A 1,126,657-nucleotide genomic window follows, 5' to 3' on the forward strand; every position below is an offset into this window, starting at 1 on the left:
TGTTTCTCTGAAGAGCCCTGACTAACACACCAGTCTTTCCCCTGGATTTATTCATCGTCAAATTCCTATGTCTCAGGTTGGATTTCCTGGAAAGCCACTGGGTGTTTGAGCACATGGGTGAGGGTGTCTGGGGAGTGCTCACAGCAGCAGTACCCAAAGGAACAAGGCAGAGGGAGAAGGGAGACTGCGGGGAGTCCCGAAGTGGAGATGGCCCATCAGAACAGCCCCAAATTCCCACTTACAGCGGGTCTTGGAGAAGGCGTGCCTGTGTCAGGCAGCTTCAGCAGCTGAGGGCAGTTCTCCAGGAGGGCCTCAGCTGAGCTCCCATCAGCCAACACTCCTGTCAGCCTGGAGCAGCAGTGCCCAGCCTCAAATAGAGACCTGGGCCCCACGCTGTAGCATCCACTACACCTCCAGTGTTTACCCAAATCAACGGGAAATTGGGGGAATTTTTAACTAAATCAATCAAGAGACAAAAATCATCCTTTCTGGTGTGTGGGAGGTCTTCCTTAACTGTTTAAAAGCTTTAGCAGGAAAAGCTGAAAAAGAAACAAAAAAAAAATCGCCCTCACTAAGTGATGAAAGAATTCTACAGCAGTTGGCAAGAACACTGAGAAGTGAGTGTTTAGATATGAAAACAAAACCTCTAAGGCCCTTCCACAAAACACTGGCATTCACAGTGGAGACCCTCACACACGTGGGCAGGCAGGCTGACAGACGGCCAGGAAGACCAGCGGCTTTCAGGACACACAGCTTCGGTTACAGCAGCCAGGGCTTATTTAACTTCTCCATTAGGTGCTGCATTCAAAGGACCTGCATGTGGTTCAATGAAGATCAAAGCACATTTTTTCAAAGTAGAAAAAAAAAAAAAATAGAAAGAATGAACTATTCCAAATATACATATGTTCTGAGTTGTGACTATTTTCCATCCTTTGTTGTAGGAAAATAAGGGAAGACAGGAAAGAACTAGGTGACAGAATCCATTGTGTACGTATCATTGTCAAGACAGAGACACCCCGTTCAACACAATGTTAGCCCATCCGTGGGTCCAAGCTTTTAGAATTTAAAATCATCAGTAACCGCCTTGCTTAGGATATGTTTTGCTGTGATTGCATTTGAGAAGTTTGTAAAAGATGATTTCCTTTAAAGAGTTTTCCAGCATATTGAATTGACTTATAGATACCAAAGCATTTTCATAGCGGGTCTCACATCTCACATCTCACATCTCACTTTTTTCCTGCAGATAATAGCCTCTCTCCACAGAAAGCCATATGTAAAGGAAAATAAAAATTATGCACTATGTTCTTGAAATGTCCCCAACAGAAAAGTATTTCCAAATAGTACACATTCAGCACACAGCCTAACACGTATTAATAGTTGCCTTCTTTGTGCCAGGTATTGGCACTAAGGATCACACAACTAAATCACAGTTCCTACATTCTTTTTTTTTTTTTTTTTTTTTGAGAGAGAGAGAGGGTATGGCTCTGTTTCCCAGGCTAGAGTACAGTGGCTCGATCACAGCCCACTGCAGCCTTGACCTCCCAGGAGATCCTCCTACCTCAGCCTCCGAAGTAGCTGGGACTACAGGCACGTGCCACCATGACAAGCTTTTTTTTTTTTTTTTTGTGAAGTTAGGTTCTCACTGTGTTGCCAGGGCTGGTCTCAAACTCCTGGGTTCAAGCAACCCTCCCGACTTGGCCTCCCAGAATGCTGGGATTATAGGCGTGAGCCACTGCACCCAGCCTAGTTCCTCCTTTCAGAGTGTAAGGAAGACTGGCAATTCCAATGTTAAGGAGGATACTCAAATGTAGCGTGTAAAAAGGACGATGCTTTGGAAACCACCTGCTTACTCCTGCAGAAGGAGGTGGAGGATGAAGAAAGGTTTCGTGGAAGAAATCTTTTTTAACTAAATCAATCGGACTTAGTTAAGTCTGATTATCTTAACTAAGTTAAGTTATAGGATAAGCAGGAGTTGGATGGGGGAAGAGTGCCAGGAAGGACCGTCCAGGCTTGGGGAATGGTAACTACATACACATACTTGCTGTGTATGAAAGAAAGTGCAGCAAGGAGGAGAAGAACTGGACAGGTAGTCAGAAAACAATTACGGGAGCTCTGAATGGCATGCTAAGGAGCTTGGGATCATTAAAGAGTCATATGGCTAGACACGCATTTTAGAAGGGCTGTTGAGCAACTCCATAGAGGAGGGATTTAAAGGAGACAGTATAGACCTGGGCTTCAATGCATAAGGTGGTTCTTAGAGCAGACCAGGTGGGAAACAGTGAGGGCCAACCTCATTAGGCAGGGCATGTGGGACCTAGACGACAGGACAAACGTGAGAACTATTTCAGAAGCAATAAGAGACTGGGTACTGCTGGGATTTAGGAGTGAGGGAGAGGGAGAAATTACGTATCATTCCAGGGTCTCTGGATTGGGCAATTGGCGGGATACATGACTGGGCAGACAGAGAATCCAGTGGAGCAGGTCTAGAACAAAAGGATAGGGAGTTTGATTTTAGATATCTGGAGTTGGAGGAAGCTGAGGAATAGGTGAATGTGGGCGTGTGTGTCTGAATCTCTGAAGAGAGGCCTGAGCCGAACATGGACTCTGGAGTCATTCCCTTGCTCAGGCATTATAAAGGCATGGATTTGTGTTTGTTTGTATGTGGGTTTTTGGATTTTTGTTTGTTTGTTTGTTTTGAGACGGAGTCTCATTCTGTTGCCCAGGCTGGAGTACAATGGCGTGATCTCGGCTCACTGCAAGCTCCGCCTCCTGGGTTCAAGCGATTCTCCTGTCTCAGCCCCCTGAGTAGCTGGAACTACAGGCACGTGCCACCACATCCGGCTAATTTTTTGTATTTTTAGTAGAGATGGAGTTTCACCGTTTGGCCAGGCTAGTCTCGATCTCCTGACCTCGTGATCCGCCCACCTCTGCCTCCCAGAGTGCTGGGATTACAGGCGTGAGCCACCGCGCCCAGCCTTGTTTGTACCTGTTTTATGCACTACTCCATCTCTAGCACTTAGAACAGTGCACACCATAAATATCTGTTGAACTCACAGGAGTGAAAGAAACTGTCCAGGTAGCTGTGTAGGATGAGAAAGAGGACACACAGTCACACAGAAATAATAACATGGATATCTACCACCACCAGCACCAAACACCAGCTCTCTATAGTTCAAATTTAATAGAAGTTACAAAATAATTCCCAGCTGATTACACATCATAAGTTCAGTACATTTATGCAGTTGTCTCCAGGGTAATAAGAGAATTTTCTTAATTTCCTATAGTGGAAAGGTCTATTTTATGTATTTTCAACTGATTTTTTTTTTTTTTTGAGACGGAGTTTCACTGTTGTTGCCAAGGCTGGAGTGCAGTGGTGCGATCTCGGCTCACTGCAAGCTCCGCCTCCCGGGTTCAAGAGATTCTCCTGCCTCAGCCAGCCTCCCAAGTAGCTGGGATTACAGGCGCCCACCACCACACCCAGCTAATTTTTGTATTTTTGGGAGAGACAGAGTTTCACCATGTTGGCCAGGCTGGTCTCGAACTCTTGACCTCAGATGATCTGCCCACTTTGGTCTTCCAAAGTCCTGGGATTACAGGTGTAAGCCACTGTGCCCAGCCTATTTTCAACTGATTTCTATGCACTAAAGTGAACATCATAAATAAATGAGAAATCCACCCAACCACATGCAAACAGAAACCCTGCCTATTTCATCTAATTTTTAAGAACTTGAAAAGAATAAGTTATATAATAATAAAAGGACGCATCTTGGTTTCCATATTCCAGATCCATATTCTTGTGCCTACTCAACATCTCCATTTGGATAACTCAAAGGCACTTCAAAATAATTATGTTGAAGATCAAACATGATCTTTCCCCAACTCTTGGTGAATGACACCATCCTCCCTGCAGAGTCAGGAGTCAGAAAACTAGGATTCATCCAGGCATCTTCCTCTCCCTCACTTTTCACAGCCATAACACCCCCAAGTCCTGTCAACTTTACATCCTGTGAGCCTCCTGAATGCAGTCACTATCTCTCCCCATCACCCCACACTGGTCCAAGGAACTGCCACCTCTCCCCTGGACATCTGCAATAGCCAACTCATTATTCCATCCCACCCCTTACCCTCTCTGCTCCTCTAGATGCCAGATGGCGATCTGAGTTATTTGTTTTTTTCAAAACACAAATGTGATCACATTTCCCACCCACGGAGAGCCTTTGTTGGCTCCCTGAGACTCATAGGAGAAAGACCTATCTGTGTACATGGCTGTACAGCGTTCATAGGCGTGGCCTCTGCCTCTCTCTCCAGCCTCGTCCGGCTGGCTCTCTCTGCGCCCAGCAGCCCTTTGGATCCTCAGGCACGTTGTGTGCACCTGCTATTCCCTCCACCTGGAACCGTTTTCTCGTCAGCCTCCCAAATCCAGCCCAACCCATTTGTCTTAAATAACTCCACTCATCCTCACATCTCAGGTCAAACACCCCTTCCTCAGCCTCGGTTCCATTCCACCAGTAGGTGATTCCATGAAATTCCACTGCTATCTCTCAGAGCACATGATCTCACTTTATAATTACACCCATTCTTCACTGTATAATCATACATTCTTTTATGTAATCAAACAACATCTGTTTGCTTTCCACTGAACCCTAGCCCCCTGTTTTTTGATCACTGATATCCACACCACCCAGCTCTGTGCCAGGCACATGTATAATAGCTATTCAGTAACTAATTGTTGGAGTGATGGGTGAATATGTGTCTGCATGTCTCTCTATCATGTCCATTTCCAAAGGCTTTGGAATTATTAATCAAAAAATATCTCCCCAAACGGAAGTACTGCGTGGTTTTTTTGCTCCTATCTCTCAGTTATTACACAAACTTAAACAGCATGTGCCTGTACATGCTCCTTGACAAAGTGTTTGGCTATTGCAGATTCATCTGATTTAACTTTCCAAGTTGAACTAAAAAAACTAGAGCAGCTGGCGCGGTGGCTCACGCCTGTAATCCCAGCACTTTGGGAGGCCAAAGTGGGCAGATCGCTTGAGGTCAAGAGGTCGAGACCAGCCTGGGCAACATGGTGAAACCCTATCTCTACTAAACTACAAAAATTAGCCCGAGGTGGTGGCAGGCACCTATAATCCCAGCTACTTGGGAGGCTGAGGCAGGATAATCACTTGAACCCAGGAGGTGGAGGTTGTAGTGAGCTGAGACTGCACCACTGCACTGTAGCCTTGGTGACAGAGTGAGACTCCCTCTCAAAAAATAAAAATAAAAAATAAAAAAAACTTGAGCAATACCCATGTAAAAATTTCAGTGAGTCTCTTTCCTTAGATGTGCCTCCATTACAAAGAAGAAATCAACTATAAATGGCAAATGAAATGCTGTTTTATTCTACCCTTTACCATAACGTAATATGAATTCTTTTTATTTTTTGTTGTATTTACTTTATTTTTTCTGAGATGGAGTCTTGCTCTGTCACCGAGGCTGGAGTGCAGTGGCGCAAGCTTGGCTCACTGCAACCTCTGCCTCCCGGGTTCAAGCAATTCTCCTGCCTCAGCCTCCCAAGTAGCTGGGATTACAGGTGTGCACCACCATGCCCAGCTAACTTTTATATTTTTAGTAGAGATGGGGTTTCACAGTGTTGGCCAGGCTGTTCTGGAGCGCCTAACCTCAAATGATCCGCCCACCTCAGCCTCCCAAAGTGTTGAGAGTACTGGTGTGAGCCACCATGCCCGGCCTGAACTCTTTTTAAATAAAAAGAAAATAGAAATGTTTTAAAACATTACAGTAAGCAATCCATATATTAGGGAAATTTAATCAGGATATTGCAGAGTAAATACTATGGAATTTCAAAAAGGCAAGACAAGCTTTGTAAATATATTTTAAATAATTCACAACTGTATTTAGTGTTTCACACAGCTGTTTCCTCAATCATATAGAGAGGGGAGGTCTTATTGATCTTTTTATTGCCAAGGGATAGGCCCACATGCTTTCTACCCACTAGCAACAAGTGTTCCTCGAATAAATAATTGCCAACCTCAAAACTTTCACCAAATCTTTCCTTTTTTCAAAAATAAATAGGAGACCAGATGTGATAGCTCATGCCTGTAATCCCAGCACTTTGGGAGGCTGAGGCAGGAGGATCAGTTGAGGCCAGGAGTGTGAGACCAGCTTAAGCAACATAGTGAGTCCCTGTCTATAAAAAAAATTTTTTTAATTAGCTGGGATGGTGGTGGGCACCTGTAGTCCCAGCTACTCAGGAGGCTGAGGCAGGAGGATCACTTGAACCCAGGAGTTCAAGGCTGCAGTGAGCTATGATTGCGCCACTGCATTCTAGCCTAGGCAACAGAATGAGGCCCTGTCTCAAAAACAAACAAACAAACAAAAAAGTAAGTAGGAGGCATTCAGTTTAAAACAATATCCACAGGCAGGTGGGGTGGCCCACGACTATAATCCCAGCACTTGGGAGGCCAAGGTGGGCAGATCGCTTGAGCCCAGGAGTTTGAGACCAGGCTGGGAAACATGGTGAAACCCTGTCTCTACAAAAAATACAAAAATTAGCCAGGTGTGGTGGTGCATCTGTGGTCCAGCCACTTGGGAGGCTGAGAGGTGGGAGGATCACCTGAGCCTGGGGAGGTCAAGGCTACAGTGAGCCATGATCATGGCACTGCACTCCAGCCTGGGCAACAGAGTAAGACCATATCTTAAAAAACCCAAAAACCCAGAGATTGAATCTCCAACGTTTGTAGATAGTTTTGTTCCTTTTTTTTGCCTCAAAACAAGATTTATGTTTAAAGAGAGAGTTTTGCTGTTTTTGCACAACATTCTAAGACAGGACAACAGAATCCTCTGTTGAAAGGTGAAAAAATATGGCAAATAGGACATCAGAAATCACTGCTGAAAAAGAAACCAACCTATGGGAAAGACGTTTAATGTGTTTATTGCCGCAGCACCCAGAGAGTTGGTGTTGGATCCACTGTACTCATTGAGTAAAAACCCTTTATGACTCAGTTGATGATAAGGCCTCATATCTTGCTTGCAAGAAACTTCCTTGTAGAAGTTTTGGGAATAGGATTCATGTAAATGGCCATGACTGAGTCCAACACTCATAATGGAAATTCTCCCTTATGTTCCAGGTGATTGTCTTAATGTGGGTTTCCCCAGAAGTGGCCCTGAGGAAGGACTTGAGTGCAAGTAGCTTCTTCAGAAGTGGCGAGTAGAAAAATGCAGCAGGGAAGTGGAGAAGAGAGAATCAGAAGGGAAGACAGTTGCTAAAGCTGCATTATCACAAAAGACACCCCTGTGGAAAACTGGAGCTCGGTTCCACTGGGGAACTCATGGAGCCAGGGTAAAGCCCCAGAGTCAGTTATTCCAGTCAAGTGGCAGGGGAGCTGGGGTATTTATACATCAGTGGATTCTTGTTTGAAGGTGGCCTCCGGAGTTGTTAATTCCCTAGCTCTTCCAACCTGTTGTGTGAGAGCCACAGAAAGCCCTCGGGCAAAGAAGGGCAGATGCCAGAAGCTGGAAGTCAGGCCTGTGATTTCTGAAGTGGTAGGAAGGGGTAACATATGGGCACCCATAGCATCTGCCATAGTGACAAATCGTTCAAAATTAATTCCCACTTATTTAGTGCTTGCTCTGTGCATAGGCCCTTATGTGTCTTATTTCATTTTCCAACTCATAACAACCCTCTGAGGTAGGTATAGTTGTTAGGAATTTACAACTAAAAAGCAAAGGTAGCTAGCTTTTCCAAGGCTGCACTCCAGTGCACAGCAGAATATATTTGGCTGCAGTCTCACTTCCGAACCACTACCCTGTACTGGCAGGACTATCCCTGCCCTTCCACAAATACATACAGACCCCCGTTCCATACACAGTGGCGTTGACACAAGATCAACATGTCCCTCCTATCGGGCACTGTACTCTGCCTTTCCTGATTCTTTCACGTTGGCATGAGAGTAGTGCCAATTATTCAACAGTCAGTTGACCAAATACAGGACAACTTTGTGCGGGGTAGCAGAGCTCTATGGGCCTTTGACTGAAACTTCCAAATGAACATTCCATGTGGCCAAGGGCTCAGTGAGAAAGTAGGTTTAATGAATCTCCATGGTACAAGAGTAAAGGCAGTGCCTGAACCACCCGAGCTTGAATACAATTATAAGGGGGTCATCCCAGTGCTTTGGGGCACAAAGTAACTGTTATCTGAAGTCGGGAAGGAATTTCCTGAAATAGCTGGCAACTGTATAATGAAGCACATCATAAAAGCTTGCTGCCCCGCAGACCCTGGTCACGAAGACAAAATTGGACCAGTTAGGGCATGGATTTAGGCCATGAAATTATTTTCAGAGACTTTTCCTCCAATGGAGAAAAAAAATCCACCTCCCTAAAATAGTCTCCCTTTAATAGACCGTTGCAGTTAATAAAAGGCTTTATTTTATGGAACCTGCTGTGTATTCAGAATGAATTTGGACCAACCAAATTCCTATCCTTCTGAGAAAGTACAGTAATGACCTGTTATATATTCATGCATATAAGTCACAGCATTTTAAATTTTGTCTTGAGAAAACCTGAACCCTTTAAAAGTTAAGTGCTAACTTTTCAGGGCCCTCATTTTTTCTTCTAAATTATGCAAAGAATCTCTGTAGGCTCTTTGTTTCCATGGAAAGCCCACTGCTAAGAAAAAACAAAAAATCATTTGCCCTGTACTCCTTTTTGAAAACTAGACAACTATAAAATGATATTCAAGAGGTAATCACACCAAATGCAGGATCAATTTTTTTTTTTTTTTTTGAGATGGAGTCTTGCTCTGTCGCCCAGGCTGGAGTGCAATGGCACAATTTCGGCTCACTGCAAACTCTGCCTCCGGATTCAAGCTATTCTCCTGCCTCAGCCTCCTGAGTAGCTAGGATTACAGCTACAGCCACCATGCCCAGATAAATTTTGTATTTTTAGTAGAGAGGGGTTTCACCACATTGGTCAGGCTGGTCTCGAACTCCTGACCTTGTGACCCACCCACCTTGGCCTCCCAAAGTGCTGGGATTATAGGCTTGAGCCACCGCACCCAGCCAGGATCAAATATTTAGGAGAAGAAGCCAGGAGCTCAGCCGACACTAATCCTCCAGTTTTGGCCTGACACTGGTCAATTACCTCTATCATACAAGTTGTCCATCATGGTTCACATTCTCTTGAGGCAAAAAAAAAAAAAAGTGTGAACATACTCCACTCTCTGAAACAGTTAATTCAAAGGAATATTGCTGCAGACAGGCATCTAGAACAATTTGGAACTCAAATTAGAGTGTGAAATGTTAGGGTCTTCTATATTCCAGCAGATACGGTCTCCTGACATCTGCTTTTCTGCAGGGAATTTGGTTTCTTGTGCCTTTGGCATACACATTGTAAAAGCGTCAGTTGATTGTAGGATGAAAGCACATTTAAAGTACCACTGAGAGGAAACCACCAAAAAGAGGGGCCCTGGGAATGACAGGTTTGTAAACCCAGCAATGGGGACTTCTGAGGTTCTGCATTGCCCCTGCCCATTTAAACAACCGACCGCCTCCTTTTCTCCAGCTGAAAGTGGAGAAATGCTTGGAGACGGGCTTTCCTGAAGACGAACTCAAATATCTGTGGTTGGTGCTCATTTTTAAAGGATGCTCTTTCTCTACTAAAATATTTGCATTGATAAAGCAAGGAGCAGCTCTGACTGTGAGACGTCTAGCTGGAGTTCCTATGACATAATAACTCCTGACCTGTGAAGACTTGGGCAGAGTAAACAAATGTGTGTGAAGGGTTTGTGCTCTGAGGAAAAACTGAAGTACTGCCACTACCATCATCAGGACAATCTTGCATAACATTGTGCCTACCAAATGACATCACTTGGTCCAACCAGCACATATTGGGTGACCATAGCGTTGGGCTGTGCTAAACAATACTCAGAAATTAAAAAGTTAATTTTTTTTAAAAAAAAAGCGGGGGATGGAGGATTAGAGTGGTTTATCTTAGTCCTCAAAAAAAAAGGTATTTCCGACTGGGCATGGTGGCTCACGCCTGTAATCCCAGCACTTTGGGAGGCCAAGATGGGCAGATCACTTGAGGTCAGGAGTTCGAGACCAGCCTGGCCAACATGGCAAAACCCCATCTCTACTAAAAATACAAAAATTAGCTGGGCCTGGTGGTGCGCGCCCATAATCCCAGCTACTCGGGAGGCTGAGACAGAGGAATCACTTGAATCAAGGAGGCAGCTTGTGGTGAGCCAGGATTGTGCCACTGCACTCCAGCCTGGGTGACAGAGTTAGACTCCAACTCAAAAAAAATAAAAATAGCTAGCTTCCTTTCCTTCCTTCCTTCCTTCCTTCCTTCCTTCCTTCCTTCGTTCCTTCCTTCCTTCCTTCCTTCCTTCCTTCCTTCCTTCCTTCTCTTCCCCTCTCTGGCCCAGGCTACAATCTACTCCGCTTGCTGCTGCCCGCGCCGCGGACTGCCTGCGACTGCCGGCGCGCGCGACCGCTGCCGACCACTGCCTGCCTTTTCTCTTTTCGCTGCAGGCACGCGTTCGCCATCTTGGCCACGCTGGTCGCCAGCTCCTGACGCCGAGTGCTCTGCCCGCCTCAGCCTCCCGAGGTACTGGGACTACAGACGGAGTCTCGCTCACCCAGTGCTCGGTGTTGCCCGGGCTGGAGTGCGGTGGCGTGGTCTGGCCTCGCGGCAGCCTCTGCCCCCCAGCCGCCTGCCTTGGCCTACCAGGGTGCTGGGATTGCAGCCCCTGCCCGGCCGCCGCCCCATCTGGGAGGTGGGGAGCGCCTCTGCCCGGCCGCCCACCGTCTGGGAAGTGAGGAGCGCCTCTGCCCGGCCGCCCCGTCTGGGAAGTGAGGAGCGCCTCTGCCCGGCCACCCACCGTCTGGGAAGTGAGGAGCGCCTCTGCCCGGCCACCCACCGTCTGGGAAGTGAGGAGCGCCTCTGCCCGGCCACCCACCGTCTGGGAAGTGAGGAGCGCCTCTGCCCGGCCGCCCCGTCTGGGAAGTGAGGAGCGCCTCTGCCCGGCCGCCCCGTCTGGGAAGTGAGGAGCGCCTCTGCCCGGCCACCCACCGTCTGGGAAGTGAGGAGCGCCTCTGCCCGGCCACCCACCGTCTGGGAAGTGAGGAGCGCCTCTGCCCGGCCACCCACCGTCTGGGAAGTGAGGAGCGCCTCTGCCCGGCCACCCACCGTCTGGGAAGTGAGGAGCGCCTCTGCCCGGCCACCCACCGTCTGGGAAGTGAGGAGCGCCTCTGCCCGGCTGCCCCGTCTGGGAAGTGAGAAGCACCTCTGCCCGGCCACCCATTGTCTGGGAAGTGAGGAGCGCCTCTGCCCGGCCACCCATCATCTGGGAAGTGAGGAGCGCCTCTGCCCGGCCACCCCGTCTGGGAAGTGAGGAGCGCCTCTGCCCGGCCACCCATCGTCTGGGAAGTGAGGAGCGCCTCTGCCCGGCCTCCCATCGTCTGGGAGGTGAGGAGCGCCTCTGCCCGGCCGCCCCGTCCGGGAAGAAGTGAGGAGCGCCTCTGCCCAGCCGCCCCGTCCGGGAAGAAGTGAGGAGCGCCTCTGCCCGGCCGCCCCGTCCGGGAAGAAATGAGGAGCGCCTCTGCCCGGCCGCCTCGTCCGGGAAGAAGTGAGGAGCGCCGCTGCCCGGCCGCCCCGTCCGGGAAGAAGTGAGGAGCGCCTCTGCCCGGCCGCCCCGTCTGGGAAGTGAGGAGCGCCTCTGCCCGGCCGCCCCATCCGGGAAGAAATGAGGAGCGCCTCTCCCCGGGCTCCCCATCCGGGAAGAAGTGAGGAGCGCCTCTACCCGGCCGCCCCATCCGGGAAGAAGTGAGTAGCGCCTCTGCCCGGCCACCCATCGTCTGGGAAGTGAGGAGCGCCTCTGCCCGGCCACCCACCATCTGGGAAGTGAGGAGCGCCTCTGCCCGGCCGCCCCGTCCGGGAAGAAGTGAGGAGCGCCCCTGCCCGGCCGCCCCGTCCGGGAAGAAGTGAGGAGTGCCTCTGCCCGGCCGCCCCGTCCGGGAAGAAGTGAGGAGCGCCTCTGTCCGGCCGCCCCATCTGGGAGGTGAGGAGCTCCTCTGCCCGGCCACCCACCGTCTGGGAAGTGAGGAGCGCCTCTGCCCGGCCGCCCCATCTGGGAAGTGAGGAGCGCCTCTGCCCGGCCACCTCGTCCGGGAAGAAATGAGGAGCGCCTCTGCCCGGCCGCCCCATCTGGGAGGTGAGGAGCGCCTCTGCCCGGCCACCCATCGTCTGGGAAGTGAGGAGCGCCTCTGCCCGGCCACCCACCGTCTGGGAAGTGAGGAGCGCCTCTGCCCGGCCGCCCCGTCCGGGAAGAAGTGAGGAGCGCCCCTGCCCGGCCGCCCCGTCCGGGAAGAAGTGAGGAGTGCCTCTGCCCGGCCGCCCCGTCCGGGAAGAAGTGAGGAGCGCCTCTGTCCGGCCGCCCCATCTGGGAGGTGAGGAGCGCCTCTGCCCGGCCACCCATCGTCTGGGAAGTGAGGAGCGCCTCTGCCCGGCCACCCATCGTCTGGGAAGTGAGGAGCGCCTCTGCCCGGCCGCCCCGTCTGGGAAGTGAGGAGTGCCTCTGCCCGGCCACCCACCGTCTGGGAAGTGAGGAGCGCCTCTGCCCGGCCTCCCCGTCTGGGAAGTGAGGAGCGCCTCTGCCCGGCCTCCCCGTCTGGGAAGTGAGGAGTGCCTCTGCCCGGCCACCCATCGTCTGGGAAGTGAGGAGCGCCTCTGCCCGGCCACCCACCGTCTGGGAAGTGAGGAGCGCCTCTGCCCGGCCACCCCGTCTGGGAAGTGAGGAGCGCCTCTGCCCGGCCGCCCCGTCTGGGAAGTGAGGAGTGCCTCTGCCCGGCCACCCATCGTCTGGGAAGTGAGGAGCGCCTCTGCCCGGCCACCCATCGTCTGGGAAGTGAGGAGCGCCTCTGCCCGGCCACCCACCGTCTGGGAAGTGAGGAGCGCCTCTGCCCAGCCGCCCCGTCCGGGAAGAAGTGAGGAGCGCCTCTGCCCGGCCGCCCCGTCCGGGAAGAAGTGAGGAGCGCCTCTGCCCGGGCGCCCCGTCCGGGAAGAAGTGAGGAGCGCCTCTGCCCGGCCGCCCCGTCCGGGAAGAAGTGAGGAGCGCCTCTGCCCGGGCGCCCCGTCCGGGAAGAAGTGAGGAGCGCCTCTGCCCGGCCGCCCCGTCCGGGAAGAAGTGAGGAGCGCCTCTGCCCGGCCGCCCCGTCCGGGAAGAAGTGAGGAGCGACTGTGCCCGGCCGCCCCGTCCGGGAAGAAGTGAGGAGCGCCTCTGCCCGGCTGCCCCGTCGGGAAGAAGTGAGGAGCGCCTCTGCCCGGCCGCCCCGTCTGGGAGGTGAGGAGCGCCTCTGCCCGGCCACCCATCATCTGGGAGGTGAGGAGCGCCTCTGCCCGGCCACCCATCGTCTGGGAGGTGAGGAGCGCCTCTGCCCGGCCACCCATCGTCTGGGAAGTGAGGAGCGCCTCTGCCCGGCCGCCCCTTCTGGGAAGTGAGGAGTGCCTCTGCCCGGCCGCCCCGTCCGGGAAGAAGTGAGGAGCGACTGTGCCCGGCCGCCCCGTCCGGGAAGAAGTGAGGAGCGCCTCTGCCCGGCTGCCCCGTCGGGAAGAAGTGAGGAGCGCCTCTGCCCGGCCGCCCCGTCTGGGAGGTGAGGAGCGCCTCTGCCCGGCCACCCATCATCTGGGAGGTGAGGAGCGCCTCTGCCCGGCCACCCATCGTCTGGGAGGTGAGGAGCGCCTCTGCCCGGCCACCCATCGTCTGGGAAGTGAGGAGCGCCTCTGCCCGGCCGCCCCTTCTGGGAAGTGAGGAGTGCCTCTGCCCGGCCGCCCCGTCCGGGAAGAAGTGAGGAGCGCCTCTGCCCGGCCACCCATCGTCTGGGAAGTGAGGAGCGCCTCTGTCTGGCCACCTATCGTCTGGGAAGAAGTGAGGAGCATCTCTGCCTGGCCGCCCCGTCTGGGAAGTGAGGAGCTCCTCTGCCCAGCCGCCCCGTGTCTGGGTAGAAGTGAGGAGCTCCTCTGCCTGGCCGCTCCGTCTGGGAGGTCTACCACGGAGGCCAGAAGCAATGTGGGGGCTGGACGTGGTGGCTCACGCCTGTGGTCCCGGCACTCTGGGGGGCGAGGCGGGTTGATCACTTCGGGCTAGGAGTTCCAGACCAGTCTGGCCAACTTGGCGAAACATGAAGAATACAACAGACAAACCAACCAACCAACTCAGTGACAACAAAACAGGTCTACCCTGGAGTCATACTCTAATTTTTTCTATTTTCCTCCCTTTCTGATCCTTTATCCCACTTTCTTTTTCTTCCTCTTCCTTCTCCCTCTTCTTTGTCAAATAGAGGATTGAGTTATTATCACTGATCCATATAAAGTCCCTCTCTCATTTATTTTAACTCCCATCCCCCATTTCTATTCCCCGACTTCCCATGTGCAACCTTCCTAATATGTTTGATACGCATCTTTTTGTTTGTATGTATTTTTAGAAAATGTTTATTGTTTTTGTATGCAAAAAAAATTAATAATAAAAAAGAAACATTTAAAAAAAAAATACAAAATTAAAAAAATAATAATAATAAAATAAAAAAAATAAATAAATAAAATAAAATAAAATAAAAGTATTTCCTATCTTCAATCTCAGCAGTTAAGGATCATGCAAAAAATTAGAAATAACATATAGTGATATGGAAAGGCATATTTAAAAATAGTTTCAAACAGAAGATAGATTATTAGTTTTCTATGCCACCTTTTTATAAAGAAAGGGACATATACACATACACATCTAATTATATACAAAATAATCTTAAGAGATAAATAAAATCCCAAAGTGATGGCTGCCTCTGGAGAAGGTCATGAAGGATTTCTTTTTTGTTTTTAACTTTTATTTTAGGTTCAGGGGTACATGTGCAGGTTTGTTATACAGGTAAACTTGTGTCATGGGTGTTTGTTGTACAGATTATTTTTTTACCCTGGTACTAAGTCTAGGACCCAATAGTTTTGTTTGTTTGTTTGTTTTTGTTTTGTTTTGTTTTGAGATGGAGTCTCGATCTGTTGCCCAGGCTGGAGTACAGTGGTGCAATCTTGGCTCACCCCAACCTCCACCTCCCAGGTTCAAGCGATTCTCATGCCTCAGCCTCCCGAGTAGCTGGGATTACAGGCGTGCGCCACTATGCCTGGCTAATTTTTTTGTATTTTTAGTAGAGACAGGGTTTCACCATGTTGGGCAGGCTGATCTCGAACTCCTGACCTCAGGTGATCTGCCTGCCTCAGCCTCCCAAAGTGCTGGGATTACAACCGTGAGCCACTGTGCCCGGCCCCAATAGTTATTTTTTCTAATCTTCTCCCTCCTCCTACCCTCCACCCTCAAGTAGGCCCCAGTGATTGTTGTTCCCCTCTTTGTGTCCATGTGTTCTCATCATTTAGCTCCCAGTTATAAGTGAGAATATGCAGCATTTAGTTTTCCTGCATAGCTCCATCCATGTTCCTGCAAAGGACATGATCTCATTCTATTTTATGATTTCATAGTAATCCATGGTGTATATGTACCATATCTTCCTTACCCAGTCTACCATTGATGGGCATTTAGGTTGATTCTATGTCTTTGCTATTTGAATAGTGCTGCATAAGCATATGCCTGCATGTGACTTTATAGTAGAACTATTTCTATTCCTTTGGGTATATAGCCAGTAATGGGATTGCTGGGTCGAATGGTAGTTCTGTTTTTAGCTCTTTGAGGAGTCTCCAAACTGATTTCCACAATGGTTGAATTAATTTACACTCCCACCAGCACTGTATGTGTTCCCTTTTCTCCATAACTTCACCAGCATCTGTTATTTTTTGACTTTTTAATAATAGCCATTCTGACTGGTGTGAGATAATATCTCACCATAGTTTTTATTTACATTTCTCTAATAATCAGTGATATTGAGCTTCTTTTCATATGCTTCTTGGCTCCATGTATGTCTTCTTTTGAAAGGCGTTCATGTCCTTTGCCCACTTTTTAATGGGGTGGTTTGTTTTTTTCTTACACATTTGTTTAATTTCCTTATAGATTCTGGATATTAGGCCTTTGTCAGATGCATAGTTCGAAAATATTTTCTCCCATTCTTTAGGTTGTCTGTTTACTCTGTTGATAGTTGTTTTGCTATACAAAAACTCTTTAATTTATTTAGATCCCATTTGTCAATTTTTGCTTCTGTTGCAATTGCTTTTGGCATCTTCTTCATGTTATCTTTGCCAGTTCCTGTGTCCAGGATGGCATTGCCTAGGTTGTGTTCCAGGGTTTTTATAGTTTTGGGTTTTACATTTAAGTCTTTAGTCCATCTTGAGTTTATTTTTGTAAATGGTATAAGAAAGGGGTAAGTTTCCATCTTCTGCATATGGCTAGCCAGCTATACTGGCACCGTTTATTGAATAGAGAATCCTTTCCCATTGTTTGCTTTTGTCAGCTTTGTCGAAGATTAGAGGTTATAGGTGTGTGGTCTTATTTCTGGGCTCTGTATTCTGTTCCACTAGTCTATGTGTCTATTTTTGTACCAGCATCATGCCGTTTTGGTTACTATAGCCCTGCAGTATAGTTTGAAATCAGGTAACATGATGCCTCCAGATTTGTTCTTTTTGCTTAGCATTGCCTTGGCTATTTGGGGTCTTTTTTAGTTCCATGTGAATTTTAAAATAGTTGTTTCTAGTTCTGTGAAGAATGTCATTGGTAATTTGACAGGAATAACATTGAATCTGTAAATTGCTTTGGGCACTATGGCCATTTTAATTATACTAATTCTTCCTATCCAGGAGCATAGATTGTTCTTCCATTTGTTTATGTCATCTCTGATTCCTTTGAATGATGTTTTTTTAATTCTCTTTGCAGAGATCTTTCACCTAGTGGAGGATTTGAAGTCAACGATAGAAGAAAGACACTTACTCTTCTTTCTGTACCTTTTGCACTCTTTGACTTTTTGCCATGGATGTATATTTCTTCCTTTTAAGTACTAAATATTCGGAAATGTACAGCCTCTAGAAAGCAGGAGGAGAGGAACATAGAATTCGGAATATGTCGTGCATGAGTAATACCTCTGGACATTGATGGGAGGCTGAGGCTTAATCCTGTGGGGAGACTCTGGGCAACTGCACAGGACATAAGCCTTGGAATTATGCCAACCCAGGCTGGGGGGTCTAGTCAGGGTATTTATGCGCCAACTTCTGAAGGTCCACCACCTGCCACAATTAGACTCCACTGAGAGCTGTTGGGTAGGAAGGGGTTATTGATTCCTCGGCACTGCAAGGTAGTGTGACTTTGGCTGCTGGGAAGGCAAAGAGTCCTCAGGCCCAGAGAGAAAGATCTGGGCAGCTGAAAACTTGCACAGCACCCACGGCACCCCTTCAGGCCTCATCCTTTGAGTGCCATGACAGAGTGGCCCACTAACAGGCACTGAGTGCTCCAGCAGATACCCTTGGGACAGCGCCTCACATTCACAGGCCTTGAGTCAGACCAGGTAGAGTTTGCTTGTGCTTTTAGGAGATGTTACAAGGACTTTGTAGAAAATAACAAAGCAATGGAAAGGACTGGGAATGATCATGAACAGTGAGCCTTGAACAGAAGCAGCAGCTCCATGTGCCGTCACCGCACCCGGGGTAGACACCCCTGCTCAGTCACATCGCTCTCCCCTTTGACCTAACCTGGCTCAGAATCCTCTTCAATAGCAGCCGCTCTCAGGTTATCAAAATCAGCCATTGAAATGTCAACTACTTATCATGTCTTTCCTAGAGGATGCAAACAGTTCTGCTAGACTAGGGAGTATTAATAACTTTTTTCTTTTTTAATTGATAAATAAGAAGTGTACATATTTATGGAGTAGTACGTGTGGTATTTTGATACACATATACCATGTGTAATGATCAAGTCAGGGTAATTACAATATCTATCACCTCAGACAATGATTATTTCTTTTTATTGGGAACACTTCTTCTCTTCTAGCTATTTGGAAATATACAATACTGTGTCGGTAACTGTAGTCACCCTGCGACGCTATTGAACACTGCGTCTTAGTCCTTCTATCTAATTGTATGTTTGTATCCATTAACCAATATCCCCTGCTGCTCCCGATTCCCAGCTTCTGGTAGCTATCACTCTACCTCCATGAAAACCACTTTTTTAGCTCCCACATATGAGTGAGAACGTGCAATATTTGTCTTTCTGTTCCTGGCTTATTTCACTCATGATGACCTCCAGTTCCATCCATGTTGCTGCAAATGGTGGGATCTCATTCTCTTTTATGACTGAATAATACTCCATTGTGTATATGAACCACATTTTCTTTATACATTCATCTCTGGATGGACACTTAGGTTGATTCCGTATCTTGACTATCGTGAATAGTGCTGCAATAAACACGGGGGTGCAGGTATCCTTTTAATAAACTGATTTCCTTTCCTTTGGATAAATACCCAGGAATAGGGTTGCTGGATCATATGGAAGTTCTGTTTTTAGTTTTTTGAGAAACTTTCATACTGTTTTCCATAAGGGCTATACTAATTTAAAGTTCCACTAACAGTGTGTGAGAGTTCCCATTTCTCCACATCCCCACCAGCATTTGCTATTTTTTGTCTTTTTGATAACAGTCATTCTGACTGAGGTAAGATGATATCTCGTTGGGCCTTGGGTTTGCATTTCCCTGATGATGGGTGATACTGAGCATTTTTCATATACTTGTGGGTTATTTGTATGTATTCTTTTGAGAAATTTCTATTCAGATTTATTGCTCACTTTTTAATGGGATTATTTGTCTTTCGCTATTGAGTCATTTGAGCTCCTTGTAAATTCTGGATACTAGTCCTTTGTCAGATGAGCAGTTTGCAAATATTTTCTTCCATTCTAGATTGTCTCCTTACTCTGTTGATTGTTTCCTTTGCTGCGCAGAAGCTTTGTACTTTAACATAGTCCCATTTGTCTGTTTTTGCTTTTGTTGACTGTGCTTTTGAGGTTTTAGCCATAAATTTTTTGTCTAATGTCCTGAAGTATTTCCCCTATGTTTTCTTCTAGTAGTTTTACAGTGGCAGGTCTTATGTTTAAACATGTTTAAAATAAGTTTTCTTTCTAAGCTTTGCTGTCTGGCCTCAGGCAACAGAGGGCAGGTGGGTAAGGAAGGGAGAGAGAGTGTCTGCCTGAATATCCTATACTGCTGTCACAGTGACCATAGACTTGTGGCTTACAGCAGCATGAATGTATTCTCTTAGAGTTCTGGAGTTCCGAGTCCAACACACAGCTCATTGAACTAAAATCAAGGTGTCAGCAGGCTGCATTCCTCCCTGTAGACTCCAAGGAGAATCCATTTCCTTGCCTCCTTCAGTTGAAGTCTAGAGGCTGCCTGCACTCCTTGGCTGGTGGTCTCCCCCTTCATCTTCAAACCCAGCAACAACAGGTTAAGTCCCTTTCACATCCCATCACTCTGAGCTCCTTTTCTGCCTCCCTCCACTGTTAAGGACCTTTCTGAGTCCAGTGGGCCCACCGGGATAAATCCAGGATGATCTCTCCATCTCAGGGTTCCTAGCTATTCACTACCTTGGCAAAGTCCCTTCCCAGCTGAGGATGTGGATATCTTTGGGGGACGCTTATTTCTACCTACCACAGGTCTTTATCAATAGTATTTTATCAGTGTCTTAATTTTTCATAAAATGTGCCTAATTCTATGCCATTTCCCTTATTCTTTTTAATCTGTGTAACTTTTGGAACTCTATCAAAGCTATCTATGACTCTTGGCTCATTTGTTCACCTAGAGTTTTACCAGATGTATTCCTCTGACTCCAACTTTGATAATTTTTTAAAAGCATGATTGTGACACTCTACAGAGATTGATACAGCCAAAATCCTACCCCAAGTTGTTGGTAATTGAGATAAAGTTTTAGAGCTAATCCAATACTTCCATTTAATAAATGAGGAAATAAAAGCCGAGAGATGCTACTCCTGGTCACACAGCTGGTCAGTAGCAGGCCAAAGATTGGATTTGGAGTTTTCAGAGCTCTTTCTATGGCATTGTCTCTGGACAGCTATTCATCCCAGAAAGCAACAGTGCTTTAGTGCTTGCCATTACTATTACTACTACTATTACTGTTATTTTACCTGACTCAGACAAACATCCTATAACCCATATCTTGACTGTACCTCTTCCTTCATGCTTCAGAGCCAAGAATTTATTAGAAATAGTGATGTATCCAACTAAATACTCAATGTCCCAGGCTCCCTTGAGGTAAGTGTGGCTTTGTGAACAATTCTAGCCAATGAGGTGTAATCTGAAAGCCAGCCACTGTGAGTGGCTTCTTATAAAAAGGATCAAACTGAAAGTGAGCAAGCTCAGTTTGCAATTCTTCCTGCCCAGAGCATGCCCATGATGCCTGGGTGCTGTCATCTTTGAAGCATGAGAAAGCACATGCTAAGGGTGGCAGAGTGGAAAGCTACAGAGGGGACTGTGCCTGTGACATCAGAGCCCCTGCACCTTCCCAGGGCCACCTATCTCCAGGCTTCTTGGTACATGAGAAAAAGAAACCCTTACTTGTTTTAGGTACTCTGGTCAGAGTTCTGTCAATGCTGCCAAAAGCAATCCTAACTGATGCAGATGACGTCAACAAATGCTGAGGTTCCGAGAAGAGTCTAATTATATGTTTTCAATCTAATAGGAAAGGGTAGAATTATAGCTTGAATTCTCTCTGCCATTCTCATTCATTATCTTCACTGAGTAGGAACTCAGCTTTCTAATTTCCAGATTGCATGTAAATTTTCTTTAAGATTTTGAGTTTGTATACTCTTTGTTTTAAATTTCCCAACTTGATTTTCTCTTTTGTTCCAAATTATGAAGCTCTTAACTCATTTTTTTAAAATTGTTGTTTAGACAGGGTTTTGCTCTCTGTCCCAGGCTGGAGTGCAGTGGTGTGATCTCAGCTTACAGCAGCCTCAAATTCCTGGGCTCAGATGATTCTCCCAACTCAGCCTGCCAAGGAGCTGTGACTACAGGCATGCACCACCATGTCCAGCTACTGTTTTTTTTTTTTTTTTTTGGATAGAGATGGGGTCTCCCTATCCAAAAGACCAGGTGGTCTCAAACTCCTGGGCTCAAGTGATCCACCTGACTTGGCCTCCCCAAATTCTGAGATTACAGGCATGAGCCACCACACTCAGCCTAACTGCTTTTGCAGTACATACATCATTGTAGGTTTTAGACCAAAGAGCAATATTTTCCCAGCAAGAGTTCAATTTAATCATGTTTGATAAAAACTGAGTTAGTGTATTCACATTTCTTTAGCTCTAAATTCACCTATTTCCAAGTTCCATATTCACAGAAATATTGTAGAAATACTAGAATTTTAATGATACATTATTTTATATTTCATTTTTTAATTTTTGTTTTGTTAAAAGATAAAATTTTAAAGGTATTTATGACTCTCATAAAGATATAAAATAAACACCTGTCAAAGATTTTATTGAGCTGTAATTAATGAGGGAACTAGTAAGATGTTACAACAGAGTCAGAGGTGAGTTGAAGTATCATACTGATGGTCTGATAAGGAAGTGTTGAAATTAATTTACAAATGGATGCAAAAACTGGCAAAACTGGTCACTGTACACCAAAATAATCAGTTTTGTTTCACTAGAATATTTTTGCATTTTTATAGACAAGAATCATTTGTGTTACTATCCATTTTCTATGATTTGCAGTTATAAAGTAGCTCAAGGAAATGAAAGTCTGAAAGAATTTAATTCTCATTGAATTAAATTATCTCCTTTGTCAGATATTACATTCCTGTATTTACTAGGATCTATTTCTGTGTTCTCTATTCCATTGACTCAACTATTTGACTTTCCTTATGGCTAGGAATAGCCAGGCAAAGCTCTAAAAGTAAGCTGGAGGATAAGCATGAATTCAGGCTGTCTAGAGAATCTGTCTCTAGGTCCTTAGAGGAAGACAAAGAGAATGAAGGAGGATTGAATACATGTAAATAGTTTGGGGTGAGGAAGTATAGCCAGCTTTGGTGACATGGAATTTTGAATTTTGGGGAGGTAGCTACACAATTGGCTGTTGAATGAGGAGCCAGGCAAGGCAGTGGATCAAAAGATCACTCATTTAAAAGGAGAAAAGACCTAGCAGTGAGACGAGAAAAATAAATGCAAGGTCTGGGCCATCAGGGCCAACTTCCTGATACTAAGACCAATTTATATTCCATTCAGAGGGCATCTGATGGTCTTCCTGATGGGAAAGGAACCTGTCTCAGGCTATGTGTGAGTCAGGTGAGTGACTGCAGCTGGGAGAGACAAGGGCTTGGCCAAGGGAAGCCCCATCCGCTAGCTACAGTGGCTGCATTCACAATGCAATTCCATCTCCCCTTTCTCCTTATGCCAGATGGAGACTAGTGGTTCTCAAATTGGAGCAGGCACCAGAAACACCTGGAGAACTCACACAGATTGCTGGGCCCCACTCCCAGAGATTCTGACTCAATAGATCTTGGCAGAGGTGGGTGCTGAGAATTTGCATTTCTAACAAGTTCCCAAGTGAGGCTGGCTGCTGCTGCTCCAGGGACCACATTCTGAGAACCACTTCTCTAGACTTTTTTTTTTTTTTTTTTTGAGATGGAGTCTCCTCCTGTTGCCCAGGCTGGAGTGCAGTGGCGCGATCTTGGCTCACTGCAACCTCCACCTCCCAGGTTCAAGTGATGCTCCTGCTTCAGCTTCCCAAGTAGCTGGGATTACAAGCGCCTGCCACCATGCCCAGCTAATTTTTGTATTTTTAGTAGAGACGGGGTTTCACCATGCTGGCCAGGCTGGTCTCAAACTCCAGACCTTAGGCGATCTGCCTGCCTCGGCCTCCCAAAGTGCTAGGATTACAGGCATGCCACTGCGCCCGGCCACTTCTCTAGACTTTAACACCAAAATGACTACTAATACATGAGAGATTTAAATGTGATAAGAGAAAGCCTCATTTGTGAAGTTCCCTCTGACCCTCTCATGTAGAGTTGATGTCATCCCCCAGCCCCCATGTGCACTGATGAAGTGGAATTTGAGCCATGTGCATCTTAAAGGATATGTGTAAAGTAGAAGATGCAGGAAGTAGGTGAAGGGAAGGACAATGAACAGGTGTGGGAGAGTGAGAAAGTCAGAAAACTGCACGACATTCTGTTTCTTCACTAAGGAAGAGTGGCAGGGTGTGGAGATATGCTGGAGAGGAATCAACAAACAAACTTACCAGGGGCCTTGCAAGCCACCCCTGAGAATGTAGACATGGTGCCTGACAAACTCCTTTGGGTAACAGAGCAGGAGCTGTCAACGGTGCTGCAGAATTGCTGGCTGTGTATCTCGTGATGAGTCAGAAGAGCAGGTGTGGGGCATGAAGATGTGATCCTGAATTCAGCTGGAGGAGGCGGGGCAGGGACGTGTCAAATCCCCCATAGATCTGAAGCTCAGGGTAGACAGCCGGGAGGAGACGTGGGTAACGGTGGGCTTACCGTCCAGCCTCAAGAGTAAACAATAAGTCAGCAGAAGGAAATGAGGCAGTGCTGGGACCCCAGGAACACCCAATTTGAAGGAGTAGGTGGAAGAACAGGAAGGAGTGGAGAGATTGGAAGGAATAGTCAGAGAAGTAGGGCAACAGAGGCCAAGAGAAGCTTGCCACCAGGAGCTGCAGCATGCGAGCACTCCATCAAAGAATGTCAGGGCAGTCCTGCCGGTGAGGTGATTGGAGCCCCCGTGGCAGCATCTCCAGCCACAGGGCAGCTTTCCCCAGAACTCCGTGAGTGCAGGTCAGACTAAATTAGAACCTCACTGTTATTTTGAAATGCTTGCTTTGAAAAAGTACTGTGGTGTTATGTGTTGACTTGTGTCCACCAAAAAAGAAATGTTGAAGTCCTAACCCTCTGCACTTCAGGATATGACTTTACTTGAAAATAGGGTTGTGGCAGATGTAATCAGTTAAGGTGAGGTCACACTGGAGTAGGGGGGTTCCTAATCCAGGAAGATTGATGCCCTAATATGAAGAGGTTGGGACACACAGGGGGAGCTCCATGTGAAGATGGAGATGGAGACTGGAGAACCTCTACAAGCCGAGGAACACCAACCATCATCAGCGGTCACCAGAAGTTAGGAGAGTGGCCTGGAATAGATCCCCCCTCGGAGCCCTCAGAAGAAACCAGCTCTGGCAGCACCTTGATTTCAGATTTCTTGCCTGCAGAACTGTGAGAGAATATATTTGTTTTAAGCCACTAGTGACTGGTTCTTTATTATGGAAGTCCTGAGAAACAAATGTACATGGAAAACTAGAAATCCATTCATTATTGAAGTCATACTCAGAGACTGCATGCTGCCATTTTAGGCATTAAAAAAATGATATTCATGGAAGGAAGTTTAGGGTTCTCAATCAAGACTTGAAAAGCTTTTATTTGGAAGTTTTATATGAATTTCATATTTAATATTTTTTCTAATGCTTTGCATCTTTCAAAACTTTATAATATAAAAAGATATAAATTGTCTACTAAATCCCCCCATAGATAAGTGCTTCAAACCTCTTCCAGTTTATTCCAGTGTGCATAGCATTATTATTATTCTTTCTATGTGTACCATGACATAAAAAGTTGGAGAGCACTAGAAACTCTAGAAGAGAGGTTGTTAAGAAGTGATTAGGGGAGCCAAATAGAATTGTATGTCTGCATAAGTGGGGCTGGGAAGGCGTGCATGTCTGCATGGTCAGAAGGGGTCATAGAAATGAATGGGACGATCCATGAGGGTGGGTGGGTGGCTGTTTCAAATCACAAAGCTTAAACAGAAGTGTTCACCTGTATAAGCAAATAATGAGCTGCAATGTGTGAGCCACCTTCTCCTTTGCTTCCTCCTGGCCAATGCTGTCTGTAACTGAATATTTCTGAAGGAGTCTGTCACTTTACGTGATTTCATCATAAAACTTCCTATCGATGTGCAAATTGACAAGAGAGTTAAGGTCACTATTTTATGGATTTTCACTACCATATACATTTATAACTCCTTCTAGTATTTGTAGTAAATAAGTAACATTGCCTTATACACAAGGCACCACTGCAATGTCATTATAAAATGAACCCATTAAAGGGTTGACTTATATATGCAGATTTTTTTTTTTTTTTTTTTTTGAGATAGAGTCTCACTCTGTTGCCCAGGCTGGAGTGCAATGTCACCATCTCGGCTCACTGCAACCTCTACCTCCTGGGTTCAAGCGATTCTCCTGCCTCAGTCTCCTGGGTAGTTGGGATTACAGGCGCCCACCACCACGCCCAGCTAATATTTGTATTTTTGGTAGAGACAGGGTTTTGCCATGTTGGCCGGTCTGGTCTCGAACTCCTAACCTCAGCTGATCCACCCGCCTCGGTCTAAATATGCAGATTTTTAAAAACCCACCTTGGGGCTTATAAAGTAACATTGCATTTGCACATTTTCTAACATTAAGCTTTGTATGGCTTGAATCTCTACAGGAATGGGCTTTCCTCATGCCCTTGGAGGAGACTACGTGGGTTTCTAGACTATACTAAGGGTGGTGAGTTGATACGGAGTAAGCACGAAGTCAGTTACTCCCGACGCCAGGGCCTGGGGCCAAGGAAAGGGCTGTGTTCTGGATACTCCCCACTCTCACACCCTGTCCCGGAGGAATTCTCGTTTTTTATTTTGTTTTGTTTTGTTTGTTTTGAGACACAGTCTCACCTTGTCGCGCAGGCTGGAGTGCAGTGGTGCGATCTCGGCTCACTGCAAGCTCCGCCTCCCTGGTTCAAGCGATTCTCCTGCCTCAGCCTCTCGAGTAGCTGGGACTACAGGCGCCCGCCACCACGCCCGGCTAATTTTTTGTATTTTTAGTAGAGACGGTGTTTCACCGTGTTAGCCAGGATGGTCTCCATCTCCTGACCTCATGATCCGGCCGCCTTGGCCTCCCACCACGCCCGGCCTTGTCTCTCCCTTTGACCTGGTGTGTAGCCCCTCCTCCTCTTCCCCAGCAAGCCCCTCCCCACTTCATGCAGTCTCAGGAGTCAGGACCCAGGCACACTCCCCCCTGAACTCCCATGGTATTTTCTGTGTGCGGCGGCCTCTGCCTTTCTCAAAGTATAGTTTCATGTTCTTCACTCCTTCACTCCCTACCAGACTCTGCATTGATCCGGGACTAGGATGGCATATTTAAAATAAAAATGTATGAAACAGAACATACGATAAAAAGTGTTATCACCTGTATGCACATTTTAAGCAACAATAATAAAATAAATACTTAATGGAGCTTCTCCTCCCTTCACCTCCTGCATCCCAAGACGTAACTGCTTCCCTGAATGGGTTTTTCACTCCCTTTTTAACATAAGTATTACTCTATACAAATGGAATTTATGAATGCATTCTGGGTTTTTTTTTTTTTTGTTTTTTGTTTTTTTTTTGAGACAGAGTCTCGCTCTGTTGCCCAGGCTGGAGTGCAGTGGCCAGATCTCTGCTCACTGCAAGCTCTGCCTCCCAGGTTCAAGTAATTCCCCTGCCTCAGCCTCCTGAGTAGCTGGGACTACAGGTAGGCGCCACCACACCCAGCTAATTTTTGTATTAGTAGAGACAGGGTTTTACCATGTTGGCCAGGATGGTCTCGATCTCTTGACCTCGTGATCCACCCACCTCGGCCTCCCAAAGTGCTGGGATTACAGGCATGAGGCAGAGCGCCCGGCCATGAATGCATTCTTAGGAGACTTGCTTCTGACCTAGGTATTTCACCCAAGATTATGTTTGTGTGGTTCATCTGTGTTGCTGTAAGGTGGCTGTGGCTTGTTGCTTTTCACTTCTTCGTAGAATTGCATTGCAGAAATTCTCTACTGTTTATCTTTTCTACGTTGATGCACATTGTGGTCATATCCAGTTTTATGCTTCTACAAGCAGTGGTGCTGTGGACATTCTGGTGTGCATCTCCTGAGCCCCAGTGAGAACAGCTTCTCTTGGAGAGACCCCTAGAAGGGGAATTCAACCTTTCTAGAGAATCCCAAGTTGTTTTCCAGAAGTGATTAAACCAATCTATGCTCAAGCAAGTCATGCGCAAACGTTTCCATTGTTTCACAATCCTGCTCATGTTTGCTGCAGTCAGACTTCTCAATTTTGACAAACTGATGGGGATAAAATGGTATTTCACAGTATTTTAAAAGAAAATAGCTTTTTTGTTCCCAAATTCCCATCACCTAGCAGAGGATGATGCATTTAGAAGCTCACAAACCTTGTATTTGGTGAATGAACATCAATAATGTAATGTGACAAATGCTGTAACAGAGAACAGCATCAAGAAGATATTCACCAAATAACCAAGTGTCCCTTAGGTCCTCAAATCCAGTTGCACAGCAGAATAATTCAGGTATCCTTTTATTTTCTTTTTGACATTTTATTATGAAAAATTTCAGCTGGGCACGGTGGCTCACGCTTGTAATCCCAGCACTTTGGGAGGCTGAGGCGGGCGGATCACGAGGTCAGTAGATCGAGACCATGGTGAAACCCCGTCTCTACTAAAAAATACAAAAAATTAGCCGGGCATGGTGGTGGGCGCCTGTAGTCCCAGCTACTCGGAGAGGCTGAGGCAGGAGAATGGTGTGAACACGGGAGGCGGAGCTTGCAGCGAGCCTAGATTGCGCCACTGCACTCCAGCCTGGGCGACAGAGCGAGACTCCGTCTCAAAAAAAAGAAAAATTTCAGGCCGGGTGCTGTGACTCACACCTGTAATTCCAGCACTTTGGGGGGGCAAGGCGGGTGGATCACAAGGTCAGGAGTTCGAGACCAGCCTGACCAACATGTTGAAACCCCGTCTCTACTAAAAATACAAAAATTAGCCAGGCTTGGTGGCATGCACCTGTAATCCCAGCTACTCAGGATGCTGAGGCAGGAGAATCACTTGAACCCAGGAGGCGGAGGTTGCAGTGAGCTGAGATCATGCCACTGCACTCCAGCCTGGTGACACAGCAAGACTACATCTCAAAAAAAAAAGAAAAAAAGAGAGAGAAAAGAAAAAAGAAAAATTTCAAACCTACAGCAAAGTTGGAAGAATTTTTCAGTGAACACCATATACCCACTCCTAGATCGTACCATTAGCATTTTACTGTACTTGCTGTAGTAGTCTGTTCTCACTCTGCTAATAAAGACATACCTGAGAATTGGTAATTTATAAAGGAAATAGGTTTAATTGACTCACAGTTCCACATGGCTGGGGAGGACTCACAATCATGGCAGAAGGTGAATGAGAAGCAAAGTCACGTCTTACATGGTGGCAGGCAAGAGCATGTGCAGGGAAACTTGCTTTTATAAAACCCATCAGATCTGGTGAGATTTATTCACTACCATGAGAACAGCATGGGAAAGACTCGCCCCCATGATTCAATTATCTCCCACCGGGTCGTGGGAATCATGGGAGCTACAATTCAAGATGAGATTTGGGTGGAGACACAGCCAAACCATATCACTTGCTTTAGGGGGATTGTTTTTAAAAATACTGATTCCCCAGGGCTGAGAAGTTGATTCTACAGTTCTAGGATGGGGTCAAAGAATCTATTTTTGTTTCTTTGTTTTTAAACTCCCCAGGTGATTCTGATGAACAGCAGCCTTGGAAACTACTGCCTTAGGGAACTTGCTGCAATAAATAAAGAAGATAGATTTGTAATTAGCCTAGCAGTGCTCATTCTTTGTGGTGGTGGTGGAGGGGGGGAGTTCTGCTGGGTGCCTAAAGTCATTTTCTTAGACCACCCACATTCTTAGAAAATGTGTCAGCCAGTGTCTGTTTTGTGGAGGTGTAGACAGGTCTCTGAGAGGGGGTGGGTCAGGTCCTCTCAGCACTGGATGCCAGGAACGACCCAGCTCCAGTCTGCCCGGAGCCCCCCTCCAAACACAGAGCTGAGAAATGAACTTGCCTTTCAGATGCAAGCCAGATCTTTTCAACCTTTGGTTACTGTTGTGGGCTGAACTGTGTCCCCTCAAAATCCTTCTGTTGAAGTCTTAACCGCTAGTGCCTCAGAATGTGACTGTATTTGGAGATTGGGTCTTTAAAGAGGTAATTAAGCTAACATGAGGTCATTAGGTTGGGCCCTAATCCAATATGACCAGTGTCCTTGTAAGAAAAGGACATTTGAGGGCTGGGTGTGGGTTCTAATGCCGGTAATCCCAGAACTTTGGGAGGCCAAGGTAAGAGGATCGCTTAAGGCTAGATGTTTGAGATCAGCCTAGGCACCATGGCCGGACCTCATCTATATGAAAAATTTAAAACATTAGCCAGGTGTGGTGTCACACGCCTATAGTCCCAGCTACTCACAAGGCTGAGGCAGGAGGTTCACTTGAGCCCAGGAGTTCAAGACTTCAGTGAGCTATGATCATGCCATTGCACTCCAGCCTTGGTGACCGAGTGAGACCCTGACTCAAAAAAGAAAAAAAAAAAAAAAAAGAAATTTCAACACAGACACCCATAGAAGATCAAGCGAGGGCACAGGGAGAGAGGCCTCAGGAGAACCCAACCCTGCCGACACCTTGTTCTTAGACTTCCAGCCTCCAGAACTGTGAGGAAAATTCAGTATCTGCGTGTAAGCCTCCTAGTCTGTGGGACTTTGCTATGGCAGCCCCAGCAAACTCACACAGGTAGAGAAGAAGGCACTGAGCCTGGGATGTGGATGGCAGGGCAGGGCCAGCCCAGACCCAAGCTCCCACCTCCCACACTACAAGAAACTGGCCTCAGTCAACAGCTGGTAATACATCCTTTCCACCTCACAAACACAAGGAATGCCACTGTCTGGATATATGTGAGAAGGGTCTTCAGAGCCACCAACCGATCCCACAGATGGCTGGCTGGGTGTCCCCCAGGGCACAGCCTAATGAAAGGGCTGTTGGAGGCTCAGCCTCTCCCACATGGCTCAAATTTGCTCCCTTTTTAGGAGTCTGCTTTACACAACTTCTTTCACAAATAGAGTGGATATAAACTTTGACTCACCCCTCCAAATTTTCAATCACGTAACATAAGTAAATGAGCTTCAGTTCTGCACCTTCTCCCACCAAACTTAATGGAAACAAATGATGAATGCCTAGTTGCAACAATGCAGAATGTGTAAGCAGCAACTTTCATCAGATGGAGGCTGTCATTCATAGTCACGACATTTAATCTCTTTATTCAGGGCCTCTTAGGTCCAGGTAGAACCTCATGATGAATTTTGGGGACCTACTTGATCGCAGTGGGCTATGTCTCCCAGCACTGACCCATCACCCTCACCACCAGCCACCCTGGCCACACCTGCCTCCCACAGTTGAACAGGCCCCTTGGCGTTTCGTTTTCTCAGCACATTCTTCGTTTACAAGGCTGCCCCTGCAGGTCTTCTACATATGGGAAGGTCATCACTGGATGGATAGGAGTCAGTTTGTTTGTGTACCTCTGTTGGAGAAACAGCAACTTGAGTAAGTGTTGTTTTTTGAGGTGAGAGTTCCACAGGTATCTCTCTGTTTCTTCTTGTCCTGAAATTATCATCTGATTTTTCGAACACCTCCAACTGCCTTCCTACTCCTTGGTAATGGTGTCCGACAAAGCCTGTATTCCATAATATTCCAGGTTTCACTCCACCCCCTCTGTTTCCAAGCTGTATGTTCTGGTGTTTCTATTCATACAACATCAACGCCTTTTCTGTTTTGCAATCCTGTTTTCTTTCCTTTTGCTGTTAGTATTTAAACAGTTCCTTTGTTTCAACTCAAGTTATCTTCAGTTGTTCATTGGGTTTAATTCTATGTTGTAACAAACACCTTTAAATATTTCTTACCTCTCCAGTCCCCAAAGCCCTAATTCTGAGAGTTGATTTGGCTTGTGAATATCCTCCCACAGGGAAGAGGCCAGAGTAGGGAGTGAGTGGGGGGCAGTCATTTTAGAATTGAAATCCCTACACTGAGCAACAGTACTTTTATGAAAGCTTGTGAGGATCTGTCTGATCCAGAATCAAAGACTGACCACGCCTAAGGTGTGGCCAGTGTGGTATGGCCACTGACCATGTGCAAGAGTGGCATTCATCTTGAGGTGGAGAGCTCCTTAAATGTGGGCAAGTGTTTCTTCTGAACCCTCAATTACTCATTTGAAAGCCTTCCAATTGCTGGAGGTTACCATGAGGGAGGAGATGAATGGAAATGCTTAGGCACCCATTTTTACTGGGAGCCAGAGAAGAGGGGAGCTTAAAATGAAGAATGTGTGAACACATGTACGCATGTGCAAGTGTGTGTATGAGTGTGTATGTTGATGGTACAAGAGTAACACTGGGCTGGGCGCGGTGGCTCAGACCTGTAATCCCAACACTTTGGGAGGCCGAGGTGGGCGGATCACAAGGTCAGGAGATCAAGACCATCCTGGCCAACATGGTGAAACCTCATCTCTACTAAAAATACAAAAATTAGCTGGTGTGGTGGTGTGTGCCTGTAATCCCAGTTACTCGAGAGGCTGAGAATTGCTTGAACCCGGGAGGTGGAGGTTGCAGTGAGCCAAGATTGTGCCACTGCACTCCAGCCTGGTGACAGAGCGAGACTCCATCTCAAAAAACAAAAACAAAAACAAAGAGTAACACTCTATCTCCAGTAGCAACAATACTCAGAAAGACAACCTCACCTATGCATACTCATTGTGGTCTGTTTCTGGTTGGTTTCAGGCCTGTTTCAAAAGTCCTATTTCCCATCTTCCAATGCCCCCTAAATCTCCATCTGGCCCTGCCCTGAAATCTTCAACTTTGGAATTATTCTTCTGTGTATGGCTCTAAAAGTCCAAGTTAAACAGCAAAAGTATTGTCTAGTAGCCTCATCAGCCATTAACACCTTGATGCCAATTGGCTTATCAGACTGGGAAGACTTGGAGCTAAGCGGTGTCGTCTGGTAGCCTTGTGGGCCATTAACACCTCCAGGCCAATTGGCTTAGATTGGGCAGCACTGGAGCTGGTTTTTGGGAATTGGGGAGACATAAGCAACTTTAGAAGTGTGGAGGCAGCTGTTTGATGAGAGAGGGCCCACTCTGGTGGGAGTCTCAGAGAACTACTAGAAGGTAACACATAAGGGTGTTGAGTCCCTGACCCCCAACCAGAACCTATGTCATTGACTTAATTTAATGCTTCTAGCATCTGAGAGTGGAGAGAAGAGAGGCACAGCACTGACATAATCTGTGAAGACTGATTTCAAAGGAAGGAAAAGAAAGACAGGTTGCTTTTGGGAGATGTTATGTGGAAAATGTTTATTTAGAAACAGAATGCTTGTTCCCTGATGCTGCAAAGAAACAGCACTCGAACATAAATTTAATTATCTCAGCAAGGCCATTATTACTTTCTGCAGAAAGGGTGCTCATCGCAGATGAAACAATGCGAGAGCACACCTGAACAAAGGAAGGAAGCAATTTTTATCCCTTACATAGTTTGTCCCTGAGACTGTGTCCTGTCTCCATTGCCTGGAGCCAGACCTCACAATCTAAACTAAAACCCGATTGGCTAACAGTTTAAAACTTTTCTAAATAGGTAAAAGTAATGGAAAGACAAAGGAAAACAGGAAGTTGCTTGTGCCACATAGGGAAGGGCCATAGGCTGCCAGCTGGAACTTGCCTGTGAGCATGTCCAGCATAAATATCTTGGTTAAGGTACAAGGACATAGAATGTACTACATGCCTGTGAGCATGTTTAACAGCTACATACGATAGGGTTTAACAAAGAGTTATTAGCACAAAGCAAGGAGGCTTGAAGGAAGTTAGTTTTTAAAAGAAACTATTATTTTTAACATTTATGATTTATTCTTTAACAAGAAGGGAAGGGGAAACTTTGAAAAGGAACTTTTTACATTCTACAGGAGAGAACATTTCCAGGGGCTTCCCTCCTTCCTGTACTTGTACGTTTTAACACCAGATTTTCTACTCCCTGCCTCATTATGCCACTCCTGCCCAACTCTAACTACTTACACTCTTGTACAAAACAAACCTGTCTTTGCTCCCAATTGTAAAGCCTTGGACTAAGATATGACTCATATGAACACATTCAGTCCTAACTGAGGGACAGCGTAGACCACCAGGACCACAAAGACTGGGTAAGTTCTGTCGTCCTCCTGTCTGCACACTCAAGAAAGGCGATTTCCTAGAAGCCCAGGTAGCTTTAGGGCTCCTCCCGGCCCAGGCCACTTCCAAGGCTCTGTACTTAATTTTGTGTTTGCAGTTTTGAGTTGCTAAAGAAGCTCCCCCCTCCCCCTTCACTCTGAAAGCTGCCTAAGTCCCAAGCCACACAAAACTAGTGTCCACTCTTGAGTATCAGCCTTGGCCACAACTCAGCAGGAGCATGTAGCCAAGTGTGCTTCCATGAGGGTCTTCATTTTAACGAGGAAAAGCAAACTCCTCAAGTTCTGCCGGAATTTTCCTAGCAACTGTATATTGTGGGCCATTTAAATGCCCTTTGTCAGCTGTTTCTCTTTTTTCTTATCCCCCTTTCTCCCTCATATTCTAGAACCCTCTATTTGGAGATTATGTATACCTTCCTGTTCGTAATCCCACCCACATTTATAGATAAACAGGGCCCTTTGATATGACACCAAAAGACAGGGGGAAGTGTTTCGAAGGGAAATGGTGGGTTTTGTTTTGTTGTTGTTGTTGCAACTATTGTGACTCTTAGAATCCATGGTCAGCCAATATGTATTTGAATCCATTTTTGACAGAAGTCACTGGTATGAAATGACCTTCTGGATCAGCCAAATTCACAGGGCTGTCCCCCTTCTAATGCTTAATTACTTAACATGTCTCAAACACATACATTCTGGAAACTCAAATGACTCTGCTCAAGAATGGCTATGTCATCTTTGTGGGAGGGAGATCCCAAAACTCCTAGGATGATTATTATTATTTAATAACACATGGGGCACCTCTCCTACCCCCGCCCCGCCCCCCCCAACACACACACACCTAATCACACTGTCAGCCCAGAATGAAGTGAGAAGAGTCTGGCTTTATTTCAAGACCAGCTAGTTAGCTCTTCAGAGCTGCAGTAAATGTTCTCACTCCCTCTACCCTGCCCTTCTATCTGTAATTCATCTTTATTCATAATGTGGCCCATTTAAAGACGCAGCGTGTGAAACACCGTCTACCAGCGGCGGGGTTGAGCAGATAAAATGTCAGACATTGTAGCGGGGGCGCTCCCGAATAGGACGCTTCAGTCTTGGGCGAGAGCAGGGTTATCCGCGCGATCCACCAGCTCCTAGGTTTAGGCCAGTCACCTAAGGCCGCCTGGCACAGGACGGCATAGTGGGTGGGAGCATTTGGGTGGCATACTCCAGAAACCACAGGAATCGGAAGAGAAAGAGAGCAAATGTCAATCCGTGATTCTTTGGACCAGCTACCAATCTTGGTTTCCAAGGGACGCCACCTTGGTCTCTTTCAGAAGAAACGGCTTCCCAGGGACCGACACGAATCCGCACACATCTGGTGCTGAAATTTCCCCGGGAAGGCGCTGTGATCTGCCCGGTTCTCCTGCTCTCCGCCTCCCTGGCGGCCCGTAGGCCTGTCATCTAGAAAGCTCCCAGCTTTTCCGCGCTTCCGTGGGAATGCGAGCAGGAAAGGCTTTGAGAATGCAAGCATGAAAGGTGGTGTTCTGCAGTCCTCTGGGAACCCCCCCACTTCCCGGAGCGCTGGGGATGCTAAAAGGATCTTCCTTGCTTCCCCACACCTCCCCCCACCGGCGTTGGGACAAAATGGCCAAATGTTAGCAAATAATGTGTGCGGGGGCGGGGGCGCCGAGCACAAGGTGGAGAAGCCGCGGGAGCGCGCGGAGACCCCCCGCCTGGCGGCCCCCAGCAGACAGGGCCGCGGGGGGCGAGGAGGGGGGCGGCTAGGCTCGCGGGAGCTCGCCGGGCAGGGCGCCTCCCAGGAAGGCGGGGAGGGGAGCGCCTGTTTACCCAGGAGGGCTGTGCTGATAGCACGTTCCTGGAGTTTACTTTGCTTTCCTTGAGTTTATTGTAAAGGGGTAAAGTTTTCGGATCCGTCACGTGACCCTGACAGGTCCTGCCTATGGCGCGGCAGACCACCCACGCCGAGGGCCATGGAACTGCTTAATAGAAACAGGCTTGTAATTGTGAGTCCGCGCTGCACTCCGCCGAAAGCCTCCGGCGGCCCAGCGCGCCGGGGTTTTTACACTTTCCGTTCCTTTTGTAAAGACGGAGGAGGAGGAGGAGAAGAAGAAAACGGAGGAGAAGAAAAAGACGACGACAGGGGAGACAAAGAGACCCGCAGCGACAAGGCAAGGGGGAGACGAGGGAAGACTGGGAGAAGACGGAGGAGCTGAGCACGAGGAAAGGGGGGCCAGGGAAAAAAAAGGAATTGATGTGAAATCCAAGCCCAGCGTCCGCGCCATCGGCACCCGCGCTCCGAGCAGGGGTTGACGGCCGGCTATGGTGAGTGCAGCCAGCGCGGCGGCCGCCGACGCCACCTCGCCCTCGCGCGCCGTGCGCCTCGGGCGGCGCGGGGACACGGGGACGCGGGACGCCCCGCGCGGCGGACGGAGGAGCGAGCCCCGAGCGCCAGGCGGGAGGGGCGGGCCGCGCGCCGGGCCGTGGGGCCGGGTGGGCTGCACCGCCTGGGCGCGGGAGCGCGGGTCCCGCGCCTCCACGCTCGCTCGCACGCCCGGGCCCCCGCCCCCGAGGCCAACCCTGCTGGGCGGGGAGGGGGGCTGGCCGCGGCGGACCCCGGCCGAAGAACGGCTCCGGGGGGAATTCTCACGGAGGGGGTCGCCAGGGCTCCCATTTTCACGCCTGAAAGGGTCGCCACCTTGGTTTCCGCTCATCAGCCTGGTGGTGGCTACTGACTCGCCAGCGGAGGCAGAGCTGGTGATGGAGGGCTGGTGCGGAGAGTGACAGCGCCGAGGGGAGGGGGCTCCGAGCGCGCGCGCGGAAGCCGCTGCCGCCCGCTCGCGAGAGCAGCCGCAGCCGCAGGGAAGGGCACGCTCGCGCCCCGCAGACTCGCTCTTGAGCCCGCACGCACGCCTAGGGGAGCGGGACACCCAGGCTAGAAGAGACGCACCTTACCCATCTCCCCTCCCATGCTGCGGGAAAAGGGCCAGAGGGGCTTTTGGAGTTCAGGAAGGGGCGATGGGTAAGAGGTGGTATGCGTGACTCTTGTGCCCACCAATTCAGGCGTTCGGGTGCCTGCCACCCTTACAGAGATGGGCGACCAGCCCAGTGCTGAGAGTGCAGAGTGCGGCCTCAGGGGAGCCCGGGGGAGGGCCGGACCGATTCGCACCTTACAGGCCAGGGCCCAGCACTGAACCCCAAGACCCCCAGAAACTGTGCCTCTGGGTGACATGCGCTGTGTTTCCACGTATTTAGTACGTTCATGTTTAAAATGATGCTAGCGTGTGGATGAGCACACTCTCATGGAAACTGATCTGTTTCCATCACCATATGGGTGGGTGGCTGTGGAAGACACCCACAGACCTGTTTTCCTGCACCTGGGAGGGAAGACCGTCTTCCTCCCTTTTTATCCTTTCTTCTTCCCTGGGGAGGAGAAATACAAAAGAACTAGACATAAATAATAAAGAGCCACAATGGGTGGCTCTAAATATTTGATAATTGGATCACTGAGGTCTTGAACTACCACAATAGTCCTTTTTCAGCATTCTGTGTGTTCATTTCTTTTAGGTTTTTATTTATTTCTGTGTTTATTGGCGACAGTAGTTCAGCATGCAATCAATCGCCTCCACAAAGAAAGACAATGCTTTATGGTGTCATCCTTTGTTACTGCAACTTAAAATTTCTGGGTGGTACTCCGGATAAATTGTTGCCTCAGGTGCATGGAGTGCCCAAGTTGTAAAACAAGGGGCTTTCAATTGTGAGTTTGTGTGTGTTCCAGTTGTCACCCAGCTTCCTTCCACAAGGCTATAAAATGCCTTTGAGTCCATGATCTGTTTCAATTAAAATATTGAATCAAGGTAGACATCAATAGGCCCCACCATTCTCAATTTGGGGTATTAGCTTCATTTCAAGCTCACTGTGAGTGGTGTATCTAATTTCTGGTTATAAAGTAGTCATAATCTGACAAGCTATTTGAACAAAATTTAGAACCATTTGGAATTATTTTCTAAAAAGAAAAAGGCTGTTTTACAAATTATCTTCAACTTTCTATAGATAAACTGATGAGGTTAATCAATGTGGATTAAAATATGTCTCCCCTGTTTTTATCCTCATTCCTCTCTCTCTCTCTCTGTCACACACACACACACACACACACACACCTTTTATTTTCTCCAGCCTCTGCCACAGTGTATAATGCCCTATTGAGACGTGTAGGCGTGATGTGTAAACCGGATTAGCAGTATGAAAGAAAGACACACAATAAGCTGGAATTGTTTTACTTCCCTTTCATTTCTCATGCCTATATTTCTAATAAATTTGTTGCTCCAGCAGTGGGTCAAAGGGATCGTGTTGCTCAGCTTCATGCAGGACCCAATAGCAGAGATGACTGAAATGAATGGTGTGCCTCCTAGCAAACGCAAAGCTTGATAGAGATATATTAGACAGGGAGATAGAGGCGAGGAGAGGGAAGGATGCAAAACATGTTCAAAGTCTGGGTGTTTCAGGAATACATCTCTATCCATGAGAGGAAAGCAATGTGGGTAAGAATATATTTGGAGAGAGGGGGATCAATGCAGGGGTCAATGCTCTGTTTTCTTTCAAGTTCATAGTAGGCTCTGAACGTTCAGCAGTTGGTGACATGCTTAGCAAGAGAATACCAATAGCTTTTGGCAATACATAAAGTCTAATTCCCCATTCAAGCTAGTATTTAAACCTGGAGTAATCAATGTGGAGATTTCTGGGACCTTCTCAGGACACTCCCCTCTGCCGCTTTCCCCACCCCCAGCTCACTGTAAGCTCAAAAAATGCCTGTGCTCCCGGGTTTGTGCTGTAGACCCCTCATTTACTCCTTTGTGGAGTTAGGAGCAGCTTCCCATTAAAGGAGATCAGGGGTAATTAGCAGCATTATTTTGACAAGTTGGCTAGAGCTGTTCCCTTTCCTTCAGCCTGGGGAGGGGGTAAATAAGAGGAGGAAACAGAAGGTGGAAGGGAGTAGGGGAGGGGAGTCAAGCCCAGTAGTTTTACATTTTATAGCTGCTGAATCTCCCCCCCACCCCGCCCCTGACTTCCCTGAAACCTTTTAGACTCATTTTCTACCATCACCTTTTAAGAATATACAAAAGCTGCCAATGAGAAAATAGGCATTCTTAGGGAGCCAAGAAAATGTGGTGGATGGTGGCACATTGGCTTGAGTTGAGTCGACTCAACTCATATTCAAAGTACCTGCTTGGAACTGCTGAAGTCCTGCCTTGACCATCACTCACATCCTGTATCCTGGGCTCCCCATGCAGTAAAACAATATTGCATCAAATCCCCAATTCCTCTCTCCATCCGACCCTCTCAACAAAAATACCGTAGGACTTAAAATCATGTTTGCAATTCCTTGTATTTCTGGAAGAGAGTATTAAACTCAGTAGACAAAATTATAAATGGCCCCAGGGTCAAATTACTGGAATACATTAACCGCTTTATTCATTTATACTCTGCAAAATTTAGCCAAATTACACTAGATTTTAAAGACTCATTTGGTTCGATCTGAGAAATCAGTGAAAAGTTAAATCTCACTGTGGTTTTTCATAACTCCACCAAGTCTGGCTTCCACAATTGCTTACCATTGCAACATCCCAACACAAAGGGCAGATGTTTCATTTCATTTTCATCATTTGGATAATCTGATGTCATTTTTGAAATGTGTGTGGCGTGGCCATGGATATTTGTAGTATTGGAACAGCGAAGGGAGGAGATGTGAGGGAATCCGGAGAGCTTAAGGCATCTGCTTTGAAAACTACACACTCCAATGAGAAGTCTTGGATCATGACTGGGAGACCAAAATGACAATTTATGCATTGAGATGAACTTTACTTGGAAAGGGGAAATGGAACACTCAGCTCTTGCTTCATAGAGGCTGGCAACTCCTGCTGGCTGATAAGGCCCCAAGTTCTCACTTATTTTTATTTGGTAACTGTCACAAGGGTGCCAGAGGCAGAAGGGCTATTTAAAGAGACTGTCTTCCCGGAGGACACCTTAGCAGGTCTGGCTGCCCCAGTCAGCCTCATCTCAGGTCTGTGGAATCCCTGTGGTTAGTTGAAGTTAACAGACCCGGTGTGGCACAGCAGTCCCCTGCACAGGGCATGCATATTAAAGCCGACAATGCTTACAAATGTAAATAAGGGCAGATTGATTAGGAACAACATTATCGCTGGGAATGTCGCACTCGCATGCATCAGCAATGAGGCAAATTGGGGGCAGCCTCAGCCCTGACCACCCAAGTCGAGGAGGCTTTTACACTGGCTCCTCTTCCCTTTCTTAAAACGTTACAGAAACAAGGCCAATTAGATCCTCAAAGTAATTCATCTCTGAGTATGAAAAAAGCAGACCACAGGGGAAGCGGCGGGTGGGGGGTGGGGAGATTAAGATAGCGCTCGTTAGAGCCGAGGCTCCGGAGTGCGTCCTGGAACCCACGGGTAGAATTTACAGGCCGGGACCATTGTCTGAGATGCTGAAAAGTTAACCCATCAAACAGCGGGCTAGGGGGTTCAGGGCACTGAAAGCCCCGGGGATCAATGTTCAAAACGTTTAGGAATTAAGTCAAACTAAGGCATATGGGCCTGAGTGGAAGAGGCTTTGCCACTGAAATGACGTGCATGTGGCAGCCGCCGGAACCAGAGGACATGCAGCCGCGTGCGGAGAGTGAAGCGGATCCATTACGGGCACACAGCTTACCATTTCCTTCCAGAATTCCTTCATCCAAGCAGCTATACTGAAATCCCTCTAGTAAAGATTGAGACGAAACACTAATAGTTTTGGGCCAAAACGTGGTGGAGAAGTTTGAAAAGACAAACATAGCAACGTGTCTTTGGCTACATGGTTCCTTGCCCTCCAGCAAGCTTGAAATATAAAAAGGCTGACATGCAAAACTAGGGGTACTACCCCCCTCCCCCAGTTTTTAAAAAGCAATTTCCAGAAGCAAACACACAATGGTTCGACTTGAAGTGTCTGCATAACCATTCAGTAAGAAAAGCTAGAATAGTAAACTTCTTTTCCTGTTTTGTGCTATTTATCAAACCTAATAAACATCAGGATCATACTCAAAGATGAAACTGGCAATGTGTAGAGCCGTCTGCGCTCTTTATCAACTCAGTGTCATTTTCCTTGCACGCTGCCCGCCTGCCTTCCGAGTTTCCGCAGCCCTTCCCTGAGCCACTCACAAAATCACGTGCTCCTTAGCGGTCTGAGTTTTGAATTTCCGCGCTGGCCCGGTGCTCAGGTCCCCCTCCGGATCCCGCGAACGCCCCCAAACACCTCCACCCCGTCTCCCTCTCTTCCTCAGGACATCCCGCCCTGACCCCGGCACCGCATACGGTTTGCGGGTTAGGGGGTCGGGAGAAGGGCCTCCCCCTGAAGCCGGGGAGGAGGAGAGGCTGGAGGGAAGGTGGCCAGGCTGGTGGGGGAAGGGGGGTTGAGGGAGGGAGCGGGGCAAGGGAGGAAGGAGAAGGCGCAGGCCGAGGGAAGGAAGCGGGGAGGGGAAACCGCCGGGGAGGAAGGAAGGGGGCGGGGAGAGCCGGCGGACTGGCCCCCTGCGGGAGCCGCGTGGACCGCCCCGGTGGCCGGCGCGCCTCGCCGAAGCCCCTACCGCGCCCGGGCAGCCAGCACGGGGCCGCTGAATGGGCAGGGACTCGTGAGCGCGACCATTGGCCGGTCGCGGGGAGGCGGCGCGGGCATTGGGCAGCGTAAGGGGGCCGGTCCGCCTTCAGGAATGTACTACGGCGCGTCCGGCACGTCCGTCCGCGCCGGCTGGGCGCACGCCTCGCCTGGGCTCCCGGAAGGCCGCGCTGGAGGCCCGGAGCCCGCCCGGCGCCCGCCCAGCGCACCCGCCTCCCTACCTGCTCTGCCCCGGCCGCGCGGGCGCGGGGAGTCCCGGAGCCGGGCACGCGCGCGCGCACCCGGGCACACATGCGCGCGCGCACAAGGCCTCCTGGCGCGGGGTCACGTGGCCACCGGAGCTCCGCCTTCTCCCTGCTCCTCCCCCTTTCCCTCCATCTGGGTTTCTTTCTTTCCTTTCCTTTCTTTCTTCTTTTTTTTTCAATGAACATACACCGTGTGCATCTTAAAGCCACACCGCCCCATTTCACGACTTCACTAGGCTTCTCGCTACTGCGAGTCCCTCTGCAGTTCAACCCCGTTTAAAAAAAGAAAGTGAAGCAAATCAAGGGTTTGCGGGTCGGGCTCCTACCGCAGGGACGAACGTAATAACTTGGAAAAGTAAGAAAAACACATTCCACTTTCCGAAAACAAAAATTTTTTAAAATAAAAAGCCTAGTTGTGTAGACGTGTCTGGCTCCAGGATCCACCTCAAAGGGTCGCGTGTTTTGCTCCGCGGGAAGCGAATCCCCGGGATGTCTTGGTGACACTGGACGCGGTGTCGGGACGAATCCTCGCGATCCGCGCACAGTTTATTTTGAATGAATCCAGCATCGGGGCATTTATAATCTCTTACGTCATACTATTATTAAATATAACATGCATACCGAGTTTTGTAAAAAAAAAAAAAACTATATAAACATCTGGTTAATAAAAAGGGGGGTACAAATGAACCCAAAATAATCAGGAAAACTTTACTCTCTCAAGGAAACAATTCCGTTTCTCTGAGTTGTAAAAAAAGATTGTTGTTTCTCTTTTACTTATGTCACATTCGAGATTCAAATAAAAATGCCTCTGCCTCTACAAGACTGCTTCGGTGTCTGGATTCCACGTTTATAGAACACTGACTCCTTCAAACCAAGACTGTGGTTTTTTTTTTTTTTTTTAAGTTGGGGGGAGAAAGCGGCGGGGGGGCAGACGGATTTTAAGAAAGGGTGGTTTTTCCCAACGTCCTTGCTTTCCTCTAACTTTCCATTCTGTTTATCTTAATGCGAGGCGTTGTTCCCTGCAAGAGCCTAAGTCTTCCCTTTAGTTATAAAAGAAAAGAGAGGAGGAAAAAAAAATCTGGCACACACTGGCGCACTATCCAGCACGCTGTCATTATTGGTGCAGGCCTGGGAATGCGAGCCGGACCTCCCAGTATTTGCTGCAGCTTGAGGCCAAGGTGCCTCTGAAAGGCTTTTCTTTGAGGAATTTCAGAAATTGTTTAAGCGCTTAAAAAAATATTACATTTCCCCCCGTGTCTACCGCGAGGCAAATGTTAGTGTGTGTGCGTGCGCGCGCGTGTGTGCGCGCAAAGGGCATCCCACAAAAAGAAGACACTTGAAAAGAAAAGGAATAAGAGAGAAAGGAGGGGGAGCATTCCTTAATGGAAGTATTGCATGCGAGAAGGTTGGCGCTCTCAGAGGCTGCCCCAAAGCCGGGGATGCACACACTGGGTTGCCTACCTGGGTGGTCTCTCTACTTTGGTGAGCTGTTGCTAAGCAGCTAATAATAGTCATGTTTGCTGAGTAATTTCTGCCCTCCGCGAGCCAATCGCGTCGCAGAAACCCAAGCCATCTGACAGCCCCGGGGGCGGGAGCTCCAGCCTTTTTCTCTTTCGCTCGCTCTCTCCCCCTCCACCCCCTCCCCTCCTCCTCTTCTTTCTCCAAATGGAGAGAGTTCTTTTTTTTCTTCTTCCATCTCATCTATTGAATCAAGGAGCTGCTGCGGCCGCTGCCCGCTGCACACACACAGAGCGGAGTCCCCAGGTCCCGGGAGCGAGAGAGGCGCGCTGCACGGGGACAGAATGGTCCAGCGGGTTGCCGAGGAGCACAAGAAAGCAGAGTCCGGGACCGAGCAGCCACCGCGAACCCAGCAGCCAGAGCCTGAGCAGCCCGAGCAGCAGCTCCTGGAGCCGCCACCGCCAGCAGCAGCCACCGCGGGAGCAGCGGCAGCTGCGGCTGCCCGGGCCCGGCAGCGCTGAGACCCGCCGGGCACCCTCGGACCCCGCGGCGGCGGCGGCTCTGCGCTTGCCCTCCGCGGCCGCTCGGGCGACCCGGGAGGCGCCGAGAGAGCCAGCGCGGCCGGCGGGAGCGGCAGGGATTCGCTGGCTCTTTCTGCAGTGAAGGGGTCGCGGCGCGGGGCGGGGGGCGGGTAGGGGGAGTTGGGGACCGCAAGGAGTGCCGCGGAAGCGCCCGAAGGACAGGCTCGCTCGGCGCGCCGGCTCTCGCCCTCCCGCGAACTGGATGTGGGCAGCGGCGGCCGCAGAGACCTCGGGACCCCCGCGCAATGTGGCAATGGAAGACGCAGGGTCTGACTCCCCGGCAGCGGCCGCGGCCGGAGCGGCAGCAGCGCCCGCCGTGTGAGCAGCAGCAGCGGCTGGTCTGTCAACCGGAGCCCGAGCCCGAGCAGCCTGCGGCCAGCAGCGTCCTCGCGAGCCGAGCGCCCAGGCGCGCCAGGAGCCCGCAGCAGCCGCAGCAGCGCGCCGGGCCGCCCGGGAAGCCTCCGTCCCCGCGGCGGCGGCGGCGGCAACATGGCCTCGGCTGGTAACGCCGCCGAGCCCCAGGACCGCGGCGGCGGCGGCAGCGGCTGTATCGGTGCCCCGGGCCGGCCGGCTGGAGGCGGGCGGCGCAGACGGACGGGGGGGCTGCGCCGTGCTGCCGCGCCGGACCGGGACTATCTGCACCGGCCCAGCTACTGCGACGCCGCCTTCGCTCTGGAGCAGATTTCCAAGGTGCATTTCAGACTCTCTCCTCCCACTTTCTCTTCCCTCCTCTAACTCTTTGGGATCGCCCCCGCCACACACAAACACACACACTCACTCTTCCTCTCTCTCACACACACACACACACTCTCACACCTTTCCAGGAAAAGCAGCAGACAAGTGGGGATTGAAAAATTCAAACCCTCCCTCTGGTCCTGGGAGGAAAGGGTTGTCTGAGGTCCGCAGGGGGTGGAGGTGTGTGCGTGCGTGTGTGTGTGTGTGTGTCTACACACGCCCTCCCCGGCGTGCCTTTTCCGGAGTACTGGAAAGCCGTCCACGGCGGACCACCTCAAGGGCGGCCGCGGCACTGCCCTGCCCCGTGCCCCCTGCCCTGGAACTTCTTCCTCCTGCGCCCCTGCCCCTATTTGCAGCCTAAACCCCTGTAATGCTGCCACATTTCTTAACATCTTGGAGGGGGAGGTGGAGTGGAGAGAGGCGGAGAGAGGAAGGGGGGAGGGAGCCGAAATAAAGGTGGTTTCCTTTTTTGGCAGCCGGTTTTGCTTTTGTTGAGCATGAAATCTCTGCTCCCTTAAAAAATTATTCTCGGAAAAAGATATCCCCCCCGTTTTCCAGGTTTTGAGCCGCCTCTCCTTAGGGCCTGGTCGGGGGAGGGAAAGTTGTAAACAAATTGCCACCTTAAATTCGCGGTGCGACTCTGCGGAGCGGCCGGGTTCATTGTGTTTACGAGGCTCGCTGAAATGTGTGGAATCCAGGGAAGGCGAGCACCCAGACGGGGGCCCGCCGGGGCCCCGGCCAGCGCCGGGGAAACGCCGCGCCGGGGAGCAGCCTGCGCCGGCCTGAGCCCTTCCCTGTGCACTCGGCTGTTTCTTACGTTTAACCAGAAAGGAAGGGAGAGGAGGGAAAGATCCATGTGGCTGCCCTCTTCCGATCACACATATTGTCGTAAGTTGCAGATGGCTGCCCCACTTCCTAATTCAGCTCACACAGCCTCTCCCAACGCTATGGAAATGCGTCGGGAGTGAACTCCGGCGGCCGCGCTCACCACGTGGATCCCCACTTACTACCATTCTCGGCGGGGGTCAAGTTGGGGGAACCCGCAATATGTTGTTCCAAAGGGCGCTCGCCCCTAGCGCCTGTCCCCGAGGGTGATGGACAGAGCAGAACTGGTTTGCTGGCTCCTGAACCTTGGGCTCCATCGCTGGATTACGCAGCCCCTCCCTTCTCAGGTCTGGGGTGAATATTGCCTGTGTCGAGTGGTTTCTCTCCTCTTTACCTCGGCTTCCTCTTCTGTTTTGCAGCCCCAGTGCCCCAAGTCGCTCAGGGATCCCGCGGGTGGGGGCGCCCTGATGTCCCCGAGGTGCAGCTCCCACGCTGCAGCCCGGCTTTGATTTATGACCGAGCCCCCCCCATGACGCTCAGGTCCGCCGGGGCTGCAACCTCGAGGGCGAGTCCGTGTGCCGCGGCCACCCGCGCCCCCACAGCTATTGGGGGCTCACCGGGCGGGTGCGCGCAAGCGGGCGTGGGCGCGCGGGCCGCGACTCCCCGGCGCTCACTCCTCCCTTCTGCTTCGTCCCCAGGGGAAGGCTACTGGCCGGAAAGCGCCGCTGTGGCTGAGAGCGAAGTTTCAGAGACTCTTATTTAAACTGGGTTGTTACATTCAAAAAAACTGCGGCAAGTTCTTGGTTGTGGGCCTCCTCATATTTGGGGCCTTCGCGGTGGGATTAAAGGCAGCGAACCTCGAGACCAACGTGGAGGAGCTGTGGGTGGAAGGTAAGAGCGCCCGCCGCGGCGCCCGCGCCCCCGGCCCGGTCCCTCCTCGCGGTTGATAGAGATATTCGCCAGCGCACACCTAGAGCCTGGCTGCGGCCGGCGAAACCCCCTGCCCGCACCCGGGGGATTGTTTATTGTTTGGGCGCCTGGCCAGGAGCCAGGCCCGCCCGACAAAGGCCGCGCTGTAATCTACTCGGGGCGCTGCGCCGGCCGAGGTGTGGTGGGAGAGAGCGGCGGGGGCGGGCCGGGGGCGCGGGGCCCCTCCGGGACGGACCACTCCGCGCGCTGGGGGCCCCGGGCCCGCCGCCGCTGCCGCTGTCCGCCTGAACCTCGCCCCGAGACGCGCCCCGGGGCTGGCCTCTCCCGGCCCGGCTTCGCGGCCCGGCTTCCTTCTCTCCCCCACCCCCACCCACCGCGTCCAAAGAGAAAGGAGTTGGGGGGAGCCAGAGGCCACCCCTCCGGCTGGCTGGAGTGTGCGCGCCCCCGGCGGCCGCGGCCGGCGCGCTGGGGAGGGCTGGGGGCGGGCGCAGCGCGGGCCTGCGGAGGCGGCGGCGTGTGTGGTCCTGTTTTTGGACAGCTTTCAACTCTGAGGGAAAAAAACATTTGTCTCAAGGTACAGAAAAAGCGGGGTGGGGGTGGAAGGAGTGGAAAAAAAATAGTAAGGCACAGACTGGAACGCATGTTTGCAAAGTAGATTAATGTTTCCTCACGGGTGGGGGCTTTTTACATGGAATTATTCTGGGGGAAGGCTGCATTTTGCAGGCAAAGAAAAATGTTTTAAGAACGCGGGGTTGAAGGGACTTCTCAGAGGGGTTCTGCCAGTCTTTTATCCACGTTCCTCAGTTTTGGGGTTCTTGAGACCTTAGCAAAGCAGTTGCAGATTTAAAATAGATATATATTTTTTCGAAGACAAACATTTTTACATTATTTTGGTGACACAGGTTTCAATTTTTTTCCCCTGCTGGTTTCTTGTTTATCTTTTTGGCAAGTTTCAAATCCTGCTATTTGGAAACAATTTTAACCCTAAACACCACTTTGGGCATCCCTTACAAGTGGGTAGTAGGGGAGGGTAGAGGTGACTATGTAGATAATTCAAACCAACAAAATACCTGGAGCATTCCTCCGGACAGCATGTGGAAGCTGAAGAGTTATGCGCATAATCGCTTCAGTGATCCCTTTCAGGATGCTGTTGGAGACGAACCTTGAAGAATATTTTCTTAATCTCTTCTTGTTTGTGAAGATTCGGCTTGCAGAGTTTTGCAAGCCTGTGGTGGAGGTGGAGTATTTAGTTGAGAAGTGACAATTAAAATAATAGTCTACGTAATTAAGACAAAATATTCCTGCCTTAAGTAGTTTGGTAATTAATACAAAAGCGTTCTTTGGATTGAATCCATGGAGTAATTTACCTCAGTTCAGCGATTCAGTATCACTGGTGGATAAAAGAAGGGTTTTATCGAGCAGCTATTATGCTCCTAGTAACAAGTTTCCTGAGCACCTATGATGTCCCTAGCACTGTGTTAAGCACCATAAGAGACTCAAGTGTGTGCGACACTGCACAATTTAAAACTATTAGAATTCGATGCATTTGGACTACCTTTGGGTTCACAGTTGAAATGGGCTGTGAAAGTTACAAGAGGGTGGTAGGAGGTGGGGGGAGAGAACTGGAGACGGTGGGGGAAGGAGGGCATTTTAGGCATGGGCATGACACCAGCAGGGGCCCCAGCTGAGGAGTTTGGAAGTGATGTGATTGGCTAGACTGTAGGGGCGCTGCCGTAGATTCTAGGACAGAATAGGGCATGAGCACAGGGAGGGCTGGGTCATCCACCACTTTCCACCACTTGATCCAACCTGTATTTGTTGCCATCCGATGAGGATGACAAAATGTGATTTTGTGGTGTTCTTAGCAAGAGTTTTCAGTGGACCTTTAACATGTTGAAGGAGAGAGAATGTGATTTATTTTCTTAACATTGCATATTTCTGGGAATAACTTGCTTTCTGCATAACACAACCCATTTCAAGTCCTGGAAGGAGATGCAGTGTGCTTCTTAGCAGTTTTATTGGAGCTGCCAGTTGTGTAGTGAGAGGGAGTAAAGCTTTTCTTTTTCAGTGGACTGGATGAGGACACTTGTGAGGGGCACACTCACTTTGCTTACTTTTGGCAGTTTCAGCATGGCTCACTGGGCTTGGGCCAAATGTTATTTCCTCAGTACTAATACTATCACTTGTTGAGCAACTGCCATGTACCAGGCATTTGTTATATATTATCACATGCCTTACGACTCAATAAAATAGCTATCTATTATTATCTTTATTTTGTTTTTATAACATGATAGTGGATGTAATGTCTTTATGATGAGGATTGTCCCATTTTACAGATGGGAAACTACGGGTTGTCTGTGTGTCTCCAGGTCTACTTTGCCTACTAATGACATAAGTCACTTGTTCTCCTGTTGCCCTGTCCTTGATCTCTCATTCATTCATTCATTCTGTGCTAGATTCTCCCCCAGAGAAGAAGCGACAGTTTCATAAATGCAGACAAACCCAACTAGAGAGGTGACTATACAACAGTAGCCATATAGATTTAATTTCATTTCAAAGCAAAAGTGATTGTGTAGAGATCTTGTTTGTGACACAGTGAGCTGAGTGTTCACACGTCAGTAGTAAGTAGTGTGAGCATTTGCATTCAGGAGTAAGAATTCCCTGCTGTCCTCGACCTCCGTAGACTGAACTCCGTGAACTGAAGTGAGTAATAGCTCCACATTTAAGTTCATTTTGTGCATCAGTCTCATAGATAAATTCCTCATCGCTATCAGCAAAGAAATCTGTTAGATGCTGCTTTCTTGGTAGGTCGTTCTTAAGGTTCTAGGCATGAATTTTTATATGAACTGGGCATCAACAGAGTGCTTGCTACACAAATAAATGAAATGGATAGAGGTAGCCTATTGCCCTAGTTAGAAAACAACAGAAGAGAGGAAAGTATGAGATTTTAAGGGGAGAGGGATGCTGAGGGATAGTTTGGAAGAAGCTCTTTCTCCTGCGATTTAAAATCACAGGAGCGTGTGTGTATGCACATTGTCTTATTCTGCATATCCTCCTATCTGCCAAAGGCATGTTAATGTTATCTTTTTAATACAGCCAGCAAATTAAAGGGATCCACTCGAAAGGCTGTATCTTCAAATTGACTTTCATGCTTCGTTTAACATGCTGGGGAAATGTGGCTTTGTAAAGAGTTGGCTTTATAAAGAGGGCAGAATACATCAGCCACAATGTGCAGACTAATATATGCTAGATGAGGAAGAGTCCATGTGCGTGTGCGCGTGTGTGCATGTGTAGGAATTGGTGATAAGAATTATTGTATTCTGTTGTTAAAATGTCCATATAATGATTGCCTTTTAATAAACTGTCAATTACATGTTAAGATACCAGTTTGAGTTTTAGGGTTATAGTGTTTGCTAATCAAAATTGTCAAATCAGTTTCACATATGTGCGGAGTAATGAGGTTTGATAGAGAATATGTTGATTGATGTAGTGGACATCTGCTGTTGCAGAAACACATGGCCATGGCAGCAAGGTGGGGGAGAAACTAATTGTCATTGTATAAAAATAGAAGCGTTCATTCTGCACATGTTCTCGGTACCTACTCTGCACCACCATTGCAGAAAGCTCTCCAGAGAGATGTTGGTGAAAAGCCACAGTCTCTGCCCTCAGGGGAACTCCATCCAAACATTCAGCAGGTACACAGACTGGTGTGTGGGTAGTTAACATGAAGGACAGCAGTGCCAAGATGGCAGGAATATCGGGGACATCTTCCAGGATGGCCTCAAGGGTGGAGGCCTGAGCCAGGCACAGGGGGTGGAGGCCTGAGCCAGGCACAGGGGCTGGAGGGGAGAGGGTAGGGGGCATTCCAGGCAGAAGGAACAGCATGGGCAAAGGCTCAGAGAACAGGAATGTGGCCTCCTGGAGGGCAGCCTCCCTTTGTGGGGTCGTTGAGATTGGGTGGGAGCCTGGAAGCTGGGCTGGTCCCTCAGGGCCATTTCACAAAAGTCTCCCTGCTTGGCTGGGGGCTGTCAGCTCTTCCTGCTAGCCTTCCCTGTCTCATGAGTGTGCTCACGTGTTGGCCTCTAGTGTTTTCCCTGGAGCCATGAATGCTTCACCTGGATCTCGCCCTTCTGGGCACAGACTGGTTTTATTTTTAATCTTGCCTGTTTCTTTGTTGGTGTTTCCTTTTTGTTAAGTAGTTTTAACCCATCTCCCTCAGTATCTATTTCTTTTCATATCAGCTCCCTCACTCCAGCCCTCCCTCAGAACAAGTTTCTTGTCAGGCTTCTCCAGCGATAGAACATTCGTTTATCTCTTTGAGCTTTTTGTTTTTTCTAAAAGCTTGCCCAGCCCCTGGCCCCCTTTTCTGCAGAGGGCAGCAGCCTTGAAACGAATCCATATTGCCTTGTTGTTTGGATGTTAACATTGCTGCAGGCCAGCGTCAAGGGAGGAGGAGGCAAGTTGTGACTTTGACTTTTTTTTTTTTTTTTAAGAAAAATAGAAGAAATTGTTTTTTAAAATGCATGCTTGGTATGTGTAAGTGCTTTCAAGTTTGTACCTTGCTAGTGTTAATGCTTTCAGTGTTCTTGAACTCAGGCAATCAATTGTAGGAGATAACTGAGTTTCACCACTCCTTCAATTTGGAGCAAGGTCCCTCAACCTCAGGACTATTGACATTGGAGCTGGATCATCCTCTGTTGTCAGGGGCTGTTCTGTGCACTATAAGATGTTTAGCAGCATCCTGGTCTCTACCTACTAGATGCCAGTAGCACCCTCCCAGTTGTGACAACCAAAATGTTTCCAGTCATTGCCAGATGTCACTGGGGGAGAGGGTGTCCCAGATCATCACAGTTGAGACCCACTGGTTTAGATGATAAAAAGATTTTGATTGGAAGACTCATGCTGTGCAGATGGAAGACGTTTATTATGATGGAGTTGTGGCTACAATGCATTGCAGAGATGCAAGAGTATTAATCTTCTTTAAGATAACTCCCCCATCCCATTCCTGTATTTACAGACCCAGATAACTATTTTTCTTAGAATGACATTAAATGTCAAAGAAAAACACCGTGACGCGTCGAAAGAGGAAAGAGGCCATGGAAGAAAGAAATAATTTATATTTGGGTACCTTTTGGTGGGGGATATCTAAATTTGCAGAAAGACTGGTTGTACCTCAACCCCAGTAGCCTGAAGGTTTTTAGCATGGTTGACTTTCTGAAAAGCTTTAATAGAAGACACCACTGCCTTTGTGCATGTTGAAATAACAGCTCCTTCAGAAGCCTGGCTAGTGTGTGAACTCCTTGGTGGTCTCATTCTCCTCCAGATGTTTCTGTCACAAACCACTCCCCCTTGTCCCCCAGGAGCCCTTGTGGAGCAGAACCAAGGGACAGCAAGGGACCAGTCCCAGCCAGAAGGGCAGAATGGACTCTGCTGTCACTGCCCTTCCACAGTGAGCACCTGGTTTCTTTTCTCTGGGACTGCCATTCTGGGGGCATTTCGCAAGGGACAGGAAGAAAAATGCAGCTCCTTTCTGCTCCCTGGACCCCCCATACATGGTTTAGAAGGAAGAATATGTTTGTAGGTATTTATTAGTTTCTACTACTGGGTATGCACATTTAGGTAGAAGCAGTTGTGATATTTCTTTCATATTTGGAGAAAAACGATTGGAAATGAGAAGCCACCAATGATTGTTTAAAAAAGAACAAATAGCCCTCAGGTGTCTTCTACACAGGGCAGCTAACCCTGCGAATCCTCCCTATCTCTTTGCTGTCTGCCATTCTTGACCCTTCAACAAGTTGAGAGGACAGGTTGGGTAATGGGGTGTTTAAGATACATAGGATGCCGCTCGGAGGTTCCAGAAGATGACAGCTTCCAGATGTATGAACAGCTTGATCTGTGTGTTTAGATTATGCACCACAGCTGATGCCGAGATTAATGCTGGCTGGACAAGCCATGGGAGATTTGTCTGGTTTCCACAATGCCATGTTTATGTTTCATTTGAGTTTCTCCTTCAAAGCTGACCTGCCTGTGACCCCGGGCTCTGTCCACTCGGGGCAAGCTGAAACTCGTCTGCCCTGCTCTCTTGCTTGTATTGGGGTAGGGGAGAGTCACAATTGGGCAGAGAAAGGGGGCGATCTGGTGGCCACCTCCCGCCTCACCATGCCAGCTATCTGCCCAGATTCAGCCCCTGATGAGTGTTCAGTTCTCCTCGGGGATGTGTTTCATTGTAAAAGGTTTTTTGGCTTTTAAAACAAATATGGAAATATTATAAAATAACTGTAAAGGAGACCAGATTTAATAGAAGCCACTTTGCATAAATGTAGTATTTTAACTTCTGGCACTCTTTTGACACTGTTTAGGGGGAGAAAAAGTTGAGGGAATTTCAGCTATGTCAGGCACCCCCACATAATAACCATAGCTGTGTCATCCTATTGTAATGCTATTAATGTTTCCTGTGCCGCTCGCTGGCTCCCAGAACCTCTGCTGCCTCCTCCCCCTCCCCCCTTCCCCTTCTCCGGCCCACCCACTCTAACCTGCCCACGTCATTTCCTTCCAAGTGGATCTCTGCAGTTACTAGTGTGAACTCTGAAATGGTAGTAAGTCTGGCTAATCACAAACTAAGAGGAGGGAATGAGAACATTTATTATTTCAAGCCAGCTGCGGGAGATAGTAGATACAGAGCTGCCATTAGCTTGGCATTCTTATTTTGGTTAGGGTTGGTTCCAAGACCACACTCTTTGATGGGCTCTTGGCAGAAGATGTGATTCCCCTGTTGAAGAATCATGACTTTTTTTAATGGACTGCTGAGGCAACTTTAAAATCCATTGACAAGTTTCTTCAACCCATACCACACTGCCAGAGAGAATGGGAGATAAGTCTTGGTCCCCTGTGCTTACCGTGGCGCATGGACAGTGGAAGAACTGGGTTCCGTAGCATTTCTGAGACATTGAGTGGAGCACAAACCATGGCTTTCCCTCCCAGGTGCCCCACTTCAGGCTTTCCTTGCTTAGAACTCCCACCAAAGCCAGTGGGCACATGAAGCTTGGCTAGATTGAAGACAATGGAATTCCTTATCCAGATTTTGGCCGACTCTGAAGCTTTATATGGTCCATCCTCACAAGAGGTCTTGGTTGACATCCAGAGAGCAGAGGGCCTTGCTGGTGAGGGCACTTTTGCCTGCAGGAGGAGGAAGCTCTGCGGGATTCTCTCAGTGGGAACATTCCTTGAATACACAGATATAATCAGGGTCATCAAAATATAAACACTTCTGTTACTTTCTCTTCTAATCTTTGAATTTGGGTGCTTATGATAATACTCACTGGATTTTTTTTTTCTCTTAAATTGGATTTAGGGCACTTTTTTTCCTTTACACTGCAATGTCTAATGCCTTCCTTATAGCAGAATACTGCCATTGAGAAACTGCTGGGCTGTGGTGGAGGATTTTAGGAGCCGGTGTACAGGAAGATGCGCCCCATCCTTAGTCCCTCCAGGAAAGAATATAACTGTTCCATTTGGGGTTTAGAGCATGGCTGGAGAAACAGCTGTCATGTGTTAAGGAAACTGTATTGTTGGTGGGCAGTCAGATACCTGCTAATGAATGGCAAGTTTGTTGTTGAAGAGATTTATAATGTGGGGGCAGGACCTTATTTCTGATCCAGAAACCCAGGTGTGAGTTGGCCCAAATAGTCCGCTCTGCATGTGGGTCACATAATGCCACTGCTATGAAAGCAAGACCAGTGAGAAGCAAGTCCCCATACCACAGTGCAAGCTTTATTTATTATTGTTAGGATAAATGAAAAGAAGCAGTAGATTTACCCAATTTAGCAACCAAGATAGTTTTCAGTTATTAATGAGACATGTACAAAAGTAAGCAAAAGGAACTGGAAATGGGCTTTGTTAAGTCAATGTGCATGATTTTTTTCCCCCTTAAATCATTGCTTAAGGGCTTCTGGCCCCTAGCTCAGGAATCCTGCCCAAAAATGCCAGATGTATTACACAGTCAAGTATTGCAATGTAAACACCACTCCGTGCCACGAGGCAGGGTGGTCCATCTCCTATTTAAGAAGAGTGTGAGATTGAGAGGATGAGGGGTGGGGAGTAAACCCTCTGCTCTGTAGTGAGCCCAGTGGTGGTTGTGTCATTTGTGTTTTTGGCTGCACAGTCAAGATTTGAAACTACAAAACCCAGATAAACACATTGGAATGGCAAAGAATAGCAACTTGAATTGGGATGCCAAACAAATCAAGATGTGGCTTGGATAGTGTTGCTTCATTGGGTCAGATAAGTTTATAAAATGTGGGACAGAATGGAGGGTGGGGAGAGACAGGAAGAGCACTCTTGTCACAGCAGCATCTTTAAGTTGCGTGAGCATCCTGTTTTTCATTTGCTGGTGGTTAAATGGAAAGGTGAGTGGAAGCGAGGCCTAGAGAACCCGAGCCTCCAGGGTGACCTCCTCCGTGGGAGGAAGCCGGCCGGGTGGGTGCACCTTCCAAGCCTGAAAAGCTGATGGGTTGCAAAGCCAGTCTGGTGTTTTGCGGTACTGAGGGATGTAGCCCACGATATGTTCTGAAGTAAATTGCTTTCCAGTTTTCTCCTGCTTTCTGCATTTCTGAAGTAAGAAGTCTGCTAATGATGATTGTTTGGAGGTGAGAAAGTCACTGGCACTTTGGGCCACCCTCCGGTATAACGTGTCATACGATGCTGCCAGCAATGACAGGAAATTGGAGTGCCCAAATATTACCTATCCATCCAGGTAGCCTAACATGAAGCAGCCCTGAGAGTGACTACATTCAGGGTTTTAAAAAATTAATATGAACATGTTTGTGAGTTAGGAAGAAATAGGATTTCAGTTTGAATTTGGGGAATTGTTGAAATACCTGCACCAATATTCTCCTGATTAAGAAATTTATTCTACAGAGTGATCTGAGAAAACAGCTTTAAGAAATGGTGATGATAAAAACAGGAATTTTGAGATGAAGGAAAATGTAGGCTTCTTGACTCCCTCTTTCTCCTCCCACCGCTGTTTTTTTTCCTTTTGTGAATTCTTCCACATTCCCACCCCCACTCCCTGATTTCCCCTGCTCCTTTAGTGGGAAACCAGCAACCTTCACAAAATAGACTCAAACATCACACAGCCTCTTTTTAAATGGAGGCTTTCTAAGAGAAAATAACAAAAGAATTTTTCCTAGCTGCCTAAGAAATTATTTCTTTCTTCTTACTTTATTTTAGTCATGAGATTTACACATTGTTGTAATAAGTAAAAAATGATAAATATGATACCATCATTTTGGTCTACACATGATCCAGAAAAAAAAATTGCACATATTTAATACCTTGCTTAATTGCAAACAAAGCTTGCAATTTGAGAGAATTGGGATTAGGGCTAAATATCTATTAACTGCTCTTTCTAGAGATTTGGGGAATAGGATGACCCTTTTTTTTCCTTTTTTTTTTTTTTAATAGGCTACAGTTTCACATGGCTCCCAAAAGAAATCTCTCTCCCTTTTTGTTTCCCACACCAATTGATTTATCATTTTGCTTGCAAGCAGATCCAGAATGTTAGGGCAAGAACACACTCACTTTTTTCTCGTAACTTTTTTGTTGCGGACCGAAACCAGTTGACTTGAATAAATTTTTCTGAGGCCTGAATGTAGTCAGCAACGTGGAAAAATCTTGCCATTCAGGGCCGTCTGAATGTACATTTCAGCCACACAGTAAGCTGCATTGGGAGGCGCTGGACTGCTAAATGCAACCATTTTTCGCAGCAGCGAGTTAGACAGGTGATTAGCATAATTAGCACTGAGCAGCTATACATATGGTAATGCTGAGTGTGTAAATGCCAGCTGCGGTGTAAAATTTATGTCAGGGGTCGGCAGGGCTGTGCGAAAGTATTGTGTTCCAGCTGCAGGTCAGGGCCGCCAAAGCTTACCTCCTTTTCTCTTGTTGGTGAATACGCCAAACAGAAGAGAAAGACAGAAATATAACAGATACGGCTTTGATGGGACAGCCCAGTTCTGTGCAAGAGGGACTGCTCTATAAAACGCACACACTCGCACACACTTGCAGAAATCCCATTACTTTCTGTAGAAATCGTGTGTGTACTTCATGCAGGGTCCAGATGAGTGGGGCCGGGATGGAGGTAGGTAAATGATTCCCTGGGAGGAAAAAATTCAGTCATTGAAGTTTTAAAAGGAGTTAAAAGTTCTGTTTTGTTTTTCTTCCCACCCATCCTTTTACCCCCCACACCATTCCCTTCACCACTCTCCTGCCCACATTGTCTTATTTCACATTAGATGGGGGGATATCCTTGCTGGATGGGATAGCATTGGTCTTTTAGAAGAGGAGGAACTACCATCCTGGAGGTGTTAGCCTTGAACAAAATATAAGGTTTCAACAATGCAACTCTTCCCAAACTGCTTGACTAGCTTTAGAAAAGGGCTAAAAAAAGCTTTTGTGGGCTTTTTGTTCTTCCTCTGGGTAGCTATACTTACTCACCTACCTATACTTACTCCCCCTACCTCCACTGTCAGACCCACCAAATTCTTTATAGATTAAAAAAAAAGAATCACATGGGTTTCTTGTTTGAAAGGATAGTCTTGAATGGCTCACATACCTTGAAATGCATGATGTGGGAATTTATTGCTATAATGAGTTTATACATTTTGTGCTTGAGGTATTTTCTCTACCACGCCCCCACCTCCACCCTCCCCTTTTTTGGTTGGTGGCTATAAGAAGTGGTGGTGTTGACAGAATATAGTTCACACCACGCTGACCCGGTGATGAAACTTCCTCACGGCACCAGGGGGTCCTTATGTACCGGCTCCTAATCCAGCTAATCCTGATGGCAACAAAATCATGAAAGTGGCCCCCAGTGACGTGAGTCTCCCTGCACAGATGCAGAGGGAAGGAACAGTGCAGGAGATAAATGAGGCCAGCGTGGTATTCCCCGGAGGCCAGGGAGCCTGCGTGCGAAGGTGGAGACTCGCATTGTCTTCTCCCCCATGCGGGCTCAAGTGGGAGGCCAATGAAGAGAGGCCCAGGCTGGATAATGGCAAGAAGACTGTTCAGAGCTGAGAGGTGATGTCAGCCCCACAGAAGCTGAGAGAAGGAAACTGGGGTTAATGTTATGCAATGCCTGAGTGCTGTGATGGAGAGCCTGCCGTGGAAGCACTTGGGTTTTGTTGTTGTTGGGTTTCTTTCTGTTTCTATTTTTTTAATGAAGACTTTAGGAGGTTTCAACTAAGCTTGATGAAAACATGCTGTGTTGGTTCCTGGGTTCTGCTGCCTGCTGGAGTGTGGCCTCTGAGCCAGCGCGCGCTCTGCATCACACCTCTGGGCCCGCCCACTTCCTGCAGAGCGACGGGACCTGGGTGTGCATCTGCCTGCCTGTTGCGCTTGAGCGGCCTGGTTGCACCTGAGGTTGTGGTAGAACCTGGGACAGTTCCCAGCTTGGAAAGTACGCCTTTCCGGATGGAAGACATTTCCGCCTGTGCTCTGCAGGAAGTCAGCAACGTTCTTGGGCCTGTCTCAGGTGGCACGGTGCATAGCCCTCATTTGCTAGTGTGGCAAGTAACCAATGAAGAAGGGGCCTCCTGGCAGATGCAGTGTCATCTCGGAAACTCGTGGCTCCTTGGGAGCTGGTGCGAGCTGCGACAGGCAGCAGGTCCAGCGTGGGCAGAGTGCCGGGCTGACCTGATTGCATCTGACAGGGCGAGCAGGTCTGCGTCAGGGAAAGCCATTCAGAGGGAGCAGCCTGGGCAAGGCTGATAACAGATGGCACTGCCAGCAGCTGGTGGGGGCGGGGAAGCTTGCTGCCGGCGCCTGCGCCGTGCGGAACCCTGCGCCGGCGCCTGCGCACTACCTGCGCCCAGCCTGCCACGTGCCTCGTGCGGTCCCGTGCAGTCCCGTGCGGTCCCGTGGGCAGGTGGGGGTGTCCTTTTCTCGTTATGCTTTGGTGGTTGTCCTCTCACTGGGCTCACTTCATGAAGGCACATTCTCTTTGGGCTTATTGTAGCGTTTTTCCCATGGCAACACGCAGGGGCACAATCTCATAAGGAGAAAAACGGCCCAGAAACTTGGACAGCGGTTGGCTCCTCCTGAATAAAAGAGATGGGTGGGAGAGGACTAAAATTCACAGCCCGTGAGTTTGCAGCCAATTGCCCACATTACTGAATCTTCTTTTTTTGTTGTTTTTCGATTATAAAAAAGAGGCAGTGCTAATAATTTTGCAGTTACACCCGCTTAGAGATTTGTACTTTTTCGGCCTCACAGTAAGTAAATGCAACATTGAAAGGAGGACCTGAGCAACTAAAAGAAAAAGAAAATCTCTGTAGAGGCTGTTAGATAATTCATGGGATTAATCAAATGCAAATGCAACGCTTGCATATACACAGACCCTATTTTCCTAATTGGACTCTGAGTGGGTACTTTTCAGGCTGAAAGGGTCATTTGTTTTGACTGATTGACTTTTTGAGGCTTTCGGGGGAATTAATAACTTATACAGATGACTGCCTGTTCCCAAGGCTCTGTATTGAGACCGCGCATTCATTTATTCATTCAGCACACTTGGTGTGCCATGGCCCTGGTGCCCCTCTGCGTCCCTCACATACGGAGGTGCATGGGCAGGACTTGAATTTTGTGGAAAATAACTTCGGTTGCTCCCTCAGATCATCTTTATGTGGATCACAATAAGCTTTTGCTAAAAGGTTTTTGTGTGAATGCCACAAACGTTTTTTAAGCTCTGTGCAGAAGGCTGTGCTGAGGAGGGGCACAGCAGGGAAGCGTGATGAGGGAAACATCTCTTGTCTACAGTGGATTGGAATCATATTGGCCTAGAAGTATGGGCCTGTGGGTCAGCTGGCATCCCACCTGAGCTAGCTAGCCTTTCTTCACTTTGAAAGGTTAAGCGTGGCTTGATTTGGGGATGAGAGGATCAGCAGAGCTTGATCAAAAACTTATTTGCAGAAGTGATGCTTCTTTTGCCTTTCAAAGAATTGGCTTAAGCCTTGGATTTCTGGAGAATAAGATGGCAGAATTTGCAGGTAAAGAGGCTTAGGGCTGCATGTTCTCTGTGTGCCTTCATCTGCCCCCTCTAAGGCAGGCCTCTCTGGGGACCAGATGGAAAATGAGGCCTGTCCACTGTGACCCAGGGAGCCCTATTGAAAAAAACTGCATCTCCTCACTGGCTGAGAAAAATCTTTGATGCAACATGGTTGTACTTTAAATAAAAATACGGATTATTGTCGTATTTCATGTATTCTAAAATTCTAGCTGTGAGCGTAATACAGGTTGGGTATCCCTTATACAAAATGTTTGGGATCAGAAGTGTTTGGGATTTTGGATTTTTTGGGGGGGAGGGTGATATTCACACATATGCATAATGAGGTAGCTTGAGGATGGGACCCAAGTCTAAACATGAAATTTGTTTACGTTTCAACTACTTTATGCATCTAGCCTGAAGGGAATTTTATACGATATTTTAAAATAATTGTGTGCCTGAAACAATGTTGGTGTACATTGAACTGTCTGAAAGCAAAGATGTCACTATCTCAGCCACCCATGTGGACAATCTGGTTGTGTGGCATTCCCATCCTTCCTGGCTTAAAATTTATATGCTACCGATAAGCAATCATTTTCTTCAACTAATTCACACATAAGTACTTACCAGTAAAAAAAAACACGACATTCCATTAATGCAGTGAAAAAATAATGTATTCAGGGTACCCAAGCAGCACAATAGCATCACCAGATACCTGCATCAGTGGCTAAACGACAGCAGCTTCCGGTCTCCACCTGCAGTGCTGTGTTTTCACTGAGAGGTTACTGTACACCATGTTTTATTTTTTTAGGTGAGAAGAAACATCAGAAGCAGTTGAAGGATCAGGGAGTGGGTCCTGTAGGGGCGAGGAGACATCTGCTGGATGGCTTTTCAGAATGTTTCCTCCAGCATCACCAGCCTCATTAACAATAGTTTCTGTCTTAGACGTCTCTCTTTGATTTTGTGAACTGACGTAATTTCCTGTTTGGCTGTGAATGCACAATGCGTTAGTTTTCAATAAGCCCATCACACATTTTCACCAGGTCTGCTATAGCTAACTTTTTGTGCAGTTGTAACAGTGTCATCTTCATGTTTGTGAGTCTGTTTTGACTGTGACTGATTACATGAGGTCAGATGTGGAATTTTCCACTTGGAGCATCATATTGGCGCTCAGGAAGGTTTTGGAGCATTTGAGACTTTCAGATTAGGGATGCTCAACCTGTCTAGTGTGCTCTGTGGAATTTGGCGCTCCTAGGCTACCTCCTCCTGCTGTACTCATGTTCTCAGCTGGTGCTCAGAAGCCATGAGGCTCGCAGGGCAGTTGGACTCTGGGTTAAAGGGTCAGTTCTGCCTCTTACTAATAAGGTGGGTAACCTTGGGCCCCCAAACTCTGCAGCTATGCCCCCTCCCCTGTAACATCAGGACAGTGAAACAATGCTCTGTGACAAAGGCATGGTTGAACAGACACTTGCCCAGCTCTTGGGTAAGGGTCTGGGAAATTTCACACACATTGTCAGCTAAGGCTCTCACAGTCCTGTGAGGTTCATCACAGCATTTGTTATCCCTGTTATCCTCAGCAACCAGGAAAGGTGGCTGAGGCTCAGCTGTGTCAGGGACTTGTCCTAGATCTCTCTGCCACTAGTGGCAATGCTGGGGTCTTCCGATCTCCATTCTCACTGCCTGTCTGGTACAGCTGGCCCCAGCTTGATGGAGGAGCAGCAATGATCAAAATATTTCCAAAGAAGTAAAGAATACGGTTTCAAAGGGCTTTGCAAATGGAAAGCACCACCCAAGTATAAAACGTTATTTTGTGTCTCAGGATCCTGAGATAATGATTTTTCTTGAGTCTTGTTCAGAGGGGTTATTATTTTTTTGTTAATATAAAAGGACTTCAGAGTATGATGAAGGTGCATATGATTATTATTATAATTTATTAGTATTATTGATACAGAATACTGTATATATTTGTGGTGTACATGTGATGTTTTGATATAAGCATATGATGTGTAATGATCAGATGAGGGTAATTGGAACGTCCATCACCTCAAACACATTCATCATTTTTTTGTGTTGAGAACATTCTAAATCTTCTCTTCTAGCTATTTTGAAATATACAATGTATTGTTGTTAACTGTAGTCTCCCTACTATGCTATGGAACACTAGAATGTATTCTTTCTACTTAACTGTATGTTGGTACCCATTAACCCACCTCTCTTTATTTCCCCTCTCATTCTTCCCAGCCTCTGATAACCCTCATTCTACTCTCCACCTCCATCAGATTAACCTTTTTACCTCTCACATATGAGTGAGAACAGAGATGCATATAATTTTTTTTGCATTGAGTTTGTTTTTAATTCATATCTCTACCAAGTAGCTCTCATAGCTATTTTTCTCTTTGTGTGTGTGTGTGTGTGTGTGTGTGTGTGTGTGTCACATAGAAGGTTTTGTTTTTCTGGTTTTTGTTTTGTTTTGAAGTGGGGTCTCATTCTGTTGCCTAGGCTGGAGTGCAGTGACACAGTCACAGTGCACTGCACCCCCCAACTCCTGGGCTCAAGCGATCCTCACACTTCAGCCTCTGAAGTAGCTAGAACTAAAGGCATTCTCCGCTACTCCACAGCTATTTCTTTAACTTTATATTTGTAGAGATAAATATGTTTATCTGTGTTGCCCAGGCTGGTCGTGAATCCTGGCCTTAAGTGATCCTTCCACCTTGGCCTGAGCCACCATGTCCAACCAGAGAAGTTTTTAATTATACTCTTTCATTGTAGAAAAATTAATAGAAATAAACTCAAAAAAGCAAAGCGCGTAAATATTATCCATAGTCTGGCCAGGTGCGGTGGCTCACGCCTGTAATCTCAGCACTTTGGGAGGCCGAGGTGGGCGGATCACAAGGTCAGGAGATCGAGACCATCCTGGCTACACAGTGAAACCCCGTCTCTACTAAAAATGCAAAAAAAATTAACCGGGCCTGGTGGCGGGTGCCTGTAGTCCCAGCTACTTGGGAGGCTTAGGCAAGAGAATGGCGTGAACCCTGGAGGCAGAGCTTGCAGTGAGCCGAGATTGGGCCACTGCACTCCAGCCTGGGTGACAGCGAGACTCCATCTCAAAAAAAAAAAAAAAAAAATTATCCATAGCCCACCACACAGCAAAAATGGCTATTAGCTTGGTTCCCTATACCTACATCTACATAACAGATACTAGATTTAATAGTTATTTTCTTCTGCACTATTTCATGAACATTAGATTATTTAAAAAATATATTAGGACTTTGATCCTGACAGTGGAAAAGAGTCATGCCTGAAATCCCAGCACTTTGGGAGGCCAAGGCAGGAGGATTACTTGAGCTGAGGAGTTTGAGACCAGCTTGGGCAACATAGTGAGGCCCCCGTATCTACCCAAAAAAATGAAAAATTAGCTGGGCATGGTGGTGTGTGCCTGTAGTTGCAGTTATCTGGGGTATTAGGGGAGGAGGATCACAAGCCCAGGAGGTTGAGGCTGCAGTGAGCTGTGATTGCGCCACTGCACTCCAGCCTGGGCAACAGAGCAAGACCTTGTCTTTAAATAAAAGAAAAAGAAGGGAGAAACCTATTTCTCCAAGACCACGACCTTCATCTCAATCATCTAAAATGGGTTCTGTGGGACTTCCTGAGCTCAAAGCTTCACACTTAGGGATGATAAGGAAGACAGCAAGATAATGAACAGCTTTCAGCTGTCATTCAGCAGTGATTTAGGATAGGCGTTTGCTAGGGTAGCAAATGTCAGACGAGTCCGTAAAATTGCTCTATCCTGAAGGGTTTCTGTTTCTGGCAGCTTGTTCCAGAGTGCATTGGGTCAATACTGATGTCAGAATATATGAGTGTCGTGCACTTTATGACACAGTTATACCCGAGAAGGAGCTGAGTCTACCAGTGCACATGGTGAATGACACAAGACTTAATTATGGTCTCACCAAGCTCTGCCACACTTGCCTCCCTTCTCTCGCTGCAACAAGCCAAACCTGAGGGCTTTGCAGTTGCTGATTCCTCTACCCAGAACGCTGTTTCTCCAGCTCTTCAAAGTCACCTAAATGTTGTTTCCCTTTAGGTCTTCCATGCTATCCCATTTGAAGTATCTTTTCCCCTTCCCCACTACCCAAGATGGCATCACCATCTTCGTTTTCTCCATCACACTTGTGCTATGAAGGTATCTTATTGCTTTGCTTAGCTATTGCCTGTTCCCTTCACTGACCAGCATGCCTCTTGGAGAGAGACCAAGCTGACTGGTTTCGTTCACCACATCCCCACTGCCTGGACAAAGTACCCACCCACCCACAAATGCTTGCTGGATGAATGAATCATGTTACAGCTATTGGTCAGATAAAATGGATGGCAACTAAACTTCATTAACGTTTTTGAATCATTTTGCAAAACATTCATGTTTGGTTAAATATAAGATGAAATGTTAGATAAAATATAACCATATAATATGTAAAAGTGAATTGCATTTACTAGTATATATGGCATAGGTGGTTGAGAAAACTGTAGACTTCAGAGTCTCAACTCTAGTTGCTTGGCCACCCTATCATGATAGTCTTAGTTGAAACATCACATTGGCAAAATATTTGTGTTCATCATTAGAGCAAAGAGATGGAGGAGCGAAAGGTTTTCCAATTCCAGAGAAAGGACAAATCCTTTCCATTAAAATGTTTATGTAAATATACATCTTAAAACATCTAAAAAGGGGACATGATGGAGACCCTGAGGTACATTTTATATCTTGTAGAAAATAAATGCCATTTCTGAAACACCCTGTGATAAAATAACTGCTCCATTATGAGGTTGGTCTGGAAGAGTCTGGTAAAAAGTTCTTAGCAGCACAAACTTTGTGTTTGGTTTTGCCATTTTTGTGCACATTGCACTCTCAGGTCACTTCGAGGGTTATATAGTTAACAGGCAGCTGCTCTGCCAAGGCTCGAGGGGCAGAATCCTGCTGAAGCCAGGCTGTCTGTCATGGACTGCTCCTCACTATAACGGCACCTAGGTCACCATAATAAGGGTAGGGGGTGTGCTTTGTTGCTATTGTTTTTTAATTTCATGGGTTTAAGTCACCTGATATGTTAAGCTTCAGTAAAGGTGCAGGAGGTGCAACTTTGTAATCAGAATGAAAAACCACATGCATGCTGATGTTTGAGGAGGCAGGTAAAAATGGGAATGATTTCTAGGTTTGTGGCATTAGATGTGATAACACCAGGAAAAAAGAAGGGGTGAGCAAAGGCTGCATTGAGCTCCTTGGTGGGCAGCTCTGCAGCTGTGACTTCTGGAGTCATAACTGGCTTTTTAGCCTCATACAGCTTCTGCACTTCTAGGGGATGTGGGCTGGCTCAAATTCAGTTAATTGGTTGGAAGTCTGCGTGATGTTAGCGTGATGTTAAGTACTGTGCTTTCTGCTAGAGTGGGCAAGCCCCTGCCCTCAGGCAGCTTTCCCAAGGCTTGCAGAAAATGCCAGCCAAGTAGGTAGATGCTTCTCTGTGCAAGTTGTTTCCCAGTGTTTTCCTGTGATTTTTCCTTAACTTCACATTGATTGCAAGGCCCTCGGCAATACCCCCTGGCATTTTTCAAAGTTTTCTGCGCACAAAAGTCTTATTCCTTTTTATTAACCAACTGATACATTCCTCCCTCCTTCCCGACCCCACACGCAGTATGTTAAACCTCACCTCATGGAGCTCCTGGCCTTGGCATCCGCGTGGACCTGCACAGAGGGTCCTGCCAGGCGGTGAATTTGTACTGGTTTTCCTAATGAGGGCATTATTTGCTTTTTAGCCTGCCCCCTTGTTTATAAAATATGCCAAGAGAACTAAACAACCCGCTGTTCCCAGTCCTTATTTACTTGTCCAAACCAAATGTTTATGTCCTTGAATACTAAACTTGAAGAAAAAGGATTCCTCCTCGTGGGAAAGCTATGATCACTGAGTTTTTTTCTAAACTGTCGCTGCAGGCCTGCTTTTCAGACAACATGCAACTTATCAATGACTTTAGGAACAATTCAGACCCGCTTCCTTTGCCCTAGAGTGTGGGGTGGGGGACCTCTAGGTTCCTGGGTCTATGACTATTAGTATCTCCCTGAGACACCTCCCGGCCCAGGTGCAGCATTCAGAGCTTGGCTTGGCCCAGAACCGTTCATTGAACATAACCTTGGGCCTAAGGATGTAAAAAGGAGAGGAAGAGAAAAGGCATTTGGCAGTCACAGTGTTGATGGTTTTCTTTGGTCACCTGTGCCTGCGCTGGCTTTGGGCATACCCCGTGCTGGCCAGCTTGCTGGAAAGCCAGGTTGGTGTGAGGCAGGACTTCTCAGCCTGGGCAGCAGGTTCAGGATCACCTGGGGTGCTTCCGGAACACAGGCTGCTCGTCCCCAGCTGACTCAGAACCTGGCACCTGTGTTTTCTGGATGCTGACCAGGTGAGTCTGATGGAACCAGGTTACAGGGACTGCCCATGATGGCTGTGGCTGATACATTTTGTTTCTCTCAAGTGGGATTTCCCCATGGGCATCTGACTTGAATCACTTTATTTATCTTCTCCTGGCAAGTTTTGTGCTGAACACACACTTGCCACCTTTCCTTGTTTCTTTTTCCACAGAGGAGAAACATTTCCTTGTTACCTTTGCCAGATTACTTAGGAGAAGAGTGTAAATTGAAGCCATTTATCTTGAAATGTGCTGCAGGGGCACATTGTTTATACAAGTGAAAGAAATTGTAACAGGGTTATTTGGTCTGGTCTGCAAGGAAAAGGTGTCTCAAGTTTTCCTTTCTGCCCTCCATTTTCGGCACAGTGTATTAGTTAGAATTAGGTTTGCGTCTGTGACAGGCGGGACAGCCATTAAGGGGCTTAGTGAGTATTTTTTATGTTTACTATTGGTAAAGTTAACATTGCCATTAATAAAGTGAATGTTACTGCTCACACATCAGCCAGTCTCATGACCAGAGTTCATCTATTGTGTATCCTATGGCAGGTAGTCAGATAACAGATAAAACATGAGTTTGCAGTGATTTTGCTATTCTAATTAAACCTGTACATGTTTGTCAGTTGGAGGACGAGTAAGTCGAGAATTAAATTATACTCGCCAGAAGATTGGAGAAGAGGCTATGTTTAATCCTCAACTCATGATACAGACCCCTAAAGAGGAAGGTGCTAACGTCCTGACCACAGAAGCGCTCCTACAACACCTGGACTCGGCGCTCCAGGCCAGCCGTGTCCACGTATACATGTACAACAGGTAAGGCCTGCCGCGTCCACCTACTAATGAGCAGCAGGTAAGGCGGTGGGAGAAGGCTGCTGATTTAGGCCCCATTATTTTAGTAAATGAAGTTGCCCTGGAAATGCACCTGGAGTATTAGTTCAACTAGCTTTGCAATGAAAGGATTTTTTTTCATCTTGATTTATCGTTTCTCGAGTTTGGTAACAAAGTAAGTGCGTTACTTGATAATGTATTGCCAGTAAGTATCTTGGCACTGTCCCGAAAAGAGGATGACGCTGAGCCACTTGGGGACTATACACCCAGGCTGTAAGATCTTTCATTGCTTAAGAGATTTTTGGAGAGTGATATTTTGAATTGCCCTTACTGAACTTAAAAACAATGCGGAAAATGAAGAGCTGCTTCTTGTGACTTTGTACTCATAGTTGTTTTGTGTCACACAGCACGTTGGGGGCTGAGCCACCATGGGAATTGTTGCTGACACCTTTTGATTTATTTTTTTGAGACAGAGCCTCACTCTGTTGCCCAGGCTGGAGTGCAGTGATGTAATCTCGGCTCACTGCAACCTCTGCCTCCCAGGTTTAAGCAATTCTCATGCCTCAGCTTCCCAAGGAGCTGGGACTAGAGGTGCCCACCACCACACCTGGCTAATTTTTGTATTTTCAATAGAGATGGGGTTTCACCATTTTGGCTAGGCTAGTCTCAAACTCCTGACCTCAAGTGATCCGCCCACCTCAGCCTCCCAAAGTGCTGGGATTACAAGTGTGAGCCACCATGCCTGGCCCGCTGACACCTTTTTAAAAAGTTATATTTTAGCATCATATTGCTAATTTCACAGTGCTGTGAGTAGAGTAAAGCATTAGGAAGAGTTCAAAACTCAGTCCTTTTTCTTACGTATCTAGACTGTTGGTTACTACAGGGCAGGGGCCACCTCTGATCTGTTTTCACCCCAGCATTGAGAACAGAGTGAGCTTTCAGTTTGTTGATTGCTTTTGAGGTTGGCATCACTAAACCCCATTTCCAGGGGACCTGTGAGTTGGCATCACCCAACCCCATCGCCTCCCCTAGGCTTTCAGCACCTCTTCACTGAGGCCTCTGCTAGTACCGTTTATTTTTCCTGCAAGAGGTGAGGAAGTAGCAGTATAGGCATATTCAGCAGCCAGGGAGAACCAAAGAAGAAAATAAAATTAAGATTTTTCTTGTCCCTTCTCTAACCTCTGCTTACATTCCAGCTTGACAGGATCCTAGGGACAGGCACAGCCAGGGTCGAGTCACATGTCTGGCACATTCTTGTTTGCTTATCTGTAACCTGGGCTTATGGTCATGTGTGCTCATATCCTCCATGGTTCCCAGAACAAGACCAGATATATTAATGCAAGGGCCTTAGAAAATGTAAAATCATGTTTCTGCCAGGCAAACTTGCCCTGTTGGTCTGTAACAAGCATTGTAGGGAAGCAACTACCCGGTGCAGTTTTGCAGAATGTGAAGTGGCATCCCTGTGGGGAGCCAGTTGTCCTGGGGCCACTGCAAGCATGGCCAATGCATTCTTAGTGTTTGTCACCTACACGCTTCAGGAGAAGATGTGAGGGTCTGTGTAATTAAATTACACTCTTAAGCTGAGATGGGTCCAGAGGAATTTTATGCATTGGAATGAACTTTAAGAACATGTAGTTCAACCCATCCCATGTTTTAGGTGAGAAAACTGGGAATTAGACTAATTAGAGCATTTGTCCAAGTTCATGCAGTTATGAAATGAGAGAGCCAGGTTTCAAAGCCTTTTTCTGGCTTCAAGCCCATTCGTTTTTCTAATGCGCAATGATGTCCTTCTCAAGAAGTGTAAATGAGAGTTGATCAAGTAATATAAAGTGAGAACCTACTCATGCCAGATAGTCTATGTTGATGCTGTATAGAATTAAAATATAAATATGTCCATGGATGTGTGGCTGGGTGGAGGTTGGAGGAGATATGGGTAACTTAGGCACAGCTCTCAAAGAGAGGAAAGACATCAGTATAGATAGACATGGACAAAGCAAATGTGGGCGGTCCCCATGACAGCTGCGCCAGGTTTCAGCAGGAGATCTGGCCAGCCAGGGCTCTAGAGTTCAGGAGAAAGGGGTCATTTTCAACAAGCTTAACACGGGGGTGACATTTCAACAGGGCGCTGAGAGACAGGAAGGCACAGGGAAGAGGACACAGTAAGCTCCCTGGGTGAAGACAGGCCTCCCTTAGGAGGCCAAGAATAGAGCAGTTGGGAGGGAAGTTTTTACTTTGCTTCTTTCTTTCTTTTTTTTTTTTCCTTCCCTTGGACTTTTCCATCCCCACTCTTGCAGATTTTCTTTTTTTTCAGTTAGACTGATCTCCCTAACACACCTGGAAAGATATGGGCATAACACTTTTCTAGAGACAATAAAACTCCAGATTAATTCTTTTTTTTTGAGAGATAGGGTCTTGCTCATCTAGGCTGGAGTGCAGTGGAGCAATCACAGCTTACTGCAGCCTCGAACTCCTGGGCTCAAGTGATCCTCCCACCTCTGCCTCCCGAGTAGCTGGGACTATATATGTGTGGCACCACTCCTGGCAATTTTTTTCATTTTTTTGTAGAGACAGGGTCACTCTCTGTCGCCCAGACTGGAGCACAGTGGCATAATCACAGCTCACTGCCTCAGCCTTCCAGGATCAAGTAATTTTCCTGTCTGTATAGCTGAGACAACAGGCATGCACCACTGCGCCCAGCTAATTTTTAAAGTTTATTTATTTATTTATTCATTCATTCATTCATTCATTCATTTATTATAGAGATAGGATCTCACTTTGCTGCCCAGGCTGATTTCAAACTCCTGGCTTCATGCTGTCCTCCTGCCTGCACCTCTCAAAGTGCTGGGATTACAGGCATGAGCTGCGGCACCCAGCCCTAAATTAATTCTTGATCTGTATATTTATTCACATTTATGTAAGATAGGAATAGAAGAGACTGTGAAGTTAGAATTTGACCCACCTGGTACATGTTATTTATAATATTAATGGTTAAGAGCAGGAGAGTTCATTTTGAACACTACCTATTAAGGACATGATCTGCCAATAAAACATCTCCGCACCTGAATATGTGTCAATACTTTGCAAACCTAATTTAATCCCCACCTATTTTGAATTTGTGATAATTCAGCTGGGCTGCCCTGAAGTTGTTTAATGTATGTAGAAAAGCAGATTAATGGTGTAAACAAGATTATTGGGAGAACACTTAAGAAAACAAGACTTTTCAAGTACTTTGGTAGCATTCATTTACATAAACACCCTACATGTTAATTACGATTGAGTATTATCTATTCATTAAAGCAAGCTTGCTGGGTCTCTACTTGGCAAAAGCTCTGCTCGTTTTGACAGATGCTTAAAAGTGATCGAAATTGCAGTTCTTTTTATATGTTCTATCATTTCGAATTTGCACTAATTTTCTTACCTTATTACAGTGAGAAATTTTTGTCTCTGCTTTTCATTTTATTAGGCAGTGGAAATTGGAACATTTGTGTTACAAATCAGGAGAGCTTATCACAGAAACAGGTTACATGGATCAGGTATAGTTTCTTCTTGTTGGCAAAAATTTCTCAAGAACACCCCAATAGTATTCCTTAACCTAACGCATGGCCTCTTCTTTTTAACTTTGACAGATAATAGAATATCTTTACCCTTGTTTGATTATTACACCTTTGGACTGCTTCTGGGAAGGGGCGAAATTACAGTCTGGGACAGCATACCTCCTGTAAGTGTGTGATCACGCTTTCTAATGTCTGTGACTTCTCTAGGACTCAGTGTTTCTGATGTTGCTTATCATTGTTTGTTCCATTTCAGTTTTGAACAAGAAATAAAAACATTGAAATTCCATGTGCATTTTTTGAGTGAATAGTCGGGGGAGAGGGGATTTCAGCAGAATGTTTTTTCTCTTTTCAAAAAACAATTCTGTAGGCGTCATTAAATTTCATTCACTTTTACCAACCTATTTATATGCAAATAAAATGCAAATTATTGCAGAGTACGTGTGATTTTTTAACTCTTTAAAAAATGTTCGTAGTTTCAAAGACTAGGCATTTAGACACTTATTTTTTAAGGAGAGACTTTATTAGTGAGTAGGTTCACATCAAAATGAAACATTTTGAGTTTGAGATCTTCCTGTGAAGTAAAAAGCTAACCTTTCTTTAGATCACACTAATGGCATTTAAGGGGGAAATCCACTATCTGTGAAGGCCACAGTAGGGAATGCTTCACCGTTTAGCAGTTGGATATTATATATACTGCGTCATTTAAAGAATAATTGTTAATCAGCATAGACATTTTCAGTTAATTATGCAAGAGTGAGAGCTTGGGTTATTGTTTCTGTCTTGGCTTGCACGTATCTGCAAAAGCAATTTGCAGTGGCCATCCCCTGACCTTCAGTGTACAGTTTTAGATGGGAAATAAGGGGTTTTGTGTTTTCTGGTTGGGAGATTCCGAATAATGACTTCAGCCTGGTTAAGCAGCTACAGTGTGGTTTGAACCACATAACAGGCAGCCAAAAGCCTTTCTGGTCTGTCAACAGCACAAATTCAAAAGTGAGTGTGGGGGGAAGTGGCTGTGATGGTGGTGATGGCAGAGGCCGCAGGGGGCTTGCCCATTCCATTGCCAGGCTGAGAGTGCTCATAAGTATGGGATTGTTAAAGGTAGCAGAGATCAAATATTTTGATTGATGACATTTACAAAGTATTTATTAGGCTGCCAAGTGCTAATTTGATGTTGTGACGCCCTCTTTTTTTAAAAAAAAATTTTTAATTTTGGATCTGTCTTTTGGCTAATTTTGTATGTAGATATTAAATATACAATATCAGCAATTAAAGATTATTCCGTGCCCTCATTAATTTATGAGTACTCTTTCTGCTTAGCGTCTTCAGTCATGAATTATTTTCCTGACCTAAGTTTACATGCAGATATGCTGGAAAGGAGCATTTGTTTTGATGCCAGAGTCCCAGAATTGCAGCATTGCCAGGAACCTCCTACAAGGCGGATGCAGTGGGTGCAGCCATGTTACTTTACGATGGGTTTAGAAGGCTCTTTTCATGGTCTCATCTCCTAATTTCTTTCGCAGAGGTAAACCTCCTTTGCGGTGGACAAACTTCGACCCTTTGGAATTCCTAGAAGAGTTAAAGAAAATAAACTATCAAGTGGACAGCTGGGAGGAAATGCTGAATAAGGCTGAGGTTGGTCGTGGTTACATGGACCGCCCCTGCCTTAATCCAGCTGATCCAGACTGCCCCGCCACAGCCCCCAACAAAAATTCAACCAAAGTGAGTACCAGCAGTGAGCGCTCTCAGAAGGGGTGGAGAGCAAAACACTTCTTTGTGTCCATTCATCATTCACTTTATTATTTTCATTTTTAACATTTCATTCTCCACGATCGTCTTTGTCTATGGAACTAAGTTTGTTTATAGAGCTAAATTTTACTGTAAGATTTGCCATATGCCTCCCATTGGCCTTGCTATTAATGTTCTCTCTGAAACACACAAACCCTTAATGCACTGGATTTTAACAAGGCATGTGACCTGCCTACTAATTCCCGTAATTATGTGGCTGTCTTTTTATTTTAGCCTCTTGATATGGCCCTTGTTTTGAATGGTGGATGTCATGGCTTATCCAGAAAGTATATGCACTGGCAGGAGGAGTTGATTGTGGGTGGCACAGTCAAGAACAGCACTGGAAAACTCGTCAGGTAAGCCAGCTCCCGAGGACAGTCTATGCCCTGTAGTCTTCTTCCTTTCCTCAAAAGCCACTTCCCTCCTGACATCGGCAAGTGTATTTTTATTAGTACTTAAACCGTTATCCTCGCTAGCCAGGTGGCGTCATAGAATATTAAGAAATACTAGCAGACTGCAACAGCTTGAAAAAGCACCTTGTGGGGAATTTTTCAAGAATAGATTTGTAGTTTTCATCAGGACCGTAGTTCCTGACTGTAGGGTTTTAGGAGATCTGCCCATTATGTAGAGAATGGGGGCAGGTGTAAAGTAGGCCGGGACACACTGGTCAGAGAGAGTTCGTGGTATGAGCTGCACAGTGTCATAGACTGTTAGGAAAAGACGGAGAGCCAGCAGCTCAATAAGAATTATCCTTTGTGCACTTGTGGACTCTGGTCAGTCAGGTGTCTCTGTTTCGTGTAAGATTTCTCCCCTGGGAACGCCACCGTCTGGGATTTCTGCACAGCGAGTATGCATCGCTGAGCCCGGTGTATCTGCTCAAGCTATCTGTTCCTCTCCCCTTCCTGTTTCATGGAATGGAAACTGAAAGGAAATTGCCTATTAATTTAATTTTGGGGTATATCTGTAAAAGGTTTGTAAGGTTACACCTTTAATATGGTACATCAATCTATTAAATAAAATAACCATCCTGGTCCCATTTTAATGGAAACATGTGCTCACAGAGAAGGAAAAGAAGTGCAGCCAGTGAGTTGGGGGAGCTGGCTGGGGATTTGAGGCAGTGGAAACTGCTTCCTGGGAATACTGATGATGTGCCTTCCCTTGGCCTGTGCCACAGCGCCCACGCCCTGCAGACCATGTTCCAATTAATGACTCCCAAGCAAATGTACGAGCACTTCAAGGGGTACGAGTATGTCTCACACATCAACTGGAACGAGGACAAGGCGGCAGCCATCCTGGAGGCCTGGCAGAGGACGTATGTGGAGGTAAACCCACCTTCGAATCAGCGTGCAGACTCGCTGGTTACGCAATTCTTCGTTTTCACCATTATTTAAAACATTTCTTTCCATTCAGGAAAGAATGTTTATTTTCAAAACATTGCAATTCTGGAACTTGATGGGATGCAAACTTTTTTCTTCTTCTTTGATATTGAAAATCCTAGGATAATATCTAAGAGACTAGTTCTAATTGGGTTGCCCTGAGACATGTTTAGTAACCAGTTGTGAATTCCAGAACTAAAGCACATAAGAGTTTAAAAAAACACTTGGTTAGCAAAGGTGTCTGGAAAACATTAGCAAGGCATAGAATCTGTTCACAGCTGCAGGCCCCTTGGTCAGGTCATGTGACAGGAGCTGGCCTTTGTTTCCCAAGCAGTGACCTCTACTGAGCTGCATGTGACCTTTTAAAAGTGGCCAGCAAATGAACAGGGGGAGGAGGGCCGTAAGAATAGGTTGTTTTGGATTAGGCGGGAGCTGATGGGACCACAAGTCAATTGTGAAGTTACGGAGAAGAGACGAGCAGTCTCAGCCCTGAGTAAATACAGCACTCAGAGTGAACTCCAGCGACACCAGCCCTCAGCAGCACCCACTGCCACTGATTAGCCACGGCCCTTGTCCTAAAACAGGGTTCTTTAATGTTAGCCCAACTTCAGCTTCCCTCCCTGCCCTGGAATCACGTAGAACTTTTTTTAAAAATGCATCAGAAAAAAAAAAAAAGGGCTGGGCTGTGTCACCTGAGATCTGTGGAGGCTTGTGGAACTGTTCATTGCATTTGGGCATTTCGCATTCTGCTGTGACCACAGGTGGTTCATCAGAGTGTTGCACAGAACTCCACTCAAAAGGTGCTTTCCTTCACCACCACGACCCTGGACGACATCCTGAAATCCTTCTCTGACGTCAGTGTCATCCGCGTGGCCAGCGGCTACTTACTCATGGTAACGCTCGATGCCATGCTCCTGGGGGCTGGAGTTTGGTTTGGTTGTTTTAGTCTTTACTTTTCCATGACCGCTACTGCTGCTTAACTGCTCTTAACATCCACGTGCATCCAGGACAGAGAGAGCGTGGCTTCACAGTGGTTTAAAAGTGGTTGTGTAAAGCGTTTTTCCCATTTGCTGTTTGCCTACCTTTGACTCCTGTCATTTTATGTGACATCCTTGATGTAAAGTTTTGTTGTTGTTGGATAAGTTCTGCCTTTTGATTTGGGGTGATGGGTGGAGGGAAACATTAGAATCACGACACATTCTAATGTTCGGCGTTTGTTCTGTGCCCCCATTGTTCTGCTTGCAGCTCGCCTATGCCTGTCTAACCATGCTGCGCTGGGACTGCTCCAAGTCCCAGGGTGCCGTGGGGCTGGCTGGCGTCCTGCTGGTTGCACTGTCAGTGGCTGCAGGACTGGGCCTGTGCTCATTGATCGGAATTTCCTTTAACGCTGCAACAACTCAGGTACTAAAGGAGACATTCATCTGTCCGTTGACAAACGCCCCCCAGCCCCCAGGCTCGGCCCAGCCAGCCTACTGTGTGCTGTGTGTCCTTCTCACCGGAAGGGTCTTGCAGCCTTTTCCACTAGGATGCTACTGGTTTCAGGGGGATGCTCTCTCTTGATGCTGTCCGCCCTCAGGGCGGTGGGTAGGAAGTCTGTTGGGCTTATTGATTAGTAGAGACACTTGGCTGATAGGAATGTATGTCATTGACCAGGGTTGTGGCTCTCCAGCTCTGGTGGGTATTCGCATGGCTTGCAGGGCTTGTGAAAGCTCAGATTGCCAGGCCCCACCACCAGAGTTTCTCAGTAAGTCTGGGGCCAGGGCTGAGAATGTGCACTTCAGGGCAGTTCCCAGTGATGCTGGTCCATGGGCCACACTGCGAATCATTGCTTAAACGAGTTGGATTCCTTCTCATTTACTAGCTTAAAAAATGATAGTACACTGACTTTCGAAGTAGAAACGTGCAGGATCTCCTGTGAGCTGAAACAGCTAGGCTTTGGGATGTCAAGTGAATTCTTCACCATGAGGTTACAGAAGCCCTGCTTTAGGAGCTGTTAGGTGCTGGTGGCAGAGTCCTAACTAGCTTTAGAATCATCTGAATTGGATCTCACGTGTCTAATGCCACCATCCTCTGTTTTTGCTGTAGGTTTTGCCATTTCTCGCTCTTGGTGTTGGTGTGGATGATGTTTTTCTTCTGGCCCACGCCTTCAGTGAAACCGGACAGAATAAAAGAATCCCTTTTGAGGTAATGCAAAAACAAAAGAAGAGAGTTTTGGGGACATCGCAGCTTCCTCTCTTCCTGAGTATTTGTCCTTTAATTTTCCTCAGTCTGACCCAGTAAAGATTTCAGTCCCATGTCAGATGATGTGTCACTGGCTGCCAGTCAATGAAATAAGCTGGAAGACTCTCAGGACATGTATTTGCTATGAGAAGTCCCAAGAGCTGCATTTGGGGTGCCTTTAGGAATACGGGTGTTTGTTTTAATGTGACACTTTACCCCTAACTGCCATACCTTTCCAGAGCCTGCATTTGCTTCTCTGGAGATGTCTGTCACTTAGCCATCACCTCTCTCCACTCCCTTTTAAAATTATACTTAAGCATTAAGTCATTATCTTGCAGCTTTCTGCTCTGGATGCTAATAACCATGAAGAATTGATGACTCTGTAGATAGTACTGAATAATGCTGGTGTTAGGGGGTAAGGCAGGTGTGGCTCTTTCTCTTTCCCTAATGCCAGCATGATAAGCTGTAATAACAGTTCTGTTATTCTGCCACGTATCTGCTCACACAGTCTGTGGTCCAAGGGGAGCCTGTCCAGTGCAGCTCTCAGCGCTGTGGTTTCTTATTCCCAGGACAGGACCGGGGAGTGCCTGAAGCGCACAGGAGCCAGCGTGGCCCTCACGTCCATCAGCAATGTCACAGCCTTCTTCATGGCCGCGTTAATCCCAATTCCCGCTCTGCGGGCGTTCTCCCTCCAGGTGAGCTTCCGGTGATGAAGGCTGCGGTGATCCTGAGCGGGGCACTGACTTCCAGCATCCCATGTCTGCGGTCTCTGCTAAGGCACTTCAGTTACTCATGAAGTGAAATAGAAATGCCTGTGTTTGAGGCTTTGTTTAACTGGGTGGAGGATGCTTCTTTAAGCTTATAACCCTGACACTCCCTCTAAAAAACTAAGCCCTTCTGGAGTTTTTCCTTCCTTTCTAGCCCTATGAAGCCCAGATGCCTGTTGCCTTATAGAGTGGCCATGTCCTTTATGCATGGCTTTCGGGGCTACTCCGTGTTGCCCTCTGGGGTCACCAGCGCTGCAGCCAGCTTCTAGGCCATTCCCTGCTTCCAAACACCACTCCCAGTACCTGCACTTACCCCATCTCCCGCTGCCCACCTCATCCCAAACAGGCCACCTTTTCTTTCGCTTTTGCCAAAGCAGCCCCAACCCAAGACAGTATTAAGCTTGAGGTCGCGTGTCAGACGGCACTGCAGGACTGGCACTGGTCGCGTGTCAGACGGCACTGCGAACTGGCCAGGCTGCCGTGGAGAATTTCCTGCAGGGTGCTCCTCAGTGGGCCCTTGCTTTCCACCTCCCTTTCCTAAGTTGGCCGCCACAATCTTTCCTGTCCCCTCCTCTCTTTCCTTTTGGTCCCCTGCTCCCCTCTCAGGCTGCCCAAGCAGACTCACGATCCCTCTCACCTTCCCATGCAGAGCATGTGGGCCCCTCGTGACTTGTCCTCTCCTTCCAGACCAGGCCCTGTCACCCCCAGAGGCCGTCAGGGTATTTTCTAATCGAGACTCAGCTTCTGTGAATTGTAAGCACAGACAGTTCCCTGGGATGGGTATAGAGCTGTAGTATGTTCTGCGCCTGGAGTAAATTACTGACATCGCCCTTGAGTTACCTGAAATTCGTAGGAATCCTAAAATTAGTTACTGCAGCCAGTAAAGCAGAGACTTCACCAGTTTGTGCCATGGTCTTCCTCAGCGCAAAGTGGCCTGGAGTTTTGATATCTCAAGATGTTGTGGGGGTTTTGTGAATTAATTTCAAATTTTAAAACCTCAGTTGTTTCCCCTTTCTTTCTCTGTGATGGTATGATGTCTAATTCTCAAGCTGGCCAGGTTGTTAAAGGAAATGACTTCTGTGTCACTTTTTCACTTGTTGTTAGGATGCCCGGCACACTCAGACAGCTTTACTCTACTCACCAAGAGCTCCTGCAGATGCGAGCAGGAAGAGAAATTGACCAGTCTGGCATCTGGTTTCTGTTTATATTTTGTCAATATGTTTAGCTCTTTCCTAGTCTTTACATTTGTCATATAAGAGGAACCAATCAATCACGTATTTGAATGTCATTTTGCTAGTAACCAAGAGGCCTGGGCAACTACTGATCCTACTGGGTTTGGGAATGGAGGCATCTTTAGTATTTAGTGTGAGGCACAGCTGGAGAAAAGATTCTATGCCAATTGCCGTAACCGCCAGCCCCAAAAGAAACATAAAAAGAAAAGAAAACAGGGTTTATTTGTATTATAAATTTATATAGAAGTAAAAATAGTGAATCAATGAATAACATTCAGATCTGATGCTCAAACCAAAGCACAGGACAAGGAAACTCTCTCTGATTGCTCAGTGGCATGAAAAGTGAACCAGACTCGCAGTGCAGCTGAAGTTGTAGAATGCCTTTGTGCGCAGGTGTGCGTCTGCTCAGCACTCTGTGGTACCCCAGTCTCATTTCACGTGCAGCAGGTGCTGGTATTGAGAAACTGTTCTAGAGTCTTATAGTCTTGGGACCCTGTCTGCCCGTTCTCTCTCCTCTCCCCTTCTTTTCTGCTTGCCTTTTTGCTCACTGTCTTTCTATATCTGCTCACACTCCTTCTTTTCTTCTTTTCTCTCTCATTCTCTCCTCTCCTCTCTTAGTACATACTGATGGCTCATCGAGGCCGACTCTCCTTTAATGATACCCTATGGTGTGGTGGTCTGAAAAGCTACATGAGGTTTCCTTACGAGGAGTAGCCTTATAGAAAATCCAGTGCGCTAAGTTCTCCCAAGGTAAGCACCTTACAGAGACAAAAATGAGTACTGTTGGTTTTTGTGTTTCTGTTTCAAAGCACCGCAGTATCATTGTAGAAAATTGCAACTATAGCTTCCAAGAGTCCTCATCTTATTGAAGAATACCTCCTCATGACACTAGTTAATTCTCTGTCAAAAGAAAAAAGGAGTGCTATGCACAGTGGCTCACACCTGTAATCCCAGCACTTTGGGAGGCCGAGATGGGAGGATCACGAGGTTAGGAGATCAAGACCATCCTGGCCAACATGGTGAAACCCCATCTCTACTAAAAATACAAAATTAGCCGGGCGCAGTGGCTCACGCCTGTAATCCCAGCTACTCGGGAGGCTGAGGCAGGAGAATCGCTTGAACCCAGGAGGCGGAGGTTGCGGTGAGCTGAGATCGTGCCATTGCACCCCAGCCTGGGAGACAGAGCAAGACTCTGTCTCAAAAAAAAAAAAAAAAATAGGATAGAAAATGCAAGGAAAAGAGAGAGCGTGCAATGATTTTTGCAGTGGCCATCAGAAAATTTTCCCTGGTTCTGTTTTAAATGTATTGACCCTCAAAATTGGCCATTATGTAGCTTCTCTTTCCGTTGATGAACAGTATCGCGTTTGATTCTGGGTGTTCAGTTGTGTTTATATTTGCAAGATGCTACAGATTAAACATCAAAAGGGAGTGACCCAAGGTGGTTCTGTCCAATAGTAAACCTGCGTTACCTTCAGAATTTTCCATATAAAACTCCTCCAATTTTGTAGCCTGACCAAATAATTAGATATTTTTTTCCACAAGGAACCTGTCTTAAACCTCATCAGCCTTTACGCATCTGCCTAAATGCCATCTCTACACCAGAAATCACTGGCATCAGCTGTAATTCTTTGTAATTAACTAGGGCTTGCTGGTAGCCCAGTAGTGTTTATTCTTCAATGAAAACTCACAGAATAGAACCCCTTGTTGTTCTGTCTGGTCTAGGAGGGTTCAGCTGGAACCTCCTCTGCACGTGTCCCAGCCTTAGCTGCTTTGAGGGGATGGGGCATTTCCTATGAGCACAATAACTAGAATTGATTCACAGTTGCGGTATCATCCCCATCGTCTTCTCTGGTTTACTTACACTCTCTTGCCTTTGCGACAACCCTTTTCGCTTTCTGAGCAGCCCTTGCTGGTTGTTTTACTATTGGTGTATACCTAGGGACCTGGTGTTGAGAAAATACTCCCCTATACGTGTAGGTTATGAGAAAGGCAGTAAGACGGGATGCTACTTGAGGTTCTTCCCTCATCCCTTCATTTCCGTCACAGACACGGAGCAAGGTGCCCAGCAGACTTCTCTGACTGATGAGGCCGGCAGGTGCCCATGCCTGTGCCCATGGGGCTCCCTGTGTCACGAACCTCTGCTCTCCTCATCCTCATGAACACCTGTCCAAATCGGGATGCCCAGGGTCTCTTCTCTACATTCCACTCCTCAATTCTAAACATGACTGATTTTAAAAGCTAAAAGGATTCGGCCCCCAGGATTACATGCTCCTGGAAAATCTCCGTTAGAATCCTACCTGTTCTTCCTGCCATCCCCTGCTGTCTCATGGTCAGGTGTCCTAACCCCATCCACAGACATCCTCTCAGTAAGGGACCAGATCTCACAAAACTCCCGGTTCTCAGCTGAGCTGGGGGCTTGGCATCAAGTCTTTGATCTGATTTACTGGATAATCTCAGGCAGGTGACTTGACTGCACTTCGGGGACTTTATCAGGTAATACTGTCAAGAGCAGTGAGAACCTCCTGTTTGCTATGAATCAGGTATGAACCATCTGATCTTCATAGCTTCTCCTTTCTCTTCCCCAAAGTGAATTTCAAACCCCTGCAGTACAGAGGTGCTTGAGCCAGGTGTCTCCTCTTGCACACACTGTGTTTTTTTCACAGGGAGCACTTGCCATTCCCCTGCTCCTAACTGATCTCTTTTTTCTTTTTTTTCTTTTTCTTTTTTTTTTTTTTTTGAGACGGAGTCTCACTCTTTTTGCCCAGGCTGGAGTGCAATGGTGCGATCTCAGCTCACCACAACCTCCGCCTCCTGGGTTCAAGCAGTTCTCCTGCCTCAGCCTCCCGAGTAGCTGGGATTACAGGCATGCACCACCACGCCTGGCTAACTTCTTATTTTTGGTAGAGATGGGTTTCTCCATGTTGGTCAGGCTGGTCTCGAACTCCAACCTCAGGTGATCCGCCCGCCTCGGCCTCCCACAGTGCTGGGATTACAGGCGTGAGCCACTGTGCCCGGCCCTCTTTTTCATCTTCTAAACCCTGCTGAAGCCTCTCCCGGGAAGCCTGCCTTGACTGACCACCCCTCTACCCCACTGAGCTGCTCTGCAGCCTGGCACCTACCTTCATGACGCCATCCATCATTCAAGATTGTCATTTGTGTATAGATCTGGCTCTGTGAGAATTGAGAGTAGGATTTTGTCTTATTTATCTTTGTGTCTCCAGCACCCAGCACAGTACTAGACTTTTCTTTTTAAAAGATCTCTCTCTTTCTCAGGTAAATTCTCTTGTCACAGTGGTGATGAGCTTATTTGTGTAGGTCTATCAGACAGGTCTTAAATACCTTAGAGTGGTAAGCTAACATGCTTCATATTTTTCAATTGATGAAGGATTTTCAAGATAGACCAAGAAGAAAGAGGTTAGGTAGTTTTTAGAAGAAGATCCTTGACAGGGAATTAATTATTGGAAGACATCTCTCCAGAACTCAGGCTTGCTGGTTCACCTTCAGCATAAACTCACAATTCCCATCCAAAGCCCTTTGTGGAAGTTCTCCCTGGATTGTGTTAGGTGCCAGTTATAGCCACGTTTTCTTTCCTCACCCTAGGATATTTATCAGTTTGAGGTTTGTGAACTAAGCAGTTCTTTGAGAAGCTTCGTTTTTTTATTTTCTTTCTTCCTTTTTTTTTTTTTTTTTTTCGAGACAGACTCTCACTCTCACCCAGGCTGGAGTGCAGTGGTGCAATCTTGGGTCACTGCAACCTCCATCACCCAGGTTCAAGCGATTCTCCTGCCTCAGCCTCCCGAGTAGCTGGAACTACAGGCGTGCGCCACCACACTCAGCTAATTTTTTGTGTGTTTTTAGTAGAGACGGGGTTTCACCGTGTTAGCCAGGATAGTCTTGATCTCCTGACCTCGTGATCCACCCACCTCGGCCTCCCAAAGTGCTGGGACTATAGGCGTGAGCCACCGTGCCTGGCCTCGTTTTTTATTTTCAAGCCATGTCTGGCAATTTCCTGGCTCCTCAGCATTGCCAGTGCGTTTCTCTGTGGTGCCCCTTCTGCCATGCCCTTCCGAGCTGGGTCGACTTTCCACCGGCCTCTGTTGGCTTCCCCTATTAACAGCCCAATTTTGTAATTTTTACTAGGTCAGCAGGAGATTTGCCAACGCACTGCAGAATCTAGCCCTGTGTTTATTCTAGGTTATGGAGTGACTTTTGAATCTGTACTTATTTATTCTGCGTACTATAATCACACACAGGAATTTCTTTCTGCTTAACTCTCCTTGACCTTTTGTGTTTCTTGCTCTCATACCCCACAGTCTACTCCAGAGGCAATTTGGAATGTGCCTATTAAAACCTCAGAGGACACGTGTGAAATTGTATTTCACGTTTTAAAGGGGGACATTTTTATATACTCGATCCGCTTTATATAAAAATGTTTAACTGTAAAATCAGGGTCGTGTGACCTTTTGGAAGCATTCTGGAAGGGAACTGCTTCTGTTTGTTTTAAATTCTATCTCGAGTGTGCTGTCTGTTCTGCCTTTGTGGATTTGGTTTGGTTAGGTTACTAGCAACATGTTAGTTTAGTTCCCAGGTTTGTGCCTTATCAGTTTATGGAATTATTAGAGATAGAAAGGCCCAGAAATAGTCAAGACTATTCCTGTCAAATAGGCTCTTGATGATGTAGCAAAAGAAACTCTTAACATCTGTCACAGTTTCAAACACTTCAAGAGGAAAGGGAAAGAAAAATATTGTTTAAAAGCATCTCTATTTTCAAAGCAGTCTCTGATTGGGCGGAGGCATGTTGGTGACCTCTGAATTTTTTTTCTGCTCCCAGGCAGCGGTAGTAGTGGTGTTCAATTTTGCCATGGTTCTGCTCATTTTTCCTGCAATTCTCAGCATGGATTTATATCGACGCGAGGACAGGAGACTGGATATTTTCTGCTGTTTTACAAGGTACATTTTCAGACTGCTGTGGCCTTTTGATTAGTGCTGTGAGAGAACTCTTTCAGCCTGTGGACTTATAAAGGAATGTGGGTAACGGGGTTTGTGCTGCTGTGGAGAACGTAGGAGAGAGATTGGACAGAGGCTGCTTCCCTAGGGGGACATCAGAGTCCCTGGGCTTCCTTCTCCCCTGCCCCAGCTGAACAGTCTCACAGCCCTCAAGATGCTGGTACCAATGACCCCTTTTTCCATCATGAACTGATGTTGCCGATTGTAGGAATGTTTCATATCTCTGCGTTAGAGCAGAACAAGATTGAAAAACACCCATCTAGAAAATATATAGTCCTTTGATGGTAGTTTGGTTTTGTTTGGAATCGTGCTTTGAAGGATTCGTCATCATGGAACTTGCTTTTGAAAGCCAAATTTAGGATCAGTCCTCCATGTGGCCTCCTCAGACTGACTTTTATCAAGTTCACTGGGCGATGAACTAGGTGATGTTATCAACCAGGCGATGTTTCTGGAGTTCAGCAATGTGATGTTTCTCTCCTAAGTCAGAGCTGTGTAAAATGGGTATGCTCTGTACACAGTGAAAAATGGCAGAATGAAAGCACCATTCCCCTGTTTCAGCATAACATTGCAACATGTTTCCCCTCCTTTCAGCCCCTGTGTCAGCAGAGTGATTCAGGTTGAACCTCAGGCCTACACCGACACACACGACAATACCCGCTACAGCCCCCCACCCCCCTACAGCAGCCACAGCTTTGCCCACGAAACACAGATTACCATGCAGTCCACTGTCCAGCTCCGCACGGAGTACGACCCCCACACGCACGTGTACTACACTACCGCCGAGCCGCGCTCTGAGATCTCCGTGCAGCCCGTCACCGTGACACAGGACACCCTCAGCTGCCAGAGCCCAGAGAGCACCAGCTCCACAAGGGACCTGCTCTCCCAGTTCTCCGACTCCAGCCTCCACTGCCTCGAGCCCCCCTGTACCAAGTGGACACTCTCATCTTTTGCTGAGAAGCACTATGCTCCTTTCCTCTTGAAACCAAAAGCCAAGGTAATCTGCCATAACTTAAGACTCTTCCTGTCTTCAAAAAATAACAGAACCTTTGGAGTTCATCAAATTGCTTCTACTTTTCTTTTTCCTTAAAAAAAAAAAAATTCATATAAGTATGATATATTTCAGTCCTCCAAAAGTCAATGCTTTTAGAGCATAGGGCCGTTTTAATGAGGTCATATTCCATGGGAGTGAACCTCTATGCAGCAAGTCTTTTTATGAATGAGGTTATTTAAAAATGTGATTATTGCCACTTGCGGTGGCTCATGCCTGTTATCCCAGCGCTTTGGGAGGCTGAGGTAGGAGGATTGTTTGAGCCAGGAGTTCAAGAACAGCCTAGGCAACAAAGGACGACCCTGTCTCTACAAAATATTTTAAAAATTAGCCAGGGACAGGTGTGGTGGCTCACGCCTGTAATCCCAGCACTCTGGGAGGCCAAGGCCAGCAGATTGCTTGAACCCAGGAGTTTGAGACCAGCCCAGGCAACATGGTGAAACTCCATCTCTACAAAAAATTGCCTGGGCATGGAGATGTGCCTATAGTCCCAGCTGCTTAGGAGGCTGAGGTGGGAGGATCACTGAGCCCAGGGAGTCAAGGCTACAGTGAGCCGTGATGCTGCCACTTCATTCAAGCCTGGGTGACAGAGTGAGACCCTGTCTCAAAAGAGAGGAAAAAAAAAAGGCATGGTGCTGTGTACCTGTAGTCCTAGCTACTTGGGCAGCTGAGACAGGAGGATCATCTGAGCCCAGGAGTTGGAGGCAATAGTGAGCCCTGATCATGCCACTACACTCCATCCTGGGAGACAGAGTGAGATCTCAACTCAGATATATAACAAAGCAAGGCTGGGCACAGTGGCTCCCGCTTGTAATCCTAGCACTTTGGGAGGCCAAGGCGGGTGGATCACCCGAGGTCAGGAGTTCAAGACCAGCCTGGCCAACATGGTGAAACCCTGTCTCTACTAAAAATACAAAAAAAATAGCCAGGCGTGGTGGTGCACACCTGTAATCCCAGCTACTTGGGAGGCTGAGGCACGAGAATTGCTTGAACCTGGGAGGTGGAGGTTACGGTGAGCCGAGATGGCACCACTGCACTCCAGCCTGGGCAACACAAGACTGTCTCAAAAACTTTTATATATATATATATAAAACAAAACAAAAATGTGATTACTATGATTTTATCCTTTTTCCTATGGGAGAACAACCCCTACAAGCTAAATCAGGTCAAGTGTGGTGGTGAAAACAAGGTATTAACTAGACAGCTTCTCTTTGTCCAGGAAGAGTCAGTGGGGTCTGACCTTGTGCCTCTTCTGTTCCAGGTAGTGGTGATCTTCCTTTTTCTGGGCTTGCTGGGGGTCAGCCTTTATGGGACCACCCGAGTGAGAGACGGGCTGGACCTTACGGACATTGTACCTCGGGAAACCAGAGAATATGACTTTATTGCTGCACAATTCAAATACTTTTCTTTCTACAACATGTATATAGTCACCCAGAAAGCAGACTACCCGAATATCCAGCACTTACTTTACGACCTTCACAGGAGTTTCAGTAACGTGAAGTATGTCATGTTGGAAGAAAACAAACAGCTTCCCAAAATGTGGCTGCACTACTTCAGAGACTGGCTTCAGGGTAAGACGCCATGGGAGGGCTTTCGTCCTTTCGGTCTTTTGCGTGTTCAGCTTCAACAGGTTCCTTTGTCATGATTATGAAGGCATTAGATTAGAATGTAACACTGACGTGTTTCATGGACTTTTAAGAGTTGCTCAAGATTCTTACATGAACTGTTTCTGCAGCAGCCTCCCAGATCTGGCTTTTACCTATAAAATGATGCAGATAATTCAGATGAGCTTCTGTGAGAATGTACAAGTGCACGTCAGGAAAAGGGGAGCATGTTGTAACAGGTGGAGCCGAGGCTTCTGGTGCTGTTTCCTCTTGGATAGATGGTGGCTAGTTTGGTGACCACATGAAATCAAAGTGCGGCTGGGATTTCCAGACTGATTGTCAAATTATAGCTTATTGCACCAGGAGATGCTAGATAAGCAGTGGACATAGTCTTAAACTCCATATTTTGACCATCTCTTAAAAAATTGTTTATTTCTAATTGACTTTGTTTTTAGAGCAGTTTTAGGTTCCCAGGAAAATTGAGCAGAAGGTGCTGAGATGGGCCATATCCCCCTTCCTCACCCACGCACAGCCCCCCCAACTGTAAACATCCCGCACCAGAGGGATGCATTTGTTACAGCTGATGAACCTGCACATTATTACCCAGGCTCCATAGTTTATGGTTGGGTTCATTTTGACCATTTTTTGATTTGGTACATGAAGTAAAGTTATAAATGCTTAATCACATTTCACATTATTTTATAAATAATCAAATTCTGTTTTAAAATGCCTTTCTTGGTGGGGCACAGTGGCTCACGCCTGTAATCCCAGCACTTTGGGATGCCAAGGTGGGCAGATCACCTGAAGTCAGGAGTTCGAGACCAGCCTGGCCTACATGGTGAAACCCCATCTCTAATAAAAATACAAAAATTAGCTGGACGTGCTGGTGGGTGCCTGTAATTCCAGCTACTCAGGAGACTGAGGCAGGAGAATCGCTTGAACCTGGGAGATGGAGGTTGCGGTGAGCCTAGATTGTGACATTGCATTCCAGCCTGGGCGACAAGAGCGAGACTCCATCTCCAAAAATAACAAAGTGCCTTTATTGGCTTCTTCGCTCTTAGAAATGTTTCTAGGAAATATTCGTCAGCTGGAGGGAAAAAAAAAGGCTAAATTTTCTCCTGACTGACTGCACATAAATGTATGCAGTGATTCCAAGAACATCTGTTCATTTATTCTGCGTTGACACATGCAAAGCCAAGTAGAGAATCAGGATAATTATCCACCCAATTCAAGCAAAAACACTTTTACTGGAGTACCAAATCATTGTGGCCCCCAACATTTTTTGGCTTGGATTATCCAAATGATTGTCTTAATTTCCCACTTAATTAGGCTTGTTTAAACACAGATGTAAGTGCCTTTTTTGGTCTGAAGTCAATACACTTGTATGTGAAGACTCAGCAGCCAGTTTCCCTGAGAGTTTGCAGGAAATGGTCAACAACTTGAGGTTGGTGGAGGATGGTTCCATACAGCTTCTGGCCTTGACTTGTGTTTACCAGAACTTTGTGCCTACATGTACACCCAATTTGACTTTCCTTTTGGAGGAAGGTAAAGAGAACATGCCATGATTATTATTTATTAACACCCTCCTGAGATGAACATGAATTTGTTCCAAGTTTTATTTTTCACATTTAGTTTAGAAGCAATGGTTTTTGGGATAATGAGTTAAAAGAGAGACAGCGAAGAGAGTCCCTGCTTTTCATTTTCCCCCCATTGACCAAAGACATGCAAATAACTTGCCACAAATGACAAAGAGATCTGCTGTGCCCTGCCAGTCTCTGAGCACAGGAGGGTTATTGTAGAGTGTATTTCAGTGTCTTTGGCCATTGCTCTGGAGGCCCAGTGTGGCATGTTAGGCAGGGATTGGGAAGTGGGTAAAGGGGGATTGTCTCGAGGCAGTGCAAAGGGTTAACCTTTTTATAGAGCATTATAGATCATCTCTATACATTTCTTCATTTATAGATGTAAAGCAGCTGGACTTGAGATTTTTTTTTAAGGTGTATTTGAATCATGTTTTGATTGCTATGTGAACAGCATACACCTAGACCAAGTGAGATCCATTGGTGCTAAGCAATCAGGGTCCCAGGTAGCCCTGGGACTCCATGACTGACTCTTAACAGGGTCCGCTAGAGCACTCAATACAGAATGACCAGACACTGGAGCCCTTTGCTGCCTATACGTTTTTCAGGCCTGTTGAGTGGTTGATGTGGTCTTTGAACATTTTCTACAAGGAAACAATTATCCTTGAGTCAGCTTTCCTTGCTAACATTTTTGTGTGGCTTTTAAATGGTGGGAGCCTCATTGGTTTTTAATGGAATTCCCACTAAAACTATGTCATCTCATTGGTCTTTGTCAACATTCCAATAGTTTGTCTTTGATTTTTTTTACTCCTAAAACTATATAATGGTTAATTTCAAAACTATCCCACATGTCACATCTTAAAACATACATGCAAATAAAGCAGAGTCAGATAAAAACCATGCCTTGAATCATGTGAAAATTTGTTCATTTTTATTTCACACTGGATTATGCAAACAAAATTTGATTAACATTTTACTTCTAGGGTCCCATAGCTGAAGGAAAATGGGCAATTGGGTTATTCCTTTGGCCCAGAACTTTACACTAGAAAATAATTATTGGCACAAAATATTCATAAGGGGAGAACTTCCAGCTAAGATACTAAATTAAGGTTTGCTGTAAAATAAGTAAAATGTCACAATTTTCTAGAGTGTGCATGCATTGGAATATGAAGCACTGGCTAAAGGGCAGTGGAAACCCAACCTTATCCCTTGTTTTGTGTCCAGGGTCATACCTTGTACATGTGCTTAGGCCAGCCCCTTGTTACTTGAGCTTTTTGGTGATTAGTCAGAAAATACTGTAGTAATGGGGAAAGAACTTAACTGTTCCAGAAAGTGGATGACTGTTTCATATTCATCTTTGAATCCCCAGTAGAGTGAATGGCACCTAAGGGACCAGCAGTGTGGATTCTGAGTTGAATTGATTTTCCAGCAAGGCTGACCTCCCCAAATAGGATCTTTCTTCCTTGTTTCACCCTCAGTGTCCCAAAAGTCTTTGTGTGTGAATATCGTAAAACCGCCCTCAGATTTTGGGGATCCTGTTTGCCACCAGATGTTGCTGATGCTGGAGTTGAACCTGCTTGTCTTACTCATGCCTTTGACACATCCTTGGGTACCACGGTGTGTCCTGGCATCATAGGCCAGTGAGTGGCTCCAGCTGCCTCTGGTGACTTGCTGCCTGGGTTTGAGCTCCATCCAACACTCACCTGCTGGGTGGCCTCCTCCAGTCTCCCCTTTCCAAGCCTCAGTTCCTCCATCTGTGAAGCCGGAGTGATTAACTCTAACGGGGCTGTCCCTTGGTTGCCGTGGGATGCCCAGCACCACCCCACACTCACCAAGTGTGAGCCTGTCTTCAGGATTAGCTGGTTAAGGGAGAGGGGCTTAAAGCCCAGGACACGTCATGACATCATGAAAATTGTTACGGCTAGGAAAACAGACGAGGCCTCCCTTTTTGAGGGGAAAGGAGGAGCAGTAATTTTTCTTCTCCTGTTTTATTTTTTTTCAAAAACAGGAAGAAAGGGCTTTCAGTAATAAAATAACATCTGCTCAGTACCCTGTGTGTGCATGCCTCCCTATGAAAACCCGTCTGTCTGAGAGGTGCACGGCCCACCCGGTGGTCTCCTGTCCCATCTCCCCTCCACGCTCACCCCGACAGGGCCTCCTTTCACCACCGAGCCCACTGTCATCCCCAAATTGTTCCTCTAGCCAGTAGTGTCAGAAGGAGGGTTTCGCTTCTTAGAGAGACAGAAGGGGGCCTGTGCTCCCCCTCCCTCCCCCCACTTCAGACCCCAAGAGCTTAACCATTCTGGGCACTAACGCAACCAGATTTTTTTTTTGAAGCCTTTGAAGTCATCTTAAGGCATGTCCTGAAATGAAATAAACCCTTCTCCCTTCTTACTAGCCGTGTCCAACCCATACATGTACAGCTTGTTCAAAAGCTGTGGTTTCCTGAGTTGCTGGGGCTTGGGAGCTCTACTTGGGAGGTGGCTGGGAGGGGCAGGGGTGGGTGAGGGGGTGGGGGTGTCCCGGAGAGCGTGCACACCAGCCAGCGCTCAGACCCTAAGGCCGGGTCACCGGGGCCCTGTTTTCTCTTCCAGCACGCTTATCTCTTTACAGCTGCAGCCAAACCGTCAGGTCTGTAATGATGGTTTTGATTACTGAGGCCAAGCGCAGCTGTGTGTGGTGGGCTGGCGGGCTCGCCCATCCCCCAGGCCCAAAAAGCTCTTTCCTCCCCCTCCCCGGCTTGTGGTTTGTCATCTGTTCTCACAGAGCCTCCTTGTATTGGCCTGTGGCTTCCTGTTTTCAATCGGATCCAAATTTACCCTGTGAGGTATTTCCCTGCGTGCACACGAGCGCCTTCCCTTCCTTCTCCTCCACCCCCTTTCCTGAGGAAGGGTGGCAGAGAGGAAGAGAGCAGTCGAGAGTGAATAGGTGCTGGCTGTGATCTTTACACAACCTGGCAGCGGATCCCACAGCTTGTGTTAGCTCCACAAGTCGAACAGATGGAACAAATTGACAGAATCGTGTTCGCTCACCCTGGGCTCCAGAAGCAGCTGAGCTGCTGTTTGAAGTTGGGAGTTTGAATGTGCTTTTTCCCCTCTGCGTGGAATTTCTGGTTGTATTGAAGAACCCATGACTTAGCACCCCGAGTGGCACGAAACGGTTAATGACCCTAGTGCGTGTCTTTCCGTCGCACTCTTGCCTTCTTTTGTAATTGTCATGGGGCAAAAGGAGGAGGGAGAGTGGTTTTTCTTAAGATAATATATGAGTATTTGTTTCATAGAAACAGGTAATCTCCTTCCCCCTTTTGAGCAGTGGCTGGCAGCAGCTGCAGTTCATTCATGAAAGATCCAGTGCTTTCAGTCAAAGTGGATGTGGAACACAGAGGATGTGTTTCTGATGGACGTCTAAGAGCCCCCTGCCCTGCTCACTCTCCTTAGCCCACCCCGCTAGGACCAGGGTCCTTCTGGCTGCGAGTTATAATGTGTTACAATCATTTGCCATTTCTAGGACTTCAGGATGCATTTGACAGTGACTGGGAAACCGGGAAAATCATGCCAAACAATTACAAGAATGGATCAGATGATGGAGTCCTTGCCTACAAACTCCTGGTGCAAACCGGCAGCCGCGATAAGCCCATCGACATCAGCCAGGTACTCCAGCTGCTGGGCACCGAGGGCGCTTCCAGGGCTGCTTGACAGCATGTGACCCCACCCTGTGCTCTCTGGAAACCTGAGGCACTGGGAGCTGGTAGAAAGAATATTGGGTCACTCTAATTCACCTCCTCCCACCAGCTAATTGTGTGACCTCAGGCCAGCCAGTGCACCTCACTTTCCTCATCTGTCAAATGGGACAGGCGTGTTCCTACCGCCAGAGCAACTGTCAGAATAAAGTGCAGCTAAGAGAGTGCAGGCTCTTTCCAATGTTAGAAATGCGGCAGCGTGTGATTCTTTCAGTTCTAGGACTCGGTACTATGTTGGTCTTGATGGTATTCAAGCTTGGAAAGATGGATTTCTTGGGTAGCAGTCATCTGGATGAGCAGAATTTGGGGTAGGTGGGTGGGTTAGGAGATTGGAGAGGTGACAGAAGGATGGGAAGATTTGTTACATTTGAGATCTTTGGGTGGCCCTGGCCCCAGGAGTAGACAGATCGCTCTGTGATGAGTGAAGCAAACGGAAATATGCACCCTTGGAATCAGAGTGGCCGTGCCATTCTGCTCACTCCTGCAGTAATAACTGTTTCTGTTTGGGAATCATATTCTCCACCTGTGTTTGCATCTTCTTGCTGCCATTTGGATTCCAGCATACCCCTTTTGGTTCCGCAGGTGTGTTCAGGAGTGTGTTTGGACTCCTCCGATTGCACGGGGCCCGGGCTACCTCAGCTTCCTCGGAGCCTCTTCCCTTGGCTCTTTGTAGCTTGCTTGCTTCACCTTCAGGCAGCAAACTGTCATGCTAATGATCTTCTCAGCAGCTATGTTTATTGTCTCCCCTTTTTTGCTGGCATTCAAGGTGACAGATTTACAAAGTACATTGTTCAGATTTGTTATGGAGTGTGAAACTGAGCTCACAGCAGCAGGCAGCAGACCGTCACGTTTCCCAAGGATGCAGGCAGAGGAGTCTGCCTCAGAGACACCAGGGAGGTGCCCAGGCAGCAGGGCTGGGCGAGGGACCAGGGACACTGTGGGACAAATGGGATTGGGCCAGATCCCCAGATACCATTTCCTCCTCCCGGGAGGGAGAAAGGCGTGCCACATGCATGGAGGCCACGGGCTGAGCTGTTTGACTCCAGGGATGTGTTGAGGACATACAGTTGTTACATATCCTGTGGATTAATTGAATCCAGATCCCCAAAATCCAGTTCTCTCACTCTCTCCCTGCTCCTTCTTCCTTCACTCCTTCTCTAGGAGCCGCTGTCACTGGTGTTTTTCATTTTGTTTAAAAAAGACCCAAAGCGAGGAATGAGGCCTGAATCTAAAATAAACAGGAAACAGAATTTTTCTATGTGTATAAAATGTACATACACATACTGAGTCCCACAGAGCTCCCCACCTCAGCAAAGCCCACAAGCCCTCCTGCCGAGGGGGCACATTTGGCCACACAGAGGACGTGGCGTGCCGAGTACTACGACCTCCGAGAATAAGATCACCTGGTGAGGCTTGAGGGTGTGCACTCGTCCCTTGCACTTTCTGGCGCTGGGCATTTTTTGAATCCACAGGTCATAGGAGGCTAGTGTTAGCAAAATTTATACAGATGTTGTTTTATTTTTATAGCTCTCCTCCATTTACTGGGTGGCATTTCCTTCAGTGTTAACAACAGAGGTTAACTGCACACAGACGTGCATGGGGATTCTTGCCAGGTTTCTCCCCCTTCCCCTCCTATAAATATGTTTCTCCAGATTGTTCATTCTCTGCCTTGGCTGCAGACGGTCTTTTAGCATTCAGATTTAATTGGTTCAGCCAATTCCTGGGCCATCTGCAGAACTGTGTTTGTTATAAACACGCCAGTGATTGCATCCTCCGATAAGTGCACATTGAAAGAAATCAAAGGTGTTCTGATGGGATTTTCGACACTTTCAACAGTGGGCATTCTATTCTTTGTTGTAATGCTGTGTGAGGCTCAGCTTCTGTGCTCTCAAGGCAGAACTGTGTTTACCCCCAACCCCATTCTCAAAGGCCTCTGTTCTTCCCGTTTTTGTAGTTGACTAAACAGCGTCTGGTGGATGCAGATGGCATCATTAATCCCAGCGCTTTTTACATCTACCTGACGGCTTGGGTCAGCAATGACCCCGTCGCGTATGCTGCTTCCCAGGCCAACATCCGGCCACACCGACCGGAATGGGTCCACGACAAAGCCGACTACATGCCTGAAACAAGGCTGAGAAGTAAGTAGCATTTTATCGGGGGTCTGGGAACTTACAGAGGTGCTTCCCTGGTTCTCCAAACTCAGCAACAGCCTTCGTCCGTTGACACTACCCAGGGTTCAAAAGTGTAAACAGAACAATCTATTTCTTCTCGTTTAAAACTCCGGGAGACAGACGAGGATGTGTAATGGGATACAACCCCGCACTCTATCATGTTGGGAAATAAGTGTCTCATCTCCGTTTGTAGCTTCAATGCTAAGACGTTCATTAGGCGTTGCTCTCGCATGCCAGCTGTTCCCTGTGAACACCGGGGACGCCTCCAGGTTGAGTGTTATTTTACTATTACAGAGTTTTATCGCTGGGGATTATATGTTTATCTTAACTTTGTCAACTCTGGTGTTGAAGGGATTTTTGGCACATTGGGTCATTCCTATAAGCCACCAAGCACCTGCACTCTGTCAAAGCTGTTTAAACCGGAGCAGAAAAGTCTGTGTACAACAGTGTCCTCTTCCTTTCACCTCTCAGCCCAGAGTTTGAAAGGTGGTTCTGTATGGATTTCATTTGCATTTCTGGTGGAGATATTAGTAGCGTATGCTTTGGATACTGGGCCAAGGGAGGATGTGAGAAAGAAGACGGGTCCCCTTGCAAACATGGCTGGAGACTCAGCGAGTAGTGCTTCCCCAGATCCAAACCCCAGAGCCCTGTGGCAGGCAGCCAAGGCTTGTCTTAATGAAAATTTATAGTTGAGATTATAATAGGGCAAATCATGTTTAGCAAGTCAACTGAATGACCCCAGAGGGTCTGGAACACACAACGGCAGTAACTAAATGCTTGTTGTGTAAGGATTTCTTCCCCTGTTGCTGAAGACTTAGCATTGCATTAGAAAAGAAGCATACAAGGTTGAAGTTTGTTCAGGCACTAAAAGGATAAGTGAAGCATTTTTCTCAGGAAAGCATGACTCTAGAGTTCTTTTGCTCTTGCAAGTGATTGAATAAAACTGTGTGAACTTGGTATTTTCATATGTGTCAAGGGAACAAAAAATGTTCCCAAAATGTAAGCCTGGAGTTTTTAGACCCCTCGCAAAGAATGACTGCTGGAAGATTAAAATCAAATGTTAAAAAATATACACATCACAGAGTTAAGCATTTTTAAACCAAATGGGAAGATCGTAAAGGCCTGGAGGCTATGATCAGCATTGTTTGTCCTTTGTATCATGTAGAAGAGCAGTCAGTAAGCTTTCATGCAAAGTTCTTCTCTCTTTCCATTGAAACTGTGACGCTCCTCTCCCCTGGGCTGGGCCGCTCCTAACCTGTGCCCTTCTCTGTCCAGTCCCGGCAGCAGAGCCCATCGAGTATGCCCAGTTCCCTTTCTACCTCAACGGCTTGCGGGACACCTCAGACTTTGTGGAGGCAATTGAAAAAGTAAGGACCATCTGCAGCAACTATACGAGCCTGGGGCTGTCCAGTTACCCCAACGGCTACCCCTTCCTCTTCTGGGAGCAGTACATCGGCCTCCGCCACTGGCTGCTGCTGTTCATCAGCGTGGTGTTGGCCTGCACATTCCTCGTGTGCGCCGTCTTCCTTCTGAACCCCTGGACGGCTGGGATCATTGTGAGTGTATTATAAGGGGCTTTGTGGAAGTCAGATTCCTTTCAGCATAGCTCTTTCTGCAGCCGGGAAGTTTTGTTTATGTCTGGGCCTCTGGAGGAGGGTATAGCTTGCATCATCCGTAATATATTTATTCTACTCGAGGTGGTGAGGTCCATGGTTAAGGTAGAACCTCTAATGGCCTTATTCTTAGGTTCTCTCTCCCGTAGCTTGAAGATTTTTGTGGAAAGATAGGGGACTTTTTAAAGCGCACTTTCCATCACAGCTCTGAGCATTTATTAAATCAAAACACTCAAAGCCTAGCTCATTTTTTCTTTAATTGAAAAGTGTCATTTTGTGACCTCATCCAGGCCTAATAATAACATAGCAGGTTCTTCTACATTTAACATGAAAGGACAGTCAGAGAAGTTAGTGATATATGGAGAAAATGATTTTGTGTGTTTTAAGTCCTGGGGGGAAATGATAAACTAATATTACGAACCTGTTTTTTGGCATCCCTTCTCCAAAATACTCTCAGATTTGACATAAGTTTCATGTAGAGTCTAATAAACCCTGGCAGTGTTTAAATTCTGTGAACTATGGTATAGCCTTTAAAATGCCAAAATTATAAAAACAGAGGCCAGATTTTGTGTCTGCACCATGAGTCTGTGCAGCAGGTACGTTAAAAGGTAAATGTTTAGTCTGTGAGAGTTTTCATGGCACTTAGCAATTGATGTTGTCCATCTTTCATCATTCCTTCCCCTCCCTCCACCTCTGCCCACCACCCACCCCCAGAGAAGAAAGATCATTTTTCTCCTTCTCTTCCATCTGGGTAACTTGTTGTTTATTTGTATCTTCTCCCCTTTGGACCAAGAAACTCCAAATCTAACTCACAGATTTTATTTCCATTTCCCCACAAATTTTTACGAGGAAGATGAAAGGCAAGAAGCTTTTCCTTGGATTTTAACAGTTGGCTCAGTCCACCCCAGCTGTCCCCAGCTCTTCAAAGTGCAGGGGTCCTGTAACCTGACAGCGTCAGCTGATGACAACCTCCCTGCTTACCTGGCCCCCGCATCATCTTCGCTTAGCCTACAGGTTCACCCACAAAAGCAAAACTACTTTCACCTGCAAGAACTTCTGTTCACCCCGTCCTATCAGCTTTCTTTAGAATGGAGAGTTAGGCAACCAAAAACTTAATGATGGGTTCACGGATGGTCTCTGGTGGCTGAGACCCAAGCAGGAGGAGAGATGGATCTTGTTGTAAACTGTGTGAAATTCGCAGCTAAGTGATGCGGCCATCCTTGTGCAATTCCTCGTGGATTGCTCTGGTGGAGTTGTTCTGTATGTTTTTTGCTTTCTGGAGAAGGTATATTGGAAAATAATTTGCATTAGAACACTCTACTTTGCCTTCTACAGCTTTACACATCAGCTGTCCCACAGTCTCCCTTCCCAGCGGGAAGATGAATTAGGCAGTAAAGGTGGTGTCCAGAGTTAAAGCAAGTCAGTCCATTCATTGTTTTGATCTGAACTGAGGACACCTTAGCCCTCTGGCGACCTCCCTTGTGGGCAGCCTCGGAGGGTGACCTGCCCACCCACTGACCACTGTGTGCCCTGCTGTAGGTGATGGTCCTGGCGCTGATGACGGTCGAGCTCTTCGGCATGATGGGCCTCATTGGAATTAAGCTCAGCGCCGTGCCCGTGGTCATCCTGATCGCTTCTGTTGGCATAGGAGTGGAGTTCACCGTTCACGTTGCTTTGGTATGGGAGACATTTGAAGCAAAACCTTTGTGAAAAAACAACCCATTTCCTCTGGCTCTGTTTGTCTCCAAGTGGGAACCTTGGCATTCTCCCTGTGCGTGGCAGTGAAAAGGCCTCAGGGCACAGGGGCCCCCTAGGAGAGCCTGCAAGATTTCTGGATTCCTTTCTCTCGAGGGAGGCTAAGGAGAGGGGTGTGGAAGGTACATGGCAGTGGGCCCTGTCAGCCGTAGGCAGTGCAGGGTTGGTGTGTTGGAGTGGGCCTGGAAGGGCCGTGCTCACCTGACGTTGACTGTCATTATACCCCCACGATTCCTGACGTTGTGATGTTTGTTCATAAGGTGGATTATGTGGTGTGTGGGTGGGCATACACAGAGTTTTAAAAACAACAGGAACAGTGGGGATAAAATGAAACCACACTCACAGGCTTGGGGATGGCATCACTGAGGGTGAGGTGAGCTGGCAGCCAAGGAAGTACCCTCAGGCTTAGGAGTGAAGGCTCCATTGTTCAGCCCCGGGGAACTGGCTCTTCTACCTAAGCCCACCCAGCTCCTCAGACCTCCCAGCCTCTACATTCATGGTAGCAGAAAGTAAGAGAACCAGTGTTGCTTTCAACAGACATTTTTTCCCCTCTCTTTTTCTCTACCTTGCCCTGTGAATGCTTTGTTGGAGGTAATTAAACTTCAGAAGGAATCTTTAGTCCAAGAGATAAATCTGTTATATACATTTATCAAAGAATTATCCAAAACCTCACAACTGTGTAAATTATGTTCCATCTGCAGATTAGAGCCTAAGAACTTGGGGTTATCAGTAGGCATTCAATAAGTAAATGCGTTCACCTATTAAATACCGACGTGCGAAATACCCTAGCTAGGAAGCCAGCACTGGGCTTGGACCAAATCACTTCCGCCGTGCTTTTGCAATCTCCAGCACAGGTTTCCTTTGGGCTCAGCACATGGCACATGCATGTCTCCACGTAGGCTGCAGCCTTGTGCCTTCTGCAGTCTTTCCAGGGCTACTGTGATACAATCGAGAGATTGTAAACTTTGTGTTTGGGAAGGAATGCTGTGTTGAAGTTATCCCATTTTTTTACAGTGTATCATAAAAAGCCAATAATATAGAAATAGTATTCTCTAAATTTTGAGCCTGCTCAAATTATTTTCTTCCTTTGAGCTAGGAGGAGGGACTATTTTTTAAAAGAGTGCCAGCCTAGAGTTTAGAAAACCCATAATTCCAATACAGTTCTTCAAAAGGGAGATAAATTTGCATGTGAGTTAAGAATCCACAAGTTATTTTATTCTGATGCAAATGGAAACCACCTTTTTTGGAAGCTAGCATGGCAAATGGGTATCCCAGAGCAGATTTTTACCATGGAAATACTAACTACAGTCTCTAAACTCTAGGACTTCTAGTCCAAGTCATTTTCAGTATTCTGATCCTCTATGTGAAATTGCATTTAGAGTTGGCAGTTACTGCTCTTTCAAGGTTTGTAAAATGGTAGAATAAGGCTGTGAAGAAGACTCTTCTTTCATGAATGTCTTTAGGAAATCAGTGGGTTCCCGTTCATTTGCTGTCTCAGTAACATAGAAACAGCGTATGACAGGGTAGTCACAACTTGGCCCTTATGGCCTCATGGCCCAAATATGACGCAAGCCAGCATGGCTGAAAACTTCCTTGGTGCCTTGCCCCAAGAGCAGAAGGCAGCCATATTGACCCTAATGTCTTTACCAACTCTGAAAGAGTAGAACCTGTTTGAGAGAAAAGTATGAAAACTCTTAGCACACCTTTGTATATTTGTATTTTTTCATCTGTTAAGGAGAACGACCGTCTCAGTCCTTCTGCAAGGAGGTAAGGGATAGAAACGCATCCTGCCAAAGACACCCAGCCCTCTCCTCTCGGCATAACCTAGAGCAGCCTGAACTTCAGAGAGAACTTGTGCCAGGCTCAACACTCCCTGCAGGGGTCACACGTTCAGGCCAACAGTCTGATCTTCCAGAATTTACTCTGCAAAGTTCCCATTTAGTATCAACAGCATTTCTGGCCTAGGAGAGCTTTAGGATTGCAGGAAGAGACAGGGATGTGTCCACACAGGGTTCAAAAGGGCTTGATTCAAATGTATGGTCCTGTGTATTTCTTGCAATACACTCATAGTGCTTAGATGTACTACAAACATAGCCTGAAACAGTGACAGAAGGTCTCACCTCTGCATAATCGTGAGGAAGTGTGTGTAGCACCCAATTGCTTGGGACTGTGAGCTAAGCTCTTGGCCATTCAATGCATTAGCTAGAATCCTGTTGCTGTGGGAACTGGAGGTCTCATGTGTGAGTGGTGTGAGATCATTTAAGCGGGGGAAGACTTCGGGCTGAGTAGCAGTGAAAAGAAGGGGATGTTTCTGTCCATTTTTATATAGTTTTGGTTTTACTGTGTTCAAGATTTATGTCAACACCAAATATGACCCAGTGTCATGAGGTCATCTTAGTTTAAGTAGGTGCAGCTAGTTGAGCTACTCCGATTACACGTTCTAGCAACTAAAACAGTAAGATGTGAGCAGTTCTGAGAGCTTGTAACATTTAGGACACAGCTGAGCATTTACCAGGTGAAGTCCAGCAACCTGATCTTGTGAACATCCTCATTGCACAGGCCTTTCTGACGGCCATCGGCGACAAGAACCGCAGGGCTGTGCTTGCCCTGGAGCACATGTTTGCACCCGTCCTGGATGGCGCCGTGTCCACTCTGCTGGGAGTGCTGATGCTTGCGGGATCTGAGTTCGACTTCATTGTCAGGTAAGCAGGCATGTGCAAGGAGACATGTTTTAGAAATCATTGTGATTGGACTGGGTGCAGTGGCTCACGCCTGTAATCCCAGCACTTTGGGAGGCCGAGGCGGGTGGATCACAAGGTCAAGGAGTTCAAGACCAGCCTGGCCAAGATGGTGAAACCCCATCTCTACTCAAAATACAAAAATTAGCCGGGCGTGGGCGCCTGTAATCCCAGCTACTTGGGAGGCTGAGGCAGAGAATTGCTCGAACTCGGGAGGCGGAGGTTGCAGTGAGCTGAGATTGCGCCACTACACTCCAGCCTGGGTGACAGAGCAAGACTCTGTCTCAAAAAAAAAAAACATTGTTATTAGCTCAGGTGATCTTCGTTGCTTATTTCCTTCTGTATCTGGTAGATTGCAGCACCTCATCATTGTGACTCTGCTTTCTTTTGAACTTGTTAATGTAGAGATACTCGGAGGTATAAAGACAAGCTCTCTTCTAGAGCTGTCTTGGGGAATATCTTGAAAACAGAAGATAAAGGATTTGGGGCTGGCAGCAAAGACAACTCTGCAGCTTGAAGCCAAAGGATCACCCAATAGGTGGCCCGTTATTGTTGTCTCGGGTTAGAAACACGGCAGAAAGAGATGCCAGATTTGACGTATGCTCCCTCTCCTTCAAACTGTAGAAAGGAAAACTTAAAAATACCTAAAATTGTCATCTGACTTTATTCTTTTAAGAAGTGAAAATGACGTGCTCAGATTTCATATTCGAGTCCCCACAATTAGGAAGCATTTAGCATTGGACTTTGGTGTCAACTCTTGGGAATCTAAGCCTAGTTTGGATCTCAAGGCAAGTCGTTTCCAGTTGATTTAATTAAGAATATGACTTTGTGAAATATAAAAGAACAGCGAGTTTTCCTTTTGAAAAGGATTTGAGAACTGCAGAGGAGGAAACCACTTGCTTCTTTGAGCAGCCTCCATGGCTTTGTGAGGGACCAGCTTTTGGATGGAACTCTGCTACTTTATGGAGCGCTAAGGCCAGAGTCACCAATAAATAAAAGATAGTCCAGGATTAGAGCCATGACAGGGCAGAACCAGATGTGAGAAATGATTGGTTTGTTTGGCAAACTTCAGTACTGAGAGGTGGTGTGTGTGTGTGTGTGTCCGAGAGAGAGATAGGCTTCTCATCTTCAAGTAAAAGAAGAGGGTTTCAACTAGAAGTTTTAGCCAAAGTTTTATTACGGGAAAGAGATGACTCCATTGGTTGGCCTGCGGCATAGCCCACTGGGCAATTTGGCATTGTGGAGGCCGCCTTCTTAGAATGAGTGCCAAGCTTGCTTGTTGTAGTTTTTGCATAGAGTGAATGGTGAAGTGGAATCGCTGTAGACCAGCGCTTCTCACACCGATGTGCTGAGGAATCATCTGAGGCTCTAAGTGCAGGGCCGATTTCGGGGGGCAGAGAGCGGGAGGTGGGATGAGGGCTGGGTCTGCATCTCCAGCTACCTCCCTGCAGTGTCCATGGAGCTAGACTTCTCAGCACAAACTACTGCTAAGCCAGCAAGCCAGTTCCTAAATTCCTGTTTGCCAATACCAAATAGAGAGTTGCCCAACTGAGTTAAATGTTTTGGTCTGTGTTTTATTTTAGTTCTTAGTTTGATTTTAGCTTTTCCGTTGTTCTTAGTATACACTTTTTCAGGCACTAACATGTTATCGCTATGATATAAAAGCTCAATGTCAAGTAGAGTTTCTTTTGCATATTTACTTTCTCGTTTAACACAAATATAACAAGCACCCCGTAAGTGCCATTTGCACAACAGCAAATAATGGAGACCCCCATATCCCTCTGTGTAGCCTAAGGTCTTTTGGGGGAGAGACAAGTTCACAGGCAAAACCAGGGGAAATGCAAGGTGTGCTGGGGTCTCATGAGTTACAGGAGGGTCTCACTCAGCCTTGTGGGGGATGCTGAATGAGGAAACTTAGCCTGAATTAGAGCCCCCAGCTGGAAACCTGGCAGCTGGAATCCCAGCGCTCTCCTCTCACCCGGGGTTGTTCCCACCCAGAAATATCAGGGTTCCTCTTTCAAGCACTTAAAAGGGCTTCCCATTTTCTAGAACGGGATGGATTAACCTGATAAAGGCCTCACCAAGGTCAAATAAATGAGCAGACACTGTATATGCTAAGCCGTCAGAAATCTAATTGGCCCGTTTATGCTTCAGCTAGATGGATGGGATGCAAATGTCTTAATGTGGCTGCTGATACATGCCCCAGCCGAAAGTTTCAGCAGTTTACATTAGAGCAAGACATTGGCTGCTTGGTTTTTACTAATGCAGTTCAGAAGTTTCTAGTGTTTACAATAGCTGTAAGGTATTTGTATTTTTATAGGGATTCTCTCTCCTTTCATCTGATGTCAAAACATATATAGACATGGCAGCACTGGTTGCCTGTTCCATTTTATGAACCAGAGGGCCCATTAACAGATAGATATCTTGCCCTCCCTCTTCCCAGAACATCCTGAGCCTCTCCCCTACCCCAGCCCACTTCTATCAGAGTTGCCCTAGAAATCATTAGTTCCAGAAACACATCCCTGCGTGGAGTCCGTGCCCTCCAGCCATGCAGAGTGTCCGCCAGAGGCTGTCCCTGGGTGACAGGTTTACCTTGGTATTCATGAAGGATTCCAGACCTTAGCCCTCAATGGTGGGAAAGCAGAACTACTTCTGCACTCTCCTCCTCTGCCATGGTGCTGCGGCCTTTATGTTTGAATTGGCTGACGCAAAACAAGAGTATTCAGAGATGCTAAATTGTTCAACAAAAGATTGGCCTGCAGAGCAGCCCCGCCATTGTGGAGTGCCCTCACCCAGCACAATGCCCCAGCTCCCACAGAATGGGCAGCATTTTCTTTGCAGAAAGCTGGTTCCTGTGTTCTAAAAAGGTTGCAATTGGAGCTATTTGGTAAAACTGGAACTCACAGAATTCTAGGCAGAAAGTTGTGATTAATGAAAGGCCAGGGAAAGCCTTACCTGATATGCTAGAGACTTAATTAGAGATTCTGCCGTAAGATGCAGAAGCATTTCACAGTGGATTAGCAGCCTGCAGAAGTGGGCTGCTTTTCCTCCTGGGCTAAATTGTTTAAATTCTACACCCTTCACTTCATTTGTTTGCTTCTGCTGGGTTTTCACGAGCGGGGCCCCTCGGCATTGTGTTTGTGCTTTCAGTCTGCCCAGCCATTCAGGTCGCATTCCATATTTTTGTGTTTGTGTAACACATTCATAAATAACATTACATGCCATCAGAGTTCAGCAAATTAACAAACTAATTTTTTTTTCTTCCCTTCATGAACTAACACTTTGGGTTGTGGAATGTAGTCCTCAAAGTCATAAGGTAAAGAAACAAAAACAAAAACTCACCTTGTGTTGAATGTGAACTGTGGTTGGATAACAGCCTTTTCAGTGGGGTGGGTTTTGTTCATTTCTGGCGTTGCCATGCTGCTATGTCGGGCACACGGAGGGTGGCGTGATCCAACCTGTCACAGCACGTGTTCCCGTTTCCTCTTGATCTCCCAGGTATTTCTTTGCTGTGCTGGCGATCCTCACCATCCTCGGCGTTCTCAATGGGCTGGTTTTGCTTCCCGTGCTTTTGTCTTTCTTTGGACCATATCCTGAGGTCAGTAGTGACACGGGGATGTCCCATGTGTAGGCCAGCTGAATGCTGTGTTTCCTGTGCCGCTCTTCATTTCGATACTTAGGTGCCTCCCCACTTGCTGGTGGTTCTTCAGTAAACATCTCAGAGTCATGTCTGTTTTCCTCTTCGGTGTACCGGCCTTGAGGGCTAGAGGGCGGGTTTGGTTTGGTTCCTTTAAATCAACTGATTGGCAGCCTGGGTCTTACAGATCTTTGTACAGTGAATGAAGACTTTCCCCTTGAGGTGCATAATTGGACTTCACAAGAGTAAAAAGTACACACCCTGCCTTTCCAGTGTGGAGCAGAGGACAGTTCTTCTGCTCCAGCTGCGGGACCTGAAGGTCCTCCAGGTGGTAGAGAAGGGGAGGTTAATACGGCACAGTGCACAGGGCCCCAGGGCAGGGGACAGAGGCCCCTGAAAAATATCGTGCTTTGAGCTTTGAGTGTGGCCAGCAGGTAAATGGACAAGAACACTTTTAACATGGAATCCCCTTAAATAGGTGTCTCCAGCCAATGGCTTGAACCGCCTGCCCACACCCTCCCCTGAGCCACCCCCCAGCGTGGTCCGGTTCGCCATGCCTCCTGGCCACATGCACAGCGGGTCTGATTCCTCCGACTCGGAGTATAGTTCCCAGACGACAGTGTCAGGCCTCAGCGAGGAGCTTCGGCACTACGAGGCCCAGCAGGGCGCGGGAGGCCCTGCCCACCAAGTGATCGTGGAAGCCACAGAAAACCCCGTCTTCGCCCACTCCACTGTAAGTGACCCTGTGGGACAGGGGGAGGGGGCTTCCCACCATAGTAATGGGCCCGGTGGTCCAGCAGGGCTCCTGTCTGCTCTGAGTAGCACATCACACAGGCAGATGGGATGCAGAGATAAAGTTCAGGCTAGGTCAAATCACAGGAAATGACCAATATTTAACTCTTTCTCTACTATAAAAATGCCATCTTCCTGTGGTTTGATCTCATGAAGGATAAAAAAAGGGGCAGGGGCCAGTAATGTCACTGCACAAAGCAGTAGCATCTATCTTGTTCAGGGTGAGGACAGTTTGGGCTTCAAAGGCCAGAGATAAAGCATTCCTGCCTTTTTTTTTTTTTTTTTTTTTTTTTTCCCTCTTAAGGTGCATGTCATTTGAGAGTGATATTTTCTAAAACTAGTAGTATTTTTATTGCCAACAGAGGTAAGGTTTTTTCCTTCTCTCATTTCTGTTAGGTTTCATTGCCCTTGATACAACATTCATTATTATTGTCTAAATACTTTACTATAGCTTTTGTGGCTCCAAGCTCATGTTCCAGGTGGCAGGAAAGAGCAGAGAGGCCAAGAACCACCCCTGAGTTCTTAGCCTCCAGTGATTCAGGAGGTCACCAGGAGCCTGGGAGCCCCTCCTCGGAGGCTCCAAGGACCTGGGTCCTTTGCTCCACGCTGTGCTCCCTGGGATGGGCTCAGCCCTGAAAACGCAAGGAAGGTTCTGAGGCTGATGTTGCTCCACTGAGGGCCCCCTGCTGTCCCTCCAGGAAATGGGTATTCCAGTCCCAGGCCAGAGCAGCCCTTCCGTGAAAGAGAGAAAGGCCAACCAAATAACCTGAATTGTCCTCCTCCTACCCCCCGCGACGACGCCCGCTGAGCTGCAGTGTGAATCTGGTTTTGTTCAGCGGGAGCCTAAAAATAGGTACAAGCTGAACGACTTTGAAGTTGGTCACGGTCCTTTTGATTGATGTGGCCACTGTGTTGCTCTGTGCTTTGTATAGAGACGCAGAGACCAGATTCTTAACAATCAGTTGGAGCAGGCTGCCTGCTGCAGCCCTCCGCGGTGACGAAAATGCCCTCTCTGCTTTCCAGGATGGGAGCCACCGGCCACACGTGGCTGTCGAACACTTGAAATGTGGCCGGGGCTACCGAGGAACTGGATTTTGGATTTTAGTTCATTAAAACTTAAGCAGCCATATGTCTGGAGCAGCTACCGTGTTTGACAGAGTAGGCAGAGACAGTCCTGCCAGCGTCCTGCGCTCAGGCCAGCCAGGGCCGCACACTTAGCAACCTTGGGAGAAGAGCAGCTCAGAGCCTGCAGAACCTAACAGGGTGGGGGGCAGGTTGGGGGGGGCAGCAGCTTGGATGCTCTGACCACAGCCCACATTTATGGACAGCAGCAGTACGTGTCCAGCCAGCTGTGTCAGAGAAAGCCTGGAAACAGGATTTTCAAACAACACGCTCCTCCGCCAGGTCCTGGAGGTTATTAGAAGGACGGGCTTTTGTTTTGTGGGTGGAAGGCCCCCATTGGCCCCCCAGGGTTGACGGAGTCTTTGGTGAAACCCAAGGAGGGAGGTGTGGGAGCTGCGGGGACCACGCCCAGCCTGGGGTAGCACACTTCCTGCCCTTCTAACCCACCCTCACCCTCTGCAGGTGGTCCATCCCGAATCCAGGCATCACCCACCCTCAAACCCGCGACAGCAGCCCCACCTGGACTCAGGGTCCCTGCCTCCCGGACGGCAAGGCCAGCAGCCCCGCAGGGACCCCCCCAGAGAAGGCTTGTGGCCACCCCCCTACAGACTGCGCAGAGACGCTTTTGAAATTTCTACTGAAGGGCATTCTGGCCCTAGCAATAGGGACCGCTGGGGCCCCCGCGGGGCCCGTTCTCACAACCCTCGGAACCCAGCGTCCACTGCCATGGGCAGCTCCGTGCCCGGCTACTGCCAGCCTATCACCACTGTGACAGCTTCTGCCTCCGTGACTGTCGCCGTGCACCCGCCGCCTGTCCCCGGGCCTGGGCGGAACCCCCGAGGGGGGCTCTGCCCGGGCTACCCTGAGACTGACCACGGCCTGTTCGAGGACCCCCACGTGCCTTTCCACGTCCGGTGTGAGAGGAGGGATTCGAAGGTGGAAGTCATTGAGCTGCAGGACGTGGAGTGCGAGGAGAGGCCCCGGGGAAGCAGCTCCAACTGAGGTGTGTGCCACTGACAAGGGCAGCCGAGGGACCTAGAGCCAGGCGGAGGGGAGGACAAGGTTCTCCTGGGGTTCTCGGCATCCCCGAGGGGCTGTAGCGCTCGGGCACATCCCACGCTGGACCCCAGTGACCTTTTATCCCCAGAGCAAGGCTGATGTGTCCAAGCTTTGTCATCCTTGGGGAACCAGTCCAGCTCCGCACTGCTGTCTTCCCCCACTGCTAACCTGGGGAGGGTCGGTGCAGCGCCACAAGGACACAAACAGCACCACCTTTTACCAATATTTGCCAATCTTTATGGAGGTGCATGCCACAGCAAATTGGTTACATGGGAGCGCATCCGTGTAACCAGCCCCCAGATGAAGGGAGAGGTCACAAGCAGCCCCCAGGGACCCCTCAGGCCCACACCCCACTCTCGTGATTTCTAATACCAGGGTCACTGCTGCCTGCTTTTGTACTTTATAAATATGGACTTGCACACCTCTTACTCTGTTCAACTTCCTTTTTTGTTTCCTTTTAAAGGGTGATTAAAATCTGAAGCAAAGAGGCCAAAGATTGGAAACCCCCCACCCCCACCTCTTTCCAGAACTGCTTGAAGAGAACTGCTTGGAGTTACGGAAAAGATGCCCGGCGCCAGGACAGCAGTTCATTGTTACTGTAACCGATTGTATTATTTTGTTAAATATTTCTATAAATATTTAAGAGGTGTACACATGTGTAATATAGGAAGGAAGGATGTAAAGTAGTATGATCTGGGGCCTCTCCACTCCTGCCCCAGAGTGTGGAGGGCACAGTGGGGCCTCTCTGTATTCGTGCATTGGGCTCCGTGCCACAACCAAGCTTCATTAGTCTTAAATTTCAGCATATGTTGCTGCTGCTTAAATATTGTATAATTTACTTGTATAATTCTATGCAAATATTGCTTATGTAATAGGATTATTTTGTGAAGGTTTCTGTTTAAAATATTTTAAATTTGCATATCACAACCCTGTGGTAGTATGAAATGTTACTGTTAACTTTCAAACACGCTATGCGTGATAATTTGTTTGTTTAATGAGCAGATATGAAGAAAGCACGTTAATCCTGGTGGCTTCTCTAGGTGTCGTTGTGTGCGGTCCTCTTGTTTGGCTGTGCGTGTGAACACGTGTGTGAGTTCACCATGTACTGTACTGTGATTTTGTTTTGTCTTGTTTTGTTTCTCTGCACTGTCTGTAACCTTTAGTACGCTCTGACCTAGTCAGGCTGGAAGCGTCAGGATATCTTTTCTTGCTTTGTGCTGGTGAGGGCTGGCCCTAAACATCCACCTAATCCCTTCGAATCAGCCCGGCAAAAGCTAGACTCTCCTCATGTCCACGGCGTCTCTTATGATCATTGGCTGCCATCCAGGACCCCAATTTGTGCTTCAGGGGAATAATCTCCTTCTCCCGGATCATTGTGATGGATGCTGGAACCTCAGGGTATGGAGCTCACATCAGTTCATCATCGTGGGTGTTAGAGAATTGGGTGACATGCCTAGTGCTGAGCCTTGGCTGGGCCATGAGAGTCTGTATACTCTAAAAAGCATGCAGCATGGTGTCCCTCTTGTGACCAACACACACACGACCCCTCCCCCAACACCCCCAAATTCAAGAGTGGATGTGGCCCTGTCACAGGTAGAAAAACCTATTTGGTTAATTTTTGGCCCACAATCTCCCAGAAATGATATTTTGAGTCTCTATAGTTTAAACTCCCTCTCTTAAATGGAGCAGCTGGTTGAGGCTTTCTGGATCTGTTTGCATCTTCTTTAAAACTAAGTGGTGAGCATGCTTTGTGGTGGTGTAGAGGCAGGCATTATGTAGAATAAGAGCTCCGGAGGGATTCTTCATGCACCAGTGTTTAGGGTACACGCTTCCTAAGTAAATCCAAACATTGTCTCCATCCTCCCCGTCATTAGTGCTCTTTCAATGTGATGTGGGAAAGCAGGAGGATGGACACACCCCACTGAAGGATGTAGGCAGGGGCAGTTCTCTCAACCAGGCGTATTTTTAAAAGTTGCTTCTGTACTGGTTCTCTTATTTTGCTCTGAAGTGTGGGCTCCCTCACCTCTTAACCAGAGACCAGCACATGTCAGGGAAGCACCCAGTGTCGGCTCCCTGTCCAAATCCACACCAGCGCCTTGTTACAGACAAGAAGTCAGAGGAAAGGGCGGGGCCCCTGCAGGGCCGAAGCCTAAGCTACTGTGAGGCGCTCATGAGTGGCAGCTCCTGTTACTCCCTTTTAAATTACGTGGGAAATCTTAACAGAAAGGTAATGGGCCCCCAGAATTACCCGCAGCATAGTGACCTCAGACCCTGATACCACAAAACTTTTAAGATGCTGATTGGGAGCCGCTTGTGGCTGCTGGGTGTGTGTGTGTGTGCGTGTGTGTGTGTGTGTGTGTGTGTGTGTGTGTGTGTGTGTGACTCTGCTGGGGACCCTGGCCACCCCCTGCTGCTGTCTTGGTGCCTGTCACCCACACGGTCTACCATCCTAACACCCAGCTCTGCTCAGAAAACGTCCTGCGTGGAGGAGGGATGATGCAAAATTCTGAAGTCGACTTCCCTCTGGCTCCTAGCCTGCCCTCGCTCCCTTCCTGAGCCCAGCTCCTCGTGCGCCGGAGGCTGTGCGGCCCCTGATTTCTGCATGATGTAGAACTTTCTCCAATAGTCACACTGGCAAAGGGAGAACTGGCGGGGGGGCTGGCAGGGAATTAGAATTTCTCTCTCTCTCTTTTAATAGTTTTATTTTGTCTGTCCTGTTTGTTCATTTGGATGTTTTAATTTTAAAAAAAAAAAAGAACTTTGCTGATATTTATAATTTTGTATCATAAGAATGTTTTCCTCTACAGTATTTGTCATGCCAGTTTATAACAAAAAAAAAAATGCAGGGATTTTATTTCTATTGGAAACATTACAGCTATGTTTTACTTTTGGACAGAATTTTTATTTCTATAGAGTGCTTACTAATGTTAAATAGTTCAGAGACGTAACCTTTACATTAAGGACTTATGGTAGGATTTAGGGTAAGGAGTTTAAAGGAAATAAATATTCAAACTGGGTCTCATTGCCAATTTTGGTGGAAATGAGTTTGTGTCATTTCAATTACAAAGATAAAAGTATGCCATATAATTTATTTATATGAAGATTTATTTTTGTAGTGTACATAGTAGTCATCAAGTCTTTTGACAGAAGTATATTTTTAAAGAATTTATATGTGATGAATCCATAATGTCTGGAACTTTGCTGAGACATGAGTGGGGCACAGTTTTCATTGTAAATTACAGCAAGGAAAGAAAATGTTTAACAGTGTTAAGAGAGTCAGAGCAGAGTGGATATTCATGCGATTACGAAGTGTTTATTAGTTACCACTGATGACCTAGCATGCTTCTCATTTCAAACCTTGGAAGGTGAAAATGTACAAACTCTCTAAATATTAATGTTCAAACACTGATAGAAATTCTAACATGAATAAAAAATAATATAACTTGTTGGTTATATCTTTGTTTGTAGAATGCTTTTTTTGTTTAAAATATTTGGGAGAGGCGGTTAGTGTTGGAGCCATCAGAAACTGTTGTTCATCTTGCTGACCTTGTGATACTCTTCTTTTTTGCTCTATCTGATGGAGACAGTTTTAGGTTTTTCTCCTTTTTGTTTTGTATAAGTAGTGGGTACAAGCATAGCTCTGTTACATGGATGTATTACAAAGTGGGGGCTGAGCTTTTAGTGTGATCATCACCCAAAATAGTGTACATTATACCCATTAATTAATTTCTTATCACCCGACCCTATTTTTGTTTTCTCATACCAAGAAACTTCCTAAGTTAACCATCAAAATTAGTCCTTCTGTCATCTCTCTTAGCATACTTATTTCCCGTATGTGATGCCTAATAATGAGGGAACATAAAGCCAAATTCAAAGATGATTATCATCAGTGAAGGTGTCATAGTTCTAAACAGTGTCAAAGATAATATGGAATTGATTGGACCTGATACAGAACAGTTTTTGAGTGTTTTCCTGGTAAGCAATGATTTCATCATAGGCATGGAGAAAAATATGGCCAGGAATATCATGTCCATGTTATAGCTGTGTAAGCAAGGAATGGTGGGGCTGAACTCAAGGCCCACACTGCCGTGCACATGGGCAAGTTGCAGAGGGGTCAGTGAGCCACAGCTGGCTGGCCGTGTCCTGTTGCACAGGTTCGTGAGGAGACAGTCATGCCTGTTGCCGCACATATTGTTGATGGCTGCTTTTCTGCTGCAACAGCAGAGTTCGGTAGCTGCAACACAGACTATGGTCTGCAGAGGCTATGATACTTACTATCTGGCCGTAAGACACCTGCCAGTCCGTCTCTAGACAAGGTAACATAGGCTAGTGCTAGTCAAGTGTGGTCCATGAATCAGCCTGCCTTGGAAGCTTGCTAGAAAAACTGAATCCAACACCACCTAAATCAGAATCTTGGAGTGAGGTCCAGGAATCTGTGCTTTAACGATCTTTTCCTGGTGGTTGTGATGCACCAGCGGAGGCGATCCCGAAATTCCAGCCGAGTGTGGCCAGGTTCTATCATTTGGCTTCGGCTCCTGGGCCAGTGCAGGCCAGATCTGGAAACAGCACAGAGATACCGACTCCTCTGCGTGGTCCTTTCACAAAACACATGCTCCTCTGTGGGTGAGCCCAGGCCAGGAGCTTGACTCTTATGTCTGGGAGTCCAGAGTGAGGAATTCCCTTCTTAGTGCTCGCTCCACAGTGAGGGAGGACCTGGAAGGAGAGTGTGGGCCCCTTTCCTAGAGGGGAGGGGGAGCCATGCCGGGCTCTTCCACGGAGAGGGCTCCCTGTCACCCACTTGACTGACTTGGGCAAGTCTCTTAAAACCCCAGAGCCTGTGTGTCCTCATCTGTAAATTAAAGACATAAATATCCCTTGAAAACTTCTGAAAGGTGGTAGCAGTGATGCTGGTGACAAGGTCTGGACCTCAGGGGCTGGCCGGAGTCATCTGATTGAGAATTGGACAGCCCCGTCCTGAGGACCCCACTCCAAACCCCAGTTCAATCACCAACTCTGCCTCAGGGTTCCCATCTTGAAGATGGCAAGGGCTCCCCACAGAAACGATGGGCGCTGCTATAGGAATAGTTCATGTTTACTGAGCCCCGCTTGGGAGGCATGTGAGGTAGCACAGTAAATTCTGACCAAGGAATAAGATGTTCAGGTAATACAGAGTCCTCCTTAATACTACACATAACAGCTAATTTGGCTCATTTAAGCCACAGGGAATATGTTCTCCCTGAATCTGAGTATGGGAAATAGTAATTGCACTAATTGGAATTCAAATTGGGACATGCTTTCCCCAAGACATGTTTAATACCACCAAAATGACCATTTGCTACCATCCAATTTTATATTCCTTATAAATGACACATAGCTAACTAGCTAACTTAGTTTTTAACCATGTTGGCCTAGGGAGAAGTTTTTAATCAGATTTGTGTCCCCAAATCCACCATATTTATTCAGGACTTAGGTCAACATAGAGCTCCATTTTTTTTTTGCACAACCGATGTATTTAACAGCTTTGTGAAAGCTGCGTCCTGCTACGTTTCAGCAGCAGCACGTTGATGTAAAGGCAGGTGTTTCATTTTTGGTAACTGGTAACTGACCTCCCAAAAGGAGAAGTGGAGATGGTCTGTTAATCATCTGAGAAGAGTATTTGCCAAGTTTTAATTACTTTTAATGAAGGCTGCGCATAATGAGAACATGCCTTGAACATGAATCTGTTTCATCCTTTGCACTGTCGTGACGGAGGGCATGTCAGGTACCATTTTCTGCAAGGGTTCCCTGCCAGGAAATTCCAGTGACTGCCACCATAAGGATCTGGAAGGGATATTCTGGCCTGTTAGGAACACCATGGGCCTCAGGAAGGGTGAACTATAGAGATGACCCAAATCAAACCTGGTGCACATGGGAAGCACATACAGAAAGTGTGCACTTTCTACACCGTCAGGTGGCATGTGTATCATGGATTCCTGCCCGTTCTCGGGGAGGTCCCTTTTCAGGGGGGCAAAAGGAACAGGGCCCTTCAGGTGAGAGGCTGTAGAGAGAACCAATTTTGTCAAGACAGTGTTTGCCCTGAGAATAAGTCGGCCCCCTGCAAGCAGTGCCACACTGCAGAGACAGCCACAGCCACATCCACAGCGCTAGCACCATCATGCAAGCACGTCTCACAGGTGACCCTGGAACAGCATGGGTTTGCAGTACATGGGTCTACTTATACATGCATTTTCTTCCCCCTCTGCCAACCCTGAGACAGCAAAACCAACTCCTCCGCCTTCCCTCCTCCCCCTCCCTGTTTTTCTTCCCTCTCTCACTTTCCTCCCTCCTCCTCTTCTCCCTCCTCCCCACTTCTCCCTCCTCCCCCCTTCTCCCCCTTCTCCCTCCTCCCCCTTCTCCCTCCTCCCTTCTCCCTCCACCCCCTTCTCTCCTCCCCCCTCCCCCCTTCTCTCCTCCCCCTTCTTCCTCCTCCCCATCCCCCTCCTCCACCTACTCAATGTGGAGACAACGAGGATGAAGACCTTTGTGATGCTCCACTTCCACCTAATGAATAGTAAATATGTTTTATCTCTTCCTTATGAGTTTCTTTGTAACATTTTCTTCTATCTAGCTTACTCTACTTTAAGAATAAGTATGTAATACATGTAATATACAAAGTGTGTGTTAGTCACCATGTTATGGGTAAAGTTTCTGGTCGGCAGTAGGCTACCGTCTTTGAGTAGTGTCGGTCTTTGAGTCAGAAGTTATACATGAAGATTCAACTGCTAGGGGATCAGCACCTCTAATTCCCATGTTATTCAAGGGTCCACAGTGCATCCCACTTTCCTGGAGAGTGTTGTCTTAATTTTTCTGCTTCCCATCCACAGGGCTTGAGGCTGAAGATATAGGAATGTGATGTAAGCTACCAACAAGGCAAATAATAAAGTCAAAGAAGAAAGCAAGCACACGAAATACCTAAGTCAACAGCACCATCTCTTAGGACAAACACTCTCATGACAAAATTGTTTCTCTCTACAACCTCTCGCCAGAAGGGCCCTGTTCCTTCTGCCCCCGCAAAAGGGAATTCCCACAGAGTAGGCAGGAACCAGTGATAATAACACCACCTCGAGATGTAGAAAGGACAACAGCTTGTATTGTTATGGAGAGGGGGATGGTAGATAATAACCTGTTTTATTTTTATAAGGAAAAAGTCCTGTAGTGGGAGAGGGATTGATGAGCAAGTTCTAACTGGTGAGTTATTATGTAATAATGAGGAGTACAGCATGAAGCCCAAGTCAAGATGCCAAAGAACCCTCTTGGTAATTACAGACCTCTGTCAGCAGCAGTGGTCGGTGGACTTGTGTTGAGAGCCTATTTTGCAGCAAGAGGAGAGGAGAAGCAAGACAAGGCAGGAATGGAGACCACCATCAGGCTCTCTGCTGTGGTTTAAGAGTGAGAGCAGAACTATCCGTCGGTGAGGACTGACTGGGTCAGACATCCAGAAAGTGAGGCCAATACTGGGGAAAAGACCAACCTACCACCAAAACCAGGAAAAGGCCATTGAAATTAGGGAAGAGGTATGAAAAATGATAAAATGGAAGGGTGCCAAGAGACAAAGACCTTCTCCTTCAAAAACATTCCATGGACTGCAAGAGCAGTGGCCAGCCCCAATCCTTGTATTGTGACCGTGCTGTGTCGACAGGCATACTCGGCCCTTTTGTCAATAGATGCTTTTGCTTTTCCCACACAGCTTCCACTTACATGGCGGCATGGTAGGTTACCATGAATCATGGAAGCTCGTCATGAATCATGGAAGCTCGTCATGAATAAGCTGTAAGAGACCTTTGCCATCTTATATCCAGGAAGCCTGGAGAAGTGACATGACATGTCCAGTGTTAGCCAACAGCCTCAGCCGTTGGGTCAGCTTGAGAACCTGGATCTCTGGAGTCCAGTCCTATGTTTTTCTCTCTTAGTGTCCTTGTTTTTTTCCCTGTTTGTTTCATGTTACTAATTCCAATATTATGGTGACTGCTGTCTACACAACGACTCTAGCAAGAGTTTCCGAGCCTCTCAGCCATCCCTGTGTGTGTGCAGCATCATGCAGATGGTATAAGTTTGCTCTAAAGGCAAACAGCTGCAGTGGAGGAAGCAATTAGCAAATTTCTGAATTATCCTTCTGATTCCACTTAAATTCCAAAAGCTAATTGGCCAAAATGTTCCTCCTTAATTAGAAGCAATTAATATGTGAAACCAGGTTTGCATTTCACAAGAGAGTGTGCATTTCACAATTGAAATTGCATAGTTCATTTACTAATGGCCTCTAATGGCCTGTAATCATAAGGCACACACAATTAAGGTGGGATTTTCAAAGTGTAAGTACGGAAGGAAGCCTGAATATATGAATTATTCTTCTGCTGCTGAGAATCCACTTTGGGCTGTAAAGTATCCACTTTGGGCTGTAAAACATACTTCATGCATGCACACGGTTGCCCAAACACATCCACATGCATAGGCAGTCCTGACCTGTCACCTTTGACCCCTTCTGAATTCCCTCCTCTCTACTCTCACTCCCTCTCCCTGGGAAGGCTTGTCCTCTCTCCCTGACTCCACCAAGACACCCCCGCTCAGCAGCAATGCCAATAGAAATCTGTCCATGATAAAAACACTGATGGTTGGACCCCATCTTGGGTAGCAGTAATACCAATAACCAAAGCCACCATTTCCTGCTCAATATGTGCCATGCTATAGCTTCTCTCACTAGATGAACCCAATAAATAAGATGTTGGCAGAGACTAGAAATGAGCAGGAAAGAGCGCGAAGATGCAGGAGGAAATACAAAAGATGAGAAAGACATGGGGCAGGGCGGTGAGGATGAGAAATAAGGAATTATGGAGGTGAACTCAGAAGGACAGAGGAAAGGGCCGCACTTGAGTTGGAAGAAGTCAGCAGAGTTGAGGCAAGGACAGGCATTTCTCACTACACCACCCAAGTGATTTTAATGAGAAACACGGTGTTCTAAAGTGAAAGTAGAAAGATGAATCATTAAAAAGCAGCGTCTTTGTTTTATGTACTGATGTTTTCCACTATTTCCTTTTCATTGCCCAAAATCAGAGCATGATAGATGTGTTTAGAGTAGGGTCCGCAAACTATAGCCCACAGGCCAAATCTGGACCCAACTTGTTTTGGTAAATAAAGTTTGCGCAACATGGCTCTGCCTATTTATTTATGTCTCGTCTGGGCCTGCTTTTGAGCTATAATGGCAGAGTTAAGTGATTGCAACAGAAACCACATGGCCTATAAAGCCTAAAACATTTGCTATCAAGTCCTTTAAAGCAAGAGTTTGCCATCCCTGATCTGGAGTGAAGTATCTCCACACCAAACCAAGTAGGCACTTTTAGCCACTGTACAGACAGGCGGTGCTATTTCTTGCTATTCCTCAAACACACCAGGTGCTGTTCGGCCTCAGGGCATGCACTTATTCTTTCCTGCACCTGTAATATCAGTCTCCCAGACAGACACGTGGTTCATTCCCTTATAAAATTCAGGTCTTTGTAGAAATATCATCTTTTCATTGGGACCCTGCCTGACCACCCAGTTTAAAGTTGCAAATCCAGGCAGGGTGCACCTGTAATCCCAGCACTTTGGGAGGCCGAGGCAGGCAGATCACAAGGTCAGGAGATCGAGACCATCCTGGCTAACACGGTGAAACCCCATCTCTGCTAAAAATACAAAAAATTAGCCAGGCGTGGTGGCGGGCACCTGTAGTCCCAGCTACTTGGGAGGCTGAGGCAGGAGAATGGCGTGAACCTGGGAGGCGGAGCTTGCAGTGAGCCAAGATTGCGCCACTGCACTCCAGCCTGGGCAACAGAGCGAGACTCTGTCTCAAAAAAAAAAAAAAGTTGCAAATCCAATCCCCACCCCCACTCAACACATCCCCTCTTCCTTTACTACTAAATTTTCTCCACAGCATTTACCATTATCTAACATCCTTTATATTTTGCCAATGTATTTGTTTCTCTTTCTTAGGCTGCTAGAATAATGTCAGCTCTTGGAAGATAGGGATTTTTTACTATTGTATCCACTACTTATTCCCAAAGTCTAGAACAGAGCCTGGAACATGGTACTCTCAGTTTAGTACAGTATTTGTTATTTTTAAAAATGAGCCCTGCAATGCATCTGCAGTATTATTCCTATTTCACAGATGAGAAAGCTAAATTCTACGAGGTTAAATGACATCCCAGAGATTGCAGTGCTAGTAAGGGGGAAAGGCAGCCATGGACTCCTGAGTTTGCAGGCTAAAGGATCTCAATGGGAACAGTTTCCAGAGCTACTGGTTGCTTCCACTGCTTGCTCATGCTGAAGCTAGCTCTAAGCATAGCATCCTGCCTAGCCCCAGGCACCATGCTAAGTTCTGTGCAGGCTAAAAAGATGAATATGACAGTTCCTGACAAAAAGAACCTTAAACTTCTTTAAGTTGCAGTGTCGAACTCCTGAGCTCAAGTGATCCTCCTGCCTCAGCCTCCCAAATTGTTGGGATTACAGGAGTGAGCCACCATGCCCAGCCTACGATGCATTATTTTTAAGAAGGAGTATATTAGGTACAATGAGGCTCAAAGGGATGGATAGATCAGAAAAGATGTCCTGGAAGACATGGCATTTGAATTTGGCCTTGAAAGCTAGGATTTCAGCAGATAGAAATTGTGGGAAGGGCATTATCAAAAGGAAGGAAGAGCTTGAGCTGAGTCCCAGAGGATAAGAAAGTAGAGGTGGCACGGCGCAGTGGCTTGCTCCTGTAATCCGAACACTTTGGGACCGAGGCAGGTGGATCACCTAAGGTCAGGAGTTTGAGGCCAGCCTGATCAACACGGTGAAACCCTGTCTCTACTAAAATACAAAAATTAGCCAGGTGTGGTGGCACGCAACTGTAATCCCTGCTACTTGGGAGGCTGAGACAGGAGAATTGCTTGAACCTCGGAGGTGGAGGTTGCAGTGAGCCGAGATCGTACCACTGCACTCCAGCTTGAGTGACAGAGAGAGACTTTGTCTCAAATAAAATAATAAAATAAAGTAGAGGTGTGTCTGAAAAACAAACAGCCCATTTTGCAGGAGCAGATGCCACCCATGAGCTGTGGTTCTGAGTGTGGTTCTAGGACTGACAGTTTCAGTGCCAAGTGAGAAATTGCTAGACATGCAAACACATAGGCCCCGTCCCAGCCCCACTAAGTCGGAATTTCTGGGTTGGAGGCCCAGAAATCTGGGTTTCAATTAGCCTTTCAGGAGATTCTTAATCTTCTGAAAGTTATGAAGTGCCCACGTAAGGTGCACTGGAAGAAGGTGACATTCAATGATAACTGAAGACAATGGCTGTTATCTGTTTGCAAAGCAGTGACACCCTCTCGAAGACTGTTGAACAGATACGTGATTGTACCTGTGATTTAGAGCTCCACCAGATGGATGAGAAGTGCAGAAAGAGAACGTTGAAGTGGGAAGATCATAGAAACTTTTTATATTGGTTGCAAAATGGAAACAAAGAAGCAACCTACTGTTCTTCATAAACATGTTTCCCAACATCCATTCACTATTGGGGTCCCCATAACCTAATTTCCTTCTTGAAGAACCATCCCATTTCCCACTGTCAGTCTATTTGGTTCAGACAGTGCTACCTTCATCGCAGGGTCCAGGGTTGTTCATGTGACTCAGACAGTCCAATAATAGTATCACATTCTCTTGGCCAACGTTATTGGTTTGAGGATAAGAGCATGGACCAATCAGAATGTGTTACATGTTGTGAAGCTTTGTCTGAAACATAGAATGTGCTTTTCCATGGGTCTTTAATCTAAAAATCTGCAGCCTTCTTAAGGGAATTCAGGGTGGAGGCCTTTTCTGAGAAAGGAACGAATACAGCAGAAAACAGATTAAATGAAGGAAAAGGGAGAAGTCAACTCTGATTACATCATTTGAACCCTGGGTCAAGCTGTACCCAAAGCTAAATCTATTTCTGCTAAACTTTCCTTTCTAACAGGCCTTTGTGCTCAGGGCAATTGGAATGAGATTTTTTGTCTTGATTGACCCAAACTCAGTCATGGCTCTGGACTTCAAATAAGGGAGTCACAGACTCATAAGATGTTTGCAGGCTTTGGACTATGATTCAGAGAAGAGAGGGAAACGGGCAATTGACAGTGTTGCAGGATGGATTCCATGGGAAGCAGACTGTGAGAGGGAGCGTTGTGTGCGTGAAGAGCACTCGGGGGTGGTCCCAGGTCAGCGCCTGTGGGGGAGTGAAGAAGCAGCACCGCAGTGGGGGAAGTCAAATTGCCATGCGGCTGAGCCTATGCAGAGCTGAGATGTCCTTTGGAGTTGGCTCAGGTTAGGGCAAGGAGGCCAGCGCCTCATGCCCTCACATTGACCCGTCATTGGATGCAGGTGGCCACCAGGATCTTGGGCCACACGTTTCTCTTCCACACAGTGCAACTCTCAAAGAAGGATTCAACTGAGCCATCGGCCAGCACACTCCCACAGCCGGGGGATAGAGTGCTGAGTCAGGGTGTGGGTGGAGGGGCAGGGCGCTCAGGACCACGAGGTTCCCAGCGGGGTGAGCAGCTGTGAGGACACTGAGCCCTGCAGCTGGAATGAGGAAGTGGGAGGAGCAGATGGCACCAGAGAGAGAACAGATTTCGTTTTGAGCTGGTGGCATTTAAACGCTGGAGAAGGTGTCAACCTGGGATCCGTGAGAATAGAAACCACGGTTGATGAACCCTCGCTCAGAGAGAGCGCAGACAGAGACAGTGGGGAGCTCAGAGCTCAGGGAGTGGAGGGAAGAAAATCTGGAGCCCATAGGCTGGGCGCGGTGGCTCACACCTGTAATCCCAGCACTTTGGGAGGCCGAGGCGGGCGGATCACGAGGTCAGGAGATCCAGACCATCCTGGCTAACACGGTGAAACTCCGTCTCTACTAAAAATACATAAAGACATTAGCCAGGCGTGATGGCAGGTGCCTGTAGTCCCAGCTACTGGGGAGGCTGAGGCAGGAGAATGACGTGAACCTGGGAGGCAGAGCTTGCAGTGAGCAGTGCTGGAGCCACTGCACTCCAGCCTGGACGACAGAGCGAAAGAAAGAAAAGAGGAAAGAAGGGAAGGGGAAGGGGAAGGGGAAGGGGAAGGGGAAGGGGAAGGGGAAGGGGAAGGGGAAGGGGAAGGGGAAGGGGAAGGGGATGGGGAGGAGGGAGAGAGGGAGGGGAGAAAATTTGGAGCCCATGAAGGGGAGGGAAGGAGTAGCTAAAGAGGCAGCAGAAACCAGGCCCTGTCGCCAGATGATAACAATATAAATAGCAAATGCTTATAGACTCTTGACCGTGTGCCGAACGGTATTTACTGTAGAACGTTGTTCTACATTCTTAGCTTGTATTATTTCTTCACAGGAAACAAAAGAGGTGACGGCCAGTGAGTGGGGTGGGGTAATCTGCTGATGAGCAGTTAAATCAGGGAAGTTAAATTAGCAGTGAAATTAGGGAAGCATCTGGACTCTGCGTGTAAGGTAGATATTTTAAAAGTCATCAAAAAGGAGTTTGTGTGTTTGCTGAAGAATTGTATCCCCACTCTCTTCATTACTGTTCTTTTAACAGCTTTATTGGGATATCATTCACATACCATACAATTCACCCATGTAAAGTATATTATAATTCAGTAGTTTTTATATTCACAGAGTTGTGGAACCATCACCATAGGCAATCTTAGGACAATTTTGTCACCTTCAAAAGCAGCTCCATACCCTTTAGCACTCACTCCCCCACTGTCTGCCACAACCGGTGCCTGTTCACCTGTGCCACCCTAGGCAATCATGAATCTACTTTCTGCCCTGCTCTGGATGTTTCCTATGAATGCAGTCTTATAGTATGCAATCTCTTGTGTCTGGTTTCTTTCACTTAGCATAATGTTTTTTCCAGTTTCATCCATGTGATAGCATAAGTCAACACTTCATTCCTTTTTATGACCAAATAATATTCCATTGTATGGCTATCCACATTTTGTTTGTCTTTTATCAGTTGATGAATGTATGGATGATGTCTGCCTTTTGACTACTATGAATAATGCTGCTGTGAACATTTTTTTTTTTTTTTTTTTTTTGAGATGGAGTCTCACTCTGTCGCCCAGGCTGGAGTGCAGTGGCGCAGTCTCGGCTCACTGCAAGCTCCGCCTCCCGGGTTCACGCCATTCTCCCGTCTCAGCCTCTCCGAGTAGCTGGGACTACAGGCGCCCGCCACCACACCCGGCTAATTTTTTGTAGTTTTAGTAGAGACGGGGTTTCACCGTGGTCTCGATCTCCTGACCTCGTGATCCGCCCGCCTCGGCCTCCCAAAGTGCTGGGATTACAAGCGTGAGCCACCGCGCCCAGCCCTGCTGTGAACATTTGTGCACAGGTTTTTTCAAACACTTGTTTTCCATTTTCTTAGGTGTACACCTAGGAGTGGAGTTGCTGGGTCTCTGTTTGGCTTTTTGAGGAGCCACCAAACTCTTTTCTGTAGTGGCTGCACCATTTTATCTTCCCGCCAGCAGTGTAAAAGTGTTCTGATTTCCCCATGTCCTCACCAATATGTGTGATTATCTGAATGTTTATTCTAGCCATCCTAATAGGGATGAAGTAGCATCCCAATGTGATTTTTTGGGTTCCGTGTAGATTAGACTGAACTTCTTGCCCATGTTGACATTAAACTCACATGCAAGGAGACGGACACACACACCTCCCATATGGGGAAGCGAGCTCGGCGGGGGGGGAGGTGAACCAGGGTAGTCCCTTGGGAACGCCCAGCTCTGAAAGAGGAGAGAGGCACACAGGAAGAATAGCAGTGTTTGGCGTCTGAAAACACAGGGCAAGAATAAAACCAAGCACTGACCATCCTAAAGAATGACCCAACCCTTGACCTTCCACTTCAGCAGTGCGAAGATATTCTCCATTTTGTTCTTGAAGTGGCCACGGATTTAGTCCACCCCATGTTCCACCCCCACCCATCGCCACCTGTTCTGGGGGCTGGGGTGAGGAAGGAAGGAGCAGGACGGGTCCTTTGAGCCCAATTAACACACACATTTTGCTTCCAAAGCTTATTGTGCACCTTATGCCAAGATTTGAGTAGGACTCAACTTAAGCAGTATATGCCAAAGTCTTCTTGGGATTTGGAGAAAACAGATGATGCATAATGCTGTGTCACAGATTATTAAATAATACTAACAGGTAGATCAGGGGCAGGCTTCAGGAGGGGGTAAGCAGAGCCTAGAAACTCAGAGGCAGGAAGGAACACTGTAGGCTGGCAGGGCCATTTTGATATTTCTGTGGCAGGAGGGGCTGGTTTCTGAGGTGACCTTTCTGGCAGGGCTGTAGTCACCTGCCACCCTAAGAATGAAAGTTTAAGAGAGGATGAGAGCAGAGATCGTGTCCAAAATACATTTGACGTCTTTGCCAAGGACTGTGCTTTACATTTATTCTCTGTGTAACCTTTAGAGCAGGCCTGTGTGCCAGACTTGAAGTGCCAATTTGCAGTCAAAGAAGCTGAGGCTCAGAGAGGGTATCAGGTAGGGTTCAACCAGAGAAGCCGAGCCAATAGAAGAGATGAGAAATAGATAGACAGACATATAGAAGATAGATAGATAGATAGATAGATAGATAGATAGATAGATAGATAGATAACAGATGACAGAAGATTGATAGATGATAGATAATAGATGATTGATAGATGATAGATGATTGATAGACAATAGATAGATGATAGATGATTGATAGATGATACATAATAGATCATTGATAGATGATAGATAATAGATCATTGATAGATGATAGACTGATAGATGATAGATGATTGATAGACGATAGATAGATAGATAGATAGATAGATAGATAGATAGATAGATGAAAGAGAGATGAGGCCGGGCGCGGTGGCTCACGCTTGTAATCCCAGCACTTTGGGAGGCCGAGGCGGGCGGATCACGAGGTCAGGAGATCGAGACCATGGTGAAACCCCGTCTCTACTAAAAATACAAAAAATTAGCCGGGCGTGGTGGCGGGCGCCTGTAGTCCCAGCTACTCGGAGAGGCTGAGGCAGGAGAATGGCGTGAACCCGGGAGGCGGAGCTTGCAGTGAGCCGAGATAGCGCCACTGCACTCCAGCCTGGGCGACAGCGAGACTCCGTCTCGAAAAAAAAAAAAGAGAGATGATAGATGATAGAGGGATAGATAGATAGATAGATAGATAGATAGATAGATAGATAGATAGATAGATTCATTACCAAAAACATTGGCTTATGCAAGTCTGGGGTTGTCCTCAGGACAGACAGTCAGGAAGGGGAGATCATGAGCAGGCTGGAGCCCCATAGGCATGAGCTGAAGCCTCTTATTCATATACAATCTCTAAACGTAGGAAAGCCTATACCTTCTTTTAAAGGTCTTCAAACTGATTAGGTCAGGCTCACCTATAATAACCTCGTTTTTGATCAGCTTAAAGGGGATTGATCTGGGACTTTAATCACATCTGTAAAATACCTTCACAGCAGCACCCACATTTGTGCTTGAGGGAATACCTGGGAGAAGGTGCATGCATGCTACAAAATGGCCACTGCTTCCCTTCTATCCTCCAATTCTCCAAAAAGAAAATATCTTGCAGCCCACCCTAACCAGAAACATACTCAAAAGAGAATGCTGGGGTCTGTAGCTGAGCCTAGCCCAGGCAACACATCAGAAGCTGTCACCATCACAGATCACAGAGAGGTTAAGGAACTCTGTTGGTCAGGATTCCATTACAGGGAACAGATTTTACTCTCCCTAATTTAAGCAAAAATATTTATTACAAGGTAATGAATGGTTTACAGAATTATTGAGAAGGCTGGAGGGAAAACTGTGGGATGAGCTTTCAGAAGCAATGCCAATACCACAGAGGCAGACCAGCAAGAGGGTTTCTGCCTCTTTTAAGATCAAGAAGCCACCAGTCAAACTGGAAAGTCCTTGACAGCTCCTGAACCAAGCCACCAAAACCATGCTTCCCAGGAGAAATGCCAGTAACAACACAAAAATGGCCTCGCACTCATTTCTGCGTTCTGCTTTCTCTGACCACACCAAATGTGTAGGACCTAAACACTAGATCCTAACCCCTAGCTGCAAAGGAGTCTGGGAAATGTTTTCAGTTTCTCATCTCTGAGATACAAGATGAATGGACGTAGAGTACCAATCCACTGCTGTAATATACTCAAGATCCTTCTGCCATGAAGGAGCAAAGTCAGGATTCAAACCCAGGTCATGCTCTTGACCCCCAGAGTGCACTTCATCCCATGATCTGGAATGGCCTTTCTTCCCTTGCCACACTGGGGGCTTGTCTCAGTCTGTTTGCACTACTATAACAAAATACCACAAACTGGGTAGCTTCTAAACAAAGACATTCATTTCTCATGGTTCTGGAGGTTCAGAAGTCCAAGATCAAGGTGCCGGCAGGTTCAGTGTCTGGTGAGGGCCTGCTTCCTGACTCATAGATGGCCTCCTCTCGATGCACCTTTGTAAGGTGGATGGGGCAAGGCAGCTCTTCAGGGCCTCTTTTATGAGGGCACTAATTTCATTCATGAGGCCCTCCCAAAAGTCTCACCTCCCAATACCATCACACTGGTGATTAGGCTTAACATGTGATCTGGGGGGACACTACTCACATTATAGCAGGCCTCTTTCTTGCAAGTATTTCTGGTCTCTTCTAAGTATACATTTACTGGCTATATCCACAGTTTCCATTCTTGTCATCAGCTGCAGAATATTCTGAAATAGTCCATACGGGAGGAAATGAAAATGATCAGTTTTGTCTCCAGCCCATCTGCATCGCCTCAGGATTGGGAAGGCTGCAGTGTGTACAATCCACTTTTCTTCCTGAGTCAGCCATGTTAAAATGCTTCTGTTTATGGATGTCTACAAAGCAGCAACTGGGCAATTCAGTCCAGTGGTCTCAGGGACCCCTGGAAATGTAGGAGGCACTTGGAAAAAAACAAAACAAAATCTATGGCCATGATAATAGAAAGTACCTGTAGTGAAAACCCTGCCTTCCTCGGGTCTTTTCTTTGTGTCCTAGTCTATCAGCCCCATACCCCAAAATTCCTAAATAAGCCCCAGTGAACAAACCTGGGCAACTTCTGGGCAGGCACACGAGTGCCGCAGCACGGCATTCTCAAAGGAGCCGCAACAGCCATGGAGGGCCAGTTCCTGAATGACGAAAGACCTGCACGAGTCAGTGATGCTCCTTCACACCGGGAGGAACCTGGAAATAAACAATTTAAAGGCTTTCAAGGGAACCAAATTCACATTCTGGGCAAATGTCCCTGTATTAGTCAGTTCTCGCACTGCTATAAAGAATTAAGTGAGACCGGGTAATTTACGAAGAAAGAAGTTTACTTGACTCACTGTTCCACAGACTGAACAGGAGGCATGGCTGGGGAGGCCTCAGGAAACTTACGATCATGGTGGAAGGGGAGGCACATCTTCACATGACTGGAGAAGAAGAAAGAAAGCAAAGGGGAACGTGCCACATACTTTTAACAACTAGATCTTGTGAGAACCCACTACCATGAAAACGGCAAGGGAGAAATCTGTCCCCATGATCCAATCACCTCCTACCAGGCCCTTCCTCCAACATGCGAGATTACAGTTCAACATGAGATTTGGGCAGGGACACAGATCCAAACCATATCCGTCCCTAATAGCAAAGTTTCAGGTACATGGTGCAGAACTCCAAAATTTATAAATCCAAACAAATGGATTTTTCTGACACAATTGTACAACTTCTTTGCAGGGAAGCATTTGCACAGTAAACTTTTGTTTAAGGGAAACAACCTTTCCTCAGGTGGTTCATTAGGTAAACACTGCACATTTGTATTCAACTGTATACACCTAAGGGTGGCATAGCAAAACCTGTGTACATATTTATTTGTGACAATTTATCTGGAAGATTAGAAAAATCCTTGTGGGTCTGCAGAGACCATATATTTACTGACACTGAAAAATGTTCATGACCTACTATCAATGAAAAAGTGGATTACCCAAAACTGTAGGCATATTATAATCCTGTTTCTGAAAAAAAAAAAAAAAAAAATGTATCTTTATATAAGAGTAGAGGCAGGCCCGGCACGGAGGCTCATGCCTGTAATCTCAGCATTTTGGGAGGCCTAGACAGGTGGATCACTTGAGGTCAGGACTTTGAGACCAGCCTGGACAACATGGTGAAACCCCGTCTCTACTAAAAATACAAAAATTAGCTGGGTGTGGTGGCACGCACCTGCAGTCCCAGCTACTTAGGAGGCTGAGGCAGGAGAATTGCCTGAAACTGGGAGGCGGAGCTTGCAGTAAGCCGAGATGGTGAGACTGTACTCCAGCCTAGGTGACACAGCAAGACTCTGATCAAAAAAAAAAAAAACAGAAAATGTACATTTTTATTATATTATTATAGTATTCATACAGATGAAATTTAATATTGATTATTGATATCAACTTTATATTATTGAATAATTATAATTATTATTTAATATGTCATATATTATTCATTACATTATTTCCTTATATGATTTTTAAAAATTGTTTTAAATTACTTTTAAAATTTGTTGTCAGTACATAGTAGGTGTATATATTTATGGGGTATATTTGGTGTTTTGATACCGGCATGTAATGTGAAATAAGTACACCATGAAGAATGGGCTATCCATCCCCTCAACATGTATACTTTGAGTTGCAAACAATCCAATTAACACTCTTTAAGTAATTTTTAAATGTATAATTAAGTTATTATTAACTATAGTCACCCTATTGTGCTGTCAAATAGTAGGTCTTATTCATTCTTTCTTACGTTTTGTACTAACCATCCGCACCTCCCCCAGCCCCGCACTCCCCTTCCCAGCCTCTGGTAACCATCCTTCTACTCTCTATGTCCATAAGTTCAACTGATTTGATTTCTAGATCCCACTAATAAATGAGAACATGCGATGTTTGTCTTTCTGTGCCTGGCTTTTTTCACTTAACATAATGACCTCCAGTTCTGATATGACTGTTCTGTGGGATTTATACTTTGCGTGTATCAGTATTTTTGTTTGTTTGTTTTTTGAGAGGGAATTTCACTGTCATCCAGGCTGGAGTGCAATGGTGCAATCTGGGCTCACTGTAACCTCCGCCTCCCAGGTTCAAGCCATTCTCCTGCCTCAGCCTCTCTGGTAGCTGGGATTACAGGCGTGCGCCACCACGCCTGGCTAATTTTTGTATTTTTAGTAGAGACAGGGTTTCACCATGTTGGCCAGGCTGGTCTCGAACTCCTGACCTCAAGTGATCCGCCTGCCTCGGCCTCCGAAAGTGCTGGGATTACAGGCTGAGCCACCGCGCATGTGTATCACAGAGCCATGTATCAGTATTTTTAAGTTAGTCTGTCAAAAACAACCTTGATTTGCACGAGACACATGTTAAAGAGATTTTGTGATTGTCCTTTCGCCCTTGCCTTCCTCGTGTGGCTCCTGGCTGCCCGTTGGCCGCGCGCCCCTCGCTCGCTCTATTCCTTCTCCCCGCGGCTGCCTCGTGCAGGCCGCACCTTCTCGCCGCGGGCCGGGGCCCGGGCAGGAGCCGGGGCAGGAACCAGGACAGGAACCAGGGCAGGAGCCGGGCAAAAGCCCCGCAGGAGCCAGGTGTCTGCGCCCCGCCCCGCCGCGGGGGAGAGGCCGCCGGGAGCCGGGGCCGCCCAGAGCCGCAGCCGCCGCGCAGGCAGGGCCGGGCCGGGCCGGGTGCGCGGGCACAAAGGAGCCGCTGCACATGGCAGGCAGGCGAGCAGATGCCAGCAGACAGCTTTTGTGAGTCCCTTCATGTTAATTAACTTTTGTGAGAACCTTCATGTTAATTAACTTTGCTTGAGCTTTCCCTAGACTTGAAAGCTCTGGAGTGGTTTGTTTTTGTAAAATGCTTTGACTCCAGGGAGAGCCGCTTCAAGGGGGAAAAAAGGAGAAACAAAAAGAAAGAAAGGGAAAATTTTTAAGTGGGGCTTTGCTTACCAGCAAATTTCTTCCCCTTGGCTCCGTCTCCCCCTCCCCCACAAGCAGGGACTAAACCATCAGAGAGAATTTTAATGGCCTTTTTCTTACCCTAAAACATAAACTCGAAGCAGACCTCCCCGTGGCAGTGGGGGCTCGGCTGGCCGCATCCGGGGACAGGGTTCAGGTGTGTGCAGGCAGGACCGCCTGTGTTTCCAAGGAAGCAAATCAAAGTGTGAAGGGCCCTGGACTAATGTATGTACTCCCAGTTTAGAGAAATGGGAGACATGGAGCTAGATTTGTGGGGGCCAGTTCTGATAGGTAACAAATGTGCTCACCCACAGAGTCTCAGGGCCCCAGGGTGAGATGCAGGGGGTGGGTCTGACGCTTCCAAGACTTCTTCCTGGGACAGGACCGGTTGTTAAATTTTAACCGAGGCCAAGTAAAAAGAGACAGTGCTGGACAGTGGAAGATCTAGCCAGCCACCCAGCTGTTTATCAATATAAAGGCGGCACAGCATCAAACCACTGACTCAAACCACTGACTTACCTCTTCTTCCCCCAATATCTTATGAAAATTTTTGAACAAACGGAAAAAGTTGAAAGAATTACGCAATTAATACCCATATACCCACCACCTACTTTCTGTAATTAATATTTAGCTATATTTGCTTTTATCACGCAATATGACTACCTGTCTGTCCCCCTCTTACCTGTCCAGCAAGTCGTCTTATTTTTAAGAATTTCAAGTTGCTAACATCAGTATTCTTCAATCTTAAACACTTTAGCATGTAGTTATCTAACTAGAGTTCAATCTTCGTTTATTGCTCATGGATTTTTTTCTATTTCTGGGTGTTTTGTCAGGAGGGTTCCTAGTTGAGTGTCCTCTTAAGATAGTTTAATTGAAGTGAAATTTATTTAATGGAAGATATTGTTGGCAGTTGTGGTGGTGATGGTGGTAAAGAAAGGGGACTGACTGATGCAGTGGTCAGCTGGTAAATGTTTAACAGCCAGATCTCCAAGAAAAAGTGGCTTGATTGGTAGCATTTGCCGTGACACGTGTACTCCCACTACAGCTGATTTTAACCTACCAATGGGGTGTCACTGAACACAGAGTTGGGAAGAGATGATAATAACCAGTCCTCGTGAGCCGTTATGTTTACCGCACATTTTATTTCTCTTTTAATGTGCCCGTCTCACTTCCTTCTTCTCCGTCATGGCATCTTCAAGGGCAAGTCCCTTCTCTGTTCGTTCCCAGCAGCACTGCTTCTTCATGGCTGTGGTTTCCAGTGCCATTCACTGCAAGCCCCCATCCTGTAACTATGGCTTTCCACTACTATGTCCCAGACATGTGTTCAATACTTAGGCACTTACTGTTGAGCTTTTCCGGGGTGAATTTGCCTGTGCTTCATCTGTATCTTCTACTTCCCTGTCTCATTTTTTACGGGCCTCTGAAAGCCCCTTCTCCATACTCTCAGCATCCACAGGCTTGTAGTGGTGGTAGGACTCTCCTGGGATTTGGTATTTATTTCTCTATCTACAAGTAATTTGAAGATCATGGTATTCTCTGCCTACTAATAATGCTAAAGGCATGATTCATGTGTAGTTTTGGGGGTGTTTTTGTTTTTTTAAGAGACGGGGTCTCACTCTGTCACCCAGGCTGGAGTGCAGTGGTGCAATCATAGCTCACTACAGCCTCGAACTCCTGGGCTCAAGCCATTCTGCCTCAGCCTCCCAAGTAGCTGGGACTAAAGGTGCATGCCACCACACCCAGCTAATTTTCTTTCTTTCTTTTTTTAGAAACAGGGTCTCACTATGTTGCCCAGGCTAATCTCGAACTCCTGGCCTCAAGCAGTCTCCCAGCTCAGCCCATGTGTGGTTTTATTGACACTCATTGGTGATTTTATATTTTGAGGGTGGATGCAGAAGAGAGATTTGGATTTAGGCAGTCACCAGTATCTCCCAGCCATCAAAACCCTTCTGGTTTTACTTTTTACTATCAAATTCATTGATTTTTTTCAGTTTCATGTTGACCCAGGATGTGAGCTTTTCACTTTACTCCACTTCAAGTGAGATCTAGCCCCTTAGTCAAAGTCTGTGTGCCCCAGTAAGTAAAGCATGGTTTTAATATCCAGTCAGATTGATTAATATGGTGAGTGGTAAATGCCATACCTACAATTCTGGGTCAGTGGGGTTGGTGAATTGATCCAACCAAAACTTCAGGTCAAGTCTCACCCAGCTGTTCCTGTCAGCCTGACCTCAACATATGCCAATTAGGCAGAGATGCTTGGCCTTTGATGGCTGTGACAGAAGGAGAGGGAGGGGAATGTGTCAAAATAAAAGCATTTTGAAGCTGTTTTTAATTTTGGTGTACAATAGAATAAGACAAGTCCTCAATTAAAAGCTATTCAGTGTTCCTGTGGCCTCAGTATTCACAAATGCACTTAATCTTCAATTGTTACTTCATCCCATCCCAATGTGTCCCACTTATTAAAGATTTATTCATCTTTCTGTTTACCACAGTGCCTAGCAGAGATCCATGAGTAAAGTTGATGATTTATTAATTAATTTTATTTTACTTTGATTTTATATTGTAAAGCCTTTTTTTTTGAGAACCAACATAGTAAAATCATTGACTCAGCAAAGCGCACAGGCTACAACTCCACACACTCATACACTAGGTCATTCAATCAGTCAACAAACATTTTGAACACAAGCTCCAGGGACTGTTCTGAGGAATATGGTAATAAGAAAACGAATCTGGCCGGGTGCAGTGGCTCACACCTGTAATTCCAGCATTTTGGGAGGCCAAGGCAGGCGGATCACCTGAGGTCGGGAGTTCGAAACCAGCCTGATCAACATGGAGAAACCCCATCTCTACTAAAAATACAAAATTAGCTGGGCGTGGTGGTGCATGCCTGTAATCCCAGCTACTCGGGCGGCTGAGGCAGGAGAATCGCTTGAACCTGGAAGGCAGAGGTTGTGGTGAGCCGAGATCGTGCCATTGCACTCTAGCCTGGGCAACAAGAGCAAAAACTCCATCAAAAAAAAAAAAGAGAGAAAATGAATCTGACACAGATCCTGCTCTGACGTAGCTGGAATATCGGTTCCTTTCTACCTCCAATTTCTGTTTTAATTCTGTGCCTATACAACACTCAAGCAATTGAATGAAAATTTGAAAATTCAATTTATTGTTTGCATCTATATATTTTGTCTGTAACTTTAGATTTTTGCTAACATTGAAGCAACTTGTGATTTTTATGTATCACTGCCATTGCTATGGTAAAGCACCCACATCTGATTTCATTTCCATTTTCATTTCTCTGTTTTGACACATCATAAGCACCACCACAGTTTCATAGACCTGGAAAAAAAATTCTGCTTTCTAATTGACTTAAAATGGCACACTCTCCATAGAGTACATAAACACTGATAGGGTTTTGAAGTTCATCTATTCATTTCTTCTTAAGAATTTGTTGTAAACTTTAGTATGTTGTTTTGATGGAAAGAGATACATACATCTGCAGAAAGACTACAATATTTTTAAAGACTTTATTCCAAGATTGCCTTCTAGTAATGGAAAAAAAAATCAGACTTCAAACTAACTAGACCTAAGGTAGTTTGGTTTGGTGAGGTAACATTCCAGATGCAAATTCTGAAACTCAAAGAGAGTAACACAAATCAGATGTTCATCCAAGGGATTGAAGATGTGTGTGTGCATGTAAACACAGCCTCTGGATTATCAACCTGTGATTTTCTCACAGAGATTGTCATGCACAGCATGTGATACAGGCCGCTCTTGGTAAGCAGCCTGCTTTGAAGCAATCCATCATGCTTGGCTCTGTAGATCTTGCAATTTTTCTTTACCCGTGATGCATTTACCAACATCCCCTTGAATTATACATACTACTGCAGACTCGTGCTATGCGCCTCCTGCTTCCTTGGCTGCGTGAGGGAGACCCTGTGTGATTCCCTAGCTTCATTGAAGGGGAGAAATACTTCAGTACCCCTTACCTTCAATGTACAGCTACAAAGCTGCCTTGCTTGGGTTATATAAAAGTTTATAAAGAAACATGATGATTAAAGCTGGGGAGGCAGCCGGGTGTGGTGGCTCACGCCTGTAATCCCAGCAGTTTGGGAGGCCGAGGCGGGCGGATCACGAGGTCAGGAGATGGAGACCATCTTGGCTAACACGGTGAAACCCCGTCTCTACTAAAAATACAAAAAATTGGCCGGACGTGGTGGCGGGCACCTGTAGTCCCAGCTACTCGGGAGGCTGAGGCAGGAGAATGGCAAGAACCCAGGAGGCAGAGCTTGCAGTGAGCCGAGATCGTGCCACTGCGCTCCAGCCTGGGTGACAGAGTGAGACTCCGTCTCAAAAAAAAAAAAAAAAAAAAAAAAAAAAGCTGAGAAGGCTCCACTGGTCATTGAGATTATAGATGATTTTTATTTTTAAAATATTTCTCTATATTTTTCAATATGTTTTCAGTGCATGTGTGTTACTGTTTCCAAAATTATCTTAAGCACACAATTTTAAACACATGCACACACATATAAAAGGAAATATACCAAAATGATACGGTTATGGGAGTTGGAGTGGCCTTTATATTCTTTATATGTTTATGCATTTTCCAAATACTGTTTTTCTCAAAGAAACAAATTACAAGCACAAAATAACCCGTGAACTACCAAAAAGAAAGGATTTTCTTTATGGAAGTTAATGACCATTGTTAGGTAACAGGGGTACCTTAATGGCGCCGGTTCCGGGTTCTTCTCCCCTCCTTGACCGGGCACTGTCTGAACCCGCCAAAGGAGGGCCAATCAGAAAGAAGCATCTCCCGCCTTCCCTTGGGCCCGCCCCACGTAGGCCCAAGGGATATAAAATCCAGCACACCAGCAGCTCTCTCTCTTCTCTTCTCTCTCTCCCCTGCGCGACCTGACTTCTACCTTTCCAATAAAGATCTCTTGGCTGCCACCGGTGTCGTCTCTGACTAGCCTGTCGCCCTTCAACCTTTATGTAGCAGTCTTTAAAATTCTGATCTCGGCGAGGCGTGGTAGCTCACGCCTGTAATCCCAGCACTTTGGGAGGCCGAGGCAGGCAGATCACAAGGTCAGGAGATCGAGACCATCCTGGCTAACGCGGTGAAACCCCGTCTCTACTAAAAATACAAAAAATTAGCCGGGTGTGGTGGTGGGCGCCTGTAGTCCCAGCTACACGGGAGGCTGAGCCAGGAGAATGGCGTGAGCCCGCGAGGCTGAGCTTGCAGTGAGCCGAGATTGCGCCACTGCACTCCAGCCTGGGTGACAGAGCGAGACTCTGTCTCAAAAAAAAAAAAAAAAAAGAATGATCTCTTAGCATCTGGATTCCCATTGTTTTCACATTCTACTCCAGGTAACGCTTCTTGATACATGTTAAGATTTAATTTAAAATCTTGTAGCCTTCTTGACTGTTTAAGTATTTTCAACATTTCTGACTATTCACTCTGCATCTTTGAGGCTTCTGAAAAGCAAACCTATTTTTCTTTGTCTCCAAAACACACACACACACACACACACCACACCCATACACATATACACACAAATACTCACACCTCACAGTGGCGATCTCTGGCTAGCAGAAATATGATTTGTTTTGTTGGTTTGTTTTGCTTTGCTTGTCTATATTTTGAAATTTTCTTCGCTGTAGCAATATTGTTTCTGTAATAATGAACAGTTTGCCTGTTTGTTTGTTTTAACAATAAACTAAACATCAACATTTATGTTTGCCTCTCAGACAAATAAATAAAACACCGTTCTGTATTCTTATCAACACTTGGCATTATCAGAAGTTTCCAATTCTGGAAATCCAGTAGGCATATAGGGTTATTCAGAGTGGTGTTAAGTTGCATTTCCTGATTATTAATGAGACAGCCATTGGTGTTTTTGTCTTGCTCTGCATAAAACCTACCTTGTTTTAATTATTACATTAAAATTTTTAAAAAATAATAAATCTTGATATCTGGTAAGGCAGCTTCTCCAACCTTGGTCTAAATCTATACTATCCAACATGGTGGATACTCTCTACATGTGTTTATTGAGCCCTGGAAGTGCAGAGTGCAGCTAGTTCAAATTGAGACATGTTGTGAATGTAAAATACACATCAGATTTTGAAAGTTTAGTAACAAATAAGAATATTTGCTGATAATTTTTATATTGATTACATGTTGAAATGATATTTTGAATATTCTGGGTTAAGTAAAATATATTATTAAAATTAATTACAATAATTTCCTTTTACTTTTTAAAATGTGGCTACTAGAAAATTTAAAAATGCATAATGGCTTACATCTTTGGCTCATGTTATATTTCTCTTGGACAGTTCTATTCTATAACAATCTGATTTTTTTATTTCTTTTTCAGTCAAAATTGGTACGTTACTGTTCTGCCTACAAAATTTTCCATTTTGTCTAATCTTTCAAATGTATTACCATAAATTTGTTCATAATAATATATTATGATCTTTTAAAGTATCTATAGCATTTGTAGTGATGTCTCCCTTTTTATAAGATTCCCAATTTGGGTTATTTGTGGTTTCTCTCTTTTTTCTTGATTAGTCATACCAGAAGTTTGTCAATTATTAATCTCTTTAAAGTCATACCAGAAGTTTGTCAATTATTAATCTCTTTAACTTTTGACCTTGTTGGTCCTCATTTTATATGTTTACTTTGTATTTCACTAGCTTGTGCTCCTATATTTATTATTTTCTTTCCATCCTCTTTGTGTTTATTTTGCTGTTTCTTTTTCCAGTTATTGAGATGGAAATTTGAATTGTTGATTTCAGACTTTTTCCTATTACATTTTTTTTGACAGGGTCTCACTCTGTTGCCCAGGCTGGAGTATAGTGGTACAATCATGGCTCACTGCAGCCTTGACCTCCTGGTCTCAGCCTTCCAAGTAGCTGAGACCACAGGTGCACACCACCAGGCCCAGCTAATTTTTTAAAATGTTTCTGAAAGATGAGGTCTTGCCTTGTTGCCCAGGCTGGTCTTGGGGGCTTAAGCAGTCCTCCTGCCTCAGCCTCCCAAAGTGCTGGGATTACAGCTATTCTATGTTTTATATTTCATGTGTCTTAATATGTATTATTTCATTTTAGTTAAGTATTTTCCAAATTTCACTGTGATTTCTTATTTGACCCATAATATGTTTAGGGTTGTCTTACATAATTTTCAACCAAATGGAAATGTTTCCTTTTAATTACTGACTTTACTTTTAATAATTGATTTCTGACATAATTTAATTGTGATCAGAGAACATTCCTCTGTAAAATTTATTGAGACTTGCTTTTTACCTCCAATATATTGTGAATTTTTGTATATTACTTGTTTGCTTGAAAATAGTGTGTATTGTGCAACTGTTGGGGACAGGATCTACACATCATTTAGTTTAGGCTTGTTAATCATACTCAAATCTTCTACATCAACAATTTTTCTTTCAACTACTGAGCAAAGCATTTTAAAATTTCCCCTGTGATTATGGGTTTGTCTATTTCTTATTTTAGGTGTCATTTTTTGTTTAATATATTGAGGTTATACTATTAGGTACATACAAATGTAAATTTATTTTTATTGTGAATCTAGCCTTGTATCATTATGAACTGGCTCTTAAAGAATATATAAGTAATTATGAACAGAATGTTGATAGAAATATGGAGTTAAAAGCCTTTCTGATGTGGTCTCAGACGTAAATGAGGAGTGTTATTGGATGACGGTGGAAAGGCCATCCTTATTATACAGTGGCAAATAACTTGGCTGAATTGTGTTTGTGTCCCAGCGTTTTGTGGAAGGTAGTACTTGCAAGGGATGAAACTGGATATTTTAGTGAGGAGATTTCTAAGCAAAATGTTGAAGAAGTGACTTGGTTCCTCCCAGTTGCTTGTAGTAAAATGCAAGAAGAGAGAAATGAATTGAAAAAGGAATTGTTAAGCAAAAAGGAACCAGAGTTTAAAGATTTGGAAAATTCTCTGTCTGTTCATATGACAAAAAATGAGAAAGTGTGTTCTGAAGAGAACACTAAGGGTATGGTGGACCAACCATTTCATAAAGAGATTAGTGTGGCTGTGTACCATGAACTTAATCAGCCATTTCAACAGAGGCCGGGAATACAGATGGGATTACACCTGCAGAGACACTGTTAGCTGGGACTAAAAAAAAACAGAACATGGGATGGAATGAAGGAAGGCCATGACTTTGTGCTATCCTCTAGTAAAAGGGATGAAGGGCCTGAAGCAATTTGGAGGTCCTCTGCCTCCAATTTGAAGGACCATTGCCTTGGTTTCAATAGTCCAGACAGCTTCCAACCAAAGATGTGGAGGCACAATCTTTGCCTGGCAGAGAAGCTAGGGGTGCAACTTCTGGCCAGGAGAGCTGCTGGGGTGGGACGTTTACCCTAGTGGCTCCGGAAGGCGGGGCATCAAGCCAAGGATTATTCCCAAGCCTTAAGATTTCATGGAGTTTGCTTTGTAGTTTAGACTTGCTTGGGACTGGGTCACGCCTTCCTTCTGTGTTTCTTGCTTTTGGAATGGGAATGCCTATCCTATGCCTGTCCCACCAATGTATTTTGGAAGCATGCAACTTGTTTGGTTTCACAGATTCACAGCTGGAGAGGGATTTTGCCCCAGGATGAATCATACCTCAAGTCTCACTGTACCTAATTTAGATGATATTTAGAAAAGACTTTGGACTTTAGACATTAGAGTTGTTGCTGGAATGAGTTAAGACTTTGGGGGATGGAATGAATGTACAGATGCTTCTTGACTTAGAATGGGGTTATGTCCCAATAAACCCATTGTAAGTAAAAAATATATAAGTAAAAATGCATTCAGTACCCTGATAAACCAAAATCAGAAGATGCTTTTCAACTTACAATGGTGTTATTTATTTCCTGATAGACCCATCGCAAAATTTAAAAATTGTAAGTTGAACCATCATATGTTGAGGACCATGTGTATTTGGCACGAGAAGGACATGAATTTTGGGGCGCCAGGGGTAGAATGCTATGGATTGAACTTACGTGTCTCCCTAAAATTCATATTTTATGACCCTAGTTCCTAATATGATGAGGAAATAAATGTGCATTGTTTAGGCCACCCAGTCTATGGTATTCTTTTTGTATCATCTTGCACTGACTAAGACAGGCATTTATAAAATACAGTTGCTCTGGCGCTAAAAGGAACAAATGATATGCAGCAGTAAGGATGGGTGTTAAAAAATATTGTGCTGAGTGAAAAATGCCAGATGCTCCTGCAACATATCCTCTACGTAATTCCATTTATATGAAGTTCTATAATTGGCAGGACAAATCTAATGTATGTGATTGAGATCAGATCAGTGGTTGCTTTGGGAGTATGAGGTAGGATTAACTGGGAAAGGGGTACAGGGAAATTTTCTAGGGGATAGAAATGCTCTGTATCTTCCTCAAGATATTAATTGGTCAAACTCCATGGAACTCTACAATTAAGACCTGTGCATTTTATTGTATGTAAATGATACCTCAGTAAATGGAATATGTGATCTATGTGTGTGTGTATATACACATGTGTGCGTGTGTGTGTGTATCTGTTCTTTGCCCTGCCCCCTTTCCCTTCCTGTCCTGAGAAGATAGAAGACCTAGGAAGTAGAAAAATGCAGTCCCAGAGAAAGGAAGGCAGTCCCAAGAATGGCCATAAAAGAAGTCCTAGAAGGACCGAGAAGGAGAGTGGAGGGTTCCAGCAGGGACGTCTACAAGAAAATAGTGGCCCAGATGGATGACTTCATGAGGAAGCCGGAGGACGTTCCTTGTGGGAAGTTGTACCAGGAAGTTATTAAAAGGTGTGAGAAAGAAAACTAAGGAAAAAGAAAAGAAAAGCAATCATTAACACGGAGGTCGGGGGGGGTGGTGCAGTAAGGACAGGGGCATGGTCACAGTACCCTACAGTGCTCGGCTGGGAGTAATATGTACATAGGCAGGATAATGTAAACACTATGTGTTATTTAATCCTACAATTTGCAATATAATTATATTGAAGGACTGCCAAAGGAGGGCTGAGGGATGGCTCCTTGACCATCATATGAAGTTAGTAGTTAAAACGGATGAATCAGAAGAGGTCAGGGTGCACACATTACTTAGAATCATGAACATGTGAATGCCAGGAAAAAACATTGCTTAAAAATGATGTGGACTTTAAATTCTATCTACTAGGCCACATTAGTCTTTTCCAGTAACAAAGCTGAACCCTCTAAGGAGATTTCTAGGGCAGTTTGAAAAAGACCCAAAGCTGTTTATTAATGTGGTTTATTAATTAAAGTGGCCCTGGAGTCACACACCACAGGTACCACAATTTGTCATGACATTTGGCCCTCCATGTCCAAGGGTTCCACATACACGGATTCAACAAAGCTCAGATCAAAAATATTCAAAAAATAAAAATAAAAAATAATAATGAACCATATGACACCTTCCATCTGCCTGACTGCCTCTTCACCTCTCCTGTGGGAACTCCAGTGTCTCCTTGGCTCAAAATGGACCCCAATGGCTCCTGCACCACTGGCGGCTCCTGCGCCTGTGCTGGCTCCTGCAAATGCAAAAAGTGCAAATGCACCTCCTGCAAGAAGAGCTGCTCCTGCTGCCCCGTGGGCTGTGCCAAGTGTGCCCAGGGCTGCATCTGCAAAGGGGCAACGGAGAAGTGCAGCTGCTGTGCCTGATGTGGGGACAGCCCTGCTCCCAGATGTAAATGAAGCAACTTGGGTACAAACCTGGATTTTTTTTTTCATACAACCCTGAGCCATTTGCTACATTCCTTTTTCTATTAAATCTGTAAATGACAGTAAAACACTTTTGACTTGAAAAAAAATAACGCAACAGTATAAAGTAATACAAATAAAAATACAGTGTTAACAACTATATACAGAGCATTTACATTGTTTTAGGTATTATAAGTCATCTAGAGATGATTTAAAGCATATGGGACAGTGTGTGTGGGCTATGTGTACATACTGTGCCATTTTATGGAAGAGACCTGAGCATCTGCTGCTTTTTAGCATCCATGGGGGTCCTGAGACCAATCCCCTGAAGATACTTAAGGTTGGCAGTACTCATTTATTTGTTTACTTGTTTTCAGAAGTTCAGACTAAAACCAGGTAAGCAAAAATTATTGAAGGTAGCTCTGAAGCAAGTAAGAGGGAGGAGCCCTTACCTCCCTGCTGTGGTGGGGCAGGAGTCCCTCTCCTGAAGCCGTTGGCAAGACTAGACCTCTCTCATACATCCCCCACCGCAGCCTCATTATCAGCCAGTCAGTTCAATACGGTGTTTCCTCAACTCTCAGATCTTCTGTTCCAAAACCCACCATCAATTTAATAACAGCTTTGCAGCTGACAAGCCTACTTTGACCTGAATTGCAAAATGCATCCCAATTTCAGAAATATTAATATGTGGAAAACCATGTAGCTCTTCACCAAAGATTCCGTTAAAGGACCCTGGTTTGAGTCTTGTTCCACACCTCCCATCTTGGCCTATTGGTGTAGGTATTTTTGTACAGCTGAACAGTGTCCCAGAGCCCCCCGACAGCTCAGGCCTTCATGCTCTTGGCTATACCGAGTGTTGGCTGCCCACAGCTCTCAACTGAATTCCTCTCTATGATTTGCCTTCAGCTCAAAACAGCCACTTTCCTGAGTTCATGCCCCTTCCCCAGGACAGCTGCGTCCAGTGGGCAATGGGGCAGTGGTACAAAAGCCCCGCCCTCTGAGGGCTCTTTCCACTTCAGACTTGCCCTGGGGTTGGCGGAGGCCTCGTGGAGACTGCCTTGCAGCTCAGCATCTCTCTGCCTCATCCTGCCTCTTTCTCTTCCTTCACGGATGTTGATCCTGGGAATACCTCAATAAACTTCAGGAGGCAAATCTCAGAGTCAGCTTCCTGAGGTCCCAACTGGGACAAAGTCTCATTTCAGCCTATTGTCGTTCCCTTCATGCCACAGGGGTTCATGACTGACGACCCCGTCCAGTCTCTGTGCAGACATGAACCCATTACACCTGGAGCCATCCCTGACTTCCTAAGGCCCTGAGCTGGTGCTTTTCTGGGCCAAGCCCATCATGAGGCTCCTGACAGATGAGGTGACCATCCCGCTCTGCTACCGACGTGACATGTGGCTTCTGCAGATTGCTCACGGTCCCTCTGCCTCCAGGTCCTCATCTGTCAAACAGGAGGATTCAGCAGGAGGACTGTGGTGAAGCATTAAGCACAAGCCTGGCACATGGCAGGGGCTCATTCCTTTCTCCTGTATCCCATTCCAGGTCGTCCAGTATCCCAGTCATCCACCTGACCTGTTCCTGTCTGAACATCCTACCACGAGTCAAGGCAAATGGGCTCAGCCACTTCCACTCCACCCAGGCTCGGGGTGGACTCCCCCTGAGCCTGCAGAGGGGCAGGATGCTGAGTAGTAGGCCATGCGGGTGCGCCCAGGGTCTCACCCCAGCCCCAGGGAAGAGGCTGTTTCATTCAGTGAACCAAGAGGTGATGAAGGGGAGAGCTCAAGCGGCCTCCTGTTCCCTTGGGAACTTGAGGGGGTGTCGGGATGTGTTCCCTTTCTGCACTCAGCTGGGAAAGAGCTGGTGGAGAATTTTCCCCTCTGAGCAGAGAGAGAATTCTCTTCCCCTCCCCCGCACCTCCCCGTCCACTCCCACAGCCACCAGTTCTCTGGGCAACCCTAGTTAGCAGTTTGGGCCTTTCTTTCTGCACACAATTGACCTGGAGGGCCTGAGTCTGGTCCATTCAGACGCCACATGGAACACTCTGTTTTTGTCACTGCACTCTCATCTTCTAGAAGCATAACTTTATCCAACAGAAAGAGGCAAAAGCAATCGGGCCCGACCTCTCCCAGTGACAGTGTTTGCACTTCATTCCATGGCACAGCGTCTTCTGTAACTTTAAGATTTAACATTTCGGATTATTTTCCACTGGGGCTCCCATCGATGCTGAGTTCTGGCTACTTTTTTCTCCTAATGCTGAAAGGTTCGATTCTTCCATCTATCCATCAACAAATCGCATTGAATGACGGTGCTCAGTGACCCAGGATGCCACTGGAGACAAAACACACTATACATATTTTCTGGTCTCCCTGGAAAATTAGTGCAAGCACTTTCATCACTGCGGAGAAGGGAAATATGCGTGGAGCTGTGAAGATCTGCTTTGTTTTTTGTTTTTCTAAGAGGAGATTTCCCCCTTCTTCAAACAGTGAAATTTATATTGTTCTTTGTCTGCAAATTAACCAGTTAAGTAGAATTCCTGTATGTCTCTTTTACTTTCTGCAAGCCAAGGCCCCTCTTTCTCTCCACCCTGTATTCATACATAGTCCAGGATCACCCCGTCCCCCTCCAATGCTGCTTGAAATTTCATTCCATTTTCGTCCTGACTTGTTCAAAGTAACATTTAAAATATTTTAATTCAAATTCTTATCTCATCCGTCCTGTTTAAGTTCCATTTTAAAGAATCTTCTTTTCTTATGAATGGTCTGTTTTTGATTCAGTGGAAAACTTGGGCTTCTCAGCCCTTTCTCTCTCACCTGTTAAATTTTCACTTTTATGAAGAGATCGGATCTCGCCCTCTGGAAATGGAGCGGGAGGAGACCCAGGAGCTCTGGCCCTCCCTGCAGCTCCGCGTGGTGCTCCCTGTGCAGCCGCTCCCCCTGTTCAGTGGAGAGGACAATTAATCTCCCACTACACAGAAGTGGTGCCTGAATGCACTAAGATGAAAATGTTTGTGTACAGGGTGGTCTATTTAAAACAGTTCCCATATGATGCAATGCAGCTTGACAAGGAAACTCTTTCAGATGACTCACCATTTCACAATAACAATTAGCATTTGAGAATCTTGCATAGAACACCCAGCAGAAGAATATTTTATTGATTTCTTAAGAGTTTCCACACGCTGACTGGGGCTTCAATCAAGACAACCTATTAAAGACTGATGTCCAGTTTCATTTGTATGAGTTCGCAGTAAGGGAGATCAAGTTTAACAGAGCAAGAGAGAAGGACTTAGGAAATGCAGACTTCAAATTCAGATAAGCCATCAGTGGGACCTAGTTTTTCAAAAAACCAATAAAATGTCTGGATGCATTAATGAAGGCATAATATCTCAAACGAAGGAGGTGATAATCCCATTGTATTCTTTGATGGTCAGGCTATATTTGGAGTATTTTTTAAGTTACAGGCAATGAATTTTAAAATAACCAGAAAGCATCCAAGGAAGACAATCTAAATAATGAAGACTCTGAAAACTAGACTCTCTAGAAGAACAGGGTTCTGCGTTAGAATTGGGTTGCAGTCCTAGCAGTCCCTTACCAGCTGTGAGCTTAGGCAAGTTACTTAATCTTGCCCCAATATCCTCATCCACAAAAAAGATGATAATAATTTTTAAAAACCCATACCATGGGTCTATTCTGAGGATTAAATAATTCATACATAGTTAGTGGCAGAGTGCCTGGCACATAGCATGTGCTCAATAAATATTAGATATTGTTATTAATGTTTACAACAAAAACAGTGATTATGATACCACCTTATGGTGGTGTAGCGTTTTCAGTTTATAAAGTGACTTTATATCATTATGTTTTCTAATGTTCATGTTTAATATGATTTGGTCATTACTATCCTCATTTTTGGAGGAAGAGAACTTTGGGGTCATCTGCCCTGAGAGGGCCTTTCCTTCCTGTTCAGCTGGCTGGGCACCAGCCTCCTATGCCACCTCCAGGCAGTCCTCACAGCCTGGGGCGCCTCTGGCCCCCAGCAGCTGACCCTCCTCCTGAGGAGGGGCCAGCCCTGGAGGGAGGACCCCTGACGATGAATTTGGCCATCTTTGTGATTACAAAGTTTCCAGTCAGCCTTGCCATTCAAATCTCATCGGTCCATCTATGCAAAAACAAAACAAAACAAAACAAAAAGTTGTGTGTATGTGTATGTGTATGCACACACACATCCATGTTCGAAAGAAAATACACCGCAAGGTTAACACTGGTACTCTCTACGTAATGGATTATAGGTATTTTTAAATCTTTCTTTCTCAGGTGTATTTTCTAATTTAAATTTTTTTTTCACTGTGGATTTGTATTGCCTGGGAATAAAGAACTAAGAAGTGCTTCACAACAGCCCCATGCCGGTTCATTGTAACTAACGTTAGAAAGGCCCACAGTTTATAAAAGATGATGAATGGGCAGAACCTGCTAGCATCCATCCAATATCCATTCTGTCCTTCTCCCTAACCACGGTGATTTTGACAGAGCAGCACTGGGCTGAAAAATTACACACCTTCATTTGCAGCCAGGGGTGGTCACACAGCCCAGTCTTAATGGATAAGATGAGAGCAGAAGTTGCTGAGTGAGAATTTAACTTTATTCTTTTGTTTTTGTTATGATTTTCTTCCATCATATACTTGCAGCAATAGGAAGACTTTATTGTTGTTATTGTTTTGTGTTGTTGTTTTTGAGATGGAGTCTCGCTCTGTCACCCAGGTTGGAGTGCAGTGGTACAATCTCTGCTCACTGCAACCTCCACCACCCGTGTTCAAGCAATTGTCCTGCCTCTGCCTCCCGAGTAGCTAGGATTACAGGCGCCCACCACCACGCCCAGCTAACTTTTTGTATTTTTAGTAGAGACGGGGTTTCGCCTTGTTGGCCAGGCTGGTCTCAAACTCCTGACCTCAAGTGATCTGCCCATCTTGGCCTCCCAAAGTGCTGAGATTACAGGCGTGAGCCACCACACCTGGCCCAGCAGTAGGAAGACTTTGTATGAAGCATGAATTGCAGCATTTTTTTCTACCTAAGAAAACGTTACAGCCCAGGCACGGTGGCTCACGCCTGTAATCCCAACACTTTGGGAGGCCGAGGCGGGCGAATCGCCTGAGGTCAGGAGTTTGAGACAAGCCTGGCCAACATGGTGAAACCCCGTCTCTATTAAAAACACAAAATTAGCCTGGCATAGTGGTGCATGCCTGTAATCCCAGCTACTCAGGAGGCTGAGGCAGGAGAATCAGTTGAACCGGACAGGCAGAGGTTGCACTGAGCCGAGATTGTGCCATTGCACTCCAGCCTGGGCAACGAGTGAAACTCTGTCTCAAAAGAAAAAAAAAAAGAAAAGAGAGAGAGAGAAAAGAAAGAGGAAAAAGAGGAGAGAAAAAGAAGAAAGAGAAAGAAAGAGAAAAGAGAAGAGAAGAAAAGAGAAAAGAAAAGATTACTGCAGAACTGAAGATCGTGCAAACCAGGTGGGAAACACCTGGGACAGCATGTGCGCAGGATCCTTAAGAAGGTGCAACTCCCCTTTGCACTCCTCACAAAAATGTGGGGTTGTGGTTAGATTCCAAATTTGGAGGTCTTTTCAATTGATCTAGACCAAGCAATAGAAGTAGACCAAGGAAAGGGAGGCAAGCGAGGTGTGAGTTTTTTCCTCTCCTAAGTTTGGTAATTCTGAATGTCACAAAGGTCTTTTGTTTAAGAATCCTGCATGTTCCAAGCAATTCCTGGAATTTCTTAAATGGCTTCCATTTTCCTGGAGGAGAAGCTCATAATGGTCTGCTTGGCTCTCTGCCTTTATAGCCTCTACTGGAGCCACTTAACCCGCAATTTGTAGGTTCAGCTGTACCCCCAGGCCTAAGGCCACCCCTGTCTCCAGGCGAGGGAAGATAAGTTCAACCCAGCCTACCCTGCCTCTGTCCTCCCTGGTCACCTGGCTCATCTATAAAAAGCAAAGATTCCCCCTTAATGTCTGGCAGAGATGCACATTTACTCCTGGGTAGAAGTTAAAAAAAAAAAAGATGTATTTGTTTTTAAATCTGCTTGGAAATATAAACAACGGTGAAATCTTATAAAATAAAGTGTTCCCAAAACACTTGCCCAAGTATCAGCACTCCTAGGTGGTCAAGCCATTTAATGCGTGGGGACCTTCTGCTTCCAAGTGGTCACAGGAGGCTTAGGGGATCCTTTAGGGTTTATTCTAATTTTCCAGGAAACATCCCATTTAAAGGGAGAAAAAAAAACACTTACAAAATTTCCCATGAAGCCTCCACTATACGACCCTTAACAGAGAGGCTCTTCCTTTAAAAAGCTTGCACATTTTCATACTATCCCATTTTTATTCACACTGGTCAAAACTGTGCTATTTTTTAACTTAAGGAAAGTAATTTGATGAAATTTAACAGCCCTAATGAACTAAGCGGAAGAAAATGCAGAAGGCTTTAACAACAGCAAACCTATTGAAACAAAAGACCCTATACATTGTTCTACTGACAGACTTACTAGCAGAGCAAACCAGATGTAGGTTGCCAAGGGAAGTTCAGCTTGTAAATTCTAAGAAAAGAGTATACTGCCAGGCTCTGCTGGGCTCTGTTATTTCTTCATTAAAATGCACTGTCAATCAGGTTGAAAAGAAATGTCTAATTAACACCATAGGGCACCAAAAATTTAGCGTCAGAAACTCAGCTGCTATCCCTTTTTACAACTGTATCTCTCTGAGCAACTCCAGTCCTCTTTCCACCCTTTCCCCACGCCATTGCCCCTCCCCCATATCCTACTTGCTTATGATTAAAAGCATCAGAGAAATTGCAAAATGCATTGCATTACACAATTCCTTCTTTATAGCTGTGAACCCACTAGAACTAAAGTTTCCAGCAACTTCATTTCTTTTTATGCCCTGTATCCATGCAAGGACCCAAAGACAATGGAACATAATGAAAACCAACAGGTTCCATCCTGAGGTCTCCCCTTTCAAGATGCGGAAGAAGGAGGAGAGGTCTAACCTGGAGTAGCCTAGTCCAGGCTCCCCGACTCCCCAACCTGTTTGACTTTGGGGATGTCCCTTCATGCTGATGAGCCTCAGGTTTACCACTCAGGAAACAGGTAAGGATGAAGGGCTCAGCCGCCTACTTCAAGGATCCATTGAGGCAGGGTGTGTGAAAGGGCTTTGTAATATTTAATGCACCATTATTATGACTCCAGTCTCAGAAGGGCTGGGTGGAGTCCATATATTTTTTTGTTAATAGGAGGCTGACTGCGTTCTGGTGTTTCTTGAAGGGTCATGGTCCCCAAGATCTCCCCAGGTCATAGTGCCTGAGTGGAAGCTGAGGATGAACCCAGGGATTTGGGTTTGGGAACATTCTAGAAGGGAACACAAGGTATTAGAGACTCTAAGGCTTAGAGCAGAATCCTCCCCCACTCCCTTGCCGTCCGGGCACCAAATACTGTTGATTTCTCCATTTTGATGCCTTCTCCACCTCCATACACTCTTTCCACTCTCATCACTTCTAGAGAAACACACTGGCACTCCTGAGATGGGATTTGTGATTGATCTTTACGCTACCCTCTCCCTTTTAGTCCCTTCTGCACATGGCTACCAGATTAGTCCTGGTTAAACCCCATTTAGCATATGTCAGGCTCACTGTTTGGAGATTTCAGCGGTTCCATCATGTTCATATACAAAGTCCCTCTTTCTTCACTGGGCATTTTAGGTCCCACAGTGATGCACTGTCTGCTTTGCTGACTCACTCTCTTCTCTTCCATTTTAAGTCTACCTGGTCATTTGAAAGTCTCTTTTTCCCTAAGTGTATGTCTCATAGCCTCTTTTATTTCTTGAAATATATTTCTTCAAATATATTCCAACTGGTCATTGTGCATTCTGTGCATGGGCATTCTTTTTTTAATTATTATTTCAATAGGTTTTTGGGGAACAGGTGGTGTTTGGTTACATGAATAAGTTACTAAGTGGAGATTTCTGAGATTTTGGTGCACGCATCACCCACGCAGTGTATACTGTACCCAATGTGTAGTATTTTATCCCTCACCCCTCTCCTTTCCCCCGAGTCCCCGAAGTCCACTGTATCATTCTTATGCCTTTGCATCCTCTTAGCTTAGCTCCCAGTTATGAGTAAGAACATAATGATGTTTGGTTTTCCATTCCTGAGTTACTTCACTTAAAATAATGATCTCCAGTTCCATTCAGGTTGCTGCAAATGCCAATATTTCGTTCCTTTTTATGGCTCAGTAGTCTTCCACGGTGTATATATACACCACATTTTCTTCATCTACTCGTTGATTGATGGGCATTTGGGCTGGTTCTATATTTTTGCAATTGCTAATTGTGCCGCTATAAACATGAGTATGCAAGTATCTTTTTTGTAAAATGACTTCTTTTCCTCTGGGTAGATACCCGGTAGTGGGATTGCTGGATCAAATGGTAGATCTACTTTTAGTTCTTTAAGGAATCTTCACAGTGTTTACCACAGTGGTTGAATTCGTTTACCTTCCCATCAGCTGTGTAGAAGTGTTCCCTTTTCACCGCATCCATGCCAACATCTATTATTTTTCAATTTTTTGATTATGGCCATTCTTGCAAGAGTAAGGTGATATCGCATTGTGGTTTTGATTTGTATTTCCCTGATCATTAGCTATGTTGAGCATTTTGTCATATGTTTGGTGACCATTTGTATATCTTCTTTTAAGAATTGTCTATTATGTCCTTAGCCCACTTTTTGATGAGATTGTTTTCTCTTGCTGATTTGAGTTCCTTATAGATTCTGGATATTAGTTCTTTGTCGGATGTATAGATTGGAAAGATTTTCTCCCACTCTGTGGGTTGTTTACTCTGGTGATTATTTCTTTTGCTGTGCAGAAACTTTTTAGTTTAATTAAGTCCTATCTATTTATCTTTGCTTTAGTTGCATTTGCTTTTGGGTTCTTGGTCATGAAGTCTTTGCCTAAGCCAATGTCTAGAAGGGGTTTTTCAATCTTATCTCTTAGAATTTTTATGGTTTTGGGCCTTAGATTTAAGTCTTCAATCCATCTTGAGTTGGTTTTTGTATAAGGTGAGAGATGAGGATCCAGTTTAATTCTTCTGTGTGTGATTGGCCAATTATCCCAACACCATTTGTTGAATAGGGTATCCTTTCCCCACTTTATGTTTTTGTTTGCTTTTTTGAAGACCAGTTGACTGTAAGTATTTGGCATTATTTCTGCATTATCCATTCTGTTCCATTGGTCTATATGCCTGTTTCTATACCAGTACCATACTGTTTGGGCAACAATGTCCTTGTAGTATAGTTTGAAATCAGGTAATGTGATTTCTCCAGATTTGCTCTTTTTTCTTAGTCTTTGCTTTGGCTATGCAGGCTTTTTTCTGGTTCCATATGAATTTTAGGATTGTTTTTTCTAGTTCTGTGAAGAATGATGGTGTTATTTTGATGGGAATTGCATTGAATTTGTAGATTGCTTTTGGCAGTATGGTCATTTTTACAATATTGAGTCTACACATCCATGAGCATGGGATGTGTTTCCATTTATTTGTGTCATCTATTATTTCTCTCAGTAGTGTTTTGTAGTTTTCCTTGTAGAGGTCTTTCACTTCCTTGGTTAATTATATTCCTAAGTATTTTTTTTATTTATTTATTTATTTATTTATTTATTTATTTGCAGCTGTTGTAAAAGAAGTTGAGTTCTTGATTTGATTCTCAGCTTGGGGGCTGTTGGTGTAAGCAGGGCTACTGATCTGTGTACAGTAATTTTGTATCCTGAAACTTTGCTTAGTTCTTTTGCCAGTTCTAGGAGCTTTTTGGATGAGTCTTTATGATTTTCTAGGTATACGATCATGTCATCAGCAAACAATGACAGTTTGACTCCTCTTTACCTATCTGGATGCCCTTTATTTATTTCTGTTTTCTGAATGCTGTGGCTAGGACTTCCAGTACTATGTTGAATAGAAGTGGTGAAAGTCGGCATCCTTGTCATGTTCCAGTTCTCAGCGGGAATGCTTTCAACTTTTCCCCATTCAGTATAATGTTGGCTATGGGTTTGTAATAGATGGCTTTTATTACCTTAAGGTGTGTCCTTTCTATGCCTATTTTGCTGAGAGTTTTAATCATAAAGGGATGCTGGATTTTTAAAATGCTTTTTTCTGTGTCTGTTAAGATGATCAAGTGATTTTTGTTTTTAATTTTATTTATGTGTTGTATCAGATTTATTGACTTGTGGATGTTAAACCATCCCTGCATCTCTGGTATGAAATCCACTTGATCATGGTGGATACTTTTTTGATATACTGTTGGATTTGGTTAGCTAGTATTTTGTTGAGGATTTTTGCATCTATGTTCATCAGGGATATTGGTCTGTAGTTTCTTTTTTGCGTGTGTTATGTCCTTTCCTGGTTTTGGTATTAAGGTGATACTGGCTTCATAGGATGATTTAGGGAGGCTTCCCTCTTTCTCTATCTTATGGAATAGTGTCAATAGGATTGGTACCAATTTCTCTTTGAATGTCTGATACAATTCAGCTGTGAATCCATCTGGTCCTGGACTTTTTTTTGTTGGTAACTTTTTAATTACCATTTTAATCTTGCTGCTTGTTATTGGTCTGTTCAGAGTTTCTATTTATTCCTGGTTTAATCTAGGAGGGTTGTTTATTTCCAGGAATTTATCCATCTCCTCTAGATTTTCTAGTTTATGTGCAAAAAGGAGTTCATAGTAGCCTTGGTCTTTCGTATTTCTGTGGTATTGGTTGTAGTATCTCCCGTTTTGTTTCTAATTCAACTTACTTGGATCATCCCTCTTCTTTTCTTGGTTAATCTTGCTAATGGTATATCAATTTTATTTATCTTTTCAAAGAACCAGCTTTCTGTTTTATTTATCTTTTTTGTTTTTCTTTGTTTTCAATTCCATTTAGTTGTGCTGTGATCTTGGTTATTTCTTTTCTGCTGGGTTTGATTTGGTTTGTTCTTGTTTCTCTAGCTCCTTGAGGTGTGACCTTAGACTGTCTGTTTGTGCTCTTTCAGACTTTTTGATGTAGGCATTTAATGCTATGAACTTTCCTCTTAGCACCACCTCTGCTGTATCCCAGAGGTTTTGATAGGTTGTGTCACTATTATCATTCAGTTCAAATAATTTTTTAATTTCTGTCTAAATTTCATTCTTGACCCAGTGATCATTTAGGAGGAGCAGGTTATTTAATTTCCATGTATTTGCATGGTTTTGAGGGTTCCTTTTGGAGTTGATTTCCAATTCTATTCCACTGTGGTCTGACAGAGTACTTGCTATAATTTCGATTTTCTTAAGCTTACTGAGACTTGTTTTGTGGTCTATCATATGGTCTAAAATTTTGGAGAATATTCCATGTGCCAATGAATAGAATGCATATTCTGCAGTTGTTGGGTAGAATGTTCTGTAAATATCTCTTAAGTCCATTTGTTCCAGTTCAAGTCCATTATTTCCTTGTTGACTGTCTTTCTGTCGTGATGACCTGTCTAGTGCTGTCAGTGGGGTATTACATTCAATGTTAATATTGAGATGTGAGTTACTATTCTATTCATTGTGCTATTTATTGCCTGAATACCTTGTGGGGTTTTTTTTCATAGTATTGTTGTTTTATAGGTCCTGTGATATTTATGCTTTAAGGAGATTCTATTTTGGTGTATTTTGAGGATTTGTTTCAAGATTTACAGCTCCTTTTAGCAGTTCTTGTAGTGCTGGCTTAATAGTGGTGAATTCTCTCAGCATTTGTTTGTCTGAAAAAGACTATCTTTTCTTCATTTCTGAAGCTTAATTTCACTGAATACAAAATTCTTGACTGATAATTGTTTTGTTTAAGGAGGCTAAAGATAGGACCCCAATACTGTCTAGCTTGTAGGGTTTCTGCTGAGAAATCTGCTGTTAACCTGGTAGGTTTTCCTTTATAGGTTACCCGATTTTGTTTGCCTCCTAGCTCTTAAGATTCTTTCCTTTGTCTTGACTTTAGATAACCTGATGACTATGTGCCTAGGCAATGATCGTTTTGCAATGAATTTCCCAGGTGTTCTTTGAGCTTCTTGTATTTGGATGTCTAGATCTCTAGCAAAGCCAGGGAAGCTTTCCTCGATTATTCCCTCAAATATGTTTTCCAAACTTTTAGATTTCTCTTCTTCCTTGGGAATATCAATTATTCTTAGGATTGGTCACTAAACATAATCCCTAATTTCTTGCAGGCTTTGTTGATTTTTTAAAAAATTTATTTTTCTTTGTCTTTGTCAGCTTGGGTTAACTCAAAAGCCTTGTTCTTTAGCTCTGAAGTTCTTTCTTCTACTTCTTTGATTCTATTGCTGAGACTTTCCAGTGCATTTTACAATTCTCTGTGTACTCCATTTCTAGGAGTTGTGATTGTGTTTTATTTATGCTATCTATTTCACTGAAGATTTTTTCATTCATATCCTGTATCATTTTTTAAATTATTATTTCTTTAAGTTGGACTTCTCCTTTCTCTGGTGCCTCCTTGATTGGCTTAACAGTCAACCTTCTGAATTCCTTTTCTGGCAATTCTGAAATTTTGTCTTGGTTTGGATTCATTGCTGGTGAGCTAGTGTGATCTTTTGGGGATGTTAAGGAATCTTGTTTTGTCATATTACCAGAATTGTTTCTCTGGTTCCTTCTCATTTGAATAGACTGTTTCAGAGGGAAGATCTGGGGCTCAAGGGCTGCTTTTCAGATTCTTTAGTCCCATAGGGTGCTCCTTTGGTGTGGTACTCTCCGCCTTCCCCTAGGGATGGCACTTCCTGAGAGCCAAACTGCAGTGATTGTTATTTCTCTTCTGGATCTAGCAACCCAATGGCACTACCAGGCTCCCGGCTGGTACAGGAGAATGGACAGACCTGATCCATCTTCAGGCCTGTCAGCCATGGATACCAGCACCTGCTCTGGTGGAGGTAGCAGGGGAGCCAAGTGGACTCTGTCAGAGTCCTTGGTTGTGTTTTTGTTAAGTGCCCTGGTTTTGTGTTGGTTGGCCCCCAGCCAGGAGGTGGCGCTTTCAAGAGTGCATCAGCTGTGGTTGTATAGGCAGGATACAAGCTTGCCTTAGGGTCAGGCAGTGGGCAGGGCCATAGAGCTCCCAAGGGATTATGTCCTTTGCCTTCCGCTGCCAGGGCAGGTAGAGAAAGACCATCAGGTGGGGGCAGGGTTAGGTCCGTGTGAGCTGAGACTCTCTGGGCAGAGCTTGCTGCAGCTGCTGTGGGGGATGGGGGCGTGATTCCCAGGCCAATGGAGTTATGTTTCCAGAGGGATTATGGCTGCCTCTGCTGCCTCATACAGGTCGCCGGGGAAGTGGGGGAAAGCCGGCAGCCGCAGGCCTCACCCCGCTCCCCTGTGCATGGGCATTCTGTTTGGTGTCTTTGTTCTCCTGGTTCTGCTGTTTGTTGCTTTGCTGGTGCTCACTCACAATACCTTGTTTTCTCACGTGCTCCGTGACTGCTTTCATCGTGATTCATGCTCGCGGTAATATGATCTGAAGGAATTACTTGAGGCCTGGGTTTAAGGTCATTCCCCCAGAGAAGATTTTAGTTTGCACCACCATGGATCTCAGACACTATCAACTCTGGTTCCCTTGGAAGTAAGTTCTTGGCTTGAGGTTTATCAAGCTACATGGACAGTGTAAACTGGGGCCTCATTTCTTCATAAGTGAAGAACTGCAACCTCTGCTTCCCGAGTTCAAGCGATTCATATGGGCCTGCCCTGTGGTTACGAATTTCAGGGACTTTTTATTTTTTCCTGTGTAAAAGCCAAAAGAGGACAAATTTTCTTCCAATGTCCCTTTGAGGGTCGTATCTTTGTCTAGGTCACACATTGAAGGTGTGTTTATACAGGACTTAGGTTTATGGTGGGAGAGATCCCCAATCTGACTTCTCTTCTCCCCTGTCACCCTGTGCAACCCTTTAAAACCAACGGCCAGGCGCAGTGGCTCATGCCTGTAATCCCAGCACTTTGCGGGGGCTGAGGCAGGCAGATAGCTCGAGCCCAGGAGTTCGAGACCAGCCTGGGCAAAAGAGTGAAACCTCGTCTCTACAAAAAATACAAAAATTAGACAGGTGTGGTGGTGCACATCTATAGTCCAAGCTACTTGGGAGGCTGAGGCAGGAGAATCTCTTGAGCCCAGGAAGTCGAGGCTGCAATGAGCTGTGATTGTGCCAATGTACTCCAGTCTAGGCAACAGAGCAGGACAAAAAACCAGCTCCACAGGCAATCAGGGAGGGACAAAGGCCCACAGAGCAGCAGCTGGCTTCAGTGCTCATCACTGAATTCATGATTTAAAAAAAATTTTTTAGTACCCAATAGATGTACATATTTTGAGGATACATGTGACAATTTAAAACACTCATACAATTTGTAAAGAGCAAATCCATGTAATTAGGATATCCATCACCTTAAATATTTGTCTTTTCTGGGAGCTAGAAACATTTGAGTTATTCTCTTCTAGCTACTTTGAAATATACACTAGATTATGGCAAACTATAGTCACCATCCTGATCTAGCAAACACTAGGTCTTATTTCTCCTATCAAACTGTATGTTTGTACCCATTAATTAACCTTCATTCACCACCACTGCCTCTTCCTGGCCTCTGGTAACCACCAGTCTACTCTATGAGAGTATACTGAATAGGCACTCCATGAGATCCACTTTCTTTTCTTTTCTTTTTTTTTTTTTTTTTTTTTTTTTTTGAGACGGAGTCTTACTCTGTGGCCCAGGCTGGAGTGCAGTGGTGTGATCTTGGCTCACTGCAACCTCTGCCTCCTGGCTCAAGCGAGTCTCCTGCCTCAGCCTCCCAAGTAGCTGGGATTATAGCCGTGAGCCACCATGCCCAGCTAATTTTTGTATTTTTAGTAGAGACGGGGTTTCACCATGTTGGCCAGGCTGGTCTCGAACTCCTGACCTCAGGTGATTCACCTGCCTCGGCCTCCCAAAGTGCTGGGATTATGGGCGCAAGCCGCCATGCCTGGCCAAGACCCACTTTCTTAGCACCCACATATGAGTGAGAACATGTGGCATTTGCCATTCTGTGCCTGACTTATTTCATTTAACATAATGACCTCCAGTTCCATCCATATTGCTGCAAATGACAGTATTTTATTCTCTTCTATGGCAGAATAATATTCCATATTGTATATATACCACATTTTCTTTATCCATGTATCTGTTGGTGGACACTTAGGTTGATTCCACATCTTGGGTTTTGTGAATAGTGCTGCAGTAAACATTGGGGTGCAGGTATCCCTTTGATGCATGATTCCCTTTCCTTTGGGTAGATACTCAGCAGTGGGATTGCTGGATCATATGGTAGTTCTAGTTTTAGTTTTTTGAGAAACCTCCATACTGTTTTTCATAATGGCTGTACTATCTTATATTCCCACCAACAGGGTACAAAGGTTCTCCTTTCTCTATATCCTCACCAGCATCTGTTATTCCCTGCCTTTTTGATAAAAGCCATTTTAATGGAGGTAAGGTGATCTCTCATTGTGGGTTTGACTTGCATTTTCTGATGATTAGTAATATTGAGCATTTTTCATATACTTGCTGTCTATTTGTATGTCTTATTTTAAGAAATGCCTATCCAGATCTTTTGCCCATTTAATAAATCAGGTTTTTTTTTTTTTTTTTTTTTTTTTTGCTATTGAGTTGTTTGAACTGCTTATATACTCTGGTGATTAATCCCTTGTCAGATGGATTGTTTGCAAATATTTTCTGCCATTCTATGGGTTGTCTCTTCACTTTCTTGATTGTTTCATTTCCTGTGCAGGAGACTTTTAGCTTGCTATACTCCCATTTTTCTATTTTTGCTTTGGTTGCCTATGCTTCTGAGGTCTTACACAAAAAAATCTTTGCCCAGACCAAAGTCCTGTAACATTTCCCTAAGGTTTTCTTGTAGTAGTTTCATAGTTTCAAGTCTGAGATTTAAATCTTTAATTCATTTTGATTTGATTTTTGTATATGGTGAGAAATAAGGATCTAGTTTCATTCTTCTACATATGAATATCCAATTTCCCGAGCACCATTTAAGAGACTGTCCTTTCCCATTGTATGTTCTCAGTAACTTGGTTGAAAATGAGTTTGCTGTAAGTGCATGGATTTATCTCTGGGTTCTCTATTCAGTTCCACTGGTCTATGTGTCTGTTTCTTATGCCAATACCATGCTGTTTTGGTTATTATAGCTTTGTAGTACGTTTTGAAGTCAGGTAGTGTGATGCTTCCTTTGTTCTTTTTGCCCAGGATTGCTTTGGCTATTCAGGATCTTTTGTGATTTTTTATAAATTTTAGGACTGTTTCTTCTATTTCTGTGAAGAATGTCATTGGCATTTCGATAGGAATTACATTGAATCTGTACATTGCTTTGGGTAGAATTGTCAATATTAATTCTTCTGATCCATGAGCATGGACGTCTTTCCATTTGTTTGTGTCCTCTCCAATTTCTTTCATCAGTTTTTGTCATTTTCCTTATAGAGAAATTTCACCTCCTTGGTTAAAGTTATTCCTAGTGTGTGTGTGTGTCTATTATAAATGGGATTATCTTCTTGATCTCTCTGTCATAGTTTGCTATTGGTGTATATAAATGCTACTGACTTTTTTTTTTTTTTTTTTTTTTTAGACAGAGTCTGTCTCTGTTGCCAGGCAGATCGTGCAGTGGCACGATCTAGGCTCACTGCAACCTACGCTTCCCCAGTTCAAGTGATTCTCCTGCCTCAGCCTCCTGAGTAGCTGGGACTACAGGCCCACTGCCACCACGCCCAGCTAATTTTTGTGTTTTTTAAGTAGAGATGGGGTTTCACCATGTTGGCAAGGATGGTCTTGATCTCCTGACCTCATGATCCATCTGCCTCAGCCTCCCAAAGTGCTGGGGTTACAGGCGTGAGCCATCACACCCGGCCTCAATGATCTTTTTAATGTGTTGTTGAATTCAGTTTACTAGTATTTTGTTGAGGATTTCCCAACCATGTTCATCAGTGATATTGGCTTGTAGTTTTCTTTTTTGGTCTGGTTTTGGTATCAGGGTAATGTTGGCCTCACAGTGTGAGTTTGCAGTTATTCCCTCCTCCCAATTTTTTTTTTTTTTTAAGAGTTTGGTTAGAGTTGGTATTAGTTCTTTAAATGCTTGGTAGAATTCAGCACTAAAGTCATCAGGTCCTGGGCTTTTCTTTGATGAGAGACATTTTATTATGGCTTTGATCTCCTGACTCATTATTAGTTTGTGGAGGTTTTCTATTTCTTCATTGTTCAATTGTGGTAAGTTGTATGTGTCCAGGAATTTATCCATTTTTCTAAGTTCTCTAGAATTTTTAAAAATTTGTTGGCATGTAGTTGTTCATAACAGTCCCTAATGACTATTTCTGTGGTCTCAGTTGTGTCTCCTTCTTTGTTTCTAATTTTATTTGGGTCTTCTCTCTTTTTTTCTTAATCTAGCTAAAGGTTTGTTGATTTTGTTTATTTTTTCAAAAAACCAACTTTTCATTTTATTGATCTTTTCTATTTTTAAGTCTCAGTTTCATATATTTCTGCTCTGATCTTTATTATTTATTTCCTTCTACTAATTTAGGGTTTGGTTTTTTCTTTTTTTCTAGTTCCTTATGGCACATTTAAGGTTGTTTATTTAAAGTCTACTTTTTTGATATAGATGTTTATTGCTATAAACTGCCCTCTTAGTGCTGCTTTTGCTATATTCAATAGATTTGGTATGTTGTGTTTCCTTTGTGATGTAGTTCAATAAATTTTTTAATTTTCTTCTTTATTTCTTTACTCATCCATGTGTTGTTCAAGAGCATGTTGTTTAGTTTCCATGTGTTTTGTGGTTTTCAAGGTTCCTCTTGCTACTGATTTCTAGTTTTATTCCATTTTTGTTAGAAAAGACACTTCATATGATTTGTATTTTTAAAAAATCTGTTGAGACTTGTCATGTGGCCTAAGATACTGTCTGTTCTGGAGAATGTTCCATGTCCTGATGAAAATAATGTGTATTCTGCAGCATTTGGGTGAAATGGTCTGTAAATGTCGCTTAGGCCTATTTGGTCTGCTGTGTAGCTTAACTCTGATGCTCGAATTCATGCTTTTAAGTACTTTTGTGGAATTTGAGGATTTCCCTTACTTTTTGAAAATTTAACTACACTTTAAAGTCTTTTAAAAATAAGCATTTTTAGGGATTTTGTAGAGGAATGATTTTCAGGACATCTAGTCTACCTTATTGCTATTACTTCTGTACAAGATTTCTTGGATCATCCAAGTAATCTTTTTGTTTTGCAAGCCTGCCATACACATTGCAGCTTCCTCACCATAGCTCATTATGTCTTGTCTCTTTGGAATGCCATAACCATGTTCATTCATTCTCACCTTGAAGCTTGTCTAAGCATTGTTGTTTTGTTTTTGTTTTTTTGTTTTTTTTTTTTGAGATGGAGTTTCACTCTTGTTGCCCAGGTTGGAGTGCAATGGCACGATCTCGACTCACCACAACCTCCACCTCCTGGTTTCAAGCGATTCTCCTGCCTCAGCCTCCCGAGTAGCTGGGATTACAGGCATGTGCCACCACACCCAGCTAATTTTGTATTTTTTAGTAGAGACAGGGTTTCTCCATGTTGGTCAGGCTGGTCTCGAACTCCCAACCTCAGGTGATCCGCCCACCTCGGCCTCCCAGAGTGCTGCGATTACAGGCATGAGCTACCGTGCCCAGCTAGCATTGTTCTTTTTTAAGGGCTAGATCAAGTCCTGCTTCCTCCATAAAGTCTTTCCCTACAACTTTAGGTTTCTATAGGAATTCCTGTTATACTTTGTGTAACCCAGTTATCACTTACCTGTGCTGTAATGCTGCTTATAATTTTCTTTAGTCACTACCAGTTTTGAGGGCTTCCTACATGTCAAGCACAGAGTCAAGTACTTTTCATGTATTATACCATTTAACCTTATAAAAACCCTGACAGGTGACTCCAGCCAGCACCCAATTTTTTAAATGAGAAAATCCTAGTGTCAGAGAAGTTAAGGAACTTTCCCAAGATCATATAGCTAGTAAATTAATGGAGGCCAGATTCATATCCAGGACCACTGGATTTCAAATTTCATTCTAATACCCACTAAACAAAACCACATTACACAAAACTAAACGTGTAAGTTTCACATTAAGTTTTCACAGTTATATAGTTTGTTCTCTAAGGGTAGAAAAAATATCTCACACATATTCTCTGCATCCAACACAAAGTTATTTTCTCAACAAATATCAATTACTTGTTTATTAATCCGACATGTATGAAACCATCTACTGTGTGACAGACAGCATGCTAGACTTCATGTTGCAGAAAATAAGCAGACAAAATCTCTGACCTTGAAGAGTTCAAAAGCCAATAGAGTAGTCCTCCTTACCTGCGGGAGATACATTCCAAGACCCCCAGAGGATGCCTGAAACCACAGATAGTACCAAATGCTATATATACTGGTTTTTTGGTCTGATAACCAAGAGGACTACCAAGTAACTAGCAGTCAGGTAGCATATGCTGAGTAGATATGCTGGATAAAGAAATGATTCGCGTCCTGGGTGGGATGGAGCAGAAAGGGGCAAGATTTCATCATGCTACTCAGAACAGTGCAAAATTTAAAACTTATGAATTCTTTATTTATGGAATTTTCCATTTAATATTTTCAGACCACTGTTGACCACAAGTAACTGAAACTATGGAAAGCAAAAGCATGGATAAGAGGAGACAACTGTAATAGGACTTCCAATTCCACCAAGATGAAGTAGCTCCTTTTCCCCCAGGTCCTCCCCTTTACAATTAAAACCCATGGACATAACACAACAAAATAAAAAAATGCTAACAAAAGAAATCAACCTATATACCTATAATCAACCTATAATAAATGAACTATATAAATGGACAGACATACTGATTCATGAATTGGAAGATTCAGTATAGTAAGCATGTCATTTCTTCCCAAATTGATCTACAGATGTAATGAACTTCCTATCAAAATCCCAACAAGGTTTTTTTATAGACAAAGTAAGTTTATTGTAAAACTTATATGAAAAAAGCACAGGCCCAAGAATAGCTAAAACAATTTGGATGAAGAAGAAGAAAGTGGGAGAAATCACTCTATTTGATTCATTAATTCAATTTCATTAAAACTATTATCAAGTTGGGGAGAAATGACATCTTTACTATACTGAATCTTCCAATTCATAAGTACAGTATGTCTCTCCATTTATTTAGTTCTTCTTTGATTTCTTTCATCAGCATTTTGTAATTTTCAACATACAAATTCTATTCATGTTTTATTAAGTGTATATTCTAGGCATTTCATTTTATTTGGAGCAGTTAATTATAAGTAACATTGTGTTTTAAATTTTGCTTTCCGTATGTTCATCATTAATATGCAAAATGTGATTGACATTTGTGTATTACTCTTGAATCCAGCAACCTTGCTGAACTCACTTACCAGTTCTAGGAGCTCTTTTTTGGAGATACCTTGGGGTTTTCTGTGTAAACAATCTTGCCATCTGAAAATAGGGACTGTTTTATTTTTTCCTTAAGGCTTACAATAATAGCTGTAGTCATTAGACCATGTTATATTGGCAGAGGCATGGATGCAAAGATGACTGGAGCAGAATAGAGAACCCAGAAATAGAGTGACAAAAAAATGCTTATCTGATTCTTTACACAATTTCAACAAATGGTGCTGGAGCAACTGGACATTGACCTAAACCACATAAATTACACCAAAAACATAGCTCAAAATGGATGAGGGACTTTAAAACTATAAAACAGTCACTCTAGAAAACAGGTTGGGCTGGATGCAGTGGCTCATACCTGTAATCCCAGCACTTGGAGGCCTAGGCAGGAGGATCACTTGACCCCAGGAGTTCAAGACTAGCCTGGGAAGCATGGCGAAATCCATGGTCTCTACTAAAAATACAATAAATTAGATGGGAGTGGTGGTGCATGCCTATAATCTTAGCTACTCGGGAGGCTGAGGTAAGAGGATCACCTGATCCCAGCAAGGTCAAAGCTGCGGTGAGCCATGATCACACCACTGCACTTCAGCCTAGGTGACAGAGTGAGACCCTGTCTCAAAAAAAAAAAAAAAAAAAAAAAAAAGAAAAGAAAAGAAAAGAAAACAGATTGGTAGTGCCTTAGAGAACTGAACATGCAACTATGATATGACCCAACAATAGTTCTCTTGGTGTTTACTAAAGGGAACTTCAGAAGCTTTTCCAAAATTCACATGGAGAAGCAAGCTGCCAAGAACAGCACATGCTAAGGGAAAGAAGAAAATTATAGAAATAAACAGGCAGCATGATTCTGTTTATATAAAGTTCAAAAGCAGGCACTAAAGGAGATATGGTTCACGGATACACACACGAGTGGTAGACGTGCAAATCCCTCCAATCACCTCTGGCTGAACGTCCTAAAGGTACCAAGTACAGTAAAGCGAATCAGATACTTCCCACTATCGTATTCTGTACCTGTTAGTCTGAAGCCACCTATAATACTGAGATGTCTCAGGAAGAAAATATTCTTGTAACATGGTTTCACAGATAACTCTTTTAAAATCTGAAATCCTTAATATCTGAAATGATAAAGAATTTCTTTCCATATTATGACATACAGTGCATACCCATTGGCTGGTGATAAAACTATTACAGAAATAAGATATAAATTGCTTGTAAAGGTATTTGGAATTTTGTAAGATAAAAAGTATTTCAGTCTCCTATTTCTTTGTGACTTTCAAATTAAGAATTAAAAGATATTCCAACATGCAAATAACACTCTTCATACTAGAATAATCTACAATCGAAATGCAAAACTCAGTCCTAAATTAAAGGTGTGGTTTTACTTTTAATACTTTCTTTCTGAAAATCAGGCATGTTTAGGTTAATTTAAAATTATTTTGAGAAAAAAGGAGTCATTATCTTCATTACAAATATTTGTGATCATGTATCCTTTAGCAAAGTAATAATGAATGGTTGGACTTCTTTAGGCACGAAGACAGTCTAAGCTTAGGGCCTAGACCTTATTTCCTTCCAATACAAAAATGGCAGTCTGAGTAAATTAACCTAAGCAGTGACACAGGAAACAAATCATGCCCAGTTCCCAACCCTGAACCCAACAACTTGCTTCCAACAGTGAACGGTCTTCCTTATCACTCTTATTAGGGCACGACAGATTCCATCTCACAGATCTGCAATTACCATAGTTCCTTTTCTTTTAATCCAGTATTTAAACCGTTCAATGATTTCCAGTTTCACAGAATTCATATCTACCTAAGCCTAAGTGGACAAAGTGTAATTCAGCGAACAATTCCCCACTGCAGGAAAACTAACCATATAAAACATGTTTTCGGAAACACTTGTCCCCATTACATGGTTAGGAAGCAAAATTCAACAAGTAGTCATTGACAATTTTGCCTCTTACATAAACCACACTTTGAGATGTATAAAAGTATTGCTAATTTCAAATCAGAGAAGAAGCCAAGTCTAATTAATTTTTCCTCAGAAAATCTGAAATCTTACCATATGTTTAAAATGCACTTACTATTTAGCACTCTTTTAATGTTTTTATTTCTTAGGAGATGGGCTCTCAGTATGTTGCCCAGGCTGCTCTGGAGCTTCTGAGCTCAAGGGCAATGTTCCCACCTCTGCTCCCAAGTATGTACTCTTTTATGTAAAGGTTGGTGGTGATAAAACACATATTGACCAAGCTCCTTAATAAAACTGTTGAAACACAATTAAGGTAAGTAGGTTTAAACCAATCACATTTTCTCAGTGCTGCCACCATTGACATTTTGGGCCTGACAATTCCTTGTTGCAGGGGCCTGACCTGTACATTCCTGCCTTCTACCCCCTCAATGCCAGAAGCCCCCTCACAAATTGTGACAACCACACATGTCCCCAGACATTGCTCAGATCCCCTCGGCAGCAAAACCGCCTCAGCTGAGCAGCTCTTGTTTAAACACACACCCATTTTTAGAACTGAGTTTGGATTACAGTTTTTGAACATTCATCTTGTCTCTAGGATAAAGATGAATATTACCAATATAAAGGAGATTTGTGTGGCTAATACAGAAACACTCTGGAGTAACTATCATGTGAAGAAAGCAAGTCATATAATACAGTCAGCATAATTCCACTTACGGAAAAGTTATTTCCATATATAAAGGCAAAGAAGACTACAAGAATTTGCACAGCCCACTGATATCAGGTTACTTCTGAGGAGGCTTTTGAGGTTAGGGGGAGACTGCTGTGCTTGGACTGCTGGATATTTTTTTTTTTAGAAACTGTATTGATGTATTAATTGTGTAATTAAAATAATAAAGGAAAGAAAGTTCATGGAGCTTTAAAGTTAAACAGACCCTGAGTCCTAGCTAGTGACCTTAGGGTAATTTTATTTATTTTTATATTATTATTATTATTATTTTTCTGAGCAGAGTCTCACGCTGTGGCCCAGGCTGGAGTGCAGTGGCACAGTATCGGCTCACTGCAACCTCCGCCTCCCAGGTTTGAGCGATTCTCCTGCCTTAGCCTCTCGAGTAGCTGGAATTGCAGGCGTGTGCCACCACGCCTGGCTAATTTTTGTATTTTTAGTAGAGACAGGGTTTCACCATATTGGCCAGGCTGGTCTCAAACTCCTTACCTCAAGTGCCTTGACCTCACAAAGTGCTGCGATTACAGGCGCGAGCCACCGTGCCCGGCCTTAGGATAATTTTCAAAAACAGTGTTGGGTCTCCTCAGCTTCCAATTCCATAAAATGTAGATGATAAAACTGACTTTGAGGAAGTTCACAGAAGTGAGTGAGGCACGTGCATGGGAAGCAGCGAGCATTACGCGCTCCCAGCACGTCTCCCATTTGATGCTGCTGTATCTGAAGTCGCAGTTCGGATGAGCATGGAATATAATCTGAGAGCTGCGTAACCCCAGTTCCTGGGTTCTGGATACCTCTAACCTTCTCCCTTCTCCCTCTTCGCGGTCACGGCCAAGGCCCACCTCCTGCCCTCTGGCTCGTCTCCAATGCCTGCTCCTGTATACACTCACGTGACCATATCATCTCTGGGTCTGCCACGAATGTATGCAGAGGCCCAGGAGGAGCCAAGACTGAAAACCGGAGGGCCTAAGTCAGCGTTTCTCAGGATGTGATGTGCAGAGACCTCAATCTGAATTATCCTGCAGACCACCTTGGTCCCACTCAGCCCACTGAATCCAAACCTCGGGGGGTGGGGCCCTAGAATCTGCTTCTCCAACAGGACAAACACCCCTCTCCACTGCACTGTAAAGTCTGGGGCTCACCAGCCACAGACCTGACTCAAGCTCAAATGCCGTGTGTCTTTATCTCCTGTGCACTAGGGAAAGAACCAGGAGAGGACAGCATAGAGGGAAGCCCAGGTCATCCTGTGACCTCTCCACCTCTGCTGGAGTGACCCCTTCCTCTGGTTCAAAATCTCCAACAACAGGGTGCAGACACGCCCTAGACCACCGTGTGTGGTGAGATTACTTGAGGACCTGGCGTAGAATGCTTTCAGGATGGAAACGTCTCAAGACTTGGAGTCAGACCCATTTAGGTTCAACGAGTGGTTCTGCCACTCAGTAGCACTGAGCACACGTAGAGTCCATATCTTGGTTTCCAATCAAAGGAATCAGGGCTCCTTGGAAAGATGGCTGATTCTAAGGCTGGGGCAGGAAACATACAAGATGAGCCTGGAGCTTCTTGTAGTGACAGGAAGTAAGGAAGCACTCAAGTACCCCCGCACCCCCACACACTCCCGCAATTGATGGAGCTATGTCAGAGGGGCGCAGAGACAACTGCAAGGCTTCTAATGGCCAATGCTGGAACAATGACAGCAAGGAATAAATAAAGTGATATTTAATCATAACCCAAAGCATACTACAGCTGTTCATGATCCCATACTGACATAAATAAATTGTTGAATAAATTAATAAATGGAGAAGAAACAAACCTTCCAGGCAGAAGAATTCCAAATAATGTATGTAGATGTTGCACACTGAAAGAGATAAAGCAAAGCTCCCCCCTCCTAAGTGTGGGCTACACATAGTCACTTTCTGCTCAAGAGTACAGGATGGTAAAAAGGAAAAAAAGAGTAACATTCCAATCACCTGCGTCATTCCGGTGATCAATTTCCTCATCAACAGTCATAAATGGGCCAGGCACAGTGGCTCATGCCTGTCATCCCAGCACTTTGGGAGGCCGAAGCAGGCAGCCCACTTGAGGCCAGGCTAGTCTCGAACTCCTGGAGTTCGAGACTAGCCTGGCCAACGTCGTGAAACCCCGTCTCTACTAAAAATTTAAAAATTAGCCCCGGGTGGTGGCACACACCTATAATTAAAGCTACTTGAGAGATTGAGGCAGGTTCAAGACTCACTTGAACCTGGGAGGCAGAGATTGCAATGAGCCAAGTTCGTGCCACTGCACTCCAACCTGGGCGACAGAGTGAGACTCCGTCTCAAAAAAAGAAAAAAAAACCATAATTCATGCTGCTAGAGTGTCCCCTTGATATGGCACTTTCATTCTGTGACCTTCCTCCCCAAAATCCGTAACCCGTGTCCAGTCATGTGGAAATCATCAAACAAATTCCAGGAGAGGAGCATCCTACAATACACCTCCCTAGCACTCCTCGAAACTGTCAAGGTCATCAGAAAAAAGGAAAGTCTGTCACGGGGTGTCCAATCTTTTGGCTTCCCCAGGCCACACTGGAAGAAGAAGAATTGTCTTGGGCCACACATAAAATACGCTAACATTCAGGATAGCTGGTGAGCTAAAAATAAAAAAGGTCCGTGCATCAATCTCATGTTTTAAGAGAGTTTACGAATTTGTGTTGGGCCACATTCCAAGCTGTCTTGGGCCACATGTGGCCCACGGGCCGAGGATTGCACAGGCTTGGTCCATCACAATCAATAGGAACCCAAGGAGACAGAACAACTAAATGTCCTGTGGTATCCTGGATGGGGTCCTGGAACAGAAGAGAGATACTAGGTTTAAAAAAAACTAAGAGAATTGGAATAAACTATGGACTTTGGTTGCTAATAATATATCAATATTGGCTTATTAATTGTAACGAATGTACCATACAATGTAAGGTGTTTATAACAGGGGAGCAGGATGGTGGGGCTGGGCTGGGAACTCTATCTGCTCGATTCTTCTGAAATAAAGAACTTCTCTGAAAAATATCGTAAGTGCAAATCTTATAAATCTGGGGAGAAATGTTTAAAAGGTATTAATAATAGATGCAGCCCCTAATGCTCCATAAAATTCACAACAGCCTGGAAAATTGCCTTTGATGCAAAATAAAACAAATAATATGTTTTTGTTTTTAGAGGCAGAGCAGGAAAGTAGAGAGCAGAGCTGCCTGCTGATGAGGAGGCAGCAGGAACATCTCATTAGCGCCTGAACCTCTGGTTCCTCAGGGTGTCCATGGGACCTGGTTGGTGAAGCTGTTTGTTATTTTCCCCAGTTTTCCATGTTTTCCTGGTACTGAAAATACCTCTCCAGTAACTCTCCTGGAAACATGTAACCCCATGGAGAAAGCTAGACACACCCTGGGGCTAAATAGGAATGTCAGGTGCTTTAGTTACACCTACAATAAACTCCTGTGTGTCAGCAACCTGAACGGGTCTCTGCTCCTCGCAACAAGAAAGAAGCACAGAAAGGAAGGAACTTACTCCAGTGTACAGTGGCACATTGGTGATTTCTTCTCAATGCAGTGGCATTATCAGAACCATGTATTAGGGAAATAATGGCTTAAAAAAGAAAACTGGAGTTTGGAAAGCCCATCACAGCAGGGCTTCTCAGCTGCAGGGTGGGTGAGAATCCCTTAGAGAGCTGCTTCACACGGATTCCCAGGCTCCCGCCCCAGAGATTCGAATCTAGTAGGTGTGGGCTGGGGCCTGAAAATGTGCTTTTCTGGCAAACTCCCAAGTCCTGCGGCGGTGGCGGCTGGTCTTGTCCCATTCTGAGGAATTCTAAGGCAGGAGGGCTTTGCAAGTCTGTCAGGAACAAGAATGAGAACAAGAGGACGGGGTTAGTAAATGACTGTCCTCTTCTGTGGTGCAGGATACCGTGTGCATTTTAGTACCTGGTGTGTGGACACTAGACTATGATATCCTGGGACCTAGGACCACGGGGAACTCACTGTTACTTCCCTGGTGTTAGCATGCTGCCCGGTACAGAGAGTGAGCTTCATAAATAGTTGTTAGCTGAATGAGTGAATGTGATATGACTTAGCGTTTGCCTGGGTATTGGGAGTGATGAAGGTTTGAGTGTTTATGTACCCCCCAAAACTCACGTGGTGTTGAAACTTAATCACCACTGTGATAGTATTAAAAGAAGGGGCTTTTCGGAGGTGACTAAGTCATGAAGGCAGAGCTCTAGTGACTAGGGTGAAGGCCTTTATAAAAGAAACATCACACAGCATTTGCCCCTTTTTTGTCCGTCCACTTTCTGCCGCGTGAGGACACAGCACTCAAGGCACCATCTTGGGAGCAGAGAGCACCCCTCACAGACACTGGACCTGTAGGTGCCTTGATCTTGGACTTCCCAGCCTCCAGATCTGAGAGAATATACATTTCTGTTCTGTTTTTTTTTTTTTTTTTTTGAGACGGAGTCTCGCTCTGTCCCCCAGGCTGGAGTGCAGTGGTGCCATCTCGGCTCACTGCAAGCTCCGCCTCCCAGGTTCATGCCATTCTCCTGCCTCAGCCTCCCCAGCAGCTGGGACTACAGGCCCATGCCGCCACGCCCAGCTAATTTTTTGTATTTTTAGTAGAGACGGGGTTTCACTGTGTTAGCCAGGATGGTCTCGATCTCCTGACCTTGTGATCTGCCTGCCTTGGCCTCCCAAAGTGCTGGGATTACAGGCGTGAGCCACCGCGCCCAGCTTTACATTTCTGTTCTTTATAAATGGCGCAGTCTGTGGTATTTTGTTACAGCAGCACCAGTGCACAAAGACTGGAGTGGAAGTTAAACATTTTGTTCTGGTGGAGGAGGGCATGGAACAGTGATGTCAAGAAAAGGACTGGAGATAAAAGAGAAGACTAGAACATGAAATAAAGGAATCAGCAGGGGCTCTTAATGTCAGCAGCTGAAACTTACTCCTGCTGCTTTAAGCGAGGAGAAAATTCACTGACAGGTTATAGGGTGGCTCATGGAGGCTAGAGAGCCCCGCAGGGCACCCACATGGGCGGGGCCACCGTTGGGACTGCCCCACAGAGCTGCTGCAGGAGGACCCGGGTGCTATGGGTGCTGTACACAGGCTACCTTTCTTGCCCCATGCCCACCTTTCCCACAGGTGTCAGACACCCCCCCACACTGCCCCTGGAGTTCCCTGCCACTAAAGGTTCTCTGCTGTCACCGCTGGGCAGAACCTGGTAAGCCAAGCCTTTGTCTGGTGTCAAGCGAGGCTGGGGAGGCAAAGATATGGAGGCTTCAGCCTCCAAGATGGGAGCCAGGCTCAGGCAGGGCACCTCCCAAGTGTAGAAAAGGGGCTAAAACTCACAAGCATGCAGGACATCAGCTTCACAGATTGGTCAAGAGGACTCAGTTCAGCAATCAGAAGTGGCCAGGACGGGGGAAAACGTTCAGTTTGTGTTGCCTCCTTCACTGGCATTGCCAGGGGCACCTCAGTCCCCCAGAGGAATCATCCAAGAATACAAGTAACCAGAAAGTCAACCTAGCTTAAATGAAACCATGTCTATTGCAAACCATTTTAGTAAAATAAACTTGCTAATACCAAATTAGGAAATCTGGAAGTAACTTCTGAATTACAATCTATGTAATTATTTTGTTGATGAAACAATTTTTTTCTCATATACAATTGGGAAAAATAAATGGGTCAATGCTGTCATGTGAGACTACGGTGACATGGAGATTTCTATAATATCTTATTTATTATAGAAGGATTTTATTGGTTTTTAGCAAAGTAGCAATGACATTAAAGGAATCTAACCAAGCTGCTTTGCCTGAACACTTCCAAAGGGAGGTCTGAGATTCCAGAACACGTTATCATTTTGAAATGCTAGTCAATCCAAAGATGGGATTAAGATAAGCAAATTACCTTACTATCCACATTGGAATGCAAGTCTTCCAAACAGTGAAATATCTCAGAGCATACTCTTATCTCATCATCTCGTTTTTTGGAATGAATTATTCTGCCTACAGAAAAGCCTCGCTGAACCACCAGGGTAACTGGCAACCTATGGAGAAACCACAAGCTACCCCGAAACTAATTCACGAGAGTCCCCTCAGCAGATCCTATTTCATGTAAATAAAATAAATTTTTCATTGTTAGGTGTAAAATCTGCAAGTCATTTCACCAACTTTGACTGCATTTCTCAGCCACGCAAGTCTGCAGCTGGCAAGGATGCAAACAGCAGGCCAGCAGCTCGTAAACAGGGTTGGGCAAAGCTGTCAACGTTATTTAGGTATTTTTTGGTTTTAGCCTTTAGCTCATCTAAGATCCTTTGCTTATTTTCTGACTGCAGGCTAAAACCAATTTGTTGAGCTTTTATCAGGGCTGGCTGGCCCTATAGAAATTTAGAATGTTGTTGGCTGGGTGTGGTGGCTCATGCCAGTAATCAAAGCACTTTAGGGAGGCTGAGGCGGGTGGATCACGAGGTCAGGAGTTTGAGACCAGCCTGGCCAACATGGTGAAACCCTGTCTCTACCAAAACTACAAAAATTAGCTGGGTGTGGTTGCGCATGTCTGTAATCACAGCTACTTGGGAGGCTGAGGCAGAAGAACTGCTTGAACCCAGGAGGCAGTGGTTGCAGTGAGCTGAGATCACACCACTGCACTCCAGCCTGAGCAACACAGCAAGACTCCGTCCTAGAGGGAAAAAAAATTTAAAGATGGCCTTCCTTGTATTTGACCTCGAACTCGTCTTCCAGCAGTTTATTTTCCTCCTTCACTTCTCTCTAAGCACCCAATATTCCTGAGCCGCTGCTTCCCACCTACCCACTGGCTCCTATGACGCCAGCTGTGGGTTTGGCATGTTGCCAACCTGACCAGGCCAGAGGGGCTGAAATGTAATTAAGCTGTAGATAAGCTTTTGTTTTATCTTTTCTCCAAGTTGATTTAAAACAAGTTGTAGATGAGCTTTTGTTTTAAATCAACTTGGAGAAAAGATAAAAACCAAAATGTGAAGGCCCAGGGAGATAATTACTTTCCTGTGGCTGTTTGATGATCCAACACAGGTTGGCTCCCAATTTGTCAAATAGCATGTACTGAACTTCAAACACACAACAAATCTTTATTAAGCACCTTCCGTGCGCTAGAGGCTGTGCTAGGTTCTGGGAATAACCAGAAGAGGTAATCCATGCTTTCAGGTAGCTCAAGGTCTGTGAAGAACATGGGGACCAAGGGAAATAATTACAACATGCAATTAGTTTCTCTACCTTGGAGTTTCCATTGCATTAGGTACAAATGTCTATTGGCACTTACCTCACACCATGCTTTCCCAGCTCCTAACATGGTGTCAGGCATATAGCAGGCTCTCAAAAATGCCCATGAAATAATGAATGAATACACAAATGAACAAACAAAACATTATGGGAGTGCCAACACAGAGTGTGGTGGGAGCAGTTAACTCTGGCTGGAGGAAGAAGGAAGTCTTATAAGAAATTGTGATTTGAGTTGAGGTTTAAAGCATGTCTAGCGCAGTGTCTGACCCTGAATGAGCCCATAATAAAAGTCAGATGAATTCACTTGGGTGGAAGCTCAGGTGGAGAAAGAGGGCATTCGGAGGCGAGGGTGTTCCAGGCAGAAGTATTCCAGCACCTAGCCTAGTGCCTAGCACGTGGCAGGAACATAAGAAGTACTTGTTAAATGAATGAATGGACGAATGAGTGTAACACACGGCATAGACAAAGTCACCAGAATTGTGAAAAAGTAGACACATTTAGGGAGTCACATATTTGGAAAATTCTATGATTATAAGAGAAAGAGAGCGAGAGAGGTAGTTAGAGAAAAAAGAATGGAAAATACAATAAATGTGCAATGCAAGGAGTGGAGCTACTTGGGGAAAGTGGAACTTTGCAGGGAGGAAAAGACTCCAATGACAGCACGGAAATAAGCCAAGGACTACAGAATCAGGGGTGGTGTCTGTGAGGAGGAAACCTCAGGATCACATCTTAATATGACCGTGGCCAAGGGGGCTTTCCGGCAGCAGCGCTCAGGCAAGGAACAGAGTGTGGTCGATCACTGAGGACAGGCAATCTCTCAAGGGACTCTGGCCCAGAAGGAGCTGAGTCATCGGGGAAATAAAAAGCAAGGAGAGTTAAGAAAAAATGGATTGTCTTAAGCTGGGGCAAATCGGAGTGAGCAATATTAGACCACGTATTCATTATCTATTGCATGTAACAAGTCACCTCAAAACTTCGTGGCTTTAAGCAACAATCAACCTTTATTACCTCAGTTTCTGCAAGTCAGGAATTCAGGAGCAGATGAGCTTGGTGCTAAGGTCTCTCATGAGGTTGCAAGAAACATGTTGGCTGAGAGGCAGCCATGGGAAGCTTTGGCCAGGCCAGAGAGCAGCTCAAACACATGTTGGTGGGTGCCCCAGTTCCACCTCACACAGGGAGCAACTCACATAAAGCGCATTGGTGTCCTTGTGATGTGCAGCTGGCTTCCCCTGGAGCATGTGTTCCAAGAGAGGGCAGAGTAGAAGCTGCAATATCTTTCATGACCTACCTTTGGGAATCGAATGCCATCGTTTCTGCAATATCCTGTTGCCTACATTGATCAGTCCTATTCAAAGTGGGAAGTGGGGCTGGGCGTGGTGGCTCACACCTGTAATCCCAGCACTTTGGGGGGCCGAGGCAGGCAGAGCACCTGAGGTCAGGAGTTCAAGACCAGCCTGGCAAACATGGTGAAACCCCATCTCTACTAAAAATACAAAAATTAGCCGGGTTTGGTGGTGCACACCTGTAGACCCAGCTACTTGGGAGGCTGAAGCATGAGAATCACTTGCACCTGGGAGGCAGAGGTTACGGAGGTTGCAGTGAGCTGAGATTGCACTATTGCACTGCAGCCTGGGTGACAGAGCAAGACTCTGCTCAAAAAAAAAAAAAAAAAAAAAAAAAAGGGAGCCGGCCACAGTCTCACACCTGTAATCCCAGCACTTCAGGAGGCTGAGGCGGGCAGATCACAAGAGATGGAGACCATTCTGGCCAACATGGTGAAACTCTGTCTCTACTAAAAATACAAAAATTAGCTGGGCATGGTGACGGGCACCTGTAGTCCCAGCTACTTGGGAGGCTGAGACACGAGAATTGCTTGAACCCAGGAGGCAGAGGTTGCAGTGAGCCGAGATCGCACCACTGCACTCCAGCCTGGCGACAAAGCAAGGCTCCGTCTAAAACAAAAAAACAAAAAACAAAAAACCACACACACAAACGGGGTTCCACAAAGTTGACTAGCAGGTGGCAAGAATCACCGGGGGTAACTGACTATCTTCGAGCACTATCCAAGAGACAACTCCAAGGTGATGTTGGAGGCTGGTTACCACAAACTGCATTCCATAATTACCTAATCTGATGGAGTTCTCTAGATTTCACAGGCAGGTTCAATAAAAGATAACAAAGGTAGCCTTCCACAGCTCTGGGCTTAAGATATCCTCCCCATAGTAGCCAATCCCTTCAATAGGAAAACACTGCATCCTCATGGTAATAAGGCTCATTGGCCTGGCTTGGGTCCAGTAAACAACCGTGAACCCATTTATTGTGACAGGATGGGTCCATTCCATCTGAAGTACATAGATGGAGTGTGAGGGACCCACTGGCAGTGACTCAGGGGCAATTCACTCTTTCTGGTTCCAATACTGGCTCTGTTCCTCCAAAAAGAAGAGACGCAGAGCAAATGAGAGAAAAGGTGGTAGGTGCCCTCTACTCCCCCAATGGAAAAAACTGCTCACTCTGCCCATATCTGAGCTTTATCTTAGCTGGCGTAATATCACATCCTGTATCTACTTGTCTTTTTTTCAATCAACATTTTGTTATCATCTGAATATATTGCAAATATAGATATATCACTACACCAAATATTTATAAGACCTGGAGGCTGAAGACTATGAAACATTGTTAAGAGAAGCCACAGGGCTGGGCGCGGTGGCTCATGCCTGTAATCCCAGCACTTTGGGAGGCTAAGGCTGGTGGATCACTTGAGGTCAAGAGTTCAAGACCAGCCTGATCAACATGATGAAACCCCGTGTCTACTAAAAATGCAAAAATCAGCCAGGTGTGGTGGCGTGCGCCTGTAATCCCAGTTACTCAGAAGCCTGAGGCATGAGAATTGCTTGAACCTGGCAAGCAGAGGTTGCAGTGAGCCAAGATTATGCCACTGCATTTCAGCCTAGGCTAGGTGACAGGGTGAGGCCTATCACAAAAAAATCAATCAATAAATAAAAAGCCGCAGGAATAATGGCTCACACCTGTAATCCCAGTTACTCAGAAGTTGAAGCAGGAGGATCGCTTCACACCAGGAGTTCAAGACCAGCCTAGTCAACGTAGGCTCTCGCTCTAAAAAAGTAAAATAAATAAATTAGCTGGGTGTGGTAACATGCACTTGTAATCCCAGCTACTTGTGAGGCTGAGGTGGGAAGATCACTTGAGCCCTGGAGTTCATGACCACAGAAATCAAGCTATGATTATACCACTGTACTCAAGCCTGAGGAACAGAAAGAGACCCCATCTCTAAAAAAGTAAAAAAAGCCCAAGTATCGTAGCTCACACCTGTAATCCAAGCTCTTTGGGAAGCCAAGGTGGGAAGATCACTTGACCCCAGGAGTTCAAGACCAGCCTGAGCAAAATAGCAAGACCTCTTCTCTACAAAAAATTACCTGGTGTGGTGGTGCATTCCTATAGCCCTAGCTACTTGGGAGGCGGAGGCGGGAGGATTGCTTGAGCTCAGGAGTTCAAGCTTACATTGCACCATGGCACTCCAGCCTGGTAACAGAGCAATATCTTGTCTCTAATAAAATAAAAAGAAAATTATAAAGAAAATTAAATAAACCTAAATCGATACAGAGATATCCTGTTTATAGATTGGAAAACAGAATATTGTTAAGATGTCAATCATCCCCAAATTGATCTGTAAATTCAATGCAATCCATCAAATCCAGGAAGACTAGATTTTTATGTCCAAACTGATAAGGGGATTATAGAATTCCTATGGAAATGCAAAATACCTGGAATAGCCAAAACAACATTGAAAAACAAGGACAAAGTAAATAACTCATATTCATGAAGCTATAGTAATGAAGACAGTGTCTTATTAGCATAAAGATAGAAAAATAGATTAATGAGAGAAAACAAAAAGCAGAAGAAGATTCAGATATATATGGCCAGTGGGCTTTCAAAAAAAGAGCAAAAGTGATTCCATAAGCAAGGATTGCCTTTTCCACAAATGGTACTAGAACAACTGGATATGCATATGTAAAAATAAATTAATCCATATCTCACACAATATATAAATATTAACTCAAAATGGATCATAGCCATAAATATAAATCCTAAAACTATAAATCTTCTAGGAGAATACATAGAAGAAAATCTTTGAAACTGAGTTAAAGCTTTTTTAGAATAACAAAAGCATAATTTATTTTTAAAAATTCTTAAGTTAGACTCCATCAAATTAAAAACTTCTGCTCTTCAAACAACACGTTAAGAGAATGAAAAGACAAGCCACAGCTGGAAGAAAATATTTGCAAATTCCGTATCTGATAAAGGACTTATCTAGAATATAAAAAGAACTCCCTCAAAACCCAGTAATAAGAATATAAACAATTCATTTTTTAAAAGTCACAAAAAGGCTGAAGAGACCGATGAAAATATTTAGATGGCAAAAAAGCTGTGGAAAGATGTTCAACATCATTAGTCATTAGGAAAATGCAAATTAAAACCACAGTAAGATACCAGTACCTATCATTAAAATGACTACAATTAAGAGGACTGACTATACCCAGTGTTGGTGAGGATGTGGAACAACTGCAATTCTCCAGCCCTGCTGATGGCAATGTAAACGGGTACAACCACTTTAGAAAACAGTTTGGCAGTTTCTTAATGAGGTACACAAATACCTAACGTGGGACCCAGCCATTTGACTTCTAGGGATCATAGACCTAAATTTCTTGAGATTTACTGAAAAGAAATGAAAGCATTGTACATAGAAAGAGTTGCACATGAATTTGTAATGGCTCAAAAGTAGAAACAACCTGTATTAGTCAAGATTCTCTAAGAGAAACAGAGCCAGTAAGATATGCATATGCGTATCTGTGTGTGTGTGTGTGTGTGTGTATTTCTTGTATGTCTCGTACATGTCTGATAGGTAAGTAGATAGATAGACAGATAGATAGACATTGTATTGGTTCTACCACTCCAGGGAGCCTTGGCAAATATGTATTTGTGTAATTTATTAGGGAATTTGCTCCTGAGATTATGGAGGTCAAGACAACCCACAGTCTGCTGTCTAAAAATGCAGAAAAGCCAGTAGTATAATTCTGAGAACGAGGAGAACTACTATCTGAGCACAGAAAAAGATGGACGTCCCAGAGTGAATAGAGAGGGCAAACTGCCCTTCTTTCACCTTTTTGTTCTATTCCAGCCCTCAATGGATTGGATGGTGCCTGCCCACATTGGTGAGGGCGACCTTCTTTACTCAGTCTACTGATTCAAATGCTCATCTCTTCTGGAAACAACCTCAGAGCTACACCCAGAAACACTGTTTTACCAGCTATCGGGACATCTTTCAGTCCAGTCAAGTTGACACATAGAATTAACCATCACACAACCCCGTTGTCAGTTAATAGATGAATAGGTAAGGAAATTGCGGTAGATACACACCATAGAATACCACTCGGCCATAGAAAGGCATAACTACTGATATAATGCAACATGGATGCAGCTCAAATAGTTATGTCACGTGTATACTCTATGATTTCATTGCATAAAATTCTAGAAAATACAATTGATAGCGTCGGAAAGACAGTAGTGGTTACTTGGGGGTAGAGAGAGGCACAGGGAGGGAAAAGAGTGGGGTTACCAAGAGAAAGGAGGGCTTTTAGGGGATGATGGATATGTTTATTATCTCGATTGTGGTAATGGCTTCATAAGTGTATATCTGTGCAATTTATTTTAAGTCAATCATACCTCAATTAAGCTGTAAAAAAAAAAAAAAAAAAAAGAGGCCAGGTATGATGGCTCATGCCTATAATCCCAGCACTTTGGGAGGCTGAGGCAGGCAGATCACTTGAGCTCAAAAGTTCATGATGAGCCTGAGCAACGTGGTGAGATCCCGTCTCTACAAAAATACGAAAAATTAGCTGGGCATGGTGGTACACACTTGTGGTCCCAGCTACTTGAAAGGCTGAGGTGAGAGGATCGCTTGAGCCCGGGAGGTGAAGGTTGCAGTGAGCCAAGATCACACCACTGCACTCCAGCCTGGGCTCCAGAGTGAGACCCTGTCTCGAAAAAAAAAAAAAAAAGAATTCAAGGTTTCAGTTTATCTCCTATAAATCTGTATCCCCACAACCAGTACCCTTTCTCAAGAAGCTGCCTGCAGCCAGGCAGCACAGTGGCTCACGCCTGTAATCCCAGCACTTTGGGAGGCTGAGGCAGGCGGATCACGAGGTCAGGAGTTCGAGACCAGCCTGGCCAACATGGCGAAACCCCATCTCCACTAAAGATACAAAAAATTAGCTGGGTGTGGTGACGTGTGCCTGTAATCCCAGCTACTTGGGAGGCTGAGGCAGGAAAATTGCTTGAACTCAGGAGGCAGAGGTTGCAGTGAACCAAGATCTCGCCATTGCACTCCAGCCTGGGCAAAAGGGCGAGACTCCATCTCAAAGGAACAAAAAAACAAAAGAAGCTGCCTGGAGGATGGGGGTAGCATCTTCACTGTCATATGCGTAGTTCTCTACAGCTGACCATCCCAGGCATGAAGGTCTGGTCTGTTTCAGATGCCCCCACCGACCACTCCAACTTGGAGTGAGCGCTCATTCTGCCCCACTGGTTTTATGCTTATGACAATCCAGAATGTTCTTTGGTTCTTCCACTGCACTGGCTCCTTTGTTAGTTGTTTTTTTAACTTACATTTTGTCGAACACCCACCATGTTGCACTGTTACTAGGCAACTGTGTAGAAGGTGCCTGTAGAAATCATTACAGTTCAGAGTGAAAGTAGTACAAAGTCCAGAAAAAGCAGTGATTGACTCTTCCAGGGAAGGACACTGGAGGAGAGCCACGTAGGAGTCTTGAGCTGATTCTTGAAGGATGAATATGGGTTTTGTTTTGTTTTGTTTTGTTTTGTTTTTGTGAGACGGAGTCTGGCTCTGTCGCCCAGGCTGGAGTGCAGTGGCACGATCTCGGCTCACTGCAAACCCCACCTCCCGGGGTCACGCCATTCTCCTGCCTCAGCCTCCTGAGTAGCTGGGACTACAGGCACCTGCCACCACGCCCGGCTATTTTTTTGTATTTTTTTAGTAGAGACAGGGTTTCACCGTGTTATCCAGGATGGTCTCGATCTCCTGACCTTGTGATCCTCCCACCTCGGCCTCTCAAAGTGCTGGGATTACAGGCGTGAGCCACCGCACCCGGCCAAGGATGAATATGGGGTTTTTTACGATGTAATTTTTGTCTTCAGTTAAATTGAAAGCAATTCAAAACAGGCACTGTGTCTGATACTTTTTGGTTCCCTCATATTTGTTACCGTTGCATGGAATAAATGCTGAGTATTTATTTGTTAACTGATTAATAAATTCATGTAGATGAACAGAGACGTGGACTTCTCAGCTCAGAAATTCCGTTTTCACAGAGCAGTTCCCACAGATGTTATTAGGCATTACAAACTTGTGTTCTGTGACCCGCACTGAGATAGTCCAATGTGATTACTGACCTTTTTTTAAGGCCATGGTCACTACGTTGCAGAAATTAAAATCATAACATCTTAGGCAAAGTGGAGATAAGAGCTGCCCTTCTGTTATGTAAAAGTATGAATCTTGCCTCCTTTAAACATTTTCAATTTGGGACAGAAAACATTCATTGAATTAGACAGGCCTCATGGCACACACCTGTAGTCCCAGCTACTTGGGAGGCTGAAGCAGGGGAATCGCTTAAACCCAGGAGGCGGAGATTGCAGTGAGCAGAGATTGCCCCACTGCACTCCAGCCTGAGTGACAGAGCGAGACTCTGTCTTGAAAAAAAAAAAAGAAAGAAAACATTTATTGAAATGTGGCATAGTCATATGTCACAAAGATGTGAAATATTTCAAGCTCACCCTTTAAAGTCCGCAATGACCCTTGGAGGTCATTATTGTTAAAAATAACTTGTGGGTGTCCGTCTGCTGTATCCCCACAACCATGCCTCACCTGGGAACACTGTGAGTTGAAAATTACACACTTATGAGAGTTTCAAGCACCAAGTCAATGAAAGAAAGAAGTGTTAGCAAACCCATTAACAAATCTGTAAGACACAAATCATAAATTCTGTTTATGTTGGTGTCTGCCTCCCACACCCCCTGTTATTTTTTTACCTCTGGGTGTTTCATGAGTCAAGGGGAAGAGAAAGAAATACAGGGATTGAGGGTGTTTCATGTTCAAAAGGTAACATTCGCCCCTAAGTTACCCCAGACGATGGGAAGGAAATAGGTTTCTGGCCTCTGGTGTTAAAAACCAGGTTGATACTGGCTAGTTCACTCTTTTACCATGGGGTTGGTGGTGATAAATCATACATAAATCATTAGCAGTAGTTTTTCCCAGATGAGATGGGCTCTGGAAAAATACACAACACTAAGTCACATCTGAAATATGAGACTGGCACGGCCCACTTTGATGTCATTTAATGTTTTTAGAATCAATATCAGTTTTATTTTGCAATTCAAGCAGACATATTTCCTCCTTTGGTGTCTAAGAACTCACTGAATTCAATGTTGAACTATTAAAATATATCTTGGTCCTATGTACTTGAATTAGTTCAAAATAGGGGCTTTTTTTTTCTTGCTATTGCCAATGTATGCAAATGTATCAAGCACAAAATCATTCTCCTGGTGCCTTCTTCCCACAGATGTTTTGAGTTCTCATTCTTTGAACAAGAGACATACAGGGAGTGTGATAAAATTGGCATGATTGTCAAAAGGGCAGGACAGGCGCACTTCCCAGGTGGAGATATTGTGAATGAATGTCAGTCAGGAGAGACAACTCCAAAGTGCTTCCCAGCAATCAACCTGCGCCTGGTTGCTGAGAAGGGATTCATTCTCAGGCCCTCTGAATCTGCCAGCAGAATCTCTTTCCCACATGAGTTCCCAGCCTGGTCCAGAGGTGAGTTGGCTCAGAACGAGGTCCATACACTTCAAAAAATATCTCACGTTTGCAGCTGTGTTTCTGTAATCATTCTTAAAATTCAAAGTTGCCAGAGACTAGGTGCATCTTGTTTACGTAGGATGTGGGTGTGTTTGTGCAGTGCTCTGTAAAACCCGCCACTTGCCAGCCTGGCTAACTGCCCAGGCATAGCCTCCTGGAAAGCTTCCACAGGAAGTGGGCAGGGGCTGAAGCAGGAGACTAGGGATACTGAGATATTCATGTGGCTCCAGGTGAGATGACACAGATGTCAGAAAAGTTAATCAAGCCTTGGAATTTGGGAGATGCTGGGATCTGCAGAAGGTGAGGAAAGTAGGTTTTTATTTCATTACTTGTAAAAATAACAAGAGTATAGTGCAAAAAAGTGTTTTCCTAAAACGAACTCAGGCAACATTTATTGAGTTCCAACTGAGCTAGAAACTCAGCAAGGCTCTGGGATCACAAAGATGTTTATCTATGGGCAGAAGTTAGGCAGACACAAAATTACTCTGGAAGCATTGATGGAGACACCAATGAGTAACATAGGTATCTGTATCAGCTAGGATGCTTCTGGCCGGAAATAATAGAAAATCTAATTCAAACACGCTTATGTGATCAAAGGGATCTACTGGCTCCCAGACTTGAAAAGTCTAGAAGCAAGAGTATCTTAAGGCCTGTTCCAGAAACGTAGCCACATGACCACGGCCAGAATTTCTCCCCAGTTCTCAGAGCTGCTTTCCCAGTGCTGGCTCTGTCCCGAGGTGGCTCCTCTCACCAGCCAAAGACAGCTGCCACCAGATTCCAGGTGACAGGCTTTGTCCACATCAGTAGGAAAGAAAGAGTACTTGTGTCCCACCATTGCAATAAACGTCCTGATAAGAGTGCTGATGGAAACAGGGTGGCTCATAGGACCCCCCCCCCCCCGCCCCCAGGAAGCAATCACTGTGACTGGGACTTGGAATGTATTATTTAAATTAACCTCCAGGTCACACGCTAACCAGAAGAGTAGGAAAATAATTCAGTTTATCAACAAACATATGTTTGGGATGCTGGGTGCAAGGATGCAGAGATATCTGACTCTGCCCGAGGAGGGTGTGGTGTAGACTTGGAAAGAGGAGGTTGGGGAAGACTTCACAGAAGAGGAGATGTCAGGCCAGACACGGTAGCTCATGCCTGTAATCCTAGCACTTTGGGAGGCCGAGGCAGGCAGATCACCTGAGGTCAGAAGTTCAAGACCAGCCTGACCAATATGGTGAAACCCATTTCTACTAAACATAAAAATACAAAAATTAGCCACACTCTGGTGGTGTGTGCCTGTAATCCCAGCTACTCAGGAAGCTGAGGCAGAAGAATTGCTTGAACCCAGGAGGCAAGGTTGCAGTGAGCCAAGATTGCACCACTGCACTCCAGCCTGAACAACAGGAGACCCTGTCTCAAAAAAAAAAGATGTCACCTGGGACCAGAATGTGAAGAATCCTCAGTGTCATGCTAAGAAACTTGAACTTTTAGCTCATCTAAAAAGAAATAAGTTGTTAAAGCAAATCCATAGCATAAACCAGATGGGCTAACTTATGCTACCAATAAAGCATCATTTTCAACAAGTTAAAGCATGACTCTCATATGACTATAGGATGAGTACATATCAAATTTTATTCAACTAATTAATGAGGCATCCGGTAAGAGTTCAAAGCTGGTTTTAAGAACATCTGAGGAGCCCAGGAATTTGAGACCAACCTAGGCAACATGGCAAGATCCTGTCCCTATAAAAAAATTTAAAAATTAGCCAAGCATGGTGGCATGCACCTGTAGTTCCAGCTACTTGGGAGGCTGAGGTGGGAGGATTATTTGAGTCCAGGAGTCAGAGGTTGCAGTGAGCTGAGATTGTGCCACTGCATTCCAGCCTGGGTGACACAGTGAGACTCTGTCTCAAAAAAAAAAAAAAAAAAAGGCTGGGCACGGCTGCTGATGCCTGTAATCCAAACACTTTGGGAGGCTGAATAGGAGGATTACTTGAGGCCAGGAGGCTTGATTACTTGAGGCTGCAGTGAGCTATGATCACACCACTGCATTCCAGCCTGGGTGACAGTGAAGCCTTGTCAAGAAAGAAAGAAAAAGAGAAAGAGAGAGAGAGAGAAAGAGAAAGAAAAGAAACAATAAAGAAAACTTAAAAAAAAAGAATTCAGAATAACATTATTTGATCAGAGATACAAGTAGCTAGTTGTGTTTCAAAAAGGGATGGAAGCCTAACTTTTGGGATTTTCTACCTGAGAAAAATAATTGGTATTTCCACTGGACACAAATCTACAAGTTAATACTTACCTGCATAGGGTCTGAGTCTTTAATTAATATTACCAAGCAAAGTAAAATAATAGTACAACCTTCTATTCCTGGAGAATGAAATAATCTTTAGATAGGCTTGTTAGACAATGCTTTAGTATGGCCTTAAAAAGACAGTCATTCTCTTGGCTTTATTTCTAAGTTTTGGATAATTTTTCCTAACACCAGAGCAATCTATTTAAGACAGTTTTGTTTTTTAAAGTGGACTTAAGCATGACAGTACTTGCATATCAGTGAATACTGCTAATTGTAGTCAGTTTTAATATTGTCATTAAGAGAGGGCTGGGCACGGTGCCTCACGCCTGTAATCCCAGCACTTTGGGAGGCCGAGGCGGGCGGATCATGAGGTCAAGAGATCGAAACCACCCTAGCCAACATGGTGAAACCCCGTCTCTACTAAAAATACAAAAATTAGCTGGGCATGATAGCATGTGCCTGTAGTCCCAGCTACTCAGGAGGCTGAGGCAGGAGAATCACTTGAACCCGGGAGGCGGAGGTTGCAGTGAGCCGATATCACGCCACTGCACTCCAGCCTGGGGACAGAGCGAGACCTCGTCAAAAAATAAAAAAAAAAAACAAAGAGGCTTGAAGAGGTTTACAGAAGTAAAGAGCCCAGCAAGAGTAGGCCCCAGCACCACAGAGATGTCTCCAGGGCGTTATTCAGAAAGCAGCTAGCGAGGGAGATATCAGCTCTGAACCCAGCCCAGGCTGTGGGAGTCCCACTCCCTGGCGTCTCTTTAGCCCCTGAAGTGTTTTGGTTAAGAGAGAGACATTCTAGACACTCAGTAATCAAGTGCAACCATGCTAAGCCACGCTTAGAGCCACATTTTTGGATAACAGATTTATTAATGGGCTGGTTGAGAGACCTGGACCATGTGGTATGTGGAGAAATTCAAAATATTTCAAATAAATACTTGGTGTCCTTTCTGTCTGACTGCTGTGATGTGTTCAGTTACTCTTATATTCCCTGTTGAAGATTAATTAAATAGAAATTGCTCACTAAAAATATAGTTCAGAATATTAAAAAGCCAATTAATATCAATTTTTCTAAAAAGGAAGGCATTTATTTCAATAGGCGCTCACTTGTCCAAATCCAATTTTCCTGTTTACTGATAAAGTTGTAGGTGGAATAATTGCCATAGCAGAAGAGAATACACCCTATCTACACTTCCAAAAATGAGGATTGCCAGATTTAGCAAATAAAAATATGGTATCCCCAGTTAAATGTGAATGTCAGAAAAACAATGAATAATTTTTTTAATGTAAGTATGTCCCATGCAATATTGTGGCAGGTAGAAAAGGGGCCAACAAAGATGTCCATGGACAGATATTCCTGACACTTGGAACATATTCCCTTACATGGCAAAAAGGATTTTGCGGATGTGATTAAGTTAAGGCTTTTCAGAGGGCAGGTCGTCCTGGGTGATGTGAGTGGTGGAAATGTGACCGCAGCATCCTTAGAGGAGGGAGGCAGGAGAGCCAGAGTTAGAAATTGAAGGTGGAGGAAGGACCAACCAGCTGAAGGATGCAGTGTGCTTCTAGAAGTGTGGGAATAGGCAAGGAAACAGACTGTCCTTGGAGTCTTTGGAAGGGGCATGGCCCTCTTAGACACTGATTTGAGCCCCAGGAGACCCCGGAGCTAGCTACCTGCAGCAGTGTTAGATTAATTTGTGTTGCTTTACACCACTGTAATTTGTTATGGAAGCAATAAGAAACTCAGATAATGCTTATACTAAAAAAGTTATTCGTTGTTTTTCTGAAAATCACATTTACTTGGGGCATCCTGCATTTGGCCTGGCAACACGACCTAGAACGCCGGAGCAGGAAGCAGCCTGCCGTGGTGGGAAGCACTGAAACAGCTCCAGGAGGTCCCACTGTCTCGCCTGGGGAGTCTCTCCAGGTTCAGGCCTCCGGTCCCTCCAGGGAAATCTGAGGAGCCCTCTGGCCTGGGTAATCACTGAGGCTCCCTCGCAGTCCGTGAGCCTATCTGAGAAAGAGCCTTTTGCCAATAGGAAATACAACAACCAGCCCGATTAGCGAATGTTCACAGTTCAGACAATTGCCGCCTCTGGACTGTGTGCCCCTCTCCTGCCGTCCACTACCCCCTCCGGGAGGTGGCCCACCTGCTGGTGCGTCTGCGTTGGGCCCTGCCCAGGGCTGGTGTCCTGGTACTCCTCCCTGTCTCCTCACACCTCCTCCTAACTCTGGGACAGACAACGCCAGGCGGCACTGCATGAGTTTCCTATTGCAAATTACCACACAGCGGCTTAGGAACACAAACTTACTTTAAAGCTCTGAAAGAATCAGAATTCCAAAGAGGGTTTTGTGGACCTAAAATAAAAAGTGTCCAGAGAGCTGTGTTCCCTCTGGAGGCTCTGAAGAAGTGTCCCTGTCCTGTCCGTTCCCCACCTCTAGATGCCGCCTGCTCTCCTGGGCTCGCAGCTCCACACCACTCTGTCTGCTTCCAAGAGCGCATCCCCTCAGGCGCTCACCCGCCCACCTCCCTCTAGTGAGGGGCCTTGTGATTACAGTGGGCCCTCCAGGTAACCCAGGAGAATCCTCCCGTCTAATCACATCTGCAAAGTTGCCTTTGCTGTGGAAGGTAACATAATCACAGGTTCCAGTGATTTAGTCATGAACATCATTGGGGGGCCATTATTCCACCTGTGACACCTACCTAGTGTCTATTCTCTCCTTCCTTCTAACAGAACCATTATTTTGTTCAGGGTGACAATATGCTTGGCTAAATAATTTTTTTTTTTTTTCGAGGCAGAGTCTCCCTCTGTCGCCCAGGCTGGAGTGCAGTGGTGCTATCTGGGCTCACTGCAAGCTCCGCCTCCCGGGTTCGCGCCATTCTCCTGCCTCAGTCTCCCGAGTAGCTGGGACTACAGGCGCCGGCCACCACGCCCGGCTAATTTTTTGTATTTTCAGTAGAGACGGGGTTTCATTGTGTTACCCAGGACAGTCTTCATCTCGGGACCTCGTGATCCACCCACCTCGGCCTCCCAAAGTGCTGGGATTACAGGCGTGAGCCACCGCGCCTAGCCAAGAATTTTTATTTACAAAGCTGCTTTGAAGCTTCCTGCAGTCATGTGGCTGATGAGATGTTAGTAGACGTCTGCTGGCCAATGAGAAGTAGAAGTCTGGCTTCCCAGAAGGCTGCTGTTTTCCCAATTAAAAGATGGAGACTCACTTGGCATATACCTTTTGTTCTCTCTCATGACCTCTTCATCCTCATGGAAAATGAACATGATACCTGGAAGGGCAGCCACTATATTGTGACCTTGACAATGAAAATCACTCAAAAAAGATGACGAAGCAAAGAAAAGTGGATGAATCTGCAAGGAAAAGTGGATAACTCCGCAATCCCTGAGACACTGTGGAAATGACTCCCTCTTCCCTGTCTGCCAAGCTCCAGATTTCTAGATTCATGAAAAGGGAGGAACTTTATTTATTTATTTATTTAAGGCAGAGCCTCACTCTTTCACCCAGGCTGGAGTGCGATGGTGTGATCTCGGCTCACTGCAACCTCTGCTTCCTGGGTCCAAGCCATTCTCCTGCCTCAGTCTCTGAGTAGCTGGGATTACAGGCGCCCACCATCATGCCCAGCTAATTTTTGTATTTTTAGTAGAGACAGGGTTTCACCATTTGGCCAGGCTAGTCTCAAACTCCTGACCTCCAGTGATCCACCTGCCTCAGCCTCCTAAAATACTGGGATTACAGGCGCATGCCACCACACCTGGCTAATTCTTGTATTTTTGTAGACAGGGCTTAGCCATGTTTGTCAGGCTAGTCTCAAACTCTTGAGTTCATGTGATGCTCCTGCCTTGGCCTCCCAAAGTGCTGGGATTACAGGCATAAGCCACTGCACCTGGCCTGGGAAGAACTTTTAATTGTTGGAGGCGGGTAGTCAATTAAATGCAGCGGAAACCAGTCATAACAGATGCAAGCTCTGTCTAAATCCTCCCTACTTAAAGCGTGCTCCTGGAGGAGCAGCAGGGACAGCCCCTGGGAATGCGTTGGAAATGCAGAATCCAGGGCCCCCCACAGACCAACTGAACCAGAATCTGCATTTTAACAAGATTCCCAGGGAATTGCTCTGTATGCCCTTCAGAGTCACCACAGCTCTGGAGCCCACAGAAGCTGAGAGGGAAAGTGCCCTGGATTCCTCCACCCTGTGCTTGAAGACACGGCCTGTCTAGCAACAATAGTAAGTACCCTTGGAATTTACTGGAACAAACGTCAAACCGTGGGCGGTGGGTGCAAAATTGTATATACAGTTGTCAAGTCCGCTTCTCACCCCACCACCACCAATTACCCTGATTTAGTTCTTTTCTTTTCTCCTTAAAATTGTATATTTCATGATTAGTCAGCCTAAGACTCCTACATCCATTTCATTCTATCAAGACCAAAATTGATAAGAAGTTAAAGACTGGGTGAAACCAGGAAAAAGTGGAAAATTATCTCCTTTTAAAAGTTACTTGGCCGGGCGCGGTGGCTCACGCTTGTAATCCCAGCACTTTCGGAAGCCGAGGCGGGCGGATCACGAGGTCAGGAGATTGAGACCACGGTGAAACCCCGTCTCTACTAAAAATACAAAAAAATTAGCCGGGCGTGGTGGCGGGCGCCTGTAGTCCCAGCTACTCGGAGAGGCTGAGGCAGGAGAATGGCGTGAACCCGGGAGGCGGAGCTTGCAGTGAGCCGAGATTGCGCCACTGCACTCCAGCCTGGGCGACAGAGCGAGACTCCGTCTCAAAAAAAAAAAAAAAAAAAAAGTTACTTAAAACTTTTAAAAACTTTTGGTGGTTTGTAAATAGACCTGCAATTTCTCTGATGCTATCGGCCGCCCAGATGAATGAAGTGCAGTATATAAAGCCCCTGACTTATGATTCGACTTGGGATTTCTTTTGACTTTAAAATTTTTTGACTTTATGACTTTAACCCCATCGTAAGTTAAGGAACATCTGTAAATATATAAATCCACAGAGAGGAAGAAAGATCCAGAGAGCCTTTCAACACACTGCATTTCGCATTTCCATTAAGTCTCTCAAGTTATGCATTTAATATGGACTGTAAATTGTGTACTCATTTTTCTTCAATGATTTCTATTCAGAATATTACAAAGATTAAAGGCCAGCTACTGTTTCCCGGGGACTGAAGGGAATGTCAAGGGAGCGAGTAGATCGTCCAGCTGACTTTGCCCTCTCGAAGACTGTTCTGGGAGGGTTTTTAGGTTTATTTTTTAAATAGGTAAATCCAAAAGGCACATAAGCATATATATATATATAGACAGTGAAAAGTCTCCTTTTCCTTCAGTCCCTCCCTCCAACTGCCAAATTTCCCTCTCTCAAAGCAACCTCTGTTACCGGTTTCTTAAGAATCCTACCACGTGAGCATGCTGCATGCTGGAAGAGGCTAAAACATGTGGCTGAAAAACAAGAGGGGAGTGTGTCGATGGCTCGGAATTGTTCTTGAGGGCATGCATTAAAATTAATCTTTGTCATCATCCAATTGCTTTCTGTTAAGATCTTCTGCTGGTATTTAATTTTTCCAATCATAGATAAAATATCTATCAAGTAAAGAGCCAGAGTTGCCACCTACTTGTTCCAGAGGATTAAGGAGATAACGTTTATAAAATACTTGGAGCATCTCAGAGGAAGGCTCTGAATAAACATAAACACTTGTTAAAGCTGCAGCCCTCTTCTACATAATTTACCTTTTATCACTCTGTCCTCACCCCCAGCCCACTACATACTTGCCCCCACCTCCTTGCAGCACGGTTTAAGGGTGAGAGGTTAATAAGAAAGGATGATTGATGTAAGGCAAGACTAAGTAGACTGCTTTGAGGATTTTTGCTTTGTTTCCTAAAGCTTCCCAACTCATCTGCTCTTTAAAGAACCTGGCGTTTTTTTCAAAAAGAGAGAAACCTAATTGCATAAGTCAACTTTGTAGTTGTGTGGCTTTATTTAATAATTCAAATAATTTAAGAATATTTTCTTTTTTCAAAAAATGGATCATAACTTACATCCTTTCTTGTTTCACTTATTAATATGCTATGAGCATTACTGTTGTGATTACAGCTGTGTTGATATAGCATGATTATTTGAAAAATAAGAAGTGTTTCTGTAATTAAAGATACCCATAAGGAGACTTAGTTCACATTTATGCAGTAAATTGATATATGCACGTTCAGGGCCTACTATGTGCTAAAAGAAAAATAGACACCACAGAGATACCTAAGATGTTTTCCCTGCCCAATACAAAGCCTTCAGTGACAAGTGTGAAATTGGAGGATTCAGAGGGCATTTTCTTACACCTGAGAAATGAGGTTGTTTGCTTAAACTGCTGCACTTTAGGAAGACTTTGTTTTGTCCTAGATCCCTTTGAGTACCCCAGTGGTCTTATAGACAAATGAATAGACTTTTCTAAGAGATAAAAGCCCCCACGTAAAAATTCTAGGAAAAAATATGAAACCATCTCTGGGAAGGGATATAAAAATCATAAGTAACTAAAGTAGATAGAAATAATAGACTGTATTTCCCTTTTAAATATATGATCTTTAATTGTAGAACTGTTGGGCAAAGAGCTGAATGATGGTTTAAGCCATATGAATGGCAAGTCTGCAGATTGGCTAATTATTGGCCAAAACGATAATTGCCCTGTACATTCCAAATTAAAGGACACAGCCCATAAAGATAGTAGTAAGAGTTTATGTTTCCTTCTCCTTAATCTTGTACAAGAGTTAACCTCCTAGACCCAAGACATTTCCAGCAATTAGTGATGGGTTGAAGTTAACAGTGCTGAGAAAGCCTTGGTCACTGATCCCTTCAGCTTGTCATTAACCTCTAAAACTGCTAAATAGGATGCAAAAAAAGTATTTTACCAATATTATTTAAAAGGCTGTATCATATATCATACACAAATTTCCAATGTAGAAAAATCTCTTACAATGTATATATGTGTGCAAGGTAGTTTAAAGGATTTTTTAGTTTTTTATTTCCAAAATTTTCTTCCAGTACAAAAGAGTAATTTGAGGTAAATATTCTATGTATATAGGGAAGGAAAACTATTCCAAATGTTTTTCAAAGAAAAGGGCATTCCAAAATGTTTTTCAAAGAAAAGGGGCATAAAATTCACTTTAAAAAATGGGAATCTTTGTTTTTGCCTATTAGCACTTTGAATGAATTTATTGAAAGTTTTAAGCAGAGTGAAAAATTGGATCATAGGTTAGTGTCCTCTTGAAAATGGTGGCGTATGTTTCTCATACTCTTAAAAGAACAAAACTTAAAATATCATTGAAAGAACACAAACATAGCCCCATTTATTATTATAACAACAAATCATATTTTCACAGTAACTTGTTCTGATTTAAGAATTTTCATAAGAAAAGATATGAAGTCTCAATGGATTGTAATGTTACTGACTCTATTCAACATGTAATAAGCTTTCCTCTGATTTTACATCCTGAGTCCATAAAGCTTATTAAATGACACTTCAAAATTTCTTTCAATGGTGGAAGCTTTGGTTAAGTGAAAAAGCCTGTTGGGGTTTTCCCCCTGTAGTTTTCTAATTAGGGCTTCCTTATTACATCACAAACATTAATCACCACATTATCCAGTAACAGATCAGACTTACCCTATCTTTCAGATCCTCATTAATCTACTAGTAAAGTTATGAGCTCCATTAACATGGTTACATTTAGAAAGTCTCCCTGAAGCACAGTACATCCATTACTGGGGCTGAATAACCCAAAGCCATGTGTCTTATCCAGTCCAGATATGTTTTTGAAATGTCAACTTTGACAGAGAAACTTTCTGTGCACCCCCCACATAGGAATCCTACAGAATATTTGCTTTATTTACTGCTTGAGGTACTATTTTAGCAGAAGATAAATTCTCCGAGCAGGATCAAGTTTGCATTTTGCAGAGAGGGAGCCATCTGTTGTTGTCCAGAGCTTGGCTGTGTTCCATTTGGAATGCAGGGCCAGCCCCGGTTAAAAAAGAATGTGAACTCTTCCTAGTGTGATCACCCCCACAAACAGAGAGAACGCTGCAAGTTCCTTGCAATCCTAAACCAGCCAGCACTTCCTGAACACCTGCCCTGAACACAAATGTTCCTTTGGGGAGTGACAGTGAAAATGACAGGGCGTCAAGTTCACCTGGCCATGTCCACATCGATGAACCAACCTGGCCAGCAGACGCAGAGCCCACTGTGGTTCTGCAAGAGCACACATCGGGGAAAGGTGCTCTGGTGCGTTCACAGTCTTCGGATTGCTCAGAAAGGCGTATCATTTTCTAGATTTAGGGAGTGTGGGCTTTTATTTCAGAACTTTACAAAAAGAAGTGTCTAAGTTTCTCAGCTTACCTTGGAGTTGAATTTATTGCATTCATGGCTGGATTTGGCAATTACTGTTTGCATTCCGTCCTTCCATAGGGGGGTATATAGACGTAAGCAAGCCATTTCCTTCTAGAGGATGTAAAAATGAATAAACAGTTACAATGTATGCTACATACGTATGGCATTTATCATCAGATTCATTTAAGAGAACCTAGATAAATAGAAAGATACTCTTTTTTTTATGAAGAGGGAGTCTCACTCCGTCGCCCGAACTGGAGTGCAGTGGCGTGATCTCAGCTCACTGCAACCTCCGACTCCTGGGTTCAAGTGATTGTTCTGCCTCAGCCTCCCAAGTAGCTGGGATTACAGGCACCCACCACTACGCCCAGCTAATTTTTTGTATTTTTAGTAGAGACAGGGGTTTCGCCATGTTGGCCAGGCTGGTCTCAAACTCCTGACCTCGTGATTCACCCACCTCAGCCCCCCAAAGTACTGAGATTACAGGCATGAGCCGCCGCACTCAGCCTAGAAAAAGGAATTTTAAAATATTAGAAAATATTTTCCTGAAGAGAAACATGTTGAAGCCAATGAATATTTTGTTCAAAATGTCAAATGGATAAGACAAAATTCAAAGATAGACAAGGTGAAGGAAGGGAAATACCAATAAAAAAAGAAACTCTGTTAAAACAAAACTTAGGAGACTTAAAAAAACTACATTTCAAAGATTAGAAATTATGTATTTGTGAGCAGCGTAATGTGGTTATCAAATTTTTCTGCAAAACAATCTAGTTTTGGAATTTGAGGACTGTGTTTCATTCTTTTTTTTTTTTTTTCTTTTTTTTTTTAAGTCGGAGTCTCGCTCTGTCGCCCAGGCTGTAGTGCAGTGGCCCGATGTTGGCTCACTGCAAGCTCCGCCTCCCAGGTTCACGCCATTCTCCTGCCTCAGCCTCCCGAGTAGCTGGGACTACAGGCACCTGCCACGAAGCCTGGCCAATTTTTTGTATTTTTAGTAGAGACAGAGTTTCACCATGTTAGCCAGGATGGTCTTGATCTCCTGACCTCATGGTCTGCCCACCTCGGCCTCCCAAAGTGCTGGGATTACAGGTGTGAGCCACCACACCTTGCCTGTGTTTCATTCTTGAGGTCAAGGACATTCTATATCATTTAGTGAGCTTCATGCAAGAAATGGTAAGGGAAAATGAAATAAGCCTGGAAATAAATGAACAGTGTCCTGGTTTCAGATAGGTGCTTTTTCAGTCATTTATGATATTCTTGTAGAGCTCAAGGAAAACTGAGGCCTGGGTAATAGTACAGTTCTGTGGATTTATAGTTGATTAAACCAAGAGGTCACAAAGGCAATAGATCAATGTTACATGTCCAGGAGAGCTCTAGGGCTTTCTATGTGACTTTGCAACAGAGAAACATGCTTCTCAGATTTGTAAGGTGTGTAGAACTCAGGATTCAAAAAGATCTCTAGGCTGGGTGAGGTGGTTCATTCTGGTAATCCCAGCACTTTGGGAGGCTGAGATGAGAGGATTTATTGACACCAGGAGTTTGAGACCAGCCTGGACAATAATATGAGACCCCCATCTGTAGAACATTTTTAAAAAAATCTCTAAGGACTGTGCAGATGAATGGAAATCAACAAAATGAAATTCAATGTAAATAAAAATAGAAACCTGAATTTAGGTTCAAAAAGTCCACTATAAAGTATACAACCTGGCATCAGAAGTTTATATGGGAAGACAGACACATACCTTAGGTGCTTTAGTTGATTTCAAGGCAGAGTGAGTCAGGAGTCTGTGAGCCAGAGAATGAACTAGCTAATGAGATCTTAGTTTGTATTAACAAAAGGATGGCGTCCAGATCAAGAGAAATCATCATCCCCACAGACGCTTCCCTGGCCAGGCCACATCTGGAGTTGCAATTCCATGTGCCACCCTGGGGAGCCCAGGCTGAGCCGAAGGGTAATGGAGAACAGGCAGAGGTCAGCGACGAGGGAGGTCGAGGGGACGACTTGCAGGGATGCTGAGAGAAGCTGGCTAATGAGAATCTAAGTCTTTGAAAGCTGGGAGTTTCCCTTAACAGGGGCCCAGGCTCATTTCTTCCAGGCTAAAGGTGGAATGTTAAAGGGGCTAAGAAAATTTAAAATAAAAGAAATTCACCGTTATGCCTCCTACCACTCCAACACAAGTAAAAAATAACCTGCTATAGTAATTAAGGGGTTTCTTCAACAAATAAGTGGCATGAAAAAGAAAAGGGGAACCTGGGATAGATTTTCAAAGAGGCTTTAGAGACTTAACCTAACCAAATTTATTCTGTGGGCTTTGTTAAATTTTTTTTTTTTTTTAGACAGAGTCTTACTCTGTTATGTATGCTGGGAGTGCAGTGGCGTGATCTCAGCTCACTGCAACCTCTGCCTCCCACATTCAAGCGATTCTCCTGCCTCAGCCTCCCAAGTAGCTGGGATTACAGGTGCCTGCCACCACCCCAGGATAATTTTTTATTTTTTTGGTAGAGACAGGGTTTCACCACGTTGGCCAGGCTGGTCTCGAACTCCTGACCTCAAGTGATCTGCCCGCCTCAGCCTTCCAAAGTGCTGGGATTACAGGCGTGAGCCACCATGCCCAGCCTGGCTTTGTTAGATCTTGATTTCAACAAGATCTACCTGGTAAAAGAAACATTTTTTAAGATAATCAGGGAAAAGATTTTGTAATAATAGCTTTATTGAGATACAACTCACATGCCATAAAATTCATCCTTTTCACAGTGTTCGGCACCATTCACCACTGTTTAATTCCAGAACATTTTTATCATCCCAAAAGGACACCCCATAGTCATTAAGAGCCACTGCCCACACCCCTCACTCCAGCGCCTAGTAAGCATTCATCTTTTCTCTCTACGGGTTTGCCTCTTCTGGGCATTTAATAGAAATGGCATCATGCAATCTGTGGCCTTTTATGAGCGGCCTCTTTCACGTTGTCTAATACTTGCAAGGTTCATCCATGCTGTACCATGTATCAGTACTTCATTCCTTTCCATGGCAGGATACTATACCATTGTGTGGTGTGACCACACTTGTTTATTCATTCATAAGTTGATGGACATTTGGGTTGTTTCTACTTTTTGACTATTATGAATAATGCTGCAATGAAAATTCACCTACAAGTTTTTGTGTGGACATATGTTTTCAGTTATCTTTAGTATATGCCTAGGAGTGGGATTGCTGGGTCATATCCTAATGCTACATTTGACATTTTGAGGAACTGTGAAGCTGTTTTTCCGAAGAGGCTATGCATTTTGCATTCCCACCAGTAACGTGTGAAGGTTCCTTTCTCCACATACTCATCAACACTTTATGTTATGCCTTTTTTATTACAGCCAGTGTAGTATGAAGTAGTATCTCATCGTGTTTTTTGTCTGTTTGTTTGTTTGTTTTGAGACAGAGTTTTGCTCTTGTTGCCCAGGCTGGAGTGTAATAGCGCAATCTTGGCTCACTGCAACCTCCACCTTCCAGGTTCAAGCAATTCTCCTGCCTCAGCCTCCTAAGTAGCTGGGATTACAGGCATCCACCATGATGCCTGGCTAATTTTCTGTATTTAGTAGAGACAGGGTTTCCCCATGTTGGTAAGGCTGTTCTGAAACTGCTGACCTCAGGTGATACACCTACTTCGGCCTCCCAAAGTTCTGGCATTACAGGCATGAGCCACCGCGCCCGGCCTCATTGTGGTTTTTATTTGCATTTATCTAATGACTAATACTGTTGAGAATCTTTTCATATGCTTATTGACCATTTGTCTGTCTTCTTTAGAGAAATGCCTGTTCAAATAATTTGCTTGTTATATTGGGTTATTTGTTTCCTTATTATAGAGTTATAAGAATTATTTATCTGTTCTAGGCCAGGTGCAGTGGCTCACACCTTAATCCCAGCACTTTGGGAGGCCAAGGCAGGTGGATCACTTGAGGTCAAGAGTTCAAGACCAGCCTGGCCAACATGGTGAAACTCTGTCTTTACTAAAAACACAAAAATTAGCCGGGTGTGGTAGCCTGCACCTGTAATCCCAGCTACTTTGGAGGCTGAGGCATGAGAATCGCTTGAACCCGGGAGGCAGAGGTTGCAGTGAGCCGAGATTGTGCCTCTGCATTCCAGCCTGGGCAACAGAGAGAATCTGTCTCAAAAAAAAAAAAAAAAAAAAGTATCTATTCTATTCTGAATCCAAGTCCTTTATTAGATATATGATTTGCAAATATTTTCTCCCATTCTATAGGTTGTCCTTTTTAATGGTACCATTTGAAGCATAAAATTTTTTAATTTTGATGGAGTCAAATTTATCTAAATTTTCTTTCTTCATTTGTGCTTTAATTTAGATTTCTATAATTAGATTTTTAAAATAACTTTTCATCTATTAATTTGATGTAGTTAAATATGTGTTACTACAACTATGAAATAACCCTTGTGTTGGGGTTGCAGAAGAGATGTTAAAATGCAGTACACTTAATTTTATTAAGGTAAATTAGGACTGCCTCCCATGGTAAAGATGCATAACCAGTCTGTTACAATTTTTAAATCCACATTATACCATCAGTTCAACTATCACAATAATGTAGTCAAGTTTGGAAGGTAATGGAACACCCTGAAAGTCACTGTGTTAGTAATATGCATCATTTGAAAATTCCTGGGCCGGGTGCGGTGGCTCATGCCTGTAATCCCAGCACTTTGGGAGGCCGAGACAGGTGGATCACCTGATGTCAGGAGCTCGAGACCAGTCTGACCAACATGGAGAAACCCTGTCTCTACTAAAAATATAAAATTAGCCAGACGTAATAGCGCATGCCTGTAATTCCAGCTACTTGGGAGGCTGAGGCAGGAGAATCGCTTGAACCCGGGAGGCAAAGGTTGCGGTGAGCCAAGATCGCGCCATTGGGAGTCTGAGAGAGAGGGAGAGAGAGAGAGAAAGAAAGGAAAGAAACTTCAAACTATACTACAAGGCTACAGTAACCAAAACAGCATGGTACTGGTACCACAACAGAGACATAGATCAATGGAACAGAACAGAGCCCTCAGAAATAATGCCGCATATCTACAACTATCTGATCTTTGACAAACCTGACAAAAACAAGCAATGGGGAAAGGATTCCTTATTTAATAAATGGTGCTGGGAAAACTGGCTAGCCATATGTAGAAAGATGAAACTGGATCCCTTCCTTACACCTTATACAAAAATTAATTCAAGATGGATTAAAGACTTACATGTTAGACCTAAAACCATAAAAACCCTAGAAGAAAGCCTAGGCAATACCATTCAGGCCATAGGCGTGGGCAAGGACTTCATGTCTAAAACACCAAAAGCAATGGCAACAAAAGCCAAACTTGACAAGTGGGATCTAATTAAACTAAAGAGCTTCTGCACAGCAAAAGAAACTACCATCAGAGTGAACAGGCAACCTACAGAATGGGAGAAAATTTTTGCAACCTACTCATCTGACAAAGGGCTAATATCCAGAATCTACAATGAACTCAAACAAATTTACAAGAAAAAAACAAACAACCCCATCAAAAAGTGGGCAAAGGACATGAACAGACACTTCTCAACAGAAGACATTTATGCAGCCAAAAAACACATGAAAAAATGCTCATCATCACTGGCCATCAGAGAAATGCAAATCAAAACCACAATGAGATACCATCTCACACCAGTTAGAATGGCCATCATTAAAAAGTCAGGAAACAACAGGTGCTGGAGAGGATGTGGAGAAATAGGAACACTTTTACACTGTTGGTGGGACTGTAAACTAGTTCAACCATTGTGGAAGCCAGTGTGGCGATTCCTCAGAGATCTAGAACTAGAAATACCATTTGACCCAGCCATCCCATTACTGGGTATATACCCAAAGGACTATAAATCATGCTGCTATAAAGACACATGCACACGTATGTTTATTGCGGCACTATTCACAATAGCAAAGGCTTGGAACCAACCCAAATGTCCAACAACGATAGACTGGATTAAGAAAATGTGGCACATATACACCATGGAATACTATGCAGCCGTAAAAAATGATGAGTTCATGTCCTTTGTAGGGACATGGATGAAACTGGAAAACATCATTCTCAGTAAACTATCGCAAGGACAAAAAACCAAACACTGCATGTTCTCACTCATAGGTGGTAATTGAAAAATGAGAACTCATGGACACAGGAAGGGGAACATCACACTCCGGGGACTGTTGTGGGTTGGGGGGAGTGGGGGAGGGACAGCATTAGGAGATATACCTAATGCTAAATGACGAGTTAATGGGTGCAGCAAACCAACACGGCACATGGGTACATATGTAACAAACCTGCACATTGTGCACATGTACCCTAAAACCTAAAGTATAATAATAAAAAAAAAAAACTCCCTTGCCTCAAATTTTACAGAACACAGTTATGCTCATGAGTAAGGAAAAAAATGTTGTTTCTAAAATCATCCTCAACATAGTCTTAACAATCTGGTAAGGTCATGTGCCCTTCCTCCAGCCCCTAGTAGGGGGTACTAATTAGAATCTGGAGAAGTAAGAACATGTAACTTGGAAAAAAAAAATCAGCACTATTTATTTGAAAACGAAAACAAGGGCTGGGTGTATTGGCTCACACCTGTAGATCCTAGCACTTTGGGAGGCCAAGGTGGGAGGCCAGGAGTTTGAAGCCCACCTGGGCAACATAGGAAGACCCTGTCTCTGCAAAAATTGAAATATTTAGCCTGGCATGGTGGCGTGCACCTATAGTCCTAGCTACTTGGGAAGCTGAGGAAGGAGGATCGCTTGAGTCTAGGAATTGAAGGCTGCAGTGAGGTATGATTGCTCTACTGCACTCTAGCCTGGGAGACAGAACAAGATCTTATCTCTAAAAAACAAAACAAAACAAAACCTCAAATATATAAGGTAAAGTTCAATAAATGTCTTTTAGGATCTTAAGAAAAATGTATTAGAAATGGCAAGGTTTGGGCAGGGAACGGTGTGGCTCACACCTGTAATCTCAACACTCTGGGAGGCAGAGGTGGGCGAATCACCTGAGGTCAGGAGTTCGAAACCAGCCTGGCCAACGTGGTGAAAACCTGTCTTTACTAAAAATACAAAAATTAGCTGGGCGTGGTCCCAGCTACTCGGGAGGCTGAGGCAGGAGAATTGCTTGAACCTAGGAGGTGGAAGTTGCAGGGAGGTGGAGGTTGCAGTGAGCCAAAATCGTGCCACTGCACTCCAGCCTGGGTGACAGAACAAGACTCCGGCTCGAAAAAAAAAAAAAAAAAATTAGCTGGGCATAGTCATGCACGCCTGTGATCCCAGCTACTCGGGAAGCTGAGGCAGGAGAATCGCTTGAACCCGGGAGGCGGAGATTGCAGTGAGCCAAGATCGTGCCATTGCACTCCAGCCTGGGCAACAGAGCAAGACTCTGTCAAAAAAAAAAAAAAAAAAAAAGAGAGAGAGAGAGTGAGAAAGAAAGAGAGACAGAGAAAGAAAGAGGAGAGAGAAAGAAAGAGAGAGAGAGAAAGAAAGAGAAAGAAAGAAAAGAAAGAAAGAAAAGAAAGAAAGAAGGAAAGAAAGAAAGAAAAAGAAAAGAAATGGCAAGGTTTGGGGAATGTGGTGAGTTTTCTATTTGTCCAAAAAAGATATGAGTTTAAAAATACTGAGAAACAGTGTAACAGTGGATTAGATGATTAACAGTACAGACAGTCAAATCTCAATGCTCCTACCCACCATTTAAAAATGTTTAAATGTCTTTAAATAATAGATACTTTCAGATAGTATTGCACAAATAAGTACATATGGAGTAAAACTTGGTTTCATTTGACAATCAGTGTCCTCATATAAACTCAATTCCATAATCCCTGGGTCATTATACATAGCTATACACTAAAAATTACATAATACTTAAATACCTGTATTAATCTTAATTAAATCAGTAATTCATCGTCACATAACAAGTAGTTTTTAAAAAGTAATTACTATAACTAGTTGCTCTCCCTTAACTTTGTTCTAGGAATGATTTTTACTTTCACCAAACTGAAATTCACATGGATCAAAATCATGACTATTTATATTTGTCCAAAGTTTCCAAAGTTGTATCTATTTTCTAGAAGTAGCTTAAGCTCTATATTTTCATTAGTTTTAAAAGAGTATGGAAAAATCCAAGAAATGACCCTCAAAGAAACATGAAGTAAAAAGTAAAAATCTTTTATTTTTACGTAAATAATTATATGAGGCATGACACAAATCACTTCCAATTAAATATGGTGATTAATATATTTTAATTTTTGTTCTTTCCTGAAACCTCAGTAGAGTAAAATAAATTAAACATGCAGAAACCCAGAAGAAAAAAAGAAAGCAGAGAAAGCAACAGCAGAGGGGAGATCTCAACAAACTTTGGAAGTTGACAGGAAAATCAGTGGATGGCCAGAAGCCAAAACCTTACACTGCCGGGAAGATCAGAAGAAAGGAAGAGATTTAAACTACTCAACTCTGGGACAGCTCAGAAATGAGTAGCATTTCTGCTACTCATCCTCCCAAGTAGCTGGGATCCCAAGCACACACCACCATGCCCGGCTAATTTTTTTATTTTTTGTAGAGACAGGGTTTTTCCATGCTGCCCAGGCTTTTTGATAAAAGCCATTTTAACTGGGATAAGGTGATATCTCATTGTGGTTTTGATTTGCACTTTCTGATGATTAGAGATATGGAGCATTTTTTCATATACCTGCTATCTGCATCTCTTATTTTAAGAAATAAAAAATATTGGCTAGGCGTGGTGGTTCATGCCTGGGTAAGCACTTCAGAAGCATAGGTGCAGGGTGGAAGTAAAAGCAAGAGGAAAGTAGATGATGCTTGTAAAAAACAGTCAAACCACCATGCTGCACTCCTCCCCTGGCCCCCCAAACAACCAGGAATTACCCTGCCCCTCCACAAGTGAAGCCAGGGTTGAACTATTATGGACTCTGATCTTTGAGCTACTCGGTCTGATTTAGGGCAAGATAACATTCTGTACTAAAAACTCAAGTGGAAATCTACACACTGAACTTGAGGTTTCCAGCCACAATTCTCTCCCACTCCCACCATGCCCTGTATCTGCTCAGATCCCGTTACACTGACTGGCAGCCAGGCATATGCTCCCAGGCAGGAGCTAAGACAATGCATCATTACTGGCAAAGTAACCAGTCCCCTCCTCCCCAATTCTGTAGATACTGGTGTTTGGAGTTCTCCTGCAAAAAGGCCAGGGACATTTAGCACCACCCAGCGAGACCTACTCATTGACAGGTTCCACCCAGGTAGGCAGAGTTTCCAATGAGCTTTTAGTGCTTGGAACTTAAATATGAATAAACAAAATCATCAGAAATTTGAGGGAAGCTTTTTAGCATGGAAAACAAAAAGGGAAACAGAAAAAAGAAACTCAGAGGAAACAGATAATTCAAGCAAGAAGAAAAATTCAAAATTAAGATATATCCATGAAGAAAAACCAGATTGTAAACATGAACATTTAGAAAGCCAAAAAAGAGCTTTTGGAAATAAAATACAATTGCAGAAATTAAAATTTTAACACAAGGGCCAGGCGAGGTGGTTCATGCCTATAATCCCTGCACTTTGGGAGGCCAAGGTGGGAGGATTGAGCCCAGGAGTGAATCCAAGACCAGCCTGGGCAACATAATGTGACCCTGTCTCTGCAAAAAATAATTTTTAAAAATTTAGCCAGGCATGGTGGTGCATGCATGTCTGTAGTCCCAGCTACTTGGGAGGCTGAGGTGGGAGGATGTTTGAGTCTGGGAAGATGAGGCTTCAGGGAGTTGTGATCACCAACTGCATTCCAGCCTGGGCAACAAAGTGAGTCCCTGTCTCAAACAAGCAAACAAAATTCAACACAAAGTTCAGAAAATAAAGATGATGAAATATCTCAGCAATTAAAAGGAAAATGTCAATGAGGCAGAAAATTGGACAATAAATTATAAGAAAAGTAGAGCTTCATTCATTCATTCATTCATTCATTGAATGCCTACTATGTGCTAGATACTATGTGCTAGATATTATTCACAATATATGAGTGAGCAAACCAACAGAAGATCCCTGCCCTCAAGGACTTTACATATTAACTGCAGAAGTCAGAAAATAAACAATAAACATAATAAATAAGTAAATTACATAATATGTTAAGAGATAGTGCTTTGTTCAAGAAGAAAAAAAAAGCAGGGAAAGGGGATTGGGAGTGCTGAGAGGGTTTTGTGGTTTTTTGTTTTTTTCCATTTTCTGTCTTTCTGTTTTGTTTTGGTTTTGGGTGTTTGTTTGTTGTTTGTTTGTTTGAGACAAGGTCTCACTCTGTTGCCTAGGCTGAAGTGCAATGGCAAGATCATGGTTCACTTGACCTCCCAGGCTCAAGTGATCTTCCTGCCTCATCCTCCCAAGTAGCTGGGATCCCAAGCACACACCACCATGCCCGGCTACTTTTTTTATTTTTTGTAGAGACAGGGTTTTTCCATGTTGCCCAGGCTTTTTGATAAAAGCCATTTTAACTGGGATAAGGTGATATCTCATTGTGGTTTTGATTTGCATTTTCTGATGATTAGTGATATGGAGCATTTTTTCATATACCTGCTGTCTATCTGCATATCTTATTTTAAGAAATAAAAAATATTGGCTAGGCGTGGTGGCTCATGCCTGTAATCCCAACACTTTGGGAGGCCAAAGTGGGCGGATCACGAGGTCAGGAGATCGAGACCATCCTGGCCAACATGGTGAAAACCCTGTCTCTACTGAAAATACAAAAATTAGCTGGGCTTGGTGGCGCGTGCCTGTAATCCCAGCTACTCGGGAGGCTGAGGCAGGAGAATCGCTTGAACCAGGGAGCCACAGCACTCCAGCCTGGCGACAGAGCGAGACTCCATCTCAGAAAAAAAAAAAAAAAAATGGACAGGCATGGTGGCTCACACCTGTAATCCCAGCATTTTAGGAGGCCGAGATGGGCAGATAGCTTGAGCCCAGGAGTTTGAGACCAGGCTGGGCAACATGGGGAGACTTTGTCCTACAAAAATATCCAGGCATGGTGGCATGCACCTGTAGTCCCAGATACTTGGGAGGCTGAAGTGGGAGGATCACTTGAGCCTAGGAGGTCAAGGCTGCAGTGAGCTGTGATCACACCACTGCATTCCAGCCTGGAAGGCAGAGCAAGATACTGAGAAAGAAAGAAAGAGAGAAAGAGGAAGGAAGAAGGAAGGAAGGAAGGAAGGAAGGAAGGAAGGAAGGAAGGAAGGAAGGAAGGAAGGAAAGAAGGAAGGAGAAATGTAAACTCAGGTTAATTTAAAATAGTTATACAATTATATTGGGAAGAAATGTGTAGTTTTGTGTGGAAGAAGCGAGTATGCGGGTCTGTGTGTGTAAGACAGACAGCAACAGAGAAAATGAGCTTATATATTTGTATATCGATATGTTTAAGTCAATAGATAATATCTTTAATGGACAAATTGATAAACAACAGTATAAATATAGCATTTACAGATATGATAGTAAATACCAGGACAGATAAGAGTTGAATAATGTTGTCTCTGTAGAGCAGAAAACTGCTATTTTTATAGTAATTCTTATATTATTTGTTGTTTTAAACAATGTGCATGCGACTACTTTGAAATCTTTAACACTTAAAAAGTAATATGGCTTATTTTAGAAATATAAAATAGAAATTAAAGTGAAATCAGTACATTGAGATTTTCTATTACATATCCTTGAAACCATTACCATTTTCTTTTCCTGCTTTCCATTGGACACTTTGAGATTTCCTTGGCTGGTTGAAATTAGATGGTATTTTTGTTCATGCAGTGGTTGTCCTCATACTCATTTCACCCCTCCTGATTTCTCAGGTGTGTAACACCTACTTCTTCCCCTAAAGAGACCAGTCTTCTAAGCTGAACTTACTTCCCACATTCCCAGTCCTCATTATGTCAGTATCATTCAGATATTTAGTTGTGTTTTCTTTAGTCCTATATTTTTCTTGAAGCAACAAAAACCTGTATCAAAGTATTTGATCATTGGCAGGGCACGGTGGCTCATGCCTGTAATAACACTTTGGGAGGCTGAGGTGGGTGGACCATCTGAGGTCAGGAGTTCCAGGCCAGCCTGGCCAACATGGCAAAACCCTGTCTCTACTAAAAATTCAAAATAAATTAGTCGGGCATGGTGGCGCACACCTGTAATGCCAGCTACTTGGGAGGCTGAGTCAGGAGAATCGCCTGAACCCTGGAGGCAGAGGTTTCAGTGACGAGAGATCGCACTATTGCTCTCTAGCCTGGGCGACAGAGTAAGAATCCATCTCAAAACAAACAAACAAAACAAAAACAAAGTATTTGATCATTGTTACTTCCTGTCTCATTTGCAGTATCTTTTTCAATATGTTTACTGTCTTCTTTAAGTAATTTTTTTTTTTTTTTTTACCGTGGGTAGTGCTTGTTTTATTAGTATTAAAAATAGTTCTTATGTACATAACAAGCTGATGTAAAGGCACTCTTTTTTTTTTGAGACAGAATCTCGCTCTGTCGCCCAGGCTGGAGTGCAGTGGCACGATCTCCGCTCACTGCAAGCTCCACCTCCCGGGGTCACGCCATTCTCCTGCCTCAGCCTCCCGAGTAGCTGGGACTACAGGCGCCTGCCACCACGCTCGGCTAATTTTTTGTATTTTTAGTAGAGATGGGGTTTCACGGTGTTAGCCAGGATGGTCTTGAGCTCCTGACCTCGTGATCCGCCCACCTCGGCCACCCAAAGTGCTGGGATTACAGGCGTGAGCCAGCCACCGCGCCTGGCCTTTTTTTTTTTAGTAGAAAAGGAGTTTCACCGTATTAGCCAAGATGGTCTCGATCTCTTGACCTTGTGATCCGCCCATCTCGGCCTCCCAAAGTGCTAGGATTACAGGCGTGAGCAACCGCACCCGGCCTGTAAAGGCACTCTTTATGCCGGGCGTGGTGGCTTACGCCTGTAATCCCAGTACTTTGGAAGGCCGAAGCTGGCGGATCACTTGAGGTCAGGAGTTCAAGACCAGCCTGGCCAACATGGTGAAACCCTGTCTCTACTAAAATACAAAAATTAGCAGGGCGTGGTGGCAGGCACCTGTAATCCCAGCCACTTGGGAGGTTGAGGCACGAGAATCATTTTTGGCATGAGAATCATTTGAACGTGGGAGGTAGAGGTTGCAGTGAGCCAAGATCGCACCACTGCACTCCAGCTTGGGTGACAGAGGGAGGCTCTGTCTCAAAAAAAAAAAAAAAAAAATTAAATAGAAGTTAAAGTATGGATTACATGGAATTGTTTTTCCTGGAAGCACTTAAGTCACAGATATGCCACAATGAAGATATCAAACACAAAAGAGAGGCATGGGCAGGAACAGGGATCCTCATCACAGCTTCTGATCCAGCAGATGTTGACTGTGGATGGAAGGTGGCACATGCCCACAACTGGGTACAGAAGTAAATTCCCGCTAAAACCCAGGGGTGCACAATGTGTAGACGACTCACTTGCATGTTAGAATACCAACAAGATTCAGCTGCAAAGTAAACCCTGCATCGCAGCTAAGCCATGAAGTTGAGTTGTGAATCTTGCGGGACTGATGAAAGTTTGCTGGACAATTACAGTGTAAACGTCATGACCCGTCAGTACCTAACACTGCTTCCATCTCTACAGTAGCCACGGGCACTGCAGCGGCCTCAGAGCAGAAGGCACAGGGTACCACCAGGGAGGCATCACAGGGCGTCAACACCGAGGACCTGAGGCCACCGCCTTGAGCCACGCCGCGTGCAGGAGCGGGCCTTGCACGTTCGGCCCCGGGAGGCGGCCCGCAGAAACCGTCCAAAGGGCTGGCCTTGTTGTTCGGGCACACCTCTGACTGGGCCCCAGTTTCTGGAGGGCAGGTGTGGGGAAGGCTTGTCCCCAGCACCGGGCTTTGCACATCATCTGTGCCTAAGGTGTTTGGGGACCAGAGCTCTAAGCAGTGCCTCTTGGTGTGCGTGAATCAAGAAACGGAATTTTAAAGTGCACACGTTGTATTATCCTTTAGAACCGTGATTTAAAATGAAGAACAGTAACTCCATATAAAAAGAAGTGTATTGCCAGGCACGGTGGCTCACGCCTGTAATCTCAACACTTTGGGAGGCCGAGGCGGGCGAATTACCTGAGGTCAGGAGTTCAGGACCAGCCTGGCCAACATGGTGAAAACCCATCTCTACAAAAATGCAAAAATTAGCTGGGCGTGGTGGTGCATGCCTGTAGTCCCAGCTACTCCAGAGGCTGAGGCAGGAGGATCGCTTGGACCTGGGAGGCGGAGCTTGCAGTGAGCCGAGATCTCGCCATTGCACTCCAGCCTGGGCAACAGAGCAAGACTCTGTCAAAAAAAAAAAAAAAAAAAGAAGTTTATTTAGATGTTAGAGTCATCTAGTGATTGAACAAGATTGGACATGAATCCACCCAGGCCTGGGACTCCGCTGCAGAGCAGCCACCGCGGACATCTGCGGATTTCACCTCCAACAGGGAGCGGTCAGTGTGCTGGCTGGCCTTTGTGCTTCCAGACGTTTTTCCAACAGACGGCTGTGGCTGCAGTTTTCAGATGTGCTCTGGCCCCCAAGGACCAGCGTGGTGGGGAGGGACCCTATGTATAGAAAGTGCTGTCCTGGGAGCTTCCTGACAGACACTTTCGGGCATCTAAGCGATCCGCGGAGCGGGCAGCTGCGGCTTTCGGTCCTCGAGCTCCCACGGCGGCCACAACCAGACTTCTTCACCAGCAATGAACCAAAAAGCATCCTCTCAGAGTCTCTTTGAACCTGGCTGTGATGATAAGAACCAAATGTTTGCTGATCTAAGACGTGTATGCAGAACACAGAAGACTGCAGTTTAGGAACACCCTACAAAATCGTATTTTCCAAAAACAGGGCGCTGGGAGCCAGGGCGCGCCCCTGCCTTTCGCGTCCGGAGAACCGCCTCCGCCTCCGGAGGGAGTCCGTCCCAGTGAGGGCCGCTCCCAGCCCCGGCTCCCCGTCCGAAGACAGCAGTTCCGGGAACCGCGATGACAGCATCGAACTGGAGATCAGGAAGTTTTGGCGGAAAAGGCCAAGCAGTAGTGTGCGCGCGGAGCCCGGGACCGGGGCGCCGACAGAGCGGGAGCGCGGGCGCAGCCCGTAAGCGCCGGCGGCAGTCTCAGCCAGAGGCTGCGAGGGGCCCAGCTGGCCGCCAAAGGTGCTTCTGGCCAGAGGTGCCACAGCGCGCACCTAGGCAGGAGGCACGGGGGACCTTTCACAGGAGCTGCGGGAGCCGGCGCTTCCCCGCCCCAGGCCGGGAGCTGAAAGGGGCTCTAGCGCCCAGGCCGACTGCGCCCTGACCGGGAGCCACTGCGCCCAGCGCAGCCCGAGGGCGCTGAGCTCGGAGGATGCGGTGCGGGGTGGGGGTCTCGGGAGCAACAGAGACTGGGATCCGAGGGCCCGGCCCGCGCTGCTGCCCACGCAGCGCTTCCACTTTGGACAGAGTGTCTCCCGCGCGGCGGGCCGGCCTCTCCAGCGCGCACCTGGGGCTGCCTTTGCAGGGCCACCCCCCGCCTCCAGGGAGGCCCATGCTCGCCGGAGAGGAACGATGGTGGGCCCTGGTCCAGCGGGAAGGCTGGAGGAACTCAGGTTCGGAGGAAAAAGTCTTTTAGACCTGGGCCATCGACGAAGGCTCTCTATGGGGACTACCAGGACCGGGACGCCGTGGGCAGACGCGCCATGCCTTCTGTGCCACCTCCCTGGGGACCGCGCGTTAGCTCGTGGTGCAGGGCCGAGCCCTGGGACTGTGAGCGCGCGTCCCGTCTTCGTGCGCCCATGGAAAGCGGCGTGTCCGTGCGTGCGTCCGCGCGCGTGTGTCGGCTGTGACCGCAGGGAGAGCAAACAGGCCGTTATGCATGTGTCCTGGTAAATAGGATTTTTGTAGCTTTTTGTAAATTATCTAAAATGATGTAAAAATATTTTTTGAAAATTAAGTAATTTTTTAAGAGAGCTTTCAGTATTAGCCTTTGTGTGAAAAACCTTCTGTGGCTGTGTAAGCCTGGGGATATTTTTTCACACCCTCGAGTTTTGAGAGTTTGGCTGGTGTGAAATGCTAGGTTCAAAGCTCTTTTTCCTTTAATACTTTAAAATATAAATCTATTAACTTCTTGCATCCTGTAGTGCTTTTTTTTTTTCCTTTGAAACGGAGTTTCACTCTTTTCGCCCAGGCTGGAGTGCAATGGCACGATCCCAGCTCACTGCAACCTCCATCTCCTGGGTTCAAGCGATTCTCCTGCCTCAGCCTCCCGAGTAGCTGGGATTGCAGGTGTCTGCTACCACGCCAGGCTAATTTTTTGTATTTTTAGTAGAGATGGGGGTTTCACCATGTTGGCCAGGCTGGTCTCGAACTCCTGACCTCAGTTGATCCACTCGCCTCGGCCTCCCAAAGTGCTGGGAGTATAGGCGTGAGCGACCGCGCTCGGCCTGCTTTTTTGATTTTTGAAGGTTATCTCTAAAAGATATTATCCTCAGATACTTTTAGAATTTTCTTTTTGTTTCTTAATTTGTTTCTTTCGTTGTTGCTGTTTTGTTTTGTTTTGTTTTTTTCCTTACGACAGGGTCTTGTTCCATTACCCAGGCTGCAGTGCAGTGGCACAATCTCAACAATCTCAGCTCACTGCACCTCTGCCTTCTGGGCTCAAGCAGTCCTCCAGAGTAGCTGGGACTACAGGCTAGCACCCACGATGGCCGGCTAATTTTTGTTTGTATTTTTAGTAGAGACGGGGTATCTCCATGTTGCCCAGGCTGGTTTAGAACTCCTGGGCTCAAGTGATCTGCCTGCCTCTGCCTTTAAAAGTGCTGAGATTACAGACATGAGCCTAGGTTTTTTTTTAATGTTTTGAAACCCTATTCTAATATTAATTCTTTCTCTTTCCACCTCAGCATCAAAAGAGCCTTTGAATCTGGGAAATTTATCTTCACTATTTCTTTCAATAATTCCTCTCTTATGTCACTCAATGCTGGCACTTATATTTTATCTTCCATATCCATGAGCTTTTCTGTTATATTTTCCCTTTGTCTTTCTTTTTTTCTTTTCTTTTCTCATTTTTTTGTTTTAGTGTTTGTTTTCTGAGACAAGATCTCACGGTCGCCCAGGCTGGAGTGCAGTGGTGCAGTCAGGGCTCACTGCAACATCCACCTCCCAGGCTCAAGTGATCCTCCCACCTCACCCTCCCAAATAGCTGGGACTACAGGCATGCACCACCACACCAGGGCTAATCTTTGTCTTTTCTGCTGTCTTCTAAAACAGTTCCTCAATCTTTCCTCAGCTGCATCCATTCTGTAATTTATTCCCTATTTTGTATTCTTTTTCCAACTATTGTATTTTCTATCCAATATTTCTCGTTTGTTGTTTTTTATGCTTTTTTGATCTTGCTTCACATTTCTAAGAAATTCTAGTATCTATTAAATACATTTATCATGCTTATTTTAAACCCTTGGTCCCCAGCCAGGCATGATGGCTCATGCCTGTAATCCCAGTACTTTGGGAGGCTGAGGCAGGCGGATCACAAGGTCAGGAGTTCAAGACCAGCCTGGTCAACATGGTGAAACCCCATCTCTACTAAAAATACAAACATTAGCTGGGCATGGTGGCGTGTGCCTGTAATCACAGATACTTGGGAGGCTGAGGCAGGAGAATCACTTGAACCCAGGAGGCGGAGGTTGCAGTGAGCGAAGACCACGCCACTGCACTCCAGCCTGGCAACAGAGTGAGACTCTGTCTCAAAAAATAAAAAATAAACACTTGGTTCCTGTGTTCCAATAATTCAGTTTCAGAAAATGTTTTTAGATCGTTGCTTGTAGTAGACTGAAAAATGGTCTCCAAAAATATCAGGTCCTAATTCCTAGTATCTGTGAATATTACCTTAGTTGCAAATATAGTCTTTGCAGATGTGATTAAGTGGATGATCTTGAATTTAGGATATTGTCCTAGATTATTCAGGAAGACCCTAAATAGCATCACAGTGTCCTGATTTGATAGAGGCAGAGCGATATTTTACATGCATATGCACACACATTAGAAGGTGACATTAAGATGAAACAAAAAGAGATTTGAAGAAGCTAGCCTTGCAGATTGGAGTGATGTGGCCACAAGTGAAGGAATGTCAGCCGCCTGAAAGAGACAAGGAACAAGGCCGGGCGTGGTGGCTCACGCTTGTAATCCCAGCACTTTGGGAGGCCGAGGCGGGTGGATCACGAGGTCAGGAGATCGAGACCACGCTGAAACCCCATCTCTACTAAAAATACAAAAAATTAGCTGGGTGTGGTGGCGGGCGCCTGTAGTCTCAGCTACCAGAGAGGCTGAGGCAGGAGAATGGTGTGACCCCCGGGAGGCGGAGCTTGCAGTGAGCCGAGATTGCACCACTGCACTCCAGCCTGGGCGACAGAGCGAGACTCCGTCTCAAAAAAAAAAAAAAGAGAGACAAGGAACAGATTCTCTCCTAGAATCTCTAGAGGGAGTGTGGCCCTTTGATTTCAGCCTAGTGATACTGAATTTGGATTTCTGACCTCCAGAACGATGAAAGAATAAATTTATACTGTTTCAGGCCACCAAATTTGTGGTAATTTATTAAGCAGCCACAGGAAACTAATCCATTGCCTTGCCCCTGTTTCATAGTGTGGTTGTGTGCCTCCCTGTCCAGTTACTTTGGCTTGTGCCTTCATTTTCCCCAAGGGAATTGTCTACCTTCTCTGACAGTGTGTATTAGAGAAAGGTCAAAGACCCTGTGATGTTTCTTACAACATTGTTTGTGATGGCAGGAAGTTAGAAGCAATCTGAGTGTCCATCAGTGGCAGACAGGATAGAAAAAATATGGTGAATATACACTCCCTGGAGTACTATGTAGCATGTAGGTTAGAAACGTGGATAGATTTTAAAGACATGATACCAAATGAAAATTTAGCAGCCTGGGCAACATGGTGAAGCCTCATCTCTACTAAAAATAAAAAAATTATCCAGGCTTGTTGGCACATGCCTGTAGTCCCAGCTACTCTGGTGGCTGAGGTGGGAGAATCACTTGAGCCCTGCTTCAGTGAGCTGGGATGGTGCCACTGCACTCCAGCTTTGGTGACAGAGCAAGACCTTGTCTCAAAAAAAAAAAAAAAAAAAAGAAGAAGAAGAAAAAGAAAATAAAATTAAGAATCAGATGATTTCTGTGACTTACATTATTTGTGTGAAAAAAAAAACACACACAACAGCAATGTGTATTTTACAAGAACACATATAAAGAAAGGATGCGGCCGGGCGCGGCGGCTCACGCCTGTAATCCCAGCACTTTGGGAGGCTGAGGCGGGCGGATCACAAGGTTAGGAGTTTGAGACCAGTCTGACCAACATGGTGAAACCCCGTCTCTACTGAAAATACAAAATTTAGCCTGGCATCGTGGTGTATGCCTGTAATCCCAGCCACTCAGGAGGCTGAGGCAGGAGAATCACTTGAACCCGAGAGGCGGAGGTTGCAGTGAGCTGAGATGGTGCCACTGCACTCCAGCCTGGGCGACAGAGCAAGACTCTGTCTCAAAAAAAAAAAAGGATACATACTAAATATATTAGAATAGCATAGCTTCTTATGGGAGATCAGGGGAATGGAAGAGGAGAATAGAGGATAAAAGGGAATTGATGAATCAATAAAAACAAGATGGAGCCCTGAAAGGACCAACAATGGTCTGCACTAGGAGCAGGAAACGGAACTCTCTGGACTCGAGGTCCAGCCTAAATCATCATCAGCTCATCCTTATCACTGTCATCAGTTTAAGATGAAGAAATACTGGACTGAGAAACTGTGATATTGTGAAATATATGTTTGGTCTTCAACCCTATTTCCTGGCACACAGCTCCTAAAATTCTTAGAATCTCCAAAGTGCCCTTTTTGAATGCTAATGATTGACTGGAGTCTGGTAGCCCCTGGATAGCTACAAGATGGGTCTGGTCACCAGAAAGACCAAGGCAGGGGTAGGATTGGGACTTTCAGCATCACCCCCTGGCTTCTGGGGAGGGGAGAGGGACACGTCCCACAAGGTTGAGTCAATCACCAGTAGCCAATGATGTAATCAATCATAGTTACATAGCGAAGCTTCCATAAAAACCCAATATGACAGGGTTTGGAGAGCCTCCTGATAGCTGAACACATGGAGGTTCTTGGAGGGTGGTGCACTTGGGGAGGGCATGGAAGCTCTTTGTCTCTTTCCGCATACCTTGCCCTATGCATCCTTCATCTGCATCGTTTGTAATATCCTTTGCTAAAAAAAAAAAAAAAAAAAAAAAAAAAAAAAACTGGTGACGGCCGGGCATAGTGGCTCACACATGTGATCCCAGCACTTTGGGAGGCCAAAGCAGGTGGATCACTTGAGGTCAGGAGTTCAAGACCAACATGGTCAAAATGGTGAAGCCCCACCTATACTAAAAATACAAAAAGAAAAAAAAAAAAAAAGGCTGGATGTGGTGGCACATGCCTGTAATCCCAGCTACTCAGGAGGCTGAGGTGGGAGGATCGCTTGAACCTGGGAGACGGATGCTGCAGTGAGCGGAGATCACGCCACTGCCCTCCAACCTGGGTGACAGAGTGAGACCCCATCTCAAAAACACAAACAAATAAAAAACTGGTAACATGTTCCCTTGAGTTTTGTGAGCTGCTCTCGCAAATTAATCAAGCCCAGAAAGGGAGCCATGGGAACCCCAATTTGGAACTGGTCAGAAGTTCCAGAGTAGAAGGGAGGTTTTAACGGGACGGAGTTCTCAACCTGTGGGATCTGAGGCTATCTATCTCCAGGGAGATAATGTCAGAATTGAGTTAGAGGACACCCAGCTGGTGTCTTCTGCAGAACTGATGACTAACTTGATGTGGAGGGGCAACCCCACACGACTGATCACAGAAGTGTCCTGTGTTGATTGTTGTCATAGGAGAGCAGAGGAAACACAGTTTGTGGCCTTTTTGGTTTTGTTTTATTTGGAATTAACAGAGACTCCTACTTTTGAACTGTGCAACACTGAGCAGATCATTTCTACTCTGTAAGCATCTGTTTCATAGTCTGTCAATGGGAATGAGTATTGCCCTCGCCACAGAGATTAAAACATGAGATAAAGTGAGACAACGTATGTGAGAGTTATTTCTAAACCACAGGGATTATCTGCAGAGATTACCTTGTTATTAAGCTCCTGGGCCAGACTGAAGTCCAACACATAGTAGTGGAATTGGGGTTTGGGGATGGGGAGTCTAAAATGAGGAGGACAGAAGTAGGGGCCCACCTCTGTGATCCTGCCCATTAACGGGTCCTTCTGACCTTGCTCAAAATGTCCCTCCCCAAGGTGCTCCCACCACAGAGCTGGCTCAGTGCTTCCCACAAACAGGGCAGAATGCCTAGGATAGGGGCCACACACAAATAACTTTCAGGGCTCCGTCATGTAGCAGATATGGCAAGGTTGAAAGGTTTATGTCATAGTATAGCTTGTGAATGCAGAGAAATTGGGTATCTTAGCTGGGTTACCCACAAATGGACCTTGAGATGAGCTTTTGTGTGCAAAGGATTTATTGAGGAGGAGCACCCTAAGGAAACCAGTCAGGAGATAGAGGGAAAAGGATGGGAAGGGGATGAAACAAAGCAACAGAACAATTTCAGAGTCTGCAGCCTGCAGGCTCCAGGAGCCCAGTTTTCCAAAGCAAGTCACAGCAGGGCCTGAGCCTCAGAACAAAAGCACACAGAAGCTAAAAGAGGGGGATTCTGACACAATTCATGTAAAATATTTAACAGGAGTGGGGACACACCACCAAATTAATGCATTTTCTTTATTTTGACTCAGTTTAATCTGATCTTCGTCATGAGCCTCCACCCATTGGTTCAATGGCTCAGGGGTGGAAGGGGAGTTAAAAAATTAACTATTAGTTCTATCTGGTTTAAAGATTGTAGCATGTTCCCTTAATCTCATCGGTGTCTTTAGTTATTGCTCAGTCTTCTCATAGATACAAATATTCCCTTTCTCAGTTATCCTTCGTCCCCCTTGCTCTCTGTCCGAGGCAGTATCTTGAGAGAAGGGGAGTGTGCCTCACACAGGTCCTGTGGTGAGGCAAAAGGGCTGAGTCTCTGCGGAGGCACCTTCCACTCCTTGGCCTCTGGGGAGGGGCCCTGCCCTGCCTGTTTGCAGGCTGCCTGGATGTCCGCAACCCGTGCTTGGTCTGTCAGTTTTGTCCCAGTCTGGGGTCACCGTCTCTGACTTGTCATCACGTTGGCCTCAACTGGCTGTAGACACAGGGCCTCTTCTATGCATCCGTTCCATCTTCCCGCCCAGCAGTTACAGGTCCATTTTCTGTCCACTCACTCCAACCATCAACTTTCGATTCACCAGTTTGCTGTGGGGAACCCCAGATTGTAGCAAAATACCTGTAACATAAAATTAGCCATTTTAACCATTTTAAGTGTGCAATTTGGTAGCATTATTAGATTCACAGTGTTGTACAACCATCACCACTACCTATTTCTAAAAATTTTCAACTCCCCAAATAGAAATTTCCCTAGTTACCTCCTTCCCCCCAGCACCCGGTCACTGCTAATCTGCTTTCTGTCTCTACGAGCTTGCCTATTCTAGATGTTTCATATAAAAGGTGTCAAAAATTTGTCATTTTTGTATCTGGCTCATTTCACTTATAATATTTTCACAATTCATCCATGTTGTAGCATGTATCAGAATTTCGTTCTTCTTGATATGTCAACTTAAAATCTCTTCTTCTTCTTCTTCTTCTTCTTCTTCTTACTATTATTTGAGACACAGTCTCACTCTGTCACCCAGACTGGAGTGCAGTGGCGTGATCTCAGCTCACTGCAACCCCCACCTCCCAGGTTCAAGCCATTCTCTTGCCTCAGCCTCCCAAGTAGCTGGGATTACAGGCATGCTCCACCATGCCCAGCGAATTTTTATATTTTTAGTAGAGATGGGGTTTCACCATGTTGGTCAGGCTGGTCTCAAACTCCTGACCTCAAGTGATCCTCCCACCCCGGCCTCCCAAAGTGCTGGGATTACAGGCGTGAGCCACTGCACCTGGCCTAAAATCACATATCCTAAAATTTGGGAAGGAGACTTTCTCATAAAGGCTTACGGTGTGCAAATTGGTCATTCTGACAGGCTGGGAAGGGTGGCCTCTGGCTGAAGCTGTTAGCAGGCACTTTGAAGAAGGAGGGGCTGGGGCAGGAGCATTATGCTGAACTGGTTGGTTAAACATACATATTCAACAGGCCACAAGAGGAGCTATGAATATTCATGAGGGGAGTCACACATGTATGTGATAAGCAAACATGCATGTTACTTGCGACCCGTGTTCATTTTGGGGTGGAGACTTAATGTTCAAATGCATTGCAATTAGTCCATAGATATCAGAAAGTGAAGCAGGGACAGGATGGCACTCACGTGTGCAGCCTCTGTAAATCGGCCAGAACCAAGCCGTGGCTGGTGGTCTTCTTATCAGGAGAGAGTTACTGAAATTGGTCTCTTGTCCAGTCACAGCTGTGGTTCTGGCTGGTGAAATGGGAGAGTGGGTGTGGGATGGGGACTTTGGCGGTCATTGCCTGGCTGTCAGCTGTGGATGAGCTGCAAATTGTTTTAATATTGCTTATTTCAAGGCCAGTGCTTGTTTAACTGCTAGAGAAAAAGAAAATAATTCATGGCAGTTAGAATATAGTTTATTTTTTAAGTGTAGGGGTGAGTGATTTAACCCTTGCCTGGCATGGCCTTAGATCCTGCTTATAATTTGGTTTCTTATACCACAGAGAGTCCATTCTGTCAGTCTTATGAGCTCCATTTTCACGTGAATGCTGGTCAGTTGCGTCTAAATTGCACAAGGCAGGGGTGTATAACGAGGCATGGCCAACCTCCCATCCCTTCATGGCAGGGAACTCGGTTTTTAAGGTTTCTCTGGGGTGCCTTTGGCCAAGAGGGGGTCAGTTCAGTTGGTTGGGGAGCTTAGGATTTTATTTTTCCTTTACATATGGTTGAATTATATTCCATTGTATGTATATACCATATTTAATTTATCTATTCACCTGTGAGTAGACACAAAGGTTGTTGCTATCTTTTGGGTAATGTGAATAATGATGCAATAAACCTTAATGTTTGAGTCCCTGTGTCTAATTATTTTGAGTATATACCTAGGAGTGAAACTGCTGGGTCATATGGTAACTCTATGTTTAGCTTTTAGAGGAATTGCCAGACTGTTTTTCACAGCATCTGAACAATTTTATATTCCTACCAGCAATGTATGACGTTCTGATTTCTCCACATTTTTACCAGTACTGCTATTTTGGTTATAGCCATTCTAATAGGTGTGAAGTGGTATCTTACTGTAGGCTTTTCTTTTTCTTTTCTTCTTCTGCTTTTTTTTTTTTTTTTGAGACAGGGTGTCACTCTGTCACCCAGGCTGGAGTGTAATGGCACAAATACTGCTCGCTGCAGCCTCAACCTCCGGGGCTTCAGCAATCCTTCCACTTCGGCCTCCCCAAGTACTGGGATTATAGGTGTGAGCCTCCTCACCTGACCTCATTACAGTTTTGATATGCATTTCCATAATGATTAGTGATGTTGAGAATCTTTTCATGTGGTCATTGTCCATTTGTATATCTTTGTAGAAATGTCTATTTATGACCTTTGCACATTTTAAAATTGAGTTGTTTATCTTTTTTGTCAGAGACAGATTTTTAAGAAGGGTGTGAAGACAAGAGACCCTTGTGCTTGAAGTGTCAGCCTTACTGATTTTGTACTGCTTTCTGGAGAAGGGTAGATGGGAACATGTTCATCTCCTGGGCTTAATTTCTCTGATGCTTCTAGATTCTTCCTTCATTCTCAGTACTTAAAGGAATGGTACATTTCTTTTACTTTCCTGTAATATATCCTCCCTGTACCATAAGGAATGATAGGTAATTCAAGTTATTACCTAGTCATCATGTTGTACAATAGAACTCTTAAAATTACTCCTCCTAACTGAAATTTTGTATCCTTTGAACAATATCTCCCTATAGTTAATAACAATATTTTGTATTCTTGAAAATTGCAAAAAACAGATTTTTTTTTTTTTTTTTTTTTTTTTTTTTTTTTTTTGGGATGGAGTCTCACTCTGTCGCCCTGGCTGGAGAGCAGTGGCGCAATTTCGGCTCACTGCAAGCTCCGCCTCCCGGGTTCACGCCATTCTCCTGCCTCAGCCTCTCCGAGTAGCTGGGACTACAGGCCCCCGCCACTACGCCCAGCTAATTTTTTTTGTATTTTTAGTAGAGACGGGGTTTTCACCATGGTCTCGATCTCCTGACCTCGTGATCCGCCCGCCTCGGCCTCCCAAAGTGCTGGGATTACAAGCGTGAGCCACCGCGCCCGGCCAAAAAATAGATTTTAAGTGCTCTCACCATAAAATAAATGATATCTATGGGAGGTAATGCACGTTAATTAGCTTGATTTAGCCATTCTACATGTATACATATTTCTTTTTTTTTGGGACGGAATCTCACTCTGTCACCCAGGCTGGAGTGCAGTGGCATGATCTCAGCTCACTGCAAGCTCTGCCTCCCGGGTTCACGCCATTCTCCTGCCTCAGCCTCTCGTGTAGCTGGGACTACAGGCACCCACCACCACGCCCAGCTAATTTTTTGTATTTTTAGTATAGACGGGGTTTCACCGTGTTAGCCAGGATGTTCTCGATCTCCTGATCTTGTGATCCACCTGCCTCGGCCTCCCAGAGTGCTGGGATTACAGGCGTGAGCCACTGTGCCTGGCCATGTATACATATTTCAAAGCAATATGTTATACACAATAAATATGCACTTCTATTTGTCAATTAAAGAATACATTTAAAATTTTTAAAAAGAGGCTGGGCGCAGTGCCTCACACCTGTAATCCCTACACTTCGAGAGGCCAAAGTGGGAGGATTGCTTGAGCCCAGGAGGTCGAGGCTGCAGTGAAGTATGACTTCACCACTGTGCTCCGACCTGGGCAACCAGAGTGAGACCTTGTCTCTTTTATTTTTTATTTTTTTAATTAATTTATTTTTTTTTTGAGAGAGAGTCTCACTCTGTCGCCCAGGCTGGAGTGCAATGGCGCAATCTTGGCTCACTGCAAGCTCCGCCTCCCGGGTTCACGCCGTTCTCCTGCCTCAGCCTCCCGAGTAGCTGGGACTACAGGTGCCCACCACCACGCCTGGCTAATTTTTTGTATTTTTAGTAGAGACGAAGTCTCACTGTGTTAGCCAGGATGGTCTTGATAACCTGACCTCATGATCCACCTTCCTCGGCCTCCCAAAGTGCTGGGATTTAAGAGACCTTGTCTCTTAAAAAAATGTAAAAAAAAAAAAAAAAAAAAATCCAAGAAATTAAATTTATTTGTTTGCCACGGTTTGGAGCATTAAAACGACCAGTAGCCTTAGAGTTACAAGATGGTTCAAGATCTCGTTTTGCAACCCACGAGTTGCTATGGTCTGAATGTTTAAGTCCCCACAAACTTCATGTGTTAAAATCTTTACCTGCAAGGTGATGGTATTGGGGGTGGAGCCCTTCGGAGGCAATTAGGTCATGAGAGCAGAGCCCTCATGAATGGGATTAGTGACCTTAATGAAACAGGTCTAAAAGAGAGCCCTTGCCCCTTCCACCATGTGAGGTTAGAGTAAGAAGACAACCATCTATGAGGATGCAGGGCCCTTGACAGATGCAATGAACCTGCTGTTGCCTTGGTCTTGGACTTCCTAACATACAGAACTGTGAGAAATAGATTTCTATTGTTTATAACTACCTCTCCCTCACCAAAAAAGAAGATGATAAATACATTCAGCTGGGTTTTCCTGTCCTGAACCTGGAGAAGTTACCTCATTTTTTTCGTTGAGTATTCTTTTGTAATCGAAATCTCCCTCCACTCATTTTAAAGAATGCCTCTGAGATTTGGAAAGGCAAAAGAGAAAGGCACGTTAATAATTTTCAAAATGCTATTTCCATGATATGTGAAATTGTTATGGGCTCTTTGGGGTGTTGTTTTTCTGGCCAGAAGCCTCTGAGGCCTGTGGCACCTTTGCCTGAGTTTTGCTTGGGCCTGCTGGGCTCGTTTTGCCCACTCAGCCTGGCAGGCTGTGCTCAGCTCACGCTACTGGCCTGGATCCCATGCCTGCCAAGGGTGAGTCAGGCGCGGAAGGGTGAGGGGTGTGTAAGTGAGCGTGGGATCTTGCCACTGCACACAGACATGCTAGCTGCTACAGCTGCTTGGGCAGTTCCGGGTGCCAGCATGGGTGCTGGCTTTCTGCAAGGCTGCAGCCAGACTGGCACTGGGGAACATGTTGGCACCTGGAAGCTTGGAGACAACAGGGACCACAGGGCCCCAAAGAGGGAGTCACAGCCTTGGCTTGGGAAGCTCCTAAGTCTGGGATCCTGGAAGGGCCACAGCGGCCCTTTGTTCCTTATCTTCCCCCACAATGTGGTGAAGAAGGGGCATGTCTCAGTCCTGTTTGTGTTACAGCTCTTTTAGTCTTGCCATTTGGTGGGTCCCAAGTTCTTGTCCTGTGACCAGGAAGAATGAGGTATACAGACAAGTGGAGGGTGACCAAGACGAAGAGGAGCTTTATTGAGTGCTAGAACAGCTCAGAGAAAACCTGCAGGGGCAGCTCCTTTCACAGCCAAGGTGTCCTAATGAGTGTTCAGCTCCTAGTACAGAGAGTAGCTCCTCTCTGCTAGGCAAGTCATCCCAACAAGTGTTCAGTTATCAGCAGAGAGGGTAGCACCTCTCTGCAGCTGGTCATCCTGTTCTCTGCATGGCTTTCAGCAGAGAGGAGGCCCTAGAGTGGGTGGCACCTCTTTGCAGCTGGTTGTCCCAATGTCTGCTGCTCTCAGCAGAGAGAGAAGGCCCTGGAGTGGGTAGCTCTCCTCTACCACTGGTTGTCCTGACGTCTGCTCAGCTCTGGCTGAGCCTGGGGCTTTTATGGGCCTCAGAGGGGAGGAAGTACACCCTTGTTGGTCCATGGGTGTCCATGGGTGGCCCAGAAAAGGCACCACAAATTCCCACTCTGGTCCATGGGACTGGCAGCACGGCCCCCAGCCTTCAGGCCCTTCCTGAAGGGACCCACCCCCTTTTGCAGGGAAGCCTGTCTACTTCCTGCTGCTGTTCATGGTGCCTAGGCTGTAGGTGCCAAGGGGCACCTGCAGGCCAGCACCAAGCTGCCCTCAGCCCTACCTCAACTTCCTTCCTATGCTTGTTGGCACCAAAAGCCTGGCAGGGGCTGAGGTGGCAGGGGGCTGGCATGTTAGTACTGTCCCAAGTGTGTGCACACCTGGCTGGGGTGCAACAGTGCCTGGGCTTGGCCTCGACTTTGCTGCCAGATTGGAGTGGGCACTGACAGCAGGGAGAAGCTGTGCAGCGGGAGCAGGCACTTCCAAGCCTGCAAGGACGGGGCCTTCCCAGACCCCCAAGAGTGCAGGGATGCCTTGTTCCTTGCTCCCTGGAGTCGAGGCCGGGTCTGCAGCTGGGGTTTGGGCAGCTGCAGCTGTGCCCTGGAGGGTGGGCCTCCTGCCTGCTCCAGTCCCTGAGAGCACAGGAATGCCTAGGTCTGCAGCTGTGACCTGGGTGGCTGCAGTGGCACCTGGGGAGCTCCTGCCCCAACTCAGAAGGGTGGGGCTCCTGCTTGTCCCTGGCTCTCACCAGCTCCATGGAGCATGCACCCCCGGTCACATCTCCCTGTTCCAGCCAGTGTGATGGCAGTGGTGGCTCCAGATGGCCTGCTGCTGCCATCAATATAAATGAAGTAGGCTTGGTCTTAGTGGTATGTGGAGGGGCAGGTGAAAGGTGGTTAGCCATGAGCTTCATCTGTAGCAGTACTTCTCAAATTTTCATGTATATCCAAATCACCTGAGGATGTTGCTAAAATGCAGATTCTGGCTCAGGAGAGCTTTTAACAAACTCCCGGTTAATGCCATTGCTGCCGGTCTGTAGACTATACTTTGATGTGCAACGTCTTAGAGGATAATTTATACATTAAAAATATGTAGTAAAAATGCCCTCAGACAGTTCCTGGGCCAAATTTGGGTTTAGCAAGCAGTTTCCACACTTGAAAAATGAGGTGATAATGTTAGGATATCGCTAAGGAGAATTTCTACAGTGTGTCTAGCATAGGGGTCTCAAACTCAAATACTTACAGGGGCCAGACTAGGGCTGGGTGAAGACCGTGAAGCTGCAGAGCCTCTGCCTGCCTGCAGGGGGCGCTGCCACAGAACTCTAGCTCATGGTTGCCAGGCAGAAATGCTGGCACAGGGTGCCCATATTAGCCAATTTTTTAAGATAAGTGAAATCAAAGGATTTTGTGTGAAATTCTCTGATTTCCAAATGTTTTCAATTAACTTTTTTCTCAAACACTCTTCAAGCTAAACAAAACAAGTCCATTGGCCAGATGCAAACTGCAGGATGTCTGCTTACTCTCTCTGGTCCAGTATTTTGCTAGGCCCTTGATAGATATAAAAGAAGAGGACGTGGGTTCAGCTCTTGAGATGGGCATAACTTTGTTGGGAGCTAAGATTTTTGGATAGGAAATAGCCAGGGAGCAATTCAAAGGCATGTGTCTGTAAATGAGAAAAAAGAAATCCAGGCCATCTAAAGGAGCTGTGAAGTAAAGCCGGGATGACTTCGGATACTATCCCATAGCTGAGTCTTGTGATTTGTAGAAGTACCCTATGTTTGGGAAATATCCTGTTTATTTAATCTTAGTGGGTTAATTAGTGCTGATAAACAGTGTAGTTATTTCTGCTCAGTGCCAACTTTGATAGTTAAGCAGGTAATAGTTATTTGATACAAATCTGTTCAAAGAAATAAATTGATCTGCAAATATTAGTGGAACTTGTCATTAAACACTATAAGAAACAGAGAGCCTTTGAAGAAAGTAGATTTCCTAAAAGTCATATGAGATAAATTACCTTCAATACTATGGAAACAATATACAGAGCATTATGCATTATTATCTGAAAATAGAGTCATGAAAATGTATTTAATTAAATAAATGGGATGTGGTAAGCTGAATAATAGTCCCCCAAAGTTATCCATGTCATAGTCCCTGGAGTTGGTGAATTTGTTACCTTACATGGTAAAAGAGACACTGTAGATGTGATGGAGTTAAGGATCTTGAGATGGAGAGACTATCCTGGAATTTCTGGGAGGGCCCAATACATTCACAAGGGGGAAGCAGTGTGGTCAGAGAGGGAGACACCGGAGGATGGGGCCAGGGCCAAGGAATGTAGGCAGCCACCAGAACTAAGAAAGGTGAGGAAACAGATTCTTGCCTAGGACCTCCACGAAGAACAAACCCCAGCTGACACCTTGATTTCAGTCCACTGAAACTGACCTGAGACTTCTAACCTCTAGAAGTATAAAATAATAAATTTATGTTGTTTTAAGGACTAAATTACAACATAACGGGGTTGGTTTGTTACCAACCCCATAATGAGATGGGTGATTTGTTACAGTAGCAATAGGGAACTAACACAGATGGCAAAGATACAGAGGCAGGAATCATGAAAATACTTCTAAAGTTTTGAGTTTCCAATATAAACAAAAGGAAGTTTTTTTGGTTTGTTTGTGTTTTTTAGACGGAGTCTCACTCTGTCGCCCAGGCTGGAGTGCAGTGGTGCGATCTCAGCTCACTGCAACCTCTGCCTCCCGGGTTCAAGCAATTCTCCTGCCTCAGCCTCCTGAGTAGCTAGGATTAAAGGCATGCACCAACATGCCCAGCTAATTTTTGTGTTTTTAGTAAAAGTAAAAAATATTTTGTATTTTTAGTAAAGACGGGTTTCACCACATTGGCCAGGCTGATCTGGAACTCCTGACTTGGCCAACTCCTGCCTTGGCCTCCCAAAGTGCTGGGATTACAGGTGTGAGCCACCACACCCAGCCCAAGGAAGTTGTTTTCTATTAAAGCTATTCTGTCACTTGCTCTCCTGAAATTTTTAGTAAACAGATTTCTTCTTCTTCTTCTTCTTCTTTTTTTTTTTTTTTGAGACGGAGTCTCACTCTTGTCCCCCAGGCTGGAGTGCAGTGGTGTGATCTTGGCTCACTGCAACCTCCACCTCCTGGGTTCAAGCAATTCTCCTGCCTCAGCCCCCCGAGTAGCTGGGATTACAGGCCCCTGCCACCTTGCCCAGCTAATTTTTGTATTTTTAGTAGAGATGGGGTTTCACCATGTTGGCCAGGCTGGTCTCAAACTCCTGACCTCAGGTGATCCGCCCTCCTCAGCCTCCCAAAGTGTTGGGATTACAGGTGAGAGCCACCATGCCTGGCCTAGTAAACAGATTTCTTCTAATACATTGATTGACTTTATTGACATGTGCAAAATGACAGTGACACTTTAATTACACTTACATGTGGTGAAATTATGTCAGAGAAACAAAATCAAATGAGATAATAAGCATAAATGCCTGACACAATGCCTGACACATAGTAGGTGCTTATTAAATGTTAATTTCTTCCACTTGTCCTTATAGATCATGGATTTTAAGGTATGCAAGTAAATATATATGCATGTTGATATTATGTTTGAAGTTTGTTCCTTTATCGTGTAACACTTACTTTATTGTATGACTTGGGTGTACTAAAACCTTAATTTAGTACATTAATATTATACATAAAATAATGAAACTAGGCTTGGAAAACATTAGATAATTAAAGAGTCAATCTGAAACAGATGCAAGAATGGGATGAAATTTACTTATTTTTGACTAAACGTTGCCAGAATTAATGAAATCACAAATGTGCATAATTTCCTTTTCAATTTGAATTTTTAAGTGCTTATTGTTAGCAGTTCTTTAATATTAATTTCATGCTAAATGAATCATTATGAAATACTTATGAGGGAAACTATTTTTAAGACGTGCTCATTTAAAAATGTAACTTACTACTTTCTGCAGGCAATAAAATGTGTTACATTAGTTATAACACATCATAGTTGGTGGGATGCATGCGCTGAATAAGAATGCATTTTTTACTGAACTAAAGAAAATTGGACTAAAACTGGCTTAAGGTTCTTTTGAAACAGTGTATCATTGCTCAGTGGAAAAATGACAGATTTTTATTTTCTGGAAATTCTGTCAGATTGCACAAGGATAGTTTTTTCTCCATTCCACAACATTCACGGAATTTTATTTAGTAAGTAGATAAGAGAGTTTACTCTTCTTGCCTCTTGGTCTGGTTTAGGTCCTCCCATAGCCTCTTTTTTAGAATGAAACTTGCTACTTTCTTGAGCTTACCTCATTTTGACAACTATGTATCTATTGATTTATGCTTCAGGAAGAGCAGACTTCAATAAATTAAAGGAAAATTCCCTTCACTCTGCTAAGCTTCACAAGGGCATAGAACATGTTTTTTTTCTTCTTCTTTTTTTTCATCCCATTAACCCCAGACCCTACTACAGTGCTTTGGCTGAGTTCTGTTGCCAGCCACAGAGACCTGAAATAACAGTAATTTAAGCAAAATAGAAATTTATTTGTCTTTATTATGTGAAAGAAAAATCTTGGTGAGAGGTGAAGTCAGCTGGATTTCCTGGGTGGAGTGGGGACATGGAGAACTTTTCTGTCTTACAAGAAGACTGTAAAACGCACCAATCAGCACTCTGTAGCTAGGCTTGTAAAATGCACCAGTCAGCACTCTGTAGCTAGCGAGAGGATTGTGAAATGCACCAATCAGTGCTCTGTAAAACACACCAATCAGCGCTCTGTAAAATGCACCAATCAGCAGGATCCTAGAAGTGTCCAGTTGCAGGGAGGATTGAAAAAAAGGCACTCTCATAGGACATAAACGGAACATGGGAGAGGACAAATAAGGGAATAAAAGCTGGCCACCACCCCCACAACCCCCAGCCAGCAGCGGCAACCTGCTGGGGTCGTCTTCCATGCTGTGGAAGCTTTGTCCTTTTGCTCTTTCCAATAAACCTTGCTACTGCTCACTCTTTGGGTCCACGCCATCTTTAAGAGCTGTAACATTCACTGCCAAGGGCTGTGGCTCCATTCTTGAGGTCAGTGAGATCACGAATTCAACAGCAGGAGGAGACCCAACTCCGGAAACATCGGGGTCCCAAAATCACTAAGCTAAAGGGAAAAGTCAAGCTGGGAACTGCTTAGGACAAGCTTGCTGCTCATTCTATTTTGCCCCTCTGCTCACTGAGATAAATGCATATCTGCTTGCCTCCTTTGGAGAGGACAATCAGAAACTCAAAAGAATGCACCTGGCCAGACACAGTGGCTCACGCCAGTCATCTCAGCACTTTGGGAGGCTGAGTGGGCGATCACTTGTGGTTGCGAGTTCAAGACCAGCCCAGCCACAGCCAACATGGTGAAACCCCACTCCACCAAAAACACAAAAATTAGCTGGGCGTAGTGGTGGGCACCTGTAATCCCAGCTACTTGGGAAGCTGAGGCAGGAGAGTCACTTGAATTTGGGGGGTGGAGGTTGCAGTGAGCCGAGATTGTGCCACTGCACTCCAGCCTGGGTGGTGAAGTGAGACGCCATCTCAGAAAAAAAAAAAAAAAAGCACCCATTTGTCTCTTATCTACCCATTACCTGGAAGACCCCCTGCCTGCTTTGAGTTGTCCCACCTTTTTCCGGACCAAACCAATATTCATTTCACATATGTTGATTGATGTCTCCATGTCTCCCTGAAATGTATAAAACCAAACCGTGCTCTGACCACCTTGGGTACATGTCGTCAGGACCTCCTGAGGCTGTGTCATGGGTGCCTGTCCTCAACCCTGGCAAAATAAACTTTCTAAATTAACTGAGACCTGTCTCAGATATTTGGGGTTCACATTTTGGTAACCACAGAGGGATTCTGAGTGGAGATGCCCTGCCTGTGACCTTTGACAAATCTCCTGTTGGTGTTTGGTACCAGCATGAGCCAACTTTATGGTTTAAACCAACAGGACAATTTGCTGAGGTCTGGGAGCACTCCCCTCCAGAGAATCCCTGGTCTCCCGAAATTTGGTTGTGATCTAAAGTTTATTTTTATTTTGCTATACAATTCTCTCTCTCTTTTTAAGAGTTTTACTTGCTTCCAACAAGGAAGGCAAGATTTCCTGCTTCCATGATGATAGAAGGCAGGTAACTCCTTTATGAAGTCTGAGTTCACTCTCAGCAAGGAAGAAGAATTTGGGTTTCCTTTCCCTGCTTCTAGGACGGTTGAAGGCAGTCTTCAGCCTGAGACCTGTCTCTAGGTAGGTATCTAAATTGGGGTTTTGGCTTGGCTAAAGTTCAGCAACCAGCTGGCCTTAATTCCTCCTTACCATTAGAGTGCTCAGTGATCATATTGTTGGGTTTTTTGTTGTTGTTGTTTGTTCTGGTTTTTCTCCCATCAGATTTGACCAACTCTACCTGACTGGTCAAATCCTAGTGAGAATTCCAAATTATGGATAACAAACCCTCTCTAATTTGGCTAAAATTCTTTGCAGCTGCAAAAGGGGGGAAAGCAAAAATCCATGCTTTCGTTTGCTTCCTGTCTTAAATACAAAAACAAATTTCTTTTGTTTACTTTTCTTCCAGCCTGTACTTCCTTCCCCCTTTGCCGTCTGCAGTACCAAAAAAAATCTAGAAAAGGCTTCGAATGACTTGAACCCCTTTAAAGAATTTAGAACAAAGGTGTCAGCCCTTTTGGGCTGTTCTATTTTCTATGTGGAGTTTCAAGAGTCATGGGCAGATTCTTCTTAGGTCTAGAGCTCTGCTTTCCTCTATTGCATGGCCTGGCCTCTTTAGCTTTGGGGGTACCAGAGATGACCTTGTACTGTGAGAGGATTTGACCTTGGTGTGTGTAACGGCGGACAAGAGCTACAAAGTAGGGGTGGCTGAACACAGTTTACAGGAAGTGGTCTTAGCTGTTGTTTTTTATTTCTCTCCTAGAAAGGTGTTTAAGGATCCCAATTCTAATTAGGAGATATATTCTAAAGGGTCTTCTCTATTGCTTTTTCTCTCAAAATTAATCTTGATTCAGCTTGTCTGTACGCATTTGCGTGAGGAACTGAACTGTTGTTTTCATAGGTAAATGAGAGATTGAGTTTTCTTCAGTTCCAAACAGAAAGGGCATCTGCTCCTCCCAGCTGAAAGGTGCCCCAGGTGATGGGGGGGGGGGGCCTCGTGGAAGTGTCTGGGGGATTGATCCCCTGTGATGTGCAGTGGCCCTACAGGGAAATCCCCAACAAAAATTAATTTTTAAAAAAAGGCCTGTCTTGGCCAGGCGCGGTGGCTCACGCTTGTAATCCCAGCACTTTGGGAGGCCGAGGCGGTCGGATCACGAGGTCAGGAGATCGAGACCACGGTGAAACCCCGTCTCTATTAAAAAATACAAAAAATTAGCTGGGCGCGGTGGCGGGCGCCTGTAGTCCCAGCTACTCGGAGGCTGAGGCAGGAGAATGGCGTGAACCCGGGAGGCGGAGCTTGCAGTGAGCCGAGATTGCGCCACTGCACTCCAGCCCGGGCGACAGAGCGAGACTCTGTCTCAAAAAAAAAAAAAAAAAAAAAAAAAAAGGCCTGTCCAGGAAACACATATAAGGGCTGATCCTCCAGCATTTTGATCCCTCTCAGAGGTCAGGGATGTCTAGAGAGAGAAACTGAGACACGTGAAAGGGTGGAAACAACTCTGTGGTGACACACTGTGGAGTCCTGCCCACAAGCAGCGCTTATAAATCCACCAGGCAAAAACCTAGCCTGCAGCTCACAGCTCAGTTCCTCCTTTTAAGAAAAGAAGTGGGAAACAATAAGAATGAGGAGAAAACAAGGAGAATGACCCCCTTTCGAGCACTTTGTAGATTTTATGGCACCTCTACTTGCCACAGTTTATGTAAAATGGAACTAATATGGTCTCTATGCACAATTACATTAAGGAAAAAAAAGCCCCTAAGGTCGATCTGCAAACTATAGTGTTCCTAAATTCTTTTTTCCTCTATTTTATTTTCTGCCTGCTTTAAATCTGCTGTTATTTTTCTATTAAGATAAAAACCACTGGCTGGGTGCGGTGGCTCATGCCTGTAATCCCAGCACTTTGGGAGGCCGAGGCGGGTGGATCACAAAGTCAGGAGATCGAGACCATCCTGGCTAACATGGTGAAACCCCGTTTCTACTAAAAATACAAAAAATTAGCCGGGCATGGCGGCGGGCGCCTGTAGTCCCAGCTACTCGGGAGGCTGAGGCAGGAGAATGGCGTGAACCCGGGAGGCAGAGTTTGCAGTGAGCCAAGATTGTGCCACTGCACTCCAGCCTTGGGGACAGGGCGAGACTCCATCTAAAAAAAAAATAAATAAATAAAACCACTGTTTGAATCCAACAGGTTTTTTGTTTGCAAGCCAGTGAATTTGTATTTAACTCATGGCTAAAAGTTCTGAAGTAAAAGCTATAGGGTGTGTGTGTGTGTGTGTGTGTGTGTGTGTGTGTGTATTTAAAAGACCTTTATAATTTCTATAAGTTTATGTTTAATTGGCAATTAAATCCATTTTAATTTCCCTCTAGCACACCAGACTTTTTCTCCTTGTACCATATGATGTAAATCTTGCTGTTTGATTTTCACCTGAGTTTGTTCCTTTAATATGCAAATTTAAGGCTATTTAGCTGACAACTGGCTAGGGTAGTGAAAACAGGCTATCAAGAATTTGAAGGCTGGGCTCAGTGGCTCACGCCTGTAATCCCAGCACTTTGGGAGGCTGAGGTGGGCGGATCACCTGAGGTCAGTAGTCTGAGACCAGCCTGGCCAACATGGCAAAACCCCACCTCTACTAAAAATGCAAAAATTAGCCAGTCATCATGGTGTGCGCCTGTAATCCCAGCTACTCAAGAGGCTGAGGCAGGAGAATCGCCTGAACCTGGGAGGCAGAGGTTGCAGTGGGCTGAGATTGTGCCACTGCACTCCAGCCTGAGTGACACAGCGAGACTCTGTCTCAAAATCAAAAAAAAAAAAAAAAAAAAAAGGAAAGAAAAAAGAGTTTGAAAGTCTAAGATAGGAAAAAAAAGCTCTTATGAATCTATGAGATGTACTTCTATCAGCATGCCTAACACATCTATGTATTTATGTGTTGTCTACACAATGTTTCACTACTGAAAATATATAAAGGAACTCCAATTAATTGGCTTAAGAAAGTAAGGTGGTTGAACCAAATACTTTATCAGGAAAAAAGAAGAGTAGTCAAATGCTTTTTCAAGTTGACATAACTTAAGTAAAATCTTTTAATAAATAAACTAGCTTTGAAATTATTGGTGAAGTAATGTTAGAAATGGGAATTGCCAGCATACATTTTTGTTTGCATTTGTTAATCAAGCAATTTCATGCTTATCCCTGCCAAATACTATAGGGTGTCAAAATTTGGCATAGGGGCTACAAAATTACAGATCCAGCCCAAGACAGAATGATCTTTGCCTATGTAATTTTTGTTTTTTTTTTGAGACAGAGTCTTTCTTTGTCACCCAGTTTGGAATGCAGTGGCTTGATCTCGGCTCACTGCAACCTCCACTTCCCAGGCTCAAGTGATTCTCCTGCCTCAGCCTCCCAAGTAGCTGGGATTACAGGCACCTGCCACCACACCCAGCTAATTTTTGTATTTTTAGTAGAGATGGAGTTTCACCACGTTGGCCAAACTGGTCTTGAACTCCTGACTTCCACTGATCTGCCTGCCTTGTCCTCCAAAAGGGCTGGGATTACAGGCGTGAGCCACTGCACCTGGCTGTAATTTTAATAAATAAGACATAAATATAGGTCTAATGAAAATAGCTACATCTTGAATTTAGTAAGATTACCATAACTTTGAATCTTGTGACTTTAGGCAGTCTAGTCCACAAGCAGTAAGGTTTGTTTTGGGAAAGGACTATTATCATCTTTGTTTCAAAGCTAAACTGTAAACTAAGTTCCTCCCAAAGTTACTTCAGCCTATACCCAGGAATAAGCAAGAACAGCTTGGAGGTTAGAAGCAAGATGGAGTCAGTTAGGTCAGATCTTTTTCACTGTCTTAGTTATAATTTTGCAATGGCAGTTCCATAACTTTAAACGAAGACTATTGTAGTTTTCATAAATATCTAGGTAAATGATCAAAATACAATAATTAACCAAATGTAATGGGATAAATACTTGCAGACAAACTCATCATAATTTAGAATCTAAAGTTATATTAAATTAAATAATAGATATTTCATTATTTGGGTATTTTCCAATAAAACTATACTATAGGAAAACATTATTTCAAAAAAGTGTGTCCTTTTTAAAAAGGCGAACAATTTTTTTCTAATTCAAACCTTATATAAATGTTATATATAAAACAAGGTAAAAGGAGCCAGGAAATAAGAGAGATGTAATGAAAGTTATAAAAATAAAGAGTTTTTTTTTTGTAAGAAAGCTTAAAGAGAAATAATTTTACATGAGAAAGAATCTTGTATGGTAAATTTAGTCCTAAAATAAAATGACTGGTTGTTTAACAAACAGGGATGTTCAGGACAAACCAGAAAGTCCAAGCATGTCATGAATAGTCTGTGTAAGTCACAATAAGAGGATTTATTTTAAAAAAACCCAAAACTTTTATATGATCAAATTGTCTATTAATTAAAGGGAAATTGTAGTGGTCTTTCTAGAGATGGGGCTTGATGTAAAAAAACCCACTTATACACTAAACAATTGGTTAGAACAATGAATTTTTTTTTTTTTCAGACAGAGTCTCCCTCTGTTGCTAGGCTGGAGTGCAGTGGCACAATCTCAGCTCACTGCAACCTCCACCTCCCGGGTTCAAGCAATTCTCCTGCCTCAGCCTCCCTAGTAGCTGGGACTACAGGCATGCACCACCATGCCTGGCAAATTTTTTGTATTTTTAGTAGAGAGGGGTTTCACCATGCTGGCCAGGCTGGTCTCAAACTCCTGACCTCATGATCTGCCTGTGTTGGCCTCCCAAAGCACTGGGATTACAGGTGTGAACCACTGCACCCAGCCTAGAGATGTTAATTTTTTTTTAACCTGAAGTTCAACTTTTATTGCACCTTGCCATTTTCGGTTTTCTCTCCTCTTTTAAAGGTTGAGATATAGTAACACTCTCCAACTCATCTTTCAGGTAATATAAGTTTTTTTTTTCCTCAAGTTCTTTGTTGTGGCCTGATGCTAACAATGTTTTCTTAAAGGTGTAAGGGAAATGTTTTCTTCCAACATAATATTCTGTGCAGTGCAGAAGCTCTTCTCTTTTGCCTTTTAGGAACTGGGCTAACAGATTTCATGGTTTATTGAAACAATTCCTATGCCATTATTATTAAGTTTTTGGTTTCCTTAGAAAAAAAACTGAGATTAAAATATATTTTTTAATTAAGGTTATTACATCCTTGTATCTTTCTGTATGGGCTTTTAAAGTCCTTTTGACACTGAGTTACAGGGCTTTCAGTCCTGGGTCTAAGAAGACACTAAATCCTGCTAAATCTAAAATACAGCAATTAAAGCCTCATCTTCAAGCCTCGTAGAAAATGTCAATCAAAATAAACTGCATTCCTGAGACACAGGGCCAGAAATTAAAGCTATTCAACAACTCAACGTTCAGGGACTATTGCAGAAGATGTGGGTGTGTGGGATTGTAAGGGCCAATTTTGAGAGATAAAATAAGTTCAGTTTTTCTATAAATTAACCATTAATGTTAAAGGCACACTGATGCAAGACCATCAATATGGACCCCTCTGTTAGATTAACAAGGTTTTCTTGAAGCATTAACCGCCTCCTTAATAAAGGTTATGAAGGTTATTAAAGGCTATGTAAGTTATATCTTATGGTCAAGATAAGATAAAAATCGTATAGATTGTTCATAAAATTTTGAAAAAAATTTAATTGACTTCATGCTGTTTTATTAGGATAGGACTTATTGTTTGAAAAATTAAGTCCCCTCTCTCAAAGAATGAAGGTTTTCACCTTTTTTGGAAATTCTTGAGTTATCACTTTAGTCAAATGAATGACTTATTTTACAGTGACATGCGATATCAAGTGTTTTAAAACTTTGATATTTGACAAACTTTCCAAAATCAAATGATAAATTATGTCTTTTTCTGACCTGATTAATCCTTTAAGATATTAGGTTCCCTAAAGTCCAAAAATGACATAATTTGGCTTATTGGTATAAAAATTATACAGAAAACATTGTCAAATGTGAAATAGTGTTTGGTTTTCTTTGGGCTGTATTTGTATAATTATGTTATTGGTATGTGTTCCAAAATTATGGGAAATGCCTATGATTCTGATGTGACTTAGTGTACATTATCAGTAATAATTATAATTAAGTTAAATTATTATGTGCCACAGAGGTAACAAATTTCCTTGTCAACTGTGTCTTTGACTATGGCTGCCCTAAAACGTTTTGTCATCCACAGACAATTGTCTTGTTTTGGTCCTCTTTAGAAGGTGGCTTTATAATCAGCTATAAAACTCTAACAGGTGCTCTTGAATATAAGTTTCTGATAACTTTGGAAATTGTGACATCAGAATAGGAGAAAAACTTTTGGGATTCATGGAGAACTGAAATGTTTATGAATATCAAGCAGAACAGAAATTAACCACATGGACTGAACTAATAAAAGACTAAAGTAATCTTTTTGACTTTTTGCTTAAAACGTTTCTTATCCTTTGTTTTGTTTCTTTAGAGTCAAAGAAACTTTTTTTGAGCTATTAACAGTTTTTTTTTTTTTTTTGAGACGGAGTCTTGCTCTGTCACCCAGGCTGGAGTGCAGTGGCGCAATCTCGGCTCACTGCAAGCTCCACCTCCCAGGTTCACGCCATTCTCCTGCCTCAGCCTCTCCGAGTAGTTGGGACTACAGGCGCCCACCACCACGCCCGGCTAATTTTTTTTGTATTTTTAGTAGAGACGGGGTTTCACCGTGGTCTCGATCTCCTGACCTCGTGATCCGCCTGCCTCGGCCTCCCAAAGTGCTGGGATTACAAGCGTGAGCCACCGCGCCCGGCCGAGCTATTAACAGTTTTTAACAATTTAATACACTTCTGTGAACAAAATTTGAACATATTTGTTTCTCTCTACCTGATTTCTCCGGAATTTGGAAACCATTTGTGAATATTCTTAACTTATGGCAATCCAGTTATTTGCATAAGTGCAATAAGAATATGTCTTCATTTATAACACACAATTTGAGAAACTGGTTATTTTACCAAGACTTTGACTGGAATGATGTGCTTTCCTTTAAGGAATCAGACTTGACTTATGGAGCCAATAAAAGCCCCTTGGTAAAACAGACCTCATACCTTGTCTACACAGTCCCTGTACAGGGTTCCTGACCTGTGGTAAGTAAAGAATGTAACTTTCTGACAGGCCCAGGAGCCCCAAGTTTATCTTGGAACCTCAGGAATAGACAAATTCACCCAACTCATAGGTATTTGATGGTACAAATCCATGGCTGGGCTGGGCTTTAAAAAAGTCTTATCTCAGATTCCTTCTATGGAACAAATTTCCATCAAAGGCAATTTAAAAGCCTATGTAAACAAACAATTATTCTCGCTGCACTGTATACAAATTTTCAGTTCAAGTGTAATAAAGCAAATCAGTCTTACCATGATTTGGCTGTAGTAAAAATGGGAAACTGGAGAGAGAAAAATTCTGTTTCAAAAACTATAGTACACCTGTTGTTACATTCGAGTCTTGCCTAATGTTTTCCAGTTTTTATTATTTTCTACAGTTTGGGCTGAATTCTAATTTTTTAATTTTTCTTGGCTATAAGTCTTCAAAATAATGTTTTCATTTTTTTCCTTCTTTTCCCCCCCATTTTTCCTAATTTGGAGTCACTGTTGTAAAGCCCTGCAAACTGAAGCTAGACAACTTAAGCTTCAGAAGAAAATAACAGCAACCTATTTACCTACATAATCCACTTTCATACCTACCTACTGATGTATGGACTTCAGAATCATATGGCCTATACCAATTTTCCAAGATTGTGCTTTCATTTGTTGTTGTTTTGCTCCCTTCCTCTCCCTATTTTCTCTTCATAAAATGTAAGATTTCACAACCTGTTAAAAATGAACTTTCCTAATAACTTGGGACCTACCCATCTAGGAATAAACCATGCTAGCCATGAGAGATCAGACAAAAATGAGACCAGAACCTCATTTTCTTCTAAAATTCTTTCTCCAAAATATTTTTTAAAAAGAAAAGGGGGGAAATATGAAAGGAAAATAAATCTGGGGGCCCCAAAATCACTAAGGTAAAGGGAAAAGTCTAGCTGGGAACTGCTTAAGGTAAACTTGCCTCCCATTCTATTCAAAGTCACCCCTCTGCTCACTGAAGTAAATGCATATCTGATTGCCTCCTTTGGAGAGGGTCATCAGAAACTCAAAAGAATGCACCCATTTGTCTCTTATCTACCTATGACCTGGAAGCCCCCTCCCCACTTCGAGTTTCCCACCTTTGCTTTGAGTTGTCCTGCCTTTTCTGGACTGAAACAATATTTATCTTACATATGTTGATTGATGCCTCATATCTCCCTAAAATGTATAAAACCAAACTGTGCTCTGATCACCTTGGGCATATGTCATCAGGACCTCCTGAGCCTGTTATGGGTGTGTGTCCTCAACCTTGGCAAAATAAACTTTCCAAATTAACTGAGACCTGTCTCAGATATTTGGGGTTTGCCATTATAAAGTCCAGAGTTAGGCAAGCCAGGTAACTCTCATGATTATTGGGAACCCAGGGTCTTCCTTCTCCTTTTTTCTTTTTTCTTTCTTTCTTTTTTTTTCCTTTTTTTAGACAGAGTTTCACTCTTGTTGCCCACGCTGGAGCACAATGGAGTGATCTCCACTCACAGCAACCTCCGTCCCCCAGGTTCACGTGATTCTTCTGCCTCAGCCTCCCAAGTACCTGGGATTACAGGCATGAGCCACCATGCCCAGCTAATTTTATATTTTTTTTAGTAGAGACAGGGTTACTCCATGGTAGTCAGGCTGGTCTCACACTTCTGACCTCAGATGATCCACCCGCTTCAGCCTCCCAAAGTGCTGGAATTACAGGCGTGAGCCACCGTACCCAGCCCTCCTTTTTTTTTTTTTTTTTTTTTTTTGCTCTGCCATCCTCATTCCATGACTATCATCCTTGAGAGTTGTTTATAGTCCAAGATGACGGGAACTTAAGCCCTTCTGCCCTTATACTAAGTAGGAAGCAGGAGAGAGGGGAAAAGGACTAAATTATCTCCTGGCCTCCTGTCTTTCCACCTTTTCTCTCTCACTGGCTACAGCTGAGTTGCTGGCCGCCCCTAGTCGGAATGGAGTCTGGGGAAGGTGGTCCTTTTTATTGGGCATATTGCCATGCTAAGTAAAAGCAGTGTTCTGATATTAACAAGGGGAGGAAGTGGTAAAATGAGATGAATAAAAACAACGTAATGAGTTTTTCATGAGATAAAACTTATTCAATTTAAAAGACTGTTGAGACTTTTTCCCTTCATCTTGTCTTAAAGTTAAAAATACATTTCTTAAAAAATGAAATTATAATTATGGCAGACTTTTTTCTTCTAAGGTCTTTATCTGACCAAATAAAAAGTTGTTAACTCTGTTAACCTCTAATATTATTGACATTTTACTGGCCCCCTCCCCCGCCAAATCCAAAACCTAGAGAACTCCTGCTTTCTCTCAACTCTAAAATACTTAGATCTGTGTCTTTCACACAGCGTGTAGACTTTGTGCTTTATGCTTTGTAGTGATTGGGTTGAGAACATGCTTCTCCTAAATACAGCACATTGACATTTGAAAACATGGCAGAAGCTGGAAAGTCACTCTCACCTTCCCTCCTCTCCTTTCTCCTGATGCAGGTCATAAAACCTTGGAATGATTTTCTGAACTTCCCCTGAAGCAGGTCCTAAGATCCTCATGTAAGAAGTGCTGCCTATATCCACAGTACCTATCTCCACAGGAAAGGTACTTTCTTATCTCTGAAGACTGACGGGTTACAGAGAAAAATCTGAACAAATAAGCCTTGCTAAATTCTCCGCAGTTTATTCCCATCTTTCTTCAACTGTATCTCCCCACAACTGTCCACTCTTCGTGAAACCTGGCATAGAAACACACAAGTTTAACAGCTGCTCTGGGTTTTCCTTTCCTTAGGAAGGTTCCTATGTCATGGGAAAGTTACATGCAACATCTATGCTTTGTTCTTGTTAATCTTTTATTATGGAGGCCTCAGCCATGAACCTAGGATGGGTATGGAAAAGCTATTTTTCATTCCCTATAGTAATCTAACATTAGGTATCTATTGATTAATTTATCAAATAGGCTCAGCCAAAGTGCGAATGCCCAGTGACACAATGAAGAGCTGCCACCTCCAGGTTCTTAGTCAGGGCTTGATTTGCAGTGAGGGAGAAACTCACTGAAGTCAGCATAGGTAAAGTGGTGACTGTTGCAAGGATATGGGGGAATCTTGTGGACAACTAAGAACAGAAAAAATACATAGTCAGTTTACCTTAAAATTAGGCTTAAAAATAAAATATAAGGAATGGAAGCTCCCCTCTCTTTCATAGAATAACTAACAGCCTTTCAACGTCATTTTGCTTTTCTCTGCCAGCCAACTTTCTTTGCTACTTATATATTTTTCTTCCCCCAGTAACTCCAGTTGGTATGAGGGCTTTAGCTCATGTTATATAGAGGTGTTACAGTCTCTCAGTGTTGTAATTCCAAATTCCCCAGCAATAGTTTGATTGGTGCAGCTAGGGTCAGTCTATCATCTCTGGTTCAATTAGCTGTGACTAGTAATGGAGGCTCTAGTACAAACATGTCCTCCTAGGTGCATTCTTTCAGCAGAGCCTAGGGAATGAGCATATTGGGGGCGGGGTAGAAGTGGCAGCTTCCATGCAGCATTTATAATACATTTCCCTTTTTCCATGAATTTCCATCTCCTGCAGCCATCCCTTCCTTGATCTTTTCCCCTTCAGGGTGGCAGATCAAAGCCCTTCACTATTATCTGCTCCGTTTCTTAAAGTGTTTCTGGCACAAAAAATATTCTCCTTGTTCTCTTCTCTAATTCAACTTACATTTCCTCGGTTGGAATGTTTTAATGGGAAAGTAATGTGGTGATTAGAGTGCAGAAGCCTCTGGGATCACCTCACCCTATTTTCAAGTCACCAGCCTGGGCCAGGGGCAAGAACATTATAAGTAAGAGGCCACTGTAAATGGAGTTGAAGCCAGGTTCCACCCTCCACTAGAAGAGATGGCTCTGTGCATGAGTTTCTGTATCTGTGAAAGTGGAATATTACCACCGTGGATTACATAAGATCACTGTGAGAATCAAAGGGAATAACCCAGGCCAAGGAGTTAGCCCAGTGCCTGAAACTTCAACACGCATTATTCACAACTGAGGTACAAGAGGCAAATATCAAAGCCATGGACAAGACAGTGTTAAGGGCGTGATGGCACGTGCCTGTAATCCCAGCTACTCGCGAGGCTGAAGCATGAGAATCGCTTGAACCAGTGAGGCAAAGGTTGCAGTGAGCTGAGCTGAGACCATGCTCCTGCACTCCAGCCTGGGCGACTGAGTGAGACTCTGTCTCAAAAAAAAAAAAAAAAAAAAAGAAAGATAAAGAAAAGATAATGTTAAATGTTGGGGTGCCAAATAAGGGCTGGAAACCAGGTGGGTGGTGTCTGAACTAATTCTGGAAGTAGGAGTCTTGGTACAATGGCTTCCACAACGTGGATTCTAAGACAGTTGATTCTATTTGCTGAACTTTGAAGGAAGGTTTGATAATGTCAGGAACTTTGCAGCACTCAGCCAATTGAGTTGTTTTCCTCTAGAATGTAAAGATTTAATGTAAACAATGTAATAATTTTCACCTGAATAGGCCATTTTTTCATTTTGCCACATTATTTGTGATTGGGTTCTATACTACAACCAAAACTGTGTTCCAGAGTAACATATACCTGGGCCTGGTGGCCCACGCCTGTAATTCCAGCATTTTGGTGCCACTGAGGTGGTTGGATTGCTTGAGTGCAGAAGGTCGAGGCTGCAGTGAGCTGTGTTTGCAACACTTCACTTCAACCTGGGTGAGAGTGAGATGCAGTCTCAAAACAAACAAATCAAAACCACACACACACACACACACACACTCCCACACACAAACAAAAACTGGATCACCCATAATCAATTTTATGTTTTAATTAAAAAGAGGGTTTGTATTGAAATATCTGTTTCTCTGGAAACTTTCTGGGCATTTTACAAAGTGAACATCTCATTATTGCTTCAAATATTATTAAGATAGTTCCATGTATATGAATGCCAGGCAAAATGAATCCCTATAAATATAAGTTTGGATCTTTATGCTATATATGCTTCCCATTTAGGTCTAATTTAGGCCTAAACATGGTGTCATTTCATTTACTGCAAAGTTGGATGAGCCTAGCAATTCTTTATTAACCACTGAACTAAAAAGACAGAAAACTGGGATATGGCAAGACATCAATCATTAACAAACACTAAAAATGATTTTTCAGCAAATATGTAAAAGGATGTGGGTACCAAAATAGATAGTTTCTTTAAAGAAATACATACTTTAATTGCTTTCTTTGCTGGTAAATGCAGAACTTAAACATTAACTCACTCTCGATTTGTTACCACAGGGGTGACTTTCTCATGGTCAAGGTGCCACGATGAGTGCCCCTCAGGCATGTATTTCCCTACCCAGGACTTGCTTTTGATTTATCCACATCACACTATGCACACATCAAAAACACACTGACCTCTCCGCCGTAAAACAGAACGAAATCATGTCCTTTGCAGCAACATGGATGGAGCTGGAGGCCATTATCCTAAGTGAACAAACTCAGAAACAGAAAATCAAATACTGCATGTTCTCATAAGTGGGAGCTAAACAATAGGTATACATGTACATAAGAATGGGAATAACAAGACACTGGGGACTCCAAAAAGGGAGAGGGTGGGAAGGGGGTGAGGGCTGAAAAATTACCTATTGGGTACATTGTTCAACGTTTGGGGGACAGGTACACCAGAAGCCCAATCCCCACCATTACACAATATACCTATGTAATAAACAAGCACATGTACCCCCTGAATCTAAAATTAAAAAACAATCAAAAAGCACCGACTTCCTTAACTGGCAGGGAATAGTTTCAAGAATGGATTTAAACACCGAATTCCTTAATGTAGTTGCAGATTCTGCCAGTTTTGTCTCAACCTCTAGATCGGTTCCTTTTTTTAACTACCTTTAATTCTTAAACAGATTGTTGCTATTGCTATGCTATATACTTACTGTATCACTTATAAATGTATAACCTCTGCAAATTAGTCTCTGAAAGTATTCATTGGTAAAACAGGTATTTCTTCACTATAGGAATAGTTAGACATGTTTAAATACTTGAGAGCTATTTTTATTACAAGCACACACAGCTTTGTGGTGTTTTTTTTGTTGAGACAGAGTCTTGCTCTGTTGCCCAGGCTGGAGGGCAGTAGTGCGATCTTGGCTTACTGCAACCTTCGCCTCCTGGGGTCAAGCAATTCTCCTGCCTCAGCCTCCTAAGTAGCTGGGAGTACACACTAATTTTTGTATTTTTAGTAGGTTTTTGCCATGTTGGCCAGGCTGGTCTCAAACTCTTGACCTCAGGTGATCCACCCGCCTCGGCCTCCCAAAGTGCTGGGATTAGAGGTGTGAGCCACCGCACCCTGCCTGCAGTGTGTTTTTGAACGTATATGTGAAGTTGTAGCTTTTTTTTTTTTTTTTTGAGACGGAGTCTCCCTCTGTCGCCAGGCTGGAGTGCAGTGGCGCGATCTCGGGCTCACTGCAACCTCTGACTCCCTGGTTCAAGCTATTCTCCTGCTTCAGCCTCCAGAGTAGCTGAGATTACAGGCGCCCACCACCGCGCCCGGCTAAATGTTTTGTATTTTTAGTAGAGACGGCGTTTCACCATGTTGGCCAGGATGGTTTCTGCGATCCACCCGCCTTGGCCTTCCAAAGTGCTGGGATTACAGGCGTGAGCCACAGCGCCCGACCTAAGCTGTCGTTTTATGATTACGATTTATGGTTATGAGGCATTGATTTAAGACATTTTAAAGCTTAATTCGTCAGATTCCAGAAGATAAAAAATTCACCAAGACAAGCTAATGCCATTGTCATAAATGGGAGTTTGGAGAAAATTCTATTACTATTTGTTTGGGTGGTTTATGTACAGCGCTGAACTGATTTGAACCCCGACCAAATACTGTATGGAACTGATGTACGGTCGGGGAAATCATTAACTGAAGATGCCTTTTTTGTTGCTATTGTTAACGCAGTTAGAAAATCTTATTTTAGAGGTTTTACTCTGTTGACAAAGCCTCAACTTCTCTTCAAAAGAACTACTTTCCATTTTACCTCCCCTACATTTTGAACAGAATATGGAAGAAGCCAGCGCCCCTGCTCCCGCCGGGGCTTCCGCGCGAGACCAGGAACACTGGAGCAGTATCGACTCCGCTCGCCTAGAGCCCGCCCCAGCCGGGCCCATTTCCGTCAGAGCCCTGGCCGCGCCCTCCCCGCCCCACGGACCCGAGATTCGTCGGAATTTTCCCGCGACGCCCCGGGAGCGCGCGGGGCCGCTAGCCAGGCCCCAGAATGCACTGCTGACACGTGCGCGTGCGCGCGCGCACGCGGCTCCACTGCCGAGCGACCGCGGGAAAATTCCAAAAAAACTCAAAACAAAAAGCCAATACGAGGCAAAGCCAAATTTTCAAGCCACAGATCCCGGGCGGTGGCTTCCTTTCCGCCACTGCCCAAACTGCTGAAGCAGCTCCCGCGAGGACCACCCGGTAAGCGGCAAGCCGCAGAACGCAGCGAGGGCGGAGGCTTCCCTCTGGGGTCTGGCGGACACGTCAGCAGTGAGAGCGGGAGGAGGAGGCGAGGGGCAAGAGGGAAGGCTCGCGAGAGTGGGTGGGCGCGGCGCGCCTCGCGGTGGGCGAGAGGGGTTCCCGCCGGCGCAGGGCTAAGGCTAAGGCTGAGGCGGGAGGCGGGAGGTGAGGGGTGGGAGGTGGCGGGCTGTGCCAGCCCGCGGGGCTGGGCCGGGGCGGGGCAAGCCGGGGCGGGAGCCGGCGCTGGGGTCGCGCGGAAGGGAGCCCCCGGAGAGGCGGGAGCCGGGAGTTGGCGTTTTGGTTCTTTTTGTTCATTGAGCGCAGGCAGCTATGTCTTCTTCAAAGGAGAGGGGCAAAGGTGAATTTCTCTGCCTCGGACCCGTGGGAGCCGTGAAAATCTCGCCCCTTTGAGCCGGTCGCCCTCTACAGCTGGCCTCGTCCTCCCCGCCCCTCACACCCCTGCCCCCAAGCCCGAGTCGCCGGGGCGCCAGGAGGGGCGAGGTCCAATTAGAGGAGCCCGGGGCGCGGCTGTTACCCCTTCTGCCCTCCGCCTTTCATTCCCGGAGGGAGGCGGGTTCGCAGAGGCCAGTGTCTTCCCTCCACTCTTTTTGTGGACGCCAGGCCACGTCGTCTTCAAAGCCCGTGAGAGATTTTTCAGGTGCTGTTTGTTGGTTTGCTCTTTTAAATTTTTTAGGTGGGTGCGTTTACAACTACGAACCCTCTATGATCTTATGTGTCCATCGCACCGAATGGGGGAAAAGACTTGGAGTTTTATAACATGGGAAATTGGGTACCAGAATCTTAAGGGAAGAGACCAAGGAGTTTTCTAGCAAAGTCCTGTATGTGCCTGGACTTTTATTCTAATCTGAAACTTGGAAAACTCCTGGGCATCTGATTTTATTCTAACCTGTGCCCTATTTAATGCATCTAAACTGTGATGTGATTTGACTTAGCATTTATCAAATGAGCAGAGCACTTTTGGGCCACCCAACTTCAGCTCTTTGTGGCTGTCACTCACTGTCAGTGATATGCCCTCAGACAGATCGTTTTCTCCTTACTGCCCTCAAGGGTTATTACAAACGATGGAATTCCTACCATGTGTTGAGATCATTCATTACATAAGCTTAGATAGAAAACATGTTCATTGCGGCTTTATACATTAAACTTAAATTGATGTTTCAATGTAATGTGCTATACCAGAGTCACCTGGAAATAAGCACTCATATACATTATTCATATGCAAGAAAGGCTGCATCAAAAAAGAACTTGTTTTCCTAGCTATATCAGAGGTCTTTTTCACCAACCCACTACCCCCAGTAAAAGATCCTGCTTCTTGAGAATTGGACTAATTATACTTTGTATATTATACATTCGAATTTATTTTTGCTTTATTCGGTCATATTTTCTCTTGATTTCTCGAAAAACATTTACCAAGGCATCAGAAAAGAAAAGCAGGCTCTATATTGGTATTTTTTGTTCTGTCCTCTAATTAAAAGCATTAACTTGATTGATTGGCTGGATGTGGAAGATGTGTTGCTGCATGTATGTGCAACTGTGCAAGTACATTTTAAAATAAATGATACTTTTAACCAGTTCCATATTTCAGCAAGTAATTCCAATAACAATTATACAAATTTCGTGTTTACGAAAACCAGCTACAGGGAGGCCAGCCTGGCCAGTAGAAAGTTGGATTGATTATCTGGGCCATGGAGAGAGCCAGAGGAAACTCACATGAGTGGTAGTTCCAAGTTGGTAGTGGTAGGGCCTCAAATCAGGCTGGAAATGAGCACCAAATGATTTTTAAAAGTTTTATTTTAGGCCGGGATATGTGCATTCTCTGTCTTGTGTATGGATCTTGAGTGATTGGCTTAATGTGAAAGAATACATACAGGAGAAGCACATTGGAAGTTCTGCAATGTTTTAATAAAAATGCAGAAGTGGAGAAGGAAAGACAATTCAGATAACAGGCAGAGCGTGGTGGCTCATGCCTGTAATCCTAGCACTTTGGGAGGCAGAGGTGGAAGGATCACTTGATCCCAGGAGTTCGAGTCCAGCGTGGGCAACAGAGAGAGCCATGTCTCTACAAAAAATTAAGAAATTAGCCGGCCATAGTGATGCGGGGCTGTGGTCCCAGTTACTCGGGAGGCTGAGGTGCAGGATCACCTGAGTTCAGGAGGTCGAGGCCACAGTGAACTGTGATTGCACCACTGCACTCCACCCTGGGCAACAGACTGAGACCATGTCTGGAAAAAAAAAATTGATAACAATTCAGATTGGCCACCAGAGTTGGACTGGGGGCTAGCAGGCAATGGTTTTACCTTCATTTTAAGATTGGCATCTTCTAACTCAAGTTTAATACAGGACTCGGGAAGAGGCTTGTATGCCTTTTGTGTCAGCATCACACTATCTTGATTATGGCAGCTTTATAGTAAGTTTTGAAATCAAGTAGTATAAGTTATCCAATGTTTTTCTTCATTTTCAAAATTGTTTTGGCGGTTCAGGGTTCCTTACATTTTCATATAAATTTTAGTATCAGTTATTTTTTTTTTCAAAAAACCGTGCTGTGATAGACTTTGTAGGAATTGCATTTAATTTTGCATATCTGTTTGGGGGAGAATTGCCATCTCACCATGAACATGGAATCTCTTCCCATTTGTTGAGCTCTTTAATTTCTCTTAGCAATATTTAGTAATTTTCAATGTACAAATTTTGCCCTTTTGTAAATTAATTTTGAAGTGTTTTATTTTTGATGGTATTGTGAATTGAATTATTTTTAAAATTTCATTAAAATTTTTTTATTGATAAAGTGAAAGCAAGTTGTTTTTGTTTGTTTGTTTTTTTGTTTTTTTTTTTTTTTTTGAGACAGAGTCTTGCTCTGTTTGCCCAGGCTGGAGTGCAGTGGCATGATCTTGGCTCACTGGAATCTCCGCCTACCAGGTTCAAGCGATTCTTCTGCCTCAGCCTCCTGAGTAGCTGGGACTACAGGCGCCCGTCACCACGCCTGGCTAATTTTTGTATTTTTAGTAGAGACAGGGTTTCACCATATTGGCCAGATTAGTCTCAAACTCCTGACCTCGTGACCCGCCTGCCTCGGCCTCCCAAAGTGCTGGGATTACAGGCATGAGTCGCTGCGCCTGGCTGAAAGCAAGTTTATTAAGAAAGCAAAGGAATAAAGAATGGCTACTCCATAGGTAGAGCAGCCGAATTATTTTTAAAATTTCATTATGGATTGTTGTCAGTATATAAACATACACTTGATTTCACTTATTAATCTTGTATCTTGCAACCTTCCTTGTTGAACTTGATGATTACTTCCAGTTTTTTGTGAATTACACAGGATTTTCTACATACAGCATCATGCCAATAAAGACAGTTTTACTTTTCTTTCCATGTGGATGCCTTTAATTTCTTTTTTGCCTGATTAATTTTTTTCTTACCTGGTTCGACCCTCCAGCACTTTGCTGAATAGACTTGGAGTGTATATTATTGACTTATTTCTCATCTTAGGGGGAAAACATTTAATCCTTTACCATTAGATAGGACGTTAGCTGTAAGTTTTTCATAAACACACTTTATCAGGTTGAGAGATTTTCCTTCTGTTACTAGATTGTTGAGAATTCTTATGAACAAATGTTAGAAATGTTGCTTTTCTGCATCTATTGAGATGACTGGTTTTGTTCCTTTATCAATATGATTTACTAACTGATTGTGTATTTATACTAACCTTGCATTCTAAATCCCATTTGGTCATGTTATATAATCCTTTTTACATAGTGCTGGATTTGGTTTAGTAATATTTTGTTTAGGATTTTTGTATTATGTTCATGAGTAATATTAGTAATATTTTGTCTTGTGATGTCTTTGTCTGGCTTTGGTATTACCGTAATAGTGGCATTTTAGAATGAGTTGGGAAGTGTTCCCTCCTATTTTTTCAGTTTGTGAAGGATTGGTATTTTTTTCTTTAAATATTTGATAGAATTCACTCACAAAGTCATCAGTTCGTGGGTATTTCTTTATAGGGAAATTTAAAATTACAAATTCAGGTTCTCCAGTGCACGCATGCGTGTGACTTCTCCGGTGAAGTTTGTCATGCGCGCGCCTGGCCGTGACTCCTCCAGAGCGAGCTTGTGCACGTATGCGCGCGCCTTCTCCATTGCCAGCTCCCACGCACTTTCTCCAGCACTGGTTCCCATGCACACACTTGACGCTTCTCCAGTGCGGAGCTCCCATAGTGTGTGCGGCTTTCTAGCACTCATTCTTGGTGGGTGTGCTTTGCCCGCGCTAGCTCCTTGGGGTGTGCCGCTTCTCCAGCGCTGGCTCCCGTGCTTGGGTGCCGCCCCAGCACCTGTTCCCAGCCGTGTGCACATCTCCAGCGCTGGGTCCTTGGCATATGTGCTTCTGCAGCGCCAGCTTCTGTGGTGTGCATCTTCCCCAGAGCAGGCTCTTGTAGTGCGCTGTGATCAGCTGCAGCCAGTGGTCAACTGTGTACCTCAGCATCCCCTTCAGGTGATTTTGTAACTGAGCCTCTGGTGGGACACCTCCCTGTGAACACCTTTTCCTGCCTCCCTAGAGGATGGGTTTCTGGCAAGTTACCAAAGGTGGTTTTCCAGCAAGTTGTGCTGGTGCAGCACCCACAGAGACATCTCTCCTATTCAGTGAGCCATGGCCATGCTCCCTCCAAAAAGTTCTTGATCCCATTTCTGGGAAGAAGTGGGTATTTTTCATTAGGGCATCCACCTCAGCCCTAGGGGCAGCGGCTCCTCCTTATATCTGCTATTCCTGTGTTTTGTAGAATTCTCTGTACTTCTGACTAGCCAGCACCTTGTTACTCCAGTCCTGTTATAGTGAATAGTTCTTGACTGGGAATGGTGACTTATGCCTGTAATCCCAGCACTTTGGGAGGCCGTAGGGCTTGGGAGGATTACTTGAGACTAGGAGTTTGAGACAAGCCTGGACAACGTAGCAAAACCCCTGTTCTACAGAAAACACGAAATTATCTGGGAGTGACGTGTGTGCTTGCCTGTAGTCCCACCTACTACGGAGGCTGATGTGGGAGAATCGTTGAGCCCAGGAGGTCGAGGCTGCTTGGAGCCATGATTATACCATTGCATTCCAGCCTGGGCAACAGAGTGAGACCCTCTCTCTAAAAAAGAAAAAATGACAACAACAACAATAATTCTTTATAGTTGACTTTCCTTATTCAAATTATTATGTGGTTTCTTTTTACTGACTGGACCCAGACTGATTTATCACCTTTGCTCTGAACTTCCTCAAGAAATCATGAGTGGTGAGAGTACTTTGTTCATTTTCTTGAATTGTGAAAGTGAATCCTAAGGTTTCTCCCACTTCCACATGACAAAAAGACACGTTTGTGTGAGAGTATGTAGGCTTTTACGAAGTGATGAAACTGCCTTTCCATGCCTTTGCAAATTAGAAACAGTATAGATTATCATGGAAAGTGGGGTCAGGGATTAGGAGGGGAGGAGAAGAGGACGGGATTAGAACTGTGGTCGACCTTATGGCATCCAGTGGGCAGGGTTCCCAGATGACCTGACTTTAGATGTGACTGTACTTCTCATTATCTTTCACCCCTGTTTTTCACTTTTCAGATTTCTGGGACTTGTGTTTTCATTTTCCTTTAGAGACCCAATGATGCTTTTGTAATTCAGAAACATTTTATGTGTGATATAAACATGTTATGTACATTTAGCTATTGTAGTGGAATCTGAGATCGGATCTGTTACTCTGGTGACTACCCATAAGACAGTTTGAGGCTGCGGTTTTTCACACACACACACTGATTCAGAGGAGACTATTTAAACAATATGAATTTGGCTGGGTGCGGTGCTGTGCACCTGTAGTGGCAACTATTTGAGAGGCTGCGGCTGGAAGATTGTGAGTTCAAGTCTCCTGGGCAAAATTGTGAGACCGTATCTCCAGGGGAAAAAAAAAAAAAAGGCTATGACTTTATGTCTGTGATTCCTTCTTTACCTGGTTCAGTTCAAAGGTATGGAATTGCCAGGCACTTTTTTTTTCTTTCATAAGATTTTGGAGGTGCGATTTACCTTAGTGACTTCCACCACCCTTCTATGGCTGGTTCCTTTTTGTTGTCATTTTGTTTTTGTTGGTTATTTCTGTTTATTTAAAGCTATAACATTATAAGACGTCGTACTTAGCCTAATCCTATTTTTGTAATTATGCTTGTACATTCAAGTGCTGTACTCAATAGATTTCCTTATTAACTCCTTATTTTTTTTTTGAGACAGCGTCTTGCTCTGTCTCCCAGGCTGGAGTGCAGTGGCACGATCTCGGCTCACTGCAAGCTCTGCCTCCCGGGTTCACGTCATTCTCCTGCCTCAGCCTCCCGAGTAGCTGGGACTACAGACGCCCGCCACCACGCCTGGCTAATTTTTTGTATTTTTGGTAGAGATGGAGTTTCACCGTGTTAGCCAGGATGGTCTTGATCTCCTGACCTCGTGATCCGCCTGCCTCGGCCTCCCAAAGTGCTGGGATTACAGGTGTGAGCCACCGCGCCTGGCCAACTGCTGATTTATTGATGACCATTTGTGGTTATGCGTAATGATTTTTCCTCTGTCCTTGTGCACTGCAGTTCATATTATTGCCTTATGTATATATGCCTGTTTCCACAACTCTTAGCCAACTTCCTCAGGGTATATTCTTTTTTATTATATAACTGCATTGATGTTTGTTTTGTGCCAGCATCCTTTCCTCCCTTCTCTGTCATAACAGACCCTAGATTTTCTTTTAGTAGTCACTATTCTATGGGCTCTGGAGAACGCTGATACTACCTCTAGCTCCTGGGGGTGGACTTTGATTGGTTTAAGGAGTGTGTTTTATTGATTCATCACAGTCATTGGTTAGGGATGGGCATAAGCTCAAGCAAGTCCAGTCTTCTGAATACATCTGAGGTCTGTCTCTTGCTTGGGATGCTGGAACAGAAGTATGTACTCTATTTTTGGGTGGTATGGATGTGATGTGACTTCTGTAATGGCTAAAGCTGTTTTGCTATCATGAGGGAAGCAGGATGGAGAGATAGATCAACTGTGAAGTCTGCCCTGTTTTTGGACTTGCCAGTTTCTTGAACCAACAAATTCCCCCCTCTTTTTTTTTCTATTTTGAAACAGGGTCTTGCCCTGTCAACCAGGAGTGCAGTGGCATGATCATAGCTCACTGCAGCCTCAAACTCCTGGGCTCCGGCAATCATCCCACTTCAGCCACCTGAGTAACTAGGACTACAGGTGTGCACCACAATGTCTGGCTAATTTATTATCATTATTTTTGTAGAGACAGGGTCATGCTATGTTACCTAGGCTGGTCTTGAACCCCTGGCCTCAAGCTGTCCTCCTGCCTGGGCCTCCCAAAGTACTGTCATGAGAGGTGTGAGCCACCATGCCTGGCCTCCCGTTATTGTTTTAGCTGGTTTTGCTTGATGCAGCAGGGGCATTTAATGCTTACTAAATATTTAGATCTTCCCTCACATTTCCCAGTTCACTTGCAGCTAGGTAGGACATTGTGATCGTTCTAGCCAATAGATTTTAAGCAGGTTATTTCCAGGTAGAAGCATTTAGTAGCAGATTCCTGACCTATCTATCTCTCCTTTTTGCAATGGTGATTATGGAGGCTAGGTGTTGAGATGTCTGAGCATCTGTCATGTTGGATCCATGAGTGACTGTGGAGCAGAATACCACCCCCACCCCACAAACATGTGTGTCCCACATAATATGTTGGACATATAGTATCAGAAAAAAGTTACTACATCATAACTTAGCCTATCTTGATGAATAGAGTTGGGTGTTCAATTACTAGAAACCAAAGGCATCCTAGGTGATATAGTATAATTTTGTAATTCTTAGTGTGTATTTGGTGATTTACAATGTATGCAGATTATACATTGTAATTGATTGGTAAGACACTTGTCTGAAGGAATCAGTTATATTTAGCCCTAGCTTTCTGAATTTGGTGTACCCAAACATGACCTTGTCCAACATGGATTGTAATGATTACTTAGCCTATCTACCCCTACATATCAAAGGTTATAATAAAACACTATATAAAATATACAGTTGTAGAAATAATATCGAATTGCTGCTTTTGCTTGAAGCTGTTAGCTAGGAATTTCTAATCATAGGCCATACGAGTGAGTAACCAGGTATTAGTGGTATAACAGCATGCGTTTTATTTATAAAGTAGTATTTTCTGCAGTATTTGGCACCCAGAAGAATATCTTGTGTTTCTGATACTGACTAGTACCATTAGAATTTTTAGTCATTACTCTAAAAAGTTGGCAAAGCTAGTGAAACTTTTGCTTGATGATAAGTATTTTGATAAGTGGTGACTTTTTGAAACTGTGCAGCCAGTTTTAGGAGTAACAGAAATATTTTTATATGAAATGGTATAATATGATTGATTTTATCTTAAAATTGAGTAGTTGTAAGGAAGAAAAGTGCAATACAAATATCTTTTTCTTTTTTAGAGATGCATCTCACTCGGTCCCCCAGGCTGGAGTGCAGTAGTGCAATCATAACTCGTTGCAGTCTTGCCCTCCTGAACTCAAGTGATCCTCCCACCTGAGCCTCCGGAGTAGCTAGGACTACAGGCATGAGGCAGGCACTGTGCCTGCCATTAAAAATATCTCGAATTTTGGTAGTGACATTCCTTTGAAGATATTAAAAGCTAGAAATTTGTTTCATTCTATCAAAGTTTCAGGTATCTTCATTTAGTTCTACATGTGTGTGCTGTACCCATCTAATGTTTGCCTAAAATTGTACTAAGTCTTTTTGGTTTTAAAATAATTTAAGTCTAGGCCGGGCATGGTGGCTCATGCCTGTAATTGCAGCACTTTCGGAGGCCGAGGCGGGTGGATCACTTGAGTCCAGGTGGTCAAGGATGCAGGTCAGCTGGGCAAGGTGGCTCTTGCCTGTAATCCCAGCACTTTGGGAGGCCAAGGCGGGTGGATCACTTGAGGTCAGGAGTTCGACTCCAGCTTGGCCAACATGGTGAAACCTGTCTCTAATAAAAATACAAACAAAAACTAGTGGGGTATGGTGGCACGTGCCTGTAATCCCAGCTACTTAGGAGGTGGAGGTACAAGAATCGCTTGAACTCGGGAGGCACAGGTTGCAGTGAGCTGAGACTGGGCCATTGCACAAGGAAAAAAAAAAATATATGCGGTGATCTGTGATTCCACCACTGCACTCCAGCCTGGGTGACAGAGCAAGACCCTATCTCAAAAAAAAAAAGAAAAAAAAATTAAGCCTAAGATGTTTAATTTAAAAATAATTTGAGTTTTTAAAAAAGAATGTTTTTGAGGCAAAATGGTGAGAATAGGACAAGTATTTGAAAATATTCTGGTACTTGATCAGAACCACCTTTGGTTACATTGTTTTGTGGCCAAAGTGGCTATGACTAAGTGACTACATGTTAGTTATTTTAAAAACATTGTTTCTAAGGTATTACTGATGTACATGAATGGATTGATATTGTTATCATGGGAGTGGTTTGTTATAAAAGCGAGTTTGGCCCTCTTGTGCTCTGTCACTGTGTGATGCCTTCCATCGCAATGTGACCCCTCAATCTTAGACTTCCCAGCCTCCAGAACTGGGAGCTGATAAATTTCTGTTATTTGTAAACTACTGAGTCTCACGTATTCTGGTATAGCAGCACAAAACGGACTAAGACAGGCAGTTGGGCAACAGCAAGTCTGAGTTCCCTTCCAGCAGCAACTGGCAGGAGTGAAATCCTGGCTGTCTTCTTTGCAGTCAAATGCTCTACCACTGAGCTATACCTACTGGCTATCTTCTTTGGACAGTTGCTGTTTTTGACCACAAGCCTGTCTAATTGCTTTACTCATTTAACTTATCTGTTGTGGACATTTGAATTTACGACCTTTGTCTAAAGTAATTTAAGTTTTGAATAATTCTGAAATGCATTCAGTTGTTAAACTAACACTTAGAAAAAAATGGACAGATCAGAACAAATTTATCATATTTACTGGAGAAATTACTGCAATAATCAGGGTTCTCTGGTGACTTCTAAGTTTCATATCTGTAGAAAAGATTATTATTATTCCTGAGCAGTAAGATACTATATACCCTTTATAAATCAGAGCTTTTTGTTCTGTTGATTTTATACAAATACGTTGGTTTTATAAGCATGGTTTTTTTTTTTTAAACTACTTCTTTTGATTTCTTAATTTATTTCTAACATTACTTTGGGCAATAGCCCTATTAAAAGTGCTTTGTACTTTCCAAATTATTTCCATATAGATTATATGGGATTCTCACAATAACCATATGTGCTAAGGTAAGATAGGCATTTTAAAAAAAGAAAAATAGGGCTGAGCACCTGTAATCCCAGCACTTTGGGGGGCAGAGGTGGGCGGATCACTTGGGCCCATAAGTTCAAGACAAGCCTGGGCAACATGGTGAAACCTTGTCTCTCCAAAAAATACAAAAATTATCCAGGCGTGGTGACATGCAACTGTAGACCCATACAGTGTGGCATGCAACTGTAGGCTGAAGTGGGAGGATCGCTTGAGCCTGGGAGGTTGAGGGTGCAGTGAGCTGTGATCATACCATTGCACTCCAGCCTGGGTGACAGAGCAAAACCCTATGTCTAAAAACTAAATAAATAAAAATTAGAAAAGAAAAATAGAATGGAGACTTTTCAGAAAAAAATTACTTTGGCTCATAATTAAGGAATTCCCAAGAGATTGCCCAAAGGAGGATAGCTACTGATGAACTTCTTGGGTTAATTGTGTATGTACAGCTTTTAAATGTGTCTTAATTGTTATGAGATGATAACCTTTTCAGTAATCAAAAGAGCCGGGTATTTCTGGTTACCCAAACCCAACTGATTTTAGCAGAAAACATTTGCCTTAAATAATAACTTCTCTTTGAAATGTTTACAGAGAAGGAAACTGAGTTTAATGGCAAGGTTGTTGACTGTTACCCAGGGAAACTAACTCCTGTCTGGTGCTCTTTTTGTTGCACCAGTAGTTCGATGTCCAAGGGTGGCTGAAGCTTCCTTTGGAAGCATTGTTAAGCAAGTCTTTCTCAGGCTTTCGGTTGCATCTTTCTACTGTGTGAATAGGGGCATTAGGAGAAATGTAATCTTTGAATACTGCCCAACCAGTTTCTGCTTGGTAACGTGCCCTGAAATCCTCAATGAATGCCAGCAAACAAATTAGATCCACAGTGTATTTGATACGCATGTCTTTTCCCCAAACAAAATTCAAATTTCACAAACACAAACTGAGTCATTTTCCAAATGTTTGTATATGAATGCAAGTTTTTGTCCTGTTCTTCTGTAACCAATACCATAAAACTTCTGAAGGTCCTTGATGCATTTATTGTACAATGTTAATCCAAAACAAAACTTTATTCTGACTAAACTTGTAGCTATGGAGAGATACCAAACTCATTTTTGTTGATCAGTACAACATGTTTGTACCAGCCAGATCTAAAAAATGTGTAAAGGAGTACCATGCTGTAAAGACCTTATTACAGTTGTAAACACCAGTGCAGCTGTTACGAATCTAGCAAAACCTCAGGTTAAACAATTTCAAATTTACTGAAGATGACATTCCAGACCCAGTTTTCATAACATAAACACTCTAGGACATGCCTTTGAGATGAGTGGGATTGTCATTAATATTAATGCCACCAAATTCAAGGCTGAGAAGTCATTTCTTTCCAAGCTTTATTTTCACTCCTAATTTTGGAATAAAATATACTTTTAGCCTGAAGTATGGCATGTCTTTTCACAGCCTGAAAACATTTGATCCTGTTGCCTTTGAATTGTAGGAATGCAAAAATACAGTATAATTCTTTTATTCTTTATGGTCATTTAACTTAAATGAGTTTGTTAGAATTAAAGTTGGGAAGAATTAACTGTTAATGGAATTCAATTGCATTGTTCAATTAAAAAATAAAAGGATGCTAAAAATAGTTGCTGTTTAAGGATTAGTGTGACATTTTAGAATGCTGCATTTAAGGAAGGAATTTTATTCTAAAGTGATTTGAAGCACATTTTTTGTGGTCCTTTCACCTAGACAAGGTAGGACAAGCATTCAAAACCTGAACCAGTCTTAGTCTGTTTTTTTCTTAGTTTCCACTTAGTGGGACATCTGGTGAGGTATCGTTTTGGCCATATAGTCATTTCTAAAGTTTCTGTGCTCTGATTTCCAGTTAAGTCTTCTATGATGTTTGCCAAATTTAAGAGCATGCAGGGGTCCACTGGAAGTGCTGAATAACTGGGCTTTGGCCTAATTCTTGTGCATGGCTGTGTGTGTGGGGTGGTTTTGTTTTGTTTGCTTGTTTATTGGTAATTGCATTAAATTCCATTTGCCTTTACTGAATTTTTTTTTGTTGGACTTTTGGGGAAACCTCTAAATTGGATAATAGAGCAATTAAGTGACTGTTTGTAAGCGATCCTCAGTGCTCTATTAGAGAGGCAGCATTTATCAAAAGAAGACAGTTGAATTTCTCCTGTTTAAACTTGCTTTTGAAATTCCGTTAATTTTCTAATAAGGAGAATTGAAGCCAACCATTGTCAAGTACCATACTGTAATCTAAAGTTGGTAACTGTGGAAGCACATAGTTGATATGGTGATACCTTTTTCAGAGGAACTTTGGCTATTTCCATTAGCATAAAGGACACAACAGACTGCATCTTGTTGCCTTCACCTCTGTCTTATTTCTTCTGTTTTCCTTTTTTTTTTTTGTGATGGAGTCTTGCTCTGCTGCCCAGGCTGCAGTACAGTGGCATGATCTTGGCTCACTGCAACCTCCGCCTCCCAGGTTCAAGTGATTCTTGTGTCTCAGCCTCTCAAGTAGCTGGGATTACAGGCACACGCCACCACACCCACCTATTTTTTTTTTTTTTTTTAATTTTTGGTAGAGACAGGGTTTCCCCATGTTGCCCAAGCTGGTCTTGAACTCCTGGGTTCAAATGATTTCCTCTCTCAGCCTCCCAAAGTGCTGGGATTACAGGTGTGAGCCACCACTCCTGGCCCCCCTTTTTAAAAAAAAAATTAAAGAGGTTGTGGAGGTTTCTTTGAATTCTTTTGGTGTTTTTAAAAATGTTATATTTTGAGAAGAAAATCTGGGCAGGTACAAAGAACCCCTCCCTTTCCTGTCTAAAAACTTTTTTGCAGTCGCCCTGGAATTTTCCTTCATTGTCATTCATCCTTCTCTCCTTTCTTGATATTGGGTCTTCTGTTTACTATATTTTATTTCTTGGTTTTCTCCCTCCTCTTGGTGTGGAGCAGGTGTTCTAGTATCTTCCTAAAGCAGAATGTGTGGGAGGTGAATTATTTCTAGTCACTGCCTGTTGAATGTGAAGTTATTCTAGTCACATTTGATTGATAGTTTGTCTAGATAAGAATTCCAGGTTGGAAATTATTTTCCTTTAGAATTGTGAGGCATTGTTTAATTTCCTTCTACCTTCCTGTGTTTTTACAATTTCATGATGATGTGCCTGGTGTGGATCTCTTCTCATCCATTTTCTTGGGCACTTGGTCAGCCCTTTCAATCTGGAAACTCCTGTCTTTTAGTTCTGAGAAAATTTTTGTTGATTATCTCTTCCCTTCCATATTGGAACTCATTACAAGAAAGCTAATTAAGGAAGAGTAGAGGGTTGTGTTATGGGCTGAATTGTGTCCACCCCTCCCCCATTCATAAGTTGAAGCTGAAGCTAAAACCCCCAATGGGACTGTATTTGGAGACAGAGCCTTTAGGAAGTCATATGGGTGGGGTCCTAATCTGATAGGATTGGTGGCCTTAGAAGAAGAGGTAGAGAGAGAGATCTCTCCCCACATAAGCACAAAGAAGAGGTCATGTGAGGACACAGGTAGCTGCCTACATACAAGCCAGGAAGAGGGCTCTCACACAGGCCTTGATTGTAGACTTTTCAGCCTCCAGAATTGTGAGAAAATACATTTCTGTTATTTAAGCCACCACGTATGTGATATTTTGTTATGGCAGCCTAAACTGACTAAGACAGGTTGAGGTCAATCTAGGACCTCAGCTTCATCAAGGTGAACTGCATGCATTGCAAGAGAATATTAACATGGTGCTGGTGCGTGTGTGTTCTCCTTTTTGACTGGTCGCTTTTTAAACTTAGTTCACTCATCTGCGTATCACCCTTTGTGAGTTAGCACAAGTCATTAACCCAAGGTTCTAGATCTGTGCTGACCAGTGCCATAGTCAATAGGTACATTTAATTATTTAAATTTACATTAATTAAAATTAAATAAAATTCAAAATTCACTTCCTCAGATTCATTAGCCATATTGCATGTGTTGAGAAGCCACATGCAGCTGGTGCCTGCAGTATTGGATGGACAGATAGAGCCAGAACCTTTCCATCCTTGCAGAAAGTCTGGCTGTACAACTGTATTCTGGATACTTGCCTTACACCTCTCCCTCTCTTTTTTTTTGTCCAGTGGGTCTGAACTTTTTTAGGTTCAAGGCATACTTAGGAATACTAGAATTTGTAGTGGACATCTTCAAGGTTTTAAAACAACACTAAGAAGTAAACAACCATTATAGTGCAAACTCTGCCAAAGTGTCATATGCATACTGAGTCTATAACTGCATCTGCAGTGATTATGCTATTGGCATTTGGCCATGCTTCTGCAGTATGGCCCTTAGAAGAGCTGTTTTCTACCCCTACTGGGCTTTCTGATATGTTTGTAGGACAGAGAATTGCAGGAAGCAGGCCTTCATGTCTGAGCCGTGCTGCTCTGGTTTGCTGTGCTGAATGTTGCTGTGCTCTCCCAGAAGAGGTAGGCACAGGTGCTTTAGAAGGAACTGTCAGAACCCCACTGCTCTACTGAGCACTGGTGAGTCTGAGGATTCACAGGCTGAAGGCAGGTCACTGAAAGCGACCTACATTCTGGAATTTCTCGGAACAGATTATTTCCTGAGATGACAAAAAGTATAATTTTGGTCAGAAGGATCACTGAATTTCCTGGAATCTACCCCACCAGGCTGTGTCTTCATAGGTGGGAGCTGTTCTCAAGAATCCTCAAAACAGCCCTTTGAGGTAGGTTCTGTTTCACTCCCAAAGAGAAGCGAGGTTGGCACTCAGAAATTTCACATCATTTGCCTTGGCTCACTGAATGAACTAGTGAATAGTGACGCTGGCTTCAGACCTTTCTGTTTTTCTTTAAAACTTGTGTTTTTTTCTACCAGAATGCAACTAGGGTTGGCCAGTGGCCCCTTCTGTCCATCACGTGGGAGCAGCTCTCCTAAAGCTGGGCTCTGCATTAAAGGGATTGTTTGCAAATTTATTAAATTAAACATGTTTAATTCAGGGTAAAAACTGAATGATTTGGAAGATCTTCTTTCTTTTTTTTTTTTTTTTTTTTTTTTTTGAGATGGAGTCTCGCTGTGTTTCCCAGGCTGGAGTGCAGTGGCGCAATCTCTGCTCACTGCAAACTCCACCTCCCAGGTTCCTGCCGTTCTCCTGCCTCAGCCTCCCGAGTAGCTGGGAGTACAGGCGCCCCCCCACCACCGCGCCTGGCTAATTTTTGTGTGTGTGTGTTTTTTTTTTTTTTTAGTAGAGACGGGGTTTCACCGTGTTAGCCAGGATGGTCTTGGTGACCTCGTGATCCACCCGCCTCGGCCTCCCAAAATGCTGGGATTACAGGCGCGAGCCACCACGCCCGGCCTTTTTTCTTTTATTTTAAAGAACTGTTGTTATTTTTATTTCAATTAAATTGAAAAAACACAGGGAAAAAGTACAACAACAACAAATCCCAGGCAGGGCATGGCGACTCACGCCTGTAATCCCTGCACTTTGGATCGCCTGAGTCCAGGAGTTTGAGACCAGCCTGGGCAACATAGTGAGACCTCAGCTGTAGAAAAAAATTAAAGAATTAGCTGGGCATGGTGGTGCATGCCTGTGGTCCCAGCTACTAGGGAGGCTGAGGTGGGAGGATCGCTTGGAGGAGGTTGAAGCTACAGTGAGCCTAAATCAGTCGTGCCACTGCACTCTAGCCTGGACGACAGAACAAGACCTTGTCTAAAAAAACCCAGAACCCGGCCGGGCGTGGTGGCTCACGCTTGTAATCCCAGCACTTTGGGAGGCCGAGGTGGGCGGATCACGAGGTCAGGAGATCAAGACCACGGTGAAACCCCGTCTCTACTAAAAATACAAAAAAAATTAGCCGGGCGTGTTGGCGGGCGCCTGTAGTCCCAGCTACTCGGAGAGGCTGAGGCAGGAGAATGGCATGAACCCGGGAGGCGGAGCTTGCAGTGAGCCGAGATCGCGCCACTGCACTCCAGCCTGGGCGACAGAGCGAGACTCCATCTCAAAAAAAAAAAAAAAAGAAAACCCAGAACCCAAAAAACAAAAAACCCCAACAAATCCCTCATAGCACCAGCACTTATTTTTGAAGACTTCCTGTACTTACACATATAAATATTTTGTACAAAAATGTTATGATATTATAAATATTTTTCTGCAGCTTCCTTATTTGACTTAAGAATTTATGATGAACATCTTTCTGAGTCAGTCAGGAATATTGTTCATGCACTGTTAACTCCTCTGTTACTTTAACAATTTTGTGTGTGTGTGTGTGTATGTGTGTGTGTGTGTGTTTTGATGATTATTGTTATACTGACTTTAGCCACTTTTCATCATTTTAGCCTTTAGGTCTCTTTTTTTCTTTGTGTGGTCTTAACCGAGAAATAATTGCAAGTGAGGAACAAAGTCTTAAATTTGGTGGCACTTACCACCAAATAATTCCAGATGTTTGCCTTCCCTCTACATAGAAAGAGCCCACTCTCATGCTGTATTTGTTCTTCTCATCCTCCCCTGTCTTATTTCTCTTTCATTTCATTTAATTTTAACCTCAATACCAGACTTATTTTGTGCAGCCCTTGGCCTGCTGCGGAGATATCCTTGCCACTGACTCTCTTTCCAGCCCCCAGTCGCTGATGTGTCTCTTGGCAGCGAGTGTAAATGATGGTGGTCCTCTCATTCTGACGTGGGAGCACCCCAAGTCAACAGTAATATTTGGTGTAACAAGTACCAGGGTGGGATAACCACATATCCCTGGACTGGGATTTTAAAATTGTCAGTTGTCCTGTCATTTGTGGTTTAGGGATCAACTTGAGCAAGAGAAACCCCGTCTCTACTAAAAATACAAAAATAAATTAGCCGGGCATGGTGGCAGTCGCCTGTAATCCCAGCTACTCAGGAGGCTGAGGCAAGAGAATTCCTTGAACCCAGGAGTCAGAGGTTGCATTGAGCCGAGATCGTGCCATTGCACTCTAGCCTGGGTGACAGAGCGAGACTGTCTTAAAAAAAAAAAAAAGAAAAGAAATTGTATTTATTTCCTACAGACTTCTTTTTCTTGGTTATCACCTGACATTGCCTTATCAGGTATTTTATTATGTATTTTATTCCTTTTTATTATTTTTGGCTTAAATTTTCCTTTTAGTCTTTTACTTTGATCATTCTTTCTTATTTTCTCCTCCATATTTTGGATTCTTCAGACTTCTTCCCTTTTCTTAATCTTATCTTACCAGATTTCCCTTCTGCTTAAATTTCATGATCCAGTTTTTCAGTAGATGGAGATAGAAGGCTGAGGTGAGGAAGGTGGGGGTAAATACGCTGCTTGCTGAATTTTAAATATAAAACAAGATATTAAGGAACTTATTTCCTTTTTGATTGCCTATATTTGGGAGACCATAGAATTGGCTGGCCACTAATATCAAGTGGCTTTTGTGTGCAGACCCTTACAAAGAAATGACTGATAAAGTCCCTACTTCTGGGAGTTCTGATAGTAAAAAGTGTGACATCTGTGACACATACATTGCCAGTCAATGATGGATAGAAATGGACAGACTTTGAGGAGATGAGTTTTGAGTATACAGAGATACCATTTTGTGTGTTTGTGCACATGCATTTGAGACAGGGTCTCACTCTGTCTCCCTGGCTGGAGTGCAGTGACGCGGACGTGGCTCACTATGGCCTCGACCTCCCAGCCTCAAACAGTTCTCCCACCTCAGCCTCCCGTGTAGCTGGAACCACAGGCATGCGCCACCATGCCTGGCTAATTTTTTGATGTTTTGTAGAGCTGAGGTCTCACTATATTGCCCAGGCTGGTCTCGAACTCCTGGACTCAAGCGATCCTCCTTCCTCAGCCTCCCAAAGTGCTGGAATTACAGGTGTGAGCCACTGCAGGGCCACAGAAATACAGTATATTTGTGATACCATTAGTAACTTTTATTTGACAGAGGGTGAAGTATTGACTAAGGGATAAAACCTATTCTGGGGCCCAGAAAACAAGGTTTTGCTCCAAGAAGGCAATTAGATGTGGATAACAGTTTCAGTACTGAATTGGGAACCTTTTTACTAAAATGTAGTCTACATGTGGGTATCTAGTAATAGAGTCACTGTTATTAAAGAACTGTATATATCTGTGACATACAGAGGAACCACATACAGTTTCTTTAATATGTTCTTCATCTTTGAGGAAATCCTAGACAAAACTGGAAAAATTTTAAGTTTTCTTATTGCTCATTACAAATTATAGGGATTTTGATATTGTGCAGTTAAAAGTTCAGTAGATTTTCGAAACTAGTTATTAATTGACCTCGGTTCTGCACATTTTTGTTGCTTTGCAAGGGTACCCTTAAGGCTCAAATAAAGTTAAAAGTAAGGTAAATGGCATGTTAGACTAAAACTGTTTTTTTTGTCTGTCAGCACTTAAATAGAAAAACAAACTAGCTTAAGAACATGACTGCAATTTAGGATCTTAAAACCATATATACCATAGTATTTTTAAAGCCTGCAACCAAAAAGTAGAATCATTGTGTTTTATAGCACTTTGAAATTCTGTCTGATGTTACTGTATGTCTGTGCTGGCCTGATATGGCTTTTGGATTGTGTTTGTGGTAGAAGAATTTCTTGTATTTGTATATTACTTGGCTGCACAGATGGTATCCGCTTGAAATCTACTAAATAAAACTAGAACAATGATTTTGCCAGTTGGTTTTGACTGCTTTTATTTATTTTGGATGGCTATAGTCTTTGTGAAGATGGCAGACTAAACCTGGAAGTGACAGCTAAGAACAGAATGGGTAGGTCTGCTAATTTATCTCAGTAGAACTCATGCCACTTCTCCCTGGGTACAAGACGTTTTCTTCAATTGAATGTCCACAGGCCAGCTGAGCCATCCTTCGCTCCCATATCCCTATTGTCCTTGGCCCAGACCTTTTCTTTTTTTTTTTTTTTTTTTTTTTTTGAGAAGGAGTCTTGCTCTTTCACCCAGGCTGGAGTGCAGTGGCGCGATCTCGGCTCACTGCAGGCTCCGCCCCCCCGGGGTTCACGCCATTCTCGTGCCTCAGCCTCCCGCGTAGCTGGGACTACAGGCGCCCGCCACCTCGCCCGGCTAATTTTTTGTATTTTTAATAGAGAAGGGGTTTCACCGTGTTAGCCAGGATGGTCTCGATCTCCTGACCTCGTGATCCGCCCGCCTCGGCCTCCCAAAGTGCTGGGATTACAGGCGTGAGCCACCGCGCCCAGCCAGCCCAGACCTTTTCTCATCCTCCATGGGTTATCTCATCCATTTCCATAGCTTTAGTTATTGTCTCTCTGTTGATGTTTCTACATCTGTGTCTTCAGCTTAGGCCTGTTTCCTAACCTCTTCCTCACATACCCACTGCCCACTGGACCTCTTCATTTAGATGCCCCAGGTCTCTTGTACTCACCATGCCCTAAGCTGAGCCTATCTTTTTATCCAAGTATGTTCCTACTCCTTTGTTGCCCCTTTCAGCGTGTGGTGGCATAACACATCTAGTTCTCTAATCAGAAACCTGAGCAACATCTTTACCTCCTCTCTGTTCCTTTTTTTACTATGTTTGATCTAAACACTAAATACTATGTGTTCTCCCTGATAAGCATCTCTTATCTGGGTGCTTTTCTCTATTCCTTCATGCAACTAGACTAGGCCTCAGTTACTGTAAGATGGTCTTCCATCTTACAGTGTGATCTTCTCTCCCCTGGTGGTCCATTTTCTATATTGCTTCTGTGATTTTTCTGAAACACAAATCTGATTATATCACTTTCATGCTAAAAATCCTCCAGTGACTTCCCTTTGCTCTTAGAATAAAGTCAGAGTCCTTACTCTGTTTTGTAAAGTCTTTTTAAATCCATCTCCTGCTTGCTTGAGCAGGGTGACAGTCTTGGTAAAATGTACTTTTATAGCCAGAAGTCCCCCTCACACTTAACATATCATGATGCTTTCTTTTCTTGTGAGAAGTGAGAAATTTTATTGTGACATGTTGTCCATTAGTAAACCACACTCAGATCTGTGTGCTCCTCTTCCAAAAAATACATTATATATATTTCTACAAAGAGAGAAAACACGTAATAGTTGTCAGGTTCTTTTGAGAAATCCTTTTGTAGAAGTTATGCTTGGTGTTGTTTTAATGTTTTTATTACAAAGTAGAGAGCCTGTCTGATGAATCTTACACAAATAAAGTAATGGAGGTAATTAGATATCACCACAGCCTTTCCTTTCTCTCCAGAACAGGTAATAAGAGTCAGCATTCATTTGGAAGCAGTTGCCCAGACGTGCCAACAGAAGTTGTGGGCATCTGTATCTCCTAAGAAAGTGGGTTTCCTGAAAACCTTGGGAAAGGAAGGAAGAGAGGGAGGGAGAGAGGAAGGGAAGATGCTATGTAGGTGGGCCAGTCACCAGCAGAGGGATAAAACATGGTGAGATCGGCCGGGCGCGGTGGCTCACGCTTGTAATCCCAGCACTTTGGGAGGCTGAGGCGGGCGGATCACGAGGTCAGGAGATCGAGACCATGGTGAAACCCCGTCTGTACTAAAAGTACAAAAAAATTAGCCGGGCGTGGTGGTGGGCGCCTGTAGTCCCAGCTACTTGGAGAGGCTGAGGCAGGAGAATGGCGTGAACCCGAGAGGCGGAGCTTGCAGTGAGCCGAGCTTGCGCCACAGCACTCCAGCCTGGGCAACAGAGCGAGACTCCGTCTCAAAAAAAAAAAAAAAAAAAAAGATGGTGAGGTCAAAATATAAAAGCACCAGTAGAGTATTCCTTTGGCTGGCCTCTATGTCTGGATGCCCTAAAATGTTTATCTCCATTATTATAAAAGAAGTCCGTGTAGATGCCTAGAGAAAGGAGGCATCCCTGATTTGGGCAGGATTCTAAACAATTGCCTTTTTGTATTGTTAGTCTACACTTTGCTGAAAGTCCCTGTTGCCTCAGTCTGCTGTTCCCCTGGTGAGCCCCCACGTATGGTTCAGTTCTCAGTGCCAGGTCTCTTTTTCTGGAAACTTTCCTTAGCATCCCAAGTCTGGGTTAAGTGCTCCACTTAGTCTGCTGTACTATGTAACACTTCTCACTCTGCAGTTTTAGTTTGTATTTTAAGTTCAGTGACTATGACTAATGTTATTGTTTGAAATGAAAGAGATTTTAAGAGTTTCTTCAAGAGGATTGACCAGAGTCCTGAGACATTTCTCCATTCCTAAATATATAAAAGCCATGAGTTGCCTTTGAACTTCATTACAATTTTGAAAATTTTTAGATATATCAAAGGTATTCTGTGGATGAGAGCTAGCCTGCTTCAATCCAGTTGTGACTATCTTGACTGTGAATGTCAGTGTTCGTGTTTGATGTTCTTTATTTTGGTGTATGCTCTAGGTGTAAAGCCAGCCCAATATTGTCCCAACACATGACTGTGTTTGTTTGGCTAACTGAATACACCCTACCTGCCTTTTCTCCATTTTCTGTCTTCATATCGAAATCCATACACTTGAAATATTCTAATCCACTAGATACATGTAATTTCCTCATTTATGCTTTACTGAAACCCTGTTGGAAAATTCAAATTAATTACCCTTAGATTAAAAAAAAAAAAACCTAACAAAGCTCTGTGGATTTGGTATGGGAACATATCAATAAATTTTTTTTAAATAAAAACCACATAATTATTTTTAAAAACAACATTTATTTTCAGATCTGTTGAGTTTTTCCACCTACTTCTTTAAAAGTTTTCCTTGTCATCCAAAGACATGACATTTGAGGATCTGTCTCTTTACTAGTTTTCTGTTTTTCAGGCAATGAAGCCTCTTGTTACATTAAATTAGTGTGTCTAGGTCATGATCCTTAGTCATTTTAAATTGGAGTGTGATAGGTTTTAATATATTGTGCAGTAGATCCTTGATATTTTCAGATTTAACAGGTTTGTTTTGATTTTTAAAATCACTTTATTGAGATGTGATTGATATATAAAAAGTTGTACATATTTAATATATAGAACTCAATGAGTTTGTGGATAAGTATATACCTATGAAGTTATCACCACCATCAAAACTGTAAACATACCCATAACCTCCCAAAGTTCCCTCTGCCGCCTTTGTTATTATTTTTTTGTGTATGGTAAGAACACTTAATATAAGCTCTACTCTTTTAGCACATTTTTACTATACAGCATAATATTGTTAGCCATAGGCACTATGCAACATAGTAGATCTCCAAAATTTACTTCTCCTTTAGGACTGAAACTTTGTACCTTTAACTGTCACCTCTCAATTTCCCCTCCTGCCAGCCCCTGGCAATAGCCATTGTACTGTTTTTTTTTTTTAATTGATACAGGGTCTCACTGTGTTGCCCAGGCTGGAATGAGTGGTGTGATCATAGCTCACTGTAGCCTCAACCTCCGGGGCTCAAGAGATCCTCCTGCTGTAGCCTCCTAAGTAGCCAGGACTACAGGCATGCGCCATCCTGCCTGGCTAATTTTTTATTTTGTACAGATGGGGTTTTGCTCTGTTGCCTAGGCTGGTCTCAAACTCTGGCCTCAAGTGATCCTCTCTTATTGTGGTTTTGATGTGTATTCCCCTGATGATTACTGATGTTGAGCATTGTTTCAAATAACTGCTAGCCATTTGTTTGTCTTCTTTGAAGAAAAGTTGGTTCAGGTCCCTTTGACCATTTAAAAAATCAGTTTTTTTTGTTTTGTTTTGTTTTTTGTTTTTGGTATTGAGCTGTTTGAGTTCCTTATATAATATATTCTGGATATTAACCCCTTCTCAGATGCATAGTTTGCAAATATTTTCTCCCATTCTGTAGGTTGTCTCTTCACGCTGTTATTTTCTTTGCTGTGAAGAAACTTTTTAGTTTGATGGATTTTTAGTTTGATGTAATTCCATTTGTCTGTTTTTGCTTTTGTTGCTTTTGTGGTCTTATCCAAAAAATCTTTGCCCAGAAGACCAGTATTATGAAGCACTTCCTCTGTGTTTTCTTCTAGTAGTTTCATAATTTCAGGTATTACATTTAGCCCATTTTGTGTTGATTTTTCTTTTTTTTTTAGATCAACATCTCAAACTTTATAATACACTCACATTTATACACAAATTTCTGTTTACAAGTACAAAAGGCAAAGAACTGCAAAGAAGCTAAGCAACTGCATCATCAGCCACATTCAATCGAATTAATACTGTTGTCCCCCGTCCATAGTTTTCATCCAGAGGAAATGGTAGATGCCGTCTCACACATGGACTCCACTGTTAGTTTTAGAAGTTGGAGACTGTGTGTGGTTCCGCAGAAGTCAGGGTTTCTACAGAGCTGAACTGAGACTCCATCATGTTCCAGGCCATATCAGCCAGAAGAAAGTCGTCTATTGCTGTTTGAGTTTCGTTGCTGGTGAAGAACAAGCTCCCCAGGGTTTCAAACCCAGAACTCATGGTCTGTGTTGCTATACTGTTCAACTGAACTTTGCTTTCTAGAGCAGGTATATTTTTAGCAGTGGAGATTCTTTCAGTTTGGGTCTCTGTGTCAGATGAATCAGTACTCATGGAAAAGCTGGAGTGTTTCAGAATACTTCCCAGAGGCAGATGAGGACTACTGTCTAAGAAAAAGTTTAAGTCTGTCTGTGTCTGTGTGTCAAACATCTCAAGGCCTAAGAAGTTAGAATTTCCCCTACACCCGTAGGACTGAGCAGAGGTATCTGCGAGTAAGAAGTCCATTTGAGTCTCTATGTCCAGTGACTCCAAGACTGGCTCGGTGTTCATGGTGCTAAGTTCATTCTCTTCAGTTTGAGTCTGGATATGTGAGGCCAAAAAGAACTCTTCGATATTAAAATTGATTCCAGGGTTCTGGGCTGGGCCAGATGGGAGCTGGGTGTCAGGTCCAGGATTTCTGTCAGACAAAAGACTACGATGATCCAGTGTCTGAGCAGGCAGATTACTTGACAAGATGTTTTCCAAATCATTTAATAAATCTGTGGTTTGGGTCTGATTATCTGTCATGTTCTGTGAAGGAAGCATACTATTCTGTGCACTGAAGTTTATAATTGGTGCACATTTCTCAATATCTTGATTTAAAGTCTTAGGCTCATTCTGAGGTAACAAACTATGAGTTACTGTCTCTGCTGCTAAACTGTTGCTTATAATGTTACTTGTATTAACATTATATGATGAATGAACACTCTCAAAAATGTCTCCGCACATTCCAGCTTGGTCCTTCGGTACATGGTCATCCGTTGGACTTCGTATACCACTGGTTTGAGTTTCTCTGGAGACCCCACCCGACTGGAAACAGGTGTCCATAAATGCATCAGTCTGAGCAGCTATAGATGAAGTTACCTTAGAGCTGGGCAAAAATGTCTGAGTGTGAACACTAATGGGAAGAGACACTTGAGAATCAAACAGCAAATCAGTTTGAGAACAAGACGACACAGAGGAATCAGCGGTGGCCCACTGTGCAGAAGGTATAAAGTTTTGTGAGGCATAAGACAGATCTGTCTGCACATTGATTGAAGAAATGCTGTTCTTTTGACATGTGTTCCTTAGTTCTTGTAAAGGATTAGATGGACTTTTACCCAAGTTCACTTGAACACCAGTACTTATTGGCTCAACAGCAACAGGATCAGCAATTTAGAAAAGAGGTAGGCTCTCCTTAAGAGAGCAAGCCTCTGAATCTAGGCCGAGGATCAGGGTTCCTACTGACAAGGGCGGTAGCTGCACAGCCCCTGTGGCAGAGCCCTGATCGACACCTAACAGCACAGGCTGGGCTGAGGAGTCGGCTGTAGGCACAAAGACAGGCATGAGGGAAAACTGCATCACGGGTAGTTTAAGCAAAGCCACTTTGGGCTTTGGTAAAAGCAACTTCTGAGGATATCTCGGTGGTGTTGTAAGAGTCTGCCTGTCGGTGTTAGAGCCACAAGAGTCTTCCAAAGATGGTTCTAGCGTTATTTCTGAAGCTTCTAGTTCTTGAGTGTCTGGTCTAGGGATTGATTGGTTGGTTGTTAAATGATTCAATGGTCTTGTTGGATAGCTTCTGGTTTTGCACAGTTTTCCATTTTCCTTTTCTTACTAGGTGGGTCCCTGTGTTCTGCAGGGATCTCGTGGCCAGTTTGGTAGATGTGAGACTGCAATGCTGTTCTACTGGCGTAGGGACAGCCGCATGTGCACCGGAAGGTCTTGCCACAGTCCTCTGCGTGTCTTTTCAGGTCCCATTCTGTACCGTACGAATTGCTGCACTTACTACATTTGTGCTTCTTCTCAGCATGCGTTTTCGGAAGTGCTGTTTTACGAGAGAAAACTGAGAAAATGGTCTGTCAGGGCCTCTGGGTCAGCCTTCGATTGGACAACAGTAGAATTTCGGTATAGTTTTCAAATCTTTTCTTATTGTTGGATTGACTATGCTGTCCTGCAGGCGGTGGCTCTTGACCAGGTGCATGTTGAGCGCGGGGCTGTTGGGCAGGATCTTGTGGCAGCTGCGCACGGTGCACAGGATGTTGGTCCACACGGCCTGGGACAGCTCGCTCACCTACTGCTGGATCAGCATCCCCGCCAGCACGGGGGCCGCGGGCTGCTACGTCGCCCCTGTGGGCCGCGGCCGGCTGCCCCTCAGTCGGGGTCCCGGGGGCACCCACGGGCCTGAGGCCACGAGAGCCGGGGACATTGTCGCCGCCGCCTCCGAGGCCGCCCTGCCCATGGCGGCCAGGCCCAGCTCGCAGTTGTGTTGATTTTTTCTAAGTGGTGAGAGATACGGTCTACTTCCGTTTTTCTGCATGTGATATCCAGTTTTCCTGAACACCCTTCATTGAAGAGACTGTCGTTTCCCCAGTGTGTGTTCTTGGCGCCTTTGTCAAAAATCAGTTGACTAAGTGGGTTCTCTATTCTGTTCCATTTGTCTGTGTGTTTTTATGTCAGTACTCTACTTTTTTGCTTACTATGGCTTTGTAGTATATTTTGAAGTCAGGTAAGATTGATGCCTCTAGCTTTGTTTTTTTGACGCAAGACTGCTTTGGCTCTTTGGGGTCTTCTGTGGTTCCGTACACACACATTATATATATATATATTTTGTTTGTTTGAGACAGAGTCTTACTCTCTCACCCAGGCTGGAGTGGAGTGGCACGATCTCAGCTCACTGCATCCTCCACCTCCCGGGTTTAAGGGATCCTCCTGCCTCAGCCTCCTGAGTAACTGGGACTACAGGTGCCTGCCACTATGCTCAGCTAATTTTTGCATTTTTAGTAGAGACTGGGTTTCGCCATGTTGGCCAGGCTGGTCTTGAACTTCTGACCTCAGGTGATCCACCTGCCTCGGCCTCCCAAAGTGCTGGGATTACAGGCATAAGTCACGGTGCCCAGCCTCCATACAAATTTTAACGGACTTTTAAAAGATACGAATTCTTCCAATCTGTGAACATGGGGTATCTTCCCATTTTTTGTGTGTCTTCAATTTTTTTCAATATTTTATAGTTTTCATTGTAGAGATCTTTCACCTCCTTGGTTAAATTTATACCTAAGTATTTTATTTCTTTTTTTTGGTAGGTATTGTAAATGGGATTGCTTTCTTGATTTATTTTTTAGATAGTTTGCTATTAATATTTGGTGTATAGAAACACTAATGATTTTCGTTTGTTGATTTTATATCCTGCAACTTGACTGAATTCATTTATTAGTTCTAATAGTTTTTTTTAGTAGAATTTGTAGGGTTTTCTATGTACTGTGTCATCTGTAAACATAGACAGTTTAACTTCCTCCTTTCTATTTTGGATGCCCTTTCTTTCTTTCTCTTACCTAATTGCTCTGGGTAGGATTTCCAGTGCTGTGTTGGATAGAAGTGGTAAGAGTGGACCTCTTTGTATTGTTCCTGATTTTAGAGAAAATGCTTTTAACTTTTCCCCATTCGGTATGGTTAGTTGTGGGTCTGTCACAGATGGCCTTTTGTTGATGTACATTCCTTCTATACATAATTTGTTGACAGTTTTTTTTTTTTTTTTTTTTTTGAGACGGAGTCTCGCTCTGTCGCCCAGGCTGGAGTGCAGTGGCGCAATCTCGGCTCACTGCAAGCTCCGCCTCCCGGGTTCACGCCATTCTCCTGCCTCAGCCTCTCCGAGTAGCTGGGACTACAGGCGCCTGCCACGACGCCCGGCTAATTTTTTGTATTTTTTAGTAGAGACGGGGTTTCACCGTGGTCTCGATCTCCTGACCTCGTGATCCGCCCGCCTCGGCCTCCCAAAGTGCTGGGATTACAAGCGTGAGCCACCGCGCCCGGCGACAGTTTTTTTTTAATCATGAAAAGATGTTTAATTTTATCAAATGCTCTTTCTGCATCTATTGAGATGATCATATGATTTTTGTTCTTGGTTCCGTTAATGTGGTATATCATCTTCATAGACTGGCGTATGTTGAATCATCCTTTACAACCCAGGGGTAAATTTCATTTGATCATGATATATGATCATGATTATATATCATGTGTTGTTGAATTCTGTTTGCTAGTGTTGTGTTGAGGACTTCTGCACCTAAGTTTATCAGGGATATTGGCCTATGATTTTCTTTTCATGTCTTTGCTTCCTATTCTTAGCAGTGTTCCCTTGAAAGTAATTTGTCTTTTTATAATCTCTGTCTGCTTTTAGGATTTCTTCTTTGCCTTTAGTTTCTGCAGTTTTACTGTGTGTTTTGCTTCAGAGGAGTGTGTTTTGTCCCATTTTCCAGAGGTCTTGTTGGACTGAGCTCTGGTTACCTACCCTCTCTGGTAGTTGGCTTAATAACCCTCCCTTCATTGGCTGTGATTCCCTGTGTCACTTCTCTACTTTCTTAATGGTATTCCCTTTGCTGTCCAAATAAACTACTTCTACTCAAATCACTTTTTCAAGATCTCCTTTTTGGGAGTAATTGGGCTTCTTAGATCTGAGGATTAATGTTCGTGTTGATCACAATGGAATAGTGATATTGCTGACAGAAAGGTATCATTGGTTATACTTGGAAGATCCTCAGTTTCCCTAATGGCAAAAGACTTGGGAATCTGTGGATCAAGATGGAGCATATATGATCCCAGACAGAAGTATTATTTCTCAGGTGCCCCAGAGTTCCCCAAAGGATGGATCTGCATGACAAGAGAAGCTCCCTTATCACTTCTAATGGGGTTTTATATGGTTTTGGTCAATCACCCTTCCACTGCTTGAACATTACTCTTCTGGAACCCAGTGACATGTGTGCCTACTCAGGAGGTAGAATTAACTGATGCACAACAATTGCCAAACATTCTTTAGAGTTTACTGCAAGGTTGGATGACATGAAGACCAATTTTCTGGTATCAGTCTTTCAGAAGACGTAAGCCTCAGGCATGTCTGATTGCTATTCTAAAACGTGTGTCTGGGCACAATGGATCATGTCTATAATCCCAGCACTTTGGGAGGCCGAGGCGGGAGGATCACTTGAGCCCAGGAGTTCGAGACCAGCCTGGGCAACATAGCAAGACCCTGTCTCCACAAAAAATAAAAATAATATCAGATTAGCCAGACGTGGTGGCATGTGCCTGTAGTCTCAGCCATTTGGGAGGCTGAGGTAGGAGGATCCTTTGAGCCTTGGAGGTCAAGGCTATAGTGAGCCATGATAGCACCACTGTACTCCAGCCTGGGTGACAGAGCAAGACCCTGTCTCAGTCAGTCAATAAAATATCATACAGTTATGGTTAAAAACTAAAACAAATTTTTAAAAATTTGAATGAACAATAGAGAATTTATTAATATGATTTGAATTTATATTAATTTTGTGGAGAAGAATCATTTAGAATTTTAGCCCAATCATAAGCCTGTAGATGATGACACATGAAATTATTATTCCCCTGTGAAATACAAGTGTGAAAGATGACTACCTTTTTGTGCTATGGTTTTTATATACTATACTCACGTGCACTTCTTCAAGGTTCAGTTGTGTGGTTTTTCAGTTCTTACTCCAGCCACTGGATGTGCAAATACTCCGTGACTGTGTAAAAATCGTACCTGTTAATTTATATATATTGTTACTGGCAGGAGACAGATAGATAGTGCTATTTATTAGAATTATATGTGCTTCTGAGCATTATTTACCTAACCAGGTATTTTAAAAGTGCAGAAAAAAATTTTAAGTCTGAACCTTATGTAGTAACTCTGAAAAACTGTAGAAAACAGAGTAACAAAATATAAAAGTAGTAGATTGAAATGATACTCTTCTTATTATTATCATTATTTCTAGAGACAGGGTCTTGCTCTTTTATCTAGGCTGGAGTGCAGTGGCATGATCCATAGCTCATTACAGCCTCAAACTTGTGGGCTCAAACAGCCCTCCCTCCTCAGTCTCCCAAGCAGCTAAGACTACTGGTGTGTGTCACCACACCTGGCTAATTTTTGTTCGTCTGTCTTTTTGTGAAGATGGGAACTCACTGTGTTAACTGGGCTGGTCTCAGAACTCCTGGGCTAAAGTGATCCTCCCATCTCAGCCTCCCTAAGTACTGGGGTTACACGCTTGCACTACCAAGCCTGGTCTGAAATGAGACTCTTAAAGGAAACAGGAAACAGTGAACAAAGAGAAGAGTCATTGGAAATTAAAAAAAAAAAAAAAAAGTGAAATGCCCTATGTCTGATCAAATAGAAGCACTGGATTCAGATATCAACAAACTAATCAAGATGGAAGAGCATAGGAAATTTCCCCTGGCAAGAGCTTGGTAACAAAGACATCAGGGGCCAGAGTGAAACATGCTGAATTCATGAGCCAAGTGCTGGGACTCAGTTGACCTATAAGAACAAATAAAAAGAAATCCATGTGAATCCATGTAAAACACAAAACCATGGACACTTGTATTAAAGTACGGCTTGTCAATAGAATTTGCATCAGTGCATGCTAAGGTTAAGTCACAGTCAAAGCCTATTCAAAGAATAGCCTAGTGGTTTTCAAGTAGCTGGGCAGGTAAAGAAAATACTTTGACATATATAACTCTTAAGATCTGCTGTAACAAATAGTTATTATACTAGCCATACCAAGCTTAATTTTCTCCTATGTATGGTCTTGGTAAAGGGATCATGTTATATGGAACAAACATGATCGACTTGGATAATGAAATTGTAAATAAAATCCTGCTTTACAAATTATTATTGCTGAAACAGCCTGTGTTTTAGAGAAAGCAAGAATGTTTTTAGATAAAAGAAATAATTATTCCATTTATTAATATTAATATTAAATTATAACATTTTAATTTAATGTCAGAAGTACTTGTTCTGTACAGAGATTATTAAGAACTGGGATCATGAATCTGTTGCTGATAAATAAAATTTCAGAGCTCTTGAGATAAATTATGAATTCAGTTTGGGGGAACAGGGGTTCCTTATCAGCTAGAAAAACTGATTTTACTACCATATGGCAGTGGTAAAAAAAAGTCCATACCAAATTCCTTATCTTGGATATGTATCTTGAATTTTTATGCGACAGAACAGAAATACAGTTTTGTTCAGGAAAAAAAATTGCAGAAATACTACTCTGTGCAGCTCCTGTCTAGAACATGCCTGCCTTTTTGTGGTATACAAAAAAGAGAATTATCTAGTTTAATTCCTTGAAGAGCAATTTGAATGGTTTCCACTTGGGAAATTATGTAATTTCATATTAAATAGCGGGTGGTAAGGTAGTCAGATGGAAATGTTCAGTTCATCTAGCATCATCAGATTGATTTGACAAACAGAATTCTTTTAATTCTGTGGAAAGCATTTTTCTCTCTTTATCCTTTGGCAGAGGCAGACGTTGTCTGTGGTTTCCCCACAGAAGTTTGAGTGGGTAAACTTTGGATGTGTAAATATAAACAGCAGACAGAGACATTGCCTCTGACAGCTGGAAGGATCCACTGAGGATCTTAGAAGGAGACTGCTGATACGGATGATGTTGGATAGAGAGACTTGAGGGAGGAATTAACCAATGTGAACATAAATGAGGAATGCACATGCTCAGAAAAAATGATAGTTCCTCCTTAAGTTTAGGTTGAGGTTGTTGAAAATTTTTGCTTTTGATATGGATAAAAACAACAAAAAACTGACTTTTCATATTCGTACTTCGTTTCCTATTGTGATATGTCATCAGTGCTTTGTGATGTGGATGAGCACATGGTATGTTTCTTGGTGAGTGGCTCCATTTCGTACATGATACGTAACCTTGGGCAAGATATTTACTTCTCTTTTCCTTAGTTTCCACACCTGTATAGTGGGATTGTGGGGACTGAGATAAGTTTATGGTGCTTATAATTGTCCTTGGCATAGAATAAGCACCGTGTAAATGATAGCTGCTATAAAATAATAATAATTATTATTTTGGTGGATTGAGAAATTCCCTTAAGGAGGAAGCTAGTCGCTTCCTCTAATAACCTTAGTATAGTTGATGTATTTATATATAAATGAGATACAGAATTCAGGAGCAAATTATTTAGTGTTTAAGATGATTTATAAAGATATGTTCATATTACCTTTTAAAAATTAAATTGTGAAGAATACTGCAGGTGCCCGCCACCATGCCTGGCTAAACTCTGAGCCTTTGCACATGCCAGGAAGGTGCTGTGGCTGGACACTGGGTCTGATGATGCTGCCCCTTTCTTTCCTTGAACAGTAATCAGCCCTCAAGACTCTTCTGGTTTGTGAAATCTTTGTGACCGCACGTTATGTGTGTGTGCTGCCATTAGATCAATTTCACATTATTATTGGAATTTTTATTTGCATTTCTGCTACCCCACGCAGTTGCGTGTTTTCCAGTCTACTATAAAATTTTTCAAAGATTAAAAATTACATCTTTTAATTAGCCACAGTGCCTGCTGCGTAGTAGGTGTGTTTAGGTAAATGATTGAATGATTAAATAAATCATACCCGTCGTGACAGTATTCAAAAGAAAACAATTCTTCTCTTGTTTTCCCTGTAAGGAGCAAGGAAATCTTTCCTGGAAGCCCCTACACCAGACATCTCCATGTATTGGCCTAGGATACAGTCACTGACAAGGGAATGGAATTTCCCTAGTTGGCTTTGAAAAGGCATTTTGTGTTTAACCACAAAGATGACTGCACTGGTTACAAAAATAATACCTGATTATTATAGGAAATCTATAAATTAATGAAAAGTACAATAAAATAATCTGGCATTACACAAAGAAAACTGTTGTTAACATTGTGGTGTTTGCTTTCCAGTTTTTGGTTGTATATGTTTGTGTGTATAGAAGAAAATTGCAATCATATTATATATAGTGTTTTATAGTCTTACATTTAAGTCTAACATAAGCAGTTTTCTGTACCATTAAGTCATATTTTTCTGAAATTAGACTAATGGCTTAAGTTCCTTCATATGGCTGTATTACAAATTATATAATTCATTGCTTATTGTTGGAGATATAGATTTTTAGCAGTTTTTTACTATTGAAAATATGCAGTGAACATCCTTTTATATGAATCATGTACATCTCTGGTTATTTCCTTACACTAAATTCCTAGAAGTGGATTAATGAGTGAAAGGGTATAAACACATTCAAAGTTTTTTGATATACTTCTCTGATTATCTTTCAGAAAACTTGGACCAATTACATTACCAGAAACCTGCATATGAGTGGCTGTTTAACTGTATTCTTACCAGTACTGGGAATTTTTTTTTTTTCAAGGCAGGGTCTTGCCCTGTTGTCCAGGCTAGAGTACAGTGGTATAATCATAGCTCACTGCAGCCTCAAGTTCCTGGGCTCAAGCAATCTGTGAAGTATTTTTTAATCACTGATTTTATAGTCAAAAGCGGTTTCACTCTGCTTTTTTGACTTGTAGTGTTATTTTTCATTTAGTCAGCATTTAGTAGATATTTGTTGAATGAAAGAAGAAATCCATGTTTCTTGATATGTATATTGTTTATTCACACCTATTATTAGCATTGTTATTTTTGCTTCTTTATTATGATGTACAAAAAGTACATAAGCTGTACTAATGTTAAGTGTAAAACTCCATATAATTTATGGCATTCTATTTTCAGTTTGTTGTTTTGGATATTAACTTTAGTTTATAGTATTATAATAATTTATAATATTATCTCAGCCAAGTCTGTTGGGCGAGATTTATTCCATCATAGTTATATTCTCCCTAGGGCTCCTAATTACATAGAGACTTCATTTTGGTTCTGACTGAGAAATAAATTATTTCTTTCTCAATTCCTTTATTATTTATTACATGTCTATGATTTTTTTGCACAGTACTTCTCTTTGGCAACATACCATTTTATTTATCTTCATGTTCTTCTAGATATCAAAAATTTTTTTTTCACTATTTAGAAGAACCATTAGATTATTTTCTTTTTATGTTTTCTCCCTTATTCCTTGGCTCAGATTTATTTTTTCTCTGTGTGTGTGTGTGTTTCTGTGCGTGTGTGCGTGTGTGCATGCGTGTGTGTGTGTGTGAGAGAGAGGCGTCTCAGAGTTCAAGTAAATGATACGTTCCTGTGTTATTTATTAACAGCTACAACTGCTGTTTGTTGTTGATATTTATCTCATTTAATCTTTTTTTTGTCTGGTAAGACTGGTACATATCATTGTGCTTTTCATTTAGAGGGAAATGAAATATTTTGGGCCATACTGTTAATAGTGCTGTGTGGATCAGAGCTGAGATTAGAACCCAGTATGCTAGTGGTATGTTTGGATTTCAAATTATAAACTGTACTGGGTTTAGTCTTGCACATAAAAAGAGGCTGAACTGAAGTTTCCAAGATGTTGAGAAATTTACAGTTTATTTAAATTTGAGTCTTGCTGTGAAGTACACTCTTTTCCCAGTTATTTACAGCTAGAAAAGCAAAAGTCTTCAAGTATAATTTAATATGACCAATAGGAACCACACGACTTTTACAGTCATTTTGTTGTGTACTAGTGTTTATACAACTCATGACTTGACAGCTGACCAAACTGTCTTATCCATCTCATATTAACATATTGTGAATGTAGTAGGAACTGGCTTAGCAAAATCTTGAAACCTCTGACTCTAATATTTGTGGGATAGTAAAATAAACAACTTTGGGGCTTTCAGGCTGTGTGATGTACAGCCTGTTCGGGACATTAATGCTTATTCTCACTGTTGACTCCGTTACTTTTGTGAACAGTTTTGCCGACAGGTGTTTAGGCTTGCCAAGAGAGATTATTTCTAGCTAGTAGAGGACTCTTGGAGAAAGACATTGGTTTCTACTTAGAAATACAATAACGAATGATAATAACTGACATTGAATGGGTGTTAAAATGTGCCAGGCACAATTCTAAGTGCTTTCTGTGTAATTAATATATTTTATTATTCACAGCAACCCTACTAGGTTTTTCCCATTTTACAGATACAGAAACGGAGGCATAGACTGGCAAAATAACTTCCCAAGGTCACAAAGCTAGTATGTTACAGAGTAGGGATTCAAACTTCGGCAGTCTGCCTCCAAGTCAGCCTTCTTAATCACTCTGTTATGCTGACATTTATTAGATGAAAAGAAAGAGGCACAGGTGAGTCATAAGTGGCTGTTTGTGTTTTTGGAAAATATTTTACTCTATGCCTACTGGCAGCTTGAAATAATTAAGCTGCTACCATTCATTTAATTTTTATTTTTTGTAAAGTGAGTTATTTGCTTGCATATAATATTATAATTGGAACATAGTGAGTAAAGTATACCCTTTTATGTTTGTACAAATTTAGGGTAAGCCTGTATTTTCATAAAGAAAGTGGTCTTTGAGAAAGAAAGTGTTTGAAACAAAACTTTGAAGAGTGGGTTCACAATCAGGGTGACAGCTACAGAGTAGTAAGTAATTTGGTCAGTGCTCTGTAACAAATAGCAGAGACTGCCTTATTGGTCCTGTGTGCCATCTTGAAAAGCTGAATGTTGCAGAAATGGCAGGCTAAATGTTTTGGAGTAACCCAAGCTGACTCTAGGCAGAATTTGTCTTTGGCATCTTCTCATTTTGCCTCTCACTGGCACCTGTCTCATTCACCTTTTGTCATTGCCAGATATGGTGTGGTGCCTAACAACCTTTACTCACTATCAACAAGTCCAGCTGGGTGTGGTGACATGCACCTGTAGTCCCAGCCCCTGGGGAGGCTGAGGCAGGAGGATCCCTTGAGCCCACGAGTTTGAGGCTGTAGTGAGCTATGATTGTGCCACTGCACACCAGTCTGGGCAACAGAGGAAGACCCATCTGTTTAAAACAAAACAACAACAAAACAAGTTTCTCATAACATATTAATTAGTGTTTAATAAAAGGGATATCCTTTCTCAGGGTATTTGCATTTAATAGATCATTCTCAAAGTTTGGGCTTTGGGGTTATTTTTGAGAGTTGGCATTTATTGCTATAAACTTCCCTCTTAGAATTGTTTTTGCTCTCTCCCATAGGATTTGGTATGTTATGTTTCCATTTTCATTTGTCTCAGGAAATTTTTAAATTTCTCTTTAAATTTATTCATTAACTCATTGTTTAGGAGCATGTTGTTTAATTTCTATGTATTTGTAAAGTTTTCAAGGTTTCCCCTTTTATTGATTTCTAGTTTTATACCATTGTGGTCAGAAAAGATACTTGACAAGATTTTGATATTCTTAAATTTAAAAGACTTATTTTGTGGCCTAACATATGATTTATCCTGGAAAATGATTGATGTGCAGTTGAGAAGAATGTGTATTCTGTACCTGTTGGGTAGAATGTTCTGTAAATGTTTGTTAGGTCCATTTGGTCTAGGGTACAGTTCATATCTGATGTTTCTTTGTTGACCTTCTGTCTAAATGATCTGTCCGTTGCTGAAAATGGGGTGTTAAACTCTTCTACTAGTATTGTGTTACAATCTGTCTTTTTCTTGAGATCTATTAATATTGGCTTTATGTATTTAGGTGCTCTGACATTGGGTGCATATACATTTGCCCAACATCAGAGCACCTAAATATATAACATATCCTTTTGCTGAGTTGACCAACCCCATTATCATATATTAATGTAATGACCTTCTTTGTCTCTACAGATTTTGACTTAAAGTCTATTTTATCTGATGTAAGTATAGCCACTCCTGTTTTGGTTTCCATTTGTGTGAAGTATCTTTTTCCGTTTATTTACTTTCAGTCTATGTGTATCCTTATAGGTGAGGCAAGTCTTTTGTAGGCAGTATATAGTTGGGTCTTGTTTTCTTTTGTTTTTTTAATCCATTTAGGTACTCTGTGTCTTTTAATTGGATAATTTAATCCATTTACATTCAAAGTAATTATTGATAGGTAAGGATTTACTACTGTCATTTTATTAATTTTTTTCTAGTTTTGTAGATTTTTTTCTTTCTTTCTTCCTTTGAGGTTAAGTGATTTTCGCTAGTAGTATATTTTGATTCTTTGCTTTTTAGTGTATCTATTATAGGCTTTTGCTTTGTGGTTACCATGGGGCTTATAAAAGTATGCCTTATAGTTTTTTACAGTGATAGCAACTTAACTTTGATTGAAAAGAAGATACTCTTTAACTCCACTCCCCCATTTTGAGTTTTTGGTGTCAAAATTTTTATCTTTTTATATTGCATGTCCCCTAACAAATTATTGTAGCTATTATTATTAATTGTGTTGTCTTAACCTTCATAAAAAAATATGTGATTTACATGCCACGATTACATTATTAGAGTCTTCAGAATTTGACTGTGTACTTGCTTTTACCAGTGAGTTATGTACTTTCAGATGTTTTTGTGTTACTCATTACTATCCTTTTCTTTCATCTTGAAGAAGTCCCTTTAGCATTGCTTATAAGACAGGTCTGGTGCTGATGAATTCCATCAGCTTTTGTTTGTCCAGAAGTCTTTATTCTTTTCTTCATTTCTGAAGTACAGCTTTGGTAGGTATAATATTCCTGGTTGATAGTTTTAATTTTTTTTTCTTTAGGACTTTGAATTTCTTCAGGACGATGTTTCTGCTTAAAGGTCTCTTGTTAGGCATATTAGTACTCCCTTATAAATTATTTGCTTCTTTTCTCTTGCTCCTTTCAGGATCCTCTCTTTGTGCTTGATCTTTGACATTTTGATGGGGTAGTGTTATTTGGATTAAATCTGATTGGATACCCTTGATCTTCCTGTACGTGGATAGCTATAGCTTTCTCCAGGTTTGAAATACTTTGTTATTATTTCTTTAATAAGCTTTCTACTACTTTCTCTTTTTCAAGGTTCCCCCTTGAACACCAGTGACCCACGTATTTGCTCTTTAGATGTTACCCATAAATCCTGTAACTTCATTCCTTTTTCCTTTTTCACCTTTAGTTACGTATTTTCAATTAACCTGTCTTTGAATTCACTGATACTCCTCTAATTGAACAATTCTGCTATTGATGCTTTCTGTTGGATTTTTTATTTTGTTCGTTGTAGTTTTTAGCTCCTGGATTTCTGTTTGATTTTTAAAAATTATTTCAATCTCTCTGTTAAATTTCTCTGATGAATTTCTGAATTGCTTTTCTCTACTTTATTGAAGTTAGCCAAATTTCCTTAAAACAGGTATTTTGAATTCCTGTCAGGCAGCTTTTCTATGATCCTCTCTTTAGGATCAGTTACTGGAAGCTTATCTTTGTCCCAAAGCATGTTTTTCCTCCTTTGGGCCCACTGGTTATTTAGTAGTGCCTTGTTCAGTTTCCACATTTGTGAATTTCCTTTGAAACTTCCTGCATTTATTTTTAATTTATTTTTTTGTGATCAGAGCACATTTGTTCTTTTAAATATATGAAGACTCATTTTATGGCCTAGCATATGATCTGTTTAGGAGAATATTCCATGTGATCTTAAGAAAAATGTATATACTATTGGGTGGAGAGTTCTATAGATGTAAGTTAGATCTAGTTGGTTTATAGTGTTATTCAAGTGTTCTGTTTTCTTATTGATCTTCTTTCTAGTTGTTTTATCTACCACTGAAAATGACAGTTTGAAGTCTCCAGCTATTAATATTCAATTGTCTGTTTCTCCCTTTGTTTCTGTCAATTTTTGCTTCATGAATTTTGGTCCTTAGTTGTGTATGTTTATAATGGTATATCTTCCTGATGGATTGACCCTTTTATCATTAACAAAATGTCCCTCTCCATCTCTAATAACTTTTTGTTTTAAAATTCGTTTTTTTAATATCAGTATAGCCACAATTAAGTTTCTTGTTTTTGTATGTTTGCGTGACATATCTTTTCTATCCTTTTACTTCCAATCTGTTTGTATTTTTCACTCTAAAGTGTGTCTTCTATAGACAGCATATAGTTAGATCATGTTTTCTTAAAGTCTGACAATCTTTTGTCTTTTGAAGGGATTTTTTTTTTTTTTTTTTGAGACAGAGTCTTGATCTGCCACTCAGGCTGGAGTGCAGTGGCGCGATCTCTGCTCACTGCAACCTCCACCTCTCAGGTTCAAGCGATTCTCCTGCCTCACCCACCCGAGTAGCTGGGATTACAGGCACCCACCACCACAGCCAGCTAATTTTTGTATTTTTAGTAAAGACAGCGTTTCACTGTGTTAGCCAGGCTGGTCTTGAACTCTTGACCTCAAGTGATCCACCCACCTTGGCCTCCCAAAGTGCTGGGATTACAGGTATGAGCCACCGTGTCCGGCCTGATGGGATTGTTTATTCCACTCACATCCATGATATTATTGACATAGTTGGCTTTATGTCTGAACTTTTACTTTATGTTTTCTGTATATCTCTTGTCTTTTTTTTGTAACTCTGTTTCTCTGTTTCTCCTTTTATTATGCTCTTTTAAGTAAGTATTGTCTATTTTTTTTTTTTTTTTTAGACGGGGTCTCACTCTCTTGCCCAGACTGGAATGCAGTGGCACGGACATGGCTCACTGCCACCCTTGACCTCTGGGCTCAAGTGATTCTCCTTCCTTTGCTGCCCATGAAACTGGGATCACAGGCATGCTCCACCACATCTGGCTAATTTTTCCATTTATGATTTTTTTTTTTTTCTTGAGACAGAGTATTGGTCTGTCACCCAGGCTGGAGTGCGGTGGTGTGATCTCGGCTCACTGCAACCTCTGTCTTCTGGGCTCAAGCTGTTCTCATGCTTCAGCCTCCTGAGTGGTTAGGACTACAAGCATGCACCACCATGCCCAGCTAGTTTTTGTAGAGACGAGGGGTTTCACCATGTTGGCCAGGCTAGTCTCTAAGTCCTGGCCTCAAGTGATCTGCTTGCCTTCACCTCCCAGAGTTCTGGGATTACAGGTGTAAGCCAGCATACCCAGCCAATTTTTTGAGTTTTTGTAGAGATTTTTTGTTGCCCAGGCTGGTCTCAAACTCCTGGGCTCAAGTGATCCTTCTGTCTTGGCCTCTCAAAGTGCTGGGATTACAGGCATGAGTAGTGACTCATGCCCGTAAGTGAATATTTCATAATGTTGCATTTTAATTTCTTTAATGATGTTTTCACTATTATTTTTGAATTTTTTTTTTAGTGGTTACTCTAGAGTTTGCCATAGAATAAGCTTCAGACTTATGCTCGCTTAATTACCGTGATGATTAATGTTACTCCTATACATATGATTTTTGACTTATGTCCTATACATATGATTCTCAACTTATGATGGAGTTATAGCATCATAAGTTGAAAATATTGAAAGTCAGAAATTCACTTAATACACCTAATGTACTGCACATCATTGCTTAGCGACACCGTGCACTGTAGAGTGTTGCTTGTTTACCCGTGATTGCTGGGCTGACTGGGAGCTGTGGCTTGCTGTCACTGCCCAGCATTGTGAGAAAAGCATACTTGAGAAGAATGTATGTTCTGTTGTTGGGTGGAGAGTTCTATAGATGTCTGTTAGGTCTACTTGGTTATAGTGTTATTCAAGTGTTCTATTTTCTCAATCTTTTTTCTAGTTGTTTTATCAGTAGTTATGGTATCACATATCAGTAGCCTGGGAAAAGAGCAAAATTCAAAATTTGAAGTATGGCTTCTACTGACTGTGTATCACTTTCACATCATTGTAAAGTGAAAAAAATTGTAAGTCTAACCATCATAAGTTATGGATCATCTGCATAGCTTTATTCCCTTCTCTTCCTTTTTTTGTGGCATTATTGTTATACATATTACCTCTCAATGTTATGAATTCAACAGTGTTTTAATTATTACTTTAACATGTGTAGTTATTTCCTTAGCCCAATACAACTTGGCTGTTTAACTCATTTGCACTGTGTTTGGCAAATATATTTACATATCTTATTCCTGTCTATATGTTATAGGCCCAGCAGTACAGTATGTACTTATCATTTTATGCAATTCATTTTTATGTCAGTTATGAGAATAAGAGAGAAAAAATGTGCATTTATAATTACATAATTAACTTATCAGTGTTCTTTTATTGTGTGGATTCAAATTACCTTCTGGTATTCACTTTTTTTTGCAAAGTGGGTTTTCTAGCAACAAATTCATTTTTTGTTTATCTGGGAAAGTCTTTATTTCACCTTCATTTTTGAAAGGTAGTTTTGGGGGATATGGGATTCTTGGTTGACAACTTTTTCTTTTGAGCACTTTGAATATGTTTTCCTGTGTTTTTCTGGGATCTTTTGTTTCTGCTGAGAAGTCACCTGTTAATCTTATTGGGGTTCCCTTGTAAGTAATGGGCTATTTTTCTGTTTCTGCTTTTAAGACTTTCTCCTTGTCCTTGACTTTCAGCATTTTCACTACAGTGTTTTTGTTTGTGGCTCTCATTGCATTTATCTTATTTGGAGTTTGTTGATGTTCCCAAGTGTCAATAAATTTGGGGAGTTTATATGTTTATTTTTAAAAATTATTTTATTTTTAATTGGCATGTAATGTGCATATTTATAGGGTGCAATGTGATGTTTCAACACATATATATATTATGTACTGATCAAATTAGGATAATTAGCATAGCCGTCATCTGAAACATTGTTTCTTTGTGGTGAGAACTTTCAAAATCCTCACTTCTAGTTATTTTGAAATATGCATACATTATGTTTAACCCTTTTCCCATTTAGGAAAAAAGGTACAGCTCACTACCCAGTGCTCATTTAATTTTACATAAACGTGCTCTTTGAGGCTGAAGCAAATCTGACTGATTTTCAATGTGAAAATAAAATATAAAAACTGTTTTTGGAGTTATTTCTAAACAGGACTAACATCAGAATTGTCTGAATCATCAGAATCGTCTATTTCAGAAAAATTGAATTGAAATGGATCTTTGGCCAATAACTGTTGAAGAACAATGTTACCATCATGCATAGGAATGCTGCATTTTCTAGGATTTGATATTTTCAGCGATTGAGAATTACTGTATTTTGTAAATGGAAATACCAATGCTAAAAACAGAATGTTATACATAGAATGATGTTTTTTTGTTTCCAAGTTCAATGTATTAGAGCTTGCGAAAATAGTAGTAAAAGCGAGCAAAGTTATCTCAGAGTAGATGCTGCAGCCGCATGTACTGTGGACGAGTATTCTCTGGGCAAATGGGAAAAGGGTTGACTATAGCCAACCTACTGTACAATAGAATACAAGAACTTTTTCCTCCTGTCTAACTGTAACTTTGTACTGGTTGATGAACCGATAATTATGCTTTTTAAGCTCATGGAAAATGTCTCAGATCTTTAACAACAATTAGTAGGCAAAAGTACTCATACTCTTTCTTTGATTTTTGTTGTTGTCGTTCTTGAGATCCTACTCAAATCAATGTGGTAAAACCTTCTGAGGATTGCCAGACCAAATATAGTTCTTGGGGTATGACAAGGAATGAGTAGTAGCACTTTATGAAGGCTTAGGTTAGGTATACATAGAAATAATCATGCTGTTACTTGAGATTGCCCTGCCCCTAAATAAGTGGTCTTGAAGATGTGGTAGGCAAGGGACAGAGAAAGACCAAGCTCCCTGTGACCAGAAAAGGATTATCTGTTATTTAGAGGAAGGGGTTGGAGAAAAGTTGGCCCATTGAATTAACGCAAGAAACCAGAGGTACTGTTAGGATATTCTGCAGTCTAAGTCAGGATGAAAATATATTTAAGAACAAACTCAGCAACTAAGAAGCTTCATGTCTTGAATGTGAGAGGCAGTCTCCCATATGAAACTGTTAGTTGACGTTGAAAATTCATTCATCCTGGTGGTTGAGTTAGGAGGATACCCAAGAAGAGCTTTTGTATTTAGTTTCCTGGTGGTTGGAGAGTTCAAACACTAGACTTGGAAGCAGATAATACCTCATAGTACAAGGAATAGGAACTTTTCTCACTGTCTGGAGAAACCAAGCATCTGGCTGTCTGATTTTAGTGAAATTGTAATTTAGGGAACTGATTAATTTTATTAGACAGGGTGTGAGTGCCGTGGCTCCTGCCAGGTGTGACTGAGATCCACTCTTGCCTTCTCTCTCTGCTCCTGCTATTTATGATCCTTATGCTCAGAGTGTATAGAGTAGGTTTGCGTTCTTTTTTTTTTTTTTTTCTTTTTAGAACTGAGGTCTTGCGAAGTTGCCCAGGCTGGATTTGAACTCCTGAGCTCAAGCCATCCTCCTGCCTTAGCCTCCTGAGCAGCTGGGATTACAGGCATGCACCACCTAGCTAGGTTTGGGTTTTGTTTGGCTATACTTCCTCCTATTCCTGCCACCAAGGCTTGTAGTTGTTGTTGATTTTAATAGACTATTTTTTAGAGCAGTTTTAGGTTCACAGCAAAATTGAGCAGAAAGTACAGAGATTTCTTCTATACCCTATTCCCCCACATGCACAACATCCCTCTACTGTCAACATCCCCCACCAGAGTGGTACATTTGTTAAAATTGATGAACATGCATTGATACATCATTATCACCTAAAGTCCATAGTTAACATTAGAGTTTACTCTTGGTGTTGTACATTGTATGGGTTTGGACAGATATACATGTGTCCACCATTATAGTATCATACAGAATAGTTTTATGGCCCTACAAATCCTCCGTGTTCTGCCTATTCACTCTTCCCTCTCCCCTCTCCCCTACCCCAGTGGCATTTCTGTTTTTATTTTATTTTATTTTTTGTTTATTTATTTTTTTGAGATAGGGTCTTGCTCTGTTATCCAGGCAGGAGTGCGGTGGCACAATCATAGCTCACTGCAACGTCTACCTTCTAGGCTGAGGTGATCCTCCTGCCACGGGCTCCTGAGTATCTAGGAGTACAGGTACACACAACCATGCCTGCCTAATTTATTTTTCTTTCTTTCTTTTTTTTTTTTTGTAGAGACAGAGTCTTGGTATGTTGCCTAAGCTGGTCTCAAACTCCTGGGTTCAAGCAATCCTCCTACCTCAGCCTTTGCAATCCCAAAGTGCTGGGATTACAAGCATGAGCCACCACGCCTGGCCTGTTTTTATTTTTAAAAATTACTTGAGGAACTAGTTCTAATTCCAGTCCTGTGCTGAACTTGTATCATACATAGTTCAGAGAATTCCTACTTATGTAGGGACTGCAGGTATCCTCCCCTTATCCCTTTCCTCCTTTCCCTTCCCCAAATAATGGCAAGTCAGTGCCCATACTGTGTATCAGTCCATTTCATTTTTTGAGATTTCCTTGATGGTCTGTTAATTTGGAGACACTTCTGGACAAATGATAAATTTCTGGCAGTACAAGCCCAAAGTAGTAAGGTTTTGCTCTAGACACTGGAGCTAGAATGAAATTTAAAAATGGTTCCTTGCTTTTACACTGTTGGTGGGAGTGTAAATTACTTCAATCATTGTGGAAGACAGTGTGGAGATTCCTGAAGGATCTAGAACCAGAAATACCATTTGACCCAGCAATTCCATTACTGGGTATATACCCAAAGGATTATAAATCATTCTACTATAAAGACACATGCAAATGTATGTTTATTGCGGCACTGTTCACAATAGCAAAGACTTGGAACCAACCCAAATGCCCATTCAATGATAGACTGGATAAAGAAAATGTGGCACGTATACACCATGGAATACTATGCAGCCATAAAAAAGGGTGAGTTCATGTCCTTTGCAGGGACATGGATAAAGCTGGAAATGATCATTCTCAGCAAACTAATACAGGAACAGAAAACCAAACACCACATGTTCTCACTCATAAATGGGAGTTGAACAATGAGAACACATGGACACAGGGAGGGGAACATCACACACCGGGGTCTGTCAGGGGGTGAGGGATTGGGGGAGGGATACCATTAGAAGAAATACCTAATGTAGATGACAGGTTGATCGGTGCAGCAAACCACCATGGCGTGTGTATACCTATGTAACAAATCTGCATGTTCTGCACATGTATCCCAGAACTTAAAGTATAATAAAAAAATAAAAAATTAAAATGGTTCCTACTCTCTATTTACAAATTACGACCACTTCATCCAAAGATCACAAATTCTAAAGTGATACAATCTTTCTGGGTAGCCTTAACCAAAAGAGCTGTATCACTCTTGAGTTCCTCTATGCATATGCCAATCATTTCCTCTTTGCTACACCCTGTTTTGAAGTGTCTGCCCAGACAGTAGTACTCATCGACCACCAATCTTTGTGGGATGAGCAACTGACCCCATAGAAAACTATCTAAAGGCTCTGTTGGCTGGATTGAGCCAATCACATCCTCTTCCCTGAGAATGGGGACCTTGAGATACTGAGCTGATCAGATAATGGTTAGTTCTTGGGCTGAAATTTCGTATAGAATTGTGACCACGTTCTGAACTACAGCATAAAAGACGTGCAAGCTGGGGGGGAACAAAAAAAGCCACAGACGGCAGAGACAGCAGAGGCAGCTAGTGTAAAGAGAGATGCCCTTGAACGGAGCAGACATGTGGACACCCTGAGTTGTGGTGGCAGGAGCTTCTAGTTCCACTTCCTATTTGGACCAGCTAAACCTTTTCTTTCCTTGGGTGTTGTTCATGAGATCTTTGATCATAGCCTTTTCATAACACCTCTTCCCCCATTTGACTTGTGCTAGTTGAGTGGATTTCTGTTCTAGGGCTGAAATGCAGTGCCAGCAGAATCTAGTGCAATAGAGTCTTATGTAATTAAAGTCCTAAAGACTCTTTGGGTTGTGAGACACACAAAACCAAGGTTGATAATCAGTGCAAAATAACTACATGTTGGGGTACCCTTCAGTCAGTCAATGTCTTCCTCACGGGTAGACATTTAGTGACTCATTCACCACCCTTCCCTCGTCTAGGCTAAAGAATGCCTACGTCATTTCATCTTTTCTCAAAAAGAAAAACATTCTGCTGTTTTCTACTTCTTTATTGATCACATTTGTCCTTAATTCCTTCATATAACCTCAGGTAGAGTATTAATCTAGGTGCCAGGGGATGTGGGTTCTGTTCTTGTTGGGGTTCTAACTGAATGGATGGTCTCTGTAAGGTTCTTCATCTCTCTGTACCCCTACCCCCACACCTTTGCTGGGCAGTGAAGGGTTATGCTGATCACCGATTTCTAGCTGGTAACTCCCGCAAAGCAAGGTGTGGATAAAGAGGGTGGAGAAACCAAGCTACTTCCCAGGCATTTGCTATAGATGAAATAAATATGCCTATCCCTCACTTAATGATGTTAATTCTAAGAATCCTGCCAGTAAGTGAAAAGCTAGAAAATGAAAAATTACTTCTGTTAATTTTGTTGTTGTTGTTTTGTTTTTGTTTTTTGAGACAGAGTCTTACTCTGTTACCCAGGCTGGAGGGCAGTGGCGTGATCTCCCAGCTCACTGCAACCTCCACGTCTTGGGTTCAAGCAATTCTCGCCGCAGCCTCCCGAGTAGCTGGGATTACAGACATATGACACCACGCCCAACTAATTTTTTCTATTTTTAGTAGTGACAGGGTTTCACTGTGTTGGCCAGGCTGGTCTCGAGTTCCTGGCCTCAAGTGATCCACCCGCTTGGCCTCCCAAAGTGCTGGGATTATAGGTGTGAGCCACTGCAGTCGGCTAACTTATGTTAATTTTGGTGGTAAAAGTTATGATGTGTTCCATCCCAACCTAAGATGTCCAAATACTTTCTACAAATAGAAAAATACATCATTGAGCAATGAAAACTTTTTATTAGTAAATAATCCAAAATTAAATAAATGTAGTTGGTACATAAAATGTGTTAAAATGATGCTTTGTTGCCTCAATAAAAAAGAGGAGGCAGGGTCAGGCGCGGTGGCTTGTGCCTATAATCCCAGCACTTTGGGAGGCCAAGGCAGTTGAATCACGAGGTCAGGAGATCGAGACCATCCTGGCTAACATGGTGAAACCCCGTCTCTACTAAAAATACAAAAAAATTTAGCCAGGCGTGGTGGCGGGCACCTGTAGTCCCAGCTACTTGGGAAGCTGAGGCAGGAGAATGGCATGAACCTGGGAGGTTGAGCTTGCAGTGAGCCAGGATCGTGCCACTGCACTCCAGCCTGGGCGACAGAGCGAGACTCCATCTCAAAAAAAAAAAAAAAAAAAAAACGAAGAGGCTTGATGGGATCGATGGAAGAGGGAAAGAGCCGTTCTTTGGAAGGTGGTTAGTGAGTCAGGTGATGAACTTTTAAGGTGTGCATTCAGCAGCAAAAGTGCTTAATAATATTTTTCCTTGGGGATTTTGACAGTAGAAGAAACTCCTAATGTGGAAACCTTTGGTATATCAGTAGAAGGGGATCTTTAGATAAAAAAAAAAAAAAAAAAGCAAGATGTAACTTTGCTTCCCTTTTTGTAATTTGCAATTCATACACCTCCTTGCAGGATGCGATATTAGTTTCCCGAAGCTGTTATAGCAAATTGCTACAAACTTGTTGGATCAAGAGAACAGAATCATATCTTGTTGCAGTTCTGGAGGCCAAAAGTGTGAAAACTGACATGGCCACGTTCCCTCTGGGGACACCTTCCTGTCACTTCTGGCGGCCAGCATGGCATTCCTGGGCTTGTGGCCGCATTCCTCCAGTGTTTGCTTCTGTCTTCATGTTGCTGCCTCATCTGTGTCTGTCTCCAACTCCCCTGCCTCTGTCATAAGGATGCATGTGGCCTACCCTACCTTGATATTCCAGGACAAGCTCCTTCTCTCAGGATCCTGAACGTTACCACTTTGTAGTAGTTGTTGTTGTAGAAGGTAATAGTCATTCCTTTGCCATGTAAAGTAATATTCACAGGTCCCATGTGCTAGTGTGGGAATGAGGTGGTGACATTTGGGCTGCTAATTCTTTGTTGTGGGAGACTGTCCTGTGCATGGTAGATGTTCAGCGGTGTTCCTGGCTTCTGCCCACTGGGTGCCAGTGACATCCTTCTCCCAGCCGTGACAACCAAAAATGTCTTCAAATATTGTCAAGGGTCCCCTCTGGGGCAAGACTGTCCTTGGTTGATGAGCACTGCTTTAACCTAATTAGAGCCCATTCTTATCCCACTCAAATATGCTGCCTGGGAAGTTTCCAGTCTCTTTAAGAAGGGGGAGGGTGGAGAATGGATGCTGGAGAGGTTACTGCTCCTCTCCACTACACCTAACATTCTAGTGAAGTCCACAATTGGGCCAAATCAAGCAGGATTATGAAATTTTTGCTAGACCCCTGTTAGTGTATTCTAACATTATGGCATTTCATATTAGTCAACTAAATCTCAATATTATGTTTAAAAAAAATCCTATGGACCTCTGAATCCCCAGGTTGGATTTTTTCTACTTTACCTATGTTAAATATGTTAAATACCTAGGTTGCCTTTTATCTTAGAATTTGTCCATGTATCACCTCATTCTTTTTCAGCAGATCCCTTTCTGGAGGTTTTCGTACTTAGTTGGATTTATCCTCCCTGTGACTGCCGCCTGCTCCTTGCCTTGCCATGCGGCATTAGTAGAGTATGAACTGCACATTTAGCACAGCAGTTTATGCACTAGAGAATCAGGATTGGAATTTTTCTGAAGTATCTTATTTTTATGTGAAATAATTGAAACAGAGTATAGACACATTTGCTGTTTTGAAGTTTTTGTGATTTCCAAAGTAATAAATGTGCACTCTCACAGTTCTCAGGTGACTGATCTCTGGAGTGCTTGCCATTTCTCCGGGTGGGTGCTTTGTCCAGGCTCCCCTCTCATGTTGGCCTGCAAGTGCTCTCGCTGAGATGGGTCCCTGACCGGTACTGGATGAGAGGACTAGTACTGGTGCAGATGTTAGCATAAACAAAAGCTGCAGCTTTTTAATCATGACTAAGGCATGGGAGAGGTTGACATATAATGGTTCCCAGAGTGTCCCTCTCAGGCCAATAAAACATAGCAAAGCTACATGATAACCAGGCTGGAATGTATGTGAATTGTTCGAGTGAGTCTGTGTCACTTGAACTGTACTTGGCAGTACCTAGGGGCTTCATGTAAGGCATGAAGGGCTCCAGAAAGAACCCGCTCTTTGCCTTCAGTTGTATTCTATATGTTTAATACACAGCACAGCAGAAGCAATCAGCTTTCCCTAATGTTACTTATCCCATAAATCATCTTTTCTTACACCTACGTATTTTCTTCTGTATTCAATTTTATTAATAGATCATCTGATCTCCAGCTTTGCTGGTTTAGAACCTCTATGCTCATCTTAAGCTCCTCAAGGAGAAGGGGACTATTGTAATCATCTTTCAATGAGTTTGTAAAAACAATTCCCCCATCTCAGCACTGTGCCTCATAGGGTTTAAAATTTGACCGAATGACTGACTTTACATACATCCTTCCCAGACGCTGTAGGACTACTACTCCCCTAGAGGTTTTCTCTGCCCTTTGGAAAACAGGTAGGGGAAGAGGGATCTAGAAATGGCAGTATTCATTAAGATAGCCAAAGCTTGATAGGAAGAGAGAGATTCATTTTACTGTGGTAATTAAAGTGAAAATGGGAGAATAAGAAGGCATGCTGCTTCTTTTTCAGGAGTCTTGGCAAGGGTTCTAGTTTTAAAAGAGAAAGAGACACAGCCAACTAGATTGAAATGATATAGTAGAGTTCATCCCTCCACAGTCATATTTTACTGAGCCATTTTTCAATAAATGGACTAAATTGTCCCTTGGAACTCAGTAGGTGGTGCTCTTGTGCCATAGCATAGCATCGGCTTTGGAGAGGTTCTGAGACCACAGCGGCTGGTTCCAGGGCCTGTGTCCTGTCGGTCCCCTTTCATAGCTGCCAGGCACACACCTGGAGGGCATCACATGGCTGGTCTGGTGAGAGGCTGTCTTTGGAAATGAGGGGGTGAATTAGGGTCTTTACCTTCTCTAGACTGTCTGAGCTCTGCTTTCCAGGGGAACCTAAGTGAGAGGTTTTCTAACCTTTTAAAGAAAAAAAAATGTGACTCTTTATCCAAACAGTTATGATGTGTATTGTTACCAGTTTTCCAAGTTTTTTTATTGTTATTCATCCGTGATTCCTCAAATCAAAGTTCCTTTCCACATAACTCAGGGTATCATTCTTGTTTATGTTTTCCTTTATGTTAATGTTTGTTTCCTGTTTAAGCTTCAGAGAAGATGCAGTAGAATGAAATAAATATGTAGTAGAGAAATTTGGAAGTGATGAAGGAATACAGGTGAGAGCCATCGAGTTCATGCAGCAGCTAGTAGTAACTTAGCTGACAACAGACACTTTTGGCAGGAGCCCATTGCTTTATTCCTTTTGCTATATAATGAGTTCCTTGGTCCGAAGTTGGTTGTGATACCATGATGGTGAATAAGGAATCCAGTCAAGTCCACATTTGGTGATGCTGGAGAAGTGTGGTGGGCAAAGAAGATAAATTTAAATCCAGAGTGAGTTATCTATTACAAGGAGGACAAATCTGTTGCCTGAAGCATTTCAGGGTCTGCTTTTTCATCAAGTTTTTGTAGGGGTTGTATAAAACAAAAGTTGCTTCACCTATATCCACCAACTGGTAGGGGAGAGGCAAAATGCTAGTGGGAGTCACAGCCTGGATGTGCTGATCTGACCCATTCAGTCACCTGTGATGTCGAAAGGCTACCAGCCAGGTCCGAGTGAGGCCAGGCTGTGGGGCCAGCAGCTGGGCTCCTGAGCTGTGCTGCTGCAGATCCAGTGATGTGCAGTGTGTTTTGTCAAGACAGAGTGCTTCCTCTCCAGTCTACTGTCTAGTATCTTGTGCCCTGAGATTTTTTAGGTTTTAATGACCATAGTCCTGATTTACATACTTTGCAGTTGAGTTTTTTTAGCCATCTTTTAATTCTGCCTTTTCAATTTATACTTCCTTATTTTTTAATTAGCTTTTTAAAAAAGCACCCTAAATATACTGATTTTTGTTGGTTTTTTTAAAATCACCTTAAATATATTTTGTTGGAATTATTTTAGTATCTTAAGTATACTTTGTTAGGATTTTTTAGCATCTTAATATACCTATTTGTTGGACTGATTAACTTCATCTGAAGTGAATTTGTGATCTAATGTCTAATATTGTTAGTTGCATTTATTTCTTCATGTACTTTAGAACTTTGGTTAAGTGACATGTTTTGAATGAGGTTTTAAAAACTTTTCACTCATTCAGTCATTTTTCGCCTCTCTTTCTCCCTCTCTGCACACTCTCCCCTGTGTAGCCTCATTCTGCTTGTCTCTATCTGGCTTCCATGGAGCCTGGGTGCAGAACCAGCTTTCACAGTGGGGGCCTAGTTACCTGGGCATTCACAGGCTGCTTCACGCAGTGCCTGGTCCTGCCTGATGGGTGTCCTCCATCCTCCCTAGACCGCCACTCCATAGGAGGCAAGGATGCTGCGAGCCTTCCTTCAGGCATGGAGGGGTAGGGCTCCAGTCAGCACCTTCCATCCCACCTTCCAGCAAGGGTGCTAGTTTCTCACTCTGTTGTTTGTGCCTCTATTTAGCCCTCAACCCTTCTAAGACCCAAACCTACAGTTTCATTGCCTGTTTTTGTACCCTAGCATAGGAGGGGCTGGCTGCTCACGGTTTTGTCCTCAGGGCCTTGCCTCTTTGTTGCTTCTGTCCCGTATCGATTTCATAGAAATGTTTGTTTATTTTGTGTGTGCTTGCCTGCATCCTCTTTCTTTTTTCTTTTTATGTTTCTCCTCTCATTGCTGTATGTTTGGAGTAAAGAGAATCCATCAAAGAGTGAATTTACTGTGCCAGCTTAACTGGAAGTCACGTGGGCAGAGAGTTTAAAGGAAAGAAAGATATTTGGTTTTATGTAGTACTGAAAGCTAACCACAAGAACGCTTCCTATGTGAGCTCAGTGACCCATAGCGTATAGTTATTTAAACTCCATCTGAGGCTTGCAGGCCCCAAAAGATGAGGGGGATTAGGCAGGTGGGATTTATTAGGATGCTATGGTTCTCTACAAAGGTTTCACCTTCTATTTTTCGTTTTGGTGGTAATTTTTAAAAAATTCATGATTCCACACACCTAAATGCCTGCAATTCTAACTAAATAATGTCTTAAAATTTCAGTGCCTGGAGTTGTGTTTGTACGGGTGCCAAGGAGCACTACTTTAAATATAGGGAGATACTATAAAAGAACAGAGGTGAAAATGTAAATAATGTGTTTGAGCTAAGAGATTGCTGTTGCACAGTGGTTCTGAGGAGGAAAGTGATGCGTGAATTAAGCTGTCTCCCTGCATGTGTTAGTACTGGCCAGTCAACAGAACCTGCCTGTCAGTACCAAGCCCTACATGGTTAGTCCAAAGTGAGTTTCAGTGACTGCATCATTGATCACGCTGAATTAATTTTGTCAATTAAAATTTTACTCATTTTGTAGATTTGTTGGTATTTAATTTGTATGTGTTTTATTTTGTGGTTGTATAAGAGTTACAAGCATAAAGGTTTTACTGGTTTATGTTTGTTAATATTTAACTAACAAGAAAAATGACTTTAGATAATACTGGGAGCCCTCAACAGTTTTTAAGTTTGAGAACCATGGGTCAAATGGTAACTTAACTGTTGCTGTTGGTTGCAGCAAGCACCCTGCATTTGATTTTGATATCTTTAGCTCACTCCTGCTCATGCTTCCTGACCTGCTTAGCTCAGGGTGGTTTCTCTCTGGGGCCTCTGACACCTCCATGCCGGGCTGGTGCCCCTTCCTCATGCTCCCTGCAGCCCCCTGTGTTTCCTTCTCTCCCAGCCCTTCCTACAGTGTAATCTGTGTATGGGTCCCAATTTCCTCATTAGCCGTAAGTTGCTTGAGAGTGGGGAACACTGTCATCTTTTTATTTGCAGTGATTTTCAGAGCTCTTGTCATAAAATAGGCTCCTAATAAATGTATGGGTTTCCTTGTTTTTGTTTAGGTAGTAATAAATTACCTGTGGAATCAAGGAAAGAAAGAGGCAGAAATAACTTGGAGCCAAGTCACAAGGCAAGAAGAAGATTCCTAATATTTTAATAACTAATGTGTTCCTCAGCTCACTTTCTAACTGGTCTAACCAAAACCCAACAGTCTTATTGTCAAGTAAGTGAAGTGAGGACAAGAAATGCAAGGAAAGGAAGTAATCATTGTAATAGAATGCATGAGGGAAGGCTGGTATTTTTCGAGTCTGAATGATGGCTCCTTGGTGCTCTGATGGAGAACAAGGTCAGAGATTTCTGTCTCAGCAACCTCGAAGGCAAGCGCTGTGGTGAAGGGATGCTTTTACTTTGAAGCCAAGTCCAGAGAATAGCTCCTGTCCCCCCATTGCTGGGGACTTGGGTGGGATAATTGAGCCTAGTAAATCCCCAGAGTTATCTGCTAGATTCAATTTCCTTAATTCTTTGTGAAGTCATCTGAAGAGTATATATACATACTCTGCACCTGGATTGAAGTTGCCTCCTCCAATTCCTTAGACCCAGGTTTTGTTTACAATTGAGGTTTGTTTGAAATTATCTGCAAATTTCAGGTCTGTGTTTTTGATTAGACTATCTCAGAGGTGGAATGCCACTGACTCCACAGAGAAATAGCCAGCTCCTCCTAGTGGAACTTTTCTTAAAACCTCATTGGTTTCAGGAGGAAAAATACCATTTGTTTCTTTCATAAGCACTTCATGGGAACAAGAATCTTTTATTGTGACTTTCAAAAAAAAAAAAAGCCACAAACACAGGGTAAGTTGACCAGTCTTACCCTGTGAAGTGAAGCAAAGAAACATTACATTTCAGCAAATTAAAAATAGTTATCAGGCTTTCATCAAGGAAGAGGAGGAATCTTGTCAACTTAAGTGGAATTGAACATAAATTTCTTAATTTATATTTGATTATATTTTAGGGGGTTTTAAATATTTTATGACAAGGTCATGGTGCCCCTAGTTGATGACGTTGATTGGAAGCTAAGTATTTGATTTGTCTTTTTTTTCTTTTTCCATAAATAGTGTGTTTTGTAGCATTCTCTCCATACATCTCCTGTTTGGTGCTTATTTCATGAGAGAAAGGACCTCATGCTGAGGGAAAATGGGAAAAAAGTGCTCTTTATCAGGGCGCCTCCACTTTGAGAAGGTTATATGGTCCATATTTGGCATGAGTAGACTTAGCTCTCTGGGCTTAGAGATGTTTTAGACCAAAGGAAAGCATTCTCAGACTTTCTTGTACCCCCGACAGGTACCATGTACAGCTACTTTTGTGTGGTTTAAAATGAGCTTTGTTTTAAATGTTAACAATCTTGGAGATACAAGGGTTTCTATCAACCTAAAATCAGTCTGAATTTTATCTGTTTTATTTTATTTTTCTTCTACAACAGCCTTGTTGGGTTTTTAAATGTATTTATTTTCCATACATTTGTTCAGTACATATTTATCATGCTCCTACAGCATGCCAAGTACTGTGTGAGTTTGTGGGTTTCAAAATATGCTCAGCAAACTAGGTCCTGAGATGTGTCAGCTAGGACGTGTTTGATTGCAAGTAACAGGAAAGCCAAAGAATGGTGGATTAAGCAAAAAGAGCAGTTCCACATTCGGCTCCTTCATTGCCTCAACTATGCTGTGAGGACACAGGGCTGTGATTCTTCTTTGCTGTTTGCAGTATGTTGGCCAGTCCTCTCAGGTTTCCCTATCCCTGGGTCTCAAGGTGACTGTTACCGTTCTGAGTGTCACACAAAGACTACTGTGTCGGATATGGAAAAAAGTGAACTCATTTAAAACTGAGGAAAACTGAGAAACCTTTTGTTGAAGTTCAGTTCTCATGCCCTATATTTCCATAACATACCTTTTCCTACAGTTTGATAGGAGAGCAAAAGTAAATACCATGACTGGTCCGTACTAGCCATTCCCAAAATGTGGCTGAGGGCCCAGGGTCCCCGAGACCCTTTTAGGAGGTTCACAAGGGTAAAACTATTTTTATAATAATGCTAATAAGCTGCTATTTGCCTTTTCGACTCACGTTCGCTCACTAGTGTGCAGTGGCGTTGTCAAGAGGTTACATGATAGATGATGATGACCTCCCTCTGATAGCTAATGGAATGTGTGTTTGTGTATTTTGTCTTTTTAATTGTTCTCAGTTTTAGTTTCTGGTGGTAAATATTGAGATATATATATATATATATATATATAATTCTTTGGGGTCTTCAGTAACATTGAAGGGTGTAAATGGGCCCTGAGAACAAAACATTTGAAATTACCTGCTCTGTGTGAATCAAGATTCACCCCTGGCACTGGGGGATATGCCAGTCTTCCTAAGACATATGGCCCTGAGATTCCTGGACAAAACTCTTAACAAAGAGGAAATGGAGAGCTTAGGGCTGCTGGGTGGGCAACTAGCAGTGTGTGCAGCACTGTTCTGAGGGGGCCCTGAGGAGACAGCAGGGTAGGGATGCAGCATGTTCTCCAGGCCCCACCTCTGCTGGGCCAGCCATGACTGGAGCCACTCTAGGTTTGTCATTTGTGTGTTGTTGGTTTTTTAATTGTGGTAAATATAAATAAGACTGTAATCATCTTAACCACTTTTACATGTAATTCAGTGGCATTGATTACATTAACATTGTTTAACCATTGCCGCCATCCACCTCCAGAACTTTCCCGTTATCCCAAACAGAAACTCTACCCATTAAGCAGTAACATTCCATTACTGTCTCCCCTCATGAATTAATTTGACTCTGTGAATTTGACTACTTTAGGTACCTCATCTGTGTGGAATCAAAGAATATCTGTCCTTCCGCATCTTTTCTGATTTCACTTAGCATAGTGTTTTCAAGATTTATTCCTGTATGTATCAGAATTACATTTCTTTTTAAGGCTGAATGATATTCCAGTGTGTGCATATACCACACTTCGTGTATCCTTTTCTTCACTGATGGATATTTGAGTTGTTCTCACTTTTGGCTGTTGCACTACTATGAAATTGGGTGTACAAGCATCTCTTTGAAACCCTGTTTTTAATTCTTTTGGGTGTATACCTAGAAGTGGGATTGCTGGATCAATGGTAATTCTATGTTTAGTTTTTTCAGGAACCACCATACTGTTTTTTGTAGCAGCTGCGCCATTTTACATTCCCACCAGCAGTGCACGAGAGTTCTGGTTTCTCTGTGTCCTCATCAACGCTTGTCGTTGTTTTCTTGATAGTAGCCGTTCTAAGTGAAGACAGATGGTTTTTAATGAATTAGGATGCATTGCCCCAGCCTGTCACCCAGCATTTCCTCCCTCTTTGTTATCTTTCTTCAGACACTGCTCAAGTGTTTTGATGCTTTTACTTCCTTCTGCTCTCATGAATTGTGCGCTTGGTGAGCTCCATATTCTTGTAAGGTACATTTTCCATGAAGTTTTTGAATATATTCTTTTCCTAAAGGATAGAATTCACCAAAATGAGGAACCTTTAGTCCTGAGGTAATACTCTTTGTTGCCTGCCGTACTTTGAATCTGAGCCATGTTATCTCGGTGACTCAGACCATGAGCCCCTGTGGACAGTGGTGTATCTTTGTACCATGGCTATTTGAGTTCGTAAAATAGTACTTAGCAAGCAACCAAACTCTTGAGCAATTTATATGTGTGAGAAGAAGGGCAATGGCAGTGGTCCTAAACTGATGCCATTGTGAACCGGTTCCTTTTCAGTATCTTGGATGTTTGCATGACCCCATGGCTGGTTTCCCTTGGCACTTTATCCCAGCCCCTCACCTCTTCCTGCTTCTGAAGGATCCGCTCCCACCTGGCAGGAAACAGGGACAGGATCAAGCATGTGTGGATCCTTCAGTGGACACTGCCTTCTGTTCCAGCATCTGCATCTCTCTGCTCATACGACTTTGCTTTAGTCCCCTCTGCATAGGAATTTCTGAAGGTCTTTATTTAATTTCTTTATTTTCTCCTGGAAATACTTACTGAGGGATCTAACAACTTCTGTTGTTTTTAGTCTGCATACGTGGAGAAGGTGAAATCATGGTTTGTTTTGATTCCTTAGGGACTGGGTAAATGCACTAAAAGATACATTATGGAAGAAATGGAAAATATGGATTTCCTTCTCATTTTTCATGCCAATTGCTTTTGCTACATTAGTAAATGCTGTGCGTGTATGCACAAAATACTTAACATCATGAGTTTTCAGGAAATAGGTTATAAAACATTTACCTTTTTTATTTCTTAAAAATGCTAAACAGTATTTCTCTAAGAGCTAGTAATGAAATGAATTTAGGTACATACACTAGGTAGAATCAGAAGAAAGTCAAGGACTTAGACATTTGGAGCAAGATAAAGGATTTTGGTATTGAGCAAAAAATATAGTCAGCTGTCAATTGTCTAACAGGTTTGTAGATTACCTGCGATAAAAAAGTAGTACATTTGTGAAAAAAGTTGAAATTACCATAAATCTGAAGAATTAGCCCCATTTTTCAAGGCATGCATTTTTTGGAGCTGCACGGAAGCCACCTTATATGTCTGCTTAGTGTGACACTGTCTTATTCCTCCCTGAATAGTGAATTGAATGTCTCTCCTCTTTGTGACAAAGCCCTCTGGGGCAAAGCAGTAGCCGTACAGGTAAGATAGGGGGTCCAGAAAGCAGGTTTTGGATTTTCCCCTCCTTAGAGTCAGGACTGGAAAAATAGAGTCATTATTTGAGGACTGGAAGGAAAAGGAGGGAGCAAGTGCTAGGACTGTTATCTCTGCCCATCCTGGTGGGTGGTTTTAATATTTCCAGACAGAGAACTCAGGTAAAAAAAAAAAAACAGAAAATACATACTGTTTCAACAATTTGAAAACTTTTATTGTATTCATCAAGTACTGTCCATCTTTATTCGCATTTATAAACTATAATACTTTTTCCTTTTTTCTTTGCCTGTGGGGTGATGTCTTTATGGTAAATATCTGGAAGTTTTTAATTTATTTTTAAGTTCTGGGATACATGTGCAGAATGTGCAGGTTTGTTACACAGGTATACATGTGCCATGGTGGTTTCCTGCACCCATCAATCTGTCATCTACATTAGGTATTTCTTCTAATGGTATCCCTTCCTTAGCCCCCCAACCCCCTGACAGGCCCCGGTGTGTGATGTTCCTCTCCCTGGGTCCATGTGTTCTCATTATTCAGCTCCCACTTATGAGTGAGAACATGTGGTTTGGTTTTCTGTTCCTGTGTTGGTTGCTGAGAATGATGGCTTCCAGCTTCATCCATGTCCCTGCAAAGGACATGAACTTATCTTTTTTTATGGCTGCATAGCATTCCATGGTGTATATGTGCCACATTTTCTTTATCCAGTCTATCATTGATGGGCATTTGGGTTGGCTCCAAGTCTTTGCTATTGTGAATAATGCTGCAATAAACATACATGTGTGCATGTGTCTTTATAGCAGAATGATTTATAATTCTTATATACCCAGTAATGGGATTGCTGGGTCAAATGGTATTTCTGGTTCTAGATCCTTGAGGAATCTCCACACTGTCTTCCACAATGATTGAAGTAATTTACACTCCCACCAACAGGGTAAAAGCATTCCTGTTTCTCCACATCCTCTTCAGCATCTGTTGTTTCCTGACTTTTTAATGATTGCCAATTCTAACTGGCGTGAGATGGTATCTCATTGTGGTTTTGATTTGCATTTCTCTAGTGACCAGTGATGATGAGCTTTTTTTCATATGTTTGTTGGCTGTATAAATGTCTTCTTTTGAGAAGTGTCTGTTCTTATCCTTTGCCCACTTTTTGATGGGGTTGTTTTTTTCTCGTAAATTTGTTTAAGTTCCTTGTAGATTCTGGATATTAGCCCTTTGTCAGATGGATAGATTGCAAAAATTTTCTCCCATTCTGTAGGTTGTCCGTTCACTCTGATGATAGTTTCTTTTGCTGTGCAGAAGTTCTTTAGTTCAATTAGATCCCATTTGTCAATTTTAGCTTTTGTTGCCATTGCTTTTGGTATTTTAGTCATGAAGTCGTTGTCCGTGACTATGTCCTAAATGGTATTGCCTAGGTTTTCTTCCAGGGTTTTTATGGTTTTAGGTCTTACATTTAAGTCTTTAATGCATCTTGAGTTAATTTTTGTGTAAGGTGTAAGGAAGGGGTCCTAATTCAGTTTTCTGCATATGGCTAGCCAGTTTTCCCAACACAGTTTATTAAACAGGGGATCCTTTTCCCATTGCTTGTTTTTGTCAGGTTTGTCAAAGATCAGATGGTTGTAGATGGGTGGCATTATTTCTGAGGCCTCTGTTCTGTTCCATTGGCCTATATCTCTGTTTTGGTACCAGTACCATGCTGTTTTGGTTCCTGTGGCCTTGTAGTATATAGTTTGAAGTCAGGTAGTGCGATGTCTCCAGCTTTGTTCTTTTTGCTTAGGATTGTCTTGGCTATACGGACTTTTTTTCGTTCCATATGAAATTCAAAGTAGTTTTTTCTAATTCTGTGAAGAAAGTCAATGGTAGCCTAATGGGGATAGCACTGAATCTGTAAATTACTTTGGGCAGTATGGCCATTTTCACGATATCTATTCTTCCTATCCGTGAGCATGGAATGTTTTTCCATTTGTTTATGTCCTCTCTTATTTCCTTGAGCAATGGTTTGTAGTTCTCCTTGAAGAGGTCCTTCACATCCTTTGTAAGTTGTATTCCTAGGTATTTTATTCTCTTTGTAGCAATTGTGAATGCGAGTTCACTCATGATTTGGCTCTCTGTTTGTCTGTTATTGGTGTATGGGAATGCTTGTGATTTTTGTACATTGATTTTGTATCCTTAGACTTTGCTGAAGCTGCTTATCAGCTTAAGGAGATTTTGAGCTGAGACGATGGGGTTCCCTAAATATACAATCATGTCATCTGCAAACAGAGACAATTTGACTTCCTGTCTTCCTATTTGAATACCCTTTATTTCTTTATCTTGCCTGATTGCCCTGGCTAGAACTTCTAATACCATATTGAATAGGAGTGGTGAGAGAGGGCATCTTTGACTTATGCCAGTTTTCAAAGGGAATGCTTCCAGTTTTTGTCCATTTAGTATGATATTTGCTGTGGGTTTGTCATAAATAGCTCTTATTATTTTGAGATACGTTCCATCGATACCTAGTTTATTGAGAGTTTTTAACATGAAGGGGTGTTGCATTTTATCGAAGGCCTTTTCTGCATCTATTGAGATAATCATGTGGTTTTTGTCATTGGTTCTGTTTATGTGACGGATTGCATTTATTGACTGGCATATGTTGAACCAGCCTTGCATCCCAGGGATGAAGCCAACTTGATTGTGGTGGATAAGCTTTTTGATGTGTTGCTGGATTTGGCTTGCCAGTACTTTATTGAGGATTTTCGCATTGATGTTCATCAGGGAATTGGCCTGAAATTTTCTTTTTTTGTTGTGTCTCTGCCAGGTTTTGGTATCAAGATGATGCTGACTTCATAAAATGAGTTAGGGAAGAGTACCTCTTTTTCTATTGTTTGGAATAGTTTCAGAAGGAATGGTATCAGCTTCTCTTTGTACCTCTGTAGAATTCGGCTGTGAATGTTTGGTCCTGGGCTTTTTTTGGTTGGTAGACTATTAATTACTGCCTCAATTTCAGAATTGTTATTGGTCTATTCAGGGATTCAACTTCTTCCTGGTTTAGTCTTGAGAGGGTATAAGAGGGTGTATGTGTCCAGGAATTTATCCATTTCTTCTAGATTTTCTAGTTTATTTGTGTAGACGTGTTTATAGTATTCTCTGATGGTAGCTTGTATTTCTGTGGGATCAGTGGTGATATTCTTTAACATTTTTTATTGTGACTATTTGATTCTTCTCTCTTTTCTTCTTTATTATTAGTCTGGCTAGCGGTCTATTTTGTTAATCTTTTCCAAAATCCAGCTCCTGGATTCATTGATTTTTTTGAAGGGTTTTTTGTGTCTCTATCTCCTTCAGTTCTGCCCTGATCTTAGTTATTTCTTGTCTTCTGCTAGCTTTTGAATGTGTTTGCTCTTGCTTCTCTAGTTCTTTTAATTGTGATGTTAGGATGTCAATTTAGATCTTTCCTGCTTTCTCCTGTGGGCATTTAGTGCTATAAATTTCCCTCTAAATACTGCTTTCACTGTGTCCCAGAGATTCTGGTACATTGTGTCTTTGTTCTCATTGGTTTCAAATAACTTTTTTATTTCTGCCTTCATTTCATTATTTACCCGGTAGTCATTCGGGAGCAGGTTGTTCAGTTTCCATGTAGTTGTGTAGTTTTGAGTGAGTTTCTTAATCCTGAGTTCTAATTTGATTGCACTGTGGTCTGAGAGACTGTTATGATTTCTGTTCTTTTGCATTTGCTGAGGAGTGTTTTACTTCCAATTATGTGGTCAGTTTTAAAAGAATTGTGATGTGGTTCTGAGAAGAATGTATATTCTGTTGATTTGGGGTGGAGAGTTCTGTAGATGTCTATTAGGTCCACTTGGTCCAGAGCTGAGTTCAAGTCCTGAATATCCTTGTTAATTTTCTGTCTCATTGATCTGTCTTATATGAAAGTGGAGTGTTAAAGTGTCCCACTATTATTGTGCGGGAGTCTAAGTCTCTTTGTAGGCCTCTAAGAACTTGCTTTATGGATCTGGGTGCTCCTGTATTGGGTGCATATATATTTAGGATAGTAAGCTCTTCTTGTTGCATTGATCCCTTTACCATTATGTAATGCCCTTCTTTGTCTTTTTTTATCTTTGTTGGTTTAAAGTCTGTTTTATCAGAGACTAGCATTGCAACCCTTGCTTTTTTTTTTCTGTCCATTTGCTTGGTAAGTATTCCTCCATCCATTTATTTTGAGCCTATGTCTGTCTTTGCACGTGAGATGGGTCTCCTTACGCACACTGATGGGTCTTGACTATTGAATTTGCAAGTTTGTGTCCTTTAATTGGGGCATTTAGCCCGTTTACATTTACGGTTAATATTTTTATGTGTGAATTTGATCCTATCATTATGATGCTAGCAGGTTATTTTGCCCATTAGTTGATGGAGTTTCTTCACAGTGTCAATGGTCTTTACAATTTGGTATTTTTTTTGCAGTGGCTGGTACCGGGTTTTCCTTTCCATATTTAATACTTCCTTCAAGAGCTCTTGTAAGGCAGGCCTGGTGGTGACAGAATCTCTCAACATTTGCCTGTCTGCAAAGGATTTTATTTCTCCTTCGCTTATGAAACTTAGTTTGGCTGGATATGAAATTCTGGGTTGAAAATTCTTTAAGAATATTGAATATTGGCCTCCACTTTCTTCTGGCTTATAGAGTTTCTGCAGAGAGATCCGCTGTTAGTCTGAAGGACTTCCCTTTGTGGGTAACCCAACCATTCTCTCTGACTGCCCTTAACATTTTTTCCTTCATTTCAACTTTGGTGAATCTGACAATTATGTGTCTTGGGATTGCTCTTCTCGAGGAGTATCTTTGTGGCATCCTCTGTATTTCCTGAATTTGAATGTTGGCCTGTCTTGGTAGGTTAGGGAAGTTCTCCTGGATAATATCCTGAAGAGTGTTTTCCAACTTGGTTCCATTCTCCCTGTCACTTTCAGGTACACCATACACCAATTAAACGTAGGTTTGGTCTTTTCACAGTCTCGAATTTCTTGGAGGCTTTGTTTGTTCTTTTTCATTTTTTTTTCTCTAACCTTGTCTTCATGCTTTATGTCATTAAGTTGATCTTTAGTCTCTGATATCCTTTCTTCTGCTTGATCGATTCAACTATTGATACTTGTGTATGCTTCACGAAGTTCTCATGATGTGTTTTTCAGCTCCATCAGGTCATTTATGTTATTCTAGTTAGCAGTTCCTCTAACCTTTTTTCAAGGTTCTTAGCTTCCTTTCATTGGGTTAAAAAATGCTCCTTTAGCTTGGAGGAGTTTGTTATTATCCACCTTCTGAAGCCTACTTCTGTCAATTTGTCAAGCTAATTCTCCGTCCAGTTTTGTTCCCTTGCTGGAGAGGAGTTGTGATCCTTTGCAGGAGAACAGGCGTTCTGATTTTTGGAATTTTCAGCCTTTTTGTGCTGGTTTTTACTCATCTTCATGGATTTATCCACATTTGGTCTTTGACACTAGTGACCTTTGGATGGGGTTTTTGTGTGGACGTCCTTTTTGTTGATGTTGATGCTATTCCTTTCTGTTTGTTAGTTTTCCTTCTAACAGTCAGGCCCCTCTGCTGGAGTTTGCTGGAGGTCCACTCCAGACTCTGTTTGCCTGGGTATCACCAGTGGAGGTTTCAGAACAGCAGATACTGCTGCCTGATCCTTCCTCTGGAAGCTTCCTCCCAGAGGGGCACCTGCCAGATGCCAGCTGGAGCTCTCCTGTGAGGTGTCTGTCGACCCCTGCTTGGAGGTGTCTCCTTGTCAGGAGGCACGGGGGTCAGGGACCCACTTGAGGAGGCAGTCTTTCCCTTAGCAGAGTTCAAATGCTATGCTGGGAGATCTGCTGCTCTCTTCAGAGCCAGCAGGCAGGAACGTTTAATTCTGCTGTAGCTGCGCCCACAGCTGCCCCTTCCCCCAGGTGCTCTCTCTCAGGGAGATGGGAGTTTGATCTATAAGCTACTGACTGGGGCTGCTGCCTTTCTTTCAGAGATGCCCTGCCCAGAGAGGAGGAATCTAGAGAGGCAGTCTAGCTACAGCGGCTTTGCCGAGCGAACATCCCTGCGGCTTTGTTTACACTGTGAGGGGAGAACCGCCTACTCAAGCCTCAGTAATGGGGGACACCCCTCCCCCCACCAAGCTCAAGCATCCCAGGTTGACTTCAGACTGCTGTGCCGGCAGCCATAATTTCAAGCCAATGGATCTTAGCTTGCTGGGCTCCTTGGGGGTGAGATCCACTGAGCTAGACCACTTGGCTCCCTGGCTTCAGCCCCCTTTTGAGGGGAGTGAACGGTTCTGTCTCGCTGGCGTTCCAAGCGCCACTGGTGTATGAAAAAACTCCTGCAGCTAGCTCGGTGTCTGCCCAAATGGCCGCTCAGTTTTGTGCTTAAAACCCAGGGCCCTGGTGGTGTAGGCACCCAAGGGAATCTTCTGGTCTGCAAGTTGCGAAGACCATGGGAAAAGCGTAGTGTCTGCTGGAACGCACCATTCCTCACCTCACAGTCCCTCACGGCTTCCCTTGGTTAGGGGAGGGAGTTCCCCAACCCCCTATGCTTCTTGGATGAGGCGACACCCCACCTGGCTTCTGCTTGCCCTCCGTGGGCTGCACCCACTGTCTAACCAGTCCCAGTGAGGTGAGCCAGGTACCTCAGTTGGAAATGCAGAAATCACCTGCCTTCTACATTGATCCTGTTGGGAGCTGCAGACTGGAGCTGTTCCTATTCGGCCATCTTGCCAGCCTGTGGAGGTTTTAAAAACTATTTTTTAATTGTGGAAAGTAACATATTGAAAAACATAAACACGATTTATACTTTGGTGAGTTATTAAAATGTGGATACATAGTTATTGCCATGCAGGTCAGGAAATAGAATATTGCCAGCATCTTGGTGCCATTCATGCACACCTTCCCAACAGCACATCTTCCTTTCCTCTATAGCAGGGGTCCCCAAGCCCTGGGCCACAGACTGGTACCAGTCCATGGCCTGTTAGGAACCAGACCATACAGCAGGAGGTAAGTAGTAAGCCAGTGACCATCACTGGCTGAGCTCCGCTCCCTGTCAGATCAGTGGTGGCATTAGATTCTCATAGGGGCATAAATCCTCTTGTGAACTGCATATGCAGGGGATCTAGGTTGCACGCTCCATATGAGAATGTGACTAATGCCTGATGATCTGAGGTGGAACAGTTTCTCATCCCAAAAACACATCCTCCCCATCCCTGCCCCCACCCTAGTCCATGAAAAAATTGTCTTCCACAATGGGAGACGGGTGCACCAGAATCTCACAAGTCACCACTAAAGAACTTACCATTTAACCAAATACCACCTGTTCCCCAAAAACCTATGGGAATAAAAAAAATTTTAAAAGAGAAATATCTGAAACAATAATTACTGAGAATTTTCCAAGTTAATGTCAGACACCATACCACAAATACAGGAAGCTTTCTTAGTTTGAACGAAGCCAGAAGAAAAACGCACTTTACCTGTAGAGGAGCAGAACATTGAACTTCTCCTCAGAAACCATGTAAGGAAGAAGAGAGTGGAGTGAAATATTTAAAAGTATTGATTTAAAATGTTGAGAGAAACACCTTACCTTATTAAGAACATGAGCTCAGATACCTCCAGGGATCTAGATTAAGAGAACCTTTGAATGACTGAGTTCCACCTGTCAAGACTCAGATTCCCAGCAGGGTCAGATTTGCCCAACAGGTGTGATCATCCCACATGTGGCCGATGGCACAGGGTGCTTTGATTAACCAGATGCTGGCAGCAGCCGTCGCCCGCACTCCGTGGTCATCACAACCACAGCACCATGTTTTCACCCCTCCCAGCCCCAGAGGTTGTGGAGCAGCATATTGAGGATCAGTGCACTGCATGATTCCTAAAGCTGTTTGCATTTAAAACAATCAGATACATTTCTATTGCTGAGCGAAGGTTTTTGCCTTTTTTAGACAGTCTGGCTGTCTCACACAGGCTGGAGTGTGGAGTGCAGTGGTGCTATCCTAGCTCACAGAGGCCTTGAACTCCTGGGTCCAAGTGATCCTCCTGCTTCAGCCTCTAGAGTAGCTGGGACTATAGGCATCTGCTACCATGCATGGCTAATTTAAAAAAATTTTTTTTTTTTTTTAGAGATGGGGTCTTGGTATGTTGCCCAGGCTGGTCTCAAACTCCTGGCCTCAAGTGATGCTCCTGTCACTGCCTGCCAAATGCTGGGATTACAGGCATGAGCCACTGTTCCAGGCCTGCAATTTTTTTTTTTTTTTTTTTGAGATAGAGTCTCGCTCTGTTGCCCAGGCTGGAGTGCAGTGGCGCGATCTCGGCTCACTTGCAAGCTCTGCCTCCCAGGTTCATGCCATTCTCCTGCCTCAGCCTCCCGAGTAGCTGGGACTATAGGCGCCCACCACCATGCCTGGCTAATTTTTTGTATTTTTAGTAGAGACGGGGTTTCACCGTGTTAGCCAGGATAGTCTCAATCTCCTGACCTCGTGATCTGCCCATCTCGGCCTCCCAAAGTGCTGGGATTACAGGCATGAGCCACCGCACCCAGCCCCGGGCCTGCAATTTTATTTGAATAAAATATTTGTCTCTTTTATCAAAAAGTTCTTCATTTTACTGGGTTCCCAAATATCTAAACTGATGTGCATCTAGTGCCATATGAAATATATAAGAAATTCATCAGTTTGTTAGTTTCTTCAGTTTCTTTCTTTCTTTTTTTTTTTTGAATCAGTCTCACTTTGTCTCCCAGGCTGCAGTGCAATGGTGCGATCTTGGCTCATTGCAACCTCTGCCTCCTGGGCAGGTGATTCTCCTGCCTCTGCCTCCCAAGTAGCTGGTATTACAGGCTCCTGCCACCACGCCCAGCTAATTTTTGTTATTTTCAGTAGAGACGGGGTTTCACCATGTTGGTCAGGCTGGTCTCAAACTCCTGACCTCAGGTGATCCACCCACCTCGGCCTCCCAAAGTTCTGGGATTACAGGTGTGAGCCACCGTGCCCCACCTCTTCAGTTTATTTCTTTAAGGACACAGACTTTAGAGCCAGACCCTGGATTCATATTCCACAATCATAGCTCTGCTGTTTACTAGCAGTTACTTCCTTTCAGTTTTTACATAATCTTACTTTGGACAATTATGTAATCTCTTGGTGCCTCTGTAAAATGGAGATGATAATAGTACCCATTTCATAGTGTCGCTGTAATGATTAAATTAGTATGAATAAAGTATTTAATATATTGCCAAGAGCATAGTATAAATGTATGCAAGTATGAACTATTATTATATTTATAAAATGAGACATTACTAATTAAATTTCACACAGGCAACATAAAAATACCTTAAAATTTTTTTTGGTGGGGAATTGCCCTTTAAAAATTAAATTACTGGCTGGGCACGGTGGCTCATGCCTGTAATCCCAGCACTTTGGGAGGCAAAGGAGGGCAGATCACTTGAGGTCGGGAGGTCGAGACCCACCTAGCCAACATAGTGAAACCCCGTCTCTACTAAAAATATAAAAATTAGCCAGGCATGGTTGTGTGTGCCTGTAATCCCAGCTATTTGGGAGGCTGAGGCAGGATAGTCGCTTGAACCCAGGAGGTGGAGGTTGCAGTGAACCAACATCGTAGCACTTAACTCCAGCCTGGGAGATAGAGTGAGACTTCATCTAAAAAAAAAATACATAACATAAATATAAAATTAAATTACTTCATCTGGAGAAGCGTTTTGCTGTGGCATTTAGCTTAGAACTGTACTATGAGGAATACCGGTGAATTATTCATTCCTTAATTCAGTATTTTTTGAGTGTTTGCCAGGCATATGCTGCATTCTAGGAAGACAGAGAATTTACACACCAGTAGAGGAAGCGGTAACTAAGTGAACGAATAAAGCCCAGGATAATTATCCAGAATCAGCAGAAAGGCCTGGGAGGATTTGTTGTGTGCATGAAGCAGATGAGAGGCCTGGGCTGGACCGTGGTGAGCCGGGGAGAGAGGAAACAAGGGCTGTCAGAGAGGGTGCTGGAGCCATGTTTTGCAGGGTCTTCAAGACTCCAGCAAGCAGCTAGGAGTATCTACGGGGAGTTTAAATTTCTTTTCAAGGAAGTGTGAAGAGAGGTTTTACCCAGGGGAATGTGCTGGTTTCATTTACATTTGCTGAAGTTTTTTCTGTCTACTGCATAGAGAATGAATTGGAGACGGGCAGGCCCAGCCTGGCAGTAGACAAGTGCAACACTCCAGGGCTAGGCTGAGGGGCGGCAGTGAGGTGGAAGGAAGTGCATGCAGTCAAGTCAGATCACACACATTTATTTTGGTGGTAGACTTGACAGGTGGTGATGATGGCTTGGATGAGGAAGACAATGAGGAGGCACGGATATTATGTAGATTTTTGGCTAAGTGCCATTTTGACAGTATGCATATATTCCCTCTATTATTAAACTTTCTTTTCATTTAGACATGATCCTTCTCAAAACTGTAAATGTTCTAGTGTGTGTGCTGCCCAAGTGAACATGAAGACTGCACATTTTTTAGGTATTTTGAAACTTTCCCAATCTAGATTTTTTTGCACTGCAAATTGTACAGTCGTTTCAAATTTCTTCTTGTTTTCTTGTTTAGTAATGGGAACCTCCTTTGTTGATATCTTGGGTATTTAATTGGGAGCATTTTACCTGTTAATTATGGCTGTTGAGGATTTAAACTCACTTTATTTACCACTAGTCTTTTGAAATAAGATTGCTGAATATCCTGCCTGCCCTGGGGAGTGTCAGAGCCTGTGAAGGCCTGCACCTGTTGAGAGGCAGCCTTCCCTCCTCTGCAATTCCTGCTTCTGGCTTCTATGGGCGATGAAGGGGTGTGGGGTGGGAGGGGCACCTGGAGCCGCTGAGCCAGCTCCACTTGAGTCTCACTGTGTAACTCTATTGTTCTTTTCAGCATGGCCTTCAGGGGTAGGAAGTCAGGCTTATGAGATTTTATCTACTGTCACTGGGACTAGTATACCTCCTCAGTAAGTGGAATGTATTATTATTTTACTAAAATATGGCTTCTTCATGTGAATGAAGTGAGATCAAGCATATAAAGCAATCTTTAGTTAAAAGATTGCTTAAATTGTTACATGTGAAATTAATTATTTTACTTTTTTCTAAGAAATGAAGAGAAACTGGGAAAAAAATTCATTAGACAGTAATGCATAGAGATTTTTTTACACCTAAATGAGAAGCCAGAAATTCATATAAGACATAAGAACTTCAAAAACATTTCTTAGGCACAGACTATTATTAAACACTCATGGATGTTTTTGATTTTCTATTACATAAAAATGCTCAAGTCAACTTCATATTCAGAACATTTAAAAATAACTCAGTCTTAAAAAAGAAGATATAAAGTATTATCAGCTGTGCTTTTTGTGCATAATTAGCATGTGCCTGTGGAGGTATAATGACTTCTAGCCTAATGATAGTATCATGATCAAAAGTTCAGATGGTAAAAATTGGAGCTCCAGCTGGATGACACATTTTATAACAATTCAAAGATGACTCCAGCATAGAAGCCATGCTATTTTAGTTGTTTGTAATCCCCCCTTCACCCATCAATGGGCCGTGAAGGCACTGATAAAAGAGCCTTTTAGAAATGCTTCTATTTGTTTCCTTTCTTACAGATTTAATGTGTGCCTACCATTTCCTTCAGTGCTGGACAGGCTGCTGTGAAGGGACATCACCTTTTCGCTTTTTCCAAGATGGCTCAAGATTCAGTAGATCTTTCTTGTGATTATCAGTTTTGGATGCAGAAGCTTTCTGTATGGGATCAGGCTTCCACTTTGGAAACCCAGCAAGACACCTGTCTTCACCTGGCTCAGTTCCAGGAGTTCCTGAGGAAGATGTATGAAGCCTTGAAAGAGATGGTAAGTAGTGGACCAGAGTAATGAAATTATTTTCTGACTTCAGGGACTCTACCAGATTTCACCAAGACAGAATGCCACCCAGAATCGGGACTTGTGGTATTGACTGAAGTGCCGATGGATTAAGAAGACAAATTAAGAGCTGGTTTCCTAGTCTCCGATTTATTATATTATTATAATTTCTTCTTGAGTAGCTGTATTGTCACATGACACTTACTGACCAAGCAAGTTGTTCTTAAATAATCAAGATTTCATGCTTGTTGTCAAGTAGTAAATGGGATTCTTTTGAAGGCCTTTGTGTCCCTTGAATCTTGGAGAATTTGTTACATGCTTAACCCTTCCTCAACCCTCTTCTCAAGTGGGCTGTCCTAAGAGATGATAAATATTAAGATCTCTTCTTGTAATACTTTTTATAAATATTAAGATTTTGAGTATCTTTACTATTATATAATTTATTATTTTCAAAATTTAATATATTTTCATTTTGATGTCATGTTTTATTATGATAGATATTTTTATGATTTAGCACATGTCGTTATATTATGAGCTAGTATTTTGTATTTAATTTCAAAATGAAAAGCAAAATTGTCACTTAACAAAGTGTTCTTGTGTTAAGCTTTTCTTCCCTTAATCAAAGAGTAAGTAGGAAATTTGAAGAATCATTTGTATTGATAATGTGAGTTCATATGTCTTTAGAAACTATAAGGAAAGATACAGTCTGTGTGAACAGCCAATGCTAATTTTTAAAATTTTTTTTTAATGAGACATATGTCACTTGACCTTTATGTGGTCCCAAAAAGTCTAGGACCAGCCTTGATGCTGGGACACATGTGAGAGATGTTTTGCTGCAGTAGCAGAAAGTGCCCATCGTGTCAGCTTACCTGCACGTTATCCTAGTTTGCTTTTATTTTTGAACTTTTATGAAAGGTAACAAGTGGAAAAAGGTCTGGTTGTACAGTAGCATGCATGTGTGTTTTTAAATCTTAAGGTGTTTTCTATTTGGTTGATCCTTTTTCTGTTTCAGGGTTTAGATTGTTACAGACTAAGTATGATGTCATTTGCCATACAGTAATCAAAATAGTAATAGACCGATATATACATTTATGCTTTGGCTGCTTTTGTTTCTTTTTACAAGTTCCAGAGTTCTCGTCCCTTTAAATTTTCTTCTTTGAAATAGTCTTACTGGAGCTGTGTTCGTAACCTCTCTTATGTTAGAATAAAACAACCAGGATAAAGATATGGGATTATATAGTTATTAATCACCAATAATGTGTTTTCAATTCTTAAGCAGTCTTTGTTATTTTTAAATGAAGTAGCCTTTACTGACTGTTAAGTATGAGTAGAATTAATTTTGCAACACAATTGGTTTTACCTATGTCATACATCTTAGTTTGGTGACCTCGTTTAAGGATGAAGTAAGGTGGTTGGTTGTTTTTTAAACTTTATTTGAATTACTTACCTAAAGATCTTATCTAATTCTTTTTTGCTTACTTTTAAAAATGGTATACTAAACAAGAAGCATTCATGCTCCCTCAACCTATAATGTCAGTTCAGTCTTTCTGTGTTGCATAATGCCTTTACTGACCAAAATTTATTTTTCTTTCACAGGATTCTAATACAATCATTGAAAGATTCCCCACAATTGGTCAACTGTTGGCAAAAGCTTGTTGGAATCCTTTTATTTTAGCATATGGTAAGAATCAAAAACGTGTCCTCTTAAAATGGCTGTTTTAATCTTTGCATTGTTTCACAGAGGCTTACATTATGAACCTTTCTCCTAGTTTTTTTTTTTTAATGGAACAACTTATCAAATGTATTCATTGTTCCATTACAAAGATGGCTTCTTATACTGTTGTCCATGTATGTGTGTGTAGTTTTGTATAGATAAACACACACACACACGCATGCATGCACCCATGCAGATCTTCAGGAAAATAGAGCTCTTCGTATTAGAGGACAGAAACTCCCAGATGATTTAAATATCTATTTTTGCCTGTAATCACTTTCATAACTTCATTTTAAATTCAATATAAAATGGCTATACTAATGATACCAAGTTAATTTTGTTTCATGGTTTCATAACTCACATGTTGTTTCCCATGTTGTAAAGTCATTCTTCAGAGTGTGAATCCTGCCGTGACTTTGCCTTTGACATTGGCTGCTTTGACTTTATTTAAGGGTGCCATTTTGGTTTTATCCAAGGTGGAGATGAATGTGGGGGCACTTTGGGGAGGTATTCCTTCACTGAGCTCCTGTCTGCTGTCCAGTCTCATTTCCTGTTTCATCTTCCACAGCTATACCTCATGGTGGTAGCCGGGTCCTGTTACTAACAGTGCCTGAAGGCACTTTGTGTCAGGATTCCTTTCACACTCATTCTCCTTTGAAATAGCCTTACTGGGCTGAGGTAGGAGCTGCTGGGAGTGTCTCCATGGCCTCCAGCATCTCCCTTGAATACACTTACTTCCCTGTCTGATGCCCTGGAAGACAGCATGCCTCTCGAGAACAGGAACCATGGTTTTAGTTGTCTTTGTTGTCCTAGGGCCTCCCAAGGAGCATGGCTGAGGTTTGCTTTGGATTGACTGTATTATTAGCTAATGTAATATTTACTTTGAAGATTTTTTAAAGTCAAAGACTAATTGCATAATATAATGACATTGGAACCCAAAATAAAATGAATATTCCCCTTTGATGTTTTAAAGAATCATACAGTTTCCCATTTATAGGTTGTCATAGTCATTATTGGAAGAGACGTAAACTAGGCAGGAAAGGGACAATATGCGTGTTTAGCCCTGTGAGCAGGCGTGCATGGACGCCCACACACTCAGCCTCCCTCACTCCACCCCACCCTCGTATGTCCCTCCTCCTTCCCACTTACACCTCTTCCCCCAACCCCTAAACTTCTTCAAGTTCTTGATTCAAAATGGCAAAACTAGTGAGGCAGCAATGTGTTTGCCCACCAGGGCCACGCTTACCTGTCCTAGGTTTATCTATTGCAGTTAGGTCAGTGTTTCTCAAACATCTTTGACCAGAAATACATTGTGTATATGCATATGCACATGGATATGCACACACACACAGTGAAACACATCTCATGAAAGAATGCATACAATGGCACCCCCTTTTGACTTTCTGCACTTTCAGTTACTCACAGTATAGTACAATAAGATTTTGAGAGAGATGGAGAGATCACATTTACGTAACTTTTTTTTTTTTTTTTTTTTTTTGAGACAGAGTTTTGCTCTTGTCACCCAGGCTGGAGTGCAATGGCACCATCTCGGCTCACTGCAACCTCCACCTCCTGGGTTCAAGCGATTCTCCTGCCTCAGCCTCCCAAGTAGCTGGGATTACAGATGCCTGCCACCACACCCAGCTGATTTTTGCATTTTTAATAGAGATGGGGTTTCACCATGTTGGCCAGGCTGGTGTCAAACTCCCGACCTCAGGCGATTCGCCAGCCTCAGCCTCCCAAAGTGTTGGGATTACACGTGTGAGCCACCGCGCCTGGCCTAAGGGATTAACAATGACAACAATACAATAAATCAACTGTAACAATATAGTGTAATAAAAGCTATGTACTACACTATATTGTTACAGTTGATTTATTGTATTGTTGTCATTGTTAATCCCTTACTGTGCCTAGTTTATAAGTTAAACTTTATCATAGGTATGTGTATAGGAGAAAACACTGTATTTAAGGTTTGGTACTGTTCTCAGTTTCAGACATCCCCTGAGGGTCTTGGAACATTTCCCCCATTGATAAAGAGGGACTATTATATTATTATTCTGTGCAGTCCATGTTCACTATGCTGTTCATAGTGAATGGTGTTCATGACCCGAGACTGGATTTCATAACCCTTGATGCGTCTTGACCAGAAGTTTGAAGAACATTGATTTAGGCCAATATTGATGGCAGGAAAAAGGAAAAATTGTTGAATGACCTTCATTTAAAAGCAGTACCCATTGTTAGGGGCTTCACGGATTTACTAATTGCTTTTTAGAAGGAAAGAAATACTACGTCCTTTAAATGTACATGGTGGATGTAATACATGCTCAGGTCAGAAATGTGAGAAACATGGGGAGGTTTATGATGTTGTGTGAGAGGCATTGCTCACTTTGAGCTGGGCACTGTTTTCTTTGGACTACACAATGGACCTAATTAATTCTTGATGACAGTGTTGCAGGGTAGATAATTATGGATTAGAGTCAGTAAGTCGCTTTCCCTAGAATACAACACTAAGAAGAGCCAGAACCCCACTCCTCATGTGAGTTTAAAGTCCACCTTGCTGTAATGTTCTGTCCCTATTGGATCACATCTCGTGATTGAAGTGTTCCAGTCTTGGCATTCCCACTAGCCAGCTTCACTTGCACATACATATTCATTCAGAAGGTATTTACCAAGTGTTTTTTTTTTTTTTTTTTTTTGAGACGAAGTCTTGCTCTGTTGCCCAGGCTGGAGTGCAGTGGCATGATCTCAGCTCACTGCAACCTCCATCTCCCGGGTTCAAGGGATTCTCCTGCCTCAGCCTCCTGAGTAGCTGGGACTATAGGCACCCACCACCACGTCCAGCTAATTTTTTGTATTTTTAGTAGAGATGGGGTTTCACCGTGTTAGCCAGGATGGTCTCGATCTCCTGACCTCATGATCTGCCCGCCTCGGCCTCCCAAAGTGCTGGGATTACAGGCGTGGGCCACTGCACCCAGCCTACAAAGTGTTTTTTTGTGTGTGTGTGCCAGCCCTTAGGAAAACGCGGCTCACCGTCTCTGCCCATTAGGAGCTTCCAGTCAGGGAAAAAGAGATACTTAAGCAGGTCAGCCTGACTCAATGTAATGGTTCTCTGAATGGGAGTAGCAGTTGCTGAGAGGAAGGAGGGTTTCTCAGGAGAGCCCCTGCTGGGGCAAACTTGAAGATGTGATTCTCTAAGACAGGGCATCTGAACTCGTGGGGTCTCATATTTCTTCTTTGTAAAAGTAGGAGTTCAGACTGATTTATTCTGGTGTCCTTGAACTTGTATCTGTCTATGATCTTTCCTTAGCACCTTATCTGCATTACCTTGGCCCCTCTGACAACTGGAAACAAATTCTCCATCCCTTTCTGCCTCAACGCTTGTGTTACCTTTAGAACTGCTCATAAATTTCAGTTTCCTGTTGAGGTATGCCCTGGCCCTGAGCTCACAGAGGTGGTTGAACGGCATGAAACTCCATTAGCAGTCAGATGTTGCCTGTGTCGCCCCTGTTGTTTCACTAGTTGGGCACTTTCTTCCTGGAAGGGATCATTTCTTACGGTTTTATAATATCAAAATTGCTTTTTTTTTTTTTTTGAGACAGAGTCTCGCTCTTTCACCCAGGCTGGAGTGCAGTGGTGCGATCTTGGCTCACTGCAAGCTCTGCTTCCTAGGTTCACGCCATTCTCCTGCCTCAGCCTCCCGAGTAGCTGGGACTACAGGTGCCCACTACCATGCCCAGCTAATTTTTTTTTTTTTTTTTTTTGTATTTTTAGTAGAGACGGGGTTTCACCGTGTTAGCTAGGATGGTCTCAATCTCCTGACCTTGTGATCCGCCCACCTCAGCCTCCCAAAGTGCTGGGATTACAGGTGTGAGCCACCGCACCCGGCCCAAAATTGCTTTTTAATTACAGTAAAAGCAAACAATTTTCATCACGGAAAAAAGTAAGTCATACGTAGTGTTCATGGAGAATAGGATCAGAAAAGGGTAATAAGGAAGGAGGGATGATTCAGAAATGAAAAGATACTGAAAAGAGAAGAGACGAAATAGATAATAATGGAAAGTTAGAGAACACCTTTTTATTCGATGATGTCCTCAGCATACAAATACTGCCTTCACCTTCTGAAATTCTGATCCATTGCTTCTAACTCTGCCCTCATGATTAAGCATGACAGCTGTTACCTCTCTTCTTCACTATTCACTATTTCTGTATAACAAATTTCTGCCAAACTTAGCAGCTTAAAACAGTGAATATTTATTGTCTTAAAAATTCATACTTTTAAACTATAGAATTAAAGTTTAAAGAATTGCTTTAGCTTTTATGTGGAATTTCAATTCCAGATATCAAAAAATAAAATACAAGATGGCAAGTGTATGTTGTTATCTTCCTTTCCTTTCCACTCAGTTTTAGAATCCAAATTTACACTAAGATGGGCTGTCAGCGACTGTCCCTGCAGTGAATCCCAGGCAGTTTCCGATCTCACTCAGCGTGCCCTGTGGGATGCTCCAGCCTGAGCTCAGGGCCTCCAGGGAGGAGCCTGACAGATGCCAGCCCCTGGAGTGAGTGCTGGTGGCACTTGTGAATAACAATCCATGGCTCATGTTTGTAAATTGCCTAAGCAAAGCAAACTGTAAGCTCATTAGCAGTGCATTTCAGTGCATTGACTCTGGGCACGGAAAGTCACCTCCTAAAGGTTGGGTGGAGGTTTCTCTGGCTCCTTCTCTTTTTTTATTTTTTGGGAGAAAAATAAAAAATAATATACTTTTTGAACTAAGTTTGCATAATCACTCAACACCTGGGGAAACTCCCAGTTTTGGGTATTCTTTTAGATTTAAGCTTCATAAACTGACATTTCCTTTCTTTTTTTTTGATGGTGAATATCTGGTTTTTGGAAATGCTCTCCATCAGATTACATTCTTTTTAACAACCTGCATGTGTAAGGATGTCGTTGGGTGCATCTGTCACGCTTACTACATGAAGCTAGGTAGAATTTCTTCTAATATTTAAACTATGGGAAGCATAACAGTCACATTTTTAATTAGTGGCATTGGTTAAACCTGAAGAATCCTGGGATCTTTAGTGGTTAAATTATATGACTCTTGAAATGAACTGATCTCAGGCAAGCCAGTGCTTTATAATGCTTTATTTGAGCTCATAAAAGCTAGGGGAAAAAAATGAATGGCCTCAGAATAACCCGATAAAGTTTTTTCAGAGATGTTAGTTATTGGAAAAGCATAAGCTATGTATGTTCACAGGGAAAAAAATGGGTTTAAAAATTACTGTTAGCATTATTTAGTTTGTGGATAAAAATACAGAAGTCGCTTACTAGAGTTGGTATCGTTCTTATTTCTTTGTTAATGAAGTCCTTAGAAATGCTGGGTTTTGGCCAGGCACAGTGGCTCATGCCTGTGATCCCAGCACTTTGGGAGGCCATGGCAGGAGGATCACTTGAGCTCAGGAGTCGGAGACCAGCCTGGGTGACATGGTGAGATCTGGTCTCTACAAAAAATTAAAAAATTATCCGGGTGTGGTGGCACACACCTGTGGTCCCAGCTACTCAGGAGGCTGAGGTGGGAGAATCACTTGAGCCCGGGAGGTGGATGTTTCATTGAGCTGAGATCATGCCACTGCACTCCAGCCTGGGTGACAGAGCGAGACCCTGTCTCAAAAGAAAAAGAGAAAGATTGGGTTTATTAGATTGCAGAAGATGAGGCGGTAGAGAGTACTGATTCCAGGCACCGGCTGTCTTAGCCTCACCTCCATGGCCTTGTAAAGTCTGAAGTTGTTTTGCCCTAGCTTGAGTACTGACATTTTCAGTTTCTAGGCCTCACTTTTGTTTCTTAATTGTGTTATAAAATCTTCAGCTGGAATAGACTCAGTCACCACAAAAGGAAAAAGAAAGTAGCTCACCAAGTAGATGTTCCTGCAAAATGTAAGATGTCAAAGTTCAGATTTTCATTGCATGTTTGGTAAAGTTTTATATTTTAAAGAATTTATATTTTAGAGTAAAAGAACATGTAAGAGACTTCTATTTTATCCAAAGCACTTGGTACTAAAAATATATTTTAAAACAATCCTTTCTATTAAATTTCTTTTTAACAAGTGGAGATATTTTGGCAAATTAAAAAATTAAAAGATTAAATCAGAAATATTGGCTACCAACTGCCTATAACCATTAAGTTGCCTTAGAAAGGTCGAAATTACTAACCGTTTGAAATGTGAGAAAACTGATCATGAGAAAAGCCTAGTTCTCTTAGTTCTTTCCATCATTCTCGTTTGGCTTTAAAAATTGATACTGTTACAGAAAGGAAATTGACCACACAAGAGTTAAGTGATCCCAAGGCCACAAGAAGGACAAAACCCCACAAAGTTAAGTTTAGGGAATTCTGAAGGACAGCTAGGAGAGCAAAGATAGAGTGAGGGAAAATATTCCTGTCAGCAGAAAGAGAACGTGCAAAGCGTGATGGTGAGAAAGCAAGTGTTACATTCAGGGATACTTGTTCTGTGAACTTAGTAGTTTGAGGTTTTCCTAAATATAATGTTTAAAATGTTTTTATATTAATGATTTTCTCTGCTTGATAAAACTTATTAAGTTTTCCTTTTTGCAGATGAAAGCCAAAAAATTCTAATATGGTGCTTATGTTGTCTAATTAACAAAGAACCACAGAATTCTGGACAATCAAAACTTAACTCCTGGATACAGGTAAGAGAGTAAATCTTGCTCTGCACTTCTTTGAATTAAATCAATTATTTAAAAGTGCTGCTTAAAAAAATTTTGGGGGGGATCCTGTTCTATGATATTTTAGAAACTTTTTCAAACATACCCTTCACTGTTACACTATCTTGCTGAGTAAAAAGATTTTCAAGAGATTTCAATTTTGCTCTACTGTGAATTCCAGAAGATATCAGTCCTTAGGGTGAAGACCTAATGTTGAGTGGTTTTGAAAAGTTTCTTTCAGGTGATTAAAATAATGTATTCCATTTCACTCTAGCAATTGCTATCCTTCAAAAAATTGCTTTTCCCTGCCAACCTGGTTTAAATTCCTTTCCACATGCTTCCGTGCCTCTCTCAAAATCTGTTTTGTAGTAAAATGAAAATTCAGCAGTGCAGCGGGAGCAGCACTCTTTATTTTGTGTCCCGAAGTTGGTGCCTGGGCCAGCATATGCACAGACTGGATCTTGGTGCTGTGCGGCCTCTGCTGCTCGCTCTCACTTTCCAGTTGGCTACCTACTGTGCTAGTCCAGATAGCTGACAGCTTCCTAGATTTTCCTGTCTGCTTCTGCTTTCTCCTCAAGGGCAGGCGTAAGGTGGAGATGTGGTGAGGCTGGGCTGCAGCTGCCCTCACCAGCAGTGCATTGGCTGTTCTTTTCTGTTCCCCGCACTGCCTTGCTGCAGCAACCACAGGACTGGCTGATGCCTGTCAGACTCCACTTAGTATGCATGTGGTTCAGATCAGCTGCTTAGTATTATGAAATCATCCAACCAGATTAGTGCACATGGTTTTGTCTATCAGTCTGACTGGTGATATCGTTACATTCACTGCTTTTTACGATTTCTGTTTTAGACAAAATTGCCAACAGATGATGAAGACAGTATTTATATTTTTCTGTTTGAAAGAATAGAAGGGAGTGAGAGGGATTGGGCAATGGAAGGAAAGAATACAAACTTTAATTGGAAGGAAAATTAATGTAAGGAACTGAAGAAAGGAATGGATAAGTAGAATTAGGGAAGAAAGAATGTGTAACAAGGCCGAAGAAACAAAATAACACATTTAGTCCTTAATTTTTTTAATTGTTGCTCTTATTGAGTATTTGATATTTTAGTGAATATTTAGCATGTAATTTTGTATTAGATAGCTCACTGAGTCCTGAAGTAGGCCATCTAATGAAGTGTTTTTAGAGTGACTGGGTTAACTTTCTTCATTTAACTCATGACTTTATTAGCCTGTTTAAAAATTTCTGGCCTCACATTTTATTCTGTGTTTTTCTTGTTTAATACTATATCTACTTATTAGTAGCTACTTATTAAGTATAGTTCAGGGAGTTAAAACACTTAATCTGTGCCTTTGGGGAATTCCCAGACTGGTAACCAGGTCACTCCAGGGTAGCGTGGTTGAGTTACTGCTAGAGCTGTGTTTAGGTGTGACGCTGATGTAGAGGGGGACACTTGCTCTGACATGGGGGTTTGGAGACATTTCCTGGGGCAGGTGACATGTTAATTGAATTCTGAAGGACAGCTAGGAGAGCAAGGATAGAGTTAGGGAAAATATTCCTGTCAGCAGAAACAGACTACGCAAAGTATGTTGGTGAGAAAGCAAACATATTCAGGGAACTGTGGGTGCTTAGGTGTACCTGGAACTTGGGGTTTTGTGGAGTTGGTGATGAAGCATGAAGCCAGAGAGACCAGCAAGCACGGTCTTTTTGCATATGACTATAGAAGGTTTTTATCTTGAATGCAGTAGGGTAGCCACCAGAGTATTTAAACAGAGAAATCATGCCTGGGTGCAGTGGCTCATGCCCCAGCACTTTGGGAGGCCAGGGTGGGCAGATCATGACGTCAGGAGATCAAACCCGTCCTGGCTAACATGGTGAAACCTTGTCTCTACTAAAAATACAAAAAGTTAGCCAGGCATGGTGGCACGTGCCTGTACTCCTAGCTACTAGGGAGACTGAGGCAGGAAAATCGCTTGAACCTGGGAGGCAGAGGTTGCAGTGAGCTGATATCATGCCACTGCACTCCAGCCTGGGTGACAGAGTGAGACTCTGTCTCAAAAAAAGGAAAAAAAAAGCCAGAGAAATCATGTAGCCCGTGTGAGTTTTAGAGACTAACAGCAAAAGGAAGTTGGTTGAGAAGAGGGCAAGGATAGACGTTGGAAGCTATTGTAGTGATAAGTTGAGAAATTGTGAGGGCCTCAAAGAAATGGAGAAGGGGGCCTGCTTTATAACATATTAATAAGGTAAATACCCAGAAGGTATAATGGCAGATTAAATGTCGATACACTTAGGCATAGCTGGAAATGTACAGAGAGCAGGTGAATATCCCATTCTCAGGAGAGCAAGCTGATTTGCTGGCAGAGGGTTGAAAGTCAGCCACCTGTGGGAATAGTGGAAGCCTTAGGTGAGGTGAGGTCCGCTCCCAGTGAGTGCTGGGGTAGGGGCCCAGGGGAACTAGAGAGAGCCTTGGGGAGACACTGACCTTAAGGGGAAGTGGAAGAATGATTGATGCTACAGAATGCAAGGAGGGGTCCAAGAAGTAGAAGGAGAGAAGCAACGGAGAATGAGTGCTCATTCATATCTAATGCCATAGAGCAGTGCTGTCCAGTAGGAATAAAATACATGCTGCATAGATAATGGTAAACTTTCCAGGTGCTGCTTTAAAAAACATAAAAAGAAATAGTTAAAATTAATTTTAAGAAGATATTTCACCTAATTCAGTATATCCCAAATACCATCATTTCAACATTTAATCAATATTAAAATTACTGAGATTATTTATAATCTTTTTCATGATGTATCTTTGAAATCCAGTGTGTATGTTACACTAACATATCTACGTGTTATATCTTCATTCAGATGTTAAATTTTCTTTGGAAATTCTTGATCTGTATTTAGATTTTATAAAATGTAGGGTTGAAAAAGTAGATTCACATACCCAAGTTGTTCCAAGGAATTTTATAACTGAATCAAGTATCGGTGTTTAAATTAAAATTGAATTAAAATTAAATACAAAGTTCAGTTATTTCCTGGTGCTTACTGCATGGCAGTGCTCTGCAGCCACATGTGGCAGGCGGCCGCCGTGTTGGACAGGGCAGCTGTGGAGCATACAGCAGAAGGATCAAGAAACGCTACTTGGATTTAGCCACTGTGAGCAAAGACTTGGTGAGGAGAGGTTTAGTGAGAGGTAGACGGAAATAGCCAGATTGCTCCAGATTGAGAAATGTTGGGGAGGTGAGGAAGCAGAGATGATAAACTTCACTCTTTCAAGAAACTTGGCAGTAAAGGAGGGAGAACTTTGGCAATGAAGGGGGTGATAGTCAAACTAGGGTGGGGTTGGCTGAATTGAGCAAGTCCCAAACATGCTTTACATTAAGATGAATATGCAGGTAGGGAACAGGTGAGGACGTGGGAGGTTGGGAAAACAGTTTCCCTCCTCAGTTACCAAGCAAGCCTGAGGTAAATAACATGAACCGATAAAAAGATGTCTAGGAACATATTAATGATTTAACTCTTAACAATTTATTAACATATTAATTATTTAACTCTTAACAACTCTAAAGCTAATTACATTGCCCATCATCAGTCAGTACATACATAATCTCATGTTGGCTATAAATGCAGCAAGATAGAAGATAGTCTATAGGTTGGTTTATAAATCAGTTCACATCTCGGGTATACTTGATTTTATCTTAGAGGTGATATTTTCTTCATGGAGGTTTTAGAGTGACATAGTACATATTAAAGATGTGTACCTTGTCATTCAATATCCTTTGAAAGTGATAAAACAGCCATATTTTAATGTCTGCTAATTCATTCAGCAAGCATTTATTAGGGCCTACCATGTGCTAGGATGTTCTAATTGTGGTAATAAAATCTTGGATCATTCTGTGTTATTGGAGCATTACAAGTATAACTGAAATACTCTCAATCGAAAACTAAGAATTTCTACAGTAAATTACAAAATTCAGTAAACATTCAAATTAATTAATTAATTTGAAAATGATAGACTGAGTTGTATTTTTAGCACAGAGAAGAAATAATTCTGTTTGACACTTGACATGTTAGCATGTGTTATATTGGAAACACATTGATAAAATATTTTGGAGTTTTACTGACAACCTTGAATGTGCCATCATAGAGCACCACCTCAACAGCTCTTCTTACAGTTCAGAGACAAAGTTCCGGGACTCTTTCATGTATTTCAGGAATATGTGGTCTTGAAAAGCGTAGTTTTACTGGTAAATCCACTGAACAGATACTTTTTGAGCACCTACTGTTTGCCAGGTACAACTATAGAGGCTGAGGATACAGCACTGGACCTAGAAAGACAGTCTGTTCTCAGATGCTACAATAGATGGGGAAGGTTTCCAGGGCCTGCCAAATGTAAGAGGATGCCTGTCTTCTCTGGCAAAACCATACCACTATTATTTTTTTATTCTGATAGAAAAAAAAAACAAACACACAACAGGGTACCAGGAACAGAGATCAAAAGGTGTTGTATTCTATCTGTATTCTCTTTCGAAACGCAATACTAAACAATATCCAGATAGCGTCTGTCCTCTACTTTCTTTTTTTTTTTCTTTTTTCAAAAAAAAAACTTTTAAATTAAAAAATCTAACAGACTTACACAAAACATAAATGCCAGGCTTAATAAATTGTGACAGATCCTTGTAATCACCACCCAAGGAAATAGAACAGAACATTGACTGCTCCTGGCTGTCCCTGCCGCCCATGTGCCTCTTGTTGCCTTTTTTTTTTTGAAGTGGAGTTTCACTCTTGTTGCCCAGGCTGGAGTGCAATGGCTTAATCTTGGCCCACTGCAACCTCCGCCTCCTGGGTTCAAGCGATTCTCCTGCCTCAGCCTCCCGAGTAGCTCGGATTACAGGCATGTGCCACCACACCCAGCTAATTTTGTATTTTTAGTAGAGATGGGGTTTCTCCATGTTGGTCAGGCTGGTCTCACACTCCCGACCTCAGGTGATCCGCCCGCCTCAGCCTCCCAAAGTGCTGGGATTACAAGTGTGAGCCACTGTGCCTGGCCACTTTGTGCCTTATTTAAGAAATTTTTCTGCAGTCCAAGGTCATAAAGATCTTCCATATTATCTTCTAAAAGCATGTTGGTTTCCTTTTCCCATGTAAGTCTGTGATCCACCTGTAACTTTTATGGTGTGGTGTAAGGTAATAAGTAGTCCATTTTCATCTTATTTCCGTGTTGATGTCCCATTGCCTGACACCGTTATTGAAAATCATGATCTGTGGTGCTACCTTCGTCATGCATCAGGTGCCTTTGGGTGCATTTCCCACTGATCTGTGGTGCCACCTTCATCATGCATCAAGTGCATTTCCCACTGATCTGTGGTGCCACCTTTGTCATGTATCAGGTGCCTTTGGGTGCACAGGTGTGATCCTGCATCTCTTCATTGGTTTTGTTGTTTATTTGTGTTATTAATCTTAGTATCAACTTGACTGGACACAAGGTCCTGGTAACATTATTCTGTGTGTTTCTGTGAGGGTGTCTTGGGGTGAGATTAACATTTAAATTAGTTGACTGAGTAAAGCAGATTGCCCATCCTAATATGGGTGGGCCCTATCCAGTCAGTGAGAGACCTGACTAGAAAAGAAGGCTGACGCTCCCCTGAGTAAGAGAGAAGTCCTCCTGCCTGAAAGCTTTTAAACTGAGACATTGTCCTTTTTCCTGCTTTCACACTCAGACTGAAACGTCACCTCTTCCTGGGTCTAAAGCCTGCTGGCCTTCTGACTGAAACTATACCAGTGACTCTTCTGGTTATCCGGGCATTGGCTCTCTTATGTCTCTGACTTGCTGGCTACTGTAATGGTGTTAGCTGATTCCTTATAATAAATCCCTGTGTGTGTGTGTGTGTGTGTGTGTGTGTGTGTGTGTTTGTGTGTGTCTATCTCATTGGTTCAGTTTCTCTGGAGAACTCTGACAAATATACTATCTTTATGCCAGTTCCACATTGTCATCATTAATATGGCCTTGTAAGTATCTTGCTATTCAGGAGGAAGTTCTTCCATCTTGTTCTTTATCAAGACAGCCTTGGCTAATATTGGAACTTAGCATTAACTGTTAAATAAATTTTAGGATGTGTGTGTCAGGTTTCACTAAAACACAAAATAACTTGTTGGCATTTTGATTGGCATTAATTATTCAATTTGGTGAGAATCTCAATGGCCACTATCCTCGAAGGCAAAATTGGTTTTTCTCAGTTTTGTTTACTATTAGCAAATTGAACAGTACCTGGCACAGTATAAATTTTTGAATAAATTAATGAATATATGATATGAATGAATGACAAGTTGTACGCATTTATTTTTTCAGATAATCTTCCTGATAACTTTGAAACATTTTTGCCAACTTTTAATTAGCATAACCTTTTAATGAGGCTGATGATTCACTTGCAGAAGTGTCTGTGCTACCATTTCCCAGTTCTCTTGGGTTGCATTCATAGTAGTATTTTTAATCTCTGACTTCTTTGCAGGGATCCTTTGAAGCCAGGTGTCCATCTGATGGTTCCCTTAGTTAGATAGCATAATCAGCAGACCTTCCTTACTGGTCGCATGGAGACCATAATGCATATCCTGAGAGGAGGTGGGAACCGGAGGGCTCCTGCCAGCCCTCTGTGAGGTAGAATCCCCATCCTTCCCTCAGGGTCCCACTTGGACTACTTGTGACACTTGACCATCTATAACATCTAGACTGGCTAAGGTCGTAGTGTGAGTACATTTGTGAAATATTAATAAAGCTTGATTTCTTCTTACATATAAGCATTCTAATGTTGTTTTCATATCTCAGTGGACTATCTTGTGCACTACTTGGAGTACTCACCCCAACTTTATTAACCAGTAATAAATTTTGATAAAATACACATTCTACCTTGGTATATGCAGCTTCTCTTCATCTTTTCTCAACCCTAATACCTTTCCATTTTCCATTTTTGCATCCACATATCATGAAGGCCACTCCCTGATCTTTCCAGATCCTAGCATCTTGCTGCACTAGCTCCAGACATGCCAAACCTATGCACAGATTTGTACTTGGCAGAAATTTTCTTTCCTCTCCTTGGAATGGTTTTATACTCTTACTAGCCTGGCCTGGCTGAGATATGGAAACCTAGGGAAATAATTATTGTTCAAGTTTGAATGGCAATTTAAAAGGGAAAATAAGGTGATTAGTGAAAAATAGCAGAGGCAAGGTGAAATTCAGAGATGAGGCCACGGATGTTAGTGATTCCTCTTCCACAGCTCCATCTACTATTTTTATTACTTTTAAGTAACAAACACATTACTGATATTTTTTCCTACCTGTGTTCTATTTGCTTGACTTTCTACAACCTCAGGTTTTTTTTTTTTTTAAGATTAATTGATAATTGAATTTTTGTATTTGCCTGTATAGGGGATATTTATTCATTGCTTTTCCAGTATCCATCTCCCCTCCTTTCCCACCTTCTTAATAGTACCCTGAATTTCCTAGCTGTGCATGATTCATTCTGGGTGAGAGGTATCTTATGTGGCTCCTGGAGTGGGTCCTACCTGGCTTAACCAACACAGCTTCTCTGTTCCCCTGGCCACACTGGCTGGTCAAGATGAGCCCCGTAAAGGCTGATGAGATTCAGGGCTGTAACATTTGTTTGCAAGATTGGGAAGTGGATTGTATCTTTCCTGATGAACATGAATTAAGTAGCACATAATCCCTGAAGTTGCTTTTGGTCATGTGGAACCATGAGATCAGAGCGTCTCTGGAAATGGAGTTAGTCCTGACAAAACATAGCTGAGAAAAAGAGCAAGAGAAAACAGGTCATATTCACATTGTGTGGACCCTGGATCAAGTCTTTCCCAGGTATAAATGCTCGAATTTCTTTCCTTTTCTATTTGAGCTGTTTGGTTCAGGATTTTGTTACTAAAAGCCAAGAGCGTTTTGAGATAACATTGTTTGCAGCATAAAAAAAAAAAACATTTCTTTGAAGGTTTTTGAAACTCAGGGACACATGGACACAATTGCAAGAAAGACATCTTATTTATTCAAGGATGTTATGAATAAATAGTGAATTTAATAAAGTGCTTTCAGTTTCTTAAAAATTGCTCTAATTTGTATTTGTTTTTTTCACTGTCATTCATTGTAGAAGATATATGCATTCAAGGAGGCATCCTTCTTCCCAGTCTCAGTTAATTTTACTCCTTTGCACAATCCTGAAGTGAGTTCATAATATATAAGTTTGTCACTGATATGGTTTGGATCTGTGTCCCCACCCAAAACTCATGTTGAATTGTAATCTCCAATGTTGAGGGTGAGTGGGGCTTCGTGGGAGGTGATTGTATCATGAGGATGGTTTCTCATGAATGGTTTAGCACCATCCCCCTGGTACTGTCTTCATGATAGTTCTTGTGAGGTCCAGTTGTTGAAAAGTGTGTGGCACCTCCCTTGTTTATCTTGCTGCTCTGGCTGCACGACATGCCTGCTCCCCCTTCACCTTTCACCATGATTATAAGTTTCCTGAGGCCTCCCCAGAAGCCAGGCAGATGCTGCAGTGCTTCCTGTAAGCCTGCAGAACCACGAGCCAGTTGAAGCTCTTTTCTTTATAATTACTTTATAAATTATTCATTGCCTCCATTACTCAGTCTAAGGTATTTCTTTATAGCAATGCGAGAATGGACTAACACAGTCAGTCAGCTTACACTCATTTCCATGGTGGCTGAAATGGCATAAACCCAGTAATTGGAGGTCACCACAAGACTTTGGCAAAAGAGAGTGGCCTTCAAGTAATACCTTTATTCCATGTTATAACTTACCAAATAATAAAGGACTGGTATATCAGTTTCTTTTTAAAATATCCCTCTCTTTGATTTGCACCCTCATAAGAATTCCTCTTTAGGTTAATCACGAACTCTGTTCTTCACACTTGGAACTTTCAAATATAGGATTGTTGCAGGACTTTTCCCTAGTTCAGCTAAGGACAGGGTTCTTTATCCCATGGCCATGAAAATTCAGGCTTGTAGTCAATTTGAATGTTGAGTGAGACTGGGTTTTATTGGGTGAAAAGGAAGAAAACGGGGAGACGGGGGCTCTCGCTAGGCCAGAGTCCCTGCTGAAGTGCTTCCCGCCTGCCATTCGAATCCCAGGTTCCTCACAGGAAGAGGAGGGGCCAGGCGCCTCCCTGCTGCAAATGTTGTGAACTTCCTGAGGCTCCACCTCAGTCAGTGGGCAGGCTGGTTAGAGTTTCTCCAGGGACCCCTGTCACCTGGCTGTCTCAGTATGACCTTGATGTATCATTTTTAGGAAACGTGTTTGCAACCACCATTGAAAAAGTAACATAGTTTAGATATTTTATGGACTTGGTTTTTACTTTCTGCAAATATTGCATGTAGATCTCAGAAAAGTAAAACAGAAGGATAAACTCATGGTCTAAAATAATATTTGGTATGACAGTGGAATTCAAAGGTTCATACTTGAAATTGAACCTAATGCAAGATCAGATTGGTAAAATGGAGTGAAGTTACAAAAAGAAATCTGATAATGAGAGGTGAAGCCAGTTGGACTTCCTAGGTCAAGTGGGGACGTGGAGAACTTTTCTGTCTAGCTAGAGGATTGTAAATGCACCAATCAGCACTCTGTATATAGCTAAAGGATTTTAAACACACCAATCAGCACTCTGTAAAAACGCACCAATGAGCACTCTGTGTCTAACCAAAGGATTGTAAATGCACCAATAAGCACTCTGTAAAAACACACCAATCAGCGCTGTGTGTCTAGCTAAAGGATTGTAAATGCACCAATCAGCACTCTGTAAAAATGGACCAATCAGCACTCTGTAAAATGGACCAATCAGCGCTCTGTAAAATGGACGAATTAGCAGGATGTGAGCAGGACCAAATAAGGGAATAAAAGCTGGCCACCCCAGCCAGCAGTGGCAACCAGCTCGGGTCCCCTTCCACACTGTGGAAGCTTTGTTCTTTTGCTCTTCACAATAAATCTTGCTGCTGCTCACTCTTTGGGTCCACACTACCTTTATGAGCTGTAACACTCACTGCGAAGGTCTGCGGCTTCACTCCTGAAATCAGAGAGACCACGAACCCACCGTAAGGAAGAAACTCTAGACACATCTGAACATCTGAAGGAACAAACTCTGGACACACCATCTTTAAGAACTGTAACACTCACTGCAAGAGTCCACGGCTTCCTTCTTGAAGTCAGTGAGACTGAGAACCCACAAGAAGGAATAAATTCCGGACACAATAAGGTTAAATAATTTTGCATTGGAAACTGTGGTTCTTTATTCATCCATGGGCCAGATGCGACATAGAAAGCAAGGTATGTGCTTCCAAAGATTTTCTCACCCCTGAAACGAACCTTGAGCTCTGGAAACCACTCACTGGTATGAAGAACAGTTAGATTGCACTCCAGGTGGTGGTGTGACTGCACTGCAGCCGCACTGCACCACACGGAACCCTGGCTCCTCAGACAGACCTCTTTCACTAGGCTGGAACTGCTGGGGATGGCACAGGGCTGAGTCTTCATTGTGGCTTTAAAGAAATACCTGCATTGATTTCTGAATGGCAAACTTAAAAAAAATTTTTTTTTACTGAAATAATTAAGCAACCATTTAAAGAGGATTTGTCAGCTTTTCAGACATTACCTTCCACAGAATTGGGCCATATCTTTTTGTTCATGTTCTTTTTTGTTTTGTGTTGTAACTCATACCAGGCACAAAATAAAAAACTACTGAATGGATAAAATTATTTAAATTTCAATAATTCAGAATTTTTTCCCTTCTCTTTTTCTAAAAGGTGAGACTACCCAGAATTTTGTTTTATTTTGAAGTGATCTGTTACAAGATCACTGGAAAGAGCCATGAAAGAATTATAAAGTGTGTGTGTGTGTGTGTGTGTGTGTACATGTGTGCACACAAGCACTGACAGGTCCTAAGTCCACGTCTCCAGGTCGAACCTGGTGTGACATCTCCACTTGGGTGACCATGAGTATCTCAAACTAAACATGTTCCAGATTAATTCCTGATCTTTCCCCCAAAACTTTATTCCCCCTCCAGGCTTCCTTAACTCAGTTAAAAAGCAGCCTCATTCTTCCTGTTTCCTCAGGTCAAAAGCCCTGGCATCATTCTTGGCTGCTCTTACTCTCCCATTTCACCTTCAGTCTATCAGTCCATCCAGTCTGTTGATTTTATCTGTGACACATGTCCAGAATCTGACCACTTCCTATCAGCCTCACTGCTTCTACCCCCATCCACGCCACTGTTACCCTCTCCAGGAACATTGCAGTATCTTTGTGCGTGCTCTCCTAGAGTCTCAACCAGAAGGATTTTTTTTTTTTTTTGAGACGGAATCTCACCCTGTTGCCCAGGCTGAAGTGCAGTGGTACAATCTCAGCTCACTGCAACCTCCACCTCCCATATTCAAGCGATTCTCCTGCCTCAGCCTCCCAAGTAGCTGGGATTACAGGCGCCTGCCACCACACCCAGCTAATTTTTGCATTTTTAATAGAAATGGGGTTTTGCCATGTTGGCCAGGCTGGTCTTGAACTCCTGACCTCAGGTGATCCACCTGCCTTGGCCTCCCAAAGTGTTGGGATTACAGGTGTGAGCCACCGCGCCCAGCCCAGAAGGATCTTTTTAAGTGTCTCTGTTCAGAAGCCTTGGGTAGGTTCCTGTCTTATTCAAAGTGAAATGCAAAGTCCATGCTTGGCTCATGAGGCCCTCTGTGACCTGGCTGTGGGGTGTTACTGATTTTCTCTCATATTGTCACTTCTCTCAGCTGCAGTGGCCTCCTCACTGTTCCCCATGTGTGCCCAGCAACTCCTTCCTGGGGTTTAGGGGTTTAAGCATCTGCCTTCACTGCTTCTCTCCGAGAACAGCATGGCTCCTCTGGGTACTACTTGGGTCACTGCTGGTTTTCACCTCCTCATGGAGGCCTGCTTCATCATCCTGGGCTAGACCCTCACTCTCTTTGCTTGCACACAGTCTTAGTGCTGGTCAGCTCCTGACATGCTAGGTTTTTTTCTGTCTCCCCATTACCTCCCAAATAAGTTACATGTTCCATGAGCGCAGAGACCTTGTTGTACAGACTAGGATAGTGCCTGGCACACAGTAAGCATTCAGTGATTATTTGCTGAATCAGTAAAGAAATGAATAGGAATTTTTGTGGCAAAATGTGGTGGGATGAGGAGAGGGACCTCCACATGGAGAGAAGAGAGTGGACAAAGTTGACCATGGCCAAGAAATAGTGATTACTCCAGTTAGGCCGGAGAATGAGGTACCTAGAGGGAGAAGTTAAAATTAAGGTTAGAAAAATAGTTTGGGACACATTTTGGAGGACTGTGAGTTTGTTTATAAATTAGTGGTGTGAGGCAGTAGAGCTGCGAGAGCGTTGTAATGTGGCACCTGTCATGCTCCGCATGCCCCTGCTTCCTCCCTGGCTCCCCTCCTATCTTTTCTTCATCCTCCATCCCTCATTTATTCCACAATTGTATCCTGAGTGCCTACTGTGTACAAGCAGGTGTTGGGGATGGAAAGGACTTGCCTTTGAGGATCTGGTGATTTTATTGCATTTTACCAAGTGAAGGGGTGGAACAGCATGCAGAAGGCACTGAGGTAGCCAGAGGGAAGGGAGAGACACTTCACTGGAGGAGTGCAGAGAGGTTGCAGGGGTGGTTAAGAGGCTTCCAGAGGGTAACAGTTGAGTGCAACATGAAGAACAAGGCCCCAAGTGAACAGAGGCTGAGGGCCTGTATGGTACTAGGAGACCTGGAAGTGATTTGAGGTGTAGGCAGAGAGATAGCTAGAAACGTTCTTCTTGCTAATAATAATAAGAACGGCCATCTCAGTGATCAAATGTTAGGTACTCAAGAAGGTTTAGATAGGGCCTGATCCCAATGGGCCACTTGGCCCATAGTAAAGAATTCACTTAACTTGGAAGGCAAAACTTTTAATTGAAAGGGTTTAAATGGGGGCTGGGGGACACATATGTAAATATAAATCAGATGGTGGCTTCTTTGTTGAAAATACGTTCAGCACAGTGCAGGAGGGCAGGAATTGGCAGGTTGAGATGTTGGAGAAGTGGGAGTGGAGCAGTGGAGAATAGCGTTAGGTTTTAGGAGACTAACACTTCCGTCAGTCGTCTCCTGTCTTAGGAACTAGTTGAGAATAAGATACCAGAGGCAGGCAATTGGATAGTTCCTTTACACCTAAACAGATTCAAGAATGTAGCTTGTGTCTGTGGTTCAGTTGGCTCCTCTGGATTTTGTAGATAAATCCTCCAGGCACTGGTGAGCTGAGCCCCCAGAGGCCTACCTGGCTGGGACTGAGCCTGCTTGGCCCAGTATGGTGCAGCAGTAGGCCAGGACGCATCTTTTCTGCAGGCAAGGCAAGTTGGAAAGACGAAGGAAGAAGGACCTATGCGGGGCGGGGCATTTTAAATTTTCTCTCCCGAACTGACAAACTAGATCAGTTCTCTTAGAGAGGAGAGAGAGTGGATTGAGAGATGATGTCATAGGTCGGGCTCTCAGAAACTCTGAGTTTGAGATGGAGATTAGTGTTCAGGGAGTGCTTTGGGGAGGAACAGCTGTGGAGTAGAAAGGAAGGAGACAGAACTGTGCAGAGGAAAAAGTTCAGCTGCAGTGCAGTCTCCACAGAACCGTCAGCTGAGCCTGTGGGGGTAGAAGCAGGAGACCCCTCAGAGCTTTCCTGTGCTGGGACGGGAGGGCCGGACCTTTGTAGCTCTACATCCATCAATCCTTGAGATGTGGCCACTATGGGATGGGGGTGTGACCTTGGGCAAAGCGGAGACAGCTGAATATGATATAGTTGTCATATCACAACATCCTTCACAGATATTGCACTTGTTCCTCCTCTGCTTTGCCCTCCTGGGGAGTGGGTGGACATTCTGTCTTCTCTGGGAACCTGGGCAGTTTGTCTTCCTCTAAGAAGGAATGCTGAGGTTTCGTGGTTGAAGATAGACCTTTCCCTGAGAAGTATAAGGGGAAGATGTGGTGGGATCCATGACAGAAGCCACTAGAATGTGCGAGAGGAGGAGCAGGAGACAGCGCATCCCAGCAGCTGCCCTCACTTCTGTCTGCCATGTCCCCGGGCAGCTGCCCTCACTCCTGTCTGCCATGTTCCTGGCTGGGCAGCTGCCCGGGGAGATGCTGTCTTCTCCTCTGCCGTCCTCACTGCCTTTTGGTGTCCTTTTCCATCCCTAGAGTATAGATCAGGGACTACAATAAAGTTGAATCCTTTTCCTTTACACCCCCTGTCTATTATTGAATAAAAGTGGCTAGTAACAGGCATCTGAAAAAGAGAAATTGTGGAAAATTTTTTTTATACTTTTGTAAGTGTGTTTTCCCTGGAGGTTTGGAAACCACAAAAGCTTTCTGTCATACTTTATTAGGGTAGCAGAATTGGTGATAGGTTCTAAATTCAGCAAGTACATTTAGTAAATCCACAAAATGCCATTGCTTTCTTAAATATCATGGTTTTATTTAGTCTGAAAACTTTTTCTCAGCATTTCATAGTTTTGCAGTGTAAATATGGCATTTAGCATCATTTTACAGGGCTCTGGAAAATGTGGAAATTACTGCTATTCCCATTTTCAGTATTTCAAGTCCATTTGGTGTGATCAGTACTTCATTCCACATATAAGGTCTAACTGTGAATTTTTAAAATGTCTTTACATGTGCGTGTTTTAGGGGAGTGGTAGCTGTCTCCTGAGTCATTAATGTGAATGCACTGAACTTCTTAAACTTCCCATTATGAAAATTTGCCTCCCCTAAAGGGGTAAAATGAGATATCATTTGTGTTCCTAGGTAGGTTTTTATTTTGTTTGGAAGTTTTGTTTTATTTTGTTTTTTCATTTCATTTACATGGAGTTCTGCTTATTATAATTCTAATTGTATCAGATTGTTTCTTAGTGATTTGCCACTGCTCAGATGGGCCAGATCAAGACATCTATTGCCAATTAGGAACAGGATGTTTGCGATATTTACTGATGTTCTCTGGATGACCTGTTTTACGTTTTCAGTTTGTTTTGTTTTATGATCATGTTGGCTTTTCCATTAAACTATAACTTTAACTGAGTTGGCTTAGTTAGTAAAACATTGACCAGCTCCCCTTCTCTATCCTTCAGCCCCCTTCTGATGCCCCTTCCCCTATTGTGCTGGGCCCAGCCTCAGTCTGAAGGGAAGCGAATTTTTAGGTCTCTATGTTCCAGATGTAATCTATATTTCCAACCTCACTATATTTCAACCCAAATTGCCTGAATAATGCTCCTTGAAACATTTAGGGATAAATTCCTGTGAAAAGTAAATTTAAACAGTGACGTCTGTAGTGGGAGGTATTTCTTAATAAATAGCCACTAGCGAGGATGTGTGGATGTCTGCACTACACGTGGCTGCCTGATCGCTGCATCTGTTTTGAAGTTCAGTGATTTCCCAGACAACATGTGCATTTCTTTAGGGGGTTGACATCCCTCCCAGGATCCAGTCATTGGGAGCTGGTAACTGTAACTGGCTTACTTTTTTTGACCTAGAGATTATTATACTTTGTCTTAGTTTGACTATTGTTCCTATCAGATCTGACAACATTGGAGTTTCTATAAATTAGCAGCATGGCAGAGGAACCAAGTGTATTTAAACCCATAAATCGTGATTTCCAGGTCTTTTAAAAGCTTTGTGGTTTGAATAGTACTTTACTCTATGGTAGACATAAAGAGTGCTTATAAAAATTCTGGCTAATCAGGAGGCTTTCATAGTTCAGCTGAAACTACAAAATAACCTCAGATGCGTCACTCCTTTGGGAGTCAGACCATCCAGATTTGTCCTGGCTCTGCCAGTGAGATCTTTTACAAATTACTTACCCTCATTCCTATATATTAAAAAAAATAACAAATACTATATGATTCCACTTAAATAAGGCACCTAAAGTAGTCAAGTTTGTAGAAACAGAAAGTAGAACAAGCTGGGGAGCGGGGGTGATAGGGGAGTTGTTTAATGGATGTAGAGTCTAGGTTTTGCAAGATGAAAAATTTCAGGAGATCTGTTGTATAACAGTGTGAATGATTAAGATGATAAATTTTTTGGTTTTTTTTTTAACCACAATTTTTTTTAATCTTCAAAAGGATGGTATTACTGTTAACTGAATGCTTGGTATATGCTATGCATGCATTATCTTATTAACTATTCACAACTCCATGAAGGTAGATATTGTCACCCTGTTTACAGGTGAGAGAACTTAAATGTAGTTTACTAGCTAGGAAGTGGCAGACCATGTTGGGCCTAGATGTGACCCTAAAGCCACTTGAAAAATGTGTTGCCACCAGCACACTTAAAGGCAGGCTCACTCTCGGGCTTTTTAGCTCTAGAATCTGTGATTCTGTGATTCTGAGACACGCCAGGGACCTTGCAAAGACCCATCAAGTAGGAACAAAGTTTAAATGTTTATGTGTTCAGAGACCACTTCTCTACTATTTTTAGTGAATACAAATTGCCATATTATATGTAATCTGTGGTACATCAGCAGCGCCAAATGCTGGTTTGTGAGAGGGTGAGATGTTACTGAAATGTGAGAAAAGTTAAGGTGTTAATAGTAATTACTTCTTTTGTTCGTTTGTTTGTTTTGCTTGAGACGGAGTTTCGCTCTTGTTGCCCAGGCTGGAGTGCAATGGCATGATCTTGGCTCACCACCACTTCCGCCTCCTGGGTTCAAGCAATTCTCATGCCTCAGCCTCCCGAGTAGCTGGGATTACAGGCATGTGCCACCACGCCTGGCTAATTTTTGTATTGTCAGTAGAGACGGAGTTTCGCTATGTTGGTCAGGCTGGTCTCGAGCTCCCAACCTCAGGTGATCCACCCGCCTTGGCCTCCCAAAGTGCTGGGATTACAGGCGTGAGCCACTGTACCCTGCTAATAGTAATTACTTCTATGGAATGGTTTGGTGAAGACTGAGAACCTCACCTATTCATTTTATTTTTCGACTTTTTGAGTTTGTAATAATTAGCCTGTATTACTTATGTTATAGGTTGAATTTGTGCCCCCAAATTCGTATGTTGAAATACTAACCCCCAATACCTCAGAATGTGGCCTTACTTGGAAACAGGGAATTGCAGAAGCGATTAGTTAAGATGAAGTCATACTGGATTAAGGTGGACCCTAATCAGCATGACTCTTGTCTTTATAAAGAGGGGAAATGTAGACGTAGAGACATGCACACAGGGAGAATGCTGTGTGGAGATGAAGAAAGATCTCAGCTGATGCTTCTGCAAACCAAGGAATACCAGAGACTGCCAGGAAGCCCCAGAAGTGTGGGGAGAGGCATTTCCTCACAGCCCTCACAAGGTATTAGCCCTTAGGACACCTTGCTGTCAGAATTCTAGTATCAAGACTGTGAGACAAATTTCTGTGGTTTAAGCCACTCAGCTTGTGGTACTTTGTCACAGCAGCTCTAGCAAACTAGTACAATTTCTAAAATAAAAAGGGTTTTTTTACATACAAAAAAATGTTAACCATGGTTACTGATAGTTTATCCAAAGCAGTGTTGAAATTAAGAAATGATCTTTATGTGCGAAGATGTTTATTGTAATATGTTTTATAATCAGAAAAAATGAGAATCCAAATATCTAGGCATTGGTGAATAACCAGTTATAACAAATTATAGCATAACTACTTGATGAAATATTATATTGTCATTTTGTATAGCCTTTGAAATGTGAAAAATGCATATAACATAAATAAGCTAGATGAAAATTTTTTATACAAAATGATAACAGCTGTATGAAATATATATGCATCAGACTGAAATTGGAAGGAAACACAGAAAATGAAAAAGCTTTGTTAGGATTATGGAATCATAAGTGGGCTTTTTTCTTTTAATCTTTTAATTTGTTGCTTTTATTACGTAGAATTGTGGCAATGTATTATTGTGTTATATTATTTTTTAAAAATCAACTTTATTGAGGAACATTTTACATGCAATCAAATGCACTCTTTTAAAGTGTATAATTTGATAGTTTTGACACATGTATACCTCTTTAAAACCACCACCACAATCAAGAAACAAAACATGTTCATCACCCCAGAAAGTTCTCTCTTGCCCTTTTATAGTCAGTCCTTCTCCCAACTCTGGTCTCAGTTAGCCACTGATCTGCTTTCTGTCACCATAGATGAACTTTTTCTTTTCTATAATTTCATATAAACATAATAATACAGTATATACTCTGTGTCTGGCATCCTTCATTCGGCATAATGTTTCTGAGATTTATCCATGTTCTAGCTTATATGTAGCTGATTACTTTTTATTGTTCAGGATGTTCCAATGGTATGTTGTATCCATATACCAGTTTGTTTATCTGTTCATTTGTTGATAGCAATTTGGATTGTTTCTAGTTTTTGGCTATGAATAAGTTGCTATGAACAATTTTTTTTTTTTTTTTTGAGATGGGGCCTTGCTCTGCTGCTCAGGCTGGACTTAAACATCTGGGCTCAAGTAATCCTCTCACCTCAGCCTCCCAAGTAGCTGGGACTATAGACATGTGCTCCCAGGCCCAGTTTGAACATTTTTTGTAAAAGTTTTATATAGTCATACATTTTCATTTCCCTTGGATAAATGCCTAGGATTGGAATTGCTGGATTGTGTGATAGTATGTATTTAATATTATAAGAAACTGCCAAATGATTTACATTCTCACCACCAACATATGAGAGTTCCAGTAGCTGCACATGTTCACCAACACCTCACATTATCAGTCTGTTTTTATCTTAGTCATCCTCATGGGTGTATAGCAGTCTCTCACAGTGGTTTTAGTATGAATTTCCCTGATGATTTGACATTGAGCATCTTTTCATGTGATTCTATCTTCTTTTGTGAAGTGTCTATTAAAATATTTTGCCCATTAAAAATATTTATCTTCTCATTAAGGTGTGTAAGACTACGCTTTATATTCCAGACGCTGTTCCTTTGTCAAAGATATATATTCAGAGAACATATCCACTCAGTTTGTGGCTTGCCTTTTCGTTTTCTTAATTGTATACTCAAAAGTGCATATGTTTTAAATTTTTACTTTAAATTTAAAATTTTTCCTGATTTGTCATTTTCTTCTGTTATAATTCATGCATTTTCTTCTGTTATAATTCATGCTTTTTATATCCTAAAAAGTTTTTGCCTATGTCAAGTTTATGAAGATTTTCTCCTATGTTTTCTTCCAAAAGTTTTATGTGTTACTTTTTACATTTAGATATGTGATCTATTTTAAGTTAACTTTTCTAGATAGTTATGAGGTGGGAGTAGAGGGTCTAGATTTCCATTTGTTCTCTGTTTTCTTGTTTTAGCTCTTTGAACATATTTCAGACACTTTTTGTGTGTGGCTTTTTGTTTTTGTTTTTTTCAGACGCTCTGTCGCCAGGCTGGAGTGCAGTGGCGCAATCTCAGCTCCCGGGTTCAAGCGATTCCCCTGCCTCAGCCTTCCAGAGTAGCTGGGACTACAGGTGCATGCCACCACACCCGGCTAATTTTTTGTATTTTTTAGTAGAAACGGGATTTCACCATGTTGGCAAGGGTGGTCTCGATCTCTTGACCTCGTGATCTGCCCGCCTCAGCCTCCCAAAGTGCTGGGATCACAGGAATGAGCCACCACGCCTGGCCCAGACAGTTTTTAAAAAGTCTTTGTCTAGTAAGTTCAAACCTGTATTTCTTTTATTTATGTATTTATTTATTTGTTAGTTTTTTTATTATACTTTAAGTTCTAGGGTACATGTGCACAATGTGCCATGTTGGTGTGCTGCACCCATTAACTCGTCATTTACATTAGGTATTTCTCCTAATGCTATCTCTCCCCTCTCCCCCTACCCCACGACAGGCCCCGGTGTGTGATGTTCCCCACCCTGTGTCCAAGTGTTCTCATTGTTCAGTTCCCACCTACGAGTGAGAACATTCGGTGTTTGGTTTTCTGTCCTTGTGATAGCTTGCTCAGAATGATGGTTTCCAGCTTCATCCATGTCCCTACAAAGGACATGAACACATCCTTTTTATGGCTGCATAGTATTCCATGCTGTATATGTGCCACATTTTCTCAATCCAGTCTATTATTGATGGACATTTGGGTTGGTTCCAAGTCTTTGCTATTGTGAATAGTGCTGCAATAAACATGTGTGCATGTGTCTTTATAGCAGCATGATTTATAATCCGTTGGGTGTATACCTAGTAATGGGATGGCTGGGTCAAATGGTATTTCTAGTTCTGGATCCTTGAGGAATCGCCATACTGTCTCCCACAATGGTTGAACTAGTTTATACTCCCACCAACAGTGTAAAAGTGTTCCTATTTCTCCACATCCTCTCCATCACCTGTTGTTTCCTGAGTTTTTAATAATCGTCATTCTAACTGGTGTGAGATGGTATCTCATTGTGGTTTTGATTTGCATTTCTCTGATGACCAGTGATGATGAGCATTTTTTCATGTGTCTGTTGGCTGCATAAATGTCTTGTTTTGAGAAGTGTCTATTCTATCCTTTGCCCAAATTTTGATGGGGTTGATTTTTTTTTCTTGTAAATTTGCTTAAGTTCTTTGTAGATTCTGGATATTAGCCCTTTGTCAGATGAGTAGATTGCAAAAATTTTCTCCCATTCTGTAGGTTGCCTGTTCACTCTGATGGTAGTTTCTTTTGCTGTGCAGAAGCTCTTTAGTTTAATTAGATCCCATTTGTCAATTTTGGCTTTTGTTGCCATTGCTTTTGGTGTTTTAGTCATGAAGTCCTTGTCCATACCTAGATCCTAAATTGTATTGCCTAGGTTTTCTTCTAGCGTTTTTACGGTTTTAGGTCTAACATTTAAGCTTTTAATACATCTTGAATTAATTTTTGTATAAAGTGTAAGGGAGGAATCCAGTTTCAGCTTTCTTCATATGGCTAGCCAGTTTTCCCAGTACCATTTATTGAATAGGGAATCATTTCCCCATTTCTCGTTTTTGTCAGGTCAAACCTGTATTTCTTTAGGGTTGTTTCTAGAAATTTATATCGTTCCTTTGAAGGGGCCATGTTTCCCTGTGTCTTTGTGTGCCTTGTGATATTTTGTTGACAACTCGTCATTTGAAAAAAAAAAAACCAGCCAATTCTCTCAATTTTCGCAGACTGGCTCCATGTGGGGAAAGACCTTCAGTAGTTAGCCCAGTGTAAAGGCCTAAGGTCTTATGCTTTTTTGGGGTATACATCTTCCTTGGATTTGTCTGTCTGGTTTTTTGTTTTTTTCCCAATTCCCCCATATACATGGCTGCTGTAATTTCTCTAAGAGCCTTACTCCTGCTTCTTCACAGAGACTCAGCTGTTTTCCTGTTTTCCTGTGCCCATAATCTCTTGCCCACAGACGACTGCAGTTTCCTGCAGTTTTCATGCACTACAGCACGTGCCACTAGCTTCTGCAGCTTTCAGCCTGAGATCCAAAGTGTCCCAGCATTCCCATCTGAACTCTGAGTCAGGCAATGAAGAACCAGTCCCTTGGGCAGCCCGCAGACATACTTTTCTCTATAATGAGAGAGAAAACTAGGAATTGGGTCACTCTGTCTCTCCCATGCTATGCCAGGGAAAGGCTAGGGCAAGTGCAAGCAAGCACAGCATGACATTTCCTATCGTTTTCAGTGTGGCTTTTTGTTGATTGGGTGTTTGCTTGGTTGCTGCACATCCTTGACTGGTTTGCAGAGCTTCCACAAAACCATTTTAACCAGCGTGTAGTTGTTTATTTGATGTTTCCATGGATGAACGGAGAGGCCATCCTAGTCTGCCATCTAGCTAACATCACCCTATCAAATGCTGAATATTTTTAAATGTTTTTTCTGCATCTATTGAGATGATCATATAGTTTTTCTTCTTTATACTATTAATTCTAGTATGGAGAATGCAGTTACTGATTTTTAATGTTAAACCTACTTTTCATTACTGCAATCGTCCCCATTTAGTCATGTAGTGTTATGTTTTTAATATATTGCTGCTATATGCTAAAATGTTAAGGATTTTTATGTCTATGTTCATGAGAAATATTGATCTATTGTTTTCTTACAGTGTCTTTGTTTCGACATCAGGGTAATTCATTTTTACTATTATTTTTTTGAGACAGGGTCTCCCTCTGTTGCCCAGGCTGGAGTGCAGTGGCCAATCATAGCTCACTGCAGCCTTGACCTACTGGGCTCAAGCAGTCCTCCCGCCTCAGCCTCCTGTGTAGCTAGGACTATAGGCATGTACCACTGCAGCTGACTAATTTTGAAATTTTTTGTGGCAACGAGGTTTTCCTGTGTTGCCCAGGCTGGTCTTGAACTCCTAGTCTCAAGCAATCCTCCCACCTTAGCCTCCCAAAGTGCTAGGATAACAGGCGTGGGCCACCACACTCGGCCTGCCCTTACTTTTCTTCCTTAAATGTTTAATTGAAGTCACTAGTGAAACTTTCTGGTCCTCAGATTTTCTTTGGGGGAAGTTTTTAAACTGTAGGTTCATTTTTTTTTAAATAGGTAGTTTCTATTCAGGTTCTCTGTTTCTTCTTGAGTCAGTTTTAATAATTTTTGTCATTTAAAGAATTATCTATTCCATCTTTCTTGTCAAGTTTATTGATATAACATCGTTTAATAATGCTTTTAGTATCTGTAGGATATGTAATGATGTCTTCTCTTTTATTTCTGACATTGGAATTTATGTCTTCTCCCTTTTTTCTCCCCCACGAACTGAGCAACAGTTTAACAAATTAAATTTTTTTAAATAGCCAGGTTTTGGGTTTATTGATTTTATCTATTGTTTCTGATTTCTTTGATTTTTACTCTTTATGATTTTCTTTCTTCTACTTACTTTATATTTAATTTGATCTTTCTTCCCCTAGCTCTTAAGCTGGTGACAAATATTTGCTCAGAGACCTTTCTTTATTCATACCATGAGACTTAAAGCTATAAATTTCCCTCAGTGGCTGCTTTATGTGCATCCCTTGAATTTTGATACATTGTGTTTTTATTTAAATTTAGTTTAAAAAATTTACTAATTTTCCTTGTGATTTCTTTTTTGACCATTGGTTATTTAGAAATGTGGTGTTTTTTTTTTTTTTTTTTTTTTTTGAGATGGAGTCTCGCTCTGTTGCCTAGGCTGGAGTGCAGTGGCACAGTCTGGCTCACTGCAACCTCTGCCTCCCAGGTTCAAGCAGTTCTCCTGCCTCAGACTCCCAAGTAGCTGGGACCACAGGCGCCCGCCACCACACCCGGCTAATTTTTTGTATTTTTGGTAGAAACGGGGTTTCACCATGTTAGGCAGGATGGTCTCGATCTCCTGACTTCATGATCCGCCCACCTCGGCCTCCCAAAGTGCTGGGATTACAGGCGTGAGCCCCCACGCCTGGCCTAGAAATGTGTTTTTAAGTTAACAAATATTTGAGGCTTTTCCACATATCTTTCTGTTACTGATGTATAATTTAATTTTGTTGTGTCTGATTATATGTTTGTATTGTTTCAGTCTTCTCAAATTCACTGAGAATTGTTTTATGGTTCTGAATTTGGTCTGTTTCAGTAATTGTTCCATGTAAACTTCAAAATAATGTTGGGTGGAATGTTTTCTAAATGTCCGTTGGGTTGAGATGGTTGATAATTATTGAAGACTGTGGCGGGTCTGAGATTTTTTTTTCCTTCTTTTTTGGAGGGTAACAAGTTAGACTGCCACTGTTTCATGCATGCTGGCTGAAGACATAGGACTTCTGGGTCAAAGACAAAGGATTTTATAATCACAGCACAGCAAGCCACAAGAGTTTGGTGTTTGTATCTGCCCCTCTGGTCCCAGAAGACCTATGGGAGAGATGCAGAGAGTCCTAGGTAAATACTGTGCACACGTGGATTTGTGTCACAGCTGAGGAACCTACAGCTTGTATTGCCCAAATCTTTTATAACAGGCTGCAAACAAACTTCCTTTTTCCTGGAGGAAGACATTATTGTTATTATTGGACAGTTAACAAACCTGTCCATTTCTTCTGAATGAGACCCTGTCTCTTTTCCAAAGGGGTTGGCTGTACAAATATCATTGAAAAGATAGTCTGGAGCCAAAGCAGAAATGCAGCAGACCCATGGAGAATTGTCTACCAATAATACTGTTGTTCAGGTCCCTATAGTCTTCTGATTTTCTGTCTATTTTTATCAATCTCCTAAGAGATGATGTTGAAGCCTCCAATTATGAGTTATTAATTGCTATTTTCAATTCTGTCATTTTTTGTTTCATTTATTTCTAAGCTTTGTTACTGGATATAAACACATTTAGAATTGTTACATCTTCTTGATGAATTGACCCTTTTATCATTGTGAAATCTCTCCTTTTTCCTGGTAATACTTTTTGTTCTTAAGCCTGCTTTGTCTGACATTAAAACAACAGTAACAACAATAACAGTTTTCTTTTGATTACTGTTTGCATGGTACATCCTTTTGCTTTTAACTTACCCGTGTCTTTATATTTAAAGTGGGTTTTTCGTAGGTAGCATATAGTTTTTGGTTTTATCTAATGTGATACCTGCTGCCTTTTCATCTAATATTTAAAACATTTCTATATAGTATAATTATTGATATGGCTGTTTAAATCTTTAATAGTAGTTGCTATTGTTAAGTAACAAGCCATTCCAAAATTAGTGAATAAAATAATAATCCTTTTAATGCTTTTTTGGATTCTGGGTCAGGAACTCCACTACACAATGTAATGGGCCTCCACTGGGAAGACTTGAATCCTGGCAGAATTCAGCATCTGGGGCTGGAGTCACCTCCGTGCTTACTCCCTAGTTTTCCTGACGTTAGTTGATACTGTCAGCTGGTTCCTCAAATGAGGCTGTCATCTGGAACCCATGGCCTCTACACGAGGCTTCTTGGCTTCCTCACAGCATAATGGCTGGGTTTCATGAGAGTGTCCCCAAGAGAACCAGGCAGAAGCTACATAACCTTTTGTAACCTACCCTCAGAAATCACAGGGTTACTGTACTCTCAGCAGGAGCAGTCATACCACCCCACTCAGATTCAAGGGAAGGGATCTGAAACCCCACCTCTCAGGGGGAGGAGTATCGAAGATCTTTAACACCAGACTTCAAAACTGCCACATCTAGCACCTTGCTATTTGTTTTCTGTTTTTGTCATCTGTTCTTTGTTCTTTCCTCCTCTCTCCCGTCCTTCTCACTCTCTCTCCCCATCCACCTCTCTCCATCTCCCTCTCCTCCTCTCCTACCGCCTTCTTCCCTCACTTTCTTGTTTCTCCTTACCTCTTCAGAGACCATATAAACTGCTCTCTGCTCCCCTAAGAGAGGCTCTTGTTTTTAGGAATTTAATTCTTTTACATTTCTTTGCATCCTCAGATGCCAAGTGGTTTATCCATTTTATTTAGTTATTACTGCAGAAGCAGTGATCTGTATCTGAACTGTAAGAGATATCTTTGTCTTTGAACTGGTAAGTTTACACCATTTAATTTTTCAAAATTACTGCTAGTTTGGAACTCTTTTTTATAACTAAATTTATTATTTCAATTTGACCTATTTTTAATGTTTCTTTTAAACTCTTTATTATATATTTTTTGTGGTAAAATGCACATAAAATTTATTATCTTAACCATTTTTAAGCATATAGTTCAGTGGTATTAAGTACATTCATATTGTCGTGCAGCTATTACTACCATCCATCTTCAGAACTCTTTTCATATTGTGAAACAGTACCCATTCAACAGTAATTCTCCATTTCCTCTGCCCCGGCACCACCATTCTACATTCTCTCTCTGTGATTTTTGACTACTCTAAGTACCTCATATAAGCGGAGTCATGCAACGTTTGTCTTTCTGTGTCTGACTTACTCCACTAAGCATAATGCCATCAAGGTTCATCCATGTTCTAGCGTAAGTCAGAATTTCCTTACTTTTTAGGACTGAGTAAAATTCCATTGTATGAATAGACCACATTTTGCTTATCCATTCGTCTGTCAGTGGACACTTGGGTTGCCTCTGCAGTTTAGCTGTTTGTGGATAATGCTGCTGGGAACATGGGTGTACAAATATCTCTTCAAGATCCTGCTTTCAGTTCTTTTAAGTATAAACCCAGAAGTGGAATTGTTGGATCATCTAGTAATTCTATTTTTAAATTTTTAGATATTATTATTATTTTTAGAGACAAGGTCTTGCTGTGTTTCCCAGGCTAGAGTGCAGTAGTGTGATCATGGCTCACTGTAATTCAAACTCCTAGGCTCAACTGATCTTCCCACCCCAGCCTCTTGAGTAGCTGGGACTACAGGCATGCACCACCATGCTCAGCTAATTTTCCAAATTTTTTTTGTAGAAATAGAGTCTTGCTTTGTTCCCCAGGCTGTTCTCAACTCTTGGCTTTAAGCAGTCCTCCTGCCTCGGCCTCCCACAGTGCTGGGGTTACCAGTGTGAGCCACCACACCTGGCCCGTTTTCTGTTTTTTTCATAGTAGCTATCCTAATGGATGTAATGTAGTATCACATTGTAATAGTTTTGAGTTGCATTTTTCTAATGATTAATGGTGTTGAACATCTTTTCATGTGGTTGTTAGCTGTTTGTATGTCATGTTTGGAGAAATGCCTATTTGGTGCAGCTATTTTTCAGTTGTGTTGTTTGGTCTTTATTGCTGAGTTTTAGTTCTTTATACATTCTGGGTATTAATCCCTTATCCTGGTATATGATTTGCAAATATTTTCTCCCATTCTGTGGGTTGCCTATTTACTACATCCGTAGTGTCTTTTGGAAGTTTTAAATTTTGACTGTTTGATTTGACTATTTTTTTCTTTTGTTGTCCATGCCTTTTGTGTCATAGCCAAGGAATCATTGCCAAATCTGTTGTCTTAAAGCTTTTGCCCTATCTTTTCTTCTAAGAGTTTTATAGTTTTAGGTCTTAAATGTAAGCCACGGATGCATTTTGAGTTAATATTTTTATATGGAGCTAGGTAAGGGTACACAGTTGCATTCTTTTCCATATGGATAGTCAGAATTTCCCACCATCATTTGTTGAAAAGGTCGTCTTTTCCCCATTGAATGATCTTGGCACCCTTGTTGAAAATCATTCAACCAGATATGCAGGGTTTATTATTGGACTCTGTATTCTATTCTACTGATCTGTATGTCTGTCTGCCTGGACCACACTGTTTTTTATTACTGTAGCTTTTTAGTAAGTTTTGAAATCAGGAAGTGTGAGCCTTCTAGCTTACTTCTTCTTAGGGATTGTTTTGGCTATTCTAACCCTTTTGATTGATGGTTTTTACTATTTCCTTTCATCTCTACTTTTTGCTTATTAGGTGTATCTTTTTATCTCTTACTGGCTGCTCTAGGGCAGCAGTGTCCTATAGAAATATAATGTGAGCCACAATTGTGAGCCCCATATTTCCCACTAGCAACATTAAAAAACTCAAAAGAAAGAAATGAAATTAATTAAAAAATATTTTACTTAAGCCAGTATAATGAAAATATCATTGCAACATGTAGTCAAAATAAACAGAATGAGATACTTTGTTCTCCTTCTCATACTAAATCTTTGAAATTCAGTGTGTAACTTGTAGCTTATCTCAGTTCAGACAAGCCACATTTCAAGCTTTTATTTGCCTGTGTGGTCAGTGGCTACTGTGTTGGGAAGCACAGCTCTAGGATTTATAATATTCATATTTTGCATAATACATGACTACAAATATTACTTGAAAATAGAGTACATAACATATGTGTATACTATTAGAACCTCATCACAGTCTACAGCCACATCTCCTCTCCTTTCTGTTTATCGTGGTGGTACATTTACTTCTAAACATTTTATAAACCCATGATATATTATTAATTTAGTTTTAAACAAAATTACTGTTTTAACAAAATTGACAAGTAAGGAAAAAATCTTCTCTGTTTACCCACAGATTCTCCCTTTTCAGCACTCTCCCTTTCTTCCTGCAGATACACATTTCCATGTGTTGTCACTTTCCCTCCTTGAGCTTCTCTTACCATTGCCTGGAGTGCATGCCTGCTGCTGACAAATTTTCTCAGCTTTGGTTTGTCTGAAAGAGGCCTCATTTCACCTTCACTTTTGCATGATAGATTTCTAATTTGACAGGTTCTTTTCTTTGCTATTTGGTACTTTAAAGAGGTAATTCCATTCACCTCTGTCTTGCGTAGTTTCTGAGAAGGCTGTTGTCATTTTTATCTTTGTTCATCTGTGTCTTTTTCTACTTAAGCTGCTTTTAAGAATTTTTTCTTTATCATAGATTTTCAGAAGATTGATTATGATGTATCATGGTATAGTTTTCTTTGTGTTCATCCTAGTTGGAGTCTTTCGAGATTCCTCTATTTGTGCATTTATAATTTTCATCAGATTTGGAAAAAATTTAGTTATCATTCCTTTAAGTGTTTATTCTGTCCTGTACCCTCTTTCCTAGGACTTGAATTCTATCAGTGTTAACCTACGTGAGATTTTCCCAAAGATCATTGAGGTTCTTGTCATAATTTTCCCCATCTGTTTTCTCTCTCTGCTTCCTTTTGGATAGTTTTATTGCTATGTCTTTAAGTTTCTAAAGATTTTTCTTTTAAAAAAAGGTTTAAAGAATGAATGACTTTAAATCTTTAAGTCTTTCTCATGAAGTATTTAATCTGCTTAATTTTGCTTTGTGTATTTTTTATTTCATATATTGTATTCTATATCTGTAGAAGTTGTGACTGGTTCTGGTTTTTTTTTTTCTTATCATTAATTTCTCTCCCAATTATGTTTTTCTTTAAATACCTATAATACATGTAATTGTTTAAGGTCTTTACCTCTTCCATCATCTCTGCCATTTCCAGCCTGCTTCCTTAAGCTGCTTTTCGTTTTGGTTATGGGTAATATTTTACTGCTTCTGAGCATACCTAGTAACTTTTTATTAGATGCCAGGTATTATGAACATTGCATTGATGAATGTTTTGATTACGTTGTCTTCTTTTAGAGAGAGTGTTGTTTTATCCCGGCAGACATTTATGTTTTGTAGATTAGGTCTATCCTTTCCAGGCTTGTTTGTAAATGTTGTTGGGGCAGGTCTATAGTAGCCTTTCTTCAGGGCTAATTTTATCTGCCTTTTCATATGCACAGATAATTAATTTTACCAAGGTCAAGTAGCATATTAAGGTCAAATAGCATAACGAGGTCAAGTAGTACCCTACGTATGCACAGAATATTATTCAGCCAAAAACTCAGAGCCCCCATGTTGATTTCTGGAGTCTTTGCTCTATCTAGTTTCCTTCTTGGCTCTCAAATTGTAGCTGTCTTTGCCTTATCAGACTCCAGTGTTGGTCTCCTTAACTCAGCGAAACTTCTGTGCTCTGCTCACGATGGCTCTCCAGCTGTGGTTCAGAAAGTGCACCCAGGCAGAGAGCCAGGCCAATCATAGGGATTCCCTCATTGGTTTTTCTGCTTTCAAGATCGCAGTCTGGTGCTGCCTGTTGTCAAGTGTCTGAAAATATTTTGTTCAGTTTTCTAGTTTCCTGTAGCAGGAGGATACATATAATAGCTTGCTAGGTTTAGAAGTCCTGAAGACAACTGGAGTGCTTTAAAATCCTTTGAAAAAATTGATAAGCCTTCAAGAAATTTTTAAGTAGTTTTAGAGGTTAGTATATATATTAATATGCTACTTGACCTTGGTAAAATTAACATTTTCAGGTTACAAAGATCTATTGTAACCTGTCCTATTAGTATATAGATAGAGTTTAAGAAATGTATATGACATGTTTTCAGAGTCTCCATTCTGTAATAATTGCCATTTGTTAAGATTGTTAAGTTGAAAAAAATTGTTTGGCATCTAGATCAGATTTAAAAGGAGTTAAACCAAATTGAGACTGAATTTTGGAATGGCTATGCCAAGTACTCTGCAACACAGCTAATTGCCTGGATTTAAATACTGGTGTGTCACTTATTAGCTTATTACCTTGGGCAAGTCATATAACTTTTCGAAATTACAGTTTTCCATCTGTAGTGACAAAATAACTTTACCACCTCGTAGGATTGTTGTATTAAGTGATTATATATATATATATATGTATAGTGTGTGTGTGTGTATGTGTGTGTGTAAAGCTTTTAGAACAATGCCTGATGTTATGTGCTCAATAAATGTTAATTATTGTCATTGTTGTGATTGTCATTGTTAGGGAACTGAGTTTCTCATTAAGTTAAGGTTTATTAAGCCTGAAATTTTTTTTTTTACCATTTTAATTGAGACTTCTCTTGCTTTTTTAACCAAGTATATCATTTTATAATTTAAAGAATAATAAGTAACACATATCCATCATCCAGTGTTAGGAATAGAATGTTACTGATACGTTCAATATCATCCACATAACTGTCCCTGCTCACATATCCTATTCTCTCTTCCTATCTTGAATTTTCTATTTAATGTTGCCTTGCTTTCTTAAAAATAGTTTTGCTATGTATTGATTTAGTCATAAATAATATATATTAATTTTTCCTGTTTCTAAAATTTTATATAGATATAATGACATGTATTCTTCTGCCAACTGCTTGTTTGCTTGGTGGTGTATTTTTTTGAGATTTGTTCATGTTGGTGCACGTAGTCATGTGCATTCATTTGTACCAGGGTAGAGTGTGTTTATTTCCAGGTTTTGCTGTTACAAACAGTAGAGCTCTGAATATTTCTGTGCATATTTCCTGGTATACATGTGCAAGAGTTTCTCTGGGTATATGTCTGGATGCAGACATTTCAGGTTATAATCTTTAGCAGGCTGATCGCTGGAGCAGGCCAGAGTAGAAGTAGGTTATTACAGTAGGCCAGGCGAGGGGTTATGAGGGCTTCAACCAGAGTGATTACCTTGGGATGGAGGGAAGCAGATGAATTGGAGATTTTGTCTGGAAATATAATCAATAGATATTGATGGTATATTTTATAAAGGGGGCCGGATGAAAAAGAACATCAAGGAGACTCCCAGGACTTTACATCAAGTTGCCATTTACTGAAATGAGAACTGCTCCCAACAGATAGACATATTTTATTTTGTTTTAATTCATACATGGGCTTTTAAAAAGAATAAACTTTATTTTTTAAAGCAGTTTTAGGTTTGCAGCAAAATTGAGTGGAAGGTACAGATATTTCCCATATCTCCCAATTCCTACACATGCACAGCCTCCCCTGTTATCAACAGTCCCCTCCAGAGGGATGCATTGGTCACAACTGATGAACCTGTCCTGACACATCGTTATCACTCAGAGTCTGTAGTTGACACTAGGGCTCACTCTGGGTAGTGTACATTCTATGGGTTTGGGCAAATGTGCAATGACACATATCCACCATTACAGTATCATACAGCGTAGTTTCACTGCCCTAGAAATTATTCGTGCTCTCCCTGTTCATTACCCTCTTCTCCCTGATCTCTAGCAGCCAGTAATCTTTTTACTGTATCCACATTTTTTCCTTCCCCTGAATGTCCTATAGTTGGAATCATAGATTATCTAGCCATTTCAGATTGGCTTCTTTCATTTAGTAATATCATTTAGTAGCTCATTATTTTTAAAGTGCAAAATAACATTCCATTGTCTGGATATATTACAGCTTATCCATTCACCTACCGAAGGTCGTCTTGGTTGCTTTCAAGTTTTGGAATTATGAGTAAAACATCTGTGTTTACTAAAACACAGATGCTAAAAACGTGTGTGCAGGTGTTTGTGGGGACACAAGTTTTCAACTCTTTTGGGTAAATATCAAGGAGTATGATAGCTGGAGGATATGGTAAGGGTATGCTTAGTTTTATAAAAAACTGTCACAATGTCTTCCAAAGTGGCTGCACCATTTTTCATCCCCATCAGCAGCAGATGAGAGTTCCTGTTGTTATACATCCTTGTCAGCATTTGGTGTTAGCAGGGTTCTGGATTTGGGCCATTTTAATAGGTGTATAGTGGTATCTCATTGTTGTTTTAATTTGCATTTCCCTGAGGACATATGATGTGCAGCATCTTTTTGTGTGCTATTTTTCATTTGTATATCTTCTTTGGTGAGGTGTCCATTACAGTCTTTGGTCCATTTTTTAATCAAGTAGTTTTCTTCTAGTTAAGTTTTAACAGTTCTTTATATGGATATGTCTTTTGAAAATATTTTCTCCTACTCTGTGGCTTTTCTTTTAATTCTCTTGATAGTATCCTTTGCAATGACATAGTAGGAGATAATATGGGTGACTTTTCCTTTAAAAGGTTTATGAAGGCCGGGCGCAGTGGCTCACGCCTGTAATCCCAGCATTTGGGGAGACCGAGGTGGGCGGATCACCTGAGGTCAGGAGTTCGAGACCAGCCTGACCAACATGGAGCAACCCCATCTCTACTAAAAATACAAAATTAGCCAGGCGTCGTGGCGCATGCCTGTGATCCCAGCTACTCGGGAGGCTGAGGCAGGAGAATCACTTGAGCTTGGGAGGCAGAGGTTGCAGTGAGCCGAGATTGCACCATTGCACTCCAGCCTGGGCAACTAGAGCAAAACTCCATCACAAAAAAAAAAAATAAATAAATAAAGGCTTATGGATTAGCAGAAGGCATTTACAGCAGAAGGCATTTACAGAGTTTAATACTTTCCTGTCCCTTACCTCTTCCCTGCAAAGTTTATTAGAAGATGGATTTTTAACATCTAGGCTGAAATACTACAGTCAGAGCCATTTGTGTCACACTCATGAATGTAGTCTAGTCTGTATTATTAAAATTTTAAAATAAACACCAAAAAGACAGACAGACACACACGTACACACACACTCACCCTTCATTCCTCTTCCTTAGGATGAAGTAAAATGTGTTGTTATATTAAGCCTCTAAACAAACTGCTTTATGGCTCCAGCAGCTTTGTGTTGTTTCTTATCTTTGTAACATTTTGCCACAGGTACAGTATATAATGAAGTAGGTGGGGGTGGCTAGTGGAGAGATTGTAACACTGTCAATGAGAAGGCATCTGGGATTTGTCCGTCTGACCTGCTCAGTCAGAGTAGTGGAGCCACCCAGAGTTGTAGGGAGCATCAGTCTAGGAAGGAGATGGGCAATGTTGCATCTCCTGGAGGCCAGCACAGTTCAAAGTTGGTTTTCTGAGTCTCAGTCTTGTGGTTTTAGGATTTTATGGCTTTTGGTGGGTATGTTTGGGAAGGAGGAGTCTTCATTCCTTGCTTAACCTATGCAAATAATCTTGAAGGACTTTGATCACTGGGCAGAGGGATAGGAGACTGCCATCTGTCCTCCAGATGAAAGGGTTCTTCTTGGCAGGAGCACTACAGAGATGGAAGTTGTGATTTTTTGGTTGTTTTGACTTTATGCTTCTAGAAATGATCTTTTAAAAAATTCTTACAGCTCTTTTGTTTTCTTTTCTTCTTTATGGTTTCTTTCCTTTTTAGTGATAGAAGCTGTGGCCAGCTCTTCATGTGAGTTCGCTCACTTGCCCCTCCGAAGGCAGGCATCCTGATATAGACCAGTTAGGGTGGAGGTTTGGGGTCTTCCTTGCTCACCTTTGAGCCAGGCTGGCCTGCCAATTTCTGGCTGAGCTGACTTGACCTTCAAAAAAACCAAACTTGATATTATCTTGTCTCCTACAGAGGAAGACATGCAGTATGGGGCTGGGGGCTGGGGGCTGGGGGTGGAGCAAGGTTTGGTTGTACTCCCATTCATTAGTTCACCTCCTTTCCTGAGTTCCTGTCCTGGGTATCCTCACTGACCCTTATACACTGTACCTGGGATAATGCTCCTGGAAAAGCATGTCTTTGCAGCCCCATTACTGTCATCATGAACAAAATTAGACAGAATGGAAAGCAAATTTTTGTTACAAAACAAAGTTTGGGGGTAAACAGACCTGCAGATTTTTACAACTGCTGTGTTTCTTGGTATTCTCCTGTGTGTTTAATCACTGGACAGATGTAAGGGTGAATTTTATTGTTCCCTTGGTGCATGTTTAACCTGTATCTTAGCTATTTATTAAGGGGTTTAACTTGGGCTGTATGTCTTCTTTAAGAGCTTGGAAGGGAATTTAGAGTGGCATATCTATTTTCATTGCAGCGTTAGATGTACGGTAAGTTAAACCATTTTTGTGAAAATTGAAAGCGTAATGTTAAAAGTGTCCAGTTTTTTAGCCATTTGTGCACATTAAAAATAACTTGCTATTTATGTTCAGTGGTTTCCTTGTTAGACGATGTAGGGGACTTGCCACAACACATGCAACAGATTATAAAAAGACGGCAAATTTAATAATTACAACATGGCACAGACCACGCTGGCAGATACCAGGATCCAGCACACTCTTTAATCATCATGCTTCCCATAGTGTGGGTGGTCATGGTCCGCAGACATTTCAGGCAGGCCAGTCCCGTTGCAAGAGCACAAGTAAACAGCATTCCACAGGCTTTTCAGGATTTTTAATTTGAAAAAGTATAGCATTTCTTTTAGGTTGCTTTCCCTTTCTCCCTCCTCCTTCTCCCGCCTCCTCCTCTAAATTTTCGTTGTTTAGAATGTTTGCTTTTTCAGGCAAAACCTTTTTGCGTATGCTTTTGCGTATTTCTTTTTCCAGGTTTTATTTGGGGCAACAAAATAAAACATTTCTTAATACTCCTGAAGCCTGTTTCAGCACAAAAGCTGAAAATGACCGATAGGATATTTTGCTCTTTGGAGAAGTTAGCAACTTTTCATTATAAGTCCTGGTAAATTGAATTTAATCAATTTATTTCCTTATTATTTTTTTAATTTAACTTTTACCCCTTGTTTCCTTTGATGTTTGTTTGATTAAATGAAAATTTGAGTCGTTTGCAAAGTTTTTTCTTCCTCATTCAAAAATGTTGTTCTTGCTAGCCTGTTTTGTTCTTCTAGTTTCCATTTTTTTGAAGGTTTTATGATCTTAGTCTTTAATGTTAATGAATATTGATAAAAGAAGCAAGTCACTAGTTTTTGTTCATTAATGAGAATTATGGAGTTTAGTAAAGCTCTCAGTTTCTCTGGGGAGGAGTTATTATAAGTAATAAATGTGTACAAATGGAAATGTATCATTCCAAAGCTTTAACATTTTCTCTGAAAGTGTTTTTTTTTTTAAAGAAAAACTTGGAAAAATACAGATATTTTAATAAAGAACAGTTAATATTACAGATGTACACCTTTCTCTTCTTTCCTTCCTTAGGGGGTGCTGTCTTGTTGCTTTAAATTGTAGACAGACTGTTCCTAGTCTTCATATATATAATTAAAGACAGTTGTCAAGTTTTTTTAAAATATAAAATATGACATCTTAGCTGCTATTTTATATAGGCACACATAATTGAGTAAAAGAGCTATGTAAAAAAAACTTTAAATGTATATATCATAAGATATAGTCCTTAAAGTCATAGTATACTGTACCTTTTTTTACATAAGCTGATTAAAAATGAATTGCCAGCAATTATAATTTATAATGACATTGTCAAAACCAGCTTAAAGAGAAAGTGGTGTGACTATACATTTTAGAAGGAATAACTTCCTTTAAGAATCATACCTGTATAGAATACAGTGCTATACATAATTTTTGGAGTTTTGTTATTGTTCATGAAAGCATTTAAAAAATGCGTTAGTCATTTTCATTTATGATAAAGCTAATCTAATTCTCTATTCTGATGCTTCTTGCCAAGCTTTAGATCATAACAGCTTAATTTAAGACAAAAATTGCTGGCTAATCCCCTTTGGTATTTTGAAGCTATTTTGGGCACCCTTTGTTCTATGGTACGTTCCATTCTGTTTATGGGGAGCCATCGGGTGTTTGATGTGGGACCCTCTGGCAGAGGAGATTGGAACTCCAGAGTCTGGGTGCAACTGGGACAAGTTAAGGATGCTGAATTTAACTTGCTCTTGGATTTGTATTTCTTCTATATAAATTGAAGGATTACATTTAATTTTAAACTTTGGAGTAGGGGTAAGGCAGGTTGGGTTTGATTTTCAAAGTCAACGTTTGGAGTTTGGTAACCATATCAAAAGCGAGGATTTTGACAGATTTAATTTTCATATTACTGGTTAACATATACTTATGACTAAGTGTTTAGTCTCCCCTTTCCTGAGCTTCCTGATGGGTGTCAGATTTGCATTAAGACACCAAGGCCGACCCGCCTACACACAAAAATTGTGTTTTGAAAGTTCTTAATCCCTCATTTCAGACTCATGTTGTGGTTCCCACCAAGTGGGCTGCCTGAGACCCAGTGGAAGTTCAGCAGATTTCTATTCACAGGCATGCTCTCAGAACATCTCCCCAGTTACCAGTGCCTGATTAATGTCCTCGTGATTGATATCCATGGGTCTATATAGATGAAGCTTCTTGAACTCCATTCATAAAACAGATATATAGCCATATAAGAGACATGAGTAATGGATGACTAGAAGACTAAATGTTCTACGTATTGCTTTTTGTGGTTCCTTCAGTGAAATTAAAGGATCAATATTTTACATAAGTTTAAACTAATATTCTTGAAATTATTTTACTTTCCTGGCCTTTTGTCTATAAAGAACACGTTAGCATATACTAACCGTGTCTTATTATTGAACACGGTGCTTCTGTGCTCCTGGGGATATTTACGGTTATCCCCTCCACTCCGTCCTAAGTGTAAGTATACATTGTTGTGTTTTTGTGTTACAGATTAACAGCTCTGAAAATGTGGTCCAAGGACTGTGGGGTCTTCAAGACTATTTCAGGAGGCCTACGAGGTCCTCCCTTTTCCAGCTATGTAATTTTATTATGCTGGATTTTCTTTATAAATTGAACTAAAGCAACATATCACAACAGATTGAATGCCACAACAGATAGGAGAACACAGCTGTCTTCTATTGGGAGAGACATTAAAGAGATTTGCAAAAAAATGTAAAACAGTGCCACTCAAAATTTTTTGTTTTATTTTGGAAAACATTTTTTTATAAATAATATTTTTGTTAACATGTAAAGGGTTATCTCATATTAATTACTAGGTAAATAGTTTAAATTTTTCTGAGGCTTAATTGCAAGTACAGTAAATAGTGATAGGTAAAACCAAAATAAAAAGTGCTTTGGGATCCTGAGACCAGAAAACTTAAGAACTGCTAATATATATATATATATTGGGACTATTGCTGTGGTTCTAAAATCAAACTTCCATTGGCTTCTCTGAGAGTTTTAGCCAAGTGAGCATATAAAATGTAGTGAAATTAGCCTACAGTTAGGAGATTTTAATGAACTGTCTCCTTCACATTTTCAGGTGTTTTGTTTTGTTTTGTTTTTTTGAGACAGGGTCTTGTTCTGTCACCCAGCCACGAGGCTGAAGTGCCCTGGGCTCAAGCAATCCTTCCACCTCAGCCTTCCAAGTAGCTAGAACCACAGGCGTGTGCCACCACGCCCAGCTATATTTTTGTATTTTTTTGTAAAGATGGGGTCTTGCTGTGTTGCCCAGGCTGGTCTTGAACTCCTGAGCTCAAGTGATCTGTCCGCTTCAGCCTCCCAAAGTTGTGGGATTACAAAGTGGCATGAGCCACTGTGCCTGGCCTCATGTGTCTTTTTATAAATAAATTATCAAGTAAAGCTGCCACTGTCCTCTTGTAAATTTAATAAGGAGTCATAGGTTTTGGAGTTATGATCCCTTTTACTTATTTAGCTGATATTTCTTTGTAGTTTGACATAATCTGGACCCATCTGAATTGTAATATGTGACTTTTAACAAACATTGTAGATTGCCATCTTTCGTATGTGATCTCATGCCATTCATGGAATCTATGGCAGTTTGTCAGTAAGGATAGAACTCATCATTCTTGTGTATACTTGGGATGTTTCTAACCACATTTGCCTCAGTTACCTAATTTTTTTTGCTTTTCAATTGATTTCTAGTTTGGGGATGAAGAAGAAAAAGAATGTAACTGGCAAAGTAGCCATTATTTTTTGCCTTTATTCTTATTTCACACTTTCTATTTTTAGTTTATCTTGCTTTGTAACTGATCCTTTAGAATGTAATTACTTCTTAATTGGAAGGGGCTAACTGCCCCACAGAATAAACTTCTGTAATTAGAAAAAGAGTCCCGTAACATCTGATCTGGTTCTTTTGCCCTGAGCGTATTTGTTGGCAATTTATGGCAAGGTTGACTCACTGGTGGGGGGCTGCCTCACTCCTAACCTGTGCTAGAAAAGCTGGCTCTTTCTAGAGGCAGCCCTGCCCCGTTAAGCCCAGTTCTCTCTGCCCTGACATCTCCACCTCTACTGGAGCAGTTTCCCCAGTTCTCTTCCCAGCCAGCAGCACCCCTGGAGTCTTCCTTTTAGTCTCTGGTCACATGAATGAAGAGGAAATTTTCCTCCTTCTCCAAGCTTAATACAGCAGTTTTATATATTTGACATTGTAGGTGATTTGCATGGCAATGAGCTTTTTAGGCTGTTTTTTGACTTCTGCCAAACGCCTAATTGATTTTTTCAGTTTTCTTCCAAGATTATAGTTGTCAAGAACCATCTGCCTTATATATTACATTAAATGGGTTAAAGCTGCAAATGCTTCTTTAAGCAAAATATAGGTGTGTATCTTATAGAAAGTAATACAATATAGCCAGTCTGAGGTTTGGAGTGTATTAAGGTACTTGGTTTCTGGAAATCTTTTTAAGCTTGGAAACCTTTAAACCTGTGACTTAAAAATGGATCTACAGCTATCTAAGTAGGTGGCCTTCTGTGTCTTGGCTAGTTTTAGAGTGTGGTGTTTGTTTCTTACGCAAAAAGGAACAAATTTAAATCACTAGGTACTAAACCAGCAGATTTCAGTGTGGATTAGTTAAGGAATAATTGTAGTTCTTGTGTGGTGGCACAATTTTTTTCCCTACATTTTGTTTATGCAGACTGTCTTTTTTTCCTTCGTCCTTTTCTTTTTTTCACTGAAAAAGGAAATCGCAATTTTGTTAGTGGATTGCTTTGAAGAAAATACGGAGGGAAAGAGAGAACCAGACTTGACTTGTGATTACTTTTCATGAGTGTGGATAAGTATGGGCTTCAAGACTTGCCAGGCCTTCAATTCTTTGGCTTGCTTTTTTTCTTAACATTTCCAAAGGTTTTGTTAGTGACTTTCAAATGGAACTTCAAGCCTTGGAACAGTTCCATTAAAAAGTTGTGTGGTCTTTGCCACAGTAGCAGCATGGTTTATTTTTCCTGTACTAGTTTCACAGAGGTTAACTGAGCTGGAAATGATGAGAGACTAGCAGTGCAAGCGGGTGGGTGTGTGCTGTGTGTGTGCTTTTTCCCTCTTGATTTGTGCAAAAAAAAATATTTTTTTATTGGCATTAACTTGTACTTTAAATGTTGTTTAAAAAGGAAGCAAGTCAAATTATCCTAAAATGCTTTATACTACATTGTTGAAAACTTTCAAAAATGTTCTCTTTTGTTAATTGTATTTTTATATTGCATAGTACCAGCCCACATTTATAAAAGGCAATTCATTGTACAGATTTGCTTTCTTGATGGGAAATGTACTACAGTTTACAGCTCAGCATAGTCTTAGTTGACGTGTTCTGGAGAGTGCTTTTTATCTGTCTGAATTTAAAAGAACACTTGACTATGTTCATGATTGAGACAGTTTTATTCCTGGTTCAAATAAATATCTTGAAGTTAAAATATGCACCTTTTATTCCTTAAGTGAGTATATTTTTTAAGAAAACATGGTCTGTTATTTATATGTCATCTGCTTGTTATATGCATAAGTTACTTGAAGAATAGTGAATTTCTAATGAAAATAACAATTACATTAATACTTTAGATTTTAATGCTGTTTTGTAAATTTTAAAGCAAATTCATGTATCTCATTTAATTCTCACAACAACCTCATGATACCCCAGGGCAGATATAACTATCTCCATGTTATAGATGAGATGAGAAATGTAAGGCATTTGCCTGAAATCCCGCATTTGGTAAATGAAGGAGCTGGATCAAGTCCTCACATCCCTGACTCTGCTGTTCGTCTTGCTGCTCTCCCGTAAACAGCCACTTAGACCTCCTTGATAGTTTACACCATGGCTTGTGGATGGACAACTGCCATAAAATTGTTTATAACACACACTTATTGACTGCTTACAAAGTTTCACACATTTTGAAATAAGACTTACCCCAATTAATTCCCTCACCAACTCTCTGAGTTAGGAACTACTATTATATCCCTATTTTGTAGTTGAGGAAACTCAGGTTCGTTAGATAGGTGAGTTGAGCTTCCTATGGTAATGTAGCCAGTAAGTGGTGGGTACTAATGTGAACCCCAGCAGCTTTGCTCTGAGATCCAGGGTCCCTGACTGCTACCGTGCATGAGCTCCCAGTGGTTCATGTGCCGGATTTTCAAACGCCAGGCATTCACTGGTATTCGTAATAGCATCTGTTTGCATTCATCTGTAATCTTGAAGATTTGACCATGAAAAATTAGAAATGAGAGGTTTATCCTCCAAATTTACACCAAAATAAATTTTTAAATATAAAATACATATTATTATCAGTAGCTATACCACATGGAGCAGATAGCTACTAACTTGTATAAATCATCCTAAAAATAAGTGTTTATTAAGAAACAAAGAAGGTTCATATAAGCTGGGGGAAATTTTTTTTATCTAATAAATGTCCTCTCTGTTGTATAGAGGGTTCTTAAAATGTAAAACTTTTGGGGAGAAGTGAAGTATGGAAGGTTTCACCTAAACAGCAGAGCCATTGTACCAAGGCGAATGTGTACCTTTCAGAACTCTGGAAGTCACTACTGTAAACACTCATCCTTGGAATGGAAACCAGGAGCCTCTGGTGGTGGTTTTTTCTCTGTTCCCCCACCCCTCCATTCAACAAATGGAATGCCTGTGTGCGCCAGGCACTGTCTGTGCTGTGCTGGGCACACAGTGGTGCTCAGATGGTTCAGGAGGCAAACAGCCATCAGTCAGTACTTCCTTAGACCGAGAGAAGGGTGGCTAGTAAGGTCATGGCAAATGGACATGAGGTGGTCTTGCTGGAGCTGACACTGGAAGAGCAATTCGGGCTTTAGTAGGTGAGGAGGAGAGGGAAGGGGATGTAGGAGGTGAGCAGAACACACTGGGAGGAGGCATGGTGAGTAGGAGGGGCCCAAGGAGGCAGAGAGGGCTGTGGGTGCAGGGTAGGGCTGCAGAGTCAATCCTGGGGAGGCTTCTCTATATCTAAGCAGCAGCAGGAGGAAAGGATTTTAAGTACTAGGGGTGAAGTGGGGGGTTTTGAAAACTGGTCAGAGTGCAGTCTGCGGAACAGATTGTTTTAAGGATATGATACATGGCAAGGTCTAAACCCATTCAGATCCAACACCAGTTTTTAAGAACAGATGTTTTATAGTACCTGCTTGGAGATCCTGAAATGAAATTCAAAATACTCTTTCAAAAAAAATTCATGTATTGCCTTTACTACAATATAAAGAAAAACTAGGTCAGGTACAGTAGCTCACATCTGTAATCTCAGTACTGCAAGAGGATCACTTGAGTCCAGGAGTTCCTGGCCAGCCTGGGCAACATAGCGACACCCTGGCTCTACAAAAAAAGTTGAAAAGTTAGCCAGGCATGCTGGCGCACACCTGTCGTCCCAGCTACTTGGGAGGCTGAGGTGGGAGGATCACCTGAGCCCAGGAGGTAGAGGCTGTAATAAGCTGTAATGGTGCCACTGCACTCCAGTCTGGACCTGTTTCTAGTAAGACTCTGTCCCCCCACCAAAAAAAAAAAAAAAAAAAAAATTTAATAAGATAATGTACATTTCCAGTGTAAATACTTGGGTCTTATGAGTCTGGGAGACATCATGAACAGATGCATGCATCTACACATGGGCTCTCTGAGAATGTGACCACTGCAAATTCAGGCTGTTAGAGGAGGACCTCGTGTGGTCTTGCCTTCCAGGAGGTGATTTTCCAAAACGATAGACAACTCTTGATAACGCTATGATGAAACCGCCGTAAAATCTTCCCTGATCAACAGGGTAGTTACATTTTCAGAGAAGTCAGAGGATGCCAGAACATGCAAAACATATTTTGTATTTCTATGTAAAATAGCTTTAGGCTCTAAAAGAAGGTTCCACATACATGATGGTACAGTGGAACATCTGAAAATTGTGTGTGACAGTTTGCTATTATATGGTATATTTCTAGTTTTCCTTAACCACTAAATGCCACTAAAGCCACAAAAATGTTTTAATTGCAGATTAGTGGATTTTGAATTGGTCCTATCAAGAGCCACTGTTGTGTTCTATAGCCCTTTCCCACCTAAGTCCCAAGCTAAAGACAGTGAATTGTGGTAGCATTTCAGAAATTCCATCTCCACTAGCTGCTGGGTCATGACGTGTGTCTCACTCCTGCAAGTGCTGGCTTAGGGGCCTTTAACACCTCTGAGCCAAGACTCTGGCATGGAGCCCTTTGCCCATCCTAGGAGTCTGAGTCTCAACCCGTGATTATATTCTTGCTTGTAGACCTTCTCCCCTGATGAGATCAACCCTTTCTCTAGGGACTCCTGGAGTTTGGCCACTGATGCCTGCTTGACTACTATTTTTGGGTCCTGTGGGGACCTCTGCTGTGTTGTTCCACCCACTCAGAAGGGCTTTTTGAATGGCTTCATCAGTTCAGAACATGCCCAGGCTTGAGATTTTGTTTCTTGGCCTTCTGCCTAGTGACTCCTTTATGTCAACTCAGGGCTTGGCATCTTGGCTGCAGCAGCAGTAGAAAGTCATCTTGGGCCCAGCACCAGTGACCTTCCTCAGGAGTCAGCTCTGCACTTTAACTAACAAGCCACAATTCCTGCAGACTGTGAAGGCCATGTGCAAGGTAAGCATGTTGACAGGGCTGGATGCACAGTACCTGGCAGAGAAAGCTTTCAGTACATGTGAACTATAACTACCGTACAGTTCCTTTATTATACTGGTGTTTGTTTGTTTGTGACAGGGTCTGATTCTTTCACCCAGGCTGGAATGCAGTGCCACAATCACGGCTCATTGTAGCCTTGACCTCCCGGACCCAAGCAGTCCTCCCACCTCAGCTTCTCAAGTAGTTGGGACTACAGATGCGTGCCACTATACCCGGCTAATTTAAAAGATGTTTTTTGTAAAGACAGGGTCTCCCTTTGTTACCCAGGCTGGTCTGGATCTTCTGGGCTCAAACAGTCCTCCTACCTTGGCCTCTCAAAGTGCTGGGATTACAGGTGTGAGCCACTGTACTTGGCTATAGTTGGCTTTTTTAACTTGAGGACCTTGGGCCCTGGTGTTCATGGATGGGCTTCAAAGGGTCATAAAACTCCATGAAATTGTGTGGAAATGTTGTAGGCATATGTAGTTTTCCTGGAAGAGGGTTCACAACTTTCATCAGGTACTCAGGATAGGTCATGAGGGACTTCTGTTTTTAGCAATTGCAAACTCAGAAATCAAGTGACACCTCCTCCTGAGGATGAGAAAACTCAGACTAAATATGAAAAATATGCTTCAGAGCTTGAAAAAGCTCACGATATAGTAAATATGTTCTCAGTCAGAGTCCAGGAAAGGGTAGAGGCCACAGGAGGTGAGCCTATGGTTTAGGACTAGGGGTGTCTGCCAGTTCTAAAGGAGACGATTAAGCAGCAAGGTGCTTTTGGAGCATCGCAGGACTAGGAGGGCAGAAATTAGAGTCTGTGGTCTGCCAACCGAGCACATCCTGGTGAACCTTTTACTTGAGGTTGGGATCTTGAAGGGAAGCACCTGAAGAGTAAATGTGAACCAAAGCAGACAGGCCCTCAGAGAGTTTGCCGTTTACCCTCAGATCATCTCAGTCACTGACCCTGGATTAGGGTAATCCTGGATTGCTAGTACTTCAGGTCTGACAGAAGCCTCTTTGGAGGAAGACAATATTATCTTGGTGTCTCAAATTATTTCTGCCAGCAGTTTTGCAAGTGTAGTGTTGTGTCTGGTGTAGATAAAAATAACTAGGTACACAAAGAGCCAGGATAACAAAATTGAATCAGTAGAAATAGCAGACAATAAAACAGACACATAGGGGCTCCAGATATTAGCATTAAGACTCAGACTTTAAAATAGTTATTCTAAATCAATCAGTGTAATCCACCATATTAAAGAAGAAAAAGCATGTGATTATATCAGTTGATGCAGGAAAAATGCATTTAATAAGATCCAATACCTATTCATGATAAAAAAAAAAAATCTCCCAACAAATTAAGAATAGTGGGGAATTACCTCAACTTGATAAAGGGCATCTCCCAAACACCTAGAGTGAACATCATACTTAATAGTGAAAGATTGACTACTTCCCCCCTAAGACCAGAAACAAGGCAAGGAGATTTGTTCTTATAACACTGGAAGTTCAAGACACTGTTATCAGTCAAGAAAAAGAAATAAAAGGCCTGCATATTGTAAAGGAAGAAAAATCACTGGTATTTGCAAATGATATAATCGTTTACATAGAATATCTTAATCTACCAAAAACCAAAAGAAATCAATTCTTAGAATTGATAAATGAGGTCAGCAGAGCTGCAGGATACAAGATCAACACACAACAGTCAACTGCATCTCCGTATACTATCAATGAACATTTGAAAACCAAAACTAAAAACACAATATATTTTAGAGTCACTCCAAAGAAAATAAAATACTTAGGTATATACATAACAAAATGGGATCTGTATAATGAAAGTTACAAAGTGCTGATGAAATAAATGCTTGAAGATTGAAATAAATGGAGAGATATTTAGTGATGATGCATTGAAAGACTCGGTAAAGATGTCAGTTCTTCTCAAATTGATCTATAACTTTAAAGCATTTCCTATCAAAATTCTAGCAAGGCTTTTTATATTCATAGACAGACTTATTCTAGAATTTATAGGGAAAGGCACAAGCCCTAGAATAGCTATAACAATTTTGACAAGAAAATAGTGGGAGAAATCACTATTTAATACTGTCTTTACTATGATAGCTGCAATAATTAGATCCTGTGATATTGATAGAGGCGTGGACACATAGATGAATGGAACAGAACAGAGAACCTGGAAATAGACCCACACAAATATGTTCAACTGGTTTTTGACAAAGGTACGGAAGCAATTCAATGGAGAAATTTCAACAAATGGTGCTTTTGCAATTGGACATCAACCTAAACCTCACAACTTATACAAAAATTAACTCAAATGGATCAGGGACTTAAATGTAAAATGTAAAACTATAAAACTTTTCAAAAAAAAAAAAAAAAAAAAAAAAACCAGAAAATCTTTAGGCTCTAGAACTAGGCATAGTTGGGTTTTTTTTTTTTTGTTTTTTTTTTTTGAGACAGAGTCTCGCTCTGTTGCCAGGCTGGAGTGCAGTGGCGCCATCTTGGCTCACTGCAACCTCTGCCTCCCGGGTTCAAGTGATTCTCTTGCCTCAGCCTCCCAAGTAGCTGGGACTGCAGGCACGTGCCACCACACCAAGCTAATTCTTGTATTTTTAGTAGAGACGGGGTTTCACCATGTTGGCCAGGCTGGTCTCCATCTCCTGACCTCGTGATCTGTCTGCCTCGACCTCCCAAAGTGCTGGGATTACAGGCGTGAGCCACCAAGCCTGGCCAAACTAGGCATAGTTTCTATACTTGCTACCCCAAGCATAATATGTAAAAAGAAAAATCAACTGTGTTAGGACCTCATCAAAACTAAAACCTTGTGTTCTGTGAAAGACCATGTGAAGGACAATGGCAGACTGGGAGGAGATATTTGCAAACCACAAATAACAAAGGACTAGTATCTAGATACCAAGAAATCTCAAAACTCAATGGTAAAAAACAACCCAGTTAGAAAATCGGCAAACACTATTTCACCAAAAAGGTGAAATAAGTTCATGAGCAAAAAAAAAAAAAAGGCAAATAAACACATGACAAGATATTTGACATCATTAGCCGTTGGGGAAGTGAAAATATAAAACCACAGTGGGCTATCACTACGCACCTATCAAATGGCTAAAATAAAAGCCAGCGAGAACTTAAAATGCTGGTAAAGATGTGGAGGAGCTGCGTTACTCAAGCATTTTTGGTAGGAACATGGCTGTGGATAGTTTTGTACCCAAGGCAAGTGCTCTCCTGCGTCTTCGCAGTGCCAGCCTTGACAGGCTGCTTGTTGACTTCTTACAGAAGTAATGGAAGCCAGGAGACAGTGTAATGATATCTTCAAATTCATGGGGGTGGAGGAATCCGTTAAAAATGAGACATTTTAAGCCAGGCGCAGTGGCTCACGCCTGTAATTCCAGCACTTTGGGAGGCTGAGGCGGGTCGATCGTGAGGTCAGGAGATCGAGACCATCCTGGCTAACATGATGAAACCCCATCTCTACTAAAAATACAAAAAATTAGCCAGGCAAGGTGGCGGGCGCCTTTAGTCCCAGCTACTGGGGAGGCTGAGGCAGGAGAATGGCGTGAACCCCGGGGGGCGGAGCCTGCAGTGAGCCGAGATCGCGCCACTGCACTCCAGCCTGGGCGACAGCGAGACTCCATCTCAAAAAAAAAAAAAAAAAAAAAAAGAGAGACATTTTAAGTAAACAAAAAGTAGGAGAATTTGTCACCAGCAGAGCTCCACAAAGGGAGTACTAAGACTGTTCTTCAAGCAGAAGGAAAATGACCAAAGTAATCCTCCATCTCCAAAAATATACGAAATCTAATTAATCTAGTTTCCATGCTCTGCCTGGCCCAGTGAGTTTTGGCCCTGGCTGCACATCAGAATTACCAATGGAATTAAAAAAAAAAACAACCCTCTATATCCTTCTTCAGTTGGTTTGGTGTATGGCTCAGGGTCACTAATGGTACTGGTGTGCAGCCTTGGAAGTAACAGGGTGGACTCAGAAGGAGAGAAGAAAGTGGTGTCATGGCTTAAATGGAACACACTGTCCTCCTGGTTTCTGGGCCTCACCTTTATGCCTAGTATGTCTTCCTGTGGCAGCATTTGTTCTGGCTAGGCTGAAATGACCCTCCGCAGCTCTGGCTTCTCCCTCTTTTGCTCCGGTCAGCACCAAATCCTGTCCATCACACCGGTGTGGTATCTCACGCTTTTATCCTTTTCTCTTCATTGCCATTGCCACCCTTGCAATTTGGGCACCTTTTACATTTTGACTGTGATAGCTGGTCAGTGGCAAAAACCACAGTTACTTTTGCACCAACTTATAGAATCTCAGCTTCCAATGTCATCTTCCTCTTTCAGTTTGTCTTGCACAGTCTTACCAACCCAGTCTTTGTAAAGCATAACTCATGCTACTGCCCTATTTAGAGACATTTTTAGTGCTCCCCTCCCCAATGTTCACAAAATAATCTCAAATTTAATACTTTTGAAAACAAAATCAAGTTGTTTTCCTATTGAATACCCTTTGATCACACCCACGGCTCCTGTTACCACAGCATACAGGATGCAACATGATTGGAGGCCTGTTTCGTCTCCACCCTCATCTCGTAGCACTCCTCCTTCTGCTCACCATGGCCCAGCTAGAGTCTGGGTTTTTCCTTGCCTTTGGGCTGAACTTGCCGATTACTCCGCAAGCTGTTTGCATGCTCTTTTCTTACCTTTCAGGTCTTGATCCCATGCTTAGTCTTTGGAGTAGCGCCCCCTTGCTTATCTAAAGTGAATCGTATCCATTTCTAATCTAATCAGCATGCTCTTCATTTCTTTTATTGTTGATCATCTTCATCTTGTTGACTTCTGTATGTGTTCGTTGCCTCTTCCCTTTTCCCTCACTGGAATGTAAACCCCTTGAAAGCAGCGGCCTCAACTCTTGTTGGCTGCTACATCTCCAAAGCCAGGTACATAGGAGGTGCTCAATAAATATCCCCTAATCTATTTTGAATATAGATACACTATAGTAAACATTTCATAACAAAGCAACTTTCTAACAAGAGAATCTTGTTTGTTCAGTGATTTGGACAATATAGTACTATGTAGTTGGTTATTGAAATTCTGCCTGTTCCCATTCTTACATGTAACGTTTGGATGAATGAAGGGCAGGAAATGTGGTAGGAAATTAAACCATATAGGAAAAAACCGATGTCTAGGTTGGACAAACAAGCTGGAAATAGAATTCTGTCATTTCTGCAAGATCCAAGAGTCTCTACCTTGACTATACCCTTATGTCTCTGAAATTTCTATAATCTTTTTCTGTTGCTTCAATAATAATAATTTTAAAAATTTGATAGTCAAATTACAGGTACTGTTTTTATTTTTTATTTATTTATTTTTTTTACCTTCCTCCCTGCTGAGTCTCATTTCTTTTTTTTTTTTTTTTTATACTTTAGGTTTTAGGGTACATGTGCACAATGTGCAGGTTTGTTACATATGTATCCATGTGCCATGTTGGTTTGCTGCACCCATTAACTCGTCATTTAGCATTAGGTATATCTCCTAATGCTGTCCCTCCCCCCTCCCCACACCCCACAACAGTCCCCGGAGTGTGATGTTCCCCTTCCTGTGTCCGTGAGTTCTCATTGTTCAATTCCCACCTATGAGTGAGAACATGCGGTGTTTGGTTTTTTGTCCTTGCGATAGTTGACTGAGAATGACGTTTTCCAGTTTCATCCATGTCCCTACAAAGGACATGAACTCCTCATTTTTTATGGCTGCATAGTATTCCATGGTGTGTATATGCCACATTTTCTTAATCCAGTCTATCGTTGTTGGACATTTGGGTTGGTTCCAAGCCTTTGCTATTGTGAATAGTGCCGCAATAAACATACGTGTGCATGTGTCTTTATAGCAGCACGATTTATAGTCCTTTGGGTATATACCCAGTAATGGGATGGCTGGGTCAAATGGTATTTCTAGTTCTAGATCCCTGAGGAATCGCCACACTGACTTCCACAATGGTTGAACAAGTTTACAGTCCCACCAACAGTGTCAAAGTGTTCCTATTTCTCCACATCCTCTCCAGCACCTGTTGTTTCCTGACTTTTTAATGATGGCCATTCTAACTGGTGTGAGATGGTATCTCATTGTGGTTTTGATTTGCATTTCTCTGATGGCCAGTGATGATGAGCATTTTGTCATGTGTTTTTTGGCTGCATAAATGTCTTCTTTTGAGAAGTGTCTGTTCATGTCCTTTGCCCACTTTTTGATGGGGTTGTTTGTTTTTTTCTTGTAAATTTGTTTGAGTTCATTGTAGATTCTAGATATTAGCCCCTTGTCAGATGAGTAGGTTGCAAAAATTTTCTCCCATTCCATAGGTTGCCTGTTCACTCTGATGGTAGTTTCTTTTGCTGTGCAGAAGCTCTTTAGTTTAATTAGATCCCATTTGTCAATTTTGGCTTTTGTTGCCATTGCTTTTGGTGTTTTAGACATGAAGTCCTTGCCCATGCCTATGTCCTGAATGGTATTGCCTAGGTTTTCTTGTAGGGTTTTTATGGTTTTAGGTGTAACATTTGAGTCTTTAATCCATCTTGAATTAATTTTTGTATAAGGTGTAAGGAAGGGATCCAGTTTCCGCTTTCTACATATGGCTAGCCAGTTTTCCCAGCACCATTTATTTAATAGGGAAGGTACTGTTTTTAAAGGGACATTTCTAGAGAGGTTATATTTAATAACGTGTTTGAATGGTGTTCTATAGTTTGTTCATTCGTAATTGTGTTGAACAACTCCCTGTGAAAAATGTTATATCCTCACTTTGAAAATGAGAAAAACGAGGCCCTAAATGTTAAGAAACATTTAAAAAGCTATTTTAAGTTGGGAAACTGGGACTGAGGTCTTTGAATGTCTAATCCAGTTTCTGTGTCACTACTGGGTTTCCCATCCCTGGGGCGTCAAGTTTCAACTGAAAGTACCTGTGGCAGGAACTGGAGATGTAACAGACTTGCTTGTCTCTCAAATCTGGGAATAAGTGAAGGTGACTACTACCAGGTCATCTTCACATAGCAACACGATGTCTACCTGGTGATGTCCTTGGTCGTTGTCCCTGCTCCTCCTGTCGTTGGTCCCAGCAGATGTAGTTGTCCAGCTTGACGTGGCTGAAGCACCGTGGGAATTGATTTTAGATTTCACATCCAAGGTGTTCCTCCCATTGTTCCCTCCATCTTCATTCTTAAAAAGGAAATCAGTCTCATCAAAAGTATTATTGCGTTCAGAACAACTCACATTTCCTACTCATAAAAATTGTTTTGGCCTTAAGAGAGATATGTCCTAACATTCCCTCCTCTTGCTGCCTTATGGAAAATGGATCTCGTGGGAGGAAGCAAGAATAAAATGAGAGAAATGAGACTGGAGGCTGTGACAGCATGCAGGTGAGAGATCATGGTGGCTGGGATCAGGGTGAAAGCAGTGTCCTGGAGAGAAGCAGACCTATCCAGAGTGTAGCTGAGCTGTAATTGGCAGGACTTGCAGATGGACCTGGGTATGGAGGATGAGAGAGAGGATTTGAAGGATGAGTCGAAGGTAACATCTAAAATGTTGACTGGCGCAACCATGTGGTTGGTAGAATCATGTTCTTGGGTGGCAAAGATGAAAAAGGGGCTTGGGGATGGCTGGGATAAGAGTCTTAGTTGTGTTAAATTTGAGATACCAATTGCACAGTTGCAGATGTCAGGCAAGCTAGTTGCATGTATGATCTGGAGCATAGGAGAGATGGCAGGGCTGGAGCTAGAATTTTGGAAGGTTTGGTCACCCTATTGAAGTAGGGTGGTGGCCAGGTGTGGTGGCTCATGCCTGTAATCTCAGCACTTTGGGAGGCAAGAGGATTGCTTGAGCTGAGGAAGTCTTGGCTGCAGTGAACCAAGATCACACCACTGCACTCCGTCCTGGGAAACAGAGTGAGACCCTGTCTCAAAAAAAAAAAAAAAAGGAAGTAGGATGGTGGCTGGGGCTGGGCTGGGCCTTGTGAGGTTTGAACCCCACCCTGGGCCATAGGAGGGAGTACTCAGGCTTTCTTAGTCTTCTGTTGACCTGCCCAGATGCGAGGCCGAAGGGGAAGTTGGCGTGGAGTTCAGTCCTTTATGACAGAAGACCCCAGCATAGAAATGGCATCCAAAATCATGGGACTATACAAAATTTCATGGACTTGAAAGCCACTGTCCTGACACCTCAAGACTGGAGTCCAGTCCCTTCATGACAGAAGACCTCAGCATAGAAATGGCATCCAAAATCCCGGGACTATACAAAATCTCTTGGGATGCAACCTTTGTGACAGAAGACCCCAGCATAGAAACGGCATCCAAAACCATGGGACTATACAAAATTTCCTGGAGTCCAGCGCTTCATGACAGAAGACCTCAGCATAGAGATGGCATCTAAAATCACAGGACTGTACAAAATCTCCTGGGGATCACTTGAACTCCCAGGTCTCCAGTGTCTAAAAATGGGGTTGAAGAGAAAGTACCAGCTAAGTTAGACTAGATGAAAAGAAAAATGTATAGCATGTGGTGTACCAGCAGCAGAAGCCAGGGCCACCCTGCTTACCTGCTCTGGTCTCACCCACACGGTGCCAGGGTAGGCAGTGCGTCTGCATCCTGGAGGTGTACAGGTGCAGCCCTGGGGAAGAGGCAGCCCAGGGCACCGCTGAGTGGACAAGCAAGAGGGTGCAGGGGTGGATCCCACGGTTTGCAGCATGGAGTTCTGACTGGTGAACTGGTAGGGATAGAAGCTAGATTAGAGAAGCCTGAAGAATGAATGTGAGTTGCAGAAGCAAAGAAGGAAAGTTTAGACAGCTTTCTCAGGAAATTGTGCTAAATGCAGAGCACAGAGATGAGGAGTAATTAGAAGGAGGGAGAGGTAGGATCAAGAAGAACTTTTTTCTTTTTAATCTAGGTAGCTCTTCTAGCATGTTTGTAATTGACACGAGAAATCCAGCAGTGACGCGGGTCACTGCTGCGGAGGGTCCTGGTGAGGTAGGAGTGGAGGTGATCAGGGCCCAAGTGGACAGCTGCACTTTATAGGAGCAGAGACACTCCATCCATCCGAATAGGAGGGAAGACAGGACATGGGGGTGTGCATGTGCAGGTGAGCTTGTAAATTGGTTAAATTGGTTGGTGGTGAGATGAGTGAGTTTCTTGCTAATTGCTGTTTTCTCAACTACATATGAGATGAGCTCCTCACCAGAACTTTTGGGGAAGGAGTGGTGGTGTGATGAGAGAGGAAGCAGGAAATAATTACTCAGGAAGTGGCCAAGCAAAATGACCAAGGATGCATAAGAAGATTGCGAGGCACTGCTGAGCCCCTTCGAGGGTTGTGGTCAGAAATCCAAGCCAACGCAGTCAGCTCAGTTGTCTGATATTCTCCAGCAGTGTTCAGCTGTGTGGGCACCGGGAAGAAAAGCTGCAGCGTGGATTCACAAGGGCCAGGGTTTTACACAGCAAGTACCACTGGACTTTAGAAAAGGGGGCAAGCCAGGGAGATGAGGATGTTTTCAAAGGGATGATTATTTAAGCCTGGCAGAATATTTATCAAATGCATGATCTGATCCCAGTAAATGTATTTAGCAAAGCACACATTTCCAGGTCTATGTATCTACATATTTCTACATACATTCTTATAGATACGGCTTAATGCCATGGTTTCATTCAGGCTTATTTTCTAAAGCCTTTTGGTTTTGGTTTTTGGGAAGCCTACTCTATATCCCCCCCCTGGAAATAATGAGCGAGCAAGCAAGAGGTTCTGTAAGCAAAAGTAAAAGCTGCAGACTTTGTTATGGTTGGACCTGCGTGTGGAAATTCTGTGAATTGTGTTCTGTCAGCATCCTGCTCGCGGAATAGGCTATGTAAACAACGGGCGCTGGGAGGGTCTGTGAATGAGCAGCCTTCCTTCCCACTCACAGACTTAACCACTGCAATTCTCCAGGTTTCTGAGTGTTTATTTCATAGTAAAAAGGGCTCTAAAAATACCAGGGCAGTTAGGTTTTTATTGTAGATCATTTTACTTAAACTGCAATGGGACATATAAATTTTAAAAAGGAAAAAAAAACATTGAAGGCAGGATTTTGAAGCAAAAGCTACAGAAACGTGTCTGCAGTAATTTGGCTGTGGATGTAAAACTGCAAAAGGGATGGGAATAAATTTGTTCCATTTTTTTTAAGTTAGAGCAATTGGCATATTTAATTGATATTCACAGTATTTGAATAGCATCCCAGAATGCACAAATAATATGCTATCATGAGAAAATTACATATACTGAGATTTAAATGAAAGGAAATTCTTTTTTGAACTTAAAATATCATTTGTAACTTATTTGTAATTTTTTTTATTAAAAATCATAGGGCGCATCATACTGTAAGTTTGAGTATGCAGAGTGAAATGAGAAAAGGATTCAGGTAGATTAGGCTTAAGGACAGGAGGCAAAGGCCCAAGAGTCAGTCCAGGGAGGGATTATAAATGGCGGGGTTTGGGAGAGTGGACATAAAAATACAAGAGAACGGGAAACTGCAGGAAGTAATAGTTAGTGGGAAACAGAGAAGTTACTGAGAAAACAGACACAAACACTGACCTGTTTCAGACTGCCATGTGACCACCACTGAAGGATGATAAGGTTTACTGAGTAGGAAGATTTGAAATTATGGACAGGAGCAATATGTACCAAGGAAAGCAAATATTTTGCTTTTCACTGGATGGAAATTTCTCCCTTCTAGGAACTCCTGACCTCCTTTATGGGACCAAGCAGTGTGAGTTGTAGGCTTATGGTTCCTTCTGACTTCTTGTGTCTCCTCCCTAGGGTCAATGATGGTGCTGGGGTGTGATGTTTTCAGTATGAAGTTGTTCTTGGAGGCAGTGGCAAGAGCCAGTGGGAGCTTTTCCTGGAGCAGGCTGCATTAACCCACGCGCTGTGTGCCTCCTGAAGCTGTGGCAGTAGTGGCGTGACACCTGCCTTCCTGGGAGCCTGGGAAGAACCCCAGGAAGAGACAGTGAAGATCGCATCTCTCGTGGGAGATAGAAAAGAGTTCAGTTCAGTATTGGCAGTGATAAATGCTTGCTGTGTAGGCAAACGGAATGATGAAACAGAAGACATTAAAGACCTCTTTCTTCCCCTAATGAGGATAGGTTCTAGACATTTGGCCCATGTCAGAGAAACAGCCCTGGCGCTGAACCATGGAAACTAACATTTATTTCGCACCTACTATGAGCCAGATCTCTAGCCGGGCGATTTACACGCACGGTTTCTTTCAGTCCTTCTCAACTTGAGAGGTATTATTTTCTCCATTTCAAAATGAAGACACTGATGTGTAGTGACAGTAAGTGATTTTCTTCACTGAGAAGCAGAACTACTTGTTGAACCTAAATGGGTCTGACTCCAAGTCTTGAGACGTTTCCATCCTGAAAGCATTCTACGCCAGGTCCTCAAGTAATCTCACCACACACGGTGGTCTAGGGCGTGTCTGCACCCTGTTGTTGGAGATTTTGAACCAGAGGAAGGGGTCACTCCAGCAGAGGTGGGGAGGTCACAGGATGACCTGGGCTTCCCCCTGTGCTGTCCTCTCCTGGTTCTTTCCCTAGTGCACAGGAGATAAAGACACACGGCATTTGAGCTTGAGTCAGGTCTGTGGCTGGTGAGCCCCAGACTTTACAGTGCAGTGGAGAGGGGTGTTTGTCCTGTTGGAGAAGCAGATTCTAGAGCCCCACCCCCAGAGGTTTGGATTCAGTGGGCTGGGTGGGACCAAGGTGGTCTGCAGGATAATTCAGATTGAGGTCTCTGCACATCACATCCTGAGAAACGCTGACTTAGGCCCTCCGGTTTTCAGTCTTGGCTCCTCCTGGGCCTCTGCATACATTCGTGGCAGACCCAGAGATGATATGGTCACGTGAGTATATGCAGGAGCAGGCATTGGAGACGAGCCAGAGGGCAGGAGGTGGGCCTTGGCCGTGACCGTGAAGAGGGAGAAGGGAGAAGGTTAGAGGTATCCAGAACCCAGGAACTGGGGTTACGCAGCTCTCAGATTATATTCCATGCTCATCCGAACTGCGACTTCAGATACAGCAGCATCAAATGGGAGACGTGCTGGGAGCGCGTAATGCTCGCTGCTTCCCATGCACGTGCCTCACTCACTTCTGTGAACTTCCTCAAAGTCAGTTTTATCATCTACATTTTATGGAATTGGAAACTGAGGAGACCCAACACTGTTTTTGAAAATTATCCTAAGGCCGGGCACGGTGGCTCGCGCCTGTAATCGCAGCACTTTGTGAGGTCAAGGCACTTGAGGTAAGGAGTTTGAGACCAGCCAGGCCAATATGGTGAAACCCTGTCTCTACTAAAAATACAAAAATTAGCCAGGCGTGGTGGCACATGCCTGCAATTCCAGCTACTCGAGAGGCTAAGGCAGGAGAATCGCTCAAACCTGGGAGGCGGAGGTTGCAGTGACTGCACTCCAGCCTGGGCCACAGAGTGAGACTCTGCTCAGAAAAATAATAATAGTAATAATAACAATATAAAAATAAATAAAATTACCCTAAGGTCACTAGCTAGGACTCAGAGTCTGTTTAACTTTAAAGCTCCATGAACCTTCTTTCCTTTATTATTTTAATTACACAATTAATACATCAATACAGTTTCTAAAAAAAAAAATATCCAGCAGTCCAAGCACAGCAGTCTCCCCCTAACCTCAAAAGCCTCCTCAGAAGTAACCTGATATCAGTGGGCTGTGCAGATTCTTGTAGTCTTCTTTGCCTTTATATATGGAAATAACTTTTACGTTTGTTTTCACATAAATGTAATTATGCTGACTGTATTATATGACTTGCTTTCTTCACATGATAGTTACTCCAGAGTGTTTCTGTATTAGCCACACAAATCTCCTTTATATTGGTAATATTCATCTTTATCCCAGAGACAAGATGAATGTTCAAAAACTGTAATCCAAACTCAGTTCTAAAAATGGATGTGTGTTTAAACAAGAGCTGCTCAGCTGAGGCGGTTTTGCTGCCGAGGGGATCTGAGCAATGTCTGGGGACATGTATGGTTGTCACAACTTGTGAGGGGGCTCCTGGCATTGAGGGGGTAGAAGGCAGGAATGTACAGGTCAGGCCCCCTGCAACAAGGAATTGTCAGGCCCAAAATGTCAGTGGTGGCAGCACTGAGAAAATGTGATTGGTTTAAACCTACTTATCTTAATGGTGTTTCAACAGTCTTATTAAGGGGCTTGACCAATATGTAGTTTATCAACACCAACCTTTGGTGCAGTGGGGTGAGTTGTGCTCCTGTTGGAGAAGCAGATTCTAGGGCCCCACCCACAAAGTGCATACTTGAGAGGCAGAGGTGTGAACATTGCCTTTGAGCTCAGGAGCTCCAGAGCAGCCTGGGCAACATACTGAGAGCCCATCTCCTAAAAAGCAAAAAAAAGTGCTGAATAATAAGTCCATTTTAAACATATGGTAAGATTTCAGATTTTCTGAGGAAAAATTAATTAGACTTGGCTTCTTCTCTGATTTGAAATTAGCAATACTTTTATACATCTCAAAGTGTGGTTTATGTAAGAGGCAAAATTGTCAATGACTACTTGTTGAATTTTGCTTCCTAACCATGTAATGGGGACAAGTGTTTCCGAAAACATGTTTTATATGGTTAGTTTTCCTGCAGTGGGGAATTGTTCGCTGAATTACACTTTGTCCACTTAGGCTTAGGTAGATATGAATTCTGTGAAACTGGAAATCATTGAACGGTTTAAATACTGGATTAAAAGAAAAGGAACTATGGTAATTGCAGATCTGTGAGATGGAATCTGTCGTGCCCTAATAAGAGTGATAAGGAAGACCGTTCACTGTTGGAAGCAAGTTGTTGGGTTCAGGGTTGGGAATTGGGCATGATTTGTTTCCTGTGTCACTGCTTAGGTTAATTTACTCAGACTGCGATTTTTGTGTTGGAAGGAAATAAGGTCTAGGCCCTAAGCTTAGACTGTCTTCGTGCCTAAAGAAGTCCAACCATTCATTATTACTTCACTAAAGGATGCATTAACATGAATATATGTAATAAAGGTAATTACTCCTTTTTTCTTAAAATAATTTTAAATTAACTTAAACATGCCTGATTTTCAGAAAGAATTAAAAGTAAAACCATACCTTTAATTTAGGACTGACTTCTGCATTTCGATTGTAGATTATTCTAGTATGAAGAGTGCTATTTGCATGTTGGAATATCTTTTAATTCTTAATTTGTAAGTCACAAAGAAATAGGAGACTAAAATACTTTTTATCTTACAAAATTCCAAATACCTTTTCAAGCAATTTATATCTTATTTCTGTAATAGTTTTATCACCAGCCAATGGGTATGCACTGTATGTCATAATATGGAAAGAAATTCTTTATCATTTCAGATATTAAGGATTTCAGATTTTAAAAGAGTTATCTGTGAAACCATGTTACAAGAATATTTTCTTCCTGAGACATCTCAGTATTATAGGTGGCTTCAGACTAACAGGCACAGAATACGATAGTGGGAAGTATCTGATTCACTTTACTCTACTTGGTACCTTTAGGACATTCAGCCAGAGGTGATTGGAGGGATTTGCACGTCTACCACTCGTGTGTGTATCCGTGAACCATATCTCCTTTAGTGCCTGCTTTTGAACTTTATATAAACAGAATCATGCTGCCTGTTTATTTCTATAATTTTCTTCTTTCCCTTAGCATGTGCTGTTCTTGGCCCTTTGCTTCTCCATATGAATTTTGGAAAAGCTTCTGAAGTTCCACCAAAAACCCTATTTGGAATTGTTACTGGTACTGCATTGAGTTTCTATGCCAGAGAACTGACATCTTTGTGACACTGAATTTTTCTTGCTAAGATCACAAGGTCTTCCTTTATGCAGACCTTTCACATGTATTTTTAACAGTTTTGTAACACGAATCTTCTTTGCTGTCTTGTCATGTAATGCTTTGCTGGGGAGTCGTGGTGCATCTTACTCTGTAGAGGACATTTCTTTCCTTTTTTAGTGAAGTAAATGTAGGTGGTGGTTATGAGTTGTTCTAATTTCTGGTTTGTCTTTGTTGGCAGGGGGAAGTGATAATTTAAAATTGTGTTATAAGAAAATTGGCCAATTTTCACCATGGTATTTAATTTAGAAAAATACAAGTCACTTGCAGGTAATTTAGTCAATTTGGGCATTTTGATATTAGGTAAGCAAACAATTCCAATATAATAACATAAATGCTTTACTAGATGTTTACATAAAATGCCGTGGGAACATTAAAAAAAAGGAGGAGGGGAGAAGCAACTAATTCAGCATTTGGGCACAAGTATTTTATATGGTCATGGTCAGAGAGCCCTCTAGGTATTCGACATGGCAGCATGGCCACAGGCCCGGGACTGAATAGACTGGTTTAAGGAAAGAGGTTAAACACACCGAGTTATACCTGAGAAATACATTTTGGTGGGCCAAAAATAATTGAGTGTATCGGATGGAACTAACAACAGCTTTGTTTTACTAACCAGGTTTGCAGGAAAAAAGTGTTTTTAAATATGTAGATATGCATTATAACTTCTATTTAAATACAGCTGAGGTTGAATATTTCAGGACCCCTTTCAGCAAAGATGTTCCTTTGCTTCTGCTTTTCCTGTCCGTCCTGGATGTTCTAATCCCAGCACCCGAAGGTTACTGCAAGCTGAGTGGCGCCAAAGCAACACCTTAGCCAATGAAAGTACATTCTCATCGGTGTACAGGTTCTGGTCAGTGTTACGAACATGAGTTAATGTCTTTGAAGTAAAAGCACATAGCGATGTCATGTTTTCCCAGTATTCTGTGGGTATTTTATGACCTGCAACTTAGGAAAGCAAATTGTGAAAAAGAAAACTTGTTGTGTTCTCCTATAATGAGATCACAAGGGAATCCTGCAGTGATTATGTTCTTCACTAGCTGTAAGAGAGCAATCTGTGCTCTTGGTTTTGACTCACCTGGTCTTTATTGAACGACTATCGTGTGGCTCACAGCTGTGCTAGGAATGTGAAGGACAGCGAGGCAGTGCCTGCCATGGAGCGCCTGCATGCTAACGGTGGACACAGGAGAGCAGGCTCACCGTTACACTGCAAGGTGACCTTGGAAGGTGCAGGGAGAGAACCACAAGGGAGGAACCACAGAGACTCCAGAACAACATCTTGCCCAGTCAAGAACTAGAACAGGAATCCTGGAGAAAGGTGGATTTTGAAAGACGGGTATGATTTTGGCAGCTAGAGATGGGGTCGGGGAGGTTGTTGGGTTTCTCAGAAGAAGGAAATGGTCTGGAGGTGGGAAGGGGCTGGGTGAATTTGGTGACCAGCCAGGAGTCTGATGCCACCAAGTCACAGGGATGAAAGAGAAAGGCAGGGGAAGTGAGTTTGCCCAGGCGGGCTGAGGCCATGTAGGGGCAGGCTGGAGTGGGGGCCGGGAGCCTTAGGGAGTGACAGGAGAGGTTTTCCCACCTTTTTTCTCTACTGCCTCCCCAGTCACCTTCCCCTGTCCCAGCCACATCACACATGCATTCTTTCTCTCTTCCCCTCGCCTCTCCCTCCTCCGCTTCGTCTTCTTCCCCAGCCCTCAGAATCAGCTCAGATTCCATTGTCTTTGGGAGCACCCTAAAACCCAGCAGTTGGAACTCATCTCTCCTTGCTCTGTTACCACTGTGGCTGCCTCACCAAGAGTCATTCCAGCACTCAGCAAGCTGGCTCACGTGATGGCTATTCCCACCTGCAGCACCCTTCACCAGGCTGCAGGGCTTCTCACCCCAGTGGTCCCAGGAGAGTGGCTTGAAAGCAGATCATCCTCAACCTGTGTTTGTTGAATGAATAAATACCCTTATTTATTCATTCAACAAACACAGGTTGAGGATGATCTGCTTTGGGATCCCTATTTATAAGCCCTTTTTTTTTGGAGATGGAGTCTTGCTCTGTCGCCCAGGCTGGAGTGCAGTAGCGCGATCTTGGCTCACTGCAAGCTCTGCCTCCTGGGTTCACACCATTCTCCTGCCTCAGCCTCCTGAGTAGCTGGGACTAAAGGCACCCGCCACCGTGCCCAGCTAATTTTTTGTATTTTTAGTAGAGACGGGGTTTCACCATGTTAGCCAGGATGGTCTCGATCTCCTGACCTCGTGATCCACCCGCCGTGGCCTCCCAAAGTGCTGGGATTACAGGCGTGAGCCACCACACCCGGCCAACACCTTTTTTTTTTTTTTTTTTTGTATATTTTGTATAAAGAGATATGCCATGGAGAGCAAAGTGGTGGAAATTCTAAAAGACTTTAATGATCAGATGAAGAAATTGTTTAGAGAAGCATAATATATGTGCTCTGTCTCAGTTTGAGAATACTGACCACAGTTTGGCTCTCCTAGCCCTTTGCCTGAGCAAAACCCACAGCTCTTCCTCCACACCCAGACCATGTTCCAGACCACAGCCCATTGCTCCAGCTTTCCTAACCTGCCTGTGAATGTGCTGCCTGTTACATGAGGGAGCAGATACAGTGAGGCAAGGACAACTAACAGCACCCAAAAGCAAGGGCAGTGGATTTCCCTCTGCTTTATTTAAAACTCCCCTTCTTAGGAAAGTTCACCCGCATGATCTAAGCATATTCAATGGCTTTTCACACATGAGCAGAGTTTCATTCTTAACTTTTACATGAATCGAAATTGGGCTTAAAATCATTTTAGGTACAGCCATGTTAGTTCCTGTACTTTCTACCCATGAAAGATTTTATATCAATGGTCAGGGTGATAATATCTGTACATCTTTATGTCTGAACCTGTTCAGTTATATCCATATCCTTTTCTTAAATACTGATGTGTATATTTAGAAACTCAGTGCTTCATTAGTAAACTGAGGGAGTTAGAGTAAAGGATCTCCAAGATCGCTCTGCCAGCATTTGAAAAAGAACCTATTATTATATGACTATAGGAATTTATTTTTGTCTAAGAGCCAATGCCTAATCTTTAATGGTTTTGTGTTTAGACTATTTACCACTAGGTGGCAGTAAAAAAAATTATTCTTAGCAATGAGAAATGCTCATCAATATTTAAGTTTACTTTAAAATGAAAATTTAGAGGACCAAAGTTTGAGGTGTCTGTTTGAAAACTATGTAACTATATACTGGCCACTGTATGTTGTTTCTAGGACTTAACACTTATTTTATTCAGGGAAAAAACTCTTGTGGCACTTCATAGCCACTTATATTAGGGAATTATGGAAAAACATAAATTAAAATATGCAATTTTGTTTTTTATATATATATACACACACACACAATGTGTACGTGTGTGTGTGTATGTGTATATAGAGAGAGGAGAGAGAAAGGTTAGGTACCATTCAAGGTTTCCGGCATCCACTGAGGGTCTTGGAGTGTATCCCTTGCAGATAAGTGAGATACTACATTTTCATTTTTCCAGAACAGTATATGTTAAAGTCAGCTCGTGCAATGCAGACATTGGAAGTTTAATCAAGTGCCTTATAATGGCATGTTGATCAACAACAGCCTGCATATACAATGGTGGTCTCATAAGATTGTAATGGAGCTGAAAAGTGTCTGTGACCTAGGGACATCATAGGTGTTGTAATGTAGTATAACACATTGTTCACGTGTTTGTGGTGATTCTAGGTAAACATCCTGTGCTGCTAGTCATAGGAAAGGATAGCACATACAATTATATATAGTACATAATTACTTGATAGTAATAAATGGCTATGTTACTGGTTTATGTATTTAACATACTATAGTTTTTGTTATTTTAGAGTGTACTACTTACTTAAAAAAAAAAAAGTTGGCCAGATGTGGTGGCTCATGCCTATAATCCCAGTACTTTGGGAGACCAAGGCGGAAGGATCACTTTAGGCCAGGAGTTTGAGACTAGCCTGAGTGACATATGGAGACCCTGCCTCTACAAAAAATAAAATTAAATTAAAAAATAAGCCTCAGCTTATTCAGTCTCAGCTACTTGAGAGGCTGAGGTGGGAAGATTGCTTGAACCCAGGAGTTGAAAGTTGCAGTGAACTGTGATCGCCAGCCTGGGTGACAGAGCAGAGCAACACCCTGTCTCAAAAAAAAAAAAAGTTAACTGTAAGACAGCTTTAGGCAGGTCCTTCAGGAGGATTCATTCCAGAAGAAAACATTGTTATTACAGGAGATGACAGCTCCACATATGTTATTGTTATTGCCCCTGAAGACCTTCCAGTGGGACAAGATGTGCAGGGAGAAGACAGTGATATTAATTACCTGACCCTGTGTAGGACTTAGCTAATGTGTATGTGCTTCAGTTTTTCTCTTTAATATTTAAATTTTTATTGATACATAATATGCATACAGAATTACATGCATAAAGCATTAAGATAAAGCTCAGTGAATTATTACAAAGCAAATACATTTTTGTAACCACAAGATAGAATCAGCCTTGTTCATGCTTCTGACATCCACTTTCTTCCTTCCTCCTCTCCAAAGGTAGCCAAAATCTTAAGAGCTAATGTTATAAACTTTGTATTTTTATACAAGTGTTTTATTACAGAACATTTTAAACATATACAAAATAAACAAAATGGTGTAATAGACCTGACACTCAGCCTCAACAACTACTCATCATGTGCTGTTTCTGCTTCATCTATATTTCAGCTCATTCCCCACCCCTTTATTATTATTTTCTGTTATTTTTATAAGATGTATGTGCATTGAAATGTATAATCTTTACTGTACCTTTTTGACAAATCAGTACACCCATATAACTTTTTATCCTCTTAAGAATAGAGTATCGGCTGGGCGTGGTGGCTCACACCTGTAATCCTAGCACTTTGGGAGGCCGAGGTGGGCAGATCACTTGAGGCCAGGAGTTCAAGACCAGCCTGGCCAACATGGTGAATCCCCATCTCTACTAAATATACAAAAATTAGCTGGGCGTGGTGGCGCACACCTGTAATCTCAGCTACTCTGGAGGCTGAGGCAAGAGAATCACTTGAACCCGGGAGGCAGAGGTTGCAGTGAGCTGAGATTGTGCCATTGCACTCCAGCCTGGGTGACAGAGCTAGTAACAATCATTAATGTGTATGTAAATCACCTGGAAATATTATTTTCAATCCAGATTTTAATGAAATAGGTCAGATTTTGATAAAATAGGTTGGGGTTTTGTGTGAGAGTTTGTATTTCTAAGAAAGTACAGATTCATAGAGCAGATGCTAACTACAAGATCTCTTTTATCTAAAGTAAATAAAATTTGATGAATAAACCAAGGGAAATTGACCTTAGATGAAAGAACACATCAAAACACATGTGCAATATGCTATCTGTAGGAGCATTTAGTTAACAAGAGCATAAACCAACCAAGGAATTTTATAATTATTTTAATCCAAAATTAGCAAAATCTCTATTATGGTTTCCATGGAAATGCTCCTTCAGGCTAAGAAATGTTAGTATCACCAGAGAGCACTGGTTAAAAACACCACAGATTTGGAAGACGATGTCTTATAAAGTAAGTGACAGACCCCTCTTTACACCCATAAGTGGCTTTTACAGAGTTACCCAAAATTCAGTCATTTGTACAACAAGTGTAGATAATTTTCATAGCTTCCTATTAAAATTATATTTTAACGCCCTTACAAAATTTAACTCAGTTTTCTTATAAAATTAAGTAACATTTTTATATGATACTGTTATTCAGCTTAACCTTACATACTTTTATTGGGTGCCGTGTCTGTGTGTTGACCACCCAGTGTTCTTTGGGGTTCCACTGTTTGCATAGGCACCACAGCTGGAGAAACACAGATGCACAGACACAAGCTGGATCCTGCGTCTCTTCCTGCCTCCGGGCATCAGGGCGCCAGTCAGCCTGGTTGTACGAATGGAGGTCGTGTTCCCTAGCACAGAGGGTCACATTCCAGGGTGCTCCCCTCAGAGGAGGAAGAGACCAGAAGGTCCTTTTAGGGGGCACTTCCTGGGACATGGGCCAAGCCTCCTAAGGAGTGAGGGCTCCAACCAGCAGGTACAGACCTCTCAGAAGGGAGGGATAAGGCAGCCATTCTGAACCTGGATTTCCACCACCCCTTGTCCCATCTCATCAAGACAGTTCTGAGGGGCTATTCTGGCACATGTCTGGACGTTAGAGGCTGGAGGACAATGTGGGCTTTGACAGGACTCAGATAAGGTCTGTTCCAGGGAGGCAGGAGGTCAATGCTCAGCATCTGGGATGGTGTCCTTGTGGACAGTGAGTTGCCTCTTTGGGTACAAGTCCATTTTCACTACAGAAGAGGCTAGAGCAGGGGTGTCCAATCTTTTGACTTTCCTGGGCTACATTGGAAGAATTGCCTTGGTCCACACATTAAATACACTAACACTAATGATAGTTGATGGCTTAAAAAAAAAAAAAAAAGCAAAAAAAAAATCTCATAATGTTTTAAGAAAGTTTACAAATTTGTGTTGAGCTCTGCGCTGACAAGCTTGGGCTGGAGAGTCTGAACGGCTTCCCGATCCCCTCTCTGATTCTCTTTGGCAGCAAGGCCTTGAAGGGGCTGAGTCTCAGTATCTTGGGGAAATTCTGGAAAGCCTGTTTGGGAACCTGAGAAGACCTCTTGCCTGGAGCTTGAATGCTTGATTTGCTGTCCTGGCCACATGCATGCTTGGCAGCCAGAGAGCGGGGTTTGCATTCATACCGGCACAACAGCGAGCCAGGGATTGAAGTGACCAGGACAAGTGTCTGGGTGGCAGTGTGCCTCAGTTTTTAACAAAAAAGTTTAAAAAGTAAAAAAATATTTAAAAATTAAAATAGAAAAGCTTAGCTTATGGTGTAAGGATATAGAGAAAGAAGATATTTTTGTACAGCTGTACAATGTGTTTTAGGCAAAGCATTGATTGTAATAGTCCAAAAGTTCAACCAAAAAAAAAGGTTTATCAAATTTGAAAGCTGCAGTAAGCTAAGAATAGTTTATTGCTGAAGAAAGAAACATGTTTTTTTGAATTTAGTGTCGCCTAAGTGTATAATGTCTATAAAGTCTACAGTGGTGCAGAGTCATGTCTTCGGCCTTCACATTCACTCCCCATTTACTCACCCAGAGCAACTTCCAGTCCTGCAGGCTCCATTCATGAGAAGTGTCCTATACAGGTGTACCATTTTTTCAGTGTTATACCATAGTTTTACTGTACCTTTTCTATGTTTAGATAGGTTTAGATCACAATGTTACAGTATTCTGTACAGTCCCATGCTGCACAGGTTTGTAGCCCAGGAGCAATAGGCTCTCCCATGTAGCCTAGGTGTGCAGCAGGCTGAGCCATCTGGGTTCATGTAAGTACACTCTGTGATGTTTGCACGCAAAGAAACTGCCTAACAAAGCGTTTCTCAGAATGTATCCGAGTTGCTAAGTGATACATGACTGTAGTATCTAGGGAACTATTTGTGGCTATTTTAAACAGTACTTAAGAATTATTTACAATCTCTCATCTCACCCTCTGAATCTATCAAATGTCAAGACGGAGCTCATGCAGTATTGGGAAGTCACCCTCCATGAGCTAGTCCCAGGCCCAGGGTGTGAGTGCTTCTGGGAGGCTGTGGGTTAGGGGAAAGGCTGGGCATGGTTTTGTTTAACATCTACAATCTTAACTGACCCTTAGCTGTTACTGCTCAAAACTGGTTTCCTTCAATTGCATACTACATTACTTTCCATCCCAACCGGGTTTGTAGCCCCTTGCGCTTTAATTTTTTAAGGGTGGATTGTGATATATAATAACAGTAGCCACCTGTGGCTTAATTGAAACTTTGCCGAATTCAATTTAATTAAAAACTGAACCTGGGGTTTTCAGTGAGATGCCATACTTAGAGAACATAGTGCCTCACACATTGTAAGCACTTGGTAAATTGTAGTTGTCACAATTGCTAGAATTCCTTCAAGAAATCAATTCTCACAAGTGAGGGGCATAGGAGAGCTCCCCAGGCAGAGGGGATTGGACATACTAAAGTCCTGATGGCCCAAAAAGGCTGTGGCCCTCCAGAGTCACAAACAGGCTAGTAAGGAGAAGTCAAGCCTGGTGGCGGGTGTGGGGTGTGCTGGTGAGCCAGGCTGCTTCACTTTGAGAAGTTTGGGCTTCACAGTAAGAGTAACTGGAAGCTGTAAGGGTCTCAGACTGAGAGCATTCAGATTTGCATTGTTAAAAACTATCCCAACAGTCTCATGGACAGTGGATACAGGGAGGTTCATTATAAGGTTTGGCCATAGAGTAAATAACTAGCCTTGGGCAGGCTGCTTAAACTGTCTTGATTTCCTCCTCTTTAACCCAGATTCAGTAACACTACCTACGCATAGGCTGTGAGGATTAAATGAGTTGCTATTCATAATTGGCTTAGAACAGCCTCTGGTGTGTAGTAAATGCTTTAAATGAGTGTTAAATAGAATGCAAAAGTCTGGTTCCTGAGCACAAGGTTGCATTCTTCTGACACTGTCCTCCCCTCACCTAGCATCAGACTGACCTGCTCTGTGCAAACCCAGACTGCTGCCGACTTGGAGCCCACCTAGTTTCCAAACCAAGTCCTCCCTTCGCTGCCTGGGTCTGACTTGGACACCTCCGCGTGGATTTGACATGTGGCTGGCCAGACCTGGCCGGGCTTTCCCTTTTCCCAGAACATCTGCACTGCACCCCACTGGGGATTCAGGCCCCATCCTGGCTTGCTAAGAGCACCAAGTGCTCTCCCTGCTGTGCAGGCCCCACCCTCTGCCTTCTCAAGTTCAGTGGAGTCCAGCAGTAAGCGCAGCTGGCAGTAAGCACCATCGCCCCTCCATAGATGGCATGCTGGCTTGTACCTGAGCTCCCTGACTCTGCCCGCCCAGCCATGGCTGCCCCCTCTCTCTCACAGATTGCACTTGGTGTTGGAAGAGAACACCACCAACATGGAGACGAACTCTCTTGGGGCTATGGTCAGCTCCTGTTTGCTTTCTGTATTTGGGGCAGATTTGAACTGAAAGAGGGAAAAAGCAATAACAAGCAAGTGGCCCCATCCTTCTCTCTACCTTAAGCAGGGTTCACTCTAACTCTGTAAGGTTCCTGTTTTTACCCCTTTCCAGTGGATTCATTTTTTTGTAAATCATGTAGTACATATTGCTGGGGGTTTTTTGTTGTTGTTGTTTTTATTAATCATGAACGTCTTCTACTGAGTAGTAATGTTTTAAAGCTACTTTGTTAACTTGCAATTCTAATTTGAAAACTGTAGATAGGATGTCGTGTACAAATGGCAGGTTTCCACTTACATGACTTAGGAATGTTGCCTGGATTCTCTTTTAAGGATACGGAGGCAGGTCTGAGCTCACAGGGAGAAAGTACATGATCTGCACAAAAGGATGCATCCCAGACTCAGGGTAGAGTTTCCCCCAGGGGTAGGGACTGCTGTTGAATCATGATGGGGAAGGGAAGAGGGCATAGAAGGCTTCTTCTGTATTTCTAATGTTTAATGATTAAGCTTGAAGGTTTGTGGAATTTGACATAATATTTTGTATCTTTTTGGATGTGTGAGATACTTTATGATGAAATTGAAATGACCACCATGATAATGGTAACCACCCAGAGTGTCACTGGTATGTGTGCCACATGCTTGTCGTCCCGGGTCTGTGGAGCCTGCCTGCCCATCACTGAGCCACCCTTAGCCTCCACCCTGGATTAGACTGTCATCTCCAAGTATTTGTGTATGAAGTTACATATATACATTTATATGCACAGATGCAAATTCATTTTATCTCGTAATGTGTTATCACAAAATGCAGTATAGGACTTTTTTAAAGATCAAATATTTCCAAATAAAACTTTTTCAAAAAAATATTTTTCCTGGTATTAAAAGAAGCACATACATGTATGGGAGGCTAGGAAACGTACTAAAGTAGAAAGAAGAAGAAAAAATATATATATATAATGTTAATATAAATGTTAGCAGTCTCTGGGGGGGTACTATTATGAGTCTCTAGCACCACCCTAGAAACTGCCAACATTTGGTGATAGCTGTGATCTAAATATATCCTCTAAAATTCATGTGTTGAAACTTAATCACTAATGTGATAATATTAAGAGGGGCTTTGGGGGTGATTAAGTCATGAGGGCAGAGCTCTCATGAATGGGATTGGTGATTTTATAAGAGGTGGAAGAGAGTGCCCTGGGCCCTTTTTGCCCTTCTGTCCCTTTTACCATGTGAAGACACAGCATTCATAGTGTCTGTCCCCTCTAGAGGGCACAGCAACAGGGCATCACCTTGGAAGCCTTCAGCAAACACTGAACCTGCCAGCTTCTTGGTCCTGGACTTCCCAGCCTCCAGAACTGAGACATAAAGTTCTGCTCTTATAAATGACCCAGTCTGAGGTATTTTGTCATAGCAGCACAAACGACAGTGATATTTTCTTCCATTGTTTTTCCATTCTCATTTATGGATTATTTTTATATTGATGAGATCATTTCTGAGTATAACATTTTACATCTTTCTTCATTTAGTAGTATAATATAACCATTTTAAATACTATTAAAGTTATTCATAAACTTTTCTTTTCCTCGGAGATAGGGTCTCACTCTCAACTCCCAGCCTGGAGTGCAGAGCCTCAACTTCTGGAGCTCGAGTGATCCTCCTGCCTCAGTCTCCTGAGTAGCTGGGACCACAGATGTGCACCACCTTGCCCAGCTAATTTTTTTGTATTCTTTATAGAGGTGGGGTTTCTCTGTGTTGCCCAGGCTAGTCTCGAACTCCTGGGCTCAAGTGATCTGCCTGCCTCGGCCTTCCAAAGTGCTGTGATTACAGGTGTGAGCCACCGTGCCTGGCCCCTTTGTAAACATTTTAGTGGCTTACAATGAGCCACTATATAAGGATACTAATCATTCTCTGCTGTTAGACAATTTTTACTATATGAGAAATAACCACTACAGTGAACATCTTCGAGCATAGTTCCTGTCATCATATTTGTATTTATTTCCTTAAATGTATGCCACATATATCAAAGGTTCTGAATATTTCAAAGACATTTAATATATTTTTTTCAAGTTGCTTTCTATAAGGCAGGGCCTCTGTTAGCCCATAATCTGTCTTTGTTCAGGTGACAAACCTCTAGGCAGACACAGCCCTGGAAGTCCAAGCTTCACGATGGGTTCTGGGCTGCGTTGCATCTGCTCACACTTTGGGCGCCTCGGTGCCATTCACAACTGCACTTTGTATGGAAGACCCTATTTCTATTCCTCCAGGAGCTCACACAGAGTACATGTTTCATAGAACCCCATACAGCATTAGATATTCATGTCTGTAAAAAACTTGAATTCATTAAGTGAAAGTGCCATACAGCTGTTTTACCCTACCTTTTTTGATTATGGAGGATGAACATTTATGTGTGTCTTAGCTGTTTGTATTTTCTCTTATGGATTATCTGTTCATATTCATTGTTACGGTCTTAGTGTTTGTCATATATTTTGTACATTAATTTGATAACATAGAATCTGTACTGTTTGTTGTTAACATTCTTCTTAGTTTGTGCTCATATTATTTTTCTGGTAAACACAAGATTTTATTTTTATTGAGCACAGCCAAGCCTCTTCCCTGATGATTTACTCCCAGGATTTTCAGTTCTCAGAGTCCTTTCTCATTCAGATACTTGAAAAATGTTCATGTTTTCTTCTTGTTTATTATTTCATTTTTACATTTATCTCTTTGATTTACATTAAACTGGAGTATATTTTGATGAATAATACCCGGTGAGACTCTTTTTTTCTTTTTACAAATAGTTTTTGAGGCACCATTTATTACATAATCTGTCCTTTCCCTACTGATTTGTGATGTGTTCTCTATCTTATATTAAGTTCTAATATCTGGATCCTTTTGTAGTTCATGAGCGTGATGATTGGGTGTTTCACACACGTGTGTGCGATGTGCTACCCTCGAACCTTGTATGACATCAGCACGTTACCCATCTGACCTTAAAAGAAAAATTATCATCTCTTAAACACATTTTACTGAGTTGAAAAACAATAAAGATTCCATTCTTAATATAGGTAAAACACTGCTCATTCATGATATATATTTTTGTTTCACTGCTAATGTTTGTTTAAGTTGACTTCTTTTTAATGTGTTAACTTTAATGCTAACATTTCTCCTTTACACTTTGAATCAAAGTAAATTGGGTACTTTGACAAACAGATTTTTTTGTTTCATAGAGACCACCCCCATGTACAAATAAATTGTAGGCATTGTACATAAAAGGCACTTGTATTCACTTTTAAAGAAGTTAACTTTTTCTGTTTATGTTTTTTAGGGTGTATTATCTCATATACTTTCAGCACTCAGATTTGATAAAGAAGTTGCTCTTTTCACTCAAGGTCTTGGGTATGCACCTATAGATTACTATCCTGGTTTGCTTAAAAATGTGAGTATTTAAAATTTATCACTTTTGAAATGTTTAATGCTGAATGTGCCATCAGCAAAAAGAGTAAATGGAAATATTTCAGTCCTCCAGAAGAGATGTTTAACTTTTCTTTGTTTATCTCTTCTTACCTTGGGCAGACTTAATGGCCATGTACGGAAGAAATGTGAGATGGGAAGTTATGAGAAAGAAGGAAACCAGGAAGGGTTTTCCTAAACCAACCAATCAGCCTCTCTTTCTAGGGACACATCTCACTTATTCACTCAGAGATGTTTGGGAGAAGAGCTGTTCTTAGCTATTATAAACACAGTCTTGTACTGTTGAACGAATCTTGTATTTCAAATAACCTGATTGGGATTTTCTGTTAAAGCAAAACAGAAAATTCAATACATAGTTTTACATATTTACCTTTTAATATTAAAGCTTTGTTTTCTTCTGGCTTAAATTATAGCCAAATGTGAGAAATTTTAACTTATAGTCTTGATGTAACTCTTCTAAAAAATGTTATGAGATTTTTTATGTTTGTTAACCATTCTGGTGTTTTGGAAGCTTTGTACAAGAACAACTTTTTTTTTTTTTTTCCAAATGAACTGAATTTTAAATGAAGAAATAAACTAACTTTTCTTTAAATGAATTTGGTTTTAATTCTTAGGAAATTAATGACCTGTCTGTTGTTCATTGCTTAAATAGGAATGCAGAATTGTAGACTTTAAACATAAAATCCCAGTTATTAGTAAATGTGACATGGCACTGCTTCCTTTTCACTCTGACAGAGTAAAACATGAGAAGATGGGGGTTGGGGGAATCTCAACGGAAATATCACTCACACCAAGAAAAATAGAACTGATGTAATCCTGTTTGCAGCGTGAGTTAACCTGCAACTGATTTTGTTTTACAGATGATTTTATCATTAGCGTCTGAACTCAGAGAGAATCATCTTAATGGATTTAACACTCAAAGGCGGTAGGTGTTAAACTAAACATCCTTCTTCTCACGTTTCAAAATGTATCAGTTTGGTTATGAGAGGAAAATTTTACAATTCATAGGAAATGGATGTTCAGTTATGATTGTATTTTATATAGAAAGATTAGTAGAATACATAGCAAATTGGTGAGTTTTTTCAAACTCTTTTAAAAATCAGTATTTTCTCAACTCTCACAGAGCAGTAAGTAAATCATACAGTGTCTTTTGTGGGCCCATTAGGTAAAAAGCCCTACATACACAGTAGGGACCACAAAAGAAAGAGCAGTATTTAGTTTTACCCTGGGATTGCTCACTCTGCAAGAAGAGAATGTGCACAGATGCAAGTGTGTGGTCTCACACTAGCCTGCCCTGGCTCTGCCTTCTCCTGCTCCCAACACACACACACACACACACGATATTTACAAGGCAACATTTAATGTGAACATATGCCCTATTTTAAGAAACATGATATTCCAAAATCTAGACTAAACAAATCAAAGAGATTCAGACAAATTAAAAGGCAATTAATCACATTTCAAATGTTTCTTCACTCTGTAAAAGAATCCCAGTTTTCATTGGTGGGCATTTCATTTTTGATGTATTGTTAACCAAGAGAATCTGGGACTGAGGGACTTGGTGGTTTTTTTTTTTTTTTTTTTTTTGTAAAGCTATTGCTAATTCAAGCTCCATCAGAAATTGTCTTTGTCCTCAACCTTTAGGAATCCTTTGCACCTAACCCTTAAACTATATAATTATTAGAGGAAAACACTGGAGAAAATCTTCATTGTGTTGGATTTGGCAATGTAAGAAGAACTATAGGAGACATGGAGAGTATTTAGATTTATTTATTTACATGTCAGGTAAAGACTTGGATTTAGTTGTGAGGTGAATGTTGACTGATGGATCTTTTGAATTATGTAATTATAAATTTATTTTAAAAAGACCTTAAAAATCAGTCAGTGCAGTGTGTATGTACTCCCTACACCAAATTCCCAAAATATGCATCACAGTTGAATTTTTTAAAAGCAGCTGACAATAAACAAAATAATTTTTAAAATCTGTTAACAAATAGAAACAAAGGATCAGAATGCAAAATATAGAAATGACTTGCAAAAATAAATCATAAAGAGGCAAACACTCCATTATAGAAATGAGCAAGGGATATAAGCAGGTCATTACCAGAAGATGAAAACTGAATTAATAATAACATTAAAGGAGTTCTTCAGGAATGACATCAGCAAGATGGCAGAATAGGAAGTCCTAGACCTTATTTCCCAGTAGAGACATTGACTTAACTATAGCATACATCCCAAAAAATTATAATGAGAACTACAGAACCAATTAAGAAGTCACAGTACTGCAGGCAAACTCAAAGTCTAGAATAGCCACATTGAAATTGATTAAACAATCTGTTTCATGTCAACTGTGATAGCCCTTTTCCAGGTCTGGCAGCTTGGTGAGATTGGTAGGAAAAACCCAGCTTGTGGCTACTCTCCCTTGGGAGGGAAAAAGAAGAGTGGAATGTGCATTCAACATTCTCACTTTTTAGGGAGCAGACTGAGGAACTGATTTCTGTCTCTACTAACTGAGAGCACTGATGAGGAAATCGCATACAGTAATCCCTCCTTATCTATAGGGAATATATTTCAAGACACCCAGTGGATGTCTGAAACTGCGGATAGTACCAAACCTGATTGCCACCAATCATAACACATTTATATATTCCACTCACAACTTTAATGTCTTTTCCATCTTAACTAAGCACTTATCATATATGATGGCAGTAATTTTTGCCATGCAAGATGCAACGACAAAACTAACACAAATTTTTTTCCTTCTTTACAATTTCACAGATAGATGATTTGTTTTAACTATAGATCTCAGCAACTTTAGCATATGGTTTTTTTCTTTCCTTATTAAGTTGAAAACTTTCACCTTTTCACTTAAAGAAAGCACTTTACAACTTCTCTGTGGCATATCCAAATTGCCAGCCCCAGTGCTCTTGGACTTTGAGGTCATTATTAAGTATTAATAAAATAAGGGTTACTTGAACACAAGCACAGTGATACTGTAACAGTTGATCTGACAACCAGTATGGCTACTAAGTGACTAACGAGCAAGTAGTGTATATATTATGGATACCCTGGGCAAAGGGATGATTCATGTTCCAGATGGGACAGAGTAGGACAGCATGACATTTCATCATGCTACTCAGAACAGTACGCAATTTAGGCCAGGTGCGGTGGCACATGCCTTTAATCCCAGCACTTTGGGAGGCCGAAGTGGGTGGATCACCTGATTTCAGGAGTTCAAGACAAGCCTGGCCAACATGTCAAAACACCATCTCTACTAAAAATACAAATTAGCTGGGCATGGTGGTTTATGCCTGTAGTCCCAGCTACTCGGGAGGCTGAGGCAGGAGAATCACATGAACCTGGGAGGTGGAGGTTCCATGAGCTGAGATTGCATCATTGCACTTCAGCCTGGGCAACAGAGCAAGGTGCCATCTCAAACAAAACAGTGCACAATTTAAAACCTTTGAATTATTTCTGGAATTTTTTCATTTGATATTTTTGGACCATGGGTGACCATGGCTAGCTGAAACTACAAAAAGTAAAACTGCGGATAAAGGAAGACTACTTTTGATGCCTTGGGGCCATGGAGAACAAAAGAAAGCTTAATGGTTTGTGGTAGCACTGGGGAATTGACAGTGCTGTGGATGGAGGCTGGCATAGCTCAACAGAATTGGGAGAAAGCACCTAGCTCATGACCTGTTCTTTGGGAGGGGAAGAGAAGCCCTTGGCTTCTCAGGGGCCTACTGGAGGGACTGATATCTGTCTTGCCTGACTCACAGCACTGACAGAAATGGCGTACTTTGGAACAACAGAGCTCAGCAGCTTGTTGCAGCACTGGAGAATCTGCAATACCACAAACGGACACTAGAGGGAGGGGGAGATTAGGAGCTCTTGAAAAACCAGTAAAGCCCTCTAATTTGGAAATCACATGCATGAGCCCAGAGAAGATATATCCCTGGAAAAGGTTTGAGGGACCTCCAGAATCTCCAGCCGGGTCCATTGGTGAAAGCCTTCCATTGTACCATGTCAGTCGATAAAGACTGAGAGAAGTGGATGTTTCTTTAAATGTACAAAATACAACAAAAATAACAAGACACAAAGTAAACCAGGGAAACGTGGCATAATCAAAGGATGAAAATAAATCTACAGAAACAGACCCTAAAGAAACACAGATCTATGCATTACCTGACAAAGAATTTGAAATAATTGTCTTAAGGGATCTCAAGGCACTACAAGAGAACACAGATAAACAACTAAATGAAATCAGGAAAACAATACATGAGCAAAATGAGAATATCAACAGAGAGATAGAAACTAGAAAAGAACCAAACAGATATTCTGGAGCTAAAGAACCACAATAAGTGAATTGAAAAACTTACTAGCGGGGTTCAGCAGTAGACTTGATCAAACAGAAGGGTCAGAAAACTTAAACACAAATCATTTGAAATTATTAAGTCAGAGAAACAAAAAGAAAAAAGAATGAAGGAACGTCAAGAAAGCCTAAGACACTTGTGGAACAACATCAAATGGAACAACACACACATTTTGGGAGTCCTAGAATAAGAGAGAAAGGGGCAGAGAACTTATTTGAAGAAATAATGGTGAAAACTGCTCAAATATTAGGAAGGAATTGAATATCCTGATTTCAGAAGTTCAACGGACTCCAAAGAATGAACCCAAAGAGGCCTACAACAACATACACAAAAATCGAATTGTCAGAAGTTAAAGATATAATCTTGAAAGCAGCAAGAAAAAAGTGACTTGTCATGTACAAGGAAGGTTCCAGAAGATTATCAGTGGATTTCTCAGCAGAAATATTACAGGCCAGAAAGGAGTGGATGATACATTCAAAGAGCCAGGGAGGAAACAAAACAAAACAAAAAACCCTTCCAACCAAGAATACTGCATCTGGGCTAAATCATCCTTCAAAAAATGAAGAAAAAAAGACATTCCCAGATAAACAAAAGCTGAAGGAGTTCATCACCACTAGACCTGCCTTACAAGAATTGCTAAAGGGAGTCCTTCAAGTTGAAATGAAAGAATATTAGACAGCAACATGAAAGCGTGCAAAAATATAAAGCCTTCTGATAAATGTAAATATACAGACAAACACAAAATCTTATAATACTGTTTGTATAGTACAGTTGTCCCTCGGTATCCAGAGAGGATTGGTTCCAGGACTTCCCACGCATACCAAAATCTATAGATGCTCCAGTCCCACAGTAAACTGTATGGAACTTACAGATACAAACGGTCAATCTTTGGGTTCTACTTCCTGCAAATACTATATTTTTGATCCATGATTTAGTTGAATCCATGGATACAGAACCCATAGATATAGAGGGCTGAGTGTACATAAATCACTTTTTAATTCTGGTATAGAACTTAAAAGATAAAAGCATAAAAATAACTATTAAACTGTGTTGATAGATACAAAATAGAAAAGGATGTAATTTGTGATATTGATAACATAAACTGGGGAGGGAAATGTAAATGAGTAGAGTTTTAGTATGTGATTGAAGTTATCTCGTTAGGTTGTTATAACTCTAAAATGTTTAATGTAATGCCCATGGTAACAACAAGAAAATACCTGTAGGAGATGCATAATGGAAAATGAGAAGGAAATCAAAGCATGTCACTATGAAAAAAATCAATGAAACCCAAAGGAAGGGAATAAGAGAAAATCGTGAACAGAATAACTACAAGGTATATGGAAAACAACAAAATGGCAATAGTAAGTCCTTCTCTCTCAGTAATTACTTTAGGTGAACATGAGTTAAACCCCCATTCAAAAGACGTGGAGTAGCAAAATAGATCAGAAAACAAGATCAACTAAATTCTAGCTACAAGAAACTCACTTGAGATACATAGGCTGAAAATGAAAAGATGGAAAAATAGATATCATGCAAATGGCAACCAAAATAGAGCAGGCATAGCCATACTTATATCAGAAAACTATCAAAAGAGACAAAGAAAAAGATCATGTAATAATAAAAGAGTCAATTCAGGAGATACAACAATTACAATAATATATGCACTTAACAGAGCATCCAAATATATAAAGCAAATACCAATAGAATTGAAGGGGGGAAGAGACAGTAACACAATAATAATAGACTTCACCAGTACACTTTTAATAACAGATTGATTAACCAGACTGAAGACCAATAAGAAAACAGAACTTGAATAATGCTATAGACCAATTGGACTTAATAGACATACAGAGAACATTCTACCGAATAACAGCAGAATATACACTCTTCTCAAGCACATATAGAACATTCTGTAGGAAAGACCACATTAGGCCACAGAACAAGTCTTAACAAATTTAAGAAGACTGAAATCATAGTAACTATTTTTTTCTGACCACAAGGGAATAGAAATCAATAACAAAAGGAAAACTGGAAAATGCACAAATATGTGGAAATCAACCCACTCTTAAACAACCAGTGGGTCAAAGAACAAATTACAAGAAACAGAAAATAACTTGAGACAAATGAAAATGAAAACCCAACATATCACAACCTATGGGATGCAGCAAAAGCAGTTCTAAGCAGGAAGTTTATAGTGGTGAATGCCTACATTAAAAAAGAAGAAAGTACATGCTTTTGAAGGAAGAAAAAAAAAATAAGAAGGATCTCAAATCAGAAACCTAACTTTACACCTCAAGCAACTAGAAAAAGAACAAACTAAACCTCAAGTTAGAAGGGAGAGACTAATAAAGATTAGAACAGAAATAAATAGAGAATAGAAAAAAACAAAACTAAGAGTTGGGGTTTTGTAAAGATCAGCAAAATTGACAATTCCTTAGACTAAGAAAAAAAGAGAAGACTTAATAGCAAAAATCAGGAATCAAAGAATAGAAATGAAAACTGATGCCACAAAAATTAAAAAGATTGAGACTACTATGAACAATTATATACCAACAAATTGAATAACCTAGAATAAATAAATGTCTAAAAATATACAGCCTACACAACTGAATAATGAAGAAATAAAAACATCTGAACAGACCTACAACTAGTAAAGAGATTGAATTGGTTATTCAGAACCTTCCAACAAAGAAAAAACCTGGCTTCACTGGAGAATTCTATTAGACATTTAAAAAGGAATTAACACCAGTCTTTCTTAAAGTCTTCCAAAATATTGAAGAAGAGGGGACATTTCCAAACTCATTTTGTGAGCAAGCATTACCCTGGCACGAAAATCAGGCAATGAAACTACAAGAAAACAGACTAATATCCTTCATGAATCATGATGGAAGGATTCTCAGCAAAAAGGGAATTCAACAATACGTTAAAAAGTTAGGTATAAACACCATGACTGAATGAAAATTATTCCTTGAATACAAGGATGGCTCAACATACAAAAATCACATTAATGCACCATATTAATAAAATGATGAACAAAAACCACATGGATCATCTTAATGCAGAAATAGCATATGACAAAACACTCACTTATGGTAAAACATTCAACAAATTAGGAATAGAAGGAAATGACCTCAATGTAGTAAAGGCCATATTTGAAAAATCCATAGCTAACATCATACTCAGTGGTGAAAAAGGGAATGTTTTCCCTCCGAGATCAGGAACAAGGCAAGGATATCTTCATCCTCTCTTACCACTTGTATTTAATATAGTATCAGAAGTCCTTGTCAGAGGAATTAGGCAAGAAAAAGAAATAAAAGTCAACAGATGCTCCAAATTCTTTCCATCCAAATTGGAAAGGAAGGAATAAAATTGTCTCTGTTCACAGATGACATGATTTTATATGTTAATAATCCTTAAAGATTTCACACAAAAAAAATTGTTAGAACTAATAAACTAATTCAACAAAGTTGCAGTATACAAAATCAACACACAAAACCAGTTGCATTTCCATACATTAATAAGAACAACCCAAAAAGGAAGTTTAAAAACAATCCTGCTTACAATAGCACCAAAAAGAAGAAAATATTTAGGAATAAGCCACTAAGGAGGTGAAAGATTTGCATGGTGAAAACTATACACTGCTAAAAGAAATTAAATAAGACATAAATAAAAAGATATCCCATGTTCATAGATGGGTATGGTTAGTTTTTTGGGGGCTTTTTGTTTTTTTGTTTTTGTTTTGAGATGGAGTTTCGCTCTTGTTGCCCAGGCTGGCGTGCAATGGTGCGATCTCAGCTCACTTTAACCTCCGCCTCCCAGATTCAAGTGATTCTCCTGCCTCAGCCTCCCAAGTAGCTGGGATTACAGGTGCATGCCACCATGTTCAGATGATTTTGTATTTTTAGTAGAGATGGGCTTTCTCCGTGTTGGTCATGCTGGTCTCGAACTCCTGACCTCAGGTGATCCACTTGCCTCAGCCTCCCAAAGTGCTGGGATTACAGGTGTGAGTCACTGCATCGAGCCTATACTTAGTATTTTAAATGTCCATACTACCCAAAGCAATCTCCATGTTCCAGTGTTATTTCTATCAAAATGTCAGTGGCGTTTCGTTTTTATTTTTTTTACAGAAATAGAAAAAGAATCCTTTAATGTATATAGAATCTCAAAGTACCCCAAGTAACCAAAACAATTTTGAGAAAGAAAAACAAGGTGGAAGCCTCATACTTCCTTTTTTCAAAGCATATTACAAAGCCACAGTAATCAAAACAGTGTGGTACTGGCGTAAAGGCAGACATATTGACCAATAAAACAGAATAGAGAGCCCAGAAATAAGGCTTCACATATATGATCAAATGGTCTTTGACAAGGGTACCCTGTCTACAAGATTGGGAAAAGATTGTCTCTTCAATAATTGGTGTTGGGAAAACTGGATGTACACATTCAGAAAACGAATTTGAACCCTTATCTTTCATTATATATAAAAACTAACTGAAAATAGATTAAAGACCTAAACATAAGACCTGAAACTATAGGAGAAAAGTGTCATGGCATTGGACTTGGCGATGATTTCTTGGATATGACACCAAAAGCACAGGCAAGAAAAGCAAAAATAGACAAGTAGGACTGCATGAAATTTTTAAGTGTCTGTGCAACAAAGGAAGCAATCAACAGATTAAAAAGTAGCCTATGTAATGGGAGAAAATATTTTCAAACCTTATATCTGGATAAGTGGTTAATATCCAGAATATACAGAGAACTCCTGCAATTCAACAACAGCAAAATAATCCAGTTTAAAAATAGGTCAAAGACTTGAATAGACATTTCTCCAAAGAATATATACAAATGACCAACAAGCATATGAAAAGATGCCCAACATCACCAGTTATCAGGGACATGATAATCAGAACCATAATAAGATACCAGTTCACACCTATGAGAATGGCCACTATCAAAAGAAGAAAGAGAAAATGACAAATGTTGATGAGGATGTGGAGTACTTGGAACCCTTGTACACTGTTGGTAGGAATGTTAAACTAGTGCAGTCACTATGGAAAACAGTATGGAGTTTCCTTAAAAAATTAAAAATAGAATTACCAAATGATCCAGCAATCCCATATTTGTGTATATTTCCAAATAATTGGGAACAAGATCTCTAAGAGATATTTGCACACCCACATTCATTGAGCATTATTTACAAGAGCCAAGAGGTGGAAGTAACCTATATGTCCATCAGCGGATGAATGAGTAAAGAAAATATGGTATATATACACATTGGAAGATTATTCCACCTTAGAAAAGAAGTCCTGTCATATGCTACAGTGTGGATGAAACTTAAGGACATTATGCAAAGTGAAGTAAACTAGTGACAGAAGGCAAATACTGCATGATTACTTACACTTATGTGTGGTATCTAAAGTAGTCAAAGTTGTAGAAACAGAAGCTATGGGCAGGTGCAGTGGCTCACACCTGTAATCCCAGCACCTTGGGAGGCCGAGGCAGGCAGATCACCGGAGGTAGGAGTTTGAGACCAGCCTGGCCAGCACGGCGAAACTCCATCTCTAATAAAAATACAAAAATTAGCCGGGTGTGGTGGCCGGTGCCTGTAGTCCTGGCTACCTAGGAGGCTGAGGCGGGGGAATCACTTGAACCTGGGAAGTGGAGGTTGCAGTGAGTTGAGATCGTGCCATTGCACTCCAGCCTGGGTGACAGAGCAAGATTCTGTCTCAAAAAAAAAAAAAAAAGAAAAGAAGCAGAAAGTAGAATAGTGGTTACCTTGGGATGGGAGAAAGAGGGAAATGGGAGTTGTTGTTCAATGGGTATAAAGTTTTAGTTTTGCAAGATATGAAAGTTTTAGAGATCTGTTGCACATAAGGACATATAGTTAACACTACTGTACTGTATACTTAAAAATGTTTAAAATGGTAAATTTTATGTTAATGTGTTTTTCACCACAGTTTAAAACTGGTCTATGAGGTTTTCTGTGGATTTTCAGGAAAGTGTAAACTGCAACATCAGTTAGACATCCATTAGGTTATGGTGAGCTTTAGGAGGTTGCTGATGGGAACATAAATAGGCACAACCACTTTGCAGAACAATTTGGTCTTCCTGGAATTTGGGATTCCTTGTTAGTCTCTCTGTGAGTGCTCTGTTTACTGTAGCTTCCAATAATTATGGGAAGATCAAGAGGTAGTGTTGATTGAGGTTGCCAGTAAATTGTATTCTGGGCCTTAGAGGACTCCCATATTTCCTGGAGGTTGATAGCCATTTGGGGCTGGCTTCTCCTTCTAGGCCTCCTTCCTCCTTCCTGTTGGAGTCAGGACATTTCTGTTATCTCTTGCCTAAAGACAGTGGATAAGAAGAAAGAGTGTATAAGGCCCTGGCAGCTGGCTGTCAGGCTGCCCCCTGTTCCTTAATTCACCCCCAAAGTAACTCTTTTATAGTAGTCCTCTCTTGCAAGCTTTTAGGGCTGTGGTATTTTCCTTCAAAAAGATCCCACCTACCTACCATCAAGCTTTTCTCAGAATTCATGGGTCACCAAAAGCCCCCATTTTACGGTATTATATATTTAATTGTAAAAACTCTTCCATCATTGACATGATTGTATATTTAGAAAACCCCATTGTCTCAGCCCAAAATCTCCTTAAGCTGATAAGCAACTTCAGCAAAGTCTCAGGATACAAAATCAATGTGCAGAAATCACAAGCATTCCTATACACCAATAACAGACAAACAGCCAGATCATGAGTGAACTCCCACTGACAATTGCTACAAAGAGAATAAAATACCTAGGAATACAACTTACAAGGGATGTGAAGGACCTCTTCAAGGAGAACTACAAACCACTGCTCAAAGAAATAACAGAAGACACAAACAAATGGAAGAACATTCCATGCTCATGGGTAGGAAGAATCAATATCATCAAAATGGCCATACTGCCCAAGGTAATTTATAGATTCAATGCCATCCCCATCAAGCTACCAATGACTTTCTTCACAGAATTGGAAAAAACTACTTTGAAGTTCATGTGGAACCAAAAAAGAGCCCACATTGCCAAGACAATCCTAAGCAAAAAGAACAAAGCTGGAGGCATCATGCTACCTGACTTCAAACTATACTACAAGTCTACAGTAACCAAAACAGCATGGTACTGGTATCAAAACAGAGATACAGACCAATGGAACAGAACAGAGGCCTCAGAAATAACACCACACATCTGCAACCATCCGATCTTTGACAAACCTGACAGAAACAAGAAATGGGGAAAGGACTCCCTATTTAATAAATGGTGCTGGGAAAACTGGCTAGCCATATGTAGAAAGCTGAAACTGGATCCCTTCCTTACACCTTATATAAAAATTAATTCAAGGTGGATTAAAGACTTAAATGTTAGACCTAAAACCATAAAAACCCTAGAAGAAAACCTAGGCAATACCATTCAGGACCTAGGCATGGACAAGGACTTCATGACTAAAACACCAAAAGCAATGGCAACAAAAGCCAAAATAGACAAATGGGATCTAATTAAACTAAAGAGCTTCTGCACAGCAAAAGAAACTACCATCAGAGTGAACAGGCAACCTACAGAATGGGAGAAAATTTTTGCAATCTACCCATCTGACAAAGGGCTAATATCCAGAATCTACAAAGAGCTTAAACAAATTTACAGGAAGAAAACAAACAACCCCATCAAAAAGTGGGCAAAAAATATGAACAGACACTTCTCAAAAGAAGACATTTATGCAGCCAACAGACACATGAAAAAATGCTCATCATCACTGGTCATCAGAGAAATGCAAATCAAAACCACAATGACATACCATCTCACACCAGTTAGAAGGGCAATCATTAAAAAGTCAGGAAATAACAGATGCTGGAGAGGATGTGGAGAAATAGGAATGCTTTTGCACTGTTGATGGGAGTGTAAACTAGTTCAACCATTGTGGAAGACAGTGTGGCGATTCCTCAAGGATCTAGAACTAGAAATACCATTTGATCCAGCTATCCCATTACTGGGTATATACCCAAAGGATTATAAATCATGCTACTATAAAGACACATGCACACATGTTTATTGCGGCACTATTCACAATAGCAAAGACTTGGAATGAACCCAAATGTCCATCAATAATAGACTGGATTAAGAAAATGTGGCACATATACACCATGGAATGCTATGCAGCCATAAAAAAGGATGAGTTCATGTCCTTTGCACGGACATGGATGTAGCTGGAAACCATCATTCTGAGCAAACTCTCACAAGGACAGAAAACCAAACACCACATGTTCTCACTCATAGGTAGGAATTGAACAATGAGAACACTTGGACACAGGGTGGGGAACATCACAGCCTGGGGCCTGTTGGGGGGTGGGGGGCAAGGGGAGGGATAGCATTAGGAGAAATACCCAATATAAATGATGAGGTAATGGGTGCAGCAAACCAACATGGCACATGTATACATACGTAACAAACCTGCACGTTCTGCATGTGTACCCTAGAACTTGAAGTATAATTAAAAAAAAGGTAAAAAAAAATTCTTCCATCATTTCTAGGAGTTGGAAGTATAGCATGAATGCTAGGATATCCGTGTCCTTAGTTCATTGCTTGATGCAGTCTCTTAGATTACATTTTCATCTTATTTTCTCTTGACTAGATTATGAGAGTTACCATTCTTCATAGGTTTTGCCTTTCAGTCCTCAGGATGTGTAGCAGTTCTACACCAGAGCTACTCAAAGTGTGGCCCTACCAATCAGCAGCATCAACATCCCTCGGGGAGAGACCAAGAAATATGAGTTTTTTAAAACATCTGTCCAGAACAGTACTCTCTGGAAGTTCAAGAAATGCTGCTCTACACTACTTCTTTAGAAGCAGTTCCCATAACTACATATCAATCCCTAGTAACAATCTGAATACTGTATGGTGACATGATAGAATTTTATTTACAGTTTTTATTTTTGTTGATGAATTCCTATAAATTGTTAATATTTTTGCTGTATTCTTGATAATAGTAAATTCTCATAAAGGTAATTTTTTGCCAAACTACCCATAGTGATCTATTATATGTGAAGTTTGTCTTTTCTCCTCAAATATTCACCTTTTCTAAATTGTTCTTCCTGTTCTCTACCACTTTCTTAAGTGGCAGATATCCTTTCAACGTTTACCTTCCATAGTGCTTTATCATCGTTCTCTTACCACCAAGATGGTTTTAGATCTAAAATTAATTAATGTGTTTTTTGAGTCCATCATCTAAGTTGTTAACAAAAAGACACATTTAGCATGGGTTGTAAATATCTTAAATTTTTGGAATATATGAGCTTAGTGGGTGGGCTGGTAGAGGAAGAGGTATGTGGGGATGTGTGTGAAGGTGTATACTTTGCACATAGCCTAGCAGAATATATTGCATAGAGTTAGGGCGGGATGGATGTTTGTACAATTGAAAGTAGCCCTGACAGTTGCCTGTGTGCATCACTCGTGTAGCGTCTCAAATAGGCAAGCAGGTCTCCAGCCTGACTCATCAATCTTCCTCCCTAAAAGATCTCTAAGCGCAACTTTTCTCTCATCTGAAAAGAGGAAATGAGAAGAGTCAGAGATTATTACTGGGGACTGAGTGGGTAGAAAGACTGTGGTGCTGGGGACATTTATCAAGTACTGCAGTTCATGGCTGCAGATTGTATCTTCTGATTAGGCTGGAAATGATCCAGGATAATTTTCCTGAAAAATTTAAAAATCTCATAAAGACAGGTAGCTCTTGGGTATACCAAAATTCGGGCAGGCCAACTGATAACCTTCCCAAGAACTTCAAGGTGCACACAGCTTTCATGGCTCCTCTTTTGGTCTGAAGTTTGTCAGAGTGTGGAGATCCAAGTTCAAGTGGAGAGTTACGCAACACTTTCCAGATTGAATTACACTAAGCATTAGGTCTTGACTGGTTGCCAGAGCAGCACTTCCAAATAATTTCTGCACAAGAATTCAACTGCAGAAGGCTAGACGGTAACTATATACTGCTGGGAACATCCTTCCTGTGTGGTTGTATTGTAGCTTCCAAACCATCTGCCCCAAACCATCTGCCCCAAACCATAGGGCTACAGGATAAGCTGACGATGCTCAGAATGTTGCTCCTTCTAGATGGTTTGTAGCAAAGAATAGGATAGAATTTAAACATTCTGTCACTGAATTGTTGACTTTACTTGGTGGCAAGTGAAACTCTATTTAAAGCCTTATGACAACACCATTTATCAGGCCTCTAAAAATAATGCAAAAAGAAAGTAAGCTAATTTTCCCACTTTTTTTGTTCCTCTGGCGATCTGTGCATCTGAAATTATGAGATCAATTTCTGTATTTTCTGAGACTTTTTGAATCTTTGGAAATGAACTTTAGACACTCAAGTGCTAAAAATTAGAAAAAATAAATGCGTAGACGCCTTCTAGAAGGAAAAAAAAACACAGAAAAACAGCATAGCATTGTTTATATGGTGCTTAAGTTTGGGAGCTCTTGGCTGCTTTGAAATTTGAAGTCATATTTGTGAAAGGAAAGGAATTAGAAACTTAGATTCATAGGTGGATGGGACTCTCCTGACTTTAAGCATATACCAGAAAGTAGTTTGCCTGTTATGCTGTGTTCTGATTTAATTGTTTCGATTTGTAAATCTTAAAAGTGGACAGAGAGCTTCAGATATGTATTAGAAAGTTATGTGGTATTATGATACCTACTTTAATTGTTATTAATGACAGCAAAAATTATAATAGCTGCAGTGTGGTTGACAGCTGTTTTGCAAATGTTATCACAGTGCCATTCTGTTACCTGATTTCATTAAACCGACTTCTACTTGAGATAGGAGAATACACTTGGCAGAATTTATAATTCACTGGAGAACTGTGGACTTAAAAAGTTTTGGTTCTCAAACAAGCTTTTAAGAATCCAAGTTAAAATTTTATGAATGGTGAACACAAAAGCTCCTAAGAAGGCTCAAAAAGCATGTTAAGCATCAAATTGCTTTTTAAATTCAGTCTTCTGATAGGTATAAATGAACTCAGTTCAAGAGATTGAATTACCTTTAAAACTATATATAAGGGCTCAACACATTCAGAAAAGTACCTGGAAAAATTTTTCTGGTTGAATTATAGAATTCTTCAAAGAAAAGATTCTAAACATCATTCAGTAGAGCAAATTAGGAATGTATCAGATGTGTTGGTTTACAGGGAGCACTCTACTAGCACAGGCATCCCATATTCTTAGTAAATTCAGTTAAGAATTTTACTGATTGTATCATAGCTTTGCTTTGACTAGGAATATCCTGAACTGCTAACTAAATTAATTCCCATTTTAGCCTTGCTACTCCTGCCAGCTGGGATGCCAGCATGGACATCCTTCAGTGGACTTCACTCTGTGCCAGGGAATTTGTTCATAATCCTTTTGAAAAACAAGCATTCTTAACAACAACAACAACAACATCAAAAACCAATTATAAACTAGAGAATAAACCTCTTCCAAAGTGGCACAATCTGGCACAAAGGCAAGTTTTTAATCCATAAGAGTGGTTTCAGCCCTGGCACAGTGGCTCACTCCTGTAATCCCAGCAATTTGGGAGGCCAGGGTGGGAGGATTGCCTGAACTCAGGAGTTTGAGACCAGCTTGGGCAACATGGAGAAACCCCATCTCTACAACAAAAAAACCCAAAAATTAGCCAGGTATGGTGGCAAGCACCTGTAATCCCAGCTACTAGGGAGGCTGAGGTGGGAGCATCGCTTGAGCCTGGGGAGGTCGAGGTTGCAGTGAGCCGAGATTGCACCACTGCACTCTAGCCTGGGTGACAGAGCAAGACCCTGTCTCAAAAAAGAAAGAAAGAGAAAAGAAGATTGTTTCAGCTGATACCATCAAGCAGAGTCTTTTAATTGTGGCCCAGGACACTTTAAAAACCTTTGTGAACTGCCTGTCTTCTGTCCAAGGGTGAGAAAATGAAAAGCACAAATAATTCTATAGAAATACCCTGAAAAGAGACTAGTACAATCAAATAATGGGAAGAGTGCAAAAAAGATGTAAATAGAGGGGAAAAAATACTCCAGAGGGAAATAAATACTAAGCAATTTAAGACTGATTAAGGATGATTATTTTTTAATGTGAGCTACTTTGTATTTCGGAAATAAGAACCTGAGGCAGGAAGTAACTCCTTTATTATGAATATTTTCTTTTTCCTCCCTTCCTCCCTCCATCCCTTCCTTCCTTCCTCCCCCTCCCCTCCCCTACCCTTGTCTCCCCTTCCTTCCCCTCCCCTTTTCCTCCCCTCCCCTCCCATCCCCTCCCATCCCTTCCCATCCCCTCCCCTCTGTCTTTTCTCTCTCTCTCTCTTTCCTTTCTTTTTTTGACAGGGTCTCGCTTTGTTGCCCAGGCCAGAATGCAGTGGCATGATCTCAGCTCACCCCAACCTCCACCTCCTGGACTCAAGCCATCCTCCCACCTCAGCCTCCCGAGTGGCTGGGACTACAGGCATGTGCCACCATACCCAGTTAATTTTTGTATTTTTTTGTAGAGGCAGGGTTTCACCATGTTGCCCAGGCTAGTCTCAAACTCCTGGGCTCAAGCAATCCACCCACCTTAACCTCCCAAAGTTCTGGGATTGCAGACATAAGCCACCACACCTAGCATGAATATTTTCATTTTTAGTATTACTAGTTAACATTGTATTTTAGTTTTTTTAAAGTTTAATTATAAAACACTTACGTCATGGAAAAACTGTGTGCCCATTGCCCAGGTTTTACAGTGCTAACATTTTATTAATATTTATATTTGATATTTTTAAGAAAAAGTTTCAATTAGAGCTGAAGCATCCTTCTCCTATTCCATTTCTTTTTTCTCCCCGCTGGAGCAAGCATGCCCAAGAAGTTGGTATAGATTCTTCCTGCCATGTTTTAACACTTTTACTTCACATTTTGCTGTGCTTTAAAACTTTACATAAGGATGGCGTATTGTGGATATCTTTATGCAACTTGCTTTCTTCATTCAACTTTTGAGATTTATGCATGCAGATAATGTAGGTCTAGCTTATTCATTTAAACTGCCATATAGCATTCCATTCTGTAAATCATCATTTATTCATTTCTGTACAAATTCACAGCAAGATTGAATCTACCTTTTACAAACAGTCCTGTTTGTCTCCCTAACCTTTAAGAAGAAATGGTAGCACGTTGCTACCAGTTGTTCTCCAAAGTGTTTGTGCTTATTTATTTATGTTCCTATCAGAAACATCCTGGAGTTCTCTTTTCTCCGTAATCTGATGGATTTCCCACTACAATTTTTTTTTTTTTTTTTTTGAGACAGAGTCTTGCTCTGTCACCCCGGCTGGAATGCAGTGGCGCGACGTCGGCTCACTGCAATCTCCGCCTCCTGGATTCAAGCAATCCTCCTGTCTCAGCCTCCTGAGTAGCTGGGACTACAGGTGCCCACCACCACGCCTGGTTAATTTTTGTATTTTTAGTAGACATGGGGTTTCACCATATTGATCAGGCTGGTCTCGAACTCCTGACCTCAGGTGATCTGCCCTCCTCGGCCTCCCAAAGTGCTGGGATTACAGGCATGAGCCACTACACCCAGCCCTCCTACTACAGATTTGATGTTATAGTTTGTATTGAACAACAGACAACACATTGAAGTACTAAAGAATTAATTAGGGTTGAAAGTAGTTATTTCTGGACATCAGAAAATGGGGATAGGAATGCCCATTCAAAAGCTACTATTTTGATTAACTTTGAATAACTATTTGACTATTTAAAGTAGTTACATCAAAGAAATAATCAGCAGAGTAAACAGACAACCAACAGAGTGGGAGAAAATATTGCAAACGATGCATCTGACAAAGGACTAGTATTCAGAACCTACAAGGAACTCAAATCAGCAAGAAAAAAGCAATCCCATCAAACAGTGGGCAAAGGACATGATAGCTATTTCTTAAAAGAAGATGTACAAATGGCCAAGCATATGAAAAAATGCTCAACATCACGAATCATCAGGGAAATGCAAATTAAAACCACAATGAGATATTACCTTACTCCTGCAAGAATGGCCATTTTTAAAAAGTCGAAAAACAATAGATGTTGGCATGGATGTGGGGAAAAGAGAACACTTATACCTGCTGGTGGGAATATAAATTAGTGCAACCTCTATGGAAAACAGTATGGAGATTCCTTAAAAAGCTAAAAGTAGATCTACTATTTGATCCAGCAATTACACTACTGGCTATATACCCAAAGGAAAAGATGTCTTTATATAAAAAAACAAAAAACAAACTTGCATGTGTATTTTTATAGCAGCACAGTTCACAATTGCAAAGATGTGGAACCAACATAAGTGCCCATCCACCAATCAGTGGATAAAGAAAATGTGGTGTATATACACTACTCAGCCATTAAAAGGAACAAAATAATATCATTTGCAGCAACTTGAATGGAGCTGGAGGCCATTATTTTAAGTGAAGTAACACAGGAGTGGAAAATCACAAACTGTTAATGTTCTCACTTATTAGTGGGAGCTAAGCTATGAGTACACAGAGACATACAACGAGCTTGTCGAACCTGTGTCGGGTGGGCTACATGCGGCCCAGGACAGCTTTGAATGCTGCCCAACACAAATCTGTAAACTTCCTTAAAACATTGAGTTTTTTTGCGATTTTTTTAAGCTCATCAACTATTGTTGGTATTAGTGTATTTAGTGTGTAACACGAGACAATTCTTCTTTTTCCAAAAAGAAGGAAGCCAAAAAGATTGGACATCGCTGGCATACAGAGTGACATAATGGACTTCAGAGACTCAGAAAGGGGAGGAGGGTGGGATGGGGGGCAGTGAAAAAAACTACACATTAGGTGCAGTCTACTTGGGCGATGGGTACATTAAAATCTCAGAATTTACCGCTATACAATTCATCCATGTAACAAAAAACTACTTTTACCCACAAGCTATTGAAACAAAAATTTAAAAGTAAACAGTCTCAACAAAAAATATAATTGCATTTATTAATTTCATAAAAATGAAAACTAAGTTTTTTAAAAAAGAATATGCAGGCCCCCTACAGTGATCTACAGAAGCCTTTCTGCCATCCTCCCTGGTTCACTGGGTGTGGCCACGTTGGTCCCCTTGCTATTTTCAGATGCTGAGGGCCTTTGCATTTGCTTTTCATCTGTCCGCAATATTTTCCTCCCAGATATATACGTGCTTGTTCATGTACTTCCTTCAGAGCTCTGCTCACATGTCACCTTCTTGGTAAATTTCTGTCACTTCTGAGTATTCTTTACTTTTCAGCATGACACTCAGTATCATCTGGCATTATATTGTTCCTCTCCCTGATGAGACCTTGTCATCTTTGCATCTGTATCACGTACACCTCAAACAGAGCCTTGACTACAGTAGGGGATCAATAAGTAGGTATTAAATGAACAAATAGGACAAAGATACACAAATATGTAAACAAATTCTCTGAAGAGGAAATACAAGTGGGTAACAATTACTGTCTCACAAGTTATCAGGAAAATGCAAATTAAGGCAAAGAAATAGCAATTTTTGTTCGTTAAATTTGCAAGAAATAGAAACAATGATATAATTGGAAAGGGTAGAAAAGTAAATTGGTGTGGTCTTTTGCAAGGCAGTTTTTTTTTTTTTTTTTTTTTTTTTTTTGAGACAGGTTCTCACTCTGTCTCCCAGGCTGGAGTGCAGTGGTATGAACACAGCTCACTGCAGTCTTGACCTCTTGGGCTCAAGCAACCCTCCCACCTCAGCCCCCTCGAGTAGCTGCAACTGCAGGCGTAAGCCACCATACCCGGCTAATTTTTGTATTTTTTGTAGAGATGGTGTTTCTCCATGTTACCCACGCTGATCTTTAACTTCTGGGATCAAGCGATCTGCCTGCCTCAGCCTCTCAAAGTGCTGGGACTTCATGTGTGAGCCACCACCCCTGGCCTTGGAAGGCAATTTCATATGCAAGTACTCACACATGGGCACAGACAGGCATGGGCAAGGGTAGCACCACAGCCCTGCCTGAATAGTGAAAAACCAGAAACAGCCTCAATGCCTACTGATAGTGGCATTGTTAAATTACAGAACATGTTTGTTTTAATAACAGGCAGCAAGTTTTTAAGAATGAGGAACAGCTATATGCTCTATACTGTGGTGCCATTTGTGTTTCACAAAACACAAGACTAAATTTCTCTATTTACAATTACATATGAAAATACCTAGAATAGCCTCCACCCAGAACTTTCATTTTATTTATCATTCACTGGAGATGGATTTGTTGAGCACGTGCTGTGTGTAAGGAGTTATCCCTAGGTGCTAGGAATAGAGTGGTGGGCAAAGTAGGAGAAGCTGCATGCCATTGTAGAGCTTCTGCCCTCAGAGGAGGAAGCTAACCATGAGTACTACAAGGGAATACTGTGTAGGTCAGGTGGTGAAAGGTACCAGGAAGAGAAGTAAAGCACGGGTAAGAGGGCACTTGAAGCTCGAGTGTCCAGTGGCGCTTTATGCAGTCCCAGGCACATCCTGTAAAAGTGCACTGTTCGGTACTGTAGCCGCCAGCCACCTATAGCTGTTGAGCATTTGAACTGTGACTAGTGCAGTTGAGGAGCTGGATTTTTAATTTTATTTCATTTTAATTTACATTTAAATTGCCACACACGGTAGACAGTATAGTGACATGGGATGATCAGAGAAGACCTCACTTAACAAAGGGACATTTGAGCTGCAACCAGGGAGCTAATCATGTATTTCAGGCAGAGTGAACAGCAGGACTTTGGGGGCAGTCAGAGGCAGAAAAGACGAAGGTAAGAGTGGAAGGAGATGAAGCCAGTGAAACAGACAGGGACCCACCATAGAAGGACTTGCTGGCTAGTGAAAGACATTGCTTATTCTCTACGTGAGGTGGGAAGCCATTGCAAAGCTTTGAGCAGACAAGTGTTGTGATCTGAATTTTTAAAGGGGTGCTGGAACTGTTCTGATGTTAAACTATAGGAGTGAGTGCAGAAACACGAAGTCCAGAGGCTACTCCGTCACCCAGGCTGGAGGTGATGGTGGGTTACTCTCCACTTAGGAGGGCAGTGATGGAGGTGTTCAGAAGAGGTCAGATGTGTTGCTCGTATTCACTGATGGATCAGATGAGGGGCCTGAGAGAAAGGGAGGAATCAGGATTTGGGCCTCAGCAAACAAGATAGCACTAGGGAAAGGGAACATTGGGAAGGGAATTCAGGAGTTGTGTTTTGGACATACTAAGTGCCTGTGGATATAAAGAACAAAGTCCTGACCATGAATGACACTGAAACAGCAATGGCAGCTAAAAGATTTCTTCCTAAAGAATTGGATAAAAGAGGAGTGTTCATCGATGGTGTTAGAGTCATTCTCTTTATTTAGAGGCAAAACAGGTGATCTGTCTTGACCTTTTTAACATGAAGGTTTTTATATGTGCTTAATTATGCGTGGCTCTTAGATTTGAGTGATTATTTCTTATTTCCCTTCCATAGAATGGCTCCTGAGCGAGTGGCGTCCCTGTCACGAGTTTGTGTCCCACTTATTACCCTGCCAGATGTTGACCCCCTAGTGGAGGCTCTGCTCATCTGTCACGGACGTGAACCTCAGGAAATCCTCCAGCCAGAGTTCTTTGAGGCTGTAAATGAGGCCATTTTGCTGTAAGTGGTGTTCATATTTCTTGTCATCCTGCGTCGTTTTTCCTTTTCTTAGAAGGCTGTGGTGTGTTGGAAAGACTGTACGACAGCAGTGTCCAAACGTTTTTGTCTCAGTACCCTTTATACTGTTAAAAATTACTGAGTATCCCGGCCAGCTATTGGTGGCTTACACCTGTAATCCCAGCACTTTGGGAGGCCAAGGCGGGTGGATCACCTGAGGTCAGGAGTTTGAGACCAGCCTGGCCAACATGGTGAAACCCCGTCTCTACTAAAAATACAAAAATTAGCCAAGCATGGTGGCGTGTGCTTGTAATCCCAGCTACTAGGGGGGCTGAGTCAGGAGGATTACTTCCACCTGGGTGGCGGAGATTGCAGTGAGCTGAGATCGTGCCACTGCACTCCGGCCTGGGCAACAGAGCGAGACTCCATCTCAAAAAAAAAAAAAAAAAAAAAAAAAATTACTGAGGATCCCAAAGCATCTTTTTTTTTATTTTTAACGTTTTAGGTTTGGGGGTACATGTGAAGGTTTTTTACATAGGTAAACACATGTCATAGGGTTTTATTGTACACATTATTTCATCACTCAGGTATTAAGCTCAGTTCCCAATAGTTACCTTTTCTGCTCCTCTCCCTCCTCCTACCCTTGCTCAGGTAGGCCCCAGCGACTATTGTTTCCTTCTTTGTGTTCATACATTCCCAAGAGTTTTAAAAATCTGTTAAACCCTTATTAATATTTATCATATTTGAAACTAAATTTTTAAAAATGTGTTTCTTAAAAAAAAAGTTTTATTACACGTTACACAAATAGCATATTTTTATGAAAAACAATGCTCTTTTCCAAGGCAAAAACAAAAAATGTTTGACAAGAGCAGCATTGTGTTTACATTTTTGCAAGTCTCATTTTCTACCCTAAGACTGCTGAATTCTCATATCTGCTTCTGGTGGGACGTGTTGTTTTGGTTGAAGCGTATGAAGAAAATCCAGCCCCACATAGATAGTAATTGGGAAAGGCGGGAATATTCTAGTAGCCATTGCAGATCATTGTGGATAATTCTGCTTTGATAGCTCACCAAAATTTGAAAATGGTCATTTTTTAAAGGGTAGTTGCAATGTGGAATCTGAAATTATGTCAGTTAACTTTCCATACTCTGTTACATTAAAACCCATTGGTCTGTCTTGTACTTTCAATGGGTCTTTTTTGCCTACACACATAATTTTGTAGCATTATGCATGGTTCATTTGGAAAATCTTCATTCATTGAGTTATGTATATCTTCCAAACATTGACATATTTCATTATGCAGCATCAAAACCTATAGTCATTACTGCCACCATGGAGCTCATCAGAAATGACTTTAAGTATTGGGAAGCTGTCAAGCTTATGTTGGTGGACATAGATTTTCCAAAATTCTAATTTCTGCTTAAAAGCTAAAATTTATCATGGGCTACAAACACTGTCAGTCGTTTTCCTTAGGGGACTGAGTCACTTTGCTAATTATTGGGAAAGTATGTGCCTAATCCCAAAATGTGACTAACCACTGCCTGTCTGCTAGTCATTCTTTCAGGTCAATTTCCATGACAAAAAGTGGTCAGGTGAGCCCACCGCTGAAAGAGTTGTGCAGGTGTACAAGTGGAGTGCTTTTCTCCAGGCAACCGTCGTTTTTTGTTATGAAGCAGAAGTGCTTTATGCACACTTTCCTTTTCACCATACAGAATTCTTTTTTAAAAGTATCCTTGAGGGCAACAGTTTAATGAAATCAGTATGTTAAACTGCTTCATCAACATTCGTATGTGAAAATGCAGTGTTTCGACTGTGTGTGTGTGGTGGTGAAGAGTAGCGTGAGGGCTGTCTCCGCTCTGATTCCCACTGAGACGCAGCTGTGTTGCTCACTGTTGCTTTTGCGCTATCAGTGCAAATGTCAACACGGTTGTTCCAGGAAAAACCAGGAGATTCAAAATAGTTATTCAGTACTTTAAGTATTTCCCTACCACTTGGGTGTGTGGCCAACTTTCATAAAAAAGAGCTTCCGTGCTTAGTTGGTGCTAATACCAGACAACTACAAGCAATACAGTAAGTCCAGAGATTCTATTGTAAGGCAGTACAGTTTTGTTGGTGACATATTAATTTATCACATCTGCATTTAAATTAATTTTTTTTCTTTAGACTCTGAATGATTGGTCTCAAACGGATGTGGCAGTTAACTTGCACCATAACAGTATTTGAAATATTGTTGCATAAGACACAATAAGGTAAATCGTTAACATCTGTAAAGGCAAGGGAAAAATAACTTTCCTCACATTTTTTGCCTTTATTTACAGTTTAACCCACTTTCTCTGGAGCAGATTTCTCCATCTCATGAGTCAGAGAATTCTCTGATGTGTCAGTTTCATCTTTTATTTTCTTTTCTTTTTTGAGACAGAGTTTCGCTCTTGTTGCCCAGGCTGGAGTACAGTGGCGTGATCTCGGCTCACTGCAACCTCTGCCTTCCGGGTTCAAGCAATTCTCCTGCCTCAGCCTCCCGAGTAGCTGGGATTACAGGCATGCACCACCACGCCTGGCTAATTTTGTATTTTTAGTAGAGACAGGGTTCTCTCTATGTTGGTCAGGCTGGTCTCGAACTCCTGACCTCAGGTGATCCACCTGCCTCGGCCTCCCAAAGTGCTGGGATTACAGGCATGAGCCACTGCACCGGCCAGTTTCATCTTTTCTTGATGAAACAGCTGTAGGATGAGAAATTGAATCTTTTAATCCTCATTTTTAAAGCCAATGATCCATTCTTAAATACAAGAAAATACATTATAAATAAATGTAACTTTTCAAATAGAATATTGTAAAATTCCAAAATAACAATCTAAAATGTGTATTAAAATATATAAGTAAAATATACACTGTATATATACATAAAAATATATATCTAATAAAATTATCTAAAATAACTTAGGTAAAATTTAAAAATTAGAAAAGTTTTCAAAATTAAAAAATATATATTACTACAACCCAACAAAGTGTACTTATTTCTTCTTATGTTTCCATGTAGGCCCAAGAAAAATATGAGAATTTTTTAAATAATCATTTTTTCTTTCAACTCATCTCAGTTCTTCCCTCCCTCTCTGGAAAGGGTTCTTTGGACCCCACTTTGAAAACTGTTGCATGGCCTCTGGCTACTGCTGTAGTCATGACTCCAAGTTACTCCAAGCCACTGCAGAGTGGCTCTGTCTGCAGTGTTTGAAAACACTGTGAATCCACTGTGTGGTGTAATTTGCAGAGCCCTCTCAGTCTCAGATAATGAGATCCAAAGAATTCACATTTCCGAATTCAAGGTATACATGCAATGTGATTTTAAAATGATACTTACTGCTTATAAACCTGACATTTTGTTAAGAATACTGTGGTTTTTAAATCATTTTATTAATACTATTTATGTTTTCAATTTTTTTTTTTTTTTTTTTTGAGATGGAGTCTCACTCTGTCACATAGGCTGGAGTGCAGTGGTGCGGTCTTGGCTTACTGTAGTCTCAAACTCCCAGGCTCAGGCGATCCTCCCACCTCAGCCTCCTGAGTAGCTGGGACCACAGGTGTGTGCTACCATGCCTGGCTAATTTTTTGTATTTTTGGTAGAGACGGCATTTCACCATGTTGCTTAGGCTGGTCTTGAACTCCTGGGCTCAAGGAGTCCGCCTGTCTTGGCCTCCCAAAATGTTAGTATTATAGGCATGAGCCACTGTGACAGGCCCAATTCTTTATTTAAATACTTTCAGTGAGAAATTGGAGAATTGTTACATATGTAGACCCTTCCTTGCTATACAATGCATTTTAAAAAAACAAAACTACAATACCATTATTACATCTTAAAATTGACATTAGTTCCTTATCAGCATCACGTATCTAGTCAGGAATTAAATTATCCTGATTGTCTTAGAATTTTTCTTCCAGTTGGTTTGTTAGAATCAGAGTTCAAATCAAAAAAAAAAAAAAGAATCAGAGTTCAAATCTACACATTGCCTTTGGTTTATAGGTTCTTTTAAGTCTCTTTCAATCCCTCTTTGTTTTTTGTTTTGAAATCATTTGTTGAAATAAAGGTGGTAAAGCATGTCTGCCCTCTTGAGTGTGATAAAGGGTGTGCGCCTCTGGAGCACAGTCCTGCGGGCTTAGCTGGCTCCCTTGTCACATTCTCAGTTCTCACACAGTCAGGCCTGTTTTGTTACCTTCTGTTCTGGTTCTGTGGTCTCTTGTATGTGCGTACGGCAGTATCACTGCTTTAGTGCTGGCATCAACTGTTCAATACAAAATAAGGATCATTCTCTTTGATTTCTCTTCTTTACCAGGGTTGTTTTTAGTTTGTTTTGCTATCATTGCTTGTCTTATATTCCAAATAAACTTTGAAACCAATTTTTCTAGTTGCAGGGAAGACACCCAGTGTTGCTGGGGGAAGACTCCTATAAGTATATAGATTATTGAGAGAGCTGGCATTTTCATGATGTTAAGGCTGTCTGTCCGCCTGTTCAAGAACACATACGTTTTACCATTTGTTCAGCTTTTGTGATCTGAAGGGAGTGTTGTATATATTTTTCACACATTGGATTTACACATTTCTTGTTCCTAATGTTTTGTTGTATTTGTGTTTTGAATGTTTTCACTGTCATAAATGGATCTTCTCCTCCATCTTCAAATAGATTTTCATTATGTTGTTGCGTTTGGAAAACAAACAGGCTCAAAACCACCATTGTTCTTACAGTTTAGAGTATTTCCATTTTTTAAATCTATAACTCTTAAAAATTAGGATACATATTTTAATTTCAGTTTATATGAAAGGTTATAATCCAGGATTTTGTGAAAGTGAGATGTAAAAAGAGAAATAGAAGATTAAGTCACTTGATATTTCGAAAAATGGTCAAAATGCAGGTTTCATGGCTAAAAAAATAAAATGGCCTTTTTTCTACCTACTCTAAACCTTCTGTCAAAATTCACCCAGTAAGTGGAGTGAGCTTCCTGAGGAGTCCGAGCGTTATGTTTGGTCCTTATGTGAGATACTGGGTAAAGGGTGCTGTGAACGTGTGGCGCGGCGCTTGATTCTTTCCTCACAGTGCCCAACACCCGCAATGGAGCACACGCTTCATGGCCCCACCGCAGATCACACCAACTGGCATTTTTACTCTCCACGGCGATTTTTCAAAATACTTACAAAGAATATTTAACTAAAATGCTCTTGCCTTTCACTGTGGCAGCTCCCTTCGTAATTTATCTAGGAATATACTTCACAGGAGAATATGGTCTCAGCCACCCCCGTGTCTAGCCTTACTCTTTCAGCAAGAGCTGAATTAAAGGGAATTTGGAGGTGAATACCCCTGGTCCTCTGTGAAACCCCAAAAGCTGTTTGAGAAATCACTGGCCAGGCGACGTGCTCAGAGAACAGCTACTCCTGCTCCAGCACAGTGCTCAGGGACGCTGAGGGCAGCGGCTCCCCAAGCAGGCCCACACTCCCTTGCTTGTAATTTTGCTTGTGATAGCACGTTCTCCCTCAACAACTCATAAAATTTATTTGGTTTGGAAAGTTATGTCTGCTAATCCATAAGGGACAGACTGTCCAGAAGTGCTGGGTGGTCTTCAGTGTGTCCAAATCCTGTGGCTTCAGCTCAGCAAGTTCCCCAAGCAGTGGCGTAAGAGCTGGAGTCTCTCCATGGACACTTTCCCGTAGACGGAACATCCCAGCCACATGTTGACACAGCGAGTCTGATCCATTCAATCAGTGCAAATTACCAGCCACGCCCAGCACCCCCTCCCCAGATATGCTGCGTGGTCATTTGGAAACCACACACTTTCTTTGACCAATGCACCCTACCCCATGTTTAGCCTTCCAACTATTTGCTTACCACAGTACACCAGTGGAATTTCATCTGTTTGACAACTGGCTGGTGTCTTTGGCCTTGGCTTCCAAATGCAGTCAGATATTTTCAGCAATGGGCTGCCTGTCTTTTAAACAGCAGATGCTTGCCCCTCTTTATGGTTTAGATAACCTAGAGGAACTTTTAAATTTCTTGGCCTAAATGTCAACTTCTCATGTCTGTCCCTGGGGTGCCATCATAGGCACCTGCAGGCTACAGATTGCATAAAACCTTCCTGGGCGGGCTGCTGAGGTCCTTTTGTAAGTCTGGAGTATAAGTAATTCAGCATGACATGTCCTCTGAGGTCATCCGAATCCACTGCTTCAAAAATACTGAGAAGCTTGAAGACTGGATGGAGAATTTGTTCTATATGCCTGAATGAATGAGACAGTGAACAAGTGAAAAAAAGAATGAAGGCATGACGGTGATCTCGTGATATAATAAGAAATGTGCTTTTGGTCTTCATCCAGGCTCCTAAAACCCTTGGAATTTCATGAGTGATGAGGTGAGAAGAACATCTGTTATTATTCATAAGTCCCTTTTCACTACACCTGAGTGTAGGCTAATGAAGTGACTCCTGGTGGGCCCCCAGATAGCCTCAGGAGGGGGGCTGGTAGCCAGAGGAACCAACCACACCTGACCCCCAGAGTTCGACCTGATCACTACTGGCCAGCGATTTAATCAGTCGTGCTTACAATGTGAGACCTCCATAAAAAACCTAAACTGCGGAGTTCAAATAGCTTCCAGGTTGGTGGTCACATCCAGGTGCCGGGAAGGTGACGTGCCTGGAGAGGGCCCGGAAGCTCTGAACCTTCCCCCACGCCTGGCCCTATGCATCTCTTCCATGTGGCTGTTCCTGAGTTTTATCTTTCAGAATAAATTGGTAATGGCAAGTAAAGTGTCTTCCTGAGTTCTGTGAGCCATTCTAGCAAATTATTAAACCTGAGGAGAGGATCATTGGAACCTCTGATTTTATAGCTAGTTGGTCAGAAGAATGAGAGGCCCAGACCTGTGATTGGCATCTGAAGTGGGGGCAGTCTCGTGGGACTGAGCCCTTAACCTGTGGGGTGTGTGCTAATGCCAGGTGGTGTCAGAATTGAATCACTGGACACTCAGTTGGTGTCTAGAGAGTTGGGAGCATTGGCTTGTGTGGAGGAAGAAAATCCACGCAGTGAGTGTGAGAAGCACTCTGTGAGTAAAAACAGCTCCTAGTAGTGGGAGTGACTGACATACCAGTCTCTGACCACTCTAACACTCGCAGCTCAGGGGTGGCTCTGAGTGTTAAATAGGGTGGCCATATGATTTAAATTCTAGACCATGCCACTTCTGAGAGTTAAAAGAGATCCCTTTTATAAGTATAGTGGGATAACAGAAATAAACTTACAAACTAGGACAAATACTTACACTAAGATTTAAATGGGTTGAATGACTGTAATATTCTTAGCACAATGCCTGGTATCCACAGTAAATACCCCATAACCATTGGCGTCTACAGCCACTCCACCCTAAATGTGCCCAGTCTTGCCTGATCTCAGAAGCTGAGGGGGGTTGGGCCTGGGGAGTAGCGGGTGCTATAGGCTTTAAAAAATAAAAATAAAAAATAAAAAGTCAGGCACAGTAGCACACACCTGTAATTCCAGCTACTCAGGAGGCCCAAGCAGGAGAATCACTTTGAGGCCAGGAGTTCAAGTCCAGCCTGGACAATGTAGCAAGACCCTGTCTCTGAAAAATAAAAATAACTGTTAGTGGCCAGGCACGGTGGCTCACACCTGTAATCGCAGCACTTTGGAAGGCTGAGGCGGGTGGATCACCTGAGGTCAGGAATTTAAGACCAGCCTGGCCAACATGGTAAAATCCCATCTCTACTAAAAATACAAAAATTAGCCAGGTGTGGTGGCGGGTGCCTGTAGTCCCAGCTACTCAGGAGGCTGAGGCAGGAGAATTGCTTGAAGCCGGGAGGCAGAGGTTGCAGTGAGCCGAGATCGTGCCATTGCACTCTAGCCTGGGTGACAAGAGCAAAACTCTGTCTCAAAAAAAAAAAAAAAAGAAAACCCCACAAACTGTTAGCATATTACTGTTACCATTATTGACTCTAGTAATTGTATTATTTTTGACAATGTGTAGTATTAGGTTTTTGCAAACTCATATTTTTCCCCCTAACAAAAGAATCGCTGAACTAAAACCAGATGTAAGCTTAATTCCCATTGCTGAAAGAGCTAATATGGCTTCCAACAATGCTTAATAAGAAAACAATTCATTATCTATCAGAAGAACCTAGTTTATGCTTCTTGACTAATTTATGTATTTATTTAGTTTACCCATCTGTTATGCTCTTGCATATCAAGTTACCCCAAAAAAGGAGCCTAACTAGAATTACTCTTGAGGAGCCACAGATTCTTTTGAATACCCTCAGCATTGCTCTAGCCATTTTACAAATCAGGAAAATGAGACCTCTGGAAATGAAAACGTAAATTACGAGAAAGGGCCGACCTACAATCAAGATACTGGGTTTATGTTTTTTTCAACTTAGATCTAAGAAAAATCCAGATTTAAATGTTGTCAAATCATATAGGTGAGTGTTTAAACAAAGAAAAGTCAGCATAATACCAAGGACAGAAAGGTGGCAAAGAATTAGCAGTAACTAAAACTCCCATTTCTATTAATATTGTTTATCCATGATTGAAACTGAGAGACTTCCTCACACCTTTTTTTTGAGACAGGGTCTCACTCTGTCACCCAGGCTAGGGTGCAGTGGTACAGTCATGGCTCACTGTAACCTCAACCTCCCAGGCTCAGGTGATTGTTTCACCTCAGCCTCCTGAGTGACTGGGACTACAGGCATGTGCCACCATGCCTTGCTAATTATTTTGTATTTCTGTTAGAGACTGGGTTTTGCCATGTTGCCCAGGCTGGTCTTGAACTCCTGGACTCAAGCAAACCACCCTCCTCGACCTCCCAAAGTGCTGAGACTACAGGCCTGAGACACTGTGCCCGGCCGCATCCTGTTTTTTTAACCTTAATAAGATACGGTCAGAGGCCGGGCGCAGTGGCTCACGCCTGTAATCCTAGCACTTTGGGAGGCTGAGGTGGGCAGATCACGAGGTCAGGAGATCGAGACCATCCTGGCTAACATGGTGAAACCCTGTCTCTACTAAAAACATTAAAAAAGTTAGCCGGGCGAAGTGGCAGGTGCTTGTAGTCCTAGCTACTCAGGAGGCTGAGGCAGGAGAATGGCGTGAACCTGGGAGGCAGAGCTTGCAGTGAGCCGAGGTCGTGCCACTGCACTCCAGCCTGGGCAACAGAGCAAGACTCCTTCTCAAAAAAAAAAAAAAAGATACAGTCACAAATTTAGTCACAGAAAACTTTACTTTTCTAATAAAAATCTGCTGATATTGACGTGTAATTGCCAGACATTCTGGTGTGTTTGGGTTTGGACATTTCTTCTGCTTGTTGGTGGCTGCCTTTTGAGAAGTGAGCTGCTCTGCACATGCAGATGATGATGATGGCAACTTTTGTCTGAATTATGATGCATTGCTTAGATCAGGCTGTCACCTAAATACAACTTTAGGATCAAACAGTGTTCTTTTCAGTTCCTTGGAATTAAGCAATTCCCCACAACAGTTAAATCCAAGTTTTGTGAGTTTCTCTGGCAACCCAAACACCCTTGATCTCTTTCTGGTTTGAAAAGGTGGACTGTTGCCAGTGCACCTTTGTCTTGGCTGAGGAAGCCCCGGCCTCCCCTCTACGGCTCAGACAGCTTTAGAACACAACCTCTCAGATGGGCCTCCCTCATCAAGAACCTTTCTTGTGAATTTAATTCTGCATTCTGGTTTTGTTTTGTTTTGTTTTTTTGTAGCTATAAAAATATTTGGAGCCAAAATTATTTAGTAAGCAGTTGGACCAATTTCTTTACCTGCTACCTCTTTTTGTAAAGGATGAGAAAACACAACTGCCTCACTAAACTGAGTATTTGGGGGAAACAAAGTAGAGTTTTCTAAATGTCAAGGAGGCATCTTTTGGAAGAGTCTGTTGGACAGGGGAGAGCGTCCTGTCCAGGCCTCCCTGCCTCATGGCAGACGCTGTCACTGTAAATCAGATTTCTAGGTGGAGCCCTGACTGGAAGTCTACTGCTCATTATTTTAAAGGAGAAAATAGTAATGTATTACACATAAATTCTAAATGTCCACCCTATTTCCTAAAACATAACTACGATACAGAAAACTCTCCCAATTATTAGGTAGGGATTTGGGGGAGTCAAGTTTTTATCTTACTCTGTTTTCTTGAATTCATGATTTTGGTCAATTCCAGGCAGGATGGATGGAACCAGTATAGAGAAGAAAAAGGACAACCTTAGCGTTTCTGTCACTAACACATTGAACAGAATGAAATTTTTTAGTCTCCCTAAAAACATTTTTTTCTTTTTTACTTTATTGGCCCTTTAAATTTTCCACAGAATGAATGAATATATATATATATATATATATATATATATATTTATATATTTATATATTTATATATATATATATATATATATTCATTTTATCAGGTCAAACAATACAGCACAAGGCATATACAGAAAATGTTCATTACCTCCTCCTTCTCACCCTGCAGTAATTCTGGTAGCCATACCTTATGCTTGTTAAACATAAAGTCCATATAAAGCCATTGTCTGCTCATTGTCAAAACAAAAGCAGCATTACACCATAGCCACATCACTCCAGAACCTGCTTTTTAACCAGCGTGTCTTAAATACCCCTCTCAGGACATGGATCCAGCTCATTTGAAATAGGGGTATACCCCGTGGCATGAGGCCCACACTCTGTTCCGCCGTCCCCGTGGGTGCACACTGCAGTGTTTATAGTTTTGTCCTTATCATATTTAAGGATTGCAGTAAATATCCTTAAACTGATGTTTCTGTTTCTGCCAGGGAAATTCACAGCAGTACGATGATTAACACAGAGGGGTGTGTGTCTTGCATTTTCTTCAGTGGCACCACATGACTGGCCATGTGAAGCCAGTGCCTGCCTGCCTGTGAGGAGGCACACCCTCTGCCTACCCCAGCACTGGGTGTTGTCACTCTTCTCAGCACCTACACGGAGAGGGTGAAACTGAGACCGCGTCAGTGCGTTTCCCTTCCTTTACTGTTAATTAGATGGGAGAGCTGCACATTTTTTTTTTTTTTTTTGAGACAGAGTCTCTCTCTGTCGCCCAGGCTGGAGTGCAGTGGCGCAGTCTCGGCTCACTGCAAGACCCGCCTCTCAGGTTCACGCCATTCTCCTGCCTCAGCCTCTCCGAGTAGCTGGGACTACAGGCGCCCACCACCACGCCCGGCTAATTTTTTGTATTTTTAGTAGAGACGGGGTTTCACTGTGGTCTCGATCTCTTGACCTCGTGATCCGCCCGCCTTGGCCTCCCAAAGTGCTGGGATTAGAGAGCTGCACATTTTTATAGGCCATTTGCAGCTCTTTTTCTGTGATTTGCTTGTTTATTTAAAGCCAGCCTGGTTCAGAGCACCATGTAGAATGCAAATATGTTGGCTCGGCCAAATTCTGTTAGGCAACATATCAAGATGATACTGCTTCGGCGATTCCTTCATTCAGGAGTGATTACAAAGAGTTAAGTTACTGAGGTTTTAGAGCAAAATCTATCCAAATATTAAACACGGGTCCATAAACGTAATCACTCACAGCAATTAGTAGGGTGTGCTCTGAATCAAGGCTCTAATAAAAAGACAGCTATTAACACACATCGTTTTCAAACTAGAGTGGGCGCATCACGCGCTTTACTGACTGGAGTGTGACTCGTGTGCTTGCGTGACTATGCTAAACAGAATAGGTCGGTTCTGCATTGGTTCATGTGAATTTGCTGCTGCTCCTGGCGGCCTGGCCCGAGTGCTGCAGCAGCTTCCCCACCACCACCTGGCGGGATGAATGACAAACACCATGCCATGGCTCTCGGCCAGGATGTGGTGCTGGCAGAAGACCTCTCATTGCAGTGAAACGCCTTTCCAATGATGTACAGATTCATGTTACATGGATCCTGAGAAAAGATAAGGCATGAGGAAAGCTGGTCAAAGTCAGCACTGCTGCTTGAGAAGGGAGGAGCCACTGAGAGGTGAACTCTCCTATTCAGAGCTTCCTGGCTCCATGAGAAGCTATGAGCACCCTCTCCACACCCAGGGGTGTTCTGCTTCCCCATGATTACTGGACAGGAACCCCTCCCCAGGGCTCCATTGATGCGGCTAGAATTGGCTGACCACCTGGATGGAAAAGCCTTTCCTCTTCACAAGGGGCATAAGCACAGGCACGGCGTCTGGCCCACCCAGTAAAGCTGCCCGCTGTTCTGCTGAGCCCAGGCCCGGCTTCTTGCACCCCTCCTCAGAGCCAACGTGGTCCTGTACTCACTCCAACCTCAGCCGCCCTGCTGCGAGTCCTGGTCCTCTCTGATTTCAGCTGCCTCTTCTGTGCGGGGAGGGGATGATTTTGTACCTGTTTTGTAGGGCTGTTATGAGGATTCAAGTGCAAGCGAAACAGCATCATTCCAGCCACTGCTCTTCAGCCTCTCCCACTCCTCTGCGCCTTGCCCGTTGGCAGCCTTTCAGGAGCACACTATGCCCCACCTCTGGGCCGCCGTCTGGGATCGCTCCGGTCACTGCCAGTCCTCTGAAGTCCTGTCTGCAGTCCTGGCTTCACCTCCACTCCTCTCCTCTGTCTGCCATGCGCTGCCGTCCAGGGCCTGCCTGGCACACCCAGGGTTCATTCACCCCTCTGTAGCACTGCTCAGAGGCACACTTCCTGCCCGAAGCCTGTGTCTTCTCATGCTCTGGTGACAGGGTCCTCTGCTTCTGCGCCTCCTGCCGTCTGCAGCTGCTCCTCCTCCCCTGCCTGCCTCCGCACTCAGAGCTTCCTCCCTTGGGGTTCTGACACCCAAATGTGTACCTTCAGCCCATTCCTCTCCCAGAGCTTCCACCTTGGATATTCAAGGACCTATTGAATATCTCTGCTTGGTTGTGCCTCAAGACACTCCAAATCCACACACCTCAAACTGATCTCTTAGTAAATCCTCCAGAAATCATTTCTTCCCTTCTTTTCATCTGAGTAAATGGCATGTCCAGTATTGAGGGGGTGTGGCACCATGGCAGGGCTTTGCCAAGTATGGGAGGTGGGGAGATGAGGAACGAGGCCTGCCCATGGGTCCTGGACAAATTGAAGCTCAGGGTGTGAACGTGAGATCAGAAGGCTCTGAGGTGAATGTGCCCTCCCTCCCTTCCCCTTGCCTTCTGCCAGCTCCTCCGCAGTCTCCCCGGGTCTTCAGCATCTTCCCTGCTGCTCTTGCCCCAGGGTCAACCCTGGACAAGGTCTGCAGGAGCTACACCAAGCAAGCAGAAAAAGTGAAACCTCTAGGAACTGCTCCCCATGTCCCCTGCTCTGTCCCTTCCTGTCCCTGGACTCAGTTGCTGGGCTTCACACCAGCTCTGCAGAGAAGTGGCCCAAAAGTCATGGTGAAGGGACAGGCCTTGAAGGGGTTGTTGGGTCAGGGGGAGCTTATGCCCCCACTTTAGTTTTCCTTATTAATAGCAGTAGCCTCTGTGGCAGCCAGAGAGTGGGAGGGGGTGACAGTGACTACTGGAAAGTCAGGCCTTGGGACACACATGCTGCCCTCTTTTCCCCACCTCAAGATTTGTGTACATTTGGCTTCATTTCTATTTGCTTGTTTTTCTTGGGGCAAGACAGGAGGGAGATTAATGAATAAAGACATCAAGTTTGAAAAGCACCCACTGGGAAGCACCCATTGTCTGGGATGTGCAGCTAAAGGGCAGGTGGCTCTTGGGGACAGCTCTACTGTATCCCAGAGCCAGCAATCGGGGCTCAGAGTCAGACACGTGCCCCTCATGCTCCTTCCAGGGAGGGGAAGTGGAGCCCCAGTTCACTGACACAAGAGGACCTTAATATATTTTACTTTATAAACAAATGTAGCTACACAAAATGGTTGTGTCTGGGGAGTACTGGGGCTCAGGCCTGTAATCCAAACATTTTGGGAGGCCAAGGCAGGAAGATTGTTTGAGGCCAGGAGTTCAAGACCAAACTGGGCAAAATAGCAAGACCCCCATCTTTACAAGAAAAAAAATAGCCAGATGTGGTGATGTGCACCTGTAGTCCCAGCTACTGGGGAGACTGATGCAGGAGGATCACTTGAGCCTAGGAGTTTGAGGTTACAGGGAACTTTGATCACACCATTGCACTCTAGCCTGGGTGAGAGAGCACGACTTTGCATCTTTTTTTTTTAAAGGAATCTTTGATCCCCAGTCCTGCTAACCTATCCAGTATCATACTTAAGGTCCAGTGCATCAACTAGGCCATAACCACCATATATGAAATTGGATTTTTTTCTTTTGAGACAGGGTCTTGCTCTTTTACCCAGGTTGGAGTGCAGTGACGTGAACACAGCTCACTACAGCCTCAGCCTCCTGGGCTCTAGCGATCCTCCTGCCTCAGCCTCTCAAGTAGCTGGGATTACAGGTGTGCTATCACCATGCCAGGCTAATTTTAAAAAATGAAATTTTTTTTTGTAGAGGCAGGGCCTCACTATTTGACCAGGCTGGTCTTGAACTCCTGGGCTCAAGTGATCCTTCCACCTCAGTCTCTCAAAGTGTTGGGATTATAGGTGTGAGCCACTGCATCTGGCCTTGAAATTGTTAGAAATATTTTCAACTTTCAAGCAACCGATTATAATTACAGTTATTGAATATTTATGTGCCAAGCACTGTGCTAATCACTGTACGTGTGTTGTTGCATTACAAGAACACTGTGAAGGAGATAGGCCCATTTTACAGATAAATAAACTGAGGTTAACTTCTCTGAGATCATACAGTTAGTAGGCAGTGGTGCTAGGACTGAAACCCAGGTCCGCGTCCCTATTGTGAGGCATGATTACACATGTTTGAACATGCCTATTTCTTCAGTTAGGGACTGGGCATCACAAGGCCTTTTCCATCCCGTTCTTTATCGCTCCCTCTTTCTTCCATCACTAGACATTTGCTTATTCTTTTTGAAAGCAATTTTTTTCCTGAGCATTTCTGATTTCTTAAGGTGAGTTGAAGTGGAAGCATATTCACATTATTTTGCAAATGAGCACTTGGTAAATATTCACTGATTCTATAAATTATTAACCACTGCTGTGACTATGATGAGAAGTCTCACAAATTGGATTAGTGATTGCATTTTGAACTTTTTTAAATCTTCTTTTTTCAGTGAGCCATTTCTACTTAAAATTTTGTTTATTTCTTTCTGAAAGGAAGAAGATTTCTCTCCCCATGTCGGCTGTAGTCTGCCTCTGGCTTCGGCACCTTCCCAGCCTTGAAAAAGCAATGCTGCATCTTTTTGAAAAGCTAATCTCCAGTGAGAGAAATTGTCTGAGAAGGATCGAATGCTTTATAAAAGATTCATCGCTGGTACGTGCTGGGTTTTGATGAAGGGAAAAATCCTTGAAGGAGATGCTGGGAATCATTTCTTTTAGTCAGAGAATGAAAGGGGGGGATGTAAACAGAAGAGCAATTGGAACCTTTATAAATAATCATGTATTTACATTTTATTTTTGAAATCTCTAACATGGGGGCTTTTCTGCATCCTTGGAGCATGCAGGGAGAGATCTGAGGTTTACTTGATTGATATGCTGTATATCACATGTTCACAAGAATTGACATTTGCACAACAGACTTTTAAAAACAGTATTTCTTATTTCAGCATAGAAAATAAGTTTTGGAAATGAACTTATGGGTAAGTAAGAGAAAGAATCAATTAAAAACATTCAAAAAATAAACTTGTAGCTCTTCACTAGAGGAAAGATGAAATACTCAAGAGACACAAAACCCCAGAAAAATGGTTAAAGCAGCAGAACCAGCTAAGACTTCTGTAAGTTTTCTTTTGGTGTGAGGCCACCTGCCTTCACCCTCCACTGTGCGGTGGCACCCGGCTCCCTTCCTGCTCAGGACTGTGCAGCTGGGGACTCCAGCCCACGTGGACATCCACCTCCTGGCCCGGTGTCTGGCACCCTGGGATCTCAGTGGCCCTCGCCACCACTGACTCGCCAGTCATCTTCCTTTGTGGGAGGCAGCTCTGTGGGATTGGAGCACATTTTGTAAGGACAGGAATAAAGACCAAGGCACCCTGAAAAAATGATTCAGAAACCTGCAGGTGCCATGGTGCCGCAGCCTCTGTCTTCCAGGAGCTCCAGTGGACTCTGCCCTTTTTCCCTTTAGCTTTCGTAACCTGCAGGGATGTGGCACAGAGATTGCCTTCCACCTCTTCCTGCTTCCTGCAAGTGGAGAAAGTGAGTTCCAAGAGCCACAGTGAACAGTCCGGTCTTTAGCTGGTGGCCGGGACACTGGGAAGGAGGGAGTGTTCACCCTCACCCTTGAGCTGAGACTGAGGAAGTCCCTGAGGTTGGCTGTGCGCACTTGTCCTGAGCTCATACAACCCCTACCTCCTAGAGGCCTTCAACTTGTTTAGTTCAGTTGGGACTTCTGTGTTCTTTCTTTCTCTTTCTAGTTGGAGACTGTTTAAGGAAATCCTAATGGAATCAGTTGCCTTCCTCCTCAATCCCGTTTCTCCCCTTGTTTCATGGCCCCTTTCACCCTTCCCCTTGGCCTCCCAGAGCAATGTGCATAGGGTTGCAGGTGCTGACAGCCACGCTGCTTTCACCTGTACCTCAGGCTGCACTCACTAATCCCACCTGACTTGAAAGTTTACCACGATAGAAGAGAAAGGAAGACGTGTATATTAAGACTGAGAGAGCCCAAACAGATTTCTTAAGGATAATTACTACCTAACTTTACCATCCAAAAAGAGTCGTATATTAAGGCAAGAAATCGGAATGCACCTTATTTTAAAATGGTTGCAGTACAATTCAAAATAAATCATGACTTCCAGAAGCCCTCTGACAGCCCATTCCTGGTGATTCAAGGTCATAAATTACCTTTATTGTCTGCTAAATCTATTTCTAACTTACATGTGCGTACTAGGATTTCAGTTTCTCTGGTCCCTTTTCAGTGGCAAAATAATAGTAACTGGGTTATGTGCTTGTTCCCAGGGTGCTTATGACATTTTCCTTAAGTCTTCTCCCTACTGAAAAATTCTAGTCCCATTGCCTTTTTTCCAGCCTTTCCTTAATCCTTGGATTCGTCTCTGAACCTTCTCCATGTCCTTTTTGCCTGTGGCCCTCATGCCTGAGCAGCACTGTGGTGAGCACGGCAGATGCAAGACAGAGAACGCAGGCCGTCCCATTGCACATAACTGTATAATGCTCAGTCTCCAGTTTGTAGTTTACAGTAATCTCCCACGAGTCACACAGCTTTGAAGTCAGTTGACTTACAAAAGCTTTTACCGGGATCATGTGTGCAGAAATTCAGAGCTTCTATTATGGCTAAAGGGAGATTCTAGAGGGTGTTATTTGGTTTAATTTATTGTGGCATTGGCAGGATGTGACCTCTCTGTGCCTCATGGTTCAAGGAGGTAATTACAATACAGACGATGGCTGGAAGCCCCTGATTGGTGTGGGCTGTTCTCCTCAGCATCCTGGGCCTGCAGTGCCAGAAAGCCAGGCAGGTTGGAATAGGCCTGTGACGTGGCTAAGTGATTGCAGGGGTAACCTGAAGAGCCTGCTTCCTAATTGCATCATCTGATTCATTTATCGCAGTGCAGTATCTTGGTGCAGTGACAGGACTGTACGGAAGTATCAGAGAGATCTCTAAGACTCAGATAGCACGAGACTGCTGCGCTGTGCTCCAGAGGAAACCTGATGCCTATTACATTAGAGTTGGATTCTGAGAGTAATTAAAGTGTGATGGTCTACATAACTTGTGTTTTATATAGAGCACTGTTAATTATATTTCTCTCTCTTGGGACTATCCAGAATGAGTCCTGGAAATTCTATAGTTACCAAAATTTAACAAAAAGAAAAGATAAAAGTGTGGTACAGGTTGTACAAAGTGAAATGACCTTCCCAAATGTTCTTTGGCCTCTTGGACTCGCAGGTCTGATATTTTCCATTAAGACCATGAATAATGAGGGATTAGTCTCGTATTACCTGAGTTCCAAATGACTATGTATGTATTTAACATCTAAAATAAAAGAGAAGTTTTCAAAGCCCGTTCACTTTTGAGGCTTCCCCTTTGGCTTCCGTGTGGTGGACTGGACTGCCCTCAAGTCATGCTGTCTGCCACAGTGGGTAGCTCCTACATCAAGCGAGCCCTAGATTGTCATTTACTGTACAGACTGAAACGTTTCAAAAGCAGATGGTCTTGTGTTTTCCTTGACAGCATGGGCACAGGAAGACCATAATCCATAGCTTCAGACCTGACCTTAAAAACTGATGTCACCGACAGCAGTGAAAGCCACTTGTTAATTATGCAGCCTTCTTGGTATTGTTCAGTTTCCCAAAGCTGGCCCCAAATTAGAAGCATGTTATGTTTTCCAGTTACAATTCTGTTTGTGGAGCCCAGAAAGCTATTGTTTGGATTCCACATTGGAATGAAAAGTGCCTGCAGGGTGTCAGGGTGGCACTGTGCTTGGCTGGCAAGCTGCATGCCAGGGCCGGAAGGTACCCGATTCCCATGCCCTCCCATTTGCCGGCAGAGCCTGCCCGCAGCTGGGTCCAGAGGAGCTAGCCTCACCTTCCCAGGCAGACTTGTCCCCAAAAGAAAGGAGCAGAGGAGGCGCCCAGGAGGCAGAGTTGTTTCTGCTAAGATTTGATATCAGAATATGCTTCATTTTCTCTCCTACCTAAAAATCTTTATGGCTGAATTCCAAAGATTACTTTATCTAATAAGAACTTAAGACTAAAAAGCATCTAGATACCTCAGTATCCTCCTCGATATGGGATAGGTTGTGTTTTTTTCCCTCATTTTCCAGGTAGCAATTGTAGCACTTCAGAAAGAAAAAGAAACTTCCTTTACACAGACTCCCAATGTGCAGCTCCTCGTTGGTAAAATATTGTGCTGAAGAGTTCACTCTACATCCTGGGTAATATTGTCAGTTTGCTGTGCTTAAATAGCTTTCCACTAACATGCCAGGGTTTTCTTTTCCTGCTTTTTCAGTCTTTTCAGCACTTCCTTTTGAGCTCTTTAATGTGGTGCATGTAATTGAACAAGAGCTGAAGTAGATAATTTAGCAGTAGTCCAGTAGTGCTGGCTGATGTGTGGGGCTAAAAGCTGGGAGGTTCTGCGTCTTGGACTGGAGTTGCACTTTCCAGAATTAGCCTCAGGGGGGCACCAGATCCTCCAGCATCGTCTCTGTGAAGAAAGAGGCCCACATTGCAAGTTTCCTTGCAATGGAATTGCAGTTGGAATTGCAGTTGGGGATACAGACCTTGTGGCCAGAGATGAAGGGAGAGAGGAAAAAACCCAAAAACAAAGCAGGGGTGGACGTAGGGGTCATTGCCACTCAGGCTGAGCTGTGAAGCAGCAGGGAGCTGAGGAGCTTTCTTCCGGCTTGGGCTACTCGGGCTAATTGGATAGAGGCCACTGGGCAAGGCTAGAAGGACTTCAGGTGGGGGAGGGGTGCTGGGCATCCTCTGTGTCCAAACACAGAGGAGAGCATATGTAAATTTAAGACGCAAAAGTACATTTGGTACTTGTTAAGTTCTTAAGCCCAGGAATGACAGATTTATCACTAATTAAACAATAATTGCATTATGGAGTACTGAAAAAATTGTTTGTGTATAAACAACATCTGGTAAAGATTAAAAAGAAAGAATAATTTTTCCGAGCTCAAATTTGTTAAAAGAAACCTGAATGTTTTAAAACAAAATAGATCTGAAAATGTAAAAGGGATATTTAGAGTCTTATATTTAGTATTTTGAAAATAGAAAAGAAGCAAATGGCATAATAAAAACTACATATTTATAAAGGTGCCTCATTGTACATGATAGATGTGAAGGTTTTGTATAAATAGGTTTTTCTCAAGCCACATCATTTTTCAATTCAGTAGAGGAGTTCACTGATGAAATGACTCTTATGAAGAATCTTCTTTTTAAGAAGAATGGTATTCTGTGGTGAATATGCACATATTAACAACAAGGGCTTCCCACTGTGGAGAGAACAGTGGCTCAGAAACAGCTACACAGTGGGACGGGATTGTCTGGCTGCTGGGTAAACTGGAGGGAAGCTGCCTATCAGCTGATTCTTTAAATGACCCATTTCCTAAGTAAATATTTAAGCTACATGCAAGTACATGAAAATATCAGGAAAGAATCTATTCCAGGCTTAATGAACTTCAGCTTCTCTGTCATCTGCTATTTCCTTCTTTATTTTTAAGGTGAATATACCTATGAAAGGTGATAGATGGAAAGTCCTTGATAATTTTTTCTGTTCCTTCACTGCCTTTTTATTTTTTCTAAAAGGGATTTGCTTTTGTCTGTGAATTACCTTAAATCATAGTCTAATTTCCCTTTTTGGTTTGTTTTCTGTCCCTCTCCTTTTCCCTATTCTTTCTCTCTCTCTCTCTCTCTCACACACACACACACACACACACACAGAATTAGCAAATGACAGAAAAAAAGAAATGCTTCTTCCTGAGAATTCTGTTCTTCTGTGTTCTTAGGCCTCTTTCAAGTGGCAAGTGGCTTGTAATAATCATTGGTGAGTTGGTATGAAAATAACAGCTTAAGTAAACATCAAGGACCGGGCACAAGAGCCTGTGTAATTTGCACAGTTCATGGTGCAGAGTGACAAGTTGGCCTCTCCCTTGCCTCTCCTCCAAAACAGACATTGAGACCATGGTTATTGTGTGTTGATTCCATGTTGACTTTGTCTTCCCTTGTGTTTTGAGGGTTGAAGATGGGCTGTCTTTCTAGGTGGAGGGGAGATAAACAATGCAGTTCTGGGTAGCCATGAGGGGAGATCAGAGGGAAAGCTCTTGTTAGCCCAAGGGGATGCACACCTAGCAGAACAATCGGGTCTATACAAGAGGGAAGGCAGAACCCAGAGCTCTCCATCTTCGCCCCCTAGTCATCCTGGGCATTCAGTGAAAAGACTGGGGGAGATAGGGAGGGAAGGACAAGACTCATGTTATTGAAGACCTCTGCTGACGTAGCTCCCCTCGAGTTGAAATGATCTGCCCGTGGAAATCGTTAGGCCAGATGGAGAAGAGACAGCTTGAGAAGGAACAGATTTTGGTAGGATGGAGAAAAACAAACAGATGGAAACCACAAAAGGTTTATTTTCTTTCCTCGCTTTTATAGAAAAATAATGGCCCTAGTCATGGGGTTTCAGAGCCCTGGGTTGCAGTGTGACCTCTGGTGTGTTACTGGAGTGCCCCCACCTTACAAATAAAACAGGATCAGAGGTTAGATGCCTGCGTCATCACTCATGAAGATGCTACAGAGATTTAGGGGGGAAGATACAGCTTCCAAAGAAGCGTGTATTAAAACCTTAATTCTGTTTGGAAGATTATCTTCCAAAATAGCTTAAGATTGCTTTTGTGATTTGATGTTGCTGGGACATATGCCTGACCTGTAGTACTCCAGTCCTCATGAGGGGACTCACTGACCCTGAAATTATGTGCTCAGAAAGTATAAAGAGTCTCATTTTAAAAGCCATCGGTGAGGGGTGCAGATGAGAAGGAGCAGTTCACAGCTGTAGGGTGGCAAAGGAGACTGTTTTTTTTCTTTTTTTTTTTTTTGGTGAGGTCAGGAGATTGAGACCATCCTGGCCAACACGGTGAAACCCCATCCCTACTAAAAGTACAAAAATTAGCCGGGTGTCGTGGCACGCACCTGTAATCCCAGCTACTCGGGAGGCTGAGGCAGGAGAATCGTTTGAACCCAGGAGTCAGAGGTTGCAGTGAGCCAAGATCGCCACTGCACTCCAGCCTGGCAACAGAATGAGACCCTGTCTCAAAAAAAAAAAAAAGATTGGTTTTCAAATCAAAATGCCTGCCGTTGCTGTTTCTGCAGGTTCCCCTGCCTCCTGGCCTCTTACCTGTTTTAAAAGCTAAAATGGGTTGTGGAAGCAGGCTGAGAGTAGCCAAAGGTCTGAAATATTTGGAAAGAAAGAAATCTAAGAGGAGAGTCCATCTGTATGGGGAAGAACAAGCAGATTCCACACAGCCAGCAGGCATTTAAAACATTGGATTGAGCAATTTTGCTAGAAAACAGCGCACAGAAGAGGAGCATATCTAAACTCTTACTCTCTTCTAACAAACTGAGTTAGAGCTGTCTTCCTTGCTCCCCCAGTGGTTTTCATGGTAGCCCTAATCTACATCTGATCATCATTTTCTTTGCTGTTTGGAAATCCCTATAATTAGTATTGAATGATTCTCTACTAGCATCAAACCTATAGAATGGCTCTGGGATAGTTTGACCATTTAGAAAAAAGAAATTCAATTTTACCATTTTCAAGTTTGATCTTATTTTCTATCAACGCATTTCCAAGCTCTTATCTGTCTGCCTGTGGGCACATAATAGTGCTATTTGATCTTAAACACTCTTATTCAATAGGCATGTTGTTGTACAAACTTTGAAAATTGCTGTGGCAAACTTAGATGAATCACATTTCTTCAAGACATACGGTTGCTTTTCCCTTGTTTTATTTTTTCATTATGAATACACAGAAACTTTTATATTTTCCGTGCTTATATCCAGTGACCTCTTAATAACTGTTGTTATTTACAGTGAGACTGGGCAGCAGGAGATTAACTGACATGCCTAAGTTCGAAGCCACGAAATAACCTGCCTCTCCTCTCTTGAACCGTGGTCCTGCCAAATTATTTTCTTGCATAGATAATGAATTTATCTGTAAGAATTTCAAGTTGGTTACTTTTAGATAAAAATGCACATCAGTGAAGGATGAGGGAGCATAGATTATTTAAAGAATAGGACATTTTAACTTGCAAATTAGAAATCTTGAAATAATTCAAAGGAGATTATCCTGTCCTGAAGAAGTGGCAGAGCTCCTGCCTGGAGCCCGGCGGGTCCAGCAGTGCTGGCGAGTGGACGCTAGATGGCGCGGGCTCAATGTCATCGGGGAGGCCGTGAGGAGGCGCAGTGCTGCCTCAGTGTGATCCAGGGCACGGGCAGAGCAGAGCACCCCCTTTTTTCTTGCTGAGGGGGGGCCTGTGAACAGTGTTTCCCAAAGCTAGTCATATCAAATGCACTCTGACTTGAATTTACGATAGCGCCTGATCCACTAACATGTGAATGCTGCTATGAAGCAGGGGTTCCCGCCCCCGGGGCGCACAGCGGAGGGGAGCCCCGAGCCTTCCCGCCGGCACCTGCCCCTGTCAGAGCAGCGGGCTTCGCTTCCCACGGAACCAGAGCCCCATCGTGACTGCGCATGCCTGGAATTGGGTTGTCCTCTGATGATCTTAGGGGCAACCGTTTCATCCCAAAACCATCTCCCCATCCCCATCTGTGGAAACATTGCCTTCCAAGAAACCGGTCCCTGGTGCCAAAAAGGTTACGGACCCTGCTGTAAAGGATCTGTTTTGGAACACAAATGGGCATTTTCATCTGGCATCGTCTCATACTTTGAGCTCTGGCCAAAAAGATAGGGAACCAGGGACTGGGCCAGTGAAGCTCCCCCCAGCTCCCAGGGCTACCGGAGGCCAGCTTCTGCAGACTCAGATAATCAGAACCCATCACCGAAATATTCAAGGAGAAATTAGGTACCTTTTATTCTTCTTCATGAACCCCCTGTAACTCATCTTAACGCAAGCTGTTAAGTGCACTAAGATGCGATGTGATTTAGTCCAGCATGGTAGTGGTCACTAGTTTGCCAATAATAATTCTAAGTTATTATGTACCCATTACCGAATAAACAGGCTGCAGGCACGGGCCTGACCTCGAGGCACATCTAGCCATTTGAGGAGGTCACACAGGCAGACTTCAGTAGAACTGGCAGTACAGGCAGGCTCCACGGCATGCAGGCAGAGGGATGTTTAAAGTTTCTCTTAATACCCATTGATTCTGAATTATGGATCGCCTGAGCTTTTATAGAAAATGTGGGACATACAGGAGTATACAGAGGAATAAGCTTCCTGTAACCCCTGCCCAGGGAGACCACCGTCTGCACTAGTATGTGGGGCGTTTTCAGTACAGCAGTGGTTCTTTTTTCTAACCAAAAGGAGTATGCCAGTTTTCTGGACATCAGCAGTTCCCAATAACTCCTTTGGCTGATAATAGCAAGTTTCTGAGAAAGTGCTTGCGATATTTCACATTCTCGTGGTCTTCTCCTTTTACAGCCTCAAGCAGCCTGCCACCCTGCCATATTCCGGGTTGTTGATGAGATGTTCAGGTAAATGTTACACAGTTTCTTCTAGTAATTGATGTAAAAAAGGTTCCATCTCCAAACATGAATCAGAAAATGTTGTGGTAGTCTCTGGCTGTACCACGGGGAAATGAAAGTTTCTGATTCCCTCCTATTCCTCTGAGCTTTTTGGTAATTAGAGGTAAAAACTCAAAAATCAGTGTAAATTTAAAGGCCAGTGCCTAAGAATTAAGATAACTTTATTTTCTTTAGCCTTTAAAGATTATAATAATAGAAACACAGAATTAAGTTAGATATTAATGTCATGAAATATTCACGTAGGATTTTTCTCAGCTTAGAATAAAGGGTAGCAATATACTCCCTTCACCACATGAGGGCTGACCAATATTTTTAAAAGACTTTAAAGCTAAAGAAAGCCAAAAAAATAAAAGTCATTCTTAACAGAGCTCTTCTGAAAGGCAAAATACACCATGCATGTTCTCTTACAACACATTACACTTTTATTTTGAAAATACGAGTACTTCTTGGGAAATGCATTAGATTTACAGACGGCAAGAGACAGCCATGAAGCTGAGCTGTGGCTGGCAGTTAGTGGGAGTTTTAAACATGGAGTACTAAGACTGGACGCCCCTGGGGAGCTTGTCACCTGGGAGTGTCCCAGTCCCTCTTCCGGGGGAGCCCATATCAGCTCTCTTTCTAGCCCCTCCCACCTAACACACAGCAGCAGAGGCTGCAGGGCAGACTGCAGACTTTGGGGAAAGGAATTTTTACTGTAACAATAACTCGTCAGTAGTCAGAATAGTGTTTGGGGTTTAAAGCTAGCAAAATTTGAGAGTTTTTTGTTTGTTTTATTTTGTTTTTTTTTTTTTGCTTAAACAAACATAAAGAAAAATTAATTGTATGAAAATGCATGGAAATGAAACCAGGTACACACAGATTATTTTCCTACTTTGCTGGGTGGATGGACCAATCCATTTTACCCTTTGAGCAGCTTTGTCTCCACTTGTGAAAGCAAAATGTTGATGTTGCGTGTCCAGGCATACAATACAAAAATATTTGTACAGAGTATGCAAGCCTGTGTGGAAGGGATTTGCATTGCTTAATAATTTAAGAACCAAGAAAGAGAGCTCTGCACATTGCAATTTTAAAGAAAAGATAACAGGGAGCAACAGATTTATCCTGTTTTCACACAAGGACTGAAATCTGATGAGATACTGCTGAAGCTTGTGGCACAAAAAAAGTGTTTCTACTCTTCCTTATACAGTGCAGGTTTTCATGTTTGCCGGATTACTCGTTAAACGTGTTCTGATCTGACTTTGCATTGTTCAGGTGTGCTCTCCTGGAAACCGATGGGGCCCCGGAAATCATAGCCACTATTCAGGTGTTTACCCAGTGCTTTGTAGAAGCTCTGGAGAAAGAAAGCAAGCAGGTTTGTTCTATCACATATATAACTCATTCATCCCAGAGAGTAAGAGGCTGTTGAGAGTATTTTGGACAAGAGCACTTTATTTTCAGTAATTTTGATGGACTGTTTTGCTCACAAAGAAAGGTTCCTAATCAGTGCCCCAACAAAGGTTAAGCCATTTTAACTTAACATAAATCAAGCTCTGTCTGCCCTGTGCCCTGATACCCAGAAGCATCTGTCTACTGTTGTGTCTGAGAACTCTGTCATGCCAGCATGCATGGCCCTGGAGGACGGCTCTTCCTGGCCCTGTGTTGTGCGCTGTCTGCCGAGCGGGACACTGCCCTCTGGCTGCATCTGAGCCTCCCAGGTCAACAAGAGGCACCCTGGGGTCTATATGGCATGTGATTAATAGGAAAGGGCACTTACTACAAAGCAGTCCTGGACATTGTTAATTATTAGCATCTTTATTCTTATCAGAGACCCAAATGTGAATTGGATTCCAGGAAAGGAGGTGGTAAAAGTGACCCTGGGAAAGGCTTGACTAACTAGAAGAGGAGTGAGGAAGGGCAGTGAGTGGGAGGTGTGTGTGAGTCAGTAAACCAGAGGCCAGGCCCGAACCCTGCAGAAGATTGTGCTCCAGGTCCCCAGCAGCAGAGGCTGGGCAACAGCTGCCAAGAGTCAATGACCAATTAGAGGGACCTCGTGAAACAGGAACCTTTGCTACCAGAGAGCTTTCACCTTTCAGCATTGTATTTGGCCTTGATTTCTAACGGCCACAGAAGTAATGTTTATGGGACACATTGCCTGTCGAGAGTGGTGCTGGTCCGGTGCATCTCATCTGTAGAGTATGTCATGGCCCCTGTGAAGCTCTCCGCAGTTTGACTTCCGAGAGCAGAGCTACAATGCTTGGCTCCACCAGATCACAACCCCCGCCAATGTCAAATAGGTCTCTCAGGTTTTAGCCAATATTTCTATTTTTTTTTTTTTTTGAGAGAAGGTTTCACTCTGTCACCCAGGCTGGAGTACAGTGATGTGATCTCAGTTTACTGCAGTTGCAACCCCCCAAGCTTAGGTGATCCTCACACTTTAGCCCCCATGAGTAGCTGGGACCACAGGTGCATGCCACCACTCATGGCTACTTTTTGTATTTTTTTATTAAGTAGAATTTCCATTTTATTTTTCTTGAGAGAATAGTCCGTCTTCAGTCTTTAAGGACTCAACTCCTTACGTGGGCTTTGGTGGGGGTCGTGGGGCAGCATCCGCAGGTCTAAATTGGGGTGGGGGTGTTCAGTCCTTGTGGGCTTCACGAGATCGATTCCTGACTACTTTGCTGTGAATTGCACAACTCAGACAGTAATGTAGCTTCACATACAGCTTGGGAAGCACATAGGCATCAAAGACGCTCGCTTCAGAAATGTCTCTGACTGCTGCAGCCTCCACTATGTTTCCAGTGACGAATTTCTTAATGGCCTTGTCTTTGGGCACACATTGAGCACAGTTCATGCAGCAAATAGGCTGCACGTGGCCGCGGCCCTTTTTGGCACGACCGTTGTTCCTTCTTTTTTTCGTCATATTGGAGGCATGGACTGGAGGGAGCACTAATTTTTGTATTTTTATTAGAGATGGGGTTTCACCATGTTGCCCAGGCTGTTCTCAACCTCTGGGGCTCAAGCGAGCTTCCCACCTTGGCCTCCCAAAGTGCTGGGGTTACAGGTGTGAGCCACCACACCCAGCCTGTTTCTGCTTTTTAAAGCAACAGTAAATACATATTTATTTTATTTTTTGAGACAGGCTGTCACTCTGTCGCCCAGGCTGGAGTGCAGTAGTATGATCATGGCTCACTGCAGCCTTTGGCTTCTTAGGCTCAAGCGATCCCCCCACCTCAGCCTCCCAAGTAGTTGGAACCACAGGTTCAAGCCACCACGCCAAGCTAATTTTTAAATGTTTTTTGTAGAGATAGTCTCTCTGTTGCTCAGGCTGGTCTCGAACAGCTGGGTTCAAGGGAACCTCCCACCTTGGCCTCCCAAGGTGCTTGGATTCCAGGCTTGAGCCACTGTGCCTGGCCAACAGTAAATATTTGTGATTTATTTTTTCCCACCCTCACTTTCCCTGGAGAAGTAAGCTGGGCTGTAGCAATATGCGCTATCCGTCGTCCCACCTGGAATTTTGGAGGTGGCTCAGCTGGAAGGCACAGCTGGCCCTCACGGTTATTTTGAGCCTAACTGTAAATGTCGCTGAGCCTCCCTTGTGCATTCTTTGTAGACCCCATTAGGAACGGGCCTCTGGGGAGTCTCACCTGTGGCCTCGCGGAGCACACCTGGGTTGAAGCAGAGGCCGCGGAGGAGTGCCACTGTGCTCTTTAGGGTTAGCTCGCGCCTGTTTTTCTTCTTAGCTTCACCCTCAGCCTCTGTGTTGGCCGTGGGCACTATGGATTGGGACTGATGTTGCAGTTGCTTTTAATTGAGACTAGTACCCTGACCAGGAATACATATCTAAGGACGTGGGACCACACACTGGGTCCTGGTGTGAGGCAGGGCAGGGATCCAAAAACAGGAATTCACCACCCTCACCTTCAGCTCAACAAAGGAAAGCAAAGTCTCTTTGCTTTGCCGATGCCTGCATAGGTATCTGTTAGTTTATTTCTCTTCCTAGAGCTGTTCCTGAGTGCCTGCCTTTTTAACTGATGGCCATCCACATCTGTTGACCCTCTGCCTTCTTAAGTGTCCATTTTTAGCTAATCAAAACCCTTCATGTCATATTTGGTAGATGCATGACCCTCTTTTCTCTCTGTGTTTTATTCATTAATTCCTTCTTAATAAAATGAATATCTGTAAACCTGATATCTAATAATCTGAATATGTGTCTATCCACGTGCTCCTCCCTGCCTCTCTCCCTCCAGGTAACCTCTGGTTTGAATTTTATGTGCCGGGTGCAGTGGCTCACTCCTGTAATCCCAGCACTTTGGGAGATCGAGGCAGGCGGGTCACAAGGTCAGGAGATCGAGGCCATTCTGGCTAACACAGTGAAACCCTGTCTCTACTAAAAATACAAAAAAATTAGCCGGGCGTGGTGGCGGGCGCCTGTAGTCCCAGCTACTCGGGAGGCTGAGGCAGGAGAATGGCATGAACCCGGAAGGCGGAGCTTGCAGTGAGCCGAGATTGCGCCACTGCACTCCAGCCTGGGCGACAGAGCGAGACTCCATCTCCAAAAAAAAAAAAAAAAATGAATTTTATGTTTATTATCCCTTTGCTCTTTCTGAAGGTAGTTTGATCACATACATATGACTGCCTAAACAATGTTTTGTTTAGTTTTGATTGTTTTTGCACTTTATAAAACAAACAGGAGCAGCATACTCTGCAATCTTTTGAGACTTGCTTTTCCACTTAGCAAAGACTCCTTGATGTTGCCATGTGTGACTGTGGGGAAGCATAGTCCATTGTGAAAACATACGGCAGTGTAGCCATCCTGCTGCTGGTAGGCACTTGAGATGCTTCCAGGTTTTGTTTTTTATTACAAACGATGTTGCTCTGGATACTCTGGGATGGATACTTAGGAGGGGAAGTGTATTCGGAATGCAAAAGTTCAGCTTTCGTAGATCCTGCCAGACTCATTTCAAAAGTGTTGATGCCCATTTGCACTTCCTGCAACAGTTTATGAGTGATCCCATAAATCCACATTCTCTCCCATCATCAGAAGCACTCACATCAGTGCTTCTTACCCTTTCCTCTTGCCCCTGTTCTGTTTGGAGGACACAGTCAGCTCCATCAATATGCCCTATCAGACAGTAGGCAGAAATTGAGATGGGTGTGACAAGCCACTTTTTCTAGCCTGCACTGTGGCTCAGTAGAGCCAGTCAGGTCAGTTTCTGGTTGCAGCCATGACAGCATCTGGTAATGAGCTAGATTAAATCTCCCACATATAAAAATGATAAACTCCAGGCAAAGTATTTTTAAAAATCTATTTGAAGGCACTACAGAGCACCTGAAAAAGTGGACAGAAACTGGAGGCCATCAGCCCTTTAAAGGGACACCACACTGAGAGGTCTCCTGCCTCCCCCCAGCTGCCCTCATGTGAGGTTGGAAGGCAGTGTGGGGCCGGGGGAGGGCCAGAACTTGGTACAATCTGATTGACTTAAGGTGCCAAAAAATAGAAATGTAAGCTGACAAAGGAACAAAAAATTGAGGGGAAAATAGAAAACCAATGTCAAAAGATAGACCTAAACCCAAAACTACCAACAATGACATTAATTTCAGCAATTAAATGGAAGTTAAATATTCTAGTAAAAAGACAGAAACGTCAGATTGAACAAAAAAACGAAGACCTGGCTGGGCACGGCGGCCCATGCCTGTAATCCCAGCACTTTGGGAGGCCAAGGTGGGAGGATTGCTTGAGTCCAGGAGTTCAAGACCAGCCTGGGCAACATAGTGAGACCCCAGTCTCTACAAAAAAAATAAATAAATAAAAAATTAGCTGGGCATGGTGATGCATGCCTGTAGTCCCAGCTACTCGGGTGGTGAGGTGGGAGGATTGCTTGAGCCCAGAAGGTGGAGGCTGCAGTGAGCCATGATCACACCACTGCACTCCAGCCTGGAAGACAGGGTGAGACGCTGTCTTAAAAAAAAAAAAAAAAGATTTTAAAAGCTATTGTAATCAAGACAGTGAGGTATTGGCAAAAAGACAGCCACAGATCAGAACTGAGTCCAGATATAGACCCATACATATGTGGCCAACTGATTTTTGACAGAGATGCCAAGACAATTCAATGGGGAAAGGAACGTTTTCAACAAATGATGCTGGAATAACTGGATGTCCATATGTAGAAAAATGAACCTCAACTGTTACCTTGTAAAGCACACAACAGTTAATTTGAGAGGATCATGGGCTTCAACAGAAACGTTAGAAAGATAAAGCCCCTAGAGAGAGCATAGGAGAATATATCTGTTTGACACTGAGGTGATCTAAGATTTCTCAGAAGCACTAACCATAGGAAAAAATGGATAAATTAGACCTCATCAGAATTTAAAACTTCTAGGCTGGGGGCATAGCTCACGCCTGGAATCCCAGCACGTTGGGAGCCCCAAGGCAGGAGGATCTCTTGAGCCCAGGAGATGGAGACCAGCCTGGGCAACAAAGTAAGACCTCTTTTCTACAAAAAATACAAAGTTTCGCTGAATGTGGTGGCAGACACCTGTTGTCCTAGCTACTCGGGAGGCTGAGGTGGGAGGATCACTTGAGTCTGGGAGATCAAGGCTTCAGTAAGCTATGATCATGCCACTGCACTCCAGCTTGGGCAACAGAGTGAAACCATATCTCAAAAAATAAGAAAGGAATTTAAAATTTCTGTTCTTTGATAGATATCATTAAGAAACTGAAAAAGCAGGCCAGGCATGGTGGCTCATGCCTGTAATCCTAGCACTTTGCGAGGCTGAGGTGGGTGGATCATGAGGTCAAGAGCTCAAGACCATCCTGGCCAACATGGTGAAACCCTGTCTCTACTAAAAATAAAAAAATTAGCTGGGCGTAGTGGCATGTGCCTTTAGTCCCAGCTACTTGGGAGGCTCAGGCAGGAGAATTGCTTGAACCCGGGAGGTGGAGGTTGCAGGGAGCCAAGATCACACCACTGCACTCCAGCCTGGCAACAGAGCAAGACTCCATCTCAATTAAAAAAAAAAAGATAAGAAAAGAAAGAAGAAACTGAGAAAGCAAGCCGTTAGCTAGGAGAAAATATTTGTAATACATGTATACAACAGAGGACATGTGTCAAGAATATATGAAGATCTCTTATAACTGCCTAAGAAACCAGTTTTTAAAATGGACAAAAGACTTAAATATACACTTTCAAAAAAGATACATAAGTTGGCAGTAGGCACATGAAAATTGTTCGGCGTCATCTGCCATCAGGAAAGTGCAGAGTGAAACAGGTAGGAAAGCAAGCATACATAGGGTTATGTTCCCAGCCACTAGAATGGATGAAATGCTGGGGAGCATGTGGAGCAACTGGAATTCACATACATTGCTGGTGGGCGTAAGATGGTACAACACCAGAAAACCATATGGCCTTACGATGTTAAACAAGCATCTGTCTGTGACCCAGCAATTCCATTCCGATGGCATACCCAGGAGAAACAGAAACACATGTCCACGAAAAGACATATGTATGCATGTTAACTACAGCTTTATTCATGACAGCCCCAAACTGGAAGCAGCCCAAATGCACATCAAGAGGAGAATGCCTAAACAGACTATGGCATATTCATACAATTCAGACTACTTCTGAGCAATAAAAACAGAATGATCTACTCGCACACAATAACATGCTTAATCTTTAAAAAAATATGTTGAGCCCAAGAAGCCAGACACAAAGGAAAACATACTTTATGTTCCCTTTACACAAAATTCAAGAATAAGCAAAACTAATCTCTCTTGTCAAAATCAAAACATTGGTTGCCAGGGTGGGGTGGAGGGAATGATTGTCAAGAATTGGAAGGGGACTTTTTGGCGTAATAGAAATGTGTCTTCACTGGGGTGGTGGTCACATGGATTTGCACATTTACCAAAACCTCATATACTTAAAGCCCATGCACTCCATGCTTTATAGATTTTACCTCAATTTTTACAAAAAGCTTCTGTGCCCCTTGGGGGCGTAGATAGCTGTAGCTCTTTGGCCCTTGAAATGCGAGCACAGTTGTTTTACACTTTTGTTGTTATTTTAAAAACCATGCTGAGCCAGGCTCAGTGGCTCATGACTATAACCCCAGCACTTTGGGGGGCCGAGGCAGGTGGATCTCTTAAGGTGAGGAGTTCAAGACCAGCCTGGCCAACATGGTGAAACCCCATCTCTACTAAAAATGCAAAAATTAGCCAGGTGTGGTGGTGCGTACCTGTAATCCCGGCTACTCGGGAGGCTGAGGCAGGAGAATTATTTGGACCCGGGAGGTGGAGGTTGCAGTGAGCTGAGATTGTGCCTCTGCACTGCAGCCTGCGCAACAGAAGGAGACTCCATCTCAATTAAAAAAAAAAAAGCCGGGCACGGTGGCTCACACCTGTAATCCCCATACTTTGGGAGGCTGAGGCGGCCAGATCATCTGAGGTCAGGAGTTTGAGACCAGCCTGACCAACATGGAGAAACCCTGTCTCTACTAAACATACAAAATTAGTGGTGCTTGGTGGCGCATGCCTGTAATCCCAGCTACTTGGGAGACTGAGGGAGGAGAATCACTTGAACCTGGGAGCCAGAGGTTGCGGTGAGCTGAGATCGCGCCATTGCATTCCAGCCTGGGCAACAAGAGCAAAACTCCGTTTCAAAAAAAAAAAAAAAATGCTGAAATACCTAACATCTCACAACTGCTTTGGCAAGTCTTTCCAAAATAGAAGATTTATTTGTATAATTGGGTTCATGTGAGGTAGAACTCATAAAGACATCAAGAGCATAACGTTATTATTTTTCTTAAGTCCCAGAAGGTGACTTTAAAAAGGTTAATTATTCTGAAAAATATGAGGTTATTGGGAGCTTATTTTTCAAAAAATAAATGTTTAAGGAAGTGTTCTGACCATGTTAGTACTGGTGGGTCTTTTTTGGGCAGAAGACTCGGAGTTTTGTATTTTCCTGACCCCGTTTCAATCTTAATGTTCATGCTCTTTGGATTTTCCATCCTGTGGCAGCTGCGGTTTGCACTCAAGACCTACTTTCCTTACACTTCTCCATCTCTTGCCATGGTGCTGTTGCAAGACCCTCAAGGTGAGTTAGGGTTGACTTTGCCCACATCAGAATGATTTCCTGGGAAGAGCACTGTCAAATTATGACCTCCCCATCAGGCCCTTATCTATAGCATGAGGGAGACAGAACTGGTTATTTCTAAGATCCCTTTAAGCCCCCAGGATCCCACATTCTGTGGATTTTGATATGAGAGTCTGCTTGGCTTCCCAGTTGTGATCACTTACCAAAAGAAGAAAACAAACAACAACAAAAAAAAACCAGTGGCCTCTGGTAGGTTTTGCCAGTCTGCCTCCAGATAACACAGGCTCTGCTGGTGCCAACCAGATCCACCAGATGCCAGGAACAGGCTAAGACTTGGCTGAGTCAGAATAAAACAGTACATTCATTTGCTTTTCATTCTTTCTACTCTGTGCAGCCTTGTTGCAGAAGAAAAGATAAAATGATGGATGAAGCTGAGGAAATGCAGGGGAAGTTTCCCCTAACCAAGCTAAGGGAAGGATTTTGAGAGAGTTCAGTAAGGTGCTTCATCCACAGCCTTTCCTGATATCTTTTGCCAGCCTTCCAAAGGCTATCCAGTTGGGGAAGTGATGGTTCCAGCCTTCATTCGACTGGTGTTGATCCAGGAATGTGGCTGTGAGCTCATGCTTAGGAGACATTTCAGAAATAGAGAATAAGGGCATCCTTTCCCTCTGAGGCCTGAAACCTGACGGAAGGCAGTCCTGACATGGGCACAGGCTGCACCAGGGGCCTTATTGGAGCATGGGAGGAGAGGAGACAGAAGGGGATGAGCCAGTCACATTTCCTTTTTATGCCATTTTGGGCCTGCCTTTTTTCTGAGACTTGAGTAAGTAGATCTGTTTGAGAAATGCAAATGATTCAAAGTTTCAGAGCATTTTACAAAAACTAAATTCCTCTTCCTGTTTCGAGAAGATGTAGGTTCTTGCCCAGGGTGCTCCCCTGACACTGTCCTCTCAGATGCTGGAGCTGGGGGTAGGATCTCTGGGTGACAGTTTTATGAAAATCCTTGGGAAAACTTTATGAACAAGACAGAAAAATGAGGAATTCACTCTCCCAGGGTTCACCTTATGCTTAAGTCAGATCAGCAAAGCCTAAAGTCAGCCAACAGGACGCTGAGTGAGCTCCAGAAAATGTACTGGAGTTGTTAGTGTCTCAGTTTGGAAATAGTACACAAACGGCGAGGTGGTGCATGGGCATGGGCCCAACCCTCTACCTTTCCGTTTGTGTAACTTGTAGATTTATGTCCAAATATAAATAGGTGGCTTCGAGCAGAAGTACAAGAACCTCTTGTGCTGGTTCCTAGAACAGCTGTCTGTATATTACTTTGGGAAACAGTGTTATGGTCACACACTGAAGAAGTGTTTTTTAGTAGCATGATCTTCTATTCATCAGAAATTTATTTCATGCCCATTGTGAAGGCCGGGGGAGGGGTGTAAAAGATGATGGCTTACGAGCCCTGACTGTGTAGACACTACAAGTGGAGGAAATGCGAAATAAACATCTAAATAGCTAGTAAAAAGGAAGGAACAAAAAATGCCTTCAAAAGGCTGTGCTCCAAGGGCCGCGGGAGTTCAGAGGAGGGAGGCACTGGCCTTGTGGAGTAGCAGCGGTTCGTCCATCACTCGCCTTATCTTCCTTGTGTGTTCGATTATAGCATCTATCACTATGTGAAAACTTCTGCAGATGCTGCATAGAACTGCAGATATGTGCTGCTCAGCTGTATTTAAAACCACAGGATGATTGTGAAACCAGAGCAGCTCACTCAAGAAAAGACATTTGTTTGCATAATGCTCACTTATTTTCTTTCCTGGCCTTTTTTTCCGCTGTAAACCTGAAATCATGAATTCATCACAGCCCTAGGAAAGCAGTCAGGCAGTCTATTCCTAATTCCTTGTTGGCTGCTTGACTACAGTCTCCATCTATTTTGAAATCAACACATTAGTGATGGAGGAGTGCGTAGGTAGAAAAGAAGAAACCTAGGGCATCCGCAACCCGGCATTTCCCAGTCTCAGCGGGGGCTGCTTATGCAATCTAGCTACTTCCATGTACCTGAATTCAAAATTACTTGAGGCCAAGCGTGGTGATTAATGCCTGTAATTCCAGCACTTTGGAAGGCCAAGGGGGGAGGATCACTTGAGCCCAGGAATTTGAGACAAGTCTGAGAAACATAGTGAAACCTCATCTCTACAAAAAAATTTTAAAAATAGCCGGGCGTGGTGGTGCACCCCTGTAGTCCCAGCTACTGGGGAGGCTGAGGTAGGAGGATCGCTTGAGCCCAGGAGGTTGGGGCTGCAGTGAACCAGGATCGTACCACTGCACTCCAGCCTCTGACAAAGCAAGATCGTGTCTTAAAACCCCACCAAACTAAATAAAAACATTAGATTCTTTGAGGTTCAGCTCTGTGTGACATGGACAGATCTTACTTCCCCAGGCTTAAGAGATAGGTACTGGCTGGGAAAAGCATGAGAACAGTATTAGGTTCCATGAACCAGAAGTAAAGGGCGTCTCCCAAAGAAAGACTCCTCAGGTCGTCCCTGCAGGTGGTTCCTCATGGGCTTGACATTTCCTCAGTTGCCCTCTGACGTGTCTCTCTCCACCTGCAGATATCCCTCGGGGACACTGGCTCCAGACACTGAAGCATATTTCTGAACTGCTCAGAGAAGCAGTTGAAGACCAGACTCATGGGTGAGCAAACACTGACCACTCCTAAATCTACTTCACACACGGTTTCCCTAGATCCTCATCTGCCCTTTGAGCAGGGCTGACAGAGGAAGGCATTACTGGTCTGGGACCATCACCAAACAGGTGAGCACCATGGTGAAGTGAGAAGTGGAGGAAGCGCATGGCTGCACGGATGGCTTGGAGCAGGTCAGGATGAACAGGCATGCGCATATATGCGTGTGTCAATACCTGTATCGAAACGTTTCTACATAACGTCTGGTTTTAGATTTTGAAATATACAGGCATAACAATAAAAAGAAGAGGCCCTGGAAAAAGCAGCGCCCACCTGCTGGGAACCCCTCCCTGGCCGCGCAGAAGGGAAAGGGCACTTGTTTGGGTCCTGTGGTCTTCTCTCTACCTCTCTAGGGAAGGAGATTTGAAACTCCTGCACAGTAGGGTAGAACGTTAAATGTTTGCTTTTCCTTCTCTCCAATGAATATCTCTAAAATGAGAAAATCTATTCTAACAAATTCTGTGTTTTTTTTTGTTTTTTTTGTTTGTTTGTTTTGTTTTTTTAATTTTTAGAGTTAAGGTCTTGCTCTGTCTCCCAGGCTGGAGTGCAGTGGAATGATCACATCTCACTGTAGCCTCAAATTCCTGGGCTTAGGTGATCCTCCCACTCAGACTCCTGAGTAGCTGGGACTGCAGGTGTGTACCACCACACCTAGCTAATGTTTAAATTTTTTTGTGGCCGGGCGCAGTGGCTCACACCTGTAATCCTAGCACTTAGGGAGGCCGAGGCAGGCGGATCACAAGGTCAGGAGATCGAGACCATCCTGGCTAACATGGTGAAACACCATCTCTACTAAAAATACAAAAAATTAGCCGAGCGTGGTGGCAGGCGCTTGTAGCCCCAGCTGCTCGGGAGGCTGAGGCAGGAGAATGGCGTGAACCCAGGAGGCAGAGCTTGCAGTGAGCCGAGATCATGCCACTGCACTCCAGCCTGGGCGACAGAGTGAGACTCCGTCTCGGAAAAAAAAAAAATTTTTTTTGTAGAGGTTTTGCTGTATTGCCTCAAATTCGTGGGCTCAGGTAATCCTCCTGCCTTGGCCTCCCGTCGTGCTGGGATTACAGGTGTGGACTGCTGTGCCCAGCCTGTTAATTTCTAACAGTAGTGTTAGGTACCCTCTTATGTGTGTGATTTTCCTGAAAGCATTCACATTTATGCCTTGCTAAATTCCTTGTATCATAACACTCTTTGGCTTCCTCTTTTAGAGTATAATTTTATTCATTGTCCCTGCTAGCCTACTAAGACTATCTATCTTATTTGTTCCTTTTGCCACTTTACTCCTGGAATTCTCTGTAATCTCACACCGAGTCGACACAGACAATGGGTGACATGCCTGTGTCCAGCTCTGTGATTGATGGCTTGGGTGCCAGCTGCTCACTCCTTCCTCACCATGATTCTTACCGACAGAGACCAGACAAAAAAGGCCTGCAGCCAATGGAGGCTCCGGGGTTGGCCACATGAATAGCCTGCAGTGGCCGGTCGGGCCCACACACACCCTCCCTGGTTGTCCTGGTGTTACACAGAGCTGGACCTTGAAGAATCTTAACTCGGGGACAGGGATGTAGATGTAGGTGGCATAAGTAGCCCACCCTGTGATTGAGAAATGCTGTGCCGTGGGTGCCCTGGGTGTTTTTCTCCTCTCTCTACCCACCCTCTCCACCATCACTCAGAATGTGTGATGTCAAATGCGTGGAGACTGGAATAAAACAGCAACCAGAAAGGGTGCATGTGGTGCTGCAGAGCAGGACTTAGACCTCATGGGGCTCCCACCTCAATCCAGACCTTGGAGCCATGAGACACCTTTCAGGTGGCCACATGGGACTGCTTGTGCATTCAGCTACTAGTGGAAGACAGAGGTAAGGACCAGGCCGGTCTCTGATCGTGATCTAGGCATGCTGCCAACCTGGGAGCCGGGAGCGTGAGGGAGCCTCACTGCTCTGTGCGTCTGTCTACCCTGACATGGTGCCTGCAGGGAAGAGGCATGGCAGAGTCCCCTCCTCACTCTGATACAGCCTAACCCAGCCCACAGCCAACTTGGCCGCAAGAGCATCAGCTCTGACCATGTCCTGGGAAAGAGAGACATGTCTCTGTTGCTCAAATGTAGAACATTTAACCACTTGTTCTCAGGGAGGACTGGGGCAGGAGGACAGCAGTGACCAGGGAGGCGAGAACAGTGCTTAGAGCTTGGGAATTCCATGGGCCAGGCAGAGGAACATGGAGGCAGATCCAACAAAGGGGCCAGGAACACTCCTGTTCCAGCCACTGCCCCAGTCCAGGAGGAGAGTTCTCATCTAATGTGATCTCAGGCCGGTCTGTTCCATCCTCTCCAAGGGAGATGTTCACCTGCTGAGACCGACACTGCACACAATTAGTGGGCCCTTATCTCGGGCAAATTCTACCCTTAAAACAAGTACTGCAACTCCCATTTGCCAGTGTGGCGAGGGGATAGCTTTGTAAACGCTTTAACTTTCTGGCATTGACGCACCCATGATGACAGCAGCTCATTAAAAATTCGTAGTTGCTGAAATATCCACCCGAACTTTGTGTCTTGTCAGAAGGGAAACAGCCCATGTTTCTGCCTGCGTCCTACCCTCCACCTTTTTCTCCGTGTCTCAGAAGGGAGGGAGGTGTGCCACCGCATCCTGCCACGTTCCTGCTGGTCATGGCCGCAATCTTCCTTCCTCAGTGCCTGTCCTCACTGAACGTACCTGGATTAAAGATTCCGATGTCCAAAGGCCTCAGGCCTCACAGGGGTCCTGAGAGGCACTCTTTCGATGTCCTGTTATGGTGCAGAGTGGCGTTTGGACAGGCTTTCTGAGTCTAAATTGTATTCCTTGTAGGTTGCACTTCGGTGGATAAGTACAATTTAAGCCAACTGTTGGCAAACGTTAAAGTTGCTTTAAAAACCCAAAGGAAGAAGAATTCAAGTTGCCAGCTGCCATGTGTTCTGACTGTGTTCCAGGTCCCGCGGAGGTGCCTTTGAGAGCTGGTTCCTGTTCATTCACTTCGGAAGATGGGCTGAGATGGTGGCAGAACAGTTACTGATGTCGGCAGCCGAACCCCCCGCGGCCCTGCTGTGGCTCTTGGCCTTCTACTACGGCCCCCGTGATGGAAGGCAGCAGAGAGCACAGACTATGGTGGGTAGCAGGCCCCACTGCATGTGTTTGGGGTGGGCTCTGGGGGGCCGAGAGGAGCCTGCAGAGAGAGGCTCTGTTGTGGGCTTGGCTCCCATGACACTTGAGCTCTGCCCACAGATGGCATATGTCGTGGCAACCTGCAGGCATGGTGACCTCCAGCCTTGTGGTTAGAGGCGTTCTCCTGCCCCCACCGAGGTGGCCAGAGACAAGATGCTGCCAGCCCATTCTCCTGCAAAACGAAGACCCTTCTTCCCCGAGGTCATTTGAGCTGTTATTGCTCAGCTGCCATATCTGCCCCAGGGTCATGTCCTCCAAGGCGTGCCCTGCAGAGGCAGGCTGTTCTGAGGGGTGTGCCGGCAGCAGAGCCTGGCCACAGCCAGGGCCCTGTCTCGCTCCCCAGCAGCCCGGCCGGGGCTTGCTTCCATCTTGACTGTCTCCTTTCTTGGATCAGTCAACAGATCCTCACATTACTGTCTTTGTTTACATCTCTTACTAAAGTAATCACATGATATTAACCACTTTGCTTCTGAAAAAGAAGTTGGTCATTTCCTAAATAACAGAGCAGCTAAGTATGGGACTGGATAACTGTCTGTGGCAAAGACAGTTGTTATTTTATGTGGAATATAATAATTACAGGAAGCAACGCTTTGATTAAAGGCATTGGCACCTCCCTTGCAAGCATGGATTTTCTAGGTTCTTAAAACTTCAACTGCCAGTGCTCTGTGCTGATCTTAGTAGTTAAAGAGGACAAGGCTCATTTTGTATGGAGCACTGCTCCTCTTGGCTTTGACATTTTCTGTTGTTTGAAAACACACGGACTAATAAAGATGTCTGCGTATTTTGTTTAAAGGCTTGCGTGGCATAGGAAAGAAAAATAGTTTCAGATTTTAAAAAGTTGAAATTTGGTGATTATTTTGGATCAGAAATAAAGCTTTGTGAAAAAATTGTCATAACCCACATATGTATTTGAGGATTGCTGTCTGATTAAAAAGAAAGCTTTTTATTTCTTCCCCTTTAAAAGATCACGTTAAACTAATTAAGGAAAATCCTGGTTGATGTTTTTTAACAGTAATAAGATGTACGGGGCACACATGGTTTTTAAAGCCCTTTTATATTCTGTCTTATTTGATTTTGTATAAGCTAAGTTGGTAGATACGTGTTCAATTCCATCACAGTCAAAAGGTTACTGACAGAGAGTCACTTTTGAAGTATAAAGAAATAAATTAAATAACACTTAATTTCTAGAAAGTTCTACATTGGCACATCTTCTCCTAGCTAACTTGGTCCTTTTTTAAGAAAAGATAAAACCCTTGCGTAGTTCTCCCTCAGGGGATGCCTAGGATTTTGGATGAGAACGTATTGGCTCAATGTGAGTGGGGCAGTGGCAGGCATCCGTTTCCCTTCCCCCCATTCTGTCACAGGTGCCCATCTGCCTGGCAGTTCAATCCAGTGCTCATGTTGGTGACTCCAGAGCCCCTTTCTCGCTGGTGCCTGCCTGAGGCATTGGTGTATGTGGCGTCCTGGGAAGGGGATTTTAGTTTAATGAATGATACGTACCTCTTGTTTTCCTGGGTTTTGTGAGCTTTAATCCCTTGATGGTCTGTTGGGGGGCTTGAGAGACAAACTGTGAACTGTGTTAGAAAGCATGATTCTTATGCGATTGAATTGAAATTAGCAGTATCTGTGCATTTGTGCATTTATTTAAAAAGGCACAATTAAATCAGCTGGTGGCGTATCCCCGCATCGTGTGCTGGGCCTGGCGTCACAGCCTCTGTGACCATCCTTGAGGTGAAGAACATGGGTGCAAAGAGCAAGCATGTCCCCGCCCAGGATGTGTCCAGCCTGTGAGAAGGCCTGTCCCACTCATGGGCAAGCCACCCGTTCCACCAGCAGCCAGAGTTCATCTCCTTTTGCCAACTGAATCAGATCACAACAAAATAAACAAAAAAAAAGTCTGTTTAGATACCCTTAAGAATCAGTAAGGTACAATGATGCCTAGAGAAAAAAAGGAAAAAAAAAATCAGGCAAGGGTTCATACCCTTTAACCCTGTGGTTCCACTTCTAGGAATTACCCTAGGGAATAGAGATCCATGCAAAGGCTTATGTATAAGAATATTCAGCACAGCATTGTTCATAAATACAACAATGGGAAATGGCCTAAACTTTCAATAGTAAGGCTACTGGCCAAATAAATTGTGGTATATCCTAACCATGGAATATCATTCTGTTACATACCATGAAAAATCATGCTCTTGGACGGGTGTGGTGGTTCATGCCTGTAATCCCAGCACTTTGGAAAGCCGAGGCGGCTGGATCACTTGAATCCATGAGTTTGAGACCAGCCTGGGCAACACAGACCCCTGTCTCTACAAAAAAATAAAGAAATTAGCCAGGTGTGGTAATGTGTGCCTATAGTCCCAGCTACTCGGGAGGCTGAGATGGAAGGATCGCTTGAGCCCAGGAGGCAGAGGTTGCAGTGAGTAGAGATTGCGCCACCGCATTCCAGCCTGGGTGACAGAGCAAGGCTCTGTCTCCAAAAAAAAAAAAAAAAAAAAAAAGGTCTTGAAGAGCATGTTCTATAGATACAGTGAAGTGAACTGCTTATAGTACATTATGGAGAGAAAAATGAAAGATACAAGGCATTATGTGTAGTGAATGGTCTCAGTGTGTAGAAAAAAAAGACAAGAAATATATAAACAGAATTATTAACAGTGAGTCTTTTTGGATGGTAGAGTTATACATCATTTTAATGGTTTTTCTTTTTTCAAATTTTCCATAGTAAGCATATATAAGTTTTTATAATGCAGGATAAAAAATACTTTAAAAAGAAAAGAAAGCTTTTATCTTTCTCCTGAAAAACTTAGGATGTGTTTAAAGTTATTGGTGTTCAAGTGGAAGCCCATGAGCACAGACGGCCTCTGAAGGGAAAGACAGTCTGGGACAGACAGAAAGGAAGACAGACCCCATCTTAGGGATTATTGGACAAGGGCAGAAAGTCGGTTGTGGGTCAAGAGAAAAAACAGATATAAAGGCTTATCTGTTTTTTGCAAAAAACCCTGACATTTTTGCAGACCCAGTTAGATGGCAGAATGGCCTTGGGCTCCCGTAGACACCATCAGACCCGGCAGGCTGGGCCGGCTGAGGGGCAAGGTGGGCAGAGCGAGGCCTGCCCTGCTGGAGCGCTGCCGCTCCCTGTGGAAGAGCCCGATGGTGCAGTTTCTCACGGTCTTGTATTGTGGTCAGAGGAGCTCACACAACACGCCCAGTGTACTGGAGTTTATGACAGACTTCATTGAATGAGGCCTTGACTTCCAGGGAAAAAAAACGCCTCACACAAAATCCATAAAATCGGTCATGGGAATTCTCAGAATAGGCCTAAGTATTCTTTCAGAAGTGATGGAACATAGCTGTTCATGAGTTCCATGTGGCATTTGGAGCTATGGCCTTTTAGTTTTTGCTTTGCTTTCCAAGTCACGACTGGGTGTACCATTCTTGTAGCAAGCAGAAACATCTCAGCATGGGATAAGTATTTTTTATGCAAAAACAACCTGCAGACTTATAATTACCATTATTATGTGGGTTCCACAGACTTGTGACCTCTGTTTGAACATTAAACACATATAAACAGATTGTTCCAGCATGTAAAACAAATGTGTTCTTGTGTGTGCATGCATGTGTGTATGACCGTGCTTGTGTACACATGTGTGCATGTGTGTGTGTTCCCCCCCACCCCCTGCCCTGACCCCCAGTATAGCAAGAAGCAAAGGCAAGCCTGCATTCGTATGGGAACACTGGCTCAGCGGAGGTCTGACTGCGTGGGGCTTTAATTGATTTGTGGCTGTGATAGGCGAGTCTTCAAGGAGCCTTTTGTTCTTTTTCCCCACAATATAAAAATCTGACTACATTCTGTTGAGAACTTTTCTCTGTTTCCTTTTATACAAAAAAAGGTCAATTCCTGGCATGGTGCCCTGATTGCTTGGTGAGCAAGACGAAAGGAAGTCAAGAAATTTCCATTCCGCCCATTTGGGTTTGTGTGGAATTGAGTGTAAACTCGGCCGCTGCCTAGCTCCCTCTCTCAGGGGCCAGTCCTTACCCCTTTCTGGGGGTTGCTTCAAAGCAAATAAATAAATCCTAGAAGTATGTCTGTCCTGCCTCTTCCTAACCTCTCCCCTGTGAAATGCTATTTCCCAGGTCCAAGTGAAGGCCGTGCTGGGCCACCTCCTGGTGATGTCCAGAAGCAGCAGCCTCTCAGCCCAGGATCTGCAGACAGTAGCAGGACAGGACACAGACACAGACCCCAGAGCTCCTGCACAACAGCTGATCAGGCACCTTCTCCTCCACTTCCTGCTCTGGGCTCCTGGAGGCCACACGATCGCCTGGGATGTCATCACCCTGGTAAGTCTCCCTGTGGTCCACCATCCTAGTACTCATTTCTGCTGCAGGTGAGAGGGTTAGAGGTGGGTTACCTGTCCCAGGGTCTGGCCTCTGCACAGTGTGTGTACCAGGATGCTGCCCAGCACAGATAAATGGTCAAGGAGTTTGACAGCTGGGATGGACCCCAGAGCCTGCCCTCTCCAGCACCTTTATGTCATAGAAGAGAAAACAGAGGCTCAGAGACAGGAGATGCCATCTCCTGGGCCCACGGCCCACAGCTTGCTGCCAGAGCCTGCAGTAGAAGCCAGGTCTCCTGTCCCCCTACGTACATTTCTTTCCATCGCAGCGTGCTGCTCTCCTCCTCCTCACGGAAAGAAATAAGGCCACAATGAGAATGTGCTTGCAAAGCAACCACAATGCTATTCACTGCAACAGTGCAAAGAATTGTGTTAATCTTTAAAAAATTGGTTTATTACAAAGAAATCCTTCCGGAAGCCCACTTGACTTAAGGGGTAAAAAATGGTCCAAGTCAAAAGTGAGCACTCTTTGTGACATTAGATTTGGCAATGATTTCTTGGATATGATACCAAAGGCACAGCGATGAAAGAAAACAATACATAAATTGGACTTTATGAAAATTAAAAGCTTTTGTGCATCAAATGATACTGTCAAGAAAGTGAAAACACAATTCACAGAATGGGAGAAAAATATTTGGAAATAATATATGTGATTAGAGTTTAGTGTTCAGAATACATAAAGAATTCTTATAACTCAACAACAAAAAGATAAACAACCCAGTTCAAAAATGGGTGAAGGACTTGAACAGACATTTCTCCAAAGAAGATGTACAAATGGCCAGTAGGCATGTGGGGAAATGCTCACAGAAAGGGCATGAGTGGTCAGGGAAAGGCAAAGTGCAGCAAGATGCACCGCACAGCCATCAGGATGGCTGTCAGCAAGGAGAGAAAAGAAACGCCCATGACGATGCGCGGGAACCGGAACACTCATATGCTTCCCGGTGGGGACGTTAACGTCGTGCAGCTACTGTGGAGAAGAATGGGGTGGTTCCTCAAACAGCCAAACTGGGAATTACCATGTGGCAGGCGGTTCTCCTAGGTCTATACCCCAGAGAGCCGAAAGCAGGGGCTGGAGGGCCATCTGGCCCAGTGCTCAGGGCAGCACTATTCTCAGCAGCCAGCAGGCAGAGATGGCCCAAACGCCTGTAGAGGGACAAGCAATGCACTGTGTGATCTGTACCCATGAAAGAGTACCGTTCAGCCTGAAGATGGAAGGAGGTTCTGACAGTGCTGCAACATGAATGAACCTGGAAGACACTGTGCTATTGAAATAAGCCAGAAACAAGGATGTTGTATGAGTCACTTAGGTGAGGCACCTGGAAGAGTCAAGCCCAGGGAGAGGAAGTACCAGAGTTTCCCAGGGCGGAGGGTGGGGAGTCAGTGTGGGGATGATGGAAAGGGGCAGGAGACGGCCGGTGCTGATGGCTGTGCAACACTGTAAACATACCACCGAATTACAAAAATGGGTAAAACAGCACATTTTATGTATATTTTACCACAATTTAAAAAAATACTCATCTCAGAAAAAGCACCAGCATGCTGGCTCTGGGAATTTTTAAATTTTATTTGTACTTTTGTTGACATATACATACAGAAAATACACAGCTTGATGAATTTCACAAACCAACAACACCTGTGCAGCCAGCAACCAACTCAAGAGAGGAATATTCCCAGTCCCCAGAGGCCCCTCCTGCTCCCGTCCAGGCCGGGCCTGACTGAAACGTGAATGTCCATGTGCAGACATTCACATGTCATTCATAAAAGTCCCCGTAACAAATGACCCACCTGCCAAGAACCAGGGCCAGGAGGTTGTCTCCATCCTGGTAGGACAGTCCTGTGGAGCGGGCCCAGGCTGTGCCTCCCAGGTGCTGGTGTCTCAGCTAAGACGGATCCCAGTCCTGAGCGCAGCCCAGGGCTGAAGACGACTGGCTGCCACATGCCAGGTGCCATCTCTTTGGGCCTGGCCCCAGCACAGTGAGAATGCTTTCGAGAATCTATTGTGTACTCTTATAAAATGCACACCTGCAACAATGCGGCCCAACCTAGAGGGCTTTATGCTGAGCAAAATAAGCCAGACGCGAGAGACAAATGCATGCTCTCACCTATGGGTGGGATCTAAAAAGTAGAACTCGCAGAAACAGTGGGAAGGTGCTTATGGGGGGCTGGGGGAGTGGCAGTGGGGAGATGGTCAGCCCTGCCCTGTGACAAGGACAATTCCAGCTCAGGCACTTCCTCCCCAACCCTGTGGCCCGTGTGAGTGGAGAAGCTGCCCAGGGCCTGAGCTTGGCTTGCTTAGCAGCGGGGGTCAGCATGGGAGTTTGGTGGCTCCAGCCCTGCCCACAGGGTATGAGAGAAAATCACCCAGAGCAAGCACCCTAGAGACACCCAGGTCTCTGTTTCGGTTATCCTGATACCACGTTTCCGTCTACTCGGAGGAAACTTTCAGTCCACATTCAAAGCAGATTGCCCTCAAGACTGGGCCCAGAGACACTGCTGGGAGTAAGAGGCCAGATGCTGCAAGGCTCAGCCTGCGTCCTGTGCTGGGCAGCCCATCCTGACACGTGGTTCAGCCCCTTCTGCTGATCCACATGGGAACCCGCAAGAGTGCGGAGGGCCCCAGTGCTTTGTCATCACATCCCCCAAGTCAGTTCCGCCACAGAGAAGACACACACAGCAGAAGCTCATTACCGGAGCAGACGCCAGTGTGGCGCTCATGCACTGACTCCGTCAGGGGTGGATGCTGGCCATCTGGGCACCCATCGTGGTGAAAGCGCCTCCTGGGTGCTGTCTTTTCGGATGTTTTGAAACCATCTTTATTGACACATCAGTCTTCCTAATGAGAAGCCTTCGCTGCGGTGGCCGCATGGCATTGAGGGCCTCCGGGGAAGGATCCCTCCCACCACACCTGCCTCTCCTGGCCTTTGTCAGTTCCTCTGCCAACAGCACCTTGGAAAGGGCCGGGTCTGCTTGGCCCACGAGCAGGTGGTGGCCAGATGGTTGCTTTGGTGGGACGGCCTTTCCCTCTTGCAGCTTGGGTCTCTCCACCCTCAGGACCAAGCACAGCCACCTCCCGGCTGGTCCCAGGCTCTGCCCTCTGTCTTGGCATCCAGATTTGGAGAGCGGTGCCAGCTCAAGGCAAAGGCCTCTGTCTCTCTTCAGAGCCCTTGCACCCTGTTGGAGATGGCTTGAGCGAGTGGCTCCATCTGACCTAAGGACGCACTGGTCCTGCAGCCCCATCTGCCCACAGCCTGCCTCCTGTGTGGCCTCTGCTGTGAGCTCTGCACAGTGGGCTCTTCTCCAGGCACCTGGAGGTCCACTCCCTGGCTGTCCTGGAATCCTCTTCTCTGACTTTGGCCCTCCGATTTTCCCCAGAACTCCATCCACGAGGCCCTGCCCAACATCCCTACGGTTCTCTTGCCTCTCTGGCTCCTGGCCTCTCGCCAGGCACTCCTCTGCCTTGCCCCAGCCATCCACTTGCTCCCTCACTTGTGTCTGCAGGAGGCCGGCACAGAGCAGGGGACTGCGTGGAGTCCACCCCTGGGGCTCCACCTCCTGTCCTGGCCTGGATTCACACTTCTCTCTCTCCTGCCTCCTGCTGCTGGGCCACAGCAACAACAGCAAGAGTTAGCAAGATTCCGAGATGCAGAATTCAATTCTGTAGTCGTTGAACTCAAAATGAATTGAACCCACTCTTGGCGCACCAGCCAAGGCCAGCAGGGAGGCAGGTTTTCCAGGCGGCTGCAGGGCTGCGAATTTTTGCATGTGACTAGAGAACTGGGAAGGGGCCCACCCGGGAGTGTTGATGTGTAAGGAAGATGCAAGGTTGGATTTGTAATGACAACTCAGCCTTTCTTCAGACATGGCCAAGCCCATCAGCATGGGCATGGTCAGCCCCTGAGCAGGGGACGGTCCTCCAGGAGCTCAGGGCCTGGGTGGTATATTAACTCTGAAAGGGGTCCACACCAGGCTCACATTGTTTCCTTGATGAAGGACAGGCTGCATCTGCCAAAGGCCATCAGCATTATGTGCTTGTCATTTCTGAGTAAAAACCAAGTGATAGCAATACAGATGCCCAGGGACACACTGGCACGCGCCGGGGCTACATCCGGAGCCCCCGTGCTGGCTGCACTGACCCTGGCGGGCTCGTTGCAGGCCGGCTGCAGGCCCTGTGTGCTGCCAGCGGGGGCCAAGGAGAGCGAACGTCATGGTCCGCCCCACGTCGTTTACTCTTAGCTCTGCGTCCCCACGCTGCCATTCACACAGTGCGCATGCGACAAGAGGCTCCCTTTAGTGGTGGTCAGGAGGTGGAAGGCCCAGTTCTGACGGGTGTCCTGGGCTGTTGGACCTGAGGCAGTAAAACCAGAATAGTCCCGGGAAAACCAAGGCAGTTGTTCACCCTCCCAGAATGGCCCAACTCTTCCAGGGGAAGCTGACCTTGGGCTGCTCTGGCTAATTAAACATTTGCGGGTTCTGTATAAACTGACACACACTAAGTGAATATATTGGTTACTCTTTCAAAAACTTAAGCCTTCTTAATACTGCTTGTGTTTAAAAAACCATCAATTCCCCACACAGCTAAATTGTAAGATTCTCACCCTTTCCTTTTTTCTTAACCGAAGTTTTTAGGAAAATACTTACTTACAGGCACCAACAAGTACGAATGCCTTTAGTCTGTGTCTCCTGCTCTCCCTCAAGAATCAGGTGTTAAAACCTTAGAGGCCTATTAAAAAGCAAGTAGGTCCGGTTGCTAGCCCAGGGATGCCAGGGGCTGTTTCTGTGAAAACAGGTGGTATTTTCCAATTCTCATATTCGTGTGAGCCTTTTGCAGAAAGTCAAGCCACAGCATGCTTATTTGCCTTTGTTCCCCACAGCCGATCATCCCACAACTTGTGACTGGCATTCCGAGAAGCACTTCTGATTGCAAGCAGCACTTGTTTGTGGCCTTTATGAGTCTAAGGCTGTTGGCAGCTGAGCTCAATGCGAGGAGGCTTGTTAGGAAATGGCACCGCTCACTGTGTAGCCAGCCTTGGAGACAGACTTGCTGTGCTAATCATCTTGCAAATAAGAGCCCCTAGTGCTTTACTTTGGAACTGATGGAAATGCGGGATAGGGCTTCTTTCAGGGACTGGGTGGTTATGGTCTGGACAAAGGACAAATCTGTCTGGAAAGTGTTTTAATTTGCCTTCTCTTCTGTCCTGATTGCAGATGGCTCACACTGCTGAGATAACTCACGAGATCATTGGCTTTCTTGACCAGACCTTGTACAGATGGAATCGTCTTGGCATTGAAAGCCCTAGATCAGAAAAACTGGCCCGAGAGCTCCTTAAAGAGCTGCGAACTCAAGTCTAGAAGGCACGCAGGCCGTGTGGGTGCCCAGCGAGAGGGATCAGGCTCACCAGGGCCACAGGACAGGTGATGACCTGTGGCCACGCATTTGTGGAGTAAGTGCCTTCTTTGGGCTGTGAGAATGAGCTGTACACATCTTGGGATGATCTGCTAGTATCTTATTTTACAAAATGCAGAGCCAGGTCCCTCAGCCCAGACTCGGTCAGACATGTTTACTAACGACTCAAGTGAGCCTTTGGCGCTCCTGGTGCCCGCCCGGCCAGACCATCAGCTTGAGAATTACTATAGCAAAGGCTTGGGTGGGAGAACAGGTTTCTAGTTTTTACCCAAGATGCGCATCTATTATTTAAAAATTCAAAGTCTTAGAACCAAGAATTTGGTCATGAACCATTAAAGAATTTAGAGAGAACTTAGCTCTTTTTAGACTCTTTTTAGGAGTCAGGGATCTGGGATAAAGCCACACTGTCCTGCTGTATGGAGAAATTCTTCAAGGGGAGTCAGGGTCCCCCAGGCTTCCCTTGTGTCTCCCTGGACCTGCCCGACAGGCCACAGGAACAGACAGCACACCCAAGTCCGGGCCTCCTGCACACTCTTTCCACTCTGTATTTGCTAAATGCTGACTGCTACCAAAAGGCCCCTGGGACATCAGAGGAGCCGGCAGGTGAAGGTAGAGGATGTGTTCCAGAAACATTAGAAGGCAGGATTAATTCAGTTCTCTTGTTAAACGGAAATGGGAATTGGAAATTCCTGATAAAGAATTGGCCTGGCTGGGCACAGTGGCTCACACCTGTGATCCCAGCACTTTGGGAGTTCCAGACTGGCCTGGCTAACATGGCAATACCCTATCTCTACTAAAAATACAAAAATTCTCAGGGTGCAATGGCGTGCACGTGTAATCCCAGCTATTCAGGAGGCTGAGGCCTGAGGATCGCTTGAATCCAGGAGGTGGGAGTTGTAGTGAGCCGAGATCATGCCACTGCACTCCAGCCTGGGCAACAGAGCGAGACCCTCTCTTAAAAAAAGGCATTGTTAGTGTAATCTCAAGGGTAACATTTATTTCATGTCAGTAGAAGATGCTTTTTCCTTTCAGGGACATTCTGGAATTGTATTGGTTGTACATTCTTTTGTGTCTATTCTGTTTGTCAAGTGAGTCAAGACTTGCTTTTGTCTATTTTGATTTATGTGTATTAGTCTGAGTCTTGGCTCCGTTTTGAGGTATGAGCAAAGTTTTTGCTGGATTAGAAGTTAACCTTTAGGGAAATTCCTTTTTTCGGTATGTGGCAATGCTAATAAATAGATCCACCTGAAGATCTGGAAAATTCCAGGAACTTTTCACCTGAGCCTTTCTTCTCAGAAATGCTGCAGTCAGAAGGGTGTGCTGGTAAAATATTTTTGTGGCAGCCAAAATATCATTGCTTTCATATAACACGCTTCGTGCCATCATGATCCTTGCCTTCATATAACAAACATGCTTCGTCAGAAGTGCTGGGGTTGAAAAAGGAGCTGCATGCTTCACTGGAGTTGAGGGCCTCTCTCCTGTTCTGACTTTGAGCCAGAACTTGTGGCTGGGCCATGGAAGCTGTGACTCCTCTGTGGACATGGTGGCAGCAGGGAACCGCTAGAGAGAGGGGCCACTGGGACCAGGCCTCCTGTTGTGGAGGGATTCCTGGGACAGTCCTCCACCCTGTCCTGTGGTCCTGTGTACAGGGTTGGCCTCTCCCTCCTCCCCTGCCAGGCCTCTGCCCATGCCCCTTCCTTCCTTCTCCACCTGGGACTGGTGAAGCTAGGCGTCTGGAAGACTTCTTCCTAGCCTGGAAGCCCTGACCTCGGCCTGTCTGCAGAATCTCCCAGTTCCTTCACAGCTGCCGAGTCCTCTCGCAGGCATGGTGGAGGCGGCCTTGCCAGTGGTCCTTTCCAGGGGTTCCTGGGTGGGAGGACTGTCCCTCTGGGGACGTGGCACTGAGGTGCCTGCTGGCTTCATGTGGCCCTTTGCCCTTTCCCGGCCTGAGAGATGCTCAAAGGTGGGGAGCCAGGGGAGCCACCCCTCGGCCATTCCCTCCACCTCCAGGACAGGTGGTGGCCGGGCAGGTGCTCTTAAGCCCACCTCCTCCTCCTGTTGCCTTCGATTTCGGCAAAGTCTAGGCAGGTGCCACCGGGAAGGAACGGCGTCCGAGATGCTGGGCAGGGACGCGGCGTAGCCGAGGAGGCCTTGACGGCGCTGGCGGGGCCGGGGCACAGGGGCAGCCGCAGGGAGGCAGGGATGCCAAGGCCTGAAGCCACCCTGGAAGGAACTGGACCGAGGTCTTCAGAGGTGCGACAGGGCCCGGAATCTGACCTTACCCTAGCAGGACTTTTTCTAGACTCTCCCTGATAGTTTTTGATAAAGCATGCTGGTAAAACCACTACCCTCAGAGAGAGCCAAAAATACAGAAGAGGCGGAGAGCGCCCCTCCAACCAGGCTGTTATTCACCTGGACTCCGTGACATCTGTGGAATTTTTTAGCTCTTTAAAATCTGTAATTTGTTGTCTATTTTTTCATTCTAAATAAAACTTCAATTTGCACCTAATGTTGTATCCATTAAATATTACAATCCTTCTCTCAAGAAAAAGCTCCCCCGATGGCCCCAAACAGTGGAAGCTTCGGGCCTCACAAAACCTAGATGTGCCCTGGAAAAGACCGAGGATGGCTTAGCCTCTGGGCCTGGGAACCTTGCTACCAAATACCTAAAAACTAAGGGTCCTGTCACCAAGGAGGAAGCGGGAGGACAAAGGTAGGCATCCGGCAGGGCCTGCTAAAATCAGGTTACATGCGTTTCATATCTGTTTTTTCTCTAAGCCAGGCTTGACCATAAGCCTCACTTGAATTGTTCTGTCTCTTCCCTGATCCCCGAAGCTGAAGGCTTCGTCCCACCAGCATAGCCCACCCACTCTTGCTTGCTCTGTTGTTTCACAGGCTGCTGTCCCCTCGCTCTCCAGCCCCACAGGCCCCTCTGGGAGGTATGAGTGATGCGGCCAAGGCAAGCAGTGCTGTGGCCACCCCCAGGACCCCCGCTCCAGTGGGGTTTCCAGCGCTCCCCATGCTTCCGGACATGGGAGACTAGGGCCCCTCCCGGGGTCAGGAGGGCATCTGAGGGAGCAGACAGACAGGAAATGCTAAGACACTCCTGAGGAGCCGCTTACTGGAGCAGCCATGGTTGGCAGGGTTTTGTGGTTTGTTCTTCACCCTGTCCTGCCTGGTGTCTTAAGTGTTGGGACAAGGTGCTAGGACAGAAATGGGAGCTAGTCCAGGGGATGGGAGGAAGCCGAGTTTTCTGTTGAAGTGGAGAAGTTACGAACAGGCCTTGACAGGGAAGGTGGAGAAGAAGGGACCTTGGTGAGCCTGGCAGAGTGAATCCACCCGAAACGCAGGAAAGTGAAAACCGAGCCTGGCCTTACGCTGCCCAGAGGACAGCGGATGCGCTGGAGGATTTGCACAGTGGGAGCAAATGTGAAGAATGTTCTCCTTATTCAACAAGGAATCCAAAATTGTTTTGCTTTCCAAGGAAGAAGAGAAACAGAGTTCCCCGTGCTTCTCCCCTAGCCTTTTTCTTCCTCTGTTTCCAGCCCAGGACCACCTCCCCCAGCCCAGGGGCTCAGGTGCTAAAGTTCTTCCCTCTGCCAAACGTTGGGAAATCCATAGATTTTGTCCAAAAATCCTAAGTCATTAATCATCGCTAAGCCATTTTACAACCAAAGAACGAAAATTAAGATACAGTAAGTACATAACGTGTCTTCAAGCCTCCTCCTAAAATCCAGTTCCACAATTTGTTTATACCATGGGTCCAAATCACACCCCTCAAGCCCGAACTGGTAACAAAGAGAGCTCATAGCAAAGGCCTTCCCTCCCGCTCCTGTCATGGTATCTTACTGCACTTGCTGTTCTGGGCGGGGAATTTGTACACCCAGGACTTTTGGTTGCAAGCAACAGAAATGTGCACTGATTGCTGAAAGTAAAGGGGAACTGATGAAAAAGGTATTGGGCCGACAAGGCCTGGTGTGAGCCAGCCAGTAGCAGTCCCAGCCTTGCTTCAGATGCTCTGGCAAGGCCAGTCCTGCTGCCCAGCCTTTCCGGACCCCACTCCAGCCAGGAGAAAGGCCCTTGTGCCCACTCCTTTCCGTGCTCCCGCCCAGGTGCATTGGATGGAGGAGCCTGGGTCAAAGGCCTGCCAGGGATGCTGGGAAAGCACACATCTGGCTTCAGCTTCTGTAACGTTGTTGGGTACCTTGGATACCACCAAAGGCATCACCCAACTACAGGAAGGGGCCAGACACTGAGCAGATGGAGACAATAAAAATGTCTCCAGTTCATTACAGCATCTATACTTTAGCCTATGCCAGAGCATTTTAGAAGGTTGCATCCCATGAAACAGCCCAGCAGCCAGCACCAGAAGAACAGGCAGAGGCGAGCATTTTCAGAAAGACATTTTGTAGGCACCCAAATCTGGGTTTCTTAAATGCAGCACCATGAGCACTTTGGACCAGATGCCTCCCTGTTGTGGGGGTGTCCTGTGCACTGCAGGGTGTTGGCAGCATCCTGGCTTCCACCACCAGGTGCCAGTGCACCCCTTCTACCAGTGGTGACAAAACTTTCTCCAGACATTGCCCAATCCCCTTCCAACCGAGGGCACTGCTGTAACTGCTGGCCTTTCCCTCTGGAACGACATCCTGGACACAGACACTAACGGTTGTAGACACAGAATTAGAGAATAGACAACCTGATTCCAACATTCATATGGACAGTAAACGTTCATGAACAGCCAGGCAAGCTCTGAAAGTGAAGCGTCGTGAAGCGTCATGAAGCGTACTGCGCACTGACACATACTTTGGTGTGAGGTTCTCATGAAGGGAAACGTGGGTGGGGCTGAAAGGGCCCCCACGGCTGCAGCCAGCGGCCAGCTTTCAGGCCTCATGGGCCGACCTCCTCCCAGCTCACATGCTCCTCCTCTTCTCCTGACCCCCTCCTGGTGGGCGCCCTTGGACTCCACCCAGAGGCTGGACCCTGTCCTGCCCGTGGCTTCACGTGGCATCTCTAGGCAGAGGGGCCACACCTGCTCCTGGCTCGCCAGCCCGGAGAGCCCACCGCCTGTTGGGCATCACCACTGGCGGTGTGAGGACCCTCTCTGCTTACCACATCCCAGGCGGGCCCACCTGCCCCACCCACCTCCCGCACCCACCGGCTCCCCATGTTGCCGATGGCCACTCCATCCTGCCAGGGACTTGGCGAGTTCTGAAGCCACTCTTGACCCCTCCCTTTCTCCCACCTCCACATCCAGCCTGTCGGGGAGCCAAAAAGCTGGCCCTGTCACTCCCCGCTACTCACTGCCCAGGTTTCAGACACCATCTCCCACCGAGTAAATGGCGTGTCCATGCACAGAATTTAGTATAAGATGAAGACATTGCCATCAGCGGGGAAAGGATGGTATCAGGAGTAAAACTGCTACAGAATAAGCTCCCCAGCCCTCTGCCTTTCCCCAGCACTGGCATCTGGAGCACAGCTAGTTCTGGGATCTGTGTGTTCTGAGAAGCCTCTAGCAGTTCCCCTGCTTGGGAGAGGCAGGGAGGCTGCAGCCACTCTGGGGAGATGCTGTATTACTTAGATAAATAAGGATTTAGCTTATAAAATTGAAGCTTCCCTCCTCCCAAAATGCAGAAGGCGTTTTCTGATCTTTCATTTAGAACTTCTTTTTCCTCAGTGGTTTGCAGATGGTCACACCCTGTCCAGCCCTGGCCACTCCCTCCCAGCACACCCACACCCCTGCCTGCAGGTCACTGCTTCAGGGCAGACTCCCCAGTCCTGTGGAGGGAGGAAGGGGAGCTGAGAGGATGCCGATCTTGCGAGGTGGGGGCGGGACCCAAGGCTCCAGCGCATCCCTGCGGACTTCATGCCTCCTTTCAGGCCAGGCCGTGGGGACCCCCTGCAGACTTCCATGCCTCCTTTCAGGCCAGGCTGTGGGGACCCCCCACGCATCTCCCTTGGCTGTGTCTGCCACAGGGAACCCTTTCCATGCCCAACGCAAAAGCAGGAAACCACAGGAGAGAAGGCTGGTAAAACTGGCCATACAGAAATCAAAAGCAGACTAACCAAAGTATCTCAATACACATGGTAAACTGAGGGAAGAAGTATTCGCAGCACACGAAAAAGCGAATTTCCTAACTTCTAAAGCTCTTCTACACATCAGTAAGGAAACGGCTGCCAGCTCAAGACACACGGGCAGGGACACACACGACACAGGGAACAGGATGGGAGGGGCTTTTCCACAGCGTAGCAGAAGCCCAGGTGCTCCCAACCATCTCCACAGCAGCCTGGGAAACACTCAAGGCTGACGCTCCCCATGCTGGTGACAGAGTGCGGAACAGGTAGAGGAAGGGAAAGGAAACTGGTATCACCTTTTTGGAGGACAGCCTGTCAAATATCCAAATTTATCAGCACCATAAGATAGGGTGAAAAAAATCAAAATAGAAAATTGACCCTGGAAACAGTATGGTAACCTAGAACTCTGATCTATCCATTCTGCCTCTAGATGTTTACCCAAAAGAATGCAAAGTAACAGCTGAGGAAATCCTGGATGCCATGTTCCTAGCAGTGCTCTCCTGGACAGCCAAGAGGCAGAGATAGCTGCATCCGCCAGCAGCCAAGCCAGTGCAGAAAGGCAACGCGGTCTGTGTGAACGGCAGGATGGTCCTCAGCCTTAGAAGGCAGAGATCCTACACTTTGGGAGGCCCAGGCAGGCGGATCACGAGGTCAGGAGTTCAAGACCAGCCTGGCCAACATGGTGAAACCCCGTCTCTACTAAAAATACAAAAATTAGCTGGGCATGGTGGCACACACCTGTAATCCCAGCTACTCGGGAGGCTGAGGCAGGAGAATCGCTTGAACCCGGGAGGCAGAGGCTGCAGTGAGCCAAGATCGCGCCACTGCACTCCAGCTTGGGCAGCAGAGCGAGACTCTGTCTCAAAAAAAAAAAAAAAAAAAACAAAAACAAACGGAGATTCTGAGCATGCCACAGCATGGAGGAACCTGGAAGACTTTATGTTAAACGAAATCAGCTAGACATAAAAGGACAAAGATTTTATGACTCCTCTCATATAAGCTCCCTAAAACAGGCAAGCCTCAGAGACAGGAAGCTGCATGGTGCTTCCCAGGGACCTGGGGGAGGGGAAGTGGGGCACGAGTGTTGAATGAGTCCCGTTTCATTGGGGAAGATGAAAAAGTTCTGCAGATGGTGGTGAGCTGCACAACAATGAAGATGCCGAGGCTGCTGAGCTGGGTCCTCACACATGGTTATACTGGTCAATCTTATGTGTATTCTGCTGTAATAAAAGCACTAAGATCGAAAAAGATTATATATCCTTTCTCAAGGAGCAGACACCCAGTTCTCCTGACCCCACTCCCTCCACTGCAGACCGCAGGGATCCACACTAGTGCGCACATCTAGGGCTTTCCCCGTGGATATGCCGGCGCCTGTGCGTGTGCAGGATGCGACAGCCAACAACCGCTGGGGCAGCTCAGAGGTTCACGTAAAGATATAAATGAAAGAGGAAACGGAGAGGGAGGAAAGGGAGAGAAAGAAGAGCAAGAAAGGGTTGGGGGGAGAGAGAGAGAGAGAAGAACGAAAGAAAAAAAGGAAAAGCCTGCGTGCAAGCAAGCACACACTCTTACCCTCGAGCCCGGGCCTGCTGTCCGCTTCACACTCACTCACCCAACAAAGTCAGCTGAAGTTTACAGAGGGGGAAATGCAAACACAGAGAGGCCGAATAATGTGCCCAAGGCTACACTGAGGCCATCTAGCAGGGCTGGGACTTGAACGAAGCCCACGGAAGGCCGGATGTCACCGCCTCTTGAGTTACAGCGTGTCCATGCGATGCAGCCATCGACACAGAGAAGCGAGCGTTATGTACATGCCAATCTAGACCCATGTGAACACTGTGCCTCCCTCCGTGTATAAAGCAGGGCCTGCACATGTGCTTTCCGGCGCCAGGGTGGAGACGGTAATCAACTTCATTATAGTGACTTGGGGAAGAGACTAGCTGAAAAGGCAGAGAAAACTTACTTTTTGTTTACATATTACCTATATTTGTTTGCATGTGTGATCTATGAGAAAAATAAGTTGTCGTTATCAAGTATGCAAAGGAAGACTCTTGTTTGCTCTAAGAGAGGGCTGCTGTTAAACGCTGCCCTGAAGGGAAGGAGGCCAGGCACCATCTGTAACTTTAAAAGGAGACAGCACCATCTGCGATCCTTGCACCGTAGTCAGCGTGGTGGTGCTTTTGTTTCTTATTCACAGGACTTATGTTCTACCATTGGACAGAATTTTCTAGAAAAAGTCCACTTACTATGGCTGGACGCATGTGCCCTGACATTTGTTATGGGCCATGACCCAGCTTTCCAAAGACCCATCCTCCATCTGCCAGGGCCCTGTGCTCATCATGGCTTTCCTCCTGTACGCAAGTCCTCGGCCTCAGCTGTGCTAAAACCAAGTTTCTGCAGTTGCTTCCTCCACAGCATTTAACTTAGTAAGGCAGATACAATCATCAAACTATAGTTCCTTCCCCGTAAATTATCTGTCTTTTCTTTACAACCCAACATAAACGCACACTTGTTCCGTTCCATCAGCAATCACTGAAACGGACTCCGGCCTAAGTTGGACTCCGGCTCCCTCCCCTCGGCCTCCCCCAGGCCCGGCCACCGGCTGCTGCAGGCTGAATGGAGGTAGAGGGAAGCTGCAGCTCCCCCCGGACCCCTCTTCGTCATAGAGGGCAGGTTTTCTGTCCCTCTGAGTTATGCCATAATTCACGTTCTTCCTGAGCCTCCCTCCCTAAACATAACTGCTGCTGAAGTCCCTGGGGACTTAAATCATAGGGTCAGAATGCGGAAACCCCAGGGATCACAGGTGAAGAGTGTGGTATCTTAGCCAGAGAGGGCTTCCTTGACTCCTGCCTTTCAGAGCTCGCCACGAGCGTCCAATCCAGTCTTCAGGACACGCACTTCTGTCAGACCTCGTGTGGCAAGGGAGGACTATGAGAGCAGAAAGGAACTTTCTGGAACTCAGGACTCTTAGCAGCGAGTTAGGTTCTGACCACGGGCAGCTTCAGCACACTACCCACACCCCGCTGGCAAAAGCACCTCCTCGGCTGAGCTTTAAAGTGGCGGACAGATTCCACAAAGGCCCAGGCTGAAAGAAATTACAGGCAGAAGGAGCACAAAGAAAGCTTAAGAAAATGGAAACCGCAGGGTGCACACCCAGTTGCCTCTGTGCCCCAGACAAAGCCACAGATGAGCTGTCTGGGCAGGCGGCCCCAGGCAGGATCAGAGCTGGGCACTCCTCTCCCAGGTTGGGAGCCTGTGGGAGACTCAGAATGGACAGTCCCCCTGGGAGCAGCCCCAAGCCCGCCCCCAGGCCCCACTCAGCAGCGACTGCCAGGGTCAGGTAGGGGTGGCGGAGCAGCCAGACGCTGGGTGGGCCCAGGCGGGGGTGGGAGGCTCTGGTCTTTACAGCAGCTCCCCCTGGGCCCACCCCATTTAAGTCCTGGGGCTGAGAAGCCAAACCCTGACCTTGTTTTATCTCAACAAACACTGCAGGGACCGGACTGGTTCCTTGTAAGCTGTTGGGACTAGACAGAACTGTGTGGCCAGAGGTCTTTCTCTGCATTTCTGCATTTACCCCTGCACTGCCTCTCCCTACTAGTGTGTGCACACACACACACACACACACACACAGCCTTGAACAGGCTTCTGGTGCCATCAGCAACTCTCTCAGGCCACACCCTGGTGACCGAAGCTCTCAGCCTTTCTTCTCTTCTGGATCTATGTGAGAACCACGAGGCTTCAACCCCCTTTTCCCACCCCCAGCCCCAAGAGTGGCTTCTCAGGCTGGGCCTCCCATGGGGGCTGTTGGGGTAGGGTGCACACATGCACACGTGCCAAGTTGGTCTTGGGACATCTGTGGCTTTATGGTGGCTCCTTTCCACCCCAGGCTTGGCTGCCGGCCTTTCTCACACCGTCTGGTTATCCGACTGGAACAGAATGCCTATCAGGTGATCAGTCTCCCAGACAGCAGGGAGGGTGGGAAGAGATCTATAAAACCCTGCCACTGAATAGTCACAACCGGCCTCTCCTCACTTCCACCTTATAAACCTCCAGAGCCCAAGCAGTGAGACCAAGGTCACTGTCCTGCTGGGAACGACCCTGGGAGGTCCAGGCAGCCCTTTCAACGTCCAGGCCCCCCAAACCTCTTGGGTGGCCACCATCTCCGTGCCCCTATACAGAGTGCCTGTCATGGCTGGGCCCTGCACAGAGCGAGCCTGCAGTGGCTCAGCCCAAGGCACCAAGTAACCAAAGAGCCACCACACTTTAATGTCAACCCCTGACAAAGTGCCAGGAAACACCCCGCTTCTTCTGGGGAATGGGGTGTGGTGGGCCCTGTGCACCCAGAGTTCTGCTTGGAAGGAGCATCCCAGGACAGACTGTGGCCCCTTGCCGGGTGGGACTGTCTTGCCAAGGAGCCCTCCTTCCCTGCCAGCATCTCCCCTCACCCCAACCCATGACCCACACAAGTCCTCTGCTGGCCCCATCTACAGAACAAGGAGGTGCTTGGTCTAGAACTTGAACTCTAAACAAACTGTCCCTTGAAAGCGGCCCTTGGCCTTGCTTTCAGCTGCTCTGTGGGTCACAGCTGCCTTTGGCGAGGTCACTGCGGCACAGCTCCCTCCCCTCGGCCTCCCCCAGGCCCGGCCACCGGCTGCTGCAGGCTGAATGGAGGTAGAGGGAAGCTGCAGCTCCCCCCGGACCCCTCTTCGTCATAGAGGGCAGGTTTTCTGTCAGGCCTGTCTTGGGTATGGCTGGCCTCCCTCCATGCTGCAGACAAAGTCACCTTGCCTAGGATGGAGGCTATTATTTCAATATTTTGGTTTGAAATTCCAATAAATGCTTTAAAATCCTTTAATCCTCAAAAGGAAGCTGAGCTGAGACCTGACCGTCTTCCCTGGTATTTCCTTCCTGTATCCTCCCTCGCCCCACTTTTTGCCTTTGTCCAGCCAGAATTCCTTGCCCTTATCCCCTGGCTGTGGCCCAGAGCCCCGGGCTGGGGAGGTCCTCCTGTCCCCTCAACCCCAGCAGGGAGGCGAGGGCTGCCTTTCTAGGCTGGCCCCAGGGTGCTGGCGAGGCCTGCAGGCGACCAAGTGCAGAGTGTGGTCACTGCTGCTTCCTCCCATCGAGGGGGGGCCGTCTGGGCTGGGGTCACCCTCAGATGCCCTGGCTACCTCCCCTCCTGCAGCAGGCCCTGGGCCCGGGCCCAGCCACAGGTTGGTGCAGCCTATGTTCAGACAGCTGGAGGCAGCAGCAGGGGACACTGGTTTCAAACGTGCTGGCCTCTGGAGAAGTGCCCTGCACTGGGCTGCCCGGCTCCTGCAGGCTGAAACACTGGCATCTCCATGGCCTCGGGGGAAGGACTGGACCTGGCAGCCATTTGTGCTCCTGGAGGACAGTGGCAATTAACCCATTAACTTGCTGCCTCTCCCCGATCTCTTATTAAACCTGGCAAACCCAGTTAACTGTTCGTAACTACCACTCGGGGGACAGATGGCCCTGTGACGTTGCTAGTGGCTGCAGGCCACAGGGGCCAGGGTGACGTGTTATGGCCTCTGCCCTCCAGCCCCTCAGTGGCCCTTCGGTGCTGTTTAGCCCCACACAGCCTCAGGGCACAGCCATGGGGCTCCCCCACCCCGTGGCATCTCCAAGTCATTTTGGAGCCTAAGCAAGCCCCATGTGAGCAGGTGTTTCTTGGCTTCTACCTAGACACAGAGCTCATGTGTCTTGTGGGGACCCTCCAGTCCTGGGTCCGTCTGCTCAGTGGAGGCGTTGGCTTGTTGGTAAAGAAGGTTGTTCCTATCAATTTATTTCTTACAGCCTGTTTCGGGGTGGGGGGAGCTAATATCTTCACATCTGATTAACTGAGAACCTGTGACAGGTCCCACCCATGGGTCGGCCACGGGGGAGCTGCTGAGCTGAGGCCGGGAAACAGCACTTAACTGGCGGATTCAAGTTCAGGTTTCCATGCTTTCCAAAGCAGCCCGTGCCCCCACCCAACCTGCCCTTCCATCAGACTGGATTAGGAGTGAAGGCCCAGGGGGGCTTCTCAAGTCTTGGCTGCTGAGTGTGACAAGACAGTGTCCCCAAGAGTGCCTGGACAGGGAGGCCTCAGCAGATGTCAACGAAGGGCCCACAGCTGGGGAGGCATTGTGGCGTGGAGGAAAGCTCCGAGCCATGTGGACCTGCATTCAAACCCTGCCACTTGGCAGGTGAATCCACAGTAGGAACTCAGGTTCCTCAGCACACCCACATCCTGCTCTTCCAGACAGCCCATCTTCATCCAGAACTACTGTGTCCCGTGCAGACACCCCTGCTCTCCGAAGGCGCTATGGCTGGGCTAAGGCAGTGAGCTTTCTAGCCTCAGTCCTGTCACACGCCCTTTGATCTGAGCTAGTTTCTGATGTGATACTTCACTTAAAAATGGAAGAGTACTGGTAACATCTGTCTACTGACCCCGAGACCCCGGTTTGCTCTCAGGCTGGAATCTAGAGGCCTCTCTGCCAGGCCCTGGGTGGAGGTTCTCTCAAGTCTCTTAGGAGATGCCAGAGGAGCAGCTGGCAGAACCCATTCAGAGTCAGCTGAGGCATGGGTGAAGGACGCCGGCGAGGGCAGTCGCAGAGCCTTGGCGAGCCTCCTGCCTGGACAGAGCGGAGGAGCTGCTCTCCGGCTTCCTCCCTCCTTCACCTCCAGGGGCAGCCCCAGGAAGGGCAGGGTGCCCCCCAGGTCTGGAGGCAGCAAAGGCCGACTCCTGGCAGGACCTCGGCCAAAGCTGTGACACCAGTGTCCGATTCTGATGAGGTCCACCAATTTTATGCCATCCACTGGCCAGATCCCCGGTGGTCAAAGCAAGTCACAAGACCCGGTGACTCACAGGAGCCAGGGGATTAGTGGTCTTTGTGCAGAACCCCACCTATTCAGCAGTTCAGCTTTGCTTTAGTGGTTTCTAAAGAAGATAAAGCATGGCTTTCACTTTTTGGATAAGCAAGGTCACCCCAAACCACTGGGCCGGTGAGCTGCCCGCAGCTCTTGAGAGCTCCAGGTGCCAAGCATCTGCACATAGTGGGAGTGGGAGCCTCACAGGGTAGCGCGGCCGGTGCTCCCACGGTCCTTCCCGGCTCTGCCTCAGTGAAAGCCAAACACACTTAGAAAGCGCAAAGAGAGAGAGAGGCCGGGCGCAGTGGTTCACGCCTATAATCCCAGCACTTTGGGAGGCCGAGGCAGGTGGATCACCCTGAGGTCGGGAGTTCGAGACCAGCCTGACCAACGTGGTGAAACCCCATCTCCACTAAAAATACAAAATTAGCTGGGCATGGTGGTAGGAGCCTGTAATCCCAGCTACTCGGGAGGCTGGGGCAGGAGAATCACTTGAACCCGGGAGGTGGAGGTTGCAGTGTACAGAGATCGTGTCATTACATTCCAGCCTGGGCAACAAGAGTGAAACTCTGTCAAAAAAAAAAAAAAAAAAAAAGAGACAGACAAAAAAAAAAAGGCAGCAGCACACACAGAGAAAGCATCGTTCATTCTAAGTCTCCACAGGAAGCTGCAGTCGTGTATTTATTCAAACATAACAGTCAAGTTCCGAGTTGTCCTCCACGATGGCACAGCCAGCTATCCAGTCCCACACAAAGGCATGTGACAGCAGAGAGCAAATCCTAAGAACGTTCTGGAATCAGTCACTGGGACAACAGAGTTCTGGAGACCAAGGCCTCCCAGTCCAAAGCTTCTGACGAGATCCCTGGTAGAGCCCCACTTCACCCCAAACAGGCCAGAATTTGTGGTACCCCCTGGAGCCAGGCAGAGGAGACTGTGGGTGTGTTGAGGTGCACTCAGGCTCAGCCCAGCTTGGCACGGGGCCCATGGCTGCACCCGTTCCTACAGCCTTCTCCAGGCATTTTCAAACATTCTGCCCCATGGACAGTGCCAAGGAAGCTCAGTGCCCAGCTTCTGTCTATACCCTAAACCTTGTGGAGAAAGAAAAATCACACCACCAGACTCCCACGATGCCTGAATATGCCCAGGCTCTCCATTTTATCGGAAGAGAGTGCCCCACACGCAGCCAAATTTCTTTTGTTTTCAGGCTTCTAAGAGAACACTACCTTGAAAACAACAGAGAAACCAGTGAGGTGGGGGGGGGGGGGGTGAACACCAGAATGTGGAGAGTACCTTTTTCTTGTGTGTGTTTTTTTTTTTTTTTTTTTTTTTTTTTTTGAGATGGAGTCTTGCTCTGTTGCCCAGGCTGGAGTGCAGTGGCGCAATCTCGGCTCACTGCAACCGCCACCTCCCGGGTTCAAGCGATTCTCCTGCCTCAGCCTCCCAAGTAGCTGGGATTACAGGCGCCCGCCATCACGCCCGACTAATTTTTTGTATTTTAGTAGAGACGGAGTTTCACCATGTTGGCCAGGATGGTCTCGAACTCCTGACCTCGTGATCCACCCGCCTCAGCCTCCCAAAGTGCTCGGATTATAGGCATGAGCCACCGCACCTGGCCTTTATTAATTTTAAACAGTATGAAATTCAGAAGCAAACACGTATACAAAAAAAACCGTCACATTTATTAATAATATATCTTAGATTCTCATCCCGTTCTTTTAAATGGCACCCACTGGTCTCGTACAGAGGAGCTGTGTGACTTTCTGGAATTACAGAAATATCCACATCCAGCCATGTGCTGAGCAGACCAATGTAAAATGTTCAGCAGGTTTTCCAATGTCTCTTGGATATATTTAGTCATCTGTGCAGAAGAACTCAAAACCCCAGAGCAGCTCCACTCCAGATCCAGGGCAGGAGGCAGCCTCCAGGGAGGGAGGCTGCGTTTACGAGAATCTGCCTTTTGTGTGTGCCTGGCTGGGACCAGCCTCTGGGAAAGAGAAGCACCAAGACGTGAACAGGGCTGTGGGCTGATGGCTTTAGCAGCCACATAATCCCTCCTTTGATGTCCAAGGTCAGTTCGAGCCTGGTCCCCCAGGCTAGGAGGAGACGAATGAAAGAATCTCGCTGTGGTCTTTCCTGCAAAGGAAACAGCAGTAACACTGATTACCCAGTCACCGGGAGGAATTCTTGTGAGCGCGCACCTCTGTGTGCCTTTGCTCTCCACTTTCAAGAGAGGACTTTAATCGCAGGACAAGGAGGAGACCCAGGCCCATTTCACAGTCTCAGGGACGAGTCACAGTGAGCCGTGTGATGCTGGCCTGCTCACACGTGGCTGTGACACCAGCAGGTCGTACTCAGGCTTTGCGTACACAATAGCTGCTAGGAGTACCCATTTCAGACCTGCACCCACTCTAACTGCTCTCAGAAAGTCTCAGCTCACCTTGCCGTGGGAGAGCTGGGCCCTGCCTCCCTCACACATGGGGGGCAAATGCCCCCCTGCTGGCACTGTGTCCCGCCTTCAGGCCTGGGAGCTCTTAACTTTCTGCCAACAGGGTTTTCGGAGTCTACAAACCCCCACGCCGCAGGAGCACATACAGATGACTGGCACCGTGCTGCCGCCGGGCCGGGGTGGCCGCGGGCCTGTCTGCCGTGAGTGGGAGCCCCAGCTCTCCTGAGCCTCGGGCACTTACAGACATGAAGGCTTTTTGCTCAAGGGCTCGACTCCTGTTCCTGCTGAACTGAGCCAGTGTGTAAAATGAGAACTGATATCAGCTCAGTAGGCACCGGAGGGCGGGTCCAATCGACAGCCCGGAGAAGCAGCGCCTCAGCTGGGAGCTCCGTGGGCACCGTCCGCTGGCGCAGGAGACGCGGAGGCCTGGACTGCAAATACAAGAAAGAGTTCACCGCGCCCAGAACAACAGGAGCTCCTCCGAAAGCCCCGCCCCGCCCCGCTCACAGCCATGAGCCACCACGATTTCACTCGACTTAGGTGATGCATTTGGTTTCAGTTTTTTCTAAGAATAATTTTTGCAACTTTCAATACATTTGACCTTTCAGACAGATGTCCGATTAGTGGATGTTTCTGTGGACAGACTTAAGGACTCAGTACATGGCTAGCATTCCTGGCAGGAGACAGTGCATCCTTGGGGCCAAGTGGTCTCTCATCCTCCAGGATCGCGTTCCGCACTCAAGCTGACTGTGCAGCAGCGGCCGGCCCGTCAGCAACGGCCTCTGCCCCAGCGGCTCCAACTTAACTGTCCCCATCTCACCTTCTCTTCAGGTGCAGAACTTAGCCACTGTGAACAAAGCGGAAACCAATCACTGTTCACCAATCAGCTAAGCTCTGCACCTTGTTAGAGAGGTCATCGCTGGGCATAAATAAAGGGACGGTGACCGGTGAGCATCTTCCTCAGCTGGTGGCTTCTTTTGTTTCCAAAGAAGAGCTACGAGATGCACCTGTTCTCCAATCTGCAGTGAGTGCGACCACAGTTTCTGGAGGAGCAGCCAAGGTCGTGGTTGCGTGGTAATCCCTGGCAATGTGATTTTAATCTTAAGTCACAAATCAGCATGCCAGGAACCCAAGCAGCCAGAGCACCTGAGAGCAGCGCCGCCCCATGCTGTCTGCGCGCACCGGGCTTCCGCGGGAGGACGCCGGCAACACTGCCGCCTTCACGCCTGTTATGCTAGCAAACAGGTGGAGTTTCTGTTTGTTGTTCGTTTATTTGGCATCCTAGAGGTATAGTTTTTTGAATCAAAGAGACTCCAGAGGTGACCATAAAAATGCCAGTGCAGCTTTGGAACTGAAGAAAAATGCAGGGACCGGCCATGCAACACACACAATTGCTAAAGGCAGCTGTCCTTGCTATTAGTTTACTGCCTCTAACTCTTGGAGACAAGATCCCCTCTCTCCAGGCAGATTCTAGCTGCCCTGGGAAGCCTTTGGGGACTCTCAAGTCAGGAGGTCCCCCTGCTGGAAGGGGCCCTGGGAGCAATCCCGGCCACTGTTCCTCACAGGGACTGGTTGGGGGGCAGGCTTGCAACCCCTGGATGCATCTGGAGGGGTGGGGACAGGATCGAAGATGTTGGAGAGGGGGGAAAGGGGAGACTTGTGACCAAGATGACTCCTTTGCCTGCTTGGGCAAAAATCCCACATAAAGAGTGGCGAGGGGTGTGCCCTGCAGTGCTGCTCCAAAACCTGCACCGAAGGGAATGATGAAAGGACTAGCTGGCCTTGTAGTTTCACACACTTTAACACGAACGCCACGAAATAACAAAACGAAAGAGAAACACCATTTACACTGATTACTATTATGAGGCCGGCAGTGAGGTAAGTGCGCAGTCTGTGTGCCGCCGGCCCATCCTGGAGCGGAGCCGGGTCATGTCTGTAGCAGGCGTTTCACTACGAGATGCTCAGTCCCGTTTCCCTTTCCTGGCACACATGGTTCCTGACTCTTCTGGAAGAATATGATCATGCTTCGGAAAAACTTTTTATTTCTTTTCATTATTAGAGTTCTTTCAGATAAATAAGCTACTTAAACACGTTACACAGAAATGGTTTTCATAAGCACAAAACATTAGAAGAAAACTCAATGTTCAAAACTGAGTGATGAATATCAACACCAAATATTCAATATCCATGAAAAATTAGAGAAGCTATAACATGAAAAATGCTTCAGATTTGATAGTTTTTTTAAAGAGACAAAATTAGACATCCCTATTAATATCATATAAAACACTGAAGAAAAATGGAGCAGACAGAGAAATGATGATGACTGTTAGAGAAAAAAATCTCACAGCTGTCCTAACAAAACCTTATGTACTACTGCTAGGTTGCTTTAATAGTGTAGAAACCCATACTGAGCAACTAACTTCTAGGAAGTAAATGTAACAGGTTAATTCCAGGCACAATTAACAGAGGAAGTGATTTAAGTAATCTAGGACTCACTCCAATATAAGCCAGGGGAGAAATTCCGCTCCAACACAACAAAGCAAAAAGTAGGACCTGCCCTCAAGACACAAGGTCATGGAGGGCATATGCCACGTGTGCTGCGTGCGCTGTGTGCGCGCGGGTGCTCTATGTGGTGCATGCGCTGTGTGCGCCGCGTGTGCTCTGTGTGGTGCATGCGCTGTGTGTGCTGCGTGTGCCGTGGGTGCTGTGTGGTGCGTGCACTGTGTGTGCCACGTGTGCTGTGTGGTGCGTGCTGCATGTGCTCTGTGTGGTGCACACGCTGTGTGTGGTGTGTGTGCTGCATGCAGTGTGTGCACTACATGTGCATGTGCTGTGTGTGCTGCGTGTGCCGCGGGTGCTCTGTGTGGTGCATGCACTGTGTGTGCTGCGTGTGCCCTGTGTGGTGCATGCACTGTGTGTGCTGCGTGTGCCGCGGGTGCTCTGTGTGGTGTGTGCGCTGGGTGTGGTGTGTGCACTGTGTCACAGGTGCTCCATGTGGTGTGCGCGCTGTGTGTGCCACGTGTGCTCTGTGTGGTGCATGCACTGTGTGTGCCACGTGTGCTCTGGTGCATGCGCTGGGTGTGGTGTGTACACTGTGTGCCACAGGTGCTCTGTGTGGTGTGCGCACTGTACGTGCTGCATGCAGTGTGCGCGCTACATGTGGTGCATGTGCTGTGTGCTATGTGTGCTGTGTGTGCCCTGTGTGGTGCATGCGCTGTGTGTGCTGTGTGTTGTGTGCACTGTGTGCTGCGTGTGCTCTGTGTGGTGCGTGCACCATGTGTGCTGCATGCACTGTGTGTGCCGCGGGTGCTGTGTGGTGCGTGCACTGTGTGGGGTGTGTGTGCCATGTGTGCTCTGGTGCGTACACTGTAGTGTGTGCTGTGTGCCGCGGGTGCTCTGTGTGGTGCCTGCACTGTGTGTGGTGTGTGCCACGTGTGCTCTCTGTGGTGCGTGCGCTGTGTGTGGTGTGTGTGCTGCGGGTGCTCCGGGTGCTCTGTGTGGCATGTGCACTATGTGTGCTGTGTGGGCTGCGTATGCTGTGTGTGTGCTGTGTATGCCGCAGGTGCTGCGTGTGCTCTGTGTGGTGCATGTGCTGTGTGTGGTGTGTGTGCTGCATGTGCCGTGTGTGCTCTGTGTGGTGTGTGTGCCACGCGTGCTCTGCGTGGTACATGCACCGTGTGCTGTGTAGTGCGTGCACTCTGTGGTGTATGTGCTGCGTGTGCCGCGTGCACTGTGTGCTGCGGGTGCTCCAGGTGCTCTGCAGTGCGTGCGCTGTGTGTGGCGTGCTCCGTGTGCCGCGTGTGCTCTGCGTGGTGTGTGTGCTGCGTGCTCTGCGTGGTGCGTGTGCTGTGTGTGGTATGCTGCGTGTGCCGTGTGCTCTTCATGGTGTGTGCGCTGTGTGTGGTGTGTGCCATGTGTGCTCTGTGTGGTGCATGTGCTGTGTGGTGTGTGTGCTGCATGTGCCACGTGTGCTCTGTGTGCTGCATGTGCCATGTGCTGCAGGTGCTCCAGGTGCTCTGTGCGGTGTGTGTGCTGTGTGTGCCGCATGTGCTCTGTGTGGTGCGTGCGGTGTGTGTGTGCTGTGTGTGCCACGTGTGCTCTGCGCGGTGTGCGCTGTGTGCTGCGAGTGTTCTGTGTGGCGCATGCGCTGTGTGCTGCAGGTGCTCTGTGCTGTGTGTGCCACGTGTGCTCTGCGTGGTGTGTGTGCTGCGGGTGCTCTGTGTGGTGCGTGTGCTGTGTGTGCCGCATGTGCTCTGTGTGGTGCATGCACTGTGTGTGGTGTGTGTGCTGTGTGCTCTTTGTGGTGCGTGCGCTGTGTGGTGTGTGTGTGCTGCATGCAGTGTGTGTGCTACGTGTGGTGCATGTGCTGTGTGTGCTGCGTGTGCCTGGAGAGCCTCCTGCCAGCCCATGACCAGGCGTGGACAGCCCAAGGAACCTCCAGTTCACACATGGCTAGAAGAAAACATCTGCTTGCAGAAGCAAGGCTTTGGAGTCACACGGCCGCTTAAACTCCTATGTCAGCCGTGACCTTGAAGACTGGACCAGCGCTTCTGCCAGGCTTCCCATTCCATCTCTAAACCTACTCAAGATGTTCCCCCACAATTTTTGTTCCTACAGATTATAAAACCTGAAGTGGCCAAAATAGTGCCAAGGAGCGCCGCTGTGCCTCCAGGTGGACAGTTTCTGCTTCCTGGTGACTGCCACAGCCAGGCAAGGTGCTCCAGGGACCCTGGGCTCCCATACCAGCCCAGCACCCACTTGGCCAGTTACTCTCCAGGCCCCGGGCCAGGGAGCCGACTACTGATGCTGCGGGTAGTCTTGGCTAACCATTCGGCTTACTGATTTAGTTGGCTCCTAAGAGGAGTATCTGGTTAGAACTAAATGACAGAAAGCAAAGGGAGAGAATCACCTCGTTAAAATAACATTTCAGCCACCACCTGGGCTGAGGACCTATCCATCTGCTCCTTGGTCCGCTCGAAGCACCTGCGGGCGAGCTGCTGCTGTCTGGCGTCCTCACTCACCATCAGCTCCCCGTAGAGGTACACACCCATGGCCTGCAGGGCACAGAGGCCAAAGGGCATCAGGCGAAGGCGTGGGCACCCACACATGCACACATGAGCTCAGTCTGTGCTTGTTCCACACACTTGCAGTCTAGAAACTGCAAAGACCCCAGAGAAGACAGAGGCCGTGCGCTGACTGTGCTTTTGGAAGCTGCAGTCTGCAATCCCTGTCTCTTCCTTGTTCTCAAAACCCCAAGGAATCCTCAGCTCCCAATTCTCTACACAGACTCTGACGATTTCACTGGTGACAGAACGATGAGCGGGCATTCCCACCACGATGGCCGTGTCAGGAACGCTCTGAACAGACAGAGATGGTTCCCAGAATTACCACGCGGAGAGCCTGTGTGGCATTACAGAGACGCGGGACTCTTGACCCGCAAAGTGTGTCCCTAGGAGTAGCTGGTCTGAGCTCACCCAGGAAGTCCTTCACCTGCCAGGGAAGCGAAGAGCACAGCAGGCAGCAGCCGCAACAGAGACACATCACGATGCCTGCAGAGACGCCCGCCCCACCCGCACCCTTTCCTCCACAGCCCTGCACCGCAGCCCGCACCGGCTCTGCTGCTTGGGAACAATGCCGCAAACACTCACATTTGCATTTTTCCTGTATTTTTAAAATAGCCAAGGACGTTCTGGAAGACCCAAGGGCCTGCTCTGGATCTGCCTACTCTCTTGTGCCAGGCTTAGTTTTGCCATCAGTTACATTCTGCTGGAGCAAACTAAAAGAAGGGTCTCATTGACATCGCAAGAGCAAAACTTCGTAGTTAAGGGTTCAAAAGTGCTTTCCCCAAAAAGCCCAGACATGGTGATCCTTATTTGTCAAAGATCACGATTCTAAATATACTGCAGTGAATTCTGGTCTTTAGAATAGACCTTAAAGTTGCTCTTAAATTTTGTCCTTATACTCCTGTATGTTTTTCCAGACACCTCTTGCTCTGCTGTGCAAATGTGACATTTCTTCTGGTACAAACGCATGTACTTTTCTTTGTGGGAATAATGAGGCCTCAGGCCTCACTGGCTGGCTGTCCCCCACACTGAGACCCTATCAAAAGTCCTTTTGTTTGCCTCACTCCCACTCTCCACCCCAGCTGGAAGGCAGCTCCATGCTGTCACCCACAGTGCTTGGCAGGCCACTCGTTCAGAGGCAGAGGGGGTGGAGAGTGGGGAAATGGGGAGGGCGTGGGAGGCTGTGACGTGTTACAGGACACACCTGTTGGTGACCTGACACACTGCGGACATCAGAGGCGGCCGATGAAGGTCTCCCCAGATCCGCTCCCGCATGCGCACTGCCTGTGAGCTCCTAGGAAGGTGACTGCTGTCCCTGGTGAACAGTGAGAAAAGCTCTCACAGGAAGGAAACTCGCCTAGTGCACCACGGCAGATGCAGTTACAGACCGAGACTGTCCTGTCGGGGCTCTCCCAGTCTGACTTGCACGTGTACTTTAAATAAGGGCCACTGAAATCAGGGATCTACCCCACGGCATCACCAAGGGACAAGCAGGGCCTAGCAGGTGCTGGAGACGCCGTGAAGTGTGAGCACGCAGCATCGGATGACGTGTGGGCCACGAGGCGGCACTGAAGGTGCTCAACTCAATCCTTCAAAGATACTGAGAGAGGAAAAAAGCGGCTCAGAAGAATCAGTGTTAGCCAAGATCCTACCAGTCCTTAAGAATCTCTGTAAGAGATTTAATTATTTGTTATGAAAGAGATACTGAGAACGTGGGTTCCTGTGTGAAGTGCAGGGACAGCCTTTACAGAATCCTCATCCGCTGAAAGATGACACCTACCTGATCTTCCTGAAGGAACCTCTCCACACTTTTGTAGGCTTTCGTGAACTTATGCTTAACAATGAGTTCACACCACCGATGGCGAACCTGGAGGAACAAGAGAGAGCCCAGTGAGCGACAAGCAGGCAGGCATCCCAGCCCACCGGGCCCAGTGACGGGCAGCCTCTGTATTCCAGAAAGCTGTGCTCTCAAATGGGCTGGCATTGTTGACACACTTAGTTTTACATTTTCTTTTATTTTTTTTACTTTTTATTTTCTTTGAGACAGAGACTCGCTCTGTCACCCAGGCTGGAGTGCAGTGGCGCGATCTGGCTCATTGCAATCTCCGTCTCCCGGGTTCAAGCGATTCTCCTGCCTCAGCCTCCCAAGTAGCTGGGATTACAGGCGCCTGCCATCACACCCCACTAATTTTTGTAGAGACGGGGTTTCACTATGTTGGCCAGGCTGGTCTCGATCTCCTGACCTCTTAAACAGCTCGCCCCAGCCTCTCAAAGTGCTGGGATTACAGGCGTGAGCCACCGTGCAGTCAGTTTACTTTTTAAAGAAAGAAACCACACTGCTAATTAGGGCTGTCAGTCAACTTTAGAGAGAAAAGCAGGTGTTTCTGTTGGGTGTTTCACTGTTTTAAACATGATTTTGCAAGATGACAGATACTAAATGCAAAGCATAACTAGGAAATTCAATGCACGTTCCGACCGGGCTGCTGGTGCTCCTTCCTCAGGGTGCTGTGAGGGTTCCCTTTCAAATCACCACTCTTTAAGCTCCTGCAGCAGATTTGGCTCAGTGCTGCTGATTTGTAACAAACACAGTAAGAGGCAGAGACACTGCTCTCTAATTCCCCGAAAGAGGCAGAGCACCCTTCTGAGAGTCTGGGGAAGGAGTAAGCCCAGGACACCCCTGAAGTGGATAGTTCCTACTGTGTATCCACATGCATTTAGGTTTGCACAACATTGAAAACAGACAAGCTAAAGGTGGATGCCGTTCTTTTAAAAGATACACTTTATTAAAAGTTCACCTGCAGGAATTGGGAAGGAACCCCCACTCCCACCCTCTTCGAACCTCCAGACACAGTGGAAGAGTCCGATGCCAGCCCTGGTCGCCCTATGGACACAGGCAGAACCACCTGCGCAACGTATTCCCCACATCCCGGAGCAGGCGGCATCGCTCTGTGCTGCAGGCACATGCTCTACAAGAAGATTCACCTGCCTTTTTCTACTGCATCAAAGCGCTCTCAGTTATACCAAGTCGACCATTTTATACTCCATTACTGAATCAACATTAGCCATACATGGAAGTGATTATGTGCATTTTAGAAGAGCCTCCTTCTATCACACCTTGTTTTTACTGACTGTGAAAGAGGGAGATACTCTACAGTAATATATTTGCGGCAATAATAAAATGTAAGCAATGTCAACATTTGGCGAGGGCCCCTGTAAATGACATCATTATCCACTGACCTAGCTGGATTTCTCCTTTAATCTACTCTCAATAGATTTACATGCAAACAGTTAAGACTGAAGGAGAGAAACCAATCTTTTGGAAAGAATCCTTCCCCCAGGCCACAGCGCCCTCTGAGAACGGGTGTTAACTCAGGAATTCCACTGGGCAGCCCTGGGTTCGCAGGCAGCCAGGCCCTTTGAAGTGCTGAAGCAGCATGCCTCTGGGAGGGGCTGATAGCCTCTGCCCTCAGAGCAAAAGGGAAGGAGGCTGGGACGACAAAATCTTTCCACCTTCAACAAAATGTGCTTTCCTTTACAGCCAACGGAAATTAACAACAGACTATACAAGAAAGAGTCCCTCCACCTCCCCAACAGAAAGAACAAGTGACCAGAGCTCAAAGAAGTTCGCTCACATGCCAGAGGGAGCCGCTAGAAGAAACTGCACCCAGCTGTGGAGAACCCAAACTGCCCGCTGGACGCCTCCATCCCTCATCTCTCTTCCAACTCACAGCCACCTACATGTGCCACCAAACTGCCAGGTCCACACACCAGCAGAGGTTCATCTGCTGTGAGCTTTGTGAAGATGGGCACCAGCTCCCCAAGGCGAAAGGGCCTTGCAGGCAAGCTGGTGTGGTCTGGCGAGATGTCCACATGGATGGGAGCGACAGCTGGGGACAGGAGCTGCTGCTCTCAGACTTGGGGAAAGAGCCTATTTTCTTAACTGCACAAAAGAAACCCTACTTGTGCCAGCTTTTAGGGAGGGTCCCGTGCGTGAGACCTGTCAGCTTCTAAGTGTTCTTTAAGTGTTCTAACAACCAACGCTTGTCTGATCTGACCACACTACACTTTTGGCAATGACTGTTGTCCCTCTAAAACTTGGAGGACATTATACAATTTAGATCTGATTGTGAGAATGGAGGGTTCACCTCTCCTTTTCTTTCCGTGCTTTCCTTCATCTTATTTACACACACAGAAACAACGAAGCATAAACTGGGGCTTATTTCCTAGTAGAACAAGGCCCTCGGTGGGGGTTGGAGGCAGCGGCAGCCCACAGCTGGTGCAGGTCCAGATGGCAGGTGGAAGAGGCTCTTTCACCGCGGATCTGAAGTCAGTATTTCCACTTTTCTTACTGTTAGAAATAGTTCACTGTCAAGATTAGTAAGAGACCCAGGCTTCTGACCCCTGGAGGCTAACAGCAACCAGGAAGGACGGACCAAGCCCAGTCTCCCACCCCCACTCCCTTTCCCACCCCATCAAGAGAAGATAAAAACAACAAGTCTTGTCATTATAAAGAGCTAAGTATATGTCAATATTTCAGCGACAGGATGCTGAGAAGACATCACAGAAATGCTGCGGGAGGCTGGGCAGGCCAGATAGTTCCTGCTCACGCGCAGTCTTCACTTCTCTTCGTTCCTTTGAGAAACAAAATCCTTATTTTTATCCCCCAAACTCTCAAGGACCCACAATTCACACACCATTCGTCACCACAGGGAGTGGGGATGACATCAGTCTCACTTAAGCCCAGCAGTATTTCCAAAGGAGCCCTGACAGAATATCTGTCTCCAGACCACCGAGGGGCTTCAAGGTCGTGAAAGATGCTCTGCCCTCCTGCATCAAGTTCCTCTGCAGCTGAGAAGGCAGGGAAGCCCTACGGGCCAGGGAGGTGGGGCCACAGAGTTCCACAGCATGCCACCAGAGGACAGCTGTCCAGTCTAGAGGTCTGCTCTTATTTCTTAATTTATTAACAAGGGTGGTCAACGTGTCTTTCTGTAATTTCCTCAGTCAGAATAAAAATAAACAGGGACAGCGCATGCTCCCAGGACGGTGCCTGGCACCAGCGGGCACTCCTGTCTCTTCCGGTCGCCAGCCACCCCACAGCATCCTGGCGGGGAGACCAGCCTCCCTGTGGACCCGGGCAGTTGTCTTCTCTGCACAATTAGGAAGGAGTTTGCTTTTCAGGGGTGAAAGCCACACTTCCTGGCTGCCTCTCTGCTCCCACCCTGTCTGGGATCCGGGGCAGTGCTGGAGGCTGGCCCAGGCTCCCCGAGAGCCACAGCACTGTGCTGTCCCGTGCCTAGGAAAGCAGATGCTGGCAGGAGGAACACAAAACCCAGGCTCCTGGGGAAGAGCCAGCTGTGGCCGCCTGCCACAAAGGACACAGAGGGCCGTCTGCAGGGGAGCAGCTGTGAGGGTCAGAGGGACCTACTAAGAGATAGTGTCCCCTCCCCCTCTCCTCCCCAGGCCTGGAAGGCGGCGGAAGAACCTGATCAGACCCTTCCCCAGCCACAAGCTACCCCCACAAGCCTAGACCTGCGCTGGAGATCTGAACTTTTAAATCTGAAATTATGATAAGGGCTTGGCTCCCTAGGAGACTAGACAAAGTCCAGCTGGGGACAGGGATGGGGGAAAAATGTAACTGTTTCATTTTAGACCCAACCAAATGGAGACTGATCAGCAAATGAATCACACCCCAAAACAAGTCAATTTCTATTTCTCAGCTTTTTAAAATCCTTTTTTCTAGATTAATATACAAAATACGGTAAGGCCTTCCCCTCATCCCTGTCGCCAGACTGCCTTCAGTCCCTACTGTGGAGGTGGCCACTGGGCCAGTGTGTTTTACACACACACACAATGTATTTTTCCTTTTCCTCCTAACAAAGATAACTTTATGGATTGCATTCCTCTGTACCCTGATAAAAATATATATTTACTTTATATAATTACATTGATATTTAATAGGATATCTTGACTTATGATTCCCATGAGTGCAGGAAGAGATTTCCCATTCCTTGTATTAATGGTTGCAGGGTAGTCTATGATACTACAAATAATTCTAAGATTAGCGAGACCCTGACAGTTAGACACAGTTTACGTCCTAACAGTAAAGACTAAAAACAATCTCTGATACAATGAAACACAAGGTGTGGGTCATCCCGTGCCCCGAGGGTATCTGTGTGCAACTTCCTAGATGTAGGGTGTCCAGATCAGTGTGTACATCTTCAATTTGAGAGGCTGCCAAATTGCCTTCCATGAGAGTGTAGCAATTTACACTCCTGCCAAAATCGATGTGAGACCCCACTTTCCTGTACCATCACCACCATTGAATTACCAAACTTTTGATAAGTGAAAAATGGTGTCCATGAGGTCCTTTAGTTTTTAATTAAGAGAGAACTTGAGGATGGGACTAATTAGAAAGGTGGGGACAGTATTATGGACACCAGCCAGGTACGGTGAAGTACCAGAGACCATGGAAGCGGTAGCTAGCTACCCACTGGCCTGAAGAGGTGGGAGGCTATTTCTGGAACAGAGAGAGCTAGAGGCCTGGGAGGGGCTGCCAGCCTGCAGAAGGAGCGGGAGAGCCCCCATCCCCATCGGGGCAGCTTAGGCATTCTATTACCAGTTGAGTATAGCTGTTTTCTTTTCTTTTTTTGTTTGTTTGAGGTAGGGTGTCGTTCTGTCATCCAGGTTGCAGTGGCTCACCACAGACTCCACCTCCCAGGCTCAAGCGATCCTCTGGCCTCAGCCTCCCAAGTAGCTAGGACTACAGGAATGTACCACCACACCCAGCTAATTTTTTTTTAATTACTTTTTGCAGAAATGGGGTCTCTTATTGTTGCCCAGGCTGGTCTCAAACTCCTGGGCTCAAGCCATCCTCCCACCTTAAGCTTCCCAAAGTGTTGGGATTATAGGTGTGAGCCACCATGACCGAGCATTTTTTTCATGTGCATAAAATCCTTTCCAGTAACTGTCTATTCATATTCTTTACCATGTTTTTCCTATTGGATCACTGGCTTTTTCTAGTTAATCTGTTGAGTGTTTTTGAGTACTAGGGAAATTAGCTCATCTCTGATGAAACTGCAGCTTTTTCCAGGTTTGTCAATCTGTCTGACTTTGTTCATGGTGGTTTTGCTTGTATTTCTTAATTGCATACAGTTATCTGGCTTCTCAGTTCTCTTCATTTATGTTTAATGTTTCATGGGTACATATGCCAAAAGTAATCAAATGGTACACTTTAAATATTCACATTTTATTGTATTTCTATTGTCAATATAGTTGAAAAATTTAATGACCGTTAAAACTGTGATTAAAATTCATGAAGTCACTCCAAATCCATGTCAGGAATCACCTGAGAGCCTAGAGTCAGCACATATTTCAGCCCTACACAGACCCAGACCCCAGACCCTGACCAAAGGGGCGAGGGAGGAAAATGATGAAGTAGGTGTGGGAGGGAAGGAGAGTGGGCAAGTAGAGAAAGAACAAGACGGGCAGGGCGCGGCGGCTCACGCCTGTAACCCCAGCACTTTGGGAGGCTGAGGCGGGCGGATCACGAGGTCAGGAGATCGTGACCATCCTGGCTAACACAGTGAAACCCCGTCTCTACTAAAAATAGAAAAAATTAGCCGGGCAAGGTGGCAGGTGCCTGTAGTCCCAGCTACTCAGGAGGCTGAGGCAGGAGAATGGCGTGAACCCCGGGGGCGCGGAGCCTGCAGAGCCGAGATCATGCCACTGCACTCCAGCCTGGGCGACAGCGAGACTCTGTCTCACAAAAAAAAAAAAAAAAAGAGAGAGAGAAAGAACAAGATGGCAGAAGGGAAACAGGGACAGGGCACGGAGAATGAGAACAGAGCTGCCTGTGGCAGTGAGCACAGGGTCCAAGACACCTGTAGCACCCGCACCTCTGCCCTGGTGCCAACCTCTCAAGCACCCGACACCTCACCTACCAAGGACATGCTTATCTCTTCCCTCTGCCACTGCCAGTGCTGACGCTGGGCAGCAGACAAGCAGGTGGCCTGGGAGGGGGAAGAGCAGGTGCGGCCTGGGCCTGGCTGGCCTCCTGACCTGCCGGAAGTGGGCGAGAGCTCACATATGAAATAAATCAGCACAGCTCTCGCAAGAAGAAGGGACATCTGGGTCTCTGGATCCTTTCCATGTCATCACAGTGAAGTTGACTTTTGCACAACACACAGGTGTGCACCCTTGAATATTTTAGTCCAATAAAAATTACTTTGGACATCTGCTGTTCAAAGTGTTCTGCTTATGGGACATGCTCAACAGAAACAATGAGAATGCCGCCCTCACTTAGCGTACAGGTGGGGGTAACACAGAGGTGCGATTTACACTGTTGGAAAGGGATTCAGCACTTTCCGGGTTTCCAAAGCCTCCATGAACACAGGGTAATGACAGCAAAGATTTTAGCGTTCTCCCAAGAGTGCTCCACACGACTGGTTCTTTGAGGTTGGGTGCAGGTGGGAGGGTCTTGGAATCTAGGGTGGGAAGAATGAAGGGCAGGTATGTGGAAGCCAATTCACATCAGGCACATATCTGGCAGTAGAGAATTAAAATCCTCAAGGAATCCAAGTAATGGTTCCAGGATTGTGGACCCTACCCCACTGACAGACTGCCACAGGGAGGACGGGGTATGTCTGTGGTACAGGCCTGAGCCACCTAGGAGGCCTGAGCAGACATGCAATCTGGGTATCCAAAAAGCACATGGAAGGAAGCACACACACAGGCGCTGGCTATGAGGATGGGGCTCACTGATTCCAAGCACATTCATGGCAGCCAACGGCATGACAGGCACTGGGAAATGGTGTGGGGCAGAGTGATGGTCAGTACAAACACGTATGCATATTTATGTGTGCATACGTATCCACAAAATGTGTATATGTAGAACATATAGACACACACTGAAATCAAAGTGTTATTTCCCAACGCTTTCCTTCGCTACAGGCAATGCAGTCTGATATTTTTATTCTTTGCTTTTTGTTTTTTGAGACCGAGTCTCACTCTGTTGCCAGGTTGGAGTACAGCGGCACGATCTTGGCTCACTACAACCTCTGCCTCCCGGGTTCATGCGATTCTCCTGCCTCAGCCTCCCGAGTAGCTAGCAACACAGACATGTGCTACCACGCCTGGCTAATTTTTTTGTATTTTTAGTAGAGATGGGGTTTCACCATGTTGGCCAGGCTGGTCTTGAACTCCTGACCTCAAATGGTCCACCCACCTCAGCCTCCCAAAGTGGTGGGATTACAGATGTGAGCCACCGCACCCGGCCTGCTGGGATTACAGGTGTGAGCCACCACGCCCGGCTTGCTGGGATTACAGGTGTGAGCCACCGCGCCCGGGCATACTGGGATTACAGGCGGGAGCCCCCGTGCCAGCTTGCTGGGATTACAGGCGGGAGCCACCGTGCCTGGCTTGCTGGGATTACAGGCGGGAGCCACTGCACTGGCCTCTTCTTTCCTTTTTTAAAATGCTGGCTGGTGACCTACTAGATGGATTTCATGACCCACTGTGTCTTGACTCCCTGACAGTGTGAAAACCTACATACAAGCTCGGCTTCTAGAGCCCGATGCTCCAGGCTGGACCCTTGTCGGCTCAGGCAAGCTGCTCTAACCAGGCCCCACTCCAGCTCCAGCTCCCCAAGATGGGGGTTAGAAGAGCGTCAACATGCAGGGAGGGCCACAGACAGGCTGGACTGGCACGAGGTAGGAGGTAGGAACCACATGGCTGAGAAAGAGCCTGGGCCAGGTCAGAGACTCACAGCAGGAGAGCAGAGGGAGCAGGGGAGTCCCAGGAGTAGTAAGGGCCTGGGAAGAGCTAGAGCTTTTCAGGCCATCTCCTGGGAGGGAGACCCAGGGACAGGCACTGGGGAATCTTGCAAACCATTTGTAAAGATGGCTCCCTTAGCCTTGCCCCAGCCTCAGCCCCAGCCAGACTCCACTTCTGCCTTTACAGGAAACTTATCACACACTACCCAAGAAGTTCCATGGAGCTGAACTCCGGAAGGCTCAGAAACACAGTGGAGGGAGAAGCTTGCTCTTCTGACTTCCTCCAATGCTAGAAAAATGGCACATGCCTAAGAGGGACACTTAGAAACCACATCTTGGATTTGGGACACAGGTCCCATGACAACGGGCATGTCTATGATATAACCATAATTTTAACTAGGATATGGTAAAGGGGCCTCCCCCTTATTTGATTGCTTTTTTCTTGGAAACAGGAAAGCTGCTGAAGGTTCCTCACAACTTGAACCACTCTAATCTCTTTTTTAAAATAATCTTTTTTAAGACGGAGTCTCACTCTGTCGCTCAGTCTGGAGTGCAATGGCATGATCATGGCACACTGCAGCTTCCAAATCCTGGGATCAAGTGATCCTCCCACCTCAGCCTCCCCAGTAGCTGCGACTACAGGTGCGTGCCACTATGCCTGGGTAAGAGTGGGAACCTGTCTCTATAAAAAATACAAAAACTCCTGGGCTCAAGTGATCCCGCCTCAGCCTCCCAAAGTGCTGGGATTACAAACATGAGCCTGGCCCCTAATCTCTTTTTAACCCAAGATATCTTCATGTGTCCAGAACCAGATTCCTGGTAAACTCCAGAAGAGAAGCTGGCAAATTTTTTCCTTCAAGAGCCAGATGTTGAGCACTTTTGGCCTTTTGGTCAAAGCAGCCTTAGACAACATGTAAATATGTGGGCATGGCATGGCTGCCTTTGGATAAAATGTTATTTACAACAACAGGCAGGGGCTGCACCGGCTCAGGCTGGGGTTGGCTGATCCTTGCTCTAGAATGGATGCCCAAGCTATGGCTCCCAGAGCACAGCATACATGGTGGTGTACTGGTGTTCACCCCCCAACATCCACCAACACGATGTCACTGAACACAGAGATGAGGCAAAAGGTGAACAATGGCCCCGTGCGTGGGTTTGGGCCAGCTTTAGCACAGCCCCACCAGAAAATCGGAGGTGCTCCTTAACGCTGGTCCTGACACCCTCGGCCTTATTCCTCCCTCTGCAGGTCAAATTCCTCTGTACAAGGAAACATGCTCTGGCATTCATCTTGAATCAGACTCATTAAAAAAGAGCACTGTGTCTTTAGAGTACCCCAATACTGGAGACAGAGTCTGAAAACCAGTGTCTTACAGAAAAATTACTCTGCCTGAAAAATAAACATCATCCAAGAGGGCCTGAGTAGACATGGCTACAGGCACCAGACAGAGCAAGCAGATGAGCTCTAAGAACTCAGCCAGTACACCCAGCTTGGTTCCGAGAGCTGTGGTGCCACCACCAAAAACTATCAAGACCAAAGACAGGAACGGTCTCATTGTCTCTTCCACGGCAATCCTGGAGCCAGGATTCAGTTTGGTGCATGCTCGTCACCATGCTTAGAAAAGCAGGTATGGCTCCTTTTGGTAGCTACTTTCCTTGCTTTATTTTTAAACATTTAAAAATTATAAGCAGATGACTATACACAAATACGGAACCCAATGTACATGAAATTCTAGCCATTCATGTCAAATTCACTTTTGATCTTTCCAACAGCAACAATCGATACAGATACATATTCAGCATCCCAAATTCAAAAATCCAAAATCTGAAATGCTCCAGTGAGCATTTTGTGTGTGGGGGGGAGTTGGGGGGAAGGTCATGTCAGCACTCAAAAAGTTTGGGATTTTGAAGCATTTCAGAGTTTGGATTTTCAGATTTGGGAAACAACCAGTTAAGTATAATAAAAATATCCTAATAACTGAAAAAAATCTGAAATCTGAAACATTTCTGGTCTCAAGCATCTTGGATAAGGAAGACTTGACCTGTATATTACTTTGGGTTTTTCCTTCTCTCTGCCTGCCACTGTTGCATTTACTGGTATGGTGCCCTTCTGTTAATATACTACAGCTCACTGTCTTTCCGTCTTCTGATGACACTACAGTCTCAAGTGTGTCCTAGTAGCCTTTAGCCTTTTAACAAGAAAGCTATCCCAGGACCAGCAGACAGAGGGTACAAGGAAATCTGCTGTGACACTAGATGGCATTGCTGCGGCCACAGCTCATCCAGCAGACCCAGGTTCACTAGAGTGATCTGACACGTCCACATCTCCTAGCTCACCTCTGCAGCCCAGAGATCAGCTCCCAATGTGCCCCCACTGGCCACTCTCAGAGTTGGGCTTGCAGCCTTTCCAGCTCCCACTGCTCTCTGCACTGCCGCGTCCTTCTCCGCTAGTCTGATGTATTTATTTACAGTATCATGCAAGTCTGGGGCGTGCATAGGCCTCTGGGCCATCTTTGGGCCTGTCGCAATGCCCAGCACATAGTACATGCTTGATAAATGCTTCTGAGTAAATGTACCACTTGAAAACTTGGAATGCTTTTCAGCTACTCTGAAATTATAATGCACAGAGGCTATAAAATGCTTTGAAGAATGCCACCAGTCCTATTTATAACAGGAAGCACTCCCCTTTCTTTTCAGTCCTTTTGATTTTCAAATTTACTGTTGAAGAAGGAAAAAAAATCTGTCCAGGGAACATGATCTGGGAAGCCCATTAAACCTCATTTAGAGTTCCATTTTATTTCTGTAAACAGAAAGACCAGGGCTCATGGCTTTTCTAAGTTAATAAGTCTACCCTGCAATAAACAAACCTGCTTTGTCAATTTGTGTCCTTAAATTAGATTTAACTTGACTTTACAGTGGGCTGACTGGCTGGTAAGGGGGGCCTCTGCAAAGTAGCCACAGGGCAGACAGCATTCCAGTGGGGGACTGCCCCTGGGAGCTTCTGGACCGGTGGAGGCCGTCTACCTGCTCAGTCTCATGGAAAGAGGAAAAGAACCTTTCGCTGTGTGGTGATCACATCAGGGCTGTCCACATTTGTGTTTTCATTATTTTATTTTCTCTCTCACCTTTTCTGCTCCTTATTTCTGAAGGGCTGCAATCTGAATGTTATTTTTTAAACTAAAGGAAATTAAAAGTTACTTTATTTGCTGCCGCAAAGCCAGGTTAGTAAATTCCTAGGCACAGGGTTAAGAGGACAAATGAAACATTGGAGGCTCTTACCACCCTTGCTGGAGTCAGTTCCTACAGCTCTTGTCTACACCTTACCTAGTTAGAGCTAAAGCAGCAGCAATGTGCAGAATGGGGGGCATCTCAACTGCTACCAGGGCCATCACACTTGACATGCACATGGAGATCATGGTGAGGGTCAAGTGTGATGACAAACATCAAATACTGATGTCAAATACAAACGTCAAGTATGATAAAAGAGGCAATCTTGCTTCACTTGTGTGGTCTTAGACAAATCTTAACTACTTTTGAAAACTTGGTGGCCGGGCACGGTGGCTCACGCTTGTAATCCCAGCACTTTGGGAGGCCGAGGCGGGCGGATCACGAGGTCAGGAGATCGAGACCATGGTGAAACCCCGTCTCTACTAAAAATACAAAAAATTAGCCGGGCGTGGTGGCGGGCGCCTGTAGTCCCAGCTACTCGGAGAGGCTGAGGCAGGAGAATGGCGTGAACCCGGGAGGCGGAGCTTGCAGTGAGCCGAGATTGCGCCACTGCACTCCAGCCTGGGCGACAGAGCGAGACTCCGTCTCAAAAAAAAAAAAAAAAAAAAACTTGGAATGCTTCTTATTTTCCTCCAAATAGGCTCTTTTATTTAATAACATTGGTGCTATTAAAGGCTCCAGAAAGTACAACGTGGGAGCCCATGTGGGGTTCACTTTGAAATATGGCACAGTTTGCCTTCCTTCCATACTGAGAATGCTCATCCCTTCCTTCCATACTAAGACTCTCATTGAATGGCTATCCATCTCAATATGTAATTCTGAAATTGGAAAATAATACACCCTACCTTCTTTCTTCAATTTGTTGACATGTAACTCCCAGCCTTTGCTGAAAGGGACTTTCACTGCTGGCAGAAACAGTGACCATGGTTACTTCCTCTGATAAGCCCTGCAGACATTCGTCCCCTTCCCTCACTTTCCCTGGAGGTGAATTCAGCCTGGAGGGCCTCCCCAAGTCTGAGGGATGGCCAACTCTCTCCCATCACCTTGCCGTGTCAGACATGAAATCCAGGTAACATCATTCTCCAGCAAGTAAGTCGACTGGACATTGAGGATAAAATGGTGACTAAAACAGATAAGCACTTGCCCTCTAGGAGCTTACAGTTCAGCAGGAAGTTTAAGAAAAATCCAGTAAACCAGCAAGTGTAGACTCGTGTTGGTGACAAAAGCCACGAAAGGGTGCATGAGGCAACAGGGAGTGAACAGGGCTACGGAAGGAGCGCGGTCATAGAAAGCTCCCTAAGAAGGGCCATGCACACTGAGACCTAAAAAAGGAAAAGAAACCCACCACTCAAAGGGGGCATCCTGAGCCCCACCAATTTGTAGCCATATCACATTTTACTCCATGAAAGAAACTCAGCCTTCCCTCCCCTTCTCTTCTTAGTGGCTATTTCTTCTGATACCCTTCTCTTCAAGAGCTAGAGAAACAGGCTTTTAAAAATAAACCCCAGAGACTAAAGAACTAAAACTATACAACTTTTAGGAAAGACACGGGCATAAATCTTCATGACCCTGGCAATGATTTTCAACAAAACAAAGGAAACAAAAGAGATACACTGGACTTCATTAAAGTGAAAATTTTTATACCTCAGGGACTACCGTCATATAAGAGTATATTTTTGCAAACTGTATTTGAGAAGGAACTCGTATCTAGACTATATAAAGAACTATTATAACTCAGTAATACAAAGACAAACCAATTTAAAAATGAGCAGAAGGTTTAACTAGCCCTTTCTCCAAAGAAGATATGCAAATGGTCAATACGCACATGAAAAGATGCTCAACACCATTAGTCAATACGTGAAAAAAAGGAATGACGACAGTGGGGTACCAAGTCACATCCAACAGGATGGCTAAAATAAAAAAGACAGACAATAACAAGTGCTGGTGGAGGCTGAACCCATACTCACTGCTAGAGAAAATGTAAGATGGTTTAGCCACGTAGAAAACACACAGGCAGTTCCTCAAAAGGTTAAACAAGGGTTATAATCCAGCAATTCTACTCCCAGGAATACACCTAAGGGAAATGAAAGCATATGTCCACACAAAACCTTACACACACGTTCCTAGCAGCATTATTCACAATAGTTAGAAGTGGAAACACCCTGTCCATCAGCTGATGTGTGGATCAACAAATGCCATCCATCCATATGACTCAAAATATTTGGCAATAAAAAGGAATGAAGCAATGATATATGCTACAAAGAAGGATGATCCCCAAAAACATTATGCTAAGTCGAAAGAAGCCAGTAACAAAAGACCAAATATTATATATAATTCCATTTATGTGAAGGCCCAGAATAGGCAAATCTATAGAGACAGAAGAATGAGTGCTTGCCTAGGACTGCGGAGCTAGGGATGACAGCCAAAGGGTACTGGGTTTCTTTTGGGGATGATAAAATGTTCTACAAGTAATTGTGGTGATGGTTGTACAACTCTGTGAATATATTAAAAACTATTGAATTATATACTTTAAAATGGGTGCACTTCATGGTATGTGAAGTATAGCTCAAAAAAGTTATTAAAAACAGCTACCCCTCACCCTAAGAGCCAAGTTGAGAAAGGCTGTTTTGGCGAAGGGTACTATTCTACACAGTCTACTCTCAAGAAAAACTACCTGGTGCCCTGAGAGCCGAGGCCATGGGGGAAGGTCAGCTTTGGGCTGCTGGTGGCTGGCTGGTTCCCTCAGTGCCTGGGAACTTCCTGTGCCCAGCCTGGGCATCTGCTTCCACCCACGGATGGGCAAAACCAGGTGGTCTACAGAACACAGTTCCATGTGGTTCAAGGTTGCAGCAAAGCAATATGCAGAGAGTAAACAGCCTAAAAATCATTTTTAGTGCCACCCCACAAAGTTTAGCCAATCTCTACTGTGTTTATGTTCTAAATTTTATACCCTGCCATCCACACAAAATTCCACCATTTACATGCAGAGCAGGCCTGGGAACGTGCTTCTGCAAGCTGACTCCGTGTGAGCGGCCTGAACACAAGGCGTAGAGCTCACATCCTATCTGTGCTGTGAGCTTCTCACAGCCTGAAGGCCAGACAGATCCACCTCTCACATCCTGGTGTGCCACAGTTCTAGAGAGCAAAGATGGTGTACATGAAAGGCACCAGAAGGCAGAAAAGCCACCTGGAAAGCTATGTTGAGAGCTGTGGCAGAGGGAGCCCTGTATTTCAGGGCATTTAAGGTATACTTTAAATGAGAATATGGCTAAGTTTACAATTGTAAAAAGAGACAACAATGTTCAAAGAAAGTTGTGTGGTTTTTGGTGTGGATTTCAGAACAGAAATCCAACACAAAAGTACGTAAACTACTGACTGAGCTGTAAAGAACCCGGAAGCACCAATTAAAGCCCAATGTATTAATTCCACTTGAGAAGCCTTTGGACACAAAATGAATATGAGATGCTGCTGGCTTCCTGGCTATACCGGAAGAAGAGCATCAGCACACTGCTATTTAGACCTCAGAGAATGTGTAAATCTCCATCTCCATCTTTCTGAGAAAATCTATACAGACTGGAGAGCGCCCCATGGAGCAAACGCAGAGGCCCTCACATCTTCAGAGGTCGGTAACAGTGGGCCTGCTGCTGAACCCTGTGCAAACAGCAGACGGCAGGGACACTCTGCAACCAGTGGCTTTTCTAATAAAGTCTGGCTGAACTGTAGCTAAAAGCCACCTACTAAATGCCCTCTCTCTTTAAACAGATAAATGCTAAGCTGACCATTTAAGAAAAATTAGCCAAATTATGCTGTCCATGGCTCACTTTTTCTTTACTTTCATTTGCTATAAATTCACAGTAAACAAAACACAATCTTCAGGAACAACACAGGAAATTAGTAATCTAAAAAAGAAAGTTCTTTGTGATTTTAGAGCAGCTTTTTAAAAAAAAAAAATCCCTTTATCACCGTGTAACAGGGAAGATGCTATTGCAGGCTTTCCACAGGAAAGTTCCAGAGGCACTGAATTGAATAACAGAAAGAAAACCCTAAGAAAGATGTACTGAGAGATAGACCATCCTGACTTTGAAGGAATGCTCTGAAACATCGATTAAATGTTTCATAAACCAAATAAGACAAAGAAAAAATATACAAACAAAACCAGAGTTATATAAGAACTCTATTCTTTCTCCTATCATAAAAAGCAGATGGTTTAAAAAGATATGTCTAAAGTAACTAAAGACAGTTACCCCAATCCCTCTTTTCAATCTATACCCACCCACCTTTTAAACTCTAGAAAAGGAATAATGCTCCGTCAAAGGGACAGCCGTGACCCTCACAAGCATGGTCTCGGATTTCTAAAAACCTGAAGTCACACTATTCACAGGCCATGTTCTAAAGTTCAGATTCATTGGTATCTGGCCTCTTGATCTGTAACCTAAGGTTGATGGCATCAACGGGCCAGTAAGCCAGACCCCTGTACCTGCAATCATACTGTGAGAAATGGCCTAATGCTGAGTTTCTGTGGGTTGCCAGGTGGAGGTAGCAAGTGTCAACTTGCCCTTTCGGGATCCCGGGGGGACCTAGTTCCTTGTATTTTACCCTATAAAAGCACTTCACTAGTTGCACACACTACTCTGACACTCTACAATGGTGTCCTTTTTCATGTTCAATCTGAAAACCTGCCTTGTAGGGCTCTGTTCCACAATGGTGCCTCCTGACAATGCTGGATGGCGTGGTGAGCCAGCTGGCTTAGTAATGAGGCCCTGGATTCGCCTGCACCAAGGGCAGCCAGCAGGAGAAGGGGAGGAGAGGGAAAGGGGGCCTGCGTGGGCACCCTGGACATCACCAAGATGGTGCCGGCACCTTGGCACTGCTTCTACTCATAAGCCTCGGTGTCCTATGGGGCAGAGGCCTTGGTGCCAACACCGTGGTGGGAGGGGCAGAGCTGGGTGCTGCCCTCACACATCACCATGATGACAGGACCTGACGTCAGCACAGCCAGAGTTTCTGCCTTTATTACGCTTAGACTCTGGATCAAGGCAGAGAAGAGGAAGGACTTCTAAGTTCAGCACATTACATATTAATAAATCTAAAGCATTGAGCATCTTAAAATGGCAACAGAGCCCAAAGAGATTATATCTAACCTTTCCTCTAAGCTACTCTGTAACAAAACAAAATAGAAATGTCTTACTTATTTGTAGCCAGAATACTATGAAAAAGAAACCAGGGATGAAAAAGAAGCTCCAAGAGCAGGGAAAAGACCCTCCTGAACACTTCACATCTCCAAGCCCTCCAAAGCAGAAGACGAAAGTCATCTCTAATGGAAAGAGTTTTAGCACTGAAAGGGGCGAACAGAACCACAACTATGGATCAATTTTAGAATCTGGAGATGTAACAACTGTTAAACCTTCATTCTTTGCCCCTTTGGTAAGTCCCTCTAGAGTTCTATTAATCATTAAGCGCTTGAGTCACAGAACTATGCTTTTGGCCCAAATGAAATTCATAAATGAGCATTAAAGCTGTCAGATGATTGTGTTGCTGGAGTCACAACTTCCACCTTTGGACTGCAAATAAATGCTATGGTGCTTTCTTCCCAAGTAAACAATGAGTAACAATGTATTAGTAACAGCGTATTAAGATAAATACCAGCTTGTGGACCCACCCCCCCACCACTGGCTTGGGTACGATGCATCAAAAGAGGTAGACGAGGTCAGGCACGGTGGCTCACGCCTGTAATCCCAGCACTTTGGGAGGCCAAGGCAGGTAGATCATGAGGTTAGGAGTTCGAGACCAGCCTGGCCAAGATGGTGAAACCCCGTCTCTATTAAAATACAAAAAATTGGCAGGGCGTGGTGGCTCACGCCTGTAATCCCAGCACTTTGGGAGGCCGAGGCGGGCGGATCACGAGGTCAGGAGATCGAGACCATCCTGGCTAACACGGTGAAACCCTGTTTCTACTAAAAATACAAAAAATTAGCCGGGCGTGGTGGTGGGTACCTGTAGTCCCAGCTACTGGGGAGGCTGAGGCAGGAGAATGGCGTGAACCCGGGAGGCAGAGCTTGCAGTGAGCCAAGATTGCGCCACTGCACTCCAGCCTGGGTGACAGAGCGAGACTCCGTCTCAAAAAAAAAAAAAAAAAAAAAAAAAAAAATTGGCTGGGCGTGGTGGTGGGCACCTGTAATCCAGCTACTCCAGAGGCTGAGGCAGAATTGCTTGAACCAGGGAGGTGGAGGTTGCAGTGAGCCAAGATCGTGCCACTGCACTCCAGCCTGGGCAGCAGAGTGAGACTCCATCTCAAACATACAAACAAAAAAGAGGTAGAGGAGACCTAGACCCATTATACAGGGTCTGCAGGGCCTCTTCAGCTACTGCCCGTGCTACAGGACAGGCCTGTGACGCTGGTCGTTTTTTCCATTTCCAATCAACCTGGAGTTTCCTTTCCATCCTGGAAGGCAGCCGGATGAGTGCTGAAACAGGTATGTCCTTACAATCTGTTTCCTCACATTCACTTGCTCCTACTAGTTTAGCTTGCAATTCTACATGAAAGAGTGGAGCCTCCCAAGGTTACATTCTTTGGCACTTTGGGAGAGTATAGCTAGCTCAGGGTGGCCTCTAAATGTTGTTAGCAATCTTTTTCTAGCTACTCCCCTCTGTGCTGATACCTTACTAAGTGAGATTTTTTTTTTTTTTTTTTGAAACTGCCTTTTGTCAGCTGCTGCCAGTCAGCAGGAAGAGCCGCTCACGTGCACACGAGCACCTGGGGCCAGGCATGAGGTCCAGACCCTGAAGGGAGACCTCCAGTGAAGCGGCACCCCAGAGAAGACAGAGTCACAACACACGATACCCACACTTTCTTGCTCCAATCCAATCTAGGAGTCCTCTTCCTTTCAATCAACGCTATTTCTCCCATACAGTAAAGGGAAGAACGGGTGCTACCAACTTCTCCCAGAAAACTAATGTTCTCATTCAGCGTATCAACCAAACTCAAAGCAGGGCACGCTGCAGCGTGGGCCTTTCGGATTCGTGGCCACAAGCAAAACAACACAGGGGGAGCCCATCCCCTGAGGCGTGGCCCCAGTCTGAAAGCGCTCAGTGGAGTCTGCAGAGATCTGAAAGCGCTCAGTGGAGTCTGCAGAGATCTGAAAGTGCTCAGTGGAGTCTGCAGAGATCTGAAAGCGCTCAGTGGAGTCTACAGAGATCTGAAAGTGCTCAGTGGAGTCTGCAGAGATGCTGCTGCCTGAAGGTCAGTCACGGACTTCCTGGGGGAAAGAGGTCGGAAAGCCAAGGTCCAGGGATCCTCACCTCACTGCCATGGGTAGCTATTTTTACAGCTTAAGAGACCTGCTAAGGCAGGCAGGAAATGTGTTACTTAAAAAGGGATCTTAGATAACATCTTTTGTTCCCAGAGTTAGCTGTCAAATATTTTTTAAACTTTTATGGCTATTTGAGAAATATACTCAAAAACTGCAGAGAGACAAGGTGCTTCTGTGGACTGGATTTCCCTTCGGCTCATTTTCCATGCTGGCTGCAGTGGCCCAGCACCCGCCCACAGTCCTGAGGCCTGCTACATACAAGATGGCTGACTTTGAGGTCAGCTTCACTCCCCAGGCCAAGGAGCATCAAGGAGCGCAGCCTGTGCCTGCCCTGCAGAGGGGTGGCAAGGCAGGAGGTGGCCTGGGATGGTTTGCCTACTCCACCCATGCTCTCAACTCTGTCCTTGAGCACTTTTCCTTTCACATTCTGAACATGGGGCATTGCCTCCGTGAAGAGCATACACCTGGGTCTTCACATCAGGTGATGCAGCCACATGGAGGGCAGGCAGGGTGTGCATAATCCAAGACAGTATTCAGAACCCTGGCCCCACAACCCCTCGACATGCAAACCCTTGGCAAGCAGCCGCAGCAGACTCAGAGCTACACTCAGAAAATCAGACCAACAGATCAGATGCTCTGTGAACACAGCCCATACACAGAAGCAACACACATAGAAAGAATGGTTAATAGTAATCTCATCCCTCGTTTCTCCCTTCTCTGTGTGGGTAGGCCTGTGCCGGCCCATCCACATGGAAGAAGGGAGGGACAGACGGGGATGGCAGCCCAGGAGCTAAAGCAACCATGGAATAGGCTTCTCACTTGCAGCCGCTACATCCCAAACACGCTGCTCAGCCAACAAAACTCCTCAGTGCACTTTGCCATGAGGAGCAGGCGCAGCTGGAGGCAGCAAGCTTACCCTTCTGGAAAGGCAGCTTTACATATGCATCTCGGTCACATGTAGAGCAAGGGAAGCCTTTCTGCGTATCTCAAAAATATAGGGGCACAGCAGGTAAAGAAATTCGCACTGTACTACAGACCTGCCCTGTCAGCCTGGGCAGGTGTTTCTGCACCAGCCACCTAATTCAACACTGGCCTTAGCACCCACAGCTGTTCATTTACTTAGGAGCTGTCTTTTCAGAAGAACGTAAGCTTCCTAAAGGTAACTAACCTTGCCTGTCATTTCCACTGCTATATTCCTGGTGCCTAGTGGAATAATGGAGTATTTGTGAATCACACGAACATGGACCACACTGGTCATATAAACTGAGCAAAGATGTAATGAGACCCTAGTGTCTCATCACCAGGGATCTAGCTGAAGAGACTGCCTTGTCCAGCATCATGACATAGTTTGTGCAATATAACACAACTAAATAAAACCGGTTATACTTCTCAAAGGTTCTAAGCGGTTATATATAACAACTAAGTTGAGCTGTAAGAACAGGACATGTTTTATGGTAAACGGAAGGGGGCCACCTCATAGTTTCCGGTCATCAAGTGACAGGTGCTCGGCACCTGCTCTGATCCTCCCCTCTGGTCTGTCCATGCCCATCACAGGGTCCTGGAGGTTCAGTGGTACTCCACCCTGATTAAAACACAGCCTAATGACTACATATAGCGAAGTCTTTTAAACACTAATTAAAAATAACAGTCTGGCATTTGAGAACTCCTACATACAAAAATATAAGAGCTGAAATAAACAGCAACAGTTGTAAATTTGGTCTATGCTCAGGTGGGTAAAAAGCTACACGTCTCCTCTGGAGTTTTTCAATCACTCTTGAGTTTATGGGGCTTTAAAATGCCTAACAATGGCCATCTTACCTTTTGGTTAATAAGGAATGGGCTTTTCTCAATTACTCCATTTTAATGATTATAAAATTCATTACAATAATATTTAACTTAATATACCCCAAATATCACTAACACTATAATCAATCGGGACACATTAAGTTATTTTGTCTTTCTTCATTCAATGTCTTCGCTATTCATTGTGCATTTTATACTTCGAGCATATCTCAACTCAAAATAGCTGCATTTAAGTGTTTAACAGCCACACATGGCTAATGGCTGCTGTACTAGACTGCACAGTTTTAAAATGTTCAAAACCAAACTTACTTTTCTGCATTTTGGGAGTCTTATATAAAAGAGGTTTTCTGTTTAAGCTCTTTTTACTTAAGATGTCTGAATACATTATTTACTATTTTGCATTTTTTTTAAACCCTGGAATTTGTCTTAGGATTCACATTGCATTCCTCATAATAAGGTAGAAGATATTAAGGACTATATCACATTGCTTTCTCGCAAGCATCCAATTGCCTTTTCCAACTACAGCTGCTAGATTTAGTTTTCATTCCCTTTACACATGGCTCCTTTCCTGCCCTAACTGAATGCAACCAAGAAGCTCTCACACATCTGAGCCAAGTTTCCTTAATGTGCAACAGAATGGCACCATCGTCAGTGGGCACAATGACCCACCCAAGTTTACAACTCAAAAACATTCCACTCATTCCTTTAGGAGACTTATGCCCATCTTTATGATTTAAGAAGAGGGAAAAACTTAAGACCTCAAAATACTCTGGTTAGAAGCATAAGCATAATCAGATTAAAGCACTTAGTTCTTCACTTATACAGCAAACACATGGGATTTTGCTAATAGAAATGGTGGTTTCAATAGTTTGGGACTGCAATGGGATCACCATTCTTCACCAACAGTGGGGACCTGCTGGTTAAACTCTGAGAGTGTTCCTGGTTACCTCTGCATCCTGATCCTGGAGGTGGTATGTCCTCTGGAGGCTTTGCAGAGTTCGGGGGCTCAGAGTCTTCTGCTCCAAGAGATGCTCCAGAAGCAAGACCAGCTGGTCTGGAAGAAGCTAAAGACAAAACCAAACAGCCTATGAAAATGCCATTCAGCTGATGAGAAACTAAACCCAAATGTTCAGACAGACCACATACCCAGGGTAACCTGGGTGCTTTCAGCATATATCGGCAACATGGAAAGACTGTTCAGCTGACTTTTGTAATTCCTCAGGGTCTACATTGTCTGTATTCCCAAAGACACTACATTCTGGGGTCTGATTAGGCCCCGTTTTCCATGACTAATCATTTCAGTTCTGTACTTAGAGCAGATCAAAACTGTGTTTATCTTAATAAAACATTATCGTGGTTTACTGGATCTCTTCCTTTACAGCACGCATATACCAGAAAATGTAATTTAGCCTAGACAAAGATTCAAGGAGCCATCCAATTATAGGCAAACACCTGGAAATTTCACAGAAGATGCGGCAGTCTTTTTACCACATAAGCTCTGCAAATACACCTGCTGCACACTGAGAAATAAAGAGCACATACTGAAAGAACTGTGTCTTCCCTCCATTACGAAAATCATAAACTTATAATCCATTAAAAAGCTCAAAAGGCTGTACACAACTATATGTGCAGCTATACACACAGACACAAAAGGTTACCCATATTCCTGAGTTCTCATACAGGAATGGTCAAAAGTGGTGTTACAAGTTAAGGGTAAAGACAGGAGGTAGTCTTTACATGGTACAAAAATAAAACACAATGTATGTGAAATACAAGAAATCAAGAGAAGCCTGTGTAAGACTTCATCCGTGTTACTCGCTATGGGGCAGCAGGGCCAGGCCTGGTGGCCCTGTGAGATCAGCCCTGTAGTGCACTGGAGGAAGAATCAATTTGAGATACGCCTTGTAGGAAGTGAAAAATATTTATTCTAAAATCAAGATTTTAAAATTAATCCTATGAATTCCATGGTTCTCTCTGCTGAGCTTCTCTCCATCCCTGTGTATGTGCAGATCATTCCTGTCAATCCCAATTACAGGTCTGGAAGTTGATATCACGTCAACAGTACATTCATAAGAACACCTGGATTTTAATTGCCATTTTCTGATGTTCTAAAACAATTTTTAAAAAGTACTGGTTTCCCTCCCTGCTCATCTTTCTGCCCGCGAGTGTGCACTTTGCCTGACCCTCCCTACCCCCTCACTCATTCACACACACACATATACTTTTCCAAAAGGTACGCAGAGGGCAACGGGCAGACAGCAAGCACTGCAAACACCACACCCACCGCACCATTCCACTAGGTATCTGTTTTCTCACCTCACCCTTCTAAGAAAGCCCCCACTTGCCTACAGACAGAGGCAGAAAGAAAGGAGACAGACACCAATGCAATCATTTGGTTCTTGGGTATATTCTGTACTTCATAACATCGCTTCATCTGAAAGACATGCTGTGGCTATTCTCTCAGGAGAAACAAGGCGCCTTCAGCAAAACTGCAGTACAATCAGCACTGACAAGGACCCAAAGAATTACTAACGCTCCATTTCTTTTCATGAGAAGTCAAGTAATTGCAGCATGTTTTAAAGATAGCAAATTACTACATAACTACTTGTAACAAAATCACCCATCTACCATACGATATTAAAAAGAAATCTACTGTTTTACAGAAGAGCCCAAACCCAGGCCCCCAGCCTCTGGTAGGCCTCCTCACCATTCATACTATAAACATTGCCGGGTATCCGGCATGTGGGTATCCAGCACTTCTGCCCAGGCAGCCCAGTGAGACCGGTTCTCTTTCTCCCTCTGCCCTCCTTTCTCCTTCCAGTTCATCTCACCCTTCAGCCTCCTGTGATGTTCCAAGAGAGGTGCTTTCCTGCAGGAGGCTGAGCCTTCAACCCATGGCCTCAAGCACCCCTAACCTGTCTCCCAGGGCCGCTGACTGAATGCCCTCCAGCCCTTGAGCCCTCTTCCCAGCGTCTCCCTTTTCACCCCAGTCGTGGGCTCTCCCCACTTCACCTCACTACTACCCTTTGTTGTGCTGCTGTCAAACAGCAGCTCCACGAGGGGTACCCAGGCCAGGCCACCACAGGATGGGGACCTGCTCTACCCCACAAACACTCAAAACTGGTAAGCAGCGCTTCTCAAGACAGTCTGAGGACAACAGGAGCCTGGCATCGAGGCCCCTCCAGACAAAGGCAGGCAGGCTTCAGGGAATGGGCTCAGCCTCACAGAGAAGCGATTCTCGGCACCACCAGCGCCTAAACACCCTTCGCCAGAAGTGGGGCCTCGTTTGCTAACTAAATACAGAAGGAACCAGCCCTGCCAAATTGCAGAATTACAAGGAAGAGGAGAGTAGAAAGAAAAGCATCTCCCCATATTATACGCTTGTGCTTACAAAGAAGCCTACTGTTAGAACTCTCATTTGGGATTTGGTCTAAACTAAAGAGACACACAGAGCAAAGAAACCCTGAGTAAGACAACTAGCTTGGTCCTCAACTTACCCCAACTAGGTTTAACTGATACAGCTCCAATTTAAAATCAAACAATTACCAATATGTGAACCTACAAAATTACCTGCATTCATACTTGTATATCTGAGTTTTCTTTTAAGCTGAAAGCTCAGCATCTCTACACAGAAACAGAACCAAAAGGATCAATGGAAGCTTTTGTCCACTCCAAATTTTACACAATGAAAATATTTAAAGCTAAACTCCCTGACTTAAGACCGCGAGATGGAAGGAAGGGAGGGAGCACACTGACTGACTCTAATTTGAGAGAGGTAAGGAGCAAGGGGGGACACTCCCCTCAGGTATCTGCTCCCCATAAAACAAGGCCCCCGACCACAGTGCTGCCAGAGCCAGCTTCATGCTCCCAGGTTTCTGTGAGTCCTATTCTTCTGAATAGACTTGAAATGACTCTCACTTAGTAAACAACCTGTGGCCACCTGGCTTTTAGTTGTAACTATGCTAACTCATGGGGGGAAATGTAGTTTCTGAAAAAAGTAGGGAAAAAAAAAAAATCAGTGAACAAATGTTATTTTGGGACACAGACAATAAAACTAATAAAGCATCTTTCATTCGCAAAGTACACATTACAACATTTTTAAGGGATGAGATAATAGGCCTTAAAAAGAGGATATTGAAGCAAAAATGTGGTTAAACAGCTTCAATACATTTCTCTTTGTAAAATAAACATTTGCTCCCCATAAAGCCACCCTACAAATGAAAAAGCAGTGGTCATGTAATAAACCAAAATGTTTGTAAAGCAAGTGAAAGAGACCACATATCAGCAGATGTGCTCAAGGCAGCACCGGGTGGTACAAGGAGCCCGGGGCGGGCACAGGGGGACTGGGACATGCTATGTGGACCACTCCACTTCCACCCACGTGGAAATCAAAGCAAACTTCACGTGACTTCTAGGCCAACTGCGTTTATTTATTTGTTTTAAGATCAGCTGAATTTAAGACTGAAAGGCCAGTGTGTTTAATACAGCAGCATCGGCAGGAGAGAGATAAGGCTTTGGTTGTACCACAGAGTGATCGTGAAAAATAAAGGACCTTACCTCCAAGCATCACCACCTAAGAAAGCAGCTCCTTCAGACAGTATAAAAAGAACTTGCCTTTATTTCTGGGGGCCCAACAGTGCTCACACCCACAGTTCAACAGTGACAGGAATGCAAAAGTCCTTTCCTTTGCATAAACAAGAAATTCATGATGGGGTTATTTTTTCCATACGGGGACCAGCTCATTATTTTTAAAATGCATCTGCCTCGGAAATTTACACAAAATAGGACTACAAGGTGCCAAAGTGATGTGGGTACTTCCAAGAGAACTTCACAGAACTATAAAACTTACTGAAATGAGTACAAGAAATGAAATGCTCAACGAGGTCAGTCAAGTACAAATGCTGCTTGTTAAGGATTTTAGAAGTCTGTGTTCTACTCTAAACATGGAAGGTTTCATAGTTGCTAAATACTAAGAACTGTACAAAGAAAAAAGTCCATTGCATGTTTTTCCCAACTTCAGAGTCGACGCATGCTGTACGACTTCGAATGGTTTGGGAGAGTTTTTATGCATGCTCTTGGAAAGAAAATATGAATTTTCCACACCCACCCTCCTAAACTAGAGGCAGCTCAATCAAAAAAAACCCCTGACTCTTCCAGAAGCCTCTTACTGCTGTCATGGGGGCATCACTCACTCTGCGCTCCCAGAAGACCACCCACGAAACTGAGGTCCCGCCACCATTTCTTCCATTAGCGTGATGCAGAACAGGCCAGCTCACCTCCTACATCAGAAAATGCCATGGACATGTCTCATGACTGACCTTGCAGAGGCAGGGCCTGTGACAAGAGACCAGCAAATGGCAACATCCAAGCCCCATTGCCTGCACCCCTCTGAAAGCAAAGGAGGGTACCTCCCGGCGTGACCCAGCTGGTGCGCTGCAGCCTCAGACGAAGAAAGTCACTGTGTGGCTCCCCAGACAGAGAATAAGCCTGGGACTAATGCAGCCACGGATTGACAGTGGCGTGAGTTCTATTATTACCCCATTATCACTCTGGGATCTGTGCCTAAATGAAGCATGCTTCCTCCCTGATGCCATTTCCTTTTATCCTGGCTGGAGACTAAAAGCGGATCAATGGGGGCAATACATATGATGTCACTTCAATTTACAGCCACGGCCTCCCCCTCTCCAGTCTGTCTGAAACACACAGAAAGATCAATTCTTCCCAAAAATGGTTAAAAAATGCTTGGGGAGCATTCTTCTTCCAGAAAAGCATTCTCTGCTATATTTGTCTATGTTACTACACAGGGAACTGTTTACATGGAACAAAAACAGAAGAAATGGTGGGGGTGGGGGGAATCTCAAATTCTGTATGCTGGAGACTTGCTGGCTGAAATTCAACACAAGCAGGGTCCTTTGAAAGTCACATGCAGGCGGCCTTCGGGCAGGGGCACAACAGAAACCAGTTTTCTTTTGTCCCTTGGATTAAAAAGGTGATCCCACTGACATAAAATATCTTTCATTTTTATAAAGTTCCTCCAAAGTCTGACAAATCCCCTTTCACTCTTCCCAGAAAACACATCCGTACCTTAGCAGACCCTCAGGTTGCCCCTTCAGTCCACAGGTATGGGAAGAAACAGCTTCTAATCACACAGTGCCCTCATTAAAGGAGACAGAAAGCTTGGCTACAGGACACGAGACAGAACTTATAAACTAAGTCATCTTCCAGACTCGGCTCTGAACCAAATAAAACACAGTGAAAATCTCTACGCTGCATAAATTTTCACATGGTGCTTTTTGCCAATAAGGCAAAATTAAGATATAATCAATGAAGTTCCTCAAAACAAAACCAAGAGTTCTCCCTCCTCATAATCCAAAAAGAAACAGAAAACGTTCAGAGCCACAGAACCCAGGTGCAGTCAGCCTTTACTGCCCACACACTAGCTAGGCCACAGTCTTCAATAAACGGTCTTCTTCCATCTGTTACTTTTTAAATGATAAACATTTCTAAGAAACAAAAGTAGACAACTTAATAATATGTACACATACCAGGTGTCTGCCCAAGAGCCTGCCTACTAGGATATCATGACAGAACTGAAATATATTTATTCTAAATTAGTAATTTGTATAATGGAAAAATACAATTGGTTTGAATTGCTGCTGAAAACACAATTCAGAAAAGAAAAATCTTTGTATGTTGAAGCAAAAACTTAACATATTTTAAAGAACTGCCGAAACTTACAAATAGAGGTCTCTACTGTTCACATTATTTGTGGGGCATAAAATTGGATTTGCCAGCAAAGGAAGTCACCAAACAATAAAGAGAAAAAAATTTTTCTTCAAAATAAAGAAAATCAATCAATTGGTGCATATTTGTCCAGCAGAGTCAGTTATTTCTGATTATCAAACATCTTTAGGGAGTATGTCTATAAACAAATTTTGGAAAGAAAATTCAAATAGTAAATATTCATATAGCTCATTTTATACAGAGAAAAGCATATTTATTAGATTTTTGCAAAATTCTAATAGTTATAAGTTCAAAAAGATTACTGCAAATTTTGAGCCACGGTTTGCTTGTGGAGTTTCTAAAAGTGGCACCACAGAACCTAAAACAGATACATACCATCATTAGCAAATACTATCTGAAATAATTTATTGGCATAAATAATTCTCATGTTTCCAGATTGTAAGGGTCAAATGTTTCCGTGCTATTATTCCCCTAACTCTTGCTAAAAGCATATACTATATGCAATCTAACACAAAGCATATTATTTAAATGATGAAACATGCAATCCTCTGGTCAACTGGATCTCTTACAACCACGTGTACATTAATATTTTATGTTATTATATATGTTGGAAGCATCATAAACACTCAAATTGAAAATTTCCAAGTATTTCACAAGAGATGTGTGGGATCCTTGTGTCCACCTCCCCAACCCCAGATCCTGCCAGACCAATTACAAGGGGCCAAAGGGAAAACATTCCTGATCTATGCTTCTCAAGAAAATCATCACGCACGAAAAAGAAACTGTAAATTCCTAAGTGATTCTGTCTATTCACCCTGCCACGACAACAATGGCATGTTCAATATACGGCTGAATATTTCTAAAGAAATTGGAATACTTTAAAGTATCAGAATATTCCTAACTTTTCTTGTATTCACATTTTCATAAAAATTTACTTCTTTTTGTTTCCATAGAATTAATGCTTTTGCCACAAGTGGTAGCTCACGCCTGTAATCCCAGCACTCTGGGAGGCCTAGACAGGAGAATGGCTTGAGCTCAGGAGCTTCAGACTAGCCTGAGCAACACAGTGAGACCTCGCTCCCTACCCACCCCCAAAATTAGGTGTGGTGATATGTGCCTGTAGTCCCAGCTATGTGGGAGGCTGAGGTGGGAGGGTCATCTGAGCCCTGGAGTTGGAGGCTGCGGTGAGCTAAGATTAATCCAGTAGACTTCAGCCTGGGCAACAGAGCAAGACTCTGTATCCAACAACAACAACAAAAAAGAATTAATGCTCTTACCTAAATTAATAACAGTGTACTTAATACTTGATGTATTTATCTTGAAGGAGAGTATATACATTTTATAATTCTGAGTTCCTAATTTACAAACAGTGACATTTGCTAGCTCCAATTCTAGTTACACATTAACTTATGACCCGCTAAAGCCCAGCATATGAATATAACTTTACTGTAAAAAAACGGTTGGCTGAGTCTATGAATCAAAACATCCTATATGGTATGTAGCCATGCAATGGAATACTATGTAGCTATTAAAAAGAATGAGATGGAATTATTTTTGTAACATGGGAAGATGGCAAGAAATGTTTTTAGAAAAAAGGTTCAGAATAAAATGTAGACTATGGTTCAATTTGTGTAAATTACATTCTAAAGATACATAATAAGAAAATAAGGAATGCTTTGTGTCAACTGTTTCTCTAACCTACCTGAACTCTCTGCCTTCCCCTCTGTCCATTTTTCTGCTTCCAGCTGAAGCTGAAATATTTTTCTTATATCATGCTACAAGTATTTCCTAATAATTCACTTAAAAGAGAGATCTACTTTATGAGAAATTCATCACCACAACCAAACCTAAGAACACTGAAAATGATTAAAGCATGTGCCCTAACAAAGTACTGAACCAGGCAACTGGAAACCAGGGGTTTCTCTAAAGCTGGCCCGGTAGTTATGGGAAGACCTCCTAGCACCGTGTGCACTGAGAAACCTATCATTGCCTCTCTAGTCTTAGTCATAACATTTTAACATTGGTTCTGTGCAGGCAGCAATCAAAAATTGGAAGAATTTAAAAATTTCCAAATATTCTGTAAATAGATATATAGGAAGCACAGTGTCAAACAGTCACATGCTCAGGTTTTTAGGCTGTTACTTACAATACTAACAAATTATAAAATATATTCAGACTTTTTTTCCAACGGAAAAAACCAGTAATTTCATCCAAACCCAGAATTTCTTCCTTTCTGTAATTTCCTATATTACTCCAATATGTCAAAAATCACAATCAGATGGTCTGTGTAGGATTATTCATTACAAATTTAGTAATTTTAGTTAATAATTTATCAACACGATTCTTCTTTGGTTAAATGTTTTTTATACAGCCCTATATTCCTGGTGAATAGTAATCTATACTATGCACAAAATTACTGTGTTCATATGGACAGATAGGCAATCATCACTAACATTCAGTGTGATAATACAGTTTTTCCTCTAAATTAGAAGGGATTAGCAAATAGGGGAAAAAACTCAGCTCTTACAGAAAATATCTATCTTCAGAATTTTATGTACAGAAAATAGGATCCTCTCCTTTTGAGTTTAAACAAGGAATAACTGAGTTCAAAGAAAACTATATTTTAACTTCTATAAAAGGAATATACATTTTTAAGGCCGTGTCTTAAATATTAGAACCAGATTTTGCTCATTTCATGTGCTATCTACCCCCATCCTTGATAGTCAAATGTTTATCACATTGAAATAAAGGACTTAATGCCCAATATAATATGAAGAAATAATAAGGTAACAATGTCTGCAAGAATAGCTGTCAATTAACAATCTGGTGATTCAAAAGAATGTATTAAAAGCAAATTTATATAGCAACACATGAAAATTCAGACCAGGAGTGATTCTCATTCCTCAACTAGAACATATCTAAAAAATACAAATTTATCAACTTAAAAAGTTTCATAGGCCAGGCACAGTGGCTCACGCCTGTAATCCCAGCACTTTGGGAGGCCGAGGTGGGCAGATCACGAGGTCAGGAGATCGAAACCATTCTGGCTAACATGGTGAAACCCTGTCTCTACTAAAAATACAAAAAATTAGCCAGGTGTGGTGGCGGGCGCCTGTAGTCCCAGCTACTTGGGAGGCAGAGGCAGGAGAATGGCGAAAACCTGGGAGGCGGAGCTTGCAGTTAGCCAAGATTGTGCCACTGCACTCCAGCCTGGGCAAAAGAGCGAGACTCCGTCTTAAAAAAAATAAAGTTTCATAAACGTTCTTTACAGTACAGATCTGGTTGATTATTCTTCATATTTAAAAAGCTAATGGTAAAATGACTGAAAATGCCTCTTTAATTATAACAAACTGTAATCAATGAAATGATAGCTCTGCAATTTTTTAAAAAGCGAATAGATGGGCCGTATGAGGAGTTATAACAATCTAGTTTGCTTTATGTGCAAAAACTCAACTGTATGTCTTAGGTCTCTCCCTTTGCCTTCCATAGTCTCCTTGTTAAAACTTACTATTAAGGATTAAGGGTTTTTTAAAATCAAAACTCACAGTTAAAAAAAAAAGTATGGCTGGGCACAGTGGCTCACTCCTGTAATCCCAACAACACTTTGGGAGGCCGAGGCAGATAGATCACAAGGTCAAGAGATCAAGACCATCTTGGCCAACATGGTGAAACGCCATCTCTACTAAAAATACAAAAATTAGCTGGGTGTGGTGGCGTGCCCCTGTAGTCCCAGCTACTCGGGAGGCTGAGGCAGGAGAATCACTTGAACCTGGGAGGCGGAGGTTGCAGTGAGTCAAGATCACGCCATTGCACTTCAGCCTGGGTGACAGAGCGAGACTCCGTCTCAAAAAAAAAAAAAAAAAAAAGTGAGCCACAAAAACATTTTAGAGATAACGACATAACAGTTGCTAAGTGAGAAAAAGAACAGCAACAGAAGGACAGAGAAACCAAGTCAACCACTCCGATCCTCAGGTTAGACAAGTGATTCAAGTACGGACACACAAATACATTCTTAGCAAATTCTGAAGCAGGAAACATAATTTATAAATTATTTTCACTCTTGGGTATTTATTCTGGAGTTGGAAACACTAACATTCCATTACTCCCAGTTCCTGTCCTATCTTGTGCATAGACACACAGTCAAGACAACATAAATATCTTTTTGGTCACATTTTATTTTCTAATATTCTTTATTTTCTACCAAATCCAAACTAAGCACAAATTTTAGCCACATGTCTACAATTTGTCAGGTGGTTTCTGCCATCAAGTTGACAAAGCAACCTGTCCATTTGTAAGGAGAGCCGACCGCAACTAAGGAGCAGGGGGGAGGTGGGGAGGGGAGTCCAACTACATGAGGGATTGCTGGAAAAATAATGGAACTTGTTTTCATTTAATAAAAATGTGTTGAGAGTACTGTACAATCTCCTATCCAAAGTTTCAGTTTTATTTCACAGAATGATTTAATGTCTACAAGGCATAGGAGTCCCATTTCCTCCAAATTCTGCAGTTTTGGATTCTCGTCCAGACAGTTTACACACTAGATTAACTGTGAAAAGTGTTATGAGGAATAGAGCAAAGGATTAATTCTTTAACAGTCTCTTGGATATGTAGGGAACTTCATGCTACTGAAAATAAAATGGATTTAATTTCAGGAGAACAAGGGCAGAAGTCTCAGATTTCAAGAAATGTTTAATTTTCCTACATTACATAGGACAGAAAAGGCTGCCTTGCCGATGTGTGAGAGGGTGATGCGAACAACATCGAGTCTGTTTGCCCTGAAGTTACACATTTTGCACAAATAGCTGAATAATTCATAAATTTAGATACAGCCCATCACGACAGAAACTATTTCCAAGGAAACAAGTAGACTGAAATAGCGTTATAAAAATGTTCTTTTATGGCAAAACGTCACTTTACTGCTATGAGTTTAGACATAATCTTAGTTCTACTGTGAGTTCCAGCCTGGACCCAGAGCCTGGAGCAGCCTGAAGTTGACAGGCGAGCAGGGGATCTGAAATGCGACTTTGCTGCCAAAAAAGTATTCTCTTACATAATTTCAAGTACTTGAAAGTCAATCAGCGAGTCTTCAAAAATGCAAAATGGATACTCATAAGTGGTGGTTAACTATGGATCTAAAATCCTGCTAGGTCTTTTCATAGGCGTTGGCATGAACATGATTAAAACCTAAGATGTGCTTTCTAGCAATAATCTAAATTCTAAAATGTATGCAAGACTTTAGGAAATTTGTTTAGACAAATTTCGCAAAAATGGTTAAGTTTTAGAATTTCTAGTATTTTTGTATCTTCCTTTACATATGTAAAATGTGCTCGTATAAGAAAAAGTACTTTATTAGAATTTTACTTTGATGTTAAAATGTAACATTCCCTACAACTTTCCGAAGTTACAGGAATAACATTTCTAAGCTGATTATTTAAATTTTAATGGAAAATAGTCTATAGAAAACTATACTTTCCCTCCCTCCCCTCAGTATTCCTATTTATCTGCAGAAACTAAGAATTTATCTTTTAAAAAGAGGCTAAAATGAAACACAGGTTTTTAATTGTTTTTCTTATATAAATTAAGCTGAAGAAGAAAAACTTTTAAAATTCTCCTGTGGCTACTGCTTGCATCTCGCATTTTTACAGAATTTCCCTTTAACATATCAAAGTTCCAACGGAGCAACTATAATCTCCACCTTATACTCCAAAGTGAAGCTTGACTCCTTTAAAACAAACCAGCTTGAAAAACCAGTGAGCACAGATCCTCAAAAAGTGGATAAACAAACTTTAAAATTTCTAAGAACCACTTTTCTGCTGATTTCACAGTATAGATTCTCATCTCGGAATTTAACAAGTAACAGCTAACTCTGACAGAGAAATGTTTGAAAACTCACAGGCTGCTCCTCTCTGGGGAGCCCAGCCCTCTCCCCTGGAGCCGGAGCCTAGAGCAGGCTCTTCCCGGAGGCAGCGCAGGCGAGGCCCCGTCGGGTGAACGCGCGCGTGGCTGCAGAAATGCCAAGCCTGATCCCGCAAGGTATCTTACTATCATCCCTGCTGGATTTGTCCTTCGTGTGAACTTTCTTGAGCGCCCCAGAACGTGTGTTTGCCTGGCCTTTTTGATTTGAAAGCCTGGTAAATAAAACATGCACGAAATCACAATTCCGACGCCTATGCCCTTGAATCACTCTGAATTTAAAAGGTTTACCGCCAGCTTGGAAGCAAGAAACACAAGCAGCAGCCACTCAGCAACGTCCCAAAGCGCGCCCGAGGGACACAGCAGCCCCGCTCCCGTCCCTCCGTGTCACCTGGGCGGCGGCAGCGCAGGCTGGGAGCCGAGGGCAGGCGTGGGCGCCGCGCAAGGAACAGTTCGCGGTCTCTGCGTGCCCCTGCGGCGCGAAGCCGAAGCTGGAGAGGACGGAGAGCCTGCGCTGCTCTGGTCCTTGCCGGCACGGCCGGCGGGGTGAGCCGCGGTCGGTCCCCGCGCTGTCAGTCTCCCGGCCAGGTCCCGCGCCCGCGAGTATCTCGGCGGCCGGCACCTCGCCCCGCCCCTGCGCTCCAGGCCCCGCCTCGCCCCGCCCCGCCCCGGATGGGCCGCTCCCAGCCGGCAATTACTCTAATGAGAAGTTCTCATCTCAGCACTTCTACAAGGTACAAACCAGCCCCAACACAGCCGACAATTCAAATGGCTTTGAGAACAAAGGCAGTCATAGCTGTGGCAATTTCTCCTCTCATTTACACAATGTGAGGACTTTCTCTCTTTGCATATGGTATTTAAGAAAAAAAGTTTAAGACTAGCATACATGCCATTTCACAAGGATATTAGTATTACTGTGGAAAAACATCAGACCTGGCCGGCTGCAACTGAAAAAAAAAACTTCAAAATAAATACATAAATAAATTTTTAAGTTTGGTCCCTCCTGCAGAACAAATGCTCCTGGACCACCTGGTGGAAATCGGCAACATGCTGAGGTGTGAGAGGACTGTTTTCTTACAGCTTACAGATCATGTGAATAAAAGAGCAACAAACCGCCCAGGGCAGCTTTCTGTAAGAATAAACAATCTATACAATTCTTAATCAGCACTGGTGGAGGCCGCTAATTGTTCACACTAAAATCAGAAAAAACAAAATGCCAGAGATAAGTTTTCTGTATGCAAGGACAGCTTTAATAGTTAATTACAGTATCTTCATCCTAAACAACCAGAACATTTGCATGGCAAACAAGAAACCCATCTCATTTCCAATCTTGCAGCAATCTCAGTAGATAAAAGTCACCAGAATCAAACCCAACAACAAAATCAAAAACTCCAACAAGGATTAAGAGGAATGTGATTTATTGAGAATAAGTGAGAGGTAGGTATTTCTAGAATGCACTTCAAACAAAAACAGAAAGATGTGGCCCCAAACCACAGGACAGGGACCTACCTCAGGAAGGGAACTACTGATCAGGGCAGTTTTCCCTAGAAAACTGTAATAGTCCATTCACAAGTTCTGCATGTTAAACTCTTCATTCTAATTTAAAATGTAATTAGAATGTTGTAGATAAGAAAAATTATAACTAAAACGTGCTTAGAAAAATAAAACATCAAAAACAAAGCCTTCTTATACTTTGACAGTACTGATTTGATCTTTAAATAATCTGCATCCATTTAAAAGAATTACTGAACAAAGTTTATGTGAAAGGTTAAAAAAATCAGGCAATGAACCACTGAATGGAAGAATATTAAAACCACACCACTATAAAAACTTTGCATTAAACAGGCTGAAAGTCTTCCACTTTCAAACTGTATTTCTTTTTCCAAAAACAGGTTTAAATTTTTAAAACATTTCAGGTAAGTATGGCTTTCAGTCCCATTCCATGCATTTATAAAATGTGAGCTAAAATATCTCCATCTAGAAGTCAAGAAAATCCTAAACTGTTCGTGTGATAGAAAACTTAGTACCTTATTTTCTTACAAAATGCCATGTTTGGTAACTAAATTTGCCTCTCTAAATATTAATATGACAAATAGCTGAATACAATTTAAATTGTAATAACCACTTTAAAAGTTAATCCTTTTTTAAACAAGAATATCAACTGATTTTAAGTTAAAACAAGCAGAATAAGAAACAAAGTGAGCACTTTCTTTTTTTTTTTTTTTTTTTGAGACGGAGTCTCGCTCTGTCGCCCAGGCTGGAGTGCAGTGGCGCAGTCTCGGCTCACTGCAAGCTCCGCCTCCCAGGTTCACGCCATTCTCCTGCCTCAGCCTCTCCGAGTAGCTGGGACTACAGGCGCCTGCCACCACGCCCGGCTAATTTTTTTTTTGTATTTTTAGTAGAGACGGGGTTTCACTGTGGTCTCGATCTCCTGACCTCCTGATCCGCCCGCCTCGGCCTCCCAAAGTGCTGGGATTACAAGCGTGAGCCACCGCGCCCGGCCTCAAAGTGAGCACTTTCAAATGCTAATATGTCTACCTAAACTTACAACTTTAGTTCCCTGAAAGTCAGATGACATTCTTACATACTTAAAACTAAGAAAATCAGGTGTCTGGGAAGTAAAAAAATAGAAAGGACTCCCAAACACTTGTTTTGCAGATGAAATAAACATGGTGAGCAACTGAGAACCCAGGGAGAAAACTCCTTCAGAGAAAATGTAATACTCCCAAAAAACTTATCCTTCCCTATGTTCCCCACACTCCCAGGTCTAGAAGTCGTTCTTAGCTGGGTCGATCTCTTTGTGTACAGCACAGAACACTCCCCTTTAAATGTTAAGCACACTAATAAGCTTTATGCATGTTTTCAAATGTGTAAGAACATTAAAATTATCCCTTAAAAATTATGTCCGTTTGAAAAATTCTTATCTACCTTTAAAAAACAAACATTCTTTAATGAGAGACAGAAATAAAGAAGTTTCACAAAATACACCAAAACATTCTTGGCAAAAGTAAATCTCCACTTCAGGCACCTACGCTATCAGCCTCATCGCTCACACAAACATTTTAGCATGTACTTTTAAAAGCAAAAAGCCACTGCCGATTAAGTTGGTCAAATTTGCAATTCTGCTTTCAACTAAAACTTAGAGAGTAAGCCTTGGGATAAGCCACAAAAGGTCTTGAGAGTATTTCCATTTCAGATAAGCAGTTCTCACTAACATCACAGATTTAACTTATCAAATGATTCCAATACTATTTGTTCGCGCTATTTTTATAATTTCCATTTTGCTTTTTGGAAGTTGAATCAGTGGCCCTAGTCCATATATCTTTTTAAAGAATCCGTATCTAGGAACCCGTATCTTCCTTTCTAAGCCCAGCGCAGTCCTCTACTGGCCAGCAGTGCTCGTGCCACCTGAGCACCCACCCTGCGTTCCTACCGTTGTTCAAAGCTGGGGTGGCGGCGCCTTCCGAAGGCATTTCCAAAGCAAATCCCCGAACACCACTCTCCATTCCGCAGGAGCCGGCAGCGCGATGCTGCCTGAAATCTACTGGTACTGCTCCCCTCTCAACTGGCCTCATGTTCGTTTAACGAGGATTAGGGGAGCTACGCTACATGGACATCTATCTGGATGTCCTCTGTGAAGGCTTAAAGCATGACCTATTTAAATTAGAAGCACGAGGACCACGATTATCCATAGAAAAAAAGAAAATACCTGGCCCTTAGGAGAGGGCAGCTGCTGTACAGCAATCCTTGACACGAGTAACTCTGGTTCTGAAGCCGAGGCCCCAGGGTGGGTGCAAGGGGCCCGACCCAGAGCCCTCCGCGCGGAGAGGACCCAGCCACCAGCATCCTTGACCGCACTGGAAGGTGCGGTAAGACCGGAACAAGAAGGCTTCAGAGAAACTCAGCCATGTCCAAAAGGCTGGCTCCAAAGCTGGGAGCACACCTAACACAAGGAGGTTTTAACAAAAGCAAGTCGCGCTGGACCTGGGGCCTCTCACCAACCCCCGTCAGCAGCGGACGCAGCAAAGGCCCGCCGGGTGCAGGGGCGCGCCCCAGCCTACAGTCGCCCCAGGGCGTCCCCAGCCCCAGCAGGCGCAAGCCCGCATCCCCCCTGTGCCGCTGCGGAGCTGCACTGACGGGACATGGGTCCGCCCGCTGCAGGCGATGACACTCCCTCTTTAAAACCTGTCGTCCTTTTCTCCAAGCACAGTGATTTCGCAGACGCTAGGGCCGCCGTTGGCTGGGGAGTAACCCGGGCCAGGGTCTAATCCCCCCTGGCTACTCACCTTGTGACCTTGGGCACAAGCGCTGTGACGCCCAACTGTCCAGGGGTGTCAGGAAACAGCACCGTCCTTGGCGCGCCCTTTCTGGCTAAAGACCCCTGTTTCTGAGCATGAATGTAAAATGGCCCACCCTCTTCCCCATGTTCCTTCAACACCAACTCTGCACAGCCTGAGATGTGTGCCGAGAGGGACTGACGCAATCCATGATCCTATCAAATGTAACCCTCAAATGTAAACTACAGGTGCCAAATAAGCTCTCCACTCTCCCCCTTCCCCCACTGCCAGCACCTCTCTAGTGCAGGCCCTAGGGGCACACCAGGCCTGCCTTACCACCAGGTAGGTTCCCTGACTCCCACCCTGCACTCCTCTCTGGCTGGGGACTGAAACAGTGACATGTATGCCCTATGTGTGCAGATCACTATGCTCATTTCCAGTCCCAATCCACTCCTCAGCCCTTCAACAAACCTTTCTGCAGCCTACTCAGCCCTCTGCCTGGAATGCCTTCTACTCAAATCACTATTCAAGGGGTCACGTTTTGCAAGAACCCTTCACCAATCTTACCCTTCCAGATGCAGAATTTGCTTCATAGGTTTTACTCTCATTCATTTCCAAGTGGGCTGTTATGCTATTCTGCCATACAACAGAATTATCGGAGTGCTGCTGCGCATGATGCTCCCATTTCTGACTCCTTGCAGGCCTGGGATGTCTTTACTTTTAATCCCCCCTCACTCCCACCCCCACCTGCATCCAGCGGAGCCAGTTTTGAATTAATGTAACCTTCTTGTAGTAGGATCAAAGTTTCCATTTGTGCCCATTAGCAGTGATTCTTAGCAACTAAATGATGGAAATATGTTAAAATAGAATCAACTTTAAAAGACAAATTAAAAGATAATACTTTTTTTAAGCCTTGTACCATTAATTTCACAGACAAAGAAAACCATTACAGGTAAATGTCTTATCTATTTCAGGGACATTTTCCCTAGGAAGCTGTTGACAGCTTAACCTTGGCAGCTCTGCTTTATGCAAATGCAGATGGTGCTTTTCTCCCAGAGAACTTCGCACGTGTTATCTCAGTTGACTTTGCAATGGCCTTGTAGACAGGAGCACACGTTACCCACAGTCTTAGGTGACTGGGGAAAGAGAACACAGGAAGGTCAAGCCACTTAATACACAATATGTACACAGTGGTTACAACTACATAAAAATTTTGGGCTGGGCACCAGGGCTCACGTCTGTAATCCCAGCACTTGGAGGCTGAGGCTGGTGGATCTATGTGGGCCCAGGAGTTTGAGATCAGACTGGGCCAAAACTCTGTCTCTACAAAACATACAAAAATTAGCCAGGCATGGTGGCATGCGCCTGTAGTCCCAGTTACTTGGGAGGCTGAGGTGGGAGGATTGCTTTGAGTCCGGAAGGTTAAGGCTGCACTGTGCCCTCATCTTGCCACTCGTATTCCAGTCTGGGTGACAAACTGAGATCCTGTCTCAAAAACAAAACAAAACAACCCTAAAAATTATACAGATGTGTGCACAAAAAAGGATGTTTACAATGTTAAAACTGGAATATCATTTTAACTGGAAGTTTTCCTATAAAGTGTTAGTATACATTATAAAATAAAAAATTTCACAAGACAAAGCAAATGATTAACTCGATTATTCACAAGTCAATAAAACTATAACTGAGTCATTCTTTTAAATAGAAATGACAATTTCCCTCAAACTAAAACTATAAATTAGTTTTATGTCACACTGAAAATTTCTCTTTATGTCAGCAGTTGGCAAGTTAGATATTACAGTGTAACAGAAACTTCATTTAAGCAAAAGTACAAATGACTTTTTCTACTATAATAGCATATATCTGTATATGCACATATATTATTTTTCCTGATGGTAGTTATGAGAAGCTGTAAGAAAATTACAAAGCCACTAACTACCTCCCACCTTTTCTTATTTTTGTGTAGATGACGTGGCAGCAAGCGGGGGGGGTCTCACTTTGTTGCCCAGGCTGATCTCGAACTCCTGGGCTGAAGAGATCCTCTTGCCTTGATCTCCCAAACTGCTGACATTACAGGTATGAGCCACTACACCCAGCCAAAAAACCCATATCTAATACTACACTCTGTATTTGTCAACTATCAAACCCTATGAACTCCCCAATTCACTACCCTTTACATTATCAACATCCTCTGAGGTTGTAGGCAGGATAATGGCCACATTACCTGGCAAAAGGGAATTAAAATTGCAGATGGATTAAGGCTGCTAACCAACTATAAGATTACCCTGGATTATAGAGGTGGGCTCAATGTAAGCCTAAGTGTCCGTATAAGTAGAAAAGGCAGGCAAGAGAGAGAACCAAAAAGACAGCAGTGTGAGAAGGACTTGGCCAAACCATGCTAGCTTTAAAGATGGAGGAAGGGGCCATGAACCAACGAATATAGGCAACCCTAAAAGCTGGACAAGGCCAGGAACTAGATTCTCTCCTAAAGCCTACAGAAAGAAAGTGCTGCGGACACACTGACATTAGCTAATGCAGGCTGATATTGGACTTCTGACCTCCAGATACTATAATAAATTTGTTTTAAGCCACAATATTTGTGGTAATTTGTTAAAACACAATAGGAAATTAATACATCTGAGTTCCAAGTTCCTCATAATCAATGTCATTGCTTCTTAGCCTGTTTGGTGAAACACCTAAGGATAATGACATCCTTTATTTTTATTTATTTATTTATTTATTTATTTATTTATTTATTTTTGAGGCAGAGTCTCGCTCTGTCGCCCAGGCTGGAGTGCAGTGGCACAATCTCGGCTCACTGCAAGCTCTGCCTCCCGGGTTCACACCACTCTCCTGCCTCAGCCTCCCGAGTAGCTGGGACTACAGGTGCCTGCCACCACGCCCAGCTAATTTTTTGTATTTTTAGTGGAGATGGAATTTCACCATGTTAGCCAGGATGGTCTTGATCTCCTGACCTCGTGATCCGCCCGCCTCGGCCTCCCGAAGTGCTGGGATTACAGGCATGAGCCACCACGCCTGGCCAATGACATCCTTTAAAAGCTCTTGGCTACACCTGAATTCATCAGCTTCCTTTTAAAAGAGGAAGGTTTCTTCCCGTTCCCTCCCAGATCCCTAAGTGTGCTGCTTTATAGGTTATTTCAGGCTCAGTTCTGGAGGTTGAAGAGTTTGTTGGGTTTTGGGGGAGGGGAGAAAAGGCGGCTAGATAGGAGGTCTACGGGCCTTCTGGGTCTGGCTCTTTAACTGCTCTGCTGCTTTTATAGCACCACGGAGGCCGGGGCAGAGCGTGTCAATGAAACAAAGGACAAACATGAAACAAAGCGCCAGGGGCCACCGCGTCTTGATCAAATCTAAGAGCGATTCCAGTTAATGAGTAACATAACCCCACCACCTTTTTCATGGCTTTAATTATTACAGCCGGTAAGAAATATTCAAGCCATCCCTGTTTAGTGATGTTTTATTTACCCCTAAAGGCTAAAGTCTTCATTAAGTGCAGAAGAGTTGTGTTCAATTCAACACATATGGTGAGATCACAAACTGGCTTATACTTTTTTAGTGTCTCTCCCTCTCCACACACACACACACACCCAAGGACTCTGAGTACACAGTACACAATCTCAATCTGGCAATATCACAATTTCACATTACCACAAAGATGATTTTTTTTAAAAAATCTTATTTCTGAATAGTTTTCCTTATTCTCAATTTTTCTAGCACAAATCCATCTTCTCATAAGGCCATTTCCTACACTGATTAAAGCGCAAGTCACTCTTGCTACAAAGGAGTCTTTCTTTGGCCCCAAATGTTTCACTCACATACATGAAAACTGGCTAAGTTCCTGAATGGCACAGAGCCTTTTGGTTTGAGAAGCCTGACAAAATGTCTAAGTAGTAAAAAGAACTGGTAAAACGTGAGAGCCTGTTATTTATCGCAATTCACATATCCACAAGATCAACAGCCATTACTTGCTTTTTTTTTGGAGTGTGGAGACTTAACTCTGTCATGGAACTCCCTGATTATGGTATTTTCTGAAATTCACAATGTTATGTTTTCTAAAGGGAAACAACCAGCCATAGCTTTCCAGGTACAATCTTTGAGGAAGGGAGTGAGACTGTTTACCGTGTTTTCTATTAGAAAAGGAATGTTTTCAGCTCATCTGCACTTGGATCAATATTTTTATCTTTGGGTATCATTTGGCATTGCTGTCACTGGAGCTGCAAAAACACGGGAGGAGCCAGGATCATCCAAAATTCTGATCCTGCACTTTGCAAAAGAGAGGACGAGCTGGGTGTCGCTCTGTCATGTGTGTCCCCACCTCCAGGAGCTTAGGCCAGGAGGGAACTGGGAATGCCTATGCCCATCAGCAATAGGTGTCCTAGGGGCACCTGGTCAGAAAGACATAGAGGAGGGGAGGGAGAAAGGTCCCTGCTCTCCTCTTTCATTGCAGAGACAGAGACAACTTCTGAGGAAGAGCTGGAATCCTGGGGTCAGGGGAGGCAGCCCAGGGGGAAATGCACATGGCCTGGGCCTCAATGCCGTTCCTTCAGAAAAAGGGGGTTACCACTTGGCTCTGTGGTGGCCCTAAGGTGGGAAGATGAACTTGGCTTTGTGTCTGATCATCCACTTTATTAGCAGGATCACACATTGTGGTACACAGCCTGTCTTCTGCTCCAGTTCTCAAGAAACCATTCCTGATAGCAATATAATTCTAAATGGGAGTAATAAAATGCATAATAAAGAGGCTAGGCACTACATTTTACAGAGGATGGGAAAGCAAAGTTGATTTTGTATGTGCAACTGTTCCTGTCAATGGACGAACAAGCCTGTGGGAAGGGACTGGGGCAGCAGAATCCCCTGGTGCGGCTCTGGCCTCAGGGTCCCCTGACTGTGTGCCTCCTCTCTCCTCCACCTACTGAGGTCCCCTGGGAGGGAGGAGAAGCCACCTGTAACCTCTTGCTGCTCAGGTATTAAAGCAGGGCTGATGAGGCCTGTGCCTCTGAGCTCCTCAATGCCCCAATGCTATTTTTATTATGTTCCCAGAATTAAATTCAAATAGCATCTTTAACATGCTTTAGTTCTGTGGGAAAAGGAAATACATCAATCATGCAATAACTATAAAAATTTAACATCCTGAAACCTGTTTTTACAAACTCTAAATAAAAAGTCAGCAACCTTAGTCTGCCATCACAAATCATTGTTCTTGACAAATAATGACAGTGGCTATTTTAAAGATTTCTTAAAATTAACATGAAAAGTGAATGAATGAATGAATGAACATGTCCATAGTAGGGATAAACAAATTAGCAAGTTCGAAAGTTGTTTCTGTTTATACAGCCTGCTTAAAGCTTTTGAGAGAAATATTACTTATGTTAAACGTATTTAATTATAGGATAGGAATTCCTTAAAACTATGATCCAGTTTTATTTTTTGTTTTTGAGACAGGGTCTCACTCTGTCACCCAGGTTGGAGTGCAGTGGCGTGAACACAGCTTACTACAGCCTGGACCTCTTGGGGCTCAGGTGATCCTCTCACCTCAGCCTCCCAAGTTGCTGGGACTACAGGTGTGCACCATCACACTTGCCTCATTTTTTAGTTTTTTTTTTGTAGAGATGGGATTTCACCATGTTGCCCAGGCTTGTCTCAAACTGCTGGGCTCAAGTAAGTGATCTGCCCATCTCAGCCTCCCAAAGTGCTGGGAATACAGGCATGAGCCACTGCGCCTGGCCAACAATTTCAGTTTTTAAAAAATTTTCCCATAGGTCTTATTTTTCTCATGCCCACAATACTACTTTTCTTTGGACCATTCTCAATTGATCCATCTTGCTCAAGATGCAGACTCCAACAGCATGGGCCGATGCCATGTTAACTCCACCATTATGCTATTCAATATTTAAAGGCATTGAATACATGCTCACATGTGTTCCATTTGACTTCTGTCCATCCAGAAGGCCCAGAATAACCCTCTTTCAAACCCAGAGCTGGTCACTTCGGCACATGAATCTAAACAGTGCTTGGTGTAACAGCATCATTTCGACTGCCAAATTTACTGGCAATCCTATGTTAAGCCCACCTCATCTGTGAACTCATCGAGGTTATCCATAAGTCCCAATTTCCAGTACAGATATTAAGCCACACCCCAGAACTGCTCCTATCACCTCCCTCCTGGTGGCAACAGAGGCACTGATGAACACCCTTTGGGTCAGACCTGTCCGCCTAGAAGTAACCTGGACTTACCGAGCTTGCTGCTGGCAATAAGAAGATGTACAACTTCTAAGAATCTTAATGTAAGACTAATTAAAAGAACAGGAAAAGAAATGAAATCTCCCTTAACAACAAGACTCGTTCCCTTGAGGAGATGCCTTCTCTTGCAGGGGACCTTGTAGGCAGAGCTCACCTGATGTGCTTGCATTGTAGAGACATTATCACTGTGCAACAAAAGAAGTTATTTATAGCTGCTTTGTCTTTATTTCCTAGGTCTAACCACCAGAATCTCTACTTAGCCAGGCAGTGGCCTGGATTTGTTTGCTACAGTTACTGAGACTTGTGGCAAACATGGTTTATATCATTATGCTTTTTATTGTTTCATTCCGTTTTGGGGGTATGTGTTTATATTCAGATTTAAAGTGTGTGCAAGTTGCCTAGAAACCAAAGTGCAGAATTCGCAACCTAATGCATGCTAAATTGCAGCTGCTGGAAAACAGCATGTTCCTTCACCTACAGTCTGGGCTGGGCTCATTCCTATCTACCCTGTCATTCAAGTTTGATGGTATGTAGTTTTCCAGGGAGTTTGGTTTAGTTATATCATCGCTTTTGGTATAACTGGAAAGAAAGTGTTTTTTGTTTTTCATCTTGCTTGAATGCCCGTTTTTCCCCCCCAGAAAACTTAGGTTCTTCTCCTGCATCAGGACAGTATATGTAACTTTTGGTGTGGGAGACACAGGCCCAAGAGGCCAAGAACTTGTTTGCATGGAGCATGGACGGACAGACGACTGGATGGAAGGTTTCTCACATTACTGTATTTCCCACACTGAGCACCTTTCATCTAAGGAGCTCCACACCATCTCATACATGCCTGAGGTGCCAACCTTCCCCACCATGGCATGACACTCAGGGTCTCAAGGCAGAAAGCCGGTCAAGATCACTGTAAATTAGGAAGTGAAGCCAAATAAACCCTTAGGAATGTATTAGCTTGCACTGAGAGGTACATTACTTAGAGAAGCCCCTTCTACTGTTGCCGCAATTCTTCAGGAGTAAGCACGGCCCTTCCCCAGGAGCAGCTGAAGGCCCGCAGAGAGCTGCTGAAGAGGAACAAATAGTGCTCCAGGGTTTTTCTTTTCAGTTTCACTAGCTGGACCATTCCTACTCCTGACATGTTCTTTCCTAAGTCCTTCAGCAATAAGAAACTGTGCCCAGAACAAAAGTTATGTTTTATTTTATGCCACAAAATTAGGAGTGGAAAAGAAATGTGAATATCTTATGAGAAAAAAATGCAAGTTAAACTTCCTGGAAAAGACCTGAATTCATCGAGCTTTGGTGCTTGTATACCATAAGCTCAGACAATAAAATCCTACCCACTCTCTTTAACTGAATGCGGTAATACTTTTGACAACAACTTTTAGGTGTCAAGGAGAAAAATATTTTTCATGGTTAACTGTATAGGCTATCATCTTCTATCAATGAACACTAATCAGTTTTCTGGCTGAAATAAAAGAATGACTTCAGAAAGAATTCTTAAGATAAAATGGTTAGGGATTGATAAAGGAAAACCAGCCCCCTTTAAAAAATCAAAATAAAGGCTAAAAGGTGAGGTAAAAAAAAAATTATCCTGAAACTTCACAAAACAGCTATTTAAAACCAAATCAATAATACTGCTGTGAGGTCTTTTTAGAAAAAAATTAAAAGCCTCTATGGGTTTGCTACAATTTTCATGCCCACTCTTAGGCTGAAGACAGCTCATACATCTGTGGTGTTCAACTAACTAGCAACTTAGGTTCTGAATAAAAAGTACACAGAGATGTTACCACTTTCTGCAAGTAGCACACTGGAATGCATAACCTGCCACATTGCAGGAAGCATCCATCCCATGACAATGACATTGTCAAAAGATGGCACATGGGCCGCGGACTGCTAAGGCAAGCTTGTGGCCAGGCTGGAAGACTGACAAGATGAAAGATCTCTAAAAACCCACAGTCCCTTCAGGGTGACTTTAAGCCAAGGTGCCGAGGTAGCAGCTGTCCCTCCATCTCTCAGCTGAGCTATGCTTGGCCACCTCTGAAACAAACTATAGTTTTATTCCCCACAAAAAAAAAAAAAAAGAAGAAGAAAGGAGAAGAGGAGGAGGAAGAAGAGGAGGGGGAGGAGGAGGAGAAATAAAACCCAACATTCTGACATTTACTGAACTGAAAGGAATGAAGTGCTGCTCTTGTTTAAAAAGAGCAAGTAAACACATATTTTATGGCAGATATTTGAAGATAATTAAAAAGTAAGGAAACTTTTAAAAAAGATTAAATACCTTTAAAAGAGATGAAAGATTTTCTCTCACCCCAACTATGATTCTTGTCATTTAAAGGGCAACTACTGTTAGGAATTTATTTAAAAGTTGGAATTTTTTTTCCAAAGGCAAAGATTTAAAGCAAGTAAGACCAATCGGATAAATTCCATCTTCATGAACTATAACTTAAAGAAATAAAACATTTTATTTTCATGTTTTCAAATATGAAATGTTTTAAAATATCCTGAGAAATCGCTGGTAAAATCTTAAGAAAGCAGGCAAGATCAGTGGAAGATTCTACCTGTCCTCAAGCCTAGGCTTAGGGAAAATGAGATCACACAAGATCATATGCACATCCTCACAAAGGAACCTTTAAACAGGACAAAAATTCTTAAAGCCATCTAAATCACTAGACAGCAAAAATCTAGGGAGATTTAAAACACAAATATTTGCATAATCCTTTCTATTCAAGAAAACTCAGTGTGACCACCATCACGGAAACCTCTCCCAAGAGTCTACAATCACCACCCTCAGACCTATTTTCTGGGTAAAGCATCTGAACGCATGTGGTAGGAGGGAAGTCTATTACAACTGAGTGAATGACTGGGGGCGGGTGCCTGCTTTTACTGACAAGCAAGTAAGGCCACATAGCAATTTCTTTAAAAAAAAAAAAAAAAAATTATCTGGGCTGGGCGCAGTGGCTCATACCTGTAATCCCAGCACTTTGGGAGGCTGAGGCGGGCGGATCACCTGAGGTTGGGAGTTCAAGACCAGCCTGACCAACATGGAGAAACCTCGTCTCTACTAAAAAAAATACAAAATTAGCCGGGCATGGTGGCACATGCCTGTAATCCCAGCTACTCAGGAGGGTGAGGCAGGAGAATCGCTTGAACCCAGGAGCCGAAGGTTGTGGTGAGTCGAGATCGCGCCACTGCACTCCAGCCTGGGCAACAAGAGTGAAACTCCGTCTCAAAAAAAAAAAAAAAAAATTATCTCTAGCTGGTCTCAAAGGGATTTATTTTAAAAAACAGCAAATCACTAATACAAAGGAAATTCCTTAGAGATTTACTACCCATCTTAGATACCTTTACTTAGATCTTTCAAGATGTTCCAACTGGCCCTGAACTTGATTGCATCAAACTGTTAGGTCTGGCTGCTCCTACGAGATACATCACAGGAGCAGACTTTCCCAACATGCCAAAAATTAATGTCCAGGTTCAGGAGAAAACTGGTACGTCATCAATGTAGAGATGGTTTTCTTTCAACCAAACACTGCATGTTCTCATTCATAGGTGGAAATTGAACAATGAGAACACATGGAAACAGGGTGGGGAACATCACACACAGGGCCTGTCATGGGGTGGGGGACGGGGAGGGATACCATTAGGAGAAATACCTAATGTAAATGATGGGTTGATGGGTGCAGCAAACCAACATGGCACATGTATACCTATGTAACAAGCCTGCACATGTACCCTAGAACTTAAAAGTATAAAAAAAAAAAAAAAAGAGAAAGAAATGGTTTTCTTTCAAATATTAAATGAAATGCTGGGCATATTGGATGTCTTCCCACTTCTCTCCCAAGTTCATAACAAAACCTGAATCCTATCAATCAATCCAATGCAGCGATTAGAGGAAATCCCAGCAAGGCCCACTTCTCAAGCTCCTCTTCTGAGAGATCTGTATCAGCAAACCAGGATCCGCTGTATCTCAGTGTGCCTCATGTTGAGTCAAAGACTGTCAGTTGATCAGAATTAAGAGCAAACTTGTTCCAACCTTTCCCCATTAAAAACACAAGGGTATTTACATCTTCCAAACAAATGCCTTCAGCCCATATAAAAACTGATGGGCCAAAATGAGGCCTCGCAGGCCACTGTGTGTGATTCAAGGGAAAAATTATTAATATCCAAGTAGAGTTTCATGATTATCTCTCCTTTTCAAATTGTTTCAACCTCAGCCCTCATGCCATTCCTGACCCATGTATAATTCTCAAATTATAACAAGCATAGTCTCAAATCCTCCCATCTAAATGACCTGTACAGACACTTAATTAGCATTTACCTATTTGGTAGATTCTTTGGTATTTCCTAATACTATTCTATCAAACCCACCTATATTGCAAGGAAGGAGAAAATGGGGGAAAACATGTCTTAATGGGTGTCTGGGTCTATTTTCCCTTGTCAAAGATCTCCTTTATGAAGACACCTGTCCAAATTACTATATAAAAGTATAGTAAAAATAAAGTGGAAGCAATCGCTACCTACATCTTGGCTTCAAGCAAGAAATAATAATATCATTATGTCTCAAATATAACTGAAAACTCCCTAGTTTTCAAATAGGTACCCTGGAATAAAGCAATATCAACGTCAGGACTCAGAACCAAACTTCTAATGGAAGACAAGGCAGGGATGTGTCTTCAGTATGTCATTTAGACAGCAATTCTGTCATCATCAATGACCTCACAGAACTAACAGCTGACAGCAAAGCAAGGGGAGAAAACAATATATAAGATTTTTAAATCTCCACTGGGTTAATCAAATAATATAATTTGATATAAATTTATTTTCACAGTATCCCCAAATTTAACTGCTCACAAATGAAATTGGGGATATTTAACTTCTGAATATACAGAATGATTTCTGTGACTTCTATATGTAGAATCCTTATGTATTTCATACTCTTATTTCTATAATGTTACAAAAGAAAGTAAATACGAAACACTGTGTTGTGATTTGCTGAACCCTGACAAAGACTGAATTCAGAGATAATTTTTAAATGTCAAAAATTTCCCATGTGGCCTTTCTGATGAAAGGCCTATTAAGTAGAATACAGGCTTTATTATTAATTATAGTGTCATATAATTAACCTACTATTTCGTTTTTACGAAGGAGGAAACTTCAGTTATGGAACTGTAGCTTCTTTAGAAATTGAACCTTTTCTAAAGAAGGTTCTAAATGGAACCTTTCTAAACATGAAGAATCACATCGACTGATGGAGACAGAACCACATACACATGAGCCTATCAATTCTGGCTCATCATATCACCTATCAAAGAATGGTAGAGAAACACAACAGGGAGGGAGGAGAGGGAAACTGAGTACATTTTGCTGGAAGGAAGGAATCACCATGTGGGGTTTTAGCGGGTAAGAGAGGAGAATGGAGAGACATACTGAGCACACAGCACCAGAATGAACAGGTGGAGGAGACATTAGTACTAGAAAGAGGAACAAAAGTACAAGAGAAAAAGGGGTAGAACAAAAGAAGAGGTGAAATGAGGACACAACGGACTTACATCTGTTTGGCCAACTCTAGATTCTATGGACTAGTGGTAAGGAACCATCTCCGAGATTAACAGCACATAGCACAAGAGCTATTCTTAGCTGGCTGCGCTGGCTGAAGCTGCAGGCACCTTCCCCCAACCACGTCAGGTGTGCTTCCAACTGCACTTTTTCCAACTGCAATCTCCCTGAACAATACGTGGCCATCCCAAAAACAGCCATTCTAAAATGAATTCTAGTGTTCTAGCACTTGGCACGGTATTAGAAGAATCCTTATCCCCATTACACACACCTATACATGCACGTGCCCATCACATAGCCTGGTCAGAAAAGAGCTCTGGGGCTCTCTCAGGGCTGCACATCCTGCAACATCACTGATGAGGCTGTTTTGTCATAAAATAAAAGCACAGAGGTGGGAACAACTCCAAACCACCCTCCCCTCACTTAGTCATGTATTTACCTACTGATTTGGGTGCTAGTTATTTATTCCTAAGTAACACCTATTATTTACTAGCTATAAAACAGGCTCTGTTGCAGGTGAAGTATTCCAAAGTGAGGTTTTGTGCCTAGAGCAAAGAGTAGCCTGGGAGACCATCAGCTCCTCAAGAGAAACATTCTCCGACTAGCCCACTGTACACCCAAGGTGAGGGACCCTCTGGTAGTGCACATCGCCACCTTTCACTGGCTCACCATAGGACAGAGGAGAACATTTTCACATTTCACTCTTTGGCTTTTGTTTCAGTAACACCTTTGAATGGCAGAGTTTACTTAACAGATAACATATCTGAAAGGCTCACTTGAAAACCAACGCTGCAGTATCTGCTTCATTTCCCTGGGAGGTGGACAGGCTTCCTGACGGGCCACGCGAGGTCTGCCAGTCTGTCTGGCCCAGAACAGCTCCTCTGCACCTGTGAACACCTGGCTGGCCACAGCACTCAAGCCAAGAGGCCTATCTACCACTCCAGATGGGGGTGGCCTGAAAAGGAAGGGCCAGAAGCAGGTGGCCTCCGCTGGCCAGGTGCAGTGAGGTTTTTCTCAGACACACACGATAAAGTGTGCTTCCAGGCTCACTGTGAGTCCTGCTGGAGGGTTTCAGGGCCCCCCAGTTAGTTTGCTTTCCTGGGACATGTACCTTCTGATCATGCCCCTTTCCATGTTATGGTTAATGTAACAGGATGAGAGAAACCACAAAGTATAAAAAGCTACAGGACACTGAGCCACTTATTCATGCCCCTGTAAGCACTGGAAAAAGCTGTCTTTAGCAGAAACACATGTAATCAAAAGAAGAGGCGGGGGCTCTGCAACATCAAAGACCCTCAGTTGTGGCACATGGTCCACAAACAGGATAATCCTCCAGATATCTGGGACAAGTCAAAAGACAAGAGGAGCAAACAGTGTTCACTTGTTTGAACTGGGACACATTTCCAAAAGGGAGCATGAAATGACATGATCCAGCAGCAGCTTAGGGAGCTTATGTTTTAATTCCCCCACTACCCAGAGAATTGGGCTTGAACAGGATTTAAGGTGCACAGGTGAGCTTTAGCAATTCATCAGTTACGTGTAGAGCAGTGAAATCCAACAGCCCCCTTTGATCTGCAAAAGTGTGTAGCTCTGTCCTCACTCCCCACCAGCTGGCCACTGCCAGGGCATTGGCACAGAGCTGGGCTCTTGTGCTTTGATAGATGGCGATGTTTCAATCAGGTATCAGTTTCTATTAAAAAATGCTGAGGGACTTAGCTTCTAATCACAGTAAAATGAAGACCTAGATGACGTCGTGTTCTGGCATTCTGGGTACACGTGAAGAATGCCCACCCAGAACACGCTCCGTGATTGGATGTTTAGGAGAAAAGAGAAACTACTTCACTTTCATGACATTCTTTTTAAACTAAAAGAGTAGACACGTGAAGAACAAAGGCAGACCGATGCACTGACTTCACTTCACTAAATACATACTGGTAAATGCAGAGAAATCTATTAACTCCCAAAATAATTGACACTCTTTGCCCACACATATTTATATTTAACACTTTGTGCTGGTAACACCACCAGAGCTCATGTCATGTGGGGGTGCAACCCAGGGTACAACTGCACACTGTGAACACCACACTTTCCACTAGCCTGAGATCAAGCCTAGCCAAGAAGGGTCGGAAAAGCCAGCCAGGCCAGACAACATAGAGGAAATACTAGAGAGGAGGCAAAGTATCAGTTATATTTCTTTCAGGATTTGATTATGCTACTTTGAAGTGAGGACTATTTGCATTTTAATAAAAGCCAGAAAGCAGGAGACAGCTGTGTAACTGCATATTTCTTAGAAATAAGTTGAGTATCCATTTCAGTGTAACCCGTAAAGTAGAGCAGAAATAGCCCCATGGTTAACTGCTGAACCTTGAAGCTCATCTTCCATAATTTCCATATTGCGCCTACAAACTAAACACACAAGTCATGATGGGGAGCTGGCAGTGTCCCCTGAGATTCTGAAATGGATGCCTGTTTGATTCATGTTCAGAGAGGAAGAAGTGACATAGAGAGGAAGAAGGATGGCTGCTGCCAGTTTTTACATCACTGGCCACATGCAGAAAGCCAAAGGTAAAGGATGAATGCACAAACCTTCCTCTCACAGTCCTACACGATCCCTTCATGAGGCTCAGACGCTGCTCTGCACTTACAGCCATTTACTCCAGGGCACAGGAGATGGTTATCAAATGGAATGAGTTAAGGTATATATATCCCCAGGACTACAGCTGCAGTTAAATGCTGAATTCCAGTATTCATGATCAATGAAGTTACTTTTTATGAAATGTACATAACAGATCTTTCCAAAAAAGCAGAATTTCAAAATAACTGAATTCAATTATTTTTTTAAAAAGTAGCCTGCATGAAACCACCTTTGAAGTCACAAAGTCAAAGTCACAAATATATAACACACTCCCATTCTTCTTCAATAATTATTCTCCTTAAAAGACAAACATCGGCCAGGTGCGGTGGCTCACGCTTGTAATCCCAGCACTTTGGGAGGCCGAGGCGGGCGGATCACGAGGTCAGGAGATCGAGACCACGGTGAAACCCCGTCTCTACTAAAAATACAAAAAAATTAGCTGGGCGTGGTGGCGGGCACCTGTAGTCCCAGCTACTCGGAGAGGCTGAGGCGGGAGAATGGCGTGAACCCGGGAGGCGGAGCTTGCAGTGAGCCGAGACTGCGCCACTGCACTCCAGCCTGGGCGACAGAGCGAGACTCCGTCTCAAAAAAAAAAAAAAAAGACAAACATCAAAATATTAAAAGTAGCCGGCTGGGTGACTGGATTACTGGTAATTTTGAAATTTCTTCTTTATACCTTCCCATATTTTCAGAATTTTCTGTAACAGACAGTACCACTTTGATATTCAGGGGGAAAAAAAGTTAAATTTCTTATCTTGAGTTGGTTTAAAACAAGAAACTAAATATGCTGAACTGAAATAAAAATACAGGAAAGGTACCCACCAGAAAACAAAGCTTGGTTACTTTATGCAGAGACCAGAATCATACCACGGCTGCAATGGTCAACTCAGCACTCAAATCCAGATTTCAACAACTTGAGCAACATGAACTGGACTCCCGGGGGGCCTCCCTACTTACGGGTGCTGGGCACACTATCAGTAATGCCACCCATCTCCCAGGACAAGCACTACGAAAGAGAGGCCAGACTATCATCTGGATTTCATATTAACAGATTTTGTTATTATAAATTAAATTGAAATGAATTTCAACCTCCTTCCCTTGAGTAACTTTCCTTTTTAAATCCTCACCATGTCCCTGATAAGCTGCTGGAGAAGATGCTTACAAAACACTGAAATGCCCAAAATATAAATAACAAATGAAAGAAGGAGGACAACAATACTGGAAAACTTAGAAAATCCAATCAGTGCTGAAACAGTTAGGAGCTGCTAAAATATGGCATCTCTCAAATTCTGGGGGTGAAGGAGTGACTGGCATGGCATTGAAGGGATGGCAGGTGTGAGGGCCCAGGAGGGTGACACGCAGCACACAAAAAGAAACGGCACTTACACTTGAGGGTCTCGAGTAACTTTACCCTACTGAGAAAACACAGGCTTTGGAAGGGGCCACACCGGTTTACAGGGCATGGCTCCTCATCAGTAATACACGCAGACAAAAGGACAAACGCCAGGAAGATTCAGACTGGTAGAATGATTTAATGTGTGCATCTACACAATGCCCATAAGGAATTCAGTAATGTCCACCTGAGGCCTGCCAGCCTGATTGCCTCTCATCCTCATCTCTTCTTAGAAATGTGTGGCTGGTCTTCTGGCACCCCCAGTTTCCCCGAGAGAGTGCACGGTGACAGGAGATTTCATGTTGGTCACGGCAGCAAGTACAGAGGACCACATCCTAGGGAGTCCCAGGCAAGCCCCTGAGAGAATCAGTTTTCAGCAAACGAGGACAGCTCAATGCCACACAGCACCTGCCCGCACAGCTACCTGGAAACTCTGCCCCAGTTGCATTCCTCACCAGCTGGCACTGCCTTCTAGACACACTAGGCTAGTATCTCAGTAATATGGACCAAAACACTGTGAACATCTGGGGCCAATGGCTCTCGCGGAATTCTTGGATAACCTAACACAAATAATATACACAATTGGGCAGGGAAATTCTAATACGATGCTCTATCTATAATAGAAAGGAGAATTAAAGGAAAAGTGAGTTATAATGCATTAATATGGACGTCAATATTTACAAGGCGATGCCTGAGTACCCTATTAAATACAACAGTGAAGCAATGGGCTGCCTGGAGAATCCCCACTAACACACAGCTGTTAATGCAAACTGAAGCAGCTGTGCCAGGTGGTCACTCAAACACCACAAATGCATTCCCACTGCAAAAGAGATTTTCTGAAATGGCAAGTAACGCTTGGAAAAATTCAACAAAATACAATCTTCCCAGATTTACCCTTCAGACTCATTCCCAGAAACCTGAGTCAGTATTAAAACTGTGTACATAGAAGAGGTTCTAAGCCCAAATATTAGACACCAGTTTTTCACCTGTACAGCTCTCCAGCTGGCACCTGAAGGCTGTGTGGGCAGTGGCGTAATTCTCCAGTCTGCTGGAATGCACTGTGCACCACAGGCATAGTGTGCCCGGACTCCACCCACCCACGGCCAAAGCACCCCGATCACAAAGCACCCACATCACTCCCATGAGGGTGATTCTGCCCTATGAGAACCGTTCCTTTATAACGAACTGCCACCACATGACAAAGTGCCTCTGGAGGCCAAAATAATTGATGTAAATTGTGTTCAGTTGAGGTTGTTTATCCAGATATCAGACCCTAAGAAAATCATCTCTGCCACTATTTTCCTCCCATGAACTTCTGGCACTGGGCACCTGGGTGCTAGGTGTGAATTGGAATGCCTCTCATCTTTTACTCTTGACAGACTGCATGCCCCGCTTCAGAATATTTGGACAAGCACAAATTTGAAAGATAAACAGGCCTGCAATGAGTGTTCTGAGGCTCATGATTTTGCTGAGATCCAAAGGGTGGTCCTGAACTTCACCCACGACAAGAGGGTTATTTCACCAGAATGCTCCGTCATGACTGATAATATGACTTATTTAGAAAAATAGGTTCACTTGGTTTGCTCACTGCCAAAATTAAAAATACCTGCAAATTCTAGAATAAGCAAAAATAATGAGAAACTTTGGTCATTTGAACTTGGAAATGTAGTAGCCCCTGCCATGTTCAAATGATGTGATAAAGTTTCCTGCACAACTTTTGCAAGGCTTTTGGAGATAGCCTAGATTCATACAGATATTTCTAGTTGCATTTTTAATAAAGAATCCTTAAAAGCTACCCAATTCTAACACCTAGAACTTCACTAATTATTTAAAGCACCCCAAAACATAGCTCTACAGACACGTGTGTCTTTTCTATATTAAAACAATGTGTATAATCAGAAATACAAACTGACAAACATTGGTTTGAGTAACAGAACTAAAAAAAAAAGAATTCAAAATACCAAAAAAATCATTTCTCAAAGTAAACTTAATTTAAACAGTATCACATACACACATCAACTCAATACTTTATATCAAGTCCACAAGAAAAAAACATAATTAAATGGAATGTGGTTAACCGGTGCATGCATGACTGGTGGCAGAACCTAGAGAGTAAGGAGGATAGGCATCAAAGACTGCAAGTTTATTTATTTTATTATTCTATTTTATTGTTTTTTGAGACAGGGTCTCACTCTGGCTCTGTCACCCACACTGGGGTATAGTGGTGTGGTCACAGCTCACTGCAGCTTTGAATTCCTGGGCTCAAGCGATCCTCCCACTTCAGCCTCCCAAGTAGCTGGAACCACAGGTGCATGCCACCGTATCCAGCTAACTTTTGTATTTTTTTGTAGAGATGGGGTTTCGCCATGTTGCCCAGGCTGGTCTCGAACTCCTAGGGTCAAGCAATCCACCCGCCTCAGCCTCCCAGTACTGGGATTACAAGCGTGAACCACCACTCCCGGCCTACAGTTTTAATTAACATGTGTTAACAATGCTTGAAAAACTGTAAATATCTTAAAATAGTTCCTAGCTTTCTTCTGTACCTAAGAATGTAAAATAAGTCAACAGTTAAGGTTATATTCCTTATAGCTCATGGCAAAGATGTGGAGAAACTGGGACCCTTGTTCATCACTGGTGGAAAGGTAATGTGGTATAGCCACTTTGGAAAACAATCTAGGCTTCTTCAATCACTCCATTTACTCAGCTGCTCATATAAATTCACTCAACTTACATGATTCCTAGGTCATCTATCGGAGACAGGTGAAGGCACATGTTCATTTAACAACTCATCTGTACTTACTGCGGCATTACTACAGCCCTAAACTGGAAATAACCCAAATGTGCATCAACTAGTGAACAAACAGATAAAATATGGTGTAACCATAAAACGGAATACTGTCCAGGAATAAAGGGAACACAGCGATACACACTGCAACATGCATGCACCTCAAAACGTTATGCTAAGTGAAAGAAAACAAACACGTAAGACCATGTATTATATGATTCCACTGATATGAAATGTCCAGAAAATCCAAATCTACAGAAACGAGAAGTAGACTTACAGGTTGCCTAGGGATGAGGAGAGGGGGAAATAGGCAGTGATTAGTGATGGACGCCAGGGGTTTCTCTGGGATGATGGAAATGTTTTAAAACTACATTGTGGTGATGATTGCACAACTTAGCTAACTTACTTAAAATCAGTGAATTGTTTATGGCATGTAAATTACGCCTTAAAGTTGTTAAAAACATATATACACAAAAAAAGAACCTGTGCTGAAGCCCTGAGTAGCTAAAAGTGTTAAATCGATGTTCTGGTTTTCTCTTACTTTCTTGACTTCAGAGTGGAAAAGATGACATCAGTCCATTAGCATTATGAGAATGCAGAATTTTGCTATTCAATTTCCTCTAAAGATAATAAAGGAACACGGGGGAGGGAGGCATGCAGGGGAGCAAATAAATCTGCTCTTTTCTCATTACAGAGTTCAAACTGGGTCACAGCCCTATTAGGCTTAACCAAGCGGAGCTTACGTATTACTGCTTGCTGCCGGCGGAGGCAGTGCTGGGGCTTGGGAACTGGCAGAGTCCAGTGACAATCATGACCACTGACCTTAGGAACACAGGACTTTCAGAATGGGCAAACCCAAGCAAGACACCTAGGCTAAGCATAATAGGCACTCTGAACAATTAGGAAATGACACTACAGAAATTCTTATCTTTAGCTCATGTAACCTAAAACCTTACACAAGTCACTTACCTCCCAAACTTCAAAGTTAGGTTTTATTTGTTAAAATCACTATCAACTTAATAATTATACAAAATGAAAATACCAATGTGGTAAGCAGGCAGCCCATACACAATAATCTAAGACGACCTTTCTTGCACCTTTTCTCCCAACTCCTGATGAATTAACTTTTGCCAAGTATCTACTAAATTCACTGCCTTGCTCAGTGGGGTCAGCTCTGGCAGCTAACCTACCAGCTCTGCTTTGCAGACTCATCAACAACCCTTGTCTGTCTGACAAGGCACTGAGCCGTATCCAGCACTGTTGCTGTGGACAAGGAAGTAGCAATGGGCCACGTCTGCAGCGGCTGTGGGCTGACAGTATCTGTTAACAGAAGGCTGGAAGGAGTAGGGGGACACCAGCATATGTAATGGCCTCTGCTGGGAAAATGGATCACGGGAGAAGGAAGAGTAAGGATAAGCCAGAATTTCTGACCATCCAAAGCCAGGACACCAAGACTGCCCCAGCCATAAGACCACGACATATGCACCAGGTGAGCACTGTAGACCATCTTTTACTCCCTGTAGAAAAGCTTTTGAGAATGGTTCTAGCATAAAGAAAAGACAAATATTTAAGTTGATGGAGATATCAAATATAATGATTTGATTTTTATAAATTATAAGATGGTACTAAGTCACATGTACCCTAAAACTATGTATATCTATTATCCATCAATAACAAATAAATAAATATAAAGCTAATAAAGTAAAACAGTTCACTGGCCTAAGGGGAAAAAAAGGTTTTGAATAGGAAAGCAAAATAATAACAAGTACATAAATGATAAGAGGGCCAATCTGATAGCAATGGTTGGAATTATTTTTAGCTGAAGTCGATAGGATGAAAATCTAACCTTATGAAAAGTGAAACGCTGTGGAAGAGTAGAGGAAGCAGGAAATCGGAAATGCTATATTTATCCCTTCCCCTCCCACCATTCCCTTGAGTATTTCCTTTATTTTGAGAAGAAAGCAATAAAATTATTCTCCATACCAACATTCTCCCTCCTCTCAGAGACACTCTGGCAAACAAACTGGCCAAAGGCCTCATGGAACGTGGGGCCACATGCTCAGGCTCAGAATACAAAAGTACTGCCAGCTCTTGGGCAGTCAGTACTCGCACAGGGGTCACACAAATACCATATCTAGAAACGGCTCTGGCCAATGACCAGGTGGCATTTCCCTAGGCCTAGGAGATCCCTGGTCACTCTCAAGGCTGAGGGGAAGAACAGCACAGCCTGGAGAAAACAATGAGAATGTTCCTGAGGCCTCATGGAGGCAGTGCTGCCAGTGGCTGCTCACGAGCTTGTGGCTGAACTGCTGCTCTCTGTTGACAAAGGTAAGGATATTCCAACAAGGACATGGACTAAGGAAAACAACTGGTGGCATTTTTCTCATGATTCATTCCTATCCTACGTTCTCTCTCATTCCTGACTCTCCATTTAAAATAAACTTCGTAAGGAAAAGCAGGGATCAGGTGGGGAAAAACAGCAACCTGCCTGGATGATAGAGCCGGCTGGCTGATCTAACATTTGACATGAAAATTATCCGACATAAAACCATAATTTCTTTCCCCATAAAAAATTCAAGCATGCTCATAATTTACAGGGCATGTGGAGTTTCAGCCCTTAGCAATTAGGAAGCCAGTGTCGGTCCACTGGGCTTTATCCAATGACCCTTTTAACTACTTGAAAATGATGTCTTATTATCAAGTAATGTTATGGCTTACCTATAAAAACTTCTTTTCAAAAATATTGATCCTTGACTACATAAGCAAGGTCTTTCTGAGAAGCCTTTTTAAATCATGCATAACCCATTACTCATAGCTGGGACAAACACTGGACCCATTTCTTCTGTGACTAAGTGGGTTTCTGTTAGTCAGCGCTCAGGGAAACTTATTAACTATCCAGAGCCAATTCCACGCAAGAATAATAGTTACTGTAAACTCAGACCTCTGTAGTTGCTGGGAGGCAGGGGTCAGGGGAGATCTCAACATTTGTTGTTGAAAGCTTTCTGGAATTCTTCAGTTACTCAGGACACCAGCAAGCATTTTTTTGTGGATGACCAGACTTTTTGTAAATTGAGCTCACAAAGACCTCAACCAAAATCAATAAAACAGCTCTAGTGACTTCAACTAAAACTCCCTTTGGAGGAGCCGACTGGAAACTTCCAACAGAACCTGAGGCAGTATTTAACCAGGACAGAGTGGCCCCATGGGGCAGCTTCCTGGGTCTGCCTGGGAGGCAGGTGTCCTCTGCACCTGTGGCTGGGACTCACTAGAGAAGTGACTGGGCTGCTTTCCCAGTCTTAATGCTGGGGACACTTCAGCTGGCTCACATCCGCCACACTTATGTTCCAAACGTGCCCTCACCGCCATTCTTCCTGCAGCTATGCTTCCTGGTCTCTGTCGGTTCTCAGGGGCATCTTCTGTTCCCATAACATACCACAGACAACAAATGACTTTAAGTCTGAAAACAGTACTGGAAAAGCCCATTCCCCAGTAACGTTAATAACTACTGTCTGTGACCCATGATCCAGGGGCAGCAGTGTGCAAAATGTTTTCCCATGAAGTTTTGCAGATGATGAAACTGAGACTTAGATAAGCGAGTCGGTCCAGCATGAAAAAGCCAGTGAGGGGCAAAAAGGTGGGATCAATCAGTTTGTCTGATCACAAACCCATGTCATTCCGGACTGTAGCAGAGAGAAAGGTATTTTAAGATCTCAATTTAACCCTAATAGCACAGGTGACCCACAGCATCAGCTGCAGCCATGGCCAAAGTTTTATGGAAAAATAAGTTAATGGAAACCACGCATGTTCTGGGCAAGGGGGGAAATGTGTCCATCCACAACAGACAAACATTTTTCTTGCTAAGAAAACTACATCAAAAAACTTCTTGGGAAGTAAAACACTCTCAACAAACTATTTCTACTGAGCTATTGTTAAAACAGCTGATTTATTTTGAGTGATTTCTAACATGGTATTAAGATAGACAATAATGAACTGTCTTAAAAAAAAAAAAAAAAAATGCCAGGCGCGGTGGCTCACGCCTGTAATCCCAGCACTTCGGGAGGCCAAGGCGGGCGGATCATGAGGTCAGGAAATCGAGACCATCCTGGCTAACACGGTGAAACCCCATCTCTATTAAAAATACAAAAAAAATTAGCCAGGCATGGTGGCGGGCACCTGTAGTCCCAGCTACTCGGGAGGCTGAGGCAGGAGAATCGCTTGAACCCAAGAGGTGGAGGCTGCAGTGAACCAAGATCGCACCATTGCACTCCAGCCTGGCGAGAGACCCTGTCTCAAAAAAAAAATAATAATAATAATAATAAGGATGTATTCCCAAATATGCTGGCAACAGTTTTTCAGAGAAAAAAACCCACTAAGAATACCATAGAGGTACTTTCTGTTTTATTCTTAACCTTCATGTAAATGACATACCTCACCCTCTAGACACCTGGAAGATCATTTTGAAGAGAAGGAGTAACACTGAAGTCCATACACATTTCTAATATGCCTCCTCTCTTTCTCTGTAACAGTGTATGATCTCAAAACAGGTTTGATACAAAGAAAAAAAAAAGCTGAGACAAAACCTCCAACAATCACTTGCGATTACTCTCTTCTCCCCTCCCATTGAAGAATCTGAACCTAAGAGCAAGAGTCCTGTAGCAGTGTCGTGATTTCTTCTCTTCTATGACCTTGAACTCCATCAGGGGTTCCCAAGAAAGCGAAAATGAGGTTAAGCAAATCTAAACAGAAACAGTCCTTCTTCACCTTCTCTTCTGGAGCTGGTTTGCTTGCTCCACCTTTACACTTCCCACTGAGCCTCTCCCTGGGATGGCTCCTGATGACAGTGACTCTTGCATAAACCAGGGCAGTTCTCCAGAAACCAAGGCGTCGGTCAGACTGTGAGTCAAGAGTTAGATGCACACAGCGATGTAGCTTAAATCCAAGATGGGAGACTGTGGTCACACAGCAGGCCCCAGCCCAAACCTACCCCCCTGCTTGGAGGACAAAGGCCAATTAGACTCTCTGTGTGTGTGCACACATGTGCATGCTTGTATGCACACACACCCACACAAGCTACACATGCATGCTGGTACATCACTAATCCTCTGCTGGAAAATACTTCGGCATCATTTAAATTTGTCTTATGATAATCTGATGCTCTGTGATTAGGTAATGCTATTGTTGACCAAGTCATTAAATTAATCTTCAATAAAGACTCAAGGATGCCAGGATCCTCAAGGCAGGGAAAGGCAGGTGCCTTTTCCCAGAGCCTTTCATTTTGCTAAGAAGGAGGAGAGGAAGCTTTCTGCAAGTCTGAATCAGCTCAGTACTTGCCTTTTCTTGCCACCTGCCCACTTCAGTATCTGCCAGTTGTGTTAGAGAGAAAATATGTCTTTTTCCCTAAGCCATACTATTCCTACCCACTTGTGCCAGTAACACAAGAGAGTTCTGGGGCACTAAACCCTTCACAATCCAAGTTTTGGGGAATGAGGATAGTTTGATCTGGCCTATGAACAAATAGCCAAGTCAGACAGACTGCAGAAAGAAACTCTAAAATTGCAATATATCAAGGTATGAATATATATAAACATGAAAATCAGCTTTGCATTTTAGAAAACAATACTAACATATATATTTACAAATACCAGCACAGACTGGTGAAAAGGTCATTTGTGAGAGTGCCATTACTGCATTTCAAAACAAAATGTCAATTTATCTGGCCATGCTTATGTCTGATTTTTTTTTTTTTTTTTTTTTGAGACAAGGTCTCACTCTGTTGCCCAGGCTGGAGTACAGTGGCGCAATCTTGGCTTAACTGCAACCTCCACCTCCCAGGCTCAGGCAATCCTCCCACCTCAGCCTCCTGAGTAGCTGGGACCACAGCCATGCACCACCACACCTGGCTAATTTTTGTATTTTTAGTAGAGACGGGGTTTCACCATGTTGCCGAGGTTGGTCTTGAACTCCTGAGCTCAAGCGATCCACCTGCCTCAGCCTCCCAAAGTGCTGAAACTATAGGCGTGAGCCATCATGCCTGGCCCTATGTTTCATTTTTTTTTTTTAAATAATATTGTCATGTCACAGTTGGTCTATAACAAGCATCACAAAAATGTCAAATAATCGGTGCCTTGTAAAATCCACTAATGTAACAGGAAAAGCACAATTTGACATCGACCCTTGCAGTGAACCCAGCTGTGTTACTATAGAATCCTTATCTGCTCTTTGGAATGACTGATCTCTCAAAATCTGACTCAGTTTACTCCTAGCTCAAATGGAAAAGTCCTCAATAAGCCAGGAAACAGCCCTCCCTTTGGATGTGTGTCTAGTCTACAAAGGATGGCCTTCTGGGGTACCATCTTGAGTCTCCCAGACCTTTCCCTGTCTCCCTCAGTGTCTGTGCCCCACAATACAACAAAGGCCACCTGGACACATCTCTCCTCATCCGGAACCCAAAGCAGCTTTGCCTCCATGCCTGTCTTGGGGAGCTACCTGGGCAGATAGCTGGAAAAAGAGGAGACCCAGGCTCTAGTTTCAGGCCAGCATGCAGAACTGGCAATCAACTTCTCAGGGCCTCTGCATTCTCACATGTGAAACAAGGACTTGAATTAGAGAAGCTTGTGAGACCTTTCCCAGCTCTCACAACTCCAGCCTTGGACAGCTTCCCAAACGAAGTGCTCAACTGAAACTTCAGGTGTTCCTCCATGGCAATCTTCCTCCTCTTCCTTCTCCTTAGGACCAGCACACGAATATATGGAGGACCTCTAGTAGCTTTCGTAACATTCTACTCACTAGCACACTCCTCCACGTGCTTGGGTTATAATCTTCCGGTTATTTTAGACAGCTTCTTGCTGGTGGTGACTTTATTTTCTCAAGTTGCCTGAACTTTTCAGTTCTTCCTGATGGTCTGTGCAGCACCATGGTACCAAGATTAGATTTCCACAGGTCAAAAGCACTATGTTCTCTTTAACATTCAGAAGCTCAACATAACCAAGAATCATTTCAGAGAAAATAATCATTTCACAGAAAACTAGAGTGCACTTTTGTCATGAAATTACACTGCGACACTGCAACTGTGTTTAGCAAAAGGGTAACAGGTAGCTGGAACCTTCCTTTAGAGAGAAAACTTCAATGTGATGATGCAGGAGATGGGCCCAATCTTAAGTGCCTTTCATTAGCTGGGTATTTGCAGAAGCTCCAACAGCCTTTAAAGGAACTTCATATCAAAACTGTTTGAACGAAAGAAAATCAGCGACCTACTGCGTATAAAAAATGATAGATTATCTAAAATAGATCTTTGATAGAATACAAATCTCATCAACAGCCTGACCACCACCTAGGGAGCTTCCAATTTGGAGATGGGACAAGGACGATTTATTGTACTATAATGGACAAAGTGAAGAGAGTGGCAAATAAAACAATACAGTTGCTCTGAGAAACACAACTGGTTTTCTTGAGTAAAGCCAAAAGGCAGGGAATAAACACACCAACTCATAAAGTACTGCTGCTGTACTTGCTGCTGCTGTACTTGCTGCTGCTGTACTTGCTGCTGTACTTGCTGCTGCTGTACTTGCTGCTGTACTTGCTGCTGCTGTACTTGCTGCTGTACTTGCTGCTGCTATACTTGCTGCTATACTTGCTGCTGGCTGAAGAACAGTTACAGGAAAAAACCAAGCCCGATTTTTTTTAACGTCTATAAATAAATTTAGGAATGCTTTCCTGCTTCTCTGTCATGGAGGAGAAAAAAACAAACGGATGGCATCGCTATCCACATGCCATCACGTAGGCAGCCTTCCACCGCCTTCTGTGAAGAGGTGCCTTAAGATGCATTAAGTATTGAGTGAGTACTAGCTGCCTTAGAGAAGTCCCCTCACTAACTCCCACAAGGCTCTGATGAGGCACGTATCTGCCCTTTCACAGGATGACATGCGGTTGCACAGTCACTGTGGAGCCAGCCTCGGAAGCCAGGTCTGACCACCCAGCGCCTGTGTGCTGCAGCCAAGAGGCAGAGAGAACCTCTCCACAACACTAGCATACTTATGTAGAAAACAAGCTGAATGTCATCAGACACAATTCCAGAGAAGGTTAAGAACAGATGATTTTGAAAGGATAAAAAGAAAGGCACACCTAACAATGCTACAAGGACAGAGAGGATTCTGAGTCACAAGAGTTGAGAGAACAAAAGCAGGTTGCTACAACTCCAACTGACGCATGAAGATTCTAGGCTCAGTGACTCATTTGGGAATCTCGGGTGAGACATTTAGATTTCCAATTTACTGGGCCAATGCCTTCTGGTCTGTAAAATGGAAGACAAGAGCAGCATTAAGGTATCTAGACACTTTCAAATCCTCTCAAGAAATAAAATGTTAAGTATAAAAAAGCATGTTTGAACACCCACCAGAGTGGCTAAAATAAAGAAGTCTGACAATACCAGGAGCTGTCAAGGAGGCAGAGAAACTAGAAACCTTAAACATTGCTGGTGGAAATGTAAAATGGTACAGCTACTTTGGAAAACAGTCTAGCAACTTCTTAAAAAGTTAAACATATACCTGCCATATAGCCAAGCCATTCAATGCCTAGGTATCCACCCAAGAGAAATGAAAACATATGTCTACACAAAGACAGTTACACCAGTGTCCATAGATGCATTATTCATAATAGCCAAAAACTGCAAAAAACATTCCAAACATCTCATAACCAGTAAGTGGATCAACAAAATGTAGTATATCCATCCAATGCAAAACTACTTTAAAATAAAAAGGAACTAGTGATACATGCAACACCACTGGAACTCAAACTTTACAATGAAAGAAGCAGATCCAAAAGACTGAGTAGTGTATGATTCAATTATATGAAATTTCTAGAAAAGGTAAACTATAAACCAGAAAGCAGACTAGTACTTGCCTGGGGCTAGGAGGAATGGGGATTGACTAGAAATGGACACAAGGAACTTTCTGGGTGATGGAAATGTTCTAAAACTGGATTATGGTATCAGGTATACAACTATAAGCATTTCTTAAAACTCAACAAATTGTCTGTGGGTGAATTTCCTGGCATATAATGTATACATGACATATAACTCCAGAAAGTCATTAAGAGCAAGACTCAGACTCACCATCTTTGCTGTCTGTGGGGGCACTCAGCAATCTTTACCTTTGTTATCAGGAGTAAATGTTGAAGGTGCAGCCACACGCTGCATAACGACATTTCAATCAACGATGGGTCACATACACAACAGTGGTACCATAAGAATATAATACTGTATTTTTACTGTCCCTTTTCTATGTTTAGACATGCTTAGATACATTAATAATTACCAATATGTTACAATTGCTTGCAGTATTCAGTACAGTAACATGTTGTACAAATTTGAAGTGTAGGAGCAATAGGCTCTACCATCTAGGTTTGTCTAAGTATACTCTATGATGTTCTCACGATGATGAAATCACCACATGAAGCATTTCCCCATAATTAAGTGATGTATGACTATATAGCTTCGACACTGAAAACTAAAGCTTACATATGTGTGATGGTTAGGGAGAAAAAAAACAGAAACCCACTTGTATACGAACAGGATCCAGAGGTACATTCTGCTTTTCTCCTGGATTCTTTCTGCCATTCCTGTTTAATGTCTCATGCCCTTCATAGCTTTTTCTCTTCTTGGACACCAAATTAATGGTAGAAAATTGTCACATTTTATATATATATAATTATATATAATATATAATTATATATAATTATAAATTAATAGCATGAGCTATGCGACTTGTAGTTACAAGTGAGGCCATATAAAATGACTACTGTTACTTTATCTAAGAAAATGCCAGGGTCGGGAGTGGTGGCTCATGCCTGTTATCTCCTAGCACTTTGGGTGGCTGAAGCACAAGGATTGCTTGTGGCCAGTAGTTCAAGACCAGCAACATAGAGACCCTGTCTCTTTAAAAAAAAAAAAAAAAAAAAAGCTGAAATGGTGGTACACACCTGTAGTCTCAGCTACTCAGGAGGCTGAGGCAGGAGGATCACTTGAATACAAAAGTTTGAGCTTACAGTGAGCCATAATCATGCCACTGGACTTAAGCCTGGGTGACAGAATGAGTCCCTATCTCAAAAAACGTCATGCTAAATCTGTGGTGCTAGAAACGTGTGAGATGCTATCTGAATGACAACCTAACATTCAAAAATCACAAAAGGGCCTGGCGCGGTGGCTCACACCTGTAATCCCAGTACTTTGGGAGGCCAAAGTAGGTAGATGACCTGAGGTCAGGAGTTCAGCACCAGCCTGGTCAACATGATGAAACCCCATTTCTACTAAAAAACAAAAATTAGCCGGGCGTAGTAGTGGGTGCCTGTAATCCCAGCTACTCAGGAGGCTGAGGCAGGGAGAATTGCTTGAAGCTGGGAGGCTGAGGTTGCAGTGGGCCAAGATCATGCCACTGCACTCCAGCCTGGGCGACAGAGAGAATATGTTTCAAAAAAAAAAAATCACAAGAGAAGGAAACTTTGAATAACTCTAGAACTTAAAGTTACCATCCCCAATTCTGAAACATTTTATTTTGCCTTAAAACCAAAGGTTTACAGTGAGGGAAAAAAAAAAAAAAGCTTAATGCAAGTAAAAGGAAAAAAGAGTGAGAGTAAAATAGACTGAACCAAGTTTAGAGGTAGCCTAAACTTGCTGTGGCACTTTGATTTCACATTTATGAGCCAAAGATAACAGATCAATTTCCGAGGCCAAGCAAAGTGGCTCATACCTGTAATCCCAGCACTTTGGGAGGCCAAGGCAGGCGAATCACTTGAGGTCAGGAGTTCGAGACCACCCTGGCCAACATGGCGCAACCCTGTCTCCACTAAAAATAGAAGAAAAAAAATTTCATAGTGAGTATGTGCTCATGAAGACAATCTGGATTTTGAGAATACAAATTATGGTATCCTCGATTATACAAAATAACAAGAGTTGAATGAAACTGAACAAATACTTGTATCCTGCTATCAGCCTGAAGGAGGGCTTATGGACAATGAAAATAGCCCAAAGTGATGACTTCCCTTATAGAGATCCAAACTGTTCCGATACCTCCTGCACTTTCCTGCACCTCTGATACAGGTCTGATTCAATTCTGTCTTCTATCCTGTAACAGTTTTCTACATCTATCTATAAACTCTCCTATCCTATATAGTTTTCTACTTCTAACTATAAACCATTCTATTCATCTCGGTATTCTCTACTCCTGACTCAGGGTTTGGTATGTTGTGAACATCAAATAAAAATTGTAAACTGTTTGAATAAATATAGAATAAGAAATGTGTTATGAACAGAATAATCAATAGTATTACATTTCTGGCCTTGGGTTTCCAAATCATCTTGATTCACAGGTGTCAGCAGGACTTCTATAATAGGTTCCAGCTTTACTTGCGAAACATGGATGAATTTTTAAAATCATATATTCAAATAAAGACACTAACACTATTTACATATACATCAATCAAACCCCTATCTGTGCTTACAAACCAGGTAAAAGCACTAAAATGGATTCAGTTAATTCAATTACCCAATTTCCCACCATGATTTCCAGCCTACATGTGTAAAGTGTTGCTTTATCAAAACAAAGACCAGGCATGGAAACTCTAGCCCAGGGTAGCCTCGGGTAAAAATGCATCATATACTCATGTCTTTAGTTTGTGCTATGCTGCTATGGATTTATTTATCACAGGATGCTTTGTAAGTGATCTTTGATATGCTGTGTGTTTTATCTCCCCATGGCCAGAAATGACATCTCTCATGTCTCTTTGGTATTTTCCAGCAGCCTCTTACGTGGGGGCTTATGTACAATAAATTCAAGGAAACGTACTGGTTGTTCAGGCTGACTTAGGTTTTCAGCAATCCTCATTATCTGAAAAATAGACTACTTTAATTTTTTCTAGTGTTTCTCTATGCACATATAAACTGAAATCATGTAAACCCAGAGTTCTGACTGGGCAACTAACATGACAGGCAAGAGTGTGAGAAGATAAATGGAAATGGAGTTTTCTAGATGAGGTACTTCAGAAAGCGCCACTTCCTTCAATCCAGTAGTAGTCCTCCATGAGTAGATGCAGAGATCCTGCTTACCACATGGAATCAGGAAAAGGTTATTTACTGTTGGGACACAGAAGACTCACTGGGTAGCCACTGTCTACTTTTCAGACAGAACATCAACTCAAGTCCGTACACTCATAGAATGAAGTACTCTTAAGTTTCTGTTCTCTTTTTTTTTTTTTTGAAGCAGGGTCTTGCTCTGTCGCCCAGGCTGGAAGGCAGTGGCACAATCTAGGCTCACAGCAACATTTGCCTCCCAGGCTCAAGGGACCCTCCACCTCAGCCCTGGAGGAGCTGGGACCACAGACATGTACCACCACGTCCAGCTAATTTTTGTGTTTTTTTTTTTTCTAGAGATGGGATCTCGCTATGTTGCCCAAGCTAGTCTTGAACTCCTGGACTCAAGCCATCCATCCACCTTGGCCTCCCAAAATACTGGGATTACAGGCGTGAGCCACCATGCCCAGACAATTTTTGTATTTGGTAGAGATAAGGTTTTGCCATGTTGCTCAGGCTGTCTAAATTTCAAGGTTCCTAACAAGAAACTTTAAAGGATAACAAGATAGTAAAATAATACATTTAAAGCACTTCATATACAATACCTTATTTGGCTTCATATCTACTGTTAGCAAGCAAAACAAAAAAGTTATTCTCATTTTACAGACGAGGAAAATAAAGCTCAAAAGCCAAATGACAAACAGGGAAAAGTAACCCACAATGAGACATATTAAACTAAAATTATTGGAATGTATAGAAAAAATCTGGGTGTCCAGGAAAAATGACCAGGTCACTCCAAGGGAAAGAAATGAGACCAGCATTAGACTTCATGCAGGATGACAATGGAGTAACAGACTTCAGATAATTAAATTTAAAAATATGAACAAAGGATTTCTTATTTAGCTGACATGACCTTCAGGTATAAACAGCACAAACTTAAAACATGAAAAAAAACAGGGACTATAGCTACCCTAAGCTCTTCCTGAGAAATCTACTAGAAAACAAGCTTCAGAATTGACTGAAAAGACATCAATCTAGAAGCAGATGATGAACATTAAACATAACCCGCAGAATTAAAACTAAGTGATTTTATAAAGGGTACAGCATAGTATGTAATGCCTATATGCTCTGACATTGTAGACACAGTCCAACCATCAAGAAGGGAATAATAAGGAGATTATATGGAAAATACAATCCGTCGGCTGACTGTCTTACAGGTATTTACAGGAAGTAAAAAAAAAAAGGATAATATTTCAAGTTAAATGATGGAAAATAAAGAGAGGAGGGGGAAGGTAAATGATTTATCACTCACAGAAGGGAATCAATACACAAGAGCAGAAAAAAAAGTATTACATCAAAGTAACCATTAAAACAAAAATAGAAGCCTTCCTAAATGCCAAAAAAGGATACTTTTAAAAAAATCATAAAACTATGGGAAAAACTTGAAGTCAAACATATTGATTTTATCAATTATTATAAATGGGTTTAATTGGTCTACTGAGTAAAAGGATTTTCAGAGGAAAGCAAAGGTCATGTGACAAACTCAAGGGCTACACGATTAGGTGGTACAGCTGGGACCAGTATAAGGTCTTTAGGAATCCAAGCTCTCTTTATAGAAAAGAGAAGAGATCACCGCCCCGCCCCCTCCCAAAAAAAAAAAAAAAAAAAACAGGAAACCTCTACCAAATATACTTTGATGAAAACCTCTATCATTAAAAAAAAAAACAAATAAAAACCTGAATAGTGAAAAAAAAATTTTAATGCAATAGCCAGGTATGAGTTTATAAAATAAATGCCATTTGTGGGATTCATTCATTTAATTCATTCAACAAATACTTATTGAGGCTGCACGTGGCCAGGCCTTTTTCTAAGTGTTGGAGATTAAAAGCTTGAGTATAACTCTTCTGTGGGCACAGACCCTGAAACAGAAGGAAATATATGTTGGCTAGACTCAATACACGCTGCTGTCAGCCTCCTCCAATAGAAGATGAATGGAAACAATGGCAGGCCTGAGCCCACAGAGACATCAGTACGTGCTACGGAAAAAAATGCACCTTATTAGTGCCATATGAGACCCAGGCACAAAACAGCAGCTCCTTAAAATGTCAATGGGAATGACTGCCAAGTAAAGCATTCTGTCACAAGAATGAAACTAATACTTCCTATAAAAGTAACTAAAAAGCCACGAAATTTTTCTCTGCCTGCCTCCCTTTTCCAGCCGAACTCTAACATTTTATATAAAAATAGCTTTCATCTCTTATGGCATAGAAGAGTTGATGGCTGCTGGCATCAAACTTGCTAAAATCAATAGTAGTGTAATTATCAGCACACTTCCAAATGTTTTCAAATACATCCCGGCTGGGATTTTCCTAAATTAGATATGTGTGCTTTATGCTGGTGGTCTAGGATTGTCAATAATGTGCACTAAAGAGAATTTTCAAATATTGCCCAAAGGATTCTTTTTTATAGCAACTGTTTGACTTCTTTACACCTCACCCCTTTCAAAAAGTATTTGATGCACTCTACAACATCCTAATGTCATATTGCTGGTTGTGATACTACTTTAATGGTACATTTACATGAGCTGCTACATGTAAAGGATTTAGAACAGTGCTTGACACATGGGAAATGTTAGCTATTATGATATGAATAGTTCCATTCAAAGATTCTTTTTAAAATATGTGAATAAGTGTATGTGGGTAAGTGGATGATGATACTTTAACTTTCCCTATTATGCTAGTTAAAAATGGGAAGGAATTTTAGTACACAGAAATCTTGGAACTTTTATTTTTAAACTACAGATTTTTTTTTTTTTTTTGAGTTTGGGTGTGCAGTGGCAGGATTACAGCTCACTATAACCTCTAACTCATGAACTCAAGTGATTCTACTGCCTCAACCTCCCAAGTGGCTGGGACTACAGCCATGTACCATCATACCTGATTTTTACTTCCTTTACGTTTTGTAGTGATGGGGTCTCTATGTTGTCCAAGCTGTCTCAAACTCCTGGTGTGAAGTGATCCTTCCGCCTCAGTCTCCCAAAGTGCTTGGATTACAGGCGTGAGTTACCATGCCCAGCAAAACGGCAGTCTTAAAAAAATACATCAGCCGGGCAGGGTGGCTCATGCCTGTAATCCCAGCACTTTGGGAGGCCAAGGCAGGTGGATCACGAGGTCAGGAGATAGAGACCACCCTGGCTAACATGGTGAAACCCCATCTCTACTAAAAACAAAAAAAAAATTAGCTGGGTGTGGGGTGTGGTGGCATGCGCCTGTAGTCCCAGCTACTCGGGAGGCTGAGGCAGGAGAATCGCTGGAACCAGGGAGGTGGAGGTCGCTGCACTCCAGCCTGGGGGACAGAGTGAGACTTCGTCTCAAAAAAAAAAAAAAAATCAATGGCTAGGGAAATTAGGAAAAATAAGTAAATCTATGCAACAGATAAAAATTTAACAGTACTAAATAATACAGATCAGATTTCCTTCCTGAGGCTACCAAAAATACCTTTTATCAGCAATTATTCCTTGGTCCAGCTTAAAAAAATATATAGCAAACAAGGCCAAGAGTTTGTGAAACCTCATCTAAAATGAGACCTGGGTATAGAAACTTTAATACATTATTTATTAGGGATTTACAAGGGAAAATCAGAGACCCACAAATAGGACCAAAAATCTCAAATGAGTTCCAAATATTTCAGCAATAAAGTAACGAATTGCATATTAACAGCACTATAATTACTCCTTTTGTTTGGTTTCTTTGTAATTACTTTTAATAAATTATTCTGCCTCCCCCCATCACTCAAGTAAGTTGTCATCCAAAGGCACAATCAGTACAACACAGGATACAAAGCCACTCACAGTTAGGGAGGAAGGGATGAAGGGAGGGAAAACGGGTAGGCTGGTGCTTCAAGAGCCGTGACTCACTAGAATCCATAAAGCTCTTCTATGGAAATCAAGTATCAATGAAGCTATTGTAAGAGATTATGGCTATATAAATGTAGACTAGTTATGAATTCTCACAGAGCAATGGCACTCTCAAAAAGAGGCAAGGGCACCAACGCCTGGGAAAGCACTGAACTGCAATGCTGCCTCAGTGGCATAAGAGTGGCTGCCTAAGCCTACTATTTGCTGAAAGCGGGGTAGTTCCTACAAAGTGAAGGGACCCTCAGCTCAGCACTCCGTAGGTTCATTCTGTGCCATTTTGCTAAGCTTTGTGTGCTGATGGCTCTGGAGTCAAGCCTACCGCAGTCACCATCTGCTGTTTTGGGTCCAAGAAAGAGCCAAATAATTTTTATTAGTCTTAATATTCATTTTCAGAGATCATAAACTGAACATAAAATACATCTTTGTAACAAAAGACAAACACAGCAGTACTTTGTTAAATAGTTTAAAATTTGTACCTACCTTTACCATTTTGAATAATATTAGTACGTAATAAAAGTATTCTCTTACAATATATAAAATTTAAAAGGAACAATAAACGCTAAAAAATGCATAAACCAAATTGGATTTTATATACAATTTTTTAAATCTGTGATTATTCAAACAAAGATTATCATTGATTTTGGTTCAGAGTCAAGTATGTACAAGGAACAAATGAAATAAAAGTAGGGTGAAAATACTCTAGAATTTAGGAATATATTATAACAAGAAAACTGTTTTTTTTTTTCCCTTAAAGACGTGGAAAACAGAATTTATCACTTGGCCTCAATGAAAATGCCCACTAGATACTATAAAGTCCATACTTTTCACAACCATCCTGCTAGATCTTTATGTTTCACTTTGAATATGTGAAGGATAATTTCAGGAAATTTTTAACAATTTGAACACTGAGTAGCTCAAGAGTATTGTTTTTTGGGTTCTGGCAGAAAAGAATTATGAAGGTAACCTTGAAGTGCGCTGTTGTTGGAAACCATTTGCACCATGTTCATTGTGACTAATCTAACAGAGAACTGACAATCTCAACCCAGCCAAGACCACTCGCTTGGAAACGCTAATACACGTAATAGCCAACCTTACCATGGCTGAATTTTCAATGATTTGAAAGTGAGCCAATGCATACTTCTGACATCATCATACACACTTACTGAAGACCTGAAATGAGTACTGTAAAACTAGTTCTCCACTTATTATATATACAGACTAGGAAGGGTGCTTCCTCTGAATCTGAAAATTGAAATTTTCTTCCTCTAAAGGAATCATATCCCAGTCATATATTTTCCATGAGTATATTACTTCATAAAAGACTATTCTACTATACATTCTAATCCTTAGAATATTGATGAGTTAGTAATCTTTATATTATTTTATATGTATATATTTATAAAAACATTGCTTAATCTGCGATGGCACATAATTTTATCTTTGAATCAGCTAACAAAGGTAAAAAAAGAAAAAAATGTGCGTTCCTCTTCCAAAACCAACAGCCATTTAGTGAAATCTATTAGTTTAAAAACACACATAAAATTCACTGTTGCAATCACAACTCTTCATCCTGTCCTTTGCACAGCTGGCTGATCCAATCATCCTAATTGTTCTTTGTTAGTTATTCATACTTTCCTTGTTTTCCTGTTGCAAAAATTATTCAAACTAAATGAAACGAACTTAAAATAACAAAAAAAGAAGAGTATCAGAATAGAAGAAAAAAATACCTGAGGATCAGAAGAGGTGAGTTTTGTCATTTTAAATGAAAAACAAAATATAAAAGAATTCAGTCATACCAGGAGAACAAGGGCTAAAATATGAAACTAAAATAAAATGGAAATAAATATCAGAGAAAATATGAAAAGATGCATGAGAGAGAATGATGCATCTTCAGAGAGATAAGAAATGAAGCCTGTTAGGACAATACAGAAAGATGGCACAATTCTCTGGTGGGTGGGATGACTGGAAGCAGAAGGTAGGGAAAGGCCAGGAGAGCACTTTAAATCACTTTATCTGCATGGTACACTTCAGTCCCCAATTTACTTTATTTCACTATTCGTTATTTTAACCCACAGCTGAGCACAGGGTGAGTTTGTTTTGCTTCCCCTTGTGAGTTCACTGAAAATTCAACTAGTATTTCAAGTTACATCAGACTGTGCCTACTACTCAGCACCTTCGAGATTTTCTTTAAGGGGAAAACAAACATCCCTGGAAGATGCCGTTCTACCATGTAGCTCCTTGCCCAGCGCCTGTGGTCAGAGTCTGTCCTCTCACTAAAGCACTGTTTTCCTTTCCTGGGCAGGTCAGAGGTTCTGCTTTCCACACGGCAGGAAAAAAGCTGCCCCCTCCTATCGGAGGAAAAAGGTTGTGACCCCCAGCAGTTAGTACAGACGACTTCACCGAATTTACTCATCTAGGCTGAATCCTGAGAAAAGCCTGCAGGTGTAGACAGACCCTTGGGAGCTGGAGGCAAGAGCAATGTGGAGCGGATGAACGGAGGCAAGGAAAACAAAGCAGACAATCAAAAGCAACGGCTACATTTCAAAGGGGCACCTACCAGAAATGACTAAGATTCATTTTATTTTACACTAATACAAAATGAATAAAATCAGAAAATACCATAGTTTTATTTTAACATAGAAGAAAAATACAGTGGATGCAGGAAAAAAGAGAAATTGAATAATCTGCTTCTACTTGTGACATGGCAGACATTTTTAAAAATAACTTATTAGACTCAACAGCAAGTGAACTGCGTCGGCTCCTACTAATAACCGGTTCAAATCCTAGCAAAAGGTTAACACACAGACCTTGGAATGAATACACATGATCACAAAGCTCAATTTCTATTTCAGAATAGAGGGAAGGCCCTTGGAAATATCGCATGCTTTGCCTCAGCAAGCTCTGAATCTTCTCCTAGGTGTGGCAGAAGCAAAACAGTCGGCAAAAGGGCTTGGAAGTGCTGTGCAGACCCAAGGGAAACACTGGAAACACTGACAGTTCATATTCTCTGATATGACTCTGAAATCTGCTATCTTCTAGCCCTTCCTCACCTCCACCCTCAAACCTCCTCAGCTTTAAGTTTCAATCCATGAAAGGAAGTTCTGAATGTTGGTTTCAACCTACTCCATTTTCATGTTCTCTTTAAAATTGCTGCCCACATTTTCCAAGAAAAAAAGTCAGAGGCAAATCTTCCCCCTAAGTTTTAACACAAGAGCTTGTATCAAGGGGAAACGGTTGGGCAAAGAACTTCATTCTCCTGCAGGGTAAAATAATCAGTCACCCCCTCTTTCTCTCCACCCCCATTCTCAGGAGACCCAGTGGTCAGGTCACAGGTGTCACAGATACAGTTATTTCTAGGTTAGATTTTGGTAGTAACAACATCTAGTAATCCACAAAGATAATGGCTTCCCTTTCCTTTCTACAGCACATTGTGCATTTTGGTAATCTTATTTTTGGCTTAAAAATTAACAGCTGGCAGGGCGCAGTGGCTCATGCCTGTAATCTCAGCACTTTGGGAGGCCGAGGCGGGTGGATCACGAGGTCAGGAGATCGAGACCATCCTGGCTAACACAGTAAAACCCCGTCTCTACTAAAAATACAAAAATTAGCCGGGCGTGGTGCCACGTGCCTGTAGTCCCAGCTACTCCGGAGGCTGAGGCAGGAGAATAGCATGAACCTGGGAGGCCAAGGCTGCAACGAGCCAAGATCTCGCCACTGCAATCCAGCCTGGGTGACAGAGCAAGACTCTGTCTCAAAAAAAAATTAACAGCTACGACACATTTTTAAAAAAATATCAAGCAAGCCATAATTCTTTTCCTTCTTTGGGTATTTTATGATCTCATTCATCACCTCACAAACATTTTAAAAAACACCTAAACCATTAAACACAACTTAGCATACCATGCTGAGGTATGGTCAGAAAACTCAAGTCTGTTCCAAAAGACAACTTTTTCTGTTATCCTTCAACTGAAGTGACATAAGAAAAGGGCTGGGGTCCCCCTTTTCACGCACACTGAAAGTCCAGCTACAAACAACTATATTCGCAGGCTGGCTCCTTTTCCAGCTCTCTCAGAAGCTGCCCTCTTGTATCCTGAAGTGCACTCTGCAGCTCTGGGATCACCTTTATTCTGATGTGCTTTGTGCACATTCTCGGACGCTGCAATGCCCATACTAAGGCAACACAGCACAGAAATTGGCAGCAATACTATCAGCAAGAATTTGGCTTCATAATCAAGAGTGATTCATCATACATTCTAGCAGCAGAAAAACACACCGCTATTTTAATCCCTTGCTGATATCAAGAATCAAAAAACAGTGAGATATAATTAAGTAAAAGCAACAAAAAAATCCTATCTACTGTAATATTTGTAAAAAAATTATTCACTTTTATGAGTTTTCTGCAAGTCACTTAGAAAACAACGGGCTACTTACCTTATTTCATGATATTTATTACAATGACAAGTCAAGTTTTAATACAAAATCAGAAGACAGGCAGTCCAAACTTCTGCAAAGTAACATACTGAAATTCTAAACTTAGGCAAACAAATTTCTCATTTACTTTAAATAAAATTCCTCCTAGTGTTTTAAAAGTAATCCACTTCTTTCTTCTTCTCTCTCCATTTCTTAGATGACTCCAATTTAAAGTCTAGGTGAGAGAAAGTACAGCACGGAAACCTAATACCGTGGGCGATTTATTCAGAACACTTTTCATTTTTCAGAGGTACCTTAACACTGAGATAATAAACACTGCTAATCTAAAATAATAATGGAACCCACTTAAGTCCTCTTGCTGTATTTAATGAGCATGAAACAAATCTCACGGGCTACTCTCTCCTTATGAGACTATGTAAATGATCATTAGCCTTATCGACCACTATTTCTATAGAATTTCCCCATATATTAAATCTATGGTTTATTATAACAAAAACTTTTTAAATTAAACGCTACTCTATTGTCATGACCAGGTCCTCACGGGGCAGAAGCGGATTTACCGAGACCTGCACCGAGTACCGTCTCGGGAACCCCTACCTTTTCAAACACATCTTCCTTCTCCCTGCGCTTCCGTTTTCGGGGTCTCCGGTTCACTCGAATCCATTTCGTGACCTGAGGTTCAAAAACCACAGCATTTCAAACAAGGCGATGGGGTCCTGACGGCCGCCCCCCAGCGCGAGAAAGCAGAGACCCCCGGCCTCGCGACCTGGTCTTCCCGGCACCTTGGGAGGCTACCCGCGCCCGCCCGCGGAACTCGCCGGGCGCCTCAGCGCCAGCGGCCGCGACCTTCGTTCCCGGCCGCTCCCCGCGCCGGAGCCGGAGCCCGGCGGGTAGTCCCCGCGCCCGCGCGCCGCAGCCCAGAGCCAGGGCCTCTCGCCAGCCGCTGTCTCGCGTCGGCGCCACCGGGGCGCAGGGACCGCGCCGCCCGCACTCACCTCGGCGCGCACTTGCCGCGCGAGCCTGCACTCCGCCCCGGCGCGGCGCTCCCTCTGCAGCGGCTGCGGGGGAAGAGGACACAGTCAAGTTTACCGCGGGAGCGGCCCCGGCCTCCCTGCCCCGCGCCCGCTAACTCGGCGTGCCCACCCTGTACCTCGCCCGCGGCCGGGGAGGACGCAGCGGGGGCGCCGGAGCCCGCGCCTTGCGCCCGCCCGAGGTCCGCATCACCTCAGGCGCGGCGCGGGCGGCGGGCGCGGGGCCTGGACGGCGGGCGGGCGCCGAGCGGGGGCGGGGCCTGCCTTAAAGGTATAGCGGCCGCACCGCCTCCCGCAGGTCTCCCGCCCGCTGGCCAGCCTGCGCCTGCATTGTATTGTTCTCCCCACGAACGGCGTGCTCCCGCTCCCGGGCTCCGGCCGCCCCGCGTCCCCGCGCCCCCGCGCACCTTGCCCCCGCCACCCCTCCCCGGGCTCCGGCCGCCCCGCGCCCCCGCGCACCTTGCCGCCGCCATCCCTACCCCGGCTCCGCGCCCTGCGAGCAGCTTCCCGGCAGCGAGAGGGACCCGGGCCGCCCGCCGCAGGCTAGAGGGAGCGGTGGCGGGGAAGGAACCTCGCCCGTGGCTAGTCTAGCGCGCTCCTGGGGTCGGAAACCTGGTCCCCGTGGCTTTCGCTGAGGGAAAGTAACTTTCCTAGTGGAGTTTTCTCCGGGACAGGGTTCTACGCCGTCGAGTAGACGTTTCCCAGTGGCCCCTCGGGGCTCCGGGCAGCGACAGGTGACCTCCCGGGGGGCGAAGCCAGGGCGCAGAGAAACCCAGCCCCGCGCTCCCGCCAGTGTGGACCCGTAGCCCTCAGACTGCCGTGGACCTCCAGAACCACTGGGTAGAATTTAAAAAGAAGGGGTCAATCTGTTTTCATAATTAGGGAGAAAGTTTACACTTAGTTTATAAAAATGTGCGATACCCCAAGATTTTCCTCCACCCGCCAAAGGCCTCATCCGCATCAGCAGTTGCTGGAACCCGCCTGCGGGTGAGGGCGGGCCGGGGCGGAGAGTCGGGTTGTCCTGTTGCTTGCTGGGTCTTGACCATCCCTTTAACTTTATCATATTTCTTTAAAGAAAATCTGTCTTGCCCTCTCTTTATTGCTACTCCATCCTTCTTTCAAGATCAAAAGGTTTAGATCAAAGCCAAGATCAAACTCACTAAATAGCAGCAACTTTGCCACGGAGTATTTTTACACAGAGGAGCTTAATGGAGACATCAGGACTTTATCCCTTCATTCCATATTCATAACTGGACTACTTAAAATTACACGGATGATGCATGTCTATTTCCTAAAACAAACAACAAGTCTGCTCAAATGAGGGATTCTTACTTTGTGTTTCCAGGAATACAAAAAAGTTGAAATCTAGAGAGCAATATAAATAGACGTGTTAACCATTTTGTGTCATTATTACAATAGCTAAGTGCTACGAAATGTGTGCTCATTTGCTAGAGATTTTTCAATGTGTTATTGTATCTTTTAGTATAGACTGTACAGCCATCATATACAATTTTTTACTGTAAAGGAAATATATATAAATAGTTAATGGTTTGGAAATCTTGCACATAGGCAGGTAAATAATTATAAATGGTGAAGTGGATTACTCAGAGCTGCTTAATTTTAAAGAGAAAGAGAACTTTGAACTCTTCAACCTTCTACGCTGCTAATAGCAGTTCCACCATCAATAGAAATCTATCTTGGCAGCCACTTCCTTTTACCCACTAGAATTTTTTTCCTTGGGAGTTCACGATCCCCAGAAACTCTGATATGAGCCATTCAATATTGACGTACTAAAACAGTGCTCTGCTTAAATACAATTTTTCAACATACAGTCTTGGAAGAAACAAAATCCAAAATAAATTCCAATAGTCCGGTAACAGGAATAAAGACAACTATTGCAAATTAAATCTTACAGACTTACATGAAAGCTGTTGTTAACAGCTGGGTACTAGTTACTTGAAAAGTTTTTTCCCCCTTGCAATTTTTAACTGGTTGCAGTCACACACACACACACACACACATTCTTAATGTTATAAATCCCATTGAACCACTGGAAAGATCTTAGAAACTGAGACCTGGAAACCCTGTCTTGCTCTGCTACTGATACAGTCTCCTTTCTTCCTAGCACCCAGATCATGGATAACCTAACGGTTTCCGGCATGAGCTGAACAAAGGAAACAGCCTACTGTCACTCTGCTCTTCTAGGATTTTGCTAAGAAGGAAGCAAAAGCTGTGACCCATCCTAATTGCCTCTTGTCTCCTTGTTTGTCCTTTGTCCCCCAACTCTCCTCCCAATTGCCATCCCAGAATCCATCCTCCACAGAGAAGCCAGAATGGTACGTCCAAAGGTAATTCAAATGATACCACTTTGCTTCACTGAGAATGCTTTTCCATCTCTTCTTTGCCTGGCTAGCCCACTTATCCTCTAGTTCTGGGTTTAAGCAGCACTTTTGCAGAAAGGTCTTTCCTTACTCCCCAGTCCAAATTATGTCACTCCACTATACTTTCTAATAACATTCTGTTTATTTCCTTTAGAGTGATTCTTAGAGCAGTTTTAAGTTTATAGAAAAACTGAGCAGAAAGCAGAGTTCCCATATTTGTACCCACTCACCAGCTTCCCCATTATTAACATATTGCATTAGTATATTTATTATAACTGAGGAACCAATATTGATACATTATTATTCACTAAAGTCAAATTTACATTAGGGCTCACTCTGTGATGTGCCGTTATTATAGCTCTTTTAAAAATGTACTGAACGTCTCTCTCCCCAGCTGGATTTTATGCCCCCAGAAGAATGAGATCCTGTCTCTTTTGTTCTTGATTTTTGTTCAGTCCACCAGAAACATTGCCTGGCACATACTAGAAATTCAATAAATATGTTACATAGTGAATGGAAGGATAAAGGAACAAATGAAGGACACCTAAAATTTCAAGGGGGAGAAGTCTTAAAATGAAGATCTTTCTAATTAACTCGTTTGTTTCACAACTGAAATGCTTCATTTGTAAAGAGCCTAGAATTTTACATTTTTACAAAAGGGAGACCATGGGATATTAGTTATATTGCCCGTATAACTTTATAAACAGGCTGTGCACGGTGGCTCACACCTGTAATCCTCGCACTTTGGGAGGCCAGGGTGGGAGGATCTCTCGAGCCTAAGAGTTCAACACCAGCCTGGGCAACATAGCAAGACCCCTGTCTCTACAAAAAAAAAAAATTAGCCAGGCATGGTGGTGTTAGCCTGCAGTACCAGCTCTCTGGGAGGGTGAGGTGGGAGGATCACTTGAGCCCGGGAGGCAGAGGCTACAGTGAGCCATGATGGTGGCATCACTGCACTCCAGCCTGGGCAACAGAGTGAGATCCTGCCTCAAAAAAATATTAATAAGTAAATAACAATAAATTTTTAAAAATTGAAATGAGAAAGGTTCCTAATTCTCTCACATATGAATCACTAAAATTATATTCCAGAATGGTGCTACAAGCTGAATTTAATCTAGAATGAAAGATTTACATATTGCATAACACTGAAAAAGTACTTTTTTATTGTGTTCAATCCAACCTGAACACATTTCTCCTGTTGTCTACCTGAATCTCCCCTTCTTCACAGGCTGATGCCAATGAAGGTAGGGTGTAGAGAAACTGGAAGACCGCTTTTTTAAAAACTGGAATTCTATAGTGGGGGACGGGTATTCTAATTACTGTCTTTGAGAATGTAGTAAAAGCACTTTAAAGCTGTCTCTTAAAACAGATGTTTTCTATCTGAATTGTATCTTTAAAAATGCCTCATCCAGTAGATACGCATGTTTTGAAAGGAAGTTGTTCTAAGAAACTTTTTTTGTCAAAGCAGTTCATAATAGCTGAAGACAATGTCCAAGGCTGAGGAAAATACCATTGCTTTAAAATTATTTAAACTCGTGATTGATTGGAGATTACTTTTGGAGGGAAAGCCTTTTTCAGTTTTCTTCCTTTTCTTAGACAAAGAAGAAATTCCTCCTATCACTGGAAAAATACAGTGATACCAACTTCACATTGTTACGAGTGTGTTTTCTCTTCCTGCTTCTACTTCATGGAAGAGGCACAGGACAGAGGAAGGAGGAGGAGCCAGCCTTCCTAGGCACCAGGAAGGCCACAGGGCAAGCAAGGGGCTCTTCAGTGTTCCCAAACAGCCGCAGATGGCAAATTACGTTCCCTCAGGCACAGCAGAGGGAAAACTATCCACTAAAAGAAACCGAAAGATCTTTGAATACCAAACAAGGTCAAGAGTTCCAGAAGCTTCCACTGGTTTCAGAAGTGTTCTATTGCCAACATACGTTCAGGGTGAATTTAAAAGTAGGAATCTACACACGTCTAGAAATAAAATCAAGGTTGGATTAAGTTTCAAAAATAACAAAGAGGAATTAGGAGCAAAGTTATCAAATATTTATATCTTTAAATTTGGTTTATTTATTTTGAGACAATGTCTTGCTCTTGCCACCCAGGCTGGAGTGCAATGGTGCAATCTCGGCTCACTGCAACCTCCACCTCCCGGGCTCAAGCGATTCTCCTGCCTCAGCCTCCCGAGTAGCTGGGATTACAGGTGCCTGCCAACACGCCCAGCTAATTTTTGTACTTTTAAGTAGAGACAGGGTTTCACCATGTTGGCCAGGCTGGTCTCGAACTTCTGATCTCAGGTGATCCACCCACCTCAGCCTCCCAAAGTGCTGAGATTACAGACTTGAGCCACCGTGCCTGGCCGTCTATTATTTTTAAATGTAACATCCTTTATGTAATATTTTTGGATGATTTTAGAAAAATTATAAATTAATCCAAAAATATAAAAGATGTTACATAAAGGATGTTTAGAGGGTTGTTTATTCCATTAGATAGTAATTTTCTATGAAGAGCCACAGGACAGTCTTCTCCCTGGTGTCAGCATCAGGAATAGTTGGACTTGATCAGCTGCTTTGTTTTTACCTGTTATTTGTATTATTTGTATTTGCCCATTTTGTCTCTGTCTTAAATAAACACCTAGTTGTTGTTGTCGTTGTTTTTTTTTTTAGGTGGATTTTGGCCCTGCCAAATGGACCTCTTAGTGGAAGTCCTTACAAAGCATAATTTTCAAAAAACGAAGTCAGTTTCATGCTTGGCGTAGTGGATTGCTGAGGCTATGGTTCTGCAGTGAAGCAGCTAACAGACCTTCTTTCTCTCAGTAACCATAACCTGAGCTCACTGCTGCTAAGAACGTTTACAGAGATCAACTGAGGGAACATGTACAATGCTTGGTTCTTCCATTTCTTGACCCCCTCTGAGAATCTAATGAAGGCTGGTACTATCAGCTCCTTAGAAAAAAAATACACCTACAGCACACACACACACACACACACACACACACACACACACACACACACACCAATTGTCAGGAGGTTCACAGATTCTTCTGTACCTAAACTTGTCTGGATACTCTAAAATCCCTTCTTGGAATAAGCCAGACCACTTTTAAAGCTGGCCCTGGACTTGGTCTTATGGGCACTCTGTGAAAGTCCTGTTATCGTATTAAGTTCTGGTAAGAAGCCATCAACCTTTATTGAGGTGCATTATAAGAAACAGCCCCATAAAATCCATCACAATGTTTACCGGAAGGATGGATTTAGAGGGTTGTTTATTCCATTAGATAGTAATTTTCTGTGAGGAGCCACAGGACAATCTTCTTCCTGGTATCAGCATCAGGAATAGTCGGACTTAGGCAGCTTGTTTGTTTTTACCTCTTGAATATTGCAATTTATCCCTTTTCCCTCTTCTAGAAAGCTTGGAGCTCTGTGACCCTGTTTAACCAGGCATAGGAACTTCAGGGTGTATATATTATACGCTAATTTAATTCCTGGCCCCATCCTTTTTTTCTACCATTATTTTCATGTTGCTTCATTTTTCTTGTTTTATTTCTATCATGTTATATTTACCTGTTTTGGAAGCTGTCTTCACTCCATTTTGGACAGGGAAGAGTATGACTCAATAAAGTATTCTGGATTTTTTTGTTTTTTTAATTTCCTTTTTTTCTTTGGATGGGAGAAGGAAGGATCTGAGACAATCTTATGGTTCTAATATTTGTCTCCATTAACAACGTTTAGAAGTAAAGTACAGGAGTTAAGGATGTATGACTGTTCTTAACTTATAACTCTACTTATAAAATTCTATGAAAAGAACTGTCAAAATATATAATACTATACAGACATCATCAAATGAACATAATACTATACAGGACTATTACAAAAAGGCTAGCCAACCAAATATTTTACCTCTTGGTATCAAAACCAGAAGAAAGGGGCTTAGATTATGGAGAGAATAATGTAAGTTGAACATATGGACAGGTTATTCACATAAAAGACATATTAAATGCCTACTGTGAAACACAGCACTACATTTCGTGAATGCAAAGATGAGTAAGATGTTGTCCCTGTCCTCAGGAAACTCCTGTGACAACGCAGTAATACAGCAAGGTATAAGGAGCACACAGCCGGCTTGCCTAGTAGCTGTGTGGCCCCTTTAAGCCTCCTTCCTCATAAAGTTCTGATCAAATGACATGTAATTTGCTTAGAACAAGAAGCAGTTGTTATTTATCAACTTCTAAATGACTAGAATTAAGAAGCAATACAACATTACTAGAAGCTGGAGGGAAGTGACTTTAAGACAAAAAATGTATTGAAGCACCCCTACCAGAGAGCACAGGACCTTAGACTGCTAGAGAGAATAAGAGTGGCAATTACCTACAGAACTGAAGGCTTTACAAAAGTGCTTCCATATACAGACTGTTCTGCTCGTTCCTCACACAGTCTCATCTGAAAGATGGAAAAACTGAGTCTCAGGGGATTTCATATCGCTTGGCCCCTAGGTCTCCTGGTTGGAAATGGAATACTCTTTCTACTCCAGCGTGAGTACTTACGGAACATCTAGTGTGGCTGTCTCACTTTAACATATTTGTTCATTATATGGATTAGATCAACCCCAGATGACAACATAGGCTGGAAAGTATAATTCCATACCATAAAAGTCTACTGAAAAATACATTCTAAAAAGCAGACATTATTATATTCCCTTCAATGCCTGTTACGATTGCAGTTATTTACAGGGCTTGATATCCATGGACATTATAACCTTAAAGAGTTTTCAGCTGTGTGTGGTGGCTCATGCCTGTAAATGCTAGCACTTTGGGAGGCTGAGGTGGGAGGATCACTTGAGGCCAGGAGTTCAAGACCAGCCTGGGCAACATAGTGAGATCCCGTCTCTACAAAAAATGAAAATAAAAAATTAGCTGGGCATGCTGGCGTGTGCCTCTAGTCCCAGGTACTCAGGAGGCTGAGGCAGAAGTATCGCTTGAGCCCTGGAGTTTGAGGCTCCAGTGAGCCACTGTTGTGCCACCACACTCCAGCCTGGGTAATAGAGCAAGACTGTCTCAAAAAAAAAAAAAATTTCACAGGTGAAATATAAAATGATGTAAGGGTGGCTTTAGATCAGTGGTTTCTACTCTCGAGTGCTTATTAGAGTCACCAGAAGGTGTTTTACAAATCTCAGTGCCCAGGTGACCACTTAGGTTCACATCTCTGAGAGTGGGACCCAGACATCAGTCATTTCTAAAGCCCCTCCACCCCTCAGGATTCCAATGTACAGGTAGCATTGAGAACCACTGCCTTAGATAATTTTAATGATGCCCCATCTCAAATAGGTTACTATGAAAAAAACTCCAGATGCTTGGGAGACATCTAAATTTCAAAGTCAATGCCGCAGATGATAGCCACTTACTATGCTTTACTACAGTAAGCCCAATTTGGCAGATGGCAGACACAGTGTTGGGCAGGATGGGCTGGTGGTCCAAACCAGGAGTCACTTCCTGCAGCTTACACCAAGGGATAAAATTTTGGGCAAGATGAGTTAAGCAAACACACAAAAAGAACTAAAATGAAGTGGAAGATTTCAACATTCTACCCAGAAGGGAGGCAACAATGGGCAGATGTCTGACTTTTTTTTCTAAAGCTAATACAATTCTGGGTCCTTAGCGAAAAGTGCATACATCCTTATCTTTAGGAACCTAATCTTAATGCTGATCTGCAATACTGTAAACATGAAGGTGGTATTTCCAACTCATGATCTGTAGATGATGTTTTAATTATGCTGATGGCTGCCATCCATTCCCTTGAAATGAACATTTGCATTTGGAAGATTGCTGGCTAGAATTAGGGGACAGTGTGCACCAATGGAAAAGACCCTTTGCTGTGTGCAAAAGGTATTGTTCCATTCAGGAAGCAACCCATGCTGACTTCCTCGAGTCTTGAGCACTATGCTCTAACCACATGGGCTCTATTGTTTAGAAAACACACGCACACATACATTGCTGCTATAGGAAAATTATTCTGGCAAAATGCCTTACAAAAAGGGATTAGTTACTATTGAAAAACACAAAAATATCAGATGTTGAAATTTCACCAGCTTGAAAAGCAAACAACCATGTCTAGGCACTTTCCCGTTACTTCCTAAGATAGAGCAGGTGTGGTATCTGGAAGTGTGGGCACATGGACATGTGGATGCTCCACAGTGCCTTTGAAGGAGGGGACATGATGGGAGTCTGTGGCCCTGGCATGTCGAGTTTTAAAAAGCTTGGCACTCAGACTGGGTGGCTTGTTTTATGTCCTCCAAAAGAAAACCAATGAAGTCACAATTTGCAACAAGAGGAATGGGCCTGATTCATCCATCCCTTGATGAAGTAAAATCACACACACACACACACACACACACAGAGAGAGAGAGAGAGAGAGAGAGAGGCAAGTAAAATCCACATGTGGGGGGTGGAGTGGCTGTCCCAAATATAAATAAGATATGAGAGAAAGCTATTTTCCAGAATGTTTGTTCACCAAACATTCAGTGCCATACAAGGAGGTGTTCCAGGAAAACAATGGGAAGGGCCAGAATTAATTGGCTGCTAATCTCTTCACTTTTTGTAGGATGTTTTCTCCAGCGGTGGATGAAATCAGTGTTTAATGCTACACAGGCCGAGCTGTGTCCATATAAGGAAAGCCCAGGCTCACGTCTCTCCGTGAAAAAGGACCTGTCCTCCCCTCCCTGTGTTCTGCTTCCACCCCCTGCATGTGGAGGTGGAGAGTGGGAGCCGGGGAATGTGAACTTGATCCAGCACTGATCAGCCAAGCAGCAAACTCTCATTGTTCTTTAGATACCAAACATAACTTCTTTCTACTAGGGATAAACCCAGCCGTTCTGTACATAACATAGCTTTTGTACTCACCAGTATGATAGTTGGAAAAGGACCACAAAGAACATTAGAGCTTTATTAGACACCTCCTAATATGCAGGATTTAAGAACCTACCCCATTAATTTATATTCAGATTAATATTAGGTATGTTAGAATCTTATTAAATCTATCTTCTAGTAGTTTCTGAATGCTTCTATAATTATGAGTTTCAATTTATTATGTAAATATTATGGCCTGTTTTGCCTTCTATGGGAGCATTTCTTACCATCACTGCCTTGACCTCTGAGTTTCAAGGATACTGGAAATCATGATAAGGGACAACCAAATATGCTGTTGCTGTTTTTACATATCACCCTGTAAATGTGACTTAACTGTTTCAGTACAATGCCACGGTGTCATGGGAAATCCACAGTTGGGAATTTAGACTAGGCACTCTCTGTCATTGCCACCAAGAAGCTCTGTGGCCTTGGAAATGCATGTCACACAACCTCTCTGAGCTATGAAACAGAGATAATGCTCTAGTGAGGATAAAATGAGATGGTGCATATGGCAAAAGGCACCAAACAGACCAGTAAATGCAAATCCCTTCCTCTTTCCCCTCAGAAACAAAAGTCTATCTGGTATTTTGAACCTAAGTAAATTTTCAAAGGTATCAAAATAACTGAGTTGTGACGTCATAATAAAAAGCCTGGCCTGACAAGCACACAGGCTCAATGCCCTTGTACGGAGCCTGCAAAGACACAACACATCTGAGCTACTACAAACAAGTGTGTGTCCCTTCCAATGACAACCAATGGACATGAGAAAGCAAGTTCTGTTTCTCATGTGTCTTATTATAAAGGAGATAATTCCATTTCTGGTCCTGTCTCATTCAAAACAGTAAGCTGACTGTTATTACAAGAATATCACAAAGTTAAATTTGATACTTCTTTTTTTCTTTTTTTGAGATGGAGTTTCACTCTGTTGCCCGGGCTAGAGTGCAGTGGCGTGATCTCAGGTCACTGCACCCTCCACCTCCTCGGTTCAAACAATTCTCCTGCCTCAGCCTCCCGAGTAGCTGGGATTACAGGTGCACACCACCACACCCGGCTAATTTTGTATTTTTAGTAGAGACGAGGTTTCACCATGTTGGTCAGGCTGGTCTTGAACTCCTGACCTCAGGTGATCCACCCGCCTCGGCCTCCCAAAGTGCTGGGATTACAGGCATAAGCCACCATGCCCAGCCTGAAATCTGATATTTCTACATTGCTCTCTGAAGATACCACCATGGTCAGGTGCTAGATGCAAAAATAGCTATAATCCTAACCGGAGCTACATGCATTTAAAACCAGTATAATAATTAAGGATGAAGGCTTTTAAGTCAGACAGATTTGGTTTTCAGTTTCTTCATCTATAAAATGGGTATAATAACAATGTTTCTCTTACAGAGTTGTGATAGGAGAAGTAAATAGCTATTATGTATAATGCACTTAGTATATAGCCTTTTCTGCTCATTCTGGATGTTCTAAATGTAAAATAGGATACTCTAGTCAACTGCAGGCAGGGAGGTGAGGGGAAGGAGGGAAGGGAAGGATTAAGTTAAAAACTACAATTCTATAGAGAGTTAGACAACCTACATATTCTTAGATTTACCCATTTGCAGCTTAATTGACTAGAGGCATTTGTGCAAAACCCAGGCAGATGTCTCTCAATTATAAAACCAATGACAGTGACTAGGAAATACAATTTGAGGAGGAATAACCAGAGAGAATTGTAGAGCAACTGCCTTTGCAATAAACAGAATCCAGAAGCGTCTTAAGGAGAAGTGTGTCTCTACCTGGCTGCATGGAATGTGAAAAGTGGCAGCATGCGTGGCTCGGGAGAAGGAGGGAGACACCAGAGAAAAACAAGAGGAAGCACTTGGACAAAAGGCAAGAGACGCTGCCTGACGTGGGAGGCAGCTTCTCCGTCCCAGGGAAATAGACCCCAGGGGTGGAGGGGTTATCTCCAGCCGAAACCCATTATTGCTTGTTGCCCTGGAGTCTGAGTCCCAAATTCTGATGTATTGACTTTGGCCTCCCTTCCATGCATTTTCGTGCCAATAAAGTTGCTGAAATTAAAGAACTGAATTGTGAAGTCTTCTGGCATAAATAATGTCATATTGCGAAGTCAAGGCTAATAACAACCAGGATGCTGGTAACACCCTTACGGAAAACCATCTGATCTACATGTCTCTCAGTGCGGTTTGAAACTCCCCTCGGCCTACAAAGGAAAATATTTTTAGCATGTAGCACACTTTGTAACAGACATATAAATGCACCAAAAATATAATCTTAGGAAAGCATCTGGGTTTGATCATTTCAACCCCAAATAGGTTCTACTTTCTCAATATAAGAAATACTGCAACATTTTGCTATAAAATATGCAGCGATCACTGTAGCAATTTCTCACACACATTTCATTACTGGTTCTGTTTGTTTTTTTAAAAGCAGCAAATACTTGAATGATTGAGATAAAAAGCAGCATAAAACACGAAGTGCTCTTTCTAGAGCATTGGGCAACAGTGGCTTCCCCTCCTCCAAAAGGCAAACTGGACCCACTGGACTTTTCCCCCAAGGTTATTTAGGTAACAGGCATAAATATTTTATCTCTATGTTTCAAAATTTATCTTAGAAATAATAGTTGTCCCTGTCTAAGGTAAAACTGACCTGCAGTTATTAGGGACCCATAGGAATTTTAAGACTAAAAAGGCCAGCAAAAATTTTTTCATCTCCTGATCAAACAGGTTAATCTCTATGAATAATTGATTTCAACTAGAAGCAAATGCCTATTCTTCAGTGGTCAGCCAGCATAAATGCTTTTGTAGATTGATTATTACTCAATTCTCTCAATCATCTCTCAAATAGCAATTTTCCACTGAAAAAGAAATGAACAAAGAGGGTTCCCGGATAGTGTAACTTTGTAAAACACCATACAGGACAAAGTATATTTAAAAAACTCTCCCAACACCAGTCCAAACTAAGGGCAACTTTTAAGTCTGAGGGCAATTCTGCAGGTTCCAAGGACAGAAGGAAAGACTCATGAAAGTAAATCCCAACTTTTCTCCTCTCAGACGCGACCAGGTACACCTGCATTGCAGCCCTCAGCAGGGCACCGGACGCAGCCCAGAGCGCCTTCACTCCGGCCAGCTCCCCTTACCCCTAAAGAGGCAGTGAGCCTCAGAGAGGGCAAGTGGTTCGCCCACTGCTACACAGCTTCGAGGTGGTAGAGCTGACTCCAAAGCTGGTATTTAATGGATTCACTGACGTCTTCGTCCACTGTAGGACTAGCCTTGCTGAACAAAACTTCATAATAAAGAACTCTGTGAAAAAAAACATGGATCTGGATATAACAAACTGACTTTCCTCCTCTACCCAGCCTCCAATCTTGTTCATTAACTTTAAAGTAACACTGCCTTGCATGTTATGCACCAAACTGCTTGGAGCCCACTTACGGTGTGACGGTGGTGGCTGTAACTCGACAGGATCAGAAGCAGAAAATACTGGGGTTGTAAAGGTCCAAGCTGGAGGACTGACCTGGAAGAACAGGGTCTTTTGCTGAATGATCGCAATAGACTCCTTACCAAGCACCAGTGAAAAGTAGACAGCTGCCATCCAGAGATGTATGACAAGAACGCTGGCCTTTTTAAACACACATTGGGATCTGTGCAGTTCAACAATCATTGACAGTTACCCTGACCTGTGATACACTTGTTGGCTGGCCACCACCTTTGTGCTCTCCGGCACTCTCCTGCTCTGGGTCAGCTCCAGGGCGAAAGACAGGGACTCTGGTTAGAAGTGTGCTTGTGAAAGCAAATAAGAGGATATGAAAAATGTACATCAAGATATACTTTTTGTTTAACCATTTACTTTTTCCTATTCGTTTGTTTGTTTGGGTGGCCTGGTATTATATAATTTAGTTTCCATCTCAAGTGAGGAATGGCTGTATCTTTCCAAATGCAAAGACCTAAACTAATCTCTATATACAATCACATTCACTCACACCAAAAAATATACCAGCTTTTTGATGCAATGGAGCCCAGTATTTCCTATGCAAAATATTCCATCTAGATACATAGGGCTACCATTTAGAAATATCTAGTGGAAGAGGGGCATGTATACCCATGACACACATTTATGAAAAGCCCTAGAAAGTGAGGTCCACATCCTGCATCTGTGAAAGAATAGGAACAAACAGCTTCAAGAAAAAGAGGAGTCATTAATGAAAAATCATCACTTCTCAGGGCCCTCTGCCATACTCCTTTATTATCTACTCATAGGTCTTCGTAGAAACTAAGGCAAAGATGGGACCCAAATTACAAAATGCTTTAGTCTGATGGGCTGAAGACTCAGAATCCTGTACTCAAGCCATAGCTCTGCCACTAACTAGTGCTGCGAGCTTGGCCAGATACTACACTTCTCCTGGGGCTCCGCTGCCCTGGTAAGAAGATGCACTGCACTCTAAGACTCATCTGTAGCCTGTGATTCTACAGCAAGCTCAAAGTTGCACAATACCAGAAAAAAACTAATATTTAACGATGAAGCAGCAGAGGCCACACAGGAGAAATACCATGCAGGTATTAAATGTATACCTATTTGGTACCACACAATGGCTTTCACAAAAGAGAATGAAAAAAAGTTCTGACTCTAAAAGTAGCCAGGTGCTCCTGATGGCTTTCCTGGTCAGCAGGGTGCTCTGGCTGCAAGAGCTGGGACAAGTCACTGTGAGCATTGTGGAGGGCCACAGTGGGAGCAGCGGCCTGAAAAGCCCTGGGTGCTGATCTTCTATCAGCATGTGCCATGATGCTGTGCAATGTCAAACAGCCAAGGGGTCATGCATGTGTGTGCAGCCATGTGCACAACTCACTCAACTACTGCTTCGCAGGGCTTTACCCTCCAGGTGTGGGAAGAGTGCAATGTCAATATAAAATAATCTGCTTTTGGCCAGGTGTGGCGGCTCATGACTGTAATCCCAGCACTTTGGGGGGCTGAGGCAGGAGGATCACCTGAGGTCAGGAGTTCGAGACCAGCCTGGCCAACAAGGTGAAACCCTGTCCCTACTAAAAATACAAAAAATTAGCCAGGCCCATTGGTGGCGCAGACCTGTAGTCCAAGCTACTTGGGAGGCTAAGGCAGGAGAATCGCTTGAACCCAGCAGGAGGAGGTTGCAGTGAACCGAGATCGCACCACTGCACTCCAGCCTGGGTGACAGTGAAACTCCACCTCAGAAATAAACAGGCCGGGCACAGTGGCTCATGCCTGTAATCCCAGCACTTTGGGAAGCCGAGGCGGGTGGATCACGAGGTCAGGAGATCGAGACCATCCTGGCTAACATGGTGAAACCCCGTCTCTACTAAAAAAATACAAAAAAATTAGCCGGGCATGGTGGCGGGTGCCTGTAGTCCCAGCTACTCGGGAGGCTGAGGCAGGAAAATGGTGTGAACCCAGGAGGCGGAGCTTGCATTGAGCCAAGATCGTGCCACTGCACTCCAGCCTGGGCGACACAGCCAGACTCCGTCTCAAAAAAATAAATAAATAAATAAATAAATAAATAAAATAATCTGCTTTTGACGAAGAGTCTACCAGAGTATGTCTTTAGCCTAATAAAAGAGAAAATGGGGGCAGTTTTTCTTAAAAAGCAGAATCAGTTATTTTTCTGTTGAAATAAGGTTTACACTCTAGAGCTGCTTTGTCCTAGTTCTTTGAGTTTGCATTGCTCCTTCTTTCTAAAAAGGTTTCTCTACAAAATAAAGCAGCACTGCAGTGAAATCCTATTACAGGTCCACTCATTATTAGGGATGCAGTAGTTCTTTCTTCAGTGACTCTTTCTGTGGGCCAATACTTAAAAGCCTGAAAGACAGGTACTGCCCATGTGTCCAAATATGGCCCACCAGACTACACCTTGAGGACGGTCATGCTGGCTCCTTTGCACAATGGGCCAGCTAACTCGTGACTGAGTGGGGCTTAAGAGCAGTCTCCTCCCTCCAAGCGTATTTGTTTTCTTACAGATTTAGCCTCCCAGCGGAACATGGCAAATACAAGACATCAACCTCTACAGTTCTTCGCAGGTCTCAAACTCTGGGGTGGAGACCTGTTGGGCAAAGGTTGGTTTGCAGATGCTTCCATAAACCATGAGCTCATGGGCAGGGTCCTTTCGGCTTTATATGCAAACTGCCCAGCACAATGTTTGGCAAACTGCTTGAACTAATAAACTAAACCACAAAGCCAAATGTTTGGGTTACTCGGCCAGGCGCGGTGGTCATGCCTGTAATCCCAGCACTTTGGGAGGCCGAGGCGGGCGGATCACAAGGTCAGGAGTTTGAGACCAGCCTGGCCAATATGGTGAAACCCTGTCGCTATAAAAATACAAAAATTAGCCGGGTATGGTGGCTGGTGTCTGTAATCCCAGCTACTCAGGAGGCTGAGGCAGGAGAATCGCTTGATCCCTGGAGGTGGAGGTTGCAGTGAGCCAAGATCACGCCACTGCACTCCAGCCTGGGCAACAGAGCAAGACTCTGTCTCAAAAAAAAAAAAAAAAAAGTTTGGGTTACTCAGGAAAGGTATAAAAATGAAGGATTCTAAGGGTTTAGGTTGTACTTAGAAAAGAAACTTCTTGGCCAGGCACGATGGCTCATGCCTGTAATCCCAGCACCTTGGGAGGCCAAGGAAGGCAGATCACGAGGTCAGGAGATCGAGACCATCCTGGCCAACATGGTGAAACCCCGTCTCTACTAAAAATACAAAAATTAGCTGGGCATGGTGGCTCATGCCTGTAATCCCAGCACTTTGGGAGGCCGAGGTGGGCGGATCACGAGGTCAGGAGATCGAGACCATCCTTGCTAACACGGTGAAACCCCGTCTCTACTAAAAATACAAAATAATTAGCCAGGTGTGGTGGCGGGCACCTGTAGTCCCAGCTACTCGGGAGGCTGAGGTCGGAGAATGGCGTGAACCCGGGAGGTGGAGCTTGCAGTGAGCAGAGATCATGCCGGGCGACAGAGCGAGACTCCGTCTCAAAACAAACAAACAAACAAAAAATACAAAAGTTAGCTGAGTGTGGTGTCTTGCACCTGTAATCCCAGCAACCTGGGAGTTTGCCCCAGCTGAGGCAGGACAACTGCTTGAACCCAGGAGGCGGAGATTGCGCCACTGCACTTCAACCTGGGCGACAGACTGAGACTTTGTCTCAAAAAAAAAAAAAAAAAAAGAAACTTATTCTGATAGAATATATTCTAGAATGAGATAATTACGGATTATGTTGGCCAGTTCCAGCTGTGCCTATGGAGATGCTGACTCAGTAGTAGGTTTGGGCTGGCTCTGGGATCTGTAGTTTTAATCTGCCTCCTATATGATTCTGATGACCAGGTCTCCCTGAGCACCTTCAACTCAAGCCTGCAGAGCTAGACTTCCAGCAAGAACCCAGCTTGATCCTATTATTAAAACCCACATGTATGTGGGCCACTACCAACTGTCTCCATTAGCTGCATTTCTTCAATGCTAGTGGCCTCTGCTTCCTTTTCCTTCTGGTTATCCTTTGATGTTCGAAGGCAGGACTGGGTTATCCTTCGTACACCTAGCAAATATTAGCTTTCTCTCTACAGTGTCATACCTTCAATGTGTCTGTGTGCGTCTGAGCCAGTTCAGAATTCTTATTCTTTTTACAGAAAAATGTCTAAAATGCCCTTTATCCCTAATGAGAAAGCCATCCTCATATGCCTTCCTCTGTGCTCACTGAAAAAATGTACGTCTAATCTGAGATCGTGAAAGCTGTGGGCAATTGACCCTCCCTGCCGACTTCCCAACGTCCCTCCCCATCGTGAGTAGGATTTGGGTGCATCAGCTGCATCACATTGATCTGTGCTTGTTTCTTGTGGCTTCCTACTCATTCCCATGGATGTAGGCATTCCTCAGCCCACTGCATGTCCTCTCTGGATAGACAGACACCATTGGTTATCTAGATACTTACTGATGTTTTTAGAAGTATCCGTGTAAATGAAGAGCTTCTGGACATGAAAGTTCAGTCAGAAACCAAGGAGCAAAAGTCAGACTAGCTGTTCCACACCCTCCACTAGACTACCTCTTCCCTGCACAGAGGGGAAAAGCATGGCTTTTTACCCAGGGAGCTGTCTTTCCAGGCAAGGCTGCTGACCCACCTGACCATGTTTATCTAAACATGCTGCTCAAGTCCTGTCACTCCTTGCAAAAGCATCAGTGGCTACTCAATCTGTAGGAACTCTCTAGCATCACATTCAAGTCCCTGTGTAATCTGGCTGGGTCCTGCCCCACTAACCATTCCCCCTCACAGATCCTGCCCTCTATGTAAAACAAGCAACAATTAAACATGTCCTCAACAAGAAAAACAGGAAGGGAAAAGATTACAACCCCAAATCACAATCAAAATGCGTTCACCCAGTATATTTTATCAGTATTTAAAATACATTCATCCCTCTATTATTCAGGAGCAGAGCAACCTTGGTTAGATTGTTGCAGGGGCTAGGAGGGACCTGAGAATGAGAAGGAGGCTGAATGGGAAGGATTCTTGCCCCTACTCTTCCAGCTGACGACGCCACCTTGATTTCACTGGGGCCGGGATGATACCGCTGAGCCTTCATCATGGTTGTGACACTAGTTAATCAGCTTCCCAGCACTGAGATTTGACTCTGCCTGAAGCTGTTCAAACAGGCACACTGAGTTTTCCAGCAGCATACCTTGGTTATGTCGCACTCCCTGCCCGTAAGGGCCTTCTCCACAATCTCCACCTGCCCACGCTCTACCTGCCTGTCCTTCAAGATTGGCTTCAAATGGTACCTAAACTGTCTCTGCTTCCACAAATCGAAACGGCCTTTCTTCTGAACACTAAGCTTTCCACCACTTATTGCTTTCTGCCTTAGGTTAGTTATTTATGTATCTATTTTTCCTACTGAATTATTAAGCATCTTGAAGGCAAAGCCTGTACTTCTCTCATCTTTGAAGCATCCACAGTCTTTCATCAAGAACTGATGTGTGGGCTCTACTCATGGGAAGAAGGATAGGAAAGGACTGGACTCAGAGGTCTGATTTCAGATCCTGGAAGAAGCTTCCTCTTGCAAATATCATCCATCTGGTCTAGATGCTTGACAGTTCTACCACAGAAGCCTAAGCTCTAAGCTCTGACACTTATAAAGGAAATCTTCAAGAGAGAGGAAACACTTTTAATTCTTGTTATTCACTTGAAGTCTAGTCTTAGACTACTGTGAATGAGATTCAAACTCATTCTGGAAATCAGGTTTTGAAAGACAGAAATGAAGGAAGGACATAGCTATATTTGGGGGCACCAGAGAAAAATGTTTCCCATTTCATTGTGGTGCCTTGCGCTGTAAAGAGGTCAATATATTTGGACAGTGTCAAATCAGATGCCCCAATGTTACACAACACCCAGCACAGACCTTCAGCTATTACCACTTTCTGGGGGAATGGACCCTTCCCGCATTTATTTCTCTCTCATGCCACGAAGACATGATTTTTAATTCTTGTGCACTCACTAGATACTAACATCATTTGGGACCAAAAAATGTACCCAAAGCATATTCATCCATAGGGGAATAAAATGCAGTGAGGTTGCACTGAGTAATTTTTATTGGCCATTTTGAAGGGATTCACTAGAATGCGGAACTAGTGAGAGACGTACTGTGAATAAGGTAAACAGGAATGGCTAAATTGTGTCCCACCAAATTCATATATTCAATTCCTAACCCCCAGTACAACTCACAGTGCAACTGTATTGGAGTTAGGGCCTTTAGAGAGGAAATTAAGGTAAAATTAGGTCATATTGGTGGGCCCTAACCCAATATAACTGGTGTCCTTATAAAAAGAGCAGGTAAGGACAGACATGTGCATGCATACAGAGCAAAGACCACATGAGGACATGATGAGAAGGTGGCCGTCTGCAAGCCAAGGAGAGAGGCCTCACCAGAAACCAATCCTGTTGGCACCTTGGTCTTGGACCTCCAGCCCCCAGAACTGTGAGGAAAAAAATCTCTGTTGTTTAAGCCACCCAGTCTGTGGTACTTAGTTATGGCAACCCCAGCAAACTGATATGAGCACAAAGCCTTAGATGCCAAAAATAAAGGAAATTAAGCTAAAAATGAAAAGATTTTAATAAACCCTCTCCCTCTCTCGTGACTCTGCTGAGCAGTAGAGCAATTTGAAGAGTCTATGGAGGGGGCCAGGTGCTTGGATGAACAGAAGTGACTGTGATGACTCAGGCATTTTGGGTGCTGCCTCAAGTGAGGCCGGAGAACCTATTCCACATGTCTTTAAGGATCCTTGACAAGATGTTTAGTCACTTAGAAAATACAAGTTTAACTACTGGACAAAAATGACAGCAAAATTATTAGGAGCCCAAATAGTATACCACATTATGGCAACTGCTATTATAGATATAAAAGAAGCAAAGATATCGTGGTTCATATAATTTGAAAAATATACTTTCTCTGGAATTTGCAAAATAATCAGTTTCAGTTTTCTTGACTGACCATTAAATGTAGAATTCTTCTAAATAGGCCTTAAAATTATATTGATAATATTGCATAATATGTGCTATAAGAAGTCTACTAGTCATTCCCCTATAAAACCAACTGTGCTAAAAGCACATCGTGACTACAGTGACATAAAGCCTCTTGCATACTGTCTTATCAAGTATTCTCAATTCTGTGATTGCAGCATTTTCCCTACAAGACTTCAGTTTTCTATCATCTGCTCATGCGGCCTCTGGCAACTTGCAGGTGTTTGCTCGGAAAGAAGTGGCATTTTCCCAAGATGACAAAATAACCTGTTGTTCTAAATTCTGGGATTCAGGAGCAAGTCTGGGAACCCAAGTTGCTTTCAGCCTATTTCTGGGACACATTATTGTTGGCTCATTTCCCATCTTCTCTCTCCTCCTCACTGCCGCTGCTGTGATGATTTTGCCAGGAACTGGCTGCTGAGCACTTCCTCCAAAGAGGAGACTGAGGTACAGAAGACATGTGAGGTTTACCTGAGGCAGTGTGCTTATTGTTCACACCTCAGGAAACCGGTCTACCGGGAGTTGAAAACCACAGCTGATGTAAGGCTGCTAGTTCATGCCCTCTGAATGTCTACTGTGAACCCAGCACTCCCGCCCCGTACCTGTGGATTCTCATCATCCATGCTGTCACAGCAAATTGAAGGGTGTCAATGGATTAACCAGCTCTATCTTTACCCACACATTTGACAAAAATACAGATGATTTCACTCATATCTATTCTGTGGGTGACTTTAAGGCATTATGCACTCAGATTTTAATTCAACTAATAGCTTTAGAACAGCTCTATTCAACAGGAATATATGCAAGCCACATGTGTCTTTTTAAATTTGCTAGTTGCTACATTTAAAAAGAAGTAACAGGTAGGATTAATTTTAATATATTTTATTGGGTATATACATTGAGTTGCAATGTATCCAAAATATTATCATTTCAACACGTAACCAACATTTTAAAAAACATTAATGAAATATTTACCTCCATTTTTGTATTAAGTCTCCTAAATCTGATTTGTTCTCAGAGTCCATCTCAATTTGGGTGTTAAATTTTCATCAGATATGTTTGGCCTCTATTTATATTTCATAGCAGTCCGAGTTGAAAAAGCAGACTCATTCACATACCCAAGGTATTTCAAACAATAACTAAATTATGAGATTTTAAATTTAAATTTAATTACGACTAAATTAAAAAATCAGCTCCGGCCGGGTACGGTGGCTCAGGCCTGTAATCCCAGCACTTTGGGAGGCCGAGGCAGACAGATCACGAGGTCAGGAGATCAAGACCATCCTAACACGGTGAAACTCCATCTCTATTAAAAAATACAAAAAATTAGCCAGGCTTGGTGGCAAGCGCCTGTAGTCTCAGCTACTCGGGAGGCTGAGGCAGGAGAATGGCGTGAACCCAGGAGGCTGAGCTTGCAGTGAGCCGAGATCGCGCCACTGCACTCCATCCTGGGCAACAGAGCGAGATTCCGTCTCAAAAAAAAAAAAATCAGCTCCTCAGGTGCTTTCGATATATTTCAACTCCTTACCAACCACATGTAGCTAGTGCATTGGACGGTGAGCTCCTGAGCATCTACCATTAATATATGCAAGGCCCAAAAGAGATAAGCATCACAACAGGTACTACAGGATGAGGCTTATAGACATAACCCTTGTTTCCGGGGGGAGGGGGTAGGGGAGGGGACGGCATGGGACAGATACAGAGAGAAACATGTAAGGCAGGTTGTGATGCATGCTAAAGAGAGGGAAGGAATGCATGCCAAGGAGCGAAGGGCATGCACAAAAGCAGGCTGATGGAAAAGCTTGCAAATACCTGTGCACTGACAATCATGAGTGGGCGAATCTCCAGAATGCTGGGAAATAAAGTTGAAAAGGGTGGCTTTGACCAGTCTGCTGGTGGCCTCAAATAGAGGCCAAGGAGTTTGTTCTAAATCCATTGTCCATGGGGGAAAAGTCTCTGGTGAGAAGAGTGGGTCTGAGCTGGGTTGTGGGAAGATTTACTTGGCATTGATATGAACAATGAATCAAAAAGGAGAGAGCTAAAAGACCAGTTTGCTATTGCACCAGTCCAAGCGAAATATAATTTATAAATGGCACAGGTGCTAGGAAAGAAAATTAGACATTTGATAAGTGGGTACAGAAGGGCCTCAGGACTTGGCGATTTAGGGAGGAAATCAAAGAAAGGGAGGAGTCAGAGTTCTGTAGAAACTGGCTGGCTCGCACCTGTAATCCCAGCACTTCAGGAGGCCGAGGCAGGCGGATCATGAGGTCAGGAGTTCGAGACCAGCCTGGCCAATATGGTGAAACCCCGTCTCTACTAAAAATACAAAAATTAGCAGGCGTGTGTGCCAGCCTGTAGTCCTGGCTGCTAGGGAGGCTGAGGCAGAAGAATCACTTGAACCCGGGAGGTGGAGGTTGCAGTGAGCCAAAATCTTGCCACTGCACTCCAGCCTGGGTAACAAAGCGAGACTCTGTCTCAAAAACAAAACAAAACAAAACAAAACAAAAACGCAGTTCTGTAGCAACTAAAATAAGGATTGTAGAAGAAAGGCTGGATGCAGAAATTTATTTCTAGTGTATTTGCATATAAATGTTTTAAAAGAAGACTGGAATATATGGCTATGGGGCCAAGGGAAACCTTTGTTTGGACATGAAAAAAAATCCAAAATCTATTTATAGACCTGTCAAATTAGCGGAATGTGCAACTTTCTGTGAATAATTGTACAATATACTATTCTAATAGTGTGGGGTAGGCCCCGAGTAAGTTTGATTATGGTATTATTCATCAGGAAGCGGTGCAGCTCTTTAAAAGTACTGCCCTTTCACCGCAGCCCGGGAGGTCGAGGCTGCAGTGAGCCATGATCATGCCACTGCACTCCAGCCTGGGTGACAAAGTGAGACCTCGTCTCAAAAAAAAAAAAAAAATTATTGCTCTTGAATTATATTAAGGGATGTGGGAAACTCCTCAGTGTATATCCTTAAATGAATAACTTAGTTTAGAAGATAAGACTCCAATTTTATTTCAAAAGAATGTGCGCCTACATGCTGTTCAGCACAGAAACTGTGTGGGCGGACACACAGCGGGCTGCTCTCAGGTGCGGGTGATCTCTGGAGGTACGACTGAGGGCAGCGAGGAGTTTCACGTTTTCTATTTTGCTATTGTTTGAATTTGCTATGGAGGGCATGTTATTTTTACTTTTAAAGAGGGAGAGAAAGGAAAAAGTAAAATATGTATTTATATACCCAGAACAATGAGTGAAAGGATGTACATAAAAAATTGTCTCTGGGTCATTTTTATTTTCTTAGACTTTTTTATATCCCAAAGTAAATGTGTACTTCTTCTATAACCAAAAAAAAGTCATAAAAAGAAATAATCTATAGTGCTGATGGTACAATCAATTTTAAATCTCTTTGTAAGGCCAAAGGTTACAGAGTTGGGATATTCTTTAAAGAGGTTAGCATCCAATTTCTTTTGCTTCTTCAGGGCTCATGCTCACTTTTACTGAAGCTATTTCCACTTTTTAAAAATGATTTCCATTCAACGTAGCCAAAAAGGAAAATCGAGGCCAACCACAAGGCGAGCCTTCCTGAGAGAAGACAAAAAGCCTCTGTAACCTGTGGAATGAAAACTCCACCAGTAGAACATGAGTCTTTTGTCATGAATGACTTCAATTGCTGGTAGACAGAAATTTTTACGAGAACAAAGAGCATCAGAGCAATTTCAGGGCCCTGGTTGTCATTCCAGGGCAAGCATCCTAGTAACTTTATATTATAATGATGGGGACAAAGAACAAGGTGTCCCATTCACCACAAGCCTTCTGCAACTGGAGGGTCTCAGGTCCTTGTAGTGCCTTTCACTGAAGTGGAAATGGCAAGGAACTCTCAAGGAGTGCTAAAGGGGCTGAGAGTAGGTAAGTCAGCAGCAGCCGCAGAAATCATGGCCGAAACGGGTAGAAGAGATGCAAAGACGCCATCCGATCACCCACCAATTATGCGCTAAATCAGGGTCTTTTCTTTCTCATGCTGTTGTTTTTACTGAACAGTGAAGCACCCAAGGAAATACCAGTTGGGTCTTAAACACAATTTATAGCCGGTTGGCCTCACTGCACCTGGCTGTTTTGACAGCAGCTTTCTTCAGTTTATAGCAGAGATTCTTGTCTACACTATAAGCTGTCACTAATGCAACTAGACCTTTGGAAAAAATGTATAGCTCAGAGGCAAATCTCTCCCTGCCACAGACCCCTCCCTCTTTTAATGAAAACCAAAAGCCTCCTGCTGGCAGCAAAGCCTCCTCCTCTGCAGGGGAAATTACAGAGCCCCCGGCAGTGAGACAGCCAGCCCCAGCACTACAGCCTAAGTGGAGTGCGCCTGCTTTTGGGCACTGGATTAAGGTCTCTTTCTTTCCCCCTCCCTAGGGGCTAACGGCTGCAAACAGCAGCCTTCTTGTTCCAGGCCAGGAAATTTGGGAGCCAGTTACTGGAGCTCCCAGCTTCCAGGCCACACTAAGAATGTCTGGGAGCCTTGTAACAGCCTGGCTTAGGATCACAAGGCAAACTTCAGCAAATGTCCCCCACCACCTGCACTCCCATCTGAAACATGAAGGGAAAGCGTTGGTTATTCACACCTAGAAAAATCTTAACTTGTTTTTCCTGGATGTTTGTCCTCAGTGAGCAGTCTGGTTTGGAAGTCACTGTCTCAGAGCTCACGGGCCCTCACTGTCACACACGTGAGTGAAAGGCGCTGCCCCCAACCATGCACTGCCTTGTCCCACCCCTTGTCTGTTTTGTTTGTAAGACTCGAGATTTTTTTCTTTTTTCCTCCCAGAAGGACTGGACCAAAGAAATAGTTTGTAACAGGTGACACACGTTCATGAACTGAAGGCAAACTGTCCTTTTTTAGGAATGAGCTTATGGTGGCTGATGGTGGCTGATGGCCGACATTTCCCCTGTGGTGAAAATGGACAAGGATGTGAGGAGGGGGATGAAAAGGTAATGAAGAACAGCCCCTCCTGTCTCTTCATTTCATGGTTCACAGACATTCACTGACATTGAGACCCTCCTAAGGGGAAGCTCATGTAACCAGCCATGAAACCAGAAACCAGCAGGCTACAGGGCCTGCCTCACCACGCGGGTCCACCCCCAGACGCCAAGGCCCACGACCATGGGTCAGGCCCAGCCTGCAGCCGCTCTGGGGGCTGCCCCAGACTGAGAGAGCTCTCGGCCTGCAGGGTCCTCTGACCGTGCATCTGGGATCCCACCCTTAGACTTCCCAGGGCCTAGGCTTGCCATGGCCAGCATTTGACTTGGCGAAGGGGCCCCAGCTGTCCAATGGTCTCTGGGAGGCGCAGGGCCAGAGGAGAGTGGACGGGGAGAGGAGCTCCAGGCCAGGTGATTTCCACAGAGCTGGGGCTGGCCAGGAAAAGGTCTCTCCCTTAGAGTTGCCCACAGACTGAAAGGGAGGGAGAGAACAACAATCTCCAGCTGGGATGAGCCCAGGTCCCTAAGACAGAGAAACGAATGTAAATGGGTCAGCCAGGTGAGAAGGCCAGCCTGAGACAGGAGCCCGATGCAGAACCAAGAGACGAGGGAGCTGCAGGTGTGTCAGGGAAACAAGGGACAGGGACCATGGGTCAGGACAGACGACGACGGCAGCAAACCAACTCCTGTATCGGGCCGCATCCGAAGAGCAGAGCTGGAGGCCGACTGCTCCCCCGCCACCTGCCCCCCCCGCCACCTGCCCCACAGGGCATGGAACTGTTGGCTTGTGGCTCCACCCAAAATCTACCCCACGTTTTGCAGGGCCTCATTTAGCAGGGAGTTCAGGGGCTACCATCACTTCCACGTATACCATGGTCACTTGAAAGTGGCCAGAGGCACACCCCACAACAAGGGGGGGAAATGCGGAAGGGAGACAAGTGTTCTGACTTACGGACACTTGCACTCAGTAAGATAATTACTTTCCTACACATATATTAAGAAATCACTGGCCGGGCGCGGTGGCTCACGCTTGTAATCCCAGCACTTTGGGAGGCCGAGGCGGGCAGATCACGAGGTCAGGAGATCGAGACCACGGTGAAACCCCGTCTCTACTAAAAATACAAAAAATTAGCCGGGCGTGGTGGCGGGCGCCTGTAGTCTCAGCTACTCGGAGAGGCTGAGGCAGGAGAATGGCGTGAACCCGGGAGGCGGCTTGCAGTGAGCCGAGATTGCGCCACTGCACTCCAGCCTGGGCGACAGAGCGAGACTCCGTCTCAAAAAAAAAAAAAAAAAAAAAAAAAAAAAAAAAAAGAAATCACTGTCATGATTGATGTGCTAAGCAGCAAGCTTTACTATTCTCCATGGATTCTACCAAAGTGGTTATCTTGAGTTACCTTTGGTATTCCGGAACTCTCAAGCCAGTCTTGGTAGATGTTTTCAACAGACAGCTCAAGCCTTTAGAAATAAAACAACAAAAAGTAAAGGATTAAAAAGTTACAGAGCACTTATTACAAGACTGGTTCTCTCTAACTGGGCACATCACAGCATCGATCTTCCAGAAGTGCCTGTGCTTTACAGAAAGGGCAGTGCTCCCCTGGGTTGAAGTGTGGAAGGGAGCCCAGTCACATGAGACAGCTTCTCTTCATCCACAGCAACATGCACGATGAAATCTAAGGACCCAGGCACAGCATCACGGGTGCTTTCAGTGCTTTGAAAGGAACTATTTGGCTGGGAAAGCCAGTTTCGGGAGGATAAGGCATATTCATTGCACACATCAGGCATGGCTGCTTCCTGGAGAGTAGTGAAGCAAAGTGAAATATGAACATCATGGCATTTAGTGCGTCAACACGAAATCTGCACTTTATAGGAAAGATGGACTACAACAAGCAAAAATAATACAAATCACTATCAGACCACAGAGAGGCTCAGGTGCAAGGAATGAGGACCACTTCCACTGTCTCCTTTCAACCGGGCCCTGTTCTGCTTTATTTGAGGTAGTATCATTGCTTAATAGGTCCAATCTAAAGTCAGCTGAAATTATTTTGCTTTCACGCCCCGCTGACTTGAGTACTCCTTAAAATCACTAAGTCTTCAGTATATTTAGGATCACCAGATCTCCGGCTGTGTCCTTTTGTCTTCCTTGGCTAATGCAGCTTAAAGCACATCCATCCCCTCAAGCTCTTCCAGATAACTCTTGCTCATACCCAGGATCTCTGCTTACAGAGAGGACTTTCTTGACCTCCTCCCAGACTGAAGCAAGGCCTCCCCAGTGCCATAACATCTGTCACACTCCCTGTTCTCTGCCTCACAGCCTCCACCCGAGTTTGTGACTATTTGTTCGACTACTCGACTTAGTTACTGTCTCCTCGCTGGATTGAAACCATCTGAGATCTGATCCCTGGTATGAAAGAGGATCCTCTTTTTTTTTTATTTGAATGAATGAATGCACATTCAATTGTAGACTCATTAAAATTATTCCTTTTAAAGATAATATTCACCTTTCCACCAAGATACTTCCAAGTTGTTAAGCTCTGCCTCTTTTAAATCTTAATGTATTATACACTACATCATATATAAAAGTATGTAACTATATACCTGCTCTCTCCCTCCCTTTTGGAATTCTAGAAGTTATGAAAAGATACAGTGTTACACACACTGTTAAGGAGCTGGAAGGCCAAGTGCACCCGTCCCCTGACCCTGTGGGTGGTGTTGCAGACGGGGAAGTAGTGAGGTAGGGAGGGAAGGAGGGGTTGGCTTTGGGAGGGCTGGAGGAAAAGGGGACTGACTGACTTTATCTTCCTTTCCTTCCCCATTGGTCACTCACTGGTGCCCCTTGTCCTCCCTAGCCAATGGAAAAAGGAAAGGCTGCTTAAAAAGGCAATTGCTATTTCAAAACAGAAAAAGTTCATGGAGGGAAAGAGGGCTTATGCAGAAAAAGGGCTTTGAGTTCATATGAAAGATGATGGCCCTCTGTGTGATTAGCAGGCAAGAGAAGGGGAGGGGACTACCTCTCTAGGTCCTCCAGGGTCCCAGACTCAGTGGAATTACCGGGCAGACCTCACAGAAAGGTCAGTGCCACCATCGCTGGGCCTTCCACTGCTTCTTAGTGGTCATTTCATAGCATCGGCTTCAGCGCAAATGGCCAAGTCCCCCTGTAAGCTATGAGAGTGTGGGAGTGTGCTCATGCATGGATGTGTGCATGTGTGTCTGTGTGTGTGTGGTGGAGGCAGGGGAGACTTGAAGAGAGGAGGAAGCTCTCAGAGCACCTTCTATAAGGTCATTGTTCTTTTTTAAGCTTTATTTACCTGGGAGAGAGGCTGGAGATTCCCTTAATGGGCAGTAGCAATTTGCCAGAGCAGTGGGGCTAACTGACCAACTAGAGAGAAACACCAATGAAGAAGGTCCGAGAAGAAAACAGGCCTGTGCCTCTAAATCAGGGCAGGTGACATAGAGTACTGCAGAAGCTTCCATAAGCTCTGAAAGCCCAGGGCTGCTCAGGGTTGCAGGCAGGAACCTGACCCCTCCACCAAATGAACTGTCCTCTCCAGTGGCGTGTCCAGCAGCAGATAAGGTGGGAACAGTGCATTCACACCCACCAAGAATAGGCCTTCCACTGGGCAGCCTTGCTTTCAATGTACATTATAAAATCTGTCTTACCGGGATTACAAGCGTCGCGGGTGGATCACAAGGTCAGGAGATCGAGACCACGGTGAAACCCCGTCTCTACTAAAAATACAAAAAAAAATTAGCCGGGCGTGGTGGCGGGCACCTGTAGTCCCAGCTACTCGGAGAGGCTGAGGCAGGAGAATGGCGTGAACCCAGGAGGCGGAGCTTGCAGTGAGCCGCGATCGCGCCACTGCACTCCAGCCTGGGCGACAGAGCGAGACTCTGTCTCAAAAAAAATAAAATAAAATAAAAATTAAAATTAAAAAAAAAAATCTGTCTTACCTCCATCTTCACACATTTCATGAGAAAATAAAGCAACTTCAAGCTTACTTGTGCACAGGTAGGAAAGTGTCCTTCACTGGCTTCCTTTCCAGCCAAAGAGGGACGTTTCTGTGCCCAGAACCCTGAGCCCAAAGCTCCTTTCACCCATCCTTCAAGCGATCCTCAGGAAAGCCAGAGCAAGAGGCTGACTTCTGGGCCAGGCACAGTGGCTCATGCCTGTAATCCCAGTGCTTTGGGAGGCTGAGGCAGGAGAATCACTTGAGGCCAGGAGTTCAAGACCAGCCTGGGCAACATGGCAAAACCCTGTCTCTACTAAAAATACAAAAATTAGCTGGGCATGGTGGCATGTGCATATAGTCCTAGCTCTTTGGGAGGCTGAGGTGGGAGAATGGCTTGAGCCTGGGAGGCAGAGGTTGCTGCGAGCCAGGATCACACCACTACACTCCAGCCTGGCCCCCAAAAAGAAAAAAAAAAAAAAGAGGCTGTCTTCTGAACTGAAAACAAGTCTCCACCTTTCCCATAAGATATTTAAGAGGAAGATGCAGAATTTGGAAAGGACTTAGAGCAATAGTGATGATCAAAAGGGGAAGAGTCCACAAGGGAGGTAAAGGGAACTGAGGTTAAATATCCTGGAGAAGAGAAGTCCGAGGAGCGACTTAATTGCTATTTTTCAGTGATTTTACAAAAGACAGTGAACAGCTGTTGTGCATCAGCATGGGGGAGTGAATATGAAGACAAGGACATAAATTTCCTTTGGGGAATTTTCGCTTACAGATGCTTCTCTAGGGGTGGCATGGAGTGGGGGCTGGGGAGTTGAGCCCTGGAATGTTATTAAGTGAGGTCCAAAGTCCTCACCGGAGAAGACGGAAAAACAGGCAACATTCTCTATGTGGCGAACATTCGCTGGATGGCTGCTGGGCAAAGGTTCTGTGGAAGGCTGGGATGGGAAAACCCAGGGAGTGACTGTCAATTAGGGATGTGTAATAGACACCAGGCAGAATGCTACCAGCGCCTGTAGAGATGATGGTCCTCTAGGTGTTGAAGAACCACCGCTGCAGGTGGGATAGGTAAAACAGGACAAGAGGAGGTGAATCAGGAGAGGCTTCCTAAGAAGGCCATGCATGACTGGGTCCTGGTGGGGCAAAGCCAATAGAAATGGAAGAAAAGCACATCGGGGCAAAGACAGCAGGAGCAGGAATGCCAGTGTAGTAGTGTGCAGACTCTGTTCAGCTCAGTGGGGCTGGCCTCTAGAATGAGCTGAGAAAGAAAACAGGGGGTCCTGTGGGGACTCTGGAGTCCCTGCTACCGGGCCCTGCCTTTGTCAAGGAGGCTCTGGAGCACGGCTGCAGAGGGACACGGCAGAGGACTGAGTCAAGGAAGAAAAAGCGGAGACGAGGCTGGAGGCAGGGAGACCACACCAGAACTTGCAGAACATTTCTGCAGGAGGCAACGAGAGGGGCCCACATGGATGTGGCGTGCAGGGGACAGATCTGCAGGGCAGCACTGAAGCAGTCCAGCTGCAGGGTTGGGAGACACTGTGCAGATAGTGGGCCCCAGGAATCTCTGCAGGATGACTTTCCGTAGGAAGTATGTGGCTGCATACAATTTGCCTGTGCCACAGTCTTCGGCCAACTCAGAGGGTTAGTTCATTGGCAAATTCTGCTATAACATAGTTAGTACTTGCACGCACAGCTACTATTCTACAGTGGCACTAAAAGTGAAACAAAAAGTCCTCTATCCACTGCCAAGAAAAGGCTAAAAGTAGAAGCTACTGCTTAGTGAACACCTACTGTGTACCAGACACAATAGACAGAGTATCATCTATACTTGACAAATATTATTATTATTATTATTATTATTATTATTATTATTAGAGACAGGGTCCCACTTTGTCACTCAGGCTGGAGTGCAGTGGTTCAATCTCAGCTCACTGCAACAACCTCCTCCTCCTCCAGGGATGAAACGATCCTCCCACCTCAGCCTTCTGAGTAGCTGGGACTACAGGCATGTGTCACCACGCCTGACTAATTTTTGAAATTTTTTATAGAGACGGGGTCTCACTATATTGCCCAAACTGGTCTTAAACTCCTGGCCTCAAATGATCCCAGCCTCCCAAAGTGCTGGGATTACAGGCGTGAGCCATCGCACCCACTCAAATGACCAATATTATTGTCTTAATCTTAGAGACAAATACAGGTTCCAAGAAATTGAGAAATGTATCCAAGGCCACACAGATGGTACTTGAAGAGCTGGGATTTGAACCTTTGGTGCCTGGCTATGAAACCCCAGCTTTTCTTTCCATGCTAAACTCAGGCTTCACGACACACGGGTTTCTACTATGGAACTGACAAGCTGGCAGAAGGGGTGGGCCTGTGCCTGCTCCAAACCATGCCGACTTCCCCCTCTCACTAATCTCTCCTGCTGAAGACAGCCTGGCTCCTGCTGAAGACGGCCTGGCTCCTGCATGGTTGCCCTGTTTGTCAACCCTTCGGTTACATTTCTGAAGAGATCAGGAGACCCTTGGGAGGGGCAAAAGTGTGAGAGCAGGAGAGCTCATCAATGAGCTGCATCCAGAGGCAAAAGGCCCTCTCCGTGAATGAAGACAACATGTGTTTTCAGATCACTTTTCTTTGGAAAGGTTCGAAGCATCTTATAACCATTATTCATTTCTCATAATATCCCTGTGAAGTGAGTGTCAATTGTCGTGTGGCTTCTTAGCATAGGAGCATACGAGGACTCTGACCAAGTCAGCAAAGGAAAAAAATCCAGGCTTCTAAACTTCCAGTATCAGTGTCACTATCACACTGCATCATGCCCTATTTGGGGATTGTTAATGTGGAATAAGATGTTAAATTATGAGAGAAAGATGAAAGCATTAATTCCAGCTGCTAACAAAAATTTTTAAGGTACTATGAGTGGCCTTATCTCCCAAGGAATCATGGGAGACCATAGGACAATGTTTAATTTTCAGGGAAGAAATGGACTAATATGTTGTGGTAAGAACATAGCATGCAGGTAGCTCAAAGAAGAAACAGGATGTAAGTCTTAGGAAGAAAGATGACATGTGTGCAGGTTCTGCTGTTTGGAGCATAATTATTGAAATGACACTGCAGGTGAATTTTTAGGTCTGGGATTGGATTTATGCAGTGGTTAAACTAAAAGCTGACTTTTTCAAATCAAGATACTCAGAATCTAAGCCAACGGTGAATATTTTCCCTCTGAGGTCATGTGGCTTAAATAATCGCAACAGACAAGCAGAAGCATTTCCACTTAGCCAGGACCCAGAACTTACAGGAAATTACTCTTCTGCATGTCTGATCACTATGGAAATTGATTTTATACAGAGAGCTACAAGTACACAGACCCATGACTGCGAGTCCTGCATATCTGTACTAGTGAGCGCGGACTTTTCCGCCTCAGTACTGAAACCCAGGCCTTACCCCTGGGCCTCCTGGGTATGAGGAACAGCAGGTGGCTTAGCCCTCTGGCTGGCTGTTCCCTGGTGCACTCCCACATCCTATAAGGCGACCCTGAGAGTCAATGGTCTCCAGTTCCTCGGAGCTATAAATTTGGTCACACTTAGTTAACACAGCAGGGGAGAGAATATGCTGACCACCTGGCATGATAATGGTTAGAAAAACAAGCTGTGTGTAAAGCCAAAAAGTAACCAATTGTTCATCTCTTTATGAAGTTAAAATAAATCAACAGGCTTGTGTGAAGACGGTGTTGCCCATGCCTGTGTTTGCTCGCTCAGCTGATTTCCAAGGTGGGGTGACAAGAATGGGGATTATTGGATGGATCTGCTAATTGTGCCTATCAACGTGTTGCCTGATCAAGAGAAATGTCTTCATCACTCTTGGCTCCTGTCTTCAGCTCTTGAGATCCTAAAGATCACGGTCTGTCAGTGCCTCTGAAGGGAAGCACACAGCCCCAGCAATTTTCACATGAACTAAATGACAGACTTAAAGAATTTGGAAGTGCAACTAGACAGAGGTAAGGCAGCGGAAACTGCAGAGCTCAGGGTCTGGAATGGAAAATGCCCTTTTCTGGAATTCAATTTACATCTGTGTCGATGTTTACATTTAGTTTACATGTTTAAATTCCCTCTCTACATGTGGGTGGATCTCAAAGCTGTGCACAGTTACTTATTTTCTTCCTTTTTTTTTTTGAGACAGGGTCTCACTCTGTCTCCCAGGCTGGCGTGCAGTGGTGCAATCTCAGCTCATTGCAGCCTCAAACTCCTGGGCTCAAGCCATCCTCCCACCTCAGCCTCCCAAGTAGCTGAGACTACAGACACGCACCACCACGCAGGCTAATTTTTTGTATTTTTGGTAGAGATGGGATTTTACCATGTTGGCCAGGCTGGTCTCCAACTCCTAAGCTAAAAGTGATCTGCCCGCCTTGGCCTCCCAAAGTGCTGGGATTACGGGCATGAGCCATGGTGCCCAGCTGATTTATTTTCTTGATCAAAACAATTCATTTGTGCTTGGGTAGATAATAAAGATTGCTGAGGTCACACTTATAAAACGAGTACTGTGTAGCTCCGTGGGAGAGGAAGAGTATTAGATTAAAACAAACACAGGAACATGCACACACAAACACAGTAACTGGTGGGCAAGGAAAGAAGTGGCAGCTGTTACTAACACTGGAACACCAGGCAGCAAGGACACTGGCATAAGGCGTTCCACAGGGCTCTTTCACCAGGAGAGGCAGCTGCTCAGGATTTGTCTGAGTTTTCTTCTGAGCACTTTTAGTTTTATCTGACAGCATCTTTCTGCCTTCCAATGCTCGCCCCTTTCACTCCCTCTGCCCCATCCAGACTCCCCAAACACCTGCCCTCCTGCATTTCCACTGCTACTTCAGAGTGTGACTTAGTGGCTAAGAAAGAAAGGTCAGACTCAACTTTCACAACCAGTCAACCAAGTCTTTTCTGTGCCAACTCTAAAGTATGCCTTGGCCGTTCATTACTCTCAAACCCACCACCACGGTCACCGTCCCTGCCATAACTCCAGCTCTCCAGGTCTCTTGACTGAACCGCTCTATTGGTTTCTAATTGTTCTCCTGGCTTCCAGTCCTCTCCGCCCCCATCTCTCTGCCACACTGCCCTCGGCAGGTGTCTTTCCAATCTGTTGACGGCACTGCCTTCCTTAAGCCTGTTAGATGTACAGGTGCCTGAAGGCTCAGAGCTGGGACTGATGAGACCCTCTCTATGTCCCCAGGACTCTGAACCTCAGCAGAGCACTTCCTACATGGAGTAATAATGACTTGTTTCTGTTTCATCTTCAGTAGTCGACTAGGAGCCTCCTAGGGCTACTCATGGGATTTATTTCTCTCGGTTCCCGTGTCCAGCCCAAAGCCTGGTATGGGAGATGCTCAATAGAGAATGTTGAGTAAATCAAAGCAAGAGAACAATGCAAAGGCAGTAAGGCCTAGAGAGTGCTGGCCCCTGAACACTGACAGACTGGTCTAATCTGAAAAACTTTGCCTCATCAGAACGGCTCACGTGCTTAACAGATGTGCCCAAGGATCAGTTTGCAACAGAGGCCAAAGATTAGAGGCTCCGGGGGGTAGGTGTGGGGCCTTTGGAGACCTAGATAAAATTGGTACAATATGTCGCATAACTAATAGGGTAAACAGTCTGTTTTAATAGCTGAACTAGATTCTGAGATTAGTTAGCAGGCAAAAAGATTTTGAATTTCAAAATACATTCTGGTATACCTGCTGAAATCAATTCATTGTAAAAATGAAATCTCCTTAGCTTTTAAGGAGATTTTTTTAAAAAGAAGCTTAAGCCTGCTAGACAAAACATGATCCTAACCGGGAGAGGTATCCTATCAAAAGGCATGTGATTGGTGATTGGGGGCCACCATTAAGACAGGGACACTGCTCTTAAGTTCCACAATTACAACAACAAAAGTCTCTTTGTGGGCTCAGTGTGCAGCCTCAATAAATATTCACAACGATAAAATCCAGGTTCCCCCAGAGCCAGAGTGCTCAGGGGCCATCCAAATGAACTCCATAACCTTATTAGGAAGAGGATTAAAAGAGAGACCTCCAAAACTAAAAATGCACTTTGTTGCTTCAGTGAAAATTACTATATTTATGCCCTAAGAAGTTCTTTTGAAAGAATGCATAGTCACCACTCAGAAACAGACTTTGGTAACAGCCTAAGAAAGTAATACACCATTTCTATTAATTTTCTTTTTTTCTCGGTTTTAGTTCCTACGGAAACTGCTTCGTTCTGTGAGAGGACCTGAAAAGTTATTCTGGGGTAGGTACGAAGAAAAGGAAAAAAATATATCCTGCAGGTAAACTGTCTTCTTGATCTTAACAGCCACATGTGATGGGATTTTTGCATGAAGAAATCCCATATGTCTGTTTTTTTTTTTTTTCAAGACAGTAAATCTGAAAACATTTCAGACCTCCCAAAACAAGCCACATTTCCTTTGAGCAGCCTCCTGAAACACTTAGACAAAGTTTTATCCAGGGAGACTGCGTGGGGCCTTGGAAACCTTGGCCAATTTCTAAGGCCCCACACAATCTCCCTGGATAAGATTTCTTCAGCATCAAAAGGCATGAACATGAAAAGGTAGAAACAAAGAAATTTATCAAATATGGGTATGTTAATCCTTTATGATGCCTGGCTTGCTTTATGTGTGTGTATAATGGGCATAAAAACACAGTTAGTGAAGTAAGATCTAGTGTTTGATAGCACAGTCGGGTGTTTAAAGCTAACAATAGTTTGTTGCATTGTTCAAAATTGCTGGAAGAGAGGAAGTGAAATGTTCCCAACATAAAGAAGGGGTGGATGTCTGGGGTGACTGATGTCCCAGCTGCCCTGGTCTGATAATTCCACACGGTATGCATGCACCAAAATACCACATGCACCCACAAATACAGACCACTATTAAGTACTGAAAAACCTGACTAACAATAATACTTCCACTATTGAAGAAAGAATTTGGAGCCATTCTGAATGGAAGGTGAAAGAGAAGTTTACACAGAAAAAGCCAATAAAAACCCAATGCTTAGAACAAAACCCCCACGTCCTCATGAGCCCTGGATCCTCTCCTGACTGCATGTCATCTCCTGCACCTAGTCTGGTAGCGTAAGCCCCGACACTGTACCCTGGAGACACCCAATTCACAATGCCTATAAGACAGGCTCATCGACATGGAGCTTACTGGCCCTGCATGAATCTAAGTCTATGTCTGTGTCAAAGAATTCATTTCCACACTTGGAAATCTGTTCCATGCATAAAAACATAGCTAAAACCGTGGGTCAGAAATGAGGCAAGCAATGTTAACTCTTCTTCAAAGAAATGTTTAATTTCTCAAGATGCCTCCGTTTAACGTTTGAATACCAATTTTGCTATTAGAAATTATATTGGCCGGGTGCGGTGGCTCACGCCTGTAATCCCAGCACTTTGGGAAGCCGAGGTGGGTGGATCACGAGGTCAGGAGATCAAGACCATCCTGGCTAACACGGTGAAACCCCATCTCTACTAAAAATACAAAAAATTAGCTGGGTGTGGTGGTGGGCACCTATAATCCCAGCTACTCGGGAGGCTGAGGCAGAAGAATGGCTTGAACCCAGGAGGTGGAGCTTGCAGTGAGTCAAGATCGTGCCACTGCACTTCAGCCTGGGTGACAGAGCAAGACTCCGTCTCAAAAAAAGAAATAATGTTTCAGGGTATTCACTTTTTTTTTTTTGAGACGGAGTCTCGCTCTGTCGCCCAGGCTGGAGTGCAGTGGCGCAATCTCGGCTCACTGCAAGCTCCGCCTCCCGGGCTCACGCCATTCTCCTGCCTCAGCCTCTCCGAGTAGCTGGGACTACAGGCACCCGCCACCATGCCCAGCTAATTTTTTGTATTTTTAGTAGAGACGGGGTTTCACCGTGGTCTCGATCTCCTGACCTCATGATCCACCCGCCTCGGCCTCCCAAAGTGCTGGGATTACAAGCGTGAGCCACCGCGCCCGGCCAGGGTATTCACTTTTTAACGCCTAAATCAAGAAAGGAAATTAGGAGAGGGTTGGAATGAACGTATTTTAACCCCAAACATTGGTTCTAAGACCCCTCTGCAAACCCTGTCGGTGGTCAGCCAGCCTAAAACTGGATACCTCCAAAAATGAGAATCTCCCTCCTTCCAGGGTAGTGAGCTGGTGCTGAGCAGTGTACTGAAAAAACACGGGCCAGATCCAGATAGGCCTAATTCCATCTATGCTGTTTTGCTTGCTGAGGGATCTTGGAGTCTCAGTTTCCCCATTTGTAACATAGTAGATAAGAGCACAGGTTCTAGAGCCAGACTGCTTGGGCTAAAATCCCAGCCTGCCGCATACAGCTGTGAGATCCTGGGCAGCTTACTCAGCCTCTCAGTATCTTGGTCCTCTTGGTATAATCGGGATGAAAACATCATGGACCAAATAGTGTTGTTTTGAGGATTAAATGAGTGTCTGTATGTGCTCAACTTCAGTGTTGGCTTATAATAATCACTATCATGATGATGCTGAACAGCACTGTAGTAAGAGTTAAATGATTACTGTATCTAGATCCTGGATCCAGTGCCTGATACACAGATGATTATAATATCTACACCAATCATTAATTGAACACCTACTTTTAAAACATATGCTAGCTTCTTTAATCCTCTCTAAAACCCTGATAGGTTAAAAAACTAAAATTTGGGGGGATTATGTGACTTGCTCCAAATGTCATAGTTAAGAAGTGGCAATCCCAGCATTTTGGGAGGCCAAGGCGGGTGGATTACTTGAGGTCAGGAGTTTGAGACCAGCCTGGCCAACATGGTGAAACCCCAACTCTACTAAAAATACAAAAATTAGTGGGGTGTGGTGGCACACCCCTGTAATCCCAGCACTTTGAGGGGCTGAGGCAGGCGGGATCACCTGAGCTGAGGAGTTCAAGACCAGCCTGGCCAACATGGCGAAACCCTGACTCTACTAAAAATACAAAAATTAGGCGTGGTGGGTGCCTGTAGTCCCAGCTACTTGGGAGGCTGAGGCAGGAGAATCACCTGAACCTGGGAGGTGGAGTTTGCAGTGAACCGAGATCGTGCCACCGCACTCCATCCTGGGTGACAGAGTGATACTCCATCTCAAAAAAACAAACAAATGAAGTGGCAGAGCTGGGTTTAAAAATCTAGGAGAGCCTGATTTTACATCCCAAGCTCTTACTACTATACTACATTTTTTCTTTTAATTAAACAGTATTTCCTTGCATTAAGCCACATTAACTGGAGCTACCCTGAGTTTTCGAACCTTCCTCTCCTCCATTCTTTCCGCAGCAGCGAAGGCCACAGATTGCGCTTGGCTTGCCTCCCATACCACTTTCGGGGCTCCTGACTTTGGGGATCTTCAGTCGTGCACACTGGCTCCCAATATCTACTGGGGCTCGTCCCAAAGTTTGGCTGATGATCCTGTACTCCCATTGTCAGAACTAGGTCCCTGCCTCTATTAGACAGAAAGACTGAGCTTTCTAGGCTGTGTCAAGCCAACCAATGGCAATGTCATTTTTAACATTAAAACTGGGCTCTTAATTCCTAAATTGGTCCTTACCTTTTTTCTTCTGGAATGTTCTCCAGTAGCATTTGAAGGAAATCCTGGGATTAAAAACAAGGAAACCATTAAAGATGTCCATCAATAAATAACTCTTGCCTGGAACCATGCCAGAGGCTGAGTGCTCCCAGCTACTGACAGCTCACCTGCTAGAGAAGCTAGACCTATGTTGACTTAATAGACTATAGACTCAATTTATTAATTTCCCAGGGTTTCAATCGAATCATTGAAAGAGATCTGTTTTGTAAAAACCAAGAACACATTAAAAAGTGGAATGTTTGTTATTCTGACCTAATCCAACAGTCTATTTTTGTTTTGTGTTTAGCCATTTTCAAAAGGCTGGCCATCAAGTAAAGCATTATCCCTCTCTACTCCCCCATTGCCTCTAATTCCTGAACCTTCCCTAGAGATTCTTGTACTCCTAGAGGCTAGGAACTAACTGCAACTCTCTTGAGTTGCTCTACCAAATGATATTTAAAGATAAATATCAAGATGATAAATATCCCATCAAGGAACAAAGATGTCCACAACTCCAAGCATGGCTCACAAGCCCCTGCCTCCATCTGCAGCCTCTTCTCATGCCCTTGTAAAGTCCTCGGTCACTGGACATTTGAGATGTTTAGATGATAAGTTTTTTAAACCTAAAGGTATGGCTTACACACACATACACACACACGCATTTTATTTTCCTTTACTATGGAAAATTTCAAGCACAATCAAAAGTAGACAAAACTTTCACATACCCATCAATGCACAGCCCATCCCGCCCTATCCACTTTCCCTCTTCCTGTGTTATTTAGAAGCAAGTCCCAAACATTACATAATTTCATCAATAAAGGTTTTAGTAAATATCTCTTATTTACTCTTAAAACATAACCACAAAACCATAAAGACCTAAAAAATTCGAATATGAATGTTCGTTTATATTTAATTTGTACTGTGAGTATTGTGACTCCCTTTTCCAGCCTATTTCATTATGGAATCTTGATTTGTTCTTAACTAGGGTTGTCAGATAAGAAGAGATGCCCAGTAAAATTGGGGGCATAATTACATTAAAAAATTATTTGCTATTAAACTGAAATTTGAATTTTACTGATTTTTCTGTTCTGTATTTTTATTTGCTAAGTGTGTAACCCTAGTGTCAACCTTTCCTCATCTGAAGATTTAATAAGATATACTTTGTATACTTTGGATAAATACAGAACATGAAACAAACAAGAACAATATTTAACTTTCTTGGAACTTAATGATATTGAGTAACAAGTAAGATCCATATTTGAAGTTTTTCTTTTAATAAATAGAAAATAATCTTTTAAAACGGGTCTGCCCAAACATGACAGACAAGAGTCACTCCAGACTAAGCCCTCCCAATAGAACCAAGTCTGCAAATACAGACTCCACACAGGACTCTGATGACACCCATTTAACTGCAGACCGAAGCCTCCCAATAGAACCAATTCTGCAGATACAGACTTCACACAGGACTCTGATGACACCCATTTAACTGCAGACTGAAGCCTCCCAATAGAACCAAGTCTGCAGATACGGACTTCACACAGGATTCTGATGATACCCATTTAACTGTGAGATGGAAGCAGTAGCACAGATCTTTGCGTTACAGAACAGTTAGAATTACAGAGGAATAGAAATCTGCAAACCATTTGTATGACGAGGTGTTCTTCTTCTATCATCACACAGAAATACAGCTACCACCACACTAGTGAAGCTGGCTGTCTGATTTCTATGTGTTCATGGGTGGTCACAGTCCATTTCTTCCAGAGACAAAGTCTCCCTATTAAGAGCATTAATGAAATATTTATTTCTTGTAATGTCTGTTCTCCTTCTGAGACTTTACTTGTTTATTGCTGTTTGACATGAAATAACAATACAAACGGTAATAAAACTAATGTTTAAAAAAATGGACTATGCAAAGAAAATGGGAGTGGGGGGACAACCCCAAACTGACTGATGCCTCACAGCTGAAGTCATTCCTTGCACCTGCAGTGGATATATACAGAAAAATACCAAAGGAAACAAGAGCAGTATTTAGAATGCAAAGAATTATTTTTGCTTGAGGTTCTTAGTTATCATTTTTATTACTTAAAAATTATTTTGCAAAAAAGTTGAAGTACACATTTATCACAATCTAATATATTATTTTATAAATTTAATAACTTAATAGATAACTTGGTGGATTAATTTCTCACTGGCTTGTGGATAGGATTTTTGATTCGTAAAAATCCAAGTCCTTGTAGGGGCCGGGTGCGGTGGCTCACGCCTGTAATCCCAGAACTTTGGGAGGCCAAGGCGGGCAGATCACGAGGTAAGGAGTTCGAGACCAGCCTGGCCAACATAGTGAAACCCTGTCTCTACTAAAAATACAAAAAATTAGCTGGGTGTGGTGGTGTGCACCTGTAATACCAGCTACTTGGGAGGCTGAAGCAGGAGAATTGCGTGAACCTGGGAGGCAGAGGTTGCAGTGAGCAGAGATCGTGCCATTGCGCTCCAGCCTGGGCGACAGTGCAAGACTCCATCTCAAAAAAAAAAAAAAAAATCCAAGTACTTGTAATGATAACTTTTTACTAAGTTTACTTCATTATCTCCTTGTAGCCCATACTAATTTATCTTATATTTGCCTGGTAATTTATGCTCAATTATATGGGGGGAAATTACATTAACTCAATGGCAACAGGGTGAATTTAACTGCATGAGAAGCAGGAAATTCAGAGTTAACCTTAATTCTGCCCTTTTGCATTTTCCAGTTACAACTGGATCCTTCTGTACAGGATTGCAGAGCACAAGTATCCAGAATTGGGTGTTGAGTTCAGGGTAAGTGCAGGAGGCCCCGGGAACCCTGCTTCGTGTTGAAGGAAGATGGTTGTCCTGCCTCCCAGTGGGCTGTGATCCTGGAGCACCTGCCTCTTCCTACCTCAGAGCTCAGGCCTGCAGGCAACAGAGCAGTAAGCTGGAGGCTGCCAGCAATGCTGGGGATGGCAGGCCCAGGAGATCGCAAAATCCTAACGCCTTGGGCATCTCTAAGACATGGGGCTGCATTCCCACAGGCTATGGGAATGTCTTTCTACAGCGTTCGATATTCTTCTGTTCTGTGTTCCATCCCATTCAAGACAGCTGGTCTCATCCAGGCAGTCTCTGTACCATCTATCAATGGAATTAACCCACTGGCCCTTCTTACTCCTGTCACAGATTCCGTCTTTAACCATGAAACACTAGTTTTCCTGTTTCTTTTCATAAATTGGCATATATCTCTAGAATGGACTTATGTTATGACAGAAGCTTTTTCCACTTTCTACAGCACAAGAAAATAAAAAGAAAAATGTCTCTTATGATTCTTCCTTTCTGCACCACCTCTTTTCAATTCTTTCATCTGTCTTCTTTCTTTCCTACAGTGTACTGGCAGTTTTGTGAAAGCAACTTACAAATCTTATTTGGACAAGGAGGACTTTTTTCATAGCTGATTCTAGAATCATTTGACAAAGTTAGCTAGCAACAAATAGTAGGGGCCCCAGTTTGTCACCTCTGCAGTGTGCCTGAAAACAAATTAAAACCAAAGCCCACCCCTACTCCCCAAATTCTATTGATAAAACAATAGATTTATTTGAATCTATGAAGGGGATGAAATTCTATCCGGACCCTTGGCAATGGTTACAAGCCCACACTCCAGTCAGAAAATACATTCCTTCAGAATTTTTTTTCATTTCCTACTCTCCTAATAATCTATATGCCCATCAGGTCTGTCGCATACAGCTTGTTTTGATTAACACCTAACAACACTAAATTAAGCACTACACATTTTTGAAAAACTAACACAGATTTTGGCACATGGCTAATTTGGTAACTATTTTTTAGTCCTGATGAAAGTATTCAACAGAAAGCAGGTATATGTAGATTCTACTGGACAAGCTGACACCGGCTTGACTATTACATGGGGCTAGCAATTGCTGTCAAGTATTTTATGAATAATTATCATGTTCATGGGGAAGGGATGGGAGGTAGTAGAGGCAAAACAAAATATTGAAGGAAGGACAGGATTGGCAAGATAAAAACTGAGAAGAAATGAAATTGTCAGGAAGAAGTTATTGTTACTCAAGAGAGGGCTTTTAGTGGGGGCTACAAAGATGATAATATTGGCCGGATGCAGTGGCTCACGCCTGTAATCCCAGCACTTTGGGAGGCCGAGGTGGGCGGATCATGAGGTCAGGAGGTCGAGACCATCCTGGCTAACACGGTGAAACCCCATTTCTACTAAAAAATACAAAAATTTAGCCAGGCGTGGTGGTGGGCGCCTATAATCCCAGCTACTCGGGAGGCTGAGGCAGGAGAATGGCGGGAGAATGGCGTGAACCCGGGAGGCGGAGCTTGCAGTGAGCCGAGATATCGCCACTGCACTCCAGCCTGAGCGACAGAGTGAGCCTCCATCTCAAAAAAAAAAAAAAAGAAAAAAAGAAAGAAAAAAGATAATATTGAAATGCTGGAGAGGGAGGGCATTTGGAAGGGAAAGGATTAAGATGTAAATTAGAAAAGGAAGAAGAACTTTAGGGACTTCTGAGTAAAGAAACTGGATCATAGACCTTCATCACCAATAACTAACTAGCAATTTACACAAAAACACAAACCATTAAAGTAATTAAAAACGTAACCAGCAGCATTCAAACAAGGACAGCCTCATGGCATAAACTTCAAGAAGATGCAACTAAGAAAGAAATCTAAGATTCAAACACAGCTTCTAACTCTCCCTCTGCACCGACCCCCAGCCTCATGCTTAGCAGTAGTAGCACTGGTGAACTGCACAAACCCTGCAAATTCTCACAAATATCCACACATTTGGGAAAAAATAGGATTATCTTTATCTGTCTTCTTTTTTCCTGTGGAGGGGCTGGAAGGGTTTGCTGGCAAGAGATGAGTAAAACGTGGGAAATAAACAACTGAGGATGACTCTCTTCGGTGAACTGCTCATGTTCTAGGGCTGTCACCTAAATTGGAGGAACAATATTAATTGAGAGGGAATTAATTAATATTAATGCAGTGGGAAAAAGCTGCACCCATATTAAGTCACAAGAATCTTGGCAGGGGACATTTAACAAGTTTTCAAGAGCAGCACAGCCACATTTTCCCAACAAAGGCTGTGTACAACTCCAGTGGAGCTTCTCTCCTCCTCCCCTCTACACATAACATCCAAGTTTCAAACTGTAGCTCAGAGGGAGAGAAAAACAGGCATAGGGTAAGTTGGAAAAGGAATCAAAGATAACGTTCCAATACATATGAGAATACATGAAAGGTCAGGAGAGTGCTACTCAAGCTGAGAATGAGCAAAAAGAAATGTATGGCAACCATGCAAACTAACACAACAACAACTCACATAGAGAGAAAGCAGCATAACACATAAAAGATAAGGAATCCCGCCTTGAAGAAAACATAATCTAAGGAACAGAAGAAAATGCTCCATGAATACTTTACACTATAAAATAAATTAACAGCTACAGAAAAAATAAGAACATAAATTTGGTAAAATGAAAGCTCAAAGGTAAGTTGACAAAACAACAAAATGAAATGAACGTAGAGATTTCATGGCAAAGGTAATAAATTAAGGACCAGTACAGGAGCACTAATAGAAATAGCAAGGAAAAGAACAGACATTAAGGAAAATAACACTAATAATAATGGGGTTGCTTCAGATTAATACAGGTCATGAAGAAGAAAAAGATAAACACAATTGGAAAATAACAGGTATAGAGGACAAAGATGATATAACACAAGGAAAACTGGTAACCTTGAAATCCAGAACCCTGCAAGGGGGAAAAACAAATTCAAAAATACAATGAAGACATACTTATTGAAAGAAGAAAGAATAGAATCTAGGACTAAAAATAAAAATGCACACTATTTTTCCAGGGGGAAAAAAGATAGAAAACCATAGACACAAAGCCATTTCCTGATAAAATTACTAAACTTCAAAGATAAGGAAAGAATTCTTCTGTCATCTAAGAGGCAGAAAGGGGGAAAAGTAGGATGACTGCAAAAGTTGCCACAGCAGGATTTAATGCCAGAAAGCAGCTGAGCCATATCTAAAAGTTCTGAGGGCATGAAAATGTGACCCAAGAATATTATATCCAGTCAGTTTATAATTCAAATATAAAGACAACAGGCAAGAATTTTTTTTTTTTTTTTTTTTTAAGACGGAGTCTCACTCTGTCATCCAGGCTGGAGTGCAGCGGCGCGATCTCGGCTCACTGCAAGCTCTGCCTCCCGGGTTCATGCCATTCTCCTGCCTCAGCCTCCCGAGTAGCTGGGACTACAGGCGCCCACCACCGCACCCAGCTTATTTTTTGTATTTTTAGTAGAGACAGGGTTTCACCATGTTAGCCAAGATGGTCTCGATCTCCTGACCTCGTGATCTGCCCACTTTGGCCTCCCAAAGTGCTGGGATTACAGGTGTGAGCCACCACGCCCGGCCCACAAGCATTCTTAAGCAGTAGGAACTCAGAAATCATAGAGCCTGTGAGTCTGCAACTTGAACACAAATTTGATAATGAAATTCAGCCAGCAAAGAGCTGAATCAAAATAAAATATTCATGAAAAAGGTAAAATAACTGGTGGTAAATACTGAAATCCTTTAACAAGCCAAGATTACACAACTGTGAAAATTATGGTTATAGTCAATTTTGTAAATGAAATAAACCTTAATATATAAAAATAATAATTAAGAAAAATTTAGAATTAAGGGGAAAGTAGTTAAAGTATATAACTATTTAATTCCTCATCTTTTTTTTTTTTTTTTTTTCCCCGAGATGGAGTCTCATTCTGTCCCAGGCTGGAGTGCAGTGGTGTGATCTCGCCTCACTGCAACCTCCGCCTCCTGGGTTCAAGCTATTCTCCTGCCTCAGCCTCCTGAGTAGTTGGGATTACAGGCACTCACCACCATGCCCGGCTAATTTTTGTATTTTTAGTAGAGATGGGGTTTCACCATGTTAGCCAGGCTGGTCTCAAACTCCTGACCTCATGATCCACCCGCCTCAGCCTCCCAAAGTGCTGGGATTACAGGCGTGAGCCACCGTGCCCAGCCAATTCCTCATCTTTTACAGTAGTGAATAAACTGATGTTTTCTAAAAATGGAATATATAGGTAAAGGGAAAAAATAATTTCAACCTCTTAATTCTTTTATAATAATGTTTCTTAACCATAAAAAATTCTTTCAGAAAATAATCTTTCTTACACTTATCTTAAGTTCGGGAATTTATCTCCACTTTAGTTGCTTTTTCATTCATTAAATTCAAGTAAAAGAAAATTTAAAACATTTCATTAAAATGCACATATAATATAATCCTATTTTTATAAAATTATTTCTGTCCAGTGACATCAATGTCTGTATACACACATATACCATATATACATACATACACAGATACATGTATATATATCATGTATAACATATAAACATTGAGGGATAAATAGTATGATTTCCGGAATGTCATTCACACAATATTAATTATAGGTATTTCTGGGTGGTGGAATTTTGAGTAATGTTTCACATTCTTTGTATTTTTCTGCATTGCTTATAATTTTTTATGAGTATATGCCAGTTGGAAAAGCAATAATTTCCAAACTTAATACAAAGCTACAATAATCAAGACAATATGATACTAGCACAAGAATAGAAATAATGATTAATGGAATCAAATTGGGAGTCCAGAAGTGAATGCTTACATTAATGATCAACTAATTTTTGGCAAGGGTACCAAGGCAATTCAATGGAGGGAAAGAACAGTCTTTTTAACAAATGGTTTATGGGACAACTGGATATTCACATGCAAAAAAAAATTAAGTTGGACTGTAATCGTCACAATATATATAAAAATTAATTCATCACATCTGTAATCCCAGCATTTTGGGAGGCTGAGGTGGGTGGATCACGAGATCAGGAGATCGAGATCATCCTGGCTAACATGGTGAAACCCCATCTCTACTAAAAATACAAAAAATTAGCCGGGCGTGGTGGCGGGCGCCTATAGTCCCAGCTACTCCGGAGGCTGAGGGAGGAGAATGGCGTGAACCCGGGAGGCGGAGCTTGCAGTGAGCTGAGATCGCGCCACTACACTCCAGCCTGGGCGACAGAGTGAGACTCTGTTTCAAAAAAACAAAACAAAACAAAAAAATACATTAATTCAAAACAGATCAGAGGACTAAATATAAGAGCTAATGCAATAAAACTCTTAAAAAAATATAGGAGTGAATCTTTGTGACCTTTAATGAAGCAACAGTTTCTTAGTTATGACACTTAAAGCACAATAAACCAAAGAGAAAATAGATACACTGGACTTCATCAAAATTAAAAACTTTTGTGCTATAAAGGACACCATCAAGAGAGTAAAAATACAAAACATAAAACAAAATATTTGAAAATCATATCTCTGATAAGGGACTTATATCCCAAATATATAAAGTACTCTTAAAACTCAATAATAAAAGACAATCAAAATTTTAAAATCAGCAAATAATCTGAATAAACATTTCTCCAAAGAAGAAATGGCCCATAATCATATAAAAGGTGCTCAAAATCATTAGCCATCACAGAATGCAAATCAAAACCATCATGAGCTATAATTTCACACCCACTAGGGTGGCAATAATAAAAAAATCCAGAGGGCATTAAGTGTTGGCAAGTGCATGAAGAAACTGGAACCCTTGTGCATTTCTGGTGGGAATGTAAAATGGCACGGCCAATATGGAAACAGTACAATTTTTCAACAAGCTAAACATAGAATTATTGTATAACCCAGCAATTCCACTTCTGGGTATATACTGAAAATAACTGAAAGCAGGGACTTGAACAGATATTTTATTCACTAATGGTCACAGCAGCATTATTCACAATGGCCAAAAGATGAAAAAAATGCAAATGTTCATGAAAGAATTAACGGGTAAACAAAATGTGGTATATACATGCAATGGAGCATTCAGCTTTAAGAAGGGAAGAAATTCTGGTACATGCTGCAACATCAATGACCTCTGAAGACATTATGCTAAGTAAAGTAAGCCACATACAAAAGGACAAATACTGTGTGGTTCCACTTACATGAGGTACCTAGAGGAGTCAAACTCATAGAGACAGAAAGTAGAATGGTGGTTGCTGGGGCTGGGGGAGGAAAGAATGGAGGGTTATCATGATGAAATATTAATGGTATGGGAGATGGATGGTGGTAATGATTGCACAAAAATGTGAATGTACTTAATGCCACTGAACTGTGAACTTAAAAATGGCTAAAATGGTAAATTTTGTTTTATATATTTTATCACAATTAAATGAAAATTAAAATAAAAAAGAATGAAGTACTGATACATGCTCTATGAACCTTGAAAACATTATGTTAAGAAAGCCAGACACAAAAGGTCTCAAAGTATATGATTCTTTTATATGAAATGTCCAGAATAGGCAAATCCATAGAGACAGAAAGCGGATTAGTGGTTATGTAGGGGTGGGGGAGTAAAAATGGGGAAATGACTGCTAATGATTTCTTCTGGGTTTGATGAATATGTACTAAAATTAGATAATGATGATGGTTGAACAATCTTGTGAATATACCAAAAACCACTGACTTGTAGACTTTCCAAGGGTTAACTTTATGGTATGTGAATTTTATCTCAATAAAGTTGCTATGAAGAAACAATGAAGTTATTCAAAAGAGATAAACAGGCTGGGTGTGGTGGCTCACACCTGTAATCCCAGGACTTTGGGAGGCTGAGGTGGGCAGATCACCTGAGGTCAGAAGTTCAAGACCAGCCTGGCCAACATGGTGAAACCCCATCTCTACTACAAATACAAAAATTAGCAGGGTGTCGTGGCAGGTGCCTGTAATCCCAGCTACTTGGGAGGCTGAGGCGGGAGAATGGCTTGAATCTGGGAGGTGGAGGTTGCAGTGAGCCGAGATCGCACCACTGCACTCCAGCCTAGGCGACAGAATGAGAATCTGTCTCCAACAACAAAAAAACAACAAAAAAGAGAGAAGCAAACGAAGAACTCAACAGTTTGGTTAAGAGAGCAGTAAGAGTTCCATGGGAAGTGAAAATCAAAACCTCCAAAGTCATGGTAAATACAATGCACTTATTTAACACTGCAGTCTCTTGGTGAGAAGTGGCTTTAAGCAGCAGGAATTTGTACTAATCAGTCAACCAAGCATGTAAAACTTCTGAACCAGTTTTCGAATTGCCTTTCCAAATATATGCTTAGGGAGGATTTTCCCCACACCCAATACAAAAATAAAAAGAACATAGAGGAACAGCCATCCGGTCTTGTTACGCTCATGTGATTCTTCCATCTGTGTTCAAATTACACGTGCACATCCTTTACATCTAACATTGTAGATAATGAGACTCACAGCTGTATATGAGCACAATTATCAAATATGAAAAAGGTCCATTAGTCCAATCTATGCTAAGGATGCATCACCTATTTTCTATTAGTTATGAGTGTCATTTTTCAGAGCCTGCCACTCCTTGTTAACTTCCTTGCTATGTGCTGCTTGACCCCATACCCATACAAGCTGACAGGGTCTCTCGCTGATAGTTTTGTGGCCAGGCTGTCTGCATATTTCAGTGTATCTTGTTATTAATCTATTCATCAAATATTTATGGAGTACCTACTGTGTGCCAATCATGTGCTAAGTACTGGTGAAATAGAATGGTCTGGCCTTGTTGGGCATATACGTAGAGTAGAGGAAAGCGAAAAGAAACAAATAGCCCCATAATGAAAACATAATTACAGACAATGGCAATGACAATGAAGGCAATGGAAAGGGCAAAGGGGTGGGACACGTGGGCCTGGATGCAGATCTGTTTAGCCGGGTGACTTGGAGGCTGTGGCATTCAAACTGAAACTAGAAGGTAAGAAGAAGGCAGTCTTCCAAAGATAATTCCAGGTAAAGGGAACGGCAGGATTGTTTTATTTTTGTCTTTAAGGTCACTTAAACTATCACTGTGTACGAGACAGCTTTGGGTTACAGTTTATTTCAAAACTACAGAGAGATCACCTTCCTTGAAGCAACCCTTTCTTTGTGTCCATTTCATTAACTTCCTATTTTTCCCGCTGCATTAAATGGGAAACCTTTTCTCTACTCTTTAATACTGGCATAATCTAATCTTCACGTGCCATACCCCCTCCAATCCTATATCATGGACTCATGAGGACCCATAAATTACCTGGGAAAGAATCAGCTGTCCATGAAATGTGTGCACAAATTTTCTTAAAAATGAAAAATAGGTTTCATCTCCAAGTCTTTTGGTAAGAAACCGAAGAAGGAAGTAGCCCTAGAAGAAAGAAAGAAGAGAGAGAAAAAGAGGCCTGCCATGAGTTCATAAAAAAATGGTTATATAATCAGCTCTACCTAACCCACAGTGCACTTGTGCATCTAGAATGTGCTGTCCTACCTGTCCCTGGCTGCCCTTTCCATTTTCACCAGGAAGGCGTGGCCTGGAAATTAATTAGTTCTCAACTCCTTTGTTAATGTTGTCATCATTTCTGTTTGGACTTGGTTCACATGAAGCCCGGTTGTGCATCGCAGATGAAAAGAGAAGAGAGACCCAGCTCTTCTCTACTCCAGCTACCAAGAAAGGCCTTTACAACAGAAAACACTTCCTTCTCATCCATGTCTTTCAATCGGAACCTGACAGCAATGTGAGAGTTCTGCTCCTCAGGTGGGGAGAACAGAGGTACAGGGCAGGGAATATTTCAGCCTTTGTTCATTCAGTCTTTCCTAACTTGGTCTCCTTTTTTGGGCATGAAGTGCTTTAATTACTGAACGCTCAGATATCTGGCCAGTCAGATATCATTACAGTATTTTCGCCTCAGTCTTGTTACTAATCATCATTGTTTAATTGTGTGGCCTAAAAAGTGCTGCACCACAATCACTGGCTTCTGCAACTGACATATGCTTACCTTTAAATAATGCACCTGCATGAAGATCTTCTCCGGATTAAGTCCATGCTTGATAACAGATGCTCCTGAGTCACTTGTGTGGCCAGTTTTGTCTTTACTGGGTCTAAAATGATTCAGTGACAATTTATTTAAGTATAGCACATTCTTAAGTAATTAGGTCATAATAGCATCTTATTTGTTATTTTCAGAGTTGCTCAATATCATCCTGATTCTATTCAATAGTACCAGGTATAATTTAGAACAGTTTGTATTACATACTCATCTACTGAATAAGGAGGGATTTATCTTTGGGTTGGGAACCTGAAGTTGGCTATTGGCAAATATTTTACATCAATTTATCCAAAATTAAAGCCTGCCAGACCCTCAAGGGATCTAAGCTCTACTATAAATTATCTAAGAACATATAACCTTTTTTGATGACAGACTGGGAAATGCAATGGAAAATGAAGCTTTACTTGGAAAAGTAAAGAACTTATATCTCTTTCCAAAAATTTTGAAAGCCTCAATGTTATCCACTTCTCTGGATTTGCATTTAGTAATTAAGCCTCCTTTAATAAATATTTGTACTTTCCACCCATATTAGAATTACAAAAAAAAAGGTCATAGAAGCTCATGTTTTTAGAACAGGTGGGGACATCAATAATCACATACTTCAACTTCCTCATTTCATACGAGGTAAACTGAGGCACACAGACATTAGGTCTACACTCGTTTGTCCAACCCACAGCCCAAGATTACTTTGAATGCAGCCCAACACAAATTCACAAACTTCTTAAAACATTACGAGATTTTTTTGCGATTTTTTTCTTAGCTTATCAGCTGTAGTTAGTGTTAGTGTATTTTATATATGGCCTGAGACAATTCTTCTTCTTCCAACGTGGCCCAGGGAAGCCAAAAGATTGGACTGGACAGTCATGGTCCACTCAAAGTCTTTTTTTTTTCTTCGAGTCAGGGTTTCACTCCCATCACCCAGGCTGGAGTGCAATGCTGCGATCTTGGCTCACTGCAACCTCTGCCTCCTGAGCTCAAATGATCCTTCTGATTCAGCCTCCCAAGTAGCTGGGATTACAGAAGCCTGCCACTGTACCCAGCTAATTTTTGTATTTTTTGTAGAGATGGGGTTTCACCATGTTGGCCAGGCTGGTCTCGAACTCCTGAGCTCAAGCCATCCGTCCACCTCAGCCTCCCAAAGTGGGATTACAGGTGTGAGCCACCACGCCCAGCCTTATGCCTTGTTCTGATTTGTAGTGACATTAGGACTGAAACCAGTGACTCCTTATTATCCATGAAGATCTTTTCCACTGTGCTCTATGGCTTTAAAATTTTAAATATTTTAAATAAAATATAACAGATCCTTTGGGCCATCTAGTATGTTACAGCATAGCTTCAACAGCTGAATCAAAATAAGTGAGGAGATATTTACAGCTTCTGGCTGTTCTAAAACCGGCCACTCACTGGATCAACACTGAGGAGCGTTGTGTTGAGGTGAAGGAAGGCAAGGAACCACGAGAGGGTTGGTGCATCAGAAAAGCAAGGGGTTATTTTAAAAGGTAGTGTGGTGGTGCAGAAGGTATGCAGCCTTTGGAATATGAGACCTAGTTTAGACTAGCAGCCTTACTTCTTACTACCTGTTACTTACTAGCCTTCATTTACTCACTTGCAAAATGGGAATAATCCTACCTACCTTCCCTGATCCTGCGGAGAATAACTGAAATAATACATTGCAAAGCCCCTAGCAAGGGCCAGGGATACAGAAATTACCTAATAAACTTAATAAAATATTCCATTTTAGCAAACAGGATCCCTGATTAAGTCTTAGCTGAATATTCTGGGGTGTTATCCCAGCAGACACAAGGCACAGAATCAGCAGATACCTAAAGGAAAGATGATGATGAAAACCATCAGAGCTAACTGCATACTTTTCATTTTTCTACTTGATCCCTGACTTACCTACATGCCCACACTTGTAAGAGTAACTAATCCATTTCATCTTCATTTAAGACTCCCCTGAAAAGAATCAGCTTTTTTCACTGCTCTCAGGTTTGTCCTACCATGCAATGTTTTTGTAAGAAAGCCACACTAGCTTTGATAAGGAAAGCCCATCACCCACTGTCTGGGGGAAGGGAGACTTCTCAAGAGTCAGTCTGAACTCAAACTAGGTTGCCCAGCCCTAAGACAGGCAGAGTTGCCGTGCGTCTTTTTTGCCCTTGAGCCCTGAATTGAGACTGCTCGAAGGGGAGGAACACAGAAGAATGATGTAAATCTCTGCTCAGAAGGCTGGCTTCCAGGTTCCAGTTCCCAATGACGCCTTCAGTTGCTGTTTTTTCCTTTGCCTAAAAATGTCCTTCCCGAAAGCATCCCTCTCTAACTCTCTTCTTCCATCCTCTCCAAATGAAGAAGTGCTCAAGAAAATTCTTCCTGCTGACAGCATTCAAAGCCAACATACAAGTCCCCAAGAGATTCCTTTGACAGCAGCTTGGTGCTGGAGAGGGCAGTGCACAGGCGAGCTTTGCAAGAAATCAGAGGGGGTGGTTTCTAGGAGGAAAAGACACTCCATGAATGGAAACAGGAAACTTCCATCTCTGTGCTACTCTGGTTCTCACAATGCTACTAATACCAGGTCTGTGTAGAGAGACAAAGTACAGGAGAAAGCAAATGAACTACAACCACACGCAGTAACACAGATGACTCTCACAGGTCAGCCACAGAAGTCAGATCCACGAAGTGCACATACACATGTACAAGTCGATGTCAATGAAACCCAAGAACAGGCAAAACTGACCTACGGGGATAGAGATCAGAATAATGGTCACCTTGGGAGGGAGTGTTGACAGAGGGCAGAGAAATAGGAAGGTTTCTGAGATGTTGGGAATGTTCTGTAGATTGATCTGAATGTACTTTCATGCGGATAAATCATAAAAATGCTTTGAGCCATCTAGCAAAGACTTGTGCACTTTAATGTATCTATGTTACGTTTCATTTAAAAACTTAAGCGATGCACGTACATGAAACAGCATACACTTGTGAGCAGGAAAGGCCATCAGTCTAGAAAAGGGGCTGTGCCACTCATGTGCCACTAGAACATGACTAGGATGAATTAAGCCCTATGCACCTGAGGACCAATGCAAAATTTTTGTCTAAATGACAGTGTGAGAGACAGGAAGGGCTGTGGCAAATCCAACTGATCGGTCTACTCCCATTCTCATTTGCCTTCTTCCTTGCCACTTGTATGACTGAATCTGAAAAGCTAATGCTCATTTTCTAAGTGTCCCTTGCAGCTGTGGCACTTAGTCCAGGCCAAAATGAAAAAAGCAGATGTCTGCTGTGATTGCATGCTGGTGTGGGGTTCTGGGAAAGCTTTTGCTTTCCTTATAAAGGGGGAAAATGTGACTGCTACCGCACCTCTTCCCCACAAGCCTGGTGGATGGAGCAGTGATGGCCATCTTGCAACCATGAGGCAGCAAACCAGGATTCTGTGGAGAGCAGAATGGACTGAAGGAAGGCAAACAGCCTTTACTAGCATCATGCTGCTCCTGGCCAGCCTGGGGCTGCCTGCCTTCTGACTTTTTATTGTGTGTGAAAGATAACTATCATTTGTTTAAGTCAACCATTGCTTTATTGCTGCAATAATTGTAGCCAGATTCGTTTCTAACTGGACTAGTACTAACAGCTAACGTTTCCTGGTTATCCTCTGTGCCAGGTACTCTGCCAAGCTCTTCTTATTATGCATCACACCCTCTTCCCTCATAAGATCCTGATGAGGCCAGATCCTGATTATGCCCATTTAAAAGCTAAAGAAAGTGAGTCCTAGAAAAGACCACAAAACTGGTTAGTGGCAGAGTCAAGGTAAGAACCAGGTCCACAGAACACCAAAGTCCTTGCTACACTCTGGGGCCTCCCCAAGATCCAGGTCCCCATCTTGGCTGTGCCCAGTACTAAGTGGAGAACTTTAGAGGAATTGCTTACTCTCCCTGAAGCTCAGCTTCCTCACCTGTAAAGTCTGCATGAGGCTCAGGTCATGTGGAAGCATTCCATAAAAGCAAAAGTGTTCAGTATCTCTTAGACATTACACTCCGGTGTTTATTTCTTTGGCTGGAATACATGGAATGTGAGAGATCAAGTTACCAAGGTCATCTGGGCTCAAATGCCCTTGGTTTCTGTTGTACTTGGCACCAAATGCAATAACTGAGATTGACGTGCCCTTTCCCTTCCCCACGCCTTCCTTTTCCACCGCAACCACAGAGGCGATGTGGATATTTAAAGAGTGGGCAGATGGCAGTGATATTTGATACATAATGATTTGATTTGGAATCGGGCCTCCTGAAGAAAGGTCCAATCCTGCAGGATAACCCCAAGGGTGGGATTTGGGAAAATGCCTCTGAACAGTCCTCTGGCATGTCAGCTGGGTCTGAACACCCACCCGCTGCTCTGCCCCCACCCAGACAGGCCCTCCAGCAGCACTCTTCCTCTCACACTCCTGGCAGTCAGCATGAGAGCCACAAGAGATTCTTCATCTATAAACCTGCTGCTGCCATGCCTGAGCCAGGGACTAAGCATCCCAGAAATGAGACAGAAGGGAATTAATGAGCATTTCAACATCCCAGTGTTTCTGTTAGTCGCAGCTGCCCCACCAGGTTTGACAGCTTTGAGAGCAGGACCTCACTCACCCTGCAACAATGAAGGAAGTGAAATCTGACCCTTGTGTAGAGACTGGCCTGACAGTATCCATCTGAGCCCCAGATGCACAGGGGCAGCAGCATGACCACTGGGTGAAGGCTTGGACCCAAGTCTCTCCACTGCCACGTGATCTTGAACATGAGTCCCATGCAGCCCAGCTCCCTCATCTGTGAAAAGGTGACAGTAAGAGTCACTGGGGCAGCTCCCAGAGCTGAGTGGCACCAGAGCACTCAGCCAGAGCTCCTCCTGGCATTCAGTAGCTCAATGTAAATGTGGTTATTATCTGTGTTCTGTGTTCTGACTATGTTCTGACTGAGGCTCCAGTAGCATCAACTAAACCTTCCTCTGACAGGCAAAGACATTAAGAAGACATGGCGCCATAGTTATGCATGTGAGATGCTGTCATGGGGGAAAGCTGGGGGAGGGGACACAGGAACTCACTCTACTACTATAGTAATTTCTTGGGAGTCTAAACCTATTCCAAAATGAAAAGGTTTTAAAGACACCACACACAAATGTAGCCTATACTCTCCCTTGGTGAGACTGCTGATTTTGAATGCAAACCCTTTAAGGGCTGGTCTTTAAGCTTGCTCCTTGACTCATCATCATCAGAAAATAAATAAAAGAAACAATAAATTTCAAGAGCCACATAAAGTCCTACTAAGCTAGGTCTGGGCATCTTCCTTACACACTCATCCCCTTTGCCTACACTGCTCCACGTAGACACCTCTGGGTAAAAAATGAAGGCAGAATGATGAAAGCACAGGAATTCTCTATTCACTGTTTGTTTTCAGTGACAATTTTCCTATCTATAAACTGTGAATAATGAACACTTGCCACTGACTAGCATTTGCAGTGCTACCAAAAGGTTGTGAATAAACCTTTAACTAATAAATCTGTATTGCACCAACACCACTGTTATTTGGCAGGTGTGACTGTCTGTATGCTTTTCAAAATGGATTTAACAGCTACCCAGCAGGAAGGGCTTCCCCACTGGGACCATCAGCCTGCAGCAGACACAGAAAGATATTCCTCTGGTGTTGAAAAAGGCAATTGCTAAGATGATTTAAGACAGAAGGAGGATCCCTCTGAGGAGCCACGGGAAAATAAAGAAAGTTTATTCTGTCCTCCTGATAGTGAAAGGACCCAGTGGTGGGTACCCATAGAAGTCTCAGCATCCCAGGTCAGCTGCTAAAGAAGGTGATAAGGAGAAACTCTGTAGTTAGCAGAACTGTGGAAAATGCAAACAAACTCTACACATTTTAATAATCAGGGTAGGAAAATGAAAAATGAAACTCAGAAAAGCAATGAGTATCAACACAAAACCAAGAACGTCCTCAGGTCTCGATTGCCCATGCAGAAATTCCTCTCTGAGAAGCAAAACGCCACATGGAGAAAAAATAAGAAACCAATCAATGCAATGGTCTGAATGCAATATTGCCCCATTCAACACAGCAAGCAATGATCTAGACACATTCTCAAAAGAGACAGAGGAAAACGGAGAGCCAAGACACCCATGTGACTGCACAGGCAGTTTCTGCTAAGGGTGGTTTTCAGAGAACATGGACAATAGTTGAACGGGATGCTGGAGAAAGGAAAAACCCACACTACATAAAGAGAGCTGGGAGGCTGTAAAATGACTGCCAAGAAGGCAAAACTTCAGGATGAGCTAGTGGAGAAGGCCCAGGACAACAAAAAAAGCTTGGAGGTGAAGCTGGGAGCATAAGGAAGACCAGGTGCCAAGAGGTGGCAGAAAGAACAGAATGACTCAACTCCCATTTTGATTCAACTTTCCTGCCAAGGAAAATGATTTTCAAGCTACTCATGGTAGAACAAGCCCTGCTATGTGGGAACTGCTGATTGGTACTGGTAGACAGGGCTCCTTCACCCTTTAAAGGAGTTCCCATTCCAAGTCCAGGTGAGGGACAGGCTATAGCTCTGAAAGCTTCCACCTGTGATATATGTGATCACAGATCTCTGGGTGGGGATCAATTCACACAGACAATGAGAAAGAAGCTGAAAGAGGTAGACAGCTATTCTGATTTGCAAAGATAAGAGATGGTGGGGGCAAAATTTGTGATGACGTTATTGAACAGGTTGTGAGCACTTAAAAGAGAAAATGATGAACTACAAGAGTTAGAATGGGATCCTAAGGGCCAGTTCCAGAAATTCAGTGGAGCATCCTGACTTCTGCAAGGCAGCTAGTAGAATGAATGTGGTGGAGAGCATGCAACGGTGAGCATATGGTAGTTGTTTCACGGCTTTATACAAGGCTAAAAAACAGAGCCCCAAGGGTGTTGATTAATTATTTCCTATAACCTGGATGGAGGTCCTTAGGGCTGTGCCTAAGGAATGGTGATTTACTGGCTTAACAGATTTGCCTATGAGCTATAGCTGGGAGTCTACCTGGTTGACTGATAGCATCCACAGTCAAGAACAGCAACCACAGGCTGAACTGAGGGTCCAATGAGTAAGAAGAAAATATCTAATAGAGAGAAAGAGTTTTTTAAAAATTAACTGTTTGCCTATGAAAAATATTTAGTATATTTAATTTTCTGTAAACTCAACATGTAGCAGGAGGTGACCGCTGTGGCTTCCAACATAGTAAGCACAAGGGTGGGCTGGATCAACAGGAGGAATGCAAATGTAATGGGAATCCTGCTGGGGGAGGTGATGTGGACAGGAGCAGTTAGGAGCTGGGCTCTGGGGTCAGATGCGCCTCTGCTTTCACCCCAGCGCTGCTGCTTACTCGCTGTGCAGACAAGGCTGACTGCTTAATATCTCCATACACCTGCTTCCTCCTCTATCAAATGGGGAGGAAAATGGTACCATGGTACCAGCACTTCTCTCACAAGGCCATTTTGGGATCAAATGAGATAATGTACATAGAATGCTTAGGACAGTGTTCGGCATATTGAAAGCACTCAAAGAATCTTATTAAGGAGGAAAAATGCATGGGACTTGGAATGGTAGAACTGCCATGACAAGGTGTATCATACTGAATGTAAAAATGAAATACGGGGCTGGGTGCAGGGGCCCAAGCTTGTAATCTCAGCATTTTGGGAGGCCGAGGCAGAGGATCCCTTGAGGCCAGGAGCTCGAGACCAGCCTGGGCAACGAAGCGAGATGTGGTAGTGCTCGCCTGTAGTCCCAGCTACTCAGGAGGCTGAGATGGGTGGATCACTGAGCCCAGGAGTTCGAGGCTGCAGTGAACTTTGATTGCGCCACTGCACTCTAGCCTAGGCGACAGAGCGAGACCTATCTCTTAAAAGAATAATAAAAGGCCGGGTGCGGTGGATCACGCTTGTAATCCCAGCACTTTGGGAGGCCGAGGCGGGTGGATCACAAGGTCAGGAGATTGAGACCATCCTGGCTAACACAGTGAAACCCCGTCTCTAATAAAAATACAAAAAAAAAAATTAGCCGGGCGTGGTGGCGGGCCCCTGTAGTTCCAGCTACTCAGGAGGCTGAGGCAGGAGAATGGCGTCAACCCAGGAGGCGGAGCTTGCAGTGAGCCGAGATCGCACCACTGCACTCCAGCCTGGGTGACAGAGCGAGACTCCATCTTGAAAAAAAATAAATAAATAACAAAAAAGAAACATGGTATATATATCTGAGTGAATCCCACTGGATGAACACTTGTCCTGTCTTTTCTGGATGATCCAGATCCAGGGGTGCAATAACAGTTCCACTCCATGCTTCATGGGTGGCGCCTCAAAGCAGGCTGTGTTCAGTTCAGTTGTCACATTTGGAGAAGACCACTGTCAACAAAGAGAACAACCAAGGACCAAGCCCAAGAAAGTGAACATTCTCCCAGGCATGTGGTGTATATGCTAAATTCACCCAAAAAAGTGACCTATTGGTCAGGAAAAGAAAGAAGAGCCTTCAGATACGTAGATTGTTTTGGTGGGAGCAAGGCGCATTCTGTGCAATTCCGGAGATAAGAGCTAAGAGGACTGTGCAGATGTTACAGGAGACAGATTCCAGCCCAATCTGAGAAGGGCCATTCTAAGGATCAGGCTCTTCCTACAGGAAATCTGCTGTTTGTTAGTGCAATGAGACCTGGATCCTGGAACTGCTCAGGTAGAAGCTGAGCACAGGAAATCTGCTGTTTGCTAGTGCAATGAGACCTGGATCCTGGAACTGCTCAGGTAGAAGCTGAGTGGCCATCTGTCAGGCACAGGGAAGGTTAGGCAAAATCACTTTTAAGCTCCTTTCTGATTCTAATATCTACAATTTTAAGAGACTGTATAGCCCGGAATGTATTTAAGCTAAAGCATGTGAAGGAAAACATTATTCATCCATTCAGTAGAGTCAAGAGGTTTGCTACACAGCTTTGGCCTTGCTAAATCAGCATCAAGTGTGGTTTTCATTTAAAAAAAAAAAACTGAACTAAATGAATTATTTAGAGGAAGCTTAACTGAATTGTATTAAATATATATTGTAAGATAGAATTAACTTTGAGTATAGGATCCAAGCAGTACAAGGCCTTGACTGTACTTTTCACAGTGTTCTCTTTGGGGCGGGGGAGAGCTGTGCAATGTGCTGAGGCAGGTCTCCTCATAAGCTGGGTTCATCTACCAGGGTTAAGGTGATCATAGTGACTCAGCGGTAACTCAGGCTGCCAATGTGCCATACACATTCAGAACACAGGAATACAGAGAACCTGAAAATTACTGAAAGCAAAAGTAGAAAGAACAAAAATGGAAAACTTTTTCTGTATTGCATTAAAAAAAAAATCACGACTTCTTCTGGAAAGAGGCAAATGAGACAAACATTGGCTTCATTTTACAAGAGGAGGCTCAAAGCCCGTTTTGAACACCAACAGCATGTGCAGTGCTGTGTGCTGAGGTAATGGGAAGGATCGCCTCATCTGATGACTCAACGAGGAGCAGATGGCCCGTGGGAGCTGGAGAAGGACTTTTCCCTCCTCGGTGGAGGACAGCACGGCCCTAGGCATGGGGGTGGCAGCGGCAGGGGTGGAGGGCTTGCCTGGTTTTCAGCCCAGTACATACCAGGATGCACAAGAGGACGAGTCCTCAGCAGAGGAGCTCTCTTCTCAGCCTTGCCAGCAACAGTGTACTCTTTGGGTCTTCTATTTCACATGCAGTGCATCTAACAGTAAGTGTGAGACCATTCACCATAGCATTGTTTGTGAAAGCAAAAAACTAGAAATGACCATAATGACGCCCAACGGCTAACAAATGTTTGATGGTTAGTAATGGAACATTCATATCTGGGAATACTCGCAGCAGTTAAAAAAAACAAATAATTCGCTGTGTTGATGACAGAATACTAGCCAGGATTCTATTATTAAGAGGACAATGGGAGGTATAGCATGGTGTGGATAAAACACACAGTCTTGTGTGTATACACTTGTGCTTGAGGGATGCTTTCTCGGGAGTGAATTATCATTCCATGGGGTTGTTATATCACAGACCCTATGGAGATGTCTTCCATCCATCCAACGCTGGAAATGGCCCCGTGGGTTTCATCCAAACCTTGGAGGTCACCAGTCGCCTCCTGCCCCAATTTCTTTTTCCATGTCTCCTCCAGATGATTGTTGATCAACCCCACTAGGCTACAGGGGTGTTATGAGACAGTAGAGAACATCAAATGATTTCCATCAATCTCTCTCTTTTTTAAAAAATTGAGATGTAATTCACATATAGTGGTTTTTAGTATACTCATAAGGTTGTGCAACCTTATGAGTTGCACATAAGTTGATTATGTGCAATAAACTTTAGAACGTAATCAACTTTAGAACATTTTAATCACCCTAAAAAGAAACCAAATACACACTGGCAGTCACTTCCCAATCTCCTTCCCACCTCCACCCAGGCCCTGACCATTAATCTACTTCTTACTTTAGGAGATCAAGATGGGAGGATTGTTTGAGCCTGGTAGGTTAAGGCTGCAGTGAGCCATGATCATGCCACAGCACTCCAGCCTCAGGGTCAGAGTGAGACCCTGTCTCAAAATAAAAAAATAAAAATAAAAAATCTACTTTTTGTCTCTATGGATTTGCCTATTGTGGACAGTTCACATAAATCAGATCATATAGTATGTGGCCTTTTGTGTCCAGCTTTTTCTGCTGAGCATAATGTTTTCAAGGTTCACCCTTGCTGCAGCAAATATCGGTACTCCGTTCCTTTTTATGGCTGATTAATATTCCACTGTATGGATATAACATATTTTGATTATCCATTCATCTGTTGATGGACATTTGGGTTGTTTCCATTTTGGGCTATGATGAATAATACTGTTATGAACATTTACATATGAGTTCTTCATTTCTTTTGGTTATTTAGCTAGGAATGGAATTGCAGGGTTATATGGTCACTCTATGCTTAAGCTTTTGAGGAACCGCCAGGCTGTTTTCCACAGCAGCTGCACCATTTTACCAACAGTGTACAAGGGTTCCAATTTTTCCAAGTCCTCACTGATATTTATTATCTGTCTTTTTCATTGTAGCCATCCTAGTAGGTATGAAGTGGTATCTCACTGTGGTTTTGATTTGTATTTCCTGAAAGCCAATAATTTTGAGTATCTTATGTGCTCATTGGCCATCTGTATATCTTCTTTGGAGAAATGTCAACTTAGATTGACCTTTTTTTTTTTTTTTTGAGATAGAGTCTCACTCTGTTGCCCAGGCTGTAGTGCAGTGGCACAATCTCAGCTCACTGCAACCTCTGCCCCTCGGGTTCAAGTGATTCTCCTGCCTCAGCCTCCCGAGTAGCTGGGATTACAGGTGTGTGCCACCACGCCCTGCTAATTGTTTGTATGTTTAGCAGAGATGGGGTTTCACCATGTTGGCCAGGCTGGTCTCGAATTGCTGACCTCAAGTGATCTGCCTGCCTCAGCGTCCCCAAAGTGCTGGGATTACAGGCATGAGCCACTGCACCCAGCCAGATTGATCCTTTTTTTTTTTTTATTTGAGATGGAGTCCCACTCTGTCACCTAGGCTGGAGTGCAGGGGCACGATCTCGGCTCACTGCAACCTCCACCTCCCAGATTCAAGCAATTCTCCTGCCTCAGCCTCCTGAGTAGCTGGGAATACAGGTGCATGTCACCACACCGGGATAATTTTTGTGTTTTCAGTAGAGACGGGGTTTCACCACATTGGCCAGGCTGGTCTTGAACTCCTGACCTTAAGTGATCTGCCCACCTCAGCCTCCCAAAGTGCTGGGATTAGAGGCATGAGCCACCACGCCCGGCCCAGATTGACCATTTTTAATTGGGTCATTTGTCTTTATTGTTGAGTTGTAAGTGTTCTTTATATATTCTGAATACAAGTCCCTTAACAGATAAATGATTTGCAAATATTACCTCCCATTCTGTAGGTTGTCTTTTTATTTTCTTGATGGAGTCCTCTGTCGCACAAAAGTTTTTAATTTTGATGCAGTCCAATTTACTGATTCTTTTTCCCTTCGGTTGCTTATGCTTTCAGTGTCTAGTATGTAAGAAACTATTGCCTAATGCAAGATCATGTAGATTTACATCTACATTTTTTCTATTTGTTTTATAATTTTAGCTTTTATATTCGGGTCTTTGATCCATTTTGAATCAGGACCTTGTTATCTTTGATGCTATTGTAAATGAATTTTTTTTTTTTTTTTTTTTTTTTGAGACAGAGTCTCACTGTGTCCCCCAGGCTGGAGTGCAATGGCACAACCTTGGCTCACTGCAACCTCTGCCTCCTGGGTTCAAGTGATGTAAATGAATTTTTCTTAATTTAACTTTCAGATTATTCTTAGCTAGCGTATGGAAATACAGCTAACTTTTGTATGTTGATCCTATATCTCGCAACTTTACTGAACTTGTTTATTAGCTCTAATTATTTTTTTTGGAGGATTACTTAGGATTTACTCCATATAAGATTATGTCTACAAATAGAGACAGTTGTACTTCTTCCTTTCCAATCTGGATGCCTTGTAGTTCACTTTTTTGCCTAACTGCCCTGGCTATAACCTCCAGTACAATGTTGAATAGTACAGTCCCTGTTTCTTATTCCTTCTGTCCTCAATCAGTGACTTGAAAGGGGCAAGAACTCCTGTAAAGTGGAATTGTAACATCTAGCAGGATGTTCTTCTTTCATGTCTTTGCGGCAGGTCCAGCAGAATACTTGTACAGTTTTTGTCATCCATTCTAGATCAAAACTGTTGGCCAAAACACAAACTAAATGGTAGGAAAAAGGGGCACAGGAAGTAAGAAAATACTCTGTGGAACAAAGTCAATTTGGCGTTACATGAGAAAGCACTCACTGGATGAGAGTTTTTCTGAATGGGAAACTAACGCTCATTAGCTGAACATGTAATGTACATAATGATTCTTCTGACTGCCTGAGTGCATAAGATATCCTTAGGATGGGCAAAATAAGAGTGAATTATTATGGACTGGCATATGTACATGAATAATTTTGTAGGAAATATTTTATAGTCAAATAGCTTTATAATGAATCAGTTTTACACGGAGCAGCAATATGGAAGTATGCATGTATACTTACAAAATTTACTTTCCCAAGATTCACAAGAAAACAGTAGCAGTAATTATCTTTGGGTAAGGGACTACAGTGGTAGTAAATGGAATTTTATACTTTTCTAAACTGTTTGAATTTTCTTACTATGTGCTTTAATGTTTGAAAAAAAATTAACCAAAGTTAACTAACCAGTGGTTATGAAATGCCTTGCTTTTTCATGTTTTTCTATATAAAGAAAAAGGACCCTACTAGATGTTATTGCAAAAATGAAACACCAAGTACTGTAAATATGTAATTAGGGGTCTATGGAGAATTCTCTCCCCCTTAGAAAGACCTGAGTGCTGACTAACCAGGAAATGGTCTGGAAAAATAAAGAGGGAAGGTTATTTCAGTTCAATTATTCAGGACATGTCTGTCATCTTTGCTGTTTAAAAGAGCTGAGAGCTGAGGGTGTCCCTCTGACAGGAAACAAACTGAGTGGGCAGCTCAGGCGGGTGGAGCTGACCTTTGAAACAGGAAAGGGCAGAGTCCATTTCTGGCTAGCTGAGAGCTCTAAAGTTTTTCAGAAAATGCTGGCATAGGTATAGCATCCTCCCATCAAGAACAGGTAGAAACACTCTTTACAGGTCGCTTGTTAGTGCATGTGGTTCAAATAAAAACACTAGACAGACAGGAGTGGGTAGGCGGATCCCACATGCCTGAGGGATAGAGGGGTGTAGGGCAGGAATTCTAAGACACACAGTTGAGACCTTAGGAGAGGCACAGGCCAATGGTCAGGTAGGAACTCTCGAAAGCCATAAAGGCAATAACTTTTTTCTACTCCGGACAGTGATGAGATTTTGAACAGAGGCCAGAGGAGCTTTATAGAGAAGAGCCAGAGGGGACTCAAAGGTTGCCCTTCAGAGGGGCTGGACTAGATGTAGTTTCCAGAAGGGTAGTTTTAGAAGTGATGCTCATTCAATTCTTACCTCTAGCAATTTGCTTGAGCATCTCTGTTGAACTTTCAGACTCTTTCCTTTTATGCCTATGCTCTACATGTGTAACCAGGCATTCTTGCACTTTTAACATTCTCTTAATTAGTAAAATTAACTTTTTGAACATTCCAGCCAATTATGTTTGTCATGAGGGGAGGGAGGGGTTTCCATGTTCTGGTTGGTAAAGAGACAGGAGCAGATGCCTTGTGTGGTCCCCAGGGAAGGGTGGCAGCAGGGAAAGGGATGGGCCCAGCTCCAGAGCCTTGCGGACATGAGGGGACGAGCCAGGCTGAGGAAATCAGAATAAGCCAGGAGGGGCAGTGGGGCTGGCTGTGGGGGCTGTGTCCTTGTGCCCTCTGCCACTTGTTTGACAAACCTTTTCCAAGTGTCAAAGGACATAGATGATAGCATCAAATGTGTTAAGTATTTACCTGAACTGTAGAAAATTGCCAATATTCATTTTATTTTATTTTATTTTATTTTATTATTTATTTATTTATTGAGATGGAGTCTCATTTTGCTGTCCAGGCTGGAGTGCAGTCTGAGCTCACTTCAACCTTTGCCTCTCACGTTCAAGAAATTCTCATGCCTCATGAGGCCTTCTGAGTAGCTAGGATTACAGGCATGCCACCATGCCCAGCTAATTTTTGTATTTAGTGGAGACGGGGTTTCACCATGTTGGCCAGGCTGATCTCGAACTCCTGACCTCAAGTGATCTGCCCACCTTGGCCTCCCAAAGTGCTGAGATTACAGGCATGAGCCACCGCGCCTGGCCCTGACAATATTCATTTTAGATCCACCAAAACAGCAATTCCCTGTGATTCAACTTAACATACATGTTCTAAATGGTTTGCATGTATTCATTGCATTTATTCCTCACGTCCACCTATAAGGTAGAAACTATTGTGTTATCATCCCTGTTTTACAGCTAAGAGGACTAAAGCTAAGTGTGGTTGAGTAACTCTCTCAAGGCCACACAGCAAATGTGTGTAAAGGTTGAGTATCCTTTATCCAAAATATTTGGAACCAGAAGTGTTTCAGACTTCCGATATTTTTGGATTTTGGAATATTTGCATACAAATGAAATACCTTGGGGATGGGACCCAAGTCAAAATACAAATTTATTTGTGTTTCATATATAGTTGGTCCTCCCAATCCTCAGGTTCTCCGTGCTTGGATTCAATCAGCTGCAGATTCAACCAACCTCACACTGAAAATATAGTACTCCAGGGATGTGGAACCCCCAGATACAAAGGACCAGCTTTCTGTTTCCTCAAGTTCCACAAGGCCGACTATGCATCCTGAGATTTTGGTATGGGGGCAGTCCTGGAACCAATGCCCCGAGGGTACTGAGTACCTTTTATACACATAGCCGGAAGGTAATTTTATACATTATTTTAAATAATTTTGTATATGAAACAAAGTTTTGACTGGGAGCCACCATCACATGAGATCAGGTATGAAATTTTCCATTAGTGGTCATGTTGTTGCCCAGGAAGTTTTGTTCAGATTTTCATATTAGAAATTCTGAACCTGTAGTAGAGTCAGAACTCATCCAGGCAGCCATTCTCATAAACCCCATCCTACCGTCCTGGGTCAAGACCAAGGGCGGATGAGCTCTGGAGTGGCCTCAACCGATATCCTCAGACGATGCCTCCCTAACACGAGGCAGGATCAACCAGACCTTGGCCAAGGAGGAACATGGGCTGTTGTCTTTCCCTCTTTTCAAAGACTCACAAACTTCACAGAACCCACGAATTTAACTTTTCTTTTAATGGGTCAATCCTTATATACAATGGGGATGGCTTTACATTGTATTATTAGAAGCCTTTTTTTTTTTTTTTTGACACGAAGTCTCACTCTGTTACCAAGGCTGAAGTGCAGTGGCATGATCTCGGCTCACTGCAACCTCCACCTCCCAGGTTCAAGTGATTCTCCTGCCTCAGCCTCCCAAGTAGGTGGGACTACAGGCGCCTGCCACCATGCCCCGCTAATTTTTGTATTTTTAGTAGAGATGGGGTTTCACCATATTGGCCAGGCTGGTCTTGAACTCCTGACCTTGTGATCCGCCAGCCTCAGCCTCCCAAAGTGCCGGGATTATATGCGTGAGCCACCGCGCCCAGCCTAGAAGCCTTCTTTCAATCCGTTTTTGATAGCTGCAAATGAACAATTCAGTCAGATCTTTAGGCCAACCAAGGTCTTCTGAATTTACGCCTCTGTTCCTCACACAGCCACCTGATTCCATCTGTTCTCTTGACTCTTTCTCTTTGATCACATGTTATCCCAAACGCTGGGTAATCTTCCTAGAACTCTACTTTCATTATGTCATTCTTGGAACTTAAAATACCTCGCCATTACCCAGAAGATCACATACGAGTTCTTGAATTTGGCATCTGAGGAGCTCCATGACTTAGACTAGCCTTGCCTGGCCCACTTCAGTCTCACTGGTTCTTTTCATGGCTGTCCTCTCCAGCAAGTCCATTCTCATGTTAATGTCCACATCCACAATCCATTCCTTTTTATGCCTACCAGGCTTTGCTCCTTGAATTCCTCTCCCTTTGCCTCTTCACCAATCTCAGTGGTATCCTTTCTTACTATCCCAGCTCAAGCCTCACATCCTCCCTGTAGCCCTTTCTAACTAAACCCGTCAATAGTAAACTCTCAGTTCTTAGAACTCTGAGGGTGTAGCCTAGGATTACCTATCTATCTTGTGACCAGTATTTCAGCTCTCCAAATAACGTATAAAGAACCTCAGGGACAGACATCATGTCTATGAGATTCATTTTTTCAACACTCACGGAGCACCCTCTCAGTGCCAAGCACTGTGGTGCACTGAGAAACAAGACATAATCCCTAGGGACAAAAGTCTGAGGGTCAGAAGAGAGATATGTATTCTGTTGGACAATATGAAATTGTTTTTGGCCGGGCGCGGTGGCTCACGCCTGTAATCCCAGCACTTTGGGAGGCCGAGGCAGGCGGATCACGAAGTCAGGAATCGAGACCATTCTGGCTAACACGGTGAAATCCCGTCTCCACTAAAAATACAAAAAATTATCTGGGTGTGGTGGCGCATGCCTGTAGTCCCAGCTACTCGGGAGGCTGAGGCAGGAGAATCGCTTGAACCCAGGGAGTTGCAGGTGGCAGTGAGCCTAGACCACGCCACTGCACTCCAGACTGGGCGACAGAGCAAGACTCCGTCTCAAAAAAGAAAAAAGAAATTGTTTTTGTAGGGCAAAAATGATCAAATATTGGCAATTTAATGTGGTACACATAAAAAGAATGATCAAATCATGTAGTAAGATCAGAAAGGGACGGAGAAGAGCGCCTAGGAGCACAGAGGAGGGACAGCAGCTCACATTAGGATAGGTCTGAGACTTTCTGGGAAGGCAATGCAATCTGTGCTGAGTCATAATGATGAGTCATAATGATATGGAATTATGCAGCAAGGCAAGGATATTCTAAATAGAGACAACATTTTTAAAAGGCATGGAGGTAAGAAAGAGCAGGCAGATGGTAGGAGCTATGACTGAATTGGGTTCCCCCAAATGTATATGTTGGAGCCATATCCCCCTATATCTCAGAATACGACTGTCTTTGGAGATAGGGCAGTTGAGGGCTTCAAGAGGTGGTTAAATTAAAATGAGGCTGTCAGGGTGGGCCTATTCCAATGTGACTAGTGTCCTTTAGGAAGAGCAGATTAAGACATACAGAGGGACACGAGGGACATGCACATGCAGAGAAAAGGCCACTTGAGGACACAGCGAGAAGGTGGCTGTCACACTGTGGAGTGTATATTTGGTTTTTGTCCTCGTTTCCTGGCATATAATTCCTAAAATCCTCTGGATCTTCACAATTATGCCTTTGTACGCTAATGAGTTGATGGGTAGCTAGCAGCCCCTAGGTAGCTTCAGGAGGAGCTGGTCACTGGAAAGACCAAGGCAGCATTAGAGGGTTGGGACTTTCAGCCCCGCCCCCCAATCTCTGGAGAGGGGACGGGGGTAAAGGTCAAGTTGACCATCAAAGGCCAATGGTTTGACAAATCATGTCTGTATAAAGAAGGCTCCATAAACCCCCAAAAGGACAGGGTTAGGAGAGCTTCTGGATAGCTGAACACAGGGAGAGGGGCACATCTGGAAAGGGCAGGGAAGCCTCACACATCATCCCTCATACCTCACTCTATGCATCTCTTCACGTGTATCCCTTGTAGTATCTTTATAATAAAGGAGTAAATGTGTTTCCCTGAGTTCCGTGAGCTGCTCTAGCAAATTAATAAACCCAACGTGCCAGCCATGGGAACCCCAATTTATAGCCGGTTGGTCAAAAACACAGGGTAGACAACCTGGGGCGTGTGACTGGTGTCGGAGGTGGAGGGCAGTCTTGTGGGACTGAGCACTCACCCTGTGGGATCTGATACTCTGGACAGTGTCAGAATTAAACTGAATTAGGGGACACCCAGCTGATGTCCACTACAGAAGTTATTGCTTGCTTGGTGTGTGGGGAAACCTCCTACACATTTGGCCACAGAAGTCTTCTGTGTTGATGATTGTGGAGTGAGAGCAGATGAAAAACAGTTTGTTTTTTCTGCTCAGTGACAGCAAGCCAAGGAGTGGGGGCTCAGAAGAAACCAAATCTGTCAACACTTTGATCTGGGACTCCTGGCCTCCAGACTGTGGGAAGATAAATTTATGTTGGCCTTTGGTAACTTATTATGGCAGCCCAAGCTGACTATCACAGTAGGGGTCTCTGAGCTACCTGGAGGGAGAGGGTAAAGCAAAGAATGACAAGAGATGAGATGGGGGACAGAGGTGATGTGCAGGGACTTGCATGCCACACTAAGGGGCTTGAAGATTTTCCTGCAGGTGAGGGGAAGCTTTTGGAGAGTTCTAGCACGGAAGTGGCAGAACCATGAGGTGTCTTAAGGAGAGCTCTCTGGTGGCAGCAAGGAAGGGCAAGACCAGAAGTAGAAAACACTTTGGGGCTGCTGGACTGCTACAAGCAGTGGTGAAGAGAGAGACAGTGGTATTAGGGGTGGAGAAGAGGAGTTGAATTGAGGAAGTCCTTAGGAGATGAAATTGGCAGTTGTTAGCAATGGCTCCCAGGGGAGGAGTGAAGGAGAGTCAGGAGCTGGAGCTCCCAGGCTCCTACCCTGTTGTGGGTGGACCTGTGCCACCAGTGATGAGTACAACACTATGGGAGGGGAGCAGATGAAGCAGGGTATAGGGGATGATCATAAGAGATGCCTGTGGGGTAATTAGGAGAGATGTCAATGGGGAGTTAAGCATTCACGCTTGATCTTTAGAGAGAGTGGGGCTGCCGGTGGAGACTTGGGGGCCTTTGGCTTAAAAAGGGGTATGGCCGGCCATGCCCACACCCCACCCATGTGCACATCAGCCCTTGGCATGCTCTCTGCAACTCTTTGTCAGAGGGTGGCCCTGAGGTTGCCTGAGCCTGTCTTGCCCATGAACATATGGAGCTGGAAGCACCTGGGACTGTACATTTTTCCAACCAATGAGATGAGTGCAGGGGTACATGCACCCTGGGGGTCCACTGCCTGATGCGAACAACTGAGGGTGACCCATGCTTCCTCCAGAGTAACACTGCGTGACCTGGCCTGATGTCACGGCACCCTGGCTTGGCCTCCTCACTTCCATTTCCCTTCCCTTTCCACCTCCTGGGAACATATAATAGTCTGTTCCTGACTTGCCATAAAGAAATACACGAGACTGGGTTATTTATAAAGAAAAGAGGTTCAATTGGCTCATAGTTCCGCAGGTTGTACAGGAAGCATGATGCTGTCAGCTGCTCAGCTCCTGGGGAGGCCTCAGGAAACTTACAATTATGGCAGAAGGCAAAGGGGAAGCAGGACGTCTTACATGGCTGGGGAGGGAGGGAGAGAGTTGGTGGAGGAAGGTGCCACACACTTTTAAATAACCAGAGCTCATGAGAACTCACTCACTATTGTGACCACAGCACCAAGGGAGGATGGTGTTAAACCATGACAAACCACCTCTGTGATCCAGTCACCTCCTGCCAGGCCTCACCTCCAACACTGGGGATTACAATTCAACATGAGATTTGGGCGGGGACACACAGCCAACCCGTATCAGAACAATTCCTAATGAATCTCTTTCCCATACACCTTGCATCAGGGTCTGCACCTGGAGACTCCCACCTAAGATGGGGGTTTAGATGAGACCACTCTGGGAGGACACGCAGCAGAGTGTGGAGGCCCCGAGGAAGACCAGCTCTGAAGACACAGGCAGGCAAAGGGCAGACCTCGAAGGAGATGGAGGAGGAATGACAGAGGGCAAGAAGAATCAGGTGAGGGACTGCCACAAAAGCCAGTGACAGAAACTTCAAGAAGAGCTGTCAATAGTACCAAACAAAGCAGAGAAGTCTCATAAGATTAAAAATAAAATTTGCTTCTATAATCTGGTGACTGTCAGGGCACAATGAGCCAAGGAAAAAACAGTTTTCCTATACTGGTGAGAGCAGAAAGCAGATTCCAGAGGACTGGAAGTTCTTAAGAGCTGTGGGAATGGAGACAAGAAGTGTTTTGATAATTAGATGAGGGTGCAGCAGTTTAAAGGACAGATTATTAAGGATAGGAGAGGCCGGGTGTGGTGGCTTGCACCTGTGGTCCCAGCTACTCGGGAGGCTTAGGTGGCAGGATCACCTGAGCCCCGGAGGCAGAGGTTGCAGTGAGCCAAAATCACGCCACTGAACTCCAGCCTGGGCAACAGAGCCAGACTCTGTCTCAAAAAAAAAAAGATGGGAGAAGTGTGAGCATAGTCAGCAGTTAGAGGGAGAGGGAAGGGAGGGAGGGTTGAGGACAGAGGACTGTGGGTGGCGACAGAGCCAGGTCCTGGTGGAGGAGGGCCTCGGTAGCTGGGGCACTCGGCAGGGGCCCCAGGACATTTCCGTTTTGGAGCTTCCGCCACCAAAGCAGATGAAACTGAGATTTTCCTCTCTCCTTATCAGACTCTTCCTTGAAGCCTGCAAGCTTTCAATTTAAAAATAAGATGGTATATGGCTGGGCGCAGTGGCTCACACCTGTAATCCCAGCACTCTGGGAGGCCAAGGCAGGCAGATCACAAGATCAGGAGATCAAGACCATCCTGGCTAACACAGTGAAACCCCGTCTCTACTAAAAATACAAAAAATTAGCCGGGGCGTGGTGGCAGTCGCCTGTAGTCCGAGCTACTTGGGAGGCTGAGGCAGGAGAATGGCGTGAACCCGGGAGGTGGAGCTTGCAGTGAGCCAAGATGGCGCCACTGCACTCCAGCCTCAGTGACAGAGGAGACTCCGTCTCAAAAAATAAATAAATAAATAAATAAATAAATAAATAAATAAATAAGACGGTATGAATCAATAAAAATGTGGCAAATTAACTTCAGGTATAAATGCCATATTAAAATAGAAGGATATGGTTGGCTTTCATCAAGAGAATTAAAAAGGACTGCCTGCCCTTCATCAAGAGAATTAAGAGAATTAAATTCATCAAGAGAATTAAAAAGGACTGCCTGCCCTTCTTGGTAAGCAACAAGACCCCACCCAGGTAATCCCATAAAACAGACGGCTCCAAGGTGCTCCTGTGACACAAAAAGGTGACTGGATGCTTATTCCAGGCTGAGTCACCACCGTCATGCCTGTGGGTGCCCCGAAGAACTACTGTCCTCCCTCACAGGACATGGTCCAAAGTAACGAGTGCCTCATTTTCCCATTTTGTCCCGATCCTCCTTCCCCTTCTTCCTCAAGGGCAGAGGGTTCAATTCTATGAAACTGTGTCAAGCCACATGCCCTTCTAGCTCTACCCTGAAACTAGCAATTCATCTTTAGCCGTATTAAGGCAGACAGGATGTCTCTTGGGCATCTGAGAGGTCGGGGTAGATACGGATGTAGCTGTGTTTACAGAATCAAAAGAAGAACATGGCTAATGGCCTCAGTTTTCCCAGCAGAGCAGGAGGCAAGAGAAGGCAGGGGGAACAGGAAGGTCTGGAATAAACACTGAAGGCCTGGGAGAAGGGAGCTGACCCAGGAAGAGTAAAAGGATTTATTCTTGGCCCATGCTAGAGGCTTCCAATCTCGAGAGAGAGGAGCAGCAGAGGAAGGTGAACCCGGGTGCTGCAAGCGAGTATATGACTGCACTCAGGGACGCTCCAAGGAGGAGAGCTTTCCCACGAGGTAGGCTGGTGTCGCTGCGAACACATGTGTCCCCACATGCGAGTGGAAAAGGCTGCTGTGTTCTTTGGGGATTAGAAATAAAATTTTGAGCAAAATTTTAGAGGTGAAAACTTCAAGTATATACAGAAGGTTTACACACAGAAGACTTAATAAAAACAAAAAAGTCTTCCTGCCAGGCGCGGTGGCTCACGCCTATAATCCCAGAACTTTCAGAGGCCCAGGCGGGTGGATCACGAGGTCAGGAGATCGAGACCATCCTGGCTAACATGGTGAAACCCCGTCTCCACTAAAAATACAGAAAATTAGCCGGGCGTGGTGGCGGGCCTCTGTAGTCCCAGCTACTCGGGAGGCTGAGGCAGGAGAATGGCGAGAACCAGGGAGGCGGAGCTTGCGGTGAGCCGAGATCGGGCCACTGCGCTCCAGCCTGGGCGATAGAGCTACAGTCCGTCTCAAAAAATAAAAAATAAAAATAAAAATAAAAAAAGGCTTCCTATTTTAAGTGGAATGTACAGTAGGCATCATACAAATTCACAACACTTGCGGCATGCAGACTTTATTTTGGCTATGGATAGGGTTACATACTTGGGGTTTTCCCCCTATTATTAAGGGATGCTTTTGTGATCAAGGGATGAGGCATTCAGGAGGAAGGTTAGGGAAAGATTCTCGCATTTATCTAGCATTGTATCAAAGTGGAGGCAGCAGCTAAGATTAAGAGTTCCATAGACTCCTGCCTGTCAGCACCTCCTTAAAGCGATACATTTTAATGTTTTTCTCAGCAGGAGCTTGACTTTAACAATGAATCCAGAAAAAAAGGGAAGTCATAATAAATCACAAACAATAAAAAACAAAAGATTTCTTCTGACCCTGCTACCTTAGCTCTTCCATCTCTGGGGCCTGTCAGAGTGTGCTAACTGAAAGCACTTAGGCAGAAGCTGCCGGAATCCAGCTGCACCCTGGAGACAGGAGGCATGGCGAGCCTTTCGGAAGTTCTCATGCATCTCGGGCAAGAGCCGCCATCGCTGCACGGGTCAGGAGGGGACCTTGTAGGCAGAGGATGGACAATAGGAGAGAGCTGAGCAGTGGCAGGACAGAAAGGAGCACTGAAATCAGACTTTGCCTGGGGAAGAGTTCTGCCCAGGGCCAGAGAGGAGATGAAGAGTCTGGGAGAGTCCTTGGGGTCTTATGTGTGGGAAAGACATCTTCAATAATTAACAAATGAAGGCCGGGCGCGGTGGCTCAAGCCTGTAATCCCAGCACTTTGGGAGGCCAAGGCGGGCGGATCACGAGGTCAGGAGATCAAGACCATCCTGGCTAACACGGTGAAACCCCGCCTCTACTAAAAATACAAAAAATTAGCTGGGCGTGTTAGCCGGCGCCTAGTCCCAGCTACTCGGGAGGCTGAGGCAGGAGAATGGCGTGAACCCGGGAGGCGGAGGTTGCAGTGAACCGACACCATGCCACTGCACTCCAGCCTGGGCGACAGAGCGAGACTCTGTCTCACAAAAAAAAAACAACAACAAAAAAAACAAATGAAAAATGGCATGTGACCCCTAACATTTTGAAACTGAGCAAATCGTCTTGCCTCAGAAGCCTGTAGCCACATTACAGGCTCTCCAGCCAATGAAGGCTGAGAAGGCTAGGAAAACACAAGAAACCTGTAATGAATGACTTACAAGGAAGTCAATCTCAGACACATCTGATGCAAAGGAAACACAGCAAAGTCAATCTAAGAAGCATCTGGGCCGGGCGCAGTGGTTCACGCCTATAATCCCAGCACTGTGGGAAGCTGAGGCAGGCAGATCACTTGAGGTCAGGAGTTCGAGACCAGCCTGGCCAACATGGTGAAACCCTGTCTCTACTAAAAATACAAAAATTAGCTGGGCATGGTGGCACATGCCTATAGTCCCAGCTACTTGGGAGGCTGAGGTGGGAGAATCACTTGAATCCAGGAGGCAGAGGTTGCAGTGAGCAGAGCTGATGCCACTGCACTCCAGCCTGGGTGACAGAGCAAGACTCTGTCTCAAAAAAAAAAAAAAAAAAAAAAGAAAGACAAGAAAAAGAGAAACATTTGATGAGACCTCACAACTCAGTGGATGTATGGAAGGCACAAATGGAAAGCTGTTCTTATAAATTACTAAAACTAATAAGTCAGAGCCAAACAAAATTTTAGTTTTTCTCTTCTCACTTTGTTAATACTCCAGTATCTATAACCAAGAGAATGTTGAATGTTCCTTTTTCTCAATGTCTTTTAAAATAATAAGACACATACTTCATGTGTTAAAAGAAAAAAGATGTTTGGACCAAGCATACTTTTCACCCTGACCTGTATGTCCTTCCAGAGCCCAAGATACCTGCAGGATTTTTTGTTTGTTTGTTTTGTTTTTGTTTTAATGCAACTAAATGCTCTCTCAGTTCCCTGAAGACAGGAATATGGTATAGGGAACCAAGAAGAGTTTCCGTCCCTGGGTTTAAATCCCCGTTCTCTTCTTTCTCAGCTAGAGGAGGTTAGACACGTTATTCAGTCTTTCTGAGCCTTGGTTCTTTATCAGCTAGAGGAGCTTAGACGGGTTACTCAGTCTTTCTGAGCCTTGGGCTATTGAAGTGGAGACTGTTAACCTGCCAGCAAGAGAGGTGAGGAAGGACTGGCCACTGAGGCAGAGGGAACTCAAGGAGAGTAAGACACACAGAAGCCAGGAGGAGAAAGTGCTTTAAGAAGAAAGCGTTTTTAGGAGAGAGTGGTCAAACATGTTGAACAGTGTGGCAAAGATCTCAAGAGGAGCTTCCACTGTGTCCGCCAACATGTGGAAACCTATCAAGACATAAAGCCAGATTTTTACGTTGTTCTGGCCCATCATTTCAAGACCATAGGGCATCTTGAAAGAAAGAACAAGATAGCATATCTCTGTTTTTAAGGGACTTCTTTCCCAAGGTCTCATTGAAAACAAAATCTGAGAACAAATTTTTACAAGTCTGGTTCTTCTTTTTACTTTCAATAATTTCCAGGTTCTCTGGGTCCATTTAAGGGAGAATTCTAGGGGATGGGAGTAAACGAAACCTAGACTATACAATTCAGGGCAGGTTCAGAAAAATTTCCTCCTCATTGTAAGTACATCTGATAACAATATTTTCCTTATTGATGTGCAATAAACCTTTCAAATGCAGTCAATTCATGGTTAGCCTAAATTTAGGCAAACGAAATTTCTGAATACTAAGACAAAGAAAAGCAAATGCCATAAAAAGCTGTCTAGCACAAAGGTCTAAAAATACTAGATTGTTCTCCCAACTCCACACACAAGGAAAAGATCTTGGCCATCAGAAGCTGGGTTGACTCAGGCTCCAGGGAAGCAAGAGATGAGGCCCTCCTCATGTGTGAACTGACTTCCCAGGGTGCAGTCTAACTTGCTTACAAGTTGGAAACACAGTTCATCAAAACTCACATTCATTGTGATGCCCCTACCCCACTGAAGGACTATGGTTATGCAGAACCAAAGGGATCAAACGGATTTAGAGACGTAATGGAAATGACCTCTTAGGTGGAGGGACTCAGCCTTTAATAGGTGAAGGGATTTGCACAGTGAGGCAGCTCGCAGGTAAGCATGCTCCTAGGGGCCCTACCTGAAAGCAAACCTCTCTGGCCCTCATGTTCCTCTGCTACCTTCCCAGTCCTGCTTCCTGGGCCAGCACACCCCCTCTCACAGAGCCTACAGTCACCAGCCCTGCTTCCTGACTTCCCGTCCATGCTCCTGTCCACTTCAGCCTGACTTTCCTCTCCACCACCCATGTAGTCCTGCTTCTCTCTCTTTCACCCCTCTTCATCCCCCAGGCAGCTTCCAACATCAGCCACTCCCACCTGCTTGCCTCAGCTTCTTTTCTGGCTCCATGGCCCCTGGTGCCCTGGTTTTCTCTGGGGAAACACATAATGGTTTCCCCAGAATCCTCTGTTGGCTCCCCCTCTTCCTCCTGACCTCTTCTCTCACTTTCCTCTTTCCCTGAGGATTTCACTATGTTCAAGATTTAAAGGGTTTTATAGGCTGAATGTTCCAGTCTCTCCAGTGAGCTCCTGAATTGCAGTCTCCAAAGTTCATAATATTGAATATCTACTGATCATCACAAACTTAACACATTGCAAAGCTGGAAACTTCATTTTCCTTCCAAGCTCCTCCCCATGTCTTTATCATCACACAAATGGGATCACCATCTATCCAGCTGTCCAAATCAAAAACCTCAAAGTCATTCTGGGTACACTCATTTTTCTCTTCTCCACATTCAATCAATCAAAGACCTGCCCGTTCCACGGCCAAAACACATTTCAAATAGGTCTGCGTCTTGCATCTGTCACTGGCACTCCAGGGCCTCTTGCATGGACTACTGCAAGGCTGCAACCATTCTCCTGGCTTTCCGTCAGCTGCCTGTGGTGCTCTCCACACAGCAGCAGAGCAGCACTGTCCAAACACTGAGCAAATCATCCCACCTTCCTGCTGAAGGTCCTGGAGCAGCTTCTGAAGAACTTGGAGAAAGGCTTGTGTGTCCTGGCTCCTGCCTGCCTCTCTTGGCCCCTGCCCTCAGTCCCTTTTCCAGCCACACTGCCCCTCTTTCTGTCCCTAAGGCACATGAAGGCCTTTCCCACCTCAGCCAGGCTATGTACAAGGCAGCTCATTTTCAAAGAGAAATTCCCCACCTCCTTATGTGCCTCCCTCCAGTTAGTATGGACATCACCGAGCAGTCTGCTCACAGTGCTGCACACCACCTGTGACCAGCCAGTACCTGTAGCCACGTCCCTGCTAAGTGGAAGCTCTGTGAGAGCAGGGGCCATGTTCACTTTGGCCATAGGAGTAGCTGTCCTGCCTGGCTCAATCAGCATTGGCCGAGAGAACAGGTGCTGGAACAGTGGCTTTGGGGTGGGAACACAGGTCTCCTGGCTCCTGGCCCGCTCCACTTCCCTCCGCTAGATCTGCCTTTCCGAAACAATGGATGAGTCAACTTGGGAGGCCACCTTAGCGTGCAAGCGCAGGGAACTTTGCTGTGGGAAGGGTGCAGCTTGCCACACCCCGACGTTCTGCAGTGCTGCACAAAAGTCCCAGCCAGCTCCCTCCCTGGGGTGCATTTGCCTTAGGCTTCAGTCACAGTCAGGCGAAGTGGGGGTGTTCATTTAAAAACAAACCACAACGGCAGAACCGTCCAAGGCAGGCCTCTGCCTGGGAAGGTAGAGAAGAATGGGCAAGGAGAGGAGCAGTTCCTGGATGGCCATCCCTCCCCACCTGTTTAATGGCAGATTACAAACATCTGACTCTAGTTGGGGGGGGCGGGGTGCGATGGAAGCTTCTGTTGCCATAGCAACTGCAGTGCTCCGGGAGCCTAGGTACCAGGTTTCAGATAAGCATGTCACAAAGAAAAGGAGCAAAGCAGAGAGGGACAAACGTGGAAAAATGGCATGAAATAATCCTGCACATGCCACAAGCCACAGTCTACAAACAAAACTCAGGAGCTGGCCGTGGACTCCTTTTGCACAGGGGAGCAGCAGAGGCTTCCTGCTGGGCTACAGTGGAAACAAAAGGGCCCATTGACACACACATCTGTGACTACTAAACACTTAGGAATCAATATTTTCCTAAAGATTTTTTTCCCCTTTGGCTTTATAGGGTTACTGTCTGCCAGGCTGCCAAACCCCAACCCTCGCCACGTCCGCAGCCACCACATAAAGTGACTATTAGAACTTCAAACGGAGGATCTGACCCTCGGAAATGGCCTCATGCTAGTTTTTTCCTAAACAGTCACCAGGAAAATGTCGGAAGGCAAATCGAAATGCACACCCTGAAAGACTTAGAACATAACCATCACATCTGGGGGGACGAGGAGCCCACCCCAACTTAATTTAAAAAGGAAACACAGCAGATGTCATCAGTTGGCAGGGAGGTGTCTTGAAGGAAAGAAGGAGGGGAATGAGAGGGCTGTGGATCACAATGCAGCTTTACCTTAACACCTGCATCTCCTCGGGGGAGCACTGCATCTCGTCCTGGAGGCGACGCCAGCGCAGACAAGCCCTCAGCTCCTGCTGCTCCCGGGCCTCATGGGGGTCCAGCTGCTCAGCCACAGACACACAGACACACATGCACAAAACACAGTCACTGTTGTGGTCCTGGTGCAATGGCTCATTTTGTTTCAATGGGGGACAACATAGCCTGCCCCTGCTCTCACCTTGCTTCCATCAGAAACCTAAAGGCCACTGGAGCCTCTTAGTGTCTAAAACAAAAAACCAACCGTGCACGCTCGCTTGTGCTGCTGGCAGTGGAGCTGGGCCTGCTGTTTGGTGGAGGTCGCCTTGTTCTGGAACCCACCCATCCCACCTACACACACCTGGTCTGGAGAGAGTGGGCTTCCCTTGGGGCCATTTCCACTTTGATCTGTCCTCTTTTCCTGCTTTGTCTTTCTGCACAGGATGGGGAAGGCCCCACCGTTCACCTCCGATTTTCCCTAGCCCTCAATTTTGTTAAGGACTGTTTCCAGCGGGGCCTGCTAATGCAACCCAGATGATTCTGTGTGCACATAACTAGAAGTGCTGCCTGGACTCACTCTAGGGGAGGGGGGGCCATCACACTCTGCCCTACTGAGTCAGAACCAGCTGCCGTCCCATGGTGGGCTCACTAGGCCACACGGCCCGGACCTCTGTGAGGGAGGGCAGCAGAGCACCCACTGGGCAGGGAAGACATCTATCCACGGGTGTTTCTGGAAATACAACTTTCCTGATAATTCGTTCAACAGGTATTTACTGAGTCTCTGCTAGGCCATGGGGGCATTACAGACAGAGCCTGGGGGAGCAGCCAGGGGAGGGAGAGATGGGCAGGAACACTAACATCGGAGAGCAGGTGACGGGAGAGGTGAAGGGAGGACCCAGATGCCCCCTTGCCCACCAGGGCTTCCTGAGGAGGTGGTGGTAACAGCGCTGGTCCTCAGGGAAGCAGGAGTCGGCCGGGGAGGAGGGATTTCGGGAAGAGGGAAAGCACTTGCAAGGCACGTCGGGCCAGGCAAGTGTGTGATGTGCTTAGAGAATGGCAAGGCATATGGTCAGGCACGGAGCAGACTACCATTCCGGGAGGGAGCGAGGCGCAGGGAAGCTGGCAGAGGCCAGACGATCCTCAGACCCCATGTGCCTGCTGTTATGGACTAAATTGTGTCTCCGCAAAATATATGTGTTGAAGGCCTTACCCTGGTGTGACTGTATTTGGAGACAGGGCCTTCAAGGAGGTCATTAAGGTTAAGTAAGTCATGAGTGGGGCCCTAATCCTACAGGGCTGGTGTTCTTATAAGAAAAGGAAGATCCAACAGAGCGTTCTTTCTCTTTGCATGCACAGAGGAAAGGCCATATGAGAACGCAGAGAAAAAGCAGCTTGTGGCCATCTGCAAGCCAGGAAGAGTGAGAGGCCTCACCAGAAACCAACCCTGCTGGCACCTTGGTCTTGGACTTCCAGCCTCCAGAACTGTGAGGAATAAACATCTGTTGTTTAAGTCACCCAGTCTCTGGTATTTATTATGGCAGTCCAAGCAGACTAATATGTCCATGAAGGCATTTAGACTTTCTCCAGGTTGATGACAAGTTACACCATCCAACCTTGCGACTGACTCGATTCACAAATCCCTGCGGATGCCTCTCTGAGTGGATGGTGGTCTCCATCTCCTTGTTGGGATTTCACATGTCCCCCGCACCCCACCCCTGGCCCTGCCATGCTTTCTACTGCTCAGTGCTGCAGAGCACAGTCTCCCAGGCAGCAAAGTGACCCCGGTGACCCCTGTCACCCTGTATCCTCACGCCCTGCTCCCTGGTGGGGCCTGCTGGCCAGGAGTACCTGGGAGGTGGCACACCCACCCCTGCCCCACAGGGCGCTCCCCCACTCACTGGACGGTCTGAGGCAGGCACTCGCCAGGGCTAGCAACAGCCCAGTCTCGCCCTTGAAGAGAGAGGTCAGCCTGGCAGACGTGCTCTGGAAATGTTTCAAATTTTGTGCTGGAATCTAGAATGGCCATTTTGCCTCAGGGGTGTTCATGTTTTCGCATCTCGAAGAGTTACTGCACGTACCTCCAAGGATGATGAGGAGGCTGACCCCTATCATGTTAAGGGAAAAGAGCAACAGAGAAAGCTCAGCTCCTGCTGTCCCTTTAGGCTCACAACAGAAGCCACCGCCTCCACAAAGGCTTTCCAGGCCCACCCAGACCTGTCCTCTCCTACCTCAGAATTCTGACAATATTTGGTGTTTACTCCTCTATGCAAACTTATCAATCAAGAGGCAGGACCAAGCCAGCAGACTAAGGAGTGGCCTCCTAGAAGTCTAGGCAAAGGGAAGGGTAAGGAGGAGCACCTCTTTGGGGATGCAGGAGATAAAAGCCGGAGGTGTCATGATCAGATGCCTGGAATGCACCACAATTGCCAGGACCAGCGCAAATCTGAGAGTCTCAGAAGGGAGGCACTCCAGGGAAGAGATGGTGATAGAAGCACATTCATATTAAACCCCTGCTGAGTGCCTGCGTGTAAGACGGAGGGAAACACAAAAAGGAAGGGAACAGGTATTTCTTGCACATTCTCCACGTGTCAGGCACTGTGCTAAGCTCATTCACACCTGATCCCATTCACCCTGCAAGCTTTGGCATTCTTATATCCATTCTACAAATGAGGAAATGGAGGCTTGGGGAGGCTACCTAACCTACCTATACTCACAGAGCCGACGAATGGCAGAGCCAGGACTGGAAGTCTGTCTGACTCAGACCCCAGAGCCTTTTCTGTATCTATCATGTGGCCTCTCCTCACAGGACTCCATGTGGCAGGGAACACTGATGTGCACACTGCTGGGTCCACAGCCAGGGTATGAAAAGCAAGACTCAGCTCCAATTTAAAGCAGGCATAGTCCAGGTGTGAGGATAAGGAAATGACATAGTAGAAGGAAAAGAAAAAATAAAATAAGTTTAAAAAGGTAAGCACCAAGTATTGTGGGAACCCACAGTGTGTAGGAGGGTAGTGTTGAATTGTGAGCCAGGTAATCAGTCTGGGCTATCTAGAGAAGGTGACCTCCAGCTGGTTAGTGAAAAATAAATAAGATTTCAACAGACAAAGGACCTTGAACAATATCATGCAGGTATGCACAAACTTGGGAATTTTGGAAAATGCCAAATAGCCCAGTGTATAAGGGACAGAGATGACTGGGGAAAAAAGGTGACCCGAACATTAAGAACTTGAGGCTGGGTGTGGTGGCTCACACCTATAATCCCAGCACTTTGGGAGGCCGAGGTTGACAGATCACGAGGTCAGGAGTTCGAGACCAGACTAGCCAATATGGTGAACCCCCCCCCCCCCCCACTAAAAATACAAAAATTAGCTGGGCGTGGTGACATCTGCCTGTCATCCCAGCTACTCAGGAGGCTGAGGCAGAAGAATCACTTGAACCCAGGAGGTTGAGGTTGCAGTGAGCCAAGATTGTGCCACTGCACTCCAGCCTGGGCGACAGAGCTAGACTCCGTCTCAACAACAACAACAACAACAAAAATAGGAAGTTGAAAGTAAGCACGAAGCAGCTTAGTTGCTTATTATCCTCATTAGAACTGGTGGCCAATGCTTTAAGGTGGAGGTTGCAAACTGGGAGCGTGTGCACCAGGTCTGGCTTCTGGGTATGTTTGTCTTGTGTGGTATTTTTTAAATTAGTAAACTTCACATAAAAGTCCAGAATTATAAATACCTTAAAAAACTAATAGTGTAGGTTATATTGAGCCCTCCTTCCTTCACCATGACAATTGGTTAGAGCTGAGTAGCAGCTGTCAGTTTGCCACAGTCCTCACCATTCCCGAATCTATACCACCCCTGCTTCATTCTTCATTCATTACTTGTGAGCAGACATCTGAGAGGACTCTGGATTTATGTTTTAATCTCTTTAAAACACACATACACTGCACACACACACGTCACCACAATCACAACCACAAAGAAGTGCTTGAGTATGCTATAGCATGACCTTTTCTTCACATCTGTGCTCAAATATCTCCTTATCAGAGAGGCCTTCTCTTACTACCTTCTAAAATAGGACCCACTGCCCCTCTATGGGGCTCATTTCTCTTCACAGTACTCCAACACTTGACCTATTACTGATTCACTTGTCTACTCTCTCTCCCATCTCTAGATTGTAAATCCTGTGGGGAGCAGTGGCTTCCCTCTCTTATTTATGCAGCCATCTCCCCAGCAAAATCTGTGTCTAGTGCATAGTAGGCCCTCAATCCATAGCTGTTGGGTGAGCAAATGACCAGAAATGGAATTTGACTCTGGGTAGTGAAATGCTTAGGGTCACTTTAACCCACCTGCTGTGCTGCGGCCCAAAACACATCCTCCAAGTGAGTGGCGAATCCTTCACTCAGCCACTCCTCCGTCCAGTCTCGGGCCCCAATGGCTAGGCCAAACCAGGCATGGGCGATTTCATGGCAGAGGCGGGTCCCACAGAGATGGCTCCCTCCTGTCAAGATGCTCTGAGAGAGGAACACGATGTGTGGGCTGTGGATAATGGGGGAGAAAATGCACAGAGTCTTGTTAGAGCCTGTCCTCATGGCCATCCCATGGGGCAGCTTTCCTAGCCTGGCGAGCCTGTTATTATCATGTGCATGCTAGATCATGACTGATAGGCTTGAGGCTTAGATGCTTTCAGACATAAATAAAGTGGCAGTTTATGTTTCTGGCTGTAGTTCAGGTGGCCGTTTCTGCCAAGCAGTTTTCTCCATCATCAAACGGCTATTACCTGTAATAAGTAGCCTGCACCAAAGTTTTACACTCAAAACAAAAATTACAAGGCAATGGAAGCATTTACTCTGAAATCTGGACTGTAAAAGAAGAGCAGGTGTGACAGTGTGAAGCCTAAGCTGTCAGGAGAGTGATCAAAGAAGACCCTTCAGCCAAAAATCTGGGCAGCTTACAGACAAATTGAGAAGTCATGCAGAAGGACAGAAAAAGCCAAGAAGAATGGAGCAAAAAATGTTCCATTCTGCACGGGGGCTGGCTATGATGTTAACAAACACGCAGGTGCCGGGGATGGCTGAGGTTTCCAGGAGGCCCGAATAAAGGCCGAGACCGTGTAAGGCCAAGCTTTTCTGTCATATCTGCAAGTGCTTATAGACTCACATGACAGAACAAAATTATGCTGAGAGAAAGAAGGCAGGGAGTTATCCCACCCAGGTGTGCAAACGGCCCCAGGACTGGCACCAGACAGGGAGATTTATCTAATCTCATTTTCCATACCTTGTGTTAAAACCCAAAATACCACCATTAAAACTGCACAGATGGAATGGGAAGAAGGGGAGCTGACGACAGAGGCCCGTCAAATACCTTCCATGCCTCCTCCTTCAGCAATTATCCTTTTTCCAGGACTTGTTTACAGTCTTCCTAATGAAGAATTTGCCCCTAAAAAATCTCTCCTCCACCAGTTGAACAAAAACAGTTGTGAAACCTTCCAAATTAGGAAACTGTACACACCGGTTCCTCCCTTCAAAAGTCATTTGTTTGCTATCATGTCGGCTCAGCACAAGCCAAGACTGCTCGCAGGTTTTTCTTCCACTCCCACAGCCACCATTAGAGAAAACCCCACCTCGAGTTCCCTTACACAACATCACCCATTCAGCTCAGAGAGCTCAGCTGCAATCATGGTAGTCATGTCTGCCAAAACAGACAGCTTTCATGTGAAGTAATAACAGGGCAGGCATGCAAATGAAAAAGCATCTGCCAGGCACTCTGAAGAAGACACCAGAAACCCCAGAAATTACAAGTGGAGTTGGGGCACTCAGGATAAAGGGGTGCGATGCAACAGGCACCAACAGTATTGTTCAGAGCACTAACTCAGGGAAAAAAAAAACAAGGAAGGAAGGAAGAAACTGAGAGACACAGGAACTAAACTCCCCTAACTGAGAAAGTCACCCCGTTGAGAAGACAAACTGTGCAACCTGGCATTTTCAAGTAAATGGCTCTGGCATGTGCAATGCTACAAAGAAAAGCCACAGAAATGTACCAAGTAAATAACATTCCAGACATACTGCTGGCAGCAGTTCACCCTTTGGGCTAAAACAAAACAGAAGTAACTTCAGGCCTTATAAACAGGCTGGAGGGCAAGCCTGCGTGGGCAGGGTCTGCAGCCAGAGAGACAGACGTGCACGTCCTTACAGAGACTGGAGGGCAGACTCCAGCCAGGAAGCTTCCACGAGCGGATGACTGCAAAATCGCTCTAAGACTATTCATGAAGAAAAAGCCTCCACTGTCCGGTGACCTGCCTGCTCTTCTGTCCCAGTGTGGAAGCCTCACCAGGGCCCATTTATGCAAATATAAAAGTCTGCAAGGGCCTGAAGGAATGCACAATAGCAGCCGTGGGGTGGGCGGGGGGGGGGCGCTTCTTTCTCCCACCCTTTCATTTTTTCCCCTTGAGCAGTCCTTGTTTGCACCACACTTCCCTCCCCACCCTTCAATGTTCTGGAGACACCACCCTGGCCTCAGTCCATCTTGTTGGGCTTGGGACAGGCCCCAGGGTTGCCAGAATTCCACCTAAATTTCCCCTTCCCATCTTCAATCCTTTCTTCTGAGTCGGGGGTAAATGTACTTCCTACTGTCCTCTAAGGGAGGCCAAGCCTGAACATCCTCCGGACTCAGAAGGAAGGGCGTTTAACTATATAAATGACTGCACTATCTGAGGAAAACACGACCTTCTCCCTGAAAAGCAATTTTCCAGCTGGGAACCTGAATCGAAAGCCTCCGGGGCCCGTTTGGCCCTCTAAGGTTGGGTTTGACTTTTTGGATACTCTGGGGCTATTTCCCTATGAAGGAAAAGGCTTCTTTTTAAAACTAAACCAAAAACATGGAGTAAGGTTTTGATAACCTTTCTCAAAGGCTGTTAACAAAATTCTGACATAAAAGGACCAACAGAATATTCTTTCAAGGAGAATTTCCTTCCCTCCCTTGGACCCTAAATGTCTGAATGTCTCATGTTAAGTAGATTTAACATCTTAACATCATCAACGGTGAGTGAAGAAAAGTAGTTCTCTTTAGCTCGCTTCAAGGAATAATATTAAGTGTTTCTTTCCCAACAGATAATCTACCTCACGTCCACCCTCAAAACAGAACGGACCTGTAGACACTGCACTCCTACCTCAGCCTGGACTCACTGGCCCAGCCCGGCTCCTCCTCATCCCTGCATTCCTGGAACTGTGCTCATGGTCCGAGCCGGCCTGCCGGCGATCAGTCTTCCCCCTGACAAGGCTCACTGGAAAACTGGTTTTTTTTCCCCCCGAAAGGGTCTGCGTCAACTGCCTCTACAAATGCCAGACTGTCGATTCATCACCATTACAGAGAATGGAAGATAATCACTTCAATGACATCTTCATCCTAAAAACGTTTCTTTCATGTCTTTTTTTTTTTTAAACACAGAGTTGATTATTTTTCCCAAATAAGAGATGGGCAGGAAAGTGATATTTCAAATCTCAAAAAGCACAAGCCCTCTTGCTTCTATTCCCCGCCATAAATTCTTTTTGGCTCCAAGTGGTGGAGGAGAAGGAGGTGGCAGGCAGGGGTGGCTTGCAGCCACACTCCCGTGTTGTCATTCTTCCCCAGGAGACCACCTCTAGGGCTGCCTCCTCTGCAGAGGCCAAGCGTATTGCATGTCTGCTGCCTTGCTCCTCGAGATTAAAAATACTATGTCTGGTCTGAAAACACTTTCTCAGGGCTGTTCCTGAACACTACCTACCCACCCAGATTGGAAGGCTGCATCTGTTAATCTAAAACATGTTTCTAGAAGAGGAGGAAGGAGTGCCTTCATTACTCCCAGGAGCTGCTCCCATCCTTCGGGAGGAATTCAATTTGGAGCGGAAATGGAGAATTTCATCAGATCTTAAGTAGGAGCTGGTGTTTGATTTATTTGTGCTTTTTCCGTGGAGCCCTGACCAGCATGGCCCATCTTGCTGTGGATGGAGTGACCCAGCACCACTAGATGCTGCTGCCACAGCAGTTTCCAGCAGGCTGCAGGGGTGGAAGGAACCCAGAGGACAGGAAATTGCTTGCCATTATGGACAAGAAGAGCCCCCAGGCCACCCCTCCCATTTTACAGGAGCAGACCCCAATTCCCCTCACGGAGAGCAAGTTTACATTTTTTCTGAGACGGAGTTTCACTCTTGTTGCCCAGGCTGGAGTGCAATGGCACGGTCTCAGCTCACCACAACCTCAGCCTCCCAGGTTCAAGCGATTCTCCAGCCTCAGCCTCCCGAGTAGCTGGGATTACAGGCATGCGCCACCATACTCGGGTAATTTTGTATTTTTAGTAGAGATGGGGTTTCTCCATATTGGTCAGGCTGGTCTCAAACTCCCAACCTCAGGTGATCCGCCTGCCTCGTCTCAAACTCCCAACCTCAGGTGATCCGCCCGCCTCAGCCTCCAAAAATGCTAGGATTACAGGCATGAGTCACTGCGCCTGGCCGCAAGTTTACTTTTCACACAGATCCTTCGATGGCATCATACAGACTTAACATTTATCAAGCTGGTACTTCTTATGGATTCAACGCTTTTCACAATTTCAACATGTGCAGCCCAATATCCCATGATAGAGACGAAGGAAGACCCGAGAGAGGGGGGAGCCAGGCTCCTTACCCTCTAAAGTCCAGCAGCATAGTTCTAAGTGTCTTATAATCACCAGCAGCAGCTTCTGCTTGTGTGACTTCATTACTTGCTAATTTAAACTGGACAACTGAAACGTAGACTCGTAGTGGCCTGGGGCCATCTGAAAGGGAAACAAACTGTCGCTCCGCCCCTCTTAGGTTCATAGCCTGTCTTCTCTTTCCTTCATCAGGTGTGAAGTGATGTATGTCAACACTCTCACCTACACATTTACAAGCCGAACCCTCAGCCCCTGCCCCTTCTTCTAAACGAAATCCCTTAGTCCCTCTCTCCTGGATGCAGCCTAATGTAGGAGATGCTTCTGTAGTCCTGAAGCCAAAGTTGGGGGGTGGCCCAGACAGCATGGCGGGACCCTCCTTCCCTCTGGCCCTGAGACTGCGTGGGAAGGAATCGGCATCTTCCGCTTTCCTCATCTGGCACCCACCCGACTGCAGTGTGTATCTTTAAACGGGAGGCTGAGGAGATGATGGGATAGTCTTCTGGGGATATGGGACCTTCAGTAGCCTAAAGTGGAAACCAGTTCCAAAAACTTGAAGGAAACTTGCTACGTCTGATCAATGTGTAAGGGGATCTGGGCTTGAAAGAAAGGCTTAAGGTTAGTAGAAGTGTTTTCTTAAAAATTCTGAAAAACTTTGGGAGGCCGATGTGGGCAGATCACAAGGTCAGGAGTTCAAGACCAGCCTGGCCAACATAGTGAAACCCTGTCTGTACTAAAAATATAAAAAATTAGCCGGGTGTGGTGGCAGGTGCCTGTAATCCCAGCTACTAGGAGGCTGAAGCAAGAGAATGGCTTGAACCTGGGAGGCGGAGGTTACAGTGAGTCGAGATTGCGCCATTGCACTCCAGCCCAGGTGACAGTACGAGACTCTGACTCAACAACAACAACAAAAAAATTAAAATAAAAAAAAACAGTAAAACATCCACTCATTTGCCTAAATGAATTTTGACTCAAATGTGACTACAGCAGAGAGACTGAGGAAAGCCCCAGGGCCACATTCCTTATTCTTGTACCCAAACATCTTCTCCTTCTGAAGACTGACTGCTCAGTGTTTGCTACGTGCCAGGCGCTGTATTTTATACATGCCAAATCATTGCTCTACCCCACAACCTCAGGATGTTACTATTATTCGATTTTATTATCTCATTTTACACATGAGGAAAGTGGGGTACAGAGAGGCAGACTGACTAGCCCAAGGTCACACAGCTGGCAAGCAATAGAGCCAGGACTGGAGCTCACACAGTCTGGACTCTTAAAGCCTCACTCTGACCCACTCTGCCCAGTGTCACTGGGTTTAGACCTGTGGCTTCTGGGCTACCGTCCCTCTGTGCCAGCTCAAGCCCATGGGCTTCATGCTCATTACTCTCCCAGGAGCTCTGTCTTCAGGAGGCACCAGTGGGAAGCTATCAACTATGTCCTGAGACCTCTGTTCCCTCAATCTACATCATAGCCAGAACTGGCCCAAGGTGAGCAGGCCTCTTCCTAGTGAGAGGAAGGTAGGAAATGAGGGTACAGAGGCCATAGGAGGGCATCAGTACTCCACTGTTGATGCCCCTGAAGAGCAATGCCTACTTCCTCATAACCCTGTCCTACGCTGGGAGTCCCCAGTGGGTCACAGGGGTATGCGTTAGACAAGCCCTTACAAAGGTACTTAGGTCAGTCCCCAGGAGGGAGACACACGAGTCTACCTCTCCCTGGTCTCCACCTCTCACCTATATTTGCTAAAGCCTGGTATTCTTTTCAAGTAGAGATGGTTTAAAGCAGGTCACAAACTCAAAGAGCTACAGGAGGCAAGAAGGTAACAAAATTAGGGCCGTAGAGAATGAGATGGGGAAACAGATAAAAAGATGAGGGAAGTAGACAAGGCAAGAAGCAGAGAAAGGAGCTGGGGGAGCAGATGAGGGAAATAAAGACGGAGATGAAGGAAGCAGATAGATGAGGGAAGAAAACAAGACAAAGGAAGCGCATTACAAAGAGGCCAACAGGCTGAGGGTAGCAGATACAGGTAACAAAAGGAGGGAGACAGAGAAAATAGGAGACAGGCAACAAAGGGAAGGATGCAGAAGACAAGCTGGGGGGGCAGCTAACAAGATGAAGGAGAGAGAAATTGAGGTTAGGGACATGGCAGTGACACTATAGGGAAGTGGGCAGCTATGTCAGGGAAGCAAACAACGATGCCAAGGCTAGGAGCTCCAGCTTTATGATCTGGTTTAACTTCTAAGTGCTCTCAGAGGAGGCTTATGGTTTCATGTCACATGGAGATGTAAAGGATGGATACCTGGATCCTAGCAAGGTTCAAGGTGGGTGCTCATGGGGGCCGGACAAAGGCTCCAAAGCACAGCACAGACGACACTGGGGAGGAGAGAGGCACGAGGGCGGAAGGGGAGGCTGGGGACACAAAACACTGTGGCCAGCTTCAGCATTTGGTTTAGCATTAGCTGTGGCCTATTGCTAGCAGGAAAAACAGCATGGCAATGACAAAACATGGAGACCACCTTGAGTCTAGGAAACACAAGACCACCTCTGGCTCAGTGGCAGCTCTGCAGACCATACAGAAGGCTCAGCTACTGACCAGCAGAGCAGCGGATACATCCCTTCTGACCCCAGGGCAACACTTCCCGAAAGAACGTTGTGGAGACCTCGGCCCTGCATACGGAACAGGGCAGCACTGCTGCCTGACTCTCAGGAGTTGGCCTCACCTGCCTCAGCTGCTCTGCCTTAGCCCGGGGGTGGGGTGGGGGCGGGTTCTGCTGGTTATGGTCATCAAAAAAGCTGCACGTGAAAGTCTCAGGTTTCAAAGCTAAAGAATCAGAGGGAGAAACAATATTTTATTGAGTTTTTCAACTAGATTTGGACTCCTTTCCCTCTCTCAATCGGACAGTACATGTTCTGCCTTAAACATTCCAGAATCTCATAGATGAGAACAAAAAATTTGTTTTTGAACAAATTTTGAACATTCTGTTCATTTAGTTATACATTTTGGAGACTATAGATTTTGGTTGTCAGGGGACACACCCATACCCACACAATATGAAGAAATATTTATTGTAACTGAACATGTCTTTCTTTCTTTTTTTGAGACGGAGTCTCGCTCTGTCACCCAGGCTGGAGTGCACTGGCACTCACTGCAACCTCCGCCTCCTGGGTTCAGGCAATTCTCTGGTCTCAGCCTCCCAAGTAGCTTGGGACTACAGGCATGCCCTACCATGCCCAGCTAATTTTTGTATTTTTAGTAGAGACGGGGGTTTCACCATGTTGGCCAGGATGGTCTTGAATTCCTGACCTCATGATCTGCCCGCCTCGGCCTCCCAAAGTGCTGGGATTACAGGCATGAGCCTGGCCCTGAACATGTCTTTTGAATCATCTATAAATTACTTATGAATGAAAGCTGTGTATTTTCTGCAGGATCTGGGGAACTCTTCTGGTAAGTAAGTAATTAAAGTGAGTAACCAACTAAAACATGTCGGCAGCCTCATTGGAGGGCTCAGATGACAAAATGTGATTCCACTCCCTCACCTCCCCACGGCCCCCACCTCCATCCTCCCCAATCAGGGCGATGATGTTTGTTCCCATAAAAAGAGCTAATAAAATTAGCCTCCACTGTGATACAGGGAAAATCTTTATTTAATAAAATAATGTGTTTTGCTCCATTCCCAGAACAGCAATAAAATGGCACAACTGAGAGCTGTAATAGCTCATCCTGGTGGTTTTCACGGCGAGTACAAGTCTGTCACGTGTGGCGGTGTGGAGGCCTGGAGGGCTGCTTTATGGGGGGACACGTTGGGGCAGTTTGCAGCCATTCTCGGCAAGGACAGTTTGATGACTGCTTTCCTTTGAAATACACTCTTTGGGTCCACAAATCAAATCTTCCCATGTTCCTTGTTTGGAAAAAGTTGTGGGGATTTCCCAAAGTGTACTCAGAATTCAATTGGTGAGGAGGGCATTCATTGTTTCCCCAACTGACAGCAAGAAGCCAAGCCCCAGTCAGGCCCTCTGCAAATCTGAAAATCCAAGATAGGGTCAGGAAGCTGTTGACTTGCCCTGCTGGGCTGGTGAAAGCAGACACGAAGTAGCAAGGCTGGTCTGTACAACAAGAGGCCTGAGCGCAACAGAGGCACTGCCGGCTGACAGAGTTCAGGCAGCAGGACGTCGGGGTGGAGGCAAGTGTGGGTTCCCTGCCAGACCACCACACTGTCAACTAGATTTCAAAGCAAGGGTAACTCTGGTCAGGCAGCAGGATGTCGGGGTGGAGGCAAGCGTGGGTTCCCTGCCAGACCGCCACACTGTCAACCAGATTTCAAAGGAAGGGTAACTCTGGGTAGGAACAAGCAACAGAGTGGCCTTGGGGAATAGCACGTTAGAATCAATTCTGCTAAATCGAAGTTAGATCCAGGAAAAAAGAATTGAAGGAAGATGAGTTCTCATATTCCCTGACGGCTGCGTGGTGGCAGCAGTGGTGATGATTAGAGCAGAAAGAAAAGAAAAAATAAAATAATGATACTAAACACATATATTGTTTATTTTCTCCCAGGCAAAGTTCTAAGTATTTTATGTTCGTTAACTCATTCAATTCCAGCAACCACCCCACGAGGAAGAAATTATTATCGTGCCTATTTTACATGTAAGTAAACCAAGCCACACAGAAATTATGTCACTTGCCTAAAATCCCAGAGTTAATATGTGTCAAAGCAGATTCAAACACAAGCAGCCTAACTCATACACATGTTTTGCTTGATCAACACCAGCGTGTATCAGAAGCACCGGGAGGTAGGTCCGCTAGATAAGAAAACAGCACACGCAGTCAAATTTGAATTTCAGATAAACAACGAATAATTTTTTGGTGTATGTTCCATGAAATATTTGCTAAAAGCTGGCAGCCCTATCTGAAAGGCTTGTTGAAACAGATCTCTGGGCCTCACCCCAAGCGAGTTTGTTTCAGTAGGCCTGGGTGGGGCCTAGGAACCTGTATTTCTGTGAAGTTCCAGGTAATGCTAATGTGGCTGGTCCAGAGACCACACTGAGAGCTGCTGATCTGCACTGTGGTGGCTGCACAGCATCAGCTTAAATAGCAAAAACTCATTGCCAAAGTTTATAAATGGGAAGATTTTATCCAGAAATCCAGATTTTGAAATTACATTAAAAATTTGAAAGATGTGGTCAAACTAGGCCCAGGTCTTTTTTAGAAGTGGACATATATTCTGCACACACACACGCGCAAGCGCGCACACACACACACACACACACATCTAATGCCAAAGGGCAATATTTTATCATTTCCTAAGAACAATAATAAGCATTACAGAGCATTTCAAAGATAGGAATTTATCAGGTCCCTGTTATGATTCATCCTGGTGAAATCCGAGAAGCAGGCAAAACCCGCTTGGGAGTCCCTCATCACAGGCCTGCATTCTTATGTAGTAACTGCAGCTGAATCGGAGCTGGTCCTTTCAGACAGGGCTTGGGCTCTCCAGTTTGCTGTGGTCCCAACTTCTCCCTCCTGTCTCCCTGCCATTGGCTGAGCCTCCTTGTCATTTATAATCATGTGTGTGGTTTTTTTCCTTCTTATCACAGGATAAAAAGTGAAATATTTCTTATATCCATGTCTCCATCAAAAGTAGACCAAGTGTTTCTTAGAGGATGCTCTATCCAACCCATTCACAAATTTATATTGCTGCCTGGCCCCTTAGAAGCATTAGGATTTAAGCTGTTTTGTTTAGTTTTTCTTATGAAGAATTCCTATTTATGGCTATAAGATGATTTAGCAAACCCTTCATGCAAAGGGCAAAGACACAAACTTCTGCCTAGCTCAGGTCAATCAGACAAATTCCATATTACTAAGGGTGAAATTAATTGAGTTTATTGTATTTTTGAAATCCAAACAGTTTCAATTATTACTAGCCACTAATGGCTTATAATGAAGGCAGAGCTTGTTAACTAAGCAAACAACTGGCATGTTTGTTTAAAGTGTAAATAGAAGGAAAATTCATGAATTAAACGAATGAATTCGCTGATTGTTCTCCCTTGGCTGTAAGGGGGCATTCAGCTGCCACAATATATATCACCACCTTTGTTAAACAGATTCGCCTGCTCAAGTTATCTTTATCCGGTCAGAGACCATCTTAGTGGTAGCTTACAAAGTAAATGTCTCTCTTAACTTTTCAAAGTACTCATCTGCATCAATAAATGCCACTAAGTATAAGGGATCACCTGGCTATTGGGGATTCATAAATAATTGAGCTTTTAAGAATAACAGCGTATTTCCTAATCTCAAATTATGACTCCATGGATAGACCACCATGGCACACTTGTCAAGATAAGGAGACAATATGCTTCTTATTTCCCAGGGTGGTCCTGGAAAATATGTGACAGATGGTCGTTCTCAGAGGTATTCAACTTAACAGCACGTCCCTCTGAAAGGTAATAAACCTCACCAGAAACAAAAATAAACAAATAAAAGCCTCTCCAAAGTCTCCTGATTTTAACTAACCTTTTCATTTAAAATTATGAGCCTTCTATTTCTTCTCTCCAAATGGAATGCATCAGGTTTATTGGATATCTATAGCTCAATCCCATTTCTCCGGATGGTTCCCTTGACTCATCATTCCTTGCATGTGTTCACCATGGTGAAAGTGTGGGCAAGGATCCCAGGAATTACTTTCGTTCTAAAGAATTCTGCCTGCCCATGTCCCCATTCCTAGGTGGTTACCTTTTTTGTGATCTGAAAGGCACCCGGGTCTGTTTGGAATGTATTCAGCTGCAAGTAACAGAAAATACAATGAACACTGGCACACACTGGAGAGGTTTTTCCTTTCTTGAAACAATACTGCTGGAGTGACAAGACCTTGCTGGGGCTGGTGCAGTGACTGGCAGTGCAGTGGGAGCTGGAGGACTTGCTATACTCCCACTCTCCATCCTTCCTGTGTGCACTTATTTCCTCATGCTTGCCCCTCATGCTCACGGGTTGACCACTACACCTCCATGCACCATGTTCGTGTTTAACATGGAAGAAATGCGCTGTCCCAGCAAAAACAATCCCTTTCATCAGGAAAGCAACTTTTCCCAGGGAGCCCATAGCCGAGATTCCTACTCTTTAGTCTCTGCTAGCTGTAAGGCAGCATGGGAAAGATGCTTTTTGGTGTTTTCTGACTCTACAGTGGAAGATGGACAAGGAATTGGGTCTCACACGATCAGCCATGGCACCCTAGTGTAGCCCTCTTTCTCATAAATAGCAGAAAGTCATCGCTTAGGTCATCTTTTAGAATGCAAATACTTTAGGAAGAGATAATACACTCAACTCACACTGAAGTGTTAGTAACATATCACATTCCCTCTTTCCAGGCAGGGGACATTCTAAGCATGGGGGTCGGGGGCTGGGCAAGTCAGAGTACCTCAAAGACACTGGCTACCTAGTACCCAACTTAACCGCACGCTGGCTGGCACTTGCACTTTCATTTTACCTTCATACCCTCACCAATGACCAAACACCTAACAAAGCTAAGAGCGGTACTATCTATTCTGGTGGTTTTTAACTCGGTCTTTGGGGACAGAGCTGGGGGTCAACTCCTGGCTCTCCCTCTTACCAGCAGCATCAGTGCATTGGTTTCCCAGGGCAGCTGCAACAAACCACCACAAGTACGGTGGCCTAAAACAACACAAATTTATTATTTTACAGTTCGTCACATCAGGAAGTCAGACACAGGTCTCACTGGGCTGAAATCTATGCTGCTGGAAGTCCTTGTATGTGTGGTTGACTGGAAGGGGCACAGGGGTCTTCTGGAGTGCCGGTCATGTGCGTTTCTTGGTCAGGGTGCTAGTGACAGGGATGTCTATAGTTTGTATCCAACAAGCTGTATGCTAAGATGTATACTTTTCTGCATGTTTTACACTGCAATGAAAAGTTAAAAACACACAAATACCCTGGGAGGTCCATCTTTTCCATGGAGAAACTGAGGCAAAGATGAAGTTAGAGCTCTGTCAGTAGGGACAGAACTGAGACCAGGGTCTGGGCAGCCCACCTCCTAGTCTTTTGAGTTTAATGTATTCGAGGCCAATTTCCAACACTAATTATGCATATATATTTAAAATCTCTTGAGAAAAGCTTTTTTAAAAAATTTTCTTTTGCCATAGAGTCACATTTCTATTGCAAGTGAAAGGTACCTTGTATCCTTCAGACACACCTGTAAAAACAGAACCAATCCTGTCATATATCCCTGTCTGCTTCATTTTTTTTCAGACGCTGTGAAAAACATGCCACAATAATAAACCCCTTTTCCATCCTAGCCAGCTGGAAAATTACGTGATGCTTGAAGTGACATCATTCAGCTACGACACCAAGCCAGTGGCTGCTCTGAGAAATCTGGGTTAGACAGTGACAGCATGGATGTGAATGCCACTAGGCAATGAATCCCACCCTTTTTATTAGCAAATGGCTGTTTTTATCACCATGACATTTTAAAAATGAAACTGTGAGAGCTACATTGTCTGAGGCCATTGATCACCCAACATCTCTTATCTCCAAAAGGAAGCCCACTGGCCAGAGGTGTCCTGTTTCAAAGCAGGGAAGACAAGAATGGGGGTAGAGGAGAGCTCATTTTAAACCACTAGTTCCAAAGGGAAAGACCAGGGGCCAGGACCGAGGCACTGGGGTCTTCCAGGGGATAGACAGTCTTCCCTTTATCTCTATCAATTGTTTCTAAAGTGAGCTCAAGTAGCAGTAGTGATAATATCTTAAGTAGTAATGACAGTAGTATCTACAATAATACTCTTTGCTATAGACACGGATACTGTATCATAAACCCTAGGCAAAACCCCAGGATGCTTATTAGGTAAACATAACATCACGAGGAGGCCCAGACATTCCTCCACCTTTTTGACCTTTAAGTTGAACTATATAAAATGCAATATGTGACCCTTTCCAACTTCAAAAAATGGGCAATTTCATATGGTTCATCCTAATAGACTGCCCCCTCCCCCAAGATCCTTCTCTGCAGATGTGTTAGGAACTGCCATAAGATCTAGGGAAATGTCCATACTTCTCAAGCGACAGAGAGTTAGAAACACTGCTGCATCTCATCATATAAAAGTGCAGAGGATGGCCCTGGGGCAAAAGACGCTCTGCTGTCCCCAGAAAGAGCTGGACCCTCGACCAGTGGGCCCTCTGTCCTTTGCCCGCTCAGTGTGAAGCCAGGCACAATAGGTTAAAAGCACATCCTCAAGTCAACAGCAAAGGTGGAGGCGTGCCCATGGCAGGGAGACTGGAGTAGCATCTGGTCCCACCCTTGAAGGAGCCCAAGAAGATCCGCGGTTGATGTGCTGCATACCGCAAGGCTGCCAGAGACCCAGCCCTCCCTCGGAAGCCAGAGGGCAAGGAAGCTGGGGTCCCACCCAGGTAGCAGGGTTTCAGATGACCAGTCTGCCACAGGTGCCGGATGCTTCTGCACCAGAGTGCAGGGCCCAGGGTAAGAGAGAGTACCCTGCTTCAGAGCCACTCTCCACAGGTGAAGAGGCATGGCCTAGTCGGTTCACAATGTGCCAGGGAGGGCTGTGGGAAGGAGAACTGGCTGCTTCTGATGCAGGACTAGAGGTGCAGAGGAAAGGTGAGAATGTACGGAGGGCTGCCCAGGAGAAAACTAGTTCAGGGGAAGAAGCGTCCATCTGGGCAGGGACCCGCGATTCAAAAGCCTGCATAGCTCTGGCTCACAGCAGTCCTGCTGCAACCGAAATGGGGGAGACACTCTGGGAGGACGGATGTGCTAGCGCTGAACCTTGGGAAGGAGTGGGGCTGGTGCTGGAATCCCCAGACACTCGATCCAAAAGGGCTCTTAGAGACCCCACCCCCTCCCATTCTCAGATGAGAAAGCAAGACCCAGCGAGCTGCAGCCTTCATCCATGGGGTGGGAGCTGCTGCGTACCACGGTGGACTGATGTTATTAGCCCTAAGTCTGCAAGGTATTTCCTTCAAAACTCTTTTACAAAGGCCCAGTCGCCTCAGAACCAACAGACACCCCTTGCCTGAAACTAGTGACTCACCCCAAGCCAGAGGCTTGTGGGGATCTAGGGCAGACATCAGCGTATGCCACCCTGTGTAGTTACATTCACACAGGCTTCTGAGATGGATGTCTCGCATGTCACAGCAGTTGACTGCGACGCCTTCTCTCTGGGAATACTTGGCCTTTACTTCTGCTGACAAATGGCTACCCTTAAGTTTCAGCCTCATCGTTCCTTTTGTTGGTTTTGGTGGTTGGTTGACCAGTTTCATGTGAGAGGAAAATAACAACAAACAAACAAAAGAAAACACTTCATACTATTTTCAAAGTATAAAAGCTGTCATCTTTTCACAGTTATATGACTATAATGGTTTACCTAATTGTTTTCAAATTTTCTCATTCTTTTTTTTTTAAGGCTCCAAAAATTCACCTTTGGGTTGAACACATCTGTGTGAAAAAAGCCTGGCGGAAAGAAAAACTGGATTATGCTGGCATTCAATGCGCGTAACCTTAACTACAGCATGTTTGCTTCTGCAAACACTACAGTACATGAAATAAAATATTAATAGCCATCACCTCACCCCTTCGGAGAACAGACCTGAGTCACAGCTCTTGTGTGGTGTGATTTCCATTCACGGCCTCACTGTGAACGCTGCTCACGTTATGAAGCCTCAAACCAGGCAAGACCAAAGCAAGTGTGTGTTTTTATTCCATAATGTCATGGGGAACATTGCTTATTTTGGAGGCCAAGTTCAGTTCTCCTGAATTTACCACCCATGACACATTTTAAGACTAATCACCTCAAAATGTACTAGGAGAAATGACAAAGTTATTTTTAAGTTAGAAAGGAAAATATTGGAATAAGATGAACATGTCTGTTATTTATCAGTGACGAGATTTGCAGCCACTCAGCTGAACTCTCTGACATTCGAAAGCACCAACATATTTGTATTGGTGAATATATTTCCAGTGCCCCTTATCTGTGCATTGCAAGTGGACATTAGATTTTTAAACTTTGCATCAGTGGTGTCAAGTATGCCAAAGATATTTAGCTTCCTGGGAGCTTATGGGAGGTCTGGTTTCCCCTCTCTACCTCTGCATGGTCATCGTCTTCTTGATAAGCTTTAGACTCTCAGCGGCCTAAACCATTTGACGGTTTTGTGTATGATGATTACAAAGCAGAGTTAAAGGAAAGAATGAAAGTCAAGCAGCCAGCCCAGTACCTGGCACGCAGCAAACATCCCACAAATGTTAGCTCCCTTTTCCCTTCCCCACTTCTTATACTCTTAGATGGATAAGTGCTTTCAAGTCAGTGTTCAGAATTGATTCTTCAAATCTCCCAGGAGATAGTGGAAAGTGAACATTCTGCTTTTACTGGTGAGGGGCCAAGAAGGGGAGGATGGAGAATTTACTCTATGGGATGGGATCCTGGCACAGAAAGAGACTGGACCAAAGCTCTCTCTGCCACAGCTTAACAGCAGGGCTCCTGGGCTAAATCGCTTCTTTCGGTGGCCTGCCACACCAAGGTGTGTTTTTAAAATCTGCGCAATAAAATTTAGTGTGGTTGGAGAGGTGGCAGTGGATGGGAACCCACCCACAGGCAAATGACGTCAAAAAACCAGAGGGAAACATTAGGCTTCTCTGTTCTCGAGAAGCTTCTGCTCTGTTAAGCAACCTGAGAAGGAAGCTGACTTTCCATTAAAAAATGGCCACTTTGGCAGTTGTCAGAGACAGCCTGGTGTCTTATACTTCCCCTCTCAGGAAAAGTGGGGAAAATAATTTCCATAAGTTGGAAAGGAAGAAACCAGAAGTTCAAAGAATAGAGCTGGAAAGGAATCTGAAGGGCACTTAGAGTAACCTCCACCTCCAAAGAGCAAATGAGGAAAGAGGCCCAGAGCAGACTGGGGACTAATCTTGCCCTTGAATTTGCGGGGCAGCCCACCCTGTAGGCCACACTGCCTTCACAAAGCCAGCTAGCTGCCTGCACCTTGGTCAGCTGTTGAGAGGGACATGCCTCGAATTCTAGTCTGAAGAGGGGTTGCTGCAAGGGAGGCTCCCAGATGCCTGGAAGGAGAACTGTGCTCTACTGCTGACACCCCGAAGCTGGAGATGTTGCTTTGGAAGAGGCTCTGGGGAGGCTGGTGTGGTGGAGGGTGTGCATGTGTGTGCACACATGCATGTGTGTGCACACATGCATGTGTGTAAAGGGGCAAAAAAACAGGCAGTCCTTTCCTCCTTATACCTTTTCCCATAGAAAACAACCTGACGCATGACTGTGCCCTGATGCTTGACTCTGTGCCCAGCCAGCCTTCTCCTGGCTGGTCTCTGAGGCCAACACTGTACACACAGAAGACGGCTCTCCTTGAAACATGGCAGCTGCACCTGATCTGGACACCAGCCTCTGGGTCTCTCGGTTCTTCACTTTTCTCCTTTCTAGAGAAGCCCGAGAAGCAGCATGCCGAAATCACAGAGCAGGGTTGTTCACATGTTCCACACATCCCTGCAGGTGTGGGTCTTCCCTGTGTCTGCAGGAAACCAATGTGTCTGATTTTAAAATACGGTGATGTCTCTCCTAAGACTGTACTTTCCTTAGGAAATTAGTAATGTCCTTATTTCTAGGGGCCCTTCATATCCATCTTTCCTCCCTTTTTCGTTGAATCTGAACAGCTTTGTGAGGGTGGTGGCCTTTTGTTCCCTTCAAGTGAAAAACAAAGGCTCAGAAAGAGGAAAATTCCAACCTGGAACAGCAAGCCAGTGATGCAGCAGAGCCAAAACTCGGGCCCACCTCTCCTTTCTAGTATCAGCTGGACGTACACATGGGGGGAACAGCTCTGTGTCTGTGGTTCACCAGGTGATTCCATTCAGGGAACACACACCTAAGGCCAAGACTGGGTTGGGCAAACAGGACATAGAAGGTGGACAGTGCTGCTGCACCATTCATTGATTCAGCAAATATTAACTGAGAGCCTACATTGCCATGCTCTGTCCTGGGGGCTTGGGATACATTAGCAAACCAAACTGATGTGGACTGGGGTCCTTAGGGAGGTCACAGTGTAGCAGGAAGAGACATCCAATAAACAAAAATATTTTTTAAGTTTTTAGAGACAAGGTCTCACTCTGTTACCCAGATTGGAGTGCAGTGGCGCAATCATAGTTTACTGTAACCTTGAACTCCTGGGCTCACGCAATCCTCCTACCTCAGCATCCTGAGTAGCTGGGACTGAGTAGCTGAGACCTGGTTAATTTTATTAAAATCTGTATTTATAGACAGGGGGTCTTTTTATTATTATTATTATTATTATTATTATTATTATTTGAGACAGGGTCTCACTCTGTCACACAGGCTGGAGTACAGTGGCTCACTGCTGCCTTGACCTCCTTGGCTCAGGCAATCTTCCTGCCTCAGCCTCCTGAGTAGCTGGGACTACAGGCGTTCATCACCACACCCGGTTAATTTTTACTTTTTTTTTTTTGTAGAGACAAGAGTCTCGCCATGTTGCCCAGGCTGGTCTTGATCTCCTGGGCTCAAGTGATCTATCCGCCTTGGCCTCCCAAAGTGCTGGAATTACAGGTGTGAGCTACTGTGCCCAGCCAGAGACAAGGTCTCACTATATTGCCCAGACTGGTGTTGAACTCCTGGGCTTAAGGGATCCTGCCACCTCAGCCTCCCAAAGTGTTGGGATTATAGGTGTGAGCTACCATGCCCAGCCAAAAAACAAAATTCTTTGCTTTTTTATTCTTTATTAAGTTATTCGTTTCTTTCCCTGTCTTGGTTCCCACATTTTCACAGTAGAAACTGGAGGTCATGTTTAGATCTGCATTCTGCTGCATGATCTGCTGTCACTTCTGTCCACTGCAGGGCCCCGGCCCCCTCCCCCCAGCCCCTTCTGCACTCCCTGCAGAAATGACAGGGATGATGGATGGTTCCCTCAGTGTCTTGACTGCTTTAGTCTGAGTGTTGGCAGTTGTTAGTGATGGGTGTTATCATCTGATCATTGATAGATTTCATTGTTTGTAGCTTTCTAGCAAGGCTTTTACTGGAAGTCCTCTGTGAGTGTGTGTGTGTGTGTGTGTGCATGTGTTTCCCAGAGCATACTTTATAACAGATTTTAACAAGATTGGGGCAAAACTGTGAGGTGAGCAACTTCCAATAAGGCCTCCATGATATGTACAGGAAGGTACATTTGAATGACGAGGCTATCCCTCTAAATATAACAAAAAAAAAATGACAGAAGAACATGCATATTTACCGTTTTGATAAAACTACAATTTGAAATCAAAATTTTAGTCCCTTTTCTTATTTTACGGAACTCTTAGTTTCTTGCTCCCCCATCTCACCTCTGTTATCTGAGGATGTGGAACAGTTATTTAATGCAATCCCAACCATAACTGTGTTTATAATGTTTTAAAAAATCCTCCTTAAACAATATGTAAGTGGAGCACAAAGAAGCCAATATTTTAACTTTACTGAAAGATTATTGATTGCTCTTGAGCTTGTTATTGAGATGAACGAAAGTCATTCTTTTATCAGGAAGAAAAGGATGAGAAGAAGAAATCACATAAAAGAGTAAGTAGCAACTCAAAAATTATTTTCTTGGTTTATTTTATGTTGCAGCTACACAAGCCATCCCTTTTTGTGTGTCCATCAATACGATATCTGTTGTGCTTTTGTACAAAGAACAAAGATGCTTTTATCAATTCTCAAAAGTCTGTAAGACAAACCATTCATGCTGTCAAACCCCCTAAAACCCTTTCAGCAAATAATGAAATCCATCAGTGACAAATGTCAACATACTAATTTGTTAAATGCAAAACAAAAGCAACATTCAGACAAGGCGCTTCATTTCATGTTATATCAGCACTCCAATTTGTACCAAGTTTATGGCAACCCACAGATCATGCAATATTAAACAGGGCTGTATTACAATGACTAAAACTGGAACAATAAACTCCCCTTAGCTAGAATGCTAATAAAGCAGCTGAAATACGTGCTATGATTCTAGTACATTCAACTCCTTCCAAACTACTAGAAATTCTACAAAGATACCTATTGCTAATAATTTGGTTTAACCCAAATATATGGCTTTCAGATGGATAAGAAACTTGAAACACAAAAGTGAAGTCCCAGAGAAGACTTTAGAAATCATTTAATCCAATAAGACCAATTAGAGCAAAATGAAATTCTTAAAGGTATGAAATATGTAATAAGACATTCTTGATTTTTATTATTGGTCATGATTTTTAAAAACAGATATTTTAACTGAAACTATCCTATTCCACAATTCTGGAAGACTTTATAAAAAGCCCAAAAGAAACAACTCACAGATGCTGAGATTCAGAGCTCTACCTGCAGGGTGTGAGGGAGAGGCTCTGAGTAGTGTTTCTCCATGACTTTTTTGAAAAAAACTGCTTCAAATAACACCCAGTGCCTTCTGTGACTTCAGGCCAAGTTCTTTACCTCTCTGGCCTCAGTTTCCTATCACTGAAATGAAAACCACAGCCACTGTGCAGGGAAGCTGTAGGATTTCTAGTATCATGTATGCAGTGGGTAGGTATTCCATATCTTTTTGATACGTGAATGCCTTGGTCAGGCTTCCTTCAGATTGGTTGATTTCATCTCCTTTACTTTTGGAGGGATTAATTTAGTTGGGCTTTTGGGCAGCTCAAATGCAGATGCAGCAAAGGACACTATTCAGATGAAAGGAAGGCAAAATTGAGTAGTTATGGTATGTAGTCATCAAATGGCAATCACAAATGTTTTAGTAATTTTTTTTTTTTTTTTTAAGAAACAGAGTCTTGCTCTGTTACCCAAGCTGGAATGCAGTGGCACAATCATAGCTCACTGTAACTTTTTAAACATTTTTTAAACTTTTTTTTTTTTTTTAGACAGAGTCTCACTCTGTTGCCCATGCTGGAGTGTAATGGAGCAATCTCAGCTCACTGCAACCTCCTTCTCCTGAATTCAAGTGATTCTCCTGCCTTAGCCTCTCTGGGATTGCAGGTACGCACCACCACACCCAGCTAATTAGCTCACTGTAACCTTGAACTGATGGGCTCAAGTAATCCTCCTGCCTCAGTCCTCCAAGAAACAAGGACTACAGGTGCATGCCACCACACCCAGGCAAACTTGAAAACTGTTTTTTTTTTTTTTTTTTTTTTTAGAGATGGAGTCTTGCTACATTGCCCAGGCTGGTCTTGAACTCCTGGCCTCAAGTAATCTTCCCACCTCAGCCTTCCAATGTACTGGAATTACAAGTGTGAGCCACTGCACTGGCAGGTGATATTTTTACAAGTGTATCTAGTTGGATTTCCATGTATCTTCAACCAATTCGATTACTGTAAAGAGATGATGAGGGTAACACCTGCTATCACAGATCCATTTGCTACCACTTTCCCCCACAATGGGGCCTGTTGCCTGTTATAATCTTTGAAACAGAAGCAAACAAGCAGAGATACTTCAAGAAACCTGAAATGCAAAAGGCTATCAAGAAAAGGTTTTAAGGCCGAGCATGGTGCCTTATGCCTGTAATCCCAGCACTTTGGGAGGTTTATAATCCCCTCACTTGAGGTCAGGAATTCAAGACCAGCCTGGCCAACATGGTAAAACCCCATCTCCACAAAAAAGACAAAAATTAGCCAAGTGTGGTGGCAGGTGCCTGTAATCCCAGCTACTCGGGAGGCTGAGGCAGGAGAAGTGCTTGAACCCGGGGGGGCAGAGGTTACAATGAGCCAAGATCGGGCCACTGCACTCCAGCCTGGGAGACAGAGTGGGAGACTCCGTCTCAAAAAAAAAAAAATATCTTTCGGGTTCAAGAGATTCTCCTGCCTCAGCCTCCCGAGTAACTGGGATTACAGGCATGCACCACCACGCCGGTGAATTTTGTATTTTTAGTAGAGACAGGGTTTCTCCATGTTGATCAGACTGATCTCAAATTCCCAACCTCAGGTGATCCGCCCACCTCAGCCTCCCAAAGTGCTGGGATTACAGGTGTGAGCCATGGCGCCCGGCAAAAAAAAAAAGATTTTAAAAAGACCTTTAAATTTGCTTTCGAATGACACACAAATACAGAGCCCCAGGGGAACACACCCACAAGTACACACACACACACACACACACACACACACACACACACACACACAAAGCATATTTCTATCTAAGAAAATTCTAGGAAACTGAAGACCAGAAAATGTATGTACCTAAATTGTGACAAATGAGACAGATGAACACATCTTTGCAGAAGAAAAGTGACATAATCACTAGTACTAATGTCTTGGGTAAATTCTCAACTAGGCAATTGGTATTTGAGACAGGCAGGTCTGAACTACCATTCCTGACCATTTCTTTTGGATACAATACATTCTTATGCTTCTAGTCCTCAGAGCGGGTGTGGTATTGGGGGAGATGTTAAAACAGCTGCTGTCTCACCCCCGCAGTAAACTGTGTTTTAGCAGTTGACCCTGCTCACCCTACCCCCACTCCAGTTCAGTTTGCTGAGCTGAGGCACAGCACATAAAGCAAGATCCAGCCAGCTTTATTAGTTTCCTTTCTCACCTGCTGAACATCATTCACACGGAACTCTGTTAACCCCTCCTCACCCTTTCTCTGTGTGTAAGAAATATTAAATGACGTACTCACTGGAAAGCTAAACCATGTTTTTCCTCCCTGCTTAAACACTCAGTCAATTAACAACATACACAAGTCAACGTGGAGTTCTTGATACTCAAAGTGTGGTCTGTGACCAGGACCAGTGGTCCTGGTCTAGACACCTCGTGGGCTCTTATTACAAATGAAGAATCTTAGCCTCTTCTCAGAACTGCTGAATTGAAATCTGCATTTTAATAAGATCCCCAATTCATTCACATGCACATTAAAGTATTTTATTAGCATTTTTTCTTTTCCTTTCTTTTCTTTTTTTTGAGACACAGTCTCACTCTGTCACCCAGGCTGGAGTGCAGTGGCACGATCTCAGCTCACTGCATCCTCAGTCTCCCGAGTAGCTGAGATTACAGGTGTGCTCCACCATGCCCGGCTAATTTTCTGTATTTTTAGTAGAGACAGGGTTTTGCTATGTTGGCCAGGCTGGTCTCGAACTCCTGGCCTCAAGTGCCCACCCACTTCAGCCTTCCAAAGTGCTGGGATTACAGGCATATGCCACTGCACCCAGCCTTCTTAGCACTTTTCTACGTGAAAAGTTATTATACACATTTTAAGTGAAGGTCGTTGAAGATGCGAGGTGTTTTGTTTTTCTTTTTTCTCTTGGGGCTAGCAAAAGGTATGTGAGATACTGAGAAGCAGCGAGGAGTCCTAAGGACTCAAGGGTTAATCCAACAATTAGGAGAGAAATCCCACATTTAACAAATACCAGATAAACACCAATCATAGGTGGAACCTTGGGCCAGGTGTCAGGGACTTAAGGATGAATGAAGACAGTGCCCATCCTCCCATTTAAAACATGTACTATACTATACTATACTATACTATACTATACTATTGTAGGTTAGGTGATTAAAGCTGCTACATTGAAAAAATACATTCTTGCTATGGGGGCTCAGAGGAAGAAGCAATCGATTCTTATTTGAGCAAACTTGAATACTCTACTTTTTGGCCATTCTTCATTAAAAGCTGAAAAGGCCATAAATATAAGTCAACTCCACATGAGTCAGAGAAGATTATGAAATTTTGATTTCTTGCTTATTGACAGTAACACATTCTACTTGTTTTGATAATGTCTCCCACCCAACCACTTACTGAAATGATGTTTCATATTATTTATTCAACTTCACATAAATTACAAATAAAAAGCCAAATGGCAACCACCTCTTAACAGGAGGGAATATTGGAATGGCCAGTTTGCCAGGGTCTGAGAGAAAGTGGGCCGATCCAAGCACAGCATTATTGTAGGAAAGAGTTGAGCAAGTTCTAAAAAAATGGGCCCTTGGAAAGCATTCAACTTACTTGTGAGTCAGATGTGTCTTCACTGCAAAGCTTCGTGATTTTGTTTAAAGTCAGTTCTCAGAATCACAGATCTATCCAGAACTCAAAGCTAAGTAGAAAACACACTCTAAAGCCAAATATAGATGACATTTGGATTGTCTACATGCTCCACTCTCCTCAAGCAGGGGAAACTGAAAGTTAACTAAGATACAGACATGCAGAGAAAAATGTTTCAAAGAATTATTCATATCGGATCCTGTTCCAAAGATGGTAGTCTGTTTCCCATGAAATCTTCTACTGGAGCACGATGAAACACTTTCCTAATGTCAGATGGGGCAGAGGCAGTGATAAATCAGGAAGAAGATGATGAGGAGGAGGCAAGAGATTCTCTTGAGAGAGGGGGAAGCACGAGGAACACCCAGAAGGCTAAAGACGGTGAGAAAAAGAGCTCTGCACTCACCTCCCCAAGGGCTGAAGAATCGCTGGCCTCAGTAGGAGATCATCTACTGAGGAGAATTACTTCACGACCTAGGAAGGATGGTGTTTTGGCTCTGAAACTGTGACCTGAAGAATAGTTCTTACATTAGCAGGCTACTGTGGTGCTCACAATCACCTTGGTGCCATTGAAAGTTTACGGGTTACAATATTCATAAATCACAGAATTTGGTTGCTAGAAGGGTCTTTTACCACCTCCTTGTACCCCCAGTCTCATTTCACAGACAAGAAAACTCAGGCTGAGAGGTTGGCTCACATAGCTAGCTAGCTGGTGGCAGCCAGCAGTCAGTCTGGCCTTCATCCTCTGACCCCCCTGCCCAGTGCTCTTCATATTATAACTCTGGTTTCTAACCTGGGTTCCCCAGACCTCTCCATCTCATTCAAGTCCACAGGAATACATGAACTATGACTCATGGATTCATAGTTCAGTATTTCAAAAAGTTTACTTGAATCTATATATTTGGCCAGGGGAGAGGGGGCAGGTAACACATTAACCTGCTTTGGGCTAAATTTAACTCAGTAATTCAATAATTCTAATTATAGAGACAGTAAGTTGGGACTCAAGCAACCTACGTCTAAAAATTTTGTAATGCTTATTGAAAAGGGTTGTCTGTACTTTGTTCCAATTTCTTTGTTCTGAGAATTTTATATTTTTGTTTCTCTGGGTTTTTTTTTTTTGTTTGTTTGTTTGTTTTAGGCAGGGTCTCACTCTGACACCTAGGCTGAAGTGCAGTGGTGCGATCATGGCTCATTGCAGCTTCAACATCCTGGGCTCACGCAATCCTCCCACCTCAGCCCCCCAAGTAGCTGGGACCACAGGTGCACACCACCACGTCTGGCTAATTTGTAAATTTTTTGTAGTGATGGGGTCTCATTTTGTTGCCCAGGCTGGTCTCAAACTCCTGGGCTCAAGTAATTCTCCCATCTTAGCTTCCCAAAGTGCTGGGAATAAAAGTGTGAGCCACCGTGCCTGGCCTTCATAATTTTAATTATTAATAAGCTAACAGTTACACGGTTAAAAAAAAAAAAGTCAATATAAAAAAATAGCAAATGTAACACGGTGAAACCTCGTCTCTACTAAAAAAAAAAAAAAAATATATATATATATATATATATATAGCCGGGCGTGATGGCAGGCGCCTATAGTCCCAGCTACTGGGGAGGCTGAGGCAGGAGAATGGCGTGAACCCGGGAGGCGGAGCTTGCAGTGAGCCGAGATCGTGCCACTGCACTCCAGCCTGGGCAACAGAGCAAGACTCCGTCTCAAAAAAAAAAGCAAATGAAGAGGCAAATTATCTTCCCTCTTCCCATCAGTCTTCCACTTGGACTTTTTCTCCTCCAAGGCAACCAGTGTTAAAAACGTGTTATGAATTGCTCCAGAAAATATTTTAAGGTAATAAGGACAAATGCATGATGGACATTGCATTTTGTTTCTTCAGTTGATATTGTACTACAGAGCTTCGCCCACATTTGGTCTACTTCATTCTTTTTATTTTTTATTATTTATTTATTTATTTATTTATTTGAGACGGTGTCTCGCTCTGTTGCCCAGGCTGGAGTGCAGTGGCGTGATCTCAGCTCACCGCAAGCTCCACCTCCCGACTTCATGCCATTCTCCTGCCTCAGCCTCCTGAGTAGCTAGGACTACAGGCGCCCGCCACCATGCCCTGCTAATTTTTTGTATTTTTAGTAGAGATGTGGTTTCACCATGTTAGCCAGGATGGTCTCAATCACCTGACCTCATGATCCACCCGCCTCGGCCTCCCAAAGTGCTGGGATTACAGGCGTGAGCCACTGCACCCGGCCTATTTATTTATTTATTTATTTATTTATTTATTTATTTATTTATTTATTTTTTGAGACAGAGTCTTTCTCTGTCGTCCAGGCTGGAGTGCAATGGCACGATCTGGCTCACTGCAAGCTCCACCTCCTGGTTGAAGCGATTCTCCTGCGTCAACCTTGCAAGTAGCTGGGATTACAGGTGCCCCACACCTGGCTAATTTTTGTATTTTTAGTAGAGATGAGGTTTCACCATGTTGGCCAGGCTGGTCTCGAACTCCTGACCTCAGGTGATCCGCCTGCCTCAGCCTCCCAAGGTGCTGGGATTACAGACATGAGCCACCACGCCTGGCCAGCTTCATTCTTTTTAAAGGCTGCATAGAATTCCACTGAATGGTGCAGCAGAATGCACATATCCTGGCCCCTCATGAGAGACACCTAGGTGGTTTCCAGAGCTTTGCTTTTACCAGCAATGCTGAAGTGAACATTCTTGCTTATTTAGCCACCTACACTTTGGTGAAATTCCTAGCAGTGGAAGTGCTGTCAAAGAGAGCATACTTTTAGGCTGGACGCAGTGGCTCAAGCCTGTAATCCCAGCAGTTCGGGAGGCTGAGGCAGTTGGATCACCTGAGGACAGGAGTTCTAGACCAGCCTGGCCAACATGGTGAAACCCCATCTTTACTAAAAATACAAAAATCAGCCAGGCATGGTGGTGCGTGCCTGTAATCCCAGCTACTTTGGAGGCTGAGGCAGGAGAATCGCTTGAACCTGGGAGGCAGAGGTTGCAGCGAGCCGAGATGGCACCACTGCATTCCAGCCTGGGCGACGGCAAGTCTCTGTATCAAAAAAAAAAAAAAGCATACTTTTGAAACTTCAGTAAATACTGCAAATGGCCCTCAAAGAAGTCACAACAATTTCTATCCCCACAAAAAAAAAAAATGAGAATGGCAGTTTCATTTGCCAACTTTACTAATGAGTTATATTTTTATTTGGGGAGAGAGATTTTTATTAAAACATTTGTTAGAACACTTGATAAAATAAGAAACTTAGCCCTTTATTTGTCTACACCCCCTTTCGTTTGTTGTATTTCTTTCTTAGAAGTTTGAAGTTTTTATTAAACATGTTTGTCACTATTTCTCTTTACAGCTTTTGAATTTTACTTTCTGACTCTAAAAAGTTTCCCACATATCAAGAACGCATTTATTTACTCATGTTTGTTTACTATTGTGGTTTGATGTGCTCTTTTTTACATTTAATATTTGATGTGGAATTTATTTTGGTGAAAGAAATATGGTATGCAGCTAAATTTCTAAATTGTGAATCGGATGTCTCAATAACATTTATTGATCAGTCCCTCTTTTCTTCATTGATTTGAAATGCTCCTGTTATCATATAAAAAATCTGAATGTATTTGACTTTATTTTTTGAGTTTTATTCTTTTACATTTCAAGGGCTTAATTTAACTTCTCAAGCAACAAACTATTCTGATTAATATATCTTTATAACATGTTTCAGATAGAAATATAATAGAACCCCTCATCATTACTCTTCAAAATTGTTTTCCCATTCAGCCTCACATTTATTTTTTCAGATGACTTTTTTAAACCTTTCCAAAAATATATATTTACATGTACATGACCAGGGAAGTTTATTGAGGACAAACTATACACCTTATGTTTCACATTCAATTTTTGGTGCTTTTTAATTTAAATAAACATTTTACTTTAGTTTTAGAAACACAAAAGTTAAAAACAAAAACAAAAAACCCATAAAAGTTGAGACATTTGTCAAAATGTACAATGCTAATACAATTAACCAATATTAATATGTCATTATTAAAGTCTGTAGTTCACTCAGAATTCCTTAATTTTTACCAGAATACCACATAACATTTAGTCTTCACGTCTCCTTAGGCTTCTCTTGCTTGTGACAGTTTCTCAGACATTCCTAGATTTTGATGACCTTGACAGTTTTAAGGTGTAATGGTCAAGTACTTTACAGAATGTCCTTTAATTTAGGTTTGTCTGAGATTTTTCACAGTTAGACACGGGTTATAGGTTTTCAGGAAAAAGAATAGAGACATAAAGTGCATTCTCATCACATCACATCACATCACATCAAGGAACCTGCTATCAACATGACATCACTGTTGATGCTAACCTTCATCACCCCGCAGAAGCAGCAGTCAAGTCTGTTAGGTTTCTCCACTGTAACGTTATTCTTTCCGCCCCACTTTCCCTACTGTGACCTTTGGAAGGAAGTCACTATACATAGTCCACACTTAAGAGGCGGGGCATTATGTCCCATCTCCTCGGAAGGGGAGCATCTACATGCAGTATTTGGAATTCAGCACAGGAGATTCTTACTTATTCATTCCATAATTTATTTGTATCATATAGACTCATAAGCATTTCTTTTCTGTGCTTTTCTAAATGGGAGCTCTTCTTCCATTATAACTGTTTGTTTGTAAATCAGAAAATGAATGATTTTTTAAGAAGTTTATTTTGTAACTATCCATCTTATCGAGTTGTATTTCTATTTTCCATTCAGTTGATCATCTTGGTTTTCCTATGCATCCTCCGAAAATAATGATAATTTTGCTGCCTCCTTTCAATAATTCTACCTCTAATTTCTTTCATTTATCTATTAGTATTGTCTAGAACAGAGATAGGCAAACATTCTCCATAAAAGGATAGCAAATATTTTAGGCTTTATAACATACAACCTCTGTCACAACTACTCATTTCTGCAGTTGTGGCATGAAAGCAGCCACAGACAATACATAAATGACTGGGCAATGCTGTGCTCCAATAAAACTTTATTTAAAAAGCACAGCCGGTGCAGGGGCTCACATCTGTAATCTCAGCACTTTGGAAGGCCGAGGCATGTGGATCACCTGTCAGGATTTCAAGACCAACCTCTCAAACATAGTGAGACCCTGTCTCTACTAACAGTGCAAAAATCAGCTACTCCAGAGGCTGAGGCGTGAGAACTGCTTGAACCTGGGAGGCGTAGGCTGCAGTGAGCTGAGATCATGCCACTGCACTCCCGCCTGGGTGACAGAGGGAGACTCTGTCTCAAAAAAAAAAAAAAAAAAAAAAAAGCAGGCAGTTGGCTTACAGGTGGTAGTTTACTAACCATGAGTCTAGAATCCAAATATTATTACATAGTGATGGTGATGATAGGTACCTTGTCTTGTTTTAATCTTAACTTTAAATAGAATTTTTTTTTGTTGTTTCATTACTAATATAATGCTAGCTTTTGTTTTTTTTCCTTTTTCTGTGTGTGAGACAGGGTCTTGCTCTGTCACCTAGGCTGGAGTGCAGTGGCATGACCACAGCTCACTTTAGCCTTGACTTTCCAGGTTCAAGCAATCCTTCTACCTCAGCTTCCTGAGCAGCTGGGACTACAGGTGCACACCACCATGCCCAGTTTTTTTTTTTTGTTTTTTTTTTTTTTTAGTAGAGAAGAGGCTTCACTGTGTTGCTATGTTGCCCAGGCTGCTCTCAAACTCCCAGACTCAAGCAATCCTCCTGCCTTGGCCTTCCAATGTGCTGGGATTACAGGTGTGAGCCACCACATCCAGCCTCATGCTGCTTTTTGATTACAAATACACACACACACAAACACACAGAGAGAGAGTTTACATAACATTAAAGAAATATCACTTTGTCCTATTTTCTCTAAAAGTATTTATTAGAAACATTATTGAATTTTGCTAACTGCCTTATTTACAACTACTGAGCTTTGACATATTTGACCTATAAATATAAGTTTTCCTAATACATTTCTTAAGATGGAACCATCCTTACACTTTTAGGATAAAACCCATCTAGTTTGGGTTTATCATGCTTTTGATATGTTATTGAATTATGTATGTTAATGTTTGCTATTTTTACACTGATATTTACAAATAAGAGTAGCTTATAGTATGTTATTGTTCTGTCTAACTTGTCAGGTTATGGCATTAGTATTTTGCTGGTCATAAACATAATTTGAAAGCCTTCCTTTCTGTGAAAATATCTTTATAGTTAGAACTGACCTGTTTATTGAAATCTTGAGCAAATTCACTTATGAAAGAAACTCTGTCGGTCTGATGTTTTTCCAGGAAAAATTCTTTGCTAACTTTCTTCCATGGGTATTGTTTACTTAGGTTGTCTAATAATTCATTCGGTATCAATTTTTGGTGACTCATATGTTCTTAGAAAATCATTTGTTTCAGTCAGATTGTCAAAATTCTTTGCTGAAAAGTCCACGAAGTACTATTTATGATTCTTTTAATTTCCCCTGCAGCTGTTATTATTTGTAACTTATGATTTCTAATCCTCTGGATTAGTGAGTTTTTCCCTTTCCCCTCTTAATGCAGTTAGCCAATGTTATCTCTATTTTATTGGTTTTGGCAATAAATCAACTTTGGATGTATTTGTCAATTCTGGTTTTTCTTTCATATCTTCTAATTAATTCATACCTGCTTTGATCTTTATTTCTTTTGCATTCTGTAGGTTGATTTTATTGTTGTTTTCTAACCTCAGAAGTGATGTTAGACTATACGTTTTTCATCAAGAACAATTTTGGTGGCATTCCATAGATTGAGCTATATATTGTTTTCTAGATATTCTGCATTTTGGGGTTAATTTCTTCCTTGACCCAAAAGTTAAGAGAGGTTTTAGTAGAAGAGGGATAAATTGTTCTTCTTTTATTATTTCCTCATTTTATTAACTTACTGCATTGTGACCAAAGATAGTCTTATTTCTACTTTTGAGGAACTGATTGACATTTTTAGCAAGTCTTCCGATGTGATTAATTTCTACAAATGTTCCATGAACTGACACATTTTACATTTTTAAGAATAGAATAATGTTATTTCTGTATTATTGGTTTCTTAAGAGAAAGAGACCTGTCTTGTTCATTTTCTATCTCTAACACCTGGTATTGTATTTGGTACACAGCTGTTGTTCAGTAAAGGTAGGCTGAATGAATGAATGCTGTCTGTATTCAATGGGTTTACGTTTCTGAGGTTAACTGGCTCTGGAAAGCCTCTCCTCACACAAGGACAAGACTGACTACTAAATCATTAGTTTTACAGGGATGCATGGCAAAATGAGCCAATAAGAAAGAACAGGATTTGATACGTAGGTTGTTAAAAACTGGCTTATATACCTCTTTTTCTCAAATGTCTTCTCATTTCCTCATTTTATACTTACCTTTTCAGGCTCAAGTCTGGACTCATCCATGAAACCAGGCCACCTGCCCTCCCTGACCCCTCCCCTTCACTCCTCCTGTGCCCTCACTGACTAGACTCATTCTGCGTGCCATCCAATGGGCCTTACACTGCTACCTGGCTATTTCCTGTGTCTTTATCTTCCTGGTAAAACTATAAGCAACTTGAGTGTCTTATGTTCCCTTCTATCCTATAATGCACCCAAAAGGGTGTTCAATAAATGACTGCTGGAGCAACAAGAGAAAAGTTAAGAGAAAATAATACTCTAGAGTTCAGTTGCCATTCTATCATGTCACAGTCTTGTGACCTTAGTGAATTAATTTCACACTCTAGGTCTCAGTTTTCTACAAGCGTCTTCTCAAGGCTTAAAAAATGCAATCATTCTGTCATATATTTGATTATACAAAGCAGAGAGAGGCACTATATCAAGAAAATAGCATAGAACATCCAGGTGAGGTGGCTCACCGCTGGAATCCCAGCACTTTGGGAGGCTGAAGTGGGAAGATTGCTTGAGGTCAGGTGTTCAAGACAAGCCTGGGCAACTCAGCAAGAAACAATTAGTCAGGTGACGTGGCCTGTGTTTCTAGTCCTACCTACTTGACAGGCTGAGGCAGGAGGATCGCTTGAGCCTAGGAGTTCAAGACTCCAGTGAGCCATTCTGGTACCAATACACTCCAGGCTCAGTGACAGAGCAAGACCCTGCCTCTTTAAAAAATAATAAAAAGAAGGAAAAAGAAAACAGCATAAAACATTCTAGTTAGTCAAATGACAACGGGACAATAGCACCTTCACTCTACACAGAAGTCAGCACCTGCTCCATGGTGTCTTTTTCTCTTCACCCTCCAAATGAGGCCAGCTCACAGAAGCTATCCTCAGCCTTCACTCTTCCTTCTTGCTCCACTCAGAGAATTTATGGCTGTCACTAACATGTCTGTCTCTTAATCTGCCCCTTTCTGGGCCTGCTTCTTCCAGTGAGCTCTATGTAGCCAACTTCTGGGTGTTTTGAGTGAACTTGATGGCATAGTGGAGATAGAATCAATGAATCTGACAGCAGATCAATAAAATTTACTCAATTTGAACAATAGTGAGAAAATAGAAAAAAATGAACACTGCTTCAGGGTTCTGTGGGAAAATAATAAAAGATCTAAATTCATATCATAAAGGTCTCAGAAAGAGAGGAGGAAGGGAATAGATTTGAAAACTTCCCAAGTTTGGCAAAAGACATAAACCTACAGTTTCAAGAAGCTGAGTAAGTCCCAAATAGGATAAACCCAAAGAAACCCATGCCAAAATAAATTAGGATTAAACTTCTGAAAACAAAAGGCAAAGAAAAAAATCTTGAAAACACAGGGAAATTACACATTATCTATAAGTAAATACTAATTTGAAAGACAGTGGTTGTCCCATCTGAAACTATGGAGGCCAAAAGGAAGATGCATAATATTTTTCAAGTGCTGAAAGAAATATCAACCCTAAATCCTTTCAGAAATAATGGGGAAATAAAGACATTCTAAGATAAAGGATTAAGAGAAATTGTTGCTAGCAGACCCGCCTTTAAAGAATAGTTAAAGGAAGCTCTTCTTAACAAAAAGGAAATAATAACAGAAGAAGGTTGGGACATTCAGAAAGGAAAGAAGAAAAGAATGAGTAAAAACAGAAGTAAATGTAATAGACTATTCTTCACCTTATGGGTTTTAAAAATCTTATTTTACAGTTGAACAAAAGTTATAACACTACCTAATATGACACACAATGTATCCAGAGGAAACACCTAAGACAAAATATATTTCAGAAGTGAGGAGGGTAAAGGTATCTAAATGGAAGAGTTCTGTATTTCCCTTTAAGGGGTAAAATGTCAAAAACAGTAGGCTGCCATAAGTTACATATGTATATGGTATTGCATGAAAGAACCACTAAAAAATCTGTAAAATGCAATAAGCCAAAAAAATCAAAACGAAAAGCAAGATAAAAGAAACAGAAGAATAACAAAACAAACATAAAAATAAAATGGCTAACAAGCCCTAGCATATCATAATTATATTAAATATAAATGGCCTAAATATGCCAATTTAAAAGTAAAACCCAAACCAACTTTAGAAGAAACTCTGTAAGAAATTCACTTCAAGCATAACAACATAGGTAGGTTGAAAGTGACAGGATAGAAAAAGATGTATCATGCAAATATTAATCCAAAAAAGCAGGAGTGGCTATATTACTATCAGATAAAGTAGACTAAGTAGACTTCTGAGCAAAGAAAAGTAAAAAGGACAAGCAATTACTCTCTGCCAAGAAGCTATAGCTATCCTAAATGTGTATGCACCAAACAAGAGCTTAAAAGTACATGAGGTAGAAACTGATAAAGCTAAAAGGAGAAACCGGCAATCTACAATTGTAGTTGGTTACTTCATTACCCTGCTTTCAGCAATTCATAGAACTACTTGACAGAAAATCAGCAAGGATCTAGAAAAGCTGACCATCAACCAACAAGATCAAATTGGCATTTAAAGAACGCTCTACCCAACAGTAGAATACATATTCTTTTCAAGCACCCATGGAACATTCACCACAACAGGCCCTGGGTCACAAAACAAATATTGACAAATTAAAAATAATAGAAATCATAGAGAATATATTCTCTGGCCATAATGGAATGAAACTAGAAAGAAATCAATAGAAAATCTCCAAACACTTGGAAATTAAACAATAATGCATAATAATGCATGGATCAAAGTGTCAAAAATTTAAAAATACACAGAACTGAATGAAAAAACCAAAGTTTGTGGGATGCAGCTAAAGCAATGTGGAGAAGCAAATGTATAGAACTGCTGACATTAGAAAAAAAGTAAAGATCCAAAAACAATTTTTAAAAAAGAGCAGAATAAACCCACAGCAAACAGAAGGAAGGAAATAGTAAAGATCAGAACACAAATCACTGAAATTGAAAACTCTCAAAACTGCATATTACAAATCAAATAGCTCCCTTCCTCCCTTCCTTCCTTCCTTCCTTCCTTCCTTCCTTCCTTCCTTCCTTTCTCTCTCTCTCTCTCTCTTTCTCTCTTTCTCTCTTTCTCTCTTTCTTTCTTTCTTTCCCTCTCTGGCCCAGGCTACAATCTACTCGGCTTGCTGCGGCCCGCGCCGCGGACTGCCTGGGACTGCCGGCGCGCGCCACCGCTGCCTGCCTTTTCTCCTTTAGATGCAGGCACGCGTTCGCCATCTTGGCCACGCTGGTCGCCAGCTCCTGACGCCGAGTGCTCTGCCCGCCTCAGCCTCCCGAGGTACTGGGACTACAGACGGAGTCTCGCTCACCCAGTGCTCGGTGTTGCCCGGGCTGGAGTGCGGTGGCGTGGTCTGGCCTCGCGGCAGCCTCTACCCCCCGGCCACCTGCCTTGGCCTGCCAGGGTGCTGGGATTGCAGCCCCTGCCCGGCCGCCGCCCCATCTGGAAGGTGGGGAGCGCCTCTGCCCGGCCGCCCCATCTGGGAGGTGAGGAGCGCCTCTGCCCGGCCGCCCCGTCTGGGAAGTGAGGAGCGCCTCTGCCCGGCCGCCCGTATGGGAAGTGAGGAGCGCCTCTGCCCGGCCACCCACCGTCTGGGAAGTGAGGAGCGCCTCTGCCCGGCCACCCACTGTCTGGGAAGTGAGGAGCGCCTCTGCCCGGCCACCCACCGTCTGGGAAGTGAGGAGCGCCTCTGCCCGGCCACCCACCGTCTGGGAAGTGAGGAGCGCCTCTGCCCAGCCGCCCCGTCTGGGAAGTGAGGAGCGCCTCTGCCCGGCCACCCATCGTCTGGGAAGTGAGGAGCGCCTCTGCCCGGCCACCCCGTCTGGGAAGTGAGGAGCGCCTCTGCCCGGCCGCCCCGTCTGGGAAGTGAGGAGCGCCTCTGCCCGGCCACCCATCGTCTGGGAAGTGAGGAGCGCCTCTGCCCGGCCGCCCCGTCCGGGAGGAAGTGAGGAGCGCCTCTGCCCGGCCGCCCCGTCCGGGAAGAAGTGAGGAGCACCTCTGCCCGGCCGCCCCGTCCGGGAAGAAGTGAGGAGCGCCTCTGCCCGGCCGCCCCGTCCGGGAAGAAGTGAGGAGCGCCTCTGCCCGGCCTCCCCGTCCGGGAAGAAGTGAGGAGCGCCTCTGCCCGGCCGCCCCGACCGGGAAGAAGTGAGGAGCGCCTCTGCCCGGCCGCCCCACCCGGGAAGAAGTGAGCGCCTCTGCCCGGGCGCCCCATCCGGGAAGAAGTGAGGAGCGCCTCTGCACAGCCACCCATCGTCTGGGAAGTGGGGAGCGCCTCTGCCCGGCCGCCCCGACCGGGAAGAAGTGAGGAGCGCCTCTGCCCGGCCGCCCCACCCGGGAAGAAGTGAGGAGCGCCTCTGCCCGGGCGCCCCATCCGGGAAGAAGTGAGGAGCGCCTCTGCACAGGCACCCATCGTCTGGGAAGTGAGGAGCGCCTCTGCCCGGCTGCCCCGTCCGGGAAGAAGTGAGGAGCGCCTCTGCCCGGCCACCCCGTCCGGGAAGAAGTGAGGAGCGCCTCTGCCCAGCCGCCCCGTCTGGGAGGTGAGGAGCGCCTCTGCCCGGCCACCCATCGTCTGGGAGGTGAGGAGCGCCTCTGCCAGGCCACCCATCGTCTGGGAGGTGAGGAGCGCCTCTGCCCGGCCACCCATCGTCTGGAAAGTGAGGAGCGCCTCTGCCCAGCTGCCCCATCTGGGAAGTGAGGAGTGCCTCTGCCCGGACACCCATCGTCTGGGAGATGAGGAGCGCCTCTGCCCGGCCGCCCATCGTCTGGGAAGTGAGGAGAGCCTCTGCCCGGCCACCCATTGTCTGGGAAGTGGGGAGCACCTCTGCCCGACCACCCATCGTCTGGGAAGTGAGGAGCGCCTCTGCCTGGCCACCTATCGTCTGGGAAGAAGTGAGGAGCGTCTCTGCCTGGCCGCCCCATCTGGGAAGTGAGGAGCCCCTCTGCCTGGCCGCCCCGTGTCTGGGTAGAAGTGAGGAGCTCCTCTGCCTGGCCGCTCCGTCTGGGAGGTCTACCATGGAGGCCAGAAGCAATGTGGGGGCTGGACGTGGTGGCTCACGCCTGTGGTCCCGGCACTCTGGGGGGCGAGGCGGGTTGATCACTTCGGACTAGGAGTTCGAGACCAGTCTGGCCAACTTGGCGAAACATGAAGAATACAACAGACAAACCAACTAACCAACTCAATGACAACAAAACAGGTCTACCCTGGAGTCATACTCTAATTTTTTCTATTTTCCTCCCTTTCTGATCCTTTATCCCACTTTCTTTTTCTTCCTCTTCCTTCTCCCTCTTCTTTGTCAAATAGAGGATTGAGTTATTATCACTGATCCATATAAAGTCCCTCTCTCATTTATTTTAACTCCCACCCCCATTTCTATTCCCCGACTTCCCATGTGCAACGTTCCTAATATGTTTGATACGCATCTTTTTGTTTGTATGTATTTTTAGAAAATGTTTATTGTTTTTGTATGCAAAAAAAATTAATAAAAAAAAAAAGATTTTGCTACTAAAACAAACAAACAAACAAAAAAATCAAATAATACAGCCAGGCATGGTGGCTCATGCCTGTAATCCCAGCACTTTGGGAGGCTGAGGCGGGTGGATCACCTGAGGTCAGGAGTTCAAGATCAGCCTGACCAATATGTGTGGGGGCAGGAGCCTGTAATCTCAGCTACTTGGAAGGCTGAGGCAGGAGAATTGCTTGAACCCGGGAGGCGGAGGTTGCAGTTGGCCGAGATCATACCACTGCGCTCCAGCCTGGGTGACAGAGCAAGGCTCCGTCTCAAAAAGAAACCAAAAAAACCACAAAAATTAGCCGGGCATAGTGGTACGTGACTGTAGTCCCAGCTACTCGGGAGGCTGAGGCAGGAGAATTGCTTCAATCTGAGAGGCGGAGATTGCAGTGAGCCAAGACCATCACACCACTACACTTCAGCCTGGGTGACAGAGTGAGACTCTGTATCAAAAAAAAAAAAAAAAAAAAATCAAGTAATACAATTAGAACATGGGCAAAAGATATGCACAGATACTTCAAAGAGGATATACAGATGGCACTTAAGCACATAAAAATATTCAACATAATTAGCCATTATAGAAATGTGAATTAAAACCACAATGTGGTATCACTACATACCTATCTGATTGGCTAAAATTACAAAGTGGTAACACTAAATGATGGTGAGGATGTGGAGAGACTGAATCACTCATACACTGCTAGAAGAAATGTAAAATGGCACATTTCTCTGAGAAATAGTTTTAAACTGAAAATGGGCTTACCATATGACCCACAATTGAACTGTCTTGGGTATTTATCTAAAGAACTGAAAAATTATTTTCATGTAGAAATTTGTACATGATGACCAAGTGCGGTGGCTCACACCTGTAATCCTAGCACTTTGGGAGGCCAAGGTGGGAGGATCACTTGTCCCCGGGAGGTCGAGGCTGCAGTGAGCTATGATGGTACCACTGCACTCCAGCCTGGGTGATAGAGCAAGACTCCATCTCCAAAAACAAACAACAAAAAAAAGAAACTTGCACATGAATGTTCATAACAGTTTTATTTGTAACATCCAAATAGGGAAAATCGTCCAAATGTCTTTGGTGGTGAATGTTTAAACAAACTGTAGTATATTCATACCATGAAATTCTACTCAGCAGTAAAAAGGAACAAACTTTTGATACATAGAGTAGATTGAATTAATCTCAAAAAAATTATGCTGAGTGAAAAAGACTAATTTAAAAAAAAGATACAGCACTTTGGGAGGCCAAGGCGGGTGGATCACTTGAGGTCAGGAGTTTGAGACCAGCCTGGCCAACATGGTGAAACCCCACCAGTACTAAAAATACAAAAATTAGCTGGGCGTGGTGGTGGGCACCTGTAATACCAGGAGGCTGAGGGAGGAGAATCACTTGAGCCCAGGAGACAGAGGTTGCAGTGAGCTGAGATCACACCACTGCAAAAAGGAGAACAGAGGAGAGGTTTCCAGAGGTGAGGGATGGAGGGGCAGGGGAGAGGAAGCCACAGCTAGAGCTCTAAGCGAGTTACGTGAGGGAGCCTTGAGGCAATGGTATACCACAGTCATGTGGTGGTGGTTACATGTGGTGGTGGCAGCTTCATACATGATAAAATCACCTAGAACTATACACATACACATGCAGAGAGAAAATAATGCATGTATAACTGTTGTAGTCTCATCAGTGTACCAAGATGTAATAGTCTCTTGTTGTCTGAGATAGTAGTCCCTTTACTCATGTCCAAGAGAATTAAGGACTAAACACATTCCTTCCCCTTCCCAGTCCATAAAAACCCTAGACCCCAACCTCATAGGGTACAACCCATTCAGGCCTCACCCTCCACTACAAAAAACTTTCTTTGACTTATTAAAGTTTCACTCCACCCTTGTGTCCACACTCCCTAATTCTCTTAGATGTGAGACAAAGAACTCCAGGTGCCATCTCAGACAACGACAGACTAGTACATCTTGATACATTGACAAGACTACAACATAACTGCTGACATCTGAATAAACTGTGGATTACACCAATGTCAATTTGCTGGTTTTGATACTGTATTGTGGTTATACAAGATGTTAACACTATGGAAGGCTGAGTGATGGGTACATAGGCCCTCCTTATACAGGTCTTTGCAACTTTCTGTGACTCTATAATTATTTCAAAATAAAAAGTACACACACACACACACACACACACACACGGTAAGGTTCTTCATGATTCCATCTCAATTTATTCCTTGATGGATTCACATCACATAAGCACTATGGACAAAATGTTTAAAGTCTCATTTTGTGGAGAAGAGAATAAAACTATAATTGGTTGACACAGTCACCTCAGCTGTTATGGAGAGATTTTCTTGCTTATTTTCATTTTCACTCCTTGACTTGTCATTAGTCAAATTAGTTAGGTGCTACTATAATTAAAATAATCCTCTTTTTAAGATGTAATATTGGATAAAAAGGTGAAAGTTTAGTGAACAAACATATTTTCAATAGTCAAAGCAAACAATGGCCTTACACTTGGATAGCTTTCAACATGACAAATCCTTTCCCAATAAAACCCACTGCTCACTGCCTAATAAGGGAAATTTCCAGTGTTTACACTGAATTTCTGTACAGGCTTGTTTCACTTAAACATGCACAACCCTAGTTTCTCTGTATGGACTGAAGTTTCAGAAAAAAAAAAAAAGCCTAATTTGCTTTCATTACTTCAGATATGTTGACACCACTCTGTGCACAGGTCTATCTGTCCTGTCTGCCCGTGGAGAGGACGGAGTTATCTCACTGATTTGGTCTTCCAATGTGACTTCCAGCAAAAACTCATGAAAATTCAATAGCAGTAAGACTGACATGGTACCTGCCCTCCCAACACTCTCAATCTAGTAGCAGCCTCTTGATAGGTTTAGCACTTTAGAGTTTATGTCATTTCACTTCATCTTTAATCCAACTTAAGAAGTAAGTAGTAGAAGCCCCATCTTACAGGCATCAGAGGTAAGGCTTGGAAAGGTCAAATGACTTGTCCCAGGTCATAAAATACCAGGACTTCCAACTCAAGTACAGTGCTTATGCCATTATACCATGGAATTCCATCTTGTGTGAATTTAACTTATATGAATTATTATTATTATTATTATTGTTATTTTGGAGACAGGGTCTGGCTCTGTCACCTAGGCTGGAGTGCAGTGGTGCAATCTTAGCTCACTGTAACCTCTGCCTCCCAGGCTCAAGCCATCCTCCCACCTCAGCTCCCCAAGTAGCTGGGACTACACGTGCATGCCACCATACTTGACTAATTTTTTTTTAATTTTTTGTAGAGACAGGGGTCTCACTTTGTTTCCTAGGCTCGTCTCGAACTCCTGAGCTCAAGGGATCCACTCACCTTGGCCTCCCGAAGTGCTGGGATTACAGGCATGAGCTACTATACCTAGCCTTAACTGACATGAGTTAAACTATGCTCACTCATAATAATGAAACAGAGACTAATAATTTAAATAGTACCATGAAGCCGGGCGCGGTGGCTCACGCTTGTAATCCCAGCACTTTGGGAGGCTGAGGCGGGCGGATCACGAGGTCAGGAGATCGAGACCACGGTGAAACCCCGTCTCTACTAAAAAATACAAAAAAATTAGCCGGGCGTGGTGGCGGGCGCCTGTAGTCCCAGCTGCTCGGAGAGGCTGAGGCAGGAGAATGGCGTGAACCCGGGAGGCGGAACTTGTAGTGAGCCGAGATTGCGCCACTGCACTCCAGCCTGGGCAACAGAGCGAGACTCCGTCTCAAAAAATAAATAAATAAATAAATAAATAAATAAATAAATAAATAGTACCATGAAACAACACTTGGCATGTATATTTCATTATGGACTGTATTTTAATCTATATTATCCATTCATATTAAGCAACAGATTTATATATACAAACCCATATATAACTGTATTTTAATCTATATTACACATTCATATTAAGCAACAGATTTATATATACAAACCCATATATAGTATATATTGTGGGTACCTTAAAGAATTTTCAGGATGATTGCAACTATTGGGATTTTTAGACTTATGAGCTTAATTTAAAATGTTGTACAAACCTTGCATAAAATGTGACTGCACTGTTCCACAACAATTCAAGAATGCAAAGTAACAGAAAATAATCAAACTGTAGGAAATCAGTCTAAACACTTTTTCTAAGAAAATCTTGCATAATATTATCTTTTTATTTTTCTTAATCTTAACTCAGAAAGTAATATGTTTGTTGCAGAAAATTTGAAAAGAAAAAAATTCATAGTGAGCCATTTCTATTCTGAATTTTAAAAATTATCACAAGTTTGCCTTCTTAAATATGTAACATAAACTAGTGGGATAATCTTCTTCAAGAACATTAGTAAATGCTTAGGCTTATAAAACAACATGAATAAAAAGGATTTTTTAACCTTTTCTGTAGGCTTAATTATATAGGTATCTTTTCTAAAGCATTAAGACTAGGTTTTTATAAATCAGCTTATGGACATCTCAGGAATGTTCACACACCCAGCACAGCACACCTGGTCCCTGGCTCTATTTTCTTTGTATACTTTAGAAAGTAGCTAGGAAATTTCACTGCCCAGCACCTGACAGATACCCATAGCTGCTGCTTCTCCTTTGGGCTAGCTTTTTCATCAGACCATTTTCTATTGCTTTGACCCTTGAGTTCCATACAGACCTCTCCATTGTCCACAAAGCTTTGTGGTTTTAATTTTACCAACACTTTTTTTGTAGTACTCTACTAATCTCAGGTCATACTGATACTAATCCTGGCCACTGAGCCAAGAGAGTAAATATGGATTTTATAATGGTGGGTCAGTTGTTTGTTACTGAACAGAGAACTCTGCAATCTTCTGGCACCGCCCTGATTTCATACAATTATATCCTTTTAAATAAAGGCAACTCTTTAAATATACAACCAAATTAATTTAATTTTTATTATTTTATAATACTTTTCATACAGAAAGCTTTTGTAAATCAGAAAAAATAATGTTTAGGCCACACACTCCAATTCTGCTAGCAAAATATGATTACTATACATGTATTTTATCTACTTGATCTCTCTATTCCAGTGGTTCTTAACCCAAGAATGCAAAATCATGTAGGCACTTATGGATGGGTTTTGGCCTGATGAAGACTATTCAGCAAAATTCACATTCTCCTCTTGTTCCTGGACTCAAAGTGTTAGGCTACATGTCCCAGCTTCCCTTGTAGTTAGCTGTGGCCATGTGAGTTCTAGCTGAGGAATGCGAGTAGGAGTGACACCAGCCAGCACCAGGCTTGGCTGATAAAAACTTCCTGTGTGTATTCCTCCATGCTTTTTCCCTTTAGCCACGTGCATTCAGTAGATAACTAATATAGGATATATTTGTATTTTTCAGTACAAAATAATAATGCTAGCATAATTTCTTTTTTTTTTTTTTTTTTTTTTGAGGCAGGATCTCGCTCTGTCACCCAGGCTGCAGTGCGGTTGTGTGATCTTGGCTCACTATGGCCTCAACTTCCCAGGCTCAAGCGATCCTCCCACTTCAGCCTACCAAGTAGCTAGGACTACAGGTACACATCACTGTGCCCAGCTAATTTTTGTATGTTTTGTAGAGATGGGGTTCCTCCATGTTGCTAGGCTAATCTATAAGTCCTGGGTTCAAGTGATCCACCCTCCTCATCCTCTCCAAGTGCTGGGATTACAGGCATGAGCCACTGCATGCAGCAAGCACAAATGTTAATATAGCACTTTGCACCAGTGCCTGATTTAAGAGCCATACATGCATTTACTCGCTTCATCTTAACAACCCTGTGAGATAGGTATGGTAGTAATATCAACCCCACTTTTTGGATGAGGAAACTTAAGTTTGGGGAGGTTACGTAACTTCCAACACACAGTTAACTAGTAGCAGGTCTGGGGGTCTGGGGTTGGCACCCTGTGGTCCTGCTCCAGAGCCTGTGCACTGTGCCGTACAGCCTCCTTATATCCCAAGTCTTTCCAGGTGGTAGTGTTTCATGTTTGTGATTATGCCAAGTTAGCCTTAATGTGTATTTGGTCAGAACATCGTTACTGGCTAACAGCATCTAATTTTCAACTTTCCTAGTCTCACTGGGGTACCACAGGCCAATTCCATAGAAACTCATTCTTTAGCTGGTAGAATAGCTATCTTGGGTTTGAATTTCAAAGTCTCACGTAAGCACCCTTAATTGTTTTTTGTTAACAATTGTACCCACTGATATCAAGGAACAATCTGAGACAAAGGAAAAAGTAAACAGGGATATTAGAAGGAATTTAATGGTTTCTTCTTCTCGCCATCTGTCTCAGAATTAGGAGGGCAAAGGCTTCGGATTGGGGCTTCTTTGTGCTGATGAGGACAGACACCCAGAGGGCAGGTCCAAGCAGCTCTCTGCATTCCAAGGCAGGTGCGCATGAAGCAGGGATGCCCCTCATGAAATGTCAAAGTAGAAGCAACCCATGAGGAAACTCTATCTTGGGGTCTAGTCCTGATGGATCAAGGGGTGGCCAGAAGTTTGCTCTGGGTCCCAGTTTTCAGAATATTGACTGGGATGGAGGTCCCACAATATCCACCATTCTGTGCGGTCTCCTGGCTCATCCTCTTCATATGGTCTTCAGTATGTCAGATACTATTTCTCAGATCTCTAGGTCAACCCTCAACTTATGTTTAACATTTTTAACTAACGTCCTTTGCCATCAACTGAAACTGTCTCATAAGAATAAACTTATGTTAGATGAGAGAAATATATTTTTCTGATACTTAGAGGTACTTATTCTTAGAACTTTATTACTCTAATACATCATGATCTATACTGTTAAATCCAACTAAAATTTGTTCTGAGAAAGCCTTGGTATTAATACTTGCTTCCTTGAGTTCTTCAGTCTGAATTGTAACTTAACTTAGTGTGTAACAAACTGAAAACCTGAGGAGTTTCTTCTGTAACAAAAGCTGAGCCTCAGCCCATCACTCTAGCCACACTTTAACTATTGACAGGCAGCCAACTGTTCAAACTCCCTTAACTTACTGGCAAAGTCGAGCTGGAACTGGTCCAGCTGTTTATGTACCTCATTTTCCTTTTTTTTTTTTTTTTGTCCATAAATCTTATCTGCTCATGTGGTAGCCCCAAAGTTTCTCTGAATCTGTTTTGATTCTGAAGGCTGTTCGATTTGCAAATCATTTTTTTCCTTGCTCAGTTAAACTCTGTTAAATGTGTCTAAAGTTTTTCTTTCATCAGATCTGGAGTAGAAGTGAAGAGCGAAGTAAAATTCCAGTGACTCCTTGGAACAGCAGGCAACCAAGCGGGGCACCTGCAGAGCCAATTGTGTGCGCTACTCTCTTGTTTGTAACTGGAGGTTTGTGGGTGAGTTTTCTCTCAAACCCCGAGCTCCACTGACTTGTGTTCTCAGCTCCCTGAGTCGATGTGAGCAGTATTTATACTGCACTGGGTATAGCATCAGATTGAATTTAGAAGCCCCATACTTCAGATAAGTAACTTTTTGATAATGTGTTCATATCAATCCAAAGAATCAGAGACTGTAGCTTCTGAGACTCCAGCTAATTTTATCCATAAAAATTATGGGCCCATTGGCCGGGCGCAGTGGCTCACGCTTGTAATCCCAGCACTTTGGGAGGCCGAGGCGGGCGGATCACAAGGTCAGGAGATCAAGACCACGGTGAAACCCCATCTCTACTAAAAATACAAAAAAAAATTAGCCGGGCATGGTGGTGGGCGCCTGTAGTCCCAACTACTCGGAGAGGCTGAGGCAGGAGAATGGCGTGAACCCGGGAGGCGGAGTTTGCAGTGAGCCGAGATTGCGCCACTGCACTCCAGCCCGGGTGACAGAGCGAGACTCCGTCCCAAAAAAAAAAAAAAAAAAAAAAAAAAAAAAAAATTATGGGCCCACAATGTAAGTATTTTTGGAAAAATAGGTTAACCTTTCTGGAGACAACTTAGAAATAAGATGACCACAACAGGGAAGTTTGGTTTTTATTTTCTGTTTTTTGTTTTGTTTTGTTTTTTTGGGACGGAATCTCGTGACACCCAGGCTGGAATGCAATGGCACGATCTTGGCTCACTGCAACTTCCACCTTTCACGTTCAAGAGATTCTCCTGCCTCAGCCTCCCCAGGAGCTGGGATTACAGGCTCCCACCACCACATCCAGCTAATTTTTGTATTTTTAGTAGAGACTGGGTTTCAACATACTAGCCAGGCTGGTCTTGAACTCCTGATCTCAAGTGATCCACCTGCCTTGGCCTCCCAAAGTGCTGGGATTACAGGCGTGAGCCACCGCACCCAGCCAATAGTTAAGTTTTATTTTGGATAAAATTGTTTAGTTGGGAGGCGTATTAGAAAAAAGAGGATTTAAAAAACCCCACAAAACAATGAGATGTGTTCTTTAATTGGTATGCAAGGCATCTAAAAGACTAAACAAATTAAAAATTGCCTCCTTAAATGATTCTTTGCAAAAAGCAAGCAAACATTTTAAACAGACTAAGAACATGACGAAAGACGACTGTACTCTGAAATAACCCTGACTGTTTCCTCTCTTTACCCATCTCTACCTAAATAATTTGCTCCACTAATCTTCTAGTCAAATTACCCTTTCACCCTTTGAAGATGATGAAAAAAGAGAAGTTGGACAGAAGTAAGAGCTTGTGATCAGCCAGGCCTTCCTGCCATAACCACCTTCACTCCATGTTCTAAAGCTGAGCTTAGAGCCATAGTAAAGGACTCCCTAACCCAAGGGGAAGTCCTCAAAAATTTACTCATTAAGAGCTTACAGGCCGGGCGCGGTGGCTCACGCTTGTAACCCCAGCACTTTGGGAGGCCGAGGCGGGCGGATCCCGAGGTCAGGAGATCGAGACCACGGTGAAACCCCGTCTCTACTAAAAATACGAAAAATTAGCTGGGCATGGTGGCGGTCGCCTATAGTCCCAGCTACTCGGAGAGGCTGAGGCAGGAGAACGGTGTGAACCCGGGAGGCGGAGCTTGCAGTGAGCCGAGATTGTGCCACTGCACTCCAGCCTGGGCGACAGAGCGAGACTCTGTCTCAAAAAAAAAAAAAAAAAAAAAGAGCTTACGATCCAGGACTCCCTGACCTTTACCAGTTTATTCACGTGATACTGGGACCTGTGGAAGCTTGAAAATGAGTGACAGCTGCAGAATGGAGCCAACCTGAGGAGGGTATTAAAGGCCCATCCAAAACCCCCTCAAGGAATGGCTGAAAGAAGCTAGAAACATTGCCAAAATCATTTTAGATTCAATTCCTAAGATTTTTCCACACACAAAAAATTGACTGGTCCACCATACAGACAAAAGAAGTTTCAGACGACAGAACTCACTTAGAAACACTGTTTGTGAAGCATTTGGGGCTCAAAATAACAACAAGGAATATTTCCTGCAGGAACTGCATCAACTACTCTATTTATAAATGGACTCTGTCCCAAACTTAGCAGTTTAATTAAAAAAACATAAGCCTGGATGGGAAGTTACAGACATGACTGAATTGGTGGCCTTAGCTGAACATTTTGAGAGGACTCTGGAGCAAGAAAAAACCCAAAAGACTACCAAGCTTGTGTCTCACCAATTACAACAGTTACAGGGGCTGAGACCAAAGGAACCTTCTTTTTTATTTTAAATCACAACCAAGAGATAGATCCTAGAACAAGAAATTCTTTTCCCCGAGATGTCTGCCTTCCTTGCAAATAAGCAGGACACTGGAAAAGAGTTGTCTGCTTTTCTGTTAGTCTACCAATAAGCCTCCTCCCATTAGGCCAGACTGTTTCACCACTAAAGGAAGCCCAAGACAGATCCTGCGTCTTAAAAAAAAAAATAGAAGCAGCAGCCACCAAGTTGCTACAAGTTTCATCTGAGCTGGTTTTAGGGAATGAACTTAATTTGCAAATTCCACGTGCTGTGGAAAGTCTATTAAATTCCAACCAAGCTCAGCATTTTTCAGCAAGAAAACTAACATCTTATGATCTTATGAAATTTTCTCCTGCTTCCTTCTGACCTCCATCTAAAATGCCACTCCATCTAAAACCTACTTAAACCCTGCTTCTCTATTACCTCTGACTGACTGTGGTAAAGATCACAATTGTGTAGGTGTAGTATCCAAACTAGTAGCCCCTTGTTTTGATTCACGAGATGCTCCATTGGATAATCCTGAATTAACACTTTTTGTTCGTGGGTCCTATGCCAAAGTCTCAGAAGGAAAATATCAGGAAAGGTATGTTGTTACTGCCCAAAATGAGTTAATAGAGAAGGGAACTCTTCCTCAATTTAAGTCCGCTCAGCTGGCAGAGCTTTTTGCTCCCACCCAAGCTTGTCATATAGTTAAGGACAAGTCAGTAAATATTTAAAAAGATAGCAGATATGCTTTTAGAGTAGTACACAATTTTGGCATGTTATGGAAACAATGGGACCAGATGCGATGGCTCAGGCCTGTAATCCCAACACTTTGGGATGCCAAGGCAGGCAGACTGCTTGAGCCCAGAAGTTCAAGACCAGCCTGGGCAACATGGCGAAACTCCTTCTCTACAAATTATCTGGGCATGGTGACTTGCGCCTGTAGTCCCAGCTACTCTGGGGGCTGAGGTGGGAGGATGGGTTGAGCCTGGGAGATTGAGGCTGCAGTGAGCCATGGTCACGCCATGGCACTCCAGCCTGGGCAACAGAGAGAGACCCTGTCTAAAGAAAAAAAAAAAAAAAAGAAAAGAAAAGAAAAAGAAAAAAACACAAATATGCATAATAAAAATTACATTATTAAAAAAAAAACAATAGGGGTTTCTCACTTCTAGTGGGACTCCAGTTAGGTGAACTCCTTTCAGCTATCCTGTTATCATTGTTATCATCACAGATTGTTATGATTAAGATTGAAGATGATACCTGTAAAACTGAATCTGAATATCAAAGGAATGCCCTAGCCAATTTGCATGTTAAATCAGCTAGTGCTGACACTGTGAGAATATGCAATCTGAATGAACTCCATAAGACTGATCCAAATCAACTCCCTTACGGTGATCTATTTAATAAACACTGCAATGCATTTAATTTGGTATCTAAAAAAATGTAAATTCAATGTTAAGCGTGGATTCACAAAGGGCCTGACAACCACTTGGTCCTTCCTGAGTCTTTAAAGCTTCCGTTGTTAAAAGCCCTGCACTCCACAACTCATCATGGAACACACAAAATGATCCAAATTATAAAAAAAATTGGTGAGGTATATGTTCCAAAATTGCTAAAATGGTTTACAACCAATGTTTGATTTGCCAAACTCATAATCCTAGGAAAACAATAAAAACTTCAGATAGTGTATTTCCACCATCTGATGGACTATTTGAACATTTACAAATGGACTTTATTCAGTTATCGCCCTTGCTGAGGTATCAGTTTTTGTAATAGTTTGTATGTTTTCTGGTCAAATAGAGTCTTTCCTTGTAGAAAAGCTGGTGCTGTGCCAGCAGCTAAGAAATTATTAGAAAATGTTTTTCCTTTATGGGGTATTCCTGGAGAAATCTCCAGCTATAGATAGGGAAACTCATTTTACTGGGTAAGTTAAAAGCAGTTAAATAAGGTGTTGTGGATGCAGTGATACTACCATTGCCTTTATCACCCTCAGTCTTCTGGAAATGAAACCACACTTGCAAAATTATAACTGAGACAGTGAAAGAGATCTGACCTAACCAACTCCACCTTGTTTCTAACCTCCAAGCTGTCCTTGTTCATTCCTGGATATACGCTGAACTAACTTTGGGAATTACTTAGTTTATAGTTTAAAACAAAGATGCTAACAACCCTTTCCCAAAACAAACCTCCTTCTTGCCTGGGTATTAGACTGCCTTTTTAGGACTAATAAATTAGCTTCAAGATTAGAAATTGTAGTTTAGGAGTCATACAGCTGGAGGCTACAAGATTCCGACCCTCCCTAAAGTGCTCCTAAGATCAGTGCTTGAGATATTTTGCAGACCCTGCACTTGATGGATCGGCTGGCACCACCCAGATTGATAAACTGGCTTATCTGATCTTGTGGTCCCCACCCAGGAACTGACTCAGCACAAGAAGACAGCTTCAACTCTCTATAATTTCCTATGTGACCTGACCAATCAGCACTCTTAACTCACTGGCCTTCTTCCACCCACCCAATTACCCTTAAAAACTCTGAGCCTCAGGCCGGGCGCGGTGGCTCACGCTTGTAATCCTAGCACTTTGGGAGGCCGAGGCGGGCGGATCACGAGGTCAGGAGATGGAGACCATGGTGAAACCCCGTCTCTACTAAAAATACAAAAAATTAGCCGGGCGTGGTGGCAGGTGCCTGTAGTCCCAGCTACTCGGAGAGGCTGAGGCAGGAGAATGGCGTGAACCCGGGAGGCGGAGCTTGCAGTGAGCCGAGATCGTGCCACTGCACTCCAGCCTGGGTGACAGGGCGAGACTCCGTCTCAAAAAAAAAAAAAAAAAAACTCTGATCCTTGAATGCTGAGGAAACTGATTTGAGTAATAATAAAACTCCGCTCTCCCGCAAAGCTGACTCTGCGTGAATTACTCTTTCTCTATTGCAATTCCCCTGTCTTGATAAATCAGCTCTGTCTAGGCAGCGGGCAAGGGGAACCCACTGGGCAGTTACAGAAAGGCTGAAAGAACAAATGGTATCTTAAAATTAAAATTGGCAAAGTTAGCTGAGCCAATTGAGTTGTCTTGGCCAAAGGTACTACTGTTGGCATTAAATGGCAATCAGATCCACTCCCACTGGAAAACATAAGTTGGCCCCTTATGAAATAGTTACTGGAAATATATGCCCCTAATAGTAGAACCTAATACATGTTCCACTCTCCTAAACTCTGATATGACTAAATAATGCAAGGTTTTAATGCATTATGCCAAAGTGTATTTTTACCAGGTACAGGAAGCTTTTTGTGATCCACTGACTAAGTACAATCAAATCCTTCATGGTCTAGAGCCTGGAAATTGGGTCTTCAGGAAATAACATCAGAGGAAGACTGCCCTTGAACCCTGTTGGAAAGGACCACACCAAGTTCTTCTCACACCCACACCTGTAACCTTGGGTCCACATCTCACAACTCAAAAGGGCCCCTTCAGACTCTTAGAACACCTATTGAAGACTTTAAGGTAAAGCTGACCAGGAATACTTCTCCCCAAAAGTGGACAGCATCCTAGATGTGGACAGCTTTCCCAAGACCACAGATCAAGACTTTTCTGCCATTATGAAAGCCTTGTGCTTTTTGCTTTTTTCCTTTAATCTTTTATCCCAATACTTTCCTTTTTCCTACAGGAAAATCCATGGGACCATAATCGCTAGATGGCATTAGCTCTATCTTATGTTCTAGCACAAAACCAGAATAACTGTTGGGTTTGTGGACAAATGCCAAAAAATCAGAAAACAATTCCATTGATGCCTCTCCATGTTCCCAACAGCAGTGATTCAAACTCCAAAGGAGGAGGGAGTGGAAACCTATCCTTGATATTCTAAACATGACTGCTCCATTTGCTTTCCTGTACTCGCTAGAAACAACACTTTAACTTTTCCAATGAATAACCTGGTTGTTACCAAACATAGAAAACCTATCCAAGTGATGCCTGCAAAAGGTATATTGTGCTTCTAGACATCACACACTTGAGACTTGGGAATTAGCTATGTGGATACAAGTAATTGCTTGTATAATGTTACCAGATTAAATCCAGTAGGAGGCTGGGAACAGTGGCTCATGCCTGTAATTCTAGCACTTTGGAAGGCCAAGGTGGGCAGATCACTTGAGGTCAGGTGTTCCAGACCAGCCTGGCCAACATGGTGAAACCCCGTCTCTACTAAAAATATAAAAGTTAGCCGGGTATGGTGGTGGGTGCCTGTAGTCCCAGCTACTCCAGAGCCTGGGGCAGAGAATCACTTGAGCCCAGAGGCAGAGGTTGCAGTGAGCCGAGATCGCACCACTGCACTCCAGCCTGGGCGACATAGCAAAACTGTCTCAAAAAAAAAAAAAAAAAATCCAGTAGGGTCATTTTTTTACTAAATATGGCTATACATCCTTACCACATGCTATAAACAAACCCAAAAAAGTACATTACCCACTGAACCTTGTTCAGGAGCTATGCAGATTTACAGGCAAATAAATTTAACTGAATTTAACTGATCCTTGCACAAATGCAACTAGGTAACCCTCTTTTCCAATCCCCATGGGCTTCTATTGGGTCTGAGGAAAATCTGCTTCCTGTCTGGTTTGGATGTTGCTATTTGGCCTGGCTCACTCTGGCCTTTCAAATAGCTTCCCCTACAAATTCCCATAACAGCTCCTAGGATCAGAGGCCAAAATAATCAATAACTGAAATTACCTCCAACCTTAAAATAGATAAACTATTTTCAACTAACAAGAAACTCCGGTGGGGCTCCTGGGGGCTCACTCTTGGCAGTAGTGGGGTATCAGTTGTATAAAATTTAAAGATAATCTGTAAACTGGGGAAAATCTTGGATTTTGTAGTCAGTCAGACCTCCCAGGGGTTCAGATGGGTAGATGTCACTCTCTGAAAGGTGGATAACAATATATGCATTCAACCAAAACACTTAATGGAACATCATGCAACTTTAGGGCTCCTTTTTGCTCTAGTTGGGGGCTTATATTTGGTACTGAGGAAAACTGAGTATCTCTCCCCTGCTTTTGTTACTACAGAAGGCTTAATTTAAAAGGTGGCCTTAGATACTGCCACCAAACATATTAAGGAAATTAATCTCCTAAAAGAAAGGAACACAGCTAGGTGCAGTGGCTCACGCCTGTAATCCCAGCACTTTGGGAGGCCGAGGCAGGCGGATCATGAGGTCAGGAGATCGAGACCGTCCTGGCTAACATGGTGAAACCTCATCTCTATTAAAAATACCAAAAATTAGCCGGGCCTGGTGCTGGGCACCTGTAGTCCCAGCTACTTGGGAGGCTGAGGCAGGGGAATGGTGTGAACCTGGGAGGCGGAGCTTGCAGTGAGCCAAGATCGCACCATTGCACTCCAGCCTGGGGGACAAAGCGAGACTCCGTCTCCAAAAAAAAAAAAAAAGAAAGGAACACATGATGTGTTTATGAGAGCAACTAACAGTTGGTCTGCAGGCATGGCAAGCTTGGGTTTTCCAAGGTTTTGTCATCTTTACATATATTCTAGGTATGTCTCCAGGTTATTACGACTTGTGTTACCAGGCTAACAATGAAAATGAATACCTCTTTCAATCAGGCCATTATACAGGCAACTGTGGTCCTTAATCACCATCAGACCCTGAACAAGGACTATGACCAATTAGACTCAAATACTGTTGAACTGCCTATATTGCCTCAATTGTGACTTGTTTCATTTGGTTTGGTTTGTTTCATAAGAATGCTTGTGAACTCCTTGGTCTTTTGATATTATCCTCTTGGAAGTCATCATAATAGTAACTCTGGTGCCTTGTGTCTTCTCACGTCTTAAATGTTTTGTATGCAGCTATCTATCGAGTGTTGAATGGTCTCACTTCAACTAGGTAAGTAAGAAAGAATTATTCGGCTAGTTTCACATTGTCATCTGTGAATTCCATACTCAGAACAAAGGAGTCATTTACAACTGTGATGAGAGTGGCGCCCATGCTCAGAATTTAGGTTAATCTCTCAAAACTGAGAGGCTGACCAAAAGGGTGGAATTCTGAAATCCAACTAAAATTTAGCCTAAGAAAGCATACGTACTCACCTACTTCAGTTCTTAGAAATGAACTACAAACTTAGTACATAACAAACTGAAAACGTAACTGAGGAGTGTGCTTCTATAACAGTGGCTCAGCCAACCACTCCAGCCTTACTTCAACTACTCACAGGTGGCCAACTATTCAAACTGTCTTCAAATAAGGCAAAGGTCAAGCTATAACCAATCCAGCTGTTTCTCTATCTTACTTCTGTTTTCTGTATATCACTTTCCTTTTTCTGGTCCATAAATCTTACCTGACCATGTGGCAGCCCAAGTCTCTGAATCTGTTTTGATTCTGGGAGCTGCCTGATTTCATGAGTCCTTTTTTTTTTTTTTTTTAATTTTTCTTGCTCAATTAAACTCTGTTAAATTTAATTTGTCTAAGTTTTTATTTTAACAAGACATATAAACAGTACTTTCATATCATTCTTTAACTGGAAGTGAAGTAACTAAAAACCATGTGGGTGAAAAAACATGGACCCTGGGTTGAAAAATAACCCCCAACACAACTCACTGCTTTAACAACCCAAAGGGTAGCAGAAAGGCCACTAATTTTACCTATCAAAGAAAATTGGAAAGATAAGGCTAAATCTTGAGACTATTAATAAATAAAATCTTAATGCATACTTCATAAAACTTCCAATTACTGGCGGCCTATTTTCCCACCTTTGGCCTGGGAAATATTTCCAGAGGAATTCTTCAGCCAAGAATCCATCCTTGAGCCCCTTACACAGGTGACAGGCATACATTCATGTTTGGCAGGATATTATAAATAATATAGTTGCCTTGTTAAAAAATAAATAAGGAAATACTGATTAAAATGTCAATTCAGCAAAGCAAGTCTGCCTTCTGTATCTTGGAATAATTTAAGGCTCAAATCTTCTGAATGCCTTTCTGGACTGCTCAAAATATGTAGAGATTTCCGTCTCTGGTTTTTAAGTCGTAGCATGTGTTATTGGGAATTGGAAGAACTTTTCTGTGGCTCCTGCCTTCATCACACTGAGTTCCTAGTGGGTTGGGACCAAGCCATATTTCTTCTGGCCTTTAACAAGAAATAAAAAATAAAGTAAAATTCAAAAAAAGAAAAAGGGAAATAAAACAGTAATTTTTTTAAAAAAAAGGTCCACATACCTTAGGACACAGTGAGTTCTTTGAAACCAAATGGAAGCAGAATTACTGCCCAATCTGCTAAGTGTGTCAGGGATTGATGAGTCAACATTTCAAAAGTGCTTGAAAGTTCTTAGATGAAAGACCACAGATCTGTATAAAGTATTATCATTATAAAAATAACTCGATTTTCCTGTGGCTTTTTTTTTAAAGAAATGTTCTTTTAGATGCTGTTTGTAACCAACTTTCTCTTTAAAAAATAATAAAAACCTCTGAAAGTGGGATATTCTTGTAGAAAAATATTAAATCATTAGTACTTTTCCTGGATTAAAAAAGGGAGTGGAGACTGAGCAATGCCTTTGAGAACACTCCCAGTGCTGCCTGGTATATAACATTGGAGAGCTGTATAATGCTTTTTGAAAAATTTATAATCATATCTAACAACTCATTAAATACAAAAATTTCTAATCACATTTTTATTTTTTAAATTCAATATTAAAGGGAACCCATATTTCTCCATGATCACAAAATAAAACATAGTTATTTCTAATATACTTTACATGTTTCCTATCATTCTTCCTTTTTTTGTGTGTATACATCCCGGGTATACACAAAAAGGAATGTACTCAATAAACTACTAATAGTTTATTCATCCTCCATTGAGAGAGGATGTATAATCTTCTCACTTCACTGTATGCAGTGGCTATAACTTGACTAAACTGTGTCAGCAATATATATCATTTACTGAAACTTCTATTACCTGAAAATCTGTATAGCATCTTGATGAAACAAAGAATAAGATAATATCATATCAAATAAGTTGCTTTGAAAAAATATTAAGCATTTGGTCACCCTTTGTTCAATCAATATATTAAATATGTAAATATAATAAACCAAAGGAAACTAAATTTGTTCTTTAAGGTCTACAAATAACTGCTCAGATTCTTCAGGTTGATTCATAATTTCTCATGAATAAACCAGATACAAAGGAAGGGAGAAATGATGTGAAGGCAGCAGTTTCCCTCTTCTGTCTCTTCTTTGAATCTGTGCAAAGACCCCAGCTCCTTCTCAGAGTTATCTCCTAACCACTCATGCAACTGTTATTTATCAAGTTATGCTCTGGCTCCAAAGATGTCAGGTGCTTCCCAACACAATAAGATAAGGACCACACCACATATTTGTTAATTCCAAAGAATTCTGGAATCAGGACTTTAAAATTATATTCTTGGTCAAAAGGTATAACACTGTCTTTCATAGTCTTTCAAGTAAGAGAAGTAAAAATAGAGGCTTGGGGAAAGCATTCAAGTATTTTATCTGGGAGGTTTCTCCTAAATTTCCTTTGGCCGCTAATCCAAAGCATTTCTGACAGATAACTGGACTAGAAACAGTGCCCCTGGAAACCATCAGCCAGTATTCCCACCCATTAATTAGGTGATTCATTTTCAGTTTTTTCCTCCCTGTTTTTTTTCCCCTCATATCCTTTTCCCACCCTTTCCTTGTTGCCTTCTCTTTGAATCATCGGCTCCTCTGCTATCCGCCTCAACCTATTTATTTGTGTTATACTTCACTGCCCCTGGATATATTTCCTTTCCTTATTGCCTCTCCTGGACTCTGGGTTCCTCTTTGACAAATCTTTCTGCCTGGCTACTTAACCTGCCAGTAAGGACCTTAACCCTCTTGCAAGTGAGAAAGCTCTCTGGAGGCCTCCCATGACCGCCCCAACTTCCAGTGATTTTTATTTTCCTTAAAGTTTTAAGGCACCAATGATTGCACTTAATTGCTGTTTGTTCATCTTTCATGTCTTTTCTTTCCAAATGAGTAGGCAGCTACTTGAGAAGAGGAAATATTTTATCTAGCTCTTGGAAAATATACCATCCATATAAATGTAATGAAGCATTCACAAACTGAGCAGGATGGTGCACACATCTCACCGAGTAAGTTATTGCCTCATTTGGGGATAACAGGATTTGAGGTTAAAGGAGTTTTGGATATTAAAGTCTTTTACTGAAGAATATAGGAGACACGGCGGTATGAGAAGCTCACTGATGGAACACAGAACTTTTGCCTTAAAGAGGCATGTCTGCTGCTTCTTGAGTTAATGATCCAGAATCAATGTGGGACTTGGGTTTTGAAATCCCTCCTAGGGGTTCTGAGAACATGCACTCATGAGCCCCGGGTTTGGGCCCATTTTTGCCATGTAATGGCCTGTTTCCACCTCTGTAAAATGAGGGGTTAGACAGATGACCTTTAAAAACCAACCAACCAAAACAAAAACACGACTGAAGAATGACTACTGCCCCCGTTTAGATCTCTGCCAGAGTGCATGATGGTTCGCCCTGCCATCAATCCATTTTAAACACACACCTCAACTTGTAGGATCACTTATTCATATATCCAGACAAACTCATCCCAAAAAGACCTAGGGGAGGAAAGTGATACGGAAATTCTAGACACTACTTTTGCTGACTCTAGAACCATATGCTTCCTATAGCTCTTATTGAGCTAGAAAAAACTAGGGGGAAAATTCGTCTTTTTTTTTTTTCTTTGAGACAGGGTCTCCCTCTGTTGCCCAGGCTGGAGTGCAGTGGCACAATCAGGGCTCACTGCTGCCTCGACCTCCCCAAGCTCAGGTGATCCTCCCACTTCAGCCTCCCGAGTAGCTGGGACTACAAGCACACACAAACATGCCTGGTTAACTTTAGTATTTTGTATAGAGACAGGGTTTTGCCATGTTGCCTAGGCTGGTTTCAAACTCCTGGGCTCAAGTGATCCACTGGCCTCAGCCTCCCAAAGTGCTGGGATTACAGGCGTGAACCACCATGCCCAGCCCATATTTCTTATTACTTTGATGAATGAGATGCAAGATAGGAAAAAAAAAATTAACCAAACTTCAGTACCAATAAATATCAGATAGGCAAAATACTTTTAGTCTGTAACAATCAAGTTGATAAGAGGTTGCAGAAATTCAAGTGTGCTGGAATGCCAATCTGACACTCCAACATTAGTAAAACCAAAAACAGCAGATGCTGAGTTACTTTCTTCAATCAGACAATCTCTGTGGTAAAGGAAATGGGATCAAAATATCAAGATGAGCATGCCATTGGCTTGAGGTATGTGTCAGATTTATTGTGGCCAAGAAGATTAAAATCAGCCACCATTACGCAGGGTGTATGTCCCACACTCGGATGTCGGGAAGTCTGAAAATCATGTGATCAAACCAGAGAGGTTCCTGGGTAGATGATAAATAAAAGACATGTTTAAAACAGAGGCCTGTAGATAGTGATCACTTGAGTGGTGGCATTACCTGTGCCTGTGGTTAAGAGAGCAAAGCTAAAGATAGCAAGTGGAATCAAGGTCATATGAAAGGATATAATCAGAGTGAGTAGACAGGCTGCTGACACAGGCTCAAAAATATGATGTCAGGGTGGGGCATCAGAATGCCCTCCAGGCTACAGACCTTTGCAGAGAATGGAATCGGGAGTCGCGCCTACGCCCACACCCACATTAGGAAGAGTGGAGGAGGAGGGCTGAAAAAGGAGTGGAGAGAAAGAGGAACAGCCCACATGTGCACTACTTTACTGCTGAGGCAGCAGACAATGGCCTAGTCCAATCAGGGCAGAGAGAGGAGGGCAGCAGCCCAAACACCCTTATGAAGGCCAGCCAGACACAGATAGACCTCAAGTAGGGCAGCGATCCTTTGAGGCCACAGGCAGGTCTATAAAAACTCAAAAGATAGTGACTTTAATTTTTCTAGCTCTTCCTTAGAAACCACATAACCACTAACATTTTACTACTTTTCCCACTTGGCCGACCCAGATCCAACTTATATCTTCACTATCCACAAATGTCGCAGCACACATCTAGTCATCACCTGGCACCAGGCACCAGTGGTGACCCCTGCCTGAGACAAGGCTGGCTCACTGCTAAACTGTGGCATTAGCAAGCTTGGCTTACTGGAATGTGTGCAGTCCTGCCTCTGTGGCCTCTGGGTTCAAATACTAGCCTTCCCATCACCAATTCTGGGACCTTGAGGGAACTCTCTTTGTGTCTAAACTTCTCATTTATAATATAAAACAAATACCTATCATTTGGGGTTGTTGTGAGGACTGAATGGGATTTGAATGTATGTAAGCCACTCAGCATCTGCCAGACAGACTGGTAGTCTAGAAATGAAAATTATTATTATTAATTCTCGATACTCTTCTCCTTAAAAAAAATTCATGTTTTGACTGCCCCCTTCTCTTTTAAAAAAATTAATGGCTTCAGCTGGGCGTGCTGGCTCATGCCTGTAATCCCAACACTTTGGGAGGCGGAGGCGGGCAGATCACCTGAGGTCAGGAGTTCGAGACAAGCCTGGCTAACATGGTGAAACCCCGTTTCTACTAAAAATACAAAAAATTAGCCAGGCATGGTGGTGCACGCCTATAATCCTAGCTACTCCGGAGGCTGAGGCAAGAGAATTGCTTGAACTCAGGAGGCAGAGGTTGCAGTGAGCCGAGATTGCACCATTGCATTCCAGCTTAGGCAATAAGAACGAAACTCTTTCTCAAAAAAAAAAAATAAATAAATAAATAAATTCATGGCTTCTATTCCTCCCTCTCCTGCCTGAGGACCAAGTGCCCAATCATGTTCCATCTTTCCTATTAGGGGAGAAATCAATTTGATAATGCCACTCCTATCAAAGGGTCACACTTAATATTACAAACTGTAAAATGTAATGAGTATAATGAGATTGGGCAATGATTACCTAAAGGAAACATCTGTGGAGAGAGATTCACAGCAGATACGCTGTCCTCAGATGACATTCTACAGATAAGTAATCATTCATTCTGCTTCTGGGTAACACGAGCCCTATCTGGCTTTGATTTTATATTTCTACAGGCTTCCTTTTACACTAATTCAATTTCATTTGAAGGTGAATGGTCTAACCCAAAAAACATTCCACCCCATTCTATGTGGGCTGTGCCATCCCACAGCAATTGATTGCCAAGAGACACCAGTAAACTTTTCCAGCCCACATTCTGCCCAGACAATGGGCTGAGTGGAAACTCAATACAACAGATAAGGGTTGATGACTCAAGTTTCCAAACAAATTTTTGGTTAAATACAGCCTCAAAAGCTAATCACTACATGCACCCCACCCAAGCTTGAAATAGGGCATTCGCTAACAGTCAACAACTTAAAGGATCAAAAACTTGGAACTTCAGACACATAAAATTAAACTGGACACAAAGGCTATTGCCACAACAACATGGACAAATTTTTAAAACATACAGCAAACGTCTTTATTTTTATTTATTTTTTATTTTTATTTTTTGAGACGGAGTCTTGCTTTGTCACCCAGGCTTGAGTGAAGTAGCACAATCTTGGCTCACTGCAGCCTCCGCCTCCCAGGTTCCAGGGATTCTCCTGCCTCAGCCTCCCGAGTAGCTGGGATTACAGGTACGCACCACCATGCCCAGCTAATTTTTGTATTTTTAGTAGAGAAGGGGTTTCACCATGCTGGCCAGGCTGGTCTCGAACTCCTGACCTCAAGTGATCCACCTGCATTGGCCTCCCAAAGTGCTGGGATTACAGGCAAGAGCCACCATGCCTGGCCAAAAACATACAGTAAATGTTTTGAGAGGAAAAAACAAGCTGCGGGTTCTTAATGACACTGTCCACATTAAGTTTTAAAATATGGCAAGCAATACTAAATACATTCCAAATACACATGAAGTAAAATAATAAAGATACACATGAGAATAAAAAATTATAGTGGTTGCTGGGAGAGGGGCAGGGAAAGGACTGAAATCAGGGAAGGTAACACAGGGAGCTTCCATTGCATTGGCCTGTGTAGTCACAAGGCCCCACTCACCCTACACTTGGTTTAATGATCTGCTGTCACTGTCTTGAAACTCCTGTTAATGTTATCTTTGGACCTACGCTTTGTAAGTGAAATCTGATGCAGCAATGGAGCATGCATGGGAGCAAAGAAGCTTGGTGCAAAATGAAAATATGGGACACACAAATTATATGTGTCTGCCACCATTTCTCACCACCTCATCCATACTAGCAGTCAAAATGCCCATGAACAAAGAATTCCAGTGGACTCTTGATGCATGGGAATTCGGTGAGACTCAAAAGTGAGTACAAGGTAGCCGTGTTACATCTAAAATTGAAGAAAATAGATTTTCTCAAGTCAGCAAGCACAGTCCTTGAGATCAAGTGATTTGCAGGTATTATTACTCCCAGCCAACTGCCTTCCCCACACTGGTGAACTGCACTATTTCTGGTACATCTCAGTCTGCAAAGAAGAGGAAGTCACCTGTGGCCTCCAAGCTGCTTTACTAGGGAATAAGTGACACAGGCCTGCTATCCCAGTTGTTATGACCATTCGTGCTAAAGCAGCCTAGGAATTAGTAATTTTGGTCAGTTGTTTTAGTCAACATTGGATTCGTTCATTTGCAGCTTTGGAATTTTTCTTAGTCATCAACAAATCTTTAAATTGGTGGTCACTGTCTGTAAGCAAATCTCCAGAGTGTTCTGTCAGAATGGAAAACAGCCAGGGGAGCATGGGTTGAGAAAACAGGAAGGATTTATATTATAAACATGTTACTGTCCGGCCTCTCATTTTCCTGGCTGGTCTGAAGTTACAGCTTTACTTGATACTTTGACATGGTTGAAATGAAAGGCAACTGGCTTAAATTACCTCGTTACAGGAAGTGACTGCACCAGTATATAAGAAGCCAGGTTTATTCACCAAGAAATGTTCCCTAATATTCCGAATCAGAACAGATCCTATCAGGGCTGGGAAGACTTTCTGAAGAATGATAAGGGGTGCTGACCACAGTTTCATTCTAACTTCAGGCCAAGGTGTTTGCAAAGGGAGCATTCAGCTATCCTGGCTAGAAAACTAGGTGTCTTCCAGGCAGGAAAAGAGTCTGACAGAATAAGAAATCAGACAGAAAAACAAATCTACTCTTCAGTGTATGAGGTGAATGTTATCACTGTTTTAATGTACATTCAAATAATACGGGCTACGCAAAGTAGGAAGAATGCCTCAGATACAGTATTTTCTTTCCCTCTGTGAATCGTGTGGAACAGGCAGACTTACACATGGACTGCTGAGGCTGACATTGAAGTGACCTCTGAAAGCAAACAGGCCAGGGAAACTGTTATGTAAACTGAAATGACTAGACATTCCAGGCCACCTCAGCCGAGAGTGGGCCATGCTGACTACAGCCTGGTACCTGGAAATAACAAGTACTTCTAAACAGAAAGGGGATAGATGCAAATCTTCTGTGATTTTACATTAAGGGTTGTATAAAATTTTGTAAGTGATGGAAATCTAAAACATTTCAAAATTTTAGAGAAAGGCTTTATAAACTTGATAGTTAATAACAGAAAGGCTTTGCTGTTTCAAATCTGAATGGTAGGAAGTAAATTTAATCAAAATAGCAAGCAGCAGACTGAAAAGTATATAATACAATATGGACTAATGTGTCATTAGCTCATCTTCACTGCAATGAGATTAGCTTCCCACAGCATCATAATTAGATCTTGGAATTTTGCTGGGTTAGATTTATGTCCAAATGACATACAGCCAGAAATAAGTTTCATGCATTTCACACCAACATTTTGACTTATTTTAAATAAGGCTGCTATAAAAATCCTCACATTTTACAAACTGATTATAAGTCATCAAACTCTTCAAAATCCCTTAAGTAAACCGTCTAAAAAATCCAATTTGAACACTAGTTACATTGATGCTGGCTATATTTTTAATCAACCAATAGGCTTTATTTGTAAAACCAAAGATTTGGTTTGAAAAAGACTTATATTTGATGTACTTCATCACACCAAAAATTTCCATATTCAAATAAATTGTTTTTTTAAAAATCCTCAAATTCTATATACTGATTGAAATCATCAATCTCTTCTAATGCCTTTCCTTAAAGTAAACAATCTAAAATTTTGAAAGGTAGCTTCCTTGATGCTTGAAGCTACCTTCAAATTTTAAATTTTACATGTAAAGCCTATTAGTTTATTAAAAACATTATTATGATTAGTTTTAATGAACTAGTAGACGTAATTTGTAAAATTTAAAATTTGGTTTCCAAATGCCAGGAGGCCTGGGTAGAATCATCAGAGAGGAGTCCTGTATTTCCTTTGTGCATGAGAGTTAATAGGATTAGGACTGGAAGAATTGAATAAACCCTGAGCTGGTTAAGATGGATGTATCACATTTCAGAGTTCCCATTTCATATGAAAAGCCCCACATTTCATAAAATAAAACACACTGGTGAGCTTATTTAAATGATTCTTCAGAATACACTGATTTTGGAAACTTGAAAAGGGCATGCATGTCATTTCCCCCTTGAGCCACACGGCTCTTTGTGTGCTTGGCCCGCCTGGCTTCAGGCAGACTCCTGCTTCCCAGTCAGTGACTCCTTGCTGCGGTCCGGTTACATGGAAAAAGAAAATAAAGACTTTTGTGTACGGAGAATTTCTGTATGTAAATTAATAGTTTCTAATTTTCACAATGATGCCATTTGCAATGGCCCTAATCTTCTGTAAATGTAGCAAATCTGAGCTAAAATGCCAAAGACCTGTTACCTTCCTCTAGATCATGTCATGGAACAGGGGTCTGCTGCTTTCTGCTATCAAGGTGGTTATTATCAAGTATAATTTGCGGTTGGAAATGTTTGGCATTCCTGTCTAGCAGTAGCCCAGATTGTTTAGAATAGATTTTTACATAAGAGTTCCAACCTCTGTCTGTTTTAGGTCAGATTTCTGTGAGAACCTATGCATATAGTCTCTAAACATATGCAGCTGTCCAAGATTAAACAGGAATGGTTTCTTGCATTACAGTGACAACAAAGGGTCAAGTTTAAATTAAGAATATAAAAATAGGCTAAGAATGGTAAGCAAAAGGCATTTCCACCCTACAAAATGCCAAGTAATGTTACCAATTAAAAGTGGGCTTGAAAGCAGTTTAAGCGCTAGCCTAGCAAAAGACTCACTAATTAGCAATTTATAACACCAATATGCCTATGGACTGAAATGCAGCATTTCAATTTCATTACAGATTCCTTTCATTTGTAATTCCTCTGTTACAGAAATCAGTTCGTTTGAAGTGAAGAGTGGTTATTAAATAAAAGCTGTATATAAAACTGTGAAGAAACATAACATCAAATTTTGGAAAGGAAGTAAAAAAAGAATTAAAACAAGCTGTGATGCTCTTAACAAAGACACACAAAACCTGTTACTAGGAAAGAGTCGTTTGGTCAAATTTCCTGTTTTTTCCTAAGTCCTCATTTGTTTTAAATATGTCGTCAGCACAGAGTTTATTGCTGTTGATTAACGTTTCTACATGTAAAATCCAGAACTGTTCTCTAGGATTTCTTATTTAAAGATATCCCAAACAATGCAGATTCTCTTTTTTCTCCAGATTCTGGTCTTCGTCATAGTTAGGAGATGATAAACCATGGATTTAAATAGCTGAAAATTAGTGTTAGACACTAGAAAATTACTCGAGTGTGTGTTAATGAAGGAGTCATAAAATGAAGATTGTATAAAATAGCTCCTTAACCCTAAGCAATTTTAGTACAAGACTCCAGAAATCAGCGTGGAGTGTTAAAAAGTACATCAAATCAAAGCCACACAAGTGTTGCTGATGGCTCTTTGTTTTACTCACATTTTTAAAAAATCTCTTCTGCAAAGACAGATCTGGCTCTAACAGCAACCTATTATAAAATTAAAATAACTGAATTATACCGTTGTGTATGAAATGTAGAAAAATAAAAATTCCTACCTTGGGAAAAAAGTATAAAACATTAATATTTTTCTAAGTATTTTATAAATTACATTGCTTTATTAAACACATACCATTAGAAGTCTCTTCTATTACTGACAACACTTTTCTTAATGGTCTTTACATGTTTAAATAAATGGCTCCTGAAAATGTGCATTCATATTATATAAATAAAACCTTAATTAATATAAACATACCCAGATATAAACTTTTTAGAAATGTCAGCGTAAAACTTTCCAGTCTAAATAAATCCTTTATGAATGGTCCAGCAAAGCAATTTTTAAAGCATTTTTTTTCCCCTCTAAAAAACTCATAGAGATTTACTGGCACAATCCAAAAGAGAAACCAAAATAGCTTTGATGAAGACTGAATGTCTCATTCATATAATAAGCAACTCTGAGTGATAGCCAATAAATGGAAAAGTTTTTAAACCAAGACCATGTGACTTTTTTCATATAGTACTTACTATTATCTCATAATTATTTCATTCATTTATTTGTCCTCCTGTGTATTGTCTCCCCATGCTGAATTGTCATCTTTCTGAGAGTAAAGGCCGTATCAGTCTTTTCTCTGTTCTAGCTCTAATAATCACCATAGAACATAGCAGATGCAAAAAGTGGCTCACTGAGGAATTCATGAAGGGTCTGACAAGGCTAAAAAGACAGTTATTTTCAACATATCTTATTTCATCCAAATTGGCCCATGTGTCAGAGTATCCAGCTATTTTCCCCCTTCTTCCTTAGTACCCCCAAGTTTCCACTGAATACATGGCTATCTAGAATGAAGTCTGTATTCTCCAACCTCCCTTGCAGCTAAGTGTCACTAGGTTTGAACCGGTAAGATGTAAGCGAAAGTATTCTGCAGCAGCTTCTGGGAAAGCTCCTTGAAGGACAGTTGGTGCAGGCCTTTCACTCTTTCTTCTTCCTCCTTTCCTCCTTCCTGCTGCCTACAATGTGCATACACATACACTTGCTAGATTTCCAAAAGCTATTACGTACTATGAGTTGACCTTAAGAAAGAAAATCATATGCTATGGCCAGGCGTGGTGGCTCACATCTGTAATCCCAGCACTTTGGGAGGCCGAGGCAGGTGGATCACTTGTGGCCAGGAGTTCAAGACCAGCCTGGCCGACATGGCAAAACCCTGTCTCTACTAAAAATTCAAATATTAGCTGGGCGCTGTGGCATACACCTGTAATCCCAACACCTTGGGAGGCCAACGCAGGTGGATCACCTGAGGTTAGGAGTTTGAGACCAGCCTAGCCAACATGGCGAAACCCCATCTCTACTAAAAATTAGCCAGGCGTGGTGGTGGGCGCCTGTAGTCCCAGCTATTCGGGAGGCTGAGGCAGGAGAATGGTGTGAACCCGGGAGGCAGAGCTGGCAGTGAGCCGAGACCATGCCACTGCACTCCAGCCTGGGTGACAGAGCGAGACTCTGTCTCAAAAAAAAAAAGAAAAAGAGAAAGAGAGAAGAGGGAAATAGAGAGAGGAGAGGGGAAGGGAGGGGAGGGGAGGGGAGGGGAGGGGAGGGGAAGGGAAGGGAAGGGAAGGGAAGGGAAGGGAAGGGAAGGGAAGGGAAGGGAAGGGAAGGGAAGGGAAGGGAAGGGAAGGGAAGGGAAGGGAAGGGAAGGGAGGGGAAGGGAGGGGAAGGGAGGGGACAGGAGAGAAAGAAATCATAGGTTAGGATGGTAGAGCAGCAGAAGAGAAGCGAGAAGCAGCCCTGGTTCCCACTCCACCCTGGCCTCTCTACCTGTGCCCTTGTTTCATATGGGGAAAGAAGGAAACTTCTATCTTAACTAAGTCATTATTTCAAGTGTTCTGTCACGTGCAACCAAATTAAATCTTACCATTATGCTTTTGAAAATAATTTGAAAAACAAGTCCATGTAGACTTCATGTGTGTCTTTTTAAACCCATTACTCGACGAACACACTGAAACTCTTTTCTAGTGAATGATCAAGTATTTGTGTGCATATACTTTGTCCCGAGAATTAAGCCTGACACTATGAGAGAATATAAAGAAGTCCAAGATGGAGTTCTTGTCCTTAGGAAGTTAGTGAGTTTGCCACTGAGAAAGGACATGCACGCACCACCTATCCTCTCTCCCAACACACCCACCCAGAGGAAACAACATGAGGCAACAAAGTGCAAAATTGTGCAGTGTGATTGCAAGTGGGGATGGAATTCAGAAACCAAAAACAGGGAGGATGGGGACTCTGGGAGAAGGTTCCAGGGAGGCGCTGGCCCTTGAGGTGGGCCTTGCAGGAGGGGCAGAACCTGGAGATGCAGTGGAAACTGGCTGAGCATCCTCAAGGGTGGGGACCAGCGCAGACAAACCACTGTTTCAGTAATGAACAGAGCATGTTCAAGGAGACTGGAAGGAGGTCAACCAGATGTGTGGCCTCTGGAAACAGAGCCCTCCCTTTTCTCAGGACATGGTCTCTCAGCCTTGAAAAAGAGTCCCTTTAAAGGATGATTTACCTCCCCATTCACCCCACATCTGGGAGATCAATCCTTGCTCCAGATCCTCCCTGCCATGCATCTAACACAGGCTTGACATTGCTCAGACATCCCTGAGCATCGCCCTGAGGTATGCCTGAGGCCCAAGGACACTATTTTTCTGTGGGGGTCCTGCTCAGCCAGCCCAGTGACTTTGAAAGAAACGTCCTTTTTACTATGCAACAGGCACATGTGAAGTCCCACTCACATACTCTGATGAGGTGTTTCAAGTTAAACTGTTAGGTAGAGGTGGTGTGCTCTGCTTCCTATGTTGTGAAATACTAATAAAGCAACAGAATGACTGGTCGTTGCTTCCAAAGAGGAGGCCAGGGAATTTAATCACTCACAAACTAGCCATGATCACAGGATGAAGCAACATTCCTAGTAAGCTGCTTTTCATAAACAAAGCCATTGTTGAGTTTTTAAAATCCAACCAAACAAACAACTTTGAGGACAAGAAGAGCACCGTCTAGCCTCATGAAAGACGTGGTGCAGCCTTCATTCGCAGAACGTGCTTCAGAAGAGCAGGTCCTACAGAAGCACGGAGGACCCGGCCCATGCAGTTACGGGGAGGATGGCTGTGGAATCCAGGCTGTGCCAGATCTACTACTCATCAAGCACTGGCTAATGAGAGGACCTGCGTATAACAACTTACATTCAGTGGTTTTATATCAGGGGTTGGGAACAGTAAATAACATCTCTGGGGTCTAGTCTAAGACAAATGAAACCAAACGACTCTTTTTCCAAAAATGGGCCTAAAACAGCTCATGGGAAACACCCCTGGCAGCCTGGTGGAGCAGGAAAGCACAGGCCAGGTGTGAGGAGACCTGAGTGCCAGCTTGGCTCTGTTGCCATGGAAGTCGTTGCTGACCTTGGTTGCTTAATCTGTAAATTAAGGGAGTTCAACTGGAGATGACCCATCCCTGATACTCATTGTGGCGCTAATGATGACTCTGTGTCAGTAACAGATGAATACACAGGAAAGAACCAGTATATGTTTCTCTCTTCATCTTCTTTTCTGCCCATCACCATTTCTCCATATGCCCCCACATCATATTAATTTGCCAATTAATAAACAGCCATCCTCAGTTGCAATGTCATCTGAAGCTCAGTGGATTGCATGCTTGTTTGGTGACAGCAGCTGCTGCTGCTGCCTTCAAACCACATCCTCCCCTTCGTCATGAAGCCTCCTCGAGAGCCACAATTTGCCTTGGCCAGAGCTCCCCATACGTCAGCTTCCACCAGAAACTGCCACCCATATGCAGAGTTCTGATTCATCAGCCCCACTGAAGCAGATCCAGGTGGCCACAGTGGATTCCAGGTGGTCAAGACCAAAGAATCTCATAGCATTGTCAGTACACTGAAGCTGAAAGGAACCGCAAAAAGCACCGAGTCCGACTGCCTCCGATTTGTAGATGAGGACACTGATGCCCTAAGAGGTTTATTTATCTAACATGGACTAGCCAGAGCTAGAACCCAAGTCTCCTGACTCAACGGTCAATTATGACTTTGAAATGGACAGAATTAGAAGCTACTAAAATCTACTATTTATGGTATGCTCTGTGTCAGGCACTGTGCTAAGTGGCTTCTTAAACCTGACATGTACAGAGAACTCAGAATCTTTTCTTCTAATCTGCTCCTCTTCCTGTCCTCCCCACATTAGTCAATGGAGCACCCATCCATCCAGCTGCTTCTGCCAGAAACTTGGGAGTCACCCTTGACATCTCCCTCTTCCTCATCATCTCCCCATATAAAACTCTCAAGTCCTGCATTCTCCAGAGCATATCTTGGAACTCTCCAATTTTCCCCACCAGCACCCTCTCCACCCTGGTCCAAGCCACCTTCATCTCCTGCCTGGATTGTGGCCACATATCATCTCATCTCACCATTCCACTGCCACTACTCCTGTCCTGTCGCTTCATTCTCGAACCAGAAACCAGAGTAATCCTGTCAAAACATAAGCCAGGTCACAACCTGCCCACCCTGTCCCCACCCTTGCCACTGCTTAAACCCGCTGGGCTTCCCAATACGCTCAGAATGAAACTCAGATTTATATGAGGCCCTGCTTGGTCTGACGCCCTCATGATGCTGCCAATCTCATTTCACGCCAATCTTCCCATAGGTCACTAAATTCCATGAACACTTCTTTCGGGTCCTCCAAAGTTCCAAGTTGCTTCCAATCACAGCCTGTCCTCCTGTATAATATGCCCTTCTTCCTACTCCTGGCCTGGCTCATGTTCCACTGCCCTTCAGGTTTCAGCTTCCACATCACTGCCTCAGAGGCACCTGCCCCAAGGCCCTGCCAGGAGCCTTTCCTCTAACCCTGCATTCCTCCCACACAGGACTGACCAGTTTATCATACTCCATTTTTGAGAATATTTGTTTATTAATTATCTATCTCCCCAACCAGACTATAAGCCCCTTGAAGACAGGGACTGTCTCTATTTGTTCATCACTGTAGCCAAAGAATTTAGTGTTGAGTACATAGGATGCTCTAAATAAATGTCTGCTGAATTTATTTATCAATTAGTTTACAGAAAACTTCAGTATAATAGTGCCTGTCATTTACAGATGAGCAAACAAAAGCATAAAGAACTTAAGCAATATGCCCCAGACCTAGAATAAGTAAGCAGTACAGAAGAGATTCCAACACAGGTTAGCTAACCCCAAAGCCCGTGCCCTTAACTCAGATCACACCAGGATGGAATAGGCTGAGAGAAGATATGAGGCAGTAAGCCTTGATGCTTACTTGATTCATATGGAACAAATGGAATCTGTGAAAGGCTGAAAAATGGCCCCCCAAAAGATATTCATATGCTAATTCCTGGAACTGTGAATGTTACCTTCTATGGGAAAAAAAGAAAAGAAAGCAGGGGTCTTTGCAGATGTAATGAAGTTAATAAGGATCTTGAGTTAGGCAGATTATCCTGGATTATCTGCATGGGCCCTAAATGCAATCACACATGTCCTTGTAAGAGGCAGGCAAAGAGAGATTCGGCAGACAGAGGACATGGGGATGTGAAGACAGCGCCGACAGAGATTTGAAGATGGCCATAGTTCAGGCTGCTAGAACAAAGTACTACAGACGGGGTGCTTATAAACAGAAATTTATTTCTCACACTTCTGGAGGCTGGAAATCTGAGATCAGTATGCTAGCACATTCAGGTTCTTATTGAAGGCCCTCTTTTTGGTTTACAGACAACTACCTTCTCATTGCATCCTCACATGGTAAAGAACAGAGAGGGAAAACAAGCTCTTGTGTCTTTTTGCTTTGAGACAGAGTCTCACTGTGTCGCCCAGGCTGAAGTGCAGTGGCACAATCAGCTCACTGCAACCTCCACCTCCATGTCTTTTTTTTTTTTTTGAAATGGAGTCTCGCTCTGTTGCCCAGGCTGGAGTGCAGTGCTGCAATCTTGGCTCACTACAAGCTCCACCTCCGAGGTTCACGCCATTCTCCTGCCTCAGCCTCCTGAGTAGCTGGGACTACAGGTGCCCGCCACCACACCCAGCAGACGGGGTTTTGCCATGTTGGCCAGGTGGGTCTCCAACTCCTGATCTCAGGTGATCTGCCCACCTTGGCCTCCCACAGTGCTGAGATTACTGGTGTAAGCCACCAAGCCCAGCCTCAGTGTGTCTTATAAAGCACTTATACCATTAATGAGGGTTCCACCCTCCACCCTCATGACCTAATCACCTCCCAAAGGCCCCACCTCCTAATCCCATCACATCAGTGAGTTAGGATTTAAACACATCAACTCTGGGAGGGATATAAACATTCAGTCCATAGCAAAGATGTTGGCGATGTTGGCTTTGAAGACTGGAGTGATGTGGCCACAAGCCAAGGAACATCAGTGGCCACCAGAAGCTGGAAGAGGCAAGGAATAAGATTCTCCCCTAGAATCTCAGGAGGGAGTGTGGCCCTGCTGCCACCTTGATTTTAGCCTAGTCGTACTGATTTCAGCCTTCTGGTCTCCAGAACTGTGACAGAATCCATTTCCACTGTTTTAAGCCACCAAGTTCATGTTAATTTGTTACAGCAGACACAGGAAACTAATATAGAATCCATAACGTTATTTTGCTAAAACACAGAGGTTTACATCTGGAAAGGTTTTACTCCCTACTTCCCCCATCTGTACAGCGCCAGACATTTCAGACACAGATAAACACAGCACTGCCATTCTTAGCACCATTTCCACTATACATCCCCTAGGCCAAGAATCAGCATTGAGGAATTGGAAAATCGGAAGACAAAACGATGTAACAGTTAACGAGGGTTCTAAATGCTTTTTTTTTTTTTTTTTCAAACTAGCACTAGAAATGCTTCAGGCCAGACGTGGTAGCTCAGCTACAGGCTGAGCTGGAAGACTTGCTTAATCCCAGGAGTTGGGGGTTGCAGTGAGCTATAATCACACCAGTGTACTCCAGTCTGGGCAACGCAGTGAGATCCTGTGTCTTAAAAAAATAAAAAATGCTTCAAAGCCCAGCACTTACGTGAAAACCAATGTAAATGATGTCTTAACATAGCTTCCAAAATGTTTTTGGATCCACAGAGATCTGTGTTTTCATTTTTGCCATACCATAAGTAACCTGTAGTAGATAAGCAACTGCTTTAAAATAGCTAAATAATCATATTCCATGAAATGATAAGCCTGTACCTGCAAGTTCACCTTTCAGCCTCACTTTGGGTCCTTGTTTTGCATCATATATTGGGGTTTGGCTTGAAATACTGATAACTCACTCTGCTTGAAGACAATCTGTAATATAAAATTAAGCTCACGTCTGTAATCCCAGCACTTTGGGAGGCCGAGGCGAGTGGATCGCCTGAGGTCAGGAGTTTGTGACCAGCGTGGCCAACAGGGTAAAACCCATCTCTACTAAAAATACCAGGAAAATTAGCTGGGTGTAGTGATGCATGCCTATAATCCCAGCTACTTGGGAGGCTGAGGCAGGAGAATCACGTGAACCCAGGAGGCGGAGGTTGCAGTGAGCCAAGATCGCGCCATTGCACTCCAGCCTGGGTGACAAGGGTGAAACTCCATCTCAAAAAATAAAACAAAATAAAATGTTTAGACTTCACTATAATAATGCTGTCCCCTCTTACCTGGGCTATTAGCTTGGTAGGGCATTCACAGGAGAGGAAGTGCAGCAGTTACAACTATCTCTGAGTCAAGCTCCATGTTTGTTTTTTTGTTTTGTTTTTTTTGTTTGTTGGTTGGTTTTTTTGAGATGGAGTCTCCCTCTGTCACCCAGGCTGGGGTGCGGTGGTGTGATCTTGGATCACCGCAACCTCTGCCTCCCGGGTTCAAGCAATTCTCCTGCCTCAGCCTCCCGAGTAGCTGGGACTACAGCGTGCACCACCATGCCTGGCTAATTTTTTTTTTTTTTTTTTTTTTTGAGACAGAGTCTCGCTTCGTCACCCAGGCTGGAGTGCAGTGGTACAATCTCAGCTCACTGCAAGATCTGCCTCCCGGGTTCATGCCATTCTCCTGCCTCAGCCTCCCGAGTAGCTGGGACTACAGGCGCCCACCACCATGCCCTGCCAATTTTTTGTATTTTTAGTAGAGACAGAGTTTCACCATGTTAGGCAGTACGGTCTGGACCTCCTGACCTTGTGACTTGCCCGCCTTGGCCTCCAAAAGTGCTGGGATTACAGGTGTGAGCCACCACACTGGCCCAAGCTCCGTGTTTTACTCATTAACCAAGTATATGCTGGCGAGATCCTCTCTTCCACAGAGGGTCTTAAAATGGGAATCTAATGAGTAACTGCAGTGTTACATTTCCCCTGATGCTGGTAGCCAAGTAATCCCCACTTTAGATTGTAGAAATTATGTGAAATAGTGTGGACCTGAAAATTAAAGCCTAAGTGATATGTCCCCAGTCCTGCAGGTGGTTTATCGCCAAGATTTCTCACTTTGCTTCAGTCCAAGGACCGAGTAAAGAACTAGAAATTCAAGAACACCATTTAAATCCTAGGTCTACCAATTGATTTTCTGGGTGCTATGAGCAGTGACTGAAATGCCCTGGACTCTCCTCCTTCATCTGTTAAAAGATATCAACAGTGCCTACAGAAGGTCTAAGGGTATTAAGAATAGCTAATAAGATTGTTGTGGTTCCAACATACCTCACATTTTCTCCCACTCATATCTGTTTCCTCCCTTACCGCACACAAAGGCCTAAATCTCCCAACCCATTAATGATTTAACTTATTAAAGGAAATCAACTGCTTGCCTGGCAGCTAACATAGTTCTGCTTCATTACTACTTGAATTAATTTGATTTTCTTCAATCATCTATAAGAATCTATTCAATTTCAGAAAAGCAAGTGTTAACAACATATTGACAGAATAAAGAAGTAGAGTTCACCTGGCTCTGGCAGCAGCCTCTGTGCCCCAGGTTTTCCCAGCCAGCCCTGCCCCACTGGAGTTCCTGCTGCCTCCACATCCCACAGAAGATCAGGCTCCTCCCATACTTACTAGCCACCAGGGCTCCCCACTGCCCACAGAATGAGATCCAAACTCCTTAGGTGGATGGAAGAGCCTCTCCACAATATCCATTCCCCACCCACCTTTCCAGCTTCACATCCCATCATTTCCTCCTTGTACCCTGCACTGCAGGCATGGCAGGAGGGTGGGAGTGTGTGGAGACAGACGGGGAGAGAGAGAGAGAGAGAGAATACAAAGGGAACCACCAAATCTACCAACCTCCCTGCAGCCACCTCCACATGTGCATCCCCGTCTTTGATAGTGGGTAAACCTTCTGTGTGCTCATCAAAGACCCACTTTACTCCTATTCTAGATCCCCATCCCTCCCACCACCTCAATGAATATGGTCACTGCAATCATCTACTATCTGCTCCACTCTCATCAGCTTCATTCATTCATTCATTCATTCAGAGACAGAGTCTTGCTCTGTCACCCAGGCTAGAGAGCAGTGGCGCCATCCCTGGCTCACTGCAGCCTCAATCTTCTGGGCTGAAGTGATCCTCACACCTGAGCCTCCAAGTAGCTGAGAACACATGTACACACCACCACGCCAAGCTAACTTTTTAAAATTTTTGTAAAGATGGTCTCACTTTGTTTTCCAAGCTGATCTTGAACTCCTGGGTTCAGGCGATCCTCCCACCTCGGCCTTGGAAAGTGCTGGGATTACAGGCGTGAGCTGCCGTGCCCAGCCAGCTTCTTTCTCTTTGCCCAGGTTATTCTCTTCAGCACACAAATGTGCTCTGATAGACTGTTTCCTTAAAACATCCTCTCTTGGCTTCACATCCTTCTCCAATAATTTCCCTATTTCTTTAATCTTACAGTAGGACTCCCTGAAAGAGCTGCCTGTACTTGATGTCTCAACTTTCTTGCCACGCCTTCTCTCCTCAACTCACTCCAGTTAAGCTTCTTTTCCCAATATTCTATCACAATTGCCTTCTTCCAGGTCACCAGTGACCCCCACTGAACCAAATCCCACAGTCCACCCTCAGTCCTCATAACTTCCACTTCTCGGCAGCTGATATGCCTGACACCACAGCTCAGTCCGCACACCACTGATCTTCTTTCCGCCTCCTTCCATGTTGTGCTCCTCCAGTTTCATGACGTCAAATATCATCTGTATCCTGAAGCCTCCGCAAATTCAGATCTCTAGTCATGGGCTGCCTCCTGAACTCCATCCAGCTGTATTTCCACTAGCCATTTCAGACTCAAATTTTTTTTTCTTTCTTTAGATGGAGTCTCGCTCTCATTGCCCAGGCTGGAGTGCAATGGCGCCATCTCAGCTCACTGCAACCTCCACCTCCCAGGTTCATGTGATTCTCCTGCTTCAACCTCCCCAGTAACTGGGATTACAGGCACCCGACACCATGCCTGACTAATTTTTGTATTTTTAATAGAGACAGAGTTTCGCAATGTTGGCCAGGCTGGTCTCGAACTCCTGACCTCAGGTGATCCACCCCCACTTTGGCCTCCTAAAGTGCTGAAATTACAGGCGTGAGCCACTGCACCCAGCCCGGACTCAATACATTTTAAACCAGCCTTGATTTTCTCCTACAACCTTATTCTTCCCCTGCCTAGCCCTCCCTCAACAAAATGGCACCAAATCTTGAAATTGTTCTTGACTTCTTTTTCTCTCACATCTTAGATACAATCCACTCCAAAATCCCAACAGCTCTTCAAAATATCCCAAATTTGAACACTTCTCACTGCTACCAACCCTAGTCCAAGCTACCATTATCTCGCATGCAGATTTCTCTATTAGCTTTTTAACTTATATGTCTGCTCTTCCCTGCCCCTTTCCTCTCCCATTCCCCCAAACGGGTATCCAGCCAGCATGATCTTTTCAAAGCACACCTCAAATCATGTTACTCCTTACTTAAAACCTTCAAATGGCTCCCCACAAATTGCTCAGAATAAAAACCCTGTAAGGCCCCATGGAACTGGGTCCCCAGCAACTTCTCCAGTTTTACTTCCTACCACTTTTTCCCTCGTTCATTCAACACCAGCAGCCTGGCCTTCCTGCAGTTCTCCCAGCTTGCAAAGTGCTTCCCACCTAGGGGGCTCTGCCCCACCTGACTCTGTGTCTTGTCTGTGCTGGAATACCACAGTCTCTGAAAGTCCCACCTGAACACCCCACAGAAAGCAGCAGAGGGGTCCTTATTCCCAAGTTTCCTTTCTCTGCTTTATTTTTCTTCATAGTGCTTTCATTACCTAAGAACATATTAAATATTCGTGTGTCTGCCTATTTGTCTCCCCTAGCAGAACTCAAGTTCCATATGCAATGGGCTTTGTTCTGAGCACCTGGAATAGTACTTGCACATAGTAGGTGTTCCATAAATATTTGTTAATTGATTGAATAATTAAATTCTTGGACTTCTTCATCTTTTTTTTCTGAAATGGTCACTTTTCTATTTCCACAAAGCACTCACTGACTGCCTCAGGTAACTTGTACCCTGGCCTCACAGGCGCCATACCATCCCACCTGAACCCCACTCCCACGGACAGCCCACATCCGCCCTGCTCCAGCCTCACAGCAACCCTAGGAACAGACCCATCTGCCCCCTGAGACTATGAGTTCTCCCAAGGCACAGATTTTGGATTTGTCTGGTACCCCAGTGTCAAGAGTTTCTGGCACAGATATGTGTCTGTAGATTTAAATAATATGCCAGAACGGGAAGGAGGGACAGGAAAGGTTGGTCAGTGGGTACACAGTTACAGTTAGACCGGAAGAGTAAGTTCTGGGTTCCATTATACAGCAGGGTGACTACAGCAAGTAACAATATAGTATATATTTCAAGATAACTTTAAGAGAAGATTTTCAATGTTGTCACCACAAAGAAATGACAAATGCTTAAAGTGATGGACATGGTAATTACTCCGATTTGACCATTATACTACGTATACATGCACTGAAACATCACATTGTACCCCATAAATATGTACAATATTATGTATCAATTATAAACTTCTTTTCAAAGTAATTGGATTTTTTTGCCTCCGCTCCTTTTTTCTTAGAAGGGAATGGGGGGCTTCTCAAAAATTAAAACAACTAGTTAGTGACCAGCCTGGCCAACATGGTGAAACCGCATCTTTACTAAAAGCAGAAAAATTAGCTGGGCATGGTGGTGAGTGCCTGTAATCCCAGCTACTCGGGAGGCTGAAGAATAAGAATCAGTTGAACCTGGGAGGTGGAGGTTGCAGTGAGCCAAGATCGCATCATTGTACTCCAGCCTGGGCGACAGAGGGAGACTCTGCCTCAAAAAACAAGACAAAACTAATAAATATCCTCCTTTAAGAAAATAAATGATATGCCAGGCATGACTGTGCAACTCCATGGAGAAAAATAAATAGCCCAGATATAGTCAGATGAAGTAATAACTTTACCTAAATTTAACAATAAAAGATAGCACGGTGGCTCACGCTTGTAATCCCAGCACTTTGGGAGGCCGAGGCGGGCGGATCACGAGGTCAGGAGATCGAGACCACGGTGAAACCCCGTCTCTACTAAAAATACAAAAAATTAGCCAGGCGTGGTGGCGGGCGCCTGTAGTCCCAGCTACTCGGAGAGGCTGAGGCAGGAGAATGGCATGAACCCGGGAGGCGGAGTTTGCAGTGAGCCGAGATTGTGCCACTGCACTCCAGCCTGGGTGACAGAGCAAGACTCCGTCTCAAAAAAAAAAAAAAAAAAAAAAAAAAAAACAATAAAAGATAGCAATATCTTTAAATAACTTACCAACAAAAAGATAGCAATAACTTAAAAAATAATACCAAGGCATACATGAGATGATGGGAAGGTGTATTTGCGGGAAACCAAAAGTCAAGTGCAAATACTATAGTTTGGATCATGAGAGAAAAAACAATGAAACAGTACAATCTTTTCCTTTCTGAATAGTAATGGGGTATTCAAGAGTCATAATCATTAGAGCAATATTAGAAGAGATAAAAAGCGAGTTGGGTTAAATTGAATGAATTTAATACCCACTAAAAACTTGGTTTCAAAGGCTCATGGGCATTCTATGTCTGGTCCCCAACCTACCCAGGAGGCTGAAGAAGCTATATGGTAATAATAGCAAACTGACTACTCATCCTCTGGTTGAGCCTATTCTAGATGCCAGACACTGTGCCCGGCACTGAGGACATAAGATGACACAGTAGACCTGAGCTCCTGAGAACCAAGGCTGAGACACTGACACAGACCCAGCAAAATAAAGTACAAAAAGGTCAATAAGCACACACGGACTCTACAAGGGTTGGAGGCTGGAATTAACTCACTCTAGGTGATCAAAGACAGGCCACACAGGAAGACATTCCTGAAGTGGATTTTCAAGGATGAGTAGAAGCTTGCCAGGCAGCAGGAAAGTGGGGTGGGGAAACAGGAAGGGGAGGCTAGATAAGGGCAACAAGATGTGAAAAGTGCAGAGGCCTGAGAAACCCTAGAGCACGGAGGAATCTGGACGGGAAAGAGATCAGTGTTTCTGCTGAGTGAAGCGCACCAGAGACACTGGCATAGGGAGGCAGGGAAGAGCCTGTGTGCCATGCTAAGGTGACAAGAAACCAATTCTAGTTGCTTTTCAGGCAGGTTAATCAGGTCTGCGTTACAGAAGGAAGATTCTGACAGTAGTATAGAGAATGAACTTGAGGGGAACAGGGCCAGAGGCAGGGACCCCAAGGTCCTTCAAAGGAAGCCATCTGCAGACGGGAGAGGAGGGGACAGATTTCAGGATGACTTTGGAGGAAGAGGAGACAGTGCTTGCTGCCTGACTGACAGAGTGAAAGGGAGGTTAGCAAGAGTTCAGGCTGACATGGAAGTTTGTGTCTTAAGTTACTCAATAGATGGCAGTGCCACTCATAAGATAGAAGAGAAGAGAGGTGACATCGATTAAAGACATGGCTGCATCAGTGCCTGCTCACCACGGCCCAAGTGTGGCCAGTGGCCTCCCTTACACTCCAAGTGTTTTCTGGAGCTTCCAGCGTGGGCCTGATGAGAACACAGGACCGAGTTCCCTGGCCTCTGACCTCCCTGAGAGACCTAGTGTCACAGGGTGTGGGTACCACTTCCTTGACGATGTGCCCCCGCACACTGGTGCACCATGGAAAGGCCACATCAAGACCAGGCGCGGTGGCTCACGCCTGTAATCCCAGCACTTTGGGAGGCCGAGGCCAGTAGATCACAAGGTCAGGAGATGGAGACCATCCTGGCTAACATGGTGAAACCCCGTCTCTACTAAAAATACAAAAAATTAGCCAGGTGTGGTGGCAGGCACCTGTAGTCCCAGCTGCTCGGGAGGCTGAGGCAGGAGAATGGCGTGAACCTGGGAGGCGGAGCTTGCAGTGAGCCAAGATCGGCCACTGCACTCCAGCCTGGGTGACAGAGCAAGACTCTGTCTCAAAAAGAAAAAAAAAAAAAAAAAAGAAAGAAAAGGCCACATCAAATAAAGCAGAGGCGACCCTACCTGCTGACAGAAACGGTGAAAATCCGTAGCCCTTGGCACCCCAACCCCCAGGCTCTAAACAACATACGCTTACTGGCATACAATAAGTTTTGGGGACAAGCATGGACATTTTGAAGATGTCAACGCTTTCTTATCACCTACATTTGTTTCTTCTTAAGCATTACAACTATGCATTGGATGAGAGCGTTTCATCAATGACGTGCCACATATGTGACTGCAGTCCCATAGGCTTACAATACTGTATTTTTATTGTATTTTTTCTATGTTTAGATACATAGTTACCACTATGTGATACTGCCTAGAGTAGTCAGTGCAGCCACATGCTGTACAGGTGTGTAGAGCACCATTTAGCCCAGGTGCGTAGGAGGCTATACCAGCTAGGTCTGTGTAAATGCACTCTGACATTCACACAATGACAACATCACATAATGCTTTCTCAGAATGCATCCCCATCATTTAGTGACACATGACTGTATTTCTTCCATGTAAAATAAACATTCCACTTACAGTTTGAAAATATTTCTCAATTTTATTCAGTTTTGGTGAACAAAAATGGGTAAGTTTTTACTCCTGCTGCTTGGCCCTGGAAATGGGCACAGTTGTGGAGAGTGTGTGACAGAGAGGAGTAATAAAAGCCTCAGTTTTCTTGACACGAGACAAAAAAAAAAGGAGGCTCAGAGAATGAGAAAGCACTAGGCAGACTGCAGAGAGGGAGGGTCCATGACCCCATAAAGATGTCTATAAACTCCTGAGCTCACCCCCAAGCTACAATGTGGAGATCTGATCCTAAGCAGTATTCCAAACACTACAGGACAGACCACCACCTGGGTCCCAGACTGGCCACCCAGACTGGGTGGTGCGCACGTGGGACAGGTCCCAACACCACTGCAAAGTCTTTAAAAACAGAACAGACGCTGAAAGTATAACTTACAGAAAACTATTTAGTACTTGTAGCCTAACCTTAAATGCACTGATCATTTGCTTAAAACAACAAAGACGTTCTTTAGTTTTAAATAAGACCCAAAGTCTCATAATATTCGAAATGCCCAGGATACAATCCAAAATTACTTGGCATATGAAGAATCAATAAAATCTTGACTCGTGAGAAAAGACAGTCAACAAATGACTTTGTAGAATGACAGAGATATTGAAATTATCTGACAAAGACTTTAAAGTAGTTATAAAAATGTTCAAGGAAGTAATGGTTAACTCTACTGATACAAATAAAAAGACAGAATATTTCAGCAAATAAGGATATAAAGCAGAAACAAATTAAAAACTTAAACCTGAAAAATATAATAACCAAGACTTTTTAAAACACCTCACTAGATAGGCTCAATAGCAGATTAGAAATAATAGACTTAAGCAGCAGTCCCCAAACTTTTTGGCACCAGAGACCAGTTTTGTGGAAGACTATCTTTCCACAGACCCGGGGGATGTTGGGGTGATGGTTTCGGGATGAAACTGTTCCATCTCAGATCATCAGGCATTAGATTCTCATAAGGAGCATGCAACCTAGATTGCTCGCATGCACAGTTCACAATAGAGTTTGAGCTCCTATGAGAATCTAATGCCACCACTGATCTGACAGGAGGCAGAGCTCAGGCCATAATGCTCGCTTCCAGCTGCTCGCTTCCCGTGGTGCAGCCAGATTCCTAACAGGCCACAGACCAGTACTGGTCCACAGCATGGGGGTCAGAAACCCCTGGACTAAAGAGTCAGTGAACTTGAAGATATAGCAATAAAATCCAATCTGAAAAACAGAAAAAATTTTTGAAGAAAAATGCTCAAAGCCTCAGGGATTTGTGAACCAATACTAAAAGGTCTAGTATTTGTGTCATTAGAGTCCCAGAGAGAGAGAAAGGCTGTAGTACAGAAGAAAATATTTGAAGACATAGAGTCAAAAACCCCACAAAATTGGCAAAATACATAAACTTATATACCCAAGAAGATGAGCAAAGCTTAAACGATAAACTCAAAGAAGTCAATTCCAAGACAAATCATAATTGAATACTGAGAACTAAAGACAAAGTAAAAATTCTTGAAAACAGTCACAGAAATCCTTCTATTACTTATAAGGGAAGAATAATTTGAATGATGGTGGATTTCAAAACAAAAACTTTGGAGGCCAGAGGAAAAAACATAGCATTTTTATTTTTTATTTTTATTAATTTTTATTGAGATGGTGAAATAAAGATATTCTCAAATGAATATAAATTGAGATAATTTCTTGTCAACAAATCTTGCTCTAAAATAATTTCTAAAGAAAGTTCTTTAAATAAAAGGAAAATGAAACCACAAAGAAACCTCAAACATCAGAAATGAAGAAAGAACAGAAATGGTAAATATCTGGGTAAGTAGATTATCTTTCTGTTATTCAGTTATTTAAAATGTGTTTGACAACTGAAAGCAAACATAGGATTGTTTGATGAGATTTTCAATCTTTGCAAATGTAATATATAAGACAACTATAACATAGAGGGAAAGGGGAAGGAGAGCTTTGGATAGACAACTCCATCCAATAACAGCAGAATAGACATTCTTTTTTATAAACTTAGTTTTGGTTTTCTTTTGTTTGTTGTTGTTTTTCTTTTTTTGTAAGATGGAGTCTCGCTCTGTCACCCAAGCTGGAGTAAGTGGCACGATCTCAGTTCACTGCAACCTCTGCCTCCCAGGTTCAAGCAATTCTCCTGCCTCAGCCTCCCGAGTAGCTGGGACTACAGGTGCATGCCATCATGCCCAGCTAATTTTTGTATTTTTAGTAGAGATAGGGTTTCACCATGTTGACCAGTCTGGTCTCGAACTCCTGACCTCAAGTGATTCTCCCACCTAGGCCTCCCGAAGTACTGGGATTACAGGTGTGAGACACCACACCTGGCTTCTTGTTTTCTTTTTGTTTGTTTTTTAGAGACAAGGTCTTGCTCTGTCACCCAAGCTGGAGTTGGTCTCTACAAAACCTGTTGTTGCCCTGGCTGGTCTCAAACTCCTGGGTTCAAGCAATCCTCCTGCCTTGACCTCCCAAAATGTTGGGATTACAGGTGTGAGCCACTGTGCCTAGCTAGGAATAGATATTCTTTTAAAGTACACATGGAACATTCACCAAGATACACCATATCCTGAGACAAAAATCTTAAATTAAAAAAAGAAAATAATTTAAATTACAAAAAAGTGTCCTTTGACATAAATGAATTAACTAAAAATCAATAATAGAAAGGTAATAGGAGCATCTCCCAACAACTGCAACTCAAACAACACACATCTAAACAGTCCATGGATCAAAGAGAAAGTCCCAAAGAAAATTAGAAGGCATCAAAGTGAATAAAAATGGAAACATAATATATCAAAATGTGTGGAGCAGCCAGGCACGTTGGCTCACACCGGTAATCCCAGCACTTTGGGAGGCTGAGGCAGGCGGATCACCTGAGGTCAGGAGTTCAAGACCAGCCTGGATAACACAGTGAAACCCCATCTCTACTAAAAATACAAAAAAATTAGCCAGGCATCATGGCACACGCCTGTAGTCCCAGCTACTCAGGAGGCTGAGGCAGGAGAGTTGCTTGAACGCAGGAGGTGGAGGTTGCAGTAAGCTGAGATGACACCATTGCACCCTAGCCTGGGTGACAGAGTGAGACTGCATCTCAAAAAGAAAAAAAGAAAAAATGTGTGGAGCACAGCCAAAGCAGTGCTTAAAGGAGATTTATGTCATTCAATGCTTGTTACAATAGAAAAAAGGTTTCAAATCAATAAGCTAAGTTGCTACCTTAAGAAACTGGAAAAAGAAGGGCAAAATAAATTCCAAAGCAAGTAGAGGAAGGAAATAATAAAAATAAGATCAGGAATCTATTAAACTGTAAGCATGAAAAACAACAGAGAAAAATCAATGAAACCAAAAGATGATTCTTTGAAAAGATCAATAAAAGTGACAAACCTCTAGCCAGATGGACAAAGAAACAAAGAGAAAAAGAACAACTTACCAACATCAGGAATGAAATCATCATTAAAAACCATGAAGACATTTAAAAAAATGGGGAATACAATCAACAACTCTATACAGATAAATTCAACAACTTAGATTAAAAAAAAAATGCACGAATACTATAAACTTCCAAAACTCTCCCAGGATGAAAGAGATAGCATAAATAGTCCTAGAAATTTAATGAAATTAAATTTGTAGTTAAAAACCTTCTGAAAAGGAAATCTCTAGGCCCAGGTTTCACATGTGAATTCTATCAAACATTTAAAGAAGAAATAATACCAATTCTACATAATCTCTTCCAGAAAACATTCTCTCTAGAAGGGAATACTTCCCAACTCAGTTTATAAGGCCAGAATTAGCCTGATATTAAGACCAGCCAAGAGTACAAGAAAAAAAAACTGCAGGCCAATATCCCTCATGAACACAGATGCAAAAATACTCAACAAAATATTAGCAAATTGAATCCAACAACATATAAAAAGAATAATACACCAGAATCAAATGTGATTTTATCATGGCAATAGAAAGCTGGTTCAATATTTGAAAATCAACCACTGTAATCCAACATATTGACAGCCTAAAAAAGAAAAATCATAGATCCTGTCAATTAATACAGAAAAAGCATCTAACAAAACTCAACACCCATTCATGATAAAATTTCTCAGTGAATTAGGAGTAGAAGGGACTGTCCTCAACCTGGAAAGGACATTTACAAAAACCTACAGCTCACATCATACTTAATGGTGACAGATCAAACACTTTCTCAATAAGATGAAGAATAAGAGGCCAGACAAGGTGGCCTGTAATCCCAGCACTTTGAGAGGCCAGCACAGGAAGATTGCTTAAGCCCAGGAGTTCAAGATCAGCTTGGACAACATCACAAGGCACCAATTCTACAAAAAATCTAAAATGTTAGCCAGGTGTGGTGGTGTGCTTATAGCACCAGCTACTTGGGAAGCTGAGGTGGGAGGATCAATTGGGCCCAGAAGGTTGAGGCTGTAGTGAGCCATCATTGCACCATTACACTCCAGCCTGAGTGACAGAGTGAGACCCTGTCTCAAAAAAAAAGATCAGGAATACGAAAAAGATGTCCACTCTTACCACTCCTGTCCACATTATATTGTAAGTCCTAAGAGTGCAATAATGCAGGAAAAAGAAAAAGTCATATAGATCAGAAAGAAAGAAATAAAACTGTCCCTATTCACTGACTCATTGAATAAACGAGAAATAAAATGATTGGATACAAATCACCCACAAAATGAACCATATTTCTATATACTAGTTATGAAAATGAAACTAAAACATAAAAAGAATACTACTTATAGGCTGGGTGTAGTGGCTCACACCTGTAATCCCAGCACTTTGGGAGGCCAAGATGGGCAGATCACGAGGTCAAGAGATCAAGACCATCCTGGCCAACGTGGTGAAACCCCATCTCTAGTAAAAATACAAAAATTAGGCTGGGCGGGGTGGCTCACGCCTATAATCCCAGCACTTTGGGAGGCCGAGGCAGGCGGATCACGAGCTCAGGAGATTGAGACCAACCTGGCTAACAAGGTGAAACCCCGTCTCTACTAAAAAAAATACAAAAAATTAGCCGGGCGTGGTGGTGGGCACCTGTAGTCCCAGCTACTCGGGAGGCTGAGGCCAGAGAATGGCGTGAACCCGGGAGGTGGAGCTTGCAGTGAGCCGAAATCACACCACTGTACTCCAGCCTGGGCGACAGAGACTCCGTCTCAAAAATAAATAAATAAATAAAAAGAAAAAGAAAAAGAATACAAAAATTAGGTAGGCGTGGTGGTGCACGCCTGTAGTCCCACCTACTCAGGAGGCTAAGGCAGGAAAACAGCTTGAGCCCAGGAGGCAGAGGTTGCAGTGAGCCAAGATCGTGCCACTGCACTCCAGCCTGGCACAGAGTGAGATTCTGTCTCAAAAAAAAAAGAATAGCACTTATAGTGATTAATTATAGTAATTCCAAAAAAAGTGAAATACTTAGGTATCAATCTGGTAAAATACATACAGGACCTCTATGTTATAAATTACAAAACACTGATGAGAAAAACAAAAGAACCTCTAAATAAATGGAGAAACATGTTTGTGGATCAAAAGATTGAAAGTAAGAACCATCATCTGGAAGAGACACTGGGAATAACCATGGTCAAGATGTCAACTCTTTCCAAATTTATCTCAAGATTTAATGCAAATCTGAACCAAATCCCAGCATAATTTTTTGGTAGACATACACAAGTGAATTCTAAAATTTATATGAAAAGGCAAAAGACCCAGAACAAAACAATTTTTAAAAGAACAATAAAGTTGGAGGAATCAAATTAGCCAATATTGAGATTTACTAGAAAGCTTCAGTGATCAAATCAGATGTGTTATTATAGAAGAGAGACAGAAATCAATGGAAGAGATGAAAACATCCAGAAATAGATCCACACAAACATGGTCACTGATTTTTGATAAAGATGCTAAGGCAATTCAATGGAGAAATAGTGTTTCAACAAATAATGTTAAAACATTATTGGGTTTTTTGGCCAGGCATGGTGGCTCACGCCTGTAACCCAGCAATTTGGGAGTCCAAGGCGGGCAGATCACGAGGTCAGGAGATCAAGACCATCCTGGCTAATGCGGTGAAACCCCATCTCTACTAAAAATACAACAAATGAGCTGGGCGTGGTGGCAGGTGCCTGTAGTCCCAGCTACTCAGGAGGCTGAGGCAGGAGAATGGCATGAACCCAGGAGGTGGGGCTTGCAGTGAGCCGAGATTGCACCACTGCACTCCAGCCTGGGAGACAGAGCGAGACTCCATCAAAAAAATAAAAATAAAAATTATTAGGTTTTCTAGATATACAACCATGTCATCAGCAAACAGTGACAATTTGATTTCCTCTTTACCAATCTGGGTGACCTTTATTTCATTCTCTTGTCTGATTGCTATGGCCAGAACTTCCAGTACTATGCTGAACAGAAGTGGTGAGAGTGGGCATCCTTATCTTGTTCCAGTTCTCAGAGAGAAAGCTTTCAACTTTTTCTCATTCAGTATTATGTTGGCTGTGGGTTTGTCATAGATGGCTTTTATTTACATTGGGGTATGTCCCTTGTACGCCAATTTTGCTGAGAGTTTTAATGACAAACGAATGCTGGATTTTGTCAAATGCTTATTCTGCATCTATTGAGATGATCATGTGATTTTTGTTTTTAATTCTGTTTATGTAGTGTATCACATTTATTGACTTGCGTATGTTAAACCATCCTTGCATTACTGGTATGAAACCCACTTGACCATGGTGGATTCTTTCTGATATGCTATCGGATTCAGTTAGCCAGTATTCTGTTAAGGATTTTTGCATCTATGTTCATCAGGGATACCGATTTGTAGTTTTCTTTTTTTGTTATGTCCTTTCCTGGTTTTGGTATTAGGGTGATACTGGCTTCATAGAATCATGCAGAGACGATTCCTTCTTTTTTTGTATTGTGGAATAATGTCACTAGGATTGGTACCAATTCTTCTTTGAAGTCTGATAGAGTTCGGCTGTGAATCTGTCCAGTCCTGGACTTTTTTTGTTGGTAATTTTTTTTATTACCATTTCAATCTCACTGCTTGTTATTGATCTGTTCAGAGTTTCTAATTCTTCCTGATTTAAGCTAGGAGAGTTGTATATTCCTAGGAATTTATCCATCGCCTCTGTTTTCTAGTTTATGTGTATTAAGGTGTTCATAGTAGCCTTGAATGATCTTTTGCATTTCTGTGGTGTTGGTTGTAACATCTCCCATTTCATTTCTAATTGCACCTATTTGGATCTTCTCTCTTCTTTTCTTGGTTAATCTTGCTAATGGTCTATCAATTTTATTTATCTTTTCAAAGAACCAGTTTTGTTTCTTTTAAAATTCATAAAAAAATTTTTCAAAAATAATTAGACATGCATAGGCAAAAAAATGAACCTTGAACTAATCCTCGCACCGTACAAAATATTTATCTCAAAATGACATTAGATCTAAACATAAAGCATAAAACTGTAACATTTTTGTAAAAACATAGTAGAAAATCTCTGTGATCTGGAGTTAGACAAAGAATTCCTACCCATAACACCAAAACCACAATCTATGAAAGAAAAGATTAATAAATTGTACTTCATCAAAACTGAAATTACTTGCTCTATGAGAGATACTGTTAAAGGAATGAAAAGGCAAGCTACAGCCTGGGAGAAAATATTTGCAAATCACACATCTGACAAAGGATTCTATCTAAAATACATAATGGAACTCTCAAAACTCAATAGCAAGAAAACAACCCAATTAATAATGGGCATAAATGACCTGAACAGATATGATGCCAAAGAAAATAAGCATATGAAGAAATGTTCAATATCATTAACTATTAGGGAAATACAATGAGAAACTACAATGAGATACCCCTAAATACCTAATAAAATGACTAAAATTTTAAAAACTAATAATACCAAGTGCTAGCCAGGATGCAGAGCAAGGAAAACTCCTGCTCACTGCTGATAGGAATGCAATATTATAAAGCCAATTTGCTAGGAAATTTCTTAAATATATACATACCATATGATCCAGCAATCCCTCTCCCAGATGTTTACTCTAGAGAAGTAAAAATTTATGTTCACACAAAAGCCTGTACTATGACTGTTTATAGGAGCTCTATGTATGTCTTAAGTTACATAGCAATTACATTTTCCTTGGAAAAGGTGCATGTGCTTGTACACGTATACACACACATACACACACACACACACACACAAGCAGGAAACAAAAATCAAACAAATTCAGGCAATCTGATCAAGGTCCTTTCTTCTGTAGATAAGCATCCCTACCCTGTACCACTGCATCTCAGACCTCAAGATCCCTTGCTTAGGGATTGACTACTGATTTGGGTTAGAGGTATGGAGAGGTATAGGGATAGAACAAAGACAAAAACAAACAGCGGTAGAATAATCTAGAAAACCCACTGAAACATCAATCAGTTGATCAAAGGAGCCTTTGAACCATGGTCTGGAAGAGACACTGGCAACAGCCATAATAAAGAAATACCTTGGACCTACTGCACTCCCTCCACTCACCCACTCTTTGGAATTTTGCATAGATACCACTTCAACTGAAGCAAAAAGAAAAATGGTTCAGGCATTTGCCTATAAGCTGTTAAAGTCTTTGCTCTGGTCTGGTTTAAACAGAAAGAGATAGAGCAAGATTTCAACATAAACAGGAGTCTCAATGCATTTCTCAGAAAGGCCTTGCACCCCTGTACTAATTTAAGTCACTGGGACATGCAGGAAACCAATTTGAGACAATGAGAGCAAGTTCAACTTCTTTTAAAGGAGAAAAAAATAGAGGTTATTATTTGATGGTTCAAAATTTTCTGTATCCATTTCCATCCATCACTAGATTCTCCCCACTGTTTTCGCTGTTTCTAGTGATATGCAGAATAAAAGAAAATACTGGCCAAGGTTAGGAAGACACAGACCAGGGGGATGACAGGTCGGACAACAGATGAGCCAAAGCAAAACCCTGACCACATCAATCCTTAGTACAGAGTCAAAGTACTCATTGCTTTGGGGAAAAAATTACTCCTGTACATCCTGTGGTGGCCTCCCCTAGCTAGACTCTTGTCCAACCAATCTTTTTTTTTTTTTTTTTTTGGCCGATCTTGTTCTTTTATTAATTTTTTTTGCATACAAAAACAATAAACATTTTCTAAAAATACATACAAACAAAAAGATGCGTATCAAACATATTAGGAAGGTTGCACATGGGAAGTCGGGGAATAGAAATGGGGGTGGGAGTTAAAATAAATGAGAGAGGGACTTTATATGGATCAGTGATAATAACTCAATCCTCTATTTGACAAAGAAGAGGGAGAAGGAAGAGGAAGAAAAAGAAAGTGGGATAAAGGATCAGAAAGGGAGGAAAATAGAAAAAATTAGAGTATGACTCCAGGGTAGACCTGTTTTGTTGTCATTGAGTTGGTTAGTTGGTTTGTCTGTTGTATTCTTCATGTTTCGCCAAGTTGGCCAGACTGGTCTCGAACTCCTAGTCCGAAGTGATCAACCCGCCTCGCCCCCCAGAGTGCCGGGACCACAGGCGTGAGCCACCACGTCCAGCCCCCACATTGCTTCTGGCCTCCATGGTAGACCTCCCAGACGGAGCGGCCAGGCAGAGGAGCTCCTCACTTCTACCCAGACACGGGGCGGCCAGGCAGAGGGGCTCCTCACTTCCCAGATGGGGCGGCCAGGCAGAGACGCTCCTCACTTCTTCCCAGACGATAGGTGGCCGGGCAGAGGCGCTCCTCACTTCCCAGACGATGGGTGGTCGGGCAGAGGTGCTCCCCACTTCCCAGACAATGGGTGGCCGGGCAGAGGCTCTCCTCACTTCCCAGATGATGGGCGGCCGGGCAGAGGCGCTCCTCATCTCCCAGACGATGGGTGTCCGGGCAGAGGCACTCCTCACTTCCCAGATGGGGCAGCTGGGCAGAGGCGCTCCTCACTTTCCAGACGATGGGTGGCCGGGCAGAGGCGCTCCTCACCTCCCAGACGATGGGTGGCCTGGCAGAGGCGCTCCTCACCTCCCAGACGATGGGTGGCCGGGCAGAGGCGCTCCTCACCTCCCAGACGGGGCGGCTGGGCAGAGGCGCTCCTCACTTCTTCCCGGACGGGGTGGCCGGGCAGAGGCGCTCCTCACTTCTTCCCGGACGGGGCAGCCGGGCAGAGGCGCTCCTCACTTCCCAGACGATGGGTGCCTGTGCAGAGGCGCTCCTCACTTCTTCCCGGATGGGGCGCCCGGGCAGAGGCGCTCCTCACTTCTTCCCGGGTGGGGCGGCCGGGCAGAGGCGCTCCTCACTTCTTCCCGGTCGGGGCGGCCGGGCAGAGGCGCTCCCCACTTCCCAGACGATGGGTGGCTGTGCAGAGGCGCTCCTCACTTCTTCCCGGATGGGGCGCCCGGGCAGAGGCGCTCACTTCTTCCCGGGTGGGGCGGCCGGGCAGAGGCGCTCCTCACTTCTTCCCGGTCGGGGCGGCCGGGCAGAGGCGCTCCTCACTTCTTCCCGGACGGGGAGGCCGGGCAGAGGCGCTCCTCACTTCTTCCCGGACGGGGCGCCCGGACAGAGGCGCTCCTCACTTCTTCCCGGACGGGGCGGCCGGGCAGAGGCGCTCACTTCTTCCCGGACGGGGCGGCCGGGCAGAGGCGCTGCTCACTTCCCAGACGGGGCGGCCGGGTAGAGGCGCTCCTCACTTCCCAGACGGGGCGGCCGGGCAGAGGCGCTCCTCACTTCCCAGACGGGGCAGCCGGGCAGAGGCGCTCCTCACTTCCCAGACGGTGGGTGGCCGGGCAGAGGCGCTCCTCACCTCCCAGACGGGGCGGCTGGGCAGAGGCGCTCCTCACTTCTTCCCGGACGGGGCGGCCGGGCAGAGGCGCTCCTCACTTCTTCCCGGACGGGGCGTCCGGGCAGAGGCGCTCCTCACTTCTTCCCGGACGGGGCAGCCGGGCAGAGGCGCTCCTCACTTCCCAGACGATGGGTGCCTGTGCAGAGGCGCTCCTCACTTCTTCCCGGATGGGGCGCCCGGGCAGAGGCGCTCCTCACTTCTTCCCGGGTGGGGCGGCCGGGCAGAGGCGCTCCTCACTTCTTCCCGGTCGGGGCGGCCGGGCAGAGGCGCTCCTCACTTCTTCCCGGACGGGGAGGCCGGGCAGAGGCGCTCCTCACTTCTTCCCGGACGGGGCGCCCGGACAGAGGCGCTCCTCACTTCTTCCCGGACGGGGCGGCCGGGCAGAGGCGCTCCTCACTTCTTCCCGGACGGGGCGGCCGGGCAGAGGCGCTGCTCACTTCCCAGACGGGGCGGCCGGGTAGAGGCGCTCCTCACTTCCCAGACGGGGCGGCCGGGCAGAGGCGCTCCTCACTTCCCAGACGGGGCAGCCGGGCAGAGGCGCTCCTCACTTCCCAGACGGTGGGTGGCCGGGCAGAGGCGCTCCTCACTTCCCAGACGATGGGTGGCCGGGCAGAGGCGCTCCTCACTTCTTCCCGGATGGGGCGGCCGGGCAGAGGCGCTCCTCACTTCTTCCCGGACGGGGCGCCCGGGCAGAGGCGCTCCTCATTTCTTCCCGGACGGGGCGGCCGGGCAGAGGCGCTCCTCACTTCTTCCCGGACGGGGCGGCCGGGCAGAGGCGCTCCTCACTTCTTCCCGGACGGGGCGGCCGGGCAGAGGCGCTCCTCACTTCTTCCCGGACGGGGGCGGCCGGGCAGAGGCGCTCCTCACTTCTTCCCGGACGGGGCGGCCGGGCAGAGGCGCTCCTCACTTCTTCCCGGACGGGGCGGCCGGGCAGAGGCGCTCCTCACTTCTTCCCGGGCGGGGCGGCCGGGCAGAGGCGCTCCTCACTTCTTCCCGGGCGGGGCGGCCGGGCAGAGGCGCTCCTCACTTCCCAGACGATGGGTGGCCGGGCAGAGGCGCTCCTCACTTCCCAGACGGGGCGGCCGGGCAGAGGCGCTCCTCACTTCCCAGACAGTGGGTGGCCGGGCAGAGGCGCTCCTCATTTCCCAGACGGGGCGGCTGGGCAGAGGCGCTCCTCACTTCCCAGATGGTGGGTGGCCGGGCAGAGGCGCTCCTCACTTCCCAGACGGTGGGTGGCCGGGCAGAGGCGCTCCTCACTTCCCAGACGGTGGGTGGCCGGGCAGAGGCGCTCCTCACTTCCCAGACGGTGGGTGGCCGGGCAGAGGCGCTCCTCACTTCCCAGACGGTGGGTGGCCGGGCAGAGGGGCTCCTCACTTCCCAGACGGTGGGTGGCCGGGCAGAGGCGCTCCTCACTTCCCAGACGGTGGGTGGCCGGGCAGAGGCGCTCCTCACTTCCCAGACGGTGGGTGGCCGGGCAGAGGCGCTCCTCACTTCCCAGACGGTGGGTGGCCGGGCAGAGGCGCTCCTCACTTCCCAGACGGTGGGTGGCCGGGCAGAGGCGCTCCTCACTTCCCAGATGGGGCGGCCGGGCAGAGGCGCTCCTCACTTCCCAGATGGTGGGTGGCCGGGCAGAGGTGCTCCTCACTTCCCAGACGGTGGGTGGCCGGGCAGAGGCGCTCCTCACTTCCCAGACGGTGGGTGGCCGGGCAGAGGCGCTCCTCACTTCCCAGATGGGGCGGCCGGGCAGAGGCGCTCCTCACTTCCCAGACGGGGCGGCCGGGCAGAGGTGCTCCTCACCTCCCAGACGGGGCGGCCGGGCAGAGGCGCTCCCCACCTTCCAGATGGGGCGGCGGCCGGGCAGGGGCTGTAATCCCAGCACCCTGGCAGGCCAAGGCAGGCAGCCGGGGGGTAGAGGCTGCCGCAAGGCCAGACCACGCCATCGCCCTCCAGCCCGGGCAACACCGAGCACTGGGTGAGCGAGACTCCGTCTGTAGTCCCAGTACCTCGGGAGGCTGAGGCGGGCAGAGCACTCGGCGTCAGGAGCTGGCGACCAGCGTGGCCAAGATGGCGAACGCGTGCCTGCATCCAAAGGAGAAAAGGCAGGCAGCGGTGGCGGGCGCCGGCAGTCCGCGGCGTGGGCAGCAGCAAGCCGAGTAGATTGTAGTCTGGGCCAGAGAGAGGGGAAAGAAAGAAAGAAAAGAAAGAAAGAAAGAGAGAAAGAGAGAAAGAGAGAAAGAGAGAGAGAGAGAGAGAGAGAGAAAGAGAGAAAGAGAGAAAGAGAGAGAGAGAGAGAGAGAGAGAGGAAGGAAGGAAGGAAGGAAGGAAGGAAGGAAGGAAGGAAGGCTGTCCAACCAATCTATTGTGCCCACTTACGCACAATAAAATGTACTAATGCGGGGAAGGGAAAGTTATTCCAAAACAATACCCTGAAAAGACTGTCCTTTCCCCCTATGAAATAACTTAGCATTTCTTTTGAAAAGCAAATGACCATACATGTGTGGGTCTACTTCGACACTCTACACTCCCTATCCTTTTACCATGCCTCTTCCTTTCTCAGGTACCCATAGGATTATTCAGTGTCTCTCAGATGAAGTATAAATTTCCCATTCTGACATCTGAATTACTTCAAACTAACAACAGAGTTTGTCTCCCTCAAAAAACTATTTCGGCATATAGCTCTAAAAGATAAAAACTCTTTTTTGTTTTATTGTATGTATGTATGTATGTATGTATGCATGCATGCATGCATTTAGAGACAGTCTCGCTCTGTTGCCCAGGCTGATGTGCACTGGAGCAATCTCTGTTCACTGCAGCCTCTGCCTCCTGGGTTCAAGCGATTCTCCTGCCTCAGCCTCCCAAGTAGCTGGGACTACAGGTGCACGTCACCACAGTGGGCTAATTTTTTGATTTTTAGTAGAGACAAGGTTTCGCCACGTTACCCACAATGATCTCGAACTACTGGCCTCAAGCGATTCACCTGCCTCAGACTTCCAAAATGCCGGGATTACAGGCGTGAGCCACCAGGCTCTTTTTTAAACAAAGACTCTTTTTTAAACAAAACCGCAATACCATTCTTGTACCTTAAATAATGTAAAAATTCCTTAATATCATTAACTATCCAGTCAGTGTTCAACTTCTTGATAAGCTCATAAATGTTTGTTTATGTTTGGTTCATCCAAATTGGGATCTAAATAAGGCCCATATGCTGTAATTGGTTGGTATTTCTCTAAGTTTCTTTTAAGTTCTCCCGATCTCTCTCTCTTTTCCTTGCAATGTATCTTTTGAAGAAACCAGGTTGTTTATCTTACAGAGCCTAAGATTGCCTGGATTTTGCTCACTGTATTCCTGTGGTGTCATTTAATTTGTTCCTCTGTACTTCCTGTAAATTGGTAAGCAGATATTCCTGATTGCCTATCAGAAATTTCTATCCTCTGTATTCCGGTAGTGTCATTTAATTTGTTTCTCTGTCTTCTTTACTTCCTGTAAGCTGGTAATCAGATCGGGGCTTGATCAGATTCAGGTTGGTGTAACTTGGGCAACCTGGGCAAGAGTATTTCAACAGGGGTGTTATGTACTCCCATTACGAAACACAAAATGATCATTGCCTAGATCCATTAATGATTTAGGAGTTGCAAAAAATAATACTCTCATTCTACCATTACTTCTTAATTTATTAGCCACATTCTATAAAGACAAACTCCCCTTCTCAACGATTTAAGCTGAGATGCTGTATATAGGTAAGACAAAATAAATGCCTGAGTCTTTTTATTTACCAGTTTTCAAAATAATGAGTTAATTCCCTGGTATCCTTAAAAGGTGGCCAATGACACAAGTTTATTTTTATTACTATGAACTCATGGACTTGATGCATTTCAAACCATTGCAGTTATCTTATTGATGCTCAAATTGTCCCAGTAGAAACTTCATTTTGGTTCCTGAGTCCCTTGGTTGTGGCTCTAATAATCTTCAATAGCTTCTTTGCTTCATGGTGTAAGAAACTCCAGGCACGGCCAGGTGCGGTGGCTCACGCCTGTAATCCCAGCACTTTGGGAGGCTAAGGCGGGTGGATCACCTGAGGTCAGGAGTTCAAGACCAGCCTGACCAACACAGTGAAACTCTGTCTCTACTAAAAATACAAAACTAGCTGAGTGTGGTGGCACACACCTGTAATCCCAGCTACTTGGGAGGCTGAGGCAGGAGAATCACCTGAACCTAGGAGGCAGAGGTTGCCGTGAGCTGAGATCATGCCATTGCACTCCAGTGTGGAAAACGAGCAAAACTCCATCTCAAAAAAAAAAGGACAGGTGTGGTGGCTCATGCTTGTAATCCTAGCAGTTTGGGAGGCAGAGGCGGGTGGATCACTTTAGGTCAGGAGTTCAAGACCAGCCTGGCCAACATGGTGAAACCCCATCTCTACTAAAAATACAAAAATTAGCAGGGCGTGGCAGCACACGCCTGTAATCCCAGCTGCTCAGGAGGCTGAGGCAGCAGAATCGCTTGAACCCAGGAGGCGGAGTCTGCAGTGAGCAGAGATCATGTGCCACTGCACTCCCGCCTGGACAAGTGAGAGACTCTGTCACAAAAAAAAAAAAAAAAAAAATCAAATTTACAAAACAAAGTATAGTGAGGAGAAGTCTAACTCTTACTCTCTGTACCCCCGACCTTCCCCCCACCCTTTCTTCTACAACAGGTAACCACTTAAAATTTTTTTTATCATTTATATTTCCATTGTTTTTGTAAAATTCCAGTGGAATTGACCTTTAACATATTGAATAAACTCCACCTTGCTCTTTTTACTTAACAAGATATCCTTAAGATTACCACAGTCTTAGAGATACTGAACATTCATTTTTATAGCTATAGTGCTGCACTGTGTGGATATCCCACAGTTTCTTTAAACTGGCCCAAACTGATGGGCATCTGGGTTGTTTCTAGTCTTTTGCTATGCCAATAAACAACTGTGTGTGTATGTGCATATTTTCACATTTTTGCCAATGTATCCTTAGAATAAATTCGTAAGATTTGGAGTCAAAGTCTATCTTGTTTTGCTAGATACTGTAAACTCCTTCCCATGGAGGTGAAGCCCCCTGCATTGATGCTTCCCCTGCAACTCCAAGAGAGTACGTTGTCAAACTCTTGGATGTTTGCCAACCTCATAGGTAAGAAATGATATCTCAGTGAAGTTTTAATTTGTATTCCTCCTATGATGAGCAAAGTTGAACATCTTTTCATAAATTTAAGAGAGTTGCATCTCTTTTCCTGTGAACTGTTTGTTCTTATCTCTAGCTCATTTTTCTATATGACTGTTGTTTTTCCTATTCTGTTTTCAGAAGCTCACATTTGTCTGTGTTATAAATTAAGAATATTTTTTCCCAATGAGTCATTTGTTTTGCTTATTTTTTTACATGCAAAAATATTTTGTATTCATGTGTCTAATATATCAATCTTTCCTTCTATTGGTTCTGGGTTTTAAAACCAGAAGTTTTCTCCACTTTCAGATTAAAAATAAATTCACCCATTGGCTCAACACAACATTTTTAATGATCATCACTTTTTCCCCTTCGGTCCCTTGGAAAATATACAAAAGCAGCCTCCTGTCCAGCCAGTTCACTTAATGGAAGCAGTCCACCTCTCATTTTAAAAATTAAACACCTTTGTTTGTGTCCTTTCTGATTTCCTTGAGCAGTGGTTTGTAGTTCTCCTTGAATAAATCCTTCACTTCCCTTGTTAGCTGTATTTCTAGGTATTTTTTCTCTTTGTAGCACTTGGGAATAAGAGTTCATTCAAGGAGAACTACAAAACCCTGCTCAAGGAAATCAGAGAAGACACAAACAAATGGAAAAACATTCCATGATCATGGATAGGAAGAATCAATATTGTGAAAATGGCCATACTGACCAAAGTAATTTATAGATTCAATGCTGTTTCATTCAACTACCACTGACATTCTTCACAAAATTAGAAAAAACTATTTTAAAACTCATATGAAACCAAAAAAGAGCCCATATAGCCAAGACAATCCTAAGCAAAAGGAAGAAAGCTGGGAGCATCACACTACCCAACTTCAAACTACACTACAAGGCTACAGTAACCAAAACAGCATGGTACTTGTACAAAAACAGACACATAGACCAATAGAACAGAAGAGATAACTCGGAAATAAGACCACACACCTACAACCATGTGACCTTTGGCAAACCTGACAAAAACAAGCAATGGGGAAAGGATTCCCTATTTAATAAATGGTGCTGGAAGAACTGGCTACCCATATACAGAAAATTGAACCTGGAACCCCTTCCTTACATCTTATAAAAAAAATTAATGTAAGATGGGTTAAAGACTTAAATGTAAAACCCAAAACTATAAAAATACTAGAAGAAAATCTAGGCAATACCATTCAGGGCACAGGCACAGGCAAAGATTTCATGACAAAAGTGCCAAAAGCAATTGCAACAAAAGCAAAAACTGATAGATGGGATCTAATTAAACTAAGGAGCTTCTGTACAGAAAAACTATCAACAGAGTAAACAGACAACCTAAAGAATGGGGAAAAAATTTTGCAATCTGTCCATCTGACAAAGGTCTAATATCTGGAATCTACAAGGAACTTAAACAAATTTACAAGAAAAAAACAAGCCCATTAAAAAGTGGGTGAAGGACATGAACAGACACTTCTCAAGAGAGGACATCTGTGCAGCCAACAAACATGAAAAAAAGCTCAACATCTCTGGTCATTAGAGAAATGCAAATCAAAACCATGACAAGATACCACCTCACACCAGTCAAAATGGCGATTATTAAAAAGTCAAGAAACAACAGATGCTGGCAAGGTTGCAAAGAAAAGAAGAACGCTTTTACACTTGGTGAGAGTGTAAATTATTTCAACCATTGTGGAAGACAGTGTAGTCATTCCTCAAAGATCCAGAAGCAGAAATACCATTTGACCCAAATAGGATGTAAGCAATACCATTACAGGGTATATACCCAAAGGAATATAAATCATTTTATTATAAAGATACATGCATGTGTATGTTCACTGCAGCACTATTCACAATAGCGAAGACATGAAATCAACCCAGATGTCCATCAAAGATAAGCTGGATAAAGAAAATGTGGTATATATACACCATGGAATACTATGCAGCCATAAAATAAAACAAGATCATGTCCTTTGCAGGGAAACGGATGGAGCTGGAAGCCATTATCATCAGCAAACCAACACAGGAACAGAAAACCAAACACCACATGTTCTCACTTATAAGTGAAAGCTGAATGATGAGAACACATGGACACATGAGGGGGAAACCACACACAATGGAGTCTGTCACAGGGAGCAGGGAGAGGGAGAGCATCAGGGAGAATAGTTAATGCATGCTGGGCTTAATACCTAGGTGATGGGTTGATCTCTGCAACAAACCACCATGGCGCACGTTTACCTATGTAACAAACCTGCACATCCTGCACATGTACCCCAGAACTTAAAAGTTGAATAAATAAATAAATAATAAAAAGTAAACACCCGATGTAGTTCATGCAGTCACTCTCCTAATTTTGTTATTTCACACACATGAACCTTTAGATCATGCAGGCAAAGCACAGAGATAGGTGTGAATATGCCATTGTGTTTCTCCTTCACAGAACTCCCCTGGGCCACCTGTAGTCATGACATCAGATGGTAACTAAACCACCAATTGCTCCAAATGCCAAGAGAGCTAGAGTCAAAGCATTTGTTCCCTCTCTATTCAGGGAGTGAATGGCAAAGGAAATATAGGTGTAATGGGGTATTGGATTCTCCCCAGGGTTAACATATCTGACATGTGGCCAGGGTGAGTGGAGGGGACTCACAAGGGTGTTTTGTGGGAGCTTTTACGAAACAGAGAATTTCGGTAGAAAAAGCAGCTGCAGCCAGCTGCTGAGGGAAACTGCCCCGTGCCCTGGCATCATGGGCGTGGCCTGTTTGTTTTGTGAAGTACATCCAACTTAAGAAGGGGAGAAAAGTTTCTTACTTCTCTTTCCAGAGATATATCGTGTTTCCCATCAAAACATTTCTTTGTCAAGATGCTTTTGGAAGAATAACTTCCACAACTGCAGTTGGGTATGTGGTTAGACAATGGCTTCACTTCTTTGGATCTCAAACTAAGGCCACAGAAAAGGCCTGAATTTTTTCACATTGAAAATAAATAGGTATTTGATAATCATGTAAGAGGAAATAATAAACAGGCCTAGCTAACTTTTTTATATGTATTTCTTATATGTAATTATATATATGTGTGTGTGCGTGTGTGTATGTGTGTGTGTGTGTGTGTGTGTGTAATTGGTTTACATCTTGAAACTTAGTGGCCAGGCACAGTAACTCGTGCCTGTAATTCCAGCACTTTGGGAGGCCAAGGCGGGCAGATCGCTTGAGGTCAGGAGTTCGAGACTAGCCTGGCCAACGCCTCTAATAAAAATACAAAAATTAGCCAGGTGTGGTGCCGGGCACCTGTAATCCCAGCTACTTGGGAGGCTGAGGCAGGAGAATCACCTGAACCCAGGAGGCAGAGGTTGCAGTGAGTCGAGATTGGGCCACTGCACTCCAGCCTGGACAACAGAGCAAGCCTCCATCTCAAAAAAAACAGTAAGAAGAAATACAAATAAGATGTGAGAAATTATGTAAGAAATACATATAATAAGAAATATATATAAATAATGTGTTTAGTATATAACTAAAGTATGTGATTTTATATATATTGTGTATATATATATATATATATAGTGTATGTATATGTGTATAATTGGTCTGTTTGCTTTTTTAACAGGCAATCCAGGTAATTCTATGCAGGTTTCCTCATATTACACTTTTTGAAAAACTCTGCTCAAGAGCTGAATTCCTCCAAAAGTCTATCTTCTCAAATTTCTTGAATTGCTGTCTTTGCCCCCAGGTCCTGAGACACTATGACACTGATGACTGTTTTGGTGACTGTTCTATCCCTGGCATCCAGCACAATGCCTGGCATTTAATATGTACATAATATACATTTGATGAATTAAAGAATAAAAATCTGGGATAAGCAGATACCCACAGGCAAAACACCCCTCACACCATACACAAGAATCAACTTAAAATGGATCAAAGACCTAAATATAAGAGCTAAAACCATAACAGTCTTAGCAGAAAACACAGGGAGAAATCTTTGTGACTTTGGAATAGGCAATGAATTCTTAAATATGACACCAAAAGCACAAGAAACTAAAGAACAAAGTAGATAAATTGGGCTTCATCAAATATAAAGACTTCTGTGCGTCAGAGGACACTATCAAGAAAATGATGCCAGCCCACAGGGTGGGAGGAATCAACATCTATCGCAGCATTCTCCTCCACGCCTCCTATAAAAATATTCCCCGTGCTGACCACAACCACTGCTCCTCCTCCCTGCTTCCCTCGCCTTCTGCCTCTGGTCCTTTCTTTGCCATTACTTCTCCTCTTCTTTCTTTTCTCTGTTCTCATCTGTTTCTCTCCCTTGTTCTTATTCTGTGTCCAGGAAATGCAAGTTATATTTCTGATTTTTATAAATGGGAATCTTTTTAAATAATATCACTAGAGAATCTGAGAGTTAAAACAGCCTGGGTACCAGAGTCTACGCTACAGCCTGCCTGCTTCTGTACCCCTCTCCCTGGGTTATGAACAGGCACACACAAAGTAGGCCTTTGATCTTGAAAGCCTAGGGATCCCACTGGGATGAGGATAACTATTTATCTCTATTTGCTTTTTTCTGCTGGGGCCTGGTTTCTGGCTTGCTCAATGTCCTATTTGGACAAAGACCAGTCAGGTCAGGAAAAGATCACTCCACAGTTCCAGCCCTGAAAACATGTGGGAGGAGCCTCTAAACAGGTCCCATATAAATTGCAAAAGGGTCATCTTAGTACACTATCAGTGTAAGGAAATGTGTAGGAAGAAAAGACAGTCTATGTCCTCATGATAAGTTAGGGAAGAAAACCAAATATGGAACATTCTCTTATGAATTTCTTCCCATACACTCACCCAAGACAACAAACATTTTGGAATGTTCTAAGAAGCTGTCTAGCGGCTTCAGTGGACAAAAATGTAAAGGGTTTGAGGCTCAAAGACCAAGATTTTCAAATCCTATGACCCAAGCCTCACTTTCCTCATCTGTAAAGTCAAGATAAAAACTTACTTCACGGAGTTGTTAAAAAGATTTACTGATTTAATGTGCGTAAATCACAGGGCATGGTTCCTAGAATGTGGTTAAGCACTTCAATTTTGGTAGAAATACCACTCTCTCTCTACTAATGACTCTGGGGTTCCAGAGCTCCAGGTCACCGTGTTCTTTGCTCCTAAACGAGGAGCTATAGAAAAGAAGAGAAGCTGTTCTCTGGCTCTAAAATGGAGACCAGCTTCTGAAAAGGGGGAATGTATCCATCTCTTCCACAAACCAAATTTTATCATGCATTGGTAGACAAGATCTACCAAAATCCAGTGGTAAGTTCCATTGGGGCATATTATGTAGAGGGAAGAGACAATGGCAGATTCCCTAAGCTGCTGCTTTCTGCAAAGATGAACAATGACTTGTGCAAACAGCTCAGGCAGGCAGGCAGTCAGAAGTCTACAGCCCCAACTGTTGCCATGACCACTCATCACCACTGTCACCTCCCCCACTTCCATTGTACTGCCACCACTACCCTTGTGGTCATCACCACCTCCACTAATATCATCAGCGCCATCACCATGACCAATACCTCTTCTCCTTCCCCACATTACAACCACCACAACCACTACCATCATTATCATCACATGACATCAATCAAGACCCTAGCTGCTAGAAAAAGAATGGCTAAAGGTAAATCTGTCTAGCATGAAGTTTTAAAGAAAGTTTTATTGGAGAACTTTTGAATCACCTGTGCAATGTGTCACACCCATCTCTCGGCATGTACAAAAACAGCCCCACTTAAAGCTACTTACTGCAACAAATGCCACCGAGCTGAAGAGAGATTCCTAGAGAGGCAAACTCCCTCCTCCCCTTCCCCACTATGTGGATCAGGAGAAGGGAAAGAAGAGGCTCTGTGGTCCCGCCAGTGGGTCTCTATTATAGCTCTGTACCTGTGCTGCTCACTGTGTCCCAACATGTAGGGCCAGAGGGACAGGGCTGCGGGGGAGAGGAGAGTGGCCATGGCCTCACGATGGTTGGTCATACTTCTTCCATCTGCCAAGAGGCTGCTGTGCACTCCTTGGCCAAGAGTTCTGTCACAATGAACTTGAAGCCCATTGACGAAACGACTTTGCCAGCAGTCTATGGGAGGCTCATGTCTTCGGAGAACGAGGAAGGCATGTTCTGGTGCCCTGCCTGCTGCCACAAGGAAAACTGAAACAATACCCTTTTAAAATAGCTTTGACACAGATTTCACCGTATTTTCCTTTGAAGACATAAAAAAAATCTAATAACTTTGTCCACATTAAAAAAAATGGGTCACAGGTTTTTGCTAAAAAAAGAAAAAGCTATTTTTATTTCCTTGAATCCTTGTAACAACAGTTATAAACAGCTAAACAGAATTTTTTAATTACCCTTTTAAAAATACTTTTTAAAAAGTAAAGGTTATTCCTAGGCTGACACTGACTATGCCAGGTCTGTAGCTAGAAGCAAATTTTTATAACTAGTTATAAACCCCTGAAATATGAGTTTATATTGGAAAAGCTGAAACAACCTTAACTTTAACCATGCCGATGGGCGCCACTTTAATTATAGTCCCTGAATGGAATAAAACAGTCTCTCTTCCACGGTAGCATCACAAACAACCCCATTAACTCTCCAATTACCAAATGAGGAAACAACATTCTCTAGAACCCAAGCCAAGGAAAAAAGAACACTGCATGTTCCAACTGAAAACCTTAAAACTAAGCTTCAAAGTGACAGCGCCTAGGGAGGGCGCTCCCCTGGAAGGGAATGTTTACTTCACTTATTTAAAACGACTGAGCGTCTTCACCAAGGCTCACATAACACTACTTGTTTAACAAATAAAGACGTATGTTTCCTGGAGTGTTTCTAATTGGGATTTGAGGTCCTGCCTCCTAAGAAATTCCGGGACTGGCTATCTCCCTGGAGATGCCTTCGACAACGTGGGTCTCCCCTCTCAAGGGGAGAGAAGGGCCCAGCCTTCGTAAGTAAAGAGGCGCAGGCAAAACAGCAGGACACAGGGCTGGTCTTCCACCAAGGCATCAATCACACTTTCAACAGGAAACAAAAATGGGGAAGCACAAAACCATATCCAGTAGGATTTGTAAATTGAGCTATTCAGTAAGCAAGCAAACTTTAAAATAGTAACTTGGGGGAGACCAATTTCCCTCCTCTCCTCCATTCTCTCCCTCCTCCCTCCCCAATCTGCCGTGCTCCCCTGGCCATCTCTTCTGCAACAGCAGTTAAACAGCCCTGTTTTCAAAGCCATGCTAACATCTTGGGAAACGCCAGGGCAAAAATCAAAGATTCTTTGGTAGGGCGTGTAATATAAAACTTGAAGTTGTTTCTGTTAAATAAAAACAGCCATGTTAATTTTGGTGCCATTAAAAACACAGGAAAATGCTGTTGCCAAATGGAAAAAAAAAAAAAACTCACCAAATGGGAAGCAGTTGTATTTTTGAGACTTGAGAGTGGTATTACAAAAAGTAGAGAGTAAAACTGAATGAGAAAAAAGAAGTGTAAAAGAATGGTTACTTTCTCAATTTTATTATGTTCTTTTTCTCCATCAAGGTAAAAGAATGCATTCATCATTTCAAGGAGCCCTGAAATTCAGGTCTCAGGAGTTTCATTCTCTTGCTCTGCAAATAAACATTTTCCTGCTTGAGCCATGAGCTCCTGGTTCCACCCTTCTGCAAACGCTCTCAATAACACATTCCCATGGTATACAGATTAACTGAGCTATGCAGCAACCAGGAAAAATGTTCTGTACTCAAGATCCTGTTTCGAGCTGAATTTGACAAATGATCAGAAGAACAGAAATTTTCTCTTTTCTGGTTCCACCTGAAAGTTAGAGAATATTCCCAGTAGTGTTTCTAAACACCTCTGCGTTCATAAACACAAGAATACATCAAGCTATACCTACAATGATGGCAATCATCTCAAAGGGTCCTCAGGAGTCATCCTCAGTCGATTTGACATCTTAGAGTATCCAAAGAGGCAGGGGCCATGATGTCACAGAAGAAGCAAGAACTAGAGAGAAGAAAAACTAAAGACTAAAGGCTCTTGAAATCCTCTTTTTGGGGGCTTAAGGAGATTCTGGAACACTGACTATTTGTTGTTGTTCCTAAAAAACGTGTTGTGAGAGATTTTTGACTTTCATTTTAATTTGGAGGATAACTGTAACAGTGATTCCTGTTGTACCCTCCTCTGGTTAAATTGGTGTACACTGGAGAAATCACACTAGAGGTCTTCAGCAAAAAGCAAAATAACTTTAATCACCACTGTGATTCCTATTTCTATATCCCTCCTTTCTCTCATTTAATAAATAGTAGCAAAGGGTCACTTCCATGCCAGGGACTGCATAGTAAGCTGGTTGTGATACAATTCAATGTCATGTGACTATCTTTCATAGATGGTGTTGTTTTCATTCCAAAGGCATGGCTTCCACAAAGTGACAGCTTGGCAATGCCTAGGGTTCTCAGTGACAGCAATGAGCACCCGATAACTGTGGACTTGAAACAAAATCTAAGTGAGATTTCCCTACTTCTGAGGCTATTGTAAAACTCTGACGAATTCTCCAAATTTGAAAAGATGGCTACTACCTAAAAATTCACACTCCGGACAGCTTGCTCAGTCTACACCTCCTTCCACTCAGTCTGGTGTGGGAACCTGGGGGAGAGCCAAGGTAAGTGTGAAGGATGACATCACAAAGGGCAGTGGACACCTAAAAGCCCCCAGGAGGCTTGCCAGTTAAGAGACTTCATTAGATCCTCCAGAGAATCAAGCTACAGGAGGTGAACATGCTCTAGAAGGACCAAATTAGAATTCAGTGAGATTCAAAGAACCTGGAAAAGTGGTTCAACAAAATGAATTTCTAGAAGGACATGTAGACCAGTCTGAAGGAAGGCATGACTAACCATGTGTTAATAAAGGAGTAAAAGAGAGGTATACTGACCTTTAAATAGAAAGCAAGTCAACTGCCCAGCACAGCTGTTACCATTTCATATAAGCCAGGCACGGTGGCTCACACCTGTAATTCCAGCACTTTGGGAGGCCAAAGTGGGCGGATCACCTGAGGTCAGGAGTTGAAGACCAGCCTGACCAACACGGAGAAACCCCATCCCTACTAAAAATACAAAATTAGCCGGGTGTGGTGGCACATGCCTGTAATCCCAGCTACTCAGGAGGCTAAGGCAGGAGAATCACTTGAACCCAGGAGGTGGAGGTTGAGGTGAGCCGAGATTGCGCCACTGCACTCCAGCCTGGGCAACAAGAGTAAAATTCCGTCTCACAAAAGAAAAAAAAAAAAGATTAGGGGACAGGTGAGTGAAATTGTGGCACCAGGGATAATGGTTCAGATTGCAGGCTCCACAGGCAGGGACCTGGGTAGAATTTCGGCGCTATCACTTAGGAGATGGGCAAGATACAGAATTACTCTTTTCTCAGTTTCCTCATCTACAAAATGCCCAAATGGAATCTATCCCATAGAGGATGCAAGTCTTAAATGGGATGACACATGACGTGTGCTCAGCGCAACACAAGGCACAGAGTTCAGAGCTCGATAAATGGCTCCTACCATCAGCTATGGATACATCTTTCCAGCTTGTTGTGTCTGGTTTCAGACTTTTTAACTTCCGAGCAATGAAGAGAATCAGAAAATGCTCCAGCAGAAAGCAACTGAGATGACTAAAGAATAGGAAAATAAAAGTTATAAAAACAGAACTCAAAGCTGTTGGGATTATCTAGCCCAGAAAAGAAAAATCTGGAAGGTAGCAAAGCAAATAAACAACAGTGCATATTCAGCATGGGATAATCAGATATTCTGCTGTTGGAATTGGGCTGTGAAGGGAGGTGTTTTGTTAAAGCAAAAACAGCAAAGCTTAGCCATAAAAAACAAAACAAACAAAAAACTTCCTTAAACTTTTCTTTTTAGGAAAAGTCATTTCCCTTGGTCTTAGAGACTAGACAAGCACAAGTCTATTTCACAGCTGATCAGGCATTCATTTGAAAGCACAACAAAATGACCCTCCTGCTGCTGTTTCAGCTTCTAACAAGATCAACACATCCTTAAAGGGGTCAAAGGGCACTGCAAAGGGGCTAGAGTGTGTGACACAAATGACCAGCAGCTCGTCTGCCATGTTCTCTGGGCCTCTCAGCCCTTCTGTGTTGGTTCTCTTTGTCTGTTCCCTGTATGTAATAAGTGCCCTGCCAAACCAGCCTGGGGATCACTATATTTCTGTGTGTCTATAGCAAACAGCCACGAGCAGGGTTAGTAGGCTGAATGCCTGTGTGTGTGTGTGTGTGTGTGTGTGTGTGTGTGTGTGTGTGTGTGTGTGTGTCTGTGTTTACACAAACAGGGTGCACAGGTCTACGGCTTATGTTAATTTTTTTTTTTTTTTTTTTTTTTTTTTTTTTTTTTTTTTCTGAGACCGAGTCTCGCTCTGTCGCCCAGGCTGGAGTGCAGTGGCGCAATCTCGGCTCACTGCAAGCTCCGCCTCCCGGGTTCACGCCATTCTCCTGCCTCAGCCTCTCCGAGTAGCTGGGACTACAGACGCCCGCCACCGCGCCCGGCTAATTTTTTTGTATTTTTAGTAGAGACGGGGTTTCACCGTGGTCTCGATCTCTTGACCTCGTGATCCGCCCGCCTCGGCCTCCCAAAGTGCTGGGATTACAAGCGTGAGCCACCGCGCCCGGCCGGCTTATGTTAATTTTGTATCCACTAAAATGGTTGCCTTTTAGAAATACAAAAAAAAACTTGCCATGCTTGTAAAGAACATTTTCTGAATTTGTTCTTATTGTCATGCCTTACTAAGGCTGAGATAAATCATATCTATTGCTTGCCTCCTATTGATGTTACCACCAAAAAAAAAAAAAAAATAGATTAGTTAGGCCAACATGAAACCATAACAGGGTAGCAGCATAGGCTCTGCCTACTATTTAAAATTGAGTTTTGGGTGGTATGCTCTAGAATTACATGTCAGGGGCATACGGATGTTCAACTGAGTCTTTAAAAAAGGTTTCAGCAACTCAGCTCCAGCTCAACTCACTCTTCCTTGAGGAGCCTGGAAATTCGAACACATCTGGTTGTTTCTGGAAGCCACCACTTTCCACTTCCCTTTCTGTCATGTCACTCCACTTTCTCTGTATTCAAATCATGCTTGGCCTCTGCCCAAGTCTGAAGATTAAAACCACTGAAAGTCTCTGTCTTCTCAACATCCTTCCATTTTAACAAAAAAGACAGCATTAGCCTTCCCCTTCATTTTTTCTCAATGTGGTAAAAAATACTTTCCCTTTAGTTTGTAAGACTGGTGGCTGGCCTTTTGGGCCAGGATCTGGGCAACCTCTTGCCTGCTCACCACTGAAACTGTGGGGTGAACGCTCTATCATGAAAGCCCTGCTGCAGGTCCCCACACCAGCTAGTGCCATTCACTCAACGCCAAGGCACCACCTAAATAAATAAGCCCAAAAGCCCAAAAAAGCATAAATAACACTTACTTCTATTAACCAGAAAAATAAATGGCATTTCTCCATGCTATTTAAAAACACTTGGTATGTGGATTTACTTTTTTAACAGAGTTTCTCTTTAAACTTCCAAAGTTAGTGAAAATAGGATGAACACAACTTTATAGAATTGTTAAAATTAGTGAAAACTGAAGAACTACATCGTTACAAAACTGCTGAAATGGAGTCATTACGGCTTCCACTTGGTTTATTAAACAAGGTCTTGGACCTAAATGAGCAAGATCTTCACCAAGACACACTAGGTTGGGGGCGAGAGACTTATTTTTCTTATCTCCATCCCTGCTATGGGATGTAGGTTTCTCTAAATATTAGTGAGCTATGCAAAAGTGCTGATATTCTACTGCTTTTAAGATTTCCCCAAACAGAAATTGCATGTGGTTCCACCTACAGTTACCAAGCACTAGTGAAGGATAAATAAGATGCAGGCACATCCCTACCTCCCACAATATGGCAGGTATGTTAATGAAATCTTTGTCATTCACTGACTATTTAAATATACCAGGTGCTCAACGCAGCATTGTTTACAACAGTAAAATTTTGGAAAAAGTCAAAGATCCATATTTTGGAAAAGTATAACTGAGAACATCCATAGAATAGAATACTATGCAGCTAAATAAAAAAGAATGAGAACCTCTTTAAGGCCTAATATTGTATCTAGGAGATAATGATAATTGACAAAAGCACAGTGTAAAATAGGGTGTGTGTTCTATCTCCTTTTAAGAAAAGGGAGGGAGAGTAATAATCTGTATCGTCTAATTGGCCTGCATCTGCATGAAGGAACACAGGGGGTTATACAAAAAGCTCATAAAATACTATACCTAAGAAATGGAAAATCAGAACAGAAGTGGGGAACAGAAACATAAAAGAATTGCACTGGCCAGGCACGGTGGCTCGCACCCGTAATCCCAGCACTTTGGGAGGACAAGGCAGGCAGATCACCCGAGGTCGGGATCTTTGAGACCAACTTGGCCAACATGGCGAAACCCCGTCTCTACTAGAAATACAAAAATCAGCTGGGCGTGGTGGCAGGCACCTGTAATCCCAGCTATTCAGGAGGCTGAGGCAAGAGAATCACTTAAACCTGGGAGACAGAGGTTGCAGTGAGCCGAGATTGCACCACTGTGCTCCAGCCTGGGCGACAAAGCGAAACTCCATCTCAAAAAAAAAAAAAAAAAAAAAAATGAATTGCACTAAAGAAACTTATTATCCAAAGCTCTTTTAAGGTTGGTCCTTTTGCAAAATTAAAATCCCTTTTGGGCTGGGCACAGTGGCTCATTCCTGTAATCCCAGCACTTTAGAAGGCCAAGGCGGGAGGATTGCTTGAGCCTCAGAGTTTAAGACTAGCCTAGGCAACATAGTCAGACTCCGTCTCTATTAAAAAAAAAAAAAAAAAAAAAAAAAATTAGCCAGGCATGGTGGCACATGCCTGTAGTCCCAGCTACTCAGAAGGCTGAGGAGGACTGATTGAGCCTGGGAGGTGAAAGCTGCAATGAGACCAGATCATGCCATTGCACTCCAGCCTGGGTGACAGAGTGAGATCCTGTCCCTAAAAATAAATAATAAAATCCCGTTTGCAAAGTGTCTTGAGACATTCCATTCTGGCCTACAAGATTATCTCAACCAAGACACACAGATACTATTTACAAAATGCTGTGTATGCCCCCGGGAGGGCTGGCCTGTGAACACAGGCAGAGAGGGCTAGGCATTCAGAGGAAGAGTGGCGGGCAGGAGTTCCCCTGGCTCCCTGCAGCTGCTGGCCACACACTTGGTCTTAGCCTTCTGACTCTGGGCCTCTCTAGCTCCATTTGGAAGATGCGGGTGGGGTGACAGAGGGTTCTTTCAGAAGTTTCCATCACGCGGTCCTTTCAGACACAGGTCAGATAATGGCTCGGATAATACTGAGAACAGATCAGAGACAGCTGTTTCAGGAGCTGACAGGCGCAATCTCTGATCCAAAAGTGATGGGAAAAGAGGACAAGGACAGAGAGCTTTGTCTAACTGGTGGGACCAGAACTCCAGGAGGGCTGGAAGCCAGGCAAATAGGGCTTGGATAGTCTAGTTTAATCTAGGTGGGATCCCAAATCCCTGAAGATCAGGTACAAAATTTTTTTGTTTGTTTGTTTGTTTTTGTTTTTTGAGACGGAGTCTCACTCTGTCGCCCAGGCTGGAGTGCAGTGGAGTGATCTCAGCTCTCTGCAAGCTCCGCCTCCTGGGTTCATACCGTTCTCCTGCCTCAGCGTCCCAAGTGGCTGGGACTACAGGTGCCCGCCACCATGCCCAGCTAATTTTTTGTATTTTTAGTACAGACGGGGTTTCACTGTGTTAGCCAGGATGGTCTCGATCTCCTGACCTCGTGATCCGCCCGCCTCAGCCTCCCAAAGTGCTGGGATTACAGGCGTGAGCCACTGCGCCCAGCCTTTATTTGTTATTAAATGTGAAAAAGGAACTAAAAAATACATTTTGAGCTGAATCAAATAATGTCTGGTTTCTTTAACTCTACTGCCTTCTTTACCCTTCTTTTTGGGGGGAAGAAAAGTAAGTATGTATATTTAAAGTTCAAGCTACAGCCTTGAAGGAAAACCTAACAAAAATGTAGGTGCTGCTCTAAATGCTCCTTCTGAAACGGAGAAATTCCAATGTGTACAATGTAAGGAATGTGGACTCAACAACTCTTTAACAAAACCTTTCATATTGTCATACTATGCTAAGTCACCACACCTATTTTTATTTTCTCCCTGGAGCTATTATTTTAGAGAACTATTTTAGACACTGGGTTCATAGGAACAATAGAATTTGTGATTCACACTAATAAGCCACAAAACTTATGTGTTTATTGACCCATAAAACTACCAAATTTTCCTAAGCCTACTGAAGCAAGGAACTGGTATCCGCTGAGGACCGAAGATGTAATGGCATCTACACATAATCTTATCCACAAGAGTTCTGGAGATGAGTGGTCTACGGCACCTTACCAGGGAGTAACAGGGCACAGCAGTCAACGGCAGAGCTGGGGATAGAGCACTGACTGCAAAGCAGAGCTCTCTCTCCATCATCTTGGGCAACAAGCAGAGGTGGCAGGTCTGAGGCACCACAGTAGGGTGGTAGGGTAACATCCTATAGCTTGTACTGTGCAGTGGCTGGATGGCTTCCAAGGAGCATGATGACTTTTGCCCAGGAAGAGGCTTCCGTTCTCCCAAGGGCCCAGCTGTGCCAAAACAATGACCCAGGCTGGGAACTGTTTTCTTCTTCCCATTTTCTTTAAACTCAGCTCCTGAGATTTTCTCTTCTCATGCTTCTTCCTCATACTTCACATGAAAGCTTAGAGAACTCTTTGGACCCAGCAAGATAGGCATCTTAGATACTGCCCTCCAGAATGCCAAATCTAGGCCTAAAGTTCTTAAGGGGTCCCTTCAAGGTCCTTGGTTTACTGGCCATGCTAAATCACCTCTGTTCCCAACTTTTACTTGAGGATAAATATTCAGATGGATATTGGCATGCTTGCTGCTTTCAAATTATGCCATAACTCGTCCTACTAGACCTCAAAAGCCTTCTCATTTTCAAAGCCCCAGGGGCCAAGGATGCCTGGGCAATGCTAGGGCTCCAAGGACACCTGGACACCAAGGCAGCCAGCCAAGGGAACAAGGATGCTTGTCTCTCAGGCATGGCCATGGAGCTGGCCAACTGTAAGCACCACACTCGTGCATGCAGCATTTCGTAAATACTGGGACCAGTCCCTCCATGAGGGAATATGTTAACTTTCCCCTTCTTCATTTCATGCCAAAGACAAGTCAAGGCCTTTCTTTTAGAAAATAGGGTACAAGGGCCAGGTGTGGTGGTTCACGCCTGTAATCCTTGCACTGTGGGAGGCCGAGGCACACAGATTGCTTGAGTCCAGGAGTTCGAGACCAGCCTAGACAACGGGGCGAAACTCCATCTCTACAAAAAACACAAAAAAAATTAGCCAGGCATGGTGGTGCACGCCTATAGTCCCAGCTTACTCAGGGGGCTGGGGTAGGAGGATCACCTCAGCCTGGGAGGATGAGGCTGCAGTGAGCCATGATCGTGCCACTGCACTTCAGCCTTGGGTAAAAACGCGAGACTCTAAAAAAAAAAAAACAAAAAAAGAGAATGGGGTACAATGGTGAGAGAACATGACCCTAAATTGAAATACCATCTTGCAATTAAATCTTTTTTATCAATGTCAGGAGAATTGAACTGAAATACCATGTGCACAGGCCTTCGTGGCCCTGTTAGAACCTTGACCGTTGCAGGAACAGCAGTTAGACTTTGTTAGACTCACATGCCTTTAGGAGAACGAAATGGGAACCAGATATCCTAGATGATACCCTTTTTGGGAATATACCTCTCATAGCCTTCCCCCACCTCCTAACCCAGACCTAGGTCTAGCACTCCCTGCTCCTCCCTCCCACCCAATTCCACCTCCAACTCCCCACTCTTCTTTTAGCTCCACCATCTCCAGCCCTCAGTCTCCCGTTAGCCCACCTCCTTACCAACCTATATGCCCTCCCTACCGAAGGAACAGAGCCCTGCCAGGGTCACCTACAGTGGCATTTCCTACCTTCCTAACCATTCTAAGTTATGCTCACTTAGGCAGGTGGCCAATGGGGATGCTGGGACCATCCAGGTGCATGTACCTTTTTCAGTGTTTGATCTAGCATGATGTAGCCAAAGGTTGGGCCAATTTTTAGAGGACCCAACTAAATTCATGGAGGAATTTCAGGCTCTCTCACTCTCACCTGAGTTAACTTGGGGAGTTATTCATATTATCTTGCCCACATGTTGCATCCTGGAGGAAAAGCAGTATATCTGGGTGGAGGCCAAGGCTTAGGCTGACAACTTGTTAGCTGGGGACCCTGAACTATACACTGTGGGGGCCATGCCTGTGCCTAACAATGATCCCAACTGGAACTATCAACAAGGCCAGGCTAATCCACGAAAAAGAAATTGTATGGCAACTTGGTTACTGGAAGGAATAAAAAATGTACACTAAGCCTTACATATGATAAAATAAGGGAAATAACTCAAGGACTTAAGGATGAAAACCAAGCTTTATTCCAGGGTCACCTTGTGGAGGCCCTAAGAAAACATATTAACACTCACCTCAGTACTGATGCTGGCCAAATTTAACTAGGGACACACTTTATAAGCCAGTCAGCACCCAACAACAGGAGAAAATTACAGAAATTGGGTTTGAGACCTCAAATACCTATTAAACCAAAGCTTGATGAGGCTTTCCAGGTATTCAGTAATAGGGACAGGGCTGAAAAGGCTGAAAGGACCCAGCGTGGCAAACAATGGGATAGATAGGCCCAAATGATAGCAGTTACTATGTGCAGCACCCTGCAACCTTAGGGTCACCCAGAGAGATGTTTCACCCATGGACCAAAAAGGCCTAACAGCAACCATGCAGGCAATGGTTGCTGCTTCAAGCCAGGACAATTGGAATAAGATCTGGTGGGAAGCCAGGACATTGGAATAAGATCTGTCACAGCCAGGGGAGCCCACCCAGACGCTGTCCTCACTGCAAGCAGGGGAGCCATTGGAAAAGGGATTGCCTTCAGCTCCAAAGGAAGAGGAGGATACCCAATCCATAATGGCCATTAACTGAGGCCTGAAGGGGCCCGAGGTTCTCGGCGGCTCCCACAAAAGGCCTGGTCATCATAACTGAGGAGCCTCAGGTGACTCTTGACATGGCAACTAAGAATATCAATGTCTTAACTGACACAGGGGCAAGTTACTCTGTCCTAAATGGCCACTCTGGGCCCTTATCTTCCAAAAGCCGCACTGTCATGGGTGTCAATGGCACCCCAAAATCAAAACACTTTACAGTGCCTCTGAACTGCAGGCTAGGAAACTATATGGTAACTCATGAATCTCTAGTTATGCCACAGTATTCTACTCTTTCATTGGGATGGGACTTCCTAGCTACCCTTGAGGCCACTTTACATTTATCAGGCTCCAGGGCGACCCTCCTTTTTGGCAGTGCTGTTTCCTAAGCCAGCCTCGGAATGACAGGAGATCCCTCCCAAAATAAGGTCCCAGACCCACAAATATGGGACCAAGAAAGCCCTGGCAAAGCAATTTATGCTCAGCCAGTGATCACCTCTTTAAAAGACAAAAATAATTTCCCACACAAGCGTCAATATCCTCTCAAACCAAAAGCCAAGCAAGGACTCCAACCTCTAATTGACAAGTTTTTAAAACACGGCTTCCTGATTCCATGTCAGTCTCCTTGTAATATTTCTGGTCCTTCCTATCCAAAAACCAAACAGAGTATCGTCTAGTTCAAGACTTGAGAGCCATTAATGAGGCTGTAATTCCCTTATGTCCGACAGTGCCAAATCCTTATGCCATACTTACCCGAATACCGGGAGACCAACTGGTTCACAGTATTAGATCTTAAAGATGCTTTCTTTTGTATCCCTTTGCATTCTGACTCTCAGTATTTGTTTGCTCTTGAGAGGACTAATCCTGAACTAATATTACCCAGCAGCACACCTGGACAGTACTGCCTCAGGGCTTTAGGGATGGCCCTCACTTGTTCAGAAATGCCTTGGCACAAGAGTAAAGGGAGCTAGAGCTAGAAATGGGGAGTCATTCTCCAATATGTGGATGACATCCTTGTATGCAGTCCCACTAAAGAGGACTCAGAGAAGAATGCCATTCAAGTCCTAACCTCCTGGGAAAGTCCTAACCTCCCTCTTTGGGTATCAGGTCTCTCCATCCAAGGCCCAGATTTCTAAAACCAAAAATTAAATACCTGGGGTACATCCTAAGCCCGGGAAACCAGACCTTCTCCACAGAGTGAAAGGAGGCTGTCTAAAAGGTGGGACTGCCACAAATGAAGAAGCAACTCAGAACTCTCCTGAGTACGGCAAGATTTTGCAGGATTTGGGCTCATTATTAAGCCATCATATGAGGCCCCAACAGGGCCAGAGCAGGAACCAATTGGAGGTGTTTGTGTGGTAATAAATCACACCTGTTGTTCTTATATTAACAATTCAGGATTAAATTGCAAGTTTGAAAGATTTACCAACAGACTACCTTGCTACATAATTTCAATAACCTCACTGCTCAACATAGATATTCCACCCCTTGGTTCAGAAACCCATAGAGATAGAAACCCCAACCCCCCTTGTGCATGACTCTCTCTCTTTAGTACACCAAACTCCCTTTTCTTGAGTGTGTACTTTATCTTCCAATTTGTCCTTGAATTCCTTCTTGTGGCAGTGTCAAGAGCCTGAACACAGCCAGGGTGGAAGTCCCTTGAGCATCAATCTCACATTGCATCCTGTGGGCAGCAGAATATGAAATGTTCTTGGTTGTCTGGGGCTTGCCCTTGCTCATGCTCCAACCCATTTCTGCAGCTCAGCTCAAGCAGACAACTCACCATTAGGATCCACCTGCCCTGTGCTTCAGAGGCCAAGAGCTATAGAAGCCCAGGCCCTGATCCGCTGTTAGCACCTGCTGGGACTCATCACCCTGCATGAGAAACTCCTTAAGGAAGCAGAAAGCACAGCTTGCCCTTCCTGGTGGGTGGAAAATCATGGGAGGGGCAGAGCAGAGAGGTCTCTCTGAGTAGCAAGGATTCCAGGTCTTAGCACAGGCTGGTGAGGGGGAGGACAGGGCTAGTCTGGAAGGAAGTTGCAGGGAGCCTGTGATAGCAGGGCTGTGGAAGGACCTGGAGCTTGTTTGTGAGAGGAGACATATCTGAGGACACCCCAAAAGCTATAAAGTCAGATGGTATCATCATTAAAGAATCTGAAGGCCAGAGGTGGACCTTCATCAATCCAGACAATGTCAGGTTTACTCAAAGCAACCAAGATCTTTAATCTGAAGAAAGTGAGTTCTTTTAGATTATCAGGCCCAGAAAGACATTAAAATGAGGCAGCAATCATGTCCTACCTCCCCCGCCCCGCACTTTGAGCTATGCACTCATCTCTTGTAACTGTTTGCTACTGCCAAAAGTAGCTATAAATCAACCTAATAATGCCACAGTAGACTCTATAACCCACCCCCTATAGCTTAACAACGTATAGCCAATCACCAATCAATGTTATTTCTAAAACCCACGAGAATTCCTAATAAACCACTTTGTAAAGCCCACTCCTTGTCCCCTTTTTTTTGCCTCTAAAACCTGCTTGTAACAAAGGCAGGATGGAGCTCGTATCCAAGGTTCCTTGGGTCTTGAGTTTTCCAGGCAGCCATCCTCACTTTGGCTCAATAAAATGCTTTAAATCATATTTGGTGCTTCAGCTTCTTCCTTTTAGGTCCACACCACTGACTCCCCTTCCCAATCCTAAGGTCTAACTGATGCTTTTGCTTATAAAAGCAAAAGGGAAGTGTCCCTTTGTAAATTATTCAGGGCTGTGGGTGTAAACAACAGAAACTCAACTCAACCAGCTTTGATCAAATAAAGTCCTTATTTGAAGGCTCAGAGACCCATAGGAAGAGCAGGGGCATAGAGTGAATGCCACTTCTCTCCCTTACTCTGCTTCTCCTACATTCTCTGACACCAGGCTCCTCCCAGTGGTAGGAAACATGGTCCAGTCACTCTCATACCACACATTTCTCAGCCTTCTCTACTTGGCATTCTAACTGGGAAATCCCAGGGCAGGACTTGTGCCAAAGGTAAGTAATAAGATTCCCTTACAGAGGTGCCCCTCAGGCAGGGGGTATAAAGAGAAAGTGGTTTGAGTCCCTTGGAGTGAGACAGTGTGATGCACTTCTATGGCCTTGGGAAGACTTCCGGATTCTGGGGAGGACAGGTTGGCAAGCACTGGTCTTCCTCTTAGATTCTAAGTCAGATCTCAGCAAGATATCTAAGGGGCCAGGCAGGGACCCTCTCCTTCTTATGTTCCCGTAAGCCCACCAAACAGTGGAGTACATTGCTGGTGGTGTTACCCATTAGAGAAGTAAATATCTAGCTCTGGGCCTACTTCTTCCCAAGTTTAAGGAAGTATTACAGAGTGAGAAGATGTGCACGTGTTCCTGAGAACAAGCGCCCTTTCCCTCATCTCTACCTTTAGAAACATAGTACAGAAAAATCCAAGCCTCATGATCTAATTAGTACAGGTCTCCTTTCTTGGACAAGGAAGCTAAAGAAGAAGTGTTCCCTGGATAAAGGACCATCAATTGTACCCTCAAATAACTTGAAACTATCGAAGTGTTGGTAGGCAGGAGGATGAATCCAATAGGTTCCCTTCATCTGTCCATTTATTCTCCTCACCCCAACTTGCCAGCACCAGCATGTGTGGCCTTTGAGGGTATGGGAGGCACTCCAAGTTTAAACAGGTAAAATTCAGACACTTGAACCTGGACCATCGGAAAGGTTAGAATAATCCTAAGAAGTTCTCCCCAGACAACACTTAAGCTGAGGAGATGCTGCCTCTGGGGGCTGCACCTGAGTGGTTACCGGGACAGGCACAGGGGCCTGGGCAGGCTTTCTGGGTGCAATTTCGTGCAGTGGCCTGGAGACTGCGGTCCAGCCCCCTACCAGGCAGTGCACCCTGCTGAGCTCTGGGACCCAGCATCTCCTGGTTGCTTACAGCTTTGCAAGGAGATATCAAAGCCAGGATAAATGGTTTGAAGCCAAAGTGGTGGTGGGGGGCAGCTGTGGTAGAGAAGGGAGGGCTGATGGGGAGTGGAGAGCGTCCAGACGGAAGAGGTCTGGGGACAGGGAGGGAAAGGCCAAGGGAAAAGAGAAATTAGAATTAAATGAAAACAGGGTTTGTAGCTGGGCCCCTCTCAGTAAAGTTCTGCCATGCATGCATTAACCTTCCATCAATGAAAACAAAATCCAGGGACCTCATGCCTGCCTGCTGGGGCACATAAAGCCTAGGGGACATAATATCTTCCAGGTGGGTGTGCCCAGAAGCACACACTGGTACTTGACAAGTCATTTAAAACTGACTGTCAAGGTCAAAACACCACCACCTGCAGGCACAACTGAAATGTCTTCATCCATTCCCCCCCTCTGAGTTCTCTGTTGTTTTAAACGAAAGCACAGTTTGAGCAGCAGACAAGCCTGACAACTGTTCAAACATATGTATGTGCAACTTATTAGCTTGCAAATGGAGATATCTGGAAGCTAAAGACATGTGACAGGGGTAGGGGGGCAGGTTAGCCACTGACTCTGAGGGGTCAAAGGAGGAGGTCCTTTGATGGGCTGAAGGAAGAAGGCCTTCAGTGATAGAACCCACTCCTGATGGAGTATTTGAAAATGATGCTTTTCACTGACGACACACAAAACAGAGGCAATTATTATGAAAAGAAGGGGCCCCTGCCCTTGAGATCCGTTTATTTTGCAATTAACAAGGGTAAAAGAGGCCCCCTTCTGAAACTTTTGCTTGGGGGCCTAAAATTTAAACATCTACTACTGCCTAGGTGCCCACAGAGTCCAAGAAAATCCAAGCCTCATGATCTAACTAGCCCTTACATCAAAAAGAAAACATACATGTATTTTAAATTGCTGAACGAAACTGAATCACCCCCATCCCTGTTCAAATAAAAAACCTGATTAAAGGCCAGACGCAGTGGCTGACGCCTGTAATCCCAGCACTTTGGAAGACTGAGGCGGGTGGATCATTTGAGGTGAGGAGTTCAAGACCAGCTTGGCCAACATGGTGAAACCTCATCTCTACTAAAACTACAAAAACGAGCCAGGCGTGGTGGCGCGCACCTGTAATCTCATCTACTCAGGAGGCTGAGGCAGGAGAATCGCTTGAACCCGGGAGGTAGAGTATGCAATGATCCAAGATTGTGCCACTGCACTACAGCCTGGGTGACAGAGTGAGACTCTGTCTCCAAAAAAAAAAAAAAAAAAAAAAAACCCTGATTAAATCAAATGTAGGGGCCCTAAGACATTCTGCAGGTTATTCTAAATCACCCCCTTACTTTTCCAGAGAAGAAAATTAGGCCAGGGAGGCCCAGTGACCTGCCCAAAGTCCCCGCCTGTGACTGGATGCAGTTCCTGGGAAGCACGGCCTCCTTCTGAGCAACAGACAAGCAGGAAGCATCACCAGGGAGCTTTCTCACGCATTCACCGGCACGCTCCAGCCTCTTCCTGACCTTCTTACCTGTGACATGACGGCAGGGTCTGGAGTCAGTGCAAGCTGTCTGGGTGATATCTGTCCACACAGTCCCCACGCAACACACACTGCTCTCCAACACCTGCAGCAGAATCAGCTGGAAAGACCTGTTAGCCTTCCAGATACCAAGACTGTGGCTCAATTCACTGAGTCAGTCTCCAGGGTAGGGCCCAGGCAGCTGAAGGGATCCCAGGGCACGTGCCAATTCTTTGGGATGAAAGTGACAGAATTTACTTTCATAATTGCTTTTTTCTCTTCCTTTGACATTTTCTATTTTGTGTATGTGTTTTATAGTGTACCTAATATATTAACATTGTACTAAATGCATATAACTTATAAACAAATAAATATAGATATATGAATTGGGTAATTGCTCAAAAAGAGGTCTATAAACAGAAACGCATGGGGGCCTCCTGCACCAAACTGTGAGTCCCGAGAAGGCAGGACTTGTGCTTCCTCACTGCTATAAAGCAAAGCCCTTGCCCAGGGCCTGACGCATGCAGGTCAGGTCCTCACTAACCACTGACAGAATGAAAGGCGAATTCCATCTCCAGCTGTATCATGGACTCCCAGATATTTCTGAATAGAATCATCTCCCAAAGTGTGTTTTGAGAAGGTGGTCTTTTTGAAACCACAGTGGTTCCATGAAATGCTCACTGTAAAAAGGGCTCCCTCGGCACAACTGTTGGGGGAATCCTGCTTATCCTATCTCTGTCTTCAAGATGCACAGATATACCAGGATATTAAATCAGGATCATAAGAATATTAAAGGCTTTCTTAGAAGCCCTCCAGTAAAGAATCTCTTTTAAGTTTGTTTAATCCATTTATTTCCTAAACTAATTAACCTACAGTTCCTTTTCCCACATTATTAACATTCCACAAAATTAGTCTTCCTTGAAACCAACTTTAGAAACTCCCAATTTAGATTTAGGCTAAAGGTCTATACTTCCTCGTGGCCACAGCATTATCAGCATTCATCACACGTGTCCGTTGATACATGTTTATCGAGTGAGTTCTTGGCTTTGTCCATCCACCCCTTTCCAACTGCCAGCTTTCAATAGGATGTTCTAAGATTGCACATCTATGAAAAAACACAAAAACTGCAGCTGGCTCATTCCCAAAGAAAAGCACCATCCTTAGGTCCTCAAGATGTCCTTTTAGAGGAGACCTACTCAAAAACTAGGACCTGCCAACTGCGGTTTCCAACAACTTAGCAAGGTGGGCTCCAAGGAGCACAGGCCAAGGGTGGGTAGTACCAGGCTCACAGGAGCACCTCCTCCTCCTTGCCTACCCCAAGTCTTGGCTGGGGAACCCAAATATCATTCACACTTTCTTAGAATGAAGTTCCAAGATTTGCATTTTATGGTGAGAAACAGGGAGGTGATTATTCTTAGCAAGCTAGCTGGGAAGGTAGGAGCAGATTTGGTTTGTTCAATGACTGCAGATTTGGCATTCTGTCTTCTGGGAACAATGTCTAGACTTTCCGAGGAGTCACCTCTATAAATAGCATGGTTAGTTAACCAAGAAATATAACATGTTCTACTCTGAGCTCCACTCTGGGGTTAAATCAGGGTGGATTTGTGCAACGTACCTCAACTCCCATTTGGTATTCAATTTTTTTAAAAAAAGTAATCCATTTTTGAAGGGTGCATCCCCCTCACATCTGTGGCCTTTTAATATAATCAAGTTAACACTTAAAGAAAAGCTGAGGCTGGGCACGGTGGCTCACGCCTGTAATCCCAGCACTTTGGGAGGCCGAGGCAGGTGGACCGCCTGAGCTCAGGAGTTCGCGACCAGCCTGGGCAACACGGTGAAACCCCGTGTCTACTAAAACACAAAAAATTAGCCAGGCAAAGCAGCGTGCGCCTGTAGCCCCTGCTACTTGGGAGGCTGAGGCAGAACTGTGTAAACCTGGGAAGTGTAGGTTGCAGTGAGCCAAGATTGTGCCACTGCACTCCAGCCTAGGTGACAGAGTGAGACTCCGTCTCAAAAAAGAAAAAAGAAAACGTGGCTGAGACACTCTTCCAATTACTTATTAGGGGTGAAATGTAGAGACAAGGTAATTTCTCACCCACTTTATACAAACAGGCCTCTATGGCGCAGAGGTGGGCTCCAGCTGCATCTTGGCAATATTCCCTCCAGCAGAGCTGTTCACACATTGTACCTTGCCTGAGGACTTTCCAGAGTTGGTGTTTTCCCTAAAAGAAATCTACCCTTAAAAGAAATACTTACATAGCTCCATGCCCACATGCATACATCAGCAGTACAGAAGCTGGTAGTATTTGCTCACTCTGTGTAGTGGTCTAAGGAGAAAGAGCTTGTAAGATTGGGAATATCCCAAGTTAGGCAACTTTGTGCACTGAACTCCATTGTTCTTTTTCACCCAGGGAGTGTGTATGTTCTATTCAGTAATGATGCTTCAGTAAAGAAATAAGTGGGAAGGCGGGGAAAAAGTATTTTCTTTGCAATGGAAAAAATGGCAAGGTGGTGCTGACTGGCCGTCTCAGGCTCAAGGACTGGAAGATATTAGGAACCTAGAATGAATGACATCAATAGAGAGATTACAAACGCAGGTAGAGGAATGATTGCTTCAGGAAGGCCTTTCAAAGTCCTGACAATTTCTTTTGAAGGATGGCCCCAGCAGTGTTCTCTGAAGGTAGGACTGTCAGTCTTTGTGTGGGGAGAACAGTTCAAAGAAAACCAAACACTTAAGCATAATCTTTCAGAGGGTGAAGAATCATGGCATAATGATGATAAGATGCTACTTCTCGATCTGACAAGCAACACAGCTGTTTAATGACAAAAAGAAGATTCTAGCTAACCCAAAAGCTGTGAGTTCACTCTGCCTGTTGCTCCAACAGAAGAGAGAGAGCCTGGCCCCCAAGAACTCATGTGATCCAGGAATTTGCCTGGTATCCAGATTCTATGGCTGCCTCAAAGTGAGCCCACAGTGAATGCTGATCTTCAATGATATCTTCACTCACAGGGTCAGTATGGTTTCTGTGTGGAGACCCTAAATCAAGCACTCACTGTCTTAGAAACAGTTACACATCAGCCTTGCCTAAGTCTGGACCACCAGACTCTGACAGCCATCACAAGATGAGGCCATTTTACTTGTCTCCCTGACTTCCTGCTTCTAAGTGACTTTGGGACATTATATATCCTCTTATACCCGCTCTGTAAAAAATGGAACATACACACACATTCTCACTACCTACCTTGCTTAGTACAAACTGGTATTGTCAAGACGAACAAAATCATCCCAGCCAAGGGCTTTCAGAGTCCCAGAAGAACATCACTTTATGAATATCAGTTACTATTTCAGGAACGCAAAAATGAAAGAACCAGAACACATTAGAAGGGAAAAGCCCCTACCTATAACATAAGATGCAAATAAAGTCAAATAATTTTCTCAAGAAGGAAAATTGAAATAAAAGAGAAAATGGAGAAAGTGAATACAAAGAAAGCAACAAAGGGGAAGCACACATGGGCATAAATCACCTTGCATGTGCCTCACAGCTCACAACTCATTCTGTTTATTCATCTCTACAGCAACGGCACGGTTGCCAGTAAACAAGGGATTAAAATTTTACAGAAAAAAAGGATGGTATGAGCTGCTTTCTATCATTCACACCCACCTGTTTGAAAAAGCAGAGAAGAGTTATACTGCAAAACAGGGGAAGGAAATGCCCATTCACCATCTTTTTAAAAAACAATCCATGCAGAAAGAAAATTGAGAATTTATTAAAATCTGAGCAAGAAACCACAACAATAACAAGAAACAAAACCCACACACAAAACAAAAATATGCAGCACATCGGAGAAAGTAGAGAAGTTGTGGTGAATTGAAAGGCATACTAATTTAAGGCTCAAAATCTGATTCCTGAGGCAAAGAATCACTATGGCTGCATCTTGCCTTGAAATCAGGGGGTCACATCCCCTGAAATCTAAAGAAGGATTGTTTAAAAGCATGGTGGTTTTGGTTTGAGGGATCAAAAATTCAAGTAAAGCCAACAAAGAACAAGCAAAGAAAAATTCTCAAAGCTGTGAAACCTTGCTACTTAAGATAATGACAGAAATTTATGACTGCTTCCTTCCCCAGCAGAAAGGAGCACAATTAGAAAGCTGAAAACAACAGGCCCTTTGTACCAGCATGTTATGTTTTGCTTATTCTATTACACATTGGCTGGGAGATAAGAATAAACAGGACAACACCCTGTCTAACCCGGGAGGAGGGAATGGAGGAAAAGGCTGGTTACATTCATTCTTGGGCATGTACGTGCATACCGTTTATTTGCAAACTGAGGTACTTAAGAAAATTGTGCATGCAATAGTCAGGAACTAGTATAAGCATTCAGAAGTCTTTTATTGCACAATAAAACCTTTTAAGAATAAGCCTTGTGTAATAGGGAGCTTTATAGTTTTTCCTTAGAGTGAAGCATGTTGTGAAGATTTTAATAGTTGATAATTTTCTCTATGGTCTTTAATTGTCAACCCTATTTTCATTCATTTAAAAAAAAAAACCTTTAAAACTAGGATGAGCAAATATATAGACACAGCTTCCCTCTCTGTGACCAATGATGTCAAAAACCCTTGCAAAGAATCAATCAACAGCTGCCAGGGGAAGAAAATGTGGTGATCTGAGACTTCTCCCTTCTCTACAAAGGGACGGTTGCCAGTCTGGGTGCCAGGTGTTCTGATAGCTTCAGCCATGGAGAATTCTGCTCAAGAACAGTAGCTGCTAAGCCAATCGGGTTCTCATTAGCCAGTCGGGAGATGGTATAGGTATCTACGGTCCCAAGGAAAAAAAAAAAAAGATTTGATCTCTTCCCATAACCCGCCTGCCTAGAATGATGGATCTGACTTAATCTTGCCATTTCTTAGTGGCTCACTTGCTCGCAGCACCCAAGCTCACTAAGAACGGGGCTAAGGAAAGCCATTCTAAGACCTCACTGACCTGCCACCATCCTGGCCTTCATTCTACTCCTCCAACCCATGAGAGTGGTTCCCACCTTGAGGCCTGTGGACTGGAGTGCTTTTCCACCAGATGGTCACAAAGCTGATTCCTTTTTATTCTTTAGTCTTAGCCCAAATGTCACTCTTTAAGGAAGCTTTTCCCTCTCACCCTAACGATGCTATTGATTCTCCCACTGTGACACTTACTTGATTTTATTTTCTTCATAGCATACATATTAATTACTTGTTTCATGTACACTAATTTTCTCCCCTGACTAGAATGTCCATTTCATAAGGACAGAGGCCTCCTCAATCTCATTCACCCTTGTAGGCTCTGCATCGTAAGTACTATCTGGCACACAGTATACGCTTGATAAATATTTATTGCAAGAATAAATAAACAATAACCAAATGATCAAGACTATTTGGTATAGAACAGGTGGGGAAAAGGTCAAAGAATCTGTCACCTGTCATCGGCCACACTATAGTCATTTTTTTCCCCTCAATTTTCCCAGTAGGATGAAGGGTGAAGATGCATGTGAACAGCTGAGCCACGAAGCAGAACTACAGAGCACATGGTTTTTTTGTTTGTTTGTTTGAGACGGAGTCTCGCTCTGTCGCCCAGGCTGGAGTGCAGTGGTGCAATCTCGGCTCACTGCAAGCTCCACCTCCTGGGTTCACGCCATTCTCCTGCCTCAGCCTCTCCGAGTAGCTGGGACTACAGGTGCCCGCCACCACGCCCGGCTAATTTTTTTGTATTTTTAGTAGAGACGGGGTTTCACCGTGGTCTCGATCTCCTGACCTCGTGATCCGCCCACCTCGGCCTCCCAAAGTGCTGGGATTACAAGCATGAGCCACCGCGCCCAGCAGAGCACATGGTTTTTTAACTTCAGTGCTCTTCACAGAAAACCACTCTGAAATAAGTTGCAAGAGATTCTTGAAATTCAAATACAAGGAAAAAAAAGAACATATTTGGAAGTCAGCTAGGTAGTTCTGCCAACCTAATTATGCCATGACATGTAATTGTGAACTGCTGAGAGACAAAAGCAAAGTATTTCCTATATACACATACAAAGGTAAGACTAAAGTGTTAATTTTTAAGCAACTGTCATAAGCCTGGTTCTAGAATATGATTCCATTAATGTTACTGCTGTTATAACAGAGAGTGTAAGTGTGATGACGAGCTCCTTTCATGTATTTCTCAAAATTAAGAAACTAGGCTTGCCAGTCAATCCCCAGCAGAGACTCTGAGAACATACGAGGACCCAATGAAAATGGCAGAATATTAATTAAACCAACAGGAAGAGAGCTGTGTGTACTTCAGAGATGCATTTTAAATGCATGCATATCTTCATACAGACATCACAGTAGTCAAGTCAAGAAATGTACACTTTACGGTTCCTGATATGGCAGATTCAGTCTTCATGGAAGGCAAAAACACAATGAAACAAAAACTGAAAGCCCACACACACACCCACTGAGGAAAGCATCTGAAAGGCAAACTAGTGATTTTTCTCAGCAAAGAATTAAAGTCCCTCTCCCCTGGAACAGTGATTCGGAAAAGGACTAGGGGAGGAAACGGGGTCAGTTAGTAATGGCTCCTGTTATATTAAAAGGTGACAAAAATCATGAAGAGCAGTATTGATAAATGTTCTAGTTACTGCCATGTTTGAAAAGCATTTGAAATTCTAAAATATTATTTGTGTATTATTTACCTTCTTATAAACTGATTTGTCATTATCATACATTCAAGTTTTATAAATGTTTTTCCTCACTTCACTGAAATATCAGAATCCAGTTCAAAAACAGAATCAAAGAGACTTTTAAGCTTATTCAATAAAAACTATGATATGTAATATTTAAAATAGTGAAATCATTATATTATCTAAAATTCTCAGAAACTTCTTAACATGATTAATAGTAATTTACCCATTTTAGTTCATGAGGGAATGTTTAATATCATTTGCCAAAAAAGAATACTGAAATGGTATAAAATGGTATTCATTATAATTAAGACCTAATCACTAAAGAAGTCCAGAGGTATGGAATTTATGATCTTGCATACATGTTTATAAAATATAGACTCAGGAAAGAGCCATTTAATTTGCCAAGAAGTCGTTTGATCTCTCAGCATATTATAACTAAGAGGACAATGGCAGATTTCAGTATGGAGGTCTTTTTGGATGACTCCTCTTAGCCTTGAGGTTTCTCTATTCCTGTTTAGGGTATGAAGTTGACTTACAAAACCATCGTTTTTGTTCTAGCTTTGCTTTATAAAACCTCAAGCAAAGCCTCGACCATAAATAAAGCAGCAGGGCCCCAGTAGCCAGCTGAGTCATAAACCCCACTCAGCTGCATGTGGCCCGAGGTGTTGGGATCCCGACAGAGTCAAGCCAAGCAAGTGGAATCAATTGAAGCCAGAGTTTGGAAAAACAGAGCACCCCCCTTCCCCACCCCACCTGGCAGTGGAAGAGACCATAATCCCCCTTCCACAGCTCTCATCCAGGGAATGGTAGTAAGTCCAGAAAAACATCTAGACCTGGGCAGACTTTACCTCCACAGTCTAAAAGGAAGGAAAAAAAATGATATTTGACAACCAACCACAAATTTTGAATGTACGGTTCTCCTGCTTTTAAGCACAAAAGCAGTTTTGTTGCTAAGTTATGATCACCACCATATTTTTCAACATTTGTGCCCAGGACCATTTGGCCTTATGGTACTCAGGCTTACTATTCTAAAAATACAGTTAAGCATGTTTAAATCACTTCAAATATCGCAAAAAGCAGCAAACACATGGCCTACCTGCTTGGGCATGCAAACTTGAAAAGAGAAGCTTTAGAGAATGGCCTGCAGGTCAACTCATTCTGGCTTTGGCAGACTGATGTCAGAAAGGAGCTATAGAAAACAGAATCTTGTGCATGAAAAATACTCTGCCTTTGGTTCCCTCGGCCAGAACTTGGAACTGCTAGCAAACATACCTTAAAAAACTGCAATTCTCATGAAGTGCTAAAAACTCCCAAGTAAATAGGGTCCCTCAAACCCGCGTACAAATAAGAAACATTTAATGAACAACTCTTTTTTCACCAACACTTCTACTACTTAAATTAAGTCCAGCAGACTCTTCAAAGGGACAAAAGAAGCCCCCCCTCCATTAAGACAAATTCTATATATAGACATCCAAGACAATTATATGATGCACATAACCAAATATATGTAATTATCCTAGTTTCTGCATTCCCATTATCTTCATAAATATAGGATAAAAATCAGTCTAAATGACTTTCTCAGACCTCCTCAAGGATTAAAGCAAGCCAGCCAGTCTTTTTAAAGTACATACATGTAGTAAAGATCAAAAGCAAATGTTCTGGTCAGTTCTTTTCTGCTCATGGTTTTACTAACAATGTGTGCAGTTTTCAGGGAAAACACCACAAATGACAGCTGCTCAAAAGCATGGGAATTAATTGGCAGCAGGAATTTCCTTGACTAATAGGGAAAAACTTGAAGTCACATGTTTTGATGAGCTTATTTTTCCCATCCTTAGTCAAGCATATTCACTGTTAATGATTAAGATTTTAAAATGGAAATATAACCAAGTACATTCTCTATCTTTTCTCAGTGGAACACAGATACCCATTAATGACTGAACAATGGCATTAATGAATAGATTTTAGCTTAAATAAATACAGGGAACCAAACCAGGACACACCAGCAAAAGTGCATTTATTAAAAAATAGTAGCATGTGACTCCTCCTCCAACCCCCACAGTAAGCCATCTGCTTTGAGCTGTTTTTCTAGCCGTAGGGATGGATTTACACTGATCCATCCACAGTCTATCTGACTCTCAAGAGCGGCTCTCAAGTCATTGCCCTTGTGACCAGTGGTGAGAATGGACAAGACAGCTGGTCAGGATTAGGTGAGTGGCCTGTGGCCTCAGGATCAAGTCATGTTACTGTGGCCAGAGCCTGATGCTATAACCTTGGACTCATTAGCATTATGCTGTCATCATCCAAGCTAACAGCCACTGATCAGCCAGGATCCAACATTCCCCACTCAGGGGGCACTATGTATTCTCAATCCCAGCAACAATGTGAGCCTTTTCTTTTCAACACAGCCTGAACTGAGCCCATGACACTCAAAGGCTCGTGCATGAGGGAGTCTGCATTAAAATTGTCCCTCAAGGCAGCAATGAGATGTCCAAGCATAAGCAACCATAGCCCCTCCATTCTAATCAAATGACAGCTCTGACAGAGCTCAAGGAAAGCAAGACATAGTCAAAGAATTTCCAAAATGTATGTACCCCAAGTGCCACAATGGAACAACATACCTGGCCATCCCCAGACTTGGAAAGTTGGCAGGGACGATGAGAACATCCAGCCGAGAGAACGGGTGTGTTCCCAGAATAGAATGTGCTGCTGAGAGGCAAGGAGGGATCAGCCGCAGAAGGGTCTCTTGGCAGGCACCCGTGAGGCACACAGGGGCAAAGACCCGATGAGGAATGATCTCCTGGGTGGTGGCAGAAGCATTCTGGAAGCGGCAGGGGTATTCCATGTGACTGCAAACACCAACATGCCTGGGAACAACACAAAATAAATGGTAAAACATGTTTATTATTCTTGCTGTGGAGGTAAGGCAATCTTGCAGATGTAGACAACTTTTAGGAGACAGAGGCTCAGACAGCCTCACAAAGAAAGACTGTTCATTTCAATTCTTGGCTTGACTGGCTCTGTGCAGCAGTGAAAATTTACAGGACAAAAACGTATTCATGTGTTTGAATCAACAGATTAGCTTCAATCTAAGATAAGTGAAAGCAGTAAAATCTTGTTTTAGAATAAACTTTGTTGTGGGGGCACCTCTAAGACTCAAAACAATAAAACTTCTCACCAAAATACAAACAATTCCTGCCCTCGGTTAGATGTTTTCAAGTATCACCATATGAACAATCTCCAAATTAGAGATAATTCGTAACTCAGAAAGGAAGGAGCAGTACACACAAATTAAAGATCCAATTCTGGGATTACCTAGAATAAAAGACTTGGACTGAGGTAGAACCATGAACCAAATGAAAAGTTACAGGCGAACTCCTCGAAAGAACACAAACCATTTTACTGAATAGTAATCTAAATGTTCTTAACACAGCCTGTCAAAAGCTGTTATTAAGGAATACAGAGGCACTTTTGATACAGTATTTTTCCCAACCCACTTTCAGTACAAATTTAACTGAGCCAACCTTTTAAGGAAACAGATCAGACCCCAGCCTGCTTCATCTGACCACTGCCAGTTATTCCATCAAAGGCGGAACTGAAAGAGAATTCCTAGAACCTGACTCACAGGCCTCAAGAGAACTTATCTACTCAAACCTACATCCAACAGTACTCCATTTTTGCACCTGCTAACATGTCTTTTATTCAAACACAATGAAAAACCCCTCTAATCATTATTTTGTATTATTATTATTATTATTATTTGAGATGGAATCTAGCTGTGTCTTCCAAGCTAGAGGGCAGTGGCGTGATTTAAGCTCACTGCAACTTCCACCTCCGAGGTTCAAGTGATTCTCTTGACTCAGCCTCCCGAGTAGCTGGGATTACAGGTGTGTGCCACCACATCTGGCTAATTTTGTATCTTTAGTAGAGATGGGGTTTTACCACGTTGGCCAGGCTGGTCTCAAACTCCTGACCTCAGGTGATCCACCCACCTCAGCCTCCAAAACAGCTAGGAGTACAGGCATGAATCACCACACCCGGCCTATTATTATTATTCTTATTTAAGACAGGGTTTTGCTCTGTTGCCCAGGCTGGAGTGCAGTGGCAGGGTCATAGCTCGCTGTAGCCTCCAACTCCTGGGCTCAAGCAATCCTCCTACCTCAGCCTGCTGAGTACCTAGGACTACAGGCATGTTGCCATGCCACATCCAGCCTTTTTTTTTTTTTTTTTTTTTTTTAGGAGATGGGGTCTGGAGATGAGGTCTCACTTTGTAACCCAGAGTGGTCTCAAACTTCTGGCTTCAAATAATCCTCCTGCCTCAGCCTCCCAAAGTGCTGGAATCACAGGCATGAGCCACTGCACCCAGCCAATTACAACTACAGGTGCTCACTTGATTCACAGTGAATAATGAAAAATCTTAAGATGCTGGCATGTCCCAATATGGGCAGAATGCAACAATAATTCCTCTCCAAATGTAAGAAGTACCTTTCACTTACCCAAGGCCAGTGCTCAGGAGACCAATACAGCTAGGTACAGATAAGCCTCACCTTCTAGCAGCATGGTTCATAGAACACAGCTTCCAGCACTGAAGGCATTTCACCACAACAGAGAGTAAGAAAATGGACGGAGGCCCATAAAAACTTGCCAGAATAAGATGACATGAAGAATATAATTCTTGACATTGAATTCTGGCCAAAGTCCCTGGATTGATAACCTTGCTTTGTGGAGAGGGTGAATCAAGGTGCCTGTCGGTGAACATTTAACTAAAAAGGCTGCAATGCCCACCTAATGACAAGTACTGTGCTTGTGCATGAATGTGGTCAAAGGTCTCGAAAAGTGAAAAAAGCCACTGATTAAATTAACCACCACAGTATCTTTTTCTTATGTATTTACACAGGTATATAATATGCTACAGTAATTTCAGTTCATATAATCTCTATTGCAAAGCTTTCAGATCATGTTAAACCACAGAGAAACTACAGCGTGTAGGCATCTTCTGGACAAAGCTGAGGCATAAGCTTAAATTATATCTACCACAGCACAATTTTGCAAAAAGGTCATTCTAATGGCCTCTCTAAACACAACATGGGGAAAGATTATTTCTTGCTGCCAAGAACCCTAAAGTTAGAGAATACTGAGGTAGCCAAAGATACACCCAAAAGTGTTTGGCTTGATGAATTTCCAATGATCATATACAACCTAAACCTGACAGACAACATTCTGACTCCATGGTAAGTTCTCTCATATCCTTTTCCAATCAGGAACAAGGTGAGTTAGAATCTCTCTGGGCATAAAAGGCACTAGCTCAGATGATGAAGATGATTCTAGTTGTGTGAATTAGTACCACTGTAATCAAAGCCTGGGAAAAAATGCAGGACTTTAAGGCAATCAAGCTCTGACCAGGTGAGAAGGGTAAGGCTCCCATAGAAATGGACATGGAAATGGCATCAGGAAAGCCACTTCTGTGTTCCCACACAGGGATCAGGAAACCTGGGCTTCACTGTCTTCTCACACTGGCTCACTTGTGACCAAGGTAGGCAACTCAGTATCTGGGGCTTCTTTTTCCCCATCTTTAACATGGTCTCATCAAAGCGGCTGCTGGAGGAGGTAAGGAATTGGTTAGAAAAGGATATGAGAGGCCGGACACAGTGGCTCATACCTGTAATCCCAGCACTTTGGGAGGCTGAGGCAAGTGGATCACTTGAGGTCAGGAGTTTGAGACCAGCCTAGCCAACATGGTAAAACCCATCTCTACTAAAAATACAAAAAAATTAGCCAAGTGTGGTGTTGCATGCCTGTAATCCCAGCTACTTGGGAGACTGAGGCAGGAGAATCACTTGAACCCGGGAGGCAGAGTTGCAGTGAGCTAAGATCGCACCACTGCACTCCAGCCTGGGCAACAGGGCATGACTGTCTCAAAAAAAAAAAAAAAAAAAAAAAGGGGGGGTATGAGAGAATTTACTAACTTACTGCGGAGACAGATTGTTCTCTATCAGGTTTAGGCTGTACACAATCATCGTAAACTCATCAAGCCGAACACAAGATCTGCACATTTTGTTGTATGTTAATTATACTTACAATATAAACAAATGAAAATGTTTTCTAAGGTTTCTTCTGGCACTACGATTCTATGATAACTCAGCACATGAGCCATTCTTCATAGACTCGCCTTGTTTCTGAAGCAGTCAGGGGATTCTGTACTTTTTTTTTTTTTTTATGGTTTTTCTTTTTTTTTTTTTTTTATTATACTTTAGGTTTTAGGGTACATGTGCACAATGTGCAGGTTTGTTACATATGTATCCATGTGCCATGTTGATTTCCTGCACCCATTAACTCGTCATTTAGCATTAGGTATCTCTCCTAATGCTGTCCCTCCCCCCTCCCCCCACCCCACAACAGTCCCCGGAATGTGATGTTCCCCTTCCTGTGTCCGTGAGTTCTCATTGTTCAATTCCCACCTGTGAGTGAGAACATGTGGTGTTTGGTTTTTTGTCCTTGCGATAGTTTACTGAGAATAATGTTTTCCAGTTTCATCCATGTCCCTACAAAGGACACAAACTCATCATTTATTATGGCTGCATAGTATTCCATGGTGTATATGTGCCACATTTTCTTAATCCAGTCTATCGTTGTTAGACATTTGGGTTGGTTCCAACTCTTTGCTATTGTGAATAGTGCCGCAATAAACATACGTGTGCATGTGTCTTTATAGCAGCATGATTTATAGACCTTTGGGTATATACCCAGTAATGGGATGGCTGGGTCAAATGGTATTTCTAGTTCTAGATCCCTGAGGAATCGCCACACTGACTTCCACAATGGTTGAACTAGTTTACAGTCCCACCAATAGTGTAAAAGTGTTCCTATTTCTCCACATCCTCTCCAGCACCTGTTGTTTCCTGCTTTTTTAATGATGGCCATTCTAACTGGTGTGAGATGGTATCTCACTGTGGTTTTGATTTGCATTTCTCTGATGGCCAGTGATGATGAGCATTTCTTCATGTGTTTTTTGGCTGCATAAATGTCTTCTTTTGAGAAGTGTCTGTTCATGTCCTTTGCCCACTTTTTGATGGGGTTGTTTGTTTTTTTCTTGTAAATTTGTTTGAGTTCATTGTAGATTCTGGATATTAGCCCTTTGTCAGATGAGTAGGTTGCAAAAATTTTCTCCCCTTCTGTAGGTTGCCTGTTCACTCTGATGGTAGTTTCTTTTGCTGTGCAGAAGCTCTTTAGTTTAATTAGATCCCATTTGTCAATTTTGGCTTTTGTTGCCATTGCTTTTGGTGTTTTAGACATGAAGTCCTTGCCCACGCCTATGTCCTGAATGGTATTGCCTAGGTTTTCTTGTAGGATTTTAACGGTTATAGGTCTAACATTTAAGTCTTTAATCCATCTTGAATTAATTTTTGTATAAGGTGTAAGGAAGGGATCCAGTTTCAGCTTTCTACATATGGCTAGCCAGTTTTCCCAGCACCATTTATTAAATAGGGAATCCTTTCCCCATTGCTTGTTTTTGTCAGGTTTGTCAAAGATCAGATAGTTGTAGATATGCGGCATCATTTCTGAGGGCTCTGTTCTGTTCCATTGATCTATATCTCTGTTGTGGTACCAGTACCATGCTGTTTTGGTTACTATAGCCTTGTAGTATAGTTTGAAGTCAGGTAGCGTGATGCCTCCAGCTTTGTTCTTTTGGCTTAGGATTGACTTGGTGATGCGGGCTCTTTTTTGGTTCCATATGAACTTTAAAGTAGTTTTTTCCAATTCTGTGAAGAAAGTCATTGGTAGCTTGATGGGGATGGCATTGAATCTATAAATTACTTTGGGCAGTATGGCCATTTTCACGATATTGATTCTTCCAACCCATGAGCATGGAATGTTCTTCCATTTGTTTGTATCCTCTTTTATTTCATTGAGCAGTGGTTTGTAGTTCTCCTTGAAGAGGTCCTTCACATCCCTTGTAAGTTGGATTCCTAGGTATTTTATTCTCTTTGAAGCAATTGTGAATGGGAGTTCACTCATGATTTGGCTCTCTGTTTGTCTGTGATTGGTGTACAAGAATGCTTGTGATTTTTGTACATTGATTTTATATCCTGAGACTTTGCTGAAGTTGCTAATCAGCTTAAGGAGATTTTGGGCTGAGACGATGGGATTTTCTAGATATACAATCATGTCATCTGCAAACAGGGACAGTTTGACTTCCTCTTTTCCTAATTGAATACCCTTTATTTCCTTCTCCTGCCTGATTGCTCTGGCCAGAACTTCCAGCACTATGTTGAATAGGAGTGGTGAGAGAGGGCATCCCTGTCTTGTGCCAGTTTTCAGAGGGAATGCTTCCAGTTTTTGCCCATTCAGTATGATATTGGCTGTGGGTTTGTCGTAGATAGCTCTTATTATTTTGAGATACGTCCCATCAATACCTAATTTATTGAGAGTTTTTAGCATGAAGGGTTGTTGAATTTTGTCAAAGGCCTTTTCTGCATCTATTGAGATAATCATGTGGTTTTTGTCTTTGGTTCTGTTTATATGCTGGATTACATTTATTGATTTGTGTATGTTGAACCAGCCTTGCATCCCAGGGATGAAGCCCACTTGATCATGGTGGATAAGCTTTTTGATGTGCTGCTGGATTCGGTTTGCCAGTATTTTATTGAGGATTTTTGCATCAATGTTCATCAAGGATATTGGTCTAAAATTCTCTTTTTTGGTTGTGTCTCTGCCTGGCTTTGGTATCAGGACGATGCTGGCTTCATAAAATGTGTTAGGGAGGATTCCCTCTTTTTCTATCGATTGGAATAGTTTCAGAAGGAATGGTACCAGTTCCTTCTTGTACCTCTGGTAGAATTCAGCTGTGAATCCATCAGGTCCTGGACTCTTTTTGGTTGGTAAGCTATTGATTATTGCCACAATTTCAGAACCTGTTATTGGTCTATTCAGAGATTCGACTTCTTCCTGATTTAGTCTTGGGAGGGTGTATTTGTCGAGGAATGTATCCATTTCTTCTAGATTTTCTAGTTTATTTGCATAGAGGTGTTTGTAGTATTCTCTGATGGTAGATTGTATTTCTGTGGGATCGGTGGTGATATCCCCTTTTTCATTTTTTATTGCATCTATTTGATTCTTCTCTCTTTTCTTCTTTATTAGTCTTGCTAGCGGTCCATCAATTTTGTTGATCTTCTCAAAAAACCAGCTCCTGGATTCATTAATTTTTTGAAGGGTTTTTTGTGTCTCTATTTCCTTCAGTTCTGGTCTGATTTTAGTTATTTCTAGCCTTCTGCTAGCTTTTGAATGTGTTTGCTCTTGCTTTTCTAGTTCTTTTAATTGTGATGTTAGGGTGTCAATTTTGGATCTTTCCTGCTTTCTCTTGTGGGCATTTAGTGCTATAAATTTCCCTCTACACACTGCTTTGAATGTGTCCCAGAGATTCTGGTATGTTGTGTCTTTGTTCTCGTTGGTTTCAAAGAACATCTTTATTTCTGCCTTCATTTCATTATGTACCCAATAGCCATTCAGGAGCAGGTTGTTCAGTTTCCATGTAGTTGAGCGGTTTTGAGTGAGTTTTTTAATCCTGAGTTCTAGTTTGATTGCACTGTGGTCTGAGAGACAGTTTGTTATAATTTCTGTTCTTTTACATTTGCTGAGGAGAGCTTTACTTCCAACTATGTGGTCAATTTCGGAATAGGTGTGGTGTGGTGCTGAAAAAAATGTATATTCTGTTGATTTGGGGTGGAGAGTTCTGTAGATGTCTATTAGGTCCACTTTGTGTAGAGCTGAGTTCAATTCCTGGATATCCTTGTTAACTTTCTGTCTCGATGATCTGTCTAATGTTGACAGTGGGGTGTTAAAATCTCCCATTATTATTGTGTGGGAGTTTAAGTCCCTTTGTAGGTCACTGAGGACTTGCTTTATGAATCTGGGTGCTCCTGTGTTGGGTGCATATATATTTAGGATAGTTAGCTCTTCTTGTTGAATTGATCCCTTTACCATTATGTAATGGCCTTCTTTGTCTCTTTTGATCTTTGTTGGTTTAAAGTCTATTTTATCAGAGACTAGGATTGCAACCCCTGTCTTTTTTTGTTTTCCATTTGTTTGATAGATCTTCCTCCATCCCTTTATTTTGAGTCTATGTGTGTCTCTGCACGTGAGATGGGTTTCCTGAATACAGCACACTGATGGGTCCTCACTCCTTATCCAGTTTGCCAGTCTGTGTCTTTTAATTGGAGCATTTAGCCCATTTACATTTAAAGTTAATATTGTTATGTGTGAATCTGATCCTGTCATTATGATGTTAGTTGGTTATTTTGCTCATTAGTTGATGCAGTTTCTTCCTAGCCTCGATGCTCTTTACAATTTGGCATGTTTTTGCAGAGGCTGGTACCGGTTGTTCCTTTCCATGTTCAGTGCTTCCTTCAGGAGCTCTTTTAGGGCAGGCCTGGTGGTGACAAAATCACTCAGCGTTTGCTTGTCTGTAAAGTATTTTATTTCTCCTTCACTTATGAAGCTTAGTTTGGCTGGATAGGAAATTCTGGGTTGAAAATTCTTTTCTTTAAGAATGTTGAATATCGGCCCCCACTCTCTTCTGGCTTGTAGAGTTTCTGCCGAGAGATCAGCTGTTAGTCTGATGGGCTTCCCTTTGTGGGTAACCTGACCTTTCTCTCTGGCTGCCCTTAACATTTTTTCCTTCATTTCAACTTTGGCGAATCTGACAATTATGTGTCTTGGAGTTGCTCTTCTCGAGGAGTATCTTTGTGGCATTCTCTGTACTTCCTGAATCTGAATGTTGGCCTGCCTTGCTAGATTGGGGAAGTTCTCCTGGATAATATCTTGCAGAGTGTTTTCCAACTTGGTTCCATTCTCCCCGTCATTTTCAGGTACACCAATCAGACGTAGGTTTGGTCGTTTCACGTAGTCCCAAATTTCTTGGAGGCTTTGTTCATTTCTTTTTATTCTTTTTTCTCTAGACTTCCCTTCTCGCTTCATTTCATTCATTTCATCTTCCATCAGCGATACCCTTTCTTCCAGTTGATCGCATCTGCTACTGAGGCTTCTGCAATCTTCACGTAGTTCTTGAAACTTGGCTTTCAGCTCCATCATCTCCTTTAAGCCCTTTTCTCCATTGGTTATTCTAGTTATCCATTCTTCTAATTTTTTTTTTTTTTTTTTTTTTTTGAGACAGAGTCTCGCTCTGTCGCCCGGGCTGGAGTGCAGTGGCGCAATCTCGGCTCACTGCAAGCTCCGCCTCCCGGGTTCACGCCATTTTCCTGCCTCAGCCTCCAAGTAGCTGGGACTACAGGCGCCCGCCACCGCGCCCGGCTAATTTTTTGTATTTTTTAGTAGAGACGGGGTTTCACCGTGGTCTCGATCTCCTGACCTCGTGATCCGCCCGCCTCGGCCTCCCAAAGTGCTGGGATTACAAGCATGAGCCACCGCGCCCGGCCAGATTCTTCTAATTTTTTTTCAAAGTTTTTAACTTCTTTGCTATTGTTTTGAATTTCCTCCCGTAGCTCAGAGTAGTTTGATCGTCTGAAGCCTTCTTCTCTCAACTCGTCAAAGTCATCCTCCATCCAGCTTTGTTCCATTGCTGGTGAGGAACTGCGTTCCTTTGGAGGAGGAGAGGTGCTCTGCTTTTTAGAGTTTCCAGTTTTTCTGCTCTGTTTTTTCCCCATCTTTGCGGTTTTATCTACTTTTGGGCTTTGATGATGGTGATGTACAGATGGGTTTTTGGTGTGGATGTCCTTTCTGTTTGTTAGTTTTCCTTCTACCAGACAGGACCCATAGCTGCAGGTCTGTTGGAGTTTACTAGAGGTCCACTCCAGACCCTGTTTGGCTGGGTGTCAGCAGTGGTGGCTGCAGAACAGCGGATTTTCGTGAGACCACAAATTCAGCTGTCTGATAGTTCTTCTGGAAGTTTTGTCTCAGAGGAGTACCTGGCCCAGTGAGGTGTCAGTCTTTCCCTACTGGGGGGGTGCCTCCCAGTTAGGCTGCTCAGGGGTGAGGGACCCACTTTAGGAGGCAGTCTGTTGGTTCTCAGATCTCCAGCTGCGTGCTGGGAGAACCACTACTCTCTTCAAAGCTGTCAGTCAGACAGGGACGTTTAAGTCTCCGGAGATTCCTGCTGACTTTTTGTTTGTCTGTGCCCTGCCCCCAGAGGTGGAGCCTACAGAGGCAGACAGGCCTCCTTGAGCTGTGGTGGGCTCCACCCAGTTCGAGCTTCCTGGCTGCTTTGTTTACCTAAGCAAGCCTGGGCAATGGCGGGCGCCCCCCCCCCAGCGTCGCTGCCGCCTTGCAGCTTGATCTCAGACTGCTGTGCTAGCAATCAGCGAGACTCCGTGGCCATAGGACCCTCCAAGCCAGGTGCGGGATACAATCTCCTAGTGTGCCGTTTTCCAGGCCCATTGGGAAAGCGCAGTATGAGGGTGGGACTGACCCGATTTTCCAGGTGCAGTCTGTTACCCCTTTCTTCGACTAGGAAAGGGAACTCCCTGACCCCTTGCGCTTCCCGAGTGAGGCAATGCCTCGCCCTGCTTCGGCTCGCGCACAGTGCGCTTCACCGACTGTCCTGCACCCACTGTTTGGCACTCCCTAGTGAGATGAAACAGGTACCTCAAGCAGAAATGCAGAAATCACCAGTCTTCTGTGTCGCTCGGGTTGGGAGCTGGAGACCGGAGCTGTTCCTATTCGGCCATCTTGGCTCCACCCCCCACTTTTTTTTTTTTTTTGAGACGGAGTCTTGCTGCGTTGCCAGGCTGAAGTGCAGTGGTGCAATCTCTGCTCACTGCAACCTCCGACTCCCTGGTTCAAGCAATTCTCCTGCCCCAGCCTCCCGTAAGCTAGGATTACAGGCACGTGTCACCATGCCCAACTAATTTTTGTATTTTTAGTAGAGACGGGGTTTCACCATGTTGGTCAGGATGGTCTCAATCTCCTGACCTCATGATCCGCCCGCCTTGGCCTCCCAAAGTGCTGGGACTAATGGCATGAGCCACCACACCTGGCCGATTCTGTGCTTTTTACAAAGTAAGTCTTCCATAGATTCAGCACTGGCTCAAAGATGCTGTACTTCCCATCAAAGCAACTTTTCATATACTTTACAACTCTAAAGAAGACGTTCCCCACCAGATTCTTCTTTCAAATAATCAGTCTCAATGCATTTTCTTCTTTGTAGTGCCCATTTTCCATGCCTTTAATCATTTTTGCTAAGTTCCTTTGGATTTTATCCAAGTTTCTGTGTCGTATTTAAACAGTATGGCCCCCACAAAGGCCTCAAGAGGTTAAAGAAACATAACACAGATTCCCCTGTGGCTGAAGGTTATACTACAGCTGAATAAAATTAATAAACTTTCAACAGCTTATCTGAGAGCCTTATAATCAATGTATTTACTAAAATGCTCACCCAGAGTGGCTGGAGCATGTGTGAAAGTGGAGCTAGAAGAGGGAATGTTCTTACTATAATTTTATCCACATGAACACTGATCATAAAAGTTCAGTGACCAACACTTTGGCCAAATTTCTGGAACCCAGATGAGCACTTTAGGCAAACGAAAACCTGTGGTATAGCAGCCCCTGTGAAAGTTGGATTTACATGAATTTGATTGGTGGTCTTAGGAAGGTTTGAAGTAGAATGGGTGCTGGGGAAGGCAAAAGGGACCAGATGTGAACATAACCAAAAACACCACTGTGACTGGCACTTCAGAGCACCTTTGCTGGCAAACTTTGCATGCAGTCAGACATGTAATGGATGAAAACAAAGCCACTTTCTGACAACTAAAGACAGCACACATGAAGCGCACAGCCAGGGCAGGACTAAGCAAATGCAAGCTATGATTTTATCGCAGCATATTCCTGAAGGATGAGCATATTGATAAAGGAAGGGAAAACTCAGTCATAGTTTATTGGACATGGAAAGGGGCATGGGAGGAACCCCATTCAACAGGCCTCACAGTTCCATGAAAAGACGCGCTTCCCTAGAGTGGCACCCGGACCTCTCCCCAGCTTACCTGACTGGCTGGGCCATTCCAGGCTTTCTCTTTTGAATCTGCTTGCCCACAGAGGGTGCACTTTGGGCCTGCTCCTACCATGTGTCAGGTGGACTCTGCATCTGTGTTATAGATGCAGCAGCGGCTGCATCTGTACTTTTTTTTTTTTTGAGGTCAGGAGTTTGAGACCAGCCTAGCCAACATGGTAAAACCCATCCTACTAAAAATACAAAAAAATTAGCCGAGTGTGGTGTTGCATGCCTGCAATCCCAGGATGGTCAGGAGACCATACTGACCAACATGGTGAAACCCCGTCTCTACTAAAAATACAAAAATTAGTTGGGCATGGTGATACCTGCCTGTAATCCTGGCTTACAGGAGGCTGGGGCAGGAGAATTGCTCGAACCAGGGAGTCGGAGGTTGCAGTGAGCAGAGATTGCACCACTGCACTTCAGCCTGGCAACAGAGCAAGACTCCGTCTCAAAAAAAAAAAAAAGTACAGATGCAGCTGCAGCTGCTGCTGCTGCTAACAGCAGCAGTCCAGCTGGGCTGGTAACTGGGTGGGTAAATTTGTCTCATTTGGAAATGGAGTCTCAGAAACCCCACTGAGACCATGCACCTGAGCATTCCTTCAGTCCAGCTTCTGTCAATAATAAAACCTTTATTTTTATCTCCTCTGTCTGTTCCTCAACTGGTGAATTTAGGAGGACAAGAGAGGAGTTGTACTTGCTTCTTCCCCTAAAGCCCAACAGGAATTTTAGACAACATCTCTTCCCAGAATCTTCATTTGATTTAACCATTTCTTCTTCCTTTCAGAATAGTGGATGCAAGAAAACTGAGAAGCCATTTAAGTTGCTTCTGAGCAGGAAGGAGAGAGCACAGAGTCAGTGGCTGCTGCCCACACCCCAACCCCACATCTGTTTGGAATATGGCTAGAAAGGCAAAATAACAAATGTGTGCCTTATTACACATAACATTGTGCCTTGTTACAACACATAATATTGTGCCTTGTTACAAATAACAAAATGTGTGCCTTCCAAAGGCACACGTTTTCCAACTGCACAGCTCCTCTAACAATCAATCAATGCTGAGGCCTTAGATGAACAAGAGAAGAGTACTTCTTCACCATCAAGAATTTGAGAACTCATGGACAAAGCCTTCATTCTACAGATAAGGAAAGTGTGGCTTTGTCCAAAGAGCTATATCCAACCACCAAGAATGGCACTTTCAGGCTCAAAGGCATTGCTCTCAACTTCTGTTTTCTGTTCCAACACGACACACTCCAGTCAATAATGGTGGCTCAAATCATGGCAGTGACTCTCCAGATGGGAAGGTGGATCAGACTCCAGGTGAGGCATTAATGTTACATATAGTTTTTTAAAGTCTTCAGGTAAGATTCTGACTCACCTCTCTCTGAGGTCAGGCCTGGATATAAATCCAGGTATTGCTACTTAGTAGGTATACTAATGTTAACAAGTTGCTGAGCTTCAATATCCTTATCTATAAAATGGGAATAACAATCTATCCAATCTGTTTCGCAGGCTTATCCTTAGGAATAAATGAGATTATATTTAGATCAAGACTTAGTTTCTGACTTGGAACAACCAATGGCTACTGTATCAATTCAGGATAGGCTAGGATATGCTGCAGTAACAAACAACCCTGGTGTTTCAGTGGCTTAACACAAAACAGTGTGCTTCTTGCTAATACCAAGTCCACTGTAGATCTAAGTGACTCTCCAGACCACCTGTCATCCTCACTCAGAAATTCAGACCACCTAAAATTACAAAACAAAGCCTCCTCTGTGATCCTACTGCAGGGAAGAGAGCACAGGAGGATCTCACATGCAATTAAAGTTCCCACATGAAACTAGAATATGTCACTTCTGCCCACAATTCCCTTCTTCCAAGAATACAGAAGTAAAATCTAATATGCAATCTAGGATGTTCATATAGCTCAGGAAAGACAGTCCAAAATAGGCAAGCTACTGAACAGGAAGTAGAAATTACCTCCCTTCTGCCAAAAAAGGCAAAATGCAGGCAATAATACATGTCCATCAGAAGAGAGAGAACATAGCTTCATCTCTGAAAGATGAAGACCAACTGCCACAGTTACTGTGGTACTAGTAAAAGCAGCATGGCAAAATAAAACCAACACAAAAGGAATCTGCATTAGGAGTATATCTTAGCTGGTTTTCAAGGAGTAACTAATCATCTCTACCATTACTCTGGGCTTTCTCCACCAGAAGGTACTGATTTAGTGACTGTCTGTCAATAGGAAAAATGACTCAATTGAGCTGGGTATAAAATCCTGGGAGTGCAGCATGATGCATGTGCTGTGCATCTTGTCAGCGTCCCCCTTCTCCCTCTTGAGGCTCTCAAAGCTAGAAACCATTGAACATCTAGACAGGCTGCCAGTAAATATCCAATGGCCTATACTAATTTTTTGAAGCCTCAAAATGATTTTATCTGGTTCATACTTCAAAAAAAAAAAAGAAATCACTACTGATGTTAACAAAGCCCTGACCAAGCAGGATTCCCTTAACCTAAGGGCTCTGCATCAGTTTCCTTGTGTCCTGTGCTCCTAAAGCGGCAACTAGCCCCACTGAGGGAGGTGCTGTCCCTGCAGTGCACTGCTAACAGCAGTTGGTACAATCAAAACAGCAGACTAGCATAGAAAGTAATCCATCAGAAGCTATGTTTTTGACCACATAAGCACTGAAAACCAAACTTGAAAGGTATGGGAGGAGAAGAGGCATTGAATCTGAGGATTCCTTGAATTTAGCCAAACACATATAAATATTTCAGCAGACTTCACAGGATTTCATATATACTTACCTTCTTCTTTCTGCATAAATAATAGGCTCACACCTCTTCTTCTCAACTCTCTTTCCTTTCTTTTTTTTTTTTTTTTCCAAGACAGAGTCTTGCTCTGTAGCCAGGCTGGAGTGTGGTGGCGCAATCTCGGCTCACTGCAACCTCTGCCTCCCAGGTTCAAGCAATTCTCCTGCCTCAGCCTCCCGAGTAGCTGGGATTACAGACACATGCCACCACGCCCGGCTAATTTCTGTATTTTTAGTAGAGATGGGGTTTCACCATGTTGGCCAGGCTGGTCTCGAACTCCTGACCTCGTGATCAACCCGCCTCAACCTCCCAAAGTGCTGGGATTACAGGCCTGAGCCAGCATGCCCAGCCTCTCTTTCCTTTCTTTTTTTTTTTTTTTTTTTTTGAGAGAGAGTCTCACTCTGTCGCCAGGGTGGAGTGCAGTGGCGCAGTCTCAGCTCACTGCAACCTCTGCCTCCTGGGTTCAAGCCATTCTCCTGCCTCAGCCTCCCGAGTCACTGGGACGCCAGGCTAATTTTTTTGTATTTTTAGTAGAGACGGGGGTTTCACCATGTTGGTCAGGATGGTTTCAATCTCTTGACCTCGTGATCCACCCACCTCGGCCTCCCAAAGTGTTGGGATTACAGGCGTGAGCCACTGCACCTAGCCCTCTCTTTCCTTTCTAATAGGGCTTTTCCTGCTTTGATTAATCCTATTTTGGTTTAGTTTCTCAGCAGGAATGACTCACATTCCCAGTGCTTGGAAGAAATGCATCATACCGCTCCCTCAAGTGTTGTTTTTTTTTTCCTTCCCAGCAAGTCCCCAAACACAAACCTGAAGTCGGCCTCAGAAGGTGAGAAGGGTCTCTCTGTTGCCAAATCATTTGATGAGCATGTCTCCATCTTCATTTCTGTCCAGTATCCCACTGCAATTGTGAAGGTGGAGGCTGGCATTGGCATAGTTACATAGTAATACCAGCTTGAGCACCCTGTAAACAGGAAGAGAAAAACCATAATGAGGCCAATATATGATTCTGGGCTTTGCTGTGTAATTTCCTCTCTTGAGGCACTTGAACAGCTTTTGTGATAAGCTGGTAAGAGCCACCTCTTGGAGGTCGGTCACATCAGCAGAAAGGGCATATTTCAGGGCTCAGGGAAAGCACAGGAGGGATGATGGCTTCAAGGCAACCAGGAAGGTCTGGGTCTCTTCCACAGATCAGTTTGAAGCTCTTCACATGAGGGTGGTAGTGCAGGGGGTCCCTCACAGCTGTAAACACAGAAGGCCACAGGCTGTATGCTCCTACAGAGACAGAATATGTCTCATTCATCCAACACAGTATTTAGCATTAAAAAAATGCTCAATTGATACCTGTTGAATGAGTGAAAGAGTGAGCAAAGCAGTGATTGCTTTGTGCTGTAACTATCTTGTCCAAATTCAATTCAAGTCAATATAAAATGAACATAGTAGAAAACACATGAGACTAGGGAAGGGAGACACTTGGGTTTTCATCCCAGCTCTGAAATTAATTAGCTGTGGGAGTTCAGGTCTTACTCTTAGTCCCTTTTATCTGTTTAGCTGGTCTTCCACTCCTTGCTGAGCAGATGAAAAGCACGTGTAGAAGTTCAACGGAGCCAACGACTCCTAACTAGTTTGTAACAGGACTGGGATTAGAGCTGGGGTTCCCCATTCCAGTTGAGGGTGTACTCTCCACTTGGTCCAAACCTTAAGAGGCTTTTTATCAAGGGAATGAATGACTGATAACTTGTAACGCTATACTCCCCTCATTTCTAAGATGTAAAAATAATTTTCATGTTTCTGAAATCTGAATGTGTCATACAACCTGATTTAACATAGTATTTTTTTCTGAGCATCTGCTATACATTAATCGTGTATCTTAAGAAGAATTTATATCATCTTTTTTTTAACTTTTATTTTAGGTTCAGGTGCAAGTTTGTATAACAAACTTGGGTAAATTGCATCGTGAGGCAGGTGGGGGTAGGTTTAGTGTATAGATTATTTTGTAACTCAGGTAATAAGCATAGTACCCGATAGGTAGTTTTTCTTTTTTGAGACAGGGTCTCGCTCTGTTGCCCAGGTTGGAATGCAGTGGCGTGATCGCAGTTCACTGCAGCCTCAACCTCTTGTATACACAATATCCAATGTCTCAAGTGATTCTCCCACCTCACCCTCCCAAGTAGCTGGGACTACAGGTATGTGCCACCATACACAGCTTAATTTTTTTTTTTTTTTTTTGAAAGACAGGTTCCCACTATGTTGCTCAGGCTAGTCTTGAACTCCTGGGCTCAAGCAGTCCTCCCACCTTGGCCTCCTGAAGTGCTGGAATTACAGGCTTGAGCTACTGTGCCCAGCCTAATAGGTAGTTTTTCTGTCCTCACCCTCCTCCCACCCTCCACCCTCAAGTAGGCCCTGGTGTCTGTTGTTCCCTTCTTTGTATCCATGTGTACTCAATGTTCACCTCCCACTTATAAGAACATGCAGTATTTGGTTTTCTGATGCTGTGTTAGTTCACTTAGGATAATGACCTCCAGCCCCATCCATGTTGCTGCAAAGGACATTATCTCATTCTTTTTTATGACTGCATAGTATTCCATGGTATATATGTGCTACATTTTCTTTATTCAGTCTAACATCGATGGGCATTTAAGTTGATTCAATGTCTTTGCTAAGGGATATCACCTTATATTATGGAACACATTTCTCCACTCCTCATGTTCCCATAGGGAGGAACTTCTTTTAGTGTAAATCTCTCTTTCAGTTGCTTCACAAACTCCTTTACAGGAGCTACTATTCTTTTTCTTGCTTTAAGTTTTAGAGGGTTAAACACATTTGACATCCAATCACTGACCAAATTGGCCTGTGGTTGTCCAATCTGGTCTGTGATTGGGTGTCAAATTCAGAGCTGAAATATTAACATGCCCCTACTGGCTGGCAGACCTAACATGACATTTTTTAAAGTGCTTTACCAGTAAAATCCAATAATAGAGATTAGATTTTGATCTCCATGTGCATGGTTCCTTTGTCTATCTCAAAACAAATTCTGAACTCAGGAAGGTAGGACTTAGTAAAAAATAAATAATATTTCAGTGAGATTCAAGTTTGGAAGCCATGAAGGGAGTTACTTGAAAGAGAGATACAAAAGGATGTGCTCAGAACTGCTGGAAACCCACCAGAGCCAGCCATTCTCTCCAACTTGCCTGGAAGCTGCACCCTGCTTCTGGAACCAGAATGGCCACTCTTGAGATCCCTCTCTTTGTAGGTAAGAAGTTGAAGGTAGGCCGGGAGCGGTGGCTGTAATTCCAGCACTTTGGGAGGCCGAGGCGGGCGGATCACTTGAGGTCAGGAGTTCAAGACTAGCCTGGGCAATATGGTGAAACCCCATCTCTACTAAAAACACAAAAATTAGCCAGGTGTGATGGCACGTGCCTGTAATCCCAGCTAGTCAGGAGGCTGAGGCAGGAGAATTGCTTGAACCTGGGAGGCAGAGGTTGCAGTGAGCCGAGATCGCGCCACTGCACTCCAGCCTGGGTGAGACTCGGTCTCCAACAAAAAGAACAAGTTGAAGGCATACTCGTCCTTAAAGGGGCAATCAAATCCAGAGACACTGAAGCCAATCCAGTGATAGCTTCTACTGGGCATGAAGCAAAACCACAGCCTCAAAGAGAATCAATGCTCTGATTCCAAGCCAGTAAGAAGGAGGTAGGGACAGTTACAGACGTCTTGATGAAAGAATGACATGGATATGACATGATGGGCTATAGGGACTCCACCTCTACCATTCTTCTTTCTTTCCATAACTACCTACATTCCCTGGAACCCAATGCCTCCCATGACTGCTCCATAAAAACTTTCATTTTCTACTGGAAACATAATGAGAGCTGAAGCAGGTAGAAAGGAGCGTGCAGATGGAAGAAGAAGAAAGAAGTTATGGGTAAGGAGCTACATCTTTTGAAAGGCTCTGGTTTAAAAAAAAATCCTAAAAAAACACATTTTCTTAATCAAAGGGCTGTGGTCTGTCATTCCTTCTCTGAAGTACATTTTAGAGTTTACCAAGAACCGCTGGAATTTCCTTTTTAAAAATTCAGACCCTTGGCAGTTCAGTAAATAAGCAGCAATGGTGAGGCTTTCAGGTAAAAAGAGAAGTTTAACTGTATGAGGCCGAGGCCACCTTTGCTTCCTCCCCAAACTCTATTCAGGAACAGTAAAAGAATTTCTTTTCTTCTTTTTTTTTTTTTTATTATTGTACTTTAAGTTTTAGGGTACATGTGCACAATGTGCAGGTTTGTTACATACGTATCCATGTGCCATGTTGGTGTGCTGCACCCATTAATTTGTCATTTAGCATTAGGTATATCTCCTAATGCTATCCCTCCCCGCTCCCCCCACCCCACAACCGTCCCCAGAGTGTGATGTTCCCCTTCGTGTGTCCACGTGTTCTCATTGTTCAATTCCCACCTATGAGTGAGAACATGCAGTGTTTGGTTTTTTGTCCTTGCGATAGTTTACTGAGAATGATGATTTCCAGTTTCATCCATGTCCCCACAGAGGACATGAACTCATCATTTTTTATGGCTGCATAGTATTCCATGGTGTATATGTGCCATATTTTCTTAATCCAGTCTATCATTGTTGGACGTTTGGGTTGGTTCCAAGTCTGCTATTTTCTTTTTTTTTTTTTTGAGACGGAGTCTCGCTGTGTCGCCCAGGCTGGAGTGCAGTGGCGCAATCTCGGCTCACTGCAAGCTCCGCCTCCCGGGTTCACGCCATTCTCCTGCCTCAGCCTCTCTGAGTAGCTGGGACTACAGGCGCCCGCCACCACGCCCAGCTAATTTTTTGTATTTTTAGTAGAGATGGGGTTTCACCATGGTCTCGATCTCTTGACCTCGTGATCCGCCCGCCTCGGCCTCCCAAAGTGCTGGAATTACAAGCGTGAGCCACCGTGCCCAGCCGTCTTTGCTATTTTCTAAAGACACGACCCAACAAGGAGAGAGAGAATAAAGCAGGAGACAATCGCTGCAGAATACTGGAAGCTAGAATGCAGATGGAAGAGTGGCAAATCACACAGCAGACCTGAATCCTAAGTTGGCAGTGGGGAAAGATAAGACCCACCTCATTTTACCCCTTAGAAGCTCCAAAAGGCTCTAGGGTATAGGAAATGCTAAACTAAGCAGGCCCAGCTGCACATCTAAGTGGTCAGATCCACAGATGGTCTCCCCACCCTGCACACCTGAGCTATTTGCCCATCTCACACATATCCCAACAAATAACTGGAAGTTTATTTTCTAGAAAGACTAAAGGAAGGGCCTCTGAACTGGCAGCTGTGATGTTGGAGGAGAAACGGCACAGTTGAAGGCAAGTGAATGGAATTAGATGAATACATGCACATAGGATGCTGAGGCCACCAGCCATCCTCCCTTATTTGGTTCCAGAAGGCTGGCAGCCAGACTTTCACTGTCTAGGCAAGAGACTGAAAGAAGGGGATTAGCTTAAGAAATCAGTCTATGGTGAAGCTGATGGTTGACAAGCCCTCCAAATGTATTCACAGCTTCCAATTCATATTTCAGTCACCTGCTCCTGAATGCTTGCATGCAAGCTTCCAGCCATCCCTAGAAAGCCTCTATTACAAAATCAAGATCCAAAAGGACAAGCAAATGGGAAAAAAAAAAAAAAAAAGCATAAGACAATCATTAATTCCATCCAAGAAAAAAATTAATATGTACAAAAATAATGAAGTCACAGTTTTGCTACAAGGCTTAGCTCTTAATAACACACAAAAATATGATATAAATGAAGGCCGGATGTGGTGGCTCACCTGTGTGATCCTAGCACTTTGGGAGGCCTAGGTAAAAGGATCACATGAGACCAGTAGTTCAAGACCAGCCTGGGCAACACAGGGGGGTCCCATCTCTACAAAATTTTTTTTTATTAGCCAGGTGCATTGGTGGTGCCTGCCTGTGATCCCACGTACTTGGGAGGCTGAGGTAGGAGGATCACTTGGGCCCAGGAGGTCAGGCTGCAGTAGAGCTGTGATCACACCACTACACTCCAGCCTGGGTGACAGAGGAAGACCCTATGTCAAAAATAATAATAATATAAATGAAGAATACTGATCTAATCAACATTATGATATTAATTATATTGAGAAGACAGGATTTTAGGAAGGGGGCTTGTGTATGATGGAGTTTCGGGAGGGAGGAGGACAGCTAAATTACTTACCTGCCATAGTGGGAAGACCAACCCTGAAGAATAAAGCGTCTTATTGAAGGACATGCAGGTAAATATCAAGTAATCAGCCAAAAGAGGTGAAAGTGGTTACTTCTAAAAAGCAGGAAACATGGAGGAATAGAGATTACAAAGGACTGCTGCTTGGGGAAATGGTTATAATAAACCCATCAGAATTACTTGACTCTTTAAATATTGCATCTTTAATGTAAAATAATTGAACTAATCAATTACTTAAAGCATAATCTTAACAGAAAAAGAATAACACGTCTGGTACGGAGGTACTATTAAAATGATGGAATATAACTCAGAAGAAAGAAGCAATTTAGAGATAAGGAGCAGGCACTAGCCTATTAAGAAATCCTTTTAAGAATGAAGCACTATGCACAACAGGCTTTCTCCCTACATTTGCGTTGAATTTTTGACCTGATTTTCTTGCTGCCTGTCTGGTTCTTGTACCATCCACCTAGTCCATGGGCAAGATGATACTTGTGGAAACAGCAGAAATTGAAACTACTTCCAAGAGAAAACACTGCTAATGGAGTAAGAGGTATTTGTTAGATCCCTGCACAAGGTCAATAAAAATCCACATAGAGTGCCTAATCCCATCACAACCCAGCACCTTGATTAGAATATCTGTACCCTCGAGGTGACGTGGGGAGGACACCAGAAGTCACAGCAGGACGTGGCAGGGGAGAGAAATGGAGATTAGCAATTAAAAAGTCAGAAACCTTAAATGACCCAGAGTTTGAGAGATAGCAATAGTAATAACAGAACCTGAGATGAGTCCAATAAAAATATGTTAAAACTGTCATTGTTTCCTCACAGTCTTCTCTGAAGTTCAATAATGGAAATAAAATAATTGTTTTTTAAATATCACCCAAATTCATATTTTAAGTGCTCAAGATGATTTCCTATACAGCGCACAAGTTTTTTTTTTTATTTTCTTAGATTCCTAAAGTTCCTCTACTTAGTGGAGCTCATTTGGAATCAAATGTTTCAGACTTCAAGCTTTTAAAAGCAAAAAGGTTTTCTTGGCTACCAAGTGACAGTCAAATCAGCGCAGATCAATTGGCTGGGCCAAATAAGAACCAGCCAGAAACCCAATTCCTGGTCGAACTCTTCTCAGAAGCTTCTCACTAGAGTCTGGCCCTGGGCTTCTTGCCTGGATCCTAGTTGAATGCTAGAGCCAGCGCTGAGATCACGGAGCGCTGCTAGTGCTCTGGAGAAGGTTTTCATTAGTTCCTTGTTATGAGGACGTTTCTAGTATCCTCATTTGGTAGAAAAGTCTCTTTTGAGTTGTCTGTTCATGGATTATTCCAATGAACCCAATCTTACATGAAGACTGCCCACTGCCACAGGGAACAGCACCTAACCTTATCTTCCAATCAGCCTACAAAAATTGCAAAGAATAAGGTGGAAATACTGCCCCAGAAAGCAGAGCATGCATTCCCAAGACAAAGATAAATAATTTCGGGATTGTCTATTGTTTGGAATAAGCCTACCTTGCAAGAGAATTAATGAGTTTATTGCTTTTGGATATGTCCATTCATTGAGCTCCACCTCTGGAATCTGACAGCTAGGGTTCAATTCCTTGCTCTGCATTTACCAGTTTGGGCCCATCACTTAATTTCTCTAATGCATCAGTTTCCTCATGTATAACAAGAGAATGATCATAGTATCTTGCTGTGAGGATTAAGTTAGGATTAAATTAGATAATCTATAGAGTGATCACTAGGCATAATAATTGGCACAAAGTAAGTGTTCAAGAAACGGTAGGTGCTGTCATCATCTGTTGTTGTTGTAGTCTTCATCTGCAAGCTCTCATCTTTACAGCTGTCTACCCTTGATGCTCAGGCTGATTTTCTGAAGGCAGAGGCAAAGAATGCTAAAGGTATGGCTGCCACATGTGTACTGAAAACCGCGACCTGATGAGGCCCACATATGGGGTTCAAGTTGAATGGCATTAAAACACAGTCCACACAAAGCGATCCATTTAAAGGAGAATGACAGCCTAAAGGGGGCATCCTGTATGACTTCACATAGAATGGGCCATTTGGAGACTATTTAAATGGTGTTTACTTTAAATGAGCCATCCTTGATGAAACAGACAGTGAATGCCTTCATTTTCCTTTTGATTCAATCCACTTGCACTAGACTCCCTTTGCTACACCAGCTGCAAAACAAAGAGAACACGCTGTACTTGAATTAACCCAGAGTTTTTCCTCTGCAGAGGCCAGAAACCCCTCACGCCACTGGATGATTTCACAGCCAGGCCGGGATTCATTAGCAACACTAACAGAGAGGGGTGGTAGGAAGGGATGCAGAGGAAACAGCACTCCTTAACTTCAGGCACAAGCCGCCACCCAGCTTGCCCTTCTTTCTCGGCAGATTCTGTAAAGCTGGACTTCTCTCCGCCTCAGAAAGAGACCAGAGTTCTCTAACACCCCTACATCGCTTTCTCCTATTGGACTGTATTTAGGGGGAAAAACTCTCATACTTCAGTTGTCTCACTAGTAAGATACATGTATCATATGACATATTGACAATAACAGCTGTTACAAGATCCAAATAGACATTTTCATCTCCACAATAGGACTGAAATTTTCCTTAGATGACTGTGTTTTTGCAGCCATAATAGAACTTGAAATGGATCAATTTTCAAATCACAAGAGGCAGTTTAAAATTTAGTTTTTGGGCCGGGAGCAGTGGCTCACGCCTATAATCCTAGCACTTTGGGAGGCCAAGGCGGGTGGATCACCTGAGGTCGGGAGTTTGAGACCAGCCTGGCCAACATAGCGGAAATCCTTCTCTACTAAAACTACAAAATTAGCCAGGCGTAGTGGCGCATGCCTGTAATCCCAGCTATTCAGGAGGCTGAGGCTGGAGAATCACTTGAACCCCGGGAGGTGGAGGTTGCAGTGAGCCGAGATCGTGCCATTGCACTCCAGCCTGGGCAACAAAAGCTAAACTCTGTCTCAAAATAAATAAATTAATTAATTAATTAAATTAAAATTAAATATAGTTTTGGGCCAGGCGCAGTGACTCACACTGGTAATCCCAGAACTTTGGGAGGCCAAGGCGAGAGGATCACCTGAGGTCCAGAGTTCAAGATCAGCCTGGCCAACATGGGTGAAACCCTGTCTCTACTAAAAATACAAAAATTAGCCAGGCATGGTGGCGGACACCTGTAATCCTAGCTACTCAGGAGGCTGAGGCAGGAGAATTACTTGAACCCAAGAGGCAAAAGTTGCAGTGGGCCAAGATTGCGCCACTGTACTTCAGCCTGGGCGACAGAGTGAAACTCCGTCTCCAAAATAAAAATAAAAATAAATAAAATGTAGTTTTGAAAGTATCATAACTAAAGAGTGTTAAAACAGTTATCTTAATTATTTTTTCGATGACTATTCTAAAAACTGTCCTGCGAATAGTTTTGAAGATTCTATCTTCCACAGGAGGAAGAATAATTATCAGTGAAGAGGGAAAAAGGAAGAACACGAAGCAGTAGTCAGTTCATGAGAGGAGAGAGAACTTTTTATACTAAACCTGTGAGAAACTTAGCTAACTGAGATAATCATTTTTCATAAAAAAATTTTGAGAAGAAAAATCAAGATACAGCAGTCATTTTTACACATCAGTCATGCCTACCGATAGTAAATTAAATAAGAAATTTATGAAAAGTCAGTGTCCTATTCATAGGTGAGTCTTGCATAAACCTACTCAATAGAATTAAAAGCACAGCTATAACCACACACACATAACCACTCTGCTTGTGCAGAGGCTAAGGAAGATCATAGCTCTGCCAAGTTAAGCATCTCATGGAACTTCTCGTATTAAAGAGTTATTGTTTTCACTGAAAATTAGAACAGGCACTTAAATTCTTCCTACGAAAACCGTCCATTTTACTTTTTCAACCTCTCCACTATAGGTTAGACAAACAGCATGAAGCATTCAGAAATATCAAATTGATATGTGCTTTTACTTAACATATAATCTTTCCTCAATCCTTCAGTAGCCCCTGCTACTTTGCTACCTCAAAATTGTTTCTTTCTCTAACCACAATTCCTTATTTCAGCAATTCCTGTCCAAACTATTATATATGTTATGATTATTTTGGAACACCTTTTTATCACAAATTAAAGATGCCTAACAATATTTACAGGAATACGTATATTCAGAAACATGTACACTTATAAGTGTATATAGACATACTATACAGAATGTATATATCATATATTTTAAATATATAATATACATACATCTGTACAATAAATATAATATATTCACGAAAAGGAGAGAGAGCTCCCCATTCTGGCTGCTCTTCCCCTCTTGGCCTCCTTCTCCACTGCTTGGGTCTTTCAGCAAACTCTAGCTTTCTGTCAGGACTTTGCAGATGCCGAGTCTACACCTTCCGGTTTTCTAAGTGAGTGCCACCCTCGTGAATACCCATAGCGTGACTGTCTCTTGTTAGTTCTTCTCCACAGTTGCTCAAGGGTTGTAACTGGCACCAGAACAAATGAGACAGTAAGACGCCCTGGGCACCAGCATTGCCTAACCAGGGCAATGTGCCAGGTCAGGCCACCACTTTGCAAGCACTGATGCTACCCAGCAAGGCTTCGGTTTTCCTTCCCTGCAACATGGTACCGCCTCAGGCACAGGAGTGGCAGGAGAGAATGACCTTCAAGATCATTCTTGTGAACTAGGTAAAAGAGCGCCACCTGCTGAACACAAGCGCCTCTATAGGTTTTCCTTGTTGGTTAATGGGATACCTAAAGGAATATGCCCCATCAGGTTTGTTATTCAAGTCTCACCGCCCACTCTGACCTTCGATGCAGGTGACCCAGTTCCCCTTAAGCTGAATCAGATAACGGACACCAAATCATACTGCTCCAGGTGGTCACAGGTAAACTTGAGTGCTTTACTCATATGGAACATTCATAAATGTCAAGTCCAAGACAAAAATCCACAGCAATGAGAACTGGTATATACGTGCCTGCCAGAATCAATGTCTGAAAGAAACCATGATGACTTTCACATATGTCGTGTATGGTAAGCGCAGTGCAGTGCCAGGAGGGTAAGCAAGAACTATTCAACAACAAATCACAAAACAAAAGAATTAACTGACACAGATTTAGAAAGTACTGGCTAACCGGCATCTTTCTAATGGGAAAAGATGAATACATTTATCCTTAAAAACATAGGAATGTATGTGTACAGGCATGGAATAAAGTTTCCCTAGTTCTAGAAACAAGGAGCTTTCTCTACTTTGCATTCTTTCTTTGTGAGGAAAATACTTAATCATAACCACTCCTAAATGCCTCTTAATTTACCATTTCCTCATACGTAATTCCTGGTTGCATACTATGGGAGCAGTCTAAATAGCACTGCTCATTTTGAAAAGTTGGCTTTCAGTTGCACACAGGAGGGTCTAGACTCTCACATCTTGGCTTTTTCCTGGAATTTCCCACACAAAGTCAAAAGAAAAAGAATGTCAGAGAGCTAGTCTATTGGGCAGGCCAGAGAGTAGCATTTTGCCCAGAATGAAGTAATGTCTACAGTCTTACTTTTGCACAGAAAAATGAAATCAGATCCTATGCAAGGGCACATGTAGTTTTTAACACCTTTCACTTGTTCATATGCTTTTTCTCCTTCATCTGGAAGAAGCTTCCATTAGGCAGTCTTCTTCATTTACTTGAGGCTTCCCACAAAAAACAAAAGCAGAGTATTTTCTTTTTCTTTTTCTTTCTTTTTTGTTTTTTTGAGACAGAGTCTCGCTCTGTCGCCCAGGCTGGAGTGCAGTGGCACAATCTTGGCTCACTGCAACCTCCGCCTCCCAGGTTCAAGCGATTCTCCTGCCTCAGCCTCCCAAGTAGCTGGGATTACACACGCCTGCCACCAAGCCCAGCTAATTTTTTTTGTATTTTTAGTAGAGACAGCATTGCACTGTTAGCCAGGATGGTCTCGATCTCCTGACCTCATCATCTGCCCGCCTCAGCCTCCCAAAGTGCTGGGATTACAGGCGTGAGCCACTGTGCCCAGCCCTCAGAGTATTTTATTTTTCTAGGAAGCAGGGATATACTAAATTAGACTCAATAAAAATAAAACTTTCACGCCTGTAATCCCAGCACTTTGAGAGGCCAAAGCGGGCGGATCACGAGGTCAGGAGACCATCCTGGCTAACATGGTGAAACCCCGTCTCTACTAAAAATACAAAAAATTAGCCGGGCGTGGTGGCGGGCGCCTGTGGTCCCAGCTACTCGGGAGGCTGAGGCAGGAGAATGGCGTGAACCCAGGAGGCGGAACTTGCAGTGAGCAGAGATTGCGCCACTGCACTCCAGCCTGGGCGACAGAGTGAGACTCTGTCTCAAAAAAATAAATTAATTAAAAAAAATAAAACTAAACAAAAAATTACTAGAAGAAAATTACAATGTACTAAACCAATTCTTTTTAAAATTTGTTGAGGCTGGAAAAAAGGCATAAACTGTAATTAAGCAACAAAAGCAAAAGAAATGACCCTGAAGTCGATTTTGTTACCATCACTAGTAGTTTTAAATGTTTCTTCCATGAACATACTACTTCTGCCTGATTATAAAGAACACATTTATCCCACAAATGCATATTGGGTGCTTATTCTATACAAGGCACTGTATTAGGCACTGGGTCTCTGCGCTCAATAGTTTAGCTATATTTTGGTAGAGAATATAGGCCAACAATAAGTCACACGACAACATCTCTGTCTGCCCAAATCACATTATGCTGAGGAAGTTTAATAATAAAGGAGAATAATAAAGGAGCCAAGCAAGTTAATCTAAATCTATGGCCTTGTCTTAGCCTTCTTTAAAAAAAAAAGAATAACAACTGCTCAGCTAATAGAATTCTTACAATGGTCATCACCCTACATCCAAACCATTACCCTTCATTTTAAAAACAGTTAGGAGAAATGATTTCCCTTATGAAGCAAGGACCCAGAGGTCTGTCTTCTGATTTCTGTTCCCTGCCCAAGGGCTGCTGTCATTTCTGTTGCTGTTATCTGCTCCCAGGTGCCTTGCTTCTTTGGAAAAATCAGCTGGTGCCCGGGAAATGTGCTAATCAGGCCTATGTGTCACTGTGATGGAAACTGTGACTTGCTGGGTCGCACTTTGCCAGTCATGTTTTCAAAGATAGCTCATCGTTTTAAAGGGCATTCTGCACAACAGAGCAGAGGTCCTATGAGACCAATCTGCCAATCGAGAAAACATGACTTAGAAAGGAAATAGCATCATCTTGTATCCACATCCCCTTTCTCTAAGGAGTGCAGATACATTTGTAGACATTATTCCATCCTCAGAACAGCCATTTTGGTTCTGGCAAACAGCTTTATTAGTACTATTTCCTGATTGTCCTCTGATAAACCCTGTCTGTGGGAGGAATTGCAGTATTAAGCATAGAGTTCTTTTATCTTGTCTAGCTTAATTCTCCCTCAGCTTGAACTGGCAAAGATTGTTCTGTGATATCATATAAGGTGTAAGTGGTGTGAACATAAGTAAATCTCAATAAGCATCTATTTTATTACTCTGTCCTCAACTGGAATTTGGGGGGAAAAAAAGATCCACAGATATATTCCTGGGGTTATAAAAATTTTTCGTATTTAAAGTTAATTCTCAATTTTTTGGTAATAATCTTCAAATAGATACACAACAACAGATGAATATGAGAGGTCAGAAAACTTTTTTCTGTAAAAGACCAGCTAACAAATATTTTAGGCTTTGCAGGACCTTGTTGCCAATACTCAACTCTGCTGTTGTAACACGAAGGCAGTCAAAGACAATGGCCATGATCCAATAAAACTTTATTTACAAAAACAGGTAGTGTACTAGATTTGGCCAGCAGGCCATGGTTTGCTGACCCCTAAAATCATACAGATGTGAGTACTGCCAAATGATTTCAGAGTTTCCATCTGTATTAGATTGCATGGGGATGTGTAGGACTGAGATAATTATCAAGAGATAATGAGAAAAGAAGGTAAGGATGATGCTTTTGGATGAGTAAAGGCCAAATGACATCACAGCATGCTGTGTAAACAAAAGTTTACAGGGAGATGAAAGACAAGTGGTGGAGAACTGGATTATTTTGTGGCTCAGGGTAGAACAGGTGTTCAGTCTCAAAAGAAACTGCATGGAGCCGTCAGCACCACATTCATATTGTAAGGGGCAATTTCATCTCAGCAAAATATTAATCTTTACATTCAATTTATATTTATATATCAATATAAAACTCAAATTATAAATTATAAATTTGAATTTTATTGATTTGCTAGTTTGATCTGCATTTCATTTATAATTTTATTTTGGCTTTACAGATGTGTAAGAGTTGTAAGAACACAGAGTTCATATCTAGTCTTAGATCTATAGTTTTTGAAATGTCATTCTAATAAAAATAATTTAAGTCAACTGTGGTAAATCATGAGACCTTTCCCTCTAAAAAGAAGAATAATGCTCAAGTTTGGGAAACATTGTCAAACACAAGGCTTTACTGCAGGGCCAAACTATGAATGAGAAAATACATAGGCTTGGTGAGGTGAGGGTGGGGAGAGCCACATGGCATCTTGGGAGGTGGAGTTATCACAAGCACACTGCTATAGGCAGAAATGGGAGCAGGCCACCTATCAGTGCCTATTTGAAACTGCAGTGTTTCATATACTCAATCAATTCAGCAAGTCAGGGGACCAGAGACAATAGAGAAAGAGCCTATGTGAGTCTAGCAGAACCTTACTGGACAATGGCCAACAAGACACTAGAGCCCAGATAGAGAAGCTGCGTGTATCTGCCAATCCTTTAATCCAGTCAAGTTGACACCTAAAATTAACCACCACACATATACAATAAATGTGTACTTTTTTTTTTTTTTAGACAGTATCATTCTGTCACCCATGCTGAAGTGCAGTGGTATGATCTCAGCTCTCTGCAACCTCTGCCTCCTTGGTTCAAGCAATTCTCTTGCCTCAGCCTCCTGAGTAGCTGGGATTACAGCCGTGTACCACCACGCCCAGCTAATTTTTTTGTATTTTTGTAGAGACGGGGTTTCACTATGTTGCCCAGGCTGGTCTTGAACTCCTGGCCTCAAGTGATCCGCCCGCCTTGGCCTCTCAAAGTGCTGGGATTACAAGTGTGAGCCAGCATGCCTGGCCATAAATGTGTACATCTTAAACGTGTTGTTCAATGAGATTTCACAGATAAACACACTTACATAATTAATCATTACCCCATGAACATTTCCATTACCCCAGAAATTCCGCTGTACCCTTGCACTCATTTCTTCCGAACCCCATTCCAGCCAACCACTGATCTGGTTTCCATCAGTACAGACTGGTTTGACTTCTTCTCAAAATTCATATAAAAAGAGTCATTCAGTGTGACTCTATTTTACTTAGCATAATGTTTGTGAGATTCATCCATATTGTTGCAGGTGTCACTAGCTTTTTTTTTTTTATTTATCAATAGCAGTCCATTGTGTGAATAAACTATAATTTGTTTATCCATGTACAATTAGACTGTTTTTGGTCATTATGGAAAATGTGCTGTGAACAACCATGTATTAATCATTTTGTGGACGTAGGTTTTCATTTCTCTTGGGTAAATACTTAAGAGTAAAATTGCTAGATCATGTAAATATATGTTTAAGTTTGTGAGTATCTGCCAAACTATTTCCAAAGTGGTTGCATCCTTTCATATTCTCACCAGCAATGTGTGAGAGTTCTAGTTGTGGCTCATCCTTGGAAACACTTGGTATTTTCTGTCCTTTTAATTTTAACCCTCTAACTAGGTATAAAATACTATCTCATTATGGTTTTACTTTGCATTTCCCTGATGACAATGTTGAGCACCTTTTCACGTACTTTGCAAATTCTTATATCTTCTTTTGAAAAGCATCTGTTTGGCCAGGCGCGGTGGCTCACGCTTGTAATCCCAGCACTTTGGGAGGCCGAGGCGGGCGGATCACGAGGTCAGGAGATCGAGACCACGGTGAAACTCCGTCTCTAATAAAAACACAAAAAATTAGCCGGACATGGTGGCAGGCGCCTGTAGTCCCAGCTACTCGGAGAGGCTGAGGCAGGAGAATGGCGTGAACCCGGGAGGCAGAGCTTGCAGTGAGCCGAGATCGTGCCACTGCACTCCAGCCTGGGTGACAGAGCGAGACTCCATCTCACAAAAAAAAAAAAAGAAAGAAAAGCATCTGTTCATGTCATTTGTTCATTTTTTTTTCATGTGGGGTTTTTTACTGTTTTATTATCAGGTTATAAAAATACTTTATAGGCCGGGCACGGTGGCTCATACCTGTAATCCCAGCACTTTGGGAGGCCAAGGCAGGTGGATCACTGAAGGTCAGGAGTTCAAGACCAGCCTGGCAAACATGGTGAAATCCTGTCTCTACTAAGAATACAAAAATTAGCTGGGCGTGGTGGTGCATGCCTGTAATCCCAGCTAATCGGTGAGAGAATCGCTTGAGCCCGGGAAGCAGAGGTTGCAGTGAGCTGAGATCGCGCCACTGCACTCCAGCCTGGGCAACAGAATGAGACACCGTCTCAAAAAAAAAAAAAAGATTATATCATTCTAGGTACAAGCCTTTTGCCAGATGTATGTATTACAAATATATTCTGGTATATGTGGCTTGCCTTTTCATTTTTATTTACACTTTGTGCTACTGATTTTCCATAGTGACATTTTTGTTCCTAATTTCAGCAGTAGAGATTTACATTATGTTATTTTAACATTAGTTTTTTTTTTTTTTTTTGAGATGGAGTCTCGCTCTGTTGCCCAGGCTGGAGTCCAGTGGCACGATCTCAGCTCACTGCAAGCTCCGCCTCCCGGGTTCACGCCATTCTCCTGCCTCAGCCTCCGGAGTAGCTGGGACTACAGGCACCCACCACCATGCCCAGCTAATTTTTTGTATTTCTAGTAGAGACGGGGTTTCACCGTGTTAGCCAGGATGGTCTCAATCTCCTGACCTCGCGATCCACCCGTCTCGGCCTCCCAAAGTGCTGGATTACAGGCGGGAGCCACTGCGCCCGGCCTTAACATTAGTTTTCTGTCAATCATTCAAATGTCAATCATACATTTTAAAAAATTTTCCTTCAAGAATGTTATACTTCAGTTAATAGGGTTGCTACAAATAAAAATATAAAAAAAAGAATGTTATACCTAGCCAAAGATTGTTCATAAGTGAACACAACAAAAAGCCAATCTAAATATGGGAGGGCTCAGAAAATGTACCATTCATCCAGTCTTCTAAAAAAAAAAAAAAAGAAGCTATTTCCCAGCGAACTTAAGAGCTCAAGAATGAAGAAAGTCTAAATACTTATTATGAAATCATTTGAAACTGAATGAAAATACAATAATAGTAATTCCTAGAAAAGACATAATACAAAAAGTTATAGAGAAAATGTGAGTCCCAAATCCCAAGTTTTATTAAGTAAAACCGGAGAATATGGGTGCGGAAGGATAATGGAGTAAATACCCATCCAATTCCTTATTTGATATGAATTTCAGAGATACTGGTTAAATTGTAAAACATCCATTTATAGGATACTCATAGCCATAAAAATAATGAGGAAAGGTCAGGCGCAGTGGCTCATGCCTGTAATCTTAGCACTTTGGGAGGCCAAGGTGGTCAGATTGCCTTAGTTCAGGAGTTCGAGACCAGCCTAGGCAACACAGTGAAACCCCGTCTCTACTAAAATACAAAACATTAGCCAGGCATGGCGGCGTGCACCTGTAGTCCCAGCTACTCGGGAGGCTGAGGCAGGAGAAATGCTTGAACCCGGAAAGCAGAGGTTGCAGTGAGCCAGGATCACGCCACTGCACTCCAGCCTGGCGACAGAGCAAGACTCCATCTCCAAAAAATAAATAATGAGGATGCTCTTTACGCTCTGTTACAAAATATCTATAAAATAAATTTATTCTAAAAGGGAAAGCACAATACAAAAATGTGTCTAGCATGCTACAATTTGTACAACAAAAGAGAAAAAACATGTTATTCAAGAGAAATTGGTAACCTTGGTTGCCTGGGGAAGTGTTACTGGGTGTCTGGGAAATAGAGGTAAGAAAAACACGTTATTGCACATAATGCTTTGTCCTTTGTTCTTCTATAAATGAACCACGTAAATGTTACTTATTTTTAAATATAAAAATTTTATTTTATTTATTAATTTATTTTCTTTTTGAGATGGAATCTCACTCTGTCACCCAGGCTGGAGTGCAGTGGCGTGATCTCGGCTCACTGCAAGCCCCGGGTTCAAGCTATTCTCCCGCCTTAGCCTCCCGAGTAGCTAGGACTACAGGGGCCCACCACCATGCCTGACTAATTTTTGTTTGTTTGTTTGTTTGTATTTTTAGTAGAGATGGGGTTTCACCATGTTAGCCAGAATGGTCTCGATCTCCTGATCTCATGATCCCCCCACCTGGGCCTCCCAAAGTGCTGGGATTACAGGCGTGAGCCACTGTGCCAGCTTAAATGTGTTGTTTTTAAGAATCAAGTAAGGCTGGACACGGTGGCTCACACCTGTAATCGCAGCACTTTGGGAGGCTTAGGCGGGCAGATCACCAGGTCAAGAGATCAAGACCATCCTGGCCAACATGGTGAAACCCCGTCTCTACTAAAAATACAAAAATTAGTTGGGCATGGTGGTGCACGCCTGTAGTCCCAGCTACTCGGGAGGCTGAGGCAGGAGAATTGCTTGAACCCGGGAGGCAGAGGCTGCTGTGAGGAGAGATCACACCACTGCACTCCAGCCTGGCGAAAGAGCAAGACTGTCTCAAAAAAAAAAAAATCAAGTAAATACTCATCGGTGACTTCAGTACATACGTAAATCTAGCTTATGATAAAGACATCACAAAATTTAAAAATTCAATAAATGATCCTGAAGCAACTGGTTTTCTATTTGAAAAAAAAGACAATGTTTAGTCCTCATTTCACAACCTGATGAGAATAAATTACAGACTGATTAAAGAGTTATAAAAATTAAACTATAAAAATGAACAAAATGAATCTTAGAGCAATCTAATAAATTTAACTTCATAAAAACAGACACATCATATAAAATTAAAAGATATACCAAAAGCTGGGAACAATGCTTTTCATAAATGTAAGAAATTAATATCTTTTTTTAAAGAGCCAATAAAATTGAAAAATAAGACAAACTTGGCAAAAATCTAGGTCTTCAGTACAAAAATGGGCAAAGGAAATAAACAGAAAATGAAAATGGTTAAGAAATATATAAGGACATGTGAAACTCACTAATCATCAAAGTAATCCAATTAAAGAGAGACCTGCTGCTGCCTATCAGATGAGCAAAGTTCCAGGTGACAAGGACCCTCGTAACTACAGATGAATGTATAAATTGGCACAGCCTTTCTGGAAAACATTATGGGATATGTACCAACAGCCTTAAACGTGTTCCAACTTTTGACTCAGTAATTCTAATTTTATATAAAATATCTCCCCTGGAATTTAATGCAACTTTATTTATAACAGGAAAAAAACTGAAATAATCAAAACATTTAATATAGAAATGTTAAATTCTGATATATTCAGATAAAAAATATTGTGCCAATGTTAAAATCATATTAAAAAATATTTAATGACCTGTAAAATGTTCAAGATACACTAAAGTGAAAAAAGCAGAATAAACACCATCATATGCTATCACGATTTGAGGATGATAACTGTACAAAACATATAGATTTTAAATCCTGAAAGGAAAGTAACGAAATCTTAGCAATAATTTTCTCTATAATTTTTTAAATTTATTTTTAGTTTTCTGTATATTTTAAAGTTTCTATAATAAATATGTGGAAAGAGATGCCTTCTTTTTTTTTTTTTTTTTTTTTTTTTTGAGACGGAGTCTCGCTCTGTCACGCAGGCTGAAGTGCAGTGGCGCCATCTCAGCTCACTGCAAGCTCCATCTCCCGGGTTCACGCCATTCTCCTGCCTCAGCCTCCCGAGTAGCTGGGATGACAGGCACCCGCCCCCAGCTAATTTTTTGTATTTTTAGTAGAGACGAGATTTCACCGTGTTAGCCAGGATGGTCTCAAAGGAGATGCCATATTTTAAATAAAGAAATAATATAACTATAAAAACGTTTCCCGGCCAGGCACAGTGGCTCACACGTTTGGGAGGCTGAGTTAGACAGATCACTTGAACCTGAGCGTTCAAGACCAGCCTGGGCAACATGGCAAAATCTCATGTCTACAAAAAAAGTGCAAAAATTAGCTGGGCGTGGTAGCATGCACTTGTAGTTCCACCTACTTGGCAGGAATGAGGTGGGAGGATCAATTGAGGCTGGCAGGTCAAGGCCATGATGAGCCGTTATCAAGCCACTGCACTCCAGCCCGGGCAACAGAGCGAGACCCTGTCTCTCAAATAAACAAATTTTTTCCTGGCATCAACATGCTCAGGATATCCACTGAAAAAGTTAAATGTTGCAGTAAGAAGTAATTCATAGATAAAACCTTGATGATGCATTAGCACTGCCTTCCATCTTTCTTATACACCTTTGGTTCAGAACTTCACACAGGCAAACCGTGTATAGAATAGATACTTCACTAAGACAACTCCAGTGGGCCAGCCAACAAGAGCACTATCTCTTAACATAATGAATAACCATGTACAGACACCGTAACAAACCACAGACAACTCAATTGTAATGGTGTTTCCATGGTACACCTGCCTGTTCAGAACATCTTCAGTCAAGACCACCTACAAACCACCAGGTGAAAGCAACTGCTGAAATAATCTATGAACCAACAACTCTAGTATGAAGAGCCCCAAATCCCATGCCCAGGCTCCTAAGTGTCCCTCCCTATTCCCTGCTTGTTTTCTCTGGCAGGATGTTTTATACTATGTTCATTTCCAACCCAACTAATAAAGGAGCTCTTTAAAGTTTAGAAAAATACTGTTTATTGGGTTCCTGGGTCCACATGTGTGCAATACATAAATAAGCAAAGAACACATGTACAGTACCTTCCCAAAGCTGCGTTGGTTTGGCAGAATTTTCCCCACTCATTAAAACAAAAGATGCAGCTGCTCGAACTGTAGCCTGCCATGTTGACATGGCAACGGGTGGCTCTTGGCATGGAAAAAGGGCCCTGTTGTTTATGGGAGATCCCACAGTATAAACACATGGCCTGCAGAAGAGAGACAAAGAAAGAAACGGGGTGAATCTTTAAAATGAGTTGTCACTTTTCTCACCACCATGGTAGTGCAGGTTAAGTTGAGCTTTCAAAGAAAACATTTGAAACTTTGTAGCTGACTGGTTTCCGAGCATTTTGAACTGAAGCTGCCAAGGGCTGGCTATGTGAATAGCTGAGTGGTTATTTCTCTCAAATGAATTACTTAAATATGTAAGAAGAGTTGTTTTTTTTTAAGGAGAAAGATATTTTTTGGATAAAGTTTTAAATACTAGTCAGCCAAGTTATAATTTATATTACCCTTGCCCCCTCCCCTCAGGCCTGGTGCCTTCAAAAGAAAAGTTTTAGAGACATTCTTACAAACCTTTTGGAAAGCATTCTGGAAAAGAAAATATGTTTGGAGATCACTGAGATATTAATGCTTGGAAAAACAAGCTGGTGGTCTCAAATCCAGGGCTGGCAGGCAGATACCCCCAATCTTGGAAGCCACCATCTCAAATGGAACCCTTGTGGGAATCCTTGTGTGGGGGCCAAGAACAGGGGCTGGTATATGAACAGGACTGTGGGTCACAACAACCAGGCTTGTGATGGGAAAGCCAAGGGCGCAGAGTCGTTACCAAAGTCACCGTGTGCAAAACCAATGACAGAGCATTAGGACTCATTCTGCTGCAATTAGAAAGTACAGCCCTACCCAAACCAAGGAAGATCCGTCCCATGATAAAGTCATGGTTGATAAAGATGGAAAAGATTCTCAAGATCAAAGGGTCCACTCCTGACATCAGAGTAGAAGGTACAAGACTGACTCCTCAGAAAAAACTCAGGAGAATGTTTCTACTTCCTGTTTTTCAGTTATGACAAATGGCAAACATGTAGTTTTGGTCAGCTTGACTTATAAAGTAAATGAATAGAGCAAAGCACTACTTCTTTTGGATAAACTCGTTTTCTTTTTTCATTAACATCATTATAATTGAGCATTTATTGTGTTCACACAGTGTGCGAGAAAACACAGAAAGATGGTTCGATTCCATCAGTCAGGGTCTAGTATGGAAAAGAGAAACCAGTCTAGGTCTTAACAAACAGGTAATTTAAACTTGGGAATGAGTTTAAACGATAGAAGAGCGGAGAGACCAATCAGAGGACAGTAAGACAACCCAGGGATTAGCCACAGCAGTAATCTGCTGTGACTCCTCATATTGGAGTAGCTGGGTGATTACTGGGTTATGAGGCAGGAGTCATCTGGCAGAAGCCAGAGTCACAGTGGGGACTGTCCAGGGGGAGCTGGGACCACAGGAGACTCAGCCACACTGAAGCTGCCAAAGGAAAACAGGAGGAGGAGAAACACGTTACAGAAGTAACGTATTTCTAGCCAGCTCCTGCTTTCAAATCTTCCACCAGTGGCCCCCATTGGCCAAACCTAGCAGGAAGCCAGAAGACAAGTGAGCCTAGGAAATGAAGTTCCTTGTCACTTAGAGAAGATCACAATAAGAGCAGAAAATGGATCTCAGCGCAAACAGGCAGTTTCTGTACGCTTATCCTACAAGTATACATGCCATGATAATGTGAAGGTTTGACATGGGGCAGGGGAAGATCAGAAAGTCTAAACACCTTTGTACCACCTGGGTTGCCAACTTACCAAATGATTGTGGGGAAGCTCCTCAACTTCTGAGTCACAGGTAAAATGGGTACTGGGCTGGTGAAGCGGGGAGCAGGTAGTGACTTCTATTGTCTGTTCTGTTCAAAAAGCACCTAATTTGCATAGGGTAACTCTGTGTTGTGGGTCTTCCCTTGCCTGCACAGGGAAGAAATCCTCCCCAAAAGACTGGCTTACCAAGATGTTGGTCTCCTCTCTATTAGGCTGGGTTGGAGGCCATGCTAGCATATTATTACACATTCCACTTGTGCCCTTAGTTAGGTATGTGGCCCCCAAGGCTGCCTCCATCAGCTTCCATACCACTTCCCCAAAGAAACAATCGGATTTGAGATGAGGTCAAATCTGAGAAATACTGTGCAGGAAGAATGAGGACTTAGTAAGTGATGTGCTGAAGAAGAGGGAGAAGGAAAGGAAAACTTCTGTGAGGTAGCCAGCTGCTGAGCTGGCCTCCAATAACCCCTTCCTCCTAATATTTACATCCTTGTGTAGTCCCCTTCCATACTGTACCAGGTCTGTGTGCTCAAACAGACCTGTGTAGAGCAAACAGGCAGCTGCAGTACACTTATCCTACAAGTATACAGGCCGTGATAATGCAAAGGTTTGACCTGGGACAGAGATACAACAGGATACAGCAGAGGTGATGGCATGTCACTTCTGAGACTATTTTAAAATCTGTGGTTTTCATCTTAGACTATCTTTTCTCACTCTCTCCCCCATCATTTACTCTGGGCCATGAGTGTCACGAAGTCACTCAGGCAGCCTAGGGAGGCACCCACATGGTAAGAAACAGAGACCTCTGGCCAACAGTCAGTAAGAACCAAGGCCTGCAACAGCCACATGAGTGAGTCTGAAAGAGGATTTTCCAGCTCCTGGCACACCTTGAGATACCTGCAGCCAACAGCTGGACTGTAACCTTGCAAGATATTTTGAGCAAGAGACACCGGCTAAGCTGCTCCTAGATTCCCGAGCCTCAGAAACTGAGAGGTAATAAATGTTTGTTCTTTTAAACTGCTAAGTGTGGGGGTAATTTGTTATGCAGCCATAGTTAACACAGACTTTTCTGAGGTTTCTGGCTCAAGTGATAAGATGGATGGTAAAGCTACTGAACAAGAAAGGAAGAACAGGATGGGTCCAGGCAGAAAGGTGGAGGGCATGCACCTGTTTAATTTACTTATAAAGGGCTTTACATAAGCACATGACAGACACTTTTATGGACACAGAAAGGATGTTTTCCTAATCCCAAACAGTGTGATGTCCATGAATGGGTTCAAATGTCTGAAATCAGACCTGCCTCAGAAAATGTGAGAATGATGATTTGATGAAGTAGGACACACAGATATTGTAGGCATATTTCAGTCAGTTGATGGGGGGCTGGTTCTTCCACCGACTGGATTAAAATCCACCATGTTGTCACCATCCTTTCCTTCCCAGTTCAGTATTATGTCCTCTTTAGCTATCTAGTTCTAGACAGTTTGTTCTAGAATTTTGTCCTGATCCCTTCGGTCATGCTCTTGAAAGCTCTTTCTGCCATTGTGCATCTGGGCACCTGACCTCTCCCATCAAGGGTGTCAGTTACCTGGCCAGGCCCCCAGCAAGCTCTCACCTCCACCCTCCCCAGTGTGCTCACAATTCTCTATTCCCACCCTCCTCTTTCCATCGCTGGGTTATCTTTTCTGCTAAAGTCTAACATTTTTTTCTAGCTTCCACTTGGTATCCACAGCTATAACTCTGAACATGTAGATCAAGTTAGCAATCTAAAAGCCACACCCCATTAATATACCCATGTCTGATAGGAGACTCAATCACATTCTTACTGAAATCCTTTCAAAAGCAGGAAAACAATCACATAAGAGGGAGGTCTTAGGGTAGGCACACCTTGAAAATGTAAATTCATTGTGCTCCCAGCCTATTCTTTTCTTGGCCTTTTTCTCGTCATCAGCTGCAGGCTCACTCCTCCCTTCCCAACATGCCCAAACTAAGCTCTAGGGAGTTAACAGTCTCTATAACCAATGGCTTTTTGCTCTTTCACAAGCTGATATCCTATGCATGTCTGACATCACAGTGCAAACCTGAAATCAATCTACAGTTGGGTAGCTACATTTTAAGTGTGAAGGTTTTATCCTCTGAATAAAGCTCTACTGGTGGAATCTTGGTCATCTACCAGCAAATTTAGGATGGGTGAACATGGGGCCTTCCCAGAGCCATGAAATCATACCCACTACATAGTGACTCCAGACTAAAGATGGCCCCCATCATGCACACATTCAAATGAGAACTATATGGAGGGCCGATTCCGTGTTTACCCATCCATGCCCTCCCCTCCACAGAAGGCAGGAAAATCAATGTGTGTTTATAATGAATGTGTAAACACAGAAATAAATGCAGCTGTGTTTATCTGACATGCACAGCACTTTGGGAGGCTGAGGTGGGAGGAATGCTTGGGCCCAGGAGTTGGAGACCAGCCTGGGCAACATAGCAAAACCCTGTCTCTAAAAACATATTTTCTTCTCCAGAGAACCCTGCCACACAGTAAAGTGAGAAAACAGCTCTTACAAAAGGTAGAAAGAACTTGGTGAGCCAAGTTCATGCCACTGCTCTCCACCCTGGGTGACAGAGTGAGACTCTGTCTTATAAAATAATAATAAAATAAAAAATAAAAATAAAAATCACAAAGATAATATACAGAGTTTCCATATATTCCATACTAAGCTTTCCCTATTATTGGCATCTTATATTAGTATGCTTGTCATAAGGAGTGAACCAATATTGATATATTTACACACTTCATTCAGCTTTATTTAGTTTTTCCTCAACGTCTTTTTTCTGTTTCAGGATACTATATTACTTTTATTTTATTTATTTTATTTTTGAGACACAGTCACGCTCTATCACCCAGGCTGGAGTGCAGTGGCACAAAGATGACTGACTGCAGCCTTGACCTGCTGGGCTCAAGTGATCCTCCCACCTCAGCCTCCCAAGTGGCCGGGACTACAGGTGCCCGCCACCACACCCAGCTAACTTTTTGTATTTTTAGTAAAGATGGGGTTTCGCCATGTTGGCCAGGCTGGTCTTGAACTCCTGGCCTCAAGTGATCTGCCCACCTCAGCCTCCCAAAGTGCTAGGATTACAGGTGTGAGCCACTGCACCCGGCCGGGGCACCACATTGCTTTTAATCATCATGTCTCCAGGCTCCTCTTGACTGTGGCAGTTCCTTAGACTTTATGCTGACCTTATTCGTTTTCAGAAGTGCTGAACAGGTATTGTGTTTAATGTCCCTTGACTGGGATGTATCTGATGCTTTTCTCATGATTAGATTAGAGTTAAGAGCTTTTGCGAGGAAGACCACAAAGATGCCATTTTCATCATATCATACCAGAGAATAAACTATCCCCATAAATTATCACTGTTGATATTGACCTTGATCATCTTGCTGAGGTAGTATTGTCAGATTTCTCTAGTGTAAAGTTACTTTTTTCTCCCTTTCCATTCTGTTCTCTTCGGAAGGGAGTCACTGACTGTGTAGTCCACACTTAAGGAGCGAGGAGTTATGCCCCACCTCCTTGAGGACAGAACATGTCCACAACTAACTTGGAATTGTTTTGTACCATGGATTTGTCTATTCTTCCTCATTTGTTTATTCAATCGTTTATTCACATCAGCGGGACTAATGGCTATTTCATACTCTTGGATATCATTCGAAACTACTTGATATGTTTTGTTGCTTGGCTTTGGGCATGAGGAGCTCTTTCGGACAGCCCTTTGTCCCTCTGGCATACCCCCATTGCTGTGGGTTGTTGCTTCTGCTGTTTGAGGGCTTCCTTACTTTCTGACATTACAAGATGCTCCAGGCTCATGTTGCACATTTCCTGCCCCTCTTCTGGACATTTCTCCAAGAAGTCCTAGTTCTCTTCATTGGAGAATGGTATCAGAAACTAAGATCTGGGTGCTAGGTGTGCTTACTTCTAAGACTCTCTCAGCTGACAAGCCAAGGTACAGTGTGTGTGTGTGTGTGTGTGTGTGTGTGTGTGTCTGTATACATATATATATATATATATATATATATATATATATATATACACACACACACTAACCCTTGGAAACACACATATCTGTAATTATTTCCATATGCAACCATCCATATCTATATTAAGCTATTTCATTTTGATACTCATAAGTTTTATTCTCAGCTGGGATACAGTACAGGTGGGAAATGGGGAAGCCACTAATGGAACTTAAAAGAAAATATACCAATTTACAGATTTTCTTGTATTTCTGTCTAATTTAAAAACAGAAATTTATTGAAAGCTAATAAATTTGTTTTAAATACACTTGAAAGCTTTGCATACAGTAAGTGACATGTGAAGATCAAATTCAAAAAAAGTCATTCTCTTTCTCACTTGAGATGAAGATTTATCTAGAAGCTTCCAGTCATTTTATTTTCTTACCTGTAAAATGAGAATAAAGAGCCTCTCATCCCAGCCTGAGAACTTAGAGTGGGTATAACTGATAATATTCTGCCATTCAGGAACAAATATGTAGAAACTATTTTAGTTTTAATAAATGTAGACTCTGTCCCCTGGAGGAATAAGCTGTAGCGAATTATGTTTTTCATGCAACTGTAAAATTTTGTATTTTCACACAGTTATATTCATAAAGTATTGTGTTCCTGATAATTACAATTCATTTATATCACTAAGAAGTTACTTCTGTCTAGCAAACTGGCATTCTTTACTCATTTTAAGTCCTTAACATACCCAAACAGTTACCAGTACATCCTGAGGTTTATTCTGCAGCGTAAGGGAGAGTTGATAGAGAGCTGGTGCTCATTCACAATTGACTGTAAATAAAATTTCCCACCCCAGAAAAAGGGGAAAAAAGAGAAAACATCTTTCTAGGATTTGTTTTTTAAAATGATTTTTCTTATCCTCAGAAGACTGCACAAATGGCATTAATATACTAACACATATTCTCAAACTTCCAAGGATACAGTTTAAACATCTTCTGTGATCATATATATTTACTGAATTATCAGAAAATGAGATATCAAGAGTAAATTTATCATTTGAAGGAGCAAAATGTGCTCAAGGACCTCTTTAATTTCTTTATAGAAACCATCATTTATCCATAAGTACTCATCACTTTTACATGTCATTTAATTCACTAGTCTAATCTCTTTCTTTGCAGTGAGCACTCAGGAGAAAGTCATGTTTGAGGCCATAATTATTTCTTCCAAATTCTGCCAATAGTTCCTTCTTCCTCATTATTCTAGTTCAAAAATGAAATATCTAGGAGTATAAAAACTACAATTTCTTAGTTAAATATTCAAAGATAGCATATTGTTACATCGTATTGAAATTCCCATCTTTAATAATTTCAAAAAAGTGTGAAGATACAATAAGAACACCTGTTTCATTCTTTCACAGTCTCCAAAAACTATCTAGTAAGTTATTCTATAAATAAATCACTATGCTTTTGTACCAAGGTAAGTTTGCACCAACCCGGCAATTTCGCAATGGCTGCCTCAGACTCTAACAGAAATAAGACAGGAAGTGAAGTCATTCTGAGCAGGGTGGGAGACCAGAACAGGAGGTAAGATTAGAGGCAAGGAATGAATAATTAGAGCTCAAAGTCAAAGTGAGGCTTTAAAAAACCGTATCTGCAAGGTGTTTTGGGGGATGAATTGAGGGAGACATGTAAGCAATTGCCGAAGACCACTGCTTCAATTAAGGAAATCCAACGCTATAAAAGAAGGCTCTCAAACCCAGCTAACAGAGGTCAACGTTCCTCCATCCAAGCTGTGCAATAATTACCATATTGATTTGCAGTACTTTAGCACAAATAGGTAAAATATGGAGGAATCAATAAAGTTTGATTTTAAAATTCTCAAATTTAAAAAAATTTGAACAACTGTTGGAGGAAGGACAATAAGAAAAAGATTTTTAAAAATCTGAACAACTGTTGCAGGGAGGGCTGCCTAAATGTATCCTCTAGAAAACGATGCCTCATCAATTCCTTCTCCTCCGGTGAAAACTCAGGAGTCTTTCTGGTACTAAATACCAAGAATCACAGCCAAAGAAGCCAGTGTGCAGTCTCAGAGGACTGTTATGCTCCTCAGAAACAGGTCTTTTGTATGCTTCGGGGGGGTCACATTACATGAAAACTGACGAAAGTCAGGGAGGCGTAGCTGCCAATAGACAGGTACGGTAAGCAAGGCACAAAGCAGAGCTGGCCTTATGTGAAAGCGCTTTGTCAGGCTTCACACCAACCCAGCTTCATGGCAGTCTGTCTCTCAAGGGACTATGAAGGAACGTTAAGCAAGTATTCACTTAGAGATGTACCACTCCCATCTATAGCACTCCAAGTCACTAGCAGAGATCTCAATGGAGAGCGAGGCTCAGGATTTCATCATTAAGCTTGCCTTTCAATCTCTTAACTCAGAAATAGGGAGGGCTTCATAATCTTTTCATCCTGACTTAAGGGAGCTAATCCTATTAAGGGTTTAGCATGCCTGGGAATTTACCTGCTTCACTGTAGGTCTAAGGATTTGAGGCTACTTGGGTAATGTCACAGAAGACACAGGAGCATCTCTGCAGAACCGGTCTCATGTTTGAAAGCATCCCTGCAGCGTACAACATTAACAGCCACAGGGCTTCAAAGCGCTCGGATAACCTACCTGCCACTCTGGTCTGAGGTCCATGTAACTGATCGCCCTTCGGGTTTAGTTTTGTACCATATCCTGATAGCATGAGGAAAGTCAGTAGCTGTCTGAGCCCCTGTCTTCCTGATCTGCAAGCTCCAAGTGTCAGTGTCAAACAGAAGTTCCCCACAGCCAGGAGCTTGGCTGCAGCAAGCATAATAGTCTAACTGCTCCCTCCAACGATTTGCAGGCAAAGTCACAAGTTCATGTACAATCTGATTCCTGAACTCCTCAGAAACAACCGTGAGCTCAGGAGACCTTGTAAATTTTTCCAGACCTGGCACAGCAGCAACATCCACCTCCTCGACTTTTAACACAGATAAATCACAGCAGTCCAACACTAGCAAAAAATCCTCACTCCCATGATTCCCTGTGTCACAGCAGTACTTTGAGCTAGAAATCCCAGAAGCATGTTCCTGGTTGTCATGGTTACCATCTTTATCAGAAGTATCTTTTTCACCTTTACTACAGATTGCAAAATCATTATATTCCATTTCAGATGAGAAGGTCCTTGCATTTGTCACAGGAATATGGCAGGGTTCGGGCATCCCAAATTTGCAGGCTTTGTTTGATTCTGACTGGCAGGCTTCCTCAACCGAGCTATTCTGTTTCTTGAATCTCTTTCCATCCTCGAGGAAAAGCACTATGGTCCCCTCAATGACTTGACTTTCAAAATCCACATCCAAATCCAGTACATAGTGCTTCACAAGTATGTGGCTGGTGTTGGCCATGAGAGGCAGGTCATCTCTGGCAGGGTCCAGCTGTATGTCCATGATGTGGTTTATTGTTTGAGGGATTTGTTAAAATCTCAGATGGGGTTTCCTATCTGCCTTAATCTTCCAGAATCATAAATAGCTGCTTATCAAAAAAAAAAAAAAAAACTGATGTCACAGATTATGGTTCCACAACTTTCAGTCTCCTGGCAAAAAAGGAAAGCACAATTAGATAAAATTCCAAGTAAGACCTAAGTGCTCCTGCAACTGCTGCTCCTGCAAGTTGACCACCAGCCTTAAATAATCCCCCCAAGTGGTAGGTGCTCATGGCTAGAAGGCTGACTTATCTTTTTTACTGACATGAAAGAAAGCTGCATTATGGGTTTCTAAAAATATTTCAATTACCAACTGGATGGCAAGGGCCTCCACAAAGCCAGAAGAAGCACGCTCCAATGAGAACTGTCCTTCTTTTAGAAAACAGCAACTGTTATGCAAAAGTGTAACCGAGCATCACTGTGCCTCTAGTCTTAAAAGATATTAAATGTATCCCTTCTAATTTTGTGCATCAAAAGATAAGTGTTTTTCCACTGTGATTCCAAGTAACAAGTGTGAATGAAGACTAAAGGGCCCCATACATTTTATTCCTTGAGAGTAATAATTTAATACATACAATGTAACTCCAGGGATTAATGTACTTTTCACATTAAGACTGCTCTCATATCAGCACTTCCAGTAAATTACAGGAAAATGAGCCAATTTACCAGGAGGGCATTCTAAGTATTCCTTTGAGATTGTTCACGGAGATTTTTCAAATTTATAGTTAAATACTCAAGGTATATCATTACATCTTAATAGCTGAAAACCCATTAACATTCTGGATAATAGCCTTCTTGTGGCAAACAAAAGGTCTTCTCACTTGAAAAAAAAAAGCATGCAAATACCTATAAAAGGAGAGAAATTAAAATGTAGAAACAGATGTTACAATAAAATGCACAAGTTCTTCATAAAAGTTCTGAATCAAAATGTATTCTTATTATATACTAGCAATCTGACTAAAAGAAAAATTATTTGAAATTATTTCAGTCCCTGTTGTGTACCTAATTTCTTTCAGCATATGCTGTTCTTTTTTTATTCCTTTACCAAAACCAAAAAAGAAATGGCAGGGGAACAGAAAGAAAAACTCTGACAGAGTAGATATATTTAAAATAATTTTCGTATTTCTAAACATCAGGAGGCATTCTTTCAACAACTGCAAAACATCATTACTTGCTTGAATTTTCAAGTAAATCAAGCCCTCCCTTTGTATCCTAACTCCTCCTCACTTCCCTGCCAGCTTTATCTGTATCTCTACTAGACCCTTTTATTTCTTTTCCTTCTAGAATCTCATTCTAGGTTAATATCCCATTGATTTTCAGTTTCTACCTCTCCACAGACTATTTAATCTTCAAAATCTCACCTAACCTTAAAAAATCCTGACTCCTGCAGCCTTGTACAATCCAGTTTCTAGCTACTTTTCCAGTCATAGAGACAACATTCCCTTGCATCCTTGTCCTCTAGCCAAAGGGCCTACTCAAAACACTGCTTCCTGAAGAGGACTGGACTCTAGGCCTCTGTGCCTTTTGGCCTAACCCATGTGCTGGATCTGGAGTGCTCCTGGCTCCTGCCTTCCACCTCCACCTGCCAAATCCCATTCTTCCTCCATGTCCCAGTTTAAGTGCAACCACCTCCTGAAACCCTTCCCTGGTCCTTGCTCCCTCCCCCATCGAACTATATGTGGCACACTTTCAGTGCAACAGGAGTAGAGAGAAATCAAGGATACAAAGAATAGTTTGAATTTACTTTATGGAGAAGCTGCTATTTCCCTTGGTCCTGGAAAAGTGAATGAGCACAGAGGATAAGCCAGAGTATTTTCTGTCCTGTCATTTTGAATAATAACCTTCGATAAAGCCGTTGGCTATTTCTATGTAATGAGAAACAGTGATCTCAAAACTTCATTCTGATGGTGGCTGTGGCTGCTAACATACAGTATTTTGTTGACTGGGCATCTTTGAAAAAACTTGTTTGATTTAAAAAAAAGCCCTGAACACACACATGCTCACACACACACAGAAGGAAAACCGGCATCAGCTGAGACAAGGGTCAATTTAGTGGCTGGCTAAACTATTACATTCAGAGAAAAACAGTTTAGTATTTTTAATATTATAGATATATTTCTTTATTGTCCAACTCTAACAGATTCCTAAATTCACTTCTAAAAATCTGTGTAATTAGGCATAAAATATATTCTACAGAGCAGTTGTCACCACTTTTGTTTCTGGTGGCAGAGAATGAGGCTGCCCTAGAGCCCTATCCACTCAAGCCTGTTAGCAGAACCACTGTTATGAAAAGCCATGGCTGGCTTTCCAGCGGCTAACCACTGCCGCCTCTAAAATAAGTGTACTACGTGGTATGTGTTTTAAGTAATGAAACGTTTGTCACCCTGACTGACAATCCATTGGTTCTCTTTAGTGGATTCTTTCGCATACTCTCCACAGAGGCAATTCTAAAACTTTTAACTTTCCAATTCCATGCTTGCTGACTCATTCTCAGCTGACGATCTGGACCCCTGCTTTGCTAATTCTGAATCTCTGCAACTCAACCATACCTCAAAGTATCATTAGTTCTTCATAAGTATTACCTTCTCTTGATTCAGAGGGAACAATGTCCCTTCTCACCAAAGCTTATTAAGCTTATTCTGCCCCACTGAATCCCAACTTCTGGGGTTTTGAGAGAGCCAAATAAATAGCACATTCCTCTGCCACCCAGATTCTGAATGTGGCGAGAAATAAGATGAAGATATGGCAAAGGCAGACCAAAATATCGCCACCGATGAAGGCTAAGCTGGAGAACATGGCTTACTGCGAGAGCCAAAGGTACCTGGAAACTGAATCCCAAAATTAGGTTTATCCACATGGTCACAGGCAATGCTGGATCAAGTTAAAGCTTCCAGAAGGGGAGGTAGCCTCCCTCAGGTAAGACTTAAGGCCTGGAGGAAGAGAGAAAAATGGCTCTCTGTGGTCAGGAGCGCTGCCCAAAAGCAAAACGGAGGAGATGAGCAGAGCACATCCAATTTCTTCTTCCCAAATTTATCAGACTATGTCACCCCACCTCCTTTAGGATAAAGGCACTAGGAGTGTTACACTCACTGACTGAACTCCAACAAGGAAGGAAACATGAGAAATAGGGAAGAAGTGTTCTCTCAACACCATCCCCTTCCACTTACTTGAACCGTTTCATTCGACATTTTTCTCTTGCCAACATTTTCTTCCCCTCAATGATTACACCCTATTCTGAACATTCAAACATCCCTAGGGTTGCGGGCTCAAGCGATCCTCCTTCCTCAGCCTCCCAAGTAGCTGGGACCATAGGTGCGTGCCACCACACTCATGTAACTTTTTAAATTTTTGTAGAGATGAGGTCTTGCCATGTTGCCCAGGCTGATCTTGAACTCTTCAGCTCAGGCAATCTGCCCACCTCAGCCTCCCAAAGTGCTAGGATTACAAGTGTGAGCCATCACACCTAAGCCAACCTTAGGGTTGCCATCTTTTTTTTTTCTTTCTTTTTTTTGAGACAGAGTCTCGCTCTATCACCCAGTGGCACGATCTCAGCTCACTGTAAGCTCCGCCTCCCTAGTTCATGCCATTCTCCTGCCTCAGCCTTCCAAGTAGCTACAGGTGCCCGCCACCACATGCAGTTAAATTTTTTGTATTTCTGGTAGAGATGGGGTTTCACCATGTTAGCCAGGACAGTCTTGATCTCCTGACCTCATGATCTGCCTGCCTCAGTCTCCCAAAGCGCTGGGATTACAGGCGTGAGCCACCGCGCCCGGCCTAGGGTTGCCATCTTTAAAAACAATCAACAACTTCATTTGGCCTACATTAAGTCATCTTTATTTTATTGAACTTTGGAGCTGAAAAATTCCTTAGGGCTCACTCAATCCAACTCTCTAATTTTACAAATGAAGACAGTGAGTCCCAGAGAGGCAAAGCAATTTGCTCAAGGTCACCCATTTCTTTTTGTTTGCCACGAACAGAACATTTCCCACTTGCTGATGCTTTTCCTTGGAATTCTCATCTCCCAGGTCTCATGGCCATCTCCTTCATATTGTCTAAGTCATAAATCAAATGTCACCTCTAAGTCTCTCTTCCATATCTTCCTTTGACCTTCTTTATCTTCTTCAAGTTATGCAGACTAGTAACCAATCCTTATTGTAATAGCTTTGGGGGGCAAAGGAGCATTTTTAAGCCAGCCCCAGAAGATTCTGAAGAGCACTGTCACTTCTGCATGTTTTCCAACCTAAATTATGTATGTCTATTAAGTTGTTGCTTATTCGCCTATGTCTTACTTGTCTTAGATTCATGGATGACCTAAATCATCTTTCTCTCTGCGAGTACATAACGCTCACTGACGTCAATCAGGGTCACAGCCCCACATTTAGGGAAAAACTGAACTGCCTGTGGTTGCAAATGCACGTATGTGGCCACCTTGCAAGGCCTCTCTCAGCAAATGGAAACCATATTTCTAACCAGTCCGTTGACTTCAGCACTTTTGGCTATTATTGTGCTCCAATTCAAAATGCCAGCCTGTCTCACTGAAGCATTTTTCCATTCTCTGTCATAAGCCATAACATATAAAAGTCCCCCATTATAAAAACCAATGGTTAGTTTTACAGTGGGTAACCATTGCTGTGTCTAAAATAAGTGTGCTAAAAAAAAAAAAGAAAAATAAAATAAGTGTGCTATGTGGTATGTATTTTAAATGCTTAAATGATTGTCTCAGCAGCACCATTAAAGGCTTTGAAAGGATTAGCATACAGTAATATTTTTCTTAAGAGGGAAGAGGATCACATACTAAACAGAGCTATGGCACAAAGAAGAAACTGCTCTGCCATTCTCAGCCATCCAAAGTGGAATGCACCCATTTACAAATGTGGTTAGATATAACCTCTGTAATGTCATCCCCAATCTCCCCAACAAAAACAATTTCATTCTTCTTTCAAGCTACAAAGCAACATGTATCCTCACGACTCTAACTTATCCTGGCTCATTTTATAGTTACCTCCATCCTCCAATGCTCTAAAAATTCCTTGTAACTCCTGAATCATTTTTGTGTTCATGACCAGGTTAAGTGGAGTATCCTCAACACAGCAGGTTCTCAATAAATATTTGTGGAATTGCCGTCCAAAGGTATTTGTGATTTCAACGCCTAGTTACTTATACAACAGGGATTCTAGCTTGCCTGTACTCTATAGCCTAGCGCTAAGTTATTGCTTAACAAACATCTCCCTCCAGACGTCTCATGTTTTCTTCTCAGGATACACCTGTGCCTCTTTTTATACATCTTTTTACTTGTAAGCAACTGGGGGAAAAGGAGAAATTATTTTTGCATATATGCTTATTCTATAGCATAGAGCATACTGTGAGTAGTTACTATTTAATTCCACCGATTACTTGATCAGAGAATGACAGCTTTCTGCTATTCCAGGTGTGTTCATTATTTAGGATATGCCAATTGCTCTTAATAACAGCTAGTGTATTTGCTGAAACACACTGTTTCTGGGCACAATTCTTCACACACTCAAATGCATATAGTCACAGGAACATAGCTTACTACTGTGAAATTCAATAATTTCAGAATTAAGAGGAAACTTAGAAGTTCAAATATACTGTTTTGTGTTTATAAATGTCACACTGACATACTACTCTGCAACTTCTTTCACTCAATGGTTTTGAAATACAGACATGTTGATGTATATACATCTGTCTCTTTTAACTGCTGTTTAATGCCCCCACAGGAATATTCTATAATTTATCCATACGTTCCCCTACTGATAGTTATTTGAAAATTTTCTTGATTGCAAATGATGCTGCAATGATCCTCCTTATGCACATCGCCTAGCTGCACACGTGCAAGTAAAAAGATGTGGCATAAAAAGGGGTACAGGTGTATCCTGAGAAGAAAACATGAGATGTCTAGAAATTCCATTTTGCCTGATGTTAATATTGTCATACCTACTTTCTTTTGGTTTGCTTTTTCCTGGCACATCTTTTCAATCCCTTTATTTTTAGCTGCTCTGGACTCTTTTTGCCTTGGCTGTCTTTTTAAAACAACATTTGGTCGGCTATTTTAAAAATATAATTATAATTTTTAATGACTGAAATGAATTTCTTTACATTTATCACAATTACAGTTGTAATAGCACCATCTCAATCAACATATTTTATGTTTTCTATCACCCATGATTTTCTTTGCTTCTTAGCTTTATTTTTCTGCTTTTTATTGAATTTTTCTACATTCCTGTTTTCCCCTCCACTGTTTCGCAACTTACACAATCAATGCCTTTAATATGCCTAAAGTCAATCTCGAATAACCTTCCAAACAATATAAGGACCTTAGAAAGTTTTATAACCAGTCTTCCCTCTTCCTTACTCCATACCAGCTTCCATATTATTGTTGCTATTATCTTAGTATCACACAGTTTGTTAAAACTCCATCCAACTTTTTTAAAGTCAATATTTATTTGTATTTACAAATATATTCACCAGCTTCCTTACGATAATTTATACATTCCACTCCTTCCTTCTGGGTCCAATTTTATTCTACTTGTTGCATGACAAATTAACTTTGTACCTTCAAACAGCAACCATTTTATTATATTCTATAGGTCATGAATGTGGGTAACAGTCAGCTGGGCCACTCTTCTACATCTTATGAATCTGTCTGTTACTCAATGGTACTTAGTTGGAGGACGGACTTGTCTGGAGGGTCTGGTGTCCAGAAAGCCTACTTATTTAAACTTATTTAAATAAGTTTATTTACATTTAAGTAAGTTGATTTAAATAAAGCTTATTTAACACTGAGCTCTTGGAATGGTTGGACATCTTCTATGGTAGCTGGCAGCCCCCAGCACGAGCATCCCAAAGAACCAGTTGAAAACTGCATGGCCTTTTCTGACCGAGCCTCAAAGTCAACATGGTTATTATTGCTACCATAGTCTATTGCTTTCAGTGCAAACTCATAAGGCCAGTCTAGATTCAAGGAGAGGGGATTAGACTCCACCTTTTGATGGGGGAGTGGCAAGGTATACTGTAGAAAAGCATGGAAGATGGTATTGTTATGGCCATTTTTGGAAAATACAACCTGCCACAATTTCCTTTTTACTTAAGTTTATCTTTAGTAATTATTTTAGGAGGAGTCCATGGGTAACAAACTCTTTTAACAGTTGTATGTTTGAAAATGTCTGTATTACATCCTCTCTACTGAACGACCACTTAACTAAGTGTAGACCTTTTGTTGATAGTTATTTTTAATTAACACTTTGAATACATGACTCCACTGTAGCCTCGCATATCTTTTTGCTGATAAGAAAGAAGTTTGTTATTAGCATGCATTTACTGATATGTATGTGTTCTTTCTCCCTGGTACATGAATGTGGGGTGTGTGTGTGTGTGTGTGTGTGTGTGTGTGTTTGTGTGAGAGACAGAGAGAGACTTGTGTGTCTGTATGTGTGCTGTTTCTAAATACCTGAAGTGGAAGGGAGATTTCCTTACACTTCAGTTGATCATATTGACCAGAAGCCCATAGACTGTGATATACCACTTAATGGTCCAGACCCACAATTCCTTTCGGTGAAGAAGTTTTCATGAGGCTGGGTGCAGTAGTTCATGCTCATAATTCCAGCACTTTGGAGGGCCAAGGCGGGAGGATCACTTGAGCCCAGGAGTTCAAGACAAGCCTGGGTAACATAGGAAGACCTCTCTCCACAAATAACAGCCAGACATGGTGGTGTACACGCCTATAGTCCAGTTACTTAGGAGACTGAGGTGGGAGGACTGCTTGAGCCTGAGAAGCCAAGACTACAGTGAGTCGTGATTGCATCACTGTACTCCAGCCTGAGCAACACAGCAAGACCCTTTCTCAAAAAAAAAAAAAAAAAAAAGTTTTCATGGGTGCTATGTTCACGGTCTGAATGACGGGATCAATAGAAGCCCAAACCTCAGCATTATGCAATTATACCCTTGCAACAAACCTGCACATGGAACCCCTGGATCTAAAATTAAAATTCCAGTTGAAAAAAAAAAGAAATTTTCATGTAGGGTATTGTTCATTGCATAACATTAGGGGCACCATAGCTATAGATTACCTTTTATTATCACAGAAGCCCAGAGAGATGATTAAAGATTGAGAGGTTAACAATATGTACAAAGAAAGAAGCCCAGATACACAGAAAACTGGATTATATCACTCAATCAACAAATATGTGGAATCCTCTTCCATTCTTTGTCTAGTAACTCTCTGGACCCCATCATGTCCTCAAAGAAAACATTCCTGACCTCACTGATTAAGTCAAATCCCCCTATTATTAGATTTCATAGCTGTGTGCTTCTTAGTAGCACAACAAACACAGTTTCAGTTTTACATTCAGTTTTACATGTGTCTGCTTGATTATTTAATTAATATAATTCTGCCCTCTCCCTAAATGAAAGGGAGTACTACTTCTGGTAATAGTGGAGTACCTTCTGGCAGACTAATCCTCCCACTGATAGTACTTATAAACTCTAGACAAAAAGACAAAATTTCTGAAGGCCCATGAGAGTGAGCAAAAAGCTGACAAGAACTGTAGGGAGCCAACACGTGGAAGAAGAGAATGGCATTGAGCTTCCTGCTTTATAGTTTTTCACCGGAGGGAAAGCCCTAGTTGGTGCCAGGCAAGGCAGTTAGTTAACCCATTTATGCCAGAAGTTGCCATTTTTCTTTTTTTGTGAAAAATCAGACCTTGGGCTGGGCGCAGTGGCTCACGCCTGTAATCCCAGCACTTTGGGAGGCCGAGGCGGGTGGATCACGAGGTCAGGAGATCGAGACCATCCTGGCTAACACAGTGAAACCTTGTCTCTACTAAAAATACAAAAAATTAGCCGGGCGTGGTGGCGGGCGCCTGTAGTCCCAGCTACTCAGGAGGCTGAGGCAGGAGAATAGCGTGAACCCACGAGGCAGAGCTTGCAGTGAGCCGAGATCACGTCACTGCACTCCAGCCTGGGCGACAGAGCAAGACTCTGTCTCAAAAAAAAAAAGAAAAGAAAAGAAAAATCAGACCTTGGAGATGAGCTTGAGCAGCAGGATATAAATAAATGGGTTAAAACTCAGATTGAAACCTGAACTTTTTTTTTTTTGAGACAGAGTGTCGCTCTGTCGCCAGGCTGGAGTGCAGTGGCCCAGTTTCGGCTCACTGCAACCTCTGTCTCCCGGGTTCAAGTGATTCTCCTGCCTCAGCCTCCCGAGTAGCTGGGACTACAGGTGCCCGCCACCACGCCCAGCCAATTTTTTTATTTTTAGTAGAGACGGGGTTTCACCATGTTGGCCAGGATGGTCTCAATCTCCTGACCTTGTGATCCACCCATCTCGGCCTCCTAAAATGCTGGGATTACAGGCATGAGCCACTGCGCCCGGCCGAAACCCGAAGTCTTACTGGCTGAAGAATGACAGACTAGAGTTCAAGACCAACACAGCAGCTGGACAGAAAGGAAGGAAAACTTTAGGAAAGGTGATGTCTACAAAGCAAGAGTCCCATATTCTGTACATAAACTCTGCCCAATTCCCTATTTGTCCCCTGAACCATGCATGTATGGAGGAGATCAAACTGCCTCCTTAAGGCAAAATGAACTCAACTAAAGTGAGATTTTGATTGCTCTCCACAGCAGCAAAGGCAAAGTCAGAAGTCTGAGTTCAGCCAAGTTAATTGTCTGTTAATACAAAACATCAATATTCTTCAGAGGAACATAACAGAATCCAGAGTTTCTACAAAGTATCAATTACAATGTCTAAGATAAAATGTAAAACTACTAGACATAAAAGAAATAAGAAAACATGACCCAAACTCAAAGAAAAAGCAATCAGTAGAGACCAACTTGAGTGGATCCAAATATTAGAATTAACAGACAAATATTTTAAAGCAGCTATTCATATTATAATTAGGCATAAATGCTGTAATACATGAACTAAAAGGAAAACTCAGCAAAGAAATAGGAACTACTTTTTTGAAAAGGAAAAGAAAATTCTAGAACTGAAGAATACTATATTTGAGATAAAAACTTCACCAGATGGTTTTAACAGAAGATTCATGATTATAGAAGACAGTCAGTGAACCGGAAAATAGTTATATAGAAATTATCCAGGGTAAAGAACAGAAAAATGTGAAAAAGAATGAACAGGTACTTTTGGGACAAATAATTGGAGTCCAAGATGGACAGGCAAAAGAGAATGTGGTCACAAAAAAAAAAACTTTAAAAAGCAATAAGCAGTGAGCACAACTGGCACCTAGATCTTGGTTTCTAAATACCATTTTCCAACAAAAGGAAACAGCCCTCCTTGGAGACATAGCTGATTCTCAGGCTGGGCAGGGAAAATACAAGATGGGTCCGAAGCATCACATGGACCTCTAAAGTAAAGAAGAAAACAGATAGACAAACAGAAGAATTGGGACACAGGAACCAACCTGAAAGAGCTTTCAATGCCCAAAGTTGGAACACTTTGAGTAAGAAAATAAATAATGATAGTATTGGATTAAACCCAAAGAATATTCTGATATAAACAAATAATTGAATAAGTAATCATTTGTTTAAACTGAATAAATAAATTTGTTTAAAATTGGTTGAATAAATAATCATGAAGGGAGAGACTACATCTTCCTTACGGAAGAATTCCAAAAAATCGATGTAGATATTACCTCTTCAAAGATATAGAACTTAATTCCCTTCCCCTTGAATATAGGCCAAACTTAATTATTTGCTTCCAAGCAATACAGAATAGAAAAGAAAAAATATTATGTTTACAGTAGAGAAATCAGGCAGTTTAATCAAGTTTAGTATCACCAGTGATAAGTCATATTGGTATCATTATCCTCTAGGATGATGCAATGAGAAGGGTACCTTACCTCTGTAGTATTCCTGAAACCTCAATGTAAGCATGAGGAAACATCAGACAAACCCACACTGAGGGACATTCTAAAATATACCTAACCAGAACTCTTCAAAAGGGTGAAGGCTGTAAAAAACAAGTAAAATCTGACAAAGTGTTACAGAATGGAGGTGTCTAGGGGATATGATAAAATGCAATGTGGTATCCTAGACTGGATCCTAAAACAAACAAACAAACAAAAAGGACATTAGTGGAAAAACTGTAGATAAAAGCATTATGCCAGGGCTACATTTTTAGTTTAACAAATATACCGTGATTATATGAACATGAAGAGAAGCCGGATGATGAATTGGGAACTTCCTATACTATGTTTGCAACTTTTTGGTAAATCTAAAAGTATTTCAAAAGAAACCATTTATTTAAAAATAGTTAAAATTTTCCAAATTTGGTGAGAGATATAAAGCTTCAAAAGTTTATTTACATAGGAAAAATACAAAGGAAAACATACCTAGGCACATCATTATCAAACTACTGAAAAACAAAAATAATCTTGAAAGTAGCCATTACAAAATGACATATTACCCACAGAGGAACAACGACACAGATGACAGGGGGCTTTTTATCAGAATGACCTGAATTCTCAGAGAAATAATGAAGGCCACAGAAAACAGTGAAATGATACCTTTTAGGTGCAGAAAGAATGGGGGACATATTTGCTTCAAATGTATTAGTCCTGAAATCTTACTTATATTATTAATTTATTAGAAAGTCCTTATTTTTGTACTTAGCAAAATGGCAGCCCATTCTTGGTTAATTTATCCAAAGTTTTGAATGACTAGAGGCTGAACTAATTTTTACTTCATTCAAGATTAGAATTTCCTATTTTTTATTATTCTATTTCAAAATAAATATATTCTAAAACACTAACCATCCCTCCAAAATATCTACTGGCTTCCTCCTTCAGTAGAAATTCTCAAGAATATTGGTTTGGACAAACTGACATAGCATGGAACCAGTTTTTTCCTCAAATGTTGGGGCAGGTGTTAAACTTTCCAGCCCCTCAGCACTTTTCTTTCAGCTCACTTTCATAGGGCTTCCCGACTTGCTAGAAATTGTTCTCTGGTGCCCTTAAACAGTTAATAAACTTTGAAAGCTGATGTCATTTTTAAACAGCAGAAACTGGCCAATCTAATGACTACCATTATCTCTGGTAAAATTTTAATCTTTGAGTTTAGGATATGCTTTTAGTCATTTTATTTGGTTTCTTGCATTTCAACCTTAAGCTTTTCCCCTTTGTTCATGCCTATTTATTTTTCTTTTACTTCAAGTAAAAATATAGTGTTAAAACAATATTGAGCTATATGTTCTAACTGTACAAGTACCAGCATATTCAGAGTTTAAATTCCCTCTGGAACCGTAACTCTAACTAGCCCCCTCCCCATATAAACATATGCTACAATAGGGTCTTTCACTACAAAACTCATACCCGTGGGGCAATGTCATTTATCACTGAGTAAATAATGCAAGATAACATAATGAAAAGGGGATTTTGCTTTATTCCCTTAACTATAAATAAAAATATGTAGCACTTTGCAGGATTACCACATGTGGTATGATATTAACTTAAAGACCAATCTTTAAGCCAAACTGTAAATAAGATAAACTGTGCTCTCTGGTCTCAAGTTTTAAAGTCTCTCTTTGCTCTAAATTTACTGCTTTCAGGAAGCATGTAAGAGTGACTGCATATAATTTGTGATCATGTAATGAAAGACTCTATTGTGATATGTATATTCGAAAAAAAAAACCCCACTGGAGTTAATGCTGTTGTGGGAATTATAAAAAGCGCCTGTGTTGAAGATCAATGCAGTAAGGCCAAGCCAGAGTCTCAGTCAAAGACCTTTTCCTGAACAAAAAAAGCAAATCACTGTCAGCTGCGGCTTGATTTATATATTATAACCAGTCAAGTGTGGGGAGCGTCTAAAATGTGAACATTGAAAACAAAAACTGATTTTATTCCATCAGTATATGACTACTCTGAATTATGGTGAAACATGATGTGATGTGATGGACTTCGGCTTCCCTTATGGCAGCTTGTGTTGACTCTGGCTTTGCTGATCACATCTTCGCACCCAGCTGCCATTCCTCTTTGGTGCCTAATGTGTTTATGCTCACATTATCAGCAGGCATTTGGGTTGCAAAGATAAGACTGGAAGTGATTTCACTCTACTTTCAAAAGTGAAAGAATGTATCCCTTTGATTGCTACTTGCTTGCAAAGTATAGAATGTTTCAGTTTTCTGAAGAGCACCACTTAAACTAAATTATAGCAGAGTGGTCAAAAAAGGATTCCGGGAAAACTCATTACAGTTATAAAGAAATGGAGATTTCACTTTTCTACTCCATTTTTTAAAAGGTTACACCTCCCTAGGGGGCTGACAATCAAGGTACTGGAAAGATTACAGATAATGAAATGATGCTCAGAGAGCCTAAGTGTATGAGATTTCCAAGATGTCAACCCAAGCAGTTGAACTCCAGAGTGTTCTTAACCGAGATATCCACAGCCTCTATTGCACAGCAATCCAAGTAACCATGACATGCTACCTTATATCAATGTCACATGGAAAACCAAACAGAAGTCCACTACCTACCATAGCAAAGGCTAGAGGAAACCCACCGGCTGGATTCAGGGTGGTGAAGGGAGAGTAATTAGGTCAGGGAAGGGAGAGGCAGGCACAACAATAGACACACTGCATCTCTGCCCAGTTCTTGTCTCATTCTAACACTCGAAAGAGTTCAATGAAAGATAGGCAATAATGAATGCAGGCAAGGATGTGAAGAAAGGGGAACTCTTGTCGTACATTGTTGGTGGGAATGTAAATTAGCACAACCACTATGAAGTACAGTATGGAGGTTCCTCAAAAAACCACAAATAGAAATACCATATGTTCCATCAATCCCACTGCTAGGTATATACTCAAAAGAAAGGAAATTAGTATATCAAAGACATACCTGCACTCCCATACTTACTGCAGCACTATTCACAATAGCCAAGATTTGGAATCAACCTAAGTGTCCATTAACAGACTAACAGATAAAGAAAATGTGGTACATATACACAATAGAGTACTATTCAGCCATTAAAAAGAATAAGATCCTGTCATGTGCAACAATATGGATGGAAATGGAGAACATTACGTTAAGTGAAAAAAGACAGGCACAGAAAGACAAACTTCCATGTTCTCACTCATCTGTGGGAGCTAAAAATTAAAACAATTGCCGGACACGGTTAATCCCAGCACTTTGGGAGGCTGAGGCAGGCAGATCACGAGGTCAGGAGATCGAGACCATCCTGGCTAACACAGTGAAACCCCGTCTCTACTAAAAATACAAAAAATTAGCCGGGCATGGTGGCAGGCGCCTGTAGTCCCAGCTACTCAGGAGGCTGAGGCAGGAGAATGGCGTGAACCCGGGAGGCAGAGCTTGCAGTGAGCCAAGATCACCCATTGCACTCCAGCCTGGGCAACAGGGCCAGACTCCATCTCAAAAAAAAAAAAAAAAAAATTGAAAAAAAAATTGAAACAATTGAACTCATGCAGATAGAGTACACTGGTAGTTTCTAGAGGCTAGGAGGGAGAATGGAGATGGTTAATGGGTACAAAGATATAGTTACAGACAATGATGAGATATAGTATTTGATAGCACAACAGGGTGACTACAGTCAGCAATAATTTGTTTTACATTTTAGAATAATTGAGAGAGTATGATTGGAATATTCGTAACACAAGGAAATAATGAATGCTTGAGGTGATGGATACCCCATTTCCCTGATGTGATTACTACATATTGTATATCTGTATCATAATATCTCATGTACCCTATAAATATATACCTAATATGTATCCAGAAAAATTAAAAATTAAAAAAGAGCTCAATGAAAACGAGAAGTCAATAGATTATTTCAACAGGTGGAAGTTTTGAAGCATTTTTCAAATTTTACAATGTTTAGAGCACTTAAAGCACTGTATCTGTATTTTTCATAACTTTGCTGAGTGTTTTCCAAAATTAGATATAATTTAAACTAAATAATTTTATCGTAAATCCAATTTGTACCATATTTTATTCTTTTTTTTTTTTTTTTTTTTGAGACAGAGTCTTGCTCTTGTTGCCCAGGCTGGAGTGCAATGGCATGATCTTGTCTCACTGCAACCTCTGTCTCCTGGGTTGAAGTGATTCTCCTGCCTCAGCCTCCCAAGCAGCTAGGATTACAGGCATGCATTACCATGCCCAGCTAATTTTTGTATTTTTACTAGAGACGGGGTTTCTCCATGTTGGTAGTCTGGTCTCGAACTCCCAACCTCAGGTGATCCACCCACCTTGGCCTCTCAAAGTGCTGGGATTACAGGCATGAGCCACCGCGGCCGGCCCACCATATTTTGTTGTTGTTGTTGTTATTGAAACAGAGTCTTGCTCTGTCATCCAGGCTGGAGTGCAGTGGCGCGATCTCGGCTCACTGCAAGCTCCGCCTCCCAGGTTCACGCCATTCTCCTGCCTCAGCCTCCCGAGTAGCTGGGACTACAGGTGCCTGCCACCACATCCGGCTAATTTTTTGTATTTTTAGTAGAGATGGGGTTTCACTGTGTGAGCCAGGATGGTCTCAATCTCCTGACCTCGTGATCCACCCGCCTCAGCCTCCCAAAGTGCTGGATTACAGGTGTGAGCCACCGTGCACGGCCCCATATTTTATTCTTAATCATGATTAAGGATTAAGTAACCCCACTCCATTCCTCCCTCCCCCCATTGCCTTGTTATTCAGTAACATTCATTTTTACCGAGTGTGGACTAGAGGAAGAAGCTGAGTAGCCCAAGCTGGACCCCATGGTCACAATGTCAAAGCACTTCATTAATGCTCTCACTGGGACTCCCAAGGCCCTGCTCGCTTAACTTTGACCACATCTACCGCAGCATCAAGACTAGCTCCCAGGCATGCCAGCTTGCATTTTTCCCTGTTTGAGTCAACTGAGATTTGCAGATTCCCATCCACGTTTCGCCTCCTAATGACCTTATCTGCTGTGTGGGTAGTTACCTGGGTTCAATCTAACCCCTGTCCTCACCCCCGGGTCCACTCCCATGGCCTCTGTCCTCCACTCCATTCCCAACCATGGAACACTGCCATCTCCCTCCTACCTCATTGATTTTCCCATCTTCCAGGTGGTAGAAGCCTTTTGAGTTGCTCATGATTTCCTATTGGAAAAAACAATAACAAAATGTGCTTTCCCTTGCTGGGCTCAATAGCTACCACTCTAGTTGTTGCTTTTGTTTATCTATCAAACTTTTCTGACCAGAAGGTTATAACCTTTTCTATTTTATGACTGCATATTTCTTAAACTGTTGAAATCTGGCATCTGATCACACCATTTCACTACAAGTTTACTTTCAAACATTCACAATGACTTACTTCTTGCCAAGTCTAGCTTAACCTCAGGCCTTATTTTCCTTGACTCTCTGTGGCATCTCATACTACTAACTTCCCACCACCTCCAATGATTCCTGGGACACAGTATCGTCCACATCTCTTCTTCTTCTTCTTCTTTTTTTATTTGGCAAAATGTAAGCAAGTTTATTAAAAAAGTAAAGGAATAAAGGAATGGCTACTCCACAGACAGAGCAGCCTGCATCTCCGTACATGCCTGTCTCCAGAACACTGGGTGCCTCCCAAGGCTTAGCTGTGGGCCCTCTTCTCTTTCTAAAGTCTTTCTCTTGCTCATATCTCAGGTACACAACTCATCATTCTACAAAAAGGATTCAACTTGCTATCCAGCTCTGATCTCTACATCCCTGCCTCCTATCTCCAAAGCAATGCTTCTCCAACAATCTGTGGTTATTTTTCCCCTTTTTTTTTTTTTGAGACGGAGTCTTTCTCTGTCCCCCAGGCTGGAGTGCAGTGACGCGATCTCGGTTCACTGCAAGCTCCGCCTCCCGGGTTCATGCCATTCTCCTGCCTCAGCCTCCCGAGTAGCTGGGACTACAGGCGCCCGCCAACACGCCCGGCTAATTTTTGGATTTTTAGTAGAGATGGGGTTTCACCATGTTAGCCAGGATGGTCTCGATCTCCTGACCTCGTGATCTGCCCGCCTCGGCCTCCCAAAGTGCTGGGATTACAGGCTTGAGCCACCGCGCCCGGCCTTTTCCCCTTATACTTTCATAAAATATAATAAAAATAGATCACTAAAAAGAAAAAGAAAAAAACACAAAAATACATGCCCCAAATTTGTATTAGATTCAACATAAATATAATCAGGGCAAACTATAGCATAGAAATAAAGAAAAGTGGTCAGGTGCGGTGGCTCACGCCTGTAATCCCAGCATTTTGAGAGGCCGAGGCAGGCTGATCACGTGGTCAGGAGATCCAGACCATCCTAGCCAACACGGTGAAACCCCATCTCTACTAAAATACAAAAAATTAGCCAGACGTGGTGGCGCGTGCCTGTAGTCCCAGCTACTCGGGAGGCTGAGGCAGGGGAATCGCTTGAACCTGGGAGGTAGAGGTTGCAGTGAGCCAAGGATCGCACCACTGCACTCAGCAGCCTGGCGACAGAGCGAGACTCAGTCTAAAAAAAAAAAAAAAGAATTAATATAAACATTTCTAAATGAGTACCCTCTATTTCTGCACTTATTTCCTTGCAAACCAATTACTGTCTGCGGGTAGGCACTGGTTGGTGGGCTACTCATTAAGGAGCACAGTTCTAGAGGCCTTGAGGGCACCCCACTGGTCTGCTACCATCCCCCTCAACACACACCAAAAGTTTCGCTTCACATTGACTCCTCTCTTCTTTGTAACTCGACCCAATCAATGACCAATTTTTAAATTCTACTGCTTTAAATTATTTTATCCAACCCTTCTCTGTATTGACTGCAACAACTGTGACCCAGCAGCTAAGACCACCCACTTCAACTATTACACAACCACCTTCTAAGTAAGTCTCCCTGTGTGGTCGTCAGTGCTATTTTTGAATACTTCCAGTTCTTTCTACCTAGCCCCTCCCCGCAAACATAGAAGGTTTCCTGAACCCCTGTAACTGGTTACTGACATGTGACTGTGCTCTAGTGCTGAGTTGTAAATGGAAGTCTGCGTGTCCCTTCCAGGCCTAGCATTTAATCGCTAGTGCATAACCCTCTAGAGTGCTCTCCTCTCCCTCTCTTAGGGTAAACAAAATGTGACATGTTGGCTGCTCTATCAGCCTGGATCTCAGAATGACTGTGATGAGCTGTGATGGAATAGCGTGACCAAGAAACGCACCTTCTTTTTTGGGGGGCCGCAAAGATTTTGGAGTTGTTTTTAATTACTGCTAACTTAATCTATTCTGACTTACATAACCTGTCCAAGTCCCTCCTCTCTATAGAACCATACCACTAAGAGTAAGATTCCTGAAGCGCTAATTTAATGTCATGTCCCTGCTTTTAAAAAAAAGAAGGGGGAAGGCCAGGCGCAGTGGCTCACGCCTGTAATCTCAACACTTTGGGAGGCCGAGACAGGTGGATCACGAGGTCAGGAGATCGAGACCATCCTGGCTAACACGGTGAAACTCCGTCTCTACTAAAAATACAAAAATTAGCCGGGCATGGTGGCGGGCGCCTGTAGTCCCAGCTACTCGGGAGGTTAAGGCAGAAGAATGGCGTGAACCTGGGAGGCGGGGCTTGCAGTGAGCCGAGATCGCACCACTGCACTCCAGCCTGGGCCACAGAGCAAGACTCCGTCTCAAAAAAATAAAAATATAAAAAAAAAATAAAAATAAAAGGGGGAAAAAGGCCCTGAATGAATTCCATGGTTTAAAGAAAAAATGCAAAGTCCTTACCATTCAGAACTCTCACCAACCTATTTTTTCAACCTTATCCTATCAGACCAACCTTCTATTACCTGAATTTGCCAGGCTCATTTCCAGTCACCACCCCACATCCACCCCAACCCAACAGAGAAACACTTTCTCACTCTCTCTCTCTCTCCTCCTGCCACCTCCCCCTCTTTAAGGTAACAATCAATTCTATCCACTCTGTGAAACTTTCCTCAACAGCCCTATAACAGCTGATGCTTACTGAGTTCTTATTAAGCGCCAGCCTTTGTGCTAGGCCCTTTCAATTATTAACTCATTTAGTCTTCACAGTAACTCTGATATGGGTACTACTATTATTAAACTCATATTACAAATAAGGAAACTAAAACACAGGAATTTTCCAGCTTGCTTAAGGTTACACAGTTCGTAACTGATGAAGCCGGATATGGACCCAGCAGCCTTCTGAACCACTGCCCTCTACTGCTTCTACAACATTCTCATCTCTCCTTTCTCTGAGCTCCCATTATACTATATTGAACTTTCTGGCATGTGATCTTGTGTCCTGCATGGCTGGTCACTTTCATGTGTGCAGGCCTTATTTACTAAGCTAGACAGTAAACTCCAGGGGTGCAAGGAGCCACTTTACCATTCTTTCTATCACTCAATAAGAAAATGCTCCCAAAAGAATCACTTGTGTGATAAGCACAGTTCTGCTGGAAGGGGTATGCATTAATCATGTTTTTTATTTTCTATATTTTATGATGTTTTGACATCTTGGAGCCTTGCTAATCCTGGAGAAATTGCTCCTCCCAGGGCTAATTCCAAGAGATAGCAAAGAACTTGCCTGTGAGCATGCCTTTCATAGGCAAACCAACCAATCCACAGTCCACAACCACGTCCTTATCTAACTCTCATAGCCCAAGCAATATTGCCACTGTCCTACATCACCCCACAGCCAGGTACTACACAACCAGGGACCACCCCTAGAGCCCTCCAAAATTATTCAAACTAGCCAATCCTTCATCTGCTCAGCCTGCTTGCCTTGCCTTTCCCACAGAAACCCCAATAAAAGCTCCTGCCCATGCTTCCCCCAACTCTTTCTGCCTCCTGACCAATCCCGGTGCTTCCTCATATGGCCCTGTGTCATAGGAGGGCGTGATGCACTCCCTCCGTTTGGGAACTATAATAATAAACTCTTCTTTCAAAAGCAGCTTGTTTCTGTGTCTGTCATCTTGCCATACCTGATTAGAACAAATCTGAGGTACCTTTTAAAATAGGGCATCAACCTATCTGGAGGTCCTTGGCAATGCAAACTCCACCCTCAAGATGGGGAGGGCTCTCGTGGTTCTTTCCTGATTTCCTCAGTCTCCACTAGTGGTAGAAAGGAGGGGTTTCAGGGGGTAGAAGAACAGTCCATCCAATAGAATAGGTCTGGTGAACTTCATGCCTGGCGTAACAAGGATAGACGCCTAGTTTGGCTTCCAGTTACATCTTAGCAGTTACTATTTAGCAGTGGACTGAAAACTACAATTGTAAACACTACAAATCTTTTTTTTTTTTTGAGACGAAGTCTCCCTCTTGTCCCCCAGGCTGGAGTGCAATGGCACGATCCCGGCTCACTGCAACTTCCACCTCCCGATTCAAGCAATTCGCCTGCCTCAGCCTCCCGAGTAGCTGGGATTACAGGCGCCTGCCACCACGCCTGGCTAATTTTTGTATTTTTAGTAGAGACAGGGTGTCACCATGTTGGTCAGGCTGGTCTTGAACTCCTGGTATCAGGTGATCCGCCCGCCTCAGCCTCCCAAAGTGTGGGGATTACAGGCGTGAGCCACCGGGCCCAGCCAATACTCCAAATCTTTAAACTGCCCTAATCTTTAACCAAATCTTTAAATTGCCCTTTATTTTTCCACAAGGATTAGTAAGAAAATCCTTAACCCCAAAAGGGTCTGAAGACAACCACCAGGACAACAAGGAAAGTTGGGAGCTAAGGAAAGTACGGCCACGCTGCAGTCAACCTTGGGAAATACAGAATTCCAGGAGATGGGTGGGTGGAGGCAGCTCTGAGAGGAGAGGAAGCCAAGATGAGCCCTGCAAGCTGCCTTCGGGAGGAGAGCAGTTAGAACCTGACCTCGGCCGAGCGCGGTGGCTCACGCTTGTAATCCCAGCACTTTGGGAGGCCGAGGCGGGCGGATCACGAGGTCGGGAGATCGAGACCACAGTGAAACCCCGTCTCTACTAAAAATACAAAAAAAAATTAGCCGGGCGTGGTGGCGGGCGCCTGTAGTCCCAGCTACTTGGAGAGGCTGAGGCAGGAGAATGGCGTGAACCCGGGAGGCGGAGCTTGCAGTGAGCCGAGATTGCGCCACTGCACTCCAGCCTGGGCGACGGAGCGAGACTCCGTCTCAAAAAAAAAAAAAAAAAAAAAAGAACCTGACCTGGACTTCGGACGCAGTTTCGGTCATGAGTGGCCCAGGAGGTTTACTGGTATTCTTGCTCCTAGACTGACCAGTATGAATTCATGCTTAATAGACACTTTCTGAATAGATATTTCAATCATACAAAACTGAATGTAGTTTTATTATTCATGGGGATTTAGTTACAGTTCACTTTGTCCTTATCATTAATTTAAAATATTTTTCTCGCAGGGCGCAGCGGCTCACGGCTGTAATCCCAGCACTTTGGGAGGCCGAGGCAGGCGGATCACGAGTTCAGGAGATTGAGACCATCCTGGCTAACACGGTGAAACCCCGTGTCTACTAAAACTACAAAAAAATTAGCCAGGCGTGGTGGTGGGCGCCTGTAGTCCCAGCTACTCGGGAGACTGAGGCAGGAGAATGGCGTGAACCCAGGGGGCGGAGCTTGCAGTGAGCAGAGATTGCGCCATTGCACTCCAGCCTGGGTGACAGAGTGAGACTCCATCTCAAAAATAAATAAATAAAATATTTTTTTCTCTCGTCCTTTTCTATATCTCCTGTAGCACAGGTGGTACAAAACTGTTCACAGTGCTCTGATGTTCTAGTGTTTCTATGGATTATCTACACATTTAGCCATGCTCCTCTGAAAACTGCCAGAGAACTCCCACTACACAAACACTTCATTTCAGAGGCCAGAACAAGGCAGTGACATATTCAGAGAGTGGAAGGCCAGGAGAATCCCATTCACCCAAAACTTCCCCAGGTGTTGTCCTGAGCAGGCAACAGGAACCTAGAATGCCTTAGAGAAACCAGGTGAACCAGAGTCTTTCTCCATTGGGAATTCAGTGAATTCAGAACTCCTCTATTCAGAAACCTTCGAGAAGGCCCTTGACCTTCAGACACTCCTATTAACAAGTAGCAACTGCACCAAACATCTATTGGCTGCTTGCTATGAGGCAGGCTAGGTACATGAAGTACATTATTGCATTAAATCCCCACTACCCATTGAGGTATGTACTGTCATCTCCATCTTACAGATGAGTAAATTGAGGCCCAGAGAAGTTAAGATACTTTCCCGGGTTCACAAAGTTATGAGATGGCAGAGGTGAGATTCCCCTGGTTTGACTCCAGACCCTGAACTCTCAGCACTACACTCTACTGCCTGAATCCCAGACCAAGCCTAGATCAAAAATGGCCATTTAAAGCACAGAGCAGTACATTCTATCCTAAGCTGAACCATAAGCTGAACCAGACAGGCAAAAGTGAAACAGGCCAGGAACTCTCTACATCCCCAACCAAATATGGATATTCACCACAACCAGAGACTTCTCCCTCACTCTTAAGCACACCACATCTTGTTGCTTATTGGCATGGCAAGTTATACATATTGCACTCTTATATTTTAAGAAGTGACTAAACTTTACACATTATACCAAATGGAAGGTGTATTTTAATCCTGATCTAATAAAACTTAGCTATACAAAATTGTATAATATCAAACAGCACTTTACACATTTATACACTGTTGTTAAGGCTAAAATAATGCATTAGCGCTGATGCAATAATTTAACATTCCATATATCCTGAACAGGCAAAATGCAATCCAGAAACCATTCTTACCATCAGACACTGGACTAGATATTCTAGGAACTGAAAGATAGTGGAAAGGTATGTAAGAATGAAGAACCGGGCTGGGCACAGTGGCTCACACCTGTAATCCCAGCACTTTGGGAGGCCAAGGCCAGAGAATTGCTTGAGGCCAGGAGTTTGAAACCAGCCTGGTCAATATAGCAAGACCCCATCTTTACAAAAGAAAAATTTAAAAATTAACCGGGCATGGTGGCATGTGCTTGTACTCTCAGCTACTCAGGAGGCTGAGGCAAAGGATCGCTTGAGCCCAGGAGTTTGAGCCTGCACTCCAGCCGGGATGGCAGAGCAAGACTCTGTCTAAAAAAAAAAAAAAAAAGAAGAAGAAAGAAACATTAGAAAAAGTCTCCATGTTTTTGGCCTACTTATAACCCAACAAAATTAACAGCCTGTTGACATATTCTTTCACTCCAGTTTCTCCCCACTACTACCCAAAGGAAGAATAAGATTTCTCTAGACAAGCTCTGAATGGCTGGGAGGGCTGTCATTGCCTGAGTAGTCTCTTTAACAACTGAACAACCTCCATTCTTTCACCCAACTCTCACATGACACAGTTTCTAAACCCTTCATAATCCTAGTCACATGCAAGTTCAGTCACTGTCCCCACTGCAGAACAGTGGGCCCAGATTTTGAGTACCACGGTTGAAATAAGGTATGAGGAGAGCAGATGCAAAAAGGAAGGACCTTAATTCCATGAAGTGCTTTGCGCACTGTGGGCCCAAGGTAAGTGCTATTAAACACTTTTATGGATATCATTCAATTAATGTAGCCTTTAAAAATAAAAAGAATTGGTTAAATATTTAAAGATGAAGGTGGTATCAGACCACCTGGTGATTTTTGTCATGCTGGGATAAAAATTCACAAAACATTTTAAACTCTATTAGAACTAATATAATTTATTACTGTCCATAAATATTTGTAGGCTGGAAAGAGGATCTAGATTAATAGAGCTGGGTTACAGGATTCAATAGAGTAAAAGTGAAGAGATTGGAAAAGAAAAGAAAATACAGTCAAAAATACCAGCTTTTTCAGTAAGAGTTCCTCCTCTAGAAATGCTAAAGAATACTATTTTTAATAGAAACTATTTTTAAATATAGTCCTTAAACAAGTCATATAAAAAGATTTTTTTCAATATCAAATGTTCTGCTATGGAGAAAAAATAGCTGCTCTAGCTCTTAGAAGAATGTATTTTACTGGCCCAAAGAAATTACAGAAAGAGACTCCTCAAATCCATGAATAGAAGGGACTCTAAATCCAGTCCCCACTTCCTATAGGAATCCCCTCTAAGATACTCTACAGAATTATCCAATGACTATTTGAAAAGGCCCAGATATAGTTAATATTGTTTTAAAAAACATACACACAGCAAAACAACCCAATGACCATCAACTGATGAATGGATCAACAAAACGTCCATCCACACAGTGGAATATTATACAGACGTAAAAAGGAATGAAGTACTGAAGTACTGACATGCCACAACCTGGATGAACTTTGAGAACACCGTGAGACGTGAAAGAAGGAAGATACGAAAGGCCACATATTCTATGATTACATTTACATGAAATGTCCAGAATAGGCAAATCCACAGGGACAGAAAGTAGTTGCCAGGGACTGGGATAAAGACAGAATGAGGAGTCACTGCCAGTCAGTACAGGGATTCCATGAGGAATGATGGAAATATCCTAAAATTATACAGTGGTGATGGTTGCACAATTCTGTAAATATACTAAAAATCAATAAATTACATTCTTTTAAAGAGTGAACTTTGTGGCATGTGAATTATAACTCAATAAAGCTGTTACTTTAAAATCACTCTCCTTAGAAATTTAGCACAGTGTTTCTCAAAATATAGTCTGAGAACCACAAGCCCAATAAACAACATTGGGGGTGGGGGGTGGGCTAGTGTGAGTGGTGCCTGTTAAAAATGCAGATTCTTGGCCAGGCGCGGTGGCTCACGCCCCAGCACTTTGGGAGGCCAAGGCGGGTGGATCACAAGGTCGGGAGATCGAAACCATCCTGGCTAACAAGGTGAAACCCCGTCTCTACTAAAAACATAAAAAATTAGCCAGGCGTGGTGGGTGCCTGTAGTCCCAGCTACTCGGGAGGCTGAGGCAGGAGAATGGTGTGAACCCAGGAGGCGGAGCTTGCAGTGAGCCAAGATCGCACCACTGCATTCCAGCCTGGGTGACAGAGCGAGACTCCGTCTCAAAAAAAAAAAAAATACAGATTCTTGGACATGCAAGGATAGCAGCCAATAATCTACATTTTACACAGGATATCAAGATAATTTTTATGTATCTAGTGTTTCTGAACCAATGAGCTACTTAAACCAATTCTTGCCATCACAAAGCCATGAAAAAAAAATTTCACTAGTCAATGCATATATAAATATTAACACAATCAAGGAATAAATATTTAAAACAAAAAAGGAGGCAAGGTGAAAAGCTCTCTTGTATTATAATCTGGCAGAATTTAGATTCCAGGCCAGGGTGAACTGTAGCCACAAATGGAGGTATTCTCCACCTACAGGAACAATGTTGCATGTTACTGGTATCTATAACTGAAGCTGTTTTTTCCGTCCTTCAACTTGAAACAGCATTCCCTGCCATCCCTATATAAACATCAAAAGATGTTCTAACATATAATGAAGTTTCCACTCATTCTTTCCCAATATTTTGACTTTGCCACTACAATTAGGTTGAATTGGCTGGGCCAGTGGTTCAAACACAGACTACTGGGCTCTAAGAATCTGCATTTCTAACAAATTCCAATATTAATACGCTGGTCCAGAGACCAAATTTTGAGAACAGTCTTAATCTAACTCTGGTCTCCTCTCAACCGGTACTATTTAAAATCCACTGTAGAGTTCAATGATGCTAAAAATGGCTGCATCTGGCAAATTCTCTGGCCACTTACTGTAGGGCTTCCTGTGTAGGACTCTTGCTGTTAAGTATATTGAGGAAATTCTCATTATTGAAAACTTGTATATGAGTGATAAGCAGGCCTTTTCTTGACAACTCCAAGTATAAGCAGGCTTCCTTATCCCTCCCCCAACTGCTGGCCTCTGTCTGACCTTACAACCCCCACTTCCTACACTGCACCATCTTTCTGTCCTTCTCTGTAGGACACTGTACTTCCTACAACAGGAAAAACTGTAGGAAGGGCAAGAGGTCCCTCTGTTCCTGTCTTAGGCAACTACACTTCCTTCAGCCAGAAAGCAAGAGAAGCTCCTCCACCCCAGGATTTATTTGGGGATGATGTCCCCGGCACTACAGCTATGCAGAGGAACTCGGCGGGGAGCACTGTATCTAGGGGCAAAATAAGTTCAAGTATAAACTCACAGGATTGCCAAGCCTAGTAAATAAATCAATCAATAAAAATAAATAAATAAGAGGCATTCAGATCTCAATATTTATATCCTAGTTCTCTGTGGGAATAAATACAGAACGCAGATTTCTCCATTCAGAGGAAGATCCAGACTTTACACACTGCAAATGGGTGCCCCTTTCTCTCTAAATGGTTTTGAACCCACCTCATCAAGGTTTAAAATAAACTCCCAGCACCAGATTCTACATGGTAAACTGAACATGTATTCAGTTCATCCTTGCCAAGACAAAATATTTCAACAAATTCCTGGAAATTGAAAAGTGCCTGGGATTAACGTAAGAAAATGCATTTGGTATAGTTTAAATATCTTTAGATCTTCAGGAGCTCAATCATCTTTTAAATTTAAGCAGGCAACTGACACTTAATTTGTAGGTCATATTGAAATGAATTAGGAAGTTTTAAAGGTAAGGTTCAACAGTTTATTTTTCTTTGAGATTCTATTTCTTATAAAGGCTAAGACATATATGCTGAAGAAAAACAGAACTACACCAATACAGAAGGAACCTAAGGGTATGTTTGAAGTGCTTGCCATGAGCTGGTTACATGGTGCAAATACTACATAACATTACAATTCGCCATGTGGTGTAAAAAATAGGAATTTCTAAAACCATCATAAGAAAATGACTAGGCCAGACGCAGTGGCTCACACTTGTAATCCCCGCACTTTGAAGGTCAAGGCAGGTGGATCATTGGAGCCCAAGGGTTCAAGATCAGCCTGAGCAACATGGCGAAATGTCATCTCTAAAGAAAATACAAAAAATTAGCTGAGCATGGTGGTGCACACCTGTAGTCCCAGATACCCAGGAGGCTGAGGCAGGAGGATCGCTTGAGCCTGGGAGATTAAGCTTGCAATGAGCTGTGATCATGCCACTGCACTCCAGCCTGGGCAACAGAGTGAGACACTGTCTGGGAAAAAAAAAAAAAAAAAGAAAGAAAGAAAGAAAGAAAGAAAGAAAGAAAGAAAGAAAGAAAGAAAGAAAGAAAGAAAATGATTAAACACAGCATATACAGTAACCATGATATTTCCAGAACGTGAAATACTCTCTTATTAGAAAAGATGTTATGCCATGTTCCAAAACAAAAAAGATTTATTATAAACTAACAGTCAAAGTCCTTGGGCATCCACTTGCTCAAACATGACCACTGAAGGATCTTGATTTGGCCAAGATTGCAGACAGCACAGAGACTGCTGCAGACAGCACACAGACAGATCTGTGCTATCTGCCACTAGAGAGCAACTGCTAGACTGTAATGCTGCTGCTTTTTAAAGTGTTAAGTTATCTGATAAAACATAGTCTTCTGTCATGCTCTTGGGTTTATATTCTGTATTTAGTATAAATGTCCATTTTCATGGTCTGGAGAGAACAACCCATTTCTCCTTTGATGTGCCAGATCCTAAACACCAAAACAAATCAGGTCCGTACGAAATCCTAGTCATCACTCTTTCTTGAGGTAGTATCTTTTTCTTAGAAATCCTCATATTTAAGTATGTGAATAAGGTAATAAAATATCATTATTAAACACCGATAGGGAATTTACTGCCTATCATAGCAAATTCCTTGGTAGAAGACACTTCTTATACCCTATCAAATAGACTGGATTCATGAAAAATTTGTATGAGAATCAAGTTAAAACTCCAAGGCTTTTAATGCCACCTACTTACTGTTTTTCAGTGATAAGACTAATGATATAACAACAAAACCTACATCAGCTTGTATCTGTGGATTAGACAGTTGTGTGTTTTTAATGCTTTGTAAAAGAGATGGGAGTTAGTACCCATTCTTTCTTGATGAATAATGTAGGTTACGCTCATAAAGGTAAAAAAAAAAAAAAGTTGACTGAAAGCATGGATTATCAAACATGGGGAGAATATCAAAAGGCATATTCTAGAAGTTGCTTACATCCTCTACTGAGTACACTGTAATTAGTTCCCAATTAACATTGTACATATGTATATGTTAAAAACGAATATGGAACAGTAAAAAATAAAAGAGAACAGGCTGGACGGGGTGGCTCACACCTGTAATCCTAGCACTTTGGGAGGCCGAGGTGGGCAGATCACTTGAGGTCAGGAGTTCGAAACCAGCCTGGCCAACATGGTGAAACCCTGCCTTTACTAAAAATACAAAAATTAGCCAAGTGTGGTGCCAGATGCCTGTAATCCCAGCTACTTGGGAGGCTGAGGCAGGAGAATTGCTAGAACCAGGGAGGTGGAGGATGCAGTGAGCAGAGATCATGCCATTGCACTCCAGCCTGGGCAACAAGAGCGAAACGCCACCTCAAAAAAAAAAAAAAAAAAAAAAGGCAAAAGAGAACAGACTAGGGAAAAAAGGCAGGGGGAAAAAAACCTTCTAAGAGTTGTAAAATTTAAAGATATTTGACATTTCTTTTACCAACGAGAGACTTTATGATCAGATGCCCAAATGCAAAAGAACTGCTCTAAAAGTATATCACATGCACAGAAACCAGGGCTTTTTGGAGGCCTAGCAAAAAGATGATAAAATCAAATCAAGAGAATACTGAAGAACTATTCACCTAAAAAGTACTATTAAAAAAACAAGTTGGGCCAGGCACGGTGGCTCACACCTGTAACCCCAGCACTTTGGGAGGCTGAGGCAGGCGGATCATGAGGTCAGGAGATCGAGACCACCCTGGCTAACACAGTGAAACCCCATCTCTACTAAAAATACAAAACTTAGCCGGGCATGGTGGCAGGCGCCTGCAGTCCCAGCTACTCGGGAGGCTGAGGCAGGTGAATGGTGTGAACCCGGGAGGCAGAGCTTGCAGTAAGCCGAGATCGCACCACTGCATTTCAGCCTGGGCGACAGAGTGAGACTCCATCTTAAAAAAAAAAAAAAAAACAAGTTAGATAAGTCTCTTGACTTGTTAAAACACTACAAGAGAGAAGTAAAAGTTGGGGAAAATGATTATTCTAGAAAAGAGCTGAGAAGCACTTACCGGGCAAAGTGAGAAAACAAGCATCCAGAAAGCCTTAGTCCTGGTGTCATTTCAGAAACTCTGAGGCTGTCCTGCTGCTGCTTTTCCAACTTGCTCCCTAACCACAGTTAACATTATCTCCATTTCCCCACTCTCAAAATGACCTACTCAGCGCCAACAACCTTCGCCTTCACTGCACTTAGCAAATTAATCGTCTTTTTTTTAACATTACAAGACATGCTTTACTTAGTATATAAATTTCTCAGTGTACATAAAATAAAATAGTATAATTATATTAAACAACCAGTCAGAATTACAACCACTGACCCAACTATGTCCTAGTTCTTCATAACCACTGTGATGATTACACAATCCTGAGAAAACCTGCGCAGAAACTAAGGTTGAAAACTAGTTTCTAAATACGTCTGAGTTACACCTCTTATTTAGGCAACTACTTCATCCTTTTTGCTGTTTTTTAAAAACAATTTTACTTGTAGAAAAAGTGTTTCTTCTCATTCTGTCCGAAGATAGAGAGATCCTATATTTTGCCATTTGGTATAAATCTCAATGTAAAATAGAGGTTTATTCTCAAATAGCATGTAAGTTACACGCTTTATGAGTCAAGAAATAAAAAACATCACTTTTCAAAAGAATTACTCAACAGAATTAACATAGGTCAGGCTGAACAATGGTCACTAGGTCTGGAAGTCGTTTTTTCTTCACTCTCAAGGAAATGCACAATGATCTTTGATATTAATCTGTTTATAAAATTTATACTAGAGAGACCAATGGTCCATTCTTGACTTTTTTTTGAGATGGAGTCTCGCTCTGTCGCCAGGCTGGAGTGCAGTGGCGCGATCTCGGCTCACTGCAAGCTCCACCTCCCAGGTTCCCGCCATCCTCCTGACTCAGCCTCTTGAGTAGCTGGGACTATAGGCGGCTGCCACCACGCCCAGCTAATTTTTTGTATTTTTAGTACAGATGGGGTTTCACTGCATTAGCCAGGATGGTCTCGATCTCCTGACCTCGTGATCTACCCACCTCGGCCTCCCAAAGTGCTGGGATTACAGGCGTGAGCCACCACGCCCAGACTTTTTTTTTTTTTTTTTTTTAGGCAGAGTCTCGCGCTGTCACCCAGGCTGGAGTGCAGTGGCGCTATCTCGGCTCACTGCAAGCTCCGCCTCCCGGGTTCACGCCATTCTCCTGCCTCAGCCTCCCGAGTAGCTGGGACTACAGGCACCCGCCACCACGCCCAGCTAATTTTTTTTTGTATTTTTAGTAGAGACGGGGTTTCACTGTGTTAGCCAGGATGGTCTCGATCTCCTGACCTTGTGATCCGCCCGCCTCAGCCTCCCAAAGTGCTGGGATTACAGGCGTGAGCCACCGCACCTGGCCCATTTTCACTATGTGGAAGAGCTCCACCTCTGACATAATTTCAATAGTCTAACCTCCAAGCACAGCCTCCCAGTCTTCCTACTCTTTCTCTTGCTTACTTGCCAGCTGTTTCTTCTTTCATTGAGACTCCAGTCCCTTAGCTTTAACATTTTCTCCAATCCATCTGCTTCCTCTGACTCTATGGCAGTGGTTCTCAATTGGGGCTGATTTTGCCCCTCAGAAGACATTCGGCAACGTCTTGAGACATTTTTGATTATCACACTGGAGAGGTCTGCTACAGGCATCTAATAGGCAGAGACCAGAGATACTGCTAACATCCTACAATGCACAGGACAGCCCCCCTACAGCAGAGAATTATAAATGTTTCAGAAGTAGAGACTCCCTGCTCTATGGTCTTCTTTTCTTTCTTTTTTTTTTTTTTTTAAGACAGGGTCTCATCACTGTGTCTCCCAGGCTGGAGTGCAGTGGTGCCACCACAGCTCACTGCAGCCTCGACCTGCTGGGCTCAAGCAATCCTTCCATCTCATCCTCCCCCAAGTACCTGAGACTACAGGCATATGCCATCATGCCTGGCTAATTTTTGTATTTTTTGTAGAGGCAGGATTTCATCATGTTGCCCAGGCTGGTCTTGAACTCCTGGGCTGAAGGGATCCTCCTGCCTTGGGCTCCCAAGGTGCTGGGATGAGTGAGCCACAGTGCCCTCAGCCTCTATGGACATCTTTAGAACAACATAGTTCATTTCTTCAAACACTCTTGGAACATTTTAACCTCAAGTCTCTTGCTCTTTCATCCTTCTGACAGAGCTTTTATAAAACCAAAACTTTAAGCAATGGGATCATACACCTTCTCTACTTCTAAACTACTAAGCTCAACAAAAGCTGAATGAATATCACAATCACAAGAATATCTGACTCTAGATATTCATAGACTCCAACTTTGGTGGGATACCAACATTCCTGGACAGGCAACCCTTCATGATTCTCTCTAGTCTCCCCATCAAACCCTGTCCTTTTCCCTCAGTGATTATTCTAAACTTCTACCAACTTTCCTCAATCCCTATCCCAACAAATCAACGCAATGTCAGCAAATTCACCTGCTGCACTTAAGATCTTTTGCTCCATCACACAAGAACTTCCACACATTTCTTCCTCATCCCACACACTCACTCACGTCTGTGCCCCCCCTTCTCCCCATCCCTCCCAGGAGAGTGGAAGAAGTGTCCCTCATGCCCCGCATAGCCTGAAGGTGGCCTCTGCTCTGGAGATTGTCTTTTGGTGGCCTCTGGGACCTTGCTTCATCAATCATCCAGCCCTCTAAATCCTTGACCTCAGGCCGGGCGCGGTGGCTCACGCCTGTAATCCCAGCACTTTGGGAGGCTGAGGTGAGCGGATCGCGAAGTCAGGAGATCGAGACCATCCTGGCTAACATGGTGAAACCCCGTCTCTACTAAAAATACAAAAAATTAGCCAGGCGCGATGGCGGGCACCTGTAGTCCCAGCTACTTGGGAGGCTGAGGCAGGAGAATGGCGTGAACCCAGGAGGTAGAGCTTGCAGTGAGCCGAGATAGTGCCACTGCACTCCAGCCTGGGCGAAAGAGTGAGACTCCGTCTCAGAAAACAAACAAAACAAACAAATAAATCCTTGACCTCAGCATCTTCCTGTTTCCAAGCCCTTTCCACCTCAGAAGTGTGAATGTTCCAGTCTCTTCTTACCGGAAAAAGCCACAAATAAACAAAACCCTCCCTTAATTCCACATCTCCCTCCAACTCTTCTTTATCTCCTCACAGCCAAATTCCTTAGAACTGTCCTCGACTGGGCACAGTGAGGTCAAAAATCTACTCGGCATCCTGAGTGTTTATGGAGGCAAGAAATTGTGTAGTACATTTTTAAAATTTCCATGTCAAAGAGTCAATATAATTTTCATTTCTAAAGAAGTAAAGCTCTCAACTGTAAAATTACCCATTCCCTGAGGACTCCAAACAGCAGGGTTTTACTGCACAATCTTGTTTGCCATTTATCTCATTCTTAAAGGATGGTGTGTGTGTGTGTGTGTGTGTGTGTGTGTGTGTGTGTCCGCGCGCAGGAAGGATCACAAGTTAAGCTTTCCAGGTGTTTTAACTCCAGGAATATGGGAACTTAATACAGTATTAAAGATATTAAAAAGTATTAAATCATTTGTGTAGGTGAACAAACTCATAAAATTGTGTGCAACTATTGTAAAAAGCCTAAAATTGAGAATTAGTAGAGTCCTTTAAGAAAAGTGCAGACTTTGAAGTCATACTCAGACCTGAATTTAAATCTTGGTTTTGCCATTTAGTTAACTGTGAATTTTTAGCAAGTCAATTTCATATAACCGAAAGTCAATTTCCTTCTCTATAAATTGGAAGTAATAATTCCTAACTCACGAGGTGGTTGTATGAAGTACGGAGAAAACATATGCAAAGTGTTGAACACAGTCCCTGGATAAAGCAGATGGGCCAACAATAAGCAACTATTATTATATCCTAACCTTATTCTACTTTGTCCCCCAAATATCGGAAGAATCGAATCTTCCCAATTAGCAAATAATTGGAAGGCTTCCCAGAATTATACGAAGCACAATATACACTATTCAAAAATGGAACAGACTAAAAGTATTTAAAAAATACAAAACCAAACCATCAATGAGATTAAGGATTTCAGAATTCTGCTTCTCATCCCATATACTCAGCATCTATTCTGTCTGGTTTTGTAATAACCCATATTATTTATCAACCATATGAACGCTATTGTTGTTTTTTTGCGATCTAAACATCCGTAGCGGGTTACGTTACTTATTTTGAGGGCTACCTTTGCAAGGGTAATTGTCATCATTGCACGAAAACCAAAAAGAAATCCAGGTACAAGGGGCATTTTATGCAATGCTATTAACTGTTCCATGCATCTCAACAGTGGACTGGATCCTAAGTGGATCTTTTATTATCACAATAGATAATCATAATCACATTACTGTGCCACCCCCTCCCCGCCCATGCATGCGTTAATGAACAAAACTCCAGACTAACAGTATGGATGTTCTATAGGGACACCAAAACTCAAAATGTGGTGCTCTCAGTAAAGATCCTCCGGGGGAAGAAGAGGCGGATGGGTTTCACTTAGTGAAATGAATGGAAGTGGAAATGAATCGAATCGGAAACTGTTCTGCCTACTTAAGACTGCAGATGAGCCCTGTGGGGCTAGAAGCCGAGACCGGCAGGTGACCGAGGGCCTGGAGGGAAGAGACGAAGGAGCAGGCACCCAGAGGCTGAGAAAGGTCTGTGCCGCCGGGGAGAAGACAGCCAGAACCCGTGGCCACCTCTACAGCTGAGGTGGTAAGATGTGACCGCTCCGCCCAGTCCCCAGGATGGGTTTCAGCCCCAGGGGTCTGGGAGAACTGAGGAGGGGATGCGGGTCCTCGCTGGTCGAGCAAAAGTGAGGGTAAGGGAGGGTTCCCCGTCGCCTTCAGAACGGAATGGTGCTGTCCCCGCCGCCATCCCGACGCCGGAGGAGAGGAAGGCAGGGACCCAACAGGGAGCGAACAGGTTACCTGTCTCAGCCGCGTCCCACGGGTCACCACTTCCGCAGACTCGGGGTTACTACGGGCTACCCCGGCACGCGCCGGGTGACGTCATCCACACGCGCCCGGGGCCGCATTCTGCCTGGCCCGCCTTCCGCTAGGCCCGCCCCCTTAGGATGAGAGGGTGGGACCACCCGGGGGAGATCTGCGCAGGCGCGGAGCTGCTGCCGTCGTAGGAGGGCGCAAGCAACTTGGCTGGCTAGGGCTTGTAGAGTTGCCCCGGTACCCTACTATTCCTAATTGCAAAATCTTTATGACACTTAAGAAAAAAATCACCAGCCTGGGCAACCTGGGGAGGCCCCGTCTCTACAAAAAAATTGAAAAATTAGTCGAGTGTGGTGGCACGGACCTGTGGTCCAGCTACTCTGGAGGCTGAGGCAGGAGGATTGCTTAGGCCCAGGAGTTCGAGGCTGCAGTGAGCTATGAACGTGCCACTACACTCCAGCCTGGGCCACAGAGCAAGACCCTGTTTCAAATAAAATTTTAAAAAAGTTGCTGAAATACAGATGTGCAATTTTATTCCTTAGCCTAGTCTCACCTCTGCTGCATGTGACTATTGTTCACATATTAATTCCACCACAATTTAAGATCCTCCTGTGTGCCAGGCAAGCACCCTTAACAAAAGCTGGGGAAACAACCAGGAAAAAGACAGACGCTGTGCCTTCCCTCATGGGGATTACTTTCTAGTTGAGAAAGGAAACATTAAATGTAGAAGGAAAATAAGTTGCTGAGAAATTAAAGGAAGACGGGTGACCTTTTGATTTGAGATGTCAAGAAAGTGCCCTCTGAAGAGGTTCAGTAAACTGAGAAGAAGCCAACTCTGTGGAGATCTAAGGAGAGTACAGCGAAGAGAAGGATCTACATGTGAGCAAGCAATAGGGAAGGGGCAGAATGTGGTGCCTTGGAGAAAGTGAGAAAGTAGGTCATGGGAAGAACAGAGGATGAGATCAACAAGGCAAGGAGAATCCCCATCATGCACAGACTCTCTGGGTCCCTGTGAGGAATACAAGTTTATTCCAAGTGTAATGGGAAACTAGTGAAGAGTTATCAACACGTGACAGGATCTAGTTTTATAACATCACCCTGCTAGCTGCTGTGTATACATGGAACTTTTGAGAAACAATTCAAAAGGATGCAAAGAGAAGAGTTGCTTTTGCAATGAGCAGGTAAGAAATGATAGAAATGGACAAATTTCAGGAATAATTCTGAGGTAGATGTGATAGACTTGGAGATGAGTTTAAATAAGGGAGATAAGGAAAAGAAAAGTGTCAAAAATAATTCTTAAATTTGGGGCCTAAGCAAATAGTTGGATCATATAGCTAAAACAAGGTTTGTTTCGCCTCCTTTCAAACCTGATTTCTTCGCTTGTTTCCAAGTCAGTCCTCTAGGTTCTCCTCTCACCTATCTATCTTTCCTCAGTTTCTATCACTGGCTTCCACTTTCCCTTTTCCTGATCTCTTTTTTCCCTTGGCTTTCTTAGGCTCCATCAAAGGCTGCAAACCCCAAAGCCTACAGCAGCTGGGCAGTTAACACAAAAGAGTGAAGCCCAGGGATAGAGACTGTGGTGATCTGGAGCTCATGGTCCCTACCACAGCTCTGTTGATTTTTGCCAACCAGGAATGCTGACGCGGTGATGTCAGATCCCCTGCTTAAAAGACAATCGAGGGCCGGGTACGGTGACTCACTCCTGTAATCCTAGCACTTTGGGAGACCGAGGCAGGCAGATCACAAGGTCAGGAGTTCAAGACCAGCCTGACCAATAAGGTGAAACCCCGTCTCTACTAAAAATACAAAAATTAGCCGGGTGTGGTGGTGGGTGCCTGTAATCCCAGCTACTCAGGAGGCTGAGGCAGGAGAATCGCTTGAACCCAGGAGGCAGAGGTTGCAGTGAGTCAACATCACGCCACTGTGCTCCAGGCTGGGTGACAAAGTGAGACTCCATCTCAAAAAAAAAGAAAAAAAAAAAAACAATCGATATACAGATATTTACATGAAATCTCCCAAATTTTAAACATTGCTCACTAATTCACATTTTGTTAAACTTCTGTTTTGGACCAAACAAAACACGTCTGCTGTCCATATGAGGCCTGCAGGCCTGCACAAACTTTGCCTCCTTGATGTGTATTTTCCCAGGGTGGTGACTTTTTCTCTTGACAGGTGACTACAACCTGTAAGTTTGTAAGCTGACAATTCCCAAATCTATCTTTCCATTCAGACCTGTTTAAAAATTTCTTATTCAGGCCGGATGCGGTGGCTCATGCCTGTAATCCCAACGCTTTGGGAGGCCGAGGTGGGAAGATCACCTGAGGTCAGGAGTTCGAGACCGTCCTGGCCAACATGGTGAAACCCCGTCTCTACTAAAAATACAAAAATTAGCTGGGCGTGGTGGCATGCACCTGTAATCCCAGCTACTTGGGAGGCTGAGGCAGGAGAATGGTTTGAACCTGGGAGGCGGAGGTTGCAGTAAGCTGAGATCATGCCATTGCATTCCAGCCTGGGTGACAGGCCGAGACTCTGTCTCAAAAAAAAAAAAAAAATCTTATTCAAATATCCAGATTCCACTTAAACATCCGGCTAGCATTTAAAAACCTGAACTCGTCCTCTCTCCCCACCCCCAAACCTGACCTACTCATGTATTTTTGTCTGGGTTAATAGCATCAATATCCACCCAGTCACCCAAGCCTGAAATCCAAGATCATCCTAGACTTGTCCCTCTTTGTCATCCCACAGTCCAATCAGTATTTATCACACCTGCTCATCACCTCCGCCCTTAATAACTCTTGCACTGGCTCAAGACTTCATCTTTCTTGGGGAACCTCAGTTTTCTCACTTATAAAATGAGAAGATTGAACTAGATGATTCCTAAGATGTATTTATTTCCATCTTTATAGCCACCAAACATGTCAGAATAGTTGCCTGGAATTTGGGGTTTTATCTCATTGGGTTTTTTGTTGTTGTTATTTTGCCTGGCTATTGTAATGCCAAGGATATTGTGACCAGGTTGACAGGGAAAACTGGACTTGATAGAAATAAATACAAAATGAAATTAACAGTGGCCAAAACTGAACACAATTTAGTTATAAAATTAAAATTGACTGAAAAATAACTGCTGATTGGTAACATTGAAAACTGGAAAAATTGGCTGGGCACGGTGGCTCACGCCTGTAATCCCAGTACTTTGGGAGGCGGAGGTGGGCGGATTACAAGGTCAGGAGATCAAGACCACCCTGGCTAACACGGTGAAACCTCGTCTCTCCTAAAAATACAAAAAAAAATTAGCCAGGCCTGGTGGCAGGCACCTGTAGTCCCAGCTACTCAGGAGGCTGAGGCAGGAGAATGGCGTGAACCCAGGAGGCGGAGTTTGCAGTGAGCCGAGATCGCGCCACTGCACTCCAGCCTGAGCGACAGAGCAAGGCTCCATTTCAAAAAAAAAAAAGAAAGCGAAAAATTGAGAAAAACAGACGTGGTAAAATTTGTCACTTATTTTAAATTGATGAAAAAATCAATAAAATCTTTTTGACAAGATTTAGATCTACAAAGTTTGAGCAGAAAAACAATTGGTCTTGGTTAATTAACCACAAAAGAAAACTCATAATGTCAGAAACTCTAATGACTATAATTTGTCATGAAGTCAAAAAATAATGCTAAATTGTAACTTCAATGGGAAGCTTACATGTAAAAGAACTGGAAATGATTCCAGTGAAAATAATTCTAGTGAAGTAGAAAAATGAGAAACAGTTATATAAATGTTATGTAACAGTTTGTATGTAATATAAAATTTAAAACATAAAATATTAAAATGAATTTTTTATAAATTTACAAAGTGACATTTGCTCCAGGACATACTTTTATTGATGCAAATCATTGATGCAAATATAATTTTGATTTAAATGTTTGTGTTTATATATACAAAATCGACACCTCACGGAGTCAAAGTGACATGAGTCAACATCTTGGATTCATTTGGTTACTCCTGAGAATACTAAGTGTTCCACTTGCAAAACTTATATTGATGAGTATTCATGTCACAAGCAGAGATATACCCCTAAGGTCTGGGCTTAGGGATGTGTACTCCCTAGTGGATATGATTTTCATTAATGGGCTGAGATATGATTTTCATTAATGACTTTTTTCCCCTCTGATGCTGTCAGTTCCATGAAATCTACTCATATCCTCACCGAGATTTAGTGCATTGGATTAAAGTTCAAAAGAATTTCTGACAGAATTAGCCCAGATGAACCAAGTTCAACAGAGGAGAGGATGACAGAGATTGCTGGCCAGTCCTCAATATCCAGTTGTTGTTGCTGATTTGTTGTTGTTGTTTTATTGTTGTTGTTTCATAATACTAGAATGCTCACATTCTAGGTAATAGAATATCTTTATCTAATTCTAACATGGCCACCCAGAAGAAAGACAACATTTTTCAGCCTCCCTTGCAGCCAGCTGTGGCCCTGTGACTATGCACTGGGTAACGGCTGTAAGAGAAAGTATCATGTAGCAAGGTGTGGCAACCATCCTTACCAAACAGATAAGACAAAAGTTTGTCTCCTTTTTTTCCATCATCCTTCCTTTTGATTGAAATGCAGATGTATTGGCTTGTCTAAGTAGCCATTTTAGATCATAATTCAACCCTCAGAGCATTAGAGGAAAGCAGCAGGACAGAAAGAGTTCGGTCCCTGAAGACTTTGTGGACAGAGCTACCACATAAGTTGCACTTTAACCGAGATAAATAAGCTGCTCTTTCATTTAAGTCACTTTATTTTGGGTCTATGTCTTCCACCAAATCTAATTCTAACTGAATCTAACTGAAGGACTAGCAGTCAAAAGAAAAATACACAGTAAAGACATTTGCAAACTTCACCCAGACTGAAACTGTCTTTACAAAGATTATGACAGTGGGAGAAATCTAGCATGGTTGACTCCATCTTGCTTCCAGCCTCACAGGCTGGCTGTCTTTGCTCACTCCTGGGTGTAGGCCAGGCTAACCATGGGAGGAATTTATAGTTGAGCTTTGAAGCAAAGATGGTCCCTCAAAGTCCTCTTTGTTCAGGGATTGAAACTGCCTTTGTACTACTAACAAAAGGCCACTAGGTTAGGATTGTGGAAGGGGCCTTAATCTGCTAAGATGTATGTGTAATTAAATGATAACCAGCCATTGTTCCTTAGCTTGCTTTCTTATAATCCCTTACTGCTCAAAAGTCATAAAGCTGGAGGTCACAAGATTTGGGATCTCCCCAATTGCTCCTGTAGATAACATCATTATTGTAGAACCTAAGATTGGCCTTTTAAGATGTTTTTCAGGCCGGGCGCGGTGGCTCACGCCTGTAATCCCAGCACTTTGGGAGGCCAAGGCGGGCGGATCACAAGGTCAGGAGATCGAGACCATCCTGGCTAACATGGCGAAGCCCTGTCTCTACTAAAAATACAAAAAATTAGCCGGGCGTGGTGGTGGGTGCCTGTAGTCCCAGCTACTCGGGAGGCTGAGTCAGGAGAATGGCGGGAACCCAGGAGGCAGAGCTTGCAGTGAGCCGAAATCGTGCCACTGCACTCCAGCCTGGGCGACAGAGCGAGACTCTGTCTCAAAAAAAAAAAAAAAAAAAAAAAAGATGTTTTTCAGACTTTTGCTTTATGGGACCAACTGACTCCACCTGGACACATGACCCATGACTCAGCCAGTCCCGTGGCCTCACCCAGAAACTAACTCAGCACACAAGGACTATTTTCCACACTCCTATAATTACATCCCCAACCAATCAGCAGCACCCATTCCCTAGCCCCTCGCCCACCAAATTGTCCTTAAAAACCGTAGCCTTGACCGGGTGCAGTGACTCATGTGTGTAATCCCAGCATTTTGGGAGGCCGAGGCAGGTGGATCACCAGGTCAGGAGATTGAGACCATCCTAGCTAACATGGTGAAATTTCATCTCTACTAAAAATACAAAAAATTAGCCAGGTGTGGTGGCGGGCACCTGTAGTCCCAGCTACTCGGCAGGCTGAGGCAGGAGAATGGTGTGAACCCAGGAGGCAGAGCTTGCAGTGAGCCAAGATCGCTCCACGCACTCCAGCCTGGGCGATAGAGCAAGACTCTGTCAAATAAAAAAAAAAAAAAAAAAAAAAACAACCCTAGCCTTGGCCAGGCACAGTGGCTCACACCTGTACTCCCAGCACTTTGGGAGGCCAAGGCAGGTGGATCACCTGAGGTCAAGTGATCAAGACCATCCTGGCCAACATGGTGAAACCCAATCTCTACTAAAAATACAAAAAAATAGCTGGATATGGTGGTGGGCACCTGTAGTCCCAGCTACTCGGGAGGCTGAGGCAGGAGAATTGCTTGAACCCAGGAGGCAGAGGTTGCAGTGAGCCCAGATCACGCCATTGCACTCCAGCCTTGGTGACAAGAGCAAAACTCCATCTAAAAAAAACCAAAAAACAAAATCCTACCCTCTAGGTTCTTGGGGAAACATTTGAAAATTAACTCTCATCTTTCTACTTGGCCAGCCCTTCAATCACTGTAACTCTTTATTTGCTGCAAAAACCTGCTGTTCCGAGTGCATTGACTTTTCTGGGCAGTGGGCAAGATGAACCTGTTGGGTGATTACAAGACCTGAATAGCATGAAAGAGCCTCTTGAAGAAAGTGGTGGCTCATTTCCGGTCCCAGACCACGAGACCAGAAAACAAAGGCCTGGAAGATATGTTGCCTGAAGTCAGTAACTCCTAAAATCAGTTTCTTAAAGCAAATTCTTAAGCAAATACTTTGTAGCCTCACTTATTGTATCCTACCCAGTATCCCCTCTTCCCCCCAGTAATAGAATGCTGATTTTGTGGAAGAAAATCCATTAATCTCAGAGAATATAGACCCCCTCCTCCAACCTCAATGGATGAATGGTTATAAATCTGAGGCAATCATGAAATCTCATTGCCCTCTGTCCTGTATTTATGGTCCTAGTTTATTTTACAGCTAAGGGTGGCCCTGTGACACAGTCTGGCCAATGAAATGGAAGGGTAAGGCTCCTAGGGGATTCTGGGACAGATGTTCCCTGCTTATGGAAAGACAGTCACAGGGCCGGGTGGGGTAGCTCACGCCTGTAATCCCAGCACTTTGGGAGGCCGAGGCAGGTGGATCATGAGGTCAGGGGTTCGAGACCAGCCTGGCCAAGATGGTGAAACCCCGTCTCTACTAAAAATACAAAAAGTTAGCTGGGCGTGGTGGCGGGCGCCTGTAATCCCAGCTACTCGGGAAGCTGAGGCAGGAGAATCACTTGAACTCAGGAGGTAGAGGTTGCAGTGAGCCAAGATCTTGCCACTGCACTCCAGCCTGGGTGACAGAGTGAGACTCCGTCTCAAAAAAAAAAAAAAAAAAAAAGATAAGACAGTGAAAAAGAAGAGCTAGCTGGCATAGTACTCGTCCTCTATATTGCTTGTGATGCCAGCCTGGGTGGGAGAAATGCTTGAAACACCCAGCAGCCATCTTGTGAAAGCAGGTGGCAAGCATGAGGGTGAAAAGTCAACAAGTGAGGAAGGAGGAAGGAGGCAGAGCAGGAGTAAGAGATCCTGAGTCATTGCTAGCATTGTTTTTTTTTGTTTGTTTGTTTTTTTTGTTTTGAGACGGAGTCTCGCTCTGTCGCCCAGGCTGGAGTGCAGTGGCGCAATCACGGCTCACTGCAAGCTCTGCCTCCCGGGTTCACGCCATTCTCCTGCCTCAGCCTCTCCAAGTAGCTGGGACTACAGGCGCCCGCCACCACGCCCGGCTAATTTTTTGTATTTTTTAGTAGAGACGGGGTTTCACCGTGGTCTCGATCTCCTGACCTCGTGATCCGCCCGCCTCGGCCTCCCAAAGTGCTGGGATTACAAGCGTGAGCCACCGCGCCCGGCCAAGTCATTGCTAGCATTGTTGAGCAGCTGACCCAGCCTCTGTTATCTCCCTCCAGACTTCTTAGTATAGAAACAATGTTGCTTCTGGGTTTAGCCCCTGCTAGTAGGATTTTTTTTTTTTTTTTTGAGATGGAGTCTCGCTGTGTCCCCCAGGTTGGAGTGCAGTGGCGCGATCTCAGCTCACTGTAAGCTCCACCTCCTGAGTTCACACCATTCTCCTGCCTCAGCCTCCCCAGTAGCTGGGACTACAGGCGCCCGCCAACACGCCTGGCTAATTTTTTGTATTTTTAGTAGAGACAGGGTTTCACCGTGTTAGCCAAGATGGTCTCGATCTCCTGACCTTTTTTGTTGTTGTTGATGCTTGCAATTATTTTGTTGTGGCTGCTTGCAATTTAAAAGCGAGACAGGGAAAATTCCAGCAATTTTTTGTTGCACATTTTCCTCTTCACTCTTTTCCATACCAACCCTTGTTTTCTATGTTTAAATACTAATTGCTGGTGCTTCTGCTGTTTCACCTTGTTCTTGTTCTTCTCACTTCTCGCTTCGGTTGTTGCTACCATCTTTCTCCTTTGAATATGCTAGAGAAACCCTTCTCCATGAATTTAAACTATCTTTACAATACCCCTTTTGCATAGCTCTAATACCAACCCAGTTTTTGGTATGCTGTTCCCACTGTTCTAGGCTGAACCATAAACAATTCACAGAAAGGAAAGGAGTCTTTGTGTACAATAGAAGATATAGTTGTGCCTTGCCTTGTTATAGGGGCTTCAGGATTTCTGGGTGTGAGCAGGCCACTAAAGGAAAAATCTCCACCCATTAAAGGAAAAATCATAATTATTTATTTATTTATTTATTTATCGTTTTGAGACAGTGTCTCACTCTGTCACCAGGCTGGAATGCAGTGGCACAATCTCGGCTCACTGCAACCTCTGCCTCCCTGGTTCAAGTGATTCTCCTGCGTCAGCCTCCTGAGTAGCTGGGACTACAGGCACACGCCACCATGCCCAGCGAATTTTAGTATTTTTCGTACAGACAGAGTTTCACCATGTTGGCCAGGATGGTCTCGATCTCTTGACCTCATGATCTGCTTGTCTTGGCCTCCCAAAGTGCTGGGATTACAGGTGTGAGCCACCGTGCCCTGCCAAATGATATTTTTGACTCTGCCACTATCTATATGACTCCAGGAACTCACTCGACTTCTCTGAGCTTACATTTTTCTCAAGTATAATGACAGAATGTCTCTAAATGATTTTTTGGGATGTGGGAGGGTTGAAAATTTCAAGTTTCTACTCTTATAATTACCCCTATATACAAAACATAGTTGCATAAGCCTTAAAGGTCTTAGAAGAATTTCCTTAAGGATAAGGAAATTTGTCTAAAGCCTGTCTGCCAGGTTTCTGACTCACCTAAATGTCACCATAGTCTGGCCACATGATATGGTTTGGCTCTGTGTTCCCACCCAGATCTCATCTCGAATTGTAATCCCCACGTGTGGAGGGAGGGAGGTGATTTGGTAGAGCAGCATGAGGGGAAACCACCCCCCATGCTGATAGTGAACGAGTTCTCACGAGATCTGCTGGTTTTATAAGTGTTTGACAGTTCCTCCTTCACAGGTTCTCTTTCCTGCTGAGTTGTGAAGAAGGTGCCTGCTTCCTCTTGCACCACGATTGTTAAGTTTCCTGAGGCCTCCCCAGCCATGCAGAACTGTGAGTCAATTAAACCTCTTTCCTTTATAAATTACCCAGTCTCTAGTATTTCTTTATAGAAGTGTAAAAATGGGCTAATACCCCACGTGTCATACCAAAGGGAGTGAGCCTGTTCAAACCTCGCTTGGGTTTGCATGTCATTATCTCCTACGATGGGAACTGTTGCAAAAAAAAATTCTCTCTAAAACTCACTGTGGGTTGATGAGAGACAAGTGGGATGAATGTGTCAAAATAGAAATGCAGGATTTGAAATATTTGCAAGTTTCTGGGAGAAAAATCCTACTAGAGTAGGATGGGCAGTAAATGAAAGTTGAATACGATGATGGGTTTACAGCCATGAGCTACAAGTCATCTCAGTGACTTGGTCAAAATGGGCTGGAGAGATTACTGTAGATTTTATATACAGCCATATAGCAGTTTGGGCTACAGGTTCTATCACTGTGGAGAGTATTGGTGCCTGATGCAAGAGGTAAACAAGGAGAAAAATCTGGCTCAAGGGGACAGAGTCATTTCCAAGGGCACTGAGACTGAAAATGATGTTCTTTTTACTAAAAAGTAAAAAATAAGAGACATAAGATGTCAAAGTATTGTTGCTAAAGAGGATGGAATGTCATGATTCCTAGAAAGAAAGAAAGTGGTATTCACAATGAAATCTTTGTTTACACTTGGGAAGGGGGCAACAACAGTTTTCAGAGGATTCCAATGAAAGTAAACACTAGGGGGCCAGGCATGCTGGCTCACACCTGTAATCTCAGCACTTTGGGCGGCCGAGGCAGGTGGATCACAAGGTCAAGAGATCGAGACCATCCTGGCCAACATGGTGAAACCCTGTCTCTACTAAAAATACAAAAATTAGCTGGGCGTGGTGGCATGCACCTGTAGTCCCAGCTATTCGGGAGGCTGAGGCGAGAGAATCGCTTGAACCCAGGAGGCAGAGGTTGCAGTAGTTGAGATAGCACCACTGCACTCCAGCCTGGTGACAGAGCGAGACTCCATCTCAAAAAAAAATAAAGTAAACACTAGAGTGGTTCAGCCATGGGTGGCACAAAGCCTCTGGCTTCAAGAAAAGAGAATCTAGTCCCTCTACCCCCATCTCTGGTCTATCTTTTCTTCTCTAACACTAGTGAGCTTTGTGAGAATGGGTATGTGTAAGATTTAGCATTAACATATTCTTGCTAATTACATGTGTATCATTATATTCTTTTTTTTTTTTCAGCAACTTTTGAGTGCTGCTATGTATTAGGTGTATTTCTGGGCTCTGGGGACACAAAGATGAAAAAATGTGTCCCTGACATAAAAAGAACTCCAGTCTACTGTAGAAGTAAAAATAGTTTATCGCGTTAGCAATCAGAGCCCTAGACTTTGCCCTATACAGGTACCAAATAGCAAAGCCAGGATGGCAAGAAAAGACAAACCAACCAAGAAACAGAGATAAAATTGGGGAGAGGAGATGGATGTTGAGAAACCAAGAATACTGGAAACAAAGTGGAGTGGATGAGGTCAAAGGGAGATAGATGGCCTGGGGTGTCTCTAGGATAGTCTTTCTGGTTGGCAGAATGGGAGAGGGAAATGTGGATTTGCTAGCTTCAGACTAACATGGAGCAGCTGGCCTCAATACTGGGCACTGCCTGTCCTCTTGAAGGTGTTCAGTGCATATTTATCTATTCATTGAAAGAATGGGTGAATGAAACATAAGACTCGGTCAGGCGTGGTGGCTCACGCCTGTAATTCTAGCACATTGGGAGGCCCAGGCAAGTGGATCACCTGAGGTCAGGAGTTCAAGACCAGCCAGGCCAACATGGTGAAACCCTGTCTCTACTAAAAATACAAAACAATCAGCCGGGTATGGTGGCATGTGCCTGTAATCCCAGCTACTCGGGAGGCTGAGGCAGGAGAATCACATGAACCCAGGAGCTGGAGGTTGCAGTAAGCCAAGATTGTGCCACTGCATGCCATCCTGGGCAACAGAGCGAGACTCCATCTCAAAAAAAAAAAAAAAGAAGAAAAAGAAACACAAGACTCCTGTATGACTTCTGTTCTCATGTTCGTGGGAGGCAGAAAAGCAGACATGTGAAAAGAAAAATGTTTCCCATGGGTGGAACTAATGGGAAGCTTATTCTATCTAAACCTAGACATTAAGCCAGTACAGAACAGTATAATATTTCACCCAAGCACAAACTCAACAGCATAGCTTTGAGAAGACCTAAGCAAAACTGTCTTTGGTGGGCCCTGTCACAAGGCACTGAGTCCCAGCAACACGGGCCCCTACCTTCTAGGAGGACTCCTCCTGGACATGCTTGTGCAAATGAAAGCACATTGAACTGACCACCAATGCAGTGTTAGAAATGGACAGGATTGGGGTACATTTGCCCACTAGAAGCCCAATGATTTCACAAACAGTAGCAAAAACTTGTGTTTGTCCCAACCTAGAGAGACATTGCTCCTAAGAACGTGTGGGGTTTATCTGGACTGAGGCTTTTCAAAAGTCACCAAACTTTCCTAATTCCATCACTGCCAGTAACAGCAATGTTTTGTTTTGTTTTGTTATGTTTTGAGATTGCCCAGGCTGGAGTGCAGTGGCATGATCTCGGCTCACTGCAACCTTTGCCTCCTGGGGTTCAAGCAATTCTCCTGCCTTACCTCCTGAGTAGCTGGGACTACAGGCAACTGCCACCATGCCTGGCTAATTATTTTTATTTCTGGTAGAGACAGGGTTTCACCATATTGGTCAGGCTTGTCTCGATCTCCTGACCTTGTGATCTGCCCACCTTGGCCTTCCAAAGTGCTGGAATTACAGGCATGAGCCACCGCGCCCGGCCACAGCAATATTTTAAAGATTCTGACTCTAATCCCTACTTAAAGTATAAACACTTCCATATAAGGATTGAAAAACGCTCATCTCTTGTCTCCTGACAAAAGGTTACCACTGGTTGGATGCTTATATTAGTTGGGACTCTGGTTTGAAGAATCATGTAAATTAAAAATGGGAATTTATTATAAAAATGCTATGGTGACTCAGAGACCAAGAGCAGGAATGCAGCTGGGTCAAAGGAACCCTGGGAGCCTGCAGAATTCTCTCTTCTCCTTCTCTGTCTTCTGCTTTCAGGCATTTCTGCTTCACTATCCTTTCTTCCTAGATGGACTTTCCTTGAATCTATAGCCATGCATTGGGCAAAGATGGTTATTTCAGAATCCCCAAGTTTGTATCTCTTCCTTCTAAGGGATACCAGATCTCTTAATTCCAATTCCAAATTACTGAGATAAGGAATATATTTAAGACCATTTTAGGTCAAGTGTCTACCCCTAATTCAGTCAGCTATGGCCGGGGGCAGGTCACACGACACAACTTTGGCTTCTGAGTACCTTTCTTTAGAAGGGGGTGGAGGAAAGGGTGTTTCCTAAGTCTGATATTTTATTGCCAGGAGCATGAAAATACTCCATCCAGCAGATGAAGCAAATTCCCATGCTCATCCTGGAGAATTTCTGGGTAACTGGTGGCATCTCCTACGGCGATACGAGAATGCTGGCTGATGGAGAGGACAGCGATAAATCTTGGCAGCTTGACAATATCACTGCCTCCTTCCCTCTCCCACATCCCTGGAAAAACCTAAAGTCTGCAGATTACCAGATGGGACCCCAAGTTAAATGCCTGCATACTCCCTGGGTGTGTATAGCTGCGCCATTTGATGCAAGAATGACTCTAGCAAAATAGTTTCAGTGAGGTTTCTTGTGCCAAGCCCTATTTTACTACTGTTGCCAGAAAAGTAATGTGATGACTTACTTCATAGAGAGGCACTGAGATTATAGTCTGGGCTACATATGTTCTTTGTCCTGAACTTTGGTTTCTTTTAAATCATTAAAACCTAATTTGAGGGAAAAGCATCCTTGATTCTCAAGAAAAGAAAAGATAAAATTAGTCAAGGAAAAGTATAAGCATCCTCTCTTTCTATATTTACCTCTAGCCTTTTCAGAGGAAGGAGCCCTCTGATAAAGTTGCATGTGGAATGAGATGAACATTCCCCAACATTCTCATCACCAGTGTTTGTATCTTTTTAAAAATCATGTAGCACCTTATTGCCAATTGAGTTTTAGAAAGTAGGAGTCTCACTGTGAAGTCACACTGGAGAGGCTCTTGGGAGATTCTTTTGAACACAGAAAAAAAACATTTATGTGTTTCTCCAGAATGTGTCCAGTTTTCCATCAGTGCTTTTGGTTTTTGTTCAGAGAACTTGTTAGTACATTCTGTATTTTCTTTTGAATGAATTCAAAGAAGAGCAGACAGTACTAAATCATTTCATTGATTGAAATGTGCCCAGAAAAGGCCTGTGGCCAAAGAGCCAGTGACCGTGATATCTTTGAGGAGAAGTAACATCTGTAAAGATAATACGTATGTAAGAGGAATTTCAACCATTAAACAATGTCTTCCTACATGAATAATGAATGAATAAGGATACGATTATGGAACTACTTTTGATGCAATAATTATGGCAGAATAAATGGTTTCTTCCTCGTGCTGTGGAAGTGAATAAAGAGTTGTCTTCTTTCCCCTTCCCAAGAAGTCTTCATGTTCTGTGTGCTTGTTCCCTAGCCTAGGAATGGATTTTGTGTTGAAAAGCTAAAGTGTAAGGCACCTGGAAATCAACTCTCTACCATTCAGCAAGGAGAATGGATGATGGGAGGATGGGAGTAGTAACGGGGTTAAGGCATAGCTGGCCAAGCAGGGAGAGCAGTGGAAACCTTATCCTACAGAGGGGCGATGACAGCAGTGGAAGGTCAGATCAGCCTGTGGAAATGAGAGCTGAGGAGCATTCCAAGAGGGACAACATATGCAAAGATCCTGTGGCCAATAGATGGATGGTACATACAAGGAACTTGCATAAGAGAGGAGGAGCAAAGCAGGACAGAAGGTCTGAGGGACCAGGCTCTACAGAGTCTGCTAGCTGGTATTAAAGATGCTGGTCTTTTTCTTGAGAACAAGGAGTTTTAAGCAGGGGAATGAGACAATCCTATTAGCCTTACAGGCATTTTAGCTTTATAAATTATGGATTATGATTTATACTTTATACAGCAATTCAATAAAGAAAATACAAAGCAGCCTTATGGAAATAGCTCGGAGGAAGCTTAGCAGCCCTATAATCGTTGTCAGCCACCCCAAATGAGCATACATTCTTATCCCAGACAAAAAGAGCAGTGCACCTATTGTGGAAATGCAGCTTCTGCACAAGCCCTTAAGCACTCCATCCTAACACCTGGCCCCACCCATATTCCCCTAGGCCCCAGGAGGTCACCTCCAGACAGTCTTCTTATGTGCCCACCAGCTTCCTGTTTACCACTCCATAAGGACATTCTGTGGCCACTGGCATCTGTTTGACCTGTGCAGAGGGGTTTCATCTCACAGGAGTGACACTCAGCCAAGAAGGACAGGAGTTGGGAAATTATGCCCAGCTTCCTCGCCCCTGTCTCAAATGATTCTGAGTTATTTTTCACAAAATCTCTCAGAGGGTCCCCAGCAGCATGGAGCCTCAGTTGCCCACAGAAGTAACCTGACCATTAATTTACCCTTTATTGCTTTTTCTCCCTTCCCTACACATATTCCCTAACTCTCTCTTAGTGCTTCCTGGATCAACTTGTATATAAATTACCTGCACCTAAATTCTTGTCTCAGAGTCTGCTTTTGGGAGGACCCAAACCAAGACAGCTCTTACCCAATACAGTCTACTGCCTCTCTTAATAGTCACTGGAAATTTTCCCAAAAAATTCCGCCCGCACTTTTTTTTTTTTTTTTTTTTTGAGACAACATCTCACTCTGTCACCCAGGCTGGAGTGCAGTGGCGCCATATTGGCTCACTGCAGTCTCGACCTGCTGGGCTCAAGTGAAACTCCCACCTCAGCCTCCCAAGTAGCTGGGACTACAGGCACACACTACCACACCCAGCTAATATTTTGTATTTTTTGTGGAGATAGGGTCTCGCCATGTTGCCCAGGCTGGTCTCAAACTCCTAGGCTCACCAGTCTGCCCACTGGGATTACAGTCATGAGCCACTGCACCTGGCTATATTCCCTTATTATCAGATCAATTTAACGAGCAGTTAATGGGTACATGGCCCTGTATCTGTAGGTACAAAGGAGCAACTTATGACACCTATTTGGTCCATGACTTTGGTCAGAAGGTAAGAACGCCAAAGAGTGAAAAATGAGTAAATGGCTGGGCCTGGTGGCTAACACCTGTAATTCCAGCACTTTGGGAGGCTGAGGTGGGTGGATCACGAGGTCAGGAGTCTGAGACCATCCTGGCCAACATGGTGAAACCCTGTCTCTACTAAAACTACAAAAATTAGTCAGGCGTGGTGGTGTGCACCTGTAGTCCCAGCTACTGGGGAGGCTAAGGCAGGAAAATCTCTTGAATCTGGGAGGCAGAGGTTGCAGTGAGCCAAGATCGCTCCACTGCACTCCAGCCTGGGCAACAGAGCGAGACTCCATCTCAAAAGAAAAGAAAAAGGAATAAATGATGGAAAGAGAAAAACAACAGTTTTGTATGTAGGTGGCCCTATGCAGGGTTATGATAGAGCAATGGCACTTACATCCTAATATATTACTCTTCACTGTTATTCCAGGATATTAAATGTCTCCAACAGGGAAAATAATGTCATGCCATTAAGAATTAATAATATACATGTTTTGATGACATTACCCTATTAATTCCAGTTCTATCTTAGTTGAACACAAATGCTTTTCAGTGTTTGGATGATTTATCAAGATATGAAGTAAAGTTTGCCAAATCTCTAGCTACAGTCATAAATAATTTTAACATCTTTCATTTCACATTTTCAGTTTAAAGGGCTGAGGCAAGAGAATCACTTGAACCTGGGAGGCGGAGGTTGCAGTGAGCCAAGATTGCGCCACTGCACTCCAGCCTGGGCGACAGAGCGAGACTCTGTCTAAAAAAACCAAGGCCATAATATTAGCAAACTTCTCATGGGTGAACTTTATGCCTCAAATTATATATATATAATATATAATATAATATGTTATATAAGATATTACATATAACATTATATATGTAATATATTACATATAACATTATATATGTAATATATTACATATAACATTATATATGTAATATATTACATATGATATATGATAATTATATATTATAATGTATAATATATCATATATTATGCATTATATAATATGATATACACTATATAATATATGATACGTTATACAATATATAATATATGATACATTATACAATATATAGTATATAATACAATATATAATATATTTATCCTATATTTGTATATATATACATATTATATATTATATTATATTATATATATTATATTATATTATATATTATATTATATTATATATTACATTATATATATTATATATTATATTATATACTATATAATATATTATATTATATATTAGATAATATAATATTATATAATAGATAATATTACATATTAGATTATATATTATAACATTATATAAATAATATATATTATAATATTTTCCCCCATTCTGTGGGTTGTCTCTTCACTTTGTTGATTGTCTCCTATGGTGTGCAGAAGCTATTTAGCTTAATGTGATCCCATTTGTCCATTTCTGCTTTGGTTGCCTATAAATTATATTATATTATATTATATGTTATATAATATATATTATATTATATTATATGTTATATAATATATATTATATTATATTATATGTTATTTAATATATATTATATTATATGTTATATAATATATATTATATGTTATTTAATATATATTATATTATATGTTATATAATATATATTATATTATATGTTATATAATATATATTATATATTATATGTTATATAATATATAATATTATATTATATATTGTATAATATATAATATTATATTATATATTGTATAATATATAATATATAATATATTATATAATATATTATATTAACATATTAATATAATATATTATATATTATGCAATATATATTATATATTATATATTATACAATATATAATTATACAATATATTATACAATATGTAATTATACAATATATTATATATTATATTACAATATATTATATACTATATAATATATTTTATATCTATTATATATAAAATATATATGTATATATTTTTTGAGATGGAGTCTTGCTCTGTCGCCCAGGCTGGAGTGCAACAGCGTGATCTCCACTCACTGCAAGCTCTACCTCCCGGCTTCACGCCACTCTCCTGCCTCAGCTTCCCAAGTATCTGGGACTACCAGCGCCCGCCACCATGCCCAGCTAATTTTTTGTATTTTTAATAGAGATGGGGTTTCACCATGTTAGCCAGGATGGTCTCGATCTCCTGACCTCGTGATCCGCCCGTCTCGGCCTCCCAAAGTGCTGGGATTACAGGCGTGAGCCACCACGCCCGGCCGCCTCAAATTATATTTTGAGCATGAACTCTAATCTTTAAAAGCAGCATACATTTCATGGCTCTTTAAAAAGTGTAAGTCCTTAAATCTAAGACCTGAAACTATGAAACTGCTGAAAGAAAACACTGGAGAAACTCTCTAGGACATTAGTCTGTCTGGTCAAAGATTTCTTGAGTAATACTTCAAAAGCATAGGCAACCAAAGCAGAAATGGACAAATAGGATCACATTAAGCTAAACAGCTTCTGCACACCATAGGAGACAATCAACAAAGTGAAGAGACAACCCACAGAATGGGGGAAAATATTTGCAAACTATCTATCTGACAAGCAATTAATAACCAGAATATGTAAAGAGCTAAAACCACTCAACAGGGAAAAAAATCAAATAATCCAATTTATAATGGGCAAAATATCTAAATAGACATTTTTCAAAAGAAGACATACAAATGGCCAACAGAAATATGAAAAAATGCTCAATGTCATTAATCAGAGAAATGCAAATCAAAACTGCAGTGAGATATTATCTTACCCCAGTTAAAATGGCATGTACTCAAAAGACAAAAAATAACAAATGCTGTCCAGGATATGGAGAAAAGGGAACCCTCATTGTATGCTGTTGGTGGGAATGTAAATTAGTTACAGCCACTATGAAGAACAGTATGGGAGCTCCTCAAAAAACTAATAGAACTACCATGTGATCCAGCAGTCCCACTATTAGGTATATGCCCAAAAGAAAAGAAATCTGTATATCAAAGAGATGTCTGCACTCTCATGTTTACTGCAGTGCTATTCACAATAGCCAGAATTTGGAATCAACCTAAGGGTCCATCAGCACATAAATGGGTAAAGAAAACTAGGTATATATGGCCGGGTGTGGTGGCTCAAGCCTGTAATCCCAGCACTTTTGGAGGCCGAGGCAGGCAGATCACGAGGTCAGGAGATCGAGACCATCCTGGCTAACATGGTGAAATCCTGTCTCTACTAAAAATACAAAAAAATTAGCCCGCCGTGGTGGTTGGCGCCTGTAGTCCCAGCTACTCTGGAGGCTGAGGCAGGAAAATGGCGTGAACCCGGAGGGCAGAGGTTGCAGTGAGCTGAGGTCGCGCCACTGCACTCCAGCAGCCTAGGCGACAGAGCGAGACTCCGTCTCAAAAAAAAGAAAAAGAAAAAACTAGGTATATATACATAATGGACTACTATTCAGCCATAAAAAGGAACAACATGGATGGAACTGGAGGATATTATGTTAAGGCACAGAAAGACAAATATCACATATTTTCACTCATGTGGGAGCTAAAAATTAAAGTAATTGAACTCATGGAGATAGAGAGTAGAATAATGGTTACCAGAGGCTGGGAAGGATAGTGGGGAGGAGGGGAAAAGTGGGGACAGTTAATAAATGCAAAAATATAGTTAGGATAAATAAAGTCTAGTATTTGATAGCAAAACAGTTATTATAGTCAACAATAATGTATTATATATTATAAAATAACTAAAAGACTATCATTGGAATGTTCTTGACACAAAGAAATGATAAATGCTTGAAGTGATGGATACCCCATTTCCCCTGATGTGATTACTACACATGATGCTTGTATAAAAAAAAAACTTCAAAAAAGGTATAAGTCCCATGACATGATATAGAATCGTACCTGAATCTTTCATGATAATCTTTTACAGGGTTTGCAAATCTACTTTGTTTTGCTAGACACAGTGAGGATAACTTTAGCTGTCTTTTTTTTTTTTTTTTTTTTTGAGACGGAGTCTTGCTCTGTCGCCAGGCTGGAGTGCAGTGGTGCGATCTTGGCTCACTGCAAGCTCCACCTCCCAGGTTCACGCCATTCTCCTGTCTCAGCCTCCTGAGTAGCTGGAACTACAGGCAGTACCATCACGCCCAGCTAATTTTTGTATTTTTAATAGAGATGGGGTTTCACCATGTTGGACAGGATGGTCTCGATCTCTTGACCTCGTGATCCACCTGCCTTGGCCTCCCAAAAAGCTGGAATTACAGGCATGAGCCACCGCGCCCGGCCCAGGCAGTTTTTTTTAAGCACCCAGCAGTGGAAGGAAACTGTTGTCATCTCAAATTACTCCAAAATACCAATTGTAAGACAGTCTTTGGAACGTTTAGTGTCCAGTGAGGATTCATCACTCGCATTCACTCTGGGGACACTTTTCTGGAATTAACTTATACTGCAGAAAACTTGGGGCTGAACAAATACTGAGGGGTCACACAGAGGCATAGCATGAAAGGCATGCTGGGACAAGGAGCACAGAATCGGTGGTCCCAAGCCAATCTACCCAATCTGTCCAAGAAATCCCAGATCATCCTGAGAGGTGAAGCCAACTGGACTTCCTGGCTCGAGTGGGGACTTGGAAAACTTTTCTGTCTAGCTAGAGGATTGTAAACGCACCAATCAATGCTCTGTGTCTAGCTAAAGGATTGTAAATGCACCAATCAGCACTCTGTAAAATGGACCAATCAGCACTCTGTAAAATGGACCAATCAGCAGGACATGGGCAGGGACAAATAAGGGAATAAAAGCTGGCCACCCCAGCAAGCAGCGCAACCCTCTGGGATCCCCTTCCACCTGTGGAAACTTTGTTCTTTCTTCACAATAAATCTTGCTGCTTTGTTCTCTCTTTGTTCTCTCTTCACAATAAATCTTGCTGCTGCTCACTCTTTGAGTCCCTGCCACCTGTAAGAGCTTTAACACTTACCACAAAGGTCTGCGGCTTCATTCTTGAAGTCAGTGAGACCAGTAATCCACCAGAAGGAACCAACTCCGGACACGGACACAGTTGGAGGCAAAAGGTGGTCATAGGAAAGAAGAGAGAAAGGGACAATTTGTGGAGGTGCTTGAGAGATAGAGGCATTGAAAGATCCAAGGAAGAATTTGCTGTTGACATCATATTCAACTGGTAGACATTCCAAGAAAGAAACTACAACTGATCGTAGTTCAAACTTTCAAACAATTGAAGAGGAGTGAGTAACTTTGCTCTGGGTAATGAAAATCTGTGTAGGTGAGGGCCGGGCGCAGTGGCTCACGCCTGTCATCTCAGCACTTTGGGAGGCCAAAGCAGGCGGATCATGAGGTCAGGCGATCGAGACCATTCTGGCTAACATGGTGAAACCCCCTCTCTACTAAAAATACAAAAAAAAGTAACTTGGCGCGGTGGTGGGCACCTGCAGTCCCAGCTATTCGGGAGGCTGAGGCAGGAGAATGGCGTGAACCCAGGAGGCAGAACTTGCAGTGAGCCGGGATTGTGCCACTGCACTCCAGCCTCGGCGGCAGAGTGAGACTCCTTCTAAAAAAAAGAGAAAGAAGACACAAAAAGAAAATCTGTGTAGGTGCCAACATGTAGTGATAAATCAACTTGAGGAAGAATGGAACAAGGGCTAGATAGCAAGATTGTCACCATCAACTGAACACACGAAGAGCTCAAAGCTTTATTTTTCTGCCTTGATTTAAAAAATGCAGGGTTTTTTTTTTATTGTAAGCCACATAAATTAAAAACTAGGCCGGGCGCGGTGGCTCACGCTTGTAATCCCAGCACTTTGGGAGGCCGAGGCGGGTGGATCACGAGGTCAGGAGATCGAGACCACAGTGAAACCCCGTCTCTACTAAAAATACAAAAAAAAAATTAGCCGGGCGTGGTGGCAGGCGCCTGTAGTCCCAGCTACTCGGAGATGCTGAGGCAGGAGAATGGCGTGAACCTGGGGGGCGGAGCTTGCAGTGAGCCGAGACTGCGCCACTGCACTCCAGCCTGGGCGACAGAGCGAGACTCCGTCTCAAAAAAAAAAACAAAATTAAAAACTAACATTTCTCAATTTACGTTGTTCTTTCCATGAACTTTTTCTGGTATTTTATTCTTTTGACAATACAATAATGCTTTTAATAGTTACAAAAACAATCCACCTGTCTTCCACTGTGAAGTTGCCTGAGAGAAGTAACCATTTTCCTTTCTCCTTCACCCACATAATAGCATGCTTATGAGTCAGTACTTAATTTTTTAACGGCTCTATCAAGGTATAACTAACGTGCAGTAAACTGAAAATATGTAAAGTGTAAAATTTTATATTTTTTGACATTGTATACACCTCTGACGTCCCACTACCACCTCAGACAGTTTTTTACATCCCTTGGTAATCCCTTTCTCACATCCCTCCCACTCCGTAGGAAACCACTGATATTTTCTGGCACTATAGGTTAAATGCGCATTTTCTAGAATTTCATATAAATGGAATCCTGAAATATATATTTATTCTTGGTCCGACTTCTTTGACAGCATAATTATTCTGAGATTCATCCATGTTGTAGGATGTACCAATAGTGTATTCCTTTTCATTGCTAAGTAGAATTCCATTGTATGGATGTACAACAATTTGATTATCCATTCACCTATTGATGGACGTTGGGTTTTTTCCTGTTTTTAGATATTAGATATAAAACTGCTAAAAACATTTATGCACAAATATTTTTGTGGACATATTTTCATTTCTGTTTGGTAAATACCTTGGAATTGAATGGCTGGATATATGTTTAACTTTGTAAGGAACTGCCAAACTTTTCCAAAGGGATTGGACCTTTTTAAATGCCCAGCAACAGTATATAAGAGTTCTAATTCCAGCCAGGCGTGGTGGCTCACGCCTGTAATCCCAGCACTTTGGGAGGCCAAGGTGGGCAGATCACAAGGTCAGGAGATCGAGATCATCCTGGCTAACACAGTGAAACCCCGTCTCTACTAAAAATACAAAAAAATTAGCCAGGCGTGGTGGCGGGCACCTGTAGTCCCAGCTACTTGGGAGGCTAGGGCAGGAGAATGATGTGAACCCGGGAGGCAGAGCCTGCAGTGAGCCGAGATCGCGTGACTGCACTCCAGCCTGGGCGACAGAGCAAGACTCCAAAAAAAAAAAAGAAAAGAGTTCTAACTCCTCCACATCCTCACCAGCATTTCCTAGGGCCAGTCTTTTTTAAATTTTAGCCATTTTAATAAGCATGTTGTGATATCATCAGTGATTTTAATTTGCATGTCCATAATACAAAGGGTATGCAGCATCTTTTCAAGCCTTATTTGTGCACATGGTATGTATGCAATCCGTATACCCTCTTTGGTGAAGTATTTGTTGAAATCTTTCATCCATGTTCTTTGGGTTTTTTTTATTACTGAGTTTTGAGAATTCTTTAAGTATTCTATGTATAAGTCTTTAATCACATATATGCTTTGAAAATATTTCTCCAGTATTTGTCTTTTTATTATTGTATTTTATTTCATTTTTTTTTTTTTGCGAGATGGAGTCTTGCTCTGTCGCCCAGGCTGGAGTGCAGTGGCATGATCTCAGCTCACTGCAACCTCCACCTCCCGGGTTCAAGCAATTCTCCCACCTCAGCCTCCCAAGTATCTGGGATTACAGGTGTGTGCCACCATGCCTGGCTAATTTTTTGTATTTTTAATAGAGATGGGGTTTCACCATGTTGGCCAGGCTGCTCTTGAACGCCTGACCTCGTGATCCACCCGCCTTGGCCTCCCAAAGTGCTGGGATTACAGGTGTGAGCCACCGTGCCCGGCCTTGACTTTTTATTGATCTAAAATATTTTTCAAAGAACATTAGTTTGGCTGGGCACAGCAGCTTATGTCTGTAATCCCAGCAGTTTCGGAGGCCAAAGCAGGAGGACCACTTCAGTCCAGGAGTTTGAGATCAGCCTGGGCAACATAGTGAGACTCCATCTATACAAATAAAAAACAAATTAGCTAGGTGTGGTGGCACACACCTGTAGTCCCAACTACTCAAGAGGCTGAGGTGGGAGGATCACTTGAGCCCCGGAGGTTGAGGCTGCAGTGAACCCTCATCGCACCACTGCACTCCAGCTTGGATGACAGAGCAAAACCCTGCCTCAAAACAAAGAGCATCAGTGCATGAGTTCTTAATTTTGGTAAAGTCCAGTTTATCAATTTTTTTCTCTTATGACTCATACTTTTGGGGTTGTATCTAAGGAATCTTTGTCTAACCCATAGTGACAAAAATTTTCTCCTATGCCTTTTTCTGGAAGCATTATAGTTTTAGATATTACATTTAAGTCTATAATACATTTGAAGTTAATTGTGTAAAGGAAGATGTTCAGCAGCAGGCAGCTGACCATCTTTGTAGCGAATCAACCACACCAAAAACAAGATGGATGGAGGTGGAGACCTGGAAGCTGTGTCAAGGGTGACCGAGCCCTGTTTCTGGTTTGAGAAAGTCCCACTTATATTCGAGGTGGATGCAGAGGCAACAGAAAATTATGGTTTTTCACTACAGAAAGGAAATGCACCCGGCATACACAACCTGGCTCTGCAGTGAGTATACATATGGTCATAACGATGTGGGTGCTTGATTACTGATTTCACTAAAAGTAATAGAAAACTCCAGAGGGGCAATGAGAATAGTTAAAAGACTAAATCTTCTTTTTTCTTCTCTCAGAAGAAACTCAATATGTAATGCCCAAAATTGAGAAATCAAGACCTAACAGCAAGAGACTACTTTTGAGTGATCGGAAGAGAACTCCAGGGAGGGCGGCTTCTTCTGGCTACTCGGCTCTAGGTACTGAGTGGATCTAGGGGATCAGGAGGGAGCGTGGCAGAAGCCAGCTGTGTTTCATTGTCAGCCTTTTAGTATTGTTTGATTTTATTTTAACAATATATATGCTATTTTGCTTAAAATAAAAAAATAGATGGCCGGGGCACGGTGGCTCACGCCTGTAATCCCAGCACTTTGGGAGGCCAAGACAGGTGGATCACGAGGTCAGGCGATCGAGACCATTCTGGCTAACATGGTGAAACCCCGTCTCTACTAAAAATAAAAAAAAAATTAGCCAGGCATGGTGGCAGGAGCCGAGATCGCGCCACTGCGCTCCGGCCTGGGCGACAGAGCGAGACTCCATCTCAAAAAAAAACGCCGGGCGCGGTGGCTCACACTTGTAATCCCAGCACTTTGGGAGGCCGAGGCGGGCGGATCACGAGGTCAGGAGATCGAGACCACGGTGAAACCTCGTCTCTACTAACAATACAAAAAAAAATTAGCCGGGCGTGGTGGCAGGCGCCTGTAGTCCCAGCTACTCGGAGAGGCTGAGGCAAGAGAATGGCGTGAACCCGGGAGGCGGAGCTTGCAGTGAGCCGAGATTGCGCCACTGCACTCCAGCCTGGGCGACAGAGTGACAAAAAAAACAGACAGACAGACAAAAAAAAAAAAAAAAAAATAGATTTGGAAATACAGGTATTCTTACCAGAATGTGACAGTTTTTTGGGGGGTTTTTGTTTGTTTGTTTGTTTGTTTTTTAAGTAAAGTTGAGCCTTTTTAGTTCAATAGTCTAATGAAGGACAGAGCTAAATGAGTCTTTTCAAGATGATTAAATCAACTAAGTATAGAAAATGGTCCTTTAATTAATTGACTAACTGTTGGAATTATAAATATCTCATAGCCCCTCAAGTAGGGTTGCCAGATTTAGCAAATAAAAATAAGTATGTCCCATGCAATATTTGAGATACTTATACTTTAAAAAGTATTTGTTATTTCTCTGAAATTCAAATTTAATTTAGCAGCCCAAATTTTTACCAGCAACCCTACCCCAAAAATAGTAGAAGTCATGAAAATTGCTAGAATGGGACATAATGGGGAATGAGAAGTGGAAGATTTTTCATTTACCCATCCTAGACGAAGGTGGCCCAGTATTGATCTCAAGATATTTCTGAGTGAGATCCCAGTGGCGAGGTACATTTTTTCCATTGTTCATTCCAGTCTTCCATGCCTCCTATAACCAGTTATAGCAAGTGCATTTGTAATAGAAAGTGGTCAAATTGCAATCACAGAAAATGAATGTTGGCCTTCTAGGAAGATAATGAACAATTTTTAAGGGCTAAACCATAGAGCAATCAGAAATGGAACAAGCGTGCATTTCTGTTACTTTTACTTAATCGCAAAAGTGCAGTGTTGTGGGCATTCCTGAGCGGGAGAAACTTAGGTCTGCAGTTTTATGTTTATTGCTTAATTGCGACCCTTGCATCAGATTCTCCTCTTCTATAAATGTAAATATATTTTTTTAGTATCATTATAGAAAATTTTAAACATGTGCAAAAGTAGATGAAATAGTTAAATGAACCTCCACGTATTCATCACCCAGTTTCAATAACAATCAATTTATGGCCAGTCTTGTTTCATCTATACTCTTTAATTCTCTCTGGCTGTCTTGAAGCGAATTTCAGACATCATCTAATTTTATGTCTAAATATTTCAGCATGTATTTCTAACAAAAAGGACTCCCCCTTTTAAACATAACTATAATATCTTCATCATACACTCCAAAATCAACAATAATTCCATAAAAACATTTAAATAAAACTTGCTAGGCCAGGCACAGTGGCTCGATAATCCCGGCACCTCGGGAGGCTGAGGCGGGTGAATCACCTGAGGTCAGGGGTTCCAGACCAGCCTGGTCAACATGGTGAAACCCCGTCTCTACTAAAAATACAAAAAAATAGCTGGACCTGGTGGCACATGCCTGTAATCCCACCTACTCGGGAGGCTGAGGCAGGAGAATTGCTTGAACCCAGGAGGTGGAGGTTGCAGTGAGCCAAGATCACGCCATTGCACTCCAGCCTGGGCAACAATGCGAGACTCCGTGTCAAAAAAAAAAAAAAGAAAGAAAAGAAAAGAATAAATAGGCGGGGCGCGGTGGCTCATGCCTGTAAACCCAGCACTTTGGGAGGCCGAGGCAGGCAGATCACGAGGTCGGAGATCGAGACCATCCTGGCTAACAAGGTGAAACCCCGTATCTACTAAAAGTACAAAAAATTAGCCAGGCGTAGTGGCGGGCGCCTATAGTCTCAGCTACTCCGGAGGCTGAGGCAGGAGAATGGCGTGGACCCGGGAGGTGGAGCTTGCAGTGAGCCGAGATCGCACCACTGCACTCTAGACAGGATACAAAGATCCACAGGATCTGCCCTTTGCCCTGAAAGCATTGTGAAACAAACAGGTTTACATAAGTACTCAGAATTCAAAGCAGAAGGAATTAGCCACAAATAAGGGTCCAAGTAGAACTAGCAATTGAAAAAAGTTCCAAACGGTGTGCCTCTATCTTGAGATCAGCAGTGGAGGGTATTTCACTGGAGGGGTCAGCATGAACAAAAGCATAAAGAAGACAAAATATCCTAAATGACTCATTCTTCAAGAGCGAAGAGAGGCCAGGTGCGGTGGCTCACGCCTGTAATCCTGGCACTTTGGGAGGCCGAGGTGGACAGATCGCATGGTGAGGAGATTGAGACCATCCTGGCTAACACGGTGAAACCCCGTCTCTACTAAAAATACCAAAAAAAATTAGCCGGGCATGGTAGCACACGCCTGTAGTCCCAGCTACTCGGGAGGCTGAGGCAGGAGAATTGCTTGAACCTGGGAGGTGGAGGTTGCAGTGAGCCAAGATTGCGCCACTGCACGCCAGCCTGGGCAACAGAGCTAGACTGTCTCAAAAAAAAAAAAAAAAGAGCGAAGATGAGGCCTTCCATATCTTTGCACATCATGTGCCCTGGCCTGTGACACTTAGCCCAGAGATTGATGCACAGTGAGGCTTCAATTAATATTTATTGATGAAATGACTGTAAAATGTACCTTTTACCCAGTAATAATTAATTCTCAGCCCGTCCTAAAACTCCTACATCATACTGTATTGTTTTCATACACAAAGACTGCCACTGAGCTCCTGCAGCTTCCATCAGAAAGACATAACCACTGAATTATTGTACAACAAGGAATCATGCTGAACATTTTTGGAAAGATTCTGCCTCCCTTATGCTCTGCTTCTTTTCATGTGCCTAAGTGGTTAGTTGGTGAATTTTTGCTGGTCTCCTTTATTAGTTTAAAACATAACCAGAGCATCTGTGGTCCCTCAGTTATCATGACCTGCCTGTTGGCCTTGTAATGAGTAGATATGAGATTTGCTTCACTGACCATTTTCTCTAAGAATAAAAGCCAGAGTCAAGCTTTACTAACTACATGATTAAAATTTATTGCCAGTGAAAGGATTTTTCTCATGTGTGCGTGCGCGTGTGTGTGTATGTGTAGGACAGAGAGAGAGAGTTGGATGAGCCTAAATTAAAACTTAAATAGCTCTCTGTACCCTTCTGAATAAGATTTACTTCTATCTATTCCACAAGAGAGAAGATCTGCATATTTGCCAGCCGGCCAGCAGTGTAGTAAACGTATGTGGAGTTATTTTCCATATCGTTGTGTTTATTTATATAGGCCCAATTAGACCCTTTTAAAGGCTTAACTAGTGTGGCTGCTGCAGACAGCTAGTTTACACCAAGTCCTTCTTGGCAAGACTTGAAAGCAAACAGTAAATAGCGTAAACAATTGTATGTGATTATACACTGCTAAATAATGTGCATCTGGGATGACAAACCAAACTTATTAAACAGACAACAAATAGCTGAGGTAAATAGCAAATATGTTAACTCTACAAAATACAGAGCTGGATCTCGTCAAAGCCTTATTAACGCGGCACAGCTGGATTAGAATAAAAGAGCCATTTAGACTTAAAAGCAGGGGATCTCCAAGTTAGAAAGTCTGGATTCTGTTCCCGTCTCCATCACTAATTCACTAAGTGACACTGATTATTACTTTGATTTTTGCTTGCATTTTCCCATCAATAGAAAGGGAATTTCAGGACTGTTCCTGAGAGCTAGAGAGAATGGTTGCCAGATGACTTCCCAAGAAGGGAACGAATGAGAGCCGCTGTCTGGACGCCTCCTGCCTTGCCCTGCAATCTCCCAGACCTTGATACCCCCTGGAAAAGAGAGTCGGCCTGGGCAAACATGGGTGAGGAGATGACAGCTGTAAGTCAGGTCACCACTGTGACCATGGCCAGCTTTGGGGACTCGGCTTCAGTATGGGGAGGTTAGATACTGATGACCAGCTCTACTTCTGAGATCTAGGGGGAGGGGAGGGAGGTAGGGACCCACCAGAGATGTTTGGGACCATACGTGATTATGAGCATCTTTCAGTCTTCTCTCACAGAACTTGATTGTAATAGAACTTGCTTTAAAGCAAAGCATTGCCAATCAATTCTTGTTGTCTACCTCACGCACCAGGGTTCCCACTATTCTCTAGACAGAAATTTTCAACTTAGCTGCAAAGAAGAATCACCCAAGGATATTTTTTTAATCTAATGCCCAGGCTGTACTCCCAGCCTGGGAGTGGGACCAAATCTCCAGTATTTTTTTTTTTAAGTCCCCTGGGTGGTTACTAAGGGCGACCAAGGTTGAGAGGAACTGAACTACTGGTCCAAATCACTGACCGTGATTTAAAGCAGTGGTGCTCCTTAACCTTGAGGATGCACTTGAATCACCTGTGGTGATTTAAATGTCACGTCTGCATTGGCTCCACCCAGGCAATATGTTTCCAAATAGATCTCAAATGCAACACTCGTATTAATTCAGGCCACTAGCATCTCTTTCCTCCACCTCTGCAACAGGGTCTCTATTTCCATGGCACCTAGAACGAGCCTTTAGAGCATAAATCTGGTCATTTATTGCCCTTCTCTCAATCTTTCAATATTTCTTGTAACGAAGTCCAAATTCATCTGCCCGCTGCAAGACAGCCAATAAAACAAGGAGACAGGCCAGGTGCGGTGGCTCATGCCTGTAATCCCAGCACTTTGGGAGGCCAGGGCAGGCAGATCACCTGAGGTCAGAAATTCAAGACCAGCCTGGTCAACATGGTGAAACCCCATCTCTACTAAAAATACAAAAAAAGTGGCCAGGCATGGTGGCGGGGCACTGGTAATCCCAGCTACTTAGGAGGCTGAGGCAGGAGAATCGCTGGAACCCAGGAGGCAGAGGTTGCAGTGAGCCAAGATCGCGCTACTGCATTCTAGCCTGGGCAACAGAGTGAGACTCCGTCTCAAAAAAGAAAAAAAATACAAGGAGACAAGGAGTTGGAGCCAGTTGGAGCTGGCTCTCTTTATTTCTGAGAGCCATCAAGCCGAGAAGATGGAGGACCAATATGCTGAAGAACCACCTTCAGTCCAAATGTCAGGCCCTTTTAATGTTAAGGGCAGAGGGAAGAGGAGGGGCTTGCAATCAAGAGGTGACCAATGACTACAGACATTTGGGTTCCAGCGAGGGTCCAGGGAAGCTGGGAGCTTCTTTGTCCTTGTCAGGTCACAATGCTCCTATAAATCTTTAACAAAACATAGTTGTTTACATACTTCCCCTTTAATCCCAGAGTTAGTTTAAAAAATCTGCATGATTGCTGTTTTTGCATTTTATCTCAGCACTCTAAAATTATCCTAGCCCACATGTAGAAATGGGTAAAGGACCCCTTAAACAACAGTGGAGTGAGTTATGTTCTGCTGTTTCACCTCTGCATTCCGGACTTGCCAAGCACGTTTTCATCTTGGGGTCTTTATACTTGCTGCCCCTCTCTCTGTGTGGAAGATTTCCTTCCAGAGCCACACATGGCTGGCTCCCTTGCTTCATTCAGGACTTTGCCCCTCACTGAATGCCTTTCTTGATGATGCCCATCTTAAATTTCCCTTTGTTTTGTCCCCTTGCCCTGCTCTATTCTCTTTCACAGCTTTTACCATTACCAGAAACCTTGTTACTTGCTAGTGTATCTATTTATTGCCCATTTTCCCCCTAGAGAACAGAAGCTCCATGAGGGCTAGGACTTTGTTTGCCTTGTAACAGAATACCTAGAATAGTGCCTGGCACACAGTTGGCACTCAGGACCTAGTGAATGAATGGATAAGTAAATGTCCCCTACTCCCATTTCACTTTCACACTCAATCATAATTAGGAGGCTATCCCAGAAACAGGCTTTTTAGGTCAACCATGTTTCTCAAATAAAGCAACCTGTGGCTGGGCACGGTGACTCACACCTGTAATCCCAGCACTTTGGGAGTCCGAGGCAGGTGGATCATAAGGTCAGGAGTTTGAGACCAGCCTGGCCAATATGGTGAAACCTCATCTCTACTAAAAATACAAACATTAGCCAGGTGCAGTGGCAGGCGCCTGTAGTCCCAGCTACTCGGGAGGCTGAGGCAGGAGAATTGCTTGAACCAGGGAGGCAGCAGTTGCAGTGAGCCAAGATCATGCCACTGCACTCCAGTCTGGGCAACAGAGTGAGACTCCGTCTCAAAAAAAAATAATAATAATAATAATAATAAATACAGCTGGACGCGGTGGCTCACACCTGTAATCCCAGCACTCTGGGAGGCCAAGGCAGGTGGATCACGAGGTCAGGAGATCGAGACCATCCTGGCTAACACGGTGAAACCCTGTCTCTACTAAAAACACAAAAAAAAATAGCCAGGCATGGTGGTGGGTGCCTGTAGTCCCAGCTACTTGGGAGGCTGAGGCAGGAGAATGGTGTGAACCAGGGAGGCAGAGCTTGCAGTGAGCTGAGATTGCGCCACTGCACTCCAGCCTGGGTGACAGAGCGAAACTCCATCTCAAAATAAAATAAAATAAAATAAATAATAATAATAATAATATTAAATAAAATAAAGCAACCTGTGAAAGCATTTTGCTCTCACTTATTTGACTTTCTTTCATTTAAAACTTGAATTTTCCTAGATCTCACCAGTTCTTGAAAACATTCAGTTATAAAAAAATCAATAAAATTGTCTTTTTATTGGAAAAGAGTGATTGTTCCAAATTAGGGCTGTAAGATTTAGCAAATAAAAATATAAGATAGCCAACGAAATTTGAATCTCAGATAAACAATAATTCTTTAGTATCAGTATGTCCAATGCAATATTTGGGACATATGCTAAATGTTTCTTATCTGAAATTCAAATTGAACTGGGCACCCTGTATTTTATCTGACAACCTTAATACAAAATGAAATGAAATTTGTTTTGGTATGGGATAAAGTATGAAGTCAGATAACCTAGGTTTGAATCTTAGCCACTTAATAGTTATATAAACTCTGGGAAGTTATTTCACTTTGTCAAGCTGTAGTTTCCCCATCTCTAAACCTATTAGATAGTAATATCTGCTTTGTATGGTTATTGCGAAGATTTTTTTTTTTTTTTTTTTTTTTTAGACAGTCTCGCTCTGTCGCCCCAGGCTGGAGTGCAGTGGTGCAATCTCAGCTCACTGAAACCTCCACCTCCCAGGTTCACGCCATTCTCCTGCCTCAGCCTCCCTAGTAGCTGGGACTACAGGCGCCCGCCACCACGCCTGGCTAATTTTTTTGTATTTTTTAGTGGAGACAGGGTTTCACCTTGTTAGACAGGACGGTCTCGATCTCCTGACCTCATGATCCACCTGTCTCAGCCTCCCAAAGTGCTGGGATTACAGGCATGAGACACCGCGCCTGGCCTCATTTTTTTTTTTTTTTTAGACAGTGTCTCACTCTATCGCCCAGGCTGGAGTGCACTGGTGTGATCAGGGCTCACTGCAGCCTCGACCTCCTGGGTTCAAGCAATCCTCCCACCTCAGCCTCCCAAGTAGCTAGGACTACAGGCATGCGCCACCACACCAGGCTAGTTTTTGTATGTTTAGTAGAGACAGGGTTTTGCTGTGTTGCCAAGGCTGTTCCCAAACTCATGAGCTCAAGTGATCCACCTGCCTTGGCCTACCAAAGTGCTGGGATTACAAGCTTGAGCCACCATACACGGCTGAAGATTAAATTGTTAAAAACTAACTAAATCATTTCGTATAGCACCAGGCCATAATAAGGACAAATATTATTGTCATCAGTGTTATTAAATATAGAGTTAACAATCATCTTTTGTCTAGGACTGAGGGTTTTCCTAGGATGTGAGACTTTCAGTGCTAAAACTGGGCAAGTTTCAGGCAGCCCAGGACAGTTGGTCATTTTAAAAGCTCTCTAGAGGCTGGGTGCGGTGACTCATGCCTGTAATCCCAGCATTTTGGGAGGCCGAGGCTGGTGGATCACGAGGTCAGGAGATCCAGACCATCCTGGCTAACATGGTGAAACCCTGTCTCTACTAAAAATACAAAAAATTAGCCATGGTGGCAGGCGCCTGTAGTCCCAGCTATTCAGGAGGCTGAGGCAGGAGAATGGCGTGAACCTGGGAGGTGGAGGTTGCAGTGAGCTGAGATCACGCCACTGCACTCCAGCCTGGGCGACAGAGTGAGACTCCGTCTCAAAAACAAAAAAAAAGCTCCCTAGAAAAAGTTTGCTGGTGCTATATGACTGCACTTACTTTAAGCTGTAAGTAATGTATGAGGATTATTTTCTATCAGTTATCAAAAAATGTCAGGTTGGCAGTGGAAGTTTTTCAGCCTATATTTCAAAATGAACATTTATTTTGCTATTGACCCCAGGCACATTTAGCTTCCCATTGCTGTAAGGTGTGTTTTAGTCCTGTGTTTTTAGAAAATCATTCAAATGGCACCATCAATGTTGATTAATACATTTTTTTAACATTAACAATCAAAATGGGGCGTTTGACTGCCATATGATTCTATGCATTTGTAGTTCAGCTCTTTGTTCTGGGCATCCAGAAGAAAAAGCTGTTAAGAAACAACTTGTTTCAGCCGGGTGCAGCAACTCACGCCTGTGATCCTAACACTTTTCGAGGCCAAGGCGGGCGGATCACCTGAGGTCAGGAGTTCAAGACCAACCTGGCCAACATGGTGAAACCTCATCTCTAGTAAAAATACAAAAATTAGCCATGTATGGTGGCACATGCCTGTAATCCCAGCAACTACTCAAGAGGCTGAGGCAGGAGAATCGCTTGAACCCAGGAGGGGGAGGTTGCAGTGAGCCAAGATCACGCCACTGCACTCCAGCCTGGGTGACAGAGTGAGATTCAAAAAAAAAAAGAAAGACAGAAAACAACTTGTTTCACAGATAAAATGGTGCTAATTTATTCAAATACAGTTGTTGAATGCAAGGTTCAAAAAGGTTGTATCTTAAACCTCTTAAGCAGGAGAAATGAATAGGATGCTCTCTAATACTCTCTCAATCCAATAGCTGCCCCTGCCTCTCTCAATCAAAGAGGTGGTACTTCATAGAGTGCTGAATTCAGAGAAGAATACAGCCCCTTGGCATCCCTGTGGTTTTGCCCAGTGACCAAGAATAACAGAGTCGTTGAGCAGTGTCTGGGTACTGGATTTTAACTCTCAGAACTAGTCTCATCCAGACAAAGCACGGAAGGCTTGGCCAAGGCATAGGACAGCATCTTGGCCATGTAATGGCAAGAGTGTGAGCAACAGAAGATGGGGAGCAGGAGGGAGGTGGGAGGAAGGTGGAGACAAGCCCCGGCGAGCCACTATCCTCGTCTCAGAAATGAGGAGGGTTGCCGGGCGCAGTGGCTCACGCCTGTAATCCCAGCACTTTGGGAGGCCGAGGCAGGTGGATCACGAGGTCAGGAGATGGAGACCATCCTGACTAACATGGTGAAACCCTGTCTCTACTAAAAAATACAAAAAATTAGCCGGGCACGGTGGCGGGCACCTGTAGTCCCAGCTACTCGGGAGGCTGAGGCAGGAGAATGGCTTGAACCCGGGAGGCCGAGCTTGCAGTGAGCCGAGATCGCACCACTGCACTCCAGCCTGGGGGACAGAGCAAGACTCCATCTCAAAAAAGAAAAAGAAAAGGAAAGAAAGGAGGAGGGTTCTGGAAGGAGAACTAGAGGTTCAGGCATGTTATTTATTATAATAATATTCAAGTATAGTATATTATTTGTAGCTACAAAGATAACCAGTAGAGGATCTTATGATTATCACCTACCTATCAAGCACTAGGAGAAGTGAGAAGAGATGAGATACACAAAACTAAACTAAAACAACATTCTTCTTACCAGAGTTGGCAAATAGTCAAGAAATTGAGGCTAAGTGAGGTGGCTCACACCTATAATCCCAGCACTTTAAGAGGCCAGGACAGGAGGATTGCTTGAGCCCAGGAGTTTGAGACCAGCTGGGGCAATGTGGCAAGATCCTAAAAAAAGTACAAAATACTAACAGGGTGTGGTGGCACGAACCTGCAGTCCCAACTACTCCGAGGCTGAGATGGGAGGATCCCCTTGAGCCCAGGAGGTCGAGGCTGCAGTGAGCCGTGATCACACCTGGGTGACAGAGCGAGACCCTGTCTCAAAGACAGAGAGAGACGGAGAGAGAGCAAAAAGGGAGGAAGGAAGGAAGGAAGGAAGGAAGGAAGGGAGGGAGGGAGGGAGGGAGGGAGGGAGGGAGGGAGGGAGGGAGCTGAGAAATAAGTATATGAGATGAGTTGGAAACCAGCCAGGAGGACTAAGTAGAGACTTTTGTTGTTGCTGCTGTTACTGGTTAGACCAGAGAGGGGGAGGGGAGGCTGCTGATTTCATCAAGGACTGCTGAGCCTGATTTACTGGCATGTGCACCACTGCTTTGATTTAAAAACCAATGGGCTGGGCGTGATGGCTCACACCTGTTATCCCAGCACTTTGGGAGGCCACGGTGGACAGATCACAAGGTCAGGAGTTTGAGACCAGCCTGACCAACACAGTGAAACTAAAAATAAAAAAAAATTAGCCGAGCATGGTGGTGTGCGCTATAATCCCAGTTGCTCAGGAGGCTGTGGCAGGAGAATCGCTTGAACCTGGGAGGCGGAGGTTGCAGTGAGCTGAGATCACGCCACTGCAGTCCAGCCTGAGTGACAGAGTGAGACTCTGTCTCAAAAAGTAAATAAATAAAATAAAAACCGATGAAAAGGTAGTGCTATTGTGATACAAAGATTAGTCATCTTCCTCTTTCTAGACAAAAGTAGGTAATATTCTTAGTATTATTCATTTGGTGAGCATTCAGAAAATCACTTAGAATTGCTTATACTTATTGGCCAGGCGCGATGGCTTATGCCTGTAATCCCAGCACTTTGGGAGGCTGAGGCGGGCGGATCACAAGGTCAGGAGATCAAGACCATCCTGGCTAACACAGTGAAACCCTGTCTCTATTAAAAATACAAAAAATTAGCCAGGCGTGGTGGCAGGCGCCTGTAGTCCCAGCTACTCGGGAGGCTGAGGCAGCAGAATGGCGTGAACCCGGGAGGTGGAGCTTGCAGTGAACCGAGATCACGCCACTGCACTCCAGCCTGGGCCACAGAGCAAGACTCCACCTCAAAAAAAAAAAAGAAAAAAAAGAATTGCTTATACTTATTTTGTACTTCAAGGGCCTTAGAAATTACTTGGAAAAAGTCGGAGTACTAAGCAAAGAGATATTCTAGAAGATGGAATGAGAGGAAGAAAGAGAAGAAAGTAAGTCCAAGATTGCTTTCTTGATGCCCCCAATAGCGGAAATAGCACCCATTAGCTTTAAATTCCAAAAGCATTAGTACTGACCCAAATTCTAGGTACACATGGGAAATGCATCCTGCCACCTTTCCTCAGGCCTTCTCGCCTCCTAAGTTCCTGTTCTCTGCCTCTCTATACCTAGGGCTTGTTTACTTGGCACTAAACAGTTTACCATTTTTCATTTCACTTCACTTCCATCTGATTTAGATTTTTCAAACATGCAACATTTAAATTTTTCAAACATGCAACATTATCTTCAATATATCATTTATCACCTTCTGCATTTAAGAAGGGTGTGCCATCTGCATGAGGGAGATGGGTGATGTTTCTTTAAACCCAGAGTCTTTGGTCTTAGCAACAAATCAACTTACTCATCCTGAGTACACTGCCAGAAAGGACAAAGTAAATCCTTCTTGGTCCAGCTGTTAGTTGAGTACAAATAAACACATGCTGGGAGTGGAAGACCTGCTTTGCTCTGTATTTTTCTTTCTGACTTGAACTTGGATTTTCCTTCCCAATCAAGAGTTATTATAGCTCAGCCTGCTAATCTGAATTTAAAGCCTTCCAAGCATAAAGGAGTCCTTCTCAGGGTAGAGAATCATGTCAAGCTCAGATACACTTTATAAGGGACATGTCTCCAGTCACTGTCAGGAGTCTTCTTTAGAATTCACTGTCTTTCCTACAGCCAACCCCTCTCATTCAAGGATTCCCTCCCATCCATGCCTAGTTTCACACACTCCCAGGTCTCCGTTCATTTGTAAAGGTACCAGCTCAGGGGCGGATGAAGAAATAAGGGGTGGGGGGAAAGACAGCCAGTGTGAACCGAAGCCAGGTGGGGAACACCTGTCTCTCTCCCCCACCCCTGAAACTGAGCAATACAGACACTAATCCCTCATGGTTGTTTCTGTGGTATTGAACTGTGGTGGCAATGACAGTCGTGACTTCATTGAAGAAAGCAAAACAGCTGGCAGGGCCTGGTGGGTGTGCTCCTAATTTGTGGACAGATAGCTTTGTAGTTCCCAGTGGGTTCCGGCCTGCAGTGACTAGACCCAGACAGGGAAAGAAAAAAAAAGCCCTTCTTCTATTGAAAACGTGACCTCCTTCTTCCCACTGAAGTCAATGTCAAAATTTGCTTTTGTGAGGGGCCAAAGGGTTGAGTCCTACAGTTTAACAAAAGGATCACACACATGCACAAAGGCATTCTTCTTCTAGGCCAATCACACTTCTCTCTTGAATTCAGAATGCCTGCTGCCTTCTTTTGGCTGGTAAGTGTACAGAATGAACTTAGAACCTATGGATATGATTTCTTAAAAATGCTAGCATCTCCATCTCTAGAAAAATAATTCCTTTTTTTTTTTTTTTTTTTTTTTTTTGAGATGGAGTCTCGCTCTGTCGCCCAGGCTGGAGTGCAGTGGTGCGATCTCAGCTCACTGCAAGCTCCACCTCCTGGGTTTACGCCATTCTCCTGCCTCAGCCTCCTGAGTAGCTGGGACTACAGGTGCCGCCACCACGCCTGGCTAATTTTTTATATTTTTTAATAGAGACGGGGTTTCATCGTGTTAGCCAGGATGGTCTCGATCTCCTGACCTCATGATTCGCCTGCCTCAGCCTCCCAAAGTGCTGGGATTACACGTGTGAGCCACTGCACCTGGCCTTTTTTTTTTTTTTTTTTGAGAGAGAGAGAGTGCAATCACAGCTCACTGCAGCATCAACCTCTTGAGCTCAAGCAATCCTCCCACCTCAGCTCCTGAGTAATTAGGACTATAGGTGCACACAACCATGCACGGCTAATCTGCTTTTCTTTTTTGTAGAGACAGTGTTTTGTCACGTTGCCCAAGCTGGTCTCTAACTCCTGGGCTCAAGCAATCCTCCCACCTCGGCCTTCCAAAGTGCTGGGATTACAGGCATGAGCCACTGCATTTGGCCAGAATTCCTTTATTTCCAAATAAAAATTTGAGAATTCTTTCAGTTTGAGAAATCATCCTTGGGTCTATGTGAAACAAGATGATGGCTTTCTAAAACTTTCTGAAGTAAAAGGGGCAAGGCGGGCATACAGGACCAGGTGGAGGATGGGGAGGTGGCTGATGTGAAAGTTCCAGATACCTGGAGGAAATCATTTCTGTCAAACCCAGACAAAAAAGAGCCAGGAAGGAGAAGAGGTGCAAGCTTACATTCTGTGATAAACGATTTCCAAAGACTCTATAAGCCCTTCACACATCTCCTTCTTTAATAAAGTTTATCATTAGACATTCTTTTTCTCTTTTTTTTTTAGACGCAGTTTCGCTCTTGTTAGCCAGGCTGGAGTACAATGGCGCGATCTTGGCTCACTGCAACCTCCGCCTCCCAGTTTCAGTATATTATCCTGCTTCAGCCTTCCCGAGTCGCTGGAATTACAGGCATATGCCACTACACCCGACTAATTTTGTATTTTTAGTAGAGATGGGGTTTCTCCATGTTGGTCAGACTGGTCTCGAACTCCCGACCTCGGCCTCCCAAAGTGCTGGGATTACAGGCATGAACCACCGCGCCCAGCCTATCACTAGACATTCTTTAGGACTGCAGCGATTCAAATAAAATGTTCTTGGAAGAACACTTGCCCAGTAGCGACATCTCCACCAATGAACTGACAACAACTCTGGCTCTGAACCTCTGGAACCAATGAACTTGTTTCTAAGCAGCTTATGTCAATTTATTTTTGCTAATAAAAGCTCCCCTCCCCCTTCCTCACTGAATGCACTAGTGGCTTGCCATTCCATGCATTCCAGTCTATAATCCTTACTTCTATTCTTGAGTAAACCCAACATATTTAGAGACAATTTTCTCTGGTGTCTTTTTTTTTTAGGTTGATACTGACTACGTAGTCGGTGTCAGTAGAGGTTAATTCATACCTTTACAATTATATGGCTTGATAAGCTGGTCTTGACTGTCACATAAACCTACCTACCTTTGTCTTATTATTCCTTCTAGTAAACATGTGTCACTCTTTGGCCACCCAGGGGCCATTCTCCCTTCCTAACACTACTTACAGATTCCTTCAGGAAATCTATCCTTTCTCATTCTAGCCCTGTGGCTTGGGAGGGATTCACCCACCTCTCCTGCTCTACGGGTGGACTGTAGTTGGCTTAAACCAATCAGCTTTTCCCATGTACTTACTTATATCCTCCACTGATTCCCAGATAAACCAGTAACCCATTCACATCCATGAAGACACAGGAGCCATTTGAAGCCTCTGGGAAAGACAAGCTTCCTCCTCTTCCAGAGATGCTACCAGGAAAGAGGCTTGCTCTTCCTCCAGAAGGTATAGGGAGATCTGAGGCCTGGAGTTACTGCAGCCATTTTCTGCCACACGTGGAGAGCCAGGAGCTGCCTAGAAGAGGATGGGGATGGCAGGTAGGGACAATGTGGTATCTGAGGATGAAGCTGAGGCAGAGAGGAACTAGTGTCCAGGAGTTCTTGTTTAGATTGCTAGATCAAACCTTACCTGAGGCCAATATCTGTCTGTGGAGATTTCTATTGTGTAAGCCAAGAAACTTCCTTTGTTGTTTAAGCCAGGTCAAATTGGCTTCTCTGCTACTTATGATAAAATAGCCTTAAATGGGCCGGGCATGGTGGCTCACGCCTGTTATCTCAGCACATTGGGAGGCTGAGGTGGGCGGATCATGAGGTCAGGAGATCGAGACCATCCTGGCTAACATGGTGAAACCCCATCTCCACAAAAAATACAAAAAAGAAAATTAGCCAAGCGTGGTGGTGGGCGCCTGTAGTCCCAACTATTTGGGAGGCTGAGGCAGGAGAATGGCGTGAACCTGGGAGGCAGAGCTTGCAGTGAGCCGAGATCGTGCCACTGCACTCCAGCCTGGGTGACAGAGCAAGACTCCGTCTCACACACACAAAAAAAAGCCCTAAATGATATAAGTCCATTGTTAAGAACATTTTATGGCTCCCCACTGTCGATAAAAAAAAGTTAATGGACATAAACATCTCCTCGATGGTGGTGATCGCTTCATAGGCATATACTTATGCCCAAACTTATTGAGATGTATACATTAAGTAGACACAGCTTTTTATATATCAATCATATCTCAATAAAGTGATTTTATTTTTTTTAAAGACAAATAAGTTTAAATTCCTTAGCTTACCACCTGAGACAGTGTACAAGTGAAACATAGATGACCTTTTTCTTCTCATCGAACTAGTCTTTAGCTGTTCCCTCTGGCTTGTCCCTTTTCTCTGCTTATCCCTCCTTAAATTTTACATTTTCCACGATCTGAATTTCACATCATTCCTGATCTTTCCAAACAATACTTATCTCTCTTGATCTCTGTTTCCCTTCACATTCTTCTTCCAATTATGATTTAAACTCCTGTCTTTTCTTTGCCCTTTTCCTAGACTGTCATGTATTCTGAATTACTTTAATGTATATTTAACCTGTCTTCTTGAGAACAGGTCTTACAGGCTTCTGATCAATGTCTAGTTCATAGCATCTAGAACTATGCCTTATACATAGTAGGTATTAGAAACACATGCTGGGTAGTTGGCAATAGTAGTGTTTTCTGATCAATGTCAACACAAATGCTTATGTCTGGTTAAGCATCAGGACTCAGAGACTACCTAGACACATACAAACAACAAACCGGAGGGGTTCGACTAAATAGTTTTCACTTGAGAAGGCAATGGACTACTCCACTGTAAGAAAACCATCTGTATAAAAGAATCTTGGTGAGTGGACTGTAATCTAACTCTTCAAATGCCAGGGCTCATGGAAACAAATGAGGTAAACTTACTTGACTAATATATCTCTATTGTGAAAGCACACTGGAGCTTGCTTAATCATAAGCAAGTATCAAGTGGCCATATAATATAGCCCTGTGATTCAAGAGCTGCCTGTGGCCAAACAGGCCTGCCAAGAAGCTGTGCAATTTGGTGGTCCCAATTCCCAGTTCTATGTAAAGCCTCCGGGTGACTGGCCAATCAAGAGGCCCATAGACCAAGTAGCCGGCAGAGCAGCTATGCAGAGCCGTCATGCCATCATTTCCCACATCACTTCCCGCCTACCTTCCCTCTGGCTTCACAGAGTCTGTTTACAAAGAGAAGTAAATGCCCATATTCTGCTTGGCCTGCAGTGTAGGTGTTATTGTAACTCTTTAAAGCTTTATGACATTCAGTGGTGTACTTCCCTCGCATTCCTGCATGGCCCATGTCACATTGGAAACAGGCTGTCCTTAGCATTTCACAGGCTGCACACTTAATGACATCATTCTGTGAGATGAAGGGAGAACTCTAAGAAAAACCTAATTTGGCCTGCTGCAGCAACAGTTGCCTTAATTAGTTTCGATTTTTAATGCAATAAAAGGAATCAAGGTAAAGGTGGCTGGCCAGGAAAATTAATAAGCTTTCAGGTACACTTGGTTACTATGATTTTTCTGTTAGTAGAAAACGTTAAGCTGCTGTTTTGCTCTCTGTCTTGAGAACACAGATTACAAGAAAAAAGAAAGGTACACATAGACATTGTTAAAAAGGCATTAGGCTGGGCATGGTGGCTCATGCCTGTAATCTCAGCACTTTGGGGGCCCGAGGTGGGCAGATCACGAGGTCAGTAATTCGAGACCAGCCTGTCCAACATGGTGAAACCCTGTCTCTACTAAAAATACAAAAATTAGCTGGGCATGGTGGCGGGTGCCTGTAATCCCAGCTACTCAGGAGGCTGAGGCAGGAGAATCATTTCAACCTTGGAGGTGGAGGCTGCAGTGAGCCGAGATCATGCCATTGCACTCCAGCCTGGGCAACAGGGTGAGACTCCATCTAAAAAAAAAAAAAAAAAAAAAAAGTTAAGGTGAACTATCTGGTACTATCTGCCATCTTGGCATCTTATTCATTCCAGAGAGCATAAGCTCTTTTTCTCTGAATTGGTTCTTTCCCCTCCTTGCTAAGAGCCTTATAATATTATGAAACACAAAAATGTAATATGGAGCTGGACTGGGTTCACTCTTCACTATAAAGCTGCATTATCTACATTGGCATCCCTCTTAAGCAATCTTTAAGCAAAGAGGCATTTGGGACATCAGTAGAAGAAGGGACATTTTCCCTGTGCATGAGCTGTATTCTTCTGAGTAAATAGATGCTTTAAAACCAGCCAAGTCTCCATTTGGTGCATCTGAGTAGGAGTTTGATATTTGCACTGAGAAATATTGAATTCCTAGAACACCAAGAGGTGATTCAAGAATTTTCTTTCAAGCCAGTTAGACTTTAAATAAAAATTATTTACATATTCATGAGAAGATATATTTCTCTAGTATGTGCTAAGCATGAAAAAAAGAGCATCAACCGTCAAGTTTACCTTTGCTATGGGCATGTCTTGTGATATACCAGAAACTTCGGTGATACGGTTTTGAAAAAAAAAAAAAAAGGATTCCATGTAAAATCCTCAGGAGGAATAACTACCCCAATCTTTCACGCCTGTGAAGTTAGAACAACCATAGCCCTGATAAGGTCTCTGATGTGTTGTGATCTATGAATTGAAGTCCATGCTGTAAGTTATCAAATCACTTGCTAGTTAGGGGGCCTGGGCAGCCACCAGCATTCACATCCAAAGCAACTTTACCGCCCTCTTCCTCAGATAAGACAACTCTTACAACTTGTTAAAGACATTTCTCTAGAAAAATGGCAACGTCTCTCCTCCCCCAGCTCTCACCTCCAAAAAGGCAATGAATACTACCCATGCAAATGAAAGCACAGATGAAAAGATCTAACAGAGGAGTGGTGTTTATGCTCAGTCTCTCTCGAACATCGAGGTTGCTATGGTTGTGTGACCTTCAGCAAGCCACTCTACCAATCTAAGCCTTGCTCTGTCCTTTCTTCCCTCATTCCATCATTTCTTCATCCCCTCACATACTTAGTATTTATAGACCACCCACTATGTGTCAGGCCCTGCCTAGGAGCTTTGGTTATAACAGTGAACTAAGCCGAGTCCCTGCCCTCGTGCAGCTAATGTTCTGGTGAGCAGAGGGAGAAGGAAGACAGACAACAGGCCATAGCATCTGGTCATTTGTAGTCAATTCACTGGGACAAATCAAGCAACTTTATTCTTATTTAATGGACAAGGCTTTATATTCCATTATATTAAAATAAGGACTCCGTGCCTTTTGGTTAACCTTTATAAAATATTGCAAAGGGGCTGGGCACAGTGGCTCATGTCTGTAATCCCAGCACTTTGGGAGGCCGAGGCAAGCAGATCACTTGAGGTCAGGAGTTCAAGACCAGTCTGGCCAACATGGTGAAACCCCATCTCTACCAAAAATACAAAAATTATGTGATGGGATGTGACGGTGAATGCCTATAATCCCAGCTACTTGGGAGGCTGAGGCAGGAGAATCACTTGAACCCGGAGGCGGAGGTTGCAGTGAGCTGAGATCTCGCCACTGCACTCTTGCCTGGGCAACAGAGAGAGACTCAGTTTAAAAAATAAAAATAGGCCGGGCACGGTGGCTCACACCTGTAATCCTAGCACTTTGAGAGGCCGAGGCGGGTGGATCACGAGGTCAGGAGATGGAGACCATCCTGGCTAACATGATGAAACCCCATCTCTACTAAAAATACAAAAATTAGCCGGGCATGGTGGCAGGCACCTGTAGTCCCAGCTACTTGGGAGGCTGAGGCAGGAGAATGGTGTGAACCCAGGAAGCAGAGGTTGCAGTGAGCAGAGATTGCACCACTGCACTCCAGCCTGGGTGACAGAGCAAGACTCCGTCTCAAAAAAAAATTTTTTTTAATTAAATAAAAATAAATGACTAGGCGCAGTGGCTCACACCTGTAATTCCAGCACTTTGGGAGGCCAAAGCGGGTGGATCATGAGATCAAGAGATCGAGACCATCCTGGCCAACATGGTGAAACCCTGTTTCTACTAAAAATACAAAAATTAACTGGGAATGGTGGCGGGCACCTGTAGCCCCAGCTACTCAGGAGGCTGAGGCAGGAGAATCGCTTGAACCTGGGAGGCGGGGGTTGCAGTGAGCCAAAATCGCGCCACTGCCCTACAGCCTGGTGGCAGAGTGAGACTCCGTCTAAAAAATAAAATAAAATAAAGTAAAATAAATTAAAAAAATATATTACAAAGGCATATTCTGGTACATTAGAGTGTCATTCAATTTAACCTGGAGACAAAGGAGAGAACAAGGCAGGCCTTCCTCCACTTACTGAATGTTACCCCTGCAGAAGTCATTTAGCCTTTTCACCCCTCAAGGTGGCAAGAGTACTTTCCTTACCACCTCCTAGGTTAATCTAAGCACCAAACTGAGTCAGGGACAGGGAGCTATGGGATAATGGCTGATCAACCTTAAGCATTATGAAATACAGTGGCTGCAAATGGTGATGCAGATTAAGGTGAAGTGATGTGGTGACAATAACTAATCAAGGGAAGACACATACGGTCATTTCTCCCCTGACTTTCTTCCCAATTTCTAAGGGGATCCAGAGTCAACTTAATATGGCACCATTGACAAAGAAATTGTGTGTTAGGCACTCGCCTAAGCATACACCTGAACCTGTAGATTCTTGACCGGCACTATTCCCTCTGCACTCGTTCATTTCCTTATTGTGCACCTCTGGCCATGGGCATTGCCAGACCAAATCCATCAATTAGAAGAAACTTCACCTCTGCAGGAATTCTCAGTCAGTTTTGGCTCTGAATCAACGGTGCCTTTGCTTTGTGTTTTTTGGCACCCACATTAATATTTAAAGTTAATTGAAAATGAACAGATGATTGGTGAAATGAAACTGTGGATAGAATATATCTTTCTCGATTCTCAATCTGTTTTGGATTGAAGACAAGAAAAGACCATATTAGCAAAAGAAAAATTGGCCTAAATGTGAGAACAGTTGGCTTTAAATATATATATACACACACACACACACACACACACACACACACACATATATATACACATATATAATTAAGTATTCACAGATTGGCATGAGGCCAGGAAAGCACTCAGTGGAGTTTTCCATTCCACTCCCCACATCTTGTTTGCAGAGTGTGTGCTTTTTCTCTTAAAGCACCACGCTTCCAACGTGAGAAGCTTATCTGCACTTTAGAGTAGCCTTTCTTTCTACTTTCTAGGTAAATAAAAGTTAAGTAAGAGGCAAGCAGATTTTTGACTTGAAGAACAGATAAGCAGACTAATAAATACTAAGCTAACAGAAGCCTTTCCCCTCGAAATCCTTGTCCTTGTTAGGAATGACGGGCTGGTCCTAACGCAATACAGCTAAAAGCTAATTGACATTATAATTCCCCCTGAATGGGAGTGAGGCTGGTAAAGAGACCAGGATCTGAAATCACGCAAGGGGTGGAATGATTCTTTGTAGCTTCTGCTGTAATTTTGAGATTTTAAAAATTCTCTTCCACCTAAAAAAGATATATGTCATGACGCAGCAATAAAAAGGGGTGCACTGCTGGTCCAAGCAACAACATGGATGAACCTCAAGACCATGTTCACAAAGGAGGCCAGATATGAAAGAGGAGATGCTGGATGATTCCCCTTACATAAAGTTCAAGGACAGGCAAAACTTGTCTCTGGAGAGTTCGGAAGCGTGGTTGCCTCTGGGAGGGAAGTATTGACTGGAGAGGGGTCTGAAGGAACTTTCTGGGATGATGCAACATCACATATCCTGATCTGGGTATGTGTCGACGTATGATACATGTCATTGAGCTATACCTTATGATTTGTGCACTTTACTTCATGTAAGTTGTATCTCTTTTATTTATTTATTTATTTTGAGATGGAGTTTCACTCTGTCACCCAGGCTGGAGTGTGGTGGCTCGATCTAGACTCACTGCAACCTCCACCTTCCGTGTTCAAGCAATTCTCATACCTCAGCCTCCTGAGTAGCTGGAACTGCAGGTGCACACCACCATGCTGCACTAATTTTTGTATTTTTAGTAGAGATGGAGTTTCACCATCTTGGCCAGGCTGGCCTCAAACTCCTGACCTCAAGTGATCCACCCTCCTTGGCCTCCCAAATTGCTAGGATTACGAGCATGAGCCACCACGTCTGGCCTCATTATTTTTTTTAAAAAGACGTCACATTTAGGAGCCACTGGAGGACACATTACAATGATTGATATATTTATAACATTTGCCAGTCAACAAAAGACTCAAATGTAAGTATCTCTTGATTCTTGCAAGCATCCTTGAGATTAAATGAGGAAAGTGAGGCTCACTGGAATTCAAGATACCGAGGCTGTCCCTCTCCTCTGCATTCCAGCAGCCCAGGAAAACCAGCGTGGCTCCCTAGCAGCCCTTCTCAAGGGGGAGCTGCTGGCATTTGGTCAGGACATGTCTTCATTGCACGGGTCTACTCCATGAACTGCACAGCATGTGCCATTGCTGGCAAATGCTCTTCCCCGAGGACCAACGGGTCTGCCAGAAACACCTTTACACATTTCAGATGCCCTCAGGAGGGTATCAGACCCTGGCTGAGAACTTTGTGTTTACTGCATTCCTGGATACAGGGGCTCAAGCCCCAGTTAATGTTTAACTCACAGAGAAGCTGGAAGCCTGGTGAGAGGCATCTTTATTTGGGCACTGATGCAGAATGGAATGTTGGCCCAGGTCCTCTGGATGAGCCACCTGTCCTGCTTTGGCTTGAAGCCCACACACAATTCCCTTCACTTTATCCATTGGTTCAGCATCCAGCGTCCATAGGTGTGGTTCTGGGGTGGGGCTGAGCTCACTATGTGTTCCCTGGAGGTCCAGGGCCATGTTTCTTTCCTCTGCTGTTTCTCCAGGACCAAGGATCAGGAGCTCCCTTTGCCCTCAGAACACAAGGTTAGCCACCAACTCTACCTCCGCCCTGTGCCCTGGGGAGTGGAGCCTCCATTGTCGGTGGAATCTCCCCCAGAGCCTTCTGCTCTAGGTTGGTAACACAATAATGAACTGAGTAAGGACTTGAGCCCAGCTCTCTTCATCTCAGTTTTGCTCTCAATGTACTACATCACGGGGCGGGACATCACAGCCCATTGTCCAAATCTGGTCCACTGCCTGCTGGCTCTAGGATGTTTTTTAAATATTCAAATGGTTACATTTGTGTCTATACAAAATATCCTCAATTTTTCTTCTTGGCCCACAAAGCCTAAAATATTTACTATCTGGTTCTTTACAGAGAAATTTTCCAGATGCCTGCACTGCCATTACGCTTGCTTTATCCCGGTTTATAACTGGTAGAACTCTGACAGGGCTTACGAACAAAAGCTTCCCTGTTTGGAGCAACTGGGACTTCTTTTATACTACAAGAAAAAGACAAGGGTCAAGGAAGACATTAACTTTATTAAGATATCAGCCAAGCCTATTAGGGAGCAAGGAGAGATAAATGAGGGCATGGAGACAATGAGTCACATATAAGGTCCCATCATTTAAGTTAAATAATTGTATTACACTTTAGGAGGCCAAGGCAGGCGGATCACAAGGTCAGGAGATCGAGACCATCCTGGCTAACACGGTGAAACCCCATCTCTACTAAAAATACAAAATTTAGCCGGGCGTGGTGGCGGGCGCCATAGTCCCAGCTACTTGGGAGGCTGAGGCAGGAGAATGGCGTGAACCCAGGAGGCAGAGCTTGTAGGCAGCCGAGATCACGCCACTGCACTCCAGCCTGGGCGACAGAGCGAGACTCCATTAAAAAAATTAAAAAGTAGTTGTATTAGATTATCCCCCCACCTGACACCCCTCAGCCCCATGACAGCTTGGTGACCAGCTCCTACATTGAGCTAGTTGACATTAAGAAAATACCTCAAAAATGGCAGGAGAACATTAATGTAAAAATTTAGCAATTTGCTGAACTGTTTATATTTTTGCCTTGGAGTTCTTAGGGCCACACATAATTCATTCATCCATCATCAGACATGAGGATACCGAAGTAGGGGAAAGAAGAATTCCTTCTCTAGAGGAACTTACTGACAAGGAAACTGGTGTGTTCCATGCTGCAGAGGTAGGAGAAGGGTGGAGGTGCGTGACCTCACTGGAATGAAGAAGGTGAAGCCCAGTCGAGGTCTCCAAGGATGAGCTCAGCTGCAGATAAACAAGGATGGCGTGGAAGGACATTCTAGGCAGAGGAGAGCATGAACATCTATTGTGTATTTTTTTTTACTTTGCATATAATAAGTAAATTAAATAAAAGCATGGGAGCAAGAATCCACAACAGCTCTGTTCATTGTCTGGCACTTTGGCAGAGTCGCAAAGACAACTAGAAGGCTGGACCTGACAGGGACCACAGCCCAGAGAGCCTGCATGTAATCTCTCTAACTTGGCCAATTTAGGGTCATCAGAGTTCTTCCATGGTGGCTCAAAGCTACCAGAGTGAGGGTGTTCCCAGCGTCTAGAATAGGGCCCAGCACATTGAAAGAAACACACACATATTTGGTTTGTTTTTGTTTTTGGAGATAGATCTCGTTCTGTCACCTGGACTGGAGTGCAGTGGCACGACCACAGCTCACTGCGACTTCAAACTCCTAGGCTCAGGCAATCTTCCTGCCTCGGCCTCCCGAGTAGCTAGAACAACAGGAACACGCTACCATGCCTGGCTACTTTTTTTATTTTTGTAGAGATGGGATCTCGCTATGTTGCCAGGCTGGTCTCAAACTCCTGGCCTCAAGTGATCTCCCACTTTGGCCTCCCAAAGTACTGAGATTACAGGCATGAACAACTGTGCCTGGCCAGTACCTCTTTGTTGAATGAATGAATGAATGAACAATTCAAAAACCTATTGTTAAATACAAATGGGCTGGGCGCAGTGGCTCATGCCTGTAATCCCAACACTTTGAGAGGCCAAGGCGGTGGATCATTTGAGCTCAGAAGTGCAAGACCATCCTGGCCAACATGGCGAAACCCCATTTCTACTAAACATACAAAAAATTAGTTGGGTGTAGTGGCGTGCACCTGTAGTCCCAGTTATTTGGGAGGCTGAGGCAGGAAAATTGCTTGAACCTTGGAGGCAAAGGTTGTAGTGGGCTGAGATTGTGCCACTCCACTCCAGCCTGGGCGACAGAGCGAGACTTCATCTAAAAAAACAAATAAACGAAACACACACACACACAGAAATGGACTATAGCTGCTTCTGTCTTCTAAAGGGGAGAGGTAATGGTGGCATAATTTACATTCTAGGAGAAATAAAATGCCTCTACCATGCTCTTTCCTTCACCAACACTGGAGGAGAAAGAAGAAAAGGAGGTGTCTGGGCAGATGCCACCTTGTGTGAGCAGAATGCACGTGGCTCTTCTAAGCAAGCAAGGGAGAGGCTGGGTGTCAGGCAGGGAGTGCAGCAGGTGAAAAGGGAGAGTGTAGGCCTGTATGCATTTTTGGTTCTTGAGAAGAAAAGAATTTAAAGAGTGCAGCAAGGGGCCCAGTGGTAGAATGGCTAAAGAATTTTTCAAAGCAGGTGAGTCTCAGACTCAGTTTTAAATTATTTTGGAGTTTCTGCCATATAAACCCACTGAGTATCCTCAAACACCTTAGTAAAGTCTGCTACAAGCATAGGCCTCATGTAACCTTTTTGGGAGGGAAGTTGAAGATAGGGTGCAAATCCCACATCAGGGTTGACACACGGAACGTGAACAGCATGTAGAGAACCTGAGATGAAACAGAAATGGAATTCAGTGGAAGCAGAAGGGACAACCCTGATGATACAGGGCTGTGGTAATTGTAGAAAATTGGGGAAATACTTTTTTTTTTTTTTTTTGAGACGGAGTCTCACTCTGTCGCCCAGAGACTGGAGTGCAGTGGTGCGATCTCGGCTCACTGCAAGCTCCGCCTCCTGGGTTCACACCATTCTTCTGCCTCAGCCTCCCAAGTAGCTGGGACTACAGGCACCCGCCACCACGCCCGGCTATTTTTTTTGTATTTTTAGTAGAGACGGGGTTTCACCGTGTTATCCAGGATGGTCTCGATCTCCTGACCTCGTGATCCACCCACCTTGGCCTCCCAAAGCACTGGGATTACAGGCGTGAGCCACTGCGCCCGGCCAGGGAAATACTTTGGAATTAACACAGTCACTTATCAGGCCAGTCACCTTGGTTCCACAATACAGTACATTCATATGGCACTTTATAATTTACAAAGCATTTTCACTAACAGTGTGTCTTTTTTCTTTTTTTTTTTTTGAGACAAGAGTCTCGCTCTGTCGCCCAGGCTGGAGTGCAGTGGCACAATCTCGGCTCACTGCAAGCTCCGCCTCCCGGGTTCACGCCATTCTCCTGCCTCAGCCTCTCCGAGTAGCTGGGACTACAGGCGACCACTACTGCGCCGGGCTAAGGTTTTGTATTTTTAGTAGAGATGGGGTTTCACCGTGTTAGCCAGGATGGTCTCAATCTCCTGACCTCGTGATCTGCCCTCCTTGGCCTCCCAAAGTGCTGGGATTACAGGTGTGAGCCATTGCGCCCGGCCAACAATGTGTTATTTTTATCTTCACCCTGTACAACAGAGAGATTAGGGAGTTCACCCAAGATCATGTAAATGTCAGAGCCAGAGCTGAACTTTGGCTCTGTGGACTAGAAGTCAAATACATTACTACCTTACTCCTAGCTTTTGCAGATTCAATATTTGGGCTTTCAGCTATTTGAGAAGCCCAAGCCACGCAGTGATTTGATACTTTCGCCTCTGCACAGAAGAGAATCCCCTGTTCTGGAAGCCTGGTTTGCAGGAGGGAGTCCCTGGGCTAGTGAGTGGGCTGAGCCACTTGCTCAGCAGCCACAGTGCAACTCAGTTTTGTTGTTCTCTGCTATGGTACATGATAAAAGAATTTATAGCCTGGGAAGGTCTTTGGACCTATCTATGCAAAGGGCAAAGGGTAAAAACTTTTCTAATATGTTTCCAGGAGGGGAGCTTACTGGTGCTTTTAGAGAATAAAAGTATTCCAATTTCTCATGTCATATTTGGGTCCTCCATGGTGAAAAGCAGAATGGATCATAAGTCTGGGTTTGGAAAGTTTGAAAAGGTCTATTTCCACTATCTGTCTTCAGTTTAAGCCGTTGCCATGACATCTTACCCAAAGTGGCCTGACTCTTTTCCCAAGAGATTGCTCTTCTGGGAAAAAATGCAGTGATACTCAAGTCAGAGCTGAAGCATGCCACAAAGGACTCGTAACTGCTTCTTTGGGTTGAGGAGGGGAGGTGTTTGTAGTTCTGGTTATAATTGGAGCAAAAATATTTTACATGCACCCTAATTAAAATGAGGGGGAAACGCACTTAAAGTTTTCTTTAACACGTGTGCTTATGAATCAAGTTTATGGGATGGGAAATCTACTTTTTAATCCAAAACATCATCCACAAATAGAACCTAGGGTGGCTGTTGTATGAAATTGAATTACGTGCTCAGATCCATTACAACCACTTTCTCCTCTTTTTTTTTTTTTTGAGCCTGAGTCTTTCTCTGTCCCCCAGGCTGGAGTGCAGTGGCGCAATCTCAGCTCACTGCAAGCTCCGCCTCCCGGGTTCATGCCATTCTCCTGCCTCAGCCTCCCAACACGCCTGGCTAATTTTTTTTTTTTTTTTTTTGAGATGGAGTCTCGCTCTGTCCCCTAGGCTGGAGTGCAGTGGCACATCTCGGCTCACTGCAACCTCTGCCTCCCGGGTTCACGCCATTCTCCTGCCTCAGCCTCTCCGAGTAGCTGGGACTACAGGCGCCTGCCACCACGCCCGGCTAATTTTTTGTATTTTTAGTAGAGACGAGGTTTCACCATGGTCTCGATCTCCTGACCTCATGATCCGCCCTCCTCGGCCTCCCAAAGTGCTAGGATTACAAGCGTGAGCCACCGCGCCCGGCCTACGCCTGGCTAATTTTTTGTATTTTTAGTAGAGACGGGGTTTCACCGTGTTAGCCAGGATGGTCTCGATCTCCTGACCTCATGATCCACCCGCCTCGGCCTCCCAAAGTGCTGGGATTACAGGCTTGAGCCACCGGGCCCGGCCCACTTTCTCCTCCTTTCTGTGAGTGGCTTCAGTATGCCCTGAAGTATGCCCCAAAGGTAATTCTGTGGAAAATTAGCATCAAATCTTCTATTTCTGGTGAGACTAACTGGGATTTGGGGTGGTTTATTTGCTGATTTTTTTTTGTACTTTTATTTATTATCTGATATTTAAAATTATGACTATGTATTAAATTCCAAAAACAAGTGTTGTTCATTTAGAATTAAATAACCCATAACAAGGGAAAACTTGTCAATAATGATACTAGAACACAAAAGAAGAGAAAATGCCGAAGATTCAACTTGGTTGTATGTAAAAGCCTTTGCCATCTCAGTCACCTGAGAAATCACCAAAGTTTAAGACTGTTCTTACCCTAGGATATCATTAGGAGTGTCATGTATACACATCGGATTCATTTTGAGTCATGTTATATTCAGTTCCTCACTTATACTTACTTTGTGCTGTATCTACTCTTGGCTGAAGAAGCAATATTGCATGCTTAGGATTTTTTAAAAAGATTTTCAGGAGATGCTGAGTGTTGCTGCAAGGAGGAACTGCCTTTGGTTCTTCACTCTATGCAGAGCTTTATTATTTTATAATTGCATAATGAGTTCTTGGAACATTGTCTTTAAAAGGATAGATGTTGTATTGTAATAAAATAATATTATTAAAATTTGATAACCTGGAAACAATCATTTGTGGTTCTTTCAGTACTTAGGGCTCCTTCAAGATGGTACTTGTAGTTTTCCTGAAGTGCATTATTTATGACTATAGAGGGAGAATAAAGGATTATGAGTTATGAAAAGAAATGTTATCGAGTACAATACAAACGGTGCAATTGCCTATGGCTTTTCCTGAGCTTCATCTTCTTATCTAGCCCCATAGTTTAGTGGAAAGAGAATGGATTTTGGAGTCTATCAGATTTGGGTTCAAAATCTTGCCCTATGCCATTTTCCAGCACAATGACTACTGCCAGGATATTTCTCCATTCTGAGGCTCAGGCTCCTTATCTGTAACATGGGAATGATCCATCTTAGAACCAAATAATATTGTCGTTGCTCAACCATTTTTGACTTATAAAAATGGCAATTTTATGTGGTTCAGTCTAGTATGTACTACTGCACAGCTTGGTAGGGAATTGAATGTCACTAAAGATGAAGCACTTGTTTGGCTGGCTGCAACACTGTCAGTGGTCAAGGGATGGTAATTCTACTAATGCTGCCTTTTAACTAGTTGGACTTTGAGAGCATTTAAGGATCTACCTGTTTCTTTCCATTTATACCTTCTCTGAGCTTCTGGTCCCTCTGAGCCTTTATTTTTATTTTATTATTATTTTTACTTTTTTTCACTTTAATAGTGACAGGGGGATCTCTCTCCATTGCTCAGGCTGGTCTTGAACTCCTGGCCTCAAGCAATCCTCCCACCTTGGTCTCCCAAAGTGCTGGGATGATGGGCATGAGCCACCACACCCAGCCAGCCTTTATTTGTAAATCTTCCTTGTCTATTAAGGCTCTCAAGGCAGATCCTTAATCATCATCTTGAACCATTCTTTCTAAACCTATGATCCGTTTTATCCCAAAACCAAAATGACAAGTTATAGGATCAGAAAAAACAATGTTAGGCCGGGCGCAGTGGCTCACTCCTGTAATCCTAGCACTTTGGGAGGCCCAGATGGGTGTATCACTTGAGGTCAGGAGTTCGAGACCAGCCTGGCCAACATGGTGAAATTCCATCTCTACTAAAAACACAAAAATTAGCCAGGCATGATGGCGCATGCCTGTAGTCCCAGCTACTTGGGAGGCTGAGGCAGGAGAAGCGTTTGAACCCAGGAGGTGGAGGTTGCAGTGAGCCAATATAGCACCACTGCATTCCCAGCTGGGCGACAGAGCAAGACTCTGTCTAAAAAAAAAAAAAAAAAAAAAAAGGCAAAAAAGAAAAAACAATGTTAGGCTGGCACAGGTCACTACAGTGTCAACCTCAGAATCTGTAGCATGTAGAAGATGTAGGCGGGCTGGCAAAATCTGAAGACAGTAAATCCTACCATATGCTCTGAGTGAGAACCAGGACTTGTGTAAAACGTAGGTTACGTTATTTTTAGGTCAACAGAGCGATAGGGATGAGCCTCTGGGTGAGCCAGGAGCTGGCCGCAGGTCCTCACACTTCCCCTTTGCATCATGTCCACATGGGGCTAGTGGGAGGGCATCACTGCGAGCTTCTCAGTCTCAGGGTGTCCGGGAGAGAAGCTAAGCAGGAGCACCAGCCTAGGAGGGGACACCCACCCTTCACTCCTCATGGGCTCCTCCACAGCCACACAGTCAGGAGGGGCCTTCTGCTTCTTCATTCAGAGAGTACTGCGACTTACAGAATCTCTCAGCCCCTTCCAGCGCTAACTTCTTTGGTTCTATAATTCTGTGTTCATTGACGTTGATTAACTCTTGATTGAATTACGTGGATTTTGATTGGCTTAAGATGTGAGTAAGAATTTGGGACCTCCTCTCCAAATACCTGGGTTTTATAGTTTATAATGGTGACTGAGTGTTTTGCTGGAACGATGTGAAACTTTCCTCACAGTTGTTCTGGAAGGTGTTAAGCAGGCTCACATAAATGCGCTTCACAAATTCATTTAAGTGTTTGGGAAGAGAAGGGCACTGCCAGCGTTTATCTATTCATTCAACACAATTGCTGCATGCCTGTCCTTTGCCAGCCACTGTTCTTGGATCATATTAAATTTTTACATGTGGGGGGTAGAGAGAAAGATGGACAGTAAGCAATAAATAAACCTATAGGGAAAATGGACCCAGTAAAGGTCTGCAAGCCCAGCAGTGACCAAACACAATCTCTTCTTGTGACATTCTCAAGGGAGGTCCTGCGGTCTGTAAGCTTCTCTTTTGGCCTTTGAGGGAACCCTCAGGCCACATTGATCCCACTGTCAATTAAGAAGCCACCAGGTTCTCGTGGCAGTGAGTGGGGTATGTAGACACCATAAAGTGGAAAACACGCACTTGTGCAAGTTCCACACCCACTGGAAATGGCGTGATCTCTAAGATGGTTACCTTTGGGTACATCTAGACACTGAACACAGTCACACATGCACAAACAGCATTTCCTAATTTTGTGAAATGCTATCCTTAATTTTGCATTAAAAAGTCACCTAGGGGCCGGACGTGGTGGCTTATGCCTGTAATCCCAGCACTTTGGGAGGCCAAGGCCAGCGGATCACAAGGACAGGAGTTCGAGTTGCCCAGCCTGGCCAACATGGTGATACCTCGCCTCTACTAAAAATATAAAAATTATCCAGGCATGGTGGCGGGCACCTGCAATCCCAGCTACTCCGGAGGCTGAGGCATGAGAATTGCTTGAACCCAGGCGGCGGAGGTTGCAGTGAGCTGAGATAGCACCACTGCACTACAGCCTGGGTGACAGAGCAAGACTCCATCTTGGGGGAGGAAAAAAAAGTCACCTAGGAAGTTGTGAGACTTACAGTAAGGGCTTGAAAGCAACACATTCTCTTAGATTTGTTGTAGCCCAGTGGTTCTCAAAGTGTCCTCAATGGACCAGCAGCATCAGCATCAGCATCACCTGGAAATTTGTTAGAGCTGCAAATTCTCTGGCCCCTCTTGAGACCTACTGAATCAGAAATGATGGGGTAGAGCCCAGCAATCCATGTTTTAATAAGCCATCCAGGTGATTCTGACCATGTTTGAGAATACCTGCTAGATCATACAAAGGATATTTAATGATAGAAATACTATCTTACAGTTTTAATAGTCATTTTCTCATTTGAGCTATGTTAAACAGTGCAGAATCAGCAACAGATATTATGTCCATGAAAAAAAAGAAAGAAAAAAAACAGAGGGTTGAGTATCCCTGGATCCCACAGCTATTAAGCATTAAATAAATGATCCTGGTATTCTGTTTCATTGCTCCTTCTGAACTTTCTCCATTTAATTCTTTCTCAGCCCTTCCTTCTTTTATCCACAATACTGAGATGCCTGCCTTAAACCCTTCAGATAAGTAGGAGACAGAATATAGAGATTAGAGTGGATACCTTGAAATATTGGTGACAAAAATCTCCAGTGTCTGAACTGTAACTTTCTTCAAATGAAGAGCTTAAAGTTATAGTTCAATATTTTTCTCTTTCACAAGAAGGAAGGACCACACAGAGCTGGAATACTCACTCCCAGCGGCCTCATCAGGGCAGTGGGTGGCCTGGCTACCGACTGCAGGATCATTTACCAAGGCCCCAGGCCCAGGGCCTTCTGGTTACACCAGGATCTTCGGGCTGGGGCTCAGTGGTACTGTGTGGATGGTGTGGTTTTGTGATCCACACTGCCATCTTCTGGGGAGTCTCATCAGAGACTGCGGTTCCGTTTTTAGTGACAAAGCTTCGAGTCAAAGATTGGGGTTGGGGCACTTCTCATTTCAACTGGACCTACTTTAACCAGCTGATGATGGTGTTGATGATGGTGATAGTGTCCGGAATTGGTGGGTTCTTCGGTCTCACTGACTTCAAGAATGAAGCCGCAGACCCTCGCGGTGAGTGTTACAGTTCTAAAGGCGGTATGTCCCCAGTTTGTTCCTTCTGATGTTCAGATGTGTTCGGAGTTTCTTTCTTCTGGTGGGTTCATGGTCTCACTGGCTCACGAGTGAAGCTGCAGACCTTCGCAGTGAGTGTTACAGCTCTTAAGGAGGCACGTCTGGAGTTGTTCGTTCCTCCCAGTGGGCTCGTGGTCTCGCTGGCTTCAGGAGTGAAGCTGCAGACCTTCGCGGTGAGTGTTACAGCTCATAGAAGCAGTGTGGACCCAAAGAGTGAAAGAACAAAGCTCCCATGCTGTGGAAGGTGACCTGAGCGGGATGCCACTGCTGGCTGGGGCAGCCTGCTTTTATTCTCTTATCTGGCCCCACCCACGTCCTGCTGATTGGTAGAGCCGAGTGGTCTGTTTTGACAGGGCACTGATTGGTGCGTTTACCATCCCTGAGCTAGACATAAAAGTCCTCCACGTCCCCATCAGATCAGTTAGATACAGAGTATGGACATAAAGGTTCTCCAAGGCCCCACCAGAGCAGCCAGACACAGAGTGTTGATTGGTGGACCCACAAACCTCGAGCTAGACACAGGGTGCTGATTGGTGTATTTACAATCCCTGAGCTAGACATAAAGGTTCTCCACATCTCCACCAAACTCAGGAGCCCAGCTGGCTTCACCCAGTGGATTCTGCACCGGGGCTGCAGGTGGAGCTGCCTGCCAGTCCCGTGCCGTGTGCTCGCACTCCTCAGCCTTTGGGTGGTCGATGGGACTGGGTGCTGTGGAGCAAGGGGTGGCGCTCGTCGGGGAGGCTCGGGCCGCCCAGGAGCCCATGGAGCGGGTGGGAGGCTCAGGCATGGTGGGCTGCAGGTCCCCAGCCCTGCCCCGTGGGAAGGCAGCTAGGGCCCAGTGAGAAATCGAAAGCAGCGCTGGTGGGCTGGCACTGCTGGGGGACCCAGTACACCTTCCGCAGCCGCTGGCCTGGGTGCTAAGCCCCTCATTGCCCAGGGCTGGCAGGGCCGGCCTGCTACTCCGAGTGCGGGGCCCACCAAGCCCACGCCCACCCAGAACTCCAGCCGGCCCTCAAGCGTCACTCGCAGCCCTGGTTCCCGCTCCTGCCTCTCCCTCCACACCTCCCTGCAAGCTGAGGGAGCTGGCTCCCGCCTTGGCCAGCCCAGAAGGGGGCTCCCACAGTGCAGTGGTGGGCTGAAGGGCTCCTCAAGTGCCGCCAAAGTGGGAGCCCAGGCAGAGGAGGTGCCGAGAGCAAGCGAGGGCTGTGAGGACTGCCAGCACACCGTCACCTCTCAATAGTGATGAGGAGGAGGAGGATGGTGGCGGTGGTGATGAAAAACAGGATTCTGGAGTTTACAGCGGTTCTCACTCTTTTAAAAGCACATCCCATAAAGAGTACAGCTGATCAAACACAAAAGAAGAAAATACATAAGAGAGCTGCTACTATTTTTAAAAGGTAGAAGTGGACAGAATGGCCTTCAGAGGCAAGTGAAGAAAACGAAAATATACACTCTACAGCGACTGGTTTTGGAATGTGGGATCATGAGCACTTAGTGAATTCGCTGTTTTCCAAAGTTTCTACACTAAGCACCTTGCAGGGTGGTGCACTGCTTCAGATGGCAGGCTGCATGAGCTTTAACAAAGTAGGAAACAACTGAGACAATAACTCCAGACTTCCAGCCTGGAAAACTCTGAAACAATACATTTTGGTTACTTTTAAGCCAGCCAGATTGTAACAGAAATGTATTGTTTCACAGTGGGAGAAGCTACAAGCCTGTAATCTAGTTGTTGACAGGGCCTGTTCTGCCTTTCTCTTAGCTCCTGGTGTTACCAGCCTCCTCCTCACTCCAGTCACTGCCCCCTCCATCATTAGGTGACATTCTTTTTGTGTGTCTGTCTCGTCTCCTCTTCTAAGGACACCAGGCATATCAGATTAGGGGCCTCCCTCCTCCAGTATAACCTCATTTTACTTACATTTGTGATGATCCTATTTCCAAATAGGGTCACATTCTGAGGTTCTGGGAAGCACGTGGATTTTAGGGGAACACTCTCCAGTACATGGGCTTCGGGTTCCGATCTTGGTTTAGCTACTAATTAGCTGTTCAATCTTGAGGCAGCTATTGGCTGTAGGCATCCATTTTCTCATCTGTTAATGTAAAGGAGTTAGCATGTGCCTAGCACAGAGTATACTCAGCAGAAGACAGCTAGTATTTTTGCTTTCACTATCAGAAAAAAAGTTTTCGTAAATTTAAAGACAGAGAAAAAAAAGATCATACAGTCCCTGGACCAAAACAGACCATTTAAATAAAGAGAGCTTTGGAAAGCATGATTTCTACCTGACATCCTTTTTTCCTTGTCACATTACATTTAGCATGTAGTACAAAAATCTAATTTAGCTCAGGAGACACTGGGTTGTAGTTAACCAATTGTTTCTGATGAGGTAGATAACATTTGGGTCCATTTCATTCCCCACGGGAGACTCAGAAGAGACACACAGCTCTGCTACCTTTTCTACCTGCCTCTCCCTACACTGTGCAAGCTTGTGTTTCCAGAACCAGGTTCATTCTGACTTGATCCCAGGTGTGTCCAAGGCCTTTTGTGTTAGCAGAAGGGAGTGTACAATCCAGCCTCCTCATCAACCTGATTGAACTTCTCTTCATTAACTTTTAGTATTGTGGATTTAGAGATATGTTATTTGAGAAGGCTATGATATTAACATATTAGAAACCATGAATATTTGAGAATGAATTATTTTCCAATAAATTAGAGCCCTGAGAGGACAGGACTTTTCGAAGAGAAAAAAGGAAGTTGAAGAAAGTTCCAGAGCCTGACTCGCGGCAGGGCACCTTTTCACCTGGGAGAGGTGGTAATGGGGTAACTGAGATCCTCTGAACAGTAACCAACTCGCCACCTGAGAAAAAATCCCTGAAGTCAACAACTGCGGTATTTCCATGTGCACAGTGTTCCAGGCGCTCGCCTAAAAATGTCCATGTGACTTTGTGTATACATGTGTTTTCAGAATGTGTAAATAAATAGGAGTAGAATATGAAACACATGCGTCTGCGTTTATAAACTCCGCATCCACTTATGCTAATGAAATTATTTCCATCTGACAACAAACAGTCATTATCTGTGGAGGTGCTATGAATTAGAGGGATTACTGGGATTTTTGTCCTCACACTTGGAGAAACAGAGTCACGAATGTTTTTACCATAAAAGGCAGGAAACTTGGCTTATGTCAGCACTGAAAACTTTATTGCTTAAGGAGCATGTAAGTTGGAAATAAAGTTACCGTCTGAAATTTTTTCAGGACAGAGGAACTTTTAAACTCAATTTCCATTGCCTGTTGCAATTGACATCTCATGTTTTCATGTATCCATTTTTAGCAAAGTTTTCCAAGCTTACCAATAAATTGGTGTGCATAAAAATCTCTGCAGAACTTGTTTAAAATGTGTATTTCTGAGCTCCACCTCCAAAGATTCCAAGGAAGTGAGCCTCAGTGAATGCCAGGAACTGCCCCTCTCGGTCTTAAAACTTGAGAAAGTTACAACTGCCTTATCTGAATTTCTTTCTCAGGAAACCAATCATCAGGCCTCCCAGATAAGCATCAAGGAATGGAAACTCACCAGATTGCAGCATCTGGAAAATGAGACGTCAGACCCCTCACAGGTCATGACTGCCTAACCCACCACCTGCTTCTTGTGGACCAACTCCTCTTCCTTACCCCTCCCTCATTTCTGTTTTCCCATGCAGGGTCACATTCTTCGCTGCTACATCCACTCTTAATTTGAGTCTGCCAGGGAGATGGATTTGAGACTAAGCTCCCATCTCTTTAGCTGCAGCACCTGATTAAAGCTTTCTTCCCTGGCAATATTTACTGTCTCAGTGATTGGCTTTCTGTGCAGTGAGCAGCAGGACCTAGACTGAAGCCCTGGTGTTTCAGTCTCAGTGTCTTGCCACAACACACTGAAGAGAGAACTACAAGCATGTGGATTACATGTGATTTTCATTTTCTTAAATACTGAATCAAGGTTGGGAGCATGCTGTTGTCCTTAGGTGTTCTCAGAGGACAACCCGGGGTAGGGTTGACATTCAGATACATCTTCTCTTACTTTTATGGCACTGCCCCCTCCCACTGCACATGGAGCACAGACCCCATCCACATCCATTGGTGGCTGCACTGCCAAGGCACATAACATTTCCTGGTTATTTAATCACACACACACACACACACACACACACACACACACACACTCGCCCAAGGCATGGGGTCCTGTTGGTAGTCAGCAACAACAAAGCCATTCATACTTCTCCCTCATATATGCACCACGGGCAGGAGCAATGGCCTGTTGTCCTCACGTTTCCTCCTGGTGTTTCTCAATGCGTCACTCCAAGTGAAGGTGTTTAAGAGCTGCATGCCTCCTCCGTCTCTTCCTGTGCTGCAGTGATCTTGGCAGATACTCGTTCTACATGGCACAGCTACAGTATGGAAGGGGTCACCCAACTGCATCAGACTTTATAAAGGCACGGTTTCAGGGTTTATTTGTTGCTCCATGTTGCCTGGCCTAACTTGACTTATACATATGCCAAAAGTTGATTCATACTTTGGACACGGGCATTTTTATCCAGCTATAAAATATCTGCTCATACACATATGATAGTAATGGCTTTTCCACATCTTAAGCCATTGAGTTTTATGTGCTATCCATAGAGATGTTTTAAAAAGAAATTTTGTGAATAAACTTTTCTACTTTTTCTCCTGGCATAACATTTGTAAATTTGGGATGATTTTATAAGATTCTTGGCAGCAAAGTAAACTACCTGTTTTTAGTATAAGAAGTGGGAGTTTGGATGATGTCTCTATGGTTTTGGCAACAAAATTGCATACTGCAAAGCATTATTTTGTGCTTGTCCTAAAACCTAAATTGTTCTACTGGAGAGCTCAGAGTTTTCTTGTGTAGAAATAAAGCAGAAGTTTGAAAAGTGTCTTTTTTTTTTTTTTTTTTTTTTAGACAGAGTATCACTCTGTCGCCTAGGCTGCAGTGCAGTGGCGCACTCTCAGCTCACTGTAACCTCTGCTGCCTGGGTTCAAGCTATTCTCCTGCCTCAGCCTCCTGAGTAGCTGGGATTACAGGCACCTGCCACCACGCCTGGTTAATTTTTGTATTTTTAGTAGAGATGGGGTTTCACCATCTTGGCCAGGCTGGTCTTGAACTTCTGACCTCATGATCTACCTGCCTCAGCCTCTCAAGGTGTTGGGATTACAGGCGTGAGCCGCCATGCCCGGCCATTTGAAAAGTTGTATAGAAGACAGTACATTAGGGACTGGGTCGAACTTGATTTTCCTTTTTCTGTGTCGTATGTGAAATAATTGTTTGTTTCACCCACTTAGACTCCTTTTGGCATTCACAAGAGATTCTTCCTCACTGCTTGTGTTTGGGATGCTTTTCTGAATTGTAGTTTATGTTATTATGCTTATTCTTCTCTTCATGCCTCAATGAGCCATTTTTACACGCAACTCAATTGTATAAATTGGGAAAATAAAATAACTGTCTTACCCAGGTCCTCAAGAAAGAGGAGCTGGCGTCTTGATTAGAGAGGTGGTATTTTATGTGGGGGGTACAAACCTAGGGCCAACAGGGTGAGGGAAAACAAGCTGTAAGGCAAGAAAAGATGCTGGTTAGTGTGGCATTGAGAGGTGAAGCCAGCTGGACTTACTGGGTCCAGTGGGGACTTGGAGAACTTTTCTGTCTAGCTAGAGGATTGTAAACACACCAATCAACACTCTAAAAACGCACCAATCAGCGCTCTGTGTCTAGCTAGAGGATTGTAAACGCACCCATCAGCACTCTGTAAAATGGACCAATCAGCACTCTGTAAAATGAACCAATCAGCAGGACATGGGCGGGGACAAATAAGGGAATAAAAGCTGGCCACCCCAGCCAGCAAACTGCTGGGTCCCCTTTCACGCTGTAGAAGCTTTGTTCTTTTGCTCTCCACAATAAATCTTGCTGCTGCTCACTCTTTGGGTCTGTGCCACCTTTAAGACCTGTAACACTCACTGGGAAGGTTCGCGGCTTCATTCTTGAAGTCAGCGAGGCCAAGAGCCCACTGGAAGGAACCAACTCTGGACACAGCATGACACAGTACTGTATTGGCCACAGCATCACAATGAGCCACCAATGGATGTCCTCTACCCAAGGAGGACTTCTCCAGGAGGGTCATGACTCCACAGAAGAGGTGGAATTTATCTTCCCAACTCCTTCCTGTCTCCTGTATACCAATTGCCAATGTACACCCCCAGATAGCCAAAGGCCCCTCACTTCTGGGTTGCACCATCTAGCCCCTTGGTGGCTTCTAAGTCTCACTTCTGTCCTCTACTAAATGACCTTCCTTATGGGGTGTTTTGAGGATTAAACAAGATAATGAATGCAGGCAGGGCATGGTGGCTCACGCCTGTAATCCCAGCACTTTGGGAGGCCGAGACAGGTGGATCACCTGAAGTCAGGAGTTCAAGACCAGCCTGACCAACATGGTGAAACCCTGTCTCTACTAAAAATACAAAAAATTAGCTGGGCATGGTGGTGGGTGTCTATAATCCCAGCTACTTGGGAGGCAGAGGCAGGAAAATCGCTTGAACCTGGGAGGTGGAGGTTGCAGTAAGCCAAGATGGCGCCACTGCACTCCAGCCTGGGCGACAGAGTGAGACTCCATCTCAAAAACAACAACAATACAAATCCAGATAATGAATGTAAAACCTTAGTCATTATAAGTACTCAAGAAAATGATTGACAAAAGAAAAGATGCTGGGGTCCTGAGTTCCTGCTCATCTATGAGATGAGGCGGAGCTTAGGATCAGCCACAGAGAAGCAGAGGAGACATCTGTGTATGGTGACAGACTTGGAACCATGTCCAATATTTATGTGCAGCTATTTCAACCAAATTTATGAGAGTGGAGGGAAAGGATAGGATCCAAAAATGTTTCTGCAGCAATAATAATAAGCAAAAATTAAATAACTTTGGATGCAAAAGACTCACTCTGCAGTGGCCAAGTCCAATTGCTTATAATGGCCTCCTCAGGAAAATATCTATTTCAACATTGTTCCAGGAATGCAGAGAATGCTGGAAATCATTTATTCCAGCTTATTTCTGCCCTTTCTCATGAGGAATGGGAGTAAATATCATGTAGACCAAGAGCAAAAGTTCACAACTACATCTGTTGTCTCACTAGGGCAGAGTTGTTCCTTTAAATCTGGGAGGTAAAAAAATCCAAGTTCTAAAAGCTGGCTTTCAACTTTCCCCCATACGGAATTCACTTATTTTGAATGGCACAGTTACAGGTTTCACTACAGAGTGGCAACTCCACTTCATTTCAGCCAAGAAACTCATGTTAAAGAAAAAACATCCAAGGCCTGCAGAGAACAGATCTAACGCCAACACAGTCAAATTAAACCCTGAAGCCAAAACATTTAAAAATAGGTATTCTCATATTGCTTGTTACTTTTTTTCATGGCATACAATGGAATACCTTAATTCTCTGGTGACTCTGTTAAGGACACAAATTTCATTCAGCAAATATTCCCTGAGATTTGAGGTGGGGTCACGGGCCTTAACATGTAAGCATTGTGTGAGCTTCCTGAACTCGAGGACCTTGCAGTTTAGGTGAAAATATGTGACAATTAACAAATACAGTAGTGAAAAGACTCTTCTAAGGCAGCATGTGATTCTGGATGAATGAGTGAAAGAGATAGCCGAGGGCTCCAAATTTAAGAGAGAGAAAGGGCCCTGTGGGTTGGACAAATCCATGAAGGTTAGACTTGAGGCAAATTTTGAAAAGGGTGAAAAGGATTTGGCTATAGAGAGGGGCTGAAGGAAGCAGACAGTCCAGGCCAAGGCGATGTTATGGGTAAAGATGGAGGGAAAATATGCATGCCATAGTCCAGGGGCAGAGTGGGAAATAATAATAGCAAAAGTTTATTAAGCACCTACTGTCCATTTGGAGGTGCTAAGCCGTTCAACATTATTGTCTCATTTAATGCTCAAAATATCCCCACAAATGAGGCATTCTTTCAACCAGGCAGGACTGCAATGGCACCATCTCAACTCACTGCAACCTCCGCTTCCGGGGTTCAAGCAATTCTCCTGCCTCAGCTTCCTGAGTAGCTGGGATTACAGGTGCCCGCCAAGACACCCGGCTAATTTTTGTATTTTTAGTAGATACAGGGTTTCACCATATTGGTGAGGCTGGTATCGAAGTCCCGACCTCAGGTGATCTACCCACCTTGGCTTCCCAAAGTGCTGGGAAGACAGGCATGAGCCACCGTGCCCGGCCAAAAGAGGCATTCTTTTTTGAGATGGAGTCTTGCTCCATTATCCAGGCTAGAGTGCAGTGGCGCAATCTCAGCTCACTGCAAGCTCCACCTCCTGGGTGCACGCCATTCTCCTGCCTCAGCCTCCCGAGTAGCTGGGACTACAGGCGCCCACCACCACACCTGGCTAATTTTTTGTATTTTTAGTAGAGACAGGGTTTCACCGTGTTACCCAGGATGGTCTTGATCTCCCGACCTTGTGATCTGCCCGCCTCGGCCTCCCAAAGTGCTGGGATTACAGGTGTGAGCCACTGTGCCTGGCCCAAAAGAGTGACTAGCCCAAGGTCAGAGCAGGGCAGTGATTTGAACTCAGGATACAGGTTCAGGTCAGACTGTGAGAAGCCTCACTGGCTGTTTGTGTGGGGTAACCCATGAGGCAGAAAGAACACAAAGAAAAAAGAGACTCAGGAGCTGGGGCACGGTGGCTCACGCCTGTAATCCCAACAATTTGGGAGGTTGAGGTGGGCAGATCAGTTGAGGTCAGGAGTTCGAGAACAGCCTGGCCAATATGGTGAAACCCTGTCTCTATTAAAAATACAAAAATTAGCCAGGTGTGGTGGCATGTGCCTGTAATCCCAGCTACTTGGGAGGCTGAAGTAGGAGAATCACTTGAACCTGCGAGGTAGAGGTTGCAGTGAGCTGAGATCGTGCCATTGCACTCCAGCCTGGATGACAAAGTTAGACTCTGTCTCAAAACAAAACAAGACAAAACAAAACCCAACTTTTATTTTAAGTTCAGAGATACAAGTGCAGGTTTGTTACATAGGTAAACTTGTATTGTGGGGATTTGTCGCACAGATTATTACCCAGGTATTAAGCCCAGTAACCAATAGTTATCTTTTCTGCTCCTCCCCCTCCTCCCACCCTCCTCCCCCCCTCCTCCCACCCTCCACCCTCAAGTAGACCTCAGTGTCTGTTTTTTCCATCTTTGTGTTCATAAGTTCTCATCATTTAGCTCCTACTTCTAAGTGAGAACATGCAGTATTTGGTTTTCTGTTCCTGTGTTAATTTGCAAAGGATAATGGCCTCCAGCTCCATCCATGTTCCCGCAAGACATGACCTCATTCTTTTTTATGGCGGCATTCTTAAACACTTTATCACCCCAAAGAGAAATTCCATACCCATTAACTGTAATTTCATTCCTTCTGCCCTCAGCCCCTGGCAACTATTAATCTACTTTCTGTCTCTATGGATTTGTCTATTTTTGATATTTTATATAAATGGTATCATACAATACGTGGCTGTTAGCCTAACATAGTGTTGTCAAGCTTTCTCCATATCGTAACATTTCTTTTTATTGATGAATAGTATTCCATTTGTTCAGCCATTCATGGACATTTGTGTTGTTTCCACTCCTTGGCTATTTAGAATAATGCTTCAGTGAACATTTTTGTACAAGTTTTCGAGTGGACACATATTTTCAATACTGTGGGGTATATACCTAGGAGTGGAAATACTAGGCCATATGGTCACTCTGTTTAACTTTTTGAGGAACTGCCAGACTGTTTTCCAAAGCAGCTGTACCATTTTATATATCCACCAGCAGTGTATGAGGTTTCCAATTTTCTCCATATCCTTTCCAACACTTATTATTGTCTTTTAAAATTATGGTTATCCTACTAGGTAGGAAGTAGTATCTCATTGTAGTTCTGATTTTCATTCCCTTAATGGCTCATGATGTTGAATATCTTTCCTTGTGCTTACTGGCCATTGTATATCCTCCTTGCAGAAATGTCTACTCAAATTCTTTGCTCATTTTTATTGCCCTTTTATTGTTTAGTGGAGTTCTTCATATATTCTAGAAACAAGTTATTTATCAGATATATGATTTACAAATATTTTCTCCCATTCTGTGTACTTTTTTCACTTTTTATTAGTGTTCTTTGCCACACAAAATGTTTAATTTTTTTTTTTGAGACAGGGTCTTGCTCTGTTGCCCAGGCTGGAGTGCAGTGGCACGATCTTGGCTCACTGCAACCTCTGCCTCCCAAGTTCAAGCAATTTTCCTGCCTCAGCCTCCCAAGTAGCTGGGATTACAGGTGTGTGCCACCACACCCGGCTAATTTTTGTATTTTCAGTAGAGACAGGGTTTCACCATGTTAACCAGGCTGGTCTTGAACTCCTGACCTCAGGTGATCCACCCGCCTTGGCTTCTCAAAGTGCTAGGATTACAGGCGTGACCCACCACACCCGGCCAAAATTTTAAAATTTTGATAAAGTTCAATTTGTTTATTTTTAATTGCTAGTGCTTTTGGTGTCACAGCTAAGAAACTATTGCCTAAGTTAAAGTCACAAAGATTCACATCTATATTTTTCTCTAAGAGTTTTATAGTTTTAGCTCTTACATTTAGGTCTTTGATACATTTTGAATTATTTTTTTGTTTGTGGTGTGAGGTGGGGTGTTCAACTTTTTTATTTTGCATATTGATGTGTGTGCTTTCCCCAGCATCCTTACTTGAAAAGACTATTCTTTCCTCATTGAATTGTCTTATCACATTGTTGAAAATCAATTAATCCTGAAAGTAATGGTTTATTTCTGGACTCTCAATTTTATTCCATGTATCACTATGTCTATACTTACAACAGTGCCACATCGTCTTGATTACTATAGCTTTAGAGTGGAAATGTGAGTCCTTCTACTTTGTTCTTTTTCAGGCCTGTTTTGTGTATTCTGGGTCTCTTGCATTTCCATATGAATTTTAAGATCAACTTTTCAACTTCTGCATAGAAAGCAGGTAGCCTTTTGATAGGGATTATGTTGACCAATTTGAGAAGGATTATCATCTTAATGATATTATCCTCCAATCTATGAACATGGCATGTCTTTCTATTTAATTCTTCTTTAGTTTCTTCCAAAAATATTATATAGTTTTCAGTATACAAGACTCACACTTTTTTTTTCTTTTTTTTTTGAGACGGAGTCTCACTCCGTTGCCCAGGCTGGAGTGCAGTGGCGCCATCTCAGCTCACTGCAAACTCTGCCTCCCGGGTTCACGCCATTCTCCAGCCTCAGCCTCCTGAGTAGCTGGGACTACAGGTGCCCGCCACCATGCTTGGCTAAATTTTTGTTTGTTTTGAGACGGAGTCTTGCTCTGTTGCCCAGGCTGGAGTGCAGTGGCACAATCTCGGCTCACTGCAAGCTCTGCCTCCCAAGTTCACGCCATTCTCCTGCCTCAGCCTCCCGAGTAGCTGGGACTACAGGCGTCTGCCCCCACGCCCGGCTAATTTTTTTTGTATTTTTAGTAGAGACGGGGTTTCACCGTGGTCTCCATCTCCTGACCTCGTGATCCGCCTGCCTCGGCCTCCCAAAGTGCTGGGATTACAGGCGTGAGCCACCACACCCAGCCATTGGCTAATTTTTTGTATTTTCAGTAGAGACGGGGTTTCACCATGTTAGCCAGGATGGTCTTGATCTCCTGACCTCATGATCCACCTGCCTCGGCCTCCCAAAGTGCTGGGATTACAGGTGTGAGCCACCATGCCCGGCCAAGACTCACACTTCTTTTGTTAAATTTATTCAATATCTTATTCTTTTTGATGTTATTGTTGATTGAATTTAATTGTTTTCTTAATTTCTTTCTTTTTTTTTTTTTTTGGTGAGACGGAGATTTACTCTTGTTGCCTAGGCTGCAGTGCAATGGCTCGATCTTGGCTCACCGCATCCTCCGCCTCCCAGATTCAAGTGATTCTCCTGCCTCAGCCTCCTGAGTAGCTGGGATTACAGGCACCCGCCACCATGCCCAGCTAATTTTTGTATTTTTAGTAGAGATGGGGTTTCACCGTGTTGCCCAGGCTGATCTTGAACTCCTGACTTCAGGTGATCCGCCCGCCTCGGCCTCCCAAAGTGCTGGGATTATAGGCGTGAGCCACCATGCCCAGCTCCCCCCCTACTAAAAAATACAAAAAATTAGCTGGGTGTGGTGGCAGGCGCCTGTAATCCCAGCTACTCGAGAGGCTGAGGCAGGGGAATCGCTTGAACCCAGGAGTCGGCGGTTGCAGTGAGCGGAGATCGCACCACTGCACTCCAGCCTGGGCGACAGAGCTAGACTCCACCTCAAAAAAAAAAAAAAAAATTAGACGCAACTCCAGGAAAGCAGGGAAGATCCCAAACTGACTACTAACATGATTCCATGGCTTGGCAGAAGAGAAGCTTAAGAGAAAATTGTTAAAAACAAAACCAAACAAAAAAAAAAACAGAACAATTAGTCAAGAAAAAGAAATAAAGAGAACCCAGATTGGTAAGGAAGAAGCAAAATATTTTGTAACTGCAGATGACATGGTTTTGTATATAGAAAATCCAAAGAACACACAAAGACAAACCGAAAAAACCTATTAGAGCTAATAAAAAGTACAAGTTTGCAGGATACAGGATCAATATACAAAAACCAATTACATTTCTATCGGAGTAGAAACGAGATTTGCGCCACTGCACTCCAGCCTGGGCAACAGAGCAAGGCTCTGTCTCCAAAAAAAAAAAAAAAAAAAGCACTTTGGGAGGCCGAGGCGGGCAGATCACAAAGTCAGGAGATTGAGACCATCCTGGCTAACACGGTGAAACACCATCTCTACTGAAAATACAAAAACAAAAACAAAAAAATTAGCCAGGCGTGGTGGCGGGCGCCTGCAGTCCCAGCTACTCGGGAGGCTGAGGTGGGAGAATGGCGTGAGCCCGGGGGACGGAGCTTGCAGTGAGCCGAGATTGTGACACTGCAGTCCAGCCTGGGCCACAGAGCGAGACTCCATCTCAAAAATAAAGGAAAAAGAAAAAAAAAAGTGAAAGAAAAAACGCTCTCTGCAGCAGAGAGAGGATTCCGAGTGGATTGCGGGGTTACAGCTGAGTTCAAAAGCTTTTATCAGAAACTCTTATCTCTGTAGCAGTTTGAGTCACTTCTATCAGTAAAGCTGTTTGTGCAATTCCCCTTCTGTTACGCAGCTGTGGGTATGTCTCTAAGCCATCACGAATTCTGCTTTTCTAGTTTGTATTAACTGTGGTTTTGTTTTAGGTAAGCCCCCTCCCCATCTGTGCAAGTTTCCACAGTGTATATGCCTGAAAAAAGGGAGGAAACTTTTTTCCTGGGAGCTCACTAGGTTGCTTATCTGTGCGCAGGTGCAGCCTGAGGTTTTGTCCCCCCTCCTCCCCCACCCAAGGCTGTTTCATTTTTGCCTGTTGCTGTAACTTTTCAGGCAGGCTGCTTCTGCAGTCTGCATTTTCCCCAAGTGATTTTTTCCTTTCTTTCTTCTCATAGTGGCTCTCACCTGGGTTGACTTTGCCTCCCTGGGGATGTTTGGCAGTATCTGGAGACATTTTGGTTCTCACAACTGGAGGGCCATGGATGCTACTGGCACCTAGTGGTAGAGCTCAGGAAAGCTGCTAAACATCCTACACTGAACAGGACATCCCCACAACAATGAATTATTAGGTCTAACGTCAATAGGGTGGAGGTTGAGAAATCCTGCTATAAATCTCGTTTAACTCCTTGAGGATGTGGGCTTTTAAAATAATAATAATAAATAATTTTAATTTGATTTTCTGTGGTTATATTGCCATCCCTGGGACATGGAGGCAGAAGGTCTATTTGATTAGGGAAGGGCAGGGAGCAGGAGAAAATATCAAAGAGCATCTCAGTCGAGTACCACACAGCAATGAAAATGAATGAGCCATAGACACACACGCCACACAACAACCAGATAACCTTGAACAAAATCATATACAGCATGCGTTCATGTACTTAAAGTTCAAAAACAGGCACAACTACTTTACTGAGGAGATTATAGCTGGACAGTAACACTACCAAGAAAAGCAAGGATATTATTGCCATAAAAGTCAGGGTAATGATTATCTCTGGGTGGGGAGGCAGAAAAAGGATACCAGGGGACTGGCACCATTCCATTCCTTGAACTTTTCATTTTCCTTTAAATACTGCATTTTTGTTTTATGAACTTCTACGTATGTTTCACAATTAAAACATAAAAAAGGGGGACATTAGTCAACATTCAAAAATCTCATCCACCTAACACAGAAAGAGTACTTAAGTGGAAAAACAGGTGAATTACTTTTCTTTTCTTTCTTTTTTTTTTTTTTTTTTTTTTTTTGAGACAGAGTTTAGCTCTTTCGCCTAGGCTGGAGTGAAGTGGCGCCACCTCTGCAAACTCTGCCCCCTGTGTTCAAGTGATTCTCCTGCCTCAGCCTCCTGAGTAGCTGGGATTACAGGCACCCGCCACCACGCCTGGATAATTTTGTATTTTTAGTAGAGATAGGTTTCTCCATGTTGGTCAGGCTGGTCTCAAACTCCCGACCTCAAGTGATCCACCCGCCTCAGCCTCCCAAAGTGCTGGGATTATAGGCATGAGCCACTACGCCCAGCCAAACAAGTAAATTTCAAACGAAGTCTGGGGTTTAGTTAAGTCGTGTACCAGTCGTAATCTCCTAGTTTTGACACATGTACTAACTAGGGTGATGTAAGATGTTCACAACTGGGGAAACCGGGAGGGGGGAAGGGTCTCTCTAAATTATCTTTGCAGTGTAGACCTAAAATTCGTTCAAAATTTAAAGTTTCTTTAAAAACAAGTCTCTAACACATTTATAAATGTTTCCCTCTAACCTTTGATCTTTTTCTCAGCTTTCACTTTATCAACTTTTGATGATACGGGTAACAACACTGGGAATAACAGCAGTTAATGCTTAAAGCAAGGCTAGCCCCACAGGCTGCGCTCTTGCTGTTGCTATTATGGAGGATTGGGGAAGTGCAGAAAAGTCTGAAGAAACAGAAAAAACAGCTACTCAGATGCAGCCACTACTTTCACTGAGGCATGTTGCTGTCCTGTTTTGGTTTCTCTGTACACTTTAATTTGGCTTATGCCATTTTGTAACCTGATTTTTAAAAAACTCTAAACATCGCCAGGTGCGGTGGCTCGTGCCTGTAATCCCAGCACTTTGGGAGGCCGAGGCAGGCAGATCACGAGGTCAGGAGATCGAGACCATCCTGGCTAACATGGTGAAACCCCGTCTCTACTAAAAATACAAAAAATTAGCCAGGCGTGGTGGCGGGTGCCTGTAGTCCCAGCTACTCGGGAGGCTGAGGCAGGAGAATGGTGTGAACCCAGGAGGCGGAGCTTGCAGTGAGCCAAGATTGTGCCACTGCACTCCAGCCTGGGCGACAGAGCGAGACTCATCTCAAAAAAACAAAAACAAAAACAAAAACACAAAAATTAGCCGGGCATGGTGGCACACGCCTGTAGTCCCAGCTACTCGGGAGGCTGAGGCAGGAGAATGGCTTGAACCCGGGAAGCGGAGGTTGCAGTGAGCCGAGATCCTGCCACTGCACTCCAGCCTGGGTGACAAAGTGAGACTCTGTCTCAAAAAAAAAAAAAAAAAAAGACTCTAAACATCATGTCATAAGCATTTTTTTTTTTTGAGACAGTCTCGCTATGTCACCCAGGCTGGAGTGCAGTGGAGCAATCTCGGCTCACTGCAACCTCTGCTTCCTGGGTTCACGCCATTCTCCTGCCTCAGCCTCCGGAGTAGCTGGGATTACAGGCGCGTGCCACCATGCCTGGCTAATTTTTTTTTTTGTATTTTTAGTAGAGATGGGGTTTCACCGTGTTAGCCAGGATGGTCTCGATCTCCTGACCTCATGATCCGCCCGCCTTGGCCTTCCAAAGTGCTGGGATTACAGGCGTGAGCCCCCGTGCCCAGCCGTCATAAGCATTTTTCATGCCACTAAAAATCTAAACAAAGCTGAAAGACTACATAATACACTGTGTATAGGGGCCGGGAGTGGTGGCTCATGCCTGTAATCCCAGCGCTTTGGGAGGCCACAGCGGGTGGATCACGCTGTCAGGAGGTCGAGACCATCCTGGCTAACACAGTGAAACCCTGTTTCTACTAAAAATACAAAAAATTAGCCAGGCGTGGTGGCGGGTGCCTGTAGTCCCAGCTACTCGGGAGGCTGAGGCAAGAGAATGGTGTGAACCTGAGAGGCAGAGCTTGCAGTGAGCTGAGATTGCACGACTGCACTCCAGCCTGGGCCACAGAGCGAGACTCTGTCTCAAAATAAATAATAAATTAATAAATAAATACACTGTGTATAGGATGCAACACTTTACTGACCTAAGTCTAGAGTGCTGGGCCTTTAAGCTATTTCCAAGTTCTCTGTCTCATGTAAGCTTCCCTGAACATCTTTATTCCAAATTTATGACTACTTTTTGGATTATTTGCTTAATTTCTTCTTTTTTTTTTTTTTTGCCACTTCTGTGTTTTTCTTATCATAAATTATTAGGGCAAGCAGTTCTATTAATTAACAGGATAGCACTTTAGTATAAAAATTAACAAGCTTTTAGAATTCTACGTCTCATATCATTCGGTATTCCCCATTACCCTTCAAGACTGAATGGCAGATTTTCCCTGCTATATATGGAGACAAAGGAATCACTGGTGAGTAACATCTTTCTTTACACCTAATGGAAGAAAGATGCCATGGAGATGCAGGATTGAGGCAGTGATGGCAATAATTAAGGATAAAGAAACAAGCAGCATTTCAAAGCTTCTAGCAATACACCAAGTACTTTTGAAATGCAGCATCTCATTCATTCCTCTGAACAATGCTATAGGTAGATATTTTCTGTTTTATAGATGAGGAAACTGAAGCCAAACCCAGAGATCTACCTTCAGAAGAAGGGGTGGGTGAGGAAATCGGGATAATATGGGAGGGGAGAAACTGTATAAACCAGACACCTCGGAATACGTGTCTCTTTTTTTTTTTTTTTTTTTTTTTTTTTTTTTTTTTTTTTGAGACAGAGTCTCGCTCTGTCTCCCAGGCTGGAGTGCAGTGGCAGCAATCTCGGTTCACTGCAAGCTCCGCCTCCCGGTTTCACACCATTCTCCTGCCTCAGCCTCCCAAGTAGCTGGGACTACAGGTGCCCGCCACCACGCCCAGCTAATTATTTTTTATTTTTTTAGTAGAGACAAGGTTTCACCATGTTAGCCAGGATGGTCTCCATCTCCTGACCTCATGATCCACCCACCTCAGCCTCCCAGAGTGCTGGGATTACAGGCATGAGCCACCACGCCCAGCCCAACGTGTCTCTGAGCATCACATTGTATACTGCTTTGCCAGGATTGGTACTTAGTATTAACTGAAAAAAAAAAAAAAAAAAGCAGAACCAAAAAGCAAATCTCTGATTCCCTTGTCTTTTTAGTTCAAAACCCTCAAGTTAAGATATTCCAACAAAGCTGAACAGTGACTAATGCAAATGTATCGCTGCTGTCTTGTAATACACTCTTGTAAATGTGAGGCATAAATTTATAATAAATGATGATTTCGGATCAAGCCCTTAACTCTCTCTCTCTGAATGCTAATGGATATTATTTGAAACACAGATGTTTTTTCACAGTGTACTCTTATTTTGGAATTTATATTGTGTTATCACCTGAACTTGGAACTGTAGTGTGTTAGAAAATAAACATTGTCATACCTCAAAACTCCAGGCATCAAGAAGAATGCTGAGGTTCCATTCATTTTGAAATGGAGGTGCCTGCTGAGAAAGCACAAAGCTGACTCAACAAAAGTTACTGGAGAAAGGAAAATTCTGCTTTTCCTTCTTTTTTTTTTTTTTTTTTTTTTTTGAGACGGAGTTTTCCTCTCGTCTCCCAGGCTGGAGTGCAATGGTGCAATCTCGGCTCACTGCAACCTCCTTCTCCCTGGTTCAAGCGATTCTCCTGCCTCAACCTCCCGAGTAGCTGGGATTACAGGTGCCCGCCACCATGCCTGGCCAATGTTTGTATTTTTAGTAGAGACGGGGTTTCACCATGTTGACCAGGCTGGTCTCAAACCCCTGACCTCAAGTGATCCACCCGCCTTGGCCTCCCAAAGTGCTGGGATTACAGGCATGAGCCACCATGCCCGGCTTACTTTTCCTTCTTAACATTTGTATGCAACATTCCTGATGCTGAGCACTTTCTTACTTTGCCACAGTGTAGCTTGTGTTCATTCATATAGCACATTTGGTCCAGAAGTTGGTTCCTATTAAAACTCCATACAAAGTTTGAAATTAGCCATTCAGCGGCCAGGTATGGTGGCTCACGCCTGTAATCCCAGCACTTTGGGAGGCCGAGGCGGGTGGATGATGAGGTCGGGAGATCGAGACCATCCAGCCCAACATGGCAAAACCCCATCTCTACTAAAAATACAAAAATTAGCTGGGTGTGGTGGTGCATGCCTGTAATCCCAGCTACTCGGGAGGCTGAGGCAAGAGAATCGCTTGAACCAGGGAGTCGAGGGTTGCAGTGAGCCGAGATGGCACCACTGCATTCCAGTCTGGTGACAGAGCAAGACTCCACCTCAAAAAACAACAACAACAACAAAGTTAGCCATTCAGCAAAAACAATGTATTTCAAAATTCTTGCTTATTTATTGATAATAATAATAATAACAAATGGCCACTTTTATTGTGATAGTTCTATTATTGTTCTCCAATCGCTGTGCTAATGCATGATGGGATCGAATGTTCCCATTTGGTAAATGTTATTTCTCTTTTATAACTGTTGAAACAGGTTCCGTGAGATTAAGCATCTTGCCCAAGGTCACACAGCTAGTAACTGACAAAGATGGCATTTGAACCCAAGCTTTTGACTTCAAAACTCATAACCAGTTCATCTTCCTCTCCCATAAATAATACCCACCTTAAAGAATAGGACATTTAGGGTTTCGTGTAGCTCTAAGAAGTTTGGGATGTCTACTGCAAATTCTAGTGTAATGAAAGGATGTTAAGGAGATGGCTTAAAACTGCATTTCTTGTAAAAATTTTGGTCAAGTTAAATTTATGTGTGTGTGTGTCTTAATTGGTGGAGTTCTTGAAAAAGAGGGTACTCATGAAAAGGCAAATTAGGCCGGGTGAGGTGGCTCACGCTTGTAATCCCAGGACTTTGGGAGGCCGAGGCAGGTGGATCACAAGGTCAGGAGATCGAGACCATCCTGGCTAACACAGTGAAACCCCGTCTCTACTAAAAATACAAAAAATTAGCCAGGCATGGTGGCAGGCACCTATAGTCCCAGCTACTTGAGAGGCTGAGGCAGGAGAACGGCGTGAACCCGGGAGGCGAGCTTGCAGTGAGCCGAGATCGCGCCACTGCACTCCAGCCTGGGTGACAGAGCGAGACTCCGTCTCAAAAAAAAAAAAAAAGTAAATTAGACCAAGGTAGGAGGACAGAACATTTTTCTTTTTGTTTCTCCCACTTGACCATCTGAGGATTCTGTGCGTCCTCGTTTTGGCAAAATTCATCAGGATATGGTATTGGCTCCATGTTACTCCTGCCTCGGGCAGCAGAGATGTCCATGGCACCAACTCAGCAGCCAGCAGGAAAAGCCGTCTGCCCCACCTCACTCCTGCACAATCGCTCCTGGGGCATCACTACAGTACTGCCCGTGTTCAGTGTCCAGCTGAGAAGCACATCAGAGCCCACCCTGTCTGTTCAATGATCCTGTTTATTTGACCCTTATGACAAAAAGGGTGGAGGGGGCAAAATTCTGTCACCCACAGCAAAATGTAGCATTTCCCTGGACACTGGAGTCTAGAACTTGGTAATTTAAGTTTATTTAATTTTGAATGTCACCCAGACACCCACATTGGTACAAACGTCATGGCAGGGTCAAGGGTCCCAGGTTGTTCAATAGCCACATCATCAGCTTTTTGAAAGAGCGGCTGACAACAACAGCGATTTCCCCATATGCAGGCTCAGGTCCGGCCCAACGGGGCTCCAGAGGCCTCACTTGCATCTGAACCTTGTGCTCTAAATGTGGCACCACGCATTTCACAGCCCAGAAATCAGCTGATTCAGCTTTGTTTGAGTCTCTGGACTCGACCTTTCTCCTGTAATCTCTAAGCTTGTTTTTAATAAATGTTTAACTTCTTGATTAATTTCAGTGATTTCTGAGGGTCATTTTTCACAGCTCAGATAATGCGTTCTAAATACTTGCTGGGCTGTCAGCTCACTCAAAACTGTAAACGCTTCAGATTGCTTTTTGTCTCCCTATTACTCTCCCTTATGTGGGAATGAAATTCAGTCTTTATTCTTTCTGCCATCTGCATAATTTCCAGCATTTAAAGATGCTTGCTTCTCTCTTTCATAGCCATTGGGAAAAAAGTGTTTGTTCAACCTTCACTAAATTCGTATTTTTCTGGTGTCTTATGCTCATTTCTTGAAAAGTGGCATATAATTAATTCTTAAATGTTGATTTTTTCACTATGCTGCCTTTTCTTCAGCAATTTACCTGCTTTTCATTTTCTTCCTCCCCATCCACTTATCCCAGGGAGAAAACTTTTCATCCACATCTTTATTCCATTTGCTTTTTGAAAGCTTTCTGGTTCTTTGGAAGAAGCAAATGTGATCTGCCGCCCTAGAACCCAAGTGGTCTCCTTTGTCATTTTGTTTGAGCTCCGTGGGTCACATTCCCCATCCTCTGTTCCTGGGTATTGGACTTCGTGGCGCCACGTAGTCCTGTAATGGAACCACACTTAAAAGCCGGTGGATTCCTCAGAGTATGACTGCTCTCATGCAGTCCCATTACCAGCATTTGTCAATATGGGACTGAGATAGCAAAGCTACCAGGAGGATATCTGAAAGTGGCAGGGAAGACCAGGATGAGTGGGTTTTCTCCCAGTGTTTCTTTCCCCTCTGGCCGTACCACAAACAGGCTTCTTTCCTTTTCTTTTTTCCATCTCCCTCCTTCTTACCATGTTGCCTTGTCTTATAATAGCACATGCTGTGCTTTAAACTTGCTATTGTATGTCCTGTGATATGATTTTTCAATCACTTATACACAACATTTTAAAAACATAAATTGAAGAATGCTGTACATACTGGTGGACACTTGTTTTTTTCACGGAAATCTTTAATTTCAAGATGATTGCAATCTCTCTCTGTTCTTTTACAGAAATGTTATCAGACAGTATATTACTATTTTCACTTAGCGATATGTAGATATCATGTTTCCATGCTTATAATCTCCCTTAAAATGATTTTTAAGAGGCCTAATTTTCTACTTTGGGACCTGTCGTCTGTGTCAGTAACTCCGCCATGTGCTATGTGGTTCCCAAGTGCTTCATCTACATTTGTGGCTGCACTAGAATTAAATCAACTCACTTCAGTGGAAAAAGTCAAATGGTAGATTTGAAAAGTCAGAGTTGGAATTTAGAGAGATTGTAAGTTCTGCAGTCCAAAGGCACCCAAGATGTTTTAGTTTCTTGTTTTTGTTTGTTATTGCTTAATCTCTTTGGAACAAGCAGAATTATTTTCTAACCTCTCATCAGAGTGGGGGTGGGTGTTCCTGCCACACAGGGAAGAGCAGAACCCATCCTCAGGCTCAGCATTGGCACATCATTTGGGTTTTCATCTCTGAGTTGATTGAGGCATGGACCTAGTTGGAAGGCTGGTGATTGAATGAGACAGTCTCTCAAGGCCTTTGCAACCCTGTGGGGTTTTTTGTTTGTTTTTTGTTTTTGAGAGGGAGTTTCGCTCTTGTCGCCCAGGCTGGCATGTAATGACACGATCTTGGCTCACTGTCACCTCTGCCTTGCAGGTTCAAGCGATTCTCCTGCCTCAGCCAGCTAAGTAGCTGGGATTACCGGCGCCCACCACCATGCCTGGCTAATGTTTTTGTATTTTTAGTAGAAACAGAGTTTCACCATGTTGGCCAGACTGGTCTCAAACTCCTAACTTCAGGTGACCCACCTGCCTTGGCCTCCCAAAGTTCTGGGATTACAGGCATGATCCACCACACCCATCCCCACCCTGTGGTTTTATAATTCCATGGTAATGTTAGGATGACTATCTGACACCTACTTTAAGATAAAACTCAGAAGATGGTGGAGACATAAATTGAAGATTACCCTGGCTGGTCCTGAAAGCTTACAATTTGGCTTTCTTTCACAAGGGATAAAAATACTCCTTTAGTACCATGGTATTTTTACAGCTCTAAGATTATAATTTTTGAAGTGTAAGTCAGATCTAATTATCCCCCGCCCCACCTTGTATAATGCTCCAGTGCCTTCTCCTTGCCAATAGAATAAATCCAAATACCTCATTGTGGCCCATAAGGCTCTACAATGAAGTCAACTGACTGTGACTGCCATGCTGTATTCTTTTATGTTCTGTCAATGGCTGCTTCCACACCACAATGGCAACACTAGACTATGGTGCAACAGAGACAGTATGGTGCTCAAAGACAGAAACATTTGCTGTCTGGCTTTTTTTTTATTCCAGGAAAACAAGCCCCCTCCTGCTGTATATGATCTAGCTGCTACCACCTCCCACCTGTGGCAGATCAGCACCAACATCTGACCTCCATTGCTTCAAGACTTTGTCATCCCCACGGCTCTCAGCAAGCCAAGCTCTGTGACTTTGTCACTGCTCAATGTACTTGAGTCAGCTAAAGGCTGCCTTTGGCTATTTGCACCCAAAGTCAATGAACTTTGGCTGGTGTGGGGTGGGACAGTGTCACAGGGCCTCCTAGGCATGGTGGCTGTTGACCATGTAATTATCTCTTGGAAGGAAAGTGCATATAAGGTATTCTTAAAACAACACTTGGAAATAATTTTTGAAAATCTGCTTTCCTAGGGAATGTAGGGAAGTTTAAATTTTCCCCCTGAAATTTTGATAATTTGGGTCTATAAACACACTGAGAATAGATTGGTGGGAAATTTTATTAACGTGCACGTACATGCACAGGAGTCACACAAAGTATGAAAACTCAAAGAGTGGCAAGATGGTTGATGCTTAAATATCCTCTTCATTGGAAAGACGGGAGATGAAGGAGGTGTAGAAATAAATGATTTTCAGAGATGGGACAGCCCAAAGAACAATGGCCTGGAACCACGTTTCTTGGGAGGTGGCGTCACAGGTTGAGGGGAGCGAAGGGAGGAATGCTCCTCAAACCAGAGCTCTCCTGTTACGCACCTGGACATTGCTCAGGTAATCGCTGAGCTGCTCTCAGAAAGAATGGGTGGGGCCTTAGAGAAAGCCTGGCTGTTTATTTCACCAGTGCAGACTTTTTCCTACAGACGCAAATCTCTTCCACAAAAGGTAGCTTTGCAGGGCTATTCCTGTCTGCAGGCCCTCCAAAGAGCCACCCCAAAGTATGACAAAGAAGTATATTTTGGGATAAAATATTTTTGGTTTCCTTTAAAAGAGAACTGAGAAACCCAGGAGCCTGAGTAGAGGAAGAAGAAATAATATTAATACTGAGGAAGGAAGTTTTACAACGTAATAATGAATTTCCAAGTGCCTGAACCAGAAGGATTCTCTATAATAGAGGCTTCTAGACATCAGTATATATCAGAATCTTCTGAACAGTGGCCTAAAAATACACTACAGATTTCCTGGATTCTGATTCATTGGTTGAAGAGAGGGTGTATTGGGAGTCTCTGTTTTTAGAATACCCTTCTCTGATTATTCTGATGCACATTAGAATTTGAGAAAAATTACCACATAGGAATTGTCAGCAAAACTAACACAATAGAAAAGCCTCTTTCCTAGTTAGAAAATTTCTTCTCAGTTGCCTACTGCCCTGGCTCTACAGGGGTAAATCTAGCAGGAGAGAGGTTAGAATGCATTTAAAGGCTGAGGCAGGAGGATCGCTTGAGCCCAGGAGTTTGAGGCAGTGAGCTATGATTGCACCACTGCACTCCAGTCTGGGTGACAGAGCAAGATCCTAGCCAGGGTGACAGACAAGACCAAAAACAACCAAGAATGTAACCACACCTGAAAAGAACTCATTCACAAGTTAATCTCTGTTCCCCGTTCCATTCATTATCCCTAGTAATCATTTATTGCCCCTTAACAGAATCACCTATATTCCCTATCTCCCCTCACCCCTCTGAAATAAGGCTATATAAATACGTGGGCCCCATTGAGATAGGGGGCGATCACTCTATGATTCTCCCCCATGTGCACGTTAATACACTTTTATGCCTTTTCTCCAATTAGTCTTTAAAAACAAAAACAAACACGAACAAAACATCACTGAGAGAAGTGAAATAATACCTAAATAAATGAAAAGTTATACATATTCAGGTGTCAAATTGCCAGTCAACATTCTTGCAAGATTTTGTGGAAATTGACAAACTGACTCTAAAATTCACAAGAAAACTTAAGAACCTAGAATACTCAAATGACTTTTGGGAAAAAGTTGGGGGATTAACACTACCTGATTTCAAGACTTATTTTAAAGCTACAATAGTGAAAACCTATGGTGTTGGTGTACAGAGAGACAAATAGATAAATGGAATGGAATAGGGAGTCCAGAAATCAGAAACAGATCCACACATATATGGATAACTAGTTTTTGACAAAGGTGCAAAGGCAATTCAGTGCTGGAGCAATTGGATCTACATTTGCAAAATATTGAACTTGGATCCATACCTTGCACCATATATAAAAATTAACTCAAAATATATCATAGACCTAGAGGTAAATCCAAAACTGTAAAATTTTGCCAGGCGCGGTGGCTCACGCCTGTAACCCCAGCACTTTGGGAGGCTGAGGCAGGCGGATCACAAGGTCAGGAGATCGGGACCATCCTGGCTAACACGGTGAAACCCCATCTCTACTAAAAATACAAAAAAATTAGCCAGGCATAGTGGCGGGCACCTGTAGTCCCAGCTACTCAGGAGGCTGAGGCAGGAGAATGGCGTGAACCCAGGAGGTGGAACTTGCAGTGAGCTAAGATGGTCCCACTGGACTCCAGTCTGGGTGACAGAGCGAGACTCCGTCATAAAATAAAATAAAATAAAATAAATACAATACAATACAATACAATACAATACAATACAATACAATACAATACAATACAATACAATACAAAACAATACAATACCATACCATACCATACCATAACATAAAATAAAATAAAATACTGTAAAATTTCTAGAATGAAGGAGTACAGAGAACTTCACCCTGAAATATGGCTTCCTGGTATAATGAGTATTTTGAATTAAAGGCCCTTAGAGGTCAACTGACCTTTGATCCAGAAGAGACTTTCTCTTACCTTCATAAAGACTAGATGGACCCATCAGGAGAACAATTGTTGTTCCCTCCCCCTCCCTATTATCTTATTATCTGTTGCAGAAAACAAGACCAAGGCGGTAACTCATGCCTGTAATCCCAGCACTTTGGGAGGCTGAGGTGGGCAGATTGCTTGAGCCCAGGAATTCAAGACTAGCCTGGGCAATCCCCATCTCTACAAAATTAAAAAATTAGCAGGACAAGGTGGCATGCATCTGTAGACCCAGCTACTCGGAAGGCTGAGGTAAGAGGATCAATTGAGCACAGGAGGTCAAGGCCAAGATTGTGCCATAGCACTCCAGCTGGGGTGACAAAGCAAGACCAAAAACAACCAAAAATGTAACCACACCTGAATAGGACCCAATCACACCTGAATAGAACTCATTCACAAGTTAATCTCTGTTCCTCTTTCCATTCATTCTCCCTAGTAATCGTTTATTGCCCCTCAACAGAATCACCTATATTCCCATCTCCCCTCACCCCTCTGAAATAAGGCTATATAAATACGTGGGCCCCAGTGGCATATGGGGCGATCACTCTCTGATTCTCCCCTGTGTGCACATTAATACATTTTTATGCCCTTTCTCCAATTAGTCTGCCTTTTGTCAGTTGATTTTCTAGTAAATCTTCACAGAGTGAAGGGGAATCTTTCCCTTGGCTCTTACAAAAACACAGGAAAATGTTTTATGACCCTGGGCTAGGCAAAGTGTTTTTGTTTAGATCCAACACCAAAACACAGTACATAAAAGAAAAAAAATTGACAAATTTGACTTCATCAGGATTAAGAACTTCAGGTCAGGTGAGGTGACTCACATCTGTAATCCTAGCACTTTGGGAGGCTGAACTGGGAGAATTATTTGAGGCCAGGAGTTTGAGACCTGCCTGGGCAACATAGTGAGACCATATCTCTACAAAAATTTTAAAAAATTAGCTGGGTGTGGTGTCACACACCTATAGTCCCAGCTACTCAGGAGGCTGAGGTGGGAGGAATGATTGAGCCTGGTAAGTAGAGGCTGCAGTGAGATGAGGTCACATCACTGTACTCCAGCCTGGGCTACAGGGAGAGACCCTGTCTCAAAAAAAAACAAAAACAAAAACATAAAAACTTCATCTCTTCAAAAGACACTGTTAAGAGAATAAAAGGACAAGCCACAGAATGAGAGGAAATATTTATAAACCATATATTTGATAAAAGACTTGTATGCAGAATATGTAAAGAACTTTCAAAACTCAGTAAGAAAACAACCAACCCAATTTTTATTTATTTATTTTATTTTATTTTATTTTATTTTATTTTATTTTATTTTTTTGAGTTGGAGTCTCACTCTGTCACCCAGGCTGGAGTGCAGTGGCGCGATCTCAGCTCACTGCAAGCTCTGCCTTCCAGGTTCACACCATTGTGTTGCCTCAGCCTCCTGAGTAGCTGGGACTACAGGCGCCCGCCACCACACCCGGCTAATTTTTTGTATTTTTAGTAGAGATGGGGTTTCACCGTGTTAGCCAGGATGGTCTCGATCTCCTGACCTCGTGATCCACCCGCCTCGGCCTCCCAAAATGCTGGGATTACAGGCATGAGCCACTGCGCCCGGCCCAATCTACCCATTTTTTTTAAATAGGCAAAAGATTTGAATGAACACTTCACCAAGGAAGCTACATAGCTGGGAAACAAGCACAGGAAAATAGGCTCAAAATCATTGTCATTATAGAAATGCAAAGTAAAAATCACCATAAGAGGCTGGGCACAGTGGCTCGTGCCTGTAATCCCAGCACTTTGGGAAGTCGAGGTGGGAGGATCACTTGAGCCCAAGAGGTCCAGCCAATGATTGCACCACTGCACTCCAGCTTGGGTGACAGAGTGAGATGCTATCACACACACACACACACACACACACACACACACACACACACACAATCATAATGAGAAACCACTGTGAACTGTTAAAAGAAAAACTTAAGACATTAAGTTTAAGAGTTTAACTGAGCAAAGAACAATTCATGAACTCGGTGGCCTCCTGAGCCAGAATAGGTCAGAATAACGCTGGTGGCTGCCACTTGATTGGAGAGGAATTATAGAAAAAGAAAATTGAGTGCAATTTGATAATTGGCACAAGAGTAGGTTATAGTCTATTTACACATCCAGTTAAGTTATAGTTCACTATGTACAGAGGAAATTAAGGCCCAACTTAAACTATGTATGGAGGCAGCTTTAGGGTAACCTTAGTTAATACCTATTAGAATGGCTAAAATTAAATGACTAATCATACTAGGTGTTGGGAAGTTATAGATCACCTGGGAACCTGTAACAGTGGTCCCAGGCTAATGGGAATGTAAAATAGTCCAATGGCTTTGGAAAAGTTTGGCAGTTTCTGAAAACGTTCACCATATAGCAACCTATGACCAGCCATTCCACTACTAGGTATTTTCCCAAAAGAAATGAAAGCATATGTCCACACAAAAACTTGTATACAAATGTCTGCTGCAGCTTTATTTGAAATAACCCCAACCTAGAAAAGGTGCAAATTTCTCAAAGATAAACATAAATAGACTGTAGTATATCTGGATGATAGAATGCTACTTAGCAATAAAAAGGGAATAATTACTGATAAAACAACATAGATAAATCTCAATTACGCTTTGCGAAAGAGCAAAAAAAGAGTGCATGTAGTATGATTCCATTTATATAAAATCCCAGGAAATACAAAGTAACCTATGGTGACAACAGCAGACCGGTTGTTGCCTGAGTCTGTGTGAGAGGGAAGGGGTGGAGGGAGAGGTGACAAAATTACACGAGGAAATTTCTGGGGGCAACGGATATTGCAGGGACCAAGGGAAAAAGCTCCCCTGCATCCTCTAAAAACTTGCTGAAAAATCAATTTATAAAAGGCAGACTAATACTAGAAACAGCATACAAATTTATCAATGTGCATGGAGAGAAAATCACAGAAAGATGACCCCAACCCCCATGGGTGCAGAAGCTTGTGCATCTCCTCGAGGTTACAGAAAGAACGGGGGATCTGAGGATGGTCCACAGTGGGTTAAGAAGGCAAGTCAGGGGGGCCAGGTGCGGTGGCTCACGCCTGTAATCCCAACACTTTGGGAGGCTGAGACGGGTGGATCACCTGCGGTCAAGAGTTCGAGAGCAGCCTGGCCAACATAGTGAAACCCTGTCTCTACTAAAAATACAAAAATACAAAAAAAATAGCTGGGCGTGGTGGCATGCACTTGTAGTCACAGCTACTCGGGAGGCTGAGACAGGAGAATCACTTGAACCCAGGAGGCAGAGGTTGCAGTGAGCCGAGGTCATGCCACTGCACTTCAGCATGGGTAATAGAGCGAGACTCCATCTCAAAAAAAAGAAAAGAAAAAAAAGATGACAAATCAGCTTATGGCAGGGGCAGAAGAGGAGGCCTGGCTCACAGAGATGGTCTCTATAGATGCAAACCTCCCCCAGCAAGACAGCTTTTCAGCTATTCTTGGATTTCTAGCCCTTTTGAATAGCCATCTTAAAATATGCCAAAAAGTATATTTTGGAGTGAAGTGTTTTGATTTCCTTCAATATACTTATTATTCTGATTGTGGTGGTACTTCCATGGGTATAGACATGTGAAAACATACCAAAGTGTGTATTTTCAGTGTGTGCAGTTTCTTGTCTGTTAATTGCACCTTGATGAAGCTGTTTTGAAAAAGGAAGATCTTCTTAGGATTCCTCACTTCCTGTGACTCTCCCACAGCAGCTGGGAGAATGGGCCAAGAGCAGAATCTGGTGACAAAGTAGCCTTGGGTGGCTTGGTTGGCCACACACGCCACTGAAAGCACCTCTCCCAGGAATCCAGTCACCTCCAGTGCCTGCTGAAGCAAGAAAACGCTCCAAAGGATGACTCCAGCTGTGTCTGCATCATAATTAAGGCTGCAAAAACCCAAAATGAATGAAGTCTCCCCAGCTAATGTGCCACTTCTAATTTAACCTAATTGGCCTCTGAAAGAGAGCCTTGGCCTGCCTCAGAGGCAAAAATCTTCCAAATGAAGTGAATTTAAACTAATTTAAGCTAACTAATTACAAACTGGGGGGTATTGTCACAAGAACAATTGTTATTGTTCTTTGATTGCTTGCTCAACTGGATTATTTGCTCATTACTTTTAGAGCTGTTGGGACTTTCATGGGGTGCCCCTTGCCGCACATCAATAAGGCATTCTACAAGGCAGCCTGGAGTGGAGGGTCCCCACACCAGACTGGCGTGGGAGCTCTGAGGATTAGCTTGGCTTTCTGAGTGTTTGGAGAATCTTAAAGCAAACGCACAGCATGTGCTGCTCATTCAAATAACCTGCAGCTAACTACACCTCTTTTTGGAGACATAAGTTTTTCTTTAGCTTCGGGATGTAGGTTATGAGTTTTGAGGTCATCTGTTGAACCAACCTCTTTATTGTTCAATCATTCTGACCTTGAGATGCAGCCCGTTATACCTTGGTAGAGATCTGGAGCAAAAGTGGGGAGAAAAAAAAGACCTGTATCCAAGGCTGTTTCTCAGCAGCTGTGTGAGGTAGCTGTGCTGTCACACCTCTCTGAGCCACAGGCAGAGATCTGGTGGGAAAAGCATGAAATTTGCAGACCCATCTATCTGCTGCTTCTGGTTTGAGCTTCAGTTCCCTCCTCCTGGGCATGTTAAATTTAGCCTACAGCTGCCTCCTTACTTATTTTAAGTGTAACAAATGTTATGTTACATTTGGGACCTGTGTGGCTAAAGGTTTCTCTGCACAAAGGGAACTGTCACCTAACTGGATGTGAAAGGGGCTGTAACCTACTCTTGTGACAAGCAGCCATACTTCAACCACTCACAGGTGGCCAAGTCTTCCAACTGTGTTCGAGTAAGGCCAACGCTAAGCTGTAGCCGATCCGGCTGTTTCTCTGCCTCACTTCTGTTTTCTGTGCTTCACTTTCCGTTCTCTGCCCGTAAAGCCTCTCACCACATGGCAGCACCAGAGACGCTCTGAACCTATTCTGGTCAGCGGGCTGCCCGATTCCCAATTCATTCTTTGCTCAGTTAAACTCTGTTAAATGTAGTTTGCCTCAGTTTTCCTTTTAACAGGCAGGAACTACCACCTTACAGAATTGCTATGAAGACTGAACATGGTCACTCTGTGAAAACATTTCATAAACTGTGTGTCGCTTGCGAATGCTGTTATTTTTCTCATCTGTAAAATAAAGGAATTCAACCAGGGGATTTGAATAGTTCCTGTATTCATTTCCTGTGGCTGCCATAACCAAGCACCACAAATCGGGTGGTTCACAGCCACAGAACTGTGTCCTCCTGTGGTTCTGGAAGCCGAGTCTGAAATGAAGGTGGCGGCAGGGCTCTCCTTCCTCTGACGGCTCGGGACGAGTCCTCTCCTGCCTCCTCCAGCTCCAGGCGCTCCTCAGCATGTGGCTGCTTCGCTGGGTCTCTGTCCCACCTCCACATCACCTTCTGCTCTGTGTGTTTCAAATCTCTCTCTGCCTTTCTCTTGTGAGGAAGGACACTTGCAATTGGGTTTAGGGCTCACCTGGGTAATTCAGGATGATCACATGGCAACAGCCTTCACTTGATTACATCTTCAAATACCCCATTTCCCAAATAAGGCCACCATCCCAGCTTCTGGGCGGACATTGTGGGCAGTGGCACCATATTCAGCCCACTGCAGCCCTCCTTAGTTCTGTAGTCCTATCTTCTTCTGGATGTTACCATTTGGTCTAAATTTCAACCAGTCTGAGTTGCATATTGAGTGGTATATAAGCAATGGCCACATTTGATGTTTCTTGTCTGAGAATGTATGTTTCTTCAATATTTCCATGAAAAATATGCATCAAATATTTTACTATGGTGGGAGTAGGGGCCAAGTATAGGGCAAAAACTTATTGATGACAAGTTTATGCAAATTAGACAGCAAAATGAAAATTTCAAGCAGCCTGTGGCACTACAACAAAAAAGTCTGTCCAGCAAGAAGTTGGATTTAATTATTAAGAAAGTTGGGGGCCGGGCGTGATGGTTCATGACAGTAAACCCAGCACTTTGGGAGGCCGAGGCAGGTGGATCACCTGAGGTGGGGAGTTTGAGACAAGCCTGACCAACATGGAGAAACCCCATCTCTACCAAAAATACAAAAATTAGCTGGATATGGTGGCACATGCCTGTAATCCCAGGAGGCTGAGGCAGGAGAATCTCTTGAACCCAGGAGGTGGAGGTTGCGGTGAACTGAGATCACACTATTGCACTCCAGCCTGGGCAACAAGAGTGAAACGCTGTCTCAAAAAAAAAAAAAAAAAGAAAAAAGGAAAAGAAAAAGAGAAAGTTGGGGGAGTGACTGTGTCACTGTGCTGTTTGATAGAATCAGTGTCTCTGGGTTAGTGGCTTTTGGCAGATGTCTCCTAGTCTAAAAAGCCACAGTGGAGGGTAGAAAGAAGAAGATGGTAGAAAGAAGAAGATGCTAGAAAGAATGCTCATAATGGACAATAATAGCTCCTTCTACTTTCAGGGAATCTTTCCATTTGGGAACACTGAAGTGCTTTGCAGACAGTCATTACAATTACACAAGCATTGGGATGCCCATGTTCTCTCTTCCTCATTTTAGACATTGAGTCACTAAGGAAGTCTAAGGACATGGGGTGTGTCATTGAAGAAGTGCCCCCAGCTGACTGTTGAGGGTAAGCAGAGCCACAGCCTCCAGATTTTATTCAAGGTGAAATGGACATTGGGTGAGCTCTCTTGTTCTCAGATTATCTGCTTTATAGTACAGGACTAGGGCCATAGCAGTTGCCATCAAAGTGGCTGGATTTCAATCACCTCCAGCCTGTGGACTGACAAGATCTGGGTCGACTGTCCCTCCCTCCCTTAGGATGGATGTGCTGAGGCACATGTGATGGGGAGTTGCTGGGCTGGTGACCACGCAACATGTCCTCTCTGTACTTCCTTCCCCGGCATCACTGCCCACCCGTTCCTGCTCCAGCCAATGACTCAGTCTCAGCGCACCCACTCATCAGTACTCGCATGGAGAAGAACTCTGACTTCTCTGATTTCTGTTCCAAGAATGTGGTACGTGGACAGCAGTCCTCTTGGAGGACTATGGAGGTGACTCTTGATGGGCCTTGGAGAGGGGCTCTGGCTCTGAGGACAGTGCTCTGGGACTTGTGCTGGTTGTTTGCACCTCCAGCTCCATTTTCCCTCCTTCTCCACCTGCTCGAGGCCCTGGGAGGCGCAGGACGGCATCAAGGGTTCCCCTGCCTCAGGGCTGCCAGCTGGGTTCAGCCAGTGCACAGCCTCAGAGGGAAAGCGAGTCTGGACACTTTATTCTGGTGCCCTCAGGGGTACCTCGGACTGGCCACGGCCCTTGACCTGCCATCTTGGCTCCTGACAGGCAGCTCCTCCACCCTGCCCTCTCTGTGTGGGGTTCTGGCAAACTTCAAGCGCAGGGGTAGCAGTGAAGCCCCCAGCAGTCGCTATGAGCCCTGAGGCATCGCAGCCCCTTATGCCTTTCTTCCCCCCACCCCCGTCCACAGCGTTGTCGAGGGTTCCTTTGTGAAATTCTCCTGAAATCCTCCCGAGTGTGCCATCTGTTTCCCACAGGGCCCCTGACTGGTTCCTTTGTTTATAAAAATTGAACAGTAATGCCCATCTCATGGCATCTTCAGGATTAAATGGGCGAACACATGAGAAGCATTCAGCATAATGACCCATAGTTACGTGCTCAGTAAGTGATAGCTCGAGACACATTTTTCAGTGGAGCTGGTGGGTGCATCGACTCAGTTCAATTCAATCCTGCCAATATTTATGAAGCCCCCACTAGGTGCAAGGCCAGAGCCAGCCATTTCCCAAGTGACAAAGGTGCATGACTGAATCGGCACAATCCACTCCCTCCGAGCACTTGGAGCCCTCACAAGCGGCGGCCTCAATGCCCTCTCTCTCTCTCTCTCTCCACTTCAGTCACCATTTGACAAATATTTCCTGAGGGCCTATATTCTTTGGGGTGCCATGTTAAGAACACCTTGGGATAAAAGAGTGAGCAAAATACATACCCCCACTCTCAGAGAGTGAACGGCCTGCTGGAAGGAGAGAGACATCAGTCCATCACTCGGATCCCTACATTAGCGAGTGTGTTTCGCAAACTGGCATCAGGGCTCTAAAAGAAGAAAACTGGCTTCTGTAAGGAATGAGACCTGTCTTGCATGGGGGTCAGGGGACGCTTTGCTGAAAACACAAACGTAGACGCAACCCAAGCCAAGCAAAGGGCGGTGGCCAGGGCAGTGCACTCAGAACACCATCCAAAGGCCCTGCACAGGGAGGGCGCCATGTGGCTGGAGCAGAAACAGGGAAGCAGGGGCTGCTGGTGGGACATGGAAGATGACACTGGAGAGGCTGGGGGGCCAGATGGTGCAGGGTCTGTAGGCCAGGGTTAATATTCTAGCCCTTATTCAAAACACACACACAACCAAAGTCATGGAGGTGTTTTAAATGTGTGTGTGTGTGTGTGTTCTCAGCTATTTCAAAATGTTGCTTTGGCCGCAGAAAAGAGAATGGGCTGGAGAGTGTAGGGTAGATATGAAAGAGCCACAAGGAGGCCTCTGCTATAGTCTGGGAGGAGTATGACCAACAGCTTGGGCTGGAATGGTGCCAGAGGAGAAGGCAGAACTGGACCTGTTCAAAGACATCAGGAAAATACAAATGATGGGGGGTGGGGTGGGCTGAATATGGAGAGGGGGGCAGGGAATGAAGGAGAAACCTGGGGGTGAGCTGGATATGGAGGGTGAGGGGGGCTGTCAAAGAAAAATCCTAGACTTCTGGCTGATTGGTAATGTCATCACCCAAGAAATAAAATATTGGACAAAGATCTGGCTTGGTGTGGAAGGTCAGGGAAGACCATGAATTTAGTCTTGTGTTTGACGTGACCTTTGAGACATCGAGATATAGAAATCAAGAAGCAGCTGGATATAGGGATTTGGAGCTCCAAGGGGGGAGTTGAGCTGGCAATGTCAGTTTCACAGCCATTAGAAAACAAATGGTAATTAAAGCCATGGGCTGGCCAGGGAAGACTGCCCAGCCAGAGAGTCCATGAAGAACCCCAGAGAGCTAAAGGCAGAGCAGGAGTGTGTGGGACAAAAAACCAAAGGAGTGTGGCAAGAAAAAGGGAGTAGCCCACAGTGTCTGATGCCCTGAGAAGTCAGGAGGGGAACTGGAAAGTGTCTGTTGCATTTAGCAACATGGAAGTCATCAGTGACCCTGGCAAACATCCTTTCAATGGGCCACAGAGGTCAAAGCTGCCTGGGAGTGGCAGGAGGAAACAGAGGGAGTTTTTGTACTCATTGACTTTTTTTTTTTTTTTTTGAGACAGAGTCTTGCTCTGTTGCCCAGGCTGGAGTGCAGTGGTGCGATCTCTGCTCACTGCAGCCTCCACCTCCTGGGTTCAAGTGATTCTTCTGCCTCAGCCTCCTGAGTAGCTGGGATTGCAGGGGCCCACGACCACGCCCTGCTATTTTTTTTTTTTTTTTTTTTTTTTTGAGACGGAGTCTCCCTCTGTCTCCCAGGCTGGAGTGCAGTGGCGCGATCTCAGCTCACTGCAAGTTCTGCCTCCTGGGTTCACGCCACTCTCCTGCCTCAGCCTCCCGAGTAGCTGGGACTACAGGTGCCCACCACCACACACGGCTTTTTTTTTTTATTTTTTTTTATTTTTAGTAGAGACAGGCGTTTCACCATGTTATCCAGGCTGGTCACGATCTCCTGACCTTGTGATCTGCCCACCTTGGTCTCCCAAAGTGCTGGGATTACAGGCGTGAGCCACTGTGCCTGGCCAATTTTTGTATTTTTAGTAGAGACGGGGTTTCACCACGTTGGCCAGTCTGGTCTCGAACTCCTGACCTTATGATCCCCCCACCTCGACCTCCCAAAGTGCTGGGATTACAGGCATGAGCCACTGCGTCCAGCCCTCACTGACTTTTGTTTTCCATTTTCTCAAGAGATTTGACCGTAAAATGGTAGGTGAAGAAGAGTAAGAGGGTCAAGGGAAGGTTTATACTTTTCTTTTAAGAAGTGAGAGACTTAAGCATATTGGTCTGTGAGACAGATCCGGTGAGAGGATGTAGTTGAATATTCAAGAAGGAGCCAGGTGGACATGGGGCAAGGCTCACTAAGAAGTCAGACGAATGCCATCAAAGCTCAGAGGCAGGGATTGTCTTAGGAGGAAGGAAGCAGATTGGGTGCGAGGCAGATGTCATGAGACTTCTAGCCAGGCAGGAGAAGTCAAAGGGCTCCTACCTAAGGATTGTATTTAATCTGTCAAGTAGGAGGTAGGGGGTTGGTGGTTTGAGAAGAGCAGTGTCACCCAGGCTGGAGTGCATGGCTTGATCATGACTCACTGCAATCTTGACCTCTTGGGCTCAAGTGATCCCCTCACCTCAGCCTCCCAAGTAGCTGGTACTACAGGTGTGCACCACAACATCAAGCTAATTTTTAATTTTTTTTTCAAAAAGACGAGGTCTTGATATATTGCCCAGGCTGGTCTTGAACTCCTGGTTTCAAGTGATTTTCTTGTCACGCGCGTCCATGTGAAGAGACCACCAAGCAGGCTTTGTGTGAGCAACAAGGCTGTTATTTCACCTGGGTGCAGGTGGGCTGAGTCCAAAAAAAGAGTCAACAAACGGAGGTTGGATTATCATTAGTTCTTACAGGTTTTGGGATAGGCGGTGGAGTTAGGAGCAATGTTTTGAGGGCAAGGGGTGGATCTCACAAAGTACATTCTCAAGGGTGGGGAGAATTACAAAGAACCTTCTTAAGGGTGGGGGAGATTACAAAGTACATTGATCAGTTAGGGTGGGGCAGAAACAAATCACTATGGTGGAATGTCATCAGTTAAGGCTATTTTCACTTCTTTTGTGGATCTTCAGTAGCTTCATGCCATCTGGATGTATACATGGAGGTCACAGGGGATATGATGGCTTAGCATGGGCTCAGAGGCCTGACATTTCTCACCTTGGCCCTCCCAAAGTGCTGGGATTACAGGAGTGTGCCACCTTGCCTGGCCAGACAAATATTTATTAAACTTATTATGTGTTGCCAAAGAATAAAACAAATACCATCAGAACCATACATAAATACATATTATAGCAGTAATAATAGTGATAATAACAATGCTGAGTTGATTTACTGGCCAGACAAGGGAATATACCGGTGAAGAAATTCACTGACATGTTTTCTGGGAGGCAAAAACTTAGGGTTTTGATTTTGGTGGTGGTGTTGCTTGTTTTTTTTTTTTTTTTTTTAAATTATTAGAAAAAAATGGTTTTTCTCAGTGGTTATGCTAATTAAGGATTGGCAACATGCAACCTGGGTAGGACAGAATGAGGCCTTTAAGTCTCAATAAGCTTGGTTAAGAAAAGCCGCATACGCTGGTCGCGGTGGCTCACGCTTGTAATCCCAGCACTTTGGGAGGCCGAGGCGGGTGGATCACGAGGTCAGGTGATCAAGATCAGCCTGGCTAACACGGTGGAAACCCATCTCTACTAAAAATACAAAAAATTAGCTGAGCTAACGGTGGTGGCACGTGCCTGTGATCCCAGCTATTCAGGAGGCTGAGGCAGGAGAATCTCTTGAATCCAGGAGGCGGAGGTTGCAGCGAGCTGAGATCGCGCCACTGCACTTTCGCTGGTCACAAAAGTCATTAGTGAGATCCTGGGCTACTTCAGCCGGTTGGAACCAGTAGAGGTGAAACACAGCAGCCCTCCGTTTAATGTTTCCCCAGCAAGGTCTGCTCTCAGAGAAAGCCTTTTCCTTTTGCAACACAATGTGTTGTCTATGCCCTGGAGACACATGGTAGTTCCTGCCCTAAGAGTCTGTGGGCAGTGAGAGCCCACAGGAGGGTAGCTGACCCAGCCCTGGGGAACCCAGCCTTCAGAGGCCTGCCTGGTGGCCAGGAATTACCCTGGACAAATCAGCTCAGGGTGGGCTGAACTGTTTCCCCCAGATGGAGGAAGCAGCCAGGACTGCACTCTGAGGTTGTGGAAGCCAGGCAGGCTAATAAGAGTGTGGACCCCAGAGCCAGTGCGTCTGAACTAGAATGTCCTTTCCCTGCTTCTCAACTGTGTGACCTCGGAAATGCTGCTGAGCTTTGCCAAACCACAGGTTCCTCATTTGCCAAAGCGGAGTGCTAACTGCACTTAATCATAAGGGTGTGGTGGGACCAAATGAGATAATTCATATAAAAGTGCTCTTAGCTTGATGCTAGGCGTGTAATAAGCCTTAACAAACGTGAGCTATTATTATTGCTCAGAGCAAAAGAATGCAAGAGAAAGAAGGAATTTGGCAAAACATTTACCTCCTTATTTTACAGATGAGGAAGCTTGGCCAGCAAGATGAAATGACCTTCCGAAAGTGAGCTGGTTTCTAGCAGAGCCAGTCCTGGAATATGGGTGTTCTCTTTTTCAGTCTCATCTGATTAAAAAGAAGCAATATGTTGGCCGGGCGCGGTGGCTCAAGCCTGTAATCCCAGCACTTTGGGAGGCCGAGGCGAGCGGATCACGAGGTCAGGAGATCGAGACCATCCTGGCTAACACAGTGAAACCCCATCTCTACTAAAAATACAAAAAAAAATTAGCCGGACGTGTTGGCAGGCGCCTGTAGTCCCAGCTACTCGGGAGGCTGAGGCAGGAGAATGGCATGAACCCAGGAGGCGGAGCTTGCAGTGAGCCGAGATCGCGCCATTGCACTCCCGCCTGGGAGACAGAGCAAGACTCCGTCTCAAAAAAAAAAAAAAAAAAGAAGCAATATGTTTAGTACCTACAAGCAGGTTTCGGAATCAGAGAGGCCTAGGTTCAAATCCTGGCTCTGCCAGTTCCTACTGTGTGACCTCGGGCACAAGAGTAAAGCTGCTTAAGCTTTTGTTTCCTCCACTGCAAAGGTGGCTAAACACCTCCTCAGTAGGTTGACACAGGAATTAAATCAGATGAAAGGCACTGAGGACATAGGCAAGAAACCCAGCAGATGGAAGCTTCTTCGTGCCCTTTCCGACCTTTCCTTTCCTTTGCTAAGACTGAACCCCCAAGTGAAGCATTGCATGGAAACTAGGCTGGAGGCGGGCACCCAGCCCTAGAGTGAGTGAGTGGTGAAGATTTCCCTACCCCGCCTCGGGTTCAGGGCAGTGGTCTTGCAGAATTTGCCCAACTCTACAGGTACAAATTCATAGTCACAGAGTGAGCTGTGCAGGAAAGACAAACAAAAGTGCAAAAGTGACTCTGGAACACTCAGCAGGACAGCTGGGGCAGGGGAGCGGTGGGAGAGGTGGTGTTCAGGGTGAAATGTGGGGTGGGGATGACATGAACTGGGCCTTAAATGCCCTGCTCAAGGGCTGTTTGTTCCCAGACAATGGGCAGTCAAGAGAGGTTTGGGAGTGAGGGAGTGGTGAGATCTCAGTTACTTTGGAATTACCCTCTGGCCTTCGGGAGTTCATTCAGCATGAGGGCAGAGATGGGAGGGAGGAGAAGGGGGCTGGCAAGGAGGAGGGAGGTGGAAGAGCTGTTTTGTAGGCAGAAGGAAAGTGCCCTGATGGGACGTAGAGGTTCAGGAAGGCAGGGTTTATGCTGAGGTTGTATCAGGAGTGGCAATGCCATCCAGCCCACATACTGTGCTTGGAATCCAAGATTTATTCCATCTGTGTATCTGAGTTAGGGGAGGCACCTTTGAGTAGGTTAGAGCCTATAAGCCCAATTCATTGTAACTTTCCTTTCACACAGAAGCCCTCATGTCGTTAAGGCGCTGGTGGAAAAGGAAACTCATGCCCTGGGCCCTCCTTCCAGGGGTCTTCACTCCCACCAGCCTTAGTGCAGGTCAGACCTCAACTGGCTCCCACCCAGATGGTGGCTCTCTGTTTCTGTCCCCTGCAGGCTCCTCTAGGTGCTCCTTTGGGAGAAGCAGATGCCTGGGATGACATCTGTTAGAAAACTTGGATGGGCCTTGGCCTGTACAGGCTGGGATCACGCCTGTAATCCCAGCACTTTGGGGGGCCGAGGCAGGCAGATCACGAGGTCAGGAGATGGAGACCATCCTGGCTAACACGGTGAAACCCCATCTCTACTAAAAATACAAAAAATTAGCCGGGCGTGGTGGTGGGCACCTATAGTCCCAGCTGCTCGGGAGGCTGAGGCAGGAGAATGGCATGAACCCAGGAGGCGGAGCTTGAAGTGAGCTGAGATCGCGCCACTGCACTCCAGCCTGGGCGACAGAGTGAAACTCCGTCTAAAAAAAAAACAAAAACAAAAAAGAAACTTGGATGGGCCCCTGGCATCCTGACGAGTGCGTCTCAAACCGTCTGCAGTGAAGGACCAGTTTCTGAAACATTCCCAACCCATCACAGGTCACTGCTTTTGTAAAATACAACAAAGAATGAATTTCTAGAAAAGTAGAATTAAAAAGACATGTAGAATATATCTCCCGGTTTTTTATTATTAGATTCCATAGACATATATTTACTGTGTCAAATCGCTGTAACTTTTTAGCCTCCGTTTCCATAAGCATTGTGGACAGGTAATGGAGGCCCCAGCGAGCCATGGTCAAGAGGGCAGAGCACACCTCCCTCCCGCATTGGCACCCTCCCTCTGTGGCCTCGCCCACTGGCTCTCGGGGCACACTGACTCTTCTGTCACCAACACACTCCACTTCGTCGCTCTGGGTTACACACTCACTTCAGCTTTCTCATGCTATTTTTTTTTTTTTTTTTTTGATGGAGTCTTGCTCTGTCACCCAGGCTGGAGTGCAGTGGTGGAATCTCAGCTCACTGCAAGCTCTGCCTCCCGGGTTCACACCATTCTCCTGCCTCAGCCTCCCAAGTAGCTGGGACTACAGGCACCCGCCGCCACACCCAGCTAATTTTTTGTATTTTTGGTAGAGATGGGGTTTCACCGTGTTAGCCAGGATGGTCTCGATCTCCTGACCTCGTGATCTGCCTGCCTCGGCCTCCCAAAGTGCTGGGATTACAGGCGTGAGCCACTGCTCCCGGCCTCTCATGCCATTTTATGCTCCCTCAGCTCCAGAATGCTCCACCCTGGCTACCATCCCTCCATACCTGCTGCAGCCACTGTGTATTGGGTGTATCCCAACTTCCATGATTTCAGTGAATCCGTGTAACAGAGCACTAATGTGTGTAATTACTTACACCTTTTATAAATTGGAGGAGGTCTGTGCTATCACTATAACAATTCTTGGCCAGGGAATGGTCACCTCTCTGGACCAGGAAGAGTTCCACACTGGATTTTTGCTGGAACTAGAGGGAAAGGAAGCTGGGCTGACTGAGCACAGTTCTGGAGAGAGAGTCTGAGAGTCATGCCACACAGAGGAAAGGAAAGCCGAGAGATGCAGAGACAGACTGCTTCCCCGCAGTTTCTGGCCTTCCGTGCTGATGATGGCGGGTACTGTGGGATGCCATGCAGCTCCTCATTAAGGACAAAGAAGGGGCTCCCAGCTCTTGGGACTGCTGCCGGCGGGCAGTGCTCAGCGTCGTCCTTCTTTGGAACTGCCTCTGCTGATGACAGCTACCTCTCCCACGTCATACCCCTTCCCAGGACAGCCGATAGCCCATGACATGTTGGCCTGGAGGTTTAATTTCCAGGCCTCTTTGCCCCAACTCAGGACAGCTCTGCAGAGTCATCTTAGCTTCAGAGCTCCCTGCAGGGCTGGCTGAGCTCTTTACTACAACTGCATCATGGTTCAGTTGCCCTCTGCCCCATCCTGCTGCTGCAATCATCAGCCTGTTCCTAATGTTATCAGCAGGGAGGAGAAAATACAGCTAGTTTCCTAGGAGAGAGGACCCCTGGAACATGAGGTGGAGCAGATGGGTGGAATCGTGGAAATAGAGCATGGGGTTATAAGGAGCTTCAAGGGGCCACCGGGTCTAGAATGGGAAGGGAAGAACTTCAAAATCTTGCCATATGAGGAGCAGCTGGAGGAGCTGAAAATATTTAACTGGAGAAGAAAAGATGTATGGGGAATATGACAGCAGGTTTCACATATTTGACTGTAAATCAAGTAGAGGTTGGGTCAGACTCCTTCTGCTGGGTCTCCTGGCTTCTGCTCTTGACCACCTACGGCCCATTCTCACACCATTTAGTAAGTCATGTCGCTCCCCAGCTTAAAACTCTCCCGTCTTCTTTTTTTTTTTTTGAGACGAAGTCTCGCTCTGTCACCCAGGCTGGAGTGCAGTGGCGAAAGCTCAGCTCACTGCAAGCTCTGCCTCCCAGATTCATGCCATTCTCCTGCCTCAGCCTCCTGAGTAGCTGGGACTACAGGCGCCTGCCACCATGCCCGGCTAATTTTTTTGTATTTTTAGTAGAGACGGGGTTTCACTGTGTTAGCCAGGATGGTCTTGATCTCCTGACCTCGTGATCTGCCCACCTTGGCCTCTCAAAGCGCTGGGATTACAGGCGTGAGCCACTGCGCCTGGCCTACCCTGTCTTCTTGCTGCATGAATAGAACCTGAGCAACTTACTGTGAGGCCTTTCATAATCTGCCCTCGCCTCTCTTTCCAACTTTATCTCCTGTGGTTCTTCCCTCACTCGCCCTTCAGGCCACACTGGCCTTCTCCCGGCTGATCCTTGAATGCACCAGGGTCTTTGCACCTGCCGTAGCCTTGCTTGTTCTTCTGTATGTTCTTCTATGAGCTCTTCATTTGCCCCATTCCTTTCTGTTGTTCAGTCTCTGATCAAAAGTCATTTCCTAAGAAACGCCTTGAGTTTTTACCTCATTATCCTGCTTTACGGTCTTCATAGCACTCTGCTCCCTGAAACAGTTTTGTGTCTTTGTTGGCTAAATGATTTTGTTTCTTATCTCTCCCACAAAGAATATAAACCTCAAGTGGACTGAGCTGTGTCTGCCCTGTTCACCACTGCAACCTCAGGGTGTGGTATGGTTTTGGCCTACAGCAGGTGTTCAAAAACTATTTGTTGAGTGAAAGAATGAATGAACATGAGCCCAGAAATAGCTCTAGAGTAGAGAGCTCTGTCACCCAGGCTGGAGTCTCGCCTGTCCCCGGAGGCGTGACGTGGAGGGAAATTGCCACTTACGAGAGAACCAGCAAGTCAGTGGGAATATGGGGTTTGGAGTCAGACAGATGAGGGTTTGAGTCTTGGTTCTGTCACTTCCTGCCTGGCTGCAGGCCTTGGACAAGTTATTTGACCTTGTTGGCCGAGCGCGTTGGCTCACATCTGTAATCCCAGCACTTTGGGAGGCCGAGGCGGGCAGATCACTCGAGGTCGGGAGTTTGAGACCAGCCTGACCAACATGGTGAAACCCCATCTCTACTAAAAATACAAAAATTGGACCAGGGCAGTGGCTCATGCCTGTAATCCCAGCACTTTGGGAGGCTGAGGCAGGCGGATCATGAGGTCAGGAGATTGAGACCATCCTGGCTAAAACAGTGAAACCCCCGTCTCTACTAAAGATACAAAAAATTAGCTGGGCGAGGTGGCGGGCGCCTTTAGTTCCAGCTACTCAGGAGGCTGAGGCAGGAGAATAGCGTGAACCTGGGAGGCGGAGCTTGCAGTGAGCCAAGATCGTGCCACTGCACTCCAGCCTGGATGACAGAGTGAGACTCTATCTCAAAAAAAAAAAAAAAGAAAAGAAAAAGAAAAAGAAAAAGAAAGAAGAGCCTCAGTCCCTTCATCTGTAAAGACAGGGGTTTGATTAGAAGCCACCCCAGAGTGGTTCTGGATTGATTAAAGGCTGCTTCTGAAGTCCTGGGCAAGTGCCGCACCCTTAGAGTGCTAAATAGATGTTTGCTGTTTAGTTTCCACACCAGGCCCCCGGGGCCACAGGAGCTGGGGGAGGTGCTTAAGGAAGGACCACGCTACTGCAATCCCTCCCACATGCACCACTTGGCTTTTGTTTTTCTTTTTGTCTTTTTGTTAGAGACACACTCTCGCTCTATTGCCTAGACTGGAGTGCAGTGCTGTGATCACGGCTCACCGCAGCCTCGACCTCCTGGGCTCAAGTGATCCTCCTCCTTCAGCCTCTCCAGTAGCTGAGACTACAGGCATGCGCCACCACCCCTGGGTAATTCTTAAATTTTTTTAGAGACAGTGTTTTCCTTATGTTGTCCAGGCTGCTTTTAAAATTCCTGGGCTCAAGTGGTCCATCTGCCTCAGCCACCCAGTGCATTGGGATTACAGGTGTGTGCACTGTGCCTGGCCTGTTTTTCTTTCCTGTGGCACTAACCGCCCCTGCAGAGGGGAAAGTAAGCAGCAGAGCCCTGGGTTGAGGGTGGGTGGTGTAGGGGCAGGGACTGTCCAGACTGTTACTTCTCCACTGGCTGCCTCCAACATAACCCCATCATGGGAGCCGGGTGAGGAAATGCATGAGCATTGATTCTTCGCAGGATTTCAAGTGTTACACACACGTGGTAATATTGCTCACAGCACTTGAATCTGCAATCCCATGTGAAGTTGGAGTGTGTGGCAAGAAGCAACTCTGCGAGGGTGGTGGGTGGAGGAGGGAGGGGCCAATCCCACAGGCCAGGAACCCATGTGAGGTGGCCGCCTTCCTCTGTCTCTGGCTAACACCTGGGTGATGGGCTTTATGCATCTTGACCCAGAAAACAGCGAGTCACAATCGACCAATATGATGGAGGGGATATCACTGTGCACCAGGCAAATACAGGCTCAGCTGCCAATTTCCACATCCCTCCAGCCCCTTTTGATGGCCAGGGAACTTTCTTGCTTCTGTTCACATGAAAACAACAGTTGACGAAGCAAACACTTACATACTGTGTACTTACTACATGCTGGGCGTTGTTCTTAAACACTACCAGCACTGCCTGTATAATTCTCCCAGCAACCCTATGAGGTGGCTACAATCATTAGCCCCAGTTTACAGATGAGCCAATGGTTGCTTGGCGAGGTTTAGCCAATTGCACAGGCTTGCACAGCCAGTAGCTGGCCAGGCCAGGATTTGGACCCAGGCCATGCAGCCCCAGAGTCTGTGCACTTCACCACCATGTGACGTGGCCTAGTCCCAAGGGGAATGGCTTGCCTTGTAGGCGATGAGCTGCCCATCATCGTGGGTGACAGGCAGAAGTGACTGAGCTAGACAGGGGTCTCCTCCATGTATTCAGTGTGTCCCCTGTGTGGAGCTCTGAGCTAAGCACTCTGCCAATGCCATCTCATTTCAGCCTGATGACACCACTGCCAGATGGAACCATTATTCCACTATATGGATGAACAAACTGGGTTTACAGAGATTAGGTAACTGGCCCGAGATCTCTGGCTGCTGGGGGCTGGAGCTGGGATTCAAACAAGTTTGCTTAATGCAGATCCCAAGCTCTTCACCTCTTATCAGGGATGGTGTCCAATGAGGGTTGGCTGGACTAGATGACTTATGGTCCTAGCCAATCCAAGATCCTGAGGGACTGAGAGTCTGGCAGGTAAAGGGGCACACTCCCCTAGTTACTAGCTCTAGCTCTCCCCTAGTAACTAGCTACTATGCCAAAAATACTAGTCAACACATTTCAGGTTTTTTTTTTTTTTTTTTTTTGAGATTGAATCTCGCTCTGTTGCCCAGGCTGGAGTGCAGTGGCAGAATCTTGACTCACTGCAACTTCTGTCTCCTAGGTTCAAGCAATTCTCCTGCCTCAGCCTCCTGAGTAGCTGGAATTACAGGTGCACACCACCATGCCCGGCTAATTTTTTATTTTAGTAGAGATGGGTTTCACCACGTTGGCCAGGCTGGTCTTGAACTCCTGACTTCAAGATCTGCCTGCCTCAGCCTCCAGTTTTTCTTTTTTCTTTTCTTTTTGAGATGGAGTTTTGCTCTTGATGCCCAGGATGGAGTGCAATGGCGCGATCTCTGCTCACTGCAATCTCCGCCTCCCAGATTCAAGCGATTCTCCTGCCTCAGCCTCCTGAATAGCTGGAATTACAGGCATGCACCACCATGCCCAGCTAATTTTTGTACTTTTAGTAGAGACGGGGTTTCTCCATGTTGGTCAGGCTGGTCTTGAACTCCCAACCTCAGGTGATCTGCCCGCCTCGGCCTCCCAAAGTGAAGTGCTGGGATTACAGGTGTGAGCCAGCGAGCCTGGACTGTTTGAGTTATTATGTTTAAGGATGTATTTCTCTTACTATTTTTTTTTTTAACACAGGGTTTTCCCTAAAAACTTGTCTGAGGAACAAAGAGTTAAATAAGACCCTAAAGGATCAGCTCTTTTTGCCAGGCATCTGAGTCCCCTCTGGGGCTTTGAGGAGACAGTCGCAGTCTTTCCTGGTGGTACCACCACCTTCCCTCATCCAACGCTGCTGCATCTGACAACCCTGGGCACAGGAATCTGCACCCCAGGTCTCCATGATGAATCCAGCAGTCAATTTTCAGATCTTGTCAGGACAAGATCCGCACCACTTGGCACATGGATCAGCCCAGCTTGACTTACCTTCTTCATCTGGCTTCCCGGACATCACATCTCTTGGTTTTTGGTTGTTTTTTCCAGTTGGCTTTTCCAATTTATACCTGCAGCATGGATCTCTCTTCTGAACTCTAGATACATAAATCTGTCTATTTGACATTGCCTTGGATGTCTAGAAGGCATTTCAAACTTAGCAGATCCTACTCTTAGCTCCTAATTGTCAGTCCTGCGTCCAGCACACGCCCCTCTTGGTGTTCCCCATCGTAATTGAGGACAACTGCATTCTTCTAGTTTCTCAGGCTTCAAACCTTAGAATCATCCGAGAGTCCTGTCTCTCACGTATCTCAACTGTCAACGAATCCCATCAGCTCTACCTTCAAAATATGTCCAGAATCCACCATCTCCACTGCTAACACCTGGCTCACTATCTCCTAGTAACCTGGAGGGCACTGTCTTCAGTCTGATCTTCACACAGTAGCCGGAGTATGAAGACACAGGGTAGACCATGCCTCTCTTCTCCTCCAAACTCTCCAGTGGGTTCCTCCTAGTCAAAGTCAAACCTCACTTGGCCCGCTAGACCTCACCCCTGCATCCTCCCGCTGGCCTTATCTCCTCCACCTCTGCCCCTTGCTAGCTCTATTTCAGCTCCACTGGTCTCCTGGCCATTCCCTGAACCTGACACATGCTCTCCTATCCCAGGGCCTGTGCACTGGCTCTCCCAGTGAGTAAACTGCTCTCCTTCCCACCTCCACTGGCGCATCGCATCCTTCACTTCTTTGCTCACATATCCCTTTCTTAGAGAAGCTTTTACTGAGGCCTCTGCTCACCCTCTTCTCCCCTCCACATACCCTGTCTTCCTTTTCTATTTCGTTTTTCTCTATGGTACTTATGGCTTATGTAACAAACTAATCTATTGTTTATGTATTTATTTTTACTGTTTCTCTGTGAAAACGTACACTGGAAGAGGGCAGGAGTTTTGTCTGTTTTGATCAGGCTCCACCCCTGGAAGGTAGGACAGTGTTCAGCACAGCAGGTGCTCAATAGGTGTTGTTCCGTGAATCAGCACATCAATTGCAGCATTGTGGCTACCAGGGGGTCAGGATGCGGGCGGTGGAGCCCTCTGGCCTTTGTGTGGTAGCCGGGGACTCTGTGTCAGCGATCGTTTTCCGGGAAACTTCCGGGCGAGACTCACATTTTGGAAACTCACTCAATAGCTCTTAAATTCTAGGAATCTTGAGAAGAGGCCTGGATTAAGGATTCAGACGTGGGCCCTCAGATGGGTGAGAAACGGGGACTCTGTGTCTTCTAGCGGGGACAGAAGGGCCAGGTGACAGGCCAGGCAGAGTGGACAGGGCTTGGGCAGGGGGCCGGGGGCAGGCAGCCACTCGGGGCAGGAGCTGCAGAGCTAAAGCCAGGCCATGTGGGCTGGCTGCGGGTTTCGCTGCCTAGCTGGTGGCATTGAGCAAGTTACTTAACGTTTCTGAACTTCCGTTTTATGATTTTGGAGGAAACAGTCATAGCTTTCTCTCTGGCAGAGTCCGATGGCCCGATTCCCGCTCCACAGTGCGGGTGGAGGGCACGGAGGGGTGTGTGTGTGGGGGGCGACAGCCCAGGAAGTCTAGGGGGCGGCAGGGAGCGTGGGGGCGGGGGTTGGGAGACCGCAGGGAGGATCCCCGACCTTGTCTGAAGATCCGAGTCGGCGGAGCCGCGGTCTGGTCTGCGGGGTAGGCGGGGCGCAAGAGTGTTCCCGGGGGCGGGGGGCAGAACCGCGTCTAAAGGTTTCCGCGATTCACCCGCCGGCGTCTGGCCTGGCCCAGTTGCACCGCGAGCGCTGCGGACACTCGGGGCGGCAGTCGGTCTATCAGTCCTCCCGGCAGGTCCCGCGGCCCGCACCTGCAGCTCCGCACCTGCGGCCAGTGCCTACTGCCCTCTCTTGCCGCCCGCGCCTGCAACCCCACACCTGCCGCTTGCACCTGCAGCCCCGCGCGCGGCCCGGCTCGAGCATGGCTGACCAGGCGCCCTTCGACACGGACGTCAACACCCTGACCCGCTTCGTCATGGAGGAGGGCAGGAAGGCCCGCGGCACGGGCGAGCTGACCCAGCTGCTCAACTCGCTCTGCACAGCAGTCAAAGCCATCTCCTCGGCGGTGCGCAAGGCGGGCATCGCGCACCTGTGAGTCGGGCCTCGGGCGGTGGGTCCCGTCCTGTCTGTCTGCCTGGGGAGCCTGCCTGGCGGGCTGACGTTGGGTCCTCTGGTCCTCCTACCGTCAGCCTCTGTCTGTCCGTCTGATGTCAGAGCGCCTTTCTCGCTCTCTGCCTGGTAGCCCCTCTCTCCAGAAGCTGGCTCAGCCTCACTCACCTTGGAGGGGCCCACCTGGGGATCCGTCTCGCAGGTGCACACCTGATTCCATCCTGCATTCCTCTCCTCTGCCCTGAGCAGCCTGCCTCGTACCCCTCTCAGCCGGCCAAGTGCGGGCACCTGGCCTGCCCGTCATACCCGCCCTAGCCTCAGACAGGAAAGTGCTAGCTCAGGTGCCTTCCTTCCCCATTTCTTCTTTGTCCTCCTTCACTCTTTCTGCAATTAGGGACCCAAGTTAGGTTTCTAATCCAGTATCTCTGACCTGAAACAAGACCTGTTAGGAGCGAGTGCCCCCGCCCCCAACCCCACAAGCAGGCGGGGAGGTCTCCTGTGTGTCCAGAGCCTTTAGGAGCAGCAGGGCTTGTGTGCAAAGGAGCTCACGTGGGCTGCCCCTTGCTGGGACAGTTGCCATGCTGTGCCAGAAACAGGAAACAGCCAGGGCTTCAAAACCCCTATCCATTTGCAATGATGGTGTGTGCAGCCTCCACCCAATTAGTGGAAAGCTCAAAAGTTGTTTGTAGAATGGTTCTGAATGAGCTATGGAGTGCATCTCGAACGTCACCGGGCACAGGAATCATTTGGGGATCTTGGTAAGATGTGTGCCCTCCTTCCATAGCTCTGGGACAGGTCCTGAGATTCTGCATTTCTAAGAAGTTCTCCTGTGGTGGATGCTGCCCATCAGTTACTGTTTGTCTGCTTATCACATTGTGAGTAGCAAGGGGTCAAGGGGAGTAGAGACTCAAAGGACCCCTTCTTGTGAGGTTTTTTGTAAGTCACACAACATCCTTTCATTTGTGTTGGTGTGCACAGGCATTTTCTTTTTCTTTTCTTTTTTTTTTTGAGATGGAATTTTGCTCTTGTTGCACAGGCTGGAGTGCAATGGTGCAATCTTGGCTCACCGCAACCTCTGCCTCCCGGATTCAAGCGATTCTCCTGCCTCAGTCTCCCGAGTAGCTGGGATTACAGGCATGTGCCACCATGCCCAGCTAATTTTGTATTTTTTTTAGTAGAGACAGGGTTTCTCCATGTTGGTCAAGCTGGTCTCGAACTCCCGACCTCAGGTAATGCCTTGGCCTCCCAAAGTGCTGGGATTACAGGCATGAGCCACCGTGCACAGCCGTGCGCAGGTATTTTCTAGCTAACTGATCCACACTTTTAACTGAAGTGTAACTGGGTTTTCAGATTTATCTTACTAACATTCCCTGCATTTATGTACACTATAAAAATGACACATGATGGACCGGGCGCATTAGGCTCACGCCTGTCATCCCAGCACTTTGGGAGGCCGAGGCGGGTGGATCGCCTGAGGTCAGGAGTTTGAGACCAGCCTGATCAACATGGTGAAACCCCGTCTCTACTAAAAATACAAAAATTAGCTGAGTGTGGTGGCAGGCGCCTGTAATCCCAGCTACTCAGGAGGCTGAGGAAGGAGAATCGCTTGAACCCGGGACGCAGAGGTTGCAGTGAGCCGAGATCGCGTCATTGCACTCCAGCCTGGGCGACAAGAGCGGGACTTTGTCTAAAAAAAAAAAAAAAAAAAAAAAGACGCATGATGCTCAGAGCTGAGCTGAACAAATACAACCCTGCTACTTGGGTTTGGAATGCATTTCTCCATTTTTAAAAACTTTTCTCCGCCCTGCATCCTGCAATCTAGATTCCTTTTCTTACTGGCAGGCTGTCTGGCTTTGGTCCCACAGTATGGACTGGTGGAGGTAATTCGTGTAAACAAGTGGTATGATCACATTTATTTTTGAATATTAAGCAGACATGTTAAGGAAGGTGATGACTCCATTACTGTTGCCTCTGGCCCCTCTTAATAATACATTCCTAAGGATTCTTAGTTTAGAAACATACCCAGGTGAAATCTTAAGCTTTAATTTACAGCTAGTATAGGTGGCTCACAGCTTTAACTGCCTTTGAGGACGAGGGATATATTTTAAAAAGATGGCTTGTTGGCTGGGCGTGGTGGCTCACACCTGTAATCCCAGCACTTTGGGAGGCTGAGACGGGTGGATCACTCAAAGTCAGGAGTTTGAGACCAGCCTGGCCAACATGGTGAAACGCTGTCTCTACTAAAAACACAAAAATTAGCCAGGTATGGTCGTGGGCGCCTGTAATCCCAGCTACTTGGGAGGCTGAGGCAGAAGAATTGCTTGAACCCAGGAGGTGGAGGTTGCAGTGAGCCGAGATCGTGCCACTCTACTCCAGCCTGGCGACCAAGTGACACTGTCTCAAAAAAAGAAAAAAAAGGGCTTGTCATGTCTGATATTGTTTAAAAAATGTGTCAGTACCTTTCACACCCCTAGAGAGACTGAGAAATGTAAGATGTGTTTTGAGGTGTCCCACTGTCTAAGGTTGCTTAGACAGTGGGACCTTGGATAGTGAGATTTTGATGGTGGGGCCTGGAAGAAGCATGCTAATTTTGGCTACATAAGGTATGTGTATTATTTATTTATTTATTTTGAGATAGGGTCACACCCTGTTGCCCAGGCTGGAGTGCAGTGGTGTGATAATGACTCACTGCAGCCTCACCCTCCCAGGCTGAATTGGTGCTCCTACGTCAGCCTCCCCTGTAGCTGGGACTACAGGCATGTGCCACCATGCCGGATAATTTTTGTGTTTTTGTAGAGATGGGATTTTGTTATGTTGCCCAGGCTGGTCTTGAATTCCTGGGCTCAAGCAATCTGCCCACCTTGGCCTCCCAAAATGCTAGGATTACAGGTATGAGCCACTGTGCCTGGCCAATATGTGTACTTTTATACTAGATAGTTGTGAATACCAGGTTTTAAAGAAATATTATGTTGCACTCATTGACAAAAATTTAAACCATTCAAAAGAATCCAAGGGAAGAGTGAAACCCACCCCATATATATCCCATGGGGTATCCACTGCAAATAATTTACTGCTTATTTTTCCGGATACTTCTTTACAGTCATATGAGTTTACACATGAACACATATTTACATATGCCTATAATAGCAGACAAAATGGGATCACACTCAATACACGTTTCTGTAGTTTGCTTTGTTATTTAACATTATTCAAGGAACATCCATTAATGTCAGGACATCTACATCTACCTCCTTTTAACTGCTGTGTGCTGCTCCCCTGCACACATCATGAGGTATTGAAGTTTTTCTCTATTTGGGAGCACTTCGGTTTCTACTAGCCTTTGGGTATTACAGTGCTGTACCCTTGGAACTTGTGTGCGTGCCTGGTTGTTGGGGTAGCTGACAGGGAGGACTAGATGCTGGACACTGAGGTGATCTTGTGGGAAGTTCAGCGTTTGGCCATTTTCAGTATCACATGTCATCAGGCAGGTAGCATGATTCTCAAGCCAGGCCCCCAACTTACATTCATTCCAGGCATTGAAATCCGGAATGAAAAACCAGCATTCCTGCAAAGATCTTGTTAGTGCTGAAGACCGGACCTAGAAGAGCTTGTACCCAGAGGGACAGGGTGATTGCAGATTTGCAGGAACCTCACTGGAGCCAGTTTAGGGAGTTCACCCGGGATCATTATGGAAACATCAGGAGTTTAAGCACAGAGCCTGGTGTAACCTAAAGTTGCTATTGTAGTCACTTTCATTGCTCCTGTTAAAATGTTCATGGAATCATTGAGTTTTAAACTGAAAGAGACTCAACAGTCACCTAATCTATCACCTCCTCGTACAGAAGAGGACCATGAGACCAAGGAAGATGAGATGACTTGGCCTGTGGCTGGGGTCTCAGGAACCCTGGATTGGGGCTCTTTTGGCCACACTACACATCTCTTCCTTTATTTTTTTAGAAATCAATTAGAATTCACCAAACTCTAAATCTCATCTATTAGTTACTGTTTTTTGTTGTTGTTGTTTTTTGTTTTTTTTTTTAGACAGGGCCTCACTCTCACTCAGGCTGGGTGTGCAGTGGTGCAATCTCAGCTTACTGCAACCTCTGCCTCCCGGGTTCAAGTGATTCTCCTGCCTCAATTTCCCAAGTAGCTGAGATTACAGGCGTACGCCACCATACCTGGCTAATTTTTGTATTTTTAGTAGAGATGGGGTTTTGCCAAGTTAGCCAGGGTCGAACTGGTCTCAAGTGATCCACCTGCCTCAGCCTCCCAAAGTGCTGGGATTAGAAGTGTGAGCCACTGCGCCCGGCCTAATTTTTGTATTTTTCATAGAGACAGGGTTTAGCCATGTTGGCCAGGCTACATTTTTTATGTGAATTCAGGCTTAGATACCAAGGAGTCATCGCTTTGGGCAAATGTGCCCTGGGAACCTTCCGTCTGGGCTTCTGGCTCCCTCCATCCACTCTCGGGAGAGAAGCTGTGCAGATCAGAACAGTCTGCAACTTGAAGTCAAGCTGATGTAGTTGTGGTTCAAATGTCAAATTTGAGTGTTGTCCACTTTGTTTGCATTCCTTTGGGAGAAAGTGGTCCACCAGTGGCTTCAGCTTTTTTGTTTTGTGGAGTTGACTTCCCTTTGTATCCATTTCCAAATCACTGACTGAAGAATTCACTGATTTCATTCACTTAACAAAATATTACTGAACATCCACCATGTACAAAGTTCCAGAAGACGAGAACAACACAGTTTACTCTGTAGGAAAAAATATTTGTATCGTTATAACACGGGATAGAGGTTTTGAAAGATGCTTTCTTTCTTTCTTTTTTTTTTTTTTTTTTTTTGAGGCGGAGTCTCGCTCTGTTGCCCTTGCTGGAGTGCAGTGGCCATCTCGGCTCACCGCAACCTCCGCCTCCCGGGTTCACGCCATTCTCCTGCCTCAGCCTCCCATAGCTGGGATTACAGGCGCCCGTCACCAAGCCCAGCTAATTTTTTTGTATTTTCAGTAGAGATGGGGTTTCTCCATGTTGGTCAGGCTGGTCTCAAACTCCTGACCTCAGGTGATCTGCCCGCCCCGGCCTTCCAAAGTGCTGGGATTACAGGCGTGAGCCACTGCGCCCGGTCTGAAAGATGCTTTCACGGTAGCTCATGCCTATAATCCCAGCACTTTGGGAGGCCGAGTCGGGCGGATCACGAGGTCAGGAGATCGAGACCATTCTGGCCAACACGGTGAAACCCCGTCTCTACTAAAAAATACAAAAAAATTAGCCGGGCGTGTTGGTGGGCGCCTGTAGTCCCAGCTGCTTGGGAGGCTGAGGCAGGAGAATGGCGTGAATCTGGGAGGCGGAGCTTGCAGTGAGCCAAGATCGTGCCAGTGCACTCCAGCCTGGGAGACAGAGGGAGACTCCGTCTCAGAAAAAAGAAAGATACTTTCATAGAGGTGCCAAAAATATGATTCATGGTGAAGGGCTGTGGAGCGCCAAGAATGGGCACGTGCAGGGGAAGCAAAAGGCCTGGCAGCTGGACCGCAGGTCAGGCTGGCGGTCACGGGGGGAGGAGTCCTGAGGTGGGAAAGCGTTTTCTGGAAAAGTTGCCCACTCAATTTGACCAAAGCATGGAGTACTCATGGTAGGGCATTCGTGGATGTGAAATTTTGGGTACATTGGGTAAACATCAAATGGGAAGGGTGAACACTTTACACTTTTGGGGGTATAGAAAGGGAGAGATCAAGGACTTTGAAAGTTTTTTGAGTGGGGCAGTTGCGTGATTGGAGACAAATCTGGAGAAGGTGTGGCTGGAAGTATAGCGGAAGAGCGAAAGATAGGATATGGGAAAGCCAGAGGGACGGGGAGGCGTGAGTTGAGTAGCTGGCAGAGCTGCAGCCTTGGAGGGGAGAGGAAGGATTTGGAAGAAGTCTGAGCATGGATTAGATGAGAAGGGCTATGAGGGAGGTTCTGAAATCGCTGGTCCTAGCAATTGAAAGCAGAGCCATGCCACCACAAAACAAAACAACACAAAAACAAGGAAGAGCTAGTTTTTAGTCTGGGGAAGGAGGGAAGATGATTCCAACATTTTGGAAACACTGAACTTGAGATGTTAGAGGGTGATCTGTTGGGAGATGCTGTCCAGCCTGCAGCTGGACTTGCCTGTCTGTTTTGGCACACTTGCCCTGAGGCAGAGAAAAGAAGAGGATATCTGGACCAGTTTAGCATACAGGAATGTGCAGGGATTCAGAGCACATTTTGGAGAGAGATGGAGCCAAGCTTAGATTCCTGGCCCTGCCATTCAATGTCTGTGAGGATTGGGCTGTTGATGTGACATCACTGAACCTGTTTCTCCAATTGTAAGATGGAGACATATGTGTTTTCAGCCTCAGAGAATCGTAGGAGGATGAATTAAGTTTACTAATTGGGTACCAATGTTATTAATATCATTGTTTTCCTGAAGGCTATATTTCTTTATTTTTCAGACAGAGTCTAGCTCTGTTCCCCAGGCTGGAGTGCAGTGGTGTGATCTCGGTTCACTGCAATCTCCACCTCCAAGGTTCAAGTGATTCTCCTGCCTCAGCCTTCCAAGTAGCTGGAATTATAGATTCCTGCCACCACACTCAGCTAATTTTTGTATTTTTAGTAGAGACGGGGTTTCACTATGTTGGCCAGTCTGGTCTGGAACTCCTCACTTGGTGATCCACCCGCCTCAGCCTCCCAAAGTGCTGGGCTTACAAGTGTGAGCCACCGCACCTGGCCTATTTTATGTTTATTTTTTGTAAACTTTTATTTGCATGTTTTGTTCTTCATTTCTTAGCAGTAGCCTGTATGCTATCAGCAGGGAGAGAGTCCAGGCTAGCATGTTACATATTAGAACAATGTTGCACCCAAGAGTGGCTGCAGGAAATGTCCTCCTGTCAGACTCATATTATATCCAGAAGAGTTACTTTTATATATGGGGTCCTCTCAGCTGTTTGACAGAAGAAATAATAAAGAGCTTCAGATTTCCTTTTAGAATGACAGGGCAGCTAATACATGTTTAGGCTTATCTTCCAATTTGCAGTTTTTGACATTAAGCTTTTAGAAACTTTACCAGATTTATTTTACGTTTCTTGAATTCTCTTCTCCACATGACCAAAGAGTGAAATTGCAACTTTGTTTGCATAAAAGAAACGCAGACAGCCACATTCCATCCTGTTTACCAGTTTAGGCCCCGGTGAATGCAAGCAGAGGCAGGTATTTGTGACCTTTGAAAGCAGCTCTCACTAGCGCCTCTTTAATGTATTTCTGAACCTTCGGATTTTCCTGGCTGGGCAAATGGTTGATTACCATGGAATCAAGCAGTAACAAGCCAGTCTTACCTTTGACTTTAGTAATAAGGATTAAGTAATAATCTCCCTCCCTTTTGGTTGAGCCGGGTGTTCTGAGCCCAAGTCTGGTTCTTCTGTGTGCTGTGTGAAGTGTTGCTGCGGCAATCGTGTTGCTCAGTCACAGTGACTTCAGGAGGAGATGGTCCTAAATCAGCAGATCCAGGCAGCCCTGGAGGGCTCTAGTTCTGTCAGTCCCTGGCTCCAATCCTTGTGTCCTTCAGTGCTTTAGAGATGCTGTGGAAGGCAGCCTCCCCCAATTATCACAAATCTGCATGTTCAGTGTCACAAAGTTCATGGCTGTGAAATGGTTCATTCTGTTTTAGAAACCATTTGCAAACTTGGAAAACAATGCTAACATTTAATAAAAATATCCAAGGATTTCAAAATACTGGCCACTTTGTGCTTCTAAGGTGTTCTCCATCATATGAATTAAAATGACTTAGAGCTCTTTAAACTTTTCAGTGGGGTTTACAGTAAAAGTAAAGAAGAGGTATTATAGGCAGTTTCTCCAGTTGAGTTCTGCTCCCCAAACTCCAGGAAGAGCTCCTTCGTATCTCTGGGGCTGGAAAGGGAAAGGACACAGAGACTTCAACCCTGCCTGGTGCTTTTCCACTTTACTTGGGCTGCAGGGCCAACACATTTGAATAAAATTGAAGTGAAATGTCAAGAACATCTCAAATAAATAATATTCCCGGTGAGATTTTATCAAATTTAAACTTGGAGCACTTTTTTTTTCTTTTGCCAGTTCCTTATTGGCTGTCCTCCAAGAAGTTGCCTGCAAAACTGGTTTAGAGATACCTCCCCTTCCCCCAATCCCCAGATCAACCCACACTTACTTAGTGGATGCCTGTGGGGCTCTATTAAGAGTCATGTGGCTGCCTTGGTGGGGAGTACTGTGAACCAGGTGCACCACGTGCATTATCCACCATCCCCACAAACATGGCCAGAAACAGCCACTCAGGGGCTTTGCACAACTTGATGGAGGTCACATCAGTAAGAAGCAAAGGCAGAATTTGAACCCAGGTCTTTCTGGTGCTGAGTTCTTGCTTCTCCGCATGGTTGTGTTATGCCAAGGGAACTAGGGGTGGAAATGGTAATATTTCTTACACACTTGCCTATGCACCAGGCACTTTTCTGACCACTTTACCTGTATCAACTCAGTTATGCCCCCTCTCTGTAGACTATGACGCAGACACACTGCATTCCCATATTGCAGATGAACCAGAGGTCACAGATGCTAAGTGACTTTCCCTGGCTGCTGAGCATGGAGCAGAGCTGGGATTGGAACCCTGGTGCTGTAGAGTGCCAGCCTGGGGCCTTGACCATTACACTCTAGTTTCCTGAGGAACCGGGTGAAAGGCCATTGCATTTGTCTAACGCTAAGTTTGCACAGCAAACACACTTTCACCAAGAAGCTATGCTAATCTGGAGGGTTTTTGTCAGGGGTTGGGAGTCTTGGATGGTAGAGGTTATGCAGGCAGGCATTACCAATACCACTGGGTCTAATGGAGTCTATGATCTTAGGAATTCTTGGATCCTTTTATTATTCTCTAAATTTATTCATCCATTTACATTGAGAACTTACTATGTGCAGGCATTGTTCTAGGTGCTAAGGATACATGGTGAACAAAATATTATTTTTTCCAGGATCAAGACTGATAGGTCTTTCTTCCTCCAGAGGCACATTCAGATGTACCATGTTTATGGAAGAGTTTCAGTCCCCTTGGAGAATACACTCGGCATTTACCTGGTGCCCTGTACTTTTGTTTCAGACCTCACTAGAAAAACCTCTGGCTGCCTGTAAGGTTCTAAGTGCGAATGTCCCAGGTAGAGGGCTGTGCCATCCTCAGGATGGCCCAACAGATGAGGTGAGCTCAGAGGCCCTCCACTCTTGGCATTCTTGTACAAAGCAGGTTGGGCCCAGGCCTCTAAGATCGAGGTTTTAGGTAGCATTTCCAGGGGTGGCAGCGCTGTCTGTGCCCTCCCTCCCAGTGGCTCCTAGAAAGGGGTGGGCCATTCCTAAGGCCATGAAGACAATGCCCCATAAAGGTCATGCTTCCATGCCTGAGGGCTCTCCCGGTCCTCTTTTGGTGGGGGTTGAAAGACTAGACCCTCCCCCCTACCTCCCCAGAAGTGGGGGTTATGTGATGTCACCAATGCTGGTGTCTCACTCTTGCACACATTTTCCAGGCTCCTGGCACCATGGAGGATCTCCTGGAGGCTGGTGCCTTCAGCTTCAGGCTCTGATCCTTTCTTGTTTAATTATCCATCTTAACCACCCAAATCAATTAACAGGCTTCCTAGTTAACAGGCTTCCATTTTCTAGGCCAAGGCTTGAGAGGTGAATTAGTTCCTCCAAGCAGCTGTGGTTTTATTTCCAGAAGCGCCCCCCAGATCAACAGCTGTGCCTATTCAATGGCCATGGATCTGTGAAGGGCACGAGCAGGACTCACGCTAATCAGCTCTGCTTTTTCTATATTAAAAAAACCTTTGGCCAGGTGCGGTGGCTCACACCTGTAATCCCAGCACTTTGGGAGGCCAAGGTGGGCAGATCATGGGGTCAGGAGTTCAAGACCAGCCTGGTCAACATGGTGAGACCCTATCTCTACTAAAAATACAAAAATTAGCCAGGCGTGGTGGCAGGTGCCTGTAATCCCAGCTACTCAGGAGGCTGAGGCATTAGAATCACTTGAACACGGGAGGGGGAGGTTGCAGTAAGCCGAGATCGCACCATTGCACTCCCGCCTGGGTGACGGAGCAAGACTGTCTCAAAACAAACAAACAACAAAAAGCCTTTAATTAAAATTACCCAATAGATTGCATGTAATGTATACTTGTTTTATAAACTTGATACAACATAGTGTGTCCGGAATTGGTGGGTTCTTGGTCTCACTGACTTCAAGAATGAAGCTGCGAACCCTCGCAGTGTTACAACTTTTAAGGTGGCGCGTCTGGAGTTGTTCATTCCTTCTGATGTTCGGATGTGTTCGGAGTTTCTTCCTTCTGGTGGGTCTGTGGTCTCGCTGGCTCAGGAGTGAAGCTGCAGACCTTCGCAGTGAGTGTTACAGCTCTTAAGGCAGCGCGTCTGGAGTTGTTTGTTCCTCCCGGTGGGCTTGTGGTCTCGCTGGCTTCAGGAGTGAAGCTGCAGACCTTCGCAGTAAGTGTTACAGCTCATAAGAGCAGCATGGACCCAAAGAGCAAGCAGTAGCAAGATTTATTGCAGACAGCAAAGAACAAACCTTCCACAATGTGGAAGGGGATCCGGGTTGCCACTGCTGGCTCGGGCAGCCTGCTTTTATTCTCTTATCTGGCCCCACCCACGTCCTGCTGATTGGTAGAGCCCAGTGGTCTGTTTTGACAGGGCGCTGATTGGTGCGTTTACAATCCCTGAGCTAGACATAAAGGTTCTCCACGTCCCCATCAGATCAGTTAGATACAGAGTATGGACGTTAAGGTTCTCCAAGGCCCCACCAGAGCAGCCAGACACAGAGGGTTGGTTGGTGCATCCACAAATCTGGAGCTAGACACAGGGTGCTGATTGGTGTGTTTACGATCCCTGAGCTAGACATAAAGGTTCTCCACATCTCCACCAGACTCAGGAGCCCAGCTGGCTTCACCCAGTGGATCCTGCACCGGGGCTGCAGGTGGAGCTGCCTGCCAGTCCCGTGCCGTGCGCTCGCACTCCTCAGCCCTTGGGTGATTGATGGGACTGGGTGCTGTGGAGCAGGGGGTGGCGCTCGTCCGGGAGGCTCGGGCCGCACAGGAGCCCATGGAGCAGGTGGGAGGCTCAGGCATGGCGGGCTGCAGGTCCCCAGCCCTGCCCCGTGGGAAGGCAGCTAAGGTCCGGTGAGAAATCGAGCACAGTGCCGGTGGGTCGGCACTGCTGGGGGACCCAGTACACCCTCCGCAGCCGCTGGCCTGGGTGTTAAGCCCCTCATTGCCCAGGGCCGGCCCGCTGCTCCAAGTGGGGGGGCCCACCAAGCCCACGCCCACCCGGAACTCCAGCTGGCCCGCAAGCGTCACGCGCAGCCCCGGTTCCCGCTGGCGCCTCTCCCTCCACACCTCCCTGCAAGCTGAGGGAGCCGGCTCCCGCCTTGGCCAGCCCAGAAAGGGGCTCCCACAGTGCAGCGGTGGGCTGAAGGGCTCCTCAAGTGCCGCCAAAGTGGGAGCCCAGGCAGAGGAGGCTCCCAGAGCAAGCGAGGGCTGTGAGGACTGCCAGCACACTGTCACCTCTCAATAGAACGAGATTTTAAAGTGTATATAAATATAGTATAAATCATGATTAGTGTTTCCTCATCATTGTTCTCTTTGCTATTCTCAAGAAAATCTCAGCTTCAACTTGGGTATATGGAAACCAAACATCCAGGTCTCTGGAACAGTGCAATTTAAAAGCATGTCCTAGAATTTTCGGCCGTGGTTTGAAAGCCACCTGTTGATTCACACATGCCTGGAAGTAGCTGACATTTGTGCAACACTGTGCCCTGATTCGGGCGGGGCTCTAGGGTCTATGCAGCCGGTCTGGCCTCCTTGCTGTGAGGTGCAGGGCATTTAAATTCCGTTGCCAACAGTAGCGGCCAGTGGTGCTCTGGCCTCAGCAGGTGCCCTGTTCTCTTGCTGCTGTCTGCTACTTCTCAAGGAAGGCCTCAAGCCACTTTGGTCCTTATGCTCTGACATTTCTCCTCTTAGGCCCAATACAGAAAAGGTGGAGAAAACCTCACAATGTTGCCTGTCCCCTCTATGATAATTTTTTTTTTTTTTTTGAGTCAGAGTCTCTTGGCCCAGTCTAGAGTGCAGTGGTGTGATCTTGGCTCACTACAACCTTTGCCTCCTGGGTTCAAGCAATTCTTGTGCCTCGGCCTTCCAAGTAGCTGGGATTACAGGCATGTGCCACCACACCTGGCTAATTTTTGTATTTTTAGTAGAGGTGGGCTTTGACCATGTTGGCAGGCTGGTCTCAAACTCCTGTCCTCAAGTGATCCACATGCCTTGGCCTCCCAAAATGTTGGGATCACAGGCATAAGCCACTGTGTCTGGCCACCTCTGTGATAACTTTTATTCAGAAAACATTTCCTTGGCAGATCAAGTCACTGGCTCAATCAAAATTGCCCTCCCTGCACCTGCATGATCAGCCCCCGACTGCTACTGCTGACTCCTTTTCTGGCAGCGGTGCTGGGGGGCAGAGCAGGGGAGGGAGGTGGGGGAAGGGAGCTAGGCCTGGAGGTTTACAGCTCGCTCAGTTCAGCCCATGTCTTGGCCATTTCACCTGTTCTTCTCCTTTAATTGTAAGGCACAGTTGGCCTGGGGAAGGCTTTTTTGGACAGGGTCGTGTGATGGTTTCCCATATCCCTGCAGCCTCATTTGCTGCCTTATCCCATCCCCAGAGAATGGCAAATTGGGAGCTGATCTAGAAGGGAGCCGGGTGGTGTGTGCAAGGCTCCAGTCGAGTCCCTTGGAGGGTAGTTGGTGTCATCACCTCTGGTTCACAGCTGCCTCCTGGAAACACCTTTCAAGGCAGGATGGGCTTCTGGCTCCACTGGGCTCTCCTCGAGTCTTCCTAGAACTTCAGGCGGGGGATGGCAGCCGCTGCATTCGCTAGGGCTCAGGGCTGTCTCACCAGGAGCTGAGGCCCACACCTGCTATTGACTCTAGGCAGCTGAGCCCGCCCTCTCTAGGTGGTGATTGGAATATAGAGTGAATGCTCTTGTTACTCTATCCTTCAGGGCCTTTGAGGAATGATGACTGTCAGCAGGCAGACATTTATTATTTCTTTTCTTTTTCTTTCTGAGGCAGAATTTCACTCTTTGTTGCCCAGGCTGGAGTGCAGTGGTGTGATCTCGGCTCACTGCAACCTCCACCTCCCGGGTTCAGGTGACTCTCCTGTCTCAGCCTCCTGAGCAGCTGGGATTACAGGCGCCTGCCACCACGCCCGGCTAATTTTTTTTTTTTTTTGAGATGGAGTTTAGCTCTTGTTGCCCAGGCTGGAGTGCAATAGCGTGATCTCAGCTTACTGCAACCTCTGCCTCCTGGGTTCAAGCGATTCTCCTGCCTCAGCCTCCTGAGTAGCTGGGATTACAGGCACGCACCACCATACCCAGCTAAGTTTGTATTTTTAGTAGAAACAGGGTTTCTCCACATTGATCAGGCTGGTCTTGAACTCCCAACCTCAGGTGATCCACCTGCCTCAGCCTCCCAAAGTGTCGGGATTACAGGTGTGAGCCACCGTGACCGGCCAATTTTTGTATTTTTAGTAGAGATGGGATTTCACCATGTTGGCCAGGCTGGTCTCGAACTCCTGACCTCAGGTGATCCGCCCACCTTAGCCTCCCAAAGTGCTGGGATTACAGGCGTGAGCCACTGCGCCTGGCCAGACATTTATTATTTCTAAGGGGGCTTCTGAAAACTCATGGAGAAAATAAACTGCATGTGATCTTCAGCTAATTAAGTCCTTGAGCTTGTTTCTGAGGACTTTTTTCCTCTATCAGAATCACAGAAGCCTTGCCTGCTTGCGACTTTTCATTGACCTGTGTAAACGTGTTACTTGGGGAAATCTCAAGCCCTTCTTAGGGTCCCCGAGGTGTGATGGGGGAGGCTTGATGGAGCCTGTGTCTGGTCCTGACTGCTCATTGTGGCTGTGCAGCCCCGACAGGACTAAGCCAGGGTGGTGTGACCAGCACAGGGTGTGGCCAGCTTAACTCACTGCGGCTCAGAGGATACCTGGAGACATGATGGACACGCGAACATTGTTGCTATCAACATGGCAGCATAGTTGGCTGGCAGCCGGGGGAATTTATTCTCTTGACTCACTGTTTCTACCTTAGGATCCTTTTCCTGTGCTTTTCTGGAAGGTTTTCCTAACGCCAGGATTAACCAGGAGAAGCCTTCCCTCAAGATATCTTAGCAAAGTTATAAAGTACATGAACATTGAGTTGGAGGAGCCCAGAGTAATCTATCTTCATGTGTTCTTTTACACTTCAAAGACAACTGGAGGATAGCTGGAGAAGAATCCTTCCTGCTAGAAGAGGGGAGGGACCCTTACTGGGGGTAAAGAGAAGAGGCGTTCCCAAGAAAGGGGCTGGAACCAGCTTAACACATCTGTCACCACCCAGTGGTGTCATGGAAACCTGAAGTAGGTGGACCCCATTTCCTGCCATGGTTTGGTGGACGCAGGTGGCCCTGTCCGTGCAGGTGCTGAGGGGCCTGTGTGGTTTGGTGGATGCAGGCGGCTCTCTCCATCCAGGTGCTGAGCTGGACGCAGAAGGCCCCATCCGTGCAGGTGCTAAAGGCCCTGTGTAGTTTGGTGGACACAGGCAGCCCTGTCTACGCAGGTGCTGAGGGTCCTGCGTGATTTGGTGGACGCGGGCGGCCCCGTCCTTGCAGGTGGTGAGGGTCCTGCGTGGTTTGGTGGATGCGGGCAGCCCCATCATTCTTTTTTTTTGAGACGGAGTCTCGCTCTGTTGCCCAGGCTGGAGTACAGTGGCGCCATCTCGGCTCACTGCAAGCTCTGCCTCCCGGGTTCACGCCTTTCTCCTGCCTCAGCCTCCTGAGTAGCTGGGACCACAGGCACCCGCCACCGTGCCCGGCTAATTTTTCTGTATTTTTAGTAGAGACGGGGTTTCACCGTGTTAGCCAGGATGGTCTCCATCTCCTGACCTCGTGATCCGCTCGCCTCGTCCTCCCAAAGTGCTGGGATTACAGGCGGGAGCTGCCGCTCCCGGCCCCAGCCCCGTCATTTCTGTGGCAAGGGCCCTGCATGGCTTGGTGGATGCGGGCAGCCCTGTCCATGCAGGTGCTGAGGACCCTGTGCCATGCATCCTTGCAGAGTGCTGTGTGGCCCCACAAGCCTGCCATCGTGAACAGGGTGTACCACCCCTTCTGTGGCCCTCGGCTTCTCTGTGTTGGTTCCTCTGTGTGCCAAGGGTAGTAGCCATCTGAGACTCTTGGAATGGCAGTGGGGAGGCCTGGCTGGTGGTCATGACTTGCCAAGTGTCCCACCCTGACACCGACTGTAACCTCTCATAGGTCTGGGCATGATCTGGGGCAACAGAATTTGCCTCTCACTTTAATCTGGCCAACTGCTGAGTCTGCAAGCTCGGAAAATGCAGTCCACTGCATCAGGAAATAGCCTACTTTCATTTAATCCCACAAAACAAGTCACGGTGCCCCTGTATTTGGGACACAGTTACAGGATAACTTCTCTCCCTGGCTGGTGGGGCTGGCCCAGGAATACTGCAAATCAGAGCCAGGCTTACAAGGACTTTCTCCCTCCGGTCTCCTCTCTCTGAATTTAGATGCTTCCTGGATCCAGGCATCACAGGAAAAAGACCTCAGGCTTTACAAAATTACTTGTATAAATGTGCACATAGTACCCACTCCCTTCCATTTGGAAATATGTGAAAAATGAACTTACTGTTTCCTTTGGCTAAATTGCTAACATACAGCTCTTCTCTGGAGTCATTACTAGGTGACTTATTTGGGCTCCTTTAGGGCCTTTTCATTTCCTCCCATTCTTTTTTTTTTTTTTAATTTTTTTGAGACAGCGTTTCGTTCTTGTTGCCCAGGCTGGAGTGCAATGGTGCGATCTTGGCTCACTGCAACCTCCGCCTCCTGGGTTCAAGGGATTCTCCTGCCTCCGCTTCCCAAGTAGCTGGGATTACAGACATGTGCCACCATGCCCAGCTAATTTTTATGTATTTAGTAGAGATAGGACTTCACCATATTGGTCAGGCTGGTCTCAATTTCCTGACCTCAGGTGATCCACCCACCTTGGCCTCCCAAAGAGCTGGGATTACAGGCGTGAGCCACCGTGCCTGGCCCATTTCCTCCCATTCTTTTTTTTTTTTTTTTTGAGATGGAGTCTTGCTCTGTCACCCAGGCTGGAGTGCAGTGGCACAATCTTGGCTCACTGCAAGCTCCGCCTCCCGGGTTCACGTCTTTCTTCTGCCTCAGCTTCCTGAGTAGCTGGGACTACAGGTGCCCGCCACCATGCCCGGCTGATTTTTTGTGTTTTTAGTAGAGATAGGGCTTCACCATGTTGATCAGGCTGGTCTCGATCTCCTGACCTCAGGTGGATCCACCCACCTCGGCCTCCCAAAGTGCTGGGATTACAGGCATGAGCCACCGTGCCCAGCCTATTTCCTCCCATTATGAAAAACATTCAAAGTACCATTCAGCTTGAATGCCCCCACCTAGAGATCTTCCTGACCATCTAAATTAACCATCTAGCCTCTCATCTCCCTCTCCTGTCACCTTGTTTTTGTTTTATGTCAGCGAGCACCTGTCACTATCTGACATATCTTTTTCATTCCAAAACACTTACTTATTTCTTGTTTGTCTCACCCCAATAGAATATACGCTCCACAAGGGCGGGATCTGATCTACCGTTTTCAGCACTGTAACCCCAGCATCTAGAACGGTTCCCCGTGCACAGCAGGTCCCCGGTGAATATTTGTGGAATAAATGAGCACTAAGACAGCTGTCTAGGAAGTTTTTGAGTAAAAGAGACCACATGGCCTGAGTGTTCCTGAGGGAAGTGCCTGAGCAGATGGAACTTGGGCCAAAGCATAATATAGGACTTTCCTTCTGCACCTGCCTCAGTGCCTCATCCGTGTCCAGTGCCTTCGGCCCCTCTGCCCAGCCCTCCTGGCCCCCTGAGCTGTCCCTGTCGGGCTGCACCTATTAGTGCTAAGCCTTTTGTGTATGTCGTCTCATGCAATCCTCTGACAGCCACGTGGGGGCGGACTTCACTTCCCTCTTTGGACACATGGGAAAGGGAGGGAGGCTCTGAAAGAGCAGGGGAGCCTAGGAGCTGAGGCCTGGACCTGGTCTCTGCCTTGAAGCCCTTCTTCTGGTCCATCGGTGCTATTTGCCCTCCGGAATCAGAAGTGACTTTGACAGTGGGCTGGGCACGGTGGCTCATGCCTGTAATCCTAGCACTTTGGGAAGCTGAGGTGGGTGGATCACTTGAGGTCAGGAGTTCGAGACCAGCCTGGCCAACATGGTGAAACCCTGTCTATACTAAAAATACAAAAATTAGCTGGATGTGGTGGCATACGGCTATAGTCCCAGCTACTCAGGAGGGTGAGGCACGAGAATTGCTTGAACCTGGGAGGCGGAGGTTGCAGTGAGCCAAGATCACACAACTGCACACCAGCCTGGACAACTCAGTGACACTGTCTCCAAAAAAATAATACTAATAAAAATAAAAATAATCATAAAGTGACTTTGACAGTGCAACTCTCAGGCTGGGAAGGAGAGAGCACTGCTGCTAGTGGGGTCACCGAGGGAGCTGCATTTGAGCTGGTGGGCCCTGCCAAGTCCCTCTGGCCTCCCAGATTTTGGCTGCCTTCTTCCTGCACAAGCCTCAGCCTCACAATTGGGGTCAGAAAAAGATTATGTGGAAATAGAATCGAAAGCCCAGAGACACGGGGTGCAGCTCAAAGCTCGATAGATATCTTGGTCTTTTATTCATGAAATAGGAGTGATGGGTGAAAAGAGAAGCAGCAGGAGGAGGGCTGGTGGGATGAGACGTGCTTTGCACGCTGGAAAGGGAATGATGCCAAAAGTGGCTGAAAGATGCTGACAAGCGGGCCCGAGAAGGCAGCCAGAGCTAGCTCCTGAGATAGTCAGGCCGGACCAGGAGTGTGGGTTTGGACGGTTTCTAGGAGGGGCTCGGCTTTGCCCAGCCAGACACAGCGAGTTACGTTTTGGGCAAATGCACTTGCAGGAGCTGAAGCAGTCATGGCCACTGGATCAGGGACCATCAGTTCCCAGGCGAGCGCACATCGCCATCCTGGCCAAGGGCGGGGGTGTGACCTTACCACCCACTTTCAGCGGCTTGCTGGTATCTTCAAAGACCCATCTTTTTCCCTTCCCACCTCAAGGCTCTCACCTTGCTCTGTGCATCCTTCCTGTGAGACGTCTCCCTCCTTTCTGTGTTCAGGGCAACCCCAGGCTATGACAACCTGCCACTTCTCTAAGTCTAACAAGCTAGGCTGCGTTTGGACAATCCACTGGATTCTGGGAATTCTACAATTACTGACTTGCAGGTAGCTTAAAAATAGTGAAAACTCCAGGATCCCTGCAACTTCCGTGCCCTAGGACTCCTGCCAGGGGCCCGGGGTGTCACCAAGAGAGCCCTGGCCTGGGAGTCACAGGCGGCATCTCGCCTCCACCCTCTGCCTGTGTGGAGAAGTCCACAGGAGTCTCGGGGTCTGAGTTTTCTCCTCTAGGAAATGAGGCCATAGGGCCAGTCGGTGCTTTGTTTCTTTTAGGGTCTTTTTAGTTATAAAGCCATAAACCCCTTGGCTTGGCTTGCAACTCAGGCTACCCCCGACCCAGGCTTCCTTGCTTGCTGGGTCTCTCTATTGATTCATTTAACCCATGTGTTTGGGGGCCAACATTGGTTCTTTCTGGGCAAAACCGAAAACACTCGCAAGCTTTTTACGTAAAAAGCACTGAGACACAAACTGCAATAAACAGATATTCACTATATCTGTAGTATTAAAAAAATTTCATGGAGGAGTATGGTTGAGGAAAAATATTCTAAAAAGTTCCCTAGGGGAACCACAATGAAAACAAAGTTAAGAAACACTGATTTAACTACAAAAGTGTGCAGGACACTGTGACAGGTTTGAGGTGAAGAGGCGGATGACAGCATCTCCTCCTCTCTAGGGTCTATCCAGAGGGACCATCACCCTTCCTGCCTTGTTCTCCCAAGCTGTATGTCCTCTTTCCTTTCTTCTAAATCCTTTTTTTTTTTTTTTTTGAGACAGAATCTTGCTCTGTCGCCCAGGCTGGAGTGCAGTGGTGCAATCTCGGCTCACTGCAAGCTCCACCTCCTGGGTTCACGCCATTCTCCTGCCTCAGCCTCCCAAGTAGCTGGGACTACAGGCGCCCGCCACCATGCCCAGCTAATTTTTTGTATTTTTAGTACAGATGGGGTTTCACCGTGTTAGCCATGATGGTCTCGATCTCCTGACCTGGTGATCCGCCCACCTTGGTCTCCCAAAGTGCTGGGATTACAGGCGTGAGCCACTGCGCCTGGCCCTTTTTTTTTTTTAATTATTATTATACTTTAAGTTCTGGGATACATGTGCAGAATGTGCAGGTTTGTTACATAGGTATACACATGCCATGGTGGTTAGCTGCACCCATCAATCTGTCATCTACATTAGGTATTTCTCCTAATGCTCTCCCTCCCCTAGTCCCCAACTCCCTGACAGGCCCCAGTGTGTGATGTTCCCCTCTCTGTGTCTATGTGTTCTCATTGTTCAACTCCCATTTATGAGTGAGAACATGTGGTGTTTGGTTTTCTGTTCCTGTGTTAGTTTGCTGAGAATGATGGGTTCCAGCTTCATCCATGTGCCTGCAAAGGACATGAACCTTTTCTTCTAAATCTTACCGAACACTCACTTTTGGTGGGTTTATGGACACATTTACATATTCTGGTGGTCACAGCTTATTTTTTGTGGCTTTTGTTCCCTGTAGCTATGGCATTGCTGGTTCTACCAACGTGACAGGTGATCAAGTTAAGAAGCTGGACGTCCTCTCCAACGACCTGGTTATGAACATGTTAAAGTCATCCTTTGCCACGTGTGTTCTCGTGTCAGAAGAAGATAAACACGCCATCATAGTGGAACCAGAGAAAAGGGTGGGTCCGTACTTCCACCATTGAGGGTTTTAATGTAGCCGGTCTTCTTCCCAGCTTCATAACTGACTCCACTTGTTCAGCTGAGCTGGGTTTCTGGGAGTCCCTCTAGATCCGTGCTGTGGTCTTTCCACAGCTTCCATCTCACTGCTGCCATCTCTTGAATCCTCCCTGCGCCGCTGTGCAGATGAGTGCCATGGCTCATGCTGCCCTCTCTCCAGTGGACTCCCACAAACTCATCTCCATTTCTAACTTTTTATTGCCATGTTTAAGGCTCTCAAACCCCAGCTTCTGTTGGCCACCTCTTTTACTACATCCTTATCCACCAAATTCCTGACCTTCACACTGACCCTCCTGTTGACCTAGACTGCTTGAAACTTCCACCCCTGATGCACGCATTGGAGTCCCTATTGGTCTGTCTCGCTTCTTTTTTTTTTTTTTTTTTGAGACAGTGTTTTGCTCTCGTTGCCCAGTCTGGAGTACAGTGGTGTGATCTCGGCTCACTGCAACCTCCGCCTCCTGGGTTCAAGCGATTCTCCTGCCTCAGCCTCCTGAGTAGCTAGGATTACAGGTTCCTGCCACCACACCTGGCTAATTTTTGTACTTTTAGTAGAGATGAGGTTTCACCATGTTGGCCAGGCTGGTCTTGAACTCCTGACCTCAAGTGACCCACCCGCCTCGGCCTCCCAAAGTGCTGGGATTGTAGGTGTGAGCCACCACACCTGGCCTTGTCTCTGCTTTTTGAGAGCAGAAAATGAATCTTATTTGTCTCTGTGTCCCAGTGTCTAGTGCAATGCCTGGCACATTGGAGGGCCTCAACAACAAATGACTGTTGAGAAAGATTGTTAAATGAAAGAGTATTCCCAGCTTTTATAAAACAACAATCGTAATTAGAAAACAAAACTTCTGAGATTAGAAGCACAGTTATATGGGCTTACTATCTTTCCCAGTTTGAGAGGAACTGGGAACATGAAGGAGTAGAATTAGGAAAAAACAATGAGAAGATGAAGAGGCTGCCTGTCCTCACCCTATTAAGAGGGCAGGAGCCACATCTGATGAAGTTGTTTTTCATCATTCCTAAAATAGCCCTACATGCCAGACTTGAAGTTCATGTTTTTCTCAGCTGGGCCTTTCAAGGTCTTTGGCAGCTTTAGGCATATGGCTTAGATTTGTTGTTTAATATTCTCCATCACCCATGCCGGACTTCTCTGTCTACCGTGGGCCTTCATGATAGGTAGTTTCCTGTGTTCCAGTTTCCAGTTCCTCCTGCATTAGTGAGGGTGGTCTGTGAAGAGCAAGAAGGCAGGGAATCATGTTAATCTGCTACAGACATTTAAAAACCACATTGTAAAGTGGCTAATTTGGAGATGGAAAACTCCCAGTGATGTGCTGGTAAACTGGGTCTCAAAGCAAACAAACAAGTCTCTGATATGTCCACTTGCCTCTGTCAATGGTGTGAATACTCTCCCATCGTTGATTTTAAGCTACCAATGTGACATCACTGAAGGCAGAGTTGGGAAGAGATGTACACAGTTAGCTCTTGAGAGCCGATACCGGCCAGCTCCTGCACACCACTGAAAATCCCACTCAAAACAGGAATCTGTGCTAGTCCCACTACCACTGACAATTAGGGAATTACGCTAGAAATTTGTTTTGTTTAGTTTTGTTTTTAGAGACAGGGCCTCACTCTGTTACCCAGACTGGAGTGCACAGTCATGGCTCACTGCAGCCTCGAACTCCTGGGCTCAAGTGATACCTCCTGTCTCAGCTTCTTGAGTAGCCAGGACTACGGATGTGCAGCATCATGCCCAGCTAATTGAATTTTTTTTTTTTTTTAACAGAAGGAGTCGCTCTATGCTGCCCAGGCTGGTCTCAAACTCCTGGGCTCAAGCAATCCTCCCATCTTAGCCTCCCAAAGTGCTAGGATTAGGCATGAGCCACCGTGCCCAGCCAGGATATTTTTGGAAACTCTATGCACCCCAACCTCAAGGGGCATCTGTAAGACCTCCATGAGAAGTTTCTTATAGATCTCAACCCTAGCAAAGTCTCTGCTTCACCTAAGGAATTATTTTTTTCCTTATGAATAAAGGAAAATGAGTGACTAACCTTCTTTTTCCTTTGGCTGCCAGGAAACTCAGTGCAAAATTATGATTTGAGTCTATCAACAATGTAGGAAATCATGACTGATCTGTATTCCATTACCTTCATCTGCACCTCCTAAGTGGTGTTTTCTCTGTTTAATAGTCTTGTGCATGTGTGTGTATCTGTGCATTCTGTATGCCATCTCATACCTTCCATGACGGTATAAATAAATAAGACCCACATTTTTTTAACTTTCCTCTAAATTCCCATTCTTACTCCCTAATGTATGTATACGCCTTTAGTGTATCTTGCTATAACATTTTAAGGTTGTTTTTCTTTTTTCTGTGCTCAGGGTAAATATGTGGTCTGTTTTGATCCCCTTGATGGATCTTCCAACATCGATTGCCTTGTGTCCATTGGAACCATTTTTGGCATCTATAGAAAGGTAAAACATGATATCTTAAGCACTTGGTTTGGGGACAAAAGTTAAGATTGAGCATCGAGTCCTATTCACTGTGGCAGAGCAGCCGGAGTGGAGATCACGAAACTCTGTGAGGCTGAAGAAGATTTGTATCTCAAGTTCTGAGCTTTTCAGCACTAATTGCACGACGAAGACCCGCTAGGTTGTTGAAAGAGAATATAGGGTAAAATATGGGTGGGAAGAGAAGGATATTTCACCCTTTTTACTATGTCTTACTTTTTTTTTTTTTTTTTTTGAGAAGGAGTCTTGCTCTTTCACCCAGGCTGGAATGCAGTGGCGCGATCTTGGCTCACTGCAGGCTCCGCCCCCCGGGGTTCCCACCATTCTCCTGCCTCAGCCTCCCGCGTAGCTGGGACTACAGGCACCCGCCACCTCGCCCGGCTAATTTTTTGTATTTTTAATAGAGACGGGGTTTCACCGTGTTAGCCAGGATGGTCTCGATCTCCTGACCTCGTGATCCGCCCGCCTCGGCCTCCCAAAGTGCTGGGATTACAGGCATGAGCCACCGCGCCCGGCTATGTCTTACTTTTTATGATAGAAAATGAGATTTAAAAAAGGAGGCAGCAGAGGGTAAGTATAGTGATGATACGATGTGAACTCAGAGTTGAGAGCGTAAGACAACAATAGAGACTATTTATGTCAAAACTGTCCTTTAAGTCCCCTAGTCAATGGTCTATAAGCTATGAGCCCTGGGCTGAGTCCAGCCTGTGGCCTAATGTGTACAGCCTGTGAACAAAGAATAACCATTTTGCATTTTTAAATAGTTGAAAAAAACTAAAGAACAATGTTTCATGACCCATTTTAAGTTTTACTCTTCACAAATGAAGCTTTAATTGGCATTTGGTCACATTCATTTGTTCACATACTGCCTTTGGCTGATTCTCTGCTGCACTGTCAAAGTTGTGTAGTTATGATAGAGACTGTATGGCCCATAAAACTGAAAAATTTACTATCTGTCTGTCTGTAGAAAAAGTTTACTGAGCCTTGCTCTAAGTCATAGAAAGCACACAGCATAGGATGAGAATCCAGCCCTGCCCGGGTCTCCTAACACCTTACTCGGGCAGTCACCCCTCCTCCAGAGCTGCTTTTTCTGAAAGAGAGAGAGAGAGAGAGAGAGAGGAGAGGGAGGAGAGGGAGAGGGAGAGGTGCTCAATTATACAAACTAGTGAAAAATAGAATGAAAACCCATCCATCCATCAGGAAACATGATAAAATCCAAGATACATCCTCTTAGCTTTAGCTCTTGTTTTGTTTTATTTTTTCAAAGTATATATTTTAGGCCAGGTGCGGTGGCTCACGCCTGTAGTCCCAGTACTTTGGGAGGCCGAGGTGGGTGGATCACAAGGTCAGGAGATTGAGACTGCCTTGGCTAACACTGTGAAACCCCGTCTCTACTAAAAATACAAAAAAACTTCGCTGGGCGTGCTGGCGGGCGCCTGTAGTCCCAACTACTTGGGAGGCTGAGGCAGGAGAATCGCTTGAACCTGGGAGGTGGAGGTTGCAGTGAGCCGAGATCGCACCACTGCACTCCAGCCTGGGCAACAGAATGAAACTCTGTCTCAAAAAAAAAGTGTATATATATATATATAATTTTAACAGCTTTTGGGGGTACAAGTAGTTTTTGGTGACATGAATGAATTGTATAGTGGTGAAGTCTGAGATTTTAGTTTATACCTCACGAGAATAGTATATATTGTATCCAATATGTAGTTTTTTTTTTATCCCTCATTCCCTCCCATCACCCGCTTCTAAGCCTCCAAAGTCTAGCATACCATTCTATATTCAGCTCTTGTTTATTTCAGAACTGAAACCTCACAGGCTGGAATCGACTGAAGAGGTTGGTTCAGCTGAACTCTGTTCTAGGACACAAAGGCATTAACTTAAGAACTGAGACCCTTGGCCTGGCGAGGTGGCTCACGCCTGTAATCCCAGCACTTTGGGAAGCCGAGGTGGGCGGATCACGAGGTTAGGAGATTGAGACCATCCTGGCTAACATGGTGAAACCCCGTCTCTACTAAAAATTACAAAAAATTAGCTGGGCGTGGTGGCAGGCGCCTGTAGTCCCAGGTACTCAGGAGGCTGAGGCAGGAGAATGGCATGAACCTGGGAGGCAGAGGTTGCAGTGAGCCAAGATTGCGCCACTGTACTCCATCCAGCCTGGGCGACAGAGCAAGACTCCGTCTCAAAAAAAAAAAAAAAAAAAAGAACTGAGACCTAAATTTGCACTTTATCTCTAAAAGTGACTTATTGTCTAGTATTATACATAATTTCCTTTCAAATATGTGAAAAGTAGAGCCCCCACGGCACAGTTATCTTTGGTCATTGGAACGTATTTTGCTTTTTATCTTGGGTAAGAGGCAGATCCACATCACAATCAGTTTGAGGAATAGAAGATTCGAATTCTCATACTAGAAAGGCAAAAAGGCAACAATTTATCCATTTTCCAAGTCACGCCAAGGAACATACCATTTCTGTTGTAGACATGGAGGAATGCAATTTTCCTTGCAAAATATCAAATCCACAGAATAGCAAGAAAGGTTTGTAGCAAAATTTTTCCTTGCAGAGGAAGACATCTGGCTAATGTGTTAACTGCAACTAAAGCAGTGTTGATGTTTGCTAAGCCCATTCTCCATCTCAGTCCCCCCAAATAATACTCTTTGAAGGAAAAAAAAAAAAAACCTGGGAAATTGGGAGACATTGGCTATCAACTAAAAAAAAATCAAGCCAGCTTGCAACAGCAGCTTGAATTATGAATGACAGAATTCTCAACAATAAATCTCGGCTGTCTTCTCAATAAACCAGAAGTGACTTTTTTAAAAGACAGAAAGTGGGGCCGGGTGCCGTGGCTCATGCCGGTAATCCCAGCACTTTGGGAGGCCCAGGTGGGCGGATCACGAGGTCAGGAGATCGAGACCATCCTGGCTAACACGGTGAAACCCCGTCTCTACTAAAAATACAAAAAAATAGCCGGGTGTGGTGGCGGGCACCTGTAGTCCCAGCTACTCGGGAGGCTGAGGCAGGAGAATGGTGTGAACCCAGGAGGCGGAGCTTGCAGTGAGCCAAGATCACGCCACTGCACTCCAGCCTAGGCAACAGAGCGAGACTCCATCTCAAAAAATAAATAAATTAATTAATTAATTAATAAAAAGAAAGTGATGATGAGTATGACACAGACTTCTAAGTCATTTCAGTTTTGGGAAGCCTTACTGATTGCTTGAAACAGCTGAAACCAGTTGAGGGCTCATGAGGCATAAACATAGACATCTATAATGCTTCCAAGGGGATTTTTCCTGCTTTCTGCAGAGATGATTGTTGGCCACAATCACACCATGGTGCCCATGCCCAGTGGGGCAGCATCGGTAACTGTGACCCTGCCATGGTAACCAGGCCTTGCCACGCGATTCCTGGAAAGGCAAGTGGAAGGGATGTGTGGTCATGTTGCATGCAGCTCCTGCCACAGCATCTTTCCAGGGCCTACCGACCACTACTATTTTTTTTTTTTTGAGATGGAGTCTTGCTCTGTCGCCCAGGCTGGAGTGCAGTGGCGCCATCTCAGCTCCCTGAAACCTCTGCCTCCCAGGTTCGAGCGATTTAACTGCCTCAGCCTCCTGAGTACCTGGGACTACAGGTGCCCGCCACCACGCTCGGCTAATTTTTTGTATTTTTAGTAGAGACGGGGTTTCACTGTTTTAGCCAGGATGGTCTCGATCTCCTGACCTCGTGATCCGCCCACCTCGGCCTCCCAAAGTGCTGGGATTACAGGTGTGACCCACTGTGCCCGGCTATGACTACTACTATTCTTTCTCTTTCTTCTCCCTCTCCCCTCCCCCTCCCTCTCCCCTCTCCCTGTCCTTCCCCCCTCCTCTTCCTCCTCCTCCCCCTCCTCCTCTTCCCCCTCCTCCTCCTCCCCCCTTCTCCTCCTCTGCCTTCTTCCCCTCCTCCTTATTCTCCCTCCTCTTCTTCTTCTGCTTCTTCCTTCTTCCTTTTTCTTTCTTTTTTTTTTTTTTTGAGATGGAGTCTCCTCTGTCGCCCAGGCTGGAGTGCAGTGGCACAATCTCAGCTCACTGCAAGCCCCGCCTCCCGAGTTCACGCCATTCTCCTGCCTCAGCCTCCCGAGTAGCTGAGACTACAGGCGCCCGCCACCACACCCGGCTAATTTTTTTTTATATTTTTAGTAGAGACGGGGTTTCACCGTGTGTTAGCCAGGATGGTGGCAATCTCCTGACCTCGTGATCCGCCCACCTCGGCCTCCCAAAGTGCTGGGATTACAGGCGTGAGCCATTGCATCCGGACTTTTTTTTTTTTTCTTTTTTCTTTTTTTTTGAGACAAGGTCTCACTCTGTCGCCCAGGCTGAGAGCAGTGGCACCATCATGGCTCACTGCAGCCTCACCCTCCTGGGCTTAAGCCATCCTCCTACCTCAGCCTCCTGAGTGGCTGGGACTACAGGTGTGCACCACCACACCTGGCTAATTTTTGTATTTTCTGTAGAGACAAGGGGGTCTCACTATGTTTCCCACGCTGGTCTTGAACTCCTGGGCTCAGGCGATCCTCCCGCCTCGACCTCCCAAAGTGTTGGGATTACAGGCATGAGCCACGGTGCTTGGCTCCACCAGTGTCTGGCTGGAGACATCCTGACAGGGCGAATTCTCCTGCAATGCTGGGTAACCATCATGGTTTGTCCAAATACTGAATAGAAATCTGTTTCATTTTGCTCACTTGGCCGTTTAGAGCATAAGAAAATAAGATTCTTTGACATGTTTGGAAACAGCTTTTCTGCCCTCCCAATAATGCCCACCACACCCACTTTTTTTCCCTTTAAGCTGAACATCTTTCACAGGAGAGGGATCTGAGACCTCTCTCTAGCCTGATCACTCTCTACTGGACATACTCTAACTTGCAATGTCCTTTACAGCCCCCACCACAAAAGCAGAGTTTCAGAAAAGTAGGGTTTGGTTTCTGCTCTGAGGAAAGACCACTGTGGACATGACAGTCTCTCCTCCCCCAGGCCCCCCATTTCTGTGCCTACTTCTCCTTATGCAATGACATGGAATAATATACGATGACATGGAACCAGTGCCTACAGCGGGTGGTGGCCTCAGGCGGAGAAAGGAAGGGTCCAGAGGTTTCTGAATTTGCCAAGTGCTCCGTGCTCATTGGTCCCTGGGCATCTGCAGGAGAATGGAACAATATGTTTCCCTTGGAGGAAAGGCATGCATTGCTGAGCATTTGGAGGAGGGAATTAGAAAGGGGGCTGATCCCAGCTCTTTGGGGGGGCTGAGGCAGGCGGATCACCTGAGGTCCAGAGTTCGAGACCATCTTGGCCAACATGGTGAAACCCCATCTCTACTAAAAATAAAAAAATTAGCCAGGCATGGTGGTGGACACCTGTAATCCCAGCTACTTGGGAGGCTGAGGCAGGAGAATCACTTGAACCAGGGAGGCGGAGGTTGCAGTGAGCCAAGATTGTGCCACTGCACTCCAGCCTGGCGATAGAGCAAGACTCTGTGTCAAAAAAAAAAAAAAAAGTTGGGGGCTGGGCTAGAAAAGAATTCCTCCAAATCCATGGCTCAGTGGGATAATTTTCTCTTCGTTTTGAGTATGTGGGTCATAGACAAGTATTACTACTATTTTTTATTCCGTGTGAGGAAGTGTGTAAGTGTAGAGCATTTGGTGACTGTATGTCAGGGAAGGGCTGTTTACTTTTGCACCTTTGCCACAAGCCGGCACGGATGGTTCTGGGGGAGGTGAATCTCTGGGAAAGGGGGCCTTTCTTGGCAGAGAACTGGTTACTAGAAGCCTGCAGTGGAAGGAGAGGAGAGTTAGAGTCCTGAGTCCACCCACTGTGTCCTTGGCTTCAAGGGAAGCTGGTGATTGTTAAAATGAGCCTCTGACAGGCGGCACATATTGACAAAGGCTGTTAATTCCCTTTTTCAAGGTTGTGCATTGGCAAAACTTGGAATTATTCCCTCAAAGTTTTGATCCTGTAAGTTTAGTCTGTGTTTAGCTCCACTGCACTGTCTGGTGAATACAAACCAAACTGAATCAAATAACCCAGTGCAACCAGCTAACTAACCACCTCCCCAGGTGAAAACTAGGAGGGGTAGGGAAGGGGTGGAAAGAAATGGGTTTGTGGTTTTCTCATTTATATGAGTAGTTCTTAACGCTTGAATGTGAAGTGTTTTTTTTGTTTGTTTTTTTGTTTTTTTTTTTTTTGAGACGGAGTCTCGCTCTGTTGCCCAGGCTGGAGTGCAGTGGCGCAATCTCGGCTCACTGCAAGCTCCGCCTCCCGGGTTCACGCCATTCTCCTGCCTCAGCCTCTCCGAGTAGATGGGACTACAGGCGCCTGCCACCGCACCCGGCAAATTTTTTTTTTGTATTTTTAGTAGAGACCGGGTTTCACCGTGGTCTTGATCTCCTGACCTCGTGATCCGCCCGCCTCGGCCTCCCAAAGTGCTGGGATTACAAGCGTGAGCCACCGCGCCCAGCCCGAATGTGAAGTTCTTACACTTGAGTGTGGAGGTCACCCCTTCACATTGCATAATGCAATGCAGATTCTCAGGCCCCGCCATGGGACGTCTGACAGTGTGTCCAGGCTGTAGCCCCAGAATATGCATTTCTTTTCTTTTTCTTAAAGAGGCAGGTTCTCATTCTGTCACCTAGGCATGTGCAGTGGAATGATAATGGCTCACTGCAGCCTCGACCTCCCAGGTTCAAGTGATCCTCCAGCCTCAGCCTCCTTAATAGCCTCCAGCCTCAGCCTCCTTAATAGCCACAGGCACATGCCACCATACCTGGCTAATTAAAAAAAATTTTTTTTTGTAGAGATGGGGTCTCCCTGTGTTGCACAAACTGGTCTTAAACTCCTTGCCTCAAGTGATCCTGCTACCTTAGCCTCCCAAAGTGCTGGGATTATAGGGATGAGCCATGACACCCGGCTGTGAATGTGCATTTTAAATAAATATCCCAGGTGATTCTAATGCAGGTGGTCTATGGGCCACCCTTTTGAAAGTTACGGGAAGAAATTACCTGGAATGTCTTGCTGGGATGACTTCCCTCTCCAGCTGTGTGATATAGATGCCCCTGCTTACGCTCAGCTGCAGGAATCTAGGAAAAGAATAAGTGAAGTTCGGGAAATTGCATATTTTTATTTCTGCTTAATTCAAGCAGAGAGTAGTTAAGCTGAAAGATTTGTTTGGGGCTATCTTGATGACCAAAGAGGTCAATCCAGTGTTAATAAAGAAGATCAGGCCAGGTGCAGTGGCTCACGCCCGTAATCCCAGCACTTTGGGAGGCCGAGGCAGGTGGATCACGAGGTCAGGAAATAGAGACTATCCCAGCTAACATGGTGAAACCCCCTCTCTACTAAAAATACAAAAAATCAGCCGGGTGTGGTGGCGGGCGCCTGTAGTCCCAGCTACTCAGGAGCCTGAGGCAGGAGAATGGTGTGAACCCATGAGGCGGAGCTTGCAGTGAGCGGAGATTGCACTACTGCATTCCAGCCTGGGCGACAGAGCGAGACTCCGTGTCAAAAAAAAAAGAAGAAAATCATTAATAGTAAGAAATCAGTGGTTAGGAGCTGTCTCCTTAAGGGGCTCCCTTCCCTAGTGTTAGAAAAACTCTGGACCACATGACCCAGTGGGCTGTGTTTTTAATGAAAAAATGGATTACAGTGCATGCCACGTTCTAAGTGTAGGTATTATTTTGGTAACTTTTTGGTGTGTGTGTGTGGGGGGGCACTGGTTTTTGATGTAAAATGTGCTTCTTCCTGTGCATCACCGTTAAAACATTGGACAGCATCTGCTCTACCCCGTAATGACTCTGGGGAGATATTCTGAGTTTCTGCATTTCTGATAATTTCCCTGACGTGTGAGTGATATAGACCACATGCTCAGCAGAGTATGGGCTGCAGCGGCAAGAGCTCACAAAACCGATTTCCTCCCCAGACTGGCTGCCCTGCAGCCCAGTGTTAATTTGTTTAAATAAAGATGGAGTAGGCAGGTGAAAGAGATGGATGCCTGTAATAAGATTAAATTAGTGGGAGCTGGCAAGAAGGCATGCTCCTTTTTGGAATTGATAGTGGAGAGATGAGGGAATATCACATTAGAAAAATTGGAGGAGGGCCCTGATTGGAAAGAGGGATCCAGATGCAGGAAATCTGGGTTCTGGTGGGAAGGCTGCCGTGGTAATCTAATCAGGATATTGCTGATGTGTAGGGGAAGGCCCCTCTGGGAAGATGCCCTATTTCATTAGAAGAACACCTTGAGAATGCCTCCTGTTAATGGTTTAACTGTAAAAAAGAATCACAAAACAAAACAAAAACATTCTTTGATTTCTTTCTTGCTCTAGAAATCAACTGATGAGCCTTCTGAGAAGGATGCTCTGCAACCAGGCCGGAACCTCGTGGCAGCTGGCTATGCACTGTATGGCAGTGCCACCATGCTGGTCCTTGCCATGGACTGTGGGGTCAACTGCTTCATGCTGGACCCGGTGAGAGACCTCACAGGAGGCTGGGGGCTTGGCTGGTGTCTGTGAGCAAATGAATGCTATGTCTAGGGGATTGGCAGGGGTATGTGGAGGTGGGAGATGATGCCCATGGAGGGACAGAGATGAAGATGTGTGGTGGGAGGGGGGCAGGAGACCGAGAGACAGTGTATGCCTCCCGAGCAGGCTATGGAGGTGAGAAATGGCATCTCAGAGTACAAGAGGGGGTTTTTGTTCCAATGTGAATTCCTCAGAGCAGCTGTTACTCAAATGACCCAAATGCCTTGAGTCCAGGCAGGCCATAGGGATGATGAAGTGTGCTGGGGAAGGAGGGCCGGGGGCAAGGGTGGAACTGGGGTGAACTGAAGAGTTCCAGCAATTACAATTGGGAAGAGGGGGCCCGCCTTGCCAAGGCTTCTATTAATGGTTCAAGAAACACTGGATTGTAAAAAACATAATGTTTCTGCATGTGTGCAACACTATGCTGGCCAACTAAAATGCATTTATGGACCGGATGGGGCTGTAGATATTCTGTTTGCCATAAACTGTATCCATTTCTAGCTTTTCTACTTTAGTCACCAAAAGGCTGTTTTCCTGAGATGAATGGGTGTGCCAGCTGAAGCAGTGGATGGCACTGCTTCTTCAAAAATAACTCCCACATTTATTTGTGTACATTCACACAAACCTTCAGTTAACTGGTGCAGTCTTTCTTTCTTTTTTTTTTTTTTTCTGAGACATAGTCTTGCCCTGTCTCCCAGGCTGCAGTGCAGTGGCGCGATCTCGGCTCACTGCAAGCTCTGTCTCCTAGGTTCGAGTGATTCTCCTGCCTCAGCTCCTGAGTAGCTGGGACTACAGGCGCCTGCCACCACACTTGTATTTTCAGTAGAGACAGGGTTTCGCCATGTTGGTCAGGCTAGTCTCGAACTCCTAACCTCAGGTGATCTGCCCGCCTCAGCCTTCCAAAGTGCTGGGGTTACAGGCGTGAGCCACCATGCCTGGCCAACTTTTTTAACTTTCAGAGATGTCCTCCTATGACATTAGTGAACTATGTATAAAGTGCTTTTTGCTGGCAAACTGAACCCCAGGAACAGACGGGGAACAGGAACCTTCTGTGGGAGATAGGCTGCTGGAGGTGAGGCCGGGTCTGTGTGTGGCAGGAAGGCTAACTCAACACAGGCTGCCTTTGTCCCAGGCTGTCAGGGAAGTGGACTTTCACCTCCTTGGAAGTATGGGCACTTAACAAATAAACAAGGGTAGGGTAATAGCACTAGTTAAAGTCTCCAACTGTGGTGACCTGGGTAGGGGTGGGGTGGGGGAGTTAGTGGCAGAACCAGAGCAAAGTTCCTCCTGAGCCCAGGATGCAATTTCGGGCACTACTGATGTTTGCTGACTGTGATTTGCCAGGCCCTGACTGCTTCCCATTTTTTTGGTGCCTTCTCTTGTTACCTTTGAGTTGGTGGAAGCAGAGAAAACATTAAATCTCTTCTTGCTTCCAGATTGCAGGAGAGCATCCCTGTAGGAAGTTTCTGTGTGTTTGACAGTCTTTTGCCCTCCTAGTCCTAAATGTTTGGAAGCGCAATGCAGGACTGCTGGGATTTGATTCCAGCCCTTCTGCCTGCTGTGCCTGACAGGGCTGAGCCTCCCGCCAGGGAGATGCTAAGTGCTTTCTCTTTGTTTGGGCTTGCTGCAAAGCCAGGCTGATGGTTTCTGCTGAAAACACTGCTACAGCTGTACCTGGGTTTCTAGCGGCTTCAACTTTCTGGGAGCTGTTATGCTTTGTCTCCATACACAGACTTCCCTCCTTTGCACCATGGACAGTCTGGCTGGGCCCTGTACTCCGCACCCAGCATCTGCTGTGAGATGACTTTCTTTTCTAGACAGTTTTTTGAAAGACATTTATTTATTTATTTTTCTTCCAATGACAAAAGAATATTCTGGTATACTTGTGGTCAAAAATTTTGAAAATATTAAAAAAGGCATAAAAGTAAGAAAGAAGAATCACTTCCAGTGACACCTTTCAACGGCCACTGTGAATTCTCCCCTCCCTCTCTGTCTGTCTGGTTTCAACGTACTCCATGTGGGTAGGAACCAATTTCTGCTGTGGAATAAATGGCTAGGTAGAGAGGTTTTGGTGGGCCTTTTTTCTTTTCAACTCCTGTGTCAACGTCAAGCCCCTCCTAAATGGGCAGAGCCTCGATCACCCTCTTGCCAAAAACACACAGGAACCCATGACAATCCTCAATCCGGAGCAATAGGACTTCTGCAACACTTTTCCCCCAAATTCAAATCTCCTTTGAAGAGCCTAAAGCTTAAAGGCATAAGCTTAACCCTGGGCTATGTGGGAAGAGGCAGCCTGAGAAAAACTTCGCACGCCAGCGAGCAAAGGCATCGGAAGTGACGTACGCTAGACTCAAAACTCAGGGTTCTACTTTGTTCTATAACAATGCCCAGAAAGGAGAACTCCCATCAAGGTAGAAATGTAAAGCCGAGAACAGCGCTGAGCACTTGGGTGTAACTCAAGGACTGATCCTGCGGTGGCTCTCCTGAGAGCCTACCTCCCGCCTGAACCAACCTTTTTCTCTGTTTGGTAAAGGCATACACATCTTATATTGCTTTGGACACACGGTTCTTACTCTCTTGCAGGCTTAGCAGTTGTTTCACAAGTCTGCTCTCCCTATTTTTGTGTGGTTTCTTTCTTGTTTGACTGAAATCATTTGCAAACAAAGTTGAAAGTCTCTGTTATCACCCTGATGGCTTCTGCAGCATTGTCTTGCCTCCCCTCACCCCATTCACAGTTCCCAGAGAGCCTGGCAGGTGTCGCGGGGCCCCAGGATGAGCGGTGCCCGTGGGCCACGACCCCAGCCCAGCATAGCCCAGCCCAGCGTAGCCCAGCCCATCGCTTGCCTCATCCAGGCCTGGGGGACCGAATGCGCTTGTCATCTTTCCACCTTTCCTTCCTTGTCTAAAAAGGCCATCGGGGAGTTCATTTTGGTGGACAAGGATGTGAAGATAAAAAAGAAAGGTAAAATCTACAGCCTTAACGAGGGCTACGCCAAGGACTTTGACCCTGCCGTCACTGAGTACATCCAGAGGAAGAAGTTCCCCCCAGTAAGTGAGGGCCCGGGGAGGGTGGTGCAGGGTCTGGGCATCTGGCACCAGAGGCCGTTCTGGAGGCAGGGGCATCCCCCGGAGATGAAAGGGATCCTTGGGATCGAGGGCCTTGGACCTCATGTGGGGCTCCTGAGCAGTGTGGAAATCTGTTGGTCGATGACTTACCCTAAAGGCGAAAGGAAGCAGGGATGGAGTGGATTGGGCTTCCGTCTACACTGAGCCCACGATGAAGTTCTCACCTCAGTACTGGGGACTGGAATTATCACCCTGAGACATCAAAAATCAGTCTCCATGTCAGCCTTTGCTACTGTCTCTTGGCAGAAGAAAATTAGGATAATAAAGTTAACCAACTGAATGAATTCATGGCAGTAAAACATCTTCCCTTGTGGGGTCCATGGTCCCAGATGGGATGAAATGTGGTTCCCCCACTCAAATGCCCGCCAAGTGGTGTCTGCCCCTTGCTAGGCCTGCCCAAGGCACATCTATCAGTTATCTTGAGACTGAGCATGCCCATCGTGACATCTCCCTAAAGAGGTTACAAGCTAGTGAATATGAAGAGAAGAAATGGCTGAGTGTGGAGCTTGCTCTATATGGAATATCTGATTTTGTCCTTTCTTTGTTTAAAAGCAATCGATAGGCTGGGCGCAGTGGCTCACGCCTGTAATCCCAGCACTTTGGGAGGCCGAGGTGGGTGGATCACCTGAGGTTGGGAGTTCGAGACCAGCCTGACTAACATGGAGAAACCTCATCTCTACTAAAAATACAAAATTAGCCGGGCGTGGTGGTGTGTGCCTGTAATCCCAGCTTCTCGGGGGGCTGAGGCAGGAGAATCGCTTGAACCCGGGTGGCGGAGGTTGCGGTGAGCCGAGATTGTGCCATTGCACTCCAGCCTGGGCAACAAGAGCAAAATTCCGTCTCAAAAAAAAAAAAAAAAAAAAAAGCCATTGATGGCTGCTGTTTGCTAGAGATGAAACTCAAATGTTTGCAGGACATTCAAGGAGCCTCAGATCTGCCCCAGGCTCTCTCTCCAGCTTACTCATCTCTCCTTTCACCTTATCCTGGATTCCCCTCCTGCCCCCAACCTCCACACACGCACACTCTCTCCCGCAGGCTCCTCCTCCAGGCCCATATCCCTCTCCACATTGCTAAGCAGACACTTGTGCAGTTTCCTCTCCTGTAAATTACACACTGCCTCCCACCCCTGCCCAGTTCCTTAGCTTGGTAACAAACTTTCTCAGCCGTTAAGGTGTTACTAAATGGTACAGTTTTTGTAATGCCTGCCTCAGCCCCATAGCCAGAATCAACCATACCCTCGTTGGGGCTTCTGTGGGTAATCTGACCTATTGTGAGATGATGAGAGGCTGTCTCCATTTTTCCATTTTCTATTTATTGGGAACAGGATTCTCATCACATTTTTTAGCACAGCTCCAAATACATACCTTGTAGGTGCTCGGTGAATGGATGTGGAATCAAAGAAACTTAGGAGACACCAAGAAAACTCTCTTTCTTATTTTCTGCAACCCTAATTCTTGCTGGTCTTAATTTGCAGGATAATTCAGCTCCCTATGGGGCCCGGTATGTGGGCTCCATGGTGGCTGATGTTCACCGCACTCTGGTCTATGGAGGGATATTTCTGTACCCCGCTAACAAGAAGAGCCCCAATGGAAAGGTAAAGGTGTCCCCTGGAGAGGGAGTGAGGAGCAGATTTCACCTGCAGCCCACACGATTTAGTTTAGGAAGAAGAAAGGTTTTGCTAGCTGTTACGCTCCATGCTAGGTTGCTACGTGTGTCTGTGGCATATTCTTTTGTGGATTAAAGGTAAAGCCGGATGATATCAACTAAAGATAAAAATAGTCTCTTGAGAGCCCTTCCAGTGCTATGGCAAAAGAGAATGAATGGTCAGGACAAGGACTGAAAGTCCTAGGGCTTCCAGTGGATACAGGGCTTGGCTGGGGCAAAATGAATTCCATTCATAAAGTGAAATGAAACAACCCAGCCTCACTTCCAAGGCAGCGAATCAAATGTGTATCCTCAATAGAAGTCTTCTTTGATTGCTTTCAAAAGGTATAAAACAGAGGTAACTAGGGAGTCAACATCCACTACCTGGAAAACGATACCTTTTAGAGGAGGAAAGAATCTCTGGGGAAACCTAGAGCTTTCAGGTCAGCCGTCACCACCGACTCACTAGTCCAAGCCCATGGTGTTCCCAGCAGGCTGCAGGGTGGCTGTGCTCCCTCACGCTCGCTCAGAGCCACCCTGCTTTCCTTCTGCCAGGGTGACAGTGTGCTTCCTTCCCAAGTATTGTGTCCTTCTTATGTTTTCCCAGTGGACAGATGGCTTTTTAGGCAGAGTCTTACTCGTCACCCAGGCTGGAGTGCAGTGGCACTATCTTGGCTCACTGCAACCTCCGCCTCCTGGGTTCAAGTGATTCTCCTGCCTCGGCGTTCTGAGTAGCTGGGATTATAGGTGCCCGCCACCACGCCCGACTAATTTTTATACTTTTAGTAGAGATGGGGTTTCACCATGTTGACCAGGCTGGTTCTGAACTCCTGACCTCAAGTGATCCACCCGCCTCAGCCTCCCAAAGTGCTGGGATTACAGGCATGAGCCACCACGCGTGGCTGCCTTTTTTTTTTTTTTTTTTAAATGCAAGAGGAGAACAGGAACAACAGTCCCCTTAAACACAAAACCTGTGTGTTTGGATGTATTTGGGTCTGTTTGCAGCATGTGGCATCCAGAATGAAGGCATTTCTATTTACTGAAACCATCATCCAGCCGTAGCTGCCTCGGGCATCTCAACCTGTGTGGTTAGCCTGCTTTCCAGCACTTTTCTCTAAAGTCCCCCGAAATTGTTCCTGAACGCAAATATTGAGGCTCCTTCTTTTTTTTTTTTTTTTTTTGGTTTTTCAAAACTAGCCATGACACCTATGTGGAAATAGAGTCAGGAAACACCTGCAGAAAGCTGTCGCTCAGTAGGCAGACTGCATGAAAAGGTATAGAATAAAAAAGTTAATATTTAAAAGTCAATGCCAAGACGTATAATACACTGAATTCCAACCCAAAAGCCTTCGGAGAATCGTAAAAGGAATGCACACAGAGTTGCAACAATATCACACTGTTTGGAGGAGCCGATCTGCTTTCCAGATGTCTGCAGCCAGACACCACCGTGGATTTTTTTTACTGCTTTTAGAATAGGCCAAGCTCCATCCAACACACACAGAATCACTCATTAAGTCCAGTTTCCATGCTGTAAAGAGAAGGCAATGATCGCTTCTGCCAAAATGTCATTCTGTCCAGTATGCAGGTGGTCTGTCTCACATTTGCATCAGGTAATCTATTGCTGGCACTGGCTTGATGAGTGGTTGAATTTAACCAAATGGTTAACTGTTTTGTCTCAGATGCAACCTGGGGTGGGAGGAAACTTTTACAGCCTCACAGGAAGGAAAAATACAGTATTCTTTCCCTTGGAAACTCCCACCAGCTCTGCATGTTTTGCTGCAGAAAAGTCTCTTTTTTACGCAATACCGTCTGATACAAGGAGGCCGCTCCCCGGTCTTGTTTTCCAGCTGAGACTGCTGTACGAATGCAACCCCATGGCCTACGTCATGGAGAAGGCTGGGGGAATGGCCACCACCGGGAAGGAAGCTGTGTTAGACGTCATTCCCACAGACATTCACCAGAGGGCGCCGGTGATCTTGGGGTCCCCCGACGACGTGCTGGAGTTCCTGAAGGTGTATGAGAAGCACTCTGCCCAGTGAGCACCTGCCCTGCCTGCGTCCGGAGAATTGCCTCTACCTGGACCTTTTGTCTCACACAGCAGTACCCCGACCTGCTGTGCACCTTACATTCCTAGAGAGCAGAAATAAAAAGCGTGACTATTTTCACCATCAAATGCTGTAGAATGCTTGGCACTCCCTAACCAAATGCTGTCTCCATAACGCCACTGGTGGCAAGATATATTTTGAGTGGATGGAGGAGAAATAAACTTACTCCTCCTTAAAAAAAAAAAGTCTCCCTTGCTTTGTGTCAAATAATAATGATGATGACAATGATAACTGCTGATGCATATAACATTAGATAACTCATTTAATCTTCACAATAACCCAACGAATCAGATACTCTGAATAATCCATTTTATAGATGACAAAATGGACGAGGAGAGATGAAGTAATTGGCTCAAGGCTTCCAGCCAATGAGTGGCAGAGCGGGGACCTGAATGCAGGCAGCCTGGCCACTGCGAGCCAGCATACGGCTTCTCCTTCATGTCGTCCCGTTCAGGCCTGGCCCACCATTCCTCAGCCTTGTTCAGGATTGCAGCTGAGGAACCATGCAGCCCGAACATGGCGACTCACGCCTTCCTAGAAATGGGGGAGCTGATGGCTTAATGGTGGTACCTGCATGTGACCCTCTGGCCTCCCAAACATGGATGTAACCATCTGAATCCCAAGTTAGGGTTTACTTGTTACCCAGTGGTGATTTTTCTTTTTCTTTCTTTCTTTCTTTTTTTTTTTTTTTTGTGAGGCGGAGTCTCTCTCTGTCTCCCAGGCTGGAGTGCAGTGGTGCAATCTCGGCTCACTGCAACCTCTGCCTCCCGGGTTCAAGCGATTCTCCTGCCTCAGCCTCCCGAGTACCTGGGATTACAGGCGCCCATCACCACACCCAGCTAATTTTTGTATTTTTAGTAGAGACGGGGTTTCACCATATTGGCCAGGCTGGTCTCAAACTCCTAACCTCATGATCCGCCCGCCTTGGCCTCCCAAAGTGCTGGGATTACAGGAGGGAGCCACCGCGCCCGGCCACCTTGTGGCGATTTTTCTATAAAAGCACGGCACTTAACTCACAAAGCCTAATAGTTCCTACAGTCTAGTTACCATAAGAAAAAGGATTCACTACAAGAACAGGGTTTAAGGAAATGCAATTTGTTGCAAGCAAGCAGGCTTCTCACTAAACTCTCTATAGAAACAGTTTCTCCCTCCACTAACCCTGGTCTTACTGGACCAGAGTCCAAGATCGTGGCAAGCTCTGTCAGGCACTAAGTAACACCTGTGGCCCCCCATGAGCTCTAGATATAAAATGGATCTATCCATATAATTCCACTTGGGAACTGAAAACAGGTGTCTATGAATCCTGCTTCTTCCCCTCCAAACAGTCCCCATTCATTTCACATTTTCCCAGCAGGAAACTGTGATCTTGAGCATTGGATCTGCTTCTGTCCACTGACCAGACAGACCCAAAGCCAGTATTTCCCCACTCCAGCTGGGCTGCCCTCTGGGAAAGTCCCCTGACGCACAAAGCACCTGTTGAGTTTTAAACTTCTTGTAACTCAGCTGGCATCTGGTTCTCAAAGCATGAAGGGAGAGACATGTGGTCTGGGAGCCTTTTCCTGATATCTATATCTATATCTATATCTATATCTATATCTATATCTATATCTATATCTATATCTATCTATAGATATAGATATATATATCAGGGCGCAGTGGCTCACGCCTGTAATCCCAGCACTTTGGGAGGCTGAGGCGGGCGGATCACAAGGTTAGGAGATCGAGACCATCCTGGCTAACACAGTGAAACCCCATCTCTGCTAAAAATACAAAAAATAGCCAGGCGTGGTGGCGGGTGCCTGTAGTCCCAGCTACTCGGGAGGCTGAAGCAGGAGAATGGCGTGAACCCAGGAGGCAGAGCTTGCAGTGAGCCGAGATCACACCACTGCACTCCAGCCTGGGTGACAGAGCGAGGCTCATCTCAAAAAAAAAAAAAAAAAAGAATGAGGGTCTTTGCAGATCTAATTAAATTAAGGAGTGAGATGAGATGAGCCTAGATCACCTACATTACGGTGGGTCCTCCTCTGAAGCCATGCATTTTTGTACAGGTTCATGACGTGGCAGGAGCCTGGAGGCCTGAGCCACCGCCCTGTTGATGTCAGCCTGGGACCGGAAGGAGAGACAAACCTTTGCTGTGCTAAGCCGTGGGGATTTTAGGTTTATTCATTGCTGCACCATAACATAGGCTATCCTGACTAGACTAGACCAAACTTGGCAATATTTTTAACCTCTCTGAGTCTCCCTTTCTTCATTTGCAAAATGTTAATTGTAATATCTATTGTAGTCAAGGCCATTTTCATCGTAGGTAACAGAAACCCATTTATTCTGCTAAAGCAGAAAGGCAATTTGTTGGAAAGCTTCAGGGGACTCTCATGAAACCTAGCACCCACTGCTTTCCTAACCCCGAGGACACCCTTAGTCCGTCCTGGCATTGTCAGCCAATCCACTGTGTCTCCATGTCTCACACCAAGTTCCCTGGAGAAAACCCGACTGTCTTAGCTTGTGTCCAGTTAGCTGCAGCCATAGACCGGGGTCATATAAGACAAACGTGGCCTTGGGTTTTCTTTTTATGGGCAGGGCACACTTCTCTCTAAGATGGGGATCGTGGGCTGAGCAGATACTCTAAAGGATCTGCCATGCTGGAAGCAGAAATGCTGAGGTTTCATGAAAGAGCGTTTGTTGGGCTCACTGGAGACGGGGCATGGAAAGCATTCTAACAGAGTTTTGCTAACAGAGAATATGCCCTCAGCTAGTACTGTAGAGTCACAGCCCAGATCCTAGCCTTCAGGTGGGGGCCCCGCCCTATGAACTGCCCTAAGACTGCCTTACTGTTCAGAGACGCTGTCCTTACTACTTCCGCCCAGGCCTGTGAGGACCTTTCACCAAGCACAGCAAGCCCATAAATAGCTCTGTGGTCACCGATGCATCAGTGGCGCTGAAAAAAGCGTGAGCTGGATGCTGCCCCCCCTTCCTCTGGGCCTTCCAGACGCCCCGTGTGTCCACGCTGTTGTGTGCCCTGAAAGAACTTTGGCATTTGCTGAAAGGTCACCAGCTGCAATTTCAGATCATGTAGGTAACTCGAACTTCCAACATTTAAATGTAGCTGAAAGGGGCATGACAGCTGCACAGGTGCCAGCCTGGGCTGGAGGGTGGCAGAAATAGCAGGCCCTCCCTTGGATCCCTTTAGGGGGTGAGGTGACTTATAAATGGCACTGGCCAATCCCCCTCCCCCCAATCCCCAAATTATCCAGGCTTCTGCTCATCCTTGACACCCACAGTGCCAGACAACCAGCGCCTCTGCAGAGATCTGCGTATAACACTGGCTTGTTTGTTTCACTTCCAATCTGTTGTGAACAGATATGTTAATAAAACATAATAAGCCAAGTGTGGTGGCTCACGCCTGTTATCCCAGCACTTTGGGAGGCCGAGATGGGAGGATCACCTGAGGTCAAGAGTTTGAGACCAGCCTGGCCAATATGGTGAAACCCCATCTCTACTAAAAACACAAAAGGTAGCCAGGCGTGGTGGTGTGTGCCTGTGGTCCCAGCTATTCAGGAGGCTGAGGCGGGAGAACCACTTGAACCTGGAAGACGGAGGTTGCAGTGAGCCGAGATTGTGCCACAGCACTCCAGTCTGGGCAACACAGCAAGACTTTGTCTCAAAAAACAAAACAAAAAAACAAAAAGCATAATAAAAATAATTACAGGAGTGGCCAATAAGCACCTGCTCAACATCACTAATCATTAGGAAGATGTAACTACTGTAAGCCACAGTGAGATACCACCTCACACCCATTAGGGTGGCTACTGTACAACAAACAGAAAATAACAAGTGCTGGCAATAAGGTGGAGACCCTGGGACCCTTGCTCACTGCTGGGGAGTGTGAAATGGTGCAGCCGCTGTGGAAAATGGTGCAGCAGTTCCTCCAGAAATTAGACAGAATTACCATATGATCCTGCAGGTCCACTTCTGGGCACATCCCCAAGAGAATTAAAAGCAGGGCATGGCAGCATTACTCACACTAGCCCAGAGATGGAGGCAACCCAAGCGGCCATGGAGGATGAATGGCTAAACAGACTGTGGTGCGTCCATACCAGGGAACACTGTTGAGCCTCAGAGAGGAGGGGACTCTGACCCATGCCATACCAGGGTAGCCAAATTCATAGAGACAGAAAGCAGAACGGCGGGTGCCGGGGACTAGGTGTTGGGAGGGGGAATGGGGAGTTCTTGTTTAATGGGTGCAGAATTTCAGTTTGCAAAATTTGAAATTGGGGTTATGACTATAATTGGGGTCTAGAACTGTTCTATCATGCGAACCCCCCTTGCCCTGTCCCCTCCCCACACCCCTACCCCTGGCAGCCATGAGAGTTATCTGTCCCCACAGGTTTGCATTCAGGAGAGTCCCCTACAAATGCAATCAGACTATAGATACTCGCTGGAGACCACTGCTGTCACTCTGAGTGACACAGTGCCTCTGAGACTAGCCTAAGTGCCACACGTGACACTAATGTTTGTGTTGTTGATTAATAGTATTCCACTGTGGCCAGGTGTGGTGGCTCATGCCTGTAATCCCAGAACTTTGGGAGGCCGAGGCGGGCAGATTACAAGGTCAGGAGATTGAGACCATCCTGGCTAACACGGTGAAACCCCGTCTCTGCTAAAAATACAAAAACAAAATTATCTGGGCGTGGTGGCGGGCGCCTGTTGTCCCAGCTACTCAGGAGGCTGAGGCAGGAGAATGGTGTCAGCCTGGGAAGGCAAGACCATGCCACTGCACTCCAGCCCGAGACCACGCCACTGCACTCCAGCCTGGGCAAAAGAGGAGACTGTCTCAAAAAAAAAAAAAAAATAGTATTCCATTGTATGGCTCTCCCAATGTGTTTACCCATTCACTGTTGAGGAGCTTTTGGATGTTTGCAGTTTCTAGTTTAACTATAACTGCTATAAATACCTGTGTGTGGGTTTTTGTGTGAATATAGATTTTCAGTATTGTTTTGCACCATCACAGGGGAAACCTTTTTTTTTTTTTTTTTTTTCTGAGACGGAGTCTCGCTCTGTCGCCAAGGCTGGAGTGCAGTGGTGCGATCTCAGCTCGCTGCAAGCTCCGCCTCCCGGGTTCACGCCATTCTCCTGCCTCAGCTTCCTGAGTAGCTGGGACTACAGGCGCCCACCACCACGCCCGGCTAATTTTTTGTATTTTTAGTAGAGACGGGGTTTCACCGTGTTAGCCAGGATGGTCTCGATCTCCTGACCTCGTGATCCGCCTGCCTCGGCCTCCCAAAATGCTGGGATTACAGGCATGAGCCACTGCGCCCGGTCTATATTTGGGATCTTAAATCTGCATATTAAGAACTGCTGGTAGATCTTAGTTTTATCTGAAAGTTTTCACATAAATTGTGAGCACCAATGCCCATCTCAACCACTTGGTTGCCCTCCTCAACCAGTTTGGTTGATCCAATGCCAGTGCCCAGCTCCCGCTGCAGGCATCACCACACGACCCTGATCTGGCCGATGCTGTGCACAGGGAAGTCTACGGGGGTGGGAGGTTGGGTTCTGGGGAAATTGTTCTTTCCTAATAAAAGGGAACTGATGTGGTTGGAGCTGCCCTTGCTCCCCTCTTTGTATCTTCAACGTGGGCTGGGTGTTCAGAACTGCAGTGACATTTCGTGCTCACAGGATGCCAAGCAAGGGGCACAATCCAGCAGACCAAGGATGACAGAGATGAGACAGAGAAGGGTCCCAGTTGAACCACAAACAGCTGAATGAATGCCAGCCACCACCTCCTAGTGCACTGGTGGTCTATGAGGAAATAAACCCCCACTTATAAATTGCTCTAAGTGTTCTATTACTTGCAGCTGGACATATTCTTTTTTTTTTTTTTTGAGATGGAGTCTTGCTCTGTCGCCCAGGCTGGAGTGCAGTGGCGCAATCTCGGCTCACTGCAAGCTCCGCCTCCCAGGTTCACGCCATTCTCCTGCCTCAGCCTCTCCAAGTAGCTGGGACTACAGGCGCCCGCCACCACGCCTGGCTAATTTTTTGTATTTTTAGTAGAGACGGGGTTTCACCGTGGTCTCGATCTCCTGACCTCACGATCCGCCCGCCTCGGCCTCCCAAAGTGCTGGGATTACAAGCGTGAGCCACCGCGCCCGGCCGCAGCTGGACATATTCTAACTGACATAACTGTCAGGGGAAAAAACCTTCAGAGAAATGTGCATGTTCTACTGTTTTGTGAAATCAGATTATGTATGATTGCACAATATTTGTGTGCATGTTGAAAGACTGGAAGGGCAATAATAGGTAACAAAGTACTGAGCACCTACCATACTAGGCATATCTCATTGCAGCCACTCTATAAGGTGGATGCTTCATGGTTATCCTCATTTAAGAGTGAGACAACTGAGGTTCCAAGGGATTTAATAACTTTCCCAAATCATGCAACCAACAGACAGCTAGCTTGGGACTCAGAGCCAGGTCTGGCTGGCCCTAGAGAAAGTGCTTCCACCACCATATGCACCCCACCAGTGTCTACTGGCTGCACAGACCACCACCAGCTCTAGTAGCACTGATTTCTGGAGAGTGGGATGGGAGGATGGGCTGGTGTTGAGGAGGTTTTTCTTTATCCACTTCTTTGGTGTTTCCTTTATAATAAGCAATTTTTGTTACAAAAGTGCACATCCAGAGATATTGACAAAATAACACTGGTGCCAGGAACTGTGCTAGGAATACAATAGTTTTCTTCCAGATCTGGATCTCTACTGTGAATATCCACCGGTCATACATGCTTACTGGAAATAAAAAGCATTCTTTCCTAACTTATTCCAAACCCTGGCTAAAGGAATTCTGAGGTTGCCATTATGTTACTATGTGACCTTTGTCCCAGATAAGGAACCTGCCAATTTGCCACCTCCGCCCTCGGGAGAGCCAGGCCCTGCAGTCACTATATGTGAAGAATCCTTTGGAGCCTGGAATAAGAGGGTTTTATGCATCATTTTTTAATCAACTGGATTTCTCACCTCCCGCCTGTGCCTAAATTGTGGCTTCTTGGTATCTTGAAAGGGGGTGCTCAGCAGTAGAAAGCGGCTCCATGTTTCTGGGCAGCCCGTCCTGTTTACAGACTGCTGCGGCTCCCTGGCAGCTGCCACAGTCCCTGAGGCCAGAGGGAGTTCCTTGAGGGCCCCAGCAGTTGTTTGAGTCATGTGTTTTGGGCCCTTTTCCTTAGAGATCCTGGCAGGGCCAGCACAGATTTCTTATCAGCTTCCACACTGTGGAGCCACAGCCCTCAGAGGTAAGCAAGGTTTCCTGCCTGGAGAAAAGGATTTGAAGCATTCCAGCCATAATGACGGACAGAAGCCCCTTCGAAACCGACATGCTCACCCTGACCCGCTACGTTATGGAAAAGGGGCGTCAGGCCAAAGGGACTGGGGAGCTCACCCAGCTGCTGAACTCAATGCTCACGGCCATCAAAGCCATCTCCTCGGCCGTACGCAAGGCCGGCCTGGCCCACCTGTGAGTCCTGGGGAGCAGGCATGGGGCACAGAGCACCCCAGGCCCATGCAGGGGTGTGGGAGCTGCAGGTGCTTTGGCAAGAAACTGGGTCCAAAGCTTATTGGCCCTGTGTGCCCTAGATGGAAGCTGCATTTCAAGTTCCTATCATGTGTACTTTGATAAAGGGGCCTTTGACTTGTTTTGAGAAAGGAACGAAAACATGCTATGAAGAAATATGCATATAATTTTTCCAGTTATTATAATGATACCAAGTGCAGTGGCTTGTTGCATTAAAATATGTGTCGTGTTATCATGACTTGTATTTGCACAGAGAGAGTCTCACTGGCACAAAGAAGTAGAGGGATTACGTGAAACATCTCTTTATGTCTTTTGCAGACATGAGTGTTTTATTTTAATAAGCTTTGCAAATATTTTAGGAGCTGGAAATTATTTACGACATAGGAAGCTTGGTAGAGCCCCTTCCTGCATCTGCTCTCTCATCATCTAAAGGAGTGTTTTGCTGGCTACGTGTTTTATTTCTTCTCTGTGACTCTTTCTTTATCTTCACCTCCACTTGGTGTGCAGGAAGCTGGGAGGTGCTAGTCCTGGGAGGGGAGTGCAGAGGTGTCTTCCACACGGTTCTCTTTGGTGCTTTATCCAAGCACGGATGAGGCCAAGTTCACATTACACTGCTGATGGTCACAGCCCAGTGTCCCGTTTAAGTCTGTAATAAAAAGAACCCGGTGCCCAGGCACGGTGGCTCATGCCTGTAATCCTGGCACTTTGGGAGGCCAAGGAGGGTGGATCATGAGTTCAAGAGATCAAGACCATCCTGGCCAACATGGTGAAACCCTGTCTCTACTAAAAATACAAAAGTTAGCTGGGTGTGGTGGCAGTCACCTGTAGTCCCAGCTACTCGGGAGGCTGACGCAGGAGCATCGCTTGAGCCTGGGAGATGGAGGTTGCAGTAAGTCGAGATCGTACCACTGCACTCCAGCCTGGGTGACAGGACAAGATTCCATCTCAAAACATACAAACAAACAAACAAAACCCCAGCTTTCTTTGGGCTTCCCTTGTAGTAATTCCAGGGGAGGTCCTCTCAGGAGCTGAAGGAACACATATTTTGAGGATGAAAGAGACTCAAAATGAGGAGCTAACAAAGTCCAATCATTTAAAATATTTACTCTGAACAATTAAGTGCTTTTAACACAAAAAGTGATAGCATTAGATTATAAGATGTAATTATCATTTGATCACCACAGACTGTATTTATTTAGGGGTGGTGACCCAGTAGTAGGACTCAGGTTAACGGTGCATTATCCTTGCTTTTTTCCTGTGTGTGGATGCTTCAGCTCTGTTTTTACCTCATTTGGCAGTAACAGCTATGCTTTGCATTTAATTGCCTTCCACTATGTAAGGACAGCCGGTACCCTGTCCTGCTCCTGCGGGTGACAGCTCTGCTGAGTGACGGTAGACAGGGACTTTGCCTCTTCCTGTGTGGACCCTGCTATCCTCAGCGTGGTTGCCTGAGCCCATCTCAGGGTAATTAACCCACATAAATCGGGCTCCCCTCTGTGCAGGGCTCTTGGTTAGGCAGTGGCTGCCGTGATAGGGGTCTTGCTTATCTGCTGCAAAACTTGACTTTATGGCGGTCGAGGAAGGAGACAAAGTGGCCCTAGGAAATGGATAATTGAGGTGCTTATTAATTTGGCATCTCCTACCGTGTAATAATGGGCAGTGATTTACTCTCGCCAGGACCTTAGATTCCCTTTGTGAAATGGAGAGGATACGAGCGCCCCTAACTCTTAGGGTTGTTGCAGAGTTAGCAAGCGCATGTGATGACGACTTCAACTGTGCCGGCCCCGTAATACACGCACAGTGCCTGTCACTACCGCGATTCCAAGCCCAGACCAGATTTGCCTGTGCCTGAGCCGTCAATGACCACTAGGTGGCAGGCGCAGCCAGTGGAAACCTCTGGGCGGCTGAGGCAGGGTCCTGGGGCCAGCAAGGAAGGGCCCCATATCCCAGCCGGGACCCCATATTCTGCCAACTCAGACAGCATCTTTCCCTGGCCCCTGTGTAACAGACACCCAGGGAGGCAGCAGGGGAAGCCCAGTGGCTAGAAATTCTTTCTTTCTAAGAAGATACTTGGATTATTTTTAAAAAGACCTGGCATTGTTTCTCAGGAAGGGAAAAGGTGGTGTTCCATCCTGCAGCAGCCAGGCTATGTGTGGCCTGTCTCACACTCCCACCACCGCCCAGGCAGGGGACCGCAAGCCCCTGGCTCCTTTTGGGGAGATATTTCTAGCACGGGCTCCGTGAATGCAATTTAAAAGTTTTGAGAGTCTCCTTTCCCCCTTCTCTTTCCTCTTCTCCTTATGGTGGGAACAAGAGAGGCCGCAGTGCTCGCCCGGAGCCTCTCCTTGGCTTTCTCATGGCCGTGGGGGAACATTCCTTTAGAGACTGTCAGTGAGCTTTAGTGCCAGTCAAAACTCTGCAAGATACTGTCCTATGGGCTAGAGAGCCCCTTTCACCCATCATCTCAGGTGAAGCTATTGCCAGGAACTCACATTTCCTGGTGAGTTTCCATTCTTTCCGGGAAGAGGGGTGCTGCCCAGTACCTGGAGGGAGGGTGCAGGGGGTCGGCTGAGGGGTGGGGTTAGACGGATGAGGGGGGATTTGCAAAGTGCAAGACAGAGCCTGTTTCTCAGCTCTGCCCACCGCAGGCCTGGGCCCGCTGTTCATTCTCCAGCGGCAAGCACATCCAGATTCCATATCGAACCAGGGCCTGCGTTTGTGGTCCCCTGAAACTCAGATGCAGTCAACCTAGTTTTGTTGCTGCTGTTGCTTACTTGCTTTTGTCTTGACCAGGAGGCACAGTCTTTGGGGTGAGGCTGCTAGGACTGTTTTCCAAGACAGCTGACTGCTCACATCATGGTTCCTCAGACACCAAATGATGTGCCATGGGTGGGGGTTGGTGTTGGGGGGGTGAGGTGGGGGTGCCATTCAGGGAAGAGAGTAGGAAATGAGTTTGCCCCCAGCTTAAGGTAGATCAGTGGTTTTCAACCCTGGCTGCTTGTTAGAACCACCTGAGATTTCCTTCCACAAATAAATAGCATTAACATCAGAAGGGAAGGGAAATTCCTTTCTTGCCATCCTTTCCTCATAACTCAGTGAACAGACATGGAGCATGTGCTGTGTGTCTGGGCACTGCAGAAACAGACAGAAGGACGGATCCTGCCCTCTGCAAGCAGGCCATGCAGCAGGAAGCCAGTCCGTGAGTGTGGTGAGCACTGAGGAGGGATGAGGGGGTGTTTCTGGTGTGTGGGGCCCACTTGAGAGGACCAGGGAGGCGTCCCAGAGAGGAAAAGGAGGAAGAGCAGGAAGAAAGCTGGGCAGAGAGCACTGCTGTGGTGGGAACACCATTAGTGAAGGCGAGAAGGACCAGAGCCCCTTGCTGGGTGCTGGCCCAGGGACATCTGCGGCTGTTGGAACATGAGAGGGTGGCAGGGTGACTGAGCCTTGCTGTAGTGGTGCAGGGTGGACACATGAAGGATATGACTTCCCTCAGAATGGAAAAAAAATTCCTGCCGTTGTGGAGCTCACAGACAATAAACAGGAGCTAGATGGTGGTCAGGGCAGAGGAGAAAATGCATCGAGTAAGATGTTGGGGACCAGGGCATGCTGCTCCAAACAGATGGCCAGAGAAGGCACCACTGAGAGATGATCCTTGAGCCAAAGCTTGACTGGGGTGGCCGCCACATGGCTCTTGAGGAAGAGTGTCCCAGGTGGGGCAGCAAGGCCAGTGGGCAGTCAGTCACAAGGCAGGTGTGTGCCTTGGAGGTTTCAGAGGCTGGGGCTGGCCCTGTGAGGACGAGAGAGACAGGCAGCCGTGCCAACCCGGGCACAGAGATTCCACGGTGGTGCCTGACACCCACTTGAGGACTTGGATTTTGCCTCTGGGTAAGACTGGAGGGCACTTTAGGAGGACCCCTCCTGCTGCTGTGTTGAGAACCCCCTGAAGGGGCGAGGGTGGAAGTGGGGAGACTTTTGCATATGAATGCTGTAAAACCCAAAGCCTCTAGATAGAATTATTTTGAGGGTCTCACTCCATCGCTTAGGCTGGAGTGCAGTGGCGTGATCACAGCTTACTGCAACCTCCACCTCCCCAGGCTTAGATGATCCTTTCATCTCAGCCTCCCAAGTAGCTGGGACTACAGGTGTGTGCCACCACATCCAGCTAATTTTTGTATTTTTTTTGTAAAGACAGGGTCTCACTGTGTTGCCCAGACTGGTCTTGAACTCCTGGGCTCAAGCGACCTACATGCCTCAGCCTCCCACAGTGCTGGGATTACAGGCATGGGGCCCTGGCCCTGACTGGCATAGAATTCTCATAGTAGCACTCTCTTATACCGCTTGGAATGACAGTGAAGAAAAAAATGAAGTAAGTCTGCCCCCAAATTTCCTTCTCAGTTCAAGTAACACCAAGCTACCACAGGGCAATTTTAATTCGTTCCAGCAGGGCACTGTGTGAGGAGAATCCACAAAGACTTGAAATTCCAGGGCTTGGCCTGGCATGGTGGCTCACACCTGTAATCCCAGCACTTTGGGAGGCCGAGGCGGGTGGATCATGAGGTCGGGAGATCAAGATTATCCTGGCTAACACGGTGAAACCCCATCTCTACTAAAAATACAGAAAAAAATTAGCCGGGCGTGGTGGCGAGAGCCTGTAGTCCCAGCTACTTGGGAGGCTGAGGCAGGAGAATGGCGCAAACCCGGGAGGCGGAGCTTGCAGTGAGCCGAGATCGCGCCACTGCACTCCACCCTGGGGGAGAGAGTGAGACTCCGTCTGAAAAAAAAAGAAAAAGAAATTCCAGGGCTGGAGGCCACGGCCCTTTACTTTTGGAGTCCTCAGTTATGGCGATGGGTCTGATTTGATGAGCCCCCTGTCTGCTCCATCTCCCTGTGCTGAGAATGGGTTTGTGTTTTAGTGAGACTGAATCCTGGGTCATCTCACTGGGAGGCTAAGAAAACGACTCCAAGGTGTAAGGGAGGCAAAGCTGAGAGACATCCTGCGAGGCATAATCGCCTTCTTCTGCACGTGTGACTTGGAGACTCCAGAGACGCAGAACGAGAGGGGAGTACACTGCTGGCGTTTTAGGGTCCCGGGCTCTTTGCTGGAGTTAAGACCCCCTAGTGACTTCTTCATTCAGCCTTTTGTCTTCTCAGGTATGGAATCGCAGGAAGCGTGAACGTGACGGGAGATGAGGTGAAGAAACTGGACGTGCTATCCAATTCCCTGGTGATCAACATGCTCCAATCCTCCTACAGCACCTGCGTCCTGGTCTCAGAAGAGAATAAGGACGCCATCATCACCGCCAAGGAGAAGAGGGTGCGTCCTGGGGCTGCGGTGCCCGCGCTCGCCAGTAGATGATGATACTGAGCCGGAAATAAGCTGCCTTGCTTTTCTTTAATTCCCCAGATTTTCCTCTATTTCTTAACATTTGTTTTCTGGAAACAAAGGATTGCATACTTCTCTAGTTGGAAATCTTGTGCCGTCTAGAGAAAGAAGACTCCACAGTAGGACAGTGACTCATTAAGGAAATAGTTCAGAGTGATGTAGGAACCGCCTCAGTGGGCTCTTGTTCGTGGCTGTTCACTTAATCAGTAACAAGAGCCAAATTTTGGGGGGCTTAACCTTGTGGAGTCCAGGGAAGAGCTGTACTGTACAGCCTCTCACTGCCCCCGCCTTCTCATCTTCACTCCCGCCCCTAGCCCGCACTTTGCGAGGGGTTACAGTTTCAGCAGAGATTTCTTTGTGCCTGATGAGCTGTTAGACTGGTCCAGAAACAAAACCACAAGCCTCCTCTGCTCTTGCCTCGTAGGATGGTGAAGTCAGTGAAGGCAGGCACGGCTGGGGAGGGTCTGCATTCACTATGGGTTCACACACAGCTTATTATACAGAGAGGTTTGCTGATGGCCAAAAGTTTCAACCAATGTTCAGCTGCAATACGGTCAATAGACAAGAGGCCATTTCTTTGTGATTAGCTGGAGGAATGGAAAAGAAGTTAAAGTAAAGCCAAATTTATTTAACCTCTGCTCTATGCAAGGTACTGCACAAGGCACTTTTGCCCTCGTCTCACATAATTTTAGCTACATCACACCTATTACTTCCAACTTTCAGTTTCAGTTGATATGACCCTTGTTTCTCTCTCCAGTCTGATCTACCATTATCTTTTCTGATTGGCCTGAGCCACATAGCCACATAGGTCTTCATGTCAGTTCCTTTATTTATTTATTTATTTATTTATTTAGAGATGGAGTCTTGCTCTGTTGCCCGGCTGGACAGGCTGGAGTGCAATGGCGCGATCTCAGCTCACTGTAACCTCTGCCTCCCGGGTTCAAGCAATTCTCCCGCCTCAGCGTCCTGAGTAGCTGGGATTACAGGCATGCGCCACCATGCCCGGCTAATTTTGTATTTTTAGTAGAGACGGGGTTTCGCCATGTTGGCCAGGCTGGTCTTGAACTCCAACCTCAGGTGATCCACCCGCCTCAGGCTCCCAAAGTGCTGGGATTACAGGCGTGAGCCACCACACCTGGCCCGTGGCAGCTCTTGAATACTCCAAACCTGCTGATCTCTCTGCCAAAAATTCTCCTCTCTAGGATGGGCGCAATGGCTCACGCCTGCAATCCCGGCGCTTTGGAGGCTGAGGTGGGAGGATTGCTTGAGCTCAGGAGTTTGAGACCAGCCTAGGCAAAATAAAGATACAAAAGATAAAAATTTAGCTTGTCATGGTGGTGTGCACCTGTAGTCCCAGCTAGTTGGGAGGCTGAGGTGGGAGGATTGCTTGAGCCCAGGATCTCCAGGCTGCAGCAAGCTGTGACCACACCACTGCACTCCATCCTGGGCAACAGAATGAGACTCTGTCAAAAAAACAAAACAAAACAAAAACAAGAAAACAAAAAAAAAATTTTGCTCTCTAGATCTCTGTGTGTTTCTTCATTCCTTAATTCTAGTCAGGCCTGTCATCAAATGTGACCCCTCTCATGGCTCTCCAGCCCCCAGCCTACGTGGGTTTTCCTTAGGGCATGTGCCACAGCCTGCTTGCGTGTGTGCTGACCTGTGCGCTCTCTGTCTGTTCTCCCACTGGAATGTCAGTGCCAGGAAATCCAGCCTTGCTGCTGGGATCGCCGCCCCCCCGGAAACAAACCCCAGGGCCTTGAACAGTTCCCAGCATATGCTGGAAGCTCAACATGTATCTGCTGAATGCATGCATGCATGAATGAATGGGCTAAATTGGATTTTTTTTTAAAAATTGGATTATTATAGAGATGTTGGGGAATTTCCAAGTTTACAAATTATCTAACTTTTCTTTTCTACTCTGGCTGAGCAAGGGAAAAAAAAACAGAAACAAAGCTCAAATGAAGCTAGGCCAATACTCACTGGAAAGTCAGGGAAAACTAAATCAAGTGGACTCTCATTGCTCTTGAAGTTGCATTACCGGTGTTTAATTGGCCTGGGGGTTCTGGTCCCCATCACTAAGGGTCTCTCGTGACCTTGCACACAGGGGGCTATAAAAAGGACCTGGGGGCCGGGCGCGGTGGCTCACGCTTGTAATCCCAGCACTTTGGGAGGCCGAGGCGGGCGGATCACAAGGTCAGGAGATCGAGACCACGGTGAAACCCCGTCTCTACTAAAAATACAAAAAATTAGACGGGCATGGTGGCGGGCGCCTGTAGTCCCAGCTACTCGGAGAGGCTGAGGCAGGAGAATGGCGTGAACCCGGGAGGCGGAGCTTGCAGTGAGCCGAGATTGCGCCACCGCTCTCCCTCCTGGGCGACAGAGCGAGGACCTGGGGCTTCCCTTGATGGCTGGAGCTGCCTGTGACAGCAGAGTGGGTGGGTGTGGGGGACGTTGGTCTCTCAAGACACAACCACTTTATCTTCTGGTCTTCGCATCAGACAGGCGAGATGGATACAAACCCAGAGGAGTATTTGTGTATAAGCTGGCACCCTGCCCTCCGTAAGTCCTGGTGTTTTTTGATAAGGATATACCATGGTTCTCAATCTCTTTTCGATGTGGTGTACTCTGCCATGCACAGCCTTGACATAGAGCAACTGTGCTAATGGGAAGATATGCTGACCAGTTGGTGCTTTCCTCTCTGATTTAGGGGAAATACGTGGTCTGTTTTGACCCACTGGATGGATCTTCCAATATTGACTGCCTGGCCTCCATCGGAACCATCTTTGCCATCTACAGAAAGGTAAGTAGACAGGCTGACATTTTACACCTCCTTCCTGTGGTGGTCTCTGGAAGGTTCCTGGGCTGAGAGCCGTGTGTTTGGAGTCCTACCCTCTGTCTTCCCACTAACGAGAAAAGCCACTGTAGGCAAACCACCAACTTCTCTCTCCCTGGGGCTCCTCATTAGAAGAACTGGATTGACGATTCTCCCTCTGCCTACTTTCTGGCATTCCTGGGATGGTAACAGAAGGACCCCTGAGATCTTGTTTTGAAAGTCTGGGTGCAACACAAATGTCAGACATGGCATTAGGTTCCAGGTGGCATTCTGAATCTCTGACATCCTCTCCCCCTCTTGCCTCATCTCTCCTGTCCCCAGCCACAGAAAGTTTTCTGCTAACGCTCTTTGGATTAGATTGAACTAATCTAACCTGGAAGGCCCACGGTGATCTCCCTATTTGAAATCCGAACCCCTGAGTACACCTACAAAGTCTTTGTTGCCGTGTAATGCTGGGTATTCACAGATCCTGGGGACTGGCGTATCTTTTGGGCCATTCTGCCTACCCTGAAATCCTAGCAACAGAGAGCTGGGTGGGTTTGTGACATCCAGCAGGACTAGAAACTTCACAATTCAGAAAACTTGTCCTTCATTCCATATAAAGTGTACAACAGCAATAAAATCCATAGCAACCTCGCCAGGTGCGGTGGCTCATGCCTATAATCCCAGAACTTTGGGAGGCTGAGGTGGGCAGATCACTTGAGGCCAGGAGGTCAAGACTAGTCTGGGAAACATGGTGAAACCCCGTCTCTACTAAAAATACAAAAATTAGCCAGGGTGATGGTGCATGCCTGTAATTCCAGCTACTCAGGAGGCTGAGGCACGAGAATTGCTTGAACCCAGGAGGTGCAGGTTGCAGTGAGCTGAGATCATGCCACTGCACTCCAGCCTGGGTGACAGAGCAAGACTCTCTCTCAAACAAACAATCCATAGCAACCAAAGAGAACAATAAGCAGAGTGCCAGTTACATTGTATTTGAGAGTCTTCTATGTATTAGGAAGTTGACTAAACCGTGCTCTTACAGAGTCTTGAGATAGGGAATCTATGGCAGAAACATAAGTATTTAAGGCCTGTATAGTTTGGGTTATATTGTGAGAATAATCTGGTAGATATCTAATTCTCAGCCTTAATTCATGTACAAGTGTTGCCTTGGGCTGTAGTTAGGATATCTAAAGCCATATGATTTAAAGACATTATGGGATTAAGACATAGTAGCAGTTTGCTTTTCCGTGTCTTGTGGGGCTGAGGATATGTTTTGGGCATTATTCAGGAAGTATGTGTTGCACTTAGTTTTAATTATACTTCATGGTCCTCACTGTCAATTATATCTGAGGTTCCTGTGGGGCTTGACAACAGGTTGGCGAAATATACATATTTAATAGGCTGGGCATGGTGGCTCATGCCTGTAATCCCAGCATTTTGGGAGGCCGAGGTGGGTGGATCACCTGAGGTCAGGAGTTTGAGACCAGCCTGGCCAACATGGTGAAACCCCATCTCTACTAAAAATATCAAAAATTAGCTGGGCACGGCCGGCCGCAGTGGCTCACGTCTGTAATCCCAGCACTTTGGGAGGCCGAGGCGGGCGGATCACGAGGTCAGGAGATCGAGACCATCCTGGCTAACACGGTGAAACCCCGTCTCTACTAAAAAAAATACAAAAAATTAGCCGGGCGAGGTGGCAGGCGCCTGGAGTCCCAGCTACAAGGGAGGCTGAGGCAGGAGAATGGCATGAACCCCGGGGGGCGGAGCCTGCAGTGAGCCGAGATAGCGCCACTGCACTCCAGCCTGGGTGAAAGAGCGAGACTCCGTCTCAAAAAAAAGAAAAAAAAAAAGAAAAAAAAAATTAGCTGGGCATAGTGGCGGGCGCCTATAATCCCTGCTACTCAGGAGGCTGAGACAGGAGAATTGCTTGAACCCGGGGGGCAGAGGCTGCAGTAAGCTGAGAGTGCGCCATTGCACTACAGCCTGGGCAACAAGAGTGAAACAGTGACTCAAAAAAAAAAAGGGGGGCCGGGCAGGGTGGCTCACGCCTGTAATCCCAGCAATTTGGGAGGCTGAGGGGGGCGAATCACGAGGTCAGGAGATCGAGACCATCCTGGCTAACGTGGTGAAACCCCGCCTCTACTAAAAATACAAAAAAATCAGCCGGGCGTGGTGGTGGGTGCCTGTAGTCCCAGCTACTTGGGAGGCTGAGGCAGGAGAATGGCGTGAACCCAGGAGGCAGAGCTTGCAGTGAGCCAAGATCACGCCACTGCACTCCAGCCTGGGTGACAGAGCGAGACTCCGCCTAAAAAAAAACAAAAAAAATTAGCCGGGAGTGGTGGCATGTGGCTGTGGTCCCAGCTACTCGGCTGAGACATGAGAATTGCTTGAACCTGGAGGTGGAAGTTACAGTGAGTTGAGATTGCACTGCTGCACTCCAGCCTGGGCAACAGAGCAAGACTCCCTCTCAAAACAAACAAACTACACACACACACACACACACACACACACACACACACACAATTCAACAGATTATAGGAGGAGCTATGAATATTTATGAAGATGATCCTGACATATGTGTATTGAATAAATATGCATGTATGACCCATGTTTATTTTGGGGTGGAATGTATTCCATTTAGGCCCTGTATATCAAAAGGTCTTTCTAGGACATAAAGGCACACAGTGTGTGCTTTCTGTAAACTGGCCAGACCTAGCCCATGGTTGGTGGTCTTTTATCAGGAGAGCTACTGAAATTAGTCTCTTGTCTAATTAAAGCTGTACTCTTGGCTGGTGGAACAAGAGGCTGGGGGTGAGTTAGTCAGCTGATCTTAAGACCAGTGCTTGTTTGGCTGCTAGAAAAAAGAAAAACCTATGGCAGTAGGACGTGGTTTCCTCTTCAATATAGGAGTGAGTGACTAACCCTTGCCTGGCGTGACCTTAGGTCCCGTTTCTAATTGGGTATTTTCTTGTGACAAACAGCCTATTTTGTCAATCTTAGGGTTTTCAGTTGTGCCTAATTCCAAAAAGTGGGGGAAGGTATAGGGAGGCATGTCTGATCCCGCTTCCTGCCATGGCCTGAACTCGTTTTTCAGTTTATCTGGGGATTTCCTTCGGCCAAGAGGCAGGTCCATTCAGTCTGTTGAGAGGCTTAGGATTTTATTTTAGTTTATATTCTCCCTTTTTTGTCAAGGTATTCCAGGGGCAGTATTGATGGCCAAGCTTTTATTTTGTCCCATATGGATGCTGGGGTGGTATGGTTACCTTCTCCAGGTCCATCATGTTCCTCGATGGGACCCCTATGGCCCAGGGACTTAGAGTCAAAACAGTGAAAGCCAGTTAAATGTTCCAGGCCAGATGGGAATGGAGGTGGGCGGGCACTCATTAACCTTAAAACCTCTTTTAAGCAATGTAAAAGCCAAAAACCCAAAGCCTAAAGGCATGGTTCCAAAATTGACTTATGTACAAATCTATACATTGAGCTACTGTGAGCTTGGCTAGTAGCACTTAGCTACACAAAACACAAGCATTTTGTTCAGCTGTTGAAGCCTCTCTGTGTCCGTCCTGGATTTGGAGGCTCTGAATTAATTTGATCCCATAAGACCGGCCCTTACTATCTCAGACGCTCACTTCTTCCACGATAGTCTTTAGGCCTGGGGGGATTGAATAGTTTCAGTTCTGGAGGTAAAACAAAATACAAAGAATTAGTAATGTTTTAAAGCATCATTAGCCCAGCCTACTTCTGAGAATGACAGGAAAGGAGGCTTATAGGTAGTTAAGCATTTTAATTATTTGGTATTAAGGCATAGAATAAATCATATTACTTTAGATAGAGGCAAAATTAATAAATCAATCTTACTGGTTTTGACTACAAGGCTGTCCTTGTGTCTCATTAAAGCAGGCGACTTTGATTGTAACCTTTGCCTGGATCCAGGGACAAGGTTTTGGTTGGCTTGAGTTTGGTATCAGATACTGGCAGGAGCCGATGCCTTCTTTAGATGAAATATGTGCACCCAGGAGTCAAAGCCCTGTAACTTAACTGCACAAGGATTAGTTAATAGTACCTGATAAGGGCCTTTTTTAGGGACTGGAGGTAGTGATACTAGAGCCTTTGACCTGACTGGAACCTGTAAAATGATTTTAAAACCTCGTGGCAATTAATTTTTATAGCTTTGGTAAACCCCAGCAGAAAGTCAGAAACTTAATTTAGGATTCAATTTTGAAAATGTCAAAGATGTTAAAAGGCTCAAAACAATTGATTAAAACAGAACTGTAGGTCATTGTTAAACAATAGTTGCTCATTTAACCAGAGTGATAATTGAAAGATTTAAAAGGCAATCCAGGCTGGGCATGGTGGCTCACACCTGTAATCCCATCACTTTGGGAGGCTGAGGCAGGTGGATCACTTGAGGCCAGGAGTTCAAGACCAGTCTGGCCAACATGGCTAAACATTGTCTCTGCTAAAAATACAAAAATTAGCTGGGAGTGTTGGACCAGCCACTTGGGAGGCTGAGGCATGAGAATCACTTGAACCTAGGAGGCGGCGGTTGCAGTGAGCTGAGATTGCGCCACTGCACTGCAGCCTGAGCAATAGAGTGAGATTCTGTCTCAAACAAACAAACAAACAAACAATGGCAATACAGAAGGTTATATGGATGTACAAACTTTAACCCTTTTAGATCTCAACTTTTCTAAGCAATTAAAACCTAATAAAGACAACATAGGAATTATTTTGATAAAATGTAAAATGTTGTTTCTTAAGTGAATTACCAGACAGGGAAAGAAAAACTTGCAGTGTAGCTGCTTCTCTTCAGGGGAAGCCTATTTGGATAACCTGGAAGTTAAACTGGGAGTGTATCAGGGAAATACATAATTCTCAGTAACTGCATGAGAAGCTTTCTAATCATGTTGACAAATTTAGACATATCAAGGAAAGTACAGAATCAAGTAATAATGTAGGAAAACATTGCTTTTCTAGACCTTTAAGATAAAACATTTTAGTGCCAGGCCATAATAATAAAGTTGGAGGAGAAAGGTCACAAGAGTTGAGGAAAAAGCTGAATGAGAGAGTTATCCTCTCAGGCCTTCTCAAGGGGAGAAAAAGCTGAAAGCAGCAAGACACAGCAAAGCCAAACTTCTGAGATATGATTCTGAGAAGTTTTTAAGAGAAAGAGGTTATAAAAGTAAAATTTCTTGTTATTAGGAGCAAATAAATACCTTAAGACAGACAACCTTGCTTTAAACATAGGGGGCTATTACAAATAATCCCCTTTTAATTATAGTTAATCACATGCAAAATTCTTTTATAAATTCTCCACAAACTTTAATACAATTTATACAAACCATTTATGATATGCTTAAACTTTTTGACTTGTCCTAAATTTTGTTTCTTTAGATATCAGTCATTTTATTTTTAGGACAAGAATTTACCACACAAGTTTTTTTTTTTTGAGACAGAGTCTCGCTCTGTCACCCAGACTGGAGTGCAGTGGCCTGATCTCGGCTCACTGCAAGCTCCACCTCCCCGGTTCACGCCATTCTCCTGCCTCAGCCTCCCGAGTAGCTGGGACTACAGGCGCCCGCCACCACGGCCGGCTAATTTTTTGTATTTTTAGTAGAGACTGGGTTTCACCGTGTTAGCCAGGATGGTCTCTATCTCCTGACCTTGTGATCCACCTGCCTCGGCCTTCCAAAATGCTGGGATTACAGGCCTGAGCTGCTGCGCCCAGCCTATAAAATTATTTTTACAATAAGAATACAATTTATAGAATTATATAGTCATTAGAATTTTTATTTCTACTAACTTTAAATTTTAGTGGAAATTTAGTAAGCAAGAAGTCCTGAACTGTTTGTCAGATGTTAGTATTTTATAGATGAAGTCATTTCACAATTTTAGAACCATGTTTTCCCATATTTTATTGTAAATTATTCCCATAATTTATTATAATTTTTAAAAAATTGGAAACTACCCAGACATTCAATAAGCATTTATTATTTAATTTAAAATAATTTTAAGATTTTAAATTACAGAAAAAATTCACTTAAAAACATATATTTCTTTATGTGTATTTAATTTTTTAATCTTTAAGTTTATCTAGATTCTTTTTGAAAACAGATATTATACAAAGTTAGTCATTATTTAAAGTTATTTCCCTGTTAACCATTTTAAAAGTCTGAACATTAGGTGAACACCTAAGTAAGAACCTCAAAGTTAAATCCATGGGCATTTTGCCAATAACTCAGAGGATTCAATTGCTTTCCTTGAACTAACAATCCTAACTTAGTCTTATTTGTCAAAAAAATTACACAAAGATTACTCTGTGTTTGGCTGGGTTATAGTCTTACAATCTTTGCGCCAAACCCTGACACTTTAAACATTTAGCAAAGACAAATATAAAATTTATTTGCTTAGACACAAATGTATGCTGATGATTCTGAAGGCATTTTTGTTTTTATTTTACTAATAATTTTTGAAGCCAGTTTTATTTATCAAAGATTCACGCGAACTTGGAAAGCATTTGAACTTAATTTATGTGTACTCATTTACTTGTAAGCCAATTTGGTAGCATGCTAGACACGACACAGAATATAACTGTAACATGTACATTACATAAACATATCTAAACACGTATACATCTATACACAAACGAAGGTCTAAGAGCTTTTATCTGAGAACTCTAGTCATGAGATAGCATCACAAACTGACCTATAAAAACTGGCTCCAAGTTACTTTTCTGACAAAATTGGAAGCTGTTCACATGGCTAACTTTGTTTGCCCTGATAGGTAATCCAAGGAAAGCTGGCAGCCAAAATCTGGGGTAAAGCAGTCTCTATGGCAGTTTGGGTTTTTTTCTTTTTAAATCTTTTACCCCTTTTTGCTGTTCAGTTTCAAATGAGTTTTCAATGTTTATATTCGATTTAGATCATAAATAATGAATCTTGCCTCAGCACCAGCAGTTTAATAACAGCAGATTTAAAGCAGGCAGAAAAGAGAGGAAGGTAAAGAGCTAAAGAAGATTCTACTTAACTCCACAGTGTAGGTTAACCATTTGAACTCTTGAGTTTTTCTTCTTGTAATTTGCCCATCAGTTTAAAATGTGCACAAAAATGGGCCAGAATATGTAACCAGTCCCAAGGAAGATGACAAAATCAGAGGCCGTGATATTGGAAACGGTTTTTCTCCTTCAAGGCTGAACCCCTGGACTGGACAGGAAATGAGAAAAAGAAAAGAAAGAGATGTAGAGGAGAAAGGTCAAGTTTTACAGGAAGGAAGAGGAAAGAGAAAGAAAGGAGGGGAGGCTTGTGAGCCCTTCAGCCACTGCAAGGCATGGGGTCAGTACCCTCACCACCCAGGTTTATCTCCTGCCAGGGAGATCCTCAGTGCCATGGTGTGGGATGAACCCTTCCCACCTTTGCAAGTCACCAGTCAAGGTGAAATGTTTCCAGCCAGAGGGAGCTATGGGTGCTTTTGGCCAAGAGGAATAAGGCTGTAGGTGCTCCAAGATCATCAGGAGGCTGACTTGGAAGAAGTGGGGGGAGGGAGGGCTGAGTAGAGTCCCAAATATCTCACCTCAGTTTCCAATTCTCCCCCAACCCCTGCCCTGGAACAGCCTGAACCCAGCAAGGCCCCAAGGGTGCCACAAATACAAACAAATACAAATGCATAAAATGCTCAAATGGTGTCACTAGCAGCCAAGTCTAAATAGAGCAGAGTCCCAGTGACATCCCAAAAGAGGCAGAGGGTGGTCAAATGCACTCCGACTAACTCACCAAGTTCCAAAGTTTCAAAGTTCCAAAATTCCAAAGTTTGTCACTTCTCTAAAAGTCACTTTCATTGCACCAGTGAAACATTGGAGGTATCAGGCACTGCAGCAGGAAGAGAAAGAGAGGATCCCCAAGACAAAAGCATCTAGGCAGCTGCAGGAGGCTCCCTAGTGTTCCAGCCAAGGGGTCAGGTAGCCACAGCAACTGGAGCCCACAGGCAGCCCCACAGGCCCTGTCCAATAGAAACCAGACCGTGGGCTTGGGCCCCCAGAGCACACTGTATGGGCCACTAAAATTGTAACTGTATGCAGGTCCACATGCTCGCTGCCTGCAGAGTCCAGTTAACAAGAGTGAGGCCTGGTAGATAGAAAGTGACTTTATTGGCCAGGCGCGGTGGCTCACACCTGTAATCCCAGCACTTTGGGAGGCCGAGGCGGGCGGATCACGAGGTCAGGAGATCGAGACCATCCTGGCTAACACGGTGAAACCCCGTCTCTACTAAAAATACAAAAAATTAGCCGGGCGAGGTGGCAGGCGCCTGTAGTCCCAGCTACTCGGGAGGCTGAGGCAGGAGAACGGCGTGAACCCCGGGGGGCGGAGCCTGCAGTGAGCCGAGAACGCGCCACTGCACTCCAGCCTGGGTGAAAGAGCGAGACTCCGTCTCAAAAAAAAAAAAAAAAAAAAAAAAGAAAGTGACTTTATTAACCACAACTAGTAAAGGGGAAGTGGCCAGATTCTCATCAAATCAACCACTTTGACTATTTCAGGGGAAGGGAGGGGTTTAAAAGAGGAAAACTTGATTAAGGAGGGCATGCAAGAATTGTGCTGAGTACAGTATCTCTGTGTCTTGTTTTTGTGACTATCTTTGGTGCCAGTCCACCTGGACCTCAGGCTGACATCATCTCAACAGTGGCCGAGTTGTTAATTAGCTGCATTGAAGTAATCTCTGGAATTTTGCAGCTAGGTCTCCATGCTTGGTCTGTCTGTCTCAAGATTACCTCCTGGAACTTCTAAGAAGGCACATAATAGATACTAGCATGCAGTTAGCTAAATGCACAGGGAGTATATACGGTGAGAAAGGGAGTTATTTTATAGCTAAGAGAAAAGGCTTCTGCAGTTTGCTTCAAGGCTATATCTTGAAATCCAAGAGAAGGGAAACATGTTTTAAAATATATTATGAAGTTAAGCTGCCCAGTTACGTTAGGAAGATGAAATTAAAACCACAGTGAGACACCATTCTCCTCTTCCAGAGTGGCTAAATCTAAAAAGACTAAGCATACCAAGTGTTGGCAAAGAAACTGGAATTATTATACGTCGTTGGTGGGACTATCAAATAGTATAACTACTTTGGAAAACATTTGATAGCACCTACTAATGCTAAACAGATATTTACACACTATGGCCAAGCAATTTCACTCCTGGGACCCACACAGAAGAAAGGAATGCTGCGTCTGCCCAAAGATGGAGAAATTAGTCATAGTAGCCCCAAACCGGAAAAATTCAAATGCATATCAACATGAGAATGGAGAATAAATTGTGATATAGTCATACAACAGAAAACTACATAGCAATGAAAAAGAACAAACTACTGCTATGTGTAACAACATAGATAAAATTGCAAAGAAATAAACTTGAAAATCATAAGCCATACAAAAGAATACATGCAGTGTCATTTCATTTATATGATGTTCCAAACCAGATAAAGTTAGATTTGGTGATAAAGGTGAGAATAGAGGTTACCTTTGGCAGGAGGTGATAGTGACTGGAAGAGACTACTAGGCCTGGCTTCACTAGCCGTAGAGACCACGAGGTTGCTGGAAATGTTATATAAATGGATCTGGATGTTATGTAAAATATTCTATAAATACACATAAGTGTATATTATACATTTGTAAAAATTTATCGAGATGTACCATTAAGATTTGTATGCTCTGCTATATGCTTTATTACCTCAACAAAAAGGAAAAAAGTCCACATTTCATAATTTCTACCACCAAATACATGGAGCTCTTGCAATTTTCATTAATTTTACCAAAAAGTAGTGGTAGGAAGCACCACCTGTCTGATGGACTTAGATATTTATTGGTGTAGAAAAAAATAAAAAGACAGCACTAAATCATTTGCAAACTACTATAAAATTTACTGAGAAAGGTGTCATGGCAATGAAGATTGTTGATATAAACTGGGTTTTTGAAATCTCAGGACCGTGTTAGACAAATACAAAAACTGAACCATTCTTTTTTTTCCATGCATAGAAATAAATTATAGATGAGTCGATGAGTTTGGTGGAGAAGTGGGGAATATTTGTGTCATCCTGTCTTGATGTAGGAGAAATTCAGTCTAAACATAAAGACAAGAGAAGAAAACATATGGAATGTCATGAATAATTTTAATTTTAAAACTGCACTGCAAAAACAGGCACCATAAATAAAATAAGAAGGCAATGACAATCGAGGAAAATATTTGTAACATATACAAGACATTAATATCCTTTATATATAAAGAACTATTAAAATAAATAAGAAGATGAATATCCTGATAGAAAAATAAGCAAGACATGAAATAGACAACTTACAAAACAAAAATGGTCAAAATAAATATATAAAAGGTTTTACCTGACTCACAAAAAATAAAAGTTAAAACAAAAGAGATGTCATTTTGTCCACCTGTCAAATTGACAAAGTTGAAAAGACAATGCTATCTTGTGTTTACCAGGCAGAATTAAAATGAACCCTCTTATTATTGATGGTAAAGGTATAAATTGATGCACTCTTTCTGGAGGACAATTTTTCAATATATATCAAAAGATTTTTACTCAATTATTTAATTATTGGGAATTTATCTTGGGAAAATGATCAGAGAATTGTGTATTTATGCAGTAGATTGTTAATCTTAGGTTGCCTTGTTTTTTAAAAGGATAAAAAGAGAATATTAGAAACAACTCCACATGCATACATGTGACAACTTAGATGAAATGAACCAATGTCTCAAAAAGTACAATACTCTAACTCACCCAACAGAAAACAGATACTTTGAATGGCTACCTACAGGGCTCAATACTATTAAGAAACTAATGTCCAAGAAAAGAACGCTCCAGGCTCAGATGGTTTACTGGAAAAACATACCAAATATTCACAGATTATTCAGTCTCTTCCAGAAAAGAGAAGAGGAAGGAATACTTCCCAATTCATTTTATGAAACCAGTGTTATCCTGATAAAAAAACCAGACAAAGATTGTTCAAAAAAATACCACAGACCAATGTTCCTCATCAATAAATGCAAAAACTCTTAACAAAATATTGGCAAATAGAGTTCAACAATACATAAAACAAATTATACACCATGACTGAGTGGGGTTTATTCTGGTGATGGAAGACTGATCCAGTATTCAAAATCCGTCAGTGTAATCCACCATATCAACAGGCAAAAGAAGAAAAATCACACAATCATATCTATTGATGGAGAAAAAACATTTGAACAAATTCAACACTCATTCATTATTTAAAAAAGAAACTTGCTTAGGTAGGAGGATTGCTTGAGGCCAGGAGTTTGAGACCAGCCTGGGAAACATAGCAAGACCCCCATCTCAAAAAAGACATTAGCAGGAGAGGGGGGTGGTAATGCATACCTGTAGTCCCAGCTACTCAGGAAGTTGAGACGGGAGGATGACTTGAGCTCAGGAGTTGGAGGCTGCAGTGAGCCATGACCAAGCCACTGCACTCCAGCCTGGGCAACAGAGCAAGACCCTGTCTCTGAAAAAAAAGAAAGTCTTAGAAAACAAGAAACAGAGGAGGAGCGTCCCTTAACTCTATCAAGTACATCTACAGCTAGCATTACGTTTAATGGTGAAAGAGTGAATGCTTATCCTCTAAGATCAGTAACAAGGCAAGGACATCCTCACTTGCCACTATTACCCAACATATGTAATCCTGAAAGTCATAGCCAGCACAATAAGGCAAGGAAGATGATGAAACACATACAGGTTGGAAAGCAGGTAGTAACACTGTCCTTGCAGATGCCATGATGGTCTATGTAGAAAATCCCAAGGAATGTACAAACAGAAAACCAAAACACTTCCTAGAACTAGTGAGTTTAGCAAGGTCACAGGATACAAGATCAAGATACAAAATCAACTGGATTTCTATATATTAGCATTAACTAATTCATAATTATAATTACATTTTAAAATATGTGCTATTTACAATCACTCAAAAAATGAAATAGTATAAATCTAAAAAATGTGTATAGGATTCTTATGCTGAAAATCACTACATGCATGCATGTATATATGTGTGTGTGTAAACTCACGTGTGTGTTGTGTGTGTGAATTAAATGCAATATCCGTGGACCGGATTGTGCTAGGTGATGGGAAAACAGACATGAACAAGATGGAGTTGGTGCTTGCCACCAGGTTGCTCACAGTCTAGCTGGGAGATCAAACACTAAGCCCATGAATGAAAATGTTTTGGGAACTTCAAAGAAGCAGCTCTGAGTGCTCATGGCATCAAGGGCTGGAAGACCAGACCATGAGGTCAGAACATGGGGGCGAGAACATTCGGGTTTACAAGGCTTCTACATACATCACAACAATGCTATACTCCAATTCTAGGTTTCTGGAGGAGAGACTCACATTGGGCCAGTTTGAATCACAAATCTATGAATCTTTCTTGGCCCCATCAATATGTGTGCGTGTGTGTGTGTTGTGGAAGGTGGGGTAACTCAATACAAATGTAGCAGCTGAGAGCCTCCATTTTGGATAAGGGGGTGAGGAAGAATCATTTTGCACTGGTTGGATGTACCAAGGGCTAGAGAAGGACCAGAAGGAGCACGAACATTTAAGGAATCAGAGGAAGAGGTGCTGCGGGGAGGAGAAGCAAATGAGAAGGAGCATCCACAGAGTCAGAGGGAAAGCCAGAATCAGGGCTTCCGGCTGCTGGGTGAGTTGTGCAGCCACTCCAGCTGCAGTAGGTTGTTAATCTCAGGTGGTTTTGCTCTCAGAGTTCTCCCTCTGAGTCATGGAGGTGATGGTGCTGTCTGCCCCAAAGGGCTGTTGAGTGTGCAGAGTAAGACACTGCATCTGCATGCTCAGCTCAGTGATCTGAGTTGTGAGTATCATGGCTTATGGGAACATGGCTTATGATGAAGAAGGGCTACAGTTTTAGCATCTGAGAGTGCTTTTCTTGGCAGGCTACAGACACATGCGTTTGGAAAACAGGAAGGAAGAAGTCCAAGAATGGCCTTTGCCATGGTTGAGCTAGAACTGTTGGCAACATGGCCACTCATTTCCTCTGGATAGATTTGAAGCAGCTTAAAATTCTAAGAACTGCCCTTCCTTCAGTGATTCGAGGAGATCTGAAGCCCAGGCCCCTGGCAAAGGGTTCTCTCCAGAGACAACAATAACACGTGGCATTTCTCCCTCTCTTCCACAGACCTCAGAGGATGAGCCTTCTGAAAAGGACGCCCTGCAGTGTGGCCGCAATATTGTGGCCGCAGGTTATGCGCTGTACGGTAGTGCAACCCTGGTGGCTCTTTCCACAGGGCAAGGCGTGGACCTCTTCATGCTTGACCCGGTAGGTACAGAATATGGCATCATCTGTGCCTGGGGACTCCATGGGCCTCTGTACCTTAATGCCAGTTCTCTGCGATAATGTCCTGGTTATTCCTAATACTTGTTTTGGGGACCAGGGGGCCTGAGAGCCTAGTTTGGGGAGCCAACACCATCATCAGAAACCATGAAGGGCCTCTGTCCCAGTGAGGGCACTCGGGGGTAGGAGTGTCCTGCAGAGCCAGTTGCGTCAACTCAGGCCCTGTCCTTAAGGAGCTCATTTTCCAAAAATGCGCTCAATCTCTTTGGCTTATGAGAACGCCATGATTTAAGAATCACAATGCTGCAAATTTCCAGCAGAAGCACGGGTTTATTAGAGCAGCACCATCCAGTAGAATGCTCCGTGAATTTCACTTTTAAATGCTGGATGCCTTGCCCATCACTTGTGAAATGCTTTGCCAAGTATCCTGAGGTCTTGTGAAAACTCAGCTAACGTTGACCAAAGAACACGTCAAAACCTCTTGGGTTCACTTAGACAAAAGGTAAGTATTTAAGTTTTTGATTTACAGCTGTTTATTGAGCATCTACTGTGTCCCAAAGCAGCATTCCAGACAGTGGAGATGGAGCATTGATCAAACACGCATGACGGCCCTTGTGGAGTTCACGTGTTAGTGCACATGTGTGGAGAGAGGGGTTTGCAAAATTTCAAAATGACATGGAGTTAACTCACAAAACAGAGTTTATAGTATGGAAAACCAGAAACTTTTCAAATAGAATCTTTTCGCCTATATGCCCATTAGACCAAGACCCATCGCTGTGTCAGTTTGCTAATGCCTCAATTTCTCTTTATGTTCAAAGAAGCTGGCAAACCCTGAGAAATTCTACGGCTTACAAATATTACCCTCAGACAATAAAACACCCTTTCTAAAGTTGTTGTAGAATAACAGCTAAGAGTTAGATAATTCTTCATAAGTGGTAGGAATGTAAAATACCTGTCCTATGAAATTTATATCTATTAATGCATTTAAATGTCACAGTGGCCTTATGAGGTATGTCCTACTATTATTCCCATTTTCAGATGGGGAAAGTGAGGCGTAGAGAGAGTGAGTAACTTGTGCAAGGTCAAGCTAGTGACCGGTGTCAGGAGTCACACTTCAGCAGTCTGTGTTTTAATTACTCTACCATGCTAAATTTCCAACACAACTGCTCTTGAGTACAAGCAAAATATCTCCATGAACATTCTGAGCAGTTCTAAAGGCAATGGGAGATGCTTTGACTCAGGGACCCAACTGAAGGATTCCCAGGCACAGACAGAGCCTCTGTTTTCTGCCCTCAGTCATGACAGCAGGGCCCAGTCTGGACATAGGTGGGCACCAGAGCTTGTCAACATGACAGAAGGAAGAGATGAACCATAGCATCTTTCCGGATCTCTATGTATTAGCCTGAAACCCCTTTGGATCACATCAGCCTACTAAAAAGGACATTTGAGCAAAGACCCAGTGCACAAAGCTTAGTGCCTGTTCGACATCCAGCGGAGGTAGCTTGTGGCAGTTGTCACAGATAGAAATGCCATGGAAGGCGGCCAGTAGCTTATGGAGGCAGCATTCTCTGGTGGGTCAAACTGAGCCTGTGAGGTCTGTGGGTTTGCAGGGCTGGTGATTTGATTTTGTCAGAACACACATATTGTTCAGGCACAGAGAGACCACCTCCTGTTAACCAACTCTCCATTGTGGGTAAAGCTCAATGTCAAGGCATTCATTTACAAATGGGAGCTGTTGTTTCTTGTGACAAGGATCTGGTGTCTGATAATTGGTAACAGAGTGTATGAGAGCCCATATTAAAAATCAGCAGTTGTTGGTGACCACACAATCAGAACAAATGAACACATTTTCCAGGTTAATAAAATTGTAGAAACAGTATTCCCAGGGCCTGGGAGTCGCAGCCCCAGCCCCAGGAGTGGATCAACGCAAGGCGTTTTCACCTGTCCTGATGCAGAATGCTCGCCTCTGTTCAGGTGGTGAGTGAGTGCCACTGTTCAGATGACAGTTGTGCATCTCCATCCTCTTTGCTGAAAAGCAAGAGCAAAATTGACCCTGGCTCAATTAAGTGAAAGGAGTTACTGCATTGATGGAAAAGCTGAGGACCCTGGCTAGGAACGGGCAGGACTAGAGGACCAGGAAGCAGGAAGCACAGCAGTGGTCTCGCAACATGGCTGGTCTGGCCTGGACACCACCCCCGGTGCTGCGCCTCTCACTCAGGTTTCAAATCCCAGGGAGGGGTATCTCATTTTCAAGCTAAGGTACATACCTGACCTTGGCCTACAAGAGGCCCAGATATGAGTCTTCCTAGACTGGCATCCAATGAGAAGAGTTAATTCTTCAAAGCAAGTCAGGGCACTTTTCAGAAGTAGAAATCAGCGCCGGGCTGCTCCAAAGCAACAGACACCCACAGTGAGTTAAAGCTCATGAGTCAAAGACCATCACTCGTGCACCTGTAATACCTGAAGTTAGATTTAGCAGGCACTGCAGAGGAACCATGGGGTGTTGCATAAGGAGGGAGTTGAGATGGGCTTATAGCACTTGGGGTTTTGCTTGGTGATTCTAAAGAGGATTTGAGGAAGAGAGGGTCAGTCTGGATTGGATATTGTCTGGAAGTGGGTGCAATTAATCACTAGTTACCTTAATCATTTTTATCTAGGAGGCAGAGAGATTGAAGTCATTGATATAGAAGCAGTTGTCACTCATGTTAGGCAGGAAAGGATTGTTTAGTTGTTTTTGTTATTGAGTCTCCTTGGCACTGACTTGTTTCTGACATGGACAGTGTTACCTCTCGTAGCAACACCTCTGCTATGTGGAGTCATTCTGTGGCCTTGCCTCTTTATATTCTGGGAATACCTCTGATGTTCCTTGGGAACCTTCTGGCCTAGCTGCCAACTGTGAGCTGTCATTTTGGAGTTTCACTCTCAAAATCTTGGACATTCATCAAAATGGATCTGGTTTCCAGGCTCTGATTTTCCTCCCAGTGACTTAGACAGATATGAGCATTTAAGGGGGTATCTGCCACAAGCTGATCACATTTTTAGTGACTGATGTCACCAGAACTAGACATAAGGGTATTTGAGAGATGCCCTGCAGGTACTGACCAAGGTGGCTACACGAGTTGTGGAGAGGGACTAGGCACACTTTTATTAATATGTCTGAGGATTCCTTTAGATTTTACCAACTTTTTCCTTATGCCGGGTGAACACAGTTTCTGATGAAGGCGGCTTCCTCTTTTCCCCGGATAACAGTGGGATACCAGAAACTATGAATAGTTTCTACGATTGAATCACTAACATAAACAAAATAACTGTACCACAATTTTTTTTTTTTTTTGAAATGGAGTCTTGCTCTGTCATCCAGGCTGGAGTGCAGTGGCATGATCTTGGCTCACTGCAAGCTCCGCCTCCCAGAGTTCACGCCATTCTTCTGACTCAGCCTCCCGAGTAGCTGGGACTACAGGTGCCCACCACCATGCCCGGCCAATTTTTTGTATATTTAGTAGAGACGGGGTTTCACCATGTTAGCCAGGATGGTCTCGATCTCCTGACCTCGTGATCCACCCACCTTAACCTCCCAAAGTGCTGGGATTACAGGCATGAGCCACCACGCCCAGCCTGTACCACAAATTAATGGTTAAAATGCATCCCTCATACAACAATGTAACTTCTTCCTCTCACTGTTGATGGCCTGTCTTCCTGAAAACACTAATCTGGGGGTGAGAACTTGGGAGATACACACAGTTGGGTTCATCGTAAATGAGGAGCCTCGCTGACAGTGGAAGATGCAAAGGAAAAGAAAGAAGACTATGGGCCTCTTCCTTAGAATTGTCTTGCTGCTTGCTATGTTACTGCTAGAGCTTCCTGTGTGGGCTCCATATGGTCCCTATTCTTCCCACCACTCATGAAAACACCAAAGAGCAGGCTCAGAGTGACCCCAGCCAAGCCCCAGCTCTGCCAGCAGGCCCCCATCTTCTCCTGCTCTGATGTGGGGATCATGCGGTTGGCTTCTGTTTCCTGGCTTCTCTCTTCTTCCTGGCATCTCTCTTCATGTTGCTAGGCTCTTGGTGAATTTGTCCTGGTGGAAAAAGATGTCAAGATTAAGAAGAAAGGAAAGATTTACAGCCTGAATGAGGGCTATGCCAAGTATTTTGATGCGGCCACCACTGAATATGTGCAGAAAAAGAAATTCCCTGAGGTGAGTGAAGAAAGCCAGGTGGGTGGCGGACAGAATGCTGTCCCCATGGGGTCTTGTTTGGGTGGTGGCTTCAGGGGCTTTGCTGAAAGAGGTTGGTGCCACTGTTTGTGGCTGTGGTCAGTATGAAGATGATGGACTCTGCCTTTCTTCATAAGCATTCAGTATCTTATATAGCTAAAATTTACCTTCTAAAGGTAGCACTTATCTTTACATTTGAGTTTTTCCAGGATAAATTCTTTATAAAGACGGTAGGGATCACATTTACAAAATTCAGAGCTCAGGCCAGATCCTCTCCGAAGTCATTTGTTTAATCTAAGCTCCAACCGACAGACTCACTCACTCAGTTGCATTTGCTTTTAGAATAAATAATTATATGAGAGGCCTTTAAAAAGTTCATGGAAAAATGAAATTAAAAGAGATTAGAAACATAAAATATAAACTTTATTTCTCAACATAAGCTCCATCAAGTTCAGATGCTTTTGTAAGGCTTCATACCAACCCTTTAATCCCTCTGTAATGAACTGAGGTACTGGGAATTTAATCTTAAGGCAGTCTTTTTAATGTTATTTGCTGAAGAAAAATGGGTGCCCTGCCAAGACCAGTTTGGTGGAGGAGACCCTAAACCAGCAGTGGTAGAGGAATTAAAGACACACACACAGAAATATAGAGGGGTGAAGTGGGAAATCAGGAGTCTCACAGCCTTCAGAGCTGAGAGCCCCAAACAGATTTACCCATGTATTTATTAACAGCAAGCCAGTCATTAGCATTGTTTCTATAAATATTCGATTAACTAAAAGTATCCCTTATGGGAAAGGAAGGGATGGGTCAAATTAAAGGAATAGGTTGGGCTAGTTATCTGCAGCAGGAGCATGTCCTTAAGGCACAGATCGTTCATGCTATTGTTTGGGGCTTAAGAATGCCTTTAAGCGGTTTTCCACCCTGGGCGGGCCAGGTGTTCCTTGCCCTCATTCCGGTAAACCCACAACCTTCCAGCGTGGGCGTTAGGGCCATCATGAACATGTCACAGTGCTGCAGAGATTTTGTTTATGGCCAGTTTTGGGGCCAGTTTATGGCCAGGTTTTGGGGGGCCTGTTCCCAACAGTGCCCTTTAAAGGTTTTTTAAGATTAGGAAACAAAAAGAAATCAAAAGGAGCTAAATCAGGATTATAGTGATTTTCCATCAGAACTGTTGCAAAATTGCCATTGTTTGATGAGAAGATTAAGCAGGACCATTGATGTGGTGGAGAAGAACTCTATGGTGAACTTTCCTGGGCTTTTTCTGCTAAAACTGTGGCTTTCTCAGAACACTCTCATAATAAGCAGATGTGGGCCAAGGATGTTTTTCCCAATGTTGTAAAAATGAATGGGCGTAATTAGTCAAGGACAAATTGTATCCTACACCTTCAGAGGCCCTTGCTCTCCTCCCCCACGTTACGAGCATCTATAGTTATCCCTCCCTCCCGCCCTCGCTCTCTCCCTCACTCTCATCTATCTATCTATCTATCTATCTATCTATCTATCTATCATCATCTATCATCTATCTATTATCTACCTATCTATTATCTATCTATCTATATCTTTAACTGAGGGATTTCTCATAGCTTTTCTCTATAGAGCAAAGGTAAGTTAGAGTAGAAACACCTGTCTCTGTTATGTCAAGTCCTTCTGGGCTAAAAAACTAGGAGCTTAGGAATGTGGGTTCCATCTCTAGTTCCTGATAGTTCACTGTGTGTCTGCTGAAAGATTCTTTCTGTATTTAAATGTTTTGATTTTATGACTTAGTGTTTTCCCCAAATATAAAAATTGTGTTCCTGTGTAACACATCACGTAAAGACAACAAAAAGTATAAGAAAGTGTAAACAAAATTCATGTGTAAGATACTCCACCCTCAAAAACCCCACTGTGAACATTTTTTTTTTTTTTTTTTTTTTTTTTTTTGAGATGGAGTCTTGCTCTGTCTCCAGGCTGGAGTGTAGTGGCACGATCTCAGCTCACTGCAACCTCCGCCTCCTGGGTTCAAGTGATTCCCCTGCTTCAGCCTCTCAAATAGCTGGGATTACAGGCACGTGCCACCACATCCCGCTAATTTTTTGTATTTTAGTAGAGACGGGGTTTCACCATGTTGGCCAAGATGGTCTTGACCTCCTGACTTCGTGATCCTCTCACGTCGGCCTCCCAAAGTGCTGGGATTACAGGCGTGAGTGACTGCACCTGGCCCAACATCTTGACATTTCTCTAGGGTTTGTTTTCTGCAAATGTGCTTACACAGTTACCAAATGTAATTCAACTGGAAAGTTTTAAACCTGCTTTTCTGCTTATTTCATGAGCATTTCCTAGTCATTAAAAATTCTTCAAAAGCACATTGCTGCACCATAACATACTTAGTCATTCTCAAGTTGTTCCACACTTAGGCTGTGTCCAGCTTTTCACTCCATAAATAATGCTGCAGTGAGCCCCTTTGTACCTCATCTTTGCTAATCTGAAAATTCCCTTAGAAGCATTCCTAGAAGTAAGGCTGGGCATGCATGGTGGCTCACGCTTGTAATCCCAGAACTTTGGGAGGCCAAGGTGGGCAGATCACTTGAGGTCTGGAGTTCGAAAACAGCCTGGCCAACATGGAAACACCATCTCTACTAAAAATACAAAAATTACCTGGGTGTGGTTGGCAGGTGCCTGTAATCGCAGCTACTCGGGAGGCCGAGGCAGGAAAATCACTTGAACCTGGGAGGCAGAGGAGGTTGCAGTGAACTGAGATTGCACCACTGCCCTCCAGCCTGGGCTACAGAGCAAGACTGTCTCAAAAAAAAAACAAAGGTATGAAGGCATTCCTAGAAGTAGGATTTCTGGTGAAGTGGAATTCTGGAACCTCACTTCAGTCTTCACTGTTAAGTCAAGCCAAGGTGTTTCATCTTAGGTCTGATAAAGTGCTAAGTAACTAAAATAGAAGAAGACTTGGTAATGTTTACCTACAATGTGGTTTCACGGCATGCAACTAGAAGACAATAGACTATAATGATGTTCATTGTAATTATGATTTGGGGATATTTCAAGGTGATAATAATAATAGCTAACATGTATTGGGGGATTAACATGTGGTAAGCCCTGTTTTAGTGTTTTATGTGTAATAGCTCCTTTTATCTCATAACAACTCTTGGAGGCAGGTACAGACGAGGAAGCTGAGGCACAGAGTAGTTCCATTACTTATCCAAGGTAGGTGGCTGAGCCAGGATTCTAACCCAAGCATTCTGGCTGTCAACCCATGCCGTTAACCACAACGTGAGCCTGCTTGGAAACAATCAAGTGGGGAAGAAGCCTCACTCCCACACACAGGTGCATGGTTCAGGGCTGCCTAATGTGGAGGGAGACAGAGCCTCCCTGCTGGCTGCGGAGTTTCTGCCTCCTCCAGCCCGGTTCCTGTTCCTGCTTTATGAGCTGTGCACCTGCTGGGTGTGGACCGGACAGAAGCCCAGCTGCAGAGCACCCAATTCCGTATCTAGAAGGGAAGCGGAATACGAATCAGGCTGTTCTCAGGAATCTGCTTATTGTGGAAGGGAGGGTGGAGGGAGGAAATGAGTGAGAAAACACTGCTTCAGGGGTCTGATAATTTGTTTTGCATTCATTTTCATTTTTGACAATTGTTAGAGCATTGGACTTGCCTAATTAGCAGAAATATTTCCTTACATTTTTCACAAATTCCACCTGTTGGTGCAGTGCCAAGTGTGAGCTATAAAATTGGAGTTATTAAAAAAGATGGTGACCATGAATTATGAAGGAGGTGACTAATCATTAAAATAGTCATTTTATTTATTTATTTAACTTTATTTTATTTGTTTATGTATGTATTTATTTGTATTTTGAGATGGAGTTTCGCTCTTGTTGCCAAGACTGAAGTGCAATGTTGCAATCTCAGCTCACTGCAACCTCCGCCTCCCTGGTTCAAGTGATTCTCCTGCCTCAGCCTCCCGAGTAGCTGGGATTACAGGCTCCCGCCACCATGCCCAGCTAATATTTTGTATTTTTAGTAGAGATGGGATTTCACCATGTTGGTCAGGCTGGTCTTGAACGCCTGACCACAGGTGATCCACCTGCCTTAGCCTCCCAAAGTGCTGGGATTACATACAGGCGTGAACTACCATGCCAGGTCCATTGTTTTATTTTTAATTGACATATAATAATTGTACATATTTATGGGATACATAGTGATGTTTCATTATATATAATATATAGTGATCAGATCAGTACAATTAGGAAATCCATCATCTCAAACATTTATCATTTCTTTGTGTTGGGAACATTCAATATCCTCCTTCTAGCTTTTTGAAAATATGTCATATATTATTGTTAACTATATTCATCCTACAGTGGTTTAGAACACTGTAACATATTCCTGTGATGCAGGTGTAATTTTATTTTATTTTCTACACTTTTATTTTAGATTCAGTCGTAGTTGTGCAGGTTTGTTATATAAGTAAACTCCTGTCATGGGGGTTTGCTGTACAGATTGTTTTGTCTCCCAGGTACTAAACCTGGTATCCGATACTTATCTTTTCTGCCCCTCCCCCTCCTCCCTCCCTCCACCCTCAAGTAGGCCCCAGTGTCTGTTGTTTCCCTCTTTGTGTCCATGTGTTCTCATCATTTAGCTCCTACTTATAAGTGAGAACATGTAGCATTTGGTTTCCTATTTCTGTGTTAGTTTACTTAAGATAATTAGGCCTTCAGCTTCACCCATGTTCTTGCAAAAACATGATCTCATTCTTCTTTATGGCTGCATAGTATTCCATTGTGTATATGTAGCACATTTCTTTATCCAGTCTACCACTGATGGGCATTTAGGTTGATTCCATATCTTTGCTATTGTGAATAGTGTTGCAGTGAACATACATGTGCATGTGTCTTTACAATAGAATGATTTCTATTCCTTTGGGTATATACCCAGTAATGGGATGACTGGGTCAAATGGGATGGCTGCTTTTAGCTGTTTGAGAGATCATTACGCTGCTTTCCACAATGGTTGAACTGATTTACACTCCCACCAACAACGCATAAACATTCCCTTTTCTCTGCAACCTCGCCAGTATCTGTTATATTTTGATTTTTTAATAATTGTCATTCTGACTGGTGTGAGATGGTATCTCATTTGGGTTTTCATTTGCATTTCTCTAACAATCAGTGATACTGAGCTTTTTTCATATGCTTTTTGGCTGCATGTATGTCTTCTTCTTTTTTGAGATGGAGTCACTCTCTGTCACCTGTGTTGGAGTGCAGTGGCGCAATCTCGGCTCACTGCAACCTCCACCTCCCAGGTTCAAGCGATTCTTCTGCCTCAGCCTCCCAAGTAGCTGGGACTACAGGCACACGCCACCATGCTTGGCTAATTTTTGTATTTTTAGTAGAGATGGGGTTTCACCAAATTGGCCAGGCTGAATATGTCTTCTTTTGAAAAGTGTCTGTTCATGTCCTTTGCCCATTTTTTAATGGTTTTTTTCTTACATATTTAAGTTCCTTATAGGTGCTGGATATTAGATCTTTCTCAGATGTATAGTTTGCAGAAATTTTCTCCCATTCTTTGGGTTGTCTGTTTACTCTATTGACAGTTTCTTTTGCTGTGCAGAAGCTCTTTAGTTTAATTAAATCTCATTTGGCAATTTTTGCTTTTGTTGCAATTGCTTTTAGTGTCTTTGTCATGAAATCTTTGCCCATGCCTACATCCAAAATGGTATTGCCTAGGTTGTCTTCCAGGGTTTTTATGGTTTTGGGTTTCACATTAAGTTTTTAATCCATCTTGAGTTAATTTTTGTATATGGTGTAAGGAAGTGGTCCAGTTTCAACCTTCTGCATATGGCTAGCTAGTTATCCCAGCACCATTTATTGACTAGGAAGTCATTTCCTCATTGCTTGTTTTTGTCAGCTTTGTCAAAGGTCAAATGGTTGTAGGTGTATGGCCTTATTTCTGGATTCTCTATTCTGTTCCATTGGTCTATTTGTCTGTTTTTGTACCGGTGCCATGCTGCTTTGGTTATTGTAGCCCTGTAGCATAGTTTGAAGTCAAGTAATGTGATGCCTCCAGCTTTGTTCTTTTTGCTTAGGATTGCCTTGGCTATTCTGTCTCTTTATGGTTCCATATGAATTTTAAAATAGTTTTTTTCTAGTTCTGTGAAAAATGTCATTTGTAGTTTGATAAGAATAGCACTGAATCTGTAAATTGCTTTGAGTAGTATGCCCATTTTAACAATATTGATTCTTTATATCAATGAGCATGGAATGTTTTTCCATTTGTTTGTGTCATCTTTGATTTCTTTCAGCAATGTTTTGTAGCTCTCATTGTAGAGATCTTTTACCTCCCTGGCTAGCTCTATTCCTAGGGATTTTATTATTTTTGTGACAATTGTGAAAGGGATTATGTTCTTGATTTGGCTTTTGGCCTGGCTGTTTTGGGTGTATAGGGATGCTAATAATTTTTTTGTATGTTCATTTTGTATCTTGAAACTCTGCTGAAGTTGTTTATCAGCTTAAGGAGCTTTTGGACCAATACTATGGGGTTTTCTAGCTATAGAATCGTGTCATCTGCAAAGAGGGATAGTTTGACTTCCTGTCTTCCTATTTGGATGCCCTTTATTTATTTCTGTTGCCTGATTGTCCTGGCCAGAACTTCCAATACTATGCGAATAGGAGTGATGAGAGAGGGCATCCTTTTCATGTGCCAGTTTGCAAGGGGAGTGCTTCCAGCTCTTGCCCATTCAGTATAATGTTGGCTGTGGGTTTGTCATAGATGGATCTTATTATTTTGAGATATGTTCATTCAATACCTAGTTTGTTGAGAGTTTGTAACATGAAAGAGGTGTTGAATTTTATTGAAAGCCTTTTTCTGCATCTATTGAGACCATCAAGTGGTTTTTGTCTTTAGTTCATTTTACGTGATGAATCACATTTATTGATTTGCATATGTTGAACCAACCTTGCATCCCAGGGATAAAGCCTACTTGATTGTGGTGGATAAGCTTTATAATGTGCTGCTGCTGTGTATTTTGATGAGAATTTTTGCATCAATATTCATCAAGGATATTGGCCTGAATTTTTTTTTATTGTGTGTCTACTGGGTTTTGGTATCAGAATGATGCTGACCTCATAGAATGAGTTGGGGAGGAGTCTTTCCTCTTTAATTTTTTTGGAACAGTTTCAGTGGAAATGTTATCAGTTCTTCTTTATAGATCTGGTAGAATTCGGCTGTGAATCTCTCTGGTCATAGGCTTTTTTTGGTTGATAGGCTATCTTTACTGATTTAATTTTGTAGTTTGTTATTGGTCTGTTCAGGGATTCAGTTTCTTCCTGGTTGTGTCAGGAGAGTGTATGTGTCCAGGAATTTGTCCATTTCTTCTAGATTTTCTAGTGTGTGTACATAGAGGTGTTCACAGTAGTCTCTGATGGTTTGTATTTCTGTGGTGTCAGTGGTAGTATCCCCTTTGTTATTTCTAGTTGAATTTATTTGGATTGTCTCTATTTTTCTTTATTAATCTAGTGAGCAGTCTATCTTATTAGTTTTTTTTTTCAAAAAACAAACTCCTAGATTCACTGATATTTTGAATTTTTTTTTTCCTTTTTGAGATGGAGTCTCACTCTGTCACCTAGGCTAGAGTGCAGTGGCACAATATCTTGGCTCACTGCAACCTCTGCCTCCCGGGTTCAAGCAATTCTCCTGCCTCAGCCTCCCAAATAGCTTGGATTACAGGGGCACACCACCACGCCTGGCTAATTTTTGTATTTTTAGTAGAGATGGAGTTTCACCGTGTTGGTCAGGCTGTTCTCGAACTCCTGACCTCAGGTGATCCACTTGCTTTGGCCTCCCAAAGTGCTGGGATTACAGGCGTGAGCCACTGCGCCCGGCCTGAATTTTTTTTTTTTTTGAGATGGAGTCTTGCTCTATTGCTCAGGCTAGAGTGCAGTGGCACGATTTTGGCTCACTGCGATCTCTGTCTCCCGGGTCCAAGTGGTTCTCCTGCCTCAGCCTCCAAGTAGCTGGGATTACAAGTGACTGCCACCATACCCAGCTAATTTTTGTATTTTTAGTGGAGACGGGGTTTCACCATGTTGGCCAGGCTGGTCTGGAACTCCTGACCTCAGGTGACCCATCTTCCTCGGCCTCCCAAAGTGCTGGGATTAAAGGCATGAGCCACAGTGCCCAGTCATGAATTGTGTGTGTGTGTGTGTGTGTGTGTGTGTGTATGTGAATCTCCTTCAGTTCAACTCCGATTTTGATTATTTCTTGTCTTTTGCTAGCTTTGGGGCTGGTTTGCTCTTACTTCTCTAGTTCTTTTGGTTGCGCTATTAGCTTGTTAATTTGAGATCTTTTTAACTTTTTGATGTGGGCATTTAGTGCTATAAATTTTCCTCTTAACACTGCCTTACCTGTGTCCCAGAAATTCTGGTTATTTTATCTTTGTTCTCATCAGCTTTAAAGAATCTCTTTATTTCTGCCTTAATTTCATTATTTATCCAAAAGTCATTCAGGAGCAAGTAGTTTAATTTTCATGTAATTGCATGGTTTGAGTGATTTTCTTAGTCTTGATTTCAATTTTTATTGAGCTGTGGTTGGAGAGTGGTTGGTATGAGTTCAGTTCTTTTGCATTTGCTGAGGATTTATGTCTGATTGTGTGTTCAATTTTACTGTATGTGCTGTGTGTGATGAGAAGAATGTATATTTTGCTGGTTTTGGGTGGAGAGTTCTATAGATGTCTAACAGATCCATTTGGTCTAGTGTTGATTTGAGGTCTTGAGTATCTTCGTTAATTTTCTGCTTCAGTGATTACTGTCAGTGAGGTGTTGAAGTCTCCCATTATTATTGTGGGGGGGTCTAAGTCTCTTTGAAGGTCTCTAAGGACTTGCTTTATGAATCTGGGTGCCCCTGTGTTAGGTGCATATTATTTAGGATAGTTAGGTCTTCTTGTTGAATTGAGCCCTTTACCATTATGTAATGTCCTTCTTTGTCTTTTTTGAACTTTATTGGTTTAAAGTCTATTTTGTCTGAAATTAGGATTGCAGCCCCTGCTTTTTTCTTTTTTCTATATGTTTGGCTTCCATTCCTTTATTTTGAGCCTACAGGTGGCACTGCATGTGGGATGGGTGACTTCCTTTTTCTTTTGGTTTATTTAGCGGCTCTTTTAAGATTGCTGCAGGATATTGTCTCATACTTTAAGCAGTCATACATTTGGTAAGTCCAGTCACATGATAAGGTTTGAGGAGCTCATAATGAATGAAATGCACAATTATATAATCTTTTCAATTCCTACACTAGTGGGTGTAGGATAGGGGTTCAAGAAGGCAGAGGTCACACCAACTGGACTTGTGACCACGAGCAGGTGCTGGCTAATCCTGAAAGCCACTGGATCTTGTCTCTTCGCTTTCTGTCTTCTAGGATGGCAGTGCTCCGTATGGAGCCAGGTATGTGGGCTCCATGGTGGCTGACGTGCACCGCACCCTGGTCTATGGAGGAATCTTCCTGTACCCAGCCAACCAGAAGAGCCCTAAGGGCAAGGTAATTCTCCCTTGTCCACTGGCTGTGCATCCGGTCAGGGAGGCGGGGGAGCTCGCTCCCCTCATGCCTGCTGTTTGGCTACTGCACTGCTTCATGGCATGTCTGTGTGGGGATGGGCAGGGGAGGAAAAATGAGCTCTGTTTTCCTTGAGTGAGTCTCCAGGCTGTGGGAGGTTTGAAGAAGAAGGCGGACAGGCTGACGTTATGTGACTGGTGATTCTCACTGGTCTTACTCCCTCCGGCCTCACACCCACCATTCACCATGAGCCAGCTGTTTGTCTCACTTTCCACAGGCTGCACCTGACTTTTAGCTTCAGCACCAGCTGATTTGGGATCATGGACCCTATAGGGAGCCTAATAAAACTTATCAACACACTTCCCAGAACAAATGCATGTAAACGTACACATTACATACACATTACACGTTGAGGGAGTTCACTGATGCCCTGAAGTCCGCCCAAGTATCCCCTAGAGAATTTCTAAACCCCAGAATAAGAACTTCTACTCAGAACTCAGCCAATGTATCTGGAAAGGTAGTTCCTGGAAGGTCTAATTGCAACTTAATGATGCAAAACTCAAAATACTTGTGTTATCAAGTGAGAACCTTATGATCCAGCTATCTTGCATAGAACCTCCCATAAAAATGCATCTGAATTTTAGCCGATCACAGAAATCGCAGGTAAGTAGTAAAATCAAATAAAGGCCTCTGCTTTCTCTGACACACCAACAACCAGCGACACATTTTTCTGACTCTCAGAGTCACCTTGAGATTTGAATTATTCGAATGCTAAGAATCAAAGCCACGCTGAGAGATCTAACACAGCACATGAAGCCAGAGAGATTTTAATAGGTTGGTGTATCAGGTGTTTCTCTTCATGTGAGTGCTTAGCCCAGGTGTATTCACCCACTGAACTAAGAACACCGGTAAGCCTGCAGAAGAGGTGCTGAAGGAAAGCTAAGTGCCATGGAGGACTAAGTGAGGCAAGTAGAAGACATGGACATTCTTTTTTTTTTTTTTTTTTGAGATGGAGTCTCCCTCTGTCACCCAAGCTGGAGTGCAGTGGTGCCATCTCGGCTCACTGCAAGCTCCGCCTCCCAGGTTCACAGCATTCTCCTGCCTCAGCCTCAGAGTAGCTGGGACTACAGGCGCCCGCCATCATGCCCGGCTAATTTTTTGTATTTTTAGTAGAGACGGGATTTCACCGTGTTAGACAGGATGGTCTCGATCTCCTGACCTTGTGATCTGCCCACCTCGGCCTTCCAAAGTGTTGGGATTACAGGCGTGAGTCACTGCACCCGGCCAAGTCATGGAAATTCTTAGAACCACTCTGGTCACTTACTCAGTTACGTTGGGGAGAACATAAAGATCAGTTATTACTGATTATTCAAATGATCGTAAATGAGTCAGAAAATACCCACATGGGATCACATACTCATATCCTGTAAGCACATGTCACTCCATAGATAGATCTGCGTTTGCTGCGCATAACCACCATCCATACTGAAAGTTCTGTTGGATCCTAATCTCTGCGTTTCTGCTGTCATGGTCCCTGTGCCGACGTCTCTGTGTGTGTGTCTGTATATGCATGTGCACACTCCTATCCTGTGCGTGCCTGCATCTGTATAGCTGTGTAGATTTAATTGCAGAGAAAGTGCAGGTCATGGCCGGGTGCAGTGGCTCATGCCTGTAATCCTAGCCCTTTGGGAGGCTGAGGCGGGTGGATCACGAGGTCAGGAGATTGAGACCATCTTGGCTAACAATGTGAAACCCCGTCTCTACCAAAAATAAAAAAAAAAAATTAGCCAGGCATGTTGGCACGCCCCTGTAGTCCCAGCTACTCAGGAGGCTGAGGCAGGAGAATGGCATGAACCCGGGAGGCGGAGCTTGCCGTGAGCCGAGATCACGCCACTGCACTCCAGCCTGGGTGACAGAGCGAGACTCCATCTCAAAAAAAAAAAAAAAAAGTACAGGTCACATGTCACATGGCCTGCAGGCCAAGGTGCCATGAAGTCCTGGGCATTTTGGTATTAAATTTCCTACAACAGGGGCATCTGAGGTCAGAGCAAAAGTAGCTTGGCTCCAAGACAAGCACATTATGTACTAATGCTGAGCTTTTTTTGGTTAAAGTAGTTGAATCAACAGGGTAATTGATTACAATCTGAGACTTTATTGTCTGATATCCCAAATCCCGCACATAAAAGGGGAGAAAAATGCTGAGCGCTATAAGCTGTCAAGGTGAGGGTCTCCTTGGCTAGACTGTCCTGGACAGCGTGGCCTCCAGTGTCCCTCCTGTGAGTAATGAGGGACAGAACTATCTGCCCCCAGACAGCCCGCATGCACCACAACTTTTTTACAACCTCTGGGCACCCACTACTTTAAGAGCCAGAGGTCTAGGGTGAGGGCACCTTACACTGTCTGACCAAAATGGCACTAAATACCTCCATGGAGTCTTCACTTACTTTTTCTTGAATGCCTGGATCTCCAGCTTAGACCAAAGGTATCGTGTTCCTCTCCCTAATATATATAATATATACAATAGAAAAAATATACAATAACATTATATATAAATATATAATAACATATGATATGTAAATATATAATATGATATAACATATCAATATATAATAGAAAAATAGAAAAAATTTACCATAATATATGACTGTATCTCAAAATAGTTTAAACATATCACCAAAATGGACTGGAAGAAAAGAATGGTAAGGAAAGGCTGCACACAGCTGGGTCAACCATTTTGTAAGGTGATAATGGAGAATGAACTTTTGGGAAGTTACGCAGGTTGCACTGATGGGGAGAAAGGAGAAGATGATACTGAGTTATGCACAGAAGCAGGGCCTCTGGCCAGAACAACACCCTGAATCTAAGGTGATGGGGGTGTGTGTCGTGAGTCAGGCTGGGGGTGTCATGACATCATCACAGAAATAGACCTAAAAAGTCCATTCAATCCAACCCCATTCATTTCAATTCACTGCGTACTCACAGGACACAGGCAGCCTCCTGCCAGTTCTCACGTGCCTGCAGGAAGGTTAGAGAAGGTCTTCCTTCCTCTGAACAGGCTCAGCCCTGGGTCTTGTGCAGAGACTGGCAAGCAGGGCACAGGCTGATTTCAACCCAATTTCTGCCCTCGGCTGGGACCCCTCGTGCAGGAAACACAGTGGCCTTGCTTGAACACTTTCTTCGTTTTTGAGACAGGCTCTTGCTCTGTCACCTAGACTAGAGGGCAGTAGCGTGATCATAGCTCACTGCAGCCTTGAACTCCGGGGCTCAGTTGATCCTCCCACTTCAGCTTCCTGAATAGCTGGTATCACAGGTGTGCGCTACCACACCTGGTTAATTTTTAATTTTTTTGTAGAGATGGGGTCTCACTATCTCAAATGGGGTCTCAAATTCCTGGACTCAAGCGATCCTTTTGCCTCGGCCTCCCAAAATCCTGAGATTACAGGCCAGAGCCAACACTTTCTCTGTGTCGGCACTACTGAGAATACAGATAGTACAGTGACCAACTAGGATGGACAGCAGCCTAGGGAGGAAGCCAGGCATTAAAGAGGCCTCAGTGTGATGAGTGTTATGAGAGGGGAAGTACAGGACGCTATGGGAGTGCAAACGATGGGATTTCACTTAGTCTAAGGGTCAAAAGACAAGACCATTGAAACACCAGCAAACTAGTTAGAAAAGTCAAAGCTTAAGATGTGGAGTTCTTCCACACAATCCCAGCCACTATGGCTGTCCCCAGAGAGACAAGCCGGCATGGTCAAGGTGACCTTACTGTCCCATCCAAGGTTGACTCTTTACCAGCCTGGAGGTCTAACATATAAAGGCTTCCACCCAGGCCTGCAGCATCAGTTTGCTACTTGTTGAACCAAGAAATAGATGCCTAGATCTCATATCTCCAAGTCAAGAGGCAGGTCTCTCATAAGCACAAGGATCACAAGATGGGTAGATACATGACTCAGTCACCTGGCCAGAGGGGCCCCCAAGGCTTCTGGATGAGTGCCATCTGATGCATCTGGCCTGCTGTAGGCTCTAAAGCTTGGGCCCACTCTTGTGAGGTGCATGGTGCACTCATACTAGCCAGATGGAAGCGCCGCAGTACAAACTCCTCCCCCAGCTTTAGGGGCATGGTTCGGACATTTGGCCACTTGCAGAGTTTACTCACCTGCCTCTCTGTTCCTCCACAGCTCCGGCTCCTGTATGAATGCAATCCTGTGGCCTACATCATTGAGCAGGCAGGAGGCTTGGCAACCACGGGGACCCAGCCTGTACTGGACGTGAAGCCCGAGGCAATTCACCAGCGAGTCCCCCTCATTTTGGGGTCACCAGAGGATGTGCAGGAATATCTCACCTGTGTGCAGAAAAATCAGGCAGGTAGCTAGCGAGTTTGACCCCACATGCCCTCTTCTGTTTGTCTTGCACCTTGTCTAAGGATCCTAAATGAATGATAAACAGAGATAGTAGCAATGAGTATATAAAAGGTAAATCCACCTAATCACATACAGAAGAGCAACAACAAACTGCTTACGACAGGTTTGGAAGCCACAGGCGATTCTGTGGTCAATGTGAAGGACTAGAAATAAAAACCCACATGTGGAAAGAGCGACTTTGGCTTGTCTTCTGTCAGAAACAGTGGCAAATATGGTTACAATTCTGTCAACCTACATAATTGGCGGCTGCATGCTTGTGGGCAAAGAGTACATAGATTAGTTAAGAATTTGTCAGCTGGGCGCGGTGGCTCACGCCTGTAATCCCAGCACTTTGGGAGGCCAAGGTTAGCGGATCACGAGGTCAGGAGATGGAGACCATCCTGGCTAACACGGTGAAACCCCCTCTCTACTAAAAATACAAAAAATTAGCCGGGCGTGGTGGTGGGCACCTGTAGTCCCAGCTACTCGGGAGGCTGAGGCAGGAGAATGGCGTGAACCTGGGAGGCAGAGCTTGCAGTGAGCCGAGATCGTGCCATTGCACTCCAGCTTGGGTGACAGAGTGAGAGTCCATCTAAAAAAAAAAAATTGTCTTGGTTGGCTTGAAATTTGAACCTAGTGTCTTATCCTGTAGTGATTACCTCCCTCAAACACATATAAATTTCCAACTTAATATCTTAGAAGAGTATTTGTGTCTTATTTTGGATAAACTTGAGTTAGAAATCTCATGGCAATTAAATTCTGAAATTTCTGATTGAGCCTATCTTAAGAGTCTATAACTTGGATGACCAATCAGTTTGAATGGAAAATGGGGTCACTTATTGTTAAAGCCAGAAACTAAACAGAGTCAATATTTAGAAATTAACTACTTTTCTAAACCTCTTAACCTTGCATTTTCAGTTTTTGGGGAAATGTTTTAATCTATTCTAGGGACTAACTGGTGTACGCTGGTTAAATGACTCGTCACTTGTCCAAATTATGTTAAAGCTGGGGAGGGGGTGGCTTATGCGTCTGAAATCTCATTTTGTTTTAGGAAGAATTGCTCTGAATATCTATGGACCTGGAGGCTAAGAAAGACATTCATGAAAGATTGACAAATCAAATCAAATCCAGAAGTATTTAAAGCAAAGGTGCATCAGGAGAAAGTCAGGCTTAACCTAGAAATTCAAGAATGATTCAACACGGAAAAATCTATTACAGTAATTCATTAGGTTAGGGGGAGGCAGTGTCGGGGGTGGGACCAGGCAAGGCCCTGGAGGAAGCAAGGCTCTCTTTTCCCAGTTTAGCTTGGGCAGGGTGGGGCGTACAACCCACAGGCACATTTCAACTTGGGTGTTATTCTGTACGCAACATCGTTCCTCAGTCTAGCATGGCTTGGCAGCTTTAGCAGATGCAGCAAAATCTTATTACACAACCAAAAAATTTTCACCTTCTCAAAAAGGAACAAAGATTTTCTTTGTTCTGGGAAGAATTCTGATTCTAATCAATGGGCTCTTAATGCTTTCTTAGATACTTCATCTAAAACTTATATATCATAGATCCAAACTGAAATCCTCACTTTGAAATATCTTTTGAATACCTTGATTTAGTGAGTTTGCCCCATGTAGTCTCAAGATTACACACCTAGAAGGAGAAGGCCTTGCTGGAAGCAGAGCTGAGAGGCAGCGCCTTCAATCCTGACCTCATTCGTCTGATGCACGTGGTGGATGCTCATGGAAAGATCGATTTGCCCTTTGTACGTGTTCTTAAAGCTGAGACTGTGGGTCCCTGTATATCAAAGCCAAGAACAGGGAACTAGGGGAGAGGCTGGGACTCCTGTTTCATTCTCAGAGGCTACTTATCAACTGTTTGAAGGCATTGGTGGAATGATGCCTTGGTAACCCTTCCACCGGCAGGGTCCACAAAGACCATTAGCTGGGCTCTGCCTGAGTGATCTGAGAACGCCTTCCTCTTGGTTTCTCATGCCCTGCTGACTGACTGCCTTTCCAATTTAAATGGTGGCTTCTGTCTCAGGAGAAATCCAATTGTTCTTTCCATTTTCAAGGATTCCTGAGGACTTCACTCTGCAGATCTGGCTCCACTGGGAACCTGGGAGCATTCAGGGAGGAGGGCTGTGGGCAGATGGGCTCCAGCAACTGGGAGGTGGATCCATTAACACATCAAAAGAAGAAAAGCCATAAGGCCATGTTAATAGGCACGTTTTAAAAAGAAGACAAGCTGGCTGGGCGCAGTGGCTCAAGCCTGTAATCCCAGCACTTTGGGAGGCTGAGGCAGGTGGATCACGAGGTCAAGAGATGGAGACCATCCTGGCCAACATGTTGAAACCCCATCTCTACTAAAAATACAAAACTTAGCTGGGCGAGGTGGCGTGCATCTGTGGTCCCAGCTATTTGGGAGGCTGAGGCAGGAGAATCGCTAGAACTCAGGAGGCGGAGGTTGCAGTGAGCTGAGATCATGCCACTGTACTCCAGCCTGGCAACAGAGCGAGACTCCGCCTCAAAAAAATAAATAAATAAAATAAAATAAAAAAGACAAGCTGTTTCAAATCAGTGGGAAAGAATGACTGGTGTGAAGGTAATTAGCTAGTCATTTGGGAAAATAAATAAAGCTTGACCCTAAAGTAGATTCCAGATGGATTATAGAAGTAAGCATTAAAATATAAAGCTGTTAAAAAAGATACGGGGGATCATATTTTGACCTTAAATGGGACCAAAATACACAGAACAAATGATATACAAGAAAGAATGATGTAACTACATCAAAGTAAAAACAACACACCACAAAGTTAAAAGACAATTGATAGGTGAGAAGAAAATATTTGCAACATATGACAAAAAATGAGCAGCAAGAATCACACACATTAAGAGGAAAAAGATAGGCCGGGCGTGGTGGCTCATGCCTGTAATTCCAGCACTTTGGGAGGCCGAGGTGGGTGGATCACGAGGTCAAAAGAGCGAGATCATCCTGGCCAACATGCTGAAACTCCGTCTCTACTAAAAGTACAAAAATTAGCTGGGCATGGTGGCATGTGCCTCTAGTCCCAGCTACTTGGGAGGCTGAGGCAGGAGAATTGCTTCAACCTCGGAGGCAGAGGTTGCAGTGAGTGGAGATCGGGCCACTGCACTCCAGCCTGGCCACAGAGCGAGACTCTGTCTCAAAACAAACAAACTAAGAGGAAAAAGATAAACTATCCATAGAGAAATTAACTAAAGCTATGAAACTGCAAAAGTTTATTTAGTAAATGGTCCTGGCACAACTGGCTATTTTCCTGGAAGTAGAGAATGTGGACTCCTAGTCCCTACATAACCCCCAAATAATTGGATAAAATGTATTAAACATAAAACAAAAACCAGTATGTATCTTGAATGAGAATTTAGAAGAATGTATTTTTAAATTAACTTGGGACAAAGAAAGGCTTTTTTTTTTTTTTTTGATGGAGTCTCGCTCTGTCGCCCAGGCTGGAGTGCAGTGGCACGATCTCCACTCAATGCAAGCTCTGCCTCCCGGTTTCACGCCATTCTTCTGCCTCAGCCTCCCCGAGTAGGTGGGACTACAGGCGCCCGCCACCACGCCTGGCCTGGCTAATTTTTGTATTTTTAGTAGAGATGAGGTTTCACCATGTTAGCCAGGATGGTCTTGATCTCCTGACCTCGTGATCCGCCCGCCTGGGCCTCCCAAAGTGCTGGGATTACAGGCATAAGCCACTGCGCCCGGCCAAAGAAAGGCTTTTAAACCAAGATAGAAATCTCTAGGATTTTTTCCAACGTACTTCTTTGACAACCTAAAATATCTGTAAATTTTTTTCTGACAAATAAATTCAAAAAACAAAGCTGAAGGGTGAAATAGACTGGGGAAAGAAACCTTCTCAATGCCTTTGACAGATAAAATGTTAATATCCATAATATCCACAAAGCTTTCCAAAACTGGTTAAAAAAAAAAAAGGGTCCCCCACCCCCTCCCCCCGCATCCGCAGCCATCCGGGCCGGGACCGGCCACCCTGAGCCGCCGTCCCGGCCCCTTGGACCCGCGGCCTGAGCCCGGGCCGGCCCGCTAGGGCCCCGATCCCCGGCCCACGAGTGCCTCGCCCGGCCCTGCCGGGCTGCTGGGTGAGGGTGGGGAGGGCAGGGCCGGATTATGCAGGCCCCGCGGGCTGGGTGGGCGCCGGTTCGTCGCCACGAAATGCCACCGCAGCCTGACCCGAGGAGGCCCGGCGGCCCACAGGCTCAGGCACCAGGGCTCCCGGCCCGCTGCCCCCTCCCCCGGCCGCCGCCCCCTCCCCCGGCCGCCGGGAAGTGACACGTTGTTCTTTGGCACTGGCCAGAGCTGCGCAGGGACGGCCCGGGGCGGGAGGCGGTGACGGCCGGCAGGGAGGAGCCCCCGGCCACGCCCGTCCTCCGGGCCGACCCTCACTTGCCTGAAACCGGCTCTTCGATGGCCGCTGCCCGCCTTTCCTTTTAGGGCCTGACTCCCGCCCTTCCTGGCCCGGGAATTCTATCCTATACAATTCTATTACTGAATTGTAATTGTTCCTTATGTATTCTAGATACAAATCCCTTGTGTTCATCAGGGTTGCAGGATACAAGATCATTATACAAAAATCAATGGTATTTGACACACTTTAACTTAACATACTTACAATGAACAATCAGAAAATGAAGAAGGCAACTTCATTTGTCATAGCATCAACAAGAATAAAATACTTAGTAATAAATTTAAGAAGTGTAAAACTTGTACTCTGAAAACTATAAAACATTGTTGAAAGAAATGAAAGATCTAAATAAATGTAAAAGTATCCCATGATCACGGACCGAAGGCTTAACATTGTTAAGATGGTGGTCCTCCCTAAACTCATTTACAGATTTAACTTCATCCCTGTCAGAATCCCAGATGAGTTCTTTGTAAAATCGACAAGCTGACTCTCAAATTCATATGGAATTGCAAGGGACTAAGAATAGCCGAAATAATCTTTTGAAAATGAGGAACAAAGTAGGAGAACTCATACTTACTGACTTTAAAACTTCCTGCAAGACAATGGTAACAAGGACAGTATAATACTGGCAGAAGGATAGATGTATAGACCAGTGGGATAGAATTGAGAGTCAGAAATGAACCCATACATCTATAACCAACTGATTTTTGACAAGGGTGCCAAGATTATTCAGTAGGGAAAGAAGTTTGAAAACTGGCACAGGGACAACTAGATATGTAAACACATGCAAAACCTGGAGTAGGACCTTTACCTAACACCATATACAAAAACTATGAATACAAAAAAAATGGATCAAATGGATCCATTTTGAGCCAATCCACATAAATGTAAGGACTAAAACTATAAAATCCTGGGACGCAAACATAGGAATAAATTGTCATGACCTTGGATTTGGCAAAGTTTTCTTAAATATGAGAGCAGCAACAAGAATAAAAATTGATGAATTGGACTTCATCAAAATTAAACATTTTTGCACTTCAAAGGACACCATCAAGAAAGTGAAAAGACAACCCACAAGATGGAAGAAAATACTTGCAAATCATGTATAGCACTTTTTGATGGTAAACTTGAGGAAGACATTTTTTTTTATTTTTTATTTTTATTATACTTTTAGTTCTAGGGTACATGTGCACAATGTGCAGGTTTGTTACATATGTATACATGTGCCATGTTGGTGTGCTGCACCCATTAACTCATCATTTACATTAGGAATATTTCCTAATGCTATCCCTCCCCCCTCCCCCCACCCCACGACAGGCCCCAGTGTGTGATGTTCCCTTTCCTGTGTCCAAGTGTTCTCATTGTTCAATTCCCACCTATGAGTGAGAACATGTGGTGTTTGGTTTTCTGTCCTTGCGATAGTTTGCTGAGAATGATGGTTTCCAGCTTCATCCATGTCCCTACAAAGGGCATGAACTCATCCTTTTTTATGGCTGCATAGTATTCCATGGTGTTTATGTGCCACATTTTCTTAATCCAGTCTGTCATTGATGGACATTTGGGTTGGTTCCAAGTCTTTGCTATTGTGAATAGTGCCGCAATAAACATACGTGTGCATGTGTCTTTATAGCAGCATGATTTATAATCCTTTGGGTATATACCCAGTAATGGGATGGCTGGGTCAAATGGTGTTTCTAGTTCTAGATCCTTGAGGAATCGCCACACTGGAGGAAGACATTTATTTTTTATCTCTTAACTACACAGCAGTAACATCCTAAAATCTCTCTCCCTGCCTCTTTTTGCCATTCTTTAAATCTTTTCTCACTTACTTTTCAGATTTAGTATTTAATACATGGCAACACTGCCTGTAGTCCCAGCTATGGGGGAGGCTGAGGCAAGAGGATGGCTTGAGCCCAGGAGATGGAGGTTAGATTAGAAAGCAGGGATAATGAGATCAATCAAAGGGGTCCTCAGGACATTAGTCACAGTGTTTGTACTAATACCACAACTGGTTTATTTTCAGGCATTTCTAGTGTGATCAGATGGCAAAGAACAAGCATATATATATACACATACATATGTGTGTGTATATATATGTGTGTGTGTATATATATATGTATATATGTCAGTTGCCAGGACTGCTGGGCAAGCCTGGGAAAGAGAGTACCTGGGGAATGCAGCCTCCTGCTCCCCTGTGCCCTCTTTGAGCCTGATGATCACTTGATGTGGTACTATATAATCACATCCAGTTTACCCTCTGAAATTCCTTGATTGTTCTTTTCTATATCCTTGACGCTGTCGTTTTACAGACCAAATGATCTTATCTGGAATACTACAACAGTTTTCTTTTCTCAGTGCTTTTAGAATAACCTGTCAAAAACTCATCTGACTGTAGTACTACCTGCTTACAACATTTTAATTACTCCCCATTCCCTGCCGGGCTGTGTAGCTCACTTGAGCTCTGCTAGGTGGTGAGCGAATCTGGGTCCTTTTTCTGGTATTTGAATTCAGTGCTACACAGGTTACTGGCTGGGTTGACAATCTCAAATTGTAAATCATGAGTATTCTATGCAGATAGTTTGTCACGATTTACAATAAAACATTGACATTTGTGTCAAAGATCGTGGTGATGTGAGGTTGGGTACTGTCTGTGAGAATTAATTGAGGAAATTTAAATTATGTGGTTTTATTCACATATAGTGTATAACAACTAGTTAAGGGATAGATGTCTTCTTATCTGACTTTAAAGTAGCTAAGAGTGGATCATTGTGATTGTTAAAGTTCTGGGAACCATGGCTATTTTCTGAAAATACCTCAGTGATGACAAATAAATGACTACCAGCCTATCATAACATTAGGACTCCAGTTCATCCCTTTGCTTCATAAATGTGTCTTTTCCTTTTGTGTATATTTGCTTTAGTATAGAAAATAGGTTTTCTTGATTAGAAATCTAAGGAGAATAAATTGAAAACTGGAGATTTTTCTATTGCTTTGAATTACTAAAAGTTAGTGTAATTTGGCAGTATATCCCTGTGCCATTATTGTCTCTCCGGTAAGTAGATGGTAGGCCTTTGGGTGATTAAATTTTTTTCCTATTTTGCTTATTTAATGGGCATGTGTTTGTATTAAAAAGGGGAAATAAACAGGAATGTAGAAGATGTTAACTAATCGTGAAAGTTATTGGGAAGGGTTACCTAATTTAAAAGTTGGCCAGGCATGGCAACACTGCGTGTAGTCCCGGCTATGGGGGAGGCTGAGGCAAGAGGATGCCTTGAGCCCAGGGGATGGAGGTTACGGTGAACTATGATTGTGCCAGTGCACTTCAGTCTGAGGGACAGAGCCGGATCCTCTCTCAGAAAAACCTAGACAATGACAAACAGAGAGAGGAGCCTGGAGGGATTGAGCTATATTAGTGTCCGGGGGCTGCTGTAATGATGGCTTACAGGAATTTATTCCCTCACAGTTCTGGAGGCCACCAGTCCAAAATCAAGGTGTGGGCAGAAATGCGCTCCCTCTGCAGACTCTTGGGGAGGATCCTTGCTTCTTCCAGCTCTGCGGTTGTGGTGCCTGCAGCCACTGGAACCAGCTCTGCATGGCTCAGACCTGGTGATGAGGACACAGCTTCTCAGGTGGGCAGCCACATCCCCAGGGGCAGCCTGTGGGCCTGTGGCAGGGTGGGGGCAGGCAGGGCAGGGGCTCCCCATGGTTGCGCCTGAGCTCCTGGGGCTTGTGGAGAAAGACGGGTGGATGCACACATACTGCAGCTCCCTGGATCTGAGACTTGGTTTCCCTACCTGTGAAATGGGCACCCGTGGCAGCTCAGAAGTGTCTGGGAGCATCCCCTGTGGCGGAAGGTGGAGGGGGGCTGCTGGGGCACAGTCATGGGAGACCCCAGTCCCCCTCCCCATGTGCTTCCCTCAGTGCTCCCTGATGCCAGCAGAGCTGTCCCCGAAAAGAGAGGGGCGTTCCTGTGAGTTCCTTGTGTGGGGGATGGGTCACAGAGACTCCCCAAGTGCAGGGCAGGGTGGAGGGAGGCTGAGGGGTGGTTGAAAGGCCAGGAGACGAGCTCTCTCGAGTTCCTCGGGTCTGGGTGGCCTGGGGAGCATCCGTTTGGGCAGGCAGCTGGTGGAGCTGGTGGCTGAGCCACTGTGGCTCGGGGTCCCCATGCCAGGCCGGAGTAGGGTGGGCAGGGAGAGCGGAGGGGAGTGTACGGGGCAGGACAGCGTGTCTCCTGGACAGAAACAGCCCTGGTCACTCATGGCTGCAGCATAGCCATGGCGACAAGAAAGTGCTGCTGTAGGCCGGGCGCGGTGGCTCACGCTTGTAATCCCAGCACTTTGGGAGGCCGAGGTGGGCGGATCACGAGGTCAGGAGATCGAGACCATGGTGAAACCCCGTCTCTACTAAAAATACAAAAAAATTAGCCGGGCGTGGTGGCGGGCGCCTGTAGTCCCAGCTACTTGGAGAGGCTGAGGCAGGAGAATGGCGTGAACCCGGGAGGCGGAGCTTGCAGTGAGCCGAGATTGCGCCACTGCACTCCAGCCTGGGTGACAGAGCGAGACTCCGTCTCAAAAAAAAAAAAAAAAAAAAAAAAAGAAAGTGCTGCTGTACATTGTGCCCCTGGGGCTGGCTCCCAATGGACACCCAATAGCATCTCCTCCACTGTACTGTGGGATGCTGGCAGGGGTGCTGGGCACTGGGGGAAGAGCCTTGGCAAGCCCTTCCCTCCCTGGGCATCAGACCTTGGGCTCCTGGATGCCTGAGTTCATGTGGCCGATTTTTCCCGTGGAAGATGTTTCAGGTGTTCCCAGAAAATGGGGAGGGCCCTAGGGGGTCAGGATTGTATTATTAAACCCGGAAAGTCTGGGATTCCATTTTTAGCACAAGTCAGGCAGCCCATGCGTCCCAGCCCAGCGGCCAGCCTGTGTCGAGGGGAGTGGGGGCCTGAAGGAGTGAGGCTCCTGTTACCTCAGCCTCCACTGCAGCCAGCCAGGGTGGCCAGTGTGGGCTGGACAGTGGGCACTGCACCAGGGGCACTGGCGCTGACCTTGAGCCATGCATCTGATGCCTGTGAGAGTGATCTCTAGGAACCACTGTACAAGGGGGCAGATGAGGGAACCCTGACATGGGACAGCCGAGGGTGACCCCAACACGGAGGGGGGCAGCTGTGTCCAGGCTCCACTGGATTCCGCAGAGGACAGAACACAGCTCTGACTCTAGGGTGTGGGGTCACTGAGGGTTAGGACAGGCTGGGGTTGGGAGAAGGCCATGCTGCAGCTGGGGCACATCCCACCTGCACCCCTCAGATGGCAGGGCCTGGCCCTCTCCATCCCCACCCTGACCCGGTCAATAACAGCCATGGGCCAGCAGCCCCCAGCAACCCCTCCCTCCCTGAACTGCTGGGGACAGGAGGTATCAGTGTCTTCCAGGCGAGAGCTGCTGGAGCCTTCTTTATCCTTGTGCTAGAAGCCCAGGGTGGCTGGGCTGTGGGCCCAGTGTGGGGAGAGGGGCCTGAGAACAGCCCAGGGTGGGTGTCCACTTTCCTGCCTGCTGTGGAGGACTGAATCACCCCTGGCCACTCTCCCAATCCCCAGGAGCCCAGATGCTTCCTGGAGGAAGCCACACCTGATCTCAAAGCCAGAGTTCCTCCACGGGTAGGAACTCAAGGCCAGGCCAACAGGGACTCCACAGAGGGGCCTGTGGGTTAGCAGCAGCTGCCAGTGTCCAGATGGCCTCAGGGGTGGGGGTTGGACAATCTGGAGGTCAGCAGGGAATTCAGCATGAGGAGATGGCCCTTGGGGTTCTGGCCCAGCAGCCCCAAGTGCTGGCTCTGCACTGAGTCATGAAGCTTGCAGGCCAGGGGCACGTTGGCCTCTCTCTAGCTAGGAGTGACCTCCGTCACTGCTGTCATTAGCCTCCCCTGCATCAACCTGTCCTTGGGGTAGAAGCACAGTGGGCGCAGGGACCCTCAGGCCTCAATTTTCCCTGCTGTAAAATGCATGTGATGGCGAGGCTGTCATGAGGCCTGAAGGAGTTAAAATGTGCCATGTGCTCAGGATGGCACCTAGCTCGGCGCCTCCTCGCCTGGTGCCACCATCTGGCATCAGAGATGAAACACTTCTCCCAGGCCCCCTCCCCTGGCACCCCCCACACTCAGCTCTCCATCAGCCACCCCCTCCAGGGTGGGACAAGGAGGTCCTGAGCCTGATGGGGACCCGACAGGGCTGGGCAGCACCACCTGGGCCTGGGCGATAATGGGAGCCTGAGTGTGGGGTCTGCGTGGAGGGAGCCATTGTCTCTTGGGCCTCTTGATGGCTACTTCCCTAGAGTCCGGGAGAAGCACTGCTGCTCAAGAGGGGACAGTGCCAGCAGCTCCCTCTGGGGCTGGGGTGGGCACAGAATGGTGGGGCCTCACCCCCACCCACCTCCCATGGAGGTTCCTGGCTCTCCTGGGGGACTCCTTGCTACTGTGCTGAGGCTGGCACCAGGGCTGACCAGGCCCAGGATGGTGTTGGACCACCTGCATCCCCCCGCAGCAGGCAGGGAGGGCTCTGCAGCCAACCACCTTCCATACCTGACCCCTCCCTGGCCATCGTGTCTAGGGTGGCAGGGAGTGAAGCCCCCACCCAACAACCTCCCCCAGCTCAGGGGCCTTTGAGTTCACCAGCATCTGCCTCACTGCAGGTTTCCCCTGTGCTGGGGGTGATTGCTGGGAGATGGTTCTTTGGTGTTCCCTGGGCAGGTCATTGCCTCAGCCCTTGCCTGGTGTCCTGGAGCAGCTTTAAGGAGCTACATAGATAGGACATGAACTGTCTGCAGCCCCCAGGTGAGGCTTGGCTGCTGTGTCTCACTGCCTCTGCTCCTGGCTGTCAAAGCCCCATGGTAACAGCATCCAGGGTGAATTTAAATGGCACCCCAAAGAATAAGAGTGGGCCTGGTTGTCACTGTAGTGACTAGTGGCTTGCAACAAGTAGTGTGGCTTCTGTGGTGATGGGAAGTGACATTTCCCCCTGAATCTGCACTGGAGAGAAGGCCCTGGAAGCTTTTAGTCTCACCCTCCAGGGTCTGGGTCTGCATCTCTGAGAGTGGTCAGGTGGGCAGAAGAATGCTCGCTGCCCGGCAGTCGGGTTTGGAGCTGGGGAGGGCTGGGCCTGGTTAGCAATGAGCCTATTGCAGTGAACCAGAGCTCAAGATAAAGTGAGAGGCCCAGCCCAGACACCTCCTTCCCTGGTCCCAGCCCCTGTGCCTTGGCCTGTGCGGTGGAAGTCAGGCTGCCTCCTCCAGGAAGCCCTCCCTGCCCTGCCTACTCACACACAGCCTCTCCCAGATTTCTCCCTATCCAGGCTGAGTAGGATTCCCAAGAAGCCTCCTCCCCGAGGCAACTGCCTGCAGTCAACATTATCACCTCCCCCAGTGAACGGCAGTAGTGTTTTTCGCCTTCAGCAGTGGCCTCTGAAAGGCTCCTAGCAGGTAGGGGAAAGAGGTCTGAGTTAGCCCCACGTGAAAGGCAGCCCATGCCTCTCCTAGCAATCCCCAGCAGCAGCTTCCTCCTGGCTGACCCCACCCAGCTCACAGAGCTGCCTAGCTGGGTGTCCTTGTGGTTGACTGGGGGGAAGGGACTGTTATCTCCCAGTCCCCTCCAGGCTGAGACAAGAGCCCTGTGGGCCTGGATCTTGGAGATGGGACCCCCACCCACATGCTCTCCTGGTGGACGCCCACCCTGGGCTGTTCTCAGGCCCCTCTCCCCACACTGGGCCCCCACCCGGGAGGGAACTCCATGTACTCCTGTCGATCTGTCCATCTGAGCCTCAGGGGTCCTGGGCACTGAGAGTTGGGCTGTGCTGGGCTGGGCTGAGCTTGGGTACGCACTGTCATTGGGAATAGAGAGGGGATGCTAAAGTGGGTGCTTCTGGGTGGGGCCTGCCTGGAGGATCACCCCAGCAGGTGCACCCAGCAGCCAGATGAGTTTCTAGCAGAGTAAGCGCCCTGTCCACAGGGGTATGTGAGCTGAGGCTGGGGACCTGGAGGTGCAGGGGGAGGAGTTGGGGAGATGCAGAGGTCTTAAAGATGTCCCAAGGCCCTAAGACCCTGGTGAAGGAATGGAGGAGCCAGCACTGGTGGGGAGGGGGAGCTGGATGGCCTGGCTCTGAGCTGGACACATGGTCTGTGCCCACACCTGAGCTGTGCTGTGGAGCCCCAGTCCCCACCTGGGCATGTCCTGTCCTCTGAGGCACAGGGATTCCTGGTCCTCGGCTCTGACCCCTCGTCTCCCACTGTTGGGATGATGAGTCCATAGGCAGAGCCAGCCTCACAGGGGACCCAAAGGCCAGTTCAGATGGACAGCAAATCGAGGTCCCACCGGGCACACACACACACTGTGCAGAAAGCTAATGCGCTGTTTATTTGGGGGATTGTGGGGAAGCACCGTGCCGCTGCTCACTGGTAGCCAGCCAGCTGCAGGATGGTGGGGTAGTGAGTACGATGGGCCATGCACTTCTGGCGATCTATGAAGAGACTGTTGGTCATGGCAGCGATGTCCTTCTCCAGGCTCATGTGTGTGTCCTCGAGGTTGCGCAGGGACTGCTCTGCTTCTAGAAGCTTCTCCCGCAGCGCTGTGAGGGACATGTTCAGCTCCTCCACCTCACTCACCAGCCTGGGGGTGTTGAGGGGTGTGAGCCGGGGCTGGGAAGGGCAGAAGTATGCACCTACCGGGGTGCAGGGGACCCAAAACTCCCAATGGGAGCTGGCAGGAGGTCCTGGGAAGACTCCATGAAAGGACCCCACCAGGAAAGCGGCTCTAGGGCAGAGCATAAATTACGAAGGTCCTCCCAGGGAGCGCAGGCCTGAGTGGGAATGAGTGACCCGCATGCAATCTCGACCCTGGCAGAACAGGACCAGCCTCAGCCGACCAGGCTCAGTTCTTTCCATTCCTGATGTTTGACGGAGGGAGGCCCCCAGTTCCTTGAAGGAACTGAGGGGCAGAGAAGGAAGAAAGGTATTTAGGCTCAGAAGAGGCCACTGGGCATCTGTTAACAAGGGAAACAAAAGGACGGCCCATCTATGCCTGAGCCCAGGTGTAGGTCATACTTTCCACCAGAGGTGTGGACAGCACCCTCAGGGCAGCAGGGAATGGCCCTGCCTGGCCTCTCTGGCCCTGTGGCGTCCTGGAGCTCACCGTGTCTGAAGGAGCTTCCTCCCGGGAAGATGAGGTAGCACAGGGTGGGGTGAGACCACGTGGGCACAGGTCCCTGGTACTGGGAGCACCCCCCAACCCCGACCTGCCCAGTGTCATATCTATGTCTGTGTGTTTAAGGCATGCTTGTGTGTTGCGTGTGGCCCCACAGTCTCCCTCCCCTCTTAGCACCTGGGGGGGATGCGTGTGTGGGGGTTGGGGTGTTTATTGGAGGCTGAGATCAGAGAGTAGCAGGGAGGAGGTGGACGGGGCCACCTGGGACTGCCTCAGAGGCCCAGGCAGCACCTGAACTGGGCTGCGTCTCGGCACAGCTCCACGTTGGGCCGGTGCCAGCGCAGGTACAGCCGGGTCTGGGCGACGCGCAGAGGTGCCTCCTTGTCCTTGATGGCCTGCTTCAGTGCCGCCACGTTGTGCTCCTGATCTGTGATTTCCCGCAGCGTCTGCAGACAGGACGGTGCCCCTTGGGCCTGTGCTCCCATGCCCGGGCATATGGAACGCCGAGACCAGGCTGGTCCTACCCAGGTCCTGGGGCTGTGTCCAGAGGGCAGTCCTGACCAGTGGCCCCGGGGAGGCGTGGATGAAGGAACAATGTGCACGGGGCCCCCATCAGGCTCTGGAGAGTCAGGCAGCCTGTTGTCCCTTAGCTCTGGTCCAAGAACCCCCATCCTTGGTGGTCACCAGGACCTGAATCCTGCTCAGGGACTGGGGACTCAGAGGCGGTAAAGGCCACGCTGAGACCCTAGAGTCAGAGCCCTGCCTGCCAGGCCGGGACTCTTGGGGACCTCCTGGGCGGTCAATGCTCCCCAGACCACCTCCTGCCTCCATCCTCCCCACAGCTCCTCCTGCTCAGTCATGGGGATGGCAACACCCACCGATCATACCCAGTGTCACCTGGTTTCACATAGGTTTACAGAGAGGCAACACTTGCTTCTGGGGTCCCTTGGGGTAAATGGGGCAGAGGAGAGAGGTGTTGAGGGCCCAGGCCAGGTGATGAGAGTGGGCAGGTGCGGGAGCCGTCTTCGGGGTTCAGGGTGCCCCACCTTGTGCAGGTGGTGCTGCAGCTTGTGCCGCGCGTCCTCCAGCTCCTCGCAGCGGCGCCCAAAGGCCAGGTTCACGGCGTCGCATTGCAGCCGCAGGTCCTCGGAGGTGTCGCGAAGGATGCAGTCCACCAGCACCCGCAAGTTGGCGGAGGCCAGGCGCTCGCGCTGGGCGCGGCACAGATTGTCCTGCGTGAACTTGGCCCAGGTCTCCGGGGTGGAGGCGCTGTGGGGCGGGGTACAGCCAGGGGAGGGTCGGAGACGCTCTGCCAAAGGCTGGGGGCCCTGCCGCGCCCCCATGCCCTGTCCACGCCCCGTGCTCCTGGAGGACCTGCATGGACCCTGATGCACCCCATGCCGCCCCACGAAGCCCAGTCCCCCGGGCTCCCTGCCCCCGAGTGTCCCCCGCCCACAACTCCCCTGAGTTCCCCCACACCCTACCCACCCCGAGCGCTTAGTCCCCTCGTGCCCCCGCGACCCCGTTCCCAGCACCGCCGCCCCCAAGGCCCCCTCTGCAGGACCTCCAGCCCCCGTAGCCTCTCTTCCCTAGTACCCAGCGCCCGGTCCCCTTCTCGCACCCAGGAGTTTGCCGCGCTCCAGTGGGCGGTGGTCAAGCTCTCTCTGCTGGCCTCGGGCGGAAACGCAGTCCTGCCGGCGCCTGGGGCTGACCCCATCCCACCCTGTCCTGTCTCCCCGCAACCAGGCTGTGCAGGACCTGGGCACTTGAGGGGGTCTTGCTCGCTTGCTCATGCCAGGGGCAGACAGTTGCCCAAGTGCCCTCGGGGGCGAGGGCCTCCGGGCCAGGCTGGGGGAAGCAGCGCTGCTGGGGCCCCCAGGCAGAGGGAGGCGAGACCACAGCCAGGGCAAGCGCAGGGGCAGAGCTGGGGCCCACCTCTCTTGGAAGGTGGTGGAGTGCGGATGAGCCTGCACCTCGGTGCTCTGGCTGTGGTGGCGCCCGCAGGTCTCGTCGATGTTGTAGGCCTCCAACTTGTCCGACCAGTCCATCTCGCAGGTCTCCTTGTGCTCCCGGTTCAGTCTGAGGCGGGGTTGGGTAGGGCCTTGGTGTGTGCCCAGGGAGGACCATTCCCCCTGCAGGCTGGGCCTTCATGCCCGCTTCAGGAGGGAGCTCTGGGCCAGCCTGTCCCAGGCGGCCCTCGTGCTCAGCAGTGACCAGGTGTGGTGGCCCAGGCTGGGAGGCTGCAGATCAGATGTGGGACTGGGCTCTGGCCACTCAACCTCAGGCTGGGCCGGAACCTCCCCCACCCAGCTCTGCGCTCCCACTGTGACCTGGGGCAGCCCCTGCCGGCTCTGAGCCTCAGGGTCCTGACGTTCAATGCCTTGCCCCACGACCAGCCGTGGGTGGGGTCAGGAGTCATCCCTCGGGCAGCCCTTGACCCACCGGATCTGGCTCACTGCTTGCATGATGGTTCTCTTCAGCAGTTCCTGAATGTTCCGGATGAGTTCGGCTTCCTGAGGGAGGAGATGCCCTGAGCACCAGAGCCTGTCCCTGGTGAGGATCCCAGCAGGCCCAGCTGCCGCAGGCCTTGGTCAACACCTGAGCAACCAGAAGGAGCTGAATGCTGGGCCTGAGCTCTGACTATGGAAGCTCTGCTCTCTCACTGGGTTTATCTTGGGCTTTTGGGCATTCTCCTTGGTGGGTTGTAAGTGGGGTGTTTTCCTCCAGGGCCTTCTGTGGGCTGCTGGGAAGGTCCCTCCATGGCAGTTCCCACGCCCCAGGCTTTAGGAGTCATCACTGCTGCTCACTCAGTGCACCCAGGAATGTTGGCCAGCCCCTGGACAGCCCCTGAGGACTCAAACTCTGGGGTCCCAGATGCCCGCCCAGGCTGCCCCTCAGGGCTCTGTGCTGGGAAAGGCCATCCTTACACCAAGAACAGGAGGACGACCCTGTGTTTCTTCTTACTGCCTGGCCAGTTTAATTTTCTGTGTGTAGGAACAAGCCTTTTCCCTGTGATTGGGGTCTTTGCCTCGACCACTGGCTACCTCCTTGTGTGCCAGGGCCGGAGTCCTGCACCCCTCTGTCCCTGGGTTTGCCTCTTCCTGCACTGTGTCTCCATCACTCGGCAGGCACCGTTGGTGCGGGCAGAGGGTTTTTGGGAGCTGCAGGAGTTCTTGAGGCACTGAGAGGGTGCAGGGGGAAGGGCCTGCAGAAGGGGAAGGGAGGGAGGAGGGAAGGCATGAGGGGAGGGAGGGACTCAGGGTTCTTGCCTGAGCTTGGGGGTATGGCAGGAGACCAGCTGTCCCCACCCCACATCTTTTACAAATGTCTACAGGCCTGTAGTGGTTCTCAGGGAGGCCCCAGGCTCTGAGAGATCAGATAATTCTCTAGAGCCAGCATCAGGGCCAGGACTGAGTTACTCTCTCACCCTATGGGGCTGCCCCACAGACAAGCTGGGCTAGATTGGGAAGTTACAGGGGACATGGAGGAGAGGGGACCTGTGGGTGCAGATCTTTGTGGCCCCTGCTCTGTATAGGATGAATGGGAGCGGTGGCTCCCAGCCCACCCCACCCTACCTGTCCACACCCGCAGTGCTGGCCCAGGCCTGGGTTTTCACCTCGGGAGCAACTGTCCCAGCCAGGGACGGTCTCTGGAGAGGTGCCTTGTGGCTCAGCCCAGGGAGCCCAAGGTCAGGATGGCTGTGCCAGGACTCAGAGGGATTGGAGGACAGGAGGAGAAACAGCTGCTTGGAAGTCAGGGGACTTCTGGGGCAAAGCTGCCTCCTGTCTGTCACTAAGGGGCCAGATTTGGGGACTCAGTGGTCTCACGTGCAGAGGGCCGGGCTCCTGCGTGCTTGCAGCAGCCACGTGGCTTGTCCACATCAGCTGCCGGGGCCCCTCTTCTCTGCGCCCACAAGTCCCGGCCACCCAAGGCTGCTGGCACCTTCAGCAGCTCCGTCTCCACATGGTCGCGCACGAGGTTGGGATGCTGGCGGCGCTCACGGCATTGCAGGTTGTCAGTGGCGATGGAGAAGGGCACCTCCGTGGCGTCCAGGGCGCGCTCTAGCCGTTGCTTCTGGGCCAGCAGCAGGTCGGTCTCCGCAGCCAGCGCCTCCACCTCGCGCTGCAGCTCCGACTTCCAGCCGTGCGTGTCCTGCAGTCGCTCGCCCACCCTGCGCGTGGAGTCTTGCTGCGTGCGCTGCGCCAGCGCCTGGGTCTCCGCGGCCAGCTGCTGGCTCTCGTGCCGCTGCCGCTCCGACTGGTCGCAGTCGGCGAAGGCCTGGTGGTAGCGAGCATGGCAGTTCTGGAACCACTCCTCCAGCAGGTACTTGGCGGTGCGGAAGCCGGCGGTGGCCAGGCCGGAGGACGTGTAGGCGCCCGTGTTGCGGGCCACGTCGTACTCTTTGCAGGGCAGCTCGCAGGGCGGCACAGTCTGCGGGGCCGGCTCTTTGGTTAGGAGCACATCCTTCTGCGCCATGGTGCCCGCCGCCCACCAGGGCCAGGGGAATGAGGTGTGTGTGGTCAGTCGGTTGCGGTCAGCCCAGTGCGGTCAGCTGGGCAGGTCCAGCGGCTCAGTCCCAGAGCAGCACGCGGCTCCCAGTCGCCTGGGGGACACTGTAAACCAAGAGCTTCCTGTTGCTAAGAAACGGGATCCCTTCTCCAGTGGCTGCGGGAGGGGGCATTCAGGATGGCGAGCAGAACTGCCCTCTTAAAGGGCCAGGCAGCCCCAGCCCCGCCATCCCTGCCCCCGCCTCGGGGCAATCAGCAGTGGCCAAGGGTTCCTGTCACTTAGAGGATCCTGGGGCCAGCCCGTCTCCAGCCTCTGTGTCCCACCCTTAGGGTTCAGGGTGTGGTTGGGGACCTGCTGCCCTGGCCCCTTCCTTGATTCATCCGTTTGTTCCTGGTTTGCTCTCTGATCTCGTCCTGTGCGGAGCTCCGCGCTCAGGGTGAACAAGACAGAGGAGGCTCTGCCCACTTGCAGCCCCCTCAGGGCAGAGGGCTGTGGCTGTCATGTGGGTGTTGGGTGTGCTGACTGATAGTGTTACTTGATGCCGTACAGGTGGCTGCTCTCCCTGCCCTCCTGGCCCAAAAGCAGCCTGGTAGCACAGGGAGGGTCCCAGGCCAGGCCCCCTCGGGGGCAGTCTGAGGCAGTTCCTGCAGGGACTCTGCTCCATCTGCTCCTGGACCTAGTGCCTGAGAGCCAGGCCCTGGCCTCTGGCCTCCTCCTCCCAAGTCCCAGCCAGGGTTCCCTCAGGCTGGGCACAACGGGGAGGGAGTCTGAGTGTGCTCTTCGCTGGGGAGTTGAATTCAGCCTCTGGGTAGGTGTCCAGAGTCAGAAGCCCAAATCTGCCCTACAGGGCGGAGGCAGGTCCTGTGCTGCGGAGGCTGCCCTCAAAGCCACCCAGGGCCAGGCTGCCTGGCGGAGGCTGGATGGGCAGGAAGCGTCCCAGGACACATGGGAGTCCCCCAAACCTGGGGCCAGGGGAGCCCCAGCCTAGGCGCGATTCCCCATTCGGCCAGCGGAGGGCGGCCTTGGCCTGGCGGTGAGAAGCCTGCGGCTCCTGGCTGGGCCTCCCCTCAGCCTGCCTGGAGCATGCAGTCCTGGGGACCCCCAACCCCTCCGGCCACCTCTTCCCTGAGAAGCCCCCCACCAGAGAGTCCTCACTAGGAATTCCATTCCCCTCCTACAGCACAGGCCCCTGGGCCCCTGTCCTCTCCACCTCCACCCCCTCTGCCTCCTTAGTCCGTGCCCTCCAGCCACAGGAGCCAGGGCTCCTCCTGGGCCATTCCCACCACCCTGCCCAGGGTCTCTCCAGCCCCACCGTGTGCCCGCCAGTGCCCTCCTCCTGGACCTGACCTCCCCCGGTCTTGACCTCTCCCACGGCCAGAACCCTCACTCCATGCTGCTGTCACCATGGTGCATCTGGCCTGACACAGCCTCCTGATGGGGCTTTGAGGACAGCAGCCCGGAGACTTATCCCAACCCCAGCCAGAACCTGTGGCAGGTGACCTAGGAACCTCTTCTCACTGTCTGTCAAGATTGGGAGGTCAGGGGACCTCCAGGGGCTGGTGTGGTCTGAGAAACATCCTCGAGCCTTGCTGTGACGCAGTTTCCCCAGATGGCAGCAGGCTGCAGCCCACGCAGGGCAGCATGCCAGGCTCCACCTTTTGTCTGGAACCTGCATCCACTGGGCACCTCTCTGTAGGCAGAGCAGAGCAGAGCTGCCAGTGTTTGTCTCCTGATCTGCAGCCCCAGGAGCCCAAGGGACCACCTGAGCCCAGGAGAAGGCCTCTGGGCCAGAGCCCAGCTCTGCGAAGTGGGAGACCTCTCAGCCTCCATTTCCAGGTGCACTGAAGTCGTTGGCAGGGGTGCTGCCTGCTTGGGGCTCCCAGACTAAGGGAACATAGATTCACCTGGTGACTGCAATAGGCCCTGCAGGCTGAGGCATAGGATTTGACCAAGGATGCATCAGAGATAGGAGACTGGGCCCTTACTCCTGTCAGCTGCAAACTCCAAAGCCCCCAGCCCTCTCATGGGGTGAAGACGCCCTGAAGGACACTCCAGTGTGCTCCCACCTGTGGGTTCTGCCAGCCAGAGAGTGGGACCCTCAGGCCACATGTGTCTTGTGGGATCTCAGCTTCAGGGACCCCAGGTTGCTGGCAGCTCCCTGAGACCTGGGTCAGGGGGTGTCCATTAGAGCACCTTGGTCAGGACCCAGAGATGGGGAGGGCAGGGCTAAGATCACCCGGGCAGTCGGCATCTCCAGAAAGCAAGAGGTGGGGCATGGCTCTGTGACAGATGTTCCTGTGACAGATGTCCCTGTGACAGGGACGATTGAAGGGACAGAGGGGTGTGCTCAGGGGCTGAGGGGCAGATGAGGCCACCAAAGGGCACCTTGGATACTGGATGGCCCCAGGAAGGCCCCTGAACCCCATCCTGATTGATCCGGGGCCAGTGACCTTGGCCCAGACTGCAGGCCTGGGGACTCGGGTTCCTTTAGTTTCTTAAGAAACTACTATACTCCTTTTTGGCATAGTTGTACGATTTTACATTCCCGCCAGTAATGTGTGAAAGCTCCAGTTTTTACTCATGCTCCTCAGCATTTGATGTTTTATTTTTTATTTTAGCCATTCTGATATATATGTGTTAGTCATTGTGGTCTTAATTTGCAAATTTCTAATGACTAATGATATTTAACATCTTTTCCTGTTCATAATTAAATACCATCTGTATTCCTTTTCACATATCATTAGCACAACCATGAAAAATCAGAACAAAATTTTTCACATAAAAATTTTTAGAACAATACTCAAGGGAAAAGGTGTTTATTTAGAACAATGAAAACAATGAGACATTAACTTCCAGCTTAAATAAAATTGATTGTGTGCATAAAAATGGTGAAAATGTTGGACTTCCTTGGCAAAAGAAGAAAGGGGAAGACTTTATATTTTCTGAAATAGTATTCATCATTTGTCTTTGGTTTGTTTATTATATGTATGATTTTGAGAAAATGCATCAAAGATATAACTTTCTGGTGTTTGCTTTGATATTATCCTTGCAAACAGAAAAGTTGGCACATGTTTCTGTATAAAACTGGTCAAAGTTGGCCTAGGAATGCTATTACGTTGTACTTTCACTTTACATCGTACTGTAAGAGTTTAATAATAGCTAAGGCATCAGCATTCATGTGGACTTATTATTCCTATTTAAGAGCTGGTGTGAGGTTTAGGACAGTTACATGTTCTTTATCATAAAACAAATCTATGAAGCATTTATATAAAAACCCAGTATTTCTGGTTTCAAATTCATGCCATTTGCTTGATAGATTTGTTTGCAAGTTAGAGACATTTTATTGCATAACTTCAATGAAATATCATAGTCGTGCTCTTGACTATGTTTAAATCACAAAAAGACTTTAATCTGCACTCAGTTCATTAAACTAAAATCTTCAGTTTGAATATTAATTTCACCTAAAGAACATCCCTAGAAATTTCAGAGAGAAAAAGACTTTACTTGCAGAATATAATCTTCGTTTGCTTTGACAACTAATTAGTTCACATATGTAAAATAAGTCTACCTGTGTGTATGCATAATTAAGATGTAACAGTAGTGTGGTAATGACTTGTTAATTAAAGCAATTAGAATGGCAGTGGATCATGGCACATTTTACCTTAAAAGCCATGAGCAGAATACATCACAAGCTATGATATAATAAATAGTCATTAGGTTTAAAGTAGTTTCCACATATAAAAACACAAAGCATATTTTAGCCCTTTAAATGAAAGCTTCATTCAGTCAATATTGGTCCTCCTGTAGATGCATTTGTGAAACAAACAAAACCACAAAACATATGGCTTACCCGCTTCTCAAAACTTGATGCACAACAGACTGAGGAACTTCTCTACACCAGGACCTATTATTAAAATGAATAAGTCCTCAGTGAAAATCATTTATTTGCCTGGAGTATCATCTGATGTGTCTGTTGTAGGAAGCTGTGGCAGTGGTGGGTGGTTTAGTGAGACGGACCCTGCCCACGTCTGTCCGTCCATCAGTGGGCTAGTGTCTCTCTGGCTGCAGCTGAGAAGGGTCTATAGGAGTTAATGGCATTAGCATGGGATTCAAAATAAATCATCTTGGATTCAAACTTCCGTTTCAGTATTCATTCCCAGCTAAGTTTGTGTAGAATGCTTAATTTTCCTGAGGCTCAATTTTAGTAATGGTAAAGTTTTATCTGCCTAAAAGACAGGGACACATCCCAGTTTTGTGTTTTTTTATTTTTATTTTATTTTATTTTTTTTGAGATGGAGTTTTGCTCTTGTTGCCCAGGCTGGAGTGCAATGGTGCGATCTCGGCTCACCACAACCTCCGCCTCCTGGGTTGAAGGGATTCTCCTGTCTCAGCCTCCTGAGTAGCTGGGATTACAGGTGCCCGCCACCACACCTAGCTAATCTTTTGTATTTTTAGTAGAGATGGGGTTTCATCATGTTGGCTAGGCTGGTCTTGAACTCCTGACCTCAGATGATCCACCCACCTCAGCCTTCCAAAGTGCTGGGATTACAGGTGTGAGCCACCATGCCCGGCCTTATCCTCAAAAAAGAATTTATCAAAATTGTGTGTGTGTGTGTGTGTTTTAAGTAGAGGAGTAACACTTTATTAAAAAGCCACTATATATGTTCTAACAAAAACCTCAATTTAACAATTAAATGTATGTGGGGAGAGGGAGAGAGAGAGAGAGGGAGAGAGGGAGGGACAGAGAGAGAGAAGGAGGGAGGCAGAGAGAGAGAGAGAGAAAAGAGAGAGATATCTCTGGTGTCTCTTCCTTTTCGGATGAAGACCCCAGTCCTAACAGATTAGGGCCTCACCCTTTTGCCCCTATTTAACCTTCACCTTCTTAAAAGTTCCTTCTCCAAATACAGCCACACTGGGAGACAGGGCTTTGGGTTAGGAATTCTGGGGGGGCATAATTCTCTCCAGAACAGACACTAATATCATGAATGCTCAGATTGCTAGTGAATATGTTCTTGTTACAATTATTTTAGCTTTGCAGTTTTAGATAATGAATACTTGGATAATAAATACCCACTATATTCGAATTTTTTTTCAACACTTCTTACTTGCATGGATTCTAAACAGAAGTCCAATGTAATTCTTGTATCTGTTTCTCTGTAGACAGTGTGTTTCTTCCTCTGCCTTATTTTAATATTTTATCTTTGTTACAGGTTTTCTACAGTTCGAATATGATATTCCTAGGTATATTTTTAAAATATTCATCCTGCTTGGTGTTCTCTGAGCTTTTTGGATTTGCAATTTGGTGTCTGTCATTAATTTGTGTTTTTTTCCTAGTTAAAAAATGAATTTTATAGATTTTACGTTCTCAACTTTCACTTATTTTCAAAATGAGAGACAAGACACCTAAACTCCAAGATTTCAGTCCTGAATGCAATAGTACCAGATTTTCAAGTTACATAAGTGAGCTGCATAAACACTACTAGTTTCAAGTGTACCCTATAAGAAACACATGGGCATACTTGCGTTGTTTAACCACACAGTGTCATATCAATAAACATCAAAGTATCTGACATATATTTGTCCATTAAAGGTAAACACAACTCTGAGTATCAAATTAAATTAATCATTTGCCTTTTATAATCTAAATCAGAAACTGAAAAACAGGAAGAATGTAGAGGTAAGTAGCTGAAAATGCTCCACTTACTGCACACAAGCACACCATGACAAAGAATGCTAGAAGTAGCTTTCCTCAGAAGTAAAAATTGAACATTTAAAATATTATTTTATCAGAAAAGTTAAAGCTTTTAGTGTGAAAAGCATGGTAAATGACATTTTAACTTAATCGTTAACTATCTAGCAAATTATAGATTTCAAGCAATTAGTTACCCACATTTCACCAGAACCTTCAGTGAAAGTGTCTACTCTCAACATTGACGAGAACCTTCCTGTTCTGAAGTGTCTACTCTTTAGAGTTGCTTTAGCTTTACATATCTGTAAAACCTAAGATTCCTCAATGAGAAGTTACAGCTTATTCTGTACTAGATACACATAATATATATAGATTTAGAACAAATGGATGCTTTTCAACTTCAAAAAAAGTATTTTAATTTACACATGTTAGATTTTTTTTCACACATGTGTATGCATAAAAGTGTTTTCAAATGCACAGGGTCCACTTCCATAATTCTAAAGCAAAAATAGAGGCACACAAATGGATAATAGTTTGTAGTTTTATGCATTTTTTAACCTATCTTTAAAGAAATTCAATTGCCATTTAGACAGAGATGTGACGAACTTGTAACAAATTTCTATGACTTGGAAAATTAAAGGTCTAAAAATCCTAAATGTTGTAGCTCTGGGCAATTTGCAATTTGTGCATGGGTTCACTCACCCTAGGTTCCGTGAACTCCCTTATCCTGCAAGCTGTAGGTAGTTTCAGCAAATATGAGACTCAAAAGACTAAGGAAGGGCTTGTTTAAATCAGTTCCCTTAAAAGTTGATTCTAATCTTGCAATGAACAGATTTAATATACCTGTGAGTTAAATTTTAATGTAATTATAAAGACATTTACTCTATCATAAATGAATGAAATGTAAGAACCACACTTAAAGCAAGTCTTTCATTTTAATGAATGATATCTTTCATTTACCAGCAGTATTTAAATATAGAAATAGTTGGCGGGCGCGGTGGCTCACGCCTGTAATCCCAGCACTTTGGGAGGCCGAGGCGGGCGGATCACGAGGTCAGGAGATCGAAACCATCCTGGCTAACACAGTGAAACCCCGTCTCTACCAAAAATACAAAAAAAAAAAAAAAAAAAAATTAGCCGGGCGTGGTGGCAGGCGCCTGTAGTCCCAGCTACTCGGGAGGCTGAGGCAGATGGATGGCGTGAACCCGGGAGGCGGAGCTTGCAGTGAGCCGAGATTGCGCCACTGCACTCCAACCTGGGCGACAGAGCGAGACTCCGTCTCAAAAAAGAAAAAAAAAAAAAAAAAAATATATATATATATAGAAATAGTCTCATCTTTTCTCTAGTCCCTTTTATAAAGCAGTGCCATTTTTAACTAGGTGTATTTGTTACCCAGCTTTTCAGTAACTACACTATAGGTATCTAATAGATTCAAGAAAAGATCGGAAAACTGAAAAGATTTAGCATTTTAAACATTTGAAAAATGTTGCTACAAAGCACAGATTATGAATGCATTAGTAAAATAAATTCACACCTTATGTGAGAATCATTAAGTTGGTTTAATAATTATATCACAGAAGTCTGGGCTCACTAATATTTATGCCAATTTATGCTAATTAAACCAGAAAGTTCCTGTAATTCAGCTCTAAGCACCATTTAATAGGGTTATGCCAAATAGAACCAATGGTTATATAATACCCAGAATATAAACCTCAGCAAATTCAAACTTTTAGAATGGCAACACAAGTGAGAATTAGAATGAGAGGCAATATTTCATTTAAAAGTTCCATAGACTGCTAAGAGTGTTCTTTTCTTTTAAAAATTTGTGTGATTGTTAATAATGTACCTTAACACTGGTCTTCCTTGACAGTGGTGTTAGAGATGGTTAGGTGGAACCTATATTATGGAAGTCAGTGTTGCCCATTTCTTTAGTTCAGTGATTAAAACTGAAATTGCTTTTACAAAACAATTGAACTGCTGCTTACAATATAAATAGAATACCAACAGGATTCCTGTTGTATTCACATTATTCTCTAATTAATATTTTTGCATTTTGACTCTGACCTGACCTTCAGTAGTTCCTTTATTTTTATTTTCAAACATTTGTGTGAGTATATAATAGGCATATATATTTATAGGGTGCATGAGATGTTTTGATACAGGCATGCAATGTGAACTAATGACATCACGGAGAGTGGGGTATCCATCCCTTCAAGCATGTATCCTTTGTGTTACAATCCAATTACATTCTTTTAGTTATTTTTAAATGTATAATTATTGACTAGAGTCCCCCTGTTGTGCTATCAAATAGTATGTCTTATTCATTCCTTCTGCCTATTTTTGTACCCATTACCCATCCCCTGCCTTCCCCACCAGCCCCCTAGTACCTACTATGTCCGTGAGTTCAATTGTTTTGATTTTTGATAAGTGAGAGCATGCAATGTCTGCCTTTCTGTGCTTGGCTTGTTTCCCTTAACATAATGATCTCCAGTTCCTTCCATGTTGTTGCAAATGACTGAATCTCATTCTTTTTTAGGGCTGAATAATACTCCACTGTGTATATCTACCACATTTTCTTTAATACATTAATCTGTCGATGGACACTTAGGTTGCTTGCAAATCTTAGCTGTTGTCAACAGTGGTGCAACCAGCATGGGAGTGCACATATTCGACATACTCATTTCCTATTTTGGGGGTATATACCCAACAGTGGGATTGCTGGATCATGTGGTACCTCTATTTTCAGTGTTTAGAGGAACCTCCAAACTGTTCTCCACCGTGGCTGTACCAGTAGTACCTTAAAATACAAATGCAATTGGTAAAAAAAACAAGGCAGCATGTAGCACTTGCACTTACAAATATTACCAGTTTCGTAACAATTTGCATTTTTTTTTGTCCTTGGAAGAGTAACCACTTAATAAAACAGATACATAAAAGCGCAATATTCCTTCCTTTGCAGGGCATCCAGGAATGGTGAAAGCAAAGAAACAATCAACCCTTCTCTTCCCCCAACTTCTAGTCTCCCGAAATAGGGACGCCAGGTCAGACAGGTGCAGGAGGGAAATGGGGCACAGGCCAAGGTATGATGAATCTCTTAAAAAGAGATCCGGCCGGGCGCGGTGGCTCACGCCTGTAATCCCAGCACTTTGGGAGGCCGAGGCGGGCGAATCACGAGGTCGGGAGATCGAGACCATCATGGCGAACACGGTGAAACCCCGTCTGTACTAAAAATACAAAAAAATTAACCGGGCATGGTGGCGGGCGCCTGTAGTCCCAGCTACTGGGGAGGCTGGGGCAGGAGAATGGCATGAACCCGGGGGGACGGAGCTTGCAGTGAGCTGAGATCGCGCCACTGCACTCCAGCCTGGGCGACAGAGCGAGACTCCCTCTCAAAAAAAAAAAAAAAATCCACTTTCCCCAGAATGCTAGCCTGATGGGAACTCCGCCCCATCCATTCCAACCTAGTAAGGATAGTTTAGTTTGTCTTTTCTGGTCTCACTTCCTTACTCACATCTAGTGTTCTTTTTTTGTTTCTGTTATTAAATTTCAGAAAAACCTTAGCATTTTCTAAAAGAAATTATTTTTACCTAAATACATTGGACTTTGGTCTTCATTTAAAGGAATAGGATAAGTGGCCTTTAAGAGAGCATTCCTCCTCTTCCTCTTCCAGTGGCTGCTTTGGGTCCCTGAAAGAGGGTGTGATGTGAACGATCTGGGTTGTGAAGTGGGTTTTGTTGAGCCTGTGTTTTTTAAGTCCATTAGTCCTGCCCAAGGCTGTACGCCCTGGAATCCTTGGCTTCGCCTCTGGACCACCTTCAGCCAGGTGGTGATGAAGAGGGTCCCCCCATCCTCCAGGACGTGTGAGAGTTTGTAGGTGATCAGATGGAGGGGGCACCTTTTAAATCTTTCAGTACCCACCCCCGCCGTTGGCGGTGCTCTCCCCGTTGTCCTCGTCCAGGACTCCCACCAGGGTCTCGGATCTCCTCTGTGATGCTCTGACTCACATACTGGGAGGGCCTTTTCCCAATGTAGTCCCTGATGTCCACATCGGCGTCCTAGGTCCCCACTAGCAGCTTCACCATCTCCAAGGTACATGGCTGCCAAGTGCAGGGCGGTGTAGCCCTGCTCGTCCTGGCCTTGTTGTTCCCAGGCAGCGGAGGCTCGTTGGGGAAGTTAACCAGCATGGCCAGAAGCTCCAGCCTGCGGTGCTAGGCGCCCGCGCAGGCAGGTGTGGCAGTGATGAAGCCCAGCATGGCCAGCAGGCCGGCTGGCACGGGAGCAACTCCCTAAGCTGTCCACTCCCCATCGGAGGCCAGAGCAGCCAGCCGCGCTCCCGGGTCCAGCTCACCCAGCCCCGCAGCTCTCCTCCTCCGCGGTCGGGAAAGCCAGCGCTGCGCCGACAGAGTCACTTGCCTCTGCCCTGTCCTCCTCGGAGGAGCTCCCAGGCTGCTGCCTCCAGGACACACGCTCCTCTTCAGGGGCGGGGCGCTGCCCCTTCCCAAGTCGCACAAGTTCTGGCGGAACGGCCTCGGGGCGGTAGCCCCGCCCCCAGGAGCTGCCCCTGTCCGCCTCCTGGCAGCCGTGGGGGGCGGGGACTCCAAGTCCTCGCTGGCCCTAGGTCCCGCGTCTGGGGTAGGGGCTGGTGGAGCCAGCGAGCTCTTCCTGCGTCCCCGCCGCTCAGGGCGGCCCATGCAGGGGCTGGGTTCCCCCTCGCCCAGCTCGGCCTTGCCTGTGGAGCGCCTCGGGGACCGCTGTTTCAGGGAGGGGATGGTGAATGCTGCGCTCCGCGTTCCCGTGGACGCGGGACAGGTCCCAGGGGCGCTGCCTCAGGCGGAGGCCCCGCCAGAACCTCTTCCTGAGACGCAGGTACTCGGCGCCATCGGCGGGATCGGTGCAATGGCCACAGCATCCACACGGAGATACATTTAAACAGTTTTATTCTCCTGGTTTTTTTTTTTCATTCCAGAAACCATTACTACTATGCAACAAAGTAAAAATATCTAGTTTAAATAATAATTTGATACGGTCAGGTGGGTATGAGTGCACACGTGTGTGTACATACACACGCAGGCTCTGAATGGGATATTTTGGCGGAGCAGAGGGATAGGGCTTTTATTTCGTTGGGGTGTTGAGTTAGAATCACCCTTCTCACAAATAATTTAAATCAGGAGTTTTGTTAAAGCTAATTTGTACAACTAGGCAACATCTTCTCCCCATATATTTATACACATACACACATCTCTAATATTTGCATTTATTACTTCATCTAAAAGAGCTTGGAAAAAGTGTCCTAAGTCTTTGGCTAGTTAAGGTAAAAATCTATATTTTAAAGTAATAAAAACATTTGCTATGGACAGAGGCATGCAGACACTCTGGGTGAAGTTGATTGATGTTCCACTGAAGGAAATGACATAGGGTTTTCTAAGGGAAAGCCCAGCATGCTACAAGGAGAGGGGAGGTCCCGGGAGGGAACTGGAGTCAGCATTAGGATCTAAGTGTCATAGGGGAGTGTGTTACCAAAAAAGACTATGGCTGTTTCTGTATCCATTCTGAACTGGTTACCATGAGTGTGTGTGTGTGTGTGTGTGTGTGTGTGTGTGTGTGTGTGAATTAAAAGAGGAGTTACATGCTGGGGCATTTCCGGTATCTCGACTGGCATCTCAGCTGCTGGTGATGATGGCTATACATTTTCCTCAGTATTCAATGATGCGTATTTTGAGTTAACAATTCACCCATTGGCTGAGGCAGGTGGATCATCTGAGGTGAGGAGTTCGAGACCAGCCTGGCCAATATGTGAAACCCTGTCTCTACCAAAAATACAAAAATTAACCAGGCATGGTTGCAGCACCTGTAATCCCAGCTACTCGGGAGGCTGAGACAGGAGAATTGCTTGAATCCAGGAGGCAGAGGTTGCAGTGAGCTGAAACGGGCCACTGCACTCCAGCTTGGGCAGCAGAGTGAGACTTGGTCTCAAAAAAAAAAGTTATTGTGACATGCTGTACACATTCACAATTCAATGTCTCCCAGAAGTCAGAGACAACCTAGAAAATTCAAAGAAAACTTTACTACCCAAATCACCCTTCTATAAAATATAATAGAAGATGTCAAATGTAAAAATAAAACTGTCCTCTGGGCCCTCAATTTTCTGTGTTATGGGGGAAGGCAGACAGCTACTCAGCAGTTATATCCCATAAGAATGGATAACACTAAAACAACTGACAGCATCAAGTATTGGTTAGAAAGTGGAACTGATTCTCTCAAACATTTTCATTGTAGTTTAAGATGGCACAACCACTTAGGAAAATGTCTCCCCATTTCATACAATGCCAAATATATACTTATTTTATAACCCAGAAAATCCACTCTTATGTACTTAAATTCAAGAAAAGTGAAAATATTATTACAGAAAAACGTGTATATCTGATTTGTTCGTAGCAGGTTTATTCATGATAGCCTCAAATCAGAAACAGCTTTTGTGTCTATCAATAGTGGAATGGATTAAAAACAAAACAAAGGCCTCAAACCTGTGGTATAGTCATAAAATTGAGAATTACAAAATAAAATTAACGAATAATAGGAGCAAAATGATAAGTGTCACAAGCATGTTTAGTGAACGAACAAAAAATTATATAATTTATAATTTCACTTACATAAATTGTGAAAACAGACAAAACTAACCTTTTGTGGAAAGAAAACCATGGAAGCCTCTGTGTTCAAATACTGACTGGAAATGGGCATGAGAAAACATGTTTCTGCCAGATCTTCTATATGCCTCATGTGCATTCACTCGATGTATTTTGCATATACTATTTTTGCAAATAAAACTGAGATAAAGGCAAAATAACTCAAGAGAAAATAGCTAGAAATAGGTAGAGTTGGGATAGAAGCCTTGGAAGCTCCCCCCAATCTTGCCCACCCGGCACAGGCCGAGGAAGGCCTGGGACAATGCTGTGAGCGACCTGAGGGTCGTCCAGGGGAGCCCCGCCAGCCCATGCTGGCGCCCGAGCTGCCAGCCGCCATCTGAATATGTTGCAAAGACAGTGCTGGCCTGGCAACCGGTGATGCTCCACGCCACACCCCGACCCCCACTTCTACCCAAGTAGCGGCAACCCTAGAGATAGATGCCTGGGCGGCAGCGGCTAAGTCTAGCAGTTGGCCAGGCGGCCAAAGGTCGGGAACTGGCCGTTCACCCCATCCCAGTTTCCACGGAGAACTCAACCACCATGGCCCCTGAGCCGACCCTCAGGCCTGGTGGGCTGTGCTCTGTGCCCGCAAACCTGACGCCATCCAGGGGAGCTCCGCCTTCCCGCGCCAGCGTCTCAGCTGCTGCAGAAAACTGCAAAACTGCAAGTTGCACACGGGCAGAGATGACGGAGCAACCCCTGACCCTCCGCGCCACTCACCCTACCCGCACACCTGCCACGCGGACCCTGGGCCAGTGCCTGGGCGCACAAGGCAGTCCCCACAGCAGCGGCACCAGGGTGAAAACCTGCTGCTCGATACCATCCCAATTACCACGAAGAGCCCGCCCCCGCGCGGCCCCTGCGTTCTTGGAGGAGGCCAAGTCAGAGCAGCCCCTCAAGTGGGCGGGCGATGCACTTGACCCTGAGGACATCAGGTACCAGGCCCACCAGCTCGCGCCAGCATCGGAGCCACAGCTGCAGTCTAGACGTGGTGCACCGGCAGCAAGTGACTGGACACCCCAGACCAGGCCCGCCCCCCAGTAGCGTGGATCCTGAGGCCAGACCCCCAGGCGGCAAAATCAGGCGACCGGCCCCGCCAGCAGCCGCTCAGTATCATCCATGTGGATACAGAGTGCCCAGCGCCAGGGCCCAGGATCCGCAGAGATGTCCAAGAGGAGCGGACCTTGAGGCCAGGTGGGCTGTGCACTCTGCGACCCTCAGGCCATCCAAGGGAAGCTCCACCATCCCGCGCCAGTGCCAGATCTGCAGCTGCAAACCGCGCGTGGGGCACTGGCAGCAGTGAGGTCGGGTGGGGGAAGGAGCAGCCCCTGACTCTGCCTCCATGCCTCTCCAGCTACCTGACACTAGCCACACAGACACCAGGGCCAGAGCCTCAGCGTGAAGCCAGCCCATCCGCAAAGCCACTCCGGTGGCCGCAGAGTGCCCTTGCCAGCACCCTATCTCCCTTCTGAGCAGGAGCGGGGTGGGCTGCAAGGCCAGGCAGGCCGTGCTTTTCAGGCCGGGCTGGATGGCGCCTGCGATCCCGCACCAGCGACCCTGGGGCTTCCCGGGCGATCCCAGGAGAACCCGCGAGCCCAGCCGCGCCTGCCCAGAGCTGCAGCCCCACCTGCCGGCGCGCGCCGCCAGGGGGCGGCTTCGGGGCGGGGCGGCAATCACCGTGCAGGCGCGCGCCCAACAGCTTTGCGAGGCTCACTCGGTCTGAGAGGTCGGAGGCTGCGAGTGTCGCTGCTGAAGGCTGTGGTAGACCGGGCTGGATCGCGGATTGTGGAGTAGATTATACATTTGGGATCACAGATTGGGGGTTGGTTCGTGGATTTGGGGTAGGATGGAGGATTTGGGGTTGGATAGGGGATTTGGGGCTGGGTCGGCTGGGGTCGGGGGAGAGGAGTGGTGAAAAGGTGACAGGGAGCTGCCCCCGCTCAAGAGCCGGTGGTTGGGGGTCTGAGAAGAAGTCACCACTATGAAGTTATTCGGCTTCGGGAGCCACAGGGGCCAGACGGCCCAGGGCTCCATAGACCACGTCTACATGGGTTCCGGATACCGAATCCAGGACTCCGAACTGCAGAAGATCCACAGGGCGGCTGTCAAGGGTGACGCCGCGGAGGTGGAGCGCTGCCTGGCACGCAGGAGCGGAGACCTGGACGCCCTGGACAAGCAGCACAGGTAGCGGGGGCTCAGCCCGGGGTGGGAGGGGGTCCCCAGGCCCGGCTTCCCCGCAGCCCCTGGGACTGGGCCTTGCAGGGCGGCGGGGCACCCTCGGAGCGGCGGAGCCAAACGGACTCTCAGCTGTTTTCCATCCCTCATAATTCCCTGGCTGGAGCAGTTGGAGAGTTTGAGTGATTTAACTCACAAAGTTAAGCATATACAGTGTTGTTATTTTTAACGTACACGTTTAAAACATAGTTTATATACATTATAGGAGGTGCCTAATGAGAGAACTCATTCCCCTATCAAAAATACCGTGAGTTATTTTCAGTAGGCGAAAAGTTCTCAGATAAAACTGTCCGTTTTACTTCCGTATCCACCTGTGTAGGTAGGTTCTTTACTGAAGGTTCTTAGAGAGAAACTTGGAAGTAGGAGGTGGGTTCTGTGTTCTTGAATGGGAAGGCACATTTTTCTCAAAACGTGAGCTCTTTCTGTGTTTATCAATTTTACATAGACCGAATGAAAATATCAAGGTTTTAATAATTTTGAATGACACCTGCTGTCTTTCATTATTGTGATGACATTTTAAAAAATCTCATAATGGAGTGAAAAAACACTTGCTCCTCTAGATATCAATATGTGCTATTAATTTCTACAATTAATTGTTTACTAACAGCTGAAAAGACAGATAAACTCATGGAACAGAATAGGAAACCCAGAAACACTGAAATTATGTGAGATATACGTAAGGATTGATGAGTAGGAAAGGATGAATTATTAATGAAAAAATGCCTACTGTTTGAAGAAAACGAATGAAATTTTATGTCACAAACATGAGTTCCTGATTTAATACAGATTGAAATTTTTACATATGCAAATGAGTAAAGTACCAGAAGAAAACACAAATGCTTATTTTACAAGTACATTTTATGTTGACAAATGCCTTCCTAAGAATGACCTCATAAGCAGGCATTCTGAAGGCTGATTTAGCAAACTAAAAATTAAAACTGCCTGTGTTTCAGAAAAAAGTTAACAAAATAAAAGAGCTTACTTGAAAAATATTTACTATATTATATATATATATTTTCAGATGAAAAGTATGTTTTCATTTTATAGGGAATTCATTATATTGTTTTTTCTGTTTTTGAGTTGGAGTCCCACTTCTTTGCCCAGGCTGGTGTCCAATGGCACAATCTTGGCTCACTGCAACGTCTGCCTGCTGGGTTCAAGCAATTCTCCTACCTCAGCCTCCCAAGTAGCTGGGATTACAGGCAGGTGCCAGCATGCCTGGCTAATTTTTGTATTTTTAGTAGAGAGGGGATTTCACCATGTTGGCCAGGCTGGTCTGGAACTCCTGACCTCAAGTGATCTGCCCGCCTCCGCCTCCCAAAGTGCTGGGATTACAGGTGTGAGCCACCGCGCCCAGCCTATATTATTTATATATCATAAGATATATATATATGTATATATATATTACTGATATGTATAATATATATTACAGATATAATATGTTATATATATCAGTTATATATACACATTAGATGAAAAGTACATCTTCATTTTACAGGGAATTCTTTCAAATCAAACCATCAAACACTCTAAAAGTGGGCAAAGTACCTTTTTCCAGATCTACGAGTTACTTATATACATAGGAAAAAATCCTTCTCATTTATGGTATACGAGTTTAAATTAACAGAGGAATGAAACAGTTTTCTATCCACAATATTTGTGAGGATGTTTTATACTGCTGCTTAAAGTTTAAGTTGCTGATTACTTTTCAAATAGATAATTTGGTGGTAAGTACTACATTTAAAAAATGTGTATGCCCTTTACCCATCAATTCCATTATACTAAAACACCCTTAGGAAATAAAGATACATGCACTTTATTTTTCACAGCACTTATTTTAAAAAGAACCCATAGAATGGATCCTATAAATAAATTTCAGTTGCATCCATAGGGTGAAATAATATGTGACCACTGAAGGTGGCAATAGATACAGAAGTACGTTGATGTGCGAAGATGTATTTTGTTACAGCTAGCAAGGAAAAAAAATTAGTTAAATTATACATACACAAACATACTATGGTCTTGTTTTAGCAAAAATATGTACAAAATATGATAAAATTTGTAATTTCTGAGCATTTGTATTTTAAGTAAAGGTTTTTTCCTTTTTCTTATCTGTGATTGCTGCAGTGAGCATGTACAAAACTTCTAGTAAAAGTTTATTATTAATGGAATAATCCTTGGGAAGAGAGGAATATGAATCTTGCGCTGATGAAAATAATTTCTCGCTTTCTATTTTTTATCATTATTGTGAGTATTGTTATCTTCTTTGAGCTTTTACCCTCTTCAGAAGTAAAAAGGAAATGTTTTTATCTGTTTCCAGATTTTATTATCTATATATTTTATTATGTACCTATGTTTTTCTTATATACTCATTCCATTTATGCAATGATAGATTAATCATTTCATTTTAATTGTATTCTTTAAAAATAAAATAACACATATAAATATTACTATTGCCAAAATATTGCTTTATAAGAATTTATTTAAAAATATTGAACTCCCCAACTGTATTTATCCATTCTTTCATTCCATTTGTGCATCAAGCATAACCTGAGTACCTGTTATGTAGGAGACATATTCTACTATCTCTCAGGACCTTTCTATCCTTAAAAACTTCATTTTTACCTGCCCCACCTGCACAAGCTGAGAGACTTAAAATAGGAATATTAAGACTTAATCTCTTTGAAACTTTATCTCCTACCTTTCAAACAAAAGTATTTCTGAAGTCAGAAAATAGTAGAAGATAACCTTTAACTGCCCTTTCAAAAGTTTATCAGTCTTAAATACTAATATTAATCATTGGAAAGTCTTATTTGCATATATTTTGTAAGTATAAATATTGAATAAAATGAGCCATACATATTCATTTGAATCATGAGTTTCCTTTGGCTTCAAGTTGTTTGAAAATAAAAGAATTAATTTGTTTAAAAAATGCATTATTTTTATTTCAGTGCTCTTTCCCCATAGTACCTTTAAGAACTAAAATATATTTAAGTTTCAGTTACATGCCTAGAACTGCCCTAGACCTGCTGAATATACCATATTCTACTTAATGTAAGGTCTCATGGATTGTGTGATGCCCTACTATTTTATATATCAATAAGATAATTTTTAAAATGCTACCAATTATAGTTATAATAAATCATGAATTATAAGTGGCATTCCAACGTCAGAGGTGTTAAAATGTGACCTACTCGTTAAGCCATCCTGCAAAGTAGGTATAATTGTATCATTCTACCTAATTAAAATGTTTTTGTTAAGTAGTACCAATAGTAAAAATTATAATATCTGGCTGGGTGCAGTGGCTCACACCTGTAATCTCAGAACTTTGGGAGGCTGAGGTGAGAGGATTGCTTGATGCCAGGAGTTTCAGACCAGCCTGGGCAACAAAGTGAGATTCTTACTCTACAAATATTTTTAAATAAATAGCTGGGCATGCTGCGGCACATCTGTAGTCCCAGCTGCTCAGGAGGCCGGGGATGGAGGATGACCTGAGCCCAGGAGTTCCAGGTATACTTACATCATTGCACTCCAGCCTGGGCAAAAAAGTGAGACTTTGTCTCAAAAAACAAAAATCTTACAATTATTGAGTTGTTGTAGGAACTGTTCTACGTACTTTACATAGCTTCTCATTTAAGCATCACGATGGTGTCTTATGAGATAGCTACTATTGTCATCTTTATTAATGAGGAAGTTGAGGCACAGAAAGGCTAAGCAATAGTTGGTAAGTGACAGGGTTTAAAGTAGGACTCAAGCCCTAGTTGAACCGAATCCAAAGAATGAGCTTTTTCTATTCAAATAGGCTGCTGTTTTCATTAAGGCAGTGAGCAGTAAGAGCTAGTAAGTATTGTACTTTCTTCAAAAAAATTATTTGTTTTGAAGGCAGAGGAAAAACATGCTATTCAATTTTTACAATTACATGAATGATTGTATGTTTTGAGATACTGTACTACAGTTTCTTAAAAAATCCTCTTACTCTCATAGAACTGCTCTATATTTGGCCTGTGCCAGTGGCCATGTGAACATGGTCACTCTCCTGGTTAACAGAAAATGCCAGATTGATATCTGTGACAAAGAAAACAGAATGCCTTTGATACAGGTATATTACAGCCAACTCTTTCAGCATGACATGGATTTGATTTACATATATAGAATTAAAATAAATTGATCTCACTTAAATATAACTAGTTGGTGAAACCTGTGGAATGTGTATTTTGAATTCTTGGAATTTACAATCTGTTTCTTAGTCTAACACGGATAGGCTGTCCATTGCCAGGAAGAGGCTTGTGCTGTTATTTTGGTGGAACATGACGCCAATCCAAACCTTAAGGATATCTATGGTAACACTGCTCTCCATTATGCTGTGTATAGTGAGAGCACCTCACTGGCAGAAAAACTGCTTTTCCATGGCACAAATATTGAAGCACTGGACAAGGTATAGATCAATCAACTTTCTTTCCAAAATATTTGTTTTAACATTGACATAGGTAAGGGTCAATGTTTTATATTTGGAAGCTCAACTATTCCCTGAATGCAAATGCAAATTAAATTATTTTGAAATAACTTGTCTTAAGATTTTATTTTAAATATTGATACTTTTAAAAGAAGCATTAAAGGGCACAGCTTTATAAAATGCACTTTGGAAAATATTTGTGAATTTGTTAAAGGTAAAACCTTTTCAACTTTTTTTCTACACAGGGTTATTCTTTTTTTTTTTTCCTAATTAGTGTAAAACAACACAGGAAAGAAAATATTCGCTGGAAATAGGCTTTATCTTAAAACTCAAACAAAACTAAAGCAACTTACAATAAATGGACATGTTGCTGCTGCTGCTAATTTTCTGAAAAACTGATGTATCATCTCTCAGTGGCAAGGCTTAAGAGGGAAAAATGGGAGGAGAAAAGATCAATCAGAAATATACAGGTCGCTTGGAAATTAGGTAATGAGGGAAAATGCCAGGAAGAGGTTTTTTTTTTTTTTTTTAGTTTGTTGTTCTTCCAGTTTATGTGTTGAGACAAGGTGCTCTTTAGCTTTGGGTCTAATAATTTTTGGTTTGAAAAAGAATGAGTTGAAACTTGCCTAGAGATTAATTTTAGGAGGACTTTGAGGAAACCAGATTTGCAGTGAATAGGTGGTGACGAAGTGAGAAAAACTTCAGCAGAAGGTGGAACAAATTACTAACTGACTTTTTGCCCATCCTGGCAGAAACAGCCACTTAGATAAGAGTCTAAAGCCTCCTCTTAAATCTAGAATGTCTTGGTGGGAAGGTGGGCAATAAGGAGCTTGTAAATAGTAAAATCAAGTGGGATTTTGAGTTTACTTGTCCCTGTTCTACCCATAGCCAGGAAACTTAATTGGAGTTTTAATAAATGACTCTATCTCTTACTCTTTTCTCTTTCTGGCCACATCTCCAACTGATAAACAGAATTAGCCATGTGGGTGAGAGGTGAGACTCAAGTGATCGTCTGCTGCACTAATTCTCAGAATTGTGCATTACAGTGACCCGAGGACATTTTGTTAAAAATCTACAATTGTAGGGTTTCCCCTGAAGATTTTGATGTAATAGACCTAATAAGGCCTGAACGTGTTTAAAAATGTTTTCTTGAAGCTGGGCACAGTGGCATATTCCTGTAGTCCCAGCTTGAGCCTAAGAGTTTGAATCCAGCTTGAGCAACATAGTGAGACTCTTGTCTCTAACAAAAATAATAGCCAAAACAACAACAACAACAACAACAACAACAAAAAAAACCTTCAAGGTTCGGATACACTCCTGATTAAAAACCCCAGAATAGATAAGTGCCATATATAAATTTCTGTATCTCAAAAATGTAAGAAATCTCTAGAAGAGTTGGCATTTGATAGTTGCCACTTTCTTCAAAGTTCTCCTTTTCAATAATATTAGCCTGACTTATCTGTCTTTCTCTACATCTGTGACTGGGAAGTGAAAGGAAATATTATTGGCAGTATCTCTCAGCTTACAGAATAACATGTTTTGCTTCCCACCGTGAATCATTCACTACCATTCAGAGAGTCTTTAGAAATTTGCTTATGGGTAATCTTTCAATAGGTAGAGGCTGACCCTTTCATGATTTGATGTCCCTTTGTCACCATGCAGGTGATTATGTGTCAACAAATGTTCATTACAAGTTGGGCTTTCTCAATTAGAATAGTAGCAAATCCTAAACTATTTTTTTTAGTTGAGGTTGTATTATGAACCATCTCAGTATGTTTGTTAAGTTTATAGAACTTTAGCATACCCAAAATGTCAGTTTTAAACACTGAAGTCCATGAAGTTAATAAGAATACAGATAGGAATCTTTTAATAATTTAGTTTTAGCAGTCTTGTGAACCAATTATCTATTTGGTTAACAATCTGGGAAAATTATATACAAATATATTTTAAATGAATAAATGTTGGAAAAATTCTTGAAGCAGGTATTATGAGTCTTTTTAGCAATTTTTATTATATATGAGAGCCTGATTTTTTGGTAAAACATATAATACTAGAGAAAGAAAATATTTTACATGCAAATACTTGCATTATACACAACCATTTAGTAACACATTTATAGCGAATATAAAAACACAAGGGCTATATTCCAATGTGGTACACAGATTTGTTTGTTTGCCTCTATAAGTTGAATCAACATGTAAAATTTAGAAGACTCATGAAGAAATCTGGACTTCAGGCTTATCCTAAAAAATCCAATCTGGTGTCCCCTGAGTTTCTATCACTGTTTGGTCTGATGTGCAGAGGTTGCCCCTTTATAGAAGGCATGTATTCTCCAGTTTGCTACTGTGCCCACCTTAGTACTTCCTTTACTCAGGCAACCTTCCTTTGTCCTTGTAAGTGTTTGAGTTTACAAGTCCTATGTTATAGTATATTTTGATAAAAATTTCAAGGCTTTTAAGTCAGCATGTATTTGTTTATAATATATAGTTTATAGAGTATATAAATCCCTCAGTTATGGAGTTGAATTTTAGAATTTAGAAGTTTTTAAAACTTTCTCTTTATATATACCACAAATAATCATCTGCCTGTAAGAATGCCTAGAAGCCTTTTTAGGTTATTCCTGGTTATAGTTGGATAATTTACGAATATTGCAGACATTACATCTTTCTCCTCAGCACTCTTCCTTAGAAATGCAAGTGACTTATTGGCTTTTATTATGCCAGAAATAATTCATATGGATCAGTATGAGAACTTTTATTGATAACCCATTATGTTTTTATTTCTGATTTATATTTTGTCTAAAATAAAAAATAATTTTAAATAGCCATTTAAGTGGAACCCAGTAAAAATGGATTTAAAAAGTAGAGCTGCACTAGGGTCCCGGGATTACCATTATAATTGAGAATAGTATTTCTTACTGAGCTTTGGTGTTTTAAATATTTGTTCTCAAGTTTTTTAAACCTATCTCTCTTACACAGAACATACTGAGCTTTCTAACAGTAAAGATAAAAATCTATTCTCTTGTATTAGGGAAAAAACCATGGACTATTTAATAATAAGGAAAATAAGTGCATTTGAAGCCAATCTCTCTTAATTCAAAGCTCATTTCCATAGTGACCCATTTGGAGCAGGAGTGCATGACTTTGGCATCTGGGAACCTGACACCACTGATAGAAGTGACTCAACAAGTTTGTACCACCCAGAGGAAGCCTCCACCTGTTTTGGGAAGCTCTGGCAACTGTATCTCTGAAACTCTTAATTCCTCAAATATTAATGTTTGCCACAAATAGTATTGTCAAATGGGGATTAGGTAAAATTCAAGAGATTTCTTGATTATTAGACATAAAATACAGTTTTGTAATACTTCTCAAACACAGATGGTCATGGAGTCTTTCTCTTGGGTATAATATTTCTGATAAAGCAAATATTCTTTGGAATATAGTTTAAGAAACACTGCTTTAGAGATAGTAATTTAGATCATTAATTTATGTAAAAAACTTAAAATATTTGCTACTATGTCTTAGGGTTTTAGGGACAAAAGATACAGTCCTTGCCCTCAAGAAGCTCTTGGTTTCAGTGGGAAACAGTGAAATGATTACAACGTACCATGCTAAGTGCTGTGATCGAAGCAAGGATTCTTGGGACTGGTAAATGTTTAAAGTGAGTTTTGGCAATGAGCACAGTTAATCCGGGGAGACAGAGGAGGGTTGTTTGTAAGGCAAAGACAGCACATCAAAAAGCACAGAGGAGTGAGAAGGAAGGGACTGCTTTTCATTTACTTCCTTTCTATATTGTACGTTGAAGTTAAAAGCATCCTAGAGAAGATTTTCAGTTCATTTGAGAAATCTGTAATTTTGTGAATTATTTTTTTTCTGCTGTTTTATAGGACAATAATATCCCACTTTTATTCACTGTAATTTGCAAGAAAGAGAAAATGGTAGAATTTTTATTGAAAAACAAAGCAAGTACGCATGCCGTTGATAGGCTGAGACTGTCAGTAGTCCTTTTTTTTTTTAAATAAAATCTGCATATTCTAGAGTGGTAACAGTCACTCAAATCAGAAATATTAATAAGAAGATTAACATAATTATTGGCATATAATGAAAAATATCACCACGAATAATCTGGTAGACCAGCAAATATTTGGACTGAGTAACATAAAGAACAGTATATAGTAGGATTCATCTTCTCTTATAATATAGAGTGTTGGGTATATATAATGAGATGTTTTTGGTACTGTAATCTTTTATTAACTAAAGGGTTTTGTGTTAGTTTTATTAATTTTTTTTTTTTTGAGATGGAGTCTCACTCTGTTGCCAGGCTGGAGTGCAGTGGTGTGATCTTGGCTCACTGCAACCTCCACCTCCCAGGTTCAAGTGATTCTCCTGCCTCAGCCTCCCAAGTAGCTGGGACTACAGGTGCATGCCACCATGCCCAGCTAATTTTTGTATTTTTAGTAGAGATGGGATTTCACCATGTTGGCCAGGATGGTCTCGATCTCTTGACCTCGTGATCTGCTCTCCTTGGCTTCCCAAAGTGCTGGAATTACAGACATGAGCCATCGCACCTGACCAGTTGTATTAATTTTTAAAGTGTGGATTTTTAGTTTATGACTACTAGTATTGTCATTATTATTATTATTGTTGTTGTTGTTTTCAGCCTGCAGATAACTCTTATCTGACCCCTAGCTGATTTGACTAGGAAAACAGTGGAGGAATCTTCATCTAAATCTTTGCCTACTTTAGATAAGTGACCTCAGCACAGTTTCTTGGCCATCAAAGGACTATAAGTTAACAACTTGTATTATGTCATAGCCCAGTGAGACAAGAGGCTTCCCTGTTGTCCCTTTCTTTTAGCCTTGGTGATAATTTACAAAGATGAACACTTGAGCACCCTAGATGCTTATAGACCCAAGCTAGTACATGCAAATCGTTATTACGTCTACACTGACAGGCAGATATCAAATTGGTAAAGTGTATCAAACTAGCTTTTTAAAAAAGTCTTTATTAAAGTTCTTGAGTGGAGTTATTTCTTTGTCATTTTAGGTCAGCCCTCATGCTTGCTGTGCATATGACTCACCAGGTATTGTCAACATCCTTCTTAAGCAAAATATTAATGTCTTCACTCAAGACATGTGTGGACAAGATGCAGAAGATTACGCTATTTCTCATCATTTGACAAAGTAAGTGTTTATGTTAAAAGGCCAGTTAATACTAAATTGAAGTTTAAAATAATTGCAACTACTCCATCTTATACATTAGGTGAGAGTTCATAGTTTGGTTCAGATAGTGTGAAATAGCAATGAGTTAGTCTACCTTTTAGCCAGAATCAAGCAGAAGTCTAGATTAGTTAGAAGTAGAGTGCAAGATTTTTTCTGGATTTTTGAGACCTTTATCCCTAGGGATCTCAATGTTGTTCATTTTATTCTAAGTATAATCCCCATGCATGGGATAAAAAGAGCCACATCTTTGATTTCTTTTCCTTTCCTTTCCTTTTTTTTTTTTTTTTGTAGAGACAAGGTCTCACTCTGTTGCCCTGGCTGGTCTTGAGCTCAAGTAATCTCCCTGCCTCGGCCTCTCAAAGTGCTAGCCACCATGCCTGACCTGACTTTTCTAATTATTGAGTCTTGAAATGTCCAATTTAGCAGAAAATCTTGTATTGTCCCCTGGGGCTCTCACCTGTGTCTTCCTTCTTTGAATTTTCCAAGAAGCCAAGGGGTTTCCTAAGTCCAAGGAAGGCAATCTTTCTTTACAAGTCAGAAGAAGGGGAAAAAAGGCCATTCTAATCATTCTGTTTCCGTGGACTCGCTTGCTGTATTGTTGCCATTGTAACTGGTCTTGCAATCTGATAATGATTGACCTTTGCCACCAGGATGCCTTCACTGATTTAGACCCCTCAGTTTTCATGGTGATTCATATATAGAGTTCAAAGCTATGGTGTTTATTAGTTTATGTACTTGTGTTCAGTCATTGTTCCCAGCACCCTGCTCTGGCAACTAGGCCTCCTAGCTTTACCCACACAAATATTGAGCAAGCTGATGCTTGCCCTACACTAAAAACCTTATTTGGAGCCCACCTCTTAGCTAGACTTAGCCTAGGCCTTCATGGTATTTTATCCTTTGAAAGCCATGTTTGTCTTTTCTTTAACCAATATTAGTTGGGATTGTTCTCAACAGTCAGGGATGTTCAAATAATGATAATGTTGCAGGAAGAGATCAGAGTTCTCTTTCCCTTTTGCTATCAGATCTGTACCTTGAGGCTTTTTTTTATATTCTGTGCAGCAGCTTTGGTTAGATAGCAGAAGGTTCCATGTTATCTTTCCACCGAGTAGTGAGAACCAGCTTGCAGTTGGCCCCTCAAGTAATGTGTCTCTATAATCATGAAAATCTCCTGGGCTACTTGCAGCTCTTCCTCAAGTTTTAAATATAATTTAAAATTCTCCTCACAGGAAGCCAGTCAATAAAATTCTCTGAATCTAAAGTAAGTGAGTTGGATTTAACAGAGCTAAACCTCATCCATGACTCACAAGTATCCATGTATCAAACAGGGCTTTGTACTTATTTCAGCAGCATATATTTTAAAATTGGATTAATACAGAGCAGATAAGCATGGCTGCTGCCTAGGGATGGCACACAAATTCAGAAAGCGTTCCATCTTTTGCCTAGTCCCATGAAGGCCATTTGACTATTTGTTGAGTAGCTCCAAGGAAGCAGTGTGATCAAAACCAAAACAGGTGACACCCAATATTGAAATTGTGATTATCACTATGAAACTATTGATGTACGGTGATCTCTGAAATGAGAACAGAGCTGAGTAATAAGGGGATGTTACATGTTGTTAGTACATGTCTTGGAAATGAGAAAATGTCAACTTGTGTTTCCTTCATGGAACTGAAAAACAATCAAAGCAGGGTTTTGTCTTGTCTGTTGGTTGGAGAGGACCATGGAGATCCAGCATCCAAGCACAGATCTGCTGGCTCAGAGTTTGAGGAGGTAGAGAAGGAGTGGTAGTTGTCCAAGCCAGGTTTTGACACCTGTTAGTTTTCTGCCCTTGGTGTGATTGATGAGCTCAGTGATGGAAGACAATTAGGTAATCTATTTTAATGAGGTGTTTATATATATATATATATATATATAAATTTAGTAATAAGTTATGAATTAGGTAAAATGCCCGGAATTACAAGCCACAATGAATGCAACTAATAACCAAAATTAGCACTTAATAACATTTTCTGAAAACTGCAACATTTGCATGTTAGAACTTACAGAAAAACACACACCGAGCATTATTTGGGATTCCAAAATGGTTACAGCAATAAAGTTCAAGAATAAATTATTCCATTGCTTTACTATTTCTCTGAACATTTAAACATGTAATCTAATTACATCTTCCAAACAACCTAGTGAAGTAAGGTAGCAGAATCCTTATTTTTTAGAAGAAACCAGGGAGCCTAAGAGAAGCAACTTGTCTGAAAATAAAATACCTATTGGTTACAGAGTGAAGACTTACTCTGAGTGCAGGACACTTTGCATGATATCCAGCTAACTAGAGTTAATTTACTGAGCTGTGCTTCCTCCGTTTATGAGTGCTTCACTTTCTTTTCTTCTTTAATTATAAGCTTAATAAGCTTGTAAGGTTTAAAAATTTGAAGTGTATGGGACATTAAAATTCTGATATTAGGTCTGATATTGCCTGAAATGGTTTTAGAATTTAATATGTTTGGTAAATATTTTTTATTTCAGTATTAAAATAGCAATTTTATTTATTACTTTTGTATACATAGAATTCAACAACAAATTTTGGAACATAAAAAGAAGATACTTAAAAAGGACAAACCAGGTAAGACTTCTGATAGTGAATTTCTTCTCTTGGTGGTCCTACTCTTGATAAAATAAAAAGTAAGATGTAAGATTAAGGTAGTGTCAATCAAAAAAGACCAGTTTAAAAATATGTGTAAATTGAATGTGTATATATGTATATACATATGTAAATTAATTTTTAAAATTTAACTTCTTTAGTTTGAAATTCAGATTTATTTAAGAAAGTAGTTGTAACTAATTTATAATCTCAAACATTATTGTCTTAAAACATTCATTTATTTAATTATGATCCCTAAAATCCTATATAATATTTTTGCAAAAATAAGAAAAAAGATTTTAAGTTAGTATGTTGTATGTTTCCTCTATAGTCACATTATAACAAATCGAACTTGTTATACAAATGGATCTTCTATTTCATTTTTATAATAAATTGTTTATATTTAGTAAACAAATAATTACAGTTGACCCGTTAATAATGTGGGGGTGAGGGACTCTGATCCCTGTGCAGTTGAAAATCTGAGTATAACTTTTGATTCCTTCACCTTAGCTACTAATACCCCACCATTGGCTGGAAGCCTTCCTGATAGCATAAGCAGTTGAGGAACACCTATTTTGTTTGTGCTGCATTATTATATACTATGTTCGTACAACAAAGTAAGCTAGAGAAATGAAGCTGTTAGAAAGAAAATCATCAGGAAAAACATGTTGACTTTTCATAAAGCATAAGTAGATCCTGACAGAGGTCTTCATGATCTTCAGGTTGATTAGGCTGAGGAGGAAGAGGAGAGGTGGATCTTGCTGTCTCTGGGTTGCAGAGGCAGAAGAAAATCTGCATATAAGTGAATCCCTGCAGTTGAAACCCTTGTTGTTGAAGGGTGAATTGTATTACATATTGATTTGTGTCACTAAGAAAGTAACTATCTTTAGAACTGGGAACTCAGCAATCCCTTTCTGGTACCATAAATAAATGGCAATAAGAACTGTAGAACCTGCATGCACCCATACAAATAGGAGATTATTTTTTGAAGATGGCTACTGAGCACAGAAGATGGAAAAGCAATTCCTTCATGAGAAGCATAAGTTACATTACATATTCTTACAGAAGCAAAATGATTTTATCTGTCATAGTTTATACACATACACACATGCACACATACACACACACAAAGTTAAAAGTCCTGCTGATTCTTAATGACCAAATCCAACTGTTCGCAGGGAGCAGTGGATAACACATCCTACAGTTTGGATGCAATTTTTTTGACTTTTTGACTTGTTTTGTGATGAACTGCCTTTAATGGGTTTAAATCATGTTTTTAGTTTTATGAGAAACAAAGAAAAAGATTAGAAGCAAGTAAACAGGAACTCTATGATCAGTAGTAGACTATTATAGTATATTCAATAGTCATATGTTTTTCTCTAGTTATACAATTTATTTGAATGATGCACAATTAATCAATTATTATTATCATAGGAGATGGGGTCTCTCTATGTTGCCTAGGCTAGAATACAGTGTCTATTCATTGGTGCAATCATAGCTCACTGTAGCATTGAACTCCTGTCCTCCTACCTCATCCTCTGAAGTGGCTGGGACTACAGTTTTGTGTGGTTACATCTGGCCTGATACACAATTATTTATTTATTTATTTATTTATTTTTGATACAGAGTCTCCCTCTGTTGCTGGTACTGGCATGCAGTGGTGCCATCTTGGCTCACTGCTGCTTCCTGGCGTTAAATGATCCTTTCATCTTTCACCTTAGCCTCCCAAGTAGCTGAGACTACAGACATGCACCACGACACTTGGCTAATTTTCTTTTTAAGGGTTTTGTTTGTTTGTTTGTTTGTTTAATAGATGAGGTCTCACTATATTGCCCAGGCTGGTCTAGAACTTCTGGGCTCAAGTGATCCTCCTGCCTCAGCCTCCCAAAATGCTGGGATTTACAAATGTGAGCCACAGCACCTGGCCTGCACAATTAGTACAAAAAGGAATTAAGCCCAGTTGAGTTGCAGAAAATTGATCACCTTTTCATTTTTTTCTAGAAACATTCATATTGTAGAACATATTGTCAATCACCCAGATTCTGTTTTTTATTCAGTTAAAATAGGATTGCTGCTTATTTCACATTATTTTCTGGCATTATTGTTTCATTTATTCCTTTTATGGTTTTATTCAATTGGATAGTTATAGAAATACAAGAATCTCCAAGTCAAATATCAAGGGAAGAAAAGAAAAGAAAAACAGATTAGGGAAAGTTATTCTGTGAAATAACCATCTGATTACAGTTACATGTATCATATCAACTTAATACAAATCTTACACAATGCATTTGTGTCAAGGTTTCCCAAGACCACCCCCAGGTTTGGTGGTTCACTAGAAGGACTCACAGGACTCAGTAAATAGTCACACTCAGATCTTTAATTGATTACAAGAAAGGGGACAAGCAAAATTAGTAGAGGAAAAAGGTGCATGTGGTCAATTCTGGAGGAAACTAGGCACAAGCCTCCAGGAGTTCTCTCCTGTGGAGATCCCGGAATCTGCTTAATTCTCCCAGGCTCACATTTTGACAACATATGTGCAGTGATGTCTGCCAGTACCACAGTCTCATTAGAGACTAAGTGCCCAAGATTTGTATGGAGGTTACTCTCCCTCACATGTACCCACATTCCAGACTCTTACAAGGAAAGCAGCTGTTCAGACTAAACACACTGTTTCTATAAACACTTTAGACACAGTGAGCCACTATTCTCAGGGAATGGTGGAAACCCTCCCAATTCCAAGTTCCTAAACACCAGCCAAGGGCCAGCCTTGCATGCCGGCCTTTCTAAGGATGGCAGTCTCTTGCCTGTTATATGAAATCTTTTCTGCACACTTTGTATAGCCCCACCTTAATTTTTGGTGTTGTTTCAAAATTTCATTTTAATAGCACAATATTATAAGGTAACTTGGTACTAGTTTCTGTTGTATGATCCATCTTCAGTTGCAATGCTGGTTACTTTTTTGACTTTTGGTGACGAACAGCTATTTGCATGTAAGTTACCATAGCAATGTTAGGTAATTATAATCTGTCCTATTTATCTCATTAACCTGTCAGTAAAATTGTTAAATTAAATAAGTGTAATAATTTCTGAGTTAAAATTAGAATAAAAATTCTGTTATTTTGATTACATGAATAATCTAGTTTTCATATTGTGCTAAATCCCTGTTTAAAATTATGAAATAAGATAAAATATTCAATCATTTTTATCAATACTTTCTTACCTAAGCATACAATTAAATTTATTTATTTTATATATTTTGTATACTTCAATTTGAGAAATAATGACCACATGTTGTTACTTTGGTCTTCAATGATCTCTAATTTTTAGGGTCACTGTGTCTTGCTTAAATATATCATCATAACAGGTTCAGTGAATATCTTTATTTTTTATTTTATTTTATTTTTTTTGAGACAGAGTTTTGCTCTTGTTGCCCAGGCTGCAGTGCAATGACACAATCTTGGCTCATTGCACCCTCCGCCTCCCAGGTTCAAATGATTCTCCTGCCTCAGCCTCCCAGGTACCTGGGACTACAGGCATGCACCACCATGCCCGGCTAATTTTTTTATTTAGTATAGACGGGGTTTCACCATGTTGGTCAGGCTGGTCTCGAACTCTTGACCTCAGGTGATCCGCCCACCTCGGCGTCCCAAAGTGCTGGGATTACAGGCATGAGCCACTGCACCCAGCCATCTTATTTATTTATTTATTTATTTTAATTTTTGTTCTGGAGATCCTGGGACGCATAGACATTAGTGAATATCTTTTTTTTTTTTTTTTTTTTTTTTTTGAGATGGAGTCTCACTCTGTCTCCCAGGCTGGAGTGCAGTGATGCGATCTCCGTTAACCGCAACCTCCACCTTCTAGTCTCAAGCGATTCTTCTGCCTCAGCCTCCTGAGTAGCTGAAATTACAGGTTCCCGCCACCATGCCCAGCTAATTTTTGTATTTTTAGTAGAGACAAGGTTTGCCGTGTTGTCCAGGCTGGTCTTGAACTCCTGACCTCAGGCGATCCACCCACCTTTGCCTCCCAAAGTGCTGAGATTACAGGCATGAGCCACTGAGCCCAGCTGAATATCTTTTTTAAATCAATAACCTTATTTCTTAGAGCAGCTTTAGGTTCACAGCAAAATTGAGAGGAAGGTACAGAGATTTCTCATATATTCCATGCCTCCCACACATGCATAGCCTCCCCCATTATTAGTATTTTCCACCAGAGAGTGGTACATTTGTTACAACTGATGAACTTAATATTGACACATTACAATCACTCAAAGTTCATAGTTTACATCAGGCTTCACTCTTGATGCTGTACGTTCTGTGAATTTGGACAAATGTATAATGACATGACATGTATCTATTACTGTAATATTATTGACAGAACAGTTTCACTGCCCTAAAAATTCTCTCTACTATGCGTGTTCATCTCCCCTTTCACCCTAGCAACTCGTGGCAACCATTGATCTTTACTCTGTCTTCATAGTTTTACTTTTTTCGGAAGAGTCATATAGTTGGAATAATACAGTGGATATCTTTTTGAATAGTTAAAAAATTAAAGCTCCATGGCAGTTGAATGTAGTCATTTAAGATGTTCTTTGTCCTTTTGTTTTTCTTTTGCTTCTTTATCATTGTAAAGAATGATATATGCTGATGAGATATGCTTTACGTACTTAGGAAACATTATTTGTATAGATATTTGGCACATAATAGAAAGGGTTGAGGAAAAGGACACCATGCAGTACCACACAGCACAAACTGGAGCATCTTGCTTTGTGAGGTGGGTCCAGATAGACTCTCTAGCAATGTAAGGGGACAAGTGCAAGGGGTTGTACTTTATAAAACTGGAATCACAAAGTCTTTCATACTTACCTTCAGTTGGAAATAAGACCAGGCAGTGAATGCTATAGGTAAATACATAAGTTCCTCACTGATCCTCTTCCTTTGAGGGATGAGGTTGACAACAGCCTGTATTATGATGGTGTGACTAACCTACAACTAGATTCTGTCATGAGGGATGGCAAGGGAGTTTTGCTTTATATGAGGTGAAAAAGAATTTTTTTCTCCTACTAGGGAGAAGGGCAAGCATTGGAACATTCTGCTAGTAAAAGGACATTGATAGTTTTCTTTCTATATATTTTTCACATCAGATAATACTGCCCGGCCGTGTTGGCGGGCGCCTGTAGTCCCAGCTACTCGGGAGGCTGAGGCAGGAGAATGGCGTGAATCCGGGAGGCGGAGCTTGCAGTGAGCCGAGATTGCGCCACTGCACTCCAGCCTGGGGGGGCAGAGAAAGACTCCGTCTCAAAAAAAAAAAAAAAAAAAAAAAGAAAAAAGAAAAAAAGATAATACTGCCCGGCAGCCTGCCATACCTCCCCAGTGTTTCTTCAGCTTCTCTCTGAATGTGGATAAGCTCTTAAAGGAGTGATCTTTCCAGTGGTTCTTTCTGTGGGAGGTAAAACGGCAGGTGAATTTGGGCCTTGATATACGTAGGGCAGAGCAAATAGCTACAACTAAGGAAACCACCCACACCCTCCCCAGAAGAATATTAGCCAGAGTAACACACTGATCTTTCTTGAGCTCTTCTCCACTGGTGGCTGGAAAGTCTGCAAGGATTTCTGTTTCTGGTCTGATTCTTATGTTTTGCTGGCTTCTGGTGATAGGGTGTTTTATCCTAAACTGAACAGTTTGAACTGAAGAGCTAGAGAGGCTGTGTTGTGTCATAACAAAATAAGTGCAGTAGTTCCTCCTTAACTGTGGGAGATACATTCCAAGACCCCCAGTGGATGCAAGAAACCACGAATAGTACTGAATCACAAACTGTTTTTTCCTATACATACATATCATGATAAAGTTTAATTTATAAATTAAATTGAATCTGATGTTATCTGCAGATGGGGTGTGAGAATTGAATTGTGTCATCAGCAGGAATGATTGCATGCTTGTTGGTGGGGGAAAAACTCTCCACATATTTGGTGACAGAGGCCTTCTTTGTTGATTGTTTCTGTGGTGTGAGAGCAGAGAAAAACATGTCAAGTACGTCTTTCCGCACATACAGTGGATAAGGGGTACTACTGTATATTCTGTTTTAACTGCTCCTCATATTTTGGTCCACAAATCATGCTCTTTGACACTGTTGACTAATCACACCTGTTCTGCTAACAATACCATTTTTACTCAATCTCACAGGGTTTGGCTAGGATGTCTTGTATACTGCAGCTCACTTGTAAATACCAAATTTTAATAAATTTATTCTTCTTTGCATCTAATAAATACAAAGGGAAGAGTTCTTACTGCATTAATTACCTACCAATAGGTATAATTAATGTTAATTCTAATAAGGTCTCAGGCATGCTCCCAAAGGAATGCTTTGTAACAAAGCATCAGTCTTTTTTATTTTTTATTATTATACTTTAGGTTTTAGGGTACATGTGCACAATGTGCAGGTTTGTTACATATGTATCCATGTGCCACGTTGTTTTGCTGCACCCATTAACTCGTCATTTAGCATTAGGTATATCTCCTAATGCTGTCCCTCCCCTCCCCCCACCCCACAACAGTCCCCGGAGTGTGATGTTCCCCTTCCTGTGTCCATGAGTTCTCATTGTTCAGTTCCCACCTATGAGTGAGAACATGTGGTGTTTGGTTTTTTGTCCTTGCGATAGTTTACTGAGAATGATGGTTTCCAGCTTTTTAAAGAAAATGTGGCACATATACACCATGGAATACTATGCAGCCATAAAAAATGATGAGTTCATGTCCTTTGTAGGGACATGGATGAAGCTGGAAAGCATCAGTCTTATGCTTTAAAAAACCAAACCAAACCAAACAAAACAACAACAACAACAACAACAACAAAAGAGGATCTAAAGCATACACACAAGTGTGCACAATTTTTTTTATGAAGGTAGAGTCTTGCTGTGTTTCCCAAGCTGGTCTCAAACTTCTGGGTTCCTCAAGTGATCCTCCTTCCTCATCCTCCCAAGTAGTTTGGATTACAGGCATGCATCACTGTGCATTCTTATGCTTTTAATATTCTGTACATTTATTATTGATTTAAAATGCATGTTGCCCTTTTCTTTAATAGATATTGGAAGTTCTGATGCATCTGCAGTCAGGTAGGGTTTTATAGATTAAAAAAATTATATTAACTAAGAAAATATAGATGGAAGAAACTAGTATCTGTTGAGTGTTGTATTCTGAGCTAGACATCCTAATATGTTCTATGCATTTATCATCTCATAAAGCCATCACAACATCTGTGTTCCTATAACCTACTGTTTATTAAATAAACAACTATGGATTAGAGCAGTTGATTAATTGCCTCATGATCCCATAGTTAACAAAGTAGCTGGCCCACTTTGATCATCAGCCTGCCTGCCTTCCAAATCCCTTCTCTTGCTCCTCAGCATAGATTGATAGATATCTGTGCAGCCCTTGGATCAAGGTATAGGTCTGAATCAGATTAATCAGATTCGTTAATTTGATTAATTGATGAGGGTTTAAATACCTTAAACTCTCATTTAAGGTTATTGTTAGAATGTGGTTAGTCCAAGAGTTTGTCCTAATAAATATGACAATTTCAGTGGTAACCAATATCTAATTTTTACCATCAAAGGCTTTAGGGCTGATCTTACTTAGTTTTGGCCATAGGACTGTAAGTTTTACAAAAGCAAGTTTAGGCAAGTCTTAGAGAGAAATTATTTGACTTCTCAGTTTGGTTTTCCATTTAGGCAAGTATTTCTGCTTACTTCCATAATACTTTTTTTAGTCTTGTTTCTTTTTCCGTGACTTTTCTATAATCTTGTCTTGATTTTTTAAAACTTTCTTCTCTGTTTTCTTGGTGTTTCTTTTGTTCTATTATTTTTTCAAACTCTGCTGGCTATGTATTCCCAGTTTTTCTATAGACAGAATCAAGAGGACATAGAATTACAGAATTTTAAGGAATCTTGGAATGATTTAAAATACCTTCTAGTATTTTTACCTGTGTTGAACATTCTGGTCAAGTGATACTCTAGATAGAGAATGTGAGGCTCAAAGAGATTAGGATGCTTTTTTTTTAGACATAGGAATTGGCAGAAATGAGATCTGAACTCGTGGTAAAACCCAGTACTCTTGCTTCTTTTTATATCCTATTGGCATATGTTTTAATAATACAAACGGGAGTGAGTCTGGTGCACCCAGTGGATAGAATGAGAATGGAATTAGCTAGTGAACCCAATGGAAGTAGATAAGAATGGAATGAGCAGGGGAAGGCCAAGTTTGAAGATAAACAACACTGGATTGGATAGGAGTATGGACTCTTCAGTAAGAGATCAAAATATTGGGGTTTATGATGTTTGATAAAGAGAGATTATAAAAATGAAGGATACAAGATGTTGGGAATTATATACAAAGGCACATTAAAATAGAAGGTTCAAGGGAACTCTAAAAAGTTTGCTGCTTTTTTTTAAATCAAGGACTGACAAACTTGAAGATTTTTACTGAGAGATGCTAAAACATTTTGAGACACTGGGAGGAGTGTCTACAGCAGATAGAAATGTGGTGTCATCTACTTCCATCCTGACTTAGAGAGGGGTGGCTTAGAGCCCCTGAAATACTAAGGGGCTGGAGATTGCTGAACTACATAGATCTGTGGCACAGGGCAGGTGGTCTCCTCACCTCTGCCTCTTTTCCCAATTCACTGATGTCCTTCCCAAGTCCATGTAGGCTGGGTCAGGGGCATGATTGGCTGGCAAATCAGTCATGGAGTTCAGTTGGGTAGTTGGTAGTGTGTCTATGCTGGGGGCAGGTGATGGAGACTCCGGTTAGCTAGTTTTTTAGGAGCAGGGATATAGAGAGCTCCTATCCTTTCAGAAATCTGTGCTTTCATAGACTGAAGATTTGAAGATTGGAGACTTCTGTGGAGTCCTGCAGAAGTGGAATCTGGAAGTGGGAGCCCATAGGAAGAAAGATGCTTAGATAGTACTTAGGGAAATAGAGGTACAACTACCAGGACTCCGTTTTTCTGGCAGTCTCTCTCCTTGGGTGTCTGAGTGCCTATGAAAATTTTTAAGGGCTTGCTAGTTTATGTGGACCTGAATAAGGTAGGACCTATAGAGTGAAAATAATGGGATTTAATAATTGTTAATATTTTAATCTTTCTGGGAAAAATATTCTCAATAAGAACATAGACCTTTGTTATTTGACTTTTGTACATTTAGCTTTCATACATTTCAAGTATTGCAGGGGATTTCCTATACCGATTTAGGGCAAAGGAAAGCAATAGGACCTTCATAAGTGGGTTCCATGCTGAGGAATCAAGACTGCCATTTTGAAGTGCTACAGATTAATCTTTTAACCAGAGATAGATCATGGAAAAGAGACAGTAGATCTTTCTACCTTGTTTTAGGTCATCAGTTTTCTTCCAGTTTAGGTAACAAAATTTATGCCATCCACTAATTGAATTTTAAGTTCAGCTTCAGGACAGATAATTTGTGAGGGTAAATTATTGTCAGGCTTTGCCAATATATTGACTGTCACTATTTCTTATAAAGCTCAAGGTTAGTTTTCATTGACTATTTTATAGATTTAGACAGGTGGAGGCAGAAATAGGTAACTAAAATCTATTTTTATAACAGCGGACATATTTTAATTATATCAAAATCATAATTTAATATATAGATCACTGACCTTTCCCCAGATTATGTTTTCATTTTTTGAGGGGGAAGCTGGATATAAACTGGCAGTTAAAAAAATTGTAAAGAAATCAGCTTGCTCATTTTCAGTGTGTATTTTTGCTCTCAAGCATTTTCCATGAACTATGTGTGGATTCATTGCCTGCATTGCATGACAAAGACTTGAGTGTTGCTACTAAGGTAAAGTGGTCTCTTGTAAAATTAATTTTCTCACTCTGAATGTAGTTTTGCATAGTATTTACTTTTGAAACTTAGCAGTGGTATACCTATCATTGCTTTATGGTGGTAATGGAAAGTTGGTCAGAGAAAAATATACATATGGCTAGTTGATTCAAAAAATTTGTTTAACTTTGGTAACTAACAAAGATTGATAAGTACTGTGACAGGGTGGGAGCTGAAAAAGAAATGAACTGTAAAATAAGTAGTGACAGGAAAATCACATTAGGAAATGCTTTCTCCAATAGAGGAAATACGAAATTTGGTTAAGGTTTATTTGGATAAATACTAACACTTTGACTTTTAAATCATGTGAGTGTGACTTTCTTAATATTTGTGCCTGTATAAATCTTCAGTGGATCAAATTATTTACAGTAATCATGGAATCCTCCTGGTAATTTTTAGTGGCAAAAATGTTCAGCACATAGCATATAGCTTTTGTTCTTGGAAACTTATTATTTGGGTATCCTATAGTTTTTAGGAGAGATTGTTTCTCTACTTATATTATTGGTTTTGTAGTGAGACTAAAAAATATTAAAAATTGTAGAAAAATAGCTGAGTGTGGTGGTGTACACCTGTAGTCCCTGCTACTTGGGAGTTTGAGGCAGGAAGATGGCTTGAACCCAGGAGTTTGGGAACAGCCTAGGCAACATTGTATCTGATTTAAAAATATAAATTGTAGAAATGTAGAAATTTATGTTCTCAAAATTTGTATTGCAAAGGGATTTTTGTGTGTTTTATGAGTTGTCCATGAAGAGTTTATATAAAACACTTCAACTAATTGAATAACATGTATTTTGCTGCAAATAACCAGTTCTAGAAGCAGAGACTCTTAATACCAATATGGTAAGACTTTATCATCATAATTTTGTCATTGTAGTTTATTTAAAATATTTACTTGGCCAGGCATGGTGGCTCACACCTGTAATCCCAGCACTTTTGGAGGCCAAGGTGGGTAGATCACCTGAGGTCAGGAGTTCAAGATCAGCCTGGCCAAGGTGGTGAAACCCTGTCTCTAAAAAAAAAAAAAAAAAAAGCACAAAAATTAACCAGGCATGATGGCACATGCCTGTAATCCCAGCTGCTCAGGAGGCCAAGGCAGGAGAATCGCTTGGACCTGGGAGGCAGAGGTTGCAGTGAGCCAAGATGGCACCATTGCACTCCAGCCTGGGTGACAGAGCAAGACTACATCTTAAAAAATAAAATAACCACTCAAAGTCCTCATATCATATTCTGAAATTTTGAATTTCAGAAGGTTTTCTATTTAGTTGTTTAAATAATCATTGGAAGCTCCTGCATACCATAAGCTACTGGAGGTCACTAAACATATTTTTGTGTATCCTGGAGTACCTAGAACCTAGAATACAGTCTTCCATGTAAGAAGCATTTTACTTGTTGTTTTTTTGAGATGGGGTTTCACTCTGTCACCCAGGCTGGAGGGCACTGGTGAGATCTTGGCTCACTCCCATCTCCATTTCCTGGGCTCAGGTGATCCTCACACCTCAGCCATCCAAGTAGTTGAAACAATAGAGCTATGTCACCATAGACCTGTGTCACCATGCTCGGCTGAGTTTTGTAGAGACAGGGTTTTGCCTTGTTGCCCACACTGGTCTTTAACTGTTGAGCTCAAGTGTTCTGCCCACCTCAGCCTCTCAAAGTGCTGGGGTTACAGGCATGAGACATTCAGCCTTAGTAGTTGTTTAATCTGAATAAATAGACAAATGAATTTTTATATAATGGAATGTTATAAGTAATATAATATACCTAATGTATCTAATAATTAAATATTGTATTTAAAATATTGCTTACATTTGTATTATTTTTTAATATTTAAGAGTGTATAAGTTTTGATGTGTTATGTTGAGAAATTATGCCATAATTAAAAAGGAAATAAATTAGAAATAGGTCATCAGTAGCAAAGGGGGTTACAATATATTTTCTAGTATCATTCAACTGGAATCTTAACATTGAGATTTTAGATTAACATTTCTTAAGCTTTTTATTAGCCCCAACTCACATTCTATTAAATATACCTTTTAAAGCCATGTATTACCCTTTATTATTATTATTATTATACTTTAAGTTCTAGGGTACATGTGCACAACGTGTGGGTTTGTTACATATGTATACATGTGCCATGTTGGTGTGCTGCACCCATTAACTCATCATTTACATTAGGTATATCTCCTAATGCTATCCCCCCTCCCCCCACCCCATGACAGGCCCTGGTGTGTGATGTTCCCCATCCTGTGTCCAAGTGTTCTCATTGTTCATTTCCCACCTATGAGTGAGAACATGCGGTGTTTGGTTTTCTGTCCTTGCAACAGTTTGCTCAGAATGATGGTTTCCAGCTTCATCCATGTCCCTACAAAGGACATGAACTCATCCTTTTATGGCTGCATAGTATTCCATGGTGTGTAAGTGCCACATTTTCTTAATCCAGTCTATCATTGATGAACATTTGGGTTGGTTCCAAGTCTTTGCTATCATGAATAGTGGCACAATAAACATACACGTGCATGTGTCTTTATAGCAGCATGATTTATAATCCTTTGGGTATATAACCAGTAATGGGATGGCTGGGTCAAATGGTATTTCTAATTCTAGATCCTTGAGGAATCACCACACTGACTTCCACAATGGTTGAGCTAGTTTACAGTCCCACCAACAGTGTAAAAGTGTTCCTATTTCTTCACATCCTCTCCAGCACCTGTTGTTTCCTGACTTTTTAATGATCACCTTTCTAACTGGTGTGAGATGGTATCTCATTGTGGTTTTGATTTGCATTTCTCTGATGGCCAGTGATGATGAGCATTTTTTGATGTGTCTTTTGGCTGCATAAATGTCTTCTTTTGAGAAGTGTCTGTTCATGTCCTTTGCCCACTTGTTGATGGGGTTGTTTGTTTTTTGCTTGTAAATTTGTTTGAGTTCATTGTAGATTCTGGATATTAGCCCTTTGTCAGATGGGTAGATTGCAAAAATTTTCTCCCATTCTGTAGGTTGCCTGTTCACTCTGATGGTAGTTTCTTTTGCTGTGCAGAAGCTCTTTAGTTTGATTAGATCCCATTTGTCAATTTTGGCTTTTGTTGCCATTGCTTTTGGTGTTTTAGACGTGAAGTCCTTGCCCATGCCTATGTCCTGAATGTTATTGCCTAGGTTTTCTTCTAGGGTTTTTATGGTTTTAGGTCTAACATTTGAGTCTTTAATCCATCTTGAATTAATTTTTGTACAAAGTGTAAGGAAGGGATCCAGTTTCAGCTTTCTACATATGGCTAGCCAGTTTTCCCAGCACCATTTGTTAAATAGAGAATCCTTTCCCCATTTCTTGTTTTTGTCAGGTTTGTCAAAGATCAGATAGTTGTAGATATGTGGCATTATTTCTGAGGGCTCTGTTCTGTTCCATTGGTCTATATCTCTGTTTTGGTACCAGTACCATGCTGTTTTAGTTACTGTAGCCTTGTAGTATAGTTTGAAGTCAGGTAGTGTGATGCCTTCAGCTTTGTTCTTTTGTTCAATGCCATCGCCATCAAGCTACCAATGACGTTCTTCACAGAATTGGAAAAAACTACTTTAAAATTCATATGGAACCAAAAAAGAGCCCTCATTGCCAAGTCAATCCTATTTTTATTTTTGAGACAGACTTTAGCTGTTGTTGCCCAGGCTGCAGTGCAATGACACAATCTCAGCTCACTGCAACCTCCACCTCCTGGGTTGAAGCGATTCTCCTGCCTCAGCCTCCCAAGTACCTGGGACTGCAGGCATGCACCACCATGCCCTGCTAATTTTTTTTATTTAATAGAGACAGGGTTTCGCCATGTTGGTTAGGCTGGTCTCAAACTCCTGACCTCACATGATCCACCCATCTCGGCCTCCCAAAGTGCTGGGATTACAGGCATGAGCCACTGCACCTGGCCATTGTTTTTTTTTTTTTTAATTTTTGTTCTGGAGATCCTGGGATGCATAGACAGTGAATATCTTTGTTTGTTTGTTTGTTTGTTTGTTTGAAACAGAGTCACACTCTGTCATCCAGGCTGGAGTGTAGTGGCGTGATCTTGGCTAACTGCAACCTCCGCCACCTGGGTTCGAGCGATTCTCCTGCCTCAGCCTCCCGAGTAGCTGAAATTACAGGAGGCTGCCACCATGCCTGGCTAATTTTTGTATTTTTAGTAGAGATGAGGTTTCACCATGTTGGCCAGGCTGGTCTTGAACTCCTGACCTCAGATGATCCACCCACCTCTGCCTCCCAAAGTGCTGAGATTACAGGCATGAGCCACCGTGCCCAGCTGTGAATATCTTTTTTAAGTCAATAACTTTATTTCTTAGAGCAGTTTTACATTCACAGCAAAATTGAGAGGAAGGTACAGAGACTTTTCATATGTTCCATGCCTCCCACACATGCATAGCCTCCCCCATTATTAGTATTTTCCACCAGAGAGTGGTACATTTGTTACAACTGATGAACCTACATTGACACATTATAATCACTCAAAGTTCATAGTTTACATCAGGCTTCACTCTTGATGCTGTACATTCTGTGAATTTGGACAAATGTATAATGACATGTATCTATTATTGTAATATTATTGACAGTACAGTTTCACTGCCCTAAAAATTCTCTCTACTATACGTGTTCATCTCCCCCTTTCACTCTAGCAACTCATGGCAACCATTGATCTTTACTCTGTCTTCATAATTTTACTTTTTTCGGAAGAGTCATATAGTTGGAATAATACAGTGGATATCTTTTTGAATAGTTAAAAAGAAGCTTGTACATGTATGTCATCATAATTGAATGTAGTCATTTAAGATGTTCTTTGTCCTTTTGTTTTTCTTTTCTTCTTTATCATTGTAATGGATGATATATGCTGATGAGATATGCTTTACATACTTAGAAAACATGATTTGTATAGGTATTTGCCACATAGTGGAAAGGGTTGAGGAAAAGGACACTATGCAGTACCACACAGCACAAACTGGGGCCTCTTGCTCTGTGAGGTGGGTCCAGATAGACTCTCTAGCAATGAAAGGGGACAAGTTCAAGGGGGGTTGTACTTTGTAAAACTGGAATCACAAAGTCTTTCTTACTTACCTTCAGTTAGAAATAAGACCAGAGAGTGAATGCTATAGGTAAATACATAGGTTCCTCACTGATCCTCTTCCTTTGAGGGATGAGTTTGACAACAGTCTATTATAATGACATGACTCACCTACAACTAGATTCCATCATGAGGGATGGCAAGAGAGTTTTGCTTTATGTGAGGTGAAAAAGAATTTTTTTCCCCTACTAGGGAGAAGGGCAAGCATTGGAACATTCTGGTAGTAAAAGGACATTGATAGTTTTCTTTCTATATATTTTTCACATCATGTAGTACTGCCCAGCAGCCTGCCACACCTCCCCAGTGTTTCTTAAGCTTCTCTCTGAATGTGAGGTGTGGTTCGTAGTGGATAAGCTCTTAAAGGAGTGATCTTTCCAGTGGTTTTTCTGTGGGAGGTAAAATGGCAGGTGAATTTGGGCCTTGTTATATGTAGGGCAGAGCAAATAGCTACAACTAAATAAACCACCCAGCACCTTCCCCAAAAAGTAGTAGCCAGAGTAATACATTGATCTCTTTTGAGCTCTTTTCCACTGGTGGCTGGAAAGTCTTTGCAAGGATTCCTGTTTCTGGTCTGATTCCTATGTTTTGCTGGCTTCTGGTGATAGGGTGTTTTACCATAAACTGAGCAGTTTTAACTGAAGGTCTAAAGAGGCTGTGTTGTGTTATAACAAAATAAGTGCAGTAGTTCCCCCTTAACTGTGGGAGATATATTCCAAGACTCCCAGTGGGTGCATGGAACCACGAATAGTACTGAATCACAAACTGTTTTTTCCTATACATACATATCTATGATAAAGTTCAATTTATAAATTAAATTGAATCTGATGTTATCTGCAGATGGGGTGTGAGAATTGCATTGTGTCATCAGCAGGAATGATTGCATGCTTGTTGGTGGGGAAAAACTCTCCACACATTTGGTCACAGAAGCCTCCTTTGTTGATGATTGTTGCTGTGGCGTGACAGCAGAGAAGAACATGTCAAGTATGTCTTTCTGCACATATAGTGGATAAGGGGTACTACTGTATACTCTGTTTTAACAGCCCCTCATATTTTGGTCCAGAAATCATGCTCTTTGACACTGTTGACTCATCACGCCTGTTCTGCTAACAATACCATTTTTACTCAATCTCATAGGGTTTGGCCAGGATGACTTGTATACTGCAGTTTACTTGTAGATATCAAATTTTAATAAATTTATTCTTCTTTGCATTTAGTAAAAACAAAGAAAAGCAACAGTTCTTACTGTATTAATTACTTACCAATAGGTATAATTAATGTTAATTCTAATAAGGTCCCAGGCATGCTCCCAAAGGAATTCTTTGTAACAAAGCATCAGTCTTATGCTTTAAAAAAACAAACCAAACCAAAACAAAAACAACAACAACAACAAAAAACAGATCTAAAGCATACACACAAGTGTGCACAATTTTTTTTATGAAGGTAGAGTCTTGCTGTGTTTCCCAAGCTGGTCTCAAACTTCTGGGTTCCTCAAGTGATCCTCCTGCCTCATCCTCCCAAGTAGTTTGGATTACAGGCATGCATCACTGTGCATTCTTATGCTTTTAATATTCTGTACATTTATTATTGATTTAAAATGCATGTTGCCTTTTTCTTTAACAGATGTTGGAAGTTCTGATGAATCTGCAGTCAGGTAGGATTTTATAGATTTTAAAAATTATGTTAACTAGGGAAATATAGATGGAAGAAACTAATATCGGTTGAGTGTTGTATTCTGGGCTAGACATCATAATATGTTCTATGCATTTATCATCTCATAAAGCCATCACAACATCTGTGTTCCTATAACCCACTGTTTATTAAATAAACAACTATGGATTAGAGCAGTTGATTAATTGCCTCATGATCCCATAGTTAACAAAGTAGCTGGCCCACTTTGATCGTCAGCCTGCCTGCCTTCCAAATCCCTTCTCTTGCTCCTCAGCATAGATTGATAGATATCTGTGCAGCCCTTGGATCAAGGTATAGGTCTGAATCAGATTAATCAGATTCATTAATTTGATTAATGCCTAAATTAATGAGAGTTTAAATACTTTAAACTCTCATTTAAGGTTGTTGTTAGAATGTGGTTAGTCCAAGAGTTTGTCCTAATAAATTTAACAATTTCAGTGGTAACCAGTATCTTATTTTTACAATCAAAGTCTTTAGGGCAGATCTGACTTAGCTTTGGCCATAGGACTGTAAGTTTTACAAAAGCAAATTTAGGCAAGTCTTAGAAATTATTTGACATCCCAGGTTTGTTTTCCATTTAGGCAAGTATTTCTGCTTACTTCCATAATACTTTTTAAGTCTTGTTTCTTTTTCTATGAATTTTCTATAATCTTGTCTTGATTTTTTAAAACTTTCTTCTCTGATTTTCTGGTGCTTCTTTATTCTATTATTTTTTCAAATTCTTCTGGCTATGTATTCCCAATTTTGCTATAGACAGAATCAAAAGCACATAGAATTACAGAATTTTAAGGAATCTTAGAATGAATTAAAATACCTTCTAGTATTTTCACGTGTGTTGAACATTCTAGTCAAGTGATTCTTTAGATAGAGAACTTGAGACTCAAAAATATTAGGATGCTTTTTTAAGACATAGGAATTGGCAGAAATGAGATTTGTAGTCATTTTAAAGCCCAGTACTCTTCCTTCTTTTTATATCCTATTGGCATGTGTTTTAATAATACAAACGGGAGTGAGTCTCATGCACCCAGTGGATAGAATGAGTGTGGAATTTGCTAGTGAACCCAATGGAAGTGTGTAAGAATGGAATGAGCAGGGGAAGGCCAATTTTGAAGAGAAACAATTATCAATCGATAAATTATAAGGATGACAGACACACAAGATGTTGGGAATTATCTACAAAGTCACATTAAAATAGAAGGTTCAAGGGAGCTCTAAAAATTTTGCTGCTTTTTTTATTTATCAAGGACTGACAAACTTGAAGATTTTTACTGAAAGATGCTAAAACATTTTGAGACACTGGGAGGAGTGCCTACAGCAGATAGAAATGTGGTATCATCTACTTCCATCCTGACTTAGAGAGGGGTAGCTTAGAGCCCCTGGAATACTAAGGGGCTGGAGATTGTGAACTACATAGATCTGTGGCACAGGGCAGGTGGTCTCCTCACCTCTGCCTCTTTTCCCAATTCACTGATGTCCTTCCCAAGTCCATGTAGGCTGGGTCAGGGGCATGACTGGCTGGCAAATCAGTCATGGAGTTCAGTTGGGTAGTTGGTAGTGTGTCTATGCTGGGGGCAGGTGATGGAGACTCCAGTTAGCTTGTTTTTTAGGAGCAGGGATATAGAGGGCTCCTACACTTGGTCATTTGAGGCCATCCTTTCAGGAATCTGTGCTTTCATAGATTTGAAGATTTGAAGATTGGAGACTTCTGTGGAGCCCTGCAGAAGTGGAATCTGGAAGTGGGAGCCCACAGGAAGAAAGACATTTAGACAGTACCTAGGGAAATAGAGGTACACTACCAGGACTCCGTTTTTCTGGCAGTCTCTCTCCTTGGGTATCTGAGTGCCTATGAAAATTTTTAAGAGCTTGCTAGTTTATGTGGACCTGAATAAGGTAGGTCCTATAGAGTGAAAATGGGATTTAATAATTGTTAATATTTTAATCTTTCTGGGAAAAATATTCTCAATAAGAACATAGACCTTTGTTATTTGACTTTTGTACATTTAGCTTTCATACATTTCAAGTATTGCAGGGGATTCCCTGTAGTGATTTAGGGCAAAGGAAAGCAATAGGACCTTCCTAAGTGGGTTCCATGCTGAGGAGTCAAGACTGCCATTTTGAATTGAAGCAGATTAGTCTTTTAACCAGAGATAGATCATGGAAAAGAGACAGTGGATCTTTCTACCTTGTTTTAGGACATCAGTTTTCTTCCAGATTAGGTAACAAAATTTATGCCATCCATTAATTGAATTTTAAGTTCAGCTTCAGGACAGATAATTTGTGAGGGTAAATTGTTGTCAGGTTCTGCCAATATACTGACTGTCACTATTTGTTATAGAGCTCAAGGTTAGTTTTCATTGACTATTTTATAGATTTAGACAGGTGGAGGCAGAAATAGGTAACTAAAATCTTTTACAACAGAGGACATATTTTAATTATATCAAGAATCATAATTTAATAAGTAGATCACTGACTTTTCCCCAGATTATGTTTTCCTTTTTTGAGGGGGAAGCTGGATATAAACTGGCAGTTAAAAAAATTGTAAAGAAATCAACTTGCTCATTTTCATTGTGTATTTTTGCTCTCAAGCATTTTCCATGAACTGTGTGTGGATTCATTGCCTGCATCACATGACAAAGACTTGCGTGTTGCTACTAAGGTAAAGTGGTCTCTTGTAAAATTAATTTTCTCACTCTGAATGTAGTTTTGCATAGTATTTACTTTTGAAACTTAGCAGTGGTATACCTATCATTATTTTATGGTGGTAATGGAAAGTTGGTCAGAGAAAAACATACATATGGCTAGTTGATTCAAAAAATTTGTTTAACTTTGGTAACTAACAAAGATTGATAAGTACTGTGATGGGGGAGCTGAAAAAAATGAACTGGAAAATAAGTAGTGACAGGAAAATCACATTAGGAATGCTTTCTCCGATAGAGGAAACATGAAATTTGGTTAAGGTTTATTTGGATAAATACTAACACTTTGACTTTTAAATCATACGAGTGTGACTTTCATGATATTTATGCCTGTATAAATCTTCAGTGGATCAAATTATTTGCAGTAATCATGGAATCCCCCGGGTACCTTTTAGTTACAAAAATGTTCAGCACATAGCATATAGGTTTTTTTTCATGGAAACTTATTATTTTGGTATCCTATAGTTTTTAGGAGAGATTGTTTCTCTACTTATATTATTGGTTCTGTAGTGAGATTAAAAAATATTAAAAATTGTAGAAAAATTGCTGAGTGTGTTGGTGTACACCTGTTGTCCCTTCTACTTGGGAGTTTGAGGCAGGAAGATTGCTTGAGCCCAGGAGTTTGAGAAAAACCTGGGCAACATAACAAGACTGTATCTGACTTAAAAATATAAATTGTGGAAATGTAGAAATTTAAATTTATGCTCTCAAAATTTGTATCACAAAGGGATTTTTGTGTATTTCATAAGTTGTCCATGAAGAGTTTATATAAAACACGTTATCTAATTGAATAACATGTATTTTGCTGCAAATAACCAGTTCTAGAAGCAGAGACTCTTAATACCAATATGGTAAGACTTTAACATCATAATTTTGTCATTGTAGTTTATTTAAAATATTTACTTCACCAGGCGTGGTGGCTCACACCTATAATCCTAGCACTTTGGGAGGCCGAGGTGGGGGATCACCTGAGGTCAGGAGTTCAAGATCAGCCCGGCAAACGTGGTGAAACCTTGTCTCCAAAAAAAGAAAAAAAAACACAAAAATTAGCCGGGCATGATGGCGCCGAGGCGGGAGAATCGCTAGAACCCAGGAGGCGGAGGTTGCAGTGAGCCAAGATCGCACCATTGCACTCCAGCCTGGGTGACAGAGCAAGACTACATCTTAAAAAATAAAATAAAATAACTGCTCAAAGTCCTTATATCACATTCTGAAATTTCGAGTTTCAGAAGTTTTTATATTTAGTTGTTCAAATAATCATTGAAAGCTCCTGCATACCATGAGTTACTGGAGGTCAGTAAACATATCTGTGTATATCCTGGAGTTCCTAGAATATAGTCTTCCATGTAAGAAGCATTTTAATTCTTGTTTTTTGAGATGGGGATTCACTCTGTAACCCAGGCTGGAGTGCAGTGGTGAGATCTTGGCTTACTCCAATCTCCATTTCCTGGTCTCAGGTGATCCTCACACCTCAGCCATCCAAGTAGTTGGGACTATAGACCTGTGTCACCATGCTTGGCTGATTTTTGTGGTTTTTGTAGAGATGGGGTTTTGCCTTGTTGCCCAGACTGGTCTTTAACCGTTGGGCTCAAGTGTTCTGCCTGCCTCAGCCTCTCAAAGTGCCGGGGTTACAGGCATGAGATATTCAGCCTTAATAGTTGTTTAAGCTGAATAAATAGACAAATGAATTTTTATATAATGGAATGTTATAAGTAATATACCTCATATATCTAACGATTAAATATTTAAAATATTGCTTACATTTGTATTATTTTTTAATATTTAAGGATGTATAAGTTTCGATGTGTTATGTTAATAAATTATGCCATAAATAGGAAATAAATTAGAAATACATCATCAGTAGCAAAGAGGATTACAATGTATTTTCTAGTATCATTCAACTGGAATCTTAACATTGTGATTTTAGATTAACATTTCTTACACTTTTTATTAGCCCCAACTCATGTTCTATTAAATATACCTTTTCAAGCCATACATTACACTTTAGAATTCTGGTGACCAATTCTTTTTCTAGGTGGAAAGTTGAAAGTTCCAGATTTCTCTCTCTGTGGCAATAATGTGCTTTCAGGTAGTGGTAGATGACCATATTTAAGTAATTGAATGTCTTATAGTAATAAACTCTATCATAGAAGTACTTACAAAAAAACTAATTGTAGCATAAATATTAATTAGGATTATTAGGGAGAGGAAAGACCAAAATGCTCTGTTATAGATCTCTTTCTCCATGTACTTTATTGTACTTCATGTTGTTTCTTTTCTTTCTTGGCTTAAGCTCATATCTCATTGACCAATTAGGCTTGTTTTTTTTTTTTTTTTTTTTTTGTATCTTCCTAAGTTCTCACATTTTAAATTGAAATTTTTGTGGAGTCAGGGCCTTGCTCTGTTGCCCAGGCTCGAGTGTAGTGCCATGATCTTGGCTCACTACAGTCTCCACCTCTAAGGCTCAAGTGATCTTCCCACATCAGCCTCCCGAGCAGCTGGAATAAAGGCACACACCATCATGCCTGACTCCTTTTTGTATCTTTGTGTAGAGATGTGTTCTCGTTATGTTGCCCAGGCCAGTCTCAAATTCCTGAACTCAAGCAATCCACCCACCTTGGCCTGGCGAAGGGCTGGGATTACAGGTATGAGCCACCATGCCTGGGTAACATTGAGGTTTATTGAAAGAAATTGGTTAGGGCTGTGTGTGTGGTGGTGCACACTGGTTATCTCAACACTTTGGGAGGCAGAAGTGGGAGGTTTACTTGAGCCTAGGAGTTTGAGACCAGCCTGGGCAATATAGTGAGGCCTTGTCTCTACAAAAATAACAATAAAAACATTAGCCTGGCATGATGGTATGCACCTGTAATTCCAGCTATTTGAGAAGTTGAGGTGGGAAGATTGCTCGAGGTCAGGAGGTTGAGACTGCAGTGAGCCATAATCATGCCACTGCATTCTAGCCCTGGGTTGACAGAGTGAGACCCAGTTTCATAAAAAGCGATTGATAAGAAACTCTGGATGTAACTCATTATAATTTTTAAAATGGAAACTAATTATTGATATTACCTTAGCAGCGTGTCCCTGAGAAAGTGTCAGAGCCTTTACCTGGACCTTCCCATGAAAAAGGAAACAGAATAGTCAATGGAAAAGGAGAAGGTGAGAACCATGTTTTATTTAAAAAGTCATTTGATTTTTTTTTAAATATGAGCACCCATATAGTCTAATAGCTAAAGAAAATGTCCTGTTAACTGTATAATAAGTAAAGGAGAAGTAAAATGGTGATAAGTTGTGTCTCTAACCAAGGGTCAGCAGTTGATTCTAGTGGGAGTACCACTAAAGGAACTGAGTTATGAGTTCCATTTTAAGATACTCTAAGACCTGAGACTAGTCAGGAGAGAGGGAAGAGGAAATGAATAAAAGAGAAAGAAAGAATGAGGAGGACAGAGAGTACATGGAATAAATTTAAAAAATATGCAGTTGTGTGTAGTGGAGGATAGTAAAGTCAAATTGTTCTGTAGAAGAAGGAAGAACAGGGTGTTAGAAATAGGAAGGAAGATAAAGTGAGCTTCCAGTACCAAAATGTGTGAGACAATTAGAGTAACATTTTCCTACTCTTGCTGTCATCCTCACTACTGGGGAGAGATTAAGGATTGAGGTACTTTACCACACAGACCTGTGTTTTATCTACCATAGATGAACATCACCAAAAGTGGTTGGCCATGTGTGGCTATAATTTAGTTTTATAGAAAATGTTGTAACCTCATGGAATAGTATCATATAGGTCAAATTAACATAATTGAAAAGAATAATGTTGGGTGATTTGTGGAGAAGAAATTAATTAGAGAAGGTATCGCCTAACTAAAAGTTCATTAGAAACATTATGGCTTATAATATAGTATTAAATTCAGAGAAATGATAGGGAAGAAATTGAGGCTAGGCCAAAAAGGGCAATTAGGGTAAACCAATATGGAAGCACATCAGTGTAGAACAGGGCATTCAAATTTTCATGAAGTAGTTGAGGAGCTTCTGGAAAATGCACATTCTGATCGATTCTGCATTTCTCATGAGTACTCAGGTGATGTTGGTACTGGTCCTTGGACATAGCTCTGAATAGCAAGGAAATAGTCTTCCTTTAGAGAAATCTGGAAAAAGAACCATTGGACAACAATTTAAAAAATAACAGAATCAAGGGAAAGCATTAATTTCCTTTTATTTCTGAGCATGATTCTAGCCACGGGAAGGAGAATGAGATGAAAACAGAGATTACAGGTATATACTACTGCTGAATACAGATGAAAAAAGTGGTCACAATTATCCACAAAAAGCAGTTAGGAAGGGAAGCATCAGGACAACAGATCTAAAGATTACTTTTTCAAAGGAAGAGGGATTGTGAAAGGACAAGGAGGGAGGAAAAAAAGAAATTTGCTGGGGGTCTTCGGAGTTAAAGCCAAGTAAACTTGAGACAACTCACTTCCAGTTGCTTCAGCATATGCCCAGTCTCACAAAAGAGGTTATTGCTGTGGAGGGTACTGGAGGCAGGAGGGAGTGCTAGAATTGGGGTAAACCACAGCAGCTCATTTCACTTCATAATTGTCAGGCCCCAGAGAAAGAAGTTTCATTGACATGAGTGAATTAGATATGATTAAGTTGTATATAGATGCTTTGGCTAATTTTTTTTGAGACAGCCAGTTCTTTGATAGCTGTTTTATAAAAGTCCTTTACAGTGTAAGATGATATACTGAACTTAGCTAATTTTAGAAGCAATCATATTATAAAATTCATTCTGTAAATATGAAAATTGTCATTTTCAATGAATATTGCACTAATTTTGCAATATAAAAGTATATTTGTATCCAGCAAGTCTGTGGTAATTCAGTGTTTTCTTTTTTGATAAATATTTTTATATTGGAAGCTTATTCGACATGGTTTATTTGATGTGTTTTATGGACCGCCTTGCATGAGTAGATCAAGGAGCTCTAATTCAAGGCCAAACGAGGGGATAGGAGAAATGTAGGTGCTGCAGTAGCCCATGTGGTCATGGGAAAAATGAGTATTTTGATTAGCTGTCATTTCATAAGTGTGTATCCTAGCTGATCAATTTAGAACACTTTCTTTGATGAGAGGTGAATCGCACATTCACCTGAACTGTCATCCCAACTGTGTATTTCCTTAGTGACAGGACAAGGGGAATTTGTTTGTGGCGTGTTGGCAGCGATGCCTCTGATGTGTTGAGTTAAAATACTCTGTACATTCACCATCAACTTTGACATTGATTCCCTCAGGTTTGATTTGCACCTCTGTTTAATGGTGCCTTTTCTCCCCATGAGTCCATGTGTTCACAGTGATGTCCATGCTTTTCTATTTTAGGTATAGGCATTTGAAACATAATCTCACTATTGAAATGTAAACTGGGCATTTTAGGAATCGTATATTCCTATTTTCCTCATTATATTTCTGTCATGTTGCTGTCCTAGGCAATGAAAGAAGAAGCCAAGAAGAACCCTCAAAACCTTAAGTAATTATTTTTATAGCCAGGCATGAGAACTCAGCTCGATAGTAACACTGCATGAATGTTTGGTTGGCCCAGTCATACTCAGATATAATTGATGACATATCCCCTTTGCTTTGTAGGGCCTCCTGCAAAACATCCTTCCTTGAAGGTAATTAATTATGTATATTTTTTGAATCACTAACTCCATATTGTATAAAATATATATGATTTATGAATCATTTTCTTTTAAAACCCATTCAACCTAGCACTGAGATGGAAGATCCTGCTGTGAAAGGAGCAGTACAAAGAAAGAATGTACAGACATTGAGAGCAGGTATGTTTTCAATACAAATGGAATGCTGGAAATAAGTACATTCAATGATTGGAAGTACTCACGTTATTCTTACCCCTAATTCTATTTGTTCAAAACTGAATGGAAGGCATTGACATAAATGTTATTGTTGGTATCCATATTTGAATAAAAATAAATTTAGAAGCATAAAAAAGATTTAAAAAATGTAAGCTTTAACTGAGATGTTTCTATTTTAATGTTTTGAATAGCATACAGTTTTCAATATAAAATTTTTATTCTTGTCAGGGATTCAAAGCGGTGAATTTTGAGACTCTAAGATATTTCCAGTGAGTTAAGTGCTAGTTGGAGTTCTGATCTTTACCTAGAGGAAAGCTTTACTTACTAATGTGTCAGTTTCTGTTTTAACTTTAGAGGCTTGCTGCTAGTGTTATTACACTGATGATCTGAAGGCAATCAGATGTTCTAAAGAGCAGACTGTGTATGTATGTGTATTTATAGGTGTGTGTATGTGTGTTTGTTGCATCTTTGATTATCAAAAATGAGGAAAGTACTCATTTATAACTGGTAGACACAATCTTTTAAAATGGTGATTTTGAGACTTTTTGATGTTAAGGTTTTTAAAACATGATTGCATAGAGGCTACTGACATCATGAATTGGTTATTTTGCATTTCAATGCCCTTTTGAAATCCTTAGCTATATTGTGATGCTCAGAAATAGTATGCAGATTTTTTAATTTGAGTCCTAAAATGGTATGCGAGTGGTTATACACTTTATATACCTTTCTGCCACTTTCTTTGGTGTACATTGTATTATATTTTCCAGATGTATCCACATTGATATGATTATCTCTGGTTTAATTCATTTTACACTTTTCATTGTATTCCCTTAGACCACTTTACCACATTTAGTTAGACTCTCCTGTTGCTGATAAATGATGAATGAAAAAAATAAAAACAAAAATAATGTCAGATTAAAAGGGCTTTTGTTTAATCAGTTTGTATCTATTAGTATTTACTATATGAGAATTTAAAGCTAAAAAGTTCAGAATGCAAGCATGCATCAGCATATTTTATAAATGCCCTTAGAACTACAACCCATGAGCCTCTAGCCTATGAAGTTAGGACAATTCATTTCTCTGAAGAAGTTTGCTGTGCTGTTCTCAGAAAAGAAAACTGAAAAGAGCAAATGACATTGTCTTATTTGACCTCTTGGACATCCTTAAATGAAACTGAAACTCTGGGGATACTCAGATCAAAATTCTGAACTAATGTTTTGAACAGTATTTATTAGTTTGTGAATGTCCAGTGATCGTGAGGCCTTGTTGGTGAAATGAACTTTCAAGTTTCACTTTTGTGTTTTTTGCTCTTTTCCTTGACTTGTCTTAAAAGCTTAAATTCAACAGTTTTATTTATACAGAAACCCGGAATATAACTTGTTAAATATATTTCTTTCCTGTCTCACGGCACTGTGTATGCTTCAGATCTAGTGTGAACATAGACTTATTTTTATATAGGAACAATTAGGTTTTTTGTTTGTGTTTTTGAGACAGAGTCTTGCTCTGTCACCCAGGCTGGAGTGCAGTGGCTCAGTCTTGGCTCATTACAACCTCTGCCTCTCGAGTTCAAGCAATTCTCCTGCCTCAGCTCCTTGAGTAGCTGATACTACATGCATGTACTACCACACCCTGCTAATTTTTCTATTTTTAGTAGAGATGGGGTTTCACCATGTTGGCCAGGCTGCTCTCCTACTCCTGACCTCAGGTGATCTGCCCACCTCAGCTTTCCAATGTCCTGGGATTACAGGCGGGAGCCACTGTGCCAGCTACAAATAAGATTTTTAAGGCTATTATATTTTATACAAATCATTGGTCTATATTTAAGGCTTCACATGTGAATTCTGAAGGTATTCATGCATGGAGGGAAGATCATCTCAGTTTAATGAAAGCAGTTTTTAATTTAACGTATATTCATTAAAAATTTTTTTGAAGTTTTTGTCTCTAGTACACAGAAACACACAATAATGTCATGGGTATTTAACCTTAATGTGTTTATGCACAAAGTTAGTTATTCAAATATTTTCTTATCTCTGAAGAATCTTAATTATTAATAAAATTTCTCATGGAAAACAAAATATATAATAGACATCGTTAATTGATTCAAAGTAAATTGTAGTAAATAACAAAAGCTTAGAACAAAGTGAGAGACTCTAGTTAAGTAAACTTGTCTGAGTTAATAGCAATTACAGGACTTGTAAAATACATTAGACCATGAAGGAGTAGTGTGTTTGTGGGGTAGAGGACAACATGGTACTTCTTCAGTGAAGAAGGAATTTTTATACCTTATTACAATTTGTATTACTATTTACATTCTAATAAATGAAAACTTTATTTTCAGGTATTTTAGATTATATTTCTACTACTTGAACCATCAATAGTAAGACCTTTCAAAAATTTGGGAAGTTGTGAGTTGATGATAAATATCTATCACCATCAGTGATCAAAAATCAGACAGCAACTACAGACTTTGGACACACGAACTTCACAGTTAAAGAAAGGATTAATCTTGGAGCTGTGTTTCTATCAGGCAATTATACTCTACCTGTGTGAATCACAACTATTAGAGTAGAAAGAGAGCAAAGAAGGGAAAGAAGCATAGAAAATTTTATTCTAGATTACCTTGGTTGGCTTCATGCTACCATAGTTCTGACTTTTAAAAAGTCATTTTGTGGTCAAATGTACTTTGTGTTTACTCCCCTTATGCAGCCTACAACCAAACAGAATGCTTCTTCGCAAGGCATTTGTATTGTTCCTTTAAGGAAAGCAACATATAAATAACAAAGAGAATGAGGAGAAAGTAATTTCACTGAGGTTAGTATTTAACATAAATTTGAGTGTGGGTACCATGATTATATTTAGAATTTTGGGGCTGGATGGGAAAACCAGGTAGATGTCTACAGATTTCCTTCTCAAACACAATGTGGCTTTGATTATTTTTACATCTCTAATTCCGCAATTATTAGGTACAACTGTATGCAGTGTCACTAAAAATACCTTCCAAAACCAAATATTAAATAATGTCTTTGGCTTTCTGTATTATAGTGTTGATTTTCCCAATATTAATGGGAACCGTTGAGCATTTGCCTTGTGATGTCTCCTAAGCTGTACTCACACATTCCATCACTTTGTCTTAATGGATAATCATGCACTGGGAGTATGGATTTTCAGCAGAGCTGTATCATTTAAAGATAACACATGAGCATCAAATTTAATTCTGCTAGAACACTCAGTCTATTGATTAATTGCAGCTACGATGGGGTCTACTTTACATACAAGTTAAATTCAGTGCCCTTAATCAGTTATATGATCAGGTGAACAATAATAAATTATGCAATATTTTTTCACCCCTACAGTTTTAATTTCTTTTACCGCTTATGTCTAGAATTAACATTTTGTTTTGCAAAACATGATGATAATCTTCTAGAGTGGTGATAACAAGCTATAAATCCAAAGTTTCTTACATATGCAAATGACTTGTTTGCTTCTATTTTCTCATGAGCTTGGTAGATCTAGGAAGCAGAACTTTTAAAACAAAATCCCCAAATGTGGCCAGGAGCAGTGGCTCACGCCTGTAATCCCAGCACTTTGGGAGGCCGAGGCGGGTGGATAACCTGAGGTTGGGAGTTTGAGACCATCCTGACCAACATGGAGTAACCCATCTCTACTAAAAATACAAAAGTAACTGGGCATGGTGGCACATGCCTGTAATCCCAGTTACTCAGGAGGCTGAGGCAGGAGAATAGCTTGAATCTGAGAGGCAGAGGTTGTGGTGAGCTGAGATCACACCATTGCACTTCAGCCTGGCAGCAAGAGTGATATTCCATCTCAAAAAACAACAACAACAACAACAAACCCAAATGCATTTTCTTGGCACAGTAAAGCTGAAACAGAAAAAGTATAAAGTAAATACAAGTAACTGAAACAGTTTATGTATATTATTTTACTTCTCATTTGATAACTTTTGTAAAGTAATGACAGAATGTATTTCTCCAGGGACCGAGATATATACATTTATTCATTCAGTACAAATTCATTCTTATAATGGCCACTGATACTTATATTCTAAATATCTCTAAAAACATCTTCTCAGGCCTGCATCATCTTTGCAACATTGCCTTATATTTTATCTTTGTTCATTTATTTATATGCCTCAGAATTTTATGCTCCTCACAGTATTTAGAGTTAATTATCTCTAACACAAATAGATCTGTGAACCAGTCCTGAATACCTAATGTCCAATCATCTTAAAGGTTTATATAAGGCATTCAGAAACTGACTTCTGAGTTGGGCACGGTGGCTCATGTCTGTAATCCCAGCACTTTGGGAGGCTGGGGCAGCTGGATCATTTGAGGTCAGGAGTTCAAGACCAGCCTGGCCAACATGGTAAAACCCCATGTCTACTAAAAATACAAAAATTAGCAGGTGGTACTGGCATGCACCTGTAGTCTCAGCTATTCGGGAGGCTGAGGCAGGAGAATTGCTTGAACCTGGGAGGCCGGGTTGCGGTGAGCCAAGATCATGCCACTGCACTCCAGTCTGGGAGACAGAGAAGCCCTTGTCTCAAAGAAAGAAAAGAAAAAGAAACTGACTTCTGTCCAAATCTCCATCTGTAGCCCTTTCCTCATCTGCCTTTTTCTCTGGAATTACTGAGCTGCTGGTAATACCCCCCTCACCGTTCCTGTTTTGTAGAGAAATACATATGCTCTTGGAGGCTTCTCTCCCTCTCTTATTGCTGCCTGGCGTGTGCTTACCCTTTCCTGCCCTCTGCCTCCCTTAATCTGGCTAACCTTACCCTCTAAGTCTCAGCTCATGCATGATCTTTAGGAAAGCCATCCCTGACTGCTTTTATTTTCCTTTCTTAAACTTCACTGCTTAACACTTAGCAGGAACTCAGTAACTAATTATTTAGCTAAGTTAAGACTGTTTATACAAAGATGATTCAAAAGATTTTCTTCTACAGTCTAGCAGCAAAGGGGATCGACATGTAAAGACATCATGTGTGGTTCAGGTGGTAAAGTGATACTAGAAAAATTGACAAAGTACCAAGGAAGCCCCAAGAAGCAGACACCTGTGTATGTGGAGAAAGATAGCTAGAATCAAGGAAGACTTCACATAGCATTCTGAGCCTTTTTTTTTTTCTTTTCCTGTTGTTGGAGACAAGTTCTTACTCTGTCATCCAGGGTGGAGTGCAATGGCATGATCGAGACTCACTGCAACCTCAAACTCCTGGGCTCAAGGGATCTTCTCACCTAAACTTCTTGAATAGCTGGGACTACAGGCACATATCACCATGCCTGTCTAATTTTTTGTAGAGTCAAGGTTTAGCTATGGTTCCCAGGCTGGTCTTAAACTCTTGGCCTCGAGCAATTCTCCCATTTTGGCCTTCCAAAGTGCTGGGATTACAGATGTGAGCTATTATGCCCAGCCTACATTCTGAGTCTTAAAAGATGAAAATAAATTTTTCAGAATAGTAGAACATTTGCGATGTGAAAAACAGGGTGCACGCTAATTAAGGTATAAACAACAATTTTGCAAATTGTTAGTAACTGCCAACTCAATTGGTGTGTTGTTAAAAAGATACTGTTATGAAGTATAATAAAGTGTTACATGGTATATTTTGACTGTATTTTAAAATTTTGGTTTTTTTTCCCAACAGTTTTGTTTATCTATGTTGGGTGGAACAATTTGTGAGTGACTCTGAGATTGTTTATGGCTTGAACCTGGTGATATCTAGTGTCTCCCCAAGTAGTTTGTTGAAGTTTTGGATATTTAGAAGTACTTCTTAAATAAGTAAATATTTCAGTAAACATTCAGCTTCACTTAAACTCTCAAAATATAAAATACAAAGAAATGTTATTCTCTATTTTTATAAAGATTATAGTATTTATCTAACTGTTCTTAGTTCATTTGAACTAAACCTATGAATTTGTCAACAGAACAAGCCTTACGAGTGGCTTCAGAGGAAGGGCAAGAAAGGCTTGAAGGAAGTGAAAAGAAACAACCACAGGTATATAAAAATTTAAGTTTCTTGTTTAATATTGGGTTTTTTTTGCTTTAGTAACAAAGTGTAGTCCAAATGACATGACCTTTTAGACTATACCTTTATAATCCAATAGATCATAATATTTAATATTTAAAACATTTAAACCAGTTATGAAACTTAAGATATTCCTACCATCTGTAGTAACTCATAGCTGTCTTTACACTTGGAATTGAGGCAAGAAATTTCCAGAATTATCTTGCTCTTTTATTTTTATAACTTTACTCATAATACGGAAGGTAACATGAAATATTGAGTCATATTACTAAGGAATAGAAATTATGAACAATTTAACAATGATGGCCACTGAGTTAAACTAATGTTAAAGGAGTCATCATTGCCAGTGGTTCAAATGTTGCAGTTTTATATTGCTGCTCACCAGTGCTGAGTTTAAAGATTTACTCTGTTTTGTGGTCACCAGTTGACTTCTGTGTCTGTGTTCAGGGAGTGAATGGGGTCATAAAAGTCAACCCAGTTGCCTATTAAGAGAATCCTACCTTGCAGAATGGGACCGTTGGTGTCAGGGTACAAACAATAAATTTATTTCAACATAAATAAATAGTAAATATTACTAAAATTTAAAAAATCCATCCACTATCACTAGTGGGACTTAAAATATATTAGAAGTGGAGATAAGCAGAAAATCTATCTAAATACATAATACTATCATAGTACATCATTTGAATTAGAATTTAAAATTTTGCTTCTCTTTCTGATTGGTGTTCAGTTTGGCTCTTAATAATTTAGTGTTTGCCTAGTCTCTAGTTAATCTTCAGAAATATAAATGCACTGTAGCATGGCAAATTATTTTTTACTTTTTAGTTACAATCCCATAATTTAAGAGTAGCAACACATAGATTGTTTCATAGTTAAATTTTCATTATTTTCTAATATTTCTTTGTTTATACTGGATTAAAGCTAATTTTAAAACATGCACTCTGACAGAAAAGACATCTGAGAAACCAAACAAGCAAATTAGTTTTCCACTTTTGCACCTGTGGGGGAAAAAAAGTCTCAAGAACCAGAACTGGGTAAGAATTGTGATAAAGGGAATATATCTGTATATTCAGGACTTCCTTTAAAATTCATTACAAATAAGTTCAAGCTGAATATTGGTGAAAGTTTTGAAAACTCCAAAATTACTGCTTGCCCTGAGGAAGAGCTCCTACATAGTAACTCTAAAGAGGGACGAACTTAAAGGGAGTGCCCTCTAATCTAATGAATCATGTCCCTGATTGTGAGGAGGAAGATGCATCAGGAGGGTCTAACTCTGTGGCATTCCAGACAGCACCTGAACAGAGGAAGCCCATGTCAAATGTCTTTTCATTCTGTTCACACTCCAGGTCCCTGAAATACACTTACCAGTCATCTTCTAAGCTTCATTTAAATGAAAACAAATCAGACTATAAAAATGAAAACAAACCAGACACATAGCTTGTTTCTGACACAGATGAAGAAAATTTTTGTAATGGTAAAGGAACTGAAAAATTAAGGAACCCAGCAATTATGATTGAAATGAAAAAGATTAAGAGTTTGACACGCAAATGGCAAAAAATATAAACCCAAATACCACTAATTGGAAATGAGACATTAGGCATTGGCCTCAGTCTAGAGATCCTGAAAGTGTTTTTGATTTGTGATTTACCCACCCCAAAGAAATGGAGCATATGATTCAGATAGAAAGCCACAGTAAATCTGCTGTTACAGATACTTATAAAAACAGAAAACCAATACAGTGCTTGTTCCAGAAGCCACTATGTGACAATCCCAGTGGTGATAACTACCAAAGCATGAATCTTGAATTATAAAATGTGAGTTATTCTCTACCACATAGTAAGAGGACATAAAAAGTATAGCTAGAAGACTTACAGCAAGATATTCCAAGGTTTAAGAATGAGGTAGGCATGTTACAAGTAGAGTTCCTGGCTTTGGAGAAAGAGACAGTTCAATTTCAAAAAGACAGAGGTTCACTTGCTGCTTCTCTTTTTTCTGTTTATCAATTATTTGATTCAGTCTAATTTTCTATTCAAGAAAATCTCATGTGTACAGTTACAGTGGGGTTTTCTAAATGTGTAATTATGTGTCAAAGTAGATGAGTTCTTCTATCTAAATAACAGTTCTGGAGAATGTTCTCATAATGTTTGTTCATTAATCAACCTAAGTCTTACTCTCAGTCTTCCAAGTGGCATATGGGCTGGGAAACTAATTCAGCCATATACCATGTGACCTTCTGAACCAGATCAACTTAAAGAAATCGCTAAAGAAACAAGCTCTAGATTCTAGATTCTTTTTTCTGTATTCATTTAGAGATGAATTACATTTATTTAATGATAGAATGAGAATACAATGGCTGGGAAGCAATGACTGAGAAGAGCCACAAAAACACATCTAACTTTGAGGGTTGCAATGAATATTCCCAGCCAAAGGAGTCTGTTTAATGTGTTTTCATGCATGCAAGTTTATCTGCTTAGCTCAAACTGTTTGAACTTACAGTCCCATCATGGTTATTTCAAATACTTTTGAAAACAAATACATACTTCCACATATTTTAAAAAATTACCACTCTCCAGTATTTCTGTTGAATCAGACCTTTATATTATGTTGTTTAATAAAGTATGGTAAGTTTTGACATGTATGATTTTTTATCATATAAGAAGCATAACTTCTCAGCCAAAAATTTAGCATTTGACTCTTTAGTAGAAAGTTGAGTTCTGTACATTGTGTTCTAAAGATAGACAAAAATCTAGAGATTTACTTTTTTCAAAGTAAAGCAGATGAGGCCTTTTTCCACCCTCTGAAGCATTAAATTGCTTTGCTTAAGTTAGACTTTTAATATATCTGACTAATTTGATAAATTTATCTGGTAATTTATGTAATTCAGCAATATAGAATTGTATCATGTTATTTGGTGCCATGAAATGCTAGGGAATGCCACCTTAGGAGCTTTGGATGAAACATTTAACATGTCTTGGCTGGTTTGACTCCCATAGATAATGGGGCTAAAGTAGATAACTGTACCATATGTTTTCCACCTATAAACTTTTGTGGTAATTGAATGTGAAATCTGGGGAGCATCTCATTTTCCAGAATTCTACACTAGAAACTCAGCAGTTTCACTCTGCTTCTTGTGTTGTGGCAAACTTTTGTTCCCATAGTTCAGGGAGCACCTTTACTTTTTTTGATATCCCAGGATTCAAAGAAAAAAACGGAGAGATAAAAAGCAGTGGGAAAAAGAATAGCTTAGTGCAGAAAAGGGAGAGCTTCTTTTCTGTTCCTGAAGCCCTACAAGGTCACATCCTCTTTATCTGGCTGTTTCATGTAAAATCCAGGTGGTAAAGACAGAAGACATATGTTATGCCTGTGTCTTTTTATTTCTCTGTTTCTGCCAGTCAGATAGCATAAACATTTATATCAGATAGCAGAGTGGGTGGGAATAAAAGCACAAAATGGAGAAGAGCCCTTTTTGAAATTTTGGAAAATTCTTCTATTCACTCAAACAGAAATGAGCAGACTTTACAAAAATTTCAATGATGAGATGATAAGAATATCTTATAATTATAATAACTAGGTATAATGTTAAAATTAAATTAAGCACAAAATATTTTTATGATTAAAATGGTGACAGTAACCTGAATCAAGTGAAAAAATCAGGGAAAAAGTTATTTATTGAATAAAATAATAATTATTAATATTACTTTTATTAAAGGTCAAAGAAGGAAATAATACAAACAAAAGTGAAAAAATACAACTATCAGAAAATATATGTGATAGCACATCTGCTGCTGCTGCTGACAGATTAACCCAACAAAGAAAGATTGGGAAAACATATCCTCAGCAATTTCCCAAGAAGCTGAAGAAGAGCATGATAGGTAAGCCTATAGCGGTGTTTTTGTTTTTTTTTTTTGAGATGGAGTTTCTCTCTTGTTGCTCAAGCTGGAGTGGAATGGTATGATCTTGGCTCACTGCAACCTCTGCCTCCTGGGATGAAGTGATTCTCCTGCCTCAGCCTCCGTAGTAGCTGGGAACACAGGCATGTGCCACCATGCCCGGCTAATTTTTTGTATTTTTAGTAGACATGGGGTTTCACCATGTTAGCCAGGCTGGTCTCGAACTCCTGACCTCAGGTGTTCTGCCCACCTCAGCCTCCCAAAGTGCTGGGTTTACAGGAGTGAGCCACCGTACCTGGCTGGCTATAGCAGTATTTAACAGCAGATACTTGTCATTGTGCTATAAACTAATTCAAAATTGGACTAATATTCCTTATGATTAACAAGTTTTATACTTTTACCAGGGATATGTAGCCCTGTCTGGTAATCAGAAAAATGCAAATTAACATAAAATAAGATATATTTTTTAAAGTCATGCTGATGTTTATAAAGTAATTATTAGTGTTGGCAAATGTGAGGAAAAAGGCATTCTCATACACTGTTGGTATATAAAATTGGTAAATTATTTCTGAAGGGTAACTTAGTGCTGTGTGTCAAAATTTCAAATAACCTGACATCCCTTTAACTCACCAACTTCACTTCTGGGACTAGATTTCACAGGAAAATATAACTTGTGTAAACATACACATACTTATTAAGGACATTAATTATATAATACACATATTGAAAAATAGGCCAATAACTATATAAAATATGTCATAACAAGGTGTTGAAAGTATTAAGAAAGAAATGTAAAAAGTGTGGAGATGTTAGACTCTTTAACCTAGTTTTGGGTTACAGTCATCTGCAGATATAGTTTGTGTGAGAGACATCTGAAGGTGCCATCTTACACTGTCAATCATTTGGAGAGATACTTGCAATATTTCATAAAGATTGAAATTTATTTCTGGTGAACTTATACACTTGTCAATAAATAGTAACTTTAAAAAATTAGTTAATTGTAAATGATCTTTTTAAATTAGGGAGTGATTATGACTGTGTGATTCAAAAAGGTAATTTTGAACTTGTAACTTTACTGAATAATCTCCAGTATCCTTTTTTATAATATATACTAGAGTGACTAGGAACAGAAACTTTAGCAGAATATTCTTTCCTCACTACTTTTCAAGTATATGCATTCTTCTGAAGATGTTGAAGTGAGAAATTAAATATCTGAAAACTACAAAGGAAAAATAATATAGAATGTAGAAATTTTATTAGAATAATAAACATATGCAGAGGTAGATCACAAGATGAACTTTTTATTTTTTAACAAAATGAATTTTAAGATAAATGTCTTTATCTGCAGACGCACCTTAAAACAAGAAAATGAAGAAAAAACAAATGTTAATATGCTGTACAAAAAAAGTACAGAAGAATTAGAAAGGAAAGAAAAACAATATAAGAAAGAAGTTGAAGCAAAACAACTTGAGCCAACTGTTCAATCACTAGAGATGAAACCGAAGACTGCAAGAAATACTCCAAATCAGGTAAATCAATCTTTGGTAAAAATTCTGTATTTTAAACTCTATATTTTAAACTGTATGTTACTTATAATATCCACTTTATTTAATATATGTTATTTAGGTCTAAAACAAACCAGAAATGTTATCTCATTTTTAAAAATGAATGATGACACTTACAGGTACAATTATTAATATTTATTATAAATCTTGGCATCCACATAGAAAATTTTGTTCCCGGTAAAATTGTTCCTTTTACTTTCCCCTATTTCATATTGATTACTGTACCTAATATTACAAAGAAGAAACAAATTATTGCAATCACATATAATCTCATGATATTCTAAGAAGAGCTCTATAAATTTTATCTTATTTACTATTGGTGTTTTGAAATAAAAGTTTTCTTTCGTATTGATATATTTGCACCACAGAAGTAACTGTGATCTGTTGGAGAACTAGAAGTAGAGTCAGCAGTCCTGGGGAAAATCTTGTAGCTTGCTTATATTTTTAACCTTTCTCAAAATTGTGGTAACTAGATGAGTTCATCAATGAATATATATAGGAGTGACTAGTATAATATCTAGATTTATGATTTAGTAAATGTAATTCTTATAACTGACAATAAAAGTGTTAAAAGAGTCAAACTGCAATAGAATATTATCAATGAAACAGAACTGTAATAACTTTGGGAAGTTTTATCTGTCCAAATACGTGTGAACTAAGGTTCTTACTATAAGGTGGTGTATGGGTTAGATAGCAAAGTGTAAATGCAATTTTTTAATATATTTTAATTTAGTCAAATTTGTTAAAGCTTTAATTTATGCTTTTGGGTTTGTTGTAATTCAGGGAAAGGCTTTTCCAATTCTGATATTCTTAAAAATTCTCTGGTGTGTGTGTGTGTGTGTGTTTACTTTTATAAATTCATTGACTTTAAATACATTTCTGAACTTTTTGGAATTTATGCTCTAAAAGGTTCAAAGTTTTGCTTCAACTTTTTCTCCAGTTGGACATCCACTTACAGTAACCTTTTTAGTATATGGATGTGCAGGTTATTCATTAACTTCAGAGGTAAACATGATATGTTATTTTATTGAGTGCTAGCTAAAACTTTCTTTTGTTTTATTTAGGATTTTCATAATCATGAAGAAATGAAAGATCTGATGGATGAAAATTACATTTTGAAGACATATTGCTATACTCAGACAGGAAATATGCACAATGAAAAATGACAACCTGGAAAAAGAAAATAAATATCTTAAGGAATTAAAATTGTTAAATAAATGCTGACCTTGAAAAGAGTATGAAACTCAATGAGGAAATGATAACAAAAACAGCATTCCAGTATCAACAAGAGCTTAATGATCTCAAAGCTGAGAATGCAAGGCTCAATTCCAAACTGTTGAAGGAAAAAGAAAGCAAGGAAAGACTGGAACCTGACATTGAATCTTATCAGTCTAGACTGGCTGCTGCTATAAGTAAACACAATGAAAGTGTGAAAACAGAAAGAGACCTAAAACTTGCTTTAGAGAGAACACAAGATGTTTCTGAACAAGTAAAAATCAGTGCTGATATTTCCAAAGTAAAAGATGAGAATGAGTTTCTCACTGAACAACTTTCTAAAATGCAAATTAAATTCAATACCTTAAAAGATAAGTTCCGTAAGACGAGATACTCTCAGAAAAAAGTCATTGGCTTTAGAAACTGTACAAAACGACCTAAGCCAAACACCGCAGCAAATAAAGGAAATGAAAGAGATGTATCAAAATGCAGAAGCTGAAGTGAGTAAATCCACTGGAAAGTGGAACTGTGTAGAAGAGAGGATATGTTAACTCCAACGTGAAAATCTGTGGCTTGAACAGCAACTAGATGATGTTCATCAGAAAGAGGATCATGAAGAGATAGTAATTAATATCCAAAGAGGCTTTATTGAGAGTGGAAAGAAAGACCTCCTGCTAGAAGAGAAAAATAAGGAGCGAATGAATGAATATAATTATTTAAAAGAAAGTCTCTTTCAATATGAGAAAGAGAAAACAGAAAGAGTAGTAAGTACCAAGGAAGATAAATACTTTCAAACTTCTAGAAAGAAAATTTAAACCTTTGGTTCTGGATACATGTTGTACCTAGTTGAATATAAAAATCAATAGATAAAAAGTGTGTTTACCATAGGTATAATTCCATTTACATGAAACATCCAAAAAAGATAAATGTATAGGAACAAAAAGTAGATTAATGTTTGTGAAGGGCTGGGGCTGGAAGCTGGTAGTGACTGCTAATGGGCGTGAGGGATCTTGCAGTGATGGAAATGCTCTAAAGTTGCGTTGTAGAGATGGCTGCACAACTCAGTAAATTTACTAAAAATCTTTTATCTTCATGTTAAAACAGATACATTCTATAGTATGTAAATTATATTTCAACAAAACTTTTTAGTAAAAAAAGGAAAAATGTGTTTACTATATCAGCTTAGAAACATACGTTGTTTCCAGGAAATAAAAGGTAGAGCTGAGAGATGATTTACTTTGAGAAAAGACATTGTGTCACCTATGAAATTTTATTAGGCACAGAGTCATATTTTAAGGTAGATAGTCCTGTACTGCTGAAATAATAATTTTAATGTCTTTATGTTGCCACATGTTAAGACCATGATGAAGGTATAAATGGAAATGTTTACACCTGAAATGAGTATTTTCAAATTAAAATTTAATTAAGTGATTTGCTTCGACACTTAATTCTAGATTTCCCAGATGAACTGAAGTGTATTGCTGTGTCTTGTAATATCTTGCTTTAGGTAGATTTTTATATATTTTGGTTGGTATAGCTTTATTATTATTCATATTAATATAACTTAAATCTGAAAATATGTCAGTCTCAAATTACATATTTTTATGACCACATAATGTTTTAAAGGCACCTACTTGTTATAAAATTATAATTTAGGGTAAATGTGGTAAATTTCAGCAAAGCCATGTTTGATTTAGTCTTCCCACTGGTATTCATAATTTACTTTGAATATGTTTATTAATAATTAGCTCATAATTTTTATTTCAAGGCTCAATGACTGTCATTTGAATATAACTTTGTCCAGTACAAAGATATACTGTAGCTGCCTGTGATTTATGAGTTAGGCATTAGATCCCCATTTTCAGACTAAAGAGGGGTGGCAGGCTTCATGTACAGTGGGAATGGAGTAATTACAGAGGGAGTTGTAGGAACTTGAAGTCAGAGAGGGAGGTAGAGGCCTGTTTACCTAGGGCCTCAAAGGCCATTGGAATTTTACTTTTATTCTGAGACAGGAATCTGTTGGAAGGATTTGAACAGTTGATTGAATATGTTAGGAACTTTGAGGTTGAGTTGAGCTTCTAAGATGATTGAATGCTAGGATGAATCTGTTGTGTTAAGTAAGAGAATACCAATTTGGCAGGAGGATAACACATTCTGCATCCCTCACTGAATTCAGTAATAAATAAAAGTGTGTACATATGATGAAAAGATGGTGAATTGATGTGTGTGATTATTTTCAAAGTAGACATGTTAGAGTTAAATATTATTAACATAATTTAATAATGAGGCAATTAATAAAATCAGTAACAAAAATATTTTATCAGGTGGTTGTGAGACAACTTCAACAAGAAGTGGCTGATTCCCTTAAAAAATTATGTTAGAGTCTCCACTGGAAGGTACATCATGTTGTCACATTAATTTGGATGAGAAACAGGCCTCAAAGAAGAAATTATTTCAAGTTGAAAGTCAAGTATGTATGGAATTTAACATGACAGTTATTCTGTAGCTGGTTGAATTATATAACATGTTTTAGGATACTAATTTTGGCAGAAGCTTGATTTTGTATTTTCATTATAATTATTTCCATTTTACTATCTTTATAATGTACTTTTTTTTTAAATTGTGACTTTTGTTCTACCATTTTGAAAAACAATTGCATGCCTTTTCTCTTACAATATGTACCCTTGGAAAAGTTGATAATTATACATCATTCCTCAGAGAAAATTGACTTTTTTCCTGTTAAACATATTTTCAAGTAATTTTTGTATTGCTATGATGAGGCAGGCCACATTAAATCAGAGGAGAATGTTTAATGGAATGTTCCAGAAAATTGTTTTATTTCTTCACTTTTGTGAATGGACACAGAATCTGTGTCTATTTATTTCACAGATTCTAGGTTAACTTGTACAGAAAGGCTATTATACTATTCTTTGAAATGTACATGTTTTATGTTAATTTACAAACTATTTGAAAAGTTAGGTATTTTCTTTATTTACTTTTTATTTAAAATATACTATAAAAGTGTAGAAATATTTAGATCTGATATAGTATGTACATCAAAAATTGAGAGCTGAGAAAATTACCTCGATCCTGCCATTGGATTTTAAAAACAGTTTCACTGAGATATAATTCATGTATCAGACTGTTCAACCATTTAAAATGTGCAACTCAGTATCTGTTAGTATATTCACAGCATTTTCATCACCCTCAAAAGCGACCCCACATCTCCTAGGCATGACTGCAACCTTCTTCCATGTCCCTCCACCTACCCCTGTTGTAGGCAACCACTATCTACTTTTGTCTCCATAGGTTTGCCTGTTCTGCATATTTCATATACATAGAGTTATACAATATGTAGTCATTTATGACTGGCTTTTTCACGTAGCTGAATGTTTTCAGAATTCATGCATGTTTTAGCACACATTGGCAGTTTACTTCTTCTTATAGTTAAATGATATTCTATTCCATGGCTATACTGGTTTTCCATTCATTCATCAGTTGATGGACCTTTAGGTTAGTTTCTACTTTTTAGCTATTATGAAAAATGCTGCTGCAAACATTCACTTACAAGTTATTATGTGGACACATGTTTTTATTTCCCTGCCATTTGACTTTATTCTCAGAGTTAATTGGGCAGATTTCAGCCCTTGTCTTGCTCATGCTATCCTTTCTGCCTTCTCAGTTTCTGTTCATCTAGCCTCATTCATTCAGACCTGGCAGACAATTTTTTTGTTTTCATGAAGCTTTCTCTGACTGTTCTGACTCTCATTGACCTTATGTGTTAGCAATTATTGTCTAGTCTGGGCAGAAAAACTTAGTCCTTAATTTTACATGGCCTTTATTTTTTTATGGAAGATAATTTTGTCTCATAAATTTGCTTAACGGGGGAATAATATATAATATGTATGCCACCTATCCTTGCATACATTGAAAATATTTTAGCTTAGAAGTTTTTAGCATACAATTAAATACTTTATACGATACCAATTATTTATTCTTTGAGACCTTGACACAGTAAGGTTTATATTCTAAATGTATTTTTAGCAATTAAATACCAGATCTAAACCAATTAGTCTAATAGAGGAGAATCATTCAATCACAAGTTTATGTTTTTCTCACTATGAAAAAGAATCTAAATTGGCCTTTTTTCACTATGCAGCCAGAATTGTGTTTCTGGACTGCTACCAGTTTGTCAGCTGAGCAGTTCTGGCTGCAGCTTGTCTGATGCACCATGGTACAGCTCCTCAATATGAGCGTTCAGCAGAGTGCTTGTGAAGGCAGCAACACAGCAACAGTTGCTCAGAGGAACTCATTCAGGAGCCTCGATTTAGCAATAGAGTCCAGGATTTTCAGCTCAATGTCTTTAGCCTGTCTCTGCTGGTCATGTCAGTTATGTACTATTCAATCCAGGAGGTGCTATTTCATTGTAGTACATACATAGTCATTGCCTATTGAGTCATACAGAGAGAAAAGTAAGTTATAAATTATATGCCCCCCATTTGCTGCAACTCTCAGTGGTGAAAAGAATGATTCAGTGCAGCTATAGGAGACTACTTCCATTGGCATGCCACCTACCTAACATACACAATTTTGTTAAGATATACAATAAAATTATTATGTTAATAGCAAATATTTTATGTAGCTCACTATGTTCCACGTACTAAGTGCTTCATGTTAGTCCCCAGTTAAACACCTGGTTGGGGGAGGTGGCTCATGCCAGTAATCCTAGCATTTTGGAAGGCTAAGGCAGGAGGATGGCTTGAGCCCAGGAGTTTGAGATCAGCCAGAGCAATATAGTGAGACCTTGTCTTTAAAAAAAAAAAAAATTAAATACTTAGCTGAGGCATGGTGGTGCATAACTGTAGTCCCAGCTACATTGGGAGGCTGTGGTAGGAGGGTCGCTTGAGCTTGGAATATTGAGGCTGCAGTGAGTGGTGATCAAGCCACTGCACTCCAGTCTGGGTAACAGAGCGAGACTCTGTCTCATAAATAAAACATTTTGTATAGATTCCCATAGAAGTGAGTTAGACATCAGGCATAGAATTATTAGCTACTTTTATGTCTGCCTTGGGAGTAAAACATATAATAAACATATAATAAGGGACAGCATTAAACCATCTCAATCAATAGCCTCCAACTTCTCGAGAAGGTTCTTATTTCGCGAATTTCTAAGCAAGAGACTACCTGGATTAAGACATTTGGTGGACACCATTTTGAGATGAAGAATCTTGATTGGGAAGAAGGGAGATCTCTACTTGACTGGAGCTTCCCAGTGATATAGTTGAGTGTCCCCTGAAAGAAATTGTAGAACAAGATGTTCATCATGCCATATCTCTAAGGAAAAGGAAACTCTTTAAAAGAAAACAAAGGCAAACAATTGATAATCTGATTCTCATGGGGAAGTTTTCATTATAAAAGAAAAAAAGGGCTGGGCACCGTGACTCACGTCTGTAATCCCAACATTTTAGTAGGCTGAGGTGGGTGGATTACCTGAGGTCAGGAGTTCAAAAACAGCCTGGCCAACATGGTGAAACCCTGTTTCTACTGAAAATACAAAAATTAGCCAGGCATGGTGGTGTGCACCTGTAGTTCTAGCTACTTGGGAGGCCGAGGCAGGAAAATCACTTGAACCCAGGAGGTGGAAGTTGCAGTAAGCCAAGATGGCGCCACTGCACTCCAGCCTGAATGACACAGTGTGACTCCATCTCAAAAAAAAAGAAAAAGAAAAAAAGGGACAAAGTATACTGGTCCAAAAAAGAAGAAAAGAAAAAAAGGACAAGGTATGCTGGTCAATATTGTAATGGTGAGACTGTCCCCTTTGAGATTAGAAAATAACAGTGTACTGAAAGTAACATCAATAAGAACCAACATAAAATAGACAAGATTCACTATCTACAAAAGTAATCTGCACCAAGTAGCAATGTCTGAGCGTGTGGTTGAGAATATTGTCTATAATATGTGTAGTAGAGGGAAGAGGCCTCAAGAAAAAGGTCAGAGCTGGAAATGTAGATTAGGGAATCTAGGTCAAAGTTTTGAGATATTAGGAGTCCTGAGAGAATTTAAAAAGTGGAATAGCAGCCGGGCATGGTGGCTCACACCTGTAATCCCAGTACTTTGGGAGGCCAAGGCAGGCAGATCATGAGGTCAGGAGTTCAAGATCAGTCTGGCCAACATAGTGAAACTCCATCTCTACTAAAAATATGAAAAATTAGCTGGGCGTGGTAGTACAAGCCTGTAATCCTAGCTACTTGGGAGGGTGAGGCAGGAGAATTGCTTGAACCCAGAAGGCGGAGGTTGCGGTGAGCTGAGATCATGCTACTGCACTCCAGCCTGGGTGACAGTGGGGGACTCCATCTCAAAAACAAACAAACAAACAAACAAAAACAGAAAGGAATAGGGCTGAAGAACAGAGGTTGCTGCATTTAGAAATGAAGTGGGGTCAGAGGAGCAGAGGGAACATTTGGTCACTGCTCACAGTTGCTGCTGAGTAAAGCAGGATAAAGTCCTTCATGACCCTTGGACTTTTTTATTGGAATTATTAAAAATCAGATTTCAGTATTAAAAACACAATAAGTGATGAAAAATAGATTTCTGATTAAGAACATGTTTCATAGAGTCCAATGGAAGGGGAGAAACAAGACAATAGAAAAACCACAAAAAGTAAACAAAAGTTGTGTTTTTGTTTATTATATAAAAAAACTTTATTTAAAGAGAAATGGTTAAGAGAAAGGGAAAAACTGAAACCTGTGGGTGAATACTTACAGAGAATGACAGTATTAACTCAGCCTGAAGACAGATGGGGATCAAAAATGTAATGGGAAACAGATAAGAGTTTTCTAAAAATCATCTTAGTAAGATGTAATTTAAGAAAACTTAGAATATCTTAAACTATTAATGACAGTGTTTCTAGAGCATCTTTAAAAACTAAAATGTAAATATAACTACACTTTTTTTTTTTTACTAACCCTTAGTATTTTATGTGTAAAAACCCTTGTTTGTAACAAACATTTTTGGCTGTTTAAATTTCAGAAAATATAATGATGAAAGTATGAATCATTTTTAGCAGTTTTAAGAAAAGTGACTATTTTTGAAATCTGCCCTTATTGGCATCAGGTTTATAAAATGCACTTTATACCCCTGCCTAAATACATATTACTCATCAACTTATGAGAAATAATATTTTTAAGATAAAAGAGTATCTCTAGATTTTACAAAAATAATTTTAAACACTTTTTTTAAGCCTGAAGAAAAAAACGAAGAATTAAGGAAACTTTTTGTGTTAGTATCATCACTGGAGTATAATGTGAATCAAATAAGAAAGAAAAATCATGAATTAGAAGAAGAGGCAACTAGGTATGGTTTTCATATTGTAGAATATTTTAACCATTTATTAATTGATTTAACTCTAATTTTACTTGACTAAAACCGAGATACAAATTCATTTTATGTCTCCATTTTCATAATTAAAAGAATTCTATTTTAAAATGTATTTCAGAAACACAACACAACTTTATAGCATGTGCATCATGGGGCTGGGAGTCAGCTGAGCTGCTGGGGCAAGGTTGGGATGAAAAAATTTATATTAAAAATATGTATAAAAGAGAAACAACATAATCTGAAAATTTTTTGAATGCCAAAATATTATACTTGTTTATTTATTTATTTATTTATTTTTATTTATTTATTTTTTTTGAGACAGAGTCTGGCTCTGTCTCCCAGGCTGGCATGCAATGGCGCCATCTCAGCTCACTGCAACCTATGCCTCCAAGCAATTCTCCTGTCTCAGCCTCCTGAGTAGCTGGGATTACAGGCATGTGCCACCACACCCAGCTAATTTTTGTATGTTTTAGTAGAGATGGGGTTTTGCAAAGTTGGTCAGGCTGATCTCGAACTCCTGACCTCGTGATCTGCCCGCCTCAGCCTCCCAAAGTGGCATGAGCCACAGTGCCCAGCCACTTATTCTTTAATGATTTTGAAAACAATGTCAAAGCCTTGGATATATAATGTCAAGTGCACTCTTCATTATCTAGTTTGAATTTTTATTTCTGAAGATATTTTTGCTGTCTGTGGTCATCTTTTCTTCCTTTTGTAGTATCCTCTGCTGCATTCAAATTCTTTAAAGAAGACCTATTTGTGTAACTTTAACGTCAAAATTTGTCTTGATATGTAGCTTATATTTTGTTTCTGCTTCTTTTTCTTTTAGATATAAAACATATGGAAATTTACTCATTTTACACAGATACCTCCATTGTATACAGGAAGTATATGTGTTATTAAACTTCTGTTTTACAGAAATAAATTTCATATATATATGTATAACTTAAAAGTAAAATGAGCATTCATGTTTTGATCACAGATTAAAAAAAAAAAAAAGGAATGTGTCTTTGAAGCCCTGAACACGGCTACTTTTCTATTTATTTACTGAGCACTTAAGTGGGTTTTCTGATTCTAATCGACAATTTTCTGTCATTGCCTTTCTCTACATGGTTTTGTATCTCTTTCATTTTGTTGACATTATGTCAGCAAAGATCTCTAGATCTCTTCTTCAGAGTCTTTAAATCGTCACACATCTCTCTGCCCCTTTCCTTTTTTCTAAAACTGCCTGTTTCCTTTTTCTCCTCAACTCAGATATGAAAGATGTTTCCTTACTTCTGTTTTTCTACATTGAATGATCTCCTTGATGCTTTTTGTGTGTACTTTTTTTTCTTCTTATAGACTGTGGTCAATGGGTATCAAAATGTATTTTTGTGTCTTTTTCAAATGTATGTGTTTTACTTTTTTCTTGGTTACTCATCTCTGGGTTATGGCTTATATTTAGTGATAGGTTATTTTATCTTAGCATACCAACATGGATATGAATAGTTTATTTACAAAAAGTGTGTGGTTAGGCCAGGTGTGGTGGCTCACACCTGTAATCCCAGCACTTTGGGAGGCCAAGGTGGGTGGATCATTTGAGGTCAGGAGTTCAAGACCAGTCTGACCAACATGGCAAAACTCCATCTTTATTAAAAATACAAAATGAGCCAGGCGTGGTGGTACATGCCTGTAATCCCAGCCACTTGGGAAGCTGAGGCAGGAGAATCACTTGAATCCAGGAGGCAGAGGTTGCAGTGAGCCCTGATCATACCATCGCATTTCACCCTGGGCAAGAAGAGTGAAATTCCATCTCAAAAAAATAAAAATAAAAATAACAACTGTATGGTTGTAATACCACTTTACCTGCCATATATGCCATCAAATTGTTCTTCATATTATTTATCTAAGATTATAATTTCATATAGAATGCTTCCAAACTATGCTGAGTTGAAACTGAAAGGATCATAGTTTATAGATGTGTTTCTTTGATATGCCATAACATAATATCTGTTTAAACAATTATTAAATATTTACTCTTAAAAATATTTGACTTACTAATTCTGCACATTTCTGCAGATATAAGAAACTCCTGGAAATGACAATAAATATGTTAAGTGTATTTGGAAATGAAGACTTCGGTTGCCATGGAGACTTAAAAACAGATCAACTGAAAATGGATATTCTGATTAAGAAGCTAAAACAGAAGGTAATTTTTTAAAACAATTATTTTATCTTAAGGTCTAGATTACATGTGTGAGACGTGCAGGTTTGTTACCTAGGTAAATGTGTGCCATCATGGTTTGCTGCACCTGTCGATCCATCACCTAGATATTAAGCCCGGCAGGAATTAGCTATTGATCTTGATGCTCTCCCTCCTGACCCCAACAGGCCCCAGTGTTTGTTGTTCCCCTCCCCGAGTCCATGTGTTCTCTTCGTTCAGCTCCCATTTATAAGTGAGAAAATGTAGTATTTGGTTTTTTGTTCCTGCATTAGTTTGCTGAGGATAACAGCTTTGAGTTCATCCATGTCCCTGCAAAGAGCATGATCTCATTCATTTTTATGGCTCCATGGTGTATATATACCACATTTTCTTTATCCCGTCTATCACTGATGGCCATCTGGATTGATTCCATGTCTTTGCCATTGTGAATAGTGCTGCAATGAACATACAAATGCATGTATCTTTATAATAGAATAACTTGTATTCCAACATGTGGTAATTTTAAATCAGTTTTGGGATTAAAAATCACATAATTTGGGTACATATTAATAATGGAAAAACCCAAATTCTGCCAAAATATGTTGAGAAAATAGAGGGTAAATATATCCTTTCAGACTTTAAATGCATCAGGCACTTAGTTAATCTTCCCCAGATCTGGGAAGACCTAGAAGGGGAGAGATTGGGCTACGTTAATGAGGGCCATTTCAATCTCTTTGCCCTGCAGCAGCCATTTCAAAATATGTCAGAAAAATATATTTGGGGGTTAAATAGTTCGATTTCCTTCAGCTTCTTCTCTCTGTGATGCTGTACCAGAATCAGGTGAGAAAGTAAGCTGCATTATAAGAGTTAATAAAACCCATCTGATGAGATTTGATAGTTTGAAGCGTGTGATTCGAAGACCATTTAGATGGAAATTGGGGCCAAAGAAAAAAAGGTCTTATTCCTCAATATAAATCTCTCAGCGCTTTAAGCAGTGAAAGAAAGATTTTTCATTTAATTTTACAGACTTGATACTAATGAAAAGGATAGTTTTTAAAATATAAACCTTTTTTCTATAAAAAGAACATGCTGTTGATTCTCTTATGTCTTGAACTTTCGCCAGTGATATGAAACCAAGCAGTACCTGTCTCCAGATCACTAGTACCAAATTAATTTGGGGGGGCTTGGTAACAGGTTTATTGAGAAAGAACACACCATGCAATTCACTCATTTAAAATATACAAGTCATTGACTTCAGTATTTTCAGAGAGTTATGCAGTCATCATTACAATCAATTTTAGAACATTTTCATCTCCCTGAAAACAAACCCCACATCACTTAGCTGTCTTCACTAGTTTTCCTTCCTCCCTCAGCCCTAGGGAACCACCCACCTTCTTTGTACAGATTTGCCTATAAGCCTCTGAAATAAAAAGCAAGTGGTCTACTGTGACTGGCTTATTTCACTTAGCATAATTTTTCATGCTGCATCTGTGTTGTAACAGGTATTGATGCGGGGTTTTTCTCCTTAGTTCAGCTACATCTGGGTTCTTCTCTCATGACCAGGAAAAATTAAGCGTGCAGACACACTGAAGGATGAGGAGGACATAATTTATTATGTGAAAGGAAAGCTCTCAGCAAAGAGAGGGGTCCTGCAAACAGGTTTCCACCTCACAATTGAATACCAGGAACACATGAGCTGAAGTGGCCAGGCTCCTCCTCTGCATAAGGCATGAATTTCTGGTGCCTCCACCCCATTCCCCCAGTGCTTGTGGGCCTCTGGTCTGCTGCTGGCATGTCCAGGCAAGACAAGTCCAGGTTCCCTTATCTGCACATAACATCCGGTGTAAACACTTGTGGGGCTGGCTGGAGATTCTCCGGGGACCCTTCCGTATCTGCCTAGGCATTTTGCTGTCTCCTCCTAATACAGTATCAGTACTTAATTTCTTCTTATTACTGAGTAATATTCGATTGTATGGATATATCAAACAGTTTATTTATCCATTCGCCAGGTGATGGACCTTTGGGTTCTTTCCCACCCAAAGGTGATGGACGTTCTGGCTCTTTCCACTTTTTGACTCCTATTAATAATGCTGCTGTAAACATTTATGTATGAGTTTTTGTGCTTGAATGTTTTTTATTTTTCTGGAGTATATACTTACGACTGGAATTTCTGGGTCTTATGGTAACTTCATGCTTAACCTTCTGAGGAGCTGCCAGTTTGTTTTCCAAAGCGGCTGCATCACTTTACATTCCCAGCAGCATTGGATAAGGGTTTTAATTTCTTACATTTTTCCTAACACTTACTTTCTCTTTTATTGAACAAAGATTTTATCCTGTGATGTGAAGTGATACCACATGTGGTTTCACTTTTCCTAATGACTAATTACATCAAGCATCTATTAATGTGCTCATTACCATCTTTATATCTTCCTAATGACTAATAACATCAAGCATCTATTAATGTGCTCATTATCCATCTTTATATCTTCTTTGCAGATATATCTATTCAAAAATCTTTGCCCATTTTTAAAATTGAGTTATCTTGTTACTTGTGAATTGCAAAGGTTCTTTACTTATCCTATATATGTAAGTCGCTTATCAGATATATGCTCTTCAAATACTTTCTTCTACTTAGTGTCTTGCCTTTTCACTTCTTGATACTGTCTTCTCAGGCACAGCAGTTTTCAATTTTGAAGTCCATTGAATCCATTTTTCCTTTGGAGTCCTAGCTAAGAAAACACTGCCAAATGCAGTCACAAAGATTTATACCAGGGTTTTCTTCTGAGAGTTTTATAGTTTTAGCTGTTAGAGTTAACTGTTTTATTTTGGGTTAATTTTTAAATAAGATATTTGGTCCAAATTTATTTATTTTTTGCATATGGATACCCAGTTGTCCCAGCACCATTTGTTGAAAAGACTATTCTTTTCCCGTTTTGTTCTTTTGTTAACCTTATATAAAATCAATTGTCTGTAAATGTGCAGGTTTATTTTTAGATTATCAATTCTTATTTTGTTTATGTCTATTCTTATGCCAAGGTCAAAATGAATTTACTGAGAAGTTTTTTCAATCATGTTGCATATTATCAGTTGTCTTATGTCATAATAAAAATTAAATTTAGTGGAATATCTTTAACTTCACCTTTTCTGTCTCAAAGGAGTCTCTGGCCAGCTTATACCTTGCTTACTCT

General features: G+C 43.7%; 11 protein-coding genes, 1 long non-coding RNA gene, 2 other non-coding genes and 2 pseudogenes across 43 annotated transcripts; 9 read left to right on the forward strand and 7 right to left on the reverse strand.

The window, feature by feature from the left end:
- Nucleotides 1-34,548: 34,548 nt before the first annotated feature.
- On the forward strand, nucleotides 34,549-104,559 carry PTCH1 (patched 1). Of its 4 annotated transcripts, none has more exons than XM_055271824.2 (23): nucleotides 34,549-35,253; nucleotides 45,287-45,479; nucleotides 65,616-65,805; nucleotides 69,284-69,353; nucleotides 69,447-69,538; nucleotides 70,895-71,093; nucleotides 71,394-71,515; nucleotides 72,334-72,481; nucleotides 73,297-73,428; nucleotides 73,781-73,936; nucleotides 74,621-74,719; nucleotides 75,325-75,450; nucleotides 81,586-81,704; nucleotides 82,353-82,755; nucleotides 84,071-84,380; nucleotides 89,498-89,640; nucleotides 91,684-91,867; nucleotides 93,176-93,456; nucleotides 95,053-95,190; nucleotides 97,828-97,970; nucleotides 101,505-101,604; nucleotides 102,122-102,376; nucleotides 104,020-104,559. In XM_055271824.2, exons 1-23 carry the CDS (start codon nucleotides 35,056-35,058, stop codon nucleotides 104,557-104,559), a joined length of 4,341 nt encoding a protein of 1,446 aa, XP_055127799.1. In that variant the 5' UTR covers nucleotides 34,549-35,055. The 4 variants fall into 4 exon arrangements, with proteins under 4 accessions (XP_055127799.1, XP_055127798.1, XP_055127806.1 ...); XM_055271823.2 differs by lacking the exon at nucleotides 34,549-35,253 and adding an exon at nucleotides 43,144-43,718; XM_055271831.2 differs by lacking the exons at nucleotides 34,549-35,253; nucleotides 104,020-104,559 and adding exons at nucleotides 43,144-43,718; nucleotides 101,307-101,322 and having other exon boundaries at nucleotides 102,122-102,258.
- Nucleotides 104,560-136,088: 31,529 nt separating this feature from the next.
- Nucleotides 136,089-136,398, forward strand: LOC129478317 (metallothionein-1H-like). The gene has a single exon (XM_055269947.2). The coding sequence runs from the start codon at nucleotides 136,141-136,143 to the stop codon at nucleotides 136,321-136,323; it is 183 nt and encodes a 60-aa protein (XP_055125922.1). The 5' UTR covers nucleotides 136,089-136,140; the 3' UTR covers nucleotides 136,324-136,398.
- Nucleotides 136,399-201,276: 64,878 nt separating this feature from the next.
- LOC129478490 (uncharacterized) lies at nucleotides 201,277-230,270 on the forward strand. The gene is made up of 3 exons (XM_055270058.1): nucleotides 201,277-201,580; nucleotides 201,683-202,349; nucleotides 230,250-230,270. Exons 1-3 carry the CDS (start codon nucleotides 201,277-201,279, stop codon nucleotides 230,254-230,256), a joined length of 978 nt encoding a protein of 325 aa, XP_055126033.1. The 3' UTR covers nucleotides 230,257-230,270.
- Nucleotides 230,271-234,928: 4,658 nt separating this feature from the next.
- FANCC (FA complementation group C) lies at nucleotides 234,929-461,228 on the forward strand. Of its 10 annotated transcripts, XM_063636217.1 has the most exons (18): nucleotides 235,009-235,222; nucleotides 298,324-299,147; nucleotides 302,137-302,298; nucleotides 302,774-302,850; nucleotides 303,974-304,216; nucleotides 305,822-305,906; nucleotides 312,545-312,639; nucleotides 382,729-382,839; nucleotides 383,735-383,799; nucleotides 404,740-404,904; nucleotides 420,078-420,234; nucleotides 429,020-429,072; nucleotides 430,375-430,474; nucleotides 438,113-438,188; nucleotides 440,789-440,870; nucleotides 443,879-444,053; nucleotides 448,245-448,448; nucleotides 453,710-456,417. In XM_063636217.1, exons 5-18 carry the CDS (start codon nucleotides 304,052-304,054, stop codon nucleotides 453,851-453,853), a joined length of 1,677 nt encoding a protein of 558 aa, XP_063492287.1. In that variant the 5' UTR covers nucleotides 235,009-235,222; nucleotides 298,324-299,147; nucleotides 302,137-302,298; nucleotides 302,774-302,850; nucleotides 303,974-304,051; the 3' UTR covers nucleotides 453,854-456,417. The 10 variants fall into 10 exon arrangements, 8 of the variants coding, with proteins under 8 accessions (XP_055127820.1, XP_063492289.1, XP_063492287.1 ...); XR_008656597.2 differs by lacking the exons at nucleotides 298,324-299,147; nucleotides 302,137-302,298; nucleotides 302,774-302,850 and adding an exon at nucleotides 460,411-461,228 and having other exon boundaries at nucleotides 234,980-235,222; nucleotides 453,710-453,945; XM_063636215.1 differs by lacking the exons at nucleotides 298,324-299,147; nucleotides 302,137-302,298 and having other exon boundaries at nucleotides 235,031-235,222.
- Nucleotides 258,645-261,337, reverse strand: LOC129478491 (ATM interactor-like; annotated as a pseudogene).
- Nucleotides 359,043-364,167, reverse strand: LOC134736192 (uncharacterized). Its single transcript, XR_010120019.1, has 2 exons — nucleotides 364,017-364,167; nucleotides 359,043-362,645 (listed from the first exon to the last, which is right to left on the reverse strand). It is a non-coding gene; the product is annotated as an uncharacterized lncRNA (long non-coding RNA).
- On the forward strand, nucleotides 382,290-382,393 carry LOC129479986 (small nucleolar RNA U13). Its single transcript, XR_008656900.1, has one exon. It is a non-coding gene; the product is annotated as a small nucleolar RNA U13 (small nucleolar RNA).
- LOC129479166 (small ribosomal subunit protein eS26-like) lies at nucleotides 431,642-432,022 on the reverse strand. Its single transcript, XM_055271849.2, has one exon. It carries the CDS (start codon nucleotides 432,020-432,022, stop codon nucleotides 431,738-431,740), a length of 285 nt encoding a protein of 94 aa, XP_055127824.1. The 3' UTR covers nucleotides 431,642-431,737.
- Nucleotides 445,734-840,974, reverse strand: AOPEP (aminopeptidase O (putative)). Of its 17 annotated transcripts, XM_055271835.2 has the most exons (18): nucleotides 840,887-840,974; nucleotides 806,022-806,964; nucleotides 797,531-797,694; nucleotides 777,128-777,281; nucleotides 762,123-762,368; nucleotides 636,348-636,537; nucleotides 631,988-632,094; nucleotides 603,702-603,804; nucleotides 602,966-603,073; nucleotides 591,755-591,798; nucleotides 579,629-579,689; nucleotides 553,426-553,488; nucleotides 553,028-553,102; nucleotides 497,415-497,531; nucleotides 476,140-476,226; nucleotides 474,685-474,786; nucleotides 474,206-474,350; nucleotides 468,509-471,301 (listed from the first exon to the last, which is right to left on the reverse strand). In XM_055271835.2, exons 2-17 carry the CDS (start codon nucleotides 806,816-806,818, stop codon nucleotides 474,210-474,212), a joined length of 2,559 nt encoding a protein of 852 aa, XP_055127810.1. In that variant the 5' UTR covers nucleotides 806,819-806,964; nucleotides 840,887-840,974; the 3' UTR covers nucleotides 468,509-471,301; nucleotides 474,206-474,209. The 17 variants fall into 17 exon arrangements, 16 of the variants coding, with proteins under 16 accessions (XP_055127813.1, XP_055127810.1, XP_055127812.1 ...); XM_055271837.2 differs by lacking the exon at nucleotides 474,685-474,786; XM_063636202.1 differs by lacking the exons at nucleotides 474,206-474,350; nucleotides 474,685-474,786 and adding an exon at nucleotides 807,520-807,699 and having other exon boundaries at nucleotides 468,509-468,983; nucleotides 840,887-840,940.
- On the reverse strand, nucleotides 468,509-474,199 carry LOC134736189 (histidine-rich protein PFHRP-II-like). Its single transcript, XM_063636222.1, has one exon. The coding sequence runs from the start codon at nucleotides 473,560-473,562 to the stop codon at nucleotides 472,450-472,452; it is 1,113 nt and encodes a 370-aa protein (XP_063492292.1). The 5' UTR covers nucleotides 473,563-474,199; the 3' UTR covers nucleotides 468,509-472,449.
- Nucleotides 840,975-945,179: 104,205 nt separating the features above from the next.
- On the forward strand, nucleotides 945,180-983,850 carry FBP1 (fructose-bisphosphatase 1). 2 transcript variants are annotated; one of them, XM_055271859.1, is made up of 7 exons: nucleotides 945,180-945,672; nucleotides 965,529-965,691; nucleotides 968,123-968,215; nucleotides 976,599-976,739; nucleotides 979,704-979,841; nucleotides 981,394-981,513; nucleotides 983,411-983,850. In XM_055271859.1, the coding sequence occupies exons 1-7, from the start codon at nucleotides 945,503-945,505 to the stop codon at nucleotides 983,600-983,602; spliced, it is 1,017 nt and encodes a 338-aa protein (XP_055127834.1). In that variant the 5' UTR covers nucleotides 945,180-945,502; the 3' UTR covers nucleotides 983,603-983,850. The 2 variants fall into 2 exon arrangements, with proteins under 2 accessions (XP_055127834.1, XP_055127835.1); XM_055271860.2 differs by lacking the exon at nucleotides 981,394-981,513 and having other exon boundaries at nucleotides 983,411-983,812.
- Nucleotides 983,851-990,906: 7,056 nt separating this feature from the next.
- On the forward strand, nucleotides 990,907-1,031,110 carry FBP2 (fructose-bisphosphatase 2). Its single transcript, XM_055271858.2, has 7 exons — nucleotides 990,907-991,174; nucleotides 996,383-996,545; nucleotides 999,325-999,417; nucleotides 1,012,625-1,012,765; nucleotides 1,016,838-1,016,975; nucleotides 1,026,385-1,026,504; nucleotides 1,030,698-1,031,110. The coding sequence occupies exons 1-7, from the start codon at nucleotides 991,005-991,007 to the stop codon at nucleotides 1,030,890-1,030,892; spliced, it is 1,020 nt and encodes a 339-aa protein (XP_055127833.1). The 5' UTR covers nucleotides 990,907-991,004; the 3' UTR covers nucleotides 1,030,893-1,031,110.
- A 12,634-nt stretch (nucleotides 1,031,111-1,043,744) lies between these two features.
- TEKT4 (tektin 4) lies at nucleotides 1,043,745-1,049,216 on the reverse strand. Its single transcript, XM_055271857.2, has 6 exons — nucleotides 1,048,496-1,049,216; nucleotides 1,046,996-1,047,066; nucleotides 1,046,489-1,046,632; nucleotides 1,045,600-1,045,822; nucleotides 1,044,845-1,044,999; nucleotides 1,043,745-1,044,019 (listed from the first exon to the last, which is right to left on the reverse strand). The coding sequence occupies exons 1-6, from the start codon at nucleotides 1,049,027-1,049,029 to the stop codon at nucleotides 1,043,803-1,043,805; spliced, it is 1,344 nt and encodes a 447-aa protein (XP_055127832.1). The 5' UTR covers nucleotides 1,049,030-1,049,216; the 3' UTR covers nucleotides 1,043,745-1,043,802.
- Nucleotides 1,049,217-1,057,689: 8,473 nt separating this feature from the next.
- Nucleotides 1,057,690-1,061,771, reverse strand: LOC134736257 (ankyrin repeat domain-containing protein SOWAHC-like; annotated as a pseudogene).
- A 1,356-nt stretch (nucleotides 1,061,772-1,063,127) lies between these two features.
- On the forward strand, nucleotides 1,063,128-1,115,823 carry LOC129479169 (putative ankyrin repeat domain-containing protein 20A2). The gene is given in 20 exon segments (XM_055271851.2): nucleotides 1,063,128-1,063,618; nucleotides 1,067,654-1,067,768; nucleotides 1,067,931-1,068,104; nucleotides 1,072,009-1,072,115; nucleotides 1,073,168-1,073,187; nucleotides 1,073,190-1,073,304; nucleotides 1,075,905-1,075,960; nucleotides 1,092,581-1,092,611; nucleotides 1,095,236-1,095,305; nucleotides 1,098,417-1,098,501; nucleotides 1,100,977-1,101,003; nucleotides 1,101,096-1,101,170; nucleotides 1,107,143-1,107,213; nucleotides 1,110,953-1,111,097; nucleotides 1,111,100-1,111,115; nucleotides 1,112,482-1,112,662; nucleotides 1,113,763-1,113,821; nucleotides 1,113,823-1,113,912; nucleotides 1,113,914-1,114,297; nucleotides 1,114,299-1,115,823. Coding segments are annotated over 20 exon segments (2,454 nt in total). The 5' UTR covers nucleotides 1,063,128-1,063,415; the 3' UTR covers nucleotides 1,114,729-1,115,823.
- LOC129479930 (U6 spliceosomal RNA) lies at nucleotides 1,074,675-1,074,781 on the forward strand. The gene has a single exon (XR_008656857.1). It is a non-coding gene; the product is annotated as a U6 spliceosomal RNA (small nuclear RNA).
- Nucleotides 1,115,824-1,126,657: the final 10,834 nt, after the last annotated feature.

This window comes from Symphalangus syndactylus, chromosome 3, assembly GCF_028878055.3.
Source record: "Symphalangus syndactylus isolate Jambi chromosome 3, NHGRI_mSymSyn1-v2.1_pri, whole genome shotgun sequence".
Lineage (NCBI taxonomy): Eukaryota > Metazoa > Chordata > Mammalia > Primates > Hylobatidae > Symphalangus > Symphalangus syndactylus.

Coding starts and splice junctions, on each gene's coding strand:
- LOC134736189 (XM_063636222.1), bottom strand. CDS start 473,562: ATGCACCACACAGAGCACATGCGGCACACACAGCACACGCACCACACA.
- TEKT4 (XM_055271857.2), bottom strand. CDS start 1,049,029: ATGGCGCAGAAGGATGTGCTCCTAACCAAAGAGCCGGCCCCGCAGACT. Junction 1,046,633..1,046,995: donor CAAGCAGTGAGCCAGATCCG/GTGGGTCAAGGG, acceptor ACCCCGCCTCAG/ACTGAACCGGGAGCACAAGG. Junction 1,045,823..1,046,488: donor TCCACCACCTTCCAAGAGAG/GTGGGCCCCAGC, acceptor CCCGCCCCACAG/CGCCTCCACCCCGGAGACCT.
- PTCH1 (XM_055271823.2), top strand. CDS start 43,518: ATGGCCTCGGCTGGTAACGCCGCCGAGCCCCAGGACCGCGGCGGCGGC. Junction 74,720..75,324: donor ATAAAAGAATCCCTTTTGAG/GTAATGCAAAAA, acceptor TCTTATTCCCAG/GACAGGACCGGGGAGTGCCT. Junction 95,191..97,827: donor TCACCGTTCACGTTGCTTTG/GTATGGGAGACA, acceptor CTCATTGCACAG/GCCTTTCTGACGGCCATCGG.
- FANCC (XM_055271845.2), top strand. CDS start 304,052: ATGGCTCAAGATTCAGTAGATCTTTCTTGTGATTATCAGTTTTGGATG. Junction 383,800..404,739: donor GGATTTAACACTCAAAGGCG/GTAGGTGTTAAA, acceptor TCCCTTCCATAG/AATGGCTCCTGAGCGAGTGG. Junction 404,905..420,077: donor GTAAATGAGGCCATTTTGCT/GTAAGTGGTGTT, acceptor TCTTTCTGAAAG/GAAGAAGATTTCTCTCCCCA.
- LOC129478317 (XM_055269947.2), top strand. CDS start 136,141: ATGGACCCCAATGGCTCCTGCACCACTGGCGGCTCCTGCGCCTGTGCT.
- AOPEP (XM_055271832.2), bottom strand. CDS start 806,818: ATGGACATACAGCTGGACCCTGCCAGAGATGACCTGCCTCTCATGGCC. Junction 603,074..603,701: donor TGCAGGTGCATTATTTAAAG/GTAAGCATATGT, acceptor TCTTTCTTCTAG/GGCTACTTCCTTCTTCGGTT. Junction 579,690..591,754: donor AACATTCCAGAAGAAAAAAG/GTAAGGACCAAT, acceptor TTATTTCTAAAG/GCTTGAGCTGTCTGTTGAAA.
- FBP2 (XM_055271858.2), top strand. CDS start 991,005: ATGACGGACAGAAGCCCCTTCGAAACCGACATGCTCACCCTGACCCGC. Junction 996,546..999,324: donor TCACCGCCAAGGAGAAGAGG/GTGCGTCCTGGG, acceptor TCTCTGATTTAG/GGGAAATACGTGGTCTGTTT. Junction 999,418..1,012,624: donor TCTTTGCCATCTACAGAAAG/GTAAGTAGACAG, acceptor TCTCTTCCACAG/ACCTCAGAGGATGAGCCTTC.
- LOC129478490 (XM_055270058.1), top strand. CDS start 201,277: ATGCAGAACACAGAAGACTGCAGTTTAGGAACACCCTACAAAATCGTA. Junction 201,581..201,682: donor AGAGCGGGAGCGCGGGCGCA/GCCCGTAAGCGC, acceptor GCACCTAGGCAG/GAGGCACGGGGGACCTTTCA.
- FBP1 (XM_055271859.1), top strand. CDS start 945,503: ATGGCTGACCAGGCGCCCTTCGACACGGACGTCAACACCCTGACCCGC. Junction 976,740..979,703: donor ACTGCTTCATGCTGGACCCG/GTGAGAGACCTC, acceptor TTGTCTAAAAAG/GCCATCGGGGAGTTCATTTT. Junction 981,514..983,410: donor AGAAGAGCCCCAATGGAAAG/GTAAAGGTGTCC, acceptor CTTGTTTTCCAG/CTGAGACTGCTGTACGAATG.
- LOC129479166 (XM_055271849.2), bottom strand. CDS start 432,022: ATGACGAAAAAAAGAAGGAACAACGGTCGTGCCAAAAAGGGCCGCGGC.